Source organism: Nymphalis io, chromosome 21 (assembly GCF_905147045.1).
Source record: "Nymphalis io chromosome 21, ilAglIoxx1.1, whole genome shotgun sequence".
NCBI lineage: Eukaryota > Metazoa > Arthropoda > Insecta > Lepidoptera > Nymphalidae > Nymphalis > Nymphalis io.
Window position 1 is genome coordinate 34,647 of NC_065908.1, and position 1,090,375 is coordinate 1,125,021.

The 1,090,375-nt window shown below is 35.1% G+C and overlaps 45 protein-coding genes and 3 non-coding genes across 120 annotated transcripts; 25 read left to right on the plus strand and 23 right to left on the minus strand.

Annotated features, from left to right (window-relative positions):
• Positions 1-9,105: 9,105 nt before the first annotated feature.
• On the plus strand, positions 9,106-9,807 carry LOC126776660 (uncharacterized). Its single transcript, XM_050499282.1, has one exon. The coding sequence runs from the start codon at positions 9,106-9,108 to the stop codon at positions 9,805-9,807; it is 702 nt and encodes a 233-aa protein (XP_050355239.1).
• A 3,102-nt stretch (positions 9,808-12,909) lies between these two features.
• On the minus strand, positions 12,910-18,096 carry LOC126776954 (apoptosis-inducing factor 1, mitochondrial-like). Of its 2 annotated transcripts, XM_050499814.1 has the most exons (10): positions 17,865-18,096; positions 17,382-17,419; positions 17,223-17,252; positions 16,683-16,856; positions 14,849-14,906; positions 14,099-14,764; positions 13,893-14,024; positions 13,437-13,822; positions 13,120-13,362; positions 12,910-13,043 (listed from the first exon to the last, which is right to left on the minus strand). In XM_050499814.1, the coding sequence occupies exons 1-10, from the start codon at positions 17,935-17,937 to the stop codon at positions 12,972-12,974; spliced, it is 1,872 nt and encodes a 623-aa protein (XP_050355771.1). In that variant the 5' UTR covers positions 17,938-18,096; the 3' UTR covers positions 12,910-12,971. The 2 variants fall into 2 exon arrangements, with proteins under 2 accessions (XP_050355771.1, XP_050355772.1); XM_050499815.1 differs by lacking the exon at positions 17,223-17,252.
• Positions 18,097-18,527: 431 nt separating this feature from the next.
• LOC126776953 (hamartin) lies at positions 18,528-25,351 on the plus strand. The gene is made up of 3 exons (XM_050499813.1): positions 18,528-18,717; positions 19,663-21,322; positions 22,915-25,351. The coding sequence occupies exons 2-3, from the start codon at positions 19,673-19,675 to the stop codon at positions 23,959-23,961; spliced, it is 2,697 nt and encodes an 898-aa protein (XP_050355770.1). The 5' UTR covers positions 18,528-18,717; positions 19,663-19,672; the 3' UTR covers positions 23,962-25,351.
• Positions 25,352-25,578: 227 nt separating this feature from the next.
• Positions 25,579-50,099, minus strand: LOC126776956 (rho GTPase-activating protein Graf). The gene is made up of 17 exons (XM_050499816.1): positions 49,684-50,099; positions 45,084-45,241; positions 38,513-38,584; positions 38,341-38,442; positions 38,051-38,266; positions 37,501-37,575; positions 37,354-37,423; positions 37,154-37,251; positions 36,883-37,074; positions 35,614-35,744; positions 35,260-35,450; positions 35,082-35,187; positions 34,754-35,017; positions 26,854-26,896; positions 26,577-26,649; positions 25,876-25,969; positions 25,579-25,803 (listed from the first exon to the last, which is right to left on the minus strand). The coding sequence occupies exons 1-17, from the start codon at positions 49,841-49,843 to the stop codon at positions 25,632-25,634; spliced, it is 2,217 nt and encodes a 738-aa protein (XP_050355773.1). The 5' UTR covers positions 49,844-50,099; the 3' UTR covers positions 25,579-25,631.
• A 3,091-nt stretch (positions 50,100-53,190) lies between these two features.
• Positions 53,191-58,726, minus strand: LOC126776701 (zinc finger protein 330 homolog). Its single transcript, XM_050499329.1, has 7 exons — positions 58,474-58,726; positions 57,511-57,661; positions 56,985-57,096; positions 56,757-56,876; positions 56,418-56,579; positions 56,249-56,326; positions 53,191-53,509 (listed from the first exon to the last, which is right to left on the minus strand). Exons 1-7 carry the CDS (start codon positions 58,611-58,613, stop codon positions 53,361-53,363), a joined length of 912 nt encoding a protein of 303 aa, XP_050355286.1. The 5' UTR covers positions 58,614-58,726; the 3' UTR covers positions 53,191-53,360.
• Positions 58,727-59,051: 325 nt separating this feature from the next.
• LOC126776706 (lysoplasmalogenase) lies at positions 59,052-77,072 on the plus strand. The gene is made up of 4 exons (XM_050499339.1): positions 59,052-59,266; positions 64,942-65,114; positions 74,055-74,436; positions 74,524-77,072. The coding sequence occupies exons 1-4, from the start codon at positions 59,237-59,239 to the stop codon at positions 74,611-74,613; spliced, it is 675 nt and encodes a 224-aa protein (XP_050355296.1). The 5' UTR covers positions 59,052-59,236; the 3' UTR covers positions 74,614-77,072.
• A 1,087-nt stretch (positions 77,073-78,159) lies between these two features.
• Positions 78,160-80,428, minus strand: LOC126776705 (charged multivesicular body protein 2a). The gene is made up of 6 exons (XM_050499338.1): positions 80,149-80,428; positions 79,702-79,876; positions 79,332-79,544; positions 79,095-79,192; positions 78,874-78,971; positions 78,160-78,583 (listed from the first exon to the last, which is right to left on the minus strand). Exons 2-6 carry the CDS (start codon positions 79,867-79,869, stop codon positions 78,435-78,437), a joined length of 726 nt encoding a protein of 241 aa, XP_050355295.1. The 5' UTR covers positions 79,870-79,876; positions 80,149-80,428; the 3' UTR covers positions 78,160-78,434.
• A 191-nt stretch (positions 80,429-80,619) lies between these two features.
• Positions 80,620-84,572, plus strand: LOC126776700 (replication factor C subunit 2). 2 transcript variants are annotated; one of them, XM_050499328.1, is made up of 5 exons: positions 80,620-80,656; positions 80,838-81,233; positions 81,508-81,729; positions 83,343-83,579; positions 83,646-84,572. In XM_050499328.1, the coding sequence occupies exons 2-5, from the start codon at positions 80,868-80,870 to the stop codon at positions 83,871-83,873; spliced, it is 1,053 nt and encodes a 350-aa protein (XP_050355285.1). In that variant the 5' UTR covers positions 80,620-80,656; positions 80,838-80,867; the 3' UTR covers positions 83,874-84,572. The 2 variants fall into 2 exon arrangements, with proteins under 2 accessions (XP_050355285.1, XP_050355284.1); XM_050499327.1 differs by lacking the exon at positions 80,620-80,656 and having other exon boundaries at positions 80,771-81,233.
• LOC126776704 (glucosamine-6-phosphate isomerase) lies at positions 84,570-88,618 on the minus strand. Of its 4 annotated transcripts, none has more exons than XM_050499336.1 (7): positions 88,315-88,618; positions 87,245-87,486; positions 86,995-87,177; positions 86,733-86,917; positions 86,307-86,480; positions 85,034-85,146; positions 84,570-84,732 (listed from the first exon to the last, which is right to left on the minus strand). In XM_050499336.1, exons 2-6 carry the CDS (start codon positions 87,468-87,470, stop codon positions 85,078-85,080), a joined length of 837 nt encoding a protein of 278 aa, XP_050355293.1. In that variant the 5' UTR covers positions 87,471-87,486; positions 88,315-88,618; the 3' UTR covers positions 84,570-84,732; positions 85,034-85,077. The 4 variants fall into 4 exon arrangements, with proteins under 4 accessions (XP_050355293.1, XP_050355292.1, XP_050355291.1 ...); XM_050499335.1 differs by having other exon boundaries at positions 84,571-84,732; positions 87,245-87,489; positions 88,315-88,617; XM_050499334.1 differs by having other exon boundaries at positions 84,573-84,732; positions 87,245-87,494; positions 88,315-88,616.
• A 328-nt stretch (positions 88,619-88,946) lies between these two features.
• Positions 88,947-99,966, minus strand: LOC126776691 (E3 ubiquitin-protein ligase TRIM33). Of its 2 annotated transcripts, none has more exons than XM_050499314.1 (19): positions 99,486-99,966; positions 96,303-96,567; positions 96,100-96,216; positions 95,895-96,009; positions 95,133-95,247; positions 94,859-94,969; positions 94,637-94,785; positions 94,376-94,538; positions 94,149-94,293; positions 93,061-93,287; positions 92,589-92,796; positions 92,192-92,326; positions 91,880-92,035; positions 91,672-91,814; positions 91,489-91,590; positions 91,215-91,414; positions 90,909-91,116; positions 90,703-90,834; positions 88,947-90,616 (listed from the first exon to the last, which is right to left on the minus strand). In XM_050499314.1, exons 1-19 carry the CDS (start codon positions 99,627-99,629, stop codon positions 90,482-90,484), a joined length of 2,970 nt encoding a protein of 989 aa, XP_050355271.1. In that variant the 5' UTR covers positions 99,630-99,966; the 3' UTR covers positions 88,947-90,481. The 2 variants fall into 2 exon arrangements, with proteins under 2 accessions (XP_050355271.1, XP_050355270.1); XM_050499313.1 differs by having other exon boundaries at positions 96,303-96,573.
• Positions 99,967-101,670: 1,704 nt separating this feature from the next.
• On the plus strand, positions 101,671-106,527 carry LOC126776697 (ADP-ribosylation factor GTPase-activating protein 3). 2 transcript variants are annotated; one of them, XM_050499323.1, is made up of 10 exons: positions 101,671-101,799; positions 101,874-102,065; positions 102,176-102,307; positions 102,931-103,044; positions 103,399-103,503; positions 103,592-103,690; positions 103,792-104,054; positions 104,135-104,402; positions 104,496-104,633; positions 104,705-106,527. In XM_050499323.1, exons 1-10 carry the CDS (start codon positions 101,725-101,727, stop codon positions 104,804-104,806), a joined length of 1,488 nt encoding a protein of 495 aa, XP_050355280.1. In that variant the 5' UTR covers positions 101,671-101,724; the 3' UTR covers positions 104,807-106,527. The 2 variants fall into 2 exon arrangements, with proteins under 2 accessions (XP_050355280.1, XP_050355281.1); XM_050499324.1 differs by having other exon boundaries at positions 101,689-101,799; positions 102,931-102,981.
• A 3-nt stretch (positions 106,528-106,530) lies between these two features.
• On the minus strand, positions 106,531-109,103 carry LOC126776698 (tRNA:m(4)X modification enzyme TRM13 homolog). Its single transcript, XM_050499325.1, has 7 exons — positions 108,894-109,103; positions 108,675-108,712; positions 108,397-108,587; positions 107,763-107,957; positions 107,216-107,533; positions 107,025-107,146; positions 106,531-106,938 (listed from the first exon to the last, which is right to left on the minus strand). Exons 1-7 carry the CDS (start codon positions 109,047-109,049, stop codon positions 106,576-106,578), a joined length of 1,383 nt encoding a protein of 460 aa, XP_050355282.1. The 5' UTR covers positions 109,050-109,103; the 3' UTR covers positions 106,531-106,575.
• Positions 109,104-109,357: 254 nt separating this feature from the next.
• Positions 109,358-492,339, plus strand: LOC126776693 (prolyl 3-hydroxylase sudestada1). Of its 2 annotated transcripts, XR_007669971.1 has the most exons (10): positions 109,358-109,681; positions 109,821-109,987; positions 110,062-110,349; positions 110,607-110,822; positions 110,911-111,066; positions 111,150-111,275; positions 111,828-111,981; positions 112,129-112,364; positions 112,503-115,253; positions 492,251-492,339. XR_007669971.1 is itself a non-coding variant. In XM_050499316.1 (9 exons), the coding sequence occupies exons 1-9, from the start codon at positions 109,453-109,455 to the stop codon at positions 112,821-112,823; spliced, it is 1,893 nt and encodes a 630-aa protein (XP_050355273.1). In that variant the 5' UTR covers positions 109,358-109,452; the 3' UTR covers positions 112,824-118,894. The 2 variants fall into 2 exon arrangements, 1 of the variants encoding a protein (XP_050355273.1); XM_050499316.1 differs by lacking the exon at positions 492,251-492,339 and having other exon boundaries at positions 112,503-118,894.
• LOC126776703 (prothoracicostatic peptides) lies at positions 152,456-215,977 on the minus strand. Of its 3 annotated transcripts, none has more exons than XM_050499331.1 (7): positions 215,921-215,977; positions 168,646-168,741; positions 160,516-160,929; positions 160,334-160,438; positions 159,031-159,136; positions 156,169-156,267; positions 152,456-153,076 (listed from the first exon to the last, which is right to left on the minus strand). In XM_050499331.1, exons 2-7 carry the CDS (start codon positions 168,739-168,741, stop codon positions 153,057-153,059), a joined length of 840 nt encoding a protein of 279 aa, XP_050355288.1. In that variant the 5' UTR covers positions 215,921-215,977; the 3' UTR covers positions 152,456-153,056. The 3 variants fall into 3 exon arrangements, with proteins under 3 accessions (XP_050355288.1, XP_050355287.1, XP_050355289.1); XM_050499330.1 differs by having other exon boundaries at positions 152,456-153,082; XM_050499332.1 differs by lacking the exon at positions 156,169-156,267 and having other exon boundaries at positions 152,456-153,082.
• LOC126776710 (cytochrome b5-like) lies at positions 227,198-234,729 on the plus strand. Its single transcript, XM_050499343.1, has 4 exons — positions 227,198-227,225; positions 228,450-228,569; positions 232,216-232,341; positions 233,791-234,729. Exons 2-4 carry the CDS (start codon positions 228,450-228,452, stop codon positions 233,905-233,907), a joined length of 363 nt encoding a protein of 120 aa, XP_050355300.1. The 5' UTR covers positions 227,198-227,225; the 3' UTR covers positions 233,908-234,729.
• Positions 236,378-238,342, minus strand: LOC126776661 (putative nuclease HARBI1). The gene is made up of 5 exons (XM_050499283.1): positions 238,115-238,342; positions 237,784-237,980; positions 237,458-237,590; positions 237,224-237,365; positions 236,378-237,135 (listed from the first exon to the last, which is right to left on the minus strand). The coding sequence occupies exons 1-5, from the start codon at positions 238,340-238,342 to the stop codon at positions 236,717-236,719; spliced, it is 1,119 nt and encodes a 372-aa protein (XP_050355240.1). The 3' UTR covers positions 236,378-236,716.
• LOC126776692 (host cell factor 1) lies at positions 240,547-244,929 on the minus strand. Its single transcript, XM_050499315.1, has one exon. It carries the CDS (start codon positions 244,797-244,799, stop codon positions 242,298-242,300), a length of 2,502 nt encoding a protein of 833 aa, XP_050355272.1. The 5' UTR covers positions 244,800-244,929; the 3' UTR covers positions 240,547-242,297.
• Positions 287,954-373,161, plus strand: LOC126776707 (neuropeptides capa receptor-like; the record flags this gene model as incomplete). The annotated part of the gene is made up of 7 exons (XM_050499340.1): positions 287,954-288,248; positions 316,536-316,626; positions 342,119-342,318; positions 356,300-356,459; positions 363,747-363,859; positions 372,003-372,186; positions 372,799-373,161. Coding segments are annotated over 7 exons (1,374 nt in total), but the record flags the coding sequence as incomplete, so codon positions are not given.
• LOC126776699 (uncharacterized) lies at positions 303,754-454,040 on the plus strand. Its single transcript, XM_050499326.1, has 2 exons — positions 303,754-306,026; positions 454,028-454,040. The coding sequence occupies exon 1, from the start codon at positions 304,447-304,449 to the stop codon at positions 305,626-305,628; it is 1,182 nt and encodes a 393-aa protein (XP_050355283.1). The 5' UTR covers positions 303,754-304,446; the 3' UTR covers positions 305,629-306,026; positions 454,028-454,040.
• On the plus strand, positions 399,513-414,935 carry LOC126776711 (keratin-associated protein 5-4-like). Its single transcript, XM_050499344.1, has 11 exons — positions 399,513-399,584; positions 400,355-400,419; positions 404,554-404,580; positions 404,931-404,957; positions 407,122-407,151; positions 408,114-408,140; positions 409,177-409,203; positions 410,559-410,585; positions 411,261-411,287; positions 412,045-412,071; positions 414,862-414,935. The coding sequence occupies exons 2-11, from the start codon at positions 400,378-400,380 to the stop codon at positions 414,901-414,903; spliced, it is 303 nt and encodes a 100-aa protein (XP_050355301.1). The 5' UTR covers positions 399,513-399,584; positions 400,355-400,377; the 3' UTR covers positions 414,904-414,935.
• Positions 414,927-420,847, minus strand: LOC126776708 (uncharacterized). Of its 2 annotated transcripts, none has more exons than XM_050499342.1 (3): positions 420,696-420,847; positions 419,899-420,099; positions 414,927-415,261 (listed from the first exon to the last, which is right to left on the minus strand). In XM_050499342.1, the coding sequence occupies exons 1-3, from the start codon at positions 420,718-420,720 to the stop codon at positions 415,122-415,124; spliced, it is 366 nt and encodes a 121-aa protein (XP_050355299.1). In that variant the 5' UTR covers positions 420,721-420,847; the 3' UTR covers positions 414,927-415,121. The 2 variants fall into 2 exon arrangements, with proteins under 2 accessions (XP_050355299.1, XP_050355298.1); XM_050499341.1 differs by having other exon boundaries at positions 419,896-420,099.
• LOC126776695 (NEDD8 ultimate buster 1) lies at positions 421,601-429,283 on the plus strand. 2 transcript variants are annotated; one of them, XM_050499318.1, is made up of 14 exons: positions 421,601-421,725; positions 421,997-422,133; positions 422,453-422,712; positions 423,130-423,230; positions 423,489-423,610; positions 424,185-424,342; positions 425,062-425,258; positions 425,487-425,611; positions 426,541-426,680; positions 426,789-426,945; positions 427,182-427,274; positions 427,524-427,632; positions 427,873-427,945; positions 428,662-429,283. In XM_050499318.1, the coding sequence occupies exons 2-14, from the start codon at positions 422,011-422,013 to the stop codon at positions 428,786-428,788; spliced, it is 1,785 nt and encodes a 594-aa protein (XP_050355275.1). In that variant the 5' UTR covers positions 421,601-421,725; positions 421,997-422,010; the 3' UTR covers positions 428,789-429,283. The 2 variants fall into 2 exon arrangements, with proteins under 2 accessions (XP_050355275.1, XP_050355274.1); XM_050499317.1 differs by lacking the exon at positions 421,601-421,725 and having other exon boundaries at positions 421,799-422,133.
• On the minus strand, positions 430,184-447,252 carry LOC126776696 (TNF receptor-associated factor 3). Of its 3 annotated transcripts, none has more exons than XM_050499322.1 (10): positions 447,068-447,252; positions 443,267-443,380; positions 442,804-442,943; positions 442,227-442,440; positions 441,784-441,925; positions 441,154-441,326; positions 440,261-440,456; positions 439,824-439,939; positions 439,226-439,381; positions 430,184-431,761 (listed from the first exon to the last, which is right to left on the minus strand). In XM_050499322.1, the coding sequence occupies exons 2-10, from the start codon at positions 443,273-443,275 to the stop codon at positions 431,540-431,542; spliced, it is 1,368 nt and encodes a 455-aa protein (XP_050355279.1). In that variant the 5' UTR covers positions 443,276-443,380; positions 447,068-447,252; the 3' UTR covers positions 430,184-431,539. The 3 variants fall into 3 exon arrangements, with proteins under 3 accessions (XP_050355279.1, XP_050355276.1, XP_050355277.1); XM_050499319.1 differs by having other exon boundaries at positions 446,906-447,252; XM_050499320.1 differs by lacking the exon at positions 430,184-431,761 and adding an exon at positions 433,383-433,614 and having other exon boundaries at positions 446,906-447,252.
• Positions 459,530-551,312, plus strand: LOC126776662 (uncharacterized). Its single transcript, XM_050499284.1, has 70 exons — positions 459,530-459,684; positions 505,702-505,795; positions 507,220-507,310; positions 508,835-508,964; positions 509,389-509,531; positions 509,917-510,044; positions 510,123-510,296; positions 510,416-510,582; positions 511,079-511,366; positions 511,558-511,810; positions 512,241-512,423; positions 512,850-513,082; positions 513,437-513,650; positions 514,124-514,300; positions 515,444-515,676; positions 516,456-516,601; positions 517,046-517,176; positions 518,440-518,628; positions 518,711-518,922; positions 519,165-519,400; positions 520,342-520,472; positions 521,069-521,257; positions 521,556-522,283; positions 522,489-522,738; positions 522,988-523,149; positions 523,406-523,665; positions 524,138-524,306; positions 527,079-527,245; positions 527,665-527,917; positions 528,334-528,471; positions 528,925-529,136; positions 529,280-529,413; positions 529,996-530,126; positions 530,479-530,697; positions 531,023-531,227; positions 533,257-533,394; positions 533,860-533,999; positions 534,339-534,566; positions 535,372-535,507; positions 535,637-535,748; positions 535,860-536,069; positions 536,561-536,681; positions 537,242-537,432; positions 537,514-537,652; positions 537,957-538,158; positions 538,337-538,535; positions 538,627-538,815; positions 539,006-539,167; positions 539,289-539,400; positions 539,537-539,796; positions 540,017-540,147; positions 540,344-540,506; positions 540,625-540,768; positions 541,046-541,148; positions 541,572-541,723; positions 542,037-542,243; positions 542,351-542,531; positions 544,522-544,634; positions 544,758-544,905; positions 545,444-545,551; positions 545,797-545,948; positions 546,083-546,219; positions 546,683-546,834; positions 547,329-547,470; positions 548,147-548,244; positions 548,717-548,865; positions 548,991-549,173; positions 549,237-549,385; positions 549,628-549,740; positions 550,208-551,312. The coding sequence occupies exons 2-70, from the start codon at positions 505,730-505,732 to the stop codon at positions 550,322-550,324; spliced, it is 12,123 nt and encodes a 4,040-aa protein (XP_050355241.1). The 5' UTR covers positions 459,530-459,684; positions 505,702-505,729; the 3' UTR covers positions 550,325-551,312.
• Positions 551,313-551,969: 657 nt separating this feature from the next.
• Positions 551,970-561,610, minus strand: LOC126776714 (uncharacterized). Of its 50 annotated transcripts, none has more exons than XM_050499389.1 (15): positions 561,091-561,610; positions 560,351-561,017; positions 559,942-560,106; positions 559,067-559,245; positions 556,989-557,084; positions 556,471-556,600; positions 555,602-555,666; positions 555,153-555,322; positions 554,925-554,995; positions 554,739-554,811; positions 554,543-554,669; positions 554,172-554,295; positions 553,192-553,305; positions 552,772-552,942; positions 551,970-552,303 (listed from the first exon to the last, which is right to left on the minus strand). In XM_050499389.1, the coding sequence occupies exons 1-15, from the start codon at positions 561,544-561,546 to the stop codon at positions 552,134-552,136; spliced, it is 2,778 nt and encodes a 925-aa protein (XP_050355346.1). In that variant the 5' UTR covers positions 561,547-561,610; the 3' UTR covers positions 551,970-552,133. The 50 variants fall into 50 exon arrangements, with proteins under 50 accessions (XP_050355346.1, XP_050355329.1, XP_050355328.1 ...); XM_050499372.1 differs by lacking the exons at positions 551,970-552,303; positions 552,772-552,942; positions 553,192-553,305 and adding exons at positions 553,350-553,653; positions 553,690-553,727; positions 553,764-554,025 and having other exon boundaries at positions 554,102-554,295; XM_050499371.1 differs by lacking the exons at positions 551,970-552,303; positions 552,772-552,942; positions 553,192-553,305 and adding exons at positions 553,350-553,579; positions 553,616-553,653; positions 553,690-554,025 and having other exon boundaries at positions 554,102-554,295.
• A 278-nt stretch (positions 561,611-561,888) lies between these two features.
• On the plus strand, positions 561,889-564,236 carry LOC126776722 (ubiquitin-fold modifier 1). 2 transcript variants are annotated; one of them, XM_050499414.1, is made up of 4 exons: positions 561,889-561,988; positions 562,069-562,125; positions 563,758-563,888; positions 564,004-564,236. In XM_050499414.1, coding segments are annotated over exons 1-4 (261 nt in total). In that variant the 5' UTR covers positions 561,889-561,986; the 3' UTR covers positions 564,075-564,236. The 2 variants fall into 2 exon arrangements, with proteins under 2 accessions (XP_050355371.1, XP_050355370.1); XM_050499413.1 differs by lacking the exons at positions 563,758-563,888; positions 564,004-564,236 and adding an exon at positions 562,267-563,276 and having other exon boundaries at positions 561,906-561,988.
• A 112-nt stretch (positions 564,237-564,348) lies between these two features.
• Positions 564,349-578,812, minus strand: LOC126776719 (GDP-Man:Man(3)GlcNAc(2)-PP-Dol alpha-1,2-mannosyltransferase). The gene is made up of 9 exons (XM_050499408.1): positions 578,622-578,812; positions 578,037-578,264; positions 576,662-576,894; positions 575,208-575,425; positions 570,436-570,558; positions 568,940-569,101; positions 565,647-565,845; positions 565,031-565,226; positions 564,349-564,501 (listed from the first exon to the last, which is right to left on the minus strand). The coding sequence occupies exons 1-9, from the start codon at positions 578,639-578,641 to the stop codon at positions 564,420-564,422; spliced, it is 1,461 nt and encodes a 486-aa protein (XP_050355365.1). The 5' UTR covers positions 578,642-578,812; the 3' UTR covers positions 564,349-564,419.
• Positions 578,813-581,846: 3,034 nt separating this feature from the next.
• On the minus strand, positions 581,847-620,111 carry LOC126776713 (protein cramped). Of its 4 annotated transcripts, none has more exons than XM_050499351.1 (20): positions 619,967-620,111; positions 619,491-619,570; positions 596,123-596,294; positions 595,123-595,410; positions 593,838-594,062; positions 590,327-590,502; positions 589,775-589,931; positions 589,199-589,357; positions 588,254-588,654; positions 587,152-587,400; positions 586,442-586,709; positions 585,343-585,460; positions 585,179-585,245; positions 584,695-584,808; positions 584,368-584,491; positions 584,199-584,283; positions 583,437-583,543; positions 582,847-582,978; positions 582,474-582,616; positions 581,847-582,063 (listed from the first exon to the last, which is right to left on the minus strand). In XM_050499351.1, exons 1-20 carry the CDS (start codon positions 619,977-619,979, stop codon positions 581,956-581,958), a joined length of 3,186 nt encoding a protein of 1,061 aa, XP_050355308.1. In that variant the 5' UTR covers positions 619,980-620,111; the 3' UTR covers positions 581,847-581,955. The 4 variants fall into 4 exon arrangements, with proteins under 4 accessions (XP_050355308.1, XP_050355307.1, XP_050355309.1 ...); XM_050499350.1 differs by having other exon boundaries at positions 596,138-596,294; positions 619,491-619,588; XM_050499352.1 differs by having other exon boundaries at positions 593,838-594,041; positions 619,491-619,588.
• Positions 602,787-618,219, plus strand: LOC126776720 (lipase 1-like). Of its 2 annotated transcripts, XM_050499410.1 has the most exons (8): positions 602,787-603,029; positions 613,595-613,805; positions 614,140-614,251; positions 614,881-615,121; positions 615,748-615,906; positions 616,313-616,394; positions 617,317-617,435; positions 618,013-618,219. In XM_050499410.1, the coding sequence occupies exons 1-8, from the start codon at positions 602,934-602,936 to the stop codon at positions 618,187-618,189; spliced, it is 1,197 nt and encodes a 398-aa protein (XP_050355367.1). In that variant the 5' UTR covers positions 602,787-602,933; the 3' UTR covers positions 618,190-618,219. The 2 variants fall into 2 exon arrangements, with proteins under 2 accessions (XP_050355367.1, XP_050355368.1); XM_050499411.1 differs by lacking the exon at positions 618,013-618,219 and having other exon boundaries at positions 617,258-617,385.
• A 577-nt stretch (positions 620,112-620,688) lies between the features above and the next one.
• Positions 620,689-629,524, plus strand: LOC126776721 (RING finger protein 121). Its single transcript, XM_050499412.1, has 8 exons — positions 620,689-620,890; positions 621,088-621,122; positions 622,038-622,179; positions 623,457-623,611; positions 624,516-624,744; positions 625,324-625,426; positions 625,956-626,088; positions 626,557-629,524. Exons 1-8 carry the CDS (start codon positions 620,858-620,860, stop codon positions 626,675-626,677), a joined length of 951 nt encoding a protein of 316 aa, XP_050355369.1. The 5' UTR covers positions 620,689-620,857; the 3' UTR covers positions 626,678-629,524.
• Positions 629,525-630,329: 805 nt separating this feature from the next.
• Positions 630,330-639,035, plus strand: LOC126776718 (apoptosis-inducing factor 1, mitochondrial-like). Its single transcript, XM_050499407.1, has 16 exons — positions 630,330-630,517; positions 630,935-631,149; positions 632,619-632,762; positions 632,844-632,904; positions 633,006-633,142; positions 633,538-633,665; positions 634,594-634,781; positions 634,867-635,052; positions 635,696-635,848; positions 636,598-636,680; positions 636,796-636,921; positions 637,037-637,213; positions 637,767-637,882; positions 638,300-638,423; positions 638,505-638,629; positions 638,931-639,035. Exons 1-16 carry the CDS (start codon positions 630,427-630,429, stop codon positions 638,944-638,946), a joined length of 2,070 nt encoding a protein of 689 aa, XP_050355364.1. The 5' UTR covers positions 630,330-630,426; the 3' UTR covers positions 638,947-639,035.
• A 14,834-nt stretch (positions 639,036-653,869) lies between these two features.
• LOC126776723 (allatostatin-A) lies at positions 653,870-709,687 on the minus strand. The gene is made up of 4 exons (XM_050499415.1): positions 709,627-709,687; positions 654,849-655,082; positions 654,648-654,775; positions 653,870-654,472 (listed from the first exon to the last, which is right to left on the minus strand). The coding sequence occupies exons 2-4, from the start codon at positions 655,079-655,081 to the stop codon at positions 654,171-654,173; spliced, it is 663 nt and encodes a 220-aa protein (XP_050355372.1). The 5' UTR covers position 655,082; positions 709,627-709,687; the 3' UTR covers positions 653,870-654,170.
• Positions 709,688-751,974: 42,287 nt separating this feature from the next.
• Positions 751,975-775,250, plus strand: LOC126776663 (MATH and LRR domain-containing protein PFE0570w-like). The gene is made up of 6 exons (XM_050499285.1): positions 751,975-753,703; positions 763,082-763,149; positions 769,725-769,883; positions 771,008-771,172; positions 774,553-774,654; positions 774,945-775,250. The coding sequence occupies exons 1-6, from the start codon at positions 751,975-751,977 to the stop codon at positions 775,128-775,130; spliced, it is 2,409 nt and encodes an 802-aa protein (XP_050355242.1). The 3' UTR covers positions 775,131-775,250.
• Positions 775,251-788,328: 13,078 nt separating this feature from the next.
• LOC126776712 (calpain-D) lies at positions 788,329-808,902 on the minus strand. Of its 3 annotated transcripts, none has more exons than XM_050499345.1 (21): positions 808,428-808,902; positions 806,336-806,467; positions 806,203-806,261; positions 804,854-806,129; positions 803,902-804,045; positions 803,244-803,374; positions 802,136-802,259; positions 801,645-801,775; positions 801,085-801,160; positions 800,401-800,543; positions 799,933-800,045; positions 799,398-799,587; positions 799,044-799,243; positions 798,523-798,619; positions 798,236-798,414; positions 797,810-798,057; positions 797,567-797,731; positions 797,181-797,292; positions 796,788-797,060; positions 795,570-795,712; positions 788,329-793,319 (listed from the first exon to the last, which is right to left on the minus strand). In XM_050499345.1, the coding sequence occupies exons 1-21, from the start codon at positions 808,667-808,669 to the stop codon at positions 793,130-793,132; spliced, it is 4,368 nt and encodes a 1,455-aa protein (XP_050355302.1). In that variant the 5' UTR covers positions 808,670-808,902; the 3' UTR covers positions 788,329-793,129. The 3 variants fall into 3 exon arrangements, with proteins under 3 accessions (XP_050355302.1, XP_050355305.1, XP_050355304.1); XM_050499348.1 differs by lacking the exon at positions 808,428-808,902 and adding an exon at positions 808,152-808,285; XM_050499347.1 differs by lacking the exon at positions 803,902-804,045.
• A 46,018-nt stretch (positions 808,903-854,920) lies between these two features.
• Positions 854,921-906,016, plus strand: LOC126776664 (mucin-2-like). The gene is made up of 11 exons (XM_050499286.1): positions 854,921-855,007; positions 893,203-893,255; positions 894,874-895,151; positions 895,904-896,063; positions 896,382-896,552; positions 896,671-896,849; positions 897,775-897,910; positions 898,018-904,072; positions 904,133-904,648; positions 904,709-905,140; positions 905,218-906,016. The coding sequence occupies exons 2-11, from the start codon at positions 893,223-893,225 to the stop codon at positions 905,454-905,456; spliced, it is 8,199 nt and encodes a 2,732-aa protein (XP_050355243.1). The 5' UTR covers positions 854,921-855,007; positions 893,203-893,222; the 3' UTR covers positions 905,457-906,016.
• A 2,366-nt stretch (positions 906,017-908,382) lies between these two features.
• On the minus strand, positions 908,383-917,300 carry LOC126776966 (probable cytochrome P450 49a1). Its single transcript, XM_050499829.1, has 12 exons — positions 917,256-917,300; positions 916,663-916,839; positions 913,119-913,284; positions 912,934-913,023; positions 912,379-912,495; positions 912,013-912,089; positions 911,716-911,911; positions 911,060-911,204; positions 910,391-910,554; positions 910,240-910,318; positions 909,514-909,714; positions 908,383-908,529 (listed from the first exon to the last, which is right to left on the minus strand). The coding sequence occupies exons 3-12, from the start codon at positions 913,211-913,213 to the stop codon at positions 908,422-908,424; spliced, it is 1,272 nt and encodes a 423-aa protein (XP_050355786.1). The 5' UTR covers positions 913,214-913,284; positions 916,663-916,839; positions 917,256-917,300; the 3' UTR covers positions 908,383-908,421.
• A 19,665-nt stretch (positions 917,301-936,965) lies between these two features.
• LOC126776965 (probable cytochrome P450 301a1, mitochondrial) lies at positions 936,966-952,865 on the minus strand. Its single transcript, XM_050499828.1, has 8 exons — positions 952,380-952,865; positions 941,835-942,028; positions 941,108-941,309; positions 940,470-940,632; positions 939,461-939,630; positions 938,461-938,539; positions 937,784-937,981; positions 936,966-937,268 (listed from the first exon to the last, which is right to left on the minus strand). Exons 1-8 carry the CDS (start codon positions 952,853-952,855, stop codon positions 937,155-937,157), a joined length of 1,596 nt encoding a protein of 531 aa, XP_050355785.1. The 5' UTR covers positions 952,856-952,865; the 3' UTR covers positions 936,966-937,154.
• Positions 952,866-957,244: 4,379 nt separating this feature from the next.
• On the plus strand, positions 957,245-958,799 carry LOC126776958 (uncharacterized). Its single transcript, XM_050499819.1, has 3 exons — positions 957,245-957,735; positions 958,028-958,132; positions 958,451-958,799. Exons 1-3 carry the CDS (start codon positions 957,460-957,462, stop codon positions 958,775-958,777), a joined length of 708 nt encoding a protein of 235 aa, XP_050355776.1. The 5' UTR covers positions 957,245-957,459; the 3' UTR covers positions 958,778-958,799.
• A 757-nt stretch (positions 958,800-959,556) lies between these two features.
• On the plus strand, positions 959,557-962,737 carry LOC126776957 (GDP-D-glucose phosphorylase 1). Its single transcript, XM_050499817.1, has 6 exons — positions 959,557-959,865; positions 959,969-960,107; positions 960,370-960,517; positions 961,094-961,196; positions 961,738-962,035; positions 962,552-962,737. Exons 1-6 carry the CDS (start codon positions 959,695-959,697, stop codon positions 962,659-962,661), a joined length of 969 nt encoding a protein of 322 aa, XP_050355774.1. The 5' UTR covers positions 959,557-959,694; the 3' UTR covers positions 962,662-962,737.
• Positions 962,738-965,968: 3,231 nt separating this feature from the next.
• On the plus strand, positions 965,969-968,102 carry LOC126776963 (gastric triacylglycerol lipase-like). The gene has a single exon (XM_050499825.1). The coding sequence runs from the start codon at positions 965,997-965,999 to the stop codon at positions 967,563-967,565; it is 1,569 nt and encodes a 522-aa protein (XP_050355782.1). The 5' UTR covers positions 965,969-965,996; the 3' UTR covers positions 967,566-968,102.
• Positions 968,103-972,028: 3,926 nt separating this feature from the next.
• Positions 972,029-972,827, plus strand: LOC126776959 (small integral membrane protein 20). The gene is made up of 3 exons (XM_050499820.1): positions 972,029-972,267; positions 972,530-972,586; positions 972,698-972,827. The coding sequence occupies exons 1-3, from the start codon at positions 972,153-972,155 to the stop codon at positions 972,748-972,750; spliced, it is 225 nt and encodes a 74-aa protein (XP_050355777.1). The 5' UTR covers positions 972,029-972,152; the 3' UTR covers positions 972,751-972,827.
• Positions 972,828-973,074: 247 nt separating this feature from the next.
• On the minus strand, positions 973,075-985,391 carry LOC126776964 (WD repeat domain phosphoinositide-interacting protein 4-like). The gene is made up of 8 exons (XM_050499827.1): positions 985,201-985,391; positions 984,460-984,534; positions 982,634-982,811; positions 977,562-977,736; positions 977,078-977,289; positions 976,558-976,718; positions 975,951-976,036; positions 973,075-975,540 (listed from the first exon to the last, which is right to left on the minus strand). Exons 1-8 carry the CDS (start codon positions 985,253-985,255, stop codon positions 975,511-975,513), a joined length of 972 nt encoding a protein of 323 aa, XP_050355784.1. The 5' UTR covers positions 985,256-985,391; the 3' UTR covers positions 973,075-975,510.
• A 649-nt stretch (positions 985,392-986,040) lies between these two features.
• On the plus strand, positions 986,041-989,352 carry LOC126776962 (uncharacterized). 2 transcript variants are annotated; one of them, XM_050499824.1, is made up of 5 exons: positions 986,041-986,171; positions 986,257-986,343; positions 986,743-986,911; positions 987,878-987,971; positions 988,928-989,352. In XM_050499824.1, exons 2-5 carry the CDS (start codon positions 986,279-986,281, stop codon positions 989,263-989,265), a joined length of 666 nt encoding a protein of 221 aa, XP_050355781.1. In that variant the 5' UTR covers positions 986,041-986,171; positions 986,257-986,278; the 3' UTR covers positions 989,266-989,352. The 2 variants fall into 2 exon arrangements, with proteins under 2 accessions (XP_050355781.1, XP_050355780.1); XM_050499823.1 differs by having other exon boundaries at positions 986,264-986,343.
• A 12,569-nt stretch (positions 989,353-1,001,921) lies between these two features.
• Positions 1,001,922-1,003,228, plus strand: LOC126776961 (uncharacterized). The gene has a single exon (XM_050499822.1). It carries the CDS (start codon positions 1,001,968-1,001,970, stop codon positions 1,003,168-1,003,170), a length of 1,203 nt encoding a protein of 400 aa, XP_050355779.1. The 5' UTR covers positions 1,001,922-1,001,967; the 3' UTR covers positions 1,003,171-1,003,228.
• A 6,256-nt stretch (positions 1,003,229-1,009,484) lies between these two features.
• LOC126776831 (alpha-N-acetylgalactosaminidase) lies at positions 1,009,485-1,069,913 on the minus strand. 2 transcript variants are annotated; one of them, XM_050499663.1, is made up of 10 exons: positions 1,069,765-1,069,913; positions 1,039,795-1,040,155; positions 1,038,213-1,038,387; positions 1,018,340-1,018,433; positions 1,015,714-1,015,889; positions 1,015,325-1,015,486; positions 1,012,750-1,012,947; positions 1,012,250-1,012,414; positions 1,011,766-1,011,838; positions 1,009,485-1,011,318 (listed from the first exon to the last, which is right to left on the minus strand). In XM_050499663.1, exons 2-10 carry the CDS (start codon positions 1,039,962-1,039,964, stop codon positions 1,011,218-1,011,220), a joined length of 1,314 nt encoding a protein of 437 aa, XP_050355620.1. In that variant the 5' UTR covers positions 1,039,965-1,040,155; positions 1,069,765-1,069,913; the 3' UTR covers positions 1,009,485-1,011,217. The 2 variants fall into 2 exon arrangements, with proteins under 2 accessions (XP_050355620.1, XP_050355621.1); XM_050499664.1 differs by lacking the exon at positions 1,069,765-1,069,913 and adding an exon at positions 1,040,613-1,040,657.
• A 7,029-nt stretch (positions 1,069,914-1,076,942) lies between these two features.
• Positions 1,076,943-1,077,030, minus strand: Trnay-gua (transfer RNA tyrosine (anticodon GUA)). The gene is given in 2 exon segments: positions 1,076,943-1,076,978; positions 1,076,994-1,077,030. It is a non-coding gene; the product is annotated as a tRNA-Tyr (tRNA).
• A 519-nt stretch (positions 1,077,031-1,077,549) lies between these two features.
• On the minus strand, positions 1,077,550-1,077,623 carry Trnan-guu (transfer RNA asparagine (anticodon GUU)). Its single transcript has one exon. It is a non-coding gene; the product is annotated as a tRNA-Asn (tRNA).
• Positions 1,077,624-1,078,061: 438 nt separating this feature from the next.
• On the plus strand, positions 1,078,062-1,078,133 carry Trnad-guc (transfer RNA aspartic acid (anticodon GUC)). Its single transcript has one exon. It is a non-coding gene; the product is annotated as a tRNA-Asp (tRNA).
• Positions 1,078,134-1,090,375: the final 12,242 nt, after the last annotated feature.

Below are 1,090,375 nucleotides of genomic sequence, written 5' to 3' on the forward strand. Positions count from 1 at the left end.
AGACTTGAAAAACATGTTGGCGGCAGTCGAGTCTGCCAAAAGTAAACAATCGCCGCCAGAAGACCTGCAAAATAAGAAAGTTCACCTCCCGGCTATACATTTACCTTTGTTTTCAGGCGAGTACGAACTCTGGCCTAGTTTTAAAGATTTGTTTTCATCACTCGTCCACAATTGCACGACACTAAGTGACGTCGAAAAACTCCATTACTTAAAAACCAGTGTGGCAGGTGAAGCAGCGAGTTTATTGAAGCACATTCCAGTAACAAGCGCTAACTACATTCAAGCATGGGGAACGCTGAACCATCTATATGGGAACAAACGTCTAATAGTGAACGCATTGTTGAAGCGAACCCAACTGAAATCTCTACTCGCCATCACCAACGAAGTGAAGAGAATCGCAACTTAACCACCAATTAAAAACTCCGGCAGACTTTAAGAATTATTTATTGTGACAAGTCAACAATGTTTACATTAGAGCGTACAGTAAAAATAGTTGAAATAATTAATTTATTAAAAATAAACAACAACAACAGCGCTTATATAGGCATTCCCCTCTCACGATGACCACCACGCGTGCTTGCCACTTTTGGGACCTCCTCCTAGGCGAAAACAAAAGCGATGCATGCGGCCATCTTGCTGGGGGTGTGGTCAAGCGTGTGACGTCGCTGCGAGGACAATAGATGCGCATGCGACCATATTGCCGAAGGGGCGTATCCATACGTGTGACGACATACATCAGACCACTGCAACATCACCTGATCCATGACGTAGTTGATCAGGTGATGTTTGTGCTGCGTTTAGACGCATTGTGCACTCGCCACACTACTCCCCCGCCGAGACCGTGACTACGGGCGATAGTAGTTTGGGAATCTGACCACTCTACCACTCCTGGTTTTACTGGTAGGGATGGCATCAGACTTCTCCTGAACTTTGATATTCTGGTCTGTCTGGTCCTCAGCGAGTATGTAAGCTGGTTTCAGTCTGTCTATGCTGATTCGCTGCGTTTTGCCTTGTACGTCGATGTCAAAGGTTTTCTCCTCGCGTCGCAGCACCCTGTATGGACCTGAATAAGGTGCTTGAAGGGGTTTCCGATGGGGACCCTGCCGGATAAATACGTGCGAGGTAAGCATAAGGTCTTTTGGTATGTAAAAAGTTTGATTAGAACTTGTGTGCCAAGATGATGGTTGTGGCCTTAATTTATTGACGTGTGTTCGGATTCTACCTATGAATTCGGTGATGTCCTCGATGGTTGGGGGTGCTGATGAGAAGAACTGTCCAGGTAACCGCAGTGGTTCCCCGTAGACAAGTTCGGCAGTTGAAGCTTTAATGTCATCCTTGTATGCGCTGCGTATACCTAGTAATACCCAAGGTAACACTTCTACCCAGTTCGGAGTAGAATGACAGGCAATTGCGGCTTTTAATTGACGGTGTAGTCTTTCTACCATACCATTAGCTGTCGGATGATATGCCGTTGTGGTATGATGGTTGGCACCGATGAGCTTGACCAGTTCTTTGAAAGCGCCCGACTCAAACTGCCGGCCACGGTCAGTGGTGATGTGTTCGGGGCACCCGAACCGTGATATCCAACCACTGGAAAGGGCAGCAATGCAGCTTTCGGCGGTGATGTCCTGTAGTGGGTAGACTTCTGGCCACCTTGTGTAGCGGTCCACGATGGTTAGGCAGTACCTGTAACCTAAACATAAAGGTAAAGGACCTATCAAATCCAAGTGGATGTGTCGAAAACGTGCGGAAGGGCTTTCGAAGGCTTGTAGCGGAGCTTGAGTGTGTCTGGTCACTTTGCTTTGCTGACATTGTTGACACTCCTTTACCCATTGTCGACAGTCTTTGCGGATACCAGGCCAAATGTAGCGCTCTGTAACTAACTTGACCGTAGGCTTGGCTCCTGGATGGCTTAAATTGTGGAGCGAATCGAATACCTGCTTGCGATATGAAGGTGTGATGAATGGTCGAGGATTACTTTGAGAGACATCGCAGTATACCAGAAGAGCTGGCTCTGACTCTAATCGTATTTTCTTCAACCTAAGCGCAGACCCATTTTTCAGCAGGTCCTGTAGCTCGCTGTCCGCCTCTTGTGCTTTGACCAGGGAGTGGTAATCTAAGGGTACAGAAACTGCCTCGATACGCGAAAGGGCATCTGCAACAATATTTTCTTTACCAGCTACATATCTGAAGTCTGTGGTGAATTGGCTTATAAAGTCCAAGTAGCGAAACTGGCGTGGCGAACTGTTCTCTCGGTGATTAGCAAAGACAAACGTAAGTGGTTTATGGTCCGTGATGATACAAAATGTCCGAGCTTCCACCATAAATCTGAAATGTCTAATTGCGTCATACACTGCCAATAACTCTCGGTCATATGGGCTGTACTTTTTCTGTGATGGACTTAGCTTCCTCGAAAAGAATGCTAAGGGTTGCCATTCATTGTTCTTGAACTGTTGCAGCACAGCACCTATTGCTGTATCTGAAGCGTCCGTCTGTATGGACAGTTCTGCTTGAGGATCTGGGTGGACCAAAAGCGTAGCTTCTGAAAGTTGCTTTTTAGACAGTTCGAAAGACTCTAATAGGGCAGGCGTCATGTTAATAGGCTGCGATCCCTTCGTTTTAGGCCCAACGAGGAGTTGGTTGAGCGGTGCCTGAACTTTTGCAGCATTAGGTATAAAACGGCGATAAAAATTGATCATACCTAAAAATCTTCGTAATTCTTTTAGCGTCTTGGGTACCGGGAAGTTCTGAATGGCTTCAACCTTCGATTCTAACGGCTGTATTCCTGCTGCTGACACGTTGTGGCCCAGGAACTGGACTTGCGTTTTGCCGAAAGTACATTTGTTTTTATTTATTAGAACTCCATATTCTGCTAGTCTTTGGAACAACAACTTGAGATGCTCTTGATGAAGGGTACTGCTGCTGCTGAAGACTAGAATGTCATCCAGGTACCCATAACAAAAATCTAAGCCCCGCAGTACCTCGTCCATGAATCTTTGAAAGGTCTGTGCGGCGTTACGAAGACCGAACGTCATGAACGGGAATTCGTAAAGCCCGAAAGGAGTGGCGATAGCGGTTTTCGGAATGTCGTCTTCGTATACTGGTATCTGATGATAAGCTTTAACCAGGTCTATGGTTGAAAAGACCGTACTGCCTGTCAACTGGCACGTAAAATCATGCAAGTGCCTGATAGGGTACTTATCGGGAATTGTACGGGCGTTTAGGGCTCTGTAATCGCCGCACGGTCGCCACCCGTCGTTTTTCTTCTTAGTTAAATGTAACGGTGATGACCATGGGCTGTCAGATCTTCTTGCTGTGCCACTCTGTAACATCTCATCGAACTCTTGCTTAGCAATTTTTAGTCTTTCCGGGTCTAACCGTCGTGGGCGGCTAGATACCGGTGGTCCATCGGTGGTACGGATATGGTGCACCGTAGAGTGTTTGGTGATGTGCGGCTTTCCAGCAGGACGAGTGATTTCTGGGAATTCTCTAAGCAGGCGATGATAAGATGTATCCTCTAAAGTCGTACGGACTGAGGAAATTGTTTCCGTAGAACGTTGTTTCGGGAGTGCAACAGCAAGTGTGGTAACACCGTCAACGAGGCGCTGGTTGCGACAGTCGACTAGCAGGTTGTAGTAACTTAAAAAGTCGACGCCGATGATGGGCTTTGAGACGTCTCCAGCGTTAAGGGGAGGAAGCCATATGTGTAAATGATAGTCCCATTTGCAGCGAACAATTCGTATCGCATTTTGTTTCTAGGTTCCCGAACAGCGGATCTTGGAAAGACACAGAGGTCTGAACCGGTGTCAACTAAATATTGCACTTTGGTCTTGCGATCCGTGATGAACAGGCGGCCCGAAATTGTAAGGCAGTCGTCTACCGCCACTACTGGCTGCCTTGAGAGTTTCCCATCTTCTTGTAGCTACACGGTTGAATACATTTGCGTGCGCGCTCGCCGAATCTATAATGGTACCAACAGTACGGGTAGTTATTTGTTTGTGAGCGGGAACGTGCGCGGGAATGTCGTCGCGATCTGTCTATGGCGAATCGTGAGCGGGATCGTGGCTGTCTTCGGTTAAGTTGCATGCTAAGTATCTCCATCTGCTTGCTCAGCTCAGCTACGGTCTGATTCAGGCTTTCGAAACTAGTACTTGGTACTCCTAGAGTGGAACTAGATGCACTGGCTACTTGCCCGGCTACTCGACCGGCTACTGCACGGCTACTTGCTCGGACACTTGCAATGTTGCTGGAACGATTTCGTTGATACGGTCGGCAAGCTCTGCCATGTCTTCAAGGCTCATCTTCGTATGCTGCGCTGCTATACACGTCTGCAAATGCGTTGGGAGTCGACTTGACCAGATGGTACGGATAAAATCGGTTGGAACAGTTGGCCCAGCTAGGTGTTGTAGATGCCGTAAAAATTGTGTGGGCTTTCTATCACCGAGTTCCTCGTGCATTAGCAGTTGTTTTATTTTACGCTCTTGTGAAGCTGACAGCCTCCGTATTAATTCGGCTTTTAATTTGTCGTACCTGCCGGTGGAAGGTGGAGCTACGACCAGGTCCCTTATTTCCGCCGTGTGCTGTGGTTCCAGTTGCGCTAGTACGTAATAGAACTTCGTGGAGTCTTCTCGGATGGCGGACAGGGTGAATTGGCCTTCGAGCTGTGCGAACCATAATTCTGGATCATCTGGGTTGAATACAGGTACTCTCACTCCAACTCGCATCGTTTCTCCAGTGGCCGGAAGGGCGGTAACAGCTGTGGCGTCACGTGATAATGGAGCGTCCGGCATTGACATCTTGAAAGGTCTTCTTCTTCTTCGTGCTTCAAACGTCGGGGTCACCAGTGAAGAGAATCGCAACTTAACCACCAATTAAAAACTCCGGCAGACTTTAAGAATTATTTATTGTGACAAGTCAACAATGTTTACATTAGAGCGTACAGTAAAAATAGTTGAAATAATTAATTTATTAAAAATAAACAACAACAACAGCGCTTATATAGGCATTCCCCTCTCACGATGACCACCACGCGTGCTTGCCACTTTTGGGACCTCCTCCTAGGCGAAAACAAAAGCGATGCATGCGGCCATCTTGCTGGGGGTGTGGTCAAGCGTGTGACGTCGCTGCGAGGACAATAGATGCGCATGCGACCATATTGCCGAAGGGGCGTATCCATACGTGTGACGACATACATCAGACCACTGCAACATCACCTGATCCATGACGTAGTTGATCAGGTGATGTTTGTGCTGCGTTTAGACGCATTGTGCACTCGCCACAGAAGTATTACAGAGTCTAGAAAATCTGGAGGTGTCGACGGATTCTTGGGATCCAGTAATCATATTTCTGGTTGCACAGAAGATAGACCCAGAATCCCAGAAGGAGTGGGAACAACATTCCTACTCAGAGAATTCCCAGGACTTGTCGACTTGGAGGAATCTGCGCAAGTTTTTGGAGGCAAAATTCAGAACATTGGAATTAGTCAACCCCCCCACTACTACGAAGCTTGCCAAGGAACGAGTCCTTCACGTTACAGGCACGGAAAGACCAAAGCAAAGAAGTTGTGCTTTATGTACAGATGCGCACACGTTATGCCATTGTAACGTATTCACCAAGATGTCACCAAATAAACGTAGAGAACATGTCAAAACAAACAAGCTCTGTTTCAACTGCCTCAACATCATGCCGTGTATGTAAGAGACGTCACCACACTCTTCTATACCTACCTAACTACGGGGAGGCATCGGTTTCTCATGTTGTAGCTAATCAACCGAAGTCATCCAATCAAGTAAATGTAGAAGAAGGGGAAGTTCAAGCAATGGTTGCGTCACACTATCACGCAGGGCGGAAACAGACAATTTCACTATTAGCCACTGCAATAGAAATTTTAAAGAATGAGCGTGGACACACTACTGCATTGAAAGCGCTGATAGACTCAGGATCTCAAGCATGTTTTATAAATGAGAAGGCAACTCAGATCCTGAAACTAAAAAAGACAGCAGTAGATCTTATCGTGTCTGGACTTGAGTCCACGAAGGTTAAAGTCAGGCAGGAAGTAAATGTAAATGTATTAACACGATGAAACAATTTCATTTTACCTATTAAAGCCTACGTGATGACGAAGCACTTGACCTCTAACATACATTCAGGCACAATAATAAGAAGAGATTGGCCGCACCTTGCTGGCATTCAACTGGCAGACGAAACATTTTCCGCCTTCTGTAACATCGATCTGCTGTTGGGTGTCAATGAGTATGTAAACATTATGAAGAAGGGATTGATCAAAGGTCCACCGGGTACAACATGCGCACAAAATACATACCTGGGATGGATCCTTATGGGTGGAGTTGACATCAAGGTCAGGAAGCATGAGCAATCTTTAACGGTCATGAAATAAGAAGTTGATATAGAAGATTTACTGAAAACAATATGGGAAGTTGATGAAGATGCGAAAAGAAACCCAACATAAAGGGAACAGTTATTTTTTTTATAGAATATGAAATACCTACAGAAGAAATAAATAATAAATCAGTCTACTTACCTCATCACGCCGTGATCCGTAATGATAAAGAAACCACGAAGACTCGTGTCGTATTTGACGCCTCGTGCAAGGGCTCCAACGGTGTCTCTCTCAATGACGAAATGTTGACGGGTCCTGTACTGCAAGACGTTCTGAGAAACCTGATAATGAGGTGGAGAACTCACGCCGTTTGCTTTGTTGCTGATATCCAGAAAATGTACCGTATGATTTGGGTTGACCGAGAAGACACACATTATCAAAGAATTTTGTGGAGAAACGACCAATCTGAAGAAGTCAAAGACTACAGATTGTTGACTGTTACATTTGGAACAGCTTATCTCGCCCTAAGAATCCTCCCTATCCTCCCTATCTCGCCGTAAGAACTCTTATGAAATTGGCAGAAGATTAAGGCGACCGGTATCCAGAAGCTGCTAAGATATTGCGTGAAGATTTTTGCGTATATGACGCAATGTCTGGAAGTGACAGTCTGCAACAAGCAATAAAGAATACTCAAGATCTTAGAGCGCTTCTTCATTTGGGTGGATTCGAACTAAAGAAATGGCCATCCAATAGCCGAGAATGCTTGGAAACAGTTGATCCTAGCGATAGATCGTCTAATGCTAATCTGGAATTGAAGATTGATAGAACAATAAAGGCACTTGGCGTATGTTGTAAATTATAGACATCACCTCTTTGACAACTCACTTTCTTTCTTTATCACCAGCCGGGTATAGACTCAACTACAACATCTTCCCTTTTTTCAAGTAAATTAAAATTAAAGTTAAATAAAACAAAAACTTAAGTACTAAATAATAAGTAATAATAAATATAACTAATTAATATAATTATAACCAAAAAGACTCAACTACAACATCTTCTCCTTTTTTAAGTTAATTAAAATTAAAGATAAACAAAAAACTTAAGTACTAAAATAATTTATATTACTAATTAATATAAATATAACCAAAACCTTCCCCCTTTTAATTAAATTAAATATAACAATAGATGAAGAGAAAAATATCAACACATTTCTTGACCTAAAGCAAATAATTTATTTAGATATATTCTGAGCCAGACGTTGCTTAGCAATTTCTTTGGCTCTACGAAAAGGTCTAGGAGATATAGGTTTTTCAATGCAATTATCATTTGAAATATTTAAATCTTCACAATCATCTTGGCGTCACTAAAAACTTCAAAACTGTTGTCGTTAACAGGGTTTATATTAGATTTACAATTTATTAAATGACGACGATTTCGTCTAAACTTACGGCCTATATCAGTTTGCACAATATATGATCTAGGAGCTGTCAGACGGTACGACCAAAACAACGCTTATCGCAGCAAGAACAAGAGTGGCTCCGTTGAAAACAATATCCTTACCTCGTTTGGAGCTCTGCGGCGCGTTGATACTTTCAAGATTGCTTAAGCAAGTTGGTCAAGCAATGAGAATACCTGCAACTCAAATTTATGCTTGGACAGATTCTACCATTGTTCTGTCGTGGTTATTTGGAGATCCAAACAACTGGAAGGTGTTTGTGGCAAACAGAGTTGTTGAAATTACAACCAATGTATCCTGCAGTCAGTGGCATCACGTCCAAACTCAAGATAATCCAGCTGATGTTGGTTCCAGGGGGACGTTAGTAGAAAATCTGAAAAAGTGTGAATTATGGTGGCATGGGCCAGACTGGTTACAACAATCGAAGATACAGTTCACTAAGCCAAACATTATGCAAACAGAGGTTGAAAGGAAAAATAATTAAATACAAAATTTAAAAATAACTTACAACAAAAATGAACAAGAGAGGAGACTACTTACACAATTTGAAAAATTTGATACACGATTAGAGCTACTTAGAACAATCACATACTGCCGAAAATTCCTGAAACAAAAAACATTAAAAGACAAAAGAGATAGCAAAATCACAACTAAAGAAATACACGTATCGATGCAAACCTGTATAAAAAGAACACAAGAAGAAGAATTTCCAGAAGATATAGAATCTTTAAAAACAAAAAAGGGAGTTAAGAAAACAAGCAAACTAAAAGCATCCTAGATCCTTACCTTGACGAAGATGGAATCCTGAAGGTGGGCGGTCGGCTCAAGAACTCTGAACTGGCTAATGAAGTGAAGCACCCAATCATTTTGGGTCATGCAAGCAGACTTACCTATTTAGTGGTCGCAGAAGCACATTTGAAGACGCTGCATGGAGGAGTGCAATTGATGCTCACTTACCAGCGATCGAAATACTGGATACTCCGCGCGAAGTCCTTAGTAAAGCAGTGTATCCTTTGATGCTTGATATGTGCTAGACATGGGGCTAGGGTAAAAACATAATTGATGGGAGACTTACCAAGTTTTCGGGTAAAACCAGCTCGGCCATTCCTTAACTCCGGTGTCGACTTCGCGGGACCAATTCAAATTTTAATAAAAAAGGGCAGAGGAGCCCAAACTGGCAAGGCGTGCATAGCTATTTTTGTATGTATGTCCACGAAGGCAATCCACTTAGAGTTGCTTGGTGATCTGACTTCAGCTGCATTCATTGGCTTTTAAACGATTTTGAGCACGAAGAGGCAGATGTACAAACATGTGGAGCGATCAGGGAAGAAACTTTGTTGGTGCTAACAAAGATCTGGTTGAAGCCTGGAGGGAAGCTTGCCAACAATTTGATGGAGAAATTAGTGAATTACTTGCTAATGATGGAACACAATGGCACTTCATCCCGGCCTACTCCCCAAATTTTGGAAATTTATGGGAGACGGGTGTGAAATCTATTAAGCACCATCTACGAAAAATCCTTAACACTAACCTTACCAATGAAGAGCTTACGACGGTTCTCTGTGGAATTGAAGCGTGCTTGAACTCGAGACCGCTGTGCCCGCAGGAAGACAGCACATTGAAACCATTAACTCCGGGTCATTTTTTGATAACTGAAGCCCCTGTAACCGTGCCTGATGTGAACCAGAAAGACGCTAAAATAAGCAACCTGACACGTTGGCAATACACGCAAAAACTGCTGAATGACTTCTGGTCAAGATGGCAAAAAGAATACTTGAAGCAGCTGCAACAAAGACCGAAATGGTTAAAACGCGAAGACGAATTCAAGATAGGAGACATTGTCCTCATAAAACAGGACAATTTGCCACCAGAAAAGTGGCTTATGGGACGAACAATCGATAAGCATCCTGGCCCTGACGGTTTTACCAGAGTCCATAGTGTAAAGAGTGGTGATCATATAACAAAGCGATGCGTAACCAAACTATGTGCGTTGCCCATCGAAATAGATTAGTGCTATATAGTTGTTAACATTTATTTTATTTTTTTTATAGAATAGGAAGGTGGACGAGCATATGGGCCACCTGATGGTAAGTGGTCACCAAACGCCCTTAGACATTGGCATTGTAAGAAATGTCAACCTTCGCTTATAGCCAATGCGCCACCAACCTTGGGAACTAAGATTTTATGTCCCTTGTGCCTGTAATTACACTGGCTCACTCACCCTTCAAACCGGAACACAACAATATCAAGTATTGCTGTTTTGCGGTAGAACATCTGATGAGTGGGTGGTACCTACCCAGACGAGCTTGCACAAAGCCCTACCACCAGTACTTATTATTTTACTATTGTTCTTTGTATAAATTCTTTCTGACCGCACCATATACCGATACCTTAATGATTGTTGTAGAAGCAAACTCAAAACATGATTACCTATAAATTTTGTTGATTTTACTTATTTTGAAAGGACTTCAGTAGTCCTTTGGTGGGCGGCTTATGGTGATTCTGTTTTACGATTAAGTTAGTTGCCGATATACATTTACGAAGGAAAGACGTGTTTCTCTAATAGATCCGCCGGCACAAGCTAAACTAAACCTTACGACCTCACCAGACTTTGATAGATTGAATTCGATTGTTGACATTGACAGATGACAGATTGAGTTTGACACATTGACTTTGACTGATTGACTTTGACACACCGACTTTGATTGTTAATATTGACTTTGACAGTTGACATTGACATTGACAGATGACAGATTGAGTTTAACACATTGACTTTGATTGTTAATATTGACAGATGACAGATGGACTTCGACACATTGACTTTGACAGATGATTTTGACAGAGATTTAGCTTGACACATTGATTTTGACAGTTGACTTTGACAGATGACAGATTGAGTTGGACACATTGACTTTGAAAGATGACATTGACAGATGACAGATTGAGTTTGACACATTGACTTTGACAGATTGACTTCGTTTGATTTACATTAACAGATTGACTTTGACACATACACAGACTTTGACAGTTGACATTGACAGATGAAAGATTTAGATTGACACATTGACTTTGACTTCGACTGATTTACATTAACAGATTGACTTTGACACATCGATTTGATTGTTGACATTGAAAGATGAAGATGAAAGATTGACTTTGACAGTTTGACTTCGTAAGATTGACTTTGACATATTTACAATTTGACATTTGACAATTACAGATTGACTTTGACAAGTTGACATTGACAGATTGAAATTGACATTTACATATTGATTTTGACACATAGACTTTGACAGATTGACTTTGACACTGACAGATTGACTATGCCAGATTGACTTTGATACTGAAAGATTGACTTTGACACATTGACAAATTGTCTTTGACAGATTGACTTTGACATATACAGATAGATTTTGATACATTAACTTTGACAATCAAACTGTCGAAATCGAAAGATTGACTTTGACATATACAGATAGATTTTGACACATTAACTTTGACAATCAAACTGTCGAAATCGAAAGATTGACTTTGACACATTGAATTTGACAGATTGACTGATACTGACAGATTGACTTTGATACTGACAGATTGACTGTGCCAGATTGACTTTGATACTGACAGATTGACTTTGACACATTGACATTTACAGATTGATTTTGACACATTGACTTTGACAGACTGAGATCGAAAGATTGACTTTCGACTTTTTACTTCGAAAGATTGACTTTGACATATTGACAATTTGGTTCCACCACCCTTACTTACCCCTAGAAGTGCACAGTCACAATCATTCCGGTACACGCTATAGCATGAATCGAAGTTTTCTTCATCAAAGATATTAGGAAGTAACCAGGTTTTACTTAGACAAATTACGTCATAATTGGAATTTAACAAATTAGAATAGAACTGTAAAGTTTTAGTGCGCAGTCCTCTAACATTTTGATAATAAATATTTAAGTACATAGTTACTTGGAAATGCAAGAAAAACCTGTGGTCTGAAACAATAATGAAAGCAGCATCCATAGTGAAACGTTCTCCAACACAATCGTTAAATGACAATACACCTGAAAAATTGTGGAGTGGAAGACTTTGGTTGTTATGCAATGGCACAGATATTCAAAGAAAATATCAAGAAATGAGACTCCAGATCGCAAAAACTTATATTTGTTGGTTTTTTTGAAAACAGTAAATAGATAGAAGTACATTATTGTATCCTAAAACAAAAAGTATCATAAGAGGCAGAGATATAATTTGCTTAGAGAGTAGTATAAACAAAAATGTGATTCCACTTTCATTATCAGAATCACAAAAGGCAGATAAAGGTGATGTAGCTGAGACTTGTTTTTCAGATAGTGAATTTAAAAGTACAGATAAGTCAACTTGTACAGTCCAATGAGTATTCTATTAAGGATGATCCTGACTATGTATCGTATATAGGAATCTGTAAAATATCATATCCTTAATATTGTAACGTCACACTTCATCCTAGAAATAAAAATAACATGAATGCTGAACCTAAATCTTACCTGTTAAAATAATATGCCACCATCAGTCATTTCAGAAAAATGACGGATGTATACGTACAGAGCATTTTCATCAAAGGACTCCAATTTTTGGAAGAAGTGCATTGAAGATTAACTGAAGGCTCATAATGACAATAACACATTGCAGTTGGTGGAGAAGCCGCCTGGTGCTAGAGTTATAGGATATAAATGGGTGTTTCGTATTAACGATGAACCAGATTCGCCGCCATTCTGCCGCCCGCCAGCTCATCGACGCTGGAACCCTCCCACCTTCTCGCGAAACCCCAGCGCTGAACGATGGCAGCCTCCAAGATCTTTCACCAATTCACGACCAGCTGGCCAAGGGACCACTTCGGGAGCGCGCGTCACATGTCCCGTCACGGACCATCCTTACTTAAAAAAATTATGTTTCTCGAGAAGTGCGGCTAGCTTTATGTCATAATATTAGAGATTAAAGTACAACCTGATTTAATATTAAGCTAAGATAAGTTCTACGGGAACGCACTACTCGCTCTTCAGTGTCTACAAGTATATAAAACTCCTTAACAAAATGGCATAAAAATATTAAATATATAGTACGAAACAAATTTTAGTTCAATACATCTTTATTTCTAAATAATTTATACAATAGATTAAATGCTCAGTAAACTTAATCCTCCTCTTGGGGCGAAAACAACTTGGCCACCTCGAACAGATCGTCGAACTCGCCCTGCGACAGCACCTGCAGAGCGAAAAAGGACCTGTTACAACCGACCGACCACGTCCATTGTAAGTATGGAAGAAACTATTCAGCGCACCTGTCTGGCGACGTGCATGCGGTTGAAGAGGTTCCACAGCAGCACGCCCACCACGCGCCGCTCGCGCACGTAGAACACCACGCCGCGCTCGTAGCGCCGCGGGGCGCCACCGCCGCCCCCCGCGCCCACCGCCGCCGCCTCGCCCACCGCACCGCTCGCGCTAAGCTCAACGACGTCGGCTCCGACGGCGTCCGCCGAGAACACTCCGACCGTCGGCAGTCGGGCGTCTACGATACCTATAGCCTGAAGTTCAAAAAGAGAAGAAGTTACCTCGGGTACTGCAAAGAGCGAGAGAGCAATACCAGCTTCGGTACCACCTCGTAGCCGAGTCGCGGACCAAGGTCGCTCCAGAACATGCTCTGATGCTGGTAGTGGCGGGGCGGCGCAAGCGCGGCCATGTTCTCGCCCGCCAGGCGGCCCGACACCACGGCGTGGTCGTGGTGCTCTACGCGGCGCCGGCCCAGCGCCTCGTCGTAGAAGCACGCCACGTCGCCCGCCGCGAACACGTCGGAGCGCGCTTGCAGCTCCGCGTTCACCAGCACGCCCCCCAGCTCGGGGTGCAGCTCCAGCCCCGACTCACGCGCCAGCTCCGCCTCGGGCTCGCTACCTACGCACTCCACCACCAGGTCCACCTCCAGCCGCTCGCCCGACGACAGCTGCACGCTCACGCGGCCGTCTCGCACCGAAGAGTCCGTCACCTCCGCTGCGAGCAGAGAACGCGTCAGTCGATCCGACCTCCCGACGGAGCACCCGGCTCCACCTACACTACTGACCGTCGGGTAGTAAATCGACGCCGGCAGTGGTGAGACGAACCGCGACGTCCTCTGCTAGGTAGCGAGGTAGCACCCCCGCCAACGGAGCGCTCTCGCGGAACACTTGAATAACCCTCTTGCCGTCCTCGCGCACTGCACAGAAAGAGGAAAGAAGAAAAGTCTCCTCGCCGAGGTCGACCGACCCTGAGAAGCCGAAAGGTACTAACGTCGCTCGGCGAGCGCCACGGCGAGCTCCGAGGCGAGGAAGCCGCCGCCGACGACGAGCACGCTGCGCACGCTCGGCTCGTCCAGAGCGGCCGCCAGGCGCGCCACGTCGCGCACGCCGCGCAGCGCCAGCGAGCGCCCCGCCGCCGCCGCCGCGCGCAGCCCCGCCACGCGCCGCGCGCGCAGCCCGGTGGCGATCAGGCACTTGTCGTACGTCACGGTGTGCACGGCGCCGCCCGCCGCCACCAGCTCGGCCGAGTGGCGCGCCGGGTCGAGCCGCGTGGCGCGCCAGCCCCGGGCCACGCCCGCGCCCGCGCCGCCCTCGCGCAGCCGGTCCGCCGGCGTGTAGAAGGCGCTCGGCTCGTACGTCACGCTGCGGCGGCGCCCGTTCCACTGCCGGAAGGTGAGCGCGTCGGGGCTGGCGGCGCGCGCGGCGAGGTCGGGCTCGCGCCACAGCTCCTTACTGAGCGGCGGCCGCATGTAGGGCAGCGCGGTCTCGGCGGCCACGATGAGCACCTGCGCGTCGGGGCGGGCGCTGCGAATGGCGCGCATGGCCGCGAACGAGGCCGTCCCGCCGCCCACGAGCAGGTACTGCACGTGAGCGGGCAGAGCCTCTCCGCTGGCCGGGATCGCGGTTTCGACTGTGTCCGCCACGTTTTTCTCTTCACCTTAAGTACCATACATATTCAATATGATGACACTTTGTTACGACATCGATCGCGTTGATAAATTGAGTAGTTGGTAATACATACTTGTTGTCGAAGTGTTCTCCTCGTCGACGTCCTCGCTCAGTTTGCGGTACCAGTACACCTGTTTATAACTTTTACGATTAGATTGAACTATAAAATTATAAAACCGCAAAATTAGGTACATCCTGTAATAGTCCCCGTCAATAAATATTGCACATCGACCCATGAAAGGAAACAATCGGCTAATTTCGGCTTCGTAGAGCGATATCTGAGCCCCACACTACCTGTTTGTGTCATGTTTCTCAGTCATTGTTTAACTGCGGTAGAGTATGGTCACGACCAATTTAAAAAGTATATATAGAGTTGTAAGGTTTTACAACCCAAAATTTCATAATATTAAGTTGTACGATGGCATCTTTGACTACTGGTGGCAGGGTTTTGTGCAAGCTCGTCTGGGTGGGTACCACCCACTCATCAGATATTCTACCGCAAAACAGCAGTACTTGGTATTGTTGTGTTCCGGTTTGAATGGTTAGTGAGCCAGTGTAATTACAGGCATAAGAGACATAACATCTTAGTTCTCAAGGTTAGTGGCGCATTGGCGTATATTTTTTGTTAATTCTAACCCCCCTAATTCAAACACAATTTTCCAGTTGACTCAAAATTGACGAAAACCCCGATTAACGATTTTATGTCATCACAGGGAGAGGTTTACGGAGTTTTCCGTGGACAAGGTAATGATTGAAAGTTTTATTAAAATGTGTCATTTTAAATATTTAAAAATAAGTATATACTACATCAATCAATCAATCAATCAACAGCCAATCGTTGTCCACTGCTGAACATAGGCCTCTCCCAAGGTGCGCCAAAGCTCCCTGTCCTCCGCCTTCCGCATCCAGTTGGTGCCCGCCACCTTCTTAAGGTCGTCGGTCCACCTGGCTGGAGGGCGCCCTACGCTGCGCTTGCCGATTCGCGGTCTCCACTCTAGGACTCGTCTGCTCCAACGGCCATCGGTCCTACGACATACGGGACCAGCCCACTGCCACTTCAGCCTGCTAATTTTGCAAGCTATGTCGGTGACTCTGGTTCTTTTCCGGATAATCTCATTTCTGATCCTTATCCTTCAAAGATACTCCGAGCATAGCTCGCTCGCTCGCTCCATAGCACGCTGAGGGACTTTGAATTTGTGGGCTAGTCCCGCAGTTAGTGTCCACGTTTCGGCACTGTATGTCATGGCAGGTAAGACGCATTGGTTGAAGACTTTCGTCTTCAAACATTGCGGTATAGACGACTTGAGGACTTGACGAAGGTTGCCAAATGCTGCCCATCCCAAGCGAGTTCTTCGATCGGCTTCCTTCTCGAAGTTGTTCCTACCGACTTGTATTATCTGTCCTAGGTATATTCACTAACAACATCGAGAGGTTTCCCCTCGACGTATATCGGTCCCGGCACGATATGCCTATTGAACATGACCTTGGTCTTGTCCAAGTTCATACCGAGACCGACACACCGGGAAGACTCGCCTAGGCTACGCAGCATTTCGGTGAGTTGTTCCAGCGGCTCTGCTATGATGACGATATCGTCGGCAAATCGAAGGTGTGAGATGTACTCGCCGTTTACATTGACTCCATACCAATCCAGCGTTTTGAAAACGTCTTCCAACGCGTTGGTGAACAGTTTCGGGAATATTACATCCCCCTGTCTCACCCCTCTGCGCAGTTGGATCGCCTTCGTACTATATATACTACATGTGTACTACTAATTGTTAAAAAATCGGAATGTGTGTTACTAATTCCGATTTTGTAGTAAAAAACTAAAACTTACTTTTTATATTATTCAATATTTTGACAGTTTTTATGCGTATTTTATATTGTATACATGTATGTATTAGACTTACTCCACCCAATGAAGCCGTTAGAGCAGTGAGCGCAGCGAGAGCCGACCAGGCGCGAGGCGGGCGCGGGGGTGGCGGGCGCGGGGGCGGCGGGGATTCACCCTTATCTTTGTCAAATGTTGCATGGCTTGTTCTTTTAGTTTTTGTCGTCTTTGCTCCATCGGAACTTAACACTGTCTACAAAAGAAAGTTATAATATATTTCAATAAAAAGAAGTACTGATTATGTATGTATTTATATTGGATGTAGAATAATGTAGCGAAAAAATTGATCAAGAACTTTTTGTAGTGTGTAATGCAGCAGAACAAGCAAATTGCATGCGATTTTTAAATCTACGATTTGTTGACCTTTACTCCTACTATGGTTGGAATAGGGTATAGTTGTACTATAATATAAATATGTATTTATAGTTTTTAATAAAAATAGGTAACTTTAATGTTCTGTTTAATATGAATAATATTCGACTATGGCAATATTTTATAATTTATGAAATCTTTATAAGCTACTTATATATTTTAACAATGTGTGTGAAAATTGCTTTACCATTCTATATTTCCTCAATTTTTGTGTACGCTTGTAGAAAAATTATATTTTAATATACACATTACACAGTAAAAAATATTTTAGCTAGAATCTTAAGAATTACATCTTAATTAACATATTCAATTAATTTCACTAAACAAATATTACAATAGATCTCACCTGCTCCCCGCTCACTGCACTGGAATGAGCACAAACACCTTAACAGAATAAATTTATATTTAATGATACCTGGAATTTGGTGACTAACAACAAGCTAGCATTATAATAAAATATAATAATAAATTATGGTACAGTTTTGTACACTCAGCTATTCCCAGTTTTGTTCATCTATAATCTAGTATTTTATCATTTCTATTTCAAATTCAACATAGCAAACCAACTCATTACATAATTTGTTTATTGTGGTCAATTTTTCAACAACATTATTATTGAAAATACTAAGCAGAAAGACTTTTTTAATCAGTATATATTCTTAAATATTAAAACTTTTATTGCGTGCCATAGTTCCTTTGTAAGCTTAAATAACTTTGCCAAAATAATTTCAAAATACCTTAACGTATGTTTTAATGTACAGCAATAATATTTCATGTAATTTTTAGTATATTAAGAGTAAAACTAATATTTTTTGAATTGCTCACTTACGGAACACTTTAAAAACATCTCTTCGAGATACTCCCTGGCCCTCGATATAAATGCTTGCCAATGCTCTGAGCATGGTAAATGCCTTTTAATAAAATCACAGTTGTAAATGATTTACGTTTGTAAGGTACTTTATCTAATTATTAAGTTCATTTCTGTAAATTTCATCATATACACTTAACTACAATTCAAAATACAGAAGAAAATGTAGGTTATGATTTTCATTTAAGCCCTCCACAGAATATACTCATTTTCTTTAAGTTTGACGTTTATATATTTTAAAATTATTAACGTTAAATATCATACCTAATCATTATGTACATATATAGCCAGAATAAGGTAGTTATACAAAATAAAATGATAATGAGATATTTCTTGTAAATAATTGATTAAAAAATGAATGAATAATGTTGTATTAGATTTTTTTTTGTTTATTTATGCTAGCAAGTTTTTTTTATAATATAATAGTTTATAACAATATATGAATACAATTTTCAGCTAAACATATTAAATAATGACAAGTAAAACCAGTATTATAAACATTATACATTAAATTTTACTACTTAGTGCCTATCTGGTAACCCTTTTGTTCAATACAGCTGTAAGATATCGGAATACTTACTGTCAAAAACAGGTATAGAAATTCGTATTCTAAATTATGTCAATGTCAAATGTGTCGGTCTTTTTCGTTGTGTAGATAAATATCATATTTATTGTAGTCGTACAAATATAGCTTAGAATAAACTAAGAATAACTACGAAGTAGTTATAGAACTCTTTCTAACGAGTGACAAAGTCTTTATCAAAATTCCTCCAGCTGCGATAAACGAAGGAACTTCTCTCCGTACTGCTAATTGGTAAGTATTTACTATTTATTGCATCACAAGTCACAACAGTAAACGTATGGTGTATCTGTTATTAATATTGTTCACAGTGTCTACTACACTGTGAACAATATTAATACTACCTTGTATTTTTTATTTAACTACCATAAAGTGAACACATTTTCTTATAAAAAAAAAACGCAGTGTCCAACATCTTATATTGTAATGGTTTTATAATAATTTTGATTGATTCTAACAAAACAAATAAAAATGTATAGCTATTTACTAGTTAACAATTTGAACTACTTAGAAATGCTACACTCTCATCAAATTAGCAAAAGGAAAGGTAAAAAGCCTGTCTCCGGTTAAATTTTCTTATTCAAGACTGTGTCGATATAACTTCAGGTTATTCGAAATCTACAATGATTTTGATATTTGGTTATTAACATGACATGACAAGTAAAATAATAACATCCTGTAGCTTAGAGAAACAGGTTATATTTATTTGTTTTATACATTAATCAGATGAGATAACCTACCTTTAACTGAAGGTAAAAACAGAGATCTTCATAGTATTACTAATATTAAGAAGATAGTAATGCAAAGTTTCAACCAGTTTGTATAAAATAACATCCAATAGTGCTTCTGAAGGGCTCAATTCCTTAAATAAATAGACAGGGAGGTAAGTTTCAAAGGTCATTGTTATATTTATGTTTCACTGTAATATGGTAATTTGTTTATTTCATTTTAAGATGACGATTCTATTGTTACACATAAACTAAAACTTGACATCATGTGTACATTGATTTTATTTCAATGCAAATACTATATTTCCATGTAAATTTTACAAAAAATCAGGTAAAAGAAATCCAGTTATTAGTGATATATTTTTGTTTTATTGATATTCTCTTTGGATAGATATATTATGGAGGTTTAGAAATATACAACAGTCACTTAGACACTTTATCTACATTTCAGGTGGTCGGAGATGTTGGCTGCGTGTGAGACGGGTGAAGTGTTCGCGTTGCTAGAAGCACGCGACACCGTCGACAACTTCACCGTCCTGTACAACAGTGTTCGAGAGCCTTGGCTCACGCGCGCTCTGCTGCTGTACCATGCGCGCACCGGCTCCACCCGCGCCCTCGAACTACTGGCGCGCGCTCCTGACTCGCACGTGCAACACCTGCTCGACGCACTGCTGGAGCAGTTGCGCGGGGAGCGACCGGCGCGCCTGCACGCCCTCGCCGCACTCGCGCCGCTGGTGGCGCGGCGCCCTCTGTGGCTGCACCGCCTGCCGCACTCGCTCGCCCGCGATCTGCTGCGTGCGGTACGACACGAGCGGGACCCGCTGCCCTTGCTGCACGTTCTGCTCACGCTCGCCGCGCTGCTGCCCGCGGTGCCCACCCTCGCCGCGCCGCACTGGCCCGACCTGGCCGACGCGCTGCTGCGACCCGCCGCGCTCGACCCACCGCCGCCGCCGCCGACCCGAGATCACCTCCAACTGGCGCAGCTCGCCCTCTTTCACGCCCTGTACGCTACGCACCCCTGTACTCTTCTGGAAACTCTTCGAAGCGAATGCGCCGCGGGAAATAAACGGGAAGTCTGGGAACGGGGCGTTGCGCCCCTGCTGCGGTCGGTGCGTCTTCACCCCGCGCTCGTGACGGGTTCCCGGCAGCGCGAAGCCGATGCAGCGCGGTGGGCGCATCTCGAGATACACGACGTGCTCGCCGAGAGCCGACGCCTTTCGATGCGCGTCCGAGACCGTACCGACGAGCGAGCGCATTCGACGATCACCGTCCCCGGCCCCGTCGCTCCGCCCTCTCCCGCGCCAGGCTGCGGCGCACACGCGACCCGCGCCGCCTCCGCCCTGAGACCTGGCGCGGAGCCCTGGTTCGCCCTCGGGGACCGCTGCGGCGCAGACTCCGCCCCTAACACGCCTCTACCCGCCGACGTCGACGTCGCCGAACCGCCGGAGGCCGCCGTCGAAGCGACCCCTGAGAACACGCCCGCCAAGGAGACGCGGGCCCAATTTCGATTTCCGACCGAGTCGGCAGCAGTACGCGCCATCGGACGACGATCTCAGCCGCCCTCGCCGCTGCGCAAGGAGACATCGCCGCCCGCGGGCGGCGGGCCCGGAGAGGGCTACGCGGGACGGCTGGCCCGCGTCGCACTAGAGAGGCGCGCGGCCGAGTCGCCGGTGCCATTCGGGGGAGGCCCGCCGCCGGCCGGGGCCGTGGCGCGCCCCGAGCCGAGCCGGGCGGCGCCGGCGACGGACAGTGAGCCGCTCAACGTCGAGGACCGCGAAGTGCTGGAGCTGACTGAACGCGCGCGCGCCGAGCGCTCGTGGTCGGGCGCGGAGCCGAGGACGCCGGTGGCGCGCGATCCGCGCGCGGCGGGGCGCGGCGGGCGGCTCGGAACCGGCGGCCCCGGCGGCCCCGGCGGCCCCGGCGGCCCCGGCGGCCCCGGCGGCCCCGGGGGGCCCGCGGCGCCCGCGCGGCGCTCGGCCTCGTGCTCGGCGCGCGGGCGGGCGGCGCGCACGGCCGACGCGGCCGCGCAGACGCTCGACGTGTGGCCCGCGCCGTATGAATTCCTGATAGCCGATTTCTATCGGAACCTTCCAGCAGAGGAACGCAAACAGGTCAGAAATATTTAGAAAACTTTTTTGTCTTTGGAATTCTGTGATTTTAAAGTAAGAAGCATGAGACGGTTCTGGTTAGAAAATAAGTAAGGTGAAGGGTTTTTTTTTATTTTTAGATTGATGATTATTCTTTTAATAATCATCAGTGAACTTACTGTAAGTCCCTGTAATTTCACTGAATATATTTTATAGTGACTTAAATGGCTTGAAGAAAAAAATATTTTATACAAATCTTCCTATCTACGATATTATATGATTCTGTTGCTCAAACACCCCGGCATCTATCCGCGCCGCTGGATATAATTAATATTATAAATGAGCAAGCGTACCAATATATTTTTTTTATTCTTTCAAACTCAGGTTAAACAAAACTATTCAATTCACTGAAAACTTTATTAATAATTTATAATCGAAGCACCTCCTTGTAGACGGTGGTAAGGCTTTATGCAAGCCCGTCTGGGAAGTACCACCCACTCATCATATATTCTACAGCTAAACATCAATACCTAGTATGGTTGTTATGTACAGGCACAAAGGACATAACATCTTCGTTCCTAAGACGAGGAATGGTTAATATTTCTTACATCACCCATGTCTGATTTACTTTATTCAAACTTCACTACCATAGTGAAGTTCGATTAAAAAAAAGTATTACTTGCACCTCCCTAGGAGAAATTAGTATTAAGACCTTGTGTATTTTGCATTTCGTTATTTGTACCCAGAAGTATGTGAATGATGTTTTTTAGCGAATATGTACGTACATACGACCGTTCTAACACTTCAAAACCAAACTAAAAAAAATGCCACTCGTTTGGGTGGAATTTCTGAATACTTTGAAATACATAAACGTATATCACTTCAATCAAGAAACACAAATAGTAAATTTCAAGTAGATCGGACTATATTTTTTTTCATTATTGTACTAATGTTTCAACCCCATTTTTCCCGTTTAGGGTTGAATTTCTAAAAACGCCAAAAACGGATGCGTTTATTTTTTCTCAGAAGCTTTCTAATATTAAATATCATTCTTCATACTAACATAATTTCACTCTTACCTTGATAATATTAAATATTATGAAATAGTTGAATACTTTATGGATTTTTGTAATTTTATTCTTTATAGAAATATCTTTAATTAAAATTATTGTTTTTAAATTTATGGACTATTACCACTTTTAAGGTAACTTATGCCTTAGTTGTACGGTTTAATAAAGAGTGCATTCGATTGTTTAGTTTTATCCTTATTTATAGTTTATTTAGATGTTCACGGCTCGAGGGTCATGAGATAGCGACGACGGCGCGAGTAAATCGCTAGTAACCTATAAAATTCAAAACAAAAATATTAAGTTAAGAGTTAAAACTAATAGAAAAATAATAAAACCTAGTTTAGTTAAAACTTAGTTACATAGTTTAAACAGGAAATAATTCAAAACAATCAGATGAAATTACAACGCGATTTTGTATTTAACGCGAATTCTAATAATATGTATGTTTAAAAAAAAAGCTAATTATGATATTATATTATAGGCATTGCGTTGTCATTGGTACACAATGGGTTTACAATTAAATCATTTGTCATTTTCTTCGTCCAGAATATCGAGAAGATCGAAGAGCCGACCCTCCCCTGTGAACGTCTCGACAGCTACCTGTCCCAGCTGTACTCGGGACACGTGATCGCGGACGCTTCCGAGCTCGCCGAGCAGCTCGCGCTCGTGCACGCACAGCTCATGTACGAGCGCTGGAGGCGGGAGGCTCACGCCGAGCGCAACCGGCGACTGCTCGGCCGCTGTCGGGAGACGCGCGCGCTGGAGCTGCAAAACGCCGCCCTGCGCGACAGACTGCGGGCCGCCCAGCACGAGCGGGACGAGCTGCTCGCGCGTCGCGCGCGGGACCCGCCGCCCGCCGCGCCCTCCTCCGCCGCCACCGAGCGGGAGCTGCGACTGGAGGCCGCGCTCGCGGAGGAGAGCGCCGCCAGGCTGCGCGCGGAGGCCGCGCTGCGCGAGCTCGAGGCGCAGCGAGCCATCGACGCGGCCGAGCTGCGCCGCACGCGCGGGGAGTCCTTCGAGGCGGCGCGCCACGTGGAGGCGCTCGCGCGGGCGGCGCTGGCGGCCGAGCGGCGCTCCGAGCACGTCCGGCGACTGCGGCGCGAGCTGCTCGTGCTGGCCGAACGCGAGGCGCGGCTGAGCGGCGCCGTGCGCGCGGCGAGCGGCGCGGCGGCCGGCGCGGAGGCCGAGCGCGCCGCGGCCGAGGAGCGCGCGCTGCGGGCGGCGCTGGCGCGCGCGGAGGCGGAGGCCGAGGCGGCGGCGGCGCGCGCGGACGCGGCCACTGCGCGCGCGCACGAGCTGGAGGCGGCGCTGAGCGCGCGCGACGCGGCCGTGGGCGAGCTGCGGCGCGCGGCGCGCCACGCGGGCGAGGAGCACGCGGCGCGCCTGCGCGCGCTGCAGGACAAGTGCGCGGCGCTGGCGCGGACGGTGCGCGCGGGGGAGGGCCGGCGCCTGGAGTGGCTGGCGGGCGCGGCGGGCGCGCGCGGCGCGGCGGCGGCGGGCGGGGGGCGCGGGGGGCGGCCGGCGCTGGCCGACTGCAGTCGCGTGCGGCGCCTGCTGGAGCGCGACGACGCGGACGTGGCCGAGTCCAGCTAATGCCGTCGCGTCGCTCGAATGCTTCGCTCGCGTGCGTTCTGTAAAAAATGTAGGTCTCGTAAGAAAAGCCTAACTCGACTCCGGCGCGTGGCGGGGGCGGGGCGGGGCGGGGCGGGGCGGTCGGGTCGCGAGGTGTCATAAGTGTATAGTTTTAAGAATGATCGCTGCGTTACTGTAGTTAGTCTGTCGATGTACAACTATGTTATATAATACTATGCACAAGTACTCTCGTCGCTTTCTACAATTCTTAGAGACGACTCGAGCTCGTATTGATGCTCATATACATTTCTGTGTATCGTTGTGCGACGTTCGGCTACTTTCCTGATTAATAGAAATCACTACGGTTCACTAACGTCGCTAATGTTTTCTTAAATTATGTTATTACGAAAAAAATAGAAGCGTAACAGATTTATGGTTAAATTTTAAACGTTAGCGTAATGTGAATAATTTAAACGATGACTCGGCTACTCATAATGTAACATTTCTGTTATTGTGTATTCGCTCGAACTATATAAATAAAGATATAATTTGGATTGTAATAATTTAATGAAATGACTACAATATGAATACATTTTTATAAAAGATTGTTCTCATAGTCGATGTTATGTTATGATTATCTCTTTGTAAACCGTAACGACTAGCTCGTTAGTGCAACTTACCGAAGTCGCCGAGCCGCCCGCCCGCGTCGTCTCGTCTCGTGCGACCGAGAGTGTCGGAGGAAACTACTCGTATAACTGATTGTAATGTTACAAAGTCGTCTTTTGCAAGTTTTGTGATTAATTTTCGTCCCAATTGGTTTCAGTACTTCATTTGATTAGTGAAAGCGTTGTACGATATCATTATCAACGGCGCCAGTATTCGTTCGGAGATGACGTAACGCACATCGAGCCGTCTGTTCACACACGTGTATATAATATGTCGGGAGGCTCACGGCCACGTTTCGTTCGTTCAACGTTGACTAGCGTTAAAGTAAACTTAGTCGAGTGTCACATAACGTAGTGCGATTGTAATAACGATTCGTTTGGCGTCCGCTGTAAATATTGCCTGGGCCGCCCGCCGCGACCGCGTCGTACGGGCAGCGAGCGAGACAAGCGAGCTACTCGTACGCGTTTGTTCAGGACCTGTTTTATATTGAATAAGGATAGATATATATTTATTAGATTAATAATTATTGTAATTTTGTTCTGTTATATTACTGCAAGCTTCCGAGTCAATGTTACGCGTTTAACAATTGTGTTGTCAGTCGTCACGTTTCTGTCGTGTCGATGTCGTGTCGTAGGCTAGTCTTTATCGCTTTCTAAGAAACCTTATTTAAAAGTGTACAGTGTTTAAAGGAAAGAATACTACTATGATATACTGTGATCTGTAAAGGCGAAATAAAGTGAATTAACGAAAACAAGTTTTTTAATTAGTTATATTTTATATTATAATATAATATTCTATGATACAAATCCACATACACTAAAGTATATTTGGTACAAAATTCACAACGTAAGTATAATATATCGTATAAATAGTTAAAATAGCAACAACTCTGTATTTACAATGTACAAAATATACAAATAGTTACAAAAGAATCAACAACGTAAAACTACAACGATATGATATTTGGTGTGCGGCGAGGGGGCGGGCGCGGCGGGGGGGGGGGGGCGGGCCCGGGGCCGGCCGGCCTATGGCAGCGGCTCGACGTAGTTCTGCGGCACGAGCCCGCTCTTGCCGTTGAGCGTCCCGCGCAGCCAGCCCGGCTCGGCCGACGGCGACACGTTGGTGATGATCTGGTTCGGCTCGAACGACAGCTCGCCCTCGCTCTCGCCCAGGCACGCGTACAGCGTGCGCACCCGCCTGCGGACAGCCGCCGGTCAGTACGGCACACTAGCGCACTGCGCACACACGCACGCACGCACAGACACTCACGTGGTGCGCGGGGGGAAGGCGAGCGGCGCGCGCGGCGGGGGGGACGCGCTGTGGCTCGACACGGACTCGGAGCTGCTGCTGCAGCGCCCCGCTCCTGTTGAGGGATTGGTACTCATTAATTCGCTTGTTGTGTCACGAATCAAATCGTATCGTTCACAATGGCGGGGGTGTATGTACAATTAAGTGAGCCGCCCTTCTGGCACCAGGATGAAAAATATCATAATAAAGAAATAATAATAGTTTTTCATCATTTCCTAATTTGTACAAATATATTAAGGTTTTATCGCTTTGTAAATCGGATAGCAAATGAGATTGTATCCTTCCGGTCTAAGTAAAGAATTTGAAAAAATCACTAAGTAATTTTCTTCAAGTGATTAATTGCTATCCTTCATAGCGAACAATATTATTTTAGAAAAGCGACTGACGCGAGAACAGCCCACAAACACAATTTAGTGCACTCGGAGATTTATCTAAACTATTCAATTGGTTTACAAGAACGAATTGGGTTTTCGACGTATAGAAAGAAACAGAACATATATAAATAAAAGATTTTAGACCGAAGTTTAAAGACAGTTCTAATGAAATATCATAAGCATAAATTTTCTTGTCATACGTCCAATCCCGACCATGATTTGTTCACATCGATTCACTTTACCAAAGTGTAAACTTGACGTAATTTTGAGAAGCAATCAGATACTGACTCGTGTGCGGCGCGAAGTGCTGCAGCAGCTGGTGGTGGTGCGGCGAGTAGCTGCCACCCGCCACCGACACGCTCTGCGGAGGAACACGCGCTTGATCAGTATTCAAATCGAAATCAAAATAATTAAGTTCTCACGCATTATTAATATGGCAGTCAACTTGTACGAAAAAACCTTTAATTTTACATAATATAAAGAATTATTGTACTGTTACTGACATTACGTCTGAATTGTGTCAAAGATTTTGTGTGAAAAAAAAAATTAAAAAAAAAAAACTTACGATGTCATTTCTGGAGGAGATCGGTATCGACGCCGGGGAGGCCCTGTAACAAAATATATATATTTGAATGTTAAGCAATGAAACCCGAACCCGACAAATGTGACTAATTTACTAGAGATAAACAATTATTAATAATGACTCAAGCAACATTTAGCCCATTTTGTCAATTATTTATTATAGATTTTTAAAAATAATTCGCTTAGAATTAATTTCCGCCACCCCGTTCGAAACGATAACGAATTAAACCACTATATCGAGTACCAACCCAGCGATCACAAATCCGGAAAGGCAGATAATCATCTTGTGTAACTTCACTAGGATGCACTTTAATCACAAATAACACCGACCACAAGTGCGCGCCGCGGTACTGTGCGGTGCAGTACTGAGCGCTTCAACGATGTGACACCGACTGAGCGTAGAGGTTTAACAAGAGGGGTATATATGAGCGCGACGCACGTGCCCACCTGCCAGGTGTTGCGCCTGTGCAGGCTTTAATCTGTTTCCTTTTGTTATCCTAAGGTATGCAACACAAAAGCTGCATTCATTTTCTTACAGATCAAGATAGCGAAGTTCAATAGTCCTATTGATCTCGTCGCAGTTTCATTGATTCAAAGATTACTTTAAATAATAAATTTTTATACATTACAATGTCGTATACGAATAATTATAATCATTCTTCGTATTTGTAAATGTTCGACACACACTAAGAGTACTCACTCCTCTAACACACGAGAGTACTTTTACTGTACTGGATGTGTGATGATGATGATGAAATGAACGACGAAAGATCTCTCTCGAGATGAACAAGTGTTTTGTAGACGTAGCAAACACGCGATTAAACTCGACAAGAACTCATCACCGTCAAAAACTAATGATATTTATATAAAATATATATTTGATATAAGTAAATTTTATGTGAAATTGAAATTGTCAAAAATCCCACATTTAAACATGTTTATGATGTTTTTTTAACAAACTGTAACTAGATTAGATTTAAAGTAATGCAATTTACACTGCATAGAATACAATTTTTGTAAGTTGATATTATGGCATTGTTAATGCTTAGGGTATATACATATGTGTACAGTTATACTTAATATTGTGATTTAAAAATATATGATTCCCGTCTTTCTTCGCTCAAAAAAAGAATACTACCATTTTTAGAATGACTTCTAAAATAACGGGACAAACATCTTAGATCCCATTTTATTTATATTTACCGTACTGCATACGATTACACATTCCGCGCCCATCGGTACCATACACTTACAGCTCACGCATTAAAATTAAAAGAAATGAATATAAAGTTTTACAACGAAGGTGAACGCGCACAGGAGAAGACCCTCTGGGACAAGAGGCACGGTCGAACATCTGCGCGCGGCGAGATGCGCGACAGGTGCGCATTCCGCGCGCGCAGCTGCCGCACCGGCCTAGTGCGCCGCCTTCTGCACTAGTCGGCTCTACCGCGAGATACGTTCCAAGATGATGCCACCCTCCTTTGTATGCTATATAGAGCCGAGAGCTTAAAACGATTGATATTTTTATTTACAAGCGACGGAAGGAAATTCTTCCCGATGTACAAGTTTAGGGTAAAGGATTTCGTGCGTAACGCAAGGTGAGCGCCACCTGGCTTCCGGCCTCCACCGCACAGACTGAACTCGGGCACAACGACACGGAAGATAGAACAATACTTTTCAGATTCATTGCTTGCACTCATATTCGCAAAGCGATAGGAACGTTTTCCATAAAACAAAAATAATATGTATAGACAATGCATAAGACCCCGCGCTCGAACCCCGACTGTTTTAGAGATAACTATGTGCATTGTTAAAATCGTTTTTGGAATAAAAATAACACGAAAGCACCTACACAAATATACAGAGTTATTTGTGTAATAATAAAAAGTTTAGCTCAGCGCTCGAAGCTGCCTCTTTCAGGTTTTTTTCGCGCGCAGAGCAGCTGCCGCACGCGCAGCCTCTGCCGCGGCCGTTATCTCCGGTTCGCTCATAAATTACCTGCCCCGGTACGGCGGTACCCGTTACCACTCGCATTTGAGGTCAACCGGAGTGATATTTAAGTGCAATCGTTTAAGCTAATAACTGATGCTTTATTGTACGTTGCATATAATATAAAACCAAGCATAAATATTCTACATCATTTTGGCCTTGACAAATTGTAAGCAAACTTATTTTTAAATACATATTTATTTTATATCCAATTATAAGCATTGTCCATATACATACAATAAAATCTATAAAACAACACAACAAAACGTGAAAGAGAGCTTTCATTGTTATCTCGCTATTATTTAAAATAGTATTTAAACGTTAAAATATAAAAAAAAGAAAAGAAATCGCCGCGAAGTTTAACGAGACTTAAAATGCAACATCGCTCTACATACACAAAATAAAAAGTCGTCAAAATAGAAGGTTGCGGGGGCGGGGCGGGTGTCGGGGAGGTCGAGGCAGATGTGTCTGTCATTATGAACACCTGATTGCGTGCGCCGAGCGCCGAGCGCTGCGTGTGCGTAACGCCGGCACGACACCTCAACTAATATAACAATTATTCTTATAAATTGGAGTTTGAAATTTTCACTTGATAGAAACTCTAAGAATAAATATCCTTGTAACTGTAGAACTCTGAGCATTATGAATTGTTTAATTTTAATATTGCTTTTCGCCAGTGACGGCTATAACTCAACAAGTGTTGCACAAATATTATGCATAACGATATAAATTTGGATTTGTTACGCAATGTCGACTGGCGAAACGCACACGAATCCTAAACGAAACCCCTGGCAGTCGTAATTGGTACAAAAACACAAAGCAGTTCGGATAAGGATATGGAGCGAGGAGCGAAGGTAGCGGAAGAGACACGTGGCTCCGTGTCATTTGTATTGTGTCCCGACACACGTGCGACTGCTGCTGGACTTATTCGTACTTACACTCAAATACACTTATACAACTGTATAAATTAAACTTTTGACATAAAAATATATCCAGTTGCTGGTCAATTTCACGAAACAAATGCTCTTATAGAAAATAATAATCGATTGTCAATAATACTCGATATCTCTTAAATAACTTAACGCATTGCGTTGATACTTTTTATATACTGACAAGGTGAGTTTGACCCATTCAACGATATTGAAAATATATGCATACATTATTACATAATAAATGTATAACTAACGTAACCAGTTTATCTCGAAACTCAATAATAAACAACATTTCGTCTCTAGAGACGAAAAATAAGAAACCTAGGACACGTTAAAAGTTCGTACGACTACACATATCCCAATGAGTTTCGAATTTGACAAATATTTACTTTGCTACTGCTATTTATACATGCGCTTCTGTTCGATTAACCCAATATCGCATGAATATGTTGTTCTTAAAACTGCATTTGTAAAAGCCGACGACGACGCACCGATGCACCTGCCGCTACCGAGGTTCTAACGACCTGGGGCTGCAATCTATGCGATACAGCCATTTTGTCATGCGACGGTTTGTAATTTTGATTTTCTTCGTTATTGAATAACAAACTCGAAAAGGTTTTTATTTTCATTTGCGTGTAAGTAGTTTCGAATGAGAAAAATGAAAATATCCAGATTTTTTAAGTTTGTTTCTCAATTATTGTCATAGGGCCACTCGTCAGGTACTCCTATTACTGTCTTGCAATAGTACCTGGAGTTGCATCGTTCACGTTTGAATGCTGACAGTGGAGTGAGCTAGTGTAGTGTAAGTGATAACATTTTAAGCCCCGCGTACCGGTGCATCGTGTAGCCGGTACTGTGCGCCGGTGGACGGGTTATCAGTCATTCAGACCATGGTTAAGGCCACGAATCTTAGAGAACTTTTATTTTTTATTTGTTTAAGAAACATTACCGTAAAAAAAATACATATTTATTTAATGTGTGTGTTCATGAAATGTTAGAACATACGTTCTAAAATACGCCTAAATAATATAAAAAAGCGCAAAAACATCTCCAAGCTGATTTCAAGGACTGTTTATGTGTAACGCTCGTATAAATTTCGATATGAGTTCTGTTTCTTTTGGTTTAACAATGAGAGCGATAACAAACAATATTCTGAGTTAATTATATTCGTATTAATGATATTTTCCTAGTAATACTGAATTATTGTAATCCCTCCTTATATACTATAGTAAGTGCCGTATTTCCATTTGCTAGAACAACGATATCTTTAGGTACGAAATCATGACTTACACGTGAACGTGCTACACATAGTTGGCGGGTGCCCATGGGTGAAGCAGCAGCGAGTGTTTAATAGAAAAAAATTGTAATCTAAATAAACTATAAAGAAGGTAAAGGTAAAACTAAACAATTTAATGTAAACTTTATTTAACCCCACAACTTACGAACAGGTAACCTTAAAAGTAAAAAGTAATATAAAAAATAATTTATAAAATTCAAAATAAAAATATTAACTTAAGAAGTTAAGGCTAATAGAAAAAAATTACAACCGAGTTAATAGTTGCAAATAAGGCAGAAGGTCACTCTACTCTGGAAAATCTGGACGCACACAGCACATCTATGGGCTAATGGCCGCAACGTATATTAAAATTTTAACTTTTAATAGAATCAACAAATTTTGATGAAATAAAAACTAAACGGTACATTGAAATACTTCTTATAATGATTAAATTATTTTAATTTGTAATTTTTAGCCGTTTTGAAGATCAACTGGGACAAACGGACTGACAGACAGACAAAAATAAAATTCGCAAATAGCCATATTAACTTTAAAAAATTGTTATTTTGAAATCACAGAAAGACACTATTTATTTGTGTATCCGTTACAGGTTCCTGTTGCTGGCTCCTGATCCCGTTTGCTGATCGTGAGAACAGAGCTTGTCACATAACACTCACGCGGGACATGCTACTGGTGCGTTGCCATTTGTCAGTTTGTCCGGCTTCACTTGTAACCGAACTCCTGGCACATGTTAACGAGCGGCCGTCCGACCGGCTTCTGGTAACACTAACTTCTACCAATCTCGTTTGAGTCTTTTATAGTATATACATTATACACAATACAGTATATACATTTAATTATAACGATTATATAATATTATCATATACATTTTATCATAATATTATTCATGTAATATATCGCTTATATTGAAATAAAATAATTATATTTTATTGAAGCTGTTTACGCTTAAATGCAAGTTTGTAAAATAAATATTATATTAAATTTTTGTATTTTTTATGGAGGGATATATAAGGCTGGCCTGTCCATTTAAGAGAATGAGTCCACGGTCGAATTTCGAGATTTTTTAAATTAGCTTCTTATGTAAAAATAACTTAAAAAATATAGGGTTTCGATTTTAGATTAGATCGGAATAAACAATAAGTCGGTACCATCACAATGATTTAATTCCGCAAATCTGATGTGGAGTACAGAGCTCATTAATGGTCATTACCAACCTCTTACAATAGTCAAAACGAGCCGTTGTTAATTATAAGAATTTACTTAAGGCCATTTTTTTGGTCTTCCGTCCAGGCGCTCGCGTCACCACATGTAGTCAGCTACTCTACTTACATTCGTTCTTTTTTTAGGTCACCTACCTATGTAGGTGGACGGGCAAATGGACTGCCTGATGGTACAGTCCATTCGCCCGTCCCGGGTGGTACAAAAGGGCTTGCACAAATCCCTACCACCTAGTAAAGTTTTGGTAGAGTGAACCGAACTTGGAACGATACAGGGCCCTTGGTGCAACTCTCATCCCGTATAACGTTTCCTAAGCAAGCGTGAATGTGTCTGGTTGGAGAGACTGATCACCCACAGGAACTCATCAATGGCTATTAACGAAACTCTCAAGTTTGGGTCATTCGGCTTTGTTTTGCGAGCTCCATACTATTAACTTGAGAAACAAAGTTATAGTCCATTTTCAAAGAGAAATAATAGAAATACTTTAAAAAAAAGGAAACATGCTTAATAAAATAAAAAGTAAACAAAATCGTGGGGTGCTTCATGTAAGGAGTGCTATTCTGTAGGAACTCACTTCGTTTTTTACTCCTCATATGGTGACAGCCTACTCACGCCAATTTCACGCTTGTCGCGTCCTTCCGTTATAAATATAACGGAAGGACGCGTCGCATATCACTTTCTGACATTTCGCGATCGTGTTCTAGGAACACAGCAATGCGAATGGTTACTGGCGGGATTACACTGAATCCACCAAGTAAAAAGCTGTTATTGTTAATACCTTAATTATATCAAAATGGCATTACAAACGATTAACGTAACTAAGCCTAACATTCATTTGTACAAAAGCGATCTTATCCACATATCCATCCCAGGGATCTCTTCCAGCCTCTCTATCGCCTTTGAGGAACTCAGAATTTGAATTTGTGAATTAATTAAAAATGTAAACTTATCCTAAAACAACTCATACCAAGCAATTTTACTAGGTACTTAAAAGCAGTCAACGATTACGGGTGAAAAATGCAGTGGTGCTTGATAGGTTTGACTATCAAGCACCACTGCATTTTCATGTGCTAAATTTGGGTTTAAAATTATTCATCTCGTGCTCGGCGATGAAAGAAAATATCTTCAGGAAACCTGCATGAGTCGGACGAAAATATATCACATGCTTATCTAACACTGAAGTAACGTGGTGTTATAAGCTCCAAACCTTCCCTACAAAGGAGAGGAAGCCTTAACCAAGCAGTGAAACATTTACAGGCTTTTATTTTTTTTACTTTTACTAATAAAAACATAATAAAATTTAAAAACAATACTAAATAGCGAAAAGAAAAAGGAGATCATCCCAAAACTCTACAGTTGCCGCATCAAAGGACCTGAAGAAAGCACGACTTACCTCAGGTTCCCGCTCGTTACATGCGAGATAAGTACAAGTGGGGTGACACTATAGTTCGAGTGGCCGAGCACGACACTGCGCCGACACTGCGCCGACACTGTGCCGACACTGTGCCGACACTGTGCCGACACTGCGCCGACACTGTGCCGACACTGTGCCGACACTGTGCCCCCGTGTGAAGTTAAGTGGACACGTCCAGTTAGCTGCTGTTAGAATGGAACGCAGATAATTCGCCAGAAATAGGCAAATCCGAGAGCTGAAATTCTGGCGAAGCACATGGAAGGGCTACGAAGGGCGGTCATCACGCTACGTTACAGAACCAAGTGGAGGCAATCATGTCGGCCCACGTCCCGCTCCAAGGAGACGAGTCCATTTCCTCACCAGAGTAATGTTCTCATTGTCACAGCGAGCGCCCCTACAGGACGACTTCCGCATTTATCATCATCATCGATGACGTACATTTCCCCATTAGTAACGCGGGTGACTAACATTATTCTTAACAAAGCATTACTATTCCATTTAAACGTTCTCTGCAAAGCAAAGTTTTGAGCGAAATTAAATTAATATTAATTATTTTTTTATCCTAATACATTTTATACAAGTCTCTTGTGGTCGTGGTTGTGGTTGTGGAGCTCATCTCACTTAGTATTATTGTTAATTACTTAACAATAATACTAAGTGAGCTCATAGACTGCCTCACTTTAAACCGATTACATCGGTGTTTCAGATAAACATATATTTATATTTTTTTCTTTTAATAATATTTTTTGTCTTTAATGCAAACTGTAGTTACCTTTAAGAGCAATAACATGTATCTCGCTGTGTTATGAAATTACACAACACAACGATGTGTTGGTAAGCAAATAAATAAACATGTACATTTCTCACTCACGAGCACCACCAGTCTAGCGACTGCCGCCTCGTCTGCTCATTGCTCATAATTAAATTGTCATTTACAGTAATATTAAGGCCGTCACTATATCACCGCTCAAGCCGGAATGCGACCTCCCGTACCGACTGCCACGGGCGTGATATGTAAGCGAGCACGACTCACCCGATGATGCCGTTAATCGCGGGCGACGGAGCGGGCGCGGCGATGACAGCGGGTGCGGGTGCGGGCGCGGGAGCGGGAGCGGGCGGCGGCTCCAACGCGAACACCGGCCCGAAGTTGTCCAGCAGCGACTCCACCAGCACGTTGTAGAACTTGAGCTCGAGGATCGACGCCACGGTCTCGCGCTCCGCACGCAGCAGCGTCGGCCCGAAGCACACGGCCAGGTTGGACGCCGTCATCAGGTTGCGGTCGCTCTTCGCCACCACCCTGCGGGGGAGCGCGGTCAGCTCGGAGCCCCCGCCACACGGGCGTGAGGGGGGGCGGGACTCACTTGGTGAGGTGCGCGAGGACCAGGCGGAGCATCTCGTAGTTGGGCTGCGGTAGCGCGTGCACCAGCGAGTGCAGCGCCAACACGCGCTCGCTGCGCCGCTCGCACTCTGCGCAGGGAAGCAGACTCAGAGCGGGCTCGGCCGAAGGGGGGGGGGGGGGTGTTTCGGCGCGGCACTCACTGGCGGCAGCGAGAAATGCGCGGTGCAGTTGGCGCGTCAGCAGCGGCTCGGGCAGCGCGCGCAGGTAGGCCTTGAGCGCCGACGTGAGCGTCTTGCTCTCCCACTCGAGCGGGTCAGACAACGCGGCCGGCAGGCGCCGCTCGCGCGCCAGCGCCACCAGCCGCGACACCTTGGAGGCCACACCCGCCACTCTGCGCGCAAAGAGTACTCGCATCGACTACGTCGTGTAACGATTATTCTATTCAAAGCTACGTATCATTAGCGATACCGTCCACTTTAAAAGAATTTAAAAATGTATAGGAGAATTATATAGTTTAAGCTTAGCACGAGACACAGGCACAGACCGAGTCGTACCTGTAGAGGCCCTGCTCCTCCAGCCCGCGCGCCTCCAGCACGCCGATGACGCGGCGCACGAACGCGAACCCGGCGTCGTCCAGCGCCCACGCCTCCCCCTCCGCGCCCGCGCCCCCCGCCGCCGGCGCGCTCTGCACACGCGGTCACGTTGTCATGAGACGCGCCGTACTCGTGCGGATACTTGTCTTACATATGTATAGTTGTTTTGTTTCACTTAGTTTGCCGGTATGTAATGTATATTGTAATGTCCCGGTAGCAGTAGCGCCACTCCATTCAGTGTGTCGTAGCACACTGCGTCTGTACGGAGTGCCGACTCACTATTCACTCAAAGGGACAACTTTTGTTTTAAATGCGAGTTTAGGAAAAATATGGCCTATTCTGTAAATTATGTATGTGTTATGTATTTGAGTTATGGGTTACCAGATGTACTTCGTCGAAAAAAATCACTGGTGGTCGGTAACAATTGACAAAATTTCATTTTTTCAACATATACATATATATAATATATATATTATATATATATATATATATATATATATATATATATATATATTTACATAACTTGAATCTAGATATAGAATAATACGATTCATATTTTCCTTTTTTCGAAATTCTCTAGTTTTACATTCATAACTTTTGCTTTGAATTTTGTTTCATTCTAAACAGACGTAAATGCTAAATGACGTCACACATACGGCATAAATACGTTACATCTTTGATATGCAAAAAATAGACAAACACAGTTGTCATTTAATTGCCTGATAAATTTTTGAAATATATTTGAAATCCTACAATGGCGTGTCCTCATCACAAGAATCCATTTCGATTTTTTATCTTTAAACAAACCGGGTCGATATCTTTTCATATTCATTTCTAGTCATATTCTTTTTTACAAAGAAAAGACATCAGTGACTTGTCAATTTCTTCATGTGACATTGTATTTTTTTTCGTGTTTATTATATATTTCTAATGCGAGTTGGGCAAAGAGCACCGCCCCGTTCGACCAATTATGTGACGTCATCACACATTTTTTTAGATTTTATTACTTACCTGTCAACTTACGCATTAAAAACATTTTCACAAATATTTATCCAAGTTCAGGATAGGAAAATAAAGAAACGGCTTTTTTTATTTCAGCGCTTTTAAATTTTGAAATGTCGTCAACCACTTACATTCACAATAAATACTGGGATATACATTTCATACGAGGCGCGGAACGATCGCTACGCTCGTCGTGACAACTACAACGGAGAGCGAGTGCGAACTGACCGAGACGTGCGCGGGCTGCGCGTCCAGCGAGTCGAGCGCGGCGAGCCAGGCGGCGCGCTGGCGCGGGCCGGCCGCCTGCAGCGTGAGCGGCGCGCGCTCGCGCTCGGCCGGCAGCGCCTCGAGGCAGAAGCGCCGCTCCGCGTCCGCCGCGCCGCGCGCGCCCGCCAGCCGCACGCGCTCGGCGCCGCCCGCCTGCAACACGCGCGCTACACTCGCCGCCCCCGCGCCCCCGCGCCCCCGCGCCGCCCCCGCGCCCCCGCTCGCTGCTCACCGTCTTCACGTTGAACTGGTTGTACGGCTGCAGCGACAGCGTGCGCGAGCCCTTCTCGTACGTGCAGTACTGCTTGCTCCACGTCGTGCCGAACGCCTCTGCGGACGATACTCTCCGTTACTTCTCTACTCGACGCGTCGGCGAACGGCGACATTTGTTATATTTTTTAAAACAAACGAGACATATAGAAGAACACTCACTTTTCTCCATCAGGAATAGGTATCCGGACACGCCACCCGAGCCGTCCTCCATCCTCTCGTCGTCTTTGCTCTGCAACGAGACACTTCAGCTCAATACACGTCACCCGGATAATGCTATCGTTTATTTCCAATAAATCCAATGCTCACCATCTGTCGAACTTCCATCATCTTCTTCATAAGTGATTCCGTTTGTTTGCTCGTTTCTTCGAAGTTACTTCTCGTCTGTAAAATGGTTACAGTTTAATTACGACAAAACTGATAGAGGCACGTACACACACACACTCACGCTCGCACACAAGCACGCGCACGCGCATGCGCACAACTCGACCTCGTCGGACCGACCCGCTCGCTTTATAGTTATTCGACTGATGCTAAATAACGGTTAGATAACGCATTTTTGCAAAATCAACAGAAACGTAATTATAAATAAACACAAAAATTGTTATTTGAAAAGAAAACGAAAGCGAGATGAATTAGTTATTATTGCGTTACGCCAACACGAGTGCATAGAGACAGGCGTGAGGTGGGGAGGGGTGGACCTACTGTCGGCGGAGGCGGACCGCCGCGACTAGACGTCGGTATCGGTACGTCGTTACGCCGTACGTTACGACGTTACGGCTCTACCTGCCAACGTATAATGCAAACGTTATTATCGCAGTCCGGCTGGGCGACTACCGGCACCGGGCGAGGCTAGTACCCGCTGTATCCGCAACTGCAGGTCGCGCACGAGCGGCTCCGCGTCGGCGTGCACGTCGTGCGCCGTGTGGTGGAAGGTCCACCAGCCGAACACGAATCCCAGCAGCGTCTCTACCAGCTCGAACTTCTTGCGCTCCTGTACCGCCTGCAGCTGGAACACGTACTCGAGCGACGCCTGGCAGAAGTCGCGCTCCGCCATGTCCATGGCAGCGTCCGCCTGCGATGTTCGGAACGCTTTATTCTACTGAACTCAATGTAAGCCCGGAAGCTCCGAAGGTTAGAAGTACATACCTCTTGGAAGACATTTTCCGGCTTCTTCGTCGAGAGGGAGAGCGTCCGTTCCTGACTCTGGCAAAATTTGGCAGTCTTTTTGTCGAATTTCTTTTTACCTTCCTGAAAATATAATAATGCATAAATATAAAGTGACGAGTCAGGGATAAAGTTTTGATACGAGTTCCATTACCTTAACAGCACCTATGTGATCCTTCCGGAAGCGCTCCAGTGGCTGAATGATCTGCTCGTGCGCTCGACCCAGCTGTAACGATATAAGATCCCGTTACGTACATATTGTAGTGCTGCCTATCACATATATATCTATTGAACATGTTTTACGATTACCAATTAGCTTGCTAACATTACCTATACATGCAAATTTTATGTGTTAGGAAGTTTGTCACATAATCACGCTCGAGCGGTACTGCAATCGCAAGGTACTGCAGGGTGCGGTACGAGCGGGGCGGGCTAGTACAACAGACGTTCAATGTATTTAATCAGTTTTAGAAATATACAAATAGAGATACTGTTGTCAGAATCGAAGAAATCATGCCTTCTCGACGTATGTACTAGTTAGTTATGCGATAATTATTGTTTGCTAGCCGCGGCGACCAATAAGCCGAACGCCGTTTGTTATCTCACTGGGGCGTCAAGCCAAACAGTTCGAGTTAGCACATACGACTACGTCAGATTTTAACACTTCTACTTTTAAATGAGCATTGAACGTTTTAGTACAAAGTAAAAGAATGCTGACCGCGGACAGAAGATGGCCATAGTACGTAAGCTAGTTAGCTTAAGTTTACTATAAAACAATACGTGTATGAATATGGCAGCAATGGACGCATCGCAACTCGATGGTAATACTAATTAGTTCGATACGCACATCGCATACCCGTGCGTCCGCACGCGTATGAGTGTGTAGGCGATTGCGGTCTGCGACACGACACCGCGGCCGCGATGAAGCTCCATGAATGCTAATTAGACGTTACGCTTATCAACACGTCAGAGCGATCCCATACATAACTCATGAATAAAAATGTTTAAGTATGTGGCCTTTATTATGTGGCCTTTGTTTGTATTTAATAAAATATGTATATTTGAAAAGTTCATTGCTCATAACACAATAGTTTGTTTAGGAGTGTAGTCATTTTTATTGCAAAATTTTATTACATATATATATATATACATAATATATGTAGTAATATTTAAGATACTTTTGTAGCTAGAGGCAATACGACAAAAGCAAAAAATATTAAAAGTTTTCGTTTGTACGTCAACTTAACTTGTTATACATCGTGCTTGTTGTAACGGCTGCGACTGCACGAATACATTTTCACACCGGTATACATCATTAACAACTAAAACCTCTCACCCCTGTGTATAGTCCATTACGTCTGCGTCTCACCACTCTCTATGGGCTCTTATAAACATAAATACTTAATAATATCTCCGAAAGATTGTTCCAAAGTACTAAGTTACAAAGACGCATTTTAATGTCGAATGACGGTTACAATTCTTACGTCATTTAGTTTATTAACCATTCCATTATTTTATGAATGAATAGAACTTTGATTCCGTCACGTTTAGTGCAAACTCTACTGTGTCTTATTCCAATACACAATCTTAGTATATTCAAAAAGGGATTATCATTGTTCCGAACACATCGAGCAGTAATTATCAGGGCACATTCTTGACCCATTTATTTTTTATGATACATTGACGAAGCTAAGACGCTAGGTCGCGACTCGCGAGGAGCAGACGCAGGGTTGTCTATTATTCGCTATGTGTCGTCCATTGCCTACTTGTCATGCGAGAACGCGCGCTTGAGTCCGTGTCCGGTAGCGATAGTAAAAGTGCAGTGAAGGCCGCGCACACGCGCGCTCCCCGCACTGGTCACTATGACCCGGCACCCGGCCTGTGTGTCACACACGCTAGCGGTACCCTGCGGCCTGCGGCCTGCGTCACGCGGGCTCTCCGACTCTATGTTAATGTTCCATTTATTAGGCAATCGATGCCGTCATAACTTGTTCCCCAGGAATTTATTTTAATATTGTTAGTAACGTATGAATTATAACGAAAGTGTAAAGTGTTATAATAAAAATACTTTATAACATATCTGTTTTATAAATCGTGCTCAAGTTATTTTCAGTAGATAGAAAAATAATAAATAGTTTTTAACCTTGACGCTGGTATTCTGTAAAATAAATCTGCAGCTCGATTCGTGTGAAACGTAAGGTTGAGCAGACGCCCGCCCCGCGCCCCTCGCGCCTCTCCCCGCCGTCCCTCGGCGAGCGAACGAACGTTGAATTCATAGTTATGGTATTTCATCAAGTTTCATAATGTATGGTCAACTATTGCAACGTTGGCTGGCGAGCTAACGAGGGCCATGGATTAACATAACCGGGATTAAGTATAATTGCGCCGTCGCTGGCGGCTTTCACTGCCCGCGACAGCCTCACACGGACACCTGTTCCGCGGGAGCCGGCTTCGTTTTAATTACCATTTTACAAATAGAAACGACGTTTATGAATCGACTAGGAATACGGAGACTGTTAAAGATACATATAATATAGTTACACTGTAACTGTAATACTCGTATTAGGCGTTTGTTGTTAGTGACGTCATGAATGCCTCAGCTAATAACTATCTGATAAGTTTTTACATTTGATAACGTTGAAAGCGGATATTGTTTTCTTATCGAGCACATTTGATGAAGGACGATAAGTTGTAGTGTTATACTAAAAACCGAGCATGCGTAGTGATCCACAGTTTACAATATGCGATTCATTCTACTGTCGAACAACCGAGCTTGGAAGTATAGCGGCGGTCGATTACGATATATGAATCTGCTGAGATCTTGCAGCCATACAAGTAATAATGCGTGACAGGTGACATGCAAATGTGACTGCTCCGCTGGTCCAGTAGCTATCTTTCACGAATACAGATCGCGTGGCTCTCAGTTCGTTGGCATTGCCCTTGCCACTCCCGTCCCTCGGAAAACACTCCAGTGGCTTTACCGTTGGATCTGCGCCTGAACACTTTCCAGTCATGTAAGATTATGAGAGTGAGGGAAAAGACAATGCACTTGAGAATGTGTTTGCGCAAATACTTGTGTAATGCACGAGTTGACTCGTATGACCGCCATGACCGAAGTCGGTCATTTTAATGTGTTTTAATTCGTTTTCGAACGTTGCTCTTAGTTTATTCCCATATTTATTTTATTGCCATCATCACCGTTACTCCTCCAGTTATCGTGCGCTCGTCGACATGTTGAACGTGTAATGCTAACCAATCTTCGCCAGTAGCTCCGCTTAAATATAATTTTAATCATATATTATATTAAATCAATAACAAATCAATATTTTCGTAGTCAATATATTATACCTACATGAAACATTTCAAGTACGTATTGCAATTACAGTATTTGGAATTGAAGCAGCGCTTTAAGTTTTAAGGGAAAGCGCCTGCGATGAGTAAAAATATAATATCAGATGGATGTCAATGAATCTCGGTCTGAGTGTACAGAGCTGCATTACATTGCGTTACATTACACCATTACTATTTCAAGGCGTTTGTTTACATTGATTGTATTACTGTGATCCGAGTGTGCACTAGTCTCGCTTAGTTTATTGTGTGCAAACAGCTCTAGTATACTGTCTAAAATATCTCCTTAAGATTCTCCTTATATGATCGTATAAATAATTAATTATTTTGTTAGCTTCATCTTGATTTACTTAAAACGGAATAATCATTAAACGTATTTATGTATATATATATATATATATATATATATATATATATATATATATATTCGCGAGTTTACTAGTTTCTACAACGTGTGTACTCGATCCTTACCCAAATAAATGTTAAGAAGCAGTTCCGTTACAACTTCTTTAAATTAAAAAAAAAAATGCATCATTATTTTCGGAGCTTCGAGAACATGTTTGAAAAAACACATGAGCAAAAATAGCCTGAAGCTTGTGGAAAGATGTTATAATAATGGGCGATAAGGCCGCCTACAAACTGACGGCAGAAGTGGTAAATCGCCTTACGACGGGCCACGGTACTATAATTATTGTACCTTATTGTACATAATATAAGGTTAATATAGATATGTAAGATTAAATACTTTTAGGAAAGCCAGTTATTACACTCAGATGAAATTACTTACATACATGTGTAAAAAAGAAAATCATATATACAAACGCTTTTCTTGAGTCTCGTCGCGCTAGCGATGGACAGTTGTCAAATTGAAAAAAAGGAATAAGATTTATAATTTTGAGATGGATGATCATCATCATCATCATCATCCCTTTGTCGTCCACTGCTGGACATAGGCGTCTCCAATGGCACGCCCCTGAGCTCGATCTTCAGCTCTCAAACTCTATCCGCTACCAGCCACTTTGCGTATATCGTCACTCCACCTAGCTGGAGGGCGTCCTACGCTACGTTTTCCAGGGCGTGGTCTCCACTCCAGAACACGTCTACTCCAACAGTTGTCGGCTCTGCGACAATATGTGTCCAGCCAGTGGGCTGGCCAGTAGCAGTGGCTACTTCAAATTAGGTACTAATCCCTTGAGGTATGTCGAAAACCTTGTCTTTGTCGGATCCCCACATCTGGGATTCAATCCTTCAGAGAAACTCCAAACATAGTCCTCTAAATAGCTCGCTGAGCGACTTTAAAAGGATGGACCAAACTCACTTTCAGTGTCCTCGTCTCGGCTCCGTAGGTCGTAATCGGTAAAACGCACTTGTTGAAGACTTTTGTCTCCAAGCATTGCGATATCCGTTACGAAAAGACTTGACCAAGTTCTACGTGCCTCCCTCTCGAAGTTGTTTCGACCCAACTGGAAAGTTTGCCCAAGGTACACATACTCCTGAACAACTTCAAGAGGAACTCTATTCTGTGGTATTGGTTCCGGGCTGATGTATTCATTGAACATTATCTTGGTATTGTCCAAGTTCTTTCGGAGACCAATTCGAACAGAAGAATCAGCCAGGCTGCTCAGCATATATTGCATGTCCTGCACGGTTTCTGCCACGATGACGATATCGTCTGCAAATCTCAAGTGTGTAAGGTACTCGCCGTTTATGTTTATGCCCCATCTTTCCCAGTGTAGCGTCTTGAACGTATCCTCTAATGAATTAGTGAACATTTTTGGGGAAATGACATCCCATTGTCTCACTCCTCGATCCAAAAGCATAGGGTCAGACAGTTGATTTTGTACTTTGACGGTCATAACAGCAGCGTCTTGCAGACCTTTCAGCACTTGGATTTAGCCAATCGATTTGACATCGTTGTAAGGACTCCAGAACAGACCAGGTCTCAATAGAGACAAAAGCCTTCTCATAGTCCACAAACGCTAAGCACGGGGGCTGACTATACTCCTCGGCCTTCTCTATAATCTGTCGCACTGTGTAAATGTGGTCTATGGTTCCGTAACCTCTTCGACGGCCTGTTCCGGGGGCTGAAATTCGTCAAGTTTACGCGCGAGACGATTTGTGATGACCCTGGAAAACAGTTGTAGAGATGGTTCATGAGGGAAATAGGTCGGTAGTTCTTCAAAAAAGGAGACAAAACTTTTTACAACAACAACGAAATCGATGTTTTTACGAGAACATTAGGACAATTCTCTTGCATGCCTTTGGAGCTCACTTCGAAAATATGACAGAATTAAATATTCGTTGGAGCTGCGCTAGTAAAGATTTTTCAGCTGCCTTTAGCCATCACGATTTTGTCTTGGCTAAATTCTGGCAGCTCTTCTGTGAAGAGGGCTAATGGGGCTCTAGGATCCCTAGGTTCAGGTTAGGGACGAGGCGCTTCTGATGTATATAATATACCGTTGAAGTCCTAAACTTCAGTAAGAATCTCGTGCTTAGAAGCGACTTTTCCCTTTGAAGTTTTCAACTTCGTCAGATAGCTTCGATCTAGTTGTTGAACGAAGACTTTTGACCCTTGATTTCTCATGATCGCTTCTTTTATAGTATCGTGATCACAGAGACATCTCTAAATATTCGCCTCTTGTCCGTCATAATGAAGTCAACGTTTCTAATTATAGCGTCTGGACCTCGTCACGTCCACCTCCGTTGAGGCTGTTTCTTAAAGAGTTCATCAAGAACAGACAGAAGGTCTGTTCTCCAGAAAGTTGGCGAGCATTTGCCCTCTATGATTCCTTCTTCCAAATACGTCAGCCGGTGTTGGCAGCGTAACCCGGGGATTCTTAGCACCCCCTGCCCCGCCCTTACCATGCCGCCGCCTTGGCCGAAAATATCAGGGCGACCGGGAACTAGGGGCCGTTGCGTATAGGTGTGTGCCATAGAAGGTTTTGCTCGTAACCACTACGCCTTTATGAAATGCTTATACCGCCATTAGTCGGTCGCCAGAGCCTCGTTTGTTAATCGGCAGGATGCACCACGTGCAGGTAAGGTTGGCTGGGAGCAGTTAGATGCAGTTGTGCTGCCTTACATCCCATGATGATGAATGACGAATAAAAGTAAAATGTAAAAAAAGACATTCAATAAAGTCACTAAATGTTACCATTCCTAATTACCTAAAAGAAAAAATATAAACAACCATGATTACAAAACAACATTATTATATTTACATACATAAGTAGACATGGCTTTACATAGGTACGTTACTTATCGGTCAAGACACGAGATGTTTCGGGAAGTCAGCGGGTCTTTTTATATTTTATAACTTCGAGTAGCCAGACAATAGTTTACCCGAACCTATGAAGTAAAATAGCAGCCGTACTCACCATCCGATCGCGTTCGTCTTCGATAGTGCGAATGAGCTGCGCGAAGTGCTGCAGCGAACGTCCGATGACGCGCTCGTCCTCCGTCATGGAGGCGCCGATGCATGCAAACTCGAACTGCTCCATGCTGGCCGCCAACGCGAGCTGCGCCGCACCCAGGCCTGCGTCATGGTAAATGATCAATTGCCATCAAAGATCTTCATAACATCACTTAAAAAACACAATTTTTTTGCTAACATATGAAATAGATGGTGTTTTGTCCAAAGTCTAAAGCATTTATTATGACAAATTCTTTTATACTAGCGGCATGAAAGTTGTAGACCAGAATATTAAATTATAAAAATACGTAGCACGTAAACACGTAGTTATAAAAACAAACATTATGAGTGTTAACTCATAATGTTTGTTTACTACACTACATGTGCAATTTATACTAAATTAAAGATCATACTAATCTTATACAGAAATATTTGTTTCAGAACGGACGCAGGAATTTAGTAGGCTTACATTAGTTTGTTATATTGAAATACAGCCGAGGTGGCCCCGTAGTAAGAACTCGTCAATCTTAGCCGATGATGACCACTGAATTTTCATGTGCTTAATTTGTTATTATAATTCATCTCGTGCTTGACGGTGAAGGAAAACATCGCGAGGAAACCTGCATTTGTCGAATTTCAGCTTATTCCACCACGTTTCTCCAATAGCAGCGTGATGGAATAAGCTTCAAACCTTCTCCTCAAAATGGGAGAGGACACCTTAGCCCAGCAGTTGAACATTCATAGGCTGTTACTGTTATATTGAGATATAACTTATTGAACTGCTTATGCAGACATAGGCTGCTTCTAAACTGTTCTATCCTATGACAGCGTATGTCTTCATTTCTATCAGACCCGAGACCAGTCACCGTAACCAAAAATATTATAAAAAAAGAAAGTTCAATTGATTTGTCAAACATAATTCATTCTTATCAATATCAAAAGGTTTTGATATTTTTCAAACATTTTCTGTCAACAAATATCGACTTTACTACTTAGCATTTAGAACAGCAGTCTTAGAGATATTACAAATTTAGACGGGTAGATAGCTCGGATCGATACAACTTCTCTAAAGCAAGCAAATCGTACCGGTGCGGAGTCAGGGCTGGTCGGAAAGTTATAATGTATTATATATATGTAGTTCCTTAAATATGTGTTGCCTTCTAATTACGTGGATTGTTTTCGGAACATATACGTTGTTACTCACGGGCACTACTGTGTCAATAGAAGTTAACAGTTTTATAATATACCGGCGGCCCGTCTCGGGTTCCCACGGTACAATAAGTCTCTACACAAAACGTTCAAACCTCCCGGGCGGGTCACAGAACACAGTCGGATGATTGGTTTAGGAACGCAAAGAGGACATACATATAAACATTCCTTTTTATTTTCATATAAGATATAAATGGTTAGACAAATAAGTTAAGGATATTTTTTTATTTAAGAACGATTGTTTTCTATGCTCATCTTAGAGTAATTTTTTCTATTGTTTGTATAATAGATTTAATGTAACTATTACCTAAATTACTTCTCATTTGCGTCTTTACGCTACAGCGGTGGATCCTGCGCCCACAATCGTTACGCTACGCTATCTGTGTGTAATTGTATGAGTTACTAAGAAGTCGTGATGCAGTGGACTTTAGTTACTGAAGTGTGAAGAATATCTTGATGTATTAGGTGACGAAAACGTAACCGGATTTTGTTTAATTTTTTTTTTTTTATATTCGCCGGGAGGGCAATTGACTACTCCACCTAATGGTAAGTGGTAGTAGAGTCCTAACGCGACGACGATCAGTACAGCGGGAAGAATGTTCTTTTTTTTTTGTCGCTGGAAAAACGCATTACGCGTTTCCCCCACGGGAACAGTGGGGGGGTGCACTAGCAGCCTTCGCCTTGCCGGCCGGCAAGATGCCTCTTCACGCCTCGTTTGAAGGAACCCGGATTGTAAGAGGACGGGAACACGTGAGCTACTACTATACTATACTTTCATTGTGACGATCTATATGAAATGTTGTCTATCAAAGTACAATAATTAAAAATAAAATAATGTTTCGAATGTCTTATTTTTTTAATTATTATTATGTTCAATATTTTCTTTGAAATTGTTACGAAATATAGTTAGTTATTAATTCGTTACGAGGATAATCACGTTTCAAGGCCATGATTAGAAATTACAATGATAAACATGTAGCTATCAGATAAGAAAACGAGTGTGAGACCTCACCAAGCCAAGCCAGCGGTACTGCGCTCCTTACAAATTGTCACTACGAGCCGGTCAATGGTAACGTGGATCAAAATATTATATATTTTGTAGATTTCCTTAATTTGACGAATTCATGTTGAATTTAAACGTGATGAATTCGTTTCTTTAAATAAGCTGGTAATAATCAAATTTACAATCATCATAACAAAATAATGCAATATTTCTATTCTGATATACATTTTTTCATCGTTCATTGAGGGAAATACGAACAGGTAAGCGCTGGACAATCACGACTATCTATTATATCAGCGGTTATCAGCCGCGACTCGTACGACGACGTAGCGGTCCTAGTAATGCATCGACATTAATTGCCTTTTATAGCATTCATTTCTATTTATTGTCAACCTCCAAGCTGCAAACCTTCTTCATAAAAAGGGAGAGGAGGCCTTAGCCCAGCCGTGGGACATTCAGATGTTGTTACAGTCACAGAACAGTACCGCTGTTATTGACAATCAGGATATACTTTTTCATGCAGTTCATACCTTTTTAAGGAAGTGGTATCCCACGACAGGAGTCCACGAAGACACCATGTGTTCAACTACTTGACCATATGTATTGGGGTATCGTTTTTGTATTTCATTCATCGCCATGTATTTCAGTTATGACTCGTAAGTATTATTAGTAAATATTGAGTAATTCTAACTAGAATCTATCAATAAGACTGATTTACGAAGTTGGCAGGGCACTACCATCTCATGGATAAGACATAACTCATTGTGTTGTATAGAATATAATCTTAGATGAACACTTAGTTTGCATCAGTTTTAACTTTCAAGTGATCTGTAATCCCATTTCCAACTATAATGTTTACGTATTAAGGTGACACTTTCAGCTACACAATTCTACAATCATTGTAGCAACTCAACTGTAACTTGTAAGACAATGTACTCATAATTAACGACTCCCAATTTTTAATGATATTACTCCAAACTCTCAATAATATATAACAATACATAAGTTGGACTCTGTAGTAAACAAAAGCAATCCATTGATAACTTCTGTAGCGAGGAATGAACAAACAGACATGTCGCTTGAAACAGATGAGTATTCACTTACACTGTCAATGTGTTCATAACATTCTGTATAGACAACTGATAAGGGAATGCTAATGACATTATTGTTATTGGTTTTAGTTTTGCGTTGGTGGGAGTTATGGCCACTGATGACCAGGACGGGTGACTCACCTATATGTCAACATTGTCGTATTTGTGGCTCACTCACACTGACACAGTGTATAGCTTACTCAAGTGACTTCACTAACACATCTTGAAATTGAATTATTACCTCATTGTAAATATAATAGAAACTGTTTCAGTGTGTAACCAATATAACAATTATTGAGAGGATAATGAATGGACAGGTTTTGAATGAAAAATACACATACAAACACAAATGCATACTCACACACACTCACCCTTGCTCAGGTGCACACACAAGTAAGGGTATTCTAATTAAAAGGAGAGGAGCGATCAAACGTAAGATTATAAAAATGTTTCATTAAATCTAATAAGAAAAATAAATTTGGTTACTTTAAAAAACCTTATAAGAAATACAGTATATTTTTTATTACATTTAGTGTGAATCATAAGCAGCAGATACAGAACTTGTAGTGATGTACAAAAGTATACTTTATTAACCATTTCATTCTCCACTGGCAAAATTTTATTCACACTGTAATAAATGACATAACGTGAACAATACTTTCAATTAAGCAGCAAGGTTGTATAATCTTGGAGCCATCAAGGGCAGGGAACTGCAAACTGGCAAGTTCATATGTAAAGGTCTTGTTTACTTTTACTTTTGCAATTGTCCTACATTAGTCCTATAAAAGTCTTAGCCTATCATAGTTTATTTATTAGTGTACCATTACAATAAAAGCTAGCAATCTAATCAATTGAAGCTATTCTATTGAGATTACCAAGCAATACTAGATGACCAACATTTAGTTTCTTTTTTCCTTCACAGCATTTAACCAACTCTGGTAGCCTTTCTAGAGAAGATTATGTAAAATTTAATTTAACACTAACATTTTGTTTGCTTCTCTTTACAAACTTGTTCTTCTCTCTTATTAGGCAAAGATCTTGCTAATTTTTTAATATTACTCGGCTACCTATCTTTTAACAAAGAAATGTTATTGTAATTTTAAAAATATAAGTTATCATATGTAAAAATATAACAAATCAATAGGGATGGATTTAAAACTAAATTTTATGATGAATAGTTAATAGCACCTTCAAAGGAGTTGCTTTGGTAATTTAATTATTTGGTAAGTTAATTTATTTAATGTGTATAAGCGAGTCCTTACGTTTAGCAGCTTGTACGACATCCTTGACCTCTTTGATGAGCCTCTTTATCTGCTGGCTCGTGCGCTCGAGCTCTTTCTCGTGGCGCTGGAGGTTCTCGCGGAAATGCGGACTGTCCGCAAGGCACTCGGTAAATTCGAGCGGCTGCAGACCCACGCCCATCCTCGCCCACTGCGCCTTCTGCGCTCCGGCTTACTATTGCACCAACAACACTTTCACCAACCCTTCGACGACATTGCGCCCTACGCACAACACTATAAAAGGACGGAATATCTTTGAAAATAGGACGAACACACCATTCGATATTTAGTTTACTACACTATTCGTAAATTTAATAAAAATGTTAACATAAATGTTTCGTTTCAATACACCATTCATCGCAATAGATATGTAAAATACTGCCAGTTGCCACTGTCAATTGAGCTAGTCTTGAGTACATGCAACCATAGATTATACAGAGTTTATCTGGTAAATGGTATTTGGTATGCATGTAAAGTAAAATTAGTAGGTAAGCGATAACGCCATTTAGATTTTTTTTCTGCCAAGATATTATTTTTATTTTATTTTAAGAAGGCGCCACAATAAACGTGGCGTCGTCGCTTTCGCAATGGTCTAATTAATTAATTTACGCTGCACCATAGAACAGCGAATAACAAAACAAAAAATATTCAGCCTTTTCATTATAGGTGCCACAAATAAGTGTTAGTCATGGTGTCACGGGCTGCAAAATATTTAGATAATGATTTCTTAGGTTTCGAGGTCGTTACAAATTAAGTTAAACAACTATGAACGGATTCACCACGGTAATTTTTTTTATTTTTATCATTTAATGACGCTTCGAACACTGCAGTGTCTGTGGCCACAAGCAGTTTTTTAATTCAAATTATTTAGATGTTAATAAAAGCCGGCGGGCCGCAGGTTGATAACAGCTGCCATAGAGTATAGCGGAAATGCCTGCCCAACACGGTAATAATGTACATTAATCTATCTAAATATTGACTTATATTCAGTGCAAATATTGGTACATTGTTATGTCCCCATTAAATACAAAAATAGTAGTGAATTAGATAACCAGACAAAAGCTTTGTTACCTTTTAAACATTGCACGTACATATATTCAAAAAGAATATAAACTAGATAACTAGACAAGTTTTATTCTACTCTCTTATGAGCCTCTGTACAATTTATTATTAATCTTCACTGATCATCAGAATTTCACCTTACGACAAACTGATAGCCTCTTTGTAATTTTTATACACAGTTTTAAATTTGGACGCCAATTCCGATTTTCCACGCTATCAAAACTTGATAATAAGCATTACTATGTTCCCTAGAAGTAAGGATATTTTAGTAACTAGTGACTCAACAACGTAGACTAAGAAACTAATAGACGCAATGACGATTTATTTCACACTTACACAAGAAAGAGAACGATTATTACGTTACAAATGTTTTAGACAGAGATAGAATTATCAAGTCTTTTGTCCCTTATCGCGTAACCAGATTAATCAAGATCGGCTACTCGAGTAGCGAAACAAACTTGACAGTTGATGCGTTAATTGTGATTATTGTTTAATTTTTGCTTATTTTTATGAAATAGAGAGCGATTCTAATTTATTGAAACGACAGAGAAACAATCCTTATATCATATCGAAGGTTATACTATAGTGCATTGTCGTATTATTTCATGTTAAAGCGAGATAGCAAGAAGAAAATTGCTGGCATGTTTTTCACGCGTAATTATGACGGTTTTGTCGCTAAATATAGTTTCTCAGTTATGATTATTTATGCCATAGCATGACGGAACCTTATGTGGCATTAAAATCCTGAAGATAATAGGATTTTCTAGTTTTTATCATTCATAACCTATAATTACTTATCATTTAAGTGCTGCCAGCGTCAGCTAAAAAAATGTCCCGATTTTCGATAAAAAATCGACTCGTCGACAATGTAAATAAATAAATATGGAGTGCAATAATAGACTAAAGTGCTTCACTATATATAAATATTTTATTTTAATTTATTCTTTCTAATATTTAATCATCAAATAATTTTAAATGACAACATTATTTAATATTCTTCTTGAATTTATAATATTATTACATTCGAATCAAAAGTTAACATAGAAATATATGTAAAAACCATTCTTTATTAATAATTTAATTGAGTGTTTTAGATTTCAACATCTGAGGAGAATGCTAATCCAGTACCATATAACGATGCTTAAGTACTGTTGATAACGGAAACAAAATCAAATATTGCAACGGTGTTTGGGAGTAGTTTGAAAACAAAAAAATATTTTAATTTAAAAATGTATAATAAATATTAAAAAGTATAATTTAATAACCTCGTTTTGTTTTAATTACAGTACAGTAAAAGCCTGTTAATGTCCCACTGCTGGACTAAGACCTCCTCTCCCTTTTGAGGAGAAAGTTTGGAGCTTATTCCACCACACGGCTCCAATGCGGATTGATAGAATACACATGTGGCAGAATTTTAATGAAATTAGACACATGCAGGTTTCCTCACGATGTTTTCTTTCACCGTCAAGCACGAAATGAATTATAAACACAAATTAAGCACATGAAAATTCAGTGGTTCTAGCTGGCGTTTGAACCCACGATTATCGGTTAGGATTCATGCGTTCTAACCACTAGGCCATCTCGGCTTTAAATCGTGAAAATAATTTATCTCCCAAAACAGGGAATGCAGTTACTATGGCAACATTATACGCATAGACAAACGATCTCCGTCTCAATCGCGGTTTTACGGCCCCTTGGTTTAGTCGTTTGTCTGTCTACGTTCAAGCTCCAAATGATCTTTGTTACTGACAGGACTTATCGTCCCGGCTTCGTTTGTGTATATAAAAAGAAAATGTATTTTAGGTAGGAGTTGTGTAAAAACAGTTCTTAGTAAATGTCTAGGGTTGGCTTTAGAAATTCGATTTTGGGTGGGAAATATGGTTACCGAGATATTCATGATTAAGGTTTTCAGGTTTAGTCACCTCCGAACCATCATTTCCTATAATTTTAGACTAAAATAGTGACAAATTAAAGGGAAGGGATAAGGGGGTCTAACACTCCTCCCCTTATTAATTGACATTCATACCTAAAGCCTCCTCCCATCTTAAATCGAGATGCGGGGAAGGAGTGACTGTGACCAATTTCAAGTTATTGGGCAGATAGTTTAGGAGTATTATTTCGTTTATATATACATATGAGTATATATATGTAGGGAATATGGCATATCATAACACCACAATCCACACAACAATACCATCAAAATACTTTTCAAGCGTCCTATTATGACACAGGAAAATTATTCAATTTTGTCGAATTCTAAATTCCTATGAAATCTAAATACTGTATCGCGTGTGTACGCACCGCGCGGCGTGGCGCGGCTGCAGGTACTTATTTCAAGGACAGGGACGAATCATAACACTGTATTTACAACATTACCGGCCATTCTTAGAATATATCCATTTATTACCACAATATAATACATATATCTGAAAATGTTCGCTAAGTAGCTTTATTGTTTAAAAACTATATTTTATTAGTTATTCTTTATGCAATATATACAACATACTAATGAAACAATATTTTAATAGTATATGAGAAGTATATATATTTGACAAAATCATTTCGTTCGTTACAGTATTCTTGTGTGCTCCAGTAGTCTACGTAGTCTTGCTCGCAGAGGGAGTAGATTCAACTTCGTCTTCGTCCTCTGCAGATGACGAGTCCTCAGATTCCTCGTCGTCATCGTCGTCATCAGATTCCGAGTACGAATAATCACCGCCTTCCATCCCTCCGTCGCCATCATATCCTGATAATAAGACAACGTCATTATAATATTTATACAAGGATCTTATTAGGTGGTAGGGCTTCGTGCGGCCGTGTGTCTGGGTAGGTATCACCCACTCATCAGATATTCTATATATATAGAATGGTCCCTATTGCCTGTAGTTACACTGGCTCAGTCACCATTCTTCAACTTGGGCTTGCCACAAAACCCTACCACCAAGTAAGTACCAATATGCGTGTCGTTCAGATATGCAATGTCATTAAAACTAATAAGTAAGAGCACTAGCAATACTTTTGCTACATATGATTATATACGTGGAATATATCGCACAAAGCAGTTCACTGTGAGGTGTTGTTTCCCACTAACTAACGTGTGTCATGTGATCAAACGAGCGTTCCGTCGCGTAGCTCACGGCACCTGACGTGTTCCTAGTGACGCTTCCGAGCGGCATCGCATCAAGAAACTTATACTGCGACGGTACAAGTGGTATTTCAAATGTTAAAATGAGCTTTTATATTGACCAAAAGCATTTAACTGATTGGACAATGTCTAATTTGTTAGTGAACAAGTTGTATCTTCATCGACTGACGAGGTCGTTTCGACGTGTCAAGTGCCTTGTCATCAATCATCAACAGCTAATCATTGTCCACTGCTGAACATAGGCCTCTCCCAAGGTGCGCCAAAGCTTCCTGTCCTTCGCCTTCCGCATCCAGTTGGTGCCCGCCACCTTCTCAAGGTCATCGGTCCACCTGGCTGGAGGGCGCCCTACGCTGCGCTTGCCGATTCGCGGTCTCCACTCTAGGACTCGTCTGCTCCAACGGCCATCGGTCCTACGACATACGTGACCAGCCCACTGCCACTTCAGCCTGCTAATTTTGCAAGCTATATCGGTGACTCTGGTTCTTTTCCGGATAATAAAGCGCCTTGTATCTCATCTATTGATATTTCACTTGCTGATGTTCGTAAGTATTTGAAAACCTTAAATATTAAAAAAGGTAGCGGACCCGACGGTATACCACCTCTTTTTCTAAGTAAATGCTATATGACTATATCTATTCCTTTACATTTATTGTTTTGTATTTCCCTTCATACATGTACTATGCCTTCAATTTGGAAACAGTCTTATGTTGTGCCTATTTTTAAAAATGGAGATAGACATGATATCAAAAATTATCGTCCTATTTCGAAATTAAGTTCAATTCCAAAACTTTTTGAACGTATAATTTATGACAAAATCTTTCCAAGCATACGTCCCATAATTATTGACCAGCAGCATGGATTTATTAACAAGAAATCAACTGAAACTAATTTGTGTGAATTCACTGACTATGTTTTGACTGCAATGGACAAAGGATATCAGGTGGACGTTGTGTACACCGATTACTCCAAAGCGTTTGACAAAATCTCTCATTCTATCTTAATAGCAAAAATGGAGTTCATCGGTGTACATGGTGACCTCCTTAGATGGATCAAGTCATATTTATTGAATAGAAGTCAAGCCGTTACTGTGAAAGGATATTGCTCATCTTTTCTACCAGTTCCATCTGGAGTCCCTCAAGGCTCACATCTTGGACCACTGTTTTTTAATATATATATAAATGATGTTGTTTCGGTATTTGCATCTTCTAAATTTCTATTATATGCTGATGATACAAAAACTTATAAAATTATTAAGAGTGTTGATGATTGTATTAGTCTGCAAAAAGATTTGAACTTACTTAGCGATTATTGTACTACCAATTCGTTGTTTTTGAATATAAAGAAATGTAATTGTATAACATATACCAGAAAAAGAAAAGTGATCATTTACAACTACCGATTTAAGGAAGATGATATAAAACGTGTATCAGTGGTCAAAGATCTTGGAATAACACTCGATTCTAAACTTCTTTTCGATGAACACATAAATTCCATAACTTCTAAAGCGTTTCGTATGCTAGGATTTGTGCTGAGGATTTCCAGAGAGTTTAAGCGTGTTTCAACTTTTGCTCTTTTATATAAATCATTTGTGAGACCTATTCTAGAATACGCTTGCACTGTCTGGAATCCACGGTATAGTAAATATATAGAATTCATCGAAAATATTCAGGAAAAGTTTTTAAAATATTTAAAATTTTCGTCTATAAATAATTTGAATCGAATAGAAAAGATACCGACAACTGAACAGAGACGACTTGAACGTGATATGGTGTTTTTATATAAATTGATCCACAACATATTTGATTCCCCTTATCTCCTTTCTAAAATAAATATCAAGTGTCCTCGCCCTGGTAGTCGCAATAAATCTATTTTTGATTTTCCATTGACAAAGACTAAATATGCAGCAAATGCATTTATTAATAGATCATCTAAACAGTACAATAAAACATTTATTGAATGTGATATATTTCATCTCTCCCTTAAAAAATTCAAACTGCAAGTAAAAGAAATATTATACTCTCAAGAGCCTTAATTTACTCATGCATTTTTAATTAATTAATTATAAATTGATTATTTATTATTAAATTATGTTTTCTTGATTTAAAAATTAAATTTATATTAAATTAAATTATATAAATGAATTATATAATTTCATGCACCTATTAAATATAAAAAATGTCTTGTTTTGTAATTACTTATGATTAATTTATAAATGGAAACTGTTTTGGTTTATGAATTGTTTTATATTTTTTATTTTATTGTAATTATTTCACTGTTTGTCTCCTGTACACTAAATAAATAAATAAATAAATAATAATATAATATATAAAATAGACTCACCCGCATGTCCGTAGTCTCCGCCGTCGTCGTCGTCGTCGGCGGCGGCCGTGCCCTGCCGTCCGTAACGGTGCGAGCGCGCTGGAAATCGTAATAGGGGTCAATTAGGGATGTCCACATTTTGAGATCCCTGAGACAGAAGGTGTAGTGCGCGCATTTGTGTGCGACTCACTGGACATGCTGAGGTCGGCCGTGAGGTGCAGCGAGTAGGCGCAGCGCGGACACGGCACGGGCCCGCGCGCCGGCCGGGCGCCGCGCCGCCGCACGTGCTCGTCGCAGAAACACGTCTTGCAGCGCAGGCACGAGTACTGCCCCAGGCGGTTGCACGACTGACCTGGACAGAGACACGTGTATCGTAGAGGAATTCGGCTAAAGCAAAGTAATTATGATCGGGGTTAAAGTCTATTAACATTTTAAGTAGTCGATAGTGAAATGCTCACATCTTATATATCTTTTTTAAATAAATATATATTCATATGAGGTTAAAAAAAACTGAATTCACAAAACATACACTTGTAGGTTTCGGACTCCAGTACTTGGCAAGACGCCTGGTGCTCAAACTGGTCATCCTCACAAAGAAAACCTTGACAGAAGCAGCAGCGGAACACTCGCCCGCCATGCTCCCACACTCCTAGAAGTTGATATACAAGTGTACAATACAACATAATGATCAAAACGCAATTTTCTGTATAATATTGTTTTTGTTCTTTAAAACTGTCTATTACATTTAACAACAAACCTCGCTCACACTCCAGACAGACAGCATCGGCTAAGGGACAGGTGCAGGCATGGCTGTTCAGACATTTGCGACCATGACACACCCATGCTTCACAGAAGTCACAGATAGCTCCCTGTATAATATCTATACGTTAAAATACAATATATTGCAATTTCCAGATTAATTGTTAAGAAGCCATTATCATTAAATTTAATTGTTTTCATGTAATTAGTAATTATTTTTTAATAATAAGACTAATCTGGCTCAACACTTAGCCACCAAAGCAGGAGGTATAAAGGAGAGTAAGTTTGCTTTTGCTATTTTCATCGGCTATATTCCAGTGTTAAGCAAGGATTATTTTACTTAGTATTGAACTAAGGATAAAATGACCCAATCAGCCTAGAAGTCCAGGCTAGACAAAACCACCTTATTACAACATCACTAAGGTTTTTACAGTAAATATAAATTTTTGCTTGTAGAATTTTGTCTTAAAATTAACACAAGATTAAAATAAATTAGCAGGTTAAAATTCCTTAATCGAACTTACCACCATACCAAGTCCAGTGGTAAAAACTCCAGGATGTCTTACTACACAGTCACCAGACTTGAGCATACATTTAATTTTGCCGCACTGTGCACATGCAGGCAATCTCTGCACTGCTGAGCAGAAGTAACAAAATGCTCGACTTTTCTGTTTCCTACATAATTTATTTATTTATTTATTTGGGAAACAAACAATTTTAAAAACACTGTAATATAAAACAAAAATAACAAAAATCACAAATCAATCAAGTTTCCACTTAAAGCTAATACATAAAAAAAAATAACAAATTGAATTAAATTAAATTAAAATTGAAAGTAAAACAAAAATAAAAACTGCAAATACATTATCACTTTAGGTAAAAGAGTTAAAAACAATTAGCATTTTAAGATGTCACGAACTGCTCTTTTATAAACACCAATTTTTGGGCAAAAAATATCTAAGTTTTGGAGGTTATTATTATAATTTAGGCAAGAACGGTACAAAAACACATTCTTTGTAAATTTATTTTTACATGAGGGTACAAAGAACAAAGAATTATTTCTAGCACTAAGACGAGGACATTTAAATAATATGTTACTTAGAAGATATTTAGAGTCAACCATGTTATTAATTATTTTATACAAATATATTTGGTCTCTTAATTGTCTACGCACAGTTAATGGGACTATTCTAGAGATATCTTTGTTATCAGATAAACCAGCTCTAAATCGCAAATTTTTTAAGAACTTTTTTTTAAGAACTTATTTTGTAATCCTTCTATTTTATCTACGTAGATGTTATAATAATAATTGACCATATTACAAGTTTTAATTTACTTAATAAGCTTGATACATTAAATAATATATACGACAAATTTCCATATACCAAAGTGAATGTGCATGCAATGCTAACATAAAATATTATAAGATAGCTAATTTTTAAAATTATATTATAATAATGTTATTATCATAAATATATAATATTTACTTTTGGCATTTATCACATTCCATAGGCAGGTTACATGGGTGCTGTGCTAAATCGACGTGTTCTCTTGCATTACGGATCTCTTTTTGGCGCTGTTTTTGTTTTTCAGCTTTTTTGCGCTGACCTGTTTTTTTCTTAGGCATTTTAATCTCTATCTATTACAATAACTAAATAAGAATTATTTGATATAATTACTTCTAAAGTTGTAAGCCTGATCGAAAAATGTAATAATTGTTCTTTTTATTTCTGTCGTATTGGCATTTGCCTGTCAATTCAACTGTCAATCATTGTCACTATTTTTTTTTGTCGTTTCGAAACAAACATAAATCCAAAATTAATTTGCAATATATCGTAACATATCACAAAATATTCGATAAAAAAGTTAAATAGGAACTTGACTATTTATCATTGAAATATGTATTAAAATTTTTTTTTTTCTTTGAAAATATCAGTTGTACTTATTTCTGAACTGTAACATAATCCATACAAAACAAAGAGTAGTGTTATGTTTATAGATTTTATGAAAAAATGGTACTGTTTTGTTTATCCAATATTTGCTGTTTATACGCTATACGAATCAAAATAAAAGTAATTATCAGATGCCTATACGTAGAGTCGACTTCGACGATATAATATTATTTAGTTGCGTGAAAGCCGCGACGTCGTCGTCGTGAAATCGCGTCGTGCAGGACGGACTCTTGTTATTGTTAGTTGTTTTTTTTTGTGCGCAGTTCATTCGCTTCTAGGACAAACTTGCTAATTGTTTATGTTTATAATGATATCTTCTTCTGATCTTGTAAGTACAAAATCAAAATATTCATATTTCGCAAAAAATAACGCTAGTTGTAAAGTTTGTTAATAAAAAATTAAATATAATTAATGTCGTAATTTATAGCACAATCTAGTATGTTTCTTGTTTCTATCATAATAAATATATAAGTTTTTTAAAACATTTAATATTTTATTGTACAAAAAACTATTTAAAAAATACATATATTTATGGCATAAGCGATCTAATAATGTCACACGCAATATTAATTTTGTTTTTACAAGAAGTACCTATATTTACGGCATATCGTCACATCATATTGTCCCGTTTTCCGCGGGAATTTATTTCATCAATAATCAATAACATGGTTTTTGAAAATAAATAATTATATAAGATGTTTTTTGACTTTTTTATTGGTGAACTGAATTTTTATAAACGATTATATATTAGGTTTTCGTTTAATAAATTGTAGTGAACTATTTATTACTACTTCACAGTTCAGTCGCTATAAATAATAAAGCGGAATGCGTTGCGGAAGCAGTCCGGTACGCAGGACCTCTAGTAATATCTGCTTATCTATTTATAAAATCAATCTCGTTTTTATAGGATATAGTACAATAACAAGATTAAGCTTACGTTAAGCTTCAAGACAGTAATGTTCAGTTTTTAGGAAGCGTTCATTGGTACTCTACAGTGTACATGCACTTTAAGGGAGCCTTCTCAGCTTTCACTGACTAAATAATAATTAATAAAAAATATATATCGTTTCAAGTCATTTTTCAAAGGAATTTATCGTGTCTTTTGAAATTTCAGTATCAATAAGTCTTGTAGTGCGAGAACAATGATTTAACTTTAAAATTTATCAAGTATAAATTATACGGGATTTATATATGCCAGATTTTTTGCATTTATATTGTTTTTTAGTCTGGGTGCCGGGTAAATAGACCACCTTATGGTAAGCGGCCGCCACTAGTCATTGGTGCCGTAAGAAATAGTAACCATTCCTTACATTGCGAATGCGCCACCAACCTTGTGTTAGCTTGATAAAATAATCATACTGTAATTTCAAATAAGTGTTGAACATTTTGTAAAGAATAGCCGTGCCCATTAAAATAAGTCTGCATTATGAAAAGAATGTAATAAATTATAATTTATGTTATAGTCATATTTACTACAAAACATGTGATTTTTGCTTGTTCATTTTTATATTTGATATTTAAATATTACGTACTTTTATTGTTTAGTGGTTCCGATAAATATTATATTATTATTAGTCAGTTGAGCGCTGGATAGAAGCTCGCTTTGATTGGTTTTTTAAAAAGTAAGAACAGATTTTTTTGTAGTTGTGAAACAAGTTGGTTGTTACCACTGTTGATATCGTATCGTGTTGTATTAAGATAATAAAATTGTTAAAACGAAGAAGAGTGTTTTGATTTTAATACCTGCGAAGTGAAAATATTTTACAATTCAGAAGTGGAATTACATCGGGGTATACCAGTGAAGTTCTACTACCCTGGTGTGATCATACGCCTGTATCAAGGTATGTAACCATTACTTTAATTATTTATCAATTATTTGTACTTTTAGTTCGTGTTATTTTTTTTCCAAACAATGGTACAAAAAATTTTTTTTTTTTGGTTTACTCAAGGTGACATTATTGATAATAGTAATTGATGAATTTGAATATTTGTTGTAAAAAATAAAACTACTTAATATAAGACTACTTAATTTGTGGAATAATAAATAAACAGTATCTTCTTGTTATAATCATTTAACTGGTAACGAAATTAGTTTGCCTAGAATAGGTTAGAAGGGTGTGCCCGTGAGAATGAATTTATGATTGTTTTACAAATAAATATAATATAACAGTTGATGAATGAAAATGCCTCGTTATCGATCCGATAGTAGACAGAGATCAACTGGGAGGCATCACAGCGTTGTGCTGGGAAGTATTGCGAAACGCAGGCCATCTCGGACGCGTGCTTGAGCCTAGAGGCAACATCATCGTTCACCACCAGAGCTCCACGCCGATCGACGTGACACCGAGCGTCGCATCAAAAAGATCACCTCCAAGGGAGCCCCAGGAAAGAAGTTATGGCCATTTACTTACAGAAATGTTAGCAAAAAAAATGGGGATGATTTAGAAGAGTACTACTATGAAAAGTTAATAGCCTTGAATAGATGTGGGATAGTGGGAAGGAACGCTGTTGTTTGCATTGTTTATGGAATAGACGATAGGTCGGTGCGATACGGGGCAGAGGCAGTAGGCTTCGAGAATACTGATAAACTATTAGGTTATTTGAGGGGTGTTAAGCATGAGCGATTAGATGAGTTCAATAAAAAAACCGGTACGTTCTGTAACTTTAAATTCACATAAACCAATTAAGAATGATTTAGGAAGGCTATTAATAGTTTTAACTGCTATGAAACAGGTCATGTAGTAACGGGATGTCAAAAGCCCACTATTAAATTTCAAAAGTGTAAACGCATTAATATTCTGGGACATTTTTCACACACGGCCATCTGATCCCAAATTAAGCTTGTAAAAAGCTTGTGCTATGGAAACCAGATAACTGATATACTACATATATTACCTTTCTTTTGTAAATACATACTTATATAGATAATTACATCCAGACTCAAGACAAACAGATATGTTCATGCACACAAATGTCTGTCCCGGGTGGGAATCGAACCCACAACCTTCGGCGTGAAAAGCAAGTATCTACCAACCACGCCAACCGGCTCAAATTAAAAATTGGTCATCATGACCAATGGTTAATTCTGAATGTAATAGGAGCGTTTGGGTAAATAAAGCCGAAGTTAGAACATTATGACTAGAGACCAGTACTGACGATGCGAGAAGACGACAAATTTATCAAGAGTATAACAGTTAATGATGTACAGTTAACGGGGTATGTAGATTTTGGTAGTCAGTGTACTTTGATAAGAGAATCCATCGTGAAAGGAATAGTACCACGCGAAAAGTGGCAAGTAAATAATCTACCATCTCTCAAGGGTTTTCGTAATACATACGTGAATGCCTTAGGTAAAATTAAAATTTCGTTAATTATTGATATTGCGAAAATTACAGTAGAGGCAGTTGTTGGCATACCTGATAATTATCTAAATCATGACCTACTTATTGGACAGACTGCCACGGAGCAACCCCACATGGGTATTTTAAACTAATCAAGAATTGTTGATTACTGATAGGCGAGTGAGAGACGATACGCGGCTGGTTTTAAAATCTCTAAAAACTGTTATGGCTGAAGGTTGTATTTCTGTAAAGGTGTTCATCAATACAAATTTTAGTGGAATGGTTTTTGTTGAAAATAGTCGTCGCTTAAAATATGATATAGAGATTGGTACTTACAATATCAAAAATGGTAGTGTTCATTTTAATTATTCTGAACTAATAAAATAAATTAATTCATTTTAAAGAGTCAAATCTTAGCTCGTGCCTGTATTATCGAAACAAACAATAACAAAGCATTATAGAATACAGGGTGTACAAAATCACCACAGTAAAACTTCACTTACATTGGATGACCTTAACATTGATGAAAATCTCGATAATAGACAAAAACTTAAATTATTACAAACATTAAACCAGTACCGCAATTGTTTTGCCAAGGACTTTGGAGACAACAATTGTAGAAATGAATATCACTTAAAGGATTCAGAACCAGTTGTTTATCGACCATATAGATTAAGTCACTCAGAACGTGAAGAAGTTAGAATCATGGTCGAAGAACTCTTGAAATATGACATTGTACGGGAATCTCAATCGCCATATGCAAGCCCCGTTTTGTTAGAGAGAAAGAAAACTGGGGATAAACGCCTTTGTGTTGATTATCGCGCCCTGAATAAGAAAACGATTAAGCAACATTACCCTTTGCCTCGTATCGGGGATCAAATTGACAGATTGGTGGGAAATAAATATTTTTGTACTTTAGATTTAGCGTTGGGATGTTACCAAATTCCACTGGCTGAAGAAAGCAAGAGTAAAAGTTCGTTTGTAACACCTGATGGGCAATTTGAGTTTAATAGAATGCCCTTCGGATTAGCTCATGCACCAGCCGTTTTCCAGCGAACTGTTAATTTGGTTCTGGGCAATTTACGATATAGCATCGCATTAGCGTATATGGACGACATTTTGATACCTAATACATCGTTTGAAGAAAGTATTAAGAGATTAGAAATCGTACTTGAAAGACTTACGAGAGTCAAAATTGACCCTAAAACCCCAAAAATGTTATTTCTTCCGAAATAAGGTTGACTACTTTGGTTTTGAAATTTCCAGCGGGGGCGTAAGACCAGGAATTAATAAAATTGAATCCATCAAAAATTTTCACAAGCAAAAAGACGTCCATAATATCAGAGATTTTATCGGCTTAGCCAGTTCTTTCCGACGTTTTATTAGGGGTTTGGGTGAAATAGCTCGTCCCCTAACCAAGTTATTGAAGAAGAACTCTCTTTGGGAATGGACTCAAGCTCAAGCGTTTGATAAATTGAAAAACGCCCTTATTTTAAGGTTTATTGGATATTTAAATATTTCGTACTTTTATTGTTTCGTAACTATTTTGTCTACCGGTTCCGATAAATATTATATTATTATTAGTCACTTGATCACTGGATATAAGCGCATTGTTTGGTTTTTTAAAAAGTAAGAACGGAAATTTTTTTAGTTATGAAACAAGTTAATTGTTACCACTGTTTATATCGTATCGAGTTGTATTAAAATAATAAAATTGTTAAGACAAAGAAGAGTGTTTTAATTTTAATACCTGTGAAGTGAAAATATTTTACACTTGGGAACTAAGATGTTATGTCCCTTGTTTGCTACAGTTTCACTGATTAACTCACCCTTCCAACTGCAAAACAACATTTCTGAATATTGCTATTTGGCGGTAGATTATTTAATGAGTGGATGGTACCTACCCAGGCGGGCTTGCACAAAGCCCGTAGCACTTGTAAACAAATAAAGTTAAATTAATATGTTTTATAATACGATCAGTATCGCACCAAGTAACTTTTTCTTGCTTGTATGCAGTTAAGTTATCGCTTTGTTATTAATACCTCACGCTCCTAAATTTGCCTCTAGCACTTGGCTACAGGCAGTCAGCCTACCAAGTACTGTTCAGCGCTATACAGTCAGTCGCGCAGTAGGAACACTTTTGGACATTGTCGTTCTTGTCTTGCCTACAGTTAGGATATTAAACTTTTTTTTACTAGATAATACGTAACTTTGAAAATATTGCTAAGTATAGTAAAGAGATCTGCATGATATCATTATAACTTTTGCCACCCGCAGTGTTAACTGGTCGAACACAATCTACAAAACGAAAGTCTGAAATCTGACTCAATTACCATTTGAAAGGGCTCTAATAGTCGCATAGTTCAGCTACAGATACAGATCACTTTTCCCATTTAAAAAACTGCACCCTTATGTACTACCTGTATTATGTAGGTAGTAGTACTTTTCGTTGGTGTTGCTTAAAGGACAATGTCGTATTCATGAAATGTCAGTGCTTGTTGCTCGTCAATATTCAATAGGATTTAGTGTACTACATGATAAGTAATATTCAATTGATGTTTGGAATCCCGAAAACATGTATGACACAAAATGTGTCTCCTGGTCAGTGTATCATACATCAGTGAGTTTCAAGTTATCGTTGACCGTGTCTGTCTCCGTGTAGGTGAAGGCGGTGGGGCGCAGCGGGAGACTGGTGCCGTTCTTCAAGGCGGTGTGCGTGTACTTCGTGGTGGGCGGAGGCGCGCCCTCGTTGTCGGCGGCGGCGCTCAAGTGCGCTCCCGTGCTGTGCCTGCTGCTCTGCGTGCTTGTGCGAGCGCACGCCGCGTCGCAACCACAGTACGTACCACGCATGACCAACATACTAACAAAAAATAACCTACGTATGTCCTGTTACAATTAACGGCGCCTCAACCCTTGTGACCCAGTTTATTTTACCTGACGAATATGGCCCGATTATTTCCCGCTGATTAGGCTCTAAAGAATATAACCACTGTCTATGCATGCTATACTGCACGAAAGCTGTAAAAAAATTAATTTTGGATTGCCTTGCAGTTGCGCGCGCGCTGTCTGTTAGAGCTGGTGCTGTGTTCTTTGTTCCCCGTTTAAAAATTTTTAATCCAGTATTTTCGTAATTAATTCTTAATGTTCTTTCGTTAATTATATTATTTAGTGTTAACTTGAACCTTGATAATCAATCCAAAGTGCTTTGTGAAAGGATTCTTTACTTATTTACGAGTAAAAACGACAAGTGGTAACAAATCAGTGACATTGAATTGACTTTGATTGCAATCATACGGTCTTGGTCATTGAACCCTGTTGGTGTGGGTCTCTACGTCACATGAGGTCTACAATTTCGCCCGTTTACTCAAACACCGCATGGCCCTGTGGCAACTGTGACTGCTTTTTGCGCTCGCCCTTTGAACGCATCTCGTGCTTTCTAGGTTCAAACCTCAGCCAAGCGCAAAAAAATATTTTCATATTTATTTGTGAATAATTATTTATCTAAATGAAGTACGCCTGCTGCAAATCAACGTCAGGGGGCGCCACCGAGGTACATGCGATAGTTGCTGTCAAAATTATCACTACAATTGTCTTAATCCTACGGGTACAAATAAAAACTTAACGCAAAATAGAAACAAATGGATATGCCCGGATTGCTTGCGTACCTTACCCAGACAAATAAACAGTGATAATACACCTGTACGCGGTCACAAACAAAATACAACATTAAACTACAACGAGAACATCACACTGCGCAGAGGTGGTTCGACCTCTACTATGGATATATCCTACCAACCCGATGATTACAATGCTTCATTTTTGGATCAAGTGAAATTAATAATATCCTCAGAAATCGCTATCCTCAGAACCGAGCTTAAATCTACCATTGCTCCTTTGCAAAATGACTTGAAAAATCTACGAGAAGAGGTTTCCAGCTTTAAAAACTGCTTAGAATTCTTAAATAACAAATTTGAAGAATTTAATAAAAGAATAAATAACAGCGAGACTGAAATCAAACGTATATCTGAGCATAGTGTCTGGAAGTCAATTCTCTTAAGTCAAAGGTAGAAGCCATCGAAGTCGAAAACAATAGCCGCGAGCAATGGTCCCGTAGATCCAACGTAGAGATATATGGAATACCCGAAAAAAAAAACGAAAACCTATTCACCATTTTAAAGGACATCGCTGGCAAGGCCGACTTCAACCTCAATGTTAATACAGACATAGATTTCATCACAAGAGTTGCTTCTAAGGACAAAGATGTTAAAAGAGCTAAACCTATTATTGTAAAACCTTTGTCGCTGGAAAAAAGATGACTTTCTGTCTCGAGTGAGAAAACTTAAATTGAAATGCCATGACATCGGCTTCTTATCAAATAACAAGAATATTTATTTCAATGATCATCTTACAAGTACAAATAAGTTACTGCTACAATTGGTAAAGAAGACTTGTAAAGAAAAATCCTATAGATACGTATGGGTTAAAAATTGTTGCATAATGGTACGCCGAAATGATACCAGTCCGGTTTTACATATAGTTAATTCTTGTGATGTAAAAAAAATTATTTAAGTACTATCGTATATTGCAAAAAAAGTATTTCCTATATTATGTTGTATTCTCTTGTTGTTATTTTGTATGTTATAAGGCAGGCTCTGTATGGCTATTCAATATTGTTATACTGCATTTTATTTATGTATCATTATCCTTATTTGTTATGTTTATTCCAAGTGTATTTCGCTGTACTTGCTTCTAGAATAATTAATATACTTAATGCTTATATTGCTAAGAGCGTATTGGGCACTTCGCAGCTACATTATTCAATTATATTATTTGCAAGAGAGCGGTAATCACTTATCAGGTGTTACTAGTACATTTGCTGAACAATTAGCAAATATTTTAAATGATATTTTATTGTACACAATTGCCTTTTCCGCTTATAATGGCTAGGGATCTTAGTATTATTTATCAAAACGTTCGTGGACTCAGATCTAAAACTAATATTTTTTATAGGAACCTTATTCATGTTGACTGTGATATTATATGTCTTAGCGAAACCTGGCTGAATGAGTCTCTATTTGATTCGGAATTCTTCGACACACGGTATTCTGTATACAGAAGCGATCGTGATTACACTTTACGAGGAAATAGCTTAGGTGGCGGAGTTCTGATAGCTATAAGATCTCATCTCAATATTCACTCCTCATCTAAAATAAATTTGACAAATTCTGCGTCTGAAGTGATCAAAGTTAGCTTATCAATTAACTTGCTACCAACATCTAGATTAGTGCATATATACTGTTGTTATCTCCCTCATGGTAAATACCACTATGAAACATTATGCGAGTTTTTTGAATTAGTATCGTCAGAACTCATTTATAATCCTGACGACATTTTTTTAATATTGGGAGATTTTAACATTTCAAATGCTAAATGGAGTTACTGCCAGAATAGTATGGATCTTCAGAATATTTCTGACAATGACATTCTTATTGACTCTATATACCATTTTCTGAATTTTAATAACTTAAAGCAATACAATACAGTACCTAATATTAATAATAGATTTCTCGACTTAGTTATAAGTAATTGTGAATGTTCAATAGTAAGACACAGCGACCCACTTGTACCCGAAGACTCACATCATCCAACATTACTCATTTTACCTAAGATAACCGTACCGCGTGCAATTTCTAAGGCTTCTCGCACCATACGCATGTTTCATATAGCCGATTATACAGCAGTTAATAGAGCTCTGGGTGACATTGATTGGTTTGATCTCCTTAGTGAATCAGATATTACAAAAGCAGTAGATTTATTTTATGAAACGGTTAACAATGTTATACGTGAAATGGTGCCAACAAAAACTGTTGTATGCAACCGTCATTATCCATTCTGGTACTCAAAATCCTTAGTAAAGATTATTGCTGAAAAACTTAAATATCACAAAAAATGGAAAATGTACAACAGAAATATGGACTATGATACTTTTTGTTTATTGCGGGAAAGACAAAAAAGGGTTCAGATTTATTGCTACGACAGTTACATTAATTATTCCGAAATTCAAATTAAAAAGAACAGTAAATTTTTCTGGACTTTTGTTAAATCGAAACATGCTTCTAATTGCTTCCCTGAAACTATGTTTTATAATGATTCAGTTGCTACTGGTGGCAATGATGTTTGTCAACTTTTCAGCCAATACTTTAATTCGGTCTATGAAGCGACAGTTTCTGGCATTTCTGATCATGATTTAGATAATGTATCATCCAAGACGCATTTAAGTATTTGCTCTATAACTATTACACAAGAGATGGTCGAATGCTATCTTAAAGGTCTTGATATCAGAAAGGGATACGGGCCTGATGGCATTCCTCCTTTATTTTTAAAATCATGTCGCGCTACTCTATCATATCCGATCTATTTGTTATTCAATAAATCGTTGACTACTGGTAATATGCCTTCTGTATGGAAGCGATCATATATAGTACCAATATTCAAATCAGGTAATAAGCACGACATAAAGAATTATAGACCTATTTCTAAATTATGCGTCATAGCGATAACTTTTGAGAAAATTATCTATGATTCTATCTTTCCTTTATTACGTCCAGTTATTCTTGAACAACAACATGGATTTGTTAACTGTAGATCGACAGAGTCCAACCTCTGTGAGTTGGTGCACCGTGTTTCTTCATCTATGGATAAGGGCAACCAGGTAGATGTAGTTTATACCGACTTCTCCAAGGCTTTTGATAAAATTTCACATAACATATTACTTAAAAAATTGAAAGAAGTCGGTATACACGGCGATTTACTTCGGTGGATAAGTTCATACCTTCGAAACCGTAGCCAGGCTGTGACAATCAAAGGTTATTGCTCATCCTTCTTTCCTGTCTCTTCAGGTGTACCCAGGGATCTCACCTTGGCCCCCTGCTTTTCAATGTATATATTAATGACGTCAATGGCATAATTAAAAACTCATGTATTCTGTTATACGCAGACGATATGAAAATTTGTAGAGAGATTGCGACTCCGTTGGATTGCTCACTTTTGCAAGAGGATCTAGACAGATTGTGTCTATATTGTAAACACAATTCTCTATATTTAAATATAAATAAATGTAGCGTCATTCCTTTTTCACGGAAACGCGATCTTACTATATATGATTATCGTCTAGACGGTGTTGAGATTAATAGAGTGACCGAGGTGAGAGACCTGGGTATACATCTGGACAATAAGTTGACCTTCGGTTTGCATATAAGTAAGACAGTGGCTAAAGCTTGTCGAATGCTTGGTTTTGTGTTTAGAACGTCGAAAGATTTCAAGAAAACTAGTACCCTAACTCTTCTATATAATTCCTTTGTACGACCTATCCTCGAATACGCTTCCACTGTTTGGAATCCGCATTACAAAACATACATACACCGATTGGAAAGAGTCCAAAATAAATTTATAAGATTTGTGCGTTTTAAGGAATTTATACATAATAATGAATGCTTAAATACGTTATCACTCGCTGACAGAAGAGCGATCAGAGATCAAATATTCTTATTTAAATTAATTAATAATTTAGTTGATTCCCCGTTTCTCTTAGGTTGTATTAGTTTCCGATGCTCTCGAATCACCACACGTAAGTGCTTACTTTTTAATCCGTCACTCACCCGAAGCAAGTATGCGCAAAATATATTTGTATACAGAGCCTGCACCGATTACAATAAACGATTTAGCGAAATTGATTTTTTTACAACAGAGAATGTTAATAAAATAAGAAAATTATTGAAAGAATACTTGTTTAATAAATAATTAATAAAATTGATATTTTTTTGTAAATTAATAATGTATATGTATATTGAATCAATTACTTGCCATAAATTGATGATTTATGATGTTACTTTAATTGTTGAAATCAAATTTAAATATTTTTAATGACATTGTTTATATTTATGTTCATTAATATTATTGTAATTTAACTTCTTGATTTTTTTTTTTTTTTTTTAACTTTGTAATTAGTCGATTTGATTGTACTCGTAGATTGCATTGTATTTTTGTCTCTTTCTGTTGTCTTTTTTACATGCATACTCTAACATTTGTACTATTTTTAAGTGGAAACTTTATTGGTTTATGATTTAGTAATAATTCCTTAATTCTATGTAATAACACACTGTATGTTTCCCAAATATAAATAAAATAAAAATAAAATAAAATATCTAATGGGAGTGGTAGCCGTGGTGGTGACGAGACATCGCCGTAGCAAAGCCAGCTCTTTAACTCAAATTGTAGATGTATAACTTTCACTCGCCATAGTGGCGATACTAATTTGTTATCACGACATTTTATTTCGGCATAAAAGTTTCAGTTCCTAAACAATTAAGGTAAGTATTGTGTATTGTGCTTCCAGCAATCTTTTCCAAAGAACCTTTTACTATTATTTTTTTAAGCTAGGTACAGTCATTTTTATAATATATAAAATAAAAAAAATACGCATTACAAAATTATAGAATAAATATATATATATATAAATATATATATATATATATATATATATATATATATATATATATATATAAATATATATATATATATAGGTCCTTACATATGAAATTGGCGTTTTGTATGGGAGGAATATAAAGTCTTTTTTTTTGTAAAACATATTTAATTAATCAAAGTATGCACCGTTGTTATCTATGAACTTTTGCCATCTCATAGGTAGTTCATTGATCCCTTTACTAAAAAAACCATGGTGGCGAGAATCAATAAACTCTTTGAAGGCGGTTTAGACTGCCGCATCGGAGTTGAATTTTTTCCTTGTAAGAAGCTGTCCAAATTCCGGAAAAAATGGTAATCTGTTGGAGCAAGGTCCAGGGAGTATGTTGGATGTCACAGACATTCCAATTGTAGCTCATCTAACTTAGTGGTTGTTTGTTGTGCAGTGTGTGGTCTTGTGATGTCGTGAAGCAGCAGTGGCCTAGAGCGATTGACCAATCTCGCTTGTTTAGCAGCTAGTTCTTCCTTCATGGTTTGCAGTTGCTGACAATAGATATCTGCCGTAATCGTTTGGCCAGATTTTAGAAAGCTGTAGTGAACGACACCGGCGCTAGTCTACCAAACACTCACAAGTAACTTTTTCTGAGTCAATTTACGTTTAGACAGGCTTTGGCTGGGTCTCCAGGGTTTGAGAACTCCAGGCGGAGGTGCTTGTGGAAGTGCACCGGTTCCGGGTGGAAACCAGGTCAAGCGGCGTCCGTCCAGGGTCGGCGGTGGTTGAGCGAGTCAGGGCCCTAGCCCAGCGAGCCGATCCGTTCCACCCAGTCGCTGGGTGGAACGAAGTCACGGCACACTCACATTCAGGCTGACACAGGTACTTACCGAACACGGTTGTTTCGGTAAGTACCTGCACCGGATAGCGAGGCGGGAGGTGACACCCTCCTGCCATCAGTGTGGTGCGCCTTCGGACATTTATTTTACATCGAGGCTATTATAAAAACAGCTTCACGGAAACTCGGAGTTCTGAACAAGGTGCGACGTTTTTTCACGCCACAACAACTGTGCCTGTTATACAAAACACAGGTACGGTCTTGCGTTGAATATTGCTCGCACCTTTGGGATGGCTCCGCTAAGTACCTACTGGACGCCTTGGACCGGTTGCAGCGACGTGCAGTACGCATTATTGGCGACGTAAAGGTCACAAACACCCTTGAACCTTTACAATTGCGTCGCGAGATAGCAGCACTGAGCGCTTTCTATCGTCTGTATCACGGCGAGTGCTCTGAGGAATTATTCTCTCTAATTCCTGCTTCCCCCTTCCTTCTTAAGTCCACGCGAGCTGGTTCTCGATGTCACCGCCTAACTGTGACATCAATTCCATCGCGCACAAAGAAATTAGGCAACTCTTTTCTTTGTCGCACTACCAAAAAATGGAATTCCTTACCAGCTCACGTGTTCCCCTCCTCTTACAACTCCTTCAAACGAGGCGTGAAGAGGCATCTTGCGGGCCGGCAAGGCGGGGACGGCTAGTACAGAACATTCTTCCCGACTGTACTGGCCGTCGTCGCGTTTGGACTCTACTACCACTTACCATCAGGTGGAGTAGAGTCATTTGCCATCCCGGCGCATATATAAAAAAAAAAAACAGCGTGCCACACTCTGATGGAGTGTGCCGCTTGGGGACCTCAGCGCCTGTCCCTGGCGGCCTTAGTCGGTGAAGACCTCTCGCTGCCGAGTGTAATAAACGCCATGCTTGGTAGCGAGAGGTGCTGGTTGGTGACGGTCTCCTTCTGCGAAAATGTCATGTCGCAGAAGGAGGCAGCGTGGTTTTTTAGTGGCGAGTCCCACATACCCCCCCACTTCAAGTGGGGGAAACGCGTAAAGGCGTTTTTCCAGCGAAACAAAAAAAAAAAAAAAGGGTCTCCAGGGTTCAGCCATTGCGACCAGCGTATCCGATTATTGTACAGTATCCATTATTCATCATAATTAATGATTCGATTTAAAATCCCTTCATTATTGTGTTGGTTGAGCAAAGTAGCAATCGACGCGTATTTGCAAGCTTGATTCACTCAATTCATGAGGTACCCATCGTTCAAGTTTTTTTAGTTTCCCGATTTGCTTCAAGTGGATTAATACAGTTATACCACTTACCCTGAAGCCTGCAGCTATCTCTGAAGTGCTTTGTGATAGATCAGCTTCCACAATAGCCTTTAATTCTTCATTTTCCACTTTGATCTCCGGCCGTCCACGGGGTTGGTTCTGAAGGTCGAAATTTCCAGAACGAAAACGTTGAAACCAAAAACGTACCGTGCTTTCTTTTGCGACACCAGCGCCGTACATATCATTAATCCTTCGAGCTGTTTCTGCAGCACTGGTGCCACGGTAGAACACGTTCTCGTAAATAAACCGATATTTCATGTTTTCCATTGTGCGGTAATAAACGACGCCAAAGAAAAAAATAATGAGGAAAAAACAAATGAATGACTGTTTTCAAAACGCAAATGTACCAGCTAAATGAATTTATAAATATGAATTTGGAATTCTTAACCAAAGAGAAGATATTTCAGATCAAAGTGGTCAATACGACAAAATGCTTATTTCATATATAAGGACCTAATATTAATTCGTAAGTCAATATTAATAATAATATTATTAAATATACAAAATTAAATGCAAAAGTAATTTAAATTGATGGAAATCATCTAAAAATTTTATTTAATTTTCTTTTTTTTTATTATTTTAATATTATTTTAAATCATATTATGATTCTGGATTTTTGAGGTCTTATTTTGAATTTTGGTTCCCGGAGTTTCTAATGTTCTACAGCAGTCGTGATCACGTTGCTGTCAGTAGTTTCATCTTATTTTTAGATTTTGTGATTCTATTTGTAATATGTAAATGGTTACACGTTATCGTTCTTAGATGTACACAATCGAACGTTCAGATAAGGCGATTTCTTTGTTCTGAGCTGGAACATTTATGGGCTCTTACTCAACTGACAATATGTCGTTGCGAAGTTTTTATTCATAAGAACGTAGTGATTCTATTCTCTTAGTCATGAGTTGTTCTAACACTTGGGTGACTGGCCTCGTGACTTTGCGAGGACTATTATGTTATCTTTAATATATACGAGATTAAAGAAATTAATCGTAGTCTATTTGTTTTCATTGTCCAAATAAATCACGTAATACTTGCACTCTACTGAGACTAAAAACGGATAGCTGAAAAGTCGGAGACACTTATAATAATAAAAAAAATTGATAATTCGATGTCATCGATGCCTTCGCCCCACAGGCGGCGGTACGCGCACTTGGTGGCGACGGGCCTGGCGCTGTCGGCGGCGGGCGACGCGCTGCTCGTGTGGCCGCAGCACTTCGTGGCGGGCATGGCGGCCTTCGCGGGCGCGCACGTGGCGTACATCCTCGCCTTCGGGCTGCAGCCGCGCGCGTACGGCGCCGCGCTGGCGCTGCTGGCGGGCGCGCTGGCCTACGTGCGCGCCGTGCCCGCGCCCGCCCCGCTGCGCGCGCTCGTGCCCGCCTACGCGCTGCTGCTCGCCGCCATGGCGTGGCGCGGCTGTGCGCGCGCGGGCTCGCAGCGCCCGGGCGCCCTGCTCTTTCTGCTGTCGGACGCCATCCTGGGCTACGGCCTCTTCGCGGAACCCCTGCCTTACAATCGGGTGCGAGGCCGAATGCGGATCACCGCCGATGTTTATTTGTGTTTTCCCAGGGCGAGAGTAAACTTTCGAAGTCCGCACTGATTTCAGGCGCTGGTGATGTCAACGTACTACGCGGGCCAGCTTGGCATCGCGCTGAGCGCACTCGAGCAGCCGCCCGCGGTGGGCGCGTCACAGTAGCGGCGGGTTCCGAGTTGACTCTCGCCGGCGTAGACGTAGCGCGATGCCTTTAGCTGGGGTTGGAGTTTTAGTCGATCTTCCGTAACGATGTGGCTTCTGAATTCTGACGAGTTTAAATGATATACATTTAAAGCTCCTTTTGTATAGTATTTATATTAAATGAGCACAGATCACGATCGTGGTGAATGCGTCTGTGATATGTTCTTTAAGTGAAGTATCCACCTCGGACTCGGTCGACCCTCGATCGTTGAAGAGGTCCCAAACGCGCAGTGCCAAATGATCAATCCTACTCGGTGTGACCGATCGATCCCACCACTAGTGTTTCCTGGCTCGGCACTCGTTATCACTACACACAGCCCCGCGTGCGCTCCCTTCGAGCGGTGCCCTACTCCCTAATCCCGGACCGACGTCCACTTCTCTTACATATCCAGTTCCGCACTCAAGTCTTCCCGTACCGCTCCACGCGCGGGGCGACGCCGCCGCGTGTCCCGCAACATCAGGTGCACATGCAACGTGCGAGTGCGACCCAAGTGTTCGCTGGCGACTGGCGTTAGTAATAAGACTGAAGCCCTTATATTTTTGTATAGTCTCTCTTTACTCCTGGACGAGTGAATCGTGTCGCGAACACTCGGTCTGTTCGGACGACTCGTGTCCGCTTTGTGTGGCAGTGGGTAGTAATGTTTCTCTACCTAAATAAATATTCATAATATGCAGGGCCGGATTGGATTATCCATTAGACGGTGTAGGTAGGCTAGGCAGGCCAAAACTTTGGAATTAAGGTTTTAAAATTCATTGTTAACCTTTTAACCGCCCGACTGCACATCAGTTGTCGTGCCTCCAGCGCGCGGCGCAGTGAATCGAAAAATCAATACCTACAACGAAGAGGAATGTGCGATACTTAACTTTTTCGAGGTCGATATTTTGTTTATTTGTATTTGCTTTGATTTAACTAACTAGTAATTAGCTACCTACTTAAATACTACTTATGTTACCCTACGAAATTACCTGGCATTTTTGGTAAGCCAGTAAACCGCTAAATAAGTTGGTTAATATACTTTACTTTACTTTGTACTTTATTAGTCAGGTTTTGATTTATGTTTATTGTTGTATCGGTAAATCTTGGTATCTTGGTATACCTATGCAGGTATGTGCCGCTCCCATCATACAATTTTCTGAAAACAATATTAGTAATTCATCTAAATTCGATCATTATTTTTAGTTCTTCTAATTAAGAGACTAAAGTGTACAAAATCGTAAATGATTGCTTAATAAACTGTTTATCTAGTGTCATCTTTATGATAGAATACAGCGTAATTAAATAAGAAAAACAAAATTAACGAGCTGTGGTATTTGGTCGTAAATAAACGTTCCTGGCGAAATGGAATCGAAAATATTTGTCGGATTAATCCGATGTGAGCGGTTAAGAGATTAACGAAATTGTATAAGGCAAATATTTCTATATGAGGCCCTGACAGGGTTACCCCGGCTCTGATAATATATAAATCAGAGTTATATAGTTATATATATATATATAATGCAACGTACATGGCATAAAGCATTTATACCTACATATATTATATTTCTATTGAACTCGTGTAGTTAGGCCCGAGCCTGGAGTCGCAACATTTCGATGGTAACATTTTAAATCTTTGGGTTTGTTACCACTGATATAATACAGTACTGTTACTTTTTATATTTGTTACACTAAAATAACAATACTAAAATATGTAATTTTGACACTTGACTACTTACTTTTACGCAAAGCACAAACATTATTATGCAGTCGGTACTCATATGAATGTACACCACTAGAATCAGACAGACACACAATTTTTATGCAGGTCTGTACTAAAGATTGCGCTCTTCAGGTTAAATCTCAAAGTTCCTCAGTTGTTTTTATATATGAACTGATCTACACAGTTCGGTTCGATTGAATCTGCAACTTCAGACATATCTAGATATGTAGACAAGTGAAAGATTTTATGTACCTATACATAATATATAATATTTTGTATCAATATTGTAATCGACGGCAAGCGGTCATTGACATCCCTCATTGGCTACACAGTCTCCTCTAGTGGTCAAAACAATTAAATACATCATTAATTAATGTATATTTGCTTAGTTTACATTTTAACAATGAACAGTAAATCAAATGATGACTGAGACAGTTCGTAACGTGCCCGGAGCCGGCCGGTCGCCGGTCGCCGGTCGCGGTGTCAGCGACCGCCCGCGACTGCTTGTTTCGTAAATCGTTTCGTCGACACTCGACGTATATGTAAGTTACTGCTAGAAGCACTGGTATTGTTTAAGGTAGAATTCGAGTTTTTAAATAAATGTGTAATTTTAGATGTCATTATTGAAGGTTACTTTATGTAATATTTTACTAAACGTTTTAACAAACATACTATGTAGTGTCCTCGCTCACGATCAAATAAATTGTTATTATTAGACATGAATTCCGTTTTGTTTTTATTCCACCGCAAAGTACCACCCACTCCTCGATTAATCTACCACAATACATCAGTACGTGGTATTTTGTTCCGGTTTGAAAGGTGAGTGAGCCAGTGTAAATACAAGGGACATAGCATCTTAATTCCCAAGGTTGTTGGCGATGTAAGCGATGGTTAACATTTCTTACAGTGCCAATGTCTATGAGTGTTGGTGACCAATTACCATCAGGTGGCCCATATGCTCGTCCGCCTACCTATTGTATAAAATAAAAAAAAGCTAGCTCGAGCTCGGAGCGGAGTTGCGGTTATATTATTACTTCTTTTAAGTAAATTCATTCCGAGCAATACTTTGTCGCATCGTAGCAGGGCCTGCAGTGAAATGGGATCATGAGAACAACTATTGATTTTAACCGTACAGATGTTTTGATACATATGTATATATATATATACTAAAATTAGCTCGTTAACACGTATTTCTCTGATTTAAATGAAAAAAATGACTTTTCGTTATTCAGGCTTTTATTTTTCTGTAAAAGTAACAAGTTAATTTTACTGTATTTGAAATATAAATTACCGAGTTGGTAACAAAATGTTGGTTGGTAGATATCTTCAACGATAACATTAGGACCAATAAAAAGGAAATGTCTACACAAATCGGTTAATTTTTACTTTTATTTTTATATTATTTATTTACGTTTTAGTTTAGTTTAATTTTGTTTTGTTTTAAAGTTATTTATTTTTATTTTGTAGGTGATAGTGTTTATTAGATTTCTGTTTTTTTTGTTTGTTCTAATATTACGCTGTATTTACTAACTAATGTAATTTATTTTGTTTTTTTTAAGCCTTTTTATAAGTACGTAATGTCTACATCGAGAAGATTCAATTTTAAATATTTTCGGTTTAATGTATTATCGTATGTCATTGTTGATTGTATAATTGTACTCAGTTTTGTGGACTAAAAAAAAACGTAAATAAATGTGTGCATGTTGGACTATAAAAAAACGTAATATGCACCTATACTTAGGTGTGTGATTAAATTTAACGTTAAAAAATAATAATTTTAATACTTATTTAGAAAGAAAAAATCCACACATTCTTATTTGTAACTTTTTATTCAAATAATATAATATTCAATATATTTACATTTGTTTATCGATAACACTCGAATAAGCTATACATCTGAAACGATACTCTATTGCGTGTACACAGCGTGTAAATTAACATTTTATCTGAGATTTAACCTCGGTATCTTTTAAAAGGAACAAGAGGGTTCAAACGAATCCGCATAGGCTTCAGATTGGCAACGAACAAATTAAAGTGTGAGACAACACGAGCGGTGACGTGTACGTGACGTTAAGCCCGCGCCGCCTACTCGCGCCGCAAGTTGTCGAGGCGCGCCTGCAGCTCGGCGTCGGCGTCGGCCGCGCCCGCGCCGCCCGCGCCGCCCGCGCCGCCCGCGCCCGCGCCGCCCGCCGCGCCCGCGCCGCCCGCCACCGCCGCCGCCGCGGGCGTTTTCGCTGCAACACACGACATTGAATAAGTAAAGATTTATAAACCTGTGAAATGAGAAAACAATACATAAAATAAAATAATATAATATATACTCAGACACCATTGTTAAAATAGAACATCTCTCACTTTACTACTCCCAAGTAATGATCATTGTATAAAAATTACTAATGCTCATTCAAATTTCTGACATCATTACTTGCTCATCTGTTGTTTTTGTACATTGTGTTGTGTGTTTTCCAGTGACTTTGAATGTGACTGTATATCTGAGTAGCAAAATAGATGATGGAAATTTTACCCGTGACGGAAAGTGATCCGGTGGCCTGTGGCAGACCTGACAGCTGGTCGTTGAGTTGCAGCCCCAGCTCATCCAAGATCTGAGACACCACTGCGTCACTGTCCAGATTCATGCATTTTAATTAACCACATATCAAAATCAAAATGATGTCAAATTTATATTGAAGTATAAATATTAGTTTTAAAATCTAAGTAGGATTCAAACATTGTCTGAACACTTACCTCTCTTCCTCATCGTCATCAGCCTCCATTGCCTCATCTATAGAGTCATTCATCATTTCCTCCTTCATGTCCATTATTTCTGATTGTTTTTCAAATTCCTGTTGGAAGTGTTGGTTGTCAAAATTATTATTATATTACGACAAAAAAAAGACAACAAAGATGATAGAACTTATCAGTATTATTCATTACAACATGAGATGCACTGGAATACATAACAAAAACAGAGTGTGTAACAACCTGCAATATTTTTTGTATCTGTGGGACGTTGAGTTGTCTGTTCATGGACGCCATAGCGCGCGTAACGCCGCGCATGGCTTGCGCCATGCTACTTTGGGATTTGAGTGTTTGTATCTTGAGGGAAACAGCCTGAATATTTGCTTTCATCAACATGAACTTGCGCACATAGCGCCGTGTGCGTACTAAATCTTTTGCCATTATTTTTACTGCGTCCTGTAAAATGGTGATTCTTTATAAATAGGCATTTAGAAATTTTATATATACTTGAATCTTATGGATGCTTTTGAATGAAAAAACAAATCTTTGAAACAATCAAGCAACTTTTAGGGTATAGGTTATGTATTGATTCAGTTAGCTTATAAAATCACACCATCTGCCCATCCTTAGCAAGTTTCTTAATGTCTGCTATGACTTTCTTTTCCTGCTGTTCCATCTTAAGACGCTCCCGATCAAGATCACGCATGGCCTTATTTAGTGCTCTCTGATTCTTTCTCAGCATCTCCTCTGGAGTCATTCGGTGACCAAATAACCACTCCATCTTTTACCTTCAAAATCACATCACATATATGCTTAAAATTTTAAAAATAGTTGTATACATGTCAATATAAACAACAGGTTTATGGATTCTAAGTCACTAAATATAAGTTATAGAAAGATTAACTAAATTCAATATTTGAAATTATTATAAATAGTTGGTTGCAATCCTTTGCCCTGGAAACACTTTTACAAAATCCTATTTATTTTAACAAACTTTCAAAATTCAATACTATAATCAAATGCTATTTTAGAATAATTCGGGATTGTAACTTTTAATTACCTCAATGTATCCTTTAGGTGTATTACAAAGAGTCAACAGTTGTTTGGGGTGATGATTCACCCAGACACAGTATAAAATCAAACACAATTCCAATTATGCTTTGTAAGAAAATAAATACATCAAATGAACTGCTATAACGAAAATACGATATGAGAGGTAATTAAAACTTTATAAAACTAAAAAAACTGATCTGAATTTAATAATAATATAAGGCATTTGAGTGTTTACGATTCCAGTTTACAACCAACGAAATTTCGTTTAGTTATCATTGTCAGCTGTCACTGTCAGTGATCACTCTATCAGTTTCTAAATGACATTTTATTTCGTGAAACGTTCTCAATATCTCAAATAAATGTGAATATTATTTTATTTTTTCTTTTCAGTAGATTGTGTTATAGTAAAATATTATATACATAAAATATATTATCATATTAGCCAATGAACGACTGAAATATGAGGTTCCGTTGTGACTTAAGTTTTGTTTGACATTGTTACTCTACATAAGTAGGTAAACACTTAACCACTCTTTTTATACTGTATACAATAGAATAGACATTGTTTTGAGTTATGTATATGTAAAATTCGCGCTCTTTTACTTGATAAGTTTTCGTAATTTCTCTTTTTTTATTTATGTTATATTAAGCTTATAGCAATAATATATAATTTTAATCTATAAAATATTAGTATAGCTTAGTGTAGGAATTGTTTCACATATAAAAATGAGTGATGAGGATGTAACTATTATGGAAGTTGATGAGATGGACCCAAAACCTAGCAAGCCGGTTGGTCCGAGCAAATCGACTTCTAATTTGCCGTGGATAGAGAAATATCGACCACAAACGTTTACTGACATCGTAGGCAACGAAGACACAGTATCGAGGTTGTCTGTTTTTGCTCGCACCGGCAATGCTCCAAATATTATCATCGCTGGTCCGCCTGGAGTCGGCAAAACAACTACTATTCTTTGTTTGGCGCGAGCGCTCCTCGGCTCTGCTTTTAAGGACGCTGTGCTTGAGCTAAATGCTTCCAACGACCGTGGAATTGATGTCGTGCGTAATAAGATTAAAATGTTTGCCCAGCAGAAGGTTAGTATCAGGTATTGTACGAACTAGAAAAACCTTAACTCTCCCTCATGTTTCAGAAAATTAAATTCATTTAAAGTTTGCAAATGGCTTGCAATTCCCATTTAATGTACATACCGTTTTGATAACAACATTGTTAAAAATTTACACTAGTATTTTTTTATTTAGAATAAAGTTCTAATCAAGTTTTTTTTAAGAATAACCACATATATGATTGTGTCCATAAGCAACAATACATTGAACATCTTTCTATAATACCTGTATCTCCTGTGGTTAGGTAACACTGCCAGCAGGGAGACACAAGATAGTGATTTTAGATGAAGCAGACAGTATGACAGATGGCGCTCAGCAGGCCCTACGCCGGACAATGGAACTTTATTCCAGCACAACACGATTTGCACTTGCTGCGAATAACAGTGAGAAAATCATAGAGCCAATACAGTCTCGCTGTGCTGTGCTGCGTTACACCAAGCTCACCGATGCACAAATTATGGCTAAGGTTTAGATTTTCTCTTCTGAGATTTTAAGAAATAATAATTTATTATTTACAGTTTCACAATTTCATTGAAAAATATTATATATCAATTAATATATTGAATTACAAGAAACAGGATTGTCTGTTCTCAAAGGAAATGAACTGGAAGCGAATGAAGTGAAGGTATCAAAAATGTTCCTATAAAAGTTATTATTTGGTGTGTACTCTGAAAACTATTGAAGATTAATATGTAAATAACGTATAACATATTTATAGTACTCATCATTACCCACAAAAAAGTCTGCGAGGCTATATTGTATATCTAACTATTAAAATTAAGTCACATTAACTGCTTTTTTTTTCAAAATTAGACAATCAAAACACTAATAGAATTGAGAGATAATGACATTTGTATTATGATATCAATCAATATGTAGTTAAATAACTTCATAAAAAAGGGTTAATTATGTACATGTAAGTAACAGCCTGTGAATGTGTGGGACATTCACAGGCTTATGCTGGGCTAAGATCTCCTCTCCTTTTTTGAGGAGAAGGTTTGGAGCTCATTCTATGTACATTCAATACATATGGTAGAATTTCAGAAAAATTAGACACATGCAGGTTTCCTCACGATGTTTACTTTTACCGTCAAGCACGAGATGAATTATAAACACAAATTAAGCACATGAAAATTCAGCGGTGGCTTGCCCGGGTTTGAACCCACGATCATCGGTTAACGTTCACGCGTTCTAACCACTGGGCCATCTCGGCTTTTAATTTTCCGAATCGGACCTTTCGTTTAGAAGTAAGGACTGGTATAATTACGCAAAAAGTAAGAAAATGCCGCGGTGTGAGCGAACCACGGGTATCGGAAGCGAACAGCACTACGTGTTTCAGTCTATTGACATACAAACACCCTTTATTATTTGAACTAAACTAACTAAAACAAGTTGAATACGTTTAATATTTTATTTATGATTTAAAATAAAAGAAAATTATAAAAATTTGAGCCGGTGCGGTGCCCTTCGAACTTTCAACATTAAATTATACATTTAAATTAATATCTTAGGTATTACGGTAAAATTTAACACAAGAAAAAATATTATGGTGGTGGCCAATGGTGCGGTGGCGAAGTAGTCGACGCAAAGACTTCCTATGTTCCATGTTTACGTGTTGTTTTTGTAAAAGTCCACCTGAAAAAGTACCTCCCACACGTGACATATTCTACCGAAAATTAGCAATATTTAGTATTAATGTGTTCCAGTTTGAAGGACGAATGAGCCAATTTTGTGTTTGTTTTGTGGCCCATGGCGATGTAAAGGATAATTAAAAAATTTTTTTAGTGCCAATGTTATGCCACCCATGATTAATTAATTAACAGGTAAATAACTATTATAATGACAAAACTATAAAATAACGGGCCAACTTTTTTAAAAGATTTGTCTCATAATGTGGGACAAATGTATGGTGAGCTACCACTCACACAGAAGCCGGAGACAAATCCTAAGAATGTAATAATAAAAAAATACGCAGTGTGTTGTAGTACGCATATATATTATATCGATTGGCGAACGTTTATACTTTATTGATTAAAACATTGTACATGGTGTAATCTTCAATTTAAATTGATTTTTCAGGTGATCGAGGTCTGCGAAAAGGAACAGCTGTCCTACACGGAGGAGGGCGTGAACGCCGTCGTGTTCACCGCGCAAGGCGACCTGCGCGCCGCACTCAACAACCTGCAGGCCACGGCGCAGGGCTTCGCGCACGTCAGCCCCGACCACGTGTTCAAGGTGTGCGACGAGCCGCACCCCATGCTCGTGCGCGGCATGCTCGACGCCTGCATCCGGCAGGACATTCACGAGGCCTACAAGGTATGCTCCAGGACGCGGTCAGGTATCGCTGGACGTGCCCTGGGAAACGTCACTCTCTATCCGCAGGTGATCGCCAAACTTTGCAAACTGGGCTACGCGGCGGAGGACATCGTGAGCAACGTGTTCCGAGTGTGTAAGACGCTGGACGTCGACGAGGAGCTGCGCCTGGGGCTGGTGCGCGAGGTGGGGCGGACGCACCTGCGCGTGGCGGACGGGCTGGCGTCGCCGCTGCAGCTGGCGGCGCTGCTCGCGCGCATGTGTCGCGTGGCCGCGCGCGCGCCCGCCGACTGGTAGCCGCCTGCCAGCCGCCTGCCAGCCGCCTGCCAGCCGCTTGCCGACCTCCACACCGGCTACAGTATTTAAGTTATTTCTTACCCGTACTAAGGCGCGTTTTCCATTACATTTTGATTCATCTTTTATATAATTTATATTGTAGTGTCAATATTCAGTCCAGTACTTACAATAGGCTCGTTGACACTTTCCGGACTAGATTACCTAGTGAACTAAACATATGCTATATTATGTAACATCAATCCATGTTCCTAGTGATAAAAAGGCTAAAACACTAACTTTGTACGTACACCAAGAGAAACTTAGACAAGTTTATTTTATTCAGTTGAAAACATCAAGTTATATAAATAATGTTTAGTTGAGTACAAGTTACAACCATAGAGAAAAGTAATGTTTACATCTCGAATGACGTCACAATCATGGCGGATAGCGTTTTGCGCAATTAGAATAAATATATGTTTATAAATTGAATTTCTCCAGCCCTATTCGAATTGTATGCATTCAAATCGACATGTTGTCCCTTAAGACAGGAACACTTCATCAGTAACTGTTCAGTGAGTGAACTTGTTCATTGTTAAGGCAAAGGAAAAGACGATATTTGTAAGAAATATACATGTATTGTTGCAAAAATTAATATAAAAATAAAAGATACATCACTGATAAATCTTATCAAATACAAAACTCGTAACACGACGTATTTTATACGATTGTTTTTTTTTTTTAATACAGCGAAGGCCCCAACATACAGCTGTGTCGTGGTCGTATAACATTAGAGATTATAATATAACGATGTGTTGTGTCTGTACTGGAATGTGTCTCACCGCGTGCCGGCGATCAGCTTGTTGTGCTCGCCCATCAGACTCTGCGCAACAGACAACACGTACACTCGTGTACTTATTAACAATTTTGTTCTTCAAAAATAATAATAATCATTGTCGCCGTCTCTATTATCGTATGCAATTAGATTGATAAATTAAAGAAACCCGCTTCCGCCGCTACATCTCAGGTGCTTATTTCCGGACCGATGGCAGATTTCTGTCAATCTACGAGCGCTAACGCTTCCGCGACCACACTAGAGACGGAAGTATCGAATATCGAAATCCCCCTGAATACCAAACTGGCGTCCGACAACCGTCCAACAACCGAGACGAATGAAACAGTACACGAGCGAAGGGCCCGCCGCGCGCCGCCGCCCGGCGCCGCGCCGTCAGTGCAGCGCGCGCTGCAGCCGCGCGGGCGCGCTCGCGATCATCTTCTGGTGCTCGCCGCTCAGCGCCTGCGCGACACCACACTCGCTCAAGCCCAAATTGAACACTTTACGACGTCCGTTCGCAATCGAAAGAACTTTTAGATTCGAACGAAACTGGGAACAGTGAGTACTCGAGGAGCTTAAAACTTTCGAGTGGAAGAAAAAAATTGAGTCGTTTAAAATTCAGCCTCGAATCGTGCAATCATGCGTTTCTCGTGCTCTCGTGCTTCTCGTGCGACCCGAACCTCCGAGCGCCCCCTCACATGCACCGACGCCAATTTCCGATTAGAGAGAGAAAGTTATATTCTCCGAAGCGACCTCACATGTAGCGTTGCGGGTTTAACTCGTAGTCACTCGGAGTACGAGTTAAACCCGACGCGCCGCTATATTATATAGGTTTAACTATTACCAACAGCTGAGTGTTTTGGTTGCGATCGGATTTATTTGTGTTTATGTTGTTATTATGTTTGTATTAGTTACAATGTCGTGTCCCTGTAGCCCATATGAAGAGACGTGTCAGGCAAAGCGACTGTATAAACACTACTTTCGTAACGCTTATAGAATTTATAAATAATAAAATCTAGAACAATCGTAATTTTATTCGATAATGTGAATATATCTTACATTACCAAAACTCGCTTAAGGCATTTAATTTTCGGTGTCGCGATTTTGAAAAGACTGTTCGCGTATTACGCTGGTATGTGATGCCATTAATATGTGGAAAGTATTCAAGAAAATCTGGAAATGTATCTGAAATGGGTGTTCTGAAATATGTAGCGCTTATGTTAGAAAAGAAGCTAACATTGAACGTGTAACATTTCAACCATTCCTACCAGGAAGATTCCGCTCCGCATTCGCACGCGGTAAAGCAATATCAATGAATTTAGTTTTTAACATTTCACGAGCGACATTCGTACAGAGTTCTTTGTAATCTCGTGAATATTTAAAGAAAGTAAGACTCCGACTTGTATTACCAAGTTTCAGAGTCCGCAAAGTCACTTAAGATTTAGCAGACACTAACATTTGTTACATAATATGTTAAAAGATTTTACTATATAATTACTAAAAGAAATATGCTTCATATTATTTATAAATAAATATTAAAAGGATGATAGAGGCGTAGACTTTAAAATCTTCGATTTGCATACAAGATTGAACTAAAGTGCCTAGCGGCTGCCTTGGCTCACCTTAAAGTACTTGACGGTCTTGACGCGCAGCTCGAGCGTGGCGTCCTCGTCGCACACGAACAGCGTCTGCGCGTGCTGCTGGAAGGCGGACACGGTCCACATGTGGTTGACGCCCTCCTCCACCGCCTTGGCTAGCGCCAACGCCTTGTGCACGCCCGTTATCAGGATCATCACCTGCGAGCACACGCGACTCTCGCTACATTCCAGCCACTCTCTACCGCTCGGGAACGGCTACGAGTATTATCGATGGCGCGTTTACCGGAAGCCTCGAGGGTCGTAGTGACGATATACGATACAATCCAGCTTTTAATATATATAATAAAGTGGTAAAATGCGTCAGAATTAACAAAACAAGCATACATAAGTTGAAATCGACAATTTGATGCTAGAGGATCGACCTCAGTTAGAGTGAGCGAGAGGGCACACCTCCTTGGCGTCCATGACGGTGCCGACGCCGACGGTGAGTGCCTGGCGCGGCACCTTGGAGATGTCGTTGCCGAAGAAGCGTTTGTTGGCCTCCAACGTGTCGTAGGCTAGAGTCTTAACGCGCGTGCGCGACACCAGCGACGAGCCCGGCTCGTTGAACGCGATGTGGCCGTCGGGGCCGATACCTGCCGACACGGAAAGGTTGAACTGTGTAAGTGACAAGGGAGAGGGAATATCGCCGCGAGTGGCGACTCGCTCTAACCTCCGATGAAGAGATGTACTCCGCCGGCCTCTGCGATGAGGTCCTCGAAACGCTCGCACTCCGCGACGAGGTTAGGCGCGTTGCCGTCTAACACGTGCGCGTGCGCAGGGTCGATGTCGATGTGCTTGAAGAACTCGTTCCACATGTAGTAGTGGTACGACTCGGGGTGGTCGCGCGGAAGGCCTGCACGGACAGACTCAATTAATCGGTGTCGTTGACTTGAATCGAAGACAATAGTAGCGACACTGACCGACATACTCGTCCATATTGAACGTGGTAACGTATTTAAAGGAGAGGCGGCCCTCCTTGTAGAAGTCGATGAGGCGGCGGTACATGCCGAGCGGCGTGCCGCCGGTAGGCAGGCCGAGCACGAAGCGGCGGTCCGGCCCCGGCGCGAACTCCGTGATGCGCTGCAGCACGAAGCGCGCCGCCCAGTCCGCCACCACCGACGCGTCCTCCAGGATTATGAGACGCATACTCGCTGCCCTGCAACTGCTGCCCTAACGAAACCCACGCACGGCGGATATGTATACATTTAAATACCTCGAATGATTGAAGCAGGAATATATAGGACGATAAAAGAATAGCTGGGAGTAGATAGACTGAAAAAAAAATCATTTATTTTTCAATCAAAGTGGTTTGACCGCAAACAATAATAAAAATGCGGAGATAAGGTGTCGATGTCCTAATTATCGATAGAAGCGTCAGCCACACACTCCACTCGATATAAGAGCTCAATAAACTCATATATCTGCTCCCACTGAGCTAAAGAAGATAAAGGTTCAATGTCTTGTAGTAGGTACCTACTTACTTTGAATAAATAAAGTTATCTACTAATTTGATTTAAAAAAAAGCGGCTTTGAAACATAAGATACACGAGATATATTGTCCCTCGGGCCATTTAATCAGTATGCAGCCTTTTATTTTTAAATATCACTTTTTCTTTGAGTTTTAACAATATTGAAGCTTTTTGTCCTAAAAACAGAATATGTCATATATTTTTTAATTATCATTAATTGTGGCTTATTTGTTTATTTAATGTTAGCAATGACACACGAATAAATGACACTTCATAAAATTTAATTTGGCAAGATTTTATTAAGAACTTTTTCTTTGCTTTATTTACATGTGCATATGACATCAATTAGGGCGATTTGAAAAGTAATGAAACTAATAGATTTATTTTGTAACATAACATTATAATGCATCAAAATGAGAACCGAGTGTTAAATTAATAATATATATAGTATTTAGATGCGGGACGATAGTAAGATGGAACAAAAAAATTTTGAATGTCAATAACCTTTTTCAGTCACTAACCTACAAAAATCCTTTATTCCCGGTGAAGTTGCGTCTTGTCGTACTTTTGCCTTTTGTACTACACCTCAGCTAGAGACGCGTTTAACTGACAAAACACTACGCTAACTAATAATTACTTTATATTCAGTGATAAGCGCTATATGACGTTACATGAACTATATATTTTTTTAAAGTTGGCAAACCGTACTTTTACAACTAAAAACGGAGTCTAGAATGACATTTGAGACGATCACTAATCGGCGCTGAATTTTATACATCACGCGATTGGTTATTGTAAATACTATCAGTTTGTCGAAGTACCATCGTATTGGCGTATGGCGCGGTATAGCTAACCTCTACATTTGTCGGTATATTGTTGTCGATACGTCAACATGACAGTGACATTAAGTTGACGTTGCAAAAAGTTGTTGCCAATTAATTATTGCCGATAACACTCCACCATAAATAAGTCAAAAGTTTACTCGGTTTCACCGCCTTGTTTGTAATTGAAGAGACGAATTATATGATACTTGAGTGTAGTGTAGGATTATTAGGCGTAACATTCGATATAAATTAATTAAGAAAGTTAATTAAATATATGTACGTATTTAATATATTTGTTAAATATAATTTTACAAGAAATAAAACGCAAATCAGATAAATGATATTTATTTTCTAAGGTAATAGTAATCATTTTGAGAATATCTAAAATATGAAACAACATACAGCCTAGTCAAGCAACATACCGGCCAACATCAACAATGTAATTCTAACAGAGTTTTACTCACTTTTAAGTGTATGTTAATGTTAAAAATATAAGATTTTAATAAAATCAAGAGAGCATAATGAAAGTCAAAAGCAGAAGTAAATTATTGGTATAAGTAAAATGACCATTTAAGTAATTTTTCTATCTAATGAAACAGCTCTATCCTGCCATACAATCTTAACCGAATATATCCATTGCGAAATAATAAATATAACGTAATTATTTAGTTAAATATACAAACAATAGACTTCTTATCCTAGTCCAGAACATTCAAAATTATTTGCACAATAAATTAAGATCATTGTGCTGTGATGGCTCGTGGCAGTAATCTAGTCCTTTTTATTTATATATGTCATAAGATTGTATGTAATAGTTCCATTAGATAACTCAGTCTTAGATAGCGCAAACTAATAAGATGTATATACCATATGTTCCTAAAATAAAACTTAATTATAATGCGATTTGTGCATTTTATATTATAACAATGTACAATGCTATATCACATGTTACAAGTAATCTTATATTATACATCAACCTGTGCACATCCAGCCAGCGTCTGTTGGCCTGACATTTCTAGAGTACTTGTAACATTGCAGATTGTTACCTCTTGACAGTAAGCATTGACTCCCTCACAGATATACATGTGTACAATATGTATTCAATTCGAAATTTGATGTGATGCACGATTAAATTGTACAAGTGTATCATTATTACGACATGAGGCTGAAGTAAACTTCTTGCATGTAAAATGACAAACTCTCATGGTTTTAGTTTTTATCACAGTTAAATAACAACATATGTATATAAGTTTAACAAGTTATGCTTAAAACAGAAAACTGTTTCTGCAATGAAACGTCCAAATTCAATGGGTAGTTCAGAGGCAGTATTGTGTATTAGCTTACCCTTATAGTTGTATCTGTAGAAAGTGTGGTGTCACTGTACGAAATACGATGAGATAGTATTGTATATCTCCAAAATAATAAAATGAAACCATTGACGTATGAAATAGAAAGGTCCTTTAAATACTAATAACATATAATCTTTTTCCTACGACTTCAGAGGAACTTCTACATTACATATAAGAAATGTATAGAAAATATTTAGATTAACTAAGTGTCGAATACTTAAGAACATCTTATCTCAACTTCTGTCCAGTATCACAACTAACATTCCATTTCCACATCATATACAGTATAATAATAATTAACCACTTTGAAATATTCACACGTGGCACTTTATTTCATATAACTGGCCGTGTAAACATCGATAACAGACACACCTCAGTTTTAAATAAAACTATAACTATATAATATGTTTGACGATTTTAGTCTACTGGACTATTAAGTTCCAAGCGAATATCACTCAAGTATTTCATGTTACGGAGTAATTCGATAATGTTCTCAACGTCGGAGCCTCGGGCGGTCAGTCGCAGCGCGCGCGCTTGGCGGGCGGCGAGCCCTCCCCGCTCCAGTACGTGTAGTCGGGCAGCCACTTCACCAGCTGCGCATCGAAGAAATCCTCTAGCTTTTTGGCGTCCTTATTAATTTGAGAGTCCGGCTGCATAATAAAATCAATTGTTAACAATATAATATGCAACGAAAAATAACTATTAAGGGTACGAAAGTACTAAGTCCTGAGCGTACCGGATTATATCTGTAGGCGTTGCGGAAAAGTAGCCGTACGTCGGCGACGAATTGCGATATGTGAGTGTAGCGTCCCTCCGAACTCGGCTGAAGCTTCAAACGAATCATGTCCAGACACATGGGGCGCTGGATCTAAAGCGGAACAATGAAAGTTTAGTTTGCCAACGATAAGGCGGGAGACGAAGCGATGTGGCCTTGGACGCTACCTTAGAGTGGTAGTGGCGGTTATGCGGCGGCACGGGCTCTCGGAAAGGCAGCGATTGCTCGTACTGGCAGTACAGCTCCAGCGTGATGCGCTCTGCGATGCGACGCACGCGCCCCGTCAGCTCGCCCGCCTCGCTCTCCACGCCCGCCTCGCCCTCCGCGTACTCCGCGAAGTTCACGCATAGGAGGCACTGCCATGATTCAGTCTCCCTGCGAGGCACGACGTCTATATGTCACGTCTCGTTACAAAATTATAAAAAAGTTTCGCCAACGATCGAAGGTCAGTATATCTCGCGATCGTCACTCACTCGGGCAACTTCTCGATGGTGGGTATGTGGCAGTACTGATGGAAGACCTTGGGGCACTTGTCGCAGCACATGAGCTCCCCGCCGTCCATGCAAACGGCGCACCAGTCCTCGTTGGGGTCGCCGGCGGCACGGCCCGGCGCGTCCGTGGACGAGTGCACGGCGGCCGGAGACGCGTCCCCGCCGCTCTGCTCCGCCACCACCTGCCGGCAAGGGGGCGTCGGTGTCGTCTATGGTGGCCCACGCACCTCGATGTGAAGCCGCCAAGACTACATACCTGCACACCGTTGGAGTCGAGCTTCGCGATGGTGGCCATGAGATCCTGCACCGACTCCGCACACACTTTATCCAGCTCCGACGCACACCCCGCACTGACGCCCTGGCGACGCGCGATCCATTTAAATTAATAAGTCGAAATGCATTTACAAATATCGAGTCGCGTAATAGTCGCAAGACGTACGTTGAGACTGGGGCTCGGCGTCTTGGGGTTCGTGGAGGTGACGGCGGAGGAGGTGCGCGCGCGGCCCAGCGTGATCTTGTAGTCGGCGCCGCCCAGCGAGCCGCCCGCCGCCGCGCTCGCGCCCGCGCCCGCCTCCAGCGCGCCTGCGACACACGTCGGGTCACGTCTACGTCACACGTGCGCGGGGCCCGCGGCTGTCGGTGCTCACCGTTGGGCAGCGCGTGCTGCGGGATGTGCCACTTGGCGGAGGGCGGGTGCGCGAGCGGCGCGGGGGACGGCGTGCGCGGCCCGCCGCTGCGCCGCCCGCTCGCCGCGCCGCCGCCCGCGCTCGCTCCGTACGCGCCGTTGCCGTAGGCGCCCATCACTGGGGAGAACAGGCGCAACTGTAGCGGTTGTGGTATTATTATATACGACTGAGGTCGGAGCGATGAGAGGACAATGCCCCATGTCTTGGACTTGCATTTAATAATAAGAAACTGAATATAAAAAAACTTAAGGGTTTAAAATGATAGAAGCTAACTTTGGTGGTATGCGTGCTGTGCGTGCTGTACGTGCTGCGCGTGCTGTGCGTGTTGTGCGTGCTGTGGAGGCGCGGGGGGGCGACCGCGCGCGCCTGAAGAGTTCAGCAGCCCACGAAGATTCATCTCGTTCATGCCTGTGTAGAAATATCGTATTGTTTAATATACATGATATAATTTAATATTTACCTAAAGCCCTGTAGTACAAATATAATGTCTTCTTGCAATAACTGTACGTTTGTATCGTGTAAGTGCAATATAAATTTGATATAAATAAATACAGCTGTGGATTGCGTTTTATTTTTCCGAGTGAACATTAACACTCCGCCTCGCGTTTGAGGTGTACAATAAAGATTCACAAGGGCAAAAATATAAAAAGTGCAGTAATTATCAGTGTACCGTGCAAATGATGAGGATGCGTAGTGGACGTCACGTGTGGATGTCGCAGCGGCGTGTGCGCACGCGACCGCTGCATTGCCATGTATCCGCCCACGCCCGCCATGCCGGGTACGCCCACGCCCACTCCGCCCATCATCGCGCTAGAGGCGCCACCCACGCCCACAACCACACCCGGGCCCGTAGCGCCCGTCACCGCTTGCACGTACGACTGCGGAGACATATGAATGTAATAAATAACTGCTAAGAAACCTCTAAAAACGTTCTCACAAGCCAACCACCTCTAACACGTCAGAACCTACCTTATATCTCGCCAAAGTCTAGACATGAAAAGATAATATACGATTGAGCTAGTTGCAAACAAAACTATTCTAACGCAACATTGAATCTATCCAACTAAAGTTGCAGAGCACACGAGATTTTTTTAAATTTTTAGTAATTGATCGACGCATATAGTATCTAAGTTTGTAGCGACCTGGTGCATGGCGACTTGCTGCAGCGCCACCACGGCCGAGTGCGGCGGAGCACCGCCCGCGTGGAATACGCCCGCCGGGCCCGGGCTTCCGGCCGCGCCACCACCTCCGCCACCCGCGCCACCACCTCCGCCACCTGCGCCACCACCGCCGCCAGAGACACCAGAGCCGCCGCTACCTCCGCCGTCCACTTTACCATCCACCACGATCGCGCCGATGTTCGACAGCACTGAAACGAGATAATCCGTACATAAGTAGAAGTACATTCGTTAATATTTTTTGGAAATTGCATTGCGGACTAGTTTTCACCCGCCTGTAAAGGGGGGTTCTTTCATTTGTTAGACGGTATCCTATGGCCTTCCTTAGGGTTCAAACTTGCCAACCGAGGTGGGTGGCACATAGGCCTTATAAGGAAACGGTTACTATTTCTTGCAGCGCTAATGTCTATAAGCGGTGGTGGATGCTTACCATCTGGCTGCCTACTTGCCAGTCCGCGTACATAATATAATAATAAGTAAATAAAGAAAAAAGTAAATAACTTATCCAATGACGTTATCTCATGTTTCTCATGAGTATTACATATTATACAGTTTCTTATTTTAAAATTGCTGTTAATCTATTCCATTTGTATTTTCAATATTATTTGAACATTATCTTGGTCTTTAAAGTATTTGAACTGAATGTATAATAATTAAATGTACTTGTGACTTAATGCATTTTGATTGTAGGTCTTACCTATAACCTCACCATATTGTTTTTGTGACTTAAATGTTTTCTATCGTATACTGTACTAGTTTTATTTTATAAAATAGGCAGGCAGACGAGCAAATGGGCCACCTGATGATAAGTGGTCATCACCACCCATAGACATTGGTATTGTCAGTAATATTAGACATCGTCAACGCGCCACTAACCTTGGGAACTAAGATGTTGTCTCTTGTGCCTGAAGTTACACTGGCTCACTCACCCTTCCCGGAACACAACAATACGAAGTATGCTGTTTAGCGGTATAATATCTGATGTTTGGGTGGTACTACTCATACAAGTTTTCACAAAGCCCCAACACCAAGAAAAAGTGAATCTGTCTCACCTCGCACGAGATCGGGCAGTTTGTCGAGTGCGAGCGAGATGCGCACGGGGATCTCGGGGTTGGGGATGTCTGCGCGTCGGCTCTTGATGCGCTGCAGGTGTGCGCACACGGCGCGCTTGCTGTGCAGCACCGCCGTGTCGCTGCCCTGCAACACGCGCACGTTAGCCGTCGGGCCCGTCGGCACTGCGCACGCACGCACACGGACTCGCTCGCACGGACGCTCGCACCTGCTCCAGTGCCGTGTTGACGAAGTCCACGCAGTGGTCGGTGATGGCGGCCAGCTGCTCGAGCGCGTCCTTCTTCTCGCTGAGCGTGCGCTGCTTGGCGTCGCACACCTCGTTGAGTCGCAACACCAGCTGCTTGCCACGCGTGTTGATGGCGTTGGTTAGCCTGCGGTGAGGACAGGCGTGTTACATCCTGCCCGAAACTAATCGAAATCTAGTGGGGGTGTAGCGGTGGTGTAGTGGTAGTGTAGCTGTGGTACCGACTTGACGACGGTCTGCGTGATCTCGTGCACGAGCGCCTTCTTCTTGTCAGCGATGAGCGCCTGCCGGTCGCGGATGACCTTCATGGCGGAGCCGAGCAGCACACGCTTGTAGCTCACTTCCGATAGCAGCGCCGCGATGCCGCCGCGTGCCTGCGCAACCCGACACGTTTATAAGCTGAACCAACGCCCACTAGGCGATCTCGGCACTGGCCCTCTACGGTACCTGAGCCGCCATCTCGGTGCTGAACTGGTACTTGTGGTCGCGGTGGTGCTGCAACTGACAGTCGCGGCATGTGAGACGGTCGCACGTCTCGCAGAACAGGGCGAGTCGCTCCTGAAACACTCATTTCATTAATTAACTACTCAATTGACACTACTCCGTCAAGTACTATTGGTCCACTGCAGGATTTTTGGCCGTATACATAGATGAGGGTGTTATCGCGGTGTAGATGACTTGTAATCAAATTAAGCATGTGCCAAGTCCGACTGGGGCCGACCTGCGGATGGTCGCGGCAGTACATGTCGTGCGCGGCGCGCCCCCCCTGCGCCGCCTGCAGCTCCGACACGGCTTCCTCCTTGGACTTGATCGTGTGGTCCTTCGTGATTTTCAGTCTGAAACGTGACGCAAATCGATCGGTTAAAAAAAGAATAGTATTTACTTAGTATAAATACTTTCATATTTTTATTTTAAATCAGTGTTTTTACTTATTGTTCAATAATCTAGAGAACACTACACAACTTCGACTATAATATTATGTAGCCTGAGGTAATTCACACAGCGGTCTGTTTTATTATATACGTTTTTTTGGATATTGCGATGTAATTGTACGAACGATTTCACACACCCTGCCAGGCCCGGACTTAGATATACAAGGTCCCTAAGAACTTGGAGATTTGAGCCTAACCGCTCTTTCGAAGCGGTTAGGGTCAAATTATATTATTTTTGGGTGGGTGAGGCCCATCGGCTGACAGAGCCTAGCGGTGAATTGTAGGCCTAGGCATATATCCAGGGCTGTACGCGGCCCATTCCAGATTCGTTAAAATCAGTTTTACTCGGCAAGTATATAGTTGTAGGAGCGAGGTCAGACACACGATATTATTATATTACTAAGGGGCTAATACGTACATACTATGAGGCTAAATACCAAGAGGCTAATAAAATAAAAAACATCGAGGAATCCTGTAAATACGGAAATTCTATAGGTATATCTCGGCCAATTTACTTGAACGACAGAATATGAAAATATTTTGAAGCTAACCTTTGATGCGCATGCACGCAATTATCGCAAATGAATTCTCCGCAGTCCACACAATAACTGGTCGCGGGCTCCGTGTCTTCGCAGCTGTTGCATTGCTGCTCTCCGCTCATGGAGCCTGTCCATTATGAAAACAGATGTGCATAACGACAGTAATTTATTGGTGGGGATGACAGCGAACAGCATTAGGTACGCAATTTTTGTTTACCGTTGGTGCCGGTCTGTTCCAGAGCAGTTTTCTCAATAACGAATCTCTGGTCGATCATGTTGCTCGGCTGGCAGTGTAGGCGACAGGCTGAACAGAGTATCGTGACGCGGCCGGCACCTGAAAGTGAATATCTGCGGTCAGAATTTAAATGCACTTCAATGACAAAATTCCCTGTGAGAAGATTGATGCAATTCTAGCGATACCTAGAAAGTCCCTGCTACCGGCGAGTTTCTCGTCTATTTTGGCCTTGATGCAAGGCTCGCAGGCAGAGTGGAGACATTCCATGAGCTTGGGCGTGCCCTCCGCCTGAGACAGCGGCAGCTGGCAGAACACGCAGCGCATGGCGAGGAAGGAAGTGCGTGCGGTGGGCGACGCCAGCGAGTCTGCGCCCTCGCCCTCCGCCTTGCCGCCAGCCGCGCCCTCCGCGCTCTCCGGAGCCCCCTCCGTAGGCGCGCTCGTGCCGCTCATCTGGAGCTGACCAATGTGAACTGACTTTGTGTCTAATTATGCCCATTCCAATAAATTTCAAACAAAACAAAATAACAATTTGTTTTACTTCAAGCTAAAGTTATAAAGATATTAAATATAATGAATTAAATATAAAGAATTGGTCATTCACTCATAATGTCACAATAATATCTGTCTTTTCCGCTGTATTATAATATTATTTGTCAGCCTCGTTGGTCTAGTGGCTTGATGAAAGGCCGCAGACCCGGAGGTCCTGGGTTAAATTCCCAGGCGAATAAAAAGTTATTGGGTTTTTCTGTCAGAAAATTCGCAGTAGCATTCCGGAGTCGGGAAATTGGAAGTGTGTACACTCCCGTGCCTCGGAAAGCACGTAAAGCCGTTGGTCCTGAGCCTGAACTCTTTCCAGTCGTGTCGGAGTGCCGTCCCATCAGATTATGTGAGTGAGGGAAGAGAGAGTGCACCTGTGTTTGCGCACACACTTGTGCACTAGAATATCTCCTGCGCAGTTGGCTATTCTCTTTTGAGATTGGCCGCTGTGGCCGAAATCGGTCTGGAGGACATTATTATATTAGCTATGCTAAACTGGTGTAAGTAATAAATAGTTTGCTTATACTGTCTAATTAAGACCTTCTTTAAGCCACACATTCTTTTTCACATATACACCTCTGTATCCATTCACCAATAGTTTGGTTTTTATATTAAATAATATAAATAGGTTAGGTTCTAAGTATTAAAGGTTTCCCATACCAAAGCAGCAGGGTTTATAAAGGACATTTTTTCGCCCGTCGGCTACTTATTGTAATATTAATTTAATTTGGTAGCAGACATCATAACAAATAAAAAAAATAATTGTTTTAAGTAATAAGTTGGTAATTGAAAGAATAAATAAAAAAAAATTAATTACTATTTTAAAATATTAAGATAAAAGAATGTTATTATCACTATGAATTGAATGTTCCAAGTATAGGAAATAATCAACAATCGGAAATCATTGCTATGTTGAGATATTAGGTATATTAATATTAAGGTTTTTCGTAGTGCTGTCGCCAGTACTAGTTGAAGCAACAATTCTTATCATTATGGAAGACGAGGCGACAAAATTCTTCTGTGTAACAGTTTTTTGAACTTCTAAATATCGATAAAATGTTTCTATTTCAACAGATGCTAAAATAACTATCTTTATCTTATCTTTTTCGCCATGTTATTAATTATAAAGATTTCCAAAAACTATCGCAATGACTTCCGAAATAAATATTAATCTACACTACGCTCTTTGAGCGCTTTCTACTTTTGAGTGCGGCAAAACACTTAAACGAACGCGCAACTGATACTTACGCGCAACATATACATTTCCGTTTAGGATAGATGCGCACAGTGAACCAAAATAAGCACTTACATAGAAGTTTATAAAGAGTAGTATAGACGTGAATTAAAGTTAATATGGTTCATGGAGGGCTTCTTTAAGAAATAATAACTTAATTATTTAGAAAGAATAAACCACAAAAATGTACAAAAAAAGGCCAAAACTGCAGAGAGTTTTGCCTTTTTTAGCCAATAATAGCTTTGACTTACTATATTATTTCTCATGTAAAACTTACTGAATAAAAAAACTATTGTATCATCAACTTTAAAAATTCATTTAAAAATAGTTGGCAATCGTAATTTTAAATTTTGAGTATTTGATGGGCGAAAAATGCTTACCAACCCTCTCCTTTTATCAAAATCAGTTTAGCTGTTAGTTATACTAATTATGGCCATGATGACATATCTGTTACAATTATTATATTCAAGTATATTATAATACAATAAATAATGTTGACAATTAATTACACTATTAGCAGTAATTACTTATTAGTAATTTTATAAATATATTTAATAGGTTACTATTGTATAAAGTAAGCTTTTAACTATAATTTACAACTTCAAATTATAAAAATAAACTTAGTTGGAGTTTACTAAAAACTGATTTTTCTGTCTGTTATTATTGATTTGACATTTAAAAGGAAAAAAAGCATTATTTAACTAATAAGCATCTTACCAACATATATGTATAAGGAGAGCCATAAGCTTTGTCGGTCTAGATGCTATTGATTAGTTTAAAGGCTTCAAGTCCTGGTTGCAAATCATAGACTAAACCATTAACAGATATTGTATTTTTCAGTTAAGACATTGGAAGTAGCAGCCCAGAGCTAGGGAGGTATGGATGTGTATACATTGCCATGCATCGGAAAACAAATAATAATCCTGTTGGTCATGCTTTTGATGTCTCTCCAATCATGTTGGAATGAGGGCACAAACATGCCTCTGTATTTGCAAATACACTTGTGCACTATAATATATCCTGTAAAGTTAGCTAGACATAGAGATTGGCAGATGTAGTATAAATTTAGTAAAGCAGTATTATTCAAGTCATTAAAAAACATGTCAAATAACAGTCTAAAAATGTCCCCTTTTGAAGATAATGTTTAAAGTTTATTCCATGTGATTTTATAGATACACAGAGGCATATTAAACTAAGATAGCACCTCACAAATGCAGGTTTCCTCACAGTGTTTTCCTTCACTGCCAAGCAGGAGATGAATTATAAAAACAAATTAAGAACACAAAAACTCAGTGGAACTTGCCTAGGCAAGATTGAATTTATTTATTTAGTTGTCATCATACTAAACTTATGTTTCAACACACAACCTTCAGTTCATATTCACGTTTTAATTGCTGGGTTGTCTTGGCACAATTATTTGACAATTATTTATTAAATATTGAAGTATTATAATGATTATGATGTGGATGTTATTTATTAAGTAATGTGATGGATACAACTGTATTACTATTCGTATACAAATAGTATAAATAATAATACAATGAAGGAGTTATAAAATTGATAAGCTTTATGTTTATAATAAAAATTGAGCTCATACATTAGCACGGGTCGCCGTGCCTTCGGTGAGTTCGTCAGGTGTCTCCTCCTTGATAGTCACGCCAAGAAAAGGGCCCAGGTCCATTAGGGCCCGTTCGATTTCTTCTCCACATTCGGCTCCCGCAGAAAAACTTGCGTTCTCCATTTTTAATATAATATATCATACACTTAATATCACATAGCTTGTTAAAGTCTCATTTTCACGAAGAAAAAGTTAATCCAGAACTTTCACTTACAACTAAATCTCGACGCTGGCGTACGTCAACATAACTAATTGAGTACTTATTGCGAGATGAGGCTACTCCGAAACGATTTCTATTAAATATTTTCGAATCTAACCAAGCTGTTATTGTCCATAATAGTAACACGTTAAATATGTTTGAGTTTTTCACATTTTGAGTTTTATTTTTAAGACAAATTCTTTAGTTTTCTATACTAAAACTATTTTAAGTTCACAAATGTGCGTCCTTTCAGATTCAGAACTTTACATTGGTTACAAGCAATAGACAACATAGAATTTAATGTCATAGTTGTAGTATAGATTTGCCATTACATTTTATTTTGATATCATAGACCACACATTTTAATTATTATATTATTATAATAAATTAATAACTATGGACAATCAATATATTAACTATATAATAGTTTCTGTTAATATTATAATTTTTAGTATATAAGTTATCATGGAATAAGTACACGAAATATGTTTTTGTTTTTTTTTTATATTTTTAAGTTTTTCTGTCGAAACGATGATTATAAAAGTAATTATTTAGTTTGAACTTAATTTTTTATTAATAATCAGTTACAATAATTTAAAAAAAAAAACAAACGCAAAAGTACGAAGTGATAGTACGAAAAAGAAAGGTAGCTAGTATTTGTGGCTTGCTTATTACACAAATCAACCAGTCAGTGCACTTTTATCAAAGACTAACCAAAACAAATGGACAGAAGATATATTAAGAGCGCTCTTTCATTTCAACCGTCATTTTTTTATTAAACGGTCAACTTTAGGCTTCGTAATTTGAGGAATTAACAACCTTTGAAATTTTTAACTCGTTGAAAATTGGAGAACAGTTATTAGTATAAATCATAACGGCCTCAATTTTCTTAATTTGAGGTAAGCTATGTATACAAAGTCAAAAGTCCGAAGCAAGTTTTCCATAAAATACGCATAATGCACTTTTTTAAGTTCGTAAATTGAGCTATAGAGCTCACCAAATTGAATGGGAAAAATATAATACTATATTCTAAATAGTGATTTAGTCCTGAAATTGTAGATATTTATATGAATCAATTATAAAAAAAAATCACATCCAAAGGGAAAACTACTAAAAATGATCCGAAATAGATGTTCTCCTAAATAAATAATTTAGTAGTTTAGTTTATTAAGAAAAAAATATACTAAAATTAACGTTACATCATAAAGAATTAAAAATTCTAAATTATTAAAACAACAGGTAATGAAAAGACATAAAAACACTTAATTACAACATCTAAAATGCTAGAAATTGCGATGCGTTGGGCATTCGAATTCACTATTGCGCATTTCCGCAATGACGCCAACTTAAAATTAAGATTGCTATTATTCTAAAAAAATACTATAATAATGTACACGAGCCAAGCCACAGGTGGATGGCTAGTGGCAGCAACTTGAATGCACTCTAACTCTAAATGAACATAATCAAATCACACAGTGAAAAACATACAATAATACTGAAATTTCATAAAAAAAATTGTGGATTTTTAGAATTCCTTATCCATTATTGAATAGCTTATCATAATTAATAATATTAAAAAAAAAGTAAAATATAAAATATACTATATAATAGAAAAAGTATCAAGATTACTTAGACTTGGTGACAGCCCAGTGTAAATACCTAATTTTGAAGAAAGTAATTTTGTGATAGGCTGATAGCTCTCTTAAGCTCTTCCTATATAAATCTAATTGGAACGTTTTTGAGTCTTCGAATTACGCTCGCTAATAACGTATATGTTCATTTTTACATGTATAATAGCAATGCCCTGTAATCAATGTAATATGTTAAACATAAGAAAAAATAATATAATAATTATGCTTCTTAATAAAAAACATAATTTATAACATAAAAACTGAAACTAAAAACTAAAATCTTAAACTTTAGGTAAGGAAGTAGGTATTGTCAAAATTGACATATATAATGTCAAAGCGTGTAAGGTGGTGACATCGTGACAACAAGTCAAAATTCTTGAAATCGAAAATGGCTGACTCTGGACCCAGTAAAAGCGATATTGAAGCGGTATTTCAAAGATTGCGTTCCATTCCCTCGAATAAAGTGTGTATTTATCAGTGAATAATTTGTAAAAGTGTTGACGTTATTGATGGCATAAAAATATTTTTCTCGTGTAGGTATGCTTCGACTGCAATGCGAAGAATCCTACGTGGTCATCAGTGACATACGGGGTCTTCATCTGCTTGGACTGCTCGGCGGTTCACCGCAGCCTCGGTGTGCACCTTACGTTTGTTCGCTCCACACAGCTTGACACTAATTGGACATGGAAACAGTTGAGGAATATGCAGCTTGGCGGCAATGTCAACGCGGTATGATGAAATATCATTTTGATATGTAACATAAAAATTGATTGAAATCGAATCTTAAGTACATATTTGTTAAATTGCTACATACATATAAAAGTATTTTTTCTTTACAGACACAGTTCTTCCGTTCACATGGACTAGTAACAGAGGATGCAAGACAAAAGTATAACTCTCGTGTGGCGCAATTGTACCGAGACAAACTAAGTTCCCTGTCTGAGCAAGCTATGAAGACTTACGGGACAAAGGTAGTACTAGTATATGCATTCATATGATTTCAATTTATTAAGTGATTGGGTTTATTTAAATATTACATTAATTTACTACAATGCAAATTTTACAAGAACACAGTCATACTTACTTACTCTAGCACCAAACTATTAAGAGCAAAGATTAAGGTGGAAGGCCTGATTGAGAACAGGGCAAGGTAAAATATAGAATGGGTTATTTTGAAGCATATAAATTTTGTAGATAGATGGCATGGTAGCATCTCAAATGCAGAGCATATTCTGACAAACCAATGCATTTGCAGAAGCTTGTACCTAGAATACAAGTGCCTTGATATTCTCTGCTTACTCTTAAAAGACTTGGTATAACCATAACATGGTCATACCAAATGCAACTGGAATCTGTTCTGTGTGAAAAGAATGACTGAAAGTGTTTTCAATGTGTTAACTGTATACTAAGGAATAGGAAACAATATAATATAAGTCATAAAAATGCATTGTTGAGAAAATTTATACTTTTTGTAATAATATAACAGAAATTTAAAATTATTATTTAGAAAGGTTGTATTTTGTATGCAAATGTTTTTTTAAGCACCTGCTTTTATAATTAAATTTCGAATCTGATCCTATCATTTTATGTCTAGTTACACCTGGATCCAGCACCCACGGAGACAAAGGACAGTAAGGAGAAAGAGGTAGACTGGTTTGCAGAGCATGGAGAGCTGTCTGACACTAACGCTAATGATATTGCACCACAGGTAACTGCACTGCCACTTGAGACTACGGCAGCTGATCATGTTTTAATTTAATACTGTTTTAATTCATCTATTTCATTGCTTTTGATTTGATTTGAATGAAAATTAACTTGTTTTTTTGTTTTGGTTTGCATAATCATTATATTATTTTAACTTTTTAAAGATCTTTAGTTCCATAAAATAAAGACAAGATCACTATTAACAATATAACAATATATTTTTTTATATAAGCTTATTTTGTTTAATAGGAAGAATTTTCGAATAAAATATTATTAGCTTGTTAAACATGATAAATGTTTAAATATCTTTCTTATTAAAACTTTAGAAACGATTTTTACTTTTATTTTTCAATTCTAGGATTTGACACGTATGAGCGGCGCGCTAAGTTCCGCGGCGCGCCTGTGGGGCGCCGACGCGCCGCACGCCAACTCGCAGTCGGCCGCCGCCGCTCGGCGACCCGCTGTGAGTATCTTTTGTGATAATGATGAGTTCAAATCCTTTTGGGTTGTGTAATAATTGTATTAATCTTTTTGAATCCTTCGATCAACAGCTGGGCGCGCGTAAAGGAGGCCTCGGCGCGACCAAAGTGGCCGCCAACTTCGACGATATCGAACGAGAGGCGATCATGGCCGAGAAGCTCAAAATGGAGGTAACATTGTGCACTAAAAAGTTAAATTTTATTAATTAAGTAACCATATAATACACCAGGTCAGAGAGTTCAATTTCGATAAATATACTTGGTCGCCGTAGGCGTCGTCGTCCGACCGGGGGGCAGACCGGTCAACGACGCTGGCGAGCGTGGAGGCGGAGGTGGCGTCGCTGCGCCTGGCCTACCGCGAGCCGCGCGACCGCAGCGAGCGCCTCGGCATCGCCGGCGCCAGCCGCGCGCGCCCGCTCGGCGTGTCGCACTCGGCCGCCGGCGACATGACGGATATCGCGCAAGAGGACGCGCCCGCGCCGCCCGCGCACGCCGACGACCTCGACGACTTTAACAACGTCTTCGTGATGATAAGGTTCGCTTCCGACGCACGCCTTCGCCCGCTCGACCGACGAATGTATAATTGAAACTCATTACATAATTATTCCTCATCAGAAATGAACCATACAGCAGTAACCGAGGCCTGGACTCGTTGCTGAACGAGGCTCCCAGCAGGAAGGTAGATAACGACTCGTGGGAGAGCATCGAGCCCGAGCCGACGCGCGCCGTCCGTAGCATGTTCTCGGACGAGCCCGCGCCCGCTCCCGCCTCGGCACCCGCCCGCAGTCGGCCTTCGCGGAAACAGGAGCCCGAAGACGACTCGGCGGTCAAGAAGTTCGGATCCGCCAAGTCAATCAGTTCGGCGCAGTTCTTTGGAGAGCAGGCAAATTGTTTTATGAATATGAATTTGAATCTCATAAAACATATTTTTATTTGTAAAATCTGAAAATCACGTGAACCCTCGGGCCGACTCCAGGATCAGCGCTGGGGCGGCTCCCGGGACGGCAATCTGTCCCGCTTCGAGGGCAGCAGCAGCATCTCGTCGGCGGAGCTGTTCGGCGACGCGCAGGCCGCGCGCGCGCCCTTCGCCGTGTCCGCGCCCGACCTGGACGAGGTGAGCGCTCGCCGCGCGTGCGCCGGCGTCCGCAGTACCGCCGTGTATACCGTGTGTGTGTGTGTGTGCAGGTGCGCGAGTCGGTGCGCGCGGGCGTGACGCGCGTGGCGGGGCGGCTGTCGTCGCTGGCCAACGGCGTCGTGTCGTCCATACAGGAGCGCTACGGATACTGAGTGTTGTCAGCGTACAAATATTACAAATGGATATATTTATGTGATTTTCCAAATACCGAGAGATCGCCGTCTCGTTACTTTACTTTCGATGACGAAGAATTAATTAAACTTTCTTTACGTTTTGATTAATCCGATGGGTCAATTTTACTGCATATTAGTTAACAAAGCGTGATTGACGATCTCCTATATATAAAAATTTTATGTCATTTATACTTAATTGCAGGTATAATTTTGTATATTGACTTCTATACAAATCTTAAAATCATTACGGTCTTTTATACGTCAAACAATCTGATAAAATGTTAATAATGCCTTAAGCGGTAATAAAACTATTATATGAATATATAAGAGAGATGAACAATAAATAATAGTTTATTTAAATTTGTTAGTGGATAGGTCAGGAGTTGTACATAATGTATATAAACGTGTCTAACACAACTGACAGCCTCCTAGTAGCGATTGTACAGTCTTTGTATTCAGCACAGAAAATATACAAAGTTCCACACAATGTACGCCGTCGTATTAATACTACCTACTACACTTCGTTTAAATATATACAAATGATGGCTTTGTTTCGTTTAGTATACTTAATTATTGAAAAGTAGACACTGGTACAGACTTGTATTCTCTTTACCTTTGGCATTTTACAAACAATCATATATCATATATCTCTAAAGTCGAGCGGCGATGTTACTTGACGGTCCGGTAGGCAGCATGTGTGTACGTGAACGTTGACCGCAGTAGTCTCGCGGATGTGCGTCGCCAGAATATGATATATTTGAATGTACGATGAGGTCAGTAATAGTAAATTTCGTAACGAAATTCGCCTGTGACTGCTTGCATTCCTTTTCTTTATTGGTATTCTTATTAGTGGCGCACAATTGCCCGTTTCACTAAGTCGCATTTAACATTGTATTCTGTCATTTTATAACCTGTAGGTCTACGATGGATAATTGTTATTATTAGATATATTTAATTTAGGCTTAAATACACTTCCATATTAGTCCTACGACAATTTATATAAATACAGACAATAAATTCATCTGTATATATACGACCTTGTATCGACAATTGTAGCGAATTAAAATATAAAATTTTATAAAAATATGTTCAAACAATAAAAACTTACATTAATTAAAGCGCGTTTATATTTGTTTAATTAACTCCGTGTCGACATTATCAAAAGATAATTAAGACATTATGTCGTCTAAAAAACGGAACTCTAGGCACGGGATCACTTCAGTTACTGGTAATTAGCCTCGACGCAGTTTTCAATTCTGTTTTACTATGTTGTAGCGTAATATAAGTATTTTATAAATATATATAAGTATTATATATATAAGATACGAAAAGATATATAGTATAGTAGTGTATAGACATAGACGTTTTAGAATTTATAGTAAATGACAAACCTTAGTATTCATGATTTCGTGTAACCGAATTGTAGTTACTTGTATATTGCAACATATTACCACTTCTTTTTAAGAATCACTCTCTTCTGCTTCATTAAGTTTTCACCCACACACTAACACTACACTTCACTTCAAGTTATAAGATCTCTGAGCTGATCTATTTTCATATTTTTTAATAAAAGTTTCGAAAGGGGAGTAAAGTTTTTTGGCATTTGATTTAGTAATTATTCAAGTTTTCGTATGGAAGACACAGTTTTTATTAGATTGTAATAATTATTATTAATAAATAAAAAAATATATTTGCATTAACTTTGTTTTATTATTTATACAATATAATAAGTATGTATATGATGTATTTTAAATAATACTAAGTTTCCTGGCAATTATACAAACATTCTCTAATGATACGGTCTGTGGCACGTAATACACGAGTTCGGCATCGAACCCCAGTTCCTTCAAGTGCAACACTCTACCCCAGTCCAGCAACATCTTAGCCCTTTTGCCGATATACTCACGTTGCTCCTGGCTCAGATTTAAATTTTTAGTGCCCAAGTTCTCTCCGTCACCGTTACCTACTCCCAACTGTGTGTTCGTGCGGGTGTGCGTGTGCGTGTCCGTGTCCGTGCGCCTGCGCGCGTCGCGACTGCGTCCATCGCCGCACGTGGCCCACGATACGATGCCCAGCATTACGTTGAAGTCTCCTGCATCGATACCCAAGCCCTGCGGAACGAAATAAGAATAGATGGTGAAACGAGAAGTTTTTGCCGTCAGCAGTGGTGTGTGCGTGTGTTGTGTGTAGGGTGGACCTGCAGCGGGCGCGCGGCGAGGCAGGCGGCGCGCTCGCAGCGGTGGTGGCAGCAGGTGGCCAGCGCCACGCCGGATACTTTGTCCAGCACGCCGCTCGCAGTGATACAGCGCAGCGCGTAGTCTGTTCAAGGAAACATAGTACTAGCAGCTACTACAGGTATTTCGACGAGGGCCGAGTCGATGCAGGTACCTGTGGCGATTCCGCATAGGTGTTTAGCGTAGCCGACGACCGCATCGCTTGCCCGCACGGCCGGTACCCGTTCCAACGCGAGATTGGCGAGATCGGCTCTAATTCGGAGAACGTTTTTCGAGTGATTTACGGAGCTTTCGTCCCATTCGTCGGCAGGTTTGTTCTGGTCGGTCACATTTATTTTGCAGTTATCTATCTTCAAGCGACTGTCACGCAACTTGTTGTCACGTTTATGTCGTAACGCTGCGCGATCAATTAACAACACGTTACTATCGGTATCCCGACACCAGGCCCACCATGCGTAATATGATAAATGACCTTAAAAATAAACATAAATGTAAATTAATTTAAATTTAATTCAAGAAATAATGAAAAGTGGGTTTAGTTTTATTTCTGACTAAATTGTATATTACAATTGAAAAATATGTTTGCTAATATACGTATAATGATAAAGGACAACACAATTTTTCACCAATTTTCTGCTCTCTGTTTAAAGAAGGATAAAATGATATTAATTTGTAAATGCAAATATTATTAACATGTTTACCTTTCCCGGCCCCTAATTCTATAAAGCAAGTATTGGGTTTAACAAATCCCTCATTTTCGACAATGTGTAGCAACCTTGAAGCCTGTCTTAGATGTCGCAAAGAGCTCTCAGTTCTCCCAGGGTCATTAAATTCATCTAGAACTGTTGTATGAATTGGTTTCTCAGACAACATTGGAATTTTATCTTTAAGATATCCTAAAATTATAAACATATAATTATTAACATATATACTAACAACAAATTTTTCATTAGGTATTCTATTGCTAAACAGCAAAATTTAGTATTGTTCTATTCCAGTTTGAAGGATGAGTGCCAGTGTAACTTTATGCACAAGGGGTCTTAATATCTTCATGCTCAATACTGGTGGAGCATTGGCGATGAAAGTATTGGTTAATATTTCTTATATTGCCAATGTCTATGGGTGGTGGTGAGCACTAAACATCAGGTGGCCATTTGCCCAACTGCCTACCTATAACATAAAAACAAAACTATATTTATTTGATTTCATTTAGAAAGAACTGTTTAATTTGATTTTTAAAAATTAAATTATTTTTTTATATTCTTAATTACAACTCATTTAAAACTTGTTTATTCTAACAAGAAAGTCATTCAATTAATTAAGAACTAGACTCACTGTCATATAAAATATTAATTTTGTCAATAACTTTTGATATTGTTCCAAGAGGTATCTTGCTAAGAGGCAGGCGAGGACAGTCTTCTGTGTCCGTGGAACCATTGATATTGAAAACTATATAGTCTGGCTGTTGCTGTTGGCGAGCATTACAAATAGACAAGTGTTTATCAAGTTTGCTGGCATAACAGGTACTGGAATGTTACAAGAAATACAAATACACAAAATGAAACTAAAATTAGGAAACTATCATCATTACTCATGAAACTATGAAAACTTACTGCTTTGGATCATTTGGGCATGGTATACGTAAATCGTTCTGAAAAGTAATAAAAAATAAGCATATGTTTTCTAATTTTTTTTAAAGGGATTGGTCTTACATCGTAAAAATTTGTAAATAAATTTTGTACAAAGACTAGAAAGGCCTTTGCCCAGCTGTGGGCCACACCAGGATTATAATAATAGGTATGTTTTCGTCGATTTTGTCGACGACAATGTACCTTTCCATTATTAGTTTTTGGTTGCGGCTCATGCTCACCGCAATACTGTTGGCCTGGTCGTACAGTCATTCGGCACAGTCTTTTTTTTCTTACAACATAGTATTGACATTGCGGAGTAATTGACGAGGTTTCCGTACAATTAGATGGCTTACTCATCTTTGTTTTGTTTACGTTTATACTTTTTTTATATTGCAGCACCGAGTAGATACTTAATACTTATTGACACTAGTTCTTTCCTTTGAGGTTAATTTAGTGTTATTAGTTATAAAATAAATATACAAATTAGAAAGTGAAATTATTAATATATTATTTAATAATTATTTAACAAGCTAAAAGTGTGTATTTAATTATAATTTTAGATGTATATAGATCATATATCAGTACAGGAAAGGAGAAAAAATAAATATTTTTTCATGTTATAATCATAGTACCGTAACTACTTCATGAGATTTGGCAATTTTATTTCAAACGTCAACATTATAAATTTTGAGGTTAGGCGTCGCATCATTTTGATTTACTATTGTTATTCTTGTGTATTATGTAGTGTTTGCTCGCTAAAATGAGTCCACCAAGCAAAGAAACTGAAGAGCCTTCGTCAAGCAGTGTAGGAGAAGGAAGCCAAGTAGGTGGTAGCGGCGATGCAAACTCGTCAGACCAACGACCGCCCGCCAAGCGGCAAATTTCCGCAGCAGTTATAGAAATTTCCGATACCGATAGTGATGACTCCGATGTATGTGCCGTTAATTCATATCAGGCTTCAGCTGATGAAGTTAAAAGAATTCGGCGAGGTGAGCTTTGTGTTTATTGTTCTTTGCTTCATAGTGAACAATTTGCGCGGGAATGTTGTATACTTTGAATTTCAAAATACTTAGATTTAATAAATATTATAAATGCTAGGATTTTTTTAACAAATGTGTTTATTTATAGAATATTCCTCGTCATCATCGTCATCCGATTACAGTTCGGATTCGGAGTCTCCCTGGGAGGACGACTCAGTTGTTATAGAAGATAAGATTTCGGAGAAGGTAGTTAGGACACAGCTAAATACTAGAGCTAATAGAATGGACGATCCTAAACTAAGCCCTGCCTTGAAGGTAAGCTTAAACATTGTACTAGTTTATTTACTTTTAAATATAATGTCCACACTAAGTTGTCATTATTTTAACAGTCGCAAGAAGTTATAGATGAAGTGAAAAAACATTGGGAAGAAGAAAAAGACTATAAAAGTGATGAAGTTAGCTTGACATGTAATCCCTTCCGTCTGTGTCGCCTTCATGGCCTTCTGGAAAATCCAGATGTCATAAACAATATTGTTGATGATATGAACACCCTAGATTGGTCAAGGAAGAAGATGGACCTGTATGAGTTCCATCAGACTACAGATTTAGCTAATTTAACATGGCAGCGAAGTATTAGAGGAATTTATGAAATGTTGAAGACTGAAATTATGAGTTGGGTGAGCAGTTTACTTTATTGTCTTTTGCTTTGACATAAGAATCTAATTGGAAAGCTACTGCTTTTGGCTAACTTTCATATTTATTTTATAATATATTAAAGTTATATAACAGTCATGTTATATATGAAGGCTAGGTGTCAAAATGTGAATAGGTTAATATTAAATAATTTTGGGATTGTATACCTGATGATATGTGTTGTATTATGTATGTTTGTTGTATAAGATTAGAGAAAATTTACAAACAAATTGAATTACAGGTTTCACAAGTAACTGGACTAGAACTGACATCGGTATCTGCATCCTGTTCCCTTTATGGTCCGGGGGACCACCTTCTGGTACACGACGACCGGCTCGGAGACAGACGTGTGGCCTTCATCATATACCTGGCGCCCTGGACGCCGCGCGGACCGCCCGTCAACACCGCACATAATGGCGCCGGACTTGGGGACTTCCACGATAAGCATGAGCCAGAGGTTGACATCCCATATCATTCTTGATGAAATAGAATAATCCTATACAGTTCTATCAAATAAAAATGACTGTGAATATATTATATTAAAGGAGGTGTTGGGCGAGGGCTGGGCCGCGCACATGGGCGGCGCGTTGGAACTGTTCGAATGCGATTCAGAAGGCAGCCCCACGCATGTCACTCTGCGCTCCTTCCCCGCCAACAACACGCTTGCCTTTTTTACCGTCGGGCCGACGTCCTTCCACCAGGTACGTGATCAGCATTCGGGATGAATCGCATTCGGGAATGTCACACGCGAACACGTTGGTAACGTGGACGTGATCCGTTCCAGGTGGGCGAGGTGTTGTCGCTGGAGCTGCCGCGCCTGTCCATCAACGGCTGGTTCCACGGGCCCGCGCTGGCGCCCGCGCCGCCTCCGCCCGCGCCCCCGCGCGCGCTCGTGCCGCACACGCGACCGGTGAGCCCTATTCCTAAACCTTCCTAGGAAAATCATTGCTAGAACGGTTTAGATACGCCGTCAGTCGAACAGTCGAAAACTGACGGCTCTCCGTCAAATACAATAATAAAGCTTTACTTCTTATTTTATAATATCATTTAATGAATTTAAGAGTCACTATTGATAATTTAATGTCAATAATTTAAAGCGCATTGTTTTTATTTATATATGTACATACATATATTTTATTATTATTATCACTTTTGCTATGTACTTGTCTTTTAATATTCTTTTATATTTTAATAATATGTTAAAATTTGAATATTCTCTTTTCACCCACCTCATTCTAAATAAGATGTTATTTATTATCTATCCTATATAGATTTTAGAAATACCTTAAATATTTAACAAACATTTATCATTTATATTTAGTTTTTCCACGACTTCAGATAATCACCACCCACTCACCTACACGCCCACGGAAAAGGTCCCACTCGGATTGCACTTGGGCCAGATAATGTGTCTAAATATTATATAGTATTGTAGAATATACCACTTTCGTTTTTAAAACAGGTCTTGCTGAACCAGTGGGTGGAGAGCACATACATGTCGCCGCGAGTGCGCGCGCAGGTGCAGGCGCAGATGGAGCGCGCCAGCGAGGTGTGTCTGCGGGACCTGCTGCAGCCCGCGCGCTGTCAGACCCTGCTGCAAGCGCTAGCGTCGCCCGGTAACATGTTTTATTAATATCTTTAAGATTAGCTTTCGTAATCAAATCAAATAATCAAATAATAATATCTTTAATCGGAGCTTAATGGTTCGACTTGAATGAGTAATCGTTTGAAAAATCGTAAAACGAGAAAATTTTGTTTTTCAGATGTGGAATGGGAGCTATGTGGCCCGGCACAGCAGCGACGCTACTGGCGCGTGACGGAGCACTGGCTGGTGGAGCGGCCGGATGTGGATTGCGAACCGGACCCGCACCCGGTTCGAGGACTGGCGCGGATCTTGAGCAGCACTGCCTTCATGCGTATGCTGGCCGACTGCACCGATCTGCCTTTGAACTCCTACCGACGCCTCGAGCTGCAGCGCTGGGCGCCGGGAAATTTCACGGTAAGATGTCTACTTCTCTAACGGATCCTACTGCAATAAGGTACATTTTAATCGAATGCAGCTCTAGCCCCATTGTAAATAGATATAATAATATGAGAATTATAGTGTACACATATCTGACTTATACCTGTCACTCAGCTGCTGCCACCGCGCGAGTACTACCAGCAGCCGCGGCTCGAGGCCGTGCTGTACCTGGGCGTCCCGGAGCACCCGCTGTGCGGCGGGCAGACCATGTACGTGGCGCCCGAGGAGGGCGGCGAGGCGGGCGAGGCGGGCGACGCGGGCGACGCGGGCGAGGCGGGCGAGGAGGGCGCGCTCGTGACGCTGCCGCCGCGCCACAACGCGCTCAACCTCGTGTACTGCGACGCGGGCGCCGCCTCCTTCACCAAGTACCTCAGCAAGCTCACCATGAAGCCCGACGAACACTTCTACATAGTGACGTGTACTTACACCGAGTGATATGAACTACGCGCGTCAGTGTCACTCGTGTTACTCGTGTCAGTGTTTGCGACGTCCGTGCTCGTGGTGAGTGTCGCGGCCGGTGGACGATGACGTCATACTTTGACGTCGTATTAGACGTTGAGGATTCATCAAAGAGACGATTTAATAATATTCTAATATGAAACAAGAACTGTTATTAATTTATGTTCGTAGTTGGAAATATATATTTCTAACTTCTTCAGGATTTGCAGGACAATTTCTAAAAAATGAGAGTAGTTCTCCTTTTATTTATTACTGTTTTGATTACCTTGTGAAATCTCTTAGATTTTTTTTTTCATGACTGAAACTAAAAACCTTTCCAGACATTGTTAATTTCTATGTATAAATGTCAGAGAGTATTCCACATTGTCAATTACAGACTTGATATTAAGAAAACAAAAATTCACTAAAAAAACTGAATCATAACAGGAGGCTGGTATGTTATCTACTGATTGCGGATTCGTTGGTGATTTCATTAAAACAAATGTGCAAAAAGAATAGCTTCTACTTCCACTTAGCTTAACGATAACTTAACGATTATAGGTGACACCTGTAGGACAACATGTTCTAAGAACTATGGAGTACCTTTTAACAATATTAAACGCAGTACTAGTTTGTGCACCAAAATTGATGCACCTTGTGTACAGGTTGCCCGGCTCTAAAATACAAAAGGCAGATTGCATTAAATTGGACAAGTGAAAGTCTTAATGCTGAGCCTTGTTTGTTAAAGCTGGGGTATCACCTTTATAACACTATTCGGTATTGCTTTGTTTGCTTATTGTATTGTGATTGTAGTAGTCATGGAAAGCTTACGTGGCAGCTGGTGAATGCTGGCTCTGTCGAAGCTAGGCTGGTGCGTTGCATTATACAGAAAAACACTTGTTATAGGAATTGTTATCAGAGAACATGTTTGTAGCTTTAATTATATCCTCATTACATGGCACTCTAGTATTTTGTTTCATCTCCAACATTTGGTGGAAAGATGTCGGACCATTATAGATTTGGTGCAATAAATGAAAACAAAGTACATTAGATTTATAGATAAATGTATTTTTCTATTCAAGTGAGTAGATGTAAACTATGTTTTTATATTGTCAAATCAAATCTGTTGTTACAATTTATACAAAATGTAATATAGGAGACAACTTTGCAAAGTCCACACACATATATCGCTATTGTTAAATAAATGAAGAGTGTATCGTGTGCTCGCTCACCAGGCATGTGATTCAAGTTTCATAAGTAGCAACTGAGAATTGAAAGGTCATTCATAGTAATTATTTATTATAGAAATAATAAATAAAATAATACATTTTCTTAACTCTTAATCCATTTGAGGTTTTCTTTTTATTTTGTACAAATATGGATGAAATGCTTTGTGATTATTGTTTATCACTTATACTAATTACATTGTGCCGACTCGATTGGAAAATCTCCAACAGAATACTACAAGTCCCTCCCTGTTGGGATGCGGCAGATGTTTGTGGACATGAAGTTATCAATTACATTACTCAGTATAATCAAATCATGTCTTAACCACGATTATACAAAAGGAACTACTTTGCCCACAAAGACTTGCTACTGTTGTTTTCACGAGTTGGCTCGTTTATTTTTATGATGTTTTTTCTTGTGATTATCGGGTATGTGATGCCGCCCTGTAATATTATCCACTCCACAGTTGTTAAGTCGGCCATGTTTGTTAGATCTCAGCTACATGATAGGCAAACTTTTGTGTTCGGTTATAAATAGCTTTGTCGGGTTTACTTCAAAGTTGTTGTGTGCTGTGTGCACAATTTTCCAAAAAACGCTTTTCAGAATCAAAGATATCTACTTTACAGCAGTATCATAGAGTCGCTGCAACGAGAATACGTCGAACGCCCGCGTTATGCGTCAGCGGGGTCATTGATCATTGATTGGTGTAATTCGTTATTATTATTGAGTGAAATGAATGAATTGTATAATTAACACAAGTTAGTTAAAATATGTATGATAATAATTTTATTTATTTGTATCGTTTTGACAGATGAGTTTCATTTTCAATCATAATAAATATTATTATTGAATGATTTTCTATGATTATTTTTTTTGTTTTCTTATGTATCGTATAATATATAAGTTGATGTCGCATTGGCGTTACATACGTGTAACACAACGCACAGTCACTGCTATTGATAAGGGTTGGGACACCCACTGGGTGAAAAACACATTTTATTTTTGAATTTAGCAAAAATTTTTAATTACTTTAATTTACTGGTGGTAGGGCTTTGTGCAAGCTCGTCTGGGTAGGTACCACCCACTCATCAGATATTCTACCGCAAAACAGCAATACTTGATATTGTTGTGTTCCGGTTTGAAGGGTGAGTGAGCCAGTGTAATTACAGGCACAAGGGACATAAAATCTTAGTTCCCAAGGTTGGTGGCGCATTGGCTATAAGCGATGGTTGACATTTCTTACAATGCCAATGTCTAAGGGCGTTTGGTGACCACTTACCATCAGGTGGCCCATATGCTCGTCCACCTTCCTATTCTATATATAAAAAAAAAAACATTTTTATTTCAACAGAAAGAAAAATAGTTTCGATTAAACGTGAAATACAACATCAGGCCACATGGCCACCACGAAACCTCTGGCACAGGGTTATTCTTTTGTTGAAATTTTGAACAACGTTTTCGCATAAACATGGCTGTGTTTCACCAATAACGCGCCGTATTTCCTCTTTAAGATATTTTTATTACAACTTGGTCTGCAGTAACATTGTTTCACGTGCTGTGTGGCAGGTCGCACCGTCTTGTTGGAAAAACGTGTCCTCCACATCAATTAAATCCAATTCGGGTCACAAAAACTGTTAACATTTCGCGATACCGCACACCATTAACAGTTAGCACATTTTTAGCCGCATTTTCAAAGAAATACGGTCCAATCACTCCGCCAGTCCAAAATGCACACCAAAAAGTTACTCGCGGTGGATGCATTGGTTGTTTGAGTATCACACGAGGATTTTCAGCACCCTTAATCCGACAGTTTTCCTTATTTACTTATTTGCCAAGTTGAAAATGTGTTTCATCTGAAATAATGATTTTCTTCGAAAAATCAGCATTAATTTGATGATGTTAATCAGCAAATCCACGGCGCTGCGCATGGTCCCTCGGTTTGATTTCTTCGTGCAAATGCAGATCTTTTACCAAAATACGTTGCATAATGTTTCTTAAAATATTTAATTCGTGACCACGATGCCGAATGGGAAGTTCCTGGATTCTCAGCCACATGTTCTCTTATTGTGGCTATATTATCGAGTGACCGACAAGGACGACGACGAATGACCATCTGATCCAACAGCGTAATTTTTTTTTGAAATTTTGTAATTAAACGCCTCACCGTCGATTCATCTGGCGCATTATTGCGACCGAAAACTTGACGTAATTTGCGAACTGTTTTCGGAAAACTTTTATCATTTTTGTAATGTTTTTACAATAATTAAACGTTGTTCGTTTGAATACTTCTCCATATTTTTAAATCGCGTGGTCTCTACGTGAGAAATGTCGAAAACTAAAAAACGTACAACTCTTATTAACAAAATGGCGGCTAATTTAAATTGGCGCTCATGTTGGGACTCCCAATACAAATGAATAAGCTATATATATAGATTTTCATCAAAAAAATGACTCCCCGTCTTATTGCCTCTTCTGGTGACGGGAGGGCTGGTTCATTTTTCGCCCAGAGGGAAATGCTGCTGGCATTCTTGCCACCTATTTATTGCCTTGTACTTATTTAAGGCTTTAAAAAAAAATAGGTGATCCTTTTAATGTCATTGGCGGACGATTGTGAGTTGTGACCAATATGCGAAATGCGACATCACTACCAATATTAAATATTAAACGCATATTTGTATATGTATAACTTACAGACTCGGTTTGGTTACACGATACAACTTTTGTATATGTACTTGTAGAATTGTTTTTCTAATAAATAATATAAATAAAAACAAATACAACAAGTTGACTATATCGATATTGACAATAAAATTTACGTTAAAAAACATTCACACGAATTTAATTTATGGTTTGTAAATATTAATGTGATAATACTTCCGTGTTTATATTTGATCGTGAGTTACTGCGGCGAATGTCAAGTTTTCAACGTCGTATTGGTAAACATTTAATAGTTCACGACGTTGATGAACGCTGCTGATGATCTAAGAAACATCGTAATATTTAGCTTACTTACTTAACACTTAAACGCAAACGTATGGAATTTACACGATGTTAAATATTGTAAAAATGTTTTTAGATTTTCTACCGGAGAACCTTAGACGTTTCGAGGATCGAGATGTTTACGTGCCTGTTATACTTAAACTTCAGATTATTAGAAATCCAAAAATGAATGATGTAAACAATTGTATAATTTTGTATTGAACTGTAAAGTCGATTTACATCGAAAGTAATTATTTATTAATTAATTATAATTTCAATACAGGATGTTATAATGTTAGTACGTTAATTTTGTAAATATGCTGATATGTTCAGGTGTGATGTGCGTGTTTTATACGTGGGTGTAAACAGTATTCGTACACTGGGCTTTTTTTACAAATATTGGGTGTAAATTTATCGAACAATACGTATTGAACAAAAAAACATTATAAATTCTTCTTTTCTAAATAATTCTAAACAAAGAAAAATTTATTGATGAGAATATTTTAGTTTGCAAAACAAAAAATAGCGGAATAGAAAGATGCCGGACAACACAAAAAGTATTCGTACAGTTATGACACCAATGACAGCATTTGGTCTCAGGCGAGGAACACTATTCGTATGCTTGTTTACATCGTCCTTCCGTTTGTGTCTCGTGACGAAAATTCTATATTTCATTCTGTGTTGCTTTTTACTTTTGACTGGCTCGTTAGTTAGATATAAGGCCGTAGACCCCGAGATCTTAGGTTTAAATCCGAGGTCGGGCCAATAAAAAGTTATTGGGTTTTTCTGTCAGAAAATTCTCAGTAGCAGCCCGGAGTCTGGAAGTTGGAAGTGTGTACACTCCCGTGCCTCGGAAAGCACGTAAAGCCGTTGGTCCTGCGCGTGAACTCTTTCCGGTCGTGTCGGATTGCCGTCTCATCGGATTAAGAGAGCTAGGGATTACAGAGTGCACCTGTGCGCACACACTTGTGCACTATAATATCTCTTGCGTAGTTGGCTAATCACTCCAGAGATTAGCTGCCGTGGCCGAAATCGGTCTGGAGGTCATTATTATTATTACTATCAATCAATCAATCAACAGCCAATCGTTGTCCACTGCTGATCATAGGCCTCTCCCAGGGTACGCCAAAGCTCCCTGTCCTCCGCCTTCCGCATCCAGTTGGTGCCCGCCACCTTCTTAAGGTCGTCGGTCCACCTGGCTGGAGGGCGCCCTACGCTTGCCGATTCGCGGTCTCCACTCTAGGACTCGTCTGCTCCAACGGCCATCGGTCCTGCGACATACGTGACACTGCCACTTCAGCCTGCTAATTTTGCAAGCTATGTCGGTGACTCCGGTTCTTTTCCGGATAATTTCATTTCTGATCTTATCCTTCAAAGATACTCCGAGCATAGCTCGCTCCATAGCACGCTGAGCGACTTTGAATTTGTGGACTAGTCCCGCAGTTAGTGTCCACGTTTCATTATTACTATGTTCGATAAATTTACAATACTTTTTGTAAAAAAGCCCAGTGTACGAATACTTTTTACACTCACCGTATTTTCAACCATCATGACGTAGAACTCATTTTCACTGTTATGAATTTCTTTAAAAGACAATTTATTCAACGATTAAACGTGAGTATCGGCTGCCATTTTTCTAAGGCATGAGAAAAATGTCAGCCGATATACTCGACTTTTAAATAAATCAATGTCATTCAAAACAAAGACTAAACTAGATGACAAATAAAATTAATTCAGTTTGGGTTTTAACAATTTCGTTAAGTTAGGTTAACTTATTTGTGTTTTGTGTTTATTATTATATTATGTGTTTAAATTTTGTACATATTGTAACAGATTTCTTGGAATAAATGACATGAAGCGGCTTACATTATTTCATTAAATTAAAAAAAACGTCGATTTAAATATATATATATATATATATATATATAACACGGTTTTCTTTAAGTAGTCTTCTTTTGCACGTCGGCCAGACAACCATGTAAGAATTATAATATTATCAATATCTTGGGACTTATTTAAAATATATACTTATTTTTCTTTCTATTATTTTATTATCTTATTTTTGTCTTCAAGTAAACAAAAAAAATTACAATAAAAATATAAAATAAATAAAGTATCAAAACTACTTGATTAAAAAAATTTCATTATTGCGAGGTAAATAATAATTATCATAACAATTATAACTACATATCTTAGCGCCCTTGCACATTGATGTCGCAGCGTTTGCCGGGAGTTTCCCGCGCACTCGCGTTCCAATTCATATTTTAAGAAAGCAAACGAAATACACTACTGCTTACAGTCGTGCGAAGGATTTGTAGTCTCGCGGAATTAGGTTATTGTCAGTGTTACGAGTTCATTGACCTATCGAAAGTAGGTCATCGTGTATGTAGGTAAATTTCGGCTTAGGACAAGATTGTATAACTTTTTAAATTCGCTACAATACGAAACCGTAATATGTAAATATTATGTGTTTCATTCAGTAACATTTGATAATTATTTTTATCGTAATATAAAAGAAAAGTTAAAAGCGAAATAGACATGAACTATGAGTGCAACCATTAAGTTTTGATACTTTGATTATTTTCATGTTATTTTACTGTTTAAAAAAAGCTTTAGGCCCTGTCAAGGCACAGATGAGTTAATTAGATGTTTAAAAATATACTTTTCGTATCATTTCATAAGAATAGTGTGTCCCAACGTGGGACTTCAACGGAAGGTACATAATGATTGATACGAGGTGTGACGGAGACATATCGGACAAAATTGAATAAACGAATTTTCTAGTGAGCTGGCACATTTAAACAGAATGTGAGCGAGTAGAGCGCCGCTTACGGATAAGTCGCGCAGTAAGCGGCGACATAAAGGGCAACCAATATTCTACGCCAGCGGATCATCCGCTGATATTAAACTCAGCTAATGCCGTTTGAGCACACGTCTGAGATAGGCCACCTATACATAGATTACTTGTGGCGGGAACCACTTTAGCTGAATACACAGAATAATTTAGCTATTTATGGTATTATTAAAAAGCGTTTTGTATAAACTGATTGTTTATGTTAGTAATTGTTAGTTGCTCATGGTTCGCTAAAACAAATGAGTTATCCTCACACTGACTGTTTCGCATGACGAAAAATTCATTTATAACTGCGTTGCTTGTCCAGCGGTTAGCTTATAAGTTGCTAATATGGAGGTCCAACTATGAGGTCCGATGCAAATTGTCATATTTCAAAACTAAAATACTATCGTAACTTGTTCAGATACGTCGCAGACTCGCAGTCCGAAAAATTATTAAAACCCGTGTGACATTAATATGAAAATAAAATTGTAAATATTAGCAAAACGTATCACGTATTATGTCTCGATAGATTGCTTCCTCACGTGCGTCGCGCTCGTGCACTAGTTTAAGTTGTCGTTTAGTGTTGTTTGCTCCACTTGAGCGTCACGTAGCGCGGTCTCGTCGGCGGCGCTGATTGCCTCCCGCGAGACGGGCGGCGGACGTGACGCAATACATCTGCCGACTCGTCGCGGGACGCGGCGAACGCGGATCAGACTCCGCAAGGAACGTGAACATTACAATCACATCAAAAAACCATTTCGATACAACGATCAAATGACGCGTCATGTAGCTCAATACTATAATATAAAAGTAATTTTCTACATTTTGTAAGTAATTTTACAAATGTTTTTTTTTGTGGTAGTTCTTGTTTAAAATTATACAAGCTTTTATAAAGTCAAGATCTCATTCGCCTGTTCTTGAAGTTGCCGAGTCCAAGACACAAGTTAGTCACAAGAAAAAATTCTTAACTCTACACGCAACATTAATCAGGAATTTGGCGCGCGTACTGCACAACAATATCACATTATTGTAATATCTTGACTCAGAACCGATGGGGCTCAATGGTTGGAACGCTTTAATCTTTACCGATGATCGCAGGTTCAAGCCCAGGCAAACACCTCTGAATTTTCATGTGCTTAATTTGTGTTTATGCTTGGTCAGGCGATCACCAGCATTTGTCAAATTTCACTGAAATTCTGCTACATGTGTTTCTGCAACATTGGAACGCCGTAGTGGAATCAGTCTATTCTAATTGTTTTTAAAACCAAACAAAGCCTTAATTAACAATGTGTTACTTGTAGTTACGTATGTCAATAATTTCTTTTCGATTTCTTATGGAGGGATATCAAATAGCGAAACAAAGAATAATCCATTTTCTAAAGATACTGAAGCAATAATGTGTAATGTTTAATATCTCGGCACCGACCAGCGCCGCGAACGTTTCCTCTCTGAGGCTTTTTAGTGCACCAAAGCGTCCCGTTATTAGTTCGGCATCTGCTAACACGGCACAAAGAAAATTGTACATTATTATTATGTTTTGTCTCGTATCGAGAATTTTGATCTTTTGTTCCAAATGTCTAATAATCGATTGTATTATAAAGTTCCTGATCGATCGAGTTTTAACTGTTGTAAATGTGGTCTCTAGCTACTTTAACATATTAGACGACACAGAAGATAACGGTATGAAAAAAAATTATATTTCTTGAGATATAGTAGTTTAATATGGCGACACAGTCGGATAGAAAATTGTCGACCCAGGTGATTTCTTAGGTAACGCTACCAAAAGTACTATAACGGATGGAAAGTTGTATGAGAGGTTTGTAGATATCCAAAATGTCTACAGAAAAATTAGTCGCTCTTACTTTTATACAAGTAACCATTTTTATATTTAATATATATAATATATAAATGTAAAAAATAACGGCAGCTGTTTACAATTGCTTAACTTAATACATATACGTTTAATACTTTGCAATTAAAACTGGTAGTTTTAGAAATATTACAGCCTGAAGCTTTGGATTCAGTGAATCGTCGTGAAAGAAGGCTTATTGGCGACCAGATACTGGTCGCAAAACTCCAGACCTTGGAACACCGTCGTAAGGTTGCCTGTCTGTCGATTTTCTACAGAATATATTTCGGAGAGTGTGCCCAGGAACTATTTAATTTGGTTCATCCGTCACCTTTTTTTTCGTTTCTGATACGCACCGCTAAGCTTTGGAATACCCTCCCGATCCCCTTTTTCCCCACCACCTACAATCTTATCTTCAAGTCTAGAGTAAATAGGCATCTTCTAGGCAAGCGCGCTCCATCTTAGACTGTATAATCACTTTCCATCAGGTGTGATAACAGTCAAGCGCTAGCTAATATATTTAAAAAAAACGAGAAATTTTAATTAACGTTTGAAGACACACTCGAGGCATGTTGTACGGTACGACACATTATAGGTACTATGTCCAATTGGTTATTCACTTTTTGTTATTAGTATATAACGTAATATATATAACTCTTCCAGATTAAGAAAAAGTTAACTTCATAAAATCATCATATTCAGGCCACATTAATTCACTGCTGGACATAGGCCTCCTCACAGGCGCGCTAATTCTCCCGGTCCTGTGCTAGTCGCATCCATTGAGCACCCGCCATTTTCCTAAAATAAAATCATAAAATGCGAAACACAAAAATGTGCAAACTGCCGAATCATATGTAATTATCTTAATTGTAATTGTAAACGAACCGGTTTAAAAAATGATAATTTTCCCTCGTAATGAATATAGTTGCACTGTTTGCACGTTGCTTGATGAATGTTTCTATCTCATTGATCAAAAAAGCATGGGATAACATATAATAGTCATGTTACGCGTATTGGACAGGCAGTTCATTTACAGGCATATATTGTATATACATAACTTATCGTTAGTTTGTGTAAAAATATTGCCTAATTGTTAATCGTTTATTATGTTGGGCTGCATTAAATAACAAATTACACTGGGATAAATGTCTGCATCAATATTTATATTTTATGTGTGATAGTTATTATTATTTTTTATCTCTTCAATATTTTAAAATTTATATACAACGCGTACGTCGGTGGTGTGTTACATTTCGAACAGCGAACGCAAAGTTGAATTCACGAAACGAAACCGCGAGAAAGTTATAAAATAATTTCCTTACACAGAGAGTTGCTCTCAGTTATTGATTCAGTAAAATTCTGGAGAGAAATAATAATGCTCTCTGCAGCTAAATGAATAAAATAAAAATCTATATATAAAGCTCTTTCGAATTCACCAATCGTCGAGATTTACACAACTTGACGTCTGACAACAGACCAACCTATATGACATATATCACGTTGTGTGGTGTTGCTATTTTAATAAAATAAGTGACGTTGTATACCCGCTTAAATTTATTATCTCTGACATATCATCATATCATCATATCAGCCGAAAGACGTCCACTGCTGGACAAAGGCCTCCCCCAAGGATTTCCACATTGGCCAATCTTGCGCATCCAACGGCTTCCCGCGACTCGTTCTAAGTCGTCGGTCCACCTTGTAGGGGGCCTGCCCACGCTGCATCTTCCGGTTCGTGGTCGCCACTCGAGAACCTTTCTGCCCCAGCGGCCGTCGGTTCTGCGAGCAATGTGCCCCGCCCACTGCCACTTCAATTTAGCAATCCTTCGGGCTATGTCGGTTACTTTGGTTCGCCTGCGGATTTCATCATTCCTGATTCGATCTCGCAGAGAAACTCCAAGCATAGCCCTCTCCATTGCCCTTTGAGTGACCTTAAGCCTTCGTATGAGGCCCATTGTGAGCGACCACGTCTCTGATCCATAAGTTATCACTGGCAACACACACTGGTCGAAGACTTTCGACTTGAGACACTGCGGTATTTGGGATGAGAAGATATCGTGTAGCTTCTCGAACGCTGCCCAGCCGAGTTGAATTCGACGATTTACCTCTTTCTCGAAGTTGGACCCACCTAGTTGGATGGTCTGACCTAGGTAGACATAGTTGTCTACAACATCAAGTTCAAATTTCCAACCTTGACTTGAGTGGGTGCAACATGGATGTTCGACATGATTTTCGTCTTGTCCATGTTCATTTTTAGACCCATTTGTTGGGAAACCCTGCTGAGGTCATCGAGCATAGTGCCGAGGTCTTCCAAGGTCTCAGCCATAATTACAATGTCATCGGCAAATCTAAGATGAGTGATGTATTCGCCGTTGATATTGATGCCAAGTCCGTTCCAGTCCAGAAGCTTGAAAACATCTTCCAATGCAGCGGTAAACAGTATCGGAGATATCACGTCTCCCTGTCTTACACCTCTCTGCAGTTGGATAGGTTTTGAGTTCTGATCCTGGAGTCGGATCGACATGGTGGCGTTCTCGTACAAGCACTTTAACACCCTGATATACCGATAATCAATTTGGCACCTTGGAAGAGAATTCAGCACGGCCCAGGTTTCGATCGAATCAAAGGCTTTCTCATAGTCCACAAACGCTAAACAAAGTGGCTGGTTATACTCCTCAGTCTTCTGTATAACTTGTCGCAGCGTATGTATGTGGTCTATGGTGCTAAAGCCATTCCGGAATCCGGCTTGTTCGGGTGGCTGGAAGTCGTCAAGCCTTTGCTCGAGACGATTCGTAATGACTCTCGAAAACAACTTGTAAACATGGCTCAGCAGTGAGATGGGCCTGTAATTCTTCAGAAGGGTTTTATCACCCTTCTTAAAGAAAAGTACCACCACACTTCTGTGCCATGCCTTTGGCGTTTGACCTTTGGTTATGACGGAGTTAAAAAGCCTCTGAAGAGCCCTGAGGATCGGTGTACTATCCGCCTTTAGAAGCTCGGCTGTAATACCATCATCACCAGGTGCCTTGTTGTTTTTGAGTTGTTCGAGAGCCATTCTAATCTCGAAAAGACTGACGTCCTGGACATCTTCAGTGTAGTGTCGGGTTAGTCTTGCTCTGGGATCTGCAGCATGACTACTGACAGGTGATTGAGCTGTCGTGTACAGCTGACCGTAGAACTTCTCAACCTCTTCCAACAGCTCAGATCTTGACGTGACTATTCTGCCATCCTCAGTTTTCAGCCTTGTCAGTTGACTCTGCCCAACAGACAGATCTCTGGCAAACACTTTAGAGCCTTTGTTCCGCTCGATGGCCTCTTTAATGAGCATTGTATTAAATTGGCGAGTGTCGCGAGTTAGAGACTTTGAAATTTGTATGTTGATCAGCCGATAGCTGGCAGCATCAGCTGGGGACGTCAGAATCATTTTCCGTCTTTCCTCCATAAGCCGTAGGGTAGAGGCAGAGATCTTTTTGGTTCCTTTTGTACGGCTGGTCTTGAAGGTCTTAGACCCAGCCGTACGGACAGTTTCCACAAGCCTGTCGTTGTATGTGTCCACTTCCTCGCAGTCTGCTAGGCAATCGAATCGGTTTTGGAGTTCGACGTCATTAAATATTTGTCTTCTCGTCGACAAGATGAAGTCTATCTCATTCTTGGTTTTCCCATCAGGGCTCACCCAGGTCCATTTACGCTGACCTGGCTTCTTGAAAAAGGAGTTCATCATAAAGAGTCCCTCCTTCTCCATAAAGTCGGCCAATATCTGGCCCCGAGGGTTGCGGTCTCCAATTCCATGTGGTCCCACCTTTGACTCATAACCGAATCGTTTGCCCAGCTTCGCGTTAAAGTCCCCCATTACAACAGTGAAATGAGTCTTATTGGTATGTATGGCTTTAGATAAATCCTCATACATGACCTCAACCTCATCGTCGGAGTGTGTCGAAGTCGGCGCGTATACCTGTATGACCTTCAAAGAATACCGCTTGGTGATTCTGAGTATAAGGTACGCCACCCTAGTCGACACGCTCTCGATTTTCACAACGTTGTTAACGAGGGACTTGTGGACTATGAACCCGACACCACAACCAGAGAAGGTTACCGGATTTCAGGATCATCGTATCCTCCCCCTGTCTTCGGACTTCGGATAATCCGACGATATCCCAGTGTAACCTGCTCAGTTCTTCCTTCAGTTCGATGATCTTCTCGTCGGTCCGCAGTGTACGCGTTGTTGTTGTTGCCAGGCCAGAGGTCGTCGGTGTTGGTAACATGAAATCTGCCGGGGATTCTTAGCACCCCCTGCCCCGCCGTTATCACAGCTGTTACCAAGGCTAGGAATAGCAGGGCTGCCGGGGACTAGGGGCCGTGGTTTAGTTGCGCGAATCATGAGGGGATATGCCATATTCGCCACGCTTGGCAGACGGGTTGGCGAGTCATAGTACTCAAAGAGACGCTGCTGCCCGTTCTCTGGTGTATATTCCCTCGGGTCGACTTCTACGCCCCCCACGGAATGAGATGGGTTGGTGATATTCGTCGCCGTCATCGTACATATATATATATATATATGTACTTTACCCCTAAAATGTAGTGCGGTCAGGAATGACCGAGTGAAACATGGTATTCTCGTGGATATTTTATTGCACAGTAACCGTTACACTGGGACGTGTGCAAGTAGGATGGCCGTGTCGCAATCGTGTCAACATTGGAACGCTAGCGCACTCTGTCGGCGCTCGACGGAGTCGGCGGCCAGTGCGGTCGAATATTGAAACCGACGCGCGTTCCTAGTTATTGCTAAGTGATTGAACATTATACACGAGTTCATTATTCTACTGTGTTTCGTTGCTCCAACATTGCCCATCGACGCCCGCAGCTTGGAAGTTTTTTTTTTTTTTTTTATATTCGCCGGGAGGGCAAATGACTCTACTCCACCTGTTGGTAAGTGGTAGTAGAGTCCAAACGCGACGACGGCCAGTACAGACGGGAAAAACGTTCTGCACTAGCCGCCTTCGCCTTGCCGGCCCGCAAGATGCCTCTTCACGCCTTGTTTGAAGGAACCCGGGTTGTAAGAGGAGGGGAACACGTGAGCTGGTAAGGAATTCCATTTTTTGGAAGTGCGACAAAGAAAGGAGTTGCCAAATTTCTTTGTTCGCGATGGAATTGATGTCACAGTTAGGCGGTAAACATGCGAGCACTGATCGAAGCCCTGCAAGCGCCAAAACCAGTTTACCGCGACGGTCTACCTACGTTCGACCCTGACAAACAAGATACCGATTCGAGATCGGGGTGTGCAACAGCCAATTTGTGTTATTCCGAAAATCCACCACGTGGTGGTCAACTTATACTAGCCGTCAGCAAAGCTCTCAAAGGGTGAAGCATCGACGTGGCTGTCTCAAATAGCATACGAAGGAATCACATGGCCTGAATTAAAGGTACTTTTCACCACGAGGTTTATTTCGACGGAAACATTGGCGGGTACCCTCATAAAATTAAATAAAGAAAAACCGAGCGAAAAAGAATCACTACCCGCATATGCAAGTCAATCAATAGCCTCTTAATCGCTGGAAGGATGTGAACAAAGAAGAGATCGCCGTACTAGCTACTGTACTCGCTCACTTATCGCAGTTTGACCCGCGTATTCAACGTTTGTTGTTTACTACGATCATCAATTGGCGAGAAAAACTACACAAGAACTGAACGCATTGTCGTAATTGAAACGCAAGATTCGACCACTGGAGAGTTGTATTGTCGAATGTACCCGATTTCAAATGTGCAAAGTTAACTGCTGTCGAGTGCTTTAATTGCGGAATAACGGGACATAAGCGTGCGGATTGTCGAAGCAAGACGAGAGAAAACGACAACGAGAGGAAACGAAACGGTGAGAGAACGAGCTACAATGCTGAACCCACGGGCGCAGCAACCAGCACCAAGGCCTTTGGTGTGCTACAAATGCGGGAAACCGGGCCACATTGCCATTCAGTGTACCAGCGGTGGCGGCGGCGGCAACAGCCAGCCAGGCGACGGCGGCGCCGGCGCAGCACGTGGCGAGGGACGCATTGATGCCTGCGTCGTGTAATCCCTCATCCGGCACATTAGAACACAAAGGTAAACTGATTCGTTTTATTTACGATTCTGGCATTTAATGCTCGTTAGTTAAAGAAAGCTTTGCAGCCAGGTTTAAAGGCAAGCGTTTTAATAATGTTATTACTATGACCGGTATTGGTCAAACACGAATATTCAGCACGGAACAGATTATGTCTTGTATTGTGATTAACGATTGCTATCTCGAAGTGTTGTTACATATTTGACCAGATAGTTACTTACGAAGTGACGTCGTGATAGGTTAAGAGAAATGCCAGCGGTTCACGTATCAGTCGAGATTGATGTAGATGATGTTAATGATTAAGTTCAAATTTATGTTGTGGTAGAAACTCGAGTAAGGGGACTCTAAGGGCCATAGTGAGTTGAGTTGTGTTCGACCGTACCAGTAGCTATTATATTACGTAATAGCTACTGGTACGGTATATATATATATATATATAATATCAATCATATATATGTCGGCGGCAGCGACGGCAGAGCGATAGAGCTGTCTTTGTTTATGTTCGGTGTTATGGGGTCCATCACGATATTGTATCAAAATAAACTCGATGCAGGTATAACCAAAGATTTATTATTGCAAATTACAATCCACTTTAATTAGGTATAGGTACTAGGTAGGTAAACCGACAGTTTCGCCTTGGGGGTGTGGACTGGTCGGTTTCTTAAACGCAAGTGTTTGTTACACAGTCCCCCCACTTTCCAACACGACTCTGTCCACGTGACTTTAAAAACAAATGACGTCACCGCGTTTACCCGTTACTACTATAATCAAGTCGACGACTTAATTAAAATTATTATTTTTCTACGACATATATATCATGTGAGAAAATCAACGAATATTAACTTCACCGTTTTTTATCATCGATATAATGTTGTGCAGAATAAATATTATTTTATGGTTAGCCTTATTTGTTAACGTATTATAATACTCACTTTTAATTAATTAGTTTGAAGGTAAGAAGCACAGGGTGTGAAGTTTGAAGTTAAGCAAACTAAGAATGCTAAATTTACAAAGAACAAATTAACGTGAACTATTCCATTTTACGTATCGCCGCCTTTAAAGTCATTCCATGAAATTGGAGGAATTTTAGTAAAAGGAATCCAGACGTTACAGGTACCTATATTATTAAGCGACGTATTTTAAAAACTAGTTATGCGATATCAAATGTTATGAATCAGATTGTCCGAATCAATCAATAATAATTGGATCGCTCGTTTATTAGATGATAAAGTTCGGATTTTTAACTCATTTCCTTCTGATCTATTTGATGTCCACGCTTCACTAAGACCGATTAGGTTTAAACATCGAACAGGCTGCTGTAAGGCTCTGGCTGGCGCCATACCTACAATTTCACAATGAGCGCGATAAATTGTCATTGTAGTTTTTCTTCAAATAAAAAATAAGAATGTATATATAAAAATGGGTTATTTTGATGACTATAATCCGAAAACGTTCGTGGGATATAATGAGCAGGATTATTGAGCGTTTTCTCAATTTAGCAATATCGTTCATGCGTAACATTCATCTCGCAATAATGTGAGGATCTATTTCGCTTTCCGAATCGCTGAGTGCTTACAACGTGAATTAAACGCTGATATAAGTTGAATGTGTTTAAAGTCAATTAACTGAAATACGTGATTTTGCTTGCATTGTATTATGTTATAGTAAAGTAATTATGTCTATCATCGTTTCTTGAAACATTGATTAAATGTAAGTGATAAATTCTTAGTAGTGACCACAGTCCACAACCGATATTATAAGTTGTCGCCACTGCCCGTAGACACTAAGAAGTTTATACCTTTCTATACATGGTCAAAGCGCTACCTAGGCGGGCTTGAACAATGGCCTTGTTCACTTATTTAAAACCTGTGGCATTACAATTTCGACCGCTATGCGTAATAATTATTATGAAATGTACATTAAACATGAGGTATTTCTCTGAATGTAAATATATAAACAAAAACATTTTTTTTCTGTCTCTCTTAAACTATAGAAACACAACAATTAAGGTATCAAATATTATACGAATTAATTTAAAATGGCTTCAAAACAGTAGGTACCTACAGCAATATGTTTATACTTGCATTCAATCAATTTAGTTAAAGAGATTAAAATACTTGATCGTATTTTGCAAATAGCAATATTTTGCGACTCGAAACGAATGAGCTCCGAGAGAGCGAACCGACGCGACGGACGCCACGCCGTCTGTGAATTGATACTTGGTTTAGCGCGGCGGACTTATTGTCTTCGATGTGCGATATGCTACAGTAAAATTCGATTTTTATAACAGTCGCTTAGTCTCAGCAAGAGGTCGGTGTCGTATGGCATTGACGATATGTTTTCACGGGTAATCTCTTACAATATACCTACACATGTATATGTATATACATTATCGACGGCTAGTCTTATCGGTAAGTTCAAATATTAAAACTATAATATAATCTAATATATAAAAATCTCGTGTCACGGTGGTTGTGGTCGAACTCCTCCGAAACGGCGCGACCAATTTTTATGAAATTTGTTATGTATATTTGGGAGTTATGAGAATAGGTCGTAGAGTATATTTCATACCGCTAGCTGATAAGGGTGTCCCTAACCAGAATTTTTTGTCTTCTATTTTTTAGACATTTTTTTTGGGTATGTGCCCCACACAGTAACAGCCTGTTAATGTCCCACTGCTGGGCTAAGGCCTCCTCTCCCTTTTGAGGAGAAGGTTGTGGAGCTTATTCCACCACGCTGCTCCAATGCGGGTTGGTAGAATACACATGTGGCAGAATTTCAATGAAATTAGACACATGCAGGTTTCCTCACGATGTTTTCCTTCACTGTTAAGCACGAGATGAATTATAATCACAAATTAAGCACATGAAAATACAGTGGTGCTTGCCCGGGTTTGAACCCACGATCATCGGATAAGATTCACGCGTTCTAACCACTGGGCCATCTCGGCCCCACACACTTAAAATAAATACGTTACTTTTTATTAATTTAAAATCCAAAATATTCAGTAGATATAATTTATATAGCAGAACAACGTTTGCCGGGTCAGCTAGTAATATTATAAAATGTTTTCGATGACGTAAATTTTAAATATTAAAATTAACACCAAACATGAGATTATATTGAGATGTTGAGTGGTTAGGTTGTGTTTTAAAACTCCGTAGATATTTCTAACTTTGTCAATCTACATTGCTTTACATTCAATTCATTCCTGTTTCACTTTACCTAACCATTAAAATGTAGTAAGAGCCTACTTTTATAATGTTTATTAATCAAATTCAAAAAAAAAAATACAACCTCGAATCAGTAAGACACAATATTACCACAAGCTACAGGCGACATAAACAAACATTATTTTATTAGACAAACTTAACATGAGCGAAACAATTACGAAAATGTGTCACACACAGCGGAAGAAATACATATATAAAAATACAGACTTGTGCCAACAAATTCCATATTATAACAAAAACAAACAAATTATGTTGTTTCTATGTATAAATCACTCTTGGTACGCTTATCGACATTATCGCTGCAAATATTAAGAAATATTAACTATTCTTTACATCGCCGATGCATCACTAACCTCGGGAACACAGATGTTATGTCCCTTGTACTTATAGTAACGCTGGCTCACTTATCCACTACAATACTAACTATTGCCACTAATAGCACCAACTAATTATATATATTTCCATATAATAAACTGCAGTTTCGACCAGTTACCCTAGAACCAAGAGGCATCACTCTTGTTACACAATAAATATGTTTTTAACTTTTGTCACTATCTTGTTATATTTGTAAGTAGTGTGTACATTTACTTATTGTTGTTGTAATATATAATTAATTTTTTTTTTTTTTCTGCCTTTTGCCGTCCACTGCTGGACGAAAGCCTCCCCCATAGAACGCCAACCATCCCGATCTTGGTCAGTCCGCATCCATCCCGAACCTGCCACCTTTTTTAAATCGTCGGCCCATCTTGTCACAGGGCGTCCTACACTACGTTTGCCTAAGCGTGGTCTCCACTCCAACACGTGTCGGCTCCATCGGCCATCAATGCGCCTGGAGACATGACCAGCCCACTTCCACTTCAGCGAGCTAATTCTAAGCGCGATGTCGGTGACTTTAGTTCTCTGGCGAATGTCCTCATTTCGGATTCTATCTTTTTTTTTTTTTTTTTTTTATAGAATAGGAAGGTGGACGAGCATATGGGCCACCTGATGGTAAGTGGTCACCAAACGCCCTTAGACATTGGCATTGTAAGAAATGTCAACCATCGCTTATAGCCAATGCGCCACCAACCTTGGGAACTAAGATTTTATGTCCCTTGTGCCTGTAATTACACTGGCTCACTCACCCTTCAAACCGGAACACAACAATATCAAGTATTGCTGTTTTGCGGTAGAATATCTGATGAGTGGGTGGTACCTACCCAGACGAGCTTGCACAAAGCCCTACCACCAGTAAATCTGCCAGAGAAACCCCAAGCATCGCGCGTTCCATTGCTAGCTGAGCGACCCTAAATTGGTGGACCAGTCCTACGGTAAGTGTCCACGTTTCGGCACCGTAAGTCATTACAGGTAGGACGCACTGATTGAAGACTGGTCTTAAGCGACTGTGGGATCGACGATTCAAAAATATGACGTAACCTCCCGAATGCCGCCCAGCCCAAACGTATTCTTCTTTTAGCCTCCTTCTCAAAGTTGTGCCGGCCAAGTTGTATAGTTTGGCCCAGGTAGATATATTCCTGCACAACTTCAAGTGGAGAGCCATTTACGACCACTGGTCTCGGGGATACATGACGGTTTGCCATAATTTTGGTCTTTTCAATGTTCATCCCGAGACCTACTTGTCTTGAAGAATCGCTCAGGCTGTTTAGCATCTCTTCCAAATCCTGCAGAGTCTCCGCCATGATGACAATGTCGTCGGCAAATCGCAGATGTGTAATGTGTTGGCCATTTATATTAATGCCGCGTCCGTTCCAATCGAGCGTCTTGAAGACGTCCTCCAATGCATTGGTAAAGAGTTTCGGTGATATTACATCTCCCTGTCTTACCCCGCGATGCAATTGGATTGGTCTTGTACTCTGATGTTGTACTTGGACGGTCATGGTTGCGGCTTCGTGCAAACACTTTACCACCTGGACATACCGACAGTCAATTAGGCATCTCTGCATGGATTCCAGAACAGCCCAGGTCTCGATGGTATCGAAGGCTTTTTCGTAGTCCACAAACGCTAGGCATAGAGGCTGATTATATTCCTAGGTCTTCTGTATTATTTGCCTTAGTGTGTGTATGTGGTCTACGGTACTGAAGCCTTTTCGAAACCCAGCCTGTTCCACGGGTTGGAAGTCATCGAATTTTCGGGCAAGACGATTCGTGATTACCCTCGAAAACAATTTGTAAACATGGCTTAAAAGTGAAATGGGGCGGTAGTTTTTCAGAAGAGCTTTATCGCCCTTCTTGAAAAACAGCACCACCACACTTCTGCTCCATGTCTTCGGTGTTATACCATTGTGGAGGACGGAATTAAAGATGTTAGCCAGCTCTCTCAGAACTGGTGTGCCTCCTGCTTTGAGAAGCTCTGAGGTAATTCCGTCATCTCCTGGAGCCTTTTTGTTTTCAAGTTGCCCGAGAGCAATCCTAATCTCGCCCAAATCGATGTCGGGAAGATCGTCTGATAGATGGCGTGTTAGTCTGGCTCGTGGGTCATCCGCACTGTGGGACTCAGGTGGAGGTACTCGTGATGAGTATAAATCGCCATAGTACTTTTCGACTTCAGCTAGAATCTCTGGTTTTGAGGTGACGGTTGTGCCTTGTATGGTTCTGAGTTTTGTCAGGTGACAACAGGAGGTATGTGACTTTGCAAAAACCTTTGAGCCCCTATTGAGTGCTATAGCATCTTCAATATTCCGGGTATTCGCTCGTCTTGTGTCACGCCTTATTAGTTTTTTAACCTTCCTGTTAAGTGCCTGACACTGAGATGGCGTCATGTTCTGCTGTTCTCGTCTCCTCGTCATCTCGTTCAGAGTTTCGCCTGGGAGCTTCGACTTACGTCCATTGCTCTTTTGTCGAAAGTAATTCTGGCCTACCTCGCGGATGACACGCACCAGACCATTGGTGGCGTCGTCAATGCCCTGCCTGGTTTCCAACATGGCAAATCGGTTCTGTAGTTCCAGCTGGAAGCTTTCGCAACCAGCTTCGACCTGAGGCAGAGTTGGTCTAAGAGTCGACTTCATTAACCGCGATCGTTCTATTTTAGTGTTAATATTCAGGGTGCCTCTTACCAGGCGGTGATCACTTCCAGTGTTTACCCTGTTGATCACGGAGACATCCCTAAATATTTGGCGCTTATTGGATAAAATGAAGTCGATCTCATTCATCGCTATGTTATCGGGGCTTCGCCAGGTCCACTTCCTTTGGGGCTTTTTCTGGAAAAATGAATTCATCAGAAATAATCGCTGTGCCTCGAGGAAGTTTACCAGCATTTGTCCCCGATGATTTCTGCGCCCATAGCCGAATTTTCCTACCCTCGATTCACCGTCTTCTTGTACTCCCACTTTGGCATTGAAGTACCCATAACAATTGTGTAGAAGGTATTGGTACGGGACATAGCTTTCACTATGTCTTCGTACATGGCTTCGACCTCTTCGTCAGTGTATGTAGACGTTGGGGCATACTTGTATAACCTTCAAGGCATACCTCTCGGTTATCTTTAAGACAAGGTATGCCACCCTCGCCGACACACTGCCAACCTCCACGACATTGCATCTGAGTGACTTGTGGATCAAAAAGCCGACGCCACTTTGGGATGGTTGGTGTCCTTCTCGGAAGTAGAGTAAGTGACCGGCATCTAGTGTCATCGTGTCCTCGCCCTGTCTTCGGACTTCTGATAGACCTACTATATCCCAGTTAATACGACTTAACTCTACTTCCAATTCTGTCAGATGTTCGTCCAGCCGCAGAGAGCGTCCATTATACGTGGCCAGAAACAGTCGCCGTTTGTGGTACCCTGCCGTAGCCCAGGGATTCTTAGCACCCCCCATCGCACCGTTACCATGGCCGGTATCGTGGCCAGGAATAGTGTGATTACCGGGAATTGGGGGCCGTGAATTTTTGTCGTCGCTCATAGGGGGGTTTTTGCCTTAGTCACCACGCTTGGCAGGCGGGTTGGTGACCGCAGTGGCTGGAAATCTTTCACTAATAGCGCTGCTGCCCGCTAACAGGATTTGCATTTTCGGATTCCAGCATTTGTGTGGTGATACCGCCACGATTTCGGTCGCCAGAGCCTCTTTCGTTGATTAGCAGGATGTACCACGAGCAGGTGAGGTTGACGGTAGAGAGCCTAGGTTGTTATCAGCTCCCCTTAAATCCTTAAATAAAATAATTAAAATATATAATCTATATTCTATCTATACATATAATGAAATTTCAACAGGCCGATGTCTGTACATTAAAGGTTAAAGATATTGGAAAAAACTTATGTCTTTATTAAAGCAACAAAAGCCTAAACAACAACAAGTTTTCAGAATTTTTCTGTCTGTCAGTATTTGTTTGCACCGGCATCACGCAAAAACTACTGCACGGAATTGAATGCGGTTTTCATCGATTTCTAGAGGTCTAACTTAAATTATAGGCCACATTTTATCGCAGGAAATAATATCCGATTCGGATTGTTTATAATTTAATATTATCCGGAGCTGACGTTATTTAATTTACTTTGCTTGTATCGAAGAAGATGAATCATTTGGTGTTTTTTTTTATTTTTAATTATTAAAAGTAGTTAGTTCCCAAGGTTGGTGGCGCAAAACCTAATAATCAATAAACGCATGAAAAAATACGCAGGGCGTGTGCTTTATGCATTATATATTAAAATGTGCCCTTAGCACTTTAATAATAACAATGCCCTCCGGGCCGATTTCGGCCACGGCGGGCGAACTTAAGAGAGATTCGCCAACTTCGCAGGACATGTTATAGTGCCTTGTGCACTATAACATGTCTACTAAAAATGATGATTCTCACGCTAATCCTCAAAGTCTCAAAACATTGACGTTAAAAGAACGTCGTATGGAAAAAGATGAACTCTTTCTGTTGAAACTGTTAAATAACTATATTGATTCTCCTTTCTTACTTAGTAATATATTCATTAGATGTCCTAGTATGCAAACACGCAATAAATTTTTGTTCGATGTTCCTATATCTAAATGTAAGTACGTACACAACAACTTCCTTTACAGATCATGCATAAACCACAACAATACATTCAATGATCTTGATCTATTTTTTTGTCATTGAAGGAATTGAAATGTAAAATAAAATGTCACCTACATTGTCACTTTAAACATAATTTGATTTGTATATTTATTATTTTTTACTAAATTATTAATAAATTGTTCATACTTCGTAAAATTTTAAATAATCTTTAATTTTTATTTGTTATAATTCTGCTATGTTTTTTGATTAAATTATTTGTGAAGACTTAATTGGTATATGATGTTATCTTAATGGGATAAATATTTTTGTACATGTTATAACTGTTTGTCTTCCTTGATTAAATAAATAAATAAACTTTGTATTGGCCCGACCTGCGATTTGAACCCAGGTGCTCGGGTTCTGCAGTCTTATATCTAGCCACTAGAACAACGAGGCAGTCACTTAACACTTTACTGTATGGGCGAATAGATCGATTGGCGAATGTTTATACCTTATTTTTTTTAATTCGGGAAAAAGTCCTTGCTTTTGCAGGCAGCTAGTTATTAAATAAAGTTTAACATATTTAATTTGCATCAAATATTCTTAGTTTAACTTTGGTTTGACTGATGGAGAATGCTTTTTGTTATTATGTCTGCCTTTACATAATTTGTGCAAATAAAAATATTTCTGGATTCCGATATGTCCACAAGAAAGGATCTCCATCCTTCCTTGTGGATGCGGATGTGGATGCGTTAGAGACCAATAAAACTTATAGAACATTAAACTTCTGTCGTCTGTATCTTCATAATTAAATATAATGATAAAATAACTGAATAGATACGGTATTCATAAATACAAATAAAGTTGAAATGTCCGTCTGTGACTTCAAAATAACTGTCTGTTTTAAACAACCAACTTTTTTTTATTTTAGACTACCGCTTCTAATCATTTAAATATTTTTACCTAAAATTCTAATAGCTATTAATTAAGTTAAACGGCAGGTTTTGAAGGACGTTCCTCACATACTATACTCCACGTTGGCAAAGGCCGCGGCTTTGTCTAGTATACAATAAAACTAAAAACAATATATTTATTTTGCTATACAGATAAAAGCACCTGCACTTTCACACACGATAGACGTTACAATGGAATTAAATATAAAAGTGCTTCACAGAACTCGTAAACGTCACAGGCGATGACACCTCCTTGAGAGATATTCCGGAGGCACGCGATAAATGAGACAGACGCCATGTGTTCGGGAATTCGTAAAGTCAAATTGATATAGCGCAAGACTTTTGTTACCTGTTGTTACTGCACGTCTTTGTTTTTGGGTGACATACCGTTTATCACATACGCTCGTCGTGGTCGCTCGTCGCGGCGGTTTGTAAAATTATAACCTATACATATTCATTCAAGTAAAGTATGGGGCGATAAAGTGATGACCTGATGAAACTCAAATTAATCACGTGACAACTAAGTAGTGTGAGCACGTCATCCGGGGATTTGAACAGCCAATCTGCGGTTAAGTTCGATCCACTTTTTTTTTCACGCAGTGGAAACCTTCAGAAAGGTACCTAGCACCCATGGGGGGGACTGGGTTATGTGAGATTCTTACCCACTAAAACCACTGCGATTACCATCCTCGGCACGAATCGGAGAGGCTGCGGGATCGTGTTGATATAACGCATTCGCGGCCTCTCGTACTTTGTTCCGCTCGTGGCTCGACGGAACTCTCCTCAGAGGAAGTTCGATCCACTGAGCCATCTCGGCCACATTATTATGTTTTATAAAACAACGTGCAATGTATAAGGATAATAAACAGAATATATATTTTATTGATAAGGGTTACGAACTATATCTACCAATTATTTTACAAATCACGGTGTTCACCGAGCCAACGATGTTTGTGGTATCGTCAAGCTCATCATCGCCTTGTAAGCGATTAGCTATCTTATACAAAGGTAATAAGGTCTAAAGTATTGTGCTGTATAAAAGTATAAATTGTATTGGTGTAAATAGAGGTGATTGTGTTTTGTTGGGCCGTCCATTCTTTTGCATGATACTAACATTTTGTATTTTATATATGGTGTAAGGTTTTACTGATTTTTAATAATTATTTTGAGATTTAAAAAAATAGTGGTAATATTTTTAACTAGATTAACACTGGTCGAAAATTATTGAGCGAAAAAAACTACTCGATATATAAAAAAAGAAACGAAACACGGAAAGATTGACTCGTTCTATGGTTGTTAGCGTGATTAGAGGAATTCCAATAAAAAATTTAATAGAATTGTAAAATGTTAATTAGTATTAAATTATATAACAAGTAACGTGTGGAAGAGAATAAAATGTTAAAAGTAAATGTGAAAGATTGTTTTACTGTGGCATTCTTACAATCTGAACTATCGGAGTCCAGCTTGGCCGTATCTGAAGCTTTATCGTTAACTTTGCTTGTATCAAAAAAGGTGGAAAATATATACTACCTTCATGTTAAATCATTTTTATTTGGTGTTTTTTTAATAGTAAATGTAAATAATACATTTGTATAAAACTTAAACATCAGAATTTCCAATACAATTTTTTGTAAATATTTAAGCTAACTTTAACTGAAAAAAAGCTGCGAACATGCTACAAAGCATTCTTAGCGAGTTTTATATTTCTCTCTCGAGGTTGCTCTTTCAAACAATTAGTTGGTAACGTAATACTGACCTTTAATAGTTGAAAGTTTTAACTGAACGGTGGAAACATTCCGATAAGTAGATGAAATTATAAATACTAGTTAGATTAAAACTGAAACGTAAAATGGAGTATTCTTTTATTGCAGTACGCAATAATAGCCTTATAGTTTTATAATAAATGTGCAATGTCTTTGTTATAATACCCAGCGTCAGTGCTCAGATGTCTCAGTAAGGTACTTGAGTACCTACTCCTAAATCCTATTAGTAGTATTCCTAAGCTAAGAACTAGGGGCTCCGAGTTTCTATATACTGTGAAGGATATTAAAGTATAATACGATTTTTCTTATTTAGTAAACAATAATTGCTTACTAAATAAGGAAAATCCTATTTATTTATCTATTAAAATCCAATAAAGGATACACACTTACGAGTACTTTATATCGTGGAATAATGTTTTAAAATATGTGTGCTCCTTCAATTAAAGGAGACCACAGCAAGCACATAAATAATGAATTACCAGAAATTAAAATAATCTAAAAAGAAATGTTTCATAGCGGTACTCAGTAAATAAACACAGGAACTATAAAAAGGTAAACAATCGTTGAACTAAGACTAAGTTGTGCAAATGTGAGTTAAGTACATATTACAAAACAAAATATAAAATGTATTTAAATAGTAATAAAATTCTTTTTAGATTTTAATTTTTATTTTTTTTTATAAATTAAATGTTTTGTTATTAAAAAAATAGTAATAAAAATTAAAATAACGAAAATAATAAAATAAAGAACTTTAAAAAAACAAACTAATAAAAACATGATGTGTTGAGAAATAATTTTTTGAGAAATTTTTTAAACTTGATAATTCTGATATATATCTAAGTCAGTGTGCTGTTTTGAAAGCGCATTTTATAGCCTGCAGATCCTTGGCAAAGCAGTGTAGTGTCCAAGATTTGAATTGGATGTAGAAATATAAAAGTGATTGTAAAGGTTTCAACGAGGTAAGCGAGAAGGTACATTAAGATTAATTTGTTGAACCAAGTCGCTACAATCAAATGTTCCATTTATTATTTTAATTATTAAATTTATGAAAATTATAATGTTGATAACAATCAATCAATCAATCAATCAACAGCCAATCGTTGTCCACTGCTGAACATAGGCCTCTCCCAAGGTGCGCCAAAGCTCCCTGTCCTCCGCCTTCCGCATCCAGTTGGTGCCCGCCACCTTCTTAAGGTCGTCGGTCCACCTGGCTGGAGGGCGCCCTACGCTGCGCTTGCCGATTCGCGGTCTCCACTCTAGGACTCGTCTGCTCCAACGGCCATCGGTCCTACGACATACGTGACCAGCCCACTGCCACTTCAGCCTGCTAATTTTGCAAGCTATGTCGGTGACTTCGGTTCTTTTCCGGATAATCTCATTTCTGATCTTATCCTTCAAAGATACTCCGAGCATAGCTCGCTCCATAGCACGCTGAGCGACTTTGAATTTGTGGACTAGTCCCGCAGTTAGTGTCCACGTTTCGGCACCGTATGTCATGGCAGGTAAGACGCATTGGTTGAAGACTTTCGTCTTCAAACATTGCGGTATAGACGACTTGAGGACTTGACGAAGGTTGCCAAATGCTGCCCATCCCAAGCGAATTCTTCGATCGGCTTCCTTCTCGAAGTTGTTCCTACCGACTTGTATTATCTGTCCTAGGTAGGTATATTCACTAACAACTTCGAGAGGTTTCCCCTCGACGTATATCGGTCCCGGCACGACATGCCTATTGAACATGACCTTGGTCTTGTCCACGTTCATACCGAGACCGACACGCCGGGAAGCCTCGCCTAGGCTACGCAGCATTTCGGTGAGTTGTTCCAGCGACTCTGCTATGATGACGATATCGTCGGCAAATCGAAGGTGTGAGATGTACTCGCCGTTTACATTGACTCCATACCTAGTCCAATCCAGCGTTTTGAAAACGTCTTCCAACGCGTTGGTGAACAGTTTCGGGGATATTACATCCCCCTTAGTTGATAACAAACTAATCTAATTTACAAATGTAAAACACTTACTTTGTTTAGTTGTCTTCCTCCCTTATTCTATCTTCATATAATATAAAAATTAAAATAAACTCGCTGCGAGCTAGTATAAAACATAAACATCGTAATGTACATAGCATGACGAGAAGAAAATACTTTACTTACTTTACTTTATACTTTTATTGTACACCACACCACAAAGAGAATAATACAAAACATGTATACTGCCTAAATAAATGTACAATTATGGCGACCTTATCGCTACATAGCGATCTCTTCCAGGCAACCAACATACAATACAATATTATATATAGAAGCCTCCTCATATAATAAGTTCCTTTAAATTATATTTCTTCAAGATTAAATTTTCTATTCACCCTTAATAAAATTATTTAATTTGAGCTTCAGCGAAAATGTAATATTTAGTGAAAGAAGTATTTTAAGTGAAACACGTGTCTAATCCTGGTATTCATCTCTAATAACTTTATATATTTTTATAAACTTGGGGAAAGTCGTTTATATTTTATTTTTTGTGTAACATACTTTTGTAATAGCTTGTAGAAATAAAAGCAAAATGCAATTTTAATTAACAGATTAAACACAACAAATTGAATGTTTCGTAATTGTTGTTATTTCCCATTCATTTGAGACAGATATGAATGGGAAAAACCGAATTGTACGGTGTAACGTGACATCCCGTCAGTAATTCTACCAATATTTAAAATATATTTTATCAGTAGCTTCGTACGGGTTACATCCACACAAAGTTACCCCTTCCGTTTTCCCCTTAAAGTTGACCTACGTTCCAATTTTCAGTTCTTTAGACTCAGTAGTTTTTTTGCCTGATGTTGTGTTACTATCAAGTAAGTCAACAACAACAAACGATATTACACCTCGGATTTAAGAAGGTTTACGAATTCGCTCGCGTTCTGGTTCTTCTCGGTAGAATTCTGCACTGCTGTGTTCTCATTATCATTATCAATACAATATTATTAGTTTTATATTGTACCGCCAAACTGTATATAGAACAATATTTAGTAATTTTGTGTTCCGGTTTGAAGGGTAAGTGAGCCAGTGTAACTACAGGCTCAAGGGACGTTATATGTTAGTTCCTAAGAATGGTGGCGCATTGTCGATGTACGAAATGTTTAATATATACTTCTTATATCGCCAATGTCTATACGCGGTGTTGATCACATCGCATCAGGTGGTCCAGGTGGACTGGCAAATGGACCACCTGATGATGGATTTTTTATGAAATAGGTAGGTACCCATTTCATAAAAAAAACTTATTAATGATTCATTAGTTTTATTATCAATAAACTCTCAGGCCAATAACTTATCAAATAAACCAGTCCGGTTCAAAATCATACATCCTCATATAAAACATAGCTAACTAGATATTTCTGAGTCTTACAAACCTTTCTGGATTCTGTGCTTTCTGGATTCGCTTGGAAAGCGGCTGGAGCGACAATTTTACAAGCTCAACAAGTTTTCACCTGTGAGTAACAAATCTTGCTATAGAATCGTAAGGCAATAAGGCCACATAACTGTTTCAGCTCGTACCTTTCACAACATTAGTGCTGGTTGTTGGTGACAATCCAACTTAGTATATGTACTAAGTTGGATTACAGAATGGCAATCCGGCACGAACGGAGTGAACTTTTTGAGACAAGGTTGTGTATAAATAGCCAAATTGGTTGACAGAAATACTCAATAACTTTATTTATTATTACGTATTTGAAATTAATAAACAGCTAACTATGCTCAAAATTCAATAGTACAATGTCTGGCACGAACTTATATCAAATTTTATACTGATCTTGACTTTTTCCACTTATCCAAAATGTAATTGAAAAGAGAAATAATTCAAATTCATCGTAAAAAATAAAGCGAATAACCAAATAAATAACACACAAATAACGCGAGCGTGCGTTTTCTTGTTTTTTTTTTTTCTTTAAATATTAATACTTATACTATGTCTTTACTTTTATTTTTTTCTCAAGCTTCGTATTATAAAATTGTAATTCTGTGTGGCCATACTTTAGTAATGAGTAATAACTGTACAACCATTTCTGTAACACTGTTGATTACATGTAAAAACAAATAAATAAATAATTGTTCGACCCAGGATTTGAACTCTGGGTTGCAATATGACAGTTAAGTCTTTGTTTTTGGTTTTTAAAATGATAAACGTACAGTACATTACGTCCAATAGACTCAGTCATAAAACAGCAAATATTTTAAAAGCCTTTTGTATACGAGTAGTCACCTCCCGTGCTACGATCACATCTTCGCTTGCAGTCAAACTTGTCAGGGCGTCGCGGGTTATTTATTTTTCATGCGAATGATACAATTTCACTTTGAACTTGTTGGATCGGTTCTTCAGAAACTTAAATTTCTTGTTTAACTGTAGGTAACTTCGAGAAAGAAATACGAGCAAGTTGCGATACTTTCAACTTGAATGTCATCGATACAATAAAATTTTATAAAAGATTATTTGAAATTTAAAAAAAGTTATAGGTATACGGACTCTCCAGGAAAATACGGTACCAATATTGATGCAGGCATGTTCTCAATTTATTTGTGCAATTCAGATGAACGAATTGAATTCTCGTCTCAAACAAGTTACAATTACAATTACAGCCTGTTAATGTCCCACTGCTGGGCTAAGGCCTCCTCTCCCTTTTGACGCGAAGGTTTGGAGCTTATTCTACCACGCTGCTCCAATGCGGGTTGGTAGAAAATATGATAGAGATGATTTCACTTTGACCAAGTCAAACAAGTTAGCTTAAATGGAAATAAAACGGATTTTTGCGTTGCGTTTTATTTTGCTTTAAAAACCGGTACATCGATATGTTTGAAGTACTTTTTTTACGCTGAAAAAACGCATTACGCGTTTCCCCCACGGGAATAGTGGGGGAAACCTTACATACCCCGTAGGGTTCGCGCTTTTTCCGAGTGCGCCGAATGCGCCCTGAACATCGGAATACCCACTAAAAAACCAGCGGTACCCTTTTCGTCTTAACGAGGAGTTTGAAGTAATGTTAAACACACGTGAAAACGAACAAACGCAACATTCTTATTTAAGTTATTTATTTGTGTTACTTAGAAAGCACAGACTTAAACGTAATAAATTGCGAATATTTTGATTAAATTATAAATACAAATCCCGTTGTCGATGTCCGACTCTGTGCGTCCAAGCCACGAAATCTCAGCAATATTTTGTTCATACAATTTATTCCGAATGTATAATGAATATTGGCTAAGCGACCGCGAGCTACATTCAATACTAAATAAATACTTGCAAATAATTATAATCAACATCGCTTTGAACTATGGACATACTTTGAGACAATCGGCTTTGTATGTATGGACATACTTTGAGACAATCGGCTTTGTATGTATGGACATACTTTGAGACAATCAGCTTTGTATGTATGGACATATGTAGTCAAAATATATATCTAATCTTACTTTTCTATCCTACTACTAATCGTAGCTGCCATTGCAATGTTCAGCGTCTGTTATATGATGTAATTAAATTGACGTAAAGCATTGAAAGTCTTAGCAGGATTGCGGCTATTTTTAGGTGGCCACGATATCTCGCAAATTTTGACTTTATATAGGTCATAGGAAAGGTCATTGGTTTGAGGCAGACAATGACGCGACAGGCCACCAATGAGCGATCCGGTTGAGCCTGATTAATTGTTCTCTGCCTTTAACAAACGTTTTAGATAGTCGAGGTAAGTATTGTGAATGGTATCATATTGTCTTATATCTCGTAATATTTTGTGTATCATGTGTCGCAATCATCACAACATGACAGAGGCTGGTCACTCTCGATCCAAATAACGACTTCCGGTGTCCCTTTGACACTGTTTGTTTGTGTTTGTCGTTGTTTTGTTACAACGTTATAAAATAAAATGTTCCAAAATAGTCAACACTTATTTTATATTGTGAAGCAAACGTTAGCGTTGCGTTTAGAAAAATGTTTTTTTTTGTTTAAAAAAAAACATATTCATTTCTTAAGTTTAACTGAAACGATCGGAGCGGATGTTATCGAGCGCGGCGTTGATGTGCGCTGGTTCGATCCATTCTGTCTAAACTTCCAATAAATTATACTAATCCCAGTAACACAATTCTGGAAATATAAATTACCTAAATGTCTTAAATAATACATTTATTTGTCCCCTGATTCCGACAAGCGCGGGTTTAGTTGCGGCAGTGTTTAGCAATTTAAATACTGCCACGATTCAGTTTAAGCCTTCATTTGCCCCCTTCGAAATGAATTCATCTAAATAATTAACATTCAGAATTAACTGAGATCCTAAAAAAGGATAACTGATAAACACAAAACAATTCAAACTTTATAATAACTAAGGAAACGTCGGAAATCGCTTACCACCGACTGTTTAAACTCAAATATTGCAATATTTGGTATTATTAAAGCGTATCGTTTCGGTGGAGTTATTCTGCAAGAACAAACTCGAATTGGATGTAGACCTCGATCGTGAGAAATGAAATGATGACATGCGACATTAAATACAATGCTTATAATATTTAAAGGAAACGATTAAACCAAACGGCAATCACGAGTAGCGTATTATGTATTATTTTAAGTCGGTTTTCATCAGTCACTCACGATCAGTCGGTTCGAGCATCGACTGGCAAATTATTTCATAAAATACAGTAACTTGAGTGTTTTATATGAAGTGTTTCATAAGCAGTTGTTATTCATATGTATTCAGTAACCATACCTTCACATGTATAAACAGCAACAGTAACAGCCTGTTAATGTCCCACAGCTGGGCTCAGGCCTCCTCTTCCTTTTGGGGAGGAGGTTTGGAGCTTATTCCACCACGCTGCTCCAATGCGGGTTGGTAGAATACACATGTGGCATAATTTCAATGAAATTAGATATATGCAGGTTTCCTCACGATGTTTTCCTTCACCGTCAAGCACGAGATGAATTATAAACACAAATTAAGCACATGAAAATTCAGTGGTGCTTGCCCGGGTTTGAACCCACGATAATCGGTTAAAATTCACGCGTTCTAACCACTAAGCCATCTCAGATTTTTTTCACATGTATAGTTATTGTTTAATAGAAACCCATACTGCGCTTTATTCAATAAATGTTAAAGAGTTGACTGTATTAGGACTCAAACATATACGACTCAAAGCCGACACGGTATTCCTCTCGTTTCCGTTTAACCTTTAGTTCCATATCAATAATACTTTCGCTAAGCATCAGTTCGATCGTAATTTCCGTCAACTAAACATTGGCGGTACTTTGGCCTACAGTCAACAGCGCAGCGCGGAGTGCGCTTTCTTGTTTTCAGCTCAACTCTGCTACTTACATTTGGTAAATGTTTCGTCAAGCACTTACTTATTTATTGAGATATATATGTCACCGATAAAAATATTTTATTTCACAAAATTAGCTAATTACTTAGTTATTTGTTAGTGAAATATGTTATGTAATAAATATTAAATTTATCAAAATAATGCCCCTCATATGTACGTATGGCTAAACAAAATGCCAATTTAAAGAAAAGTACTTAATACGTAAGTATTTTTATTTTTACCTAAGAATGATTTATTTTAATGAATCCCCAAATCGGAAATTGAGCACGAGACTACGATTTAAAAACAATATAATATATTCAACTCAAAGTTATTTGACTCACAATAGTTATAAGAAAAGGAACTTTATTTATTGTACAATGTAATAAAAAAGAAATCAGAATAACGATATAAAAACAAAATAAAACGTTAAAATTAGCAAATAGATAAAACATATATGAAGGAATCTCATAACAATGGAATGAACTAAAATATTACAAAGTATTTCAATCGTTTCATCGTCTAATCTAATTTTTTATTCTAATTATAAGCTCGTCTGGGTAGGTACCACCCACTCATCAGATATTCTACCGCAAAACAGCAGTACTTGGTATTGTTGTGTTCCGGTTTGAAGGGTGAGTGAGCCAGTGTAATTACAGGCACAAGGGACAAAACATCTTAGTTCCCAAGGTTGGTGGTGCATTGGTGATGTAAGCAATGGTTAACATTTCTTACAATGCTAATGTCTATGGGCGTTGGTGACCACTTAAAATCAGGTGGCCCATATTATCGTCCGCCTTCCTATTCTATAAAAAAAAATCAAAGCAAAGAAATATACCTACCATTGATTCAATAGAATAATTTTAATGTCGCTTGGCACATTCAGCAGGACACTGGAGTCCTCGACAGCTGTGTGTGTAACATATTATAGAAATGATTCTTTGACACTAAAAAAATTTTTACTTAGCCAACGACCGTCGGTGACTTCAATGGCTCTCAGCGCGCGAAGGAAGTCACTAAGTGAACCCCACGTACCGAGTGCACTAATAATACACGTTTTTAATGCTATCTGACATGAACTCTTGTACCTCTGAAACCGGAAACCTACTTATTTAGATGCAGTTGGACGTTTCTGCTCTCTATTTTACCACCGGGGTTTTTTGTAGGCTTTGTGTTAGTCTTTCTGAGCCCACGCTTTTAACAGACATTCTACGGCTAACAGTGTAATACTTTGTAGTGCTGTGTTGCGGTTTTAAGAGTGAGTTCGTGTGTAATAAAAGTCTCACAGAAAACAACATTAACGGTGTAATAAATGGCTCATGCTCCTTGCAGGGCTGGTATGAACAACAGCGAGGGTGACCACTTACCATAAGGTAAACCTAGTTAGTATCTTTGCTTTTCTTAAGACGGGATAAACGTCTTGATTTTCACGTTGATTTATGTTTTTTAATGTAATATTTCATCAACAAAGTAATTTTAATTTTGATCTGTGGAATGAAGCCAATCCGTATACATCGTGCAGGAACAGGCGCGTTGTCTTCGGGCGAGGCGACTCTGTCAACTAAACTTGCTCCGAGCAAAACTAATTAGTGGATTCCTCAAGTTGCCTCCTTTTTCATCGAACCTCAGAATAATTAATACCGATCGCTCTTCGGATAGTTCCTCCCGTCTCCCGGTTTACAAAGTTTTATAGTATGGAAATTGTGGTCATCGCATACAAAACAAAGCGTATTATGCTTAATTAGTTAATTTTAAGAGCTTGCAGTAACCTTGTATTGCTTTATTTACGAAGTCACTACCCTCGCTATTGCGGCTTACCACTCCAGATGCGGTCGGCGAAGTTTTCCCCGAATCTAAAAAGTTGTTCAAAGCTTTATTCTACACGACGTAATAGAACCAAATATAGCATCGCCGCAAAAAGCCTTACTGAAATTGACACTGACGAACGACGTGACAGATCGAAATAGCAATCATGAGAATCAAACAAAAATAGATTATGCAGTTAAATTTGTCTATAAGTACAAATATGTCACGAGTAATGATGATGAATCGTTTTACTGACGATGTTTAGTACCAATTTCACTAGCGGTCTTAGGAAGAACTGTTGATATGATTCGGGCCGAACATTTAGATTATTATTATCGAAATCAGTCGTCACGTTATTGAGAAAACAAACATAATACTAGGTAAGTATACATTGATGACAGTCTAATAAATATGAGTGGTTCTCAGTTAATTGAAAATTAGTATATTGTAGGACAAAGAAAACGAAACAACCGGGGATCTACTTTAATTAAATAATGTTTAAATAATCAATAGTTCTACATATGTGTCAAACAATCTTGCGACATAATTTTAGAACTAAAAACAAAATAATTATTTCATATATCCTAGAATAACTTCTACCAAGTATGTTTGATAGAATAATAATATATATGAAAGTTTTAACTTCCTTGCTAAACTTTCTTGTTCGATTTAAAGTGTTTAAAGTGACATACGGCGTGACGTTAGGGTACAAAGTATGCCACGCACATGTGCATGTAGATACATGTAAACGTGCAAACAATACACAATGTACACAATCAGTGAGATTGCACGGCGGACGGTTCTATTTCGTTATATTGACGCGTTTGCTAGAGTGACCATTAAATTTGAAACACTCAAATTTACGAAATTATAAATAATGAGTATTAAATTAATTTTTAACTTTTCTTTTTAGTTATTAGCATTTGTGCATGATACAGTTGAACCATTATCAGCGAAATTTATTTATTATTACTATAATAATAAATTTTATAGTACATGAATAAATAAATGAAGTACTTTCGAATGAGTGAAGTAGAGCATACAAAAGCTGTTGTGTCCACCAATGAGATAGGATAAGAAAGAGAGGAAAAAAGCGAGAGAGAGAGTTTGTATAATAACTATTACTTATTGTATTTATTTATTTTTATTTAAAAACTTTATTGACCACCACAATATGCAGTTGGAACAAGAGACGCACTTAATGCCTGAAGGAATTCTGTGCTAGTCAACCTTTAGGCAGAACAGAAATCCGTGAAGGCGGTTATTAGCAAATTGTACTACCAACAATAATACTTTATGTATATATATGTATACATACATATACATATAACTTTAAATAAAACTATAGTAGATATGTATGTCATAAGACTATTGACTTAGAAGCTTTCTGAAAAAAATCAAATATAATTTACATAATATTTATATTTTACTTAAATATAAATTTTATGTAAATTAGAAATGTCAAAAATATTTCGATATATTGGCCAAAGTAATGGTAACACTAGGATCTGTTTGGGAGATTGGATGGGAGTTAGTCGGTTTGTTGGCCAAATATGACCAGCGATTTGTTTGCATTCGTCGCTTTTAATCTGTATATTGTAAAACACACGGCACTCGGAACGAGTTTAGGTTTTATTTATATATTTGTTTATATCTACATACAACTGATTTATAACAAAAACTATTACTTGTTATTATTATGAAGCTTTTCTAATTTCAACAAGAACACTTCAAAACTCAATAGAACTGTTCTTGGCATACGCAAAAATATTTATGTATATTTTCATTACTACTTTTATGTGGTTACGTAGTGTTGGTCATTTCTTACTTCGGTTTACATTTTTTAACTTATACAATTTGTGTACGTCTACACATTTAATATTGCTTCAACAAATTAATCTTAATGTACCTTCTCGCTTACCTCGTAGAAACGCTTATATATTTATTAATCACTTTTATATTTCTACATCCAATTCAAATCTCGGACACTATGCTGCTTTGCCAAGGATCTGTAGGCTATATAATGCGCTTTCTAAACAGCACACTAACTTGGATATATATACCTCAGAATTAACTAAGTTTAAAAAATATCTCAAAAAATTGTTTCTTAATACATAGTTTTTTTTTAATGTTTTGTTTTTTTTTTTGCTTAAAGGTTTTATTTTTAACTTTACTCGTTATTTTTATTTTTGTAGTTATTTTTATATAATACTTAACTCATATTTGCACAATGTAGTCTTTGTTTAACCATTGTTTACCTTTTTATAGTTCCTGTGTTTATTTATTGAGTACCGCTATGTAACATTTCTTTTTATATTTTTTTAACTTCTATTTCATTATTTATGTGCTTGCTGTGGTCTCCTTTAATTGCAGGGGCACACATATTTTAAAACATTATTCCACGATGTAATGTACTCGTAAGTGTTATGGAGATCCTTAATAAATAAATAAAATAAAATTTTTATGTTATAGTTTCCCTGTGTGATTGTTCGTTATGACTTTTATTAATATTCAGACTGTTGTAGCTTTGCGATTTTTTTATATTTTGTTAAATTTTAACATAACAAATTTTTTTGATTGTGTAATTATTGTCGTTGGAAACTTAGGTGACGTATTATTTTAATATCATTATGTTAAAAGTGTCATCTTATTGTGTGATTCCCTAAAATATAAATAAATAAATATAAAATCCTACATAATTTACACGCAAGTCAATTTTGATAGCCGGTGTCAGGTATGTATTTTCTGTACCGCTGAACGTACGCGTTATGTAAAATTTCATGATTATAATATATTATTATTACAAAATTATACTCTCAAGCGTTGAGATAAACTTGTATTGTATTGAATAAATTAGAAACGTCCACACTAACGGTTGCATTATGAACGAGTTACATGTGTTGGTTATATGTTATAACTATAATCATATAACACAAAACGCCGACGATATTTGCTTATTTTATTTTGTAAACACATTACAAGATATTCTACCACAAGCACAATCTGACCTAGACACACTTTCTTCTTGGCTTCAACATAATCTTTTGACAGTTAACATCTCAAAAACTTGTTACGTTATTTTTAAGGCTAGAAACAAATCAATAAAACCACACATGCCATTAACGATTAATGGCGTTGCACTACAAGAAAAAGCTAATGAAAGATATCTGGGATTGAGACTTGATGTCAATTTGACGTGGAAAACTCACATAGAATAAATCAAAGCAAAACTTTCTTCATGCATTGGTCTCGTTCGTAATGTTGTTCGTTGTATTCCACGACCACTGCGCTATAACATCTATAACTCTCTAGTTAAACCACATCTTTGATACATGGTTGAGGTGTGGGGTAGTGCCGTTAAAAATTTAGCAGAGCTTCAAATTATTCAAAACAAAATTATTAAACTTATTTTTCGATACCCATATTTAACACCTACTACAAAAATTTATACAGACACTAAAATTATGAATATTAAACAATTATATATTTACAATATTTGTATATTAATACACAAACTACTAAAAAGTTTTCTCCATACTGACTTATCATTCACATTTAAACACGAAGTAACAAAGTGAAGTTGTCGCCGAGCTAGTTGGTTGTACTCCCGAAGACTCGAACAAACTACGGTAAAAAAATAATTACGTTCGAAGGTGCGCAGATTTATAACAAATTACCTCCAATAATTAAAAAATTGTAGCTCAATGTAAATGTTTAAATCTAAATTAGCACAACATGTTATAAAAACCTATTTTTAATTTTAATTATGTTCACACCAACTACCGACGTATTGTTTAGCACTTTAATTATTATTTTCTTTTGTTTATACTTGTAACGATACTTGTAACATACATAATATTGTATTACTCTCACAAAATTATTGATATTACAAGACGAACTACCTACATAATATTTTCTTTAAAATGTAAACATTTCTCATGTAAGTGACTGTATTGTCTTTTTGAGGAATAAATGTCTATAAACTGAATTGACTGCCTCGTTGGTCTAGTGGTTAGATATAAGGTCGCTGATCCCAAGGTCCTGAGCGCAAACCCCCGGTCGGACAAATAAAAATTTATGGTTTGTTTTATTGAAGATTCTCAACATTTCACTAGCGGCCTCGAGTCTGGAAGTTGAAAGTATTTACACTTCCGTTCTTTGGTAAGCACGCAATGCCGTTGGTCCTGCGTCTGAACTCTTTCCGGTCATGCCAGATTGCCGATCGGATTATAAGAGTGCACAAGTGTTTGCGTAAACATAAGGGCAAGTCACCATTGCGACATTGGCCACCGTGGTCGAAGACTTTATCACAAGACAAGACGTGGTCAGGAAGACTTCATCTCATCCTCCTAAGTTATAAGCTTTTCTTTAACTACACCTGTTACTGTGATTAACTCACATCGTACAACTTAATATGAAACTAGATCCACATAAATTAGATCAAGTAGACATTATGACCACATTTTTGTTGCGGGTTACGATAATATTTTGTGTACTAAACTTAACTTGCTTAGGATGGAATAGAAACCTGATTTAAAATAGTTGTTCTCTTAGTTTATGTTATTATAGGGTTGATAAATAAAACTTCTTTCGGCTTCGAATAAACTTTTATTGGACAAACGTCAACACCGAACGAAGCCCTTCAATGTACATCAACTTTACTAATAAAATACAATTATTCATACATAGCTACTGTAATTAATTCAACTAACTATTAAATACATAGTTACACCGTCCCTCGCGTTATATTATCTTATATTCTACGTATATAGACAACGTAAAAATAGATATCTTATTTAAAAAGATATAATTTACTTTATATAGAACTGGAAATAACGCTTTCTTTTTCTAACATTCAGATTATGAATGAGCCAGCAATTTATTCGTTCGTTCTATATTTGGTAACTAAGAATTACACTTAATATGTTAATATAATAATAATCTAGAAGGTGACAATTAGTAAGAGCTATATTTGTACGATTCTTAATAAAGACTGTTGAATCGATAATGTTATAAATAAAACAACTAGGAACTGCTACCGCCAAAGTACATCAACAATCCGCGCACTGCACAGTGCTTGGAAGAAGAAAGGGTACGCGATAGTGACGAAACATATACTAATATTTATATAAGGACATTATACGTCGTAATTTTGATAAGACTTTAATATAATCTCGTGTATGTTAGAGCTGCCGGTGGTCTAGGCCTCGTCCCCAGTGGCTCCGTCTGGAAATTATAATATTGGGTTAGCGCTCGCTTCGGTGATTATATTTACAGTGGAATTACTCTCCAACAATAGTTTAATGTACTGATGTTTCGTGTGGTTTAGCGATAGAATTATTTACTATATAATAATTAAAATTATAGTTAAATAACATACAATACACGTTAATGTATGTAATGCACCCGGTGAGCTCAAACCCGATGAGCTTATTGCTCATTGAGCAGTTCTGCTGATTTCCCGGCTCCATCATTAAGTCAGCTCTATGGCTATCATCCCAATTACATACAATTCTAAAACTGAAAATAGCTATGACAGTTAGAAGTAGGTTATAATCTACTAACCAGATTTGTAGACATACTGACCTTGTTATTTACACGTGATTTCAGTGTTTAATTAATATCAAAGTATAATTGTTTAATTAATCATAGTTGTTAGTAGTTTCATAATTTGGGTCTTCGTATTATGTTATACGCTTATAGATTGAAGTTTACGAAATCTAAAGTTTATCTGAGATGAAATATGTACATAGGTAGTTCGTTAATACATAAAACAAGCTTTCCCCGCTTATCCCGCCGCGTGGATTGTTAAATAGAATTAAAGAGTTAAACGATTACGTTTGATGGGCATTTCGGAAAGGTATGGTTTAAATGTGTAAGCCGCTTTTCATTATGAACGGACTAAAACGTGGTGATATTAAAGGATTAATTATAGAGGATTGGAAGTAGGCCGTTCGCCGGAAGGGAAGGAGACTTATTTTGTGGCCAGTTGTTTGATTTTTGAAGACACAGGATGAATGTTATTTATAAAATTTAGTAAAATCATATTGATCACCTCGTCTCGTTAGACATCAATGTCTACATACGTGATTTAAGTATTAAAGTCTTAGTTAGTTACGGTATTACTTATTACGTTAATCTTGAGAGATGAAGATTTGAAAGTTCTAATGGCAGACTCCTGGAAAAAGAAATATAATTAAAAAGATATAACTGTTAACGTCGTCATTGATACGGAGGAAAGCTACATGCTGCGCTGAGAAACCGCAAGTACTGATCGTAAATCTAAGAATTAAGGGCAGTTACACATCGGAAAAGCGGGTACATAATTAAAGTCATATGCAAATAAATTCCCACACAGCGCAGCGTGCAGCCGCGGGTCGGTTTAAGGGTCAAATAAACGCTTCCGTCTCTCAACAATTAACTTTTATTGTGTTAATTCACTTTGTGTTTCATAGGAGATAAATTATTTAACCCTTTTAAATTGTTTTGTAACGACATTAGCAAACATCACATAAATGTTGCGCTCACTTCTTCTCCGGTAGGTAGTTCAGATTGTTGAGTTTTTGAAATAAATATATGCGAGTGATTTTGATGTGAGTTTAAAATTTAGAAGTTGATTGAAATTAAAAACGAATATATATCTGTAAACAATTACATATTAGACCGGCAATTAATTGCCAAAGGCATAATTGAAAAAGTGAAGGGTTCGAAACTTTATTAATTACACTTTGTTGTCCTTGTTATCTAAAACTCTGACGGACCCCGATAAAAAATCTGCGAACTTTAGCTGTGCAATATGTTTTTTTCCCCACAAGTAAGCTTCGTTGAACCTTTGATAAGTCAGAACCTTAGATACGGTCTCCGTGTCGCAGGTGTTTCTTTAATCCACTCGAAGGGTTCGGGGCGCATGACGTCATTCGCATATTTATTTTCTTAAAAAATCACTCATGCTCGTCGCTTTTTCCGATCCGAAATTTTCAGCTTTTTGAAGTAATATTCAGTTAGGTCCGATGAAAACGAGTCTCATAAAATACGTAGTATTTAATACCGTAGTCATTTTGTCGTTCAATTAATAACATACATAGAATAACTGCTTTGCAGTATTAGACATTATTCAAAGTTACCCTTTCCCTTGAAACTAGATGCACAAAATATGACACCAACTGTCTCATTTACATCGGATACTATAAAAATGAGACTACAATTCATCTGATGTTATTGAATATATTGAAATGTTAAGTCTGAGTGTACTGTGCATGCACTATGTACTCGCCCTTAGACCAGCCCCGCGCGTGCCGACATCCCCTCTGGTGTCCGTTATTCGACCTAATGTCTATAAAACTGTATCCTTTTCACTTGACTTTGTTTTCGTAACGCTTCAATGACTGCGCTTGGGATATTTGGATAACTTCCATAAACAAGAGTTCTATAAATGCCTACTTCATACGGTATATAAGTATTCGATTTTTGTAAGTTTATATTTGTCAAGTCAGTCATTAAAATGACGTGAATTTCAAAAACAATCTTACATCAAAGAAATAATAAGAATGAAAAGAAAATAACATAAAAATATTTCTTTTATTTATATAGGCAGGTGGACTGGCGCATGGGTAGCGGTTATGGCTGACGGTAAACAATCACCACCACCCATATACATTAGCACTGTAAGAAATGCTAACCATTTCTTATACTGCCAATGCGTCACCAATGTTGGTGACGCATTGGCAGTATTTCAATTGGAAACTAGGAAGTTACGTCCCTTATGCCTGTAATTACACCCTTTAAACCAGAACAAAACATTATTAATAGTAAGATTGTTATTAGAATACAATTGAAAGACAGTATCGGGTGCGACAAGAAGACATTGCATTACATTCAACTATGTACTTAGTACCTACACGTTACTGAAACATCGCTTACTCCCTTATTTATTGCTTATATAGATAAGTATGTACACCGGAAAGTATGAAGTTCAGAAATAATAAAAAATACAACAATTTTTCGAAAAAAAAATAAAACATTCATGAAAACCTCAGCTTGTGGAAAGATGATGATGAAAGAAGAAATAGTGCTGCAGTTGTGAGGACGTGATCTAGAGTGAGGTGAAAAATTAGTGCCGTAGAGGTATTGGTGGAGTGCTGCTTGTACTGGTGCATTGTTTCCTGCTTCTAACATCGAACACATATCTAGTGAAGAGAGAGAAGAAGAAGAATCTAGAACATCAACTCTACATAGACAGCTCTACTGGTTGTTTTGCGTAAGAAGAGAGAAGGTGCGATACAGCGCTGTGCAGTGGAAGCGACGCCCTTTACCGTGTTCGTCGTCTAGGGGCATGTTGCTCGCTGGAGACCGCTTGCCCCACATGCCCCTTAGGTTCGTCCAGCCGGGCTCCCTCTTCCAGTAATACGCTCCTGTTGGTTATGCTTCCGTGTTACTTCACTTTACACTTAATACACTTCAATGACAGATAAACCTAGTTGAGAAGCTTGTTGAACTAATTAGGTATACTTTTGTAATCATCATGTTTGTAATTATATAATATCGTTAATTGTTAAATTGTTCCAAAATTTAAATATTTAAAGATTCCATATTGGTTTAGAAAACGCTTTTGCGAAGTCTTTTAGTTAGTGGCGGTTGATTAATGACTGATTCCTTAACCTAACTTATCATTATTGTCTTTTTCAATACAATTAAGCTTATATATGTCAAGTTTGTTTTAAAATAATTTGTCATATTCTGTGTATTGCATTGAAATTGTATTTTGAAACATTAGATCGCTACCAGACCAAATAAACAGAGGCAATTTATTAAGATCCTCATAATGAATAACTACAACAAAATAAAAAATGATGATTTAATATTGAAATGTAATTAAAAGACAATAACTTTGAATACTTTTAAAAGGCTTTTGTGAGTCGAAAGCGCGCGACAGTCACGAGTGACGACCGAGCATTCAATAAGATATTCATTTCAAAAGATTAATCCCGATTTGTAAAATGATGAGATTCAAATAAGTCCGATTCGGTGTCGAAAAATTAATCAAATTATTTTTAAAACGTTAAACGTTTTGTGTCCATTGATAGTCCCTTAGTTCTTAGATATTTCTTTCTTTTTATTTTTATTAAATTTCCAAAATGTTATCATATTAATTTAGAAGTTTTAACGACTAATATTTCGTTGGTTTTTTGATGACTTTCATATTGATGGAAAACTCTTATCATGAAATCATTGACTAATCATTTTTTAACAAATTTATCTCACTCCCTACTGAAAATAATCATAAGTTCTACAGTACAGTACAGCAGTACATATTACATTGGTCTACGACGTTTGTGATAATGACAAAAACCACAGCAGCATTAAGAGTTAAAATTTTACGACAGTTGAGTTCGAGATCTACCATTTATGTTAATGACTAAAGTATTTTATCATCCTAATAACTAAAATAACTTGTTTAATAATTCTACAAAAGAATTGTTGCTGAATGTCTGGTTATTTTTAAGTCTGTAGTAAACAGTATTGTTTCCAATGAGGGGCAGCGATATACATATATAATATTATCAACAAGAAATGTAAATAATGTTACGGTGACATGGAATTATTATGCATCAGAAAAGATCATTAACGCTTTTAAATCATTCTTTATGCTTCTTTTACAAAGTTATGATCTAAGATTGCGTCCAGTGTCAAGTTAAAATTAAAACCAATCTCGCTACAGTCTAAGAATTTGTATATGCATTTATAAGATAACATTAATAATTATTTTTGATACCTTCCTTTACGAACACGAAGCATATTAGATATATGTAACAAATAATGAAACGAAAATAAATAATTTTTTTTTTTTAAATTGTGAAAACAAAAAACTACTAATAAGGGACGTTTTATTTCTGTTTATTAGTTAGTATTAAGTTATTAAATTAAAATCGTCTACAATTAATATCTACACTTTATAAGTACACAAGAGGACGCTGGAGTAACGTAGCGGTATCGGTATCTTTGGTTCCACAGCTGTGATATTTTGAGTTTCCAATTTAGACGCGTAATAAATAATATTAATTGGTATCATTATTGTTCAGGTTAAATGACTCCAATCGTAGAAATGGTAATTAGTTTGTAGGAAACCGTCCGCGATTCTGAATCAATCAGTTTGACGTGATCGTATCAATCAGTGCGATCGATTTGATTGTCTCATTTGATAACAATAAAATAATGTATTACGTACTCAAATGTATTCTTGCTATTGTTTTATATTTACATTTAAGTGTAAACTTTGTACTAACTTACCAAATTTATAACAATGTCGTCGAATAGTGATTAATGATCATATAAACTATCGAATTAAATTAGAACAAGTAAAGCTACTATTTATTAAGCGCTATAATTCGTAGACACATTTAAAAAGTAAGTACTTATTACATTCTGCATTAAGTGTTTATAAAGATTAGATCGTACAGATAATAAATAAATAAAAGTCGAGTTGGTCGTTTACGTAAGTATAAACATAATTGGATTAATATACAAACATAGGAGTCGTAAATAATAAGTGTAACTAACTGTGTAATACATGTTTAAAAGATTAATAATGTAAATAATTATCGTTTTTAATGTAAAAAGTCAGTTAGTTAGTCAGTATACTTTGATAGCTCCGAGTGTATGAATTGCGCGCTTTAAATAGCTTTTTATATTAAAATGAGTCATGAAAAAGTGATACCGCGCTATGAGTACGACACACTTGACACGGCAGTATTGCGTTCCTCTTCAAACAGTAACAACTCGCAACAGACGTTCAAATGTAAAAATGAAACGCTTCATGATGGCTATATTAATGTCTGGCTTATCAACCGCGAGCTGTATCGCACAATTTTTTTGCTTTTCACTAGGAAACATTTTAGTTAATATTGTACGGGATTACATCGGAAATAACGCGATCGCCTAAACCTTCCTCAATGGTAGCAATAATAATATATTCGGTATATATTATAATATATAGTATTATAGTACGACAAGTCAAACATTTAAAATTAATATAATTTTCGACTCTGTAATAGAAATAGTTATTTACCTTATGTCAATTTAATAACTCGTAAGATGCAATCGTCGTTCCGCGTTATAATATTACATCTGTTTGGAGAATATATATTACATTCGAAAGCAAAGCTACAAAGTATTACCGTTGTTGTACTGCGCTTGCTTCATGGGTCGCTTGCCCCAAGCGCCGTGCAGCGATGACCATGCTTTCTTTTCAGGAGCGTCCATAGCTAAGCGATCAGCTTCCATCTGAATACAAGTACTTAAATATAATATAATTCATTTTCACTTTGTCTTTAATAAATTAAAATATAATTTCAAAACACATAAATAAATAATCCTTAGTGTAACTATGAAGAAACATGTGGATGATAAAGTCGATCTACGTTGATTTCCATATAAGACAAGTTAATGTGTATTTAATCCCGTAACATGTGGAATCATAAGTCTTGTAATAGCTTATAAGAGCCTACTTGAATTAATAACATTGCGATTTAATTTGAAATTCAACGCCAAAGTGTATTCAAATAACGTTTTTAATAAAAGTGAAATGTGTTAATTGATTCTATAATTTATTCGACTAGATTTTTTAATACGACATTTTGTGTTGGTATAGATGCGAAAGTATTGTCACCGTATGGGACGTAAAATGCCAGTGCAGCAATTAATCTGGACCGGCAAGAATTATGGCGACTGTGATCAGCGCCGATCCAATATGTTTCGAGTAATAATTCACCTTCCAACTTCCCCTGTGTACCTACTCTACTTACTCGCGTGAACTTTTACACAATTATATATGAAGGAAATTGCACAAATATAAGCAATTTTTATAGTTATTTATATATCTTATTTAGTTCGAGTTGAATAATGGTTTTATTATAATAGTTTATCATTTCTATAAAAGCTTAGCAGGTGGTAATACGAAGTCTAAGTATGTTATAGTTTAGCTTTTATTTTAAATCACTTTCAGAATATATGGCTTAACCTTAACCAAAGGTAAGGGTTAATCCTTAATTCATGTCCCGAATTATAAAATAAGAAACAAATAAGGTAAAATAAAAACATCTACATGTGTAGGATAAAATACTGCCACACCAACCCGGAAAGAAGCGGGGTGGTCCAATTAACTCCAACTTTAACCTTAAGAGAAGACGAGGCAATTTTCAAGCAGTAGGAGGAATTTCATAACTAATTTAGTCGGTTTGTCGCCTGTCGCTTTTGTGTTAATTTCATCTTTTACGCTAATGGTTCTAGCGATGCATTTTAAAATCATATAATTCTAACTCAAATCTCTGACCGACAGTTATATAGAGCCATATGTCGACGAAATATCGTGTCATTTTTTGAATCGACAACGGCAATGACTGATGCTGTCAGTTAATTTGTCAGTTTATATTTCCATAAAAAACATTTCCTTTACCACTTATATATTACAATAACTCTTACCTGTTGAACGGGGATTAGGTGTTCGTAGGCGATTTCGTAATCTTCGTAGTCAGGCTCGGCTCCGGATCGCTTGCCCCAAGAACCGTGGAAGTTCGACCACTTTTCCTGAACGAAGATGTATTAGTTTACTATTATTTAAAAGTACAAATTTATTGCGTACCTAAAATATGGGTAATACATACAGGTGCACGTTTACCCCAGGCGGAGCTCATGTCTTGCCAGCCACGCTTGCCCCATGCAGAGCTCATGTCTTGCCAGCCACGCTTGCCCCATGCAGAGTTAAGATCTTGCCAGCCTCTCTTGCCCCACGGAGTCTGGTATAAATCCCTCCATGCGCGTTTACCCCAAGCGGTATTCAAATCTTGCCAGCCCCTCTTTCCCCAGGCCGAATTTAAGTCTTGCCAGCCGCGTTTGCCCCATGCTGAATTAAGATCTTGCCAGCCACGCTTGCCCCAAGCAGAATTTAGATCTTGCCAGCCACGTTTGCCCCAGGCGGAGCTCATGTCTTGCCAGCCACGCTTACCCCATCCGCCGCCGCCATGGAGACTTGACCAGGCTCTCTTATCTTCTTCCGTTAATTCCATGTCGGTGTCCGGCTGGAAGAAATATGATTATTAAGAAAAAATATGTCAGTAATATACAGCAACAAGTAATTAGTAATTAATAATTTGGCTCCTTTAGCCTTTTTTTATTTAACAAATAACTGCTCAATGAATTTTCATAAAAACTTAAATATTATTCCAGTTATATAATTATGCGTCGAATAAAACCGGTCCTATGTTAATCACTACATACACACATACATCCTTCTAAACACCAAAGCATTGGACTATAGGGACTTTAAATCGTTCCATTACAATAGCTCTCAGCTGGAAAGTTTATTATTTGGAATGAATATGAAACGACAGATAAACAAATGCGTTAGAACTAAACTACTATGTATATTTCCAAGATGTTAGCGAATGTTTTGTTTTGAGAAGTATTTAATCGATTATTTATCCCTTCAAGTAGATTACCTCTATTGTATTTGTACTTCAAGAGCATTAGCCATTCAATACAAGTCATCTTATAGCGAATCTCTCGTTATTTATGTATAAGACATTAAGCCACTTTGATTCGATATTCGACGAGGCAATAGCTTTCCTTTTGTAACGGCTTGGATTATTTCGTTGTTTCTATTAGATTAGTTCCAGAGTATTTCAATCAAAGCTTTGTTTTTAATTGGCAAAAATCGGTTTTGTTAGTAAAGCATGAACAAGCTCGCAAAGTTATGCCTTTGGTGTGGAATGTTAATTTTGTTAGCATGACGTCAGTCGGGCTCGCGAGCGGATTCAGCGGACTGGGCGGACTTGGGTCTATAATACGCCCCCTACGTTTTGAAAAAAGATTACTTAATGGAATTAAAGAAGGATAATTCCCAAGTTCTTTGATGATTGAAACTGTATTACTATAAATCTGGTGGAAGAGTGTACTATAACAAGCGATTAGTTGGTTACGGGGCATTTAATTTAAGTCATTTAAAAAACACAATAATAGATCATTTTGAACGTAAAATTTTAAAAACAAGTTAAAGTCGATATTGATATATAACAGCGATCGACTGCACGAAGAATCTGCTAACAATCAGACGGTAAAACCTTTTCCTTCCATTGCTTCGTCTTTGCCGCTTGTATTTGTACACATTTTTTAGGTTTTAAAATCGCTTTGAGGCGAACAATGCGTTCAAGTTATTTAAATGTGAAGAACAAAAGCGGTTTGCAGCGGAAACAGCGGCTTGAAACGTTTGAATTGTACTTACATTTAAGTTAAAAAAGCAAATTAATTGAAACTATGCATCAAGATTGCACAATGGTTAAAGAAGTAATAACGTAGCTACTCAGCTTTTATAAGACATTATTAAACTGTTTTTATAAGTAAAATAAATAGCTGGGACTGGAATTGCTGAAGCTTGATTCGTTTGTCTATGGTGATCTAGTTCCCGTACAAATAGTTTCAACGATTACTCGAACGAGCGTCCCAAATATCCTTTACTGAGGTTTTCCATTTTACAATTTCCGCGTCCAATATTTACTATGCAAATTATGAGATATGAATTATACGGCGCTAGAGGGAATTTTAAAAGATTTAATGTGAGAAAGCTTTTTATCTTCAAACCCGTAATGAAACCGATTATACCGAATAAACATACATTAGCCTGTTTACATACATTAAATTTGTATTAAAAATAATAGCATTTCGAATTTATAAAAGATAATTTGCTGACAAAATTTGTTCTGTAAATATTTGGTGGATAAATTTGATGTTGTTCAAATGATAAATGTTGTCGTTAAAATTAACAGCCCATGAGATGCGGGTGCGGGACGTGGTGCCTTATTTCATAAGCGGCGGGCGAACCTTCTCGATGATTGGCTGACTTGACTTGTATTAATACTATTTATTCATAATATAAAATACAACAATATATATCAGGCTTTTATTAAGCTTCACCGCTCTGTGGGTCAAATCTTGCAACTGGAATTTAAAGAAGTTCTAATCAAACGATTGGACTGAAATTTTGCACAAATAAAAATTAAAAATAGTTACCTACTATACAAATCGTGACCGCGTGGAGGGGTAGCACGAATGTTAGCAGCATTTCCCCTTTGAATTGCAATGCCGATTCTCTGGGCGAAAAATGAACCAGCCCTCCTGTCACCAATAGAGGCAATAAGACGGGGTAATGACAATATATTATATGTTATTATACACATAATTGAAAATTAATTAATTTCATTAATTAATTTGGTTTCGGTGAAAATCCAATCTAGAAATGTAAGACCGCCAAAAATAAAAAAATAAACACATTTTTTCTTAACAACTGATTTTAAGCATAGAAATGATTTGTAAAAAATGTATCTCCGTGATTTGATAACGTAAAGTGCTTTTCAAATTCTGTGTAATTTTATATAAGTAGGTATGTTGAAAGCCCCCGTCCGTGATTCAAACTATGACTTTATTCACATTCAACTAGATTTAATGAGAACTATAACTGCTAAATATTTCAGTATATTGAAAGTAGTTGATTTCCGGTGAATTTGTAAGCCCGTGGCAAGCCCAAGAGATGTTGATGGCAAAACATATTGCGATTTATTCTCCGATGAGCGGACAATGGGCTAACGGAAATAGAAAAAAAAGTTACACATTAATGAGGCGTCAAGCGTTTTGTAAGCCGAGATGGCCCATTGGTACGAACGCGTAAATCTTAAACCGATGATCGTGGGTTCAAACCCGGGCAAGCACCAATGAATTTTCATGTGCTTAATTTATAATTATAATTCATCTCGTGCTTTATGGTGAAGGAAAACATCGTGAGGAAACCTGCATGTGTCTAATTTCATTGAAATTCTGTCACATGTGTATTTTACCAACCCGCATTGGAGCAGCGTGGTGGAATAAGCCCCAAACCCTCTCCACAAAAAGGGAGAGGAGGCCTTAGCCCAGCAGAGGGACATTCAGAGGCTGTTACCAAGCGTTTTGTATGTACTTTGTATTCTTTAGATATGTGTTTAAAAACAGACAACGCATGCATATTTACTATATTATGTCGTGTAGATACTTGGAATTCGACCTTAATGATTTAAACATTTGAAGAAAATATGTTATTGTACACGTATGACGAGCCGGTTGGCGTGGTTGATAGACACTTGCCTTTCACGCCGAAGGTTGTGGGTTTGATTCCCACCCAGGACAGACATTTGTGTGTATGAACATGTCTTTTTGTCCTGAGTCTGGGTGTAATTATTTATAAGTATGCATTTACAAAAGAAAAGTAGTATATGTAGTATATCAGCTGTCTGGTTTCCATATTACAAGCTCTGCTTAGTTAGGGATCAGATGGTCGTGTGTGAATAATGTCCCAGGATATTATTATTATTATTACATATAATATATTGTCGTTACCCCGTCTTATTGCCTTTATTGGTGATAGGACGGCTGGTTAATTTTTCGCCCAGAGAATCGGCATTGCAATTCAAAGGGGAAATGTTGCTAACATTCTTGCCACCACTCCACGCGCTCACGATTTGTATAGTAGGCAACTATTTTTAATTTTCATTGGTATTTATTTAAGGCTTTAATGTCAATTACACATAAATAAAATATAATGTATTAGTTTGTTAAGAAATATAATTTATATTTTTAATAATAATCTTGTGTATGGCATAAAGTTGTTATTATATAAATTTCCTGATTTCGAAAATTTTCGTTTCTTCTTTTATTTCTAATTTTGATAACACTAAAGCCCGTCAGCGGCTGTAGTTTGTGTAAAAAAGGGGAATCCGTTGACAGTCAGAGAAGAAAATATTTAGATAAGAGTGTAAACACAAGTTAAGCTCACACTATACATTGGTATATATTTGTTGTCTTATATCCATTTATCTTGAACACAGTCGAGTTAAGGTCCGAACGTAATCTAATCATAATCAGATTGTCTGTCTGTAGATCGCTGATATATCCATTGTGTTGCTGTTATTCGCTCCGTGCCGGGACTGCTGAGTGCTCTTAAACGCTTCGTGGACCTTAACTTATACTTACGAGTGAAGTGCGCTTATCTTTCAGTCTGACTTAAGATTCGTCTACTTGTATATTCTTTGATTACTTTCTGTTTGTTCACGAACCCGTTCATTCGAGGATGAAAAGCATCGAATATTTTCAAACTCTTATTACTTTTTTTGGTAAATTTATGTGTTGTTATTATGTATATTCTTTGGATTACGATACAATTAGATTCGTTAAAGATTGTAAGTGCTTGTAATGTTTAAGTTTGTTATATTATTTATTTTTTAAATTGTAAAATATATTACTACAAATAGATACGAAGCTCTAGATAGCTTTTAGAACACCAAAGTTACCTTAAAATACAATGAAAATCTATTAAATATAAATAACTAGAATTATATAATACAATTAACGTGAATCTATAGAAGTCGGCACGTGGCTCATTTCTTATTGAAGACATGACATGAATACCTTTACAAATGTAACGACAATGTTATTAGAATATTTACGTAAGGCTGGTAAATGACAAGACACAATTAAAATCCGTCCATTCCGCACCGAACACGTCTCACGGCGCGGACAGTAATTGTCTCGAATGTGCGCCTTTGTTCGCGTATAATGTGCTCGCAATAACACTAGGTACAGTAATTAAACCTCTTTTGTGTAGGCGGGCCGAGTTACAAGGCTTTTTGTTTCGTGGACAATACAAATATTGGTCTATAGTTCTTCTTCGATATCTAATTATTATATAATTCAATCCGTTTATGAATGTAAATGAATTATTTAAACATACAATAATGTAATAGTTACTTGTATAATTATAAGAGAAATAGAACAGTAAAGAAGTATCGGTTGATACGTTTGTATGTGACGTTTTATTATAATTACGTTAGTTAACATCCCGAAGAAACATTGGTCTAATTTCTCTAAAATTCTGCTGAATGTGTATCCAGCCATGTACAAAATCTGCAACTAAACGTGCAATTTTAATTTAATTCGATATGTTTTGGCACTCTTAAGACCGTCGTCGCCGCGACCGCACCGAGATGATGGAGAGTTGTGTCCGTGAACATGACATACGAACGCATACGCGTGACTGTTAAAGCTCGTACGATTACTAATGGAATCAATCACAGTTTCAATTTTTACGTTGTCAATATTTAAACGTTTGCCAATCTTTTATTTGGTTTCGTTTATAATCACAGTACGTTCCGAATATATAGATAATTCAATTTAATAAATAGATGTTATCGGGGCTTCGCCAGGTCCACTTCCTTTGGGGCTTTTTCTGGAAAAATAACATAGCGATGAATGAGATCGACTTTATTTTATCCAATAAGCGCCAAATATTTAGGGATGTCTCCGTGATCAACAGGGTAAACACTGGAAGTGATCACCGCCTGGTAAGAGGCACCCTGAATATTAACACTAAAATAGAACGATCGCGGTTAATGAAGTCGACTCTTAGACCAACTCTGCCTCAGGTCGAAGCTGGTTGCGAAAGCTTCCAGCTGGAACTACAGAACCGATTTGCCATGTTGGAAACCAGGCAGGGCATTGACGACGCCACCAATGGTCTGGTGCGTGTCATCCGCGAGGTAGGCCAGAATTACTTTCGACAAAAGAGCAATGGACGTAAGTCGAAGCTCCCAGGCGAAACTCTGAACGAGATGACGAGGAGACGAGAATAGCAGAACATGACGCCATCTCAGTGTCAGGCACTTAACAGGAAGGTTAAAAAACTAATAAGGCGTGACACAAGACGAGCGAATACCCGGAATATTGAAGATGCTATAGCACTCAATAGGGGCTCAAAGGTTTTTGCAAAGTCACATACCTCCTGTTGTCACCTGACAAAACTCAGAACCATACAAGGCACAACCGTCACCTCAAAACCAGAGATTCTAGCTGAAGTCGAAAAGTACTATGGCGATTTATACTCATCACGAGTACCTCCACCTGAGTCCCACAGTGCAGATGACCCACGAGCCAGACTAACACGCCATCTATCAGACGATCTTCCCGACATCGATTTGGGCGAGATTAGGATTGCTCTCGGGCAACTTGAAAACAAAAAGGCTCCAGGAGATGACGGAATTACCTCAGAGCTTCTCAAAGCAGGAGGCACACCAGTTCTGAGAGAGCTGGCTAACATCTTTAATTCCGTCCTCCACAATGGTATAACACCGAAGACATGGAGCAGAAGTGTGGTGGTGCTGTTTTTCAAGAAGGGCGATAAAGCTCTTCTGAAAAACTACCGCCCCATTTCACTTTTAAGCCATGTTTACAAATTGTTTTCGAGGGTAATCACGAATCGTCTTGCCCGAAAATTCGATGACTTCCAACCCGTGGAACAGGCTGGGTTTCGAAAAGGCTTCAGTACCGTAGACCACATACACACACTAAGGCAAATAATACAGAAGACCGAGGAATATAATCAGCCTCTATGCCTAGCGTTTGTGGACTACGAAAAAGCCTTCGATACCATCGAGACCTGGGCTGTTCTGGAATCCATGCAGAGATGCCTAATTGACTGTCGGTATGTCCAGGTGGTAAAGTGTTTGTACGAAGCCGCAACCATGACCGTCCAAGTACAACATCAGAGTACAAGACCAATCCAATTGCATCGCGGGGTAAGACAGGGAGATGTAATATCACCGAAACTCTTTACCAATGCATTGGAGGACGTCTTCAAGACGCTCGATTGGAACGGACGCGGCATTAATATAAATGGCCAACACATTACACATCTGCGATTTGCCGACGACATTGTCATCATGGCGGAGACTCTGCAGGATTTGGAAGAGATGCTAAACAGCCTGAGCGATTCTTCAAGACAAGTAGGTCTCGGGATGAACATTGAAAAGATCAAAATTATGGCAAACCGTCATGTATCCCCGAGACCAGTGGTCGTAAATGGCTCTCCACTTGAAGTTGTGCAGGAATATATCTACCTGGGCCAAACTATACAACTTGGCCGGCACAACTTTGAGAAGGAGGCTAAAAGAAGAATACGTTTGGGCTGGGCGGCATTCGGGAGGTTACGTCATATTTTTGAATCGTCGATCCCACAGTCGCTTAAGACCAGGGTCTTCAATCAGTGCGTCCTACCTGTAATGACTTACGGTGCCGAAACGTGGACACTTACCGTAGGACTGGTCCACCAATTTAGGGTCGCTCAGCGAGCAATGGAACGCGCGATGCTTGGGATTTCTCTGGCAGATAGAATCCGAAATGAGGACATTCGCCAGAGAACTAAAGTCACCGACATCGCGCTTAGAATTAGCTCGCTGAAGTGGAAGTGGGCTGGTCATGTCTCCAGGCGCATTGATAGCCGATGGAGCCGACACGTGTTGGAGTGGAGACCACGCTTAGGCAAACGTAGTGTAGGACGCCCTGTGACAAGATGGGCCGACGATTTAAAAAAGGTGGCAGGTTCGGGATGGATGCGGACTGCCCAAGATCGGGATGGTTGGCGTTCTATGGGGGAGGCTTTCGTCCAGCAGTGGACGGCAAAAGGCTGAAAAAAAATAAAAAAAAAAAAAAAAAAAAAAAAAAAAAAAAAAAAAAAAAAATAGATAACTTTAATATTCAAAAACAATGAGGCGTTAAGTACGTCTCATTGTTTTCGAGTGGTTCTAGGGAATAGTTTTAGTAAAAACATGCGTGTTTATTATAAAGAAATATTGTATATAGAGAATGTTTTATACGAGTACTGGTAGTGTGAAAATTTATAAAATGCTATCTAATGTGGTGGCGTCGGTTGTGGTGCTTACCTGAGGTGGTGGCGCATCATGAGGAGCGTCGGCCGCGGCCACCACAGCCAGCGTCAGCGTCAGCGCTACACAAAGCGCGGCTACGCAGCAACGCATCTGAAACAACGACCATATGTTACTACGAAATTCTCGAATATACAGCATTTTTTCAAATAAACATATCTTTGTATTAGTGTGAAGTGACGTCATAAGCTATTGGTTTTATATGATACAGGTTTTATATAAATACCATACACGAGGCTTTAAAATGTCAGATGTGTAGGCGAGGTGATCAAGGTGCAGGTTCACTTCGGATTACACTTGATGATCAATACTAAATAATACTGTGTCACCGGCATAACATTACTATGAGAACAAGAACATACTTCTGCGGAGTCAATGCCCACGGTACACATGTGTCAAGAAAGCTAGTAGATTCAGACAGATCTAGAGCTTTTTTTAATGTGAAAAGATTAAGTAAGTTATTGCTTCTTAGTTACTTGGTACAACTGGAACTCAAGTAAGTTTTAAAGTGAATTGAATGAACGAATTCATCAATCTCTAGGAGTTATTTTTTCAATGCATTTTCTCGAAGAAAATATACAGATTCATAAACAATAAATAGTGAATAATAGGTACTTATTTTTTAACTTGATAATGCCTGGCACAATTTACAATATCCCTTTAATTTTTTTTACTAGCCTCCTATTATAAGTTGATCATACAAATGCGACCAAATGTATTAAGTTAAAACGCAATCAGATAATAGACCATGAGAAGCCGCTAAAGAGCAATACTTAGTATTGTTGCGTTCCGGTTTGAAGGGTGAGTGAGTCAGTGGAACTATAGGCACAAGGGACATACCATCTTAGTTTCTAAGGTTGGTGGTGCATTGGCGATGTAAGGAATGAAATTAGTATTTCCTACATCGCCAATGTCCATGGGCAGGTATGACCACTTAACATCAGGTGGCCCGTATGCCCGTCCTCGAGCTATTACATAATACAAAAGATTTTTAATTAATTTGCGAAATAGTTCTTTGCATGTTTTGCTGGTCCGAAATAAGACACCGTTGTCAATATAATGTTATTTATTCTCCGATATAATCTTATTCCAAAAATAATTAATTTCTTAGCGCTTTCATTTTTTTAAAAGACCGCTACGATGACAGTTGTCTTCTTCCATAAGGACAGTTAACGGCCAGATGTAATGTTATTATAAGTTATATTCAACCGACCTATACAGGTAATCAATAAAGTGCTAACAATTAGGTACGCACAATACTGATTGCGATATACAGAACATTGTTGTTATAAAAAAATTTGATTTGTATACATTTAAGTATTATATATTAGAATAAGAATAACAACTGAATTCCTTGTCCATTCTTTTCGGGAGAATCTACTTTCCAAGCTGTTGGTTTAGAATAAAATATAATGCTACGTTCAATTTAATCGTCATAAGTTTTCGCCTACTTGAATATCATGTGAAGTGAGAAGTGTCTTCCTCGTCTGTTGCATGTACGATACTACATCCTCTTTAAGCGATGCGTAGAATGGTAGAGGTCAAGTGTCGTTTAGGTTCTGAGGAGCAGGTCAGGTATGTCCAGCCGATATCTATTTACAGGCGACCCTCTTATAATAGAACGTATCATAGCTTTTCTATTAATTGCCTTTTAATAAATTCTAGCAGATTTATATAAAGGTCAAGCAAGTTAGTATAGTTGTTATTTTATGACTATGGTAGGGCTTTGTGCAAGCCCGTCTGGATAGGTACCACCCACTCAACAGATATTTTACCGCAAAACAGCAGTACTTGGTATTGTTGTGTTCCGGTTTGAAGGGTGAGTGAGCCAGTGTAATTACAGGCACAAGAGACATAACATCTAAGTTCCCAAGGTTGGTGGCGCATCGGTGATGTAAGCGATGGTTAACATTTCTTATAATGCCAATGTCTATGGGCGTTGGTGACCACTTACCATCGAGGGGCCCATATGCTCGTCCGCCTTCCTATTCTATAAAAAATGACTTAAAAGATTTCTTAAAATTATTTAAAATTATTGAGCATTCGGTATTATGTCGCCGTTAATTAATATATTATATTTATTATTACACTATTTCTACACAAATCACATGTGTTTTTTATTTTATTTTGACTAGAAATTGTTTAAAAAAAAAACTTTTATTTCATCCATGTAGATTATATTATCACTCACAGCTGATGTTAAATAAAAGCTTGTAAATAAAATAAATCTGTAAAATAATGTTGTTAGTACTGAATCAGCATACCCGCTTCCTAATCGATCTTGGTTTTGACAGCTCGTGATGCTGGAATGAGTCTCTAATTACTTCGTAACAGCAAGATTAAGTACATCATAAACATACGTAAGCGAATCGACTTTAAGACGAAGTTACGTCAATTACGGCACGTGGGTTCAGTATGTTCAGTAGGAGCGATAGTTGATAGTTAATAGTTGTCGATTATCTGGCGGTTACTTTGACATGCGATGCGGAGACGTGAGTTAGTTGTGAGTTAGTTGTGAGTTAGTTGCGGTCGTGTCGGGGTTAGCCGCTCTCGCGCGAACTTTACGCATAACAGATATACATTTGTAGATCATTTCATGTTCATATTTTAGTTTTATCACAAATATATTTAGCTTTATTTATTTATCAAAAAAATTATACTAACATGTTAATAAAAAAAATGATTAGCAATTTTTTGAACTGCAAAAATGATTTGCTTATATTTTTCAAGTGCAAAATATTATCAACCATTGTTATATTTTTTATTTATTAAGTTATTCAACACTCGTTAAAAACCCACAGGCGGGCGAAGATCATCTCTCCGCATAAAGTTTGGAGCTTCATTCAACCAAGCGAAGACGAAGAAGAAGAAGCGAATTATCGTGTGATTTAATTTTTTAACGAATGATATCTTTTCAGAACGTAAAGCCAATTTTTATTATATTAAAACCTTAGTAACAGCCTGTGAATGTCCTACAACTGGGCTAAGCCCTCCTCTTTCTTTTTGAGGAGACGATATAGAGCTTATTCCACCACGCTGCTCCAATGCGGGTTGGTAAAATTAAGTAGAGAGTGGCGCAGTGGAAGCGTGCTGGGCCCATTAAAACCTTATTCCATAAATAATTGATGTAACTTACTTACTATACTGTTTTCCTTAAAATAATAGACGAATCTATACATTCACAACCAAAATATCAAATCAAAAGCCTGAATATATTATATTCTTGATTTAGATGTTAGATATTAAATGAAACGGCAGTAGGTAATTCATAGAACCGATCATTGGTTTTTATCTCCGTGTTAAACAACATACTAATTGAAGGGTATTTACATTTACGAAACCGTCAGCGAGAGCGCGTCGTCAAAGTGACCGCAGCGCGTGCAATCAATATGATTCATGGAATTATTTTGTAGCGACGGTAATGTTCAAGTAAATATTATTGTACGTACGCTTGCGTAACGATGAAATGGACATTCGTTTGATCAGATCGCACACGTTACGGTTCGATTAACACGAAGTAAATGTTGACTCTGTCAATAATATTTGCTGGTGTTTAGTATTTTACAAATAAATGAACCGTTAGTGAACAGATTATTAAATTATTCAGTTCTAGTTACGTACGTTAACTTGTTACTAATCCACTTAATTTATTTATCGAGAAAATTTTTAGTTATTAGGGCGATGTGATGACTTAAAAAATCATTTTTGTCAAATAGTTGTACAGGTCATGAATTGTTTTAATAAAGAATATTAATATAAGAATGGTACGGATTCAGTTGTAACCAATTTCAAAAATACAATAATGTGTCGAAATTCACTTGTCTTTTTGCGTTGCAAAAGAAAGGAAAGGAAAAAGAAAACAATATTCTAGCTATGTCAGATTAGTTAAGAGATTGTGTACTGCAGAATTAGCATTAATATCACAAATAAACAGACCAAAACAGTCTCCGTTACACGCGCCTTATTCGTGATGATTCGACTCGATAGTCGTAGATACCTATTGGTTAACTAACTGTACACGTAAAAGTTAGTCATGCGTTTCCTGAACTACGGAAGCTGAAGAGTTGAAGCGATGAGTTGAGATCAAATAGGAGTCGTGAACTTGCCTCACACGCAACATGCTAGGGCTTAGAAACTTATATAATTTTCAAATCAGTGCCATTATATTAATAATTTTAAATTAGGTATTTCATCCTTAACCAAATTTTTAGTTTCTTTCAGGAAGACAGCCTAGCAGATGGGCTCCCGATGGTAAGTGTGTAGAGATTATGATCGAAGCGTCATGTTGCTTACCAAACAAGATGAATGAGAAGGCATACTTCAACTTAAGTATTCGATATAATTTAAACAAATTTACAAATTTCTATACATAAAATATTTTTGAGTTCCTTTCGTCGGTTCTTCGCAGGACAGAGATTTTTCTTTTTTGAGTTGTTGGTTGTCAAATTAAAAACTAACAGCAGGTTTTTAATTTGACAACCAATAAATAAACCTAATGCTTATTGGTTGAATACCTATTAACATTGAATAAAGTTTGAGATTTAGTGTATTTGTTCGCATCTCGTTACAATTATTTTACGGATTTTGATAAAACTGATTTTACTCTGGTTTATCAAACTAATTTAATCAATAAACTATAATTTAATATTAAACAGAATAAGTCAAACTTTACAAAATAAGTAGTTAATGTATGTAAGCATAGGTGCCGACTTCGTGGCCGTATATCTTGAAAATTGCGAAATACGTTTTCTTTTTCTTTGCCAGGTGTTCTGTGACGGTCAGATTTTTGTTTATACATATAAAGTGTACGTCCGGAAAGTGGCATTTATAAGTTTCCCTACATCAAAGACAAATGCACAGTACCCGTAGTGAACTGTATATATATTTGTGTGTACGTGTAGGTCTACTCTAAGAGCCGCTTCGAAGTCAGATCAGGTGAATTTAATGCGAGCAATAAACAGAGAACACTCACTGAACATTGAAAGTGTTTTAGTTGTGGTTGGAACAGACATTGAGACCGCATACAATGTGATATTTTACTTTTAGTATTGAGATATTTGATCCCTATTTTATTTACTTTTGTTTTATAGCAGCAGATAATGATATAGGACAATTTATGGTAAGAGGTTATCTTCCTTACTTCTTACGCCAGTCAGGGCTTCTAAGATAATATGTTCCCTGTGTCTGTAGTTATGCTAATTCGCCATTCAAAGTTTTTAATAAAGAATATTGCGGTTTGTGCTTCAGTGCCATAATATTAATCTGATGTATACAAAGGTTCTTATTCAATTTATATATTATACACGTTGTATTAAAAATAGTTTTTTGTTAACGTCGTTATTTAACCGCATTTTAAATCGAAAAATTCATCTCAATTCGAGTACCTACATCGACTAGATTGCGTGATCGTGTTCAAACACTCTGTACTGTACGACGTCGGCGACGCGCGGAGATTTTAACTCAATAAAATCGGTATACAAACAGATGGCGTGTAATATACGAATAATTGCTTCATAGTCTATTATTCACATAATCCTGGAGATCCATTACCAAATTGCTTATTGCCTTCGTTCGTTAGAAAAAAGACGTTTTTAAACATATTATATACACATATCCTTATATATAAAAAAGCCGAGATGGCCCAGTGGTTAGAACGCGTGAATCTTATCCGATGATCGTGGGTTCAAACCCGGGCAAGCACCACTGTATTTTCATGTGCTTAATTTGTGATTATAATTCATCTCGTGCTTAACGGTGAAGAAAAACATCGTGAGGAAACCTGCATGTGTCTAATTTCATTGAAATTCTGCCACGTGTGTATTCTACCAACCCGCATTGGAGCAGCGTGGTGGAATAAGCTCCACAACCTTCTCCTCAAAAGGGAGAGGAGGCCTTAGCCCAGCAGTGGGACATTAACAGGCTGTTACTGATATCCTTATATATATGACTTCGTGTATGACGGAAGAACAAAATATCATAATCTCAGCTCGGATCAATATTCAGTAATCAGTACTAAATAGGTATTAATTATTTCTTTACTTCGCTAAATTAATAACAACAGCTTAGTTACAAATAATAACATTTTTTCTCCAACTATTTTCGCACGACGAAGTCATTATTTCGTGTTTGTGTCCGATCTCAACGGCGATCAAAAGTTACCCACATTTTCATGATTACACGCCAAAGAATACAGATTCTTTCCAGATGGGAAGTTATTTAATTATTTCCAGATTTGTAGACTTTTCTGTTACAATAGTATGACCATTGAGTGCGAGCTACGAATATATCGTAATTAATAGTAGAGTAACAACCTGTTAATGTCCCACTGCTGGGCTAAGGCCTCCGCTCCATTTTGGTTGTGGAGCTTATTCCACCACGCTGCTCCAATGCGGGTTGGTAGAATACACACGTGGCAGAATTTCAATGAAATTAGACATGCATATATATATGTGCAGGTTTTCTCACGATGTTTTCCTTCACCGTCAAGCACGAAATGAATTATAAATACAAATTACGCACACGAATATTCAGTGGTGCTTGCCCGGGAACCCACGATCATCGATTAAGAGTCACGCGTTCTAACCACTAGGCCATCTCGGCTTGCTTGTCTATTAATAGTATTTTTAATTATTATCTATTATAGTATATGTTCACATGAATAGCATTAAATAAGATTTCAATTTATATTATATGTTGGGTGTCGAGACATTTCCGGGAGTTTATTATAAAACACTTTGCTCTAGTATTAGCTTAGCGGAGTGTGATGCTTCGTGTTATGTTTGTGTTTACTAATCACCTGATTTTAATTTTTATAAAAAATATGTTTTTAATACTTTATTTTCCGTGAGGAATTGTAGAGCGGGAAGGGTAAAATGCGGGCTAATTTTAACCCCTATTATCCAATTAGGTATGATAAATGGAGCTCTTAGAGGATCGATATTGCATTATAAATAGGATATCGAAGCGATGACCTGCAGTTGGAGTGGCCACGCTACGATGACCAACGAGCGTAAGACTGATTCTACAACGGATGATTAGCAGCGCTGCGTAGTCGCTTAAAAAGCTATTTATTTCTCATAATATTTGAATAGACTGTTCAAAAGCATTTGTAAATATAAATAGTTGCCAGTTTCATCCATCATATAGGATGAAAACGAAATGAAAATTTTGTTCGTAATAGTAAACAATATTATATAATATTTATTGTATTGTATTATATAGTATTGAATGAAAAAGCCAAACGAATTAAATACGTATTATACAACTTTATAAATAGTGTGAAAGCGCTCTAACCGATTCGCGTATTGTCTGTGTGATGTATACTTCAATGAAGTATTATAAACGTCGCCGGATTAGCGAACACGTAAGTTTTCTCTTCACACATGCATACATACATATGTACACACATCTAATACGGAATAACAAAGGTTAGTACGGCTTATCCACATTAAATTCTGTTTCAACTTGTTTTTTTAGGACTCATAAGAAAATATTGTATTAAATTTATCTCGGCTAACGTAGTTAAAAGTTAAATACAAGTAAGATGATTTGGTGGGTCGTTGAGCAAGCCTGCCTGGGTAGGTACGACCCACTCATCACAAATGTCCAAGCAGTAGCACTTAGTATTGTCGTGTTCTGGTTTGTAGGGTGAGTGAGCCAGTGTAACTACAGGCATAAGGGATATAACACCTAAGAGTTTTTGAGGTTAGTGGTGCATCGGTGATGTAAGGAATGGTTTATGTTTCTTACGGTACCACTGTCTATGGACGGTGGTAACCGCTTAACTTGTGGTGGGTCAACTGCCCATCCTACGTACATCATAAAATACTTGATGTTTGTTAAATAAGGTATATTTTCGGTAAAGGATTATGATAAATTTAAATTTGGATTTTTGATTGGCATGCAAGATTAATAATAATTAATTAAGTATCTATGTAACATAATTGTTAGAAAAGAGTAAGTACTGAGTTTCTTGCCGGTTCTAGAATCTACATTCCAAACCAGTGGTAGCTCTAAATTTTAATTTTTGTAAAATGACAAACTTGAATTTTAATTTGATGAAGTAGAACTCGAAGTATGCGTTCTCTGTTATTCTTCAGTTACTGTTGTAATATCACATATATAATATTCCAGTGTCGTGTTTGGTCGTCGAACGTTTCTCTTAATCTTACTAATGGCGAACACGTAATCTCGGATACATCCATTTCTACGATACAAACGACTTTCATAAATAATGCACGAACTTGCATTTTTTGCAAATGATTATGGAAATGGTATAGCAGATACAATTTATATTTATGAATGATGGATTCGAAAATACATTTTACAATTATTCTGACATTTTACCTAAAACATAAATAAATAAAAATATTTGCTTAACTTTTAACATCATGCATACATATAATAATTTAGAATAATGTTATCGAGAGATTCAATCAAGTTCAAAAAGGGTTTTAGTAATTTCAATTTCCGCATCAATAGCTCAGGAATGGGAGCGAAGCGCGAGCTGGGAATACATAATTCGTTCATTCAATCCGGTCTTTTGATGCAATAGCTTTGATTAGCTTCTTATTTAGAAGTTAATTAATTACTGGGTACCTAATTTAATTTGAATAATTGTTTGAGTATTATTATAAATTATATTTACGGTTAAGCAAACGAAGCAGCATAGTTTACGTAATAATAAATTAACTCGAAATTCTAAGGAGATTTCGTTGTCACCAAAATCTTCTTGTATACATAACATCGTAAGTTGTAATATAGAAGATGTTACTCCTGCATAAAATGATATATTATTGTATAGAATGAAGTTAACGAAAATAGCACCTTCTAAGTGTAAGTTGTTAAAACTATTTCCATATCAACATACGTTACATTACACTTTAATAGTAATAACACTAGTTTTAAGCAGTTCAAAGCAGTTTAGTTGCCGAGCCTCGGGAGCCAACTACATGAACTACACTTTGCTCATTTTCTCAAGGTTTCGCGATTATAACACATTTACATAGTCTCAGTAAAAGCTATCTCTGACAAAACTGAAAGCTGCTGACTCGAAGGGTAGCGTCTTCAACAAACAATGTACGTAGAAGGGGCTCAATACTGCTCGTGAGGCGAAACTGTCTAGTTTAATTTAACAGCTATTGATAGAATTTAAGACAACGATTTTGTTCTGGTTGAACAATATAATGAAGATACATACAGTGTTTTGAGATGAAAGTTCTTAATGTTCTATTTTGTTTGGTTTTACTTATATATATAAATAAAGTTACAACGGAAGTCAGTCATGTTATTAGTATGTAATGAGGTGGTATACACAGCGTGACATCAGCCGTGAATATGGTTTGCTGAGGATAATAAAGATGAAGAGTGATAAGGCAAGACAAAAACCAGGCAATGGTGTAATAATAACAGAGTACAAGTTAAAATACCTCACATACGGCTGTCTTTTAAAACAACAAGCCTTGTATACTCGTTGGAGAATGTAATGGTAATAATACTATGAAATGTTTAGTCTGTTAAATTTTGATGAAACTTGTGATGAAGCTGAGATGGCCTAGTTGTAAGAAAGCGTGAATCTTAACCGATGATCGTGGGTTCAAACCCGGGTAGGCACCACTGAATTTTCATGTGCTTAATTTGTGATTATAATTCATCTCGTGTTTGACGGTGAAGGAAAACAAAGTAAGGAATCCTGCATGTGTCTAATTTCACTGAAATTCTGCCACAGTGTATTATGTAAAAACATATTTATTATCTATTTTTATCTTTTTTAAATTTATTACTTTTTTTTAATAGATTAGGAACGTGGACGAGCATATGAGCCACCTGATGGTAAGTGGTCACCAAAGGCCCTTAAACATTGGCATTGTAAGAAATGTCAACCATCGCTTATAGCCAATGCGCCACCAACCTTGGGAATTAAGATTTTATGTTCCTTGTGCCTGTAATTACACTTAATCTTAATTATGAAGATATTACGTGCAGTGTGCACAGGGATCGACGATGTGATAGAAGTAAAAGATAAACTATAAATTCTATCATTAACTTAATAGTAGTTAGTAACGAGTTGAATCGATACTTCTATTTATATAAAAAATCAATATCTACGTTACGAGGCAATGCACTCTTACGAAATATTATTAGCTCAAAGCGATCGATACATGGAATGAAATGAATATTGACTTAGAGTAAAAACTGCTTTAAATTAAAAAATTTACATTCTAATTATAACGATAATTATTATTTTAATAGGCTAAGTAACAGATTGATTTATTAATTAGAGGGGTTTCTATATTTGAGAATTTTTTCGTAATTAATTATTCATTGAATATCACATTACCATCTATATATTAATTCCATTAGACTTCCGATTAATCTCGTGTTCTGTTAGCTCAAGGAATTTTATTTTATAGTATGAATTACTACTAAAAATAGTCAATGGAGTCATAAGATACTAAAATATGTTTTTTTGTAATCTTACATCTTCTAACATGAAATTTATTATCGTACTTTATAAGTGTAATGATCCATTATTGGTATAAGTCCGTATTTATACTTTAATTTTCTTGTATTTAAGTTCTTCTAAGATCATTTGTTACTATGAATATATTTATAAAAACAACAACATGAACAGAAGCATATTTTAATGAATTGAAGAAATGTTTCGAATCTAAAGATACTTTGTTACAATAAGGCACATTTACCTTTATATATCTTTATATAACCCTTAATATATCTGTTATGGTAACTACAGAAACAGGCCAAATAAAAAAAAAATTTGGTCGTGACAAAATATCGTGTTCGCATCGTCGAGTGTAAACAATTGTTGTTTATCTATCTCTAAAGCAGAAACAATTTCAGTTCAGCTAATGAATATTGAAGCACACGTCCTCCGGACATGTCGCGCATATTTGCTCCAAATAATAACCTGTCATATCTAGTAAACAACTGCGCAGGACGACAACATTAGCCCTTATTGTGAAATGAAAAAGGACTATATTAGAGCGGTGGTCTTGTATGATTTGTTTCAAAAGATAGTAACTCATTTTAAAGAATATTTTGGAATATTTAACACTTTTATATTGGATCAAAATTAATTATGGATTTTAAAAACACTTCTATCCTCAAGGCAAAGAATTACTGTAAAAACGTAGCTTTTATTTAAATATTTTAATAAATATTTAAGTTTTAAATTTCTTACTTACACAATGTCATTTTGATTACCAACTGCGAAGATTTTAATATTTTTTTATAAATCTTAAAAATCTATAATGTATCAATAAAATAGTTCAAACATCTACGTCGTCTAATCCGAGCGATTGTTTTCGCAGCCGACTGTCATTAACACGGATGGATTCCTTCATCCTAATAGCAGTTTATTACGAATAATCGAATGAGACTCGATTATCTGACGATTAGTAATCGATCTGAGAGGATTAAACAAACAAAATTGATTAAAATTGTCGAGACGAAGAAGGTTACGACCAAAGATATAAAATTTCAACGATATTACTATAGTAGACATAACAAAAATACTATAAATGAACAAATGAGGTTCTATTTAACTTTACCTGTTAGTATGTTGACCCACAGGTAAAAACTTGCAACTGAATTACAAGCTCACAAGGTTAAATACCGATTGAGCCAAGATTTTGCAACACTTTTGGTGCTTGTGAAAATACACCATTGTGGTAATGCTAAATTTAATAATAATTAATAAAAATTATCATTAGTAAAAACGTTGTAATTAATAATTCTTTACATATATTCTTTTTAATAATACATCCTACATGAGTATCATCAACACGTTTTGTCAGCGCGATGGAAATAGTTTCCTTCTCGCCGAGAGGACCTGCGGAGACAGCTGGCGGTATCGACTTCAATGTTCTTATTAATGTAACAAATGAAGCTTGAAGAAGCATTTCTTATTGATACTGCATTGACAGCTAATAATATTTCAATTAATAATACACCTTCCCAAACGAGTTTATACGATCGTAAATATTTTATTAATGTACTGTGTTAGCGACGAAGTTTTCCTTTTAAACAATTTCGAGGACTCCCTTTCTTACCTTAATCGCTTAATCTCATAAAGTCATTGAACAGTCGCGATAAAAATGAAATCTCCGTCGTTTTATCTCAACGCTTAAAACCGAACAAAAGCGAACCAACGCGCAGGTTCCCTCGGATGTTTTCAGACATAATGTGAGAACATTACTTAATAAATTAAGGATTTGAGTAACTTTCAAAGTCAAAGTCGAAGCTTCAACACGCCCACTATCTAAGCCGTAATTAAGTTTAGAAATATTCTCTTTTTATAAGGATTAAAACGAGCAAAATTGTTTTTAAGAAATAACTAATGTTTCTGAGAAGTCGTACTTGCTTGTGATGCTATAGGTATACTGCCCCGTGGAGCTAGTAACTATCTGATAAAGCTAAATACCCCGACATAAGCAAAGCATACTTACCGTCATGCGCCGCAAACTCTTTATGTTGTTTTCTGAGTTAAGCTTAGTAACTCTTTTTATTTCTACTTATATCAATCTAATCGTTCTTTGTAATTCCGCTTACCTGGAAAGAATAAAATTGTTCATTAGATATAACTGGTACTTCAATTTTCTCGTTAAAGCAATATATATTTCTACGATGTAATTAGATATTCATATATATGTTCGAAGGAAATTATTGAATGGTTTGTAGAATTCATAAAATATTCATTCTCTACTACTGTACTCTGCTGTCTGGCCGCTGTAGAAAATAATTCGGTTGTTGTATTACTCATTATACAATAGGATTTTATTTAATCATACATATGTTGATCATCAAAAAATGGATACGAAGAGAAAAAATATATTTAAAATTAAATTAACATAAAATAAAGATTAAATGACAAACAATTATTTATTGATTAGTTTTAGACCAGATTTCAAAATTCGAATTAAAAATATAGACGTGAAATCGAAGTACGTGTGTATTGTACGAGGGCGGCGGTGACAGATTAGCGCTGGATGTCTTATCAAGGAACAAACGCTGAAATTAATTCTTATATCCTTTCAAGGTAACATAAGGATAAATCTTCTATTGAATTTTTTTTAATCTATCGAACAAATAAATACCAGTTTCATCATGACGAGCAGCACTGCATTATTAATGTATTTCCAAGAATGTGACGTGGATTCGTTCCACGTCATAGCAATCGATGATGGTACTGAGTAATTCATGAGGTCGATCGCTTGGGGCCGTCGTGTTTAGAGCTAATAATGTGATGTCGAGTGCTTGAAAGCTGTTGTTTAAGCTTGTTGTAGTAATAGGCTATTTAATCCGCAGAATACTAATACCACATCAAAACACAATGTTTGTATTGAAATCTGCCATAACGATTATATGTTGATAAATGATTTAACATTATTCATTATTTATATCTAATTGTATACGTATATATTACTCAAATAGTTTAGTTACTACGCAAACGACAGGCGTTTGATTGTTATAACAAATATAACGTTATATCGAATGTGGTTTATAGCATGTCTATCAATTCGGGTAATATAATTACAAGCCGCGGCTCGGAGTTCGTTGGAAGTCACCGATACACAGACACCTCTCTCGTCGTCGGAGCGTCTTACGAGTACTACACCGCTATTGTCTCGGGCTATTGTTTGTCTGAAAGTCTGAGGTCGGGCGTGTGTGGCTTTTGTTGGAGACTACAGTATTTAGAGCGTACTATTAGATAAAGGGGATCAGTGAACTAAACATCGAATAATCTAAGTTTATTAGGCATTTTCCACATAAAATAGAGTTTTGAAGTATAAATAAAACGAAGTTTTTTAATATATAATCACATAGTAATTACCTCATGAAATCTGATCTCTAGCCATTTGAGAGGTTTATAGAGTTGTATATAGAGATTGAAGTTAAGTAGTAGGTAGTTAATCAAAACTAAGTAACCATGTAGTTGGATCATTTGCCAAAAATAGAAACCTCTTATAAATCCCCATTATCTCGCTTTAAAATAATATCTAAAAAATGAATAGCCCGTTATATTACCTCGACTGGTGGTACAAGCGGGATGGTTTATTTTTCGGAAACGGAATTGCCAGATGAAATCCTGCAACCTGGAATAAGCTCCAAACTCCTCAACAGGTGAAGAGGCTTTAGCCAAGCGGTGGGATATTAAAAGGTTCTTAGTTTTAAATTTTAGCAGCTTTGATCTTTTTCTAATAAATTACAGTTTGTTATAACTGACCATGTGTGTTGTTACAGTGAAAACATAAGTACTAACTAACCATGACACGATTCTGTTGTAAGGTCATTTAATTGTAGTGTTCCTTAGCAATTCTTTGTTTCGTTTGTTCATGGTTGTGTCGTTAGTTATAATTTAAAGATTCTTAATACGAATAAAGATTAAAGGGTTTTTGAATATTTATAAAACTAGAATCACGTGTAAATACGTAAAAAGTAACAGTCTGTAATGGTCCCACTGCTGGGCTAACTCCTGCTTTTTTCTCCTTTTTTTGAGGAAGGAAATTTTGGATCTCATTCCACGCAGCTTCAATGACAGTTTGTTGATATATATACATACATGTGTCAGTATTCTTTCACCGCCAAGAACGAGACGCACTATAAACACAAATTAATTACTTGAGAATTCAGAGGTGCTTGCTTGGGTTGTAACCCGCAGTCATCGGTTAAGATTCACGTGTTCGAACCACTGGGCCATCACGTCTCGTAAATAACATACTTTGTTAAAAATACGTATTTACTGAAGGTACAGTAATTAGTAGTTTCAAATGTTTTTATTTAAGGTCACTTTGAATTGTGTTTGTTTATTCAGCTGTGAGCCGAACATGTTGGTTAAAATTTGAACTATATTTTCTAGTGGCGATTTAGTTTTTGTTCGATAAACGTTCAATAGCATATAATAGTAAATAATTATATATATTCGTTGTGTAATAGTTTTAATAACAAGACGTAAGTAATTTTTATTATTATGTAATATCAATTTTATATATATATATATATATATATACTTATATGGTTTTTCTTTCCTAATTAGCATGATTGCTATAACGATACTTTCGAGTAAAGGAAACGTTTGCCCAGCAATTAGACATCTGCTTTAATTTTATTTTCTATTCTTTTTTAATGTATTACATAGAAAGACTGTCCATAGGCATTGGTATTGTACGATATATTAACCTTCCTTACATAGCAAATGCGCCCCCTTTCCCTTACTTCGCAAATCCTTGGGAACTAAGATGCTATGTCCCTTGTGCCTGTCGTTATATTGGCTCACTCACCCTTCAAATTGGATGACAATAATAATAATTATTGCTGCTTAATGGTAGAATATATTCAGAAGAGCTTCTAAAAATCCCTACCACTAACATATATCCCACGATTAGGATTATTAAATAACAAATAAGTAGCAATGAAACATCGAGTACAATCTCAAAGCGAAGACGCCATTTCTGCGATACTTCTGAAAAAAATTAATCTCGGCGACGAGTGCTGCGTGAATGAAGCGATTAATATCAGTTTAGTACCGAGAGCGCGGATTACGGAGTTTAGTTTGAGTTTCAGCTGCCGCCGCGACGCGTGGGCTCACTTCGCTAATTGAGAAATTGTTGCTCTAACTTGCGTTGCACATACACCGTATAAAACAAACAGATAAACTATTATATATATTAAAATATTCATTTAATTATATATTTTAACCAGCAACCGTATCAATGTAGACTGTTGTTTAGTTTAAAGAAATCAGATCTATTGTTATTTCATATTAAAACTATAATTATTTAGTGAAACTGTATTTATTTTTTATTTAAAACCTATGTTTTTTTACAAGGTTTTTTTAAATGTTCATTCCTGACGGATTAGGGTCACGGTGACCATTCGGAAGGGGGCCTGGCCTTCTGGGCTGGACATATTACAGTGAATAAGTGTATACGCGAGCACAGGAACATTCTCTTTTAATTCTCTCTCATAATTCGAAGGGACTCATAGTCCGAAGTCAATGGAAAGAGCTTTTTATTTATTTAGCTCGAACCAGGAGTTGTGTCCTGAACCTCGGGCTCTGCGGCTTTATTAGTTTGGCACAGATCAACAAGGCAGTTATTTATATTTGTTTTAATAAAGTAAGCTTACAAATTAGAATACCAGCTTAAGTTAAGAATTAGTTAATATAATGTAAAGCACGCAATCATTTTGTGTTAATATAAAAATATAAATATGTTAAAAAACTTTACTAAAAATACGAAGCGTTTTATAGAACTCAATTTCACAGTAACAGAATCCTTTAAAACCAATAATCAAATTGAAAACTGAGACGGTAATAAAAATATTAACTTTAATATCGCGGAACATTACGCAATATTAAATTTGTAGGCGTCGAGTCGTAATCGCCGGTAATTATCCGAGGCCGGCTTCATTTCGACGCCGGCATTTGCAAACTTTTTTTAATAATCGTTTTCTCTTGTATTCATAAAACGATTCGTTTGCAGATTGTCGCTGAGATACGATGAGTCGCGCGTGTGTCGCGTTCCTGCTGGTTTTCATAATTCAAGGTAAGGTGTGTGATTACTAGCGAGTAATTACGTTTACATTTATGAATACGGCATTTAATTTTACACACAATTCTACAAATCTACTATTTAATGAAATATTTAATATTTAATGAAGAAACATGTGTGTGGCGCATGATATTCTGCCACATGTGCTCAACTTGCTCATGAGTAGCGGTTGGAATAAGCTCCATAACTAATCCGTAAGAGGAGAGGGGATCCAGTCCTAGACGTAGTCCGGCGGGACATGAACGGACTCTTACTGTCATAATATATGATAAACTAATTCACTCGCTGCTTTTTTGAAGTTAACGACATTATAAACACAAAGTAACTAAGCTATGTAGTTTACACCAATTACATGAGTGTGGAAAACATTTTAGTGAAACAATTCACTGTTGTTTTTATAAGATGAACCATGTACTCACGTCACCAGTGCTATTAAAATAATCTCCATAAGCCTTTAAAACAATTTTACGGTTAACGAGTAAGCTATCATTGGAGTTATGTTATTATTATTACGAAAATTATATCGAGGCGTTTCCGCCGAAGTGATCTCTAGCGGATTATAATAATACTTGAAGGGTCACATAGACCACAGCCACCCGTACATTTAAATACGACACGATCGTATTAGCATACTGGTTACGATGTTACAAGTGTAGAGCTGTGGACCCGCCGTAGCAGGAAGACAGCTTATTAAAGAGCTAGCAGGTTTGAGTCCCTTCGGAGATCATAATAAAAATCAACTTGCATAATTTAATCACAAAAGTTTACTATATCTTTGAATAAAATTAAAATAAATCGTTGCCTGGTCGTTGTTGGTCTACTACGATGATCTATACCATTAAAATCCTATCTATGCTATCCCTATACTAATCGTATCCTACTATATCCTACTCATAAAGGATATTATTGTTTAATCTTTATACAAATTTCGATTTAAGTTTTATATTCATATTTCCTATTAATGTTTTTTAATTAATCTAATATTTATATGATCAAGACATTAAATTTGAACCCACGATCTTTGGACTATTGAAGCAATGAAAAGCGATTTTAGATAAAATTCGAACAATTATCGATTTTTTGATCCTGCGATTATCCTAGCATACCCGGGGTGTCATTGTGCTGTTTTTGCGAGTTACAACAAATTGATTGGTTTACAAACCTCCACGAAAGAATACATATGTGACATCTTTCACAGTAATTGACAACGGTGTCGAAATCTATTTATCTCAAATATATTATACATAAACATACATATATATATATATAAGAAAATAAAATGTTAGTAAATAAGATTTTTAATTAAGGAGATTTCAATAGTTAATAATCGCCAAGTCTCTCGCGTTGCCCGAACCAATACCAGCGATCGTAATTAGAGTGCGGTAGTCATTTTGAGATCTTAGCAGTTTTGAGATGAAGATAATGGGTTTCCAATTATATACTGAACCCCTGTTATCTGCGGGACAAGTTGAAGGCTGATATGACATCGTCACAATGACGGCCAACTTGCTTTGGGTAATCCTTCCCGTGGCTATAAAACAGATATCGCAGGCTCCGATTATAAACAATACATAAGAGACGCTGGATGTGACGCCATTATGAGGATAAATAAATAGCGACGCCTATTAAATTGTATACAATGGAGATAAATCTGATTTTATAAGACTTAAAAAATAATAATGTAATAATTATATATAATTCCTCAAGACTTTAATCGTGCCAAATTAAACTTTACATTATTTTAAATATTTTTGTTGTTTATCTAAAAGGCAGTTATTTATCTCATTAATTATAACAAAGTTTGTTAAGAAAATATTCTAAGATTAGTCGTAATTAAATTCAAATTGTGATCATAAAATGTAATCGAATCATCTAACATAAATAAAAATATCCGCTTTAGATATCATTACACTCGTCTTAAGTCTACCTGCCAAATGAGTATATAAAAATAAAATTCGTATTTGTCTACAACGTTTTGAGGTATCCAGTTACTATATAAGAGAAACAGCCTCCACAAGTCTATACCGCCGTGGCTGATAGAGCTGTCAGCGAACGACGGCTACGTCGAGGCGTCTTGTCGTCAACAGGATGTAATCTTTATTGAAATTAATGGGGAAATTGATGAACAAAATAGTCTGAAAAATAAAGCTACTCTTGTTATGACAATGTAGGGAAATATATTTTCTTCGTAAATGGTTTTTTAGTTTCATTTTTAAAATGAAGGCCTATTAGGAGATAACCTATTTTCTTATCGATCCAACACTTATAAACCAACAAATGGATCATCTGATATAAAATGGTCACAACTGCTCACACACATGACAAGTCAAGGGCCGCAAATCGTGGAAACTAAGATTTTTTTGTCTCTTGTGCCTGTAAATATTCTATACATCAATAAAGAATATTATTAAATTTTGGCAGTCAATTGCCATTTTTCTGATGGGGGCGATGGAATAACCAGGTACGATAAGAAGACTATCTAATTGTAAGTATTAATCAAAGTGTTGTAAGACACATTAGTACAATTGGTTAATACGAAGTCCTAAGCCAATATTTACAGAGAGTTTGAATCGTTAGTTACCCGCACATTGCCGGTGCGGTGCCAACCATGAGTTCCAAGCTGTTGTGGCTCTTATGTTTGTAATCATACGCATAGGTCGTTCACTTTGAAACACACATGTCTACTGACCAATCTGATATATATGTGCTTCTAAAGACGTAGCATATAATATAATAGCGTAAACCAATTTGCTTGAAATTCATTTAAATATTCTGAAGCGAGCTTGTATATTTCTTCGAAGCAGCCAGGAGTTAGGCAAATTGACAGTGCTACACCTCCGTCCGTCGTAAAGAACGTGATCCGTAAGCCTGCGCCCGAGCTTTGTGCATTCATGACAGTTATCCATACCAGTGGGCTAGACTATTTCACTGACCTTGAGATAGTAAAGAGTGCATCTTAGCGCACACGCTTTTGCACAATAGTTTCGCCTGCACATATGCCTGCCTGGGTATCTACAACCCATCACATATTCGACTGCCAAACAGCAATACATAATATTGTTGTGTTTCGATTTGAAAGGCAAGTATGCCAGTGTATCAACAGTAAGTAACAGTAACAGCCTGTAAATGTCCCACTGCTGGGCTAAGGCCTCCTCTCACTTTTTGAGGAGAAGGTTTAGAGCTTATTTCACCACGCTGCTGCAATGCGGGTTGGTAGAATACACAAGTGACATAATTTCAATTAAATTAGACACATGCAGGTTTCCTCCCGACGTTTTCCTTCACCGTCAAGCAGGAGATGAATTATAATCACAAATTAAGCACATGAAAATGCAGTGGTGCTTGCCCGGGTCGAACCCACGATCATTGGTTAAGATTTACGTGTTCTAGGCACTAGGCCATCTCGGCTCATGTATCAAGTGTATCTACAGGCACAAGAGTATTAATGACGTACAAACTTGCTTAATATTTCTTACGGTGTATATGGATGGTGGTGATATTTACTATCAGGTGGCCAATTTGCAAGCTTACTACCTATTTTAAATTTAAAAAAGATGACTTTGTGATTGGTCGCTGTAGTAGAAACTATATTATAATTTTTATATTATTTACAAACAAGGCATGATGAATCTCGCGGGCTTTAATAGTAAGGGTAGGTATTATGTATTTAGTTTATAATTATTCAGCCTTTGAGATCGCAAAATTAACCGAAAATCAGTCCTGCGGTATGAGAGCGTACTGGCCATGTCAAAGAGTTATTTCCGATAAACCAACAAATATAGTTAATCATTATGTATATTTGATGTAGTTTACTTTGTGGCCAAATAATATGAAAATAGAAAATTTTAAATTGTGATACAATATTTATTCATAAATGGTACCATTAATTTAAATCAATAAACAAAAGCTACATCCACCTGAAAGTTTGTACAATCTTTAAATTTTAAATTCATAGCAGTAATTAATAATTATTTATTATATAAAATACAATATGAGAGGAAGCATGAGCATCTGATTTTCTGGGGACTCTGTTTCGCTCACAGATCGTTTTATCGATAAATATCAATTTCATCTGGGTGTTCTTATTGGATACCTTGCTTTCGGTAGCACGTTAAGTTGCTAACTCGAAAGCTTTCGTAATTTATATACGGTAAAAAAAAATCAAAAAGTTGCTTTTAATCAACTAAAATAACACAAACGTGAAATACACGAACATTATAACTATATTAACATTTTTAATATTGTATAATCATAAAATCAAATTGAAATCATAATATTCTTTAAGCAAGTAGGTTCTAATAACTTTTTAATTGTCACGTCATGAGTATATATGAGTAATCTGTTTTTCGGTAAATCTTTTGCACATCGAGAGAACGCTTATTTAATTAAATAATTTCTAGAAATCTTCTTAACATTTTGAAAGCTGTTTTCGCAATGAACTCTCTGACCTGTCATCGTGTGCTGTTATCGACTATCTCCCGTGCGAGCGCTCGAGTCAGCGGCGCTCGTATCGCGATCACATCTCTGATTAATGACCGAACTCTTGACGTGTCAAATTGGAAACGTTGCGTTCGAAATAAGCGTATCACTAATAAAATTAATTTGCAAAGTAACGTAGAAATTTTACGTTTCAAATAATAAGTGTATGTTTTTAAAATATAAGAAACATTAGAAACAAACGTTACCTTCAAACTTTGAATGAAAATTCAACCATACAAGTTCTTTCAAAATTGTCTCTTTAATGTCAATCAATAAAAAGACAATTAAAATATTTGACGATCAAAGATTCTGATGCAAAATTAAAACTTGTACTTCCCAATAAGAGCACAATAGGTGCGCCTTGTGAAATAACTCGCGGCACGTAATGAGAAAAGTTGTGAACTAGCTCGCATCCATTCAAGTGTTTATTTGCTTACCTCTCTACTTTACAACAGTTACGAGCGAACGGAAGTGTGGAGAAACGCTTTTTACAAAACCTGATAAGTACAATAAGTCTATTATATAATGTAATTATACTAAGTTAAATACATGTAAAGTATACATTTAAGTGAGTATTTATAGTAGGAAAAACTAGGAGAAAATTGTCTTTTGTCATTTTTTAAGATTAATGAACACGTAAAGCTGGTTTTAAATTTAAATTTGTAATTACTTTTATAAATTGAAGGGGTGTTTACATAAATTAATAATTTACATTGAAATTTTATACTTTGCATTAATATTACTCATTTTTTTTAATTTAAGGTGAACGTAATATAATGGCGTCCGTTTGGCTGATGACTAACCAACTGTGCTGGACATATAAAAGTCTACAGGTGTGTGCCCCAACAAGGGTAATCACTTAATTCTATGAAAAAGCAAATACGATCCAATCAAAATAAATTTACGTGCTTTCCGAGGTTTGTGAGCGTAAACCTACGTCTAAATTTTAGTTGATTCAGGCAACAGCAATATTTTTTTTTTCCCCCGACTAGGGATTGAAAGCTAGGACCGGCAGCTTATAAGTAACCACTAGACCAAAGAGGCAGTGTAACAGCATAATTATATATACTATATATCTTAAAATGTACATACCTTCTGTATGTATTAACGAAGTTTCCATTAACATTTGTTACATAAAAAATAATTTAAACTGTTCGTTTGAGTATTATTGCGTTTATATTGGATAAAATGAAAGTAAAAAAAAAGAGTTTTACATTGAATATCTAACAAACTACAAATTAGTTCCATAAACCTGTCCTACTGATATCTGAATAAAGACTTATAAGATTGTAAAATATTGCGTATATAATATACTTTTAAAAAGTATTATTCGTACCTACGTTCATATATTGCATATTTTTATGCGGACATTCGTGGGAAAAATTATACACCATCCCTTATGTCTTTAACTGCAATGGCGCAATCTTTAATGATTATGAAATATTTTACATTTAAAATTACTTATTATAATAATTGTTGGTTTAATATCACTTTTCGAGAAAGCATTAATGAAATTTCAATCGATAGTTCAATTCTAGAACTGATTATATTTTAATTGAGTTTAAGAACACACATCAATAATGGTTTCTTGGCTGATAGTTTTCATAACAAGGATATATGATAGATACTATGGGACCCACCAACTCTAGGAGTATTTATGTAAAATGTTACATTGAAAATAAACATTCGTTTAAATTTGTAGGTTTTAAATGGTAAAAAATTAGTAACGCATTCAAGTAAGCGAGCAGCCGCACGTAGATGCTTATTTACAGACAACAGAAATGAAAGTTTTCGCAAACGGCTCGGCTGCGGTGAGGAGACTTCCAGCCATTTTATACTTTTTTTTCATTCGGGCGCCGTAATGAGGGTCTAATGAGCTTGAGATGAGATTCCTACTTATATTATTACCTCTGACTTGTAACCAGTTTGTGGAATACTTTTAACCTGTATTTTTATACAAATGACGTCACGTTTTTTTAGGAAAAATATTCTATATTAATATTTTGCATCTTGAGTTTATTACAATAAATAACTCATGCACTCATTCGTAGAGTAACACTTTCTTCATTACTTGAACCTTTAGCTAAATTAAATTTAAATTAAATAAAAATTTCGCCGACAAAATAGGCCAATAGACATTTCATGATCGCGTGGAGACGCATTCCTCTTGACTTAAAGGTTGGTAAAAGTCGTAGAATGTTGTAATGCAAAAGAGAAGGGTTGCAAACAAGTTCGTCGCATCACAAGTGATTAGCTCAGTGTCGCCGGAGGCATCTGTTTGAACTAAAGAGTTAGGAAGGACTCAAAGAATCTGTGCTCATTACTGAAGATTAAAAGACTGAGCAGACGCGAGTGTGGAGCAAATACGAGCTTATTACTGCTTCAAAGATTAAACGACTCTTATCGTACACTTTGGTGAAAAGATTACACCAAAACCGGTTTTAAGATAATAAGATGATTTTGACGATACTATTTTCGCGTTTTCAACATGATGCAGTGATTAAAAGAATACCTTTAGCTTGGGTAATAGGTATATTAAGAGACTAATAATATGACAAAACACGAAATTAAAAAAATCAATCAAAAAAATTTCTAAAAACACAAAGATTAAAAAAAATAATTACAAAGGACTGCGTCCTAACTCACGTTAATTGCAAAAATTATAACAGAAGCAAAAATATGTAAAGCCAGGAATAATTCAGCGACGGCAGCTAATGTTTGAACGCGCGATTTGAAGGAAAAGGACAATTTTTCAATTTGTTTCAACAACACGTTCGTCCTTCAGTTAATTTATTACCGGTCGGGCGTCGGTCGGTCAGTCGAGCAATGTTTATTCATGGCTATACACGGTAACTCAGCGACTTTTTTATTTTATAAAAATAATTTAATATTACGTGTCATTATATGATATTTACAAATATAAAAAGCCGTCGCTAAATATATTTATAAAGAATGAAAACGATTAATGTTTGTGTTCATTTGCATTTTAAATAGCAAAAAGTATATAAAGTAATTAAAAAATTAAGTTTATTTCAAAAGTTAAAGAATATTAAGTATATAGAGCAATATATAATCTACTACTTCAGCGGTATCAGTTAGTGTACAGATAATATATCAATATTTAGCTTTTAACATTATTATACTTTCACTTTTAACATTATTATACGGCACCATCTTGACTGTAAATTCTAATCACTTGAGGACAAACTTAACTCGCATTGGAAAGGCCGTAGCCTAGCTGTGGAATTTTACATTCTGTTACTTAAATACCTTTACATAAAAAACTTCACTCACTTTATTTTAATCTTGCTGGAGTTTGAAGGCGTTTTTTAGAAAAAAAATCATGTTCAGCAAGACTAAGTTTAATCAAGTTGATAATCTCAAATTAAATCAAGGTGATACCTTGGAACCTCATTTAACTTGTTCGGTAAAGTTTCGTCTTCAATATTAATTAGTTTCATATTTTGACAGCTTCAAAGTGAAATTAAAAAAATATTTAAAATATCAATCACGATTTAAAAACATTGCAATTTTTACCTTTTGACAACACAAGAGCTTTATAACGTTAGACGAACACTGAACGATTTATCACACGTTCGTCATCACTGTTAGAATTGTTTAAATGTTCCATTTCTGTGAAGTTTATTGAGTTATCCTTTAAGAACAAACTAGAAACTTGTTTTAGAAATCGAACGTAAAAAATCATAATATAATCTATGTCGCATGATATAGACAACAATAATTATTGTATGGCACGATTGGGACAAAATCAAATAGAAAAACTTTATATATGTATGTAGAAGCGTGATAGTTGCATATTTATTGATTGTAGAAGAAGTAGAAGTATTCCAAATCTAAGAACAAAACTTCAGCACGATTGTGTTCTCAACAGTTGTTTATAACTAATATGCATTTGTGCGATGTAAATTATGCGATTCAACAATGAAATACTGCTTTAAAACATTCTTGTCACCATTCCTCCATCCACGCGGTCATGATTTTTACAGTACAGGTACTGTTTTTTTTTTTTTATTTGTAAATGCTTAGTGTAAATAAGTGGTTAGAACGCGTGAATCTTAACCGATGATCGTGGGATCAAATCCAAGCAGGCACCACTGATTTTACATGTGCTTGCAATTTGTGTTTATAATTTGTGATTCTCGTGACGGTGAAGGAAAACATGGTGAGGAAACCTGCATATGTCTAATTTCATTGAAATTCTGCCACATGGGGGTATTCTACCAACCAGCATTGGAGCAGCGTGGTGGAATAAGCTCCAAACCTTCTCCTCAAAAGGGAGGGAAGGCCTTGGCCCAGCAGTGGGACATTAACAGGTTGTTACTGTAGTGTAAATAAGTCATATAAGTACATTCCCTGTTTGAAACTGCCTGCAGGTAATCCCTATGTTATCATACAAAAATGTAGTAGTATTAAAATATTTTTATTATCATAATTACTAATGAATGAATGATTCATTTACGTAAGACATAACCGATTTAAAAACAATACTCATCTTATTTTTAGGTACAAGGTGTGCGAGCGCGAAATTTAATCGTAAACAAAACATTTCAAAAATAGTCTCCTTAAAATTCTACTTCCCTCGTGTGTCTAAATCCAATCCATTATCTTAGCGATTACAAACTACGCCCCGTATTACACGCTAATCTCCGCAAACAGTGTCTTAATGTTTCATCGCGTACTCCCGATTAACGAATTTTATAATTAATATATACATACTCGTATATATGTATCGTATATATATATGTTATATATTATATAGATATATAGTTGTAATGAAACTAGTATTTTTATTTATTTATAATTGGTAACTGGACTGTCAAATGGGTCACCAGATGATATATATGCGTTCCGATTTGAAGCAGGCACAAGGGAGGTAACATCTTAGTTCTCAAGGTTCGTGACGCATTAACGATGTAAGGGACGGCTAATGTTTTTTACAATGTAGGTGTCTAGGTAGTGGTACTTCACTTACCATCAGATGGCCATTAAGCAGTCTGTCTGTCTGTCTGTCTGTCTGTCTGTCTGTCTGTCTGTCTGTCTGATTATAACAAATAAATATGTACTAATGTTTATTAATAAGCTTCTACAGATGTAAGGTTTATTAGAAATAGGTAATAAATTATTAGCTGAAGCAAAATAGTATCGAGGCTCTCGCGCACGGTCGCATTTTGATCCCACTATTGTGTAGTTCGACACGCTCTACTGTTTGGTACTCGTAGGCCTTTGATGATATGAGCAATCATAACTTTTGATGATAATAAACAAAACTGTTCTGTCTCTTCTGATAAAACGGATTCTAGATTACTTTTACACAATAAATGATTTGATTACTTTCACAATTATAACAAACATGATGTCAGTATTTGTTGAATTCCAAGCGGTATATGTATAAAACTTATTGTATTGACTTTGTAATAAAAGAATGAAAAAGAGTAACTACCGAGTTTCTTGCCGGTTCTTCTCGGTAGAATTTTCATTCCGATTCGGCGGTATCTTTACATTTCAATTCAATTCAATATGAAACATGACAATTCAAAAGTGCCCTTATTATACGCCTACTATTTATTATTGAATAAATAATTATTTCATCGATTACCTTCTGATGAGAATGTTGGTGCTTTACTTCGCTGTGTTTGTAATATGTAGAAATGTCAACATTTTATTCGTCACAAGTTTTCTACATGATGTAATCTCTTATTATAAATACAACCTGGGATACACTCGGTCTCGGTTCGCCCCACATCAAACACACACACAAGACAGTTGTCTCAGGTGAAATTATTTATTATTTGTTGAGATAGAGTTTGATTTAGATTTGGCTGTAGTTTTACTCGACATTGAGCGACCATTTATTCCCAACACTTTGTTATCGTTAAAACATTCATAATTAGATGTTTTATCTCCCGGTTCACGATCTTCATCATTGCGTAAAATATCTAAAATGCTAATATATATTTATATGAATATATATATATATATATATGTATAATTATATATATATTATATATTATATATATAAAATGCTAATATATATTTGCAGTATATATTTTATAAAACACAAAGTGTGATTCACTCGGCGAGTGGTACGACTCGCGCCGTTGTTTGCATAAAACTTTAACTTGTAAAGTTTTAACTTCTCTTAAGATATAATATTTGCTTATTTAAATAATTTATTAAGCAAAAGGCTTAATGTTTTAGCTGTCAGCTAATCTTAATACGTAGGTAACAACAAACGAAGTAATTCAGTATGTACTATATAAGTTATATTATTTTATGGTTCGTCTATAAATTGCAACATTCATGAAATTATTTATTAATTCCGAGTTTGCACATTATTTGTACTTCTATTTGCTTCATCTAGATTGAAATCGGAAGTACTTTTAAATTAATTTGCAAATGGTTCTTCATAGAGCGGTCAAATGCCAATATTTTTCAATTTCGCGTCGTAATAACATCTAAGCCCGTTATAAGATTTTCTATATAAATGATATTTTGACTTTTCGTTTATAAGTAAAACGCCTAAAATTCAAATATAAGATGTAATTATAATAGTCAGAGCTATTTACAAGCAATATTAATACAAATTGCCGCTCTCCGCTGCGGCCGACGCGGCGGAACCGACGGTCAACCCCGCAAAACCTCCCTACGAGCAAAAATTAAAAATTTTAATCTTCAACCCCATTTGCAAAGCCACATTTCCATTTCGGATGTTTATTTATTTATTTTATTTTTATCGTTAATTCGTTTGTGATGAACTAACGATTTACTTGTAAATATTATACATCATTGTAAGTATAATGGACATTTGTTCGTATACCTATTTACGACACCGTTGGTCCGATTACTATAGAGTTGGCTCATGTATTTGTGTGTATGTATTTTCATGGAGATTTTATACTATCCACTTTATTATAACTCGCTACTAGATGGCGCTGAAGCATATCAACCAATCACAAACATATTATAAAGCACAAGAGATTGGTTGTACGCGCTCATCTTGGAGATCACCAGTGTCTTATTAATAATTCGTTGTATGTTATATAACCTCACGCTACGACCCTGAGAAGGGGGGATTAGTAACTATATAACGTCAACCAGCCTAATGAATGAACTGGTTTTTATATAATGAGATGCACTCTTTGTGTGTCTATATCATTTTGATTGTGTTTCCTTGTCCTTACATTACCCTCTTTGTCAAATAGGAGAATGTTAAATAATATAATATTCGAGGCGCATGATATTTTTATTTTCTTTGTATGATTTAAACATCTATATTCCCCGGTGGTTTCTTATTTTATTACGTTTATCATATATTCAATAAAGAAAATATATATTTTTAGAATCTCATGTGTGTATGTGATCAATGTAGGTCATCAATGGTACTTTACAATTTTAAATAATTATTATTATTTTAGAGATAAATAATATTTTATTTATTTATGTTGTAAATATTTATTTTTAAATAAGAATAAATTAGAGATTCTAATGTCCCATCGCTGGGCTGAAGCCTCCTCTAGTTTCGAGGTCATTCCACAACTCAAATGCGGATAATTAGGATATACAAATATCACACTGTTATTTTTATTTCTTTATGTGTAATTCATCTCTCACTGCCTCGCTCATAGCAAAAATATTTACCTAAAAACATTAACATTTGAGAATAATTAATTTGTACCTGAGATGATGCCGATGGGAAAGCCCATCGGGCACACAGCTAGTCGATGATATAATTAAACTGACACGTGACGTGACGCAAATATTATAAGATTTTTATTAAAATTGAATGATACTTGTAAAAGATACCTATAAATATTTACGGCATATTTTCACGAGCTGAAAAGGCTGTGTATATAATGTACATCGTTTATTATCAACTCTGAGATTTATGGGCGCGTCCCTTTCACTGTCTACTGACATAATATACTCGTAAGAACCTGAGAATAATTTGGTGCTTATTTATAAATTTCATTATATAATAAGATAAGACCATGCTTAGGATAAGTACAATTGTACACTTGATATTTAAATAAAACGTTCCATTTTACCAAAACAAAAAGGCTATAGGAAGAAAAAATTGCCAAAAAAAAACTAATAAAATACTGATGGGTGAAGTATGGCAATATAGTTTGTGTATTAGTTGCATAATTTTGGAATATAGCTTATTTAAAGAAATACTACTGCGGATATCTACAAATAACTTACACAAAGTTCTAATAGAGATTACCTAACCCGGTAACTCTGTATGAGAGATTTGTAAAGCCCAAAAAGTTCGTGAAAATAAATGTGTAGTTTATAGACAAATAACTATTACTTGAAAATTTATGTTTAAAAATAACGTGAATAAAAAAACAATACTTTTAGCTACATTTGTTGTCACGCAGTATTAATCCACACTGGAATAAATATATTATTTTAGGTCCTTACATATGAAATTAGCGTTTTGTCGTACTGACCACTTTGATCTGAAATATCTCCTCTTTGGTTAAGAATTCCAAATTCAAATTTATAAATTAATTTAGCTGGTACATTTGAATTTTAAAAACGGTCATTCATTTGTTTTTTCCTCATTATTTTTTTCTTTGGTGTCGGTTATTACCGCACAATGAAAAACATGAAATATCGGTATATTTACGAGTACGAGTTCTACCGTGCACCAGTGCTGCAGCAACAGCTCGAAGGATTAATGGTGTGTACGGCGCTGGTGTCACAAAAGAAAGCACGGTACGTTTTCGGTTTTAACGTTTTCGTTCTGAAAATTTCGACCTTCAGAACTAACCCCGTGGACGGCCGGAGACCAAGTGGAAAATGAAGAATTAAAGGCTATTGTGGAAGCGGATCCATCACAAAGCACTTTAGAGATAGCTGAAGGATTCGGGGTAAGAGATAAAACTGTGTTAATATACTTCAAGCAAATCGGGAAAGTAAAAAAACTTGAACGATGGGTACCGCATGAATTGAGTAAATCGAACTTGCAAACACGCATCGACTACTATGTTACTTTGCTCAACCGACACAATAATGAAGGGATTTTAAATCGAATTATTACTTGTGATGAAAAGTGGATATTGTACGTTAATCGAAAGCGCTTGTCGCAATGACTGAATCCTGGAGACCCAGCCAAATCCCGCCCTAAATGAAAATTGACTCAGAAAAAGTTACCTGTGAGTGTTTGGTGGACTAGCGCCGGTGTCGTTCACTACAGCTTTCTAAAATCTGGCCAAACGATTACGGCAGATATCTTTTGTCAGCAACTGCAAACTATGAAAGAAGAACTAGCTGCTAAACAACCGAGATTGGTCAATCGCTCTAGGCCACTGCTGCTTCACGACAACGTAAGGCCACAGATTGCACAACAAAGAACCACTAAGTTAGATGAGCTACAATTGGAATGTCTGCGACAACCACCGTACTCCCCGGACCTTGCTCCAACAGATTACCATTTTTTTCGGAATTTGGACAACTTCTTACAAGGAAAAAAATTCAACTCCGATGCGGCAGTCCAAACCGCATTCAAAGAGTTTATTGATTCTCGCCCCCAAGGTTTTTTTAGTAAAGGGATCAATGAACTACCTCTGAGATGGCAAAAGTGCATAGATAACAACGCTGCATACTTTGATTAATTAAATATATTTTACAAAAAAAAAAATTGTCTTTATATTCCTCCCGTACAAAACGCCAATTTCATATGTAAGGACCTAATATTAATTTTTGCAGTAAATAAAAAATACCGCAATTCGGAGCAGTAGTTGTAAAAATATTTATTTATTTGAATTATCGCATAAAAAGACGTGTAACAAAATTAACGAATAATAGAATTTGATATTTAAAAAGTGGCAGTACGAGATAAACATTTAATTGTACTATTGTGGTATAAGTAAATGCATAGACACCAACATACATACACGAATTGCTAAACCCACGGGCTCAGGGTTTGAACCCAGGTCACCAGGAGGTGTATACTGTATATAAAATAACTGCATCTTGATATTAGTATTGTACTTGTAAACGAATTTAAAACCAAAGTAAAAATCGAAACCCCCGCATGATTCAACAACCAAACCAACGTCGCAATGGTTAAGCTAAAACATTTTACTCGTACTCGCACATCTAAAATATATCCGATAGTTAAGTGTTAATATTTTAAATGTTAAGTATTCGGAAGCGTGTTTACGACGTGAGACGTATGGCGCGGTATCGGTGCCGCTCCGCTGCACGTTTATGTGTGTGTATCACTTATCTAGGAACCATTTACGACCACATTAACGGCTGTACTCGTGTTATCCGTTACGATTTCATATTAAATCTATCGAAAACGTCGATGTTAGAGATATATACACTTAGAACCCTTACTCTTATTTGATCAACACTTAGAAAGAGCCGATAGCCCAACGGTTAGACCACGTGAATCTTAACCACAGGCCGCTAGTTCAAATTAATTTGTGCTATAACTAATCTCGTGCAAGGCGGTGAAGGAAAACACCGTAAGAGAACTTGGATCAGCGTGGTGGATTAACTTCCAATTAAACCTTCTCGAGAAAGATCTAGCAAAAGATATCTGAAATCACTAACCAACAGTCCATAAACTTAATTTTCGATATAATTGAATAAATTGTATAAATGTTTAAGCTAAAAAAATAAAACAAAATGATTCCGGAATAACTTGGGAATATAAAAAATAAATACGACTATTAAACAAAATATTATAAATGAGACGCAGTCAACTGTCACTTGAGTAAATCTTCATTAATAAACGAGGATTTGTTTAGCTGACAACGAGTATCCTTCACCCACAACATGCCAGTCAACGAGACTCTCGACACGACGACCGCCCACCCTACATTATTTTAAAGAACAATTTAATTCAATGACTTCATAGACAGTCTTTTTAAATGAGCTGATTATTATTATTTTTACATCATCATCATTACCTGTGTTCGTCCACTGCTGAATATAGACGTCTCTTAAGGCACGCCATTTAGCCTAATTTTCGGCATTTATTTTACGATAATTTAGAGAAACTTCAAGTATAGGTTGTGTTCCATAGGTCTCTGGGTAACCTTGATTTGGTGAGGCAAGTTACACACACAGATTACCTGAGGATCCACGTCAAGTCTCGGTATAGTAACAGGGAGGACGTTGACTAGAGACTTTTGTATATGTGGTATGGACGAAGAAAAAAAACACGAAAATGATTATAATGAAAAAAAACTTACGTGAAGTAGCGGTTTTGTTGGTAGAATATTTTATAATATATGTCATTGTATAAAATGGAGCAAAGATCGTGAATCTAGTTAGACTAAAAAATTAAATTTTATTGACTGAACAACAATGGTTGAGATCCTGAGGCACACACACAACATAACCATTATTTAAAGTTTTCCCTCGTGTAACCAAATACTATACATTGTTTGCTTTATTAATCACGGAAAATCAACAGTTAATATTAACAGGCAAATAATAATTATGAATTACAATATCAAGGCACCTTTGTGTGCTACAATATTCAGGCAATACTGTAAAAACCTTTTAATGGGGATGGTTATCAGGAATAATATGTTGTATATAATTTCGTTTTTGATACCGAAATTTCGGAGCGTACATAATTATGATCTATATATAAGTCTCCGAGGAGTTGGAATGTACCCTCGGATGACGTGACGCGTTATTTATTACACACACCTTAGATTACAGAAATATTGCTGAACAAAATATATATTTAGTAATCAAATTAGATTATTTTATTGATGAGAAGTAGATGACAATGGATAGGTTGCGTGGGTCCTTACTGAATATCGCTGGTTCAAATCGAGACTTCTTGCCCGACGGTGATGGAAACTTGAGAAAATAAAACTAAAAATTGATTGGAATGGAACTTGAAGAAAACAAATATGTGAAATTCCTTGGTGTACGATTGGATCAACATTGTGATTGGAAACTGCATATAAGTAATCTTACTAGAATAAATAAGTTTGTATATGCTCTTCGCAAATTACAACGCACTGTTGGCAAAGATGCTGCTCTCACTGCATATTATGGATATGTTGTTTCTTTATTAAATTATGACCTAATTTTATGGGGTAGTTCTACTAATTTTAATAATGCTTTTATCTGTCAGAAAAAGTGTATACGGGCTATTTTTGGGTTTATACCTTTAGATTCATGTATCCAATTTTTAAAGTTAACAAAATCTTGACATTAGCCGGATTGTATATAATGGATGTAGTTATGTTTGTAAAAAAATATCCACATTTATTCCTAAAAACCTATATAATGTACATCAAAATATTTATAATATATCAAAAAGCTTAAGGGAGCTACCATTAAGGTTATCATTATCCGTGCAGTGACGGAGAAAGAATACATTTCACTGCCCCTCTCTTTCCCATGGGTGTCGTAAGAGGCGACTAAGGGATATCTGAGCGACCATCTGCTCATCTGGTGGTAGGATGCTAACATCCGCCTGGCTTGTTACCACCGTACACATGGTGAAAAACTCGTGAAGTGGCTTGCAGCCGCGTTTCGAGGTCAGCCAGCGTACAGCCAGAGCCCGTGCGAGTATTGCCACGATGGGTGTTGGTCCAATTGGAGACGGCTGTTGAACCAATGCCGGGGGAAACTGTATTGACCTGCCGGTCAGGGAGACCTTGTTTCGCATCCTAGGGGCTCCCGTAGCTTCTGGCGTCTGACCAAGTCTGTGCAAAACAATTTCTGCCAACCTTCGCTGCCACCGCTCATAAATCCGGACGGATCGCTAGCTCACAGTCCGCAAGAGCAAGCTGATCTCCTGGCTAAACTCTTTGCCGACAATTCCGTTATCGATGATTGTAGTGCACTGCCACCTACAATACCTGCATGTGGCCATACGATGCCTGACATTAAAATCAGGCAACGTGATGTGCGTGCGGAGCTGCAATCACTTGATGTACGGAAAGCTAGCGGTCCCGATGGAATACCAGCCATAGTGCTGAAGAAGTGCGCAGCGGAGCTGTCTCCTGTGTTAACGCGCCTGTTCCAACTTTCTCTCTCTTCGGGAAGTGTGCCGGAGGCTTGGAGAAGAGCTAATGTGCAAGCGGTTCCCAAAAAAGGGTATCGGTCTGACCCGGCAAATTATCGGCCAATAGCTATCACCTCAGTACTTTGTAAGGTGATGGAACGGATTTTAAACAACCAACTGATCCATTACCTAGAAGATCACTGTCTAATTAATGATCGTCAGTACGGGTTTCGACCAAAACGGTCCACAGGTGATCTTCTAGCGTACGTAACACACCTCTGGGGTGAAGCTATCGACAAGCATGGAGAATCGTTGGCTGTCAGCCTCGATATCTCCAAGGCTTTTGACAGGGTCTGGCACAGAAGTCTTCTCTCCAAGCTACCGGCATATGGTCTGCCTGCTCAGCTATGCACCTGGATTGCCAGCTTCCTACACAAGCGTAGCCTTCGTGTTTTAGTAGATGGTTGCGCTTCACAATTCTATAGTCCAAGGGATTACATCGAGGCTGTTATAAAAACAGCTTCACGGAAACTCGGAGTTCTGAACAAGGTGCGGCGCTTTTTCACGCCACAATAACTGTGCCTGCTGTACAAAACACAGGTACGGTCTTGCGTGGAATATTGCTCGCACCTTTGGGATGGCTCCGCTAAATACCTACTTGAGGCCTTGGACCGGTTGCAGCGACGTGCCGTACGCATTATTGGCGACGTAAAGGTCACAAACACCCTTGAACCTTTACAATTGCGTCGTGAGATAGCAGCACTGAGCGCTTTCTATCGACTGTATCACGGCGAGTGCTCTGAGGAATTATTCTCTCTAATTCCTGCTTCCCCCTTCCTTCTTAAGTCCACGCGAGCTGGTTCTCGATGTCACCGCCTTACTGTGACATCAATTCCATCGCGAACAAAGAAATTTGGCAACTCCGTTCTTTGTCGCACTTCCAAAAAATGGAATTCCTTACCAGCTCACGTGTTCCCCTCCTCTTACAACCCGGGTTCCTTCAAACGAGGCGTGAAGAGGCATCTTGCGGGCCGGCAGGGCGATGGCGGCTAGTGCAGAACGTTTTTCCCGTCTGTACTGGCCGTCGTCGCGTTTGGACTCTACTACCACTTATCATCAGGTGGAGTAGAGTCATTTGCCCTCCCGGCGAATATAAAAAAAAAAAAAAGGTTATTATTATTGACGAGCCGGTTGGCGTGGTTGGTAGAACACTTGCCTTTCACGCCGAAGGTTGTGGGTTCGATTCCCACCCAGGACAGACATTTGTGTGCATGAACATATATGTTTGTCCTGAGTCTGGGTGTAATTATCTATATAAGTATGTATTTACAAAAAAAAAAATAGTATATGTAGTATATCAGTTGTCTGGTGTCTATAGCACAAGCTTTGTACAAGCTTAATTTGGGATCAGATGGCCGTGTGTGAAAAATGTCCCAGGATATTATTATTATTATTAAGGTCTAAGCTTAAAAAATGGTTAATAGATAAAAAAAATACGCTATAAATGAATATTTAAAATATAAGAATGTATAGAATGAATGAATAATTATTGAATTAGAAAGTTGGTAGTAGGTTTTAATAGCTGAAGACAATTATAAAATGTTTTTTTAATATGCATATAATTTTCATGTAATGTATTTTTGTAAAACATGTATTCAGATTATGTTTTTATTTATTTATTAATTTTTTTCTATCTATATTTTATATGATGTTTGTTTTCTGCGATTATTTTTTGCTAAATTGTGTATAAAAATGTAATATGTAATACCATAATTTAAAGGTAGATTTTGTGAAATTTTTATTAATCAGAAACCTGTTTAAATTTTCATTATTTTTGGTGGTTTCTGGAAGATTAATAAATATGGTCAAAACATAATATTATGTGCGTGGGATGTGTCGCATTGAAAGCGCAAACGCATTGTTTGTAATTTATTATACCATAGACATATATATGAAATTTGCATACCATTATGGTAGCATTATAGTTGTTGTGGCAGGATTTTAACCATTCTAACATCAAAAATGTACCTACAACTTTGCAAATAAATAATTTGAATTTAAATAAGCGTGGTGGGATTAGCTAGTCTTAAAAATCTTCTCTTTTCTTTTTTCCAATGTGTTTTTTTTATTACAATTAATAGGCCAGCGTTTGACCGTTGACTTGCCTGATGTTAAGCATCGACACGGTCTAGGATGTAACACGCTTACCTATTAGAAGCCAGTTTACTCTGGATTTGAAGACACCAACATTGTACCTATTAGGAAATACGGACTCAGGCAAAGCATTCCACAGTTTCGCAGTGCGAATGATGAATGTGGATTCAAAGCGCTTCGTACGTATGCGGGGAATTTCCACTGTGTACCTATGGCGCTTTGGTCGCGTTTGTTCTGGCCGTTCGATAGTAAAAATGTGATATACATACTGACAAGTTATATTGTCCTGCTAAGAAGTCCATTGTCGAGTTATACCGAGGCGTCCAGCAGTGGGACATTTAAGAACTGTAACTGTTCCTTGAATATAGCGAGTTAAGAATTATATTTGTCAATTTGATTAGTCTTCTATTTTCATAGACTTTGTGGGACACAAAAGCCGTAACTTATTTTAGTGTCTAGCGCATAGACACTTATTTATTATTCATTTTATATAACTTTTCAAAAAGTTTTTTTTATCAAAGCAACTCAATGAAATATCGGTTGTTCTGAAAGGTTTTTTGTTCGACTCCATCTTTACGAAGTAGTTTGGGTTCGGCTAAAGCTGCCAACGATTCGGAATGATAATTTCTCTGAATAGAACCGACCGAAACCCCCCTCTATACAAGATTACTTCTAGTTATTTATAATTAATTAATAAACATCTATTACTAATTCATTCATACAAAAAATTATAAATTGATTTGTTTAATTACATATTAAATACTTGTCACTTGTACTACAAGAATTATTTAAAAAAAAAACGAAACGCTGCTGCGGCGTGACGCGTCCTTAAAATTTTACTTACAATTCTCGTCCAACTGTCGATCATCGAATCTTTACGAAGAAGTTTCACTTCAAAAATGTAGATATTGGTTTGCGTACACTGTGTACAAATAAAAATAATATAAACATAATTTGAATGAGTATACAAACTATTGCGAGTAAATATAGTAACAGAGCTTTGGAATCTTTTGAATACGAAGCGGTCTCATCATTCGAAATTAAAATTCCTTTAATATTTGACGAAGCTCGCGAGCGCCATCTGCGCGTATAATTTGTATGGAAATAGCTGCCATTGTGTACTCAGTCTTACATCTGTTTGTTTTTATTGTTAATTGATTGTAAGGACGTGGTCGTTTTATGGAAGTTTTTTCACTACGTTTAATTGTTTATTTTTATACTTTTCGATTGAAAACATTTTTATTTCATTTGAAATTGTTCGTTCTAAGCGTTGCGGAATAGTGGATACTAAGTGGTCGATTGAAATAACCTATTGGAATTGCTACCTTTATTTTGTATTTCAATTTTTAAAAACATTTACTCAATTGTTTTAATGAAACTTGCTATTGTGGTCTTTAAATGTTTACTGTTCGAAATTAAAAAAGATACGTAAGTTATTATAATTAAGTAAAGTAACTCGTATACGTGCGACAGCGGGCTGAGGCCTCCTCCCTGTTTGACTTTGCGAAGGCGAGTTGATGGTAAAGTAGAAGTACTGATATTACGAAATATTATTATCGAAGGTAATCCAGATAACGTACGTAGGAAATCAAAATAATATCTAATAATGCGGTTATAAAATGTTTCATTTATATATATTTAAGGCTTTTATGTGAATAAAATGTAAGTTAAAAAAGTAATGAATATAGTTATAAGTTAATGTAATGAGTTTAAAATATGTTGCATTTCGTGTCGATATGTGCTTACGAGAAGCTGTTCAGTTCTCAATCCAATAACATGATAAACTTTGGTCATCCATCAAGTTAGTTGACGTCGTTCATATCGCGCGTATTTATCTCGAATATATTTAATTTATTATTTCTATGAATAAAGAGCCAGATTTTTAGAGAAAAGTCTGATCGGAGAAGGTTTGGAGACTTAAGAATTTTAGATTTATTTGCAACTTACTTTGTATTTGTTTGTGATGAATACCGTTTAAAAGCTAGTGTGAATGTCAATTTAGTAACTGATTTAATTAGTCTATTGTTAAAACAAAGTTCAAATTCCTGTGTGTTAATCTAAACCATCTCCGGTTTTATGCCTAAGCCTATAAGGAACCTAGGGGCTCCACCAGCCGAGGGGCTTTCTTTTACTATTCGCACTAATGGGAAGAATATTATTATTTTTTCACTATATATTATTTCAATCATATAGTAATATTTATATTACGTTTATATTTGTAACTTGTTTGAGTATTATCTTCATAATTGGTGCACTTCGTGTAATTCTCATTGGCCTGAGAATGAAAAAAAAGGGTGTTAGAGAATTCTTTGAGACAATTTGTCAAAAAAAATACTCTTTTTGTAATAAATAGTTTAAATAAAACGCACTAAAGACTTTTCAAGGCTTTGAGATCTTTAAGCACTTTTATTTTATATTCAACTGTTAATGACTATGCAAGCCGTTATTTTATTGTACGATTAAGATTGCGCCTTTTGCATTAACAATAATTACTCTCTCTTTGTAAAGAGAGCAATGGCAAAGAAATTAGCATAAGAGTTGCCTCTCCAGAACGTTTTGTTTGTTAAAGGGTAAGCGGGTAATATTTCCTAATTAGATCCCACCAAGAATTGTATTCCGCTTAAATTTAAGTAGAAAATGAAACTTTGTATTGTTTACTGTTTATTGTCTCGTTGGAATTCTCGAGCAATTATTATTAATAACATTTAATAAATAGTTCGTATATACTTATAATTAAATTAAAACTAAAGTTTGTTCTCAAATTGAATTAATACGGTTAATTCTATTTGCCATCTACACTGACCCCTTGCCGTTTGAACTTTACCGTCGAAATCGATATACATATGTATATACTATATAACTGTGTGCTATATAATAATAATAATGTCCTCCAGACCGATTTCGGTCACGGCGGCCAATCTCAAGAGAGATTCGCCAACTACGCAGGAGATATTATAGTGCACAAGTGTGTGCGTAAACACAGGTGCACTCTCTATTCCCTAACTCTCATAATCCGATGGGACGGCAATCCGACACGACCGGAAAGAGTTCAGGCGCAGGACCAACGGCTTTACGTGCTTTCCGAGGCACGGGAGTGTACACACTTCCAAACTTCCATACTCCGGGCTGCTACTGAGAATTTTCTGACAGAAAAATCCAAAAACTTTTTATTGGCCCGACCTGGGAATTGAACCCAGGACCTCCGGGTCTGCGGCCTTATATCAAGCTACAAGACCAACGAGGCAGGTTATATACAATATAAAAATACAATCACAATTCAACTGCACCCGGCGTTGTTCGCCCGCACGACGCACGTAGCGGCTATACATTTGCCTGAATGTCCGTCTGATATAAAAAACGAAAACGTTTTGTTTTGTGAAATATAAATAAGGCCTTATCAATTTTTTCACGATTTTTTAACCTGCGGTGTTTCGTAAAATAAACTTCATATTGAAATGTAATGGTGCTTAACACAGGTTTGCTTCGTAGGCAAATAAATATTTGTGTAAAATCGATTAATCAGTAAATAATTTATAGGCAACCTATATCTACATATCTGGCAAGTATACTATCAAATCTAAATAGCTTTGGATTCACGCAAAAACTAATGCTAATGCGATCGATATAATTTAATTCATGTTATTTCGCGTTGAAATTTTTTTAAAGATATTTGAAAATTTTCTGAAGAGAAAATTGACTAATATTTTGTAATTGCACTTTATTCATATTTTCGAAGTTGGAAAAGAAAATTATCTTTAAGATTAAAAAAAACGATTAATACGCATATTATTTTCGATGAAAATTTTCATCAAAGTATCTTATTTGCATGTTAGGTAGCGGATAATATTTATGCCCAGTATCGGATATTACATGAACGATATCTCAAAGGCCTTTTGACGGACGCCGGTCTGTTTGATCGAATATTGAAAAAGGGACTTAACTCTCTATCGCACTTGGCTTTTGAGGAAATAGAGTCGAATCACCCATTATAGAATTAATTAATTTTTTCGTACGATCGGACCATTAACCCACAGAGGAGCAATATCGTGAAACGACCTTCTCGTAATCAGGAGAGGAGATCTTTGCCCAGCCGTGGGACATTAGTGGGCTTGCGGATATTTCTGTATGGTCGTAATTGTTTTGAACACGACAGTTTTTTTAACACTTTGCCAAAAAAAATCGTTACTGAGATTCTAAGTAACACAAAACCGCCTCAAAGTTATTTTCTACACACGCAGACACGACAAACTAACGAACAATATAAAAGACCAAAGACATAAAACAACAGTGTGTGGCAATTTACGTATGGTAAAAGTTAAATATAATTTAATAAACAGGAATTATAAACGAAAATTTAAAATGTAATCAGTAAAATCTGCTACTTGAGTTAACTGGTTACTTAAAAGTTATTATATATCTTATTCAGTTAAATAAGGATTAAGAATAATTTAATAAACGAATACCCCTTCTCGTACTACAAGGTTGCTAATGCTTTTGTTTATTTTAATTTGTTTTATATTTAGTTATTTATATATATGTATATAAAGCATAACTTGAATATTTTCTCAACGTGTGATGAGGCCAAATATAAATGATTTGCAATGAGAAATAATATATAATATGACTTTATAATATTCTCATGTTATTAATTGTTTTAGTTCTTAAGGCTATTTATTCTTCACTCTGTTTTTAACCGTCGTTCTAGTGCATTCCCTTGTAACAGCCGCAACCTGGTGGGACGCATTACTGTACAGCGCGTAAACTCCACATTTACTCCGATTTTCTTTAAACTCATAAACACTTTTCTATATAGATTATTATTTCTTTTATATTAGTTATATAGTAATGCCTTTTTGTTTTTTGTTTAAAAAAGGAAGGCAACATGTGAAGCGGTCAGTGGTGAACTCTATATGTAGGCATAGTCACTAAAAATTTAAATCGTTTCTCAACTGCCGGCCTTTTGCCTTAAATTACAGAGGCTCATACTCAGCAATGTAGGGTTCGATGTTTAACGATACATTAAATATCTATTGGTACTCACCACACGGCCTGAACCAAGCCACACTGCCAGCAGTTTAAATAGCCCACTTTCAAAAGTGTTAAATTCATAGAATCGTGAGAATTTGGGTTCACGAAATAAATAAATCAATAGACAATTTCAGTCTGATGTATTTTTGAAGCATTTATTTCGGTTTGGAGCGAGTGAGTATTGCAGTTCTGTGACAAAGTAAAAAGCTGCATTATATTAATATTGTAAGTTTTAATAAACTATAAAGTCTTACTTAAGACTAAAGTAAGTAGTTGTACTTGCTTTTTAAAATATGTTACTATTTTAAATGTTAATGAGTGTTATTTTTTGCATTGATTTTATTTGTTGTTATGTAGCAAGCTATTGATTGTTATGTAGATGCGATGGAATAAAATAAAAAATAACGATATGAGTCCGGACCGTACATGATAAATAAACAACACATGCGACCTCACCTATAGTATTAAATTTGTTCTTATTACGTCTCTTCACGATTGTAAAATAAATTCCAATTCTCTCTAGAATTTATGAATTGACTGTTAATAAAGAAATTTGAAACTTTGATGGAGCTTCAGGTGCTGTCTCCTTTCTTTTGTCGTCATATTTTATTATAATAATCAACTTTAACGAGCGCCTAACAATATGGCCGTCGTTCTATCCTAAGAATATTTATTCCAAAGATAATTTTATAAAATAATAAGGCCTTATGGTATCACCACCACCATTGCGTAGACTTTGGTACTGTGTGAAATAATGACCATTCCTTACATCGTCAAGTCACTACAAACCTTGGATGCATTTACATTTACATCTTATGTTATTACCTTTTTTACTTGTAGTTACACTGGCTCACTCACCCTTCAAACTGGAATACAACAATACTAAGTATTGCTATTTGGCGACGGAATGTGTGATGAGGGGGTGGAATTAAACCCAGGTGGAACCCCAGAGGGGGTATTAGACGGAATAAATGTATACTATTACTATTTTACAACTCTAGTCTGCTACTAAAAAAATTTTGAATGATAAACCTAATTCCATTCTTCACGATATTTATTATTATAATTAGCCACGAGACCGACGATACGGTTATATATATTGATAATTACCTATATTATTCATACTAAAGTATGCTGAGTAGTACAATGAACAGTAAAACGCCTGTTGAATGATTTCACTCATTTAATAAATGTATTTCGCAGATTGAGATCTCAATTTAAATCAAAACCTACTTTGAGTTTTACCTAACTATAAATAAAGTACATGTTTCTTTGTCAAGGATATCGTAAACGGTCTTTTTAATTGAAACCATTTGTTACAGGCGTAATTTTCAGTCAAGTTTTCGTTAACTTGCTAGAACGACGCAAATGAGTCATTTGTTTCGTTATGGTTCAAGTACTAAAACTTGAATATTATAATTTGAACTAATTCGTTTATCATTTCCTTTATACCACATAAAACTATAGGCTGTTCGGTATTAAGTTATACCTTTCCTATCATTAGTAATGGCCAAAACATTTTTATGATGGTTTGATGTTAACTGGATCAAGCTGGTTTTAAAGCTTATTCTTCAATTACTTTAGTGTTTTAGAATATATTCTTATTTCTCTTACACCAAATAATATAATTAAGAGGAAAAGCGAAAATTCTGTACCGAATTTCTTTTACAAGTGCGTAGCAATTTTTTTAAAGAACTTTTTCATCTTATTTTTTTATGCGCAAAATTTATTCTATTTTTGTCCAAATAATTTATTTTGTAAAATAGTTACTTTATTAATTCTTTGACATTCTGATCTTAAGCGTAAAATGAAATTTATAAATTACTATTTACTACCTTAATAAATAAATGAAATGTGAAAGCTGTGTTAAAAATAATTAGTTTATATTTGAGTTGAGCACTAATATATAACTACCAACCACAGCATTTAATTTTATTAACTATGTCTGCAAATTGTTAATACATAGCTTTTTACTCAAAATATTTAGTTTCAAGTATTGTCATACAATATATTTTGTAGAACGTGATGTAGCTACAGTAGGCTTATCGTAGCAGCTCGCTACGCGTAACTGCCGCCTGCATTTAATAAGAGCCTCAATCAACTCAACAGTTTTCAACATTACTTAAATTAACTGGCAACGCATGTTGAAATTATGTGCGCTTAATTAGAAACTTAATTTGAAATCATACTTAATATTTGTTTGTTCCATTTTCTCAAAGTAAAAGGACGAATCTAAAACTTGAAATAATAAATAAATACAAGCAAAAAATATATATAAAAGCAGATTGTTAAACGGTTATAAGATTTTAGTTTTTTTTTTATAGAATGGGCCACCTGAAGGTAAGTGGTCACCAAACGCCCTTAGACATTGGCATTGTAAGAAATATCAACCATCGCTTACATAGCACTATACACTGGCTCACTCACCCTTAAAACCGGAACACAACAATAACAAGTACTGCCGTTTTGCGGTAGAATATCTGATGAGTGGGTGGTACCTACCCAGACGAGCTTGCACAAAGCTCTACCACCAGTAATATTTACTTATAACCATTTTAAATATATTTTCTATTAATGAGAATAAGACGAAAAAGATAAGGAAAGTGGCCCAACTATTAGAAAATGTGAGAGACAGTAACTGGAGTCGATGGCTAATACCTTACATTGTCAATGTGTTCACAATCGTGCAATCCAAGTTCTTTTGTTCTCTACTCTACATATTCACTTTTTACACACGCAGCATAGTAGGTATCTACAAAGAGCCTTTACTGATAATTTGAATATGTACATCACTGTAGCAAACGACTTGAGTCACAGCAGGTTATGCAACAATAAACCAGTCGGTAAATGTTCAAGGTTTTCTTTTAACAGTTCGAACGTTTTTTATTAGAGTAGCTTAGTAAGAGTAGCCCTAGAGTAACTTAGCTCTATGTTATGACCCTGAGATTGAATTACAGCTTATAACTTTTAAATTGACTTAAATATTCGAGGAAATGTCACGTAATCTCAGATTAATCTCCTTTATAAGTAAGTTTACGAAGCTAAAATCAAGAAGCTTTGCGAGTTCAGATATTTGTAAAATTTTCAATTTCTATGAATGGAATGTATTCTAATGGAAAATTCATAGTTCGAGATTCTTTCGGATTGTTTCTAAAGTTATTCAAGGTGTTCCCTTGACAGATTATGATCACGGCGGCCAATCTCAAGAAAGATTAGCAGGACATATTATAGTGCACAAGTGTTTGCGCGAACAAATATGTTCTCTTCATTCCTAAACTAACATAATCCGATGGGACGGCAAATTCAACCTACCAAACGGCAAACGACCTAAAATATTCCGGGGGAGGACCAACGCTGGACTCGGTCTTTGGACTCAGGACTTCCGAATCTTAAGCCTTATGAGTGGTGTCTAGATAACGACGCAGTCATGATTGTTTATGTTTTATAGTGTTATTCGAAAATATTATTTTAGAGTAACACGAATATAATGTAAATTATCGTCATCAAATATTTAAGCTTGATAAAATAATATATTATATTTTCTAAAACGATGGATTTCTTGTCTTAGTTTACACAATAAATAAATAGGATAGTTGTATACACGTATGTGTGCGCGCATCACGCAGAATCTGTTGGACAGAACAAGATACGGCCTTTAAAATTGATTTTTAAGAGTTTAGTGACCAGTTGACCGTACATATAATGACGACATGATTACAGAGATAAAAAATATATGATAAAAAAAAGAAATGATCGTTTTGTCGACATTCTAGTGAGCCGCGCTGGTAAAAAGGCAAAGTCGAAGATATATGTCAATAAAAAACTTACACAAATTGCACAAATCTTACATATATATCAGCGGATACCGAGCGCCGTGTTCGAATTGAGATATTTTCCCGTTATTGCTTAAAGTTGTTGTAATTAAATAACAACAACAATAAATTATATGAATGTGTTTTTTATGAACGACATTAAGAAAACTTTTTAAATATTATCTATCACGTCAGAATTAATGAGACGGCTTGGAGTGTCATTCTTTTTATTTTGTATTTTAGATAAAAAGACAATTTAAGGACAATTTTTTCTAATGTCAGATAATAAACCGCTCGATTGGTGTACTTGATGTATTAGAGAGTTGCCTGCGTGACAGGTGGTGGCTCCCGAATAATCAACGGCGCTCGTTACACGAACAATGTTTTATGTTTTTCTTACCATGTAGATATTTATAAATAAATTTTCATATTTCATTTCATTTAATAAATAGCGTTTCGTTTAAAAAAAAATCGTTAAAAGCTTTTATGTGTGCCAGCTTATCCCAATTACTTTCCCTGTCACGTAGGAGTTTTTAATTAGTTTATTTTAATAGCAGTTATAGTATAGATTACTTATATACATATGTGTGTAAGTGAAGTATATACATATATTTATTAAAATATTTTTTGGTATATATTTTTTGCTTAAATTATGCAATAAATAATTTTAAAAAGTAACTTTTTGTATAAGCATCAGGTTATTTAATTCGGAAATTATGAAAGGAACACATTACTCTCTTTTTTGCGCAGTGACATCACTGACTGACAATATATTTTTTATAGTATCATAAATCAAATTGTTATTGATCCTCTGTAATGAAAGAGAATATTTAATGTATTAATTTAGCAAGTCCACATAAAGTTTGATAATATTTACGTCTAAATATTATGAGTTTGGAAATTTAATTATAAGTTAAAAGTCTTAGTATTCTTAATAATTTTGATAAGTGCACTTTATTATTTTAAATTGAAAGACAGATATTTGTGTGTATAAACATATCTGTTAGTCCTGAGTCTGGGTGTAATTCTCTATATAAGTATGTATTTACAAAAGAAAAGTAGTATATGTAGTATAATAGTTGCCTGATTTCCATAGCACAAGACTTGCTTAGTTTGGGATCAGATGGCCGTGTGTGAATAATTATTATTGAAGATGGTTTGGAATACTCTTTAAAAGTATCCATGAAACAGTTCGTAACTGATAACAACCAACTGAAATATCAGAATCGAGATACTTAAGATTTTCAAATATTCACCAATTCTTATATTTTTTTATTTTAGTAAATTTAAATAATTAATCCCTTACGCGGCTAATATTACATGTGTAATTCATCGTTGAATTCTTTTAAAAAATTATATGATTCGTCAACCACATTTTCTTAATTTTATTAACCAACTCGTTACAAATACCAGTAGAATAGGGTCTCTATAAAAAATCATATTTAAATACAAACATACAGACATTTTTTTTTATGGGAAATGGCCTTCGCTGGCGTTCGTAGAATTTTAATTATTATCTTCTTTAAGTAGTTAAGTTTTTATAAATGTAGTTAATTAGCGAGATTATTATATTATATTATTGTCGTACGTACATAAATAATAACCTACTCCGTGCCGCCTGCTTATAAGTCATGAAAATTTTAGAAATAATTAATTAACGATCGCCGAAATTCAACGAAGATAGATCGCAGTTTGGTATTAATGTATGAAATACGATACGATACGATATATTGAAATTAATTAATAAATTAACCAACAACACTTACGCACCTTATAAGAAGAGAAATTCCGTTCATAAGATTTGTAATTATCGTTTAAATGAACGAGTATTGTAACATTATCGGGTGTTTTAGAAGAATGTTGGCCTACTTTCATAGAAAACGCTGTAAGGAACCGTCAATTTTTTTCATGGTTTATTAACTTTAATCAGATTTTTTTACTTGAATTTAATTAAAGAAGTAATTTAATCTTAACGCAGTAGTAGAGGAAGTTTGTTATTCTTTTTCTAAATCCGAATGAATTAACAAGTCAGTCAGACAGAGCATCTGATTATATTCTTGGCAATAATTGTGTAACATTAATTTTTAGTAAATTTCTTGTGTTAATCTTTATTTAATGATGAATAAAATTACTCATTTTTTTGTTTTTTACAAATAAAATTCTACCGTTGTAGCAGATTCTGTGAAAATTTCAGACTAACTGTCACAACTTACCTTTATCTTGCTCGACGTAAACTTTTGATGAATTTTCAGTACAGCCCAGCGTCGCAATCGAGAGACTACTGATACCCTTTACTCCGTCGAAGCCTTTTATACTCTTTGGTAGATGCGAGGGCAAGAGGCGGAGCTATCAGGCGCATGACACCCCAGGCTCCACCCATTTTGACAGCAAAACCAAATGACGTCACGTGTGACGTCACGAAAATTTCGTTAATGACCAATAAGAAGGCTTATAAAGGTCATGTGTCACTTAACCCCTTATTAAAAATTAAAATTCGAATCCAAAAGAAACGCTTTAAAAAATTTAGTTGTTTAAACTTAAGTATTTCTGATGATATAAGAGTTCCCATCACTAGGAGCTTAAAGAGAATGTTATGTTTATGAATAAGGTCCTCAGTGGTGGCTTTTTTTAACAGAACTCAGAGGGCTGTTGGCTACTTTTTGTATACGTTTCATAACACAGCAATAAAGTAATACAAATGATTTCTGTTTCATTCTAGAAATTGTAGTTGTACTGTTCATTCTAGAACTGAAACTAAAATAAAAACAGACTACACATTACAAATGTATAGACAAAAAACGCCGTCTAAAAGATTGTTTATTTATTTATTTATATCTGTTAATGTTGTCTGTAAAAAAAAAGTCGAGATGGCCCAGTGGTAAGAACGCGTGAATCTTAACCGATGAACGTGGGTTCAAACCCGGGCAAGCACCTCTGAATTTACATGTGCTTAATTTCTGTTTATAATTCATCTCGTGCTTTTCGGTGAAGGAAAACATCGTGAGGAAACCTGCATGTGTCTAATTTCATCGAAATTCTACCACATGTGTATTCCACCAACCCGCACTGGAGCAGCGTGGTGGAATAAGCTCCAAACCTTCTCCTCAAAAAAGGGAAAGGAGGCCTTAGCCCAGCAGTGGGACATTTACAGGTTGTTACTGTAATGTTAAATAGCTGGTGACAGTTTTAGTTCGTGGTTGTTTCAGCCGGCGGGCGCTGTGTAACAGTACTCAGTATTGTTGTTTGGCGATAGAATATTTGATAAATGGGCGGTACAGTGAAATAATAAGTAACTTCACGCTGAATCTATGGGATATCACTCTATTGGATTTTTTTTGTCTTTCGGTTTACTCTTCGTAAACCAATACGAGAGCGGCAAATACGTCCACACCTTGTGCAGTTTTGTTGTGACAGATGAATAAGTAACATTACTGTAAAGTTTCTTTCTTTTGACTGCAAGAAATACATGTCATGAGTAAATTTTAACTCACTTCGGTCACAGTTTTAGTTCGTACGGAACATTTTTTTTTTATAGAATAGGACGGACGAGCATATGGGCCACCTGATGGTAAGTGGTCACCAAACGCCCTTAGACAATGGCATTGTGAGAAATGTCAACCATCGCTTACATAGCCAATGCGCCACCAACCTTGGGAACTAAGATGTTATGTCCCTTGTGCCTGTAATTACACTGGCTCGCTCACCCTTCAAACCGGAATACAACAATAACTAGTACTGCTGTTTTGCGAGCTTGCACAAAGCCCTACCACCAGTAATCTCAGGTACGTACTAGTTTTATTAATTGCTATTTTAACGTATACGAGTACGTCAAAAAATATAGTCATAAATAATATGCTTTATTAAAGCAAACAGTAAGATTTACATTTAACTTTCACGTTAAATAACAACAGAGGAGTGCTTGATGTAAGTTATTTTCATTTGTTATTGCCAGCTATTCATAAACCCATGAATATGTAAATAGGAAAATCTATACATAATATAGTAAATCGAATGAAATGAATGATGAATATTAATTAGTGTCATTATTTTTTTTTTAATTATTAGTAAAATAATTAATAAAATAATTATTTACATTAAGGACTTAAGTGTATAGAAATCAAAACTAATAGGAGCTAGTGTATGATTTTTTTTTTTTTTTTATATTCGCCGGGAGGGCAAATGACTCTACTCCACCTGTTGGTAAGTGGTAGTAGAGTCCAAACGCGACGACGGCCAGTACAGACGGGAAAAACGTTCTGCACTAGCCGCCTTCGCCTTGCCGGCCCGCAAGATGCCTCTTCACGCCTCGTTTGAAGGAACCCGGGTTGTAAGAGGAGGGGAACACGTGAGCTGGTAAGGAATTCCATTTTTTGGAAGTGCGACAAAGAAAGGAGTTGCCAAATTTCTTTGTTCGCGATGGAATTGATGTCACAGTTAGGCGGTGACATCGAGAACCAGCTCGCGTGGACTTAAGAAGGAAGGGGGAAGCAGGAATTAGAGAGAATAATTCCTCAGAGCACACACCGTGATACAGTCGATAGAAAGCGCTCAGTGCTGCTATCTCACGACGCAATTGTAGAGGTTCAAGGGTGCTTGTGACCTTTACGTCGCCAATAATGCGTACGGCACGTCGCTGCAACCGGTCCAAGGCCTCAAGTAGGTATGATTATATATAGATAAATATATTACAGATAAAAAAACGCAGCCGGTCTCTTGTATTATCTATAAAAGTGTTGGCCAGTAATGTCCCTCTGCTTGGCTTTTGAAAAGTGGACTTAAAGCATATTGAAGATTGGGTTGTTGAATACACATGTGACAGAATTTTTGTTTTCGCGATGTTTGTTAACCACTGAGCTAGAGATTCATTATAAATAAAAATGAAGTACGATGATATATATTTAGTTATACAGTTCATATATTAAAATTATTTTCTACATAACGCGATTTAGCGTAAGGTTGCCGAAAGGGTTCAGTAGGTAACATTTAATAAATTTCGTTAATTTCCCATACAGCGTGTAAAATGAACGTCCGTCTGTTTTATTGTGCGCGTCGTAAACAGCAATTGTAACGGATACTATTAACAGGAGCTCGTAAACTAGTCAGCGCTAAATGACATCGTAAAGGAAATGACCGTTGGCCGACGGGCGGATCAGCCGAGGTAGTTGATTCGTTTAAATAAGAATCTAACGTGATAATCATTTCATATACATTAATTGGTATTGGTTATGGTAGCTTATCTTTTTTTTTAAATATTTAAAGGTGGCGAGTAAGATTTTATCGTCCACATAAATTTACACTGCAAGATACACTTTGTTTGTTTGTAACGGGGTCATTATTTAAAAAGTTTAATCGAAAAAGCGGGCATGACAGTTGTTCATTTATGAACAGTAAACGTTATGCATTATGCTCCGTGTTTTATTTCGTAAATACTACACCATTGAATCGAAGATGTAATATCCGTTGTAATAATACTGGCTCATTAGTCCTTCGAATCGAGCCACAGCAATACATTCGGCTGTTTTGGCTACATTTTGTATTCTTAATTGTATTATCAACAGCAAGATAAGTGTGAGAAAAGTTTCAGCTCAATCAGAACAATAGAAACTATTTAAAAATCACATTTGCACAACATATTCTTAGTTCAACGATTGTTTACCTTTTTATAGTTCCTGTGTTTATTTATTGAGTACCGCTATGTAACATTTCTTTTTATTATTTTTTAATTTCTGTTTAGTCATTATTTATGCGCTTGCTGTGGTCTCCTTTAATTGAAGGAGCACACATATTTTAAAACATTATTCCTCGATGTAATGTACTCGTAAGTGTGTACCCTTTTTTAATTACATGAAATTTGGACCCGCACATTAACGAGTTAAATACATACTAGTAAATATAACGCGGCGCTACTCAGTCGCCCAGAGTATATATTACATTTTTATTTGACGGGAAAAATAAATTCTCGACAATTGCAATCATTTATAGATGGTTGTTAAATTATATTTAATATTACTTTTATGTCGCGTCTAACTTTCCTAAGACGTCAGTCATTCAGGCTAGTTAGGATTGCTTGCAACCTTGTCGTAGCAACCTATCATCACTTTTATTAGAGTTTCAGTGTCGATTTATTAACGTCTAAAAGCGATATGGTTCTAATAAGAACGTTTAATTTTTATTCGTTGTGCATAATTGTAGTTTACGACGATTATAATACAAAGTGGCTTTTAAGAATATAAGGACCGGCTTACAGTGTAACGAGTCTGTACGATTTATTATAATACTTAAGATATACCAGTGTAATTACAGGCACAAGGGACATGACATCTTAGTTCCCAAGATTGGTGGCGCATTGGGAATGTGAGCGATGGTTAACTTCTCCCAATGCCAATGTCTATGGGCGTTGGTGACCGCTTACCATTAGGTGGCCCATAATATGCTCGTCCGCCTTTCTATTCTATAAAAAAAAATGTATAATATATAGTTTGATGAGATTTGTTTACGTCAAACAGATAATAAATGAGACATCTTTTTATTATAATTAGTACATAATAACTCAGTAGACTTGTTGTTCGTGCCTTTGGTGTATCTCTTCGGTGTAAATTTTAGAATTAATTATGTCTATACAAGTTTTCATTTCGTTTAATTTTCATGTGATTAGTTCAATCAGTTTCGGAGTGACATTTACATGAGAATATTTTTATAAAATCCTGATTTTATAAAAATATTTAATATTTAGTTGAGATTTTCAGTGACAAGACAAATAAGCAATTTAAGCAAAATAAGCAGAAATATATTGTGTTGATAAAAAATTTAATAAAACAAAAATGTTCTAAAAATAGCTTGACCTTTACTGACACATAATTGCCCTCTATCTCTATAATAATGGATCAGAGTTTTTAAAACATTTCAATTGATTCATCATCATGACTTCAAAACAGACGGACAATATTCAATTATATTATAATTAAAATTGATTATTTTAATAAATTTATAATAACGTCTAAATTTAAAACTGTCAATAAAACCTATGAATTAATCAATTTCCTAAGATACTAGGTTCTTGGGTTATGTAAAGTTTTATTATTGTCGCTTTTATTACTTATTAAATATTTTATAAATTTATTTTATTTTTGTAGTTATTAAATCATATTGTAGAGTTACCTATAATAGCAATATCGTTTATCTTGCTGTATTGTTTGTCGGTGCGATATCTGTAAAATTTAAAGTTCTCTATGCAACGTTGTAAAATAAAATATTTCCCATGAAAAAAAACGCGTTCCTTTACGCAAACCTCAGTGAAGTACTTATATTATATATACATATTGTTAGTTGAAAGTCAATAATGTTTTTAATCAATGTTGTCTCCGCATCTCCATCCTAAATGCAGATAGCTTAGTCTTATAGCTTTATGTCAAACACATGTTGACACCAGTAAACAACGCTGTTGACTCTGCAGATTAGTTTTCATGGCGAAATCTTTATGAGGACCGTTTGTATCTCTACACGGTTCAGTGTAAAAAATAAAAAGTTTTTATTATGTAGTTTTGTTTGTACGAAATATGAAAAATAATTAAAATCGTTTTAAATTTATTATTGCTTCGTTAGAGGCTAGCATATAAGGCCCCAGACATTGAAGTGTTGGGTTCAATCCCCGAGTCGGGCGGTCCAATAATAAGTTATTAAGTTGGGTGTATATGTCAAAAAATCTTAGTAACAGCTCTTAATCTGTAAGTCGGAAGAGTGTACACTCCCGTGCCTCGGAAAGCAAGTAAAGCCGTTGATCCTGTATTTGAACTTTTTTTGGTCGTGTGTGAGTGATTACAGTGCAATATAAAACGGCCCGAGCAGTTGGCTAGTCCCGCTTAAGAATGAGCGCCGTGACCGAAATCGGCTTTGCCGTAGGACTGTATTGTTGTGTTCCGTTCGGAAGGGTACAGGCCCAATGGATATAGAATCTTAGTTCCTAATCTTAGTTAATGTGCAGTGGTTACCGCTCGCCATCAGGTGGCGCATTTGCCAGTCTGCCAAATTATTTCCAATAAACAATAATTAATATATTGTGCGTTGTAAATTGTTAAATAAATATTTTATAAATTGTCAGGGAGGGCAGACTACAATTGGCCAGGCAACCTTTATCTGTTCAACCCTCAAACCGTGATCAGAGGCGTCGAGAGCTTTGAAAAATTTCTTGATAAGTCTCAACTGGTAAGTAAAGCAATAACAATAAACATTGTATAAATGTAATATAATTATAATAATAATATCCTGGGACATTTTTCACACACGGCCATCTGATCCCAAATTAAGCTTGTATAAAGCTTGTGCTATGGAAACCAGACAACTGATATACTACATATACTACTTTTCTTTTTGTAAATACATACTTATATAGATAATTACACCCAGACTCAGGACAAATAGACATGTTCATGCACACAAATGTCTGTCCTGGGTGGGAACCCACAACCTTCGGCGTGAAAGGCAAGTGTTCTACCAACCACGCCAACCGGCTCAAATTATGAGAAAAAATATATTGTATAATTTTCTAGAGGGTTATATCAACTAATAACAATATCCATAGCATCGAAGTTAACTGCAATTTTTATGGACTTAAGTCAGCGAAGTCGAATGATAATAGTCGGAAAACGCAGTTAACAGTTAATTTTAAAAAATAATAGTTTTTATCGTATCATCTTAAATAATGTAAAATTTATCATCAGCGATTAATAATAACCAGATTGTTCCATACAAGTGATCTTGTAGTCATTAATGTAAACAAGGAATAGAAAAGGTCCAAGAATTTATTTCTATATGACCACCATATGAGATAATGTATCTCTCCTGTCCAGAGTTTCATGTTGTACACAGTAATAGGATTAATTACGGGTAAGTCGCAGAAAACCCCTAAAGCATCCTGTAGCTCCTCTCAGGCTCCATAAATGTTCTTAAGGAGTTATATCCCTATCGAGAGGCTCCTTGTGATTCCAAATTGTTTTCTATATAGCAAGTTATGTCTATGTAGTAGGCTTGTAATAGAATTCAATTATTTTTCAAATTAAAAAGTATAAAGAGTACAGTAATGATTTAAAAATGTCTCATAAGCATTTAATTTATTTCTAATTACAATAAATAAAGTCTGATATAATATATTGGGATACTCATTAAACGATAAGGATGAATGATTTGTCATAATATATATATGTTTTAGAATTTATGTTTTTTTATTGTGTAATAAAAAAACAGTTCTATTTTTAATTTAAAGTAAAAAAGTTTTTGATACTTTATTTTAAGCAACTTGTTTTACAGTAACAGTAATAGCCTGTGAATGTCCCACTGCTGGGCTAAGGCCTCGTCTCCCTTTTTGACAAGAAAAAAAAAAAATAAAAAATGCCCAGATGGCCCAGTGATAAGAACGCATGAATATTAATCGATGATCGTGGGTTCAAACCCGGGCAAGCACCACTGAATTTTCATGTGCCTAATTTGTGATTATAATTCATCTCGCGCTTGACGGTGAAGGAAAACATCGTGAGGAAACCTGCATGTGTAAACATTCTGTCACATATGTATTCCACAAACCCGCATTGGGTCAGCGTGGTGGAATAAGCTCCAAACCTTCTCCTCAAAAAAAATCTTGTTTTATTAACTTCTTATTAGGAGCAAAGGAATTTCAAGTGGCTGGATCTGTCCTATTGTGATGGACAAGACGGACGTCCTCTCTACATCGTGTTGGACGATAATGTCTATGACGTCACGGAATTTGTCAACTTTGTAAGTAATTTTATATTAAAGCATATTTCCGATACATTAAAACTTTAATCAAAACTTTAATAAAAAAATGTTTTAAGCTTTAGTTGGTAAGTCATCATTACTGTGGTCGCTTCGAGGCTATTCTGTGAAAAACAAATTCATAACTCGTCGGCGCGATACTTTTGATGTCTTGTAAATTAACTTAAAATCTGTTATGGAAAGTGCTTGTCGATAGATTTCAATTTACAATTGCGTTACAAATTTTGATTTTGTTGGTTCAAGTAGGATAATTTTTATTTCATTGTCTTTTTTTTACATTCAATAATAAGACTATGTTTGTTTGAATGCTAGATGAGATTAGTTGCTTATGAATATATAAAAAAATACATGGCTTCAGCTGAGATAGCCCAACAGATAGAAAATCTTAATCGAAGTGTTCTGATTAATGTCCGGATGCTTACGATTGATTTATTAATAATTTCATTATATAGTGAATTTCTGTAAAATACATAACTGAATAATGTAAAAAAGAAGTATTCAATATAGCCTTTCCATTCTATTCTTATTAATCAAAATTCTACGAATCTTGCAAGTCAGAGGAGCTTATAATCAATATATTAAGGCTAAACGCACTTAGCGTTCTCACTTAGAAGCGAAACTATGTTTGAAGAAAGTATGTATATTACAAAATATGAAACCACTCTCTGTACAATATAAGTTTTTCCTAAATACCGCTGTAGGTAATAAGCCAGCTGGGGGCTATATTAATTAATAAAATATTTCGTAGTGCATGTGAGTTTGACAACAATTATTGTACATCGCTTCGTCAACGCTCTTTCTGGAGTGGTAATAATTAAATAATAAGCCTTTGTTTTGTGAATAATAATACAAAAATAAGCTTTGATGGCCCAATGGTAGAAAGATAAGAAACTTAAACGATGATTAAGAGTTCAAACTTAAGTAAGCACCACCGATTTTTTAATTTTTGTTTTATAATTCATCTCATACTCGGCCGTGGAGGAAAACATTGTGAAGAAACGTGCATATCTGTCACAGATATATTTAAAAAATGATCTTACTATGGTTTTTAAAGAGATATTATAACTATGGAAATTATCGCTATTGCAGCACGCAGGTGGCGACCATCACATAAGAAATAATGCTGGCAAAAATGTGACGAGATTAATGCGAGCCGCGGGAATGCCCGAGTACATATTCACGGATGTCTTGCAGCGGTTTAAAGTTGGTAAAATTGTAAGTATACTTGGCTTTGGGTCTAGCCTTTTAACCTACTTCATAGATGGGAAGGTAGGTATATTTATCCCTCTATGTTTGTATGTTGTTCGTTTTTCGTTATAAACTGTGTGATTGATTTCTATCCTTTTATCATTGTCATAATCTGAAAATAGCGTTCTCCTAACCGATTTCCTCTACGGCCCCCGTTGTCAAAGGAAACTAGTCAATGACATAGAATATATTATAGAATGCAGGTGCAGTGCAAGAACTCAAAACTCACCGAAGCTCGTGAAATGTGTTATATGCGACTGTAATAATTATAACTTTTAAAGGAGTGTGTCCTTTAAAAGTCAAAATAGCGTATCACCGCAATATTTCACAACTGAGATACGAAGTGAGCCTTTAAAGAATAGCTTTGCAGTTAGTTATCGTGTGAATTCCCCCACAAACGAACCTCTGCTGTCCGCAAAAGATCATTGTGACGTTAATTATTTCGTAAAGTCTCGTGTTTCTCCCCGAGAGGCTTTATATTAATAACCGGAACCAACTACAGAGTGGTCTGCTGTGTTCAAAGAGAATTTTAAGCGAATACCAAATTAAGAGTATCATGTTAATATTTTCGGTACTCGTGCAAACAACAAAACGCTTATAACTGTGATTCTGTTGATTATAACATAATAGTTTAAATATCTACATTCCATTTTATTATATAAAAAAACATTGTTTTACAAAATAATTTTAATTTCGTTTATTGTTCATTAAATAAATAAAAGCTTAAAAATGACCCGCTGTGTGTCTGTGCAAAGACAAGGTCTTTAAAATTACTTGTTATTACGACCTTTACCATTTCCTTCTTAAGGGCGCAAAGCCGTTTATCCTGCATCCGTTTGTCATATGTCTCTCTCCGGTCGTATTGAATGTCCGTTTCACTGGTCTATGAGATATGCATACAAAATTGTGCAGTATATCCTACGTGGTTATTTGGTGTTGGATATTGATCGCCGTGGTTAAAATTCGTCACAACGACTATAAGCCCTAATAACGGTGTAATTTATTAGGATTGAAGAAGTTTATATCTCATAAAGTCATTTAATATTCTCAAACGCGATACATCAGTTTATAATTTGTTTTTTTTTGTCGGTATGTCACTTGTACAAGTCACAAAATAATTAAACATTAATGTCGCCATATACTGCATTTTATTTTTCCCTGACAACGTGTATGAAAAATTTCATGATGATCGGTTGAATAGTTATGACGTGACAGCTTAACAAACAAACAAACAAACTCGCTTTCAAATTTATGATATTAGTAAGTTTGTAACGACTTAAGCAAACGATTATACTCCAATAATTAAAAAATATATGTTATTTATTTTGTTTATTTTAATATTTGTTACAGGATTATGAAATAATTGAAGAATTTGAAGAAGCAACATGAAATTTTAAACATTTTTAAAATATACCAGTTGTCAATCATAAAAGATCTTAATATAGATTTTTTTTTATTTAAACAAGGATTTCAATTTACAAAAGTGTGCATATGTATGAATTTATCCTTAATATTCGCTTTTAAAATGAAACACATCAAAAAATATATTAAAAAGGAGGTCGAATATTAACTTCAAATTATTTTTGAAAACGTGTTTCAGTAGTTCACGAATTAGTTTTTCATATATATTTAATAATATTATATGTAACACAAATCTGTTTAAGTTTTCAGAACCCTTAAAAACTATATTTCATATTTATATTCTTACTGTTTTATTTTTAGTTATAGTTTTCTTAACTAGATTACTTTGTGCAAACTCGTCAGGGTAGGTACAACCCACACATCAGATATTCTACCGCTAAGCAATACTTAGTATTCCAGTTTGTAGGACGAGTGAGCCATTCTAACTACTGACACAAGGGCCATAACATCTTCGTTCCCAAGTTTGGTGGCGCATTGGCGATATGAAAAATGTTTAATACTTCTTACATCGCCAATTTATATGGACGGTGGTGAAAACTTAACATCAGGTGACCCATTTGTCCGTCCGCGAACATATAACATAAATAAAAAGTTCACTCCATGTTTTAATGTAAAAGTAAAAACTTTGTTGGCTTGTGTAAAACTTACTTTGTTTATGTATTAAATTCTGCTGTATGTTTCCCAATAAATACATAAATACAAATACAATGTAATAGTTATGTTGTGCCTGTTGCCTCTATTTGTTCTCCCCTTACGTTGTCTGGTGGCTATATGGCCGCCTATTTGTAAAGCTCTTTGAAGATTGTATCGTGTATCGTCATTTTTGTTTTATTTAGTCTATAATAAAGTATTTATCGTTATTATTATTACCTTAATAAATATATTAAGAGAATATAATAAAAAGGTTAGCTTATCTTAGTTGTACTATGAATCAGATTATCGGCATTTATAATGTACTCTTGCATTTTTGAATGGTTTGCTACGTGACAACCTTCTTATCTCGCGGTGTTGATACACTATCAGTGTTAAAGTGGCCGGTGATAGAAGAATACGGACTTGAAGGTAAGAAATATATATTAATAACGTTTTTTGTTAACTTATAAAAATATCAAATGCTTAACTGTTTTTATTCGACAGCTGTCAAAGCCTGCGCTACACTTTTGGCTTTGGATATGAAAATCATTATTTCAATTTATCTTCCGTAAATTATTTTATTTTTTGTAATTTTGGGCATTAAAATGGGCAAGAAATAAGCATCATTCAAATCTCTCAAAATTTTATTTCGTTGTATGACGAATTATATTTTAATCGATATATACGATTCATAAAATGATTACAAAATTAATAAGAACATATTTGTTCTTATTAATATTTTAATTGTATTCATATTAATATTTATTATATAAACAGTAACTCAATCTCGTAACAATTAATTATTAACTTAAGCGGTTGTAGTTGTTTTCATCGCAATTCATTTAGTGACGTGAACGTTCAAAGTAGGAGATTTATATATTAATTAAACTTAGAGTAATAAGCATTGTGATACTTTTATGGTATTATACTGGTGGTAGGGCTTTGTGCAAGCTCGTCTGGGTAGGTACCACGCACTCATCAGATATTCTACCGCAAAACAGCAGTACTTGGTATTGTTGTGTTCCGGTTTGAAGGGTGAGTGAGCCAGTGTAATTACAGGCACAAGGGACATAACATCTTAGTTCCCAAGGTTGGTGGCGCATTGGCGATGCTCGACATTTCTTACAATGCCAATGTCTATGGGCGTTGGTGACCACTTAAAACTAGGTGGCCCATTTGCTCATCCGCCTACAAATACTATAAAAAAATGTACAATTAATAATTCTCAATTAACTCTGTCGTAACAACTGTCGGTATATCTACAAGTTTATAACGCTTACGACTTAGAGTTGGAGTATCGGTTCGTAAGAGGTACTGTACTCGATTTATCTAGGTGTGTTTTTACTGGACTGAAGTGGTCGGTGATAGGCTTCGCTTAGGCCCATGGGTTATCACTATGCTACTAAACATCACTATGTTATCTTGAATATCTGAATCCCAGTTTAAGATGAGTGAGCCAGTGTAATTACAGTTACAAGGGATATAACAGGGACAAGAGTGGCTTTAACTTCTAGCAGTGCCAACCTCAATATCACTATCGTCAGTGAAAAAAAAAACGTTCAAACGATAGTTCACTTGTTTGACTGAAGAAACGATAGAGACGGAATTTATACAATTTATTTCCAACTTCCGTTATATGTTAATTTTTATTAGATGTCTGAAGTCCAGAAATACACGATAGCGGATGTCGCGAGCCGCAACGGACGAGGTGGAGCGCCCGTCTGGATGATATACAAGGACTCCGTGTACGACGTCACTTCCTACATCCCTGAGGTAACAACAATATAACTAGTAATCGTTATTATGTAAAACCTAGTCAGTTGGTTTGTTCATCGTGTATTCATTTGATGACCAATGCTTAAGTGATCATGTTTTGCATGCTTTTACTTAAACTACAAAAAAACACCTTCTTTATCTCAATAAAAATACTATTATATGTACTAATTAGGTAGGCATTTAATTGTTTCTAAAACACAAACGTATTACGTACCAGGCATTTATAAATTAATAATCATCTTTAAAAACGAATTAATCCTGTCTTAAATGCATTCGGCACGCTGTTGGAGTGTAAAATAAAAATAATAGATTTATAAAAATAAAGTGTAAGCCTCTATATATCCCTTTCTCCATGAGAGGGTATGGAGTTTATTCCAACGCTAATTTAAAAGCGAGTGTGGTAGATGTTCATCCGACAGGTTTCAGGATTTAGTGACACTTATCGGAACTCGAACCCACAATATTACGATGCACATGCTGTAATCACTTCGCCTACGCGGTTTCTCCGTTATGATTGTGTATGATGAAAAAATATAACAAAAATACAAGAATAGGAAACAATTTTTATCGTATTATTTAGATAAAGAATCAAAGTAGGTAACGTAGATTTATTTATCAAAATGATATTAATGTTAATCATTATATAATGAAACTGGATAAAACTACATATTAATTGATACAATAAAAAGCGAGCGATAATAAACCGAAGTCACTTTTGTGCTTACAGTCTAGCCCTACAGATAATTTCGTGTCTGTATCGACGCCGATTCGATTACATTTTGAATTGAATAATGTTACTGTATACAGCTACTCGTTACAATATATAAATTGTCATAACATCTAGACCGAAACGAACATCTTCAAATGTACTTGAAACTCGACATCGCATTACATCGTCCAGAACCGACTTGAGGTGTTGGAGGTGTTTATTTCTTACTATTAATGTTCGAAAAAACCATTAATATTTTTTCATTTTATCTGTAATATTTTTACAAAATATTAACAGAAATTGAGGCCATCCTAGTAAGTTGTAATAATAGTCTCTTTCTGACCAAATTTCGGCCACAGAAGTCAATCTTAAAGAGTAAAAGTATATTAGTTTACATCTATGTATTCAAACAAACGAAGCAGCATTCCCTAACTTTCAAAGTCCGATGGACCGTAGAGAGGTCAGGTTCAAGACCATCAGTTTTACATTTGTTTCGAGGCACGGGAATATAAACTGCCATCTCTCTTAATTCTATTTTTAATGAAAATTTCTTAACAAAAAAAAAAACGTAATGACTTTTATGAACCCGACGACACGGGAATTAGACATCTAATTAATTAATCTAGATTTACATCCATAGCTTAAGTTAGCCACTAAGCCAACGAGACTGTTCAAGTATGCTACTAGTAATAATACCAGTACTTTTGCCAATCTTATTTATTTTAATAGTTATTAATGATTAAAATAATAATAAACGGGTGACAGATAATTGCGGTATGCGGTATTATTCTATTTATCATTTTGAAATCTTATCAATTATCACTAAAATTACAGATATTTTGTGTAACATGTGCAAAAAACGTGAGCATAATGAGTGATGAATGCGTGAGGCTTATATTTTTTCCTCAAGTGTACATGACACTTTTTTTATTTATTTGTACAACAGTATATTCTTGAAGGTATTTAACAAAACTGGAATTTATTATGATTAAGTACACAGAAACAAATAAAATAATTTAACTACACATAAGAAATAGACACGCACACACATGACAAAGCTTGTAAGAATTAAATGTAAACGTGTTCAGCAGACAGTAAACCGCAGTTAGTTTCTCTGTCTACGCAGTAAACTCTTTACAAAGTCCACAGAGTCAAAAAATATCGATTACAACAACGAATTTTTAAATTTACTTGGAATTGGAATATATTCAGCAGCGCCTCGAGAGCTCTGCAAACTGAAAGTTCTTTATCGTTTTGGCATTAATATAAATGAAAGGCATTACTTGGAATAAAAAAAAATATTGTCAATTATAGTATTTTCAATTTTTATTTTCAATTACGCTGAGTATATATACATACATTGCAGCCCGAGGTAAATATACAGATACTTATCTCGGATACGGATTGTAATGTGTGCTGTCATAAGGAAACTTATGAATTTCTTTTTTAATCTTTTAATATAATCATTTTATTAGGTTCGTAATAGACTATAGTAAATGATAATTGTAATGTATTTATTGACGTAATTAAAATATAACATTACCTTGTGCAATATAAGATTAGAATTATGTACATTAGAGTTTTAAGCATGTACAAATTAAAATTAATAATAAGTCTACGGAGATACGATTAATAATTAATCGTATCTCCGTAGAATTGTGGCAATAACGCTATCAGCTTCGAGGGTCAATTGTTAGGTTACTTACAGGTTACATTTTTAAATTGGTTTATTTTGAAAAATAATTCAGTTAAAACTTACTCATAGATGTTGATGATGTCCTCTTCACTGATTTCGGCCACGATGGCCAATCTTAACAGAAATTAGGCAACTGCACAGGACATATTGTAGTGCACAAGTGTGTGCGCAATCACAGAATTACTATTTCCTCATTCAACAAAAGAAAAGAGTTAATGCGCAGCACCAACGGCTTCACATGCTTTCCGCAGCACACACTTCCAACTACAGCTTATCGTGTACGAAAATGTCATTTCTACGTTGAATAGAAAATGTCATTATTTAAGCGACAATTAAACCTACCTACTTTCACTGGCACTTTTTTGTATTAATATTCCAAAGTTTATTTAACATGTGCTTCAACTACAAGCGGATTTCAATTAATCTTAAGATAACATTTTTTTAATTGGATACGAATGTTCAGATTTATTTACTTTAAAATTATTCTTGGGTGCATATACCTAGTTTTACTGAAAACTGGCCATATTTTATGAATGTCTGGGTTTTGTGCAAGCACATCTTACCACCAGCCTATCAGTCATGTCATCGTATAAATGATCATGGTACATAGCATGCAGAACAAGTATTGGAGTAAACAAGTAATTCCAAAAACAAACAGAATTCACGTGAAATAACTTTACACGTGAATTCTGTTTGTTTCAAAATAATTTCAATCAGTAAAAATGACTTAAACAATAGGAATCATTAGTGGCAAAGTTTGATTTGATGCACTTACGTGTAAAAGGGCTATTAGCCTTCACGCTCAATGGGTCTGTTTCGGTGTAACGTAATAGCAGTTAGTGGATCGGCTCTCATTTTTGGCTATTCTAGTAAGTGGTCACCTAATTTGGGTACCCTAATTAGAGACCCTGATAATAGCTGAGCTCTTTTAATGACATCTATATCGTAAAAATGTCATGAATATATTTCAATGAAAACGTAGAAGCCACGCTGCAAACCTTGCCCATTAAGATGTTAAAATTTTTATTCTATATCTTACGTATTGACTATCACATACACATGATTATTAAATGTCCAAAAGTCTAGCACTTTTCTCATTGTTTTTTGCTATGTCCGTTAATCCTATATATATATAAACATTATTTAAAAAGTTAACCGTTGTTTAAAAAGTTATCACTTGTTTTAACGAAGTTACATAAGAGACGTAATTTTAATACACGCAACTTTAACACTTGCAGCATCCCGGCGGTGATGTGATCTTAGAAGAGGCTGGCACAGACGCAACGAAAGCTTTCGACGACGTGGACCACTCTTCCGACGCCATCACAATATTAAAGAAATATAAAATAGGTGAAATTGTCGAGGTAAGTTGGCTCTTGCTAAATTATTTTTAAGTTTAAGAACCAACCATCTCAAAGTTAAGTTGAATAAAATGAATACATCTTTCTAATACAATAAGTATAGCTTGCATTACTAATACTCACTAATATTATAAATGCTAACACGTGGGCAAAGCCGCGGATGGAAACTGGAATATAAAATAAAGTTCACGTCTTAATTTATTTATAAGTAATCTTTTGCTCGGAGATAAAGGAACACACCCGAGACCTACTTGCCTATAATTAAACTCTGTCAGGTGTATATCCACTAACGCGCGCTCGACAAATAATTCTAGAAACGTAATAAACCCACTTGACCTCGGCAAACATCCAGACAATGTGAAAAACTTCATCGGAATTCGTGTTCGTTTTGTTTATTAACGTGACATTAATTGAATATAATAAAAATAGTATATTAAGGATAACTACATTGGCTTTCCATTAAATCGCCCTATTAAGGCCGCAACTGCACAATAATCTTAAAGGAACTCGTAACGCAAAAACATTTCCTGTTGTTTATTGTGAAAGCTGAACCAGTAATGATGTAGTTTCGATAATCGTGTTAAGTGCTGCGTGCTATTGGCAACTTGTACTTTCAGACTTACTGCGCTTATTTGAAATGAGAACTTTTCATAAGAAAACCTCCACTAAGCCCAGCAAACAACGCGTCTGTTTTGAAGAAATTGAAAATGTATAACGTAAATATATACTAGAATCTACTAGAACTAAATAGTGATGTTTTAAAATATTAGTTTTGATTAATCTTTTTAACTAGATATTGTAGAAAAAATTATTGTCAATTAGGTATAATAATTAACTTCCGTATTAAGGCACTCTAAGTAGCTGTAACTTCATCGAGTCTTTACATTTCCACAGGCAAATAAACTCCACATGGTTTAAGCCTGAAGATTTATTGGAAAAAAAATATGGAGAAACGACCGCTTTATTATTGGTCCAAAATTAAATCATAAATTTTAAGTGAAATGCAATAATATAATTATTCCTTTAATCAATTAGGCAGTCGATAAGTGCAAGACTTGAAACCAGTTTCTTATTAATATTTACTGATATATATATATATCTACTAATTTAAGGATTTACCTTAAATAGTTGATCTACCAGTCTAATTTGAAAGTAATGCTTAACGTGGGTGAAACTGCGCGGGTCAGCTGGTTTTTATAAATTCTTATTTATACAGACTATATCTACTTTTAAATTAATAATGTTCTGCTTTACTATTATCTTCTTTGAAGCTCAATGAGTACGACTCATGAACAAAAGCCTATCGCTCATCGATTATTCTTTGAAATGCGAAAGACTTATCTATTTATCTTTTCACAACTTAATAATAATATATAAAAATACCTTTAATATAAGTTATAAAAGTACTTATACTTATTTCTTAAATACATTTGTGTTAAAACATATTTTCAGGAAGAAAGGAAATATGATGCTAATGGCAAAAAGAAGAAGCGCGTAGTAGCTGCCGCACCAGAGAAAGATGGTAACAGAAGTTGTATGAACAAGATCACCTGCGGGCTGCTGGGCTGATAGCCGTTTATATTTACTTATTTCAACTCCAACAGCAGACTGCAGATTTATCTAGTCCCGCCGCTAAGAGAATGCGTTCCCGACCTCTGTCAGTTGGTTATGACTATAAAATATATTAAAAAAAGAAACAATTGACGTAACCTAATAACAGGGCGTATGGATTAAAAAAAAACTTATTTATTTTAATCGATAATTTAAGCCCAAAATTATAAAGTTTATTATAAGTTGGCATAATGATATGTGTTTTAAAGATATTTGTCGTTTGAAGGACAAACAAACTAGTATAATATTTTTATTAAAATTTCTTTCCACTTCCAAGTTATATTGTCTATTCGTTTACGAATCTGCCAGGAACGTATTCTCTGAGCGGCCGGTCGTTAGCCAACGAATTCAGTACAAAGTTATTATAAAAAATATGAATTTGAAAGAAATAAAAGTTTGAAGGCGAAATTGTAGCGAGAGAGAGGGAAGTAATAAAATGGTATCCACCATTTTAATTGTGTAATTGTAATGAAAATAGACTCGAGTCTCTACCAGTACTGCTAATCTGTGAGAACTCGCTTCGTATCTCAACCGTAAAATTTTGAAAACGGTGTATATTTTTTGATGCGGGTATTCTTTAATATTCTATTTATTATAATCAATTTCGAATATAGTGTCGTGGTTTGCGGTAAATATCGAGTTTTTTTACATAATATCACTTATTTTTAGAGAATTAAACAAAAAAGTACTTTTTTGTTACTGTATACGACGAATTGGGATAAAAATACCTACCGTATTACATTTTAATATTCACGATGGGTTGATATAATCTGAGAGAGAGTCTGGCAATACTGTTTTAATTCATGAACTAACTATATACATGCATATATTAGTATACATATTATTACACGCTATGTAAAAATGTAAGTCAGAATTTTGATAAATATTTCTTAAAAATAGAAGCTATTTTTTTTTATTCCAACTATAAGTTTATAAATGTTGCAATACTAATGGAGAAAAAGATATTTAGAATGATATTTAAAGTACCTTTTTTATTTTATGTACAAGTCATAATCAGTATTTATTTAATATAGTACAGGTTACAATTGGTATTGCCTATAAATTTTATATATTAAAAATGTATAATGTCTTTTTTATTGCTAAATCATTAGTCACTTGTAAATGTCCTGCATTAAATTCAGGGTAGGTTTAATAAAGATATTGGTTTTTCTGTCAGTATCCTTATGTATATTATAGTGTTTACACTATGACTAGTGTCTACTACCTACTACCTAATCACAATATATTGTTTGTCTGAATATATAGTGCCTTTGCACAAAAGTTTTCTAAATGAAGGAAATCATCAATGTCAAGCTCTATGTAGGTGTAATGTCAATTTTTGTACTTTGGAAATTTAAATTTGAACTGAAAGGGGGAAAAAATTTGAACTGTAAATCATATTGTACTAAATAAAACTTTGTAAAGAAACCAAGAAGAAGAAGGAGTTGGTAAGTACCAATTTTATATATTTCTTTGTAATTTGTTTTTACTATGTGGAAATGCATTTTTTTTACAGATACTTCTTTTTTTAGAGAAAAGACCTAGCCTGGCTAAAGGACTAAAAGCAATCCTAATGCCAAGCAATTAAATCTAGCAAAAAATGAATAAAGGAATGAGTTTGTTGAATTTTCAAAGTCGTGCATTTATAAGATAGGGATAATTCTTTTTTTAAATAATAATGTATTTAAAATAAGCTTTAATTTTAATTAATTTCTTTGCTTAGTGTTGGTCTAATAAGAGAGCCGCCAGGCGTAGAACTGGTAGGGGAATAAGAGAAATTCCAGAGTTATCTGGAAGTGAGGAAATTGTGGCATTAATAGGTGTTAGTAAATTTTTTATGTTAGTTTTACTTTATTAATAATAATATTCTGTGATATTTGCATAGAATCTCATTTTTAGTTAATGTATTACTCTTATAAATATGTGATAGACAGTATTAGGATAATGTGAATGTGGGAAGTTCTGTAGAGCCAAATATCAATGAGACTCCACAGCAAAAAGAGGTAAGATTATAAATAATGATTCAAAATAGTGCTTGTAAAAACATATTTTTCAATAATGTATTGATTTTCCTTTTAATTTTTTCAGATTATTCCAGAACATACAAGGCAACCAGTAGCAACGAGATTTGGTGACAATACCAGTGCTACCTTGAGTGATGATTTTATTCTATTTTGGATGACTTCCACCAGCACAATATCTTGGTTTATCACATATAACAGATTGGTTTTGAATGCATGATTTTGGTTTTTATATTTAAAAATACATCACACCTCCCACACAAGAAGCACTGTTTTATAGAATGTCTTAAAAATTTGATATAATTATAATATTATGATATAGTTGTATGTTTTTTTTTAATACAATAATAAGTTTATTTAATTTTTAAGATACTTGGTGTCAAACATTTCGAGCAGTCAGTCTACAACACAACACTCAATTTATCAGCACAGGTAATACAGTTTTAGAGTTGGAGGACCAGCCCTGATGACCAGCTGTCAAGGAGATGGCTTGAACTCAAAATGTACTGGCAGAGAGAGTCAAGGCTCTATCTGAAGCACATAAGGCCCAAGTGGAAGCACAAAAAGCTCCAGCAGAAACACATAAGCCTCTCAAATATGGGCATAAGGTTTTGGTGGATGGGTTGAATTTTTTCTCTGAGTGAATTAGAAATAAGATTAATCAGTGGTATGAAGTATGATGTTATGTCTGTTTTGTTTGTATACATACTTGTATTATACTTGTGGCAACTAAGATATCATATCTCTTATGCCAAATCGTTATTTCTACTATGCCACAAATGATCAATTAATTGTTGTCTAAAATTATATCCCAATGCAAGTTCTGAATCCGATTGATAGGATCTGTTTGGTAGGCTTTGATTTAAAGAGCTCTCTTTGTGTAGGTCATCTTCACTCAAAGTTGGAGCGGGCAAACCTGCATGATTACATATGTTATGGAGGATACAGCACGCTATTATTATTTTTGCAGCAGAATCAGGATGATAATGTAAAACCCTGTTAACTAAAAGACATTGAAAACGTGCTTTTAGATCAGCTATAGCCCTCTCCACTGTGCTTCGAGCAGCTGCATGCAGCTGATTATAATATCCTTCAGGAGTCTTGTCAGCATTTGTATCGCTCACTGGGGTCATTACATATTGTAGTTGTGGATAGCCAGAATTCCCTGAAAATATAAAGATTAAATATTTAAGACTTACATAATAGATTTTATAAAATATTGGTGATCGCAAATTTGATTTCACTCTTATTACCCAATAAATACACAACTTCACCAGAGTTCGTTAAATTTAATAGATGTGTTTTAATTATAGAATTATTAAATACAAAACTATCATGAGTGCTCCCTCCATATGATACATCTGCATGTAATATATTCATGTCTGCATCCACAATCTGCAAAATTGAAATATAATAGTTACATTTTGTTAATATTAATTAAAACTAATAAATAAAGGTAGTAAGACAGTACAAACACTTAAACTTACCAACATTACATTTCTAGCATAAAATCCTTTTCGGCAGTAATACCTCTCATCATTATCTTGCGGTCTTATTATTGCAACAAATGTACCGTCAATGCAACCAATCACATCAGGGATGCGAAATTTTTTGTAAAAACTGTAATTAAAAGAATTTAATACGAAATGAATAAAGATAATGGACTTTATGCGTCTGTTATTTTGGATTGATACTGTAAGAATGCCTAGAAGAAAGATTTGTTTAGTTTTAACTAGATTAGTGCTTGTGTCCTGTTGTGTATGGTTTTGTTAGTTATAAGGATAATATATAAAAATCTTAGAGAACTACCTACCGTTCCTTCAATTCCTGTCTCTCCGAAATATTTTGAGGAAATCTCAAATACTTTTTTATTATGGATGGATGATTTAAAGCTTCGACGACTTCATTAATAGACCGGGATACAGAAGATTGGGACAAAAAGGTATTTATATTAGTTCCTAATATTTTTTGGTAACTGCCACTTGCCAAAAAAGACAGCGTGCAAAGAAGCTGAAATAATATTACAATAAATAGATGGAATTAAAAGTTGCTTTGATAAACGATATATATATATATATACTGTAGAGAGATAGGACGCTGACATGAGAACGTCGTTAATTTCGGCAAGTTTTAGTTATATATACCTTAGACCTTTTTGTAAGCCCTTTCCGTTTATTTGAAGATAATAAAGCGCGAAGCTCATTTTGAAGTTCAGCAATAAGTTCTTCATTGAGACGATAAATTCGAATAATTTCATCGCTGCGAGACCTTATTGGTAAATATCGAATGAGTTGGGCTTCACGTCGGCTGGTATTCACATCCAATTCGTGAGCTTCCTTTAAAAGGTTTAATAAAAGCCATGCCCTTGACATCTAGAAGTATGACTTTGCTTATATAGTAGAAAAATCTACTTACTATACTTAGTTTTTATATTATAGTTATTTTTAACCTTATGAGGCCCTATCAAACAATTTTAAAAGAATAGGTATATAAATAATTTCACTTTTAATATGAGTATTCCGAAACAATATAGCAACTTTGAATATGACGGATAAATTCGAGATGATTTTTAGTTATCACTTTCGAAGTCAAGTTGCAGAATACCGATTAATGTCAAATAAACCAGTTCTCACTGAAAATTCATTCGTCACAGTTTTACTCTCACAAAGTGGCGCTAGTGTAGATTTTATTCGAGTTACAGAATAACAAATAGTTTCAATTCAAAAGTGAAATTGAAAGTGGGGTTTAGAGAATCATACTGCAATACAATATAAATATTCTTTATTTTACATCGATGAAACAAATTAAATAACAGACAAGAACGATAAACAAGAAGCGTCCTCATCGCTAACACAGCGATTTCTCTCAACCTTAAAGAAATCGTTACGAATATTATATGTGCTAAAGTGAGTTTGTTACACTTTCACGTATTAACTACTTAACCAATCATCATGAAATTTTGCATCCTCCCTGCACCCACATACTCGGCCGAAAACTAGAAAAATAACTTTATTGGTATATTATTAATGTACATACAGTCAGTACTTTTTTTATATAGTATAGGTAGGTGGACGAGCATATTGGCTACCTGATGGTAAGTGGTCACCTACGCCCATAGACATTGACACTAAGAAATTTTAACCATTGCTTACATCGCCAATGCGCCACCAACCTTGGGAACTAAGATGTTATGTCCCTTGTACCTGTAATTACACTGACTCACTCACACTTCAAACCGGAACTCAACAATACCAAGTACTGGTTTTTTGCGGTAGTATATCTGATGAGTGGGTGGTACCTACCCAGACGAACTTGCACAAAGCCCAACCACCAGTAATAAGTATACCCATAGTCATAGGTCATCTATTTACTAACAGATGTACATCATCGATTAACTTTTAAAATGTAATGCATTTAAATTGAAAACACCTACTTATTTCCATTATTTATAAGATACGACAGTAAAGGAGAAATAAAAAGCTTGATTTTAAAATATAACATAAATTTTATGGTTATCTTCTTTTATCGGAATTACAATAATTCAGAGGCAATTCTTAGTGAATATTTAATGGAGTCGTGATCGTGAATATTAATGCAAAAAAGAATTAAGTTACTATACATGTAAGGGTACCATGTACAGTACCATATAATTATTAGGTTAGGGTACTTTTTTGATTTTAATATTTTTTTAAATTATGTAAAATTTCATGTTAATTATTTTATAATACAATTAATATATTCTGTTTATTTTAAAAATGTGTGGTGTTTAGCGTTTTGAATATGACGTAGCTTTTAAAAAAAAACAACTACAGTTAATAACTTATTATTTTAATCTTATATTCGTAGCAAAATCAAACCGAGAATATGAAAACAATCTTGTTAATATCCTGAGAATAAACCAAATTTTCCTTAATAACTGTAGAAACTCTCATGTGATGGCACTGTTGACAATACTGTCAACAGTGCCATCTAGTGTACAATATCTGAACTAATAAGCCTCGAAAATTCTCTAATTAAGTAGTTTGATAACTTACCGCTAGATAAAGCTGTAATAATATAAATAGAAAATAACTGATGTAGTGCTTTTAATTTTTATTATAGTAAATAACACTTTCTATTAGACAGTTTTTTTTTTCAAATAAACTACAGGTATTAGACCTGTATTATAAATGTCCCCCTAAAGTGCAGCTACCTAACAAGTTAAATTATTAGATATAGGATAAATAATATAAAAAATATGTATTTATCGCATATAGTAATAACATCACAGATGAATAAATTTCATAGACTAATTGAAAAAATAAGAAGTCATTACGTTAAAAAATTAAAATAGCCCTCAACACTAAATAAATGAGTTGACACACTGTAACAAAAATAACTGTAGCTATTAACATAATTCAAATATTCATTAATGAGTTCCAAAGTTCTTAACAAATCTAATTATAATATTACGTCAGACATAAATGATATTCAAAGGTAACATGCAAAATTATTGAAGAGCTTAGCTTAACATTTTTGATGACATTAAATAACGCATTATCTACAGCGAGTATTATGCAATTAAATAAAATACGCGTTTATCCAAATCGTTTATTCAAGCAAATTAACATATGAACAAACTATAACATTAAATTTATCTACTTATTTTATTTACACTTCATACCTTGCTTACCTTATATTACTCTAGTACATACAACTATCTTATCCTACATGTGAAATGCAGAATAAAGTTTCATTTAATTTTAAAACCACCATATTCACCTGATAGATTTGGCTTGGAATGAAAATGAATTCTGCATTTTTTAATGTCAAATATAATTAATTAGAAGAATAAATTGATATTAAACTGCTTTTTGTAAATCACCTATACTCCTCCCACCTCAGGCACTGCAAAATTATAACTTATAAACTTTATAATAATTATAATAGGCATCCCGACCGACTATGGCGACGTCAAAACTAGTGAGAATAATTTCTAACTGGTACAACTATCATAATCAGTTGCTAACAACAACCTCTTTTATCTATACAGAGAATTACAATAATTTTAATGTTATAGTTTTCCACATATCAATAATAATTCGCCGATTCTCGTGCTAACTTTGTAGTCCGCCATAGTCTTCTACATGTCAACTTCGAATAATCGCCTAAGGCATCAACTAGGCACGTATTAAGATCAGTGGAGCGATAAAAAAATAGCCTCGAGACTGCAGTCTCAGTAATTACGATCATTAACAGACACCACAGATCCAATACTGACAATAAGACACCACATAAACAACAACAATGGCTAGTCATAAAAAAAACTTAAATAGTGCATGATATATAATATATTGTGATTTAATTAAATCTAACACTTCACTTATGGCTTACATGGAACGTTACACTTTGTGTACCATTCCATGTGAGATTGCTCAGCCATTCCACCAAGTATCGTAGAATATATTACTTTAATATTCCATACACAGTTCACCACCTATCCTGTCCTCAGATTCATGCAACTCACAACCCATAAAGGTGAGGGAACAGGGAACTTAAACTGGTGCAAGGAAGACTATAAGTTGCAAAGTAATTGTTTAGCAAACTAGTGAAATGAACATTCCAAGCACTTTGCACAGTTCAAGTCCAACATGGCAGTATTTGGTCATGATTGTGGGTAATGAATTATATTATATTCTCCTTATTTATATCATTACATACAAAAATATTCTAATTTAGAAATAAATCTATAAACACAATAAAATAATAAACCTCAAATTGAATATCTTTTTAAAATGTAATTATTTTAAGATTTAAAAAGTGATACTCTAAATTTCTTTGTTGCGATCTATGCACAGTGACAAATACTGCTCAGCAGGCACTTTCGCATAATTTTGTAAGAAACTAGGTCACATATGTAAAAATTATACTCATTTGTGAGTGAGTACAAAACAAAGAGTTCAGCTATATCATAACAAGATAGTACAGTAGCAGATCATTGCGAGTTAAGGATTCCTACTGCAAACAGACAACTTTCATAATAATATTACAAGAGTAAATAAAATATTCTTTTAGTAAAAACTCTAAGAGGAAAATTCTACACAGACACATTAACATTACAAAACTCATATGATTTAAAATATTCTATTCATCATATATTATATAGTTCGTTCGACTCACTATAGTGTTTCTCGTGATAATGTACAACCTATAGATACCTCGCAGTTATAATCACATTCACCATAAGGCTCGATCACGCACGCGACGCACTCTCGGGCTGACCCACGCGGCTGGTTAGGACGCTTGCTCACTCAACTCGACTGTTCAGTGCGGGGCGCGGCGCGGACCTCACTGAGGCTGTCCGCCTTGTGTAGCCTGACTCGCCGACTTGGTGATTACGATCGCCTGCTTACCGCCTACTCCTGTCTTGCCCAGCTGCAGCATGTTCGATGGCAACGTTATGATCTTATTACCGCCGACGGTGTTAGCGGATACTAGCTTAACGATGGTAGCACCGGGGGCTATACCCTGACCCTGGGCCGCGCTGGTTGGTGCTGTCGGCCTATTTTGGACCATGGTCATTTTAGGGACCGTCGCCACTGTCATACCTGTAGGTGTCTTCACAAGAGTCACGTATTGAGGCGTTGAGCTCGCCTGGCCACCACCAGGAGTCTTCTTTATGATAAAAGGTATGCCTGCATTTCCCCCTGATTGTCGGAGAACGGTGGCTCCCGTTGCTCCGGTTCCGCCCGCTGTCGTCGCAGTCGTAACCCCTTCACTCGACTTGGCGGTCACAATCTTATACAAGGGTGTCTTGACTTGTTGTCCTGTGAGCGCACCGCTAGCAATCTGTATCGCACCACCGGGGCTTCCTATTACGGGCAGATTACCCGCCCCAAGCTTCACTGGAACTCCTGCAGCCACCTTTGTCTGTACTCCTGCCTGTATCGGAACACCACCAGCAGTCTTTACTAGTACGTTGCTTGTCGCAATTTTAACATTTCCAGTGCCTAGTTTCAATGGGACATTTGTTCCTACTTTTTGTACGCTATTTGTTGCTATCTTTCCTTGGATATTCGCTGCTCCAATCTTGAGCGGTACTGCATTTCCGGCAAGTTTAACAGGCACATTGCCACTGCTTAATTTGACCGGTACACCGGCACTCGAACCTGTCTTGACTTGCACATACCGAGGCGTGCCTCCCGCTCCTGTAGCTGTACCGAGGACTATCTGTGCGTTAGACTGGGGAGTAGAGACTCGGACGCTGCTCGGAGTACCTACACCACTTACGATTCTTGTCACCCCCTGTGGCGTGACGGCCGCCACTTTTATCTGTTGGGACGAACCTGCAGCTGGAGATTTGACGACTGTTTTGCCCTGGTATGTTTGTTTTAATGTCGGTGTGTTTGGTGATATTTTAACTGCAGCTTGGGCAGGCATTTTAATAGATCCAGATACAACCTTCTGCGGGGTTGAGACAATAGGAGTAGCAATCGGTGACGGAGCTGCAGCGACAGGTCGCACCGGCAGATCCGTCGGAGTAGGAGGCAGGCCAGTAGTCACAGGGGATGCCAATCCAAAAGCTTTAGCTGCATCTGGTTGTGCAGCAACAGGAGATGCTGGTGGTGGTGCTGCCACTGGCTCTGCAGCAGTAGGGAATCTGGCAGGGGTAACTTTGCCACATTTCTGTACTTGTAGAAGGTAAGTTGTGACAGTGTTCATCGCAGGCCAACACAGTTCGAGTGAAGTAGTGCCAGCTCTTACAAGTGCAACTCGTCCAGCTTGTGGAGGTACACCAACCTCCAGATACCATAGATCTTTGCAGCAAATTTGATTGTTCCATGTTTTTCTATAACCATCCCTCCCCGACCAAATATAAAGTCTTGTTTGAATTGCAACTGCACTGTGTCCTGCACGAGCCCTGGGAACACATTCTTCAAATTTATCAAGTGCAATATTATCCCAAGTCATGGTTTCTAGATTTAGAGAGGCGAGTGTGTTAGTACACTTCCATTCTTTTTCATGTGTAGCAAGTTTGGATTCATCCGGTACAAGCGGAACCCAGCCTCCATACACATACATATGGTGACCAATAACTGTAGCTGTGTGTAGAGAACGGGGTGAGGGAGGTGGGCCTCCAAGATCTGGCCGGGACCAAGACATGCTATCCACATCAAGCACCCACAGATCTCCTAGACGTGAACCGCTCATGCCTCCATAGATTATTAAGGATGATTTACCGCTGCTTCTGTCTGTGTATGCAACGCCACTATGGGATTCGCGTGGAGGAGGTGATTGGCCATATGTAAGAGGTATATCCCATACTGTCATAGATGAATTAGGATACAGTTCCAGAGTGTACAAGTCATTGAGATATCTTGGTATATTATTCTTAGGGTCATCACTTTCATTCGCCAATCCTCCGAAGAGATAGACTTTACCATTAAGAAGCGTAAAGCTATGTCCAAGACGAGGACATGGAGGTATGCCGTGCTTAGGTGGTAAAGGCTTCAGACGTTTCCATTCCCACCGAGAAGCCTGCAGTTCATACAAATCGTTAGAATACTTGCCGTACTCCACCATGCCGCCAAAAACTAGCAGACGTGTGCCGTCCACCACGAACCCATAGGCGGCACATCCTGGAGGCACCTCCCCTTTCGTAACAGGAACAAACCATTGATTTGTTGTAGTATTGAAGACGTGAAGCTCGTGAACTATCCCTTCATTTCCGCCGCCGAAAACTATCATCAAATCTTTTATGGCTACTGCACGATGGCCATGGCGAGGTCGTGGTTGAGGGCCGCTTGGATTGTAAACTTTTTGCCACTTAAGTACAGCGTTTTCCTTCATTTTTACTATACATTTGTTACTAAAAGCTTTACACCGTATGTATCGCTCGGGATGCGTATCTATAGCATAGACAATGAGAAACGTCGTAAATAAGCTTTGAAGAAAATATTCAGGTTAGTTGCAGCTGCGTAATTCTATCTTATTCTACTTTCTCTTTCGCACTTATATAACTTCCCTATGAGTATAAAAAAATCACCATATGAAGCTTACAGTGTATAACAAAAATGGCGTTAGCAACAGCAATGGCAACTTAACAAAAGGAGAAAGAACGGCGTCGGACGTCAAGAGTTGTCTATGAGTAATACACAGTATAAAAATAATAAAGCAAGCAACAATAACTCTAAAATTAGTACAAATTTCATTTAGTATAATGTAATATTTGTGATATATAAAAACTACAGTTATAGTGTACATAAATGGATAAATTTTATAAATTCTATGCCATTAATATGAATTGTATGACAAATATTTATAATAAAAAAATGGCTCGACCTAAGGAATTGGTACAATAAATTTAAAATAAAGAGAAACCGTATCTTTGCGATTATTAGAGAGTCTGTTTTAATAAATGGTATAAATGTATTTTGCGTGGTATTACCAATTTTGATTTTATATCTATAGCTTTACTTTCGCTTTCTAAATGTTGGCTAAACTGATGTAGTAAAAGCGCGGCCACGGATATTAAATACTTCTAAAAACTGTATTTACAAAGAAATATGTTAAGAATAATAATTAGTTGAAATATTTTTTAGTTCTATGATTACATTCATTGAAATTATAAATATTTTACAATGTTTTGGTAATTATGTTTACTTATTAACCTCTACTTTGTTTATTTATTATTGCTACAGACTCAAAATTGAAATACAACTTGGTTTTAGCAGATCAACCAATTTTCGATTAGTGTATTATAGTCTAGACAGAGTAGAGCGTATTTAATTAAAAATTAATATTAAATTAGAAAAAGAAATTATTTTGGAGTTTGCGTTATTCAAAAAAACTTATATTCGTATAGATTTAGAAAGGTTTAGGTAAATAACAAAATGTGTTTTATGGATTGTCATTCTGTGTTCATGTTTTACGTTTTAGTAGCTAGTACTAGCTACCTATTATCAGTTAAAATAAAAGTTTTCCTTCGTAATTGGTGTATTATTAAGTTCTGTCCAACAGGTAAATGATGGGAAATGTTTACTAGTGAATAGATTAAAAAAAAACATATAAAAGATCGATTGCTTCAAAAGTTAATATATCAGTAGCAGGTACAAAAAAAAGTGATGGGCTAGGCTAAGGTTGTAACTACCTAAAAAATAAACTAATTGCCTGTGTATTTCCCTATACTAGGCAAAGAAAAGCCTCTTTTTTTCTCTTAAAGAGAAGGTTTTTTGGGGATACATGAAAACTGCTCTCATCTGTTTCTTTCTCATATTCCATATATTTCCCATATATAGCTTCTCGACCTTGCTTTTTTCTGGTAATATTTGGCGCTTAGTAAATACTAGTTCAAAAATGTGAACTTTTCCAAAAAATTGGTTAAGGAAAATAAAGTGAAATTGCTGATTTCCATTGTAATTTATTTTTTAGAAATACTTTAAATAGCTCTTTTTTAAAGTATTATTAGCCCTACTGTTAGTACACTACAAAGTGAAAGTAAAAAAAATCTCGTGTCGTTTCCTTCATAGGGTATATTTGTCAGCTTGTGCAACGACTCATGTTAAAAAAAGAATGCGGGGCAAACTCAAGACAATGGTCAAATGCTATTTTAAATTATATACTTTGCTAAAATACGTACGAAGTACAGTTAAAACAAACTATTTCAATATGTTTTTTTTTATGAAGGTTAATAGACAAAACTAGCATTGAAGTGATTTATTTCCCAGTTACCTTCTTAAAAAGCGTGTGCTTTTGTAGCTTGATAAATAACTGCCATTAGTTTAATATTTTACTATAATCTGTGAATTCGTTTACTCTACTTCGCTATCTGTGCTGGGAGTGAGAGTTTGCTGATGTCACATCTACTTAAATTAAAAAATACGACTTATTATACTTTTAGTCGATACGAACAAAAACTGTTGAATCCAAATAATTATTCGTTTATTCTTTTGAATGTTATAATGAACTTCGATATATCTGTAAACGTTCATGTTCGTTTTAACATGATAATTGATTTATACACTAATTCGGTGGAATACGCAGCTAGGTACCTAAATTATAATAACTGTTATTAAAAATATATATATCATAGTTTTCTACTTGCAATTCTAATCAGTGACATCTAAAAATTAAATTCTTGTGACAGTGACATTAAAATAATTGAATATATATTTTTTTAGATGCCGTTGACAAATACACATTGTATTAAGAAAACATAACTGCAATAATGATAAACAAATCTAGTAGTGTTCACAATAATTTATTGAGATATTCAATGTATTTGTAGTATTAATTGTAATAGTGCATTAAATACTGGTAAATAGAAGCGTTCTTTATTTATTTAAACAAATTCAAAGATGTCTCAAGATTTTGATTAACCTGTTATAATATCACATACATTTTGTTCTCTTTTTATTAAATAATAAAAAGGTGAAAAAATAGTTTCCAAAACACAATTTCTTTGATAATATTCATTCTATTTTATTTATATTGTATAAAGGCACAGGAGTTGGTTCTTCTCAACTCATATTGTTTAGGGGAGACATGTGGGAAATAAATAAATATTATAATTGCTTGATACTAAATAGTGAATTGTCACTGACATAGGCTATTGGTGACATCCTGTAGACTTCTTAAAAATATTCCCCATGATGGCTGCCTCCTACCATAGATGCAATGTTCTGTCAGTATCAACCCTCCCTTTACATAGAAACGCCATTATGTATAATTTACCCAACCAAAAGTGAACACAACTTACTTTTATTAATTTGAGCTTGTCTTTTAAGCTAAATCTAAGGAAATAATAAATAATATTTTATTTAGAGTAAATAACAAGTGTGCTGCTGTCTGACATATGATATATTAAAAAAAAGCATTTTATTGAACATCAAATCATCTAAATTATAAAGTTATTTAAAAACTAATTATCTGCAATATTTATGTATTGTTATAATAATTGACTTTATGATAATAATACTTAAACCAAAATAAATAGTATATTATATTATGAAAGAATTATAATTTATAGTAATTTTTAGTTGCTATTGTTTTTAATTATGAAACAATAAACAACAAAGAAAATTAATATATGTTTGATCATGCATATTAATTTAAAAGAAAAATAGTAATTATTAATTTAAAAGAAAGCCTGACTCAATAATTTTTCTTGAACATCAAAATATTATCATTATATAAAAAACAAAACTTTATAAACTAAGGTCAATATTGAGATAAGTTATAAAAGTAAACACTTAGTTTATTATCTTATTGTAAAAAAATATCATTAATTGTGAGCATATCTTTTGGCAGTCATCATCATGCAATGGTAAATTCATATGATTTAATAAACTGCAATAAGTCGGTTTCCTAGTGGAATGGAATTAAACTTGTAGTTTAGTAAAGTTAAGACATTCTACCTAAAATAAGATAAATACTCCTTATTATGTAAGAGTATTGTTGATACTATATTTATAAATTTCAATCTTGGTAATAAACAATAAAATAACACTGAAATTTATTTATAACACAAAGTTTTGTTAACCGCTTAACAGTTTATTTAGTCCTTGAAACTTGAAAATCGGGCAGTAGGTACCTATTCAATGAAGAAACAAACCTACTTCAGTATCCATTCAGTTTTGTTGCGGCGGGTCTACATTGCCAATTAAAAACTTTACAATCCCCACGAGTGGAGTTTAAACTAATTTATGAAGTAATGAGACCAGGTTGGGAAGGTCCTCGTAACGAAGCGCAACTATTCTGAACTTAAAAGTTAAGTAACAAATTAGTTTTGATGTGCTTACGTACCCACAGAATTGATATATTAATTCATTGATACGAGGGTTAATAACTCAACAACTATCTTGGTTTATTTTGAAGTAACATCTATTAAATGAGCAATTCTTGTATACCTATTTTGTGTATCTCAGAAGACAATTTTGCAGAAATTTTATATTTAGATAAAGTTTTGTTTATGTATCTTTATAGATATCTTCCTTGAAAACACGAAAAAAAACAAGTTCAAAAAGCGAAGTTCGGTCGCTCTGGTACTTAAGTTATAAAGAGTAGTTATTTAGAACCCTAGCCCTGTTATCACCGATAAGTTTTTTTCTATTGTGGAATACGACAAACTCGCAATCATCGGTTAAGTTAAACTTTTTTTAAGTAGTTTTTTTTGGGGGCAATTGGTACACCTGATAATGTCGCCATTATCAGGTTGTCATAATAAATATTAACCATTCCTTACAATGCCAATGCGCCACCAACCTTGGGAACTAAGATGTTAAGTCTCTCACAATAGTACTTAGTATTAATGTTTAGGATATTAACTTGATACTATTTATATCTATATAATTTATATGGAGACTATTCGAATATATAAATTGAGGTAAGAAATACGTCGCTCTATATTTTTTCAATCTAAATACAATTTTATAATATAAGTGACAGTAATCAGCTTGTATATCTGTGAGTGTTATGTCTATTTGCAAGACGATCAGTCTCGGCGTTCCCAAGTGTCGATACTATCGACTCAGGCCATTAGAGACTATCAGTCACTCTGTAAAGTAAATGTATGCTATCTCTAACGAGATGTTTGTACATACAACTTTGTACACTACAAATATACTCATTTAAATATTCTTTTATACATTCCTCACTTTTATTACATTAACGTTATCGATAGTTTTTTGCATTATTTGGTTTTGTTGAAATTAATATCTTAATTATAATACTCGAAAGTTAATTCGGACTATGAAATAAGAGGTTTAATAATATAAGACCTTTACCTTATAATTAAGTATATTTAAAAAAAAAATAATAACATTTTTGAAAAAAAAAAAATTAAAATTTTTAGTTTGCACTATTAAGCGCATAAATATGAAATTGTATATTTATAAATGTTTTTTTATTGTGTGACATCTATATTGGATAAAATAAAAATTTTGGAAACATGAAATATTCATTTTTGCTACTTGTTTGTCTACGTAGTTACAAGATAAGATCATAGATGTCGCTATTATTCGTTGTTAGCCGCCAAAACTTTAAGTGCCACTGGTTCGCATGTATATTCTACCGAGTAGTACCTACCTTCTCTTTTTCAATTATAATTAGCAAAATAAATGTATATATTATTTTTGTTGTCTATACATGCAAAATGTTTGCACAACAGATAAATTATTTAATAAAAAACTTTAATTGAAAGTTCTCTCACAGATTATTCAAAGAATTAAAATATTGTTTCATTCATTAAGAGATAGATGATACTTTTCTAAAATTTGACAAATATTATGTCTTTTATATTAAGAAATAACTTTAACGCTCATTTTACGCATTGAGACAGCTTTATTCATAAAGTTACTTGGTTTTAATTTAAGAAAGCACTCTATTTAATTAAAGGGTGTTTTAAGCATATCTTTATTTTTTTAGATCATTACTAAAGAATTAATTTATGTACAGTATTTAGTTTATAATGGAAAGCTAGACCGGATGGTAAGTGCTCATTACCGCGCATAGACAATGGCACTGAGAAATATTAACTACTAGTTCCCGCCTTCTGCTTCGCCCTACCTTTTCAGTACCACCAACAACGTATATATAAAATTTCATGACATGTTTGCAATCATCAGTTTTGCATTTTTAATATTACTCGTATTCGCCCGCGACTTTACCCATGTGCTAGAGGGCGGGGGATAGTACCTATTAGGTAAAAAAAGTAGTCTATGTCCGCCCGTGGAGTTCAAGCTAGCTTCATACCAAATTTTAACAAAATCGGTTTAGTGGTTTAGCCTCAAAAGCGTAACAGACAAATAATGTTACTTTAGCATTTATAATATTAGTATAGATTAGATACAATTAATTAGGTTTCGTTAGACATTGAACATGTAAAAAAATATTAGACATCCCTTACACAGCCAAGGCGCCATCAACTATTTGGTGGTATATGGGGAGCGGGTGGTACTTACCCATACGGGTTGGTACAATTCTTTACCAAGTATTTTTTTTAATATGATAAGTAGGCAGAATACATTACATTACAATGTATTAGTTTGAATATGCAACCAAATCGAAAAAAAAACAAGAAAAACATTTTTACTCAATTAATTTACGTATGTCGAGTTAGAGTTAGTATTTGTTAAATTTTCATTCAGGGTATATAAATTAACATACCTGTATGTATTATTGTGGATAAGAATAACTAATGCTCTTAATTTTTGTTAGGCGGTAAATCTGAACCGATGGTTGCTTTGCATGCAATTGAATCTTGTAAAATAAAGATTCAAAAGCGCGCTTGTTATAGCCTTATTGAATATATATATTTATGACACTAAAATACAGATCAATTTAATATTTAAAGACAATTATTAATCAACAACTAAAAAGGTTTTATTAAGATCGCACAAAACCCTAAAGTCTATATAACCAGTGGTACTACAATTACGAACTTTTGTTTTAAAACCCTTATAAATCCATTTTAGGGTTTTTTCGAGAAAATTTCGTAAGCTCAAACAACTTGGCAATTTATTGTGCCTACTCGTCTATAACGTACAAATTGAATTATTAAATTAGACGTATTTGATCAAATTAATTACACTTGATTTGAAATTCTGGTCATTTTAAAATCAAGTCGTTCCTTAAATACACCTTTATCTATTTTATTACGAAAATTCAACTTTAAGGAAGATGCTCATTGCTTAGCTTTAACCCAGACTTGACTTCATTGAATTGGCATTGAAATTAATTAATATTATTCTCATTGACACATGAAATATTGTTGCGATATATATTCCTGCATATTAACAAGAAGAACCAGTGAAACGATTCGGTAAGAACAAACTCGAAACTCACGCGACGATCGTGAAATTTCACAAATTGGTATTCGACTTTGATCATAATAATTAAAACATTTAAAGTGTACATGCACCGAGACTGCTTATAACCGTAAGTCGGTTAACGGTTTTCAACATTTGACATGTGCAGTACATAGTGAGTTTTTACAGAATACTAAGGTCCTCGAGACCGATTTCGGCCTCGGCGGCCAATCTCAAGAGAGATTAGCCAACTGCGCAGGACATATTATAGTGCACGAGTGCGTGCGCAAGCACAGGTGCACTCTCTATTCCCTAGCTGTCATTATCCACACTGTATACATTTCCAACTTCCAGACCCCGGGCTGCTATTGAGAATTTTCTGACAAAAACCCAATAACTTTTTTATTGGCCCGATCTGGGAATTGAACCTCTAGGTCAGCGGCCTTATATCTAGCCACTAGACCAACGAGGTAATCAATTCCAGAATAGTACTGCTGCTGTTGAGCCATTTGTCGTGTTTGTATTGTGTATTAATTTGCCACGCCGTATAAACGGTCGATGAACCCATTTGTAATGTATTCCGCGTTGTTTTCAATATTGTAAATATGTATGCACATGGAATTTAGTATTTTTATAAAATATTAGTTACCCGGCTTCGCACATAAGGTTACATAAGGGTCTGAATAAAATGTTCACATCCATAATATAACTGTTGGTTAACGCGGCGTTATATCTTCAACAATTATCGTCATGTTTTAGCACACATTTACACAAAAAAGTTAATGCGTCAAAATCATCCCCATGAGTCAATTGACTCATTCAATCCATTGTTGAAAACCGTATGAAAATCAATTCGGTAGTTTTTGAGTTAACCGCGTCTTGTCAGACGCGGTTTCTTAGTTTTATAATATGTAGTGATTGTTATTGAACCCTGGATATGGAGGCAACTTTGTATTTAAAGTTATACGAGTATAATTATTATGTACACTATATATATAAATACTCTCCAGTAGTGTGATCACCGTCCCATCGGATTATGAGAGTGAGGGAATGGCGAGTGCATCTGTGTTTACGCACATACATGTGCGCAGTTAAATATCCTACGTATATCCATATTCCATCGTATATGTCCTACGCAGTTGGCTAATCTCTCTTGAAATTGGCCGCCGTGAGAGGAATCGGAGGACATCGTCACCATCAAAATAAATGTCAAAGCATGTTTTGATATTTACTACTTCTATTTAATCAACGTAAATAACGGTTTTTGGCATATAGATATTTTATATTTATTACATATTAGACTATCGCTGCTTCCTAATTATATATAATTCAAAATAATTTAACCCGTCGGTACAAAAATTGCTTTACAAGGACTTTTGTGACCAAATGCATTCCACGCGGGGGAAGTCAAAGGCTTAGTATCTATGTATATATATCTAAATATAACTTTACCCCTGTTCGTCTGTAGTACGGTCTCTACGCGAAACGTCCATTTCATTAAAATGATGGGCGTAATTCATGTGCTATATTCCCGTAGAATATTTCAAAGCTTGTGCAATTTTTCCTTTTTGCCGTTCACAATACGAGATATGAGATCTAACTTCGTAATATCGCTTTTAATATTCCTTCTAACGCTGAAATTTTATGGACTTGAATATTGTGGAAAATCAAAAAAGGTATAAAGTAAGAGCCTGTCCTGTCCCCTCCTGGATGAGAGATCCAGGTTTTTGAGGAGGTTTGGAACTAATAACCCCATACGACTCCACTGTGTGTTGATGAATGCATAAGTGGCAGATAAGTGGATAGTGGCATTCAACATATGTGGGCTTTCTAACGATATATGCCTCTTTCAAATGCGTAATAAATTATAAATATAAATTGGGCACGTTCATGCCCATGAATCAGTGGAATTTATTTTGAAACTCAACGGGCCGCTAATGCTAGAAAGTAATATTTTCTTACACATCAACTAATATATCGTTTACTCTCGTAATATAATAAATAATCTATTTTGATTCTTGATATAAATATTAACGTTCAATATATGAATGTGCGGTTAATATTTACTAACGAAACCCTATTACTTACCGCACTTAGTTACCAAATGACGTCATTAATAATTAATGATCCGTAATCCCTTTTCAACAAGCTCCGAAAGTATGTGCTATGTTGACAAAATATAATATGTTTTCTAATATACGCATGCACGTTACAGATATGCGTCTTCCTGATTGCCATATGGGAGACATTTCAGTGCACAAGTATGTGGACAAACACAGGTGCACTCTCAATTTCCTCACTCTCATTCCAATTTATGTACCATCATAAACGATGAGATATAATGTCTAGATATAAAGATAGAGATGACACGATTATGGACAGACTGAGCGAACTCCACGCAGACCAATAACACCCCTTCAGTAAAGACAACTGGCACATATTCTGAGTCAATGAAGGAATCAGCTGGACTCTACAACGCCTAATGCAAAGTTGTATTTATATTGCATATAATTACCTTGTTTCTTTAATTCGTAATTGTAAACGTGCCTAATAATAACAATTTTGGAGGCTCACCGGATGCAAATACCTCCGCCCATGGATATCTGCAACACCCGAGGGCTTGCGGGTGCGTTGCCACCTTTTAAGGAATGAGTACGCTCATTTCTTGAAGGTTCCAAGGTCAAGCATAGACACCAAATTTTGTGTATAGATATTTTTTAAATGTTTTTTTTAAATAATAATTTATGTTATATATATAATTTATTGATATATTTTTTGGTTTCATTACATTATTATTATTATATAAAGTGATTAATAATTAAAATTAATTATATTATATATTTTGTAATACAGACGATAATTCCGCTAAATATTCTTACATTACTCGGCAAAATGGTTAAGATTTTTTTTTATTAAAATTTATCTGACTCGTTTATTCTTCATGAATTAATTGTTTATTAATGTGAAGAGAAAATATGGACATTTAATTTTAATCACGGACTGTCATTTAAATGATATGATGGCAAAAATTTAGTTGAATTTCTTTGTTAAATGGAACGTAGATTTTTTAAATTAAAACACGTTCTCGATGCATTTTAAAAGAGACGAGCCGTATGAGAATGCATATTCCAGCGTTTGATTTGCATGTGAATAGAACGGATTAGAATTCTATCGCAGATTTACTGTTTGAATTAAAAATAACAGCGGCAGCTTTCAGTTTTCTATTTATACATTGGTTTGAATGCCTCGTTGGTCTAGTGGCTTGCTGTATGGATGAGAAGAAAGCGACGAGTCACCTTCCGACTTACGCAGGTAATGACCGGTCACGGTTGTTTTGGAGAATACCTGTGTAAGATCGGACGCGAATCATCGGCGATGTGCCACCACAGTGGTGCGGAACGGGACACCGCTCAGCATACGCTGGAGGCGTGCCCCGCGTGGAATGTGGAGTGGGAGATCCTGTTCCGCGAAGTCGGACAAGACCTGTCCCTGCGAGCAATCGTGTCGGCGATGCTCCGCAGTCGGCGTGGAGGGCCGTAGCCTTCTTCTGTGAGACCGTCATGGTCCAGAAGGAGACCGCGGAGTGAGAACGGGAAAGGATCGATCCTGCTCGGTGGAGACGACGTCGGCGTCGTCTCGGTACTGTAGTGGCTTCTGCACTATAATATCTCCTAAGTAGTTGGCTAATCTCTCTTTAGGTTGGCCGCCGTGTCCGACATTATATATATGTATATACTGATTATTTCAAACATCGCTTTGCTTTGCAACAGATCCAATATAAAACTTTAATAAATAAAGCATGTTACTCCTTAATACTTCCTGACTACTGCAGAATATAGTATGCAGAATACTGTAACGTTTTGTAACATTGATTCAAACGTGCCTTTATGAGCCAACTCGAATAAAGATTTATTTATTTTATTTAGGTGTTTTGTTTGTAAAGCTAAAGGCCTGCTACGTAAATCGTTGTAATGACGTAATTAATATTAAAACGAAATCAAAAAGATGAAATAACAATGATTAATGGAAATCTCGGTTAATCTTGTTACGTAGACTATAACAGCAAAGTTGCATAAAGAACAGACATGTTATAAAAAATAAAAGAGATTATTCGTGGGCTTATAGACGTATGTTGGCCATTAGTTGGACTCAAAAGGTCTCGAACGTGGAAGTTCTGCGACGTGTCAACCAAAAACGGCAAATTTTGGAGACTGTCAAGAAGAGAAAAGTTGCATATCTCGGACACGTGCTTAGGCATGAAAGATATGAACTTTTGCAACTGATTATGATGGGAAAAGTTGCCGGAAGGAGAGCTGTTGGGCGCAGAAAAAAGTCTTGGCTGTGCAACATCCGTGAATGGACGGGAATCGCGACTGCTGCCGAACTCTTTCGTCTCGCGAAGAACAAGAAGGAGTATTTAAAGCTGACTGCCAACCTTCGCTAGTCGGAGTGGCACTCGAAGAAGAAGAAGAAGAAGATTATTCGTGACTGGTTCCGATAAGATTTAAGTAAATTGTATAAATTTAAGCAACTGAACTGATTTATATGTGGCGAAATGATATTATTAGGACTAGTGTAAGAGGTCGAGCGTAAAGGTATTTTTTTATTTTAATAATAATTCCAATTGAATTGCCGAAGATCGTTTGTTACGTGGGCGTGATGACAGTTTACCGAGACCTATGTCACAGACTACTGGAATTAGTTTTATAGTTAACTGAACCTTAAGCGATTACGAAAACTACAGTCCCAGACACTTTTCATGCAACTTTGTCTGTGTGATTTTTTTCTGTTGTATAAAACTCTTTTGCTTACCGGAATTTATATTATAATAAGTATTTTAAAGTATTTTATTTTTAACATGTCAATTTATCGTGCTATGCAATTAAAGTTGACGGTCACAAATCAAAACTTATATGTGCCAATTAATATGCCTAAGCTTTTAAAATAAAATTATTTTGAAAGACTTTTTTTCATTTAATATATATATTTAAAAGGTAGATGGAATGGCAAATGGAGCTAATGCTAAGTGGTTACCACCGCTACAGGCGTTGGCGTTGTAAGGAAATTTCACCATTACTTAAATCGATCCGCCACCAAATTTGATAATGAAAATTTGATGTCACTTGTGCCTGTAATAATATTTATTGCCTCTGAACATTTTTGCCTGTTTCAACACTCTATATAAGTAAGTAATTTTAATAATTTTAAAATTTTGCCAATTGATTTCTTTTTATAACAATGACATTATTTATTATTTAATTTTGACATTTTTAAAAATTACTGATGATTTTTTTGTTACTTTTAATTTGAATTCGATTAGATTGAATCTGGAAGTGCTATGTACTCTTGTAATTGACATGCATATTAGATGTTCTATTCTATTGTTTTATAAATTATTTTTTAATATTTATATGTATGTTGTAAGTGTGCTATTGCAATAATGGTAAATAAGTAGAAAGTCAAATTAACTGACGAAAAAAGTTGTTCAAAATTCTTTCATTTAAAACAAATCTTCTTTCAGTCCAGTATTTCGATGTAGCGATGGCTCCGTTTAATTAGGTTGTTTGTAGTGCTACAAAAAACGATCGATTATTCCAATAATAAATAATTAGTAGTTAGCAAGCTTTACATATATACAATGTGTTTATCGTAATTCACTTTCCAAACATTTCTAATTTGTATTTTAAACTTTTTAGCTTGCGTATGTTAATAGACTAAAGAGGCAGTAGGCTGGTCACATGTATCGATGGACTGGTAGTTGTTGGTGTAGAAGCGTACGCAGAATGCAGCGTAGGGCATATTCCAGCCAGGTGGACTGATGAACTGAGAAACGACATCATATGATTGATGTATATTTTCAATGGTTTCATTCACAAAGTCTTCATCTATTTATGATTAGTCTTAACAAGAATTGACGCTTTTCCAAATATTATTATTCATAGATGTTCTTTTTTTGAATATACTTTTTAGAAAGAGATCAGAACGGTTTTTTATCTCTTAATTTAGCTACATTAGCGCCATCTTAAATTGTCTCAAACTTTTCTATACACGAAAAGAATCCGCCTTACTAGATAGCTAGACTACAATAGTGTATATAAATATAAATACATATTGTATATATTACAATTTTAGCTATATTATCGATCCGTCGGAATTAACTTTTTCAAAATGCTCTTCGGAAAAGATCTCTAAATAATTTTCAATTGCTACTGCGTAGGTGTTCACTCACAACAGTAGTGATTGAAAATACATAACATAGCCACAATCAACATTTGTATCTATCCATTTGCATGACTATTGCAATTCAGATTACGCGATACAATGTATTCAATCCTTTCGTTACCGACATTGTTTGTCAATTTAGAATTAACAATGCTTTAATTGTACTTGCATATCAAACTTACTTTTAGTGGTGGTAGGGCTTTGTGCAAGCCTGGGTAGGTACCACCCACTCATTAGATATTCTACCGCAAAACAGCAGTACTTGGTATTATTGTGTTCCAGTTTGAAGGGTGAATGAGCCAGTGTTATTACAGGCACGAGGGACATCACATCTTAGTTCAAAAGGTTGGTGGCATATTGGCGATGTAAGGAACGGTTAATATTTCTAGCATATGCTCGTCCGCCTACCCATAATATATATAAAAAAATGTCAAACATTTTTGGGTTTTTATCAATTATTTACTAATGTAAAATATTTAAGAAATTCTTGATTCCGTTTGTAGATACAAACGGAAATTCTTGATTCCGTTTGTATCTAACTTGTAAAAGCCGGTTGTTCAAATTATCTAATATTTTTGGTTACCGAACCTTTACGGTTGTTGCCGAACAGCTTGAGATGCTATTTTGAAATGTAGCACAATTAAGTTATTCGTAATAATAAATTAAAGGATATGAATAATTTTGTAAAATAATGATTTTCAAGTGCAGTGAGATCATCTGGTGTAGTTAGAATACTCTTTGATTAAAAAAAACGAATATATTACATTGGTTTCGCTTAATCAATAACCAGAGTTCACACATAAATGTCTTATCTTAAGTCGTAAACAATATTCACATGTCAATAAACTATAATACTAGTGCTAAGAATAAATATTTTTGATAAACACACATAATATTTTGTAAAACATTATTGACGCTTTGGAGGTAACACCGATTAGTATGCCGTGGTGGTAAACGGCATAAGGCTTTCTTACACCGTCATGCTTCCTCCGACTCCACTCTCTATTTACCTACTTTAGGTATTTTTCGTTCCGTATTTCGTATCGTTCGTTCGTTTATTATTATAATAATATCCTTAATTATTTTATTACATATCATTTTATTGTTTTTCGTTAAACATAAATAGTTTCAATAACTACAAATTTCGACATTGCACATGTACTGGCCTTCCCGCTTCCGCCCCATTTTTATTTTAAAGGCCCTTCGAGAACAGCTGTAAGCCATTCAAACCTTAACCCAACACAGTGTAATTGATTTATTATTACATTATTTAATATTTATTGCTTTTAGATTTTTGGTATCCGAATGCCAAATTGATTAAGCCATTATGTGGTACGACGTCTTTAGTTAATCAATTTTGAGTTTGGCCACCGTGGCTAAAAGCTCGTCAAGATTAAATTGGGGTATTATTGTTTCTCTTTCATTCAAGATATGCTTGCTCTTAGACAGTCGCGCCTGGTGGAAAGCAATGTCTCGAAGTGCCCTTGTCTAGAAAATGCTCATAGATAACACTGGCATTTGTGTTTCCATGGAATTTATACAATCAATGAATATGAATTTCAGAATTTATATTAATATTTTTTAACACAAACTTTATCGTTAACGTCAATTTTCATCTGACATCAATATTATAAACCAGAACACTGTTGGATTGGAAACTTGGTGTTGTTTTATAATGATACCTCTTTTAAAATATATCATTCGGCATACCCTCACTTACACGCAGCTATAAAACTCAATACGACCCTCGTCACTTTGACATAAGTCGTTTCCACATATTGTGGGGATTTAGGACTTTGTTTTTTTTATATATTACCTACTTAGTAGAAGAAGTCATTGATATCGTAATATTTAAATATACCTATAATATATTAAAGTAATATACATACATTGTCTCATGACAAGAATGAATGGTTTGACTTAAATGGGATTAGGATATTAAATTAAAGAGTATTTATTTATATAGGTTTCAGTGTATGGTTGTGTACATAAAGAGAAAGTTCTATTTTCAAATAACTTCTTTATTTGATTTCAAAGCGAAATCTGCAAGAGACAAAAACCTGTACTAAAAAGTTTCTTTCAAAATGTTAATAAAAAAAAGTCCTAAGAAGGCTTTCTTATAAATTACCTGTTCTTCTAATTTTCTTTTGACAATAAATTCTCAGGAACAATCCTGCATGTGACATTCTACTTTAAGCTCCCAAGTCCAGCAAAAGTCAATAAAACCAGTATCTAGGTATAGGATTGGAAGTATAAGGAAGCAAAGAATGCATGTGTTTGGTTAATAAATACTCATTTTCAAATCAATTGCATCTTACAAAATAAATTTATTAAAAGTGTTTTGGAATCATTATTTTAGAATAATAATTAAACGTTCAATGGCGATGTATAAGGAATGTTTAATATTTCTTATTGCGTCAATGTCTGTAGGCGGATCACTCAGATATATTGTCCCGTCCGCCTACCTATTTTGTTAATAAAAAAATGTTAAGCTGGCCGTCAGTTCAGAATGTAGTATACCAAGAAGAACAACCAATAAACAGTTATACGGATTATACATACATTGATTACATTTACAATAACATTATGTGTTGCAAAATATAACGCGGCCTCTACATGACCACGCATTGTTGGTGACTTACGTACTGTTTTCAACTCGCATCGATCACGGAGAATGGCAATATATTACCTCAATTCCCTTCAACAAGTTTACAACTATTTTACTAAGGGTCTGTGAGACGCGGACGAATGCGAGGTAACTATTAAGGCTTTTTTAAATATGTATTTTAAACTTTGCATTTCAAGATTATATACAAGATTGAAAGATATGAAATTAATCTTTTTTATTAATCTACTTATTGCTAGGGCCTTGTGAAAGCCCTTTTGGATTGGTACCAGCCGCTCATCAGATTTTCTACTACACTTACACTCAACAACAGCTATACTTAGTGTAGACTATGGTGTCAATGTATGGATGTAGCTTGATGTATTTGACTATGGCGTCAATGTTCCATACATGTGCCTTGATGTATTTTGATAATGATTTCGCTAATTTGTACGTAGAAGTAAAACTCTTTTGACGTGACAAACTTATATATATTTAAATATTATTACATTTAAATCTTGAATAGCGAACAATATAGGAAATAATATGGAGTAATAAAAATTGTGAAAAAATGTGTGCTTTGACAGCGGACGGCAATGCAGAAGTGGAAATTTATGTTTTTTCTTAAACTAAATGGCGTGAGCTCCGTGACATTAAATACTCCTTTGTTAATAATAAACTAATATTCTTTACACTTAGTATTGATGTGTTTCTAACTCGGACATGCATTGAATTTAATGTGCTCAATTTGTGCTTAGAATCCATTTTATGCTCGGGGTTGAAGGACAAAACCGTGACTTGACAGATCAAATTCTGCCATGTGTGTCCGCATTGGAAGAGCGTGTTGGATTAAGCTCCAAATTTTAATCTCAATAGGACAAGAGGCCTGTGCCTAGAAGCGGAGAATTTACAGGTTGTTATTTTATAGTTTTACTAGTTTTCTCCCGCGGCTTCGCCCGCACCTTAGGTAAGAGAGAAACAAAGAAATTCACTTTCTCATTTATAATATTATTATGGATAATAAATACAAATAAAGGAATATTATTTCCTTTGTTAGATTCAAATTACAATTCGAGATGACTATCATTTAGACCGTCGTTACCGCAATCGACGGGATACAGCCTGCTCATCCTGAAGCCCGTGCAAAGTTATGTTCGCTGTAAATTAGGATTCCAGGAGAATTTAGCGGCAGTCATAGTTACGGAACGGATAATACGAGTACAACATGTGATGTTTTCTCACGATTTCTGTAACAATCAGATATACCTGTGCTTGTATTCAGAACAATAATTATTGTGTGCGATCGTTGCTATGTAATTGATTGTTAGCAGTCATTAATTAACCCAGTCGAGCAACTAGGGTTTTAACAAAATAGGTTTCATGTCTCGCGGCACATTCACGCTATAGGTATTCCTAAAGGGACCTTGCTAACCACATACCAAAAAGGGGGACAATTATCGCATCTTAATCAATAAAAATATTTTAGTATTTAATTGAAACATTTATTTTCCAAGCGTTTATTTCCTTCATTATTTTTAGAACAAGCTGGTAGTCGTTTTCGCGTGCTTTATTTGTATTTGTATTTTAGTAAAGTAAGCAAACCATCGCGAGGAAACCTGCACGTGCGGATGATACTTAAACACCATTTTAAATGCTGTTTTTACTGTTTTTAGGAAAATCTTATTTGAGCTGAGAATTTTTGAATAAAGGATTATTTTATTACTATTTTTTGTTTTGTAGTATTAAGTTATTTTAATAACCATACAGGTAAATAGTTGTAACATCGTCGTTAATATTATAGGATTTTAAGTTAAATATATATAATTATTAAAGAATATATTAAATAGGTAGGGCGAGGCCAAGCGACTGTTTACGAAATGACATTCAAGTTAGTATTATTTTAAGACAAATATTTAAGTCATTGTTCTTCTAAATTATATTTCGTAGCCAATTAATCTCTGGCTGTTCAGGAAGCGATATGCGAGTCGGGGGTTGATACTATTAATATTATTTTTAACGAAATGATATTTTTGTTATAAATACGCACATATGTTTTTAGAAGAGTTCATATTTTTTTGTGTTTAATACATAGTTTTTATGATTTGGTGGGTGGACGAGCAAATGGGCCACCTGATGGTAAGTGGTCATTGGCGATGTAAGAAATATTAACCATTCCTTTCAACGCCAACGAGCCACCAAATTTTTGAACTAATATGTTATGTGTCTGTAGTTGCATTGGCGCTTTCACCCTTCAAACCGGAACGCAAGAGTACGATATCTGATTAGTGGGTGGTGCCTACCCAGACAGGCTTTCACAACCCTATCATCTAGAAAATTAACTATTTTAAATAATTTGTTTGTAAAGCGGACATACAAACATAATTTGTTAGTGGAGAGTTGATGGATCGGCCGCTGCCCGTTCCCATTGTCTTCGGAACGTCTACGTCACGGAGGGGCGGCGCTCACGCCGATGCACCGGCCGACGGTTAGTCAGCTGTACGCCACGCGCTAAGCAACTCGTCACTTTGATCCTATCTTACAATCTCGCAATCGACAACTATAGCTAACACCATCATTAGCAAGCGTCTGCAACTAGTGTCTCTGAATCTCTCTCTTTCTTTAAACAAACCGTTTCTGTCCGTTTATAAGCTGTTGTCTTCACATCTAACTCACTCAACACTCCTCCTGCTATAACCTATATATATAATAACTAGTAAATTGATTTACCAGTTATCGATTATTTATATTTTAATGATAAATGTATATATCGAATAACGAAAGTGGTTATAATAAAAAAATAAGCACAGAACCGCCGATCCATTAGCGTCATCGGTTCTGCTTTAACTATTTGAAGCAAGGTAAAGGAGTTAAGATAGAAGGTAGTTATAATTACATACTCAAGTTTATAAGTATTTTATTTGAACAAAAGGAAAATATAAATGATTAAAGTTAAAGATGATAGACTAGCAATATTTAATCAAACGGACGTAGTTTTTACTTACAATGTGTTCTCTTCGAAAGTCGGCGGCAGACTGAGCTTTGCGCTCAATTCACCGTCTTTATGCTTTCGCTTGCCCCACCAAAAGCAAACGTTATATCACAAAAACACTAAAGTAAAGAGATGGCTTTACCATCTCTTTATAATTATGGATGCTATTATTTACTTAACATATTTCTAAAATCACATAAGTTTTATCTAAAATATTTTACAATTAATTAAAACGTTACAATAACCAATTTCGCGCGTCATGAAGTAGTCAAATTCATGAATAATTAATTTTCAAGCTATCTATTATTAAACATAAAACCTCTATTTATGTTGATAATGATTAATGAATTTGTAATGAAATTATGATAATTCTTTTATAACCAAATCAAAGTAAATAATATATCTGCGGCGACATATACAAAAGCAGCAGTACATTATAAATCACAATGAAAAATATTCTATTCAAATCAGCGTATTCCTTAGAAGCTTATTTGTTGGTTTCAAGACATATATGTTTCATTATTCAAGTATACGCGTAAAACACGAACATCTGGATGAGCGTTTGTCTTAAATCGTAAAGGGGAAAACATTGTGGAAATAAATAAAGTTGCGATACAGCAGGATTTGTCACGTATCACGCTTAATGATGCTTCTATTTTGTGTTATATAAAAATGTTGGTTACGAAGGTTTTGTTTTTTCAAGCAGTGTCGATCTGTGTTGTACTTTTATTTCATAAATAAAACATTTAGTTACAATATCAAGTTTCTATTCATATTATTTTAATGAGCATGCCGTGTACATATGCTTAGGAATGTAATCTAGCTTAAAATTGTATAAGTTCGTAATTTGAATGTGTGTCCAGATTATATTCTGTTTGTGTACCTATATAATTAAACAAATTAAATGTCATCGTGAATGTGAATTTTTTTTCGAATATAGAAGATACAAGGCTGGTGGGGAGGCCAGTCTGCTCATGATCACTACAGATGCAAAGCTGTCGAAATCGATATGTCGAGTAAAATAAAACTGCGTACGATCGCGGTTAAAACCTAAATAAAACATATAAAATAAACATGCATTAAAATCGGCTTTCAATATTTCACGAGTGCGATACAAAGTGAGGGCTTACAGAATAGCAGAACTGTTGGTACACTTGCTAGTGGTTTGTAGCAGAGTAATATATACAGTGACTAAAAACGAAATAAACAAGTTTGCGCTAGCTACCACAAGCTTTGAATTATAGCATTAATAGTATTAGAAGTAAGTATATTTTCTCCAGGCTATACACAGATAAATTTATATTGTATATATTATAGTTAACACTTTATAAATAAAACATAAGTTTAGCTAGATTTTTTATTTCAAACTATTTTAATTTATAACAAAATAAGGATTAAATAAAAATGTTTACCGTTATGCTTTGTGATTTCGACTTAAGTTAAAATTTAAACTGAAATGAACGTTCTTTTACTCTATCTTTATTTAAATTAATATTGGAGAGCACTCGTTTTGAAATAGAAGAAACATCACCGTTAGTCTGTGTATAAACGCAAATACAACCTGTTGGCTGACTTTGCGTGAAGCCCTACCACCCGGGCTACCACGAGATAGTAGAAACTATACTTGTAAGCTAAGCATCGACGCGAGCAAATTCGCAGACACGAGCTGGTATAAATTTATAACAAAGAAGTTCATTTTCATTTTATGTAATTTAAATAGTAAATACAAAATCCACTTTATTTTAAATGAAATATTTTATGAATAAATTACTCTACTCAGACAAGATATAAGATTAAAATTCTAGATAATATTGTCACATTGCTTTGATAAAAGTTTTAACAGAAAAACCGTTATAGAAATAGATATAACAAACATATAGAGGTTTATCACGTCTTAAACATCAAAAGAACTTGGTGTGTGGAGGTTTTACTTTAATTGAATAATAAAGTTAAAGATAATTGAACGTTTTATATATATATTCGCCGGGCGGGCAAATGACTCTACTCCACCTGATGGTAAGTGGTAGTAGAGTCCAAACGCGACGACGGCCAGTACAGGCGGGGAGAATGTTCTGCACTAACCGCCCCCGTCTTGCCGGCCCGTAAGATGCCTCTTCACGCCTTGTTTGAAAGAACCCGGGTTGTAAGAGGAGGGGAACACGTGAGCTGGTAAGGAAAAACAAACCAAAACATAAAATTTAATAGTCATTTAATCATCAATATTATTGAATGTAATGAGGCAGATTGAGTACGTGGTTATCGTATCACCCACTCATCAGATATTCTACCGCAGAACAGCAGTGCCTTGTATTGTTAAGTTCCGGTTTGAATGGTAAGTGAGCCAGTATAATTACTATAAATTAATATTTTGTATTTTTTTTCGATATACAGACTCATAAAAATTTGTAACAAAACTTATGAAATGATTTATATTAAATCACAAAATGTAACCACTTATAAATTCATGATTTTATTACGCGAGTGGACCCTCGTAGTAATTGGTAGTCGGGGCGTTACGACGGCTGGCTAATCTTCTATATGAATAACATGGATCAAGAGCGATGATATACAAGCATTTACGGTTCCGTAGATATTATTTAAATACATTAAGATGTGTGCTAAAATCACACAGTAGATGGTTTTATTATCATTATGACACCTTATAAATCACGCTGTCTATTCTGTTTCAGGAGTACAAACTATCAATATAACAAAAAATCTAATTCATCTTTTTTTAACTCTTGTTTGTAGTTTGTAGATTAAATATTGAAACTATCGTAACGACCGAAGTGACAAAACGATATCGTTGGAAGGGCAAATAAGTAATAATATTATTGTCATAAATTCATTGAAACTTCAAAGCTACAGAAACGCATTCTTTCAACGGCAGGGCATTTCAGACACATCATAACATCTTCGATTTCACGGTTGGCAGACGAATATTGATAGTGTTATATATATATAAATGTGCACAATGGGCCTCATAAGAAGGCTCAAGGTCACTCAAAGGGCAATGGAGAGGGCTATGCTCGGAGTTTCTCTGCGAGATCGAATCAGAAATGATGAAATCCGCAGGCGAACCAAAGTAACCGACATAGCCCGAAGAATTGCTAAATTAAAGTGGCAGTGGGCGGGGCACATTGCTCGCAGAACCGACGGCCGCTGGGTCAGAAAGGTTCTCGAGTGGCGACCACGAACCGGAAGACGCAGTGTGGGCAGGCTCTCTACAAAGTGGACCGACGACTTAGAACGAGTCGCGGGAAGACGTTGGATGCGGGCAGCGCAAGATCGGCCAACGTGGAAATCCTTGGGGGAGGCCTTTGTCCAGCAGTGGACGTCTTTCGGCTGATATGATGATGATGCGCGGAAGGCGGTTTGTTTTCGTGTTTCTGTTTTCGCGCGTTTTTTAGCCGTTTGTTGCCTAAAACAGACTTGTACAATGATATAACTTTTTTGTGGAAGAAAAACCACAAGGGCTATATAATATTCAAACAGAAGAAAGTTTTAATTATTCTTTCACTCATCTTTCTTCTCCTTCATTTTTCTTTAATATTCATTGTCGTCGAAAGAACAGCCATCGTTTCGTTCAGAGATCGTTTTTTTTTAAATATAGGTGGCTGTTCAGTACCCTTTTCTCCTCTGTATATCAACAGTTTGTTTTTTTTGTTTTTGGTTGTTTGTTAATAATTATTGATAAACTTTAGACTTATAAAAAAAATGGAAATGAGAGTAGAGAAAAAAATACTTGAAGCGTGCAATTCTATATATCCTTTCCTAAAACTTTAAATAATTATTATGGTAACACTTATATACTTTCGACCACCGGGCGAAAGTAGAGCGAAGTAGAGCGACAATAATATTGAGAAAACCTTTGACAGGCTACTTTAATGTAAAAAAAAGAACTCAATTTGAATACAAACAACCTTATCTGAGCGGGGTGTACTTACATTTGATCACTTTTTTTATTACGGTTAATTGTGCCGGGAACATACAATTGTAATAATTTGCACCAGCTTACCTCGAGCTACGGTAAACTCAAAGCTGGCTAAATCTATTAAATAAATTGTTGTAATGTACTAGCGTGTATGTTTGTATAATAAATTTGTTTATATAATAATTTGATTGAACAAATTTAAAAAAATAATCATTATACATTCGCTAAATATGGATTAAACATATATGTATGTATGTTTTAAGTTACTTTTCATTGATGGTCATATAGGATACATAAATATAATTATATATGATTATTACATGTAGATTTTTTGATTAATGAAAAAGACTTACTTACAGCTCACTTGAATTACGTATATTATGGCTTTTCCTCTGTATAATGAACACCAACAGTGTCAGTCTGTAGCAGCTCACGTCGTATCTCACTCGTAAGTTGTTGTCGATATTCAGGAGTGCTATTTTTTTTTTATAAAATAGGCGGATATTTTATAAAAAAGGTGGACGAGCATATGGGCCTCCTGATGATGTGATGTGGTCACCAACGCCCATAGACATTGGCATGTAAGTATTGTTAACCATCGCTTACATCACCAATGCGCCACCAACCTTGGGAACTAAGATGTTATGTCCCTTGTGCCTGTAATTACACTGACTCACTCACCCTTCGAACCGGAACAAAATAATACTAAGTACTGCTGTTTTACGGTAGAATATCTGATGAGTGGGTGGTACCTAACCTTTTTTTTCTTTTTTTTTTCACGCAGTGGAAATCGGGTGGGATTTCCACCGCACTTACTAGTGCGTACGGCAGCGCGAGGCCATCCCGGCTGCCGTCCTCCTCAGGGGGCTGGTACCTACCCAGACGAGCCTGCACAAAGCTCTACCACTAGTCTTGAAACTTGAATTATATATATTATGGCTTTTACTCTGTATAATGAACACAAATGTAGCAGCTCACGTCGTATATCACTAGTAAGTTGTTGTCGACTGTGTTGACAGAAGTGCTATTCTGTAAGAACTCACTTCATTATTCACCTGTTAATTGATGACAAGCGACTTATGGTGTTATGCGTAATGTTATAGTCAATTTCGTATATCACTATCTGAAATTTCATAACCGAATTCAGAGGTAAGTCTAACATAGTTTCAGAGATTTACAATTGTTCAATGTAAGTTGACCTCGATCTATATGATCGATCATATTAAATAGGGTTCAGCTTATGCTGGTTATTTATCGGTTAAACGCATCCACGTGTATATGTAAAGCGCGATGATTGCCGAGTTATTTGCAGTGAGCGTGCGTATATCGGAACATGGACCAGGTAAACCTCTGTCTTTATTCGTTTCTAATATATTTTGTTAGGTTTTTTTTTTATTTTTTTTTTATTTATTTTTTTATAGAATAGGAAGGCGGACGAGCATGTGGGTCACCTGATGGTAAGTGGTCACCAAACGCCCTTAGACATTGGCATTGTAAGAAATGTTAACCATCGCTTACATCACCAATGCGCCACCAACCTTGGGAACTAAGATGTTATGTCTCTTGTGCCTGTTTTTTTTTTCTGTTTTAAATTATTTTTAATACTTTATTCATATATCTTAATAAATTGTTAAATAACTTGTTATCGTTAGGTTCACTCCATGTTTGTTTGTATAAGTGGAAACTTTGTTGGCTTAAGTGAAATTTATTTTGTTACTAAATTTTATGTATTATGTTATGCTGTATGTTTCCCAAATAAATAAATAAATAAAATAAATAAAAAAAATAAAAAAAAAGTAATTACTCTGGCATTAATCACTGGATGGCTTCTAATACCCTCACTTTAAATCCTATTAAAATTCAATATATAATCTTTTCAATACTTTTTTTTTATATAGAATAGGAATGTGGACGAGCATATGGGCCACCTGATGGTAAGTGGTCACTAAACGCCCTTAGACATTGGCATTGTAAGAAATGTCAACCATCGCTTATAGCCAATGCGCCACCAACCTTGGGAACCAAGATTTTATGTCCCTTGTGCCTGTAATTACACTGGCTCACTCACCCTTCAAACCGGAACACAACAATATCAAGTACTGCTGTTTTGCGGTAGAATAACTGATGAGTGGGTGGTACCTACCCAGACGAGCTTGCACAAAGCCCTACCACCAGTAAATATACGCAATACTCCTAATAATACAATATCATATAAATTAGTAGCTCATTCATTTAATCTAGCTGATCATACTAAATGTACCTGTCCCGTTGTTAACAAAACTGATCGAACTAAATACTCAGGTATAATAACAGATAATATTATAAATAAAAATCTTAATCTTAAAGGACATCTAAAACAATTAAGTCAAAAAATCAGAAAACTTATTACTAGATGATATATTGTAAAAGCTTTAGTCTTTCTCCTATTTACTATAAAAATTTAATAAATAAATAGTTCCTAACCCAAGATGGGTTAGGGAGCCAGGAGACCCTTAGTACAGGGCAACATAGTTTTCGCTCCTGCCTCCCACATACAACTAATATTATTATATATTTATTAACCGTATATTTATTATTAAGATACAAAAAAAATGTAAGAATAATTGTTTGTGGGAGAGAATAAATAATAATAAAAATATATGTAATACACATGTCTTTTTTCGATCCTATATATTTAACAAGCTATGACAACCTACGGCTTCGCTCATGTGTAAATAAAGGTAAAGGATAAATGTTTTTTTGGAAGTTTGTGATGTTAAAGTAAAAAGCATGAAATGTCATTCGTCGTTGTTAATGCTGTAAATGACGAAGTGATTTTTTTTATTTCAACATATTCAGATTAAACAAAACTATGTGACTTGAAAAGTTCTAAAAATAGTCCATGATAGTATGTCTATCATTTAAGGTTGATTTACTATATTAATAATTTATTCTAAAATGGTGGATCATTTGGAAAGTTGTTTTTATAAATATAGCATTAATTCTGATGAAAGATATCGAGTAGGATCATTGAGAGTTTTTAGTACTTTTATGGTTTTGACATATTTCAAAAGGTAGTTGAGTAGGTTGTTTGAAAATACTCGTTTGTAAATAATTTTGTAAGTTAAAATTTATACGTAAGGTAGGTATTCGGTTTCGTCACCTTTTTTTGTTATTGTTTTGTTAAAGTCGGTCAGATCATAATAAGTATTTATTTTTTAAATACACAGATTTACCTTTCAGTTTTAAAAAGACACAATTTCCTGTAAATATTTCGTTGCAGTCACAATAAATAAAGCAGAGTGAAAGATATTCATGTATGTCGGAATAGATTTAAGTGAATGCTGTTTTTATTATGGTCAATTGTATGTTGCCCCATCTAGATCCGGGTGCGACAAAAACCAATAAATACCAAATATGCCACGAAAATAAAACTAAAAAAGTTTGTATATACTGTAATATTATACGTCTGCTCGTAGTGATTTCTTTAAATAACACGCGGGTGAAACCGCGGACACAGCTAGTTATTACTATATTTCACGATCGTGTCTTGCGGTGAGTTTCGAGTTTGTTCTGACAGAACAGCTGTACAGTTTGTCACATTTATTGACGTTTATAATTACGGCTCCATTCTTTAGGCTCGTAAAGTTACGATTTAATGCGAAAAAGCCATTAATAATATAAATACTCGTCTATAAAACTAGCTGTTCCTCGCGACTTTATCCGCGTTAAAATATTTTTAACCGTATTTCCTCAGCCTATGTTCGTACTCGGGTTCTAAGTCTTTATGCCAAATTTTATTACGACTGGTTCATTAAATAGACGGAGTTACTTTCTCGTTTTTAATTTTAATCATATAAGACAAACACGATGTTGTTTGTAGTCAAGAGTTATATGTATTTATTATACAGTTGAGAAAAAAACATTTACGTCTGTGATGTGGAAAAGGAACAAAAATTATTGTACAATATTGTAGAAATAATTTTGAGAAATGTTACGCACGTTTCAATCTCGAATACTAATCTACTAATCAGAATCTCGAATACTAATATTCGAGGTTTCATTTTACTCGAATAACTATATTTTATAATGATAACAGAACATAATGTCGCAACTGATAAAAATAACAACACGATTTGAATGAGACATCAGGACAAAGTCATAATCCTTATTCAGTAGTAAAGCATTGTACTTTAAAAAATTATAGTCACTTACCATTCATTCATAGCAGCAGAAAAGGCGATCCGTCGCTGATACCAGACGGGCTTACACAAAGCTCTACCGCCAAGTAAAGGTCCTGCGGCTGAACTTTCTCCGCTTTGTCAAACTACTGTCTCATTGGGCTATGAGAGTGAATAATTAGAGAGTGTATCTGTGTTTGCGTATACACTTGGGCAGCAAATGATGTTCTGCACAACCGAATAGTCTCCATTGACACAGGCCATTGTGGCCAACATCTATAAGTACTATACTAGTCTGCATAGAACGTTTATATTAAATACAAACATACATAGAAAATATTTTTGGGCTAGGAAAAATGGCCTAGGAAAAAAGGCCTTCTCAGGTATACGCAGAATAACTCATCAAAATTTCATCATAATCGGATAAATGGTTCATGAACGCATACATGACAAACATACTTAAACATTAATTTCTTTCTTACTAAAACATTAAAATAGAAGAATTAAATATGATGATAATGGTGAATTAAATATATAGAAAGTTTGTGTTAGATAAACAATAACAATGAAAGGGAAAAATCGAACCTGTGACTGTGACAGCGTCTAGTGCTCCCATATCACCTCAACGGTTTCAAACGCTTAACGGTATATTAACATTTGCCAGGAATGTCCCCGTGAGCAAGGTTTACAGCGAGTCGGTCCCGCGGTTAATTGCTTTTACCCAAATTTTGCTGTTGTGTTGCGATTCCCGTTTTTACTCTTACACTATTTCTCGTTTTACTCTCCTAATTATTGCTTTAAGTGTATTTAATACTAGCCGACCGAACCATTGTTAGACTTTTAATGAACTTGTTAAAATTTTCCTGTATTTTCTACATATATATAGCTTATGGCTAATAAACTAATTGGTGAAGGTATGGTCGCTTCCGAAAAGACTTCATTTTGGAAAAACTATTCATTCTTTTATTTAATACTTGCAAAACCACTACCTTGAACTTCACCAGCATGGAATTATGTTTGTGACGAAAATCTGCCATTTTAACGTACATAACGCCTTTTTGAATCAAACATGTAAAATATTTAAATTATTAGAGCCGCGGTAGTCTAAAATAAAGTAAATGGCTGGTAGCTCGTAAATAGCCATATTAACTTAAAAAGAGGTAGATTTAAATCACAGACAGACAACACAATTTTATTTATTTGTATAGATATTACATTTCCCTGTCAATAACTGTTTACTTAACTGATTTTTATTATCAATAGTAGCATGAGCGAGCACTACTGCTAAAGTTTCAGATTGTCTAGAATCATTTTCGAAGAATTATGATATTGAAAGCTTAGTAACTGTTTTACTGGACTACCCTACTTCACGTCACAAGCTACTCGTACTTGCTTGACTGTACCGATATTATTATGATATTAGTAGGTTACTGTAACATTCACTATTTTACTACGTACGCCTATTCGATTTAATTATTTTTGTTTCTAATGTTCTCTGTAAGTGATTTTAATGTAAATCTTTTGAGAAAATAAGGAGAAAATAAGGTCTTTAACCGTATTTAAATATTCCTTTGATTCTTGTCAGTCATTAATTTCTAATAATTATGTTATAAAGTAAATTGTTCAACTAACGATTTTTAGAAGAATTTTCAAACATAAATGTCCGAACAATCAGCTTTAGTTAAGCTTCTTAGTATGGCTGGGAAATGTGCTGTATTTTATATTTACTTATACATTACTATTTTTAACGATGTGTGCAAAAACAAGACCACCATGTTGTTGTTAAGCAATCTATCTAGCTTATCTATACTAATATTATAAAGAGGTAAAGTTTGTGATGTTGTAGGGGGGGGGGGTGTAACCTCTAGATCTACTGAACGGATTTTGAAAATTCTTTTACCTATAGTAAGCCACATTATTTGTGAGTGTCATAGGCTATATATTAACACGAAAAATGAAAGACTTTTTCATGGTAGACGGATGTCGTGGCTAACGCAACTTTTGACAGTCAGGAAATAAATCATAGCACTCAATACTAACCGAACCACAATCATCATAAGTAAAAATGTTTACCATCCAACGAAGTAGGCATGGATCAGCTAGTTGATAAAAAACCCTCATTATACATACTAAATTATTAATAATATGAATATAATGATAACAACATTAAGAAATAAAACTAGGAATTAATTATATAAATTAAAAATAAAGTTAACAAAAAAAAAACATTTATTTCGTTAAAAAACTAAATCACAATATATTTTATTTAGGTTGGCTCTTACAAAGAAGTTAGAATTGTGGTTTTACAATTCCAAAATACCACAGTTTCGAAATGTAGAGCTACCGTGAAGAACCGGATAGAAACTAAGTAGTTACTGTTTACCACCAATTAAATGACAGTTACGTTAATTATTATATATGTAAATTTCATGAAAATCAATAAATATTGCAAAATTAAGTAACACTATCAGCTTGTAACAGTCACAATGATATATAAATTAAATAAATACAAAATACTAAGTCTATGCTTCATATATGTAATATTTTATTAAGTAATACGCCTCTTTTATTTTATTAATCTTTTTAAATATCACATTTAAATATTTGAATTGGTGAAGTTAAATGAATTGTATTGTAAAAGCGAACGAATGATTATTTTTTTAAATAATATATTTTATAAGCAAAGAGTAGGGACGACAATAGCCCAAGGGTAGGCATCGAATCTGTGACTTTTACATCGCTAGGCGGCCCATAACTCGTTGCGCTAATGACGCTTCAACTTTTCACTTCAGATTGACTTTTCGGAGACAGAATTTCTTTTGAGATTGCAAATAGTCCGAACAGCACGTTTTTTGAAGATTAAATACAGTTTCGTGAAGCGTCACGTATTGTAAGGCATAATATATATTGTACTTATAGTACTACCAATGTATGTTGTTAGGTACTAAAGCAAATTATATTTTACTGTGTTTTCACAAGTATAAAAAGTATATGCAAAATTTCAGCTCAGTTTATCGACTACGAATACTACTAATACGTATTTAAATAAATGCTTTAAAATTTATAAAAAAGTGGTCATGAAGATCGATTCCGAATGCGTGCTATACGAAAGCGCCTAAGAAGTATTTAAGATGCAATGGACTAGATGAAGTAAATAATACCGCGGGTTATAAATACGAGATGAATAAAGATAATTTTATTTCTATAACCAAATAAAAACATTTATTATAGGATAAATTGCGTTTCTGTCCAAAGATAGAGATCTATTCATGTCGTTACGTAAAATAATTCGGGAAAGTGACGAACGAAAAGCGTTTGCAATCATGAAAATGAGTTACCGAGTGTTTGTTTTACATTTTTATACTGTAATATCACATATAATTTTTATAATTCTAGTTTTTTTTTACAATCAAGTTAATATTATAAAAAAATGAAAAACATACTTTGTTTTAAATATATTTCTAATAATATCTGTGGCATATTCTTATAAAAGACGTAAATAACTCGTGCAGTCGCTTTCGGTGCGCGGTATTTCATGTATATTTTAGCTTGTGACGAAGCACAGCCGATAAAACTATGTCAAAATGTCGGGCAAAATGAAAATAGGTATGATTAGCTACAACCTGAATATAGTTTATATAAAAAGATAATATATATGGCAAACGGTATAAGTGGATGACATTAAAATTGATAAGAATATTAACTGTGGTACAAGAAAAACTGAAAAAAGAAAGGAATACGAAAATTTGATCAAATAATAATAACTCAATTTTATCTTCATTTCGGTCAAATTTTTAAGGAACCAAAAAAAGAAATAATTGCTAATAAAATTCCTTCAAAATCCTTTCTGATTCGTTAGTCCTGAAAGAGGAACATTTAAATAAACCTGTTCTCAGGGTGATTAGTAGAGTTTCCAAAGCTTTATTTTTTATGACAACAGTCCTTGTAATTAGAGAAAAGGTGTATTGGAAAAATTGTAAAGCGATAAGAAAAAATCAAAAGTGATTTATAACCCTTTGATGTTTCATAATCTATTGAGTATAACTTAAAATTGTAGTAAATATAAATGCTGTAGAACCACATAATTGTAAGCCTATAACATTATTTATCTTAACACTTTTATAAATGATTTTATAAATAATAATTATAGGTGTAATAAAAAGGATGATTCGTTGTTATACGACAAGGCATAAGGACATATTATAATTGGTATTTTAAAAAAGGAAAAATATGAATATATTAGTCATTGTATTTTGTAGAGCTTTTTTTAAACTCTTTGCAATTCCTTAGAAGGGACCCAAGCATTTTGAAACCCTTAGATGAAACATCACATAGTCATCAAATTTTAGCTGACGGTCCATTAAGATACCTAAGTCGGGAACATTGTCAACACAAGTTTTGTTTTATCCGTCGATTTGGTATGTGTTAAGTGTTATAGTCTTATTTCAGCTAAATTGTATTTTTATTTTCATTTATTAATATTAAGTACCATCTTATTTGTTTTACACCAAAGTGAGAGACTATCTAAATCCGTTTGTAGTTTTAGAGTGCCCAATTCAGTTTGTATATCTTTCATTATTTTTAAAATCATCTGCAAATAGGTAAATATTATAGTGCTTATAACAGTGTGTGACGTCATTTATAAAGATTTAAATCTATATCATAGGTGAAATACCTCAATAGTGTTATCGCTGTTACATACTCGACAAGCAAATTGTTTTAGCGTAAGCTACATCCCATCAACCACTGTCAATTCTAATAATGAGACCTAACATTTTACATCCGTAACTGCACTGTCTGTATATATATATATGTTTTACTCTAATTATACTGATTCGTTCATTATTTAGACAAAAACACACCAATATAAAGTATTGTCGTTTTAATGAAGAGTAATTGGTGAGTAGGCAGCAGTAGGTCTAGAGGGAGTATATATTGTACATTTTGATTCGGGTTGACGCTGAATGAAGTGTTTCGGTTTTAGGTGGAACTTTTATCTCAGGATAATTACGAAGCGTGTTAGTGTGTAGTATGAAGTTGAAGCTTAATAGAGTAAATGGTCCAATCTCGTGTGAGCTCAGGTCGAACACTGTGCTCGGTCCTCCCAGATCGTGTTTACCATTCTGCGGTTACTATTTAGGCAAAGTACAGACTAGCGTCGCTAATTGACATATATTACTACTTTTTCTACCTATGCAGGTGCCCATGGGTGGTAGTGGTTACTTTCCACTAGGCGAATCTACCGTTTGTTTACCCTCTCTTAAATAAATAAATATATATTTATTTTATTTATTCAAACCTTTTTTTACCACCACAATATTGTTGCTGGAACAAAAGACGGACTTAATGCCTGAAGGCATTTTCTGCCAGTCAACCTTTAGGCTAAGCAGAAATCCGTGGAGGCGGTAATTAGTAATCAAAAATATACATATATACAAATATAATATCAACAAAATAAATACAGACCTATAATATATATAAGATAAACATGAATAATAGTGTATTATAGATGTCATAAGATGACATGAAGAACTTGCTGACAAAATACTCACGGAGACGAGTCTTGAAAGTAAATTTAGAGGTAGCTTTTCTAATATATTCAGCTTTTGAGCCAGTTAGCGTGGTTGGTAGATACTTGCCTCTCACGCCGAAGGTTGTGGGTTTGATTCCCACGCAGGGCAGACATTTGTGTGCCTGTCATGCCTGTTAGTCCTGAGTCTGGGTGAAATTATCTATATAAGTATGTATTTACCAAAGAAGAATATATGTAGTATGCAGTTGTCTGGTTTCCATAGTACAAGCTTTATTTGGGATTAGATTACTTTGTTCCATAATTGGACAGCTTGAGCGGAGTAAGAATTATGATATATAAGAATTATGTTTATACAAATGAAAAATAGCAATTGTATAAATCGTGATTGTGTCACCATTCCGGTGACAAAATGGCGTTCAGCAATTCGCTGCGGCTTTGGCGTTTTGTTACATCGGCTTTCATGTCATTTGTGATTTCATTTATATTAACTGGTTTTTAAAGCTAGTTTTTAACGTTATTGAATCGGTTTGTGAGAAATTTGAAAATGTTTTAATATGTGGGGACTTCAACATGAATTCCACAAATGTTAATATTAACAACAACTTTGAATATTTACTGGAGTTTTGCGAACTACAGCAGGTAAATAGCATTCTTAATAGCTTCGGAGGGCTACTGGACATGGTTCTGGCCAGAGTGCCGTTGGGCGATGTCTCTGTGCACCGGGCCACCGATACACTCACACTGCCAGACGCTTACCATCCTCCTATTGATATAGTAGTTGTCCGCAAGCTAGAGACAAACAATAGTATTTCGTCAAGTGAACAGGTTAGTCATGTTGGAACTAGCACTGAATGGGATTTTAGAAGAACTGATTTTTATACACTTTTGGGCTACGTTTTGGGGCTATGTAGCGTTAAAACGTAATAAAGGGAAAAAACGAAGACCTATTTTAAATAATGGGAGATCAGTACCAGACAGCGAATGTGCTAAGCTATTTGCTGAATACTTTAGATCTGTGTATTCAGATAAACCACCTAAGTTAGGATGCACAAAGAGAGGCAGAACAGGCTGAGGTGTCTAACCGACGCATCCGTATAGGGTCTTTGAGTCTGGCCGATGTGGAGCTAGCTCTTCATAAATTCAAATCAAAAAGGTCCATGGGTCCAGATGACATTCCGCCATACATCATTAAATATTGTCGGTCAGTGTTTGCTTCCCCTTTGTTGTACATCTTTAATTTGTGTCTCACAATCTGTTGGGACCCAGATGTGTGGAAAATCACACGTGTGGCTTCGGTACCTAAGAATAATTTCGGAACAAACGTAAGTGATTATAGGCCGATAGCTGTACTATCAGTATTTGGCAAGTTGTTTGAAAGTATCTTACATCGCTTGATAAGTGTACAGGTTGAGATCCAACTGTCTGATGCCCAGCATAGATTCAGAGTTGGTCGTTCGACTACGAGTAACTTATTATCGTTTTACTCATACACTGCTATGGCAGTGGATAGAGGCTTTCAAGTTGACACTGCATATTTTGATTTCCGGAAGGCGTTTGATACGGTCGATAACGACTTATTGCTCCGTAAATTTGCAGCCGCCGGATTTGCTCCGGCCTTGTTACAATTTTTCTCCTGCTACCTCCGTAACCGGAGGCAGTATGTGCAGTTTAATGGAAAACTCTCAGAACCGTATTTTACGTTTTCCGGAATAAGTCAAGGTTCCAATTTAGGGCCTCTTGAGTTTCTTATTTTTATTAACGATTTGCCTGATGCTGTTGGTGCAGCTCATAGTTTGTTATTTGCAGATGATTTGAAATTATTCTTAAAAATCAAAACGCCATTGGATTGTTTGATGTTACAAAAAGACATCCAAAATATTGAAGAATGGAATAAGTGGAATAGGCTTATGTTTAATGATGAAAAGTGCTCTATAATATCATTCAAACGCGCAAACATGCCAGTCAAGTACGACTGTCGTTTAAACGACGTTGTTCTAGGGCGGTAATCTACTATCAAAGACTTAGGAGTCTTGATGAGTGATAACCTGAGCTTTACCGACCATGTTTACAATATTAATAAAACGGCATACAAATTCCTAGGTTTTGTTTTGAGGCAGTCAAAAAATCTTGAGTGTTGCTGCGGTCAAAATTTTGTACAACTGTTTCGTCAGAAGCACGTTAGAAAATAACTCAGTTATTTAGAGTCCACATGAGGTAAAATACAAACTCATGGTGGAGAAACTCCAAAAGAAATTCTTGAGGTGGCTTTACTTCGTAGGGTATCCTTATTTTTATCCTAGTTTATTTGTACAAGGAATGACAGGATACGATTCCCTCGAAGTGCGACGACATATGGCCTTGCTAACCTCAGGGGTACCATTTTCAATCCCTCAGTGTTAAAGATAATATCATTGAACGTTCCTAACAAATACACTCGCGCTCGTCGACACAAGCTATTTGCGGTGCCTGGCTGTCGATTGGTACTGGTGAGCTAGTCACCTTTGATACGCGCGTTGACTTTGCTCAATGGTGTCCGGGCCTGGAATCCAAGTGTCGACTTGTTTAACTCATCACCTGCTGTATTTCGCAAAACGGCAGCGGAATACATACAATCTATAGTAATTAAGGAATAAGTGTATTAATTAAATAAGTAAATGCTTTAGATTAAACCTGTAATGTTTACTTATATTTTGTAAATAAATAAATAATAATAAATTAAGGTACTATGTCTCCGGCATGCGTTGCAAAGCTTAGAATACCTGCACGGGTAAAATAAGCGTCTACATAAAACGTTATGTTGAAGAATAAGCAACAAACATACAGAGAAAATCTTGTTTTTGGTCAATAACCTTCTCGGGCGTATGCAGAACGACTTACTAAAGTTTCGCCATCAAAGGATATACTGTAGAATTTATCAATATATCATTATTAATGTATCATTCAACTGACACCTAGTGTGTGTGTGTTTGCGTCCGTGTGTGGGTGAGTGTGTTCGTATGTACAATTTGTACAATGATATTAGTTAATTAGCGATAAGAAAATATACATATTTTACTTTGATTCGTTCAACACAAAACCAATAATTATAATCAAACGATATCTTTCGGATATTTTGTTTGATGTTTGATGTTTGATGTTCAAATATAATCAAATTCATATGTCGAGCTGTAAGTGAAGACTGTATCTAATAGCGCTACAATATATACATGTATATGTTTTTGTTATCCAACTTTTGTTTGAAATACGAAAATAGTAAAAAAGTATTAAGATAATTATTAAGAGAAACACTCGTTAGTAGGTTGCCTTATCTCCTATGGGGATAATCGAGGTTTAATGTAGCGAATAACGGTATAAAAGTGACTTGAGCGATTATCCCGCTATCAGTGTTCTATAGCAGTATGTATCTAGATGTTAATTTCATTCTTATGTACAATCATTTGTCAAGTTTATTTTTGGGAAATACATATTTGTCGTCTGTGTCGCGTAAAAATGTCCCACTGTTGAGCTAATGCCACCTCTTTTTAAGGACAAGGATTGAATTTATTCCACCATTCTGCTGCAATGCCGGTTAGTTAGCTCATTCCACCACGCTGCTCCAATGCGGGTTGGTGGAATACACATGTGGCAGAATTTCGATGAAATTAGACACATGCAGGTTTCCTCACGATGTTTGGGCTTGAACTCGCTATCTTTGGTTAGATATCGTGTGGCCGCTGGGTCGTCTCGGCTCAACTTGCTTTTAATATTGTTAGTATTCAGTTGTTTATTTTAACATAAAAAAACTACGTTTATTGTTGACTTTTTTCCTTTTATTTCAATTGGAAATCTGTTAGAATCCGGGCTAGTCCAATTAAAATATTCGGCCTTTTTATTAATATATTAATTTATTTAACAAATATTTGGCAACGTTTTTAAGAGTAATATGTTTCCGCAATCTAAATTTAAATAATTATATAAGGTATATTTTACAACTTTTATAATTTTATATATATTTAGCATCCATAAGTGAAACTGATTTTATGAAAAACTCGAATTGGCAAAAAAAAATTAGAACACCGAATTATACAAATTGATGTAAATACTCAACTACTCTTAAAAATCCAAATGACGCAATTGAACACATTAAACAAATCGCGCCAATAATTAACTCATTATTTTATGATCTTTCTGTCGACCAACCAAATGACGATTTTAAGTTAGCGCGGGTCTGTTTTTTTAACGACGTTGTTATAGGAATAAAGGAATCTTCTAACTCTATATATAAGTATATATAGACTTTCGCGACTTAGTCGCTCATTAAGAACGTATTCTAGGTAAAATCAGGCATGCCCGTTTAAACATCAGCCCGGTTTTTTCATCTGAAATTTGGAACTTAAATTTTACCCATACAAAGTCGGGACGGGCTGCTATATAACAATATAGCTTAAGTCAAACTTATCTAAAACTGCGAATGATATATGGAACGGTACATCATTCGGATGACGTGATACAGGAATGATGTTATTTTTTACAGCGAATGTAATACTCTAAGCGATGCACAAAGGGTTTTTTTTCATTTTTGTCTGTCTTTCCCAATTTGATTGATTAACATAGAATTCGTTCTGATGTGACGGTATGTTGAAAGCCATAACAGTCCTGCTGGGCTAGTAGTTAATACTTATTCCTGTGAAACCCACGGGTTAATTTGCTTCGAGCCAATAAAAAGTATTTTTTTTTATGGTCACTAGCAGTTAGAAGTTGTCAGTGTAACATTCCCGTGACCTGGAAGCACGTAAAGTCGTCGTAATCGTGACCTCTCCTCGCTCATGTTCATATTTGACTATGTGAGAGAAGACAGGAACAGTGTACGTGTGTTTTCAAGACTGTCTCCGATATTAGTACATTTCGTTGACTATGTTATAATTATTTTTAAAGTAAAACTTTTTTTTTCTCGCAGTGGAAACCTTCAGAAAGGTACCCGGGTCCTATGGGGGTGGAACCGGGTTATATGGGATTCTTACGCACTAAAACCACTGCGATGGCCGTCCTCAGCACGGATCGGAGAGGCTGCGGGATCATGTTGATATAACGCATCCGCGGCCTCTCCCGTGCTTTGCTTCACTCGTGGCTCGGTGGAGCTCTCATCAGGGGGCGAATTTCGCTCCCCCGCACTCCTCGCTAGTGCGTACGGCAGCGCGAGGCCATCATGGCTGCCGTCCTCCACAGGGCCGTCTGAAATAGGACACGGGAGGCCCCCACCTCACGCATCCACGGCCCCAGGGTTACGCCCTATCTTTTAAGCCCCGGGCGTCTGGGCTATGGGAGGGCCGAGACGAGGCCGTCGTCGTCTCCGCCGAACAGGATCGGCCCTTTCCCGTTCCCGGTCCGCCGTCTCCTTCTGAACCATGACGGTCTCACAGAAGGAGGCTACAGCCCTCCACGCCGATTCCCTGCGAAGCATCGCCGACACGATTGCTCGCAGGGACAGGTCTTGTCCGACTTCACGGACCAGGATCTCTCTCTCCGCACTCCAAGCGGGGCACATTTCCAACGTATGCTGAGCGGTTTCCCGGTCCGCGCCACAGTGGTGACACATCGCCGTCGATTCGCGTCCGATCTTACACAGGTATTCTCCAAAACAACCGTGACCGGTCATTACCTGGGTAAGTCGGAAGGTGACTCGTCGCTTTCGTCTCATCCAGGCTTCGAAACGACGCGTTTGCGTGTGTACCGTTCTTCACAGAGACGGTCGCGCCACGTCGCAAGAGCCCTCCGGTGTTCCTGCCGCTTCAACGCCTCGAGCGCATTCGAAGTGGGCGCGCATTCACTGTTCTGGCGGAGGATGCGGGTCTGTCATATTCGCCAGAATATCCAAGGGCGGAAAGCGCACTAGGACGGTTGCCGCCTCGTAGGATATCGTGCGATATTCCCGCACTGTGCGGATGGCCACTCTCCGCTGCGTATTTGGATCTTAGTCCTGCAGCGGCGGACGCCCGATAGTCTGTGAGACCAAACTCTTCCTTCCTCGGTCCCCCCAGATTAGGCAGCAGTCTGTGCATGGCACCCGCTACCTTCTCGATCCGGGGGCCTAGGCGCTCGAAGTGCTCCTCGAAGCCCCAGCGACCATCCAGTGTGAGGCCCAGGTATTTCATTTTTACAGTAAAACTTATTTTAACTTGACCTATTCATACATTTTAGTCATGTTAAAATAAAAACAATCATAATTTGAAGCATCAATAGCGCAATGGTTTACGGGCCGCATAGCGATGTAAAAGTCGCGGGTTGTATCCTTACCCTATTGTCGTCCCAACTCTTAACATAAGCTTTAGGTACCCTTAATTGGAATATTAGTAATTCCTTAAAACGGGCTTTGCTATTATTTTTATAAAATAGTTTGGTGGACTGCCAAATAGGCCATTTGATGGTAAATGGTAATGTCTATCACATTGGAGCAATCAGGAATATTAAGCATTCTTTACATAGTCAATGCGCCAACAACCGTGGGAACTAAGATGTTATGTCTCTTGTACTTGTTATACTGGCTAAATCACATTTCAACCCGGAACACAAAAATTAAAAAAAAAAAAAAAAATATTACTCGATAAGACATTATAATAAAACACTAGGAGTTAGTATTCACTAATTTTCAAGCAGGACCAATTTACAATTAAATAATAGTATATTATTTGTAACTATATTGTGTAATTCTGTAAATTGGTCGAGAGTTACTACTGATTTACTTCCACCAGTTCTCCAGGTCTGGGTATTGTCTCATATGATCCGATCAGATCAATAAGCTAGTGAAATGCAGAAGCATTGAACAGAGGATTGGAATTCGGATTAAGTCGTTGCCTGCAACATACAAAATGAGTAATTTTTAAAAAATCAAAGTGGCATGATGTTTTGTATGTATATTGTACTTCATAGGTCCAATTGTAAATATCAATACAAATTTGAATGCATGCATTTCGACTTGTTTGTACAGTTCTGTCCACTGAACAATTAACCATAGTTTCATTAAATTCATATATAGCTGTTAACAAAAATAACTCCTTATGTATGTTACTCGAAATTACGAAATTGTCCATCGTCAGCAAAGGTGAAAATATGTTTCGAGTCACATTACACTAAATATTGTCATTACGGGGTAGGCTCTGTTACACTATATTATTTGTTTAAACACTTTAATCTTAACCAATTTCGGATCACATTAATTCACTAATATGTGGATAATTAGATTTTAACCTTCCATAGTCAGATGAAAACGTACCCTTGAGAAGCCCGTGATTAAAGGTCGACGTAAGAGGTGATTGTTTAATATCCATGTTGTGCTTTCGTCTATGAACGCAGTAGTTGTGTAAGCTTTTGCACAAAAACGTTCCCATACAATGTTTTAGAAACAGAAGCGGCTTGAACGCTTTGTTGGATATATATGTACTTATATGTAAGATGGTGAAAAAAAAATTCATCACCTTACTTAAAGTTGGCACCCACATCGATCAATCGCCTTCGTGTTTCACCCTACATGATAAGGGTAAAATAATATGTTTACCGCTAGTACAAATAAACGTCAAGAATTGAATTCAAGTTTTTTCGAAAATATATTTTTAATTATATAAAAGGTTTTGCCATTTGTACTTAGCTTAAATAATTACTGGGCTGTTAAATGAAAAGGCTCTTAACTTTATATTAAACTAGTTCTTGAAAATGTACTTTGTAATAAATTGTAAGCATGTGAAATGGTAAATTGAAATAATTTTTAATGTACGATTAAGGTACCAATGGTCGTTATTTTATATAATAGCTAAGTCGGTTAATTGCCCACCTACTGATAAGTGGTCACCACCACCCATAATAATCGGCACTGTAAGAATTTCATCTTTACATTACCAATGCGCTACCAGCCTTGGGAACTAAGTCCCTATTGTTATGTCCCTTGTGCCTGTACACTGGCTCACTTACCCTACAACGTATTGCTGTTTGATGGTAGAATATCTGACGAGTAAGACATACACAGACGGGCTTGCACAGATTATGCAAATGTATAAAATCCTAATGTTATTGTATAAAATGTAAATTTAACTACACTTCTGGTAGACATAACAAATCAGAGTATCGTTATTTATATTTAAGTACTTTTTAATGAAATTGTTTTAGTGAGACATTTTGTCAAGGCACAAATGATACCATTGAAAATCAGTGTTGAGTTTTCAAACGCCAACACAATAGCTGAATGGTACCTATTTGTACTAGATGTCGGCGGCAGATATCGAAATATATTTTATTTTGCTGTAGTGTGCCTTTTTATGTCGCAATATTTACTATGTAGTAAAAAGATATCTAATATTTTTTGTTTACTTGTAAATGTCGATACTAAGTTTTTCATTAAAAAATTTTAAACGTTTTTGGACAATTCTTTCATTTTAATATTTAGTTAAATTTTGTCTGGTATACTTTTTGCTTATGAATAAAGTGTTTGTTCTTTATAACATCTCACTGCTAGGAAAATCTCTTTTAGAAGCGGTTTCCAATGCAGGTTAATACGTACACATGTGGTAGGATTTCAATTAATTGCAACTTCGAGTTCATCTTCACTGCCGAACATGAGATAAACACAAATTTTATTAAAAATATGTAAGCTTGTCGAGTTTGTTTGGATTTGATCCCACGATCTTTAATTAAGACACGCGTATCTCGCGTGTGTATCCTTTAGGACAAACGAGTATGATTATCTCGGCTTTGAAGTACATTTCATATATAAAAATTTGAATTACTTTGTTCTCGATCGAGGCGTGAAGAGGCATCCTGCAGGCCGGCAAGGCGAAGGCTAGTGCGGAACATTCTTTAGGACTGTACTGGCCGTCGTTACGTTTGGACTCTACTACCACTTACCGTCAGGTGGAGTAGAGTCATTTGCCCTCCCGGCAAATATAAATAAAAAGAAAAAAAAAGAAGTTCTATAAATACAGTTGTCTATTCATAACACTACATCATTTTAAATGTTATAAAGTGTAATACAACTTCCCCGAATAATGTTTGATTTGAAATATTTGTGTATCATTTTATGTATCAGTTTAGTGGTATGCTAAAGCGTTGATGTGTAATAGTTGTATGATTTCCCTCGAGACTGATGAATTACATTTTTGCCGTGTATTTACTATCTCGTTTATTGAGATGAATTATACAGACCTGCTTACTGAATATGCTTGAATTTAAGCTCGGTTTTCAATGTAGGACTGATGTATGTTTGCTATTGTTGTATAGTAACAGCCTGTGAATGTCCCACTATTGGGCTAAGGCCTCCTCTCCCTTTTTGAGGAGAAGGTTAGGAGCTTATTCCACCACGCTGCTCCAATGCGGGTTGGTGGAAATTACTTATAATTGTAAAGGATGAGGTATAAAATAAAAATAAACCCGCTGAATTTCTTTCGCCGGTTCTTCTCAGGCCTGAGGTGTTTATTTCCGAACTGGTGGTAGATTTACGACAATCAATAAGTAAATGTAACTCTTCTATATTGAATAAAAGATTTCGACTTTGACTTTGTAACAGATGTGATAAGACACATTGTAAAAGCGATTTACATTAAAAGAGAAACTGCGCGAGCTTTTTAACATTTCTTCTCGCTAGAAGTTGCTTTCAAAAAGGCAATGGATTAAAACTATTTTCATTACATTATTGACAATTCATAAACGCCTTTTTGCAAAGTTTACTTGAATAAATAATATATTAATATGACTGAATCTAAACAGTAACAGTAATAAGTAAACATAATAAGCTACGAACCGTTGCCTAGAACTGGGATATATACAGTGTTACTGGCTATTTGTTTGACTATAATAAACAATGGTCGAAATTTAATGAATGGAAACTCTTAACCAGTTTAGGTGCGCTTGAAGATCCAAGGGTGCTGAAATAATTGAAAAAAACGAGATCCAATATAATTTATTCAAGGAAAGTCTAACTTATGCATCTTCATATTACAAGATTAAATTTAATATAAAGTCACCACTGCTAGGAACGTAGATTCTTTCAAATACCGCAAGTAGGAATCTCATATAGTATTAATATTTTATTTTCAAATATAGTCTTAAAAATACCCTTAAATAAAAGACAATGTTAAAACATCCACACAAATGTTATAAGCAACGGCACGGCTACGGAGAAAAAACCACAATAGTTTTTTGACTTATTGGAAATGTTGATTTTATCATTCGATTATAACCGAGAATTGCATTGCTATTAATTGAGTTCGTTAAAGGAAATTGAATTTCTGTAAACAATCAGCCTTTTATATATTTATCATTTAATTATTTATTATTATGACTGTTTTCGTTACACCCATCACCCAGTCGACTCTCGGCCGCGGCCCGCTACTGACGTAGCTACGTAGAACGTCTACGCGTTTCTGTCGTAGAAAGTTATCCTGTTGCGCTGAAGTAAAGTGAACGATAATACAATTTAAAAACTATAATATCTACATAAAACTTTATTTTTAAATTTTTTTTCGTAATATGCACCGATTATATTATCACCTGTAAAGTATGAAAAGACTTGTAAGACCGAATGAGTTATTAGTTTACTATTAAATATAAAAGTTTTACATGAATCTTATTGCATATTTTTAAAGAAACTTGATTTTTTTTAAAATATTATTAAATAATTAAATTATATATTTTAATGATAATAAGATTGATCAAGAAAGATGAAAATAACTATAGGACAAAAAATATATTTTCAAGAATAAAAAACACTTGTATAAAATACAATCTTTAAAAATGGAGGAATTCCTCCGTCCCAACGAGACCGCCGATGAGTTTTACTCAAGATGCACAAATTTGAGTTACTTTGACTGCAGTGAAGACGAAATGTTGTGGTGTATGATGGGCCCCAGGAGGTTACCATTGCTTAGAATCGTGCCCATAACGGTATTCCTGCTTGTGATATTCCTAACCGGGGTGATAGGGAACGTCGCGGTGTGTGTAGTGATCGTCCGCCACCCGGCTATGCACACAGACACTAATTATTACCTATTCAGCTTGGCTTTGAGCGATCTACTGCTTCTATTGTTCGGTAAGTAGCATTATAAATAGTTGATTAAGATAAGAATGACACAACACATACGTACAGATATATCAATAACAAAGAGAAATTTATACAAAAAGTAAAAGGCCTCGACTCCAATCTGATCCCACAATGCTGGATCACGATCTGGAATATTTCTGAACAATTTATGTTAAGCCAATGTGACTTTAAACAATTGATGCATGCTGCAAACTACGCCCGGAAGCATGTGGTTATTTTTTTCATTTATTCGGTCTTTTTTTATCAACAGTACAATACAGCAAAACATAATAATTAAATAAAAAATACGAAATTTAGTCTGATTTAGACTCGTCAGAAGTGCCTACATCAAATTCTCCTTCGTCTTCTTTATGTTTCAACGTATTGAGTATATCTTTGACTTGCAAAGGTGTTGCGTTCCCTTCAAACCACGTTGGATTCCATAGTTTTAATAGCCATCCAATAACCAACATGTATAAAATAAGTAATAGATATTATTTTAATACATTTGAAATTTTCTTTAAGCTAATTAAAAATTATTTTGTTTTTTATACCAAAAAGTTTTTTATGTGCAATAAAATGAAATATTTAAATACGTAATTAATAAATGCTTATTACATATTAAGCTTTTATTGGCCCTCTGGAACCTCTGGAACTCGGTTATAAGCTACGATATAGTTTAGACGAATTATATATTAAACAACGATATATGTATTTAGGCGATTAAATAATTGACATTATTACGTATAAAACTTTACACATAGTTATTGAATTTTGCCCTGTATTTTTTATGTTATTTATAGGCAGGCGGACGAGCAAATGGGACACCTGATGGTAAGTCTTCACCACCGCCCATTGACATTGGTAATGTAAGAAAAATAATTCTATTACTCACATCGTCAATGCGCCACCAACTTTGGAAACTAAGATGTTATGTCCCTTGTGCCTGTAGTTACACTGGCTCACTCACCCTTCAAACCGCAACGCAACAATACTAATTATTGCTGTTTAACGCACAAAACGGGCCTGCACTTAGCCTTTCTACCGGGTAAAACTGTGACTACTTTACCAAAAGTAAATTTGGTAAAGTAGTTACAGTTACAAAATGAAGCTATGTTTTTACTTATATTATATTTTATAAATATTTAAATAGTTCTAAATCACTATCACGTCAGAGTTTAATTATTTTTACTTAATATACAATGTATTAAGTAAAAATAATTAAACATATTACAATTATCATTCGAATCCAAACATAACATAATCTCAATTTTTTCCAAACAAAACGCAATTTCTTTTTCTTCGAAATTACAACTTCAAAAAACATTATTATAAAAACGTATCTTAGATTAAGACGGACTTTCTTTTTTTAATGTTCTTATGTTACTTAAATATATTAATACATTAAATATATTTTTGGTATTTTTATAAGATGATCAATTTTATAAGCACTGGATCGTACGTACAACGTACTTAATTAAATTGAAACGGAAATGAGGCCTTATTTAATGGTGTGTGTCCAGATTTGAACCTGTATTCTAATGTTTCTATTACGACAATAGTAGCACATTGTTATATAAATTAATTAACTATTTAATAATTCAGTTAACGTTCAAATAACCGATCTAATTTTATTAAAACCTTTTCCTAAATAAAATGAAATATCACATTTCCAACAAAATTAGTTTAACAAATTGCAAGATATAAATTAGTTTTAGATTAATTAAAATACTTACATGTTCGTTTATTAATGGTAATGTTCTTGATGTTTTTTTTATGTTAAAATTATAATATATATTTAATGAGAAAAACCTCTAATTAAAGAGAGGAGAACAAAAGGTATACTTAAAAAAGACTACTATTAATTAGCTGTTTATTTCAAGAGTAAAGTTAGACTGGAAATATACTAAAGGCGAAGTGAAGAGCTTACTCCCCCACGCTGCTCGAACGCGGTTTGGCATATACATATGTGGTAAAATTCAAAACATGCAGTTTTGTTTACATTTCATCGCATGCATCGCATCGTGACAGATTAGTACATTCGAACACGCAGTCTCCGGCTAACATTCACATGTGTCGTTCATCTAGTCACTGAGCCGCCTCGGCTGTATTTATACTTAACATCAAACAAAGGGAACTATTAAAACTAATTACGGCAACTGCATCGAAGCGAGGAAATTTATTCCCAGCGTCGTGCCGTTGTATTTATAGCGTTTGATTAATCGATTCAGAAATATTAACCCAATCCGTGTCCGTTAATTTATTTGGTCGATAAACAATATGTATATATATTGTCAGTAACGTGAACTTGGTTAATGATTTGATACACATATTAATAGTCCTTTAGTATATTGATATTAAGGAGTAGGCGGATAAGAACTACAGTAACAGCCTGTGAATGTCCCACTGCTGAGCTAAGGCCTCCTCTCCCTTTTTGAGAAGAAGGTATGGAGCTTAACCACGCTGCTCCAATGCGAGTTGGTGGATAAGGATGTGGCTATGTTTGAATGAAGAAGTGTTACGTATTTTTGGTGTTAAAATAAAATTTGTAAAAGTTAATTTCATAGTTATTCGAACTTGAAAAAGGTATCATTACACCAACTTTTTATAATTTTCATGTGGTTCGCGCTCTTGACTTTTCCCAAATAAAAAAACAAATAAAGTGTATAAAATAGTTAATTAATTAAATAATGCTGTTTTTTTTTCTTCTTTCAAATGTCAAATCAATAATGACACAAATAGAGAAATCAATATATAGCTAAATAGACGCTAAGCAACGTTTATAAATAAGGCATTATGTCATGTATCTAACCTTTCCTTGCATGCTATTTTTATCAGTATTGACGTAGGTCTCTCCATTATATTAATCTTAATTAGAAAACATTCGCGAGAATGACTCCAGACCGAATCTATTTCTGCATGAGCGGGAATGGAACCTAAGACTCTTGATCCGGACAAGTCGATAAACTCTATGCTAGACGAAACTTATTTAGTCTATCATTTACTTTAATGAATTTTAATCTTGGGTTCATTGTAGGGTTACATTAATAATTATATATTTCACTTACAATATTTTAGATCGTCGTCACCAATATGACAAACTGCAGTCTTCCACATTCCTCGATAAATATTATGAGTGGCACCGGAGCTAGTAATTACAATATTATTAATGTTAATTTTGTCATGAGATTATGAGGTATTATGAGCCGTTGTAAACTAGATAAGCGACTGAGTTTACGTGTTTAACTTGACTTCAAAAATAGCAGATAACATTCTGTCACATACGAGAATATATCCAAGAATTGTGTGTAACTTTTGATGTGGAATATTTAGGAACGCCTTTGGGGTAAGACCGATTCCTAGTACGGACGGTAAACGGGAAACGCTCTCCTCAACGTCATGCCCTGCCTCCATCGCCTCTCCTCTCTTAGGCGTACGTGGCGCGTATACTATAAACATTATTGGTATTATATATCAATAAGATCAATATTTATTTAATTGTTATTTATCTTTAATTATAAATTATTTAATAAGTATTGGTTTTTATGTTACAGTATTGGCGGGCGTCGCGCGACAGCTATAATGTATGTGTTTAATAAAACATTATACGCTATTGGCGGTGTCACGCAATTAAAGTACTCGGATTGAAACAAATTAAAAAATATTTAACAAAATAATGGATTGCACTTAATAATTTTAAAAGCCAATTTTAAAGATTATTATTATTTATGATCCGTCTACGCCGATTTTTGAATAAACATGGAACGATAGTTTTCCATTATCGTTCATGATGTTGGTATCTTAGTGTAATAATATTAAAATAATATTTAACTGGAGTCATAAAATAACATTTTAAGTTGAGACGTTTCTGGAATTATAAAAAAATTCGACTAAGGAATAAAAATAATATCGTACAAGATAAAAAAAAGGTTAAATTTCAACCAAAAGGTTATAAAGGTCGTGGTTAATATGCAATAACCTTCTTGATTAGAACTCTCTGCCGTAGATAGTCTGTGTGAATATTTACATTGACATCTTTAATCTATTTTATCTTTGTGTGAAATAAACATATGTCAGAGATAATAAATTTATGCGGGTATACGACGTCACTTATTCTATTAGGATAGCAACACCACACAAGGCAATTGACGTCTTATGGATCACTGGTCGGTTGTCGGACGTCATGTTGTAAAAAAATATAAGACTGCCTATTTAATTGTACAGCCGAATGATGAAAGTATGAAAATATAATTGTGTATCTGTCAGTAGTGCGTGTGATCGGTTGTCGAGTGATACACTTGGTCTCTTGGTCTCTTGCTCTCAGGATAGCGCCAGCGCTGGACGTGCTATGTGCGTGTGACATATTGGATGAGAATGGCGGCCATTTACATGGCAATCCATTTGAATCCGTGACATTTATTTAAAAAGAATATTTTTATAATTTTTTTTTTTTTTTTTTATATAGAATAGGAAGGCGGACGAGCATATGGGCCACCTGATGGTAAGTGGTCACCAACGCTCTTAGACATTGGCATTGTAAGAAATGTCAACCATCGCTTACATATCCAATGCGCCACCAACCTTGGGAACTAAGATTTTATGTCCCTTGTGCCTGTAATTACACTGGCTCACTCACCCTTCAAACCGGAACACAACAATATCAAGTATTGCTGTTTTGCGGTAGAATATCTGATGAGTGGGTGGTACCTACCCAGACGAGCTTGCACAAAGCCCTACCACCAGTAAATTAGAATATATAATTAAAAATTAGACGTATTTGATAATTTGTGCTGATCAACTTAATTTGTATGGATATAGTTTATGAACCTGAGAGTATCATAGCCATGACATCTGTATATATGTGTTTTCACGTATATGCACTATGTGATATGTATAAAATTAAATGTCACACAAACTAAGCTATGTGTGTTTATTAGATTTGAATAAAATTTTTTGTATAGAATGGCTTAGATTATAGATTAATATACATATAATATAATATGCAAATACAGATAGGGCGTTAAATATAACTGAATAATTAATGTGTATATTATACACGAAATAATTCTTTATTTGCAAATGATATAAACACTCTTACCATAATTCCGACGGCCTAGAAATATATATGAACGAAAACGAGAAAGCTATACAGATAATCTCTGTATTAAAAGTTATTTAAATCTTTGCTCGATTAATTACAAAATTTATTTACGCGGCCCTTATGAGAAATATCGTATACATTAAATCTTTTGAATGACAAATAGACGGCGTTTAGAATTTATACCTTTTTTGTACTTTTAACTCAAATTTTAAAATGATTATCTATAGTTATAATAATTGAGGTCGTTTATTTGTAATGTCTAGCTGAAAAATCTACCACCAGTTACTATAGTACCAGTATGTGCCGCGCGTTTCGGGGGTTTTGGTAAAGTTATATAAAATCGTGCATTGGGTTTATCGCTCATTAAGTATGTAAGTTGTTTTGTGTGAAATATAAAATTGACATGTTCATTTCAGTAACAGCCTGTTAATGTCCCACTGCTGGGCCAAGGCCTCCTCTCCCTTTTGAGGAGAAGGTTTGGAGCTTGTTCCACCACGCTGCTCCAATGCGGGTTGGTAGAATGCACATGTGGCAGGATTTCAATGAAATAAGACAAATGCAGGTTTCCTCACGATGTTTTCCTTCACCGTCAAGCACGAGATGAATTATAAACACAAATTAAGCACATGAAAATTCAGTGGTGCTTGCCCGGATTTGAACCCACGATCATCTCTATCATCATCATCATCTCATCACTAGGCCATCTCGGCTTGTTCATTTAAAGATCACATTTATATAAAAGCCAACTTGTAGTGTAATTTATATAAATAATTCTGAATTATAACTAACTACAGATCTAAAATGCGTCAGAGAATACAATAGAAAATAAAGTGTATTTAAAAAAAAAACGTAATAGAGTAAATGTTTTTAATATTAGTAATATAGATCTACTAAGTCATATGTGTTTTAGAAGTGACGCTATGTAATGCAAATTATAACAATATGTGTAATTATGTGTTTGTTTCAGCCAATATAACCGATAACTGAATGAATACAAGAGGCTAGGATCACGATTAATTGTTTCTCAGATTCGTTGCATACATATGAACACGCCATTGTTCTGCAAAAAAAATACAACACGCGTTTACAATTATTTATTTCGTGTTCATCGAAACTTAATGCAAACACGTTTGGGTGGATTATAACTGTTTCATTGTTGATACAAATTGATTTTGTGACGATTGACCGATTAACTATAAATGCCTTATATTTTAATATTATATAAGTAGCTTTTGATACTTTTGTCATTAGATAAGCGTAATAGATAAATAAATTCGTCTCCACACGTAAAATAAATAAAGAAAAATCTATACTAAAAAATTAATACGAGAACAATTTATAAAATAACAAAAAAACATTTTATTTGAACAACAGTTTGACGTCACAAAATGGACATCCTATGTTGGCAACCTAAAAACCGAAACATTGGAGGATGTTGAGGACGCTGATTCATTATCGGAGACCACCTTGCAAGAGTTCTCGTTATTATTGTTATTATGCAACACATCAATAATTAAAATAAAATAATTCATGGATTGATTTTTTTGGTTAAAATGAAACAAAAATCTACGAGTAATGTAAAAGTGTACCTACATAACCAAGACAGTAGAATTTTTAATAGTAGAATTACTCTGGCTCACTCACCACTCTTGCGATATCACTTTTGCGATAGAATATCTGACCACCCACTCGGTGGTACCTATCCAGACGAGCTTGCACAAAGCCCTACTACCAATAGACATAACTGGAAAACCCAATAAAAAATTTTACCGACCTGGGATCCGAGCACTTTTCCTTAGAATTTACAACCTTGTTTATAGTTTTAACAAATTAATAAATTTCCGAACTAAATTATAGATAAAACTATTTCTATAAATATAAATTTCTGATGTACTCGTAATCGCAATAAACAACAATTCCAAGTTTAATATTCTATAAGGTAATATAACGATATTGCAATGAACACTTAATAAGGTCATCTTCACATCTCATTTTATTTTATGATGTACGTAAGAGTTATTTGAACCAATACATTATATGAAGTTTCATTATTGATGTGAGGGACGGTATTATATTAGCTTCTTTATTAACTGTGGATGATACTTGGTGGCAGGGCTTTGTGTGAGTCCGCTTGTCTAGATATCACATATATATTTGGTATTTTTATAATTTAAAGGGTGAGTGAACCAGTGTTACTAAAGGCACTAGGGATATAACATCTTTGTTACCAAGGTTAGTAGTACCGTACCATTAGCGATGTAAGGGATGGTTAATATTTGTCACATTTCTAATGTCTATAGGAAGTGGGGATAACTTACCACAATTTACAAATATATTAACAATTTTGCTTTATACCCCAAAACTAGGTTCCGTATTATTTGTTAAATTAATTTTCATTTTGATTTATATTAAACGTTAATATCATCAGGAAAAATATTATTAAATATAACGAGCGGTTTCGAATCGTTCGTTTTACGACATTAGTAGAAATGAATGAATGAAAATTGCAAAAGAAACATTACGACCCTGAATGCTTCGGCTATTGGACGCTTAAATAAATAAATTGAATTTCTGAAAAGTTTCGATTCTATAAAAATAAAAAATTAAAACATTGCCTCAGCATAGTGTGTATACAATTCGAACCAAATAAAAAAAAACTTTGAACCTCTTTATCAAACTTAATAACTCTTCATAAGTGTTTGGTTGTAGAGGGTCCGTATGCGTTAATAACGCCTAGCAAATATAAGTTCGATAGTCTAATAAAAGAATAAAATAAAGGCACTAGTCGAACCGGACACATTTAATTTACTACAAAACACAGTCAGAAGGAGTAAAGAGAACACTAAAATACATACAAAGTGAGTCACAGAAATCAGAACATCACGACGAAATACTCTAAGTATTGATGTTCACATTAATATATAATATCATGAAAGAGCGGCAATTATTTAAGGCCGATCGTAATATCACAAGTTGAGGGTAGCGCAAGTAAACGGTCACTGCGCTGCGACAATCGTGGACGGCGCATAGGCACAAGCCATCGGTACTCCTTAACAACGCCGTTGACTCGGGTTTGCGTTGTAATTTATATTTATATTTTTTTGATTAATTAGTGCAAGTATATCGTGTTCTTAATTAATATTAAAATTGTGTGTATGTATTCCCCACAAGTGTTAAAAAAAATTTTTCGATGACGAAGAATCACGAAGTTTTTTTGTAATTGTTATGACATTTGCTGATTGAATGGTAGTATAATTTCGTTAGCTGCAGTTTATTGCAATACTGGTTCCTCATCGAAATGAATTACAAAGTAATTTTACGGTTTTTTTTCGAATAAAGCAAAGTAGCGGCCTGTTAATGTCAAGGAAGAAGGAGAGGATTTGAAGATAACGTTTGTTTTTATATTAATAATAATGTTTTTATATTAATTATCAATACAAATTAAACAAATTAAAATTCAGTGTTGTTAGCCTGGGTATATACCCCCGATCATCGGTTAAAATTCACGTGTTCGAACAATTGGGCTATTACGGCTCTCAAATATAAATTCCTTTAAATCAAAGTATGCTTTATTCAAGTAGGCTATTACATGTACGGGCTCGGAATGTAAATTCTACCGAATAGAACCGGTTAGACACTAAGTGGTTACTCATTTCCTTAAACGAATTTCTGTTTATATTACATAAACATCTGTATACAATTAAATAAATTCTCTATAGGGCTCAGCAAATATGTACAACGTGTATTTTTATCACATATATGCCTGTTCTCGTATTGTATAATAAACCTTAAATATATAAATAAACGATTGAAATTTGTTAATGGGTAAAGTTAAACACATTGTTCATTTTAGTGAGTATCTTTTTAACTACAAATTAATCGAGTATTCAGACAAACCTAAATAAAAGATTTTTAAGTCGTTTGCTTATTATCTATCAATTAACTATAGCATGTTGTATTATTATATGTATAGGGTTATTTAAATTTATATGTATGTATGTATGTCTATATGTATATATATATATATATATATATATATATATATATATATATATATATATGTATGTATGTAGGTTGGTATATTGCATATTTGTATTAAGCTCAATAAATTTTAAATATGAGTTGTTCGCACACTATGCCCGATTAGTGATCCTGGCTAAAAAAGACATAAACGTTTCTTTTTACATAAGTGATAAGGCCGCCTTTGCATACTATATGTTCTACTTGCTATAATATGTTACTAAATGTTTGTAAAGTTGGTGCAATAAAGCATTAATAAATAAATAAGAAAGATTTTTTGGACAAAAAACCAATAACTTTTTATTGCCTCCATTCTAAGCTCAAACCCTCGGGATCTGTCTCCTTATAAGGTAGTATTTTTTTTACGCATGTAGGCAACATTTATAAGGACATCTCCCTGGGGTAATCCCGGGTATGTGGGATTCTTATCCATTAAAACCCTTACGACGGCCGTTCTCAACTAGTTCTAGGAATCGTTTTGACATTACACAAACCCCTCACGCGTGATCCTGTGTTCATACGGCATAACTTAACCTATGGAAAGGAAAAAACTCGTCTTAAGCCAAATTCGGTTCCGCGCGCATTCGGCGAATACTATCAGAGAGGAAGTTAGTGATCTTAATCCCTTGCATCAGGTCGTTGGCGCATACATTCGCATAAGATTACCCCGCTCTTCTCTAGGTCGTAGAAAGGACCACTTCATGCGTCTACAGCAAATCACACAGTTCACTCTGTTAATCAGAGACGTGCCAGTGATTCGTATCGAATTATTGTCGTATCAGTCGTTGTCATGGCAATCATGCACTCCAAGGTGACAATGCCCTGGATGCACAACGAGGAGGATCGACCTGCACCACTATAAATTAGCCGTTAGGTTCAAGAGATGTTATATGATATGATAAGCTTAGTCTTATATCTTTCAGAGCGTCTAGTATAATATATTTATGTTTGTATTATGTTGTCGTTTTGCGTCTGTCGATCATAATTTTATTTATTTATTGAAAAAGTACATAAATATACGTATTAAAAGTTGTGTTCCGGTTTAAATGACCCTTTTTTAACGCTGGAAAAACGCGTTACGCGTTTCCACCACGGTGGGGAGGTTTGTGGGGCTGACCAGTGTCCAAGTCACCGAGTGTGCCCCGAACATCGGAATACCCACTAAAAAACCAGCGGTAACATTTCCGTCTTAACGTGGAGCGCCACGGGATCGCTTTCGCATGCTGACGTGACGCGGTTTGAATGAGCCAGTGTAACTACAGGTACAACATTTTAGTTCCCAAGTTTAGTGGCGCTCAGCGATGTAATGGTTTGGTTAATATTGCTTACAGCGCCAATATCTATTGGCAGTGATGACCACTTACCACCAGGTAGCCTACTTGCCAGCCTGACTACCTAATACAATAAAACAAAAATAGTAATATCTCGTTACGTGTGTAAATGTCGTAAAACTGTATAATGAGGCCCTGACAAACAAATGGAGTAATTCAAGCGGAATCTCTTCATTCATTCATGAATAATATTATGAAAACAAGAAAAATCTTGAGTAAATAATGGTTGTGCAGTGTTCCGTTAATTAAGCATAAATAAATTTAATTTTTCCGTGTTAACATAATTGTATGTAAAGAAAATTATTTTATTAACTATTTATATGGAATATATTTGTTACTGAATTCATCAACGCTCTTTATATGAGACAGAGTCCTGTGGTTAGAGCGTGTAAATCTTATCTAAAGATATTGGGTTTAAACACGGTCGAGCAATTCTGGTTGTTTGGTTGGTATATACAATTAGTTACTTTTTTACTCTATTGATGCGATAAAGCTGCCTCATTTAAATGTGGTCACGGCAAGCGAACAACAGTGTCGCAGTAAGTTCTAATCAGCTACCTGCTAGTGTGCATATATATCTACTAAACTCATAAAATTCAAACGTTCTTCATTCAATTCTTAAAAGCAAATTTAAATTAATGTAGTAGTTACATAAAATAGGACAAATATAATTGAAATAAAACAGTTAATTTATAACAAAAAAATAAATAAAGTTAAATATATTAATAGGCACACTTAAGCTTAATGCGAAACTATATTAAATCAAATACTGTACTCAAGGAGGCTCTTATAAGCACATTTGTATATGACTATCATATTACAAGAATAAATTAAATGTAAAGCTACCACCGGCTCGGAATGTAGATTCTACCGAGAAGAACCGACAAGAAACTTATGAGCAGTTACTTTTTTTCAACAATCAAGTTAATACTATGGAATTATTATTTATCCATCGAAATCAACGAATACTAACTTCTCTCATTTTGTTATCATTTATATAATACTTTTTGAGTTATTCGCATTATCAATTAAAGTTTTATTCACGTTTCACTGGTGGTAGGGCTTTAAGCAAGCTCGTCCGGGTAGGTATCATCCACTTATCAGATATTCTACCGCAAAATAGCAGTCCTTGGGATTGTTGTGTTCCGGTTTGAAGGGTGAGTTAGCCAGTGTAATTACAGGCAACAAGGGACATAAGATCTTAGTTCCCAAAGTTGGTGGTGCATTGGCTATGTAAGTTAACATATCTTACGACGCTAATGTCTATGGGCGTTGTTGACCACTTACCATCAGGTGGCCAACATGCTCGTCCTACCTATTTTATAAAAATAAAAAAAATAAGATTTAAATTAATAAATAGTGAAGCTAATCGTATTTGAGAATATAATTTAATTTCTAATATAAAAGCGAACACCTTGCCCATTATATAATGATACTATTCGTCATAAAGGTTTAATGTAATTGAACTATATAATATGTCATTAGTTATCACCCACGTAACTTATTCTTTCCTGGTTATTGAGCTAAAGCAATATAAGCCAAAAGGAAAATGGGATTCTATACAACGAATAATGTACAGTTACAGCGCTGAGGTAACTACTTCATCGTGTATTCTGTTTCAGCTTTCAGCTTTGAATAAAAAGGAATGTCGAATGCTAGTAAGTGGTCAACATACATTTTCTTTTCACCCTGAGTTTCTTAGACAAAATACACGCATTAGTGTCTTTATCGCGGACCCGAGGATTACTGAGTCGACAGTACAGGCGATTAAGAGGCAAAATCAAAATGAAGTACATTTAAGTAGGTTTTTTACAAGCAAATTGAAAATTCTGTCGTGCCGTTTGAATAGTTTCACTTGTGTGATGTCGTTATGACGTTACAACATTTAATTATTTGTGTAATTAAGACTATACATATGATATTCTCGAATACATGTATGATTTTGAAAGGTTTTTTTGTTAAGAATAATAATACAATAAAGAAAATTATTAATATTAATCTTACATATTAAGTATAAAGCCTTTGCCATTTTTAGATGAAATGTATGTACTTAATCCTATGAAATGTATGTATTTAATCCTAGAAGGCTTTTTATTATGAGACGAAATGGCCCGTGGACATAGTTATTCGTGATTCATTAGCGATGATTTGTTTAATCCGAAGGTATTCGTAGTATCATATTTTTGAATAATTTAATTGTTAAAAATGTTTTTTGTTTATAAAAGGTGAGTGTTGAGGTTTTGAAAGGCGTCCATAAAATATAAAGTTCTGCACGCGTGCTGAGCGGCGCATTCGCCATATCTGGACGCACCATTATATTTTTCTTACCATATTCTGATCTAGGTTAATGTAATTGTTATTTTTTTTCTATTTTATTAGCACAGGCACAGGGGACATACAATCTTAGTTTTCACGGTTATTGGCGCATTGGCGATGTAAGCGATGGTAAACATTTATGTCTACGGGTGGTCGTGACCATTTACCCTCAGGTGGCCCACTTGCTCGTCCGCCTACCTATTGGGAAAAAATATGTTTGTGACTTTACGTAGTTAATATAATTTTAGGTAAAGTAATATTTAAGTATATTGAATGTTTGGGATGAAACGCGCATTGGATCAGCGTGGTATCAGCCAACTTGGCCCGCTAAGCCTGGTGAAGATGGGGAAGTTTTTTTGTCCAATTGTTAGACATTCACGCATTGTTACGTTTGAAATAAAATATATTTATTTATTAGCTGTCAAAAATATAACCTCAGTTCTATTAATAATAATAATAAGCGTTTATTTTGACCAACACAGATAATACTTTACAAATATATTACAATATATAACATAGAATTCCAATGAAATTAAGTAATAATAATCATACTACATGTCACAATTAATAATTGAATGAATGTTATGGATATTGGATGGAGTTGAGTTCATTTAATAAATTTTAAATAGTTCCTTTGCAACTATACTGGTGGTAGGGCTTTTTTTAACGATTCTATTTTTAAGTCTCTATTTATTTTAATGTATGTCACAATATGTTCGATGGCGCTAATTAATCAAATCATATTTCTTAATCATCGATAATGCTTCGGTCTTAAACTTTTTTTTCTATTCATGATTATTTTACGGCGCTTATATATATAGACAGAGGGACATATCCATGGCCTTACTCATTTACGAATCTACTGAAAAGAGCTTTGTAGTTTGCTGCAGCTTAATCCTGAATCTGAGAATATTATATCCTGAAAAATCTAAGTACTAGTAAGTACTTTAATTGCTTTGTTAAGTAGTTTTTAAGAGATGGCATAGTTCAGTGGTCAAGAGAGAAGAGTAATGTTAAGATTCAAGTAGAGTACTTGAATCTTAACATTACTTGAAACCTTTACTCTGGGTTTCAGGTATTTCTAAGCATAATATATACGGAGTAAGCAAATTTGCAAAGTTTGATGTTTTCAACATCATGTCTGTCATGATGTTCATTGTCAACACAAACAGTGGATGGGACGTGTCCTTGTGTGGGATGCAACTTGCGTAGTCACGCTGACAGTATCACATAATCAGGGCACGTCCCGACCTATAAAGCCGGCGCAGCCGTTGTTGCTTTTTAATTACTAAAGCTTTCTAAATATTCTGTAATTTTATATATGTACATAAGACAATATTTTGGATGTCATGTGTTTTTTTTTCTATTATTTGAATATTATACTTGCTATGTTTTGTTTTATCTTTTTTTATTGCATAGTTAAATTATGATTGTATATTTCATGATTATATCATAAAATTTAAATAAAAAAGTGCTTCAATTATTATAATGTCATTTTAATTTCCAATTATTATCTAAGTGGGCATAAAGCAATTGTACTTACTATGAATATACTTAATACATTTGAAAACAATAGTAATGATGTGTCTGAATTATTCATATAAATACTTCGAAGATGGCTGGCTTTAAAGCGATTTAGCAATTAGGCAGTTAGACGACTTCAAATGGGGTCATTATTTATTACAACTGGTAACACTAGACCACCCCTAGAAATAAGAAAATATGTTATCATTTCATTAATGTAGTTATTCTGTATACAAAGCATTAGGGTGGGGAATGCATGCATGCATTTACTGGTTATTTCAACGACTCGGATATTTTTAGCGAATCGTCAATGACTTTCAAGATAACTAAAGCCAAATATAGAAATCAAATAATATCAAAAGCGTGATATGAACTTACGACCCACTATCTAATTAAAACACGATGTTATGTAGTTTATAAAATAAATGTCAGAGGTACGACGCACTCATTTGATATTTTACCGCAAAACAGTAGTACTTGGTATTGCTGTTTTGCTTATAAAGGGTGAGTGAGCCAGCGTAACTATAGGCACGAAGGAGATAATATTTTGGTTCTATGTCTATGGTAACTTACCATCAGGTCGCCCATTTTTCCATCCGCCTACCTATTTTATAGAAAAAATGAATTTAAATATCGGTTTTAGATTGTGATGATATTATTCTTCTCAATTATGAAATCAACTTTTGAAATAAAAATAACTATCACATTTTTTTTTCTATGTAATGGCAGTACCATTACACACACTACAGTACAGTTATATAATGTTTCCAACGCTTACGCATGTTATGGAAAAAAAAATTAATATTCTACAGGCTCACCCTGAATAAAAATGTAAATAAATGACATGTTTATGTAGCTGCAAATTACGGCTTTATATATTAAATATTCTATATATAAATGAAAATGAAAAAAAAGCCGAAGATGGCCTAGTGGTAAGAACGCGTGAATCTTAACCGATGATCGTGGGTTCAAACCCTGGCAAGCACAAAAAATCAGTTCATGTGCTTAATTTGTGATTATAATTCATCTCGTGTTTGACGGTGAAGGAAAACATCGTGAGGAAACCTGCATGTGTCTAATTTCGCTGAAATTCTGCCACATGTGTATTCTACCGGCCCGCATTGGAGCAGCGTGGTGGAATAAGCTCCAAACCTTCTCCTCAAAAAGAGGAGAGGAGGCCTTTGGCCTAGCATTGGGACATTCACACGCTGTTACGTGTAGTGTAGTATATAAGCAGCTGACACATGGTATTGAGAGCAGTAATAAATTTATCTTCAAACCTTAAACATCTACTTTATTTACCTAGTCCCGTCCTTACATGGCGACCCTGCCATTTAAGGTTCGGTTTCGGGTTCTAACGAAGTGCAGTATAACAATATAATGTCGCTCTGTGTAATATTGGACATTCGTGTATTTAATTGTTCGAACGTTAGTAGCGTCATAATACAAAATGGGCAAAGAACAAAGTAAAGAACAAATTGTGGTTGCACAAAATGCCGCAGGAGGCGTGAATTCGGCCGACGTGGAACTAATACACCAAAATCAGAAAGTGACAAATATAATTTTGGGTATTTTTCTTTTACTTTTAATTTTGGGGGCAAAGTTTGCCATATATAAATTATATAAACGCTGCCACATAAACTGGATGCGTCAGGAGATGGCCAGGAGCGCTTTCAGACGTTCGAGGCGGGGACCAGAGACTGGAGAAATAAATCAGGAACGTGTTGTTTAGCCTGGAGACGCATCAATGGATGCTTATAAAAAAAAATAGGAGTGTAAAAGTGTGAAAAATATATAAAAGGAGAAGTGAAATAGTGTCATCAGCAAAGGTGTTATGGTATTATAGACAATAGATATATTCATATTTTATCATTATTTTTAAGTGTATATTTTTAAGCCGTTTCTTAAGATTTAAATGGATCATATATTAGATATAAAACATCAAATTGAAAATATAAAAATAAATTTAATTAAACTAAGTAAAGGGAAAAGAACTAAAAAGTTGTTAGAACAGAAATATTTAGAGGCAAAAAGTTTATATGACGAATATATAAAATATCGTGACGAGTTAAACTTTAATGCATCTAAAGGGTATATAAAAAAGGAAGAGATAAATTACTTATTAGTTGCTTGCGAAGAAATTGAATCGCTTTATCAAAAAATTCAAACAACTTGTTTAGTTAGTGACCAAGATTTTAGCACCATGACTGACTTTGACATGAAAACTGCTACTTCTCTTCTACCTATTATGACAGGAGATGAAGAAGTTACTAAAAAATTAATAGATTGTATCGAATTCTATAGCCAAACCATTAGGAAAGAACATGAACAGTTACTTATTTCTTTTGTCCTTAAAACTCGTTTAACTAAAAATGCCAAATTACGTTTGTTATCTAACTATGAATCTTCCACAGAACTTATTGCCGACATGAAAAATAATCTGTTGACTAAGCAGTCAGCCACGGCACTACAAATAGAAATGTTAAAATCTAGACAAGGTTCGCAGAGTATTGAGGAATTTGGTAAGAAACTTGAGGATTTATTTGTTGAATTGACTATTTCCCAAGCTAACGGTGACGATAACGCGTTTAAAATATTGAGACCCGTAAACGAAAAATTAGCAATACAGCGATTCACCGAAGGTTTGAGGAACAGTCGATTAAGCACTATTTTAGCGGCCCGCAACTACTCAGAGCTGAAAGATGTTATAAGAGCAGCCAAAGACGAGGAACTGTCGCGTCAAGGCTCTTTTACATCAGCTGAAACGATTTTCACGACTCAACATCGAGGTAAGTACCAACCATCTTATAGGGGGCATAGTAGAGGTCGAGTATTAAACAACGCACGCCAACATTACACGCCAAATAGTTCATTTAGGCCGATGCCGAATCAAACATCTAGTTTATACCACCGAGGAAACAATAGAGGATCCACAAGTAATTCTCGAGGACGCGGACATAATTTTGAACGTGCAGTATCGCGAGGTAGAAATAATAACGGAAGAAAACAGCATGGGTATCTTATGAATCAATCCCAAAACGATATACAGGTTACTACTTCGGAAAATAACCAAAACTTAGAGTTTTTTCGATCCTAACTTTATTCTAGCATGCAATACATATAATAATTTCGTAGAGTTTACAATATTAGGTACCAAATATAGAATGCTAATTGACACGGGCGCCTCGATGTCAGTGATTAAATACGATGTAATAAGAGATAGGAATATTCCAATACATCCAAAACGCGTAGCCGTAAATGGTATTGGTGGCACCTCGTACACCGAGGGCTATGTTTACATACCGTTTACCTTATGTGGAATAGAATTCAAACATAAGTTTTATGTCTTAAAGAATTTGCCTTGTATTCAAGATGGTTTAATCGGACAAGAATTTTTAACTAATTATAATTGTGTATTAAATTACGAAAATAATACATTTACTTTAAATAGCTTCGACAAACCAATTACGCTCTCCTTAGGTTTAGGAAAATTAGGTAAAAATACATTTATAAAGGTACCTCCGAGGTGTGAAAAGTTTTTTCAAGTTGATTCTTATTTGAATGAATCGTGTGTTATATTTCCCAGAGAATTGTGTGAAGGTGTATTTATCGCTGGAAGTATCTGTCAACCGAAAGAGGGAAAAATATTTATTCAAATTTTAAATACTCGCGAAACAGAAATTAATCTTAGTTATTTTAGGCCTGAAATTGATTTATTATCGAATTATAATATTTGTTCGTTTAACAAAGAAAATTTGGACGGAAAAAGAGTTCGGAAATTATTATCATTAATTAAATTGAATCATTTGAACAAAGAAGAAAGCATTAGTATACAAAGTATTTGTGCGAAATATGCTGACGTATTTTTCTTGCCAGGAGACAAGTTAGGTACGTGTAATCTTTACGAACAAAATATACAACTAAAAGCTAATACGAATCCGGTCTATACTAAACAATATAGGTTACCGTTTTCTCAACGTGATGAAATAGAAAAACAAGTTCAAAAAATGTTGGCCAATGATATTATCGAACCCGCTAACAGCGAATGGTCTAGCCCAGTACTATTAGTACCTAAAAAATCAGAAGATAATAATAAAAGCTGGCGTTTAGTGATAGATTTTCGGAAATTAAATGATTGTATAATGCATGACAAATTTCCCCTTCCGAATATAAGTGATATATTAGACTCACTTTCAGGAGCTATTTATTTTTCTCAATTAGATTTAACACAAGCTTATTATCAAACGAAGCTAAATGCTGACAGTAGGAAATATACCGCATTCACAACACCGTCTGGCCAGTATCAAATGACCCGTATGCCTATGGGTTTGAAAACCAGTCCTGGTTCATTTTCACGCTTAATGACAGTAGCAATGTCGGGACTTAATTACGATAAATGTTTTGTATATTTGGATAATTTAATTTGTTTCGGAAGAAATTTAGATAGTCATAATAAAAATTTGTTAGATATTTTAACAAGGCTTAGAAAAGTTAATTTAAAATTAAATCCTGATAAGTGCGATTTTCTTCGAAAAGAAATTTTATACCTCGGACACGTGGTATCAGCGGACGGCATTAAACCAGATCCAGAAAAAATTAAGGCGTTAATTAATTATCCGGTTCCTAAAAACGTAGACGAGCTCAAACGATTTGTAGCCTTTGCGAACTATTATCGAAAGTTTATTCCGAATTTCGCCCAAATCTGTATTCCATTAAATGATTTATGTCGTAAAAATGTAATATTTAATTGGGATAAAAACTGTCAAAAATCATTTAGTACTTTAAAAGAAATGTTAATGAGCCCTCCAATATTACAATATCCTATTTTCGATTATAATAACACATTTATACTACAGACAGACGCCTCAGGGTATGCAATAGGTTCGATTTTATGTAATGCTGATCGTAGACCAATAGCTTACGCCAGTCGTAGTTTAAATAAAGCTGAACGTAGGTATCCAACGATTGAGAAAGAGCTTTTAGCGATTGTTTGGTCTGTTAAATATTTTAGACCGTATCTCTATGGACGAAAGTTCATTATAGAAACGGATCATAGACCCTTAATATTTTTATACAATATGACAGATCCTTCCAGTAGATTGTTAAAATTTCGGCTAATACTTGAAGAGTATGATTTTAAGGTTACTTATGTGAAAGGGTGTGATAATGTAGCTGCAGATGCATTGTCACGCATAGAAATTAGTAGTGAAGAATTAAAGGCGATGAATGATCATATTTTATCAGTACTTACAAGGGCACAAAAGAAGAAGCTTGATGAAAAACCTTGTAATTCTACTTCGGTTTCTAATATTTCTACTGACGATTGGACTGATCACCCAAGAGTTGTAGAGATGTTAAAACTACCGAAGTATTACACGGAGTTGATATTTGTGAATGAAGAAGAATGGAGAAAGTTTAAAAAATGCGTATCATTAGAGCGTGGTGATTATGCATACTCGTCGTCAAATCGTACAATTTTTGTGAAACTGTTTACCCAATCCCAGTGTACACGAGCTGTCTCTGTGAGGGAAATGGAATCATTTTGTATCGATTTAAAAATAAATACGTTATATGTAATAAAAGATGAGAATAATTTTCAAATAATTAAAGAGCTAGCTCAGGTTATTAATAAAATGCGTAAGTGGTCCGGACCCCGTTTATGCGTAATTAAAGGAGTTACAAAAATTATAGACGACGATACGAAAAGAGTTATATTAAACGATTATCATATCCTGCCCACTAGCGGACACGCAGGAATAAGACGTATGTTAAATAACATTCGTAAAAAATATTTTTGGCCAGGATTAGAGCATGATGTTAAGCTTTTTGTAAAAAAATGTAGTAAATGTCAACGTTATAAATATTTAAATACCATAAAAGAACCTATGACCATAACGGACTGTGGAAATTCAGCTTTTGATAAGATTTATTTAGATTTGGTAGGTCCATTGACAAGAGATAATAATTATAATTACATTTTAACGCTCCAATGCGACCTCACCAAATATGTCGAGGCATATCCGATAGCAGGTAAGGATGCGCGCACAGTAGCTACAACTCTAGTAAATAATTTTATACTTAGATATGGCATCCCTCGGCAGATCGTGACCGATAGAGGAACTGAATTTATAAATTCTACAATGGAAGAGGTTTGTAAAATTTTAAATATAAGTCAATTACAGTCTACAGCCTTCCACCATCAGACCTTAGGATCACTTGAAAATAGTCATAAACATTTAACATTTTATTTAAGAATGCAAGTTAACAGTCATAGTCAGGAATGGAGTTCATGGATTCCTTACTGGTGTTTTTCGTATAACACTTCTGTACACTCGAGTACAAAATTTACTCCATACGAATTAGTGTTTGGCAAACAATGTAACTTACCAAGTAATCTTAGGTCGACAATAGATCCAATTTACAATTTTGATGATTATGCAATAGAACTAAAATACCGGTTACAAAAGTCACAAAATGATGCTAAAACAAACCTCATAAATTGTAAAACTTTAAGAAAAATAAAATATGATAGAAGTATAAACCCAGTGGAGTATAAACAAGGAGACTTAGTATTGATTAAAAATGAAAATATTAGCAAACTTGATCCATTATATTTAGGTCCATATACAGTTGTTAAAGATTTATCACCGAATGTTGTAATTTTAGTCAATGGTAAAGAAAAAACTGTTCATAAAAATAGGACAAGACTTTATGTTGAATGATCATTAAACATATTGTTTATTAAGACTTGTGATTATGACTGTACCTATTATGATATTTGATATTAAATTTCAGCACTGCATTATTATACCTTTGTTTACATATTTGTTTTATTTTGTTTAATTATTATTATATTCAATTTTATTTTACTTTTTCATATTGTATTTTGATAAAAAAAATGTTAATGTATCCAACATTTTTTTTTTGTTTGGTAGGGCATGTAGTGTAGTATATAAGCAGCTGACACATGGTATTGAGAGCAGTAATAAATTTATCTTCAAACCTTAAACATCTACTTTATTTACCTAGTCCCGTCCTTACATACGGTATATAAATAAAGTCCGTCTCCCACGTCTATCTGTCTGTCTTTCTGAATACGTAATCCTGAAAAAACTACTGAATGCGTTTTTACACAATTTTCACTAATAGACGATGTGATTAAGGAGTAAAGTATTTAGGTTAAATTAGCTGAAAAGTCACGGCGATTGTTGAAAATATCGGCAAAAATTAACATAATAAAAGCTTTAGTGATATGCGCTAACCAATAGCTATTTATAAAGGTATAAAGATTTTATGTAGTAGACGTGAAATTAGTTTTAAAACAGTTGCTTTGAGCATGAAATAAGTGTTCCCAAAGTCGCAAGATTTTACTTTCAAAATGACTTTATTTTGTATTCATTAAAACATTGAATCCTTTCAAATGATTTGTCGTCTCCCAACAGTTTGTTTCAAATATTTTGCAAAAGACTGAGTAATGCGATAAGTCAAATTGTAAAATGAATTGAGTTTATTTGAAAGGAAATTCGATCTTCGCAAACGATGAATATTTTTTTCCGTATAATTGGATATTTTTATCGGAACAATACAATTTTGATTAAATTTTTTCTACGTAAATAAATATTCGTAAATTTTTTTATTCTGATAAATTTGGAAGAATTTAATAAAATAATAAAAACCAATCGGATGTATGTTTGCTATAATATTTGTAATTAATGTTTAACGTCTCTTCTAATATTAATTCGGATGAATTCATCGTACTTCTATTTTTACAAAATTTTTGTTATTAAAATTCTTATTTTTATGTACTTTACTTTAATATACAATTGTTTCTTAGCAACGAGATGGCTTAGTTATTTTCATGTGCTTAATTAGCGTAACGTAAACCTGCACGTGTCGTCTAAAAATTTGCCACATGTATTTCTAGCACCACGCATTCAATCAGCGTGGTGGGATAACCTCGAAGCTATATGATAAATAATAGAAATAAGCGAAAGCGACGCTGCAATTCAGGTGCAGGTTTAATTATATCTCTTACATTGAGCCAACATTATTTTATCATCAACAATATTCGTTTTGCGATAAGCAATTTTAGTGTACCTAACTAACATTCCACAGGGACTAGTTAGGTGTTTTAGTTTATTGATTCTCATTGGTATCTATTATATAGGTGTATCATCGAGGAGAGTCACAGTCAGAAGTCACGTAGAGTTTAATGAGCATAATACTGACGTTTTTATCCACGTACCGTAACAGCCTGTGAATATCCCACTACTGGGCTCAAGGCCTCCTGTCCCTTTTTGAGGAGAAGGTTTGGAGCTTATTCTACCACGCTGCTCCAGTGCGGGTTGGATGCACATGCAGGCTTCCTCACGATGTTTTTCTTCACCGTAAAGCACGAGATGAATTAAATAAATTTGAACCCACGATCATCGGTTAAGATTCATGCAGTCTTACTGGGCCATCTCTGTTTTTTTTTTATCCACGTAGGATATTTTAATTTTATTTTAGACAGCAGCTGTAGATGGGTTTAAAAATTGAAATTCTCTCTGTAGCTATGTGAATATTAAATGACTTGGTGGTGGGTCTTTATGTCTCATTGTCAGTGTCCTAACCACTCATACCTATATTCTACTATCAAACAGCAATACTTAGCTTTGTTCTATTCAGGTGTGTGGGTTTAAAAATTGAAATTCTGACAATGTAAAAGTTTCAATGCGTCAGTACAATTATTTAATAATCTATCGATCTATCGAAAGTTACTTGCGACCGTAACTGTAATTGATTACACACGTAACCTTTTTGCGACACCTGCTTGACGCACCTTAATGGATATTGATTTATGTTTAACTTCAATTTGAGGAATTCATTCTTATTATTTAAATATTTTGAAATAAAACAAATAGAATTCTTCGATAAACTTAAACTAAGCGACAACTTTGCTGACAATACATTGTATTTTATGTAAATATATTTATGTAAATCAATCAATCAATCAATCAATCAACAGCCAATCGTTGTCCACTGCTGAAAATAGGCCTCTCCCAAGGTGCGCCAAAGCTCCCTGTCCTCCGCCTTCCGCATCCAGTTGGTGCCCGCCACCTTCTTAAGGTCGTCGGTCCACCTGGCTGGAGGGCGCCCTACGCTGCGCTTGCCGATTCGCGGTCTCCACTCTAGGACTCGTCTGCTCCAACGGCCATCGGTCCTACGACATACGTGACCAGCCCACTGCCACTTCAGCCTGCTAATTTTGCAAGCTATGTCGGTGACTCCGGTTCTTTTCCGGATAATCTCATTTCTAATCTTATCATTCAAAGATACTCCGAGCATAGCTCGCTCCATAGCACGCTGAGCGACTTTGAATTTGTGGACTAGTCCCGCAGTTAGTGTCCACGTTTCGGCACCGTATGTCATGGCAGGTAAGACGCATTGGTTGAAGACTTTCGTCTTCAAACATTGCGGTATAGACGACTTGAGGACTTGACGAAGGTTGCCAAATGCTGCCCATCCCAAGCGAATTCTTCGATCGGCTTCCTTCTCGAAGTTGTTCCTACCGACTTGTATTATCTGTCCTAGGTAGGTATATTCACTAACAACTTCGAGAGGTTTCCCCTCGACGTATATCGGTCCCGGCACGACATGCCTATTGAACATGACCTTGGTCTTGTCCAAGTTCATACCGAGACCGACACACCGGGAAGACTCGCCTAGGCTACGCAGCATTTCGGTGAGTTGTTCCAGCGACTCTGCTATGATGACGATATCGTCGGCAAATCGAAGGTGTGAGATGTACTCGCCGTTTACATTGACTCCATACCTAGTCCAATCCAGAGTTTTGAAAACGTCTTCCAACGCGTTGGTGAACAGTTTCGGGGATATTACATCCCCCTGTCTCACCCCTCTGCGCAATTGGATCGCCTTCGTCTTACAGTCCTGGATGTGGACAGTCATTGTAGCGGCGTTGTACAGACATCTCAGTACCTCGATATATCTCCAATCGATATGACATCTCTGCAATGAGTCGAGCACTGCCCAGGTTTCGATGGAGTCGAAGGCTTTCTCGTAGTCCACAAATGCCATACACAGCGGCTGATTGTACTCTTCGGTCTTCTGCACAATCTGCCGAACAGTATGGATGTGGTCCACGGTGCTGTAGCCTGATCGAAAGCCGGCTTGCTCTGGGGGCTGGAACTCGTCAAGTCGTCTAGCGAGACGGTTCGTGACGACTCTTGAGAACAGCTTATACACGTGACTCAGGAGGGAGATTGGTCTGTAGTTTTTCAAGAGGGTTTTATCACCTTTCTTGAAAAACAGTACCACCTCACTCCCGCTCCACGTTTCCGGGGTCTTGCCATGTTGGATGACGGAATTAAAGAGGCTTGCTAGCTCTTTCAGGACCGGAGTCCCGCCTGCCTTAAGCAACTCTGTTGTGATTCCGTCATCTCCCGGAGCTTTGTTGTTTTTAAGCTGTTCTAGAGCCGCCCTAATCTCTCCTTGGTCAACGACCGGGAGCTCCTCGGAGTAATGGCGCATAAGAGGGGCGCGCTGGTCATCAATACTGATTCCCATGGGTTTATCCGATCTTGAAGAGAACAACTGCCCATAAAACCTCTCTACTTCTCCGATAATCTCAGGCCTAGAGGTAACGACCCCACCATTTTCAGTTTTAAGTTTTGTCAGACGCGGCCTCCCAAACTTGCGAGCGAACACTTTCGATCCCCGATTTTGCTCAATCGCAGCCTTGATGGCACGGGTATTGGAGCGTCGGAGATCGCGTCGCGTCAGCGTTTTTATTGTTCGGTTTAAGGCCTTATCTGACAAAAACCATGGTAGTTCTCGTCGTTTTCTCATGAGCTCGAGTGTCTCAGCAGAGAGTTTTGGTGCGTTGTCTCTTCTCTGTGGCGGAAAACACTTGCGGGATGTGTTTTGCAGTATTTTGACCAGCGTGTCGGTTCTCTCATCAATGCTGCTTATGGTTTCCAACGCGGTGAATTGATTTTGAAGTTCCATTTGGAACTTTTCGGAGCCTTGAGCAGCTTGGAGCATGGTAGGTCGGAGAGTAGACCTCATCATTCTCGATCTTTCGGCTTTTAAGTTGATATTTAGAGTGCCTCGAACCAAGCGGTGATCACTTCCGGTATTAAACCTGTTGATCACTGAAACATCTCTAAATATGTGCCTTTTATTCGAAATGATAAAGTCTATCTCGTTCCTTGTCACGTTATCGGGGCTTCGCCAGGTCCACCTCCTCTGAGGCTTCTTTTGAAAGAAAGAATTCATCAAAAAAAGCCCCTGCGCTTCGAGAAAGTTTACCAGCATTTGCCCCCTGTGATTTCTGCAGCCCAAGCCGTAAGGTCCGACTTTCGATTCACCGCATCTTGTACTCCCACTTTAGCATTAAAGTCTCCCATAACAACATTGTAGTGGGCCCTCGAGGTGTCGTTGAGGGCCTTTGCGATGTCCTCGTACATCGCTTCGACCACATCATCAGAGTATGTCGAAGTTGGCGCATATACCTGTACAACCTTCAGGGAGTACCTGTCGGAAAGTTTTAGGACAAGGTACGCTACCCGGTTCGACACACTACTGATTTCCACAATGCTGCTAATGAGATCCTTTTTGACTAGAAAACCGACACCACCCTGGGAGAGGTTATCACCTTCGCGGAAGTAGAGTAAGTTACCGGACTCTAGAGTTATCGTGTCCTCCCCCTGTCTTCGGACTTCAGATAACCCCAGTATATGCCAGTTTATATGACTTAACTCTACTTCTAATTCGGCGAGGTGATGGTCCAGCCTCATCGAGCGTCCATTATACGTTGCCATTTTCAGTCGTTTTATACGGTAGCCTGCCGTGAACCGGTGATTCTTAGCACCCCCTGCCCTGCCGATACCGCGACCGCTACCTTGGTCGGGCCTAGCGGGCTTGCCGGTAACTGGGGGCCTTTTTTTGGACGCATCTGCCATTAAGGGAGGGGTTTGCCCATACTCGCCGCGCTGGGCAGGCGTGTTGGCGAGCGCAGTAGGGGGTAAGATGTTTATGGGAGGGGGGACGCTGCTGCCCATCCCCCCTTTTCCCCGTCCCTCAGTCGCCTCTTACGACACCCACGGGATGAGATTGGGGGAGTACTATTCTAAGCCGGTACTTTTTATGTAAATAGCATGTTTCTATTCTTCAAATTGTGACTTGTCGATTTCTGTATTCTAAAATATTTTGTTTCTATAATTGTAAATCCAAGAGTAATTGTGAGCCGAGATGGCCCAGTGGTAAGAACGCGTGAATCTTAACCGATGATCATGGGTTCAAACCTGGGCAAGCACTACTGAATTTTCATTTTAGAGGCCTTTAGCCCAGCAGTGGGACATTCACAGGCTGTTACGGTTAATTGTAAATCTTTAGTTTGCTTATTTGCTTTTACATTTCAAATTTAAAAATGAATGTTAGCTCCAAGCTTTCCTAAATTATAAATAAATTAAATAACGAGTAGCAAGTTGTTTTTTCTTGGTTTCTGTGGCGATGGCTAAATCCGTATTAATATTATAAATGTGAAAGTATTTTTGTTTGTTGGTCGTTGATTTTTGTGGTTTGACATGTAATAATCTTATAAATATACAAGAAATATTGTTCCAATTAAAAACTGTTTTATATATATAAAAAAGTTAAAATAGTTTTAATTGAACATATTAGTTTCGACGTAAACCCTCAAGTTTACTTTGTTTTAAATTTTATTTAAATAAATCCCGCCTCTTAATATACATTTTATAGAATTTAAACTTTGAGAGGAAGTTCCTTACACTTTGAAGACAATAAGGTAAAATTGGATTTCTGAAAATCTTAACACCCAGGACATAAAGGGCGAAGGTCGCGTAGAGGTTAATGAACAGATACTTACGTTATTATCTACGTAATATATTTATTTTATTTTATACAGCCAATGTACATGAGTTTTCAAATTTTTAATTCTGATAATGCAAACGCGAACGCTTTGAAAATAAACAAACAAGATCTTAGGAATTATGGCAAAAGAGTGTTTTTATCTTTAAACTTAAGGATTAATTTGTATAAAATGTACTCAAAAGTCATTAAGTTTTAGGGCCCAGCAATTAGCTAAATAATATGCCTATATATAACCAACTCCGGAGCTAACTCTCTGTCCTCTTATGACGAAGGTTTGGACCTTATTTCACCATACAGCACCAATGCGGGTGGATCAAAGCAAATCAAATTACTTTATTTAACATAGCAGCATTACACTTAGCTATTGATAGGTAAATTGGAAACGACGACCGATTCGAAAAAGTAATATCCTGACCTGACAAGAACCGGCAAAAGAAACTCAGCTCAGGATATTTACTTTTATTAATATATCAATTTACATTTTTTTAATATAATTGTATATTTGTATAATATAATTACATTTTTTTTCAGATATAATTATATAAATGTGAAAAAAATGGTGTTTGAATATTTTGCTACTAATCCAAATTTCATAATATATTGTTTTCTCTAAAGCAAAATGGACGGGTGATAGATTTATATGTAGTTATTTATATATATCAATAACTATCACCCGTAATATAGTATTTTTATATATTAGGTACATTGTACACGTACACATATAACAGTCAACGTTAATCGTTAGTATATAGTATATGATCAAGAATATAGGATTAATATATAATATGAATATAGGAAATACAAAATAAATATATGGTTGTCGTTACTTTTTTGTATTTTCTTTCTGATTTCATTTCAAATTTATCAATAAATTATGTATTTCTAAATATAAATCATGAAGATTATTATTATCACAGTTTATTTCTTAAATTAATACGAACTAAAAATCGAAGTCTCGAGTATTGTTTTCAGGGTCTGATGTAAACACAGAACGATTCAATTGATAATTATGAGGTTTTGAATGATTTTGTAACATGCTCTCTTTGACACTCGCTAGAAGACCAACGAATCCTTAGTAGCCATAGCTGATAATTATATTTTTAATTCCAGGTCTTCCGAACGATCTGTCGGTATACTGGCACCAGTATCCCTACAGCCTCGGGGTGGTGTTTTGTAAGCTACGAGCGCTCATATCAGAAGCGTAAGTATTCTTGAATTTAAATAATGAAAACCCATTTATTGCGACTTCGTAGATACTGTGGTATATTTATAAGTAACTTGGTGGTAGGGCTTATTGCCCGTCTGGGTAGGTACCACCCACTCATCACGTCATATTTTACAGCCAAGAAGCAATACGTAGTATTGCTGTGTAGTAGTTCGAAGAGTGAGTGAGCCAGAGTTTCCACTGAGGCACAAGGGACATCATATTTTAGTTCTGAAAGTTGGTGGCGGATGGTGATGTAAGGAATGGTTAATTTTTCTTACGGTGCCATTGCCTATGGGCGGTGGTAATGACTTAGCACCAGGTGGCTCATCTGCCTACCTAAGTATATTATAAAAGAAAAACATAAATGTAATAATAATAATGTCCCCCAGACCGATTTCGGTCACGGCGGCCAATCTTGAGAGAGATTAGCCAACTGCGCAGGACATATTATAGTGCACAAATTTGTGCGCCGACACGGGTGGGCTCTGTACACACTTCCAAATTTTTTTTTTTTTTATATGTCCGGGATGGCAAATGACTACTCCACCTGATGGTAAGTGGTAGTAGAGTCCAAACGCGACGACGGCCAGTACAGTCGGGAAGAATGTTCTGTACTAGCCGTCACCGCCTTGCCGGCCCGCAAGATGCCTCTTCACGCCTCGTTTGAAGGAACCCGGCTTGTAAGAGGAGGGGAACACGTGAGCTGGTAAGGAATTCCATTTTTGGTAGTGCGACAAAGAAAAGAGTTGCCAAATTTCTTTGTGCGCGATGGAATTGATGTCACAGTTAGGCAGTGACATCGAGAACCAGCTCGCGTGGACTTAAGAAGGAAGGGGGAAGCAGGAATTGGAGAGAATAATTCCTCAGAGCACTCGCCGTGATACAGTCGATAGAAAGCGTTCAGTGCTGCTATCTCGCGACGCAATTGTAAAGGTTCAAGGGTGTTTGTGACCTTTACGTCGCCAATAATGCGTACTGCACGTCGCTGCAACCGGTCCAAGGCCTCCAATAGGTACTTAGCGGAGCCATCCCAAAGGTGCGAGCAATATTCAACGCAAGACCGTACCTGTGTTTTGTATAACAGGCACAGTTGTTGTGGCGTGAAAAAACGCCGCACCTTGTTCAGAACTCCGAGTTTCCGTGAAGCTGTTTTTATAATAGCCTCGATGTAATCCCTAACCCTACTAAGGTCGCAGCGAACGTCCATCCCCAGCATGGCGATTTTGCTTTGTATCATCAGCGGTGTGCCACAGAGGGAGGGATGAGGGTAAAATGGTGACTTTTTCGCTGTGAGAGCGCATACCTGTGTTTTCTTGGCATTAAACTCAACAAGATTATCAGAACCCCATTTGGCTATGAGCTCTAACGTCCTATCGAGTTTAATGAAAAGATTCTCCCGCCTCTCCTCAGTTTCCGCCCGCCCAGCCACTGCACGTCTGTGGTATCCACCATGCACTGTACTATCATCTACATAGCAATGTATGTTCCCAAGGGAGAGCATATCATTGATATGCAAAAGAAAGAGTGTGGGAGATAGCACAGATCCCTGGGGGACCCCAGCATTCACTACAAAGAATTGTGAAGCGCAACCATCTACTAAAACACGAAGGCTACGCTTGTGTAGGAAGCTGGCAATCCAGGTGCATAGCTGAGCAGGCAGACCATATGCCGGTAGCTTGGAGAGAAGACTTCTGTGCCAGACCCTGTCGAAACCCTTGGAGATATCGAGGCTGACAGCCAACGATTCTAAATGCTTGTCGATAGCTTCACCCCAGAGGTGCGTTACGTACGCTAGAAAATCACCTGTGGACCGTTTTGGTCGAAACCCGTACTGACGATCATTAATTAGACAGTGATCTTCTAGATAATGGATCAGTTGGCTGTTTAGAATCCGTTCCATCACCTTACAAAGTACTGAGGTGATAGCTATTGGTCGATAATTTGCCGGGTCAGACCGATCCCCTTTTTTGGGAACCGCTTGCACATTAGCTCTTCTCCAAGCCTCCGGCACACATCCCGAAGAGAGAGAAAGTTGGAACAGGCGCGTTAACACAGGAGACAGCTCCGCCGCGCACTTCTTCAGCACAATGGCTGGTATTCCATCGGGACCGCTAGCTTTCCGTATATCAAGTGATTGCAGCTCCGCACGCACATCACGTTGCCTGATTTTGATGTCAGGCATCGTGTGGCCACATGAAGGTATTGTTGGTGGCTGCGCACTACAATCATCGATCACACAGTTGTCGGCAAAGAGTTTAGCCAGGAGGTCGGCTTTCTTCTGCGGACTATGAGCTAGCAATCCGTCCGGATTTCTGAGCGGTGGCAGCGAAGGTTGGCAGAAATTGTTTTGCACAGACTTGGTTCTGACCAAGAAGGCCAGAAGCTACGGGAGCCCCTAGGATGCGAAACAAGGTCATGATCAATCTGTACAATGCGCTGTGCATCCGCTCTCGTGTATGCCTTTCTACAGGACTTGGAATTTTTATTATAGTTTGCTTTCAGTGAGTCAATGTTAGATGCCCCGCTAATGCAGCCGTTGATCCACTTGCGATATGCCGCCTGCTTAGATGATACAGCATCGGCACATTCACGAGTGAACCAACGGTTACGCGTACTCCTACTGACGAGATCTGAGCTAGGAATGTAGTATTCCCAGCATGATCTCGCCAGCAACAGCAGCGGCACTAGCTGTCGGGTCATTCCCACTGAAGCAACGTTCCTTCCAAGGGACCGACGCATAGTAATGGCGCATACCGTCCCAATCCGCCGACTTATAGTGCCAAACGCGACGTTTGCATACCGCTGAAGGCGGCAGCTTGGCCTGTGGCACTTTGGTGGATATAAGGCCGTGATCCGAAGAACCAAGTGGAGCTTGAACCACGACCTGATATTCCACCGGGTGAGAAGTCAGCAGAAGATCCAGTAGAGAAGGCGCTTGCCCATCAATGTCTGGGATCCTGGTGGGCTGATCAACCAGTTGGGTCAAGTCGTGTGTGAGAGCAAATGCATGAGCAGTTCTTCCAGCATGGTCAGTTTTAAGGGATTTTCAAATTCCAGACTCCGGGCTGCTTTTAAGAATTTTCTACAAAAAAACCAATAAATTTTTATTGGCCCGGCCTGGGAATGGAACCCAGTACTGGGTATCCGGGTCTGCAGCCCATGTCTAGCCACTAAACCAACGAGACAGTCAACGTAACGTAAATGTGTCGTCAATTGAACAAAACAGTTGTCCCAATAAAAATTGTTTACGACTAAAATTTACATTGACACTTGATCACGTTGTCATATGTCACACATCAGTCATACAATTTTCCTTAAAGGTTTTTCCCTCTATTCGTTCGTCGCAAACAGAATAAATATCATTTGCACAACGATTTTTATCAATACACGAACAAAATTATTTTCATACAAAAAACGAAATGTTATAACGAAAGCTATGATTTATTTATTAACTTATAAAGTGTATATATGATAACCCTTACCAGGGCTTTGAACCATTTGTCTTTCTTATACAAATTTGTATCAATATATATGTCCCTGCTGTGTTAGTCTACTGGACTAAGACATCCTCTCCTTTTCAAGGCGAAAGAAGCCTCCACGTTACTCAGTTCGTTGGTAAACATGTGGCAGATTTTTATACGGCACATTTCACAATGTTTCCTTCACCCGCAGAGAAATTGAAATTGAGCACATGAAAATTCAGCAGTGCGTGCCTGAATTAAATCCACAATCTTCCGTTAAGTTTCACTTGTTCGCACCATTAGGCCGTCAAGGCTCATTGGCTTAAGTATTTATAATTCTAAGTTACAAAGTTTAATTGGATTGAATTTGAACAACACAAGTTACGTCTGTTTTTTATGATTTCTTCACTAACTATTTTGACAGGTCTTTGCTTAAAGTTAGAGACAATTTAATTAGTGATTAACTTTATTAATTAACACAGTTATTTAATTATTGTGTAGTATAATAAAAGAAATAAATTATAATAAAACGATATTTTTGATATTTAGAGTAGAACAGTAAGGGGAGGAACAGTGGTTACTATAAGGAATAGACTTCCGTTGTAGGCCCTTTGATAAGCTACCACTGGCTTTAAACAACCCCTGGATACTAAGAATTAAATTCGAATTAATGCTATATTATCTCATTTGGATTTAGGACACTAGAAAAAAGTAGAACGTGATTATTGAGCGATTTTGATTGAGCAGACATGCACAAACAGAAACGCACTTTTTATCGCTTCACTCTCATGGTTTGAACCCAGGCCCTCGAATTCAGCGGCCTAATGAGCTACTAATCAGACTAACCTGGCGGTCACAACACTATAATTAAAAGCGAGCATCAACATTATTTATTTCCTTATCAACTATTATCACGTTAAATTTTTGGATTCATCGATGCGTGTCGATATTACTCCCACAGTATAGTCCGACAGACATATTTCTCATATGCGAACAAGATTTCAATTTCTTTTATATAAAATCGTAAGTCGAACAAATAGGTATACTAGGATCGCATGCATTATACGTTATCCAGCCGGTATTCGCCGAGGAATAAAGTGCATATTTCTCAATCCGAGTACAATGTGGCGTTGCGAATGAATACATCGGGATGTGATCGTAAGGAATGGAAACATACATTTTGATTTATTATTCGTACGAATCAATTTTGATTTACAGTAGCAGCCTGTTAATGTCCCACTGCTGGGCTAAGGCCTCCTCTCCATTTTGAGGAGAAGGTTTAGAGCTTGTTCCACCACGCTGCTCTAATGCGGGTTGGTAGACATGTGGCAGAATTTCAATGAAATTAGACAAATGCAGGTTTCCTCACGATGTTTTCCTTCACCGTCAAGCTCGAGATGAATTATAAACACAAATTAAGCACATGAATATTCAGTGGTGCTTACCTGGGTTTGAACCCACGATCATCTGTTAAGATTCACGCGTTCTAACCACTAGGCCATCTCGGAAATTTTGATTTAAGCTTCGATATATATCACCTTATATATAAGGTTTAAAAGTATTTTATATCTACTGCTTTATTATAGTAGCAGTAGAAAACTTATTTTGTATATTGAATACTAAAAAAACGGTTGTGGGCGAAAAAAATACTTTATCGTTAAAAATTATCTAAATTTTTTATCTCTCTTGAATAAACTAACTATCAAATGGACGTGTGTTTCTTATTATCCACAAACATCTTAATATTGTAAAAATAACTCTCGCGCTCAAGGTCTCAAGTAAAGCCCTTAAACCAAATTTCATTTGTTATAAATGTTGTGGTATAAATAAAAACAGATATAGAAATGCATATGTTATGTTAACTTGTTTTAATTATAATGCTCGCCAACTTCAAGTTCTCGACAACGATTTAAGCGTATTGCTTCCGAGAAAATATGTAAACGGTTATGAGAACATCTGTACAACTATAAGTATTTTATAGTGGCAAGTGATGCGTGGACGTTGACAGATTCTTCCTCACATACCTCGCCAACAACAGTCATATGGTGTGACATTTATACTATACTAGCTCTCCCGCGCGGTTTCACCAACATTAAACTTTGCTGTATGTTCCTATGGGACTGAATTTTTTTTTTCAAAATTATACTCGAGCTTGTAGACCATGAGATAAGCGCATATAAATAGACGGTTTGTTTTACTTATGAACCGACAAAGTTCAGAAGACTCCAAACAGTTTTAAGGATGACAACAGAAAACTTTGATGTATTTGAAGCTTAAATAATATATTTTATATTTATAGTTTTAAAAATGACGCTCTTACACAAACATACTTTTATCTTCTATATAGAAGGGATCAGTTTTCCAAAACTGTTTATTTCGCTATTTTAATACAGCAGGTTCACTGGAGATAACGTTACAAAAAATAAAAGTGTATAAAAAAAAACTCGACTATTTTTTTATATGTGGCGGTTAGGGTGGCCGGGACGGACACGTGAGTGTTATCATGGGAGTCAGACATAGCGGTTCGATAGAATTGAAACGAAGTTACACATTTACAATTTAAGTTTCACAATCACAAAAATAATATTTCTATAGCAGGCTTAATAAAACAATCACAATTATTAAAAATGAATAATACGTATCACAGTGCTTAGCGTTGATGACATTATCTCTTTTCTTTCATGACTGTCTCGTTGGTCTAGACCGCAGACCCGGAGGACCTGGGTGCATATCCCAGGTCGGGCCAATTAAAAGTTATTGAGGTTTTGTGTCGAAAATTCTCAATAGCAGCCCGGAGTTTGGAAGGTTGTAGTGTATACTCCCGTGCCTTGGAACTCTTTCCGGTCGTGTCAAATCTAATTGTTAGAGCTAGGGAATAGAGTGCACCTGTGTTTGCGCACAAACTTGTGCACTGTAATATGTCTTGCGCAGTTGGATAATCTTTCTTGAGATTGGCCGTCGTGCTCGAAATCGGTCTGGAGGACCTCCTTTTCTAGGTAATTCTTCTATATATAGGTAATGGGCTAAGTGATAGTTTCCAATTATCATTAAATTTTGGTACATTACTGTTGTCTAGATAAATTTAATAGAAGCCTACATCCCCTTACTGGTTCAGTCCATTGTTTCCAGTGTAGATACAGTGCTGCTTTTAATATTACACGACCTACAACTAAGGTTGGTAGAATAAGTACAATTTAAAATGGTTTATTATCATATTACTTACTATTATAAACTTAATTGTGTGCTTTTAAAATACACTCGTCATGACGCGAGACTACTAAGTATGCTGACGTTTATGATGACAAGGAGTAAACGATTTTATTACGAAATTCTAACGAACGATGTTGTTTCGTTAAAATTTCGTAATAAAATGATTTATAACCAGTGTTAATGTTGAAATAATATAAATAGAAATGCAAGCCGCAAATGTAAATAGAAACCGCAGTTGAGTGGCTTAGTTATGTACAAAATCGGGCCGTTCGGAAAATATTTATAGATAGATCATAGATGACTCGTGCCCTCGGCATAGGAGTGACCGTGGAATTCCAAATTCTAAACGCGTAGATGAATAAGTTAATGAATATAAGGATTAGAGTGAGATTTTTATTAACTTTTAAATTCAATGTTTTGTAAATTGCATTTTTTAGTGTTTTTGTTTTTATAAATATAAATCATTCCTCATTATGATTGTCCCACAGCTGGGCTAAAGCCTTCTTTCGTTTTGGAAGAGAAGGAGAGGAGGAGAACGCTCGTAGCTCATTCCGATTCAATGTACCATTTAAAAAGCCGAGATGGCCTAGTGGTTAGAACGCGTGAATCTTAACCGTTGATCGTGGGTTCAAACCCAGGCAAGCACCACTGAATTTTCATGTGCTTAATTTGTAATTATAATTCATCTCGTGCTTGACGGTGAAGGTAAACATCAAGAGAAAACCTGCATGCGTCTAATTTCATTGAAATTATGTCACATGTGTATTCTACCAACCCGCATTGGATCAGCGTGGTGGAATAAGATCTAAACCTTCTCCTAAAAAAAGGAGAGGAGGCCTTAGCCCAGCAGTGGGACATTAACAGGCTGCTACTGTTACTGTATCATTTTGAAGAGGGTCGTAGCTTAACCACCAATTAAAAACTCCGGCAGACTTTAAGAGTTATTTATTGTGACAAGTCAACAATGTTTACATTAGAGCGTACAGTAAAAATAATTGAAATAATTAATTAAAAATAAACAACAACAACAGCGCTTATATAGGCATTCCCCTCTCACGATGACCACCACGCGTGCTTGCCACTTTTGGGACCTCCTCCTAGGCGAAAACAAAAGCGATGCATGCGGCCATCTTGCTGGGGGTGTGGTCAAGCGTGTGACGTCGCTGCGAGGACAATAGATGCGCATGCGACCATATTGCCGAAGGGGTGTATCCATACGTGTGACGACAAACATCAGGCCACTGCAACATCACCTGATCAATGACGTAGTTGATCAGGTGATGTTTGTGCTGCGTTTAGACGCATTGTGCACTCGCCACAATTTAAATCAACAACTGATAAGTCATTTGTGGCTTGGATTTGAATTCGCTATTTTCGGTCAAGATACAATGTTCACTATGCCATCTTGGCTAGTTAGAATAAATCAGAATAGGTTATTAATAATTCAATTTCATTACATCACTATTTTTCACGTAAAAGAAAAAATTGCAATTCTTGTGTTGTCAGGACGCTGTCCATAAAAGTTTTTATAATTACCTTAAGCCATTAACATAAGTTGGCGATTAACAGAAATTTTAGAAACAATATAGAAAATACCAGCTACTTTCAGGTAAACGCACCGTTAGAAAATTGCTGAAAATCATTCAAATGTAAGCATTCAATGCTCCTGGATGGTTTTCACACCTCATTGAAATATTTTAGCTCCGTCCCACACATTCACTCAAATAATCGAATTTTCGGATTGAATTATTGACTCAATTATTCAAATAAAACATGCTTTTGAAATGAATGACTTGCTTAATAAAACGTTTTATTTATTAGTATTTTTCGACAATATTGTATTTATTAAAATCCTAGCTTTTCTTAGCTAGTTTAACTCTAAATATCATAATATTTTATTAATGCTGTACCATACTACGTTACGTAGCGGCTGAAGAATGATGAAACACTTAAGCCTTCCTCATGAATCACTCCATCTATTGGTGAAATCAGTTGAGTTTATCGCATTCAGACAGACAGACCAATGGACAGGCAGACGCAGCGGGGTTACGTAGGGGGGGCACTTTGCTATAATGTTTAGTTTTCAGAGAAAATTTTTACAAACAAGATAAGTGTTCACCACCATATTATATTAGGTTTGTTAAAATTCAGTTCAGTTCAGTATCAGCCTGTAAATGTCTTCACCGAAAAGCACGAGATGAATTATAACAGAAATTAAGGGTTTGAACCCACAATCATCGGTTAAGATTCACGTGTTCTTACCACTGGGCGATCTCGACTTGAAATTATTTAATGTATATATAATTTTACACATTATTTGCACGGTAACAAACTCTCGTGTGGCTACTATATAAATACACCTACATATATACATAGATTATTATTTTATAATTTATTTGTAACCCTCGAATTAAATGCCTTTCAAGTTTGATTGATTATTATCCATGTAAGTTATGCTATAACCCGAAAACGTATCATTTTTACGGTATAAGTTTCATAAATTCGTTCAGAAAAACGGTGTGTTTGCGTTATTAGAGGTGGTATCCTACAAGTTTTTTTAATATGAGTGAGCTGAAGTGTTTTAAAGGTTATCGACATAGCCCAAAGGATTAGCAAGCTGAAGTGGCAGTGGGCTGGACACATATGTCGCAGAACCGACGACCGTTGCAGTAGACGTGTTCTGGAGTGGAGACCACGCCTTGGCAAACGTAGCATAGGACGCCCTCCAGCTAGGTATACGCAAGGTAGCTGGCAGCGGTTGGAGATTGGCAGCTGAAAATCGAGCTCAGTGGCGTGCCATTGGAAAGACCTATGTCCAGCAGTGGACGCGAAAAGGGTGATGATGATGATGATGAAGTGTTTTAAAGCGTTATTTATATTAAAAAGAGTAAATTATGGCTTAATGTTATTAGATAGTTAAAACATATTTTAAGATATACTTTTATGACGATAAATAAGCCCGAGGTGATTTTTTATTATTATAAATAATGACGTCAGCATAGTCGAAGGCGTCGCTCATACTCACAGCTTATGTAGTTGTAATAGTAGAAGAACGTGAACTTATTATTAATATCTTTTATTCAGCTATATTACACGTGGCGCTTAGCGATGTAAGAAATGGTTGCTATAAGAACATAACGCCAATATCTACGGACGGTAGAGATCACTAACCATCATGAAATCTTAATACAGAAGCGAATATCTTGGACTTATTTTATATATGATAAATATTTTTTGAGAAAAGGCGTTATAAGTTAACCTTACTTAATATAATGAATACGCTCTCTATATTCTTTTGAATTGAAATTTAAGGTAAAAAATATAGTAATAAAAATAGTGATCATTATTTTAAAATTTATACTCATGTGTGCTTGAACTTTTCAACCTTTATAACAGAGCGAGTTAAACGTATGCTTTGAGGGTAGAATGGGGGAATTTTATATTTGCTAATGATCTGTGCTCAGGAATTTTACGAGGGTTTAGTCATTTTTATTTCTAAACTAAAAACGTAAGTAGCTCTTATAATAAAATATGTACATTATATTAAATATAAAATGAAAATAAACGAGCAAATAGTCAACCAAAGAGTGATAGCAAGTGGTCACCTTCAACCATTGGCATTGGCGTTACAAGAAATTTTATGTCAGCGTCTTTACACCTTTAACGCGTAAGCATATAAGCCAGCATTTCATTAAAACCATGCAACATTTCGGTTCACTAACATTGTCACATAATACTATGTGCACGCGATCTCTCGGCACTCCCCAGGAGACGAAGAGGGTATTCTATCACACTCAGTGTCAGTAAGACCCAGATATCCCCTGTTCCATTAGTTTTCCAGTGAGAACGAAATTGTTCACAAATCATTTAGATTATGATCTTAAAATAATCATTCAATTAAATTAATATAAAGAAATAGTTTGGTTAATCTCCAAAATATTATATTGTACTAATGAAGTAACAAAAGGATTAATTGGCTCAACTATTCAGTATTACATTGTGTTTCAGAGGTTCGGCGAAAATATGCGACGATATTTTTAATGAAGTACTTGTTTCTCTATATAAAATAATTAGACAAAGACACTGGTTCACTACCCTTTTTTCCTCTATTTGTCAAACGATATTTTTTTATTGGGACTGAGAACTTTTTTTGGTATCGTTCGTGTTAACGTTTGGAGCAGTTGATAGAAGCTCAAAGTTCAACATACGATATCATATACATGTACAGTACAGTACAGTACAGTACAGTAACAGCCTGTTAATGTCCCACTGTTGGGCTAAGGCCTCCTCTCCCTTTTGAGGAGAAGGTATAAGGTATGTAGGTGTTTACGTGTGTATACGTGTGTTTGTGTTAAATTTTCAATAACGATGATTTGTGTGTGATACAATGCTTGCACTAGTGACATCAAATAGAAGGTTTTTTTGAAGTAACAAATTAAAAATTGTTTCTCAATCAATATAAGTGGTAGCTTTACATTTGATTCCATACTTTAACATGGCAATTCAAATTATTTTAATTTAATTCATTTAAATTGATATCGAAAACTTTTATCAATTTAGGATATGTAAATAAACTTGTTTATTTTCGAGCAAAGTGATATTGTACGAATGCTTCTACTTTACAGTTTATTTAAAATAACGTAAATGAAACTTAATTTTAAAAACAAAATGAAATTAATCTTGATGTAGTTTACTCTCATAAATTATAAAAGTAACGTAAAACTGTAAAAGTAAAGTCTGTCAATGTCTTGCTGGGCTTAGACTTCCCACCACACTGCTCCGATGCGGATTGGTGGACACATGTAGCAGATTTACACCCTATGTATTTCTTGACTATATGAAGCTCGTGATGAAAAACAAACATGAATCAAAAACATTAAAATACAGCGGTGCTTGCTCGGGTTTGAACCCGCATGTCTCAATTAAGAAAAACGTGTTGTAGCCATTGGGCCGCCACGGCTCTTTTTAAAACAACTTTAGGTAAAATGTATTTCTTACTGGTAATTTTAGTGAAATATTCAAAGAAAGTGCTGCTTAATTTTATATTTGTAAATTAATTCAATATAAACATATATTTGAAAGTCAATTATTTACAAAGATGAGAATGAATTTACTTATTCTATTAAAATAAATTTTTAATAGCAGTTGAACTGCTGTTTAATGTTTGATTTTAAGAAAGTTGTTTTGTTTCGACAATATTCCATGAGGTCTGCACGTCGTGTGTAATATTTCTACTAAAGAAATACGTCTGCGTTTAAAATTTGAATTTGTGTAGGGAAAGAAAACCATCTAATTGGCAACTGATTAGAAAAGGGATCGCGTCGCGAGCGTGGCGTGTAAGAGACGCGTGGTGATTTAAAATTTTGCTAGATTTTTAGACCCGTATATAATATTATACATATATAATTAAAGCGCGCTTTTAATATGCCAGCTAGGCTAGGTTTTAATAGCCGCCTGATTAAGTATTACGAAAAATTCTAATGTCAAACAATTTCTCATAATACATTTGTTTAAGTAACAATTTATTACATTTAGGACGTAAATAAATATATACAAATCAACACTGATGAAGATTACGGGATTTGACGGGTCGGTTGTCGTGGTCGGTAGACACTTGCCTTTCACGCCGAAGGTTGTGGGTTCGATTCCCACTCGGGACAGACATTTATGTGCATGAACATGTCTGTTTGTCCTGAGTCTGGGTGTAATTATCTATATAAGTATGTATTTACAAAATAAAAGTAGTACATGTAGTATATCAGTTATCTGGTTTCCATAGTACAAGCTTTGCTTAGTTTGGGATCGGATGGCCGTATGTGAATAATGTCCCAGGTTATTATTATTATTACAACCTAAAAATGGCGATCCATGATAAAGGTGACCAGATTATGGTATGACTAGTATGACACCATCAAGAAAGAAATCCAGAATCCCACAACGACAACTAACACCCCGAAGTCAACTGGTACACTCTCTGGAATCTACGACGTCACCAGCTTTTAAGCCTGAAACGTTGCTTGTGAAGCTGCCTGGAAATAAGTATTCAGGCACATTAAAATAACATTAATATAAATTAAAGATAAGATACACCAAAGGCACGGACACCACGACTGTGGAGATACAAATACATGATTAAACATAGCGCTTCGAATGTTGCTAAGAAATACGAATACTAGTAATATTGAATTCCAATTCCGATTCTCTGAGCAAAAAATGAACTAGCCCCTTTTGTTACTAGTGGAGGCAAAAATCCAATATGCTTCTTATACTGTATATACAAAAGAACATTATGATAGTCAGAGAAAGTACAACGAGATAGTTTTATAACTCGTAACTATTTGAAACTATTTGATTTGTTATTTATAATAATCGGTGTAGCTGTTAAAATTTTCTCAGAGTTGCTTAAGGGATTTGAAAAGTACTTTAAAGTATATAATAATCTATAAAATATAAAGGCAGAGAAAAAACAGTTCAGGACCTTTTTCCACAATATGCGTCAGCCGATTTTCTTTTCCTTATTTTGTAGTAAATAAAAATAAGAGTAGATAGACATTGTATGACTTCAAGTTTGTGGATAGTATAGTTTTGGTTTGAAATTTTCATGTTTTATCATTTTCTGAAAAAGACGTGTTTGTTGATAAACATTCTTAATTATATTATAGCTTTTATTGTCGCTTGGCCCACGGCTTCGCCTGCGCAATAATCGAAAACCCAGTTAAACGACATAAAATGGTCAAAATTTGTTAATTTTAGCTATGATAATGCATGAAGAAATAACTAATATTCACAACACACTTAGAAAATACTAACTTTCGTATTAATGATATTTTTGCGATTATTAATATTCTAGTAATACTGAATAATTGTAAACTCTCCTTATATACTATATTAGGTGTAGTATTTGAGCAATTTCAAAATAAACAGTAGCCTTCTGTAAAAAAATATTTTATTTGTAATGTTGTTTTTTATAAAAAACTTTAGCATAATGTGTTAGAGAATATAGTTTATTATAGAGAAAAATAAGAAGGAACGCGGAATCCGAGGTATTTTCTCTTACATATCGAAACAAAACGGACTTTGTGGCGTAATTTTTTCCGTTGTGCGACTATATTTAAAAGCAAAACTAAAGTATGAAACTAATAAGTCTTTTTTAACTTTAACTATACTAGTAATCCGTATTATCACTTTATAAATCAAAGAAAATAGCCGTAGATTCAAGGATTTACACAAAATAAATGTGTTTTATTCATTTTTGTGACTGTCTGGTATCTGGTTGTCCAAGTTAAAAGCGACTTTTTAATTTTAATCCGTATATATAATATTTTAATTGATGTGAGTAGTTTTTTCGAAAAGTAATATATTTACTGTATACATAATTATGGCCGCACGGAATTAAATCGTAAAAACTCGTAGATTTCATAGACTTAACTTCATAATTTCGAAGGAACATAGTGACAAAATGGAAGTCTTAAGAGAAAAGGTTGTATTCACATGATTTCAAAATTGCTTAAATGTGTATTTATTATGACATACATTTTGCTTTCGGATCTAGAAACGAAACGTTAAATTTATAGCATATAATGCCAGTTGATCATTTTTTATACTTTTATTTTCTTTTACAAGTTTTTGTCCGACTGTGTTTTCATAATCATCTCTTAGCAGCAGCGCCTGGCGATGAAGTCAAGGGGTGTCAGCTTTGGGTAATTATGTACTTCATATTGGATGGAACTGAAGACAAAACCCAAAAACTTAAGTGATAAACCAATGTCGTCTTCATTTTATCTCCTGTTTTCGTACTAATAAAAAAAATGGTTTCCTCTCAATGCAGCTTGCAATTAATTTTCCACACCCGGAACGGCATGTTGTTTAAAACCAAAAAAGGTTAAGAAACTTTTAACAAACACGTTCTATTGTTCGGAATTCCAACGGAAGTTTGCCGATCGATTTATTGTATGAGGAATCGCTTCAGATTTTCGTAACCCGAACACGTGGTCGTAAATCTTGAATATGTGGATTTTCTCGTTCGATTATAATATTCTAATTCACCTTTGAAAATAAAATTCATCATTGTATATTTATGGTCTCAATTGTGATCGTATCGCTATATATAAATACAACCTTAATCATTTATAAGCCTATCAGTTTTAAGATTATACGGTACATTAACCGGCTAAAATCTTTTATTGTGAGGTCTTATGAATATTAATGCGCATGAAAGCAAACCTTGTTGCGGCTTCGCCCGTAAAAAATGTAATGAAACAGAGGACCAAACATTTTCACATTCCCTTTTTGAATCGTAATTCAAATCTTTGAAACCATAAAATTTTACTCTGAATTAATATAAAAGCGATTTTTGTCCTAAAGAATAGCTATACGCGCAATATGCTATAGCATAAGTTCTCAATATGCTTTTTAATATAAAGAAGTAAAATAAAACAAATTAAAGACTGAGCCGGGATGGTCTATTAGTTACAAGGCATGCCTTTTAAGTTCTGTCGTTTCCATATTTCCCGGCAATTTTGAATTTGGAACTGTTCTATATTCGAATATGTTTAAATTTTGAATCTCAAAACAGTTGAAAGTATTAGGATTAATGCTATTGTTTAGTCACAGTGTCGATTGGAATCTGTCAGGTTACGTACGAAAATGAATCTTTCTAAGGCAAATGTTCGTGCAATAATTTTCTACAACTTTAGAAGAGGCCTGACACGGCTTCAGTGTTTTGAAGAGCTAATATCTGTGTTCAGTGATGAAGCCCCATATCTGCGGACTGTCGAACGCTGGTATTTAGAATTCCAGCGTGGACATACTAGTGTTAGTTACAAATCTCGCGAAGGACGCCCAAAATCCACCTTAACTGAAGATAACATAATTGTTGTGAGAAAACTAATTCACAAAGATCGTCATGTGTCGTATCGAGCGATAGAGGCTCTATTAGGCATCTCAGGGACAACCATTTAGAAGATTGTGCATGAAGCGCTTGGTGTGAGAAAGCTAGTTTGCCGTTGGATACCGCATCTGCTTTCCAACGATCACAAGGCGGCCCGCGTCAGATGGTGTAAGAAAACTCTTCAAAGGTTCAACCGAGTACCGAGTAACCGAGTTGGAAAAACCGGCCATGTTGCGACTATTGCACTTGAAGATCGTAGAACGGTTAACGCAGAGTGGTATACCACAGTTTGTTTACTACAAGTCATCGCCGAACTTCGAAAATCTAACTCAAAGCGATGCATCATCCTGCACCACGACAACGCAAGCTCACACAGCGCTCGTCGAACGGTTGAGTATTTGAAGCAGGAAAAAGTAGAAATTCTTGACCATCCTCCATAGAATCCTGACCTAAGCCCTAACGATTTCTTTACATTTCCTAAAATTAAGAAAAGTCTTCGTGGTCAATGGTTCCAGTTCGGTGAAGAAGCGTCTTCACCGAAGAAGAATGGCTGACTTGAAAGCGTCGACTACGCTTTCAAGTCAGCCATTTTGAACACCACCACTTTAGAGTGGAATAAATGTTATAATAACTGGTTTGAGCGAATGGAAAAGCTACGTGGTGAATACTTTGAAAAACAATAAAAAGTTCTATAAGGTTCTAGTTGTGTTTTTTCTTCAAACGACAAAACTTAAAAGGCATGCCTCGTACAGTACGTCAATCTTAACAGTTGATTGCGGGTTCAACCCCGGGCAAGCACCAAAAAATATTGCTTGCCACTTCTAAATACACATAATATTTATTGGTAACAAAAAATCTAAATGAGTTTGAGTTTCTATAGATGAGTCTTCTCAAGTCTTTGACTTTTTTCTGAACTGGTGGTAGATTTTTGACGGTTAATAAGAAAGCGTAAATTGATTGTAAATAATAATTCTACAGTTTTCAACTATCTATGTAATTTAATTATCAGAAAAGTAATTACTGAGTTCTCGCCGGTTCTTCTCGATAGAATTTACAAAAGGAAATATAAATTAATTTTAGGTAAATTTTCATTTTGTTTTTAGCCACCCGATAATAATCTAATTGAAAAGTCAATTATTAGGATTTCACAAAAGTCTACCTATCAATAAAAATATATTATATACTTTGCGTATATTAATTAGATACTTCGATTATTAGAAATATCATTTTTATTAAAATAAAGGGTTCCAAGTTACAATTACTTACTTACTATACTCCACCTGATGGTAAGTGGTAGTAGAGTCCAGTTGCGACGACGGCCAGTACAGTCGGGAAGAATGTTCTGCAATAGCCGCCCCCGCCTTGCCAGCCCGCAAGATGCCTCTTCACGCCTCGTTTGAAGGAACCCGGGTTGTAAGAGAAGGGGAACACGTGAGCTGGTAAGGAATTCCATTTTTTGGAAGTGCGACAAAGAAAGGATTTGCCAAATTTCTTTGTGCGCGATTGAATTGATATCACAGTTAGGCGGTGACATCGAGAACCAGCACGCGTAGATCTATGAAGGAAGCAGGAATTAGAGAGAATAATTTCTCAGAGCAAATGAGAAATCTTTCTTCTGAGAAATTCTCAGAGCACTCGCCGTGATACAGTCGATAGAAAACTCTGAGCGCAGCTATCTCTCGACGCAATTGTAAAGGCTCGAGGGTGTTTGTGACCTTTACGTCGCCAATAATGTGAACCTCACAAAATTATATTAACTTTAATAATTGGTAGGGCTTTGTGCAAACCTTCTGGGCAGGTACCAGCCACTCATCACGTATACTAACGCTAAACAGCAATATTATAATATTGTTGGAATCCGGTTGGAAGGGCGAGTGAGCCTGTGTACAGGCACAACGGAGATAACATCTTAGTTCCCCTGGATGGTGGCGCATTGGAGAAGTAAGGGATGATTAATATATATATTGACAATGTTTATGAGTTGTTTATACCGCTTACAATCAGGTTGCCCATATCGTCCTCGAAACAAATATCAGTGAAAGATTTTGTCTTATTATTTTTAATTCCGTGATTGACGCCGTTGTCCGCCTTATAGTTACTCCTTAAATTATATTCAGATATTGTTGTTCATTTCAAAATACGTTTTGTTTTTTTTCTCTTTCAAAACAAATTTCAAAAATGTCTCCCACCATCTAAGGAGGATTTAGAGCACTTGTATACACTTGCTACAAGTATATCTTTATAATTTATCACCTCTGTATTAATATTATATATATAGTATTAGTTGTAGTAATAGAAGTTCGATTTGATTATAAGCTTTAACGAAAGTCAAATCTTAATTAAATATACACAGTAAATGGAATGAAGTTATTGTTTTTCGTTCTACCTTCATTTAATCCGTAAAACACAAAACGTCAAATAGCTGGAATACACATTTATTGCATTAGGATTAAAATGCTTTAAAGTTTCAAGCGAATGAATATCGAACTAATGGATACCCATTTCGATTCGAACTGAAATTGCGAGTCTAATTTACCAATCCATAAATGGCTTTCAATGTGTCTTTCACCCTTTGAATACAAGGGTGGACTTAGTAAGGGTAACTTAACTTAAGGCTTTTGCACCACACAAAAGGTTTTTAAAACATTGTGATAGGCGATTCGACTAACTTCTAACGATTCTTCCTCATTCAACAATTTTAAATTCGCTTATCATTAGCGAATTTACTAACATACCTTACCGGATTTCGGCTTCGGCGGCGGATTAGCTAACTACCCAGGATGTATAATAGTATTTGCAAACTTAGGTGCACTCTATTTCCTTATTCTCATAATCAGATGAGACGGCAATCTTACACCGGAGAGAAGTTAAGGTTAAGTAGTAAAGTCAAGGAGCTGTTCAAGGGGTGGCGGAAAACACCATCTTAACTCAACTCTGCAATTAAGGATTTCTTCACAAAAGTAACACAATATATTTATTGTGACGACCTCGAATTCAGTTTAGAATTTGCTATTTTAAGCCTAAATGTAATGACCCTTGAGTTGAAATTGGCTTGAGATGGCAGCCGTACAACCCATAGCCAGATAATTAAATATAAATCTTACGTTCAGGATTTGAATTCACAAGCAATCAGACACCCTTTGCATTATTCCAGCTATCTACCCTTTTAGAATATATTTTATCATCATTAGACATACTTTTCAATGAATGGAATTATATTTATATATTTCTAATTATATTAGGAAGCAAAGCAAGCAATCCTTACGAATATTACTACTTAATGTGAGGGTCTTTGATAGTCAGTAGTAATCTTCATCCAAAGACACTGTCACTGCGAGAAGTAGATACTGTACTCCTTGCCACTGTCGATTAATCATTAACCATGGGATCTAAGATGTTTCTTGTGACAGCAATTAATTAGAACATACAATACAGTCAACCTACGTATAATACGTATTTCAAGAGAGATTCGTCAACTGCGCATATTATATAGATCTGTGCGGAAACACAGGTACAATTTCTATTCCCTCATTATCATAACCCAACTGGAAAGAGTTCAGCTTTCATGGCATGGGAGTGTATATTTCCAATTTCTGGACTGGTATTGAAATTCTTGGTCGGAAAAACCCAATAAGTTTTTATTGGTGCAACCTGGGATTTGAACCCAGGACCTCGGGTCCGAGTCACTAGACCAACGAGGTAGTCCACTCACGCATACTGGCTATGTTAACCTCAATTGTAAGTTTGTGCCTGTTTACATAATGAGCATAAGCTACTTATTTACGACGAGAAAATTTTCAAAGTTCCAGGAACTTTTCTGTGCAAACAGACTTAAAATTCGTCGAATCTGATTTTGAAATGTCAAAAACTTTTCGCTTTGTTCTATTCATTTCTTGTGATTATTATATTTATGGTATTAACGAGTGGCGCTTGCTTTGTAACGCCGAGATGGTCTAGTGGTTAGAACGCGTGAATCTTAACCGATGATCGTGGCTTCAAGTCTTGGCAAGCGCCACTGAATTTTCATGTGCTTAATTTGTGTTTATAATTCATCGCGTGCTTGACGGTGAAGAAAACATCGTGAGGAAAGCTGCATGTGTCTAATTAATTGAAATTATGCCACATGTGTATTCTACCAACACGTATTGGAGCAGCGTGGTGGAATAAGCTCCAAACCTTCTCCTCAAAAGGGAGAGGAGACATTAGCCCAGCGGTGGGACATTAACAGGCTGCTACTGTACTACTGCTTGCTTTGTTCTTGGAAAAGCTAAAAAATATATTATTACGCGTGCAACATGAAATGTCTCTCAAGATATTTAAATAAATTTAAATAAATGCACTTACTAATCAATACATTGTCAAAATAAAAACTACCACATATTCGGCAAACCTAAACCTAGTAACAGAATCTCAACGGATTTACTTTTGCCTTAACTTTTATTTAATTAACGCTAAAAAACCTAACTAATATTGTATATGAGAACCTGAGTTTGTTTTTCACGGTTTTAGTACTTAATATAATATTATATTTATAAATGGCCGCGTTATCCAGTTTCACTCGCTTTAAATTTAGCCTATTGACGTGACAGAGTGAATTACATGTTCTTTTAATATATAAAAGGAATCTGTGATAAGTGTCTTGTCACATTTTTCTTTCTCACGATATCCCTTAAGCCGTTTTTCTTTAAGCTCATGATTCACACATTTTCTAGAATATGTGAAAGGTAATCTATCATGTTATAGGAGACAAAAGTGTATTAAGCAAGTTATTCATACACTTGCATGAGATTAGATTTTACCACGTTTTTTTAAATCGTTATTGATCCTGATCGAGGTCTAAAGGCAGTTTAGTAAATATGCCACTTACTCGGCAGTTTTTCCGAACCGACGTGACTCGGGAACCTGCAACAAAAGAGCTTAGTTATTTTTTAAATGCCGGCAATATACCTCTATTGTAGTCACATCAGGTGAGCCGCCTGCCAGATTGCTTTCGATTACATAAAAAATAAAATAAAAAGCCTTTATTTAAAATTCTTAAATTATTAAAGTTGCTATGTATAAATATTTACGAAGCAGCATGTTTCGTTAAGATTTTTAAAAACAATTACTTTAACACTAGTAGAATATTGTATCATTTATATTATATCCTTACATATTGTACATGCCACCGTGTAAAACAGCCCTCTGCTCAAACATATAGCATAGGTGACCATATTAAAGAGCTGTCTTATTCTAGATTCAAGAAAGTTACACAACTGGTTGGTTACTCTTTGAATAGTAATCATATTTTGCTTTAGATTTTAATAGTAATATGTATATTGTGGCTTGCACCTTTGTAAGGTATTGTAGCACATTTTAATATTTACTTAATTTTATTTAAAATATTTACGAGTATTTGTGATGTAGTGACAAAATAGTTATTATGTTTATAATAAATTAATTGCATTTGATTGAAAACGAACTTAGTCCAAATACGCTGCCATAGTATCTATCTCGCTGTTTCCCAGACAAGCCTATAAGAAGCCTATACCCAACCCAGGCACCGAGTAATACTAGTCGTATTACTTAAATAATTTTATCGTTTTACATTTCGCCTTGATGTTTTACCGGAATTAAAAGATAACTTAATTTTATCGGATAATAAAGAACAGAGAGTGCTGGAGCAGTTCTATTTAATGCGCTGTAATTATTCTTAAGAACCCATTTATTGCGATTAAACATAACTAGTTGACATAATTTATCGTTTTATTATATATATTATATATATATATTTAGATTATCGTTTTATGTTTGACCTTAACTTATAATTTGCTTTAATATAAAACTTGTCCAGTATTATTAATAAAATGTTTTATATTATTTTATATGAGCTAAGTGATGTCAGATTTTATAAGCGATTACTCAGAATCTTGTGCTTAAGAGAATAAAATAGATTTCATTAAATATAAGTTTAAGGTATATTAACAAAGTTATGAATCATTTTTGTACATTGTAGCGGCACTTCAGTCGGCGTAGTGTGTTTGCTTGCGTGATTAGTTTTACATAAGACCACCATTCTTTTCAAATTTTCTAGAGTCAGATGTCGAACAAAGCTGCGCCAAGACTAGTGAAGTAACATCCTTAGATGCGTCTGACTTGCGTGTTTTTATCCAAGAGACGGAATTTTATTTTGTAATGTTGATGAAAAATCGTTGTAATATAAAAACTATTTAAGGAAACTCAGCGGGACTCGTTCTCCAGTTGTCAATATATTTTGTCTTGTAATGAAGTCGTGAGTATTTCATTTTGAATGAGTATAATTTTATTATAACATGTTTCATCATAATAGAAAATGTTATTATCAGAATTTTAATTGCGATTGAACTGGAAAAAATGTACCACGTGTATCAACCAACCCGCATTGGAGCAGGGTGGTGAGATAAGCTCCAAACCGTCTCAAAAGGGAGAGGAGGCTATAGCCCAGCAGTTCCACATTTATTTACAAGCTCTTACTTTACTTACTTTTTTAGTATTATTTATTTAAATCTTCAAAGTAAATTATTATTATGTAAACATATGATTCTTATGTAAGAATATAAAACATTTTTTTATCTATGCAATATTTGGTTGAATTTTTATTATAACTGTGACGCTGAAGGATTTGACCAAAGAGTAAAAGTTCATATATATTTTATTATGATAAAACAAAAAAAATATCAAAGTAAGTTCACTGGTGGTTGGGCTTTGTGCAAGCCCGTCTGGGTAGGTACAACCCACTCATCAGATATTCTACCGCAAAACAGCAGTAATTGTTATTGTTGTGTTCCGGTTTGTAGGGTGAGTGAGCCAGTACAATTATAGGCACAAGGGATATAACATCTTACTTCCCAAGATTGGTGGCGCATTGGCGATGTAAGCAATGGTTAACATTTTTCACAATGCCAATGTCTATTGTCTTTGGCGACCACTTATTACCTCATGCTCGTCCACCTTCTTATACTATAAAAAAGTTCACTGCTGGGCAAATGCCTCATCACCTCTTAAGGATGTTTAAAATAAAAAGAAGGATTTGATCAAAAATCTATACAAGTAAAAGTTGGTAAGTATATTTGTTTTTGTTATAAACATTCCACAATGCGAGTAGATGAGTTTTAAAGTTATACATATTTAGTCATTATAATTTATAGTTAAGGAAACATTTATTATAAATAGTTCATATCTTTAAGTTTTAGAAGATAATTTCCGTTAAAATTTACTCGATAATTGATGCAACGAAGCTATCAAGTTAGCTTTTATTCTTTATAAAATTTTATTCTTTAAACATATAATGTTTCTTTATTTTCGGATCAAACGATGCTCACGATGTAACTCAACGTTGGTCGTAAACGTATTATTCTCATTTATAAATCTAATAACTTCGCGATGAATTCGATTGGGTTGAATTCCACAAGTAAATTCTTTCGTAAAATTGGTTCCGAGAGCTCGAGAAACAACTTCACATTCGCAAGCTACGCTAACATTTTCTCAATATATTATTCTAAAGCCGATGGCTCAGTGAATATACTCGTATAATTTAGCCAAAAATCTCTGGTTCAAATCTAAACTTGAATTTTTATTGAGCTTTCACGTATCGAATGAATCTAATTATTAAAAGGACTTTATTCTCATCAAATGTGGAATAATACAATTAAATTCAGAGTTTCTTGCCCGGGTATGAACCCACAATCTTTGAATAAGATACGGTTGTTCTAACATCTGGGCCAATAGAAGCGGCACCTAGTTCTTGCAAGCCACTGTTCAAATTCCATATAAATCATCCGACAATGGACCTGGTAAAAGACATTGTCATTTGTCAAGAACAGATAATCCGCGTCCGAATTAAAAGATTACCTTTATTCTGAATGCCTGTTTACAGTTTTTTTATCTACTTTCATCTGAACAGTCAGAAAAACTTAGTAGCCATTGAATGTATAAGATCGAGGCAAAAGAATTAGGAGAAAAATTTATAATTTTAAAATAATACAAAAAGGTTTTTCTTTAATAATATCATTTTGTAATTAAATTTGATAAATTAATTATGTAATTGACTAGAAAAAGGCACATTTCTACATAATTATATGTTTATTTAACTTTATAAGGTAACTTTTGATAGTATTAAATAAGTGGGTGGATGGTGAACTCTCACAACAACAGTCAAAATTTTACATAAACAACCGATAAACAAGAAAAGTTAGTATTTGTGTTCCAGTTTAAAAGGTGAGTGAACCATCTTTGTTCGCAAGGTTGATGGCGTATTGGCTATGGTGACCATTTACCATCAGGTGATATACATCATATATACATACATATATATATACATCGGCCCCTTCGCCTTCCTATTTTATATAAAAAAAATCGAAATACCCTATAAATTTAAAAGTCTTTAACCATAGATAATATAATAAATAGTAATAATAATGAGTGATTAAAAAAAAACTAATTTAAAAGTTTTCATAATTTATATAATACCTTATAAAACCTTAGAAGTTACAACGATATGCAAGTAACCATACTTGATCATGTTCCTTTTATGACATGTAAACAGGCAAACTGTCATAACAATCATCGTCTTGATTATAGTTTACAAGGAAATTGGTATTTATATATAATAACCTCGTTTACATCAACAGCATTGAAGCCGATCTTAAAGGCTTTGTTTGTGGCTAACAGACTATTATTTGAGAGGTTTTGTGTCTGTGTACAGAAACTACGTTGTTCATGAATAGTAATTAAAGGCTCGAGATTGGAAACCCTTTGCTGCAGCGATCTATTATCAACGCAATTATTTAAGATTTTGGTGGTGTGAAAATTGTTATGTATTAAATACATTGTACATTTTGTAACAACATGTAACATAAGATAATCACGACACATTTGATTCTATTTAAGAAAAAAACATACACTAAAAACATTGTTCTAATATACATTTTAAATAAAAACTAAACAATATGCAAAAACTACAAACACTAACGAAATTAGGATGGGACTTCTTTAGAGCTAAATAGAATGAGTCGAGATAGCCCAGTGGTTAAAACACGTGAATCTTATCCTATGATCGTGAGTACAAACATGGGCAAGCACTATTGAATTTTCGTGGTGGAATAAGCTCCACACCTTCTCTTCAAAAGGGTGAGGAGGCTTTAGTTCAGCAGTGAGACATTAACAGGCTGTTACTGTTATACTAAAATACTATAATATAGCCTATATCTGTCCTAAAAATAAACTTATATAATAATAAAGTTCCATGTCCAATCGTATTCATTGGATTGTATTGTGCACACTATTAAAACACCAAAATACAAATAAAAGTTATTGAGATTTTTAAGAGCAAACATATATTGATAGTGACCTTGTCCACGCGCTATTAGAATGGGATGAAATTTTGTCAAAGTAAATCGAAAATGTCAGTTCTCAAGCGCAGTGAAGTTCTGAACAATAATTATCCGACTAACACTATATAAATAAAAGGGAGGTTCTTGATTTTAGCAGATTAGGTATGTCTACATATGACTAATATGTAAATGACTTTTCGAAATGGTATCTATCTTTGCACTCATTATTTATTCAATTACTATAGTCGTTGAATATTAAATCTCTAAAATACAAAGGTATGATGAGCAAAAATCAAAGTAACATCACGTCGTAACGTCTAACGAAAATTGTCAGGATTGTCAACACTACCGCTAACGGGCGGACCACGTGTGTCTCAATTCCAATGGTCGAATACCAAACTAATCGCGAGCCGATAACAAATAATTTTATACACATGCGTAACGAAACACGATCCAATTGTTTCTATGTGATTAAATAATAACAACTTAACCTGATCTTATCCATACAACCTAAGGTGTAAATGAATTAACGACAATTACATTGTCATATTTTAATTGTTTAATTTTATTTACAGGGCATCATATGTGTCGGTGCTGACGATAGTAGCATTCACCCTCGAGCGCTACCTGGCAATATGTCACCCGCTACACATCTACGCCGTAGCGGGCCTTCGGCGAGCGCTACGAATAGTCCTCTCTCTATGGGCAATATCGCTCTTGGCTGCTTCTCCATTTGCCCATTACACTACAATTAACTACCACGATTATCCACCACGTAAGTAAATATACAAATATTACTTAAATAAATATTGATAGTTGTCACGGGGTTCTCGTGTGTACCGGGTTCGTTCGACCAAGACCGTTACATTAATAAAACTCGTTATAAAATTATAAAATTTACAACATAAAAAACAGGGTGTGGGCCGCTGATAGTATCTGGTCAATTAAGTTAACATTAATACAAATAAAAATAATAAGTTAGCTGTAAGCGAGTTGGCATCGGTTAAAATTAAGTGATAGATGTAAATAGATAAGCAGGATAGGGCAAACCCTGAACGCAGTGTCACAATGAGTGAACAAATAAATAAAAGCAGTACGAAGCAGCAAAAGCACCAGCAGCAACAGCAGGCTACCGGTCAAGCAGCCTCTCCTCCATAAAACAGTTTATTTAACGGTTTATTTTATAAACCGGTTAGATTATGTAAAATAAATACAATATTTTAATAAAAATTAAAATATTGAAAAAATCAAATTTATAGTCTACTTTGTATTTGATAGATATTTACTTGTCAGTAGTTCTTTGTGCGAGCCCATCTGGGTAGGTACCAGATGCAATGCTTATTGTATTTCAGTTAGAAGGTGGAGTAAACCAGTGTAACTACAGGTACAAGGGACATAACATCAAAGTCAACTTATAATGAAAATACTAATTTTGTTATACCGATGTACACTCAACGAGATCTGGAATTATTATATAAAATTATAAATAATCATATTGATTCGCCCTATCTACTCTCTAAATTGTTTTTCCATTGTCCGTGTATCAGTGTTAGACGTAAGAAAACATTCTATGTTCCTGTAACTAAATTAGCTAAAAAAAAATTTCTAAATATGAGTTGTAATAAGTATAACCAGATGTTTTTAGATTGTGATATACTTCATTTCTCTCTTGACAAATTTAATTGTTATATCAAAAATATTTTGACTAATGGTACTGATTTCATTAATTGTCATTGAATGAATATGACATTTTCTCTCTCTCTCTCTCTCTCTTTTGGACCTAATTTCTAATTGATTGATAAGTTTATCTGTTATCTGTTGCATCTACGCCTGTTATGTGTTAGTCAATCATTGGAAACTTTTGTTGGTAATGCTTTGTTAATATCTGATATTTACAAAATTTGTTATGTACTGTTTGGGTCTATTAAATAAGAATAAAAATAAATAAATATGCTTTACATGATAAATCACTAAGTCATATTCAAAGTCAAGAGTTACACGTATCAGAAAATACACATGCTCTACGCGACACGTAGACTGATTTTAATATTACTTAATATCAACTTTATCGAATATGAATATAAAGTGCTCTCAGAATTATATTGTGTAAATAAATATCAAATATATTTAATTTAAAGGCCGGCAACGCACCTGCAAGCCCTCGGCTGTTGCAGGTGTCCATGGGGGGTGGTTGTCCTTTCCATCAAGTGATCCTCCTGCTCATGTACCGTCTTACATACAAATTTTTATATAAAAATAAAATCTTCAAGTGGTTTTTATTACTTAAAGCTTCAGTATAAAGCTGTACAAACGAAATAACTAAAATAATTAATTAAGGTAACACACGTATGTAAATATCTAAATGCTGAGTAAGAGCCGGTTCTCGCCTTAATTTCTAGAAACCACATGTGGTTGACTTATTCATTCGCTGAAATATCTTGAATTCCATTTTCTGGTTGCAAATAAATTAACTCGACATTCAACGTCGTGTCTATTTGCACCAAGATCTTGTTGCCTTAATACGCTTGTCTTGGCAAGAAGTCTGAGCCAAGTCTAAAATTATTATGAAATTGGAATGCTGATACGCTGATCTCATATATCGTTAAATGGTATACGAGTAATTACACAGCCTAATTAACAAAATATGCTTCAAAACAATTTTCTCTTCGCTTAAGTTCACGTGTATATTTATACAACACATGTATTTGTATGTTGAGTATTAATTATTGTTGTTTAGAAAAAAAATATTTTTTTCTGTGACATATTTACAAACTTCCTAACGTTGGCTGTGAGAATAGACTAGATAATGATTTTAGTGTTTTGAAAACTAGATATATATATAATATAATTCGATGGCAGCAAAGTAGATACGGACATCTGCATTTTTGTGAAAATGCTTTTTTTTACGAAAATAAGCTTATATTAACCTTATCTACAAGTCTGTATTAAAGTAAATGAATACATCTACACTCGAATTTTAAAAATCGTCGCAGTAGAAACGGACATTTGGATTTGTCCGCCTTTACTTCGGAGTATCCACAGATAATTGAACCTCAAACAAAGACATCAGTCACTTATCACACTCTTGCGCATACGCGGTTACGCGGGTACGCGGTTAATTTATCGCACTTTTTGTTAAAATTATATTATTTATAGCACTACATTTATGTGTCCTTAAAATATTAGTGTCTATCAAAATACCTACCATGACTATTCCCAAAATTATCAAACACTGTAGCGAAGGAGAATCAAAAGCAGTTGACGACGCAGAATTTAAATAATAACTTAGTTTATTCGCACCTCATCGTTAACGTTTCGATCTCTTTTTCCATTAGAAGTAGTTTGAAAATGATAATAATTGTTTAGTTATAAGATTTTTTTATTTTATACTAATCTTTACTAATATTATAAAACTAAAGAGTTTGTTTGGTTGAACGCGCTAATCTCAAAAAATACCTAATAATATGTTAGTGTTGATTAGCCCCGTTATCAAAGGTTATTATTATATTTAAAATCAAACTAAAACCAATAGTAGCTAAGCATCAATAAAAAAATGTTGCAGAAACGGGTAAAATGTATTCTTTTTGAGAGTTTCTGTTGCGTGTGCTGCCTAAAGGTTTAAAGTTAAGCAACAATCACGTATGCCAGAATTGTTTTTTTTGAAAAGATAAAAAAAGCGGCCACGGTATCATATGTGTATCATTTAAGGTGACTTACTATAAGCTTTTTTATGGTAATCAAATTAGTTCTAAAATAATCCATTATTTGCGTAGATTTTCTTCTCATTGTATTGTTAAATTTATAATTACTCGTTTTTTTTAATAGTTAATCATAAGCACTTATTTTTTAATACAGATTTACCTTTCAGTTTTAAAAGGATACAATTTCTTATGAAGGTATCGTTTGCAGTCAATAAATAAAGCACAGAGACAGACATTAAAATATGTCGGAATAGATTTAAGGCAATTTTGTTTTTCTCATGGCTAATTGTATGTTGCCCTATCTAGATCTGGATGCAGCGATAACCAATAAATACTTATATCCCACGAAAATTAAACTAAAAAGGTTTTTATTACTGACACACTATAAATCCGCTTTTAGTGAATTCTTTAAGTTATAAGAGTGATTAAAAATAGCCTGATATTCTGCAAATTTAAAGGGTGATTATACTTTTAAGAAACAGTGATATTCTTTTTTTTATCTGTGTGTTAGCATTATACTTTATTTATATTAATTAATTTGTGTGGTTTAGGAAATTAAATGAGTTTAACTGAGACGTAGATGAAGCTATGTGAAATGTTATATGTGAAGTAAATGAAGACATCTACAAAATTTTAGTATAAAAATGTTAAATACTGTTTTTATGTCTCTGAGATTTCTTTAAATATCCTTAAAAATAGTTCTGGAGGTTGTTACCTTAAGTTATTAAATATTTTAATTAGAATGAGCTCTATTTTGATTACAACGAATAAACGGATATCAGGCAGATATCTTCTTTTACGTTGAGGCTTTTACAAAGTAAAAAAATACATCTACATTATTTAAAAAAAAACAACGAAATAGCGATAAAACCCGTTACAAAATAAATATAAAATGTTATTTTAAATCATCACGAAAAATTTCAAGTTGATTGATACATAAATGTCGAAATGGTAACTTTTTTTTCTTAATGTGCTCTTCTGAAAAATTACTATTATGTAGATGTCCGTATTTACTTTGCTGCCATCGACTTATATACCCGTAGTTTTAAATAGATAATAAATTTGCATAAAAATATTCTAACCTAAATATTGTAACCTAAAGAATAAAACTTAATTAAAAATGCTTAAATCGCAACTCCGTTTTTGCCGGAAATCCGTTAATTATGAGTTGGTCTTGCTTTTAAGAATTTTGTAAAAGAAATTCGAAAAAAAACAAAAATATTTAACAACAGTTCTAAAATAGATTTATTCTATAGATTTCACTTACGCGAATGTATGAAATAAGATTAGTAATGAAAAAAATAGAACGCTTAATTTCAAATACTAATCAATCAATCAATCAATCAACAGCCAATCGTTGTCCACTGCTGAACATAGGCCTCTCCCAAGGTGCGCCAAAGCTCCCTGTCCTCCGCCTTCCGCATCCAGTTGGTGCCCGCCACCTTCTTAAGGTCGTCGGTCCACCTGGCTGGAGGGCGCCCTACGCTGCGCTTGCCGATTCGCGGTCTCCACTCTAGGACTCGTCTGCTCCAACGGCCATCGGTCCTACGACATACGTGACCAGCCCACTGCCACTTCAGCCTGCTAATTTTGCAAGCTATGTCGGTGACTCCGGTTCTTTTCCGAATAATCTCATTTCTGATCTTATCCTTCAAAGATACTCCGAGCATAGCTCGCTCCATAGCACGCTGAGCGACTTTGAATTTGTGGACTAGTCCCGCAGTTAGTGTCCACGTTTCGGCACCGTATGTCATGGCAGGTAAGACGCATTGGTTGAAGACTTTCGTCTTCAAACATTGCGGTATAGACGACTTGAGGACTTGACGAAGGTTGCCAAATGCTGCCCATCCCAAGCGAATCCTTCGATCGGCTTCCTTCTCGAAGTTGTTCCTACCGACTTGTATTATCTGTCCTAGGTAGGTATATTCACTAACAACTTCGAGAGGTTTCCCCTCGACGTATATCGGTCCCGGCACGACATGCCTATTGAACATGACCTTGGTCTTGTCCAAGTTCATACCGAGACCGACACGCCGGGAAGACTCGCCTAGGCTACGCAGCATTTCGGTGAGTTGTTCCAGCGACTCTGCTATGATGACGATATCGTCGGCAAATCGAAGGTGTGAGATGTACTCGCCGTTTACATTGACTCCATACCTAGTCCAATCCAGCGTTTTGAAAACGTCTTCCAACGCGTTGGTGAACAGTTTCGGGGATATTACATCCCCCTGTCTCACCCCTCTGCGCAGTTGGATCGCCTTCGTCTTACAGTCCTGGATGTGGACAGTCATTGTAGCGGCGTTGTACAGACATCTCAGTACCTCGATATATCTCCAGTCGATATGACATCTCTGCAATGAGTCGAGCACTGCCCAGGTTTCGATGGAGTCGAAGGCTTTCTCGTAGTCCACAAATGCCATACACAGCGGCTGATTGTACTCTTCGGTCTTCTGCACAATCTGCCGAACAGTATGGATGTGGTCCACGGTGCTGTAGCCTGATCGAAAGCCGGCTTGCTCTGGGGGCTGGAACTCGTCAAGTCGTCTGGCGAGACGGTTCGTGACGACTCTTGAGAACAGCTTATACACGTGACTCAGGAGGGAGATTGGTCTGTAGTTTTTCAAGAGGGTTTTATCACCTTTCTTGAAAAACAGTACCACCTCACTCCCGCTCCACGTTTCCGGGGTCTTGCCATGTTGGATGACGGAATTAAAGAGGCTTGCTAGCTCTTTCAGGACCGGAGTCCCTGCCTTAAGCAACTCTGTTGTGATTCCGTCATCTCCCGGAGCTTTGTTGTTTTTAAGCTGTTCTAGAGCCGCCCTAATCTCTCCTTGGTCAACGACCGGGAGCTCCTCGGAGTAATGGCGCATAAGAGGGGCGCGCTGGTCATCAATACTCTTAAATATATCTTGAAGAGAACAACTGCCCATAAAACCTCTCTACTTCTCCGATAATCTCAGGCCTAGAGGTAACGACCCCACCATTTTCAGTTTTAAGTTTTGTCAGACGCGGCCTCCCAAACTTGCGAGCGAACACTTTCGATCCCCGATTTTGCTCAATCGCAGCCTTGATGGCACGGGTATTGGAGCGTCGGAGATCGCGTCGCGTCAGCGTTTTTATTGTTCGGTTTAAGGCCTTATCTGACAAAAACCATGGTAGTTCTCGTCGTTTTCTCATGAGCTCGAGTGTCTCAGCAGAGAGTTTTGGTGCGTTGTCTCTTCTCTGTGGCGGAAAACACTTGCGGGATGTGTTTTGCAGTATTTTGACCAGCGTGTCGGTTCTATTTTTTATTTTTATTTATTTTAAGGACCACTAGTAGCTACTACATGTTTTAATGACAAATGTAAAACAATTTAGTGAAAATAGCTAACATGTGAAGCTTTTTAAAGTAGCCACAACAATTACAATATTTGTTTTAAAAATACATTAACACATAATTATAGCAACATGAGTAGAAAGATTAAAAAAAAAAAAAGTCCAAATTGGTACAAATTAAAGATCATAAAAAAATAAACATGTACTTAATAAAATTAAAATTAATAACACAAATAGTTTGAAATTGATATAGGTACAAATTAAAATTAAATAATTCATTAAATTCATGCAAAGTTTACGTTACAAAAAAATTACTAAAAATATACTAATTAATACAAAATAAAATTAAGATAACATTATTTATTATTTATTTATTTATTTATTATTTATTTGCATCTCTCAACAATTCTAGCGCCCGTTTACGATAAATCATGGCAGAATCATTAAAAATATCTAGATCTTGACAAAAACCATTGTACAACCGTGATGATCTAGGCATTGGTGCATTACATCCTAATTTCGTTTTTGATATTCTGACATCAAAAGTGCCCAGAAAACTACGAACATTGCGCCTTGGAATACGATAGTATATCTTTTCAAGTAAGTAAGTACAGTCGACCTCGTTACGAATTATCTTAAATAGGAAAGAGAGATCTAATAATTGTCTGCGTACAGAGAGACTATCCATATTAAAGTCTTTCAAGAGATTGCTGTAATTTTTATTAGATTTATTGTATGAGGTTTTTTTGTTTCTGGATAGATGATATACAAATCGCTTCTGTATTCTCTCTATACGCAGACGATGTACATTGTAACAAGGATTCCACACAACACTACCGTACTCCAGTACACTACGCACGTAAGCGTTATAGATTATTTTTTTCGTGTTATTCGTGAAGTGTTTACCATTTCTAATTAAAAATCCTAACGTTTTGGAACTTTTCGTAATTATTTTATTGAAGTGCGGGACAAAAGTAAGCTTGTCATCAAAAATGACACCCAAATCACTTATTTCAAAAACTTCCTCCAACTTGATGTTATCAATGCTATATATTGTTTTGATTATATTGAGATATTCTCTTATCAATGCTGCTTATTCAAATACTAAATCTGTTTTAAAAAAATAGCTTAACATGATGTATGTCTGGCTTAAAGTAAGTTTGCAAGACTTAACCAAAAACTTAAATAATCTCTTGAAATAACTCAAAAATGCCATATATATGCCAATAAAAATATGTTTATTCAACATTCATATAGATTAAGATTCTAAACAGAAAGTGATCCTATAAGAATTAATGTATTTTACGACACGATAAATGAATCGGAGGAAATAATACATAGTGTTACATATTTTATACATAGCGCGAATTTTAAGCAAGTTATCACAAAAATACGATTTATTAGAACAGAAGTGAAATTAATTAAAAATAGTTAATTAATCACAAAATTACGGTCATTTTATTAAGACACACTCGTACAGCGCAATACAAATTAGCTAATTATGCGAAAAAAAATATTTAATAGATAATGTCATGGGTCAACAACGATCATCATTCGCTAATCGTGAGATAGCATCCTTAGTAGGCACGAATGCTTACGCTAGATATGGCTTTGTGACGAGCTGATTCGATATTGTCTTGAGACATAATTCATGGCAATGGAAGCGTACTGTTCATTCCTATTTCCAACCGCTTAGTTGACAGCACGATACGAATTCATAATAGATGAAAAACGTGTTCCCCTCATCATTATTTCAGCCGAAAGACGGTCCATTACAGTGAGAAAAGCTTAAGTTTATTTTATACACAATGTAATCAAGAAGAGCTTATAATGTTATTATTTTTGAAAGATGAAGCAAATTTATAATATTACAGCGTTATTCGGTATAAGAATTAGAACATTGTTTTTAAAGTCTATACATCGATATTATATAAATATTTAAATAAGTATTTATTTATATGTCGTTAAAAAAATATTTTCTTTACTCATTTACTCAAGCGGCCGCCTTGACCAAAATGAGTAAAGAAAATATTTACACATATCACAAGTTTGTGCGCAAATAAGTGCATTCTCGATTGCCTCAGTCTTGTCAAATCCGATGACCGGAATGAGTTCAGGCACAGGGCTTGTAAGCCATCAGACCAACTAGGAATAAGAGGATGGCAAAAAAACACGCGACGGCACCACGGTAGTGCCTTGTGATCGTGTGGGTAGATACAAATATATTGAAGTTATCATTAGTCTTACATTAATTACGTTTACGATAGCCAGAGGATTTGAGAAAAACCAAAGTTTCTATTAACACACATTATATTAACATTCTATTATATTTCAGTGTTGTTCGGAGTAGTACTTGTGTAAACATCAGTTTGTACCTGTGTCGATTAAAATTAATAAAATAAAATAGTTCTAATAGCTTTTAGTGCAAAATCTGCAATTGACTATAGTGCCTATAATTAGTTTAACCATAATTCATATCAATCGTGTCCAAAAAGTGCAGTTTTTTACCTAAAACTATACTCCTAAGTTGCTGTTATTAAGTGCTAGTGGAACAAAGTTATTTTACACCACCCACTTAGCACTGATAATTATTTGCTGCTAAGCTTAAGTACTCTACTGATCAACATTTTCGACCTCCATACCATCCGCACAAATAGCAGCGCGGTAGTAAAAGTGACTGTAATTCAAAGACATCGAGGGGTACCAAGATCAAATCCTGAATACACCGACCTTTTTTTTTTTTTTTTTTTTTTTTTTTTTTTTTTTTTTTTTTTTTTTTCTTCTATTTATTTATTTTTATAAGTATGGTTGTGTGCTACACATGTAACAATAATTTACTTGTAACTCAGAAGAGAGTTAAATGTTCAAATACATCATGTAACCGTCATTTTCATGCGGACTGTATTAAGTTCAATGAGGCACAATCGAGCCGAGCTAAATGGGTTTGCCCAATATGTCAAGGGCCGAAATCAAAAACAGGGAATAAAAGCTCTCCTTCCGATCATGGCAAGAGTATTAAAGAATCTGAAATAGATTCACCAGTTTCCTTAGTAAGTAACATAGACTCCCAAGATGCTATTCTTCAAGAAATTCGAAATCTTCGTAGAGAAATGAATGAAAAATTTGAATACCAACAATTAAGCCTAAACGATTTCAATACGAAATTAAGTGAGATTCGCGGTGAAGTGCGAGATTTAAACTCCAAATTTTCTATAATGCGAAAGGAGTTAGATCAAGTAACTAATACAGTGCAGTTTTTATCTGATAATTTTGACGAACAACAACTCATTAACGATCGTTACAAAACAGATATCTCTCAATTAAAAACAGAAAGCACATCTCTACGTGCGCAACTTAGCAAAGTCGCCAGCCTTATGGAACAGCTTGAGCAACGTGCTCGAGACTGTAATATTGAAATACAGTGTGTTCCGGAGCATAAGTCTGAAAACCTGCTTACTATTGTGAAACAACTCACTAAAGTCGTTTTGTGTGTCATAGATGATAGTGATATTAAAGAATTCCATCGCGTTGCTAAGGTTGATTCTGACTCGAAGCGCTCTCGCAATATCATAGTCAAATTAACCAGCCCGCGCGTCCGTGATACTATACTTGCAGCGGTAAAAATTTTCAACAAAAAGAATGAAAACAACAAACTCAATTCGACTCATTTAGGCATCGCGGGTGATAAGCAATCAATATACGTCAGTGAACATTTGTCCCCAACGAACAAGAAACTTCATGCAGCCACGAGACTCGTCGCAAAAGAGAAGAAATACGAGTTTGTCTGGATCCGAAATAGCCGCATTTATATTCGTAAAAATAAGCATTCACCTGCAATTTTAATAAGAAATAACGATTTTTTAAATAGTCTAAAGTAATTTTTTGGTTATATTATTGTGCTTATTTCTTTTTTATTTATTTTTTCTGCCTGAGTAAGCATTTATTGTGTTTTTTAGTTTTAAAATTCAATATTAAATTTTTTTATCAAAATGTGAGGGGCCTGCGGACCAAGACTGAGGACCTCTATTTATCTGTTCTCTGTTGTGATTATGATGTCATTATTCTTACGGAAACTTGGCTGAATGATACAATATTTGATCATGAATTATTTGACACTCGATATTCAGTATTTAGGCGCGATCGTAGTACAACTTCATCTTATTTGAAAGATGGTGGTGGTATTGTAATTGCCATACACAAAAAGTTTGAGAGTCTGAGAAAAATCACTTGGGAATCTGTATGTGAAGATCTTTGGGTTTCATTTAAAATAGGTCAAAGTACTCAAATTAATATTTGTGGTGTCTATATTCCACCTCCAGTAAAGGAGTTGGAACTTAATTACTTTCTTAAAAATACTGCACAAGTTATTAACTCTAATACAGATGACGGCACAATAAACGTGGTGATTGGGGATTTCAATTTGAGCAATATTGTCTGGGAATATAGCACTTACAGTCGTAGTCTAATACCTGTACGTACAAACAATAATGTGGATTCTTTATTTATTGACACAATATTTTTTTGCAACCTACATCAATGCAACTCAATTTCTAATAATAACGATAGAATTCTCGACCTAGTACTTAGCTCACATCCATCTTTTCTTACGGTATCTGAAGAAAAACCCTTAGTTCCGCTTGATTGTCATCACCCAGCCTTATTAATAGACCTACAGTATTCTACTCAAAAACACTATCTTAAAAGTAACACTGAACCTAAATATAATTTTGCTTTTTGCGACTATAATACTGTTATTGAGGAACTTTCAAAGATTGATTGGGCACATTTATGGAAAAATTGTGGCTCTGTAGATGAAATGATAGAAGTTTTTTATGAAACTTTACTAAATGCTATTTACAAAAATACCCCAAAATCCAAACCCCGTGATGGCAAGCATCCCATATGGTATTCACGTTCTCTAATACGTACTCTTAAGGAAAAATCAAAATATCATAAAGTATTCAAGAAGTATAAAAATCCTATGGATAAATACACTTATGATCTCCTAAAAGATCGCTCAAACGAAATGATATTTGAATGCTATGATTTCTTCAAAAAAAATATATCAGACCATATTCGTAACAACCCTACATACTTTTGGAAATATTTTAAAGACAGAAAATGCAATTCTAAGTCGATTCCCAATCAAATGATATTAAATGATAGAAAAGCTACAGGAGGACAGGAAATATGTAATCTTTTTTCCTATAATTTTCAGTCGATCTATGATACCACACATAAGTTACCACCTTTCAACCCAAAATATTTAACTAGTATTAAATGTACTAATAACACATACGCCAAATGTTCTGTAACAGACCATGAGGTTAAAACACAGCTTCTATCCTTAAATTGCAATAAAGGGGCGGGACCCGATCTAATACCACCTATATTTATTAAAAATTGTGCTAAAGTTTTAGTTAACCCTCTTACAACTATATATAATAAATCACTTCAATCGGGAATATTCCCAGCTAAATGGAAAGTTGCTTATATAACACCAATTCATAAGTCTGGAGACATTAATAATATATCTAATTACAGACCAATATCCATACTATCTACTTTTGGGAAAGTTTTTGAGTCACTAATTCAAAAAAAGATGTATTCTCATTTAAAACCTTACTTTGATTCATACCAGCATGGCTTTTGTCCACATAAATCCACAACATCTAATCTAGTTAGTTACATATCTGATATTTCTGAAGCTGTGGATAAGAATAATGAGGTACATGCTATATATCTGGATTTTAAAAAAGCGTTCGACTTAGTCCACCACGACATTCTTTTAACCAAATTGGAATGTATGGGTATTCATGGTTCCTTGTTACGTTGGTGTGAGTCATACTTAAAGAATCGATCCCAATTAGTTGCCATGAAAGGTTTTAAATCTCTCGAATGTAATATACCCTCTGGTGTACCGCAAGGGTCACACCTAGGACCTTTGTTTTTCCTTGTTTTCATTAATGATGTTGGAAAAGTACTTAAATCCAAATATCAAATATACGCAGATGATTTAAAAATATACAGGGAAATTAAATCACCAGAGGATATAGAAATCCTGCAAAGTGACATCGACAACCTTGTTTGTTGGTGTCTTGCAAATCGTATGACTCTAAATAAGGATAAATGTGTTCATATTACATTTTGTAGAAAACGAAAACCACTAAAACACACTTACTACATCGACGGTACGCCCCTTACGGAGTCAACGAGTGTAAGGGATCTCGGGGTGATAATAGATAACACCTTAAGCTTTAGAGATCACATTGATTACATCATATCAAAAGCCTCGCAAGTATCTGGTCTGGTGTTAAGATTAATGAAAATCTTTAAAGATCCAAGCTTGACAATATTAGTTTTCAATAGTATAATAAGGAGTATCCTAGAATATTGTTCAGTTGCTTGGAGTCCTGGGTATGAGGTGCACTCTGATAGAATAGAACGTGTACAAAAACGTTTTCTATATTACTTAGCGTACACAGATCTAAATGCTAAGAATTTTAACTCTTACGATGCACGCCTAATTAATTATAAAGTGCAAACTCTTAAATATAGAAGAGAAGCTGCTGACTTTCTTTTTTTATACAAATTATTGCACGGATATATTGATGCACCGGATCTACTTGCTAAAATTAGTTTCTACATTCCGCGTCAAGGTAGCCGTTTACAAAATCGTAAAATATTTAGCCTACCTGATGTCAAATCAAATCTTGGTCAACATTCGCCAATTTACCGTATTTGCTCGCTTGCGAATTGTAGTCGTCAACACCTAGATGTCTTTAGTGAATCTGTTGGTTCTCTTAAGAATAAACTTAAAACAAAATCACATTAGTTTATGTAATAATTAAATAATTAACTAGTTAGTAATTGCACAAGTACTGTTCTTGTTAAATATGTTTTTTTAAAGCATGCTAGGTTTACATCCAGAAGACTGCAACTTATTAACACTCTGTTTAGCGTAGATTTTATTTTGTATGCACTAGTTGTAAGTCAGTTTTGTAAACTTAAATAAAAAAAAAAAAAAAAAAAACACTTTAATTAATCACTAAATATTATATTTAACTTAATCCTAAGATACAATACTGCTCGATGCTGGATGCAGATATTGAATCAAAGCTTATATATATATAACTTAATCCTAAGAAACAATACTGATCGATACTGGATCACATATTGAATAATACATATAATTATTCCATCCAAATATATAGTGCTGAAAATGCTGATCTATTAGATTAATTTAGGTGGTACGTGCAGAGCTGAATCGCGGCGGCGACTTCGCGGCTAGGTGTTTTTAGGGCTGTACGTGACAAATATGTAATTTGTTTAGCCTACTGATCTCTTAACTGGGTCGCGGCGGCGACTGCGCGGCTATGTGCTGCGTCAGCGATCCTCCTTGAGGTGCTGTACGTAACACATTCATACTGCAAGGTTCAAATTATAGTTTCAGTTTTTCGTGTGTGTCAAATGTAAATTATATCCGCCAAGAACCTCAGTATTTACCCTTAGTAATGAAGTACATACATAGTCACTATAAACTATTAATATTAAGAGAAAAAGATGCCTTCAGCCAGCGGTGGCCATTCACAGGACGTTACTATTTACAATCGTAATTGCGATCGTTTTTAATAATGGTTTTAAGTAGCTGGTTGACTTTCTTAAAAAATATTTGATTATTATTTATTTCTAAATTGTTTTTAACGTATAATAGTTTCAATAATATTTTCCTTTTATTAGTGTCAGGAAACGCTTCCCTGGAGTCAGCTTTCTGCGCTATGCTGGAACTGCCCTCTTGGTACATTTGCGAGCTGAGCAGCTTATTCTTTTTCATTCTACCTGGCCTTATCATCCTCTGTCTGTACGTGAGAATGGGCTTACGGATCAGGTATGTCATGGGGTATGTATCTTGCTCCTAAAATTGCATTTTTTGTTTTTGTAAAACATTGTTTTTTATTTTTTATTTGATAGGATAGTATCCCTTATTATAAGTTAAATTTTAAAAACAAAAAAATAATTAAATTAAAAAAAAGCTAGTAGGCGTTTACGCAATCTTTTAAAAGATTATACAGTAATTTATATATTAGATAAGCTGTAGATAACAAAAGGATGAACAAAATTTTAAAATTTCTAAAAATGAATTAGATACACAATAAATCACCGAATGTGCAATTTTCAGCAGTATTATCACGCTGAATAGCCCACAAATGGGCTATAAGAACCAGAACGAAGTTTATTCATCAAATATGTATTTTTGCTGATAAAGTTAAAAGTATCGTATAGCCGTATCATACGGCATCTTATATACCAGTATTCTTCGATACTTTATATCAGACCTATACTAATATACCTATATTATCAGACTCAAGAGCAAGTTTTTTTAATTGAACACGCTAACCTGATCTATCAATCCAATGTTAAAAATGTGTTAGATTTTTTTTATGGTATAGGTAGGCGGTCAGACAAATGGGCAACCTGATGATAAGTGGTCATCACCACCCATAGACATTGGTGATGTAAGAAGTATTAACCATTCCTTACATCGCCAATGAACCACCAACCTTTGGAACGAAGATGTTTTGTCCCTTGTGCCTTTAGTTACACTGGCTTACTCACTTTTTGACTCTTCAAACCTGAACAATACTAATGTTGCGAGTGGCGGGCTATGTTCAATAATTATCCTGTTTCTTATAAGCACGTTTGTATCATCAGTTTACGAGATAAAATATATAAAAAAATTGACAATATTTCGGAATATAGATTATAACGAAAATAATCGATTAAACTATATGTCAAATCATTGACTATACTAAATTATCTATGGTTTCATCTTAGTATCTCTGATTAGTATTGACAGTACGCCCAAGGCAACGTCTGAGTTGAGTCTAGACCGGATAACTCTGATACTTTGCCATAATTAACAAGCAAATAGTGGATATACAAAACAAAAGACAAGTCGTGAAAATAATATTATAACGATTATTTACAAATAAGTATTGTATACAATATTAAATTAATTTAGACTTAAATGTTGTTTATCATACGTGGTATTTATTTAACTCTATACTTTTTGTCATCTATTTGTATATTTTGTTCAAATAGTACACCTTGTCACTGTTGTTGTACTCGTGCTTAAATACCAAGTTTCCCAACCTGTACAAATTCTTAGGGCTACTTCGACAACTGACAACTTCTGTTTATACAAAACCTGTTGAGGTTTTGTGCAAACAAAAGTTAATTTATATATTTACCAGTAACTCGCTAGTCGTTGAGTAACAGAACCAGTCTGTTTTGTCTTTAATTAAATTAGTTCTTTGTCGAGAGTTGTAAAGTTATACAAGACACGATCGCCCTGATATTGAGCAGCTTTGAACTGTCGTGAATCTATTGTTTACAAGTTTTTAATTAACAAAAGTGCAGATACATTTTTTTTTATAGAATAGGAAGGTGGACGAGCATATGGGCCACCTGATGGCAAGTGATCACCAACGCCCATAGACATTGGCATTGTAAGAAATGTCAACCATCGCTTACATAGCCAATGCGCCACCAACCTCGGGAACTAAGATTTTATGTCCCTTGTGCCTGTAATTACGCTGGCTCACTCACCCTTCAAACCGGAACACAACAATATCAAGTATTGCTATTTTGCGGTAGAATATCTGATGATGGGTGGTACCTACCCAGACGAGCTTGCACAAAGCCCTACCACTAGTGATATGATATAGTAGTGAATGATAGCACACAGTTGATAAAATAAAAAAAAGAAGTGAAACCTCAATTGCAGGTGATAACTACATGAACAATAAGGCAACATACACATTATAGCACAATAACAAAAACAAATAAAAGACATGAAGTTTGACGGGTGAGTGAGCTAATGTAATTACAGGCACAAGGGACATAACATCTTAGTTCGCAAGGTTGGTGGCACATTGGCGGTGTAAGCGATGGTTAACATTTCTTACAATGCCAATGTCTATGGGCGTTGGTGACCAGTTACCATCAAGTGGCCTATATGCTCTTCCGCCAACCAATACTATAAAAAAGAGTAAGCTTGTAAACCAAGCTTAGAACTTTATTAAAAAAAAAATAGACAATTTCATTTCTCGTCTCCCTGACCTGTGAGCTCTCATCGGAATGTGACCGCAACAAACAGAAGGCCGATAACACCGGCTCATTGTTATTAGCGGTTGGGCGCGTCACATGCAAATAACCGCGGTTTAATTGCATTCAGTATTTTTAAAGATCATATTAGCTAAGCGAAAGCAATAATGTCATGGTATGTGTAAGGTAATCGCCACACATTCGTATCCAAAAGAGATAACTACAAATATGTTATAATGTGCTCAACTAATTACACAAGTGTGGACCCGGTCTGTAAAATAATAAAGACTTGGTTGCGTGTGTCCTATACTTAAAATTTGATTGAGGTAAATTTTCTTTGGAAGCGATGGGAGCATTTTATGGTAATATAAATTGAGTATAATATTTTCAATGCAGTAACACGTAACACTTAATTTTTTAAAGATAATAGAAGTAGCAGTGTACCCCATTTGGCTGATAACACTAAAATAAAATAATGTATAAAAATAAAAGAATATATATGTATATTATATATATTCTTTTAAAACAGAGACAGGCTTTTTGGCTTTTTGGATTTTTTATTGTAATGAAGATAAGCGGGTGGTACCCACACGGGCTTGCACAAGGCCCTACCATCAAGTAAAAATTGAAAATAAAACATAATAATAACTAGAGAATTATTTCATAATAATTAATACTGTATAATAAGTAATACTCATACATACATTCATGTGTTATACTGCTTGTAAATTATAATTAATAATTAATTTAATCTTATATTTATCTCCATTAGTTCGGCCAGTGTTATCGTAGCTTTACACATCCACTCTGCCGTCACTCTTACTCCTTTGATCTACCGATGTTCGATTTAACGATAACAATCTGTAAAGCTATCGTAACTAGAAGTTTTGATATTTGCTCAAAGACGACTACAAAACAGAAGGGGAATATATATTCCGTTTGAATTTTATTTATAGGTATTTTGCTCGATGTTTTGAGTTAGTAAGAAATTAGTTCATATTTAAAAAAGGTAAGTAAAGGTAAAGTGGTGATTAGAACACGTAACTTAACATAAGGTCGCAGATTCAAATCCAGGTACACTGCTCTCAGTTTTAATATGCATCTAAAGTAATCGTGTAAACCTGCATGTGACAGATGTGATTCAGCCACATAGGTACCAACTAACTTTTAAACAGCGTGGTTAAATAAATTTAAAACATACTGCAGTAGGTTTTACATTTAGCTAGACAAAAGAGGGATCTGTTCAGCGGTGGGACATTTAACTGTTAAAGTCAACACTCACTCACGGCACATTCATTTTATGTTTAGGAATTACTATCGCTGATTAAAATTTTAAGCATTCAAAAGTTCCAAACAATACGTGTTTGTTGTAAACTTTCATTTCGACTACGCGAATTTACAGAAAAACAGAGATCACTTAATATATCGTTGTCGGATGTGTAACAAAAGCTTATATAGACGAGCCGGTTGGCGTGGTTGGTAGACTTGCCTTTCACGCCGAAGGTTGTGGGTACGATTCCCACCCAGGACAGACATTTGTGTGCATGGACATGTCTGTTTGTCCTGAGTCTGGGTGTAATTATCTTTATAAGTATGTATTTACAAAAGAAAAGTGGTATATGTAGTATATCAGTGGTCTGGTTTCCATAGCACAAGCTCTGATTAATTTGGGATCAGATGGCCGTGTGTGAATAATGTCTCAATATATTATTATTATTATGGCATGTAAATATTATCATATCGGACGCCCAGCCCAGGATATCTATGTTCAAAAAAAAACTAAATACTCTTCATTGGTTGAAGTCATTATTTTTTATCAATAACAAGGTAATATAATTAACGATGAGCACGACTTCGTACGGAATGAGATCAATAAGATATGAACAAAAATATATATGTAAATGAAGCTCTTTTGGCTCTTCATTAAATTTAAATTGCCTGCGCATTAACTCCGACTTTAAACGTCAAAGTATTATCTATGGTGGCAACGCTTTGCACTATGTTCATTCTATAATTAGAAAAACTCACACTGCCTTTGTACATTAAAAAGTTAACGAGGTTTTTTAAAAAAGGAACATGTCAGATTGTAAATGATGTTATTTGAAGCGATAGCTTTCAATGTTGTTTCTCGTTACAGATTAGTAAATAATAATAACTTATAATTAGGTGTAGAAGCAAGTTATGTTTGCAAAAGTTATTTGTGATATATTTCGTAAAAGAATAAATTTCTCTTTACAGAGGAACAACTTTGATTTTTTTTTCAATAAACGACTTATTACATATATTAAATTAAAAAAGTTTGACTTACGCTTTGAGGCTTAAAATTAAGAATTATAGTTTTTTGTAAGTAAAAAAAAATTTTTACAGAACATTGTTAACAAAAAATTTACTTTGTATATATGTCCTTCAATATAAGCGTTTTATGTAGAGCCCCTGCGAAACCGAGATCGTTAGCTAGTATAAATGTATTTATTACGTTTCCAGTAGAATTGTTCGATAAAATGGAGCCCATAAGTGCATTTCTTAGTAAAACACGTTCAAATGCAGTTATTCAATAAGCCGTTGAAAAAGAATGACTAAAACTCTCACTGGAGATCCAATTGTACTTGATTCATATATAAGTTGTACTTTTCATTCGATGGATAGAGATATGGTGGTCTAGATAATGTTTCACCACGAGAACTGGACTTGGAACTTATAACGCGTATGTACTTGCATAAATAACTTATTTTACTGGTGCTAGGGCTTTGTGCAAGCTCGTCTGGGTAGGTACCACCCACTCATCAGATACTTTACCGCAAAACAGCAGTACTTGATATTGTTGTGTTCCGGTTTGAAGGGTGAGTGAGCCAGTGTAATTACAGGCACAAGGGACTTAAAATCTTAGATCCCAAGGTTTGTGGCGCATTGGCTATGTAAGCGATGGTTGACATTTCTTATAATGCCAATGTCTAAGGGCGTTGGTGACCACTTACCATCAGGTGGCCCATATGCTTTTCCGCCTTCCTTTTCTATAAAAAACAAAAGCTTGAGCTTAAAAATATTGATATATAGTTGCTACCCCTTTAAGAGGGAGAATAAGGCATAAAATATTGGTGTGTATGGATTAAAATATTGGTTGTAAACTACATTATATCTTTAAGAGTTGGGACTCGTCAATAGAAAATAAATAGAATAACATAAATGACGAACTGTCCTCTAATCTTTACATTTTTCTGATCTATACTTGTAAAGCCATAGGTATTGTGAAAGAATTGGTTAATTAATTATATTTACGAATAATCTAGGGCTGCTGCAAGGGATTTTCTGTAAAAAACCCTCTCGTGTCATTTTTATAACGATAAACCCTTTATCCTTAGTGTCTACAAGAATAACACGTCCTTTTACAATCCTGTCGTTCGTGTGTGCCTTTTACGTAATGATCTTTTCGTGATGGACGGTATTATTGACATTTTGAACTGTAAATTGCATATATTTATTAAATAAATAAAAAATATATATTTCTTAATTGCTGTAACTGTATCGCAAACATTATTATTTTCAAAATTTGTGTACGTGTTGTCTTGATTTTAACTGTCAGTTCGTAATTTATTAATCTGATCAATTTGTAGACCACTGGTATTTGATTCTATTGTGTACATCATATACAAAGATACATACCACCCAGTCATCACAAACTTTACTGCCAAACAGCAATACTCAATATTATTTTGTTCCGGTTGGACTGAATCAGTGTAACTACAGCCACAAGGGTCATAACATATTAGTTCCCAAGGAAGAAAATAATTGTTAATACTTATTTGTTACGGCGCTAATATATATGGGCGGTAGTAAAAACTTAGTATTACATGGTCGTGTATATATCTATATATGTATGGATATGTATATATATATACTGTAGTGGAAACGCGCTGCACCTTTTACTGCTTTTATTGTTTGGTTCCTGAACAAACAGCATCACATTTTGGGCAGAGAAAATGCGCATCTTTGCTATATTTAATTATTGGTAGGGCGTTATGTATCCCGTCTGGAAAAGTACCACCTACTCGTCACACATTCTACCGGTAAACAACAACACTTAGTATTATTGACTTCCGACTGCCCGACCTGGAAATCGAACCCAGAACCTCCGGGTCTGCGGCCTTACATCTAGCGGCTAGAGCAACGAGGCAGTCAACTGAATATTACAGCTGGTATCAATGGCCATCATATCTTTCAAACACAAACACAAATATTTCGAGCTTTCTGCTCAACCTCAGTATAGCTAATCTGAATAAAAATGTAGAGAACCTCGGAAATGTAGAATAGATTGTAAACTTTTAGATTAAATTATCTGCTTCGGTTTATTTCTAAACTAATCTCGAAGCTGCATCCGTCCCATAAAAATTACATCTTTATATAATATTTGCAAAACTCAGCAGACATCATATGAATAATATATTAGATTATTTTCGAATATATGTTTTAAAGATATTTTAACAATTTATGTATTCACCGTAACATATTGACAGACACATGGCATCTGTTTTACCAGTATTTTTTAAATCTACAATTTTTCTATTGAAAACATTTGTATATCTCGAACCGTTAAGGCAACGTTCGTAAGAAACGCATTCGATCGATCCTCGTCTTACGTTGGATAATAATTGATTTCCATAATATAATTGATTGATTTGATCTAAGAAAAACTATTTTATTTTAAACGGATAATGCAAGGCCTATTTCCAACCTGAAGGTTCATTCTAAATATTGGTGAAGTAATTTTTGAAATCGGAAGATACATCCTACATCCAAACTTTAAAGCTTTACATCTTCATTATATAGAGAATAATGATTTATGTACATATATGTGTATATAGATGTTTATTATATTATTGTGATGTGTGCTTTTTCAATTAATTGCATGTCAGTAATTTGTGATATAATCGCATACACTATCAACTAATTATATTCCAGTATTGATCTATTACACATGTTATGATTAATTATTTAGACAGGTGTTAGTAAATAATACACTCCATATTTACACAAACTAGTAATTAACAATAGCATTAACTAAATTGTTGACCATGTTGCCCAGGTCAACTCACAGCCACAGTCCGGGAAGTCCAAGGATCTTGAACGGCGTGAACGGCAGCGTACACGGTGAGGCCAGGCAGGCGCAGTCGAGAAAGAATATCATAAGGATGCTGGGTAAGATAAATAATAAATAAATAAATAATAATCTTTATTCTCATAAAAAGTTACAAAGTATAATGAAGTCCCTGATTTTTGAGCTAGGCTCAAAGACCTGTATTACAGAAATCAGTGTCCTCTCTCATATTTTTAGTGTCATATCGTTCTATGTAAATAAAAATAAATGATAAATAATTATTTCTTACTGTATACTAGAGTGGAGTGTGTAGGTATGTGTGTGTGTTTCATGTGTGTATGTGTGTGTGTGTGTGTGTGTGTGCATGTGTATATGTGTATGTGTGTATATGTGTAATCTGTTTCACAAAATATTAAAGCAACAACAGTTCAGTTTGTTCATAATCATAGGTCTAGTAGCCAATTTTTAATAATTACTTTAGCTTCACGATTACATAAGGGATGTATATTTTTTATTTTATTTATTTTGTTATACAAATAAACTGCTTAAAAATCATGTTGTCGTTTGGCTGAAGCTGGTCGACATATAGCAGGTGGACATATGTTTTTAATGACACGTTGTTTACTGTATTCGTCGGCATGATAGGGGATGATTCTATGTTGTTGGATAACTAATTGATAGACGTATAGTTGCCTAACCGCTAGGAGTTGACATTTTTCATACAAATTAGTTGCAGAAAATCTGTATGGGCTAGAGATCATGACTTTTAAGATAGATCTATGCGCTCTTTCCAAGTCTAATATAAAGGTTTTACAAGCACCACCCCAAGCTTTTATACAATATCCAATGACTGACTGACCTAGTAAATAATATATTGCGCGCAGAAGATCTAAATCAGCAACGTGCCTCAACTTCTTGAAAACCCAAATAAGTTTTCTGGTGCGCGCAGTTGTGATATCTATATGAGAGCGCCAGCTAAGTTTTTCGTCCAAAATAACTCCTAGATATTTGACGGTCGTAGATTTAGCTATCTCAAAGCATGAACAGGAAGCAAGAGAATCACTGGGGTAATATACATTACATGTGTGAACCTTAAGACTAATGTTCTCTGGTTTTGTTTTGGCCACAGAAAACTGAATAAATGAGGTTTTGGAGAGATTCAATGTCAACAGGTTTACACTAAGTCATTGATTGACTTTTTTGGAGTCCTAATTGAGCATAATACCGTACTTTGTCCCAAGTCTCTCCGTGGAATACAAGGGCAGTATCATCCGCGTAGGTAAAAATTTTGATAGAGTCGAGATGGCCTAGTGGTTAGAACGCGTGAATCTTAACCGACGATCGTGGGTTCAAACCCGGGCAAGCACCACTGAATTTTCATGTGCTTAATTTGAGTTTATAATTCATCTCGTGCTTGACGGTGAAGGAAAACATCGTAAGGAAACCTGCATGTGTCTAATTTCATCGAAATTCTGCCACATGTGTATTCTACCAACCCGCATTGGAGCAGCGTGGTGGAATAAGCTCCAAACCTTCTCCTCAAAAGGGAGAGAGGAGGCCTTTTACCATTTCTTAGACTTTGTTCACATAGGTCGTTAATATAGATCAAAAAGAGTGTTAGGCCAAGAATACTGCCCTGAGGGACGCTACAAATGACAGGTGCCTAAGAACTGACGTGATCACCAATTCTAACTTGTTGTGAACGATTAACCAAAAAGTCCTTAAAGATCAGGAGCGGTTTGCCACGAATACCGAGGCTTTCCAACTTGTTCACAAGAATGGGAATAGAGACGGTATCAAACGCCTTGGCTAGGTCAAGGAATATACCTAAACACTTTTGCTTTCTATCTACCTGAGAAGTAACATAATTCGTTAAATTGATGACTGCGTCTTCAGTACTTTTCCCAGAACTAAAACCAAACTGTGGGGCAGATAAAATTTTGTTATGTTCTAGATAATTAATTAGTCTGTTATTTAGTAGTTTTTCTAATATTTTGGAAAGAAATGACAGAACCGATATAGGTCTATAATTCGAAACTTGGTCTCGCTTCCCACCCTTGTGAACAGGAGTAATAAGCGATCTTTAAAAGACCTCAGGGAACACTCCCTAAATTATGCAAAGGTTAAAGAGCTTAGAAAGAGCTGGGACTATTATATGCTTAGATAATTTTAGAAGCTGAGCTGGTACTAAGTCCCAGCTTGTAGCGCAATTATTTTTGAGGTTCATTATTAACTGTTCTATAAAGTAGTATAAGTTCAAGTAAGATGGAAAAGTATTAAAAATATAAACGTTAGATAGCAGGTTAACGTAGCGCGTCATATAGCATGATCCTGATGCTGTCATCAGTGTTTTTTCGAAATAAGTCAAACCATTGTGTTCAATCAATTTGGTAGGGCTTTGCGCAAGCTCGTATGGGTAGGTTACCACTCCACCCACTCATCAGATATTCTTCAGCAAAACAGCAGTACTTAGTATTGTTCCGGTTTGAAGGGTGAGTGAGCCAGTGTAATTACAGGCACAAGGGACATAGCATCTTAGTTCCCAAGGTTGGCGGTGCATTGGCGATGTAAGCGATGGTTAACATTACTTATTGTTAATGTCAATATCTATGGGCGTTGGTGACCACTTACCATCAGGTGGCCTATATGCTCGTCCAAATACCTATAATATAAAAAATCAATATACAAAGCAATGGAAAGAAAAGAAAAAAATCAAGCAATTAAGTTAGTAAACATGGGCACGGGTGGTTCGTCTGTGGAGATTAAATATATATAATTAAAATTAAATTATTTTTCAAAAAGGATTTTTCAAATGACAAGATTTAAATAAAAGTAAATCAACCACCTATGATATATGTATTGTATTGTATGAAGTAATATGTAAGTAAGGTATATAACTGACTATAAATATTTTCTATTCAATTTACGGAATTTGATCAATAATAATTAAAAGTCCATTATGAGTGTTGGGTATGAAGGAATAGTAACAGCTTTTAAATGTCCCACGGCTGGACAAAGTTATCGCCTCTTCATAAGGGGAAGTGTTAAGATTATTCCACCATGCTGCTCCTATGTGATAAATAGTACATGTGATGGAGTATGAAAACGTGGTGTATTTAACATCTGAAAAAAATTCAAAGTATTTTTCGTAACTACCTAATCTGTACAGCTAACTTTAATAGAGGTATACGTGGTCTCTGTAATACAATTTGGCTGCACTCGCCGATACTTTTAAAAGCTCGAACATTTTTAGGAATAATGCTATATAGTCTCAATAATGTTCATTATATTTTTTTTTTTTTGAAGCCTAGATGGCCCATTGTTAAGAGCGCGTGAATGTTAACCAATGATCGTGGGTTCAAGCCCAGACAAGCACCACTGAATTTTTATGTGCTTAAAAAGACATTTTTAAGCACATAAATACAGCAAGTTTGGGAGGCCGCGTCTGACAAAACTTAAAACTGAAAATGGTGGGGTCGTTACCTCTAGGCCTGAGATTATCGGAGAAGTAGAGAGGTTTTATGGGCAGTTGTTTTCTTCAAGATTGGATAAACCCGTGGGAATCAGTATTGATGACCAGCGCGCCCCTCTTATGCGCCATTTCTCCGAGGAGCTCCCGGTCATTGACCAAGGCGAGATTAGGGCGGCTCTAAAACAGAAAAAACAACAAAGCCCCGGGAGATGACGGAATCACAGCAGAGTTGCTTAAGGCAGACGGAACTCCGGTCCTGAAAGAGTTAGCAAGCCTCTTTAATTTCGTCCTCCAACATGGCAAGACTCCGGAAACGCGGAGCGGGAGTGAGGTGGTACTGTTTTTCAAGAAAGGTGATAAAACCCTCTTGAAAAACTACAGACCAATCTCCCTCCTGAGTCACGTGTATAAGCTGTTCTCAAGAGTCGTCACGAACCGTCTCGCCAGACGACTTGACGAGTTCCAGCCCCCAGAGCAAGCCGGCTTTCGATCAGGCTACAGCACCGTGGACCACATCCATACTGTTCGGCAGATTGTGCAGAAGACAGAAGAGTACAATCAGCCGCTGTGTATGGCATTTGTGGACTACGAGAAAGCCTTCGACTCCATCGAAACCTGGGCAGTGCTCGACTCATTGCAGAGATGTCATATCGACTGGAGATATATCGAGGTACTGAAATGTCTGTACAACGCCGCTACAATGACTTTCCACATCCAGGACTGTAAGACATAGGCGATCCAACTGCGCAGAGGGGTGAGACAGGGGGATGTAATATCCCCGAAACTGTTCACCAACGCGTTGGAAGACGTTTTCAAGACGCTGAATTGGACTGAGTATGGAGTCAATGTAAACGGCGAGTACATCTCACACCTTCGATTTGCCGACGATATCGTCATCATAGCAGAGTCGCTGGAACAACTCACCGAAATGCTGCGTAGCCTAGGCGAGTCTTCCCGGTGTGTCGGTCTCGGTATAAACTTGGACAAGACCAAGGTCATGTTCAATAGTTCAATGTCGTGCCGGGACCGATATACGTCGAGGGGAAACCTCTCGAAGTTGTTAGTGAATATACCTAGGACAGATAATACAAGTCGGCAGGAACAACTTCGAGAAGGAAGCCGATCGAAGAATTCGCTTGGGATGGGCAGCATTTGACAACCTTCGTCAAGTCCTCAAGTCGTCTATACCGCAATGTTTGAAGACGAAAGTCTTCAACCAATGCGTCTTACCTGCCATGACATCCCGACTTCGCACGGGTAGTAAGAAAAATGTAGTTTGTATAGGATTTGCGTAATCCGTTTCCGTTCCGTTCTTAGTGAGCGTCCACGTTGTGAAAGGAGTAACTGTGACAAATTTCAAATCAATCGGGCAGATAGTTTAGGAAATCTCGTGATTTCACTTATATAAATATATAAAAGGAATTTCTCATCAATACTTTTTGTTAAAAACTACCTGATTTCATTTAATTTATTTTTACACAATTTTTAATTTGCAAATACCTTTTTCTGTTTCGATTATATTTTAAAAAAGAAACATAAATATTTCAAACGAGAGCTTTGAAATAACGGTTGAATAAGCCTCACGGTGATTTAAAAAACCTCCATAACGATAAAATTAATGTATACAGCTAATAGCTAGCTTTGGCATAAAGGGCTTTAATTTAAAATTGAACTTTTAAAAAAAAAATAGTTTTCGGCCAGGCTGGATATGAATTTGTTACAATGAAGGTTTTATTATTTTAAGCATCGACTGTTTTAAAATTGTATATACAGGTATACAGAATATATATATTTTTAAGTGAGCATGAATGACCAAATCTGAAACTAAAAGGAATTGCGAAAAATACTCACAAAACGTTTTGTGATACATTTTTATGGAGATGTCATGACATCGCTTCTTGACATGTATCGATTTTGTCTCTTCATTGAGACCGTCTTATAATATGCTGTCCACTTTTTATTAAGCCCTTCATGTTACATAATATTAGAAGTGCCTTCCAATCTCTGGAGTCCCTCTATGTCCGTCGTTTACTCCAGCATTACTGCTTTCTCTGGTGGCTCGTCCGATACGTTGTTTTGATGCGTGTGTCTATTAAAAGCTATAATTATTATAGTCAATGTCGCATATCACTCTCCGACATTTCTCTGTCGCGATCTTTGGTGTGTATAGGTTTGTTTTTAAAAAATAGTTCTACGTATTCTGGGAATATATAAATCACAAGTACCTGACTTTTTTTGTACACATATATCGTATTTTTCCCCTAAAGAGCTTAAGACTCGCACAGTAATCGGTAATTGAGGACCTTCCCTTTCTGGATTAAGTTAATCACTTTATCAGCGTTTTAATACAACAGGCAACCAACACTACTCACATTTAATAAACAATTAAAAAATTAGGTAATCGCCTGTCTCTAAATTTGTTATTTTTTATGATTGAGAATGATAGAAAAAAAATTGTAGCCATTTTGAGGTGTAGCCTTGAAACGACATATTTATAAGGAGACTTTTAGTGTAGGTAGCACCCACTTATAAAATATTCAACCGCCAAAAAGCATTACTTAGTAATGTTGTGTTCCGGTTTGAAGGGTGAGTGAGCCAATGCCAAAGAAATGGTTTATATTACGTACAGTACAATTGACTATTGGCGGTGGTGACCGTTCATCATCAGGTGGCCGATTTGTTAGTCTGTTGGAGCGGGTCCATCACGGCGATATGAATTCGTCAAGCAAAATATATATTATTATATATAGTAAATATTATCCTTTTTTTATATTTGATCAGTCTAAGGATTATATTTAAAATATCATCACCGTGATTACTGTAAAATAATTTCTTAATTATATCAATAACTATCGCACGTATTAAATTAAATTAAAATTATTATCAATATAACTCGTATATCAACATTCATCCTTAAAGATTTAAAGCCAATGATAAAATATTAATTAAGCAACATTTACTATGATCGAATTCTTACGATTAGTTTTAATAAACATTTTGCTAAATTTATTTTTATTGTGCTTATTAGGTATTTAAAAACAAACTATTAATAAAATAGAACATCACGAGTTCTCATTTGTTGAGTTGAAGCTGAAGTTCAACGGCCTGTTTGCCGTCAAACTTTTCAAAGTATCAAGGCGCTGAGGGAACTCTTTACTTGAAGAATCTTGGAAGCGCTATCTCTTTGTATCTTCAAGTTTAATGTATTTTGTAACTTTAATAATATAACTTCGCATTGTTGAAAATAACTATTTATGAATGTCGACTATTAACAAGTATTAACTATAAGTCAGTTCGCTGGCACCAGCACGAGATATTTTGTTTTAAGAATACTTGTCTTGATAGTTTTTTTTACGACACGTGTGAAAAGTTTTTTTTTATAGTATAGGTAGGCGGACATGCGAATGGGCCACCTGATGGTCAATGGTCACTAACGCCGATAGACATTGAAATTGTAAGAAATTTTAACCATCGCTCACATCGCCAATGCGCCACCAACCTTGGGAATTATGATGTTATGCCTTATATCCTTGTGCCTGTAATTCATGGTGGTGATGTTACTGGTCGTAAGGTTTTGTGCAAGCCCGTCTGGGTAGGTACTACACACTCATCAGATATTCTACCGAAAAACAGCAGTACTTGGTATTGTTGTGTTCCGGTTTGAAGGGTGAGTGAGCCAGTGTAAATACAGGCACAAGTTCACAAGTGTGTATTGTTACGAGCACCATAAGTGTGTGTAAGATTTTAACTAAAGTAGTGGTTTAAAATCCAGTCTCTGTTGGGTCACGCGTTTTAATAGACAAATTTTATCAAACACTCGTGCGTAATAATAAAACTTTGAAGGTCCAAATACGTTATACAATAGTTTAACGAATAAATCTTTTGTATAATCACAATATTTAAATTTTTACAACAAATTAAATATTGTGAAACAGCAGCACTCGAGAAGGGTATCGTGCTCAAAACATCCAATCAATTAACTTATAATAACAATTAGTCATTTTGCATAATATTTTTAGGAGGTATATTGTTACGTTTTTTTTCTATTCATTTATTATTTATTAAATCTTTATTTACAAACATTATATAAAAGAACAGACAGTACATATAGTATGCAAATGCGGCTTTATCACTTCAGTGATCTCTTCTAGGCAACCTTTATAAGAAGAAACATTTTTTATTTGAGAAATCATCATTGCCCATATAAAAATACATTCAAATAATGCAATGACATACATATACGGGATACCGGAAGGCAGTCACAAGTTACGGCCGATAGGAGTTTCTACCAAGATAGGCTGCATAGTGGTAGGCATATATTAGTAATATATAACAATACCTGATAGATACTGAACTGTTATGACTTTTTTGGACATAAGACATCAATAAATACGAATCAGTCCGAGTGTGGACGTTTGTTTTTAGTATCTTATGTAGTATAAAATACGCTCAGTGTTTTATCATGACCATATATTCTTTAATAGATAAGGCTGGGTTAGTTGAGCGATGCCCTCGTTCAATCAATCGTTCGAGGCTCGTGAGAAATTAGCATATTAAAGGTTTCAAAGTCACGTGTGCAGCTCAGTATATCGAAATTGGTTTATAATTACTCCTTTGTGCTGACATACTAAATAGTATAGAACGGTTTTAAATACAGTAAGATAAATATATATTTGTAAGACGTTATCGCTGCTAAGTGCCTGACTAATGGTAAAACTTGGTACCGGTGCTACTGTTGTAATGTTGTCAATTGTATTATTTTTTTGTTGCAGCGGCAGTTGTCATAGCATTCTTTGTGTGCTGGGCTCCATTCCACTTCCAACGGCTGTTCTTCATCTACGGAACTGGTATTAATCACTACCACACCATCAACGAGTACCTTTTCTTTGCCGCTGGAGTCTTCTACTACATCTCGGCTACCGTCAACCCCATTTTGTACAACATTATGAGCCATAGGTACATCGCTGAAGAATTATATTCAATTATAATTATAACCTCCAACCTAAGCAGGATGGGCAAATGGGCCATCTGATGTTAAGTGATCACCACCGCCCGTAGACATTGGCGATGTAAGAAATTTTAACCATTCCTTACATCGCCAATGCGCCTTCGTTCCAAAGGTTGGTATCTTGGGAACGAAGTTGTTATGTCCCTTATTAATAATATAATATAATCGCCAATAGCGCAATGGTTACGGTTCGCTGATGTAAAAGTCGCAGGTTCGACCCTTGGGCTATTGTAACCCCCACTCCTAACACAAGCGTAACGCTTAATTGGAGGAATATAAGTAATTCCTTAAAACAGGCATTGCTAGTATTTTTTAAAAAGAAAAATATATATAAATATCTTTATTAATACAAATATGACAAGTACTTAAGTTTAATAAAAACATATATTTATAAATATATAAAGACAGAAATTATATATAAAATTCGTAACATTTGGTGCTGTTTCCGAGCCTCTATTCCGTCGGTAGTTGGTGGATTTCATGAGACTCATGCAGGTTTCTCGCGACATCTGCCATCTCATTTGTGTTATATTGTATATTTACTTCTTAAACTCTTACAGATATCGAATCGCATTCAAAGAAACTCTCTGCTGCCGAAAAGTTCGTCGTAAGAAGAGCAGATATCGCGACCAGTCCAGCATCAGAGAAACCATGGTCAACCACACGTCCGACGGCTCCCATCTAGTGAGGGTGAGGTCCCACAGCCACGAACGCAGGAATCGAACCGAGTCTCGAGGGAGACGGAGCAGCTTCTGCAGCAGTGACTCGACGAGCCTCTATAGCGATAGATGGAGAGAATTCAATCGAAGACCAAAAGGCGTCTGGAATAGAAATAATGATAAATCGAGTCAACTTATGCTTAAAGATTATAAATATGATTGCGAGCTGTAAGCCAATGTAAAACTAAGTAAAGTAACGTACAGTACGTCATGCCCCACTGATGGAAATCTTCTTCTGAATTTAGGAGAAGTTAAATCCTTGCGAAACATTTGAAATAAAATAACTAAGTAACAGTCTGTAAATGTCCTATTGCTTTTATAAGGCCTTCTATAATTTTGAGTATTTGGTTTGGAGTTCATTCCACCTCGCTGCTCCAATGCGGGTTGGTGGTTGGTGAACACTGAAGTTTCTTCAAGAGGTTTTCCTACACCGCCCAACACGAGTTAAATTAAGCGCATGGAAATTCAGAGGCCAAGCACCTCTTGAACAAGCATTCTACGGTTAAGATTTATATTTATTAGCTGCTGACGGACAAATTTAATAAAATTTATTTATCACGTGATTATTATATTTTATATATTTATTTATATTTATAGAAGCAAAATATATCAATTTTATTATAAAACGCTATGCAAGTTTTACCTAAAATCGATAACTACTTTTTAGAAAGCGTTTATATTGTCTATTTGTCTATATCTATCTTTTTAGAACAAGATTTTTGTACCGCAAGTAGATATCTTTCATTACCTTTCTTAGCTCAGAAAGCATATAAAAATGTTATTAGAAATAAGGTATTATGTATTATATTGCATTGTGTTAATAAAAAATAACATATTAACTCTACAAATATAAAATTTGTAGAGTTAATATGTTATTTTCTATGTAATTTAAATAACATAAAGCTGCGTTGTGTAATATAATAAATGCATCATTATATGTAGTCTTATATTATGTATGTAAGTCGTGGAAAAACTAATAAATATTAATTATTAATAAAATGTGTTTTCTTTCATACTTTGGTAGTGTTGATAATATTTTTTATTTTAAATATATTTTAGAGTTTAGATCTTCACAGTGGCAGCAGTAAAGCTGAATAGTCGGAGCAGTCATATTGTGTCATTGTACTGTTTAATTTCCTCAATAGACTTACAGTACTTTTGTGAAAAAAGCGGACTAGTTTGTGGTTAGTAAATTTTAAATAATTTTAACTTAACTACCAAAACACAACCAACACACAGCTTAGAAAATCATATTTGACATGACGACAAATAAACTAGCTACTCTAAAACGGGCAATGAGAGAGAAAAATCTACATAAGATGTACATATAACAACTCTATCGCACGCCAATAATGCCGGCGTGATTTTATCAGACATCTTCAACAGTCAACGTCGTATTTCAGCCAATTTACACAAAACAGCGATCATACCTAAACCTTCCCCATTTCACACCCTGCCCGTTGGTGTATGAAAATCCTTTCAGACGTTTTTGAGTTTATCGCGTGCACAGAGACGGCGGAGGAACTTTGTTTTAGACATGAAGCGATTTCAATGCTAATGTAAAATACAATACAACTTTTATATATTTAATAAATGATGTTGCTCAGTGTGACCCAAATGTGTATAATGGATATAATTATTTTAAGCTAGTAACACTAGGCTTTGATACGAAAATCACCATTAAATATAATTCAAACAAATATGTTCACACAATTATATCAGTCGGACGTAATATTAGAATGTAACGTAACTAACATTTTTTTTCTATAGTAAAAATGATAATAATTGAATTCTGAATTACTTTCTTATGATAAGATATAAAATCCCGTGCGGTTTACTGTTGCTACTGTAGCTTACATTTTCAAAACATGGTATTACTTTTAGGAACGTAGTGGTTTTAATACGAATGGAGAAATTGATTATAAAAACAATAATTTAAAATATTGCTATACTGTTTCCAAATTATTTTCGTTTAGTTTTTGTGGAATAAATGCGCAATAAAAATCGATAATATACTCAAAAGAAACTTCGAAAATATAATATAATTCAAACTTTTACAAATCTGCAAAATTACTTTAAAATATTCAGGGGCTGTCAAATAAATGACATCACCGCTTCATACTAAGCTACTCAAACCTTACAAAAGTTATAACGATTTATAATTAAGTAGGAAGCTATCCTACTAATCCACGTCAGAGTGACGGCCCATAAGTTGTACTTAAGTCAATTAATCAATTGTTGGACAGATCAGCTTAGTGGTCCGTAAATCTGTCATTTGCAAGATTCGTCCCCGTAATATATATATATGAATAGGTAAAGTTGTAAAAAGAGTCTGTGTTGATTTAAAGTACGCAAAATATTCTTATTAAAATCTAGGCTCTCGAAATTACGAATGAATCGTCATGTTTCACTAAATGTTCAATAGGTAGAATATACTTTATTGTGAACCAGGAAAAAAAAACATAATATGAATACAACCTAATTAGCATATAGCTTTGCATAATGTCACCATGGATTCGGATCATAGATCTTTCTTTGTATAGCCCTTGCCCTTAAATAATTAAATATATGTGGGTGAATTTTTACTACATTTACTCGTATATGTACTTAACTGTGGTGAAATACACTTATAGCTTTCACTTTGAGAGGACAGACGGCCTTTACCCAACCGAGAGATTTTTGGCTTAAAATACACAAGATTTTGTTTATAATATAAGTAGGTGAATGGGCTAGAAAAAGGGTAGACAACCTGTGGATAGTAAATGATCACCACCGCTCATAGATATTGGCGCTGCAGAAATATTAACCATTCCTTATATCGAATGCGTCTCCAACCTTGGGAACTAAGATGTTAATGTCCCCTGTGTCTGAAGTTTCACTGGCTCATCCAATGGGAACAAAATACAAGGATGAGAATCTTAATATTCAATCCAGTTCTGGTTTCTATTGCTATATAAAAACTTAAACGTAATCCGCGGCTCGTGCTAGGCGTACAACGCCGGCTGATCCTTAAACAAACCGCTTGATGCATGCCGTGTGACAATTTTCACTGGATCATAGAGGATTTTGAATCTCAGTGTCCACATTTTTATAGATTACTATTTTTTAGTTGTTACTTTAAGGTTACCCATTTCTTAGTAAAGTTTAAAGTTTGTATTAAATTGTTTAGTTTAATTTGGTTAAAAGGGTTATGATCTTTTTCTATAACTTTTAATACTTTTTTTATCATTAGTTATAAGATTATTTTACTACTTAGCTTACATAAATTAAAGAATTTATGACGTCATCCTGCCATTTTTTTTATATGCACCGGGATGGCAAATGACTCTACTCCACCTGATGTAAGTGGTAGTAGAGTCCAAACGCGACGACGGCCAGTACAGTCGGGAAGAATGTTCTGTACTAACCGTCCCCGCCTTGCCGGCCCACAAGATGCCTCTTCACGCCTCGTTTGAAGGAACCCGGGTTGTAAGAGGAGGGGAACACGTGAGCTGGTAAGGAATTCCATTTTTTGGTAGTGCGACAAAGAAAGGAGTTGCCAAATTTCTTTGTGCGCGATGGAATTGATGTCACAGTTAGGCGGTGACATCGAGAACCAGCTCGCGTAGACTTAAGAAGGAAGGGGAAGCAGGAATTAGAGAGAATAATTCCTCAGAGCACTTGCCGTGCTACAGTCGATAGAAAGCGCTCAGTCCTGCTATCTCAAGACGCAATTGTAAAGGTTCAAGGGTGTTTGTGACCTTTACGTCGCCAATAATGCGTACTGCACGTCGCTGCAACCGGTCCAAGGCCTCCAGTAGGTACTTAGCGGAGCCATCCCAAAGGTGCGAGCAATATTCAACGCAAGACCGTACCTGTATTTTGTATAACAGGCACAGTTGTTGTGGCGTGAAAAAACGCCGCACCTTGTTCAGAACTCCGAGTTTCCGTGAAGCTGTTTTTATAATAGCCTCGATGTAATCCCTTGGACTAAGGTCGCAGCGAACGTCCATCCCCAGCATGGCGATTTTGCTTTGTATCATCAGCGGTGTGCCACAGAGGGAGGGAAGAGGGGAAAATGGTGACTTTTTCGCTGTGAGAGTGCATACCTGTTTTCTTGGCATTAAACTCAACGAGATTATCAGAACCCCATTTGGCGATGAGCTCTAACGTCCTATCGAGTTCAATGACATGATTCTCCCGCCTCTCCTCAGTTTCCGCCCGCCCAGCCACTGCGCGTCCGTGGTATCCACCATGCACTGTACTATCGTCTGCATAGCAATGTATGTTCCCAAGAGAGAGCATATCGTTGATATTCAAAAGAAAGAGTGTGGGAGATAGCACAGATCCCTGGGGGACCCCAGCATTCACTACATAGAATTGTGAAGCGCATCCATCTACTAAAACATGAAGGCTACGCTTGTGTAGGAAGCTGGCAATCCAGGTGCATAGCTGATCAGGCAGACCATATGCCGGTAGCTTGGAGAGAAGACTTCTGTGCCAGACCCTGTCGAAAGCCTTGGAAATATCGAGGCTGACAGCCAACGATTATCCATGCTTGTCGATAGCTTCACCCCAGAGGTGTGTTACGTACGCTAGAAGATCACCTGTGGACCGTTTTGACGATCGAACCCCGTACTGACGATCATTAATTAGACAGTGATCTTCTAGGTAATGGATCAGTTGGTTGTTTAGAATCCGTTCCATCACCTTACAAAGTACTGAGGTGATAGCTATTGGTCGATAATTTGCCGGGTCAGACCGATCCCCTTTTTCTGGGAACCGCTTGCACATTAGCTCTTCTCCAAGCCTCCGGCACACAGCCCGAAGAGAGAGAAAGTTGGAACAGGTGCGTTAACACAGGAGACAGCTCCGCCGCGCACTTCTTCAGCACTATGGCTGGTATTCCATCGGGACCGCTAGATTTCCGTATATCAAGTGATTGCAACTCCGCACGCACATCACGTTGCCTAATTTTGATGTCAGGCATCGTGTGGTCACATGAAGGTATTGTTGGTGGCAGCGCACTACAATCATCGATCACGGAGTTGTAGGCAAAGAGTTTAGCCAGGAGATCGGATTTCTCCCACGGCCTGTGAGCTAGCGATCCGTCCGGATTTCTGAGCGGTGGCAGCGAAAAGAGACGTGAAGCGAGCGACGTATTGCCACGATAGGGATGGGCAAAGTATGGAGGCGCATTTTCCCAAATGGTTGCCAAAAGGGAAAATATACTGATCCGCCGGACGGAAGGGCCCCCGAACCCCCCCGGAAGTGGCCGCCGGGACCCCACCTTCCGGTCACCAACCGGCACGACGGTCCACCCCGAGATTATGCGTGGCCTGGTGGGGCAGCCTCGCGAGCTGGTTAGGTATGCTCGGGCCCCTGTACTATGCCACGGGCGGCCAGCGGAACAGCCGTTTCTTCAGGTCTCCCTGTCCGGCTGGTCAATACAGTTTCCCCCGGCATTGGTTCAACAGCCGTCTCCACTGGATCAACACCCATCGCGGCTCGGAGATCGGCTTTCTCCCACGGCCTGTGAGCTAGCGATCCGTCCGGATTTCTGAGCGGTGGCAGCGAAAAGAGACGTGAAGCGAGCGACGTATTGCCACGATAGGGATGGGCAAAGTATGGAGGCGCATTTTCCCAAATGGTTGCCAAAAGGGAAAATATACTGATCCGCCGGACGGAAGGGCCCCCGAACCCCCCCGGAAGTGGCCGCCGGGACCCCACCTTCCGGTCACCAACCGGCACGACGGTCCACCCCGAGATTATGCGTGGTCTGGTGGGGCAGCCTCGCGAGCTGGTTAGGTATGCTCGGGCCCCTGTACTATGCCACGGGCGGCCAGCGGAACAGCCGTTTCTTCAGGTCTCCCTGTCCGGCTGGTCAATACAGTTTCCCCCGGCATTGGTTCAACAGCCGTCTCCACTGGATCAACACCCATCGCGGCAATACTCGCTCGGGCACTGGCTGTACGCTGGCTGACCTCGAAACACGGCTGCAAGTCACTTCACGAGTTTTTCACCATGCGTACGGTGGTAACAAGCCAGGCGGATGTTAGCATCCTACCACCATAAATGCCATGCAGACATTTTTTCATTTAATGATATACCAATAGCAGACCTACTGGGTCCAATTGTATTTTCATACTATCCAGAAACCCGTTGAAATATACGCACAAAATTTCATTCAAATCGGTCTAACGGCTTAATAGGAGTTAGGTGACAAACACATGTACAGAAGAATTATATATAATAAGATAAGTAGCATGAAACGTGTAATTCATGCCAAGGATATTTTTTTTCTCGCAAATGGTACCATAATACACCTAATATAGTAAATAAGGAGGCATTACAATAATTCACTATATCCATTTTCCTTAATAGAATAATAATAATCGCAATAATATCATGAATATGAAAGGTTGTGTGCGTCATGAATATTTGTGACTTCTTCGAGCTTTATCCAGTCAAAATATAATATTATTAACGTATTTTGGCCTTTGTATCACGTTTAATTAAATTTTCGATTATGTAGCGACGACGCCGCGGGCGATGCCCTAGTGCTATAATATAAATATACCAAGAGTTATTAAAGTTGCAATGTAAGCAATATTTTATAAACTCGCTTCCAGTTCTTCATATAGACAGACTTAACAGAAATCAAACGTCTTAAGGGTTGTCGCTATTTCTGAACGGTGAAATATAAATATTTACAAGCCCGAGTCTTTAGAACGCATACAACATCGTATCAACATCCCTTCGTAAGGCTTATATAAGAAATTTAGTTATTTTATGTGTTTGAAAAGAAAACAGCTGCTTTGGAGGAGTTCAGTGACACTTTCTGTCGAAAAAATAATAATTGTGCACTTTTCACTCACGGGACGACTAATCCGACACAACGGGGTCTTTACGTCCTTTCAGAGGAGTAAGCCTCTTCCAACTTTCAGACTCCAAGCTGCAATTGAGAAAAAATCAATAACTTTTTATCAGCCCAACCTGAGGTTTGGACCCAGGAATCTGCGGCTTTATATCTAGCCACCAGTTCATCGAAGCAGTCGACAGATCTTAACGGTTATATCAGAAGAGGCCGGTAAAATGTATCCCAACCCTTATGAGATACTTATGTTACTATGATAATGATGTGTTCGCAAAATATTATCCAGAGAACTGCACAAATATTTATTTTTGAGATATTTTTTTCAGTTCAGCGACTTTATTACGATCTCGTTTCAAGCGTTGCACTAGGACTGCTATTGCACATGTTTCTATATACTGTATAAATATTGAACACATTAATATCACAACAAACTAACGAAGCATTGTTAGGGAAACGATTTTGAGGTCAAATTGTGTCTGATTTTAATTTGATCACGATGAATGTATATTATAAAGATGATGTATATGAATGATGTATATTAGAAAGAGCATTTCATTATATCATGCGGCGAACATGCTATGTAATTTGTAAATGGAAATTGCTTTGTATATTTAAATATGTATTCGTATTAAAAGGCCGGCAATGCACTTACAAGCCCTCGGGTGTTGCAGGAGTCCATGGGCGGTAATCACTTTCATCACGTGATCCTCCGGCCTATTTGTCCCCTCTTACATAAAAAAATGATCATTTTAATCACAGGTGTTTATAAATTAGGAGGTTGATGCAAAACCTTCAATCGTAACACATTTGGCGTGTAGGCTATCTTGAGATACTGAGGCATATAATATTGAGAGCCGGATCCAGGTATGAGGCTAGCCAATACTCAAAGAGCGAAGGAATAATATTTATTTATTTATACACGTCACAATTGTTTGAGTACCCTGTACTGACTGATTGATTAATGTATTATAATTATCTAATAATAAATTGTTATGATTTCGTCATGCCAAATATGGAGTACAACTAAAAAGGCGATGTGCTGACGGCACACACACAATAGCACTTTAAGAATCATGCGACGTAAAAATAAATGTGATTATATACTGTCGAGATGATCTTGTAAACGAAAAAATGAAATCAAAATTTGAAAACGTCGTATGTGAGTGGTGACGCAAATAATACAATTACTAGAAAAACCTCTTAAGCTCAGGTGTACTGTTCACAGAGAGCGAGGTATAACAATGAATGTCACGGTTCCTTTTAAAAGCTTTCGTCGACCAGCCTGTCCTGTTACTGACGATATTATTTACTATAGATCTACATAATATTGAGATAACAAACATATCAGTATCAACATAAAAGCGTGCGGAGCAATTTTCTACACTTTATGAAACACGATGACGCAGTCAAGGCCATATGGTCCAACAGTTATAGACTAACCGAAAATATATATATTTATTTGTAATAAAATATATATATATATATATATATATATATATATATATATATATATAATTTTGTATTTGTTTCTCTAAAGACGTGTGATCTGTGTCTATGTTGTATTTTAATTGTAATTCATACGAATGTTATTTTAATGTGCCTGCCTATTTGTTAGTAGCCTCATGATCTACATTTCAGGATTAAAAACATTTGACGTCGTAAATTCCACATTACTTCATTGTCTTGGAATATGTGCCAGTCGCCTTCCGTAAAGGTTTGCTAGTTGTTTTCGTGGAAGATTAGAATATAGGCAATATGCATAAGGATGCATCGTTTACTAGTCTATTCACCGTTACACAACTTATTTCATATTTTTAAATCTCGATTAATTGAATCAGCCTTTTAATAAAAGTTCACCCTAATGACAAACATCTCTTTTGTTCTAGGCAAATTCGAAGTGAATACAGAAAATTACGAAAATGTAAAGTTATAAATATTCAATAATATATTAGACTAATAATAAAAAAAACTTTATTACAATATTCTAACAAAAAAAAACTCAATGAACCAATTGTTTGTGAATAATAAAAACGAAACAAAACAGTTCTCTTTGTGAAAACTAAATAAGTCGAGTGGAATAGCTCGCTCCACGAGTGATATTTGTTTCAATGATACCTCTTCAACTTACGTTCGGAATAATTTCAGCGTCAAGTGCGTGCTCTAAATTATACGAGCATATATAAATGGAAGTTACTTTGTTTGTGGGACTTTCGTTCCTAAACCACTAATCCGATTAAATTAAACCATAGTTCTACTATATCATAAATCAACTATTTATTATTTATATTTGACTGCCTCGTTGGTCTAGCTTAACATACAATTCAATAATGTAACAAGACGATTCAAAAGTATATATATGCATAAATAATTATGTGATTTGATTTACAAAATATGTCGAAGACAAGACAAAATACAATTGTGTTACTAGTGTTAACACTTGTGGGTTTTTATGTTGGTTGATTAATATTATGAAAAACAATCCAATAATTAATACACTTAATTTATAATACTCACAGTGTAACGTTGTACCAGGTATGATTTAAAAACGAATGCCAGTTTACGAACTAATAAATTATAGTTTACAACGTAATTTAATAATATGATGATTAATGAAATTATTAATAATGAATTATAGGTATAATAAGGTATATGTACATAAATCATCAAGATATATGTACATAAATCATCTTTGGGAGTAGTTATTATACGCCACAACAGCTGGGCGCCTATGTGGTACTTGTTAACACTTGTTATGGAAGAACGAACAGCCAACCTGAGCGATATATTTATTAAATTATTTGTGTTTGTTAAATGAGTGTATTTTTTGCGATTATTATGTCGTATTAAATTCTCGTTTCAATATTTATTTATTTGAATGTTTCGGCTTATTATTACGTTTATTAGCAATAAATAAGATTTATGTCTGCTCGGTTTGGTATTAAAATGTTTTTTATCAGTTGCCATTCATTATTTTTTGTCCGATTTAAGATGCGAGATATTCGTATGTATATAAATAACAAGAACACAACATTCATACAGTTTCATGTAAAAAAATAAGTGCTAAATACAATATTTCAAATAGTTTCTGGTATAACAAGATAAAGCGTGAGTCGTCCCGCGTAATTGTTTATTTAATGTATAGCATGCAAGCTAATGTATGGCAGTTAAAGTATAAATATTACTAAATAAATACAGGAAGTTTGACGTGTTATCACCATTTAGGCATCTCGGTTCAATAGCGGTCTTAAAGTAGTTATTTTTTATTCTTAATCTAAAGAATACTTATAGCCATTAATTTTTTAAGACTATTTTTAATAAAGTAACAGACTTGAGAAGTTCCGTGTAAGAAATACAGCACAAGGTTTGCCTTATTACTAGAATACTCTTATTATTTAAGAATTTTCTTTAGAGAAATATTTTAATAAGCCGGAAGTAATTGCTTATTCCCAGGCTTTTCCAGACCTTTATACCCTTAGGTATACTAATGCATTTCAAGAGTATTTTTATAAATATAAATTTAACTTTGGCGTTTTCTAGTAAAAGTGTACCAATGTACACATCGTCGTATAGCATCCTTACCACTTCGCGTTTGAAATATTTTATGGTTAAGATTCACGCGCTCTTACCAGTGGGCCATCGCGGCTTCAAAAAAAAAAAAAAACTAAAAAAAACAATCTAATGAACATTATTAAAGTTATATAGCGGGATTCCTAAAAACGTTCGAGCTTTTAAAAGTATTGGGGAGTGCAGTCAAATTGTATGACAGAGGCCACGTATACATCTATAAAAGTTAGCTGTACAGTTTAGGACAACCTACCAAACAATACTTTTAATTTTTTTCCGATGTTAAATACACCACGTTTTCATACTCCAACACATGTACTATTTATCACATAGGAGCAATAGGGTGGAATAATCTTAATACTTAGACTTATGAACAGCCAATAACTTTGTCCAGCTGTGGGACATTTAAAAGCTGTTGCTAATCCTTCGTACCCAACACTAGTTATAATTATAATGGATCAAATTTCATAAATTAAATAGAAAATATTTAAAGTCAGTTTTTTTCAAATTAAATGTATAGGCTAACGCTCGACTGTTATCACACATGATGGAAAGTGATGATACATTCTAAGATGGAGCGCGCTTGCCTAGATTGTTGGTGGTGGCGAAAACGGCGGTCGGGATCTGCGTATCAGAAACGAGGAAGCAAATCGTTTCGTACGTGTTTTAGATACGTCAACTAGAATAAAAAGTAACAAACTCATGTTTGTTCCTTGTGTTAACATAACATGCTTAACTCATTCTGTGAGGCTCTTTAATGTTTTTCGCCGTTCATCTATATTTCGCCACTAAATTATTTATAATTTAATAACCAGTTTCAGAATAAAACAAAAGACAAGATTGAATGGAAATCTTTAGAGGCCTTTGTCGGAAACACGCTGTAGCCAATATTTTACTTCAAAAGTTTAGGGCACAGTCTAAAAACTATAATTATTATTATATGTATAATTAAGAACAGCGATAAAGGCTTTTTTTTCAGGTATTCAGGTCCAACAATCGGCATAGTAGCAGAGTGAATAATCTCCAAGGCTTAAGACAATAGGCCTTAGCCCAGCAGTGGGTAATTTACAATACAGACATAAAAGCTTTAAGTAACGTAACGTTACGTTGATAATGTTGCCAGATAGTGGCATGATGACTTTCCTTGTAATTTGTCTTAAACGGTAGTGAGGAATATATTTCTTTCCATTTATTTAAGAATATTAAAGGAAACCAATGAGCAAAATCCTAATAAACGTGGAAATGTTTTTATTGTAATGCCTAATTCAAAAATTACTCAACCAATAAACATAAATAATACTTATACTAAAATATATAGCGCGTTTCGGAGAAGGATTAAGTATATAATATTATAATATAAAGAGTGGCGTTTTGCAGTTACATCCGCTTTAAATTTAGACTATTAACGTGACGAGCGTATTTTAATGTTCTGGTACCTGATTAACGAATTAACAACGAACTCGAATTAACTTTGTAACAAATATCAAAAACAATAATTATTATTTAAATAAGTTCTAACAAGCCATTCATCATTTCAAGATAAATTAAATTTAAAGCTACAATCCATTTCTAACGTAGATTATACCAGAAAAGCCGGCAAGAATCTCAATGGTCCATTTCTATCAATCATTTACATATAATAAATTTGACGGGCCGGTTGGCGTGGTTGGTAGATACTTGAATTTCACGCCGAAGGTTGAAATTCGATTCCCACCCAGGACAGACACTTGTATACATGAATATGTCTGTTAGTCCTAAGTTTGGGTGTAATTATCTATATAATTATGTATTTACAAAAGAAAAGTATACTAGTATATCAGTTGTCTGGTTTCCAATGTACATCTATATATCATATCTGCTTAGTTGGAGATCAGTTGGCCGTGTGGGAATAAAGTCCCAGAGTATTATTATTATTATAATAATTATATACAACTGAATGTTATATGTCTCATATGAATTCAACGATTACTAACTCAGTTTTTTAGTTGTTATCATCTTTATAATCGTGTACATTATATTCCTTATGCACTATTTTTTGTATGTACGTGTAAGCTCATATGAAATAGTTTTATAAATGCTTCCACAGATTTCAAATGTGCTGCGCTTACTATAAGTAAGTATTGAAATATAAAGACGATAATAATGATTAGCACGCTCGAGAAATTGCGCAAATATGTAACACTGAACTAGCGCATACTCGTGCAGACACGTTTCTTGACACTACTTTTTTGCGCAATTGTCCGCTTTGATGATCTTAAGTTCAGTCGTTTATGATTTTTATTTTATTTTAATGCGTGCATTGTTGACAATTGACTCAAAAATTATTTGCTGTGTTGTTGCCTCAAATATGAATTGTATTAAAAGTATTTTTTATGATAATGTCTTTTCGTTGACTGATTTTTTCACAACAACGTTTCCGTACCATAACTGACTTAATGATGATGATAATCTGATGGGTCGGTAATCCGACTCTACTGGAGAACTAACGGCTGTACGTATTTTTCAAGGCACACAATTGTAAGTACTGACAACTCTCATACTCCCCTGCTGCTTCTAAGAATTTGTCCTCAGAAAAACCCAAAAATGTTTTATTAACCCGATATAGGGTTTGAAACCGGGTTCTCAGGATCTTCGTCCTTATTAGCTGGTCACTAGATTTTTGTATGAACGTTTATGTGTATGTATACATTACCTGCAAAAAGGCCAAAGTATATTTTTGTAAAAAAATAAATAAACCACAATTTACCATTTGCCAAACGGCATAATTACAACATAATATTACTAATACCTACAATATTACTCACGTGCTATACAAAAATAATAACATCTGTTCATTGTTTTAATTCTGATTACCAAAATTAAGGGTTATTGAGACGGCCCCTGTTAGCATCAGGCCACTGAATTAATCTATCTCTATTGTCTAGTTAATATATTTTGTTGCGTTTACTCAGTTCATTAATAGCATTCGTGCTGTTATTCAAGCCTCACAATTCAATCAATCCGAATCTGAATCTGAATTACTTTACGAGATACCAATTTTGAAAGAAAGAAAGACATTCAAAATTGCGTAACCCTTTGAATTCAATCCTTCCATCCGAAACAACACATAAAACGGAGACAAGATGTACTTCCGGTGCGAGTAACACGAAAATGTAATTAAAACTTGAAGCGTCTTTTAAACAACACACCCACCACTTTAGTCAGGTAAGAATTTCAAACGTAAGTACCAACTGTTAAGCAAGGAACTCGACAATTGATTTCATGGTTGTTAAACGCACTATGTTTTATACTACTTCTCGCCAGTGGCTTCACCCATCTATTAGATAGAGGAAGGGAGGCAGGTATTATGTAACAAAAAACCTTTCCTTTTTTGTAGTTCAAGTTTGCTTCATATTAAATTTCATCAAAATCGGTTCAGTTATTTAGATGTGAAAAAAACAGAGACAGAGTTACTTTCACATTTAAAATGTTGTATTGTATGTATTTGTAAAGATTATGTGTCAAATATATATATTTATATTTGCTGTGCATAGTCCAGAGTATATAACCATTCTACTGCCCCTATGAGTAAGTAAGTACTTGTATTAAGTACATCTATCAATACTATTGATGAACCAACCTCTTAGAAAATTAATTTCCAAGGGTGGTTGACATCAGCCAGTTAAAACCCACGTGTTCTGTGCACTGAGCACCTATTTGTGATGTCTAGAGGTTGTCAGTGTTTACTCTTCCTTGCCTCGGGAAATTAGTAACGCTGATGTTTCTGCGCATCTTAACCGATGGTCGTGAAGGAAAACATTGTGAGAAAACCTGCGTGTGTCTAATTTCACTGAAATTCTGCCACATGTGAATTCCACCAATCCGCATTGGAGCAGTGTGGTGGAATAAGCTCCAAACCTTCTCCTTAAAAAAAGGAGAGGATGCCATAGCCCAGCAATGGGACATTCACAGGATGTTACTTTATTTTTTATAATCTTGTGTATATACATTATTTATTAATAATATGTGCGTACATATTACGATAAATTATTGTCGATATTATTTTTTACATTATTTGTCGATATAATATCTCATAATGAATATAATACATTGGACGTTCTTTTATCAACCTCGATATGGTTATAAAATTCATCGTTCATATACATAAAATATGTACGTTATTTTTTGTACCGAACAATGAACACAAAAAGAGAAGTAAACAAATGAACACATGTCTGATGTTGACACAAAGGGACCGCGAACATTCCCATTTACTACATTTGACCGATTCAATTAATATATAAAAGTTATTTGAAAAAGAAACATAAAGCCAACGGCTGCCTTTTAAAATTATCTTTACATTTCTTATAGCGGAAGGAGAGATAGATTGTTTAAATCCAATGTCTATGTATATATTTATTTATTATCTAGTGTCCGCCCTCGGCCTGATTGTATGCAAATGATGATCGGTTGAGTTGTCAAAACGTGAAAGCATATCTAACAAATAAACTCACTCACGTATGTGTGCGTTTGTATATATGGATATTAATATGCCATCTTATTTACTTACTAGTAATAATGTATTTTATCCGATACATGCTGGTCATATACCTTTATATGACCTCGAGATAAAAATTAATATAAAATACGCACATAAATAACCACTGTTGTACTTGCACGGCTTGTAACCCGTAAGCTTTTATTTAGATTCATTTGTTCTACCCACTGAACCACCTCGGCTCTTTATTTTTATACAGTTTAATAATATTAAGCTATGCATCGGGTTTCCTAAATGAGATAAAATTTTTAAAACTATCGCTAACATCCTGCTGTAAAAAGTAGAAACCAATAATACAACGTTTTTAAAATAATATTAGTGAAAATAAATACAAATATTTTTATCAATTTTTTTTTGTAATGTACAATATTAAATTACATATACATAAATTATTATATATAACTTATTCATATAAAAAACGAATGACGGATGGTTCTAAAACAAATTAAAGTGAAAGCCCATTTTATCTATACCCCTTAATATAACGAACACCTTGGATGAAAATAATAGCAACTACTTGGAAGCTGCAAATAAATCATATATAATAGACATTTTGCGATTTACCATCGATTATATATTATACGAGTAATGAATTATGACTTGCCACTTATTTTTTTAGCAAATTGTAATGTATGGTGTAAAAAAGAAACAATATTATGAAGACTTTTATAAGTTTCGCGCGCTTCTTTGAAGTATCTATTACGGGAACATTAAATTATGCAATACTTTTTTTGTTATGTAACTTCATTCTCTACAGACATTTGGGTTTGTGACTTTTTGAGATCGGTTTTTGTTGTTCCTAATTTATGATATTTTATGACTTCATCATATTCTTATGCATAAAATTTTGCTGTATACAAATATAATATAGAACCGATACAAAAATGTAGATAGTGGAAAAAAACAGGGACATCGCGGTGTATTATATATGTATATATGGTGTCGCTGTTTCGTTATGGCAAATATTAAATTGTTTTTTATAGAATAGGTAGGCGGACGATATGGGCCACATGATGGTAAGTGGTCACCAACGCCCACAGACATAGGCATCATTAGAAATGTTAACCATCGCTTACATCGTCGTCGCGTTTGGACTCTACTACCACTTACCATCAGGTGGAGTAGAGTCATTTGCCCTCCCAGCGAATATAAAAAAAAAAAAAAATACATTGCCAATGCGCCACCCTATGTCCTTGTATAGATTATGTCCCTTGTACCTGTAATTACACTGGCTCATTCACCCTCCAAACCGGAATACAACAATACCAACTACTGCTGTTTTGCGGTGGAATATCTGATGAATAGGTTGTACCTACCCAGACGAGCTTGCCCTACCATCAGTAAAATTGTACATATTTAGTGCTAGGACACTACCACATACACGCTAACACCTTTAAAAACACAGCTTCTTAGAACAAGAAATTGACACGAGTAGCTAAGTCAATATTAATTGACTTGGTGGGGCTTTATGTCTCAGTGTACTCATCGTCAGTGGTGCTACCCACTCATACCTATATTCTACTGTCAAACAGCAATAGTATTGTTCTGTTCCGATTTGAATGGTAAGAGAGTTAGTGTTTCTGCCTGTTGGTGTATAAGTAAATGCCTGTAGCATCGGCACATCTTAGTACCCAAGGTCGGTGGCACATTGGTAGATGGATAATATTTCTTACAGTGCCAATATTTATGGACGGTAGTGTCTACTTACGATCAGGTGGTCAATTTGCCAGTCTGCCTAACTACTTAAATTTTAAAAAAACCACATTGAATCTTCAGTACTTCAATTGCATATAGATGCCTGCTTTCCAGTAAATACTAATTTCCTTTATTTTTTCCTTCCAAAACATAAATCTTGCGTAAGCTGACATAGCAGGTTTATGATTGAACCGCTAATTTCACAGACAGACAGACCATATACAGCTCGGCTATTGAAGCTACGTTTATTACAAGAAACATCCAAGAATGTTTGAACTTTTCATTTAATTATTTGCCGGAGAAATACTACGTAGTACGACTAGCCGAGATGGGCCAGTGGTAAGAACGCGTGAATCTTAACCAATGATCGTGGGTTCAAACCCGGGAAAGCACCACTGAATTTTCATATGCTTAATTTGTGATTATAATTCATCTCGTACCTGACGGTGAAGGAAAACATCGTGAGGAAACCTGCATGTGTCTAACTTCACTGAAATTCTGCCACATGTGTATTCCACCAACCCACATTGGAGCAGCGTGGTGGAATAAGCTACAAATTTTCTCCTCGAAGTACGTTACACGTTTTTGTAAAACATCAGTAGCTATATAATATGTCTATATAATCTTTGAGCGTATCCTCAAACAATATGTCGTCCCGGTATATTTCCTGCGGGACACTTTGAATTATTTTAAAACTGAACGTGAGATTTAGTGACGTGACACTATTACTTTTGTGTAAAGCTGTAATGTAAAGATTTCTAATCGTTATTTCGCTAAAAATATTTGAAAATCCGCCACGTATGTCGAACCGCACTAGAGCACAAAATCTTTTGATTAACAAAACAAAAGTGATATTGACATGTTTAGAATACTAAATTTTATGAAGTAAACTTTCTTATTATATCCAAATAATAAACACGACCATAGCTCGAAGACCTATACATAGTACTGCGACAGCATTAAGGTCTTAGGTTGCAGTGAGGACCGCAACGAGTTGGTCTATAAACAGCTACGTCGGTGAATTGCTATGTAAATTTAATTTACTATTGGTTGTTTCAGACTGTTAGTGAGGACGCACATTATTATCGACAGTACAATTAATATAATTATAATTTTATACGATACAAGTTTTTACTCGCTACTTCGTTTTGAATTAGTATTTTTTATCTCACCACCTTAGAATAAAGTTATTAAAATCGGATTAGCGGTGAAGTTTTCGCTTAATAAAACTTTTTATATTTCCGGGAGGGGTCTACTCCACCAGATGGTAAGTGGTAGTAGAGTCTAAAGGCGACGACGGCCAGTACAGTCGGGAAGAATGTTCTGCACAAGCCGCCCCCGCCTTGCCGGCGCGCAAAACGTAAGAACAGAGTTATTTATGAATATTAGTATAAATTTTATACATACATTAAAAAATCCTTAATAGAATATATACGCTTACTTATTAATAAACAATGTAAAAACTACCGCGGGGTTGAAAAGGAAATAGCCGAACCTGAGAAGAATTGGCGTAAGAAACATAGTGTTCTTTTTGCTTACAATGTTAAATAGAATAAAGAAATAACAGTTTTTATTAAGCACATAATGCCTACAAAAAATTTATCTACAGCATGTGTCTTACTTTTATATTTAAGTCACAAAAAGTAGGTCATATTATCAACAATTATGAATTGTTATCAAAATAAGTATACTTATCATCTCAAGTATTTAAAACAAAAGACTTTTTCCTTTTATTGTATATAATTTGGACGAATAGTTAAAGAGATAATACAATATAGGTATGGAACCACGACTGTGTCGTAATCTATTGGGTGATATTCTATTAGACGGTTTGTTCATGTTCAATACGTCAATATATTTAGAAACAAATTGCATTATCACCAAGAAAATTTTATTTAGATAAAATTCGTTTTAATGGTATGTTTTTTGGTTGCATAGTTTAAGAGATAATTTTAAATATCAAAAGTGCGAGACAATTTTATGAATGTTCAGTCCATCGTGACATTTGGCAGTCAGGAAATGAATCATAGCACTCAGTACCGACCGAACCACAATCATTATTTCATCACAAGTAAAAATGTTTACCGACCAAAAGTGGGCATGGATCAGCTAGTCTAAAATAAAATGCTACACTAACGCTGAAGATAACAAATAAAACGCACCGTAAACGCTGTTCTGCTGAAACGACTTAACTCAACTAAGTAGATACGCTGCTTCTATTTGAGGACACCGCGTGGGCATTAATTAAAAGTTGTGTTCATTTCTAGAACTATATACTAACAGAATTTTAACGAAAAACGTATTTACGTACGTCATTATGTCGCGTGTGATGTGCCACGAAGTTTCTAACGGAACTCTATAATTAATGCAATAATTATTTTATATCTTTGATCCATCAACCGATACTTGAATATGTACAAATTCCGCATATGTTTAGTTTTGATAATTAATAATATGTAATCTTACGTTAAAAATAGTAAAATAAGGCGTATCCATATATTATTATAATAATTAATTATTAGAAATCAAGATTGAAATAGGTTTTTTTAAAAGAGATAAATCAAAATAACTATACAACAATAAAGTAAACGTAGATCGACACGTACAATTTACACTCAAATAGAACAAAGGAATCAAAACTGAGCAACTGAAATATTATTTATGAGATATTCGCCACAACCGAGAGCCCAAATAGAAGTGTCTAAAGCCAGCCTGGCCGGCCGATGAGCTCGGCAGGGCCAGTCCCCACTATGATTATCATCTCGTGATCAAGTCGCGCCGCTAGGCCACCCCACGTCGGAAGACATTCTTAACAATATGTGTACGATATAAAGGTGTGGAAATAATATCAGGCATGATATAATATACAGTACAGTACAGTAACAGCCTGTGAATGTCCCACTGCTGGGACTCCTCTCCCTTTTTGAAGAGAAGGTATGAAGCTTATTCCACAACGCTGCTCTATTGCGGGTTGGTGGAATACACATGTGGCAGAATTTCAGTGAAATAAGACACATGCAGGTTTCCTTACGATGTTTTCCTTCACCGTATAGCACGAGATTGAATTTTATTTGATTATATTTATATATCGATGTGTGTGTAATAATGCTAGTATGTGTATTATTTTAAATAAAAATGTATATAAATACCGAGGCTGGGTTTTAAAGTCCGTGGTAGTAATAAAATATCGTTAACAAAAACTGATTCAAGCTACTAACGACACAAATGCTGGTGCTTACTTAGCTCGAAGAGTGAGGTAGAATTTATATATAATGGCTGCATAGGGTCATTTATTTTATTTTTATTGTATAATGTTTACACTTGTTTAAACCAACAATATTTTATTTAACTAATAAATCTCCTATATGCAACAATCAATGTGTTGGACATTGATTGTTGTATATAGGAGACACGGTTACGGTTATCGTTGACACACATAGATACATACATACTATGTCATCATCATCATCACCCGTTTTGCGTCCACTGCTGTACATAGGTCTCTCCAATGGCATGCCACTGAGCTCGATTTTCAGCTCTTAATCTCCAACCGCTGCCAGCCACCTTGCGTATATCGTCAGTACTTAATACATACTATGTATGCATATTATATTAACAAGTTTAGTAAATATAATTTAATCTCTTTTATTTTTAATACATTTTTTAAGCCATTAAACTTTATTTCAATATAGAGTTGAGTGCGTATTTAAATCTATTCGGGACCGCAACACCACGGCTGTTACGCCATTACGTATATTAGCTAAAGTTAACTTGGAACTTTGCTTATTGATCCCCGTAACTTAATGTTAACGAGTAACAAAGTGATTTAATCGCTTAAGTAAATTTACTCTCAAGACTTTACACCTTGCAAGTAAAGTGTTGTAAGTAAACTTAAGTTAACTTAGTCCAATAAAACTGCTCGAAAATACTTAACAAAATACCTTATAATTTAACATTTTTTTTTATTTATAGTTCCTACCCTAGTGGGTAGAAAAGGGGGCTGTATAAAACGTTTATATTGAAGACAAACATACTAGGAACTTTCTCGTACAACAACTCGTTAAATTTTTACCATAATTGGATAAATGGCATAGGTTACATGTATTATACATAATAAACGCACAAATATTCATTTTTTATTTAAACAGACAGATAGAAAAGCTGGCAATAGAATGAGCCTGTTGAAATGTAGTCACTGTCTTGTTAATGAGCCGTTAACATTGAGAATTATAGCTGTAATACGATACTAAGAATTGTTGTAATACCAAGTATTCTTGATTGGCAGGCAGCTCTGACTAGAGCTGAGCTAGTCCAGTTAAATCTTGGCCGTCAGAGCGTCACGGAAGCATGCGAAAGCGATCTGTGGCGCTCCTCGTTAAGACGGTACCGATGGTTTTTTAGTGGGTATTCCGATGCTTGGATGCATTCGGTGCTATGGGCACCGGCGTGCCCCACATACCCCCCACTGTTTCCGTAGAGGAAAGGCGTAACGCGTTCTTCCAGCGAAGAAGACGGTTTAAAAGATTGCATATGTGCTTAATTTGTGTTAATAACGCATCACATGCTTAGAGCTAAAGACAACATAACGTGATATTGGAAATCACAATTAAATTACAAATAAATAAAATTGTAAATTAAAGCAAACTGCCTCCTTTTAATTTAGTATGGCCATTTGAAAGTTACCAAAACCAAACAACTTTTTTTTTAAACCACCTTTGCTACATATTAATTTAAATATTTTAAATTATGTATAATTGAAACTAAATAAGTTTGGTAAACTAATTAAATTGCAGATTTTAAAGGATTTTCGTCACAAATTAAACACCCCGCAGGCGAACCGCGAGTTCTGGCGTCTACTAAACAAACATTTCTAGTTCAAAATCAGAATTTAAATAATTAATTTTCAATATAAATTAATTCTGGAGATAACTAATAAAGTTTTACATGAATAATAAGACACCAAGTACAATTGACAAACGGAACCAATTAAAAAGTCACTTAACTTTCAAACTCCAAAAGTCAAACTGGGGAATTATTTTAACCTCACAAAATTTAGGTAAATATATAATTATGTTTATTAATATATTAGATTGTAGAATGTGATGTAGCCTCATTGGACCATTGAGTCACTGCAGAGTACTACAATATTCTGAACTAAAAAAAACAAAAATTTTTAGTGGTCGGGCCCGGGGTTCATACTCTTAACTTCGTAGTCTGCCACGTAAGCTGGCCACTAGACCAACTGACGCATACAACATACCATATATATATATATATATATATATATATATATATATAATATAATACATTAATGTATGTACAACTATTTCATACATGTGCACAACGGCTTATTGGTGACCATCACTTCTGTGAAACCTAAATACTAAATACCTCAGACTACCTGACACGTACAGCAGACTAAATTAATGTATTGGATCTTTTTCACTGTCCCAAATTTCAAAGCTTAAACAAACATAATAATTTTTTTGTCAGAAATAAACTTCTCTTTGAAGACGAATTAGTTCATTAATATTTTCAAGAATTTTTATAATTAAACTTTGAGGAATAATCAAAATATTAATACTGTTAGTAGACAGAATGATAATTACGACTTGCTTGATACGCCTTTTGGTTTTATTAATTAAAAAAAATATATTGGAGGCTCTTTAAATTTCAGAAAATAAGGATTAAGAATTCATTTTAAGTAAGTCTTGCAAATGTAAATTCAACCGAGGTGAATAGCAAACAAGCAATGTTAGTATAATTTTACAAAAACAATACTTTTATACATAGATGTCCTTCTCACCAATTTTGAACATGTCACCAATTCCCAGCGAAGACTAACTGCGCAAGACTTTATAGCACAATAGTCCAGAGTTCATAACACGACCAGAGAAAAGTTGGCAGAGATCAGGTACAGATATAACATTGCCAGCTACTTAACTCCAGGTTACTAAGCACTACACTAGTGACTTGAGAACGGAAACACGAGTCAGAGCATATATATGGTATATATTTATTTGTCATCAAATAAGTACAAAATTTATATATTCGAATTCAGCACATAAATATAGTAAATAACGATTTGTAATCTTATAAATACAACTTTTAATTTAATACTGTGACATGACGATTCAAAATTTCCCTACGAGACTACTTGAATAAAGAATTATTCGACTTGATTTGATAGTTTACAAAAGCTTTGATTGATATGATATATCACAATAAGTCGGTTGTCAACATTTCACGGGTGATTAACGAAGTGAGTTCATCAGAAACTTGTCAATATGTTCCGTCTCTCATTAGATTTGATGTCTCGGAAAGATTCGCTGATCAGGCATCTACTGCAATACTACCGCAAGACCACACATGAGTCTTAGTGACTGAATATCCGCTATAGATTGGCAATCATTCCAGTCTAGTTCCAATAAATAAATTGTAACTCTTATATTATACACGTGTCGTAGGTTTTTATTCTAAAAACAACTTGATAGTATTATTCAACAACAATATTATGATGATATTTGGAATAAGTATTATAAAGTTTTGAGAGCTGGTTCTTACCACAATGTATAATCAAAAAAGTTTTAAATATTTTCGTATTTTTATGCAAAAACGTTGCTATAAAAACAGTGGCGAGTAGTATTCTACAGTTCGGTCCTCTTGAATTCTCATTATAATATTTTACATTCTATGATAATAGAGCGCATCCTGAAGCGCTTAATTCTAAAGTCCAGATTATCTCTTTATAAGATGCTGACCGTAGAAAGATTTTAGACCTCAGTTTTCTTTCCGAGTTCTTAGAAACTTTTTGGACGCATCTCACTTATTGGAAAAACTCTTAAAACACCGAGGATTTTGCAATAAAATAGATGGAAAAACGATGTTCTTTTTAATATTGATATATCTATCATAGATTTTGGTGTTTTTGCTCCTATTAATAGGGTGATAACGATGTAATGAATATAGAAACGTCAGTGTCATTACCCCACAAGTATTAAAGAAAAAAATAAAGTACCTTTTATTGACTAGGGCAAGGTTTTACAACAGGATCTCAGATAAAGTGCAAACTGCGTCTGTTACAAAATAAAAAAGAATGCAAAGGAACGTTTGCCGGCAAAGTTAAGTTTATCACGGTATGATGGTATGATGATAGAACACTTCGGAAATTAAATCGCCTTCTGAATATTTCTTTTATTGAAACAAAAACCTGACAGAAGCAACCTTTATTTGATTTGTTTTGAAGTTTTTTTTTTCATTTGACTATAGTGTAATGATTAATTATTATTATCAGTCTGTAATAATTTTGCATCCTAGTTTCAGTTTTATATTTATGGCTTCGTATTATTGTTTTCGTTTGAGTTTTAATGTCAATCTATGTCATCTCAAAGGCTGTTAGTCCCTTCTTTATTATTGAAAGCTGAAAATTGCTTGTTAGTGGATTCAAAATCAACAATTTAATATAAGTATTTTTTGTCAATTTTAAATAATGTCGAAACGAAATTATGAGCTGAACTATGTGTTGCTGTGTTTTTTTATCCTTGATATTTAGCTTTTTTCTTGTCGTAATATAATAAACATTATTGGTCTTACTAATGAACGTTACTTAGTTAAATAAATATTTTGATAGTTAGTTTTTGGTTAATTACATATTTCTCTGTTTCACACAGCGAAAATTTCTAGATCTGGGTATTTGAAATAATGTAGTACTCAGCACTTAGATTTGCTTATTTAATTATATAAGGGGGAGTAAGCCAGTATTATTATAAGCACAGTGAATATAAATTCGTAACAGAGAGACATACGGACAGGCATAATTAATTTTCGCATTGTTATTTTAATACAAACAAATTTGTGCTTAAAAAATATTTATAAATAAAACCTACATGTTTTGTAACTAAAATACTCATAGCCATGACGGTTGGAGACTGACTGACTGATCATATGAAATCCCCCATGATAATTTAAAATATAGTTTGTTCCGAGTAATCAAAATAGTACAAGTATAAAGGTCCAGGCGACTGTTATGTTCGCCGGTGCTGCGATAAACCGAGAGGCTCGGGGTCGCTATAAAAAAGTTAATTTCCGACTTCGCGAGGAACGAATACCAACCAGACTAATTAATTCTGAATAGTTATTTTTAATTTCCCCGGTAATTGTTTCAGAACTTTACAAGGAAAACTTAATGCAATGCTACGACTAACGTTCCTTCTTGAACAAAGAGATTTTATAAATAAAAGTCGCTTACTTCGTTTAATCTTGCACAGCTGAAATAACTTTTTACGCTGAAAAAAACATTTTACGTTCATAATAATTTTAAAGTTATTTTATAAGCCGCTAATATAAATAAAAGCCGAGATGGCCTAGTGGTAAGAACGCGTGATTCTTAACCGATGATCGTGGGTTCAAACCCGGGCAAGCACCACTGCATTTTCATGTGCTTAATTTGTAATTATAATTCATCTCGTGCTTTACGGTGAAGGAAAACATCGTGAGGAAACCTGCATGAGTCTAATTTCACTGAAATTCTGCCACATGTGTATTCCACCAACCCGCACTGGAGCAGCGTGGTGGAATATGCTCCAAACCTTCTCCTCAAAAAGGGAGAGGAGGCCTTAGCCCAGCAGTGGGACATTCACAGGCTGTTACGAAAATTACGAAAAATATAAATAAGTGCTAATATAAAATATTAAGTGCATTAAAGGGAAAACATTATTACAATATTACTGCTGCCAGATATAACTGGTATCAAACACAACGGCACACTCTCTTATACTTTCATGCCGCTCTCCGCCGCTTTTTACTCCCTTGTGTGCGTCGCGTGTATATACTTATTGTATTACTTCATGTATGTGTTGTATTACTTCATTGCTATATCTACCTATAATAACTAGAAATAATATTTCGACAAATTATGTTTTTATTTTTATTAATCGATTTTTATTTATCGGCTTTCTCTTATATTAATTATTTCTATAACAATAATTTTAAATGTTTCACATCAGCCAGACGTCCCGTGACGGTCTCATTTTATTTTTCACGGTGGTATAATTTAACCTGCGTTAAATTATGAACAAAAACTACTCGATTAATTTCCATGCAAACTTAATGAGGTCGTAGTTACATAATTATGCATCGAATTAAGCTTGTTCGATTTAGACGTCCTGATTTATACACTATATATGCGTGATGCATTTTTGTTTTATTTAACTTAGCTTACCAGACTGGAAATGGGCCAACTTATGAAGTGGATTGCACCGCCTATAGGCATTGGCATTGGTAGGAAATATTAACAATCGCTCTTATCACTAATGTTTAGTCAACAACCTTGGGAACTAAGGATCCTTTGTTTTTTACATAGGCTTATTAATTTGTTGCTTAAGTTCAAATCTTTGTACTTTTAAAACATCCAGAGCGATGCTTACGAACTTGTAAGTGAGCGTGCTTGTAAAAGAGCGTGCTTGTAAGTGAGCGTGCTTGTGAACAAAACATTCCGTAAGTATTTAAAACTTTTCAATTGGTCTGTGATTTCACTGTTGATGTACCTTATGAAATAAATAAATAAGCTCACGGTGCGCGACCAAATTCCATAACTCGTACTAAGTTCCATAAAGTCATTTCGGCGCGAAACTAACAAGATGTCGCGGCTTCAACGACGATAAGTAACAGTGGAGCTAAAATAGAATTTTCGTTAAAACTCCGCGTTTCCGATCTCAAGGTCTCCGAAACCGACATATTTATATCATATATGTATAATCATGAACGACGTAATATATTGTTAGTTTATCGTAATAGTAAATTGTCATAAAATCTTTAATCTACTATTAATTCACATGGATATAAGACTTATACATTTCTCGATTGAAAGTTATGAAATGAAACGCGTTGCAGAGTCATGACGTGTAAAAGTTGTGGACAAAATTAAATCGCAAATTAGCTTAGCACTGCTGCACTATCTAACAGTCCCCAAATCCTGTAAGTAAATGTATTTTGTATACCTACCATGAAGATATGAAAATTAAAGTAAAACGTTGGAAAATAATAGTAAAGCTAAGTTAATAAATAATAACTACATCAAACACTATAAATTAAAATACTGCATAAATATTATTTTATTAAGACAGAATTATTTCACACACACTTGAGAGAATTTACTTGGTGGTGGGGATGGTTAGCACCTTTATGTCCCGTCTTGGTACCACCCACCCACCACATATTCTACTGCCAGACAGCAATACTTGGTATGATTGTGATTTTTGTTTGAAGGGTGAGTGAGTCAATGTAACGTATTAGTTTCGAAAGTTAGTGGCGCATTGACTATGTAAGTGATTGTTAATACTTCTAAGATTTCCACTGTCTATAAGCGATCGTCACCACCACGAGCAACACATATGTAAAGACTACAAGACTAGATAATGAAAATAATAGAGTAAAAAGATATGAATTATATTTTCATTGATAAACATGATTGATATTGATTTGTATAGGGAGAAAAGCGGAAAGCCAGAGATACAGGTCTTTAAAACTGAATTTAGGATACCTGATGTTATATTGAACTAACGCATAGTGTATTGATTCCATTTCACGCAATACTTTCTGAATAATAAATGTAATTAATTCAATACGTAGTCAATATTTCATTAAACACAATTATTTACAATTTAATCAATTATCGTATGGAAGATATTATTAATTACATTCATGTCGTAGCGAACCCGATTTTAACCGTGTCGTTGTCTCTACAGCACCACACACGCTTCACTTCACGATGAAGCGACAATTTCTACTTCTAATGCTTATATTAACTAAGGTAAGTATTATAGGCTTAAAGACATTTATTCTCAATAAGACATATTAGTCACTTACTTGAGAACAGAGGTTACATAATGTGTACAAATTAATTCGACATTCCATCTTGAGTACTATGTTTAAGGTAGTTAGGAAGTGTTAATAATTTTAAAGTTAATTTTAAACATAAGCTGACGAAATATACACAGTTAAAAATTTAATTACAAATAGTACGAAAAATAAATAAATAAAACAAAAACAAAACATGAAAATAAAATTGGCTGTTTAATTAAATTAAGGTTAAGTTAAATAATAATAATAATAATAAAGATTCCGCTGCTTGTTCATTATTTTATAATTTATCAAATACAAATAATCATCCAGAAATTTTTAAAAATTTTAAAAATTTGTCTGTATATTTTATATGATATAAATTTTAATAAATTACGCTGTGTATAATTAAAAGTGCATTACAATATGATGGCGTGAGATGAATGTTTGATACAGCAGCCGAATATTTCGCAAACCACACGTGAAACTAATATTGGGTCCATACAGTACATTTAATTACTAAATACCGAATAGCCTTTATAAAGAATACTATAAAGAATATACTAGGTATTCGAAATTCACTAAAATCAATTATAACTTTATAACATTTTACATGACGAGATGGCCTAGCATAACGAGATGGCCTAGTATGACGAGATGGCCCAGTGGTTAGAACGCGTGAATCTCAACCGATGATCGTGGGTTCAAACCCGGGCAAGCACCACTGAATTTTTATGTGCTTAATTTGTGTTTATAATTCATCTCGTGCTTCACGGTGAAGGAAAACATCGTGAGGAAACCTGCATTTTTCTAACTTCATAGACATTCTTCCACATATGTATTTTACCAACCCGCATTGGAGCAGCGTAGTGGAATAAGCTCCAAACCTTCTCCTCAAAAGGAAGAGGAGGCCTTAGCCCAGCAGTGGGACATTAACAGGCCGTTACTGTACTGTACTATAACATTTTACATAATCATATAACTACTAATATAGCCTTTATCGTGTAAGTGATAAGGTCCTTAATAGAATCCCTGTAAAATCCTTATTGTTCATTCCATTTTAGTATTGCAATCTGAAATCAAATCTGTCTCACTCTATATAATACCAACGTCTCCGATGTACATTACAAATTGGATTGCACATTTCGAATTGACAATTGATGGATATCTGACAAGAGAGCGCTGCACGCCAATCTAGATACAAGTGTGCACAAAAGTCATTCTGCCGTGAAACAATATATATAATAAATTATTGTATTTAATCACTATATTTATTTTAAAAAATCATCTACGTCTGTCTGTATGAACGCGATAAGCTCAAAAATTTCAGAACGGATGTTCATAGGGGTTTCATAAATGGACGGAGTGGTTATTGAGGAAGGTTTTAGTATATAACCCGTTAAGATTTCGTTGACGTGTAAAGTTTAATAATTAGCACTTCCAATACTGTACAAGGTTATATAGATGATAAGAGAGATGGATTTAGTATTCGTTGTTCATATAGGGTAAATAAAATTAATTATTTACGATTATTATACATATATAAAACTCGTAAAATACCGATTCCAATACGCTTGTGAAATGCTACTGAAAAAAATTAGATTCATATTTTAATTGAATGACTGGCAAAGCACAAAGACAATGTAACATATGAATGTATGTATACCCTATTCCAATCGGAGTAGGAATAAAGGTAAACAAACCGTAGAATTACAAATTGCATGCGATTTTCAAATTGTTCTGCTGTATTACGTACTATAAACAGTTTTATTATTTACCTCTATTTATAATACAACACTATTTCACTTAACTAGTTATAACCACATTAATTTAACTTACGAAGTTCCGATTACAACTTCGCGGACATTGAAAACGCCATTTTTTCGCGAATCCATAGTGAATACCATAGAGTATTCAAGATCTCGACCAGTGGTATCGCGTCGATTGATATCGGTGTCAAATTTGTTTTTTGGTTTATTTCTGATGTGGTTGGTTGGCTATGTGATATTATTTCTACAAAAATACTAAACGTTACTCTGTATAAACACTGTGTAACTACTGTAATTATATATGATTATATAAAAAAAACATCAGGTATTTTCTAATTTTCCGATTGTACTGAACAGTTCAGATATATCTAAAAGCAGAAACATCAACAACAACCGAAAGGGAGTTTGTTTAGTACCCCCACAAACATACAAACTAATACAACAAAAACATTAAACAAATACACATATTTGTAAGTTTCGATCAGTCAAAGTTGAACTTAATTAGTATTATTACTAATAAGACCTAATTGAGTACTTACTCTATTTGTCGATAGAAGCTAAAATTACATAAGCATTTTTTAAACATATTACTTAATATCAATTTCAATCAAGGTCTTATGTAAATAATAATATTATACAAAATAAATCATTGCTCTCATGGTGACTGCGTGAAATATACAGGAATGCTAACAGTATTTCGACGGTTTCTATTTTTTTATAATTATCGGCCTTACTTATAAGCGTTATTTAGGTGATGATTAGTTACACAATGTGTCTTCTTCCCTCAAATGTCTAGTCAGTAATGAGAGAAAAGGTGAAGTAAGTATTTAACCAAAACGCTAAATAACAACTAACATAGATTTTTTTTTAAGAATTTTCATACAAAGTTTGATCTTCTTTATTACTTACTGTGTAGGTAACCCGTATGTAAATATTCACGGTGCTATCCCTAGTTGTTTGGGCTGGACTTTGATATGTAAGTCAGTTAGTGAGCTGTTCTTTTAAATATATAGATGTAAAATTGAGAAATAAACATCATCCCAATGGTGTTTAGTGTAGATACTTTTTATAAATATTACAATTTATTTAAAACTCCAAAAGCGCAATGGGTCGCCCTCCATAGGCGGCCTTCAATTCTAACACAAGACGTTTAATTGGTGTGGCAAATAGGAATGTTAGTAATTTCCTTCACATGGCAATAGGTAATATTTTTTGAAAAAATCTTTTTCACCGTTTATTTTCCTCATAATCAAGGTATGATTAAATTTTCTATATTCGTAGTATTTTACTTGGCAAATCTTAATGTAGGTCTATTCAGAGTTTAATTTAATTGATGTTAAGTCATTAACGCTAAAGCTAATTATATATTCATATATAAGAATAGATATATTACAAAAGTTTAACGAGTTGATTAATTAAAATTACAGAGAGTTTATCATGACGCTTAAAACTTTTGTTCTGTTCTTTCCTTTATCCTAGCTGTGTGTACATTAAACATTTGTGTTTGTGTGCGTTGAACATTTGTTAAACATGGAAATATTTGAAATACTTAAACCTAAATATATTAACGAAAGTAAAATAATAAAAATGCTATCCCGGGGAATTTTAAGAAACATCAGATTTTTGTGATTTTTATTTATTAGATACACTTTAAATTTTTAGAACTTTTGATAGACTTAAACGATATTAAAATTTGATTTGATTAATAAATTAATAATAATAATGTCCTGGGACATTATTCACACACTGTTATCTGATCTCAAACTAAGCAGAGCTTGTACTATGGAAACCAGACAACTGATATACTACGCATACTACTTTTCTTTTGTAAATACATACTTATATAGATAATTACACCCAGGCTTAGGATAAACAGACATGTTCATGCGCACAAATATCTGTCCTGGGTGGGAATCGAACCCACAACCTTCGGTGTGAAAGGCAAGTATCTACCAACCACGCCAACCGGCCCGTCGTAAAATATAATCTAAACTAATCCAATCTATATTGAATATATAAACACAGAAGGACAGGCAAAAATAAAAATGGTAGTTGTTTTAATATCTTGGAAGTTAGTTATATTTAATTTCAGGGCATTTGTTTGTTTGATATCACAAACAGACATATAAATTTTAATTATTTGTACAGATTGATATTATATAAGATAGATAATTTCCTCTCAAATAATAATCAAATTTCTCCTCCGACAATTCTCATGGCCCATATGCTCGTCCACCTTCCTATTCTATAAAAAAAAAACTCTGTAAATTAACGGCGTATATGTTGTAATGTTATTAGACATCTTATTTTATTAATGTTTACTTTTCTAATTACAGTACGTGAGGTGCAACTGTGATGCTAGAGTAAGTTTAATGTAAATAAAGGGTTGTGTGTGCAATAATATGCGAGCATTTCTCACATTCCTGTAGTTGCACTTCCTCACTCGCCAGCACGCAGCAATGCATTGCTGATTGGCGTTAAAAAGAATTGATGAATGGGTAGCACCTAGTCAGCTAAATCACATAAAACATATGTTTAGGAAACCACCTATTTTTAATATGGTATTTACTGTCGATTTTAATAAATGACTACAAGAACATACGAAATTTGAAATAAAAAAAACGTAAGACATAGTTTTTTCTTCTTTCTCTTATAAAGATTCTCTTCAGATGTTTAGTGTAATTACTATTATCGAAATATTTTCACTCCACAGTGCTCTGGCAAGAACTGCACGTCTGGGGTAAGTGCGTAAACATAAATTTATAAAATAAGATATTTTTAATATAATAATTACAACAAAGCTAAACGATACGATACTATAATACTTACTAGCTGCCCGTTTCGACGAGAGATTAGGCGCAGGAGAAATTACTTAACGTTTTTTATGAGACACGAGAGTGTACACACTTCCAACTTCCAGACTCTGAGCTTCAAGTGAAAATTTTCGACAGAAAAACAAAAACACCTATTTATTGAACCAACCTGGGATTTGAAGCCAGAACCACTAGCCCACTGAGGCAGTTAATGTTAACATACAATAGTAGAGTAATGATGCAAAACATTTCAAAATTATTTTCTCCTTATTGCCATTATTAATAACAGGGAGGTCAAATCACTTTTGGTCCCAAAAAATCTACGAATCTTACGAATCAATGGAAAAGTGTTGACATAATTCCTACCGCAAATCCACGCTTTCAATTTCGCGAAATTTGTCAATCCGAAAAACGTCCACAACCGTATTTATTTTACCTTAGAGTTTCAAAAAGAAAAAGGTCAAAGCACCCTGACATCATGACATGGGCTTTATAAAAAGGTCGCAAAAGGAAAATAAAACTTTGCTTAACCTCATTGTTCCCCTGACAACATAACAAGTTTTTTTTTTACTTGAAGAACTCATGCGATATATTTATAACCTCGAATAGTGACCTTTTGAACGATATTTGATATAGATGAAGTAGAATATTAAAATCAGGGCGCGGTGATAGTGTTACAAGTAAAATTTCGCAAAATCCATTTTGAGCGCGCTTTAACATTACAAAATTAAAGTTACCTCCAAATTCCATGAAATCTTACGGAATTATTTCAATTAAAAGTTCATGTTACTTTAAATCCGATGTTCTTTCTTTTTAATTCATATGAACAAGTAGAACATTTCTATTTCAATTATTATAAATCTTATTACCACAACAATGCTAGAATACCTGTGCCTTTTAAAAGGACATAATGATTTGCTAGCTGCCCTCTGGTCTAATGGTCTCAGAATCTTTTGCCTTTCCGATCCGTGTCGAAAGCGGCAATCGCGGGATTTTAATGGGTAAGAATACCAAGTAATTTGGTTCTCCCCCAAGGGACCACTTACCTTTCAGATGGTTTTCACTGCGTAAAAAAGTCATCTTATAAGGATCCAAATCACGTAGTTCCGATTTCAAATCCCGGATCGACACTATTTAAAGTTATTGAATTTTTCTGCTTAATAATTCCCAATAGGAGCCTGGAACTTGGAAGATGGTAGTGTTAATAGTTCCTTGGCTTAGAAGGTTTATAAATCCGTCAGTTCTAAGGCTGTACTTTCTCCGGTAGTAACGCATTCCACCAGACTTTAGTGAGGGAATAAATAGAACCTGCGTTTGCCCACACATATCTGTATTATTATACATGTCTCCTAGTTGACTGTATATGATGAAAATGACTGTCGGAAGGAGATCACATCACCTTCATTATATTTACAACAATTGTTACTATTGTAGTGTTACTGTTTTAGTAACTGTTAAGTAAGAGTCTGTAAATGTCCTACTAGAGAGCTATCTCCTCTCGTCTTGCGTATCTAAAGCTTATCCACGCTGCTCACATACGGGCTACATGTTAGATACAAATGATGATTTCCTTCACCGAGAGTATGAGTTATAAGCACAAATTAAGCATATGAAAATGCAGTGGTACTTGCCCGGATTTGAATCGGCAATCATCGCCCGAGCTTCACATGTTCTAGCCACTCAGATACATCGAAAAAAATCTAACACTGCGAATGTCCCACTGCTGGGCTAAGGCCTCCTCTCCCTTTTTGAGGAGAATGTTTGGAGCTTATTCCACCACGATGCTCCAATGCGGGTTGGTGGAATATACATGTGGCAGAATTTCAGTGAAATTAGACACATGTAGGTTTTCTCACGATGTTTTCCTTCACCGTCAAACACGAGATGAATTATAACCACAAATCAAGCACATGAAAATTCAGTGGTGCATGCACAGACTTGAACCCACGATCATTGGTTAAGATTCATGGGTTCTTACTACAGGGCCATCTCGGTTTTTCATCAAAAACCGAGATAAATATCTAAATATTTACAAAATATTAACTATTTAAAAAAATATATTATATACTAATTTAAAACGTTTATTTATAGTTAAGTAAAACGCATCAATGTTATTCGCGTGTGAGTAATAAATAAGACCTATTTTATTAATTATTATGTATGTATTGAGTTCGAATCAAATAGTTCATCCATTGCTTATTTTGAACATATACAAAATAATTTTAGTTGTACAATTATAGTTTTTCGTTCTTCGAACTGCGGTGCAGTCAACACGTTGGCATAAATACAACAAATAATTTATTCAGCCGACTATCTCGTCTGAATGGCTGCAGAAAATTAAAATGAAAGTCTAAAAAAATCTCCATCGAAAAGTTTGTGTAACATTTTTTTGCAGGAATAGTGTTTTCAGAGCTACCCATGTAAAGTCACGTTTCTTGTTAAAGTCGCCGTTTGACGCTTTCCTGCAGTTTTTATTTTTATGTTTCTTCATAATAAATATAGCGATGGAATCATTATTTCTATCGGACATATAATGTTATTTAGTGGTAGGGCTTTGTGCCTTTGTGCTACTCATCAAATATTTTACCATTATACTTCGTATTGTTGTGTTCCGATTTAAAGGAGTGAGAGCCAGTGTAACTACAGGCACAAGAGATATAAAACCTTATTAGTTCCCAAGGTTGGTGGCACATATTGCTTACAGTGCCAATGTTTATAGGTGGTGGTGACCACTTACGATCAGATGGCCCATTTGTCCGTCCATCTATCAACAACCTTATATAAAAAATTAAGTATTAACTATACTTAAGTATAAAGTAAAAAATTAAGTATTAACTATGCTTTTTAGATACCAGTTGTGGCTTATAATAATTGGTTGCATAATCATTTAAGACAGTCACCATTTTGTGGATGGCGAAGCGAAATTAGTTGTGTCGTCGAAATGTCACAGGGGCTTAGAATAAACTGTAAAATGACTTCCTATTCATTCCTCTCTATATAATCCCCCTGATTGAAGGCAATTTTACTTAATTACATAACTTTAATAACTTACAAATTTTTATAAAATATGCTTAATATTTTAGTGCTACGATGATTCGTGCGCAGTCGCAGTAAGTACTTTTTAAATTTATTGTAATTTTGTAGTATTTACGTTGTTAACGCAATAAGTCTTTACTGTTATTTAATTAAGTATTACTTAATATAACTAAATTTAAATTTAAATAATATAATTTTAGATCGCTTGTTTTAGGTCGGGTAAAGTAGAGGCATAAATTTAGGAAAGTGAACCGTGGCGTAACTAGGCCGGGAAAACGCTAGGCAGAAGAAGATAATAACATAATTTTAACCAATACTTTACTTTTAAGTTTCCTTACGATTTTTCCACCACGACGACGTTCAGGTCTCATCTCGATGTTTTCCTTCACGGCCGAGCACACGACGAATTAAAATCCAAATTAAGCAAATTCAAATTCAACTTCTAGTGAAAAAAAAAGTTCAACTAGTTACAGTATCAACACGGTAGAATGCGCACGCGACCCCATGACGTCCCCCGACAAGATGGAGTGGGTACCGCTGGTTTTTTAGTGGGTATTCCGGCGCCTTGAGCGCCGGCGAGTCTCACATACCTCATGTGGAGGAAACACGTAAATATGTTTTTCCAGCGAGAAAAAAAAAAGTTACGATAGTCAAAACTTTTTAGAATATACTTTAAAAATACGAACGATTTTCCACTTGATGCTTTAATAATAGATTTTTTCACATTCCGATTACAATTCATGTAATAAATTTAAGGTGGATATGAATTTGAAAAGTACACCTTATCGGAATGGAATGATGTCCAAAATAGAATGAACGTTTGTTTGAAAGTATTACTAAGAAAGCTGTCAATTAACAAGCACTTCACGTCTGTCTGTTACTATAAAGATTTCAATATAATAGTAGAAAATTTAGATGACTTTTTAATGAAATCAAATATCTTTTACAGAGTTATAATTAAAATTGAAAACTCTTATTAAGTTCAGGCAATGTAAGCCAATTTAGTCGATTCGGCGTAAGTTTCCGAACGCGAATCAATTGTCCATTCATACAATTGGAACATAATGAAGTGAATTCATACATGAATTATTACAATTGCTCGTGTTTCAGTGTTTCGGTGACAATTGTACTTCGTCGGTACGTATTGTATATACCTACGTAATTATGTCTTAATGAGTAGCTATAGTGCTATTCTGTAAGAACAAACTCGACACACCATAGAAAATGGTCTTGAAATGTCAGAAAGGGGTATGCGACACTGATCATATTAATAATAATAAAATTACAAGAATACACGCATCAAAATTGTATATTGCGATAAGTTAATTGTCAATATTAAACGGATGATCAATTAAGTGATTTCTTACAAAATAGCACAGCAGAAAACGATCGTGAAATGTCAGAAAGGGATACGCGATCATAATACATAATTATAACATTTCAAGAAAACACGCTCTGTTGACACGTATCATCATAACTTGCTATTTATATAATTTGAATCATATTTAATACTAACAAAATCCGAGTTTGTGACAAAAATCCTACAAATCTACTATTTTAACATATATAGTGTATATTCGAAATTCAAACCATACATATAAAACATTTAAATCATTAGATAGAAACGGTAATCTAAAATAAAAAAAAAAAACAATTGTTTTGGTTTTGGTAACTCGTATAATTTATTTTTTATTTAGTAAGCGCACTAACAACACTAACCGCCTAACTGTGACATCATTTCCATCGCGTACAAAGAAATTTGGCAACTCCTTTCTTTGTCGCACTTCCAAAAAATGGAATTCCTTACCAGCTCACGTGTTCCCCTCCTCTTACAACCCGGGTTTCTTCAAACGAGGCGTGAAGAGGCATCTTGCGGGCCGGCAAGGCGAAGGCGGCTAGTGCAGAACGTTTTTCCCGTCTGTACTGGCCGTCGTCGCGTTTGGACTCTACTACCACTTACCATCAGGTGGAGTAGAGTCATTTGCCCTCCCGGCGAATATAAAAAAAAACAAACATATTACACAAGAACAAACACACCAAACACATATAAACAATTTCTGATATGTATATCAATTATAAGTACACATCAGATTATCGCTTAAACATGATAAAGAAAAAGCAACGAATTGAAAGATGTCAATGCCATATAGACATATTAAGTTAAAAACGGGCAGTTTTTTTTTAAATCACAGACAGACACTTCAATTTGATTTATTTCTATAGATATAAAAACAACTAATTCGATAATGAATACGCAGGCAAGGTTATACCGAATTTTCGATTTAGCTATGTTATGTAAAAATTTATCCAAATTTATTTAAAATTCATTTGATTTTTTTTTATGTTCGGTCAATGTTTTTGTATGTACATCGCATTGAAACATGACACCCCATCGCTTGCTCCATTCACAAGCGGGTTTATTGTTGCGTCATTTAATTCGCGGTAGAATATTGACACGTGCTTTCGTTCCAATAATTTTGTTTCTTTTTTAGTGCCTAGGCTCGTTATGTAAAGCGGGGGTAAGCTTTGATATTTTTTTTATTTTCCTGTAGCTTTCGATCTAGATGTTCATCTAGCTTTTTTGAAAATAACTATTAAATTTCATATTACCTATAACGATTGCCTATAATAATATACACGTGTATGTGTGTTTGTGTGTGTGCTTCGGTTCTCAGTCTTAGCGTGAAATCTTTCTCAAAAATAAACATATAATCGGTCTGAAGTTTCTGACATTAATTATTAATATAAATATAGAATTTAGATAAGTGTTCGTTATAACTCTACAGAAATACTTCGTATTGTTGTGTTCATAGTTTTGTATTGTTAAGGATGTATACTAGCCGAGATGGCCCAGTGGTAAGAACGCGTTAAACTTAACATGATGATCGTGGGTTCAAACTCGGGCAAGCACCACTGAATTTTCTTGTGCTTGATTTGTGATTATAATTCATTTCGTGTTTGACGGTGAAGGAAAACATCGTGAGGAAACCCACATGTGTCTAATTTCACTGAAATTCTGCCACATGTGTATTCCACCAACTCGCAATGGAGCAGCGTGGTGGAATAAGCTCCAAACCTTCTCCTCAAAAAGGGAGAGGAGGCCTTAGCCCAGCAGTGGGATATTCACAGGCTGTTTCTGTACTACTGTAAGTATGTATAATGATTTTTTCAACTTCACATATTTATTTATTCAGTGCGAAGGGGAAAAATGTACCGCAAATGTAAGTTACAGTTTTTTCTTTAATATATATTGCTGTTAACCCTCGTAAGTGAAGAGTGAATTCGCAAACTGATGATGGTTTGTCGTAACCTCCCATAGACACTGGCACTATAAGAAATATAACCACTTAGACCGGCAATACGGCCCTCTAACCACAGGACCAAAGTTTCTCGTCCTATTGTATAACTTATGACTGCGTTAACATGAATACGCTTTTATAAATTAGGTAGACCAGTAGGCAAATGAGTGATCCTATGGTAACGCTATCCCACCTAGACATTGGCATCGTAAGAAATTTTAGTCAATTCTTACATATCCAATAGGCCACCAACGGAACACAACAATACTTATGTATTGTTATTTGACTATAGAATATGGCATGATGACTCGTGGGTAGGCAGAGAGTCCTACCACCAAGTGAGTTGAAATACTGTATAGTTTGTACTAGATCCAATATGCGTCGAGATTACTGGGTAGATAGTACACGTCGATCGTACCGTGGGATCAAATCCGGGCAAGCGTAACTGCGTGTTCATGTGTGTTGGACTAATTTGTGTATAAAGTTCATCTCATTCTCCGAAGTTAAGGGAAACAATGTAAGAACATTCTGCCATAAAGCCTGTGCACCAAGCCGACCTGGAATAATTTGATAATGCAGCTCCAAAACTCTTCCGAGGATTCCTTAGCCCAGTTGTGGGACACCTGACCTGCTTCTAGATCAAATAAAAATAAAAAAGTTTTCAATTTTATTTATTCAGTGCACAGGACTATCTTGTAAGGCTTGGGTAAGTGTATTGTGTATACTAATATTATAAATGCGAAAGTAACTTTGACTGTATGATACGCTTTTATGGCTAAACCACTGAACCGATTTCAATCAAATGTTGGAAGCAAGCTGTTTTCTAATAACAATATAATTTGACGTTTAAAACTTAAGAGTTTGTGTGTATAAACGTACTTATCTCAGGTTCTAGTACCAGTTAGAAGTAGTACATATTATAAAACTGAACATATATTTTTGTGTTTACTTAAAATCACGACATTCAGCTTTTTTAATCTTAAAGTAGTACTTTTATATGTTTTAGGGTAAGTAATTGTTAGTAAACCGAATAGCTAAATAAAATTAAAAAAAACTCACGGCCTTTACGGTTAGTAAGCAATCGGTGGTTCCACGAATAATGCTAATGTTGTTACGATAATTATTGAACAATAATAATTTATTATTTCATTTATTAAATCAGTATTTACCTAAACAGTTGCTAAGCAACGCCTATGAGTAAGGCTGTAAGTGATTAAATTATACAATAGCTCCGACTTGCTTACACCCACGTGCAATCCAAATATAGGTTATATATACCCGTTTTTAATTACTGTTACGCTATTCTTATTTCAGTATATACAACATTTTTTTAGTTTTATTTTAGCATTTATTCTAAAATATTGCGTTTTTGCCGCATCCGGATCTAGATAGGGCAACGTACAATTGGAATCACACATGAACAAAACATCATTCCCTTAAATCTATTCTGACATACTTGTCTTTCCCTGTGCTTTATTTATTGTGACTGCAAACTATGCCTTCACAATTGTGTCATTTTAAAAATAAAACGTAAAAAATAAAACATATTGATAAGTACTTACTATCAACTTATCGACTAACTGGTTCATTTTTCGGTAAGGGGAAATGCTGCTAGCATTCTTGCCACCATTCCACGCGGTCACGATTTGTACTATTTTTAATTTTTATTTGTATATATTTAGGGCTTTATTTCTCTTGTCAAACTAACCGACAAAGTATAAATGTCTTAAGTCAAAGTATAAATCTAAAGTTAATGTCTCACTTCTAAGCTAAAGCCTCCTCCCACATTTGAGGAGAAGATTTGGAGCTTATTCCACCACGCTGCTCCAACACGGGTTGGTAGAATACTCACATGTGGTAGAATTTCAATGAAATTAGATACATGCAGGTTTCCTCACGAAAATAAAAACGTATGTATGAGTATTTTCAAACAACCTACTTGTAATGATCACTATCACCGGCTCACCACTACCGCAGCAATAGCGCAGGCGCACGTCCAACCCGCACGGTGTCTAACACCAGGCTGCTTGATTTACAGCTACCCTCTCCACTCGTTTACATGAGACAACATGAGTGTTTACAAACACTACACTACTCAACTACCCGTTGTAATAATATTATGTCAAAACTATAAAAAGTACTAAAAACTGTCTTTGATATATATGTCGATATCTTTGATAAGCTGAACACTATTTAATATGATTGATCATATTAAATAGAACAACTTCCACTTACATTGGAAGAACAGTTATTTTATAGCAATTTTATTAAATAAATGTTCGACGTGATTCTTTAAATTGACATAACTTTATAATTTATAAGCCGATTGAAATAAACCAAACACTAAATTTTAAGTGAAGTTAGCTACAATATATTAGTTTCTAAGATTATCGTGCACAAACGCAGAGACAAACAGACAAAAATTCTAACAATCAATGTTTTGGGTTCTATTGCGTTGATAAAGGTTGAAAAGGTTTTTTGATAAATGTTCTACTAATTATACGTTATCACAACATTCGTCAAAGCATCACATTATAAATAGTCATTGAACAAAGTTAATCGTTAACAATTACAAGTCCATAAAAATACAAATACATTAACATCACTAAAATTATTAAAAATATTTTGAAATTATTATTAAATTTACGATTGAATATTTATATAAAGTTACATATTAATTGAGAAAAAAAATTAGAGAACAAAAGAATAACAAAAAAAAAAAAATTAAACAATTAAATCACATATTATAATTATAATTCATTCTGATGCTCTTCCTAAAGCATCGTCTCTACCTTTGAATACTTTTCGTCTTCAATAGAACATAAATATATAAACAATTTTTTTTTCACTTATCTACAGTTATTGCATTAAATTTCTCCTCAGCTAATGCCACGATAACTTCATATTCATTGTTATTTTGAGGTGTAAAGTTTTAATTTTCTCCCTTATATTTTATTATGAACTAATTTCTAGAAAAATAATAATAGACAAAATATCACTTGAAACGTTACTTATGCGAGAATTCGAAGCACGTGGTAGCTAACGCAAATTAGTTTACAATATATATTATATATATATATACATTTTTTTTGTATAGAATAAGAAGGTGGACGAGCCACCTGATGGTACTTACCATCAGGTGACCACTTGGTCACCAACGCCCATAGACATTGGCAATGTAAGAAATGTGGTCAACATCGCTTGCATAGCCAATGCACTACCAACCTTGGGAACTAAGATGTAATGTCCCTTGTGCATGTAATTACACAGGCCCACTCACCTTTCAAACCGAAACACAACAATACCAAGTACTGCTGTTTTGCGGTAGAATAACTGATGAGTGGATGGTACCTACCCAGGCAAGCTTGCACAAAGCCCTACCACCAGTAAAAGTATACCACATATAGTAATACACTACTGCAAACGTAAAAACGTCTCCAGTACGATTTATTTGTTGATGATTATGTATAACAAGGTCGGTATTATTTTGTTTTAGTGTTCCGGTCGCGAATGTAAGAAATTTATAATGCTTTGGTGAGAATACATTAATAAATATTATAATACAATGTACGATGACGTTTTATTTCCATGAACATTTATAAAAACCAATCAAAGTTTAACGCATCATTTTAATCATTTAAAAATACTTTAAACATTTTCGTTTGCGAATATTTTTAATGTCAACTTACAGACACGGTAACTTTACAGTTTCATGTTTTGTATAGATTGAAACATTTATTCGATGTCAATATTTTTTTATTGATTATTTTTTAACTTGGGGTCAATGATTTCCATGGCGCGCTTCATAGGACCGAGGTAACCCGTGTTCTTGGCAAAAGCTATTATATCCCTTACAATTCTTCTCGTATTTCGGTCCCAATCCGTCTCCTTGGAATCTTAATAAAAAAAAAGAGTTTAAAGTAAATATTGATTAAGCACTCGTAATACAAATCAATAGTTTATTTTATACGACTGATCCAGCTGTGGATGATATTGCACTTTCAAAATCTGAATGTACTTTATTCAGAATCATCAGAGTATAAGTCTACTAGCGCTTTAATGTCTGCATTATTTTTACACATATTATTTTAATAATTCCCTTTATCACCTTAGAATTTAAATTTTCAAAACCACCTTTATATTTTTATTTAGTCTTTTTTTTTTATAGAATAGGAAGGCGTACGAGCATATGGGCCACCTGATGGTAAGTGGTCACCAACGCCCATAGACATTGGCATTTAAAGAAATGTCAACCATCGCTTACATAGCCAATGCGCCACCAACCTTGGGAACTAAGATTTTATGCCCCTTGTGCCTGTAATTACACTGGCTCACTCACCCTTCAAACCGGAACACAATAATATCAAGTACTGCTGTTTTGCGGTAGAATATCTGATGAGTGGGTGGTACCTAGCCAGACAAGCTTGTACAAAGCCCTACCACCAGTAAATAAAGCCTACCTTTTAAAAGGATGCAAATAGTTAATGCTACGAGTTTGTGTCTGTGCATTGATACGTCAGTCAGTCAGTTATTATATATATATATATATAATTAAAAATTAACCTTGCACAGGTTCTAAATTCAACAAAAAAGAAGGTGCAGGAAATAATTAATTTATATAGACTAAAAGGCTTTACATACTATATTTTTCAATTTAATCTCCAAGCAATTTATCGTTGTCTTTTTTCTCGGAAAGTCCTAGAAAGTTTATGGCTACGAGAAATTAAAAGGAAGTTTACCGGAAAACCTCATCTAAAACTTTTGAATTTCCTTATATTTGAATTGTAAACGGATATAAATATTTCTCTTATAGAATTGATTACAAATGATACAATTCGCGGTTGACGTCAATAATCTCAGTCTCACAGTGGTAACATCTATATATATATATATATATATATATATATATATATAAATATATATATATATATATATATATTTATATAAGTGTGTTTGTAACTCCTCCTAAGTGGCTGGACTGATTTGGATGAAATTTGTGTGCATATTTCATTGGGTTCCTGGATGGCTTAAAATCACATTTAGACACGATAATTAGTGCTGCTATCGGTATGTCACCAAATGAAAAAATGTTTACATTTATATATTTAAGCGATGGTAGCCACCATTACCTACCTATGTGGCAAGTAACACGCCGATTAACGAATTCGTTTGTAGAAAATACCAATATGGATACTGTTGTCATTTGTATAATTTGTTCGGCTTCGTGCTTAAGCCGAAATTACAAAAAGATTAAAAGCAGAAGAGTTGAAAATAATCCAATTCATATAATCAAACGGTAAGTGTAAACCATCCCTCGCATCGCCAATGCGCCACAAGCCTTGGAAACTAAGATATTATGTCCCTTGTGTTTGTAATTACACTGGATCACTTACCATTCAAAGCGGAACACAACAATACCAAGTACTGCTGTTTTGCGGTAGAATATCTGACAAGTGGGTGGTACCTACCTAGACGAGCTTGCACAAAGCTCTACTACCAAAGAATTACCACACCACATTATCGAGAACTTGCCAATTTAGAGTAATTTATATTCTACACCAAACATCTTATATTATATGTTCGTTTTGAACCATCCTTGGTCCATAACATTGCTTCCATTTCATAATTCTTGATTCATATTTCGTTCGAAATTTTTCGTTCCTCATCATGAAGTGTAGGCGCTACAAAACCCTTTGATGCATGCTAATGCTAATTTACCGACAGTATAGGGAACACTGATCGAGACTCGACTTTACCCGAATAATTCGCGTGAGAGTGAGATGCAGCATATATGCCACAATGTAAGCCTTTGCTGAATCCCAAAAATGTTGCCCGAGTCTTATACTCAGGCAACATTTACTTTATGACCAAAAATACATATAAAACAAGTAAATTTGAGGATATGAATAGAGATAGAAATCGATGATAATATAATTAAAGCTCTACCACCAGTAGAGACGAATACTTATTAGTATTACTTATATTGCAATCTTTACGTATATATAATTCATTTGTGCGTGTGTATGTCACTGCACTCCATACCGCTTAACCTACATACTGATTATATATATAAATATATATATATTATATATATAAAGACTCATACATAATTTTTTGAAGGGTGAGTTAGCCAGTGTAATTACAGGCACAAGGGACATAAAATCTTAGTTCCCAAGGTTGGTGGCGCATTGGCTATAAGCGATGGTTGACATTTCTTACAATGCCAATGTCTAAGAGCGTTTGGTGACCACTTACCATCAGGTGGCCCATATGCTCGTCCTCCTTCCTATTCTATAAAAAAAAAAAAAAAAAAAAAAAAAAAAATACTGATCCTTTGAAGCCTAATAACTTGTCGGTATTAATTATGAGTTTTAATTCATATAATCTGACTGAACATTAGCCGCACTGATCAATCTCAAAATCCAGTCATGTGCACTGGAGATATTATAATCTCTGTGCAATAAATTAATTAATAAAGTGACAGCCTGTAAAGTTCCCACTATTGGTCTAAAGCCTCATCACCTATTAAGATCATTTGGAGCTTATTTCACCACGTTGCTCCAATGAGGTTGATACACATGTGGCAGAATTTCATTCGACATATGCAGGTTTCCTCACAAAGTTTTCCTTCACCGCCGAGTAAAAGATTTTCTAGGTGGTAGGGCTTTGTGCAAGCTTGTCTGGGTCGATACCACCCACTCATCAGATATTCTATCGCTAAACAGCGATATTTAGTATTGTTGCATTACGGTTTGAAAGATAGCCAGCTTCGTTCCCAAGGTTGGTAAAGAATTGCCAATTTAAGGAATGGTTAATATTTCTTACATTGCCAATGTCCGTGGGCGGTGATGATCACTTAACATCAAGTGGCCCATTTGCCCGTCCTACCTACCTATAATATAAAAAAAAAATTATATACACAAAGTAAGCCCATGAAAACTCAGTGGGGCTTGCCCAGGTTTTCGTCCGGCTTAAGAGTCGAGGTGGCTAGACCACGTGAATCTTAACCGAGTACATATTTATTACGAGGAAAACAATATATATTATTCCATATAACTAACCCATTGGTCTCGTAGGGTCTTGATTATAATCGCTATACATAAGTTCTGTATGAAAAAAAATATGAATATCATTCATATCATTCAATAAAATAATGAATAAGGGTCGGCGATCTAAAAATAGTCTAATACTTGTCCATATGTCAATCGATATACATAATGGTTTCCTTTATTAATCACGTCCTTTAAATAACCTTTTAGGTTATTTGAAGGAGAAGCAAAAACTCAACTATACATCAATATAGGGACGTAAGTTTAGTTTGTATTCATTTTTCAGATTCTTTTTTTTATAACATAGGTACCAACCGAAACACAACAATACTACTGTATTGCCTACCGTCAGAGTAGATACCATCCAAAGCCCTACCACCAAGTGAAAAACTTTTAAGTAATATAAGTGCATAGCTTAAACAATAATATGATAATACATAGGTATCCACTTGGAACTATTTAATTTGGATTTCTATCAAAAATTTACTAACGTCAGTCTACACCCTTGGGCGTCGCAAAACCGACGGGAAATTTTGCTGTTAAGTGCCTCCGACAATATATTACCGCTGAACTACTCAACAATTCGCTTTGTGTCGATATACAAAACCACTAACAATATCATCCCTATTAAGAATGACTTCAGGCAAGGCATTGTCACAAAAATAAAAGGATTTGGACAAACGAAAGATGACGACCGACGGGACGGCTGGATTGTAGGATATTGCTTTTAAAAATATATGCCAGGATACTATTTCAACTTACGCGTGCAAAGTTAGGACGGACAGCTTGTTAATAATAAACTTTCTATAAATCCAATAATATTATAAAGAATATAAATGTAAGCTTTTGTGGAGATCGAATACAATATTTTCAGTGATCAGGAAAGTTACATTAGCATAATAGGATATCTTCCACGAATTACATTATCTAATTGTTATTTTTGAAGTCCTAAGATTATTTTTCTATTGTTTTGTGATATAATGGTCATTTATTTAAATAGGAAAGCGGACGAGCATTTTTGTCACTTGACGGTAAATGGTCACCGCCCATAGACATTGGCGCTGGAAGAACTAATAACTATCCTTACATCGTCAACGCGCCACCAACCTTGGGAACTAGATGTCCCTTGTTCTTGTACACACTCACTCACCCTTCAAGCCGGAAAACAACAATACGAAATATTATTAGGTTTTTTTTTTATAACACAAAAGCCACATAGACAAAAGTCAATAGTACCAGAGATTTTTGGAAACTCATATCTTTAGGGGTTTAAATAAGATAAATTTGTATATAAATGCATTATTTCTGTAGTTGTTAATATTATGAAAGTGTGGTCTCTTTAGTGTTTATTGGTTCACGCGAAATATAATTTCTCCCCGCAATCAAAAAAACAAAAACACAAGATTCCTAAGATAATAAGATCCATCGTGTGCACGGGTAATTACAGTTTACCGGTAATGTTGTATTGAAATCTTACAGACTACCTTCATCATCATCACTGGCACCATGCCTGCGTGTATCATGAGCGATTGCCCTCCGAAACTGATTAGAAGCCCGACGCCATATTTTTCCGATTTCATGAACAACCGGCGACGTAGCCATCTGCTTAGCGAGCGCGTGTACGTCTTCCATATTGGCAGTCAAGAGTATGTAAGAATACGAAGTATGTAGCATCATGAGCGCCACTGAAATATTAAAGATCATTTTATTTTTTGCTAAAACTTTAATTGGAATGAGACTGAATTTAGATATTGATCTTTTTCATTAAAATATATCTCTCAATTGGAATTACTACATCCAAAATTTCACGCATAATTTGGTAACAAAATTACATGTATTGTCAATTGATTTTCGTACATAATATTTTGTTATATTCGGTGAAGATTTTTAACTGACATATTTTGGATTCAATAAAATTGTGTTGTACCGACACGTTGAAACTGGAATTCTACAAATTTTACGCATTAATTTTAACTTAAAATTGTTTTAATACTTATGGTGGCGTTATATAATGTAACGAATTTGATGTCATCAAATTGTTATATTACTTGCTACGAAATTAACGAGAAGGTTAACACTGTTAACACTGATTCGTCTCGACACTCGCCTTTGACTAGAGTCCAAAATACCGCGCCCGATGCGAGCGTCGAGGACGCGAGGCGAAATACGAGAATAATAACCGTACCTACGTACGTACATGTTCGCCCTTGTGTTTCATCATTCGCGCGAATGCTTAAATGCAGCTTTACAATAATTTTATATTAAAAGATGAAAATCTTACTTGTAATCCACAGTAAAGTCTTCATTGTTCAATGTTACAATACTTATTACCCACAACTTAATAACAAAATTGATTGAATAGATAATGAATTTTATTATGTGTGAAATGAAATTATATATATTGCACATTAAATGCAACATTTTAATTAGTTATAACGTTGTTATTCGTTTTATAATAGCTCGTAAATTCCATTCTCGGTAATTAGATATACCTTTTAATACATATTATTTTACAGACCATCTATTGGTCATCCTCGGCCAAAAATCCTGATAGAACTCGCACTGCAAGAAAAATAATCCGCTCTTTACACCATAAAAACCGCTCTTTCTCATCGCTCACCATAAATCCGCTGCAAATGATCTGAAAAGACAGGTTAACGGAAATTTCCTTGAGTAACACTTTTTTTTTAAGTGTTTGCATTTAGTAGAACGAATTTAGTTTAAGGAACAATACACTACATAGCTAAGCTAAACTAAATGTCTTTGACTATTGTTAAATGTCGCTTTAAAAAGTAGACGTTATGTCGTAAGGCTCTGTTTTTATTAAGATATAATATTCTGCATTATTTTATTATCCAACATGAGTTTGTCATTCCTTGTTTTTTTATTTATCCTAGGTGTAACAATTTTACTGCATGATTCTATAGGCATCGTAAGTAAATACGTAAACAAACACAAAATATATCGTAACTGTTATGCTATTAAATAATTAATTAAATTGATGGAAATCTCGAATTAGATAAAGTATCACTTATCTGTTGTAGGGGCTATCAAAATATGACACTTGACAAGATGTTGGTAATAATGCCTATTTTGGCCACACGCCAAAATACCGTTTTCAAACTGTATACAATCTGTACATACATATTGCTTCTGTTTTGTCAAATCTGACTTTTAATGTATGAATTTATATTTTTAAACTTATCGTTAGTCTATACATTTTTATATAACTCTGCAGCGTAGAGATAAGAAGAAGTATCTCATATAAAGTACCTCAGTGATGTATAAAACATTTCGGTAGACAGTTTCTGGTGAGAGAATTCCATAAATTGCCATAATATGCTACTGTAGATAAATAATGTAAAAATAAATGTTACTTTTTTACATGCCTACTTACTACTACTACTACTACTATACTTCTCTACTACTTCTCTCTACTACTATTTAAAGAAAATCATACATGACACTGGCATTTCATTGGCAGAATGTTTTGTGCTCAACCAGCGTTGAAACACGCTTTAACAAAAGAAAAAAAAAGTATATGCAAATCATTTATTTGTGACATTTGTGTATGATTTTTAGTTTAAATACACACAATGGACAGCCTCAAACACGAAGACTTGTTAATTAAACTTCGCGCCAAACTAAATGAAGAAAAAATTAAATTATGGGAGTCGCCGTACATTTCGGATAGTGACGAAATTTCAGATACCTTGAAGGTATGTTTACTTGTATTATTGTATTTGTTTACTTTTGAATAATATTAATAATGATTATTATTATTTACTCTAACGTAAATAGACTAGTTGTATATATCTACCTACTTCTAACAAACATTATGGGCATGAATTGTTCTAACTTTATGGACATATAATTGGAGAATAACGATATACATAAACAAAGCTATCCTTGTAAAATTAGTGATATTTACAAATTCCTTTGTTGACACAAAGAATGAAAAAAAAGGTTATAGGTTATTAAGTACAAATACATTACAACTTAACAGGTCTAGATGTACTTTAAACTTTTTTTGTTCAGGAACTTGCAAATAAATATGCTACAGTATTAAATATCGACAATGATAGTGTTCTTCAAGGCTTACATGAATTGCAAATACATTCTCTTGAAAGATCAAAAGCTAATGAAGAATTCAAGGAGACGGGATGTGCTACATTCAGAGTAAAGGTCACAATGCCTGGACAGAAGCCCAAAATTTTAAAAATATTAAAGAAGTTAACAGTACAGGGAGAAGAACTCATAAATTCGATTGCGGAGTTGCTTGAAGTTGGTAAAAATAGGTATAATTTATACTATTTTAATAATTTACTATTACATGCTTAATTAAACATGCTTAATTTATTTTTGTATTCATCTGGTACTCGGCGGTGAAAGAAAATGTGGGGAAATCTACATGTACAAGATGAAAACCTACCACATTTGTATTAACCAATCTGCATTGGAGCAGTGTGGTGGTATAAGCTCTCTGGGTGGGTAGCTTCAACTCCACAGCTATACCACTGTCAGATATCACAAACTCACTTTTTAGATCAAGTGGTTGGTGGTGCATTATTGTATTAAGAAGTGCTTTATATTTCTTTTTTTATCTGTGTCTAATCTGCCAACAAATAATAAATAACTTTTGTTTTATAATAATTTAAAATATAAATAATGACCATTCATATAATTTGTTTCAACATTAAATTGTTCATTTATAGGATAAAGCTGATTTACAATGGAAAATTGATAAGCCATAGTTCCAGTTTAGAAGCCCAGGGAGTCAAAAATGGAGCCCAGCTCATGGCTTTGATTATGGCTGGTAAGCCTTTTTTATAGAAGTTCTGCTATCAAGAAATTGTTCAATATAGAGTACAGAAAAAAATATATATTTATAATCAAATTTTATTTGTACACTAAATACAATCTGTTTTTTGGAATTCCATATTATTTATTGGTATTATGTATATATTTAATATCTATTATTTATTCTTAGTTTTACTTTTATTTTGTACTCCTGTTCCCTTCCTAGAAGCTCACATTTGTGCAATAAAGTATTATAAATAAAAAAATTCTACAGAAACACCAGAGCAAGTGCAAAAAGAGGATAAAATTTACAAAGAAATGAAATCGACATTAGACGATGCAACATTACTGTCGGAGTATGTTGATGATCTTGCAGATGATGAAGAGTACATGAAGGTAATATGACATTGTGTATAGCATATAGTATTAGTTGCAACAAGGGAGAAAAAATATTTTATTTGGTAGATTGGTAGATTTCATTTCAAGGCAATGTACAACATGCAATATTATCGTTGTAAGAAGACGACATGCTTATTTCGTTTAAGAGTGACAAGGACACAAGATACAATATTGTGTGAGATATGTTAAACTGATCGTTTCAAATCTCATAAATATATTAAATGTGTATCTTTATTGTTTAAAATAAACTGCTATGGGGTACTAAAGCATATGCTAACAGTTACATCAATCAATGGTTGGAACCGTTGATTAATGTAACTGTTAGCATATGCTTACATGTAAAAACAGTATGACAATACGTTTGATTTTTACAACCTAACAAGAAAATGGTTTTGCTAGTGGGTTGGTTTATCACCACTGTACAAGTTGTTAGGTTTTGAAATAGAAGCATAAGATAAAAATCTCAGAACAACCACAAGTTGAGATGGGGGTGCCTATTCTACACTGTCAGAAACCAAAGTAATTTTAACTCTATATATATTTAACATATTAAAATACATATATGTTTCAGTTAGAAGACCAATCAGGGCAAGCAGTGGAACTCCCTCCGGCAGAACGAAGAGCTCTTCTCATAGGACTAGCGCTGCATGAACGCGGACGTGCAGCTGCTCAGAACCGTGACTACTCTCTAGCTTTGGTGTTACTGCTTGAAGCTGATAGACAATTGAAGTAGGTACCACTTTATCTTTTGATAGTTTGAATATTTAAGTAAGTAACTGCAAATGTCCCAATGCTGGGCCAAAGTGTCCATTAAGGCTTAGACCTTATTTTAAAACGTTTCTGCCTGCTCCAATACAGATTGGTGGATTTATACAAATAATATATTTTTATTTTATAATAATGAAATAAAATAAAATACATAGGAATTTACTTTTATATAACTACTGTTGTATAAAGATGGGACCAATAAATGAAAGCTGCTTATCATTAGCTTAACTAAGTGTGAGGTAAAATCTTAGTAAGCACTGAACACATGCTTAATTTCTGTTTATAATTTGTCTCCTATTTGGCAGTGAAAGCAAACTTTGTGAAGGAATCTGCATTTATGAGAAAAAATACTTCCACAATGGTAGAATAAGCTTCATATCTCAAAGGCTTTTCAGCAGTGGGACATTTACAAACTGTATATTTTGCTTTTATAGAGTATTATTTTATTGTTTTTATATATATAACTAAGTTTTTATATCAAATATCATTGGCTTCATTGTTTTATATAAATTAAATATTTAGACAATATCAGATTTTTTAACAATTGAAGACACAAGTGGATAAAGGTTTTCTTCAATTGTGAAATGTATCAAATTTAAAAATTATATTAATATAAAGACCATTTCTACTTATATTATATTTTTTTCTTTAAATATTACATTTTAAATATTTATTTTCAGCGAATGTAGATCATCATTACTAAGCACAGTGGATAACTGTGCAGTCTTGCAACTGGATATAGCCTGGTGTTACCTCTGCTTGCAGAGTCTGTCTTCTGCCAATGATGCAGCAACTCGACTAATGAAGGCTCAGAAGTCATTTATAGCCTCGTACGGGGAGGATCACCAGAGACTGATAGCACTTAAAGGAACAAATGGTAACTCTAAACTTTGTATTCCTACTGTGAATGAGTTGTTTTAAAAGCTGGTAAATATTTACATTTAAAAAATACTAATAAATGAAAAAAAAATTAAAATATTTATATTTAAAAATATTAATAAGCCAGTTAACAATTTCGCTAGATTTATTAAATAAGAAAATTGTTTACAATTATGCTGGTAACATCTTTATTGTAAATTAAACCCTACTTTGAATGTAATTGCAGCTAACGAACGAGTGCTGTTCATGCGACTGTACCTGCTGCAAGGTATCGTTGCCTATCATCAGAATAAGCGAGAGGAAGCGAAAGCGTTATTGGCGAAAGCTGAGACTGAACTAAATTATTTGAAGGTACATTATTATTATTTTTTTTTTGTTTATAGTATTGTTTTCATTATGGGTAAGTGATGCGTGTGTTAGGGTCTGTGAGAATATTATAATAAGAAATGAAACTCACGCAGATGGTCCATAAACGTGTATATTATATACACGTTATACACACAATATATGCACACAGAAGAAATAACGTTATACAGGCATAGACGATCACATATGTACACATAAACACGAGCACAATACTTAAACACAAAGCGAATTATTTTGAAGCGCAAGTAACGGTTATGACGGTGGTAGAATAATGCGTAAGTCGTAAACGTTGGTAGGATCATTCGTAACCAATATAAAAGATCCGTCGCTCCAATGCGCTTGCACCGGTAGGCGGGGCCTCAACATAGAACAAAGGACGACGTCACAACGGAGATAAACAATGCGGTTGTCCACTGTGTACGTTCGATCGTCCGTTGTGTCGTCAATCCAATATTCTATGTTGAGTTGGAATGTGTTGTGTAGTATGTCTGTTTGGATGTGTGTTTATGTATGTTTATAATATGTGTGTAAGTATGTATGTTAGTGGGATGCACATGTGGTGGACGCCACATCATTATTAAAATCACATCGCCCGGAAGATGTAACATAGCTATTTACTAAATATAAACCTAAAAAGTGTCACGGAGAACAATAAAAAGTTGGAAGTCAATCTTTGGAAAATTTAATTCGTTTAGTTGAAATTCAACAAAATTCGATTTCAATGATGTCAGTCTTTAATAGTCGCGAGGTGGTATTCAAAAATAAATATATGTAATGTGAGGTCATATGTCGTATGAAAAATAATATTTTATAAGATTCTCTGGACCTCCTGTGGGGTCGGATTTTCCTGGACCGGACCAGTTGGAAAGCAGCATATATATTTTAGTAATTTTAGTAACCGCGGGGGCCGGCAGGTGGACGAGGCGGCGGTGTGCGCGCTGAGGGAGCTCGGCTGGTCGGACGGGCAGGCGCGGCGCGGCCTGCGCGCGGCGGGCGGCGCCGAGCGCGCGCACGCGTGGCTCGCCGAGCGCGCGGCCGAGCGCCTGCAGCACAGGTGCGGCGCCGGGCTCCGGCTCGCGGGCGACTCGCCAATCCTATACGCTACATAACTCTCGGTGCATTTCGCTTTCATTTTAATTTCGACCAATAAATTGAAATCCAGAGAGACGCAGTCGGCGGGCACGTGCGCGGACGGGTCGGCGCTGCTGCGCGCGCTGCAGGCGATGGGCTACCCGCGCGCGCTCGCCGCCCGCGCGCTGCGCCGCGCCGGCAACGACGCGGCCGGCGCCGTGCGCCTCATACAGGACACGCCGCACCTGGTCAGTACGGCCGCATCGAACGCGCCGGCTTAAAAGCCGTTGATTTCATACCTGAGCGATCGAATTTGGTGGGATTATATAAATAGAATGAAATCTCTCAGTGCTGCATCTGGCGTAGGGGGCTCCTCGGGATATTGGATCTACGATTGTCCCATTTCTTTTCCTCATTCGTATAAATGACTCGCCTTATCTATAGTAGTTACCAAATAAATATAATTATGTTCATCATTTCACAGCTAGCGGACAGCGATGTATCGGATTCAGAAGAGATAGATACAGCGAGCTCCGACGATTCCCTCGTCGTCCCGGACAACGAGCTCGTTGCGGAGGTAACGGCCAATTTTAAAACTTAACCTTATATTTATATACAGACTACCCAGAGCGAAAAATTAATTGACTCGAAAATTGAAACAAAACATCACAATCTCCTGCCGCAGAGCAGCTCGCTCACTAAAAATAAGAGATGACTCTTATTTTTATTGTATTGCTTTACAAACTAGACAGACGCAGAGAGAAAGAGATAAATAGCACAATACGAATGCTAATATTATAATTAATTGGAATTGGTATGTCTACAGCTGGAAGCGATGGGTTATCCCGCTGAAGAAGCTCGTACTGCACTGCGTCTGTCCCACAACCACATCAACAAAGCGGTGGACCTCCTGATAGCTGGCTGCAGTAGTATCTGTAAGGACCAGCTTAACTCGAAATATATTCAAGATATCTCAAACATGTCGTATTGGACAAGCGCGTCTGATTTGGTACCACCCACTTTACCACCTAACAGAAACTTTGATCAAACAAAAAATCTGTTAAATGCCTTTGGGATTTGTTATTTATTTGATTCCCATTGCTTGTTGTTATTTTTTACTTCGATTGGCGTCCGTTACTTTATTTTATGGTAATTTAAAACTTTTTACATCGTAGGCGACACTTCCAATCCGTCCACGAGTGACGGCGCGGCAAAGAAGAAGTTAAAAAAAGAAGCTAAAGAAAAGAGGTAAACGAAACTTAGGTTAACTTTACTTCAGATGTTTTTATATTTTATTTTCCATACAGTAATTTTACACATTACTCGTATTAACATAACTAACTAGTTCCGCATGCGACTGTAGTCGCGTGTGAAGGATCAGGTTTAGATGTAAATGAGGCTGCTGACTCGCTATTGGTCTTCCGGATTCTAGCCATGCAGCTTAAACTGCCTCGACTTTAAATATATAAGGCATACAATACTTTATATAGATGTATAATCAGTGGCATAGCTGTCGCAGGGCCAGGTGGTGTAGTGCACCAGGGTCCCGGAGCTCAGGGGGTCCTCTATCCTCAGAGCATAAAATAAAAAAGGTTTTTTTTTCTTTTTTTAATGTTTTTAAATGAACATCAACAATTACAGAACTTTTGATTTAAGATTTTTAGCACATGCGCCAAACGTCCTCGATAACCATGTGCTGTTTGTTATAGTTATTTTAGTTATTTGGTAGTTTGGATGAGTACGCCCGTAACACATTGGGTCAGCGATAAGCTCACGTGCTTGACGGTCGTGAGATCAATCCGACAATTCCACCCATCAACTTTTTAGTTATACAATTGTACTTATTACTGTAAATGTAATATAAGTTCGAGCTACGCGGAAAAAGGGGGTGAGGGCCCGATTCTTTCCTTATGCACCGGGGCTCTTGTCCACCTAGCCACGCCACTGTGTATAATACTTTACAGGAAAAAGGAACGTGAAATGGCGCTCCGTCGGCTGAAGAGCGCCATCCGCGCCGACGAGGACGACTACCTGAGCGCCTCGCTGGTCGAGGAGGAGCAGTTCCTGACGCAATACAAATCTCTTATTTAAATATATTTTGTTTAAACAATAAGTACATCGCTCGTGTTATGTTTATATATAATAAGGATGATAAACAATACGAGTGCAGACCCAAAATGGGTTTTATATATCAACATAAGTGACTTCTACCCCCAAGCAATACCCCAGTAGTCATACTTAATGCTTATTTATGTAATAAGAAAAGCAATTTGTGCGTACGTATATACGCGTGTGTTACGCAAACCCTGACCTTGAGTATGGGTATCGAGTCTTACGTGAGTGATTTCTGCTATTCATATTATTTATTATTCTTATGGTATAAAGTTGAATTTGTCAAACGAATAACGTTTTTAATATGGAATAAATATATAAATAGTGTATTGTGTAAAATATGTATTTTTAAATATCAAAAATGGCTTCCATCGATGTTTTATTGATAAAATATTTTGGGCACGACTTCAGACGACTGAAATACAGTTTAAAAATATTTAATATTATTTTTAAATTTATTCATTTATGTATTATTGTGTTATAAATAAAATATAAATACTAAAGAATTGTTTTTTTTATTTTATATACCAAACGTTATTTTAATTTAAAAAAGATGTTACAATATTTTAAAACTTTTATTTATTTATTTTGAACAATTTATACATATCATAAACAATATATACGGTAGTAACTACAATAGCATTATACTGTGTCCTTGCTACTAACGCCCTCCAATTCGACAGCACATTTATATATTATTTGTTCATTGCAAACATAACAATCAAACATCATTTAATTTAACAAAATATAATATATACATCTAAATATATATACTAAAAATATTTGTAAAGTGTATAATAAGGAAGGGATGGGGTAGGAAGAAAAAAAAAAAAGTTAGGTCAATGTTATATTAATCTTTTTAGTAATAATTCAGTCTCATCATTGCCCAAATTGAGAAGCCAGTTGGTCATTTGCATTTTACACTGCAGCAAAAAGTCGTTAGTGAGAAAATATTGATCTTATTTATTCTATTATATAGAATCGAGAAACTTATACAACTGTACTTTAGACTGCTGTTACCCAAGTCGTGTATATTCAGTTTTTATCAATCTGCCTCGCTCGCACTCATTGCGCTCAAGGTGCACCATATAATATGTGCGTGATACTAGCCAGTTCGTTTCAATTTGAATCTGTATTTCTAATTCCGATGAAAATATAAATATTTGCCGAAACAAAGTTGATATGATGATGGCGCCAAGATTTGGACTCATCAGGTTAGGTCATATTTAAATAAATTGTACATTGATAAAAGCCAGTTTTTTTACTTAAATGACTCCAAACAGACAGACACATAACTTTAATTGCAGCTGCTTCCACGTCAAAAATCGGCTTGTAAAACGTAATATAAAAATATAGGAAATTAAATAACGGTATTCCTTACAATCATTTTATTATAATACAAAATATAATATAGTGGGTTAATTTTTTAACTACATTTTTAAATAAAAATAAAATACTTTTATTGATTTAACATTTGTGCCTAAGTCATGAACTTTTCTGTCATAAAATAATAAAATCGACGACTCACAATTTAGAAAGTAAAGATAAAAAAATCGTTAAAACTGTTCGTTGTGTAGTTTTGTTCCCAAGATTTTCAAAATATCCTATAGATTTTAAATATCTTATACAAATACATAAAGAATTTCCTGTCATGTGCATATACCACAATACTTCTACGGTAATCGTTTTTTTTTAATAGAATATTTTATAATCTAGATGTCAGTCTATTTTTCAAATATTGTCTAGGAATGTATTCAATTATAACTGGTTACAACTGGTTTTCACGTACTTCACTAATATAAAGTGTAATTTCATTCTCATGATAAACAGGAAATCCAATTGAGTACAAATTGGAATTCCTGTTTCACGAAAACATAAGGTTATTTTGAAAAGCCCTCCTACTCCTAGGCCCATTACGGTACTGTCACGAGGTTAGGGGATTCAGGATAAACAGTGGCAATAAGTCATTTGAAACGTTTGACCAGATTTGAAGCAGCGTTATCGAGTAAGACTCAGGTATTTATCCATTGTGATAACAGCTCAGGTTAACATAACTATAAAATACGTCAGAAGTCAAAATAATTTAGACGTTATTGTCAGTATTTTGTGAGTGAAGTTAAATCTACCCACGATATCCGCCATTTTGTCCTCTTATATTATCATGTAGTAAATTTTATTACATACAAATTACAAGACTTAAAATTATTTAAGCAGATTGTTGCTTATAAAACATAGCCGGTTTTTCTCAATTATACGTTACAATGAAGTTATATTATTTTTAAATACATGTTCAAAAGTTTTATGCAAATGCCAATTTTCCAACATTTTTGCTACGATTTAATTTTAAAAGGTCGCTCTATGCTCATTTCGAAATCTACTAATTCGATCCAGTTATATTTATAACGCAAGAACATAGTATGGACAGCTTAGTTAAAAAACAGTTTAGTAACTACTTATGAAATCAATAATTATCGATTAGAATCGTATATTTCAGTTGAAATTGTTGTTGTTCTATCACAGAGTTTAAGTAAAGGTGGTGACGGCTAGTACAGAACATTCTTCCCGACTGTACTGGCCGTCGTCGCGTTTGGACTCTACTACCACTTACCATCAGGTGGAGTAGAGTCATTTGCCATTTCGGACATATAAAAAAAAAAGGCTTACTGTTTAGTTAAACGCACACATTTTCAAATCAAATCAACGTACATTTCAAACTAAAACTAATATTAGCTAGTGATTAACAAGGAATTCGAAGAACATGGTATCATTTTTTATATACTCGAACTTGTCCAAGCTTGTGTGCGGTATGAAGATGTACTGCCTCTTCAACTGCACGATGCTCTTGTCCAATGTCTCCGTGGACTTATTCTTGTCTTCTCCACTATCGTCGTAGTCATGCCGCGTCGAAGACGACTTGCGACGAAGGTCTAGAGATTTTACTATATCCATCGCCTGCGGGAGTTATTTATTTAATTACTACGTTATATGTTTATATCTAATTAAAATGAAAGTGGTGGCTTGTTAATATAACGAGTAAATCTTAAAAATAATCTTGGAGAAGAACGATGAATGTCATGAAAGTCTCATCAAGACGACCAAAGACAGAGACATAAGAACCTTTTTAATATTATAAAATACATTAACTTTGTAATTTTCCACACTACCAAGTATGGGTCTTAGTTCTAATAAGTTTTTATGGGTAACTCCAGCTGCCATTAACAATTAAGAAGAACTTTGACTCCTTCGAGTACAAATGAATTCATCATATTGTTAGCTTGATAAAATAATCATACTGTAATTTCAAATAACTATTGAGCATTTTGTAAAGAATAGCCGTGCCCATTAAAATAAGTCTGCATTATGAAAAGAATTTAATAAGTTATAATTTATATTATTGTCATATTTACTACAAAACGTGATTTTTGCTTGTTTATTTTTTATATTGTATATTTAAATATTTCGTACTTTTATTATTTAGTAGCTCTATTTTGACTACCGGTTCCGATAAATATTATATTATGATTAGTCAGTTGAGTACTAGCAAGAAGCTAGCATGGTTGGTATTTTTTAAAAAAGAGGAACGGTAATTTTTGAGTTGTAAAACAAATTGTATTACCACTGTGGATAATATTGAGTTATATTAAAATAATAAAACTGTTAAGACGGAGAAGAATGTTTGAATTTTAATACCTTCGAAATTAAGAAAGTTTTCAATTCAGAAGTGGGATTACATCGGGGTATACTGGTGAGCCGAGATGGCCCAGTGGTAAGAACCCGGGAATCCTAACCGATGATCGTGGGTTCAAACCCGGGCAAGCACCACTGAATTTTCATGTGCTTAATTTGCGATTATAATTCATCTCGTGCTTTACGGTGAAGGAAAACATCGTGAGGAAACCTGCATGTGTCTAATTTCACTGAAATTCTGCCACATGTGTATTCCACCAACCCGCATTGGAGCAGCGTGGTGGAATAAGCTCTAAACCTTCTCCTCAAATAGAGGAGAGAAGGCCTTTAGCCCAGCAGTGGGACATTCACAGGCTGTTACGGAATACTGGTGAAATTCTATTACTCTGGTGTGATCATACGCCTGCATCAAGGTATGTAACCATTAAATTTAATTATTTATCTATTAAAAGTACAAACTTTTAATTAGTTATTTTTGTTCAAAACAATGGTATAAAAAAAAATTTTTTTTTTGGTTTACTCTATGATGAAGTGAGATTATTGATAATAGTAATTGATGAATTTGAATACTTCTTGTAAGGTATATCATAATTAGACTACTTTAACTGTGTAATTCTAAATAAACAGTATCTTCTTGTTATAATCATTTAACTGGTAACGAAATTAGTTTGTCTATAATAGTATAGGTTAGAAGGATACTAGAATTTATGATTGTTTTACAAACAAATATAAAATAATACAGTTTGCTCTGTCAATAAAAATTATAATTAATAAAATACTAAATTATAATTAAAATATGCATATATGACGAAATTAAAAACTTAACTATGCAATTTTGCAAAGTTATCAATTTATATACTTTACTTAGTTGTCACTAAAAATTGTGTTTCGTACAATTAACTTAATTTTACAAAATAGATACTTGTTGTTATAATTATTTCAGAATCAGTGGGTGCAGTACAATCGAGTGAAAATGCCTCGTGGTCGGTCCAATAGTAGACGGAGGTCAACTGGGAGGCATCACAGCATTGTGCTGGGAGGTATTGCGAAACACAGCCGATCCCGGACGCGTGCTCGAGGCTCGAGGCAACGTCATCGTTCACCAGCAGAGCTCCACGCTGATCGTCGTGACATCGAGCGTCGCAGATCAAGAAGATCACCTCCAAGGGAGCCCCAGGCAAGAAGTCGAAGCAGGTCAGTTGTAACATCTCCACTATAGCGTACACCACCCTTGGACACGCAGTTACGTGGACCGATAGATAAGCTAATAGATCATCGTAGTAGTAGTAGGCAAAAGCGTCGCAGATTAAAGACTCCTTGTAGAGAAAGAGTTAATACATCATGTAGTTCAGTCCGTGATGTTAATAGTGAATTACTCAAATGTATCAAAGAGTCCTTACAATCTATTTCTGCTATACAACCACAAAATAAAGATGGTTTTACGAATAACAATGTAGTTCCAGAATTTGATCCTAAATCAAAAAATCAAACAACTGATTCATGGCTGCATAAAGTAAAAGAATGATCTGAGATTTATGGTTGGGATAGCAAACAGACTGCTCATTACGCTCTACCAAAGCTAATTGGTACTGCAAAAAAATGGTACGAAGGGCAGCCATCAGTTTTGATTACATGGGACGAATGGGTTGCAAAATTGAAATCTGCCTTCCCGTCATACGAAAATTATGGCCATTTACTTACAGAAATGTTAGCAAAAAGAGCAAAATTTGGAAATTATTTAGAAGTACTACTATGAAAAGTTAATAGCCTTGAATCGATGTGGGATAGTGGGAAGGAACGCTGTTGATTGCATTGTTTATGGAATAGACGATAGGTCGGTGCGATACGGGGCAGAGGCAGTAGGCTTCGAGAATACTGATAAACTATTGGGTTATTTGAGGGGTGTTAAGCATGAGCGATTAGACAACTTCAATAAAAAACCGGTACGTTTTGTAACTGGAAATCCACATAAACCAATTAAGAATGATTTAGGAACGCCATTAAAATGTTTTAACTGTCATGAAACAGGTCATGTAGTATCAGGATGTCAAAAACCTATTATTAAATGTCAAAAGTGTAAACGCATTGGTCATGATGATCCTGAATGTAATAGGAGCGGTTGGGTAAATAAAGCCGAAGTTAGAACATTATGACTAGAGACCAGTACTGACATGCGAGAAGACAACAAATTTATCAAGAGTATAACAGTTAATGATGTATAGTTAACGGGGTACGTAGATTTTGGTAGCCAGTGTACTTTGATAAAAGAATCCGTCATGAAAGGAATAGTACCACGCGAAAAGTGGCAAGTAAATAATCTACCATCTCTCAAGGGTTTTGGTAATACATACGTGAATGCCTTAGGTAAAATTAAAATTTCGTTAAGTATTGACAATGCAAAAATTACAGTAGAGGCAGTTGTGGTACCTGATATTTATCTAAATGATCATGATCTACTTATTGGACAGACTGCCACGGAGCAACCACACTTATGGGTATTTAAAACTAGTAAAGAATTATTGATTACCGATAGGCGAGTGAGATACGATACGCGACTGGTTTTAAAATCTCTAAAGACTATTATGGCTGGAGGTTGTATTTCTGTAAAGGATTTCATCAATACAAATTTTAGTGGAATGGTTTTTGTTGAAAATGGTCGTCGCTTAAAATATGATATAATGATTGGTACTTACAATATCAAAAACGGTAGTGGTCATTTAACTATTCTGAACTATGAAAATAAATTAATTCATTTTAAAGAGGGTCAAATCCTAGCTCGTGCCTGTATTATGGAAACAAATAAAAACTTTAAAAGCATTAATAGAATACAAGATGTACAAGATCACCACGACCTTGCATGACCTTAACATTGATGAAAATCTCGATAACAGACAGAAACTTAAATTATTACAAACATTAAACCAGTACCGCAATTGTTTTGCTAAGGATTTGGCGGAACTAGGACAGACAACGATTGCAGAAATGAATATTCACTTAAAGGATTCAGAACCAGTTGTTTATCGACCGTATAGATTGAGCCACTCAGAACGCGAAGAAGTTAGAATCATGGTCGAAGAACTCTTGAAATATGACATTGTACGGGAATCTCAATCGCCATATGCAAGTCCCGTTTTGTTAGTGAGAAAGAAAACTGGGGATAAACGCCTTTGTGTTGATTATCGCGCACTAAATAAGAAAACGATTAAGCAACATTACCCGTTGCCTCGTATCGAGGACCAAATTGACAGATTAGCGGGAAATAAATATTTTTGTGCTTTAGATTTGGCGTCGGGATATTACCAAATTCCACTGGCTGAAGAAAGTAAGAGTAAAAGTTCGTTTGTAACACCTGATGGGCAATTTGAGTTTAATAGAATGCCCTTCGGATTAGCTAATGCACCAGACGTTTTCCAGAGAACTGTTAATTTGGTTCTGGGCAATTTACGATATAGCATCGCATTAGCGTATATGGACGACATTTTGGTACCTAGTACATCGTTTGAAGAAGGTATTAAGAGATTAGAAATCGTACTTGAAAGACTTAGAGAGTCAGCATTGACCCTAAAACCCCAAAAATGTTACTTCTTCCGAAAAAATGTTGACTTCCTAGGTTTTGAAATTTCCAGCGAAGGCGTAAAACCAGGAATTAATAAAATTGAATCCGTCAAAAATTTTCCCAAGCCCAAAGACGTACATAATATCAGACAGTTTATCGGCTTAGCCAGTTTTTTCCGACGTTTTATTAGGGGTTTTGGTGAAATAGCTCGTCCCCTTACCAAGTTATTGAAGAAGAACTCTCATTGGGAATGGACTCAAGCTCAAGAAGAAGCTTTTGATAAATTGAAAAACGTCCTTATTTCAAGGCCAGTGTTAGCACTTTACAGTCCCAAACTGGAAACAGAGATACATACAGATGCAAGCAAACATGGCATAGGGAGCATTTTGTTACAGAAACAAAACGATGGAGTTTTTAAGCCAGTAGCATATTACAGTAGACAGACATCGCCTGAAGAGTCCCATTTTTCATCATATGAGTTAGAAACTCTCGCAGTCATTTCCGCGTTGGTGAAATTTAGAACCTATGTGCTTGGGTTAAGCTTCATCATTGTAACAGACTGCAACTCTCTTCGAGCCACATTTTTAAAACGAGATATGGTACCAAGAGTGGTGCGTTGGTGGAGTTTGATTCAGGAGTATGACTGTAATGTGGTATATAAATCTGGCAAAGGTATGATACATGTTGATGCATTGAGTAGGAATCCAACAATGGAAGGCGCAGGGATAATTCAAGCTATTGACGCTTCAGATATAATGACTATAACAGATGATTGGTTAACGACAGTACAGCTAAAGGACTCCGAAATACAACGCATAAAAAAAAATTCTTTCTGATAAAGAATTTGAGAACTTGTTAGAGATACGTAAGAATTTTGTCCTTAAATGAGAGAGAGTGTATAAAATAACTGAGGATGGATTAAGATGGGTGGTGCCGAAGGGCTGTAGGTGGCAGATACTACAGAAAAATCACGATGAAATAGGACATTTTGCCTTTAATAAGACATTTGATAAAATAAAACAACATTATTGGTTTCCACGCATGCGGAAATTTATAAAAAAATATGTAAATTCCTGCCTAGACTGTGCTTATAATAAAATACCATCGGGGAAAAAGCAGGGCTATTTGCACCCGATCCCTAAAGAAACTACGCCCTTCCATACTATTCATATTGATCATGTTGGACCATTTGTAAAATCAAAAAGGAAGAATTATTACATCTTAGTTATAGTAGAGTCGTTCACAAAATTTATTGTTTTGAAGGCGTTTAAAAATACTAAATCCACTTCCACTATTACAGTTCTTAGGGACTATTTTGGAACGTTTGGTTTACCGAAACGGCTAATTAGTGATAGGGGCACGTCATTTACAAGTTTGAAATTTAAAAAGTTTCTTACTGAAGTAGGAGTTCATCACATAAAGTATGCAGTTGCTTCACCTAGGGCAAATGGCCAGGTAGAGCGATATAATCGGACTATTTTGGACTCCTTAGCCTCACAAAATCACGGTAAAGACGAAAGACTTTGGGATGACAGATTATTACAGGTACAATGGGGATTAAATAATACAGTTAATAAAGGTACGGGCAAAACTCCTACTGAAGTTTTATTCGGATTAAGGCTTACTGGAATTAATGAAGGTAGACTCATTTCGCAAATAGATGAAGACATAATCCAAAGCAATCCTGATGAAAATGAAATAAGCAACATACATGACAGTTTACGTAAGATGAGGGATGAAGTAGATGAACATACAAAAATATCACAAGAAAAACAGAAAAATAGATATGATAAAAAGAGAAAAGAACCGTTAGATTTTAAAGTTGGGGATTTGGTAAGAGTTGAAAGAACAACTCATACCATAGGTAGAAGTAGAAAGTTATTACCAAATTGTTCAGGGCCATATAGAATAACAAAAATTATGGATCACGATAGATTTGAGGTAGTAGATACTCCTATTACAAAAAAAGGGGGTACAAAGTATAAGGGTGTATACTCAGTTGATAAAATACATCCTTGGCTTTGTTTTAATTCCCAGGATAGTGAATCATCTACTAGCGAGAATATTGATGATTAATTTAAAATATTATTGTGGTCGATTATATTTATTTGCGGGTGTTTCGTGTATTTATAAAGCATAGTGTCGTGAAAGATAAACAATAATACTTTGTGTAAATGCGTATTGTAATAATTCAAGTACAATAATGATTTGTTTAACTAAATAAGAAATGTAAAATAAATATAGTAATTTTATTTGGAATTCTATTTTTGAGTTTGTATATATATATATATATTACTAATTTAGAATTGTATATTAATGTTAATTTGCTATGACCAAAATAATTTTGAAGTGCAAAGTGCACATAATTACCCATATGAAACGCTATGAGCGATTATTACGTGAAGTGCAATGTGCACGGAGGTAAGTATGTACTGCTAAGATGATACACTACTTGTGAAGTGCAAAGTGCACAGTAACTATAGGAATGAGTGATTTTAGAATAGTTAATTTAATTTATCCAATTATCCTATGTTTGTGTAATTACCGTTATATAATAATAAATAAACATGTGTTTGTAAGAACATACTAGTAGTTATATATGTAATCGAATGTAAACACCATATAAATTTGTATTCGTCGCGGGGACGCGAAACTTATCAGGATGGACGAATTGATAGCTTGATAAAATAATCATACTGTAATGTCAAATAACTATTGAGCATTTTGTAAAGAATAGCCGCGCCCATTAAAATAAGTCTGCATTATGAAAAGAATTTAATAAGTTATAATTTATATTATTGTCATATTTACTACAAAACGTGATTTTTGCTTGTTTATTTTTTATATTGTATATTTAAATATTTCGTACTTTTATTATTTGGTAGCTCTATTTTGACTACCGGTTCCGAAAAAATATTATATTATGATTAGTCAGTTGAGTACTAGCAAGAAGCTAGCATGGTTGGTTTTTTTAAAAAAAGAGGAACGGTAATTTTTGAGTTGTAAAACAAATTGTATTACCACTGTGGATAATATTGAGTTATATTAAAATAATAAAACTGTTAAGACGGCGAAGAATGTTTGAATTTTAATACCTTCGAAATTAAGAAAGTTTTCAATATCTAGCTTTAACTTAGCCTGCGTTACGGTGTCAGACTTGTTTAATATCTGACCTGACTGCGTTTAGCTGGCTGGTCCTTGAGTACGATGTTGACGGAAAGCTGGCAAGGCCACTCCAGCAGCGCGTCGTAGGGGCCGGCCACGAGCCGCACGGTGCTGGTAATATGGCGCCCCTTCCACTTACCTATGCCGTTTAGATTTACTTCTGCCTGAAAAATCGTATCGTCGAAATGATATAACCAACAATTATATTAACTTTCACTGAAATAGACTAGATAGATATTATTGTAATATATTAGGTCATATTACTACAATATATGAAAAAAACATACTGTAGACTATGGCGTTGATGTAGCTTGATGTATCTTGAAGATGATTGCGTGAATTTGTACGTAGAATTAAAACTCTTTTGACGTTAAAAACTTATATGTATTTAAATAATATTACATTTGAATCGTGACCAGCGAACAATATAGAAAATAATATGGAGTAATAAAAATTGTGAAAATTTGTGTGCTTTGACAGCGGACGGCGATGCAGAAGTGAATTTAAGTTTATTCTTAAACTTAATGGCGTGAGCTCCGTGACATTATATACTCCTTTGTAGCTGTCATTCTCGTACACTAATAGACTAACGTTCTTAACATTTACCTTAAGTGTGTAACCGTATTTGTTTGTACGGAAAAGTGGACTCGTCAGTACCGCATCGTTTTCTTTTGCTTCTTTCATTCGAGCCGAAAACTTGTCTATTCTCCATATTAGGTGACCTTTGAAAAATTATTAATTTTTATTTTTAAACTACAATTCTCCAACCAACATTTAAAAACGTTTAAAGTTCATGAAGAACAATTAATAAGTCTAAACTAATTATATGTAAATTAAGTATTTAACAGATGTCTAAATAAGTAGTTAGTACACTGGCTTACTCACCCTTCAAACCAGAATACTAAATTACTAGGTATTGCTATTTGGCGGTAGAATGGTGGCGGTGGGTGGTATCTACACAGACGGGCTTTTACAAATCATAGACATAGACTGCTTGTCTCTAGTATCGACATCAGCTAAGTATCTAGTAGTATTTTAGTCACCGTTATCTCCTCCGAACTCGGGGCTGTCCAAGGAGACCCTTGTCTGGAAGTCCGCGAGCTCGCTGCGTATCTTGTGGTAGGACTTGGTGAGCGCGCGCAGGTCGCGGGCGAGTATGTCGGTGCGCGCGGCGTGCTCCGACACGTCGGCGCGCGCGCTCGCCGTCGCCACCTCCAGCACTGCCAGGCGGTCTATCGTCTACAATAACAAATAGCCACTTAACGGTTATTGTTTCATATACTTACTTCTTTTTCGGAAAAATTGTGCAGGTATTCCGTTGAAAAGTTCACGAAGGTCTTTCACGCGTCTCATAGTGTTACAGCACGGTGCAGTTCTTTAACCTTTTCGTCAATTCATAATGACTGTGTACCATAATATATTATTTACTTTATTCACTTAAGCAACGGTCTTTATGGTCGGTGAATTTATCTGTTGTTTGTGACATACAAGTCAAAAGATGATAAGGAATTGTTAAAATTTGACAAATGACTTGGTAATGTTTTTTTAAAAAAATTATTGCTAAAAAAAATTTACTTCTGCTGTACCTAAACTAATAACTTGTACTGTTCGCACTCAAGGGAGAATGGTGCCATTCTTAACACAGGTTATTCTCATAATCCAGCTAGGATGACCAGACTGTACATTAAAATGTCTTCGATAACTTTAATTATTGCATAAGTTATTTCTTGTACTTGTTGTGTTATAAGCTGACTAAATGTAAACCTATACGTGAAATCAAAGTATCATTATATATACTTATAATTAAGCATAGGTAAAGTGTTACTGGTACTGATAATAGCATTTTTTACAATATTAATATGCTTCAACGTATTATAGCATAAGTGTTGAGCATGAGAAATAAAAATATTATAAAATCAATAATATATATAATCACAGGTCGATCTCCAGCAGCCTCATTTTGTAACTGCATCCTGAGATTTGACAGCTGCCCCAGCTGCTCAGTCGACCGACGAGACTCAATGAGCTCACTCTCCAGCATAGCACGACTCTCTGCATTCCTCTCCCTCTCTTCTTCAACTGTCTGCCTTATGTACTCTATTACTTCCTCTATAAATTAAATAAACGATATTGTTATTTATAACATATTATCACTGACGCTTAAAACAAGACCTATATACTAACAATACCATTTTTTTACAAAATGTACATTGTGACTTAAAACTTAATCGATATCATTTTTTGCTAAGAAAATCTTTATTTTTTGATTTAGTGATATGGCTATTTAGCGCTAGAATATCTGATGAGAGCGTGGCGCCTAACCAGACGGACTTGCACAAAGCCTTACCACTACCAAGTAAATAAGATATTATATAACCAAGCTTAAAATTATCACTTATAAGACTGTTAGTGCCTTACTTATAAACGTGTTTAGCGGCGTTTAGTTAAACATAAGACGAAAGAGAAAGACACAGTATTGTTTAAGTAAACTTTATGTACAAGCAAAGCCATTTACCAGAAGATTATCTTCTATGAAAACTTAGTGCACAGACAGAGGGTATATTACCAAGACTTTTTATAGTACGGATCCTATTATCATGTTGCGTCAAAGCTTGCTCAAGCAGCTCCCTCTCGTGCTGTTCGTGGACCAGGCTGCTGACAGCACTCTCCAGCCGCATCACTGTGTTCAGCTGCTGACTTTGGAGTTCCTTAAGTATAATACAAACCATTGAGGTTGTGAGTTTAGTGGTAAGTGATGCGCCTTTTTAATTTGTATTTCAATATTAAAATAGATAGTTTAAGATACTATCTTCTCATAGTGATGACTACTTAAAACTCATTTTAAGGCCTATTAAATAGTTTTGCCATGTCGCAAATAGACTTGTAATTTTTTTATATATTGTAAACGGTAAAGAGAAAAGCTCAATAGCTTTTAACATTTATACTTCGATTGACTGTTTTCGTAAATTTGAATCTCTCAAATAACGATAAACTTGTTAATCTTATTACCTGTAATGCCAGTTGCACATTAGCCAAATCATGTTTGAACTGAGCAGCCCAGTTGGCAGCTCTTTCAGCCTCGTTATCCACCGCGGATCGCAGAGACACGATGGTAGAAAGAAAGTGCTGGGAGCGCTCCTCCACCAGCACCAGCTTGGAACGAAGGTTTTCCAACTCAGTGGATTGGACATCGCGTTGGCCAGACTCCTCAGTTAGTATTAATCTGTATAAAGCAAGGCATAAATATAAGGCCATATATTGTAAATAAAAAAGGCATTGTGAATATTTTTTTAAAACATATATACGTTGACTTATAATGTTGTTATATTCAAAAACTCTACTATTACGTTGGATAACTCAATTGAAAACAATTTATCATATAAACAATTATCGCGAGTTTTCTCGCGATTATTTGTTGGCAACGACTCGAATTATAAGTAAAAATTAAGCACACAAAAATTATTCAGATTAATTGTGGGTACACGTGAGTCTTATCAAGATTAACTCTTATACTTATATACATAATATTTAGTATTAATATTATATATATAATACTAATACTATGTATATAAGGCATACAACATACTTAATCGAAGCTACTTCTTTTTCAAGGTAGGAGACGCAATCTTCCAAAGGAATTGATCTTGGATTCCAAGTGTGATTGATGATGACAGGCGGCGTCGGGTCAGGGAGACGCACATGACTTGGAGACGAGACATTACGACTCTGGAAAATTATGTTTACTTATGATTTCTCGCGTAACAAATATCCAAGAATTGATAGCGGGTATAGGTATATAATATTTGGCCGTTTTCGGTTGAGCTCAGAGTAATAGCCCAAAAACTTTTCTAATACATATAACTCCTCTTCTTATTGCCCCTCTGGTGACAGGAGGATTCGCCATTGTGGTTATATGAGTAACATACTGCTAGCATTCTTTCCTACGTGGTCATTAATTGTATAGTCCTCCATAGTCTTTATTGTGAATAAATGTTTCGAAATTAATGCTTTATAATTTTGTTAAGGTATGTTAAAAATTTGTATGAAACCTTTTCCATTTGTGGGCATTCCTTCACGTGCGTCTCTTTGTGTTTCCTCTGTATCCACGCGTCGCAGCGGAGTGGGCACTGCTCCAGTATACTGCCGCATTGCTTTAAGTGGTTCTGTAATGTAATAATCCTTATTTAAATAATAAAAATATATTATCAAGTAAAAAGTTGCAATTCAGTAAACATTCCATTTTAAAATGTCACATGAAAAACTTGCACTCAAAATCGACCTTGAGATTTTATTTTCATCGAGCACTTCGCGCAGTGAGCAGAACATTTAATATAATATTATTGTGATTTTATGAAATAAATTATACAGTTTTACTTCCAGGCTCTTGGTACGACCCCCTCGTCACATTTTCTACCGCAAAGCAGCTATACTTAGCATTGTTGAGTTCCAATGTTAAGTTTTTTATTTATATATTATAGCAAATGTAATAGCAAATGGGCCACCTGATGGTAAGTGGTCACCAACGCTCAAAGACATTGGCAATGTAAAAAATGTTAACCATCACTTACATGGCCAATGCGCCACCAACCTTGGGAAATAAGATCACTCGCCCTTCAAACTGGAACACAACAATACCAAGTGGCTGTGCAACTGGCATTACAGGTAATAAGATTAACATGTTTATCGTTATTTGAGAGATTCAAATTTATGAAAACAGTCAATCGAAGTATAAATGTTAAAAGCTATTGAGCTTTTCTCTTTACCGTTTACAATATATAAAAAAAATACAAGTCTATTTGCGACATGGCAAAACTATTTAATAGGCCTTAAAATGAGTTTTAAGTAGTCATTACTATGAGAAGATAGTAACAAGCTGTTTAACGGTAGAATATCTGATGAGTGAGTGTTACCTACCCAGACGAGCTTGCTCAAAGACCAGTAAGAGTGTGTGAGCCAATGTAACTGTAAATTGAGCAATTTTAACAATCACATGCCTCGAAAAGCACGAAATGTCGTCGATGCTGCACCTACTTTTTCCGATCATGTCGGATTTGCCGTAACGTAGCGGATAGCGCACCTGTGTTTGCACACATACACTTGCGCTCTGTAATATTGGCTGTAATTAATGAAAATGGCCGCCACTTCAATATTATTATTGTAATAATGATATCGCCTAAAAGTTCAAAGTTGTGTCGTCGCAATTCTAAAAATCTCTATTAATAATTATCTCATCAATCAAAAATACTACTTCAGGAAATATTTTTACAAGAATACATACAATTAATATTTACAAAAATACAATATTGACATTTAAATATGTATAAAATATTGCTATTTTATACAGATTTAAATGTCAATATTTATTATGTTAATACATAGTAGCTTAACAAGGATAATACACAACATCTGACTAGTTATATTTATATAACTAGTTTATCGCTTTATAAAGCGATATATTTTGTTTGTTGATTTTTCTGATTCTTTATACCTGCTTTTACGTTGTACTCGTTTATACGTTCAAAGCGGCCTTTTGCTATGTAGCATAGTTATCGTTATATATAATTTGTGAAAGAGCTTTAAGTTAACATAATTGGAGAGTAAGGGCGTGGACCCAAGTCAACAATACGGATGATGAGGATGATGCGATGCTGACAATTTTTATGTCGAATTTGTAATTTCACTAGTGGAAGCTAAATTGTCAGTACGGACGCTATCCAAGTGAAGTATAACGGCTATTAATAACGACAATTTAATAATGATGTCCTTGTGTTCGGTTTTATAGGCGGAATATGTTAAATCAGTAAAAAGTAGTGAATTGTCTGCGGGTTCATGTAATATCTTTGATCAGTATTGATAATATGCTAACATAAGCATATGTGCGAGTTGGATTTATGCCGGATACCATAGTGAATTAATAGTAAACAAAAATTAAAGACTATAGTGATATTAATAACACCAATTTCCTGATTTTTGGTTTCTCTTGACAAAATCTCAATTACTTTTTATTTGTCCGACCTGGGGTCTCAGGACCTCGGATTTCACAGCCATCAAACCAAGCAGTTATTATAATAATAATTAATGCATGATACCTACCTATGAGATACCTAGTTACCAAGCATTACTCTGCAATCGCCGTGTTCTTAATGAAAGCTGCTCCTTACACTAGGAGTATCCATGCCTCAACTACTTATCTATTGGATTAGTCTTTTCGTTTCAATTCTGAGATTTTAAGCCCTTAAAAAAATCAGGACAATATGTATGGTTATAGTGTAAGTTAGCGACTCCGCAGCATCCTTTCTGGGGTCACATATCCTTCATTCTAATTAAACTCCGCAGGTATTTTTAAATATGTAAAATAATAGTTTTATTTATATATTATAAAACACTAATATTTAATAATTATTATATGAAAATAGAATATTATGTAGTTAATAAAAAAGTGTCGAATCCAATACACACTTATTTTGAGAAAAAGACTAACTAACTATTGAGATTCTTGAGTTTTCGCTAGAATCTACAAGCCGAACCGATAGCTTTACGTTCTCTTGAATCTTGTTAATTGATTTTAATCTTCTTATAAAGTTTTTTTATTATGATTTCGTACACAAAAACCCTCGAAATTTTTAAGCTGTTTTTAGATCGATACACGTTTTTGTACAATGCTATCTATTGTATCAGATTACAACGGTCATCTTATCGGAAGTATTATTCGTATTTTTTATCTCATAACAAAATGCATTCCTACGCAAACCTTCGACTAATCTCGACTTGAGATAAATAATAATGATTTGGACGTACTTTTAATCAATTTATTATTTTATCAACTTCGCGGTTACTGGTCGTTTGGTAATGTTGAAAACAGACATGTTGATGCGTGCGTCCTTCAGATGTTATAATAACTATAATAATCAATGCCGTTTATTACTTTCTGGCATCTCGCGATCGATTCTTACAGAATATGACAACTGTTTTATTTTTAAATAACTTTGATATATATTATCTGTTCTTTAGTTATCAACCGATTCTGAACAAAACAGGTGGCAGATATTTTGTGATTGTTGACTATGTATTGCTTTTAAACTCGTATATACCTATTTCTTTTCCTTCACCTATAAGACAATTATATATTTTTTATGTGACATTAATTTTTTTATCTGATTAATGTATCTGTCTACTTGTTTGTTCTATGTATTTGTTTTTCTTATTCTTATTTATATTTTTATATCGGAATGATATTGGTCCTGGGAGCACGCCCCATGTTGGGTCCATACAAAAATATTGGGTTTTCTTGTGAAGATTCTATGTAGCACTCCGGAGTCTGGAAGTGTACAAACTTCCATGTGAAGCCGTTGGTCATGCACCTGTACCCTTTCCGATCGTGTTGGATTGCCGTCCCACATGATAGAGGGAATATAGAATGCATCTGAGTTTGCGCACACACTTGTGCACTACAATATGACTCGAACAGTGGGTAATCTCGCTTGATGTTGGTCGCCGTGGCCGAAATCGCTTAAGTCATGCTCATCATAGTATAATATATACCATTATTATTTTGTTGTTAATTGTGGATGACTATTTTATACGTATTAGATAAAAAAATACCTTGAGATAAACATTTGGGATAACGTTTAAAAAAGAATTACAATATAAAATCGTAATCACGTATTAAGCAATTATTAATAATCTACCTGTAGTTTCCCCATCTCAAACATATCATTGCAGAAATAGCAAGAACTATCTTTAGGCTTACTCTCTCCGAACTCTACTTCTCTCTTCAAACTCATTTTTCCACCAATTTTAAAGAATCACACACATTAGCATCGAACTTATTGTATCCCAAAGTCACTCACACAAGTCGCGCATCTTGGAAAATCACCAATCACAAATACACGAGATAATGTTTCTTTTATGCACAAATTAATATTTCAAGCGTTTGTTTTTGTTCTTAAAGTAAATGTATCCCAATTTTTTATTGAAATAAGATAAATTTGTTCATCGTTACAGATTTGCGGTTTCACTGGCAATGTGTCGTGCAACGCCCATTCCAACCATTCGCTAATGAGTCAGGTCTTATCAGTATGATACTTGATATGATAAGTGTTCGTACTGATAACGTGTGTCAATTCGTAGCTATACTATTTTATTATTTGTGGGTCAAGGTTCCACAAAATTGGTGGTAAATATTTGTTAAATATGGTTTATTAAGATTTGAAGGTCGTTGAGATAATCTGGTTGAACATTTTTAGATTAAACTTTTAAATATAAATGGTAGACTTTTTGTAAAAAATATATCTAAAAATTCTATCCGGTCATGTCGAATTACTGTTATGACATTGATGCCACATAGTGTACACTTGCCGTGTTGGCGCTCATAATTGTGCACTACCACATGTCCTTCGCAGCTGGCCCCTTGACAATGGCTTGGCTATAGACCCCAGGTTCAAATCCGAGCTCATGACTAAGTTTGTGCTTGACTTGTTAGGGCTTTGTGCAAGCTCGTCTGAGTAGGTACCACTCACTCATCAAATATTTTACCAGAAAATAGCAGTACCTGGTATAGTTGTTCCAGTTTGAAGGGTGAGTGAGCCAGTGTAATTACAGGCACAAGGGACATAACATCTTAGTTCCCAAGGTTGTTGGCGGATTAGCGATATAAGTACATTTCTTATAATGCCAATGTCTATGGGCGTTAGTGACCACTTACCACCAGGTGGCCTATTTGCTCGTCCAACTACCTATATTATAAAAAAAAATGACAGTGGCGGAAACCATCATTTCCATGTATCTGATGAAATTCAGCCTCATATGGTTTCACCAATCCGTATCTTCTCCTTAACAAGACAGCTTTGCCATGAGTGGGCCATTATAGTCAGCAGTTAGTCTTTATAATATCGTATCAAACGTATGTAAATTTCCTTGAGGACTAATTAATATATATATAAATTATTTTAAGAACTAAATATTACTTATTACGATAAAAGTAAATAAATGTAACATATTATGTAATACATTGTAGACAGCTGATTTAAGGTGATTGTTAATATTTGTCAACTGGGGAACAATTCTGCTCGTTTATAACGGCTACGATACGTTACCGATTACAATACGATTCAACTTCAAATACAATCGGACCGTTGTGTTAGGAAAACGGTTAAATAGCGACGATTAGATTTCGACTCAATTGCGATAACATGACAATTTCTGAGTAGAATTTTTCCATGATCACTTAAACTAAAATAAAGGCAAAACAATTCGATCGTGAAACCTAGGGACCAGTTCTACTAAAAAATTGTCAATAAGCGTCAGAAGCGTGTTTATAATTCATCTCGTGCTTAACGGTGAAGGAAAACATCGTGAGGAAACCTGCATGTGTCTAATTTCATTGAAATTCTGCCACGTGTGTATTCTACCAACCCGCATTGGAGCAGCGTGGTGGAATAAGCTCCAAACCTTCTCCTCAAAAGGGAGAGAAGGCCTTAGCCCAGCAGTGGGACATTAACAGGCTGTTACTGTGTCAGAAGCGTGAACGTTGCCGTTTATTTGATTTACTATTCTTTAATTTAATTATAGACTGATGGTATAAAATTTACAATTAAGTTTGAACACACAACGGTATAAGTTAATATCGTATCGGTTCGTTTCCGATCTAAATAAATACAGAATAGTCAAAGTGGATTGGAATTGTATCGGGAACGTATCGTTATAGATTAGTAATTTGCCCCCTCATGTTTGACGTTGCTTTTCCGAGACTAAAATAATTACATTATAAGGATCGTCTATCAAACTAAGCGTATAGTATCACCGCGTGAGTTCTTATGACCTTACTTATAAATGTACCTTAGCGGTTGGTTGAACAATGCTGTCTTCTTCTTTCGAATATCCAATCAATAATGACAGAAAGAGTGATATCGGTGTTTATCAAAACAGTCGCTAAGCAATGTTTAAAAGTTAAGGCCGTTATAGATTAGCACTGCTGAAAAGCTGTCATATTTTAATCATTTATTTATCTTTATCTATAAGTATATCCCATCAAGGCTGCGATTGAGCAAAATCGGGGATCGAAAGTGCTCGCTCACAAGTTTGGGAGGCCGCGTCTGACAAAACTTAAAACTGAAAATGGTGGGGTCGTTACCTCTAGGCCTGAGATTGTCGGAGAAGTAGAGAGGTTTTATGGTTAGTTGTTCTCTTCAAGATCGGATAAACCCGTGGGAATCAGTATTGATGACCAGCGCGCCCCTCTTACGCGCCATTACTCCGAGGAGCTCCCGGTCATTGACCAAGGCAAGATTAGGGCGGCTCTAGAACAGCTTAAAAACAACAAAGCTCCGGGAGATGACGGAATCACAACAGAGTTGCTTAAGGCAGGCGGGACTCCGGTCGTGAAAGAGCTAGCAAGCCTCTTTAATTCCGTCATCCACAATGGCAAGACCCCGGAAACGTGGAGCGGGAGTGGGGTGGTACTGTTTTTCAAGAAAGGTGATAAAATCCTCTTGAAAAACTACAGACCAATCTACCTGATGAGTCACGTGTATAAGCTGTTCTCAGCTGTTCTGTGTAGCCTAGGCGACTCTTCCCGGTGTGTCGGCCTCGGTATAAACTTGGACAAGACCAAGGTCATGTTCAATAGGCATGTCGTGCCGGGATCGATATACGTTGAGGGGAACCTCTCGAAGTTGTTAGTGAATATACCTACCTAGGACAGATAATACAAGTCGGTAGGAACAACTTCGAGAAGGAAGCCGATCGAAGAATTCGCTTGGGATGGGCAGCATTTGGCAACCTTCGTCAAGTCCTCAAGTCATCTATACCGCAATGTTTGAAGACGAAAGTTTTCAACCAATGCGTCTTACCTGCCATGACATACGGTGCCGAAACGTGGACACTAACTGCGGGACTAGTCCACAAATTCAAAGTCGCTCAGCGTGCTATGGAGCGAGCTATGCTCGGAGTATATTTGAAGGATAAGATCAGAAATGAGATTATCCGGAAAAGAACCGGAGTCACCAACATAGCTTGCAAAATTAGCAGACTGAAGTGGCAGTGGGCTGGTCATGTATGTCGTAGGACCGATGACCGTTGGAGCAGACGAGTCCTAGAGTGGAGACCGCGAATCAGCAAGCGCAGCGTAGGGCGCCCTCCAGCCAGGTGGACCGACGACCTTAAGAAGGTGGCGGACACCAACTGGATGCGGAAGGCGGAGGACAGGGAGCTTTGGCGCACCTTGGGAGAGGCCTATGTTCAGCAGTGGACAACGATTGGCTGTTGATTGATTGATTGATAAGTATGTGTGGGTAATCTTGTGGCAAGTGAATTGTGCTTTACTTCCATCACTTTCCCCCAACGAATTGAGCTGGCACACACTTTAATCGTTGCGTTGGTGACAATACAACACTATACTAAATTTTATTTGTTTAATTTTATAAAATATTTTAAAAATTCTTATCACGTTTGAACTTATTGCATTGATTATGAATATATGTAATGTTGAGGCATTGCACGTATAACACACGTAGAGTTACTGAATAAATGAATTTGCAATTACTTATTTACTCATATACTTTTATGCATATATAAAAATATGTCACATTATTACTAAAATAACAATAAACAAGTAAATATTGTGAGAGATGAGGATTTTATTACCATATTTTTACATATTATACAATGAACTGTCTTATGTGTATCCCAACTATTATAAATGCGAAAGCTTACACGAATAAAGATTTCGTTAGTCTGTTTGTTACGCTTTCACTTCCTAACTTCTCTACCCATCATCGTGAAGTTTTGCATACACGTTCTCAGGGGTACAGGAAAGGATATTGAGTACCAAACACCAGTCCCCTTACAAACGGGCGAATACGCGTGCGAAATATTGTAACCAAATAAATTGTCCATAACATTGGAAATAAATGATAATACTTTTGAACAACTTCGGTCACGGCGAGCAATATCAATGGAAACTTGGCAACTGTACCGGAGATATTATAGTCATAAGTGTGCAATATCTATTCACGACACGACCAGACAGAGTTCAAGCGCTGGATCAACGTCTTTACATGCTTTTCGAGGCAAGGGAATGCAAAAACTGACCTTTAAAATCCAGGCAGCTACTGAGAGTTCCTTAATAGAAAAAAATTAACTGGATTTTATTGTACTGTCTCGGGATTTGAGCCCGGGACCTCAGACTCTGAAACCAATGAAACATTTAAAAAATATAACATGAAACATAAATAAAGTGTAATAACAGTGTTTTAACAAAACACGCCACGTTTTATAACGATAACTATCTGCGAAACTCGTGCGCAGTATATAAAACTTACCACGTGTATATAATAGCCACGGAGGTTTGAAGGTACCAAGCATGTTGAAGAAAATTAAGCGTCAATAGCGCAATAACTACCTAGAGATGTAAAAAGTCGCTAGTTTGGTTCGAACCCTTTGACTATTTTCATCCCCACTCCTAATATAAGATATATATATAAGATAAAATTTGATAAAATTTGGTAAAAGCTAGCTTGAATCTCAAGGAAGGGTTCTTTTATACTGTAGTGTAGTATATAAGCAGCTGACACATGGTATTGAGGGCAGTAATAAATTTATCTTCAAACCTTAAACATCTACTTTATTTACCTAGTCCCGTCCTTACATGGCGACCCTGCCATTTAAGGTTTGGTTTCGGGTTCTAACGAAGTGCAGTATAACAATATAATGTCGCTCTGTGTAATATTGGACATTCGTGTATTTAATTGTTCGAACGTTAGTAGCGTCATAATACAAAATGGGCAAAGAACAAAGTAAAGAACAAATTGTGATTGCACAAAATGCCGCAGGAGGCGTGAATTCGGCCGACGTGGAACTAATACACCAAAATCAGAAAGTGACAAATATAATTTTGGGTATTTTTCTTTTACTTTTAATTTTGGGGGCAAAGTTTGCCATATATAAATTATATAAACGCTGCCACATAAACTGGATGCGTCAGGAGATGGCCAGGAGCGCTTTCAGACGTTCGAGGCGGGGACCAGAGATTGGAGAAAGAAATCAGGAAAGTGTCGTTTAGCCTGGAGACGCATCAATAGATGTTTATAAAAAAAAAAATAGGAGTGTAAAAGTGTGAAAAATATATAAAAGGAGAAGTGAAATAGTGTCATCAGCAAAGGTGTTATGGAATTATAGACAATAGATATATTCATATTTTATCATTATTTTTAAGTGTATATTTTTAAGCCGTTTCTTAAGATTTAAATGGATCATATATTAGATATAAAACATCAAATTGAAAATATAAAAATAAATTTAATTAAACTAAGTAAAGGGAAAAGAACTAAAAAGTTGTTAGAACAGAAATATTTAGAGGCAAAAAGTTTATATGACGAATATATAAAATATCGTGACGAGTTAAACTTTAATGCATCTAAAGGGTATATAAAAAAGGAAGAGATAAATTACTTATTAGTTGCTTGCGAAGAAATTGAATCGTTTTATCAAAAAATTCAAACAACTTGTTTAGTTAGTGACCAAGATTTTAGCACCATGACTGACTTTGACATGAAAACTGCTACTTCTCTTCTACCTATTATGACAGGAGATGAAGAAGTTACTAAAAAATTAATAGATTGTATCGAATTCTATAGCCAAACCATTAGGAAAGAACATGAACAGTTACTTATTTCTTTTGTCCTTAAAACTCGTTTAACTAAAAATGCCAAATTACGTTTATTATCTAACTATGAATCTTCCACAGAACTTATTGCCGACATGAAAAATAATCTGTTGACTAAGCAGTCAGCCACGGCACTACAAATAGAAATGTTAAAATCTAGACAAGGTTCGCAGAGTATTGAGGAATTTGGTAAGAAACTTGAGGATTTATTTGTTGAATTGACTATTTCCCAAGCTAACGGTGACGATAACGCGTTTAAAATATTGAGACCCGTAAACGAAAAATTAGCAATACAGCGATTCACCGAAGGTTTGAGGAACAGTCGATTAAGCACTATTTTAGCGGCCCGCAACTACTCAGAGCTGAAAGATGTTATAAGAGCAGCCAAAGACGAGGAACTGTCGCGTCAAGGCTCTTTTACATCAGCTGAAACGATTTTCACGACTCAACATCGAGGTAAGTACCAACCATCTTATAGGGGGCATAGTAGAGGTCGAGTATTAAACAACGCACGCCAACATTACACGCCAAATAGTTCATTTAGGCCGATGCCGAATCAAACATCTAGTTTATACCACCGAGGAAACAATAGAGGATCCACAAGTAATTCTCGAGGACGCGGACATAATTTTGAACGTGCAGTATCGCGAGGTAGAAATAATAACGGTAGAAAACAGCATGGGTATCTTATGAATCAATCCCAAAACGATATACAGGTTACTACTTCGGAAAATAACCAAAACTTAGAGTTTTTTCGATCCTAACTTTATTCTAGCATGCAATACATATAATAATTTCGTAGAGTTTACAATATTAGGTACCAAATATAGAATGCTAGTTGACACGGGCGCCTCGATGTCAGTGATTAAATACGATGTAATAAGAGATAGGAATATTCCAATACATCCAAAACGCGTAGCCGTAAATGGTATTGGTGGCACCTCGTACACCGAGGGCTATGTTTACATACCGTTTACCTTATGTGGAATAGAATTCAAACATAAGTTTTATGTCTTAAAGAATTTGCCTTGTATTCAAGATGGTTTAATCGGACAAGAATTTTTAACTAATTATAATTGTGTATTAAATTACGAAAATAATACATTTACTTTAAATAGCTTCGACAAACCAATTACGCTCTCCTTAGGTTTAGGAAAATTAGGTAAAAATACATTTATAAAGGTACCTCCGAGGTGTGAAAAGTTTTTTCAAGTTGATTCTTATTTGAATGAATCGTGTGTTATATTTCCCAGAGAATTGTGTGAAGGTGTATTTATCGCTGGAAGTATCTGTCAACCGAAAGAGGGAAAAATATTTATTCAAATTTTAAATACTCGCGAAACAGAAATTAATCTTAGTTATTTTAGGCCTGAAATTGATTTATTATCGAATTATAATATTTGTTCGTTTAACAAAGAAAATTTGGACGGAAAAAGAGTTCGGAAATTATTATCATTAATTAAATTGAATCATTTGAACAAAGAAGAAAGCATTAGTATACAAAGCATTTGTGCGAAATATGCTGACGTATTTTTCTTGCCAGGAGACAAGTTAGGTACGTGTAATCTTTACGAACAAAATATACAACTAAAAGCTAATACGAATCCGGTCTATACTAAACAATATAGATTACCGTTTTCTCAACGTGATGAAATAGAAAAACAAGTTCAAAAAATGTTGGCCAATGATATTATCGAACCCGCTAACAGCGAATGGTCTAGCCCAGTACTATTAGTACCTAAAAAATCAGAAGATAATAATAAAAGCTGGCGTTTAGTGATAGATTTTCGGAAATTAAATGATTGTATAATGCATGACAAATTTCCCCTTCCGAATATAAGTGATATATTAGACTCACTTTCAGGAGCTATTTATTTTTCTCAATTAGATTTAACACAAGCTTATTATCAAACGAAGCTAAATGCTGACAGTAGGAAATATACCGCATTCACAACACCGTCTGGCCAGTATCAAATGACCCGTATGCCTATGGGTTTGAAAACCAGTCCTGGTTCATTTTCACGCTTAATGACAGTAGCAATGTCGGGACTTAATTACGATAAATGTTTTGTATATTTGGATAATTTAATTTGTTTCGGAAGAAATTTAGATAGTCATAATAAAAATTTGTTAGATATTTTAACAAGGCTTAGAAAAGTTAATTTAAAATTAAATCCTGATAAGTGCGATTTTCTTCGAAAAGAAATTTTATACCTCGGACACGTGGTATCAGCGGACGGCATTAAACCAGATCCAGAAAAAATTAAGGCGTTAATTAATTATCCGGTTCCTAAAAACGTAGACGAGCTCAAACGATTTGTAGCCTTTGCGAACTATTATCGAAAGTTTATTCCGAATTTCGCCCAAATCTGTATTCCATTAAATGATTTATGTCGTAAAAATGTAATATTTAATTGGGATAAAAACTGTCAAAAATCATTTAGTACTTTAAAAGAAATGTTAATGAGCCCTCCAATATTACAATATCCTATTTTCGATTATAATAACACATTTATACTACAGACAGACGCCTCAGGGTATGCAATAGGTTCGATTTTATGTAATGCTGATCGTAGACCAATAGCTTACGCCAGTCGTAGTTTAAATAAAGCTGAACGTAGGTATCCAACGATTGAGAAAGAGCTTTTAGCGATTGTTTGGTCTGTTAAATATTTTAGACCGTATCTCTATGGACGAAAGTTCATTATAGAAACGGATCATAGACCCTTAATATTTTTATACAATATGACAGATCCTTCCAGTAGATTGTTAAAATTTCGGCTAATACTTGAAGAGTATGATTTTAAGGTTACTTATGTGAAAGGGTGTGATAATGTAGCTGCAGATGCATTGTCACGCATAGAAATTAGTAGTGAAGAATTAAAGGCGATGAATGATCATATTTTATCAGTACTTACAAGGGCACAAAAGAAGAAGCTTGATGAAAAACCTTGTAATTCTACTTCGGTTTCTAATATTTCTTCTGACGATTGGACTGATCACCCAAGAGTTGTAGAGATGTTAAAACTACCGAAGTATTACACGGAGTTGGTATTTGTGAATGAAGAAGAATGGAGAAAGTTTAAAAAATGCGTATCATTAGAGCGTGGTGATTATGCATACTCGTCGTCAAATCGTACAATTTTTGTGAAACTGTTTACCCAATCCCAGTGTACACGAGCTGTCTCTGTGAGGGAAATGGAATCATTTTGTATCGATTTAAAAATAAATACGTTATATGTAATAAAAGATGAGAATAATTTTCAAATAATTAAAGAGCTAGCTCAGGTTATTAATAAAATGCGTAAGTGGTCCGGACCCCGTTTATGCGTAATTAAAGGAGTTACAAAAATTATAGACGACGATACGAAAAGAGTTATATTAAACGATTATCATATCCTGCCCACTAGCGGACACGCAGGAATAAGACGTATGTTAAATAACATTCGTAAAAAATATTTTTGGCCAGGATTAGAGCATGATGTTAAGCTTTTTGTAAAAAAATGTAGTAAATGTCAACGTTATAAATATTTAAATACCATAAAAGAACCTATGACCATAACGGACTGTGGAAATTCAGCTTTTGATAAGATTTATTTAGATTTGGTAGGTCCATTGACAAGAGATAATAATTATAATTACATTTTAACGCTCCAATGCGACCTCACCAAATATGTCGAGGCATATCCGATAGCAGGTAAGGATGCGCGCACAGTAGCTACAACTCTAGTAAATAATTTTATACTTAGATATGGCATCCCTCGGCAGATCGTAACCGATAGAGGAACTGAATTTATAAATTCTACAATGGAAGAGGTTTGTAAAATTTTAAATATAAGTCAATTACAGTCTACAGCCTTCCACCATCAGACCTTAGGATCACTTGAAAATAGTCATAAACATTTAACATTTTATTTAAGAATGCAAGTTAACAGTCATAGTCAGGAATGGAGTTCATGGATTCCTTACTGGTGTTTTTCGTATAACACTTCTGTACACTCGAGTACAAAATTTACTCCATACGAATTAGTGTTTGGCAAACAATGTAACTTACCAAGTAATCTTAGGTCGACAATAGATCCAATTTACAATTTTGATGATTATGCAATAGAACTAAAATACCGGTTACAAAAGTCACAAAATGATGCTAAAACAAACCTCATAAATTGTAAAACTTTAAGAAAAATAAAATATGATAGAAGTATAAACCCAGTGGAGTATAAACAAGGAGACTTAGTATTGATTAAAAATGAAAATATTAGCAAACTTGATCCATTATATTTAGGTCCATATACAGTTGTTAAAGATTTATCACCGAATGTTGTAATTTTAGTCAATGGTAAAGAAAAAACTGTTCATAAAAATAGGACAAGACTTTATGTTGAATGATCATTAAACATATTGTTTATTAAGACTTGTGATTATGACTGTACCTATTATGATATTTGATATTAAATTTCAGCACTGCATTATTATACCTTTGTTTACATATTTGTTTTATTTTGTTTAATTATTATTATATTCAATTTTATTTTACTTTTTCATATTGTATTTTGATAAAAAAAAATGTTAATGTATCCAACATTTTTTTTTTTTGTTTGGTAGGGCATGTAGTGTAGTATATAAGCAGCTGACACATGGTATTGAGGGCAGTAATAAATTTATCTTCAAACCTTAAACATCTACTTTATTTACCTAGTCCCGTCCTTACAATACCTATTTAGCTTATGTCCGCTTCGCTCGCGTGTTGGGGGAATGTTGGTCTCGGATTTAAGATATAAAAAGTAACCTATGTCCTTACTTGGTGTCCAAGCCTGCTTCATACCAAATTTCTTCATAATCAGTGCAGTGGCCTAGCCGTGAATACTTGACAGACAAACAAAGTTACCTTCACGATTATCTACCTAAAACGCGGGCGAAAACTAGTCTTTACTATATCTTTTTATCTAGTTAAAACCTTTTTATGTATGTCAAAACATAACATGAGTTTTCAAAAACACCAGCGACATATTATTACAGAATACCACACCCCAGTATGTGTCGACTAACGACTTTGCGGATTTAGAGACTTAGTGTTATATAAACATGGAAAGACAACATATTGAGTAATTCAACATAAAATTTATTTCAATCCAAATACTGCAACTCGCTATTTTTTGATATTTAATAACCCTGTCCCAGTCTATAGTTTCATCTGATAATTACACCGTATCTTCTAACAAAAAAAAAAACATTATAGAAATTTTACGATAGATACTATGTGAACTGTCGTGTTATTTTAAAATTGAAGTTAATTTACTTAATTTACGAAGCTGAAAATGTGAAATTGCATTATGAGTTAGCCTATAATTGCGATGTATAGTGTTAATAAGTGTCATTATTTGGAATTGTTATTTTCTGGGACAGACATGTAAAAACATTGTACATTGTGTTGACTTCCTATAAAATAAAAAAATAAAAAAATAAATTTAGTAATTACGCGAACATTTAATGGATAAACCCGAATACCACCAAATTGTCATTGTCATATGTGTTTATAATTTATATCGTGTGAATGAAGACATCGGAAGGAAACCTACGTACACACCAAACAGCTTTGGAGCTTTGGCGGAACAGAGTCTAAAACTGTTCAAAAAGGAAGGGCAGCCCTTTTCCCAGCAGTAGCATAGTTGATGTGTTACTACATAATACATTGTATTATTGTTACTGTCTATTGTCTTGGTTTATTCAACTACACTGTTTACATACGTAGACAACTAACATCTACAAGAGAAAAATAAATGAATATAAAAATAATAAAAAAAATCATAATTCCATTATCGAACCCTTGTAACCAAGGCGTAACTACCACATTGTCATGGAAACTCAATGTTTGTGCAAATATCCATAAGAATCGGTTCAGCAGAAGTAGAAAAAGCTTTCACAACATTTGAAGCAAACATATACACGGGGTAGCTAAATGATAACGTTAATCATCTTTGATAATTCTTTTATTATTATTAACAAAAAAAATGGCTTTGCATCTTCGCGTCATACGTGTGTCGGGATTTAAGTGCGCAATTATATTCAAAATAATAAAAAAATTAAATACTGATGGGAAACAAAATATTCGTTAAAATACAATTTTAATTTAAAACTTTAATAATTAATTAACAGTAACGGAAGCACAAGTTTTACATACAATTAAACGTGTAGTAAGTAGCGTCATTGACTCACGTTCTGTTTGTTTTGAATCCACATAAAATTATTATTATTTATTTAAAATATAATTTAATATATAGAAAAAAATGTCATACAATAATGAAGTTAATGATATCTACGTTTATTAGGCTAAGAACATCATATAAGTATAATACTGGAATGGTTTGGTTTTTTTTTTCTAAAAGTTTCAAAATCTTAACTCGTATTAATCACGGTAATTTATTAAAATAGCAGTTACTTAAGCTGCTAATGACTACATGATATTTAATTAAAGACCTAACCTTGTCAACAAAAAGGCGCGTGAAAAATTCAAATTCGGTGTAAAATTTGTTTAATTACATTCGAATTGCGAATCTGCGCATGCACATCGGACGGTTATTGTCCTGCTGTCACTCACTTGACGCTTGCTCGTCGCTCGGCTCGCGATCAGTGTGGAACAGACATTCAATGAGAAAGGTTGTCCTGTTACTGCGGTAAAGAGTTGCGAGTTATATATTTTTCTATCGACGTAATTACTGTTTAATAATATTTTAATTTACCGTACAAATTACTGTGTTGTGTAAAGTGATATATAAGACGCAATTTCAAAGGAGTTTCGTCGTTGTAAGTAACTTTTTTATATCAAGTTTTATTATTTGTTTGATAATAAAAAAACACGATTAAAATTAACAATATCTTATATTTAAAAATCTATTATAGCTGACTTTATGTTTAACTTTATTCAAAAATAAAATTTAAGATCAAAATAACTACTTTTTTTAACTCGTCAGCTGTCAATTGTAAACACGTTTAAATTATGGGTTATTTATTGCATCACAGAGAATACGTATAAATGTTTATACGATAACTGTTGAAGATCTTCAGAATATTTTTATTTTTGTTTTATGTAGAAAGAGTCTGACATTGAATACGCAGAATTGCAGAAATAAGTCGCTTCGACCGCTTAAATCTCGATTCTCGTTTCTCGTTTCCTTTCGATTGGGCCTTTCGCAATATTTATAATTATAAGGTTAAGATTTTTTTTGATCAGTGTAATGTTACATTTATTTTAATTAATGTTAGCGTATTCTGTGTTCTCGTGTTCAGCTGTTAATCCTAACTAATAAAAAGGTAAGTTTGACGAAGTCTGTTATAAAAGTAGCTTTCAAAATGCCTGTCAAAACTATATCAGATATATTATTTTTTTTTAATTTTAGACAATAATTGAAACCGACAGCATCTATCTATTATTTATAGATAACGCACCGTAACTATTTCTATTTCAAAAATAATGCTTTAAAATTAATTAATCTTTAGTATAATTCAAATGCCACACAAAAATATTATTCCTTATCAAATGAAAATAATTTTAAATGCTTAATGTAGATAAATATTGCCTTTTACACTCTGCAATACGAACCGCGTACAGACAGCAGGGCGTCTTGTTCGGTGCATTAGCACGTTACTGGTATTTTATTTGTACAAATTTAAAATATAAATATAATGCCTCTATTTCTAAGATGTCTTTAGGGCTATTCTGTATGAACAAACTCGAAGCACACCGCAGAAAGCGTTCGTGAAATGACAGAAAGTGATATGCGACATTGACCAATTATAACATTTGTCGAATACACACATCAAAATAGTATACACCATAAATCTATTGTCAACATTTCAGGGGAGAAAAATGAATTGATTTACAGAATAGCATTGATGTCGAAAGCCGGAATCGTTTTGCCGCCACACATTTCGTTTGGTCCTCACAAATTTGTCATGAGTTAAGGTCAAATGGCTGACTGACGACCTAGTAATAAAATTAAGAAGATGATGGCAGCAATAAATAATTATACATTTACATTATTATGAATATTGTATACTATAATATGTTAGTAAAATGACAACCCATATCGCGCGGCTGAAATAAACCTGCGTGGAAAGCTTAAAGCTAACTCCACTACGCCATTCCGGTGCAGAGTGGATATACATAGAGGAGCATTAACTTGCCACGTGCTGGTTTCATTGTGACGTTTTCCTTTAGACCAAAGCGCGAGACAGATCATGTATTATAATAAAAAATTAAGCACGTTAAAACCCATATATTTGGTTTGTCCACGTTATAGATAATAATTGATGACACTCGTCTATGTTTATATATGTGAAAAATCCTATTTAATATTTCAATAAAATACAAAATTGTTGCGAAGTGTTTGCTCAATCATAAATATAAATTAAACACATAAAAAGTTGTTGCGCTTGCCTGGATTTAATCTGCGATGAATGCTTGGATCTGTAAATGTAAATTGGATGGGTACACAGTCCAAGGAGCCATAATGAGTGGTTGAATGTAGTGGAGTATGACTCAGGATGTACAAACCATTTCTTAATGATCAACCGACCATGGGATCTAACTCCTCTAGCTCACTCATCATCCTCGTCCTCCAACTAAACAAATAAACAGTGTAATCTCAATACAAACCTTTATAAATTCGAAAGTTATCCTGTATGTCTGTCTGTTACGCACGGCTAAACCACTAAAGGTTGTGGGTTCGATTCCCTCCCAGGACAGACATTCGTGTGCATGAACATGTCTGTTTGTTCTGAGTCTGGGTGTAATTGTCTATATAAGTCTATATTTATTTGTCTGGTTTCGATAGCACAAGCTTTGTACAAGCTTAATTTGGAATCAGATGACCGTGTGTGAAAAATGTCCCAGGATATTATTATTATTATTACTAAACTGATTTTGATGATTATTGGTATGAAGTAGGCTTGAATCCTAACGAAGGACATGGCCACTTTTTTATTCATCTGACTTCTAACACGCGGGCGACAACTAGTTTGTATAAACTTTATGGTATTTTTCTTATTATAAAAAACGAGATTGTTAATTAAGTTTTGTATAGTTATAAAACAAATAGCAAGATTTTAAGCATGTTATTTTAAACGAGAGACCCGAATCACAGGTAATGTTTAAAGCTCGAAGTTAAAGGCATTGACTTTCGTAATGATTTTTTGAGGCAGGAGGAAAAATATTTTAACATTGAATACCTTCGGAAATATTATTCTGGAAGACAAAGTCAGGCAAATTAATTAACAATTCAATCGGTTATTCAACGTTATCATTAATGTGATGTACTTTTGGAATCGGCCCTAAACTTCCTTTATTATACCTAAGTCGTTTAAAACTTTATAAAAAAAGTACGTATTAAAAATAAAATTTGTTATTTCGTTTTAAAAATATGACTTCCACGTATGTTGTTAGTGTTTTTTTTGTGACATCCCTCTTAACAAGTAAAGGTTGTTGTCATTCAACTCGTTGGGCCAATATTCGTGCTATTTTTAAATAAGACTCCGCTTAGCTGATTATTTTTTGTTCACCACCTACATACTGGGTCCTTTCTTTTTTACGGACTTAAAGGTGGAATATATCGTAAACTTTCCGACTTCAGACTTGGTAGTACAAAAATAAAACATTTAAATAATATTGTGCATATTTCTCTCTTTATACATTTCACGGTTTATTTTTTTTTCTTTTTATAATTTTATGCTGTGGCTGTATTTTTAACACCTTTGTCATGACTCTTAAGTTTTTTTTTAATACGCAACGGATAATCTTAATTAATAGTTCATTGAGGACTCCACGACACGATTTATATATATTCTAAATTTGAATTACATTACCTTTTTAGATTTGATTATTATGTTCGCAATAAAGTTTCAATCAGGATTTTTGTGTATTTTTTATTCCTCTTTCAATACTTCAGAAATCAATTAGTTATAATATGGTGATGTACTGTATGCAAATTTGTGACAGACTGATTTAATGATATTAACGTCCCCGAAATAATAAAGCTAAATACGATCTCGGAGACTTAATAAAAAAATAAAAACCAAATACTTTTCGATCAATGAAATGTTGATTCTTCCATAAATCATATTTAACGCTTATAATACGATTCAAAAGTAGTATTTGTTTATATATGTATTAATAGAATATTTTGCATCGGTTGCTTAGAACTGATTTAAAATTCAGTGACAAAATTTGACCCCTACACATGCTAACAAATAAAGTCGAATAAAAATATTATATTATAAAAAGGCAGTATTCGATTAAATTTTGCATTATATAACTTTGACTTTAACTTTAACTTATGTTATATATGGATGCAATTACCGCCTTATACAAACATAAAATGTAACTTGTATCCTGCTTAAATATAAAAACATATTTGATCATTCAGTATTGTTCAGTAAACGCCTCGGAAAGCGATACGATTTGCGGTTCTAATTTCCAATATCATATAGTTAAGGTGCAGTTCTAACTGCCAGATGGTCGGCGTCGAATTTCGATCGGACTTGGCATAGTCAAACGTATACCATTTTAATGAGAAAGCCGCAATTGATCGATACGTAGCTTTACATCAAATGATCGGATCGATTTGCCTCAAAAGATCCACCAACGATCAACTAAGTGCTAAAGCTTACCAGCTCTTAAATGTCCCACTACTGGGCAAAGAACTCTTTTGAAAATGTTTGGAGTTTATTTCACCACGCTGCATCAGCTGGTTTGACTTTGTTTATAAACACGGGACGTTTTTGCACCTCTTTTACGATGTTTATTTGAAAACTTATAATTTAAATCCACAAGCTTTGAACCCATAATCTTTGGTTGAAATCCACGTGTCATATGATCCACTGAGCCATTTTGGTTCCTTACGAATATCAAATATATTCAATAATCACTTTAAACATTCCAATAAATTATAAGATGAAAAGATAATTTCAAAACATATTTTACGAAAAAAACTTAATCTGATACAGTTATTATTAAAACGATAAATTTTTGTACAAAACACATACGTCTGGGTGGGTACCACCCACTCATCAGATAATCTACCGCAAAACAGCAGTACTTGGTATTGTTGTGTTCCGGTTTGAATGGTGAGTGAGCCAGTGTAATTACAGGCACAAGGGACATAACATCTTAGATCCCAAGGTTAGTGACGCATTGGTGATATGAGCGATGGTTAACTTCTCTCAATGCCAATGTCTATGGGCGTTGGTGACCAGTTACCATCAGGTGGCCCATATGCTCGTCCGCCTTCCTAATCTATAAAAAAATAAATACGTATAAGTATTTTTCTTATTATGTTTTACAAAATCCCCGTGGGAAAGTATTATGCGGTAATGCACCAGGTCGTTGTTTTGTGTTAAATGTTGCTTAAAAATCTTTTGCATAATACCTTTGTCGTGTGATTTTATGCACTCTATTGATTCCGCGGTAAGATTTTATAAATAGGTGTTTTTTATACTGTAAAGCGCGTTTCAATATACGTATGTGTGAATTAATTATTGTTGAAATTTATTGTTATGTAATTCTTTGTTTATATTGAACTAAAAGACAGATGATCATGATATTGACTTGCTAATACACCAGCAAACAAGAAAATATAATATTTATTTATATAGATTGCAGTGTCGCAGATATCTTCCTTATTAAAAAAAGATCTAATTTTCTTTTAATTTTTAATAAATAAAAGTTATCTGCGCAGTAGATATGCATAAGTATGTGCGGCAACACATTAGCAGGTTTTTCCCATATTCTCAAATACCAGTGGGACGGTAAACCGGCTAGGACTGTAAATGATCAGATACGGAACCAACGTTACGTGCTGTCCGAGGTACAAGGGTACACTATCACTGTTCCCCACTCCTGATACAGAAAGTTTCTTGACAGGAACACCCAATAACTTAATTACCCAAAATATGTACCAAGGACCTCGAAATCGACGACGAGGTCACTATTCTCACTATTCCATCTTCAATAAGTTATTCGTGTTCGATTCAAAATAGTTACTTGACTACTTACGTAAGATCACGACTGGGAACTTGACTAACAACTTTAGTAGCTCTTATTTAACGCATCTTATTTTGACGAGCCGGTTGGCGTGGTTGGTGGATGCTTGCCTTTCACGCTGAAGGTTGTGGGTTCGATTCCCACCCAGGACAGACATTTGTGTGCATGAACATGTCTGTTTGTCCTGAGTCTGGGTGTAATTATCTATATAAGCATTTATTTACAAAATATAAATAGTATATGTAGTATATCAGTTGTCTGGTTTCCATAGCACAAGCTTAATTTGGGATCAGATGGCAGTGTGCGAAAAAATGTCCCAGGATATTATTATTATTATTATTATATATACAATGAAATTGGATATATTGTTTGTTTATTAAATAAACTATTAATAATGACTGAGCTTAAAATTATACGAATAAAATGTTAATTTTTTTTTTTAATTTTAACGGATATTGAAATTATATTATTAATTAAAAAAAAACTTAAGTTCATGGATAGGTCCTCTATATGTGTATACCTATCTTTTATAGATAAGTGTAAGGTGAATACGGAGGAATAAGGAGCGATCTCCTTGCTTACACAGCTCGAATTTATAATATTTATTTAATCTCCTTAAGTATATCTTTTGGTAAGACATTAATTTTACCCGTGTGAACTCGAGACGGGAAGTCAATTGTTTATAATTATGTACTTAAGTCGACGTAATCTGAAAAACAAATGACGACCCAGTCGCTTGAAGAACATTTGCAAAAATGTACTCAAAAATTTGTCCAAGAACAGACTGTAATAATTAATAAAAAAAACTCTTTATAAATAAGTATTTAACAGTTTGTGAGTCATAAACATTGTATTGCGGCTTGTTTGGCTCTTTAAGATGTTTGTATTTTATATGAATTATCTCCATTTCGTGCTCATAATACATAATATATAATTCTATATATAAGTACGTTTCATTATAAGTAAAATCTGAGCCCGTATTGCAAATATAACTTTATTGTATATATGCTATGCAATGTGTTATTATATTATATATTTAATCTACAAGTACATAAGATGTGCTGAGATGCGAAGTGGCTAGAACACGTGAATCTTAATTTAAAGATAGCGGGCTTAAACCCGGACAAGCGCAGCTGAATCTTCATGCGCTCGACTGTGAAGAAAATCATTATGTGCTGGATACATATGCAAGTTAAGAGGAGAAGATGCCTTTGCCCAGCTGTGGGATGTTTATGGGCATTTTAAGATATAATAACGAAAAACATTGAATAATTCAACGTTGCTGCGTGCAAACCAAGCGGATAGTTACTAGTTAGTGGAACTACCTAACTGTAATTATTCATAATATCTCGAGGCGTCGAGTTCTAATGTAGTTTTTATCGTAACATTAGTTTATGAGATCAAAAACATTACTTTTATTTATAAAACTTTACCCGGAGCCATCGTAATTATTACATTAATAAACTTAAATGACTTGATTTTTTAACACTCTGATGGCTAAGGGACTGACCTCACGGTCGACGACGTCATGTTTTGATAATATCTCGGTTTGATCCATAAAAAAAAACCTTTTTTGACCAGACAATTTCAGTGGCATCCCAGAGTTAAGATATTTATAATGGTACAATCCCATTCCTCGGAGATCACGTAATGTAAGCGGTCTTCGCTTAAACTTTATCCGGTTGTGTCTGATTACACAGGTCAATAACTTTCCACTAGCTAGTACCCTAGGCTTGAATCCAGGACCACAGGTTCAGCAGCCTTATAAGCTAGCCACTAGACCAGCCAGACAGTCATAAATTACATATCGAATTTTTTTTTCCATGATCAGTAAGCTTCAGTAACAGCCTGTAAATGTCCCACTGCTAGGCTAAGGCCTCTTCTCCCTTTTTTTTTTTGAGGAGAACGTTTTGGAGCTTATTCCACCACGCTGCTCCAATGCGGGTTGGTGGATTACACATGTGGCAGAATTTCTATGAAATTACACATGTAGGTTTCCTCACGATGTTTTCCTTCACCGAAAAGCACGAGATGAATTATAACAGAAATTAAGCACATGAAAATTCAGAGGTGCTTGCCCGGGCTTGAGCCCACGTTCATCGGTTAAGATTCACGCGTTCTTACCACTGGGTCATCTCGACTTCATGGGCCGCACAAAAACGCAAAAAAAAAACGCAAATATAAACGTTTTACGTATATGATTGTAGACACTTATTCCACCCGTGCGATGCCGGGGCGGGTAAGCTAGTAATGTTCAAGGTCACAAGTTTTCTTAACTTATTATCCTTTAATAAAAATTACAGTCGTTTCGCGAGGCTGCTGCGCACGATGATTGACACTCAAATGTAGACATGTAGGTCACGTTCGTACGTCGGCCCTGACGTAATATCTCCGAAACCTGTTCTCGTCTATTTGAATGAATTATTAGATGGATAAAGTTATCGTTTGATTTCAATAATCTTTAGATTTATAGTATGTAATATTTATGTTTTATTTGCTGATGAGCCGGTTGGCGTTGTTGGTAGATACTTGCATTTCACGCCGAAGGTTGTGGGTTCGATTCCCACCCAGAACTGACATTTGTGTGCATGAATATGTCTGTTTGTTCTGAGTCTGGGTGTAATTATCTATATAAGTATGTGTTTATAAAAAGAAAAGTAGTATATGTAGTATATCAGTTTGGTTTCCATAGTACAAGCTCTGCTTAGTTTGGGATCAGGTGGCCCTGTGTGAATAATGTCCCAGGATATTATTATTATTATGTTATTATTGTATTATATGCTTATATAAGAGGAATATGTTTGTTGTTGCGATTGGAGCGGTGCTGAGGTGGTTCAGTACTCACTCGTCAATCTTCAAAAACTTCCAGACTCCGAGCTGCTACTGAGAATTTTTTTTGACAGAAAAACCCAATAATTTTTTATTGGTCCGACCTGGGAATTGACCTGGGAATTGATCTTCGGGTCTGCGGCCTCACATCAAGCCACTAGACCAACGAGGTTGTCGCTTTAAAACCGGAAACTTAGGCTTACAAATATTTGTTTGTTATTACATATAAACCAATAACTTCCACATAAATGTTGGGATAAAACACGAATGGTCATTTTCCCTATCATCATATTAAGAACCGGTAGCGACGCGATGAACTGACCTTCGCTTACAAAACGACGGGAGAACTTCAGAACTTGAAATTTATATATTTTTGATAAATCTCCACATATGAAGGCTCAGTGACCTTGTTTCTTTTTTATGTAAACTCTATTTATCATTATATATCTCTAAGTATTGAAATTGAATTCGATTGGTTTATAGCATATGATTAAAATTTTATAAATTTGCTGCTTCGTACGTCTTAAGAAAAAAAAAACACGTTTCATCCGTGATTTTATATAAATAAAATTTTATATAGCATTTAATTATCGCTTGAAAATGTTCCAACATTGGGTTAAGGCTTCTTCTTCTTTTGTGGAGAAGGTTTGAAGCTTATTCCACCACGCTGCTCCAACGCGTATTGGTGAATACACATGCAGCATATTCTCACCCGACACCTATAGTTTTTCTCACGACGTTTTCCAGCACCCTCGAGTATGTAAATACAAATCCAGCACATGAAAGCTCAGTGGAGTTTGCCTGGTTTTGAACTCGTAATCTTCATTTAAGATTTACGTATTCTAACCACTGGGCCATCTCGGCCGTTAATTTGATAATAATGAAAATAATCTTTTTTGCAAAGAGTAAAAGATGCGTAAAGAGTAATAAATAATTGATTATTTTTGGCAATTTAATTTTACAATTACCAAATTAAGTCGTGATATCTCTTAAATCGAACAATAGAGATTTTAATTTGTTATTAGCAGAAAGGCAGACTTGTCAGTCGGTCACCATCGCCGATAGACATTGGCCTTTAAAAAATAAAACATTTCTTACACTGACAATGTGGCGCCAATTTCATCCACATTTCTCATGCGTAGCCTAGTAGTATGTCAATTGTGCCTGTAGTTACTGGCTCATTCACCCTTCAAACCGGAACGCAACAATACAATATATGTATATGTGGTACCTACCCTGACGGGCTTGCACAAATCCCTACCAACTAGTATTTCCCAAGTATTCGGATATCTTCAAGGTCAGAATGAATTGGTATCTGCTAGGCGAGCGCGTTACATCTTAGACTGCTTCAATACATCACAATTCACGTCATACATCAGGTATAATTGTGATCAAGTGGAAGGTTATATACATACAACACATGTATATAAGTGTTTACGCTCATTTTATTCATCCATTAAACTGGAACAAATCATTATAAGTCATTGCTGTATTGCAGCAGATTAAATGGTATTTAATGGTATGGTGGTAGCCGAGATGGCCCTGTGGTAAGAACGCGTGAATCTTAACCGATGATCGTGGGTTCAAACCCGGGCAAGCACCACTGAATTTTCATGTGCTTAATTTGTGATTATAATTCATCTCGTGCTTTACGGTGAAGGAAAACATCGTGAGGAAACCTGCATGTGTCTAATTTCACTGAAGTTCTGCCACATGTGAATTCTACCAACCCGCATTGGAGCAGCGTGGTGGAATAAGCTCCAAACCTTCTCCTCAAAAAAAAAAAAAAAAAAGAGGAGAGGAGGCCTTTAGCCCAGCAGTGGGACATTCACAGGCTGTTACGGTACGGAAATGGTGATCGAGGGGTGTCTGGGTGACGGACCGAATGAATCGTTATTTCTGATTCTGAATCACATTTTTTGTTTTTAAATAAATAATACCTTGATAAACTTAATTTTCTCTAATGCAAACGTTTATTTATATATTGTATATACATATAACATCACGTCTGTGGATATCTTCATAATTACAATAAATAAAAAAATAATTTATTCTCTATTTTCTTAGCACTGAACAAATAATATTCATTTAATAAAAAAAGCCGTGGCGGCCTAGTGGTTAGAACGCGTGAATCTTAACCGATGTTCGTGGGTTCGAACCTGGGCAACACCACTGAATTTTCATGTGCTTAATTTGTGTTTATAATTAATCTCGTGCTTGACGATGGAGGAAAACATCGTGAGGAAACCTGCATGCGTCCAATTTCATTGAAATTCAGCCATATGTGTATTCTACCAACCCGCATTGGAGCAGCGTGGAGAAATAAGCTCCATACCTTCTCCTCAAAATGGAGAGGAGGCCTTAGCCCAGCAGTGGGACATAAAAAAGGCTGTTACTATAAAGAAAGTAACAAGGATCCAACAGAAGTACATATTAAATACAAATATACGACTTTATTGAACATTGTTTAAATATGTGTGTGTAAATGGTGGTACCATATATTGTAGGACACAACATGCACCAAAATAATGTCAATTAATTGCTATCATTTTTTTTTTATAGAATAGGAAGGCGGACGAGCATATGGGCCACCTGATGGTAAGTGGTCACCAACGCTCTTAGACATTAGCATTGTAAGAAATGTCAACCATCGCTTACATATCCAATGCGCCACCAACCTTGGGAACTAAGATTTTATGTCCCTTGTGCCTGTAATTACACTGGCTCACTCACCCTTCAAACCGGAACACAACAATATCAAGTATTGCTGTTTTGCGGTAGAATATCTGATGAGTGGGTGGTACCCACCCAGACGAGCTTGCACAAAGCCCTACCACCAGTAACAATGGGAAATAATTGACATTATTTAATTATATAAAGCATAATATTTCTTTTTGGGGGCAATAAAAGTGCAGAAACATATGTCTACTGTTGGTATTGCGTTATACAGCCCTGACATTCGAGATATCGGAGGACTTTTGTCTAGATTTTCTTTGCATGTAACAAGCCATTAATTTCGTGCGACTTCAAAACTTACAAAAAACTCCATTCTCGTTGATAATTCTACCATTCGTAAGCAAAACGAATCGTTTTTATAGTATGCGTATTTAAAGTGTGTGATATTAATATTTATAGAAACGTATTTCCACTAAAGGACGCATTGACTTCTTCTTGAATATCGTTTTCTCTTTATAAGTAAGCCATTTGATACAACAGCTGTCGTACCTTCAGTGAGAGTGTGTGGTATTTGCGGTTCGATTCCTGTAATAAGTAAAAGTTATTTTAATATCAGGCGGTTACATGTCAAATGTTTTGTATTATTATTTCTTCAGTTATTAATAATTTGCTTCTTTGGTTTTAGGCCTGTACATAAGCAATAATAAAAAGCTGTTGAGTTTTTCTGTACTAATTTACTGGTGGTAGGGATTTGTTCAAGCTCGTCTGTCTAGTCCACTCATCAGATAGTCTACCGCAAAACAGCAGTATTAGGTATTGTTTCGGTTTGAAGGGTGAGTGAGCCAGCCAACTACTAGAATGATTAATTCATAACAATTAGTGGATAAGTTTGATGGCGTATTGGCGATGTAGGAATAGTTAGCATTTCTTCTGTTAATGTCTATGGGTGGTTATTACTCACTATCACGTAGCCCATTTGCCACTCAATCAAAAAAAGAATATAGACAAAGGAAAAACCCATTATGCACCGTAAAAATGTTAACGCAGCGATTCAAGCATTGTGACCTCGTTGGGAAATATGTAATGTTCAATAAACAATCTCCACGTACGTGTCTACATACACTGACATATCATTTGTAAGAGCAGTCAATCTCTAATAGAAATACAGGCCAAAAAATCGTACTAAACTAATTAAATACTGAATTAAAATTAAAAAAAAATGAAACTATCTGCCTCTTCGTACTCATTAATTTTAAGCGGTATCTGTAACCTAGTAATACTTGGTGTAGGTCTTGTGCAACCCCGTCTGGTAAAGTTAATGATAGCTAAATCTTAAAAGTGACAAAATTGGGTAACGATTATGAAAAGCGCCTGGGTTATCGCTCTTACAACACCTTAGTCCAGGGCAAGCGACCGCTTGACCATGTGCTAAATACGACACTCTCTGTGGGTCTTATGTTTATGGGTGGTGTATTATTAATTAGTACCGCAATTTTTTTTTCAAAACGTATTGGTACCTATATATTGATATTTTGCGATCAACCAAATTCATTGATTAATAAATCGAGATTGAAAATGAATTAGTTCAAACTCCCATGTTTCTGAGTTTTCCAAACTGTCACGGTAGTTATGATTCTATAGTTCACTGAACCTTTGGCCTTTAAATAGCCATTTTAAAGCAATTTTGAAGTAATAGGAACCCGCATAGTGTTGCGTATACAAAAATGCATATGTATTTTTATGCATTTCATATCAACCCGCATGATATTCAACTCACAAACAGTTCTATATTTAAAATTGATGACTCAAAAGTATTTTTGTCTAGTTTGCAATTTACACGATAATAATTTATTTTAATATTTACTGATGGCAACTTCATCTTTATCATAATATGTGTGAACGGTGATTATCTTTCTTAGTGCAACTTTAATTTAAAAATATCGTCGATGAAAATACTTACACAAAAATACAGAGCAGATTTAACCAAAAAAACATATCAAGAACGAATATAAAATAAAAAAATGATTATGACAAAAGCACATACAAATATTTTAATAAAAAGTAAATATAATATATTGCAATGTCTGACCTGTTCTGTGTTATCTAATTATTTCCAACCCAATATAGAGAGGTGATTACTTATGATGTACACAGACCATACCACAATACGTTTAGCTCTTTAAGCTATAAAATGTGAGGGCTGAAGGTACCGTGATGTGTTATGTGACTTAAGATGTTCATTGTTCAATCCTGTAACAAATTCAAAAAGTTTATAAATGTGACATATAACCTTCATCCAATTCTTCTTCGAGCGGCACTCCGACTACCGAAGGTTGGCAGTCAGCTTTAAATACTCCTTCTTGTTCTTTGCGAGGCGAAAGAGTTCGGCAGCACTCGCGATTCCCGCCCATTCACGGATGTTCTTCATCCAATTATGTCTTGAAATAGCAGAGCGAAAACTGTGGGACTATTCTGTAAGAACAAACTCGAAACTCATCGCAGTAATCGGTCGTGAAATATCCGAAAGTGATATGCGACATTGACCGTAATAATCATAAAATTTCAAGAATACACGCATCAAAATAGTATAACACCATAAGTCGTTTGACATCATTTAAAGGGCGAATAAAGAAGTCAGATCTTACAGAGTGGTGTTGTTAACGAATTTGATCTGTAGTCGTTCCGAAAGATGTAGGTGTGTTAAATGATGTTTAATTAACCTGGTGGCAGGGCTGTGTGCAGGCCCGTCTGAGTGAGTACCACCTACTCATCAGATATTCTGCCGCTAAGCAACAATACTTAGTATTGTTGCGTTCCGGTTTGAAGGGTGAGCGAGCTAGTGCAACTACAGGTATAATGGACATTTCAATTCTTAGTTCCAAAGGTTGGTGGCGCATTGGCGATGCAAGGAAAATTCCTTACATCGCCTATGTCTATGGGCGGTGGTCACCACTTACCATAAGGTGTCCCATTTGCTCGTCCGCCTACCTATAACAAAAAAATAAAAAATAAAAAAAAAGCTTGGAACTTTTAAATCATTCCTTAATTTGTAAATCGATCACGTTACATTTATATGACCGTTTCGAGTCCAAATCAAAACATGAATTAAACTGAATCACCCGATAACGAACTCATAATACACGATTAAGTATATAATGTATATAAGTGCTCCGTACGTCAACCACGATATTTTCAAAAGTATTATATTATACGAAGTGTATAAATGTATACAGTACTATAAATATATGTATATAGCTATTACATAGTATTCTTAAGGTATGATGGTATTCAGAAAATGATAAGTTTTATGTTCGGAAACATACGGCACTAACTTGGCTTGGCTTGGCTCGGCATGTGCTTATCGGGAGCCATTTATCATACATATTATAAACGTAGCTTAATGTAGTCATATTGTCTAAATCTAACGCTCATCATTTTTCGAATTATATAAGTTTTCTAATATTTTACTAAGATATTATGTAAATCTACATACGGAGGTAATTTTTTTTAATTCGTACACATAACAATTTGCATTTATACGCCGGCCATTTAAATAAACTTTACGTAGTTTTGTACCACACAGCTGTGTAGTTGGCTCAATTAATATCTAATTACCAAATAATCAACTTAATCGACTTAAACACACTTACTTCGAACGTGAATCTTGTCGGTGTAACTCCATTCCAATGGAATATTTCAAGGAAACTGAACTTCATGGAATTTTGTGTTTACAAACCTCGAGCCACAAATATTGCCTATTGTATGAAATGCCGTCTAGAACAGGAGTTCCCAATGAGAGTGGTAGCTCCCCTAGGGTTGCGTAGAGAGACGTCAAGGTGGCGAATTTCGTTTGCATTTAGGGAAAAAAATATTAAACAATTTTTTTTATAATTTTATATAATTTAGTATTAAAATTAATAAAAATCGTAAAATAAACTAAATTTTATTATAATTAAATATTCCATATTTTAATAATAGATTAATATATTTTTTTAATCCGGGGAGGAACCGAAGATTGGTTGGAAAAACGTGAGTTAGACATATATCATAGCGCTAGAAAATTGAAAATTTCTCTAAAATTAAGCAATTAAGTAAATTAAGCAATATATATCTGTTACTTTTACTTATATTTAGGTATTTAATTTTATTATGACGAGCCGGTTGGCGTGGTTGGTAGATACTTGCCTTTCATGCATTCATAAAATAAGAACTTACAACTTTAGAAATTGCGAAGGCTTTAATATAATTCGTATATGAAAACTAGCCAAATGGCATGTCTAGAAATCTAAATGTTGTAATTACAATAAATTTTGCACTTTTAAATCCTCATGTTATACGATTAAATTGAATATGACAGATTCTGACGAGCCGGTTGGCGTGGTTGGTAGATACTTGTCTTCCACGCCGAAGGTAGTGGGTTTGATTCCCACCCAGGACAGACATTTATGTGCATGAACATGTCTGTTTGTCCTGAGTCTGGATGTAATTATCTATATAAGTATGTATTTACAAAAAGAAAAATAGTATATGTAGTATATCAGTTGTCTGGTTTCCATTGTACAAGCTCTGTACAAGCTTAATTTGGTATCAGATGGCTGTGTGTGAAAAATGTCCCAGGATATTATTAGTATGAATGGATTACTATCTTCATTTAATTCAATTCATTGAATCTAATCAAAATATTTTATGTTTGTATTATTTCCTGACTAAGTAATTCTGAAAGGGCAAAACGAATTTATTGTCTAGTTAAGGTTGCTTTGCGCCAACCATTAACATTGTTTTTTTATAACAACAACATATGTACATAACATCATATGTATAAACGCATAAACAATCGCCATGACGTAAGGGTAAATTAATAAATAAGCATTGAGAATTTGAAGGCGAGAAATGAGGCGAGTAATAGGCAAATATAATGTGTATTAGAAAGGGCTGGCGTCTTCGTGAGAACTTCACTTTCAAGGCTCTAAGGACCGAGGGCAATGGCGCTCAATAGAATACAACGTTGATCTAAGATATCTTTGTAGCGTTTTGTATCGCTGTGTAATGATTCCCATCGCGCGATTACGCAAATACTTCGCAATATTGTGTGCATTATTGAGAGATACAACGGGTTCTTTCTTATTCACATATATTAAGTAAATGGATGGCATGCGCTACGATCTTTATATCTGTTTAACTATGATTTGCGCTAAAATATTTTACGTGATCAAATGTATAGCAGCTGTTATGACGTCGCTTGAACGGTATAGAAGTTAAAGAGCTTACAATAGAGAGTGTAATATTAGAATATCCATGAAAGAAACATATATATGACAACTTATAATAATAATAATATCCGGGGACATTTTTCACACACGGCCATCTGATCCCAAATTAAGCTTGTACAAAGCTTGTGCTATGGAAACCAGACAACTGATATACTACATATACTACTTTTCTTTTTGTAAATACATACTTATATAGATAATTACACCCAGACTCAGGACAAACAGACATGTTCATGCACACAAATGTCTGTCCTGGGTCGGAATCGAACCCACAACCTTCGGCGTGAAAGCCAAGTGTTCTACCAACCACGCCAACCGGCTCGTCAAACTGGTAAAAATAAACTTCAATGGTAATCGGTGAAACGGTGTTGAAGACTATGTCCTTATTTATATAAATATTTTATAAATGGCTGATATTAACTACTGGATTCGGAAATCAATATCAGATTTACCAATATGATTACTAAACAATCATTGGTCGCCTATTACGTCATCCGCGACACTTGACCAATGGACAATCAATGAAGAGGCCAATTAGTTGTGATTTTAATCAGTGTTTCAGAACTTAAAGGTAAGTGTCGTCGAACTCGTGGATTAACAAAATGTCACCGATTCATATCCAGGGGACCAATTCTTTTAACAAATTGTCACTTTATCGCAATCGAATCGAAACGTGATCGTTGTCGTTTTTCCGTTTTCCTATTCTTTAATTTTATTATTGACTATTTCCATAAAAGTTAACAATTACGTTTGATTTTGACATAACGGTATATGTTAACATATTATCGGTTCGGTTCCGTTTCGAATAAATACAGATGATTCAAAGTTGGATCGGAATTGAATCGGGAACGTATCGTAATCGTTATAGATTAGGAGAATTCAGATCCAGCTAAATAACACACTCAATGTTGCTTTGCGTTCGGTGATGAAGGAAATTATCGTTTGTAAACCTTAAATTTTTATTATTATATAATGCTTAAAGAATATTGCGATCTAATAATTTACTTTGAGGACTTAATACATGTTACCGGATAATTTTAAGCAGTGTCAGCTTATAAAAAATAAATAAAAATAATATAAAAAAACCACGCTATTTCTTTTGCCGATCTTTCTCCATTTCTTTTCCGAACGCATGGTAGTTTCTAATTTGATTAAAAACAACATTACGACTATTTATTTTAATTATTGTAAATATGTTGTGACGCAAGTGAGTATATGTATATATGTAGTATGTTACCAATATTTTTGGAAATTCATAAGAATTTAACTGTATTTAATATTCTTTAATTTAATTGGCAGAAATGATTAAGTACTGTCTTGCCGGTGCTTCTATAAAGAATCTGCAATACGAACCGGTGGTAACTTTTTAAATGAATCTTGCAAAATGACGATTCGAATGATTACTTTAATAAAGAATGTATTGATTTTATACTGTAGCGTACGTATATATGTATATGTATGTGTAATGAATACGGCTTAATAAGTTATCAGTATTAATATTTGTTAACCGGAATAAACTTCTAATCATTTTTTTATCTCTATTTATTATATTACAAATTTAATTGTTGAATTTTGTTTCATTTTATAAGACAACACGATATTTAGAAACAGGATATTTGAAAGAATTTAAGTACTTTCTTTATTCATAGAAGAGGAAACCGAATAGAAACATTCCTATTGGTTAGACTCGCGACTACAGCGCCACATGCGTTGAACTATTCTTTTCTCATCGATATTCGAAATTCCGAACTTCCGATCGGTCGATATTTTACGCGCTCTCGTAAAAAACTTTACTCTGTGTTCTCTGTGAATTCTATCATATATATATATATATATATATATATATATAAGTATAGATGGCACTCCCTAGTCCCTTAGCAACTGGTGACGTATGTAAGACGTATAAATAGGACGACTGACGACACGTACTGGTCCCAGTCTACGTAAGCTAGTTGGTGCTGTTCAAGGTAGGTGCTTAGACTCAATTCCCTATTGTACGATTCAGTTTTAGATACATAATATTCAAACGCTTAAATCATTTTAACAATCAAGTCCTTCTTAACGTTGTTATATGGTATGATTTTGACAAATGCCCTGGGGGCGTTAAAAGTTAAAGCTAAAAATGAATTTGAAACATATTGCGTTATTATTGAGTGTACACAGTCCAGATTGACAAAAAAAGGTAAAATCGATTCTCTAATAAATATTTACGTAATTTTGAATAATTTCAATTGAATTAATATTCGCAACGTTTTAAATATATTCATATAATTGAAACCAATCCGGTCATGGTGCGGCCCTGACCGATTTCTTTAATGTATATTTAATGCTTAAACAGTTCAGTTACTCCATCTTATTTGAACAGACATTTTTCGGTTAAAGTCACATCTAACTTTGCTGATAGAAAAGCCGAGATGGCCCAGTAGTTAGATCATTACCCGAAGACTGCTGGTTCAAACCCAGCCTAGCACCTCTGAATTATAATATACTTGATTAGTCTGTATTGTATTTAATATTGGTCGTTTTGAAAGAAACAGTAACAGACATTATATAAACATGGAAAGTAAAGAAAAACTTGCAACAACTGGCTTCCGTTCCCGCAAAGTCAGTTCATCCTCCCTTGGGCAAGGTGTTCGCCTCCATAATAAAATTGCCTTAAATTTTTTTAGCTTTCCAATTAATAAATTAACATCGCATTTTAAGAAGAAGACGAAGGCGTTTTACTCGGTAGTAAAAATTATATAGACGAGACGATAAGTACGGAGTTAGTATTCGTTCATTTCCAAGCAGGATAAATAATAATTCAATTGTATGTGTATTATGTATTTAACATGATTGTCGGAAAAGTGTGATTACTGAGTTCCTTACCGGTTCTTCTCGGAATCTACATTTAAAACCGATGGTGACTTAAAATTGAATCCTTCAAAATCCTTTCGATAAAAGTGCTCGCAAGAGTCTACATGAATAAAGTATATTTTTATTCATCTCAAACTCGGCGGTGAAGGAAAACATCGTGAGAAAACCTGCATGTGTCGTAAAATTTGCTACTCGTGTATTGGATTGGTGGAATATACTCCAAACCTTATAAAATGGCGACAAGACCATAGCAAAACCGTGGTATATTTACGGCTGTTTTTATCTCGACTTTCAAAAATATATTTGGTAGTGCAAAATTGTATTCTAATATTTCTTAAATAATAATATAATAGGAGACGAGCAAATTAGTAACCTCACGGTCGTCTCCTCTGTCCATAGAAACTGGCTTTGTTAAAACCCTCAGTCATTTTTAACATTGTCGCTGTCTTGTCAACCTTTCTTTGTTATACAAAGTGAATCTCTGAACTGTTATTACACTAGCCGTCTCAACCTTCGTGTCGGAACACAAAGAAGCAAATAATTTTCTTAGAGGATATATACAAAAATGTTATAAATTACGACGAGTATATATTTACCATAATAGTCTAAATTCCGTTAATATTTTTAGTAGTGCAAACTATAATCTCACGTTAAAAAAACATTAATGAAGCAAATGATGAATAATTTAAAAAAAAAGTTTTTTTTTTTCTAAATAATTAGGTAGATTGGCAAATTGGCCACCTGAAGGTATGTGGTTACCACAGCCCATAGACATTGGCACTGTAAGAAATATTAACTCACCTGTCAAACCAAAACACAACAATACTAAAGTAAGTAAATATTGCTGTTTAGCTGTAATACACACCCAGAAGGGCTTGCACCCACCTCAGTAAATATACTGAATTATAACATTTTGCATTTCGAACCATTTAAGCGTCACAAAATATAAAAGTTACTCTCTGAAAGTTTAATCATTTTAGTGGTAGAAGGTAATGGGTGACTGTAACCAGTTATGTCTTATCAATATGTTATACATGTCAATGTCAAGCGTCATTACAGAGCGTTTAGTTTTATAGCTCCACATTCATAACAATACTGGCGCTTCCGTTCACAATTTAAACCAAATAAAGAGCGTAGCTCGGTACCTTACCTGTCATTTTATGGAATAGGTAGGCGGACGAGCATATGGGTCACCTGATGGTAAATGATCACCAATGCCATAGACATTGGCATTGTAAGAAATATTAACCATCCCTTACATCACCAATGCGCCACCAACCTTGGGAATTTAGGTGTTATGTCCCTTTTTCCTGTAATTACACTGTCTCACACACCTTTCAATCCGGAACACGAAACTACCAAGTACTGCTGTCTTGCGGTTGAATATCTGATGAGTGGGTGGTACCTTTTTTTTTTTTCGAAGAGGAAAGGCATACGCCTCCCGCCCGGACACGGGTATGTGGGACTCACGGGGCAGAAGGCCATCGTCCTACCCACTAATACCTCCTCGTTTCCGTCTCACCGCATGGTGGCGGGGTTACGGGAACGCGTTAGTACACCACCGCGACCCCGCCTGCGGCCGTCGCTTTGGGTGAGCGACCCACCGGTTGTTTTTTATTGAGGTTGTCTCCTCTTGGCCCGGCCGGTGAAGGCAAGGCCCTCGGTCCCACCACAGGCTGGCGCCTGGATGGGGAAAAGAGTTTGAGAAGGCGGTGACCGCAGTCTGTCCACACAGTATCGACACCGAAACTGGGTGAACTCGCCTCTCCTTCCTCCCTCTACATCTCCTCCTGTCTCCGGCAGCCCGAAAGGACTCCGGAGACCAACTCAATTTGCCACGAAGCCGCTCGCTGGTCCACTCTGCGCAACAGAGAAGTACAAGGAGCGGCTCGCGACACTTCCGCCGGGTCAGTCTCAGCCGCGATCGACAAGCATTCCGGAAAAAGCATCGGATTGCTGGTCGACCCTGTTGCCCAGGGTGCACCACGTGGAGATGACTGGCATGCACCCCAAGGGGTACCTACATAGATGACCAGTAAATATAAACCACAATAATTAGATACATATAGTGTATATATATACATTGCTTCGATGTTCACTATCAACACAGATCAACGAACACTGACTTAAAAATATCTAGTCTTTCCGCCTCGCATTGGACATCAATACCATAACTAGTAATCACAATAATATACACAAAATAAAATATAATAAATCACGACATATGTAATTATAATAAACGAAGTAAGTCACGATGAACGGTTTTGTCGAACGTTTGGTTTTAAATCGCGATCAGTAATTAACAGCCTTTAAATATCCCACTGCTGGGTTAAGGCCTCTTCTCCCTTTTTGAGGAGAAGTTTTTGAGCTTATTCCACCACGCTGTTCCAATGCGGTTTGGTAGAATACACGTGGCAGAATTTCATTGAAATTAGACACATGCAGGTTTCCTCACGATGTTTTTCTTCACCGTCAAACACGAGATGATTTATAAACTCAAATTAAGGACATGAAAATTCAGTGGTGCTTGCCCGGGTTTAAGCCCACCGCGATAATGTGGGCAATAAGGCTTTAGTGCATAACTGAAGTGTCGAAAACGCCGACCTGTTTTTCTAATGGGTCATAATAATTACGTTGACAAATAAACGATTTAAAAAACAGTATTTACAATAAAATACGCTTAAGGACGCAGATGGAGGAGTAGCATAAAAATGTCCTACAACTTATAAATATTAGTAAGAGTTAACTTAATTTAAATCTTATCGTAATATAAATAGGGTAGTATGTATTTTATCGGTAAATGCTTATTATTATATATATAGTTATCTCTAAATACATGTCCGCCAATTTTATTCACATTGTTAAAGGAGCGATTTTCTTTAACTTCAATTTGCAGCGAGGTGCGTTTACAATGCACTTATGTATTTACGTATTTTTTTGAATTTAGCGGAAGTTATTTATTAAGAGCTTATACTATTCTATAATTGGCGGTAAGGCTTTGTGCAAGCCCAAGGTATCACCCATCCATCACCTATTCTACCGCCAGAAAGCAATACTTAGTGTGTTCCGTGTGTGTGTGTGTTATTATTGTGTTCCGGTTTGAAGAATGAGTGACCCAGTGTATCTACAAGATACACAAAATATTTGTTAATGTTCTCAAGGTTGATGGCGTGAGTGGTCATACTTACCATCAGGTGGCCTATAAGCCCGTCCGTATACCTATTTAAAAAATAAAGTCCTGCTTGAATATATTAACTATGTCATTGGTATTTAAAGTATTTTTATTGAAAGTATTATGGTGGGTTATGGTTATGGTAGTACTGGTGGTAGAGCTTTGTGCAAGCTCGTCTGGGTAGGTACCACCCACTCATCAGATATTCTACCGCAACACAGCAGTACTTGGTATTGTTGTGTTCCGGTACGGTAAGTGAGCCAGTGTAATTACAGGCACAAGGAACATAACATCTTAGTTCCCAAGTTTGATGACGCATTGGCTATGTAAGCACTGGTTAACATTTCTTACAATGCAAATTGGCGTTGGTGACCACTTACCATCAGATGGGCCGTAAGGTCTTTCGCCTTCCTATTCTAAAACAATATATAAGCTAGGGCTTAGGGATTGTCATTCCATTACAATAGAGACCGCAGAACTTGTGCTACTGCGTCGTAATCAACGTATCGTGTGTCTCAATCTTTACCGCTAATGTATTTAGAATTTATTAATAGACAGCCTTATCATTTTAATCCTGATTGTATAACTCTGATGGTATAAGGTATATAGTACCGTATTAAGTAAGTTTTGTTGACATATTCATATCATGTTAATTATTTAGGATTATCCGTCGAGATAGGCGAGGCCAATAAATAAGGCAGACATAAGGACATCGGAATTTCCAAATTATTGCAATGGACGCTTGACAACACGCAGCAATCGAAATTTTCTACAACGGATAATACATTCTGTTCTGAACCAAGCCATGTATTAAATTTGATAAAATGGGTAATTTATTATTAATTTAATATTAAAAAAATCTGTAGGTGCAGAAATTTACTGATATTTTGTTTTTTTCCTAAATTTAAAATAAAGTAACTATTTTATGTCATCGATCGTCACGTATCTCAGTATGTGACAGTCCAATGAAACTACAACTATTTCGCATTTTAAACTTTAAGTACGCAGATCTCGAGGCTTTGAGTTCGAACCCGGGTCGGGCCATTGAAAAGTTCTGCGGTTTTCTGCCTGTTCTGAAAGGGCACCTGTGTTTGTGCGCATACTTGTGCATTATAATATGTCCTGTACAGTTGGCTAATCTATCTTTAGATTGGCCGCCGTGTTCGAATTCAGTCAAGAGTTAGTAGTACTGTTCAAGCTTTGTCGATGTTTTGATAAGCTACATCTAAGTTACACCTTTAGAAATAAGCTTTTTTTGGTAGTGATTTTAATCAAAGAAATATTTAGAACAGCCAGCAAACTCGACTCAATAAGTTAGGTGGAACGGGTTTTATGTCCAGTTGCAAGATTTGATCCAAACATTACTTAAAATTGATGTTAAATAAACGCTAATATGCGATACAATATTATATAATTAAAATATAACAAATAAAAGTTACAATACAAAAAAATTGTATACGTAAGAGGATAATAAATCACTATAATTTCAAAGTTATTTCTAGAAAAGAACATCGACGGATTCCACGAGGCAAAAAATTACTTATCAATAGGGTTGCCACTTGCAAGTATATTGCTATCAGCAAATCACTTAGTTTAGTTTATGTGTTCGCGTTAAACGATCGCTTTATTCAACAATATATTTATTTATTGTATTCGTTCATATTAATATACTCACACATAAACAGTGTGCTATTGTATATGAATTCATTTCGCATTTCACTCAATCAAATTTTTTTTTTTTATATAGAATAGAAAGGCGGACGAGCATATGGGCCACCTGATGGTAAGTGGTCACCAACGTTCTTAGACATTGGCATTTAAGAAATGTCAACCATCGCTTACATATCCAATGCGCCACCAACCTTGGGAACTAAGATTTTATGTCCCTTGTTCCTGTAATTACACTGGCTCACTCACCCTTCAAACCGGAACACATCAATATCAAGTACTGCTGTTTTGCGGTAGAATATCTGATGAGTGGGTGATACCTAACCAGACTAGCTTGCACAATGCCCTACCACTAGTAAAAATATCTCCATATGTTTGTTAAAATATTTTAATTAGTTTTGTAATAAATGATTATTGAAACACCCGAAATTGTTTAATGAATTTGGAAAATAATTATGGACCTCCACTCCTTTGTTAGATCAGAACCCCCAGGTCTCTAAATCCGTCTGCGTCCCTGGGTATAGAATATGAAGTTCTACTTTTGCTAAAAGTGGATTGCTAAAAGTCGATACAAAACAAATATTGAAAAAATTACATACTTACCAACTTCCACGGCGACTGTCAAGCTTTGTTCAAGTTTATTAATCTGAAAAATAATATATATATATTATTTTTCAGATTTTTGTATATGTTTTCAACATATACAAAAATCATTATAAATCATACATTTCAATCAAGCGATATTTACCTGGCGTCCCTGCTTCTTGGTTTGAATGGTGAGCAAAAAAACAATGAGATGATTAAGTTGGCCTTGCTCATTGAGCTTATCTCTAAACCATCGCGGCCATTACATTTTTTATGTTTTTACTTGAATACTTATTAATTAATCATATTCTTGGTTTTTTAATAAACTGACTAATGTACAAAATAACTTTATCGAAAGAAACTAAAAAGCGTCTTCCGAAGTCACCGAATATTATCGACTGAAACTGAATTGCTGGTTTATATTTGAATGATTTAACGTAACAATAAGTAATCAATTAGGAGCATTTTTATTTATATACTAAGAGACAAAAACAAAACAATGCAATACCTTTATCTCTGTTTGTCATGTCAACTGAATTTAAAAATAAAAAAAAGAGTCAAAAAAAACTAACCATGCTTATTCAATCAACAGCCACTGCTGAACATAGGCCTCTCCCAAGGTGCGCCAAAGCTCCCTGTCCTCCGCCTTCCGCATCCAGTTGGTGCCCGCCACCTTCTTAAGGTCGTCGGTCCACCTGGCTGGAGGGCGCCCTACGCTGCGCTTGCCGATTCGCGGTCTCCACTCTAGGACTCGTCTGCTCCAACGGCCATCGGTCCTACGACATACGTGACCAGCCCACTGCCACTTCAGCCTGCTAATTTTGCAAGCTATGTCGGTGACTCCGGTTCTTTTCCGGATAATCTCATTTCTGATCTTATCCTTCAAAGATACTCCGAGCATAGCACGCTCCATAGCACGCTGAGCGACTTTGAATTTGTGGACTAGTCCCGCAGTTAGTGTCCACGTTTCGGCACCGTATGTCATGGCAGGTAAGACGCATTGGTTGAAGACTTTCGTCTTCAAACATTGCGGTATAGACGACTTGAGGACTTGACGAAGGTTGCCAAATGCTGCCCATCCCAAGCGAATTCTTCGATCGGCTTCCTTCTCGAAGTTGTTCCTACCGACTTGTATTATCTGTCCTAGGTAGGTATATTCACTAACAACTTCGAGAGGTTTCCCCTCGACGTATATCGGTCCCGGCACGACATGCCTATTGAACATGACCTTGGTCTTTTCCAAGTTCATACCGAGACCGACACACCGGGAAGACTCGCCTAGGCTACGCAGCATTTCGGTGAGTTGTTCCAGCGACTCTGCTATGATGACGATATCGTCGGCAAATCGAAGGTGTGAGATGTACTCGCCGTTTACATTGACTCCATACCTAGTCCAATCCAGCGTTTTGAAAACGTCTTCCAACGCGTTGGTGAACAGTTTCGGGGATATTACATGCTTATTCATAGATGTTTTTTTGTTAAATTTTTTTAATAATAATTATGGTCGAATTTTACTTCGATACTGACTGCCTGTTAACACCTGGATCCCTCGCTATCACTACGGATTTTAACACGCGTTAATATTTAATTGTTAACAACTGTTTATGAGAAGAATATATTATGCTATTATTTTTAAAATGACAGGGTCATATGTTTTACGCAGGCAAACCATTGCGACATCAGCTTGACCATTTTTTGGGTTACTCATACTATATGGTTCACGTGTTCTTAAAACTGAACTATAATCTCATGAATCTTAACCAAGCGTCCACACCCAGGCACTGGATATAGTGACAAATGAAATCTTTTCACACGTGTATCCACTTTCCACAAACGAATTGACGCAAATTGTTCCATGCTAAATAAGAAAGGTGGGGCTAGCACAGCAGCAATTGTTTCCAGGCTGTTAATTATGGGTATAAAATAATGACAATAATTTAACTACCTTCCAAACTCACCCAAAAATATAAACCGCACATTTTATAATATGTCATTTGTATTCATTTTGAATTCATGTTTTGCATACCCTACTTTAAAAACCTCCTCACGCAACTGCTAACGCTGATTTGTATTTAAATTCGTCATTACAAGGTTTGCGTGTAATGTATAAAATTGGATATAATTTAAAGAAACAATTAAAGATATCTGACCTGTGTAATTATTACATAAAAAGCCGAGGGGGCCCAGTGGTAAGAGCGCATGAATCTTAACCGATGATCGTGGGTTCAAACCCGGGCAAGCACCACTAATTTTCATGTGCTTAAATTGTGATTATAATTCATCTCGTGCTTGACGGTGAAGGAAAACATCGTGAAGAAACCTGCATGTGTCTAATTTCACTGAAATTCAGCCACATGTGTATTCCACCAACTCTCATTGGAGCAGCGTGGTGGAATAAGCTCCAAAACCTTCTCCTCAAAAAGGGAGAGGAGGCCTTAGCCCATCAGTGGGACATTCACAGGCTGTTACTGGTAATTATTACCGATAACTTTAAAATTTAATGTTTTATTATAAGGTATTCCCGGTGCAGACACAAAATGTACACGTTTTCGTTTATTTGCAATTTGCGTTTAGATTTGTTTTTTTTTTTTATAGAATAGGAAGGCGGACGAGCATATGGGCCACCTGATGGTAAGTGGTCACCAAACGCCCTTAGACATTAGCATTGTAAGAAATGTTAACCATTGCTTACATCACCAATGCGCCACCAACCTTGGGAACTAAGATTTTATGTCCCTTGTGCCTGTAATTACACTGGCTCACTCACCCTTCAAACCGGAACACAACAATATTAAGTATTGCTGTTTTGCGGTAGAATATCTGATGAGTGGGTGGTACCTACCCAGACGAGCTTGCACAAAGCCCTACCACCAGTAAGTTGTTTAGTAAAAATAATACTTTTGTTTCATTGGCTCGTTTCTTAGTAATATAATTCGAGATATTTCTCGGAATAATTCTAGAGAAGACGATGACGTACAACTCTTGGATTTTATAATTGTTGTAACTTGATTTTTATCTCTGTAAAGAATTATATAATGTCAATAACGAGAATAGGTAGTTTATATACAGTTATTAATCATATTTATAACATCAATACATATATTTGTTATTAAAACCTCGTTTAAAGAGCAGTGTTTGTTGACTTTGCCTGATTAAATCTCATATAAAAAAATTTGACGGGTAAGGCGTATTACGATAATAATTACTAGATTATAGATAGAGGTTGTAGGGGGTAATCTCTGTATCTACTGAACTGATTTTGAAAATTCTTTTACCAATAGAAATCCACATCATTTGTGAGTGTCATACTCTATATATTAACCTGAAAAATGAAAAGACTTTTTCGTGGTAGTCGGATGTCGTGGCCAACGCGACCTTTGTCAGGAAATAAATCATAGCACTTAGTACTAACCGAACCACAATCATAATTTCATCACAAGTAAAAATGTTTACCGCCCAACGAAGTGGGCACGTGTCAGCTAGTATAAAAATATATCTTTTTTTTTTTTTTTTATAGAATAGGAAGGTGGACGAGCATATGGGCCACCTGATGGTAAGTGGTCACCAAACGCCCTTAGACATTGGCATTGTAAGAAATGTCAACCATCGCTTATAGCCAATGCGCCACCAACCTTGGGAACTAAGATTTTATGTCCCTTGTGCCTGTAATTACACTGGCTCACTCACCCTTCAAACCGTAACACAACAATATCAAGTTTTGCTGTTTTGCGGTAGAATATCTGATCTATATATCTAGACGGGTAAACACACGTTGTTCATATTTCTTGGTTTTCATGCAGGGTAAATATTATTGTATTTAATTAACACACTAATATAATTTTAATTGGTGAAAAATATTACCGAGTATTTATTATGTGAGAGCAGTTTTACATATAATCTTGTTACATTACGATTCAAAATTGTTTTTAAGAGGCTAAGTAAATACAGACATAAGTAAATATAGACAACAAAAACTTGTTGTCTATATCAAATTGAAAAAAATGCAAATATAATATATATTTAATGAAAAAAAAGAGACATTTATCCTTTCACACTGGAAAAACGTATTACGCGTTTCCCCAACGGGAACAGTGTGTGTGGGGGGGGGGGTTATGTGACTTGCCGGTATCTAGGGCGCCGAGTGCGCCCCTAACATCGAAATACCCACTAAAACCAGCAGTACCCTTTCCGCCTTAACGAGGAGTGCCACGGGATCGCTTGCGCATGCTACCATGAAGGGAGACATTTAACCTAAATTTTATATTCTATTACAAAAAGCAAGGTAACCGCCGTTAAAAAACTTACTGCTAGTCCTCTCGAGGAGAAGGCTTTTTAGCTTAATTAACCACGTTACTATAATACGGGTTGGCGTTTCATCACGATGTTTTCATTCACTGCCAAGTACGAGATGAAATATTTACGTGATTTAAGCATATAAAAACTGGTGCCCGGGCTAGAATCCGAAATCTTCGTTTAAAATTGTCGTGATCTAATCGCTGGGCTATCTCGGCTCTTATAATTAAACAATCTATAAAAAAATCAAATTATATGAATTCGTATTGAACTAAGACTTCATTAAAACCCAATCAGATATTCTAAATTGCTTAGTAATTATTCTGAGGGGCAAATCTGCACGCCATGCTTTTATAAAAGTGATTCTTGTATTATATTGTCTTGGTAAATTGTCACTTTTGTCCCCATTCCGCCATATTTAAAACCGAATAAAAAATAAACACTAAATACAACATCTTACTTGAAGATTTTAATTGTGTAATGTAAAATACTTTACATATAAGTAAAGAAAAAAATTTTCAGAAGTAACAGCCGGTACGTGTTTCCGGCTCATGTGGCTCAGGCCTCCCCTGTTATTTAGAGGAGAAGGTTTGTTGAAGGAAAGTTAATTCCACTGCCCCAATGCGGGTTGGCGGATATATACCGGATATGACCGTCTTTTGTTTTTTATGTTCCTACCAGAAGTCTGGATACGAAGAGTATTGCTTAAAGATTAAAAATAATGATTGCCTATTAAATAAACTATTCCGTTAGATTTTTATCCTTTTACCACCCAGGTGTCTTTAGAATATTAACTTACAAAGTAATGTAGGGTAGTTAAGGTTAGGTTAGATTGACTGATAAACACGGCGTTTCGTTTGGAAAAGAATACACACAGAAGTGCAATAGGAACTACTTTATCTATGTGCCGTTTGCAGATGAAATATAAAGTGTAAAGACTTCCAAAATAAAGAACTGTACAACTGTAAATATGAACATCCAATGGAGCCGGATGGTAAATGTCACTTACAATCACGTGGAATATTGCACGTTTGCCTTAATAATTAAAAAAAAAAAAATTATTAATAATGCAATCATCGGTATAAATGAGATACAATGTTAAATATAAACCTGACATTGGTTTGGAATGTAGATTCTACCAAGAAGAACCGACAAGAAACTTAGTAGTTACTTGCTTTTTTCCACCATTTAAATTACAAATTTGTGTCGTTAAAATATAATTATATTTATATATATCTTGAAAATCAAAAAATAATAACTCCACGCTTTTTTGTCTTGAATAGTATACCTTATTTATTAATTTTAATAATATATATATTTAATAATTATATATATATATATATATAATTTTTAATAAAAAAATTAAAATTTATTAATTGGTAAAGGTAAAAATATTTCAGTATAATATAAAAAAAATAAACACTAGGATTATCAGAGCGTAGTCAAAGATTAATATAAGGGTCTACCTTTCTAACAAGAATACCATCGCATATTGTTTTCGCATTCGTTCGAGTTACACATGTAGGAACATTCGCTATTATCACATTATCCACTGATGTTTACGTCACATCCGGGATACGTGACGTAAACATTCCATTGTTAACTTAAACGCGGCTTATTGTGATCATTTTTATTGTACCTACATTATAATCCGCTCGGCCGGAAACAAATTTGCAGCTGATAATTATATTTTACACAGCATTGATACAAAATTTGAAAAAATATTCCAAAATTCTGTATCAATGCTGAATATGATAAGGCTTCAGAACAGGATGAAGCTTCCACTTTCATCTTCCATCATATATTCTACCACCAGCGATACATATTATTACTGTGTTTCTGTTCGAAGGGTGCTGAAAATTATTTGGTACTAACTGACCAATTGAGCAGATACATCGATAACGAGCCGCCGACAGGACCTTAAATCTTTTTCGTGTCTTAAATCGGTGGCTGAGCATAAACACAATGTATTGAAATTATCGTCACGAGTGTCCGTGTGTACCCACACATACACATACAACAACAGCATCAGACGATCGCAAATGCTATAAAACTTTCCATTGTTAATATTAATATATTCAATAAATCCTTAAACAGACTACTTGTATGTATACGGGTAAATATAAAGCTAACTTTGTACATAAATATAAACAAATATGTATATCATATTCAATTATTTACTTGGTGGTAGGCCGTTGCACGAGCCCGCCTGGGTGTGGTACCAACCATTCATCATATGTATATTTAACGCTAAACAGCAGTACTTAGTATTGTTGTATTCCGGTTTGAATACTGAGTGAGCCAGTCGATACAAGTACGAAACTCATTTTAAAATGCTCTGCATTTACGTGTATTTATGTGATGGTGAAAAGAAGCATCGTGAGGAAATCTGCATGTGTCTAATTTCACTGAAATTCTGCCACATACGTATTCTACCAACCCGCATTGGAGCAGCGTGGTGGAATAAGCTCCAAACCTTCTCCTCAAAAAGGGAGAGGAGGCCTTACTACTAAAGGCCTGTTACTGTGCATTTTTAACCCACAAATAATAACAACTAAAGTTAAAAGTTTAATAGAAGCTTGTGGAAAATAACTACGTTACAAATAAACACCGCTTAATGCGCAGCATGAAGCCAGCAAGCAGTCTTTCGCGTTTTATTCCAATAACAATCAAAATACATAAGAAATGCACTTTTGAATAATCATTTTACAAGTTTAAATTAATATTTCCCACCCAGTTCAGAATGTAGATTCTAACGAGAATAACTGGCTTAATTCCAGTAGTGACTACTACTAAACTTAAAAGTTGGCATTTCTTAAGAGTACCCGTAACAGCATGTGAATGTCCCACTGCTGGGCTAAGGCCTTAAGAGTATGGAAGATATTAATCCATACAAAGACGATTGTTACGCACATTTGAGAAAATGAGTAGCCAATGAATTTCTTATATGGAATTGATTTATATATATTGCAATACATTTGCGCGCATTGCGGTAAGTATTTTGTTCGTTTAATGTATTCATATTAAATGTCCTGGGCATTATATGAGACTAGCTAACCATCATACGAGTCGGTCTTACCCCTAAGGAGCGATAAACATCAAAATGGCGTACAACATAAGTATGTAATTTTGTTGCCTCACATTATTAACATTTAACCATAGACATTATAACTTTTATTATTTTTATTAAAAATAACTTTTTTAATTTTATTTTTATTCGTGAATTCGTTTTATTTTACATTAGTTTTCGCCCTCGTATTAGTGGGGGGAGCAGGTTTTTTGTATAAAAAAGAATTCATTCTGACCTCAGTGGTGCTTGCCCGGTTTTGAACCCACGATCAACGGTTAAGATTCACGCATTCTAACCACTTATTTTTTTTCTCGCTGGAAAAACACATTTATTTGTTCGCATTGTAACCACTGGGCCATCTAGGCTACACATGCATGTATATCTGTACACAATACATTGGATTCTGTCTTAGATGTTTCAAGTCAAAAACTTGTAAATTAAACTTAAAACAGTGCTATTCATATGAAACGCCTAAATGCATAGACACAGTACGGCGGAAGCTAGTTTAATTATTGTAAGTCACATCTAATTACTACATAATTATGTGTGAAGTAATTTTGAACAATTATTAAATTTACAAACGGAAGCGTCATTATGCCAGAGGCGATATAACGTTGTACGGTAATGAGGTACAATAGACCTTGACTATGGTCGAATGTCAATAATTACCTAATTATAATAAAGTCACACTAACTATAATCACAGTTGATATATTTTTTAAAGATTACTCATGAAAACTAGTGTTTGATTCACTGGTGGTAGGGCTTTGTGCAAGCTCGTCTGGGTAGGTACCACCCACTCATCAGATATTCTACCGCAAAACAGCAATACTTGATATTGTTGTGTTCCGGTTTGAAGGGTGAGTGAGCCAGTGTAATTACAGGCACAAGGGACATAACATCTTAGTTCCCAAGGTTGGTGGCGCATTGGATATGTAAGCGATGGTCGACATTTCTTACAATGCCAATGTCTAAGAGCGTTGGTGACCACTTACCATCAGGTGGCCCATATGCTCGTCCGCCTTGCTATTCTATAAAAAAAAAAAAAAGATTTTAAAAGCTAGGCTAGGGAAAAATTGAATGAAAAAAGGGAGCATGGTTACAATGTCGGACACTTTTATTAGTGACACTAAATTACTCTAGCGACATTAAGTTCGAACTGCGTTTATATTTCAACAATTACCAACATTTTCATGTTTTCTATAAATTACTAATTACTCGTAGTTTCCAATCCAATTAGGACTAATTCTTGTTAGAAGTGGACTCCATTGGTGATAATATACCGTGGCCGGATAGGACCTGTGACTTTTGATGATTTTCCGTTGAGCTATTGAGGCTTGCGCACTCGAAACTCAATGGTTAGTGCTCCCGCCCATAGACATGAGCGCTTTAAGAAATATTAACCATCCCTTACATTTAATGCGCCACCAACCTTACTAAGGTTATGTCCCTTGTGCCTGTATTGCTGCTTGGCGGTAGAATATGGGATGAGTGGGTGGTGCCCACCCAGAAGGGCTTGCATAAAGGGCTACCACCGAGTACTTTAGTATTGAATTTTATTTTCACTTTAAAATAAGAAGGGAGATAAGAATGGATATAAAAACGAATCCGCACGCCATGCGACAAAACCATAGATTTATTCCTTGTGCCGGCACTGTACGTCCAGTAAGCTCACTAGCCGTTGGAACCGGATATAAGCAATAACAAAATGGCTTATAATTACTTAATAATAACTGGGTAGGCAGGTTGTATAATGGATCAGACCGTGATTCAGAAGTTTAGGTAAAATTGAAATACATAATTATTAAGTTAGCTGAACATATGTAATGACTCTTCGTTATATAATGTGTACTTGTGTATTATAACAAGATAAAAGTGACTCATTTATTTTTGTCGGTATGTATCGCTGTAATCAAACATCATATAAAATGATAATTATTTACAAAATACCTACCTCCAGAAACCGATACCGGTGGCGAAACTTCTAACTTGCGTATATATTATAACATATAGTGCACAAGTGTGTGCGCAATTACAGGTGCACGATATACATAGTCTCTTATAATCCGATGTAGCAGACATCCGAGCTGACACAGATAGATTTGCTATCGGATTTTATGAACGTTTTTATAAATTTGCGAAATATTTTATATTTCGGTATTTCAAATGAGAACCTGAGTCTTATATTTTAAAGTTCGGGCAAGCGATCGTTATCAAAGCAAGTTAGTAAAACATCACGTATCGCATTCGCATTCAATATAAATACCGTCACGTTTACAAACAGTCGCCGCGTTTTGTTTTCAATTAACCAAATGTTTGACTGTTAACAATATAATACGATAATGTGTCCGAATACGCTGATGTGTCTTGGATATAAAGACGATGTTCACCTCTTGGAAATAGTGGTCCAGTATAAAATGTTCCTTTTTTATTTATATCCTGAAAACAGACGTGCAAATATGCTTCATGCCACATCAATGCGGCGCCATCTAAAATATGTAAAATATCACGTACGTTGGGACTGCTAATATGGTAAACATTATTAAAATAAATTCTTCAATATATACACAGTACACAGTAACAGCCTGTTAACGTCCCACTCCTGGGCTAAAGCCTCCTCTCCTTCTTTTTGAGGACAAGGTTCAATATATACATTTAAAAAAAATAAAATTAGGTACTGACCGAGCGGAATGGCGGCAAAAATGATTGAAGTTTGAATCGCAATTTAAGTAGAATGATACCATAATATTGTTAAATGAAATTAAAACTTAGTTTGTATTGAATCTCGATATGAAATCGGCAAAATAAAAATCAATAACAAGAAAAATGTTATTGGCTACTTATCTAACCACTCCAGTTTGTTTTTGCAATCAAAATGGTTTTTTACCAACTTCTTGTTCTAAAAGTGTGAATACAAACTCAAACTAAACCCGATACTTAGTAAAGCTTATAGAAAATACTGAATATTATATATGTTATATATTTAACTAGATACCCTTTGTCCTCTTCCCTTTCAAATCATAACAAATAAATACACAAATAAAAAAACACATATTCGAATTTATAATATTAGTAAATGTTTTAAAAGTGGTAAATGATGTTATTTACTCATGATAATATAAATATCATAACCTAACATCTATTATTTATACAGATTTTAAGTTTGTTTCTATCAATATTTGAAACATGTAACTGGCGATTTGTTTAAACTAACTTCGTAATATTTGTTTAACTTGACGCAAGTTTTAAAAATAAACATTCTCTTAAATTCCCTAATAACTGTTTCATTATTAAAGATAAAAATATCGTATGTCTCGTTCTATTGTTTATCTTATTAAAAGGTCTAAACGCCTCAAATTAGGCTCCTCTTGTGCAGAAACTTTAGCTTATGCCACATAATATATTTTGAAACAATATATTGAAATCGTACTTGGGCTATTGTTTAAACCCCTAAAATAAGCTGTACACTTATTTGGTTGCTAAATAGGAATATTAGTAATTACTTTAAAAAACTGACTGTTATTATTATGTATATATACTATTTTCATATAAAGCTATTTATTTACACAATTATTTTCATTGCTTTTAAGTCGTGATTCTATTTTTATATCCATTGATAGTTTATATGACACGTTTATATAAAACAGATTTTAATAACGTGTCACGGGTGTTCGTGGTCGAATTCCTCCGAAACGAATCGACCAATTTATATGAAATTTGTTATGTATATTTGAGAGGTATAATAGGTCGTAAAGTGTATTTCATACCGCTAGCTGATAGGGGTGTGCTTATCCAGAATTTTTTTTTCTATTTTTTAGACAATTTTTTTTATTTGTATTTTATTTTGATTTAAAATACATATAACCCCAAATTTTGATCCTCCTAACTCATCATCCCATTTTGTAATCACGATTTTAGTATTTTTGCATGAACAATATCAAAATAATTATTTATAGTGAACCTCATCGAACTTTCGTCCACGTCATTTTTGGGAAGCGTCGCGTCATTTTGACATTTAAAAAATTGCAAAATATTTAACGATTTATTTAATTGGTAAGAAATATAAACGTGTTTTATGATATTGGAAAGGTTGGTAAAATACTACAAGATCAAATACATTATCGGAATACCGTTTTTGTCAATAAATACAATATTTGGTCTATTTGTGTGAGTCTGTGTGTCTGTGTGTTACAGTGAAAAATGCCAGCAAGACGCAAGGGTGCCCATTCGCGGCGTCGAACTAATAAAGCATTAAGCATGCGTAATAATAGAGCAGAAAGAACGGACGAACAAATACAACAAAAAAACGAAAATGTTCATTTTGCATGCAATGTGCATGTCACCATTCAACGGTTTGCTCATCGGCACGTATCCAGTAGCAAGGCTGTTCCTGAAGTCCATTCGCACACGAAAAAATATTGAAAAGGGCTTCGTTCCTCCCCGGGTCACTTTTTCCCCAACCGTACATTGTTTTTTTGTTATCGTTCCAATTTACACGGGACTTATATCGTGTCTTCATCGCAATTTTATGGAGGAAAGTCAAGAAACCCAAATTGTAGCAAGTGTAAATAATGCAATCTTGAAAAATAAGTTAATAAATCATGTAAATTAATTCAAGTATACATACATTACATACATTCAATATACACATGATTCGAGTGTTTACTATTGATAGTATAATCAGAGAAATGATAGTATAATCATATGCTCAGCGTCAAAAAAACTATCGAAAAAAATCAAAATCAATGACCATTAAGCAATTATAACAACATTTAATTTATAGTAGATACTGTTTTAATTGTTTGAAACTTTTAAATACATGTTTGATGTTTAATTTATTCTTAAATTACTTTGACAATATTCAAAATGAAATCATATAGAAATAATATCATTATTCTGAATCAAATTTAATTATTTAATGCAATAAGTAAAACTTAATTCCATTTGTTATCTGTTAGCAGCGAAATATTAAGCAGTAATTCAATTTGTCTGTTTTAATAGAAACTGTTAGTTGCTTAAAAAATTAATCGCTTGAAAGGCAATAAAAAGACGCGTTTGCCTCACTGGAATTATAAAAGTATTAATTTAAATTAAAAACTTAGGAGTCACGGCAAAATTAAAACTCTCGCGCAAGAAGAAAAATCATGGTGACGGCCAACGATACGACAGCAAAAGAGCCAGCGCCATGTTAATCCCATATTCTACCGCCAAACAGCAATATTTAGTATTTTTGTGTTCCGGCTTAAAGGGCAATGGAGCCAGTGTAACTACAGGCACAAGGGACAATTTAGTTTCCTAGGTTGGTGGTGCATTCGCGATGTAAGGAATGGTGAATATTTTTATAGTGCCAATGTATATGGGTTGGGATGACCATTTACCAATATTAAAAAGAAAACAAATAACGGACCACCTTTTTCAAAAGTTCCGTCTCTACGTTGAGCCACCATTCACACACAAAATCCGTAGACATAAACGCATGAAAAAATTCTCAGGGTGGCGCTTTATGCATATATGTATAATGACAATTAATAAGTTGCAAGGCCAAACGATATCCGTTTGTGGCTTAGGTTTGGGCACCATGTGTTTATCACGCGGACAAGTATACGTGGCATGTTCTCGGGTGGGCAAACCATCGAGCTTATTTAAGTTGGCTAAAGACGGACTGACACATAATATCGTACACTCAATTGCTCTTCGAAATTAATTAACTGCCTTAGGATAAAAATATATTACTTTTTTCACTTTACATTTAACTTTTAATCATACAATAAATATGTCCATTACATAAATTAATACATTGAATTGAGAAAATGAATGGTTGGTGTTTTTTGTTTTTATCGGCGGTGATCGTCTACAGCGCTCCTTTCCTTTTTCTGTCATAGATCCCGTCCCCATACATTTACAATAAATTCGTTACTTTTTATTTAAAATCCAAATATTCAGTAGATATAATTTATATGGCAGAACAACGTTTGCCAGGTCAGCTAGTAAATGTGATTATATATAGGTTTCTGGTATAGTAACAACGCATAAAGCCGGCGTCAAAAATCTCACAAAAATAAACCAAGCATCCTAACGCACACCGGACATGAGTTAGTGTGTCATTAAATAAATAGTTGTGAAGGGTAGGTTGAATTTTCATCCAATTTCAAATAGTAGGTTTTCAATCCAGCTGTTTTCTTTTATTAAACAAAAATATTGTTACGTGCAATTTACGCTAAGCGCAGCGAGCGGTTCATTAAAACATTTTTGTAAGCACGTATTGATGCCACTTGTTTTACTTCAAAGTTAACACTAAAACTTCAAAGATACCTTCATGAAGTCACTTCACGTCACTTCGTACTTAGGTACGGAATAAATTCCTAAAGCTTGATTTTTTAGGAAGGCGGACGAGCATGTGGGCCACCTGATGGTAAGTGGTCACCAACGCCCATAGACATTGGCATTGTAAGAAATCTTAAACATCGCTTACATCACCAATGCGCCACCAACCTTGGAAACTAAGTTGTTATGCCCAATGTGCCTGTAATTACACTGGCTCACTCACACTTCAAACTGGAACACAACAATACCAAGTAATGCTGTTTTTCCGTAGAATATCTGATGAGTGGGTTGTAGGTACCCAGGCGAGCTTGCATAAAGCTCTACCACCAGTAAGACAACAAACACAGGTGCACTATATATATAAATCGACACGACCGTTAAGAGTTCAGCCGCAGGACCAATGGTTTTACGTGCTTTCCAAGGCACACAACTTCCAGACTCCGGGCCGCTACTGAAAATTTTCGACAGAAAAACTCAGTAACTTTTTATCGGCCTTACATGGGGTTTGAACCCAGGACCTGGAGATTTAGCCATTAGACCAACGAGGCAGTGAAATTATCATTTATATAGCCTGATATCAAGATCCAACATAGCTTACGCACACTATGAATGTACTCATAAAATGCCGTCTCTCTTCAAGATAAAAGAAGTGTAATTTCTGCAGTATTATTTATTCTGTGTCCACGCCGATTTACCTAAGAATTCTTAGTAATATTATAAATGAGAAACTACCTCTGTCTATTTGTCTGTTCGTTATGCTTTCACGGCTAAACCAATAAGTCGGTTTTTATAAAATATATATATCACTTTCAACGTTATTATAATCTTGGAATATTTTATGTTGTTTTAATAAAAATGTAAATATAAAAGAACATTGCATGTCTCCGCTCAGTACAAACAAATTGTATTATATTTAAAACTCTGATTTCTTTTAATTTAAATGAGGTTTTATGTAAAATACTTGCATACATTTTTTTTAATGATTATCACAATAACACGTCTGAGATTATAACGTAATCGTTTCTTATTAAGAAAATCCTATTACAAGGAACAACATTAGAATTAAATTAATAATTAGATATAAGTGAAGAAATATCTTTGCCGTTAGTCGTAAGGTAATGTACGTGTTATTTTCATATTATACATTACACAATATACAGTCTTACTTTAAAAAGTTGCTTAGCGATTCATTCATTCAACAATGCTGTCTGCTTCTTTTGTATGTACAGTAACAGTAACAGCCTGTTAATGTCCCACTGCTGGGCTAAGGCCTCCTCTCCCTTTTGAGGAGAAGGTTTGGAGCTTATTCCGCCACGCTGCTCCAATGCGGGTTGGTAGAATACACATGTGGCAGAATTTCAATGAAATTAGACACATGCAGGTTTCCTCACGATGTTTTCCTTCACCGTAAAGCACGAGATGAATTATAAACCCAAATTAAGCACAAGAAAATACAGTGGTGCTTGCCCGGGTTTGAACCCACGACCATCGATTCAGATTCACGCGTATATATTATATGCATCGAATAAGATAGCACCAAACCTTCTCCTCAAAAAAGGGAAAGGAGGCCTTTAGGTCCGCAATGGGACATTCACTGGCTTTTAAGGTATACGAAAGAAGAAGACAGTATTGTTTAACTAATCACCCGCTAAACGGCTTTTATAGTTAAGGCCGTTAACTACTATTATGCTTTTTTTTATTTACTACCACCCAATATAGAGGATATATTTAGATATTCTGCTGCTGGAAGAATAAAGGGCTTAGAATTTTGTATAGGGGTTTGACATATCTTTTAATTGGTAGTGCCATGCTGCATACCTTCAGGTTGCAGCCAAATGGACCGGCACACCAGGGGAGTACCACTCTCTTACAAAAATCTGCGTAAAGCTGTAGCTGAGGTACCGCGTTTCGTTCGGTATGTGAGAGTTCCGAAGGCCCAACCCCCTAAAACTTAAGGTGGGTTGGAAAATTATAGCTCTGTGAGGAGTCCATATCCAGCAGCGGTCACCTGACGATGAATATTCAGTCTATACTGCTTTGTCTTATTGAGACAGTAATTTCACTTAAAATATCAAATACTTTTTTACTCAAATTGAATATAAGAAACATTTTTACTGATATTGTTTTTATATATTACTATTTATTTACAAATTCAAATGTTATGGTCAGTACACGTTAATTACTGACTATTAAAAATAATAATGTCGGCATTATTTTCGTGTTTATATTTCGTGCATCAGCCTTGACCTAAATTTTATTATTTTATATCGTTCAAAACATTTCAAAGTTAATTAAAATAACAAACTATTAAACTTATTATTTTTTATAAATATATCATTATTGTCGTATATTGTAATATTCTTATTAAGAATACAATTTCAAATATTCTTATTAAAAAAGTCAAGAAAATTGCATTTAAAGCCTAATTTTACCAGATATCTAAGATTTATTTTATGGTAGGACTTTGCAGTTCCATCTAAGTGGTTACTACGAATCAGGTTTTTGCAATCTTTACGCATGCGTCAATATGGCGACGTAAATAACACTTACAAACAAATGTATGTATGTGCGAGAATATATTCATTTGTGAATCATAACTAATATTATAAAAAAAAGTTAGTTTGTTCATTTGTTTTTTAAAATTTTACGTGGGCGGTGGTAACCGTAATATTGTGGATATTAAAAAAAATATATCAGGTATTACTTATTAGTATCGGGCCGCTTCTTCGGCCGCGTGTGAGGGGTGGGGAGGTAGGTATTATCTCCTATTCTGTACATCTGACAACATGTATTCAAAATTGATTGACGATTCCTTGAGTAGTTAAGACGTAAAAGTGGAACAAGGAACAAACCAATCACTTCCGTGAGGTTAAACTTCTTTCTAATAGACTGAAAGCACATAAAATTTATTGAACGCACATTTTAATCTATTGTACGTGAAGGTGTTTTAATAATGTTATGGCGTGCGATACCCTGTGTAAAGGTCAGTCCTTTGATCTTATTTACGAACCAGTTTTTTTAATCTGTTTTCTACAAGCGTAATAGCAATACATAAGTACCTATGCATTCTTTACATAACTAGTTTATTTACTTGCTGAGCAATTGAATGCATCTTCCGACACTCATTACAATTTCTTAATCCATGAGTAACACAATTATTGGTCTAATAGTATATAATATGTAGTATGAGTATTTAATATAAAATGTTAACGTTTGTCTCTGTGGAAACTGATTAACACCGAGGGTGCTGTTTAATTCAATCAAACCCTGATTATTGGTTATAATGATATCCTCATGACTGATTTCGGATCTATATAATATTATAGTGCACAAGAGTCGCTCTCACTCCTAACACAAGCTGTACTCTTAATTCGAGAGGCAAATAAAAAAAATTGTAATTTCTTGAAAGATAACAAACATTACTACTATTTTTTTAAAAAATATTCTAGTAACATCCTTGGAATTTAGTTTTAAAAAAATCCTTCAATCTTAGACCTTCGAGTAATAGTGCAAAAACTTTCATTAAAAAATAACTCCTTGTATTATTGCATCAAATGGTGACAGGAGAGCTGGTTCACTTTTTCGCCCAGAGGATCGGAATTGCTATTTAAAGGGGGAAGTGCTACTAGCGTTATTGCCACCATTCCAAACGGTGTAGGTTTGTTCAGTAGCTATTTTTAATATTTATTTATATACATAAAGGCTTTATAAAAAAATCTACTAATTCGATTTATTTTGAATTATATAAATACACATACATTTGCAAAAAACACACGTAATCAGAAATTAAATATCAAACAAGACAACGTGAAGTAATCATTGTTTCGCTTCGAGAAAAGCCTTCATATCTAATACTAGATAATAACTAAGTATTAAGCATTAATATATACTGTGTTCTTCGAGTCACTTCCTGGAGTCGAACGCGTGACCCCATCGTTAACGATATATTCATCGTGCGTTTAACCAAGCGAAACTTTATTAAACGTGAGCCTACATCTTGTTAGCAAACAAGCAAACAATGTTATATAATACCTACTTCCTTTTGAGAGTTTTGAGTATTCGATTTTTTTATATATAACAGGTTGGCGGACGAGCAAATGGACCACCTGATGGTAAATGATCACCGCCTATAGACATCGGCACTGTATGAAATATTAACTATCACTTACTATGTTATGTACCTCGCGCCTGTAGTACTACTCACTCACCCTTCAAACCGGAATACAACAATATTAAGTATTGCCGTTTTTCTGTAGATTATCTGATGAGTGGGTGGTACCCAACCAGACGAGCTTGCACAAAGTCCTACCACAAAAATACATACTTAGATTTTTAATTAAACAAGAGCCGGCCGCTTACGATCTTTCTTATAAATGTTTAGCGGGTGATTAGTCAAACAATTCTGTGTTCTCTTCTATGTAATGTCAATTCATTAATGACAGAATTACTAATTACGATAAATTACGTTCATAAGTAAGGCTGTATGATCTGCAAATAAATAAATATACCATAAATCTTTCCACGCCGCTTCAATCTATATAGGTTGTTAGACACATATGCGACAAATGTAATTGTCCTCACGATATTTTTCAGTTTCAATAACTAATTTCTCACAGAATGCATTACTAAAAATGTTTTACAGACAAGTTAGGGGTACTTGTCTGTATTTGCACCACACGCGTGCACTGTTTATCGAGTATTGTTGTGATGAAGACGTTGCTCGCAGTTGAGATATGTATTGACCGCTGACGCTTTCAAGGGTCGATGCTTCGATCGGAAGTGTACACTGAAGTCAGACGTTACATATAGGATTTAATAGGAGACCGTAGAGACCGTAGACTTTTGAATGCTTTAAATTGTTTACTATATAGTATTTTGGTTTTTGCACTTGGCTTTGCTCGCTCGATAGGAAAAGAAGGGCATCATACCATATTTTATCTACACCGATGATGTTTAGTCTTTAAAGTGTAACAGAAAAACAGAGTTACGTTCGCATTTATAATATTAGTATTTATATTAAAATAATTAATTTTTCACTCTTTTATTAATATATTTTATTAATTTTATCATGTACCTTTAAAACTGACGTTAACTGTTATAGGAATATGAATATTACCTTTTCTAACAAAACATAAGGAAATCATCAGCTTTAACGCTTAGAATAAGCGATATAAACATAAGACCTTTTAAAGTAGTACCGGTATTAGCGTCTGTAGAATTCTGTTGCAGATTATATTTTCCTCAATAATGCTGCCAAGAAATATTAAACATCTATGTATGTTTGTTTAATCAGAATATTTTGTTTCTATTTTCATTCATTCATTCACTAATTCGTTCATTCATTCATTATTATTCATCTCACACTGCTGGATATATCACGCGCCAATTATCACGGTGTATTACTTAGCGTATCAATTTATCAAAAATCATCTTTCCATGGGGCGGGTGCTACACTGGCATATTTGATTCTTTTTTTTTTTTTTTCTCGCAGTTGAAATCTTCAGAAAGGTACCCGGGTCCTATGGTGGTGAAACCGGGTTATGTGGGTTATATGACCCACTAAAACCACTGCGATGGCCGTCCTCAGCACGGATCGGAGAGGTTGTGGGATCGTGTTGATATAACGCATCCGCGGCTTCTCCCGTGCTTTGCTCCACTCGTGGCTCGGCGGAGCTCTTATCAGGGGGCGAATTTCACCCCCCCCCCCGCACTCCTCGCTAGTGCGTACGGCAGTGCGAGGCCATCACGGCTGCCGTCCTCCACAGGGCCGTCTGAAATAGGACACGTGAGGGCACACCTCACGCATCCACGGCCCCAAGGTTACGCCCTATCTTTTAAGCCCCGGGCGTCTGGGCTATGGGAGGGCCGAGACGACGCCGTCGTCGTCTCCGCCGAGCAGGATCGGCCCTTTCCCGTTCCCGCTCCGCCGTCTCCTTCTGAACCATGACGGTTTCTCAGAAGGAGGCTACGGCCCTCCACGCCGATTCCCTGCGAAGCATCGCCGACACGATTGCTCGCAAGGACAGGTCTTGTCCGACTTCACGGACCAGGATCTACCTCTCCGCACTCCACGCGGGGCACACTTCCAACGTATGCTGAGCGGTGTCCCGGTCCGCGCCACAGATTTTTAATTATCTAGGCCAACGCTCCGTGTCGACTTTGATAAACCTTTCTTCTGGCCAAGTGTTCCGTCCAACTGCAGTATCATCTTTTTCTTTCCCGGAATTTCTGCGTCTGATACACGATGAGAGATGCTTATCACAAGATTAATTTTGTGTATAATTCGTCTCGTTGTTTTTTTTTATTTTTATGGTACTTAGATAAATAAGTAACAATAAATAAAGTTTTCAGGGAGTTTGTACAAAAACATGATTAAAATACGGATAAATAAAAAACTGATACAAATATAAATTATTACGAGCAATCAAAGCGGGCCAATATGGATGCGGGCTCCAACCCAGGGAAGTAGCACGAAATTTCCTTGTGCTTAATTTGCTTCTTAAAGGGAGAGGAGGCCTTAGATCGGCATTCGGTAATTTGCAAGCTGTTATTTTAACTGTGCAACATATATGTATAACATAATACTTATATACGATTTTGATACTTGATGTTATTATGGCCAATGTCTCATATTTCTTAGTAAAGTTTGACTACCGTTTAACAGTTACAACTAAAGTTTACAGTCAAATAATATAAACGCACACACCTTTCCAATAGATTTGAAAAAAAAATGATAACATCGTTATTCTTGACCTCGGATAAAAATGATAGAAAATACTAAACAATCAGCTGTATAACAACAATATAAAAACATGTCTCGCTTCTTATTTAAGTCAACAAGTCAAGGACTTACTAATATTATAAATGCGAAAGTGAGTTTGTTTGTTTGTTACGCGTTCGCGTCTTACTACTTCACTGTTCACCATGATATTTTGTATGCACGTTGGCAGGAGTGCAGAAAAGGACAACGGTACCCAAATATGCCCCCTCCCCCTCACACGGTGAAACTGTGTGCGGAACTGGTAAAAATAAATAAAAAAATACTCATATGACAAAACTTACGTACATCAACGTTCGTGTCTAGTCTTCACTCATTCTGCTTCATAATGTATATGTGTGAGTGCGGCACAAGTGCACACCTGTTTGATTAGTATATACACATTTACAATTTTGCTGAGGTTTTATGAAAACAATTTGCTTCAATTAGACGGTTCTAGGAATGACCCAGTTCTCGGAGAAACTTGAATATTGATATTTATTCTTATATTTACTCTGATATATTATATATAGTAGATATTTTATAACAATGGTTTATTTAAATATACAATTAAAGCGGCCCATAGAAGTGTACAATGGAATTTGACGGTTATTGAATTAATTTATAATGAAAGAAAAAATGGAGTAAAATAAACAAAACATAATAACACAGTAAACAATATAAGCTCACACACATAAGGGAGTAAATAACTGTGGCAAAAGGGAGATTTACTGGTGGTAGGGCTTTGTGCAAGCTCGTCTGGGTAGGTACCACCCACTCATCAGATATTCTACCGCAAAACAGCAATACTTGATATTGTTGTGTTCCGGTTTGAAGGGTGAGTGAGCCAGTGTAATTACAGGCACAAGGGACATAAAATCTTAGTTCCCAAGGTTGGTGGCGCATTGGATATGTAAGCGATGGTTGACATTTCTTACAATGCCAATGTCTAAGAGCGTTGGTGACCACTTACCATCAGGTGGCCCATATGCTCGTCCGCCTTCCTTTTCTATAAAAAAAAAAAAAAAAAAAAAAAATATGACGGTATACGAGAGCGTCATGCCGTTCGCCGACATACGGGAACGATCTAACTCGTAAGCGAACGCACAAATATATATTTTACATTAAAAATATATATGGTTTTTTAATGTAATTAATAACATTGCACAGGACCGGGGGAATTGGCGCGCCTGTGAGGAGGCCTATGTCCAGCAGTGGATTAATGTGGGCTGAATATGATATGATGGTGATGTAATGTTACTTATCCTCATGTCTTTGTTCGCAGTCATGGTGTCGAGGAAAGCGACCTCAACATGGCGGCGGGCCTGCAACTACGCCTGCTGCTGTGGAAGGATTACCTCATACGGAAAAGAAATCCGGTTAGTATAATATTGTATAATAATAACCTTGTCATACATTATGAAGATCCTTTCATTATTATATCTATAAAAATACTTAAATGGGTACCTACATAGCAGTGACTTCGATGATTGCCGTCGCATCGGATTTTGAGAGTTAGGGAATAGAGAGTACCCCCGTGTTTGCGCACACACTTGTCTGATATATTATGTCCTGCGCAGTTGGCGTATCTTGATCACATAGCAGTTAACTGGTGTCGGGATAAGTTAATACGGATTACGGTTTTTTATGACGTGGCAACTCAATCTTATACTACATATATAATGTGTGAATAAATCAGAAAATATTATTTAATTTATTAGTTTAACAAATTACAAATAAAAGTTAAAGACAATCTGTTAACCAATACAACAAACTTATTTGATATAATAAAAACATGCATATAATATATACTACAGTTCAGTTATATGCCCTTATTTACTAAAGCTATATCTTTTGTGCATATAAGCGGTATCGCGGTAAAAACTTTTAATAAATAAATCTACACCTTCATTGCCCTTAACCAAATAACACTTGGTTCTGACTTCTTTCACTAACTATATTTAAAAATCAAAAAGTACTGGTACGCCCTTGACAATTACAGACCGTGTTGCAGGACAAGAAACCTTTGGTATATATTTATATATATACTAGCTGTTGTAATATTAATTGTACAGTAACTATTTTTAATTTTTATTTGTATTTATTAAGGGTTTAATGTAAATAATAAAGTATGTTTACTCTATAAATACCAAAGTATATAAATGTCAAATTAACTCTGTGTGTCTGTTATGTCTTCAAGGCTAAACTACTGAACCGATTTTGATTAAACCTGGTATGAAGCTTGAACTCCAAGGACGGGCATTTTTACCTAATCCCCGCCCCTTTCCCCCTTAAATGCGGGCCTCCAACATGAAAGCCGCGAGTGAATGATAGCTTATAATTAGTAGACGGTAGGCACTTTGTTTATTTTATCACATAGATAGTGTAAAGTTTATTTAGAAAAGAGTAAATAACAGGAGGAAATATTAAAATTATATTATTATTTTTGCAAATAGAGGACTTATGTTTATGACTTAAAGTTACAGTCAAATCGACGAATTCACCATGCGAGTTTTTTGTTATTTTTGATAACATTATTATTTAGGTAAACGCCTGTAAATATCTGGAATATTTTCTCCTCTCCTCTTTAGGTGGCTTGGAGCTTATTTCATCAGGCAGCAGCGTATTGGAGCACCAATAAGACTTATTAGTTGCGGGTTTCTCACGATGTTTTCGCCGATCACTATCTGAACTTTAAAAACAAATTAAGCATTGCAAATCTCAGTGGAGCTTACCCGGACTTCAATGCTCTTATGACGTAAAATATACGTACAGTAGCTGATACTGATAATATTTGTTCCAGATAACATTGGCTGGTATCCTGTGGGCGACATTTGTTATGCTCAGTCTGTACACAGTAAGGATTAACATTGATAACAAGGACTATCCCACTTGTAAGTTTAAAACATAATATATAATATAATATATAAATATAAACAATAAATAGATTAGGTGGTCTTTTCTACCACAAAATATTAGTACTGTGTTTACAGTGTTTGTGATGTGTGCTCATGACAGGTCTAAGTGACATTTACTTGGTGGTAGGACTTTGTGCAAGCCCGTTTGAATGTGTACCACGAACTCATCATTCTACTGCCGAACAGTAATGCTTATTATTATTGTGTTCCGATTTCAAGGTTGAGTGAGCCAGTGTATTTACACAAGGGACAACATTTAGTTTCTAAGTTTCGGCTCGCGAATTGGCGATGTAATGGACGGTTATTATTTCTTACAATACCAATGTCTATGGGCGGTGGTGACCATTACATATATTAAATATTTTTACATATACATTTGGTTTAAGGAGATATTTATGACGGGCCGGTTGGCGTAGTTGGTAGATATTTGCCTTTCACGCCGAAGGTTGTGGGTTCGATTCCCACCCAGGACAGACATTTGTGTGCATGAACATGTCTGTTTGTCCTGAGTCTGGGTGTAATTATCTATATAAGTTTGAACTTACAAAAGAAAAGTAGTATATGTAGTATATCAGTTGTCTGGTTTCCATAGTACAACTATGCTCTGCTTTAGTTTGGCATCAGATGGCCGTGTTTGAATAATGTCCCAGGATATTATTTATTTATTTATTTTTATTAGTGTGTCTGATATATGTTACAATTACTTAGTTGTATTGAAATAGTAGGAAATAACATTAAATAAGATAAAGTGGTTTGATAACTCAAACACCTTGATTTTACAGTACAGGGCAGAATCTTTTGGGCCTTGTAGTTAATTATAAGTTTTAACATCTCTCTTATTAAAAAATAGATTTATAATGTTTGAGTCTTTTTTTATAGAATAGGAAGGCGGAGGAGCATATTGGCCACCTGATGGTAAGTGGTTATCAACGCCTATAGACATTGGCATTGTAAGAAATGTTAACCATCGCTTATATAGACAATGCGCCATCAATCTTGGGAACTAAGATGTTATGTCCCTTGTGCCTGTAATTACACTGGCTCACTCACCCTTCATACCGGAACACAACAATACCAAGTACTGCTGTTATCTACCCAGGCGAGCTTGTACAAAGCCCTTCCACCCGTCGGGCTTATTATTAATAAATTATAAATCATTCTCTTTGTCATTAAGCTGCCTATAATAATGATATAACGAAATGAATATGAAATGATGAAATTTCAATTCTGTTGTTCGTAGTCTCTATAGACATGTATACTTGTGTTAATTGTTTTTTGTTTTCATATAAAATAGGTAGGTGGACGTTCAAATGTCCACAATCATAGACATTAATAACCTGACCTAAACCTTGAGAACTATGTTATGTTATGTCCCTTGTAGTTACGGTGTGCACATGCACATTTGTTAATCTGTTATGGACGATTGAAAAGCCTTATTGATTGGCCTTATTGGTCGTGGTTGGCATTTTAAGAATATATTATTTTATTTTAATTCTTTAGGTCAGTTTGCGGCTCGCGCGTTGCCCAGCGCTGGTGTACTTAATTTCCTCCAGTCTTTTGTATGTAATGTTAACAATGAATGCTCACCTTTGGATGAGTTTGAAGAAATACCCACCTATGAAAAGTCGAGGTAAGATCTTTTATATTAATTATTTATAAGTTACCTTATACAAAATCACTTTTTTTTATATAGTGAAAATGGAAAGTATATTTTAATAAACGCAGTTAAATTAAATCTTTAATAAATTAAATCATAATCAAGTTTTATTCTGTAAGAACTCATTTCGTATGTCATCCATGAAATCTTGAAAACTGATTTACGCTGATACGCTATACTTATTTTTTAAATATTATAATTCAACTAAATATTTAATAAATATAAAAGTCAATGCCGCATCTTACTACTGTATCGTATATATCGAGTATATTCTTTCAAATCGAATAAAAATAAGCTTAAGGCAAAATTAGTCATATATGTGTATATAATACTTATAATTTAATGAATGTGCTATTATATTTGGTCTCATTATTCCTCTATTTCCTAATTCATAAAGGTTCACTCAACTTCAACGCCAACTCTCTCCGCTGCTCAATAATGCGACTGTCGTCGACACGGCGGTGACGGCACCCGATGCGCTCAAACTGCTCGCCACCTTGTCTGACATCGCTGATAATGCTGTATTTTCAAATATCTCCAGTAAGTCGGGCTCAGTTACCTATTTAATAACCTAAGAAACAATTGAGCAAGTCAATTTTAGCGTCATATTTGTATAACCTACCATAGAATCAAAAGCCGATTCCAATCAAAAAAAGTTAAGTTAAACAAACCATAGATATAAACATATTCCATGCGATTTACTATATTATGCACTAAAAACAGTTCATGGTTAATATATCTTTATTTATACAACACTACTTCTCTTCACTACTCACATACATCCACCAACTTCGCGGTCATTGTATCATAACAATTCAATTTCCAAGTTGTGTGTGTACTTTTCAAAGGATAAATGTTATTCTAGTTACCTTCCTATCGTACCTACCCTATCGTATGTGTCTCAGATCGAATTATCCATTTTCAGAAAATGGATTACGAGTCAGTGACTTATTTAGAAATCCAAACAGAGTAAAACGGTATATTTCCAAACAGTTGGACATTTCTGAAGAAGTATCTGACAGTGTGCTGGTCGCAGAAATTGGTTTTGAAAGCGTAAGAACCAAATCAGAAATAACATTAAACTCATTGATTATTGACTGAACTTTTATCAAACCTTAATATTCATTTCAGATATTCCAAGAGGGCGTTGATAGATGTAACGCAAAATCTATAATTAAGACGATAAAAATAAAAAATGTTGAACATTTAAATATATTTGTGAACAAATTATGCGAAGTTGAAAATGTACAAAATCTAGTCAAGGACTTGCTTCTAGAAATTGATTTAGGGAAATATGTGACAATGGTATGTATTGTATATGTTATTTCAACGTGACAGTTTTTTTATTTCTAAATTGCATAACAATTACCCAGAAGCAATGTATGTCGTCTGAAGGTTAAAAACATTCGTCTAAATTCTCGTAGGCAGGCGAGATGTATTTTAAACTATCTGGGGATGATAGAATAACAAGAATAGGAGAAATGCTCGTAGCCGTACTACGAATGACGTCAATAGATAGCTTCTTACCCCCAGAGCTTACTACCATTGTACATGGTCGACAACCAGACTTCAGTTACGTTAATTTGACCATGTAAGTACTATTGGAAGTAAATAGTATATAAAGTAACAGCCTGTGAATATCCCACTGCTGGGCTAAGGCCTCATCTCCTTTTTGAGGAGAATGTTTTGGAGCTTATTCCACCATGCTGTTCCAATGCGGGTTGGTGGAATACACATGTGGCAGAATTTTAGTGAAATTAGGCACATGCAGGATTCATCGCGATGTTTTCTTTCACGGTCAAGCATGAGATGAATTGTAATCACAAATTAAGCACATGAAAATTCAGTGGTGCTTGCCCGGGTTTTAACCTACGATCATCGGTTAAGATTCACGCATTCTAACCACTGGGCTATCTCGGTTATTATATAATATTAATACTATATAATAATCATTTAAAACGGTTAATGTGCATGATACATATTATTTCCAATATTTATTATTAATAACAAATCTAATTTGCAACTAATCGTAAATTAAACAACTCATAAAGCCTTATAAAATACAATATATAAGATTTTATTCACAGGATCACTAAAGTAATGGATTTGTTTCAACCAAATTTTGGAGAGACAGACTCGTACAAATCCCTACGAGATATCATGGATACTTTAATTCTGGGTGTCGAATATTTAAACAAGTTTCTAACAAACAAGAGTAATACAGTTGAGGAAGTAGCCGACTTCGAATTTAAAAATGTCGGTAAAATATTGGACATAAATACAGGACTTAAAACATTTACACAAATGTTTGGAAACATTGCAAATGTGGTCACAGAAATGAGCAGCAACGACACAAGCGCGGATATTTTTAATGTGTAAGTTGTAAAATATTCCTATTCGTTACTTGAAAATCAATTATTAATATAATTATATAGAATAAATACTTATACCTAACTAACCATTGTAATTTTTAAAAAAACCGCTAGTGCTCCAGTCGGTTAATAAGCGTTTTTATTATTTTGTTTTGTTATTTTCTATTACTGAAACATAATATTTTCCTTTACAGTTTATCGCGGTTAACGAATTTTGTTTTAAAATGGTTACCAGCTAAACAAAAACACGATGTTCTGTTTTATTCTACACTTCTAGCGAAGCTGATAGAGGGAAGCGAGAGAGTTATTGATATAAACGTGCATATAGAACAGTTGGCTCATAATGTATCCTTGCGGAACCCCCAGGGTGTAAAGATACTATTAAAATTACCACTAAACATAGTTAAAAAGGGCTTAGAAGCTTTAGCTGATGCTGAAAGAACACAGGTATATAAAGAATTATCTTCTTACCTGAAGCTTGTATGTGATCATTTGCTGTTAAATGTATTACGAATGCTTAAGAGGAAAATATGCAAATTTAAAAATTGTTATTTTGAAATGACGAGGTTTAACCTAACTGAAATTATCGTTGACATGGGGTGTTGGCTTGTATTTATTTGTTTGACCCATTGTTAGTACCGTCAGCACTTTTGCTCTTTATTTTATAAATATCAAACAGTCTCCAAGTAGCACCACAACTATAAATAATACGGCCTTAATTATAATCGTTGCTTAGCGACTATTTAGTTAAGCACTGATTTCTCTCTTTCTCTCATTGATTTGACATTCGAAAGAAGACACAGCATTGTCCAACTAATTTAATTATTATTTAAAACATTTAGAACTTTGTAATATTTTCAATCGATTGCAATTTCAGATCGCCACGTCCAAAATGAATGATCCAGGCCAAATGTTTTGTGATATAAGTCGTCTTAAGAACTTTTTCTTAATTTCAAGAGACGAAGCGTCGGAACTAAAGGCGCAACTTTGTACGGACGCATGGAAAAACTATATTTTTGATCTGGTATCATCATTTGGTATATACGAGGTTAAGAAAAACGTAAGTAATTATATTGTATTCTTATTGTTTTGGTTTTTAATACTACTTACATATATGGTAGACGCGGTCGGCGCGTGGTCTACATTGTTTATAAATAAAAAAAATAAACATACCCAACTCGGCAGCCATTTATCCCATTACAACTTTCTTTTCCGTCTTTTTAAAAGACCGAAAAAAAACCTGTAAAAGTTGCCAACTTAAAAATATTTTTCAGTTACCACTTAACAGAAAAATATTACGTCATACTTATTTATAAATTATAACAAAATTAATGAAATATGAGAATACAAAATAACATAAATTAAATATACACTATTAATATGAAATATTTATCAATCTACTTAATCGAAAGAGTTTGTTACATACTCTAATATATTTGTTATTAACAGGCTTCCAAATTGTATACAAGTTTAATTCTATTTCTAGATAAACGGTATGGCATCTCTTTTCGTGCTAGAAACGTTGGGCAAAGATATCAGCGACGAACTTTATACGATTGATAAAGATTTTGATATCTTGAAGAACTTTACACAAAATATAAATAGAATGGAATTAGAAGAGACGCCAAGCATTAATTGGTCTCTAGTCCTTAATGTCACCGAAGACTCTGAATTGATACAAGTTTTCAGAAAAAAATTGCATTTGGGTAAACATATGCTGTGAGTTGAATTTACTGCTTAATTTAAAGTTTTTTTGTTATTGTAAATTCATCATACGATTGAATTTTAATGTAATGTTCACCAACCCATGACCTTTGTAAGATTTATTGATAACCTGAATGTCCTCTACATTACATAAAAATCTGCCACGTGTACTAATCTGCAATGGAGCAGCGTGGTGAACTAAGCTTCAAACCTTCTCCTAAAAAAGGAGAGGTGGTCTTAGCCCAGCAGTGGGACACTTAGACTTGTCCCTTAATTTTTTTATCATTAAATGACATTATTGGATGTTGATGTCGAATTTATACCACAACAAATGTTACGCATGAAAAATCAAATAATTTTATTTAATAGGATAACAGTTCACGGAGCGCTGGCAAAAGAAGTCGTGAGCCAGAACCCTCTGCTGGAATATAAAATCTCTCCATTTTTAAAGAACGTAAATGTAATGATACAAGCGATAAACGAACAACTAGATGTCGCGCCTCGGGAACTGCAAATAAAAGTCAAGGAATTGTATCCAGAAATTATAAGAACAGTTTTAGCAACGGGGTTACATGAAGAAAAGGTGGGTTTTCTTTTTTTATAGAATAGGAAGGTGGACGAGCATATGAGCCACCTGATGGTAAGTGGTCACCAACGCCCATAGACATTGGCATTGTAAGAAATTGGCATTGTAAGTTAATTGTTTCCATCACCAATGCGCCAACAACCTTGGGAACTAAGATATTATGTCCCTTGTGCCTGTTATTACACTGGCTTACTCACCCTTCAAACCGGAACACAACAATACCAGGTACTGCTGTTTTGCGGTAGAATATCTGATGAGTGGGTGGTACCTACCCAGACGAGCTTGCACAAAGCTCTACCACCAGTAATAACAGTAATTTTAATAACTATATAAACTGTTGTAAATACTTATATTCCTGTAAACGGTAATTTACCATAAAGTTTTCTGTTTTTTTTTTTGTTATTTGCTTCAACAAATAGTTAAACACTAAGATAGATTTCTAATCGCTATTTTGTTCTCCTTTTCCGAAGAGTTACAAAGCTCTGTCAACGCCTTGTCAAGATATTTTATGTCACGGATCTGAGACGGCTGAAGTTTACTTAAATTTCCCGCCAAATATTTCAAAAGATATACTTATTACAACATTATGTAATGTAACTATTGCAATCGAGAAAGGGTTGCGAAGAGAATCAATTATTGGAAAAGCGGTAAGTACTAAACCATAATTATGTAATACCCACATTTTAAGTAAATACTTTTAGTAATTGTAGCCACAGCTTCAGGTTAACGGAAAATAATATATATATTTATTTTGTTTTTTTTCCTGGGACATTATTCACACACGGCCATCTGATCCTGATCTGATAATTGTACTGTGGAAACCAGACAACTGACTTACTACATATACTACTTTTATTTTGTAAATATATACTTATATAGATAATTACACTAAGACTCACAACAAACAGACATGTTCATGCACACTAATGTCTGCCCTGGGTGGGAATCGAACCCACAACCTTCGGCCTGAAAGACAAGCGTCTACCAAACACGCCAACAGTCCCGATAAGACCTTCAATATGACCAGTTTACAATTATTATATTTCTGTTTTTTTTTTAAACAACAATTAAAATAAGTTCGTATGCCTTATCGCATAACAACCAACCATCCTGTTTTTCATGTCAATGTCAAAATTACAATATCATTTTCTTAAAGCCTTCAAACCAAGAAGTATCAATTACATTAATAAGAATCTGTAACTAAATACAACTCGATAACCGGGAGAATATTATACAATTTATAATTATTCTTTATAAATATTTATAAACCGGTTAAGTTAAATAATGTTATAGGCTTACATAACGAGTGCAAATAGAAACGCTTTAAATAATACATACTTTGAAATACATAAATATTTACTTGTATTTTAAAATACAAAATAATGTCCTCCAGACCGATTTCGGCCACGGCGGCCAATCTCAAGAGAGATTAGCCGACTATGCGCAGGACATATTATAATGCACAAGTGTGTGTGCAAACACAGGTGCACTCTCTATTTCCTAACTCTCATAATACGATAGGACGGCAATCCGACACGACCGGAACGAGTTCAGGCGCAGGACCAATGGCTTCACGTGGTTTCCGAGGTACGGGAGTGTACACACTTCCAACTTCCAGACTCCGGGATGCTACTGAGAAATTTCTGACAGAAAAAAAAACAACTTTTTATTGTCTCGACCAGGGAATCAAGCCACTAGACCACCGAGGCAATCATATAATACATACGTTATAAAATAAATATAATCGCTTACTAATAAGTACAATGTCTTAATAACATACACTGTTACAGATAAATGATATAAATAAAGTAAAACACACGTCTGTAGAAGACATAAATTGGACACAAATGATAACTGGCATAAATACTCTGTATGAAAAATTAAACAATGATTACACGTATTTATTTGAATACAAAACATATGGAATGGATAAAGAACTACAGAAAGAAGTATCTGCTATGATGGACCAAGTGATTGATTTCTGGTTTAATAGTAAAAACTTGAACAGGGCTATGCATATAAGGTGAAATTTGCATCTTATATTTTACATAGAATTGTAGTTACATAGTAAAAAATGTTACGTTCAAATTTTTTATATAACGCGTTAGAAACTGTAGATCATTGTTAACTTATCTGGATTCACTTATATTAACTATCGAATAATGCTCGGCATGTTCGAAGAGGACGGCTTTTATAGATATTATATATATATATATATATATATATATATATATATATATATATAGCCGAGATGGCCCTGTGGTAAGAACGCGTGAATCTTAACCGATGATCGTGGGTTCAAACCCGGGCAAGCACCACTGAATTTTCATGTGCTTAATTTGTGATTATAATTCATCTCGTGCTTTATGGTGAAGGAAAACATCGTGAGGAAACCTGCATGCAAAAAGGAGATGAGGCCTTAGCCCAGCAGTGGGATATTCACAGGCTGTTACTTTATATACTATTTACTTCCAATAGTACTTACATGGTCAAATTAACGTAACTGAAGTCTGGTTGTCGACCATGTACAATGGTAGTAAGCTCTGGGGGTAAGAAGCTATCTATTGACGTCATTCGTAGTACGGGACGGGATATATATATATATATCTTAGGGTGTATTAAAATCGCATGCCCAGCGCCGGCGAGTCCCACAAAAGGCGAAAAAAAGGGTATATTGAAATAATATAAATAAGCATTTGCTTGGACCAATACATATATTCTAATATTACGGATTAAATTTATTATCAGTAATATCATTGATATGTGTAACAATATATAATATTAAATATTGTTTCGTTTTAGCATAAAACTTGGTCTTCGATTTCTGGATCTATTGGACCGCGGTATCTTCGACATAACAATGGACGTCTGGCTACAATTGAAATATAGTTTTTTATCAGCTGCCGGACCAATGATTGTTGTGGATGATGTCATTCAACTTATTGCAGGTAAGGTTTGCAAATAAAAAAAATTATGTAACAGCCTGCAAATATCCCACAGTTGTGCAAAAGTCTCTTAACCCTTTTGAAATGATAGCTTGGCGCTCATTTCAATACGATGACCGCTGAAGAAGAGGTCGCTACAGATTCGTCATATATAAAACTTCCTTAGTTGTTTATCGATAAAGTACCTTAGCACGAATGTCCGACGGGTGCGGGTTCAATCAGAATGTATTTGTATATAAGTGTAATCACTCTGACACTTGTTTGAAGTGCAGAAAATGATTCCGTAAAATGCTCTTTACTATTCAACCGCCGAACAGCAATATTTAGTATTGGCGTGTTGCGCTTTGGCGTCATGCTGCTTCTATTAATCTAAATGCATAATCTAGTTTAAGTATTAATTTTCAATATGTATACTATATGTATAAATGGCAGTAAATAAATTTACAGGTATATCCAGAAACGACAGTTACTCGACAAACGTACCGCCGCTCACCGCGTCCGCCTTGCAGCACTTTCTACCCAACATACCGCACTTGATCGTCGATTCGGTTGATCTCATCAAATCTGATACTACTGATGTATGTAGTTCCGCTTTGTCTTAACATTACTGATGGTAGAGCTTTGTGCAAGCTCGTCTGGGTGGGTACCACCCACTCATCAGATATTCTACCGCAAAACAGCAGTACTTGGTATTGTTGTGTTCCGGTTTGAAGGGTGAGTGAGCCAGTGTAATTACAGGCACAAGGGACATAATATCTTAGTTCCCAAGGTTGGTAGCGCATTGGTGATGTAAGCGATGGCTAAGATTCTTGCAATGCCAATGTCTATGGGCACAGGTGACCATTTACCATCAGGTGGCCCATATGCTCGTCCGCCTTCCTATTCTATAATAAAAAATAAAAAAATAATTTTTGATTGATAATCTTCTGTTACAATATGTTACTAAATCTAAAATACTATTACATAGTATGTACTTCTTTAAAACTTCTCTATCAATTGCAAGGTAAATACAATCTAAAAAAATGAGATTCAAAATCAATATTATTTATTTTTACCAGTATTATGGCAGGACCAACCGGGTGGGTACCACAACCTCGCTAATTACACTACAGCCTTACATTAGTTTTACGGTAGAATTAGTGATTTAGTTTGAATAGTGAGCCAGTGTATTTACTGTACATTTATGTTTATGGCTAAAATTACCATTTTCCATCAAGTGGATCATTCGTCTGGTTTCGTAAACAAGAAACTTTAGTATTTAAATAATCCTATATTATCTATTGTTATTGCGATAAAAACAAAAAACACCGATTAAATCTTTAATATTATGGTTTTTTATTACTATAATTGAATTTCTCCAGACACACGCGTGTCTGTGTATTGAATTATATTTAATTTCTAAATTTGTATTAATGTTTGCTCCAATTTTAAAATTACAAAACTAAATAACTGTTATATCGTTCCCATGTTGAATAGCGACCTTTATGATATTTCGTAACAGTCTGAATGTCCCAATGCTGGGTGAAAGACCTCGTCTTCCTTTTTGAGGAGAAAGTTTGCAGTTTATTCCACCACGCTGCTCCAGTGTGGGTTGGTGGAATACACGTGGCATAATTTCAGTGAAATTAGACATATGCAGGTGCCCTCACGATGTTTTCCTTCACCGTAAAGCACGGATGAATTATAATCCCAAATTAAGCAAATGAAAATTCAGTGGTGCTTGCCCGGGTTTCTTACTACTGGGCCATTTTGGATTTAGGTTATTATTTAATTATAATTTCGATTAATAGAAATAAGTGAACTACGACTATTAATATTCTGTATCTTTATTCATTTTCCAGGTAGCACCAATAATATCTACTCTGAACGCTGAACCATACTGGCCTTGCTCCGACAGCCTCGCCCCGCTGCTGCAACTCAGCGACGAATCAAAAACAGCCCTGACATCCCTCGAAACGATCATGTGCTTGAACAATGACATACAAAACGAATGGAAAACGTATTTAGCGACCAGAAACGCAACAATGTTTGTCAGTTCACGAGCAAAATATATAAAGTCAATTAATATAATAAAGATTGTGTCATATAACATGATTAAATTTTTTTTTACAGAAATCCCGAACTTGGAATTTAACAGTATATTCAGAGAGTCCGTTTCTGAAATTCTCACTTGCATTCGATAATTTAGTAAATGATTTGGATTTGATCAAAGATATTTTTGAAAATGCATTCGACGAGCCCAAAGACGATCGTATAACATTCGCTTCTGCTTTAAAATACAGCGTAGAAGCGTTTAACAATACTAATAGGGTTGAAATATTGAGGTAAATATCTCGAATCATAATATCTGAACGCATATTCATTTATTAAAGTGAAAACCCAGTCACTCTCTATCCCCTCTCTCTTATAATGTCATCGGTAGAAAATACGTTAAAAATTATATTTAATTATAAATAGAAAATATATGAATTCATTTTAATAATTAGTTATAAATCATTAAATTTTTTTGTTTTTGATTTTATTTATAATGTCATTTATTATTAAAATTTCATATGGACATTTTCAGAAAATTCTTTACCAAAGTTGACACAGTCCTGAACTCTATTGACACATCGTCTGTCCAAGAAAACGTTCCTCTGAACACTCTGTGGAGGCAATATCTGAACTGTACCAGCAAGGAATCCTTAGATGATGATTGTAAGCTGATCACCAGAGCTACGTGGAAGTACACGCTCAAGTTCCTATCAGTCGCTGGCGGAAACATGACAGAGGACTTATTAACATATTTATCAGAGAGCAATGGTAAACATCGACTTTGCGTAAATATCTATTTATATTTGTTAACATTACTGTGAATTATATTTATGTCATATATTATATATCCGTGTATTTGCGACAAGAACAGTCTATCGACAATAATGCAAGGTTTTCACAGATACCCTCTTCGAAATTGTATTTTTCTATCATTTATAAATATCATGTATACCTTCTCCTCAAAAAAAAAGGAGAGGAGGCCTTCGCCTAGCAGTGGGACATTCGCAGGCTCTTACTGTGTATACATAATTCTTTGCCGCGCCGCTTGGCTATTTTTGTAGTAATATTATGTTCTCACGTTATTGAATGTGTTTCTTGATCAGAATAAAGTTTCTTTAACCCCATATATGCCAATATAGTCGAAGTCAAAAGATAGAAGTCGAATTTTTTTCTCAATTATATTACCGTAACCGTAACAGCCTGTGAATGTCCCACTGCTGGGCTAAGGCCTCCTCTCCTCTTTTTGAAGGAGACTGACATATTAATTATATTATTATACACTTAATTATTAATATTTGAAAAAAATCTATCACCGCTACAGGAAGTAACACCCCAGACCCGAGAAGAAGGCGTTTTTATAATCTATCACACTTTTACTTGGTGGTAGGGCTTTGTGCAAGTCCGTCTGGGTAACCAACCCCTTATCAACCGCCAAACAGCAATACTTAGTATTGTTGTTTGGCGGTCTGACTGGTGAGTGAAGCAGCGAGTGAAGCAGCGTAACTACACGCATAAAGGACACCTTAGCTCCCAACGTTGTTGGCGCATTGGCGATGTAAAAAATGACTAAACTACAGTGTCTAATGTCTATGGACGACGGTGCCCATTTACCATCAGGTGGCCCATTGGCCTGTCCGCTTTACTTTTATATGAAAAATAATAAAAAAAGTTTGTAATTTGAAATAATTTAGTATGTTATTTAATTACAGAACAAAATGTTACAATCCTTCAACTACTGGGTTTCACAAGAAAAACTGCACTGTTTGTGTTGTACGACAAGCTGCCAGAGTTCATCGCTGTGCTTCTTAATTCTTACACAGATCTGGAATTCATGAGCCAGGTACGCATGTCAATTGTATATATATATTTTGTTTATTTATTTTGAACAATTTATACATATCATAAACAATATATACGGTAGTAACTACAATAGCATTATACTGTGTCCTTGCTACTAACGCCCTCCAATTCGACAGCACATTTATATATTATTTGTTCATATAGGTATAAACCTTTTATATAAGAAGATGAAACAAACAAAACTGTGCTGGGATTTGGTGGGTCGATGATATATTCGTATACGCTCTGTACTGTTTAAATAAATAAAAATCTTATTTAAATATAGTTTTAGTAATGTATATATAATACAGTAATGTGCAAATAATACAATTTCGCTGACTTGTAAATAAGCTCCAAACCTTCTCCTCAAAAGGGAGAGGAGGCCTTAGCCTAGCAGTAGGACATTCACAGGCTGTTACTGACGTGTTAACAGTTAAGCGTATACATACATACATTTCGTCATACACATGTGTTTTCGTTATTGTGTGAACGTTTCCTTCACGATTGAATACAAATTAATGACAAAAAACTGAACTTATCTTTATATATATTCACGATTTGTCATGTTCCCTTTGCTGTAACTTTGATTCTGCGTAGATTCGTCGTGCCTCGCAAACCGAGTTCTGGGACTGTGCCGAGGTATTAATGGCCTTGAACCCTGGACCCGACAGTCCCATAGATATGTCAATTATTAAACAAGTCCAGCCATTCATCTGCCCTTCTCTGCTGCACTGGCTGTCTATGCCCAGGGGAGATAACATATTAATTGACGTCTTTACAAAACCCGTAAGTATTGAAATTTATTTTGAATTAATAAAAAAGTAGAATAATGTACTGCAAGCTGCCAAACAATAACAAACGCCATATTTTTGGACCAAAGCTACAAATAGTTTACGTATTAAATAGAGATATTATTTATAAGAAAATATTATAATAATTTTTATATTTTCGCGGTCGAAGCTACAAGTACTTTTGGTAGTGAAGTAAAGGGTATAATAACAACTTTAAAAAAGAAACGGACTATAATATTAATATAATATAAATAATTGCAAACGACTTTTGAAATTACTATTTTCTCTTTCAGCAATATTATTTTTTCACATTAGAAGCAGCAAACTTGACGAGTACTTATGAAAACGCTTACATAAAAGCGAATGCATTGGGACTTTTGTTAGACGAAATTGCAAATAAAAATAAAACTTTGGTCGATAATTTAAAAATAAGTACGATCAGAGATAAATTAGAAAAAGCAGTAGATAAGATTTTATCTTATCAAATAAAAGAAAATGATCCGTTTTACATTTCTTATAACGAGGCAAACAAAAAACAGCTAACCGTTAATATTTATTTGACAAAAGTCGTAACAATTATAAACAAACTCATCAACGCCGTGGATAATTTTACTCTATCGGATATAGATAATGTTTCCGAAGAAGATATGAAAAAATTGCAAGAAGAATTGCCAATTATACAAAATATATTTAAAAGGAGACCTTCGGAAGCTATTGCTTTACACTTCGATATCATAACGGATGTATTTTGGATTAATGATAAAGATTACAAGTTCGCCGATGCCTTAAAGGCCAGTTGCGAACGTCTAAAAACTAAAGATAATTCTAAGAATATATTAGATGACATGAATAGAGTTAAAGGACAGATTTGTGCTAAGAAATATTATATTATATATAGTGCATTACAAAGCATAATAGATGATTATTTTGAAAATGGAAGAAAAAGCTTAGTCGATGTTTATGAAACCCTCAAAACTGAAAACCAGAATTCAACTGATATATCTACATTCTTCAAAGAAAGGTTATTAATAATAATTACTTTATATTGCCATATGTCTTGTATTGTGCAATTTGCGCAGAGTTCATTACAAATCTATTAATCAAAAGTTATTCTATACTTATATCACCATTCAGATTCAGTTTTCAGAATGTCAAACTAACGATATTTTCGACAGTTACGAAGGGATTATTTTATAAATTTATGTAAAATCATTCATGTTTTTCAGGCAAAATGTAGTAAACGCGTTAGAAAAATCCGTTAAATATTCATACGACCTAGGTGTACCGATTTATTTAAAATACCTCCAAAACAACCTGAGGCACTATGACATCATCCTGAGCTTCCTGTCCGGTGACGACTGGTGGTCAGAATTGAGAAACCTGTACAGCGGACCGAGATCTGATAATTTCTTTAACACTGCGGAAAAGGGATTCGAAATCGCTGAAGATATACTAACACATTTGGATGAGATACACGTAAGTTTCGAGCAAATTAAGGAAAATTACTTTCACCGATATTAATTTTATTATGACCGAAACTTACCGGTTTCAAAATAATTATAAGCGGTATTTGAATAGAAATGCTCTGTCCACGGAGTCGGAAACTCGTTTTCATCGCATACGTTTCATAATTCTTATAACGTATAAAAATAAAAATGAATGTTTGACAGAGAGGACGAACATTATTTTATCCGTGTCATCATGACCGCTGCCCGTCGCCCGCAGGTGGTACGGCTGCTGCGCGACGCGAGCGCCAACGGCTCCGCGGGCGCGTGCGCGGCGGCCGAGTACGCGCCGCGCGCGGCCGCGCTGGGCGCGCTGTGCGGCGCCGCGCCCGCCGCGCCCGCCGCGCCCGCCGAGCTGCCGCCGCTGGTGTTCGCGTCGCAGGTGGGCCGCGGGAGACCCTCGGGTGACCTGCTGATTGCATTTTCGTCAATACCGCATGCCCAAAAAAGTTACTGCATCTGTGGCAACCGAATCGATTTATTTCTCGACCGCAGATTCACTTTGTGCGCTACTCGAATCCTCTTTTAGTAGTATAAATCATTTGTATGTGGATGCAAACATTATGTAATGTCCGAGCCCATGATGTGTAGTGTGTGTCATATTGTTTTACCGATTGTGATGTGATTATCGCTTCCAGGGCTCCGACGCCGATTTAAAGATGTCCGATGAAGTGGATTACGAGGAGTTACACGCGGATATTGCGAGCACAGAATCAAAGTTGGAAAAGATCAGAAACGGGCCGCAATCTCCGATGCGGCCGTCGTGGGTCACGGAGGAAAGATTGTCATCTTTGAAAAGTGTCGCGATGCAACTCCTGTCAAAAGAATCGCTGATAAAGATATCGTTTGGTGTTCTCAGCAATGTTGTAGATGCGGGAACACTGTTCTTGAATAACAGGTAACAATTCCGATTATTGGCATTCCGCACAAGTCACAGGTTACGTCACCGCTGTCGAATAAGTAAAATAACCTTGCACATGGCACAAAATAATTAAACAATAAATATAAAGGTTCAACTTTTAATGGGAACCATTATAACTAGCCAATATTTCAAGACAAGTACTACTTCGACTTTTGACGAGCCGGTTGGCGTGGTTGGTAGATACTTGCCTATTCACGCCGAAGGTTGTGGGTTCGATTCCCACCCAGGACAAACATTTGTGTGCATGAACATGACTGTTTGTCCTGAGTCTGGGTGTAAATTTTCTATATAAGTATTTCTGTACAAGCTTAATTTGGAATCAGATGGCCGTGTGTGAAAAATGTCCCCGGATATTATTATTATTATTATTATTATACAAAACGTGCCTAAATAATTTACGCTATATATTATAATTGTTTAACATATCTTAAATTTTTGTAACTCCCAGTAAGTGCCACTCATGCTCCGAACTGACCACCTGGTTCAAGCAGCTGAATTTGCAGCTGTACAAGAAACAAGAGTACGACAGCTTACTTTGTAGCATCGATCAAATGTCGCAGGAAGAAATTCACAGCGCTCTTAAAAATGACTTTCACTGGGACATGGCCATCAGTGAGGTAAGAGTTCTGCTTATATATTTATATATCGCTTATATACAAACATATATACATATAAGAGAAATACCATTCATCACGAAATCCCCTAAACTATTCGCCCGATTGACTTGAAATTTGTCACAGTTACTCCTTCCCCGACGTAGACGCTCACTAAGAGCGGATTTTACGCAAATCCTATTGAAAGTACATTTTTCTTATTATCTACCCGTGCGAAGCCGGGACAATTAGCTAGTTTAACATAAATTGCGAGATGGCACACTGCATGAACAAGTCAATCTTGATGGAAGATTGTGTACTTAATTCCGGACAAACACCAATAAGTTTTCATATGGAGTTAAAATATTAACGATTCAAAAATAAAAGAAGCGCAGGGGCTTTTTTTGATGAATTCTTTCTTTCAAAAGAAGCCTCAGAGGAGGTGGACCTGGCGAAGCCCCGATAACGTGACAAGGAACGAGATAGACTTTATCATTTCGAATAAAAGGCACATATTTAGAGATGTTTCAGTGATCAACAGGTTTAATACCGGAAGTGATCACCGCTTGGTTCGAGGCACTCTAAATATCAACTTAAAAGCCGAAAGATCGAGAACGATGAGGTCTACTCTCCGACCTACCATGCTCCAAGCTGCTCAAGGCTCCGAAAAGTTCCAAATGGAACTTCAAAATCAATTCACCGCGTTGGAAAACATAAGCAGCATTGATGAGAGAACCGACACGCTGGTCAAAATACTGCAAAACACATCCCGCAAGTGTTTTCCACAGAGAAGAGACAACGCACCAAAACTCTCTGCTGAGACACTCGAGCTCATGAGAAAACGACGAGAACTACCATCGTTTTTGTCAGATAAGGCCTTAAACCGAACAATAAAAACGCTGACGCGACGCGATCTCCGACGCTCCAATACCCGTGCCATCAAGGCTGCGATTGAGCAAAATCGGGGATCGAAAGTGTTCGCTCGCAAGTTTGGGAGGCCGCGTCTGACAAAACTTAAAACTGAAAATGGTGGGGTCGTTACCTCTAGGCCTGAGATTATCGGAGAAGTAGAGAGGTTTTATGGGCAGTTGTTCTCTTCAAGATCGGATAAACCCGTGGGTATCGGTAACCCGGTCGTTGACCAAGGAGAGATTAGGGCGGCTCTAGAACAGCTTAAAAACAACAAAGCTCCGGGAGATGACGGAATCACAACAGAGTTGCTTAAGGCAGGCGGGACTCCGGTCCTGAAAGAGCTAGCAAGCCTCTTTAATTCCGTCATCCAACATGGCAAGACCCCGGAAACGTGGAGCGGGAGTGAGGTGGTACTGTTTTTTCAAGAAAGGTGATAAAACCCTCTTGAAAAACTACAGACCAATCTCCCTCCTGAGTCACGTGTATAAGCTGTTCTCAAGAGTCGTCACGAACCGTCTCGCCAGACGACTTGACGAGTTCCAGCCCCCAGAGCAAGCCGGCTTTCGATCAGGCTACAGCACCGTGGACCACATCCATACTGTTCGGCAGATTATGCAGAAGACCGAAGAGTACAATCAGCCGCTGTGTATGGCATTTGTGGACTACGAGAAAGCCTTCGACTCCATCGAAACCTGGGCAGTGCTCGACTCATTGCAGAGATTTCATATCGATTGGAGATATATCGAGGTACTGAGATGTCTGTACAACGCCGCTACTATGACTGTCCACATCCAGGACTGTAAGACGAAGGCGATCCAATTGCGCAGAGGGGTGAGACAGGGGGATGTAATATCCCCGAAACTGTTCACCAACGCGTTGGAAGACGTTTTCAAAACGCTGGATTGGACTAGGTATGGAGTCAATGTAAACGGCGATTACATCTCACACCTTCGATTTGCCGACGATATCGTCATCATAGCAGAGTCTCTGGAACAACTCACCGAAATGCTGCGTAGCCTAGGCGAGTCTTCCCGGTGTGTCGGTCTCGGTATGAACTTGGACAAGACCAAGGTCATGTTCAATAGGCATGTCGTGCCGGGACCGATATACGTCGAGGGGAAACCTCTCGAAGTTGTTAGTGAATATACCTACCTAGGACAGATAATACAAGTCGGTAGGAACAACTTCGAGAAGGAAGCCGATCGAAGAATTCGCTTGGGATGGGCAGCATTTGGCAACCTTCGTCAAGTCCTCAAGTCGTCTATACCGCAATGTTTGAAGACGAAAGTCTTCAACCAATGCGTCTTACCTGCCATGACATACGGTGCCGAAACGTGGACACTAACTGCGGGACTAGTCCACAAATTCAAAGTCGCTCAGCGTGCTATGGAGCGAGCTATGCTCGGAGTATCTTTGAAGGATAAGATCAGAAATGAGATTATCCGGAAAAGAACCGGAGTCACCGACATAGCTTGCAAAATTAGCAGGCTGAAGTGGCAGTGGGCTGGTCACGTATGTCGTAGGACCGATGGCCGTTGGAGCAGACGAGTCCTAGAGTGGAGACCGCGAATCGGCAAGCGCAGCGTAGGGCGCCCTCCAGCCAGGTGGACCGTCGACCTTAAGAAGGTGGCGGGCACCAACTGGATGCGGAAGGCGGAGGACAGGGAGCTTTGGCGCACCTTGGGAGAGGCCTATGTTCAGCAGTGGACAACGATTGGCTGTTGATTGATTGATTGAAAAATAAAATATATTTAATATTACATAATTTGTGTCTATAATACATGTCGTGCTTATTAGTATCCACTAAGCAATAAAATTAGAAATTAATGTTTTATTATAATAATATTAACTTTAGTGTTTCATTATATCGTCCTTTTTTTACAGTTAATATCAACGCGAAACTACACGAAGTACGAACTCAACAAGTCATTAAATGAGTTCCTGGAACAAATAAAATTAAATCTGCTAGATGATATCGGCGCCAAGTCCACGAAGCTGTCGGAGTGCCTGGCGGGTAATATCACTGGAAATGCTTTCGGACATGCGGCTCTGTAAGTAAATCTATACTTACATTACAAATCATCATTATTTCTTTATTTACTAAAAACATACATAATATTTTATTTTTATATGAGAATATAGTCTGGTCGATTTCTTACATCATTCGCAATGGAGACCTTATCAACTTCGCAATAGATATAATGGCGCGCAAGTGTGAATGCAAACACAAGTTTTCTCTGTATTACATATACAACCGGAGAGGTATCATTTGCACAACCAATAGATTTGAGTGCAGTAAAGTACGACAGAAAACCCAATAAATTTTAGTTGTCCGACCCTGCATTCAATACCAAGACACATGAACTCATTAATGGGAATCTTCTTCTACCTTATAATATAGTCCTCAAAAATTGTATAAACAAATCAAACGATCTTGAGACTCTAGTTTCACAAACCATTTTTGTTCTAGATTCACTAAGGTACTAGCAAGAACAGCAAGACTCCTTGTAGCAGAGCTACCTCACCTTCAAGACGTCCGCGGCGTCACAGAGTTGCCGTATTTCAAAAAACTCCACTCGAATGTCGCACATACACTCGATGTCAAAGATACATTAGCAAAATATTTGTCAAATAGAGAAGAATTAACAAAATATCTAGTTAAACTGACCAACGATACAAAATTAGCGAAGAATATTGAAGAAGGTGAAATAAATTTGCGTTTGGTGAGTGACTTATACTAAAGGCAATATTTTTTCTCCTTTAAGAATATTAAGAATTCGCATTTTTAGGAATTTTCTAACATATGTATTAAACCTCCAATTAAGCATAAAGCTTGTGTAAGCAGTGGGGACGACAATAGCCTATGGGTCAAGATCTAACTTTTGACTGATACGTCGCTATCGCTATAGCGTCCCGTAAACCTTGCGGTATTGACTCTTATCCAGGTCCTTTAGTTGCTTTCGTCCTTAAGCATAAGGCATAGTAAAAAATATAGTGGTTACTATATATCATGTATTGTTTCTTAACCTAAATAAGTTAGTTACATACATGTCATATACATATATGTACATACAAATGAAAATTAAAAACAGTTTTCCGTTTTGTACCAAAAAATTGAGAGATGTTGACAATTTTCCAGGTAAAAGACCTCAAACCAAGAAACGATTATTTCTCTGTACAAGACCACTCCTGGGAGGATATCTGCCTGATCCACAACTGCGATGAAATCATATCCATAATCAATAAAAATATCAACTTCACACTTATTGGAGTCAACGTAAGTTAATTCATAGACTTGTCATAATAAGTAAAGCTTTCGTATTATAAGAATTATTTACACTGACGACTTAATCATAACTGTGAGACCGCGGGGATGGTCGCGAGAGGTCAATGCTCTGGGTGAAAAGTGCCCTCTTGTCGTCGTAATAAGAATGGGTTATTTTTCAAACAAATTTTGCACGATATATAGAAAAAAAAAATTAAAAATACAATTATTGTAGTGATAATTAATAATTCTCTGCTAATGTGACTGTGACTTTTTTAAAGCTAATATTTATGATATTTATGGTTTGACTTCCGCCTTGTTTTAATACTTTATTTTTGCGATTCATTTGCGATGTGTTTTTGAAACTTCGGAACAGGGTCAGCTAGCACTCATAGCACTCGTAGTTAGCGGTGTGTGTATAAGATAATCGTACATAATAATTTTTTTTTTATTTATTGTTATTAGGTAACCGAACTTCAAACGAAAGAGTTCTGGCGTTTTAACTTCATTTCTGCAATCGTAAGCCACGTGCAAGTGTTGATGGACCACATAGCCAGGGCTCTTGGGGTGGTCAGTGGAATAGACATCCAGGGAGTGCTGGAGGGAAAATTGGAGTCTCTTCTGGATACGGGGATGCAATTAATAATGGATGATACCTTAGACAGCATTTTGTACAGGTACTAAATGATAAAATTATGCATTTTACTACAACAATATGTACATTGTTTGAATAGACAAATTATCATATAAATATCATTTCTTTATTATATCATCCATATATAAACAGCAAAAATCAGTTGTCTTATATATTACATTCCAGTATACGCGGAGTGCTGGAAGAATTGAAACCAATACTGAGAGGAACCCCGTTGGATTTCGACGTTAACGCAATCGCAAACGGTCTGAAAATTCTTCATAATTACAAAAACTACATCATTGAAGAAGATTTCAAAGGTAAAAATTGCAAGTTGATGTTGCAAACAAGTTATTGCTCACTTAAGTATACCCGAATTGTAGAAAAATATAAAAAATAATCTTTAACTTATACAACAGTGTGTTAAAAAATTATATAAAATATATGGTTTGTAGTACCTTCTCTTCGTTTGTAGTAACGGTCATTATCGTTCGTGTTTGTTTTGTTAAAGAAAAAAAAACTTGTTTTAAAATTAAAAATTATTTTTTTTACTTTAAAAAAAATTATTTTTTTGCTTCATCTACAAACGATTTTTTTTTCACTACAATCAACTACAAACTATTCGCTTCAAGAATCAACTATTCATTTTGAGTGTCGACAAAACCGGGGGATGAGTTTTTTCCGATATCCTCCAATTTATTTTTAGAGCTACTACAAAAGAAAAAAAATTTACTACAATCAGTAATTGATTACGAATTGTTGGGTACGAATATCTATAAAAATCAAAAAGAAAAAAAATCGATTTTCAAAAGTCGGGTGTCAAGTTCACATAGCCGTTTATCCGGTGTAACTAAGAACACAGACAATAAAATATCTTATTAGTATTTATTTTTTTTTTTTAGTGAACGTATCGCAGATATTCTCAAAACCGGAACTTATAGAATCTGGTCTTAATGATTTGGGCATCAACAATACTAACTTCTGGTCGATCGCAGCTCCGAGGATTCAAGCTGGCCACATAGCCATCAAAGCGGTATGTTTTATTAATATCCAAATAACATAAAATTAGTTTCCTGGCAGGGACGCCATGTAAGGACGGGACTAGGTAAATAAAGTAGATGTTTAAGGTTTGAAGATAAATTTATTACTGCCCTCAATACCATGTGTCAGCTGCTTATATACTACACTACAATCTTATACATTTTGAAATATGTATTTTTAATCAAAGTATCAATGTAACATTATTATAAATCATCATCATCATCATATTCAGCCCACATTTATCCACTGCTGGACATAGGCCTCCTCACAGGCGCGCCAATTCTCCCTGCCCTGTGTTATTATATATAAGCAGTTAATAGTATTACCGCTTTTCTTCGTTTCAGTTACTTATTCAAAAACATGGTAAATACCGCATCAGTGACTTTACATGTCAAATAGACGACATGTCCAGGGTCCTGATCCCGGGTAACGTGGACGTGGTGACTTTGGACGACGTTTACGCGGCGGTGGTGGAGCAGTTCTGTGGCCTGCAAGATGATCGTGTCGAGAGCGTGCTGCCGGTTCTTTTGAGAAATATAGATTTTGATATGATCTTTGATAAGGTTAGTCTTACATAAGTAAATTATTATTCAACACTATTTTATATATGTTTATTATAAGAACAAGTTAGACAGGTTATCTACCTGTTCCTACTATTATAAAATCCACAAACTATTTCTTTCGCTGTCAATTTACGCTTGGAACCGGACTTATATTTGGCGACAGAATAATGATAAAATAACCACCACTACCACCACCACCGGTATAAAAAAATCAAACAGGTTTAAAAGTATATTTTTCTTTATTTCGTTAAGATTTTTCAAGCAAGTAAGCAAGTAGCAATAGCATTTTAAATTTTTTAGATATATTTTTCTTTATTATTTTCAGGCAAAAAAATTTCTCCTAACGAAACTCTTCATAGCATCTAACCTCACCCAATCAGAAGGTGACACAGTGCTCTCTCAATTCGGAAATATGGCTGCGCTGATTCCAGAACTACAAACAACTATAGGAAATGTAACTGAAAGTCTATCAAATGAGCCGCTGTTGCTGCGGATGAAGAAGAGTACTTCTTTTGGGGATATGCTGGCTTGTATGTTTTGATTTAATTTATTTACTAGCAAAACTCGCGGCTTCACCAGCAGTGGAATTTAGTTTGTGACGAAAATCCTTTAAAATCTGCCATTTTAACCTATAAAATGCTTGATGATAGTCTAAACTAAAAAAAATGCTTCCTTTGGTTTTAGTAACACGCAAATACCTATATTAAACTAAAAAGAGGCAGTTATTTTGAAATCACGGATACACACCTCAATTTTATTTACATGTATTTTAATCACCAGTGGTGAACTATTTACATTCACCAGTGCTGATTAAAATACTAAGAAGGAAAAGAAAACAATACAAATTTTAGTTTATACAAACTATAAAGTTTTTTGAATTACCAATTCATGGAAGAGGTTAACGCTTTTAAATACTTAGGAGTTTGGCTAGACAATTCATTGAGATGGTCAAACACATCAATGATTTAAAAATAAAAATATTAAATTTATTAAATATTCCTAAAATTCTGAGAGGACCGGGCTGGAGCGTACATCCTATTCACTTAAGGCGCTTGTATTTTGCGCTAATTCGTAGCAGAATAGACTATGCCAGCTTCTTATATGAAAATAGTTGTAAAACAAATTTGAAAAAAGTTGATGTATTACAAAATCAAAGTCTCAGATTGATTGGTGGCTTTGTTAAGACTACACCAAACCATATAATGGAAAATGAGCTTTGCATATCACCGTTATCGATCAGAAGATATTACTTGGGAGCTAAATTTTGGCTAAAATGTAAATCTATGGCTAAAAATAAAGTTATCAGGTTATTAAATATATTTCAAAATGTGTTTACTAATTCTTACCGGCGAAATAAGAAACTACCACTACTTATTATGATTCACAATGATCACAACGCTTTCGGAATCCAGCAAAGCGATAAGATAGAAATGTTCAGTCAAGACACGTGGGTCAGCAATGTGGATTTATCCTCTCACATTAAATGCTCTTTAGCCACAATTGACAACAGTGAAAGTAATTATAATAAAGCAGTTTTAAAATTATTATCTGAACGGGCAATTACAGAAATATATTCTTCATTTTATCAAGTGTTTACAGATGCTTCAAAGATAACTCTGATATTGGTGTTGCTTTTTATGACCCCCGAGCTAATGCTAGTTGTCAACTTAGAGTAGATACTAAGATATCAGTAATGCGTGCAGAGCTATTAGGCATTGTGGACGCTTTATCATATATCAGTTCTATAGAATGTGATAGATTTGTAATCCTGTCAGATTCTAAAACTGCTCTCCAGCATGTGGCTCGGTCTACCTCGACCTTTCGAGGAATTCCGATAGCCTATACCATCTTGAAATCTATTCTAAGTTTCTCTCGTCAAAATAAAAAAGTGATATTACAGTGGATACCTGCTCATATTGGCATAGAAAATAATGAAAAGGTTGATATACTAGCAAAAGATGCAGCACGAAATGGTATGTTCTGCCATTGCCTTCCATATCATTCGGAATTATTATATTTGGCTAAACAAAGATTGTACAAATTTTGGAGAGAGTATTTTGATGAGCGATCGCATACTAAGGGGGTCTGGTACAGAACAATGCAGCCTGGCCTACGGAAAAGTCTTTGGTTTGATGGTGCCAATATGACCAGGTCTTCAATTGTCACAGCTCTTCGACTTCGTTCCGGACACATTCCATTAAATAACTTTGGTTTCCTTATGGGTAAAACACCCTCACCTAATTGCAGTATATGTAATATCATAGAAGACACGTATCATGTAATAATGGAGTGTGCTCGAAACGAAGCTGATAGAATATATTTTTTACGTTTAATTAATTATTGCGGAGAGGTGGGGGCATGTAACAGTGTCCTCGCTGACCCTACATCAGAACCAGCGAAAGTTTTGTACGAGCTAGTGAAAGAATAGATGTAATTAAGCAATGTGTAAAGTTTAATGTTCTGCAAGCACTATGGGGGTGGCATTTTCTTAAAGAAAAAACCCTCTTTCAAATAAATGAATAAAAAATAATAATAATAAAAGGTAAATATAATGTCCAGCATCCGACTTCCTGCCGGCCGCCGGCAGCATGCTGTGCGGGCGGCCGTTCCGCGCCGACGCGGGCCGCCTGTACCGCGCGCTCGTGCGCGCCGACGACCGCGCCGCGCCCGACCCCGCGCAGCTGCGCGCGCTGCCCAGTGAGACGCGTTCGCTTTATACTTTATTATATATTTTATAGTCGGACAGGTTGACTACACTGACGAGAAGCCTTCAAATTAACATAAAAATTATTTTAAAAAGGGATATTGTTTAATGCATTTTCGTTACAAAAAACATCCTACGTACGATTCATACTACCGATATAAAATACGAGATAATTAAACAACTACCGAAAGATGTCATAAATGCAGATTGCTAAAATTTTCTAGAAAATATAAATTATTAATAAATATCTTTAGTAACTACAGTTATCACTGCGGCACTGTTTCTATATTAGTGAATATTCGTTTATTCTATAATTTTTTAATTATCCTTTTATTTTTTTCTTTAGCAACAGATCATCGTCAACTAGAAAGAACTATTAAGTTACTTTTTTTAAGTTTAACTAATTCGCTTTAAAGTAAAAGTAATTCACCGCGTATTGTAATTGTGTTTTATTTCAGCTGATTTCTGCCGTTCACTCTATAAGGACGTTATCAGCATGGAAGGTGGAAAGATAGTGTGGAGCTTCGTGAAACCGCTCATCGTTGGCAGAATACTCTACACTCCGTCTACTCCCGCCGTGCAAAGAATTATTGAGAAAGTTAGATTGATTATTATTATTTACCATCTAACAATAGACCCCAACTAGGAGAACATTTGTTTTATCTTATTTTTGCATTTGTTTTATCTAACAATTGACCCCAACTAGGAGAACATTTGTTTTATCTTATTTTTGCTTTGAATTTACCGGTTACGATTATAAACGTCAAAGTAACTATGACGATTAAAGACAAGGCCGTACAAATTGCGGGATGTACGGCAAAATACGCGATTTAATAAAATATGTAAAAAAAAATAGATAGAGAATTATTTTGAAAATCAGTTAATAAAATTTATTAATTTTGACAAATTAATTAATTTACATTTAATTCCTATCTAGGCCAATTCGACGTTTGCACCGATGGTCAAAATGGTCAACCTCGTCCATTCCTTCGCCAACTCTTTCTCGTCCGTGGATAAATTAAACCTCCATCGAGGTGGTTTAGATGCTTTGAAAAATCTAATGACAGTACCACAGTACGCCGGAATCAGAAAGAGTCTTCTGGGAGACGTCCAAGCGCCAAATATTGATATTAACGGAATTTTCGATGATTTCGGTGACACTAAGGTAAATATTAAGTATATTTTATTTGAGAGCCTAGGAATTAATTCGGTTTTTATTATTCAAATCGTGATGTTTGATATCCTGACTTATTACGGATATAGCAACAACATTATAAGCAGAGGGTAACTGAGGTAACTTTACTATCGAACGGTCAGGCAAACGCGACCAAAGCACCATAGGTATACCGTGGAAATTCCCCGCCTGCGTACGAACTCTGAATCCACATTCATCATTCGCACTGCGAAACTATGGAATGCTTTGCCCGAGTCCGTATTTCCTAATAGGTACAATGTTGGTGTCTTCAAATCCAGAGTAAACGGGTTTCTTATAGGCAAGCATGCTACATCTTAGACCGTGTCGATGCATAACATCAGACAAGTCAACGGTTAAACGCTGGCCTATGAATAGTAAAAAAAAGAGCAGAAAATATTACAAGTACAAATGCAACGTGCTTTAAGATCTGCAGCTTTTAAGCTACTACACTAATCAATTGACAATTACTCGATACGTGATGTGACAATTACAACGAAATTTCAAATCGTTAAACATTTCTGTAGTGTTCCCGAACGAAATGTTAATAAATCGGTAGAAAAAGAAAAGTTTTGTTATCATAAACACACTACTACACACAATAGACTACTAGATGAAACTACATCTTAGAATGTCACTGTTGTATAACGTCATCGAAAGAGACTATCGTCTGAGACACCCGGCCTAGTTCAGGCGCTTGTACTCATTAAATAACTACGTAATTGTAATGTATCCATAAGTTAAGGGCCCTAAATATATTTCTTTGCAATTTTTAAAGGCATTGGGAAGTATGTTAAAGAAAGCATCAGATTTCTTACATTGTGTCAATCTAAATCGCTTCAAACCGATGTCCAGTGAACACGAACTCACCCAAGAAGCTGCGAGACTAACGCTGATTAATGAATTCTCTGCAGGTATGTCTGTATTCTTTTATATGATATATACATTTATGTATATAATATAATAACCGCTTCATACATATCATTGCTAGTTTGTGCTGCAGAACCCAACAAGCATTGTAATAATTTTTTTTTTTTATATAGGTCTCGTGTTTATGAATATGAGTGAAACTAATAGCGCTATTCCATCAAATATCGAATATAAAATACGAATGGACATAGAAAACACACCCCCTACTAAAAGACTGACAAATTAGTGAGTAAACTCATTATTTTTAATTCTTTTAATATTTACGTAACAAAATATGTAAAAAAAAAAAAAATTACTATAACTATTTCATATTAAAAGCTTATTAATAATTTACAGTTTATGGATACCAGGCCCAGAAGCAAGTTTCCTAGAGAATATGAGATATTTCCGTGGTTTTGTACAGATACAAGATATAATAGACAAGGCAATCATAGATTTGTCTATGGATAATTCTAGAAAAGTGAAAAAGAGAGAGATAGCTGATGACAAAACTGATTGGGCTATTTACACTCAGCAGATGCCTTATCCTTGTTATCGACGTGACTTGTAAGTGATTTATTTTCTTATTATTATGTATTCAAAATACTCGCGATAAATACAACAGGCACAAGGGACATAAAATCTTAGTTCTCGAGGTTGGTGGCGCCATAGCCAATTATGTAAGAAATGGTTGACATTTCTTACAATGCCAATGTCTAAGGGCGTTGGTGACCACTTACCATCAGGTGACCCATATGCTCGTGTTCAGTGAAGGAAAACTTCGTTAGGAAACCTTACCAAATTAGAGCCTCATCATCGACCAACTACCACTGACGCATCGTGATGAAATAATCTTCAACTTCTACATAACAATTATTAGAATACAATTATAATATTGTGCCATTGTTATATCTAATCCAGGTTCAATTTCCCATAACCATAACCGCGTTACCGTTTGTTCACAGTTACTTCATTTTTATATAATGATGCAAGAGAAAATCCTTTATGATAATATGTCTTTAAGACTTTAAATGTGTACTCATTGAAATTAATTTCAGTTTCCAGACGTCTCTGTATGAGTCTCAATCGCTGCTGGTGGCGTTCTTCTTCTCTTTACTCTTCACCGTGTCATCAGCTGTCAGATTCATTGTGTCTGATAAGGAAACCGGAAACACTATGGTATGTTCGACCCATTATTACCTTAAGAACTTTGCTAAAATACTTTATACAGAGAAGAAGTTTTAATTTCAATAAATGGAGGGGGGGGGGGCATTTAAAATAATTAAAAAAAATATACTTTTCACTATACTTTCCTATACGGCGAATCCCCGTCTCTCTTTTGTATCGAATGCACTTAAACGTATAAAGTTCTTGCTATAGGTATAGCTGTAAAGGCAATTAGTTTTTCTGTAGTGATTGATATTGATATTGAATAATATATGATATTCATAATGGATTCGCGAAAAAATGGTATTTAGAATATTTGCGAAGTAGTTAAGTGAAATAGTGTCGTATAATAACTCAAGATATATTAAACAAGAAAAGTTCGTAGTGCATTGCAGATCTATTAGCAAATCGCATGGAATATAAAAATGGAGGGTGTTTATGTCTATATGTACACATATAATCGTATATATATACAAGGAGTATATACTATAAGGAGTATGTACTTTGATTGGAATAGGCTGTACATACAATCGAACATATATTGCTTATTAAAATCAATATCTAACTTGCAGTTGATGTCTATAATGGGAGTAAACCTAAGCTATCACACGCTGTCTTGGTTCGTATGGTCATATATCGAAATGGCAGTCACCGTGTGCCTTATCACTGCTGTACTGACTGTCGGTCAAATTTTGCCGCGCACCGATCCCAGTTTAATATTGGCCTTGTTGCTGGTGTTTGGTTTCTCGGTGCTGGCTTTCTGGTAAGAGTTTTTATATTCACTGGTATACCAATTCAGTAGGTATGTTTTCCCTGGTGTAACTACATTTTATCTCGTTCTCAGCTATATGATGTCGACTCTGTTCCGCTCGGCCAGTGTGGCCGCGGTTTGTTCAGGGATTGCCTATCTCATTACATTCATGCCCTTCGTGTTGATCCTCTCGCTGGAAGCTGTACTTAGTAGTTCTCTCAAGATATTTGTTGTAAGTTATGTTTATAAATACAAGGCAGGCAGCTGCCCTATTGTTACAAAATATTCCGGTCTCCGGAGTTGTCGGATTGCCGGCCCATTGGATTATGAGAGTGAAGGAATGCACTCTCTGCATCTGTATTTGCGCACACAATTGTACATTATACTATACCATGCGCAATATTCTAGTCTCCTTTGAGATTTGCCACAGTGGCCGAAATCGGTCAAAAAAAATTAATTACAGATTTTTTATTTATTTATTTATATATTCCCGCTGTGAGCACTTTCGTAATTTTGAACGTTACTATCCTTTCCAGAGTATTTCGATGTCGTCATCACTCTGCTACGCCTTCTTGTTCATAACACGCTTCGAGGCTATGGGGGTTGGAGCGGGCTGGGCACAATTATGGGAGGCGCCCGACAACACCAGTGACATGAACATCGGCATAGCCGGACTGATGGTGCTAGTAGATGGTCTCATCTACATTGTAATTGGATACTTCATTAATATGTTTTTCGGTGAGTACTCAAGTTTCAGCGAATATATCAATACAGCCCACAGCGTCCGATGACGACCGACGGAGCCAAAATTCGTTTGAGCATAATATACGAAATACATATTATCACTCGTTGCGAGCTCCCGTTCGAAACGTTGAGATAGGCGAAACATAAAATATATTAGACATGATATTTTCAGGAGTCAAAAGCACCAATAATATAACAACTTGCGAGGCGGACGGAGAGAAAGCCGGCGTCAGTATCATCAACGTGACCAAAATATACAACGAGGGATCGCGGAACGCGAAGCTGGCTCTGGACAACGTCTCGATGGAACTGCAGGCGGGGCAGATCACGACGCTCCTGGGACACAACGGAGCGGGAAAGACGACATTAATGTGAGCCGAGACACGACGTTAACTTTCGAGAGACTCGATCTCATCGGAGGCGAATCCTCCGAGCGACGCTAACGGGCGCGTGTGGTCGCAGCGGCATCCTGACGGGCGCGCGGCGCGCGAGCGGCGGGCGCGTGCAGGTGCGCGCGGCGGGCGGGCGCGCGGCGCTGGGCGCGTGCCCGCAGCGCGACGTGCTGCTCGACGCGCTGTCGGCGCGCGAGCACGTGGCGCTGTACGCGCGCCTCAAGGGCGCCCGGCGCGGCGCGCGCGCCGAGGTGGACAGGTGCGTGCGTCCATGGAGAGTTGTGCTCGTTGAACTTATTTCGATAATCATTGTCTGTGAGCGTGTCTCGAATGCTACTCCGAGAACATGTACCTAGGCGTCTAGCGTACTCGTATAGAAATATGAGTGAGGCCCCGGTTCGAGTCCGAGCACCTAATGCTCTTTCTGAGGTTAATTTATCTACGTGTAGCATGCTCCGGGTATTGAACCTGGGCGACGTGTGCGACGTGCCCGTGTCGCGCCTGTCGGGCGGCACTCGTCGCCGGCTGTGCGTGGCGCTCGCCTTCGTCGCGCAGCCCTCGCTCGTGTCGCTGGACGAGCCGACGTCTGGAGTCGACCCCGCCGCCAGAAGGTATGAGGACTTACTCCGAGTTACTACTGATGATCTATTCACTTTATATATCCTTATGCAGTATTAAAAGGCGATATTAATCGATGAGCAAGTATATATCTTTTTTTGTTTGTTTTCTCAGAGACATTTGGTCCATGATAATAAGGCTGCGTGAAAACCGAACGATTCTACTAACTACTCACCATCTCGACGAGGCGGAGTTATTGAGCGATCAAATCATTATCATGCACAAGGTAACAGGAGAGTTCCTAATATTCCCAAAAAAACTCTCTGTAATTTAATATTTGATTTGACTTTTTCTTAAAATTCCAACTTTTTGGAGTTATAGCGCCTTCAAACTTAAAAGAAAATCGTATCTTATATATCCAGGGGCAAATTCATACAACTGGAACGCCGACTGAAATCAAACGAACCCTAGGCACCGGATACAATCTGAGCGTCATGTATCCAGACAACAATCTCAGTTCTATACAAGATGCGGAACCCGAGGAGGTATCTATGGAAGAGAAGACAAAGGACTTACTGTCAGTAACACGAAGCGTGATTAAGAACGCAAACCTGGTCGACGTCAATGGTCTGGAAGTGGAGATCAACCTGCCCTTCTATGACCCTGACGGGGTAAGCAATAAGTGAGTATCCTTATTTCATTGTATTAAGAATGTAGAATATTTCAATATTAAAATAAAACAATTGAGAGAAGAGAAAAAATATATATAATAAGAAGAAATAAGCTTGAAACATTCTGCTTAAAACTTGCCTAGTCAGACATTTATGGCCTATACTTTTAAACTCGAATGCTCGAGCAAAGGCTTAAGAAGTTCGATATAATGCAATGCATGAGTCGCCCAGCTTGCTGGAGGCGTGCAGCGCGCTGGAGCGCGCGCGCGACGCGCTGGGGTACCGCAGTGTGGTGCTGGACTGCAGCAGCCTGGAGCACGTGTTCTACAACATCTGCCGCCGCGCAGACGCCCAGGACTGCGGTGAGCCCACACACATACCTGCTTGCGTACTGTTGTTTTTTTATATTGGTAGCTAAGTTGCATTACAAATGTGAAAGTACAAATCGAAATCGTAACTTAGCAAAACAATGTAGCGTGAACTAAAAGGTTACAATAACGCTCAAGAGTTCTAAAAGTTTTCTTAACTGAATCGTTCGGAATGCCTTATTTTCTTTAGAAATGTCGTCAGCTCCGGAGTCTTCATCTAACAGCGCATCGACGTCTTGTATAAAAAATGACCAAACGCCACTCGTCTCCCCCGAGGGCCCTCTCAAAGGCACCGCGTGGCAACAGTTTGTAGCGATTTTCTACGCGAGGTATCTGCACTATCTTAGGAACAGGTGAGGTTCATTCTTGTAACTTTTACTTACTTAACTAAAACGTTTTTTAAAAACATTAATCTCTTCTAACTCGAAATAATCAAAGGTATTTAAAAAATAAACACTGTTTTTTTTTCAGACTGTTATTATTCCTATTAATAGTTCTACCCTCACTGTTCATAATCATCGCGATGGCCTTCTCGACAATCCGACCGCCTGCTGACAACGAGATCTCTTTAAAACTATATAGAGACACGTACGAAGGATCAACACAATTTATTATGTAAGTTACTATAATACAAAAAATATTACCAATGTCAATATTGAGGGGGGGGGGGGAAGATGAAAGTCCAAGGGCGGCCCGTATTTCGTTAAGCTAATACCTACAAATTTACTTTCATAATATGCCCATGAGACGTATTTTTAGGTATTAATATTCACACATTACTTAACTTTCACTATTACTAGATATTTTATTTATTTATATTACTAATTTTAAAATTAATGGCAGAAATGATAAAGGCTTTTTTTTAGTTTAAATAATATTTTCTATTTTTCAGACCACAACCGTCGATATATTCCGATAACATGGACCCAAGCTTAGCTCAACGGGTAATGGGTGCGTTACAGCGAGAAAAACAGTCTAGAAATTGGACGAGTTATGTAAGTTAAAAAATTTATTAAGATTCAACTCGCTTTAACACATTGCAATGGTGAATTCCCTGGGACACACGACCTAGAATGTGTATTGTCTGATCCAAGTTGCATAAGACATTTTCTTGTGAAAATTCTTCGAGGATACTTTTAACGAAACATCTTGCAGTTAGTAAAATATTAATATAATTATACTTTTATCAATGTTATAAAAGAAAAAAAGCGTAAATAAAAGGTTTAATTATATTTAATGATAAATTACTAATAACTAATCTTTTCTTTTTAAGTAATGGCAACAACAATATTTATTTTTCAGACAAACATTGTTATTATTTGCTTGGCTTTATCCTATTTATGTAGCATTGAACGTAAAAATGGAACAAACATATTATACAATGTCACTCTGAAGTCTTTTTAAATTTCTTATTTCAGGATTCGCCCACATGTAAATGTGTTGACTCCGTGCAACAATGTGATCAAAATAAAGATATTGATTTGGACCGGCCTGAGCTGATGTTGTTACCAGACGTGAACACCCTTAACGACTGGCTAGTGACCTCGCAAGAGGCTTATATTGAAAAAAGGTAAAGATTTCAAATAATTACACATTATAATTTGGCTATGTACCTTATTTTTTTATTAAAAACAATCTTGATTATGATTATGGTCGAATTATAGTTGCAACTCCCCATCTGCACGCTGCTAAGTCACTGCTAAAGTATGAACGGTAGTTATCTGTAACTTGTAACGAATTAATTGGATGTGCCGATTGGTCCATTTGACAAGGTGGTCAGTTACCTTAATTGCAAAAAAAAAAATGCTATATTTGAATTTTTTTAGTCCAAATATTACCATTTCTGTACAACTTTACTATATATTCTTTATTACTGTCCACAGATACGGTGGTTTCACTTCGTCGATCAAGAATAATATGACCCATTTGGTGGCCTGGTACAACAACAAGGGCCACCACGCGCTGCCCTCGGTCATCAACGAGCTCAACTCCGCCCTGCTGAAGGTTATCACCGGCGACGAGAGTGCCAATATCACCGTCTACACACATCCACTTAAAATCACCAAGGAACAGCTGAACAAGGATACTGTGTAAGCAAACATCGCATTTCCTCCTGTTTTGTGATATTATAGAACTTTTATAACAATTTAGCTTAAAAATAAATCTACTAATGTACGCCACCCCCCTCCCCCCGCAGGTACCAGCACATAGCGGACGCCGGCATCTCGGGCATGCTGCTGCTGGCGTACAGCCTGGTGGGCGCGGGGGGCGCCGTGTACCTGGTGAGCGCGCGGCGCGACGGGCGCGCCGGCCTCGTGCGGCTGTGCGGCGCCGCGCCCGCGCGCACCCTGCTGGCCGACCTGCTGTGGGACCTCGCCGTGAGTACGGGGGGGGGGGCACCTGGGTGGCGCGCCGGCCTCGTGCGGCTGTGCGGCGCCGCGCCCGCGCGCACCCTGCTGGCCGACCTGCTGTGGGACCTCGCCGTGAGTACCGGGGGGGGGGCACCTGGGTGGCGCGCCGGCCTCGTGCGGCTGTGCGGCGCCGCGCCCGCGCGCACCCTGCTGGCCGACCTGCTGTGGGACCTCGCCGTGAGTCCGGGGGGGGGGGCACCTGGGTGGCGCGCCGGCCTCGTGCGGCTGTGCGGCGCCGCGCCCGCGCGCACCCTGCTGGCCGACCTGCTGTGGGACCTCGCCGTGAGTACCGGGGGGGGGGCACCTGGGTGGCGCGCCGGCCTCGTGCGGCTGTGCGGCGCCGCGCCCGCGCGCACCCTGCTGGCCGACCTGCTGTGGGACCTCGCCGTGAGTACCGGGGATGCTATAGGAGTACTTGTGTCGGCGTGCACTGCTGGGCTGGTCGTCAAATATTCTACAAGACATCAGTACATTATCTGTATATCAATAGTTTATAAGATTAATGGGCCAGTCGTAAGCAATAGCTTATACAAAAATCGCAGGGAATTTCAGGGAAATCGAAAAATCTCAAAAAGAACAGGGAAACCCTCACAAAAAGCGATTAAGCGGTTCCCAAAGACGTTTCTCGGTAAACGTCTGGATGGGGATTATCAATGATAATCTTATTGGGCCACATTTCCTACCTGATAACTTAAATGGTGAAAGTTATGAAAGCTTGCTTAGAGAAATCCTGCATGAGTTACTCGAAAATGTTTCGCTGAAACTTAGGCAGAGAATGATATTCCAGCATGATGGTTGCCCCGCACACTTTCGAATGTCCGTAAGACAGTGGCTAGACAGCAATTATCGTAATAGATGGATTGGCAGAGGAGGATCAATCCCATGGCCAGCGAGAAGTCCAGATTTGACTCCGATGGACTATTATGTCTGGGGGCATATGAAAAGCCTGGTTTATGATGTTTCACCAGTACAAACAATTGAAGAACTCAAAACAAGAATAATGAATGCTGCAAATTCTATTCGACATAGCTTGAGTAGTGTTGTAGTAAAAAGTGAATTAAGAAAAAGAATGCGTATTTGTATACGAAATAGGGGATCTCATTTTGAACACGAATTATGAATAATAAACAGTGTAATTTCGAAAGTTTTTAGTAACTAAAAAGATTAAGTATTTTGTTTTTGATTTAAATTCAAAATTGCAATGACAGCTCTGGTTTATCTCTCCTTTTTTACCTATTACCCCTATTAAAAATAATCTTTAACTACTTTGCATTGAGGTCCTTTTGTCTTTGATCCAGATTTAATTTCTTAACAATAGCATTTGTTAGAATTTCCTACCTGGTCTCTTTGTTATCTAATTTTCTCCTGAGTTTATGATTGTTACTGTACTTTTTATGTACCGATGGATAGCTAAGGAAACGCAGATTTTTTTAAAATGATCCGCACGATAAGAGCCATAGTGATTTTTACAAAAAAATTGCGAGTAACTTAAAGAATCAAAATTAAAAATCGAAAAGTTGTACAGTTTTGGATCTGTAATTTAAAAATGCTTGAAGATTGTTTTTGTTTTATAACTGGTTATTATTAACTAGGATGTACCCTAGCAAGAAATACAAAAAAAAAATAGGGAAAATACGTTGTTTTTTTTTTATTGAATTTTAGAATCTTAAACATCCTTTAAATAAAAAAAATATTAAAAAATTAATAACTCGAAAACGATACACTTTTGCATAAGCATTTTGGGGGTCATTTGATAGCTATTGTCCTGAACTATAACCCTTTAAAAGGATCGTGACATATTACCCTGTAACCCTGTATATCTTTCGGCACGAGCCTGTATGAACGTGGAACGTGGAACACTATCGAATTGTCATTTAGTTGTCTACCTTCATGTAACCAAAAAAAACCTTAAACTGTTGATTATGTTTCACTATTTTGTGATATATTTATTATTCAGATAATCGTCATCAATATGGTGATCACGGCGGTGGTGCTGCAGATATTCCACTTTCCTGTTTTCGTGGCGAGAAACAACCTTCCGGCTATCTGTATACTCATATTACTTTACGGGTAAGATGTATATAATATACTATAATAGAATATACCTTTCAATTATTATATTATCACAAGAGTTCTCTGAACTCATAAATATTCTAAAGCCTAATAAATATCAGATTTCGTTCTGTCCGCCAGGTACGCATGCACGAATTTCGTGCACGTGTTTCAGCGCCTGTTCTCCGAAGCGAGTTTGGCCAACATGGTGCTGTTCTGCGGGAACGCGTTTGTGGGCCTTGCTGGCATCACCCTGCTGCTCATACTTGATATCATTTCTGATTCTGATGTACGAAATATTATGATTTAAATTGCTAACAATTTGCTTATCTCATTTTACACAAAGTATTAAAAGAGAGTAATTGATATGTTGTTTATCTAAAAACTGCTACAATGCACTGAAATAGGATAAAACAATGCCTATGCCTTCCTAATGAAGCAGCCACATTTCTGCAGTGCTATAGCCATGTGAGTCTCTGACTTCTTCGCCATTCTTAGAGAAAGTACATCGAAGGCTGAAAAACAATACCAATTCTTATACGCTATAGTTAGGGAACTAACCCTTTCTCAAAAAGCTGGTAAACCATGTATTATGGTATTTTTTTTTAATTGTCGCACATAACTGTGTTTTATCCAAACTATAATTTAAGGACAGTTTTGCTTAGTGTTATTCTATTTATTTTTACCTATGAATTTGTTTAATTGATAAAATAAATACTATTTAATTTGTTGTAATAATTTTAAGAGTAGATTTTTTAATTAATTTACCATCAAGTTGATCGTACGTCTCAGGGAGGCTATATTCATTTTATTATTTGTGGTTCTAGGCAACGGATCACACAAGATGGGTGTTACATAAAATTCTCATGCTGAGTCCACAATTCACGCTCGGCGATGGTCTCCTTGAGATCGCGAAGAATACTATACAAGCTCAAGTGAGTATTATATATTACAAAAGCAAACTATTTTTTGCAATTCAAGTAAATAAAACAGCCTGTATATGTTTTTGGGAATCCTCAAAAGGTAATTTGTTCCCTGAGGAAATAGCTAGGTTATGTATGATTTTTACGCACTAAGATTTCACTAAGATTTATTTCTTTTAGAGCGTAAAATCATTCAACGGAGCTCTTCGCAAGGTTACCAAAAGTTACCACTTACCACTAGCTAAGTTTATTTTCAGGTGCTACTTCAATTTGGTATGGACACGTACCGGGATCCATTAAAGCAGAATGTGGTGGGCTACCACTACATTGCACTGGTGCTGGTCGGCACCGTACTGTTCATGGTGAACTTGGCGATCGAATACGATTGTTTTGAAATCATTATTGTCAGGTCAGTTGGCAGCTTATATGTGTAAATAGGTTACAAAATAGGTTAAATAAAAGGTTTGTTATTATTTATTTTTAATACGTTGAAGAATATTGGTTGTTTTTGGACTAAAATTGAACTCTCTTGTCAACTTTAAGGTTAGGGTCAAAATCTAGCGATATGGAAGATTCTCTGGATTCGCAATCCGTTCCGGCCGAGGTGTTGGCGGAGGAGCAGCGTGTGACTGACGCCCTGCAGTCGCTGCGACTGCGTACCATCGGAAATATTAATGCCGGTACTTTAAAATACTTTATTTTATACTTTAAAATATATTACATAATATATGTATGTAAAGCTACGAACGGTTCCGATATTATCCTATTTTATCCTGCATACAAATTAACATATATTATTGTCAGTTATATCACCAATACCCTTAACGTATAAACTAGTAAATACAGAAAAATAGTCGAAAAAAATAATCGTTATTGATCGAAATGTACATATTATATAGTTGATTTAACATATTACTATCAAAAACGGAAGATAAATATTCTACAATTGCTAGGCTCGCTTTTATTTCCAGCTTTAAAACGAAAGCGATCCGTAGCGTCCGTATTTCAACCGCACGCTCTTAAATAAATTAAGTATAGGGACTTTTGAATGCTGCCAAAAAACTAACGTCGAAGTTTCAACCCTTAGATCTCCTAGATGCGTCCGCACCTTTATGTATTTTCTCGCAACGTATATCCTTGCAGGCTTCGTGGACTCGGACGGCGACTCTGCGTCGCCGAAGAAGTCCGGCGCGCCGCGTGCGCCGCGCGACGTGTGCGCCGCGCGCGCGCTGCGGCGCCGCTACGGCGCGCGCGTCGCGCTGCACGGCCTGTCGCTCGGGATCCCCGCCGGACAGGTAAACCACTGGAATGGGACATCCGTCCTAATCTGCTTTCCATTTATTTTATGGTTCAACTATAGAATATAATCTTTAGTACTGTTTGGGGTTACCCGGTAGTATTGGTACTGTGAGACTTCGAAATAAAACCGTCGAGTATGTACTGGTGGTCAGATTGTATAATTGTTATAGCGCGATGTAAAATACGTCTAACGCCATCTATTGAAGAGAAGGTAAACTAAATAATATTAGGCATAATGTATTTCGATCTTGAACAAGTACAAAAAATTCTTACTGAGCTTTTTAGGGCTCCGAGAAGATTTTCTGACCTAAAGTGGTCAGAAAATCTTCTGCAAATGTTCTCACGTTTGAAGTTACAAATAAATTATTAAATTATATTAGAATTTACCTGATTAAAAGTAATACTATATACGTGCATTGTTAAATAATATTGTTATTTATATTAGTAAAAATTAAGGTGAAGACTAATCGACTAATATATTCGGCGACAGTGCACAGCGCTAATCGGCGAAAACGGAGCCGGAAAGTCGACGACATTTTCAATGTTGACTGGAGAACTTCGACCCACATCGGGCCATATCTATTTACTCGGTCGGAAAGTCAATAAAAGGGAACTGAGCCAGGGGCTTATCAGTAAGTATATATTTATTCAATTGTATGAAAAATGGATAAGTAATGTAAATGTTCCACTGCAGGGCAAAGGCCTCCCTTCCTCATGATGAGAAGTTTTGGAACTTATTCCACAACAATTCTTCGAAACGGATTGGTACCATTATATAAACATTTAAGACATGCAAGTCTTCTCACGATGTTTTCCTTTAGCACCGAGCGGTAACTTAATTATAAACACATGAAAATGAAAACTCAGAGCTGCTTACCTCATCCAGCTTGGTTAGTTGAACTCGCAATCTTCGATTAAGATTCACGTGTTACATGATCTTGTTATCCATTGCTAATCTTTTATAATTTCCTTTTTATGATTTTTGTTTGCTACAGAAATATATTTTTTTATTATAATGGGCTTACACTTAACGTCAATTACCTGATGGTAAATAATGAAGACGTCTTTTATAAAACCCCCTGATCCAAAAGATGTCAATGTGCTCATGTCCTGAATCTACCTGAACTATATTGTTCATGAACGCATACACAGGTGCACTCTGTTACTCTCTGACCAGAGACAGAGATAGAGAAAAAGAGATCAGAAAATGTGTTTTCTAAAGCTCGAGACTGTAATTCTACAAACTGCTAGAGAATGAGTTTTGTTTTGAAGAACTCGCACTATAAGTTTTAACTTTCTTTATTACAGGCTACTGTCCTCAAAGTGACGCCATTGATCCTCTACTGACCGTTAAAGAAACACTCGTGTTTTACTGCAGATTACGAGGCATCGAGGATCGGGAGGAAGTAAGTATCTATGCTATTTCTCTTAATAAGTTAGTTATTTTTATGTTTAGACAGAATAAAATGTATTACCTTGAATATTACGAAAAATGGATAATTTAAAATTGGAAATAACCATAACAGCATTTCTATGGCATCGGGCAAAATCTTAGTTCCCAAGGTTGGTGGCTCATTGGCTATAAGCGATGGTTGACATTTCTTACAATGCCAATGTCCACTGTAACCACTTACCATCAGGTGGTCCATATGCTCGCCTTCCTATTCTATAAAAAAAATAAAATAAATAAGCACTGCTTCTTATTCTATTCCTTTGAACTCGGTTCAAAGGAATAGAATAAGAAGCGAATGATTGGATATCGTGAAACGTGTTCGTCGTGGTAGTCGACGGTCGTTTATCGGCCACTTTAATAGTATCGGTCAATGCAATTACTACGTAATTATTTACAGTACAACTAATCGAATGTTACTTTCGTAGGTAATCCGTCGAACGATAGATTTGTTCGAGCTGGCGAAGTACACGCACGTCCGCAGCGGCACGCTCAGCGGCGGCAACAAGCGCAAGCTGTGCACCGCCGTCGCCTTCATGGCCCGCACGCCGCTCGTGCTACTCGACGAGCCCACCAGGTGCGCATCACTAGTACTCGATTTAAATTTAGATTCAAGATGTAAGATTTTCACTCTAATAAGAGCGAATCAATCGTCGCTCGTAATTCAAACGTACAGCCTAACCCGCGCGCGTGTGTCCGCAGCGGCATGGACCCGGCGTCGCGCGGCTGCGTGTGCGCGGCGGCGCGCGGCGCGGCGCGGGCGGCGCGCGCGGCGCTGCTGGCGACGCACGCGCTGGGCGACGCGCGCCGCCTGGCCGCGCGCGTGGCGCTGCTGCGCGCCGGCCGCCTGCGGGCGCTCGCCTCGCTCGACGACTGCCTGCGCCGGTGAGCGCCGGCCCGACCTCGGCGAGCCGCTGTCGCGCCGGGACTAACGCGCGCCGCTTGCAGGTTCGGCGGCGGGTACGTGGTGACGTGCGCGGTGCGGCGCGGCGCGGCGCGCGCGGTGTGGGCGCGCGTGGCGGCGCGGGCTCCGCACGCGGAGCTGCGGGTGCTGCACCACGCCGCGCTACACTTCCTGCTGCCCGTGCAGACCACAGGTGATACGCGCGGCTCGCTCCCGCGTGTGCACACGACCACACAGCTTTTTCTTTCGCTCGATTCCGTCATCAATAGATATATAATTTTGAGGAGAGTCTTGCTATTCTCTTTAAGCAAATTTCCAAAAGGTAGCATAATTTTTTTTCTAACAAATTAGTTAAATAAAAAATATATATACTGAGTGAAAGTAGCCATCGCGTTTTCATAGTAAAAATTTCCTAAATGTTAATTTAATCTCCAGTGGATGGCAAGGAGATAGAAACGAAGCTAAGTGACATCTTCCGACTGCTGGCGGAGCTGCAAATGAGCTGCGATATAGAAGAGTACACGGTCAATCAAAGCTCGCTCGATCAGGTAACTTGTTTATTAACCGTCATCGACCTTTAACTTTTATATACACACAAATATGTAAAAAAAACTCTTTAAAAATCCTGTATACGAGGTTGTAATACGAGAAAGTATTTTTTATATATTTTATATACTAAATAGCGTTACACCTAACGCTTGCAACCAACAAGTAAGTTAAAAAAATTCACCCATAACACCGTTCGATAAGAAAAGAGGCGTCTCTTTTCTTATCGAACGGTTGAGACTCATAATCATTTCCTAAGCACTTTGAGTTGACATTGCTAACGGTACTTAAAAGCGTTATTTGTCATCTCACAGCTGCAACTCTATTTTAATAGGGCCTATGCTAACTGCTGTATTTACTATTATAACGTATTATTGATTGTCAATAGTGTTTATCAAATTTATCTGTGTGGTCGATATAAACATTTGGTAACACCTATCTAACTTAAACCTTCCGTCTTATATTTCAGATGTTTCTAAGCTTTAGTGAGCGAACGAGCATTTTGGATCCTATTGACGACCCGCTCCCAACACCACACCTCTTAAGACGAAACAGCGAAGAGCTGGACAGCGTCACATCACTGTGATATCCTCTGGTTTATAATGCATATATCATGACATAGCACTATTATATATTGAAATATCTTCCGTGTAACGGTGTTGTACAAGATTACAAAATATATCAACGTGACTATTTTCCAGTAAAGGCATTTTATCAGAATCAATTTTGACAATTTCAAGTTTAATGATTTATCTTTATAAAACCTCGCAAACGGTTAAGTATCGAGAGAGCCAAAAAAAGGAATTACTAATAAATCTAGACCAAAATATAGGAAAATATATGTGATTCTTATCACGGATGGATTAATGAAAACATCACTATCGTTCCTGAACTATATTTTTACTTGGAACAAAAAGCAAGGACAAACAATTATTTTGACAATAATGTTACCATATTCTATATCTGCCAATTGTTTGAGCGTCATAATCTCAAGCTCGACGGTATAATAGCATAGATATGTAAGTGGCCGGTCCAGACACATCTTAATGCTTGATTTGAGAGATATAGTTATTCTTATACTGCTATTTTACATTATGAAACCGCTTGAATTTAATTTGTATATTAGATAATGTTCTATTATTGCTTTTTTTTTGTTATTTTCTTATTATTCCCATATTCTTGAGCATTTGTTTCCAACATTTCTCAGTTATCCTTATATGTGATTGTAGTGCAATTTTTATAATAGCGACTTCAATATCAACATTACGGGTGTTTTAGGCGAAGTTGCATGATGAACATATTTCCTATTTAGAATAATATTGTAATTGTAATATTAATCGTAATCGATGACTTAAATGAGGTTATCTGAAAAAAGTTTTGATATAAACATTAGTATTTACTTAATTTTGTACTGATTTATGACATTTTTTTAAATTTAATTATAAGATAATCGAATTTAATGCAGAAGTATTTTTATAGTAAGTTTATAACAGGCCAACTGTGATATAACTGTATTTGTAAGTCGTGTTTTATATAAAATATTTAAGAAAAATAAAAATATGGTTTGCGGTAAATATGTTTTATTCATTATCATAATTTTATAACACGATAACTCTGTATTTTTTTTATTCAAATAAAGCTATATGAGAGATCAATAATATCTTATTCTTAAAATACAATCTCAATAATAAATTGTTTAAAAAGTTACTTAATAATATTAACAAAAAACAAAGTGTGCTCAGCACAAAAATATACATAGGATAATTATGCTATTTCGTTTGAGCTGTTTGTCTATTTAGAAGTAAAGTATAAATTGTTGCCTGATAAGATCTGTTCTAGCAACAATTTTTCTATTACATTTACAAAAAATATCGCCATCTCTTTCTCACGCATGTGGTTAAACGGAACAGCAACTGTTTAAGTTCTGTTAAATAACTTTGATATTACCCATTATTTATGAGTGATATCTAATCTAATAAGTTTTTTTTTTATTTTACAAGAAAACTATTGTGTATCTTTAATCATATCAATTATTATAACTGTGTATGTATGTATACATCGAATAGCAACTTAAATTACCTTCCTTTATAAAAAAAATAACTACTTTCAATATTTTTTTTAATACAGTTAGAAGATTCCTTGATACATACAAAAGCGTAGTTAAAAAAAAACAAGACGCGCGATAATTTAATACCGTTATATATTATATATAACATATACCATTTTGTTAGTGGAAAGAAAGGTAAATTAATAAATTAATTTTTGATGCGATTTATGATTTGTTGAATGTGATCAAATGTGTTATTTGGATTTTTAAGAGTAATCGAGTAAGTTGTATTTTTTTATAATATCAGTTTTTACTTCTGGATTCTAAGTGTACAACATACAAATGTGATCAATTGTTATCAAACGAAGGGTTCCGCAGCCCGGCGGATTTCTTGAAGTGAACCGCGAAAATATCCAATGAACGAAATATTACATCCTTGTTCACCTCCTTGTGACTGAAGCTCGATACGACGAGCCGGACCGCTTCGGACACTGTTTTCTCGCTGAACAGATATGTCTCTGAAAATAAAAGATTCTATATAGTTTTAAGTATGTTTACTTGAATTGAAAAAAAATAAAATAAAGCCTAGAGAAGCAAAAAGGCCAGTGGGCAGACCACCCGACCGATGGTCAGACGATTTTAGGAAAATGGCGGGTGCTCAATGGATGCGACTAGCACAGGACCGGGAGAATTGGCGCGCCTGTGAGGAGGCCTATGTCCAGCAGTGGATTAATGTGGGCTGAATATGGTTAAGTAAAAGTCTGTAAAAGTCCCAAAGCTGGGCTAAGGCATTATTCCATAACGCTGCTTCAATTATACGCTTGTTGTAGATTTTCGTCCAGCAGCTTAACAGCGGTGAGAACGAGATTAATTACAAGCAAATTAAACTCAAGAGAATTTAGTAGTGCTAGGTAGAACCCGTAGTCTTCGGTTAAGATTCATGTGTCAGTCCATTGCTATATATATATGTATGTCAGTACTACTACCTGGAATCGATTCCGAGATTATTCGGCATGTTTCGTCGATATTAAGCTCCCTCAATTTCTTCTCTGTGGTCGTATCCGGCTTCGAGAGCTGCTCGAAGTACACGAACACTTGCTTCTTCAACCAAGCGCTGAAGTCATTTAGCCACGCGCTTATTAGGGATTCGGCTAAGTCTGCAAATAATAATAATAATGTACTGACTGCCACTGTTTCAGTCATGGCACCAAATACCATGTATAACCATCGCGGGTAATATTTATATATATATAAATATTTATTTATTTATTTGGCTGATTTATATTTTGAAAAAAGATCTTAAGAAAAACATCCAAAGTAAATATTATAGATTGATTTAATTATGGATATATATTATTGTTTTATGGAAAAGCTAAATATCGAAATATTATAGAGTCGTGACTTACCAGCACACAGCAGTGTGGCGAGACGGAAGGTGAGGTGTTGGTCCGATATCCCCACCGCGCACCAACTTTCCGCACTAGCGCACCAACCGCGACCCACGCTCGCGCACCACTCCTCTGACATACAACAACGATACACGTGAAACACAGGAAGTAGTGTGATAGGTATCGTAGGAGGTTGATTCGTAGTATAAGGACTCCTATATCTTGTGTTGATAGTTGGAGGTTACCCGCTCGATGTAGCGCGGGTACAGTGGAGTACAGTGTCCGTACCGAGGTCGAGCGGGTACAGTGGAGTACAGTGTCCGTACCGAGGTCGAGCGGGTACAGTGGAGTACAGTGTCCGTACCGAGGTCGAGCGGGTACAGTGGAGTACAGTGTCCGTACCGAGGTCGAGCGGGTACAGTGGAGTAGTGTCCGTACCGAGGTCGAGCGGGTACAGTGGAGTACAGTGTCCGTACCGAGGTCGAGCGGGTACAGTGGAGTAGTGTCCGTACCGAGGTCGAGCGGGTACAGTGGAGTACAGTGTCCGTACCGAGGTCGAGCGGGTACAGTGGAGTAGTGTCCGTACCGAGGTCGAGCGGGTACAGTGGAGTACAGTGTCCGTACCGAGGTCGAGCGGGTACAGTGGAGTACAGTGTCCGTACCGAGGTCGAGCGGGTACAGTGGAGTACAGTGTCCGTACCGAGGTCGAGCGGGTACAGTGGAGTACAGTGTCCGTACCGAGGTCGAGCGGGTACAGTGGAGTAGTGTCCGTACCGAGGTCGAGCGGGTACAGTGGAGTACAGTGTCCGTACCGAGGTCGAGCGGGTACAGTGGAGTAGTGTCCGTACCGAGGTCGAGCGGGTACAGTGGAGTACAGTGTCCGTACCGAGGTCGAGCGGGTACAGTGGAGTACAGTGTCCGTACCGAGGTCGAGCGGGTACAGTGGAGTAGTGTCCGTACCGAGGTCGAGCGGGTACAGTGGAGTACAGTGTCCGTACCGAGGTCGAGCGGCGCGGCGAGGGGCGCGGCGGGCGGGCCGAGCGCGCGCAGCGGGTCGAGCGCGCCGTCCACGTGCCACAGCGCGCGCCGCGCCGCCCACAGCCGCGACGCGCACGCGCTGACCTGCGCGAGACTCGCTGCTGTACTACGTGGTCACCACCGCCCGTAGACATTGACCAGTGCCAGCGTCATATGATAATAACAGTCGGAACTAAGATGTTATGTCCTTTGTACCACTCACCCTTCAAACCGGAACACAACAATACCAAGTACTGCTGTTTCGCGGTAGAATATCTGATGAGTGGGTGGTACCCACCCAGACGAGCTTGCACGTAGCTCTACCACCAGTTAAAATGTTTGCACTACTCACACTCAACTCGGGCGAAGTGCACACATAGGTCCAGTCGTGTAGTTGTCTGGGAGGGAGCTCCTCCCCCTCGGCACCGACGGCCGTCTTTATCGAATTGAAAACACCCGTCACTGTGCGCTGGAATAATCTACGACAATGTTTGTACATTTTATTAATATTATGAAGTATTCGCTGTAAGTTATAAGAAAGCACTCACTTGTCTAGTCTTTGCATATTGTTGGTCGTCTGTCCGGGAGACGAGCCGCGGTCCAAGTTCATATCGTACTCATCTGAAATAATAAAAAAAAAAATAAGGCATGCTTTACAAATCAAATTATATTTAATTTGATTATATTTAATTGACACATTGACACGCATTGTGTGTCAATGTGTGTGCACGTACCGGCGAGCGCGGCGGAGTCAACGTGATGTCGCGTGCGCGTTTGCTCCGAGCTCTCCCACCACGCTTCTTCCCTGTGACAGATATATAAATTATAAATCATCCTCCTCAACGGAGAAGAAGTCTTAACTCAGCTGTGGGACAATTAGCTGTAAAACATCACCATCATAATTTACCATCAAATTGTGATGATAGGATTGTATACAATGAAAGTAGTAATAGAGGTAGAACCTGGGCCCGGCGTGCTGCAGCAGCGTACGCAACTTGGCGATGCTGGCGGACAGGTCGGCCGCCTCCTCGTACTGCGGCTCCGGGGACTCCGACAGCGACTCCGGAGCACCGCCCTCCACTCTCCGCCCCCACGGGCCGTAACTGACCGACGGGGGCGCCGCGGTCGAGTGCTTAAGGACGCAGTTGTATTATGAACAGAGAGATAAATATATCTACAAATTAATTGTAAGGGGTATCATTTTGTTCATCAAGGAATCTTCTGTTTGATAAATCTAATTAAAGTTAATAAGTAAGTTTGCAACTTCAATGTCACAGTTTCAGACAATTCAAAGAAAACTTTGTTTCAAGGAGAATGACTTCGATTTAACTTACATCCCCCATCTCTTATATTTTAATATTATTATTTATATCATCCCCTCCCTGTACTCTGTGACGTCCGAAACACTCACCATACTATCCTGTGAAGTGACCCTCTGCTGTTTGACTAATGCATGAGATGTTGTCCCGTTTTCCTCTAAAAACATGCAACCAATGATAAGCACTGTCCTATTATATTTTTTATATTTTTATAAAGATAGACAAGGTACTTAAGTGTTCAACTTTCTCCATAGTTACTATTAATAATCCAATCCTTGCAGCGTTCAAGAGTCCTAACCATTGGATCCAATTTATTAGTTTCATATGCCGAGATGGCCCTGTGGTAAGAACGCGTGAATCTTAACCGATGATCGTGGGTTCAAACCCGGGCAAGCACCACTGAATTTTCATGTGCTTAATTTGTGATTATGATTCATCTCGTGCTTTACGGTGAAGGAAAACATCGTGAGGAAACCTGCATGTGTCTAATTTCACTGAAATTCTGCCATATGTGAATTCTACCAACCCGCATTGGAGCAGCGTGGTGGAATAAGCTCCAAACCTTCTCCTCAAAAAGAGGAGAGGAGGCCTTTAGCCCAGCAGTGGGACATTCACAGGCTGTTACGGACGGATATGCCTGTGTACTAGCTCACTCTTATAATCTAATCAAATAAATAGCTAATGGAAGGGAATGGAGACGACTACTGTTTGAGATACGACTGCCTCGAGTCGCGATATCAAAATGCAAGACTACCGAATGCCACCGACACATATTTGTTAATATACAAATTGAATTCCGCAACACATGAGCGTAATTTTGATGAAGCGTAAATGCTTTTTTTGGGTTGTACGTGAAGATTTTGCACTTGATTGTAAAGTGATATAGGTAAAAATTAAATTTAAAAATAGAAAAAATAAGCATGAAAGAAGTTTAAGGCATATATTGAGAAGTTTGACCAACCTTTCTGGTTACCAAAGGGCATGTAGGACTCCTTCACTTCCATGACGACTTCTGGCTTCTGTCTGCTTCTATGCAGTTCCGATGGTGATATTTTTTCACTGTTTCTATCTTTATGAGCTGGTGACTTCTCCTTTATATACAAAGTTCAATTCTTTACTCTTTACATTTACCAAGTGTGATATATAGAATAGAATAAAATAGTTAATGCTTTATTGTACACCAAAAGAGTTACAGAACCATTTTAAACACAAACACATATATAATTAACCTTCAATCGCTTTTAATGGTTTTTAGTTACCGTATAAGTTAAATAAACTTTGAATTAGTTTTGACAAGGCATGCTTCAAATTCCATGCGAATTGGTTTACTATATATATATACATACTAAAATTACGTTTGCGCAATCTCTACATCGACGCAAACAAAATAAATAAAAAAATGGTACGTTATAAACATATTAACGAAGTCTGACGTCATTATTATTTATTTATATTTATGATATATATAAAAATACTCACTTGTGAATCATCGCTTAGACCCGTGAATCGGAGGCCCTTCTTAATACCTGCGATACCTTTGTCCAGCAAGCCCTCCATCATTCCCGCTGCTTCATCCTAGAACATAAAATAGTTGCAATATTTTCTCTTCTCCATGCCTTGCAGAGTGTAATATTCGAGGTTAATTTCTATAAGAATATACTACAGTCATGTCTGTTTGTGTATGCACTATCGTAAATCACCAAAGATTAGAAAAAGGGATGCACCCATAAATTATTATGTCTCAATTTTTTATATTTGTTGTGGATGTCTTTTTACTGAGAATCTGACTCAGAGACCCTTAGGTTTATGTTTTTAAATTATAAAAGTACAAATATTTCCACAATGCGTATTAATAATTTAATGTAATTAATCAATTCCTCAATAATGAAATAACACATGACAGAAGTCAAATCACTTATTCAAAGTCAAAAACGTTACATATAGAAATTTTGTAAAAACATTTGACCTTAAAATGCTAACCATCGCGCAAATCAGTATCCCTTATAATAGCGGATTTATATTATAAATTATAAGGAGAATACACCAAGATATAAATTATTATAATCTAACTTTTATATGCAACGCCATGCTTCAGTTATAAATGTTATAGTTAAACAGATAATAACAGACGTCGGCCATCACCTCACACTGCTGAAATTTGTATTTTTAGTAATTATTTTATGAATATGAACGCCTTTGAAGTAAAAAGCTGACATTCGTATCCACGAGGAATTTCCCTTGGATTTTCTGTACCTTAGTGAGTATGGGACTTTAATATTTAATACAGCATTAACGCCAAATTGTTTGCAAAGTATGACTTTGTCTACTAGACTATCACTAATTAAAAAACAATCATAGCGTTAATTTCGATAAAATAATATAAAATACCTCACACATAGACCATGCTATTAGAAAAAGACACAGCGTAACCTCAACACACATACTAGCCCATATATAAGAACACACAATTTTTTAATTAAATTAAAGATAAACGAGGCTATTAACATGCAACGTGCATTACAAAAAGTAGCATTTTTTTTTATCTTACTTACGTTTCGTTGTTTACTGAAATATATTTGTTGAAAGTTGAAAATATACTTCAAAGTATTATTTACCATATTAATTATATGCTTTTATCGAGATCTTTTTATTCAATAAACACGATTTAGTAAAATGAAACTACCGTCATTTTACTAACGAGATATTTTTTAGAAAATTAATTTTTCAATATATTTTTTTTCTCTCTTTGTACATCTGTGTCTTTGGTTTAGGTATCATATCTTTTAATTTATAAGACATAATTTTTATGTACCGCAAGTTTATTACGGTATCACAATCTACGTTTCAGGATTAAAAACATTTGACGTCGTATAGTCCAGGTGACTCCTTCATTGCATCGGAATTTGAGTCAGTTGACTTGCTCGCAGGGGTGTTCAATTTTGGAAATTTTCTTAACATTTTAATGTTATATGATATTGTCCTGGCTTTAACCGATTTTGGGAAAAGACTGGTATACTCTCTATTCCTTCACTCTCATAATCCTATTGCACAGTAATCCCATACGGCCGGAAAGGGTTCAAGCTTAGAACGCACTTGCATATTCAACTCCAGGCTGATACTAAGATTTTTCAACGAAAAAACCCGGAGTTTATCCATCCTCAGACTTTGCGGCCTTATAGCCTACCCACTAAATCAAAGAGGCAGCGTTTCAACGTATACAAGTATAATAAACGCATTACCTTCTTTAGCTCGTAATTGGGTAAATAGAATTATGTGAATAAACATTACAAGTGTAAGTGCAAATTCATTTGAGAATAATAATCATGCATTTGTGAAAATGGCTTTCTGATTTTTTACTGTAATAAATAGTTCCAAATTTGAATGAAAACAATATCTGATAACAGATAAAAAATAAGTAATAATTTATAAACAATCTGTTTCTATTTAGCCAATGGTTATGTTTCTCTTCTAGTATATTAAGGTTATTGTAAATATAAAGCAGTTTAAAAATACAATATAGATATGCAGAAAGCAGATAGATCGTGCAAGAGACATACACTGGAATGTTTGCGGGGCACATCTATGTATAAAGGGACCTGCAGGTCTCCTATCTTGGTCTTGGCGTGGTGCACGGTGCTCTGGAGGTCTTTCAGCAAGGCTTCAGTGGGCTTCGGACTCGTTTCCTTTTTCGAATCCTTGTTATTTTCTGGGTCAGATTCTATTGTGTCCTCTTCGCCTAGTTTACAGAAAATAGAAAATTTGATAAAAAAAATGATCTTAAATGTCAAACTATAAACTAAAAATGTTCATTAGAATACTAAAGACTAGAAATATATGTAATTTATTCATTAGAGGGGGCAGAGTGGAAGCTTGAGGAAGATATCTTCGCTGATCCGCTTCGCCAAAGAAGACCGAGGAGAAGGCGTCGTTCTCCCTGCGTTTACCCACCTAGGAATTGGAGGCACGACGACCCACCCCGAGGAGACGAAGTGTGTACCGCTGGTGATGGGTACGAGTACACACGCGCTTACGAGTTTATATATCAAAAATTGGATCACCCTTATGACCCCTATGATTGGTTAAATAAGATGTTTTTAAACTTTTTTTATTTTTATTTTATTTACATCAGTACTATTTATTTATTTATTTGTATTTAATGGAAAAAAACAGTACACATCATTACAACAAATCATTACCAACTAAAGTTTCCAATGATTGACTGACACAACAGACATAGATGCAAGTGACAAATTATAAATTAATTAGAAATTATGCCCAAAAGAGAGAGAGAGAAATGACAAATTCATTCAATGACAATTAATTAAATCAGTACACTAATGGTAAGTAACATTAGACAAAATATTTTTGATATAACAATTAAATTTGAAAAGAGAGATATGAAATAAATTTTAGCAAGTTGTAAAGAACATACCAAACCACAGTGGTTGCGGTGATGCATCCCGCATCTTGGGACTTTGTTCAGCTTCCTCGTGACCCCAGAGTCGACTTAGTGTCATTTCATCTAGACTAGCTAGCAGATCCTGACCAACACTGATGCACTGGAGGTCCATGTCCGTGTCCCAAGTTTTAACACTACCTGAAATTTTAATAATATTCTTCATATTAAATATAGTTTTCTAATTTAGAAATATATATATTTTTTATTTTATATTTTATATATGAATGAATGAATAAAGATTTTTATTTTAAGCTATAAGAGTTATTTAATTATATTGTGACATAAATTATAAAACAAACAAAATAACACCAATTTAATTAAAACTGAATCAGATCAAAATAAAATTCAATTACTTCAAATCTTTGTTAAGTTTATTTAATACCTTCAATAATTCTGTCATATATCTTCACTTCATTCCTTCCCTGCCTGCCTCTACGTTGTCTTAAGATTGCTGCAGGTTTGATTTCTAACATCTCACATCCTTCCACAGCTTTCTCAATCTCAGGCTTGTCATCTTCTTTATGCTCCTCATTTATATTGTTCTGAATCACTGGAGGTATATTCTTTTTTGCAATTTTTGGACTAGATTTAGTTTGAGCTTCAGGAGGATCTTGTTTTATAGTTTCTGCTTCTTTAACTTCATTGGAAGGCTCATTAACTGGCTTTTCTTCGGGAATTTTATTTTCTGCTTTGAGTAGAGAAAGTAATCTGTCATTCAACCACACTGGGTCAGATATTGTGTTATCAATTAAGTTATCTAACTTTTTAGCAAGGATTCTAATGAGCAACTCGGAGAATGGTGTGTCCCATAGCTCCCAAGGTACCAATTCTTTTAGAATAATTCTCAACACATTGGTACAATGGTCAGCAGTTACTGGTCTCTTGTTCTTGCTGTTAAATACTGGATGTACCTTCTTGTATAGAATTTCTATAGAGCTATCAGGAATGGATTCATGTCTTTTTAAAGCTTTCTTATACTCTTTTAAATGGGTTATGAATATAGCACAGACATCGACATAGACATCCTTAGTTTCTACTTTATTGCATATCTAAAAAAAAACTTAAATTTAAAAAAGCTTTCCATCTATTTTGTATTAAATAAATACAGGAGCCGAAATTTACCTGAAACGTTTTGGCAATCATTTGATCCAATATTTGCTTGCATGCAAAAGGAAAACCAATTTCTTGCGAAATATACGACATATACCACGACGAAACTAACTTTTTTTCCAATACCGACGTTATAACACTTAGCTCATTGGTATCATATTCTTTAATATGTTCATTTTCAACTTTCTTTTGAATTTGCGGTAAAATATCGGAAAGGTAGGACAAAAACGGGTATTTGTTTAAAATAATTTCTATATCATATTTTAAAGGTTTATTAAGGTGAAGTAACCATTGTATGAATTTAAAACTGCCACATACGGACAGTATAAACAATAATAATAGATAGCTTATTAGCCAAATTCCAGTAATTGGGGATATATTTGTAACATAGTTTAATAAGAGACATATGATTGTGCCACTACAAGATATTATAGTTAAAGTTTCAAGTAAATTTCTTTTCAGCAACATTTCTAAGTCTTTTTAAGGTAATTATTAGTAATATTCGATCAATAACTTGTTTAGATACAATTTTAGGCCGTCAAACGTCAATAAACAAAATAGTTTATTGACATCATGTCTAAGTGATGTACGTAAAGTACATCGTTATGTCGTACATCGTACATACAATGCACGCAATAATTTAATGAAATACTTATTACAACATTATATCACAAAAAATCATTTCACGCAAAATAAATCTCTAATTTAATATAGATTTTTAATAATATAAATACTTCTTATTACTTTTAAAGCAAATTTATCTGTACACAGAACACATGTCAATATGTACTTGTCTAATGGTAATGCTAATGTCACATTGTCTGATGTGTCACGTCACTTTACTTCACGTCATAAAATACCAATAAATAGCTACATAATTGCTTCTTTGAACGTTTAATATTTTCAAAATGTAAGTGACAATTTCAACATAAAATTCAATACAATAACATAAATGTTATAACTATGTTTTACCAAGAACTTTTGTTTAAGGTCTAAAGTGACTTTCAAGATTACGCTGACTTCGGATCCTAAACTTCCCTTTAAAGTGTAAGTCTTAATAAATATATAAAATTAATTTAATTAAAACTATTTATGTGACTTCAACGTAGATACACATTTATAAAATTCTAAATCTATTGAATTTTTCTCATTCATTGAACTGGTTAAAAGTTGCTTTTTGTTCGGCAGATGCTGAGAAATTGTGGGTTCTGCGTTGAAGTTACATTGTTCTGGTGATGGAACCGATAGTGGTGCGTCAGTTTCTCGACTTTTTTCAAGACTTCATAAACTTGTGTCTGAAAAATGATTGGCCGAGTGACAAAACAACTCCAGAGGAGATTAGAAATGCATTTTTAATTTCCCAACATGTAGAAAAATGTTTAGATAAATTCCAAAAACGATCTCTTATTGATGAATTGTTATCTGCAATAAATATTAAACAAAATACATCAAGTCTGTTTTTAAAAAACTGTTTCTCTGATCCACCAAAATACATTTTAAAGAAAATAATTAATTCTTCAATAATTATTGACCAAGTTAATGTTGGTATCACAATATTTCTTGATCTATTTTCTGAGCAGAAACTTGAAGAACATTTGTCCGATTTAATGTTGGAGGCTGCATCAAAGGAGACTCTGCTAAAGAATCTCAAAACTGAGATACCGAATCATGTTTTATTAGACTTTAAAAGTAAATTTCTTCTCTCTGAACTTAAAGATACAGAATATGCAAAGGAAGTAATCGATAATATTTTAAATAATTGTACAGAAAAGGATATTGAAATGTTGATACAGAGCTTATTATGTAAGGATTTAAAATATGCTCAAGGCTTAGATAGACTTTCTAAGGCATTTGTAAGTTACATGTCCATTAGAATGGATTCAAAAAAAAATTTCTGGAAGTTATTGTTTAATGTTAAAGATGATATATTTTTACAATTGTGTCTCAATCATGGTGATATATTTAAATTAATATCTAAAGCTTTAATGGACTGTGGTAAATTGCTTAGAGAGAATATGTCAATGGAGTATTTTTATATTGAACTTACTTCTTCCGAGCTGGAGTCAATAACACGAAAAATTTGTAAAGATGAGAATTTAAAATTGGAATTTTTAGATATAGTCTTGGAAAGCAATGAAGATTTTACATTTTGGAATAATTTTATGCCATAATTATGTAAAACTGTAATTATAAATATATATATATTTTTAAGGAATTAAATAATAATATATCAAATTTGTTTTATTAATTCTTATAGTGTCCTTTTCGATATATACACTTTCTATATTATTGATTTAATTTAAAATCAATGAAACCAACTTATTGTTTTTGCAAAAGGCTTGTTTTTATTATAAAGTTTTAAGAACAGATTTCACAACAAATAATCTCCCTCTCATTGTGCCTTTGATATTTTTTATAAAATATAATAATTACTTATTAGATATATATATATTATTACTGCATCTGAATTAGTATTACAATAGTTTTATGTGGCAAATGGGCCACCTGATGGCTATCAACGCCATAAACATTGATGCTGTAAGAAATCAATCACTTCACTTGCCAATGCGGCAATCCACAAGTGGTGTTCAGTGGTACAATAAATGGATGGTACCCAACCTGATGGTCTACTTGTCATCATAACCATATCAATAATGAAATAATTCAACTCCTTCTCAGACTGAGTGTACCAGAGGCAACACCATTTACTGCAGTACTGAAGTTCGCTGCGGAAGAATTTCGAGTGGACCCCGCTACTAGCGCTATCATCACCGACGATGGTATCGGCATCAACCCTCAGCAGACAGCAGGTAAACTGTAGTACTTTGATGGAGGTATATATACATATAAATGGATTTTTACCTTCGAATTATAAGGTATAACAGGTGTTTTCACGTATTTTAAATATTCTTAATTTGTTTTCAGGAAATGTTTTTCTAAAGCACGGATCTGAACTGAGATTAATTCCTAGAGACAGAGTGGGTGGACTTTCATAGACAAATTCGCATCAAACATTCCTCTCAAATATTTGTATTATGGCTTTGGTTACAACTTACAAATTGGCGACACAACTTAAATCTTAAAAGACAGCATAAAATTTTAAAAACGAATTGGTTATTTATTTTTTTAATGAAATTGTTATAAATTATCAAATTGGTTATATTTTTTTTTTGAAACCAAGGTCAGAGCTCGTTATGATAATTTAAGTATAATTTTGTATACTGATGTATATTTATGTTATAAATAAATGTTTTTATAAAAAGTCCCACAAAACTTTGGTAAAATTTATTTTGTTATATATTTAAGCTTACAACTAATGGAAAGTCTAAACATTGCTATGTTTAGTCTAATCTTATTAAAGGCTCCATTGCTCGCAGGAATGCTTTCTCAAACTCTTTCTCGGAAAACCGATCCACGGACGCTCTGAAAAAATGAACATCGATTATTGATTTGTTCGAATATTAATTCCATATTTAGACTTCTATAATTATCTGTGCAGTAAGTGGGAATTATGTTAAAAATAATATTGTAATATAAGGTTCATCTAATTACATTTTAGTTAACAATATTTATCGCTTAACAAATAATTCAAAAAGGATTTGAATGAAAAAAAATTAACGCTTCAATTAAAATCGATTCGACATTTTTAACGGAGATAGTAAGAAGTAAAGAAATAGCGATTGATTGTATTGATTTTATGAATTACTCTCAAAATTAAACATTTTAACCATAAACATGCTGAATAGTACGTTCGTTGACTATATGCAATTTTTTTAATGATTCAACTAATATTGAAAGGTAGAAATCGTTTTCGATTTTACAGTTGATCAACTAAACTTGAATTTCATATAAAACTAAATTGATTATAAAACAATATCATATAAAACAATATCAAGAAAACTAAATTGACTCTTGTTATGTTCAAAGATGGATAAAATAATATCTTCCTTACCTAGCCGCTTCTATGATCCTTCTCTTCTCGTCCGTCGGCATAGCAATAACTTCCAAGATGGCGCGTGCGTATTCATCCGGCTCGGATGCTAAGAAGCCAGTTCTAGAACCTTCCGAGGTTTCAATGATGTCAGCCAGCGGCCCGCCGGACCGGTGAGCGATGGTGATCAGTCCGGCAGCCATGCACTCGACTACACCTATGAATTGAGAAATATTTGTCAAGGTCATGACTTAAGGAATAAGCTCTAAACCTTCTCCTCAAAAAGGGAGAGGAGGCCTTAGCCCAGCAGTGGGACATTCACAGGCTGTTACTGTACTGTTACTATCATGACTCATATTTTTGATAACAAGTTAACACTAAAAGTATTTTCTTTTACATTAGATAATTCAAATTTTTTTTTAACGGCGGTATCTTTTTACGTCGATATTGAGGGTTTTCAAGAGTTATGAAAGTTTTTTTTTTGAAATTATGAATGAACGTCTTATTTAATATTTTTAAATATGGTCAGTAAGAAGGTGGAGGAATTTTTGAGACGCATATATTTTCTAAAGCGTCTTTTATACAGTTTCAAATCATAAAAAAATGTATTCGAGTATATTGGAAGCGTGTCACGTACCGATGCCGAAGTGCTCGTTCCACATGGCGTGCAGCGCCAGCTGGCTGGTCTGGTAGAGCTGCAGCAGCTGCGCGTAGGGCGCGTTGACGACGAAGTGCACGCTGTCGTCGATGGCGAGGTGCTTGGCCAGGTCGCGCAGGTGCCGCACGCGCTCCGCGTCCGCCGCGCCGCGCACCGAGCCCACCAGCACCAGCTTTATCTGCGGGCCACGTCACAATAAGCGCAAACTGAGTAGTCGTCCACGGATAATAGAGATGTCGGCTAACTGACATAGCACCTTGAAAGTAAAATCACTTGTCACAATCCCCCTCTCTAAACTCCTTAATGCACAACATCCGTACATAAAAACTACAAGCTAAAATGAACTTTATACCATAAACAATTTTGGCATTGATCAGACGCGATTATTAATGTCGGCGAAGTTGTTATCGAAACTTCGGAATTTAACCTAAATTGGATAAATTAGTTAAGTGGAATAGATTTGTATTATATATAATGATATAATAATCAAGAATCGTTTGTAGTGCGTTATATAGGACAGTTATTAGCAAATCGCATGGAATATGAAAATCTAAAGTTTATTTATTTGCTCTAGGGAATATGTCTTCATATTCTAAATACAGCACAGCACTCAACATGCATTTAGTAAAAACGCGTTCTTTATGTATTATGACGAATCGATAGAATTCTATCAATATAACTCATCATCATCATCACCCTTTTCGCGTCCACTGCTGGACATAGGTCTCTCCAATGGCACGCCACTGAGCTCGATTTTCAGCTCTTAATCGCCAACCGCTGCCAGCCACCTTGCGTATATCGTCACTCCACCTAGCTGGAGGGCGTCCTACGCTACGTTTGCCAAGGCGTGGTCTCCACTCCAGAACGCGTCTACTCCAACGGTCGTCGGTTCTGCGACATATGTGTCCAGCCCACTGCCACTTCAGCTTACTAATCCTTTGGGCTATGTCGATAACCTTGGTTCTCTGTCAGATCACCACATTTGGGATTCGATCCTTCAGAGAAACTCCGAGCATAGCCCTCTCTATAGCTCGCTGAGCGACCTTAAAATGGTGGACCAAACGCACTGTCAGTGTCCACGTCTCGGCTCCGTAGGTCATAACCGGTAAGACGCACTCGTTAAAGACTTTTGTCTTCAAGCATTACGGTATTCGTGACGAAAAGACTTGACCGAGTTTTCTATACGCTGCCCAGCCCAGCTGTGCTCTTCTTCGTGCTTCCCCCTCGAAGTTGTTTCGACCCAACTGCAAAGTTTGCCCAAGGTACACATACTCCTGAACAACTTCGAGAGGAACTCCGTTAAGAGCTATTGGTACGGACTGACGTTGAACATTATCTTGGTTTTTTCCAAGTTCATCCGGAGACCAATTCGAGCAGAAGAATCAGCCAGGGTGCTCAGCATATATTGCATATCCTGCACGGTTTCTGCCACGATGACGATATCGTCTGCAAATCTCAAGTGCGAAAGATACTCGCCGTTTATGTTTATGCCCCGCCCTTCCCAGTGCAGCGTCTTGAACATATTCTCTAATGCATTCGAGAACAATTTTAGTGAAATGACATCCCCTTGTCTCACTCCTCGATGCAAGAGGATAGGGTCAGACTGCTGATTCTGTACTTTGACGGTCATAACAGCAGCGTCATGCAGGCCTTTCAGCACTTGGATGTATCGCCAATCGATTTGGCACCGTTGTAAGGACTCGAGAACAGACCACGTCTCAATAGAGTCAAAAGCCTTCTCATAGTCCACAAATGCTAAGCACAGGGGCTGATTATACTCTTCGGTCTTCTGTATAATCTGCCGCACTGTGTAAATGTAGTCTATGGTTCCGTACCCTCTTCGAAATCCGGCCTATTCCGGGGGCTGAAACTCGTCAAGTCTATGCGCGAGACGATTCGTGATGACCCTAGAAAACAGCTTATAGACATGGCTCAAGAGGGAAATAGGTCTGTAGTTCTTCAAAAAGGTTTTGTCTCCCTTTTTGAAGAATATTATGACAACACTCTTGCTCCATGCCTTTGTAGTTCTCCCCGAGAATATGACAGAATTAAATATTCGTTGGAGCTGCGCTAGTAAAGGTTTTCCAGCTGCCTTTAGTAGCTCCGTCGTAATTCCATCTTCCCCGGGGGCTTTTCCATTTTTAAGCTGCCCCAAAGCCATCACGATTTCGTCTTGGCTTACTTCTGGCAACTCTTCTGTGAAGGGGGCTAAAGTGGCTCCAGGATCCCCAAGGTCGGGTTAAGGACAGCTGAGATGGCTCAGTGGTAAGAACGCGTGAATCTTAACCGATGATCGTGGGTTCAAGCCCGGGCAAGCACCACTGATCCAAGCACCGTCTAATGAGGTCTACACTCCGACCAAAATTGCTCCAAGCCGTGGAATCTAGTACATTTCAGTTAAAACTGGAAAACCGATTCGCTGCCTTGGAAACCAACAATGACGTTGACATCAACCAAGAACTCGACCAAGTGGTGGGTATCCTTAGGGACGAGGGGACGAAATTCTATCCAGCGCAAAACACCGGCAAGAGGACCAAACTTTCGGGAGAGTCTAGAGCTAATGCGAAAACGACGTGAAAACCCTATAGTCACTTCGTCAGATCTTAATAAAAAAATATCAAAGCTAGTAAGACGCGACCTCCGAAACTCCAATACACGCTCTATAAAAAAAGCGATTAAGCAAAATCGGGGGTCGAAAGTCTTTGTTCAAAAACTGGGTCGAAGCCATCTGACGAAGCTGACCACTTCAAAGGGAAAAGTCGTCGCCTCTTAGCTCGAGATTCTTAGGGAAGTTCAGGACTTCTACGGTAAATTATATACATCAGTAGCGCCTCGTCCTCAACCACAAGTAACAATCTGTGAATGTCCCACTGCTGGGCTAAGGTCTCCTCTCCTTTTTTGAGGAGAAGGTTTTTGGAGCTTATTCCACCACGCTGCTCCAATGCAGGTTGGTGGAATACACATGTGGCAGAATTTCAGTGAAATTAGACAAATGCAGGTTTCCTCACGATGTTTTCCTTCACCGTCAAGCACGAGATGAATTATAATCACAAATCAAGCACATGAAAATTCAGTGGTGCTTGCCCGGGTTTGAACCCCCGATCATCGGTTAAGATTCACGCGTTCTTGGCCATCTCGGCTTCTTGCGTACTATGGTGATGATAAATCACTTCTTATTTCAACCGACGGCACTTCTCTACCCATTAACTCGTACTAATATTAATATAAAATTTTGGCAGAAATATGGCAACATATTGAATCGTATAGCCAACCTTGTTCCACAGTATCTCGTTCTTAATGAGCAAGTTTCTCAGCTCGTACATGGCCTGCAGCATCAGCGGGTGATCCTTCTCCGGCCGGAACTGCGCCACGGATATGATTCGTATGGGATCCGAGTCCTTTACCAGCGATCGCAATTTCTTCAGCTCGGTGACCTTGAAATTTAAATTGTAGGTATAATGAAAATACATTCGGTTGCAAGTACAGACAACATTAAAATACATTTGCAGCGCGAATGCCTTGACACGTATGTCAAGCTGATTTCCCAATCGGTGTCGGTTTTTAGTCTCGCGACAAAGGGATCGCGGCGATTAAACTGTTTTACTGTACATACATACATACACATACACACACATACATACACACATACATCCATACACACACACACACATACATACATACGACTATAATTTTTGTGAAATGAGATAAAGGTAGGTTTAAAAATAACGTTCCATGTTTATGGAAACGAGTACTAACATTAAAATAGAGAGCAATAAAATAATTTATTTACGAATTAGAAATAAGATTGAAATTGAAAAGTAAATTAAAAACATCTACGCCATTGAAACTACCGAACTTTATTCTTTTATTACCGGCCTGGTATTAACTCTATTGCAACAGAATACAAAAAGGCGGACCTCTAGATCGCACGTTACGATGACGTGTGTGTGTGGGCGGAGCGTGCGCGGCGACCCCCCAGGGTGTACACTCATATATTGTTCATTTTAATGTTTAGAAATATAATACCTAATTCAGTATACTGGTGGTAGAGCTTTGTGCAAGCTCGTCTGGGTAGGTACCACCCACTCATCAGATATTCTACCGCAAAGCAGCAGTACTTGGTATTGTTGTGTTCCGGTTTGAAGGTTGAGTGAGCCAGTGTAATTACAGGCACAAGGGACATAACATCTTAGTTCCCAAGGTTGGTGGCGCATTGGCTATAAGCGATGGTTGACATTTCTTACAATGCCAATGTCTAAGGGCGTTTGGTGACCACTTACCATCAGGTGGCCCATATGCTCGTCCACCTTCCTATTCTATAAAAAAAAAGATGGGCTTGCCCAAAGTTCTACCACCAAGTAAACCTACTACCCACTCTTTAGTATACATTATAATGCGCAAGTGTATGCCCAAACATAAGTGCACTCTCTGTTCCTCTTAGACTGATAGTAGGCGATCCCACACAACCGAAAATAGTTCCAATCTCCGCAATGCTAATGAGTTTTTTTTTTCAAACAAAAGCCGGATATATTTTTCACACCTCAACCTAGGACATGCCTACCAAGACGAGTTTGCACACAGTGAATGATTGATTGATTATTGAATACCGAATTGATGTTTATAAGGAATCATTAACGATAAAACGTTTAGTTTATTTCTTGTTCTATATATAAAAAAAAAGTTTAAAAAATAAATAATTAGAAAATAATTTTTTCTAATTATTTTTTTCTGGTTATAGAACAAATCAAATTACTAATGTAAAGCTCACCTCACACGGCGGATAGACCCGATGGGTGTTGAGTGGTATATTCCAAAGCTCATTGATATGATCCTCCGTCCACGTGCCGTTCACCATCACTATGTCTGCGCAGCGACCCACCACACCATATAACTGATAAGTTAATACAATTAAATTATACTCATATCGAAAACGATGAAAAATAGCTTCAGTATGTATAAAGAAACCGTAACAGCCTGTGAATGTCCCATTGCTGGGCCAAAGGCCTCTACTCCCTTTTTTGAGGAGAAGGTTTGGAGCTCTTTCCACCACGCTGCTCCAGTGTGGGTTGATGGAATACACATGTGGCAGAATTTCAGTAAAATTAGACATATGCAGGTTTCCTCACGATGTTTTCCTTCACCGTAAAGCACGAGATGAATTATAATCACAAATTAAGCACATGAAAATTCAATGGTGCTTGCCCGGTTTGAACCCACGATCATCGGTTAAGATTCACGCGTTCGTACCACTGGGCCATCTCGGCTTATATATAAAGAAAACCATTAAACAAATATGGATTAATATTATTAAAAAACAGTTTCTATACAGCAAATATTATTATCCGTGCAGTGACGGAGAAAGAATACATTTCACTGCCCCTCTCTTTCCCATGGGTGTCGTAAGAGGCGACTAAGGGATATCTGAGCGACCATCTGCTCATCTGGTGGTAAGATGCTAACATCCGCCTGGCTTGTTACCACCGTACGCATGGTGAAAAACTCGTGAAGTGTCTTGCAGCCGCGTTTCGAGGTCAGCCAGCGTACAGCCAGTGCCCGAGCGAGTATTGCCGCGATGGGTGTTGGTCCAGTGAGACGGCTGTTGAAACAATGCCGGGGGAAACTGTATTGACCTGCCGGACAGGGAGACCTGAAGAAACGGCTGTTCCGCTGGCCGCCCGTGGCATAGTACAGGGGCCCGAGCGTGCCTAACCAGCTCGCGAGGCTGCCCCACCAGGCCACGCATAATCTCGGGGTGGACCGTCGTGCCGGTTGGTGACCGGAAGGTGGGGTCCCGGCGGCCACTTCCGGGGGTGTTCGGGGGTCCTTCCGTCCGGCGGATCAGTATATTTTCCCTTTTGGCAACCATTTGGGAAAACACGTCTCCATACTTTGCCCATCCCTATCATGGCAATACGTCGCTCGCTTCACGTCTCTTTTCCTTATTTTTCCAAATGGTAGCGCAACTAAGAAATAACGGTCGTTCAGCGGTGCACACCCCCACCATACCCACGCTGTTTGAGGTCGAGTTTTCTAACATCCGAGGACTCCACGCTAACCTCAACGCTGTCCAACACCATCTCGAGACAGCACGGCCAGCAATGTTGTTTCTCACGGAGACGCAAATACTCCGCCCTGCCGACACCAGCTACCTTAACTATCCCGGCTACATGCTTGAAGAATCTTTTAAAGCGAAAGCCGGAGTATGCTTGTTCGTCAGGGCGGATGTTTGTTGTCACCGACCCTGGAGGACCCCTACTTCTCCATGTTGGTGGTACGTGTGGACCTGGTTCGTCAGAGTCGAGTCTACGTGTGCCTCTACAGATCCCACAATGGTGACTTGGAGACAAGCCGATTATTTGACCATCTTAATCGGGTGGCAGATGCTGCGCAAGAGCAGTTTCCTAACGCGGAATTGGTGTTTTTGGGGGATTTTAATGCTCACCATGAATCATGGTTGAAATCCCTCAAAACTGACCATGCTGGAAGAACTGCTCATGCTTTTGCTCTCACACACGACTTGACCCAACTGGTTGATCAGCCCACCAGGATCCCAGACATTGATGGGCAAGCGCCTTCTCTACTGGATCTTCTGCTGACTTCTCACCCGGTAGAATATCAGGTTGTGGTTCAAGCTCCACTTGGTTCTTCGGATCACTTCGGATCATATATCTACCAAAGTGCCACAGGCCAAGCTGCCGCCTTCAGCGGTATGCAAACGTCGCGTTTGGCACTATAAGTCGGCAGATTGGGACGGAATGCGCGATTACTATGCGTCAGTCCCTTGGAAGGAACGTTGCTTCAGTGGGAATGACCCGACAGCTAGTGCCGCTGCTGTTGCTGATGAGATCATGTTAGGAATGGAATACTACATTCCTAGCTCAGATCTCATCAATAGGGGTACGCGTAACCGTTGGTTCACTCGTGAATGTGCCGACGCTGTATCATCTAAGCAGGCGGCATATCGCGCGTGGATCAACAGCTGCATTAGCGGGGCATCTAACATTGACTCACTGAAAGCAAACTACAATAAAAATTCCAAGTCCTGTAGGAAGGCATACACGAGAGCGGATGCACAGCGCATTGTACAGATTGGTCATGACCTTATTTCGCAACCTAGGGGCTCCCGTAGCTTCTGGCGTCTGACCAAGTCTGTGCAAAACAATTTCTGCCAACCTTCGCTGCCACCGCTCAGAAATCCGGACGGATCGCTAGCTCACAGTCCGCAGGAGAAAGCCGACCTCCTGGCTAAACTCTTTGCCGACAACTCTGTGATCGATGATTGTAGTGCGCAGCCACCAACAATACCTTCATGTGGCCACACGATGCCTGACATCAAAATCAGGCAACGTGATGTGCGTGCGGAGCTGCAATCACTTGATATACGGAAAGCTAGTGGTCCCGATGGAATACCAGCCATTATGCTGAAGAAGTGCGCGGCGGAGCTGTCTCCTGTGTTAACGCGCCTGACCCAACTTTCTCTCTCTTCGGGATGTGTGCCGGAGGCTTGGAGAAGAGCTAATGTGCAAGCGGTTCCCAAAAAAGGGGATCGGTCTGACCCGGCAAATTATCGACCAATAGCTATCACCTCAGTACTTTGTAAGGTGATGGAACGGATTCTAAACAACCAACTGATCCATTACCTAGAAGATCACTGTCTAATTAATGATCGTCAGTACGGGTTTCGACCAAAACGGTCCACAGGTGATCTTCTAGCGTACGTAACACACCTCTGGGGTGAAGCTATCGACAAGCGTGGAGAATCGTTGGCTGTCAGCCTCGATATCTTCAAGGCTTTCGACAGGGTCTGGCACAGAAGTCTTCTCTCCAAGCTACTATGTGGCATATGGTCTGCCTGCTCAGCTATGCACCTGGATTGCCAGCTTCCTACACAAGCGTAGCCTTCGTGTTTTAGTAGATGGTTGCGCTTCACAATTCTATGTAGTGAATGCTGGGGTCCCCCAGGGATCTGTGCTATCTCCCACACTCTTTCTTTTTCATATCAATGATATGCTCTCTCTTGGGAACATACATTGCTATGCAGATGATAGTACAGTGCATGGTGGATACCACGGACGCGCAGTGGCTGGGCGGGCAGAAACTGAGGAGAGGCGGGAGAATCTTGTCATTGAACTCGATAGGATGTTAGAGCTCATCGCCAAATGGGGTTCTGATAATCTTGTTGAGTTTAATGCCAAGAAAACAGGTATGCGCTCTCACAGCAAAAAAGCACCATTTTACCCTCATCCCTCCCTCTGTGGCACACCGCTGATGATACAAAGCAAAATCGCCATACTGGGGATGGACGTTCGCTGTGGCGTTAGTCCAAGGGATTACATCGAGGCTATTATAAAAACAGCTTCACGGAAACTCGGAGTTCTGAACAAGGTGCGGCGTTTTTTCACGCCACAACAACTGTGCCTGTTATACAAAACACAGGTACGGTCTTGCATTGAATATTTTGCTCGCACCTTTGGGATGGCTCCGCTAAGTACCTACTGGAGGCCTTGAACCGGTTGCAGCGACGTGCAGTACGCATTATTGGCGACGTAAAGGTCACAAACACCATTGAACCTTTACAATTGCGTCGCGAGATAGCAGCACTGAGCGCTTTCTATCGACTGTATCACGGCAAGTGCTCTGAGGAATTATTCTCTCTAATTCCTGCTTCCCCCTTCCTTCTTAAGTCCACGCGAGCTGGTTCTCGATGTCACCGCCTAACTGTGACATCAATTCCATCGCGCACAAAGAAATTTGGCAACTCCTTTCTTTGTCGCACTACCAAAAAATGGAATTCCTTACCAGCTCACGTGTTCCCCTCCTCTTACAACCCGGGTTTCCTTCAAACGAGGCGTGAAGAGGCATCTTGCGGGCCGGCAAGGCGGGGACGGCTAGTACAGAACATTCTTCCCGACTGTACTGGCCGTCGTCGCGTTTGGACTCTACTACCACTTACCATCAGGTGGAGTAGAGTCATTTGCCATCCCGGGGCATATAAAAAAAAAAAAATAAGTACACGCGACACGCACGCACAAGAGACCGTCATGCCGTTTACCGTCACGGCATACGAGTCCGTTTCCCAGGGCATGCTAATAAATACTTCACATCAAACTATTTTGCATGCATATTGACAGATTAAATTTGGTTAGTTAATACTTTCGACTAACAAATTTTCACTTAGTAAAATTTTCTTTTTTTTTAAGAAATACATAGGCGATAATAATGTGTGGTCACCGCCGCTTATAGACATTGGCGTTGTAATAAATATTAAACATTCCTTACATCGTCAATGCGCCACCAGTTTTGGTAACTAAGATTTCCCTATTAAAATTCAATAAATGTCATTTAATTTTCCTAATTAAACCACTTAATCCACCAACCCGCACTCACGCAACACCGATGCAGCGTGGTGGAAAAAGCTCCAAACCATCCCCTCATAAAGGGAGACGAGGCCTTTAGCCCAGTAGTGGGACATTCACAGGCTGTTACGGAATTAAATTAACCCAAATAAGCTCTCAATATTTAAGCCATGTCCAAACTCACCCAACCAAATAGTTTGTAATAAAACAACTTGCACCAAGTCAGAAGGGGGTTGCGAGCGATGACGCTGCTGTTATTGTAGCTGACCAGACGGTGCTTGACGCGCCTCATCATTGTCGTGGTGATGACGGGGTAGTGCGTGTAGCAACCCACCGGGCACTGGGCCAGGTAGCGGAATATCGGGTACGTGAACGCACATCCCATTGTGTCAATGTATATATCTGTCAACATATTTGGATAAATAAACGAACAAGCCTGTTAATGGTTTGACCGGCCGGTTGGCGTGGTTGGTAGATACTTGCCTTTCACGCCGAAGGTTGTGGGTTCGATTCCCACCCAGGACAGACATTTGTGTGCATGAATATGTCTGTTTGTTCTGAGTCTGCGTGTAATTATCTATATAAGTATGTATTTACAAAAGAAAAGTAGTAAATGTAGTATATCGGTTGTCTGCTTTCCATAGTACAAGCTCTGCTTAGTTTGGAATCAGATGGCCGTGTGTGAACAATGTCCCAGGATATTATTATTATTATTATATAATCATTGATCTTAGTACAAATATATTAGCTTGCCCTGTGTTAGCCACAGATCTATTCAGCACAACGTGTCATCCCACACGTGATTATTAGACCACACAGAGATTGTATCGCGATTTGCGCGTATCGATTACGTAAGCAAATATTTAAAAAGGTATTCTGCATTTAGTTAGTTAATTTATCAACACCTTTGTAGATGAGGACACTTTTGCTTAGAGACGAGACAGTTACCATTAATATACTGAAAGGCAAGTATCTACTAACCACGCCAACCGGCACGTCTTAATATATATATCATAAATTTAAAACTGTAGTAAACAAATATGCATATGGACTTGTGTTATAACATTTAATAATCAATAATTTACTGGTGGTAGGGCTTTGTGCAAGCTCGTCTGGGTAGGTACCACCCACTCATCAGATATTCTACTGAAAAACAACAGTATTTAGTATTGTTGTGTTCCGTTTTGAAGGGTGAGTGAGACAGTGTGATTACAGGCACAAGGGACGTAACATCTTAGTACCGAAGGTTGGTGGGATATTATGTTATTGGTTAACATTTCTTACAATGCCAATGTCTATCGGCATTGAATACCACTTACCATCAGGTGGCATATACTCGTCCGCCTATATATAATAAAAAAAAATCTAATTATTTTGATTAAATAAAGATTAAATAGTAGTTAATTGGATTAGTACTTCCTATAATAACCCAATTATTTACATTTAAAATATCAACCCGTTTTGAAGATTACAAACAATGGTTGTTTTGGTAACTTGCAAATAATCATATTCAATGTAGAAAAAGCAGTTATTTGTACGTAGATTGAAGCTGCTATTAGAAATGGGTGATTAAGTTGTACTTACTATATTACAAAAGAGAAACTAATATGTGTGTAAAGATAAACAAACTGTAACAACCTGGATTTAATTTCATAAATGCTTCCATCCCAAGCACCATGGAGCCGAGGCTTTGCAACAATAATGTAAAATATGGGTATGTCTCCGGTTCTATTGCCTTTTGCATACTCAGTCTGATAAAGTTTATTCTTTCTGCCTCCACTTTGACATTGAACTGGTTTTGTGCCTTGTTGATTATGGTTGTAGCGTCCGCTGTTTCCACTGTGTAAATATGTATGTGGGAGTCTGGATACCTGGTACAGATAAATTTTATATCCTTATTAATCTTACTAAATCATTAAAGGGATACTTGAGTGACTTGAGAAGACCATATTATAGAAATATATATAAATTTTTTTTTTATTCAATTGAATTTCTTGTATTTCGTAATCTATGCTCTAAAATATTGATAATGATAGATTTTAAGTTAATCACTAAATTGCTCTATTTATAAATTAGAGATTTTCTTCTTGCATTCACTGCGTAAAGTTTTTCAAATTATTTTAATAAAATTCATTTAAGTAAAAACTTTTTATTAAATCTAAAAATAATTAATTATTGTAATTTATAGTTTTTATTCTAATATTTATAATTTTATTTATTTTGTTTTATTGATATAGGAAACACCATCGGCATATTCACAAAGTTAACAACAAAAAATTACAATAGTAGTGGCCTAGTACAATGTGATACACCATTTACAACATAACTGTAGTGGTAACTTTACTGGTGGTAGGGCTTTGTGCAAGCTCGTCTGGGTAGGTACCACCCACTCATCAGATATTCTACCGCAAAACAGCAGTACTTGTTATTGTTGTGTTCCGGTTTGAAGGGTAAGTGAGCCAGTGTAGTTACAGGCACAAGGGACATAAAATCTTAGTTCCCAAGGTTGGTGGTGCATTGGCTATAAGCGATGGTTGACATTTCTTACAATGCCAATGTCTGAGGGCGTTTGGTGACCACTTACCATCAGGTGGCCCATATGCTCGTCCACCTTCCTATTCTATAAAAAAAAAAAACAAAAAAAAAAACTGTCATTTAAGTTCTCAGTTTTACAGTAAACTTTAAAACACAGAGTTAATAATAATAATAATATCCTGGGACATTTTTCATACACAGCCATCGGATCTTAAATTAAGCTTGTACAGAGCTTGTACTATGGAAACTAGACAACTAATATACTACATATACTACTTTTATTTTGTAAATACATACTTATATAGAAAATTACACCCAGACTCAGGATAAACAGACATGTTCATGCACACAAATATCTATCCTGGGTGGGAATCAAACCCACAACATTCTGCGTGAAAGGCAAGAATCCAACAACCACGCCAACCGGCTGGTCAGCAGAGTTAATATCACATTAAGACAATCTGAAAAAAATGATTACCTTAATAAAATAGACCTAATGGCGACCCATAGTACTCTCTCACCACCGCCACCACCATTACAATATGGGTGGAAAAAAGCTATATTGGCTCCGTCCCGTTTCCTTCTCTGAAGCTTTCTTTCTTTTATTCTCATGTACCATGACGCAAATATGAATGCACATGGTACAATCACAAATGCACCGAACAGAAAGACTCCTACCAATAGCATTGGCAGGATTATGACCAAGCTGAAATGTGATAACGTTTATCTTAAACTTTTTCTTTAAAGTATTCCAATAATTGATAATTGTCTTCTAGGTATTTTATATCTTATCCTTTTTTAAGCCTTTATAGATATGGTATGTAAAAACATAAATTTAGTATATATAACGACAACCATAAATCTTCATTAAGCTAAACAGCTAAGGATTTTTTTTAAATAAAAAGAAGTGTTTCACTATTATTTTTACCTTTAAAGTAAATTTTTAACTTCAATAATTATATATCCTTTCAATATGAAAAAAGAGATTGCGATATTATACCACAAACTAATTATTATGTTACTTAATTGAATTAAAAGAAAAAAATAGAAAAAATAAACTTACGTGAAAATTTCAAATATCATGATGAAAATATTGAAAACACTGAAACTTATTTAGGTAGGGGATAAAATAAATAGTGAGGATCTTGGGAAAATTCAATAATTCATCGTTTACTAATTACATCATTAGTTTTTGTATTTCACATTCAATTTATTATCCAAATAAATATAACCTATAACGTGGATGACAATGACGTCGCTAAAGCAAGTGTTGCTAGTGTCTAACTTTATATTACCTTTAAAAACATTATAACGTACCTATTTTAATTTACACAAGTTCTTATCAGTTGTACGAATAATATATTTTTTTCATATATTTACCTGTCATGATTTTTGTTATTAAATAAAAATATGTAAAAATAAAATGAAACATAATGATGAATAATGCAATATATTTAACATATTTTCGGGAAGTTAATAAACTTGTAACTCAGACGCGGATTTCTGTGTATTTTCGTTTTTCTTTGTCATAGAGTCGTAGGTAAATTGTGCGTGACAAATGTCATAATACATTCTAATAAAACCATAAATATTATCTTTTTTGTTTTATAAATTTTGTTTATTAAACCTTTTCGTACAAATAAAGTAATATATCTCTAAACTGCTTGAAACTTCCATTTCACCTTGCACATGCAGATTTCCTTACAATGTTTTCCGTAATCGCCGAGATAAGTTATAAACACAAATTAAGCACATTACACAACAAGACTCAGTGTTTATTTAAGCTCACATCTTCCGGTTTGAATCCGCAATATTCGGTTGAGACTTAAGATTTACGTGTCCTTGTCACTGGAACATCTCGGCTAAAATATTTGGTAATGTCACAGATCATATAATACTATACTATTAATATCATTGGTAATATCATTCATCTTTTGCCAATGTGTTTATGAGATATTTAACGATGTTTGAAATCTTTACTAATATTGTAAATACGAAAGTATGTTTGTTTGTTCGTTTGTTACGCTTTCATGTCTTAACTACTTACTGATCATTATGATTAATTTAGCATACACGTTGTCAGAGGTGCAGAAAAGGAACATAGGGTACTTCACATGCCCCCCCCCCCACATGCTCCTCGAAGCCTAAGCGGATACATACAAACGCAAATAACAGTTATTACGTATAGTCATTTATTTATATTTTATTTTTACAAATACGGGAAACCATTTTATAAAACTACCACTAAATGAAAATTAAAATCATGATTAAAATACTAGTGACGTTCCATTAGGAACACGTATACAATTTTTATCCTTAAATTATATATTTAACGTTATCACAAATCATATAAAAATACCATTAACTTATGAAATAAATAAGTTGAAAAGAAAATGTAATAAGCTGGATCAAATGTTATTAATATATATTTATATATTTGTTACCACCTATATTCCTTAACAATTTTTGACTAATGATATGTCGTTAGATGCGTTGAAGTATCCAGGCTGTTATGACGTTACGAAATATCTGCTGGCCGCCATGTTGTCGGGATGTAGAATCAACACATTAAATGTGAAATGAGCGAACGGGGTGAAAACGTAGACAGAGAAACAAATAGACCAAGGGGCCGTGAAACCGCGATTGAGACAGAGAATTGATTTGGGATTGAGTTTGTCAATGTGTGCGTATAATGTTGCCATAGTAACTACATTCCCTGTTTTGGGAGATAAATAATTTTCAGATTTTAAAACAAAATAAGTTTATTAAATTTTACTTTTTAATATTTATTATACATTTTTTTAATTAAAATATTTTTTTGTTTTCCCACTACACCCAAAAACCGTTGCATTGTTTGTTTTTGTTTCCGTTATCAATAGTATTTCAGCATCTTTATATGGTACTGGATTAGCATTCTCCTCAGATGTTGAAATTTAAAACACACAATTAAATTATTAATAAAGAATTGTTGCGGAATCTAATAATATTATAAAATTCATGAAGAATGTTAAATAATGTTGTCGTTAGGAAATTATAAATAGGAGAACGAATTAATTAAAATAACATATTTACATATAACGAAGCACTTTAGGTTATTATTGGACTCCGTATTTATTTGTTTACACTGTCGACGAGTCGATATTTTTTTATCGAAAATCGGGACATTTTTTTTAGCTGACGCTGGCAGCACTTACATGATAAATAATTATAGGTTATGAATAATAAAAAATGGAAAATCCTATTATCAGGTTCCTATAAGGTTCCGTCATGCTATGGCATAAATAAACATCACTGAGAAACTATATTTAGGAACAAAATAGACGTACGCGTAATACGCGTGAAAACACACGCTGGCTTCTTGCTGTCGCTTTAACATGAGATAATACGACACTGCACCATTGTATAACTATTGATATGATATAAGGATTGTTTCTCGGCCTTTTCACAGGATTAGAATCATTTTTTAACATAAAAATAAGCGAAAATTGAACAAAAAACACAATGAATGCACCAACTGTCAAGTTTGTTTCGCTACTTCAGTAGCGAAACAAACACTAAAACTGGTTACGCGATAAGGGACAAAAGATTTGATAATTTGATCTCTGTCTAAACCATTTGTAACGTAATTTTCGTTCTCTTTCTTGTGTAAGTAAGAAGGTAGACTGCCTCTTTGGTCTAGTGGCTTGATATAAGGCCGCAGACCCGGAGGTCCTGGGTTCAATTCCCAGGTCGGGCCAATAAAAAGTTATTGGGTTTTTCTGTCAGAAAATTTTCAGTAGCAGCCCGTAGTGTGGAAGTTGGAAGTGTGTACACTCTCGTGCCTCGGAAAGCAAGTAAAGCCGTTGGTCCTGCGTCTGAACTCTTTCTGGTCGTGTCGGACTGCCGTCCCATCGGATTATGAGAGTTAAGGAATAGAGAGTGCACCAGTGTTTGCACACACACTTGTGCACTATAATATCTCCTGCGTAGTTGGCTAATCTCTCTTGAGATTGGCCGCCGTGGCCGAAATCGGTCTGGAGGACATTATTATTATAAGTAAGAAGGTAATCGTCATTGGGTCTATTAGTTTCTCTGTCTACGGGTGAAACGCATCCTATTCTCTGGGCGATGAGTGAGCGAGACGGAGCCCTAGAGTCTAATTGTCAATTATTATTTTCTTATTAAATAAATTTTCAGTTAAAATTCATAGAAAAAAATTACATTGCTATTAAAATATTATTATTATACATGCTGGATTATCGAATTAGAACAAACTTGTGCTGTAATGATATATGCTAAGTTTTGATAAATAAATAAATATATTTGTATATCGGATCTCCAAAGTCACTTTCTTACTATTTTCTATAGTAGGGTTTATTTTCTTAATTATTTATATTGCTCGGCTCTAAGACGCGAGGTCAGTGCGCGAGGTCGGTCTCGTCGGCGACCTCTGCGGCGAGGTCTGCGAACTTGGCCACGTAGTCCACGCTCGACTCCACCATCAGCGAGTGCAGGTGCGAATCCACCTGTAAAGAGATTTGAATTCCAAGCACGTAAAATGAAAAACTTACCAACTTCTGAAATTCTGAAATTGGGTAAGACCGAAAATATTATATGAGAGATTGTGACCGGTTCTTTAAATGAAGTGCAGCAAGTGTTCGCTGAAGATCTGCCATAAAAATCTTACGTTTCAGATATATTAAAAAAAACATTAATATAAATTAAAAATTGTGTATTTTACACAAGCGGCACGGACAACATGTCTATGGAGATATAAATACGAGAAAAAAAAAAACAATTGTGATTATTCATTTTGTATTGTGCAGAAAGAATTGGGTGCATATTTTGAGACCAATTGTTTTTTTTATTGTATGCTTGTCAAAGTATACATCTTCGAAGAATAATTAAATAAATGGTAACCGACACCAGCACTGACCGGCAAGTCCGGCGGCGGCCGGCCCTCTAGGTGACCGAGGAAGCTGCTGAGTGAGAAGTCTTGCACGGAGCCCTCCAGCCAGCCCTCCGCGTCCCGCAGCAGGCGCGACGGAGACAGCGACATGGACTCGCCCGGCAGGAAGTCTGCCAGGGCGGAGTGACGGGGGTAACGGACAGTTCGTACTTCATATTACAATATTTATAAAACAAAATTTACTTTATTAAGAGAAGAACCCGCAAGAAACTCAGTAACTATTCCTTCACGTCGGTTAAATTACTTAATTGTAATAAAGAGTATAAAACTTCGTAATAAAAAAAAAACAAAAAATCCACACATCCGTCACACACTCGAATATTCGTAAAACCAAACTCACTGGCAATGTCCGTCTGATCCGCTTTGGCTCCAGTTTCGGTTCTCTTCAGCTCCGCCGGATTCGCACAACCATCCTTCACGATTTTGTCTTTATTATCTCTCGCTTCTTCATCTTCGTCTGTCTTTGGTTCATCTGGAAAAAGAGCGTTTTTTATATGAACAGTCTTAAAAAAATAACGTTGAATGTCAGCACAGCTGTGCCAAGGCCTCTTCTTCGCTCGGATGTTTTGGATCTTATTCCACCAAGCAGAATTCCTCGTGATTGAAAAATTGTAAACACTATATAAGCTTATGAAAACTCAATGCTCGTCCGGTCGAAACCGCAAACGTTTGTTTAAATTCTAGTATTCTAGCTTTTCTACGCTTTTGGCATGACTTTTAAGAAACTAAATTAAAAAAGCGAAATTTTTATTATTGAATTAATTAATTATGTTATCGAACTTCGGTATCCATATAAGAAATACCAAAAAACCCTTGGAGAACGGAATAAAGAACTTCCTCTGAATCTAAGTGTTCAATATATCTGTTTGGGTATTTCCTAAACCTTCCTGCACGCCCTTCAACCCTGAAACCTCTGCAGCGTGAAGTTACCTTGCTCGTTTATGTTTTCGGGTAGAGGCGTGATCGGTATCCTGCGATCTCCGTCGTGGAAGAAGAACTGCCCGTTAGACTCGCTCAGCACGTAGTAGAAAGATAAACTGAAAAATATTATATAAGATGGTTAATACCTTTTTACATAGTCACTTGTATATTTAAACTTGCGTTAAAAGAAAGTGTGCGCTTTTTATATACTGTTTATAATATTTAAGGGCGCGTTTATTTGTTTATTTTACGCGTTAATGTGTTGATTATGATGCTGACCGATTTCGGCCACGACGGCTAATCTTAAGGGAGATAAGCTAACTGCGTAGGACATATTATAAGCACAAACAAAGATGCGCTCTTTGTTCCCTAGCTCTCATAATCCGATGGGACTGCAATCCGACACGACCGGGAAGAGTTCAAGTGCAGGACCAACGGCTTTATGCGCTTTTGGCACGTAAGTGCACTTACAACTTCGAGACTCCGGGCTGCTAATTGGAATTTTTCGAAAAAAAATCGCAATAAAATTTTATAGACCCGACCTGGGATTTGAACCCATGACTTCGGGATTTGTTACCTTATAGCTAGCCACATAACCAACGAGGTAATTAAGAATATTTATATATTTATCGTTAATGTAAGAAAGTTAAGTAACCGCAGTTGCAATGCGCTTGTCATGCATTTTACAGCAATAAACAAACATTAACTAATTCAACATTTGAGTGTGAAATGAGTTACATTATACATTATTTAATACAAAATATGACATACTCTGAAGTGGGAGTGGGGGGCGGCTTGGGCAAGATCCGAGGCGGCGCTGGGGTCGTGTTGGAAACCATTTTGACTGGAATCAAATCTACAAACAAAACAGATAAATATAAACACTACAAATATAAGCCAATTATTTAGTTACGAAATGTGACTGATCAAAGCTACTCACTGCTGGGCGGTGGTAGTTTAGGCAAGAGCGGTAGCAGTCGCTGCACCACCACCCTGCGGTCCGTCATCCGCGGCCTACCCCGACGCCACTTCGGCAAACCCTCGAGGCTCATCTGGCGTTGGGTCTGTTGAATTTATTTCTGTTGATTCTACTAATACTAGAGCAATTATTTCTTCTAGCAATATACTTTGGTCAGGAGGATAACAATAGCCAAAAGATTTAAAAATCGAATCTGTATCTTTCCTATCACTAAACGACATGTATATTACTGAGCTACTAAGGATTATCAGTCGTTAAGCGGGATATTATGAATACATTGGTATTTACTTCAAGCTCAGGTCTCGGCGCTATCGGCGTTGGATGTCGGAATATAGTTGAACTGGTATCCACCAACTTGGGCGACAAGTTCACCGCGCTCTGCGAGCTGCATGCTTGTTGTTTCTAGATATAATAAAATCAAATTAATATCACCTTAATTTATAACTAATAAGAATCAATTTTGACATTCATAAAAGTATAAGATACGCCGTTTTAATTTCCAATGAATTACATTAATTGGAGAGATACAAAATTCGAAAACAGCTTCAAGATTATCTGCTACAAAATTTTTATGACTTACGCAAATAATGTCGTCTATGATTAGGGTTAGGCATACGGGCGAAATACGTTTCGACTTAAATTCGAGTTGATGGCAGTGAACGTGTATACTAATAACTTTATAAAGATATATGCATTCAGGGATAGAAAGAAATGTAATTTTGAATGAAATCAGTAACCGAGCAAAATGATTGAATATTATAACAATAGTCACCGGTCGGGCGGCGGCCGCGCGCGGCGCCACGTGCGCGTTGCCGGCCAGCGACAGCAGGCGCCTCAGGCTGCAACACACGCGCACGATCACCCCCCGCTCACTGACACTGCCTCCTAACGGTACTCCTCTGAGGTCAGCGCCTCAGGCGAAGATACGCAACTCACCGATCGCTGAGCAGAGCGAACCCGCCGGCCGGGGCCGGACCGACGGGGCGGTTGATTAGCTTACTCACGAGCTTCAGGCTTCCCGACGACTTGTGGTCCGGGGATGACAATTGTTCACCTGCAATTCAATATACACATTATATAAGCGGAGCGGACCCACAGTGCAGAGCGGCATGACTGGAAAGTAAATGCTGTGATTCATCAACTCACTTTACTTACGGACAAACATATAAAACCGAATGAATTACATTTCATGATATTCCATACTATATATTATTATAACAACGCTAATGAAATCGTTTCTTTGTTTAGACATGCTTTTGGGATTAAAACAATATTAATTAATTAATTTGAACAGGTTTATACTACGCGAAGCAGATGCCGAGATGGCCTAGTGGTTAGAACGCGTGAATCTTAACCGATGATCGTGGGTTCAAGACCGGGCAAGCACCACTGAATTTTTATGTGCTTAATTTGTGTTTATAATTCATCTCGTGCTTGACGGTGAAGGAAAACATCGTGAGGAAACCTGCAACTGTCTAATTTCGTTGAAATTCTGCCACCTGTGTATTCTACCAACCCGCATCAGAGCAGCGTGGTGGAATAAGCTCCAAACCTTCTTCTCAAAAGGGAGAGGAGGTAAGGCCTCCTGTGGGACATTAAAAGGCTGTTACTGTTACTATATAGACTACGCGGATGAAACTTCATTAAACAATAATGTTTCCTATACACATTACTTGTTGGCAGAGTTTTGTTGAATCCCATCTGGATAGGTACCACCCACTCGTCACGTATTCTGCCATCAAACTGTACTTAGTATTATTGTGATCCCGTTAGGGATTATAGGGGTAAGTCCAGTTTATCTAAGAGCACAAGTGACATAATATCTCAGTTCCCAAGATTGGTGGCGCATTGGCGATGTTAGGAATGGTTAATATATCTTACAGCGCCAATGTCTTCGGGCGATAGTGACCACTTCTCGTCAGGTGGTATATTAGCCAGTTCACCTACCTAAAATAGTGACACTCTTGACACTCGTATTTACTCCTACTGTGCCATAATTACAAGCTCTTAATACTTTGTCATAAATACAACTCACATTTCCTCTCATCACCAGATAGTCCATCGTTGCTGTCCTGACTGAAGGTGTTCTTCGGAGAGAATATGTCCGTGTCAATCTCCCTCTTTTCCCTCTCGTCCTCCACGGAGCTGTCCACTTTGTCCGGCGTCTTATTGCCCTGTTTTTTGTCTATGGACTTATCTTTGTCACTCGATTCGGTCGGTTTCGAAGACTTTAACGGCTGTGGAAGTGGTGGGGTTGGTTCTGCCCACCAATAATCCAATTCGAGTTTTGAACGCGCGCCGAACTGTAATATAAAGTTTTAAATATAGGTTTTATTTAATTTCAAACATATTTGATTCATCTGTAAGTGAATATAAAAGGTACATATATGACCTAACTTACCATAACTTGTAATATGGACGAGACTATAATTTCCGTGATTTTGAGACACATAACAAACATATTTTATAAAACGCTTAAACCGTACTGATACATTTGGTTTCTATATTCTCACGGTCGAAGCCGCTACTTATATATACATATTAATTTCTTAATTTTCTTGTTACAAGAAGGCAAGGTAACAAAATCTTAATATATATATTTAAGAAGAAAATATTTTACGTTCCTATACCTTTAACCGAAATATGCCATTAATAACTTATTTATCTGTTAACTAAAACAATTCGAAATAAATCACTTGTAATTATTGATCAATAGATGTTATAGTTTGTAAGTATCGAGCTTACCATTAAATACAGGTCTCCTATAGTAAGTTCACCCGCGTCATGCACGCTCCAGCCCTTCCTGATCTGCCGTATAGCCATGTCCACGTCTATATCCGGCTTGGATTCCTCCTCCTTCTCCTCAACTTTCGTGTCTTCGGCCTTCGAGTCCTCGGCCTTATTCTCCTCGGTCTTCGCTTCCTCAGAATCCTTTTCTAGTACCAATGTGTAGATACTTCCGCCACGTTTCTTTGGTCGAATGCGGAATTTTACCTAAATGAAATACGAATTCATTTTTAACATGAAAACTAATTTATTTACTGGGAGTTTATATAGTGTGGCGGAGTTAATTTTCGTGTTTTTTTTTTATGTTCAAAAAATTTCCATCTGATAATAAAAGGTTACCAAACTATGATGTTATGGACCTTGTGACGAAATTTACACTGGCTCACATACCCTTTCAAGCGGAACACGACAACTAAGAGTATTAGAGTTGGGCAATATATAATTATATATAATTTACTGGTGGTAGGGCTTTGTGCAAGCTCGTCTGGGTAGGTACCACCCACTCATCAGATATTCTACCGCAAAACAGCAATACTTAATATTGTTGTGTTCCGGTTTGAAGTGTGAGTGAGCCAGTGTAATTACAGGCACAAGGGACATAAAATCTTAGTTCCCAAGGTTGGTGGCGCATTGGCTATGTAAGCGATGGTTGACATTTCTTACAATGCCAATGTCTAAGGGCGTTTGGTGACCACTTACCATCAGGTGGCCCATATGCTCGTCCGTCTTCCTATTTTATAAAAAAAAAAATAGGTAATGAGTGGGCGATGTCTACCTATATTATGATATGTTGTTATTTTTAATAAAAATTTATTTCCTTTGGTATCTACTGTGTTATGACACTATTCATAAATAATACTAATAATATCCTCGGACATTTTTCACACACGGCCATCTGATCCCAAATTAAGCTTGTACAGAGCTTGTACTATGGAAACCAGACAACTGATATACTACATATACTATTTTTAGCTTCTTATATATGTAGCTTCAAATATAATATTGTTCATAGCGTACAATAGGAATTTGATAAACTAATCTATATACAATTACAAAGTACCTTTAGATTCTTAAATTTCCGTTCCTTTCGACTCTTATCAGTCCGCCCATCGCTTTCGTTATCCGTGTCGCTCTTATTAAACTTTTCGTCATCCTCCATTTCTGAAAAGCTGTCTTTTTCTCTCTCTGACATATATTTGTCCCTTTCCGGCATATCTCTATCTCCTTCCTCCTCCGCAGTTTCTTCCGATTTCATCTCTTTCTCGTCTTCTGTACTTGGCTTTTCTTCATCTTCGTGGTTGTTTTTGTAGTGGGCCATGAGTTCGATTCCGTCTATCGCTGTTTCGTCGATGTGCATTAACTTCGTGTGCTCCGTGTCATCTATTTTAAATTTTTTATCTGCATCTTTATCCTTGTCGGTTACGCTGTCTTTTCTTTGCCGTTTTGGTGTTCGGATTTTGACTGTTACAAAAGATCACATAATAATAATTTCACGATCATAAGACAACTTCAGTTAATATTATACTTATTTGAAACAAATTATTTACTATACAATAAACTTAATTTTTAATTTGAATAATTTAATTGAAAAGTCACAACTATTAATTTCAATTTGTTGTTCTATATAAAATAAACAATATTAGATATCTCATGAAATATGTAAATCAAATAGTATTTTGCTTATTATGTTACAGTTCCTGGGATTTTAATCCCGGTACCCACATAAAGCCATCAGTCCGCTCCTACTTTCACTGTAGTCGTATGGGGATAAGCAAATGTAATGTGTCCTTGTTTGTAAATACATTTGTGCAAACCGCTATCCGGTCAGGAGGCACCATGACCACGATAGCTTGCAAGCGACCCCGTGACGCTCATCGTTAAGACGGAAAGGGTACCGCTGGTTTTTATGTGGGTATGTCGCACGCATAATTCCTTTTTTCCAGTGAAGAAAAAAGCGGTTACCATGATACCAATATACCATGGTCTATAAACTGTTCGTACTTACCACCACTATCCTTATCCCTCCTCAACGACCCCATTCTCTCCAAATACGAAGAGAAACAAATCTTCTGGCTGGATAGGTGTTCGCTTGGACTGAGGACCGGTAGGTGTATCTCAGCCCCTGGACGAGGACCCAGGTGTAGGGCTAACTTTTTGCGTTGTTCTAAAGTAAGAACTTAAAATTAGTAAAGTATTTTGATCATCGGTAGAGCAAAGAGAAAGCTAACTCAAAAATACCGTAGTCGATTAACAGCTGATTTATAAGGGAAGGTCTAAAGGTCTACGGAATGGATAAACCATCTGTTATAACTTTATAATTACCCTTAGCTTTAAATTATTAGTAAATCGGTAATACGAGTTTCATAATCCTTTCAAAAAACATTTTATTTAAATCAACCATCATTCGTTACATAAACGGTTACCCTCTAACTCTATTCCCATTTTAAAAGTTGATAAGTTTAATTTATATAAATTTTAAAATGGGAATGTTTATTATATAACATTTTATATTATTAACTTCAATATTTTTTTAAAAATATTACTGCGTAATAAATCGTGTGACTTCATACAAACAACTTACCTTCCACAATGGTCCTATCCGTTTCCAACTGCAGGTGGTCGACGAGTCCCCCGTCTGCGTCGCCCGGTACTTCTTGATAGTCTTCAGAGTCCTTGCTTTGATCTTCGATCAATTTCGGATCGATACCATTTTCCGACACAGACTTTTTGTAGTTTGACTGATTTTTATATGTTAAGTATTTATGTTAAAGTTTACATGAAATGACCAAGGATCCGTGATACATTAATCGACTGACAATTATTTACTTTTATATTAATATTACAATGGAACCATTCACTAATTTATTGGAAGGCCACGCTAAATTATCCTTTACCAAATGCCAATATCGATTTTATTGACATGTATATATATATATATATATATATATATATATATATATATATATATATATGCAACTAAGACCCATTTCAATGATATTGCAGGTCAGAGTCGGCCGGCAAGCTCGCGCCAGCGGGACATTCACTGGCCGTTAACGTTTGAAAGAATATTACGACCAAATATGCCATTCAAAAATTCGACCCGAGATGGTCGGGTCCCGTAATGCAAGGATACAGTCCGCCAGCGCCTGTCGAGCGCGGTGAGGAAGGCGGCGAGCGCCGTGCGCAGCGGCAGCGCGGCGGCCGCGCGCGGGTTGTGCGCCGCGCCCTGCACGCGCGCCCACGCCGCCGCGTCGCGCGCGCGCAGCACCACCTGCGCGCGCGAGCACACCCGCGCGCCCATCGCGCGCTCTGCCGCCCGACCATTTATATACGTTAGGGGAATTGTGATGACTGACTTGAAACACACGAGCCCCACCCTTGATGTCAAAGTAAGCAAGTTCGACGGTATTTGGGATGACCACATTTGCAGTCACAATCATTAATGGATGCATCCATTGCTTTTTTTTTGAAAACTTTCTGACGCCCGTCACGTGTGTAGTACATACTCAAATTGTTTTATGCCAAAAGATGTTGAAGAAAATATTATTTAGTTTAATTTTTTTATTATTTGAATGTAATATACTTCTGTTGTTTATTTTAAAAGTGTAGTGTCATTCAATTGTATTGTTGTTAATGCATATAATGGTGTACTGTGGTGGTAGCGTTTCAGTAAATAGATTAAGTAATCACTTGATGTATTGATTGAAATATAATAAAGGATGAATTGTCAAATTTATTACGATTTATATCTTAAAAAATCCTATGATACTTAACTATCCGACGACTCTGTCATTCTGAGAAAACTTATAATTGTGTTCCAGCCCGGGGGCACAAGTGATAATTATTTGTAACTGTTCAAAACTGTTATATAACTGCTTTATTTATATATTATACACTTTTTCTATATTATAAAAGTCCTTATGCAACTTATTAAAATGTATGTCAAGTTCAATCGAATCAATGTTGTCCACGTTAGTTTTTAATTGCCTTATTTTTTGTTTTAATAAAACAGACATGTATAATTCTGTATAATTTTTAAGATTTGTTTTTTATTTAAATGTTACATCATACAGAAAAAAAATATGATAATAAACGGAGTAGCCTTGGCGAAGTCTGTGATTTTATTTAGTACTAGCGTTTGCCCGTGGCTTCGCTCGCGCTTAAGTTAGGATAAATTATAGTTTGGACGTCTGTGATTTTAAAGTAAGAAGTGGTTATAAAAAAGTAACGGTAAGGGATTTTTGTTATTTTTAAATTGATGATTTTTTTATAGAATAGGAAGGTGGACGAGCATATGAACTTACCTGATGGTAAGTGGTCATTGGCATTGTAAGAAATGTTAACCATCGCTTACATCACCAATGCGCCACCAACCTTGGGAACTAAGCTGTTGTGTAAAGTACGAGCTACGAGACCGTCAATTAAGTGGTGCACATGGCAATAATGGAATAAGTTTTCTTTATACAAAAAATCACTTACAGTAAAGGGAGGTGCACTCTCTAGGAGATATTGATAATTATTTCTAACCCATGTGGTTTACGGTCTGCGTTGATGAATCAGTCAGGAAAAGTCATTATATGTGTATATAGTAATTATAACAATAAAAATACGTATATTTTTATAACTTTTGACAAACTCAACCGATTTTGATAAATTAAAGACTAAACGAAGCCTTGAAATACTTCTAATAATAATTCAGTTATTTTAATTCGTAATTTTTAGTTGTTTCAACGACTAGCCAGTACAAACAGACAGAAGGACAAAAAAAAATGATTGTTTTGGTTTTGGTAATTCGCAAATAGCCATATTAACTTTAAAGAAGGCATTTATTTTGACACAGACAGGACATTACAATTTTATTTATATGTATTGATGAATAGATTTGACGATAGAATACCTTAATTAAATACATTCAAACTTTAATAAATTTTAAATGAACTATGGTCGATCACTATTAATAATAATTTCGTTTCTAATTAAGTAAGCACTTATAACCCCTTTTCAATAAATTATTATCAATGGCGGCCATTATTGTGCTGTCTCTCTCACAAACTATTGGCATCTATTGCTATGTTTGTACGGTTAGGAAAAAAAGTGAATAAATAAATGATCTTACATTATTATAATAATACATATACGGTAGTTGTCATATAAAAAAGAACGCTTGTTTAAAGGGAAGATTTTTTTCAAACTAACAACTAACTTTTCTTTACCGCAATTCACATACATGTGATTTATTTAATCTATGTTTATACATAAAACAACTTTTAATTATTTGCCCAGCTGTCTTACTATTTGAATTTGTTACTATAGAGAATAAATAAAATTTGTAAAAAAAATAGTTAGCGATTTTACTGTATATTCCTAATACAGTAACAGCCTGTAAATGTCCCACTGCTGGGCTAAGGCTTGCCCTCCCTTTTTTGAGGAGAAGGTTTGGAGCTTATTCCACCACGCTGCTCCAGTGCGGGTTGGTGGAATACACATGTGGCAGAATTTAGATGAAATTAGACACATGCAGGTTTCCTCACGATGTTTTCCTTCACCGAAAAGCACGAGATGAATTATAACAGAAATTAAGCACATGAAAATTCAGAGGTGCTTGCCCGAGTTTGAACCCACGTTCATCGGTTAAGATTCACGCGTTCTACCACTGGGCCATCTCGACTTTATATTATGTATTATTCCTAATACAGTTTGCTCTATTAATGAGGCTATTTCGTAACATAAATATTTACTTTTAAGAAGAAATACATAACTACACAGGACATGAAATAAATCAAAAATTTTGGAAACACACATCGTTCTAAAAGAGCACTGACATTTTTATAATAAATAAAATTAAAATGATAAAAAATTACCTATAACAAAGCTAAAGCAAAAACACGCCGTCTTAAAGATTGCCCTGTGGCATTGTACCCAAGACGCTGGCACTCTTGCCTCTCTGCACCGCTGGAATCGTTCTCAATTATATGACCACAATTGTAATTCATGTATGTTTAATGTTATTAACGTAATTATGATCATATCTCTTTACAAAATTTAGTTTCATTAATTAAACAATTGCGCGGTTATTTTGGCGGCACTTATGTTTTTTTTAAATGTAGCTTTGTTCACAACCAAGATAATTGATATTTAATATAGACAGTTGAATTTATTTGAAAGTCACATTTGGGACAGGTACGGATAGGACGGACTTTCGTCCTCTAACTTTAAGCGAACGCTAACCTTTGAAACCAAATTAAAATTATATTTAACCAATCTATACTTTGTCCATATGTAGCATGAGTTAGCCAGGACGATAAACACAGGGTAAAATACGTAAACGTGTATATATTATTTACTATTTATGTACGAAAGTTTCATTTATAAACATATTGAAACATCGGAAAGCTTATATGTGAGTTTTCTTCCAGCCACTCTAGTGTGAATAGCTTGGTTATTAACATATATAGATAAATATCTTATAGACTTACCATTAAATAAAAAAAGGAACTAGGGTTAATTTAGACTTATAAGCTAGCCACTAGATCAACGAAGCAGATACCAAGTAGATGAAAAAACTAGACACAAACCAGTTGATACCATCATACCTTGATGGTACTAGCACTTGCCAAATCATTTTGTGTTATGATGGTACTCACCAGCTATCTGGTTAAGTCTCCTTAAGGCCCTGCACATTGGCGTTCGAACTCTCATAGTCTTCCCTCTCGCCCGCACCGCCATACTTCCCCCTCGCACCATCTCACCGAGCCGAGCGCATGTTTTCTCGTTCACAGACGTTAGCTTTCGACGGAGTTCACCGTAATTTATCAGGGCATATAGCTCTTGGGCTACTTTTTTGACATCTGGAATCGTCAAGATTCGATCTAAATGAAGGGAAATTATAAAAAAAAATCATTATAACGAAGACCAAAAAATACACGGTCGAGAGCACCAACAGAACGCCTTTACTTATATTTAAATCACCACATTTACATAATTCAAGCCTTAAATACTCGACCTACGGTTCGTATCATAGTGTAATAATAAATACGAAGAGATAGTTAGACAACCTCGTTGTCTATATTCAAAAAAACTATTCGTTTCGCTCACGGATAGTATAATTGTCTAATTGTCGTTTAATTTGTTCATTCACCCAACTATCCGTTGTTCGTATCCTTCAGATCTTGAAGTAGGAAGCTGATGGCTTTTAAATTCGCTTCGTAGCCAATTCACCTATGCGTAAATAGAACATACCGTTTCTTGAATATAGTAATTTAGCCGATAGGATGAAATGAATGGGAAGTTGTTTAAAGTAGAGCGAAGTCCCTTCCCCTACCAGTCACGTGCGCTGTGCCAGCTCTGTTTCCTTAACGCCTAGCACGTCACTCAATTAGGAATATGTACCAAAATTACACTTATATTTATACTCACAAATATATATTTCATCGAATAAACATCTGTAAAGAAGCTTATTATGTTAATATCTAATATAAACCAAATAATAATAATAATATCCTGGGACATTTTTCAGACACGGCCATCTGATCCCAAATTAAGCTTGTACAAAGCTTGTGCTGTGGAAACCAGACAACTGATACACTACATATACTTCTTTTCTTTTGTAAATACATACTTATATACATAATTACACCCAGACTCAGGACAAACAGCCATGTTCATGCACAAAAATGTATGTCCTGGGTGGGAATCAAAGCCACAACCTTCGGCGTGAAAGGCAAGTATCTACCAACCACGCCAAGCGGCTCGTCAGTTATATTGTGACAATGTTTCGTACATTCGCAGTTATTGGTTGGATATCGACATTTTGCATACAGACATACGAGTTGACATAACATTCGTTTTTATAACACACACCATGCTAACATCACGCTGCATACCTTATGCATAAACTTTTTCGTTTTCAAGAAAAATGTCTAAACTCACTTTCATCAAAACGCACATGCTTCGAGAGCTTATGCCACGTCCTGTAATAGAAGTGACTGACTTGCGTCTTGGTCTTTAAATTTCCATCAGACATGCCTTTCTTCTTCATCTTAGCACATATGTACGCGGTGATAGCATCGAAGTCTTTCCCATATTCATTTAGTGCTTCGAAGAACAAACTCTTCTCATCCGCTGACCAAAGCGCTTTAGGCATTCGTTGTTTGACAGTTGGAAACTTGAGTGGATCTTTGTCGTCCACTTTGTTCGGTGTTTCGCATTCTGTAACGTCTGAAAACATGATAAGTGATGTGAATTTCGAATAAAACGTCACTCTTGATTTATTTATTTTTTTTTTATAGAATAGGAAGGCGGACGAGCATATGGGTCACCTGATGGTAAGTGGTCACCAACGCCCATAGACATTGGCATGTAAGAAATGTTAACCATCGCTTACATCACCAATGCGCCACCAACCTTGGGAACTAAGGGCGTTTGGTGACCACTTACAATCAGGTGGCCCATATGCTCGTCCGCCTTCCTATTATATAAAAAAAACCAGTAAATTCATCATTAATAACTATCCTCTATGTTGTTATACTTTAAAACATGAACTTCGTATATATCGTTTAACCGTTCGACATTACAGTTAGTATATATATACATAGACAGAAAGAACAACTTACTACATATTAAACGTTCTTCCTATAAGCATGACTTCCACACATTCAAAATTTACTTTATTCACCGCTTGTGAATCGTAATTTTACAATTTTAATATAAGCTCCCACCGGTTCGGAATGTAAATGTCTACCGAGAAGAAACGGCAAGAAACTCTGTTACTTTTTTTAACTATAATCATATACCATTTTAAATATATCCTGTATGAACAGCAACGAATACTAACTCTAAGAAGTTCTATACTTATAATATCCAGTACAGTATAATAAGCTATATTATTATTATTTATTGTATTTATTGGTGTTTGTAAAACATTTCTTACTTTTCGCATCCTCACCTCGTTTATCAGTCTGCGGTTCGAGTCTCAGCTTCTTAATAACCCTGGCACTGGTTCGCTGCTGTTGCTGCGTCGTCAGGGACCCGAGCAGTTCCGTTCGCTCTTCATCTGCGACGGACGGCCCTCCCGGGGACATGGCTGTTTCTTTCACAGTCACCTAAAATGAAAAACATACATATAATTTCTACTATTTAAATGTAGATTTTTTATTATAACTTATGTATGTATGCATATTTGTACCGATAAATGTATTTTTACCAAAATTATTTATCGAAAATTAATCTTTTGTAACACAGAGTATAAGTCTTTAATAGCAGGACTCCAGAAAATGTTACATAAATATAATATTTATATGTAAATTAATTAGAGTAGCGCTATCTAACTAATAAAATATATAGTATTAAAAATTATTTTGCAAATGGTTTACGCGTTCATTTTAATTTCGTTCTTATTTACTTTTCTTTATACCAATTAATATTTTTGGAACTGTTTTATTTTTATTTATTATTTAAACCAGAATTTGAATGAACAAACATTTATATAGATATATAAATGCTTGTTCCCCAGATAAATAAATATAATAAACAAAAAAAGGCACCAAAGTCCAAAGCAAAAACAATTGTTATGTACCAACAATTACATTTTCAGAAATAGCACAGCGAATCAGGAAGCATATAATGAATCACGTTACATAACATATTCAATTATTGCATGATTATGAATTAGAAGCAATGCACTATAATCAGTCTGAGAAAACAACCTCTGCACAATCTAACATATCATATAATATGACATATTAAATGGCCTATCATTTTGTAGCAACCGGAGGTCGCATGTTATATACTACGTTATGTATATCTTTGTTTAAAAGAAATTTCAAACATTATTTGATTATTTTTTTTTTTAATCTAGTTTCTTTTTTTACGTTTGTATATATACAAAAGCCGAGATGGCCTAATGGTAAGAACGCGTGAATCTTAACCGATGAACGTGGGTTCGCGGGCAAGCACCACTGAATTTTCATGTGCTTAATTTGTTATTATATTTCATCTCGTGTTTGACGGTGAAGGAAAACATCGTGAGGAAACCTGCATGTGTCGAATTTCACTGAAATTCTGTCACATTTGTATTCCACTAACCCGCATTGGAGCAGCGTGGTGGAATAAGCTCAAACTTTCTCCCCAAAAGGGAGAGGAGGCCTTAGCCCAGCAGTGGGACATTCACAGGCTATTACTGTTACTACTATACACAGACCGACTATGAAGAAATAAATTAAACTACAAGATATTTTATTTATATTTTTAGTTATTTTTTAATGAAGAAACAATCAACGAAAGAATTTTGCATTTTAACTTCATCCAGTCGTTCGGTACTAAAAAGTGTCCTTCTAATGTATTTAGCTCGTCAAGATTGATAAATTATCTGATACGTTTTCGATTTAGTCAGGCGACTCCCTACATAACATATGTGTCTAATATAGAGTATATTGTGTGTCAAGTAGGTAAATGTGTTTTTTCAAACTATGTTTTGTATGGAAATAATTGATTGTCGTCAATCGTCACCGTAATCGCTGAAGTAATCAAAATAATTCCCTAATATGGCTATTACATGACCGTGTGACCTGTACTCGAAATGGTATTTGTTAGTGGCTAATCGGTTTGGACATTATAATAAATAAAGAGCGATGAGTCCAATTATTAAAATTTGTCTTTGCAACCTGAATTTAAACGACTTCCTCTTATCCTACGGAGTTAAAATTTTGATCGGTTCAGACGACGACATTGCAATTTTATGGTAAGGATGACCTGATTTTACACCTAGGATCGGCTCCATGCGAAAAACTTCTGAACCGTCAATAGCATGGATTATAAATTACTAAATATTGTATATAAAAAATAGTTTTATTACTTTTAATATACTTTTCAAAGTGGCATGATGACCACATATACTAACAGTCCATTTTACATCGATAAAAAAAGATTCCAAAAATATTGTTTTTTCATGGATATTTTTCGAAATCGGTTTTTAAAATTTTATATTATGTAAGGACCTACCCATACATAATACACTTCTAAACGCGCTGCAGAAATTGGACAAGCTCATTTAGAGAACCGACTAATGAGCTCCTTAGTTTCCAATATTAGTGGCGAGTTTTTAATTCACATGATACATTATACTGGTGGTAGAGTTTTGTGCAAGCTCGTCTGGGTAGGAACCACTCACTCATCAGATTTTCTACCGCAAAACAGCAGTACTTGGTATTTTTGTGTTCCAGTTTGAAGGGTGAGTGAGCCAGTGTAATTACAGGAACAAGGGACATAACATCTTAGTTCCCAAGGTTGGTGGCGCATTGGCGATGTAAGCGATGATTAACATTTCTTGCCAAAGTCTTTGGGCGTTGGTGACCACTTACCATCAGGTGGCCCATATGCCCGTCCGCCTTTCTATTCTATAAAAAAAAACATCAAATCTATTAACACCCATTCACAATCAGCGAAGGCGAATCACATTTTTTTTCCGACACCGCCCATTCAACAGATACTTCCTGGTGCGAGATATTTGTTTTTTGGTTTTTGTAGTAAGAATCTTCTTTTAAAATTTGTCTGATAATTTATTTAAATTTTATGTTAATAGATACGGATTATTGCACAATACGTGATTATATTATACGATAAAAAAACATGAGAATCGTATTCATTGATTGGATTTTCCAGGTTCACGCAAAAACTACTAATCAAATATACATGGAGTTTTCAAACAATGATAGTAAATAGTTTTGAAACAGAAACTACAAAATATGTTTGAATTTTGCATTTTTTTAATATACAGCATAGTTTCTAGTGCGAATGCTATGTAAACGATAATAAATGTACAAATAGTATATATGTATATACATATTATTTACATACATATTATTATTATACACAATAATATATATATATATATATTTATATATATATATATATATATATATATATATATATATATATATATATATATGTACAAACAATACTATATATTTATATATATAGTAACAGCCTGTGAATGTTCCACTCTCCCTTTTTGAGAAGAAGGTATGGAGCTTATTCCACCACGCTGCTCCAATGCGGGTTGGTGGAATACACATGTGGCAGAATTTCAGCGAAATTAGACACATGCAGGTTTCCTCACGATGTTTTCTCGCCGTATAGCACGAGATGAAATCACGAAAATTTGTGATTATAATCAGAAATTAAGCACATGAAAATTCAGTGGTGCTTGCCCGGGTTTGATTGCCATCTCGGCTATATATATTATAAAGATAAGTGGTAGAACGCTTATTATATATTAATAATACAGAACATAATAAACAACAATCAATCAAATCAAATCAATCAACAGCCAATCGTTGTCCACTGCTGAACATAGGCCTCTCCCAAAATAGCCTGCCCAGCGCGGCGAGTATGGGCAAACCCCTCCCTTAATGGCAGATGCGCCCAAAAAAAGGCCCCCAATAAACAACAACGTTTATTTAATTTGTTTGTCACACAATATTACGGCCTTCAGCCGTTTAAACTTAGAAATTTGGACCGTTAGTTTTGAAGATATTATTTAAAAGGAATACTTCATTGTTTATATAAATACACAGAAACTTCTAAGAGTTTTACATAATTAAATAATAACGGCCTTACTTGTGGTAGAGCTTTGTGCAAGCTCGTCTGGGTAGGTACCACCCACTCATCAGATATTCTACCGCAAAACAGCAATACTTGATATTGTTGTGTTCCGGTTTGAAGGGTGAGTGAGCCAGTGTAATTACAGGCACAAGGGACATAAAATCTTAGTTCCCAAGGTTGGTGGCGCATTGGATATGTAAGCGATGGCTGACATTTCTTACAATGCCAATGTCTAAGAGCGTTGGTGACCACTTACCATCAGGTGGCCCATATGCTCGTCCGCCTTCCTATTCTATATAAAAAAAAAAAAAAAAAAATAAAAAAAAAAAAAAAAAAAAAAAAAAAAAAAATGTTTCTTAGCGGCTGTTTAGTTAAATATTAATTTATTTATTTCTGTTATTATTGATTTGTCGAATGAAGAGGACACAACATTGCCGTAATTTCCTAAGTACGTCAATAAGTATTTGTAGTTTGTCAAAGAAAGTCAAAAACCAAAAATATACACAATAGTACAAAAGAAAATTTGAAAACGAGAAATACATTTTATAAACTAGCTGTGCCCTCGTTTTCACTAACAAACTAACCGACTAAATATAAATCTAACAACACCATGGAAAAAAATATATGCGGCAACGAAACGAACCTAGGTAGGTACCTATAAACTTTAACTTACAAAGTTATTTACAAACCGAAATAAAAACATACAGCATGAGTAATTTCAAACAACCTCCTAACTACCTGTTGAGGTATGTAAAAAGTATAAAAAGTGCTTACAGTGATTGGTTGCCTTAGATTAAATAAGTAATAAATAAATAAATTAACTGTCTATGATCATATCTCGATATCTTTTATAAGAATTAATGCCATGTTTACAAAAAACGACTTTTCAAATAATGCATTATTTTAAAACAAATTTGATTACCATACAAAGTGACATTAGTGTAGTAGTTACATTAGTGAGTCAACCTTAAAAGATAGATATAATATATCTACGCGTGGACGCGTTAACCGACAAATGCCAGCATAAGCTTAACCCTATTTACTATGTTTGATCCTATAGATCTGAGCTCAACTTACATTGGAAGTATCTAAATTCTTCTTTGACTGCCTAGTTGGTCTAGTAGCATGATATAAGGCCGCAGACCCGGATGCTCTGGCTTCAATTTCTAGGTCGGGCCAGTAAAAAGTTATTGGGTTTTTCCTTCTCTTGAGGTTGGCCGCCGTGGCCGAAATGGGTCAGGAGGACATTTTTATTATTATCTAAATTAATTTCTTTTTTTTACTTATTTACAGTTATTTTATAGCATTTTATATTATCGTAAAAATGTTCGACGTGATTGTTTGATGTGATTCTTTAAATTGACATAACTTTATTATTTATAAACCGATTGAAATAAATTTTAGTTAGCCTAGCCTAAACATTAGCGAAAACCACACCCAAATCCATTAAACCGTTTCGAAAATTAGCGTGCACGAACGCAGAAACAAACAAACAAAAATTCTAACAATCAGTGTTTTGGGTTCTATTCCGTTGATAAAGAGCCCCGATAATATCTTCCATGTACAGACAGCGATCAGTAACAATTTTATTATATGTATAGCAAATATCGATTAGATTTAATTGAATAGGAGAATACAATAGTAGCATCGATTATAAAAATTATAATACTATTGCATTACACCACTATTCACATACGCAGCCATGCTTTATTATAATTATCACCAAGACCCTATATATATATATATATTTCTTCAATATAGAATCATTACACTTAATTATTTAAGTCAAAGTAGAAACAGCCAGCGTTTCGAAAAAAAAGTACCCGAGGAAAAACGTAATAAAATCAGCATCAGGGTTTTATAAATTTTTATAATTGTATACTTTATAATAAAGAAATAGACAGGAAGCGAGCCTTCCCAAGGTGTGCTATCAACAATAAACGTGAGTATTAGTCTGTAATTGTCCCACCGCTGGGCTCAGGTCTCCTCTCTTTTTGAGAGTGAATAAATACACTAATTATATAATAACCTTTTGCTCACAAACGTCAATCTTTCCCTTATATATTAAGAGGCAGTTTTGACGTTTTCTGAGGTCATGTTATAACACTGTATGCGTCGCTCCATATTTTTGATTTTTGTACTTTGTTACGGGTTATAAGCAGTCGAGTAGAGCTTATGTTTGTTCCTTGAGTTACTTTTATGAGTTAACATTTTTCCGAACATACATAACATTAGAGAATATGTACTCTTTATATAAATATCAATTGTCAACAGATATAAAATTATTCGGAAAAATAAATACAACTACTTAAAAGAAAATTATTGAAAAAAAAACATTAACATTCTAGAATAGTCTATTTAAAACTTTACACGCACGGGGAATAAAGGGATTTGCTTTTTAACATATGTGAACTAAGAGTAATGAAACGTGTTTTGCACTAGCAATACGCAGAGTTGCATCTCATTTGATTATTAACTCTTGCTCTAGTGTTTAGCTTGTACGGCTGCAGTTCTGGTTTTAAAAATTCGGATTGGACCAATAACAATGATATCGGGTTTTTCTGCCGAGGAATTGTCAGTATCAGCGCGGACTCCGCGAGTTTGGAAGTGGACAGTGTTAACAATGCTGTGCCTTGCGCACATAAAGCCTTTGGCCGCTTGAACTCTTAACTGACCGTAGAATTATAAAAGAGAGTACAACTATGTTTGCACTACAGTATTAAATCCGGCGCAGTTGGCTAGTCTCTAATGTGCGCCGAAATCAATCAGGAAGACATAATCAATTTATATAAATATAACACGCGAAAAATAGCTTAACACATGTGTTAGAATGAACGAGACTTAGTTCATTCATACAAACAAGGTAACTCCTTAACTTCAACGCAGTCGGACAAAAAAATCACACGCCATACGTCATAAAACGTGCGTTAATAGAGCCTTGCGATAAATAAGCCCGCAGGACACATCGTGTCACATTCCGAACGAAACGGTTTGGCGCATTCGTTTTTTTTATAAAATATATTTTTTAAAAAGATTTGCTAATATAGCGTCAGTTTTTTAAAGAATATTTTTTTTTAAATTAAAATTGTCTTTGTTAGTTCTGTGCGATATATGAAGCATTTGTTTTTAAAATAATAACGATGGCCGGTTTAATTTCCCGCGTTATTTTTATTCTGTGCTGTTTTGTTTTGAGTGAACAACAAAATATTTTGAAGAAAGAAGCATATCAGACAGTAGTGAGTTTTTTCCTATTTATTTTAAAAGAAGCAATAAAATATCTTTTATTTCCTTCAAATAAATTTTATAACAGTGCAAACTTAATTATTTTTTATTTATTTAAATTATTTTTAATTACATATTTAATTCAGGGTATTTAAACTTGACTTTATCTGGCAACGTATTTTTGTTACTAAAGTAATTTTATTAAATGAATATAATATATAAACAAGATAGAAATACTAACTAATATTATGTATAACACAAACTTACTCAGTGTATTAAATACTATTATTTTAAGTACATACCAAATGGTTTATTGAGCACTTTTATAATTATGATAATAAAACACACCCAAGTTGATTCTGATAGTATTTTCAAAGGTAAAATTATATTGTAAACAAGAAAGAGATTTTAGTCTAATGTTCTAGTGGTAAATAAGATAAAAAATATTGAAGCTGATTACAGAAGAGCTGCTACGCCAGTATCTTTACTTCTGAGTAATTCGGAGTTTAACACATTGCTTCTTCTATTTCTATTTAAGTATTCATGACTTTGTTTTTTAAATAAATATGTTCAAGTAAATTAAAGAAAACAAAGATTATAATTATAGCATTGAAAGAAATCATATCTTAAAAACAACAGGACGTAGGATAGTAAAGTTTAGGGTTTCTGGTGCAGAAATTCTACTAACAAATTGTCACTTTATCACAATCGAATCGAAGCGTGATCGTTTTCGTTTATCCGTTTTCCTGTTCTTTAATTTAATTATCGACTATTGGCATAAATTATAAGTCTGGTATTCACACAATGGTATATGCTAACATCATATCGGTTCGGTTCCGATCCGAATAAATATAGAATAGTCAAAGTTGGTTTGGAACTGAACCGGAAAAGTATCGTAATCGTTATAGATTAGTGGTATTGCCCTTTATGCCCGTGCTACGAGCCACGGGGGAGCAGCAACATTCAACGCGGGTGTACCGTGTAACCGCGCGGAGTAACTAGGAAACGAATAAATAATAAAGTAATCTTACATTTACGGAATCCTACGTTTCAAATCTACGTATTATTTTTACCATCGTGTCTTTGATATAATAATAATAATGACCTCCAGACTGATTTCGGCCACTCCAGTCCACTTGATGGTTAGTGGTAGTGGAGTCCAAACGCGATGACGGCCACTATAGTCGGGAAGAATTTTCTGCACTAGCCGCACCCAGGTTGTAAGAGGAAGGGAACACGTGTGCTGGTAAAGAATTCCATTTTTTTAGTGGTGCGAAAACAAAGAAAAGAGTTGCCAAATTTCTTCATGCGCGATGGAATTGATATCACAGTTAGGCGGTGACATCGAGAGCCAGCTCGTGTAGACTTATGAAGGAAGGGGGAAGTAGGAATTAGAGAGAATAATTCCTCAGAGCACTCGCCGTGATACAGTCGATAGAAAGCGCTCAGCGCTGCTATCCCTCGACGCAATTGCAAAGGCTCGAGGGTGCCAGCTACCTTTACGTCGCCAATAATGCGAATCGCACGTCGTTTAGCTGAGTCTTCCCAAAGGTGCGACCAATCTTCAACGCAAGACCGCAACTGCGTTTTGTATAACAGGAGCAATTGCTGTGGTGTGAAAAAACGCCGCACTTTATTCAGAACCCCGAGTTTCCGTGATGCTATTTTCATAACAGAATCGATATAATCCCTTGGGTTGAGGTCGCATCGAACGTCGATTCCCAGCATGGCAATTTTGCTTTGTATCATCAGTGTAATGCCACAGAGGGAAGAAAAAGGGGAAAATGGCGTCTTTTTCGCAGTGAAACCTGTGTTTTCTTGGCGTTGACCAAGATTCAACAAGATTATCAGAACCCCATTGAGCGATGAGTTGTAACGTCCCATGGAGCTCAATAACAAGATCCCTCCGTCTCTCTTCAAGTTCTGCACGCCCGGCCACTGCGCGTTCATGATATACTCCATGCACTGTACTATCGTCTGCATAGCAATGTATGTTCCCAAGAGAGAGCATATCATTGATATGCAAAAGAAAGTGTGTGGGAGATGGCACAAATCCCTGGGGGACCCCAGCATTCACTACATAGAATTGTGAAGCGCAACCATCCACTAAAACACGAAGGCTACGTTTGTGTAGGAAACTGGCAATCCAGGTGCAAAGCTGAGCAGGCAAACCATATGCCTATAGCTTGGAGAGAAGACTTCTGTGTCAGACTCTATCGAAAGCCTTGGAGATATCGAGGCTGACAGCCAACGATTTCAACAAGCGTGTTGTTTATAGCTTCACCCCAGAGGTTAGTTACGTACGCTAGAAGATCATTAATAAGATATTGATCTTCTTGGTATTGGATCAGTTGGTTCTTTAAGATCCGTTCCATCGCCTTACTAGCACTAAAGTACTAGGTGATAGCTATTGACCGATAGTTTGCCGGGTCAGACCGATCCCCCTTTATGGACATTAGTCTCTCTCCAAGCCTCCGGCACACATCCTGTAGAGAAAGAAAGCTGGAACAAGCTGTTATCACGGAAGACAGCTCCGCTGCACACTTCTTCAATACTATAGCTGGTATTCCATTGGGACCGCTATCTTTCCGCAAATCAAGTGATTGCAACTCTGCACGCATATCACGCTGCGTGATTTTAATGTCAGGCATTGTGTGGCCACACGGAGGTATAGTTGGTGGTAGCACACTACAATCATCGATCACGGAGTTATCCGAATAGAGTTTTGCCAGAAGATCAGCTTTCTCCTGCGAACTGCGAGCAAGTGATCCGTCCGGACCCCTGACCGGTGGCAGCGAAGGTTGGCAGAAATTGTTTTGCATGGACTCAGTCAGACGCCAAAAGCTACGGGAGCTCGTAGGATGCGACACAAGGTCACGGCCAATCTGCACAATGCGCTGTGCTTTCGCTCTTGCATAAGCCTTCTTATAGGACTTGGGAGATTTCAAGTTAAATCTTTTAAATATATAAAATATATATACTATTAAATTGACATTTAGAATATGAATGCGGTTTTATTAATTAATATGCGAAAGATCTTTAATCTAAAACATAACATTTTCGACTATCGAAATCTATAAACACATATCTATAAACATTTCGAATATCTATAAACACACCGACGACTATAAAAAAATTAAATTAGTATCAACGAGACGAGCGGCTTAGCCCAGTCATGGGTTAAATTTATTAAAATTTATTAAAATTTACATCTGACCTTTTGATATGCTTATTATAATAATGACACAGACACCTTATAAAGCTTCTATATAGAATAAAGATTTTTGACTTTGACTTTTACGAGTGACAATATCGGTTACCACCGAGTCCAAGTCCAGATAATACCAATATGTAAAACTAATTTGCTTGTTAATATGATTTCCGAAAAATAAACTAGTTTTTATTATTATATTTAAAAACATTTGTTTGTTATTCGATAACGATAAAGTTTATTTCTATTTAAGTTTATTCTGTGTACAAAATCTGACCTTGTTATTGCTATAAATATAGGTAAAAATACTGGTAATGGTATTCGTGATTGTTGTCTGTTGAATTTTACAAATCTTGATAGATATTTTCGTGTATTTACAGTAACAGTAACAGACCGTGATTGTCCCACAGGGATAAGCCCACCATCCTTTCCTTTTTTTAAGGATAAGGATTGGAACTTAATTCACCACGCTGTAACACATGAAATGAAAATTCAGTGGTGCTTGCCCAGTTTAAACCCACGATAATCGGTTAAGATTAACGCGTTCTAACCACTGGTCCGCCTCGGCTTTGGATACCTGACTCTTCATGTACTTGTAGTTACCAAATTGATATGTTTCCCTAGTCTTGTCTGGTGACGTAACTATTACATTTTATGCTTTTTTAATAATATATTAAGTATATTTCTCATAGAGACATTACGCGCTAGTGACATATTTATTTCTTTTTATGTGTATTATATCAATTATTTGACTGCCTCGTTGGTCTAGTGGCTTGATATAAGGCCGCAGACCCGGAGGTCCTGGGTTCAATCCCCAGGTCGGGCCAATAAAAAGTTACTGGGTTTTTCTATCAGAAAATTCTCAGTAGCAGCCCGGAGTCTGGAAGTTGGAAGTGTGTACACTCCCGTGCCTCGGAAAGCACGTAAAGACGTTGGTCCTGCGCCTGAACTCTTTCCGGTCGTGTCGGATGCTGTCGCATCGGATTATGAGAGTTAGGGAAAAGAGAGTGTACCTGTGTTTGCGCACACACTTGTGCACTATAATATCTCCTGCGTAGTTGGCTAATCTCTCTTGAGATTGGCCGCCGTGGCCGAAATCGGTCTGGAGGACATTATTATTATTATAAAGTAGGGGTCAACCCTAAAAAACAATTTTTTTACAGAATTTGTTTTTTACGTTCTACGTATTAACATTAATTTTTCAATAATATAACCAAATCTTCTTTTAAGCTTAGGTTAATTTTAATTATTATATTCAATATTTGACGGTGATACATGGAAAATGATCAAATTCGTACATATAAATAACAAATTAGCATAATTTATAACTTTAGCTATGTTAAAATATATAGGAAAAACTGGTATATATGATCAATTAAAATGGCAAAATAAATCGTTTTTCCAAATCATATTATTTTTATTTTAAAATGGTAAAATAATTTAGAAGCTATTATATCTCCTTAATTATTAATTTGAATGATATAGTGTAAATGACCCTCAAGGTAACTAATATCATTTTCTGGATAAGGACAAATTATGAATTCGAGAAAATGGCTTCGCAAATGACCTTGTCATTTGTTATTGTGAGTGAACCATAGAAGATGGACACATACGGACATAGATATCGCGCACTTTTCTTTAGGCATTTTCAGGTCCTACAATTTTCTGGTACATTGTTTTGATGTACTCTTAAGGTTTAGTCAGCGTTGTGTCATGTAAGCGTACGAAAACTGTTTTTTGAACAAAACACCAACATTTGGAGCTTATTCCACATTACTCAAATGCGGGTCGTTGGATACACATGTAACATAATTTCATTGTAATTTGATACATGCAGGTTTCCTCATGATATAAACTTCACAGTCGAACACGAGATGAATTATAAGCAATGAAATTAACGCATATGAAAATTCATATACATACATAGTTGTTGGCGTTTGTGATGTAGCAGATAAGTTGCAGGAAAGCCGTCTGCATTGGTTTGGCCACATTAGCCACAGACCGCCAGACTATGGCGGAAACCGATGTCTGGACTTTGTTGTCGATGGCCCTAGATCCGCGGCAGGCCCAAGAAGCGCTAGCTCGATGTCGTGAGGGACAACATGAGAGAGCAGGATCTTACTAAGGATGATGCTTAGATTAGATCTTAGATCGGGCAAAGTGGAGGAATAGATGCAGGATAGCGGACTCTGGCGTTACTAGGCCGGGAAAACGTTAGGCAGAAGAAGAAAAAGTAGACATCGGACACGGTTCATGCGTGGTAACAACTTAAATCTTTTAGCCGATAGGTTTATGGATTTTATACAATAATACATTCATATAATTTCAATTGAAACGACCTGGAGCCGATAGTTTAATTCGTGTGCAATGATCTTGACCAGAACCTAAATCAGTGGGGCTATTCTATAAGAACAAACTCAGAAAGTGATATGCGAAATTGACCATAATAATTACAACATTTCAAGATAACACGCATCAAAAAAGTATAACACGGTTCGGTTGTCAACATTTCACGCGTAAATAATGAAGTGAGTTATTACAGAATCGCTCTAAAGAACTCTAAATATTTTATGTGCATACATAATTATAGTAATCGAAAGACTAGATCATAATACAATATATTTCAACTAAGGAAATGATAACTTCACTAAAAAACATACAAGGTCGATGCAAATGAAACAAACTCGTTCCAAATATACATATGTATATTAATACCGGCTATGTGTATTTTTATCGTTTCTTTCGAATATATTGTTTATAATATTGTATTGTGCGATGCTCGACGAATGATGATGATGTAGGAAATAAGAGCTGATCTGAATGCGAAACTGCGCACAAAATAATAGGACGTGACGTTAATTTTAAATATTTGCTGTTTTTTTTTATAAACGAGAAACTCTCTAGAGTAACTTGAAGAGAGATTTCATTGTTTTCACTTGATAGTGCTTCGTGCAAGCCCGTCTGGGTTACTCGCTCACCTTTTCAGATATTCTATTCACTTATCAGATTTTCAACCGTTTATTTGAAATATTTAATATTATTGCGTTCTGGTTTGAGGGGTGATCCAGTACAGACACAAGGGACACTAAATCTTAGTTCCCATTGTTAGTGGCATATTGGCAATGTAAGTAATGGTAAATATTTCTTACATCGCCAATGTCTATAGACGGTAGTGACTACTTACCGTCAGGTGGCCATTTAGCCGGCCGGCTAAAGTATAAGTCAAAGACAAAAATCTTTATTCAATATAGAAGCGTTACACTTACTTATTGATTGTCATAAGTCTACCATAAAATAACTTTGTAAGATAAACTATCTTAACGGTATGGTGGTTAGCCTTGGTGTCACAATGCGGTCCTGGATTCGTATCTCGAATCGGTTTTATGAACGGAAATGGGATTTTTTTTATAATAAATTCCTAATAACGGTAGGAGAATTAGGAAATTGGCAATGTTAGACTCCCGTGCTTCGGAAAACACGCTCTCTCAGATCGTGTTTATGAGGGTGAGAGAAATTATAATAGACGTGGGTTTGTATGTACCCTTTTGGACGCATCAAAAGTACCGTGTAGTACGAAGAAGCTAATAAATAGTGTGTAATAATTTAATAAGTATAATCAAATAACAAACAATAATAACAAGAAAAGTACTATTAAAAAAATAGCTATGATTTAATGTTTTCTATTGAAATAAAAATCCACATGTAGAAGTCAAGTTCATAGCTCTTTTATATACAAACGTGACCAGAATGGCACGCTCCCTTTGTTTACGCCGTTGTAATTATTGTAATCACGCTATAATTTAATATGACGATTTTATCAATTGATGTCTAATTGACTTTTAATTAGTTTCTATAGAGCCGACATATCAATTATATGACAAAAAAAAAACAACACATTGTGTATTCTCTATTCAAACAATTTCGAATTGACGAGTTATCATTGGTCATCTGGAATATTCTATGACATTCACTATGGTTTCGCGAAAAATGGCGTTGTGAATGTCAGCGAAGTTATCGGAATTTCGAAAGTAAAAATAAAGTGGATATAATTAGTTAAGTGGAATAGTGCTGTATTATAAATTAAGATATATAAATCAAAAATTTTTTGCAGAGCTTCTCTGTAATCGCTTGGAATATGGAAAACTAAGGTTTCTATATATTTACTCTTTTTTAGAATGGTATATGAATTTATTTATATATGTATATATGATGAATTTATTTCGACAAAAACTATTTTAAACCTCCGCATCGATAACGATTATAAATAAATCGTAATATAAATAAAAAGTATAAGATTTCTAATATATATTTAGTATCTTATATATTAAATGGATACTGGTATATATGTTTGTAATTAATGACTATTTGTCAGATCGCCAACACCACAACAACAGGTTTATATACTATCCAATTTGTTGCAAGGCTAGATGGAGCGACAGCACATCATTTTCTATACATATTGTTTGTTATTATATTGTTGTGTTCCGGTTTGAAGGGTGAGTGAGCCAGTGTAATTACAGGCACAAGGGACATAAAATCTTAGTTCCCAAGGTTGGTGGCGCATTGGCTATAAGCGATGGTTGACATTTCTTACAATGCCAATGTCTAATGGCGTTTGGTGACCACTTACCATCAGGTGGCCCATATGCTCGTCCACCTTCCTATTCTATAAAAAAAAAATACAGTTAAACGATTGCTAAGACAATTGGTGTACATCAATAACTGGCTGACTAATTGACACATCAAGGCATAGCCAAAACTATTGGGGCTAGCACCGTGAAATTTTGCATACGAGTTCTTTTTACACAGTCGGTTAGCACTAACGATTATTGAAAATTTTAACTCATACAGTGATAATGGGGATGAGAGTTTGTATGAAAATCCTTCATTTTTGAAACAAGTGCCGTGATAATTGGTACTTAGCACTGGCACATTGGCACATTATGTACTGTTCGCTGGTCTTAATTAGAAGGAATATTTAAATAATATAATTTTAGAGACGAAATTAGGAATTTCTTTTACAGGAACATTATAATTAATAAATCCAACAACAGAATATATTCAGGACACTTGTTCAATCTAAATGATCCAGGGACACGTCATTCTGTTAAATTTATTAGTTTTTAAGGTTTAAGTAAATAATTCATTAGAGTTTTGCTTAAATTGATTGAAATATGACGATGTCTATTAAAGATGTCGAAAATATCAATACTAACTGGAAGTATTATTGGCGGGCGTAGCGTAAACCTATAATAAAGGTCGTGATACAGAACGGATATTTAGTATTACCGAAAATGAATATCGCTACGTAATATAGCTAACAGCCATCATTAAATATTAAACAATCAATAAAAAGTTAAAAGCTTAGCGGTAAAATATATGATAAGTGGGTGGTCCGTACCCAGACGGTTAGTTACACAAAATCCACCACCAAATATTGCGCTAGTATAATTTAAATCGTATAAACGACATATAGAATCTATTTTCTATTTCGTACAAACTTTTGTAGTCAGTTAATATTAAATTTCATCAATCTGCTTTATATGAAATAGCCGGAAACAGTAAATTATGCAAAACGCACATATTCTAAATAGTCTATGATGTTATCAGTACCGTGATAGCAATCTATGGGATTCATTAGGCGATATATTATTTTGGGACCGTAACATAAAGAGTTTAAATTACCCATATAATATTTTATAGAATACATTAAATTCGTTCATTGTATGAACATAACAATTTCGTTATTAAATTCCAGCAAATTACGTTTAAATTATAACGCTATTGTAATCTCAGTAGCAGCCCGGAGTGAAACGCACGTAAAGCCACCTGCGCCTCTCTTTCCGGTTGTGTCGGATTGCCGTCCCATCGGATTATGAGAGTTAGGGAATAGAGAGTGCCGCTCACACTTGTGCACTATAATATGCCCTGCGGAGTTGGCTAATCTCTTGAAGTTGACCACTGTGAAAGGTTGACCGCTGAAATCGGTCTGGAGGACCTTATTATATATCATAATATACATCCGACACAGCTGTCACTCCGGTAAAACTGTCGGTCCCACCTTATGTGAACCCATTGGAAGGCTCATCATTAGGTATTAAACTTATAAATAATAAAAAAATACGGAACCCCGGAAACATTTACGTACCTGCACGTACTGTAACGCGTGGCAAAAACAATTTCCTTATTACAAATAGTAGTAATTCATCACGTATAAATTTGTCCTGATTCATATTCAACGAACAGATCGACAAACAAAAGGATATTATAACAATTATGCATTTGGCGTGGAATTCAGATGACAATGATTCAAGATTGATAACGAAAATATATTCCGGTTTATTTATCATCTTTTATTTACATACACTATGTAACAAACCTTGCTTCAAAACCAAACAGTGGACACACATTTAGTCATCGTGACCATACATCTACTACTCCTTGGTGGTAAGCTCTTGTGCTCTTGCCAAACAGCAATACTTGTGTTCCGGATGCAATGGTGACTGAGCCAGTTAAACTACAGGCATAAGGGTAACATCTTAGTTACCAAGGTGCTTTGGTGATATAAGGAATGGTGATTAATATTTCGGCGGGCAACCACAAGGGGGCTCCTTCTGGTTAGTTGCTTTATTATATTTAAAAAATAAAAACAAAAATACAGTGTAACACATCAAATTTTAGTTTTACTCAGTGGTATTTTTAAAGGCTTTAAATTTTTTTTTCCTTTCAAATTTGTTGATTCCGGTTCCGCCTGTATAATAGATTAAAATTAATTTAAAACGACATATTTTCACATTTTGTATATTAAACGTAACGTACGTCGTCGCATACTAGAAAAAAATACCTGTAAAAATAGTACAGGTATGTTTAACTTCTAAAACGACAATAGAAAACATTCATATATGTTTATCCATCTCTTATTTCTTCTTTGTTGAAAGTATTTTTTAAATAAAATGAATAACTTCGGAATTAACTTCCTATAGCCTTAATACTTTACCTCTTTATAATAATAATTATTATTATTATTAAATAACGTTATTGCACACTCACAGGGAAAAAAAACAAATACAAGTAAAAAATAAGAATAAAAACAAAAGCTTAAGAATAGTCATGCTATATAAACATAATTGCGGACTGTAATAATATAAGATTTATACGATTAAATTCAACGTCGAACTACAAACTAGACGCTTAGTTATAATGAGAATAACAAATACCTTGCCCCAAAAAGCATTTTTGACTTTATGGGGTCTGAAATTGGTGTTAAAAATTTTTTTATATATTCTGTCTAATCAAAAATATTGATAAGACATGATCTATTTAAGGTATTTTTGAGGGTTTTTTAGCGTCGTAATTTTTTCGTTTCAGTCGCAGCTCATAATATCAGCCGGATATCCGGTGGAGAAGCACCGTGTAACTACAACGGACGGTTATATCCTGCAATTGCACAGGATACCGGCTGGTAAGAGGACAGCAAGGAAGGCATCCAGCGCTAAGGGCAAAAAGGCCGTACTAATTTGCCATGGAATTCTCGGGAGTAGTAGTGACTTCGTTATTATGGGACCTGAGAAGAGTTTAGGTAAAACCATTAGTAAATAAATAGCATTCCGTAAATATGACGCTGCTTCCTAGGCAAAGGGCTCTTCTATTCTTAACAATAAGTCTTTGAGTTTATTTCACCGCGCTGCTTTTCATGGGCAGAATTCACCAGCCATATTACTCATGATGTTTTTGTTGACCACAAAGTACTAGATGAATGTTAAATACATAATCACATTAAAACTCAATGATTAAGAACCAAGCAAGCTATCCACTGAATCATGAGCTCCAAAATGTTTAGTATTATACTTAAATGTATTTAAAAGTGAACTTATATGGTGCTATTTATTCCATTTAAAAATTCCGTTTCTCAGCGTACAGTTTAGCGGACGATGGCTACGATGTTTGGCTAACAAATCTCCGAGGCAACATTTACACATCTCACCAAAACTACACGAGAAATAACCCAAAATTTTGGGAATACAGGTGAGGGAAACGCTTGTCAGTCGATTATAAATATAATCATCTTGTTCTTTAGTATTTTTTTTACATAATACAAGTAGAATGTTGTTTACCAGCAGATAGTATTCTTACCATACCGCCAATAATATAACATTATTGGCGGTATGGCTTTTTGAAAATGCTAACCTAGTTTAGGTGGGTACCATTAACCGATCACTCTACCGCCAAATAGCAATACTCTGATTTGAAGGTAAGGTATTCGATTTGAGTAAGCCAGCGTAATTAAAGGCACAAAAGGCGTAACATTTTTGTTTTTATGGTTAGCGGCTCGTTGACGATGTAAAAAATGGTATTCCTCACAATGTCAATGTCTATTGGAGGTGGTGACCATTAACTATCGATTGGCCCATTCGCTTGTCTATCTGTATTAAATGAAGAAAGAAAATATATATAAAAAATGATTGTCTTGTTATCTAGAACCTCAAACCTTATATTTTAATTTATATTGGAGCGGAATTAAAATTACAAATATAGATATGAATTCAAAAAAATACTGCATTACTTTGTCTCTTTTTCTTTCAAATGTCAAATCAATAATGACCGAATGAAACAGCCGCTAAACAACGTAAGTAATGCCATTAATTCGGTTGCAGTTTTCACGAACATGGTAAATACGACTTACCAGCGTCCATTGATAAAGTGCTCAGCGTCACTGGTCTGTCCAAGATCCTGTACATCGGTTACTCGATGGGGGGCGCGAGTTTCTTTGTGATGGCGTCAGAACGGCCGGAGTACAATGATAAAGTTATATCTTTCCTCGCACTCGCACCAGCCGTTTACTTACCTAACATAAAACCAATTGCTGAATTTCTTTTAAAGGATTTAAATATACTTGTAAGTTCTTTGCAGTATTTCTTATTAAATCAATAATAATACTTTATTTATTTATTGTATACTCTTAAGTACACTACAGAAAAATAGAAGTGTCGTACTTAAATGCGATCTTATCTCTTATCCAAAATTATGTGCTTGCTACACAAACGCATATTCATATATGTATATTCGCGTGTTACCGCATTCATACCTTTTTTATGATCTTTCCCGAAGTTTAAACAAAGATACGCCTGTCATGGTCACGAGTTATTTCAGGTAGTACAACTATTTCAATGTTTAAATATTAAATTTAATTCTTTTTCAATTTGAAAGCATTGTAGACTTGTTATTAAAAACCATTTCGCGTTAAAACTTGTTACCCCTATGTGATAATATTATAATAAAATAATAAGAATAAAATAAAATGTTTTAAAAAACGCCAACTCTATATATTAAAAGTTGAGAATCTATATATACAGCCACAAAGCAAACGTTAATGCGATTCAGAAAAACGTGTTCCAATAAAAAAATATTTAAGGTTTTATAAATATTTATATTATTTTAATATATTAGCTGATTTTAAAGTTATGCATGAAAAATCCGAACTACTACATTTAATTTAATATACATCTCATAAAATAATTTAGGATCAATTTCGAGCCCAAGGGATACATTCTGTCAGCATTCAGCGAAATGTCCTAGATATGTTTATCAAGAGCGTATGCTACTCGAAGAAGCCAGAAAATAACATATGTATGAGAATAATCTATATGGTTATTGGAAATGATGAGGAACAATATGATAAGGTATTTGACCAATATAATCAAACTTGAAAAAAAAAACAAGTAACTTAAAAAAATAATAAGCTTTTTTAATCCTTGTATTTAGAATCAGTAATGTCATAAATTTAAGGTGCCGAATGGAGAATATTTTAACAAATAAACCATTCAACCAACAATAAATATGATGCCTTGTGAATTTTAGAAAAACTCATGACAAACACTTAAATTTCAAAAAATCAAGAACCTTCAAAAATAAAGATCTTTGGATCAGAAATGTTGCACGCAATCAAAAACAAGTTAAGCACACAACAAAAAATATTAATTTTACTAAAACACTATTTATTTATGGGGATTTAGAGTTGCCATTTAAAAATTACGGCATTTTACTTCATCCTCCGTCTTTAACATCGAACGTTTTTCTTTTTCGCAGGACATAACCGCACTATTTTTGGCAAGATTTCAGCCAGCTTCATTTCGTCAACTTGAACATTTTGGGAAAGTCGCTATGACAGGTAAATAATGTAATGTTAGGTTTTAATTAAAAGCGTTTACCATATGTTTACCGATTCTTTTTTTTATGTTATATGTAGGTTTACCGGCAAATAGGCCAACTGATGTTAAGTCACCACCGCCCATGGACACTGGCCATTTAAGAAATATTAAACATTCCTTACATCGCCAATGCGCCACCGATCTTGGGAACGAAGATGTTATGTTGTCCCTTATGCCTGTAGTTACACTGGTTTACCCTTTAATCCGGAAATCAACAATACTAAGTATTGCTGTTTCGCGGTAGAATATCTGATGAGTGGGTGGTACCTACCCAGACGGACTTGCACAAAGCCCTACCACCAAGTAAAATGACCTGTTACAATGAGAATGTGTTTACGAAAAAAGATTTAAGTAATGATTTATTTAGAAGACTTTTTATTTTGGTTTTATATGCTATTTAAGATATAATTCGATTCGATATAAGTCGAGATGGCCCAGTGGTACGAACGCGTGAATCTTAACCGATGAACGTGGGTTCGAACCCGGGCAAGCACCTCATCATGTGCTTAATTTCTGTTTATAATTCATCTCGTGCTTTTCGGTGAACGAAAACATCGTGAGGAAACCTGCATGTCTAATTTCATCGAAATTCTGCCACATGTGTATTCTACCAACCCGCATTGGAGCAGCGTGGTGGAATAAGCTCCAAACCTTCTCCTCAAACAGGGAGAGGAGGCCTTAGCCCAGCAGTGGGACATTAACAGGCTGTTACTTAAGATATAATTAATAGTACTTATTTATTACTTGGACGCTCTTTTAAGTATAATTAAAATAACCAGTGATTTCGATAAACGCACTATGAGTTGTTCAATCGTGTTCACAGTTTTAGGATTGTTACTTCAACATTTATGGATAAAAATACTAACTAAGGGATATTCGTAGATGTGTTTACTTCATGGGAAGACGGTTTATGGGGTAGCGTGAAACCATACAACTTCTCGAACGTACGGGTACCAGTCACATTGCTTTATGGTGAAAATGATCAACTGACGGAGAAATCGGTATGTATATATTTTTTTTAACAATTAATAGGCCAGCGTTTGACCGTTGACTTGCCTGATGTTAAGCATCGACACGGTCTAAGATGTAGCACGCTTGCCTATAAGAAACATGTTTACTCTGGATTTGAAGACACCGACATTGTGCCTATCGGGAAATACGGATATTTGTATTAGATACATACATAATCTTATCAATGAGCCGAGGTGCACTTTCTATTCCCTAACTCTCATAATCCGATGGGACGGCAGTCCGAAACGACTGGAAAGAGTTCAGGTGCAAGGTATAATATTATTAAAAATAGATAGCAAACATCGCCTAAGTTGAAAGTGTAACCAATCCGTATACGTCACATTGCTGGACAACATTCTTTTCCTGTTTAAGGGAAAAATTTGAAGCCTATGCCATCATGCTGCTCATGGTGGAATATACATACATGAGCCAAATTAAAATCCGACCCAAACTAATATCCTCGCGACGTTGCTACACTTTCGAACACCACGTGAATTATAAACATAAATCTTCTTTGGAATCCCATTTACTTAGTTACAAGTAAAACAAAAATATGTTCATTTACAGCAAATTCTCCGCCTAGCTGCAGAGTTAAACGCTACAGGGGTGCTGGATGACGTTCGACCAGCTAGTTCCTGGCCCAAGTTTAATCATCTTGACTTTATCTTCGCATATGACATTGACTCTATTTTTATTAAGCCTTTCCTCACGACAATTACATCATTGTTTAATAAATATGGATAGACAGTATCTATTGAACTATCAATTGTAGAGTTTAAGAGTAAATTATAATATATATAAGCTATAATAAGACTCAAAAAGGGCTGTGTGTATAGTAAATATTAAAATATGGCTTTATTATTTCATATAGATTAATACTTTGTATATAATAAACACAAAAAACGTCATATATATCTTTTTCTTATTTAATTTGTATTTTTTTAAATTATTTTATTTTAAAATGACTTAAATTATATTTAAGTCATTTTTTATAATTCAATTTCAATACCTGATGACAAATAGTCACCACCAACCATAGCCATAAGTACCTTTAGGAATATGATCTAATCCTTCATGCATTGGCTTAAAGTTAATACGGTATGCCGTAATAATAGTGTAGCATTAGAATAATAAAGAGTTGTTGGTATTCATCCAGGTGAACTTGCCTAAAAAATCATACTACCGGAGAATCACACATGGGAGAGAGAAATAGCAATTATTTTTCATTTTCATTAACTTATTATAGTTTAAACATTGTGTTTTTTATCGAAAGGCAGAGGCAACCAACCTATATACCAATAGACATTGGTGCTGTAAGAAATTTTAATCATCCCTTACATTAACAATGACATCCCTCATAATAAATCTGACTTTCTAACTATTCAAACTAGAACACAACAATACCAAGTATTGATGTTTGTAAGTGAAGATTATTTTAGATTTTGTGCAATAATAAATAGCTATAGAATAATATTGTCATTCGACCATCAGAGCTGTTGATGGATGTACTGTCGAGCTAAAGTACTAATTTTCTTGTATATTTTCAATTATAACAAAGTAATTTTATGAAATATGTATTGTTATGTCAAAGAACCTATTGTTCCTATATGATATGATTTTAATGCTAATTACATAGCTAGACAACATAATGTGCATATTCTAGATTTATTATCCAAGTAACTTATAAGAGATATTTTTTACAAATGAAGTTTTGTGACATATGTATATTTAAATATAATGTCATTGGTTATCAAATTTTGATTTTTTTTATGTTGATTTTTTTCATAAATTTCTTTTGGTATATGAAATAAAATTACCAAATCTTTGGCATTGTGTTTGTTTGATTAGTCTCATTTTATTGAATAAGGTGAAATTGATTTTTCCATGTGTTTTTTAATTTAGATAATTAAACATTGAAATTAATAAAATCTATTGTTTATTTTTTCATCTTATGAAAGTTTTGCTAAGTGTAATGTTTTGATGTGCAACTGAATGTATTATACCTTTGCTTTATACTAATGTAATAAAACATGCCAACCACTTACCTTATTCATTGCTGACTTAACAGTGACCCCTTTTGCACTTGAAGCATGTTGTGGAGTGCTGACTGGTATCTTCTGTTCTGCTGGAGATATCCGGACTTCTGATTATTAAAAATGAATCTCATTGATGTTCTTAAGATGATGATATTGTTTATGGCTTTTTTTAATGGCACAATTTTAATAATGTTGAAAAAATCTAATGAAAGGCAGAAATAATATAACACCATAATCATTTTAATAGGAACAGCTATATATATATTTGTATATTACACTATAATCAATAATTATTTAGTCTAATTTTGTGCCCTTGGCTAAGGAAACAATGTCACAGCAAAAAAAAATTAATACTAAAAATTATTTCATGCTTATAAAAAAACAATAACGTATAATCTCTTTACTTTCTCTAAAGGTACTTAATTCATAATAATAATGTATACAATCTCAATATTCAGTTTCAGAAATACGTTCTTGACACTTACCTTTATTTGGCATTGATTTGATAGTTGAGATGATTTCATTAAATAACCCGTAGAGTTATATATTTATTCTTATTGTACACAGATACATTTTAGGCAAAAAAGAAATTAATAGGTAAATATTTACAATTAATTGAATAAGCAAATCCGGCTGTCATTGGATTTTGACATTAGAGTGATCAGGGTAAAATATAAACATAAAAAGCCTCCAGTACACGTTGGGGCATTATGTCCAACCAACGTAGGACCGCGGATGTTAACTCAGTAATAACTCATTACTCAAAATAGTTGCACTGCAACACATTAGCGCAGTCTTCATTCATTCGCTTTTACTTTTACTGCATACAACATACTAACTAATAACTAATTGCATACAACATAAATCGACATTAAGGCGATTAGATAAGAGGCGAGATTAATATTCAAAATTTCAACGTCTTAGAGAGTTAATAAGTACACAAAAACAACTACTAACACTATGTCATATGTAGTAGTTGTAGAAGACAATAATTCTATTTTTGTGTTAGACCGTATACAATAAGTATAAACTGGATTATTTCAATATTATATTTCATTAAACAAAGCTCTCCTATAAAATAAATTAATGAATAAAACCTTCGAAGACTTTTTGTGGTATTTATATCTATTTGTCAATATAACATATCAAGTTGTCAACAGCAAAAGTGTTTGACGTATTTATATTCTGTGCCTTGGCCCTTGACAGAATATCGCAACGGCACTTCCAAATCTTTAACTCATAACTCATTGCGGTATTTGATTACGCTTGTAGTTTATTCCAATATTTCAATAAAATTATGTAAATATTAAGTAAAAGTCTAAACTATTTGTAAGTGTCATTATTGGGATAAATTGCTACAATATATATAAGGAAAAATGGATCTCCATCGACCGGTCGACGGCAATAAGGTATTAATTAGTTTTATAGATTTTTTATATTATAAAGTAATTGGATAGTAAATAATTATTTTGTCCAAACTCTATGCTATTGTATTCTATCTTAAATATTATGAAGATATTGCATAAAATTTATATGCAACTTACGACATTTTCAGTAGAAGGTACTACTCAAAAAATAAATATTATATATTTTTTATTTATTACAGTCATATGAAGAACTGACATCTGAGGAAAAATTAAGGTATGTTTCGTATTACATGACATTCGATATATATGTATATATATATTGGTCACTCAATTATTAAATAATTTAAAGGTGGAATTTAATTTAATTTATATTTACATAATGTGTACAAGTTTATTTTAATAGCAATACATATGTTGGTCAAAACACTCTAATTAGTAATGTAAACTTTCTGTAAGTAATTTTGAAGACAACTAATATTTAGTTAAAGATGAGTTTGTATAAAGTCGACATTTTGACTTTGGTGGATTTAAGGCTTATTGATAAATCTGGATATACATATATTATACTTGTATAATAATATTAAAAAAATGTCTTGAAGGTATGACTCATATATGATTAGAACTGTAATTGCAATAAACGTTAGGGCTATACAGTTGATATTTGCATTCACACAAATTTTTATAATATTTTACTACCTACTTAAATTCTTAGTACAATAGCTTATCTTTTAAGTGCTTGCTTAAAATAATGTTGAAAGATTAAAGATACGAGAATCAAATTACTTTATGGAAATTGTAAATGGTTTTTAAATTAATTTTGTATATAATACAGTCTGATAAACTGTATTTAGTGGTGTTTCATAAGACTGGTTTCTCTCTTTCTGTTATCATTTACTCGAAATTGGAAAGAAGAAGACCCAGCGTTGCTTAAATATTAACGAATGACCTCATAAATCCCACTTGTGGGTAAATTTTATTTTTATCTCAACAGGCTTTTGTGTCTGTGATGTTTTTGAGTTTTTTTTTGTATATATATATTGTTTTGCTGTGTTAATTTTGAGCTTTTAGTGGGTAATATATATGGATACAGATATTTTGACTTCTAGATATTCTATATTTGTCTTATATTATTATTATGTTATAAAGTTGTAATGATGCCTTATAATAAATCAAAAACTTTTTTTTCCAGATATGACCATCAGAAATTGCACGAGATGCACAAGGGTCACGACTCGATGCATATGACTATGGTCATCATCCTTATTGTGACGCTAATTGTGGCCCATTTAATAGTTTCCGAATGGAAGAACTTACATTACAGATCATATGCGGTGAGTTCTTATTACTTTTTTTAAAATAAATATAAAATATATAAGACTTTATATCACTTTCATACCTAACTAATTTAACAGGGCAAGACTACTTTGTCTAATTTTTTTAACACCTTGTGTAAACAGTTTTATTTACTCTTCCGAGTCCTATCAAAATAAGGTTATTTTAGAGATTTTGTTGCGAAAATAATAGTAATACATTATTATTTTTATTATTAAGCCAATGTAGCTCAGTGGTTAGGAAACCTGGATTTCAACCAGAAGTTGCGGAAAGTTAAAGTCTGGGAAAGCTACAATGATTCATTCATGTGCTTAATGACCATCATGTCATGTGATAATGATGATGATGAATGTCTATGGATATGAACTGAAATGGGAAACAACATATGAATTATCAAATGTATTTTATATTACATTTTTTTTATAGAATAGGAAGGCGCCACCACCACCACCAACCACCAACGCCCATAGACATTGGCATTGTAAAAAAATTTAACCATCGAACACATCACCAATGCGCCACCAACCTTGGGAATTAAGATGTTATGTCCCTTGTGCCTGTAATTACACTGGCTCACTCGCCCTTCAAACTGGAACACAACAATACCAAGTACTGCTGTTTTGCGGTAGAATATCTGATGAGTGGGTGGTACCTACCCAGATGAGCTTGCACAAAGCTCTACCACCAGTAAATTTACATTACATTCTTTTTCTATTCCTTCTGTTATTTCCTTTGCCATGGATGACACTCTTGAAAGAACTATAATGACGTTCCGTAATGAGCTGATTGGGTATTTAATTCTTTCAACTGACCGTTGGGCTATGATGTCACTAACGGTCACAGGCGAGCTTAGAGGACGTTACTGACAATAAACGTCGTGGTATGGCTTTGGTTTGGCTTGGCTTGTCTTACCTTACCTTGGCTTGTCTTATCTTACCTTGGCTTAGCATGTGGCGTGGCATTACAGAAGGCGAAAATCGAGACAGAGAAAAAATGCTCATCCCACAATATACACTGAAAAACCATGGTGGAATATCCTCATAACTTCCCAACAGGAGGCCCTAGATAGCATGGATTTTTCTATTTTATTGCTTGTGTTAAGAGTGGAGATGACAATAGCCTGAGGGGTCTGGATCGAATTTGCGACTTTAATATCACTAGACGGGCCATACTCCTTCAATCTACTTAGATTTATTAGCATTGTTAATACTCTAAAGGAATCTGTAATTAACGGGATTACATAAATATTGTATTTGTTATAATTCGATTTTTCCAGTTATTCACGATGGTCGCGATGTGGTCGATTCCGTTGCTGATGAGCATCAGCAACCACTGGACGAGGTTCATCGTGGTGTGGACGGTGTTCACGCTGCTGACCGCCATCGTTATATGGAAGTCGTCGCAGAAGCCCATGTCAGTCACGACGCCGAGGTTGGTGATATGTTTGTTTTAGATAAACGTCAGATGTTTAATATAGTTAATTTAACTGCCTCGTTTTTTTTTATAGAATAGGAAGGCGGACGAGCATATGGGCCACCTGATGGTAAGTGGTCACTAAACGCCCTTAGACATTGGCATTGTAAGAAATGTCAACCATCGCTTATATAGCCAATGCGCCACCAACCTTGGGAACTAAGATTTTATGTCCCTTGTGCCTGTAATTACACTGGCTCACTCAACCTTCAAACCGGAACACAACAATAACAAGTACTGCTGTTTTGCGGTAGAATATCTGATGGGTGGTACCTACCCAGACGAGCTTGCACAAAGCTCTACCACCAGTGTACTTTTACTGTTGTTTTACTGAATAGCTTGTAAGACCGCAAATTCCAAGGGTTCATACCCCCATGAGGTATGAACTTCGGTCGGGACTTATAAAAGTTATTTTTTGTTCTGAAAATTGGCAATGTTTAAAGGTCCTGCGTTTGAACTCTTTAGGTATTGTACTCGAATTTGCCGTCCCATTTGCTTGCACGAACGCTTTGCACGCCGCAGGTTCTAGCTGATTTTGTCTGGACCTTATAGAGCAACTTATATATTTTTGTAATGGTCTTTTAAATAGTTCCATTTTTAAACTTTATTCAATAAGTTTTGAGTTTTTCTATTGGTAGTTATAGGTATTGCGTGTTAGTTTTGGCATCATACATCTCGCACTCGGCGCCTTAGACCCACATAAACCCCCCCCCCCCACTGTTCCCTTGGGGGAAACGCCTAATGCGTTTTTCCAACTTTAAAAAAAGGCCTATAAAAGTTTTGACTACTATTAATCGACATGTTATATATATTTTAAATAAAAGTATCTTCAATTGTCTGTTCTAAATATGAATTATTCCAGATTGGTGTACAAATGGTTCTACCTCATATACAAAGTGAGCTGTTTCTTCGGTGTGTTCGGCTACATAGTTATGATGATGACCTTCATGAACATAAACTCGATATTCAACCACAAGCCGCAAGTCTGGATGGACGTCGGCCTCGTGTCACTGTTCTACGGACTGTACTTCGGCGTGCTCGGGCGGGACGTCGCTGAATACTGTAGCGATAAAATGGCCGCTTCTATTGGTGTAAGGATTGTTTTACTATCATATATAATATTGGAAATGAAAAAGTGAGTTTGTTTGCTTGTTACAATTTCACGTCTTAAATACTCAACCGATTATATTAAAATTTTGCATATATATTGTTAGAGTACAGAAAGGACATAGAGATCCAACATAGGGCTTACACACGCCGGCGAAGCCGCGAAATTAGCACATTAGCAATTATATATAGCAAAAAGTTGAGTTGGCCTAGTGGTTAGAACGCGTGAATCTTAATCGATGATCGTGGGTTCAAACCCACGCAAGCACCACTGAATTTTTATGTGCTTAATTTGTGTTTATAATTCATCTCGTGCTTGACGGTGAAGGAAAACATCGCGAGGAAACCTGCATGTGTCTAATTTCATTGAAATTCTGCCACATGTGTATTCTACCAACCCGCATTGGAGCAGCGTGGTGGAATAAGCTCCAAACCTTCTCCTCAAAAGGGAGAGGAGGCCTTAGCCCAGCAGTGGGACATTAACAGGCTGTTACTGTACTGTATAGCAAAAAAAACTTGGAGTTTGATGTTATTGTTTATTATAATATTATTATTTTTTTCAGTATTACACAAAAGAAGGGATGCCGACACGACACTTAGAGAGCAATGTGTGTGCTGTCTGCGGTAATAAGTTATTGGTTGATGTCAACGAGGAAGGCGTTTTAGGTATATACTGTTTGTAATATAGCAGTTATAAGTATATGCACACGTATATATAACAGGGTGGTATTGATCACGTGGGACAATTCGTTGTCGGAGCCGTTATCAGACATGTTGGAGGTGCAAAGTAAAAGTTCAGTCTCGTACAACTGCTGTTTATTTGTTCGCTTACAATCGATAATCACAAAATAACAATTAACCACGGCGATTAAAGTGGTTGGAAACGCAGCAAGATCGATACAACCGTTCGCCACGGAGTTCCTTTCTCAAGTCCCTTGCACGAGAGCGTTCTGCAAACCTCAAGTGTCCGATGTCAAATCATTAACAACTCATTATTCATTAACTGTCAAGTGGGCACTCTGATTTTCTTGTATCGACCTTACTCAAGGGTACTACTTGACGTTTCTGAGAACCGCTAGATGGCGTCTTACCTTTGATTCTGCGACATATATATATATTAGTTTATATATATATATATATATATATATATATATATATATATATATATTAGTTTTATTTATAAATTCGATTTCAGAAAATACATATAAACTGACCTGCAGTCACGTTTTCCACGAGTTCTGTATTCGGGGCTGGTGCATCGTTGGCAAGAAGCAGAGCTGTCCGTACTGCAAGGAGAAGGTGGATCTCAAGAGAATGTTTACTAACCCGTATCCTTTATAAAAATTGTTAGATGTTTTAACCGATAGGATAAAGATTTACATACATCATTCCTACTTCCTTATTCGTTTAAAAGTCTATATATTCCAGTTATAAATAAGTGAGAACTAAATTGACCGGGTTAGTGTTGCCGATGTAAAATATTTTTTTGTCTATGTTTGTAATCAATCATTGCGATCTTTACAAGATGAATTTTATTGTAAAGCTACGACTCGTTTATAATGTAGATTTTACCGTTAAGAACCGGAAAAAACTATACATGTAAATAATCATATACTGCTCGTTCATTTCGAGAGTGCCGTCGTCGGCCATTACAAAATGACGTCATAAGTGCTATTACAGTACCCATATTGTAGCTGTATATAATGTATTCACCATCTGGAAGTGAACGGCTAGTACTATTACGTTAATGTATCCTCTCTGAATATCATTGAAATTATTCCTGAACTAAATATCAGATGGGACCGACCGCATTTACTCTATGGACAACTCCTAGATTGGATCAGATGGGTGATCGCATGGCAACCGCTCGTGCTATTCCTCGTTCAAGGCATCAACTGGCTCTTCGGACTTGAATAATACATGGCCGATAAAAAGGATCTATTCGCTACAAACACAACACAAATATAAATTTGTGATGAGATTTTAAGAGACAGTAGGTAGCATAATCGGTTGAGCTACCTTAACTCCTTAAGTGTGACATATAATGAACGTTATACATATATGACCATTATATATATATATATGACCATTAAATAGTACCGAAATGCTATTTATTAATTGTTAACATAGTAAAACGCTATCATTTGACCTTATTTAATATAAATTTATTTGTATTATTATTCTTTAATATCGGTGTAATTCTTTGTTTCCTATAACGGAGTATTGAAGTGATTTCTTGTCTGATACATAGTATCTATAATGATTAATGAATTGATTCATCTTGCCTTCAAGTGTGTAATAAGTGTAAATACACTTTAAATAATTATTTTAATTCAATTTCATTCACAGATTATAATAAAACCATTTATGACATTTTTTTTGCTTGTAAACATGCATTCTCATGTACCTTTAACCGTTGCTAAGGTTATGTGCCTACTTGAGGGGACCCACTCATCAATTATTCTACCGCCTGACATCATCACATCGTATCCGATGTGATCAGGTTCGAATGGTGAGTGAGCCAGTGTAATTACAGGTACAAGGTACAAATATTTTGTCTCTTACTAAGTGCAATCATCATCTATAGCCTATTTCAACCAAAAGAGAAGTAAACTCAAATAACCTTGACACCAATATCAATTGACGCAATGTCATTGGTCGACATCTTAAATAGTCTATAATTATTTACTATGGATTCGCTCTTATCATCCGATGGGACGGAAAATCAGAAACGATCGGAATATTTTCAGATGTAGAATATATGTAGGACGAGCATATAAACCACCTGATGGTAAGTGGTCACCAACGCCCATAGACATTGGCATTGTAAGAAATTGGGAACTAAGATGTTATGTCCCTTGTGCCTGTAATTACACTGGCTCACTCACCTTTCAAACCGGAACACAACAATACCAAGTACTTCTGTTTTGCGGTAGAATATCTGATGAGTGGGTGGTACCTACCCAGACGAGCTTGCACAAAGCTCTACCACCAGTAAACTGGTAATAACTTTGCAGATAATTGATGTCTTGGATACACACCGTAGGTCGGCCCGGGATTCGAAACCAGGTTACAATATCTAATTCTTCATACTGAAATTGGCAATTTGTTACTGTTTGCGATAGAATGGTGTGTGGTGTATCCAGACGGAGTATCCTGGATCACTATAAAAAATTTGATATAAATTGTATAAAATGTAAATATTTTCATATATCTTCCAGACAAATATTCATTTTTTTTTAAATTTAATATTCATCTCGAAGTATAAATTCATTAAATTACGTTAATATTATTTTATATATTATAGTTATTTTGTCATTGACTCCTGTATAGTAATCGATTGTAAGTAGCATTTAGGATCGAATACACCTGTTTTACTAAGCGAAGCGAGTGCGATATCCATTAAATAAACATATTATGATTTATACGATGCGAATGTAGCCATGGTGTTGCAGATAAATAAATTATTAATTTAATTTTTTTTATTCCTTTTAGCAATGTACTTTTAAAAACTTAGTTTAGTAACTGTATTGATATAATATTAAGCATAATACGAATTTTAGCATTTATTATTTATCCTTTTATTAAATTTAAGATAAGATAAATTATGTACAATTAGAATTTGTTTTATATACTTTATATATTTAAGAAATCTATATAAAATATATAAAACCATAAAAAAATGTAGTGTAATACATAAAGAATTAGTTGTTCTTAATTTTTATAATATGGTCTGTATATGGAAATACCTACACATTGCATAAACGTACTGTTGAAATTTATTGCGCTAACCTCTAAGTATGAAAATGGCGCGGAAAATATCTTTTCGCGCGAGCAGCCATTTTGAATTTAAGGTGCAAATTATGTATAGTTTACTGCGGAGCGCAAAAACGGATTGGTTGCTTGATTTATTACATAATTTTTTTCGTTTTTTGTTACCTATTTTGGTAAACAATGTATACAGTAACTTCTGAAACATTTCATTTATAAATTAAAAATATTATTATTTATAAAATAATTTTAATATAAGCTTTTTGTGCTGGCAGTACAAATGCAGTTATTTATTCAAGTGCTAGAAATAATTAAAATGAATTTAGTTTCGAATTATTTGTAGAACTTACGCCGTTTTTAAAATGAGACTCCCGGTATTTTTTTCAAAGGTTAGACCAATATTATTTCTAAAAAGAGTTTTTGAAATTGTCTTACTTTCAATAATGGGTTTATTGTAATGGTGTTAATGTATTTTTATATAAAAATTATTATAGAATATTTTCTCATTAGTCCGGGAATATATTTTTCCAATGAATAGTCTTGATACTGATGATTTAATAACATCGTTCTTTAAGTTTTTAGTATTGATAGTTTTATGTTTCAATATCTTAAAATAATGGTAAAGCAATGGCGAAATACTTTAAAGCGCTAATGATGACATTGACTCGCGTTCGCAGGGGATCTAGAAACTGGAGGCCCAAGCGTAACAAAATAGAAGGTCCCCAAGTATCTTCTAAATCATTCAATCAATTTTTTCAATCAGATGTTTAATTTATTGCGGACAAATTGAATGCAGATAAGGTATAAATGAAATTATACCATCGTTTCGTTTACCTAGTGTTGGCGAAAAAGTTATTATATTTTATCTGTACGTGAAAATTATGTGTAGTAATTATGCAATACTGTTTGAGTGTATCTGTAATTTGTGTGTATTTGAACGAATCCATTTGTAACTGTTTTGTACAAAATAAAGTTGATTCAATATTTTCGTTATACGATTGTTTTATTTACAAGTAACCTTATGTTTGTAGTGTTATTTAGGGCTTATATATTATCACCTTAAAATTTAATAAATTTATAGCAAGTGAATATTTTTAAGATTTTTCTTTTTCTGTCATCAGTACTTTGACTTTCGTTATATGACGCCATCGCGATACAACGTTAATTGGAAAAGGATACCGACGGGGTCTGTATGTAGAACTTTTTTTATGGTATTGGTAGGCGGACGAGCATATGGGCCACCTTATGTTAAGTGGTCACCAACGCCCATAGACATTGGCGATGTAAGAAATATTTATCAGTCCTTACATCGCCAATGCCCCGCCAACCGTGGGAATCTTGGGAATGAAGTTGTCATGTCTCTTGTGCCTGTTGTTACACTGACTAATTCACCATTAAGAAATGCTCGTCCTGCGCCTGAACTCTGTCCGGACGTGTCCGATTGCCGTCCCATCGGATTATGAGAACTAGGGAATAAAGAGTGTACCTGTGTTTGCGCTCACACTTGTGCACATATGAATATGTCCTATGAAATATGTCCTGCGCAGTTGGCTAATCTCTTGAGATTGGCCGAAATCGGTCTGGAGGACGAGTTTATAAATAATAATAATATTATTTTTTTTATAAGCTCGTTCAATGGGTCCATATAATCTTAAATTAATAAAATACAATTTAAAATATAAAAAAACCATTTTAAAAACTTCTTTATCGCAAAAGAAAAATATATCATTCGCACGAGCTTCTGACAGTTTTTTTTGCGAATTCGATTTTTTAATTACTGTCGAGAAAACATAAAACTTACAAATTCCTGTCATTCACAAAAATTATGTGAATCATTTTTTTCAATAGATCAATAAACATTAAATTATTGTGTATTATCGAAATATTTAAACAAGATGTTAAATAGTCCGTTTAGATGCTGCAACCATATTCGCCGTCTTAATGCTGTGGTTAGCAACAATAGTCTGGAAGTCGCAACTTACTTAGGTACGTCTCTTAATAAAATTAATATTCCTCCTTAATTTGGAACGCATTTTTCAATTTCATATATTTATATATTAAGTCTCGAACAAAAGATACATTCGACACAAATTACCAATAATTAACAATGTAGAGCATCGATTCCATTGCTCTTCCAGTAATTAAATATTAATTATAGGATACCACACAATGTACTTACACATTATGTACATTACACAAAATAAAAAAAATAATTGTACTGCTGTAATTATTAAGAGATAAAGTTTACAAGGTATTTTGTAGATTAGGGTAATTTGTAATGATTACATCACGAGTATATAAATCAGAATAGATGATAATTTTAGGATATTACAATATAATTGCAATAGTTTTAGATTTTCTTATAATGTTGTCGTATTTATGTGAATTATAACGAAATTTCAGGACAATCAAGGAACTATAACAAAGATAAAGGAAGTTGTTGTAAAGATGTAACTCAATCTGAGGGCAAACAGGTCGCGCAATGGCCTAAAAGCGACCCACCACCACCGGCGTGGCGAAACGAGTGTCCTAGAGACCCACAACCGCCGAACTATGACCCTTACAGGATCAAAGTTCCAGATGTCGTGGTTCCTCCCTTGCCACCCAGTAATGCGAAGGTATTGTATAAATTTCATGTTGGTTGTATTAAAAAAACTTTATAGTCATGTTTATTTTTTGGGGTGGGCACCTTAAAAGCGTGCGTTAAGTGCGTTAGACGAAATCAGAGCCCGTAAAATTAAATATCTAATGAAATCCAGCTTGTGCTTTCTTCATTCAGTGGATGGGTGTGGTGTTCACTACCAGCCATTCCGGAGGAGGACGCGACCAACATCCGGGTTATAGCCATTCAGAACATCCCCATCAACATCAACAGCACAACGCTCAACAGAGTCCAGAAGAGCAGCAAGAAAAACAAGAGGACCCGACTAGCGAGGGCTTTTTCGGATATTTAAGAAGCCTATTTGGTAGAGGCAAAGGAAAGGCAGGAAAGGATAAGGGGCAGGTGTCCATGATTGGTGAATTAGGAGCACAATAAATTATTTACAAGCAAATATATTTTGGTAAGATTAAGCTCATAGTAAAATAAATTCTTTATGAAAACGGGACAGAAAATGGATTATTTTGTGAGATTTCGTCAAACGCACTTAAAGTTATTCTAAATGAAAGTCGTGTATACATATCGTTCTTTGGCAGGAAATACTCAGCGAAGATTCAAGGGAACTCTTCAATAGCGCAGAAATCAATTTTGGTAACAACGCTTACCAAGGGATGCAAGATTTATTCCGTAATTCGCCAATCATTCATCCTGATTACTGGAAGGAGAAACAAGGAACAAAACTGAACAAATTGTCACGTGAGGTGCAAGATCCGTTGCCCAAACTTGGTTACCATGGGCAGCAAAAATATAAATACGCATTTCATGAACCCTGGAAGCCTCTTGATAGAATTACATTACTTGCACAAGCAGAAAAAGATGAATTTGGAGAAGCAGACGAAGCGTCAAATTTTGTAAAAACTGATGAGCAGTTAACTTAAACGGGCTCTGATTTTGTTAAAATTGTTGTAATACAAATTTAGTCTTTGATATAAGATGGTGCATATTAAATAATAAATGGTACAGTAAAAATGTTTCCTTAATTCCTGCTTTATAAGTCTTTTTCTTCGTCAGAATTGTATGTTGCTTCATAAAACTTTATGACTTGTTTTTATTAAATTTTTTTTATTATTGGCGTAAACACAGCTCATCATTTATCATAAAATAGATAATATATTTGTACAATGTTTGCTACATTAAAATGTCAGTCCCCACATTCATTGACACTTATGACCCAATCGAAGTATTTAAAGAGCGGTTATTAATATGCAAGGGTTGAGATATTATCTTAAATCGGTAGAATGTGATTTGTAGACAGATGAACTTTTTTGCTAAGCTTTAACAAAATCAGTATACAGAAAAAAACAAGTTGTCTGAAGTCAATTATAAATCTGTATTATTATCTCTTGTACATGAAGGAATATTCTTAAGTTTAATGAGAAGTGCGTGTAAAAAAAAAATATATTCCGTATCATCTACTAAATCTTGCAGCCTATGATAGACTGTGCGCGCACGAAGGGTCCATGCTCGGTGAAGCCACCACCAGAACCACCTGAATGTCCACCGCCACCACCCAAACCATTTCCTTGGATCTACGTCTGGTCGGTCGCTTCATTCTTTGGTATTATGGGGTTGGTAAGTTAAGAGCAGTGAGAAGGAAATGTTAATATTTTAAAAATATAATACAATATTAATAAATTATTTGAAATCCTACAGATTTATAAGGTGTATTTATGGCGAGAAATGCAAATTAAACTTGGTGACCATACATCGAAATGTAAGTGAAATTATTCAGTGTATTTTTTATTAATATTTTTTTTTGAAGAAAAGACGAAATTAGTTTTATATAAATATACACCCGATCTTATTTTAATCTAGGGCGCCCTCGACGAAAACTAAAGGCACCTTACCACTGTAAAGATTTACCAGCCTGCGTACAGTATCTGATAGTAGGCGCTGGAGCTGCTGGATGGGCCGCATACCGCGCGATCATGGAACACGATAAGACCGCCAAGGTAATTAATTGCAGAGTTAAAAAAACATATCAAGCTAAGATATGACTAAAATCTCCACCATTCATCAGCGATTGTAAAATTTTCCGTCTTATTGCATCACCTGTTTTTTATCTGTCTGATTCAAACAGGGGTCGTTCCTTTGTAACTAATTTCTTTACTAAAATGTTGATAAATCTTCTGCAGTCACTTATTATAAATAAATTTATTTCTTTGCCATGTTTTTTATGCTTTTGTCATCGTTCGTTGATGTACTTTGGAACGTAGAAATAATCTAATTAATAAGACGTAAATAAAACGAATTCTGCCTTCATGCAAACATAGCCTAACAACTATCATTTACTTTTGATTTTAATCTATATAATATATTGTTAAATATAATTAGTATGAGTGTGTAGGTTTTCTTCATAACGAAAGAGGACTGTCTGCCGTACATGCAGCCCCCAATGTCTAAGCATATGTGGTGGAATCCCGAACCACCTGATATTAAAACTCTCAATTACATCGAAGACGGCACGCGACATTCGTAAGTACATAACTTTTATAGCCGAAGTATTACTTTCTTGCTTAATACTACTCAAGGGATACATAAACGAAATATACTGAAGAGGTTTTTTGTATAAGTTACAATAATTCTCTCTTTTGTTGGCGAGTCAATAGCGGCTGTTTCATGTCATCCCTGGTGTTGTGTCAAACAAAATAATATTCCAATGATATATAATTTATAAAATATATGCATGTGCGTTGGGAATATATATTTCAACTAATTTTATAAAAATCTCGAGTTGGTGTTTATATAAATAGAACATTACAAACAATAAAAGTTAATTACTCAATCAATTATTTTTAAAAATCCAAATAACACAATTGAACATTCCACAAATCACACGTCGCGACAATAATATTAATCTAACTATATTATATTCGACACTTATATTTATTGGTACGTCATATTACGTATTGTTCACTATGGAATAATGTAGAGGGTATAAAATAAAAGATTTGATATATTTCTTTTTTACTTTTTGATAATTTGCAATGAATGTATTAAAAAATTGGAATAGGTCTAAAGATTATTATTCTCAATAAGAATACATGGGTAACCACTTCCTTGAGAACAGAGCTTTACGAAGTTTAGTTAATTTACATTCATACAGATATTATATTTAAATATTAAAAAGTATTAATAAACTATAATATAATAATAATGGTATTATATATAGATATACACTATATATATGTATGTATCAATTCATTTGCGTGCAATTTGAAACTCACCTACTGAACACGTTCGTTTGTAAATTAAAGATATTGCGCTACGTGCTTAATGCGTTACTGATTGATAAGAAAAAGATCAGAAATAGTAGTCAGAAATTAAAAACGTATCATGTTTTTCTTTGGAGAACTATGTAAGAGAAGACGCGCAGTTTCAACACCAGATAATATTGTTTTAGTATGTACTACGCCGATTGTGCATCTTTCTTGGATCCAATAAAGTTTTATCGTAAGAAAAATGGTCCGGCTGTATCAATAGCGAGGGGTTGGTGTGTGCTAAGAGTCGACGCGGATGACCACGTCGTCTGGGTGAAAACGATGTGTGGGGAACAGCCTATATACTACGAGAGATGTCTGCTAGCGCCCGGTTAGTAACAGCCTGGAAATGTACCACTTCTAGGCTTACTTTGTAGACTCTTAATATCGTTTTGTTTATTTTTTATTACTGTCAGGAGCAAAAGCGAATAACCTATCCATATTCAAGTCAGCGTCGAAATCAATTCGGGACAGAGTGTGCACACTTCGTACTATCCGAGATCTGGAGATCGCGTATCGGAAGGTGAAGGCTTCGAAGCATGTAGTTATCATAGGAGGTGGTTTCTTGGGATGCGAACTTGCTTGGTACTTGGGGAAGATGAGTAAGATTAACTTTATTTTATTTATTTTAAATTTGAAAATCATATCCAATGTTTGTTGTTATCTTTGTGACTGAAATATTTGACTTAAAAGGAGGATTTTATCAATGCTCTAAAATTTATTATCTGCTATCGAAAAAAGATAAGATTTAAGTTTTTTTTTTATAAATATTACAAATTATTCTTATCCGCAATTTAATTTGATGCTTGAAAAACTGTCTTATGTTTGGTATATTGGCTGCAAATACTTTTCGAATTGATTGTTTTATATAATAATCTCAGAACCAGCCAGGCAAAGCCAACTAGGCACTTTTTATTCCTTTGGTTGTTAATTGATCAAGAAGCTGTTCTTAATATAACCATAAAGGATTATTTGTCCGACGATCGCTAACCATCTCTAATTTACTCTAAAACTAATTCTTTATATTCGTTATGTTTGTTAAATATATGATAATTAAATTACTATAATTACGAGACCGACCCCTGCCTGAATGTGCCCAGCTGTGGTTATTATCAGGTTATTACTTTTTACTTTACACTAGATAGTCCACCACCATTAGGTGTTTCATCTAAAAATAAATAAACTGTTTGTAAATATTTATTTCTCGTTATATATATACAATCACGGTTACATTTCGTGTTACAGATCAATTGGTGGAGCGCCATGAACAAGAAGAACCATTGCAGATCGTGCAAATCTTCAAAGACAAGGGTATCATGTCTGGAGTGTTACCGGAGTATATCGGAGAATGGGCAGCCGAGAAGATTAAGTGTGAAGGCGTGACTGTCGTACCGAAAAGTAAAGCATATTTTCAATCAATCAAATCAATCAACAGCCAATCGTTGTCCACTGCTGAACATAGGCCTCTCCCAAGGTGCGCCAAAGCTCCCTGTCCTCCGCCTTCCGCATCCAGTTGGTGCCCGCCACCTTCTTAAGGTCGTCGGTCCACCTGGCTGGAGGGCGCCCTACGCTGCGCTTGCCGATTCGCGGTCTCCACTCTAGGACTCGTCTGCTCCAACGGCCATCGGTCCTACGACATACGTGACCAGCCCACTGCCACTTCAGCCTGCTAATTTTGCAAGCTATGTCGGTGACTCCGGTTCTTTTCCGGATAATCTCATTTCTGATCTTATCCTTCAAAGATACTCCGAGCATAGCTCGCTCCATAGCACGCTGAGCGACTTTGAATTTGTGGACTAGTCCAGCAGTTAGTGTCCACGTTTTTATATTTTCATATTTTCATTAGATATATTTTTTTTGATAAAATTACCTTTACAATTTTAGTCTATATATATTTTATAGTATATAAGTAACTATAAAAAACATTTATTTCCTTTGACTCGTGACTTTTACTGGTTGTTTTCAAAATCAATTCAAATAGCTTAAAAAGCAATTTTGAATTGTTATTTTACAGTATTAAATGTAAACACACTACCTACTTCAACAAAATTTTATAGTATTATTCACTACGATACACATACATGTTAAACGTACACTTTGCCTTACTGAAATAAATATATTAATGATTGTCACATGTTTTTATTTAGCCCAAGTGTATGATGCCTTCGAAACTCCCGATGGACGCCTTGAATTGACATTATCTAATGGATCTTCTATAGTCACAGATTATGTGAGTACGTGGTTATATAAAAATAAAAAACAAAATATACTTTATTCGAATAGGTTCCTGTGAGCACTTTTGCGGCTACCTATGTATTTTATAAAAAAAATATTTCTTTCAATAGGTCTTCGTAGCGATTGGCACAGAACCGCGTGTAGAATTAGCAGAACCATCTTTCTTAGAATTGGACCCAGTTAATGGAGGCTTTCTAGTCAACACCGAGTTGGAAGCGAGGACTCACTTATATGTGGTAAGAAAACAGAATAGCGTTTCATTTTAGAATGGCGTAAGGTTTTAGACAAGGTTATTAAGATTTTGCGATTCGATTTTCAAATTATATCAATTAATTGATATACATACTTTAGGCAGGTGACGCAGCGAGCTTCTACTCCCAGTGGAAAGACACCAGGCTTCGGTTGTCTCACTTCGGCAACGCTGAAGAGCAAGGCTACGTGGCCGGCGCCAACATGACTGGCTACTGGGTGCCCTGTAACATGGAACCACATTTTATTCTACACCTTGGAGACTCTCTCGAAATGGAGGTAAGACGACATTATTAGTATAGTTTTCTTAACTTTCCGTTTTATCCAAGCCAATAGTTTTGTAATATTTGTTTATAATTCGGAACTATTATTTCCTGCATTATTCTGTGTTTGAGTCTCTATTAACATATATACATGTATATATAATATTAGAATTAGTGTATTTATTAGGAAAGTTGATAAGTTAAAAATTTGACGCAATAACTGGATTACCTATCTAGAAAGTTATTTATTTTTATCAACGATGACATAATATCGTGAGGTTATTTGATTTATATATTATTATGTGCGCTAATCTATTTGAAAACTCAGTAACGAATTAGGCCCTTGAAATATACCGATAAAACTGATACGGATTCTAATTTTTAGGTTGAAAACATTTGACCATATAAACATAATATAATGGAAATTATAAAAAAAAAATTAAAATTTTTATTTCAATGGCTTGATAGAACGTAGTTACAATGATCACAAATAAAATCGAGTAATAAAGAAATACATACAATTAGTTATATAAACGTAAAACGATTTAAAAACGTAATGTATTTAATAGGCGGTAGGTGAGATCGGCGCATGTATGTCTACTGTAGGCATCTTCAAGCCGTGTAGTGAAAATACAAAACCAAAAGCACCAGCTGCTGGGGAAGGAGACAGACCTTGCTACAAAAAGTTTGTATTGGAAAGTTACTGTCCTTCATGTAGTTTCCAGAGCCGATTTGACACAGTGGTTAAAACACGTGAATCTTAATCGAGGATTAGGAGATTAAATCTTGGCTTATGTGCTTTCTTTGCTCGCTGGTGAAGGAAAACATAACAAAGGAACTCGTAAATGTCGGATGACAAATGGTCACATATATATCCATTGTATCCATTGCACACATTGGAGCAGTGAAAAGAGCTCAAAACTTTCTCAAGGAGGACGCCTTAACCCAGCAGTGGGATATTTATAGGCTGTTACTTATTGAATGTCCTTTGGACGTTGCCATTATAGATTATATATATCATTCGGCGTCAGTATGCACTTTCCTTTTTCTTATACAGATTAGTCTAAGTATTGATAATAAAATTAAAAAAACATATATGCAGATCAGAAGAATACCAGAACAGATACAAGCGTGGAATGCTGTTTTATCTAAGAGATGAGTTGATAGTTGGTTTGGTGTTTTGGAACTTACCGCCCGTTGACGATCGCTATGGAGTAGCCACAGAGGTAATGATAGCGTATAACGAATATACAATAATTAAGCCAATTAAATGATATACACATCAAAACTGCTGATACTCTTCACAGGTTCTTCGAGCTCGTCCAACTTATAAGGACATAAACATGCTGGCAGAACTGTTCGGGTTCCCGGAGACCAAGTGCGACTATCTCAGCGAGGAACAACTTAAGGAACAAGGACCTTGTATTCAAAAGTATAATGAATTTTGTTTTAACAATATTTATATCAGCTAAGATAATGATTTTATCTTAAATCCTAATTTAATATAATAAATGCGTGTTTGTTTGTTTGTAATGATATCACGTCTAAACAATTCAACTGATCATCATAAAATTTTGCTTGGACATTAGGTACATAACACCCGCCTCCGCCAATACACAGGCTGTTTTATATTTATTTTTAATCGAAAAAATATATAAATAAGATTAAATGTTTGCTTAATCTTATTTAAATATATTTATTTTAATCAATCTAATGTGACAATTTTTTTTCAGTCGGAGATTTGCATAAAGCGGACGTTCGGGGCTTTGCGGAGCTTCATTTTAATACATTACAATAGCTTTTATAAAAAAAAATGAAATACATACATACAATTTTTGATGGACTTTATTGTGTTATTTTTTTCTCTAACTTATTTAACATTAATGTTTTATATAATTGATGTAATTAATCAATCTTTTTTTAAAGAATTTTTGTAAGGCTTTCGTAATTTTCTGAGGGAACTTCAACTTTATTTCTATTCAGTAAGTAATCAAGTGAAGTCGTAAAAACAAAAAATATAAATTAATTTCGTATTATACTTAATAATTAGTGATTGTTTTAATATCGTCCATGAGGTTATTTCAGTATTGAAAAGTAATTTATACATATCGTGTGAATTTCCTTCGTAAGAGAAAAGGTAATTAAAAACTAGTAGTCATAATTTTATACTAGCTGTTATTGTTCGGTAACTACTTTGTCAGTTAGTATCGAACGTATAATGGTTGTTAGTGAGGTTACAGGTATAAAACAAGAAAATCTGCATTTGAAGATTTCTGACAATCCACCAAACTTTGTAATGAATAATGAAAACTGTTACAATTGCGTCGAGAGATAGCAGCGCTGAGCGCTTTCTATCGACTGTATCACGGCGAGTGCTCTGAGGAATTATTCTCTCTAATTCTTGCTTCCCCCTTCCTTCGCGTAGACTTACGCGAGCTGGCTCTCGATGTCACCGCCTAACTGTGATATCAATTCCATGGCGTACAAAGAAATTTGGCAAATCCTTTCTTTGTCGCACTTCCAAAAAATGGAATTCCTTAACAGCTCACGTGTTCCCCTCCTCTTACAACCCGGGTTCCTTCAGATGAGGCGTGAAGAGGCATCTTCCGAGCCGGCAAGGCGAAGGCGGTTATTGCAGAACATTCTTCCCGGCCGTACTGGCCGTCGTCGCGTTTGGGCTCTTTTACCACTCGCCATCAGGTGGAGTAAAGTCATTTGCTCTCTCGGCGAATATAAAAAAAAAAAATAGCCTGAGGGATCTGGATCGAATTTGCGACTTCAATATCACTAGACGGGCTATATTCCTTCGATCTACTTAGAATTATTAGCACTGTTAATACTTTAAAGGAATCCGTAATTAAATGACTCTATCATTTGCCCTCCCGACAAATATAAAAAAAGAAACTGTTTAAAATACTAAATAAATTAAACGTAAAAATAACGCCGAGTATAGGAAAATTTGCGTTCTTTATTACAATATATAAATTTATTTATAAATTTATTTGATTCGTCTAAATATATCAAGAGTATAGTATAGTAGGTAGGTATTATGTTTTTGAACTGACTTGCTATTCATACTACATACCTTATAAAAAGTTTCAAAAATAATGTTTGTAAATGGAACATTAAATTGGTTATTCTTTATCCATTTATTAGAAAATCTTTCCTTTCTCATGCCGAAAGTTATGTATAAAAATTTAGTCATTTCAGAAAATGCCGAAGCGGTAGATTTGCAATAATATTTCTAATTTAGTGTTATATTTGTGCCAGTAAAATGGCTCGCAATAAAACTTTTAAAAAATACAGCCGTCCTATTGTCCCCTCTATTGATAGGAGTGCTGTTTTATTTTTCGCAAAGAGAATCACAACTGCGATTCACTGGGGAAATGCTGATCCGTATAATCATTTCACGTGGTTGTGATTTATATGTCTACCTATTTGTTATTTTTTAATTTCGATTGGTATATAAGCTATCCAGTAAAAAAGTCTTATAAGCGTTGTTTAGTGGGTAATTAGTTAAACAATGCTGTCCTCTTCTTTCGAATGTCAAATGAATAATGAAAGAAAGAAAAAAAAACGGTGTTTAACAATAGCAAATAACGGTTATAAGTAAGGCCGAAAGATATTTAATAATATTTTATTTTGAAGGGAAAAATAATTGTAATAAGGACTAAAAAAATAATAAGAATCGTATAAATCACAACACATTACCAAGAAAACGAATTATAGTATGAAATCGCGTTTTATCACAAAATGAACATAACGGTACTTCGTTAACAAATAAAACGACTAGCTTAGCTGAAAATCAACCGCTCTCCACAGCACGTTGTAATTCAAGCTATAAAAACACGACAGACCTCGACTTGCTTTTCCTAAAAACGTAAAAGATTCTAAATACATTAAGCAACGCCGGGCGCCGGCGGTAAATTGATTATCTTGCGTTGGAGTTTGCGTTTTTCTGTTTTAATTTAAAAGAGCGTTTTAAAACTGTTTTTAAACTGCCATATAAACTTGTTAAGTCAGCACTGGATAAACTTCTTCGTAGATTTTATTTTGTTATGGCTCATATTTTTTTTAAATAAATGTAAAATTTATTTATATAACGGTGCGACCATATGAAATTTGTTGTTCGGTGTTATATGCTTGTTCCTAATATCATGATGTGTTCCGGGTTGAAGGGTGATTGACCAGTGCAATTAAAGGTACACTAAATTCAAGAACACCTATAAAAAATAAGCCTATTACATTCATTGAACTGTTTGTTGGTGACAGATAAAGAAACGCACGAAAGAAACACAGCGGGTTTTTTATTGTCAGAATTTATGATTGTTCACAAATTTTAAATAAAACAAAGGAATAGCTAGGAGGCGATCGTTTCATTCCCAAGATGTGCTCCGTTAACTTACTAATTGTATAATAACCTTTTCCAAACAAGCGTTTCTTTACAATATTTTTAAATATAACACAGAGGCATTTTGGACGCTTTCTGGGAATCTGTTGTAGAACCGTAAACATTGCCTCACAAAAGAGTGTACTGACTACGCATTCGTTTTTCAGTAGAGTAGTATTTGTCTTGTATTTCGTATATATTACTTTAAGCGAGATAATTTTATAAGCAATAAATAACCTCATCGCTTAAAAATAATTGTTCTCAAAATAAAAAAAATACAATTATCATAAATTAATTGTATAGTACATTTTGTGGTCTGTTTTGATTTTATTGATTCTTTTATTTTTTTAATTGCTCGCCGCTGTACGTCTTCCGCAGATCCATTGTCTTTTTAATAAATTATAAGTTAATTGTGGACTCGCATTATGAATAATATTTTTTTTTAATTTAAACATTTTTTTTTATTTAGTAGTTTCAAGTTAATTGATGATAAAATAAATAACATTCCTAGTTAAATAAAATGTTATGAAAAAATTTCGAGTTTAAAATGCAGATCGTTAGTTAACACTTTCAAGGACATTACACTACATTACTCTCAATAGGTAAGTATGTTATGACGTCTATAGGCGGTATTGTTCCAGAAAGTATTAAAGGAGTCTATCAGATAACTATGAAGGTTTTTCGAGTTTGTATTTTTAGTATTATTAGGCATTATAGCAACCTTGTACATATTTATTATATGTTATAGAAACAATTAACCTATTAAACTTAAGTTTCCATTTAATTATTAATTTGTGTTACGAAAATATTCGTTATGTTAAGTTCAGTTCTTCGTATACATAACATTGTTATATATTTTATTAAAACAAACAAGAGACCGCTCATAGATAAATAAAATAAAGATAAGTTCATAAATATATTCTGTTCCAATTGAATTAGGATATTTTTTTACATAAATAATTTTATTTTTAACGATAGGGAAAGACATTTTGAGGTAAATTGGGTCTGTTGTCAGAATTTCTGAGACATTTCCGCCAATCAGTGGCACGGGTGATCGCAACAAATCCTTCATCAAAAGCCTTACAGCCTAGCTGTGGGACATCAACGAGTGGTCATATTAATTTATTATCATAAATGTGAAAGTGTGTTCTTGGTTATTTCTTTTTGAACTCATTAACGGAGCAGAGCTCCTAGTTGGAATACCAGGGATCCAGAAAGGGATACAGGGTACTTCATCTTGGAAAAATGGAAAAAATCCCAACCGTTGGTAAATTTATATTTAACATAACGCTGTAAAATGACAATTCAAACAGTATTCTTAAATAAAGTATATTTGGATTTTGATGTATATAACTTTTTACATCGTCGATGAACTGCATATCACGTCACATGACACAATGGCTTATAACTATGCTTGTATGCAATAGAGCTCTAGTCTAGTCAATTTATAAAGAAATTATATTTTATTCTAATTATGAATAGAAACAACTCATATCAATAATATCTATTGATTTAGAGCTAAATAAGAAAATCACAAAATTAAATCCGACACTGCTATTAACTTTCAAAAATTGCATTATTCAAGGGTATTGTATAAGCTGTATATCGTTGCAATCTTGGCCTTGTTGTTCATATATATGGTCAAGATGGATATAGCTCTATCCAAAATATAAATAATAAAAAAAAATCTTACGTAGAATCCGAATGTAATAAATTAAATGTATAAAATACATTGCGAAAGTTTAATTAAATTTAGCTGGCTTCATTTTTGATTAAGTACAAAAATATGTTTAATTTTACATCTATCCAACTATTCGTTTAAATTTTTTTCTACTAAAAAATAAAATTTCAGTTTCCGAATGAAATGGTATAGACAGGAATTTACTGGCCAAATCAAGTTCAGTTTTGCGATGACCTGAAAACATGCTCTGAAAAACCGAGCAGACGCTATCGGGTGTCACAAATTTGTGTGTGGTTATTGAATGAACGCCGGTATAATGAGCGTCGGCAACACGCGGTACATGAAAAATGTTTTTCTATATATAGCAGTGTGGAGCGACGAAATGACGTTGAAATTTACGTATGATTTGAGATTGATATTAATGATATAGAAAACATTATGAAATATAATGTAATTAATTTTATACATTACCCATAATTTGCTTAAGAGTAACGTTTTTAAACCTCTTGGATAATTTGGCTCTTAATATTTATCAAAGGAAAAAAATGTTAGAAATATGTTAAATCATTAAAAAGTAATAAATTGTCTATGATATCATCCTAATATCTTTGATAAGGCCACGTGTAAGGTCAATTACCTCTTACACATTAATAGTATACAGTTAAATAAACAAGACAAAAAACTAATAAATATTCGTATCCAATGTCCTGTAAACATGAAATTAATAAAGTATTTAATTAAATTTATTGTAAGAAATATAATTATTATGTTTTTATATTGTGTTTAATAAATTAATTCGTTTCATTATAATTCATTGTTCTACATATCGACTGTAGTGTTAAAGGTTTCTACTCATCATCATTATCATTATCTATCGACTGTATCACGGCGCCTATCGACTGTATCACGGCGGCTATCGACTGTATCACGGCGAGTGCTCTGAGGAATTATTCTCTCTAATTCCTGCTTCCCCCTTCCTTCTTAAGTCCACGCGAGCTGGTTCTCGATGTCACCGCCTAACTGTGACATCAATTCCATCGCGAACAAAGAAATTTGGCAACTCCTTTCTTTGTCGCACTTCCAAAAAATGGAATTCCTTACCAGCTCACGTGTTCCCCTCCTCTTACAACCCGGGTTCCTTCAAACGAGGCGTGAAGAGGCATCTTGCGGACCGGCAAGGCGAAGGCGGCTAGTGCAGAACGTTTTTCCCGTCTGTACTGGCCGTCGTCGCGTTTGGACTCTACTACCACTTACCAACAGGTGGAGTAGAGTCATTTGCCCTCCCGGCGAATATAAAAAAAAAAAAAAAAATTAAATGCTTCAATTTTGAATCCGAGTGATGTCATGTTTCATCTCAAAACATTTTCCGCTCAACCAGCGTAGATACACGCCAGAATAAAGAAAAAAAGGAAAGACTAATACTAACCATAAAACAAAAATAATGCTTTCGACGGTTGTGATTTGTTATATATATGTAATTCGTTTCATATATTATGACGCTGTTAAGAACACGTTTGAATTTTTTCATGAAGTTGTGACAAGCAATATTATTCAAGAAACAAACATAAACAGCATATCTTTATAACACGACTACAAAAGGTCTTTAAACGTTTTATGTAGCAATTTAATTTTACAACAACATCTCTTGAAACTATCAAAATCTTTCGATTGTAAAATTGTGACGGTATGGCGACTTTATAATATATAGCCTATTCAAACAAGAGGAGTAAGCCCAAATAAACAACTTTGACGCCGATATCATTGGTCGAGATCTTGAATAATCTATGATATTCACTATGGGATTCGCAAAAAAATGGTTTTATCAATATCCGCGAAGTTGTAATCGGAACTTCGTAAGTTAAATTAATGTGGTTTTAACTAGTTAAGTGGAATAGTGTTGTATTATAAATAAGGATAGTGTGTAATAAAGCAGAACAATTAGAAAATCGCATGCATTTTGTAAATCTACGGTTTGATTACTCTTACTCCGATTGGAATAATAAAACGAGGCGTGAAGAGGCATCTTGCGAGCCGGCAAGGCGAAGGCGGCTAGTGCAGAACGTTTTTCCCGTCTGTACTGGCCGTCGTCGCGTTTGGACTCTACTACCACTTACCATCAGATGGAGTAGAGTCATTTGCCCTCCCGGCGAATATAAATAGGGTATACACAATTGGTGACGATAAGTTATGGAAATCGGGCCTTTTTATATTTAATAGGACTTGTACTTGGTGGTGGTCATATGCAGGATGATGGAAACACCTGTGGCAGATTTCATTCAACACATGCTCGTGGTAGTAGGGCCTTGTGCTAGCCCATCTGGGTACCACCCACTCATCAGATGTTCTACCGCTAAAGCAATACTTAGTATTGTTGTATTGCGGTTTGAAAGGTGAACCAGGGTAACTACAGGCATAACGGAGATTGGTGGCACATTGGTTATGTAAGGAATGCTTAATATTTTGTACATAGCCCATGTTTATGGGTGGTGGTGAACACTTGCTATCAGATGACACTTTTGCCTATTCACATAGCTATTTAATTTTAAAAAATAGGAAAATGAATGTAGTGTCTCCAAAAGAGCTGTGAGTTCAAAAAATCGTTTATTAATCGTTTATAGGCGCAATGGAACAAAGAGGAAACGGGTGAAATGGACCAAATAGGGATCGCTCGCAATGGATACGTTATCAACAAGTGTCTAAAGCTCCTTACTCGAGGCTGCTGAGAATTTTTCAGTATCTCTCATTGGCCTGGCCTGGAAATAAATCCCTTGGATCTTCGGCTTTATTTGCTAAATAGGCTAAGTAAATCCAACCAGGTCAATATGTAGGGATAGATAGATTTTTGCAACGGTTCTCAATATATAGAACAATGCAGTAAACGCAACGTTATATTGATATGGGTAACGCTTGTGATATGACGATTTCATTGTAGTAAAGTAAGCCTGTTAATGTCACCTCTCCTCTTTCTCTATTATAGGAAAAGGTTTGGAGTTTATTCCACCACTCTGCACCAATAAACCCTTATGTCAAAAGAAGTTCATCTGACTCATTATTCTTTACGATGTATTTCTCTAATCGTTGAGCACGAGATAATAAATTAGGCACATACACAAATTAGGCACATAAATTCAGTGATGTGGTTTGAATACGCGATTTTTATTGATGGTTAAGATTCCCATGTTCTAACCATTGGGCCATCTCGACTCTTAACTGTAGTATTTCTTTATATTTGGAACCATTTATAAGTATGTAAAAAGTGGAATGGATCGTTATAATGAAAAACCCAAACTATTAAAACTATTTTACGATATGCAACGAGAATATTCTAAGCGGCTAACGAAGGCTTAGCGAGTGTTTATATTTTCTACTTAAATTGTTAACGAGAATAACAAGGCACCCATTCCGGCTTAAAAACAGTCTACTACTTTTTTTCCGAAGATTCGCAAGAAAATTTAGTTATAAAAATAAAGAGGTTATTGTAAACGGGATTAGTTCGAATATTAAAAAATCGCGTAAATAATTTGTGAATAGACGCGTAGCTTGCAACTTGTTTTTGCATTGATTGGTTTTCTGTGGTGTTCTGTTTTGAAGGGTGAGTGAGATTGTAACTACGTGCACAAGGGACATAACATCTTAGTTCCCAAGGTTGTTGGCGCATGGCGATGTAATTAATGGTTAATATTTCTTACAGCGTTAATGTCTATGGGCGGTGGTGACTACTTACAACCAGGTAGTCCATTTGCCCGTATTTCTTGTTTAAATCTATTCTTCGAAAGTCTTTTATTTTAGTTTTAAATATACTATATTTCTGAACTGAACCTATCATAATATTGTTAAAATTTCATATCAATCGTAATCGATTTCAGAAGTTGAAATCCAGAACAAGTATACAATAAACGAAAGTTACCACTTTATTATTATTACTAACAAAACAAGCGACTTTGCCAACGTGGAATTTAGTTTGTGACGAAACTATTTCAAAATATGCCGTAAAGCCTGAATTAAAGATATAAAATATTTAAATGATTAGATACGAAGGCCCACCGGGCTCTTGTGGTTGACCCGCTTGATGTTACTTTGAACTATTTCAATTTTCAAAGGTTTTTATTAACACCTAAATAATTTGAATTAAGCAAATGCTTGTATCCACGGACACTGAAAAGTGTATGAAACGGCATGAAAAGATAAAAAATATTTAAAAAATACTCGATAAATCCGTTCTTAGTTGTTTAATTTAATTTGTAACAATCCCAAAACCTAACAAATCATTACCTAAATATTTTTTGCTTGTACTATAAAGAAAAAGTTAAATATCGCTGGTTTAAATAAACAAAAATGATTGTTTTTGTTTTGTATACATAATGAAAATGATATGCAGGTACATATTTTATTATACAACAATACGTTCTTTGTATTATATTTCTTATTTGAATATAAAAATAGAATTTCATCTCTACTATTATATACGTGGAATGAATTTTAATTATTTTAGTCAACATCATTTTTATAAAAACCCAAGAAAAGAACAACACGCCTTCATTGTGGAGAAACCGCTTTTGTTTCTAAGAGTGCTAGTAAATATAAAACAAGTTAAGATAGAAACACACCGATATCTTAATTGAAATTAAATTATAATGATTATGATCCTTTCTGTACTGCTGTGTTGTTCTGTGACTAGCTTAAGAGCTTAAGAGGTTCAAACTCTGGTCGGGAAAACCCATAAAAGGATAATGTTAATCTGGAATGTACTCAATATATGCCAGACATACATATACATAGTTACATAAACGGGCAGTTTATGTCCCACTGCTGGACTGAGGTTCACTCTTAAAGAAGCCGCTTGAAGATTGCTTCATAAAAAAAATTCACTGTGGGTTTACAAATATTCGTAAGGTAGAGCTAACGATGTTTTCCTTACCCATTGAGCTTGAGATAGAATAAGATAAAACTTAATATATAAAACAAACTGCTAACAGACACATACAACAAATAAAAAACAAGTTTTATCAAAAAGAATATAGCAGGATACTGGCTGACATCACGTCGTCTTTACACTGTATAAGAAAATATATAATGAAATTAATATAATGTGGTGGATAACGGAAATCTGGATTGGAACAGCAAGGTGGAATAAGCAATTATAAACTAAAATTAAGCTTGTATCACCTGGTGGTATTTTTCAGGATATTTTTTTTTCTTCTTACAAATATTATATAAAATGAAATATTCAAACAAATACAGACACAGATATCCATATAAACAATTTTTTTTTTAACCTCAGAACGAGTAGACTTGTGAAAAAGCAACTGCGTTTTTTCCTCGGCACGATTTCTACTCAATAAAATTTTATAATTACTGGCTGACATACAAAGTTTAATCTTTATTTATATAGTAACTATATATATTATTACATATTAATAAATTCAATATATACGCTTTTTCATCGTCTTTATAATCTTGTACTGCGATGTACTGTAATGCCACATGCATTTAATAATAATATTTCGATAGGATTAGCTTTACCTCTGCGGATTTTTATTATAGACACTAATATCTGGGACACATTTGTTTCTATCTTAAATATTTCTACCCCTTTTCTTGATTATCGTTAATGTTAACATCTTTAAAGAAAATCCTATTTAGTTGCATAGTTTTTATCTTATAGAAAACCTTATTTCTGATAAATTAAAATTGTATGAAACGAGCGAACAAATTAAAAATTGATTTAAGAATTCAATACGAATACAAGTACAAGAATACTAAAATTCTACTTTGTTTTGTAACTGATGTGTGAATATCATAAGTACTACGTCTGTATCCAAAAGTAAACCTTATTTTTTATTTCATACAATGTTGTAACCTCACAATTAATTATATTAATTAATTAATTTTTAACCGAAGGCTGGTTCATTTTTCGACTCGGAATTGCGAGTCAAAGAGGAAATGCTGCTAGCGTTTTTGGCGCCATTACACGCGGTCACGATTTAAAAAGTAGCTATTTTTATTTATGAATTTAATGTATTCATAAATTGGACTCGCCTTATACATAAAACAGTGGATGTAAAAAATTAATTTAGAGAGTTTAATAAGAATTAAATATTATTTTTATATATTAAAATATATAGAATTAAATCTTTAAAAATAATAAAACCTAAAAAACAACTATTTGTTATAATTTTTACCACTAGTCACCCAGATAGCTTCAAAGATGACACTTGACCAATCGGAATCTAGCTTTAATCAACCATACTTTTTGTGATTCTGTACGAAAGTAAATAAAATTATTAAAAGTAATACAATTAAATAATTATAGATTCTAACAGTAGGAGAAGAGTTTACTCAAAAAAATGTGTTATCTTATAAAAAATATCCCCGAATGTAAGCGTAATAGAAAAATATTTATATAAAGTATATATATTCACTCATAATGTCAGTTTGTGTGATATAATGTACTTATAAAAGTTTTCTCCTCGGAAAAAAGTGTGTATATATTAAAATCATAGTAAACAAATGTACGCGCACACGTGTTGGACTCTCCAAGGTTTCACGCTACAAAGTGATGATAAATAGTGCCTCTTTGTGACGCGTCACTCCCCGGGGGTGACGAGTGCGATCATATAGTGGGTTCTAATGGAAAACTTCTAATATACTACCCGGGGTTACTCGAGTAGTGCTATTCTCTTGACATTGTCTGCGATGCAACTTGTAATGTACTTGTTTGTTGTTGCTTTTATATTTATTACCTTTTCATCATTCCGGTGTTCGTGATGGAAATGACGATTATATGAGGAGATATGTCTCTTACACTTTTATCATTCACCTTACTAACCGTAGTGATTCAAAGTAATGTTGCATGATGAAGAACAAATAAATTGTATACAAACCATATAAATTGTATATAACTATAAATTTCGGCCACGGCGGTCAATCTTGAGAGAGATTAGCCAACTGCGCAGGACATACTATAGTAAACAAGTGTGTGCGCAAACACAAGTGCACTCTCTATTCTCTAGCTTTCATAATCGATGGGACGGTAATGCGACACGACCGGAAAGAGTTTAAGCGTAGAACCAACGGCTTTACGAGCTTTCCGAGGTACGGGAGTGTAAACACTTCCAACTTCCAAATGCCGGACTGCTACTGAGAATTTTCGACAGAAAAACTCAATAACTTTTTATTGGCCCGACCTGGGATTTGAACTCAGGACCTCCGCGTCTGTGGCGTTACATGTAGCCACTACATCAATGAGGCATTCATAAAATTTCTAAGCCTAATTTACTACCCGTCAAATTTCTTCTCGGTTATGAATATGATAATCAAACGTTACAATATTCTTTATTTACAGAATTTTTCCTTTTTATATGATATCATTTATATTTTATCTGTATAGACAGTGCTTTAAATGATAATAACCTCTCCACTGTGTCCGTCGCGTCCCGTCGCAATAGAAAATAAATGGCGCAGAAAAAATATTCATACTATGATAGCATATACGTGAAATAGCCTCTGCAGTTACGTCCGAGTGTCATAAGGTAAATAGGTAGGTAGGTATTTTTTGATATAATATTAAAAAATTTTTTGTTTTCAAATCTTCGTTAGAGTCTCGGTTTTTAGGGGGACATCGAGATATTGGCATATTTCGACTATGGTCATCTTCCACATGAATGGGAGAGAATCCTGGATATTGTTCATATACGGTCCGGGTGCCTCGGTGGTCACAGCACCACCGAGGCTCTATGCGGATACACGTTTCATTCACAATGGTAAATAGTCTTGCACATCAGTCGATATTTTTCCAAGTTTTTCATTTGGTACTTATTGCTTAATAGAGACGTTAATATATAATATGTTAATGACCTTTTATATAGTATGAATTTTGTCCTTTTTATTTATTTTTTAAGTTATGTGATATTCTAAAAAATATATCTTATTATTTGAATATAAATTATATCTGCACATACATATCGAAACTATTTTATTAATAGTTGCGTAAATGAGAGGAGATGTCTTGAAGATATTATCACCATGCTGCTGCAATGCAAGTTGGTAGATATACTATCTATCTATAAGATTTTTTTATTGATATATATCAGCATATCAAATAATGAAACACCGAGAAAACCTTCGACTTATTTTCGCAAAATATCTTTCATAATACTTTTTAATGATTGTCTTACGTAATTGTATCAGTACGTATTCCAGACGTTATACTGAACAGAATTGAACTTTCTCCTCAAACACATCATAGTGAGTGCGAGGACTTTACTCAACCCAGCAATCTATCAAGGTCAATGGCAAAGATGTAACTCTTAAGTAAGTGAAATAATTATGAGATTTCTCAACGTGTCAAACATTGCACATATTTAACGAGGGTGAGTCTGGGCGTGAGGTCACAGTGACCCAAGTTAATGAAGGTAAAGCCGATCGGATTATCTAAAAGGGTGCGATTACAACCACAACAACTAATAATCTCATTCTCTTTATAAAATTTTACTTCGATATTTTCAAGCAAACAATGACGAGACAAGGAAAATGTTTGAAGTAATGAAACATTTCGACCTTGTTCAGTCGATATCACATTGAATTTTTTTTTTTAAATATATGATATAGTCTAAGATACTTGAAGGTACCCATAATGCTGGTGGTGGGGAAAACGGAGGTGGAAGAAACGAGGAAGCAAATCGTTTCTTACGTCGTGTCTTAGATATGTCAACTACGTACGGGTGCAGATCTTTACGATGCCTCGCAGTTCTGTGGTAAAAAGGTGACGGAGGAACCAAATTAAATAGTTACAGTTACAGTTAACAGTCAACCTTACGACGGTGTTCCAAGGTCTGGAGTTTTGCGACCAGTGTTTGGTCGCCAATGAGCCTTCTAGAACGACGATCCAATGAATCCAAAACTTCAAGCTAGTACTTAGGAGAGCCGTCCCATAAATGGCTCCATGCACGATCTGACTTGAGCTTGATATAAGTTCAGAAGCTGTTCCGGTGTGAAGTACTGTTTGACTTTATTGAGTATACCAAGTTTTTTGCCAGCAGTTTTAGCTTTGGATTCAATGCATTGCCCAAAGTTAAGTTTGGATGTTAGGTAACTCCTAGAAGCTCAATACTGTCGGTGATGGGTACAGATACACTTCGGAAAGTCGGAGTCAGGGGAATGGACTCTTCTTAGCGGTGAACAAACACGCTTGAGCCTTGTTAGGATTAAATTTGACTTGGTTATCGTCACTCCAATCCGATACCTCTTCCGATGTCAAATTGATGCGTTCTACCAAGGCCTCCCTGTGCTCAAGAATTTCTGTTGCATAAGCTCGGGGACCTGTTTCTGTTGCATTATATCGAATGAGACAATTGAAATTACTATATTAGTCTTTAAAATATGTTTAAGACGATGTGAAACAACTTTTGGCGGGCTGCGTAAGATTAGATCGTGTGTGACGTTCGGTTATGCCTTCGTGCTCCCGCTCTGCTGCTGTTTTCTTCTCCTTTGTGAAGGGATTGAGGTTGGACATAAAACTTATCTCAGACCCGGGATTTGAACCCGGAACATCTGTCTACAATCGTTTTAGCAAGGCACAAAACTAATGAAACGTTGTTAAATACAATAAGACTATGTTGCCCAGGTTTTCTGGATAAATATGATATATTTTTTATTTACTTTATTACTGACTTCAATTTAACTTACTGTACTTACTTCGATTTTATTGATCCATTTTTATATTAAATTTAATCACTTCAACTGTGTAATGTAATTTGCATAATAATATGTTTTTTTTTTAAATATAGCAACCCCGTCTTATTGCCTCCGTTGGTAAAAAGAAGGCTCGTTGATTTTTTGCAAAGGGAATCGGAGTAAAGATTCAATGCGAAAATATTGCTAGCATCCTTTTCCGAGATTCAATTTACTTATTATTAACACAATAATTATTTAATTTTTTTAGTGTGTGTGTTTTGAATTACTTTTAATATGTATAAACATAATATGTTTTGCTTTTGTCATTTAAGTGGCTTGCTTAACTAAACAATATGACAGTTTACTGTATTGTTTCGTTTTTAAGCACAGTAGCGCTGTTAAAGGATTACTATTAATTAACTATTTACAACTAGTGTCTTTAGTTTTAGATCTCAGTTCAAAGGTCAAAGGTCAGGTCATAGGTTTAAATCAAAAACAAAGAATGATGCAAAGTTCTATGTCTTGTAGAATTTCTTTTAATTTGTATATTTAATGATAATATTCAAAACAATACGTCGATAAGTTTTTAAGAAACTTACTTAGGTTTAAGAGTTAGATACTAATATAGGCCTACGAAACTTGATATTTAATTTAATTAACGGAGGAATTTTAAATTGACAAAGAACACTAATGTTTTGTATGGTTGATGTAAACAGTTGAAATTAAAGGGGATAGGACGTATATTGCTAAAGATATAGAAAGAAATAACAGCGAATGATTGGCACAAAATATAATTGATTAAAATAATATATAATCGATAAATATCCAAAAGTTCGTAGATCTATGACTTCATATTAATAAGCATAACTTACAATGTTTAATCAATATAAGCTACAGGACTATAAAAATAATTTACAAAATAAAAACTAAAATAAATATAAACAAAAATTAATTAGTTGCTCAATTAATTATCTCAAACGTACAGTATTAGATGTAACAATACAATTAAATTAATCTCTATAATGAAAACTCACGTGGAATTATTTAAATCAATAAAAATAATTCATAGAGGAATGAAATATGAAAAACGGTAACTTCAATTGATTACATTTTATTTTGATAATAACAGAACATAATCATTATTCTATGCAATTAAACGAAAGTTTACAATTAACATTATGTATATTCCAATTCCACACAAGTTCCCACGTCATATCCGCAATTAGTCTAAGCGTCGTAATAGTTGTCGTCGAATGGGATCTCCGCGGAACGCTTGCCAAGGCCGAAGCTGAACCTGTGCATGTCTCGCTCCCTTTTCCCGAGTCCGAAATTGAATTTGCTGCTTAAACGTTTCCCGAGGCCGAAGTTGTAGCTCCTGGCTCGTTTGCCGAGACCGAAGTTGTACAGGTTGGGTCGTTTCCCCAGGCCGAAGTCGTACATCCGAGTGCGTTTCTCCTCTGAGTTCTCGTCCTCAGATAAGCGTTTGCCGAGACCGAAGCTGTAAGGGCGAGCTCGTTTGATTTCGTATCCTGGAGACAACAATTTATTTAAATAAGAGTTAAGTAATGTTTAACTTTATGTTTACTGAATGGTTAAAATATGGAGCTAATAAATTGAATAATTAACTAAAGATAAAAATATATAAAAAATATATATATTGATATTATTAATCGAATAAAAAAACCAATTAGTAAGCAAAATCACCTGGTGCGTCTTCGTATTGGTCGATAGCTTCAGCTAGGGTATCCTGGTCAAGATCATTGGGGAACTCATCGTCATTCTGCTCTTCGTTGACTGATCGCTTACCCAAACCGAAAGAGTAGGGACGAGACCTGTGGAACAATAATAAATATAATTAAATATATTCTTTAGTAATAAATGTGAGGTTGATTTATCAAATGGTACCTTTTTCCTAATCCGAAGTTATAGACGGGAAGCCTTTTGTACTCGGAGACATAGCTGTAGGCTCGTTTACCCAAACCGAAGTCATAGTGGGGGGATCTCTTCTCCATTAGAGCGACGTGATCTTGGAGGTTGGTGTTCTGGTCCTGTTGAACTGTGTGATCGTTCTGGGTTACCTCAGGACTGCAAGCTACGGTGCCGATAACGAGGAGGATAACGAGGGAGGAGTACAGCATTCTGAGAAAAAAACGGCTGAATAAGTAATTTAATTATTATTTTAAAATTATGAATATGACAAATAACTCCAACAACAAATAATCGTTTAATAATTATACATATAATATGTTTATAACAAACAATTATTATAGATAAAGTGATTTATAAGTATACAAATTATTGGATCAAAGTCCTAAGTGAATTTCATTACGATAGATTCAGTGATTTGGACGTGATATTGATAAATAGATACTTCATTAATAAAATTATCCTCTTTATGATTTTCAATCGAAGGGTTCTTTTTTATGTCAATAATCAGTACTCTGATTTTTTATAAGACTGCAGGATAATATTTTGATGTTGATTGACATTATATTATATGCCTTCGTATTCATTATGGATTCGTGAAAATGAAAAATTGAAATGAATAATTTTTCGTTTTAAATAACAGCGTAGTCGCTATCTTTAACTTTGGAAGTAAAATTTAAATAGATATCAGCCGAGATGGCCTAGTGGAAAGAACGCGTAAATCTTAACCGATGAATGTGGGTTCATACCCGGGCAAGCACCACTGAATTTTCATGTGCTTAATTTGTGATTATAATTCATCTCGTGTTTGACGGTGAAGGAAAACATCGTGAGGAAACCTGCATGTGTCTAATTTCACTGAAATTCTGCCACATGTATATTCCACCAACCCACATTGGAGCAGCGTGGTGGAATAAGCTCCAAACCTTCTCCTCAAAAAGGGAGAGAAGGCCTTAGCCCAGTTGCGGGACCTTCACAGGCTGTTACTGTTACTGTATAAGTAGTTAAGCGGAATAATGGTTTAATATAAATAAATATATATTAATCAAGAACTGTTTGTTTATAATATCGCAGAGCTATTAGCAAATCGCATGTAATATGTAAATATAGGGTTTGTTTATCTCTACTACTTGTTCAATTGGAAAAGGTTATAGATTTGAACACGCGTTTTTCGGTTAAGATTCATTTAAGATGATAGTCACCGAACCATCACAGCTCGTTAATCTTTTGCTTCTCAAAATTTACAAGTTAATAAGATTAAAATATTACTGCTAGAATTCTCTTGGGTTACAAAATAATAATCGGTTATAATAAATGCATTCTCTACGGGGATTCTAATCGGATACCATGAGGGCTTTGCGTCTATATATTAACAATATTAAGCTTTTCATATATTAAATAAAGGATCATTGTTAGGCCCATAAAATTATTTAATTAATTTATATATTCGTGTCAAGTCGAGCGTAGACAGCGGGTGGGGGGTATTATATTAGTAATTATTAAAAGCAATATTAGAAGCAGATAAAGTTAAACATATATTATGTCTGTATCTTAAATAGCTCTTTTACAGTGGATTCAATTTTATTTGAACAACATCTAGAATTTTAGACGAACAATTTGCTTGTAGACAATTTAAATCGCTTCGATTAATCAATTCTTCGACTTAGTGATTTCATATTGATACAAAATGATACTTCTTGGCGTTTTATCACCACAAGGAATGTATATTACTTAATTGTTAATAATTAAAGAACACTGCGTAAGCGTTGTGGCCTCAAATGCCACCCGGAATTATCTATTAAGCTATGTCCACACCTGTGCACTCAAGCGAGTTAAATATTTTTAAGAACACTCAATACTTCTCAGACATTTACTCCAATTACGTGAGCTACCTTTTCGCTCGTCTGATAATATTGAGTTGAGAGAGTTATGGAATGATTTTTTGGTGAAACTTTGCGTTTTTTTCTAGAAATACATCTATATAAATAAACTTTAAAAGCAAAACTTATTTATTATTGTTATAAGCTAGAGATTTTTTGAGAAACATAAAATTAATTTATATATTTATGTAAATGTACAAGAATTGCTCATTTAATATTTTAAATCCAGTGCAGCATTCGCTTTACAAATTATTCGCTCTCGCTTCGCTCGTTCGGGAAGGTAAATTCAAACCTTATCGTGTTCAAACGTGATCTGAATTAAATTCAATGTTACATGAATACATTCGGTAATAACTGCTAAACTAACTTATGATGGAATCCGGGACAATAGTCTTACTGCGAGACTGTATGATAATTGATAAACTTAGACAATTCAAAATTAAGTTCGTAACTTAGAACGAAATTTTTTGATCAATACGTTGGATACTTTTAGTTAATAATGGCCGCCGTGACTATCGCCCTTATCATAATTATAATAGCGGACTGATAATTAATGTGGATTAAGATTTTCACTTCGCTTAGGTTTAAAGGTATGCGAGTCTCACACATGTCCCTATGGTACCTGACTTAGCTGCCGCAAAAGCGCTGGCCGTGCATATCGCCATGGATCACTTAATGACATACTTCGTCGGGCTTTTGCCACACCATATATTCCTGCTACTTTGGAACCGAATGGTTTATGCAGAGATGATGGCAAGAGACCCGATGAAGCGACATTAGTGCCATGGTCGATGGGACGTGTTCTTGTGTGGGATGCAACTTGCGTAGATACGCTGGTAGTATCTATATCATATCAAGAATACGTCTCGAAAGGCCAGTGCAACCGCTGAAGCTGCTCAAATACTCAAGCGCCGCAAATATTCACTTTTATCCAACGAATATATATTTGCGGGGCCGGGTTTTGAAACATTGGCTCCATGGTCGTCCGATACAAAAAGAATCATAAAAGATATTTCTAAGAAACTGGTCCACACTTCTGGTGACCCAAGAGCTGGCGCTTATTTAGCCCAAAGGCTGAGTCTAGCGGTGCAGAGAGGCAACAGTGCCAGCGTCTTGGGTACAATGCCACAGGACAATATTTTAGATGGCGTGTTTCTGCTTTAAATTTGTAATGTGTATTTTGTTCTTTTTATTTTAATTTTGTATTTTATAAAAATGTCTGTATATATAAGATTTTCACTTTTTTTATATATAGAATAGGAAGGTGGACGAGCATATGGGCCACCTGATGGTAAGTGGTCACCAAACGCCCTTAGACATTGGCATTGTAAGAAATGTCAACCATCGCTTATAGCCAATGCGCCACGAACCTTGGGAACTAAAATTTTATGTCCCTTGTGCCTGTAATTACACTGGCTCACTCACCCTTCAAACCGGAACACAACAATATCAAGTATTGCTGTTAATAAACTTAAATAATAAGATATATATATATATATAGATATATATATATATATATATATATATATGTTAATAAACTTAAATAATAAGATTATTATATTTTATATATTAAGCTGAAGAGAGTTGATTGATAATGGCTATATCAAAAATCCATCGAGAACTAGTTAGGCTTAACCCGGGTGAAACCGCGCAATGCTACTAATACAATAAATTGAATGGTTTTAATAATTTAATCTAAAATTTAACCTTATTATCCAATAAAACCATATTTATACAACAAGCCAAACGGATATGGTTTCGACAATATTATATAATTAATTAACTAAACCATTTTGTATGTTTGTTTGCGTTCCAAAACTCTTTCGCGAGATTACACCCCTTCTGTACAAACCACCGGTTCAAATTAATATTTCGTTGAAAAATAATAAAAAACTATATGTTCATATTAAAGAAAATATATAATAAACATAAATTAAGCATATGAAAACTCTGTAGTGCTTTTTAGTTATTAGTTGTCCAGAATTTGCCGTTTTAAAAATAGCTTTCAATTCAAAATGTGAATTATTTTTATTTAACCTAAGATGCGTTCTTTTAAAGAGATCTTAAATGGGTCATATAAAGGCGATTTTCCCTTGCACTTTATACGCTCCATGTAAGAAGTTCTATTCAAAAGGAATGTTGAGTTCATTTAAAATTCAATCGTATGGTTTTGTAAAGGACGGGAGACGTAAAGAATTTCCTTGAAATCTTTTAGATGTACTCTGTGATAAAACTACGCGGTCGGTGGCTTATTAAGCAACAAAAAGAGTACATTAAGGACAATTGTATACAAGAAGGTCTAAGAATGTTTATATTCATAGGTAGCTGGTGGAAGGTACATTATCTTTGGTGATATAGATAATAAAAAACGCGAAGTAAGCGTTAATTTCCATGTACGTTAAATAATAATTCAATTGTATTTAATTAAAATGCTTATATATTTTAGTGTTGAAAAGACTGAGTTTCTTGAATAAAGTACCGGTTACGGCATTGCTTAAACATATTTAAAACTCATTTGCATTAAGGCTCATTCATACACCTTGAATACAACCTCAAATACAATGCCTATAAAGTTCTATACACACGGATAGTTTGTGTGTTCGAGTGAACTACGTCTGAGTTTAGTTTCGTAGCCGTCTGTTAAGTTACAAGTTTAGATTCAAATATGTTAAGTGGCCATTAAAAGTTTATCTATATATATATATATATATATATATATATTTAGTTCAACTATAAATAATTTTTAATTTACGTACGATTTAAATGGAAACAGAATTTTATTAAAATGTCATATGTAATATCATATTCCTCCCAGTCTAGTCGCACCCGCCCTTGTATTATATACAAAAACATACAAAAAAATTAATAGCTAGTAAATTTCCTTAACTTCTAGGGTCTCCTCGCCATTTGAGGGTCGCACAACGCTGCCAGTTGGTACTGGCACATATAGTTTAACATCTGACACTCTTAACTGTAGATAACAGGTTCTACCCCTGTTTTTATTAAAGTTTATAATTCAAGTCGTGCTCGGTGGTGAAGGTGAACATCGCCTTTCCTGGCGATGTTCACCTTCACCTGCATGTTTCGGAAAATTTGCCACAGGTGTATTCACCAACCCGTAACGGAGAAGCGTGGTGGAATAAGCGCCAAATGAGGAGGAGCCTCAAAATGAGGTATCTTGCAATGGGTCATTCATAGGCTATTATTAATTGAGAGTTATATATATATATATATTATTCGACTGAGTTTTATTAATAAATTTTGGACTTGTCCCGTCCATACGCATGAAAACAATTTAGATCGTGTAATTCAATGGACGCGGAGCGTACCAAATTAATTATTAGTTTTACAAATGATAAAATATGAAAAAAATAAAAAGAGTTGATAACATGTTATTTTCAATATGACGGCAGATATTTTTAAACATAGAATGTCCTGATAAGCTATTTTAGCACAGCTTAAGCTAGAATTCAAAGTATTTTAAACTTAAGAAGATCTTCATTATATAATAATAATAATTTCTTTATTTATATAAAAGCGACTTAATTACAAAATTACATTTAACAATAAATGTTAAAAATAAATAAACATATAGTATATTATAAGTATAAGGATTCGAGAGGTTAGAAGGCCCAGTGGTTAGAATACCTGAATCTTAAACGATTCGGCGTTCTATTTTATGTTCAATTCCATTGAATATAGTCGTAATAAGTCAAGCGTATTGTATTAAAACGCAATAAAATATATTGTTTTGACTTAGTCCAAGTTATGTATTAAAGCTTAGATCATATAACAAAGAGTCTGAAAGATTGACACGATATTATAATGATTCCTTATTTGATAAAATCAAATTATAAATAAAATGAATCAATTTGAAAACATCGGCTTAGAGATTCTTCGGAATATTCATATTGCTTTAAATTAAAACGCCTCTTATCCTCCAATTCCTATTCCAATCGAAGGAATGAAGATAAACAAACCTTGGATTTTGATATTCCATGTGATTTGCTAGTATTTAATTATGTATATAAGCTTAATATAGATAATTAAATACTATAATATGCTTTGTCCAGAGGGTGGATCTACCAGTTATCTGTCCGATAGCTGGTTGGAATCACTACGGGTACGCGACCCCGGACTGCTCTAGCTACTAGTGTCACATTCCTGTATCTTCCGTGACCACAGTATCCTCACCCCTCTCCTTGATACGCTGTTTCCCAAAATTATCCCAGCGTCACGCCAAAGAAGAAGGAAAACTAATATTAAACCCGGAGCGGTGCCTCCGTTTAGGCGTAAGCCAGTCACCTGCGGCCAAACCAGCACCACACGTATTGACTCGTCATTCCTGCGGATCCTGCTGGGGAGGAGGAGAGGGTGGCATGGGTACTGGGCAAGCCCGTGTTGCCATAAAGTCGCCTGCCCAGGCGTAGCAGCATCCACGGAGAGGACACTTCGCTCACCTGTCTTGCAGGTGGAAAACAACACGGAGAGTGGCTTGCTTAAATCATCTGACAAAGATGCAGAGGCCTATATATATATATATATAAGCTTAATAATAATTCAATTGTATTTAATGATACCTATGTAACTTGTTTGTCGAAAAAAATAACTATCTAGTTTCTCGCCGGATCTTTTTGCTAGAATCTGCATTCTAAGCCGGATGTAGCTCTTGTAAAAAGACGATACAAAATATCTAACAAAATCCTACTTGAATAAAGTATATTTCGATTTGTTTGATTCGAATAGCTCTCTTATATTATGCAATACAAACAGTTCTTGATTAATATATATTTTTTATAATACAATATTATTCCGCTTAACTACTTATATCTATTTTAATTTTTAACAAAATTCCGATAACTTCACTTACATTCGAAACCATATTCAATATTAAAGATTATTTAAAATCCATTAGTATTACCGTATTCCGGTTTAAAGTACAAGCTTACTGGTGATAGAGCTTTGTGCAAGCTCGTCTGGGTAGGTACCACTCACTCATCAGATATTCTACCGCAAAACAGCAGTACTTGGTATTGTTGTGTTCCGGTTTGAAGGGTTTACGGATTACAGGCACAAGGGACATAACATCTCAGTTCCCAACGTTGGTGGCGCATTGGTGATGTAAGCGATGGTTAACATTTCTTACAATACCAATGTCTATGGCCATATGCTCGTCCGTCTTTCTATTCTATAAAAAAAAAACAAGCTTACTAGGGTAGAAGTGGTTTAAATATCTATCTAGTGGTATCTTGTCAGTGGGCAGACGAAGCTAATAAAGCGAATGTATTTTTACTTTCAACCTTTATGTTCAAATTTTACAGATAAAATAATTGCTGTTTTATATCATATTTATAAGATGTCCTAGACTAGGATAAGGTATCGCGTAATAAGATCTCTCGATTCGATTCGAATAACTTGGAATGTTGCAATTCTTTTCCTTTCAAGTTCCTTTTTTACATTTATTTATGTAGTTGCTAGACGAGAATATATATAAAAATAATTTGTAATGTATATTAATAATTAAATTGCAATATTTCGTCTTGTCAACATTCAATATATTTTTCTGCGCATCAATTAAATCTTTTGAAGATATCTGTCCTTTAAAATTACTTTTATGAAATCGCCAGATCATGTTTATCTTTATATTAGATGTTCTGTGAAGATAGGGCGGTTATAGAGAAATCCTCTGCTCGAGTAGCAAAAGGCTCTATTCATATAAAATATACTTTATTTAACAAATGCCTTTTGAACCGTGACATTAAAAGATAAATTTAATGTAAAGCTACCGCTAGTTGTCATAAAGTTCTACCGAGAAAAACGTCAATAAAGTCAGTATTTATATGATTAAATATAAATACTTTTTTATATCATATATCGAAATTAACGAATGCTAAATTGACGCATTTTTAACACAAATTATTGTATGAAATAATATGCTTTACAAGGTAAATTTAAAATTATATTTATGACATAACTATTGCTGTTCTGGGATGTAGTTCAAAGCCCATCCATTAACTAAGCTAAGGGCGCTGCATCTCTGTTATTGACTATGGATTTAAATGAAGTTCTTGACAAATTTGCATAATATGAGTCTGTGTTTTGCATGTATATCTTGAACATAGTAACAGTAACAGTAACAGCCTGTTAATGTCTCCTCTCCCTTTTGAGGAGAAGGTTTGGAGCTTATTCCACCACGCTGCTCCAATGCGGGTTGGTATAATACACATGTGGCAGAATTTCAATGAAATTAAACACATGCAGGTTTCCTCACGATGTTTTCCTTCACCGTCAAATACGAGGTGAATTATAAACACAAATTAAGCACATGAAAATTCAGTGGTATTTGCGTTGGTTTGAACCCACGAAAATCGGTTAAGATTCACGCGGTCTATCCACTGGGCCATCTCGGCTTTTTTTTGGATATTAGACATATAGTATGTTAATTAATGTTATCTATTTATTAATTCCCCCTGTAATTAAATCCGATAGTTATAATCGTTGGATTATTGAGTTTGGACGGGTAAGATTGTTACTTGAAAGCTTGGATTAACAGAAATGTTATACAGTATGTTTATTAATTTTTTAAAATTTTAATAAGCTTATACAGCACAGCTCTGTTAGGGTAAAGCTAGATTGTCATTCCTACGATATTAATATCACTATAAGAACCTTAATCCTTGAAGCATGCACGCTTATAACATATCTCTTTATTAAATTATACAGAATTAAAAACGAAGCATACAATATTATACTAGAAGAGAATTATGATCCTGTATATTGTCGTCCCCGGTGCTCATTAGATAACAAAAGATATCTAATATTTATTTTTCAAGATTAAAAATTATTTTGAATTCGTTAAAACGCAAAACTTGGTAATACCATATAGAAAATTCCGTTGTATAAAAAATCGTATTTCATTCACGATATCTGTTAAAACAAACATATCTAAAAGCCGTTACACTTACATCATTGATGATAACTGAACTGCCAACAACTATTATCAGCTTATCAAACTGTATTGAGCGCCATTTAAAGCATTTCACGGTGTTGTCATATTAATGCTTTCTTTATTCATAGGAATATAAACGTGGCAGAAATTATATTAAGCATCAATAACATTTGTAATTATGAAGTAGGATTTGAATAGAGGATCGTGATTTTTTATCTATTTATTAAGGTTCTCCAACAAACGATACATTTATATATACGAGTGACTGCCTCGTTGGTCTAGTGGTTTGATATAAGGCTGCAGACCCGGAGGTCCTGGGTTCAATTCCCAGGTCGGGCCAGTAAAGCTGCTACTGAGGTTTTTCTGTCAGAAAATTCTCAGTAGCAGCCCGGAGTCTGGAAGTTGGAAGTGTGTATTCCCGTGCCTCGGAAAGCACGTAAAGTCGTTGGTCCTGCGCCTGAACTCTTTCCGATCGTGTCGGATTGCTGTCCCATCGGATTATGAGAGTTAGGGAATAGAGAGTGCACCTGTGTTTGCGCACACACTTGTGCACTATAATATCTCCTGCGTAGTTGGTTAATCTCTCTTGAGATTGTCCGCCGTGGACGAAACCTGTCTGGAGGACATTATTATTATATACGAGTATAATTATGTTTTAATATATATCCATCTCCGTTAATTATAGGAGACCACATCAAGCTCATTTAATAATGAACTAACTAAAGATATTAAAATTACCTTTAGTTAAATTATTCTTATATAATAAATGTTATATAGTTGTATTCAATAAATTATCTACAATATAGCTAAACATTGATTATTATAAGACGTGAATATTATACAAATGTGACTTTAATTTAACAAAATATAAAATTTGAAAATAATAATAAACTTAAAACAAACAATATATATATTTCTGACATATATATCTATCTATCTAGGAACAACTTTGAGAAGGAAGCCGATCGAAGAATTCGCTTGGGATGGGCAGCATTTGGCAACCTTCGTCAAGTCCTCAAGTCGTCTATACCGCAATGTTTGAAGACGAAAGTCTTCACTACCAATGCGTCTTACCTGCCATGACATACGGTGCCGAAACGTGGACACTAACTGCGGGACTAGTCCACAAATTCAAAGTCGCTCAGCGTGCTATGGAGCGAGTTATGCTCGGAGTATCTTTGAAGGATAAGATCAGAAATGAGATTATCCGGAAAAGAACCGGAGTCACCGACATAGCCTGCAAAATTAGCAGGCTGAAGTGGCAGTGGGCTGGTCACGTATGTCGTAGGACCGATGGCCGTTGGAGCAGACGAGTCCTAGAGTGGAGACCGCGAATCGGCAAGCGCAGCGTAGGGCGCCCTCCAGCCAGGTGGACCGACGACCTTAAGAAGGTGGCGGGCACCAACTGGATGCGGAAGGCGGAGGACAGGGAGCTTTGGCGCACCTTGGGAGAGGCCTATGTTCAGCAGTGGACAACGATTGGCTGTTGATTGATTGATTGATTGATTGATATATCTATCTATATCGACGTGAAATCGTTAAGAAAACCCTTATAAGCGTTGTTTAACTGGTTATTAGTTAAATCTTGTGTCTTCTTCTTTCGAATGTCAAATCAATAATGACAGAAAGAGAGAAATGAGAAAGTGTTAATCTAAGCAGCCGCTAAGCAAACTTACAAAGTAATGCCTTAAATGTTTTAGTAACTTAGCTATGAATAGGATTGAAAGCGCAAAATATTATCCGCGTTCCAAGTTATGTTTTAATTAAGATTGACTCAATTGCTTTACTTCCACTCAAAGTTTTCAGCTCAAAGTTATAAAACTTGGTGTCATGTTGCTAAATCAATTACCTTGTATTCATTTAAAACTTTGACCGATCGTTCGAATTAGACAGAGATACAGACAAGGTTGAATAAAATGGACAGATTATTCAAAGCGGTACTTACTCATTTGATTAGTAACGAGGACAATTTTTAAAATTTTTTGGACATCCAAATATTGACAAATCTATTTTAGGACAAATTATATATAACCTAAATGTTATAATAATAAAATAAATAAGCTTAAGCAGCACTAACGGTCCCTTGTTTTTCTCGATCCTTGATTATTAATATAAATATAAGTAGTTTATATGAGAATAAATAATAAAAAGGGTTAAACAATTTTTACGACGTATCAACGATTAAGCTAGTTTATGAGGTTAGCAAAGTGTCTTGATCTAATCGACCACGTTTACTGCAAATCAAAAGCTATCAAGTTTAACGATTATAGAAAATTAAAGAAGTAATTTAATTTTAATTTGATAATAATGTTTGTGTTATAACTAATTGTTAGATACTTCGTCAAACGTCCTGTGTCTGTATCAACTGTGATAGATATCAGTTGAAGGTTTTTTTACTACGAGTATGTGGTCTTGAAGTCACCACATTTGTGTTTTCCAAGTATTTGTTGTATCTTCCTTTGAAAGCATTACAATCATAATTTTTTTGATTGAAATTTTATTGATCTTAGTGGGATTCTGGATTCCTAAGCTGAATGGTGTTCGATCAATGTGTATTGATTGGACTTTATAGAAGTTGATATGAGTCAACGCTATCTAGAGGCGAGTTACGACAATGTCAATAGTATAAAAACCTTCTGGACTAAATGTATGTCTGCGCCAAGTTTGATGGTAAAATGTCATTTTATTTTCCACTTTGAACTGGACTTACCCATGCTAAATCAAATAAAAGATAAGCAATTTTGCTTAATACCATATTCCTTTATATCATAATCTTAAATCAAAGCTTGTTAATACCAAATTATTTTGACCATTTATTATTAAACTTAGTTATTAAATATGAATACAATTTCAGTTGTCTATAATATCTCTACAAGTATAGCACTTCTGTATCTTCAAAGCCAGTGTCACTCGTTTTATTTATTTTTTGTGATCACATCACGTTCGCTTTTCTTAACGAATACAAGGAATTTGGCACACACGTAGCTTGGATAATAAAAAGGACGTAAGATAGCTATTATTCTGAGGTTTTATGAAAAAAAACTTTCAACATAGGCTCTTAACATGGCTATTTAACTTTCAGTCTAAAGAAATTTAACAATCCACGTTCACGGGGTAATTACCCGTCCAACTTAAAGTTGAAGATTGAAAGAGTCAAAATGTTTTGAAGTGGTCATTTTCGATCACAGACTATCATCACCAGCCGAAAGACGTCCACTGCTGGACAAAGGCCTCCCCCAAGGATTTCCACGTTGGCCGATCTTGCGCTGCCCGCATCCAACGGCTTCCCGCGACTCGTTCTAAGTCGTCGGTCCACCTTGTAGGGGGCCTGCCCACGCTGCGTCTTCCGGTTCGTGGTCGCCACTCGAGAACCTTTCTGCCCCAGCGGCCGTCGGTTCTGCGAGCAATGTGCCCCGCCCACTGCCACTTCAATTTAGCAATTCTTCGGGCTACGTCGGTTACTTTGGTTCGCCTGCGGATTTCATCATTTCTGATTCGATCTCGCAGAGAAACTCCGAGCATAGCCCTCTCCATTGCCCTTTGAGTGACCTTGAGCCTTCTTATGAGGCAAATTGTAAGCGACCACGTCTCTGATCCATAAGTCATCACTGGCAACACACACTGGTCGAAGACTTTCGACTTGAGACACTGCGGTATTTGGGATGAGAAGATATCGTGTAGCTTCCCGAACGCTGCTCAGCCGAGTTGAATTCGACGATTGACCTCTTTCTCGAAGTTGGACCTACCTAGTTGGATGGTCTGACCTAGGTAGACATAGTAGATCACAGACTAAATTAAAGTAAATTATTTAACGCGCTATTTTTGATTAAATAACAATTTTATTCAGCAGCAGGTTTATTCCTAATAAATAGATTATAAATACTGTAAAAATAATGTCACCCTATACTCATACATAACAGATTACTACACATACAGATTCAGGAGTTAAATATATATAGTATAGCCAAAATTAAGCTTTTATTTCTTTTTGACGTGAAGGAACACATCGTGACAATTCAAGACTTATTTTTTTGCAAGTATTATATTAGATGACGGCCGATAGTGTTGTATGAGAACGAAGAAAAACAAAAAAATACTCCAAAGCACGATCGTGAAAATGATTGACTTGTTAGAATGAACTGTTTGTCATATCTTCGTTTATTATCTGCCTATAAAAGTATAACCAATAATCTGGTTGTAATTTTTTTAACTCTCTTAATAAAACTTTTATCGTGATTTGTAAAGTGTTGCGATCCTGACTTATCTTGTATCTCATGGATCCTCAGACAGACTTAAGGGGATAGGTCGTGTTATGCTATTAAAAAAAAGCGAGTGCATAGAAAAAACTTAATAACTATACATAAGTAAACCCTTTTTTGTATAAGATGGGCTTAGTCAAACGTTACACATTTAAGTTACACGTTTAACGGGTGGTAGGGCTTTGTGCAAACTCGTCTGGGTATGTACCACCCACTCATCAGATATTATATCGCAAAACAGCAGTACTTAGTATTGTTGTGTTCCGGTTTGAAGGGTGAATGAGCCAGTGTAATTTCAAGCACAAGGGACGTAATATCTCAGTTCTTCCCAAAGTTGGTGGCGACCACTACCATCAGGTGGCCCATTTGCTCATTCGCCTACTTATACTATAAAAGAAGTAATCGTAATCTGTCTACAAATGAGAAACGAGAGAATAAAAATTGTATTATTTTTATTTTTCATTTGAATAATTCCGTCGAGCGGCGCGGGCGAGAGTGTCCGCGCTCAATCGCCAGACAACTAATATTAAATATATATATCATAAAAAATTTACTTGTATATGAGTATATAAAAACGAATGTTGTTTGTTTGTTCTTTATTACCTTAATCATAAATTAAGCACGGGAAAATACAATGCACTGCCTGGGTTTGAACCCACGTTCATCGGTAAGATTCTCGCATTCCAACATTCCAACTCGGCTCTCTTAAATAAAACATAATTTTTTAACAAGTAGGCGCTTAAAAGCACTTTTGAATTTTTTTGTTATAGAGTTAAATTATATTTAAAGTTACCACATATACGGAATGTGCGATGCTATCGAAAAGGACCAGCAATAAGCTCATTAGTTACTATTTTCTATACATTACATTAATTACATAATAAACTGTATTATACCATAAGTATTTTAAGCTTTAAATCCGAATATAAAAGACGACGACCAAAAATTTGAATATCTGAATGGACAAATAAGTAAATAGGATCTCATTGGTAAACCTTTTGAGGTCTCAAGTACCAAGATTTGCCAAATAATAGAGTCCGTACCTACGTTTATCAAGTCTTGAACTTTCTGGCCACATTGCTATTAATAATTAAACAGGGTAAAGTCAAATTGTTCATATATCAAGTACCTTGATTAATTAATTACTTTGTTTAAGAGTTATGAGTGGAGTACAATTACTGACCTGTTAAGGAGACAACCGAAATTGAACTGTATCCCTTAGTGATATTCATTACGCTTGAATAAGTGTTCGATCAACTATGCAACAATTATTTTGCTTTGAATAGTATATTTAAACAAATAAATATGGTCCCTACTAATGTCAATAGGTTTTTTTTTATTCATTTATTTTAAAGAGGGTTTTTTCTTTAAGAAAATGCCACCCTCATAGTGCTTACAGAACATTAAACTTTACACATTGCTTAATTACATCTATTCTTAATAAGATCATTCACTAGCTTGTACAAAACTTTCGCTGGTTCTGATGTAGGGTCAGCGAGGACACTGTTACATGCCCCCACCTCTCCGCAATAGCTAATTAAACGTAAAAAATATATTCTATCAGCTTCGTTTCGAGCACACTCCATTATTACATGATACGTGTCTTCTATGATATTACATATACTGCAATTAGGTGAGGGTGTTTTACCTATAAGGAAACCAAAGTTATTTAATGGAATGTGTCCGGAACGAAGTCGAAGAGCTGTGACAATTGAAGACCTGGTCATATTGGCACCATCAAACCAAAGACTTTTCCATAGGCCAGGCTGCATTGTTCTGTACCAGACCCCCTTAGTATGCGATCGCTCATCAAAACACTCTCTCCAAAATTTGTACAATCTTTGTTTAGCCAAATATTCCGAATGATATGGTAGGCAATGGTAGAAAATACCATTTCGTGCTGCATCTTTTGCTAGTATATCAACCTTTTCATTATTTTCTATGCCAATATGAGCAGGTATCCACTGTAATATCACTTTTTATTTTGACGAGAGAAACTTAGAATAGATTTCAAGATGGTATAGGCTATCTGAATTCCTCGAAAGGTCGAGGTAGACCGAGCCACACGCTGGAGAGCAGTTTTAGAATCTGACAGGATTACAAATCCATCACATTCTATAGAACTGATATATGATAAAGCGTCCACAATGCCTAATAGCTCTGCACGCATTACTGATATCTTAGTATCTACTTTAAGTTGACAACTAGCATTAGCTCGGGGGTCATAAAAAGCAACACCAATATCAGAGTTATCTTTGAAGCATCTGTAAACACTTGATAAAATGAAGAATTTATTTCTGTAATTGCCCGTTCAGATAATAATTTTAAAACTGCTTTATTATAATTACTTTTACTGTTGTCAATTGTGGCTAAAGAGCATTTAATGTGAGAGGATAAATCCACATTGCTGACCCACGTGTCTTGACTGAACATTTCTATCTTATCGCTTTGGTGGATTCCGAGAGCGTTGTAATCATTGTGAATCATAATAAGTAGTGGTAGTTTCGGTTATAAAAGTAAAGCGTTAAAATGTTTATAATTAAAGGTTCATAAAATATATTTTAGAATTTCAATATTCATGTTTGATGTATGCGAGTTCAAACCCAGGCAAGCATCTCTGGTACCACACATAATTCATCTTGTGCTCAGGCAATGAAAACATGACGAGGAAATGCACATGGATGGAAATCTACCACGTATATCCACCGTGCATTGGAGCACCACACTGGTGGAGTAAATTTCAAACTTTCCTTTCAAAAACGAAAGGGGGCCTTAGCTCAGTAGTGTATGCAAAATTTGATGATCAGATGAGTACTTGAGACGTGAAATCGTAACAAATAAACCTACTTCTTTTATATTATATGTATTCATAATATGTAACCACGACAAATCATTATTATTTTCATTTCATCAATGTAAAACAAATAATATCAACTACAAATAATCTAACGTCCGTCTGTCTTTCCTCGAAAATAATGAGACGTTGTTATCGCATAATCATATTGTTTTTCTGTCGTATTTAATGATTTGCCATTTTTATTAATAAACGACTTTCGATATCAACTATGTCATAAAATGTTATATGTACTCAACTGTCTATTTATTGAAGCTTTCATTCCGAGATCGCGGATTCGAATCTTTTGTTAGAGACCAATAAAAGGTATCGTTATTATCCAGGAGCTACTTATATATTAATTTAAAATATAAGAAAAAAAAATATAACAATATTTGTAGCGTTAAATACAGTCTTACCACGTGAAGAAATCGCTAGTAACGTTTTTTTTCTCACTAATCAGTAGCAGCTAGGATTCAGTAAGTTAGCTGTACTATCGTCCCATCGCATTTTAAGTGCGAGGTAATTAGAACGGCTAAACTTCGGGAATTGTAATTAAGTATTCGTCAATTGAAAATATTAATTTGAATGTACGGTTGTATACTTCGAAATATAGAATATATAGGGAACTCGAAACTTAAGCTCGAAACTTAATAGTTACTCAATTTCACTCTTTAAGTTTCGAGCACATAATATATCAGCTTTATCTGATTTTATATTATATGATTTTATGTCATATTTGTATATTTAACTTAGATGTTTAAGTGAAAAATAATTTCAAGCTACATTAATATCAGGGGGTCAAAGACCTTCTTTTTTTAATTCGACGCTGTCATCTATGTGATTGATGACACCAATTATAAGGGTTATTAGTTATTGATATTGATGCTGAAATTATATGAAGGGATAATCATGTTTGAAACATGCTCAATGTCCGCCCAAGGAAGTTCAACGCCCTTGGCGAATAACAACAATGGTGCCCCTTGAAACAGAATAAAGCACAAACGTAATTTGTCTTTAAATAATTAACAAAGGAGAAGAGAGACGTAGCTTATAATTAATATTTATATATATCTATTTAACGCTACGTACAATTTTTAATTTCCTTGACGTTTATTTGATTTCTAGAATAGAATAGAGAAAATTTAAATAAAGATTCTAAAATTATTCTAAAAAAAGTTCAGATCAATTATGTTCCTCTCCGTAGCATTTTAATCCTAAATCGGTAGTATTCAGTTTAATCTTGTTTATTGATGATTCAAAAGTGTTCATGAAACTTATATTAAATTAAGATTATTTTGATGTTTGATTTTGTCAGATCTCAATAAGCAAACAATTTTCAATAACTGTTATAAAACAATTTCATCGATGATTAAATAAATTTTTAACAGATAAATTTTCATTTATAATTACGTCATACGAATAAGCTGTTCAAATGATATTGCGTTTACAAAAAAGTTAGCGATCTTTTCATCCGAATTAGATAAGGCACGTTCACAATTACTTGTTTTACGGAGCAAGGATACGTGTCTTATACTATTGGATATTAATTAAAAATAATAGTTAAGTTTCAGTGTTGAGCTGTTGCGTTTTATGGGCAAATGGCTTTACTTTTCTTTAACCTTGATATTGATTTTGTTTTTATTACAGACTAGTGTACTTGTCATCCATGGTTTAATATCGCACAGTTGGCCTCCTTTCATTTTGAGAAACTTGGAGCTTTTCCCGCCACGCTCCACGGGTTAGTGGGTACAATCACGCAGATTTATTCACGATATTTTCCTTAGCAAACGAACATGAAATGATTTATAAAAATAAATTAAGCTAGCTTTATATACAAAGATATTATTTAAACCAGCTAGCATTCATTGTACAGTTGTTTTTGCACACAAAATAAATCAATAGTACTCGATCATTAAAATATTCCGTCCTGTTGCCTTTATTGCTTTGCCGAATTTTTTGATTGGCTATTCCTTTTTTAAAAATAGCTGTTCGTTCGACTATAATAATAACAAAATATATTGGAGATAATAGGAATTATGGATGTAGATAAAAATGGCAAATACGTATTATTATTTATATTATTATATATGTTATTGTTATGATTATAAGAATATAATTATAACAAAAATCTGTTTCCTATAAGGGTTTTAGCTTTTTATTTACAGTATATGTGTGTGTATTACACCATATATGTGTTTGTTATATATCTGACGTTTTAATAGCGATGACAGCTAAATTAGACTTTTTATGTTTTTTATAAAAAATCGAATTTGAAACAAAATAAACATATGGATCTATGGGTACAAATTAATTGATGTGAAAGGAGAGTATGAGAGGGGGGTTAATATTAGTGTCCGAAACTTGAGGTCACTGGGAGAACGTACTCGTCATTAGTTTGATAATACAGTGTTGCCACTGTGTCTCCAATACTCGAAATAATACTGTAAGATTTTAAAATCTTTATTTATTTTATATGTATTATTATTTTACGTATTTTTTATAATTATTATATTTTAATGATCTTTCAAATAATTACCAATAGTGAGGGTTTTCCGTCTACGTTTTTTTTTTTTTTTTTTTTATAGAATAGGAAGGCGGACGAGCATATGGGCCACCTGATGGTAAGTGGTCACCAACGCTCTTAGACATTAGCATTGTAAGAAATGTCAACCATCGCTTACATATCCAATGCGCCACCAACCTTGGGAACTAAGATTTTATGTCCCTTGTGCCTGTAATTACACTGGCTCACTCACCCTTCAAACCGGAACACAACAATATCAAGTATTGCTGTTTTGCGGTAGAATATCTGATGAGTGGGTGGTACCTACCCAGACGAGCTTGCACAAAGCCCTACCACCAGTAAACGCGTTTTTACGCGTTTCCGCCACATGAAGTGGGCGGGTGTGAATTCAGGGTGCTGAGTGCGCTGGAATACCGACCATAAAAATTAAAATCGGTTAAAAAACAGCAAAGGTCTTTATATAAAACCTTGCCTTATCACTGCAGTACCCACTAGTTCCAATGGCAATTGTGTCAATTTCTCGTCATAATATTAGTCAAGGCTTCATGTTTTTCTTACATAAAATCCGTGTAAAGAGGCTGTCATTCGCTGTCACAGCTTTCGCCGAGTTAGCGCGAACCGTTCCATTAATATGCAAATTTCTCGCATCTTCGACCTTTCGTTGTGAAACTAAACATGCTTGGACGATAAAAAAATTAATTGTAATCATTTACGTTTGTTTGTTTTTCAATTTAAGATGGTATGATTCGAGTAGACATATATTTTTAATTAACTAAGATTTACTCAATATAGAAAATCAGTGAAATTTTATTAACTATCAAAACAAGTCGGTGTAGGCTTAAAATACACATAAAATTTTGTTTAAGCGTTAAGCTCGTAAGCCAAGCAATCAATAAGCTTTCAAAGAATAAAAAAAAACTTTCGTGTTTTAATTGAATCTGGCAATTAACAATTTAGAAGTTTATTAGTTTGAAGGTAAAAGTTCGCTCATGTTTGTGTATCTCGTAAAGTCAATTACTCGTAATCAATTTAAAAGATTCTGTGTAATGAAAAATACCTAAATTGTAATTGCTGTAACTGTCTATTGTTTTCTAAAGATAATTTTTACGCCAATATCCGTTCAATATGTTAAAGAAACGAATCGTTTTGTTTATGGATAGTAAAATTTTCTACGAGGCGTCATTCAGAAGCTACCGTTGGCTTGCTACGTATGTATCAGAAGGCTACGAATAACGGATAGTTAGGTAAATTTATGAAGACAATATATATTTTTTTTATGTATACCGTATTAGTTACCGGGATTTATAATAATTGTAAAAAAATTTGAACCTTTTAAATACTCGCAGTACCCTAACTAATATTATAAGTGCGAAAATGAGTTTATTTATTTGTTACGCTTTTATATATTAATTACTTGAGTATCATAAAATTTTCCATACACGTTGTCTGGGACACAACAAAGACCATGAGGTGCATAACACCCCCCCCCCCCCCACAGCGAACTCGCGGGCGGAATATGAAACTAGTATGAAATATATATAATGTTTGACGAGCCCGTTGGCGTGGTTGGTAGATACTTGCCTTTTCACGCTGAAGGTTGTGGGTTCGATTCCCACCCAGGACAGACATTTGTGTGCATGAACATGTCTGTTTGTCCTGAGTCTGGGTGTAATTATCTATATAAGTATATATTTACAAAAGAAAAGTAGTATATGTAGTATATCAGTTGTCTGATTTCCATAGCACAAGCTTTGTACAAGCTTAATTTGGGATCAGATGGCCGTGTGTGAAAAATGTTATTACTATTATTATTAATGTCTAATATCACCTACAGTGTCTGATAGATTAAATTAAAGCTCAGTTTTAAGCTATTACAAAATAGCCGTTTTGTAATTATACACAAATTTTTGTTACGAGAGAATGAAAACGCAATTACGTTTTCATTAATAAGCAACTTTGTAATGTAGTGTTAAAGTTGTATCCAACGAAACAATTCGATTACTTTAACTCCCTTCTTTGTGGTTATACTACGTTTTTGAAGGTTGTTTTTTAATAATGTTAGGCATGTGTTGCGAATGCCACCTTTTGGTGTCAGTTATCAGAAACGGTCAGCGCGTACGTTGGTAGTATTATATCACAAATAAATAATTAAAGTCAAACGTACAAAAGTGTGGGACATTTATAAGAGTGAATGCCTTCTCTTCTTGAGAAGGCTTAAAGCATATTCCACGTAGTCGCTATTTATAAATAGCTTATATGCCCAGCAAAAGTTTATATAGCCTAATAGATAATATACGTGAATCTTAAACAAAAGATTGATTTTTTATGTAATAATTTTTTTTTGTTCTCGACTGTAACATAGAACACGTAGACTACCTGTGTCAAAAATTCTGCCACACATATATATATATATGTGTGTGGCAGAATTTTTTTATGTTGGTTGATATATATATATATATCAACCAACATTGGTGAACGTGGTAAAATAAACTACGTTTCTCTAAAGAGAAGACAATATTTCTTTGCAATTATTTAGAAACCGTTTGTATTTTATTTCTTTATTATTTTAAAATGATATTACATAAAAAAACAATTATTTAATGTTTGGGATATTGAAGTTAAGGCAATAAAACTCTCCGTGAAAGAACAGTATAGTCCAATAAAAACGATTTGTAGTGCACTCGAGGCGAACGCGGACATTAGACTGTCTTATTTATCTTTTTTTCTTTTTATTTTAATTTTGTATTTTATAAAAATGTCTGTGCATAACTGTCTTATTAAATATTTTCAATAAATTATTGTTAAAGACTTAACGATATTGAAGAAAAAAAATAATAAGAGCTTATAACAGGACTCGGAACTATATAGTTTTTTCAAGTTTTCACTCTGAACCACTTTTAATTTTCCACGATAAATTACATTCAGGGAAAATATACATAGATAGTTTCATTCTAAATTGTGTACGAATTTAATTATTACAGGTCCTTTTAAGTTTTATTTATTATTCTATGAAAAACAATATTACGAAAGAAATGGTTTCCATATAAATATAAAAGAATATATAATAATACATTAAATCCTTAAAGAAATAGGATTAAAATGAATCGAGCCTTGAATGATGTCTGCGTTGTCTATGAGACACTCCAACAAAAGACTGATTGGGATAAAGAACTGGAGTGGACTCGATATTGGATCTATTAGATCTATTAGATAGCATTATAGTTGAAGGGTTTTCACAAATAAGCATTATAAGATATTTGCTTCTACAAATCAAATCTTATATAGAGTAATTAACCTTAGCCGTATTTAAATCTTATATCTATTATATATTTGCCGAGTTTCTTTCGAAGCTTCTTTTTAGGTCTGAGGTGTTTATTTCCGAACCGAAAGATTTATGACAATCAATAAGTGAAACGCTTCTATATTGAATAAAGATTTTTGACTTCGACTTAATTTGAATGCCTCGTTGGTCTAGTTGCTAGATATAAGGCCGCAGATCTAGAGGCTTTGCGCTTAAGCCCCAGGTTGGGCCGGTCCGATTGTGTCAGACTGTCGTCCCATTGGATTATGAGATTTAGAGAATAGAAAGTGCATCTGTATTTGTGAACACTATTGTGCACTATAATGTCTCCTGCGCAATTGCGCAGTTTAGCCATTTCGCTAATAAACTAATATAGTTTTAAAGAAAAAAAAATACGATTATTAGTATTAGTTCATTCTTAAAAACCTTTTTAGCTATGATTTGTCCTGAAGGTAAATAATTAATAATCGTATGTTATTAAAATATTATTACACTAAAAAGGAATAAAGTTTAGTATACTAGCTTGTAATGTCACCGGTATGTAAAATTTGATATAATTGTGACTAAATTTTTAGCTCAACTGGTTGAGCGACTTTGACTTAAAATATAATTGCAGGATTTTACCCGGATATACTAAATGGACTATTCTTCTATAATACGCTGCTAAAAATTTAATATGAAAACACACTTATAAACGTTACAGAAAATATGTTTGTTATAAATCATATATATGTTTTATATTGTTTATCTTATAGCTAGGCAGACGAACAAATGGGCCACCTGATATTAAGTGGTCACAAAAGCCCATAGACATTGGCTATAAAAGAAATATTAGCAATTACTTACATCGCCAATGCGCCACCAATCTTGGATGAATATAATCTTTGGGCCATCTTAGTATATTTTATGATTGGTTTTGATGGACGTAGTTTTAATATTTAGGTGGTGCTTAATACGACACACTACATTGCTCTGTTTGCCAAACACTTCGAAGAACATTTCAGCAGTGTGTATCAAGCTGTAATGACATCTTTAATACAAAGTAAATATACCAGAATAAGCCGGTTAATAATTTAATATTTTTAAATGACAAGGGAATAGTAACCTCTAGTAAAGGTCTGGACCCGAGGGTCCAACTTGCTTTAACCGCGTCAAACAAAAATTTGAACACTTAATTTTAAACTTTCAGCAAATTTGTTAAAATACATCCATTTCATGAAGCCCTTATTTTGGATTAGATTTAATTAAACTTAAATTCAACGTGATGTTTTGGGAATTGTTAGCGTAAATATAAGGTAAGTTAAAGTAATTCTTTCGTTTTAATTTTTACTAGACAACAACTTCGTCTTCAGAATCCCCATTATGTAAGAAATATTAACCATTTCTTGCATCGCCAATGCGCCACCAGCCTTGGGAATGAAAATGATATGCCCTTTGTTCCTTTAGTTATACTGGCTCACTAACCCTTCAAACACACAACAATAGGAAGTATTGCTGCTTAGTGGTAGAATATGTTCTGAGTGGGTGGTACTTACCCAGATGGGCTTGCTCAAAGCCCAACCAACAAGAAATGTTTAAATCTGGTAGAAAAAAAAGACGATATTTTTATTGGCACTTATAGTTAAATAAATGAATAATAAATTAATCTCTTCATCTTTATGTAATTTAAAAAAACAACTGCCGCCCTAAACTAACCGAGTAGACACGATCCTAACCAAACATGAACTATATTGCGTGAACATTTTTTTTCAAGACTTCTGAACCCATAAATAAATTACATTATTTTCGTTTTTATTATAAAGCGTGATGTATTAATATATTTATACTTATATAAATAAAATAATTTAACGCAGTATTTTTGTAAATATCTCGAAGTTAAAGAAATAAATTGCATTTATCAAGAAAGGTAGATAACATGGCTTGCAACAGACACGGAATAGCGTTGCTTACCTCGAATGTGCTTACTCCTGAATTAATGCTATGTGTAATGTGATAAAATTCAGATAGAACTTGTAGCTAATTCTAGTTTTTTGGTACCAGATACGTGGAATAATGAAATACAACAAATAAGTCTTATAAATCTAAAGTCTTAGAACGAAAAATAAAATTGAATTTTTCAAACAAAACTGTTTTCAATTTTTTGAAAACGAAACCCTAAAAACAGTGTCCGTAACAATAAAAGAAACCTACACACAATATTTAAAAATAGATGGAATGGAAAAATAAATATAGAATTTCTAAAAGTATTTTTTTTTTCAGGTTTTTGTAATATTTTTCCCTTTAACAGATTAAATATTACAACCCATTCTTCTTTTTAATCTGTTATATAAAAAAATATTAGGTTGTCAAGTGCATAAAGGCTGTGCCGTGGAGGGTTGAGTAATAATTTTGGTAATAAAAATATATAAGCTTTGATCTTTGTTCGTTAAAAGACAAACGAAAGTTATTTAGACAATATTATTCTCAAATATCTTAAGGAGCACAATCTCGATTTCATGGTTAATTCAATTATTTTGACGGATGTCAAAAGAGGAGTGAACAATGGCACAACACAACAATTTGATTGTTTTGTTTGTGCGAATAATAATTGGATATACTTTAAACAGTTACATTGATCATTTATTATCCGACTTCAAAAAGAATGAATGAATGAGTGAATGGGATCGAGTGACTGAATAAACAAGATTTGATATGGTACCCTACCGATACCATATACAGTCTTAGACCATGGAAGCTGACAAAATTCCCGACTCAAAAAAAATACAAATAATATTTACCTAATGGCCCTTTGAGTTAATAACAAGTCATAATATATCATATTTAACCTACGTTGCCTAGATATGCAATATCCTATACTTGTCACATTTATAATTTTAATTAATTTTTTCATCTTTCTGGTTTTTTTTTCAGCCTTTTGTTGTCCACTGCTGGACGAAAGCATCCCCAATAGAACCCCAACCGTCGTGATCTTGGGCAGTCCGCATCCATCCTGTACCTGCCATCTTTTTAAATCGTCGGTCCATCTTGTCACAGGGCGTCCTACACTACGTTTTTTAAGCGTGGTCTCCACTCTAACACGTGTCGGCTCCATCGGCCATCAATGCGCCTGGAGATATGACCAGCCCACTTCCACTTCAGCGAGCTAGTTCTACGCGCGATGTCGGTGACTTTAGTTCTCTGGCGAATGTCCTCATTTCGTATTCTATGTGCCAGAGAAACCCCAAGCATCGCGCGTTCCATTGCTCGCTAAGTGACCTTAAATTTGTGGACCAGTCCTACGGTAAGTGTCCACGTTTCGGCACCATAAGCCATTACAGGCAGGACGCACTGATTAAAGACCCTGGTCTTAAGCGACTGTGGGATCGATGATTTAAAAATATGACGCAACTTCCCGAATGCCGCTCAGCCCAAACGTATTCTTCTTTTAGCCTCCTTCTCAAAGTTGCGCCGGCCAAGTTGTATTGTTTGGCCCAGGTATCTTTCTGTTATAGTTATTTATTAGTCAAGCACTTTAATACGTTTTTGAAATTGTAATCGGCGCTATGCAAGCAAATTTTGCTTTCAAATGGGTGTATAAAAATGTTTCTAATTTTAGTACATAATTTATTAAGATATTATTTATGTAACATCCGCTAGCAAATAATAAATAAATAGTTTACTTATGTTCAAATCTTATACCTACTTTAATATTAGTAAATACAATAAAAATTTGTATTTTTTTACAGTTTAATATACATTACGAACATTTATGTTCAATACATATAAAACTATTATAATACTACTTTGCGAATCAATCTCCGGGAGAGAGAAATAATATATATTTACTGACATCTTACAGAATCTTGACATTGACATAACGGAAATCAAACAAGATCGATTCTTAGATTGTTTTTATGTTTAAAAAAAAACATTATTCATTTTAATGTAATGTATAAAAAATAATCGAGATGTCACAGTGGTTCGAATTTAGAACATGTAATCCTTAATGTACTTAAATTTACAGTTTCATTTGTTGCGGTGATGGAACATGTCGCAAAGAAACCTAAAGTCGCTACAGCAGCGTGGTGAAATAAACTCCAAACTTTCTATTCAAATGGAGATGAGGCTAAAATATTTACAGACGGGTACTTTTATTTTACATAAACAGTTATGCTTGTTTTAGTTCGTGTTCTATGCCTTGGATCTTGCCTACGTCTTTATGTTAAAGTATTACTAAATACATAATAACAATACGTTTTTATTTATTAGTACTGATGACAAAAAATTCAAAAAACGTTTTAGAACACTTCTTTTTCAAAGGTTTTTTTAAATTATATAATCTGATTTCAAGGGCATAGACTTTTAATTACATACATATATTAGTGTGGGTAGTACTTTGCAAATCACTTGACTCTTTAAAGACCATCATTTTCAGCGTAGATTGAAAAAAAATCATCAAAGAAACTTGAAGTTGATTGTTAAAAGGCATCTCAATGATTCTCCGCTCGATCGAGTGAAAAAAATAACACATTTCACAGCTGATCTTTGCGTATAGAAGTGGTACGTTATAAGATTATTTTTTTGCGGGATTGCAAAATTTTGTGAATGAAAATGGCTTGAAGACCAATGGATGGAACATATGAATACTAACCGAAAGTTACGGGTTCAAATCCTGTGCTGATAAATCGGTAATGACGAGGTTCGTGTACTATATTTATAATTTATCTCGTGCTTAGAGAAAAACATCTTAAGGCGAATCTTTAATAATTAAATATCCACCACCTATACATAGAACTCATCGGTATTGTTGTGTTCCGGGTGGAATGATGAGTGATCACATATCCTATATATATATCATAGAGATATATATATCATAGAGATTACTGGTGGTAGGGCTTTGTGCAAGCTCGTCTGGGTAGGTACCACCCACTCATCAGATATTCTACCGCAAAACAGCAATACTTGATATTGTTGTGTTCCGGTTTGAAGGGTGAGTGAGCCAGTGTAATTACAGGCACAAGGGACATAAAATCTTAGTTCCCAAGGTTGGTGGCGCATTGGCTATAAGCGATGGTTGACATTTCTTACAATGCCAATGTCTAAGAGCGTTTGGTGACCACTTACCATCAGGTGGCCCATATGCTCGTCCACCTTCCTATTCATTCAAAAAAAAAAAAAAAACTGTGCTTATAATTTCTTACGCTTATGTATACATATAAGTTAATTAAAAAATTATTAAGTAAACCGATACACCTCAGTATATTCAGTTATATATAGTCATATTTTTTGTACTGAACAAAGGGCGGGCCTTATCAGAGCGTTTCTTTCTACAGAACCTACGTCTAAAATGACGTAACAGATTAAAAATAAATAAATGACATATTGATAAGTGATAATTGATTGCAATAAATCAGTTTATTACTTGATTATGTTCGGATTTTTACGATCTCTTTATCGGTATGGCGGCGACGAGAGTTACGACTGTTTAAATAAAAACGTATAATTAACGATTTTGTACTTAAGCGATGTTTTATAGTTTTTTTTTTATTATTAATATACTATAAGCCGTCAAAATTAATTGTAACTTATTCTCTTCATTAAAAATATTTTACGCTTATTTTAAATAACCAGCTCGTATGGCGGTGATATATTACTCAGGGAGACAACTACAAAGTCAAAATCTTTGTTCAATACAGAAGTGTTACACTTACTTAGTGATTGACAAAAATCTACCACCGGTTCGGAAATAAACACCTCAGACGGGATTTTTTTATTTGAATTTTTATATTAATTGCATTAATAAATGAAAAACATATTCTTTAGGACAAAAATTAAGCATGACCGGAGAGAAAAGTTGCAGTTTGTCTAAACGTTGCAATTACCAATGTAACCATAGTACAAATAGGCTTACAACCAAACACCGTCTTTCGTACGATGTACATAACACGATACCGGCTACCTTCCTTGTAATCGAAAATAAAACCTCAGTGAGTTAGTTTTATGTATTATATAACGTTTACTAAATATAAATAAATAATGTCGTAGACTTTTACGTTTAATATTATATACATGGGACTGTAATTTGGTTTTAAGGAAGGAAATCTCGGTGTTATAGTAAGTTACAGCCCTTAAATGTCACAGTACTGGGAAAAGGTCTCTTTTCTTAAGAAAATTGGGTTCTTAATCCACCAGGTCAGTGGATATATAGCAGTATTACAACTGACATATGCATGTTTATCACAGCGCTCACGAAATGAATGAAAAAAAAAGAGTTATCATGAGTAACTCTTTTTTATATAAAATAGGTAGGCGGACGAGCATATGGGTCATCTGATAGTAAGTAAGTGATCAACGCTCATAGACATTGGCATTATAAGAAATGTTAACCATCAATACATCGCCAATACGCCACCTACCTTCGGAACTAAGATGTTATGTCCCTTGTGAATTCATTCATACTAGTCACTAAGCTATCTGTTTATCTCAGTTTATCTCGAATATATTTATAATAATAACACTATCAAGATACTCTTATCAAAATACTCTTTTGATGGATGGTCGTTTGCTTTGGTTCGTTAAGTTGTTGTAAAAGTTCATAAGACACGATGTTCAAATGTTTTAAGCGTAATATTTACCTATCTGTTTAAGGTTTCATTTTGCGGACAACACTCCGTGCTCTTATAGGCACAATATATATATTAATAATAATAATTTTTTTTTTTTTTTATAGAATAGGAAGGCGGACGAGCATATGGGCCACCTGATGGTAAGTGGTCACCAACGCTCTTAGACATTGGCATTGTAAGAAATGTCAACCATCGCTTATAGCCAATGCGCCACCAACCTTGGGAACTAAGATTTTATGTCCCTTGTGCCTGTAATTACACTGGCTCACTCACCCTTCAAACCGGAACACAACAATATCAAGTATTGCTGTTTTGCGGTAGAATATCTGATGAGTGGGTGGTACCTACCCAGACGAGCTTGCACAAAGCCCTACCACCAGTAAATAATTTAAATATGGAAATAATTTTATAACTAAATTAGGCTACAGTTGGATATTAAGTATAATAATTATGCATTCAAATTTTTCGTCTGTCGCCTCAGCCATGTACATTATGGGACGGTTAATATTTTAAAGAACCGAGATAACTCAGCAGATAACAAGTGAACGCGGGTTCAAATCCTGGAACCCACTACCGAGTTTGATATCCAAAAATGCTCGTTTTAGAAATATATTAAGAGAAAACCTGCACGTTTTAGACGATATTTTGCCATTTTTATTGTTACCCTTGAGTAGCATATTTAATTATTTAAGCTATAATCTGTTTTAGAAAACCTATTAAGAGTATCAATTAATATCATGCCAGTGTAAAAGATGCCAAAATACATGTGTAAATTGTATTTTCGTTTTAAGTAAAGTGATTTTTCCCTTTGTTTAGATTTTTTTTCTGCAACGTGTGCTGTTTTGAAATAAACTTTTCTTTCTACCCTTCGTTCTATGCTTTGATTTTAAAAAAAAGATTGACGAACACATTTTAAGTTATTTTCAATGAATTTATATTGTATTAATAGAGACGTCAATTAATTTCATATAAAATAATGAATAACGAAACAATTTAACACAAAGTAAGTAGAAATCTCCGTGGGGATATAATTTAGTTAGTTAACCGTATCGTAGCGAGGGCCTATAAATATCAATAAAAGCGGTTATCCTGACGCGGTTATAACTCTTAATAGCCGTGATCCTGTTGGCGGTTATTCGGTCTTAAGAACGAGGGAAAGGTTCGTTTTCGTGTAATGACTTCTTTTTGAGGTTTTGTGGACCAACTTATTTTCATGCGATAAATTCTTCTTAATTATGTTTTGATATATATTTTATTTAAGATTTTTATTTAATTGGTGATAAGGCTGAGTTATCACCCTTTAATGATATATTCTACCGCCAAACAGTAATTCTTTGTGATGTAGCGAGTGTGGAAACAACATCTTCTGTAAGTTGGCGGCGGATTAACGATGTAAGAGATGATTAATAATTCTTACGGTGCGAATGTCTCTGGATATCGGTGACCACATAAATTCAAAGTATACCTTTTGCTGGGCTGACCAGCAAAAGGTATACCTTTTAAATAAGAAAGCATGTTTTTTTTATTTATAGAAATATTGAGATAGTAATCTTAAACCAAGTATGAGAGTATTATGCAGTAATGTTGCTAGTCCTTGCAATGAGTACACGGCCTAAATATAAAAGCAATTGATGAATCGTACTTTTGCATAAAACGTATCGCCGGGCAATTTCAGTTCACATAATTGTAATAATAGAACAGAATTGAATGTTAAAATAGAAACAACATTCGTTAATTACGAATCGAATAATTATTATTGAATGAAATTAAAACGATAATGAAATATCGTGAAATTTTAGATTGTTTTGGATGTGGTTATTGAAAGAAAACGCTAATTGAAAATTGGGAAGTACGTTTTGTAATTTGATTAATTATTCTGTACTTGAATCTCTTTTGGATTTATTTTCTTACGCATAGTAGTTTTAATAAATCCAATATCCATACTTCTAGTTATGTACGTAGTATTTTAGTAGTATATTGGTCTATATTTTGCTTGGTTTCATATGTATATCTATTTTAGTCATCATATATTGGCTCAATGGTAACAACACGTTTATGAACCGAATGTTGTGGGCTTAATCCCGAACAAGTACTACTAAATTATCATGTGCTTATATTGTGTTTTAATTCAACTCCGTGCTCGGCAAAGGAAACATCGTTAATATATATGCGTATCTCTAATATTTATAATGGTTCTCGCATTGAAGCAGCGTGGTGAAATAAGCTCCAAGCCATCTTTTCAAAGAAGGTATTAGCTCAAATGTCGGACATTTAGAGGCATTTACTTTTCTACTTTTATTACCATTATATCAACCACTATAGAAAACGACATGTTTGTATTACAAATATTGCCTATTGAAATGATACAGGTCAATATTCCACACAGCAGACGTCCATTACAATGTCAACAAATTAACTAATTACATAACTTACCTCAATTCATTGAAAACAAAACGTTTCTAACGTAACAAAACAAAAAGTTATCATTTTCCTAAGTAAGCACTTTGAGATATTAGTTACTAGTTTCCGAACATGGTTTAACCCGCGTCTAAGGGGGGGGGGGGGTTTCAGGTACCTTATGATGAAGATTTATTGCAGAGGCAGACAACGAAATGGATCTAATGGTGACTCAATAAGCAATCAATGAGTCACGATCCATGGCATATAAAATGTTATATTACATGTGCCTGTAAGCTTTAAATCGAAATAGCGAAAATACGGATTTTTTTAATGTTTGAAAACATGGAAATTGTCCATCGATAGTAAACATGGCGCTCCAATGCGGTATAGTGAGTATAAATGTGGTGTATTTTGAAGAATTAAATGTTGTTTTCCCGGGTTCGTACATTAACTCTTCGGTTAAGATTCACGTATTCTAACCACTGTGGCACCACCTCAATATGAAACAAAATTTAATTGAAATGAATCTCAGATGTCAGCTTAGCCAGAAAGAGGTTATGAGTACTTGATTATTATGAGGCTTCATTATTTTTTGTTTATTTTTCTCGATATCTTCGCTGATTGTCAAATAATTTAATGAATAACGTTTTATATATAACCATTTTATTTTTATAAAACACTAACTAATCGGATATTTTCGTCGATTCTTAGTTGCTTAAAAGCGCGCAAACCGTGTTTCCGTAAACGGGATGTATAAACTCGGTGCTTTATACTCCAATGTCGTTAGCAAAAGCAAGTCGAGAACAAATCTATTTACGCATGTTGACCGCTCCAAAAGTGATTAAGTATTATTAAAGTTAAAGTTATTAAGTTATCGATCTGTAAATATCCCACTACTGGGCTGAGGCCTTCCCTTCTTTTTGAGAAGAAGAAGATTATTCAACCACGCTACTCCAATAAACATGGTTGTTGGATAAACATGTGGAAGATTTTCATCCGAAACATGCAGGTTTCCTCACGACGTTAGTGTTTTGGAAAAAAAAAAGTTTTTTTAATGAATTTTCTAGGTTGACTGCCATGTAGGCCATCTGGTGGTAAGTCACCACCGCCAGAAGATATTGGCATTGTGGACAATATTAACCATCCCTCACATCACCATTGCACAACCAACCTTGGGAACTAAAGATTTACGTGCCTGTAGTTACTCTGGCTCACTCATCCTTCAAACTAGAATACAAGTATATTAAGTATTAGCTGATTCACCGTAAAATATATTTTGATGAGTAATATGGTATCTCCTATGGTGCTATGGTGGTACCTAACCAGACATGCATGACAACAAAGATATTTATAATATATTTTTAAGCAGTAAAGTGTATGTTCGTTAGAAGGGTGCACAGAACCCTCAAGTTCAAATTGTGTTCTGAATTATATATGTCTAGGGGTACATATTATGTTGACCTTGCGGTTTCATAATTCATTATAATATTTAGGGCATTACCAGTCATTAAGATAAATAATTAATCATGTGACAAATGGACCGTGCGAACGTTGTTCGAAGCACTTTAATATTATAGAAATAATATAGAACACAAACCTCGAATATGTAGACAATACAATGAACTCGCAAAAAGCAACAACTTTGATATTGCCATTAATCTAAGCACATATAAAAAAAATCTTAAGCAATATTTAAAATAAAGTTCATACGTTAATTCATTCATTCTATTTCTATTATTAGTATTTATTTATTTTATTTTTTTAGTATCTTTAATATTTTTCTTTGTATTATTTTTATTTTTTAGCTTTTCAAATTTTATTCCTAAATTTGAGTCATTTAACATAAGTTCTGTTTTTTGTTTTAGTTCTTTAAATCATATCACTTTAAATTTGTTAAGTTCTTAATTTTACTATTTATAATAGCTGTTACTTAGTCATATGTGATGGATGCTGTGGTTTCCTGTAACTGAGGCAGCATATAGATTTATGACTCGCATATTATATTAAAGCTTGTCATGTGTATTTCTTGTTGGAGACCCTTAAAAAATAAAATAAAATAGAACAGGGTTTTAAATTATTGTCAAATGGTATCCATCATCGCTATTTGTATTAATATGCTGTAATAGTATGTTTGCGGTATTATACTAAAATTGGTATCCGGCTGTAGCCGTCTATTTATTTTTCTGAAACCCTGACAGCGTGTATGCAAATTTTCATGATGGATCGGTTGAGTATTTGAGACGTGAATGTGTAACAATTTAACAAATAAATGAAGTTTCGCATTTATATTAGTTAGGATAAATGCAATAAAAATAGGAGTTGAGTAAAAAATCTCGCGCTGTCGACGTCACAGACGTAGCATCAAGATAGACTTTGGAAGCAAACATCAATACAAAAGCTTTAATTTATAAATAAAACGAAACTTACTTATTCGTCGTATTGAATTTTTTTTATTATTTTTACCAAAAAAAGCAAAATTTATTTGAAGCGCTTTCATTAATCAATTTGAATGCCATTGTTAAGGTTCTTGAAACGAAAATAGTTGATATTAAATCATTTGGAGATATTGTATTGTTGAAGAGTGAATGACTGAATGAAGACCTCAATTATAGGCAGTCACTTGATAAAAAAATCAGAGGAATGATATTAATCATTTTGACAGTGATAATAAAGGTCATTATTTAACAACGGTAAAACGTGGTGTTTTAGTGTACATTCAATTCTTGTTCAAAAAATCTATAAATGTATCTACCAGCCGGAATTGGAGTAGTTGGTGAAATGCGCTCCAAACCTTTTCAAATGAAGACTACGTCTTACAGCTTCCCCGTGGGACGTTAATATACTGTTACTGGCAACACTGTTATTACAGAAAAAAAGTAGTATGCCCTTTATACTAGGCATAAGTAACATTTCTATAATGTTAAATTATTATCATCTATTTTTAAAGGCTTGATTGGTTTTTGGAAAAGAGTTTGCCTCTTTATTTGCTAGAATTTATAATTTATTTTTTTGTATTATTTTAAATTTATTTTGTTTTATTATCTGTAACTTACAAGGAATCCGTGTACAAACTGTGTTTTTATGGTGCGTTAATTTCAACATGTGCGTTGATACGTAAGTCAGTCAGTTATACTATTATATTTATATCTTTGTATGTTGGAGTGAAGCTCATATTTTTCTATTAAACCAATGTTATTCCTAATTTTATTGTTAACGATTCACGGTCACGGTGATTCAAGTACGATACTTCAAAGTTCTTATTAAAACCCAGTTGAATAAAGAGTGTTTATATTGGGATTTGTATATATTATTATGTGCTAAACAATGGACATGTATTGTCTGTTGTATTCGCGATAGTATTTATAATATTATTCGTTTTATTATAAGTCGAAGTATATATGGAAAATGACGCAATTTTTTAGTGCTTAGTTTTCTTCTCAGATATGAAATATTTCTTTCGAACTCGTGGTTGGTTTTTGGCAGTAAATACACAATTCAAAGCTAGCATTGTGGTAGAATTAATTTAATAATTTAAATCTTTGTCATAATCATATGACATTAATAATTAAGAGTTAAAAAGAAAATAATTTATTATTAAATGTTCGATATTCACTTTTTTTTTATTTAGTCCACAAAACTGACTACATTTATACAATCAACAATGACATACGATAATACATTTAACTGAAAATATTTACAATCGAGTCTTCTCAATGTGGACATTACATGCTTATATGAGGGCTTAAAAGCAAAAAAAAATTACATTAGCAAACACACACACATTAACACACTTCCATTATTTATAGAGAATTTTACTCTACTCTACGTCACCGTCTACGATTGATATCCGACGTTACGGCTACCCGACCTTAGTTTTATCGAAACATGTAATAAGTTGTTCCTAGGGCTATAGAGTATTTAGTAAAGTTTTATTATTTAACCCGCGCTAAACGTTATTAAGTCAATCCCATCGATCGATCACATATAGCTTTTCTAGTAAATGGACTATTTAATACAGAAATATTTTTTTCAAATTGATCTGTCGAGATTAGCGCCTTCGAAATCTCCATACATTACTATAGTACAGACAAATTGCTGCCTCGTTGGTCTAGTGGCTTGATGTAAGGCCGCAGACCTGGAGGTCTTGGGTTCAATTCCCAGGTCGGGCCAATAACAAGTTATTGGCTTTTTTTGTCAGAAAATTCTCAGTAGCGTCCCGGAGTCTGGAAGTTGGAAGTGTGTACACTCCCGTGCCTCGGAAAGCACGTAAAACCGTTGGTCCTGCGCCTGCACTCTTTCCGGTCGTGTCGGATTGCCATCCTATCGAATTTTATAAGTCAGGGAAGAGGTGCGCAAACACAGGTGCACTCTCCACCTGTGTTTGCGCACACACTTCTGCATATACATATTTGTACTAAATTCACGTTTTTTATCATCGATATAATAATGTATTGAAATATTAGGAAAATTAAAACAATTTTATATGCAAGTAAAACAACTTTAACGTCACTCACTCGTGACCGAGTGGGGAATAAGGTTTATATTTACAATAAGTCGAGACACAAAGTGGACGGATATCGGAAGAGAGCGGAACTCGCTCGGCGACAGAACTTACTGCTTCCGATACACACGATATCACATTCCTTTTGGCTTTAATTTAATAATATTTAGTTATATTTTATGAAAAATTGCTTTATGTTCAGAAAACACATCGACATAACTTTTATTTTTAGTACGACATAATTTGTTAGTAAGCTCTCAGAAACATCATAACTTAAGTCTAACTCAAATGTACTTAATCGGTGTGAATAAGTAACAAGAGCAAGTTTTACACACAGAATCAACTTTTACTATAAAGTTTGAAAACGCTATGTAATGTCAAATCAGACTTCTGTTCAAAGTAAGTTACGTGGGTAGAGCCATTTGAATAAAGAGAACATTTACACATTCAGGCAAAATTATTTCCTAGAACTCTAAGTCTATTTGAAAGTTTCTATGCGTGTGATGTGTGAAATTTACAAGTTAACTTGAGTTTTAGTGAAATGAGAGTATATAAAACGTTTATATTAAAGGACAAACCTAAAAAAACTTAAAGCATTTCCTGTCTCACACAACACTGCGAAACCAGTTTTCGCCGGGGACTTTTCCGAACCGATATGATGTAGAATCCTTCAAGAAAGATCTACAATCTTGCAAGCTCTCGGGTGTTGCAGGTGTACATAGACGGTGGTAGTTACTTTCCATTAGGTGAGCGTCGTGTCTGTTTGCCTTTCACTTTAACATTAAAAAAAATAGAATAAAATGTTTCTTTTGCACAAATCCTATATAAAAATATCATTTTCAATGATGGTGTACCACGGGACTGAATTTTTAGACCTTTCATGTTCTTTATATCTATTAATGACGCATACAATGCATTTGTATTAGCTTTTATTTGGTTAGTAGAACAGTAGAATAAAGAAAATTAATCAAAGTCAAACTTAAAAATTGTTATTAAATATAGAAACTTTACACTTGCCTATTGACATTGATAAGCACCTCCGACCTGAGAAGAGCAGGCGAAGGAAACAGCGGGATTTTGTTTTATCAATAAATAAATATACAGCCATTCGTCAGTAATGAAGACGAGCGTGCATTTTACCCCTTCAATATCTTCATTACAACAGAAGCCAGACACATTATCAATTACATTGAAAGAAACCGTTAAAACGACATATTTTTCACCAAAACGCCACGTCATTTAATCTTCAAGGAAGAAATTGCGACGTTGATTTATATATATTATAATTATAAAGAAACAAGGATTTTATAGTATGATTATTACTTTTAAATTATTACAAATGTATGTTATTTGTATAAAATTATTTGTTATTATCTAATATGATGTTTGTTTTTTATCAAATTTTTCACCGCCAAGAAAACTTTATGATATATTTGTAAATAAATAAGATGATTCAAATATTATAAAAACAAATGATTTAATAAAAGCCGGTTGGCGTGATTGGTAGATGCCTACCCAGGAAAAACATTTGGGTGCATGAACATGTCTGTTTATCCTAAGTAGGTGTAATTATCTATATAAATATGTATTTACTCAAGAAAAGTAGTATATGTAGTATATCAGCTGTCTGGTTTCCATAGCACGAGCTCTGCTTAATTTGGGATCAGATGGCCGTGTGTGAATAATGTTAAATAATAATAATAGAAATAAAAAATATCACTTAATGAAATGCATAAAAGTTATAAATTATTACTTCAATAGATATATTTTAAAAGCATTCGAATAATATAAAAGAAAATGAGAATGTTTATATTGAAAGAAAATAAAATTAATCCAAAGTCAACTGTACAAAGGCTAGAATCCGATATTTATTTTCAAAACCATCATGTTACATTGAAGTACAAATAATATTACCGATGCTCGATGCTCGGCTACATAATAACGTGACAAGTATATTTATTGCACGGTAGATTTTCTGTTTGACTTTGTCAATATTTAGACAGTTTTTATAGTTTTTCTTCTGAAATACTTATTAATTATTATTATTTGAATTGTTTATTTAATGTTATTATTGTTATTATTATTATTATATTGGACGCCTACAGAGAATTTTTCGTATTTAGATACCACATTTAGTGCATTTTTTTTTTGCGCAACAAAGTAAGTAAATTAAAACTGAAATAATATTTCAATTCATTTTTGAAAAAAAAAACGATAATCACACACAGAGACACAAACGTACGTAAATAATGTTATATAAGATGAGTAATGTGCATCACTTTCATTAATAAGGCTTTAAGGGCTGATAATTTATCAATGTTGGGCAAAGACCTCTGTTTGAGGAGCCAATTCCACCATGCTGCTCCAATACGTGGATACACTTGTGACATTTTCAGTGAATTTGGACACATGTAGGTTTCCCTACGATGTTTTCTGCTTTGCTACCACGAGATGAATTATAAACACAAATTAAGGCCGTGCAAATTGAGTGGTGCCTGTCTGGCCTTGCACTCGCGATCACCGGTTAGGATTCACGCGTTCTAATCACTGGGCTATCTAGGCTCCGTGTATGTAAATATGTTATTATGTATTTTATTTTACCTCTAATATTATGTGAACGCTTGTTTGTTGGTTCATCTTTATTGTATGCATATATTTAGTTTCCGTATCGGGGATTGACATAGATTTTGAAATAGTTTCCGATGCCGCAAAGTCAATACATCCTTCCTGGGGCGATATTCGTTTCCAATAATAGAAATCCGCAGATATTTTTTATATTCCTAATTCATTTTAAAACAATTTTAAAAATAATTAAAAACATATTACATAATACAAGAATAATTAGAGGATAAAAAAATGACATTTATATTCTATGATTTGATACACAATATTGGCATGGACTTACTTGGTGGTAGGGCGTTGTGCAAGCCCGTCTGCGGAGGTACTTCCTACCATATTCTATCGCAAAACAGCTATACGTATTATTATTGTGTTCCAGTTGGAATGGTAAGTGAACCAGTGCAAATACAGGCACAAGGAAAATAACATCTTACTTCCCAAGGTTGGTGGCGTATTGGTAATGTAAGGAATGTTTAATATTCTTACGGCGCCAATGTATATACATTGTCTATACATTGGCGCCGTAAGGCGCGGGCGTTGGTGATCATAGGCTGGCCCATCTGCTTGACCACGTGTATTATATAAAGAACCATACATGACATAAATATTTAATTTGAAATAAAAAGTAACTACGCAGTTTCTTCCCGATTCTTCTTGTAGCTTTTCCCGGTAGCTTTTCATTAGATTCAATTCAATATATATATATATATATTAGTCAGTTAAAGTTATTTTTGAAAAGGAGAAAAAGTTCTGCTCTTATCAAAGATGTTTTCATATTTAGAATCATTTTAATGAAAAATAGATCGTGGACAAGAAATATTCAGATAAGGCAGATCAGACTAGTTGCTCTATCTCTTAATTATCTCTTAACTCATTTAATATCTTAATTGCGAGCAACACAAACATCTGTTTCTTGGATAACGCTCAGGATTAGTTGTCGGAACCTGTAAAGTATTTGTACAGCATTTAAATACTTTTCGTTTACATTATGTAAATACTTTTTCTTTCCTTAAAAATAGGTCGTTTATTTACTATTTTTTTTGTGTAATTCCGTTTTTTAGATCCAGATTTAAAATAAATAACAGGAAAAATACCTTTGCAAGCCGAACACTTATTTAATTTATTTTTTTAATTATTTCAAACTTATTGTTTATCCTTAGAATCGTAATCGTTTTCAAATGATCTACGGAGAAATTTGGTCATCTAATAGTAAGCGGTAACTATTATTATAATATTAGCCCATGGACATTAGTGCCGTAAGAAATATTTATTTATTTTGGGAAACATACAACATAATATAAATACATAAACATCTGATAACAAAATAAGTCAACAAAGTTTCCACTTTAATATTGAAACATGGAGTGAACCTAACAAGACCAAGTTAATTTAACAAGTAATTATAGTAAAGTATTAAGAAGTAATTTGAAAATCAGAACAAAAAAAAGACAACGACCACCATTTTTTACATTACCAATACGCCACAAGCCTTGGGAACTAAGTTGCTTTGTTCCTTGTACATGTAATATCACTGGCTCACTCACCCTTCGAACCGGAACACAACAAAACTACGTATTGCTGTAACTGTATTAATCGTGCTGAATAAAATTAACTGGCCGTTGATAGTGGTTCTTACATAAATTATAGTTTAAAACAATCGTTTCATGTCATTGTTCATTTATTTATTTGACAAATCGTATTTCTGACTCGGTGTGTTTGACGTTCTATTATTTTATTTCTAGTTATTTGGATGGAGTAAATAGAATGAAAAATGTCTTTTATTGTTTGCTTTTCCGATATCACGTTTGATATAATGTACAAATACAAACATTGTCAATATCAAACAGTTTAGATTATTATTATTAATATGCTTTCATTAATAGAAATACAGATTGGATAGTTACTAATACTTATACATATAAAATTTTAAAGTTAATATTGTGAATGTTATTCTTATTATTACTATATTATATATTAAACGAAAAAGTAAGTTTGTTTGTTTGTTACTCTTTTGGCTACCTAACGTCACGCCACACACAGACGTAGCCGCGGGTGGAATCTAGTGTTCTTTTATACTAGTTCCATAGTGTTTTATACTTTGTTATATATGAAATATATCTATATGAATAAAAATAAATGTAGGTAGATCAGTAGTTTTTGTAATATTCACTTTGTGACAGTGAATCGCCAGTAGATGGCGCTGCGCACATCAACTTTTATTCCCTTCAACCGATCGCTATGACAATTGACATACTACATTTGAACACGGAGAAATAGTTTACCGTAACCGCACCTGTGTTTGTGGATATACTTGTGCACTATAATATATTCTGCGCAGTTGGCTTATATCTGTTGAAATTGGTCGCCGTGACCGAAATCAATCGGTCACATCAACATGTAAAATGCATATTAGTAACACTTCACACAAAAGCTCAATAATTGTTCAAAGATTTGACATTTGAAGTCGATATAATTTGTTTCGAGTTTCAAAATACGAATCTGTATTTGAGAATTCGGTCTTAATGGTCCGGCTCACTTTATATTGGATATAAAATGTATTAAAATAAAATTATGATATTGTAAACGAAGTTAAATGATCAATCATTTTAATGAAAGCCTGGATATTTACTTGACGAATAACTATGTTGTCTTTAAATGATCTCATTGTTATTATAGATATTATATTTAAGCGTCAATAATACATTAGTTGACTGTGTAGCAATGTAAAAGTCGCAGTTCGTAGGTTCGATCATTGGGCTAGTGTCGTCCTCAATCCTAACACAAGCTGTATGCTTAATGAGAGGGGTAAGTATGAATATTAGTAATTGCTAAAAAATGGCATTGCTATTATGATTTTAAATTAAAAAATATATAAAATAATAAGATAGAGCCAGAGTCCGTCTACCTTTAATGAGTAAATATAAAAGCAAATAAATAAATAAATAAAAATATTATTAAATTATGAAAAAATACGAATTTTTCATACATAAATATTATAAATTAAAGTCCGCCTGTATGTTTGTCTGAACACGACAATTTCAAGAACTACCGAACTGATTTTCATGAAATGAACGGAGTGATTCATGCAGAAGGCTGAAATATTTACGTAGTGGTGAAATTCCGGACATATGGAAGAGATCATACGTTGTTCCCATCTATAATTTTGGAGATAAACATAAAGTTCAGAACTATATACTCGTACGCTCAATACATTTAAAAAGAAAGATAGTGTGCATTTGTCAATTTAGTCATTGTTTTATATTTTTATTATGTATATTATTGTTTTGCTGCTTGTTAACTGTTTGAATCTTCATAATTATTATTTATAATTTACTCAATTGCTTGTTTACTGCCATTCATGAATTAGTTTTAAATATAAACTTGATTGGTGTGTGAACGGGTTAATTGTTGTATAATGTATGTGGTGTTTACTGTATATTTCCCAATTATAATAAAAAATAAATAAAAAATATGTCTGATGTCGGAAAAAAACATGCTGACTGGGAGCTTTACTAACATTCGCTGCGTAAACCAGTAGATTTATTTATATTAAAATTATTTTATTTGTACGATTATTATTATTTGTAATAATGTATTACAAGATAAATTTTCTATGTATACCCTTCTAAATACTATTCTACCGGCGCGTACTAGTAAATTAATAAAAAATGAATATGCACATATTCCAAAGTTTGTAACCAAAGCGAGGTAGCCACAGAATTCCGAATTCCGCTCACAATGTTATAATACTGATAATACCGTGCTAAATAATGGAAATAGAATTACTCACAGTCGCGATAAACCGCGGGTCGCAGAAATTAGGGGAGTTGTTTATGTAAAATTTATCATAATTGAAATACCGTCGTGTATTGCATTCAAGGAACCCGTTTGTGTCGACAGCGTTCGTTTAAAAATAATGTGTTATTAAATTTGTATTTTAACATCAATAAGTGCATTGAGTATTTATTACTATCACAGCATACGTGCATTTAAATAAGATGGAACCTACTACTATTACATGAAGACATACATAAATAAAATTAAACATCATATTATATTGTTTTTTGTCCACAAAGTTATTTTACAAGGTGACAGCAAGACACTGGCCACTTCATTCTAAAGAAAAAAAAATAAAGAATTGGCAGTATGTATTGAAAAAAAAGTTTGTATTTATGTTATGAATATTTGACCGGATTCTACTAGTTTAACTAATCTAAAATTTAAATATTTTCGTCACAGGTTCGACCTTGACTTCTGGAGGTATTGTCCCAACTCCTTTTTTTTATCGCTGGAAAAACGCATCACGCGTTTCCCCCACGGGAACAGTGGGGGAAACGTATGTGGGGCTCGCCGGTGTCCAATGCGCCAAGTGAGCCCCAAACATCGGAATACCCACTAAAAAACCAGCGGTACCCTATCCGTCCTAACGAGGAGCGCCACGGGATCGCTTGCGCATGCTACCGTGCATTGTCCCCACTCCTGACACAAGCTTAACTGGACGTAAATATGAATATTAGTGATTTTATAAAACGGAAACATCCAGTATTACTAAAAAATAATGAAAAAAGCAAAATACAAAACACTTCACAATTATAAGATATAGGAAAATTCGTGTATCGATAAAAAAAGTTTAGTAAAGTACATGGACAAGTAACATATTTAATAGTAAATGATCATATTCGTTTGTATAAATAAATAATATATATATATACAATGTTCACATATGGTAATTAAAAACAATCAAAATTAATGTAAATTAGTGTACATATGTTGATCGTGTGGAATCGTATTGAATGTTAGCTTCATTAATATTAATAAGAAATTATCTTTCATAATTGAAAACAGACTTAATGTTTAAATATATCATATAAAATCGGAATGTATGTAAAAATACAGACGCAAGATTTCACAAATGAATATACATTTGTGTTAATTAAATAAATAAATATAATAAATTGATTACTTTATTTTACACTATAAACATATTATACAGAAAACACTATACACATATTATACAGAAAATTATTAGGTTTCAAAAATAATGTGTTGTACAATGAGCGGGCTTATGGCTAATTAGCAATCCCTTCCAGTCTGAGAGAGATTTAAAAAACATAACCTGGGTAGGTGGTGTAGCCATAAACTTACATACAAATATGTACACATTAAATATTTAAAAATAATATATTACTATTACATACAAAAAAATATTGTATGATAATAAAATATAATTATATAATGAAATTAACTAAAGTCGTCTAAATTATTATTTAGGTGAGAGGTAAGTTTTATATATTTTTCTAACAAGAATTGGTCAAACCTTTGAATATTCATTCTCAGGTTCTAGTGAAACGAAACGCAAGCTTATTTGTCTCTATATACTCAACACACAAAGCTGACTAGCTTTAAAATGCCACACAAAGGCTAGAATTTATATTCCACTCGTATTTTACAAGTAAAGAAAAAATGAACACTGTTAATATAGAATTTTTTGTAACAATTTTACATTTTGTTGTAGAAAGGTAGGTGTTTAATTAAACATATTTACAAAAATAAACATAAATGAGATGAGATGAACCAGTGGCTAACACTTGTGAATCTAAATCGAAGATTGCCGATTCAAAACCAGGGTAGAACAAATGTTTTTTCATGTAAGCACATGAAAATATTTGAGGTTATTATATGTTTCGTTTGATGGCGAAGGAAAATATCGTGAGGTTGCCTGACTGTGTTTAATAATATTCTGTTATAAGTGTATTCACCAAACTACATTCGAGTAGTGAGGTGGAATAATCTCCAAACCTTCTCTTCAAGCATTTGCCCATTTACAGGTTACTTTACATACAAAAACATTTCTCATTTTGTTTCAACTATAATTGATATGTAAAGCTAAGCTAAGCTAAGCTTATAAAACCCGATGTCCGGGGATCAAACACTGGATCGAGTCCATAAAAATCAATTAGATTTTGTCAACACAAAAACACAGGAAATAAAAACGCAGTTAGTATACAATAACACTTGACATTATTAAAAGGCATACACATATGTTTGCGCACACATATCTGATTTATAATATTTCAAGAAAAAAGGGCTACGGTCTGAGATTGGCTAATCCGAAATTCGGTAAGAAGTAAACACTGTCGTATTTTACTTTTTACTAGGTCTCTAAAGTTTTAGCCGAAGTGATTTGCTTCTTGCGACCGCTTAACGACAGTTGTTGTGCTTAGTTAAGTGGGTTCAGTTTTTACATTTACTTTGAACGTCTTACTAACTACGGCTTTAAATCGTATTCTCTAAATATTTTGGTGGAATTTGTTATCGTTGGAGATAATAATATTAATACTTTAATTCTCTTAAGAGTTATATAACATTGAAGCTTTGGGTTCCAATGCTATAAAACTGTATGACAGATTGTGTGTTGGATATATAAGATTATACACAGATTGTGTATTGGATATATATAAGTGTGTAAATAATAACGTGTCGTTTCTTGTTTTATGAAGCTAAATACATTTACGTTAATCGACTTCTATGGTTGGTTGTGCAATTGTAGTGTAGGTGACATCTGATGAAAAAGAATATCCTCTTAAACGATTTCAGTCACTAGTCCACCACGCACGAGTAATTATAGTGATCAGGTGTGTGCGCAAATATAGAAACCTGAATTCTCTCATTAATATCGGACGACAATCCGACCGGAGAGAGTTTAAACGAAGAAATTTTTACGTGCTTTTCTAGGCATGGAAGTACAAACTCCAATTTCCAAACTTCAGGCTATTTATTATTGAAAGATAAGCCAAAAGTTCCCCAACCTCGGGATCTGCAGCAGTCGACATTTTAATATACATATAGAAGCATATTAATATTGAAGAACATTCCAATAAAATTTGTTCAAAGCTTCCCTTACATGTATTGTGAATATTTTTTAATTAACTCCTTGAAACTGTTTTATTATCCTGAACAGAAAATTATTAATATTCAATAAAAAGTTAAAAGCTATGCATTTAGTCACATTAAATAAAATTGTAGATATAAACATATAAAGGACAAAAGGAGGACTTTTTTATAAAATATATAGTAGTAGTAGTAACAGCCTGTAAATGTCCCACTGCTGGGCTAAGGCCTCCTCTCCGTTTTTGAGGAGAAGGTTTGGAGCTTATTCCACCACGCTGCTCCAATGCGGGTTGGTGGAATACACATGTGGCAGAATTTCGATGAAATTAGACACATGCAGTTTTCCTCACGATGTTTTCCTTCACCGAAAAGCACGAGATGAATTATAAACAGAAATTAAGCACATGAAAATTTAAATATATAGGTAGTGGGCAAATGGGCCAACTGACGTTATGTGGTCACCACCGCCCATACACATAGGTGCTGTAAGAAATATTAACCATTATATAAATCGCCAATGCGCTACCAACTTTAGGAAGTAAGTCCAACCAACTATACTAAGTATTTCTGTTTGGCGGTAGAATTTATAATATGTAGCTGTTATCTACCCAGACAGGTTTGCACAAAACCTACGAACAAGTTATGTTTGCAGATTTCAACGCCTTCCTACGATATATTAAGTCAAAAAATGTTCGTCTGCTTAATTTCACCCCAAGCGGAAATTTTCATAGATTAGCCTAGCGCAGGAGAAAGTAGGATGTCCAAATATGTGTAATCGCATGGACAGTCTATTTTCAAACTCGCACATCCCCTCCACTTTGCACCCTAGATTGAGCCTTACTAACGACCAGTCACTTAGCAACACAGACGATTTAGCCGACCATATTTTTTTATAATAAAAGTTCAAATCGCTATAATATTATAATTTAACAATTTTTACTGATTCCCGATCCTGGATTATTAAGAGTAGAGAATTTACGATTCAAAGGTACGCGTCACGATTACGTGTGTAGCTTAACATAAGCGGATTAAAATATTTGATATTGGTTCCAATAAAGCCGACTGTTGTGGTCTGGTTTTATTATTTACTAATGTTCGCCCGCGGTTTCACCCACATGTTAAGTAAGGGATGTTGGCATTGGAGGGAGGGAGTTATTCTATATTTATACTAATATTGTATAAAGAGGTAAAGTTAGTGAGGTTGTGTGGGGTAATCTCTGGATCAACTTAACCGATTTTCAAAATTACTTTAGCAATAGAAAGCCGCATCATTTGTATCATAGGTTATAGATTAACCCGAAAAATGAAAAGACTTTTTCGTAATAGTGGGATTTGCAAAGTAACTCGGAGAAAAAACGGTCGAACTAAAACGTTTCTTACGAACACGGCCTTAACGATGAGAGATATATGAACGAGTTCTAAAGAAAAGTTGTAGAGCTTGATAATGCCTACAAAAAAGTCAGCAATAGCATATGTCTAACTTTTATATTTAAGTCACAAAAAGTAGTTTTTTATATTAAAAAAATAATTTAAATCATTAGGTCATGTTTATTAGTCATATTATCAACAATTTTGAATTCTTGTCAAAATAAGTAAGCTAATTGTCTCAAGTGTTTAAAAAAAAGACTTCTCTTTTACTGCATATATTTGGACCAATAGTTAAAAAGATAATACGACATAGGTATGGAACCGCGACCGTGTCGTAATGTTGAGTGATATTTCTATTAGACGGTTTTTTTCATTTTCAAATTTTATTTAAATAATTCATTTTTTACAGTTTGTTTTTCGGTTGCATAGTTTAAGAGATAATTTAAAATGTCAAATACGCGCGACAATTTTACTAATGTTCGGCCAATCGATCACAAGTGAAAATGTTTACCGCCCAACGAAGTGGGCCCCGTACCCACTTCGTTGGCACGCTAGTCAGCTAGTCCTTCATAAAATAGCATCAATATCGGTTCAGCGTTTCGTGAAAGCGAAACAGACAGATTAATATACATTGCCACGTTTATATCAAAATATTATTTATTCGTAGCCTCATAAGCACTTGAATCCACATGTTATATTATTCAATTGAATGTTGAACCATAAGTTTGATATGCAGATTTCGAAAAAAACCGACAAGACAGAGAGGAGTAGTTACTTTTTATCTTAAATAAAATACATAACAATCCTTAAAGTATGTAAAATATTTCACAAATATCTTCGAAATGAATTTCGAATTTCGAAGCAATGATTCGAAGATATAACTTAACATAGATAAAACACGAAACCACAGTAAGTAACAGACTGTAAATGTCCCAATGCTGGGCTAAAGCCTCTTCTCCCTTTTTGAGGAGAAGATTTGGAGCTTATTCCACCAAGCTACTCCAATGCGGGTTGGTGGAATACAAATGTGGCAGAATTTCGATGAAATTAGACACATGCAGATTTCCTCACGATGTTCTCCTTCACCGAAAAGCAAAAGTTAATCAAAGTGGTTTGAACCCACGTTCATCGGTTAAGATTCACTCGTTCTTACCACTGGGCCATCTCGACTTATTATGGGTCCTGGGTTTCCTGGTCTCCTCGGTAAGTAAGTAAATACGTGTCACGACGTAGGTACGACATGAGATGAATTCGACTTTGACCAAATCATGAAACCATACCAAATGTTAATCACTATAAACAATTTGTACATTTTATGCTATATTCGGTTGAAAATTCTGTAAGTATTTCATTGCTTTTAAGGAAATTTTATTATCCTTAGATATGCAAAAATAACCTCTATGCCTAACGCTTTTTGACGTTCACTCTAAAGGAAACAGGGATGTTTGAAATATTAAGGAATTTTCATAAAGAAACGTATAGATGTATTGAATTGAAGTTTTATGAAAATTTATATATAATATGCACAAGCTAAACTATTTTCTTTTTTCACATGTTAAACATGTTAAACTATTTTCTTTAATAATATAATAAGTTTCACATGTTAAACTATTTTCTTTTATAAATGTAGTCTCGTTTAATATTGTGAAAGAACTACAATACTTCAAATTGCTTGAGATCAAATCTCTATAAGCACCACTGGATAACACGTAAAGCAGACGGCTTGCGCCTGAAGTCTCGTTGAAAGTTAAAATATCTGATAGCAGTTTTATACGATACGATTTTTAAACGTTGATAGATTTATTGTTCAACAAAAAAGAAATATAAATATATAAAATAAAGAGAAATAAATAGAGAGGCAATATTGCCAGCGTCTTGGGTACAATGCCACAGCACGATCTTTTAGACGGCGTGTTTTTTTTTTTTATATATTATAAAAATGACTGTACAAGTAAACATAATAAAAGATAACAATCTTTTATTGAATCGATTCTTGTAGCTTCATTTTGATTGAAAATAAACTAACGAGATAAAATTGATAAAAAAAAACTTTTATGCATGAGTAAACATAACTTATAAACATAACATAAAAGTGCTTTAATTTTAATTTTAGTAATATTTAAAAGGGGTGTACTTGATGAATTACTTAAAGAGTTTTGGCTAACGAAGAACATGTTTCAATATAACGTAAAATATCTATACTAGTTTAAACTACAGTTATAAATGAAACGAATGGACAGACAGACCAACTTAATGGCTGAAAGGTTATTTTTCTCAAGAAATAGAAAATGCGGTTGCAGAATTCAGTTTTACTTAACTTCAAACTATTCCAAATGTAAAAATTGCATCAGCAATAAACTGTTTAAGGTAACGTGAGAGAATCTTACTTGAAATATATTTATATACATGTATGTATATAGAATAGCAATACTTGGAATATGTGTAAATTACCTATTTTAATGATTTTGACATATTTGAGATGGCCCAGTGGTTAGAACGCGTGAATCTTAACCGATGATCGTGGATTCAAACCCGGGCAAGCACCACTGAATTTTCATGTGCTTAATTTGTGATTATAATTCATCTCCTGCTTGACGGTGAAGGAAAACTTTGTGAGGAAACCTGCATGTGTCTAATTTCATTGAAATTATGCCACATTCTCCAATCATGAGCTCCAAACCAAAAACCTTCACCTCAAAAAGGGACAGGAAGCTTTACTTCAACAGTGGGACATTCGCAGGCTGTTACTTACTTACTGTAATGTTCTTGATCAATTTTAATTGATTTATTTTTCAATAATAAGTAATTTCATTTAAATAACATTAAAAAAAAGCATTTTTATAATTTAAGTAAATCTAAAACTTACTTAACAATTAAAAAAAAATAACGCATTATTTTTTGCTCTTCGTAGACACTATGCACGTATGTATAAGCGGTCTTTGTGTTTTGTTACTAGTAACCCGAAAACGATTCTTTGCGAATTAGATTACAACGATTACAATAAAGATTCGTAAATATTTCCTATATTCCGGTCATAAATGAGTAGCAGTGATCAATAGGCAAAGTTGATTATGATAATTAATTTTATGAAATAATAATTGCGTATCGTGCTGTTGCTGACTAATTATATATGAATTAACAATGTTGTATAAATGTATTTAATTTTTAATGCAATTAAACAATTATATATTAATTGTAGAGGGTGGCAAAAGGTCTACTGGCTCACTTGATGGAAAGTGACTTCCACCGCCCATGGACACCTGCAATATCGGCTTGCAGGTGCATTGTCGGCCTTTTAGGAATGAGTACGCTCTTTTCTTTTTTTTATTATTATTAATATTAAAGTATTGTATTACTACACTGTATAAGAAATATGCTTTGAATTGTATGCCATTATTATAACTATAAAAGGATCATTTCATTGTTATTGTAATGTTCACCCTTTAATCGTACTTTATCTGAAGTCGTATTGAAAATTAAATAATATATATCATATTTTATATATCAGCTTGCTATGCACATACAATCTTCATGAATATATATAAGATATGAATATATATATATATATATATATATTCTGTTTTCCCGCGTTTCGCGATGTGTCATCCGAAATGACAGATGAATAAATTCACAGATAATATATGTATAGTCATATTATAAAATACTAATTAATAAATTATTGTAGATGTATGTACACTAAAGTTATAATTATTATAATCAATATCGTGTATCGGTTTATGAATATATCGTGTAGGGAAAAAAAATTAACACAGGGGTATTTTGATTTTTTTCTTCAAGTACTTTACAGTATTAAATTACATGGTTCAAACTGTAGATTACATCGAGAACCGTTCAGAAACTCCTTACCACTAATTTAAATATTTAAAATAAATACAATCGTATTTAAATTAAAATGCAACACTTCAGTCAATTACTCGCTTTAACTGTCAGAATTGTATACTCCGAAAACCTGCCACTAATCGGCTTAATAATCTATGTAAGTTTTTTTAATAATCTAAGTGATTTTAATGCTAGTAACATTCTTGTTGACTTACGTGCTATTTACTCTATTAATTAAATTACTTGAATAATTTACGGCGTTTAAAAATAATTTACAACTGTTTTATTTCAAAAGTACATTCGATTTATTGTACATAATTTTATGTTACATTATTTGTATTTAAAAATATTTATGTGGTTCAAATAGGTAGACATTTTTTTTTTGCTTATTTATTTTTTGATAATTTAATATAATATTAAAATTATCATGCAATCTGTGCATTTTTTAAACATAAATTGAGTACTTTAAAATTGAGTGATACTTGCCCGTTTTTGGATTGGCAATTTTTAATCTAGATTCTCTTTCATCGGAACCTCTGAGCTGCATCAATGCATCTACGATGAATCGTCTAGAATAAATCATCCTTGAATTGTCAAAGATATTTAAGACGTTATATTCCGTGCGCCTGTTAGTACACTAAGTACGTTAGATCACTCACCCTTCAAACCAGAACACGACAATATAATACATATTGTTTGACGGTATAATATAATTAATAAATGGTTCGTATCCACAAAGACGGGTGTGCCCTATTATCAGGTTAACTTCACTGTAGTTTTTTTAAACTAAATTTGGGGTAACCGTTAAGCAATTAAACTCATTGCTTATATTGTTGATAGGCAGAACAAAAAGTTAATGCTAATTATTGTCCCTTGAATGTAATTTGAGCTAAGATTATATTTGCAGAGCAATAAATTATAGAATTTATTATTGAACACCTTGAACGTAAAGTGGAGGGTCGTATTTTATTATCAGCAGTAAAAAATTATCGCGATCGGCTTTAATGGTGTCCGCCAACTTTTCAATGTTAATATTGAGTTTGATACATTTATCCTAAGTATAAATAAATAGTATGATATTCAAATTAACAATAGAGTATAACATTATTGAAAAGTGTCTCAATTAGCTTCTATAGTGCCAATAAACCACTAAAAATGAAATTTTTATTCAATCGATATTTTCAAATTTCGCGCGTAATTTGAAGAAAACGGTCATGTCAGTTGGCTCTGTAAGAAAATGTTACGTTTGTTACGAAAATAAAAAGCCTATATATGATCAATTGACAGTTGAGACTGTTTAGCTTACACAGCCGTATGACGTAATAACACGGCGGCTATTTCATAGTGTTCAAAAACAGATTAAAAAAGCTGTAAATTTTGAATTAAATTTTAAAATTTAATATAAATTACTTAATATTATATTAAGATTATCATGCAATCCGAGCATTTTTTTAACACAAATTGAGTACTTTAAAATTCAGTGATACTTGCCCGTTTTTGAATACGGAATTTTTAAAAATAATAAGCCTATATATGATAAATTGACAGTTGAGACTGTTTAGCTTACACAGCCGTATGACGTAATAACATGGCGGCTACTTCATAGTGTTCAAAAACAGATTAATAAAGCTGAAAGTTACGATTTAAATTTAAAAATTTAATATATAATTTTATGAACTAAAAAATAAACAAATAATATATTTTTAGATTTTTTTCTCATAAAGAATATATAAATCTATTTTAACATATTTATATAATATTATAAAGAAGACTTTTTTGATCGCGTTAATCTCAGGATTTATCAGTCCAATTTCAAAGAATCTTTTCAAGCTTGATATTAGATATAGACCATTTATTGAGACAGATGGACAATATAACATCACGATTCGACCCACGGGCGTAGAGCGGTAAGGTCTGGCAGCGGTGAGAATGTAATATTGTTATATTTTAGTAATTCAACGCTTTCTCTGTCTTATTATTACGATTGATAATTTTAATACAAATTATGAGCTCAGCGTATGTAAAAGATATCGTTATGAAAGTTTATTTACAGCTGTAATAAAATCTCATTCCTGTTATAAGACAAGAATATACGTGATTAAATTCGTTGTCTGTTCGCGTTTCGTTTTGATGTCAATTTATTACAATTCCCGTTTAAAAGTAACTCGTAAAAGCAATTAATACAATACGCAAAATCCTAAAGTTTCGGAACGGTTCATTGTCATCGGTTTTAATTATGTGATATTCGTAAGCATGTTTGTAATATATTTGAAAACGTAGCGTGATATAATGACGCCATCCTGTCAGGATTTGTTACATAATTTGATGGATTTTTAAGTACTTAAAAACTTTGAAACGATGGTAAAATTTCAAGGTTATATTTGATATTGATTTGAGTGCATGTTTTGTGTACATAATATTTGAGTGAAACGTTTTGTCGCATCAAAAATTATTTCTATCTTATTTAAAGCATGTGGTTTTTTTAAAAATATACAAGCGAACAATATATTTAAGTATTACATTAGGTATTTTAAAATCTAATTACATCTGTTAAAAGTTTTCTAATTCAAACCCGCGGTCGTTAGACGAAATAGACGAGATATTTTGTACAAGAGACGTTCGGTTATTTAAGAACATGTAATCTAACTCACACTGAGCTTTACCACTTAAAGTTCCAAAAGTGTCAACATTTTCGAAACTATGACTGTATAAAAGCCGTTTCAGATGGATCGATATAGTGTAAAATAAGCAATACTAAATATTTATATATTTTTAACCGACATGGCGCACTGGCAAGAAAATGTGAATCTTAACTGAAATTAGCGGGTTCAAATTCGGGTAAGTAACAACAGTTTTTCATGTGCTTAATTAGTGTTTGTAATTATAAAACATGAACATATTATACTGTAAGAGTAAATAAATTTAATTGTAAACAATTATTTCATATATGTGATTTTTTTCAGTATAATACTGAAAAAATATAACTACATTACTACATAATAACTACATTCCGAACCGGTGATAGTGTTCTATATTCAAAAGCGCACGAGAGAGTCTATTTAAAAAAGGTATATTACTGACGATAGTTTTTGATTATATTGAAAATATAGTGATTTTAAATGGTTGAACGCGATTATCTAAGAAACGAATACAAAACTAATATAATGATTTTTTTTTTCAAATTAAATGATCTATTTATTGAATTATAGGATGTGTGAGGAAAGCAGCTATAATTATAAAAGTAAATCAATGTGGCAAACGTATGAAACAATGGTATGATAATATATAACCTTTGTGTTGTGGTGACGTTATCGTCGTCTAAAACGAAAAAAAATTAACAATCGAACATTAATTTTATTGGTCGGCTATATATTAATTACAATTTACTGAAAAGAGGTAATTTTTTTAAAATATTTTTTATAGCAATCGTGTAATCGTGTTATAACTAAATGGCATTTAAAATAACTCAAACACTCAATATTTATTGCTTAATTGCGGTTTAAATTTGGATGTCTACATATTATTTTAGAGTTAAACTCGATAATTTTATACAAATGAAAACCAGACAGGAATCTGTTTTTATGTAAACTCCTACACATACTATAAAAGCGAAATTTATTTTCAATTAACCTAAGAGCTATCTTGTCTAAATTCATTTAAATGCTAATACATTTTTTATCAGAGAACAATTGTTACTTTTAGTTCCTACTTACGTCAGTATAATCATTGAGAATAATATTAGCTTGTATTATTGTAACAATCATTTGTTTTACACATAAGTAGGTAAGAATTGTAATTGCAAATTGCAAACAAAATCTCATCTAGCGTAGAGTAATAAATAATTTCATATGTTGTTATAAATTTTTTTAATTAGTTAATTATCTATTTAATTAGTATTTACATCTAAAATTCTGTTTCTAGATTTAAATATCTTGTATATGTTCGATTTCGTAAAATGAAATATAGTAAGGAGTAAAATTGTCATCTTGATTATTTTTATTAATTAATCATATTTAAAGTTAAATACCAAAAAGGCATACGATCAAAAATTACATTTATAAAGTCAAAGGCATCGCCTTTGACTTTAAGTTAACGACGTAGAACAACCGCTACGTAGTTGCTACGAATTCAGTGATTTCACGGAATTTTTGAAATAGTAAAACATAGTTAACCGCTTAATAAATTTTAAAACATAATAAATTATACATTTTTTATAATATTTTTTGGCGTCGTTTAAGAACTGCTACGAAAGAGCTACGGTGTAGTACAAGGATTATAACATAGAATGAAATTTAAAATAAAAATATAACTTTTATTAAATAGATAAGCCTGTAGGCAAACTAGAGTAGGCTTATGAAGTTATAACATGAAAATTATTTTTCAAGATAGTAACGAAGTTCATTAGTTAATTAGAACTGTTTTAATAATGATGAATAAACTTTTTTAACAGTTTCTGTTATAAAGGCTTAATGCTTGATTAATTTAGCTTATAAAAGAAATGCTTAAATTTACTTGGGAGTAAAAAAATATGCTTTTTAATTCTACGTTTAAAAATATTTTAATAAAAAAATATATTTTTAATTATGAAATTATATTATTATATTTTTTGTAATCTTTTATTTATCTTCCTCATTTTCATAAGCTCACAATTAATATGATATTTTATTAATTTAATAAAAAATAATATAGAGTAATAGCAGTAATATTAAAGATAAATTTACACTGTAATTAATTCCTGTTATTTAAAAAAGTAAAATATTTTTAAAAGTAAAATAAATACTTACTTGTTCAAAGTTCTTGTACACGTTGCGTTGAACTTTCAGTGTAGCATAGCCTCCCGTTCGTGACTAACTGGGAACTCAAAGCGGAGTTCTCTTTTATAGGCGCCACCCATAGGCGGGGGCTGATCCGCCTTACTTGTTGAACTGAATGAGTTTATCGAGGTACAAACTTTGCCCGCAACATTTAAAACATGTATGATATTTTGATCGAATCATCGATTCTGATATTTTTGTGCTTTTGAGAATCCTCTGATGGCTTAGATTTGGTGGCACTACGATAGAATTTTAAGTTTTTTAACTCAAATAAAAAAAATAACATTCTAGAAACTTGTATATGTTTCTGTATATAGATATTACCATTTATAATACTCGTTTGAAGTTCGATTTACAATATTTAATTTTTTTTATTTATTCTGAATCTAAAAGAGTTTTAAATTTAAAGAAAGACAAATAAAAACTGATAAAATAAATTTGGCCAACGTCTACATTTTTATTTTTTATTTTTAACCGGTGAAAAAATATCTGTCTGAGCGCTTTCCGAGCGAACGTTACAAAAACTATTATTTTATAACCATAGATACTTAAGCATTTTGTAGATTTTTAGTAACCATTTTAATTTCTAAAGAAAACTAACCAACAACATTTTCCTATTTAGTTTAATTTAATACCCTTAGCTATGTTGAAGTTCATTTTTATTCTATTAAATATTATTATTAATTAATTTGGATTCATTACAAATAATTTTAGTCGCATTATGTATTCAATAATTTTAATTTTAATATACAGTACAGTGACAGCCTGTTAATGTCCCACTGCTGGGCTAAGGCCTCCTCTCCCTTTTGAGGAGAAGTTTTGGAGCTTATTCCACCACGCTGCTCTAATGCGGGTTGGTAGAATACACATGTGGCATAATATTAATGAAATAAGATACATGCAGGTTTCCTCACGATCTTTTCCTTCAGCTTCAAGCACGAGATGAATTATAATCACAAATTAAGCACATGAAAATTCAGTGGTGCTTGCCCGGGTTTGAACCTACGATCGTCGGTTAAGATTCACGCGTTCTAACCACTAGGCCATCTCGGCTTTCGTTTTTTAAAATATTAATTAATCAAATTAAATTTTAATATATTATTATTATTTTAACATATAGTTTCCGCCCACACATTGTCCTTTTCTGTACCCCCGATAACGTGTATGGAATATTTCATGATGATTGGTTGAGTTGAGACGTGAAAATATAACAAACATATAAATAAACAATCTCACTTGACTTTCGTATGCATAATATTAGTAAACAAAGTAAACTTTAAAATTAAAATAACAATTAACAGCCTGACAATTTCTTTCTCAGGTTCGTCTCAATTCTGATGCTTTTTTGATTCGGTAGTAGGTTATACTTTGTCTATGAATAAGTAAGTATAAGGACTAACAGCTTTTTAAAACCACAAAATCACGGAGACAGGTCATCCTAATAATATTTAGGCCCTTGGGCTGCTTATATTGAAAATCAATTATCGTTATAAGTCCTCATGATGGCTGATAATATTAAAAATCTTGTTTTAAATAAATCTTTTTGAGAAATATAACTAAAGATTGATAAATTTAATTAATAAATGCTTTATTCTCACTTCATTTTTTATAATATTGTATGAATGTGATGATATAATGTAAATATATATATATATATATTATATTGTGTAAGAGGGGGTAAACGAACAGGAGGCTCACTTATGGAAAGTGACTACCACTATCATGGGCACCTGCAACACCGGAGTTTGCAGGTTCCCGCAGAGTAGTTGTGCGAGGAATTTAGATTTCTGATGCAATATTCGGTAATGAAATTCAGCGGCCGGGACTAATACAAACAAACTAAATACTCGTTTTAATGCTGTTGAGCTTCGACGGTTTCTTTATCTGGAGCTAAATCTGGGTGAAAAGTCAGTTCATGCTTACTATAAAAATTCATTCTTATCGGAATCTACGCATGAAATTTCAATTCAGTAGGAAAAAAAGAAGTGGTTCTAATCCAGCTTGCAAGGTTTGTTCTAAACAAACTAACAAACATCGCAAGATAAATAGTTAAATGCTTGTAAAAATTATAGTATTTTAGTAATTTACACACATATACACAATATGTACACATAAAAATATATATCACAATCAATGTCCCTTTATACATACCATTATTTGTTTACTGTATGGTGTTAACTGTATTTTTGTAGCTTTTTTGGCGTACAGTAAAGCATATACTTTACTTCTATTTAAAACTTTACTGATTAAATAATATTGTAACTACTGCCTTTTTATCTTTTTTTTAAGAAGGTAAATGGCTTTAACCTAACCTATACAAACCTAAACCGATAAATATAAACCAAATCTTAAACCGTCAAATAGACTCGATCGATGACTTGAAGCTAGTAGCTGGCACAACTGGGTGCGGAAAGCTGAGCGGAAGCTTTGGAAATTAACCTTAGGAGAGCAATGTCCAGCAATGGCATGCAATTGGTTGATTATGATGATGAGGTACTAACTAAGATGATGGTAAAATTAACATTTCCGTTTAATTTAATTAAAAGAACCACCGTCCCCTAAAAGAGATATATTGATGTTAATTTTTCGATAACGTGTAATAAGCATATCATGTATAAATTATAACTCATAAACTACGATAAGACTTATCTATGGACACAAAAATAATTTATAATATCATATTTAGATAATTATTATTAGCGTATTGAGGACGTCAAGTAAAAATTCGATTGAAATTAAATGCCCCATAGAAAGTAAGTAAGGGGTCTGCTATCAATATCACGGTGTAGCGGCATGGTGGAGTGACCGTGCTTCTTGAACAGGAGGTCCTTGCCCAGCTGAGTAATATCGTCTGGCAATTACTGTATTTATTTTTTATTCTTATAGGAATACGAAATTGTGATAAATAATAACTAAGCACAAATCAATTTAGTTTTAACAGATTATAAATGTTTAGAAAACTAAAAAAAACACTGCATTTTATATTCTACTCGTAAAACCCGCGGCTTCGACCAAGTCAATTCAATTCATTACATTAAACAACTTTTTTTTAAAACCTACTGTCTTATGTACATTTTCAAGTATAAAATAAAAAAAAAATTACACACAAACCTATTCTACACCTTTGAGCGATAAATTTAAAAATTAGCTTAAAACTTCTAATTTTCCTAGAGTTCAAGCGTAGTCATTACCAAATTTTATCAAAATCATTTAAGTTTTTTAACCTTTATATTAACAGTTGTGTTATAAAAGTAAGACAACTAATTTCGAGTATTATAACATTATAAGTGTTTAGATATAGTTAAAGTTAAGATAATTGTTGTCATATAAATATCACCAATGAGGTTTCAACTGTATGTTACATTGTAACGCTTGCAATTAAACTGGCTCACTCATCCTTAAAACCGGGTCTTACATAGTCTTTACTCATCCGTTACTTTGAATGTGAAGTGTTAAACAAACCCTTTATTGACAAGCGATATTGATTCCAATAATTGTTAGAGTACAAGAATCAAATTAGCGTATCAATATAAATATAATTCTGACATTTCACGATAGAATTCATTATTTCGTGTCGAATTACATAATTTAAGAATATATAAATAATAAAAAGCAGGTGATTGGAATTTCCGCCTGATTAAAACTGGATACAGTAATGGCGGCTATATACGCCAACGATATATCGTAGCGTTTCAAGTTTGTACATCGGAGTTCCATATTCTCCACACGCTACCGACATATATGTCGATCGTCAATTCTACGCTGAAGCTTCAACTATCTACTAAGTCCGCTTCGAGTCCAGACACAGCAAGTCCGCATACTGATGGAAGGACTTTCTCCTTTCATCAGCTGAGCGATAAATTTACTCCACACGTCTACGCTCTACTATAAAACTTTGCAAACGCAATCAACAACGATTTATCGAATGGAAAATTCATCTGCCATCGTCCAATTGTGCCTATGAAATAATCTGCAACGATATACAGTTGCCGTGTAAAACTGCCACTCAATGTAAATAGTTCTTATGTAAATAAATCTTATTTTTTTATAGAATAGGAAGGCGGACGAGCATATGGGTCACCTGATGGTAAGTGGTCACCAACGTCCTTAGACATTGGCACTGTAAGAAATGTTAACCATCGCTTACATCGCCAATCCGCCACCAACCTTGGGACCTAAGATTTTATGTCCCTTGTGCCTGTAATTACACTGGCTCACTCACCCTTCAAATCGGAACACAACAATACCAAGTACTGCTGTTTTACGGTAGAATATCTGATGAGTGGGTGGTACCTACCCAGATGAGCTTGTACAAAGTCCTACCACCAGTAAATTCTTATTTATTTATAAATTATTATTTAATAGTTACAATATTTACTATTGAGAAAAAAATTAAATTAATAATACAGATAAATTATAAAATGTATAAAAGTTATGATTACGTAGAATGGTAGCAAAGAAGAGTAGAAGTAACAATCTGTAAATGTCTCATTAAACCAAAGCCTAGCGCTTTGGTTTTTCGTCTTGAGGAAAACTAGGGCTTGGAACTTATCAATCCACCACGCTTCGCCGTTTTTCGTTGAAATGAATTATAAACACGAAATCAACTGTGATTGTCCGGATTCGAACGTAAAATATTTCGTTAAGATTTGTGTAGGTACAGGAGGGCTATTCTGTAAGAACAAACTCGAAACTCACCGCAGAAAACAGTTATATAATGTCAGAAAGCGTAAATTACCATAATAATCATAATATTTTAAGAATCAAAATAATATATCACCCTAAGTCGGTTGTCAAAATTGCACGGGTGAATAATGAAGTGAGTTCTTACAGAATACCACTGCAGGTTCTTACTACTGGGCCATGTATAGTATTAAAGTTATTATGAAATTATCCTTTATAATTAAATCTATATGAAGTTCTTCGATAAATCCTTTACGCTAACTCAGATATTGATCCAAACGACAAAAGGATCGGGGAAACAGTCCATCTATAAGTCTTAGAGTCAACATTAGATTTCTTTTTAGTTGAGATGTCGATAGACAGCTGTGTGCAGCTTTACTTATATTGAATCAAACGAACGATGGTATGAGCCTATATCAATATTTTTTATATTAATGGCTTAGAAAAGATAGTAATTGGTAGATTAGTAAGTGGTAACGACATGTAATTGTCCCACTGCTGGGCTAAGGCCTCCTCTCTTTTTGTGAGGTTTCGAGCATACTCCAATGCCCGTTGGTGGACATTCAGTGATATGAAAATTCACCGGTGACCATCCGGGTTTATACTTGGAATCATTTTACTGGGACATCACGGCTTAAACAAAAATTAAAAGTGGAGAAAGGTATCTTGTCGTTTTGGGTAGGCTATGAGCTTATTGCAGCACGCTGGTCCAATTTTCTTCAGAGCCATCATTATATGTTTTCCTTAACCGCCCAACACGAGATGAATTATAAATAAGTAAGAATATGAAAATTAAGTGTTGCTTGCACGGGCTTACACCCATAATTTTTGGTTAAATTCCAGGTGTTATTTTGACTTAGGACACTATTTTAAAACAGTTTTTGTATATATACCAATGCCTTAGTTACTTTATAATTGCATGCCTTTTGTTAAATTTTTTTTACAAATTCAAGTACAATTTTATTATGTAAAGTTACACGTATCTCTCAATAAACCTTACTAGAAAATATATTGTTATACAACATTTTCACATCAACGAGATTCAAACTATTGACTAAATATATAAATGTTCTTAAAAAAAAAACGGTAATCGACCAGGGAATATTGTCCTATAAAACACAATATTTAAGTTTAATAAAAGATAACATAAATAATAAATTATAATAATGAGATTAACTTGGATTTATGATTTATCTAGTATTAGTTTTTGGTGATGAAAGACATACTCGTATTGCCTTCGTCTACCAAGAGACAAACTGGTACTTACTGATGGTAGAGCTTTGTGCAAGCTCGTCTCGGTAGGTACCACCCACTCATCAGATATTCTACCGCAAAACTTACTTGGTACTGTTGTGTTCGGTTTGAAGGGTGAGTAAACCAGTGTAATTACAGGCACAAGGGACGTAACATCTTAGTTCCCAAGGTTGGTGGCGCAATGGTGATGTAAGCGATGGTTAACATTTCTTACAATGCCATTGTCTATAGGCGTTGGTGACCACTTACCATCAGGTGGCCCATATGCTCGTCCACCTTCCTATTTTATAAAAAAAGGAGAAGTTAAGATACATATATAAAAAACTCAAAATCTGTACTGACATAATTGGTCAAAACCTAACATAATCTGTAATCATTATGTATTATAAAATAGCGTTTTTTTTTCTATTGCCGAAGTTGTTATTAGAATTTTGGAAATACAATTAGTGTCTTAAATATAATGATAATATATTAATCACGAATTGTTCTTATTGCAGAATATTATATAGTCTATTATATAATCCTATAAACGTAGATATACTATTTAAGCTATAACTATTTACATTAAGATAAGACTATAATACTATACTATAATAGAATATCACATAATTATAAACAAGTATACAGAATTTCTATAACAAGGAAAAAAAAGTTTCAGCCGCATGCAGCATCTGCTCGCTATAATTTATGGAAGTAAAAACAAATAGCAGAAATTGAAATTTTATTAAATGAACCCAATAGTGAGAAATGGCATTAACTGTGACGGCGACTGTCTGTGTTTCTCCAATGTTATTGGTCGTGATCGCGTGTTTAAATATAATGATGATGCTAATGATGATGGTCAGCCCTCTATTAAATTACTTATATAGTAAACGTAATTTTGTATACTAGTTTTTGCCCGTGTGTTAGGAGGAAGGGATCAGGTTTTAGGTATAAATAAGTAGCTTATTTCCTTCCTTGAGTTTTAATTTTGCTTCACACTAAATTTCATCATAATCGGTTCAGTGGTTTAGCTGTAAAAGCTTAACAAACGAAAAGACAAAGTTACTTCCGCATTAATATTAGTATAGATTTAAGTAGCTGTAAAAGTATATGCGGGTTAGTGGAATACGCATATCGCATAATTTCAGTGAAATTAGACACATGCAGCTTTTCTCACGATGTTTTCCTTCACCGTCAAGCACGAGATGAATTATAATCACAAATTAAGCACATGAAAATTCAGTGGTGCTTGCCCGGGTTTGAACCCACGACCTTCGGTTAAGATTCACGCGTTCTAACCAATAGGCCATCGCGGCTCGGCACCGTGGTGGAATAAGATCCAAAGCTTCTCCTCAAAAGGGAGAGGAGGCCTTAGCCCAGCAGTGGGACATTCACAGGCTGTTACTGTACTGTATAGGTATGTGCACAATACAGATGCACCCTCTATTCTCTTGCTCTTATTATCTGTGTGGAAAGACATCCAACACTCTTAAATAGAGATATGCAGGACCAATTAATTTATGTGCTCTCCGAGGCACGTAACTGTAAACAATACGAACTTCACTGCTGCTCAAAATTTCATGACATAAATATCTAATAACTGTTTCTCTATCGGATCCGGGCTTCGAACTAAGAACTTCGGGATTTGCAATCTTGCTAGCTAGCGATTGGACTAATGAGGCAGTCGGGCACTTTAAAAGTAAGCCTTATATAACTTATTCAAGAAAAGCGTCATTATTAATTTTAACGTAACTTACTTTTAAGTTAAAAAACAAGAATTTAATTCTAGAAAGTAACTAATCCAAAGTGTTTTTTCCTTAATGTTTAATAAAGAGCGTGATTCAGTCTTAGGTTTAAAGCTTTGTTCTAGATAAAATCGTTTTAACGTCTATTTTAGAATTGCTACATAAAAATCTTTAAGCGTCTATTTGTACTTTAGTATCTCGACTTTAGTGAAACTATTATCATGACATTTCTAAATTAGGTCTAGAATATGATACATAACAGTAAATTAAAAACTTTTATGTAACAGGAACTTATTTTTAAACGTTATATATTGAAATATTTATTTATTATTTACTCGAATTCAAATTAACCATTGAGCCGTTGTTAAATTCGAAAAAACGATATACGATATACGATAATATTCATGATATTATGGCAGTGTAACGTCATCAGAAATCAAACATGGTTGTCATACAGATCCTGGTAATTGGTTGATCAACTGACTAGCTCATACGGCTGCAGATATCGAGATCCTGGATGCAAGCGTCGAGTCAGGACAATAAAAGATACTTAGGTTTGCTGTCAAAAAATAATCAATAGCGAGCTGATGTTTGTAAATTGTGTTTTATTTTATTTAAGCTGTATTAGGTAGGCAGACCTATAAGTAGGACACCATATGGTTGATGGACACCACCGTCCATAGATTTTGGTATTAAAAGAAATATTGACTATACCTAAACATCGACAATGCGCCACCACCCATGGAAACTAATGTTATGTCCCTTGTGCAAATTACGTTGGCTCATTCACCCTTCAAACTGGAACACAACAATACTGGAAATATGAATTAGTAGCTAAATGATCTAGAGGACGTCTAAAGACGATTGACCGTTTTATTACATTTAAGAAATACTAATTTATTATACTTTTCGTTTTTTAAGAAGAGATTTGCTACTAACCCAATATTAACGACAATCGTCCAAAAATTTGAAATATATTTATATATGGCAACATACAATCTAAAATGCAACAATACTATTGTAGTAAAAAAATAAAAGCCTCAGTCTAACCTTTGCAGCCTTACGTATAACTCCTGCGTGGGAGGCACGCCTACACAACACGATGTGGGATGGTGGGCCGATGCGTTTATCATGACTGCCAATCATAGCACCATTTATTAAAAAGTTCTATTTTTTAAACAAATAAAAAAAATCTATAACGCCCATAATAATTATACATATTAAAAAAGTGTTCATTTTCTGATTATTGTAATTAATATAACTACATAATTTTATTATTATTATTCTAATTGCATATCGCACTCCACTTACAAATAAAGTTAATAAGATATAATATATAAAACAGTATTTATATATTTATCTTTCACTGCATAATTGGTTAGTTATTGTTATTTATAACATATTGCAAGGCAGAGATTCACTTTTAAATCTAGCAACGAATACTACAAATTCCTCTCTTGTTTGAAAGTGCAATAAACGCTGTACACTGACAAAATACTACTGTAGTACATTGACTTCGTTCCTCTATTGATGTAATAAAACTTCTAATATTATATAATAAGGGCTTAAAGGTTGTATTCATATTCGTACTTTTAAAATTCCCTATGAATGCTTACGTTATAAAATAAATTTTGATTCAAAATTTAAGATGCTTAGACAATTTAAGAGTTTCGATACAGGATATATTATAATATATCCTATAAATATTATATATTATAGTGCACAAGTGTGTGCGCAAGCACAGGTGTATTCTCTATTCGCTCACTCTCAAAATCCGATTGGACGGTAAACCGACACGATCTGAAAGAGTTCAGTCGCAAGACGAATGGTTTTACGTGGTTTCTAAGGAACGGGTGTATAAGTGTAGAGTTCCAACTTCCAGGCTCCGGGCTGCTACTGTTAATTTTTGGCCAGAATATTCCAATAACTTTTTATGGGCCTGACCAAGGGTTGAATCCAGGACCTCGGGTTTGGTATGTTACAATATACTTATGAACAGTAGACTTACTTTGATATAAGTATAAGTATTTGCCAATTAATTAACTTTTAAAAAGGAAAAGTAAAAGAGACATAACAAATTGCAAGGCTTAAAACTTTTTTCTACGAACCCCTCAATAGCAGAGTTTTTACTCATGGAGTGTTACTTTAAACGGCTCTCGACACTATCATCGCTCGTGGGCGGATCACCCACGCGCTGTTCTCGGTAAAGCATTGATGTTGACCACGTTTAATGATGACTCAACATAAAGAACGTTTTCATTGGTCAAGTTATTTTACAGCAAATTTAAAATATTAAAATATTTGATATCTAAATTAAAAAGGTATACTTTAATTATTATTGGACGAAATATAATAAAACACTGTTAAATTAAAAATATCAAAAACATATTCAATTTATTTTCGAATAAATGTTGTACCATTCCAATGATAGAAGACAAACAATGTTTAGAAAACTAAGTACTAAGTTGGTAATAGCAAAATAATGGAGAAATCTTGTTACGGATAACTCCCTTTGAGAATAATCGTAACTGACATCGTTATCACAAGTTTTTAAGATTGTTGATAAGTTTTTAAGAATCCTAATATGACAGACTAGAAGCAATTTTTTTATTTATGTAACAACTATTAAAAAAAAAAAAATTAAATATTTCGTTGACAATTTGACAATCTTAAAATTCTGAAGCGAACAGATTACGCAACTATTCGTCTCTTATTACGTATTGTATATTTTTGTTCTCTTTGTAGGAGAAATATTTGTACCATTTTTTTTCTTACCCACTAAAATCACTGCGAAAGCTGTCCTCGGCACGGATCGGAGAGGCTGCGGGATCGTTTTGATATAACGCATCCACGGACTCTCCCGTGCTTTGCTCCGCTCGTGGTTCGGCGGAGCACTCCTCAGGGAGGAAGGTAATCTCTCCCCCCCCCGCACTCCTCGCTAGTGCGTACTCCTCAGGGCCGTCGGAAATAAGACACGTGAGGCCCCCACCTCACGCATCCACGGCCCCAGGGAGAATATTTGTACCTTAGAGTAATAATACAAAAATATTTATAAAACACAACATGCCCAAATCCATACATCCACTAGTTGTGTTCAGACGATTGGAATTGCAATTCGGGTAAAACCTTGCCACCATACCTTCACTCATTTATTTATAAATACTTATTTAAGTATGTATATGTGTCTGTTATGTACAGATATGCGCAGTTTGTTGTTATGTTTTTATACGTAATATAATTTTAGTATTATAACTGTTTTTATTTCTTATTTTTTATAAATAAATTAAATAATAAAATGAAAATTATTACTGACATTTATATTTTAATAACGGTGATATGATTCCTATTCTTGGAAAAAGTACGGCGTAATAAAGAGTTATTTGGTTTTTCAAAATGTTTTCTCTACGCGTTGGTCCTTCTTTCTGATAACACTTACCGTTTACGAGGTAACCAAACCGACACTCTTGATATAATGAAAAAACACGAGATTAATTTTAAACCAAAAACGATGCACGTTAAAATGCACTGTTTTCCCGGATGTTAACTTGCGATTTTCGGTTAAGATCTATTCATTATATCCACCGGGCCATGCGCTGTTTAATTTTGTATACATTCTGATATATCACTGTGTAACATAATTAAAAAGTCTAATTTAATTGATATTGGGTCCGAAAAGTTTACATAATCGTCTGAAATGTTTAATTTAATTAAAATATTGATCCAGTATTAATCATAATAAGCGGTTTAAAGTCAGATATGTTGGTCAAGATATAATAACATAGTAACGGTACAGTAACAGCCTGTGAATGTCCCACTGCTGGGCTAAGGTCTCCTCTCCCTTTTGAGGAGATGGTTTGAACTTAGTTCACCACGCTGCTCCAATGCGGGTTGCTAGAATACACATGTGGCATAATTTCAATGAAATTAGACACATACAGGTTTCCTCACGATGTTTCCCTTCACCGTCAAGCACAAATTGAATTTTAAACAAAACAAGCACATGAAAATTCAGTGGTGCTTGCCCGGGTTTGAACCCACGAGCATCGGTTAAGATTCACGCGTTCTAACCACTAGGCCATCTCGGCTTACTATACATAATAACTTAGCTTTTGATATTACTAACTCCTTCAGTACTTAAAGGTTGACTGGAAGAGATTTCTTTCTGAACTAAGTCTGTTTTTTTACAATATTAATTTAAAATTGCCTTAAATATTTCTTGTGTATCACAATCTTCCATGTATCACAATAAATAGATAAAAAACAAAATATTCTTATATCAAATATCCATTACCTTGGTTTTGGATTCACATCCCAGAACAGCCAAAAATTGGTTATCGCGTTTTAATATCTACAAATTCAGCAGGTTTTTAGAAATTACTCACAATCGCGTGCCTCGGAGAGCCAAGCCATTACCTGTCGTCTCTTTTACCTGTAGTTACACTAGGGATAGTGTTAAAACTGAAATACAACCAAACTAATTATTCTTGTTTGGCGATAATATTAATTTGCAATTACAAAAGGATAGATACTTAATTCGGTTAATACTGGTTAAAACATTATATTTTGGTAGTAGTATATGTTATATATGTAGTATAGTAGTATATGTTATATATATCATATAGTTATATTTTAAAATTTTTATATTTTAAATGTATATAATGGTTGAAAGTTCAGTTACTACGGAAGCTTTTTAGATGTCAATGACACGTGGCTTATCTGTAATGTAAAATCGAGAGCAAGCGCCGTATCGATTTAAATTGCCAAGAAATGTTACCCACTACCATCTGACTGAGGCTGATATAAATAAATTATCCTGATGGACTTACATAATATAAGGAACGAGTTAATATTGGGAGTAAATTTGATTTTGAATTTGACTTTTGATTCAAATTTCACATTGATATCCTTCTGGTCAAACGTACTAACTTGGTCATACTTTCTGTTCCTGTTAAAGCTGTATAAACGTTCATTTAATTTTATTTTAATTTTCATTTATTAATATTGTTAGGCTTTTTAGTGGAAAACAATGTGAATTTGGATCGAGAACACTGAGTAATAAAAACTTGTTACGTTACCTTTAATGGTCATAATAACTATAAAAACTCGATTCCACTTTGTTTAATAGCGACACTAAGGGACGCCATGGGGTTTCCTGTAACTAGAATTAATAGTGATTTATAATTACTCTTAAGTTATAAATGCTTTTAATAGTAGTATCGTTTTAAATATAACATTTTATAATTATTGATCATAATATTAACTTAAGTACTTTGGCGTCAAGTTTTTATATTGTCTAAGATACTTGTAAATAGTTGTATAAATTGTAAATCCATCTAAGTTTAAACGGATCTAAAATAGTAACGAATTGTCGTATTAATTTTAGTTGAAAAAAACAAAAAAACAAATAAAAAAGTTTTATTTGTAGACATTACAATGATTGTAAATTATAATCGCCTGCAAGAATATCTTAGTGATTTCATTTGATTTGAGAATTATATATTTTTTAAAAGGTGCTGGACTAATATTAGTATTTTTAACATATTAAAACATTCCAATAATTTACACAAAATCAACAGTTACAAAAACAAATTATTTATTTAATATAAAAGCGTTATTCTAGTTCATATACGTAAACAATTCTTTGAAATGGACCAGATGTTAAGCTCTCAAAATAATCAGCAAAATAAACTCAGCAGGATTTTTTTGCCTTTCAATAGTTATCGTTTATTTATGTTGTTTATGGAGAAGATTATGCAATTGATTAAAAATAGTTTTAATACTTTTATAATATAAAAAATAAGAATATATTCAAATATACAATCGCATATAAAAGCGTAACATAAATTGTATTATTTTTGCGAGACAACTTAAGTCGATAACCGATAACAGCTACGCTTTGTTTTTCTTACCTGGAGAGCTTTAAAATGTTTAATATTAAAGTCTTCAAGTGTTTTTTTTTGTATTTTGAAATACAATTATTAGGAACTTAAAAAATTTAAAGTGAATGTTCGTGACTCTATGATAGTATGTTGAAAAATACCACTGTTTGAAACCATTTCTAAGTTACATTTTCTTTTTGTTGTTGTTTTTAAATTTGGCTTAAATAAGTTATTAAGGTAAGAGAACCAAAAACGTAATCTTAAGCATTCAGTGATCTGTAAGGGAAGTATCATTATTAACGTATGTAAGTTATAATCGAATGTTTCTTATGTATACTTTGTTGGCAGTCCAAAAAATAAATATATATATAAATATGTCGACGAGCCGGTTGGTGTGGTTGGTGGATGCTTGCCTTTCACGCCGAAGATTGTAGGTTCGATTCCCACCCAGGACAGATATTTTGTGTGCATGAACATGTCTGTTTGTCCCGAGTCTGGGTGTAATTATTTATATATATAAGTATATATTTACAAAAGAAAAATAGTATATGTAGTATATCAGTTATCTGGTTTCCACAGTACAAGCTCTGTACAAGCTTAATTTGGGATCAGATAGCCCTGTGTGAAAAATGTCCCAGGATATTAAAAAAAAACCGAAAAAACAATACGCCTTCATATTATATAAAGATCCCAGTCCCAGGTTAAAGTAAAGGTTGTCCCAGGAACGATATATTGATTCTGCGGAAATTCAAAGTTGATGTTATAAGTTCACTTGGTGGTAGGGTTTTGTGCAAGGTAGGTACCACTCACTCATGAGACATTCTAACGCAAAACAACAGTACCTAGCGTTGTTCAAGTTTCATGTGTTAATAAATTGTTAAAATATCTTGTCGCAAATTTCTGAACTTATTAAATCATTGCATTTCATCCTTCAATAAAACCAGTGAGTTATATAATAAAGTGTCAATAGGAACAGTTCAATTCTTACCCTATGTTACTTGAAGTAAAACACATTTCATAAAACGGAACGCTAGTTATTGAAAACGTTATTTAAAAAGTTAGAAGTGTGTGGAGGGAGTTCCCCCAGCAGAAATTCAATAAAACAATAAATCGTATTGATGTTGAAACAATAATTTAACAACTTTAAGAAATACAGACAAGTTTCGTTTCTATTTATATCTTTTATTTGTTCACGACGGAAGTTTTAATTAAATATATATAATTTATCGTTATAGTTATTAAATTTATTTTTGGAAAGAACGCAGGCTAAATGGCCACGTGATATTTTAGCCCATAGACTCTGTTACTGCAAGAAGTATATCGTTTATTTCAGCGCTTATTTACCGGTCGACGATGCTATATATATAGGTATATACATATATACCTTGTCTTTGTTAAATTAGCTCATTCACCTTCAAATCAAAAAACAGCAATTAAGTAAAGAGACGAGAGCTTAAAAATATGAATGAGTTTGTAATAAGAAACATTTGCTGGTGGTAGGGCTTTGTGCAAGCTCGTCTGGGTAAGTACCACCCACTCATCAGATATGCTACCGCAAAACAACAGTACTTGATATTGTTGTGTTCCGGTTTGAAGGGTGAGTGACCCAGTGTAATAACAGGCACAAGGGACATAAAATCTAAGTTCCCAAGGTTGGTGGCGGATTGGCTATGTAAGCGATGGTTGACATTTCTTACAAAGCCAATGTCTATGGGCGTTGGTGACCATTTACCATAAGGTGGCCCATATGCTCGTCCGCCTTCCTATTCTATAAAAAAAAAAACACTTTTATTTAGTTTGCCGTTAAGCATTCAAATAAAACAGTAATAAAATTAGACAACCACCGTATTGTTCCGAGATATTCTTTATGAAGTCACAATTTCATCCACAGATAAATAATTAAAAGACGGAAGACGTAAAATGAAAAGACGGGTTCGTTAAAAAAAGCAACTCGTGATGTTGCAGCCTGATATTGGGGGGCGGTATTCTGTGGATGGTATGTATTACTTCTAATAATTTTATCGTTTGAAACAGAAGGTGAGCCAGAATAGCGAAAGAAGTGTTGTGTTGTTATAAACAATATTCATTAAAGAGGCAGAGTAACCACCCTGTTCAAGTTCAACAATAATTATGATCGTTCATTGTAAATACATCGTTTTTTATACAAAAGTTAAATCATTATAATGTCGATAGTTGTAAAAATCATATCAAAAAGTTAAATAACATTAAAACAAAATTTATAATCAAATTAACTTCAATAAATATTAGGTTATTCTAAATTATATACGCGTTGGTCGTAGCGTTGAGTTTAACACGTTATTAGAGAAACTATAAGATGTAGTAACACAGTATGTTTAACAACTCCTGACAACTCCCAACGTGTTCTTCGAGGATTATAAAAGTACTATACTGACCAGTTTGACTTGGCTTTGTCCTGGCACGGTGCACTAATTGTTCTACGCTTTGTCTTAACTTCAACACTTCGGATAATTAATTTAATTATCTATTATTAATTATTTAACTAAGATCATGTTAATTGTTAATTTCATGAAGCTGTTCTAGATAATTGTTAATTAATGGATCAATCAATCAATCAACAGCCAATCGTTGTCCACTGCTGAACATAGGCCTCTCCCAAGGTGCGCCAAAGCTCCCTGTCCTCCGCCTTCCGCATCCAGTTGGTGCCCGCCACCTTCTTAAGGTCGTCGGTCCACCTGGCTGGAGGGCGCCCTACGCTGCGCTTGCCGATTCGCGGTCTCCACTCTAGGACTCGTCTGCTCCAACGGCCATCGGTCCTACGACATACGTGACCAGCCCACTGCCACTTCAGCCTGCTAATTTTGCAAGCTATGTCGGTGACTCCGGTTCTTTTCCGGATAATCTCATTTCTGATCTTATCCTTCAAAGATACTCCGAGCATAGCTCGCTCTATAGCACGCTGAGCGACTTTGAATTTGTGGACTAGTCCCGCAGTTAGTGTCCACGTTTCGGCACCGTATGTCATGGCAGGTAAGACGCATTGGTTGAAGACTTTCGTCTTCAAACATTGCGGTATAGACGACTTGAGGACTTGACGAAGGTTGCCAAATGCTGCCCATCCCAAGCGAATTCTTCGATCGGCTTCCTTCTCGAAGTTGTTCCTACCGACTTGTATTATCTGTCCTAGGTAGGTATATTCACTAACAACTTCGAGAGGTTTCCCCTCGACGTATATCGGTCCCGGCACGACATGCCTATTGAACATGACCTTGGTCTTGTCCAAGTTCATACCGAGACCGACACACCGGGAAGACTCGCCTAGGCTACGCAGCATTTCGGTGAGTTGTTCCAGCGACTCTGCTATGATGACGATATCGTCGGCAAATCGAAGGTGTGAGATGTACTCGCCGTTTACATTGACTCCATACCTAGTCCAATCCAGCGTTTTGAAAACGTCTTCCAACGCGTTGGTGAACAGTTTCGGGGATATTACATCCCCCTGTCTCACCCCTCTGCGCAGTTGGATCGCCTTCGTCTTACAGTCCTGGATGTGGACAGTCATTGTAGCGGCGTTGTACAGACATCTCAGTACCTCGATCGAGGTACTGAGATGTCTGTACAACGCCGCTACAATTAATGGATACTAGCACTTAATTAGTAAATTGAATTAATTACATTATATAATAAATTTTTGGCGTGTCAGCACTTTAATTAATTATATCATGATAAATCTGTCCTCAAATACGTCGAATAGGTTATATTGTGCCATATAATAAGACGTGTTTAATCATATCCTATATATATGTTATCAGAGGATTGTATTATAATAAAAATGGCTCATACATGTAACGTAGTTGGACAAAAGCCACTGCTACTTTGAGAATAACATTTGAAGCGTATTTCACCACGCTTCTCTACTGCTCGTGGTTCGGGATGTGCATGTACATCATTTTAACCCCCATTTCTAAGAGAGTAAATTATACACACAATTGGAGCACGTGAGTGTGGTGCGTCACACGAAGAAGTTCGTACACTACACGGACGACAATAACGACGCGGCGGGAAAATTGGTCTGATAATCATTCCACCACGCTGCTCCAATGCGGGTTGGTGTATGCAAATGTGGCAGATTTTCATTGATGACATATGCAGGGATTCACGATGTTTTCCTTCACCGCCAAGCCCGAGTTGAATTATAATAAGGTTATGTTTGACCGGATTAGGAACCATATGTTACGTCACGGGCTTATCTCAGCACTTACTCGCTTGCTCATTATTTAGAAATGATGTACAGACCTCATTATTTTATTATATTATGTAAAGATTAGAAAGTCCTCGTTATGTATTAGATTGATTGCAAGCAATTAATGTCTCGCTGCGGGGCAAAGGTTCTGCTTATTAATGAGATGATCCGAGTTTATCTCGTGTTCGGTCGGCTTGTGGGCTTTCATTCAACTTAAATGGTTCTGATTATGGGTAAACAGTAATTACAAGAAGCCTATCCGAGTGCCGAGATAGCTCAGTGGTTCGAAAACGTAAATCTTAACCGAAATAATTTGGGCTCAATTCCTGGCAAACACAACTAAATTTTCATGTGCTTAATTTGTGTTGTTATTATTTACTTATTTCTATATTAACATTATATCTTATAATTCAACTCGACACCCTCTGGTCCGCGTAAATGAGCTTCCGCACTGACTTTCCCGTCATCGCACTGCTGACCCTCACAATAATTATAGTTGCGCAAAAGTTTTTATTTTACGATAAGATATCTATTTTCATTTTATAGTATTAAATAATATATTTACAAATATGTTCTTTATCCATCTGGAATAATGTACTTTTTAAATATTATTTTTTCGTTCAAATTGGTGCTATAGTTCCGGTGTTTACGTTTCGCGTTATATAAACAAACTTATAAAATTCGCACTTTCTCTATTTAATATTAATATAGATATATATAATATGTATTTAGTAAAATTAAATAAACAAAAGACGAAAACGCAACTTAACTACCTACTAAAATAATACAAAATTTAAAGAAATGGAGTTCCATTCTTGAAAAATCAAACTAATATAAAGTTGTCTTCAATAAAATAAACCGGGTTCCTTCAAACGAGGCGTGAAGAGGCATCTTGCGGGCCGGCAAGTCGGGGACGGCTAGTACAGAACATTCTTCCCGACTGTACTGGCCGTCGTCGCGTTTGGACTCTACTACCACTTACCATCAGGTGGAGTAGAATCATTTGCCATCCCGGGGCATATAAAAAAAAAAAAAAAAACAAAATCACTCAAAGAAGAAACGTTGTGACCATAGCGCGTACGGCAATGGCGGCAGAGTGCCGGCCGGCAGCGAGCATTTTCTTGGTAGCACGTAATTAAGAGACGGTGATATCTTCTAAATTATTCATTCGTATTGTATAATGTAAAAGACAATTTCAATCTATATGAAATCCCCAAGGTAACTAACATAATTATCTGGATAATAATGAATTCGAGAAAATAGCTTCGCGGATTTTTCTGTAGGCCTTTGTAAGACCTACAGTTTTCTTAGTTATTGTTTTGATGTATCTCTTAAGGTTTAGCCAGCATTAGCCTACAAAGAAAGAAGTATGCGAAAACTGTTTTTTGGACAAAATGCCGACAGAGTCCCGCAATTTTGTACAAAATATATAGTATCCGTCCACGTTTAATTACGCTCTTTACGCTCTTTATATCAGCGAAAACCATATCAAAATCAGTTGTGTGGCTTGGAAGGAGTTAACGGATATACCGAACTAAGAATTAAGCGACTTTGTTTTATACTATTTATATATTATAGAAAAATGCATATAACTTACACGTTCTATTATCATAAATAACGGCTTAACCACACGAAATCAAATAATTAACTGCTTAAGCAATTTTCAAAATAAAAATATATAAAGAGACAATCTATTGACAAATAAAATACGGCAAGCGTTAAAACGAATTCGGCGTGCGTGCATGGAAAATAGAATAGGATAAAGGTAGAGAAATTAGGTTTGTACCTGAGCTACTGCACATTTTAAAGAAACGACTTTGCAGTTTAACTTTTGTGTGCAGAATTGGTACTTTTTTATTTTTTTTATAAGTCAGCACTTAAATTTCTGTATCGGACAGTTGGATATAACCTTAAAAAAAAGTACACCCGGTCATTAAATGTCATCATTGGTGATATGACACCTGAAATCGTTTAAAGTTAACTTTTTAAAAACAAACAAATGATACAGGACATTCAATATCGTTCCGAGATGGAGTTCGTATGTGTGCTTTACTTAAGTTTGTTAAAATATTAAGTATGAATTTTATTTAATAAGAAGTGGATTAAGTGGTAGTGTGTTTTCGTATTATGATTATAATGTCTTCCGGACCGATTTCGGCCACGGCGGCCAATCTCAAGAGATATTAACCAACTACGCAGGAGATATTATAGTGCACAAGTGTGTGCTCAAATACAGATGCATTCTCTATTCCCTAACTCATAATCCGATGGGTCGGGAATCCGACACGACCGGAAAGAGTTCAGGCGCAGTAGCAACGGTTTTACGTGCTTTCCAAGGCACGGCAGTGAACACACTTCCAACTTCCAGACTCCGGGCTGCAACTGAGAATTTTCATTAAATTACTGAAATACATTATAAAAAACAAAGAAAAAAATGATTTTTTTACGTTAATACTGTCAATGTCAAATAAATAGCATATCGTTCGATGTCAAAGGCTTATTGACATTTCATTGGAGTATTTTTTTTATTGTTATACCGACCTGGATTCGCAAACTATCATCCAGAAATGTATGCATAGAAGAAAATTTTATTACTTCATTATTTCAGAAGTGAAAATGATTTTAAAAACCTTCGAATTGGTATTTTTAAAAATACAACAACAAATTATATAAATCGAACCAAATTACTCACCCAATTACTCTTAAAAATCCAAATAACGCAATTGAAGACATCCAACAAATCACAAGTCGCGCAAATAATTAATTACCTTTCTGTTCACTAACAAAATGGCAGTTTTAAATTAGTGCGTGACTTTTTTTTAACAATGCTTTTGTAGGTTTTACGGAATCTCCTAACTCTATTAAATTTTTACTCTAGTTTTACTTGGTGATAGGACTTTGTACAAGCCTGTTTGGGTAGGTACCACCCACTCATCAAATATTCTACCGCCAAATAGCAATATTCAGTATTGTTGTGTTCTGGTTTGAAGGGTGAGTGAACCAGTTTAACTACAGGCACAAGAGACATAATATCTTAGTTCAAGGTTGGTGGCGCATTGGAAATATATGGAATCGTTGATATTTCTTACATCGTCAATGTCTAAGGGCGGTGGTGGCCACTTACCATCAGGTGGCCCATTTGCCAGTCCATCTAACTATTTCATAAAAATAAATAAAAAATAAAATATATTTTGTCATTATTTTCCTCTTCCTACAAATATAAAGAAAAATTATGAATCGTCTTTTTAAAGAATACTTTAAATAGCAGGTTTTAGAGATCGCATCCGCTTATAAAATATATTTTTAATGCTTTTTTGTTTCATTTTTTCAGGTTCAGGTTCCTTACCTCGTGCAAAAAAAGATATCTTTCATTATTATTATTATACATATGAATATAAGGATTATATAAGTAAAGATTATATACATAGTTTTGTCATTATTTTATTTTGTGATGTATACTGACTTGACATTTAATGAATTAAAGGTAATGACAATTATGAATGATTTTTTTTAACTTGATAAGTTATGGAATAAATATACAGTCGCACTAATTCTGTAATTCTATTAATTTGTAATGCCTCGTTGGTCTGCTTCGTTGTTATAGTGGCTAGCAAGTAAGATCGCAGACCCAGAGGTCCTGGGTTCAATTCCCAGGTCGGGCCAGTAATAAGTTATTGGGTTTTTCTGACAGAAAATTTTCAGTAGCAGCCCGGATTCTGGAAGTTGAAAGTGTGTACTTTCCCGTGCCTCGGAAAGCACGTAAAGCCGTTGGTCCTGCGCCTAAACTCTTTCCGGATAACCGGCCCGTCGGATTACGAGAGCTAGGGAAAAGAGAGTGCACCTATGTTTGCGCACACGCTTGTGCTCTATAGTATCTCCTGCGCAGTTGGCTAATAATTCTTGTGATTGGCCGCCGTGGCCGAAATCGGTCTGGAGGACATTATAAATCTGTAATAATATTTACATGCCATTTATGTGACTAGGCATGTATGTGTATGTTAAAATGTATACTGTCATGTTTTATGCAAATAAACAATTATTATTTTTATACTTTTGATTCAACTGTCTTAACTCATAAGCCGATTTGATGGCAATAAGACACAATCGGAAAGAGATCAGGTGGTTTCCTGTGCTAATCCTATCCTATTCCAGTATATTTACTTAGAGGTAACTTTGTGAAAACCCGTCTGGGTAAGAACCATCCACTCATAACATATCCTACTGCTAAATATCAATACGAATATTTATGTTCCGGTTTGAAGGACGAGTGAGCCAGTGTCACTACAGGCACAAGGGATACATCTTAGATTCCAAGGTTGGTCGCGTATTGGTGATACGGATAATGGTTAATATTTCTTACAGCGCCAATGTCTATTTTTGTTGATTATTTACCATCAAGTGTAATAGCTGTCTAAATATAATATGACTGTATTCAACGTTTAAACATGACAAACTATAAACAAAACTATGTAATAAAACAATATTAATATATAACTAGTAGATATTGTGAAGTAAATAAGGGTTACTAACAATAGTCAGCAAGCGTTTAAACGTATTTTCAATATAACAACTAGAGTAGAAGTTCGTTTGAATGAAATACACGGCTTTTTGTTTCAGGAGTACATAGATTCGTTCGACGTTAAACAGTAATGAACCACTCCGGTCGGCTTTGTGGGGACACACGGCCTTCGGGAAGAGACAATGGAATTTATAAAAAAATAAATACGTTAATAATATCGGTACGTATTAAATCGGTATTATATTGAATAAGAAATTATGTGGTTAATATATAGAACTTTACTTTTAAATTTTAAGACTAGGTTGGAACGTCAGGGCAATATGATGTTTTGTCGATGGTAAGTGTGAAAATATATAATAGAAATATAAATGAAGGTTTAAATCTTGAAATTAACGTATTACTATGGAGTGAGGATGACACATTAATTTTAAATTGAGATTCCGGGTCATATCTTTGTAAGAATTTTCATGAATTAATTTGTTTTTAAAATTTAACTTTAGTCGTTATTCGTTACTTGTATTTGAGCAGCGTAGTGGAATAAGCTCGTACCTTTCCTCTAAAGAGGAAGGACCTTTGCCTTGTAAGAAAATTACAGACTGTTACTTAAAAAGTATGATAATAGGTATATTGGTTACAACGATACAAGTCAATAAAGTGAGATACAGCAAAAACTATAACTAAGACGACGAGCCGCAGGTTGTGGGTTCGATTCCCACCCAGGACAGACATTTGTGCGCATGAACATGTCTGTTTGTCCTGAGTCTGGGTATAATTATCTATATAAGTATGTATTTACAAAAGATAGTAGTATATCAGTTGTCTGGTTTCCATAGTACAAGCTCTGCTTAATTTGGGATCAGATGGCCGTGTGTAAATAATGTCCCAGGATATTATTATTATCTGATACAAAATATATTTATTTGTTTATTTATAAGACTAAACGATTTAATTCATAAATAAACTGAGAACGATGGCAAGGGTGTAAAACCAATCTTATATTTCGATTTACTTATTTTATTTCGTTAGCAAACCTAGATATAATAGGTCAGGTGTTAAATACATACACAATAAAATAACAATTAAATAAGTAACAAAAAAAATGAGCTTCGTACTCCTTACGTCCGTCCGTATGTCGTCAAGTATTGCAATATTGTGCTTAGTACCGCGTACAAATGATATTCTTTATTTATACATACTTTACATACATACATCATTCATTACTTGGATATTCTAGTTTCATACCAGGCTCTGAACAAAAATACAACAATAGGTGATATATACGAGTATAATAAATGCTTGTTAATGAGAAAATATCTTTGCAATAAATATTAGGTATTATTTTAAAACGACAAAATTCACGCTTGTCATGTCAATAGTCTAAATGTAAAACTGTAAAGCGCAGCAATTACGTAATAATTTTAATAAGTCAACAGCACTATGGGAACCTAGCGACGTAAAAGTAACAGGTTCGAACCCCTTGTGCTATTGTTGCCCCTACTACTATCACAAACTGTACGCTTAACTGGAGGGGTAAATAGGAATATTAGTAATTCACTAAAATATCTCCTGCGTAGTTGGCTAATCTCTCTTGAGATTTGCCGCCGTGGAATATATCATCATATTTATTAAAACCTCCGAAACGCGCTACGTCTTCTGCTATATATATATATATTAGTGTAGCAGTTTTCAGTTTTCAGTTTTCAGTAAATCAGACCAGCGTTGAAATGTCATCTTCTTGTCTCAGGCCTCATTCTCTATCTGTTGCGTCTCATTGCCTTTTAGATTTAAAGAATAGCTATATTATTACAATTATTTGTTCAAATTAAAAGTAACAAAAAATCAATCATTTTTAAAAATGTCAAAATTAAATAATAATGTCATTGGTTTAATAAAAAATCAATCTGCGAAATCATAATTAAAATTATTAAAAGTATTCATTAAAATTAATCATGTGTTTTATAATAATTAAGTAACTTATTTCTAAAGATTGAGGGAGATTCATAAAAAAGGTTAATGTCAGGAATTAATTTAACGATATTATTAAATTTATTACACAAGCGTACTAGCGGAGCTTGTTTACCAATATGAAACTTTACGTAAGGAGTATGAAATATTTTTTGGGTGTGAGTACTTCTGAGTGCCCTAAATGGAGCTGATATCAGTATTCTCTCAATTAATTCTGAGTTAGTTAACTTATAGTTAATAATACTGCGTAGGAATTTAAGTTTTAACATTTTGCGCCTATTTTTATTTAAAATAGGTAGGTAGGAAGCCAAGCTATTGGAGTCTATTGACCTCCTGATGCTTAGTGGTCACCATCACCCATATTGGCGCTGTAAGAAATATTAACAATACCTTCATTCTTTATCTATCATCTATTTGTTTAATGTTGTTGTTTTATCAATCTTTTACTTTCATGTTTTTCTGCTTTTAGCCACGGCAGTCATTCACAAGGGAGAATAGCAAACTGTGCTTCACATGTTATAGTGCAACACGTGTGCGGCAAAACACGTATACGTATACTCTCTATTCTCTTCACGCATTTTCTTGGCAAGCTTTGTACAAGCCGAGTAAAAGCTCGTCTGGGTAGGTACCACCCACTCATCAGATATTCTACCGCAAAACAGCAATACTTGATATTGTTGTGTTCCGGTTTGAAGGGTGAGTGAGCCAGTGTAATTACAGGCACAAGGGACATAAAATCTTAGTTCCCAAGGTTGGTGGCGCATTGGATATGTAAGCGATGGTTGACATTTCTTACAATGCCAATGTCTAAGAGCGTTGGTGACCACTTACCATCAGGTGGCCCATATGCTCGTCCGCCTTCCTTTTCTATAAAAAAAAAAAAAAAGCACTTTATAAAGGATATCCTTATTTAATTCTGAATTCGCTCAAATATTTTTGGTGACATTTCTATGCTTAGTGCATTTTTGTCTTTTAAATTTTTGATACAACTGTTGAAGCTCATGACTAAACAAAACTCAAAAAATTCATCCTTGCGAAGTGTAACAATTAATTAAATTCTGAACCCGCAAGGATAACTTAATCCGTCCAATTTCTTAACACGTCAGTTCTTAATTAACTTATTAGACAAGTCTATGACCCAGGTAAATAGAATAAGCTTAATAGCTTAACCGGATTACTTGACCCACTTGAAGATTATACCGTCTTAATTGGGAAGAACAAAATGATTTACTCGATTGACTTTTGTTTTTGAATTAAGAATCGAATAAATGGCGATTACTTGGTGATAGGGCTTTGTGCAAGCCTGTCTGGTTAGATAGCACTCACTCATCAGATATTCTGGCACTGAACAGTAATAATCCGTATTGTTGTGTTCCGGTTTCAAAGGTGAGTCAGCCAGTGAAACTACAGGCATAAGGGACATAACACCTTTAGTCCCGAGGTTGCGTGGCGTATTGGCGATGTAAGGAATGGTTAATATTTCTTACCACTTTAACTGCCTGGTTGGTATATATACTTGCTGAATCTAAATCAAAACCTTAAATAATAATAGACTAATGAGGCAGTCTCCAATTAAAACAAAATGGAATCTACTTACTTACTACTACTACTTTTTTAAATATTATACTGCAGTTAAATCAGATATACATTCGAAAAAAAAAACAAAATCCAGTATCAATACAATAAAATACTTTTTACTCGCCCACAAACGTCCCCAGGGGATAAAGATTCTTCCTTAACCTAAATTCCTCATTATCATCCACGATGTCCATGTCATCGTATCAAATATATTTCCACAACGCCGCATCAAATTCGATCAAAACAAATGTACATCTTATCGCAAAGAAATTTCCCAAAAGACACATTCCTCTTCGATCGTTAATTTTTCTGAATATACATGAGAGGAATTCCCTTTTGTATTGAACATTGAAGTGTACATTTTAACTGTTAATGACAGGACATCCAAGAAATAGACTTACATATATACATACATTAAAATATATAATATATATAAATATATATTTTAATATGTAAAATTATATTCTAAATTATAAATAATATATAATAATTAATTATATTATACAATGGATTAATATGACTTAATATCTCAGGAGTCACGGCAAAATTAAAATTCTCTCTCAAGAAGAAAAACTATGGTGCCAATAAGATAGCCAGCGCAAATATTTCGTATGTTCCATTCGTATGTACTATGTTTATCTCATATTCTACCGCCAAACAGCAATGTTTAGTATTTTTGTGTTCTGGCTTAAAGGGAGATGGAGCTAATTTACCTACAGACACAAGAGACAATTTAGTTCCCAAGGTTGGTGGCGCATTCGCGATATAAGGAAAGGTTAATATTTTTTATAGTGGCAATGTATATGGGTTGGGGTGACCATTTATCAATATTAAATAGAGAACAAATAACGGACCACCTTTTTCAAGAGTTCTGTCTCATAATGTGGGACGAATGTACGATGAGCTACAACTCACATATAAATTCCGTAGACAGAACATAAGAAAACAATAATAAATAAACGCACAAAAAAATTCGCAGCGTGGTGTTTTATGCATATAAGTATAATGACAATCAATAAGTCGCAAGACCAAGCGATGTCCGTTTGTGGCTTAGATTTGGGCACACCATGTTTATCACACGGACAAGTATACGTGGCATGTTCTCGGGTGGACAAACCATCGAGATTATTTGAGTTGGCTAAAGACGGACTGACAAAAAATATCGTACACTCAATTTATCTTCGAAACTAATTAACTGACTTAGGATAAAAATATATTACTTTTTTCACTTTACATTTAACTTTTAATCAAACAATGAATATGTCCATTACATAAATGAATACGTTGAATTGAGAAAATGAATGTTTCGAGTTTTTATGTTTTCATCGGCGGTGATCGTCTACAGCGCTCCTTTCCTTTTTCTGTCATAGATCCCATCCCTACACACTATTATTTTTAACAATTTTTTTTTAAATTAATAACCTATATATGCAGTAGATATAATTTATATGGCAGAACAACGTTTGCCGGGTCAGTTAGTTATTGTATATAAGTCGTAATAAAATGAAATATTTTTTATTTCTTTCTTTATTATTGTTTATTATTAATCGAATTTAATTTATTAAATAAAAATGAGATGTCTGTCTGTGATTTAAAAAAAAAACCTCTTTTTAAGTTAATGTAGCTTTATGCGAGTCAATCTTTTAATTTTAGAGTACCGCTGCTATCTAAGAATTTAAATATATTACATATATATATATATATATAACATTCAAATAGGAATTATATACGTTAAAAGGGGAGACTAAAGGATTTTTCACGCTGACAAAAGCATTTCTGCGGGTTATATATATAGTAAGTATACATAAAATATTATACATATATGTATTTTTTTTCTAATTTAATTTGTCTCCTTTCGATACAGCATTTTTATACGCTACCATTTTTTGCATTAAACGCGTAGAACACTAACCAAGAGCTTTCTAATAACAGTACTATAATGCCTTAGTTTTTTTTTTTTAATTTTAAATAGCCTGTTTATAAGAAAAAAAAACATACTAAGTATATAATAAACAAAGGTACCTTATATGCCATAAATATACAAGCTGCGTAGTGTGTGAGCATATAAGTCCCTGCAAGAAATAAAACAGCTCTGCATTTATAATACACCAGAATATTCAGGTTGCGATGTTGACATATTTGTATAAAACAAATAAAGTAAAAACAATTTTACATTATAACAATACAAGAACGTGTAATGCATGCTTGTGATATCAATAGTCTAGATTAAAAGCAAATGAAACCGCAAAGCGCAGTTAACTGTATAATAATATTACACACTAAAACCTTCGAAAGGCGCTACTACGTTTTCTTGTATAAATTTTATGTATGTTAATTTAGTAGTGTTCCAATTGGTCAATTAAAAAGCGTCTTTCTATTACCGAGCGTCTGCTTTTCTATATTAGAAATATTTATTTTAAATTACTGGTAGTAGGGCTAAGTGCAAGCTCGTCTGGGTAGGTACCACCCACTCATCAGATATTCTACCGCAAAGCAGCAGTACTTGATATTGTTGTGTTCCGGTTTGAAGGGTAAGTGAGCCAGTGTAACTACAGGCACAAGGGACATAACATCTTAGTTCACAAAGTTGGTGGCGCATTGGTGATGTAAGCGATGGTTAACATTTGTTACAATGCCAATGTCTATGGACGTTGGTGTCCACTAACCATCAGGTGGCCCATATGCTCGTCCGCCTACCTATATTATATAAAAAAATTAGTAAATAATCCAAACATATAAAATGTTTACGTTACGCTTTATCTTAATAAATAAAAATGAATATTTCTTTGAATGTCACTTCTCTATGTGTTCGTTAATCATTCATCTGATTGCGTTGAAACTTTGAGTACAAAGGTAACAAGGATTCCTGGTCCAAAACAAACAAGATTTTTTCATTGTTGTTTAATATAAACGTTTCATGTTGATCCTTATACGACCCTTAACTACGATGAGTTACCATACGAGTGGTGTTTAAATATTAACTAGAGATATAATGATATACAGAGATTTAATACAAGCGGATATCATATAAAGCAACTTTATATTCCGATCGCAGTACATGATCGAATACATGAGTCGTGAAACAAGGGAATTACAGTGCAGCGGACGAACCTGTCACATTGTTTCGTCAATTACGGATCACGTGAGAGGAAACACAAACGCGTATATTTCCCAACGCTTGAACACGTCGGCAAAAAATAGATGTAGCATAGATAGGTCAAGCTATCGGAGCAAGAGATAGTGATGCTAGTTATTTCATATCATCTGGTGCTCGTTGTATCAATAATCATTAATGTCGGTAGAAAACAATTCAATTCTTCTGTTTTTGATAATTATTAAAGAAATTATTAGTAGCCGAGATGACCTAGAGTAGCTGAGATGGCCTAGTGGTTTAAACGCGTGAATCTTAACCGATGATCGTGGGGTCAAAGCACCACTGAATTTTCATGTGCTTAATTTGTGCTTATAATTTCATCTCGTGCTTGATAGTGAAGGAAAACATTGTGAGGAAACCTACATGTGTCTGATTTTATTGAAATTCTGCCACATGCGTATTCTACCAACCCGTATTGGAGCAGCATAGTGGAATAAGCTCCAAAACCCTCTCCTCAAAAAAGGGGCCTTAGCCCAGCAGTGGGACATTAACAGGCTATTACTGTACTCTACTGCGAAGAAATTATTGTAGAAATTATAAAAAAGGGTAGCGTTAGTATTTGTTTATTTATTCGATTGACTCTGTACAGAAAAGGATGAAAAAGAGTGTTTAACTACCGAGTTTCTTTCCGTTTTTTCTCAATAGAAACTGCATTCCAAACCGGTGGTAAATTTATATTTAATTAAATACTGTAATATGACGATTAAAAAGAGACTTTATACCTACCTAAATAGAGAATATTTTTGATTGAATTGATTCGATTCCGAAACGATAGTAGTACGATGTAAAATTCAAAAGTTAGTAAGAGCTTGAATATTGAAAGTATAATAATAATAATTCCTTACAAAAATAAAATCGTAAGTTCTATATATGTACTCGTACATACATATGAACTAACAGTACTAATAAATGAAGTTATTTAATTTCGTATTCGTAGAACTAAAATAGGGACTCCGTTTAGTATTCAATGCTGCACGTTGGCATTGTATTTGATTTCAAACGGATACCAGAATGTTGTAAAACGGGAACAATTAAGTCAGATGGCGTCATACAAATATATAATATTATATATACAGATAAAATATATTTATATACGGCCTTACTTATAAATGTTCAGAAGCTGATTAGCTAAACACTGATTTCTTTGTCTGTCATCATTGATTTGACATTCGAAAGAATACACAGCATTACTTAACTAATAACTTCTTAAATTAAATCGAAAAACCCTAACGCTTTTAAAATTAAAATAAAAAAAAAACCTTTAGTCAAGTGTGAACTATTGGTCGCTTTGTTATCGCTGAATTTCATGTGTGGTTAAGGAAAACATAGAAGGAACATGCGTGAGATGGTTAAACATTTGCCCCGTGTACATCCCAACCAATAGAGGATAGTGGGGGCAGCACCACCAACACGTGTGAACGTACGCGGCAGCTACAGGCATACCAATAGCTGTCCAGTTTATTCGTTTATTCAGACAATACGAATGTCTTTGGAATTGAAGCAACTCTCTATATAAAAATAATATAGCCAGCGAGAAGAAACGTGTGACTGTAAAGGAGAACTAGAAACAGTAGGACGCCTAAACTCTATCCTGTCGTGTCGGATTGCATCTATGATGCAGTGCATCTGTGTTTGCGCATACACTTGTGCACTACGAGTGTGTATACTCCCGTGCCTCGGAAATCACGTAAAACCGTCGGTCTTGCGCCTGAACTCTTTTGGCCTCATCGGTCTGGAGGACATTATTAGTAGTTCCGTGGGCAGTAGCTAAAATCGTTTATCATCATCATATATCAAATACAGTTTTAGCCATTTCTTATTATATTTATAAATACTTACGTAAGCCCAATTTGTTTGTTTGAAATTAAAAATAATAAAATTGAATTTTCAAAACTTTTTCTTATCTTAAAGTTAGACATTGACGATGACAAATACACATTCAATAGCAAGCTGCTCCACTCAGAAATGTATAAGAAATTACATGTACGTCTTTTTTCCTAAATATTCCAAATATATCCATGTTTTATTTATATTGTTCCTGTGGAATTATAACTACAACGAGAATTTACTAGATTTTGAATTTGATATTTTATTTAAAAATGAAAAGAAACTTACAAAAGTTTTTATATAAGTAAATATTCTGTTTATTTGTTTTTAAGGATGAATAAATGAGGTCTAGGTTGAAGCACGCTGGCCTAAAAGATGTCTCTTCACACATTTAAAGATTTTCACGTCATATATGACAGGAAACATAGAAGCTGGTAAACTGTTCCACGCCCTAACATTACCTATCAGAAAATTTGAATACAATTGGTTGGTGCGGGTAGATTAGACTTGTCACGGTAGCATGCGAAAGCGATCCCGTGGCGCTCCTTGTTAAAACGGAAAGGGTACCGCTGGTTTTTTAGGGGGTATTCCGATGTTCGGAGCGCACTCGGTGCCTTGGACACCGGCGAGCCCCACATACCCCCCCACTGTTTCCATGGGGGAAACGCGTAACGCGTTTTTCCAGCGTAAAAAAAGGGTAGATTAGACTTCCACGATATAGGGATGCCATTGCTTACGATTTCGCGCTGTTCAGTGGTAAAATGGTGTAGATGGAACAAGGTTATGAATTTTCTAAACATACTATAAAATATAGTCCAATTTTCCATGTCTAGTCTAACTTCCACTTACTTTAAAAAAAGGTCAAAATATAAACTGTGTAATCTAAATATTTATTAGCCTTCAAGCAATAATTAAATTAGAATAAGTTAAACACGCAATATTGTTACCAATTAAATGACGCCGATCATAATTCTTAACCTCTTACTTCTGCAATCATCAATTATTTACCATTTCATTTATTACAAGTTAAGAACAATGATAGAACACAATTTTAGTTTAAATATTTGTAATTTTGCATTACCGAGTAGAGTTTTTTTTATTTGGTTTGCTAAGGATTTTTACACAAGTAATAACTAAAAGAAACATATAATATGAAATTAAAACATGTGCAGGATAATGCAAAATCATTCAAAAGCAAACACTAAAACTTGCTGGAAATAAATACAGTAACAGCCTGTAAATATGTCACCACTGCTGGGCTAAGGTATCCTCCCCTTTTTTTTTGAGAAGGTTTGAGCTTATTCCACAACGCTGTTCTAATGCGGGTTGGTGGAATACACATGTGGCTGAATTTCAGTGAAATTTGACACATGCAGGTTTCTTCACGATGTTTCCTTCACCGTCAAGCACGAGATGAATTATAAACACAAATTAAGCACATAAAAATTCAGTATAGCTTGCCCGGGTTTGAACTCACGATCATCGGTTAAGATTCACGCGTTCTAACCACTGGGCCATCTCGGCTTCTGGAAAAAAAATGTTGCAGAATAAATCAATAAGAAATCAATCATTTTAAGTGAAAAAAATGTGTCTTATCAAAGAGCTTTCTAGGCAGATGGCAAATTGTTTTGCAAACATTAGTAAAACGATTTAACACGGTTTTCGAGTAATTTATTAAAACGTATTAATGAGAAATTAAAATTATGCAAGCTTATACTATTGTTATAAGTTTTGAATAATTTTTTTATTCTATTATTTTTAAGCTATGTACAGTCATTTTAATACTATATATAAAAAAAAAACAAAACACGCATTACAAATTTATAGAAAAAACATGCCGTCTAAAAGATTGTGCTGTGGCATTGTACCCAAGACGCTGGCACTATTGCCTCTCTGCACCGCTAGAGTCAGCCTCTTGACTAAATAAGCGCCAGCACTTGGGCCACCAGAAGTGATTTTTATCCAAATTAATTTTGAAATAATGTGACATTTATTTGTCACCTTTGATCATTTTATAAACAATGGATATAACAAGCAATTAAAAAATAAAAGGAAACAACTAAATTATTATTTTATCTTTACTGGTGGTAGGGCTTTGTGCAAGCTCGTCTGGGTAGGTACCACCCACTCATCAGATATTCTACCGCAAAACAGCAATACTTGATATTGTTGTGTTCCGGTTTTGAAGGTGAGTGAGCCAGTGTAATTACAGGCACAAGGGACATAAAATCTTAGTTCCCAAGGTGGCGCATTGGCTATAAGCGATGGTTGACATTTCTTACAATGCCAATGTCTAAGGGCGTTTGGTGACCACTTACCATCAGGTGGCCCATATGCTCGTCCACCTTCCTATTCTATAAAAAAAATATTATTGATAAATTAGAAAAAGAAACTATATCAAAGTTATTGGACTAATATCTATAATTGTAGTAAATAAAACTAGAACCAACTAGGTAGTTGCATTCCATAAACTATAGCAAAGCATAGTTATTGGAATGAAACTTATCTACCTAACAAGAGTAGTTATATATACATAATGATAATTTTTTTGTCAAAAAAATAGAAAAATAAAATCTGTATAGGGACAACCTAATCACCAAGCGATATTAAGTATTCTTTTCAAATAGTCATGAACGAAATCATAAAAATCGGTCGCACTGTTTCGGAGGAATTCGATCACAAACACCGTGACACGAGGTTTTATATATTAGTTAATAATTAATTTTTAAATAAGCATTTTGAAAACATTTCCTTAGTATTGAATAAATAATAACAATTAAAAAAATACCTTAATAGGGAAATACGTAAAAACGTTATACAAGGGAGATAAAAAAGAGGGTATGCTTGTGTTACACCGATACCCTCCATTTGCTAATACCGCACAATAAATTTCATATATTTATAAGGAGTACAAAACAGTTCATGTTTGTGTTTGTGTGTGAGAGAATATATTTGTTTGTATGTCGTGAGTTTTTGCGTGTGTATCCAGATTTCCAGTGTAAATCTAATCTTTTTAGTCATTCTTCAATTGAATCATATTTTAGTTCCAGTAAATAGTTTCTTAGTGTATTACACTGTCGGCGAGTCTTGTAAAATATATATATATTTATATAGGAAAATTCCAAGGTACAAATGAACTTTTGTGATACTTGAATATAATAATGAATTTGTCTATTCGGTCTTAGTACTATTTTATCTTAAGCGTTTTTGTTATGCGTCATAGAATAAATATGTTTTTTGTTAAGGACAGTATTTAAAATAAAAAGTTGACTCGCTGTGAGCTCTTTATGTTCTGAAAAATGCAATTTTCTTAAGTAAGTGAATGGTTTATGCAACACAGCCATTTACAGTGTTCTCTAAGCTCTTTCCAGCTGCAATACATAATAATATGTTTTATATTATTATGTATTTTACTGGTGGTAGGGCTTTGTGCAAGCTCGTCTGGGTAGGTACCACCCACTCATCAGATATTCTACCGCAAAACAGCAATACTTGATATTGTTGTGTTCCGGTTTGAAGGGTGAGTGAGCCAGTGTAATTACAGGCACAAGGGACATAAAATCTTAGTTCCCAAGGTTGGTGGCGCATTGGATATGTAAGCGATGGTTGACATTTCTTACAATGCTAATGTCTAAGAGCGTTGGTGACCACTTACCATCAGGTGGCCCATATGCTCGTCCGCCTTCCTATTCGATAAAAATATATATATATATATATATATATATATATATAAAGTAATAGATAGATAAAATTTTGAAAGCTTGAGTCACGCTCATTATATATTTCAAACTGTAATCCTATTATGTATCAACCAAGCCCTATAAATAAGTATCATAATTATCTATATATCATATTGATGATCATATTTGTGAAAATTTAATGGTACTTACTCGGGCTTGCACCCGCTATCTTTTGTTCAAATTTGAGCGTACTAACTACTAAGCTATATCGGCAGATAATAATATTAATAAATGAAAAGTAAAGTAACAGCATGTAAATCGCCGCTGCTGAATTAAGGTCTATTCTCCTTTTCAGTAGATGTTTTGGAGCGTATTCTACCACGCTGCTCCATAGCGGGTTGGTGGATACATATTTTCTTTTCTTCTGACTTATATTGGTATCCTCACTGCAATTAAGCACATCAAAATGTATTGTTTACTCGGCCTTGAAACGGAATTTATTTTTATTTCACGGATATTTTTAATAAAATATAAACTACAACGGTGTTAATTAGAAAGTAATCATTTGCTCACGATTATCAATGGCGATTTGTCATCCACTTTAACTAAAGATGTTCAGCTCACCGTCCAAGGCCAACTCCATTATTATTATTTTTTTTAATAAATAAATTAATTGTTGTTACAAACACTTAATTAAAATTAAGTACTTAACGTTGCCGAGATGGCCCAGTGGTTAGAACGCGTGAATCTTATCCGATGATCGTGGGTTCAAACCCGGGCAAGTACCACTGTATTTTCATGTGCTTAATTTGTGATTATAATTCATCTCGTGCTTAACGGTGAAGGAAAACATCGTGAGGAAACCTGCATGTGTCTAATTTCATTGAAATTCTGCCACATGTGTATTCTACCAACCCGCATTGGAGCAGCGTGGTGGAATAAGCTCCACAACCTTCTCCTCAAAACGGAGAGGAGGCCTTAGCCCAGCAGTGGGACATTAACAGGCTGTTACTACTTTACTTTACTTAACGTTGTTTCACAGCTATTTAGTTAAATATTAGTTTCTCTCTTTCTATCATTATTGTTTTGACATTCGAAAGAAAGGCACAGCATTGTTTAACTAATCACCCCTAAGCAACGTGTAAGTACGCTAAGTAAGGCCGTAGATCTTTTCCTATTATTAACAATGTAATTTGCTGTTACATCTGGGTAGGTACCACCCACTTATCACATATTCAACCGCTAAATAGCAATACTTAGTATTAAGTAAACTTTAAACCATCCAACCAATGTATATATAATATACTCCGTATATAATACTCGGGGTATTGAAATTATAGGGTTCAGATACACGGCATTCGAGTACGGCTTCCGAGTACTTTATGAAGTCTTAAGTATATTCTATGTTTTATTGTTTTACGCAAGATAGTACGTATAATCGTCTTTTTTTTTTATTTTTTTTTTATAGTATAGGAAGGTGGACGAGTATATGGGCCACCTGATGGTAAGTGGTCACCAAACGCCCTTAGACATTGGCATTGTAAGAAATGACAACCATCGCTTATAGCCAATGCGCCACCAACCTTGGGAACTAAGATTTTATGTCCCCTGTGCCTATAATTACACTGGCTCACTCATATGAATATTGTTACATCATTGTAATAGATTCGAGCCATATTAAGTATTCGAATACTCGTATAAGTATTCGAGTATCTGTCCGAGTCCTCCGACTACTTTTTTTTTAAGTACACGAGTATTAAAAAACTCGAATACCAAAAATGGCCAACTTGGTACACCACTAATAAGCGTGATTCAGAACCATATATTTTCTTACGAAATTTTAGTACAGGGAATGTAAGGAATATGTCGAAACATTTAAAAAGTACAAAATTGTCTCTGGTCTTAGCCTAATTGACAGTCTGCCACTGAGCGTGTGAGTACGAAGCGGTTCGAATGCTTATACATATAATTCAACCGTGGAATACTTTGCCTGAGTCTGTCTTTCTTGTTACATACATGGTCAGTGTCTTCAAATCCAGCGTAAGCAGATTTCTTCTAGGCAAGCGTGCTACATCCTAGACCGTGTTGACGTTTTGCATCAGGCATGTTAACGGTTTATTGCTGGCCTATATTTAATAAAAAAGGGTATGATCTATAACAGTTAACTTAATGAAAATTAACACGTAAATAATAATAATAATAATAATAATAATAATAATAATAATAATAATAATAATAATAATAATAATAATAATAATAATAATAATAATAATAATGTCCACCAGACCGATTTCGGCCACGGCGGCCAATCTTTAGGGATATTAGCCAACTACGCAGGAGATATTATAGTGCACAAGTGTGTGCGCAAACACAGGTGCACTCTCTATTCCCTTACTCTCAGAATCCGATGGGATGGTAATCCGACATGACCGGAACGAGTTCAGGCGCAGGACCAACGGCTTTACGTGCTTTCCGAGACACCTGAGTGTACACACTTCCAACTTCCAGACTTCGTCCTACTATTGAGAATTTTCTGACAGAAAAACCCAATACCTTTTAACTGGTCCGACCTGGGAATTGAACCCAAGACATCCGGGCTTGCAGCCTAACATTAAGCCACTAGACCAATGAGGCAATCAACAACAACAACAACATTCTCTTAACACGTAAATAGTAGATAGTTGAATAATTTATTACGTAATAAAGTATAGTACGTTATTTTTGTAACGATATAAAGGTTTTGGCTCTTATTACATCTTCTTTTCGAGAAAAACCACATAGTTCAAAATATATTTGTTTCTTAAATCAGTCGCTGCGGTGGTATTGAGGCGAAAAGAATGTTATTAATTAACATATTTAAATTAAAAGAACCTCATTGTCAGTCCTTGTAGATAGAAAAAGCAGTGTGTGAATGTGATCGCGTGCTGACAGCGTCCAGGGGACACGCGAGTGACATAAATTTTACTAATAGTAATTGTTATAGTTTAAAAATCCTATTTAGTCGACCTGTGACTGGCAATTCCTCTAAGGTAAAGACTAAAACTAATAAACAAAACTTTCTTTAACTGTTTATGACGTTTATACAGTATAGACGAGTGTAATTAAACTTTGGTTAATGTGTTATTAATGTTACCTAAATATTAGCCTGAACATAACCAAAGTGCAACTCCAATTTAGTTTTCCATTGAAAATTTTACTAATTTACAAACTATTCCGTTTAATTAATGCAAAATTCATAATTTTTTATTTGATTTTATATGCGTAAATCAAGTTTTAAGTTAAAAATAAAATATTCTAGTATACTATCTTATATATCCGTGAGTTGTTTCAAATCAAACGCATAGCCTAATATTTGCTTTATAGAAATAATCACGACAGTAACAGCCTGTGAATGTCCCACTGCTGGGTTAAGGCCTCCTCTCCCTTTTTGAGGAGAAGGTTTTGGAGCTTATTCCACCACGCTGCTCCAATGTGGGTTGACACACATGTGGCAGAATTTCAGTGAAATTAGACACTCACAGGCAGGTTTCCTCACGATGTTTTCCTTCACCGACAAGCACGAGATAAATTATAATCAGCCTGAATCCACGATCATCAGTTAAGATTCACGCGTTTTTTTTCTGTCATTTTTCTTATTTATATACGTGACGGTTATTGACAAGAATACTAAATAATTAATTTCATATATATAAGCTAATCGTCTCGACTTCGCACGGGTAGATAAGAAGAAAAATATAATTTGTATTTGGGGAAGGAGTAACTGTGACAAATTTCAAATCAATCGGACGGATAGTTTATCTTGTATTTATAAAGATAAATTTACTATATTTTATTATAGATAAATAATCTAGATCTGTAAAAGGATTTATTTGTAAACCCCTTTTGTTTTATTTTTATAACGATATAAAGCTTTTGGCGCTTATTTCATCTTCTTTTTGAGAAAAACCACATCTCTTCTCATAGTTCAAAAATATATTTGTTTCTTAAATCAGTCGCTGCGGCTGTATTGAGGCAAAAAGAATGTTATTGATTAACATATTTCAATTACAAGAACCACATTGTCAGACGTTGTAGATAGAAAAAGCATAATAATGTGATCATGCGCCGAGGGCGAAGAGGACGCGCTGGTGACATCTGAAATTTTATTGACTTAAAGCACTCTCTTAAACAGTCTATACCGTTTGATTGAATACTTTAATTGGCAATACTGATATTGGTATATTGTTTATTGATACTTCACGTTTAGACCTAGATATAAAATACGTTGACCGGGTGATAAACGGCCACCGTCGTCCATAAACATTGTCGCTGTAAGAAATATTAATCATGCCTTCAATTCATTGTCAATGTGTTACCAACCTTAATCTTAGTTCCCAATAGTATCCCAAGGTTGGTGGCGCATTGGTGATGTAAGCGATTGTTAACATTTCTTACAATGCCAATGTTTATGGGCGTTGGTGACCACTTACCATCAGGTGGCTCATATGCTCGTCCGCCTTCCTATTCTATAAAAAAAAATACCTTGAGAATTAATACATACCACATACCGTATGTGCCTGTAGTTATATGAAAAATTTCACGATGACCGGTTGAGTAGTTAGACGTGCAAGCGTTACAAAGAAACAAATGTAAAAAAAAAATTATATTACTGAGGATAATATATTTAATGATATACTTATATTATATATTTTATTATTACAAATATTTCTGAATACGGATAGAACCCACGACACTCGACCTTCAAGACAGTGTTGCTGCCACTGCGCTATAATAAGCCGCATAGATTACATTTTAATGTAATTAATAGTATGTTTAAAGCTAGTTTCACGGATCAGGCAAATAGAGCGAAACGAGAATGCTTCCAAATAATTTCCTCGGTCATTGAACCTATTTTTTTAGGGTTCCGTACAAGAGAAGGTTCAGAAATCAACAGTAAAAATGTGGAATTAATTAAAGCGATATAATGGTTAAAATTTTGTCAACATATTTACTTTTATAAAATGCTTAAAAAAATTAAAGCACTCTCAAATCTGAAAATAAACTCATCGTATCAGAAATATGACATTTTAACGTTACACATTTACGTTGACTAAGGCTTCACCTTGAATTTTTCCTACCGCCACACTAAATAAAGGATAAGTTATGTATCGATATTTTACGGAATCCTCAGTGCACGACACCCACTTGACTTTTAAGGATTCCAACCTTCGTATAAATAAATGAAACATTCTTAGGATCGTTATTGTGTTTGTCGGTGTGCTTATAACAGAGTATTTTCTGAATTGAATCGACGAAAACGTTAAAAATTAGAACTCAACATATTTAAGTAACCTAATTACGGTCGTATCGCGTACAATAATCGAATTTTAATTTCAGTTAATTAAAAAAAATTATAAGACGAATCAAATAAAAAGGAAACTTTATTTATTTATTTAATAGGAAGCCAACATTGCATACAATATTAACATAGTCTTATAGGTAACTTATATATAAAAAGGAAAAATATAAATATATGTTATGAGAAATACAAAAAGAAATCAATATCTGAATAAATACGCAATATAGAGCCTCACTCACTCATACAATACAGACAAACGTAAATACTAGTCATTTAATTCCCAAGATTAACGGTATACTACGGAACACTCTCTACGCGAACCCCTTTTTCACTTGACATATATTTTTCAATGATTTTAGTAAGAAGGATGATTGCTTAGTACTAGATTATTTTTATTTGATTTGAGATCGTTTAGCCTTGAGTTTTGAGTCTTTGTGCGATACGACAGTACAGTGTTTTTTTATTTATTGTAAATTAAATAAATAATAAACTAATTGTAGATGTAGTTTATTATAAAATAATAATAATTACGGTTTACATACTTTATGTACAGACATTTTTATAAATTTTTTAATTAATATTTAAAATTGTTTCAAAATAATTGAACTAAAACATATTATTTATATTTATTTTTTTAATAACAAAATAATATCATATATATAGATATTATTTGCACACATTTTATTTGCGAGCAAAAAATAACGGTTACTTGATAATAATGATGGCCGCCCGTGGACATTAAAGCACCAGGGGAAGTAAAAATCTTGGTATTTGAGGTACGAGTTTATTTCAATTCGGAATATGGTTTCATAGCTTCCAGGTACGTAGCAGAAAATATCGGGATTATGAAATAAGGCCAAGTATCCAGATTCATCCATTTGTTTTTGCGACTTGATGGACGTAGATCTTAACCGAAAATCGCAGGTCAAGCACCATTTAGTTTTTATATAATTAATTTGTATTTATAATTCATCTCGATATGATTGGTAATGAAGGAAAACATCGTGAGATAAACTGCCTGCTATGATGATACACGGACAATACATATTCATGTTACAAAATACTAATTGTTTTATTATTGTAAATTTACACCGATAAAATATAATCAATTGAATTATTTTAATTAGTATTCTGAGGTTTTTCATCAAAATCGGTTGAGCCAAAAATTTATAGCAACTTAAATTTTACGTACATATTTACTCCGTGGATAATACAAATAGAACACGGGAAAAGCGGCGGAGCACAACTACGGAAAAGCGCGTTTAACGAAATTGTATTTTAACTGTAATTTTAGTATCTCTGTAACTATTATTAATTGTTTTAATGATAAAACGCCGCTGTGATGGTTGTCGTTTTATTAATAATGATTGTCATTGTATTTATTGTTTTTTTTGTTGTTTGGGAACATGGTGCTGCCAATCAATATGATTCAATTATTTTAAACATAATTATATATATATATATATATATATATTTTTTTTTTTTTTTTTTTTTTATAGAATAGGAAGGCGGACGAGCATATGGGCCACCTGATGGTAAGTGGTCACCAACGCTCTTAGACATTAGCATTGTAAGAAATGTCAACCATCGCTTACATATCCAATGCGCCACCAACCTTGGGAACTAAGATTTTATGTCCCTTGTGCCTGTAATTACACTGGCTCACTCACCCTTCAAACCGGAACACAACAATACCAAGTATTGCTGTTTTGCGGTAGAATATCTGATGAGTGGGTGGTACCTACCCAGACGAGCTTGCACAAAGCCCTACCACCAGTGAATATATATGTATATATATATATATATATATATATATATATATATATACATATATATTTATATGCGCCGGGATGGCAAATGACTCTACTCCACTTTCACGCCTCGTTTGAAGGAACCCGGGTTGTAAGAGGAGGGGAACACGTGAGCTGGTAAGGAATTTCATTTTTTGGAAGTCAATATTTCCTTGTAATGTTTAGATAAGTGATGAATGTTCTTGAAAGAAAATTTTGATTTATTTCTCTCTTTTATATTTTAATAATCTAATTTTTTCAATTATTTCTTTTTACAATTTATGTATTGTTGATAAAAATTTTTTGAAATAAGTTTAAATAACTGAAAGTTATTTGAAAACATATTCAAATTTTTTTTTTACAAAACTTTGTAAAACTTATACATATGTTAATCTAATCGAGTAAAATCATAAATCAATTAGTTCTACGTGAATACATTTTAAATTACTTTTCTATGCTATATCCGTTTAGAGACCATTTGACAATTGGTCGATCAATATTTAATTTTGCGATTACACAGATCGATCCACTTTATTCTATCGAGTGACCGAAGCGAATTGTTTTGCAAACAATATAAATAGTTGTAGTTAAAGCACTGGGAACAGTTCGTAGCGCGCCGCTGACACGTTCAACCGTTACCGTCCGGTAGTGTTTACTAATAACATTCGAATTATGATGTTATGAGCATTCTCTAGTTTCAAAATGTCAGCGTTTATATTGATTTTAATTTTTATCGTGACCGTTTGCGACTCTTTGAGTATAGGAGTTAATCGAAATGTGACGAAACGTGATACAGACGTTAACTTTTTTCCCGATTGGGTGCCCTTTAAGAACAAGCACGGCGATGAGCTAGGAGAATTTATTGATGTTGCTAAGCCTAAGCCAAAGAAGAGGTTGGCACCGCCAGTCAATTTCATAATGAGAGCTGTTGCTGATTCAGAAGCTGATGATTATTATGATAAAAGTCAAGGTGGTGGTGATAGCGATGATTACTATGAGAAAAAGGAATGGTCTGATCAAAATAGACCTGGCCAAAAAGTTGATTCCATTAAATTAGTGAATAATACTAATTTATCAGATATAGAAGGAATTGTAAATATAATCACGAAACCTAGTGACAATCCTGTTCTTAAGGCGCTAAAGCAGGGTAGGAAATCCTCAAGACGCAATAACGATAAACCAAAGCGTGAAAACGAGGAAGAATTTGTAGTTAAAAGGGACTCCGAAGACAGTGTGAGAGAAGTAAATGAAAATAAAGAAACCGTTTCAGATTCGAAAAACGAAAATGAAGAAACGAATTCAGATTCGAAAAATGAGGATACATTGCAAGAGAAAAGCTTAGAAAAAAATGAGGAAGATACAGAAGAGAAAGATGAAGATGACGATAAAATTGAAAATGAAGACAAAGGTAAAACTGACGACGACAGTGAAGGTACTGGTCAAAAAGAGGAAAACAAAGAAGTTTCAAAGAAAAATGATGACAATGAGAGTGCTGATTATGATGAAACCACTATGGAAAACGAAAAAAATGAACCTGATAAAAATGATGTAGAAAAAAATGAAAAAGAACGAGAAAATGAGGAGAAAAAAGCAAAAATACTCAATAGTGTTGATGAATTAAAACAAAGACATGCAGACGAACAGCGTTCAATATCAGAGAAGATTAAAGAAGAAGAAATGTTTGAAGAAGAATTAGAGAGAGAATTAGAAAGAACTGGAACAAAAAGACATAGTAATGATAAATATGCCCACCCTGGCGCAAAATGGAAAAAGATTACAAAAGATTACGATGATTTCGAAGATCAAGAACCATCGTTTAAGGATAAATATAAAATAAACCAGCTTAAAACAACAACAACTGCTACTACTACTACTAGAACAACAACTTCACCGATAAAAACAACGAAACAAAGACGAAAGACAAATAAAATTGAAGATGCTAAACTTTCCGTATTTAGAAATCCTAATTTGTACACAGTGAATGACGACGACGATTATTTAACAACAACTTCTAGACCAAAAAAGTCTAGGATACGAAAGCCTGAAAAATTCTCCTCTAAATATTCAGATAGTGACAATGTTAGAATATCACTAGTCCCGGTAGACACTGATTCAAAAGAGGGAGAACCAACACTATTCTTCCCAAAGATGCGAAAAAACAAACGCAAATTTAAGATTAAGACAACAACACCCATTCCCGATAACACAGCTGATTTCAGCGAGGAAAAAATTATTGACCGGAAAAATAGACCTGCATCTAGGACGGATTCACATACTGAAAGCAGTCCATCTGCATCGGATGCATATTCATCTGCATCAAACACTGCACCATCCGCGGAAACTGGTCCTTCGGCAGATGACAGCGATGCCGCTCATGCTTCGACAGAGAAAAAAGAGAGCAAGAAAGAAGGAAACTATCACCGTGAAACAGGTCAGTTAAATACTATTTTCTAGTAGCTCATTAAAAGTATTTGTTTTATTGAAGGTGCAAAGTCCATGTTTGTTTATGCTTATGTATTCTAGAAAGTTCTATTTTTTTGGATCCATCTTATAAGATACATTTTACCAAATGCCTTCAATTTGCATGAACCTTTTACGTTCTACTTACGTTATGAAATATTTGGGTTCTTGTCGCAGCTACAGACATTTTGACAAAACATTGGTTACAGTCCAGACGTCGAAAGTCATGGTATTCTCAACCTTAAGAGCTGAAGAATAGGGTTAGGTCAATATATGTTTATAGTGGGTTTTTTTGTACTGCTCCAAATACCTAATTCCTTTATCAAAGGTCTGGTACTAAAACCCGGTCAATGATAAAAATATGATACATTTACCTCAATACCTAATGATATATGAATTTCTTATATTTTTATAATACTATATGTATATGAAATCAAATGTATATTATATTTTTATAATTGTATAATTGATACAGTCGTATTTACTGAATAAGAACATCTCCTTAAAAGTGTATATTGAATCCAACACGCCGGCATCTTGGTGCAATTGTCAGTATATTAAAAACTTGGGTACATTTATTTATTTCCCCGAGATGCAACCACTCAGCTTCCTTATTGTTTATTTATTATAAAGGAAAAAAGATTTAAGCGACAAAAAACATAAAGCGACAAATAAACGTTATTCATTTTGTTGTGTCATTACATAATCATAGATAAAATATAATTGTGGTTAAATACATCCCAATATACCTGTACTGTAATTTAAACAATTACAAGTCCAGTCCTAGCGTGTACGAAGCAAGATATACTATAGTTGACAAGTGTTTGAAACAAAGATGTAATCTCAATTACCTCAAAGCCCGATGGTACGATAATCCGACACGATCGGAGAGAGATCAAGCGCTTGCTTAAAGCGATTTCCGCCGCACGCAATTTACGAGTACATGTTTCTAACACCGACATAACTGGGGGATGGATTCGATTCCAACTGACTATTATTGTATTTATTCGGATCGGAACATAATCGTTATGATGTTAACATAATATGTATACGTTATATCAAAAACAAACTTAATTGGTAACTTTTATGGCAATAGTCGATAATTAAATTAAAGAATAGAAAAACGTAATAACCGGCAACGATTACGCTTCGATTCGTTTGCGATAAAATGACAATTTGTTAGTAGAAATGGCCTCCTGTTATTAGCCAAACTCGATCCTTATCCGTTTTCGACCTTGCTCTATAACAGGTAATAAGCTAAACATTAGACCTATGAAACACACATAGTCAAAATCTTTATTAAAGTCAAAATATATATATTTACTTTATGGTATAACTTTGTGTAAGCCCGTCTGGGTAGTTACCAATCACTCATCAAATATTCTACCACCAAACAGCAATACTTATTATTGTTGTTTGATAGATGAATGAATGAGTGAGTGAGTGAGAAGGACATAACATCTTAGTTTTCAAGACTGGTGGCATAGTGACGATGTGAACGATGATTAATATTTCTTACAGTGTGTAATGGGCGGTGGTGACCACTAACCGTTAAATGGCCTATTTGTCAGTCTATACATTATGTATACATTTATAATAGTAAATATAAAAACGAATTATTAAATAAAAACATATATTTTTCCTTTAACTTAAATGTGGCATTTAAAGCCTTAAAAGGTGACATTTGATATTTAAAAAAAGCTGCCATCTTCCGTATTTATTCCTACCAGAGTATTAGAGTTTCATAAATTTCAAACGGATTGCAAAATATATATTTGAAAACTGTGTTTATTTTAAGATTTTTCTTGATAAGATCCTTGAAAGGAAATTCATTTCAAAGTTAAAAGTGCTTAAGTTATCCTTTTATTTAAACTGAATAATTGTTTTAAGCGAGGTTACTCCATTATAGTTTCAATGGCTGATCTAATAATGAATAGACATTAACTTAGATAATTTAAGCTTAGAGATTTCAAATTTATTTAAAAAAACTACTGAAGTTAATGCAATTAACCTAGAAAGGGTTTTTGTTGGAACTCGGCAGCCTGATTTCTTTCATAATCGTTATATTTTGTTAATTTTTTATTTGAATTTTCAAAAGAAAATTGAGGAACCTACCTAATTAACACCACACAAATGCTCTAAAAATAATTAGTAGTTACATACTGACACTTAATCAACCATAAATAAATTAATCATATAATGCAAGACGCATTATATGATTCTTCAAACTTAAGGGACGGTTTTTTTGTTGTGCCCGGTGTATTCTCCGAAAAAACTAATCAAATTGTTAATTGTTTATTTACTATATATAAATATATATTTGTTATTAGTCCGAATTTGAACCGGTTGACGTGGTTGGTCAACCTTTGCCTTTCACGCCGAAGGGTGTGAGTTCGATTCCCACCCAGGGCAGACATTTGTGTGCATGAACATGTCTACTTGTCCTGAGTCTAGGTGTAATTATCTATGTAAGTATGTATTTACAAAAGAAACGTAGTACATGTAGTATATCAGTTGTCTGGTTTCCATCGTACAAGCTCTGCTTAGTTTGAGATCAGATAGCCCTGTGTAAATAATCAGCATGAATCGCGCTTGGAATGAAACTCCAGAATTTACGACATATAAATATATATAGCATATTTTCTAGAAAATACTGTCTACTTTATTTATTATTGTCTAGCATTATTTTTGTACAATAAAGTTTTTTTTTAACTTAGTTATGCGTGTCAAGTAAATAAATAAACTATAGATAATATCTAAGAACATAATTTAGTTATTATATAAGCCGAGATGGCCTAGTGGTTAGAACGCGTGAATCTTAACCGATGATCGTGGGGTAAAACCCGGGCAAGCACCACTGTATTTTCATGTGCTTAATTTGGGTTTATAATTCATCTCGTGCTTTACGGTGAAGGAAAACATCGTGAGGAAACCTGCATGTGTCTAATTTCATTGAAATTATGCCACATGTGTATTCTACCAACCCGCATTGGAGCAGCGTGGTGGAATAAGCTCCAAACCTTCTCCTCAAAAGGGATAGGAGGCCTTAGCCCAGCAGTGGGACATTAACGGGCTGTTACTGTACTGTACTGTATTTATATGTACGTATATGTATGTCCTCCGAGCATCTTTCTGTGGGATAGAGGGTCCCCCCTCTACTACTACGGAACTACTGATCACAACTTCAGTGTTAGTAGTTTTTTTTCGTTTGTTTGTGTGTGCAATAAAGATATTTCTTATTGCTCTTTAACTTAAAAACGAACAAATAAAACCTGCGGTTTTAGTATTCATTCCGTTGAAGTTAGATAATATATTACTACAGAGCTAAGTGAATTGATAACTTGAATACAATAAGGTGATAATGCAATCATTCATTTCACAATGATAATGATTCAATAGATTGAAATCAAATAATTATGACAGTTGCATGTTAACGAGTACGAACACTAAAGCGAAAGATATTGGAGACGTAAATGTTACAAGAAGAGTTGCCAGATACTATTCACGGGTATGCAAAAAGCCGAAAATTACCATATACTTACTGGTGGTAAGCCTTTGTGCAAACTCTTCTGAGTAGGTACCACCCACTCATCAGATATTCTACCGCAAAATAGAAGTACTTGGTATTGTTGTGGTCCGGTTTGAAGGGCGAGCGAGCCAGTGTAATTACAGGTACAAGGGACATAACATCTTAGTTAGCGACCACTACCGTGGCCCATTTGCTCGTTCGCCTGCATATACTGTAAAAAAATCGTAATCTGTCTACAAATGAGAATTGATAGAATAACAGTTGTAATATTTTTTTTTCTCTCCGACACCACCCACCGGAATGATTCATTCCAGTGGATTCCTAAAATAATTTGAATTACTAAATATTTAATATCTAGCAAGATTTATTCAAAATATCTGTGAACAACCCACTCCTGGATACTGACTACATTTCTTTTTTAAGAAAGTGTGTTGTTAGGTTCTGGTTTGAACCCAGGATCATCGGTTAAAATTCATGTGTAGTAACCACTAGACCATCTGGGCTCTTGGGCGCTTATAATACATCTCGTGATCGGCGATGATAGAAAACATTGAGGAAATATGCACGTGACTAATTTCACTGATATTCTGCCACATGTGTATCCAACCATGAAATAAACTCCAAATCTTTTGCTTAAAGGAGATGCTCAGCTGTGGAACATTCACTTACCATGGCTCAGTGGTTAGAATGCGTGAATCTTAATCGATGATCGTGGGTTCAAACCCGGGCAAGTACCACTGAGTTTTCATATGCTTAATTTATGTTTATAATTCATCTTGTGCTTGGCGGTGAAGATAAACATCGTGAGGAAACCTGTATGTGTTTAATTTCATTGAAATTTAGCCACACGTGTATTCCACCAAGCCGCATTGGAGCGGTGTGGTGGAATAAGCTCCTTACTTTCTCCTCAAGGATAGGAGGCTTTAGCCCAGCAGAGGGACATTCACAATCTGGTACAGTGTAGTTTCGCAATGGTTTAGAAAACATATTTATTGCGTTAACTGTGAAGGTCATTGGTTTAATTATCCATCCTTTTTTACCGTAACTAGTGACGGTTAATATTCATCGTTTAGTAATTGAATCTGAGACGAATAGATTGCACACGACCTCAAGGTATGATGAGTTTTTTAAAGTAGTTCTATCGATGCTTCAGAAATCAATTTCGCTTAAAATGGAGCGTCAATTATATTGCAAGTGATATTGAAAGTTTTCTCATTTATTTGTTATTACTCAAATGCGACAGAGCTAATAGGCGTACTGCTTTATGCCGATTCTGCTTACTAAACCTAGGCCTTACTCAGTTTTGATGATTTGATACATGATACCAGAGATCTTATATGGAAAACGGGTTTTGGCATACATTTTTCATCATCTTTTATTATATTAAGAAAACAGACTGGTAAGTGGCGCATCTGATATTAAGTGGTGACCGTTGCCCATAGACAATGGCATTGTAAGAAATATTAACCATCCCTACCATTGCGCCTCCAATCTCGAGAACTAAGAATTTATGTTCCTTATATCTGAATTTATACTGGGTCACACATGCTTCAAGCCGGAATACAACGATATGGAGTATTGCTGCATGGCGATATAATATATGATGAGTGGGTGGTACCTATTCAGACGGGCTTGCACAAGGCCCTACTTCGAAATAAAACCTATGACAATAAAAAAGTAGCATTTTTTAAACACAACTCAATAATATATACACATACTACATTTAACATTGAAATTTACATAATATAATTTTTGATATTTCATATTATTTTGGTTTTATACAATATATATAACAGCTGAGATGGTAAGAACGAGTGAATCTTAAGCGATGATCGTGGGTTCAAGCCCGGGCAAGCACCACTGAATTTTCATTTACTTAATTTGTGATTATAATTCATCTCGTGCTTTATGATGAAGGAGAAAATCGTGAGGAAACCTGCATTTGACTTATTTCACTGACATTCTGCCACATGTGTATTCTATCAACCCGCATTGTAGCAGCGTGGTAGAATAAGCTCCAAAGCTTCTCCTCAAAAAGGGAGAGGAGGCCTTAGCTCAGCAGTGGAACATTCGCAGGCTGTTACGAAAATATACTAAATCTCATTTCATTTCATAGAATTAAAATTGTATTTCAATAATATATTTCATCTTTGGTCTATCTGTTGTCGTATTACAATAAAACAAAATTATACATTGCAAATTCTGTGAAATAATTATATTATTTAAAATAGCATAGAAGATAATCAAATGCAATTTAAATAAACTATTATTAATCTGTGCAATAGATGCGAAATACTGTCCATTAGAATGTTTCAAAAGTGTCAAGAAAAAAAAACTGCAAAGAGTTCGTTACCCTTTTTTTATTGAGTATTCATTACAGAAATTTTCACGGTTCGTGGTCGGGAGGTGCTTGCATTCTCCATCTTTAGAGCTCATATTGATTGACTCTAACCGCAGTATTCATTTAATCTTTATGTAATAGTTATCTAATGAGAAATCTTTATATATAATAAAACGTAATAAAAATACTATAGTGGCGAACGTTTTTACGTATAATATCGAATAAATTTATGTAAAGTATTAAAGATACTGGCACATAATACTCATAGCACACATATATATTTAAAAATGAATTAATTTTCAAATAGGGAACGAGGGAAATAAAAAAAAAAGAATAGCGTAACGAAATACCGGCGGTAGCGCACGCTTTATTCAAATACAAGGTGATTGGAAATAATGCAATATATATTTACTTATAACTAAAAATTTAATTATTTTTTCAATTAAATATAAAATTAATTACACTGTGGTCTTAAATAGGTATATAGCATAGTAAAGTTTTTGATTTGAAATTAAAAGTTAGGAAGGGTTTTTTTTTTTGTATATTTTTATATTATTGCAACTAACGCACAACTTCTAAATATGATTAAAAATATCTCAAAATGATCATACATTTGAACTGTATATAAATAAATTACATATAGACAACAGCATTTTATATAAATAATATAAAAAAATACAATTTGGTTATTCTATTGAACCAGAGATAAATGAAATTTAAAATTGAATAAGTTTCGCAGCCTTACGTAAGCATAGCATTCCGCGTCACGGCCCCTCTTCAATGGATGTAATTGGAGACGAAAGTATGAAAATAGAAAGTTTAAAACAATTTGCGTTATAGCAAAGCTAAATAGCTGTAACACACAACATAGTCTGTTCATTTTAAACTTATTTATTTTTAAATGTATTCTTGAAGTACAATTACATTTAAAAATAAAAATAAAACACCACGCTGGGTGCCTTTCAACAGTTCTGAGGTGTTTCTTTCCGAAAAGGTGACAGTAGTGCGATTCTGTAAAAAATTATTTAATTGTAAGCCGTGAAATGTTGACAAACGACTTATAGTGATATACTATTTTGATGCGTGTATTCTTGAAATAGTATAATTTTTATGATAAATGTCGCATATCACTTTCTGACATTTCAAGACCGTTTTCTGCGATGAGTTTCGAGTTTGTTGCTACAGAATAGCCCCACAAACTTTTATATTCAGCAAATGTAAAACCGCCATATTAATAAACTCAACTTTGATAAGTATTTTCTTATTCTTTACAAAGAAGTCCTTTAAAGAGCCGTGAGGGCCTAGTGGCTAGACAAATAAATCTTAACCGAAAACGTCGGTTCAAACCCTGGCCAGTACAGCTGAGTTTTCATGTGAATAATTTATGTTTATATTATTATTCATGTCGTGCTCGGCGATGAATAATCCACCAGCATTGGAACAGCGTGATGAAATGTACTCTAAATATTCTCCCAATGAAACTATTACTACTATCCTTGTCTCACGTTTCTTAAACTCTTTTACAGAAAACACTTCTCAATAATTGAACAAATAAATAAAGAGTTATTCCTTTTTTATTTAATATAGGTAGGCAGACTATATGTACTATGTGGTAGAGCTTTGTGCAAGCTCTTCTGGGTTGGTACCACCCACTCATCAGATATTCTACCGCAAAACAGCAGTACCTGGTATTGTTGTGTTCTGGTTTGAAGGGTGAGTGAGCCAGTATAATTACCGGCACAAGGGACATAACATCTAAGTTCCCAAGGTTGGTGGCGCATTGGTGAAGTAAGCGATGGTTAACATTTCTTACAATGCCAAGGTCTAAGGGTGTTGGTGACCACTTACCAGCAGGTGGCCCAAATGCTCGTCCGCCTTCCTATCCTATAAAAAAAAAGACTGACAAATGTACGACCTAATAGTAAGTCGTCACCAATGCCTTTAAACATAACAGTGTAAGAATAAATAACTATCCTTTACTATCGTCAATGCGCAATGAACCTTATAAACTAAGTTTTTATGTGCCTTGGGCCTTTAGTTACACGGACACAATCAGGGTGAGTAATTCAAATCGAAACACAACCGTACTTTGTATTACTGTTTAGCGGTAGAATATGTAATGGGTTGGTATCTACTACCAAGACACATCAAAATAAGAGACAGTTGATCAATGATACAATTCATATTTAAATAAGTAGATATATGTAGTTGCCATTTGCATCCCGGCTATCATCATAAATATTCAGAGAGCATTATTGTTATCTTAGTTAATTTGATGGAATAAATTAAACGATATCTTAATGCACGGTAATAAAAAGGCACACAATAATTGAGTTTATCACTAGCTCATTTTCCTGATGGATTTGAAATCTATATGCATAAAATTATTCTGTCCGTCTGAAAATGTATCTATAATATATATATTGAAATTATGAGACATTTTCTTTTTATGACATTTCGATTTTAGGGGGGGGGGGTCGCCGTCTCATTAAATATATTAAATTAACCAAATCATAGAAATAAACAACAACATTACAAATAAACAAGGATATATAAAATTGGAATGAAACAAACTTGTCACTGAAAAGGCAATAATATATGTACATAACTTTTTTTTTATTTTAGCGAGCAAAGACACGGCTCGTAATGTCTTTGTATAGTGTCTATATAACCTACATTTAAACTGCATTAGCGAATGGACGCAGATTTGTTCTCTTTCCCCACGCAGTCGATTACATTGTGTTATGCTTTTGTATTCTTAATTTTTTTACAAAAATCATTGCAAAGTTTTATATAATAAAATTAACGAAAGCACGTTTTTATTTACTAACAATTGGGGGATTGGTTCGTGTCCAGCTGTCGTAAAGTTTTCAGTGTTATGAAACAAGTTTGAATTATAAGATGATAATAAGAGCGAGAAGAAATACATAATAAGAAATACAAAGCGAACAATTTCACATAGATATGTACTATCATGTTTTGGTTATTACTGAAAGTAACGAGATTATTTTAAAGGACGTTGTAAATAAGGTATATTTTTTTATATATTATAGGTATGCGGACAGCCAAATGGACCACCTGATGGTCACCACCGCCCACAGATATCAGGCCGTAAGAAATAATACCCATTCGTTGCATCGAAAATACGCCACCAACCTTGGGAGCTAAGATGTGTCTTATGCCTAGTCTCGTCTGATACCACCAACTCCTCAAATATCACCCAAACAACAGTGCTTAGTATTGATGCGTTCCGGTTTCAAGGGTGATGGAGGCAAGGTTACTGCAGACACATGGGACATATTATTTTAGTTCCCAAGGTTGGATGAGCGTTGACCATGTATTGGATGTAATGTCTGTTGTCAAATGTGGTGTACACATACCATCAGGTTTCGTGAATTTGCCTTCCTTTTTTTAAAAAAAATATATAAATTAAATAAAAATTAAGCTAGTAATAATAATAGTAATTACTTTTTCATCAGGCGGCGACAAGGAGCATCACTCGGAACATGATGAAGAGCACGAAGAACATGGGAGGAAAGCGTACGAGGTTTGTTCACAATATTCATAAAAAAATTCAATAAAAACGCTATTGCATTCGAAAATTTCAACAACATTTCTAAAAATGAACAGAAATGCATCGAGGGTTAATATCCAGACTCGACAAACAAATACGTTCTGAATAGCTCATCTGATTGCATACATGACGTGAATGATACGAACGATATGAATGAATGAACCATTCAATGTTAAAATTAAATATAGAATGGTAAAGTTTTAATTTAATAACCATCAATGTTAGATAAAATGAGCATATACGTATTAATAATTAGAACAAGTTTACGCGAATAAAAAATAATAGATGAATGAATGTTTATTTGTTTGTTTCACGTGCTCATGCTATACTACTAACTACTAATTTGAAAACTATTGTACAACAGCACGTGGAGTTTTAAGTAAATATCACGAACATAATCGTTAACCAATACAACAGGCTATGTTAATCATATTACGTCATTTACTTGGTGGTAGGGTTTTGTGCACCCCGTCTGGGTAGGTGCCACCCACTTTTAACTATTTTAGCAGCACAGGGAGGCACAATGGGTATAGCATCTTAGTTCCTATGGTGGCACATTGGCATGTAAGTAATGAGTAATATTTCTTACAGCGTTAATGTCTAAAAATAAAAATATTAACACAAAGTATTCACAATATCACAAAATATCACTAGGCAAGCCTGTCTTGCGGTTTACGAACTACCGGTTACAATTTCGCACGATTAAACAGTTGCTCGGACACCTCCGAAGCGTGCGTGACGTCATACAGGCACATCGAAAATCAATAATTACATTACAAATAGAAACTTACATGATATTATGTTTGTGTGGCTTCTATTCTGATAAGAGGAGAATAGCATTATATATATATATATATATATGTATATATATATATATGTGTCAGAGATAATGAATTTAAGCGCGTATACGACGTCACTTATTAGAATAGCAACACCACACAACGTGATGTATGTCATATAGGTTGGTCGGTTGTCAGACGTCAAGTGTGAAAAATATAATACGGGTGCCTTTTTTTATTATGTAGCCGACTGATGGAAGTATAAAATATAAAGGAGTATATCAGTAGCGCGTATGATCATTTTGTCGAGCGACCCCCTTGGTCTCTTGGTGACTTGCTCTCAGGACAGCGCCAGCGCCGGACGTACGCACTGTCTGATTTAATAAAATCAATATATTTTTACATATATAAGCTAAATATGAAGATACTATTTTCCCATACAATTGTAGTGTCGTATTTTTTTTTATAGAATAGGAAGGTGGACGAGCATATGGGCCACCTGATGGTAAGTGGTCACCAAACGTCCGTAGACATTGGCATTGTAAGAAATGTCAACCATCGCTTATAGCCAATGCGCCACCAACCTTGGGAACTAAGATTTTATGTCCCTTGTGCCTGTAATTACACTGGCTCAATCAACCATTCAAACCGGAACACAACAATATCAAGTATTGCTGTTTTGTATATAATTAACATGCGTATGTAATGTAATTAGTTAAAAAGTATAGCTGAATTTTTCCCCATTTTTTTCGTTCGAATCTACAATCCAAGCCGATGGTAGCTGTAACAATCTACTTGAATAAGGAATACTTTCTAAGAGCTTTAATAGAGGTGTGTTTTTGCATAAAATCATTGATTAAAACATTATCTATATTTGTGCACACAACGTGATAATTACTGTATATATTTTGAAGAAACTCAGCGCGGTAGGTTATATGTAACAAAAATAATTACATTATGTGATTACATATTAATGTAGACAAAGTCACGTGACTGACTTGTTGTTCTTTGTAAGTTCATTGCCCCTCCAGTCCCCGCGGTCCCAATGCTCCGCAACAAACACTGCAATTATGAAGGTGTTTATGTATAACAACAACGCTTCCATATTTTACATTATTAATTAATATTAAAAAAGCCGAGATGGCCCTGTGGTAAGAACGCGTGAATCTTAACCGATGATCGTGGGTTCAAACCCGGGCAAGTACCACTGAATTTTCATGTGCTTAATTTGTGATTATAATTCATCTCGTGCTTTACGGTGAAGGAAAACATCGTGAGGAAACCTGCATGTGTCTAATTTCACTGAAATTGTGCCACATGTGAATTCTACCAACCCGCATTGGAGCAGCGTGGTGGAATAAGCTCCAAACCTTCTCCTCAAAAAGAGGAGAGGAGGCCTTTAGCCCAGCAGTGGGACATTCACAGGCTGTTACGGACGGACGGAATTAATATGAGGTCAATTAAAATAATATTTGAAAGCTTTATTTTATAGTAATACATTAGAAATATCATAATTAGTAATTGATAAAATTATTAAAAAACTAACTTTACTGGTGGTAGGGCTTTGTGCAAGCTCGTCTGGGTTATCACCGATATTCTACCACTCATCCGATATTCTACCGCAAAACAGCAGTACTTGATATTGTTGTGTTCCGGTTTGAAGGGTGAGTGAGCCAGTGTAATTACAGGCACAAGGGACATAAAATCTTAGTTCCCAAGGTTGGCGGCGCATTGGCTATGTAAGCGATGGTTGACATTTCTTACAATGCCAATGTCTAAGGGCATTGGTGACCACTTACCATCAGGTGGCCCATACGCTCGTCCGTCTTCCTATTATATTAAAAAAAAAACTTATTATTATAAATGAGAAAGTTAATTTGTTTATGTGTTACAGTTTCACGTCTTAACTAATTAACCGATCACCATGAAATTTTGCATATACGTTCTCAGAGGTACTGAAAAGGGCATAGAGTACCTAGCACCCTTCCCCTCCTAGGATCTTAAGGCATAAGACAATTACTTACTACTAATGTACTTGTATTAATCATCATCCAAAGTAAACATACGTAACAGAATTTCATCTGACTTGACAGCTTCGTTAGTCTACTGGCTAGCTTACAAGGCGGATGTTTATTAAGTTTTGCAATAAAAAAATTGAGATAAACAAAGAAATAATAGATTTTGATGAGAGTAATTTGACTAGTTGGTAGAACTTTGTGCAAGCTCGTCTGGGTCGGTATCACCTATCACATATTCTACCACTAAACAGCAATACTTATCATTGTTGCGTTCCCGTTTGAAGGGTGAGTGTCAGTGTAACTAGAGGCGCAAATTATATAATATCTTAGTTAGTGGCATGTAAAGAATGGTTAATATTTCTTATTTCACCAATGTCCCAGGGAGGTAGTAACCACTTAACGTCAGGTGTCCCAATTGCCCGTTTACCCGCAAACATATAATATAAAAAGGGCGTATGTATTGATTCAATATATAATCTGTCGTCTATTTAAATTTTTCTTATTGTATAGAACTTTATTTTCTAGATCTTTCTAGAAAGAAGCTGATATATTTAAGGAATTGCAAAATTTTGAGCGTAAACTTATGGTGTTTGCCAGACTACGAAGCTATTGATTTAGTGACGACCTACGCTTAACAAAGAATTCGGCTCATTGTTTTACGACCTATTATTATAACTTTAAGAATTTGTTATAGTTTTCATACAACAAATCTAATTCTCCGTTGAATATGTTTATCAACAAATGCATTGTGTCCATAATAGTTTCATCTATTCTTTGTTCTCAAAAAAATGTTTATGTTATTCATTTTTTTATACATAACAATTGACAATCACGAGAAATTTAGTTCATTGTTTTGTTTTATCAAGCAAAACATACGTTTTTAAAGGTTAAATAAAGAACGCTAGCGACTTTGTACACTTGAAAACAAACGACAGAAAAGAATGATTTTAAAAATGACGTGGCCACAATTATATTAATTAATTTATCTAATGAGAAATTTTAATATAAAATATATGTGAGTACATATTTTTTTCCGGTTAAACAATATATTTTTTAATATTATTTATATAAAATAAAATAAGACTAAACTAAAGCCAAAATAAAAACAAATTTATTAAAAAAAAACACGTCTAAAAGATTGTCCTGTAGCATTGTATCCAAGACGCTGATTCTAAATTGCCTCTCTGAACCGCTAGATTTAGCCGTTGGCTAAGTAAGCGCTAGTTCTAGGGTCACCAGAAGTGTGGACCAGTTTCTTTGAAAGATCGAAGTACGTAATACACCAATAGAATAATATTTTTAAGCAATTATTATTCAATAGGTTCTGCCCGCGGTTTCTTTATGCAAAATCATGATAATCGCTTGAGTACCGTAAAAGCGTAACAAACAAACAAACTTACTTTCACATTTACAAAATATAACTGGTAGGCAAATTCCTCCTCTCGAATTAAGAAGAAGCTTCTTTTCGAGGAATAATAGATTTAAATGTAGAAAAACTTTATCTGTCACATGTAAAATATTTTATTTTTGGTCATCACATGCAAACAGTGTATTTCAAAAGTAAAGCTCAAATCCGGGCAAGCACCACTGATTTTTCATACGGTAAATTTATAATTCATATCGTGTTTGGTGAAGGAAAACATCATAAGATAAGCTGCATGTGTCAGATGAAATTCTATTACATATAAACATATATCACCAACCCGCAATAGAGTAGCGTGGTGCACTAAGATCCGAAGCTGCTCCTCAAAAGGAGAGGAAGCTTAATCTTAGCAATAAGTCATTTACAATCTCATACCTTTATTTTAGTACTAATAATAATTTAAAACAAAATGTAATCGTAGAATACAGCTAGTTATTGTATATATATATTAATATAGTTTAGTTAAATAGACTCTCGCGAGCATTTTAAAAACGTTCGGAATGTAAATTCAACCAAAAGGCAAGGCAGGCAGTCAGTACTCTAATTAAAGTTTATTAGTTTGCTTATTAAAAATCATCGATTACTATGTATTTTTATTTCACTATATAAATTATATATTGATAATATAAATGACCGTTTGTGTATATTTTGTTTGAAATTTCAGCTTCATAAGTACTTGGAAAAGTCTATTTGAATAAAAAATATTTTGATTTTAAATTTTGTTGGTTAAATTTTAATAATTCATTCAAAGGAAATCCACCAAACCGCATTAAAGCAGCGTGGTGGAATAAGTTCGAAACCTCCCCAAAAGAAACTTGGGGCGTTTCCAAGTTATTAATTTCCTTTTTTACTTATTAAAAATCTAAATACTTATATTACAAATGAATCAGGATTAAAATTAAACAAAATTATTTTCAGTTTCTGCGATAAATGTCTAAGTCAGATATAATTGGGTTAGCTTAACTCTATCATCGATCCCTCACAAGTCGGGACTCATTTTAATTTGTATAAATTAATTTTATAACTCGCTCGGAGAGTCTTTATTACTTTGATTTCTCACTCGATTTTCGATTTGTATTCGTTTCTTTTGTGTAAGAGCGTGTGGTCAAATTGTGTGTTAATTTCCACCATAGATATGATTAGGTATAGTGTAAATTATATCTTTTAGCACTTCTTACTTTTTAATAACATTAATAATATTGAAATAATCATTGAATCAAAAGAAAAAGTGGGGTACACTGATAAAATCACTATTGATTTTTTAAAAAAAAAAGAAAAATAGCAGTACCCGTTTTTAAGAAATTACTAATATTCCTATTTAAACCTGCAATTAACCGTAAAACTTGTATCAGGATCGTAGACGACAAAAACGTAAAGCGTCAGATTCGAACTTGCGACTTTTAAATCGCTAGGCGGCCTCGGTTTAACTATTAAAACTTAACTTATAAAGTAATCCAATTCTGTTATAAAACCTTTGATAATTTGTGTTAAAAATACACTGGCTTACTCACATTTCAAACATGAACATATCTATATCAAGTAGTGTTGTTTATTTTTTTTTTTTATAGAATGGTGAAGGTGGACGAGCATATGGGCCACCTGATGGTAAGTGGTCACCAAACGCCCTTAGACATTGGCATTCTAAGAAATGTCAACCATCGCTTATAGCCAATGCGCCACCAACCTTGGGAACTAAGATTTTATGTCCCTTGTGCCTGTAATTACACTGGCTCACTCACCCTTCAAACCGGAACACAACAATATCAAGTATTGCTGTTTTGCGGTAGAATATCTGATGAGTGGGTGGTACCTACCCAGACGAGCTTGAACAAGCCTTACCACCAGTAAAATGTCTTATTGGTTTTGGTATGTTAATATTATAAAAACGAAGAAAAACAATAAAAACGGTAGTAACGGTAAGACAATCAAGTTCACAAGTCAATTATACTTCACTGAAATACAGCGTGGAATTAATTAAGGCAGTCTAACAATGCGTGATGCGAAAACTGAATCCCATTCAGAAATCGGTCTCACCTCAACCGCAATCTGTACCTTCGATAATATCCGCTTGAATTGTTCTTATAAATCTTTAGAAAATTTTATTTTTTGGCATTTTTTATATAAAAATGAATGTTGGTGTATCTCTTTAAGATTAATAGATTTTGTCACCACCTGACCGTTGATCATTTATATTAATTTTATTTAATTATATTCTAGATAACATTTCGAGACAAAAAATAGCATCTGATAATATTGTACGGATGATTTTCTATATAATATGGCGGTAGCTAAAACTTGTGATAATTTTATTTCAACTTGAATTCTCAGGGCGTCCACAAAGACACCAAGACCAACAAAGGTCACCACGATAAGGAGGAACATTTAGACAAGTATGACGATCACGGTGGTATCGACAAGCGACACCACAAAGAAGATGATCACTATGGCTCCCATCACCACGAGGAACATGGAAAGAAGCACGCCAAGGTATGAACGACTTATGACATTGACATTATCTATTAAAAACAATACTATATATTAATATCTACCGAAGAAAAGACTGTGAATTAGGATACCTGGTGGTAAGTCAATATTACTGCTTATATCCGTAACAGCCTGTGAGTGTCCCACTGCTGGGCTAAAGGCCTCCTCTCCTCTTTTTGAGGAGAAGGTTTTTGAAGCTTATTCCACCACGCTACTCCAATGCGGGTATGTGGAGTACTGCTTATAACTATTGATTTAATATAAAATGTCATTAGTCCACGTCCACGTCCTGCCATGAGCTTTTTATTTAATTTTATTAATATTATTGTAAATTCGTAAAAATTTTGCCTGTCTGAAGTAAAATATATACTTTTTAAAATAGTCTTACATTATCTGTAAGGATATATAAATTTTTGGTTTTTGTTTCACGCCCTAATCATACGATCTAGCTGTCCGATTTGAATTTTTTTTTTCCATTATTGCTCGTTTATTAAGAATGGCTTACAATTTATAACATCGATCGTTGGTAAGCATGCGTAACGCAAGTGATACGCGCGAAGCAGATATTTTACAAACACATTTTCAATAAATAATGAACATATTAGTATCTGAAACATAAACGCAATAAGTACGCGATTTTCTATCTTACATACTACAAGAGCAAATTATATTATAGCTTGTTTGTATCACAATTAACGTTACTTTGATCCCGCTGATGGGCTTCATGAACAACGTATCTGCAGATAGGCTTTGAAAAATAATAAATAATTACAATGTCCTTTGATAAAAATAATTTCATTGACTTGTAGTTTCAAAGCACGATCTTAAAATTCTTGAAAAATAATCAAATGTTTTTTATATGATTATTTTAGGTTAGGTTTAATGATCTTTATATAATAATCACTTTTTTGAGAACAGAGTTTTAAAAGTTTTTATTTATATTCTCCATAGATACATATACTATATTTATATATATAAAAAAAACTAAAATATTTATTTATATATATATACAAATATACTCCAATTCATTTGCGTGCAAATTAACTTCACCCATTAGTTATACAAATTCAATTATAGATAGGATTAAGTAATGGTTAATAAATATTAATTATGTTTTATACTTCAAGTACGAGGAGTCTGGTAAACATTCAAAAGGACACAGCACAAAAGGCAGCCATGATATTCACAAAAAAGATGAATATGAGAAGAAGGTAGAATTCTTTGAAGAAGAAGGTGATATGGGCGATGAAGAACTCGACGGTGGCTATCACTCTGACAAAGAACATTCGTCGGTGAGTGATCTTTTGTTTAATAATTAATCAGACTCAGTTTTAAATTCCAACTTCCAATTATTTCCTGTAGAGCTATAGCAGTATAGCTTTATATTCTTCCGTATAGCTTTTTCGAGTACCTAATTGACAAAACTTAGATGGATTGATTTCAATCAAAACTCGGCTAACTTTGAATTAAAGATGCTTTTTAACAGACAGTATTTTTTAAGTGTGTAACATTTTCTTTATGAACCGATTTTGATTATGTCGCATTGCGTTCCGTATAACTCGAAGGTATAATTCCATATTCATTTCATTGGTATTAGATGTTATGTTTTTATCTAAAGCGTGCATATGGGGTAATTTTTGAAATCACTTTTAATTTCTGTAAGTTTAAATTTATTTTATCATATAGCATGATCATGTTGTTTTTTTCCATTTGGATCACAGCTATTTACAAAATGCACAAGAAATAATTCTTGACTGTTACTATATAGACTTCTTGTTCTTATTTACATTAATCCATTTAAATTGGCATTACGAAACGCCTATCATCAATTTACTTGCAATCTATTCAAGGTTGAAACTACTTAATAAAGATGAAATCTATTTACTTTAGTAACGATTAATTTTAAAAAAAATACGGTCAAGAGACTAAGTTGTTGATGAAACAAAATGTAATATTTCAATGTTGTTTTTTTATCAAATCGTAATGTCTCCACAGGTTCGTGATTCATGCTTTTGGGTATATTTTATATTGTTTTAATTAAGACTATATCTGATGTAAAAAAATTTAAGTAACAGCTTGTAAATGTTGCATTTCTGTTCATAGGCTTTTTTTCGACTTTGGAATGTCTCATTGTTAACAATCATCCTTCACTATCATTAAGGAAGATGAATTAATTGAACAAAGTCAAATGAAACTTTCACAATACCAAAAGATAGGTTCATTATGCCAAAGGCGTCATTTGGTTGACGGCTTCGGTCAGTAATAACATCCCAGCGTTATACCAAGACGACATCTACACGATTATGGCAGGCGTTAAGTTTAATATGACAAAACGTAAAACTAAACCAAACTGTATATATTATGAGTAATAACTATAAGGTAGCTTAAGCTTGCTTGTTTTATAATTGATGGAGAAATATGTCGGAAACTTTGATCTCGAAAAAAATATAGTTAAGTGTAAGCGTTTGTTAGTATTTGTCTCACTACTGGACTTCTGCTCTTAAAGAGAAAATGTAATCTTATTCCACCACGCTAATTCAATGGGGGTTAGTGAAAACACATCTGGCAGAATTTCATGTGGCACAAATTCTCCACAAGATAACTTTGATTTAATCGCATGAAACTCAACAGTGCTTGCGCGGCCCTAAACACACTATCTTGCTTAAAACTCACGTGTTCTAACCCCTGAGCCATCTCCTCTCAATAATATTAATCTTGTTGAATGATTAATTCAATCTGCATTAGTGATGTTTTTTGAATCAATAGCCGATCAATATTGCGGTCTATCCCTATCTCTTGTAAATTCACAACGTTTTCAGGATATTATAATATCTTAGCACGCGGCAAGATATTTTTATTATAAAACACCTAAATATTTATGAAAGCAAGTTCCTAACTGTCATAAATTATTTTCTGATCTCATCTCCAACTAAAGTTTAATTAATTTCTCGACTACTTCTTTCTTTCTCATTGCATCCTTAGAATATATTAATTTATAGTAATATTATACTCTAATTGAATATTCATAATATGACTTTGTATGAACTTTTCACTATAATTATTTTTTCTCTTGTTGATACAGAAGTTAGAAAATAATTAGAAGTTGTATAATCGAAGTGGCAATTGAGTCTGTATCTGCTTCGTTAAAATTCATACAATCACACTTCCCATTTTCCTCTCTTTTAATTAAAATTTCCAAAATTTCTATCTTAGCAAATATTCCAAATTTCAGCTTCCAAGTCTCAGTAAGTATTGGCTGTGCGTTAATTTTCAGTCAAGACAAGCGATTTTTATACAAAACGAGTATATTATTGCTATTTAAAGTTCGCTAAAGAAAATACGTTCTTGACGTCAGTTGGATATGACTGTAATATTGATACTGCAATATTGAAAACTGCCTCGTTGGTCTAGTGGCAGTTGATGTAAGGCCTCGTTGGTAGTTGATGTAAGGCCGCATACGCGGTGGTCCTGGGTTCAATTCCCAGGTCGGGCCGATAAAATTAAGTTTTTTGTCAGAAAAATTCTCAGTAGCAGCCCGGAGTCTGGAAGTTGGAAGTGTGTTCATTCCTGTGCCTCGTAAAGCACGTAAATCCGTTGGTCCTGCGATTGAACTCTTTCCGGTCGTGTCGTATTGTTGCCCTATAGGATTATGAGAATTAGGGAATACAGAGTGCACCTGTGTTTGCGCACACACTTGTGCACTATAATATCTCCTGCGTAGTTGGCTAATCTCTCTTGAGATTGGCCGCGGTGGCCGAAACCGGTCTGGAGGACATTATTATTAATATTGATACATGATAAAAATAAACAGTTTATATAAACTTGTAATGACTGTATTCATAAAATAATTATATGAATAATATGATAGAATCAGTATTACGCGCATCAATCTCTCCACCAGTTGTTGTGCTGTGATATTCTGTGACTGACTTCACGAGTGAAATGTTGACAGCTGATTGATGGTGATATACTATTTTGACGCGTGTATTCTTGAAATTTTATAATTATTATGGTCAATGTCGCATATCACTTTCGGATATTTCACGACCGTTTTATACGGTGGTACTCGTGTTTGTTCTTACGGAATAGTCTTACTGTCGTACGATATATTACTGAGGAGTTAGGTCTTCATTCTGGTTGTTACAATAGTCTGCAACATAAGCAACATAAAAACCTATTATTATACTTTATATGTACAATATAAACAATTTGAATTTCTTAACAAATTAAGTCAACTAAACTCAGATTCTGTAATTAATTTAGATTCTATCAATTATTTCATCTTGTTTGTAAAGTTTTCGGTGTATTTTGTTATAAACTTTCGCTATCAATAAGATGTCTTATGAGAACTTCGTAAGATAATTTATTAACGAAACAGCATGTTGATTTCGTCAAACTTTTTAAAGATCGGAATATCTTAACGAACGAATGGACAAATTTTAGTATCAATTAAAAAACACTTGATAAAGATACGGAAATCAATGAATACTAAGCTTTTCTTCTTTATTATCTACTAGTTACGGTTGGTATATTTAATTTATTAATAGACTGCGTTCAACCTTCGTGGTTTTTTCATTGTATTAAGCATGTTACTGATTTTAAAATAATTTAGAAATATATTTTAATAAACAAATTAATAAAAAAATAATAATTCTATTTAAATATTCTACAGGGTGGACATTTCAAGAAGGACGATCTACAAGCCGGTTACGAGGTATTTGCTAAAGGCGATAGGGGTGACTTCGCCAAAGGCGGTCATGGACATAACCATCAGGTAATCATTAATTGCTTTATGAAATTAACCACATTCAGATGTTTTAAGCACATGAAAATTCAGTGCTTGGCTGGGTTTAAGCCCGCGATCGTCAGTTAAGATTTTCGGCTCAGGCGTAGGCACTGCTTCTAAACTATACCTGGTTGTGGATACTTATTTCGTGCATCTATGTTGAAGTTGCATAATATACTGGGAACTATTATTTATGTATCTATTATATACGTTTCATAATAAAAAGATTCGAAATGGAGTGTCATTATTTAGCTAAACAATGATGCATTTTATTCCAGGGTCACGGATCCTCAGGTGGTCATGACTCTCACCACAAGCACGGCAATAGACACTTTAAGGCCGAAGGTCGTGATCATGGTAAGAAATGGGTCTACCACCACGGTCATCCTGCCAAGACCGCTAACCTGGTCATCATAGACAGGCGAGCGGATGCCTACCAGCACGGACCGCAATACTATGGATAATTATAGATTCAAATTTTCATAGAAAATTATTTGTCTTAGTTAATTTCGAAGATATAAAGGAATGTGCAAAGATAAACACATTATGATGTCACAACTCATAGTTCATCGCAATCTTGTCTATCGAACCCGTTTTTTATAGAAACTTTTTTATACATTTGGCGGTTTAGGATGCTTGAAAGTTTGTTTCGTTTTATAATTATTTATAAAATTATATTAAATATATATTTGAATATACTGTAAATGTGTTTATAATGAAAAGATAATTATAAAAATAATGAACAACAAGTCATTATTGTGTCGAATCGATATTCCGTTTTTTGTTATAGCGTTTTTGGCTATTTCCAGAACAAATAACATGAACAATTAAACTTTTCTTTTTGTAATTTACCAAGGTGTACATGTCTCTTGCGACATATACAAGTTTTATCATGGTATAACTAAGATTTGACATCGAGATTGTACGAACTAAATTGTTAGTTGCTGCAAGTCAGACTTGGGCAAAATGTAATCAGATTATTGATTAACGATTACGCTCCTACGTGTTAATTAATCACAATAAATGATTAATTTAGAATGATTCTAAAGAGGTTGCATGGGGTACCCTGGTGCACTTAAAGTTTTTAAATCCAATCAAAGTATAACATCTTTTTTATCTGCATGTCACGTAGTCGTGGTTAAAATTATTGTTATTAAATGGTGATATTAGTGTATTATTAATTAATTGTATCTGTTTATCAAAAGTTTTAATTTTAAGTATTTTCGTAGTACTAGAAATTATAACGAATCGTATTTATAAATGTTTTTGGTGGTAAATTCTCTTAAAACTATTAAAAAACATTTTTTTTTGTTTTCATATCTTTACGTTTTTAAGATTTTTTTTTCTATAAGTCTGAATCTTTCAATTCGTATATTTTATTATTAGATTATACTGTTTGGTTTGTGTATAATTATGTGTATATTAGTAAATAATAAGACTAAAATACGGTTTTATGGTTTATTTATTTTTTATATTAACATATTTTTTATTCACACCGAAATGATAAATGTTACACTATGTACTTCCGACGAAAGTATCGAAAGTTCCGATCGATCAACAGACTGATTCGAATGATGATTGTTTTTAGGGAATTATATTTGAGATTTTTTTCCTAAATTATATGTTTAACAAATGGTTAATGTACATACCCGTTCGCATTTGAGTAATGAGGAACAAAATTTCTTATACATCATACATGCTACTCCCATACTTACTTGTACGAACTCCTTTTATAGAACCGCTCTGCCTGCCTTTAACCTATTGGAGGCCCTGGGCCTGAGTGGATGAGTCTTGCAATATTTGTTTGTAATATTTCGAAATAATTGTGCTTGAGATCTGAAATATTAATAATTATAATATTAATTAATTTTCAATTGTAAGAATATTATTAGTATGATAAAAAGTTTAAACAGCGGCTAACTATAAGGTGAATACTTTATAAAGTTTCGTGAAACTTTTAAAATCGTACTAACCTATGTAGTGTTATATTAAATTTAATTTGTAAATAATTGTATATGCGAAGTGCTCAAAATAAATACATTTTAAAAGTAATATATTGTGTTGAGTTTTACTTTAATCAACATTCAACTAGAAAATCACTTCTTCCATTTGCTGTGCGATTCTTTATTAAACACGATCGAACTTCGGAATTTCAATCGGAACTCACTCAATATGTCATATCATGTTAAGCGAGAAGTGAGAAGCGAGACTATAGTGCAGCTGTTGTTGCGGGTTTTGAATTAAGATATTTCGATAAATGACGTCATCTTTCATGTATAGTATGCTATGGATAATTCATTTTTAGTTTAAACATTTTTGCAAAATTAGACTGACTAGACTAAACACCATAATCAATTCATATTTATGAAAATAAAAAATAAACTTTTATATGTACAGATTAACTATCATTTTCTGTGGCACTATATGGACGCCATTTCCTTTAAAAACACATGTTTGCCATTGAAAAGGACTTTATTACACTTCATGAATTTCGATGTTACAATGTCGATCGGATGGTAGAAATCGAGTTCTACTGGCTAAAACACGATATTAAAATATATATAAGTTGTAAAATATTTATTTAATTATTATTTTTTAAATTGGATCTCCAATAGATATATAAACTAACATTTAATATTCAACTGACATGACACGGCTTAAGCTACATATATTCCCATTTATAAGAGAATACAACAAGCTTTAGATGATATTGTCTTGACGAGCCGGTTGGCGTGGGTGGTGAATGCTTGCCTTTCACGCCGAAGGTTGTGGGTTCGATTCCCACTCAGGACAGATATTTATGTGTATGAACATGTCTGTTTGTCCTGAGTCAGGGTGTAATTATCTATATACGTATGTATTTAGATAATTATTGTATGTATTTACAAAAGAAAAATTGTATGTGTAGTATATCTCAGTTGTCTGGTTTCCATAGTAGAAGTTCTGTACAAGCTTAATTTGGGATCAGATGGCAGTGTGTGAAAAATGTCCCCGGATATTATTATTATATTTTAAAAAATAGTGTTACCATAAATATCGTTACATGTAATATATTGTATGTATCAGCCACCGTTCAGCTACCGTTTAACTATAGCATTGTTAGCCTAGTGGCTAACTGGCTTTGAGTTACGAAGTTGGCAGTTTAACAGACCCTGGAAGTTCGCGGCACCGTGGTCGCCGGTCCTGCCGCCCATTGGACTTTGAGTGTGTCCGCTTTTGTTTGTGAATACGCTTGTGCAGTAACATCGTGCGCACTTGACTAATCTATGGTAAGAAATACCTCTTTGACGAAAATCGATGAGGAAGACTTCATTGTCATTAAAAATATAAATACATATGTGTTATGAAAAAGCCGAGATGGCCTTGTGGTTAAAACGCGTGAAAACCACCAACCCGCGTTGGAGCAGCGTGGGAGAATAAGCTCCAAACCTTCTCCTCAAAAAATCCTTTTTTGGAGTCCTTAGGAGGCCTTAGCCCAGCAGTGGGACATTCACAGGCTGTTACTATACTATACTATGTGTTATATAAATTTAGTTTTCAAGTCAAATCATATTGATGTTTTTTTTAATCTCTCCGCAATTGAAGCCATGACACACTAGTTATATGTATAAATATGTCAAAACATTAAAAAGCAAATCGTCTATGGTTTTACTTAATATCAAATTACGAGTATGATGTGTTGGGTCAATAATAGATAACTAGATAACTCGTAATTAATACTTAAATAGTGAATTATTAAATAAACAAAACAAAATACATCCTATTCCATATAATCAAATTAATAAATGTATTGTAAAGAAACAACAAGTCGAGATGGCCCAGTGGTAAGAACGCGTGAATCTTAACCGATGAACGTGGGTTCAAATCCGGGCAAGCACCTCTGAATTTTCATGTGCTTAATTTCTGTTTATAATTCATCTCGTGCTTTTCGGTGAAGGAAAACATCGTGAGGAAACCTGCATGTGTCTAATTTCATCGAAATTCTGTCACATGTGTATTCCACCAACCCGCATTGGAGCAGCGTGGTGGAATAAGCTCCAAAAACCTTCTCCTCAAATAGGGAGAGGAGGCCTTAGCTCAGCAGTGGGACATTTACAGGCTGTTACTTTAAAGAAACAACGATAGACGTATAATATCATTCGAAACTTATAAACCACTTCGTAACAGAATATATAACTTTAAGAATATATTAATTTTACATACTCTATTGTCTCGTGTGTAAAAATTGCACCATTTGTATCGTGTTACTAGAATATAAGACAATCTGACGCTGGACCGATGAAAGAGATAACATTCTAGAAATCAGATCAAGCTGTAGAGAACCATTACTTTATTTATTTTAATACATAATAGTAACAGCCTGTGTATGTCCCACTGCTGGGCTAAGGCCTACTCTCCCTTTTTGAGGAGAAGGTATGGAGCTTATTCCACCACGCTGCTCCAATGCGGGTTGGTGGAATACACATGTATTTCAGTGAAATTAGACACAAGGTTTCCTCATGATGTTTTCCTTCACCGTATAACGAGATGAATTATAATCACAAATTAAGCACAAGAAAATTCAGTGGTGCTTGCCCAGGTTTGAGCGCACGATCATCGGTTAAGATTCACGCGTTCTTACCACTGGGCCTTCTCGGCTTATGTTATAATTCTCACGAATTTACTTAGTCAGCTATGCCACCCAGTAGACACTGGAGCAGCGTGGTGGAATAAGCTCCAAACCTTCTGCTCAAAAAGGGAGAGGAGGCCTTTAGCCCAGCAGTGGGAAATTCACAGGCTGTTACAGATTACGGATAACATTTAGAGTTTAGACAGTAAAAAATATATATTTTTAATTTAATAAAACTGGGAATCTAAATCTGTTCGGACGTGTTTAATTCACTCCTTAGTTTTTAAAAATACAATTTGGCTCGTCGGTTACTTGACTACCGACTGTTACTTGTCCTAGTCAAACAAATTAAAAAAAACTAGTATCTCGTCCCGACTTTGTTTGGAATTTGTCCTGAAATAAGTAAGTCATGAATAGGAAAGAATTTGATTTAAATTATATTGGAAGGTGAAGGAAAAATAAGCAATACCAGCAACAAGTCTATAGCTAAGGACCATTTAGGTAATACTATAAATACAAAAGAATATTTAATCAAAACCGAAAACACACGCACACTAGATTTTTATATAGTGTTCGATTTGATTCTTATTGTATGTTGGTTTGTAATAGTGTTTTATAAAAAAGTAACTACTTAAATTAACAAGAATTATTTAATTTATGTAAACGGAAGAAGAAAACACTTTTGTTACGAAATAGTCTAAGAGCCCATATTTATTATTAAAATAGTTTTCATACAAGCGTTACCCTCAAAGGATCCTTTTGAATCAAAACCAGTTTGATCGTATAATTATAGTACCGAAAGGTTCTTGGGATCACTCGAAACATTAATATCCTTTATAATCAGACACAGTGTAATTAAGGAACAAGGTGACATAGCATATTACTTAACATATTTGACAGTGTAATAAGTGTTTTATGTGTGTGAGTGGCATTTCCTTCCTAGCTTTTTAAATAAGGTCCCTTTTTTAATCTTACTTTGTTATCTGGTCCAGCTCGTCTGGGTATATACGACCGAATCATCACATATTCTACCGCTGAACAACAATACCTAGTCTTGTTGCGGTCCGATTGAAAAGATTAGTGTACCATTAACAAAATTGGTGGTGCATTGGCGATGCAAGGCATGATTTTTTATTTTTTTCGGCCAATATATATGGGCGGGGGTGATTACTTCCCCTCAGGTAGCCCAATTACACGTCCGCATACCTATTATGTAATAATGTCAGTGAATTTTGCGTCATTTATGCCTGAATGGACAGTCTTGACACAGTTGTTATCAAAGTCTGTTTGTGTGGTTGTTCAAAGTGAAGGACGCGTGCTTACTACCAGATGACATTTGCTTGTTTAAAACTAAAAAAAAAGCTATCAATTTAAGTCGGATACGGTTTCGTGTTAAGATTTAAGCACATGAGGCTTTAACAAGTCTTAAGGCTTTAACAAGGCATTTTGAAAACGAGTACCGTTATTTTTTTTATCTCGTTTTAAGATATTTACATTTGTTTGAGGTCCATTGAACTTGAAATTGATCTTTGAAGACGTTTGCATGATCAATGTTGATTCGAACACCAAATTTGTTTTCAGTGTAGCGAAAATTGTATCCATAGTAACCCTTTGACCGAATCTATGCATCCGAATGTGAAATATCCTCAGATGTGGTGAACGATATGATCTAAAGGTAAATACAACGTACGACTTCTAAGTGACGTCGAAAATACGTTTATTTTCAGAAATAATAATCTTTCAAGAATCGTCTACGAGAGCATATTTTTTTCAGAAAGTCCCTTAACTCCCTAGTTTTTGTCGTCTTATGTATTATTTATATGTTTATACTATATGTAATATAATTCTGTATATATTATTTGGTATATTATATGTGTATGTATGTATATTTATTTATGTGTATTTGCTGTCTCGTAGTACTTACCGCTGATTGCATAAGGGAAGAGCGGGGCCTCCTACTACAGGTATTGATATACTTAAAAGGGGGTACCCAACGATGTATAAACAAGTGTACTACTTTGAATGAAATAAATTATTTTTATATTTATTTTTTTATTTTATTATGTGTACATATATTTGTATTATTGTTAGTACAATTTACTAATTGCTGCCGTCACGGATTTCTGCTTAGCCTTGCCTTCAGGCATTAAGTTCTCTTGTTCCAGCTGCATATTTTTGTGGTCAATAAAGTTTATTTTTTAAAGTTTATTATAAGTACTTTACTCCTTTTGTTACAAAAACAGAATAATATGGATTAAGGTCACGAACACTCCTATTGAAGTACTGGCATTACGTATGACGTATCTATATGTGTTGACTTTAATACGAGTATGTATCCACATAGAACACGTGAATCGTATTCTTAAATTGGTGATTAAAGCCCCATAACCAGCAAATTTCTTATAATAATTCCTTTATGCAAGAAAACTTCGTGAGAAAAATTATATTTAGTTAAATGCATTGAAACACCGATGTGGTAGACCTAAGCAGAAAATTATCTCCTCAAAAGGAGACGAGGTCGTTTTTTGTTCAAGTTAAATCAAAATATTTTATATAAAAGAAGGCTCATAAGACCATTTTTGTATCTTAAACAGTAACAGAACCGACAAGAATCTGAGTTGTTTTTGATTTCCACCATTAATAACAGAGTTATATCTATCAAATTAAATTCAATTTATTGCAATCGCTATATTTGTTACTTTTCCGTCAATTTATGCTGTTTCAAATAAACTGTTCTATGTTTTTTAAAGTAGTAATAAAAATATTATGAACACTTACTATTCATAATAAAATCATAATTTTTATCATTCAATTATATGAATACGATAAACGGCGAGTTCTTGCTGTAAACCGACCACGAGGACAACGGCACATAAGAAATAATGGCGTGCCATGAAACAAGAGTTTTATTTCGAAACCAAAGCCTTACACTTGGGAAAATACAGCATTATAGTTCCCCTGTCTCTTAAAATAATTAAATTCTGTACAATAAACAATAGGAAACTGTATCAGAAGGTCTCCCGTTGAGCCTTTTTAAAAATGAACTCTCCAGGTACAATCTTTTCATTTCTATTTTGGTGTAAATATAGTTATACAAAATACATATACTCGACTTTTTTTCTATTCCTTTTAAACAATACTGTGCATAAATGTTATATAGAATAATTATTACATTATTATTTTTCGAACACAATGAGACATACCACATACAATTAATAATATGAGTAAGAGTGCAAAAAGTTTCGTCAAAAATATTACACCCCGTCTTATTTCCTCTACTGGTGATACGATGGTTCATTTTTCGCCCAGAGAATCGGAATTGCGATTCAAAGGAGAAATACTGCTAGCATTCTTGCCATCATTCCACGCGGTCACAATATGTACAGTAACTATTTTGAATTTTTATTTATTTGGCTTTCATTGTAATTTCATAAACAATAAATAAAGGCTTGTATTCGCTATAAAAGATTTTTAAAACATTATTTAGATTATAACGTAGTTACAAAAATTATTTCGTAACTTACGATCGTAATTAGTAATGTTATATACCACCAAAACTAAAAACATATTCTCCTATACCCCTATTGGACTATGCCGACTCTGTCTATTAAGGTATTTCTGAGGAACTGCTAAATAAACTAGAGCACTTGCAGAACATGTGTAGTCGCTTCATATTTGGATTACGTAAATATGATTATAGTACCCAGCATCGTAAAACACTAAAGTGGCTGCCAATACGGTTGCGTCGAAATATGCATGTCCTTTCTTTGCTTTATACTATACTCTACCATCCTCAAACTCCAACATACCTAAAAGAGCGGTTTACCTTCCTTGGCTCTCATACACCAATCAATTTGCGCTCTGAGCAAGACAATAAATTGCTGATCCCTCTGACGTTTACTAAAATATACAGCAATTCCTTTGCGGTTAAAGCAGTCAAACTATGGAATTCCCTGCCTCGAGAAATTCGTCAAGCTAAATCCGTACATATTTTTAAGAGTCGTTTGCATAATTATTATTTATCAATATAACTATAGCATGTTGTATTATTATATGTATATGGTTATTTATTTCTTAAGTTTATATTTATGTATGTATACGTGTATATGTATATATGTAAGAGTATGTATCTTGTTATATTATATGTTTGTAAATTGTGTGCAAATTGGATTAATAAATAAAAATAAATATTTTTTCAATAACGTACAATATTTTACAAGCTATATAAAGAAATTAAATCAAAGCGAATGTATTTGTTCAACAAAGCTCGGGACGTACCACCACCGAGAAAAACCTACCTATATATATATATATATATATATATATATATATATATATATATAAACCCTACCCTATATATATATATATTTATATATTTGATTATCTGTGGGCAATAGCACTGGCAGCATATACACATCGTAACTTTTGTTTCTGCTGTTCTTTTACGCGCGGTTACCATGGTAACTGTTATCAGTCAGTGTGAGATATTTATATGATCTGTAAATGATTTTTATCGCATAATTAGCTAATTTGAATTGTTCTTTTGTTTATAAGATGTCGTTACTTTTGTAATCAATTACTTCTTTTTAATTGATATTTCATTTCTGTCTTAAAGATATAAATATTACATATCAGATATATTTTCTTTAAAAAATCTGCATAAAATTATTAAAAATGAAGGTAATTTGTATTTGATTGTGAGATGTAAATTATAAAAAAACTAATTAATCAAATAACTTAGAATATAAAATGACTGACGTGCTTCTCGCAGTTATAATTTCCTGGGGGAGAGACGCCGTGCTGTCGACTTGCATTACTATCTACCCTTATACTATAAATTCGAAAATAACCCTCTGTTACGCTTAAAAGGATAAGCGTCTGAACCGATTTTGATAATTTTTGGTATGAAGCAAGCATGAACGCCAAGGATGGACAAAGGCTACATTTTCACCTCATACCTGCCCATCTCCCTTTAGTCGCGGGAGAAAACTAGTAGTATGTATGTTACGCGCGACGTCGAGGTAACTCGTAAGCGATAGCTGCGAAGATCAAAAGTATGGAGGTGTTCGTACGGCGATGACGGATGGGCACGGAATGACATACGGGGAACGTGCAAGCTGGCTGCTTGTCATATTAAAAAAAAGGAGTTGTTTTAATTTTCTTTTGTAATTAAAAAACGATATTTGATTGTATAGAAAATAAGTGTATTTACTCAAATAGTAATTGACTTTAACAAGTAATTACTTATCTCTACTTGCAATATTTCCTTTTTCATCTTTCATATTAGCATTCGGAAAACCAAATCGCCAAAGCGCCAACCTTGGGAACTAAGATCCCTTGTGCCTGTAGCTACATTGGCTTACTCACTTTCACACCGGAACGCAACAATACTAAGTATTGTGTAGCGGTAGAATATCTGATGACCTACCACCTAGTCTGATAACCTAGTGATATAGTAAATAACATTACAGTATATAACGTGTAATATTAATTCCTGATACGAGTTAAGGGTTGCTTAAATTTGTGATTGTAAACTTGAAGGTCGGTGCGTAAGAAGCTCTCTATCGCGGCACAATTTCCCGAGCCAGATGAAATTCTCGGTCCATAATGAGCTACGGAATTTAACTGCCATTGTCAATGTCAGACAAAACGACTGGAAGTGATATCATAATAAAGATACTCTTATTCAGTAACATGGATTTGTATAAATTAACGATAGAAAATGTAAAAATTCGAAACTTTTTTTTAAACCATACATGAGTTAAATATCAAATGAAGGTAGTCAAAGATCTTTATTCAATATAGAAGCGATACACTTGCTTATTATATGTCATAAATCTACCACGGATTAGGATAGATACCGTACAGACCAGAAAAGAACCGGCGAAAGAATTAAAACACTTGTGCTGTGATGACGATGAATTTTGTGGCAATAAAATTGGACGCAATCACCGCACGCAACAGTTTGTACAAAATGGACTTGGGCAAATTTAATACAGTTGGAAACCTGCATATTGATAGTGCTAGTCTTGTAGGTCACTCACTCTAATTATGTGAAAATTTATAAATACACACAATAGGAAATAATAATATATGTAATAGAGACAATAATAAAATACATAAGAGGTGGTCCAGTGGTAGCGGCGTGGTGGTAAACGGGGTGAATCTTGACCGATGTTAACACCCTGGCAAACATCACATTTTAATGTGCTTAAGTTTGTGATAATTCATCTCACTGGTGGTAGGGCTTTGTCACGCTCATCTGGGCAGGTACCACCCACTCATCAGATATTCTATCGCAAAACAGCAGTACTTGATATTGTTGTGTTCCGGAAAGGGTGAGTGAGCCAGTGTAATTACAGGCACAATGGACATAAAATCTTAGTTGACATTTCTTGCAATGCCAATGTCTAAGGGCGTTGGTGACCACTTACCTTCAGGTGGCCTATATGCTCGTCCGCCTTCCTATTCTATAAAAAAAAAATAAAAAAAAAACTCGTTCTTGGCCAAAAGGGAATCGTCGTGAGAAAACCTGTATGTGACAAATTTTAATAAATCCTGCCACATGTGTATCTAAAATTCTTCAAATGAGAGACTTTAGTCCAGCAGTGGGATATGATATGTTTACTTGTTTTTATTTTACTTATACGAAATATTTTTCGGTGATTATACATATGATATTTTCACTTTATTAAACTATTTTTTTATTTTATTTTTTGTCTCTAATATATATTGCCCATACGGTTGCCTTGACCAAAATTCCTTTAGATAGACATTATGATTATAAAAGACGTTTCCAGTAGATCTGATTTCATTGCAACAAAGGCAAGAGCAAGCAGGAACGGAAATGACTAGTTAATGGCTACGCTTCACAGCTTCCGGTAGTCATTTCGACTGATAGATGAAATGTGACTGCGTTTCGAGACTAAAAGGAGCTCTCTAATGGTATTTATGTAATGTATGAACTTTATAAAATACAACATTTCAGATTTTTTATTTTAATTTGTGCAAGCCCGTCTGGGTAGGTTCCACCCACTCATCGTGCATTTGCCAAGCAGCTTATACTACATACTTAGTATTGTTGTTCCGCCTGGAATGTGAGTGTATTTACAGGCACAAGGGACATAATATCTTAGTTCCCAAGGTCGGTGGTGCATTGATGATGTAAGGAATGTTTACTGTTTCTAACGCTTGTATGTAATGGTGATTATCATCATCATCATCATCACCAGCCGAAAGACGTCCACTGCTGGACAAAGGCCTCCCCCAAGGATTTCCACGTTGGAATGGTGATTATACGATTTTTAATCCTTTTTAAGTTCATAATATTATTAACCGGATACTATAACCGCAGATTGCGAGATAATATCGTGTCGGCAGTTTTGCATAATCGTACCTGAGCCCTGCGGTTGTATCCATATTAACTTTGATTTAACATTCCACGTTATAAATTTTACCATATTGGTTGAAATAAATAATAATTAATAATATGGATTACTAACTTATATCCGCAAATTGGCCAGCGTAGATGTTTGTTTGTGATGTAAAGTTTTTGCTGGAAAAACACATTTCGCGTTTCCCCACGAGAACAGTGGGGAGGTATGTGAGGCTCGCCGGTGTCCAAGGCGCCGCGCCGAGTGCGCCCCGAACATCGGAATACCCACTAAAAAACCAGGGGTACCTTTTCCGTCTTAACGAGGAGCGCCACGGGATCGCTTGCGCGTGTTACCGTGTGATGTAAAGTTTTTGCTGCGCTTTCATTAGTCAGAACGTGACTGTAAAACTTGGTAAAATTAAATCACTTTAGATAACTTTTATGGAAATCGGGTCTATAGTAAAACTGTAACCGTTATAGTTTTTATCCAATATTTTAATATAATTAATTTATCATATAATTATTAATATTATTTAAATCCTAACTACAAGTGAAATTGTTAAAACAAATAGACGTTTTTTAAAAAATATAATAAACTTAAATTCGAGATGGCGTAGTAGTTAGAACACGGATTTTAATAAAGGATTCTGCGTTCAAGCCTAGTTAAGCACCAGTATTTTGATGTGCTTGATCGTATGAAAGATATCGAGATGAGATCGTAGGCAATGTTAAGTACTTATTATAGTTTTGACATATTACCTAACAAAAATCTTCTGCTTAAGAGGAGAGGAGACTTAGGCCCAGCAGTGAGACAAGTACAGGTGTTCCTTTTTTACTTTAAATATAAATCTTTTCTCAGGCATTTGTTAAAAGGTACGGTTGTGAGGGCTTCGAGTTCATTAATAATAAAAGCTATAGCGCGATTCATACTACAACTAGCGCCATCTAGTAACGAAAAAAAATTAAATAACAGTCGATACAATGTGATTTGATCTTGTATATGTATATAGTCTTTCAGATTACAAGGAAATACCTAATTAGCATTATAAGAACGCCTTTTATTCAATACAACTATTTCAAAAACGCTTTATTGTAAAGCTTACTGGGGTAAATATATATATGGATCCTTAATAATATTAAGGGTACATTCACACAGCAGTTCGTTTTACAGCTTCGTTTGGTTTTTATTCGAACATGATATATGTAGTTTCGTTTAGTTTTACTTAGCGCAGCGTAGGGCGCCCTCCAGCCAGGTGGACCGACGACCTTAAGAAGGTGGCGGGCACCAACTGGATGCGGAAGGCGGAGGACAGGGAGCTTTGGCGCACCTCGGGAGAGGCCTATGCTCAGCAGTGGACAACGATTGGCTGTTGATTGATTTCGATTGATTGATATGTAGTTTCAGGAGCGAGTTACTAGGGGCCTTTAAGTATAAACATTGCTTAGAGACTGTTTAGATAAACACTGATTTCTCTCTTTCTGTCATTATTGATTTGACATACGAAAGAAGAAGACACATTGTGTAACTAATCAGCCGCTTAACAACATTTATAAGTATCTTTTTATTACGTTTAATTTTGCTATACCACTGTTGTATAGTATGCAATAGAATATAGTATCAACACATACACACATAAAAAGTAAGGTAAACGGGTATGTAGTAAAATAAAACCGTCTGTCAAATTTAAATAATTTTTATTCCCTTACATTTAGGTAATATAACATGCATTCACGTATCCTCTAACACGTAAAATAAGCGTCATTTAGCTACAAAACAACCTCGCTACGTTAAGTATATAGTCAATAAATAAAACGTGATATCAAAATTTCATAAAAACTTTCATTTCTTGCTTCTGTATTCGATAATATATATAAAACAAAATAAAACTAATCTCAAATATTCTTAACATAGAACATCACTATTTGTGCATTTGCATATATTTATCTGCATATGCAAATATAATAATACTGTCGCATATGCAGATGTAATTATGGATTGTTTTTCTTTTGTCTTTTAACATTTACAATTTCATATAAAGAAAACAATAACATTATAAAATATTTCACAAAACGTATATAAAAAAATAATATTTGTAAAGAACTTCATACGGAAATAATGTCATGGAGTGAGAAATTAAAAAAAAAAAAAAAATATACATTTTTTTATCGTTATTACAATTCACAAATACAAAGCAAGAGACAAACAGCGTCTAGGATGCCAACTAGGTAATATTAGTTTATCAAAAGTCCATCGCATCGCCCGACTAGCCAGTTCCGCACGGGTTGCGCAACAGTCGCGCAACTAAATTGCCTACCCTCTAGTCTAACCCTTATGGCACATAAAAATAACCCTTAACATTCAACTGTGAGAACTTCAAAAACGACCAACACCTCTTATAAAAGCTTAGTTTTGTGTACAATTTTTTTTTAAATTTATAATTATTATTATCAACTACACACGTGCTACGATTTCATTAATTTCTTCAAGGATTTTTACAAGTGCCATTCAATTTACAACTATAATAGGTGCGACACAATACCTAAATTGATAGCTACGTGAATTTATACTCTATCCCGATAAAAATAAGTTATAAAATCGTATGATATCAATAATTTGAACGATTTTGTGTCGCACGTACGCCATTCCTAAATTCTAACGTCTACAATGAAAGTAAGGAGGAATGTGTTAAAAAACAACAACACATCTTGCAGCATATTGAAAAACAGTCAAAGTTAGCCGAGGAAACTAACAAGGAATTAAAGGAAATAAAAATGCAGGTGGAAAAAATGAACATAATGGTACAAACAAACCCGACATTAGAGAAAAAACACGCCACGTACGCATCAATAGCCGCGACTCCACCAGTGGCGAACCGAACCCAGTCTGTCCACTCGTTAATCATCTCATCGGAGGACGTAGTCGATACGTCAGACGATGTGGTGTGAAAGCTACGACGGGCGATCGATGCGAGAACATCCGGCATCAGGGTGGACAGACTGAGGAAGGTGCGCGACCAAAAAGTGATTCTGGGTTGCTGCGAAAAAAAGGAGCTGGATAAAGTGTCAAAAATGTTGGTAGGTTCCAAGTTAAAGGTCGAAGAGCGAAGGAACAAAGATCCTCTCGTGATCCTGCGGAACCTACTTTCACATAATAGTAACGAGGATATCCTAAGTCTCTAATTCAGCGTTGCAAACGCTAGAGGATCAAACCACCACAAACAAGATCGCAGTGGACATAAAACGAAATATACGGGACCTAGCGAAAAATAACGCATCCGTCGAATTCTTCTGGGTAAAGGCGCACGTCGGAATTTGAGGAAACGAACGCGCAGACGAATTGGCGAAGGAAGCGGCTTTAAAAGCTAAGACCGCCGCCAATTATGACAAATGCCCACTATCGTATATAAAGCAAACCCTCAGAAAAGAAACCCTAAATAAATGGGATTACCGATACCGAGAAGCGGACACGGCAGGTGTCACTAAGATTTTCCTCCCAAACGCAATAAAAGCTTACCAAATAATAAGGAAAATCAAGATGACACCTGTTCTAACGCAAATAATGACAGGACATGGGGGATTCGGTTAATACTTACACAGGTTTAGGTGCAGACAGCCCATCCTGTGTATGTGATGATGAAAAGGAAGAAACGATCATCCATCTGTTGACCGAATGCCCTAAGTACCAAATAGCTAGAATGGACACAGAAGTCCAAATTAAGTGTAAGATAGAAAATAACGAACTAAAAAATATAACAGAGGATAAGAAAAAAAGAGACAAATTTTTAGAATTCTGCAGTTACATAACGAAAAAAAGCATACAAAGAAATAAAGCAGCATAGAAAGAAATATGACAGAGAAGACAATAGACGTGGACAAGGTCCCCGACCTCCATGTCGGGGGAGAAGCGGCCGGCACTTCAAAATAAACAGAAGTGCCATTTAATAATAAAAAAAACGTCTACAATGGTTTTCATGTGCTGTCTTGTGCCATTCGAGTGATTAAAAAATAATATAATATAATTATAAAATAATTGCACAATCTTACATTCCTAGGCGAAGTGATAAATTACGAATTAAAATTAATGGCAAGTAATATGATCACAATTACATTTAATTAATTCAACAAATCATTACAATGTACATAATGAACTGAGATGAGCCATTACACAAGTTTATAGGTTACACGCGAATCTTAACCGCTGAATTTTCATGTGCGTATTTTTTTTTTAATTCATCTCGTGCTCGGCGATGATTAAAATCATCGCGACAAAACCAGCATCTGTCGGATATAAATCTGGCCACATATATCCACCAATCCGCAATGAATCAGCGTGGTGGATTAAGCGTACCTTCTCTTAAAAATGAGAGGAGGCATCAGCCCAGTATTGGGACATTACTTAATTATTTAATGAGCATTGCAATCAGCCATGGACTTAAATTGCGATATGATAATGTCTTTCGTAATAAAATTCAATAATATCTATGGGCGTTATGTCCACATACGTAACCTGAAGTCTTGACACTTGCTTCAACTATAAAATCAATTGTATGTAGCAACTCGGCGCACGAATTGACTTATTTTTAGTGACGAATAAAAACGCCGCCGTTTAACTTGAAGCAAATAGTGTGTGAAAATGAGTGATGACCAAATAAGCCTCGAATTTGTTCGAAAAAGATCCTTTTTTACCACATTTATGTAACTAAATTTGTTATTAAGTGTTTAGCTGCTGTGAATCTTCCAAATTTGTAATTAAACAAGTGTAACTTATTTTTAACAAACATTTGTATCTCTGGTGGGTTCATCCATGTGGCGTCATTTCTTCTAAGTAAACAATTCGGTCTCACTACTGTCACTAGTGGTTAGAACGCGTAAATCTTAACCGATGGCCGTGGGTTCAAACCCGGGCAAGCACCACTGAATTTTTATGTGCTTAATTTGTGTTTATAATTCATCTTGTGCTTGACCGTGTAGGCAAAAATCGTGAGGAAACCTGCATGTGTTTAATTTCATTGAAATTATGCCACATGTGTATTCTATCAACCCGCATTGGAGCAGCGAGGTGGAATAAGCTCCAAACCTTCTCCTCAAAAGGGAGAGGAGGCCTTAGCCCAGCAGTGGGACATTAACAGGCTGTTACTGTACTTGCTGTACAGTCATGTCACGTCGTGGTCATAGCGCATCGACTAATGTCGAAATACCAAAAAACCAAACCAATTCTAACAAATAATTACAAATTCCTTTGCAAGAAATAACAGGATTTTTTCCTTAACATGTATTGTGCTAACATTTGTTGTCAAAATTCGAATATGTTCAAATGAGAGAAAACCGCAGGGGTGTTCAAATATAGACCGATGTAACACATAGACATTTACGGCCTCACTTATAATATACAGTTTTTTTCTGCTTTCGCTCTTTCTTTCATTATTGATTTGACGTTAGAAAGAAGAAGACACAGTATAGTTTGACTAATCACTCGCAAAACAACGTTTATAAGTAAGGATGTTTTTACTTAAATAATAATATAAATTTGGAATTAACAGAAAACATTTTTGTCAATTTTGCGCACCCCTATTCTATTTATTTTTTTATTATATATTACATATAAAAATGCGTGCAGAAACCTATATCCTAAAGAAATTCATTTAATTGCACTGAGTTATTATAAATCTAACATCACATTCTCGAACATATTCCTTTCAAAATAATCAAAACAATTTTCAGATCTCAAACAGAACATTGAATCGATTGCGCGATTTCCTTCCGTCCTTAAAACAATACATTTAAAGACTAAATTAACGAATGCAATGCCATTACACATCTACGCGATATTTATTACATAATGATTAAACATCTTACAGTTTATACATTAATGATCGCTTAATATTTAATCGAAGTGCTTACAACTAGTCGAAAAATAACCATCGTGGGAAATTTTATATGCAATATTTATTTATAGTTAAAAAATACGGATCGTATCGAGTTATCAAATGATAGGTCTTTTATATATTAAACACTATTGTGGTACTTTCGTCGTCATCACGTTCAATGTCATTAGTTCCATCATCGTCGGATGATGCAAATATATTTTGTGTCCATTTGGTTTTATTTAAGATATATTTGACGTTAAGGCAGTATCGCAACGACGTTCGAATAGATCGAAACATGTCCTAATAATAATATACATTTATAGAGTTAATCGGCGGTATTCCAGTTTCTAAATCATCGTAAAGAGAGGGCATTCCATATCGGCTTATACAATTATCAGGGGGAGTACTAACTCAGATATCCTAGACACGAAATCGAAAGATGTTGGCTTCGATCCATTCGATGTTTCGAATGAAGTCGGAGAGGCGAGCACGAGGCATAATGTTACGTTTCTTGTCGCAGGTTCATTACAAATTGCTAGTAATGAACTTTTGAGTATCGAAGCCGGAAGCTCAACGGGCCGCTGGGCGGCACGAGCGCGGTCCGGCCGGCGCCTAGGTGATGAGGCGCGGCGCGTGCAGGCCGCTGAGGCGGCGCGCGAGCGGCGGGCGGTGGCGCGGCGGGTCGGCGGCGCGCGGCGCCCAGTCCTGCAGGCGCGCGCCCGCCGCCAGCCGGTGCGTGAGGCGGTGCGCGATGGAGAACCCGCCGCTGCCCTCCAGCTGCGTCAGCACTATGATCACCTGCCTGCAGTGTACGGTTACAGCTTATTTAACCCATCCAACTCCAGGGACCCCCGCAATCGCGGGCACGTGAACCCACGTCCTGGGCTCATTTTAAAAGTTTTTCTTCGTAAATGTGCCATAATAAAATTCGACGATAAAATTTTATGGCCATTTTAACGAGACCTTCTTAGTATACACTTTGGTTTTTATGTTTAGACATATTTATGCTTTCAATACATTTTATCTTCTTCCTAGACGCCAAAGACCCACGTTGTGGGTTGTTTTGCAGGTGTAGAAAATGTTAAAAGAAATAAAATAAAAAGAAAACCTTTATGAATTACTAATCTAAATATAAACAAAATGACCTGGAACTTAGTCAAGCAATTTGTTATGGCGACATTCCAAACCCAAGTTGCTGCAGGATTACTTCGACGAAATCTTACGATTCTAAATCGGTGCCAAAGAAACAGCTTCCGAATGTGCACTACGTCTGTGGAACCTGATAGAATGAATTCCGAAAATTGCGATACCAGAAGAAGTAGTGACTGGGTTTGTGATATCAGTACTGTGTCAAAAAGATGGACTAATACGTCGTGAATTTAACGCTGACAATATTTCGACTCGCACCCAACTATTCCGAATACTCGGAGGTGTGTGCTTGAAACGCCGATCGGACGGTGGGGATACCAGCGAGCCTGAGACCAAGCGATTCCGGTCAGTTGAAAGATTCTCAATCAGATGCAACTTCTGTGGAATAACTGGACATCGCTTCGCAGAATGTCGAAAACGTCGCGACAACTTCGGATCTGCATCCCAAGACGTGCCGAGCTCGTCACGCACTTCGGAGAATACGACTTCCATGACCTGCTACACTTGTGGACAAAGAGGACACGTGACAACTAACTGCCCAGACAAGAAAAATGAAAGCAAGGCTGCGGTCAAGGAGGTCCAACATTGTGAGCATCGTGAGATATTCTCACGTTTGAACCCGTACTGACCATATTTGATACAGGCCTCCCTGTAGAGCTGCATACAGACGCTAGCTCCGACGGTTATGGAGCGATCCTCTTACAAAAAAAAAACAAACTTCCTCATGTAGTAGAATACTTTAGCCGTCGGAAGTCAGATGCGGAGTCGCGCTACCACTCTTACGAGCTAGGAACTATAGCAGTTGTAAGAGCGGTAGAACACTTCCGGAATTATCTGTATCGGGAATTTTGTGGTTGTTACGGACTGCAATTCATTAAAAGCGTCGAAGTCTAAGAAGGACTTAACTCCTCGCGTATATCGATGGTGGGCATATTTGTAAGCCTACGATTTCGATATCTTGAATCGCGAAGGCAGTAGGATGGAACACGTTGACTTTCTGTCTCGAAACCCTTTACCGAATCCAGATTCTGTCAATATCACATAACCCGGAAAGGCACAAATGAAACTTGTTCATTTTATCGAACCACCACGGCTGGCTATCGGTTGAACAGAAAAGAGATGATGAAATCCAAAACCTTATAGCAAAATACTATAACAATGGTTTTCCGGAGACCGTAGCTCAAACTTATGATGTTAGAGAAGGCATGGTCTACCTAAAAATTGTTTGGAATGAAGTGGTTTCTTGGCTGCCAGTAGTTCCACTGTCTCTTATCTCGACACTCATAAATCATGTTCACACTGAATTGCAACATCTTGGTTGGGATTGACTTGTCTAGATGTTTAAACATGTGAAGTATGGTGTAAACTTTTGGGTAGAATATTATAATCTAAGTTTATATTTCTCCATTGGCCCCCATGCGGCACACTCCATCAGGTGTGACGCGCCGTGTCCGATAGTGCGTCGCACTCATGGCAGGAAGGTCTCAATCTATTAGGTACCTGTACCAAAGGGGCTGTACCCAGGAAGTACTTGCTTCAGCCTCAATACATACGATTACATAAAAATACTTCAAAATATTCTGCAAAAATAAGCCGACGGTTCCCTTAGTATTGTGTCACAATATTATATCGACGTAAATAAATAAAAAATATTGTAAGCGACAGCTTAAGAAAAAGCTAATAATAATAAATTCAAAGGGGGGCTTTGCTTATATTTGTATAGATTCTAATTGTATTTTTTTTAACAAAGATAATTCTATATATTATTGTATATCTTAACATATATCATATTTCATATAGTTAACGATTACCGACAAAAATCAATGTAGCTTAAATTAAACCATTTCACGTACATATATATACACGCCCTAAATCTCAGGAAAGAAAAAGTTTCGTTTCTCACCGGTGCAGCGGCGGCACAGAGTCGATGGTCTTGAGCTCCCCTCGCGTGGACACTACGTTGTAACTCTCTTGACAGTCACACTTCACGTGTATCCATTTATCCGTGTGTCTGTTTTCCACCATGACCACTAGACCCGCCCAACCCTGGAAAAAAAATGTAAGTTTTTTTATGTTAAGGGTCGAGCAAATGGGCCACCGGACCGTAAGTGATCCTTACATCAATGCGACTGCTCCACACCAACCTTGGTAACTAAGATGTTATGTCCCTGCCTGCCTGTAGTAACACTGGCTCAGTCACCCTTCAAACCCGAACAGTAACAGTACAGTAACAGTAACAGCCTGTAAATGTCCCACTGCTGGGCTAAGGCCTCCTCTCCCTTTTTTTTTTTTTTTGAGGAGAAGATTGGAGCTTATTCCACCACGCTGCTCCAGTGCGGGTTGGTAGAATACACATGTGGCAGAATTTCGATGAAATTAGACACATGCAGGTTTCCTCACGATGTTTTCCTTCACCGAAAAGCACGAGATGAATTATAAACAGAAATTAAGCACATGTAAATTCAGAGGTGCTTGCCCGGGTTTGAACCCACGTTCATCGGTTAAGATTCACGCGTTCTTACCACTGGGCCATCTCGACTTAACCCGAACAGAACAATACTAAATATTGTTTTTGGCGATAAAATATTTGATGAGTGAGTGGTACCCATACGAGCTTGCACAACGCCCTACCACCTAGTACGTTTAAATTAAAAACTTTTACAAATATTTTATTCTCTTATGAAGGAAATGATTCCCTAGTTCATAAACAAGCCTAACCGGCGCTGAGAATGTTTTCGGTATCCTGAGTCACCAAAGCTTGCTCAGCCAGTCCATTGGGACATATAAGTAGTCTGCGTAAGTAATCCCATCACGTCAGAGATGGTACCGCTGTTTTTCGTAGTTAGTCCGGCACTAGTCTAGGATTCTCATATGGAGACGTAGTGGGGGGCACTCTTATTGTGCCATAGTGCTGTGTGGGGATGAGTACGGAAGGCTATTTTCGTTAATATATTATAAAAACGTTAAATGAATAAGTTATCAGGCAATCCTTCACATACTTCTATCATCGTTAACATTTAATTGTTGGATACTCGATTTAGTTTCAGGAACCTGGCACGTATTGTATGACTTTTGTATTAACTAACAATATGACCGCCATATGCATTTAACTCCGCCTTACCTTCGTCAAGTAATACGCCGTCATTCCTTGTCTTCCTTCGTGTCTTTGACCTCTGGCCAAGGTCAATCCAATAATGGCGTCCGCCAGGATATGTGGATGGAGCGAGGGTCGTTCCACGGTCAACGGTTTCGAAGAATGTGCTGCTAGAACGTGACGTGGCCAGGCTGAACTGTCAGCCATTTCCAGACCAGTGTGCCAATGGTTGAAAGCCAAGCATACTACTAAATAGAAGCCTTTTTCTAACATTTTATGACAGCCGACAAAACCTCGGACCTGTGTGAATAAAATGAATCCAAGGTATAGCGTCTGTCTTATATGTCAACCGAATAAAAGTAATAATTACACTAATATATTATTAAAAGGTGGCAACATTGTTTTTAAATATGAACTTACTTGTCTTTTACTATGAGCTACTAGTTTACCAACTTGAGCGCTAGGTCCAGACTTAGTTCTGAACACAACTACGCACAAATCGAGCTGGGATCTCTGACTTTTGGCCGAATTCCTGAAAATAATATATAATTTTAATTATGTTGATGGCAGCAAGCACTCCTGTGCCTCGGTGCACATGTGAAGCTGTTAGTCCCGCGCCTGAACTCTTCGCGTGGAATATGAGAGTGAGAGAATAGTCTTTGAACACGCACTTGTAAAACATACTACTCCATCATGCATACATCCTCCATAGTGCATTTTAAAAGTTAAAAATTATTTGTTATAAGGCTACTTTTACATTACATGGAAATCACACAAAAACATTTTCTTATAAGTTTATAACCAACCTCTGTCCCTCTTGAAAAAGTGTAAAGTCGACCTCGGTGGGTTGAGTGGCAGTGAGCAGGAGGCAGGTCAAGTGTCGAGTGGACGACATGGGAGGTAGGATACCGGCCAGCCGGACCTCGTGCCATCCCACTCGCACCTTGCATATATCTATACAGTCGAAATATCTGCGGGAGAGAGAGATGTATATGAAACATAGATTCAGCAGCATATAAGCGTACAGAGCGGGCGGGCCGGGCGCAGACCTGAGCACGTCGTCGAAGCTGATCCAGAAGACGCCCTGGTCGCGCTCGGCGGCGGGCAGCGCGCGGCGCAGCGCGTCGGTCCAGCGCGGGCAGTGCGCCGCCCACGCGCCGCGCCACGTGTAGTGGCCCCACGGGTTGCGCAGGCGCAGCAGGCGCAGCGGCGGACTGCCGCCCAGCTCCGCCACGTCCAGCACGGAGTACGCGTGGCGCGGCCGCAGGCCCAGCCGCTGGTACTCCTCCTCGTCCACCTGCGGCGCCATTACGCGTTATGAGCGAAGCGATCTCTCGTGGCACTTCTTTAGAAAAGTGTGGTGAAACAGGTGGAAAGTGCAGTAAATACTAAATAAAAAAGGTAAAATAACGTGGAGATCGAGTAAGTATATTCTCTTTACATTACTCAACGCTTAAAAACCCAAAAGAACGCACCTTCATGTTCCCCCCGCCACAGCTGGCGCCCATGAGGAAGCAGGCCTGTCTGGAGGACAGCAGTTGGGCCCAAACCAGGTCCCGGTCCAGCTGCTCCAGGGGGGCGCCGGCACCCCCGCCTGCGCCACCCGCTTGCAGCGATACTGACTCGCAAGGCGCGCCAGTCAGTGTGCACAGACCTGACAGCCGACGCGTAATCGAATATTGTAAAAAATATTCATGGAAAAAAATGTGGTTAATCAGGATAATACTGGTATTGGTCAATAAAACTCTGTCAAATATTGTACCTTCAATAGCTCTCCCAGAGACTAACGCTTCGTAACAGCCATGTAATTTCGCGACAGCTTTCTCTATCAAAGGCACCCACAACTGTTTTCTTTTCGCCTGTAAAAACAGTAATAGTGTTCAATACTAAACATTACACAAATATAAATTTAATTCTAAAGTTAAAATAGTCAAAATCACCACTAACATGAACACTCGTTTATTGATTATCAAATATCTACATATATCATTGGTCGAGATTTTGAATAATCTGTGACATTTAGAATTCACCAGGTGGTGATTTGAATGTCGGTCAAGTGGTTAATGGAACTTTGGAACTAAAATTAAAGTTGATATAATTAAGTGGAATATTGTAGTATTTAAAATATATTCATATACATATATATATTAATCAAAAATAGTTTGTAGCGAATAATATAGCTAAGCTATTAGCAAATCGCATGTAATATGAAAATATAAGGCATTTTTTATGTTTACTCTTTATTCGACTGGAATAGGGTATAGGTAGGTAAATGAAGGCTACCTGCGAGTAGACGAGGTGGCCCTTCCGGTTGCAAGGCAGCAGGTCGTCGAGCGTGACGGTCAGCCAGCGGCCGTCCTTGCACAGACGCAGCTGGTAGGCACCACGGGCCGGCTCCGCGCGTACCAGCACGCTGCGCACCAGCGCCGAGCGCTCCGCCAGCACCGCCAGCGCCGACAGCAGCCAGCAGTTGCCGAGCACACCTGCCGTCGGTATTTACATAACAATCCATATTGTATAACTTCGGGCGGGCTCGTCGACGTTGGGATTATCTACTTGTCAGTAAATCTGCCCCTCGCAGCAATACCGAGGCAGTGTAACGTGAGTGTAAAAGAAATAGTAAGTCTGGTGGTGGACCTTGCGAGATGTCGGAGGGGCGCGGGTCGCGGAACACGAGCCAGGGCAGGCGCGGGTCGGCGTCCACGTGGATGTGGTGCGGCCGCAGCCAGCGCGCCGCCGCGCCCGCGCCCTCCGCCCCCGCGCCGCCCGCGTAGTACAGCGAGCGCGGCGCCGCCGGGAACGACGCGTCCACGTACATCGAGCCCGTCTGCCGTCCGAAACAGTTCATATGATCATTGTTCTGTTCGATTTACACGTAGTCGATTTTTAATGGTTAGTTGATAATGAGTACTTATTTGCGAAGAACAGATTTATCTGTGTATCTTTCAGTTGTAAAGGGATACAATTTCCTGTGAAGGTATCGTTTGCTATCCACAATAAATAAAGCACAGGGGCAAACATTCAAGTCTGTCGGAATAGATTTAAGGTAATGACGTTTTTACTACTATATACTAATATCCCACGGCAATAAAACTAAAATGAAAATATTGTATATATTGAAATACTATAAGTCTGCTCTACACCTCAGGGTAAAATTGTATTTAAATCTCACCGCAGCGCACTGAGCTAGAACCTCCTGCCACTGTGTCCAGGCGTGGCTTTCTTCTCTCAAACGGAGTATTTCCATGGGAGTGCTCTCCTGACGCTCCCCGTCGGAACCCTCCGCTGTAATAGTAAATAATTATTAATTTCTTTAATGTTAAAATCGAAAATATAAAATCTAATTGTTTTATTTAACTTTCTACTTTTCAAACCAGTGGTATCTTTACTTTATCTTTTAATTAATTATATAATATTTTTGGTAAAGCCCTATTTAAATAAAATACACTTTGAGAGAATTTTATTCTCAAATAATCATAGCCACACAAAATACAAAATCTGAATTTGTTTCTGGCACAAACATAAGCGAACATTTTCAATTTCAAACTGAGAGCTTTGCAGATATGGTTTCATATTTAAATGTGCAAATAAATAATAAAAAAGCAAATCATAAATAAATGATATAATAGTAATATCTCACGGGAGTCATCGTCGTCCAAGCTGGGCTGGTCTGGCGCGGCTGGCAACAGCCTGGTCTTGGGCGACTGGCACATGTCGCAAGCCAGCGCCGTGCCAGCGTTCACGAACGTACACTCTGAACACGGCCACTCTGTGCTTTCGCCTCTGTGGATTTTTAATAAGTAATTATATGTAGAATGAATAAATAATTATGTCCAAATGCTTGGATAACAATTCGGTTTTAGCAATTTTCGCAAAAACCAACAGATAACAAAACGAACGTACGTTTTGTTATCTGTTTTTTTTTTATCTGCTATCTATAATACTATGAATATAAATAATCGTTGGTATTTTATATGATTATTTTTATTAGATATTCCAATAATTAAAAATCCATTATTTAAAAGACGATAAAATCTTTCGATTTTCGAACTTTCCTTTGGTTTCAACCCCTATTTAAATTTTTTTAATGTAGCAACATTACACATCAGCAGGTCACACTTAACATTTAAAGGTTCTAGAATTTTCGTAGACTTGTTCTTTTCTCATTTTTCCAAATTTTACCATTGAATTTAAATTTCATATTCGATATACTTAAAATATTGTTTGATTGTAATATTTGTTCTTTTTATTAGAAATTGAATTGCCTTTCAGTGATTTAATTATGGAAAAAAAACTAATACACTTCGAAATAATTATAGCTTACTTGTGTTCGGGAGGAGGGGTCTTGTGTCGGGAGGCCCTTCTCGGTGCCGGAGTGTGTCTCGATGGACTTCGACCCGCTAAATAACAGGAAAAATTTAACTTATATGAATTTAAACAAAACATTATATCTTTTTCATTAATTTTAAATATATAGTTAGACATCCAGGCTGTGCGTCGGTTACGCTTAATACACTTGTTCACTTAACACAATTGAAATATAATTTACTACTTAACACGATAAATTAAACACACCTTGAAATATATAACTGTATTGAAAGACAAAAAAAAATATAACATTTTTAAACACTTTATGGTTTTATCTTGGGTTCTGGCCAGCGCGATTCAGAATTGAGACTCTTTTGGTTAACGCCATCTACCGACAAATAGCATAACTAACTTAACCGAACAACACTTTTAGTTAGTTTTAACGACTCAAGCTGTAACTCAAATATAGGTGACATTTGAGAACTGCTGGTCCTATTATTATATTCTTCTAAATTATTAAAACGTTAAAAATAGTAGATAATAAATTAAAAAAAAAAAAACTTTTTTATATCATACCAGCAGCGGCTGCTTGGTTCGTAGCCTCGTTAGAAGATCCCGGGACACCGTGTTTGGGTACTGGCGGAGTTTTGCAGGCGAGACAAAGGTTCGCCGAGAGCGGGTTCCGTAACGTACACGAACTGCACGACCTGACGTAAATATTTATTGTAATTTTATTATTACATAATAAGTTAACTCATGAAAACGTTTTTTTTTTTTTAATTTCAAATAATTACTTCCCCGCTCAGCCAGTTATGTTTTAAAAGGTCACATGTTCAGTCTGTATTATTTATTCATTATTTAATATGATATAAAATAAATAAATAATGATATTTTACAAAATATTTGGTGTATAGCCATAATATGAACTTTTCGCCCTCGTTCACTGCGTCGCTCACTCACGGGCAACAATTTGCGCCGCCCAGCCAATTAGACGAGTTGTATCACCCCGTTTTACGTGTTAACATCACAAAGTTGTAATACAAATGTAGTATATAAGGCACAGTGACCAGTATGCGTGCGGCGAGGGCCGGGAGCCGGCGCAGGCGGCGCAGGCGGCCGCGCCCGCGTCGTTGACGAGCGTGCAGCGGGCGCACGACCACGTGCCCGCCTCGGGGGGCGGCGCCGACGTGTCTGCGGGCACGGGCACGGGTCGCTCATCATTTATATAGAGGATTAGAGGGTACATTCTTCGGAAAATTAAGAAATATTATGGGATAATTGGGAATTGGTTTGAATTGTGTGATGTAGAAATCTAAGTAAAAACTAATAAATGTTAATTTATATTGAAAAGTGTTGTAGTGACATTTCTTTAGTGATGATTACTGAATGTTATGCATACTATCCAATTAGAAACTAAGTTTAGTTATATATACAATGACAGACTTTTTTTTAATTAGTCCAAAAATCCGCGTAATGAATGAAAAGACTATCCACAATCACGAACTAACAACACATACAGGATCTTACATCCATTTATGGAGCGCATTACTTGATTGTTTCCACTAAGGATGAGACAGGGATTCATCACTTTAAGTCTGAATGAAAACTAAATTCCATGCTGTAAAAAGGGTACACTTTGAACACCAACTTAATCTATAAAGTTACCAAAGAAAGACCTAAAAAATTGAATGTGTCTAAATCAGTCTGAAAGATGATGATGATGATTTGAAGCCGTGAAGAAATTTTCCAATGGAACTTTCATTAAAGTTAAGATTATTATATGTAAAACTGAAGTTATTTTTCTTCTATAAACCGGACTCTTGGATTTCAACATTTATTTTATTTTATATTGAAGAATAGGACGAGACGGTTGGCGTGGTTGGTGGATTTCACGCCGATGGTTGTGGGTTCGATTCCCACCCAGGACAGATATTTGTGTGCATGATCATGTCTGTTTGTCCTCAGACTGGGTGTAATTATCGATATAAGCATGTATTTACAAAATAAAAATAGTATATGTAGTATATCAGTTGTCTGGTTTCCATAGCACAAGCTTAATTTGGGATCAGATGGCCGTGTGTGAAAAATGTCCCAGGATATTATTATTATTATATTATAAAATAATACATTGACCAAGGCGCCTCATTTAGCCAATTAAAAATATATATGTCTTACCGACAGCGAATAGGAGTTCGTCACTGTTAAGGTCATGATCCAATGATGCGATAGGCACTGTTAGCTTTTTAGGAGGCTCGTTGCGATTCGTCTCTGGTTTCGTACCACTTGCTTCTGACGAGGAATTGTTCCTGGAATGAGACACATATGATGAATCATCAAGACAATTAATCCAAGTGGTACATTGTGAGTTGTATATTGTTCGGTTTCATTTTTAATTACACTATGTGGTAGTAGTACCAGCGTTTGGTGTCTTGCAGCGTGAGTGTGAGGGCGTATGATGGTGGTATACCACCTATAAATATGATGGTTCCTTTATCTGGTGTTATGTCGGGTGTGAGTATGTCGGCATGTGATAGGCGTATGTGTGCCAGGTGTAGTGCTGCGTGTGCTTGTGGTACTTGTGTCTGATGTCTTGCGGCGCATGTGTGACGGTGTGTAATGGTGGCATATGTGCCTGTGTGGTGCCGCGTATTCTGGTGGTACCTGTGTCTGGCGTCTTGCGGCGCGAGTATGACGGTGTGTGAAGGTGGCATATGTGCCTGGTGTGGTGCCGCGTGTGCTGGTGGTACCTGAGTCTGGTGTTTCGCAACGCGAGTGTGACGGTGTGTGCAGGTAGCATATGTGCCTGGTGTGGTGTCGCGTGTGCTGGTGGTACCTGTGTCTGGCGTCTTGCGGCGCGAGTGTGACGGCGTGCGGCGGCCGCGCACTGCGACACACGTCACAGCGCGCGCCCCACGCGTTGTACGCGAACCAGCACTCGCTGCACTGCCACATGCGAGCCGCGCCGACAGTCTCGCGTCTGAACACGTTGAATTTTATTGTCTCAACTTATACTAAATAAACTTCACTTTATCATAATATTCTTTATTTATCAGTGGATAACTTTGGTAAATAAGCAATGTTCTATTAATACAAAGGTTATATTTCTTTATTACACGCATAGACAAAACTTTAGTACTAATGTAATGTACCTAATTTAATAGGACAGATATTTGTGTGCATGAACATGTCTGTTTGTCCTGAGTCTGGGTGTAATTATCTATATAAGTATGTATTTACAAAATAAATATATTATATGTAGTATATCAGTTGTCTGGTTTCTATAGCACATGCTCTGTACAAGCTTAATTTGGGATCAGATGGCCGTGTGTGTTAAATGCCCCAGGATATTATTAATATGTAAGGTTATGACCCGTAAGTGTTGGTGTAATAGTGCTCAGTTTAGCATACGAAAGCACGTATTTTGTCGCCATGATTTGGAGAAAACGTGAAATTTAATGATTTAAGATCAATAACTCAAAGCCCACTGAAGTCATGCTTAACAGGTGTTTATAGCATCCATCTGTAGTTTAGCGGCGAAAGTAGGCATCGTGAGAAAGCCTGCATGTGTCGAAAAAAGTTCAGCCATGTGTATATCGTGGAACTACACGGCGGAATGAAATCCTTTTTTATTAACACAATAAGTTTTTTCCAGCAGTGATATTCTACACCTAAAATATAGACACGACCTACAAAATACAGATTTTCATGGACTAATCAACAATTTCTTTCTATAAATCTGATACTTTAAACAGTATAAAAATTAGATATCGTTTTAAACAACTTACGAAGTTTGTTGCTGAAGAGAAGGCACTTTAGAAGGATCCCGTGGGCTATGCGACACTTTGCCAACAGAGGGCAGCATATTAAACACTTTCCCAGTCTCTTTACTCGACGCACCGATGTGCGAGGTCCTTAAATTACTCTCACCGATCGGAGAAATACAATTTTCCGTACCTAACAACTCGTCGATCCTCGCATAGTCACCATCGCCCATATCATTAGAGTACACTACTTCATTCTGCGAATTACTCATAACGGTTTTCGTATCTTGCACGGATACATACGAATACCTCGTGCCATTATTATTGACTTGTAATTGAAGATTCAGATCTTTATATTTGCCCTTATTCGGCAAGGCATATATAACGCCCTCAGCATTCGTGTCCCAACTGCATTCCTTATCGATTAATTCAGCATTTTCTTCCGTCTTCTTATCAGCGTCCCGCCTTTCTTCGGGCTTCGTCAGCGTCCCACAATAGCCGGCGAGAGATTTCTGATAATCATTCAAACTTCTTCTACTTGATATAACTTTGCCAACAGGTCGATTCTCATTCGTTTGTTCTGAAAATGATCGTCGATACGTCGGTCGAGCTTCCGGTGAATTCTGTGCGCTTATTGATCGCTGAAACGAATCGCCCGAATTCGTAGCTGTTTGCGGCCAGTCTGGGACGGTAATCATAATACCGCCAGATGACGGCAACGAGGTCGCTCCATCTCTGCCGCTCAAAGTCTCGTGTCTACCCAGAGTCGTTACACTAAGACCCCTTGTATTGGAAATCCGGGAGAGAGGAGATATTCTTGGAGACAAACAAGCTTCGCAATGAGTTCTTATACCCGAATTTTCTAAGGTACATTTGCTACATGCCCACTTTTTCAAATGCAGACCTCTACTATGCTCTTTTTGATATTCTTTCACATAATTCAGTTCCCAATTAGACTTGCTCTCGTTAAACTTCTTGGGCCGCCTCGTGACCGTGTGGAGACTTCTCAAGAAAGATTCTCTTGGATTATACGACGAAGTACCATATCTTTCAGAGACTAACAAACTCGTCGGTCTGTTTATGGTACCTCTAGTTTCTTCAATATTCCACCACTTTTGCTGAGAATTGATCACAGAGCCATGGGATAATGACCGTGTGACACCATGAGCGTGATCAGTTATTTGCGTTGGAGATAAACGCAGGGACTGCACATCGAGATTCAGAGGTCGACCACCGGAAAAACTTGACGAAGGTTTATACGAAGGGAGAGCTAATGTGTTGGATCTTATCATGCTGTGGTCTAGAAGAGAAAAAAAATAAAATTACCCATTTCAGTTTAAAAAAAAAGGTTGATATAAAATTTTTGTATATACCTTGGTCAGGCTTATCCTTGTCAGTCATCCCTGAAGTTTGCTCCTCGTCATCGGACAATCTGAAATATCAAATACATTTTAATGGCGAAATCTTGGCATAAGTTTGTCTGAAGATCATTTTATCGTTGTATACCTGTAAACAGGTGCATGAGGTGCGATCTTGTCGCAAGCGGCGCAGCGCCAAGAGGCCGACACGTTCCGGAGTCCGCAGTCGCAGCGCCACGCGCGGCTCGCCAGCGGCGCTGACCCAACGCACGACCATCCGCTGTAACAGAATATAAATGATAAACCTGGACATTCATCAGATCTATTGTTGATTGTTTATGCTTAACAAAAAGTAAAAGTAAGGTACATTCCATTAACATCCACAACCAGGCTATGGCCTCCTCTCCCTTTTTACGAGGTTTCGAGCTTATTCCACTATGCAGCTGGTGGATACAAGTGGTATTTTAACCACTAGACCATCGCGGCACTTAAGCTTTATACACAGAATAAAATACTAACATATTATATTGAACGTAAATATTATATTTAATAACCTTCTCTTTAATAGGATGGGAAGCCTTTGTCTAGAAGATTACTATATATATTCTTATATACAAATATTAACGGACAGTTTCTGTTTCTGGTATTAAATTATAAAACCTTTATATCATCTGGCAGACATTGTACTGTCTATGTATAGATACCAAAAGACATAGCGAGGAATATTAAAGAACAGAATGTGATAATGCTACGGCAAACAATTTACAATGTGTGTGAATGGCATAAAAACTTCTTTAGGAAAAAATACATATATACCAACTTTCATATTAATTGGTCAAATGGTGTCAAAGTTTATTAATATACCAAAACCCTTTTTCTATACATAAGATTCTATAGACACGCTACATATTATTTACCATCAAAAAATTGTTTTGTTATATGTAAAACACAATTTACTAAATGCAAAATGACACAGCTTTTTTCATAGAAAATAAAGAAAATATTACAACACACAAATACCAGTTCATTGTAATACTATGGTAATTCAAAATCAGGTCTATATACAGTCAGAAATAGTACAGTCGGAAAGAATGTTCTGCACTAGCCGCCCCCGCCTTGCCGGCCCACAAGATGCCTCTTGTGCAAATTTATTAAAAAAAATCTAAGCATACTAGTACTGAATTACTTTTAGAATAAGATTTGTTTTATAAAACAAAGCACATAACCAGGTACCTTAATACAGAGAATTATCAAAAGTAACTTGGTGGGATTATTGGTTTCTCATAAATTTATTGGTTCATTTTAGTTTATACACAAACAGTAGTGCATGTTAAAGTAATTAAGCACTCAAATGATAATAATGATGATGCCATTGTGGATATTTTTAAGTGAGACAGGCCAACAATGCAGGTCATATTATTGGGTCAAAGCGATAAAAAATATACTATCATCTGATTATTATGATAATGATCTAGAGCTTGTATATTCACTTAAACAAAAATGTTAGCACTTTGTGTGCAATTGTGCACATGTTAGCTTTAACATTAGTAAAAAAACATCAAATATTATTTTAAATGTACCATTTGTTTTTAACCATTTACCACAGATTATCAATATATTTTGTTTTATTTATTGTGATCTCTTGTTGTAGATTTTTTTTTTATGATAATAAATATTTTGCTCTTTATAGCATAAGTAGAGACACTTGAATATAGAAATGTTTTTTATACTTGATGAATGTATTAAAAAAAAAACAATTTAATTAGACACCATCAAACAAAAGAGTTATATAGAAAAAATGTTTGATAACAAGTAACTATTCCTAAAATAGTTTATAATCGATTTTCAAGTACACCACTTTATTTAATTCATTAGTGAGTCAGGCTTACATTTTAAAACATTCTTTCGCATTACACTCCATTCATATATTATACAAAAAACAATTACGGATAATAACTAGTTACCTTTTTGTCTCGGTAAGTAATATACGGTAGCTTAATGTATACGTTACATACCCACAATCATTGTGACCGAAATGAAAACATAGTTTTTATTAGAATAATGACTAAGCCCCACCAATAAATGAAACCAGTCGACAATTCCGATAATGAACGTTGAATACACACACGCAACTACTAAATACAATGGTATTATAACCTAAATATGGACTGAGAAAAATCGATAATCTTTGACACAAGCAACAATGAAATAGAACGTCAATAATTCGTATTAAAACATACCTATTGAAAGTGTTTGTTGTCGGTATGACGATAGCTTCGGAGCCGGGAGTTGTTCCACCGCTTCTTTCTGTCCGAGAAGCGTATTCCGACGAAGAATCACCGGTGTAATATCGTTTTTGGATAACACTGTCATGGTCAGATACTCTTTTTATACCACATTTTAAGCACTTAACACTCTCCGTGGGGTTGATTTGACCACAAGTCTGACAATGCCACTGCAGCACCGATGCGATTGAACCCATTTTAATTCACACATGGCTATGTGACCATAACAACGCGTCGTTTTTATGGAAACAATTTCGGGTTCACGAAAAATGAAAACAGCTGATCCACCATGTTGTTTGTGTATAACTTTTTTTAAAGGAATGTTGCCAACTTGCCAGATGTACACATGTATGATTTGAACACAAGATGTTTATTTGTGTTATACTTGTAAATCATACTAGTTTGATGTTGGTCGTATTGTGATAATTAATTAAAATTATACGACTAAAATACTATTTATTTACACCCTAAAATGTTTATAAGCGCCATCTACATCATTATAGAACTGCAAGCGAAACGTAAAGCAAAATAGTAGAAATTGTTTAACAGAGATGTCTCTGATTAGTCGTGGCAAAATAGATTTACAATCTTTTTATTATTATGTTACTGAGCTTTCAATTCAGTTACTATTCAGGCTTTGTTTCAGTAAAGGTGGATGTCATAGACAAAAGTAATCGTCATTTAACAGTATTTTTAATGTCATCTTCTATATACACATATTATTATAAAACAGTAGAAACCGTGTGTTCATATTATGTGGTACATTAAAACGAACGTGGGCGATAAATCAAAGAATAACGGAACCCTAACATGTATTTTTTTTTAATTTTTGTCTGTCTGTACTTCATGGCATTTGCTTGAAGAATTCTGCCATCGCAGATACCATCGACATACAATAATTAAAAGTGGTACGCCAGTCCTGTCGGATCTACAAAAAGATTTATAGAAGCTTTGCAACGCAGGATGAAATTATATTTGAAGTTTTGCAAGCTAAGAAATAAAATAATAGATTACAATAACTAAAACAATAAATATTCAGGTATTAAATAGGAAAAGTTTTATTTCGAACTCAGTGATGTAGATATATAATTTAGTTGCGAGCCTAAAGAAATAAGATTGCAAACGACATTGCTATTTTAATATTGAAGGCGCAATATTCCACATATTTTTATGAACTAATGTAGCACATAGGTAGTTCAATCCACAACGATGCTCACATTCTCTAATCTGATGGTAGTGCAAGCGTGTGGCCTGCTAAAATGTAAGTTCTATTGCTATTGACATAGAAGCTATGTAAGTATAGGCATCATCAATAGAATCATTGTCAACTGGAAATATGCTCTATTATATGTAGTCGCCATTATATATAGATGTCAATTATTCCATTTGCAAAAAAAAAATTAGACATTTGTTTTTAAATACAAGTATTTTTACTTAAAATTTAAAGCTTTAAAGAGGGCGCTGTATAGAATAAATAAAGTAGTAGCAACTTTCCCAATGACTCATGATCGGTGGCAACGCGAATTGAAATAGTCGTATACAAATTTCATCAAAAACAGTTGACCGATTCTTGCTGAAAACGTTATGTTCATTTAAATGAAGAGAAATTAAATAAGCGTCTATATAAAACCACAGATCATATTATAATCTTCTTCTTCGTCGTGACACTCTTGTCAGAGCGGTCGTGGTCGCCATGAAGTATTATAAATTATTCGGCGCAGATGTTATTCGCCTCACGAGCCTGCGCCATATGTCCCTGTCAGTGGTAAGCCTCGTGCATTCATGCAAAGGATCGCCAACAGTTGTTTTTATTTGGTCGGTCCATCGCATGGGCGTCCTTCCACGTGGTCTGATGCCATCCACCTTGCCTTGAATAACAAGGCGCTCAATGGAGTCATTTCCTTGCCGGGAGATGTGTCCGAAAAATGTTAGTATGGGCTTACGAAAAAGCGCCGAAAGACGCTGTTTAATGCCGAGTTCTTGAAGAATGGAGATATTGGTGCGAAATTCGGTCCACGAAACTCTTTAACATTCGTCTCCAGCACCACATCTCCAGAGCATCGAACTTCTTTTTTTCGACCTGCCGCAAAGTCCACGTCTCCGCAGCGTATAGAAATATGGGGAAAACAAGCGTTTGTACGAGATCCGGATCTTGGTTGCTTTGGTAATGTTTCTGTTTCTCCATATTTTCTTCAGCCTCTCCATTGCAGTTCTTGTAATTGCCATACATCGCTTGACCTCATCTACGCATCCGCCATTATTCGATATTAAAGCTCCCAGATATATATAGGATTGGACGACCTCACAGTTCGCAATCTGAGTGATCTCGGGCGAGTTGTTTTTCGCCCGGTCTACAATCATCATCTTCGTTTTACTGCGGTTAAGCTTTAATCCGAATTCTTGGCATACGCGCTCCATTTTAAGAAGCAATTCTTCCATATGAACCACGTCAGACGCAAACAGGGTCGTGTCGTCTGCATAGCTCCTCTAACCAGCTCGCGTGGACTTAAGAAGGAAGGGGGAAGCAGGATGATTATGTTTTCTAAAACTTCCTTTAGTTCCTATTCTATTTACTGTCGCATGAATACTCACATTCTATCTTTTATGTATTAAATTATATTCTACTCCGTTAAGATTTTTTTATAATGAAGTCTGAAGATTTATAAATAGCTGTAAGTTATAAAAGTAAGTAAGTTTATAAATAGCTTTTTAATAGACCAATTACCATTACAATGCTTGCTCCGATTAAATCCGCTCAGGAATTCGGAGGGCAGCCTAGCCACCCCTGCTTAGGTAGTATACGTCCTGAGCATAGATGTTCAGAGAGGTTTTCTCCATCGCAATCACTAATAGTACCCTACTAGGTCCTCCCGCACGATCATGTTTTATGGGGGTGAGGAGGGTTGGGCCGTCGGGACTCACATATACCGAACCAAACGTGGTAGCTTAACTACCACTTTACGCCGATTTTTAGTGAGAGAATGGTACTTCCACGGGGGTGCCGGCCCATTCGGCTGCATCCTGAAAGTATGTAGCGTGGCACTACCACTTAATAAATATATTTTTATATAGTTTTTATAGTACAATAAATAATATACATTATTTTATTTTATGGTAGATATGCTTTACTAAAACCTTCATAGTGATCGAAATACCAAATGCCTTTCAAATGTGTACAGACAAATTGTTGGTTACAAATCGCCATCAAACGTAAAGATGAATCAAGATGAGTTAAACACAAGTGTTGCGAAGGCTAACTTTGAATAATTACAGTCGAAAAGGTCAGTGCGTGTGTTGACTGTGGAAAAAATAATTCGTTGAGTTATCGCAACAAATTCTGTAACCGATTTAATGGAACCAGGAACTGATTTATTAAAATTAATTCCGGCATTTTCTTACACTAATTTATTATATAAAATAGTAAAAAATTATCCTGGCTGTTCGCCGGAAATTTTTCCGCGTAATTTTTTCCTGCTTCCCATTAAAGGTGCAACACAGTACTTTAGTTTTCAGAGCAAATGTAAAATTTTTGCTGTACCAAAATTTGCAGATATTTCCTACCGGATCGCTTATCGCGTCTACGTTCAAAATCCATGTCGGAATTCGAACTGGCTCTCGACTAGAACAACCAGCGCGACAGATGATCAAAGATGAGAAGCGACAATTCGTTCGAAGATCTTACCAACCCGAGGTGTTCTATAATCTTACCATATTGATACTTATTTAATATATAACAGTCCTTGCTTGATGCTTCCTTTTTGGCTGCAATAATTAAAAATTTTTTTTTACTTGTGCTAGTAAGCACAGCAGCCTTATAACAAGTATATTTGCTAAGTTACGAACTTAATTAATCGAGTTATTGGAATACTCGCATTAAACTCCAAAGCTCATTCGATTTAATCAGCGATTGATGGCTTGATTATTTAATAAATCATTCCATTGGCATTTTAAAAAGTGACCTTTATGTCGTTGGGATGGGTTGATTTTTTACAGACGTATAAAAAATAACAATTCGATATATATATATATTATAAAATAAAATAGCTATAAGTATAACTGATGAGTTTCTTATATGTTCTTTTCTGTAGTCGTTTCGAAACGGTTACAGCGCTTTTCGTTTTGATCTCTTCCAAAATTTTTTACTTATTTGGTGCTTTATAAACAATTCTTAATATAAGTTACTTTTCCGTCCTGTAATAAAAATCACGAAAAAATAAGTCAATCAATCAATCAATCAACAGCCAATCGTTGTCCACTGCTGAACATAGGCCTCTCCCAAGGTGCGCCAAAGCTCCCTGTCCTCCGCCTTCCGCATCCAGTTGGTGCCCGCCACCTTCTTAAGGTCGTCGGTCCACCTGGCTGGAGGGCGCCCTACGCTGCGCTTGCCGATTCGCGGTCTCCACTCTAGGACTCGTCTGCTCCAACGGCCATCGGTCCTACGACATACGTGACCAGCCCACTGCCACTTCAGCCTGCTAATTTTGCAAGCTATGTCGGTGACTCCGGTTCTTTTCCGGATAATCTCATTTCTGATCTTATCCTTCAAAGATACTCCGAGCATAGCTCGCTCCATAGCACGCTGAGCGACTTTGAATTTGTGGACTAGTCCCGCAGTTAGTGTCCACGTTTCGGCACCGTATGTCATGGCAGGTAAGACGCATTGGTTGAAGACTTTCGTCTTCAAACATTGCGGTATAGACGACTTGAGGACTTGATGAAGGTTGCCAAATGCTGCCCATCCCAAGCGAATTCTTCGATCGGCTTCCTTCTCGAAGTTGTTCCTACCGACTTGTATTATCTGTCCTAGGTAGGTATATTCACTAACAACTTCGAGAGGTTTCCCCTCGACGTATATCGGTCCCGGCACGACATGCCTATTGAACATGACCTTGGTCTTGTCCAAGTTCATACTGAGACCGACATATCGGGAAGACTCGCCTAGGCTACGCAGCATTTCGGTGAGTTGTTCCAGCGACTCTGCTATGATGACGATATCGTCGGCAAATCGAAGGTGTGAGATGTACTCGCCATTTACATTGACTCCATACCTAGTCCAATCCAGCGTTTTGAAAACGTCTTCCAACGCGTTGGTGAACAGTTTCGGGGATATTACATCCCCCTGTCTCACCCCTCTGCGCAGTTGGATCGCCTTCGTCTTACAGTCCTGGATGTGGACAGTCATTGTAGCGGCGTTGTACAGACATCTCAGTACCTCGATATATCTCCAATCGATATGACATCTCTGCAATGAGTCGAGCACTGCCCAGGTTTCGATGGAGTCGAAGGCTTTTTCGTAGTCCACAAATGCCATACACAGCGGCTGATTGTACTCTTCGGTCTTCTGCACAATCTGCCGAACAGTATGGATGTGGTCCACGGTGCTGTAGCCTGATCGAAAGCCGGCTTGCTCTGGGGGCTGGAACTCGTCAAGTCGTCTGGCGAGACGGTTCGTGACGACTCTTGAGAACAGCTTATACACGTGACTCAGGAGGGAGATTGGTCTGTAGTTTTTCAAGAGGGTTTTATCACCTTTCTTGAAAAACAGTACCACCTCACTCCCGCTCCACGTTTCCGGGGTCTTGCCATGTTGGATGACGGAATTAAAGAGGCTTGCTAGCTCTTTCAGGACCGGGGTCCCGCCTGCCTTAAGCAACTCTGTTGTGATTCCGTCAACTCCCGGAGCTTTGTTGTTTTTAAGCTATTCTAGAGCTGCCCTAATCTCTCCTTGGTCAACGACCGGGAGCTCCTCGGAGTAATGGCGCATAAGAGGGGCGCGCTGGTCATCAATACTGATTCCCACGGGTTTATCCGATCTTGAAGAGAACAACTGCCCATAAAACCTCTCTACTTCTCCGATAATCTCAGGCCTAGAGGTAACGACCCCACCATTTTCAGTTTTAAGTTTTGTCAGACGCGGCCTCCCAAACTTGCGAGCGAACACTTTCGATCCCCGATTTTGCTCAATCGCAGCCTTGATGGCACGGGTATTGGAGCGTCGGAGATCGCGTCGGGTCAGCGTTTTTATTGTTCGGTTTAAGGCCTTATCTGACAAAAACGATGGTAGTTCTCGTCGTTTTCTCATGAGCTCGAGTGTCTCAGCAGAGAGTTTTGGTGCGTTGTCTCTTCTCTGTGGCGGAAAACACTTGCGGGATGTGTTTTGCAGTATTTTGACCAGCGTGTCGGTTCTCTCATCAATGCTGCTTATGGTTTCCAACGCGGTAAATTGATTTTGAAGTTCCATTTGGAACTTTTCGGAGCCTTGAGCAGCTTGGAGCATGGTAGGTCGGAGAGTAGACCTCATCATTCTCGATCTTTCGGCTTTTAAGTTGATATTTAGAGTGCCTCGAACCAAGCGGTGATCACTTCCGGTATTAAACCTGTTGATCACTGAAACATCTCTAAATATGTGCCTTTTATTCGAAATGATAAAGTCTATCTCGTTCCTTGTCACGTTATCGGGGCTTCGCCAGGTCCACCTCCTCTGAGGCTTCTTTTGAAAGAAAGAATTCATCAAAAAAAGCCCCTGCGCTTCGAGAAAGTTTACCAGCATTTGCCCCCTGTGATTTCTGCAGCCCAAGCCGTAAGGTCCGACTTTCGATTCACCGCTATCTTGTACTCCCACTTTAGCATTAAAGTCTCCCATAACAACATTGTAGTGGGCCCTCGAGGTGTCGTTGAGGGCCTTTGCGATGTCCTCGTACATCGCTTCGACCACATCATCAGAGTATGTCGAAGTTGGCGCATATACCTGTACAACCTTCAGGGAGTACCTGTCGGAAAGTTTTAGGACAAGGTACGCTACCCGGTTCGACACACTACTGATTTCCACAATGCTGCTAATGAGATCCTTTTTGACTAGAAAACCGACACCACCCTGGGAGAGGTTATCACCTTCGCGGAAGTAGAGTAAGTTACCGGACTCTAGACTTATCGTGTCCTCCCCCTGTCTTCGGACTTCAGATAACCCCAGTATATGCCAGTTTATATGACTTAACTCTACTTCTAATTCGGCGAGGTGATGGTCCAGCCTCATCGAGCGTCCATTATACGTTGCCATTTTCAGTCGCTTTATACGGTAGCCTGCCGTGAACCGGTGATTCTTAGCACCCCCTGCCCTGCCGATACCGCGACCGCTACCTTGGTCGGGCCTAGCGGGCTTGCCGGTAACTGGGGGCCTTTTTTTGGGCGCATCTGCCATTTAGGGAGGGGTTTGCCCATACTCGCCGCGCTGGGCAGGCGTGTTGGCGAGCGCAGTAGGGGGTAAGATGTTTATGGGAGGGGGGACGCTGCTGCCCATCCCCCCTTTTCCCCGTCCCTCAGTCGCCTCTTACGACACCCACGGGATGAGATTGGGGGAGTACTATTCTAAGCCGGTACTCCACGGCGTACCGTGTCAAGTCAAAGTTAATAATTTATTTGAAACAAATAAACGGCTGCAAGCGGACCCGCCTAGTTGTAAGCCATACAATTTCCTCTATCAACGAGGCAGTCTAGGGCAGTCTTTGGTACAGTCGCTCGCTTATGATACCTCACAACTCAAACTCCAGGTCTACTAATTTATAAAAATCACGATAGGTTCCTGATTCAATTCCAGTCCAACTTTGACTATTCTATATCTATTCGGATCCAAACTGATGTAACGTTACCATATACAAATATGTAAAGTCTTAACCAAAACTAACTGTAAACTCTTACATCAATGGTATATAATTAAATTAAATAATAGGAAAATGAATAAAAGGCAACGATAACGTTCCGATTCTATTGCGACAAAGTGTCAATTTGTTAGCAGAATTGGTCTTTTGGGAGGCAAACATTTTCATTATATCTCATATCATATGGCGGTCAGCAGTTTCAGTCCCAATTTCTACATTTCTTCTTAGTAAGTACTAGAAAAAAGACGTAATTTTTAATAGGGATATAAACAGTTAATAACGCTACAAATTATTTAATATGATAGAGATATGATATGATTATGAATTTCCACTCGCGGCTTCGTCCCTAAAAGAAGAGCAGGTTTTAGATAATCTATGCGTTATTTTAGGGCATAAACTATCTTTATTTCAATTTCATTCAAATCCACCCAGCCGTTTTTTTGCGTGATTGAGTAACAAACATATAAACAAACTTTTACATTTATTATATTAGTAGGATATGAACATTTCAACGCCGGGGCATATTCTACGAAGTAATCATTTTTTTACAACGTTCATGGGTGAAGGTGAGTCACAATCAAATGGCAATAATGATAAATTAGAACACATCCTACAAATTGTTGTAGGTATATAAGAACAATTACGAAATTAATAACATGATATAGGTATATTCACCTTTGACCCCAAACACGTGTTTTATTCATCGCAATCACATTTTATTTTACGAGTAATCTGTAATTACATGTAGCATTTAGAGGCTGTTGAAATACGTTTAACGCACGAAATATAGAAAAAAATACTAAGCTTTGATAGCTGTTACATCTACTTGATAAAGAGACTCTGTGTCAATCTTTGTCCGCTATGAAGATGGCAAGACACACAACTCAACAATAAGAAATATTGACCATCTATATATCGTCACCTTGGGGATAAGAATATTGTGTCCCTTGTGCCTGAAGTTACATTAGCTCATTTACCCTTTAAACTGGAACCCAACCTTACTAAGTAGGTACCTATTACATTTGGTGGTTAAATAGGTGGCACATAGAGTACATACCCAGACGGATTATTGGACATTTGAAACATTAATTCACTGTCAAATATATATTTCATACTTGGTGGTAAGGCTGTGTGCAGTCTCGTCTCGTCGAAAAAAGGGCTGTCAGTGGATAAGTTATTCCCGAATTTCACAATCCGTATTAAATTTTAAAATTTATTTTTTATCAATATTCTTAAAATACTGAGTTCTTTATAAATCCAATTAAACAAAATGTCACATTTACATTAATTCGATGCCGGTCATTCTGTTTCTAATAAAACATGTATTTTTTTCCAATAATCAGGAAGCAATACAAATTACGTATTATAATTATTATATTAATATTTAATCGTATACAATAACAAAATATATAATATAATTATTAGATATATTAATTTGGGGTACTTAAATAAATGTTTCCAACAATATTTACCCATATTTTTATTCATTAGTTAATTGTTTTTTCTACTTGCTACCCTTGTCTACATAGAACGTTTAAATATCGTAATATGTATAACTATAATGGCAGCGCACGGCCTTAAAGGTCACAGTCGATATGTTTTGTTTTGGCAGCTTGTTGAATCATCCTCATATTTTAGATAATTACACAAAAATTTAATTAATTATACACCTAGGCTTTATCACTCCGTCCATTGGCGAAAGCCGCATGAAAATCCGTTAAACAGTTTTTAAGTTTATTGCGTTCAGACAGCGGGGATCGATGTATACTATGTACTGATCTACATGAATAATTGAGGTGACGAGTTTTGTAATGCCTAACTACAATAACTACTAAATAAATTTACATAAAACTAGCGATGCAGCGGGTTTTAAGAAGGCTTTAGCAAAATAAAAAAAAATTGTATTCGATTTTTAAAGTTTTAAAATATGATCAATTAAATAGTGGTTTTTTATGCGTTAATCATAAACAATTTTAATCATAATTGAAAAACATATGTATGTATTTTTTTAGGTGCAGAGTACCTATTGACTCTCTTGTGCAGGCCTTCTTGGTAGAATGTTCATTGTTCATTCTAAAAAAGTGATTGCTTTAAAACTGAGGACATATTGGATGGAGGCTTAATGTCTCATTGATAACCTTTTTGTTTTTGTATTACATCAATGAACATCTGAAGTCATACACATACCTTCAGCTCTCACGTTTTAAAACTTTAAGAGCTATAAATGTAATGAATGAATGGCGTATTGCACGAATTATTAATCAACTCGAAAACATAAAACTGACAATTACTTAAGTCATAATTTTGTTACATGACATCTTCCATTTATGTATTCAATTCCTATAATGTTTAAAAATGAATGCTTGGAAGAGTTTAATGGATTAAAGTATAATATTTTTATACATATCATCTATACTGGTATTATAAATGCGAAAACATCTCTCTATCTTTCTGTCTATTATGCTTACGGCTAAGCCACTGAATTGATTTTGATGAAACTCTGTATTAAGCAAGCTTGAACCCCGATCAAGCACATAGGCCTTTTTTTCATATCTAACACCACTAACTCCTAACACCCGGGCAAAACCGCGAGCAAACTACTATAAATTTAAATGAAAGAAAGAAGAATATCATATTACAGTATAACCTTCTATGAGCTCAATTGTCTAGAACAATTCAATATTTCGAAATATTTAAGGACAATAGTTCGTGATAATCTCTGTACAGACATCACGACACGTTACGACTTCGCTATGTTCAAATATGACCTTTAACCTGTACCTACATTTGTTTATCCGAAATGGTGATTTTATAAAGAATACTTAATGTGAAATTAAAATTAGATTCTATCTTGCATTATGATATCGAAATTGTTCGTAATAATACGTAAGTTTCGTGATTGCCCATCTTAATATTATATTATGTTTATACAACATGTAATATCGTTAAATTATTAGTGATTATCTATGATTATATGTTTATCTGAATACAATAAAACGAATAAGACTAAGTAGATTAGCTAATTAGATACAAAAGTATGTCTTTCGAAGTGAACGCGACTTCTTAGGGTACCACCCAATGAGAATTAAATTAGAAGGTCGAATTTTACAGACTTGTAGGATTCACCTACTAACGATACAAGTTTTATAACAATATATTTAGCATCCAGAAGAGAAGCTGATTTAAAAAAAAACCAAATGGTCTTTTGAAAATAGAACACCAATTCATATAAATTGATGTAAATAACCCCTTCAATTACTCCTTCCCTTTCTATTTCTTTTAAATCCAAATAACACAATTGAACACGTGCAAAACACCACAAGTCACGCCAATAATTAATTAATGAAGTCTGTGTCAAAATGTCGGTTTTAACAACGCTGTTGTGGAGATCAAGGAATCTCTTTATTATATGTATAATTAGTTATCTATTTTACCTCCTTGGTGAATATTTCATGAATATGTAAAAAACCAATGCTTTTACAAACGTTACTAAAGTTAAGTGCTTTACTATTCATTCTAAATATTCTTTATATACTCCTGGTACTTCTTTGATTAGTAGAACGGCTTTATGAGCGACCCCATGTAGCGACCTTGTATTCTTTTTAATAATATAAGTGACGGATAGGCAGATGGGTCATCTGAATTTAAGTGGTGGTAGTCATTGGCGCTGTAAGAAATACCAACCATTCCTTACATCACCAATGCACCACCAACCTTGGTTACTGAAATGTTATATGCCTTGTGCCTGTAGTTACACTAGCTCATTCACCCTTCCGAACGGATCACAACAGAGTATATAAAGAGTGGGTGGTATCGATCCAGACGGACGTGCACAAAGCTCTACCACAAAGAAAAAGTATAACTTCTGCTTGTGTTGTGTAGCTTCTTCTCGGGAAGATGGCTATCAGGGCCAAGTTTCTTTCCACAGTTGAGACTATCATATTCGGGAAGGAGACAACAGAGTGGGGTTGATAGAAGACCGAAGTCTTTATTAGTATGTTATTTACTAAACTTTTGAAATTAAAATGTAAAATCAATGGTCCTTAACATTTTCACCTACCAGTGTGTACTTATCCTTTGCAATGGAACTTTTAACGTGTTAATAGACTAAGTAATACTTATGTTTCGTTAAGTTGGCTAGCCTTGGACATCTAACACTTTGAGTGAAGTGAATGGATGTCTTATTTTTTGGTAAAATTTCATTTTCAATGCACTTAATTTCGTAAACTTATGCACAAATAATTTTAACACTTATTATAAGTAAACTGACTAGAAAGTTTTAAAAATTTATTAATTTTATAATGTCATTAATTACATAGAACGGTACCTTGGTATGGACCCGGAGGTCCTGGGTTCAATTCCCAGGTCAATATTTTCATGGCCCTTTCAAGCGTTCATTCGAGTTAAATACCATATATCGAAACTTACTGACTACTATTAATATGACATGTGTACGTATATATTGTAATATATAACATGCTATCATAATAATAATCGTAATATTGTTGTTTGTTTATAATTTTCTTGTCCATTATAAACAATTATAAATTCAAGTTCAAACCCAGGCAAGCACCACTGAATTTTCATGTGCTGAATTTGAGCCTAGATTTAACTTTATTAATAGGCAAAGTAGAATCTTATTATAGGAACGAACACCGTGTCTCAGGTAGGATTTTGCAAAGTTGGTAGCTATATGTTTGTCTGTACTCTTCGTGTTTATACAACGATTATCACTGTTTCTGTGAAAATGCATATTTTTTATTAAATCTGAAAATAGCTGAGTCGTGTTATAATATTATTAATATTAAACTGGCTGGTCTGTACGGTTTCAGTCATCTTAAATGTTGCAGTTTGCATGTTGAATAAAAAACCCTTTTAATTCAAGACTTGTATATCCTGAAGTTATCGCTTTCAAGCAGACAAACTTTTCAACTTATATACATTTATATAGCTTTATTTATATAGTTTTTAAGTTAATTTAAATATCCCCAGCTAAAACCTTTCGTTTGAGTAGACTTTTAAGAGCTTATTCCAGCACGCTGCTCCAATGAGCATTGATGGATACATATGTGGCAGATTATCATCCAACACGTGCAGGTTTCCTCACGATGTTTTCCTTCACCGCGAATTATTTAATTCAATAATGAAAATATAAATCATTATAATTAAGAATCTCTTATCATGTTTAAGGAATAACCTATGTAATGTGCTTGTTATATTACTATTTCATGTAGTTATATGTTATTAAAATGTATATTTCTATCAGTATATAAAATGTACTAATATTGTTACGTTTTCATGGTTAATCCACTAAATCGATTTTGATGTAATTTGGTATGGATATAACTTGAACCTCAAGGAAGGATCTTTATTACTAACTTCTTCTCCCACCCCCCTCAACATGAGGGCGAATCCGCAGGCGAAAACTAATATTTTAGATAAATACAGGTTGCATTTGCAATATTAATCTCTGCTCTAACCCTGAACGCCAAGATTGGTTATAAAAAAATCTTTAAGCTTTGTTCCTTGTTCATTATTAACTTTAATTTATATTTATAAAATGATAACTAATATATCCTGTAGTAGTATTTATAATAAATCAAAAATGTCGCTCTTCAAAACGCATATCAAGTTAACGTTTTTCGTCTCAGGGATGCGATTATTTAATCATGTCGATCATTTTCATTTGAATATAGAATTAAATATTATTGTTATTGTCTTAAATATTAAATTACATTAAATATATGTTTATTTATTCACAATAAATTAATTTTATTTTGTTAATGAATACAGAAGCAAGGCTTTCGTTAATTATTACAAAATTGTAAATGTTACTACAATTTACTTACGTTAACTTTGTTAATACGACATTTTACGATCACAAATGAAAATGAATGTTCAAAAAGTTTTAATTTACTTTTTTTTATTTGTTCAAAAAAATAAGCAAAAGATGGATTATTTTTTTATCCAATGTATTTTTCATATCAAGAAAAGTGACAAAGTGAATCTACCATCATTGGAATTTACAACATATAGGCTAACGCCGTAATGCGTATAATTAAACCAACAATACTATAATTAAAAGCAATTTAATGATAAAAAAGAGTTATAAATATATATAAAGGAAGCTATAGGAATGCTAAATATCGTCACTGAGATGTTACAGGTGTCTCACGATATCGATATATCGATAAGGTGAGTCACTATAAAGCGGATGCGGTCAGTGCATGGCCTTCACTTGTGCCCTTTCAACTTCAATGTGTGAACTAAGCGCTTGTCAAGCGTACACATTAAGCGAAAATGTGGTTATTCTCGTGTGGATTCGCCTTTACTTTTGACCGATATCGATATTAATTTTGTTAAATATATCATGAATTTAAATTATTGGAATTATTTTTATGGTCCTGATGCAATAGGGAAATGAAATATTTGCAAATGGTTATCAATACAAAAAAACATCCGTATTTGAAATTATATTTCTTATTTTAAGCAAATAATCTAAGTTTACTTGGTGGTAGGGTTTTGTGTGAGCCCATCTGGTACTGGTATCTGGTACCGGTGGTAGAGCTTTGTGCAAGCTCGTCTGCGTAGATACCACCCACTCATTAGATATTCTACCGCAAAACAGCAGTACTTGGTATTGTTGTGTTCCGGTCTGATGGGTGCGTGAGCCAGTGTAATTACAGCACAAGGAACATAACATCTACTTCCCAAAGTTGGTGGCGCATTGGTGATGTAAGCGATGATTAACATTTCTTAAAACGCCAATGTCTATGGGCGTTGGTGACTACTTACCATCAGGTGGCCCTTTGCTCATCCGCCTTCCTATTCAATAAAAAAATCTAAATAGGTACCACCCACTTATCACATAATCTAAAGCCTTAGATCTAAAGGTCAGTGGCGCATTCGTTGCAAGGGTCTGTTAATATTTCTTACAGTGCCAATGTCTACGAACAGTTGAGACGGATGCCGTTAGGTAACACTTGTCAGTCTACCCAAATATTTGAAATAAAACTAAAATAAGTTATGTATTTTATATATAACATATATATACCAGAACATATTTTGTCATCTATTTTATATTCATTAATTACATAGTAGCTATGCTATGCGGTTTTAGCTTTATTTTTATTTGGTTCATATGTTCGTGTTTCAAGCTTTTACCCATATTTAAGGGTAAGATTTCAAATTTGCTCTTTAAATACATAGCTTACATAATGTGCGAAAAATAGTACTCTAATTAAATAATATACATATGTGTATATTAGTACTTGAATGAAGCTTGTGACGAGCCGAGTAAGTACCATAAGTTTTTGTTTCATTTGTTTTGTGTCGAATTTCACTGAAATTATGTGTGTGCACCAACCCGCATCGGAGCAGCGTGACGGAACAAGTTCTTAGCCCTCTAATATAGAGGAAAGGAGGTAAAAGCCTTCCAGCAGTTGAAGACTAACAGGCTTTTATTTTCATTTACTTTTCTTTTAAACTGACAAAAAATATTTGAATAGAAAATTATAATGTTTTTTTTTTAAATAAATGAGTAACCGGATACCAAGATCCATGAAAACATTATAAAGAACCGATTACATTAATTAAACAACATTAATAAAAGAACAATAGGGATATCAATATATGAGCGAATATCACTTAACGTCAAACACGCTTAAAACTTATTACAAAGTAAACACATCCTTGACATATAAGTAACAAAGGATAGAATCATAACTGTCAAAACGAACACATGCAAAGCGTAATAAAAATATAATATGGACGTTAGCATATATAATCTGTGAATCGATTGCTTAATTTTACGCAAATTTAGTTAAGTTTTTGTATATCGAACATTTAAAAATGGTATCATATACAATATTACAGTTAAAACGAGCTTACACACATACACCCACACAAACAAGCAAAAGACACTCCGATGTTTATATCATCTATAAAGATACGATTTTTTTTTCTTAAACTAACAGCCTATAAATATCTCATTTGTGTAAACGCAGTGCTTCGCCAGTAAATACTAATTTCGAATATAAAATGTTAAATCACATGTAACAATAATTGATAGGTATGTGTCAGAAATATTTTACTTAAATCATGAAAACAGTACTAAGCTGACACTTGTGCGTGCGTGCGTGGATATGTGCGTGCGCTCGTGTGGGTTTGTGTGTGTGGGTTTATTTTATTTCAACACGTAACATAACATATGTACGCGATTGAAGCTGTGTATATATAATATATTATACTAATAGGTAAAACAAGTCATTTTACGATTATCACACTTACACCATTTTTATTTTTTCTTCTATTCTATGGTTTGTGTGTTTCATAAATAAATACCGTTACACTGCATAGTTTAATATTGCTTTATAATCGATTAAAATCTAAAGAACAATCGATTTTTGTTCGATTATGTTTTACATTAATTGGTTTACATATTAAATATTAATAAATAAAATAAATATTAATATAGACGATCATATTCAACGGGCAATATCGTTTGATTCGAGTTACTAGCTCAATAAATTAAAAAGGAATTTGTTTATTTTAACTACGCTTTGAATCCAGAACTTAATTGTAATATTTATAAATAGTTTCCGGTCGCGTGAGAAGTAAGTATTTTTTTTAAATAGATAACTGACTGGCTGACGAGTAAGTGGGTCACCGTTAGATGCTAAGCGCCACCCCACCACCCATAAACATTGGCACTGCAAGAAATATTAACCTTGGGAACTAATATATGCTTGTACACTGGCTTCCTTCAAACAAAAACACAAAAATACTAAATATTGCCGTTTGGCGGGCGAATATCTGATGAGTGAGTGGTACCTATCCAGGCTGAACAAAGCCCTAACACCAAGTATTATGTTTTAACTATTGTAATGGTTCCATATAAAAACTCAATATAGAAGCAAAACATTTATTTATTGATTGTCAAATTAAAATCTACTACCGGTTCGGAAAAGAAATCTAACTGACCTTTTTTTCTAACGCTGGAAAAACGCATTACGTGTTTCCCCCACGGGAATAGTGAGGGGGTATGTGGGGCTCACCAGTGTCCAAAACGCTGAGTGCGCCCCGAACATCGGAATACCCACTAAAAAACCAGCGATATCCTTTCCGTCTTAACGAGGAGCGCCACGGGATTGCTTACGCATGTTACCGTGACGCTCCGAAAATTTAACTGACCTGTGTAACTGAGAGTGAAACTCATGTATATATATTCTGTGTGCTGATACTTAATTATATTTTAAAACACTCAAATAAACGCAAGGGGTGTAACTTAATACTTATTATATATGTATCTAGTTCAATCATATGCAATGGCGTAACATTAACTAATGAATGAGAAAACTAATTTCTCAAGACTGATCCACTGCACTGCTGATATTTTCACATGTTCATTATATTGTCTTTTGTACATTATGTATAAATTTAACATCATTTGTGTTAAACTTCGTTTGTATTTTATTTAGTTGTACTGAAGACGATACGAGATTTATCAGCTGGTAATAAATATATTATATAGTCTCGTGCTTCGCGAGGAAACCCGCATGTGTTGGACGAAAATCTGTCACGTGTATCAATCCACAGCGTGGTGGAATAAGGTCCTAGCTATTCTTAATCTGACTGGAGGTCTTTGCCTTGCAATTGGACGTTAATTTGCCGAAGTGTTACTTACACGTATTCAAGCTTGTCACGTCAATAGTCCATAATTTAACGGCTGAAACAACGAACCGCATATACTTATATAATTAATATTATATACTAAAACATTCTACGAATCGCGCTGCACCTTCTGTTGTAAGCCTTATGTATATTGGTTTAGTAGATTTACAGATTCAAAAAAAAATCTTCTCCACATTTATTGGTATATATATATTGGTATATGTTTATTTTACTGACTCGCTTGTATGGTCGCGGTTTACAAGGCTGCGAATACAGAGGTTTGAATCTCAAGTCAAAATTTAAATAAAAAAAAACTGTAAGGAGTTTTTATTTTTATTATTTTATTTATTTGTATTTATTTTATCCGTGTAACTTGATTGAAATAGAGTAACTACTGGGTTTCTTAGCCTTCTTGGTAGAGCGGATGGGAAAATGGGCCACCTGATGTTAAATGGTCCCCACCGTCACCAACCTTGGGAACGAAGATTTTATGTCCCTTGGGCCTGTGGTAATACTTGTGCAATAATTTATCATACCAACGCAATAATACTAAGTATTGCTGTTTAGCGGTAGATTATCTGATAAGTGGGTGGAACCTACCCAGACGAACACAAGACTCGACCTAATTTCTTGCTGGTTGTTCTCGGTAGTGTAAATTCCGAACCGGTAGCAGCTTGAAATTTAATTTATATATAAATAAAGACAAGTGCTCGCAAGAACCGATTTGAATAAAATGTATTTTAATTCGTTGTTACCAGTCCCATGCCTGATAAAGCACATATAATTGCTTGGGGAACGCAGAGTCTGTGTTTGTGCACACTTGTGTACGTTGCCGTAATTTCATTAGAGTATTAGAACAATATATATAAGACATTATAATATTTCGGCTCTGTAAAATTAATCTCATTACACAATGACGTATACAGAGAATGATCGCCATTGTCTTGTTGTATTCTTATATTTTTGTGTATCTTCTAATTAAGACCATTCCCTAGCAATTGAGTGCAATAATGTTATATAATTATTTATGTATTTATAAAACATAAAATGCTTAAGTAGGTATGTCCGAAGCATTATTTTAAGTTGTCAGTTATTTTTTATATATGATAAAAACGTTTCATAAATATTATTTATATAATATATGACTGTATATAATACTAAGATACATAATGTTCTTCATTAGATCCGTTTGTGGGCATTGTTAGATCATCATTATTTAACAAACAGAATTTATAGTCCAGGGTCTTGTAGCAGAAATGTCGTTTTCATCGTATTTATAATTTTTAAAAACATAGAACTGTGAATACGTTTAATCAGACGAGAATTAAATATATTGTTTCGGATTAACTTATTTGTCGAAGAATGCTCGTCACGTCGTGAAATAAACACATGATTTTTTTACAACACTTAAAAACACAGTGTTGAGTTAAGCGAGTATTATTTTCAAGATACGCTATCTTGAAAAACTACGTATGTAAATATGTAGCATTTTTTCATGTACGAAATAATATTTAAAGTTGTATGAAAAAAAGACGGTAGGGCTTTGTGCTTTGTCTGGGTAGGTGCCACTCACTCATCAGATATTCTACCGCAAAACAGCAGTACTTGGCATTGTTGTGTTCTGGTTTTAAGGGTGAGTGAGCCAGTGTAATTATAAGCACAAGGGACATAACATCTTAGTTCCCAAGGTTGGTGGCGCATTGGCAATGTAAGCGATGATTAACATTTTTTACAATGTCATTGTCTAATGGACGTTGGTGACCACTTACCATCAGGTGACCTATTTGCTCGTCCTACCTATTCTATATTTTTTTTAAATGTATAGGCTTTCGCTTGACTCTTATCACACCTGTTTTAAAGTGAAGATACAGTCTAAGGTGGAGCGCGCTTGCCTAGACGATGCTGATTCACTTTTGACTTGAAGTTACCGATATTGTAGGTGGTGGGGAAAACGGAGGTCGGGAGGGTATTCCAGACCTTTGCGGTGCGGATCAGAAATCTGTGCTCACGAGTTTTTGTAGCACTAGCTCTGGGACCGGATATGTATCTCTCCGTTACAGTGCTGTCGTCTGAGTACCCAAAGATACCGGGATCAGCAGATCGTTTATAAGCAGCAGAAAGAGTGTAGCGGAGAGAATTGATCCCTGAGGAACACTTGCATTAATCGCCATTAGATCAGACGAGAAGCCATCTAGAACTACTCGAAATGATCGTTCACTCAGGAAATCAGATATCCAGTTGCAAAGGTCAACAGGTATCCCGTAGCTAGGAAGCTTGCTCAAAAGGCCCTCATACCTGACCCGGTCGAAAACCTTGGAAACATCAAGTGTAACGGCTAACGCATCACCGTACTTGTCCATGGCCTCGCTCCAGATGTGAGTAGCGTATACCAAGAGATCTCCTGTTGATCAATTCTGACGAAAGCAGTACTGCTGGTCCTATAGAAAATCGGTTTCTTCGAGGTACACCTGGAGTTTGTTATTCAATACACGTACTAAACCTTTGCAAAGTATGGAGGTGATTGCTATGGGTCTGTAATTGGCCGGTTCGGCACGGCTATTCTTCTTAAGTACAGGTTGTGCGTTGGCAATCTTCCAATCCTTAGAGAATTGATCGAATTTAAGAGAGAGGCGGTACATGCGTGTTAGAACAGGGGATAACTCAGGTGCACAATTCCTCAGGACTATTGCTGGGCTATATATCCCATCAGGGCACTGGCCTTATTCACATTCAAGTTGTGCGCAGATTTTTAGAACCAAAGAGATTTGACGAATTCATATCTCTGGCATGATTAAGTGGCAAGGTGTTATGTTTGGTGGTAAGGCACTTCCTGCATCGAGACGAGAATTTTTAGCAAACAGAGCCGCTAATAGGTTAGCTTTTCCTGTTGCCATAAAGGCCAGGGATCCGTTGGGCTTCAGCAGTGCAGGCAGCGATGGACGATAGAAGTTCATCTTAACCGACTTGGATAGGGACCAGAATGATTTACTACCACGGGGATAGGAAGCTAATTTGGCTCCAAGAATTTGTTGTAGGAATTGGCAGCAGAATTAAAGGCTCTTAGTTGCAATGTCCGAAGCTTTGGTGATGAGGGCTACTGCCCACGATACAAACGCTGAGTTTTTCCGAACCTCAGCTTCGGCGCACTCAGCGTTGTACCACCTAGAGATCTTGTCATCTAGTGATACAGCATATGGAATAAAGAACTCCATAGCCTGACATATCACTTCAGATATGGCTTGTTCGCAGCTCGACGGATCATTGGAAGAGAAGCATATCTGCCGCCAAGGGTAGAATACAAAAAAGTGTCGCATCTCGTCCCAGTCTACCAACTTGTATCGCCACACCCGTCTGGTTCCAGTGGGACCAGAGTCCAGAGGGTGGAAGTTGCAGACCGACCTGATTACACAATCATTAGAAGTGTCCAAGGCAGCCGCAACTGAACTGAAAACCGGTCAAGGTCGGTAGTCAACAGAAGTTCCAGACAATTAGGTGTGTACCCGTCAACGTCCGGCACCCGAATTGCTTCATGTACCAGCTGAGAGAGATCTAGGGATATTGCGAATAAATAGATAAACAAATGAGTTACGAAATCTTACCGTTAACTTCCGTACTATAATTTTAGTCAAAACGGGTTTTTCTAGATAATAGGATATTGAAACGTTTGTATTAATAGACAAACTGTAAAAAATTGAAAGTATGTTTTGGTATATTTAATAAAAAAATTACTAAGTGGTTATTGAATTATTATGACTTTGAGTTTCGGTTTTTATGCGGATTTCACCTGTTTTTTTTTAATGTTTAGTACACTTGTAGTGTACACTTTAATTTTTACCGTTTAGGCCCGTTACGGTGATAATTTAGTAAGGAAATGTTAAGTTAAGATTCCTCTTCTTTTGCCTTTGTCCAAGTTTGTGTAGATATTGACTCGTCATTTATACCGATTAACAGTTTTTTTTTTTTTTTTTAAATAGGAAGTTGGGTGGGTTATTTAGCAATCTGATGGTAAACAATCAGCATTGCGCGTAGACATTGGCGCTGCAAGAAATATTAACTATCTCTTTGTAGATAACGTACCACTAACCTTAAGAACTAAGATATAATGTCCCTTATGCCTGTAGTTACACTCACCATTCAAACCGAACGCAATAATACTAAGTATTACTCTCTCGCAGAAGAATATATGATGAGTTCGTAGTACCTACCCAGATGAGCTTGTCCAAAGCCCTATCACTAAGCAAAATGATTTTTTGTTATTGCGGTTTTCTGATTTAAAGGATGAGCGATCTACTGTGTGATGGTTGGTGGCAAATTAGCGTAATAACGATAATATAAACGAAATAATATAATAAATTAACTAGCGTTTTCTACCAACCCGCATTGGAGCAGCGTGGTGGAATAAGCTCCAAACCTTCTCCTTAAAAAGAGGAGAGGAGGCCTTTAGCCCAGCAGTGGGACATTCACAGGCTGTTACGGTTATACTAACCAGTCATGAGAATACAGTTTTATAAAAACAATGAGGTATTTTTTTACTATTTTATAAATTATTACGACCTGACGATACGATGACGATTTGATAAAGATATTATTTTTTTGCTGTATTTTTATTAATGAATTTATTTTTAAATATATGAATATAAGCTTCATATATTTCACCAATAGATGGCGTCAGGAGTGTTTTAAATCGCGCTGTCTTCGTGCTTATTTATATTGTAATTTAAGGTGTGATTGTGTTTTTGTTAATATGTCCCGGAATTTCATACACGTTTGATCGCCCAGCAAATAAACGGAGGAACATTGGAGACAACTTAATTGTACACGCCAAGGGATCTTTCCCGACCCCACGATCTATCCGTTGTAACCGGACGGCAAAGTGAATCATGATACCGCTTCGGCCCTAGGAACTGCCATCGCCAGACCCCGTTTATAACTGGTGATGAATGAAGTTACGTAAGTTAATATGAATTATAAACTCTATACAATATATTCTAGTAGAAGTATTTTACAGGTTTTAATTTGTCCTACCCTAGGAATAGTTTAACTCGAATGTCCTTTTGAAAATAAGCAATTAAGAAATATCACAGTGCATCTCAGTTTCTTAATTTCCCTTAAGCCTTTGAATTAAGAAACGATTTTTTACCCACAATATAACAATTATATCTTGTAGTTTTGGTAAAATATTTCATTCATCGACATTTGATATTGTTTGCATTCACAATAGAGTCATTGTGTCAGTAATTACACTGTAATTTCCACGAGGCTCTACAAACTGGAGACTTTATTTATCAAATATGTGTTACCAATATTTTTATTTTTTTGACTGCCTCGTTGGTCTAGTGGCTTGATGTAAGGCCTCAGACCCAGAGGTCCTGGGTTCAATTCCCAGGTCGGGCCAATAAAAAGTTATTGGGTTTTACTGTCAGAAAATTCTCAGTTGCAGCCCTGAGTCTAGAAGTTGGAAGTGTGTACACTCCCGTGCCTCGGAGAGCACGTAAAGCCGTTGGTCCTGCGCCTGAACTCTTTCCGATCGTGTCGATTGCCGTCCTATCGGATTATGAGAGTTAGTTAAAAATTGTGGGTTCGATTCCCACCCAGGACAGACATTTGTGCAAGAACATGTCTGTTTATCTTGAGTCTGTGTGTATCTATATAAGTATGTATTTACAAAAGAAAAGTAGTATATGTAGTATATCAGTTGTCTGGTTTCCATAGTACGAGCTCTGCTTAGTTTGGGATCAGATGGCCGTGTGTGAATAATATCCCAGGATATTATTATTGGTGCTGTTCTGTATGAGTTCACTACGTATCTCACTCGTGAAATGTCGGAAACCGACTTTCCGTGATATGCTATTATTATGCATTTATCCTTCAAGTGTTATAATTTTACCATATTAATAGTCATTGTCGCATATCTATTTCTGACATTTCACGACCGTATTAAATTTTCGAGTTTGTTCCTACAGAATAGTTCTTATGAGCGATTACAGGGTAATTTCAAATTGTCAGCTGAGCGCTGGAGCGTATAAATAATATTATAAATATAAATAATTCCACCATTGATGGTAGAACCATTCTTATCAATGATTGTAAAATAAGTATTAGATAAATGAAAACAATTGCTTAGCTCTGGTGTTTTAGTGGTATTCCGATTGGAATTTATCAATGCTTCTGTTTTTTTTTTATTTACATACAAATGACATACTGGCCAGAAACTAACGTATTGCGATCGGGGTTTCACTTTCATGTCAATAGTTTTCGAATATAGTACGAAGATATATCAACAATTATACTGTACCAAGATATTCGGCAAATAATTCTTCACGTGGTGAATTTGAGTTTATAATGATCTCCTGTTTGTGAAGGAAAACGTCACGATGACACATGAGTATTCTTACCTGCATTGGAGCCTAAAAGCCTCAGACTTAATCTTAGCCCAGCAGTGGGATATTTTATATTTACAAGCTTTGCTTTATGCTGGAAGCGAAAGTTCCAAATTGTTTTGTAATGAGCAATGTCATAAAATTCACTACGTTGACTGCTATAAAAATAAAATTACGAAAAAAAAATTGTGGAAACAGCGGTATGACATAGAAACCTTTAAAAATAGAGCGTACTCATTCCCTCGGGTTGTTTTGGCGTGGCCTATAAATCACATTAACAAATGCGTATTTTTTAGTATATTTTTAAATGGCAATGATGTTAGAACGCGTGAATCTTTACCGATGATGGTTTCAAACCCGAGCAAGCACCACTGTATTTTCATGTTCTTAATTTGTGTTTATAACTCATCTCGTGACGGTAAAGGAAAACATATTTTGAGTTTATCGTTTTCAGACGGCGAGGGTCGTTTTATACTATGTACACAAATAAATGGGGAGACGATTTTTGAAATGCCTAACTACAATAACTACTACATCTATACATATATATAAAACTTAATATAACGATGCAGCTGGTTTTAGTAAATAATATTGTTCTCCTATAAAATGATATACACCGTGCATATACAAAAAATGTATTCGATTTTCAAAGTTTTCAAATATGATCTATATTTTTATATATATATAGTACTTTTTTTATATTTCTTATATTTTAAAAGCCGAGATGGCCTAGTGGTTAGAACGCGTGAATCTTAACCGATGATCGTGGGTTCAAACCCGGGCAAGCATCACTGAATTTTAATGTGCTTAATTTGTGTTTATAATTCATCTCGTGCATAACGGTTAAAGAAAACATCGTGAGGAAACCTGCATGTGTCTAATTTCACTGAAATTCTGCCACATGTGTATTCCACCAACCCGTATTGGAGCAGCGTGGTGGAATAAGTTCTCGTCAAAAAAGGAGAGGAGGCCTTAGCCCAGCAGTGGGACATTTACAGGCTGTTACTTTACTATTTAATTCAAATAATAAATATTTGACGCTCGAAAATATACATGCGTAGTCTTGACATTTATAAGATGAAGTTGACACGCTTACCAAAATTCATTTATTTTATGTACCGATCAATTTGTTTCATTTAAGCATTAGATTTTATTAAGATTTCGTCACAGTTTCACGTATTAAACCAAGAAGGTTGTATTGTTATCGGTTTTCTTACAAAATAATTCAAGTTGAAGTGCACTTTGCACTTGTGCACGAATTTAAATGCAACGTTTGTCATGTAACGTGTAAGTAATGTTGAACACTTCGTTGGCTCGATAAATTCTCTTTAGCAGCTCCGTGGTTGAAAGTTGCCATTGCTCTCTCGTACCTCGGAAAGTAGTTGGTTTTTTTTATGAAATATTTAAGCAGACTGGCAAATGGGCAACTCGATGGTATGCTTTGCTTACTTGGTGATTGATGTTTGGCGATAGAATACGCGAGTGGATGATACAAAGGGAGACGAGGACGAGCTTGCACAAAGACCAAGCACCAAGTGAGTAGTCTTGCCGTTAAAATCTGACCCGTCGTGTCCGATTTACCGTTTCAACGGTGAGTAAATAGAACATTTGTTTATGTGAACACACTGACCCTCGAAAACGGCAACTTAGCAGAAGTTTGCCACCGGTTGGACGATATAGTCCATATCAAGGTGTAAGATAAAACTTTCTGATGCAAAAAACTTATTCTTCAGTCAACGAAAACTAAATCACATGCGTTTTAATCCTATCTGTTTTTGTTTTTTTTTAACAATTAAATATAATCTGTAACAATATTGATGCGGCTCTAATTGTTTTTTGTACCTACAAAAAATAACAATTTGAGCTAAGTTCCAACTTAATATTGAATATTTTTTTTATTTATTTGATATACAAAACAGTTAACGACACACCGACAAATAAAATAAGCATATATGGATATGTGTTCATCGAAAAGTAATATGCTGCTGTTTAAACATAATTATACTTTATCTCATAGAAGATTTGTAATGACGTTATTTTTGTACTTTTTTTATATTACAATATTTATTGTCATAGCTATACAATAATAATAATAAATAATTATAACTTTATTGTATTGCATAATTTCGAAATTTTCTATTATCTATCCCATTTAATTAGCTGTTGATAAAAATTACAGTTGCGGTTTAGTTAGAAGAATTACAGTCAAATAAAAACTATACGACAATTATAAAAGTAAAAAAATAAGAAATAATACAACCATTTAACTCATAAAAACTTGGGTTTCTTAATTTTTAGGAATAAACTATTTCCAAATTTATTATATTACATTTATCAAGTACAGCAGTTCTATACTACATGAACTCATTTTACAAACAACCTGTGATATGTTGTTAACCGACTTATGGCAATATACTATTTTGATGCGTGTATTTTTGAAATGTTACGATTATTATGGTCAATATCGCATATTACTTTTTGGCATTTTAAGTCTTTTCCGGCGAGCTTGTTCTTACAGAATACCTACAGGGGGCCAGTTATACTAAAAAATTGTCATTTTATCGTAGCCGTTTAAACTTTTTCCTATTCTCATCAGTCGTTTGCTCTTGACAGAGTGGTAGTGGTTGACGATGACGCATCGTTTTTGGCTAATGTAGCCCCCGGTATGTGTCTCCATTTGACGCGGTCTTCAGCATATCTAGAACATTGGACTATGGAGGTCTGTGGTGCAGCTTTTATGATGTCTGTCCAACGCTTGGGTACTCCACCGCGCGACCGCTTGCTTTCCACTTGCCCTTGGACAACAAGTCGTTCCATGGAGTGTTCATTTCGAACAATGTGTCCGAAGTATTTGAGAATTCGTGTTTGCACAGTCGACGATAGTCTTTTTTTGATATTTAGTTCCTCCAAGATCGAGATGTCAGTCCGAAATGCTGTCCAAGGGATCCACAGCAGTAGCCGCCAACACCACATTTCGAGTGCGTCAATTTTGCATCGGTCCTTCTGTCGAACCGTCCATGTTTCTGCGCCGTAAAGAAATATAGGGAAGACCATCCTTCTCATCAGGCGAACTTTGGTGGCTTTTGTTATATTGCGGTTGTACCAGACTCTTTTTAGCCTATCAACAGCAGACCTTGTGGTAGCACATCTCCTTTGAATCTCCTTCTCACACTTTTCCTATTCTACTAACCCAAAAATTTAGTTGCGGTTCGGTAGAAGTTGGCCAATCCAACTTCTAAAAGAATTGGGAACGTATAGTAGCCCCGTAGAATTGGTTCCCAGTTCAATATCAAAGAGCCTGTAAGAGATACTTATAAAATTTATTTTGATTAAACGTTTTAATGTCACAACGAACGAAAGAAAATTCGTGTCCATTTAATGCTATTTCGTAAGTGACAGGGCTATTCTTGTTGGTATTGTTTAGAAATCGCAGAATTAGCGACCCAGTGATAATTTGTAATACTATTGAATAAGATGCTATCGTTCTAAACGGACTTACGAAATGTTGTTATCAATTCATCTAGCCTTAGTTTTTATTGAGAAAATGTTAAATTTATTCAATTAACACTATATTTTATAAAGAAGAGTATTTTTAAGTAGATTTTTTATCATTTTTATGTCTAACTCTAGTGGCTGTGGTTACTGGCTCAATCACCCTTCAGGCACAGAAACAACAGCTTTACGCGCTTTCCGAGGCTAGGGAGTGTAGACGCTTTTAACTTTTAGACTCCGGGTTGCTACTGAGAATTTGGACAGAAAAATCCAATAACTTTTAATTGGACCATCCGAATCAAGAAAACCAATAAAACCTTCCAAGTAATTTGTTTCTATAATAATATTCCAATGATATTAGGAAATTAATTTGTTAATAAAATAAAACTACTAAAAAAGAAACTAATAGATAAAGTTTATCACACAATACAAGAATATATACATAAATAGTAGTGGACTTAATTTCCATACAGAATATATAAATTAATAATATATCGATTATGTATTTCATATAGGAACAAGAGTAACTGCTAAGTTTCATTCCAGTACTTCTTAGTGCTATATACACGTCGATTGTAGCTTTGTTATAAATTTCATCCTGTTTTATGTAACTGGATTCCAAAGTTTGAAAACGTTTAAAATATTTCAATAATTATAATTCTATTTTGAATAATGTGAATTTATGGTGTTCATTATCTTCTATTATAAAGCAACGAATGATTTTCTTAATAATACAGACACAGTCAGTTATATGTATATAATGTTTTTTAATATTTAAACTTAATATAAACTTTTCAAAATAACATAAAAACACAGAAATTATCATAAAATCAGAATTAAAACTTCGTTAAAATAATAATTAATACATTTTAATTTCATAACTTAGATCGAAGTTTAATAGTTTCCGATTTTATTATTTATGAATATTTGATGTTATACTGAACGATATTTAAAAATATCATTTAAATAGTATTGATATTTAAAATATCAATGTCAGTTGAAAATGCTCTTGATAGCGTTTGAGCTGATAATAACTACTAAGTATAAATTAACTTCTTTATTATAAAATAAATTAACTTTAAGGTCATTTGTATCCATGGTACGGCCAATTGCGAATGTGTTAAAATATCAACTTTTACATGTTTTTTTTTTTGCTGAAAATAAGTATTTCCATCCCTTCCCCATCCCGTTCAAAGCGGGGATGTACGTGGGACTCCCTGGTCGAGTGCTAGTATTTGCAACAAAAACTCCCTCTATGTCTTTAAAGCACGCCATGATGATGATAGCCCGACTATAATATATCGTGAATTGTTGGCTAGGTTACAGAGCTCATCCTACGAAAGAAAATGATCTACCGATTTTGTCACGGTGGTACAGATAAGCTGGTATGAGCATAGCAACTGTTAAGTGCCCTATGGCAATGACTAAGATCCTGGCCGATAACAGCAACCTTTAGGCATTATTGTTGTATGCGAAGGCCCAAAGGTACCTTTCCATCAAGGGAGTTTTTACTACAGGTGCTTTCAAAATAGTGAGCTGGCAATGTATAAACATCCAAACTTCGAGCTACTGCTAAAAAAAAACAACGAAGTCATCTAAACATTAAATAATTAGCGTTATATTTAGTTCGTGTTTTTTATTAAAATCATCTAAGTAACCGATAATAACCAATTTATCCGCAGACCTTGGCCATTAAATCTGTTATGTTATAAGTGATGTAAGTTAACCGATATCCTAGTTGTGTTCGTGTATCGTGTCTCGACTCAAACAGACAACAAGTACCGATAGAATAATATGCTTAAAATAAATATTAAATTTGATTTGATCATATCACAACTCGTATATAAAATATTTAGTTTTTTTTTTTTACCTTTATTACGCCAGCGTTTGACCGTTGACTTGCCTGATGTTAAGCATCGGTCTAGGATGTAGTACGCTTGCCTAGAAGAAATCGGTTTACTCTGGATTTGAAGACACTAACGTTGTACCTATCAGGAAATAGAGACTCAGGCAAAGCATTCCACAGTTTCGCAGTGCGAATTATAAATGAAGATTCGAAGCGCTTGGTCGCGTTTGCCTGGCCGTTTGATAATAAAAAGGGGCGGGAGGAATTAAACGGAGAGAAGAAATAGTTACTGGCATTACTTTAGTTATAATTTACTTCTTTCAATGAATGAATTTATAAATTTAATTTCTAGATACCAAAATTGGCAGTAGAGCTTTGTGCAAGCCCGTCTGGGTAGGTACTACCTACTCATCAAATCTTCTACCGATAAACAGCAATTTGAATTTGAAGAGTCAGTGAGCCAGTATGTTACTATAGACAAGGGACATATCACCTTAGTTCCCAAGGTTGGTGGCGCATTGACGATGTAAGGGATGGTTAATACGTCTTACGGTGCCGAAGTCTCATCCGCCAACCTAATTTATATACAAAAAAATTAATGCACACAGAGTACATTCGTTTTCAAAATTTCAATTATACAGTTAATATATCGTTTTTTACATAGCTGTGCATTATTTGTTATTTTTTTTATATTTTATTATATTTTATATACATGATGATGATGATGATGATATTTTATTAATTTGATTTAGATACTGTCCATACCAGAAAGTGATAAAATATTGTGTTCTTATATAATAAAATATCCGCATATATTTGAACTTTATATATTATTTTGTGAATTAATTATTAATTCTTTAAGAAAAATTGTATAAAAAAATAACCGGATCTGGTGGTGATGTGACATTGTATGTAATAAATATCTAAAATACTTATCTATTCTGATAGGAACTATATCACAATCTGTTTTAAATAACATAGATGTTACATTCCATAAATATTATTTTTCATAATTGCCTTAATGAGCCGAGATGGCCTAGTGGTTAGAATGCGTAAATATTAAGCGATGATCGTGGGTTCGAACCCGGGCAAACACCACTGAACTTTCATGTGCTTAATTTGTTATTATAATTCATCTCGTGCTTGACGATGAAAGAAAACATCGTGAGGAAACCTTCATGTGTCTAATTTCATTGAAATTATGTTATTGGAGCAGCGTGGTGGAATGAGCTCTAAACCTTCTCCTCAAAAAGGGAGAGGAGGCCTTAGCCCAGCAGTGGGACATTTACTCGCTGTTACTGTACTGTTACTTAATCATCAATTTTAAAACGATTTAATGAGATTTAAAATTAGAATAGACGAACTAATATAAATAGTGTATAGAAAAATGTTATTGTTGACGGTACATCGTGTTTACCGTCACGCCTGATACCAGAAACTTTCAATTAATATGAGATTCAATTAATTGAATATCATCAAGTACTTACTTATTAGGTACAGTACAAGTACAGATATAGTACAAGTACATACTTATTAGACAGAATAACTGGTGGTAGGGCTTTGTGCAAGCTCGTCTGGGTAGGTACCACCCACTCATCAGATATTCTACCGCAAAACAACACTTAGTATTGATGTATTCCGGTTTGAAGGATGAGTGAGCTAGTGTAATTGCAGTCACAAGGGAAATATAATAGTATTTTGGGTGGGATTTGCGTAAAATTATACAAAATAAAAACTCCAAACCTTCTCCTCAAAAAAAAAAAAAAGGGAGAGGAGGCCTTAGCCCAGCAGTGGGACATTTACAGGCTGTTACTGTATACAAAATAATAAACAATTAATGATGGCGGTCCTGTGATATTAAATAGCAACGCCATCTAGTGAACACCACATTGTTTAATTTATGAATTCATTTTAAAGCAAAGACAAAGTCAAATCGAAAAATATTTTTTATTCAAATAGATTTTTAGAACAACTTTTTATATCATTATGTTATATTGTTAAATTAATTGTAGGTAAAGTTACAACCGGTTCTCAAATCCGATTCAAATGAAAAGAACCGGCAAGAAACGCATATGTAAATATGTTAATTAAATACAATTTAATTATTATTTATGCATGAAAATTAATAAAAACTGAACTCCACACTGTTTCATCAAGTAATCGCAAATATATTTTGTAAATTAATTGCAAATAATATACATCATTTCTCTTTTTATTATTTTTATACTAAATTACATTATGAACTTGGTTTCGCCGGCGCGTGGGCTGTCCTATTTGTTTTATAGTACATCTGAAAACGCGTATGAATTTTTCATATTATCCTATAGACAATGGCGTCACAATATTATAGGCGTAATAATATTTTTACAACAATATTATGTATATTCACAACTAATCTTCGCAGCTTTCGCTTATATACAATCGAGATCTACTAAACTATCCGCCAGATTAACTTAAATTTGACACAGTTACTCCTTCCCCGACGTAAACGCTTACAGAGAACGTATTTTACGCAAATCCCACCCAAAATATTATATATTTGTTGATGTTGTATAATGTAATCTACATTATTTGAATACTATTTAATGTAGATTCTACCGAGAAGAACATGCAATAATCTTTTTCATTCGTTTAATTACAGAGTTAATCGAATGAAATGAAATTTATGCATATCCAACTTTGAAATCAACAAATACTAATTCCACGCTTCTTTATCATTTATATAATGTTGTGTTTTAATATAAGATATCATTTTTTTTTAAATATAAGAGGCTCACCTGATGGCAAGTGACTATCACCGCCCATGGACGTCTGCACCACCCGAGGGCTTGCAGGTGCGTTGCTGACCTTAAAAATCATTAAATAGGCAATGTTAAAACCGTGGAATCTTATGATAGATACGAACACCGTGTCCCGGGTAGAATTTATTTATTTTGCAACGTCGGTAAATATTTGTTATAAGTTTTTACTCACCGTGTTTATACAATAATTGTCACTGTTTTTTTCAAAATGATCTATATTATATAAGCTTACAGCTAAATATATATTCGCTTATATATATAAGCGAAATACGAGATTTACTAAACTAGCCAGATTAACTTAAATTTGTCACAGTTACTCCTTCCCCGACGTAAACACTCACTAACTAAGAACGGATTTTACGCAAATCCAATCCAAAATACATTTTTCTTCTTATAAACGCAGATTAGTTGTGAATAAACATAATATTGTTGTAAAAATATTGTGATTGCCATCGTCTATAGGATATTATAAAAAATTCATACGCGTTTTCAGATGTATTATAAAACAAATAGGACAGCCTCCGCGCCGGCGAAACCTAGTTCATAATGTAATTTAGTATAAAAATAATAAAAAGAGAAATGATGTATATTATTTGCAATTAATTTACAAAATATATTTGCGATTACTTGATAAAATAGTGTGGAGTTCAGTTTTCATTAATTTTCATGCATAAATAATAATTAAATTGTATTGAATTAACATATCTACATATGCAAATTAGCGGAAAATAAAAAGATCTACTGCGTTTCTTGCCGGTTCTTTTCATTTGAATCGGATTTGAGAACCGGTTGTAACTTTACCTACATTTAATTCAACAATATAACATAATTATATAATAAGTTGTTCTAAAAACCTATTTGAATAAAAAATATTTCTCGATTTGACTTTGTCTTTGCTTTAAAATGAATTCATAAATTAAACAATGTGGTGTGCACTAGATGGCGTTGCTATTTTATTAAATATTTAATTTATATAAATTCCTGTGACATTTCACAGGACCGCCATCATTAATTGTTTATTATTTTGCGTATAACATCTAACTGAACTAAGCCGTTCTCTCTTATAATTGGAGGTTAATTGTAACGTGGTATCTTAATCATAATTGAGATGAGATTCTTAGTTAATATAATTAAAATAAAATATTACTTCCTATTACAAAGACTAAAAACCGCCGACACCGTTTTTTTTTGCCTTACATAATATTAGCTAAATACGCGGTATGCGCTGGAATGCTGCTTAATTTTTTTTTATAAGCTCTTATCCATATTCGCTTTTGAACCAGTGTTACTACAGGTACTGGTACAAGGGACATAAGATTTTAGTTACCAAGGTTGGTGGCGCATTTAAGATATAAGGGATGCTTAATAGAATAGAATAGAATATGCTTTATTGTACACCAAAAGAGTTAAAGAACCATTTTAAACACAAACACAAAAGAAACGAAAACTATTTTGTACAAAAGGCGGTCTTATCGCTAAAAGAGCGATCTCTTCCAGACAACCTTTGGGTGAAGGACATGAAATAAATAAAGCGGTAAGGAGGTGTACTAATCATCTCAATTTTTATTATTTAAATAAATATAAATATATATATATACACAGTAATATATTACATCTAAATATATTTCTCACACATAAAAAAAAATTACGATATTCGTAACACACTGAATTTCACGCTGACAAACTGCGGGTTTCACTTATTTGTAATATATGATCTAAATAAAGATAATATATTGTATATATTTGGCATTTGCCTACTTAACTATTGTTATTAAGATACACAAAACAGTTGCTATATTTTTAATCATTGTTTTTATAATTACGTTTTATTTCATTTTATTTCATCATCAGCTTTCATTCATCATTATTATTATCATTAAAAAATAATATTGAAATTTAAAATAAATTAATGACCATGAGGACAAGGACGTAATAAATTGTCGAGTAAATAAAAAAAAAAATATGTCAAAACACCGAGTTCTAGGAAAGTAAAAGTTTCAGCCTATGACTCATGACATATAACTACTCTTTCGTAAACGGTCCATCTCAATAACCAGTCCGCATCGCTACTTCGACCACAATGTGATAACCATCTTATTATGTCATTACCATGAGAATTATTAAATCATCTTGAAACTTGTTTAAAAATATATGTTACAAAAGTGAACACCTATTATATATTATGATAGCTAAACTACTTTGCTTAATAATCTCTTAATAATTTATATATTGAGAATTTTTTGTCTTTCAGTCAATATTACTGGTGGTAGAGCTTTGTGCAAGCTCGTCTGGGTAGGTACCACCCACTCATCGGATATTCTACCGCAAAAAAGCAGTACTTGATACTTTTGTGTTCCGGATTGAAGGGAGAGTGAGCCAGTGTAATTACAGACACAAGGGACATAACAGCTTAGCTCCCAAGGTTGGTGGCGCAATGGTGATGTAAGCCATTGGCATTCTAAGACATATTAACCATATTTTTTAGAATGCCAATGGCTAGGAACGTCGGTGACCACTTAGCATGAGGTGGCCCACAAGCTCGTCCACCTACCTATTCTATAATACTTTTTAACAAATCTTAAGCTAGCCTTTTATTAAACAATTTATAAAAAAAAAAATTATCAAAGCGAAAAAACAATTTAAGATTTGTATAATGAAACTAGTAATCGTTTATAGTTTGAATTTATTTAAAACATTTTTTAAATTATTATTATGCGACTAGATTCGTACTCATATGTAGTTAGTATATAACGATTCGAACACTTAAGGCCGGCATTCAATTGGCGCGGATATATTATTCTTTGTTAAATAATTAACGACATTACATACATTGAAATAAAATCTAAAGTTAACGAACTAAACGAATATCCCTGTAGGGTATCGAAATGGAGTGCGAGTAAAAAGTTTCGCACCGGAATGCGTCTGCGCGTGTCTACGCGCGAGCTGACAATTATAGACAATGCACATTGTAGCGCATTTGCATTCTTTCTGCGCAAGAATGCTCGCTTAGCCATTTAAGACACGGTGCATATGTTAAAGGTTACTACAATGCTGTAATCAAAATCAAAATATATTGTTTCAGTAGCATACGCTCATTTCTGAATCGTTATTTTACAAGGTCAATCATATCATAAAAATACGGTCCGAGTTTACATTCTATCGAGAAGAACCAGCGACATACTCAGTTGTTAATCTATTATTTATTAATAGGAATAACATAAAAACTTTAATAAATAAACGTTCATAAATTATATTATATTTATATTTATAATATATATTTATTTTGCATGAAATCAATTATTGTTATTTCTCAAAGGACAATCTATCATTATCCCGATATTCACAAAAATATACTGTTCAGTACGTGGTTAAATGAATATCATACCTTTATCCGTGTAGTGACGGAGAAAGAATATATTTCACTGCCCCTCTCGTTCCCATGGGTGTCGTAAGAGGCGACTAAGGGATATCTGAGCGACCATCTGCTCATCTGGTGGTAGGATGTTAAAGATCCGCCTGGCTTGTTACCACCGTACGCATGGTGAAAAACTCGTGAAGTGGCTTGCAGCCGCGTTTCGAGGTCAGCCAGCGTACAGACAGTGCCCGAGTGAGTATTGCTGCGTTGGGTGTTGGTCAAAGGGCAACGGCTGTTGATCCAATGCCGGGGGAAATTGTATTGACCTGCCGGACAGGGAGACCCGAAGAAACGGCTGTTCCGCTGGCCGCCCGTGGCATAGTACAGGGGCCCGAGCGTGCCTAACCAGCTCGCGAGGCTGCCCCACCAGGCCACGCATAATCTCGGGGTGGACCGTCATGCCGGCTGGTGACCGGAAGGTGGGGTCCCGGCGGCCACTTCCGGGGGGGTTCGGGGGCCCTTCCATCCGGCGGGTCAGTATATTTTTCCTTCACACTTTGCCCATCCCTATCGTGACAATACGTCGCTCGCTTCACGTCTCTTTTCCATATTTTTTTTCCCAAATAGTAGCGCAACAAAACAGAAATAACGGTCGTACAGCGGTGCACACCCCCACCATATCCTCGCTGTTTGAGGTCGAGTTCTCTAACATCCGTGGACTCCACACTAACCTCAACGCTGTCCACCACCATCTCGAGACAGCACGGCCAGCAATGTTGTTTCTCACGGAGACACAAATACTCCGTCCTGCCCTAATTATCCCGGCTACACGCTTGAAGAATCCTTCAAAGCGAAGGATACTTCAAGCGTGTAGCTTATTCGTCAGGACGGATGTTTGCTGTCACCGACTGCACTGCTTGGAGGACCTAGGGGCTCCCGTAGCTTCTGGCGTCTGACCAAGTCTGTGCAAAACAATTGCTGCCAACCTTCGCTGCAACCGCTCAGAAATCCGGACGGATCGCTAGCTCACAGTCCGCAAGAGCAAGCTGATCTCCTGGCTAAACTCTTTGCCGATAATTACGTCATCGATGATTGTAGTGCGCTGCCACCTACAATACCTTCATATGGCCATACGATGCCTGACATCAAAATCAGGCAACGTGATGTTCGTGCGGAGCTGCAATCACTTGATGTACGGAGAGCTAGCGGTCCCGATGGCATACCAGCCATAGTGCTGAAGAAGTGCGCAGCGGAGCTGTGTCCTGTGTTAACGCGCCTGTTCCAACTTTCTCTCTCTTCGGGGTGTGTGCCGGAGGCTTGGAGAAGAGCTAATGTGCAAGCGGTTCCCAAAAAAGGGGATCGGTCTGACCCGGCAAATTATCCACCAATAGCTATCACCTCAGTACTTTGTAAGGTGATGGAACGGATTCTAAACAACCAACTGATCCATTACCTAAAAGATCACTGTCTAATTAATGATCGTCAGTACGGGTTTCGACCAAAACGGTCCACAGGTGATTCTAGCGTACGTAACACACCTCTGGGGTGAAGCTATCGACAAGCATGGAGAATCGTTGGCTGTCGAGCCTCGATATCTCCAAGGCTTTCGACAGGGTCTGGCACAGAATTCTTCTCTCCAAGCTGCCGGCATATGGTCTGCCTGCTCAGCTATGTACCTGGATTGCCAGCTTCCTACACAAGCGTAGCCTTCATGTTTTAGTTGATGGTTGCGCTTCACAATTCTATGTAGTGAATGCTGGGGTCCCCCAGGGATCTGTGCTATCTCCGACACTCTTTCTTTTGCATATCAATCATATGCTCTCTCTTGGGAACATACATTGCTATGCAGACGATAGTACAGTGCATGGTGGATACCACGGACGCGCAGTGGCTGGGCGGGCGGAAATTGAGGAGAGGCGGAAGGATCTTGTCATTGAACTCGATAGGACGTTAGAGCTCATCGCCAAATGGGGCTCTGACAATCTTGTTGAGTTAAATGCCAAGAAAACACAGGTATGCGCTCTCACAGCGAAAAAGTCAGCATTTTCCCCTCTTTCCTCCCTCTGTGGTACTCCGCTGGTGATACAAAGCAAAATCGCCATGCTGGGGATTGACGTTCGCTGCGACCTTAGTCCAAGAGATTACATCGAGGCTGTTATAAAAACAGCTTCACGGAAACTCGGCGTTCTGAACAAGGTGCGGCGTTTTTTCACGCCACAACAACTGTGCCCGCTGTACAAAACACAGGTACGGTCTTGTGTGGAATATTGCTCACACCTTTGGGATGGCTCCGCTAAGTACCTACTGGAGGCCTTGGACCGGTTGCAGCGACATGCCGTACGCATTATTGGCGACGTAAAGGTCACAAATACCCTTGAACCTTTACAATTGCGTCGTGAGATAGCAGCACTGAGCGCTTTCTATCGACTGTATCACGGCGAGTGCTCTGAGGAATAATTCTCTCTAATTCCTGCTCCCACCTTCCTTCTTAAGTCCACGCGAGCTGGTTCTCGATGTCACCGCCTAACTGTGACATCAATTCCATTGCGAACAAAGAAATTTGGCAACTTCTTTCTTTGTCGTACTTCCAAAAAATGGAATTCCTTACCAGCTCACGTGTTCCCCTCCTCTTACAACCCGGGTTCCTTCAAACGAGGCGCGAAGAGGCATCTTGCGGGCCGGCAAGGCGAAGGCGGCTAGTGCAGAACGTTTTTCCCGGCTGTACTGGCCGTCATCGCGTTTGGACTCTACTACCACTTACCATCAGGTGGAGTAGAGTCATTTGCCCTCCCGGCGAATATAAAAATACTATACATAAAAGTCAATGATCTGAGTGACTTATTATATCTTCCAATGTATATTATATATATTCGAAATAATTGACTGCCTCGTTGGTCTACTGTCTTGATGTAAGGTCACAAGCCCGGAATTGACCGAAAACCCAGGACGGGTTCAATTCCCAGGTCGGGCAAATAAAAAGTTATTGGGTTTTTCTGTCAGAAAAATCACAGTAGCACCCCGGAGCGTGGAAGTGGGAATTTTGTATACTCCTGTGCCTCGGAAAGTAAGTAATGCCGTTGGTCCTGCGCCTGAACTCTTTCCGGTCGTGTCGGATTGTCGTCCCATCGAATTATGAGAGTTAGGGTACTCTAGTGCACCTGTGTTTGCGCACATACTTGTGCACTATAATACCTCCTGCGTAGTTGGCTAATCTCTCTCGAGATTGGCCGTCATGGCCGAAATCGGTCTGGAGGACATTATTATTATATATTCGAAGATAAACTTTACACTATACTATAAAACATAGAGACTTGTTGTAACTTTATTTCGTAAAAGTCACACTAAAAAGAGCTTATAATATAAATAATCTCACTGATTTCACTTTATACAATTAATTTAACGCACACACACAAAATGCATGCAAAGTTGTAATACTAGTTCTAAATATCAAAAAAATAATATATATTTACAGTAACAGCCTGTTAATGTCCCACCGCTGGGCTAAGGCCTCCTCTCCCGTTTGAGGAGAAGGTTTGGAGCTTATTCCACCACGCTGCTCCAATGCGGGTTGGTAGAATACACATGTGGCATAATTTCAATGAAATTAGAGACATGCAGGTTTCGTCGCGATGTTTTTGTTCACCGTAAGGCACGAGATGTATTATAAACACAAATTAAGTGCATGAAAATTCAGTGGTGCTTGCCGGGTTTGAACCCACGATCATCGGTTAAGATTCACGCGTGCTAACCACTAGGCCATCTCGGTTTTATAGTATTAATATTAAAATATCTTAATTTTATATGATAATACGTCATATTAAAATCAGAAGCTACTTAATCAGCGTCTTGATAATTTAATAATATAATTAAAATTTAGTTGTAACATTTGAATATATCACTCAATAATTAATTAATAAATCAAGGCTTACTGACAACATATTATCTTTATATACCCGCTGAGTTTCTTTCGCCGGTTCTTCTCAGGTCTGATATGTTTATTTCCAAACCGGTGGTAGATTTATGACAATCAATAAGAAAGTGTAACACTTCTATATTGAATAAAGATTTTTGACTTTGACTTTGACTTTATGTATTAGTATAATTCTTTTGTTTGCGTATCTCTCACTGATCTACTCATAAACGGCTGAATGAATTTTGATGAAAAATTATTCGTGCATTTGCGATTCCTCATGCGATGGCTCAGATTAGACCCGGTAGGTGGTTTTTTTTTTTATAATCGCCGAGAGGGCAAATGACTCTACTCCACCTGATGGTAAGTGGTAGTAGAGTCCAAACGCGACGACGGCCAGTACAGACGGGAAAAACGTTCTGCACTAGCCGCCTTCGCCTTGCCGGCCCGCAAGATGCCTCTTCACGCCTCGTTTGAAGGAACCCGAGTTGTAAGAGAACACGTGATTTAGGATAAAATTTTTGACAAAAATAAATAAAATTCTTATTTCATCCATACGAAGTCGGGGCGGAGAGTTAGTTTAGTATAGCTTTATTAATAAACAAAAACATGATGTTATTCGATAATGAATTTATTAACTATTATATAAATTTGAATAAAATTGAATTCAGTCTATAATAATAATAAATCATTAGATATTCTACCGCAAAATAGCAGTACTTGGTATTGTTATGTTCCGGTTTGAAGTGTGAGTGAGCCAGTGTAATTACAAACACAAGGGACATAACATCTTAGTTCCTAAGGTTGGTGGCGCTTTGGCGATGTATGCGATGGTTAACATTTCTTATAATGCCAATGTCTATGGGCGTTGATGACAACTTACCATCAGGTGGTCTATACGCCTACCTATACTATAAAAAAGTACATTTATTTAAATAAATCTGAACATAATATAATAGTGAATATATCACGAGTTAGAGTGGAATCGGTGACGATGGTCAGAAAATTATAACGTTGGAGTAGTTGGACTAAAAGAATCACCAACACTTTTTTTATAGTCTCTCTAGAAAAATGCATTTACGTGTTTTCTCCGCATAAAGTGCGTGTGACACATGGGTCTCGACGATGCCTAGTGCGTTGAAATACGGGGGGCGTTACAGGTTCGCTTCCGCTTGCTACAGTGACGGGCTGTCAGGATCCCCAACTTAGTCCATTTTGACGTCATACAAGTTAGTTAGGAATTTTACTTAGACGTTAAACTAATAGATTAAAAACAATACTCATTGTATTATTTTTCCAGTAAATAAATAGGCGACAGTTTGATTTTTGAATAATTTTATTATTATTTTTTATTATTATTTAACACTTTTTGCACAACATATACATAAAATGGAAAAAAAAGGAAACAATCAAAGAAAAAGAAAATAAAAATGGTGCGCAAAGGCGGTCTTATCGCTTATAGCGATCTCTAACAGACAACCTTTGGTGAAAGAATTTTGTAAGAGAACAGGTAAGTGCATTTACATATAAAAAGGTGATACTAAATATTTAATAAACTACACATATCTACATCCCACTAACCACATATAATAATACATACATACATAGACATATACATACATACAAATATATATATATATATATATATATATATATATATATATATATATATATATATATATATATATATATATATATATATATATATATATATATATATTTTATTATATAGCATATACATATTATGTATAATTAATGAGTATAAAATTATATATAGATAAATTATAAACCACATACTATTTCATACATACATACATACCTTACTTGGAAATGGACATATAATAGCTTTTCAAGCGGTATTTAAAAATACTCAATGAATTCGACTGCCGAATATCTGTAGGTAGTGCATTCCAAAGTTTGATGGTTTTTGCAGTAAAAGAGTTACTGTAGGTTTGTGTCCGGCTGCTGGGGGTAACTAGTTTATTATCATCCGAAGAACGCAGGATGTGTGCGCTATCGCAACCAAGAAATTTAAAGCGTTGAGGTAAGATGGTGTGTGATCGTTATAAAGAATAGAGTAGAAAAGAGATAAGGCGTGTAAATTTCTTCGTAGTCTGATTTGCAGCCACTTTAACTGAGACCGATACTCCGAGACATGATCAAACTTTCTTATAATGCTAAAATGTCGTTATTTTTATTTACTTTAATTTTTGTGTCCCATGGTATTGTTTGATTTATAATACTTGCAACACTAATTATAAAGAATACAAATTATCTCTTTCCAACTTATAACAAAATATATATATTTGTCTTCCTCCCTTATTACTATCGGGATGTCGTTTGACGAATCAACGACGACGATGTTTTCGCGCCATCTTGAAGAAACTTCTTGAACGTGCTTCGGCGGCAGCGAAATAAAAATATATGTGAAAATTCGGTGATTAGCAAAGGTCCTTAACATTTAGAAATTTAAAAGTTAACGGTGAGTGATTGTGAAGGACTAATAATTCAAGACTGGGGTAAGACTAAGTATATAACCTATCTATTATAATTACTCTCAGAGTAAACACAACTCGCACAATAGTAACCGGCATTTGCAAAACTAAATTTTATTGTTAGCGGTCGGTGGAATCCTAGCCAAGGGAGATTTCCCCTTCAAATATTATTTATTAATATCGTAAGCAAATCCAATGTGATTTCAAAACTACCTACCCCATGTACTCGCATCAGATTGAACGAACGGCTTACAGAATGCAAGTTTAATATGATATTGCTAGATGTTAAATTTAAATAGCAATTCATTGAATCCTGATAAAAACTAATTTTGCCTTTTTTCATGTATTTTTTTTTTTATAGAATAGGAAGGTGGACGAGCATATGGGCCACCTGATGGTAAGTGGTCACCAAACGCTCTTAGACATTGGCATTGTAAGAAATGTCAACCATCGCTTATAGCCAATGCGCCACCAACCTTGGGAACTAAGATTTTATGTCCCTTGTGCCTGTAATTACACTGGCTCACTCACCCTTCAAACCGGAACACAACAATATCAAGTATTGCTGTTTTGCGGTAGAATATCTGATGAGTGGGTGGTACCTACCCAGACGAGCTTGCACAAAGCCCTACCACCAGTAACTATTCATACAGCTGGTTCTGGACAAAATAACATTTTTACAAGTTTTTTTATTTTATATAGAATAGGTAAGCGGACGAGCATATGGGCCATCTGATGGTAAGTGGTCACCAGCGCCCATAGACATTGGCATTGTAAGAAATGTTAACCATAGCTTACATCACCAATCGATAAAGATTTCTATAAAAAAGGTTTATTTAATCTAACCCTAATGATGACCACCTAACATATATCCAAGCGTTACTCGAAGATCGCGGGTTAAAATCCATACAAACGACATTGAGATTTTATGTGCTAAATTTATATTTATAATACATCTCATGCTCGGTTTTGAAGATAAACATCGTGAAACCTGCATGTATCGGACGAAAAACCCACACTAGAGCAGCGAGTGTAATAAGAAAAATGAAAATGAAAACATGCAGAAAAGATAAAAGACCGGACAACACATAAGCAGCGATATGATTCTTGAAGAAAGAAATTAGTGAATCGCATGAAAACAAACGAGGTACGTAATCTTAGCTTTATAACTCGCAATTTAATAATACATATTTACGATTAAGTTATTACTATGATAATTATAAGTCAAGTGTTTAGTCTATGAATTACATTTAGGACACAGGGTTGGACTTAGCACGTGTGTGTACACTCTTTTGTTTGTATTGCACAATTAATTCTATGTTCAAATAATATGGTTAGGTGAATGCTTTGAATGGTGACGCTTTTATTGTCATCAAAGATAAGGTTTAAATCCGGGCATGCTATCGCGTCTTTTAAGTTTTATCGAAGAGAAATTCACTTGGACGCGTAATATATGCGTTTAAGAAATAATCAAGGTAAAATTAAAAAGAAACGTGTCTATATTTAACGTTTTAAACGTAATAATGTTTCGTTTCTGTTGCAAGTGAGTTAAACAGACTTTGGACCTCAATGTGCGGCATTTGATTGACAAATGAGATAGCGACGAAAATGTACGATGGGAATAACGATCAATCGCGCTAATTAATATCTGACTAGTGAATTGAATTAAAAGGAATAGATCCTTATAATTATTATAACATATTATATAGCTCTAGTGAGTTAAAGTTACTTTTATATGGTTGCATGATATGTCTTCAAGATGCAAGAAGAATAAAATGAATTAAAAGACGAGCGAAGTAAAAATCACAAACCAATCAAGTCGTCACAAATAAGTAAAACATAATTAATAACATAGCAAATTGTTTAAACGTTACCCACTACAATAATAAATTAATAACCAATAAAATTAAAATAGTAAATTAATTAAAATTTCGTGCGATATGACTAAATCAATAAATAATTTTGTAAAAAATCATTAAAATGTTAATTTTATTTAATTTTAAATTTTATTTATTTTAATGATAAAAGCAATATGGTCTTTGAATTGATGACTTATGTTAAAGCTGTTAAGAAAGCTATATTATTTTTTTATTTAAAATATATACATATTTTAATACTTAGATCTATGATTATCGAGCTGAAATATATTTTTTATTTTATTTATTTTTTTTCAGCATTTTGCCGTCCACAGCTGGACGAAAGCTAAAAAAATATATAATATATTTACCTAAAATGAATTACATAACATTGTTATCATAGTAATAATAAATATAGACGTAGATAATGCTCACTTGACACATTAGATTATATTGAAAATCTGTCAAACCGCCAACCATATTCACAAATAGTTTTTTATAAATCGGCTAGCTCATTAAAAACGAAATTATATAACATCGCTATCATTATAATAACAAATATTTAGAAATATACAATTAAAAATATATTATAAAAATTACCAAGAATAAATAAAATATTTACAGTAATGTAATCTGCAACAAATAATAGTTCGTCAGAAATTTGAAGAAATTATAACATCGTATAGTTTGATAATATTAGAGTTAACAAAGCGCATGTCGTTTCTAATGTTAGTACTTGCAAAATAGCTGGTATTACCAATACTGCAATTAACTTTAATCATAACTAACACAAACATCTTTATTACATCTAACATACATAAGAATAAAAGACTTGACAACATCATGAGGTCATTAACCTTTAAATATCAATCTTGTATTTGTTATTTAAAATGTTATCTTTTGATTTTTCAAATGTTTGCCAGCTTCCGTCAGTTTTGATTTCTTTGACTCTTTGTAAACTCAAATCATAATGTTCGTTTTTAATGTCTTGAACCGCGATGGTCATTTGGATAAAATACGGAGATATTAAACGAAGATCGCTAGTTAAAATTCAGGCAAGTGCCACTGACATTTCTACAGCTAAATTCGTGTTATACTTTTAGTTCAAATTCAATGAAGGAAAATATCTTAAGAAAATATTAATCTGATGGATGAAATTCTATATGTTTATATCAACACGCAGTGTGTTACAGTTTTATATGATAAGATTATAGAATGAAATAACAAAGAAAAAATATTTTAAAGCTTTGCGCTTTAAAACAAAGACGTCTTAGCGTCAATGACATAAATTACACTTATTTTACCATAAACATAGTGACATATACTTAGTTTATACAGAACTATGAAATAATTGTTTATTTAGTATTAATAAAAACTATTCAACGCTGATTATAAATTATTAAAAGGGAAATCAATATTGTAAAAAAAAAAAAAGTGTCTTAAATAAACTCAAAAAATACCGATCGGATTTCCATAGAGTTTTAACTAATAATTTATGATGAAGGTATATAATTCATTATGGCTTTGTGTAAATTAGCTGAAATATGATAATGGTTGTTTGAAGATGTCGGAAAAATTAATGTAGATTGAGAGCTTTACTCTCATGTGTCGTTTAAACCAATATAGTTAAATATATACTGCCTCATTGGTCTTGTGGCTAGATATGCGGCCGCTGATCCGGAGGTCCTGGTTTCAATTCCCAGGTCGGGCCAATAAAAATTTATTAGGTTTTTCTGTCAGATTTCTCAGTAGCAGCCCGGGGTCTGGAAGTTGGAAGTGTGTACACTCCCGTGCCTCGGAAAGTACGTAAAGCCGTTGGTCCTGCGCCTGAATTCTTTCCGGTCGTGTCGGATTGCCGTTTCATCGGATTATGAGAGTAAGGGAATAGAGAGTGCACCTGTGTTTTCGCACACACTTGTACACTATAATATCTCCTGCGTAGTTGGCTAATCTCACTTAAGATCCGCCGTGGCCGATATCGGTCTGGAGGACATTATTATTGTATATATAAATATAAATGTTTTATGTCTTTTTTTATTTTTCCCTATAATGTGCGAAATAACTTTGAGAGTGGTTTTTTATACATTCCAGAATATATTCAAACTCAAAGGTTTCCTCACGACGTTTTACTTCACCGCCGAGCACGAGATGAATTGTAAATACGAATTTCAGATTCAGAATTCGCAGTATCGCTATTTAAGAAATCGTATGCATTGCCTGAATCTTCAAGTCAGTCCCTAACATTAGATCTTAGAAATTATTTGCAATACACATACAATAGCTTATTGGTGTCATTATTTTAATTGTGATTTATGAAATTCTAACCTTTAATGGTTTCATAACTATAAAACAAATCTAGATTGTAAGCAATTTTAAAAGCCAATATTTCTAAAGCTTAAGCTTACGATGCGTTTTTAAAGCAAAGGTATTGCACGATACGGTATATATATTTTAATATACTTTTTTAAATAGATAGACAGAGTGGCATATGAGCAATCTGATATTAAGTAGTAACCACTCCCCAAAGACATGGGCACACAAGACATGATATTAAATATTAGACACGAGGAAAAATCTACCTAAAATATGATCTTCACTGAAACGTTACTAATAGTAATTTAGGATGGTTAATAAAAAACAGGTACAGACAGAAAAAAAACTCATAAAAAAATAGTAAATATTTAAAGTTTGTTCAAAGCTAGCTACATAACATAACATAGTTACATTTAAATCCTGTTAAGTATAACTTGACCTTACATTAACTTGCAAAACTAATCAGTATACACGCTTTTGCCTTTAATAATTTAACGAATGTGCTATTGTTTCCTAAAAAATACAAAAAAAAACTACAATTTTATGAAAAAAAAATTCGATGGATCTCAAAAGGATCACAATTGTTTAGCGATCAATGATGTCAGTGGTGTGAGGCTATATAAGAGCTTTCTCTAGCGATGCGCGCGAGTCTCCCGACTCAGCCGTAGAACGCACTCTGACCCCGGCGCACGCGCAAACGAGACGAGATATATTGAACTTGTGTTTGTGTGGTGTCGTGATTATTTTTCTTGTGTGCAGGGTGAGTTAAATTATTTCTATTATTTTTATTTTTTTATTTATTAATTTTTTTATTATTATTACATTCAAATTGTATTGTTAGTACTTATTTTTCATAAAAGTAATGATATTTTTATTAATAAAATAATGTTTTTAGGTTTTAACATAGATTTTTTACAAACATAATATATTGATCAAGTACTAGGTACAAGTATCGTATCATAGATTAAATTTTTCTATATAATATTATGTATATAGTTAAACCAAATAACTTAAACTTAACTACTAAAACTTTTGATAGACAAACTAACATATTATAAACTCAATAACACTAGTAATAAAGTTTTTTATTTATTATTATTCAAGTAAAATAACAAGATTTTAAAATAACATTACGTTGAAGATTTCCGTATTGGAAAAGACATCAACGAGATACAACGTCGAGTTTATTTCTATCATTGAAGTAACTTGATGATTATAATATGAATTCTGATTGAACCTATATTATCGCAGCAACAAAATAGGGATTACGTTATTATAATAATATCAATTATTAATAATTTTAAAAATATATTTCACAAAAGCAAAATATGCAGAATCTATTAAAGCAATAATAAAATGACTGAGTACTAAGAACTTAACTCATAAACTGGGACATTTACGTTAAATGTTAAAGCTCTAAGCATTTACTATTCAATGTACCGTAGAGTCGATGACAGTTAAAGGTTGAATAGTTGGATGCGCAAGCGCATATAATGCCCTCTGCACACTATCATTATAGAAAATCATACATAATTAAAAAATAAATTTGTTAAATATATATATAAATTATTTAATTAGTTTTTTGTATTAATTTATAATATATTCATTTTTTCTAGAATCTTTCCAGTTAATGTTTTTGTTTTTTTTTATTAAATTAGTATTTATTTTAAATTACAATAATTAATTAATAATATTTAATAGTATTTGTTTTAGTTAAATAATAGTATAATTTAAAAAAATATATAAAATCGGAACATTAAATGTACAAAATAATAAAAAAAATAGTATAGAAAAATACATTTTGATATTTTACATATACTTGTTATAATATTACATATTATATAACAAAAAACTTACTCATCAACAATTTACTCATCGACGATAGAAAAGGATCCTCATCTACATTTATAACATTCGTGTACTTAAGTCCTTATATGGAAGCATTTGTTCAGCCATGATCTATAGATCTTGTGCCAGCTGCATCGCTTATTGTCTCATTTAAGTTTTCCGATTCGTTTATATATGTGATCGTAATAATGATATAATGTTTGTTCGTTTTATAAGATAATCACGAATTATATTTCTTTGAAATTTAATAAAATTTGTTTTTTAAATTATATATATAAAATATATCTATTAATTCGCTTAGTATTGATACAATTTTGGTGATACTTTTTTAAAGTAATTAACAAGAAATAGTGTCATATTCAAATTTTGTCAGACTATTTAAAATTCTTATATATTTGGCTGTAACGCACAAAGTGTCCAATTTTTTCTAATAATACTAATATAACTTTATTGCAGACCTTCTCAATCCAAATTATTATTATGTTTGTAATACATAAATAGCTGACAAATTAATTTAGCAATTGAAAATTTTGTTTTAAATCAATTTGCTACACAATAAATAATATATTCATTTGTAGTTTTAACTATAAGATAATAAGCTTATTGTTTATTTTTAAATTTTATAAACATTTTAAATTACAATAGAAATAATTCCTAGTATTTTTAAATTACAAACAAGAATGTTTCAATTCCATAATAATATTTACTTCGCTAATAAATAACAATTATTTTACCATCTTGTCTGAACATACCATGACCTGCGTAGTGCCCTTTGTGATGGAGTATCAGCCATTCTCTAAGCATTCCTATATATACTGATAACCTGAGTTTAGAAACTAACTTAATTTATGATAAATGTATACGTAATCCCATACACCATACACATAGACGTTCGTTTAAACATGTTTACTTTCCTTTTGCCTTCACACTGAGACAAGTTTGATAATATTTTCAAATTAGCTTTTTACAGAAATATAAATTAACTGACAGATAATGCCTAAATAACGTAATGTTACTATCTCTAAATGTATGGGACATTTACCATACTGGGCTAAGGCCTCCTCTACTTTTTGAAGAGAAGCTTTTACAGCTCACTACGAAACATGCAGCTTTCCGCACGATGTTTTCCTTTAAAGTCGAGTACGAGATGAATTATAAAAAAAAATAAGGACATAAAAATTCAGTGTTGCTTGCCTAAGTTTGACCCCCGCCATTTTCATTTAAAATTCAAGTGACCTAATCACTAGGTCACCTCGGCCTAATGGGAGTTAATGCTGCATTTTGTTTAATTTTTTTTATCAATGCTGTATTGAGTTAGCTTCGTTATGATTTAGCTATAAATTAGAAAAAAATCCTAATTAGAAAGAAGTCGTAACATAAACACAGTTAAATACAAATACTCAGACAACGATTAACCTCTACATATACATATATGAGCGGGGATCGAACACTCGATCCTTAAAAGCAGCCATTTATTACAACTGCGCTTAAAAATAAACGAAAATAATAATGTTACTTCAACTGTAATAGTTACTGTAATAACTGTAATAGTAACTGTAATACTAAATATTAGATCAGTTCTTTTACAATTTTCACTTGAACATAACAAAACATGACGTGAAGTGAAAATACATAATTATGTAAATGAGTTTTTGAATGCTTAGAAACAGACTTCGCATTAATTACTCAAAAATATTTAAATAAATTCATTTTTGAATGAAATGTACATCGTGATGTTTCTTTATTGCTTTCTTTGAATCCACGAAGTGTTATTATAGAAGTTATATATTCTTATCTGTAAGATATGTTTTTTTATTACTGAACTATAGGCTTGCGCTTGAAAATGTCTAAAAGAAAAATGAGCAATGGGTTGGAGCGCACTCGCCTAAAAGATGCGTTCGTTCTTATTTTGAAGGTCAGTCACAGATATGTGACTGGAAATGCAGAAGCTGGTAAAATGTTCCACACCCTAGCAGTACGTAGCAGAAATGTTGAATTACACTTCGTGCGGGTTTGGTCTTCCACAATAAAGTACTGCGAGTGTGAACGACTTCACGCTGCTCTGTGGTAGAAGGGTGAAGAATCCAGGTTATGAAGCGTCTGAGCACACTCCAAAGATTAAAGAGATACGATTTATCTTAGGATGCCATTTTTAAATATTTTAATAAATATATTTTATTATTATTAATGAGTAGAAATTTGGGCCCGCGGTTTCGTCCACGAATTCAGTTTGTGACGATTATTCTTATTATAACCGAAACAAATTATTATCAGTAGTTTCAAAGTTTATCGATGATATACAAACACATCTTTCCTCTTTATAATATCAGTAATAGATTGGTCTGTCACCACAGACTTAAAAACTCCTAAGTTGAAATATATTAATTATTGACCTTTACTTAGCTACATTATGGGTGATTATGACATTTATACAATAAAAATTGTAACATAATAATAATAAATAAAATAATAGAATAATAAAATAAAAAAAATTGATTTTATTATTATTATAAAGTGAACTTGCAATCATGCAAAGAACTTAAATTGGAGTAAATGGTATTCGTAATATTCTTAGTTCTTTAAAATCTAAAACGGGCAAATCCATTATACAATGTTATATATATAAGATAGGTCAAACTAAACATATTTTTTTTTTTTATAGAATAGGAAGGTGGACGAGCATATGGGCCACCTGATGGTAAGTGGTCACCAAACGCCCTTAGACATTGGCATTGTAAGAAATGTCAACCATCGCTTATAGCCAATGCGCCACCAACCTTGGGAACTAAGATTTTATGTCCCTTGTGCCTGTAATTACACTGGCTCACTCACCCTTCAAACCGGAACACAACAATATCAAGTATTGCTGTTTTGCGGTAGAATATCTGATGAGTGGGTGGTACCTACCCAGACGAGCTTGCACAAAGCCCTACTACCAGTAATTACATATATTAAGAAATAATAAATATATAATATTTTGTAAGACAAAAAATTACCTATAAATATATCAAAGATAAATGCAAAAATCACGAGTAAATCACGCTAATCATTTTTGTCATAACGTTATCCTGAAAACTAGATAAGGCTAAAGTATATAAATGATAGAATTTTATAAAAAAACGATGAAGGCGTCGCGAGGAATAATTGAAGGCAATTTTATATATAATCGTATCAAATATTTAATAAAACTATCATGTGCTTAAAAAAATTTAAAATATATATGTAAAGTACATACCAGTAGAAGTTGGTCCGCCCTCGCGACATCTGCCTACAGCAACAGTTGGGGCCTTCGCCACAAGTATCTAACCGGAAAAAACGCACCGGTTCTTCTGAGGTCTGAGGTAGATTTTTTGGCAATCAATAAGCAGAAATAAATAGTAACTATAACATTATAAAATTGTACAAAGATTTCTGACTTTGACTATTCATTAGCTTGAATATTTACTTCGTATGACATACATTTCTTTAATCAAACGAATCATAATATTTGTATTCGAAACAAATAATTATCAACTAATATTCAAAACGTGCGTTAAACTTATCGTAGCGTGTTTAATCTATATAATATCTCAGTAAACGGTTTATCAAAACGAGATAATTTCAAATCCTTCCGAGTTTTTCGACAACAAACCTTGTAGGACATACATAACATTTCTAAAACATATTATAATACTTGCCTTTACTGATCACAGGAAGGTTGGTCTTTGCGTTAACACTTATACGCAGTCAGCTAGGAAAAAATATATACGTTAAATATGAAACAATTTATTATATAAATGATTAGAAAACTTAAACATAAATGTTTGGTATATAAATATTTATGAATTTGTTAACCAATTAAATTAACCCATCTTAAGCGATATGATTTAAGTGCTAATTTAATTAACGAAGTCACGTTAATGGGTTGTTGAGGTCAAAAGTTAGAAGCTAAGTAACCACTAGCAAGCTTTAAAAATTTAACGACTTTGACATATAAAATTATCGTATGATAAGGTCGTGTGTGGGTTGGTATATACTGGTACATAAATAGCACTTAAAACCTTATCAAAATCCATTAAATTTATCAGTATTAAAATATAAGGTCGTATTTAAAAAAAATGTATACCTTACATTAGAATAATAGTTTATTTCTATTATTTTTAATAATACGAAATCTTATCTTATATTTAAAAGATTTAACCCTTATGTAAAATGCAAACGCTAAAAATATTTTTTTAAATGAATGATGAATTAATTTTAAATAAATTAAAGAAGTTTTTGTTCGTGAATTGTATAAGAGGTATTAGAACTAACCCCATAATACTAAACTTGAATATTTAATTATAATAAAAATTAAAATACATATATATTTATAACCAAGATATATAACACTAAAATGAATTTGCAACATTAGCAACATTCAAAACTAGTAAACAAGAGAATATATTAACGTATACATATTTAAATTAACAATTAATATATATATATATATATATATATATATATATATATATATATATATATATTAAACCATATTATATATATATATATATATATATATAATATGGTTTTGTCCGCTGCATTAATGTCAAAGGTCGACCAGCGAAAGCGACGTTACGTGCGGATTACGCAACGAGACATCGGTAACAACTTACAAAGCATAGACAGGTCACTGGGTAACGCTGTCAGGTGGCCATTTAAAATGTATATAATTTGTTAAAATTCATATATAGATTTCATATGGTTGCGTATTCGGTGGAGCTTTGTGTGAATAATAGCCATTTGCTTAAATACTATACATTTAAAGATGGAATGTTATGTACGTGATTGTGTTTTAAATGTTTATCTACAGATGAATCAAAATGTAAATTAACTGAACTACTACTAAAAAATGAACCACTACCATTGACTTTCCTATGGTGAATACGAAGTACTTCCGAAAATAGGGTTTGATAAAAAAAAAACAATTGAATAATTTCAAAAAAAAACGCAAACAAAATAAAAATATTATTGTTGTTAAGTTTTAGAACAAGTTTTGTATGTGTATATCCTACACATACGAAAACAACACATCAACCGAATACACAAATAAATAAATGATAAATAAGCGTGAAATTCGTATTCGTTGTATTCTAAACGGTCACTTGTGCTGGGCTAGTAAATTTTGCGCCAGAAGCGCGTTTGCAATTCAACGTAGAAACGCTGCTAGAATTCTTGTCACCATTCAATGCGTCCATAATTTGTAAAGTTGCTAATTTTAATTTTTCATATGCATTTTTAAATGTCTTCATTTAAAAAAAATATATTGAGTTTCTTGCCGGTTCTTCGAATACAAAACTCCGATTCAAAAGGGCACATTTTGTTATTCTTATATCTTTGGAATTAGCCTTGATTATATAGTTTTTATTTTTATTTGATTTATTTTATTATATCGTTAATTAAAATAGAGCAACGAAATAAATGTTATGTATATAAATACCGAGACGAGTTATAAAAACCAATAAGCTATTTAAAAAATAGTTAAAGAAGTAACAAGTATTGTACTTTCAAAATGTTAATAACATAATAGCATTATACAGTTATCATATCAGGCTATGAAGTGTTACATCTTTGTGAATATGAACTTTATTACATAAAGTATAGTTTCAGCATTAACAATAATATCATGGGACATTATTCACACACGGCCATCTGATCCCAAACTAAGCAGAGCTTATACTATGAAAACCATACAACTGATATACTACTTTTCTTTTGCAAATACATACTTATATAGATAATTACACCCAGACTCAGGACAAACAGACATGTTCATGCACAAATGTGTCTGTCCTGTGTGGGAATCGAACCCGGTGTGGGTTTCGGCGTGAAAGGCAAGTATCTGCTAACCACGGCAACCGGCTCGTCAATCATTATCCTCATATATTATTTATACGTGTGATACATATTACTTGAATATATTGTATTAATAGTAGTTAATTAGATTCATGATACAAAGAAAAGCATGCGTCTATAAAGATCCAATTATATATATATATTAGAGAAAAGAAAACTTAAGAACACATCATTTACACAACAAAAGTATTTCGCTCAACCAACAATTTACAGTAATTATATTCGTATTCAAAAAACTGTGTTATATAAAAGAAAGTAAATTTATAGAAAAAAGAAATTGTAACTTTATTCAAGTAATTTCTAACAAACATTTTTTAATAATCTTTTTTTTTTGTAAGATTATTTAAAGGTAAAATTAACAATGGGTTGAAAAATAATTTCTACTGAAAAACTGCTACGGATTTTAGTAGTAACTCTATATATGGATTTATATTATATGAATTGTTTACAATTAAATTTTGTACACTCTAATCTCATGTCGTGTTATGTAATTTTATATTAAAATACAAGCTTTAAGCTCAATAGCAAACACAAGCTCTGAAAAGCTTTTAAACATCAGATTTATTAATCTGACTAAAAACTGCTTGGTCGTGTATTTACTATTTATTTATTATTTTTTATACGATGCATGATGAATTTCTTGTATTAATGTAAAGGGAAATAAAATATTCTTAAGAGTACAGTCAAACACCCAAGTAACAGTTAACTGACTGTCTGACTAACATAACAATCAACGCAGAGCCAATTTGAAAATTTTACCCCTAAGGTGATAAAGATGATAAAAGTTTATATGAAATACATTCATTTTTGAAGTAAGAACTATGATAATTGCTATTAAGCAATTCTGAAATAAGACGCGTGCGAAGTCGCGGACAAAGCTCTAGTTATTAATAAGCTTTAAAAGTTGACATCATAAAACAAATTACAAACTTAATTATTAAATAATAACATACAAAAATAATTCATAGCGAACTTGACTAAATAAAACAAAATTCTCCACTCCATCATTACATATTTCCGGAACTGTTTCTCGTCTGATTAGTTCCACACACATGCAATAAGCTAATATGTTAGAATGAATAACTTTCATTGATTGTACAAAACAAATCGAATATCTGGTGAGTGGTGTTGAGGAACTGTGCAAGTGGGTCGTCTTCCGTGAGAATACACCGAACAATGTCTGATAAGATCCAAAGTCGGTTAACTCTGTATTTCCAGAATGTTGAAAACATTTGTTTAAACATTTTGGTTAGGTCACTCATCGTCAGTGTAACAATACAACATTTATTATATTGTGCAATATATATACAGTACAGTACAGTAACAGCCTGAAAATGTCCCACAGCTGGGCTAAGGCCTCCTGTCCCTTTTTGAGGAGAAGGTTTATAGCTTATTCCACCGCGCTGCTCCAATGAGGGTTGGTATAATACTCAAGTGACAATTTGAATTCAATGAAATTAGACACATGCAGGTTTTCCAAGATTTACGCGTTCTAACCACTAGGCCATCGGCTCGGCTGTAAATTAAATAATTAATATGTTATTTATATGACCTTAATCGGTTTTCGGTTCAAATCAAGCAAGCACCGCTGTAAATTTCATGCGCTTAATTTCCGCTTATAATTCATCTCGTGCTTGGTTCGAATTAAAACATCTTGAGAAACCTGCATATTGTGTTGGATGTATATCTGTCACATGAGTCCAACTCGCATTCGAGCAGCATGTGATTAAACCTCCAACCTCCTCAAAAAGGAGAGGCTTTAAGCCCAATAGTAGGATATTTACAGGCTGTTATACTTTTATTATTTATTTGAGTATGTTAGTAAAATATAGTTCTTCTAACTAATAATATAACATGTGTTGTTATGCTTTTTTAAAATTGCAACAAAATTTTCACCGTGCTTTTTTTTTATTTTATATTATAGGTAGACATTTTCATTGTAAGAATTGTTACATCGCCCATGCGCCACCAACCTTGGGTACTAAGATGTTATGTCCCTTGTGCCTGTAATTACACTGGCTCACTCAGCCTTCAAACCGGAACACAACAATACCAAATACTGATGTTTTGCCGTAGAAATCTGATGAGCCCTTCCACCAGTATGCTCAAATGTGTACCAATTTTCGTGGCGATCAGTTATAGGCTATAGAAGTCTATATGCTGCACTATCATTTAGTGTTGATTTACAACAAAGTTGTCCAACAAACCTTCTCCATATAAAAATACATAAATGTTCTATTTCTACGGTGATCGGGCAAACGGTGTCTATAAATCTCAAACTGATATACCAATAAAATGGTCTCTGTCTATCACTCAATAGTGATTAATTAAATAAGCGCAAGTTTTTGAGTTTTATTTTAAAATATATTTTTTAATAATGTGTTTATATAGTATAATATTTATTTATTTATTTAATAGGAACAAACAATATACATATTAAATGGTGGCATACATAACATTCACAGAGAAAAAATCAACTTCTGATATGTATATCGATTATAAGTGTACACAACATTCACAATGTATCGCGTCAACATAAAATACATTAAAAAATAATTATTATTGACCTATGTTTAACACAATATAAAAAAAACATCCAAAAAAAAAAAATTTTTGTAAAATATATTTGATATATTATTATTTATATTATAGAATAGTAATTTGTAACGTGTAAAGTAAAACATTAAAATAAGGAAAAAACCTTAATAACGTAGTATATGACTATATGTTATATAAAAAAACTTGATAGATGGTTTACAACTTTGAAGCCGGACTTTGGCAGATTAAAACCATGTGATTCTTGACTAACCAGTAACGTCTTCAGTTACGTAAGTCTCATTTACAACATTATTTTTTTATTGCTTAATTCAATAGCAGGGATAGCGATTTGAGATCGATTAAACAAAGAAACTTTTTATTTTATGGCTCTATACTATACAAAAATGCCTGTGCTCACCGTTAAAACTTCTTAAAGTATATCTTTCTCTTTCTCTGTGAACGAAGTGAAATATACCTAAACGTAACGCGTCCTTAAAATTTTACTCTCGATTCTCACCCACCTGTCGATTATCGAAACACAATCTAGAAACATTAACTTAAAAAAAATTATCAGATATTATTGAGATAGTACTATTTTTCAATAATTGGTTCTTCTATTTTGATTTTGATTCGATTATAACATCGAATATCATAAAATCGACAACCCTACTAGACACTTGACATTTGAATAAATTTGACTAATCCATCACGCTGTAAGCGCTGGCAAATTAGACTAGATAAGAACTGCTTTTTTTTTCATTCTAAATAAGTCGAATGAGGCAACATCAATTATTCACAAAATAGAAATAATTCTCACGCTTATAAAGTAACAGTTTATTGTTGTTCACTCATATAAATCTTTGTAAAAAACATTGGAATTTATTGATTGTAATTTTAAAATAGTTTACAAAAATATTCATATGTGCATCTACGTCTAATAAAGCTTCGAAAGCGCTATTTATTATTACATTACTCGTTAATAATGAATCAATGACCGTCAGTATTTCAAATTCAAAAAAATAATAGTGACATGACGTTATTTTAGGAAATAACTAATTCTCATAATGCATTTTTTTTAAAATAACTATAATAAAATAAAATATTTTTTTAAATTTAATTTTGTGATATTATAAAACTTTGTGTTATATTGAAATGTTGAATTGTATTTTCTGTAATAATGTTATTAGTTATGTCAATGCTATTGATTATTATGTAATGTTTTATTGAATTTATTATTATTGTTTTTTAATTTAAATCTTGATATACAATTATTATATTTTGCATGATGTGATAGCCTATAATTAAAAGGACATTTAAGCTATTGTTAAAAGTTTGATAATAAAATGAATGTAATAATGTTTTCTTTTGTTGGTTATCCAAATAATAAATAAATAAATAAATTCTTCCAATATATATATAATAAAATATATCAGAAATTACATAATTCAGTCGCAGAACATTCGAGTATCTGAACCTAGGACTTCGGTAGGCAAGCCACAAGACTAACGTGGCAGCTACCTTTCCATACAACAAATTACAGTTACCACATACAACCCTGTATATAGATAATGCGCTGATTATCTTTAAAACACAATTTGATCTTGCATAACATTGCAGCATCCTTCTAATTGTTATTAAAAACATATTAAGTTACCGACAAAGCATTATATACAAATAAGTATTAGCGAAAGAATCACGAATAATTAGGTACCGTTCATATTCACTGTCCACATGATGACATAGTGTAACACACCTTAGCTTAAAGGCCATACTAAAACTGGCATTACATGAACACATTTGAAAATGATAAATTATTAATAAAAATAAAACAATAGCATTATATATTTATAGATATATACTTAATCACTGCTCTAAATCAGGTTTAGGTGTTTTTAACCTTAAAAATATATAATGTAATGTATATACAGTTCTAGTAAAAAATGTTCTATTATAAAAAAAATCATATTGCTCACAAATATTGAAGTTATTAAAAAGTTATAATATAATTTTTTACAATAAAATAAAGATAAAAATAAATCGTCACTTCTAAGATACTCGATGTTCTACGTAACAACGAACGACATTTCGGTCAAATGTCACCATTAAATTAAAAGTAATTACAGTACCCTTTGATTATAATACATCGAAAAGATATAATTTATTAAGGAATCGATATCGAGACTCGATTACGAAATCGATTGCTCGTTTATTTGCAATAACGAACTCGTCTTCACTGAAGCGATGGTAACCCTATGCCATTTATAGTTGGAATTTTTTAAGGACCTGTCATCATAAAGTTTACGTTAACTTATAATGTGTCATATTTCACAACTTTTAAGAACTTGAAATATTTTTTTAATATATTTTTTGATATACGAAATAACACCTACGCATGTCGTTCGTAATTTGTATTATGATATTTTGTTACAAGAAATCATTTTTTAAATTTAACACAGTTAGGCAAACAGGTTATTGGTGCTCCTAATGTTTAAAGGTCACCACCATAGACATCGTCAATGTGTAACCAACCTGGAGAACTAGGATATTTATCTGGCTCACTCACTCTTCAAACCGAAACATAACACTACCCAGACGGGCTTGGACAAAGCCCCACCAAGGAACCCCACCATTATATATATTGCTTGTCCTTAACATAATTTAAAATTACAATGTCCATATATAACGGCTTCATAATTCGATTGATCGATTGAAAAATTAATCGGTTGTCAATCGATAACATCGATTACATGCTTGTCTGTGCTCTTACATATTCAACTATATTAATCACGAATCGTTTCGACCCTTTCGAATTTTTCTAATTCATATTGCTCTATCGTTATAAAATTTTCATAATCGTTATTTTAACGGATATATTTAAAAATATTCATATTTGAAAATGATCTTTCCGTTCGGTTTCATTCGAGCAATTTTTACATAATAGCTATGATCGCTATATTGACAAATAAACACATTCAATGAGCCTTAACTTGACGTGACTTGACAAGCTAGCAAATTTAAAAGAGCTAATGAAAATTGGACAAATAATAAATTTAATTCTTTTTATTTGACGTTTTATATAAATTAGTAGATAAGAATATTAGTAATTACTACTTAATTTCTTGCCGGTTTTTCTCGGAGTCTACATTTCGAATCGGTAGCTTTACATTTAATTCAATAACAATTCAAAGGTGCTTTTATGAGCGTACTTCAATAATTAACGTTACGATTTTGATCGAATCTATCTCTTTCTTGATCGGTTCTAAGTAACCATATAAAAAATAGCAATTTTTCTGTTTTATAAAAATAAGTGTAATATACATTAAAATAAAAATATCTATTGTAAATAAAATACTTTTTTAAACAATTACTTTGTTATATTTAAACAAACTCAGTTTTGTATTTCCTTTATGTTGTTATGAAATCATAATTTATTAAAGCATTTAATTCACGTTTGTTTTCATAAATTATGCAACAAATACATATATTTAAAATAAATTATTAATATTTTGGTATCATATTTCAAAGAATATACTTTAATAATATTATTATTTAGTTTTGTTGTTTTTTTTTTTAATATTTGCATAATTATATTATATTCAATTTGCATAATTATATTATATTTAAATATACTATGACATGTCGTTTACAATAAGCGATCGAAGTTTATAAACAAATGTAAATTATCTTTATTCATTGGTTAAATAAATTAACATATTTTGATTGCGCTTATATTAAATAGACACTACGCGGATGTTTGGAACGTAATTTTAATTATTTTAATCAATTTAGAGTTACTGTCGCTATGTTGTTTGTATGTTTTGATGTTTGTTATTCAATCATGCAAAAATGGTTGGACGAATTTGACTGAAATTTGGATATAGATAGCTTATACTTATCACATAGGCCTATCGCATCAGGGCGGAAGCTTGTATATAAGCCATAAATAATCGTTTTTCTACAGGTACCTGTGTTTCGCATACATTATTCATGTATTTGTGCACGACACGAGCCAAGGAAGTTAGTCATTATGGTCAGTTACTATTGGCATCTCGTCACGAGACGTCAAAACAAACTAAGAGATTCGTCTCACACATCGCCGTTCAAAAGCGAAAGTGTCGAAATATACGTGTAACTGTTTGTCTGCCCTCACTACACAAATTATAAATATTTACGACTTTTTGCTTTTTTTTTTTATCGATTTTTTAATCAATTAAGTAAACAAAAAAATAAATTTCTCTTGTGTGAGAAGGAGATAGTAAACGTGGATAGTATTTTTTTATTTTTTTTTTATTTTATAGAATAGGAAAGCGGACGAGCATATAGGCCACCTGATGGTGAGTGGTCACCAACGCCCATAGACATTGGCATTGTAAGAAATGTTAACCATCGCTTACATCACCAATTCGCCACCAACCTCGGGAACTAAGATATTTTGTCCCTTGTGTCTGTAATTACACTGGCTCACTCACCCTTCAAACCGGAACACAACAATACCAAGTACTGCTGTTTATTGTTTGTTCTAATTTATTATCGCAGGTTGAAATCCGGAAAAGTAATGTACTTAATTTGTTTCTATAAATTATCTCGTAATTACAAAGCTACCACTAAGATCAAATCTAATTTACAATCCAATTTTTTTATTGTGATGGTACCTGGAAATAAAAACATGCAGGATTAAAATACAAAACTATACACCGATAGGAAAATTAACAAAGGCACGGAAAATACAGCTGCAAGACAAAATAATAGTAAAAAAAAACATTAGTCTACATGCTTATGTCAGCAGAAATTGCTTAAACTGCTAGTGAACATCTACATCTTTTGAAAGACTATAAAATATCACAGAAAAAATATATCTACGTTCTCTGATGAGTTTAAATTCTAATGATCTACATGATTATCAGCCACATATATATAAAACATAGCGGTATTATTTGAATGGGTGCCACGGATATAGCGGATGATACGGACGTATTTTTACTGGTGGTAGGGCTTTGTGCAAGCTCGTCTGGGTAGGTACCACCCACTCATCAGATATTCTACCGCAAAACAGCAATACTTGATATTGTTGTGTTCCGGTTTGAAGGGTGAGTGAGCCAGTGTAATTACAGGCACAAGGGACATAAAATCTTAGTTCCCAAGGTTGGTGGCGCATTGGATATGTAAGCGATGGTTGACATTTCTTACAATGCTAATGTCTAAGAGCGTTGGTGACCACTTACCATCAGGTGGCCCATATGCTCGTCCGCCTTCCTATTCTATAAAAAAAAAAAAAAAATCATCCGCTATATCAACGAAAGCCTTTAAGATATATTACGTAAAACACGCCCACCCAAACTAACTACGGATCACGTCATTAGATAAACATTAAATGTCACACCCGATGTGCAAACTCAGCCGTGAGGTGAACGCTATAGTCGTGAGAGAAAATATACATAATCTCGTTGTTATATACGTAATAATATATACTAATAAATGTGACTTATTTTGTAACGCCTAGTAGGGCCAAGGGGGTGCCGAATGCGTCAGGAAAATAAGTCAGTTTTTTTTTTATTTAAGGCTTTCTTTTTTTTTTAAAATACTTATAATACTTAAGATTTCCTGTTTATTAGCAGAATATGAGATAAATGGATAGAACCCAATCAGACGGACTTGCAAAAAAACCCTACCACCAATTCAAATACGACTCTAATCGGTTTAACTACATATTATTTATATTTTAATAATATTAATAAATACCTAAGTGATCCAAAAAAATAAGAGAAAAAAGCTGATGCCAACAAAATTTTAAAAAATACGCAAAGGGCGGACTTATGTGTTACTATAATTTTATTTTACCTGTAAATGATCTTTGTAAAATATATTGAGAACGATGAAATATACGAGACTTAGTTAAACAGTGATTTCTCTCTTTCTGTCATTATTGATTTGACATTCGAAAGAAAAAGACAAAGCATTGTTTAACTAATCACTTGCTTAACAATGTTTATATGTAAGGTTATTTTGTAGTTTTTATAAAATAAAAATATACACAAACATTAATTAATGTTGCTGGTGTATAAAGACAAATATTCAATTATTTCAAACAAATAGGCTGAAGGCAGTTAAAGTCTAGTCCGTTGATATCTCTATGTCAGTTAATTTTACTGGTGGTAGGGTTTTGAGCGAGCTGGTCTGGGTAGGTACCACCCACTCATCAGATATTCTACCGCAAAACAGCAGTACTTGGTATTATTGTGTTCCGGTTTGAAGGGTGAGTGAGGCAGTGTAATTACAGGCACAAGGGAAATAACATCTTAGTTCCCAAGGTTGGTTGCGTATTGGCGATATAAGCAATGGTTAACATTTCTTACAATGCCAATGTCTATGGGCGTTGGTGACTTAACGTCAGGTGGTCCATATGCTCGTCTGCCTACCAATACTATAAAAAAAATGCTGGGCGTCTTGGTCTCATTAAAAAGCATACGATTTTTGCAATAATCATCCATTGCGGATTTGCGAATAAAGACGTCACATAATTTCTTCCGGCTCATCCACGTTACCTTTCACCGTTGATCACGAATTTAATTACGAATAGAAACGCAAATTGTCGATCCTATAGTATTACAATTGCGAAAGTGTGTTTGTTTATTAGTCTGTCACATCTTAACTAATCAACCGATCGTTATGATACCTTTCATACACATTTCCAGCAACAGAAATGAACAAAGGTTATCTAATACTTGCAAACTCACTCCCACACGTGGGCAAAGTCGCAGGCGGAAACTAGTCCTATAATATCAAACGTTAATATAACAATATTAAATATATGTATTTATTCACTCGCTCTCTTTGTCGGAGAAATCTTTCATCTATTACGGTTTATAGACTTGGTAAAACAATTTCAATTGAAATTGAATTACGGATAATTTACTTCGAAACTTGTGTCTCTAAGCATAAGCATATTTTTTTTTATAGAATAGGAAGGCGGACGAGCATGTGGGCTACCTGATGGTAAGTAGCCACCTTATTAGGCTCACCCTTCAAACCGGAACACAACAATACCAAGTACTGCTGTTTTGCGGTAGAATATCTGATGAGTGGGTGGTACCTACCCAGACGAGCTTGCACAAAGCTCTACCACCAGTACAGCTCATGAAAATTCAGTGCATGCCGGATTTTGAATTTAAAGTCATCGGCTTAGATTAACGTCTACTAACCACTGGACCAGTAGGGAAATAAATAACTAATAAAATAAACTATCATATCAATCAAATGTTTATCGCTATTACAAAAAGTATTTAAAATTTCACAATATATCAGAAGCGAGCAATAGGTCAGAACCATAAACCATGTGTTATAATACTGGCGTTGAAAATTCTCCATTAAAATTTTATGACTATTGTTATCTTGAACGGTAATTATTAACGGACATATGTTACACAATGTCTTAAGCAGAAATCTAAATGAGTTAATAATGTTATAAAAAAAAATTGCGATTAAACTTTAATTTTCATAAGTGTGGTATTGGCTTTATTGTTTTGAAAAAATCACGGAACAATGGATAGACTTGATATTTAGTCGATTTCAAAAATAAGGAGATTATTTATATTACTTATATATATATATATATATATATATATATATATATATATATATATATATATATATATATATATATAAGTGTTCATTGGATCGAAGTGAATTTGTATTTGGTCGAAGTGTAATTGTTATTTAAAATGCACGGTAATGACGTCACTGGGAAAAACTAAATGAAATATTTTTTTTGTATCAAAATTTCTCCATAGAAAGCAAAGTTATTCGAAAACTCCGTTTAACCTTAGCTCGAAACGTAATTGGCGTGACTTATAACTTTCTCATGCAATTAATGCTAATTATAATACTTACCTTAGAATAATATATTCTTAACCACCGTCTACGATATGTCATTTTATCAATAAACTAATGTGTATCTTAAAAAATGCTAATAGATCATATTATTTTTTATACCCTACAAGAATGTATACATGATCAAAAAGCGTGGAGTTCATATTTTTCGATTTCCATACAGGTCAAATTTAATTTAATAGTTGAATATGTTAATTATTTAATAAAAATATATAACGACCGATTTTCTCGTTCTCGGTTGAATCAACATTCCGAACCGACGGCTATTAACATTTAGACGCGTAACAACCAACTTGAATGAAGAAGTTTTTTTTATAGCAAAATGTTCGTTAGATCAATAAATTCAAACAAAATATCTACGACTTAATAGACATATAAAAAACTAGTTTTCGAGCGTACCATTGTTCTTCCTTAGAGTTTATGCTTCAATTGTTCGAAAGTGTAACAGGCAGATAGCGGTAGTTTCGCATTTGTAATATTATTACAGATGTAATATGAGCAATTTAACGACGCAAGATGCAATAATATAGGCGTTTTATTTGCAAGCTAATTAACCTTTTAACAAATAGTCATTACACGATGTCAACTATTTGCTATGCTTGAACATAATTATAGATGGTCTATTTGCATATTTATGTTCGGATGTCAAAATAGGTTGTGTTCAATATTAATTATAAATTAATGTCAAATGAATGTATATTCAGTTTTTCTTTTCAGAAATTCTTACAGAATAAAAACAACTTTTTTTTCTATTCCAAGCCGAGTTCGTATCCAATTATATTCGTATCCAACATTCGTTGAAACTAAACAATCGCCTGCCTGGTCTAGTGACTAGACATAAGACCGCAGATCCCGAGGTTCTTGGTTCAAACCCGATTTGAACCAAGAACCATTAAAAATCCCGTGCTTCGGAGAGCACGTAAAGCCGTTGGTCCTGCACCTGAACTCTTTCCGGTCGTGACGGGTTGCCGTCTCATCGGATTATGAGAGTGTATCTGTGCTAACACAGACACTTGTGCACAAAAATATGTCCTGCGCAGATGATTTGTCGTCGTGGCCGAAATCGAAGGGCATCACTCAACAATCGACCAAAGAGATGAATGATAATTTAGAACTTTACACAAGTTCTAAATTATACGAAAATAATGTTTATCTTTACAATGCACATCCCTTTCAGTGCATCTTCTCATAGCGATGAGTAACCCAATTTTCTAAATAAGCATTGAATTTCGTGACTAGAAAACTGTAAGAGTTGCATATTTACCCTTGGCATAGTATCGAGCCTAGACACGAGACAAACGATACGTCATTACGATGCATTCCGTCAAAAATCTGATATGCAATCTCTCATCTCAGTACGTGGACCGACTACTGTTAGCTTGCACAATGTTTGCATAAATTAATTTGTTTAACGCATCTGTTTATTTGCATGTACCGGTGTAGTTACAAAATTCATTTCCAAATATATCTTTATAGATGGTAATTGACTATTTCATGTAGTGCTTCGCAACGACATTTTGCCGAAATCAATATATTTATACATTGAGCCTTACTATTAGAGGCTTTTTTTAACGCTGGAAATACGCTCTTCGCGTTTCCCCCACGGGAACAGTGGAGGGATATGTGGGGCTCGCCGGTGTACACGGTGGCGAGTGCGCTCCAAACCTCGGAATACCCACTAAAAAACCAGTACCGCTGGTTTTTTAGTCTTTCCGTCTTAACGAGCGCCACGGGATCGCTTGCGCTTGCTACCGTGATTACTATTAAAGCCTACTCTATAAAAGCAATTTTCAATTTATTATACAAGTTTGAATTTGGAATGTAGATTATACAGAGAACCGGTAGGAAACATTATTAACAACATTTACATTAAACATATACATGTAATATGTGTTTTCGTTGAAACAAAACTTTTCGTATTTTTTTTTTCAGCACAATATCTTTGTTATCAACTTATGAGTAATTTTCAATTATCTGTGCAGTTTAAGCCCCTTCAGTAGTGTTTTGTTTTTAAAACAACTTTTAAAATCGTATTCAATTCGGACACATCAAATTTATCTTAAAATCATTTTTTTTTGTTATCATAACACACAATAGGCTTAACAAAAAATAATAAAGTGCATACTTTATTATTACAAAAATGTTTTATGAAACATTTATTTATTCTCATACTTTCCCGTATGTTTTATAATATTAATTTAAATTAACTTTTTTTATCTCAATCCTTAATAAAATTGTTTATATATAATAAAAACATAACTAAAAACATATGTATATACCTAGTTCATGTATGTCGCAAGCCGTTATTTGCACGTAAGTAACCGCCTCGACGCTTTTGAAAATCGTATTGTAGATAAATAACATCAGAAAAAAATGAATCTTGAAAACTGTCACCGGAAATTTAGTGACTCGTTATTTAATAAAATATTCATTACGAACAAAATTGTGATGAAGTATTTAATAAATTATATAGATTAGGATATATTTGTTTCCGATACTATACATTTCGAATTGTCATTCAATAATATATCGTAACATCGAACACTTAAGATCTAGCTTCCTGTAAATGAACAACTTAGTTGTTTATCATATTATAAAGTAACTTTTAACACTCAAACATGCTAATATCATTAAAAACCCATTCAACCACGGTCAAGAATACCGCTTCAATAAAAGTAACGTCCTCAAAATCTTAACCTTATAAATACCAATCTACGTCCGTTAAACATTAAAAAAAATTACCTTGACGACGATGGGACGATGTTATCATTATTTTATTAATGTGTTAAGAATTAATAACATTAATATTATGGTCGTAAAACTGAACCCATTTATTTTAATAATGTGTTTTTTTTTAAATATTTTTTTTGTTATAATTTATGTTAGCTACGCATTCACTGAATACAACTTTGGTGTCTTTTTTTATATTTCTTTGCTAAAATAATAATGTCAAAAATATTTTTATTCACTTTAAATATTTCGTTTATTATTTATATGTAGAAAGTCTATTTTTTATTACGATCTTTTTTATAAATTTTAATTGTGACTAATAAAGTTTTCTTCAATGTCATATAATATAAAGATTACACGAAGGAGATCGTTCATTATTCCCAGTGATATTTTATTTATTATTCGTTAGTACACTATATTATATAAAATATTATTATAACATAATCAACTAGGCCGAAAAGCTTTTATGAAGAATAATGAAACTGGCTGTCTATATCACAAGGGTATTAAAATTAGAATTATTAGGACAATATGCCAGATATTGAGTGTAAAATGAAATAGTATTAGCTGCGCCCATGCAGCCCCTGCCGCGAATAAATAGTTCAAATGCGCTCCTACCGTTAAGCCTTAGGTAAATAATAGCTAAGAGCAAATGTTGAAATTTTTTCACAATATTTTTCCACCGAGGAACCTTATGGCTTTGGAGAATTTTTGAATATTGTTTTTTAATACATAGTTTGTTAATAATCTCTGTAATCCGAGACGAAAGTTGCCAAAATATCGATTATGAAAAAATTAATAATTTTGCATTTAAAAATTATACCGTCATAATGTAATTTTAAATATTTTGTATTTTTCTATAGGAAATGTAAACAAATACTGAAATAATTTGAAATAGTTTTATCACGTAACATATCGCCATGTCCTTTAAATATAGAATATCATTTCATTAAAGAAGCTTCGGTCAAAGTGTGTCAATTTTAAACTTTTTCATAACTTGATTCGCGGCTTTGCGTTTTTAATATGAATTCCACACCGATCAAACAGTTACATACTCTTAAAATCGAAATAAATGTATTAAAGCCGCCATCCAAATAACATTATTATTTTTAAAATAAAAATTCATAAAGGAGCTGCCATAAAACAAAAACCAATATTTATTGCTATTCTGAATGAATAAATTATATTTTTAAAATTAGAATGTATTTTCACAAACAGTAACAGTAAACAGTTCGAAATATAAAAAAAAACAGATGTACAGGCTTTTTTTAACGGATACAGATAACTAAATTAAGGTTACATCTTTGTAATCGATGTCAATGAAAGCGAAATCTTCTAAGATACGTCTCAATCGAGACAAGCGGTCGATCACGAGAGAAAGCACGTACTCACTGTGGGAAACAGTTTTAAGCTTATTGCAATATGTGTATGAAGGTGAAGATTGCATAATATTTTTTTTACTCGATATAAATGTAATATATTATGCGAAAGTGAGATTTTTTATGTTTTTGTTTGATACGCTTGCATGTTTAACTGCCGATGGTAATGAAATTTTGCTTACACGTTATCAGGTGTAAAGAAAAGGACATAGGTACATAATAATAATACCTGACCCTCACACGCGGGCGAAATTGAGGATAGAAACTCCCTTATATATAACCTATTGATTAAAACTTGTAACAATTTTTATATAATTAAATTGATTTTTTTCATATTTTACTTTTAAAATATATTTTTTATTTCTACTTGTCATGCAAAATATAAAAACATACTTCTAATTTAATTTGTAATCTTTACCGAACAGTACTAAAATATAGTTTTTTATTATAAATCTATTGTAAAGAAATCCCATGATCTAATTTATAATATAAGTAATGTAAATTGTTATCTATGAAAGAAAGTTAAGGCAATAAAAATAGCAAAACAATACAAAGCAATAATCATAAATCACAGACAAAAAAATATTACCAGATGTCGCCAAGCCTTTATTATCTGTGGCGTTATGTCACACGCATACAATAGCTATAATATTGCATAATCAGTGGATGAATGGGCTGAAGATACTCGCTAAGATCGATAGTCGATCTCACGTTTTGAATGCTATTTTATATTAAATAATAATATTATTTAAAACGTTTATAAAAAAATATATAAAATTACATTTCTTTTTTACATTTTTTTGCTTCCATAGCAAATTCAGCATTTAAATGTATAAAATTCACTACACTCTTAATTCAAAATTATGGTGATAATCGTTTTCTGTTAGGCTCATCTTTTCCAGGAAGAAATAGAAAACTTGTGACCCAGAATCTAAGTATATCTGGGGTAAAGATGAGAACCGTTCGAGAAAGGTGAACTGCACAAAGGATACGTAATTAGCTACAATTTTTTAAATTATTAATTAAAATGAACATCATTACAGATTAAAGACTTTATTTATGAAAGTTGCTTAGGGGGTGATTAGTTAAACAATGCTGCGTCTTTTTCGAATGTCAAATCAATGATGACCGAAAGAGGTAAATCTATATTTAATTAAACAGCCCTTAATTAACGTTTGTAAGTAAGACATTATATGATAAATATACTTAGCTTAGGTAGCAATACAACTCCGTATGAAACAGAAGCCTCTAAAATTTAATTAAAAACTTGATTTATGTTATGAAATAAATATACATCTCTATTTGGTTATATAATTAATTATCATAAAACCCACATATCTAACCTCTGTTTTATTACTTATTGAATCATTTAAGCAACCTCTGACCTTATCCTGTTATGGTATTTTTTTTAAACCACAAAAAACTTTGTTATCACTGCATATTATAAAACAAATTCCCCCGCCGCGTCTGTCTGAATGCGATAAACTCAAAAACTATGGATATTTATACGGATTTTACTAATAGACGGAGTAATTCCCGAGGAACATTTAATTGTTTAATTCATTTAGATTAAAAATAATTATGGTTATCATTATGTGCTACAGTTATACAATATGTACCTATAACGTGGTATTTGTGCACGCTCATCTAAGGGGGTACCATTGTTGTGTCCCGGTTTGAGGGGTGAGTGAGCCAGTGTAACTACAGGCACGAGGGAAATAACATCTTAGTTCCCGAAGTTGGTGGCGCTTTGGTAATGTAAACGATGGTTAATATTTCTTACGACATCAATATCTATGGGCGCTGGCACATTTAGTCGTTCATCTACATATTACGTAAAAAATTCGTTAAATAACGATAAATTTGATAAATAGCAGGTAACGATCCTGTAATCATGTTTTTTTTCCATCTTTGCATAAAATTATTTTCCAGTTCAGTAGAAATTAAAATCCAAAACTAGTATTAGATCGGTTTTTTTTTAATATTAAAATTTTAAGTTATTTATTTCATATATTACACTTTTTATATAAAAATCAAAGATTAAAATAGATAAAATCTGTTTTCAAATTTTTTTTTATGTTAAGCCAATATTACTACATATTAATAGTGATGAGTAAATATATAAAACACTGTATATACTCTTAAGCATTTAACGAAACAAAAGGTGATTTAGTCTTAAAAATTTGAAATACATTAGAAAACTATTTCTAGGTTTAATCAATTATGACAGATGCGAATAACATTAATATCAAGCAAAACGAGGTCAATTAATTATTTAATTAAAAAATAAATGCCCATCCCAAATATGTACCCTTTCAGTAGTGCAGAGGTTGTCAACATTTTCAAAATATACACCAGAAAAACGGTAACTGAAAATCACTGAATAAACAAGCCACGCCTACATCCGTGTTTCCTTAGGCGATTATTATTAAAAGAAAAAACATTACAATGTCATAAATTTCGCATATATCAAGGTTGGGATCATTGGCGACCAGTTTGACATTCCGCATTAATTAAATAAAAATGGAGTTCGGTTAAAAAAATTTTACCTATTAATTTTCAAGGCCTTATATGTTTTTATATAATACATAAATACGTTACTGATTCAATTTACATATATACATTCGATTAAGTTTAAAACATACAATTTTAATAACAACCAGACAAAATACCTAAGTTCATTTAACCAATATTATAAAAAGGTAGGTACAATTTTTGATTCGGTTTTTTTCCGAATACAAACTACGAATTCCATTATCATGGAACTGTTTATATTATAACAGTTTATTAGTGATTTCTTGTCAATGTATTTAAAAACTGTAATTGTCGCCCTAGGAGCTATCCAACCCACTCAACTTATACCAAGAAAAACGCCGTAAACATAAAATATATGTACAATTATTATCACAGAGCAATTCTTAATAAATAATCCTTATCAAAATTATTTATCTTCGATATTTAATACACTGTGCCATGTTCAATAGAGTTGGTCATTCCGTGCAATTCACTCTACGTAAGTAAATAATTAATCCAAAGATAAATTGTGATCGATGTTTCGTAATAAATCCATTTACGGTTTTTAGCGGTTCTGTGAAAAGACGTCCCATTGTCCCAGTATTACTGAATGACACCGACACAGTTACACAACAACGCGGCCATTGTTTTAACGAACCGCAATATCTTAAATTCGCCCTTGAATCTTACATGATACATCTTAATATTACGGATAAACTGTGGGAAATGTAAAATCGGTCATTTTTTATTTCTCACAGTGCCAATGTATATTTGTGACTTACTAGATGACCCATTTGTCAGTCTGTCCGTTGATAAATGTACAGTACAGTACAGTAACAGCCAGTGAATGTCCCACTGCTGGGCTAAGGTCTCCTCTCCCTTTTTCGAGGAGACGGTTTGGAGCTTATTCCATTCACGCTGCTCTAATGCGTGTTGGTAGAATACACATGTGGCAGAATTTCAGTGAAATTCAAGCAAGTTTCCGCACGATGTTTTCCTTCACCGTCAAGCACGAGATGAATTATAATAACAAACATATAAATGATTATAAATATAATAAATAATGTGCAAGCAAAACAAAGTAAGTAGTTAATTTTAAAAAAAAATCTCCAATATTGTGACCAACCTTGGAGTATGTTGAATAAAATGTGATGAGTAAGAATATGTACAGATATTTAGTAATAAACCATCGTGAGAACTGAAGTTTGTTGAGTAATACGTTAGAAACATACATACATTATCGCAAATGTATCGTTGCGAAGTATTTAAGATGCTTAAAGCCTTCTTTGTTCATGGCCATCGACTTTAAATGTTTTTAGTAAAAAAATGTTAATATTTTGAGTTTCAAAAATATTTTCCTTAATATAAAAAGAGTGAATATTTTGATCTTACTCTATCTATATTCTTCTATTTTTTAAATTACCAGCGAATATTCAAATGCATTATCTGATATTCGAGATAAGATCAGAAACGAACGCACGTTTTTAGCATACTCACGTAAAAGGTCCCGGTCGCACGGAAAAGGTTAGTATCATCAAATTTCGATATTACGATAGCTTATTTAATAATATACAAATTGATTTCAACGGGTTTACTAAACACATTATGTATATATATTTGATTATATATTTTTCTGCTTAAATAAACCCACTCGTGATGTTGTGAAGCCGAGATGGCCCAGTGGTAAGAACGCGTGAATCTTAACCGATGATCGTGGGTTAAAACCCGGGCAAGCACCACTGAATTTTCATGTGCTTAATTTGTGATTATAATTCATTTCGTGCTTTACAGTGAAGGAAAACATCGCGAGGAAACCTGTATGTGTCTAATTTCACTGAAAGTCTGCCACATGTGTATTCCACCAACCCGCATTGGAGCAGCGCGGTGGAATAAGCTCCAAACCTTCTCAAAAAGGGAGAGGAGGCCTTAGCTCAGCAGTGGGACATTCACAGGCTGTTACCGATGTTGTGAATCTATTTTATTCCGACGGAACGCCTTCAAAACGTAATAACGTCAGTAGAATATCTGATGAATGTACGGTCTCCAGATTTACAAATTTAAGTGTTTAAGCCGCTTGGTAATTAAACAAACGACTTTACATTTAATTGTTATTTAGGAGATATTAATTAAACATTATAGATTTTATTAGATTGTCAGTTTTGTTCTTCCGAAAATCACTGACCAACTGTTGACAATCTGTTCTTGTTGATAACTCAACATAAGTACTGATTTTATATCAAACTATTTTTTTGTTTTTAATGTTTAAAATTTGCGCGTAGATCCAGTCGCAGCTTAACGCTATTAAGATACTCAGAACAGTATTATATATATTGTAAATGATTACAATCATTAATCTTAACATTTGAACTCGACCACATTACTATTAAATGAACTTTACAAATCTTATGATGTGTTATTTGATAATATTTAGAATGGGAACCTCATACTGAAGTTTAAATATAATTATATACATTTCATTTGTTTGAATCATACATTTGTCCAAGGTAAAATTTCATAAGGCCTAGTGAACAAAGATTTTATCATAGAAATTTATGTGTTTCGCATCATTCCATAGCGAAATTATAAAACGAATACGATTAATATAAAATTTAAATTAAACAATAATATTTAAATTTAGAACACGAAATGTGTTTTAATTACCTATTTATGCAAGGCAAGAAGCACAAAGCCAAACAGAATACGGAACAAATAAGGTTCTAATACTATAAGACTATCTTTATTTAAACATAGAATACATTTATAAAAAATACTAGATACTATTTTTAGGGTCCGTTCACACAGACCGGCTCGGAGAGGAGAGCAGATTTTTATCACGTTGGAAACAGTGTTTTGAGTGATTGTAGTAAAGTTTATTTTTGCATTTGCACCTTTTTTGTCATTAAAAATGCCTGAACGCGCTTCGTGTGAAGTAATAAAAGGAGCCGACCGGCTCCGCTTGCGTGCTCTTTCTCGCTCGCACCCGCTTTCAGATCTCTTCCAGCCGGTCGATGTGAAATAGTTGGCGGCTCCGCTCCGGCCAATTCCAAGCGTATACGACCCGGTCTGTGTGAAAAGAAAAAAGCAGGCCGATGCTCTCCGAGCCGGTCTGTGTGAACGGACCCTTAGACTACACCAATTATTCGAAGGCGTAATCACTGTTTCTCAAACGCCTTAATAATTGAAGTATTGTGGCTTATCGCTAAATATCATAAACTATTCGCAAGGACAGTGCTTAAATCACGTGATGAGTTCCAGTAAGTTATACAGCATCAATTATTTATAAAAGTAGAATTTAAAAACACCAAGTCGTAGTTATGCGCTCAACCATTTTTGTAAACTATGTATTTATAAATTAAAGGGTATGGTGTAACTAAAATGTTTCCATTAAAATTATTCGCTGTTATAATTGATTATTTTGTAAATACAGGTTCTGACATTTTTTTAAGTTGTAACTTGCTTTACGAGTTTTTGCGATATCTGTGTCTGTTAAGCCCTTTAATTTTTTTTAACTAGCCTTATATCCGTTATATTATATTTTTGTCAAAAACTGACAATTTCTATGATTTTTACGATTATCACATGAATATAATTATATATGAAAATATCTATATGAGTAAAAAGATTTATTCTTTTATTTAATCAAAGTATATGAATTGTAACAAAACATTCCTTTATATACCTAACATTTTGATACACTAATGGTTGAACTTTACATGTATTTCACATGTCACGTTGACCCGAATACCTAAAAGGTCAACACATTCAGATCCGCAGATTAAATAAGTAATTATTATGTCGAATTAAATTAAAAGAAACTTACTGCTTATTCAATAACATAATACAGGCTGGATGGATAATTAATTTTATAATGAAATTATGAACCGACTTTGCTAATGTTATCTAGTATTAACTTTATTCTCCAAGTCAAAATTTACTTTACATATTATATTTTTTAAATTTTAATAATTTGTCAATATTTAAACCTTAAATTTTAATACTATATTGTTCTTTTTTAATTTACGGCTATTTCAATTCAAGGCAAACACTTAAATGAAATTGCCTGATAAACAGTCCCATATTATAGGTATGGTACAAATACATGTATATACCTAAAAGAGAGGTTTTAGTAAATTATATTATTAGTATTATATACTAAAAGCTGCATCTTTCCTAACATATATATATTTAGTAGTATTATATAAATATGTATATATGTATTAAACAAATGATTGAGGATATAATTAGATAACATTTTAATAATTGCTATTCTTAATGTATATCTATTTATAAAATACATTAATTATAATAATCCGTAAGTTGATTGTATGTAAATAACATGAGTTAACATTAAACTTGTAAGAAATATAACAACAAGGAAATAAACATGTAACGATAAATATATATAATTAAATAAAAACTTTTTCGTGAAGAACCTTTTCTTAAATAAAACTAAATGAATGGATGAAAACTGGTATTATATTATTATAGTTTTACAGAGCTAGGCTATGAAATGATTAAATAAAAAGACGGAACGTGGTTACAATGACAGATTTTCTTTTTATTAGATAGAGTCATTAAGATCGGTCTACGTTCATATTTTCAACATGAATATTAAAAAAATATATATAGGTACCTAGCTACTTATCAATTATAATAACGAAGAGTGATGATTGTTTTTTTTTGCCGGTTTGACTTTAGACGTTTGATGGCGATTGAAAAGTGCTCATAAGAGGGTACTCGCATAAAAATTGTTTGATAAAATCAGTCCGTTATTAATTTTGTATTAATAGTTGTAAATAGTAAATTGAAAAACCGGGATGGCCAAGTAGTTAGAACGCGTGAATCTTAACCAATGATGGTTTCAAACTAAGAACAGGAAAACATCGTGAAGCAACCTGCATATGTGTTTCAATAAATTTTTGCCACATTTATGCACCGGGTTGCAAAGTTCTGAAGAGCTCTAAGTCTTCTCTTCAAAGTGAGTGGTCTATACACAGGCTGCTACTTAACTTTTTACTTTAAATATATAATAACTATTATTATTTTTGTAATATTTGCTTTGCAAGACGGCAGTTTCAAATACATAAGGAAGTGTGTGAGATCTATGTATTATGCAAATTGCTGATGACAGTTCAAGTGTATATGTTCTCGGTTCAAATTGGTATTAAAGAAATTAAAACCTATTTTATTATAAGGAACCGATTAGGTATGATATTAAAAAAATATTTTAACATAAAAATTAAAATAAACATGCATGAGAATGTTTTTAAGTAGGGTTTTGTTGAACACAGATACAAAATATTATTAACAATTTAAGATGTAATTAAAAAAATATAAACAACATTTATAAAATGGTATAATATTGTACAATTTTTATTACAAAACCAGGAGCTGTATTTTATTTATTTATTTAATACTTTAATCTATTTTGTGCAATTAACTTAAAAATAAATATAACAGATGTCCTTTTAAACACTGAATTCTCTCTTTTTGCCGTCATTGATTTGACATTCGAAAGAAGAAGACAGCATTATTTAACTAATCACCATCTAAGCAACATATATTGATTAAGTCGTGATTAATATATAAGTATATATATAATCTATGCAATGCTGAGTTATATTATGTCGTAAAATAATAAACATAATTAAAGATTATCACAAAATTACGTTAACAAAACAATGAACCCAAGTACTTTATATGCCAGGGCCATTAATTTCTTGTTGAGCAAAATTTGTGCTCATTGCCCGGAGTGTTGTGCAAGAATTAAATTACAAGTCAGTTTGTGATACACAGGCGGACGGATAATTAAGGACTTCTCTTTGCTCGTCCCGACCGAGATTTTGCAATGACAATCATTATTTTATACGTAAAAGTAACAGCTAGTAAATGTCTCACTGCTAAGCAAAGTTATCTTAAATGCACAAGGGATATAACATCTTAGTTCTCAAGGTTGGTGGCGCATTGGTAAGCGATGGTTAACATTACTTACAATGCCTATGTCTACGGGCGTTGGTGACTTCTTATCATCAGGTGGCCTTCTCATCTTAAGGCTAATCCACCAACATGATCAAATATTAATCAGTCAGTACTGGAGCTGAAACTTACATCAATTAATTACTGCGTAGTGCGATATGCGAACAACAGTAGACTAAATTCGTGCACATAAAAACCGACCACAATTTACAGATATCTGCAAATAATCATTACTCTTTTATATTTGATTCTTGTGTCCGTTTATTTTAAAATGCTGCTTTGCTAAAAATGTCACTTAAGTGGAAATATTCCTACAGTACAGTACAGTAACAGCCTGTGAATGTCCCACTGCTAGGCTAAGGCTTTCTCTCCTTTTATTTTAGGAGAAGGTTACTTCACAACGTTGTTCCAATTTCTGATACACGCAGGTTTCCTCAGGACACTTTCCTTGATATTATAAAGACGAATCAAGCACATGAAAATTAAATTGCGCTTGCCCATATTTAAGCCAGTTTTAATATGTACATTTTAATACATATAATGTTGAGATTATTACGCAAACTACATTTATTTAAATAATTGTAATGGAAGCTATGTACATATAATAATACATAAGTGTGGTTATATGCGATGCTGTGACATACTCATAAATAACGTTTTATTCAGCATAATTATAAGATGCGTAAGAAAATTCTCGGTCGACATTGGAATTTTTTTATGAATCACACTCGTTGTAACTTTTATATAATACAAACAGGCATTTTTTATAATGTCATAAGTTAACAGTAGGTCCAATTGACCACTTGATGGTAAGTGAAAAATTTCAAACATTCCTTACATCGCCAATGCTCCACCAACCTTGGCGACTAAGATTTTATGTGTCTTGCGACTAAGATTTTATGTGTCTTGCAGCTACACAGGTTCATTCGCTCTTCGAAAGGGAATATGTAATAACAACGCTACTGTTTGACGGTAGAATGTGTGGTAGTGCCTACCTAGGCGGTCTTACACAAAATCCCTATTTACCAAGTCATGAACAAAAATAGAAACCATTTTATCTAAGAAACATGTTATTTATAAATAAAGCTCACGGATACAGAAGAAACGACCGTCAGCTAGACGACCCTAGTATAAATCATTTACGGCGATATATTAATTATTAATGTTATGTTGAGAGGCCCAGTGATTAAACGTAAATATTAACCGAAGGTAGTGTGTTCAAAGTTTCATGCGGTTAATTTACTTGGCGATTAACGAAAATACCGTAACGAAACCTATGTGTTGGATCTACCACGTGTATCCACTGACCCTCACTGGAATAGCGTAATGGAATTATATTCCAAGCCGTCTCCTGTAAAGACGAGGTGTTAGTACAGCAGTGGCTCATGTTAGTTTTTTTTTCTTTTCTTTTTTACCGATGGTACACCATTTGAAGTGTCGGGAATCAATTAATCGCATATTATATAATACATAGATACCTACCAGCGTCGCTGTAAATCAACTTCTATATCGTTTAACCGATCGTTATGAAAATTGGTTTAATATATACAAAAGCAGACCAACGTCTGCCGAGTTTTGCTAGTATTAAATAAATATTTTGACTATTAGACTTGACAATCGACTCATCGACTAATATATTACATTAATCATTAATACGTAAAATCTAAATGATTATAATTTTATTAATATTAAAAGTATGATAAAATAACGATGTTACCAGTTACATAAACCGAGTAAAATCCTTATTCCACCTGTTAATTATAATGTTACATTCGATTTTAAAAAAAGTTAAGACGATATCTATGGATGTTTATGGTTTTATTGCAATCGAAATTATATAATAGTCTGAGCGGATTCTCAATGTGGACCAGTCCGACCGGTCAGAAGGGTTTACGATGCGCCTGCGCATGTCACTTTGACCATGGCACACAAAATAAGCATGTACCCAATCTTACATAAATTTCATCTCCATTCATTTATTAGTTAAGTAATAACTTTTCGTTTCAATGTCATATGTGAAAAAAAAAACATGTCGAAATACGACCATTATGGAACCGCGGGAATTATGTTATTTTTTACGCTCCGAATTGTGGTAACGTAACGATCTTTAATCTTCTTTTGGCAAACATTAATAAGGTAAGCGTTCGGAATATTATAAGAAGTTTATAGCTAGCTTTGACATTGACCTCGTTTTGGGATCATGACGTCATACTAAATCTTCATTTTGTATTAAATATCGTATTATTTATTATTATGCGCTACTTCATAAGGTCTGAAATGCTAATAAATATGTTTGTAGAAGCAATAACCTTAATGACATTATAAAATAAAGTAACTATTCTTATATGAGAGTATCTTGTTATCCTTTTATGTTTGTTTAAATAATTTTTAATAAAAATTACATATATTAATCTACTATTTTATCTGGTACTACTTATAGGCCCGTGAGGCCTTACCTATTAGCGTTCAGCTGGTGTTTATTTAAAGACTGATTTCTTTATTTCTGATATCATTAATTTGACATAAGGAAGAGTGCGCACCCGTTAAACAATAGTTTTTGGTTCAGGCGTTGTTTCATATAATAAAGCGATGGCACACGTGAATCTTAGCCGACGGTCGCGGGTTCAAATACGGGCAAGCGCTTTTGGGTTTTTATGTGTTACCGCTGAGATAAGGTTTCCTTTTCTTTAAGAACAAAATATGGAGCTTATTTCACCTCCCAGCTCAAATGCGGGTTTTTGTAATGATGTTTTCCTTCACTACCGAACACAAGATAAATTATAAAAAAGCTCTTGATACTTCTTCACAGGTGCATGCCTGTGTTTGAATCCTCTATCGGTTAAGATTAACGCGTTTGAACCACTGGGTCATCTCGGCTCATTAAAATATAAATTTAATTTAAAGTCTAAATTAAATTACATTAGTATGTTTCTTACGTTACAATAACCCTTGAACTTTGACAAATACCATCGAAACTGAAATCATCACATATGTTCAGTTGAGCGCTGACCTTTTAATATATAATTATTATCGTTGATCCGCATTGAAACTCTATATGTTTATTCGAACTTTGATATTAAAGTTCGATATTTTCGTCAGAGGATCAGAAAACGACATAGAGTACCGAATACCTCCACCACAAGCGAACAAAGGCTAGTCTATATTTTACTATACATGTTAAGCAAGCAAAGTTAATTTAAAAATCCCTACAATGGCTCATTTATGAACTATGAATTTGTATTGTGTATGTAATGTAATTTGCTTTATAAAAACTTGGGAACGTAATTGTTGCTTTTAATAACTGATTCTTTATCATTCGACAATAACAATCAATTATATTGCGCTCTGTAAGTCCGCGAAATGATCAATTGTTTCGGTTAATAGTAACAAACAGTACATAACCCACAGCGGGGCAAAAAGGAGCCCATAATGTCTCACTGCTTTTCTATGGGTTCCTGTTCTTTGAGAAGTTTTGGGGTTTACTCCATGCTCATTTGCAGGATGGTGGAAACACCTGTGGCAGATTTCAGTCAACACATGCTCGTGGTAGGACTTTGTGTAAGCCCATCTGGATAGGTTCACACTTATCATATATTCTACCGCTAAATAACAATATCTAGTATTGTTGTTCTAGTTTGACTCATCAGATAGTCAGGGTAACTATAGGAACATTGGCGAAGTAAGTAATGCTTAATATTTCTTACAGTGTCAATGTCTATGGGTACCACTTACCATTGATAATCACTGTTTAAAAAATACGACCAGGTGACCACGAGATGAATTTTGTTGTAAGCACAAATCAAGTAACTGAAAATTCACTAGATGTTACCTACTACTATTTTTATCCACTGATCGAACCTACGTCTAACTTTAGAAAACATTAGTTTATGTAAATAAATAAAAAATATACTTAGCTACATATAATATAACTCTACATTTTTATAAAATAAATAGCTCTTAATTATTTTAAACATATATACTTCACGCATGTTATTCACTTTAACAAATAAGGAAACACATAACTATTCATTTCGACTATACTGTGTCGAAAGATGCGGAAACGTGGACGACGTTCGATCTGACCTCACGAATCGATGATTACGTGATGAGCCAAGGAAGTTATCATCCTTAATTTGGTACTTCTATGCCCTTAATTAATATGAAATTTTTCATAAAAAGAATTTAGAAAATCAAGTCAAAATATACTTTATTCAAGAAGGCTCTTGCATTTTTTTAAAAACAACAAGCTTCTATATACAAAATTTCATGCCTATGCTGTTGATCACTGAGGACTTCCTTCGTCTGTACCAAATCCTGGGTGTAGAACCAGGTCATATTTGTCATAAAATTGCATTATCTGCTAAATCATTAGATAAGACGAAGAAGTGGTAAGACCAATTCAACTCGCAAGATTAGATCTAAACAAACTACAAACATTGAAAGTTATGTAAAAGCTTGTAAACCAATCTAATTAGACCCTCCCTACACAAGGCAACACAAGTATCCACCAATCGAATACCTTAAAGCTATTGTAGTACCTACATTGTGAGAAACTAACTAACAGGATACTTGCGTTGCTTTGTGTAAGGCCGTCAGCAAGTTGATCAGCAGAAAGGCATAAAGCCTCAATATAAAAATCACCTGTCAGATACTTTATTCGTTGTTACGTAATAAGCCTTAAGTTAATCATCGCTTGACCTGACTCGGAATTGATTCGGGTAAAGAAAAAAACGATTAATCTTAAGCTGGGTCTACATTTGATCATTTTTACGTATCGTATCGAAAACTGTATGCTTGAAGAAGACCTTTTTATTTGTTTACTTGGTGGTATGCTTTGTGCAAGTCCGCTGGGTAGATATGAGAGTACTCATTAAATATAATATATAAATAGGAATACATAATATTGTTCGGTTCTAGTTGGAACCGAATAGCATCAGCAAGGTTGGTGGCGTATTGGCGAATGGTTAATATTTCTACCAGCGACAATGTACATAGGTGCTAGTGACTAATTACCCTCATTTGGACAACTACAATTTCTAGGCAAGCGTGCTACATCCTAGACCGTGTCGATGCTTAACATCAGGCAAGACAACCGTCAAACGCTGGCCTATTAATGGTAAAAAATACTACCAGTTACATAAAAAATATCCATATGCGGAGCGCTTATTTCGACTTTAATATATAATTAGCCATATCATGTCTAGAAATCCGTCATTTATTTTAGTATCATGATTCAAAATTATTATAAACAAAATTGACACAACATGAGACAGTGTACTGGCGTGTTGTATCCCTTTAGTGATCAGGGAAAAGACAACCTACGATTGGATGCGGAGGTTGTAACATCCGTTCATGAAATAGTGTCAACATATAAAGTATCAAATCATCATATACCAGCGTCCAAGCGATCATCACGATAAATGATCGAACGGAAGAAATATTGAATGTGCACCCAGCCTTATTTACTGAATCGTGACAAATCACTTCTTGCAAAACATTACGAAATAGGCTTAACATCTTCTATTATTTGCAGATGACACTTGACACTAATATGTCAAATACCAATGCGGTACGCTTTAAAGCGATTTTATCCTGTCGAACATTTGTTTTTTTTTTATATAATATTTGTCAGGTGTTACTGTCTGTCTGGTCGGTAAAAACGTAACGTCCTTACTTTTTAGCTTTTTTGTTTTTTTTCACGTTGCATTACGCGTTTCCCCCATGCAACAGTTAGGGGGTATGTGGGGCTTGCCGGTGTCCGAGGCGACGAGTGCACCCCAAACATCGGAATACCCACTAAAAAACCAGCGGTACCCTTTCCGTTTTAACGAGGAACGCCACGGGATCCCTTGCACATGCTACCGTGACGCTCTGACGGATGGCCCGCCTATGCAGGCCTCTATTCTCTATGGGTGATTACCAGGGTACTGAGAATGGGGTTCAAGCTTGCTTCAGATCGAATTTCATTAATATAAGTTTATTCTTTTAGCCGTAAAAGCATACCAGACAGACATAATTACTTTCGCATTTTTGGTAGTATAGATAGTTTCCGCCCGCGGCGACGTGAACGTAAAATTTCATGATCAAAATTTGATTATTTAAATCGTGAAAACAAACGAATGAATTCACATTATTGTTTGTTTATTTGTTTATATTAGTTATGATTTTTAAAAGCCGAGATGGCCTAGTGGTAAGAACGCGTGAATCTTAACCGATGATCGTGGGTTCAAACCCGGGCAAGCACCACTGAATTTTCATGTGCTTAATTTGTGATTATAATTCATCTCGTGCTTGACGGTGAAGGAAAACATCGTGAGGAAACCTGCATGTGTCTAATTTCACTGAAATTCTGCCACATGTGTATTCCACCAACCCGCATTGGAGCAGCGTGGTGGAATAAGCTCCAAACCTTCTCCTCAAAAGGGAGAGGAGGCCTTAGCCCAGCAGTGGGACATTAACAGGCTGTTACTGTACTGTAGTTATGATTTGGAGTTTAGAGTTTGACTGCCTAGTTGGTCTATTGGCTTGATGTAAGGCCGCAGAGCCGGAGGTGCTGGGTTCAATTACCGATTTTATTGGGTTTTTCTGTCAGAAAATTCTCAGTAGCTGCCCGGAGTCTGGAAGTTGGAAGTGTGTTCATTCACGTGCCTCGTAAAGCACGTAAATCCGTTGGTCCTGCGATTGAACTCTTTCCGGTCGTGTCATATTGTCACCCCATAGGATTATGAGAGTTAGGGAATAAAGAATGAACCTGTGTTTGCGCACACACTTGTGCACTATAAAATCTCCTGCGTAGTTGGCTAATCTCTCTTGAGATTGGTCGCCGTGGCCGAAATCAGTCTGGAGGATATTATTATTATTATTTGGAATTTAATTTATCCAACTATTATCCTTACATTGCCGTGTAGTACAAAGTGTAGCTTCGGTCAATGACATTTTATCTAAAGACGCATTTCGTTCTTACGAAACGAACGTCGTTATGTCTAGCATAGATTTATAATCTTTATTAACAATCGTCTTTTTTTCTACTAAGGAATTAAATATAATATTACCTGAAGATTAACAAACGAATTGATCGTTTTTTATCAAGATAAACGTATACATATTACATAGATCCACAAATATTTTTTAATATTTACCATGAAATGACATAAATGGAACTTATATAATTCAAAATAAAAATTGCTGTGCCATAGTTGGTCGCAATAAAAATTGGCGAGTATCGTCTATGAAATAGTCATACAGTTTTTATTAATCACTACCTGTCTAAATAATGGTCTACATTTTTTTTATAGAGTAGGAAGGCGGATGAACATATGGGCCACCAGATGGTAAGTGGTCACCAACGGCAACGGAAATGTTAACCATCGCTTACATCACCAATGCACCACCAACCTTGGGAACTAAGATGTTATATCCCTTGTGTCTGTAATACACTGGCTTACTCACCCTTCAAACTGTAACACAATAATACCAAGTACTGCTGTTTTGCAGTAGAATATCTGATGAGTGGGTGGTACCTACCCAGACCTGCTTGCACAAAGTTTTACCAACAGTATATAAAAGGTTTATATCGTTATATAATACTTGTAACTCGAATGGTATACGCGCAGTAAAGCCCCCAGTTGGCATGATTTTATCAACTAAATCTCATAACAAATTTAATGAATTATACACCCAAACTTTCCTCGTCGCTCCATCCATTGCTGTAAACTGTATGATAATCCCTTCTGTAATTTTTGAGTTATAATATGTAATTACGAATTATATACATCATTTATATGTAGGAAATAAATTTTATTAATTAATTTTATTATTGTTCGTACATATCCGGAAAAGACATCTTTGCTTATCTTACATTATTAATGTATTAAACATTAGTTATATCCTATAGGGTCGTATGTTTGAATGCAATGACTTTGCATGAGTGATCAAATGAACAGTAGGGCTATTCTGTAAGAGCAAACTCGAAACTCACCGTAGTAATCGGTCGTGAAATTTCAAAAAGCGATATGCGACATTGACAATAATATTTATAACATTACAAGAACAAACGCATCAAAATAGTATATCACCATAAGTCAGTTGTCAGCATTTCGCGGGTGAGTTATGAAGTGAGTTCTAACAGAATAGCACTGCAGCACTATAAAATATGTGTATAAGTTCTGTCAAATATTAAAATGAATTAATATTATTTCTTTATTTCCAGGGCCCCATGAAGCGGCTGTCATGCACATAGCGACACTGATTGCACTCGTGCAGGTATGTAATAATTTATTCTGTCATTTTATTAAATAAATACATTGCGACATAATTTCGTTCATGTTCAGTCAATTTTGCCTAAAATTGCAACTTCATCTATTTGATCTGTACACCTCATACTGCTTTATTAATTATCATGTCCTTTACGCAAAGGTTGTCTGGAAGAGTTCCCTCTTCTAAAGATAAGACAGCCATTTGTAAATGTCATTAATTATTTTTTTGTGTCTATACTGCATGTAACTCTTTTGGTGTTGAATAAAACATATTCTATTCCTTGTTAATCTAGTGGTTATTTAATGTGGCTGAAGACCCTGAGACCCTTCAAATCCAAGATCGTCCAAAAATAGGGTTTTCCATCTGACTGTAAGATTATGAAAATCGAAAATAAAGTAGCAAGGATTGTTAATATTTATATAAGCGGTTTTCTTTGTACTTATGAAGCGTTATTCAACTCTAGCAAAGGTCGACGGTATTACGTAAAAATTTCGTTGATGATTTCATCCTATGCAATAAAACCTACACCATAGATTTCCCAATTTATTCATCATGTTGAAACTATATGTAAATCCCATAAGCTTCCGTCAATGGGATACATGGTGTTACATAAAACTTTCTCATGTAATCATTAAGAAATATAACTAATTATAAAAAAAAAAAACAAAAATCATAACCATAATCATTACAAGTAATAAATGGTTATATAGAAAAGTCTCGTCTCTCCTGTCCTGTCTCGTCTCTCCTGGGACGTCCCGATGCTGACTAGAATGTCTCTAAACTCGAGACTTTGAATATGTCAAGACTTTCCATACTCTAATCTCCGATACGATGTTGCCATATACCAAAACATCAATACAAAACTTAATTGTGATATTTCAATTAAAGAATATTAAACCGAATTAACGACTACGATTACATTTTTGCAATAGTGACAATTTTTTTGTAGAATTGGTAAACCAGGAAATCTTTTGATATTTTCCCTTCTAATATAAACGTTATATGTATATAGCATTTTATTCTACACGTGCGAAAACGGTACGAGTGGCTAGTTAAATATATATTTCCAAATTGATGTCGAAGTTCAAAATAAGAATTCAAATGTCTTTGAATACTTAAACAGCTTATGTTTATGAAACAATACTTCTTATATTTCTCAACTCAAAACAGCTGTAATCAGGCGAAATAATGCGTGAGAGAAAAAAAATCACATTGTGTTCACAACTAACAATAATCTTATAGATAAATTGATAGCAACGTAGCCGACTTTACATAAATAAATCTCATAAGTATGTCGGTATTAAGTACACGTGTAATTTTAATTTTATGGAGATTAATTGATAGTATTCTTAATTATAATAACTAGTCGGTTTGAGAGCTATTGGGCCATGTGAACGAGATAATGCTGTCTTGTGAAAAGATTGAGGTCAATTTATTTGAAAGCGAGCGCTAATTTACCTTATCATCATTATTAGTTTACCCTTATCTTGTCACATTGTATTTATTTATTTATCTTCCATTCATATTTGTACGATAAAATATGACAAGAAACATGTCCTGAGTTTTTAAATTAAAAAAAAAAGGAACACTCAATTGATTTGCTAATTCTAAGTTTCCGCTGTAGCTGTCGCTCGCTACAGCTGTTTCAGATGTCGGAACGCTCACCGCAGCCGAACTAAACCTTCAGCTGGCTGGAGAAAATGGCTTATCACCATTCTTCGAAGATGCGAGCGATGAAACCGGCGTCAATTTCGTGAGGGGTTCAAGAGCTGCAGATTCACCGCTCTCACCGGACATTGACGTACAATGTTCAGCAGACCACATCCAAGTAACGGTTGATTTCTCTGACATATACGATGGAATCATTTACAGCAAGGGTTTCTTAAATGATCCTAAGTGCAAGTAAGTAATTTCAATTATAATGACATCAATTACTAAAATTGTATTTCACATATGTAATTATATTTCTACCACCAAACCGTATTACTTAGTATTGTTGTGTTCCGGTTGGAAATATGTTTGAGTCAGTGTAACTGCACTAGGGACATAACATCTTAGTAAGCCTATTTGGTGGAGCATTGACGTTGTAAGAGATGGTTCATATGTCAACAGTGCCAATATCAATGAGCGGTGGTGACCATTAACCATCAGGTCAGGCCTATTGGTCAATGCGCGTACATATTTGTAAATTGAAAAAATGTATATAGATTGTTATTGTCTAGTGCGACATTGATTTTTTATTGATAATCAATATTTAAAATTACCTAAAATATTTAAAATAGAATAACAATAACGAGAACAGTAAAACGTACGCTACGCTATATATACCTCGAACATTATATTATATATCAATCATTCATAACAATTGTTATAACTAAGTGTCATTTTTGCATGTCGTGGTTACCTATAAGTATGCCAACTTTTACCCTTAGACCTGTTAATTTGTAATCTTTTAATTTGTAATTATTACTGTATGCCATGTGGGTGATCCTAAATAAATAAATAACTACACATATAAGGGCGCTTAAGTAAAGAATATTGTGTAACATAAAGTACCTTAAGAGAATCATCATTATTGACAACACCTTGTAATCTTTCATTTGAATTCAAATATACACTCTACTTACTTATTAACGTTATAACAATTTCTTCAGATACGTATCTTCCGGAGGCAGCCAATCTCGCTACTCATTCCGAGTACCATTGAATGGCTGCGGAAGTCGACCACTTTGCAACGCTTGCGGTACCATCGACAACGTTCTCGTGTTCCAAGGAGATGAATTAGTCCAAGGATCTTATGATTTCGCTAGAAAGGTATGAATAGAAACACAATTCTTATTATTATAATACATCTTGCATTAGTAATCAGTAACAATACTTCTGAAAAAACCTCCTCTCCTGATATAAGCTTGGAACGAAGAACTTAACAACACAACACCAGTTTAGATCGTTTGATAACGTTTGACAAGCACGTGATGAGTTATAAATACAAATTAGGCACTTTATCATACAGTGGCTGTTATTTAATTGGCTTTAATCAAATTGATTGATATTTACACGCCTTTCTTTTAAAGTTCAACCATAATAAATGCAGTTCCGTGTAAATTATTGATGATCCTTAATATGTCTCAGATATCATGTGCCGGTACTGCTCTGGAAGTTTCCACTGGTGTCAGAAAGGAACAATCACATATTCTAAAGCTGAAGCCTTTTATGGTTGATATGCTTGATGTAGTTGCAGTACAAGGACCAGCAGGTGGCGTTGAATGCTGGATGGATATTCAGAAAGGAGTTTTCCCCAAAGTAAGTTCTAATTTTAAAATTAAATTGTATAATATATTCAAACAATTCTTATTTGACTCGACACGCTATAAGACATTGCAATTTTTATATTATAAAGCATGTTTTTTTTTTCTTTTAGACTACTCCATTGGAAAATTCAATCAAAATCGGTGAATATCTCACCATCCTTATATATTTGAAAGATATCAGAAATCAATTCAATCTTAAGATTCACGATTGTTGGGCGTATGATAACGAAGATTATGATAGCTCGAAGACAAACAAAATTCAACTGACTGACAAAGATGGTTGTCCCAAGTAAGTATGATATTTTTAAAATAGACTTACCTAAATAAGCCGAGATGGCCTAGTGGCAAGAACGCGTGAATCTTAACCGATGATCGTGGGTTCAAACCCGGGCAAGCACCACTGAATTTTCATGTGCTTAATTTGTGTTTATAATTCGTCTCGTGCTTAACGGTGAAGGAAAACAACGTGAGGAAACCTGCATGTGTCTAATTTCATTAAAATTCTGCCACATGTGTATTCTACCAACCCGCATTGGAGCAGCGTGGTGGAATAAGCTCCAAACCTTCTCCTCAAAAAGGGAGAGGAGGCCTTAGCCCAGCAGTGGGACATTAACAGGCTGTTACTGTTACTGTTACTGTACCTAAATAAACTTTGAATATAACCTAGCCTTGCCCCGACGGGCTTACATAAAGCCTTACCAACAAGTAAATGGGAGCGAAATTACATTACAAGAGATGATTATACTTGATTTTTTACAGTGCTAATGTCTGCGTGGTGGTGACCACTTACCATTAGTGGCTATTTGTAATCAAATAAAAAATTAACTTACAAGTGATCTAATTTCAAGAATCTGATCTTATTGTAAATTAAATATTGTTCTGAATTATAAAGAAAGAAGATAATATTAAATCTTAACCTGGTAAAAAGCGTTTGCTGTGATATACCAAATCAGACTAATAAAATATCATATATGACTTTATTACTTGGAATATACTATTTTTACTTATCGTAAAATATAATTCATTTATTAAATTTGTCAAAAAACAGTTAAACGAATAATTCAGTATTATTGTACCGCTGTGTCATTGCAACTTGTTAAAAATATTTGTTACATTTAATTCTACTTACTCGTTTTAAATTTATATGTAAGCACATTTATTATAATCATAATACAATTAAAGTACAATTGACATGTTCATATTTTTAATTAAAGGAAAAAGAAATTCATCGATTCATGGCAGAAATCCACGAATACTGGAAAAAGTGGAGCGACATTAATCGCTTACAGCAAAATAAGTGCTTTCCGTTTCCCAGAAACTGACCAGGTCTACCTGACTTGTAATGTTGAGGTAAGATACATAATATTATAATTTCAAATGTACAAAAAATTTACATAATTCTGGTAAACTTCTATTTTCCAAAAACACGACTAAGGAATAAGTATTTTTCATTTCAGCTATGCACAAGCAACTGTGATGCAAGCTGTAATGGAATCAAAAAGGAAATAACAACTGTTATACCAGACATAAAATGCTATCCAGGGTCTACTGACCCTCTTTGCTCAAGACCAACAACATCTGCACAACCAAACTGCTTCCCTGGCAACAATGACCCACGTTGTCCTAAACCAACAATTCCTCAACCTAACTGCTTCCTCGGAAGTACTGATCCTCGGTGTCCCAAACAAACTACACCTACACCAAATTGCTACCCCGGTAATACAGACCCACGTTGCCCAAAGCCTACGACGACTGAGGCCCCAAGATGCTTACCTGGCAGCAGCGATCCCCGTTGTCCAAAACAAACTACACCTACACCAAATTGCTATCCTGGTAATACAGACCCACGTTGCCCAAGGCCTACGACAACCGAGGCTCCAAGATGCTTACCTGGCAGCAGCGATCCCCGTTGTCCGAAACAAACTACACCTACACCAAATTGCTACCCCGGTAATACAGACCCACGTTGCCCAAGGCCTACGACGCCTGAGGCACCAAGATGCTTCCCGGGAAGTAGTGATCTTCGTTGTCCCAAACCAACAACACCTGTACCTACAAACTGCTACCCTGGAAACACAGATCCTCGATGTCCTCAGCCTACAACCCCAGAAGCCCCAAGATGTTATCCCGGTAGTACCGACTTGCGTTGTCCAAAACTTACGACTACTCTACCTCCAAAACCAGTATGTTATCCTGGATCACCAGACCCAAAATGCCCACAAAATCCAAGGCCTACACCTATAACACCACCTACATATTTGCCTCCATCTACGGAAATACCTAAATGCTATCCGGGTTCAACAGACGCTAGATGTCCTAAGCCAACAACAAGAGTTCCACCTGCATGCTTCCCAGGCAGTGACGATCCGCGTTGTCCAAAGCTAACCACCCCCACACCATTTAAGTGCTTCCCAGATAGTACTGACCCACGTTGTCCAAAACCAACCACTCCTGCACCTCCCAAGTGCTTCCCGGGAAGTACTGATCCACGTTGTCCTAAACCAACAACAATAGTACCACCAAACTGCTATCCTGGAAGTACTGATCCTCGTTGTCCAAAGCCAACACCTGCTCCTCCAACATGCTTCCCTGGTAGCAGCGATCCCCGATGCCCTAAGCCAACGACTCCAGCACCACCAAACTGCTACCCTGGAAACACAGACCTTCGTTGCCCTAAGCCTACTACTCCTGATGCGCCGAGATGTTTCCCTGGAAGTACAGACACTCGTTGTCCTAAGCCCACTACTCCTGCTCCTCCAAGATGCTTCCCTGGTAGCAGCGATCCCAGATGCCCTAATCCAACAACGTCAGCACCACTTAACTGCTACCCTGGAAACACAGATCCACGTTGCCCTAAGCCTACTACTGCTGAAGCGCCGAGATGTTTCCCGGGAAGTACAGACACTCGTTGTCCTAAACCCACTACTCCTGCTCCTCCAAGATGCTTCCCTGGTAGTAGCGATCCCAGGTGCCCTAATCCGACAACGTCAGCACCACCTAACTGCTACCCCGGAAACACAGACCCACGTTGCCCTAAGCCTACTACTCCTGAAGCGCCGAGATGTTTCCCTGGAAGTACAGACGCTCGTTGTCCTAAGCCGACTACTCCAGCTCCTCCAAAATGTTTCCCTGGAAGCAACGATCCCAGATGCCCTAAGCCAACAACGCCTGCACCACCTAACTGCTACCCTGGAAACACAGATCTACGTTGTCCTAAACCAACAACTCCTGCTCCTCCAAGATGCTTCCCTGGCAGTAACGATCCTCGATGCCCCAAGCCAACAACACCAGCACCACCTAACTGCTACCCTGGAAACACTGATCCACGTTGTCCAAGACCTACAACTTCTCTACCTCCTAAGCCAGTCTGCTACCCTGGGTCTCCAGACCCTAAGTGTCCTCAACCACCTAGGCCTACAACTCTAACACCACCTACATATTTGCCTCCATCAACTCCAGCACCTCCAAGATGCTTCCCCGGTAGCAATGATCCCCGATGTCCTAAACCAACGACACCAGCACCACCTAATTGCTACCCTGGAAGCACTGACCCACGTTGTCCAAAACCAACAACTCCTGCACCTCCTAAATGCTTCCCTGGAAGCACTGATGCACGTTGCCCTACACCAACAACACCTGCTCCTCCAAGATGCTTCCCTGGAAGCACTGATGCACGTTGCCCTACACCAACAACACCTGCTCCTCCAAGATGCTTCCCTGGCAGCAGTGATCCCAGATGCCCCAAGCCAACAACACCAGCATCACCTAACTGCTACCCTGGAAACACAGATCCTCGTTGCCCTACTACTCCTGAAGCACCGAGATGTTTCCCTGGAAGTACAGACTCACGTTGTCCTAAGGTGACTACACCAACTCCTCCAAGATGCTTCCCCGGTAGCAGCGATCCCAGATGCCCCAAGCCAACAACCCCAGCACCACCTAACTGCTACCCTGGAAACACAGATCCTCGTTGCCCTAAGCCTACTACTCCTGAAGCTCCGAGATGTTTCCCTGGAAGTACTGACACACGTTGTCCTAAGCCGACTACTCCAGCTCCTCCAAGATGCTTCCCTGGTAGCAGCGATCCCAGATGCCCCAAGCCCACAACACCAGCACCACCTAACTGCTACCCTGGAAACACAGATCCTCGTTGCCCTAAGCCTACAACTCCTGAAGCGCCGAGATGTTTCCCTGGAAGTACTGACACACGTTGTCCTAAGCCGACTACTCCAGCTCCTCCAAGATGCTTCCCCGGTAGCAGCGATCCCAGATGTCCTAAACCAACAACCCCAGCACCACCTAACTGCTACCCTGGAAACACAGATCCTCGTTGCCCTAAGCCTACTACTCCTGAAGCGCCGAGATGTTTCCCTGGAAGTACAGACACTCGTTGTCCTAAGCCCACTACTCCTGCTCCTCCAAGATGCTTCCCTGGTAGCAGCGATCCCAGATGCCCCAAGCCAACAACACCAGCACCACCTAACTGCTATCCTGGAAACACAGATCCTCGTTGCCCTAAGCCTACTACTCCTGAAGCGCCGAGATGTTTCCCTGGAAGTACTGACACACGTTGTCCTAAGCCGACTACTCCAGCTCCTCCAAGATGCTTCCCCGGTAGCAGCGATCCCAGATGCCCTAAACCAACAACACCAGCACCACCTAACTGCTATCCTGGAAATACAGACCCGCGATGCCCTAAGCCCACAACGCCTGACGCACCGAGGTGCTACCCTGGTAGTACTGATTTGCGTTGTCCAAAACCTACAACTCCTTCACCTACCAAACCAGTGTGTTATCCCGGTTCACCAGATCCGAAGTGCCCACAACCACCTAAACCTACAACTCTTACTCCACCTACATACTTGCCACCAACTTCAGATTTACCTAAATGTTATCCTGGCTCGACAGACGCTCGTTGTCCTAAACCAACAACTCCTGCTCCTCCAAGATGCTTCCCAGGTAGCAGTGATCCCCGATGCCCTAGGCCAACGACACCAGCACCACCAAATTGCTACCCTGGAAACACAGACCCGCGTTGCCCTAAGCCAACTACACCCGAAGCGCCAAGATGTTTCCCTGGAAGTACAGACGCTCGTTGTCCTAAACCAACAACTCCTGCTCCTCCAAGATGCTTCCCTGGCAGCAGTGATCCTCGATGCCCCAAGCCAACAACACCAGCACCACCAAACTGCTACCCTGGAAATACTGATCCACGTTGTCCCAAGCCTACAACTTCTCTACCTCCTAAGCCAGTCTGCTACCCTGGGTCTCCAGACCCGAAGTGCCCTCAACCACCTAGGCCTACAACTCTAACACCACCTACATATTTGCCTCCGTCAACTCCAGCACCTCCAAGATGTTTCCCTGGAAGTACTGATCCACGTTGTCCTAAACCAACAACACCAGCTCCTCCTAAATGCTTCCCTGGAAGCACTGATGCACGTTGCCCTACACCAACAACACCTGCTCCTCCAAGATGCTTCCCCGGTAGCAATGATCCCCGATGCCCTAAACCAACGACACCAGCACCACCAAACTGCTACCCTGGAGACACAGACCCGCGTTGCCCTAAGCCTACAACACCTGAAGCGCCGAGGTGCTTCCCCGGTAGCCCAGATGCACGTTGTCCAAAGCCAACAACACCTGCTCCTCCAAGATGCTTCCCTGGCAGCAGCGATCCCAGATGCCCCAAGCCAACAACACCAGCACCACCTAACTGCTATCCTGGAAACACAGATCCTCGTTGCCCTAAGCCTACTATTCCTGAAGAGCCGAGATGTTTCCCTGGAAGTACTGACACACGTTGTCCTAAGCCGACTACTCCAGCTCCTCCAAGATGCTTCCCAGGTAGCAGCGATCCCAGATGCCCTAAACCAACAACACCAGCACCACCTAACTGCTATCCTGGAAATACAGACCCGCGATGCCCTAAGCCTACAACACCTGACGCACCGAGGTGCTACCCTGGTAGTACTGATTTGCGTTGTCCAAAACCAACAACACCTGCTCCTCCAAGATGCTTCCCTGGTAGCAGTGATCCCCGATGCCCTAGGCCAACGACACCAGCACCACCAAATTGCTACCCTGGAAACACAGACCCGCGTTGCCCTAAGCCAACTACACCCGAAGCGCCAAGATGTTTCCCTGGAAGTACAGACGCTCGTTGTCCTAAACAAACAACTCCTGCTCCTCCAAGATGCTTCCCTGGCAGCAGTGATCCTCGATGCCCCAAGCCAACAACACCAGCACCACCAAACTGCTACCCTGGAAATACTGATCCACGTTGTCCCAAGCCTACAACTTCTCTACCTCCTAAGCCAGTCTGCTACCCTGGGTCTCCAGACCCGAAGTGCCCTCAACCACCTAGGCCTACAACTCTAACACCACCTACATATTTGCCTCCGTCAACTCCAGCACCTCCAAGATGTTTCCCTGGAAGTACTGATCCACGTTGTCCTAAACCAACAACACCAGCACCACCTAATTGCTACCCTGGAAGTACTGACCCACGTTGTCCGAAACTAACAACTCCTGCACCACCTAATTGCTACCCTGGAAGTACTGACCCACGTTGTCCGAAACTAACAACTCCTGCACCACCTAATTGCTACCCTGGAAGTACTGACCCACGTTGTCCGAAACCAACAACTCCTGCACCTCCTAAATGCTTTCCTGGAAGCACTGATGCACGTTGCCCTACACCAACAACACCTGCTCCTCCAAGATGCTTCCCCGGTAGCAATGATCCCCGATGCCCTAAACCAACGACACCAGCACCACCAAACTGCTACCCTGGAAACACAGACCCGCGTTGTCCTAAACCTACAACACCCGAAGCGCCGAGGTGCTTCCCCGGTAGCCTAGACGCACGTTGTCCAAAACCAACAACACCTGCTCCTCCGAAATGCTTCCCTGGCAGCAACGATCGTCGATGCCCCCCACCAACAACACCAGCACCACCTAACTGCTACCCTGGAAACACAGATCCTCGTTGCCCTAAGCCTACTACTAAACCGACTACTCCAGCTCCTCCAAGATGCTTCCCCGGTAGCAGCGATCCCAGATGCCCTAAACCAACAACACCAGCACCACCTAACTGCTATCCTGGAAATACAGACCCGCGATGCCCTAAGCCTACAACGCCGGACGCACCTAGGTGCTACCCTGGTAGTACTGATTTGCGTTGTCCAAAATCTTCAACTCCTTCACCTACCAAACCAGTGTGTTATCCTGGTTCACCAGATCCAAAGTGCCCACAACCACCTAAGCCTTCAACTCTAACTCCACCTACATACTTGCCACCAACTTCAGACTTACCTAAATGTTACCCTGGCTCCACAGATGCTCGTTGTCCTAAACCAACAACTCCTGCTCCTCCAAGATGCTTCCCTGGTAGCAGTGATCCCCGATGTCCTAAGCCAACTACACCTGAAGCTCCCAGATGTTACCCCGGTAGTAGTGACCCCCGCTGTCCTAAACCAACTACACCTGAAGCTCCCAGATGCTATCCCGGTAGTAGTGACCCTCGTTGTCCTAAACCAACTACACCTGAAGCTCCCAGGTGCTATCCAGGTAGTAGTGACCCCCGCTGTCCTAAACCAACTACACCTGAAGCTCCCAGATGCTATCCAGGTAGTAGTGACCCCCGCTGTCCTAAACCAACTACACCTGAAGCTCCCAGATGCTATCCAGGTAGTAGTGACCCCCGCTGTCCTAAACCAACTACACCTGAAGCTCCCAGATGCTATCCAGGTAGTAGTGACCCCCGCTGTCCTAAACCAACTACACCTGAAGCTCCCAGATGCTATCCCGGTAGTAGTGACCCCCGCTGTCCTAAACCAACTACACCTGAAGCTCCCAGATGCTATCCAGGTAGTAGTGACCCCCGCTGTCCTAAACCAACTACACCTGAAGCTCCCAGATGCTATCCAGGTAGTAGTGACCCCCGCTGTCCTAAACCAACTACACCTGAAGCTCCCAGATGCTATCCCGGTAGTAGTGACCCCCGCTGTCCTAAACCAACTACACCTGAAGCTCCCAGATGCTATCCAGGTAGTAGTGACCCCCGCTGTCCTAAACCAACTACACCTGAAGCTCCCAGATGCTATCCCGGTAGTAGTGACCCCCGCTGTCCTAAGCCAACTACACCTGAAGCTCCCAGATGCTATCCAGGTAGTAGTGACCCCCGCTGTCCTAAACCAACTACACCTGAAGCTCCCAGATGCTATCCCGGTAGTAGTGACCCTCGTTGTCCTAAACCAACTACACCCGAACCTCCTAGATGTTACCCCGGTAGTAGTGACCCCCGTTGTCCGAAACCAACTACACCTGAAGCTCCCAGATGCTATCCCGGTAGTAATGATCCTCGCTGTCCTGAACCCCCAAGAAAGTCCACTACACCAACTTCATGTTACCCTGGTTCTAAGGACCCTAAATGTCCGCAACCATTCGCCCCTAGTAGTACAAACCCACCTTCGACATACTTGCCACCATTTCCTGCAGAAAATGAAGTGAAGTCCTCTCGCGTGAACAGATTAGCTATAAAAAATTTCGATTATTACGATTCTCAGTCTGAAATAGGTAAGTTGAAATGAACACAGAAATCAATTTTATGCAAAACTTTTATATAATAATATATTAAAATGTCTTGATTTCAGATAACTTTGAACTCTCGCGAACCAAACCAAAAACAAGGAATGCTAGGGACGTTAGCAACTCCATATACGATACAGTCAAAGAAAATGCCGGGCAATTAACTGGCTTAGAATACTCCGCAGTAGTTGGGTCTATTATGTTTATAGTAATGTCCTTAGCTGTAACTCTTTTTATATATAAGAAAAAGGCAAGTCTTAAACGAGAAAATGTAGTAATTAAAACGAATATTCATCCATGCTAATATACAATTAAAATATAATTTTCGTAGAATATGAATGTGATCATTGCTTCGTTTATTTTTAAAATGTTAATGCCTGACGCGTTTTTATAAAAAACAATAGATTTTATATGAAATAATATTCACTGCCTTTTAAAGCTTTTTATATGTTATTCAGGCATTTTAAATGGATGCCTTTATATCATAAAGGTGCCATAGGTTGATATACAATTTAATTTTTTTGTAGCTAACATAATTACCTATATTCCTAGTCAAAATACATAAAGGTCCATTATCTTAATGTTTATATATTATATATAATTATCTTGCTTATTTTTTGTATACATATACTCATTTGTGATAATTGTAAATATATAACAATTTTATGTCGTGGCCATCCGTTTAAATTTAAGGTAATTCAATTTATGTACTCTGTAAGCTAACATTCTGCGTTGTGTTATTATTGATATATAATTATTAACAATTGCAAAAATACATAACTCAGAATGTAAGTAAATAGATTTTTTGATAAAATATTATACGTTAGTTTGTTGTATATTGAGTCAATCTAAGTAAAACATTCTATGAATGTGTAAAAACTGTTTTATTTATAACACCCTAGCGTTCTATAATAACTTTTTTCGGACCGCCCTGGGGTTTGAACATAGAACCTCTGGATCTGCGGCCTTATATCTTAGACCAACGAGGTAGTCATATATAACTTGGGAACACTGACTGACTATTTGGTATTTATTTTCTATAATTTAGATCTTGAAATAGGTTTTTTAAAAAGATAAATCAAAACAACTACACAACAGCAAAGTAAATGTATATCGACAGAAACAATTTAGACACAAAAATAGAACAAAGGAATCAAGACTGAGCAACTAAAATATTATTTATGAGATATCCGTCACAACTGAGAGTTCATGCAGAAGTGTGTAACGCCAGCCTGGCTGCCGATGAGCTCGGCTGGGCCAGACTACACAACGATGGTTTTTTTTTTTTTTTGTAAATGAAACATGATACATATAAAAAAACCGCTGAGTTTCTTTCGTCTGTTCTTCTCAGGGCCCCTTCGGAAAACATTCCTAAGAATATTATATTTTACAATACAGAAAATTGCCTAGGATAAAAAAAAATGTACAAGCGTCGATCATGGTCATCATAAATCTTTGAGTATTTTGCCAAACGCAAAAGCAATGCACGAATTCTAAGTAAATAAAAATGTAGCTTACTGTACCAAATTTGTAAAATATCTCGAGCACAAACTGACTTTTACTGTATCATCGAATTACAACAATGAGAGCAACTTTTATTCTATGGTGTTCTATAATATTAAATCTACATATGTGATTGTTAGTTGCATTTCAATACGAGCATGTTTTTAATATAATAAATCCTGTCAGTTCTGGGCCTACAAAATTCTAATAACTAATAAGTGTCACTGTGTAATTGCTAATTACTTTTGCAAGGCGCAACTTCGTTAAAATATATTTGAAACCGTATTACTACTACCAATACTGATTACATACTTATTATTAAAACAGAACATATTTTACATACTACTTCAGGGTTTTAAGTAATAAATCACATTATATTTCAATAATGGGTGAGTCATTGCTATAATTTTGGTAATAATTTAAAGGTGGCCTGGGACATCAAATAATTTTAAAAAGAGAAAATTTTTTTAAATTAATCGAAATATCATTTATTTCAAATACAGAAAGTATAAGGAGTTATCTATATTTTTAGAGTTGGGTGACTGACAGAATTTCAAAGGTTATAATGAAGTCACAATCAACGTCACACATTAATTATAAAACTTATTATTAGTTACCTACTTAGTCTTAATTTACCTTTGCTTAAATTTAAGAGGTAGTTTTTTGTGCTCGGTACTCCAAATACCTAAAATACGCTACTGTTCAAGTGGACATAGTAACTTAACAATTAATACAATGAATATTTTAAAAAAAGTTTATTAATAATTATAGCTTATTAATAATATTGTAATACATAATATTCCAAATATACAATATAATAATAATATAAGAAGTCGAGATGGCCCAGTGGTAAGAACGCGTGAATCTTAACCGATGAACGTGGGTTCAAATCCGGGCAAGCACCTCTGAATTTTCATGTGCTTAATTTCTGTTTATAATTCATCTCGTGCTTTTCGGTGAAGGAAAACATCGTGAGGAAACCTGCATGTGTCTAATTTCATCGAAATTCTGCCACATGTGTATTCCACCAACCCGCATTGGAGCAGCGTGGTGGAATAAGCTCCAAACCTTCTCCTCAAATAGGGAGAGGAGGCCTTAGCCCAGCAGTGGGACATTTACAGGCTGTTACTTTATATATATATATATATATATATATATATATTTCCTCCATATATGTACATAAATATCACTATTTTATTACATAGAATTAATCGTATTATACAAAAACGTAATTAAAAAAAAAAAAAATATATTTATTGGCATTGGCAGGTGTAGTGACAAATGGGCTAACTGATGGTAAATGGTCACCACATTGGCACTATACGACTATCCCTTACATCGCCACTGTGCCACCAATCTTGGGAACTAGCATGTTATATCCCTGTGCCTGCAGTCACACTGACTTACTCACTCATCAACCGGAACACAAAAATACTAATTATAGTATTGCTGCTTGGCGGTAGAACATGTATTGGTCTCACCTACTCAGTCGGGCACAAAGCCCTACCACCAAGTAATATAATAATTTGACTAACACACAACTCTACAAGAGCTTTTCAACTTCTTAACTTTAAATAAATCATTTAATACATATCACAAGAAGCCGTTTAAAATGGTCATCGTAATAATAAGTCGATTGCCTCTAACCCATTTATATGTCAGTAGTCCAGTTCAATTTTTTTTTTTTTTTTCGATAACTTAAAACATATTTTATATGAATAATACACTTATTATATGTATAAATATATTTAATTCCCATATGACTTTCATCGTTCGATCAATTTTATCCGAATAGGCCCATTTGGAGTGTACATGGGGTGCACATGATATTTAAGCGGCTCATGATGATACTCCATTTTAAACGCATTCACCATCTGAAAAATGTAACATAATTATTATATATAATTAACATATAATAAGCACATGAGTATAGTTCTGCCGCTTAAGACCCACATGGTCTATTATTTGGATTTCGGATCTAACTAATTTTAAAATAAAAAAAAATACTGACAGATTTATTAATTTTATGACAGAAATTGCATTTTCCGCCCATAAAATATTTCTTAGCCGAAAATCATTAACCATCAGTATTTTTAAATTTTCTTAATTTGTTTATATTGTAAGAACTAGATCTCAACACGCAATACGCTATGCTCGTAAAAAAGAATTTAAAGACTATTATTTTCCCGCCATAAAGAGTATCTGTCAGTGTTCTTGTTGCCAGATTAAAAATATGATTAATATAAAAATTACAAATACTCTCCAGCAATATTTAATAATAATTCGTATCACATCCAATATAATATATTACAATCTTATGACTTAGCCTTATGACTTAATCTTACAAAATATTTGTTATGGTCGACAAATGGTAAATGAAAGCAACGTGCAAAAACCAGTTTGTGTCGAATACTGTTACATGTGTACTAACTAGTATTGAAAAGCGTGGTGGAATAAGCTTCGAGCATCATCGAGAGAAGGCCTTAGCCCAGCGTTAGGACAAATATGTACTGGGTGCTACTTTTTTATAATTAAAATTTCTTTTTGTTTTATTAAAATACAAACCTTCCGAAATAATTATTAGTGGCCATGAAAGCTCTAATCTGGTTTCTGATTTGGTGAATAATGATTGATAAGTTGAATTGATAAAGACAAATGAACAGATATGTTTTCATTTTGAATGGCCATTAGGAAATATTGAGTTATCTTAAAGATTAGACGTTCAAGTTATGAGAATTACTTAATTGGACGTCTTGCAACGATTCAGAAACTAGAGATAAGTGAGCGACTACAATCTTCAATTAGTCAACAGCCGAAATTAATAACAATATAAATATAAACATTAACTATTAATTTACCTTACAAATTACGATTTGCATTTCTAATTCAGCGAATCTGCGTCCAAGACACATCCGTTTCCCAAAGCCGAATGGAAGAGACGCGAAAGCGTGATGCTTATATGTTGAACGTTGTAACCAACGCTCAGGACGAAATTCCGAAGCTTTAGAAAAATATTCTTCACTGTTACCCATGACATAATGTTGGAATATTACTTGTGTCTAGAAAAAAAAAACAAAATATTGTTATTACGATATCATATTCACCCAATTTACTATATTACCTTTATATACATACAAGTGTAATTATTTATAAAAGTAAAAACACCTTACAATGGACCTTAGCGGGCATCAAATCAGTTTTTAAAACTATTTTGCTTATCAGATATTATTTCAACCTAATATGCCTTACCTCTGTTGAGCATTAGCTTACTAAATAATATTATGCTCTTAAAGTAAGGAGTTTCTTTATACGTTTATATCTAACTGTTTTACGCTCAATTCCTATATTGAACGAATCGGTCTATTACATCAGCCTATAATAACTTTTGATCTATTAACTTTAAGATCGTTCGCATAAAATTTTAAGTCACATAGTTACATGCGACTTCGAAGATCTCGAAATGTTTCTTATACAAACGCTTTAGGATTTTACCTCGTAGATAGTTGTACTGTCCGTAAGCAAATCGAATCGTTTTTTGAATATAATAACCGGATATTAAGGTAGCGAAAGAATAATTTACTTACACCTTTAGGTATATTGTAGCCACAAATTATTGTGTCTTTGGTCAACTGTCGACCGTTGCCAATAACAACTGGGTACATTCTGTAGAAAAAAAATAAGAAATTATTTCCCATCATCGGGACAAAAGTTTTTATTGTGTTCATATTTTTATACCTTAGAACTTCCTTAATACAAGCCTTTAAATAAGGCATTTGTGCCACATCACCAGCTCTCAGTGGTCTGCCTTTCAAAACGCTAGTTATTTCTTTATATAGCTTATCCTGAACATCTGGTCTTCGTGATAATTGATATAGAGTTGAAGCTACTGCGTTTGATGTCTGGAATTAAGATTTATAAATACTTAAATCCAGTTCGTTTTAACAAACATTTTTGAAAAATCATTTTGTAAAATGTAAACAGACGATCACAGAATTTAGATTTTACTGAGAATAACAGACAAATAACTGATTAACTAGTTGGAAGCCAACTAACGTAACAAAATACTGCACCGAGGTGGAGTAAATATGTGATATAATTACAGAAGGTTACGGGCTTAAACTAAAATAATTTCATTTGTGTTTATAATTCATATACTGACGTCACACCGAGTGACGAAAATATCGTGAAAAAATTGCATGTATCAGAAGAAAATTTACCACGTTTGTATCAACTAAATCGCAATGGAGAATCGTGGCTTTTTTTTAAATAATTCTATTTACTATTTTAAATAACGATATTAAGAAAAAAATGTGTATTAATAAAAAGGCATAAAGTCAATAATATTTTGTTCATGATCATGTTATTTAGCATGCTTTAAGTCATCTTAGATTTAGTCGTACATACCGTATCAATTCCCACTAGGAACATATCAAGCGCTGTCACAGCTGCAACTCTTGGTCCAGCAGCAGCCACTAAGTCTTGTAAGAGAGATTTGCTATCATTGTCTCGACATTCTTTCAACGTTCGCTCTACGTGAGATAGAGTAACACTGTGAATTTATTTATTGTGTTAGACAACGTTTAATGAAGGTTGACGGTAGAAAAATTAAGGGAGGGTGTTCCTACTACATGAGAGCATGTGGTAGGAACAGACTGTAAATATTTTGCTGCACATTGCAAATGAATGATTAGAACTCCAAATTTAAAAGTACATAGCTTATGGAATCTTCAGCAATTAGTCACAAACTTCTTTAAAATTTTTTAGAATTAAATTAGACAATTGATCGAGTAGGAAGTATGTAGTGTGAGCAATAAAATAAAAGCAATTATTTTAGCAATTAAGTAACGGACGTTTAGATTGTGTAGATTAAATAGAAGCTCAACGTAACACTCTACGTTCACGTTTACATATTTGACGCGTCATCTTATTATAAATACAAAGTTAATCCCACAGACAATTACGATTATTTATTAATTGGACATATTCCTAACACTCTTTACGAATTTACTAATGAATGGACTAAATTGACAGTCTCGGTAAATAAAGACGTAATTAATTACCTCAGTATCGTGTCCAGGGCGGCTACATATTTCTTGAACATGGTGGTCGGATAGATTCTCCACCATGGAGCTCGCAATTCCAATTCACCCACACAAAGAAAGAACGTGTTAACAGCGTCTATTAAATGCTGACTTTCCGAACCTTCACTTGACTCAAAACATCCTAATCTCGTATCTAATGCTATTAATCCTAAAGCTGAAATTATATTTTATTTTCAAACTAAAATAAAAATATGACAAATATTTAATACAAAATAAAGCAACGGTAAACAGTTTATAGTTATATAATTGTCTTACATTCGAGAGACCATTTATGTACTTCATTTAAGAAATCACTTGGCGTTTCTGATTCATTATTTCTTATTTCTCGCACCCTGTAAAACCAATTTAAATTTAAATGTTTAAAAAATATTATTATTTAAGCTTGGCTTGTTTCATTTTTAATCACCTTATCGTTATAATCGATCTATTTTTTTATTATTTCATAATTAAGTAATGATAACTATCTTGCCACCATTCCACGTGATTGAGGGTAAGTACCTCAACCGCGTGGAACCAGTAACTATTCTTAATTGATATATATGTATACTTCATTGAGTCCCCAACATAGTCGTAAATAATTCTTCAGTAAATATATGTAGTACTTTTGATGTTCATATTCACCTTTTAACGAACTCATCGGCTACTTCCCCAACCTGTTCAGTATATTGGGCAGCAGCACCAGTATTTAAGGCCACTCTAGCAACTTTTGTTCTGAATGCTGCCCATGATTCACCGTGCCTTTTGGATTTATATTTAAAATAAATATTCTTATAAATAACACTTAATTATTAAAAGTATAAATGTCGTAACATTACGAATCTTTTATTAAATACTAACAGTTCGAAATATGGTATCTATCGAGACAAATTCGAGTGGAACTCATTATTCACTTCTTAAATAAATGTAGCATCAACACTGGAAGCTAAGACGTTATGCCCCTTTTGTCTGTAGTTACACTGGCACACTTCTTTTTTTCAACTTTTACTAGATCGACCCGGGATTTCAACAACTTCGGCAGTAAAAACCACTATCACACTATCCTACTATCCACTAGCTTATAAAGTAGCTAAACAAATTTGATTTTTAACTCATTCATATTATATGTATACATTATATTACATCTACATTTTTTTAATTATATAAATAATCTGTGTTGCAAAAATTATACGAACTTACACAGCAATCACTCCAGCACAATGTTTTTCGGCTCCAAAGAAATCTTTCCTCAACTTATGCTTGTAGTAATTTAACGAAGGCATCGAAGGTCTAGAATGAAAATTGGTAATTACACAGAGTGGAAGCGTTATGAATCAAAGCCGCATTCTTCAGCGTGGGTAAAATTACTAACTAATATTTACTACCTATGGGGAGCAGCGTCTTCTCCTCGGAAGACCCTTTCAACTTCACCAGCATCAAATACAAAGAGCATGTCTGGTCTTCCAAGTAATCCGGCCATTTTGACACATTTGCCATATTGCTGTCGCAGCGAAAGGCATACTTGATCAACGTGTTTCACTGAATAGCCTCCTGGAAAAATTAATAACAAAAGTCAATTTCTATCAAGGAAGACGACTGATACACATTTCAAGTCAATAAAGAAGCCGAAATCGTAAAATGCAATGCAAACTACATGTACAAAAAATATATATTATAAATCCAATCAATCCAAAAATATGTCTTTTTTATATTTACCTGATAGTAAATGGTCACCAACGCCTATAAACATTGGCAATGTAAGAAATGTTAACCATCGCTTACATCGCCAATGCGCCACCAACCTTGGGAACTAAGATGTTATGTGTCTTGTGCCTGCAATTACACTGGCTCATTCACACTTTAATAAGTACTGCAATACTAAGTATTGCTCTTTAGCGGTAGAATAAATTATGAGTGGGCGTTACCTACATAGACCACCATGTTTATATGATTGTATGAATATACATAATTTATATTATGTATATTCATCATAAACCTAATTCCCACATCTAAAATGTCAAATTTAATGACAACCTTGTACGAATTTAAAAATTTCGTAACAGTTCATAATAATTATGAAAGTTTTTGTATTCAATTTGTATTCAGACCACAGATAAGATTAAATTGCGAAAAGTGGACGTCGAATGCACTCCTTAACATAAATCAAATCAAAATATTTATATAATAATACAATTTTACAAGTACTTATAATTCAAATAAGATGAACAGGAAAGAAACTCACTCTTTAAAAAAATACGATTTTATATAGATTACGTACACTTAGTTCCTATTTGTTAGCAATGATTCAATTCATGCGCTTTTGTCAGACATATATTCATAAGCAGAGTACCTAATAGGTTTTATTAATGAGATTGATTTTAATAATTAATTAAAGTCAGCCTAATGCCAATGCGTATACTTAGCCCTATATGATTTAATAAATTCTAGTATTAAATTTTAAAAAAAAAATGTCTTACTGCTTTGACTGGTGACAGGAGGGCTGGTTCAGTTTTTTGCACAGAGGATTGGAGTTACGATCCAAAGGGGGAATGCTGCTAGCATTTTTGTTGCCATTCCGTGGTCACAATTTGTACAGTAACTATTTATATTTTTTATATATTTAAGGCTTTAATGTAAATAGTTCTGTAATATTATTTGCTAAGTTTATGTATATCACTTTTTTGTGTAAAGATTAAGTGTTTACAATATTTGTGTAGATATACTGCGATGCAACTGTCTTAATACCAATTTTCTTAAAGAAATCTTCGAGCAAAGCTCTGGTTCTTAAATTATAAGTAGCCATAACGAGTATAAATCATAATATTTAACATTATAATGTATTGTATTTATAAAAATATTACCCTTACCGCGGTGAACTACAAGCCAAGCTTTGACTATCGAATATTTTTTGCTATGTTATACTTTGATCCAATAGATTAGCCAGTGTCGAGTTAATTGGCACGCTCAAAGTGTACTTGGCAGTTGGCATGACTTAGGATTGTCGTATTTGTTAAATGTATTTTTATTAAAAACCATTTGAAAGAAAATATTTCATATTAAAGGTGAATAAAGTATTAATAAGGTATATAAGCAACTGGCCTTGACACATATTACCAAAACCAATTACATTGTTCGAATTCATACAAGTTTAAAATATAAAATACAGATAAAAATAAAAATTGCAACAATTTTAACAAAATTTCATTATTATATATTTTTCATTCGAATATTTTAAAAAGTTTTGATCAAAATGCGAACGTGTTTTATATTCACATACTTTTCATTTTATCGTTTAAATTATTCTGAGAATGTAATTGTCATTTCATTGTAGATGAAAATCACACCTCGTCTCTTAAAATGCAAAACTGCGTTGAATGGCCGAAGAAAGATGAGCGATTGTAACATTCAACGACCTTGCATGACTTCTTTTGACATATAACAAAACGATTTTATAAATATGTAAGCCCCGATATGGCTCGGTGGCTGGAACGCTTGCTTTTTAACCGATGAATAAATGCGAGTTCAAACCCAGGCAAGCACTAATGATTTTTCATGTGATTACATTAATATTATTATGCTGGAGATATTGTAGTGCATAAGTCCACAAACACAAATGAACTTTCATTTCTACAAATCAGAGCATTACCGCGCCACCAACTAAAAATATTTGTTTTATTTATTTTATTTTACGTGCTTTCCAAGGCATTGTAGAGTCAGACTATGAATTTCCGCATTCCTACTATGAACTACTTGTCAGGAAATCCCATAAATTTTACTTATCTGATCTTTAAATTTAATTTTAATGCTGCTGTGATAATTGGATCCTGATATTGATTCGACTTGGGTACCTCAGACCCTTGCGATCTGCTAATGTTTAAGTTTATTTTTTATTTTATTTATAGTATAGGTAGGCGGACAAGACATTGCCATTGTATGAAATGTTAACCAAATCATTCATGACAATGTAGCTGTACTTTATTTATCTATCTATGTAATAAATAAGAAGACGTTTTTGTCTAATACCAGAAGATGCAGCGCGTTTCGGTGAAGTTTTAAGTATATAATATTAATTATATAAAAAGCTGAACTTCGCAGTTTCACCCGCTTTGAATTAAGGAAATTGACGTGAATTGAATTTCATATATTTTTTTAAATAAAATGTATTGCATTAACAATTCGCAACTTGAGTTGTGATTATAACATAGTCAAATGTTATTGTCACAATTAATGAAATTAACCCATACAAAGACAAGGAGAGTAAATAAAAAAATGTACCACAAAACTCGATAAATAAAGATCTCTTTGAGTTAGTAACGTTCATTAAATTACAATATAACGATGGATATAATATAATCAGGATTTCATAAACTAAATGAGAGCAGCATTGTTTAAACAAGATAAAACATAATTGCACTTAGGAAATTGTTACTTCAGATTGTAATAAAACTTTAATCCAAGGTGTATAAGTTCATCTAGAAAAAAAAAATCAAATCTAGCTGGTCGTTTAATTTTGAGGTCAAGGTGTATATCAATTTTTTTATTGACCTCACGTTTGTTGCATACATCTTTCAAAGTTATTAGATCCGTATGAAGTCAGATTAGACCTGATAACATAAAGCAGGCTTAATGTTAAGCATTATATAATACTAGTTTCCGTTCCAGTCGTGTGGACCTACCCGTGTGGGTGGGGGGCTGGTGTGAAGTACCTGGGCACATTAACAGGTGGCATTTTACGTACTCCATGGCACGTATGCAATATTTCATGATTTTTAAGTAGTTATGACGTCAATGCGTAGGTAGAGGAGGTCTTAGCCCAGTAGGACATTTACAGGCTGTCACTTAGCGTGACAAACTCACTTTAACATTTATAGAGTATGATATGTTGAAAATAACATTAAATTAATTAATTATTAGATAGAAACCACTTACCTATATAAGGTATGAATCTCCAAGTGTTGCCCAAAAAAGGAAGCGGCTTGGGTCCCGGTACTTCATCCCAGGACTTTATCGCAGAGTCTAAGGACTCCAACGCTGAGGTAACAGCATGCGTCGATCTGGCTCGCTGCCCCTGAGCAGGGCAAGTTTGAGCTCGGGAGGAAAGATTTCCTAAAATATACAAATTAAATTTATATAAACGAATCGTATTAAAAAAAATTAAGTACGTGAAACTCGATACATATCACGGAATTAAAACCTTATTGCGTCAGAAATGTTTCTCTCAAACGTTACACACATCAATGTTGCACTAAAATTCGACCAGAAAACTTTTCTTTAAAAATTTAATCATATTGCTTAATACACACACTTGGCGGTAGCCCGTCTGCTTAGATATAAGGCATAACATCTTAATTCCCAAGGTTTGTAGCACATTTACAATGTAACAGTTGATTAATATTTCTAACAATGCCAATGGCTTTTGGCTGTTGTGAAAACTTACCAAAATATGGCCCACTTGGCAGTCTGCCTCTTATCTAATCTAAAAAAAACTTGTATTTAAATCAATCACTGTAAAAAGTAGCTACCTATGTCTGAACCACTGCCTAGATCTGCTGCTTGCTTCGCGACACTAGTAGTTCCCATGCTCCGACCACTTAGGCGCTGCAGAGGCCATTTCGCGACGCAGGCTCTCATCGTTAACTACTGAGAAAAAATGCATAAGACAGTGTGAGCTTAGAACTCCTCTCTTGTTTGAGGAGAAGGTTTGGAGCTTGTTCAATCCGCTGCACCAATGCGAGTTTTTTTTTAAATTTATAAGCTAGCACTTGCCTGTTATCACACCTGATGGAAAGTGATGATACAGTCTAAGGTGGAGCGCGCTTGCCTAGAGAATTAGGGTAGGTAAGATAGGCTTATAAGCGTGTGGCAGAATTACAAACGATACATGGAGGTTTCTTCACAATGATTTCGTTCACCGACGAACACGAGACGAATTATAAACACAATAAGCTGATTGGCTACAAGTGCATTAAAAATCGAGTGGAACTCGAGTGCAATTAAAAAATCGCTTAGTACATTGTAATGATCTTCGCATTATCATGATAGCAATCGCATCCTGTTGCACACCGCTCGCCGTACGTCCATAATGTTTTACCTTCACGACGCTATTAAAAAAGCAACGTTTTGTTGTGTTAAAGAAAATTATAATATATATGTTGATATTATGTGTTTGAGATTAATACATTTTTATTTTTTTTAGATTTTATACTAATAGAGGTAAATGGAAAATATATATTTTTTTTAATTATTAATTAACTAAACTTAAACTAACTAACAAAACTTAATTTATATTCATCACACGATATAATTGATATCTTTTACCAAATTTCAGCAGGTTTCCAGTAGTCCAATTTTAAAGAATTGCTTCATAAAAGTATTTATATGATCAAAAATAAATAAATAAATTGTATACTAGACATAAATGGAACTAAACAATAATAAAACCAAAATTGTTGATCAGCATTATATTCTATAGCAATATTACTAGCCACCGAGAGCCATCCCGACTTTTATATACTACTTTACTATTCTTGGTTGGGCTATATGGAAGTCCGTTTGGGTAGGTAGCACCCACTCATCGCATCTACGGCCGAACGGTGATACTTAATATTGTTTTGTTCCGGTTTGAAGGGTGCCTGAGTCAGTGCAACTACAGTACAAGAGACATAACATGTTAGTTCCCAAGATTGGTGACCCATTGACGATGTAAAGAATAGTTATTATTTCTTACAGTCAATGTCTATGTGGTGGTGGTGACAACTTACCATCAGGAGGTCTATTTGGCCGACCGCTTATATTATAAAAAAAATGTATTTCAAGATGAAGTTATTCGATCTGTTGCATTTCGATATCGTGTAATATCGAGTGAAAGTGGAATGCTAGTTAAATGGTAAAAGTACAAGGATAAATGATTTTGCTCGAAGTATAAAATTTCTTATGAGTAGCCGAGTTACAGACTCAATAAAATATTTGTAATATTTTTGAAACGATTTTTATAAAAAAACAGACGGATATACTATGATTATTAAGATTTTAAATCAAGTAATCAGTTATAAGCAATATTAATTTCTTAATCATATATTCGAGCCACCAATGACTGTAGTACACACCACTCTAGGATAGCATTGCTCATTTTTCGCACTGGTTGGTTGGAATGATTAATATTTACCCGTCCGCTTACATATTTTATAAAAAGACTTAGAGTCGTATGCAATTCAATGGCAAATACTCATAAGAGAATAAGTTAATATGCTTTCGCGCCATCTACTGGCGAGTGACAACAAAGTGGATGGTATAAAAACAATCTTAATGCAAAAATATATGCCATATATGTGCCAACTTCTATGGTGGTCTGCCAAACAGTGTCGAATTCTATCAATCTTAATATCATATTATATATGAATATTCTATAATACCAACATTATTTCAAATATATTTGAAAGTATTTCATTTACCTAAACCTAAATTACTGGTTTTCAGCCGCAGTGAGGAACAGGACGGTTTTAGGTAGGCTATGTGTAAAGTGATATAAGATATCTCCATTCAAAGTCGTTTAGTAGTTGTCGCGTGAAAGTGTAACACAATTCCATCCTCGCAAACTTTCGCGTTTAAAGTATTAGTAGATATTTTTATAAAGATTATTCGTCATAAATAAATGCATAATTTTTATATATTTTTTGTATCGTTTTTAGTTAAAGTGTATGCAAAAATCATGAAAATGTTACTGTCGAATGCGATACAATCCTCGCATATGAAATTTTAATTTATAGTGAAAAGAACAAATTGATCGACTGCGGAAATGTGTGTTTCATGGATAGACAAAAACAAGTGTACGAAGGAAGTACAATTTTTTATGTAACTGACAATTATCAGCACGCATATAGTCGACTGGTTGATACGCACGGTTTCATCCGCGTTAAGGTTCTTACACAACCTTGCACAATAGTTGTCAAAACAATTTTAGTCCATCTTATACATGAATGAGAATTTTATTTATTTTATTTTTGTTGTTGTACCTGATTGCAGCGCATCCTACCGGGTAGTGTCAGCCATCCCACTCAAACACATGCAAAAAATATCATCAAAATCGGTTCAGCTCTTTAGGAGGAGTTAATGTGTCAATTAATTTACCCAAGTACATAAAAAAATATATACATATATAAAGACATTCCGTAGAATTGCAAAAGTTGCCATCTATTAAAAGTGGAAGCGCACCAATAGAATCACGCACGCTGTCCATATTACAACACAGACAATATTAATTAATGTTGCAATATCGAATAACAGTTTATAGTCACAATTGACACACATCTAAATGATCATCACAACCTTCGCTCTACGTCTACGACAGACCTCATATTTCAGTGTATCGAGATTTATATTATAAGAAATGTAATAAATCAATTAATATAATCTGTATATTAATATTGTTCGACTGTTACTTTTATTTTATGGTTATCGATTAATTATATCGAAAAATCAGGTTGCGATAGCACATGCAAGTATAATGAACTAGTTACCGCCCGTGGCTTCACCCAGAATTTAGAGTGAGAGGGGCAGGTATACGTAATTCTCTGTACCGACAATGTGTATATAAAATTTCATAGTCATAGTTTGAGTATTTAACAAACAAACACACCATTGCATTTATAATATTAGTAATTCTTCTTACTTCCAGTTATAAGTTGAATTAGACTTCACCCTAACCGAAATATTTGGCCGAATCTCCAATATAATTTAGCGCAAAGCAAAATTATTTATTTGTCAGAAGTATTGACATGTGCTTTGAAGAGCCGGAAAACAATCGTTCTTCGAGGTTGAACCATATTAGGATATTTTTCCATGACAATTCAATTAATACTGAAGCACAATATTTGATCTATGATGACGTAATTTACAATGTACTTGTGGCTAGATGCTTTAAAGTAACACCAAATTCCAACACTCAAATCAAATATATTTTTAAATTTAAGTAAACTTTATAATGATGATGGCCTTCTGACCAATTTCGGCCAGCGTGGTCAATCTCAAGGAGATTAGCCAACTGTGCAAACCATGTGATAGTACATAAGTGCAAACACATGTTCTATTCCCTCACTCTCAAGACCCGATGGGATGGCCATCTGACAAGACCGGAAACAGTTCAAGCGCAGGACCAACGGCTTCACGTGCTTTCTGGGGCACGGGAGTGTACACTTCCAGACTCTGGACTGAATTTTATTTTATTTGTAGAAAATTCTAAGTAGATTTGTCTCAGTAGGTCTAATGTTATGGGTTTGAACCCAGGACCTCAGAATGAGGTTAATTCATCAATATTTTAACTGAATCAATGTTTCGAATCAAGCAGCCTCTAGCGAGAAAAAATAATAAAAAAGCATAGTTGCTCTTTAAAAATAAATCACCCATAACAAGAGGTGTAAAATTGTATTTGTCTCATTATTAAATATACTTATATTAAAAGTTGGTAGATTTTTAAATGATTATATTTCGCTTAATTATCCGGCATTAATCGGTTCTACGTTAAACCGTTCTCATAACAAAGTTACAACGAATATCCACCCATTAATTACCTAACACTAATTACAACAGCGTTAATGCAAGAAATATTACGAAGTTAAACCAATATTAATTTATGAGTTTAATATTTAAACTTCGAACATAATAAAATGAACCAAGAACCTCGTTTGATTTTAAGGTTTTATTTATTAACAAATATATCGCGTTACAATTGTGACATAACGCTAACCTGCGCGTTTTCACAATTTTCGATATCAGAAACAGATAATAATAATAAATAAATTTATTCACCAAAAAGAAACAACGACAAAAAAATTAAGGTACATAACCATAAAAAAAAGAGTTAACAATATCATAATTTGGTGAAAAGGTTGTAGTCTCAGCTAGGCTGCTTTTCAGTCTACGCCTTGTACATATGCTGCCAACACAAACGCTACATTCAGTGCAGTAAAAGGTAAACGAAGATAAAATTACTTAAATATTTAATACTTATCTACAATATCTAGTTATACTTTCACAGTCCGTATGTCTTTTGATAATTCGAGTTTCTCATTAACGAGGATCTCATTTCAAGTTCACACAATTCGAGTACAAATAAATATACATACAACTTATAAAGACCGTAGTCATTTGTATGTAAGTTCGGTTCGGTTCGGACAATGTGTAAACAGCGATTGAAGATTACAGCGATTTCGTTGGAATTTCATATAATTTTGATTGCTTCTATGATATACTTTCTTTGTTTTGTTGTCTGGAATTAGTGCTTTAGAATAAACCCCCGTATTCTTAAGTTGACAATATGATATAACATATACAAAATAGTGGCCTTTTATGGCTGTAAAATTGAGTTAGGGTTATGTTAGCCTCTAAACTCCTGGCCTAGTGCCAGACCACCTACTATAAACCAGCGGTGACCTGTCCGTCATGTTGATACACCATGGGATTATAATAAGCACATTTCGGAATTGATTTTTATATTAACATTTATCAAAATCGGTTCAGTGGTTTAAAGCTAAAATAATTTTATCAACAATCTGAAAAATCATTGAATATTTTAGCATTTGATGACATGATATAACTAGATTTTTAATTGACATAAAAATATATATAGAAAGGCAGACTGATAAACGAACCATCCGATGGAAATGGGACACCTCCGCCATAGACATTGGCATTGCTAAAAATAATGATAATAATATCTGGGACATTTTTCACACACGGCCATCTGATCCCAAATTAAGCTTGTAAAGAGCTTGTACTATGGAAACCGGACAACTGATAATAAATATACTATTTATCTTTCGTAAATAAATTCTTATATACATAATTACAACCAGACACAGGATAAACAGACATGTTCATGCACACAAATATCTGTCCTGGGTGAGAATCGAACCCACATCCTTCGGCGTGAAAGGCAAGCATCCACCAATGAAGCCTACCGGCTCATAACGTAAAAATATTAACCATTCCATATACTGACAACCAAATACGCCACCATAAGAACTCACTTCAGTACTCACTTGCGAATGTTGACAACCCACTTAAGGTGATATACATATTATTTGTATTCTTAAAATGTTATTATTATGATCAATGTCGCATCTCACTTTCAAGTTCGTTCTTACAATCACCGTACGGACAGACAACGTTGCTTTCACATTTATAATATTATCTTTATATATAATCGCTCTCCAGTTAATTTATCAAGTAGATAAATCAATCGGATACCAGTTTCAAGTACCAATTATTTGTATGGATCTCGTTTTTAATAATAATTCAAATCATCGAGATTTATAATTATTATTAAAAACATATACTTAACGTTCTAATGCTAATCGTTTTTTATCTTTTATTTTTAAGGGGCCTTTATAGGCAGCCTATATGTTGGCCCCATCGTTACACGCTAAATTAAATCAAAAAGGGTCAAAAACTAAGACTAATTCAGTTTGAGAGAATCACTAACAAATTCACATATTTAAATTGCAGAAATACTCACATATTTTAATTCCCTTACTCTCATAGTCTGATGGGACGGCAATCCGACACGACGGAAGGACCAACGGTTCCTTCGCCTGAAGTATTTCCGGTGCTTTCCGAGGCACGGGCAATTATATATATTTACATTTCCTTTCTGCCCGTTTTAAAAGAATAACTAATATTTATATTTACCTTTCCAAATAAGTCCTGGGAATTGAACCCAGGACCTGCCGCCTTACATCAAGCCACTAAACCAACGAGGCAGTCAACATCATCTAATACACCACATACTTATTCTAATCGTTGTGTCATAATATAATCTTCAAGAATCAAAATTCAATGTCATTAATGTTTTAAAACCTGATATGGCGAAATTATAAACATTAAGAATCGCTTTACCTTGACAATTGTTTACTCATGTTTTTGACATTCATGAGTATTATAATCCCGTAATGACACAACACAAATACAACTTCTTATCCACTCAAACATAAAATCATTCATCAAAATCGGTCCAGTTATTTAGGAGTTCAATGACACACTTATGGAAGAATGATATAAAGATAGCAAGGTTCCTTTCTATCCCGTCTACTATAAACTTTCTAATACCTTTTGTTTAAAATCAGCAAAAAAACATTTCTAAATACTATTGACAGGAACTGAAGTAATTAATACATCAAGATAGGAACAAAAGTTGGTCGTGTTTATTATAATTAAGGTGGGTTTGATATTATACACTGTTTTTTTAAGAAATAAGTAGGTGGACTGGCCATCTGTTGGTCACATTAGCCCATAGACATTGGCGATGTAAGAAATATTAACAATATCGAACTAAGATGCTAGGATTATTTATTAAAGGCTAGCAGTCCGGGTTGAACAATTAAGATATTCATAGATATCTTAAGAGTTCTGTCTAAGGCTTCTGCATGTAAAATTATCGTACATTCGATCCACGTTATGAGACAGATCACTTGAAGATTTGCTATTTTGTTTAATTATAATAGATAGGTAGACTGACATCTGGGCCATGTGATGGTAAGTGGTCACCACCCTACATCGCCAATGCGCCACGAATTGTGCACGTTTGTCAATTTTTCTTACAAGCTTAGGAGCTCAGGTGTTGTGTCCCATACGCCTGTGGTTACTCTGTCTCACTCACCTTTCAAACTGGAACCGAACAATACTACGTATTGTTCTTTGACGGTAGAATATGTGAGTAGTGGGAGGTACTTACCCAGACGGGCTTGTACAAAGTCCTACCACCAAGTAAACATACTTTCGCTATTTCTTTGCGCCAGCTACTACGTTATCGCACTGTTGACCACCACCAAAAGTACTTATATAGGGCGTTTTAAGGTATATATTATTCATCTCCTTCTAGTTTACAGCAAAATAATATTTGTAGTTAAAAATAGACTAAGTACATTACTGTTCGCACTTTATATCCGTGGTTCGCTCACAGCGCGGCATTTTTCTTACTTTTTGCATTATTATACCCGTAACTTCAAAAAGACACGATTCGAATAATTTAAAGACGAATTTACAAGTACGTAACCTTTATTGTGAAGCTATTTCTTTGCATAAGGATTAATATCATGATACGACTGTCATCATATTTCAATTCTACCCGTGTTTTATTGATTTAAACAAACATCAGTTATTGTCACGTAACTTTAATAGTTAGATATATATAGTCTCGAGGCTTTTTTTCTAGATAATAATGAGTTTAGGTATCATTAACAGTTTTATCAGTAACAGTCGCAGCGCTCGCCAAATAATATCTTTTATAGGAAAAAAATTAATACCTTGAGTTATATTATTGCAATTTTCGTAGGGATCTCTATTTTCTTTTATAATAATATTTAGCCTATCCTACTCGCTGATAATGTAACTTTCTGTAGGTAAAAGATTTTTTCAATCGGTTGATTAGTTTTGACTTTTTCCATTACAAACAAACATACAAAAAAATCTAATTTTACCTCTTTATAATATTAGTATACATATTAATCGAAATATTTATTCGGTCAAGAGAAAAGAAAATAAAAGTTGTTTTTTTTTAAATATTTACAAATTATACTTAACTATTGTTTATTTGAGTAAATTATTCTAACCCTGTTAAAAACCATTTCTTTCTCACATTTACATCTTTTTTTAATTCTTAACATTAAAATGTATTTCTCTTATATATCCTAGGATGTATATAATATTATATGATAAAAATAAGCTATTAATATTACGTTTATTATTTATTTTGATGTATTTAAATAAGTTTATATTATGTTGTTTTATAATATTATACATAAAAATATAATGTTAATCTAGCTTCAATTTTATTTATCAACTTACTTACCTTTTTTACTCACTTAAGTAAACACATACTATAGTAGCATAACTAAGTAAAATTTCTTGTTTTAACGTTTGTACAACAAGACACAGCCACACAAAATTAATTGCACACATACACAAATTATTTTTATTTATAAAAAAAAATGTATTGTGTTAGTATTTCGCACGCCACGGACGAACTGACTGCGGACGCTTTCCATATATACAACCGCGGTTTGGCTTTCTTGCTACGTTTCCATTGTCTCATTGGCGATATTAAAAAAATACTTTTAATAACTTAGACTATTTACAAATATTTATAGTTTTAAAATTTTAACCTCATCCGATCGATGACAAAATAGTTTTATTGTTTTAATTATGTTATTATTATTATTATGTTTTCTTTTACACTCAAAGCTGGCCTTACCCTATTTTATATATAAATTAAATGTTTTTGACATAATTTTGATTATCAAAGAAAAAGTTTAAATATTTATACTAAACGCAAATTGGATTTCCAAGCTTGAGAAAATCATACAGAAAAAAAATTATATGAAAAACCAAACAGGAAAGTTCCAGTTTTTCCAGTTCTAAAAAAATGCTTAAAAATTCAGATATAGCAATAGATAAAAAAATGAAAAAAAAACTTATTCTACCTAACGCAACTTCGCCTTCTCAGCTTTTATTATATACTAGTTACTGCCCGCGGCTACTGCCGCGTGAGAGAGGGATAGAATTCGTGAATATGTCCTTTTCAGTACACTTGACAACATATTAAGATGAGCAGTTAAGACTTGAAAACGTAAGAAAAAACAAAGAAACAAACTCACTTTCGCTTTTATAATATTACTAATCATTTTTAAGCTCCACATTATTCGTGCATTTTTATTAATAATAATTAAATATTACCGCATTATCAATACCTACACATTATATGTGCACATGTGCTTTTATTTTTATATGTAAAATAATATAAAACAGTAACAGTAACAGGCTGTTAATTTCCCACTGCTAGGCTAAGGCCTCCTCTCCTTTTTGAGGAGAAGGTTCGGAGCTTATTCCACCACCATGCTCCGATGCCGGTTGTAGAATACACATGTGGCATAATTTCAATGAAATCAGAAACAAACCTTTCCTCACGATGTTTTCCTTCACCGGCACGAGATGAATTGTAAACACAAATTAAGCACATGAAAATTCAGTGGTGCTTACCCGGGTTTGAACCCACGATCATCGGTTAAGATTCACGCGTTCTAACCACTAGGCCACCTTGGCTTTTTTTATAAATAAAATAATATAAGGAAATATATATTAACAAACGTAATCGACATAGTGTAGTGTGAACGTGCACACGCGATATAATTTGATACGCCAACCGCACCGTGACTCGTTCCCTTTATTGATATCATTTCGTAATGAGACTGAGAGTACAGCAGTGCTATTCTGTAAGAACTAATATACTGTTTAGATGCGAGGACTCTTGAAATGTTATAATTTGAAATTCGAAAATCGAAACCCGTTCGAAAATCTGTTTGGTTGTTTTTGAGTTTATCGCGTTTAGACAGACAGACGCAGCGAAGGGACATTATCAAAACAAATAAGAGCTAATATGTAGTGAAGTGAATCTTGGAATTTTTCTTCAATAAATAAAGTAATTTGAAATTCGACGAGTCGGTTGGCGTGATTGGTAGATTGGCCTTTCACGCCGAAGGTTGTGGGCTCGATTCCCACCCAGGAAAGACATTTGTGTGCGTGAACATGTCTATGTGACCTGAGTCTGGGTGTAATTAAATATAACTATGTATTTACAAAAGAAAAGTTACTGGTTTCCATAGCACAAGCTTCGTCCAAGCTTAATTTGGAATCAGAAGGCCGTGTGTAAAAAAAAATATTATTGTCAATGTGGCATATCATATTCGGACTTATTCGTTAGATTGACTCATACAGACAGATAACAAAAAAATGGAGGGAACTCGTTTTTACGTCTATCTTTTTATCTATTCTTAAAATGTCATCTATTTAATTAATTAAAAAGCAAAAGTTAATATTTTAATTTCTTTAAATTTCTGCCTTAGAGATTTAACTCCCAGTTTATAGATTGCGCGAATTACCCTTTTCTGCAGCACAAATATCGTATTGAAATCGGCTGCATTACCCTACAGTTTAATACCGTAAGACATTACACTGTAAAAATAACTAAAATATAGAAGTCGTGAGTCGTAAGGGTATGGAAATACACCCAAGGATTTTTAACGTTACAATTTTTTAAACCAGTGCAGGAATCAAGTGGAGTAATGTTAACGTTGTAACATAATGTAAGTTAAGTAGAAAGCTTAAGCAACATGTATACTATCTAAATATATTGCCTCAAGTTATCATACGTTACAAATCGATTTTGCAACAACATCTCATGGCAACATTCATTTTTATAAGCCATTTACATATTATATAAGAAATTAATTGAAATCAATATGATATTTTTAAACGTTCACTACATTAACATTTTTACATTAACAGCCTGTTAATGTCCCACTGCTGGGCTAAGGCCTCCTCTCCCTTTTTTGAGGAGAATGCTTGGAGCTTATTCCACCACGCTGCTCCAATGCGGGTTGGTACAATATACATACATGTGGTAAAATTTCAATGAAATTAGACACATGCAGGTTTCCTCACGATGTTTTCCTTCACGAGCACAAGTCACGAGTCAAGCACGAGATGAATTATAAACACAAATTAAGCACATGAAAATTCAGTGGTGCTTGCCCGGGTTTGAACCCACGATCATCGGTTAAGATTCACGCGTTCTAACCACTAGGCCATCTCGGCTTTTAACGTTCACTACGTTTGCAAATAAATATCTAGTATAAACTTGCATTTTTATTTATAGATAGGTAATTTAAGTTCTTAAGTCCAAGAATAAAAAAAATATGTATCTAAGTTCTTAAGTCATTTTACTATCGGTTAAGTGGTTTGTTTGTTATGAAATAACAGAGAAGACGCATTCATAATTTTCTAGTTTCCGAACGTGGTTTCGCCTGCGAGTGAGGCGGAGGAGAGATGGCAGTTGCTACATACCCTATGTCCTTCTCAATACCCTGACAACGTGTATGCTACATTTTGTATTGATCGGTTTGGTAGTTAAAATTTGAATGCGTAACAAACAAACACAACTAAAACCAATTAAATATCAATCAATCAATCAACAGCCATTCGTAGTCCACTGCTGAACATAGGCCTCTCCCAAGGTGCGCCCAAGCTCCTGGTCCTCCGCCTTCCTCATCCAGTCGGTACCCGCCACCTTCTTAAGGTCAATTCAATTATAAATATATATAACGTGACAAAAATATCTATGCATTATTTTAATACAAGCCCCCAGTCTTAATTATGTAATAATTACTGTTTATTGCATACTACTGCATCTACTATTATAATGGTCATGCCCATGATGAGATCTCTATATATCTATATATAGCTCCCTATTATTAAATATATAAGAGATTAATAATTAATTAATAAAATATAATTAATTCCAAAGATAATTAATAAAGCAAATTTCTATTAATTAAGCAAATTACTAACAATCTGATCAGTCAGATTTATCAACAAAGTAATCTTGGCTCAAATGGTTTGTGAATTCTGAAGTGGGGAAACAAATTTTTTGAACAATGAATTTCACACCACCGGTTAATAATTAAATCGTCTTGTTCTATTTACTTATATTATTTATTAAAAGAGAAACAAACGGTACAAATTTATTATAAAGTTAACAAAGTTTTTTTTAAGGATACCAGTAAAGCTTACTCAGATTATTTATACACATTTAAACAATCACCATAAGAAAGCTTAACTAAAAATAAACAAAATAAGAAATGATGACTTGCATATTATCAAAGTAGGTCAAAGTCGAATTCAAATCATGACGTACCTACGTATAAGTCGAGATGGCCTAGTGGTTAGAACGCGTGAATCTTAACCGATGAACGGGGGTTCAAGCACCTCTGAATTTTCATGTGCTTAATTTCTGTTTATAATTCATCTCGTGCTTTTCGGTGAAGGAAAACGTCGTGAGGAAACTTGTATGTGTCGAATTTCATCGAAAATCTGCCACATGTGTATTCAACCAACCCGTATTGGAGCAGCGTGGTGGAATAAGCTCCAGACCTTCTCCTCAAAAGGGAGAGGAGGCCCTAGCCCAGCAGTGGGACATTTACAGGCTGTTACTGTACTGTTACTGTATATTATCAAAACAAATAAGATTTAGACTCTGTACACTATCAACACTATTAAGTATTTAAAGGGTTTTCCTAATAAATACATATTATAGCCCATTCCAACCATAAGAGGAATAAAGACAAAAAAAACAACTTTGGCTTGATGCGATATTCAAATATCATTGGTCCATATTATGGATTATCGAACAATTAAAAATTAATATGCTAATCATTTTGTTATGTATTAATATTGTCCTATTATATAAACATACATATTTAATAGTTTTTTTTTTACACTTAATAGGCCAGCGTTTGACCGTTGACTTGCCTGATGTTAAGCATCGACACTATCTAGGAAGTAACATGCTTGCTTAAAAGAAACCTCTTTACTCTGAATTTGAAGACACCGACGTTATACCTACCAGGAAAAGTAAAGAGTTACATTAAGATATCTATTAAAGAACGATATTATATATGACGTCACGGTATTTTCTGCTGACATTTTGGCGATCTACAAATATTTGATACAATATTGTAGTTTATCTGTTGTAGTTATATGCGCGTTTGACATTTTATATTTTGACGTTTGATATTTTCTCCGACTATATTGGAAAAATGAACTATATCTCTGTGTTCAAATAATTATTTCATTTAATTACAATATTATTCAAGATATCTAATGTAGAATTACATAGTTTTCACGCATCATTAAAATGTGAAACCGAATAATCTCATATCATATGTGTCATCTATTTTATACGTGACATTGGCAGAATATTTAGCGCTCAAATATCGTAGATACACGCCAGATAAAACTATATCTCAAAAAATATAGCATATATTCGCTTCTTTACTAAAATAACTCGTATTATTGACTATAAGCTTATATCAATGAAAAAAGCGCAGAGTTAGTACTATGAACTATCTTAAGATAGAGTAATAGAGTCTCTATTAGCGATATCTGTTTTTTTTTATATATATCCAAATGTCACCTATGTATTTTATTCGTATTTCGTATTATGCTGTCAAAATAAAAACGTTGCGCGCAAGTGTATACCACGCATTATACTAACCTTCGTGTTTGTTATTCGGCGCACTGCTCTTGTTAACCTGCTTAATCTAGGTTTTTATGGCATTTCGTGGACTTGTAATTGGTATTGTGAATTGGGATGAAGAAAGTCGAGACATACCTAAATTAAATAAACGGCATTTTTTTAAGATAATTAGTTATATTTAAAATTCTTAGCGCCATGCATAACACATCTTTCATACAAAACACAAAAATAATAGATCAAGAAAATATATTTTAACAGCCTTACTTATAAACGTTATTCAATACGTGATTATTTAAACAATGCGGTTTTGTTTTTCTTTCGAATCTCCAATCTACCACAAATAACAATAAATTTGATAAGTCAGTAAGCTTTGATGCACTTTTTTATATAAATAGGACATTTCTTTAACGAAACCCTTTTAATTATTTTTTAAGTCATGTCACAATTAGAATACAGTAATAAAGTATATCTGTTAAACTTATAAAAATGGTTACAAATGAAAAATGTTTTTCTCAATTACTTTAGAAAGCGTTCCTATAACTTAACTATCTAAAAAGGAAACCTGCCTATTGCTGATTTCACTTAACCTAACCCAACTTGTTTCTTGTTGAATGTCAGATAAAAATTACAAAGTTGCATCGAGTTATTTAACACAGTAATTATTTAATATGTTCAAAATTCAATGTTACTTAAATAAAAAGAAAAAAACAATTTAATGTTTATAAACGAATATAACAATAATCATTTTAAGAAAAATTAAAAAAATATTTAATAATTCCGTATATAATGTCGTTAAGATTAAGCATTTTGTAGATCGCCTGATACATACATTAATAATAAAATATTATATTAGTCAAGTAGATATGTATGATCTTCCCACTGACAATTCTTGGGTCCATTGGTTAACATACGGACCTTGGCCAAATATCGCGGGTTTAAATCTGAAACACTAGATTTCGTCATGTTTATCTACACATTTATGAAGCAAGCTTAAACCTCCAAGAAGGTCATAGGGTAACAAAAACCAACAAAAAAACTACATACAATTTCACATTAACATTTTACATTATTATATTTTACTGGTTCCAATGTAAACCAAACCAGGACATTTGTAAGGGACAAACACAAGACAGACATTTGTATGTGCCCTTCACCTCAGGGCCCTGATGTGTTCGACTACTGAGTGAAAAATTTTGCATCATTCTTAATATTTGTGAAATATATTGTTAATATATTAAAATATACATTTAAATTTCAATAAAATCTTTTATTAATAGATAATATCGTTATATAGATTTCAACATTCTACATTTAAATTCGTCTCGATAATATACTGTTTTTAATTTAGTTTCGTAACCATTTTATGAACCTTTCGTCTTCATCGAATATTTGATAGAATTAAAAAGAAATACAGACAATAAATAAATAAAAATATATACTAGGTGGCTACCCCGACTTCGTACAGTAACAGTAAAAAGCCTGTTTATGTCCCACTGCTGGGCTAAGGCCTCCTCTCCCTTTTAGAGGAGAAGGTTTGGAGCTTATTCCACCACGCTGCTTCAATGCTGGTTGGAGGAATACACATGTGGAGGATTTTAATGAAATTAGACACATGCAGGTTTCCTCGCGATGTTTTCCTTCACCGTCAAGCATGAGACGAATTATAATCACAAATTAAGCACATGAAAATTCAGTGGTGCTTGCCCAGGCTTGAACCTACGATCACCGGTTAAGATTCACGCGTTCTTACTACTAGGCCATCTCGACTTGTACCGACTTCGTACGGATGGAAAAATTAATCATGGTACCCAGTCGCAACAACAACTCCCGTGTACAATCTTATCAACCAGGTATCCACACCAACACAAAAAAAAAATCATCAAAAACGATCCAGCCGTTTAGGAGTTAAGTTACACAAACACGTACAAAAGAATTATATATATAAAGATACACACACATTTGTCACTTTGTTTAAAATTTACATATTTATGTAAATTTATCATCGTGTAACGCATTTAAGTCTCAATACTAGCGAGAGAAAAACCTGTTTCGTGTGATACAGAAACACACTTTCCATTTCAGTTCTGGTTGACAATTATTGTATGCAAAAACGTTAGCGGCTTTCAAATAATGCTTTTGCTCGTTATTTCATAATTGATTTGACATACGATAGAAGAAGACGCAGCATTGCTTAAATAATCACTCGTTAAACAATGTTTATAAGTAAAGTTTAAAAATAGGACGTTTTCAATCCGATAATTCCTTTTTTTAACCTTTTCAAAGATAATCGAAAATCAAAATACACTCAAACAATTAAACAAAATTTCAACTGAATGTAATGAACAATAACAATATCAGTAATTTATATATAATATTAAGTTGGTGTTAGAGCTCCTTTGCAAGTTCTTTTGGGTAGGTTAGGTTAGTTAGGTTACCATCTACTCATCTCATTCTACCGTCAAGCAGCAATTTAGCATTGTTGTGTACCGGTATAAGGGTGAATGAGCATCTCAGTACCATGGCCAATTTTTCAAATTATCTAAGTACTTTCAATAAATAAATTAAATTAAATCGTTAGTAACAATAGTTAATTCTTATGTTAACAGTTTTAGTAGGTAGCCAGACTCTCTGATTCATAAACATCTTACACGTACATAAAACGTAACGTAGAAAAAACGTTATATATTTTTTAACAGTGCACATGGAAAACTTTATTTCGATAATCATGTCATGATGTCACTTTTAAGTGAATTGTTATCTTTTTATCCATTATTTTTATCTACCCGTGCGAAGCCCGGAGGATAAGCTATTCACGTATAACGCAATTTAACCATCGCTTATATTGCCTTGGGAACTAATGTTATGTCCCTTGTGCCTGTAATTACACTGGCTCACTCACCATTAAAACCGTAACACGACAATACCAAACAGCTGTTTTGCGGTAGAATATCTGATGAGTGGATGGTTCCTATCCAGACGAACTTGCACAAAGCCCTCCCTCTAAACTAGATAAAACTGAATATTATATAAGAATTAATTTTCATGTGCTTAATTTGTGATTATAAATATACGGTGAATAAAAACCTCGTGAGGAAACCTGCATGTGTCTAATTTCACTGAAATTCTGCCATATGTGTACTCCACCAACCCGCATTGAAGCAGCGTGGTGGAATAAGCTCCATACCTTCTCCTCAAAAAGGGAGACGAAGCCTTAGCCCAGCCGTGGGACATTCACAGGCTGTTACTGAATATAAAAAAACCGTCCCTGGATCCATAGTAGCTTTTATGTATAAATCGACACCAGCGAACGGGCTATAAAATTGAAGTAGTTACATAATCAGCAAGTCTCGAAATATTTATTAATGATTCATTAACAATTGTCCAAATTACCGCATATTATGTTGACTGTGATAAAACATACACTTGTGATATTTAGCACTAGTTATATCCGTATTAAAACAAACGTACGTCCATACTAATAGACGTTTTTTTTTTTAAATACCTACTAGTAAACCATATACATAAAACTTATACTAGAAGATTCGGCGCATTTCGGGAAAGATTATATTATATTAAGTTGTAATGTTATTTAGTGAATTTTGAAGTTAAAAAAATATATTTGCATGAATAATGGCTTTAATATTGATTTTAACACGTGATTTGAATACCTATACTCAAATATACCTATATTCAAAGCAAATAAAGTAAATATAGCAGCGCTTCGCAGCTGAAGCAGCTTTATTTACTTAATTAAGACTATTTACGTGTCAAGCGTGAATTTCAAGTTCTCGTTTATAAAAATAACAAGTAACATCTAAATGATGGCTTACATTCGCTTTTGTTAAATAAACTGTAGGGATTTTTTTTATATTAGCAGGGCCGTATCTATTTGTGATGGTGAAACAAAACGTATGTAGTTCCGATCAGACCGATTGAATGAAGTATAACTCTCCTTTTCTATTTCACCTCTTCAATAACGACCATATTCTGCAAATTGCAGGAAGATTTACAAACACAACGACCAATGCATATATGTATGCAAACGAAGATTGCGTGTTCTACGGTACCATCTAGATCTTTAAACTTTACTCGGTGGTAGGGTTTTGCGCAATTCGTCTGGATACCACCGCCTCATGACATATTCCACCGCCAAACATAAATACTTAGTACTATTGTATTCCAGATTGACGGGTAAATGAGACAATGCAGATACAAGGGACATAACATCTTAGTTCCCAAGGTTAGTGGTACAGTGACCTTGCATCGAACGCTTAAAATATCAGTGTACCATGGGCTGTGTTGACCTTATGAAAAAAAAAATGGCTTATTAGTAATTCAAGTCATGTTGAATGATAAAATGTCATTGCTCTCGAAATAACGCTTCGTAGTGTAAAGTAAAAAGGCTCGGCTCTTGCCACAGAGTAAATAACTTAAATTGCAACGCTTAAGATAAATACCTAATTCAGCTCTTGCGTTATTTCAACGCTTAGAATTCTTAGCGTCGCAGGATGTCGCAAGAATTAATAACCGACTACCGGTGAACAACTTGGCCCTTGAATGTTGAGGATTAGCAAAAAACATTTGCTTGTGAAATCAAAATAATATTATTTATTTAAGAACGTTATTTTGCAATAATGATTAAACGTGAAACTTATGTGTCCGCATTTAAATTTCTTTAGTCGAAATAGCCTAGTGGTTACGCGTAAATCATAATCGATTTTTGCATGTTCAAACCCTGGTGACATCGAGCTTTCATGAGTTTATATATCTCGTGTTTGGTGCTAAAAGAAACCATAATCAGATGAGATTCATTCGCATTTGTATCCACTATTGAAGAACGTAGTGAAATCTAATAATATAATATGATCACAATTATGATATAAATCATATAATGGTTTCTAATAAACAGAAAAAATATGTCAATTAAGAAGCTATTTAATTATCAGAAAACAGTACATAATTTACACTTACATCGGATCTTTAAAAAAATCGTTGCCTCTGAATTCTGAACTCTTTCCGATCGTATCGAATTTTACGTCCCATCAGATTATAGGAGTGAATAGATAATGCACTTGTTTTTGTGAACAGATTTCTTCTTCTTCCTGCCCTTATCCACTACGTGGGGTCGGCACAACATGTATTTTCCTCCCACTTCTTACTGTCACTCGTGATCTCAGTACTTACCCCTTTCAGACACACATCCTTTCTAACGCAATCCATCAACTTTCTTCGGCCTCCCTCGTCCCCTATCTATCAACATTCATACTCATCACCCTTCTAGTAACAAGCTTTTCATCCCTCCTCATCACAGATTTGTGCACAGATTTCGGCACAGATTCTGCACTATAATTACATTCTGCGATGTTGACAAGTCATTGAGAATGGCCGCCAAGGCCAAAAACGGACAGATAGACACCATTATTATTTTTAAATAACACCATAAAAAACTCATTTAACTTCGGTTATATAAAATATTTTTTATTTTTTTATTTTCGCAGGCATACTGGTAACTAATTTAAAACCGTTAATAGCACAATGCGCCTAACGATGTATAAGTCGCAGGTTTGATCCTGAGCTCTTGGGTAATGCTGTCCCCGCTAATAACACAAGCTTTATGCTAAATTGGAAAGGTTATTACATAAAATGAAAACCTTACAAAAATATACTTGTATATGATTGATAATTAAACAAAAAGAAAAAGATATTATATATATATATATAGGTAATTTATATTTGTAATGACCAAGTATGTTCCCAATAGTAAATAACTAAACAAAAGTAGGTGTTTTTAAGAAATTAAATACAGTCGAATATAATACATTTATTTACAAAAATGTGTACAATTTTCCAATATTCTGTAATAATTTGTCATACACGTTGTTTATCAATAATAATCTGTTAAATTGTTAGTATTATATATTATTGTACGTGTATTTATTTTTAAATGTTTAAAGAATTAAGAAATACACTTAATATATGTCATAATATTATATTTATGTAAAATAACCGTAAATGCAATAATTAAAAAGTAAAACAAATATATCATCCAAATTTGAAGTTTTAAAATAATGATGTTCAATTTTATTTAAATTTTCTGTTCACAAAATAATAATTTAATTATATATATTTTTATTATTTTTGAAGTTGATGGAAAAAATAAAATACAATTAAATGAGATAAGGGAAAGCGAATAATTATCGCTTCATATGATTAATAATTAATTTAATAAATTTCAAAGGGTCTTCACTCTCGACGAACATTTAAAAAATGTCCAGAAAAATTAAACAGTTACATAAGCTTTCAGGGTATGGCTCAAAACAATGTTCCATGTTCATTATTACGCCGGTCGTTCTAACATGCGGAGGCGCAACGGACCGTCTGGCGCATACATGAAGGTGACCGCGTAGTCGAGCGGCTCGTGGTGATACTCCAGGCGATACCGACGGAGCAACTGTAACATTTTTCAAATATTAAGAACCTATAGCAAACAATAAAATTGATACTAGTTTAGGAATGTAATCTACGAACATTACCATATATTGTATTATTTGTGATTAAAATTCATCTCGTTCTTGACGGTGAAGGAAAACATCGCGAGGAAAACTGCATGTGTCTAATTTCACTGAAATTCTGCCACATATGTATTCCACCAACCGCATTGGAGCAGCGTGGTGGAATACGCTCCAAACCTTCTCCTCAAAAAGGGAGAGGAGGCCTTAGCCCAGCAGTGGGACATTCACAGCCTGTTAATGTGTAGTGTGTGTATTAACAAAAAATAAATAGTATATAAATAATAATATGAAAAGTTTAAGGACACTCGAACTAATCAGCCACCTAATTTTCAGCGAGTAGCACCGGCAGTACCAGTTTCTTAAAGTACCATATTGGTGCTGTGATTATTTCTGTGATTTATTAATTTGTGATAATCTTAATATAAGTATTACCGTTTAAATAAATATATCATACCTTAGCCAGAAGCACTTGAATCTCCAAATCAGCGAATCGTCTCCCCAAACAGATTCTGGCTCCAAAACCGTATGGCAAGGAAGCAAAGGAGTGAAGTCTGCCAGTGCTCTCCAGCCATCGCTCCGGTCTGAACTCCTCAGGGTTGGAGACAAATTGCTCCATATTTCCCGTAACGATCGTGGGGAATACCACTTGGACCTGTATAATTGAAACAAGAAATAATAATCTTAATAAACATTACCACTCGCAAGTACTTTAAGCAAAAAAAGTAACTTTAAGTAGTAAAAAATTAGAGTAACAGACCGTAAATAGCCAAGTACGAATTTGATTTAAGGAAAGTTATTATTGTTACAGTATTAGAGCCGTGAGACCATTGGTTAGGAGACGAGAATCTTGACTTATAATTTCGAATTCAAACCCGGACAAGCGTCACTGAAGCTTAGATTGTGTTTATAATTCATATTGTGCTTGGCGGTGAAGGAAAACATCGTGAGGGAACCTGCATGTGTTGGACAAAAATCTGCCACGTGTATTAATCCGCATTGGTGCAGCGTGAAGGAATAAATAACTCATCCTCAAAAGAAGAGGAGGCTTAGCCTAGCAGTGGGACAATTAGTTACTTTACTTTTTTATTAGTATATAAGTAAATTACGGACTACTTCAATTTCAATTCTTACCCCTTTCGGAATGTGGTAACCGCAAATAACATCGTCTTCTTGAAGAGTTCTACCGTTTCCTATGACTGTTGAGTACATTCTGAAAATTAATAATAAAAATATATTTATAATAAGTGGTATCCATATTGTATATTTTGAATATTATATTTTATATTTTGAAAGGGAACTATGCTATTATAATGATTCAAATCAGCTATTGCAATTTACTTGATGTAAATTTGTTTTTAAAATTAATTAAAAAGTTATTCTGATGAAGTAATTATGTGCATTAATAATTATCGGGCTTACTTATAAATTTTGCTTAGCGGCTGTTTTAAAATGAAGAGAAATTGTAATTTTTAAATGAATCTCTTTCTCACATCGGAATATTATTATTATTAAGAACTCAATATATAATTGATTATGGAAATTAATTGTTAAAAGGACTACCGAGTATATTATATACCGATTATTCTCAGTAGAATCTACATTCAGCACAGGTGGTAACTTTAAATTTAATTCAGTCTTGAAATCATTCAAAAATTATTATTATAACCTATTTGTACGGACAGTAGAATTGTAATGGCGTAATTCAGAAGCGACCATCGGCTTGATATTAACAGATTAAAAAGCTATGAATAACGGATTATAGGAAAAATCTATAAAGATGAGAGATAGGCGTGACAATGTAAATTTTAAGTGTCAATAAGTCAATTCTACTATTGCTATATCTAAATATTTATAAGCGAAATACCACTCATCACGAGATCTCCTAAACTACCCGCCCGAATGACTTGAAATTTGTCACAGGTACTCTTTCCCCGACGTAGGCTCACTAAGAACGGATTTTACGTGAATCCTATCTAAAATACAGTTCTCTTCTTATGTACCCGTACGAAGTCGAGACGATTAGCTAATCTACTATATAAGCAAAACATGTTTTTTTTAATATTATTAATTTTTTAATTTATTAAATCTTAAGCTGTTAAGTTTAGAACCTATAATATAAATAGCATACTACCTGAATACTTCTCTAACGAAGGCCTTGGTGTAGTGCAGTTTATCCAAATCAGCGTAAGTGAGAGGTTTACTCGGATCGGGCAGTACTCGTCTTATCTCCTCCGCCATTTTATCTTGTTGCTTCAGCCTTGTCGCCGCTTGATATAGAATTGAACATACCGCCATCGATATCTGGAATTGCATTATCATCATTTTTTTAAAAGTCATGAATGTTATTTTAAATACAATTAAAATTTGTTACCATCAGTTAAAGTTATGTAAAATGAATTGGATTAATTAATTACATCCTACATACCACCATATTTAAATATATATATATCTTAGAATTAATTGCTTAAAGGAATTATTAGAAAAAAATATCTAAATTACTCATTGTTGATTTCCATACAGAAAACACACAACAAAATTATAACTTCTACATACAACATATATAGACATAATATTGTCCAGGGACATGACATCCTAGATCCCAAGCTTGATGGCATATTAGCGATGTAAGAAATGGTTAACATTTGATACATCGCCAATATCTATAAGCAATGATGACTTTCCTGATGACCTTTGACTGATGACCATCCGATGTAGTATTTACCAGATTGCCTACATATTTGAAAATATACATATAACGTATACAGAGACACCTACACCAATGGTATAACATATTAAGAAAATAGTTTTAATCTGATCAAAACAATTGAACAAAACTTATTATTCAGATTCAACAATAAGTAAATATTTTGCAAAAATAAGCCGAGATGACCCAGTGGTTAGAACACGTGAAACTTAATCGAAGATTACAGGTTAAAATCCGGGTGAGCACTAAATTTTCTGACTGAAACTGAAAGAAAACATCGTAAGAAAACTCGCAGCATGATGGCATATGCTCCAAAATATATAAAAGGAGAGTGTGGGACATTTACAGACTGTTACTTTAACTATTATGCATAATTTGCTTGGAACATTCTGGATTAAGTTAAGTTACAAGTATTAACCAAATAAGCATTATTTACCGTATCAATTCCAACAAGTATAAGATCAAGAGCCATAATAGTTGCAATCTTTGGGTCTCCCTCACTTTTTAGAACTCTTTCCAATAAAGAAAGATCGTCTTCTGATGTTTCCTTCTTATTCTTCAATCGTTCCAAAGCTTCATTGATATATCGTGAGCATAACCTGTGATAAAATATATATTTAAATAATTACAAGAATAAAACAACTGCTCCATGGATCTTATCCGAACATTCCTTAAAGTCTGGCTAAACTCCAAACTCATCATGCGCACAGCATTTAAAGAAACACCAGAAATATATTAAAAGTGACTGTATTGACACATAAAATATTATAATTTTTCCTTAAAAGGAAATAGTTTGAAGAAATTTTGACAGAGTATTTTAGTGATGTAAAGTGTTTATGCAAACCAGCAAGAATTACCTGATGGAAAATGACCTTTAATGACTATGGATATCTCATTTCTTAAAGGCCACCTGTTTTTCCGGTGTTGCATGCAGGTGGCCTTTAAGAAATGAAAAGGATTTTTTTCTTGAACAGTAAGAAAAGCCGCCAGCGAAAGCTAGTTCCACGGAGTGGTTGTGCAAGGCAAAAAATATTAATATTAATTTAGTTAACCTGAATAAAATAAAGTACTCACTCAACGAAGAAGTTCATATTATTGACGTATTTGGTCCAAAGCGGAGTTGGGAAGTATCTCCAGTAGGGTGCCTTCAGTTCAAGTACGGCTACGTTTCTGAGAGCATATTTAGCAGCGTCAATAATGCGTTGAGGTTCTGAATCTGTCGTCACGTTTGGGGAGAGACAGCCCAGCCGCACGTCGAGGGCCACCCGGCCGATACCTATTAATATAAATTAGAATAGTAAAGTAAAAGCTATTTAATACTCCACTACTGCACTAAAACCTTCTCTCCTTTCGAGGAGAAGTTACGGAGTTTATTCTGCCACGCTTCAATGCGAGTTTGACACACACGTAACATATTTCAATCCGGTCTATTGCTGCTTCTTACGATGTTTTCTATTACTACTGAGCACAAGATTAATTATAAACATAAATTAAGCACATGGAATTTCAATAGGAGTACTATCTGATTCACGTGTTCAATCCACTGAGCCATCTCAACTCATGATTAATGATTATACTCTTAAAAAATCACCTGAAGTTAACTTTATTACTACTGAGTAACTCCAACAAATCCAAACGATATAATATTGGTCATTGAATTAAAATTTCTATAAATGAGCTATATCTCATTTGAACTTGCAGAAATAAGTGCCGCTTGAATTAAATCTGCTAGAACATAGATATTTACTTCTAACTCCTAAACAAAAAAACCTTTGTTATTTAATGTCAAGATTCTACTTACATTCCAAAGACCATCTATGTATGTCGTTATCGAACTCGTGTGGTAGATCACCGAATTCATCTCTCGCTTTCTCCATGTATGTGATGAAGTCTTCCGTCACCATCTCGATTGGTGCCACGTATTTTTTAACTGTCTGCGGCTGTAGTATCGGCCTCTGCACTTTCGAACGAAACTGCCTCCATTTATCGCCGTGACTGCAATTTATTTATTTATTGAAAACTTTTTATACATACAAAAAAAACACAGATAATCACAGTAAAAATATATTACACCTAGAATGTAGTATATAATGTAAAATTCAATCATCACCATAATTATATATTAATACTAATGAATAACTAAATAATAAACTAATGAATGGGGGATGTATTTTTATTAATGCCAGGCTGAAGACTTCCTAACCTACACACAAAGCTTAAACCAGAAGATGTAGTGTATTTCAGGCATTTTCCAAGATTGCAGAAGGTTCCAGATATATAACACAACTATTTCGAGCCATATCCTCATATTCTTCTGTGCAACAGGCAGTAATATAAAGCATTATTACAATTACTAAAGAAAGAGTTACGTCATCGAAATATTCTAAAACATTAAAATATTATACAAAAATTCATAAAAGTAGAGTATAAAGAGAAGTTATCGTTGAGAATATCGTTAGTCTCCTAGACAACAGACAGACACGAACGTAAAACTATTTATAACAATAAACAAGTTATATAGTTAAAATTAAAAATATAAATAGTTAAGTCATAATAACATATATTTCGCAATACTCATGGTCAAAGAAACCCGCTCGCGACAAAGGCTCATCATATACACTTTACGACCAAGGTTTAATTACAACATGCAATCTAAGAATAAAGCTATAAAACGCGAATATTGTTCAACAAAATACTCTAAGTTATTATGTCATTCTAAAACGAAATATTGTCAGTTTAATTGAGAACTTCACAAGAACAGCTGAACCGATTTTGTTAAAACTTTTTATGTTTAATAGCTAATAATGACACAATATATCTACGACAATGGACGCCTATAAAATGATGATATGAGAATACCGAATAAACTGAAATGTAGACAAGCGAGTCCGCACTCTAAATTAGTACACACACACGGCCATCTGATCCCAAATTAAGCTTGTACAAAGCTTGTGCTATGGAAACTAGACAACTGATATACTACACATACTACTTTTCTTTTGTAAATACATACTTATATAGATAATTACACCCAGACTCAAGACAAACAGAGATGTTAATGCACACAAATGTCTGTCCTGGGTGGGAATCGAACCCACAACCTTCGGCGTGAAAGGCAAGTATCTACCAACAACGCCAACCGGCTCGTCATTATATAAGCGAGTATATAAAGATAATTATAACATTAATAAAATTCATTGTTTTATTTTTATTCCAGAGTAAAAAAAACATCAAAGGCCAGACTGTCTGACAACAGTTTCTTCATCTATAGTATAGAGAGTACATTTATATACTATAATCAGTTAAATAAAGCAAACATGCAAAATTACAAAAAAAATATACAAAAAGCCGAACAAACGTCTAATATCTATGTATTTCAATATATACCGTAACAGCCTGTGAATGTCCCACTGCTGGGCTAAAGGACTCCTCTCCTCTTTTTGAGGAGAAGGTTTGGAGCTTATTCCACCACGCTGCTCCAATGCGGGTTGGTGGAATACACATGTGGCAGAATTTCAGTGAAATTAGACACATGCAGGTTTCCTCACGATGTTTTCCTTCACCGTAAAGCACGAGTTGAATTATAATCAAAAATTAAGCACATGAAAATTCAGTGGTGCTTGCCCGGGTTTGAGCCCACGATCATCGGTTAAGATTCACGCGTTCTAACCACTAGGCCATCTCGGCTTTTTTTATAAATAAAATAATATAAGGAAATATATATTAACAAACGCAATCGACATAAAAGATCATTTGTTCTTCCACTCTTGTGAATGCATTACATTATATTTGTTTACAAAATAATAATATTAATATGTATACCATTCGCATTGCTATGAAGAAATCGCACTCGGAATGAAAATAGAAATAGCTTTAACACGATTGGTAGTCTGTCTGTTCGTGAGACAATGCAACAATGCTCTACTGACTTACGCGAGCCAGATTGTGATGTGATATTATTATCTTTAAAAAAAAACACAAACATCTTGTTTTTAAATTAATATCTATTTAATGAAACTGTTATAGGCCAACTACCTTGGTTGTCTAGCGGCTACATATTCATTTGTTTATGTGTTTATAATAATGTCTATGTTTAAAAACGTTTAAAGTGGTAAAGTTTTGTTTTTATTATAGTAAGGCAGACGAACAAATTGAAACTTATATATACTTGTGCTACAAGATGTATAAATATATATATCGTCTGTAATATAATGGAACTGCTATGATATATCCGTCTTGCTCGTAATTACACTAATTATTTGTTATTAGAATAATTGGTAATATATGGTACCCACCCAGATAAACCTGTACAAAACCCGACTGTTTGCTTTGCGCCCAGTTGTTCAAACGTGATTGCGTAACAAGACATAGAAAACTTGTATATATCCCAATGCTGGGCAAAAACCTCCTTTCTCCTTGTGGTGTTAGAGCTTATTCCACCACGCTGCTCCAATGTGAATTAGTTGGATACACATGTGGCAAAATATTATCAGACACATGCAGATTTTCTCAAGATGTCTTCTTTCATCGAGATCATGAGATAAATTATAAAAAGAAATTCACAAGAAACTCCGTAACTTGTTAATATTGGTTTTATTTTAAAAATTCATACGTCCCCTTCAAATTTTACTTTATCCATATTTGTCGCTCAACTTAAACTAAAGATCATATTCATGTAATTTGAACAAACAAATGTTATACGAGCCAAAGTGTGTTTGCGATGTTTAGTGTTTGCAAAACTTATAATGATATTCATTCTAAAGACTGTAGTGCTTAGTATGTACAAACTGTACATACTTAAGTCACCGCAGAACTGACTGACTGTGACAATTATAACGCTTAATATAATTATATCCTGTATCCTAAAATATCAAAAGGCGTGTTACTGTAAAACGGTTTTCAACATTTCAAGAGTGAGATACGAAACGCTTAGCTACAGAATGCACAACTAATATTTAATATTAAGAGGATCCCCAAGTATTACTTGTACTGTTAATTCAATTCATATCTTCGCGATTTAATTAAAGGCGTGCCTGCAATTATTTTTACACTTGGTGTTGATGGTCTGGGTAGGTATCACACACTGGTCACATATTCCACCGCTAATAGCAATACTTCGCATCGTTGTGTTCGGATTTGACGGGCGATTGAGCCAGTGCAACTACACTCACAAGGGACTTAACATTTTAATTCCCAAGCTTGGTGGGATCGTTACAATGGGTGGTTCATTGGCAGTCTACCTACCTACTTTAAGTATAAAAACATAGCAGACTACCTAGAAAAAACTTTATATTACACCTTGATCATTTCCAATAACTATATATTATATTACAATAGAAAAACGGCCAACTACCAACCCAGAGCGAATTTGAACCTGTCTGTTCCACTTGCCTATATAATATTTAACTTTTATCTGTCTACATACGTCATTTTTTATACACATTCTTCTCATTTATAATACTAAGGTCTGTAAATACCCAGATTTAATATGTTGAACAGCCAACGTTCAATCATCATCGTGAAGTCCAAAGGATCATAGAAAACAGTGTGAAGCTTTATAATGTTCGCATTTATATGTTTGATTTTAAACGAGCACACACAGCGTGAATATGTATTCGTGTTTTATGATAAATATTTGAAACGATGACTTTAGAACTTTGGAATAAGCTCCAAACCTTTTCCTCAAAATGAGGAGAGGAGGCCTTTAGCATATTAATATAATTTAAGATACGATTTCGCTGTATTATTTATCTAGTGTTAAGGTTTTGTACAAGCCGTTTGCGAAAATATCACCCACTAATCACATATTCTACCGCCAAACAACAAAACTTAGCGTTGTCTTGTTCCATTTTGAAGGGTGAGTGAGCCAGTGTAATTACAGGCAAGAGACACACAACATCTTAGTTCAAGGTCGTTGTGCATTGGCAATGTAAATGATCGTTGATATTTTTATAATACCAATTATTATACAAAAAAATCATTATCATAGCATACATTAACTTAATAAGTCTTACTAATATTATAATGAACAAGATATTTATTTAAGAAAATTTTCACGTTGGTAAGGGTATTCGTGTGCTTAGTTTATTAACGTCTTACATCTATTATCACATTTAACCAAAGAAATATTTACCTAACTTTACTTTACTTTAGCAAAGAATTTATTTGAACAAAGGCTCTTCAAGATTAGTACATAAAAACGTCACAATTGTAATTAAAAATAAAAAATCAAATATTTGTAACTTAACCCATAAAAAATAATCTATTACAAACTGTATTTGACACAAAATAAACGCGAAGCGATTTTATAGAGCCTTTTGTATTCTACAAAATTACCGGAAACAGTGACGGGAGATTAAATTCGAGTGTGTATGCAGATCACGTCACACGCTACGCTAACATAGACAAGGTGCTTTCGCTTCGCCCTACTTCCCAAGTGTGTCACATAATTATAGATACATTAATAATCATTATTTACTATGATAATATACTGTTAATATATACATCATGAAATTGGTACCAATAAATAAATATAATATAGTACAATATAATTATGTATGTCAGTAGATACATAATAACACCGAAAAAATATATTTTTATTTGTAAATTTATTTGTTTTACATATTATTAATGTTATTGTACGTCTTATTCCGCATATAGAAAACTTTATGCATATTTCTTAAATTTCCTAAAAAAAACTTAAAAAGAGGGTACGATAGTATTGAGAAAATAAGGCTGTGACGAATTTAAACCGGTTTTGACCACATTTCGTTATATGATGAAACGTAAAAATTAATGATTATGAGTCTTATATCTTTAAACATAAGGTTGATACTAAATTAACATCTGAGGAATATCCGCTGTCTTATTAAAAATTCTTTCACGTTTTTCCGCTTAAGAGAAACTAGTTGAATTTATATTTTATACAAACAGAGTAACGTAGTGAAAGAACACGATTATAGAAATACTGGATTTAAATATTAATATAAAACAAAGTTCAATTAAGTATTAATATCAGCCTAGCCGAGATGGCCCAGTGGTAAGAACGCGTGAATCTTAACCGATGATCGTGGGTTCAAACCCGGGCAAGAACCACTGAATTTTCATTGAAATTTCATTTCAACAAATTGCTTAATTTGTGATTACAATTTATCTCGTGCTTTATATACGGTAATATCCTGGGACAGTGGTAAGAACGCGTGAATCTTAACCGATGATCGTGGGTTCAAACCCGGGCAAGCACCACTGAATTTTCATGTGCTTAATTTGTGACTATAATTTATTACGGTGAAGGAAAACATCGTGAGGAAACTTGCATGTATCTTATCTCACTGAAATTCTGCCACATGTGTATTCCACCAACCCGCAACGGAGCAACGTGGTGGAATAAGCTCCATACCTTCTCCTCAAAAGGGAGAGGAGGCCAGGAGGCCCAGCAGTAGGACATTCACAGGCTGTTACTGTACTGTAAGTTATTTACACATAGTAACGACAATATTACGTCACCGGGTTACTCATCTTCAAACCAGAACAGCAAAATATTTATATCTTATTATGTGCATATATCAAAATTATACTTCATTCGAGTATACTTTACATAAAACATCCCGAATCGTTTCCAGCTCCGAGATAACAAACAGCCGAACAGAAGAAAGAATACCGTGTTTATGTTTATCTATTGCCTAATATTAGTTGAATAGTTTGTTGTTCTTCATTGTCGTTATAAAAAAATATTTGTTTTTTTATGACATATGGATGTGGATACGCCAATGCGCCACCAACTTTGGAAACTGAAATGTTATGTCCCTTGTGCCGTTAGTTAAACTGGTTCTATCCCCCTTCAAACCGAACACCCAATAATACAAGTATTGATGTTTGGCATTACAGTATATGATAAGTGGCACATACCCAGTCGGCCTTGCATAAAGCCGTATCACCAATTCACGTGAACGTGGCATTCCAAGCTGAATTGTTGTGTATAGTTTAACCTAACGCCATAACAATAATTGGCATATAGACGGGAGAAGAGAGAATTGAGAGGCGAGAAAACGATAATTTTTCAGCAAACGTCATATCTGATAAGTTTTTAAACAAAAAACAGACACGTCTATGGTCCATTAACTAGCAAATATTGTATGATTTTACGAGTCTACATATTATTTATTTTATCCTAGTACTACACTTAAAAATGCCTATGAGCCTCTTCTTTGAGGATTCTTGGGTTTTACGTTTGCTTCATACAAAATTTCATCAAAATCGGTACAGTGGTTTAGCCGTTTTCACGGCGTAATAGACTAACAGGGTTATTTTCTCATTTATAATATTTGTATAGGTATTTTTCCTCTTTGGGTGTGCTAGAAGCAACCTCTCCAAGTGATAAGAAATAAATATGTCCTATATACTGTTATCTTTTGACATCTACTGTTTCTATTATAATATTATCTGGTACGTGTAATAATAAATGTTAAATAAATAAATACATTATATAAAAATAGTATGTTATTAAATCTTGTGAGTGATGTTGACAAATGAATGAATCAATTGGGAATTCTCAAATGCGTGATCTAAGTTTGTTATGTCATGCATTGTGATGTGTTAAAGATTAGAACAAAGTGGGGCATTATGACAATGTACCGCCACTGTCAGATGTTTTAGCATCGAAGTGCGAATAATTCGTATTAACAACTTGCAAAAACGACCGTGAAACATTAACTTGAGGCATTTTATAGAGAAAGTAACGCTTTTTTTTTGTAATGCCTACTTGAACAAAACTACTAAACCAATATACGTAAAACTTATGCCAGAAAATGCAGGGCGTTTCAAAGGTTTAAGTATATAAAAGTATTATATAAATGGCCGCGTTTCACAGTTTTACACGCTTTTTAAGATTATTGAGGTGACAGGCGTGAGATTCACGCTCTTGTTTTATTATTGTTTTGTTGATCGTTAAACAAACTAAATAGTCAACAAATATCCCACTGCTGGTCAAAGGCATCTTTTTTCAGAAAAAGTTTTGGAGCTTATTACACCACGCTGTTTCAATACTGATTGGTAGATTCACGTGTTATAGATTTCCATTCCATACCAGCAAGTTTCCTCACGATGTCTTCCTTCACCGTTGAGCACAAGATGAGTTACAAATATATAACTTGTATATTATATCCTTATTATTATTATAAATGCAAACGTATGTTTGTTTGCTTGTTACGCTTTCACGTGTTAAATATTTTTTTATATTATAGATAAGCGTACTGGCAAATGTCGGCCACTTGATACTAAGTGGTCACCACCAGCCATAGACACATGCCAATCGCATTGTAAGAAATTTTAACCATCCCTTACATCGCCAATGAAACTAGTAGTTAATTTTTCTTACAATACGAATGGCTATTAGCAGTTGTGATTACTTATTATTAAGTAATCAATATAACATAATTCAATCATTTAAAAGTCAAAATTCAAACAATAGAAATCACTGTTAGGAATATATCAAGTTATTAAAAGTACTAAATTGTCTATGATTTCATCTTAATATCTTTGATTGGTAATTACAGAACGCCACAAGCTACGTGTTAGTAGGATTACTGCCAGATAACTATGTCATAATTAACAAGTAAATAGTCAATTGCTAAGCAAACAATACAAAAGTCATAGAGTAAATAATACAACCACTTCATATATGACCTTAAAAATTCCAATAAATTTTAGTACATCCGAAGTAACTTAGTATCTTAACTTATTGTTATATCTAGGTTAAATCTTGTACCTTGGTCTTAGTAAGTATATGCTATGTCATGTGCGTAATATAACCCGAGGACGTAACTTAGACCTAGGCAGTGGACTGTCACGCAATAGATTTTGTAATGAACCTAGTCTTAAGTACAGACTTAGTGATTATTAAACAATTTTGTTAATTTCTATCAAATAATGAGTTTTATTTATTCTTAATTATTTAATTGTTAATATACATAACGTTATTATTTAACTATAAATATATAGTATAGGAATAAGCTCCAAACCTTCTCCTCAAAAGGGAGAGGAGGCCTTAGCCCAGCAGTGGGACATTAACAGGCTGTTACTGTTCTGTTAGTGTATATAGTTAGAATCTCTATGACATAAATAATTAAATGTTCTTTTTTTTTATAGAATAGGAAGGTGGACGAGCATATGGGCCACCTGATGGTAAGTGGTCACCAAACGCCCTTAGACATTGGCATTGTAAGAAATGTCAACCACCAACCTTGGGAACTAAGATTTTATGTCCCTTGTGCCTGTAATTACACTGACTCACTCACCCTTCAAACCGGAACACAACAATATCAAGTATTGCTGTTTTGCGGTAGAATATCTGATGAGTGGGTGGTACCTACCCAGACGAGCTTGCAAAAAGCCCTACCACCAGTAGAAATGTAATAAAATGTAAAAATAAAATGTAAAATTCCGTTGTGTGACTTGACCGATTTTAATTAAAACATTGTGTACTTATGACGTGATTTATGAGGTTATTCTTGGAGGTTGCTAATGTCCAGTTTTTTTTTTAATTATCCGACCAAATTATTATTTTTTATATTCATGACTCTCATTGGTTAATATGGCAAACAGGAAAATTAGTAATTCCTTAAAAATTGATATTGCTAGTATTCTTTAAATAAAAGGATCCAAACCTACTTTTTAAGAGATGGCGACAGAGACAAATAAATTGGATCGCAATGTGCGTGTATTGATTATGAAAGAAATCGAAGGTTCCATTATATTATTGTGTTACTTAATATTCCGATGTAAATAAAAAATACAGTGACAATAGATAGCTTAAGAAAAAAAAGCTGTTAATAAGAAATTCTTAATACATATTTCTTTCACATCTAATTGCTTTTAATTATTTTAAAAACGAAGTGGAAATACGTTACGGCATATATGTTTTTTTTAAGTTTTCCGATGACCAAGAACCAAGAAAAGGGAAATCAGTATAACTTAAATGAGGATATTCCAAGTATATCCTTGCTTTAAAAGGAAATTAGGTTTTTGGCCTGGATTGGAACTAATAAATAAAATTAATCTGAGTTATTTATTTTATGGAAAAAAAATATTGTGTAACAGTTCAAGGCAATTCTCGAATCTTGCTGTGTCATTGATGATCTTGTGTAAAAAATATTTGAATAGTCACTTACATGCAGGCTTGGGAAAAATTTAATCAGATTAATGATTAACGATTACAATAACAAGCTTGAACTGCAAAAAGGACATACTGTTATTCATACCTAACGTCTATCAACCACCCCCTTAAGATGCGGGTGAAGCCATATTCAGCCATAACCGTAACCGTAACAGCCTGTGAATTTCCCACTGCTGCTCTTTTTGAGGAGAAGGTTTGGAGCTTATTCCACCACGCTGCTCCAATGCGGGTTGGTAGAATTCACATGTGGCAGAACTTCAGTGAAATTAGACACATGCAGGTTTCCTCACGATGTTTTCCTTCACCGTTAAGCACGAGATGAATTATAATCACAAATTAAGCACATGAAAATTCAGTGGTGCTTGCCCGGGTTTGAACCCACGATCATGGGTTAAGATTCACGATATATTATATATATTCAGCCATAAGCCAATTTAAATTAAGCTACACTTTTTTTTTTAAATACATTATTCGTACAACGAAAGGCCTTGGTCTCAGCGCAGTCATATTTATATACCGAGACCATATTTAAAGTATGTAAACAAATTATAAAGTTTATTGACATTTTGACCTAAAAATATTTGCAACAACTTTCATTTTAAATGCGATTAAGTTTTTATGTTGAAAAGAATAATGAATTTGAAATAGTCTTGTTGACCGTCTGTTTACCGAGTACCAAAGAAACGCTAAAGAGAAAAATAAGTCTACATAATTATATATAGTTCTAAGAAAAGTAGAGTCGATCGATTAGTGGGAAATGTATGTGAAATCTATTCTTTACTCTTCGCTTGAGAATATTGTAACGGAAACGACTTTTCATTATATTGTTTTTTTATAAAGTAATTGTTCAATTAATCACACACAATTTTGTATAATATATTTCATAAAAAATATAAATAAAACTGCTACCAATATTGTTACTGTAGTTATATTGATATATACAAAATACTAGGTAAATAGAATGTATAGCCATCGCCACTTTTGTAAGATCGCAATATTAAAGTCGAAAGATTTTAATTCATAACGCAATAAGTAAATTTGAATAATTATTACAAATTATGTAAAATACACCGCTAAGAAACTTAACCTAGTTAAGGTTGACATTTTAACAGAATAAAGAAAAAGTTAAAGATACAATAAAATATACCAAAAATGTTAATAAGATTAACTCACACGCCAACCACACCAGGCAGGTCACCGAAGAAATCCTTTCGCACTTCCGATTTATATTTCACAAGACACGGCATAGCTGGTCTGAAGGGCGTGGGCCCTTCCCGCCTATACATTCTCTCGATCTCATCTGCATCATACACAAACAACAAGTCCGGTCGCCCGATCAAACCCCCTAACCGAACGATTCGACCGTACCTTTCTAAGAACAACTTCGTAACTTTCGCGAATTCCGAAATATCGAACTGCCCGATAACAGGCACCATTCGCCACGTATTCCCAAGCAGGGGAATGGGTTTGGGCCCTGGGACTGCGGAGTAGGGTTTCGCATTTGCGAATATCTCTTCATTTAGAGATGCGGCTGGAGCGATTTGGGAGCGTTGTCGCTTTGAAAACGGACATCCTGTTGTTGCTTGGCGGGAGTTTTTCGCAACGAACGGACGGCTATACGCTGATAGAGCGTGAAGCGAGCGACCCATGGCGGTTAAGGCCGCATCGACGACTGGACAGCTGTGCTCAAGTCGACTCAGAGATCGCACATTTACCGTTGCTCACTGTATCGCTGTCACGGACGTCGATCTCGCATCCATTCTCTTTTTTATTTTCGCGATAGCGCTTTTTAATTACAGTTATTTGCAATATGTTCTCATTTTGCGCTGGAAGTAAATTAATGCCTCTACTGTATTGTGTTAGTACATTTTTAAATAAACATTTCAATTCATATTAATATATTAACAAGATCATGAACTGATCACGTCGATATTCTAAATTTAAAGCACGTGAAACTGAAAACGCAACTTCTTACATAATTAATTATATATAATTCTTATATAAAAAGTTATATAATTATATACTAAAATCTTCTCCGAAAAGCGCGGGATCTTCTGCTATAAGTTTTATTTATATGGGCTTAGTAGTTTTTTCAGTGAGACATTACAAAAAATTGTCTCCTCAATTATTGGTATAGATATATTTACAAGAACACGATATATATTATGTACATTTATATAAATAGATAAGTTGAAACAATGTTATAAAGACGAATAAGGTCTGCTGAATTATAAGTTGTATTAACTATACAAATATATAATATCGAAATGTTGGTCTGTGATGTAGTTCGGTTTCGGCTTAAAGGCTCGGAGATTTTGTCATAAAGAATACAAAAATTCACTTAAAATGAGAAATTACTATTATAGACCTAATAAAGTTTAAAGTATCTCTGATATAGTAAAATAAATAGGTAATAAACTATAACTATAAAATGATGGTTGTAAAAAAATAATATAAAAATAACAAAAATAAACAAAAACGCATGGTGGTGAACCAAATCAATTAAAAGATATTTGGTAAATATTCAATAAGGCGTATATTAAAAATAGAAATATTTGACTTTTAAAGTTAAATCGTGTAATATATTATGCATTTGCACTCATTCAAACATTTTATTTTGTTCCATAATTGGTTTAATATTTATTTGCAATTAACCAAAACCGGAACAAACCATTTCTTTATTATTATTTTTTTGTCTGTCTGTTTATTCGAGGTAAACTTCAAAACTCGTAAAAATTACAAATCTAAATAATTTGGATTGTTGTATCCCATTAAGTTTTTATTTAATCAAAACAACATCAAGTTCACATTTATGCTAACCGTTAATTATGTAACTATAATTACTAAAATCTATATTTTCAATAATTTATTCAAATTTCCCTTTGATATAAAAAGCATTACTTTCCTTCCGTTAATATTATTACGTGTCAGGGTAAATTATTATTCTATAATACAAAATTTAACGCGGATTAAACCGCAGGGCACTAGTATTTGTATGTATTGTTGCGTTCCGGTTTGAAGGGTGAGTGAGCCAGTTTAATTACAGGAACAAGAGACATAAATTCTTAGTTCCAAATGTGACATTGCCAATGCCAATGGCATTAATAGACGGTGGTGACCACTTACCATCAGGTGGCCCATGTACTCGCCTCCTAACTATTCTATAAAATAAAAATAAACTTAATAAATAATATAATTGTTACAAAAACAATTGCAAGGTGTTATTGACCTTTTAATTTGTAAGTTTTTTTTCTATCAATGGATATGCCGCTTACTCAAGTGTTCGGGTCGTGCTTAAATTTATAAATTCAAATGAGATATCATACAGAATATAAAATGCTATAATGCCGTTATGTGCTTTTGCTTATATACTCACAGATTCACAAGTAGGTCAACGTTTGGCACTTCGATAAAATTTAAATAAGAAATTGAATAATATTTTTTATTTATTTACTCTGGGAAATACATTCCGGAACATAAAATAACAAGTTTAGAGGTCAGTGCAGGTGTAAGGTGCCTTATATGGACATAATATTTCCTCTTCTCTCCTCGGCCGTCCGATGGCCGTCCTCGGCACGGATCGGAGGCTGCGGGATCTTGTCGAAATAACGCATTCGCGGCCCCGTGCTGTTCTCCGTTCGTGGCTTGGTGAAGCTCTTCGGGGGGTGGAGGTAATCTCGCACCCCCCCCCTTTCTTTTTCATAAACTAAAGTAACAGCCTGTGATTGTCCCACTGCTGGGCTAAGGCCTTCCCTTCTTTCTTGAGGAGAAGGTTTAGAGCTTCTCCAATGCGGGTTGCACTGGAGCAGCGTGGTGGAATACACATATGGCAGAATTTCGGTGAAATTAAACACATGCAGGTTTTTCTCACGATGTTTTCCTTCACCGTCAAGCACCAGATGAATTATATACACAAATTAAGCAATGCAATGCAATGAAATTTCAGTGGTGCTTGCCCGGGCTTGAACCAACGATCATCGGTTAAGATTGACGCGTTCTAACCACTAAACCATCTCTGCATTTCTTTTCTTTTTCATGCAGAATATATACCCTGATAATCATTAATAAATAAGAGATAACTACCAAATTACTTTTCATATAATTTGACTTAAGGAAAGTGCGTACAGGTATTTTGATTTTGAATATGTTTAGATCTACTTTAGAATTTCGCATTTTGGAAACGTTAATTTTAATTGAATTAAAAACATTTGCTATATCGATAGTTGATGTCAATATTAATTTGTCTATTGTTGCGATAGGTCATGATTCTCGTTGCCCAATGGACGAGGCGTATAAATATAAGTTAGAGCTACTGCGATTAATTCTGTATTATTCTGTATTATTTTTGAAAAAGAGTAATTCTGCTTAGTTTATTTAAGAGCATTTTCGATACAATGTACATTACGCCAGAAGTATACATTAGTATACATTAGAACATATAAGAAATTATTTAAATTACGAATATCTTTTTTATTTAACAAACGATTTTAGTCTTTTAAGTGATTTCTGTTACGCCCGCTCGAGGCGAGAGAGCGCGCGAAGGCCGTAATACGTAAGTGTAGATTGTTTCGCAGCTTCGCGTTCACGCTTCGCGTTGTTCCCAGATTGTTGTCGGTTTTAATCCCGACAAATGGAGTGGAGGAAGCATTGCGAGCTTAGCTGACTATGTTTTTAGCGCTCGATTCACGGATATAGTTCGCGGCCACGATTCCGAATGTAGAGCCGGCTTTATAGTCCGCGGGCCAATAAACAGAATGGGACGGAACTATGTCAAAATAGGTATATAGCTAGGTAGTTTCTGAAAAAAATATTATTCAATACTGGCAAAGCAAAAGTGTAATAAGATTTTAGCAGATTATGCTTATGTATATAAGTATAAAGGTGTTCGTATATATTTCATAATTTTAACTCTCTTTTATAGTTATTATTCGAATCTAATAATACTCTTATCACTGAAATACTTTCACAGCCATAAATCTGTAAAATAACGCATTAGCAAACCACGAGCAAAACGACACTAACAAACAAATAATAACGTTTCAAGTTTCACGAGTTTGCCGACGTTACCCCCCACTATAACCGGGTGGATCGGTTCCAAAAGATTATCGGATCCCCTTACCATCGTACGCAGGTTAACACTTTCACTGCCAAGCTAAAACCGTAAGACATTTTCAAGTTCATCGAAAGTATAACTTATTGACACAATGAATACTCTCACTTAAAGTATTATTAGACAATATATACATTTGCAACACTTTTTAATGTGCTAAATAATTGTACAAAAAAATAGTAATGACGCGCAGTGATGTTACTGCGAAGTTTTCACTTTTAGTACCATTATCAACATTATTTTTACATTATCTTGTTATAACAACACTTAAGTGCATTGGTCACTTAAAATTTTGCGTAAATTTAAAAGCGAAATTCCACATCTTAAATAGTATTCGTTAATCAATACCAGTGTAAATATTATTATTTTTTTACCTTTTTAAAATTTAACTTATTGAAAAAAGTTATAAAAAATCTCGTATGATTTTTTTTAAATAATCGATTTCTAAAAAAATCAACCAAAGTTAACAATTAACATTTCCGCACATTTAATGCAGTAAAAGTTTTTCTAGATTTTGAAACATTTGAATTTTGTCCTATTTTCAAATAGGTAAATGTTTAATTGTTGTTTCCGCTGATTGAAATACCCAATACAAGTAAGCAAAAACAATAATTTAATTGTTGATACATAAAAGACAAAACCAAAAGGAAACTTGGCTTTTATTAACTTAAAGAATTGTACATAATAAGCTGACAATATGTAACATTTGACAGGATAAAAGAATAGTATAATTTCTTCATAAATTAAACGTCAATTTTACGAATGAAAATAACGTTTTCTTAAACATTTTAAGTAATATAAATAATTTTCGTGCATTCGAACTTTTAAAATGGTTCTCAGTCGTTTAATATTGTAATTCGAATGAATCGGTTGAGCTTTTATATCTTTACGAACGTCTAATCATGAAATGACATTTGACACTGACAGAACACAAAATATATAAACAAATTTAAAAAATAAAAATAACAATTTACAAATCAAACTTCATCAAATTATTATATATTTTGATTTTAAATTAATTATTGAATGCAGTAACGAAATAAATTAAAAAGAACATATTAAATAAATATCCAAAACATTTTAAAATAACAAGTTACAGCATTATTTATGTATTCATGGACTCTATAAGATCAATAAATAAAAATGATATCAGAATTCGCGAAAGAAAAAGTTTTTTGGACTAGAAAAATGAATCTAAAATTGGTAAAGTTCATACAGCGTAGACCAAATATATGGAATCCAAAACACCCAAAATACACTTCAGTTGCATACAGGGACCGCACATACGCTGAATTTGCATCGAAATACGGTAATGAATTTACAGGCCAAGCTGTAAAAGACAGGTGGACAAATATAAGATCTACTTTTGCTAATTATTTAAGAAAAATAAAGGCTAGTCAAGCTAAAAGTGATGGTGAGGTTAGTACCATTAATACTTCAACATCGTCTTTTTAATTCAACATTATGATTAATGGCATTGAATATCATATCATGTATTTTTATTCATTAATTGTAATTTTTCATATTGGTCAGTAAATGATTGATTGAATTAAAAGATATAGTATTGAATTGTATCCCCTTTTATACTATTGTTATTGTTGTATTTGTATAATGTATTATTCAAATTTTCCTCTTATTTACAACAATGAATCTACTCTAAGAATTATATATGCTTAGATTTGAATGTATATTGAAGTAATTTCAATTATAGGAGTATAGAGTGAACTGGCACTTGTGGGAAGCATGTCAATTTCTGAGAAAAGTCAATCGAGCCGTTAAACTCCGCACAGACAACATAGAAATTGAAGATAAAAAGGTGAGTTAAAACTCCATTCTCATTTATAGTAGGTGCAATTATCAAATTATTAAGTGCAGTATTGAGTAGAATCTGTGTGGATTGTGCCAATAAGCAAAATTTGCTGTAAAATGCACTGGATAAATAGATTATTGTCTCATAAATATATTATTTACCTTCAAATTAATTTTATTTCCAAAAAATATTATGTTGCATTATTAAATTACTTATAGATATTTAATAGTAACTTTCTCCTCATAAAAGGAGAGAAGGCCTTAGCCCAGCAGTAGGACATTCACAGGCAGTTACTATATTTAATAGTACACTTATTTTTTCTAGGATGTATTTACATCGGAAGAAATGGATTCTCAAAATGAACTCGACTATAACAGCGACCAATATTCTGACAAAAATTCAACCAATTCGACTATTTCTTGCCGAGGTATTGCAGAGAATTTAGTATCGGTATTTAAATGTGTGCAAAATGACACATTCAACTTAGATAACACAAAATATGGTAAAGTGGGAAGAGCTGTCACCAAGAAATTAAATGAAATGAGTTCCTATGAAGCAGCGAGGATGACACAACAGATAGTGGACATATTATGCCTTTATGATCAAAATAATTTATTAAATCCGAATGATTTGAAGACTGAATGTATATAAAATAAACTATATTTGCATTTTACTTTATCCCTTATTAACACTCATAAAATGTTAAAGTTATTACATTTAATGAGTAGGAAAGACAATTCAAAATATAAAACAAAAACTTTTAAAGGAAATTGAAGTATTACATACATAAATTTTTATTTATTTACTGACAGAAAAAAAATTACGAAATTATAAGAAATCATGCCATTAGTCTTAGACCACGAAGGATTTATTTGCCTGGTTTTTAATATTATGGTAAGTGCAATAATATAAATTGCAAATACTTAATTTTAATAAAATAATTGTCATATTATATAAATGCATAAATTCAATTCATAATATGAATTATTCATATAATATAATATAAGTGTTCATAATTAACTTATATATTATTAATTATTTGATGTTTTGAATTTATTTAATAATTTTTATATATATTCCTCTTTTATTATCCTATTTATATCATTATAATCCTGTGGTGATGTAGTCTTATAAGTTAAGTGAAAACTACAATAAATTTCTGTAACGCTGTTGATTAAAATTAAATCATAAAACATGCCTTTTGTAAGCAGCTGCTTTGCGTATATTATTTTTGCTAGTCTCTCGTTTGTTGACTGCCCTATTTTTCAAGACATATATTTCATGGTGTGTGGTCTGTGATGAGTTATCTGTAGTCAAACGAAGTTTACGCTTTACCACAAAGATATAATCTGTTTTGTCCAATTGTTGAGTGTTGACAGTTGACGTATTTATATAGTAACTACTGTCATCAGTCTAAATAAAAATAAAAAATGAATTTATTATCAATACATATACCTAAATAAATCAAATTATTAAATTAGTTATAATGGAAAATAAATTTTAATTTACGTAATAAACTTTCGTAAATTATCAACAATTTTTATGTTATTTTATTGTTATCTAACGAAATGATTCAAATTTATGATTCTAAATCACATCAAGTGATCGAAGACGGGGTCTGCCAATTCTTACCGCTACTTAAGTTAAAATGGAATGATATTCATTTAAAAACGAATGTATTTAGGTATAAAATTATGAACTTACAGGAGAGATTAGTAAATGAAAAATATTTATTACAGGTAGGTAATATTATGTGAATTTATATATCAAATATAACAAACTATTTATTTGTCAAGTTCGTTAAAGACATAATATTTCATAATATTGTGTTCTTTTTTTAAGTTAAACCCAAATCGGCAAAGCAAACGAAGATATCCAGAAGAAATAAATGATATATGCCAACCATTTGATGAAAAGAGGTTTAATTTTACAAAAGTTTCCAAAGAAGAAATATTATTCACGTTTAAAGAAAATGGTGAAGGTAACTTGTTTTATATAGTAAAAATTAAGTACCAACCTGTACATGTACAACACCCTGTATAATTGATATAGTACTAGTTTTAAGAAGTCTCTTCTTAAATTAATGATTTAATGAGACTATATATACACTCATTATATTTGTATCTAAAATTTACAATAAAAAAAAGTTGCCAGTTAAAACACAATGTGCCACAATTGTTAGATTTTTTAATGAAAACACATTATTAAGTGAATTTTTATATTTAATTTGTTTTTAATTCTAGAGGACAACCATGCTGTGCTTGTGAATGTCAGTCCAATATCTAAATATCATTCTCTTCTCTGCCCGTCTATATACAAATGTCTACCACAAGTCATCACTAAGGAAAGTTTGAAATTGGTCATTGATTTAATGCTATTAGCTCAGGATCGGTGAGTAGGCAAGTAAACTTTGTTTTGTTTTGTTTTAGTTATACAAACCCTTTTATTTTACTCTGTGAACTAGAATAAGCAGGCCCTGGAGTGTGATTCTGTGAGATTTTGTTACTATTAAGTAGTACTTTCTTCTTTATCTAAACAACACAGGTTCCGAGCATTGGGTTCTCTCGGTGTTGTCCGGTATCCAATGCAATGGCGAATGCCTGTTTAAGATCGGATGCCAAAAAAGTGGCACGACCCAGGTTGACCAGCCAGGTCTACATTAAAGGTGTGCCTGGGACAGAACCACACAAAAACCGAAACAGCCTTTTCTACAATCTTAAATAAAACCACTTTGTATTTTTCACGATCATTAAAAGATAAAAATAGAATAGACAGTGATGGCAAAATAAGACCAGGAAAGCGCTGATCCCTCTCAGCAGAGACCACAAGGACGTTGGCACAGCCCTTTCACAGTCCATCAGAGCTTAAAAGATGGGTAGTGACAAAGGCTGTTAACTCGTTAGGTGGTTTCGTGTGTCCTGTTAGAATAAGACTTGAAATATCTAATTTTATATATTTTTATTGCAGAAATCTAAGAATTGGATTCAATAGCTTGTGTGGTTTCGCATCAGTGAATCATTTGCACTACCATCTGTTTATTGAGAAGCAAAATCTTCCCGTGGAAAATGAGGTAAATATTAACAAGTCCTATTATAAAATTATATGTAGTTTTCCACGTGATATTCATAAAAAAAGTATCAAAATCGGTTCAGCTCTTAGGGTTACTTTCAACCGGGTTACAGGTTCTAGCAGCTTCCAACAGGGTTACTTCAATAAATGACCGTAATCAGCGAAACCGCACCGTACGGACAAAGTCGTTTTATGTTTTGTTCTATGTGAATGGTATTCGACTATTAAGGTCAAGTAATTTGAATTATGTGAGGACTTAACATGGGCTTATTATGTTCTCAATGTATTATTAACACCTTTCTTTTATCTTGCTAACTATTTACGTGGTTATTATGATAGAAGTATCCGGCATATACCCTAGTCACACGTAGACTAGTGGTACTCCATCTTTTGTCTATATTAATATTAAACCATAGACAATTTAGTACTTTTTATAATCATTTGATATATTCCTATCACTTTATAATGACAACATGGACTGATCGATAAAATATGATATGATGGATAAAACATCTTCTAATTAAATGTTTTTTTTTTTTCAGAAATGTATAAAAATAAAAGGACCACTGTTCAAGTTTGACGACAGCTACCCGGTAACAGCATTTTGCTTCGAAGTATATCATGGTTGTGAAAATATTGATGAAATATTTATATTGTTGAATCATTTGCTTCGAAAATCTATTGCGCACAATATTATGATCACAAGAGGGGATCCAATTGAAGCTAGCTGTGACGTGATCAGGGTGGTTGTATGGCCGAGAAAGAGTAGCTTGGGGGCTAAACTGCTGCTGGCGTTCAATGTTGCTGTTTGCGAATTAAGTGGCTGGTTTCCTATCTATAGTAAGTATAGTTCTAGGAGGCCATAATGATGTGCCAACTTAAGTATATGCTTGTAGTTATACTGACTCAACCACGTTTCCAGTTTGAAAGGTGGTTGAGCCAGTATAACTACAGACGCAAGGGACATAACATCTTAGTTCTTAGGCTTGGTGGCACATTGGCGATGTAAGGAATGGTTAATATTTCTCACAGCGCCAATGTCTTTGAATGGTGATTACTATTTACCTTTGGGTGGCCAATCTGGCAGTCTGCCTACCTATTTTAAAAAAAAGATATAACAATTGAAGATGAATAAATAAATAGCTTAATGGCAAAGGGATAATCGGGAGATTTTGTTTTGTGATGTGTATGTATGTACTCCGTTTCACCTTATAGTTTTCCTCTGGAGGAGTGGATAACTTGATGCCATATCCAAGGTCCTTTTCGAAAGAAATAGCAATAGCTTTTGTCCCAGTTTTATTTATTTGTGTTTGTATATTAAGTGAAATAAATACTAATTTAAGTGTTCAAATTCAGATACGGAAGACTTCAAAAATCTCCAAGAAGAAAATTTAGAAAACGAATTGAGAAAGTGGAGGATTGATAATTTTGATGAATTATGCGAGGAATTAAAATTGTTGTATTAATTATTCATATATCGTTCTAATCATTAAATAAGAGTGGTTGTACGGAAAGTATTACACGAAATAAACAATCATTTACGAATAATTCACTTTTATTGGACAGTCCTTAAAAACCCCCTTTATTATTTTAATCATACAATTCATTATTCCCCAAAATCTTAGGGAGTAAGCTTGCTTTATAATATTTTGCTTATTTGCTGACAAAATTAACAACTTTATAAAACAAAACTACAAATAATAAGCATTTGAATTTTATCGGGTCCGTTTTTGGTTAGAATTTAATTTCAAATATCCGACTATAACTCTCTATAGATACTTAATCTACGGACTTTTGCTTCAAGTTTCTTCAATTCTTTCTAAAATTCTTCAATTCTACCTTGCCGCATACACCTCGTAAGAATGACACTAATCTTTGCACAGAGACTTACGGTGATCTATAATATAGTCATAAACGGTACTCGTCACATCCGGAAATAAATGGCAACAACTTTGCCACCCTACTTCCGTTCCCAGTTAGACTTCCCATTCCCGCTCCCATTTAAAATCACCACCATTGTAAATAGATTATATCTAGCTATGCAAATGCACTTATTTGCATAAGTATAGATAATTTTTCCAAGTACCTATTACAATAGACGAAAGTGACCAGAGAGAACATTCATTCTTCAAACCGGAATTACTTCTAAGTGTTGCTGTTATATATAGCCGAGATGGCCCAGTGGTAAGAATGCGTGAATCTTAACCGATGATCGTGGGTTCAAACCCGGGCAAGCACCTCTGAATTTTCATGTGCTTAATTTGTGATTATAATTCATCTCGTGCTTTACGGTGAAGGAAAACATCGTGAGGAAACCTGCATGTGTCTAATTTCACTGAAATTCTGCCACATGTGAATTCTACCAACCCGCATTGGAGCAGCGTGGTGGAATAAGCTCCAAACCTTTTCCTCAAAAAGAGGAGAGGAGGCCTTTAGCCCAGCAGTGGGACATTCACAGGCTGTTACGGTTACGGTTACGGTTGCTGTTTAGCGGTAGATTATTTAAGGAGAGGGAACCCTAATCTACCCAGACGGGCTAGCACAAAGCCGTACCACCTAATAAGTTTCTTAAATGTTGAAATTTCGCAATGTCTTTGGTGCATTAACGTGTTCATTGACGTTGTTTTGTAATTAAGCTGTAAAAAATGCTATAGAGTGCTAACATGTTCACATTGATTAACCGTCTCGGTTATATACAGCTTGCAGTGGATAGCTTGCAGTGGCGAAACTACAATAGGGCAAGGTTATTCTGTGCATCAGCGCCAAGAGACCAGGGGCAACATATTGTAATGAAATATTTAAAAATTAAAATATTTCCATATGAGCAATATCTATTTTTTATACATTTTAAATTCACATCATTTTGTTTTACAAAAAGAAACAGTCTTTCACAAAATGTCATAGTAAATATGTGACATATAAATAGAATAATAATAAATTAAAAATTAATAAGAGTGGACAATAGCTCGATTATTTCTCAATCCGCCTAGCAAGTGGCAAGTAGCAACTCTACGGATAGCCTGCTTTGTGTTATAAAGTAGCCTGTATATAGACAATCAAAAATTACAAAGTGATTACAACCACGACCGACAGGGTTTTTTTGTACATTCAATAGCTGTCTTTACAGCTATTAATTACGAACTTATAGTCTCTAGAATTGTAATCTTATAGCGCGATTTAAAAGCTTTCACCGCCATCTTGTTTTTTCTTTCTACAATATTACTTTGCAATAAAACAAATACATAATATCATTTATACATATTTACTACTAGTAATAACTAATAAATCAGGATCAACCTCGGAATTAAAGATAATAAGCTTAAAATAAACCTTTGTCTTACAATTCAAAAATTTCGTCTCTGTGTCAAAAAATATTCAAATTCCCAAAATTAGGTTTTTAAATATCTCTCTTCCTATGTCTTAAATGATACGTACATTTATTATAAAATTTGAGTATCGATTTAGCTACAATTTTTGCTAAACATTTTTTTATTCGATTAACTATTTTTGAGATAGAGCGCAAACGTAATGTAAGGTTCTCATGTAGTATCCACCAAACAGCATTAGAGCAGCGTGAATAATTTCCAAGCCTTCTCTCCAAAAGGTGAGCTTTTTAGCCCAGTAGTGGGACATTTACGGGCTATAATTTACTTTTATGCATGTTAAAAAGTCTTTTTCAGTTTTTGTATATGATTTTTTTAACAATTTCTATTCAAAATTTTCATAAAGACAATGCGTAGATAATACTATCTATCCGTGTCCCGTCCGCTACGATAAGCGTGAATTATAATATATAACTAAAAAAAACTACATAATATTATTTTAAACAAAATAAACACAAAATTTAACCTTTGCTCTTTTTTAATACACAATGGACTTCTCTATCAAATTTTGTAAAAATTTATTTATAAATATTGCTCGAACTAATGGTAGAGCAATATTTATATATTTATAAGTAAGAATCAGTTTTAGGAGTATATTAATAGCTTTATTTATTTTTTAAAAAAGGTAGCCTGATTAGTTGTAGTCTAACGCGAAAGTGAGTTTTTTTGTTTGTTTTTTACGCTTTATAAACGTTGTCAGGGGAAACTAATGCCTCACGGTAGTATGCGCAAGCGATCCGTGACGTCCCCCGACAAGACGGAGTGGGTACCGCTGGTTTTTAGTGGGTATTCCGGCGCTTTCAGCGCCGGCGAGTCCCACATACCCCCCACCTCATGTGGGGGAAACTCATAAATGTGTTTTTCCAGCGAGAAAAAAAAAGTGGGTAACTAATGCCTAAATAAATACATTAAAAAACATCGAATTTTTTATTTCTTACTCATTAATTTTTTATATCTTTGCATTTTATAAGACATGTTTTATAATATCTAATTACGACAATGTCAAAGATAAAGATTCCCTGTCAATTTTTTTGACAGGGAATCTTTAACTAAATAAAAAAAATATGGATGACGTAAGGATTCCAACGAAATCGAAATCTATTCAGGCATATTTCACATATGTACAGGAACCCTGAAAACACACTACTATTTTGTGCAGACGTGTAATAATGAGATAACATAACAATGGCATTTGATTATAATTTTTATAAAAATGCTGAATAAAACTTGAGTCAACGTATTTTACAAATAAGCAGATATACGTTAAATAAACAATATAGTTACTAATCGAATTTAGATTTTAAACGCTTATCTGTTGTTATATATTGAGTGTTTACTTAATAATGTATCAGGCATTAGTCATTTCCCCTTGAACCGCCGGACCGGGATACATATGACCCATTAATAACTTCAGTCGCATGAACAGCTCTCGACGAGAGCGGTTCTCATCAGAAATGAAGCTTATACTTATTGTGTTTGCATTAATTGTTTTAATACAATACAGTGAGAGTCGGCACACCGGCTGGTTTCCACAAAACCTCGTGGATGCGTTCACAAATAGAACATCAGAAATAACAAACTACGTTCGTTCAAAGGGACGCAGCCTTAAACAATTTTACGTCAAAAATGTTAGAAATAAAATAACGTCATATCTTGGTTTTAATAATCAGACGCAAATAGAAGATGATCATAATAACCAGGCGAGGATAAAGAGGAAATTCAAAGAGTACGTCGAAGGTGCTCAAGCGAATGATGAAAAGATTTTTGACGCAATAGCTCCTGAAAAATTGGAATATTCGTGCAATGATAACGACCCAAGCATATATATGACCACCCCACAATTGATAGCACTACATGGTTATGTGTCGGAGTCACATACAATCGTCACTGAAGATGGTTATATACTCACAGTTCACAGAATACCTCACTCCCGTAACTCTAAAAGCCAGGAGATTCCTCGCAAAACTGTTCTCCTTCATCACGGTCTCCTCGGAAGTTCAGCCGATTGGATCATCGCAGGGCCAGAGAAAGGTCTAGCTTATATATTATCTGAAGCCGGTTACGATGTGTGGTTAGCGAATGTTCGAGGAAACACTTACTCCAGGGCGCACGTAACTCTTAACACTGATACATTCGCATTTTGGAACTTCACATTTCACGAAGTCAGCCAACACGATTTGCCAGCTGTCATTGACTATATTATGGCCACAAAAGGATGGGATACAAAAATAAACTATATCGGCCATTCAATGGGGACAACTATCTTATTCGCTTTGCTATCCACAAAGACACATTACAATAAAGTTTTAAGAGCCGGTTTCGCGTTAGCTCCTGTGGCTTTCATGAGTGATATTAAAAGCCCTATTCGCCTCCTCGCGAAATACAGCAATAATTTGGAATATTTGTTGAAACTTCTAGGCGCTAATCAATTTTTACCGCAAAACTCGGTACTGAGATGGTTATCGAAACACGCGTGCGAAATAAATCATTACGAAGAAGTGATTTGTGAAAATTCGTTGTTTGTATTGTGCGGACACGATGAACGTCAGTTTAATAAAAGTTTGCTACCTATAATACTAGGACATGTTCCGGCCGGTGCGTCGACGAAGACGTTAGTTCATTACGCGCAAGAGATTCGAAATGTTGGAAGATTCCAGCAATTTGACTATGGTACCGATGAAAATTTGAAGCGGTATGGGACGCTTTCACCCCCCGAATATCCTCTACATAAAATCACTCTACCGATCGCTTTGTTTAGTTCTGAAAACGATTGGCTGGCAAGTGATGTTGATGTGACAAGCTTATACGTACAGCTCGTAAATCCCATAGAACATTATATTGTGCCTTTGAAAGAGTTCAACCATATTGATTTTATTTGGGCGGTCGATGCACCGAAATTGGTTTACGTAAAATTACTTCAACTGCTAGAGGAAGGAGTTAGCAAATCTTTTTTTAATATAAACCTCAACACATATGACGTGCGTTAGATTATAAATAAGCTTATAGTGTTCTGTTTTGTTGATTTAATAATAATGTTATCATTTAAGTCAAATTAAAACAATGCAAATATCTTCTTGTATATAATTGTTACATCTGTGATGTCTTTAAATTGTATATGAATAAAATTTAATAATAAAATAAAAAAATAAAATAAAAAAACGAGATTATTGATATAGAATAATTTAAATTACTAAAATCAACCTTTCATTTATTCCATAAACATAACTATGTTATAAAAAATAATTATATACCTACTTTATTGTATTGACCAGCAACAACAATATTTACATAATTATAGCTCAATCGATTGTGTGGATCTAGTTTTAAAATTACTAATGAGTATATATTGTCACAAACTAACATATAATGGTAGATATTCTATGACCCAGAGGTTAGACCGCGAGAATCTTAACCGATGATGTCGGGTTCGAATACAGGCATGCAACTGAATTTTCATTTGCTTAATTATTGTTCATAATACATCTTGAGCTTGATGGTGAAATAAAACATCGTGATTATAAAAATGCATGTGTCTAATTTCACTGAAATTCTCCCACATGTCACCAACTCGCATTGAAGCAGCTTGGTGGAATAAGCGCCAAATCTTTTCCTCAAAGAGAGAGGAAGCCTTAGCCCAGCCGTGGGACATTCACAGGCTTATACTTTATACACTTGTAAAAAAAACGTAGTCTACGGGTTCTATATTAAAAGTAGGACTAGATGGATAAAACAATTATATGAAGCTACAATTTGTTTTTATTATTATTTAAATACATTGATTTATATAAATAGCAATCAATTTTAATCATAATCTTATCGCTGTGAAATTCAAACATCTAACTTATGTCAATTAATCAAACTAATATTGTAATTGCGAAAAGAAGTATGTTTTTTATAATAAGAGATGGTCTCCCGAAGTTAAGTGGTCACCACCGCCCATAGACTGTATAAGAACTATAAATCACCCATTACCCCGTTATATTTCTTATGCCTGTAGTTACATTGGTTCACATACCCTTTAAACCGGAATCGGAACACAAGGATACTTATTGCTGTTTGGCGGTAGAATATCTGATGAATGGGTGGGACCTACCCAGACGGACTACCACCAAGTGATTCCATGTGTCTAATAAGTAGGAAATTCAACCTTCAGTCTAGTTAAGGACGGCAAAATAAATTAGGGACAAAACAAAAAAAAAAATTAACGCGAATGAAATTGCGAAAAACAGTTTAGCGTCACATACCTAAATCTTCTAACAATGTAATATAAAATTCCTCAATATAAATAACAAATAAATTTGTATAACAAAGTCCACAATCAATCTCCTAAACAAAACATGATTCATTTATTATTATATAAACATAAAATTCAAATCAAACGTAATGAATCATTTCACAATTGAACTATGTGATAGTAAATTGTTAAAAACATTACGCGTTGTAAAGCGAATAGGTTGAACTTATATGCGATGATACTTATCAGCGACGAATACCAAAGATAAGTTTAAAACTAAAACATTAACGGCTTTACTTATAAACGTTACGTAGCGGGAGATTAGATAAACATTGCTGTCATGCTGCATTCTTTTAAATGTCAAAACAATAATGACAGATGCAGAATGCGGGACAAAACTGAATCTGATACAGCTATAATAAAATATTAAATATTTAAAACTAAACTTACTATTATTTACTAAAACGAAATATTATCAAGAAAGTAACATTCGCTATTATAATAACAAGGAATTTATATTATTGTAATTTTTATATTGCTTGGCAGCGACTATAAAACTACGACTGTTGTACTTTTTAGTTACCTGCTTTTTAGTTGAACTCGGGTTAAATTTATTTTGAAGGTTTCACCTTAATTTTTTTTCTTTTGTCTTTAAATTGATTCGAAAGTGTCTTAAAAATAAAGGGAAGTAAGTCTGTAAAATGTTACTGTCCCATAGTGAAGTTTATTCCACACTGCGCCAACGTGAGTTGGTGGATACACGTGTAACATAATTTCACCTGACATAATTTTAAAATTTATCGGTTTTCTACAGAATATATTTCGGAGAGTGTGCCCAGGAACTATTTGATTTGGTTCTTACGTCACCTTTTTACCATAGAACTGCGAGGCATCGTAAAGATCTGCACCCGTGCGTAGTTGATGTATCTAAGACACGTACGAAACGATTTGCTTCCTCGTTTCTGATACGCACCGCTAAGATCTGGAATACCCTCCCGACCTCCGTTTTTCCCACCACCTACAATATGGGTACCTTCAAGTCTAGAGTGAATAGGCATCTTCTAGGCAAGCGCGCTCCATCTTAGACTGTATCATCACTTTCCATTATAAAAGCAAATTAAATACATAAAAATTGGGTTTGAACCCGTAATCATCGGTTAAGAGTCACGTGTTCTAGCCTCTAGGTCAGCTCAGTGTTTTCAAACTTCGTATTCGTTATTCAATGCCACAAATAAACTTACATTGAAAATCTGTCATTCAACTCAAGTTTCGAATTCCGACGCTCGGTTTAACCGGACTATATATATATTTAACCCTAATTTTATATTTTATTATTTACCTGTAATTTTTTTTTTTTATTTAATGACATTAGTTGCTTTTTTATTTGAATTTATATAACCTACATGAATTGTTAAGACATTTGCTTAAATATAATATAATATGATGGATTAATCATCTAAGATTAAAAGAAAAACTATTATTACTCATAATTGTGACCGTTGATCTTTGCTATACGTAATTACGTTTCTTAGAACTATTGATACTATATTAATAAAATATTAATTAAAATATGTAAAACATTTTTGACCGATAAAGATTAAAATAAAATAAAAAATCGTCTAAGTTTTTTTTATGTCTGTATGTACACGCTAATCTCCGAAACTACGGAACAGATTTAGACCAGAACTACATTTAGTGATCAATTAAGGGCCCTCATTCCGAAATTGGAATGGACTGGATATTGAATAGATTAATAAGGAAGGTTTTTATAATTAAATAATATAAGCTGTAATTCATTAAGATTTCGAAAGAAGTCATGCTAACTAGAAGTTTAATTATTTAATATTTATTTATATTCTTTCTTAAAAACACGTGTTATATTATATTAGTACAACATAGTTGAATAGGTAGGGAGACAGGACCCCAGAATAAGTAAAACATGTGTTACGGGTCCTCAGGCTTCCTTTTCCTGGATTACAAAACTTTACTGACGTGCGCCGCGAGTTAAGCAGTAGAGTTTTATGTATTACGATATAAACATTATAAACAATTTTATATTGCCACCACGAAACCAAATGGCAATAATATTGTTAAAATAACAAAGTAATAATAATAATAATAATAATAAGATAATACAAGTCGGTAGGAACAACTTCGAGAAGGAAGCCGATCGAAGAATTCGCTTGGAATGGGCAGCATTTGGCAACCTTCGTCAAGTCCTCAAGTCGTCTATACCGCAATGTTTGAAGACGAAAGTCTTCAACCAATGCGTCTTACCTGCCATGACATACGGTGCCGAAACGTGGACACTAACTGCGGGACTAGTCCACAAATTCAAAGTCGCTCAGCGTGCTATGGAGCGAGCTATGCTCGGAGTATCTTTGAAGGATAAGATCAGAAATGAGATTATCCGGAAAAGAACCGGAGTCACCGACATAGCTTGCAAAATTAGCAGGCTGAAGTGGCAGTGGGCTGGTCACGTATATCGTAGGACCGATGGCCGTTGGAGCAGACGAGTCCTAGAGTGGAGACCGCGAATCGGCAAGCGCAGCGTAGGGCGCCCTCCAGCCAGGTGGACCGACGACCTTAAGAAGGTGGCGGGCACCAACTGGATGCGGAAGGCGGAGGACAGGGAGCTTTGGCGCACCTTGGGAGAGGCCTATGTTCAGCTGTGGACAACGATTGGCTGTTGATTGATTGATTTGATTGAACAAAGTATTCAGTATTATATTACTCACAAAAAAAAAGGAATCATAATATTATGTTATAACAATACGATCCATGATATCGAGGTACACAATAGTGCGGCTCCTCACATTATATAATTATAATAATATTATTGAATTAAAGCGTATCAATAACTATTAATAGTTTGAAATCTTGGGACCTAAGCAAAATATATACAGTCTGGCGTAATAATTTAGTATTAGACATATATTATGTAATAATAATAGACTCAAGCGTATGTAATTTTTTAAATTCTGGTTTATTAATAGTAATTTGATCAAACCAGTTTTGTCTTCCAATAACATATTTTTAAGTTTATATATTTATTGTGTTTATATGTAGCCATTTTATGCCACACTTTGAATTGTTCAATAAATATATAAATGTACCACACTAAGGCAAACTTTAAATTTAATTTATATGTTTTTAATACGCACAATTTTTTCACTTTTCGTTTATGGCCTGTTTATTAAATCTGTCAATCTGTCATGTGCAGAATTGATATCTGTCAAATGGCAATTTGTCAAAAGTACATAATTTTATTTTGTAAATAATATCATTGAAATATAATTTCGATGCACAGTTTTGTCAAATAATAATAAAAATACGGACAATGGCTTATTTTAAGCGTTGGCGATATGCAGCGTTTATTAGTGGATTTGTTGGTTTGTTAGGACTGACTTTGTACCCTATCGCTATAAGCCCAATGATAGACCCTTCGGAATACAGTAAGATTAAGGAAAAGATTATATAAAATAGCTTCCGAAATGTATTGTTTTATTAATCATTGTTACCTGAATATGAATGATGTAATTAATTTCTAAATTTTGCAATATTATTTTGACAGCTGCCTATTAAATCTAAATCTTATATAAATGACTTACAATAGCTACAATTACGTTAAAATAATTTTTGTTTTCATATAAATCAAAACTAAATATTTATTTCTTAATAAACAAAATCGCAAATTGATAATGTATTTATTTTCAGAAAAAATTCAAAAGGAAACCAGAAAGAATATTAGGCAAGAGGATATCCAACCAGGAAGTAATTATTATTTGTATTTTTTTTTAATATGATACAGAATTTATTTACATTTTTTTTAAAACAAAATGTTGTTTAATGTTTTTCTAAGCTATAATATTACCTTTTTTGCAGATATGAAAGTCTGGTCAGATCCATTTGACCGTAAAAAGCCTCAAAATGAATGAAATACATAAGATTATTTATTAGTTAATGTAAAAATAATGTTACTTAGTTGTTTGTAAAATAAAGAATTTCATAAGAATTGTTTTTGATATCACTGCTTAAAAAAATCAACAACTTTGATTTCTTTGGATTAATAATTATTTCAAGTCAATGTTAAAAAGAATTGAGTAACAGATATAGAAAAATGGAAGTTACCACAATCCACCTTCCAACTTATAATTCTTAGTAATACTTATTGATTGTAAATCTATTACTAAAAATTCTCAGAAGAGAATACCAGCAAAACAAACTCGGCAGAGTAATTTATTTATTAGCAGTAAATTTAGGTTAAAAAAAAAGAATGATTAAAAATATTTTTTATTGTGAAAATTGCAAATCCTATACTGTTGACTCCACAACTTATTGTTAGTTACAAAACAGTGGAGTATAATGTCACAATTTCCATTAAAAAAATAAACTTAATTTCTCATATTTACAAAAGGTGCCCATTTTTTATTTGATAAAATGTCTGAATCTTAACGATACATTTAATTAAGTATAATGACACACGATGCTTAGTAAGTAATTAGTAAATGGAAAGTAACAAACTATTTATTAAAAAATTCATGGGTACCACAATTTTTATATACTTTTATTTATTTACTAGCTTTTCTCATAGTGTTGTCATTATCCTATTTAAAGTAAAAATTAGCAGACACATTGATTTGTCACTAAGTTCCTAGCGTCAATATATAAAAGCTATGCGGCTAAAATATATTTACAAAGTTATACAGATTTGAAACAACACAAGGGGTTAGTGTATTCTATATATTAAAGTTTAAACCTATCTCTCACAAAAATATCTCTCAGTTCAAAAATTTAACTAACATCATAACTAAATCTAATGGATATGCTCGTAATTAACACACACAACTAAATTAAATCATTCAATTGCATACACTATTTAAAGTTTTAACCGTTACATAAATTTATGTATACAGAACATATTTGACTGAATGATTTCATCCATTCACTAATCTTATTCATTCACCTGTTATTTGACTTATAAAAGAAAATATTTTTCGAATTCCCATAAAAATGAGCAAATGCATAAAGGTACATTGAGCGTTAGAATCTAAAATTTTAACTTTGCTTTAAGTGAAATAAAATTAAAAATATATTTTTGATGACAAGATTTTTATTACTAGTATCAGTATAGCGAGATACGTTTAAAATTAGTTTTATTTGTATTAAATATATTAATCGTATAAAACCTCTAATAATAATTAATCATTATATATTTAGAACACGTGACATCACAAACATATGATTCTATACATATTGCGCGTTAAGGACTTTAATTTAGTTAAATAAAAATATTAAATACTATGTTAATTCCTTAAAAAATAGTTAAATGGTGTTTATTGCAATATTTCTGAGACTTGTTAAGATTCATATGTTAATAGCACCCTTATCATGCAAATGTTTTTTGTTACAAAGAAATAATTTTAAATTTCGAGTTTATTCCTTTTTCAAAATACACTTTATTAAGACTGTTATGTATTTTGTACGATTTTCAAAGATTTACAAATGTTAACAAATCTAGTTTTTTTTTAAAGTATCTTTAATTGTAATATTTTACCGTTTTTGTTTAATTACTTATTTATAACAACCAAGAAGTGTATAGAATTTAGAATGATACATTGGATTGGATGTAGTTGCCATTACAAAATATAATTAATACAGTTAAAAAGCAAGAAAAGCTTTTATAAACAGGTACATTATTTAATTTTATGATAAGATTTGTGACTTTAGAAATAAACTATAACATTATTTCAAAATAATATCCCTATGCAAATACAATTTAAGAAAGATATTTTCAATTTTTTTCATTCATTCTTTCAGTGCATTCAGATCTTCATTCTTTAAAATTTTCTTTATAATCTACACTGTTCCAAAACTATTATAAAAATGCTTATTTTAGTGCCCATTGTCTTTTTAAAATAAGAAGGTATGTGAGACATTAAAAACAAATGACAGTCTATTTTCATTATCTATGCATTAATCATATATGTCAATTTGTGTTGATGAAGTTTTCGTTGCTCTCATTTTAATTATGAACGTAAAAATGAACGTTTCATTATATAAAATCACTTTAAATATATTTCCACCGTGCTAGAAATAATAAAGATAAAATTGACGTAAGATAAATTTATATAAATCATTACTACAGTATAGAATGGTTTTTACAACTTTTTGGAATCATAAAAACATATCTAAAACGTTTCAAATGTCAAATTATCGACGACAGAAAGAGAGAAGCCCCCTATACAATATTTATCAGCGAGGTCTTTTTTTTTATTTAAACCATTTTATACTGTCGATGGATACGATACGATACAACGTCGATTTTAAAAAATAAGGTTTTAAGGATAATATAAGTACTAATTTACACTGACGTATTTGTTAAAATTATTTAGTTTATGTGAGCGCAGTCTTATGAAATCCGTAATTATTAATGTTTTATTACTATCTCGCAATATTAAATCCTTTTTTTTTATACTTAATACGCAACCTTTTCAAAATTAACAATATCACAATTGCGCAAAATACTTATATTAACCTTAAAAAAGTTCAGCCAATTATAATTTAGCAAAAATACACCATCGTGTGGATCCGAAATGGCTTATAAATGTAAACACTGTGTTTTATCACTTTTTGATTCACCTTTAATCACTTAAAAATGATTTATTGTCTGTTAATCTGATCTAGCGATATTATAATTAATGCAAAAATTCGTCATCATCGCCTACCTGTAAGAAAAAAAAAGAAAAAATCCATGAATTATTAATTAAGTGATTTTTATACTGTATATACCGTAACCGTAACAGCCTGTGAGTGTCCCACTGCTGGGCTAAAGGCCTCCTCTCCTCTTTTAGGGAAAGTTTTGGAGCTTATTCCACCACGCTGCTGCAATGCTGTTTGGTGGAATACACATGTGGCAGATTTTCAGTGAAATTAGACACATGCAGGTTTCTTCACGATGTTTTTCTTCACCGTAAAGCACGAGATGAATTATAATCACAAATTAAGCACATGCAAATTCAGTGGTGCTTGCCCGGGTCTGAACCCACGATCATCGGTTAAGATTCACGCGTTCTCGCGTTCTTATCACTGGGCCATCTCGGCTCATACTATATATGATAAAATATAAATGATTTACCTGTAAGAAATATTCAAAATCGCTTCGATGGCAGTTACCTTCGGCAGAAAATGTGAATTTGTGAAATGTTCCGTCTTCACTAACGACTGCAAATTATTGAATAATATTAGTTACCTAATGTTTAGATATATTATTAAAAATATGTTATTTTTTTTAGGATTATTGAAGGTGTTAGTTGTAATAGTATCATAAGACTATGTATATGTATGTATGTGTTTGTGTGTGCATGGGTTTTCAGTTGAGAATGAGACCCGCGGCTTAACTTCAGTGAAGATAATATTATTTTCTTCTGTGTTTCTATTATTATATTATAACTTTTTGTATTTAATCTCCAACTTGAATGGAAATGGTAGCATGTAGTAGAAAGTATGGAATGTGCGGTAGTGTGTACTAGAAGGTATTTAATGTGTAGTAAGCGTATTGTAGCATGTGCTACATGTGTAGCGTGTGGTATGGTATGGTGTAGTGTTGCGTCGTGCGATATCATGTTGTAGGGTATAATAAGCGTGGGTTAGTGTGTAGTAACGTATTGTAGTTTGTGAGATAGCGTGTAATAGCGTATTGTAGCTCGTGTCAGTGCTGCAGGGTGTGGTGTAGCGGCACTCACCGACCGCGCTGGTGTCGTCGCTGAAGGCGCAGAGCGCGCGCAGCGGCGGCGCGGCGGGCGCGGCGCACACGTGCGCGTACGAGCCGCGCGCGAGCCACACGTGCAGCGTGCCCTTGTCCGACACGCAGCACACCAGCGAGCCCGACCAGTTGAAGTTTATACTGGACCGAGAACGAGTACCATTATTACTTTGGCTGGTTTTTGGCAGGACAGAGTATGAGTTGATATATACCGTGGCCACCGTCACTACTAAGTCAGGTAACAACTATTTCTTACTGTAAGAAATTTTATTCATCCATTACATCACCAAGAAGCCTTGAGAACTAAGATGTTATGTCTCAATTAAAATGGCTCATCCACCGTTCAAACTGGCACAAAATATTGAGTATTGCTTCTCGGTAGAATACGCGACGAATGAGTGGTACCAATCGGCAGAGCGCAGAGACTTACTACCAAGTACGACACCAGCTAATACAGTATCTTATGAAGCGTATGCAGAGGACAAGTTAAATTAACTTACCAATAAACATCAGCATAATCGGAGCCTCGTCTCAACTCGTGCAGCATATGCTTGGTGGTGGTGTCCCATAAGCGTATGATCGTTCCCCTCTCGGAGGCCGTGGCGAGCTTCGCCCCGTTAGCTGATAGACTAATACAAACTAAATCCGTTTGATGGCAACCAACAACGGCGGGGGAACTTGAAGCTGCACCTTTAACTGCTCGGGATACGTCCTGGAGAAGTTTTTTTTTTTTTTTAATTTAATCGCACAATAGATAGGCTGACTGGCAAATCGGTTACTTGATGATAAGTGGGTACCACCACCCGTAGACATTTTACTAATATTAAACTATTTAATAAATGTATGTTCCATTAACGCAATAAAAAAAGTCTATTGCTCCACCCCACGTTTTTAATATGAATTTCAAACAAATAAGAAAATCAGTAGAAAATATTTAGTTTAATTTTTAAATGATCGTTTATCATACAAGTTTCTACCACTTACCAATAGCTGCAATGAGCCTTTCCGATGCGCAGGCGCAGCGAGCAATTGAAGCGCGTTTGGATCCGTTGCGATCGCGCACAAAGGTCGTGCAGTCGCCGGCGTCCTCAGCAATGCGACTCGCGCTAACGACGGCAGTGATAAGACTTGTATAGAAGAGTGGAGTACTACAGCTACCCTAAAAATGTTAAATTATATACTTTAGTAAATCAGCTGCATCAATGGTTTTGCTCTACGTGCTCTCGAGGATCCCGGGACCTTAAATATTTACGCACGACGACGACTCGATCTCGGACTCTTTAGCTTACGACACAGCGTTGTCGCTGTAACTCAGCAATCTTCATAGTTTTTCTATTATTTTATTTATTGTTTTACTTTTTTCTTAAATTTTTTTTTATGATAAGCAATTCAATAATTAGGGAAGGCCGGCAGATATCTCAAATTTCAATAAAACATTTATTTTTTTTTCAAATTTTAGTCTTTGAATATATTTTTTACTGTGTGATTTGAGTGTGTTCAGTGATGGCAGCAACTCGAATACACAAACGTGTATTCGAGTTGCTGCCACTTGCTATCAACCCGCGGCTTCCATTATGTACATTATAATAGTATTTTTTCTTAAGAATAATAGCAATTCCCATTTTAAGGAATTTACAAATATAAGAATTTTAGTAACTTGCCCCTCTAATTAAACATAAAGATTATATTGAGAATTGTGACAATAACTTAAAGTTCGAAATTTGTGTGCGGCTCGTAAATCGTAGCGCCATCGGTTCTTATATGGTTTTATATTAGCTTTATATGTTTGCTTTTTGAATTTTTAAGAACGTAAGGTAAGTATTTTAATAAATAAAATTAATTCTTTTGATTGATTTTACTTATATTTATTTAAACCACATTAAAAAAATTATAGATCAATAAAAAAAAGATTATATTTGATCAACAATATGTCGCACTATACAGGTCACGTTTCATCGTTTGGCATGGTTTGGCGCTCAAAAATTCTTCTTCCAGAAGCGCTCGCGCAGTACTGAATCGCATCGCATTTTGTAGCATTTTAGACGTTATAATTATATTTTATAAAAGACTTAATTATATATATTTTTTAATAATAATAATAAAAAAAACTTTTTGAAGTAATGTTAATTTTGGTATAATTTTTTCTTAATATATATAATTATTTATTAAGGAGAAATTCAAAACTATTTCAGAGCGTTTCTAGTAGTTTTTCACCTTTGAATGTGTTTTTTTTTTAAATAGTTAATTCACACCAATATCAAAATTTTCAGGCCGGTATTTACTAAATCACTATTTAAACTACATAATTATATTTTTTCCATTTAAATTGTACAGTACTATAGTTCATTCTTCGAACTCAAAAAAATGTATTCGCGCATTTTACGTAAAACTTGCTTTGGAATTTTGACTTTGTATAAACAGCTAAACCCATATTAAGAAAATTGAGGCCGCTATGATCTAAACTAATAACTGTTCTCCATTTGTCAATGAGTTAAATATTTTGGAGTCTTTTAGTTTCTCAGAATGCGAACACCTAAGTTGAGCGTTTAATAAAAAAATGACGGTTGAAATGTTATAGCGCTCTTAATCTGTAGCCTAATAAGCTACTACCAACGAGGCAATACAGAATTAAATAAAGATTGTGTGATTCATAATAGGCATATTATAAAATAGTTTACTCCTCCGGCTTCGCCCACGTATTGGGAGGGGGGATTAGGTGTTAGGTATAAAATATCCTTATACCATATTTCATCAAAACCATTTGAGCGGTTTAGTCGTGAAAGCGTAACATACAGACAGAGTTACTTTGACATTTATAATATTATTATAGATATATAGAATAATCAGTTTTATGGGTATGTTACAGCAATTTACTTTTAATTGGTTAGGGGTCAGGCACAATTGCGACGGGTTATGTTAATTATTAGAAAGGTTAATAGCATGGTTACTTATACTCAATGTATTTATTTATTCATAATTTACTGCACTACAATTAAAAATATATTTCCAAAGGTATATGAATATTGCATGTACAATGTTTCATAAGGTGCAATTAGATAAAGAAAAAACACTTTATATATCACATTTTCACATCTCAAGTGCCGGTGGCTCAGTGGCTGGAAAGTTTAAGCTTAAGTGTAGTGAAGTGTGGTGATGTAGAGATTCTGGATTACAACCTAAAAATGACGAACCATTACAGATATCTAAGACTTGACGAATACTATCCAGACCGACTAAGGAATCCAGCATCCCGTGAACACAACAAACACCCCCAAGGAAATCAACTTAATGAAGAAGTCATCTGGACTCTATGACACATCCCTTCACCACCTCATGAATTATAAACGTAAATTAAGTACATGAAAATTTAATGTAAGCAATCTAAGTTTGAACTCGGAATCATCGAATAAGATCCACGTATTGTAACTACTGTGCCATCACGACTCGAACCATTAAATTTCAGGTCAGTCGGTTAAGGCTCTTTTTATCTTATCGATCATGAGTATGTATGAACGTTTGTGTGACCAACATAGGAAGTTGTTATCATTCGAACAGCTGGATATCTAATGAGGTGAATAGTTTTTCAGAGATTATTTTAATACAAATACAAACGCTATTAATGCAGAGACAAACAAATTGGGTATTTGTAAATATGTTCGTTACTATTATTATTATTTAATGGCTAGTTTATGAGTGTAAATCAACCTGTTCAATTCCCTAGTTGGACCAAAAAATAATAATAAACATATATTTTTTAAGAGATCCTTATCCAAGCTTGCGCAGGAACAACTGTGCTTTACATACTTTGAAATTTTCGACATAAAACTCGATATTTTTTTATTGGCCCGGTCAGCATTTAAGCCCGAGACCTCGGGATCCGCGACAATATAAGGAACAAGATAAACAAGACAGATAAAATAAAAGTACAATCATCAAGCAGATACGATTAGTTATTTTAACGTTATTAATGCTACTTTGCAATTCGGCAACATAGCATTGTTATTGTTCATTTAATTTACGCAAATATATTCGTTCGTCATCCTTCCTTTATTATTTTATACACAAACCTAAGTCGTAGTTTAGGTACAACAACAAGTAACAAAAAAAAAATTGTTTGTAACATACTACGTATATAATATATACCCAGCTACGTATTAACAGAAATAAAGTAACAAAAACAAAGTACGCTATCATTCATTAGAATAGTGTTTAATGATAAAAGATTACAACACGTGTGGCTCTGTACACGTCATAACAGTTATATACTTTTTTATGTAATAGGTAAGCGGACGGGTAAATGGACCACCTGATGGTCAAGAAATATAACCCATTCCTATCCGAATGTGTCACCGACTTTAGGGACTAAGATGTTATGTCCCTTGTGCCTGTAATTACACTGGCTCACTCACCCTTCAAAACGGAACGCAACAATACTAAGTATTGCTGTTTAGCGGTAGAATATCTGATGAGTGGGTGGTACCTACCCACGCTGGTTTGCACATAGTCTTACCACATGGTATGGTATACCTTTTTTAAATCAGAACATACAGGAGTGCACTCAAATTTTATCTTCGACTTGTAAAAGTAACAGCTTGAAAATATCTCCTGCCTCAAATGCGGTTTGCGGAAACATATGTCACGTATTTACATCCGACCCATGTAAGTTTCCTTGCGATGTTTTCCTTCAACGCCGAACACGAAACGATTTTTTTTTTTTATAGAATAGGAAGGCGGACGAGTATATGGGCCACCTGATGATAAGTGGTCACCAAACGCCCTTAGACATTGGCATTGTAAGAAATGTCAACCATCGCTTACATAGCCAATGCGCCACCAACCTTGGGAACTAAGATTTTATGTCCCTTGTGCCTGTAATTACACTGGCTCACTCACCCTTCAAACCGGAACACAACAATATCAAGTATTGCCGTTTTGCGGTAGAGTATCTGATGAGTGGGTGGTACCTATCCAGACGAGCTTGCACAAAGCCCTACCACCAGTAAATCAATCAATCACATGAAAGCTTAGAGGCTCTTCCTTGGATTTTAACCGAAGATCTTAGAATATTTCTGAGACGTTTTATAAACTAGGCTACATTTATTATTAAATTTTTCTGCAAAACAAATTTATTTAAATACATTTGAAAACATAATTTAAGTCACGATTTCATTTTAGTATATTGCACGACTAAATGTCGCCGACCATAGTCCCAATATAATGAACGGTCATCTAAAAGATATATTTTAAATATGGAATCGACTAATTACGGCAGTTGGTGAACATAACAGCTTAATTTGTTTTTTTTTTTTAATTGGCCTACGGACTATAATTTCTTACAAAAATGCACCTAATCTCTTTCCGATTGTGTCGGGTAGCCGTTTAACGCATTTACTCGTATACTATGATAATATTTATTGCGCAGTTGGCTAGATCTTGCGAATTTTCACCGCGGTTGAAAGATTAAAACGCGACTTATAGTTAATAACTTAGGTACTAATTATGTTTTTTATTTATTTTCAAAGTAATTGTATTTGAGCCCGTACTTAGGGGCTCAACCAAGGCCCCTATGCATTTTGTCATTTTGGATGGGGGTAAAATTTTATTATTTATCCAGGGCTTCTAGGCCGGAGCTATATATATGTTTATTTTTGACATGTACAACCATGTCAAAAATACCATTCTTTATTATTTTATTTGCTTTTTTTGGAAAAGGTATCATTGGGCGGGAACCCTGGATATTCTTGCCCACAATTATTTTCACATTATTTTATTTCCTTCCTCAAGCTTGCCTGGAAGATATTTCTGTCTTAGAGATAAGACCACTTCTTGTTCATATTTCTTGTCTGTTTTTTCTTAATGTTTTTGGTGTACAATAATTATTATTTATATTCTGTTGTATATCTCGTGAATAATTTCAGAGATGTTATATATATAGAATGGTCAATTCAAAAGTCAAAAAAAAAAGATCTATATTATATATACAATGGTCAAATGTAAAATAGAATTAAAAAAACTCATTATTTTTTTTTAGTTTATCATTTTGCAAAAATACTAACTTGTCTTTCCTAGCGCGCAGAGCTCTTATTGGTGATTTGAATAGCACTTCAGCTTTGTAAGCCCGTTGCTGATCATCTAACAGCATGAGACTGCAGGGCCGGCGCGCTCTCACAACAAGAAGCCAGTTGGTTCGGAACACCATTTCACATAGTGACACTTCACCCAGCTCTTCTTTGCCTTGAAAGTTAAATATTATGATAATTATAAATATAATATGTTTTTTATAGTAACGGATTCTGCCAATTTAAAATAATACAGATAACATATAAGAGATTACAGATAGATAATGTAAATAATACGACACAACAATAGATATCTAAAACAACCCAATTATTTCTTTTTTACTTTTTCCTGGCATGTACCTACCACAGTATTTTTTCCTTTGTCCGTCTTCAACTAATATTGTTTGAGGTTACAATATAATGTCAATATCAATGACAAATGTTGATGATGAGCGTAATTTCTTAATTTTTTAATTGAAGTTTTGATAAATAAAGAAACAAAATTATTATTCCTTACAACAATTTCTGAATTTCTGATAAAATATTTAGCGTTAACATAATAATAAATATTTATTGTTTTACTTCAATTGAATTATGAATTCAATGAAAATAAAATAGTTTAAATGTGGTACAAATCAGAATGTTTTTCAATAAATTATTTTTTGCCAGTCACAGAGTTGAATATTAATGTATAATAATATACTCGCTTATGTTTGCTTTATTGTATTTGTGTGTACGATTCATCTCGTGCTTGACAATGATTGAAAACAATGTGAGGAAACCTGCATGTGTCTAATTTCATTGAAATTTTACATGTGTATTCTACCAACCAGCATTGGAGCAGCGTGGTGGAATAAGCTCCAAACCTTCTCAAAAGGGAAAGGAGGCCTTAGCCTGGCAGTGGAACATTAATAGGCTGTTACTGTACTGTATGTTTGCCTAGAACTGTTTATTACTAATTTAGAGCGGGCGAGAGATTGCCACCATGCTGAAACTATACATATAGGCAGCAAATTGGTTCGGAGCATGTCTTGAAATGCACTTATAATATTTGACCTTCATTGATTAAAAGCTTGTTAAGCTGTAGTCATTATAGGATGGTTTTTTTTTTACCAGATGGTAAGTGGTCATCACCGCATTTATACATTGACACTGTAATAAATATTAACCATGCACCACCAACCTTTGGAACCAAGATGTTATGTCCCTTGTGCCTGTAGTACACTAACTCACTCACCCTTCATTTGGTTTTTGTTCTTTATTTAAATATTTCCATTTTCTCATTTTATTTTATTTTTGATTTGTATATTTTGTAATTGTGTTTGGGAATGGTGTGTTCCCTTGTGATCGGTTGTGCATAGTTACTTTTAAGTTAATAAAAAAAGTGTTTTGAATGTGTGTTATGTACAGTTGTTGGAGATCCAAATAAATAAATAAATAAACACTACTAACAACAAGTATTGCTGTTTGGCAGCATCTGATGAGTGGTACCTACCTAGACTGGCTTGCGTAAAGCCCTACCACCTAGTAAAAAACCAATGATCATAACACAATCATTTCTTATAAATGGTATATCTGATGCTATGTGAGTTTTTCAATATTTAATTGTCATAATAAGCTAAATTAATTCTGGTGACACATAAATTAACAACAAACCAGTTCATGTAATTTTGTTATATTACTTAGATAATTAAAGGCCTAATGATAGATTAATTCAGTATTAACAGATAAAGAATATGTTTTAATTATGGAAATGTTGCTTAAATGAAACCAAGTATACTTAGATAATACATTGTAAAAAATATTTTTCTTTGTCAACTTACTGTAATGTGCCTTTTCAACAAGAGGATCCACATTGTAGACCCGCAGGCCAGATGTTAGGCAGCATGTGAAGCAGCCTGCAGATCAATGACAAAAATAATTAGACCTGACAATACAATGTTCTCAATATAAATTCATTAAAGACAGAAAATTAAGGCATTAAAATTATCTTATAATGAGATCCTTAATGTGACCCTTAAATTTGTATATGCATGTCTTGTTTATCTGTATTTAATTTTATATAATAAACAATAAGTAGGAATTTGATGAGGAGAAAGGAATGTGATTATTGTTTTATTAACTGTATTAAATGTAGGTTTAAGTGTGGATGAACTTCACGGATTAAGATCTGTTAATTGATGAGTCATAAAGTTACTGTTAAGAATAATAAAATACAAACAATAAATTTTTTAATAAAAATAGATCGCGAAATTATTAACAAGCATCCACAAAGGCTATTGAATCAAAATGCCAAACAATAGAGTTTATACGTGAAATGTGAACTGCGTGGGTGCACAACTATAAATATAAACAACACGTGGAGTTATGACGAACGCGCTGAGCGTGGCAACTGGGTACCACGAAACGCAATTGTCACATATTACGAGTAATATCACGTCAAAGCTATCTCTCTCGTGTAGAATATCGCGCCGTAGACACGCTTAGATCATCCACATCATGAATAATACCAGCCAACGAGAACAAAGAACTCAGGTTGACGAACTAGGAAGTAACTAACAAACCTTGATCCTGGTTAAATCCCAGGCTCGTGATACCACTGCTCCTCCGGCGCGCCATGTTTCTTCCACAACGAAGTTATCATAAACATTGAGTTGTTTTTTTTAAAATTGTCTCAGTGGACATTTTCACATCGAAATTTTAAATACGCACATTTGTTATGTTACATGTTCCCAGTGTATGATACACAGCTGATTTGATGACTGCTGACAGAAAAACATAAGTGCTGCCAGAAGTAATAAAAATATTTTATTGCCACTTACAAGCGTTTACTATTTAACAAAATTTATTGTTTCTTTACCTACTAATATTCAATTCAATAATTCTATGAATAAATATTTCAAAAGATTATTATGCCACATAAACAAAAAAAATATTTGTGCGACAGTTATTGTTGCAGCGTTGGACTGTTATTGTTCATATTATAAACAAATATGTCTTCGAGCGAAATACACTACCTGCAAATTTATAATAACATATTAAATATTATTACATTTTGTGAATCAAAATGAATAGTAGGTAGTTATAAACAATGCTTATATAACAACGTCAAGATTAAAAAGATTTTAATCTAAGCACGACAATAAATGCGTTATTGACAATCGATATCGATAAATTAAGCAATTTCAATTTTAAATATTGTTTCGAAATGTTTGTCCAAAATGTAATGTAAACTTGTGCAAAGCTTATTTATAAATGTAGGTTTTTTATATAAACGATAAACAATTATTTGTTTTTAAGCCTTTATTTTTATCATCTCATCACACTTGTTTTACATTACTTGTTTCCGCATGCAACCTCAAAGTAATTAAAAGAAAAAAAAAAGAAAACATCAAAATGTTTTTATCTTCCCTCTTTGAAGAAATTATATTACAGGTCAAATTTTTGGTTTCTAAAGCCGTTTTAAATTATGTAGGGTGTCAATTAGCAAAATTAATTATTTTAAACTTAAAAAATATTAATGTTATAAGCTAAGGTAAGTATCATTCATAATATTCATTTGACTTTTTAATACTTTTTGTAATAAATAAAACGATTGAAATTTTTTTAATACATAATAGCTTTCAGTTTAATTAAACGATAATGGATTTTAATACAACGACGAATAATGATTATAATTGGCCATTTCCAAAACCAATTGTGGGAAAGTATGTATAATTTGTTGTCATATAAATTATGCTTGTAAAGTCATACCTACAACACATTTTAGATGCTTAATAAACTGTAACGATAATATGATTGATATTTTTATATCATAATAATTTTTGATTTCACAAGATACAAGGAAATATCCTCATAATAACCAATGCATAAAAAATTATTGTCAAAGTGCCCTAATATAAAAGTTTAAGCCTCCTATTTACAACTATTAAAAAAACAAATAGGGGCAATAACTAGGCTTCATGTAATAATTAGCTGTAGCTGTAATATTTGATAATCCCAAATGAAAAAAAAAAATGAAATAGTGTAATATTCGTTCAGCCAGTAGGTAGCTTATTGCAACAATTATAATCTTTATAAAATTTATGCTTAATACTATTTTAAAGACCATGCCAGCCACCAGTACCCAATGCAGCACAGACTATCCGGCCAGCTCCAGTCGCTCCGTACTGCCATTGTGACGCGCATTCCTATTCACCTCGGGTTGAACAATACAAACAACTGCTAGATAAAGAGCAGAAGTTGTGTCAAGATTATGAACAGTTGCGGAAACAGGTGAATGAATAATATATATTTATTAAATTATTAACGAATTAGATAGTTATTGAGTTTTGCTATCAAGAAATTCTTACTTATTCTACTAAGCACTAACTTAGGCAGTGTTTACATTTCCGAGCTTCGGAAAATACGTTGCCGTTGGTCCTGCTAAGCCTGATTTCTGTCGCGCCTAATTATTATGAGAGTAAGGAATATATAAAGTGCACCTGTATTGGCGTACTTTAATTAAGAATTAATATTGTGGCTAGAATGGGTTAGGAGGACAAATTCATTCAAGATATTTATATTACGAGTTACAAATAGCAATATTCTTAACCAAAAATCAAAATCGGGCTCCATTACTGTATTTAAATTTGCTCAATTTGAGCAAATAATTTATCTTGTATGAAGGAAAACTTGTCAGTTAAACTACATGATACGGGAGAAATGCCCTTTTATTCTGACTGTTGGTAAAATAAGATTAAACAATCAATAAAAAGTCAGTGGTGCTAATACCATAGACACGAACTAGTTGAGTATAAAGATGGTATGTATAATATAATGACCATTTTTTTTCTGTAACTCTGATGTCATAAGTACATTTTGTGAAACCTTGTGTATAAAAACTGGACGTTTATATATCTATTTGAGATTAGTTTTCACTATTGATGAGGATTAAAATTTTAAATATTATCCACTTTGTTGTCACTCGCCGCAAGATGGCGGTGTGCATAAAATTACCTATATACCGTTCAACCGATTCCCATGACAATTATTTATATCCAGTTACACAGGATAACGTATAAATAATAATATAATAATAAATATTTAAACTAAAATCGACATTTTACACGGATCAAACCGCAGGATATAGATAGAATATACATATATGTATTTAATTATAGTTATGTAATGAAGCATGTTACTAAGTATAAGTTTCTGCACTTACCTTTCAAATTATAGGTATTTTAACTTTCATTTTAGATGGTAGATGTAACTAATGATATACTGGATCATCCGTGTGACGATCTTGATAGCAAGATGATGACTATGTACCAAGCTACGTATAAAAAGAGATGTAAGTTTAAATATATGTTCCTCGCTATTTCTTGCTTCGTCTCGCAGGCTAATTACATCGCAACTAGCAATCACAATCGTGTTCAAATTGAAAACAATCTGAGTGTTAATGTTGGTCGGATTGCGCATGTGGTCGACAATTACCCAGCAGATTGAATTTGCTCTTTTTTGTTTTTAGGATTTTTGTTTCGTCCTTAAGGTCTCGTTCACACGTACGAACACATTTGGGTTCGGGTTTTGTTATGGAGGGGTGTCGTAGGGTCTAGGAGTGTTTTGTTCGCCATGTTTCCTTTGTTAGCTTTAACGTACCTACCTGGACCACTTACCCGGATACACTAATGCGTGCGAACGAACTTGTCACATTACATGATAAGTAATGGCTAGCGAACACTGAACACTATTCTTCAAACATATTCGCGGCGAAATATCATCCAATTTCCAATTTATATGCTATTAAGTTTTAAGAACAAAGACTTTCATACAAATATGCCCCAAATTCGCCTGTTAATATAAAGTTTTTGGAAATGTCATCTGACATTTCCAAAAATTCATTCTAAGTGGATGCTTACGTTATTAAATAAACTTGTGCTCCTAATTTCAGCTTTCTAGACTTAGTAGTTTTGGCTGTGCTCTGTTGGTTAGTCTGAACAAAAGATTTTATAAGTAAACATGTATTGACTGTGTTTAGTGAACTTTGATAGACATTGTATATGTGTGTGAGTGTGATACACACTCACACACAATCACGGTGCTCCAATTGTAGAAACACATGTGTCATAACTTTATCCGACACGTGGTGCAGGTGTCCTCACGATATTTTTCTTCAACACCGAGAACAAGGTTTTCTGATTTGAAAATTTCTGATTCCCGGTACCGCAATCATCGGTTAAGATTCTCGTGTTTTAACCGCTTTGCCATACCAGCTCACGTCGGCATTAATATAATCATCATTTACAGCATTCCCAGTGATTGATTACCGTAAAATAATGGCGGCGTCGCAATCAAGTGCTCCAATACCTGTCGAGAGCCATAAGTTAGGTCTATTACGCTGCTACAAAGATCCAACTCACTTCTCGGAACTGCCACCCACAGTTCGTCCGACCATCAACCCCCCAGGGGCCGTTCACACAGGCGTGTCTCCTATGTCTGTCCAAAGATGGTTTACGGAGTTCCCCGGTAGGACGGAATATATGGATACGTATAGCTCATCAGCGAAGGCTTGTTGGAGATCTATGCAGAGGTTCAAAGAGCCAATGCCTTCGACTAGGAGAAGGGCAGATGATAGGTGTGTTTAGACCTGGGATTTTTTCCATCTATATAATCGAAGGTCTAATTCGGTTTTGTTCAATTTTACAATGTGATTGTGGAATTTTAATAAAAAAGGGAAGATAAAATATGTGTTTTAATTTTTTTTTATTTCTTTAATGTAAATAATATATGAAATGTTTTTGTAAACTGGAGAATCTTCGCTTACGGAGATCGCCAGGATGTCACCATGTCAGTAATCTATATTAAATTACTAATTAATTATCAGAATATACATAATTTTATGCAGCGCTCTACAAAATATAAAAACAATTATACGCACCTTAGAATTGCTAATTAACAAGATTAAATTAAATGAAAAGTTACCATAGGTTCGGTAAGGACGGGGGCTCGAGATTGCCTTCGCTCCCTGAGGAGAGCTACGATAAGCCACGAGCGGAGCACAGCACGGCAGAGGCCGCGGATGCGTTATATCAACACGATTCCGCAGCCTCTCCGATCCGTGCTAAGGACGGCCATCATAATGGTTTTAGTGGGTAAGTATCCCCACATAACACGTTTCCCCTCCCCATGGGACTCGGTACCTTTCTGAAGGTTTCCACTGCGAGAAAAAAAAGGTTCGGTAAGCAGAAAAAAGCTAAAATTCTTCATAATTTATAAGTTAATTTATGTGTATTAATTATTTCTTATACTTCTTAAAGACTGGACCGAATTTGATTAATTTTTTTTATACTTATTCGGTCTTGTACTTTTTCACCTTGATGGCAATAGACTTGGCAGCGCTGTAGATATCCAGATTTTTTTTTCAGCGCTGTAGATTCCGACCCAGTTTTTATTCTACTCATATATATTTTTTATTCATCACTAATTATAATCTCTCATTGGTCAAAAAAACCTCGATGGACGATTTCATCGAGATATTTTTACCCGTACGAATTTTTGATCGGCAGCTAGTATATATGCACTATTTATTTATTAGCAAAATTAAAATTATTTACGGAATTTTATGATACAGACGAATTACCTTACCTAAAACAGCTATGTCATTGTATTAGTAATCATCTAAAGTAAATAACGTAATGATTAAGACACATAATAAAGCAATTAAGTATAAGCAATACATTGATAAAATGTACACAATATTGTGCCATTTATTGTACGTAAATATTTCATATTATATGTATTTACTTAACCTATATTTTACGCATTAAGTGTTTTTATTACAAATATATAAGAAAGGACTTTGCGTTTTGTGTATTGAGATTTTGTTTATAATGGGTACAATAAATTCGTCGCAGTTAATGTCGCAGGTTTGATCTGACACCTTGGTCTAAATTCTAACACAAGCTTTACGTTTAATTGGAGATGTACATAGGAATATTAGTAATTATTAAAAAATTATTAAAAAAGTACCATTATTTATTTATTTATTTAATTTCTATTTCCGAGCTTTTGAAGAATGAAGATTTGAAATCTTTCAGATTCTTATAATCCGCTGCCGTAGAAGCTAGCCACTTAATGAACGGGACATATAAATCTTTCCAAATATATCTTAAGTACCTACCTAATGAGAGTGAAATAATAAGAGATTGCATCGATGGCTGGGCACAACACCGCACACGCTCTGATACACTATAAAATCTCCTGCAAAGTTGGCTAATCATTAAAAATAGTGACTTTACTTGGTGGTAGGGCTTTGTGCAAGCCCTTGTGGTAAGTACCACCCACTCCGCAGATATTCAACCGCTAAAGAGGAGAAATTAGTATAGTCGTGTTCTGGCTTGAAGGGAACTCATCTTAGTTTTCAAGGTTGATGGCGCATTTGGGGTGGTTATTATTTCTTACAGCAAATATCTACGGGCAATACAACATACCATTAGGTCTCTTATTTACCAGTCTGCCTACCGATAACAAGTTTTTAAAGAAATCTTACTTAATGGGTTATTTGTTCGTCTGTATATGAGCAAAACAAAAAATAATATAAAATTATAACGTAAACAAAATACTTACTTTACAAATACAAATGTTATATTTGTGAACATCGGCCACAGTGTACTGATATAGGGTCCAAAGTGTATAGATAATATCAACGCAAAAAATCGTCGACAATACGTCCCAGCTTTGTTCAGACATCTTGTATGTTATTATTTTCATTAAATGAGCAACCGTGCTCATTAAAGAACCGAGTAAATTATGTTGCGTAGTGTTTGCGTCACTTTCATTACGTTCTGCGTATCTTAGAGCAAGGCGTACCTGCGTCTTTATAAACTCTTATAAATCTGGTATTCGTGTTGGGAATTTTATTGATAGCGTTTTCAGGTTTTCCATAATACGTTCCGATAAATAGAAGTGAAATGATAATTTGTAAGCGATTTTTAATTATAATATGATAGGCAATTATCATTAATGTATATTTTCTCAACGTAAATTCGAATTTTGGTACAAATATCAATTTTTTATTAAGGAATCTTTGACATTTCATAGTTATTGTTTTAATATTATTACGGTTATTTATGAAACTGAATATATAATACATATTGCGAGTTGCAAAAATGCACAAGTAGTAAACCGAATTTGTGGTGATGTATAACGATTCAAAAGCACACGAAAAAGTATATTTATCGTTTTAAATAATTGACCGTGATACATTATTTGAATATATATGTAGACGAAGCCAAAAAATACGATATTTTTAACTTTTAGAATGTTTAAGCCAAAAAAAATTGAAAAATACAAAAAAATTAACACTTACCGCGAGGAAGGACATTTTTTGTAAAAGTTCTTGAAGCATTTTCAATAAATGGCATTTGATTATTGTTTGTGAAATAAGAAAAACATAAACATTTTCTTATATACAATTGTCTAATTAATTAGTTATTACGTAATAGCTATAGCTTTTTATAATTTTATAATTAATGTTATTCTAGTCGGCTGCAAATGAGTCAGATACGATAAAGTTCATCATTTCATAATTTCAAAATTACGGAACAAGTGAAGACGACTCATATACGATTAATGAATCTGCTACTTCTTCTTTGTTCAAACCCTCTTCCCAGTTCAGCTGGGGTCAGGTCTCCTTGTACATCTGCGCCAGGGAGCTCTGTTCTGGCTTGTCTGTGTACTCAGTTTTGCAAAACATGCAAAAAGAGGCCCAGAAAGAGAAACAATGAATGAATGAATCTGCTACTATTAGTAGTTATTATTATATTTCATATATATATTTTATAAATTAAAAAATAAAAAATAAATCTGTTGTTGACACACGTGTGTATTCATATCAATATATATTTAACAAAACAAATATAACTTCACTTTGAATTGACACTATACTTGTATGTCATGCTTCGTGATAATTGTCAATATTTTAGATCTGACAATAATAACAAGGAGCGAGCAAGCAACGGCAATGTCGGCTATATAACAACAATGTGTTAATATAGTTTATACATAATTTTAAAGCTGACGGTACATATTATCAGTAGCCGAGATGGCTTAGTGGTTAGATCGCGTGAATCTTAACCCATGACCGTAGGTTCAAAACCGGGCAAGTTTGTGTGTATAATTCATCTCGTACTTAACGGTAAAGGAAAACATCGTGAGAAAACCTGCATGTGTCTAATTTCATTGAAATGCTGCCACATGTGTATTCTACCAACCCACATTGGAGCAGGGTGGTGGAATAAGCACCAAACCTTCTCAAAAGGGAGAGGAGGTCTTAGCCCAGCTGTGGGAAATTAACGAGCTATTACTGTACATATTATAGTAAATATTTATGTATTTAAAATGTTACATATGAAACGCAAGTTAATATGAAAAATATTTTTATTTATTATTAACAGTAAAATATCTATTATTTTTACAATTATTTCTCGATTATTCTAGAAACAACATACTTATACATATTATGTACTTAATATACATTTTTAATATACAGGATAAATATAACATTCACTATAAATACGTAGTTATAATATAGCTATACTTCTTATAATCTTCTGTCATATTTGTCCTTTCGTCTGACGTATTTTCGGGAATCCTTGGTAGAATTGACGAAACGACGATGTCGAAAAGGAAAACGACGAACAACATCAAAATTATCTGAAACAAAATGTTTTTGTTGCTTCATACAAAAATCACAAACACTATCTAATAAGGAAATGTCGTTATTGTTTATCAATTTTATTTAATAACTATATAGACGTGTTTTTGATAATAAAAAAAAAAGTTAAAACTAATTACAAAAAAAATTATAGGCAGAGGTATAAGATTAAAATCTCTTTTTGAGTTTTCAAATTGATTGGAGTACTTATCAAATTTCATACCTTTTTAATGACACTTTTTGACATATATTAAATAACAATTCGAAGTGAAACACGTCATACTTATAGCTACATAATATATATAGCAGCTAGTATACATTAGCGTTTCAGCGACTTGGACCCAGAGATATATTCCCGTAAAAGAAATGTCTTAATACGCCTAAAAAAAATTCCACTTCAAAAATTATTATTTAATTAATGTACAAAATCGAATTAAACACAGTACACAAGATTGTTTTGTCACTAACATCGAAAGAATGAGCAAAATTTTAGCCCAATTTTGTAGCTAGTATTAAACACAACAAGCTAACAGGATAAGATGAATAAAAGCTTGTTACTATACACATATATATACATCTTTTATTTATATATTTGAGTCTGAATATATTTAGGTATAGCAAATTATTTATTTTGAGTAATTTAATTTAATTTATTATACTTCTACATTTTTATGCATCAATATTTTATATTTACCGCATAATTTATTGAGACGGTTTTTTTATTTTATTTTATGGTATTTTTATTTAGTCGAGATGGCCCAGTGGTAAGAACGCGTGAAACTTAACCGATGATCGTGGGTTCAAACCCGGGCAAGCACCACTGAATTTTCATGTGCTTAATTTGTAATTATAATTCATCTGGTTCGTTATAATTCATTCATTCGCATTGGAGCAGCGTGGTGGAATAAGCTCCAAACCTTCTCCTCAAAAAGGGAGAGGACGCCTTAGCCCAGCAGTGGGACATTCACAGGCTATTAATGTATTTTTATTTTATAGCTTATTATAATACGGTAATTATTCAAAGTATATAAGAATGATAACATTGCCAGAATAACGGAATTACTTAACTAGTCTTTGACTAATATAGTGGTCCTAATGTTTCTTTAAAAATATATTTTAAATCATATAAAAAATTAAACTATAACTTAACTATATAATACTATATAAGTAAATAAATTTTCAATGTTACTTTCTGGAGGTTTATTAGAATTATAAAAGTGTCGGAATAACCGATTGGTTGGACTTGTATTTAACTAAAATAATCGTCAACTCGCTTCTACGGAATTATTTTTAGATTGAAATTGGGGCACGAATAAGTTCCATAATTAGTCTAAATGGAATGACTAAGACTCTTTTAGCTCGATTATCAAAAAATGCATAATTTCAACGACATTTTACAAAACTATATTATTAAATAAAAACTATTTTACTTTGAATATAGTTAATTGGTAAACTAATTATTTGAGCACATTTCAATTAAAGAACCTATTTATCGTTAATTCCTTAATGAGATAGTTTAATAATAACTCATAAATTATAATAATGATAACTATCTTTGAACGATATAAATTAATGGTGAATAGAAAAAAGTCACGTTTACTAATTTTAAGACATTAAATAATAATTATTAGATAAAATAAAATAATTTTAACAACTTACCTTTTGTAGCATTTTATGGATATTATAATAAGTTCACATTAGCACTGAATATTTGTATGTTAATATTTTATATTAACAAAACGTTAACGAATTTCGTTTCTCGATATCCTTAGTACATTCCACGTCTGCACGTCACAACAGCTGACACGCTTCTGAGTGTATAGCTATATCATGAGACGCGACACAAATGACTTGAAATGACTTGCCACAGTCATACGATATAAGGAAATAAATGAATTAGACCCTTTAAATTCTGTGAATATTTATAGTATTAGCGTTTAATTGTATACTTCTGTAGAAATCGGGAGTCAATGTAGAATCTTTTTTTTTATATAAATGATTTTATACTTAGACTAATAAATTATAAAATAATTGTTATTATCATATCACTGTTATTATACGCATACCTGACTTTTTGGTCTATGATTAAAGTTTCCAATACACTTGTTTTACTTGGTTCTAGCCTCTCATCCCATATTCTACAGCCAAAAGCAATAGTTTGTATTATAGTGTTGCGGCTTGATGTGTGAGTGAGCCAGTGAAATCACAGACACATGGAACATAACTGCTTAGTACCTAAAGTTGGTGGCGGTTTGGCGATTTAAGGAATAGTTAATATTTCTTTTAGCGTCAATGTCATTGGGTGAGTACTATCGGATGGCGCACGTTCCTTCGTGGTTGGCCTACCTATTTTATAAAAAAAGCCTAGTTTCATACGTGTGGTCGGGCCATTAAATGTTATACCTAACTAACCCTGCACTGTTTGTGCACGCATTGTGAAATTTTATAGTCTAATTTTTTTAATTTATTTATTATTATTTTTTTAATAGTAATCGTTGGCGGACGGGCAAATGGGCCACGAGGTAAATGGTCACCAACGCCCATAGATATTGGCATTGTAAGCAATGTTAACCATCGGTTACATCGCCAACGCGCAATCAACCTTGGAAACTAAGATGTTATGTCTCTTGTGCCTGAAATTACACAGGATCACTCACCCTTTAAACTGGAACACACCAATACGAAGTATTGCTGTTTTGTGGTAGAATATCTGATGAGTGGTGGAGCTTGCACAAAGCCCTACCACCAATGCTTGTATAATAATGTATTTCTTTTACAGACTGTAATCAGCTATTGTGCCAAATAAATACATATTTCTGAATAAATCTCACTGGCAGTCTGGAGACGGAAAGTTGACAGTGAAATCCCGGAAAGTCATTTTACTTGCGATTGAATTCTTGTCCCATTGGACTATGAGAGTGAGGGAATAGAGACGGCACGTGTTTGTGTACACACTGGTACGCTATACTAGAACATCAATTGGTTAGTTGTCCTTGAGAATGGTTGTCTTAATTAAAAGAAAACGGTCAGAACATCATCACTATATTAAAAAGGCAAATGTTTTCAGTTATAAGCTCATTAGTTTCTTTTTACTTCTATACCCGATGTCTACGTCCGCCTTATAAAGGTATTATATACATATATGTTATAATTTTAAAAAAAATATAGAATTTTTAATTTTTTTCCGAAAGTTTTAGAACATATATATTTGACTTGATTTGCAATTGTTGACCTTAAATGAAGTTTTATAATAACAGTTTTATTACTGGTAAAATATATCGATAGGTTTGAAATTTCTTTTAGAAAATTTACAGATTAACACGTCTAGAAGAAGTGTGTTACGCATTGGACGTGATATAACATTACAACTTGATAAAGCATATATAAACTGTATTCAGAATTAATTCGAATATTATTAATAATGACTCGCTGCCCGTACTGACTTTGCACAAGTTTTATCGGATATTTAAGTGCTGTTACTATCCGGAAGGCGTTAATTAAAACACTCAATATTAAGAATAGTGATTATTTAGTAGAATATCTATATGGTCTTACAGTACAGTAACAGCCTGTTAATGTCCCACTGCTGGGCTAAGGCCTCCTCTCCCTTTTGAGGAGAAGGTTTGGAGCTTATTCCACCACACTGCTCCAATGCGGGTTGGTAGAATTCACATGTGGCAGAATTTCAATGAAATTAGACACATGCAGGTATCCTCACGATGTTTTCCTTCACCTTTAAGCACGAGATGAATTATAAACACAAATTAAGCACTTGAAAATTCAGTGGTGCTTGCCCGGGTTTAAACCCACGACAATCGGTTAAGATTCACGCGTTCTTACCACTAGGCTATATGGTCTTGAATAGTAATATATATATGTTTTTCCCGATTTTTATGATATCCTTAGTCGCGGACGCGCTTGTAAGAAAACTGCAGGTTCGAAAGTTATTCTGCCATATGTAAATACGCCAATTGCAGCAGCAAGGGGGGAATACGGTCAATGCCTTGGCCTTGAGGAGACAAGGCCAGGTCTTGTAACCTCACACCAATAATTACTACTTTGGGCGCTTTCGTATCTATTATTATTATAATATACATACATTTTTAAATAATATAAAATTTAGTTTTTCACTTTGAACGAATGTACACTTGTCACTTGGCAGATTATAGTTTTGATGTTTACAATGCCTTTACCGTCCCAGAAAATGTTGTCGAGTTTTCTTTTTAATTTTCGGTACAAATTCCAAAGCAGGGTCTAGTACTCGCCCCCTCACCCGGTGATGCTGTAAAGGCCAGTAGCATTTATAAGATCAGATCACACCAGATATATGTTAAGCACATCTGTGTTCTGAATTGTCATAAACAATATTTCTTATTCAAATGGACTTTTAGGAGTACTTTTGAATCGTCAAGCGCTACCAAGTTACGTTTTTTTTTTGTATTTCATTATGTTTAACCAAGATGACCCAGTGGTTAAAGTTAGCTATAACAGTTTTTCAGAAATTATTCTAATACAAATACAAACGTTATTTATGCAGAGACAAAAAAAATTGATATTTGAAAATATGTTTTTTTTTTTTTTTATAGAATAGGAAGGCGGACGAGCATATGGGCCACCTGATGGTAAGTGGTCACCAAACGCCCTTAGACATTAGTAGCATTGTAAGAAATGTTAACCATTGCTTACATCACCAATGCGCCACCAACTTTGGGAACTAAGATTTTATGTCCCTTGTGCCTGTAATTACACTGGCTCACTCACCCTTCAAACCGGAACACAACAATATTAAGTATTGCTGTTTTGCGGTAGAATATCTGATGAGTGGGTGGTACCTACCCAAAATTGTATTCAAAATATTATTAATAATATTCGAATTAATTTTGAATACAATTAAAATGTTCGTTACTATTGTTATTATTTTTATTTAATGACTAGCTTATGAGAGAGCCGAGATGGCCTAGTGGTAAGAACGCGTGAATCTTAAAAGATAATTGCGGGTATAAGCCCAGGCAAGCAACACTGAGTTTTCATACGGTAACCTGAATGTGTCTAATTTTAATGCAATTCTGCCATGTTATCTACATGTTTATCTACGATGTTGGAGCAGCGTGGTGGGATAAACTGCACTTTATACACGTTGTTTCTTAAGCCTGCAATCACAGCCATACAAATGTTAGGAATATGTCAAATCAATAAAAAAAAAGGTTTAGATTTAAAGAATATTTATTCCCATAAAGACTATAGTCACTTACATTAGCCGACACTTTATCAATGCATTTAACACATTGTGACTACTTGCTTAGAAGTGAATGATCTTATGTAAGATAGTCGGCTAGTCGTGTCTTAAATGTGTTAAGCGAGTTTATATTTTTTTTATATTTGAGGGTATTTTGTTAAAAAGTTGCACTCCTTCAAATGTGATCTTTTTTCGCCATAGTTTGTTTTTGTCTTTGGTAGGATGATGAGACTCGATCGACGCGTGCTGCGTTTAGACTGTTGTTTTATTTTAGTAAAAGTTAATTTAGTACGGACACTTTTTTCAAGGGTTTTTTTGATAAAGATGCAAATATTGTAAATATATAATTGTCGAATATTCATTATTTTGGTTTCGGTATAGATTTTAATGAGCCGAGATGGCCCAGTGGTAAGAACGCGGGAATCCTAACCGATGATCGTGGGTTCAAACCCGGGCAAGCACCACTGAATTTTCATGTGCTAATTTTTCGATTATAATTCATCTCGTGCTTTACGGTGAAGGAAAACATCGTGAGGAAATCTGCATGTGTCTAATTTCACTGAAATTCTGCCACATATGTATTCCACCAACCCGCATTGGAGCAGCGTGGTGGAATAAGCTCCAAACCTTCTCCTCAAAAAGAGGAGAGGAGGCCTTTAGCCCAGCAGTGGGATATTCACAGGCTGTTACGGAATTACGGTTACGGAATAGATTTTAATGATTGCAGTAAAATATGGGTAGTAAAAGAGCATTTTGATAATTTTGTTTTGTGCAGCTTGAATGTCAGCTAGTTTTGTTCTGGCAGCACTGTCCCAACTTCAATTAGATATATAAAGCTTTCTTATAATGTATTCAATATGAAACTTCCAGGTTAATTTGTTGTCTATTCGCAGGCCTAAGTATTTTTCTGTATTTTTTTGTTCCAATGCTATATTGTCGATTTTGAGCAGATTATGTAACGGAATTACCTTGTTTTTTGCTTTAAAAATCATATATAATAATACATTTAGAAACATTTATAGTGAGCAGAATCTGTTGATCCAAAGTAAGTAAGCAGGTATCGTCTGCATGTAAAGTGATATGGCCATGTAGTCCTATTTTATCTATGTTATTAATATACGTCAAAAAGAGCAAAGGTCCTAGTATAGATCCTTGTGGTACGCCACATGTAATAGGTAAAGCATCCTTTTGGATTTTTTCTATTCGGACTACTTGTGTTCTGTTTGTTAAATATGATTCAAACATTTTTAAGGCATTACCTGTGAACCCTATACTTTCTAGTTTCTTTAAGATTAATTTATGACTGACAGTATCAAAAGCTTTCTACAAGTCAATAAAGATTCTTAACGCCATGTTTTTAGTATCTATATTTTGTTTGATATCTGTGATAAGATCAATGGTTGTTGTAAGTTATCAGTTGTCTGGTTTCCATGGCACAAGTTCTGCTTAGTTTGGGATCAGATGGCCGTGTGTGAATAAAGTCCCAGGATATTATTATTATTATAAGTGTGTTACTTTTTGGTCTAAACCCGTTCTGTCGTTCAGATATGTAGTTGATTGATTTTAAGTAATTTTCTAAGCGATTGTGTAAGATTTTTTCGAAAATTTTAGATAGTACAGGTAAAACAGAGACTGGCCAGTAATTAGCTGGATCAGTTTTTTGTCCCGATTTATAATTGGGAATTAACTTGGCAATTTTCCGAGCCAAGATCGCCCAGTGGTAAGAACGCGTGAATCTTAACCGATGATCATGGGTTAAGCCCGGGTAAGCACCACTGAATTTTTATGTGCTTAATTTGTGATTATAATTCATATTGTGCTTTACGGTGAAGGAAAACATCGTGAGGAAACTTGTATATGTCTAATTTCACTGAAATTCTGCAACATGTGTATTCCACCAACCCGCATTGGAGCAGAGCGGTGAAACAAGCTGCAAACCTTTGCCTCAAAAAGAGGAGAGGAGGCCTTTAGCCCAGCAGTGGGACATTCACAGACTGTTACGGTTACGGCTTGCAATTTTCATTGTGTCAGGAAATACTCCGTTTATTAATAATGTATTAGAACATTCACTCAAATTATTTACTATAAGAAATTTTACACGTTTTATAATCTTAATGCTTATCCCAATTAATTTTGAGTTTTATAAGATTTTTGGAGGAGCACAACTTTTTGTAATTTTGTGATTTACTAAAATGTTTACTAAGTTCCACATCTTTCCTGGTTTTTTGGAACATTCTTTGTAATAGTAAGATTCTTTTGTTTCTTCAATTAGTCTAGCTACATGATTTTTCCTTAAAGCAAACTCTTCCTTCAACGTGTTATTATTTGTTTTTTTTTTGCATTTGTGAAAATAGGATATTTCTGTCACTGATTTCATTGGTTACATTTTTGTTAATCAAATCTTTTTTGGGTCGGTTCAGAACTTTTATCTTTGTTTTTTAGTTTTGTTCTGTGAAAAACTTTATTTTCGCTTCCAATCGTGAACAGTCACTTCCCAATTCCTCGTGTTCTACTTTTTTGATAGTAGTATAAAGTTTATCATAGTCTATGGCATTATATTGAATAAGAATTTTTTGAGGTGGTTTACTTTTTTTTAAGTTCTAGGTGAATCTGCCTATGATCGGACATAGAAGAATCCAGTATAACCATATGAAATTTATCATTAATTAAATTGGTACTAACATGATCAATAATGGTTTTTTTTTTGTATTGGATACTCTGGTAGCGTATTTTTTGCTGATTTTATTAAGTAGCATGTGTCCAACTTCCTTTAGGAGTTGTTTGTACTGTTTGGTCTTCTTTTCTTTAGTTAAAAGATCCAAATTAAAGTTTCCAAAGACTATTGCTTTTTTTTCTGTCGCAGTTGCGAACCATAAACATTGGTAAAGTATTTGAAGGTAGTATTACTGGGGTTGTAGATAGCTCCTACTTCAACTGCATATCTTTCCAGCCGTACCCATAGATGGTTATTACCTCCTTAGTATGTAGATTCAGATAAACTGTGCTTCAAATTATTATGTATATATATAGAGACTCCACCTCCACCAAAATCGTTCCTATAATTATAGTAATGTGTATAATGCGTTAATTGTAATTGAAACGCTTGTTTTTTAGATTTGATCTAAGTTTCTGTTATTAAAATGACATGTGTAGTATGTGGTATTGATTGTAAAATACATTTGAATTTTTATTAAATCTTCCTTTCTTACGTATGCTTCTTGCATTGAGTAAACAGTAAATTATCTATGGTGACCCCATATCTTAGTATCTATGATTAGAAGGTCCGTGGTTCAAACAAACAGAAAGATCTGTCAAAATGACACAAACCTAATAACATACCAATTTAATGACATACATAAAAATTATCAGTTACAATTAAAATTTATAAAAAACGATATGTTCAAAATTATATATTGGTTAATATTTTGCATATTTAACGTGCAACAAAATCAAAAGTGTAGACTTAATACACGAATACATTTCGGTCAACCGCTTCCTGTTATCATAAGAAACGGTATGTTGTTGAAACCTGACGATGGTAACGGTAATGTAGAACTAAATTATGGAGATACTATGGTCCTCAGCTGCGAGGGTTCCGGAACTATTATTCATCCAAGTGCAACTCAAGCACATTCAGTTGCGTCTATAGTTTGTGAAGGTGGAGATAACTTTAAAAACGATGACTGGTTGACGTCGCCAGCAAGATTCACCTTATTTAAATGTTTGTATCCCCCAAATTATTCAAGCGAACGCACAAACCGGACTTGTTTCGAAGGGAATAAAATAATTGAAGTCGGATATAGAATACAAAATCAGTTTTACCCCGTCTTTGAATCTTGTTTTAACTATGGCAACCTTAACGCTATATACTCAAAGTACACCCAAAAACCGTATAACGCTTTATATCAAACTAGAATTGATCGTCCGTTCTTTATAGACGACGGCCATTATGGGTCTGTGCCAGTGAATTCTATTTTTTCTCCAAAAGAACAAAGGCAAGCGATCGCTCAATTGGTTGGCAATCTTATTGATAATTACTTCACTGCAGAACAACTCTTGTCGAGAGGGCATTTAGCCGCTAAAACAGATTTTGTTTATGCGTTCAGCGAGCGAGCGACGTTTCACTATGTCAACTGCGCTCCACAGTGGACAGGCTTTAATGGCGGTAATTGGAATACATTGGAAGTCGATCTAAGAAATCACATACACGTTGCAGGTTACGACACTATAATATACACGGGTACATATGGAATAGCGCAACTCCTTAATAGCAGGAACCAGACAGTCGATTTGTATTTATACAATGATATAAACAATAACCCGGTCATACCAGTGCCCTTGTATTATTATAAAGTTGTTTACGAGCCCAGTACGAAGCGTGGCATTGCATTCGTCGGCATTAATAATCCATATTATAATCTTAATGAAGCTCGCGAATTGTTCTTTTGTAAAGACATTTGTAGGAATAACAATTTTCGCTGGTTATCTTGGCACCCGGATAGTAGCAGTGAGGGGTATACCTTCTGTTGTACGGTACCCGATTTCAGAAACACCATTAGACATTTACCAGAATTTGAAGTTTTAAATGTCTTGAGTTGAAGTTTTCTGATCTATTTACTATAAGAGAACTAAATTCGCTGACCATATCAATATTAAACGTAAACGCTTAAATCTAGTATTATTTATTTGTATATTAGCTTAGAACTTTTTTTCAGTTAGGCGTTACAAAAATAACGTCTGCTCATCCATTATTATAAATAGATTGTTCTTTTTTTAAATGATGACACGCAATTTTCGGTTTGTTATTTTTACACCATTATTGTGGAGTGCGGGTGAATGCCCCATATATAATTCGCTATCGGACCGGACGTGATGACACTGTGAACTTTGAACCATGTTTAATAATTACCCTCGCTAGCAGTGTCCTCTTGTTGTATTAAATACTTTAAGTGCAATTACTTTTAATACGAAATTTAATTATGATAAAAGTTATATAGCATGTAATACAATTTAATTTCAATTTTCCGCACACGATTTTGTTTAAATTTTGTATCTGATGTTAATTATGTTAAACATAATTAACAAATTACAAAATTGAAACAAACATAATAAAGTAAGAGTTAAGTAATGTTATGTTTATGGTTTACCGCTCGCAAATTAACTCACGCATGAGGGGGAGCTGTTAGGGACCCTTTTCTTTACTTCTGACAAGACAAACGTGTATGTAAAACTTCACGATGATCGCTGAAGTAGTCAATTAATATTAGTAAGGAAGCAAGGATTATATTATATATATATAGTTTCCGCTAGCGGCTTCGCTAGCGTGTTCGGGAGGGGGGGATTGTATGAGTAGCCTATATCCATTCTTGGAGTCCAAGCTTGCTTAATACCAAATTTCATCAAAATCGATTCAGTGTGTCAGACGTAAAAGCAAAACGGACAGACAGAGTTACTTTAGCATTTATAATATTAGTATAAAAGTATTTATTTTTTACTTTTGTATGTATTTATTTTGTATGCAATCGTGAGAGTTAAAAATAATGATAATGTCCTCTTGACAGCTTACGGACGCGGCATCTATCTATATCTGCGCTATACCTGCGCAGGACTTTATAGAGCACAAGTGTGTGCACAAATACAAGCACCATCCAAATCCCCTGTCTCACATAATCGGATGGGATGACAAATAAAAATAGCGAGGTTTGAACCCGCGGTCCCCGGTCAACACTCATGATTGATTCCGGTTCTTATATATTTATGTACAGTAACAGTAACAGCCTGTTAATGTCCCACTGCTGGGCTAAGGCCTCCTCTCCCTTTTGAGGAGAAGGTTTGGAGCATATTCCACCACGCTGCTCCAATGCGGGTTGGTAGAATACACATGTGGCAAAATTTCAATGAAATTAGACACATGCAGGTTTCCTCACGATGTTTTCCTTCACCGTTAAGCACGAGATGAATTATAAACACAAATTAAGCACATGAAAATTCAGTGGGGCTTGCCCGGGTTTGAACCCACGATCATCGGTTAAGATTCACGCGTTCTTACCACTGGGCCGTCTCCGCTTTTTTTATTTATGTAATTTTTTTTTATATTTATGTAAATATGTTATATTCCATTTTATTTATTATACCGTGTCGTGTATATAAATAATTAAACGCAATTTATATAAGATAAAGTAAATGATTAATTGAATTGATTAGTGTTTTTGTCTAATGTAAAATTATATTATATAAAAATAACCCTTACAATAGCCTACCGTTAAGCTGTATAATATACTTCTACAAATATATAAATGATTGTAAATAATGACTCGTTATTGCGCCGAAGTAAATAGCTGAGAAATAGATATGAAATATCATTAGTATTAAACTGACATTTCTATGTTTAAGTTACAATGTTACTAAAGTAAGTCTTAAGTTGAGTCGTGTTCTTGTGTGTTAACTTGCGTAACATAATGAAGTTCGCGTGGGTAAGTAATTTTAAAGTATTTTTTAATTAATGAAATATTTTTATAGTATATGTGAGCTAATTTACTTCGAATAACAAATCAAATATATAATTGTCTAAAGAGAATGATAGTATACATTTTAAACAATATAAATATTTAGAAAATTTGCCCATGGGAGTGTTTTTATTGTCTTGGGAATCATTTTAACAATATATTAAGATTCTTTTCTTAACTTTTCTTTTAAATTCAAGCTAACTTATAACTTAACTTATTAATATAAATAAAATATTAATAGACAAAACTATTTCTAATTATTGTTTATCTACATAATATTAAAATATATAATTTTTACATTATGATTCTTTTACAGATTCTTGTTTTGATATCAATAACGATCATGATAAAACGTAACACAGCTGAGGCCAATGATTCTTCGTCTGAATCTAATACTTCATTAATTGTTGAAGCTAATAAAACGAAGCATTTGTCAGAACGACGTAGCAAGAGCTCTATTAATAAACGTAAGAAGTTTTCGGTAACATTCAAGCCACCTATAAATATTCATCGCACAAAATACCGGCAAATTAAGAAGAAAAAAACATGGAGGAAAAACCAAGATAAAAATAATATTTTTATCACAATACCTACTAAGCTTAATTTTGAAACCCATAATCGTAAAAACAATCAGAAGACTATTGGGGATTATATTGTTAAAATAAATACAAATAAACAAGTAATCATTTCAGATAAACATAACACGAATGAGTCTAAAGATAATTCTACGCATTCTGAAGTCCAAAACAATGTGACCAAAGCTAACAGAAAGTCAGTGAAACGTCTCACTAAGTGTTATATACTTAAAGATATATTTAAAAATAACAAATACATTTCTAAATTTAAAAGATTAGGAAGGTTTTATTTAAGAAATGCAAGTATTAGAATTATAAATATGGCTGAAAAGAGTAAACCGATAGATCGCACATTACTAGATAATAAATCTGTAAGTGATTCTGCTGAAATAGATTCGACTCGAGACAAATTAAGTACGTGGGAAGAAACATATAAGTCAAACACAAGTTTTAATAACGATGGAGTAGATGCTGGCAATATAAATGACGGTTCTCGTTTAAAAAGGTAATTAATTCAATTATTTTTTTCATTTTTGGTGTATTACTATTAATATTATATAAGTGAACCGAAATCTTAGAAAAAGTTAAAAAAGTTGGTCTATTCTGTGTTCAATTGTCATAATGTTTCATTTATAATTTACATCATCATCATCATCAACCCTTTGTCTTCCTGCTGGACATAGGCCTCTCCAATGGCACGCCACTGAGCTCGCTCTTCAGCTCTCAATCTCTATCCGCTGCCAGCCACTTATGTATATCGTCACTCCACCTAGCTGTAGGGGCGTTCTCCACATCAGAACACGTCTATTAATAATTATAATAATATTATTGGCGAGAAATCAAATGAAGAATACTTAATGCGAGTATCCTAAAACACGTACAATAGATGTGAAAATGAAACGAATAAATATATATATATATATATATTCTTTTTTATAAAAAAATAAAATTAACTTTAAGATATTTGTTGAAAATATAAACGTAGTCCGAACTCAATGACCTCTTTAGTGTCACTCTCTCTAGTAAAAAAAAATGTCTGTCATTGTAACCACGTTCCGTCTTTTTATTTAATCTTTCCCTTTTTTTTAACGCTGGAAAAACGCGTTACGCTTTTCCTCCACGGGAACAGTGGGGGGGGGGGGGGGTGTTGTGGGGCTCGCCGGTGTTCAAGGCGCCAAGTGCGCCCCAAACATCGGAATACCCACTAAAAAACCAGCGGTACCCTTTCCGTTTTAACGAAGAGCGCCACGGGATCGCTTTCGCATGCTACCGTGGCGCTCTGACGGCCGGCCCGCCTATACGGGCCTCCATTCTCTAGGGAGGGTCCCCAGGGTACTGTGAACCCCCCCCCTATTTAATCTTTCCCTAGCCTAGCTCTGTAAATCTATAAACTAATACTAGTTTTCATTAATATAACGTAATTGGTAATTTATTAATAGTTGGGACATGACTAGTGCATATTATCGGAAATCTTTGTATCTTTGCTTTACAGAGGCCAACCCAACATTATATGCCCTAAATACGAAGCCAGAATTCTGTAGCAACATTCTAAGCATATTTAAGTGTGACATTTTTGTTTCAGAAGCGTTAATATCATAGAAGAGGAAGGTACTGCAACCACTTCATCCGGTTTTAGATTTACTAGTCGAGATTCATCAATTCATTCTGATTTTATTTATAGAAATATTCATAATTAAATATTAGTTTTAATTAACTATAATATAAGTCGGCTCTGTTATTTTTAAATTAAATTGAAGAGATATTAGTCTTTATTTTAGTTTTTTTTACCTTTATTAGGCCAGCGTTTGACCGTTGACTTGCCTGATGTTAAGCATCGGTCTAGGATGTAACACGCTTGCTTAGAAGAAACCTGTTTACTCTGGATTTGAAGACACCAACGTTGTACCGATCAGGAAATACAGACAAAGCAAATTATTCACAGTGCGAATGATGATTGTAGATTCAAAGCGCTTCCTACGTAGGCGGGGAATTCCCACTGTGTACCTATGGGGTCTACCTATGGCGCTTTGGTCGCGTTTGCTTGGCCGTTCAATATTAACCCATTCAACGCCAGGGACTCACGTAGTAGGCTCACTCTTGTCGCAATTGCGGGCCCGGGAACCCGCGTAGTGGGCTCATTTTAAAAGTAAGTTTTTCTTCGTAAAAATGCTATAATAAAATTGTATATCCATTTTAACAGGATCTACTTAGTATACGCTTTGGCTTTTATGTTTAGACATATTTATTTTTTCAATTCATTTTATCTTAATCCTAGACGCCAAAGACCCACGCTGTGGGTTTTTTTTCAGGTGTAGAAAACGTTGAAAGGAATAAAATAAAAAGAAATTTTTTATGAAGGTAATAAAATATAAAAAATCTACAACAAAAACAAGAACAAAACAAAACAAGGGTGTAGTTTTTTTTTGTTATTTCTTGAATATTTCGTTTAGCTTTTGAATATTTAATAATTGTTAAAAAAACGTGCTAATTTAAAACTGTCATTTTGTAATTAATGTATTATTGGCACGACTTGTGATTTGTTCAATATGTTCAAATGTGTTGTTTGGATTTTTAAGACTAATTGGGTGATTTATTTATATCGATTTATATGATTTCGTGTTATATTTTTTAAAAGACCAATTTGAGATTTTTATAAAATCAACTTCTAAATAAAAACGGTGTGTGTACATAGAGAGTACAATTCTACTAATCTATAACAATTACGATACATTCCCGATTCTAGTCAACTTGGCTATTATATATTTACTCGAATCGGAATTAAGCCGTTGTTATGGTAACATACCGTTAGATTAAAACTAAATTTAAGAGTTAATTTTTAAACTAATAATAATAGTCCTCCAGACCGATTTCGGCCGCGGCGGCCAATCTCAAGAGAGATAAGCCAAATGCGCAGAACATATTATAGTGCACAAGTGTGTGCGCAAACACAGGTGCACTCTCTATTCCCTAACTCTCAAAATCCGATGGGACGACAATCCGATACGACCGAAAAGAGTTCAGTCGCGGGACCAATGGCTTTACGTGCTTTTCGAGGCACGGGACTGTACACACTTCCAACTCAAAGACTCCGGGCTGCTACTGAGAATTTTTAACAGAAAAACTCAATAACTTTATTGTTCCGACCTGGGTTTTGAACCCGGGTCCGCGGCCTTGCATGTACTACCACTAGACCTACATATACAGATCGGTTTTATATTAGCGTAGGGTTAGCAGAAGAATTGTTAAATCTACAGATATTATACATCACAGTAATATAAATTTAAATAAAAAAGGCACACCATTACGAATTAAACAAGAAAAATTAAAGACAGCAGAATTGGCTATCATGAATAAGAATGGACTTTGTGTAATAATAATAAATTATTTATTTCTGGGCAAGGCGAGTTTTATTAGGAGGTGCAAAACAAAAATACAATCGTAAGATATTCTAAAATGAATTTTAAGACAATGTTCAATGAAACAATTATTATTAGCAAACATCATGAAAACTACAAAAAAGATTGAAGATCACTGCCACAGGATCGGAGCGAGTGAAATAACTTTGTTAACTTAATCATTTGTCATTGAATGCACGTTCTCACTATCACTAAACACGGGAACGCTTCCAAGGATACTGTTTATAGCAAAACCACCCGAAAAATATCCAATCAAACTATACTCGAGCGTTTCTTATCACGATTACTTACCGTATACCAAGAACCCACGACGTGGGTTTAAGGTTATTATTATATGTATTGCCGAGGACCCCGCTAGCGGGTTCACTGAAATACTGTATAGTTAATGTAATGTTACAGGAAATAAATAAGCTGAATATATATAACATTATTTATTTTATTTACTAAAAACTTATATTTAGAGACAAATAAAATGTACATCCTTAGCCTAAGTAAATCATAATGGCAAAATCATTTCTCATATTACTATACACCGATTGCATTTGAGAAATATAAATAAAACGTTAGATAAGGCAAGTATTACATAACTACTATTCGGTTTGTATGAAAATTCGTGAAAAATGCAAACAAAAGTATCGTTCATTCGATTCAATTTAATTTGAGCATAAAAATTTAAACATTGAATCGAATATAATTGATAACGTCATTGAAGTGATGACGTCATTGTTTTTAATTTTGTTAACGTTTTGAACAAACTCCATTCGAATGCACAAGCAATGTTACCACATTTAAGATATTTCATTAACAAAACACTCGAATATTAATTAGATCTCAATGAAATATATCGCTTTCTATTTAGTAATATTCAGACAGTATCTGAGATCGAACACATACATGGACATATTAGTGATGGGCCGAATATCGATTTTACCGAATTTTACCGAAAATTCGATAATTTGATAATTTTTTACACTATATTCATAAATATCCATAACAATAAATTACATAATTTCGAAAATAATAAAAATAAAATATGTTTATTCGCATCGAAAGTTTATTCAAAAGTTTATTGTAATCTTTAGACATCAAAGAACCCAAAAGAAACCCGTTCAAGGGAGCTTTTATAAGGACTTGAATCATCAATTAACGAATAAAAACGATTATTCAGCCCATCCCTGCTAATATTTACCAAACGTTGTTTAGCGGCTGTTTAATTCCACACTGATTTCTCCCTTTCTAACATTATTGATTTGTCATTCGAAAGACGAAGACACAGTATTAAATAATTATCCGCTAAACAATGTTTACATGTAATGCCCTATTAATATTGCCGTATAAAATTCGAATTAATGCTATTAATAATTTCATTTCTGTGATTCGGCACATCGATGTCATGAAAACTCGATTTGAATATTACTATCAAAAAGTTAACCTAAAACTATTCTTAAAAACATATATTGTTATTCATTCTCGATACAATTACATTCTCAAATAAAAGACGACGGTAAAATATAAAGTTTTTTTTTTAAATGATACAAAAGCAAGGACTGTATGAGAAATAGCTACTCTTCTGTGAAATTGTATACTTTATCAGTTAAAAGGGTGAGGAAGGCTTGTATATTTCCAAATTATAAAGATTTTTATATTGAACTGGCTTACCCTTAAACTTTCTATGTAACTGATAAGGAATTTTAGCGACATCTATATTATACTTATGTTATCTGTTTCCATGTCTGTGCTAGATGGCGTTGTAATATGAGTTTATTTATATCAAAGTATGTTAAAATCACAAACTATTTTATACTGAATTTAATTAATAAATACGACTTTATATATTAAATATTTTAAGACAACAATGCAAACATTTTAAATTACTATGATTCAATATTAAACTCACTCTAAGAGTATCAAACTCCACTACAATCAATTATTATTTTCAAAATAGCGCTTTCATGTACTTTTATGATATTGTTAAGTCCGCTAGATGGCGTTGGCGACCGTATAACATAAAACTAGTTATAGCTCATTTGCAAATTTACAAGATATATTATTTACCCTTAAACGATCTTGTTTTATATGACATCAATGGGATTGAGTATAGCGACATTTATCTTGTACTTGTAGTATGTCTTGCGTTCGTTAGATGGTGTTACTTCTTAGAGAGCCGAAATACGTCGTTGTACGGCGTTCTTGTCGGTATCGTGTTGTATGCGAATGGAGGCTGCGCGTCCGCTCGGAGGATCACCACACCTGAGTAATAATATTAAAGTTTTAATCTTATACCACCATATTTTAATTTTTCTTTATATAGAATAGGAAGGCGGACGAGCATGTGGGCCACCTTATGGTAAGTGGTCATCAACGCCCGTAGACATTGGCATTGTGAGAAATGTTAACCATCGCTTATGTCACCAATGCGCCACCAACTTTGGGAACTAAGATGTTATGTCTCTTGTGCCTGTAATTACACTGGCTCACTCACCCTTCAAACCGGAACACAACAATACCAAGTACTGCTGTTTTGCGGTAGAATATCTGATGAGTGGGTGGTACCTACCCAGACGAGCTTGCAAAAAGCTCACGTTTAATATTTCATAATACAACTATTATTAGTTTAATAAAATTATCATCTAAATGTGGTTTGGGCAAATTATTGGTCCATAATGAATAATATTTAAATAAATTGTGACTTTATACCTGAAGGATTGACTTTCACTTTAATCTTGGTTTGAGAGGACAGCACACCGTAGTCCACATCTTCGTATAAGTCCTACAAAAAACAATAACATATTTGAATAATAAGGTATAAATAGGTACCTAGGTATTTAATCATCTAAATTTATATTATTATGTCGAACAGTTTAAATATATAAAGTAACACAACAGTAGGTCATCGAAGCATTTTATGTAAGCCCTTGAATCCCAGGTAAGCCAACCGTGTGCTTAATTCATCTCGTAAACATCGTGAGGAAACCTGCATGTGTCAATTGAAAATCTATTATATATATTTCAACCAATCCGCATTAGAGCAGCGTGATGGAATAAGCTTTAATACTCAAAAGGAAAGAAAGCATTTTCCCAGCAGTGGTTTAGGCTGTTAACTATCATATCACCAGAAGAAATCTGCAAAACTCCTCGTATTTCTTAAAAATATCCCAATACCTAAACTGTTTATGCTTACCTCGACTCTGTATCCAGCTGGGTTGTTAAGTCCGAGTTCTCGTAAAGTTACCGCCACGTCAGAGGGGGTTCCGTCGGTCCTTCGGTTGACGAATGCAACCGCATAGGAGTAATGCTGCCCATGGATGGGAAGAATGGGTCGTGACCAGATTTCGATACCGCGATGCTGAAAAATAATGAATATATTAGCAGACATAATGAATTCAGTCATTTTGAAATGAACTATCCTCAACAATGCTTGCCATACTTAATGTACGCTATTGAAATAAATGAACACTCCCTCGAACTACAAGATTGAGGGAACAAAGAGCATCTGTGCTTCCGCAATTATTTGTCCATTACTTGCGGAGCGCGGATGGCAAGTCTTAAGGTTGGCCACCGTGGCCAAAATCGGTCAGGAAAACAGCAACAGTGCCATGACATTTGTCCTCTTTTATTTTAATGCTGGTCTTCAAAAATCGCTGTTACAATTACTAGCAGTAGCTCAAAAAGTAAACTCACTTTGTATATCCTTCTTCCCTGTATTCCCAAGGGATCCTGGTCAACTTCAATGATCTTCCTGTTCTGTAAGATAGCCTTGTACTCCGGCCTGATGGTGCGAAGGTCCACACTCATAAGCAATGGCGCCGCTAGGATCGCCCATATCGCGAACTGAGTCTTACTTTGCTCGTATGATAAGCCGAAGTTGCCTATGATAAGCTGAAAGGAGATTAAAAATATGTCAATATTACTTTCAGAAATATTACAATTTTTTTTTGTGAATAAAACAGATATATTTTATAAGTACAGTAAGTAACAGCCTGTTAATGTCCCACTGCTGGGCTAAGGCCTCCTCTCCCTTTTTGGGGAGAAGGTTTGGAGCTTATTCCACCACGCTGCTCCAATGCGGGTTGGTGGAATACACATGTGGCAGAATTTCGATGAAATTAGACACATGCAGGTTTCCTCAAGATGTTTTCCTTCACCGAAAAGCACGAGATGAATTATAAACAGAAATTAAGCACACGAAAATTCAGAGGTGCTTACCCGGGTTTGAACCCACGTTCATCGGTTAAGATTCACGCGTTCTTACCACTGGGCCATCTCGACTTTTTTTAGAAATTAAGTACATGTCTTTCATATAAAATAGGTTTTCGCGTGTATTGTATCATATATATATATATATATATATATATATATATATATATATTCGGTGGCAGCGAAGGTTGGCAGAAATTGTTTTGCACAGACTTGGTCAGACGCCAGAAGCTACGGGAGCCCCTAGGATGCTAAACAAGGTCATGACCAATCTGTGCAATGCGCTGTGCATCCGCTCTCGTGTATGCCTTTCTACAGGACTTGGAATTTTTATTATAGTTTGCTTTCAGTGAGTCAATGTTAGATGCCCCGCTAATGCAGCCGTTGATCCACTTGCGATATGCCGCCTGCTTAGCTGATACAGCATCGGCACATTCACGAGTGAACCAACGGTTACGCGTACTCCTACTGACGAGATCTGAGCTAGGAATGTAGTATTCCATTCCCAGCATGATCTCGCCAGCAACAGCAGCGGCACTAGCTGTCGGGTCATTCCCACTGAAGCAACGTTCCTTCCAAGGGACCGACGCATAGTAATCGCGCATACCGTCCCAATCTGCCGACTTATAGTGCCAAACGCGACGTTTGCATACCGCTAGTGGCGGCAGCTTGGCCTGTGGCACTCTGGTAGAAATAAGTTTGTGATCCGAAGAGCCAAGAGGAGCCTGAACCACAACCTGATATTCCACCGGGTGAGAAGTCAGCAGAAGGTCCAGTAGAGAAGGTGCTTGCCCATCAATGTCTGGGATCCTGGTGGGCTGATCAACCAGTTGGGTCAAGTCATGTGTGAGAGCAAAAGCATGAGCAGTCCTTCCAGCATGGTCAGTTTTGAGGGATTTCAACCAGGATTCGTGGTGAGCATTAAAATCCCCCAAAAACACCAATTCCGCGTTAGGAAATTGCTCTTGCGCAGCATCTGCCACCCGACTAAGATGGTCAAATAATCGGCTTATCTCCAAGTCACCATTGTGGGATCTGTAGAGGCACACGTAGACTCGGCTCTGACGAACCAGGTCCACACGTACCACCAACATGGAGAAGGAGGGGTCCTCCAAGCAGCGCAGTCGGTGACAGCAAACATCCGTCTTGACGAACAAGCATACTCCGGCTTTCGCTTTGAAGGATTCTTCAAGCGTGTAGCCGGGATAATTAAGGTAGCTGGTATCGGCAGGACGGAGTATTTGTGTCTCCGTGAGAAACAACATTGCTGGCCGTGCTGTCTCGAGATGGTGGTGGACAGCGTTGAGGTTAGTGTGGAGTCCTCGGATGTTAGAGAACTCGACCTCAAACAGCGAGGGTATGGTGGGGGTGTGCACCGCTGTACGACTGTTATTTCTGTTTTGTTGCGCCATTTGGGAAAAATAGAATGGAAAAGAGACGTGAAGCGAGCGATGTATTGCCACGATAGGGATGGGCAAAGCGTGGAGGCGTGTTTCCCCAAGTGGTTGCCAAAAGGAAAAATACACTGACCCGCCGGACGGAAGGGCCCCCGAACCCCCCCGGAAGTGGCCGCCGGGACCCCACCTACCGGTCACCAACCGGCACGACGGTCCACCCCGAGATTATGCGTGGCCTGGTGGGGCAGCCTCACGAGCTGGTTAGGCACGCTCAGGCCCCTGTACTATGCCACGGGTGGCCAGCGGAACAGCCGTTTCTTCGGGTCTCCCTGTCCGGCAGGTCAATACAGTTTCCCCCGGCATTGGTTCAACAGCCGTCTCCAATTGGACCAACACCCATCGCGGCAATACTCGCTCGGGCTCTGGCTGTACGCTGGCTGACCTCGAAACGCGGCTGCAAGCCACTTCACGAGTTTTTCACCATGCGTACGGTGGTAACAAGCCAGGCGGATGTTAGCATCCTACCACCAGATAAGCAGATGGTCGCTCAGATATCCCTTAGTCGCCTCTTACGACACCCATGGGAAAGAGAGGGGCAGTGAAATGTATTCTTTCTCCGTCACTGCACGGATAACTGGTGCACAGATAACTCTCTTACTCACCATGTCTGGGTCGTTCCAGTGTCCTGGCCCGGCGTTAGGCACGATGACGTCCTGGTGGTTTCCGTAGTAGTCTATTATAGACTCGACGGACGCCCACGAATCTTGAATATCGTCAAAGTTACGCCACAAGTTGCAGTGTTCGATGATCGATGTGAAGTTTGGCTAATTTGGAAAAATGAAATAATTGCATTTCGTAAAATTTCAAGTTATTTGTCAAAGCTTAACATCTAAAGCTGCACCTTTACTATAACTTTCTGGACAATTTTAAACACTTGTAAGTACATATTAATTGTCATCTATTTAAGTAGTAACATATATTTTCAATCAATAATGGTTTTTTACGTCCTAGTAAATGATCAGATCATGTTTTAGCCTATATATTATTTTACCTGCATGCCAGCGTAGATTTGGTAGACGGGCCAGCTGCAAGAGTACACCATCTGGCGACCAGTCAGGTTGAGCTGCCGGCCGAATTCTGGGTAACCGTGGTCCATATCCGCTGGGAGCGCGTAGCATCCGTCAAGTTTAACATAGTCAACGCCCCATGATGCGAATGTAGATGCGTCTAAAGAACATATACATGACATTATAAAAAAGATTTAGCTTTCATTTTTCTTAAAACTAATGGTCTAGTCGAAAGGAATTAATTAATAAATAATTATATATTATAAATGCATGTTACTTTCTCCCAGCGGTATCGTCTACGATCCTTTTTTGTGCCTCTGACAACGTGTATGCCAAATATCACCGCTGTTTTAGTTTTATATATTTATATATCCCAATAAATTAATTATTATCTTCAGTCGAGTGTATAAAAGTTTAAATTAATATATTTAACAAAATAATTATGTAGACAGAATAAAAATAAAATTATACTTTTATTTTTACTATATCTACATATACATTATTATATTAAAGGCTGTAAAAGGCCTTAGATGCCATAAATCCGATCCTCGATTGGTGTATTAGTACCAGGCAAACAAAAAGGATCCTAAAGAGATTAGTCGCTGAACGAAAGGCTTTACGCGCATATAAAGAATGCAATATATATAATAAAATCAAATGAATAATTACGAGTCTATACAAACGAGTCTATATAATAATATAATACTACAAAATACATTACAAGAAATAGCTATTAAAATACAAGTCAGCTATTATAAAACAAATCATGTATAAGATCGACGTAAAATCATTATAAATAATGATAATTGATCAATCGATAAGTGATTTGTAATCAATTATAATATAAGCCGAGATGGCCCTGTGGTAAGAACGCGTGAATCTTAACCGATGATCGTGGGTTCAAACCCGGGCAAGCACCACTGAATTTTCATGTGCTTAATTTGTTATTATAATTCATCTCGTGCTTTACGGTGAAGGAAAACATCGTGAGGAAACCTGCATGTGTCTAATTTCACTGAAATTCTGCCATATGTGAATTCTACCAACCCGCATTGGAGCAGCGTGGTGGAATAAGCTCCAAACCTTCTCCTCAAAAAGAGGAGAGGAGGCCTTTAGCCCAGCAGTGGGACATTCACAGGCTGTTACGGTTACGGTATAATAAGATTGAAACATTGTATTGTTCTGAATTAACTAAGATTTCATTTTATGATTTATTTATTTTTTTGTAATAGCACACTTACAACATACATAGAATAATAGTATATCTAATATACATGTCAATTACAAGTGTACATAGCATACCCAGATTCAATCTAGTCAAATCAAATTAAAAGTAACAAAAAATCGTCAGTAATTTTAAAAAATGTTAAAATTAAATTAATTAATAAATAATGTCATTGTTATAATAAAAAATCAATCGGCAATATCATCATTGAAATTATTAAAAGTAAAAAGTATTATATAAAACTAATCATGCATTTTATAATAAGCCCTATTGTTGTTGAGTGACAAATTAAAACGCACTAATAAAAACTTAACTATAGTTGGTTGTAGAGCTTTGTTCAAGCCCGTCTAGGTACCACATATACTCACCGCCAAACAGCAATATTTAGTGTTGTGTTTCGATTTGAATGGTGAGCGAAATAGTGAAACCACAGGCACAAGGGATACATCTTAGTTCCCAAGGTTGGTAAGGCATTGACGACGCAAGGAATGTTTAATAGCGCAATGTCTGCGGGCTATCCTTCGTATTTTATATTTAAAAAAAATAGGCAAGACGCGAGTAACGAGGACGGGAAGCCATTACAATGATAATAGCCGCGCGTTTTTTTACATAACATCAATCATTACATACGACTCTTGGTTAGCTTTTTCCTCGACGATGTTTTGTGAATTTAAAATGTAATATTATTGCAATTATTTCTACATTGATGTATTTGCCGCATATTGAATCGCTAATTTCAACATTACATAGATTCATTGCGCATTACCGCACTCGACACATTTGTAATAGACTTTTGCACACTTTATATGTAATAGTATCATTAAGTTTCACATGATATATATAAGGGTTGTCAGCTGTTTATTTTATATTACTTTACGGATCTCACGGTCTTGGGTTCAAACTTCGGTTCGAGTTTTTCGATCGTTTTTTTGCACACTGGCAAATAGGCCACCTGATGATAAATGGTCTCCACTGCCCATAGACATAGGCAATGTAAGAAGTATTACTAACAAGAAGGGACCATCCCTTACATCGCTAACGCGTCACCAACTTTGTGATCTAAGATGATATGTATCTTGTGCATTTAGTAACATCGGCTTACTCACCCTTCAAACCGGAACAAACCAATACTAAGTATTTCAGTTTAACAAATGATTAATTCTAATCACTAGCAACCTCTCTCATAAAGGAAGTAGTTCTTCGCCCAGACGTGTGGTATTTTCTACAAATATTACTTTTTTAGAGGCAGTAACTACCTTTGCTATTAATAATCACAAATCGTTTACATTTTGAAGTTACTATAATATAATTAAAAATTATATCAAGTCACTTTAAGCTGCACATTTTAGGGTATTTATTATTAGGTATTAAAGTATGAAGCTCACCTCCGGCAAGATGCCCGACAACGCCCGGATAACCCGCACAGGTAAAGTTGCCGTAGTCTTCGTAGATGCCGAACTTAAGACCCTTGCTGTGTACCTTGAATAATAGAAAAAAAAATAGTATACTTTATACTACACAGATTATATCGCGTCGTAATCACTCAGGGTATAAGAGATCAGAGAGTCTTGTGTTTAGAAAACGTGAATTTAAAACAAAGATTGAAAATTGTTACATGTAAGCACCACCTGTGGTAATCCGTTCTTGGTGAACTGAGTAACTGTGCTAAATTTCAAGTATCGGATTTCTCAGGCAGTTAACTGGGCGTCTCGACTCCGTATCGGTGAAATATGAATTTTATTTTTTTAATCTTGGAATCTCATCACAGCGCCACCTACTGGATCTAATCTTAGCCAACCAGAGACCCACTCGTTTAGTTAATAAACTCAAACAGACAAAAATTCATCGAAATCGGTTTCTCACTTTAGCAGTTCAGTAACATACACACGTATAGAAGAAGTACATTATATATAAAGATTACGATATAAATCATTTATAAGAAAAATCGTTTCCTTTGTATGTCTATTCAAATAGCGATGACGTAATGTTAATTTGTTTCATACAAAATAATAACGCATAGTATAATTTATCAAATCATTGTTACGCGATAATGGCCCATTAAATGATATATACAAAAGCTCCATTGAACTCATTATTATAGCAATGATAAATTGTACATAAGCTTGTAAGGTTGTCAGAATAAGGAGTCTTTATGATTAATTGTTGCTATAACAATAAAAAATTTAAATCATGTCGTTTGTGTAGGTATAAGTTATTAAATCATTTAAATTATTTATATTTTAATTAAATCTCGCTTCTGTGATCACAGCTGTAACTCTTTTTTACTTTTTACAAGTTTTTCCTAGATCGTGTAATGAATATTCAAACTTTCACTTTTATTATATTATTAGTTGCCGCCCGCGGCTTTGCTCGCGTGTGACAGGGATACTTTAGATGTCCTGTCCTATTCTGTACCCCTAACAACGTGTTTGCAAATTTCATAATGATCGTTTGACTAGTTAAGACGTAAAAACATAACAAACAAACAAACTCACTTTCGCATTTATAAGTATATAAACAATATATAAGCAAGGATTACGTAAGATTTACGTATTTTACTGGTGGTAGAGCTTTGTGCAAGCTCGTCTGGGTAGGTACCACCCACTCATCAGATATTCTACCGCAAAACAGCAGTACTTGGTATTGTTGTGTTCCGGTTGAAGGGTGAGTGAGCCAGTGTAATTACAGGCACAAGGGACATAACATCTTAGTTCCCAAGGTTGGTGGCGCATTGGTGATGTAAGCGATGGTTAACATTTCTTACAATGCCAATGTCTAAGGGCGTTGGTGACCATTTACCATCAGGTGGCCCATATGCTCGTCCGCCTTCCTATTCTATAAAAAAAAAAGACCATAGAAAATCATAGATAGATGTAGGTACGTTTGTATTAAATTAAAATAATATACTGAATATACAAAAAGTAATACTCAAAAAATAAAATAGTCTTGTTTTCCCTTACAAGCTCTTCTAAGCCATTTTACAAGATTACTTTAAATATATATTGAAATACAGGCAACAAACTATTCAACCAAATAGTGATTTCAGAAATACTCAAAGTTATATTACGATAAGTACAGTCATAGACAATAATTATTATAGTCATGAAAATATTATAATAAAAAACCAACATTTATATATAACTTATTTGAATTAAAAATGAAGCATATTCTAAATTAAAGTAATATAATTATAACAAATCTTCAGTTGTCAACCCTAAATATCTTCAACGATATTAAGCGGTCTTCTTGAGACATTAGAAAAAAAATTATAAAATCGTTAATACAAAACGCGAGTCATTCACTTTTGCCCGTTCCAAGGTTAAGTATTGCAAAAAAGAACCGTATTACTGTCTGTACATAATATAACTGCAATAATATAATAAGAAATTAATAATTACCTCATATATTATGTAACCCTTTTGAATTATATAGCGCGCAAGAAGGAGCGTGAGATTTTTTTTGTTTAAGTTTATATGTAGGAGTCCAGACAGCTAAAATTTGTAATGTAATTCTGCCAATGATAACCCACGTCAACTTATCTTTAGTGTTTCTATTTTTATGTTAATTTATTATTTAAATATTTGAAGTTAAATATTATAATGTTAAATTTTTTACTGTAATAGATATTGTTGCTAGCAACTAATTATAAATTATAAATGTTGTATAATATCTGCAATGGGAAAAACCACAGTATACTAAGATTGAATGTATTTTACAAACAAGACATTTAATGTTTAGTCAATGGTATAGCTTATTTAAAAAAAAAAACAAAACAATTCAGCTAATCCTCATTTTTCCAAACATTCGAATTTTTAAAATAAGTCGCTTCGACAGCAAAATAATTAAAAAGTCATATAATATTCTATATCTGCTTAATAGCAGATGATCTCACAAGCTACTGGTGAATTTCGTACCAAACCAAAAACGAAATGGAATCGATAGGAATTGAAAACAATAAAGGTATATAAGATATATTGTGCTATGACGTAAGGAGTCATTTTAAGCTAGCTTCAAGGTTAAGCCAATTTTTTTTTATATTCCGGGAAAGCAAATGACTCCACTTCACCTGATGGTAAGTGATATTGGAGTCCAAACGCGACGACAGCTTGTACAGTCAAGAATGTTCTGCACTAGCCGCCCCCGCCTTGCCGGCCCGCAAGATGCCTCTTCACGCCTCGTTTGAAGGAACCCGGGTTGTAAGAATTCCGTAAATATCCTACCGGTCTAAACTTAGGGCTCGTTTCCTCTTGAAGAATAGGTTCGAGACTTATTCTATTACACATCACGAGAGAAGCTATGAACACAAATAAGGAATATGTAAGCTCAGTGGTGCTTGCCTACGCGCCATCTCGTGCTCATCGGTGAAGGAAAACAATGTCACATTGTTTATGTGACAAAATATTCAAGTGTCGAGTAAAATTCTGACAAATGTGAAATCCACCAATCACTTTTTGGAGCAACGCGGTGGAACAAGTCCCAAGCCTTGTATTCAAAAGGAAACGAGTCTTAAGTCCAGCGGTATAATATTCACTGGATGTTACTATTTCTCATAAAAAAGCGCTTAGACTATATTCAATTAATATATTCAAACATTATATTGAAATTAAATAAACAAATAACACTATCTAGATTGTAGGCACACAAACTTATGCGTATCGCAACCGCGTGAGAATCGTCTGATTGCGACTGAGTTACGAAAGCAAAGCTATCTGCCACTGTAGTAACACTTAACGACTTCCTTCATCCCCACCAATAAGTTTAGCTAATACTTTAAGTACCCAAGTTACGCCCCCCTAATAAGAATGATTGGAATTTAATTGACCACTGTTCCAATCTTCGTTGAATATTTAATCTTTCCCCCACACACATTGACATAGGACAAATAGGTTATGAAGATATGGTCGTTGAAATAACTTTTAAACTGTGTATAACTTGTGTGTCTTAATACCATAATTAGGATACTTTAGTTAACAATAAAACAAAAACAGTATGTTTTTTGCATATAACCTAAAATTGTAGAGAATGTCACTTATTGCCTTGAAATCTCAATAAAATAAATGCATTCATTCGAGCTAATATTAAAATTCTCAATAAATAACACATTATATAAGAAATAAAGTTGATTTTTTTGAAACAAAAGCGATTATCGAGTCACATATACTATTATATTAAACTGATATTTTGTTTGAACGCGCTAACATGTTCGACCAGTCCATTTTGATATTTTTGCATGACATTTATTGATAACTTATTTCTTTATATCACGTATTTTATATTTATTTTTATTACGATTCGACCCACGATGATGGAGCAGTAACTTTTAACGCAGGTAAAACTGAACGGAGTTACTAGTTACATATATATAGCGATGTATATATATATATATATATATACATCGCTTTACTCGCGACTTCTATCGCATCACAATTCAGAATTGCTAAACACCAACTTCCATAGCTCTTTCTTAAAAAATCCTTTATTAGTGATTAAAAGAAACCCGTATGTGCATTTTTTGGTTGATTACTCCATTAGTTTCGATTGTGTGTTGAAGGCGTTTAGTCTTTTACATATACATAACATTAAATGTCAACATATTTGATATTCCGAGATATTCCCACGCGCGATCCTTTATGAAGGTCATTATAAATAACGCGATACATTCAAAGATATAAAACTATACATATTGTTCTAACATTGTCTGACTTTTCGCATAGCAAGGGCTCGTTTCAACATACGATTGTAATATAATGAGGTTGTAAGAAACAAGAAAGAAAAGATATACAGTGCGACGGGCGCGGGAATATGTTTTTTTTTTGACTATTCATTCAATCATTATGCTATTATATTTTATCACTATTGAGTTCAATAAACAGAGACAAGAAGTTTATTTTCTTTATTAGAATTTATATTTTAACGCTAGTTTAAACTTTGTCTCTTACGCGTGTCATATAAAGTTTCAGTTGCGTAAAGTAACAGCCTGTAAAATTCCCACAGCTGGGCTAAGACACGGATACAGTGGAAGATTTTCGTCTATCGCATGCAGGTTTCCTAACGATGTTTTCCTTGACTGCCGAGCACGATTTTCCAAAGGAAGAAATGATTCATTAGAAAAGTTTAGGTGTGTAAATAATGAGAGTTTGTGAAAATTAGCTGAAATATGACGGTCAATTTTTTTTTATTTTTTTTTATAGAATTGAAATCCGGACGAGCATATGGGCCACCTGATGGTAAGTGGTCACCAACGCATATAGACATTGGCATTGTAAGAAATGTTAACCATCGCTTACATCACCGATGCGCCACCAACCTTGGGAACTAAGATGCTATATCCCTTTTGCCTGTAATTACACTGGCTCACTCACCCTTCAAACCGGAACACAACAATACCAAGTACTGCTGTTTTGCGGTAGAATATCTGATGATCATTTTGAAGATGTCGAAAAAATCAATACATTCGACTTGATTTTTGGGAGCTTTTTAAGTAGTACATTACTGTGTGAAGCCGGGAAGGGTAGGTAGTAAAATAAACGATATTGGGCAACTATAAAGAAATAACGCAGACAGCGGCAAAAAATTTACGTATTAAAACTGACCACAACTGAGTTTCGAATAGATTTCTCAAGAGCTCTCAAAACATTCATATTTATTTTAAATACTTTGATGCCAAATTCGTTGTCAATAATGAGCATCTATTTGCATACATTACCCATACTTATCTAAATTTATGTAAAGCAGTATTTATGTATTATATTTAACAGCGAGTAGTAACTCTGTTTACTGTACATACGTTTTCATAATAATTAACGAGTCTATTGTTATATAATTAGTGTATTGAGGTATTAGGTACGCTTAATCCTCTATACCCCTGATAACATATATGAAAAATTTAACGATGATCAATTGAGTACTTAAGACGTGAAAACGTAACAAACAAACAAAAGCACTTTAACATTTATAATATTATTAAAGATAATATAGGCTCTATTTCCAGAAAAAAGAATGCTAAAACCATTTCCCCGCTGTCAAAGTAATGATTTGCTTGACATGTTGTATGAAAACCACGAAAAAAAACTTTAAACTCTTACCACGAAAGTACGACATGCATGCAGCTTGCACGAAAGTATGCTAGCTACAAGGTAGGCTTGGCTTGCTAATAATTAGCATGCTAGGTACATGTCATCCCTTTCGTTGTTCGTTCTTTCAGTTTTCTACAATAACTGTCCACAAATATTCTTATTTATTTTATTCACAGCGCAGTTTCTTTTTAATTCATAGAACAAATACTAAAACTCAATTTATCTTCGAGCTTAATTAGCCTGCCATCGCTAACACCGTAATTAAACAATGACTAACCTCACTTCCTACAAAGTCCAGAGCGAAATTTTTACATTAATTTTCAATCTTTTTGACATCATAAAAATTATCGCTTCGAAAGAAGAAGAAAATGAAGGCATTTTTTCCTGTCAGTGTATAAGCACTTTTTTGACTGTAAATACTACTCTATATCACTAATATACCATAATAATAACATATCCTTTCTTATATTATAGTTTCCTAGGACAGACAACGTCTATACAAAATTTCATGACGTTCGGCGATTGGCCACAAATGCAGGTAAAACCGCGGGCAAAAACTATTACCCAATAAATATGTAATAAAAAAATTGTATATAAATTGTATCGATATACTTATGTAAAAGAAACATCTGTACACTTTATTTGTATATATATAAATCTATTTGTATTTTTGGATGCAAAAAATATTTATGACCCTTTTCATTTTGTGAATCTTATTTACCTAAAAATAGATTATGCATTTTTAACGAATAATGTTCCAATTTTGAATTTTATCAAATTCAAATATGGCTGGAGCACAATGCGTTTGACCTAGTTCACCTGTGCAGCCGTTCGGCGATTGACGGCTCCAATGTAGTGTTGCCGACACTATTTGTGAAATAAAGTTATTATATTTAATGCGAAATGGAAATTAACCTCAATTTCTTTACAAATGCTCGATTTAATTTAATAAATATTATTTGACACAAATTAATGGATGGTTTATGAAGTTTTTAATATCAAATAATATTATTAAATAACAGATATTACAATGTCTTTTCTGTACTTCCTAAGGTTGGCTGGTAGAGAATGCTATTAACATTTTTTTTCAATTATTTCTTACTATTCATTGTTTATTGTTTTATAATGATGTACTTTGAACTAGCTGTTTGTACCGCTAGATTCACTTGGCGATGAATTTTAGTAATCGTGCAACCTTATGTCCTATTCACGAGATAACTTATTGTAAACCACAGAGATAATATAAGTAGGATCATTAACTTATTAACAGTGTTAAGTACGACTTAGTATCATATCGATGGAATAATGATGTTCCTCGTTAAGAAAAATGTGGAGTAATTTCGACCGCACCTTATAATAGTACTGAACAAAATTTAAGAATTCCTATTTAATAAATAATTACAAAGTACTTATTATAAAGTCTAAGAAACTTTTTAACAGAATTTAATTTATATACAGCCAGATAAAATTATAAGAGTGATATTTTAATTTATTTTGTTATTATTTATATAATGGATTTATTTTTTATTGATAAATAATAAATATATTATTTTATTTTTTTTATCTGCCCTGTTTATGGCAACATTGATACAATTTAGATGTATAAAACACTTTTACCGCGGGCTTGACCTTCGTTACGCAGTTATATTGAATGGATCTGTTTTCTCACGGTATTTTGGGATATGACATTGAACTTAATACAGTTGTGAATAATTTGCACCGGAATGAATCGAACGTATTGATACTATGAATGAATGATTGGTTTTCTGACGTGTAATATCCGGTACAATAGGATATTATAACGAGGCCATAAAATAGATAATATTAAGGCTAAGCCATATTATACTAAAGGCGTATTGCAATCAATATAATTATCTTTAAATATAAAATTTTTCTACATGTATAAGTCACAACTACTAATCAGCTGAATCGATTTTGATGAGATTTTTTGTGTGTGATTGAGCCGAACGAAGGTGGCGAAGCAAATTTCTAAAAAAATTAAAAAAAATAAAATTCTTATTTCATCCGTACCAAGTCGGGACAGACAGGTACTTTTATATAACAAAATGTATATAGGTTATATATAAGTAAATTCGTTTGATCGATTACAATAAAAATTGGTGCGTATAACATGTTTTTCATGAATGAGTTTTATACGGTACGAAGTCCTTTGTTACTTGCCATGCCATGCCTTGTATGTGTGATAATCTATGATGTTTCTCACCTTTATACATACTTATAAATATTTTACTACCCGTATATGGCAAACCATTATTATTTGTCCCATACAAATGCCATCTTTCCACAAAAGGAATAAGCTCGTCACATATTTCACTCCACTAATCCACTGGTGGTTAGTAAATCTAAACGTGACAGAATTTCCTGTTCGACACATATTTACTTTATAAACACAAATTAACTTGGTGGTAGGCCTTTGTGCAAGCCCGTTTGGGTAGGTACCACCCACTCATTGAATATTCTACCGCTAAACAGCAATACTTAGTATTATTGCATTCAGAGCAGGCAAAAGGGGCATAACATCTTAGTTCCCAACATTGGTGGTCATGTAAGGAATTGTTAATATTTGATACGACATCAACAACTACGAGCGGTGATAATGATGACCACCTGCCTGGTGTCTCATTTGGCCCTTAGTCTACTTATTGTATAAAAAAGCACATAAAAATGTACGATTTACCCGGATATAAAACCTCGATCTCCTTTTAAGTGCGTAAGTTCAACGTGATCTCTCTACTCAGATCATCTCGTTCATTAACAAAGAGTACATAATAGCACAGATAATAAATATTACATAGTTTAACTATACGCCCTCTCTGGTGTATAAGCTATTGAAGCCATTGAAGGTGGAGGCGATATCGCAATGCATACGCCTACGCTTCGTTCCCACGGAGATAACCATCTCGATTGTACTAAAATAAAATTTGTTACGGATTTAGTTAGCTGTCAGGGTCACGAGCAATGTAGGTCTTCTTTATGAGCTTTATCACATCTCTCTATCTAACGCATTGCGGATTAAATCTTATATCTCATGTTCAACCACCTTCAAACGAAATTCCGTGTATTTTATATTTAATACAATAATAACAAATAAGTGCTTTAAAGAAAAATATATTAAAAAAATAGAATCTTTTTATATCAATTAAAAAACGATTAAAAAGCGTGATATAACATCTGCTTACATTTTCTAGTTTTAAAATGAAGTAAATTACACCTTAAGAAATGATATGAATATTTAATCCTTAATCAATAACTAAATAAATTAATTAATATCGATTACAGTTCTCCGCCTTTAAATTAAATAATTGTATCAGACATAAACTTAATTTTTTATATATTTCAATACAATATTATTTTGTCTCATCAGTCGTTCGCTCATGACAGTGTTCGTGGTTGACGATGACGCATCGTTTTCGGCTAATGTAGTCCCGCTATGTGTCTCCATTTGATGCAGTCTTCAGCATCTCTAGAACATTGGACTATGGAGGTCTGTGTTGCAGCTTTTATAATGTCTGTCCAACGCTTGGGTACTCGACCGCGCGACCGCTTGCCTTCCACTAGCCCTTGGTAATATTATTTTACCAATTAGTATATCTAAGCTTTAAATTTATTAGCAACCATATAATTAATGCAATACTGTATCTGTTCTATTAAAAAAAAAAGTTGCAAAAAAAAACAAAAGAAAATCTTCACATGACCCAAATAAAATTACTGCTAGTTAAAGTTTATTAATATTAAAAAAAAAAATTTTTTTTTCATTACCAAAAATTCTAATTAATGTATTTATTTATTATGAAATATATTGATAATTTTATTCATAATAAAATAAAAACCGAGACAATAATTTTTAAATTAACTACACGAATCGTAAAAAAAAAAGTACATAGAATCATTACACGAACGCATAGCTACCGCTAAATAGGCCAGTTCCGTATCATCATTCGCATTTATTTTGCAACAATAACAATCCAGCGAAGCAACACAAAGAAAGTTTCCCCGCAAAACGCAATTTGCCTCCGGCGTATCTAACGAGGGCTCGAAAACCTTTAGTTTCGGAACCAACACGCTCGATTAGATGGAAAGCAGGTTACGACTTGAGACGTCTTATTAACTCAATTCGACGATAAAATAATAAATATTCTATATTCTTTAAATAACTTTTTTTTTATAGAATAGGAAGGCGGACGAGCATATTGGCCACCTGATGGTAAGTAGTCACCAACGCCCATAGATATTGGCATTGTAAGAAATGTTAACCATCACTTACATCACCAATGCGCCACCAACCTTGGGAACTAAGATGTTATCTCCCTTGTGCCTGTAATTACACTGGCTCACTCGCCCTACAAACCGGAACACAACAATACCAAGTACTGCTGTTTTGAGGTAGAATATCTGATGAACTTGCACTTGTGATGCAATATATTATATACATAGTAATTAAGAAGAACAAGACGCTCTTCGCATTGATTCAGATCCGAGATGGCCCAGTGGTTAGAACGCGTGAATCTTAACCGATGATCGCGGGTACAAATGAATGGTGGACTAAGCCCTAACAGGGTGTACTTTACTTTTCTTTTATTCACATACAATAAACGAATTAGAAATAATTAAAAAAAAATAAACTCATAACGACATTGGTACATTAAGATATCGATCAGAGAGATCATCAGAATCTCAATTTATGGTTTCTTCTTCATTCGAATGTCAAATCTATATTGACAAAATGAAAGGAATCAGTGTTTATAATAAAACACCCACTTGTACATGCACAATAGCGTTATAAACTTATATATACTAAGATCATTCGAATAGAATTGATATAATTTTAATGAAAAATATAAAACAGCACAAACATCTTTATCTATGTGTATCTAAGGGTGATAGTCACTACTAGGGATCCCATTTTGACTTCTTTAAATAAATAATAAAAGGTATTTAAGTCACAAGAATGTTAACAATAGCATGAAAATGATCTCAGAGTTTTAAAGAGCCGACTTGAATACCAGATAGATTGACGTGCAGCGAATTTTAAATAAACACGTGCAAGAACACACTTTGTAAGTCAATTATAAATAATTGTCTATTTATTTACCTACCCGTTTTAGTAAAATTGCCATAAATATTTCTTTTCTTAACATAAAGATTACCAAAAAAAAAACTTTACAGTCTATGCATTCATAGAGTGTAAAGTCTGTAAAGACTGTAAAGCCATTAGCTTATAAAGACAGTTGAATTCTATGCTAGTTATAAGAGTAGTGAATTTCATATTTATTATTAAATTCGTTTCATAATTTGTTTATTAAATTCGACCAAATAATACTGTGAAAAAGCACAAACAAATTTCATTCCAGGCGTTATATTATTTGTTATAGTAATTATCAACATTAATCATGTACTAAACTCCAACGTTAATATATACGCAGAATGACTTTTATATACAATTCGCTTATATAAATCACAGTAATGACATAAGGAAGTTATAAAATTTATGCAAGCGAATGTAATTTTTATGTCATACGGAAACTGTTTGGAAGACATATTTCGTGTCGCCCTCGAATGCATATTTATGATAATTATCATAAAGTAAGGTTTGATATATTAAAATAATTGTCATTATTTCGTTTAGAGTAGGCTCTTAGAGGCAATTTTAACTCATATTATATTATATTTACTATATATGTATATAAAATGATTGGCTACACTTTGATATATATTTTTTTATATTTTTCCGATGTTTATAATTATAGTATAGTATTATGACTGCCTCGTCGGTCTAGTGATTTGATGTAAGGCCGCAGACCCGGAGGTCTTGGGTTCAATTTCAAGGTCGGGCCAATAAAAAGTTATTGGGTTTTTCTGTCAAATTCTCAGTAGCAGCCCGGAGTCTGGAAGTTGGGAGTGTGTACACTCCCGTGCCTCGGAAAGCACGTAAAGCCGTTGGTCCTGCGCCTGAACTCTTTCCGGTCGTGTCGGATTGCCGTCCCATCGGATTATGAGAGTTAGGGAATAGAGAGTGCACCTGTGTTTGCGCACACACTTGTGTACTATAATATCTCCTGCGTAGTTGGCTAATCACTTTTGAGGTTGGCCGCCGTGGCCGAAATCGGCCTGGAGGACATCATTAGATAATTATTATTATACATATTTACCTATATATTTGATATTATATATTTGATCTCTAATATATACCAACATTAATTTTGACATAAGCGACAAAAATTTTGACATAAGTCGAGATGGCCCAGTGGTAAGAACGCGTGAATCTTAACCGATGAACGTGGGTTCAAACCCGGGCGAGCACCTCTGAATTTTCGTGTGCTTAATTTCTGTTTATAATTCATCTCGTGCTTTTCGGTGAAGGAAAACATCGTGAGGATACCTGCATGTGTCTAATTTCATCGAAATTCTGCCACATGTGTATTCTACCAACCCGCACTGGAGCAGCGTGGTGGAATAAGCTTCAAACCTTCTCCTCAAAAAAGGGAGAGGAGGCCTTAGCCCAGCAGTGGGACATTTACAGGCTGTTACTGTAAGCGACAAAAAATACTTATTTAATAAATAGAGAGTAACTATACCGTAATATATAGAAGCTAACAATTATCAAATATAAATAAACATAAAGGGGCAAATATTTTCAATGGTCATTAACCCGATGAGTGCTAATGTGTTGATAAAATAAAACGGTTTGTCTCCCGTCGGTAAAGTTTCTTCACCTTCAAACGGCTAAGTTCAAGGTGACGTCATTGAGCGTGAATGTTCATTGATTTGAAATAATGACAAATTAAAATATTTAATATAATATTTGTCACGATCTCGTGAATTAATATATAATCTATCTTGTGCGGTAAGCGCATAATTACATACAGAGAGACGGAAAGATATGTTAATTCATGATTAATTAAATTAAAAGATCTGGAATACCCTGCCGACCTCCGTTTTCCCCACCACCTACAATATGGGTACCTTCAAGTCAAGAGTGAATAGGCATCTTCTAGGCAAGCGCGCTCCATCTTAGACTGTATAATCACTTTCCATCAGGAGTGATAACAGTCAAGCTGTAGCTTATATATTTAAAAAAAAATCATGATATATATATTACTTTACTTTACTTGGTGGTTTTGTGCAAGTCCGTCTGGGTAGGTACCGCTCACTCGTCTGATATTATAACGCCGTACATATACCCGTACGCCGAATATATATATATATATATCTTAAGGGTGAGTGATAGGGTGGAATTGTGCCATATGTGTATCCACCATACGAAGTCATAACTTGGAGACTTTATAACGAAGTATTATTTTACCATTGGGCACAAAATAAACTATAAACACAAATTGACTTTTAGGGTCAATGGGACTGACGTGCCTGTGTACAAAATACCCTAAATAAAAAAATAAAAAAAATAACCTCATGAAAACTCGATGGTCCTTGCTCGGGTTTGAACGCGCGATCTTTATTGAAAGAAGTGTTTGCAACCAATAAATTTTTAATTTAAAGATTAATAGCCGATTACTAAGTTCAAAAACGATTCGTTTTGCTTACGGATAAATTGTCAACGAGGCTTAATTCAGAAGCTAACATTGGCTTTCTATTTATATCGGATAAGAAGGCTACGAATATCGGATAAGGTTAATTTATTAAGATTACTGACACTAGTGTAAGCGAAACGAGGCGTTTTTTGAATATAGTAACCAGCTTATAAGTTATACTTTAATACTTTATTGTACATCACACAACAAAGAGAAAAATACAAAAGTGTATATTGCCTAAATAAATGTACAATTATGGCGACTTTATCGCTACATAGCGATCTCTTCCAGGTAACCGAGTGTAAGTAATTACAGATAGGATATGGGGTAGGTGGTGGTATGAATAAAATAATATTAATATTTAATTAAAACAAAACCAATTATTAAATGTAAATATAAAATACAAATATTATACATATATCCATAAATAAATTATATTATCAGTACATACAAAATTATAAGTATATGATATAAATACATACTATATACAGCAACAACGAATAAAACGATAAGTCCTCAAACATAACAAAAAAGAAAAGCAGATGACTAATACAAGAAAAACTGAAATTATTGGTGATAAGGCATTTGAGACAAAAAGTGATCTTTCACAAAGGTATAGTGATAATGATAAATAATCTATTAATAAATTGATCTATTGATGATCTATTTATGAGTGAGATAATAATGTGAGTCATAAATGACGTTACCGTTGAAAATGATTGATTCATCAACGGTTGATCGATCAGGCGCAGAAAATTAGCGATACACTAAATCAATGAGACAGCGTAATTATGATATATAGAGAAAGATATTGAATTGAATGGAATCAATATACAGATTATATTCAACATAATTATCCATACGCAATAATTTCTCATTAAGCAGTTTAATGAGTGTTTGGATGAAAAATAATTAATTTAAAAAAAAAAACTAAAGCAAACTGCTTTCAACTTTGGGATCTTTGAAAACATACCAAATTTGTCAATAGTTTTTTTTAATTTTTTACGTTATACTGTAAGTATATTATTATTATTTACGTTATACTGTAAGTATATATATATTTACGTTATATTGTAAGTATTGCCAGGATTAAAAAACAACAAATAACAGATCAGTCAATTATCAATTTTATGAAAAAAAACTCAAAAAAATCGAATTACAATATAATTCATCGCTGTTGTCAAATTCTCTAACTCGTATTACATAAAATATATACAAATAAACAAATTTGAAGTATCTGTCTGTGATTTCAAAATTAAAACAAATTATTTTTCTATTTTTGTGTTTCTGTTTGTCAGGGATAATCTTCAAACGGCTAAAAATATAAATGCAAATAAGTGAATTATTATAAGTACTTATTTCATCAAAATCGGTCGAGTTTATCATAAGTTACAACAACTTAAAGTTCACGTGCTTAGATAGCTTTGTTATCCACTATTTTAGTATTATCTACACATTATAAATACATATACATCTTAAAGTTGGCATTATGTACGTTAAAGTGGCAGATGTTAAAGGCGAAGCCGCTGGTTCGCTAGTAATATAATAAGAGAAATATATATCAATCTCCAACTTTCACGTAACACAATGGAGTCAAGGAATTTCTTAAATTGTTACGATTAATACTAGGTTGAAAAGTAAAAGTATTAAAGTAAGTGTGAACACTTCGAATGCGGTTGTTAGGCTCATAAGTCTGTATTATCAAATTGCTACTCTGTAACAACATTAAATCTACTTTCACTAAAATTGGACTGAAAAACGCTTTGGGCGTTCAACGCGAATACGAACTAATTTCTTGATTGACTTATTAAACGGCAAATGTTCTTAAGCACGTTGTTTCTTCCGGCTGCGTTCATTTGAAACTATATTGATTCTTAAGTTCTTTTATTTATTATTAAATTATTTCAATTCTTTTGAATAAAATACGAAACGTTTTAGAATACGAATAAATTAATTTATGCGCATTAAATTGTTTGTTCTTATATTGTTGTTAGTATTAAGTAATCGAATAAATAATTAATATTTTGTATAAAAGTTAATCGATATTTTTAAAAATGGTTGCTTATGACGTTAGTGTTTTATAAATAATGCATACATAATGCCTGCATGTATACAGTGTCCGGTAGATAATTAATAATCCGGTAGCGCTTGCAGAGGAATGATTAACTATCCCAAACGTCGCCAATGCGAGGCGAACCTTGGGATCTAGGTATTTACGTCCCTTGTGCCTGTAGTTATACTGGCTTCAAACCGTAACACAACAAATTATTGTTGTTGTTGTTGTATTGGTGTTTGGCGGTAGAATATATGTTCAAGTAATAGTATACAAACCACGAACAATCACCAAATGAAATATTGTATGAAAGGAATTTTAACATACTTGATAATTTTAGGAAGCAATAAGATTTAGAAAGATTAAAGCATAGCACAGCATTCAAACCGAAAATACAAAGGTAATCGTTTGAGCTAATATATTCTAACCGTAACTTGTATTCATTTAACCGCTGATGCCGTGAAAGTATCTGAATACGGTAATGATTATTTCGAGCGAAATATTTTATTACTTAATCAAAAAAAACTTTGAAACTCGAAAACTTTATTCATTGGCGATGAATGGAATGGTGAATGTTTCTTACGGCGCCAGCGGTGCCCATTAACTATCAGGTAGCCCACTTGCCAGTCCACCTATCTATTTCATTTATAAAAAAAAATAAAAATAACTCAATGACCGCGAAATAGGTTACAAGTCTATTTCGCTCATAACATTTTTCACTCATATTTTCAAACGCATTTCCTTATTTCCTTTTAAAATTTTGCTCTTTATTAGATTTGTTATGTATTTCATATAAATTAATCATTTAAATATATTAATTAATAGAATAAAATTAATTATATAATGTATATAATGACGTGACTGCAATACTTGCGTCTTTCTAATTCACTAGCCTTTTAGAAAACCTGCCACTGTTTGAACCCGCGACCTTCGGCCGAATTCCAAATGATTTTATCTCCTTTATCTAGTATCACGTGTAGTTGTATAGTTTGTATTGCGTAATATTGTTTATTAGATTTCTAGTACATATTTGTACTAGCAATTACTGTATTGCAAGCCAGTATCGAGTCGCGCGTCCCATTGTTAACATAATTATTATAAATACATCTACCAAATACCGCGACTATCTATTATTTATATAGCTTACGTATCCAAAAGTGGTGACCCCGACGTGAAAAAAAAATCTCTCGTGTAGTTGGACGCTGTGGTGTCGGTCAGGAGGACATATGTATAAAATTGTAATATTGAATTGACTTCTTATATCGTGTTGCCTTCTTTTTTCAATTTATAGCTTAATAATAAACATTGTCAAATATTTCTGTGATAAATGTGACGTAAGATACAATTTCTCTGTTACACAATGTCGCAGTCGGTACCATGTTACCATTGTGAAGTAACAAAGGCTTCATTAATAGTAAAAGTTATTAAGCTTGTAAACATTTCACTTACATTTAAAAACACACCGAAATAATTAACACAATAAGCCCATGTAAGCTGTGGTTAGCGTAGAGTCGCATTTTAGAAATTAACTTTCCCAGAACGTATATAATACAAGAAAATTCGAGTAAATTTCAGATGTTATATAAAGATCTAAAATGTTATGTCCCTTGTGCCTGTAATTACACTGGCGCACTCACCCTTCAAATCGGAACACAACAATACCAGGTACTGCTGTTTTGCGGTAGAATATCTGATGAGTGGGTGGTACCTACCTAGACGAGCTTGCACAAAGCTCTACCACCAGTGAGAAGCATGCAAGCAGCATGAAATGCTATACCGTTCAACCGATCGCTATGTTTGTTGACACACTCCTATATACAGAGACGACAATGTCTGCGGGGTTTTAAAATACAACTATCCGACTACGTACGCGTGAAATAAGAATTTAATTTACGTTATTATTTATTAATTTTAAACAAATCCCGTTATCCTATCGAAACGCCACCTATCGTGACCAAAATAAACAATCCAGGGATCATACACAAAAAAAAACCTCGAGATCGGTCCAGCTGCTTATGAGTTCAGTGACATACTCACGTACATAAATATATATTATAAAGAAAAAATAAACAATAAATCACATGGACGTAACCAAGGAAAACGAGTAATTATTTCATTATCACATTCTTACTTCCTTACTAATATTTATAAATGCGAAAGTGACTTTGTATGTTTGTTTGTTACTATTTCACGTAACGCTTACACGTTGTCAGGTGTACAGAAAAGGACATAGGGTGGACAAATCCCCCTGACGTCACACGCGCGCGAAGCAGCGATCGGAAACTTGTATTATATATTTAGCTCATTATTATAAATTTAAAATATATTTAAATAAATGTGTCGTTTTATATATAGTTAATATATTATAACGGTTTTAGAGCAATGAAAAAACACTATATTTTGTTAATTGGTAAGGTATTTGTATTAATAGCCCTGTTAAACTGGTTTATATATTGCTGCGTATTTTTTTTTAATTATACCTCGATATAGATAATAAAACATTTACGGGATATTTTTATAAATTATTTAAATAATATATTATTTTTATTAGTTTATTTTTTTATGTTTGTTTAAAACATGTATATTTACTTTGATAAATAATAATCAAGATTTTTTTTTAATTATATAAAAACTTAACAATATACGATACCAAATTGGATGTTGCCTACTAAACCCAACGCAAATCTTCTAAAACGTTTAAAATTAATAAATAAAATAGTTATAAATAAACAAATATAATAATAAATTGTTAAATAAATAAAATATATAATATAGCCCACCACCCACTAACCAATTACACTACCACAAAACAGCAATAGCTCCTTTATAAATTCATTTTGTATAAAATGGTATTTATGGTATAGGTAACCTAACGGGCAAATAGGCCATCTGATGGTAAGTGGTCGCCACTGCCCAAAGACATTGGCGATGTAACAAATATTAACTATTCCTTACATCGCCAATGCGCCACCTTGGTAAATAAGATGTCCCTTGTTCCTGTTGTTACACAGGCTCACTCACCCACTGGTGGCAAAGTACTTATTTACTTCGATTGTTGACAACATTATAATTACATAACTCATTCAAGTGAACTGAAAGGAATGGAATGTTCCGGTCTTTAACCCTAATCATTGTTGTCGTACCAATTCATAGAATCTTATTGTTCCGAACATTTCTCACGGATGACAGAAAAGAAATTGTACCGTAGTTAGGTTTTACTGGTTGCGTTTGACATTGAACGTTAAAAGTGAAAATCTATCAATAGAACAGTCCTCGTTGCGTCTATATAATGTTTGCTGCCCCTCCCGACTTCGTTCGGGTAATATATTTTTGATTTAGCTCCTCAGGGTTGAAGAAAAGGAAGTAGAGTACTTATTACTAATCATTGAATAGCAAAATAATTCTATTTCTCTAAATCGTTGCCTATATATATTTATATATATATATATATATATATATATATATATATATATATATATATATATATATATATATCATATTATACTAGTGGAGCCCCTGTGAAAATACAGTCGGTAGTTTTTGAGTGTATTGCGCTCAGACAGACATACAGAAGCACGACTTTGTTTTATGGATGTGATGGGTGCGCGAAGCTGGGAGCAGAATACCAATTTAACGAAAAAGAACGAACGAGCGACAAAAACGTAAAATCTTCAGAATTATGAGATATTTAAATTAAAGCGTGAAACATACGCGGGACGGTTTATACAACGCATTAGCACATCACAGGCGAATAGATCGGTTGGCAAATATTTATAACTCATTAAACTATCCGATAGCCGAGATAGATAACGATTATACTTATAATATGTATGTAAGCTATTAAAAAAAATACAAAATAACTTACACGAGGACACAATCGTGTTGTCTTTGCACATTAATAAATTTAAAAAAAAAATATAAACAGTTCTAAAAAATGACAATCATGTACATTTTATCATTAAGTATGATTAAGATCAATGTACGCTTATGTCATTGAAATGCATCGCGATAAGTGATTTACTCGGAATAATGATCGTTAAATGCCATATGGAGACAACAACTGCGCACACGCAACACAGCCGTATGATAAGTTGATTGTTTGACACGATCGTTATAATTTGAAACAATTTTATTCTTAAACGAAACATTTTCATTTGAATTATTAGCGGATGAACTATTTAATATTGAAAGAGAATAATGTTTATCATAACTGAAGGGTGCGGGTTCAAATCAAAAACCACTAAGTACCAATATGCTTAATTCGGCTGTGAAGGAAAAGATGAGGAAAACGGCATGATTCGGAAGAAACTCTGTCACGTTTGTATTCACCAATCCGCATCGAAGCGGCGTGGTGGCGTAGGCTTTAAATCTACGCCTCAAGAGGAGAGAAAATTGAATCCCGTTTAGTTTCTTCCGCCGGTCCTTCTCAGGTCTTAGGTATTTCCTTCCATACCGATGCCAAATTTTTGCCAATCAATAAGCAAGCACATCTATATTTATTAAAATAATTTTACTTCGATTTTCAAGTGGTGATCCATTAGACTGTCTACTTTAATTAATAAATATAATAAGTACTTACATAATCAGACAAGCTCTTCATTCCATAGGGGAATCGTTCTCTGTCAGGTACGAGGCGGCCTCTCGGATCACGTTCCCTCTCAGGCCAGCAGTCGTCCACGTTGATGTACTCGTAGCCAACAGCTGCATAGCCTTCATTCACGAGGATGTCTGTCATCGTCCGGAAGAGACGGTCACTGGGGAAATATAACTATATCAGACATCACCCTCCGATCTACTGATAAGTATGTTCATTATAAAAATCTTATCTCCTTATCATCCAAACTATGATCAAAAATAGAAGTTAAGAAGTAACAGCCTGTAAATGTTTCCCTGATAAAGCCTCTCCCTTTGAAGAGCTCATTCCACCACGCTGCACCAATGCGCATTGGTGGATACACATGTGATATAATTTCGGTGAAATTAGACACATGCAGGTTTCCTCACGATGTTTTCCTTCACCGCCGAGCACGCTTTGAATTATAAACACAAAATCACATGAAAACACATTTACTTGTCTAGACTTGAAACCTCTATTAACCTCGGTTAAGATTCATGCGTTCTAGCCACTGGGCCATTTCAAATATATATACATATACTAGATCTTTTTTAGTTGATTCTACACAATGAAAGGATCGACCGAAAAGTCAATGATATGAACATATTTGGTGGAGCGCCACAATTAACATCAAAATTTCGCAAAATTATATTCATTGTGAAAGTTAGTTAGTATATAAATATATTCTCCTCTTTCTGGCGTGTATCTACGCTAGTTCAGCGCAAAATATTCTGCCAATGACACGTATAAAAGAGACGATACGTATGAGATCAATCGGTTTCAAATTTTGAAGTGCTTAATGATATTGAATGGAAACCATGTAATACTACACTAAATATCTAGAGCAACTTGATAAATAAATAAATTAATTAACAAATACATACAATGTTATAAATATAGATGAAAATATATTACACATATTACAACGAGACGTATAATGGCTCAAACGCTAGAAAACATGGAGAGCATCCGAACAAGCACCCCTAAATTTTCTTGTGTTTCAACTATGTGTTATAATTAATATCATGAAGGCGGTGAAGAAAACGTAGAAAGAAAGCTGGTGTGTGACACCTGAAATCATGCCACGTGTATAAATTGACCTGTATTGAAACAGCGTGATGAAATAAACTCCAAAACTTTTCCTTATAAAGAGGTCTTACCCAAGCTGTGGAAATTTACGTCATTTAAACTCTATTCTTATAAGACTGCCTCGTTGGTCCAGTGGCTAGATATAAGGCCGCTGACCCGAGGTCCTGGGTTCAATTCCCAGAACTGGCCAATAAAAAAAAAGTTATTGGGTTTTTCTGTAGTATTGGCGATCTAATGCGCCATAAACCTTGAAACTAAGATATTATGGCTCTTGCGCCTAGTTATTATTATTGGCTCACTCTCCCTTCAAACCGGAACACAACAATACGAAGTATAGCTACATAGTGGTAAAATATGGTAAGTGGGTGGTGCCTATCTAAACGGTCTAACACAAAGCCCTACCACCAAGTAAGACAATAACTGAAACTAGTTAATAGAAAAAAATATATAAACTCACCTTATACAGTTGTCAGGGTCGTTTTTGCAGTCAGTGTTGCATCTGAATCGTTCCCACGCCAGCCAACCCATCGGTGGGGTTAATGCCAATCCATTGTCTAACCCCGATATCTTCCCCAACAGGCACACAACCACGAAAACTGTCCATATACACGATTTCCACGACGCCATTTTTATTTTAAAGGAGAACTATGTAAATTTCAAACACTACCTCTTCAAGGAACCTATCCACATAATTTTATTAAATTTCGCCTCAAGCTACCGTGTTACGTTACATTTGTCAGTATACTGTCATCGCCTTGAGTTTAGAGCAAGGAGTTAGCCTCTAAAGAGTTTATCAATGTTGTTAAGTCAGAGATTATCTGTAACAAATAAAATTAAATGTTATTACGTGTAAACAGTTCGTGAACTTTATTTAGGTCGGATATTATTTCCTATGACAAATGTCAATGGCGAGAATGCAATTATATCTAATAATAATATGTTGATAAATAAAACAAGCTTCACCTTGATCTATCATTCACCTATATTACAAAACTGGAGTTAGTGTTTGTATAACTGATCTTAGCGGAAGAATATATCATTAGTGAGTTGGTGGTAACTGCCCCATGTTTTACCACCACGTAAAAATATAAATACACTAAAATATGTATGAAAATCAACAAATACTAACTCTACACTTATAATATGCCTTGTATATTAAACTCTACGCTTTTGAGTTATACGCCTTATATATTAGTATTTCTTTTCCCAAAAGATTAAAATTTATTAATTGACAAAGTTGAATATCTGGGTAATTTTATTTTTAAGCAGCTGTACCTTGCTCCAATAGTATATTTCACGCTGGATTTAGTTTAATTATGTCGACTCACAAAAACAGACAACATTAATAAGCTCTTGTCTATGATTCATCTATAACCACTATGGTTATCTGTAATCAGAAATTATATCACGTTTCCTTCCATCAGACAGATGATACAATTAGAATCAATTAAAAAAAAACTTGTGTAATGGTCCGACTACACGTGCTGACTTACTTCCGCAGTTCAATAAAGAGATAGCTTAGAGTACGTTGTATGTGACAAAAGAAAAGTTATATAAGTATTTGCATAGAAAAAAATAATAACGCTAAAATAACGTACAACAAAATATTTTAATATGTTGATGTATTTTGAAAATAGTTCCTATATTTAATAAACACGCTGTGTGAATTTTCTCACTAACTCCTAAACCGTTTACGCGCGCAAACTGGTTTGCTCGAGTAAGCAGAAAGACCTTTACACATACAGAGGACTTCAATAAAACAATCATAATTATGTTAAAGTACGTAAATCATCTATGTTACGCTTTTTATGCTCTACAATAATTTGTATTATGTATTTTTTTCTACTATAATTATAATGGTATAATTTATGTACTTCACGCTATAATTTGTTTTAATATATCAGAGTTTTGATAGTTAATAAATTAACCGCCAACGATTAATCGTTGCAGAGTAATGTTAACTAAACATATATTTAGAAGAATATGAAACTCACGCTTGTCAGATCAATAGTCTAATTTTAAAACTGGTGAAATTGCAAAGTGCTGTTATATATAATAATGGTAATTTTCAAACCTTTTCTGACGCGCGCTGAATCGTCTAGTTTATGTATTATGTATATTGGTTAAGTAGACTATAGAGTCGATATTTTTTTGAAATGGTTATAATCTATGCCCGTTCTACAAAGACTTGCATATTTTACGGTTCTTAAGCATATTTGTAACGTCCCTGCTGTTGCCCTGAGTCAGCTGAATATCATTTTTAAAGTAAAGTGTTGCAAGCGGTCATGATTTGTAAAGTCATTATTTTCATACAGATAATATTTCATTGCAAAATAAATTAAAGAAATATATAACATTAAAAAATTGACATATTCGTCGAAGTGTAACGGATTATGCTAACGTTACCAGAAATTTAATCTGATATGAGATTGATTACTAATCTGTGTAATCAGAAACTTATTTTTACACTGTGTGGTTAAGTTTTGGATACATTTTATTTTTTTCTTTAAGTAATGATATAATTATAGATATAAACAAATGATGACGTAAAAATAGTGTAAATGATTACCTATAAAATTACTCATAAGAATCTACTTGAATAAAGTATAATTCGTTTTATATTTTTATCTAAATTAAGTTTTTTATTTTGTTTTGTCTTCAATAAGTTTCATCGTCGTTCATTCATTAATTACAAAATTTTGACCATGTCACACACATTAGATAAAATAGCTGCTATCTTTTAATATACTTAGTGCACTCAGGTACCTTAGTTGCAAGACTTTAATAACTAATTATTTATTTAATATTTGCGTTATGACATTGGTCAAGTTGATTACATTGAAATATTAATACAGTTATTTTTTAATCTAAATTACTTTTAGGTTTTAAGACATATGTAGTTCAAGTTCTTGTTGGAAAGTTGTTTTTTTACCATAAGTAAGTATTTTGAGGCCGCCTAACGACGTAGAAGTCGCAGCTTCGATCCTTACGCTAATGTCGTCCCCACTCCTAGCACAGACTTGACACTTAATGGAGGGGTAAATAGGATTATTAAGAATTTCTTAAAACGGGTATTACTATATACGAGCAAATTTATTTCCAATGTTTTCCTTCACTGTGTTCTAACATAATATATTCTTCAATCAATCAATCAATCAATCAACAGCCAATCGTTGTCCACTGCTGAACATAGGCCTCTCCCAAGGTGCGCCAAAGCTCCCTGTCCTCCGCCTTCCGCATCCAGTTGGCGCCCGCCACCTTCTTAAGGTCGTCGGTCCACCTGGCTGGAGGGCGCCCTACGCTGCGCTTGCCGATTCGCAGTCTCCACTCTAGGACTATATATTCTTATATAAAACATATTGCTTTGTTTAGTTAACTACAAGACCAAATAAACATAGAGAGATTCATTCAAATAATAATATTATAACTTTTCGCATCTAATATATGTTTAGTTAAACACTATCTTCTCTCTTTCTATTATAATTCACTTGAAAATCAAAATAAGAACACACATAATTGTTGAACTTATTATTGAACCTCTTAATCATCATTTGTAATTATTTAATAACGGACGTTCGAAATATAAAATTGAAATATCAAGCAGTAAAAAACTTATAAGGCTGTTCTTTTAAAGTTATTTCAAACAAAAGTATATCGGTATTGCATTCTTATTGTAATAATAATAAAGATTATTATTGAATACATTTTATAGTTCAGTGTAGTGCAAGGTAAAATGTGAAGCAATACATTGCAATACTTAATGGTCGTTACAAGTATTTACTTAAGAATGATAAGCCTTAACTGCTTAAATGGTATTATTAGTGAATTTTCAAATTTTAATTATATAGTTGTATAAAAAAACACAAAAGTAAATTAAATATAACTTCGCCCGCTTCCATCCTAGATTATTTATTTAATAAATAATTTCAGACAGTATTTTAAAACCTATTTCCTAAACTACGACATACAAGCGCCTGATACGGTTGTCGAAATATGATTTACTAATTTGACTAAATACTGACCGCTCATTGGTCGTCTGTTGCGTCATACGCTGCCATCGATTAATTACAATTCAGATTAAATAAAAATTACTAAATTTGTCATTTGACATCGATAGGCGTTTCATAAGCTGGAGTAAAGTTATATGATAAAACAAAAAAAAAAAACTAGGCATAATAATTTTAGTTTCGATAATGATAATTTAAAAAGTTTATATATTTTATGGTTTTTATTTTAAAATTTTATTATTACAATTAGTTGCGATTTTAACTGTGTCAAAGTTTTACTACCGGAGAAGGTTTTATTAGCATATAACAAATCAATGTGATTTATAGTTTATCCAATGTAACACAGGTCAGCTTCCGCAATATTATTTACAAAAATCGTCCAAGGTTGTACAATCATAATTTTATTTATATTCCAATCTAATTTGTAATTGTATTGTATATAATATTACACACGTTGCAGAAGTTTAATAAGGTAAAGTATGATGTGAGTGATGACTGCATTTTGCTTTTTATCCATCGGGCTAAGATGGCGCAGTGTGTAGAAGTTTATATGTTTTGAAGGGAAATCAGCGAGTGGTCGTGACGACGGTGCTCAACGAGGAGTAAGTGTGGAAGTTTTCCTTCTATGAGATTGTTATGGTCAAGAAGGCGGAGCGCAATCGGAAAAGGTCGTCTCACCTCTTCCACATCTCCAACACGCGGGGCTTAAAAGATAAGGCAAAGCATAATATATAAATCGTAAAGCTTCAGATAGCCCTGTGGAGTACGTCAGCTGGGATGGCCTCGTACTACCATACAAGCCGTACTTACAAGGTGACTTTTCGAGATCAATTTTCCTTGAGGAAAGCTCCACTGAGCAAGTGACCTACCGAGCGAAGCAAGGCATTTTTCATAATTCAATTTTATATATCATTCAAGTTACAAATACAACACGTTCCATGATAACTAACTATTAACATATAAATCATGGCTCCTTAAGATATACAATCACATAAAAATCTGATATCACTAAACAATTAACTCTAATAAACGAATTGAATTAAAAAAAACATTTGTTCGTAAATGTAATGTACGGTACGGTTATCGTTACGTCACGTAATTACATTCGATGTTTGAAATTAACCTATAAATGTCAATCAAATCGGTCATACTACAAAAGTATGTGTAATTTTCTATTTAAAATTGATGTTTTGCGCATCCGTTGCCGTAAATTATAATTGATTAACTGAAATTACTGGTTTCATACTGTCGTTGCTTTGTTTAATTGGTTTACATAAATCATTCGTTTGAAACGTTTTTAATGGCATTTCTGTTTAAAAATTGAATCTCGTATTGAGAAAATAATCATTAATTTTTATTATAATGTCCTCCAGACTAATTTCGGTCACGGCGGCCAATATCAAGAGAGATTAGCCAAAGTTATGCTTCGTAGTTTCAATCAATCAACAGCCAATCGTTGTCCACTGCTGAACATAGGCCTCTCCCAAGGTGCGCCAAAGCTCCCTGTCCTCCGCCTTCCGCATCCAGTTGGTGCCCGCCAACTTCTTAAGGTCGTCGGTCCACCGGGCTGGAGGGCGGCCTACGCTTCGTAGTTTAATCCGCTTAAATTTAGACTTTTGACGTGAGAAACTTGAATTTAATTTTCTTGTGTTTATATAGAGTACAATAATAGCCGCTGAATGTCCCACTGCTGGCCTTATTCTCAACCCGTCCTGTTGCTTTTGGTTACAAATACAATGATGGGATCGGGCTCGGCTGAGAAGGAAAAAATCAGTCACGTGTATATGCATCCAATTAGGACAACCTATCAGATCGAGTCATTCCAACCTGTCAAATGGAGAGGGACCTTAGCCCAGTGGGACATTTACCACCCTTTACATTACAATACAAAACGTATAATGTCGGAAAATACACAAAGGTATACGAGAATTAATCGCTAATGATCCTTGGCGATGTTAAAAACAAAAAATGCATTTCCTTTAATAAACAAAAACACGCCGCTTGCAATAATTAATTACTCAGTCACGTGACGGTAGAGCGATCAACCTACGGGTTTACGTAATTTTATGTAAGAAACCGGCCAACATGTTGCTTGGTCCAGTTGTTACGTCCACACACCGTACAACCGACAATTCTATATAAAACAGATACTAGGTGAATGCTGCTTTAGTCGTTATTGTGAGAGCAATTAATATCATAATACATAACGTATGTATTTAATGAAGGCAGTCTGTACACGTGGAAATCCTTGATCGACAAATTTGTTTTCCATGTAATAGGACGTTTTCGTTTTCAAGCCTTTTATCGAAGTGATATCTTATGATCTCGTATTTATTTTAAAACGGTACAGATTATACAATAGCAATAATTAGATCGTGATTTTTAACCCGGTCAAGCAACTGAGTTTTCGTGTGCTTTTTATAATTAATATCGTGTTGGGCGTTGAAAGAATATATAAACATCGACAATTTTTAAAATTTATTTTAACCAATTATGCACGCATTAGTTGTTACAATTGATAACAATCGTAGTACTTAAGCAACATGTAGAACTCGCTCTTGATTTAAGACAGAGCAAATCGGGTGCTTGCAAAAAATATTCGTTTAAAAATTGATAAAATAGATAGAAAAATATTCTAGATTTGTTTAAAAAGGAGTACCATGATTAATCCTATTTTTTTAATTATATTCATATGGTGAGTAGCAGGCAGCAGTTTCAATATTTTGTTATTTTCGAAAACGTCAGTCGTGGTGACTTATTTTATTATTACTTTTTATACTTATTTGTATTATTTTATTTTATAAATAAATAATTCAATTGTATTCAATTATGAACCGGTCTTAGGATATTTATCGGACAAGAGTAAACAGTGACTTTCTTACCGGTTTTTCTCGGTAGAATCTAAATTCCGAACCAGTGCTAATTTTAAATTTAATTTAATCTTGTAAAATGACTCTTCAATATTGCATGAGGCTCACTTGAAAAAAGTATATTTTGATTTGATTTATAATGTAATGTTCGACAAAATGTGTTTTTTCTTTCCTTTTCTTTAATATTATAGAAAAATATCGTTGAACAAGATCCTTATTTATTGCATGAGTCATATAAAGCTTCGTATGTGCCAATAATCGAGGGTCAAAGATTTTATTCATAGCTACATATCTTAAAATGACCGTGTGCAAGTAAATATTCAATATATATATATATATATATATATATATATATATATATATATATATTTAATGTGACGTATTCTGTCCAAATATTTGGACAACAAATAGTTAATTCAATACACGAAGACATGCCTCATTATTGTGCATACATTGCACACTTGCACTGTAGCGATTGGAAAATAAGTAACTTCTGTCTTTCTTGCCGGTTCTTGTGTGATATTTAATAAAATCTTGTTGTAGTTACAGGAGGACATCATCATCGTCGTATAATCATAATTAAAAGATCACATTATTACAGATAGTATAAATCAAAATATTAATGTAACTTTTATACTGACTGTACTAAATTTAATCGAATGTTTTGAACTGGTTATTTATATGTGCCAATTAAACCGGTCGCGTAGACTTTCTGCCTCACCGGCCGTTCCCTTTGTACAATGTCATTTTGCAATATACACTTATTTACCCAACTGATATCGCGTTTATACGATCAAGAAAGGACGTTTATTGTCTTTAATATAATTTATTTGTTCAATATACAAAACAAATTAAACTATAAATTAAGAAAAAACAATGTTTTATGTCCCAATGTGTAGAACGAACTATGCTAAAAATCGCTTTTTAGTAAGAGCATGTGACAATCATAATAAACGCTACACTAGTATAGATATATTTAACGAAAATTTATTTAAGTTCAAAGAAGCTCTAAAAAACTGTATTTGTCAGTAATATACTTATCGTTTTTTTTTTTTTTTTTTTTTTCTGTTTTAAATTATTTTTAATACTTTATTCATATATCTTAATAAATTGTTAAATAACTTGTTATCGTTAGGTTCACTCCATGTTTGTTTGTATAAGTGGAAACTTTGTTGGCTTAAGTGAAATTTATTTTGTTACTAAATTTTATGTATTATATTATGCTGTATGTTTCCCAAATAAATAAAATAAAATAAAATAAAAATATTTTAAATAAGTAGATTGCCGTCTGCTGTGAGTCACCACCACCCATAAACACTGGCACTAAGAAATATAAACCATCTCTCGCAATGACAATGCACCAACCTTGAGAAAAAATATGTATGGCTTGGGTCTATAGTCATCCTAGGTCACTCACCCTTCAAACCATAACTCAGCAATATTTATTATTTCTGTTTGGCGGTAAGCATATCTAATAAGTGGGTGCTACCCAGACGGGCGTGCACAATGCCTTACCTAGTATGTAAAAGTGTAAATTCCAATTTTATATAGTTATGTTATGTATTTTTAAATATTTTTTGTTGCAATAAACACTACGAAAGAAGTTATACAACCTTGGAAATCTTGTCCTACTTGTTACCCTTTACAAATAAGTCAGGAAAACATCTTATTTTTTGTTTAGAGCATAAATAACAATATGTAATGATTGCACGGGTTTGAACCCACGATCATCGGTTAAGATTCACGCGATCTAATCACTAGGCCATCTCGGCTTTTCGTATGATAAGAAGTTAAAATAAATTATTATTATGCGAATCTTCGACAGAAAAACCAAATAAGCTTTTATTGGGCCGACCTGGGACCCAGAACCTCGGGATCTGCCTTATCTCTAGCCACTAGACCAACGAGGCAATCAAATACAATAATGAAGACATATAATATAATATAATGACTATTATGATATTGGTATATTTCATACAAAGAAGTGATTAAATTTATTAAAGATTATATTTGCGTTAAGACTTCGCAATAAAATGTCACGTTTCAAATTTAATTAATGTTGATTATAGACTTACCTATCTCGTATAAGGCTTTGAATTTTATTATATATTTTACTATAAAGTATAATACCAAACAATCATTATAAATGCCACGATTTATTGCAAATGCCTTCATTAGAACCACATAAAAGGAATATAATATGTATATAATTTCCTAACAAACTATTTTACTTATAGATATATAATAAATTGCAATAACGTTTAACAATATAGTTGACGACGACGAAATAGTGTGTTTTTGATTAATCCTTAAAAAAGTTATTTTTTGTTACAATTTCGTAAATGACCACCCAAACATATAAATAATTTCACATGTTTAAAAATCCATATACAAGCAAAAAACCACTGACTGCTTGACTGACTTACTCATGATGACATCAACGAAACCACAGGTCCGATTAACTTGATATATAGCATAGTTATACCTTTCACGACGCAGACGCTCATTAAGAATAGATTTTACACAAAGCATATTCAAAATTAATTTTCATCATACACGTTAATCGTGAGGAGCAGTAATATTTTACAAAAAAGTTTGGTAGTGTAACTCGTCATCGAAAATACCAAGTGATTAAAACTGTCACCTATGGCTTTCTGTGAAGAGATATTTGTTATTATACGACATATTAGCAAAATATTTGGCGCTCAACTAGTAGTAGATAAAGAAATATATTTTTTTTACCTTAAAAGAAACACGATGGCATTGAATGAATGGATGAATGATTTTGTATTCAGTGACACTCAGTATGATATCAAAATTCTAAAGATACCCAACACATCCAAATCTGTTCAGACATTCAAAAGTTATGGTGGAATGAAGAAACTCACATAAATACACTTGATTAGCGATCGAACAGTTAAACACTGACTTTTCTCTTTCTGTCATTATTGATTTGACATTCGAAAGAGGAAGACAGCGTTGTTTAATTAATAACCCGCTACAGAACGTTTTTAAGCAAAGCCACAAACAATTATTTAGCATTATCTTGTATATAATTTACATATATGTCTACTTTATACATACACAAAATGTCTGTGAACAAGCTGTTAATATGAGAAATTAAATTTATTAAGAATTAAATAAAATTATCATTCTATTTGCATCGACTACATAGTATTACGTTTCTTAAAAACTTAATCGGATATGAATGAACGAAATATTGAATGAACTTAACTGAGCTATTACGTCATGACCTTGATAGCTGTATTAGTAAAATACATTTAAAAGCTTGTAGTTCAGTGCGCGAATTATCTATTCTTATAAAAATCCTGACTGACTATCAACGGACAACCAAAATTACCCGAGTCTTGAAACATGAAATTCGAAACATTTGTTTATTTTATGTGGTAAGCATCCAATACGAAAAGATTTTTGAAAATTTCAATTTTTAATGGGGCAAAATGGAAAACTTTATATGAATTTTACTCGTATGAAGTCGGGACGGGAAGCCATTTTAATATTTGTTGTCAATTTATCAACCATTCATGCTGGCCAATATTGGTCGGTTCGATATTTAATATGGCGACTTCTTAGCGGTATAAATTTTATATAATTTGTCAGAATTAGTGAATCATACTCGAAATCCATCCCATCCATAGTTCGAAAACAAATCGTTTTACTTAAAGATAATAAAATTTTCTCCATACCATTTTTATTGAAACTAGTATTAATTCCGTCATACATTTACCATACAATGCGTTATTTTTAGCTTTCTGATTCAATTATAGCTTCAGAATAACGCCTCGTACACGATTATATCCGTAAGTGAAATGAATAGTTTTTTAAATAACATCTATAGCCTTAAACTAACAGTAAGAATCGAATTAAGTAAAGGAAAACATACATTTTGCGTAATGGTAGTCGAATCTAAAATGCTTTATGTTGCAAAGGTGGTGCTTATTGATATTTAATGTAAACAGTTAAGTAATAACCTGTAGTGGCTCGATATGCTGTATCATGGCTTTGCTTTCCGCTATTTCACGCAATAGAAAACATACTAGCGAAAGTTATATACAGCCAAATTAGCTCGGAGACGTTTTTGCGTTTGTAGTAGTTTCACCGTTAGTAGATAAATAAATAAACAAATACTTTTTATAAATATTTTATATAAAATATTTGATAGAACATTGATGGTAAGTCGTTTTTATATTGTACCAAAAATTCTGTCTTGAAATCACATAGAAAAACATTTCGCACTGTTTTGCAACATAAGTTTTCACTTTATTGCATAAATTTTATTATAAAGTAATTAGTAAGAAAATAATAATAAACAAAATGACACTTCTAACGCAACTTACGTGTGAGTTCGAGGCACGTGTTAGCTAGCACAAACTAGTTTGTTTTAGTCACTTTATGTAATTACACTACTACAAACGCAGAAACCTCTCCAAGCTGATTTATCAGTACACATTTTTTTACGAATCATATCATTAAAAAGCACATGTTTTTGAAAATAGTACTTTACCATAAAAAATAACACCAATTTTTATTCGAGGTTAAGATAAAAATAGCTGTAAAATCTTTTTTGGTTTTGGAATGAAAAATCGAACATTTTAATTATAGAAACTAATATTAATAATAATTATAATATCCTGGAACATTATTCACACACGGCAATCTGATCCAAAATTAAGCAGAGCTTTGCTATGGAAACCAGACAACTGATATACTACATATACTATTTTTCTTTTGAAAATACATACTCATATAGATAATTACCCCCAGACTCAAGACAAACAGACATGTTCATGCACACGAATGTCTGTCCTGGGTGGGAATCGAGCCCACAACCTTCGGCGTGAAAGGCAAGTATCTGCCAACCACGCCAACCGGCTCGTCAAAATAATATTACTCAATTAATCTCGATAACGCGGTGCCATCGGTAAGTAACCTGGATCAATAACACTTAAGAATATTATAATATAATCTGACAATCACGCCTCATTATCAATAATACGAATCTGAACATGTTCAGCTTGCACGCGATACGCTCTGTTAAATGAATTAACACAACGATTATAATTTACAAATCATTTGTATAAATTAACATGAAACAATTGAAATATGCTGACCATGTTACTGTCAATAGACAAATGCACACAGATGCATGAAATATTGTAGTAATCTTCGAATATATTATAATATTATGAAGCTGTGGAGATTTTTTGGACGAGCTCTATAAACAGTAACAGTAACAGCCTGTTAATGTCCCACTGCTGTGATAAGGCCTTCTCTCCCTTTCGAGGAGAAGGTTTGGAGCTTATTTAACCACGCTGCTCCAATGTGGGTTGGTAGAATACACATGTCGCATAATTTCAATGAAATTAGACACATGCAGATTTCCTCACGATGTTTTCCTTCACCGTCAAGCCCGAGATAAATTATAAACACAAATTAAGCACATGAAAATTTAATGGTGCTTGCCCTGGTTTGAACCCACGATCATCGGTTAAGATTCACGTGTTCTAACCACTAGGCCATCTCAGCTTTTTGAAAATTAACGAGTTCAATAAGCTCTTTGGTATTAAGAGCTGATATGGTCGAGCGGTCAGGACGCGTGAATCGTAACCGATGATCGCAGGTTCAAATCCAGGCAAGCAACACTGTTTTTTTGTCACTAGTTTTTTTTTCACCTAATGGTAAGTGGTCACCAACGTCTTTAGACATTGGCATTGTAAGAAATGTCAACTATCGCTTACATATCCAATGCGCCACCAATCTTGGGAACTAAGATTTTATGTCCCTTGTGCCTGTAATCACACTGGCTCACTCACCCTTCAAATGGGAACAAAACAATATCAAGTACTGCTGTTTTGCGGTAGAATATCTGATGAGTGGGTGGTACCTACCCAGACGAGCTCGCACAAAGCTCTATCACCAGTGCTAGTCCACAAATGGGACATCCAAAGGCTGACCCTTTCTTCTTTTTAAACTCCTCATGCATTAGCTTGTTTATCTGAAATGTTTAACGTTTATACGTCGTACATACCTACATAGGTGTAGTAATTACAGGCTGTCCTTACAACTACTGATTACGTAGCGAGGTTCAAACTTGTTCATTTTATTATCTTGAATAAGTTGTCATAGTATTATGTAAGTTTTATAACCAGAATATCTTGTTCCCATTGAAATATTTTGCATTCCAAAACATAAAGAACCAAGCAGATCTCGTAATATTTTTTGTTTCATTTATTTTTTATAAATTAAAATAGCAGCACGTTACTGTCCCACAGCTTATTGTCCCATAGCAAGCCTCTTATGTCCACTTATGAAGGACATTGAGAGATTACACTGTGGATTGGTGCCTTGGTACAAGTGTACCTAAATATAGAATATATAAAGTGTATCGATTATCATCCGAAATTTAGGTTTCGTTATGTTTTTTTTTAGAACATAAGATGAGTCATAAGTACAAATTAATAATTAAAATTCTATTATGCGTCCGGAATTCAATCCGTTCTTCTGTTGAAATCCAGGTGGTGTATCAACGGGATCATTACGCCTTTAGATTATTTTATATGTAAAACTTTGCTAAATTGATTTATATAATTAATTGATTAAATAACGATTTCACATAAAAAATCATTTTTTTATTCAATTATGTGATATTACGTGATAAAATGTAGAATAATTTGTATGAATGTTGCAGAACTAATTAGGAATGATAGTGATATATCTCCATATCAACGTTTCCAGTTGTGAGCATTAGTTCGTGCGATCGGCACAAGCGCATAAAATCGAAAGCGGTGAAAACAAAGCCATGTGACGCAACCGCTCTACTCTACATGTGACGCATTCTTACGAGCCGTGTCTACATTATATATAAACGCGAATTAAAATATGATTGATATATATTATTCAAATCAAGTCGATGTTTTTTTTTTGTTTTAATGGAATGAGTCGGTCACGTTTGACGTAATAACTTGAAAAACTTATATAAAAAGTCACTTTAAGATATGTAAAATACTTCTTTTAAACCATTAATGCTTCACCATGAGAACTAAGACCCTGTAATAGGCTCACTCCCATTCCAAGTTTGCTTATTTATGTATATATGTTTACATATAATATAATATTTCTACGGAGTTTTTTTATTATTAATGTTAAATATAAATATTTATGTTTTTTAATTAATGCATTTTGTAAGATCATTTAGTAAGTTCGTTCGTATTTTGTATAATGCAATAAGTTAACAATTAAGTTAAATGATAGTAATAACTTGTGTATCCACCAACCTATATTGGAGAAGCGCATTGGCGCAGCGTTGTGGAATAAGATCCAAAACCTTCTCCTCAAAAAGGGAGAGGAGGCCTTAGCCCAGCAGTGGGACATTGTTACTGAAATGTTGACAGCCAACTAATGGCGATAAACAATTTTGATACGTGTATTATTAAAATTTTATAATTATTATGATTAATGTTGCATATTACTTTCTGACATTGCCCGATTACCGCGATGAGTTTCGAGTTGGTTCTTACAAAATAGCACTACATTTACATTATTGGCCATTATCATTCATCCTCCTTTTTATATTATTTTAATCAAGTCTCAGTTAATTTTTTTTTTCTTATTAAGAGCTTTTATCCTTTATAATTTTTTTATCTTATAGGTTTTTTTTTAAATATATAAGCTAGCGCTTGACTGTTATCACACCTGATGGAAAGTGATGATACAATCTAAGATGGAGCGCGCTTACCTAGAAGATGCCTATTCACTCTAGACTTGAAGGTACCCATATTGTAGGTGGTGGGGAAGACGGAGATCGGGAGGGTATTCCAGATCATAGCGGTGCGTATCAGAAACGAGGAAGCAAATCGTTTCGTACGTATCTTAGATATGTCAACTACGTACGGGTGCAGATCTTTATAATTACGTTACATATTGACAAACAGACATCATACTGCATATTGCATTGGCCACTGTAAAAGTGGGGTGGCACTTTGCATAACTCCGACATTCAATCGACATCTAAGTTAATTTGTGGTAGACATTTTTATGATTTTTTTTTTTTTTTTTATAGTAAAGGAAGGCGGACGAGCATATGGGCCACCTGATGGTAAGTGGTCACCAACGCTCTTAGACATTGGCATTGTAAGAAATGTCAACCATCGCTTACATATCCAATGCGCCACCAACCTTGGGAACTAAGATTTTATGTACCTTGTGCCTGTAATTACACTGGCTCACTCACCCTTCAAACCGGAACACAACAATATCAAGTATTGCTGTTTTGCGGTAGAATATCTGATGAGTGGGTGGTACCTACCCAGACGAGCTTGCACAAAGCCCTACCACCAGTAATATTTTATTTCAGATAACTTTAAATAACATAAATATGTTAAAAAAATCATAATTTTAAACTTAATTTATCAACTGCCCAGTGCTTTTAACCTTTGTTAAACGTCACTTAATAGCTTGTATAATAAAAAACACAGTAATTTATTTTTTTTAATTTCCTAAATTAGAACGATAAAATAAAATCAAGTTACACTTTAAAACGATTTAAATAATATAATGCAAAGATATTACAAATTATTTAAATGGATAAAGAAGGATACGATCATAAATTTTTATTACCCAAGAATGAGTGGAGGCAGAAACGGTTACTACATATTCAGATTACATTAAAACTCATAAAATAGCACTTTTTTTTTATAAAAAAAGCTCAACTTTTTCAATTTGACATTTCCTTGTGAGGTAACGTTATGGTATCTCACTCACTGAATATATTCAAAATGTTAATTAAATTAAAATCCATTTTAATAAAAACAAAAGAATATCTTAGGATCGTACATCGCTTGAGTGTTGCCATATTCATTAAATATTATTATTTATTTTGATTGGTCTGTCGTAAAACATAAGCAACATTAGTTACAATAGTGTCTATTAAGTTGATTGGTTTTTATTATTTATCGTTATTTTACCGTTAACGACATTTGTGCAGGGGCCTATTAAATAATAACTTGTTTAACATAAGTCAAAATTTAGCATAAGACTTGTTAATTGATGGTGTAAAATCTATTAAAGATTGGAAAATAAATAGGCGGGTTTAAATAGCGGTTTCTTATAAGAATCGCTTTTTTTAGTTTTTAAATCCGTCTAGACTCTCAAGGTTTCTTTCCCAATGTGCTATAATTTATAAGGTCGTTTGTTTTATAATATATTTTATCAATATCATATAATTTAAAGGTATTTTTGCGATAAGAAGCAGTGTTTTTTTATAGTATAGGTAGATAGACGGGCAGATAAGCCGCCTGATGGCAAGTGGCCAGTGGTCCCATATATATATAGAAATATTAACCGTTCCTTACATAACCAATGCGCCACCAACTGTAGGAACTAAAATGTTACGTCCCTTGTGCCTGTAGTTATACTGGCGTACTCACTCTTCCATCCTTCAACAGCAATACTTAGTATTTTTATGTTTTAATTTGAGGGGTGAGTGAGCCAGTGTAATTACGGCACAAGTGATATCATATCTTAACTCCATATGTGGCGCATTGGCGATGTAAGGATGGCTCACTTTTTTTATACTGTGTGTGTAACGCACATTGCGTTAACTAAGATTCAAAAATATATAGTTCATGTATATTATCTTTGTATTTAGATAAAACGCAGTCTTTATGTTGAGAGAATTTTCAAAATTAACAAAACACGCGCTTAAAGAGAACAAAAACTCCGATGTAAGTTTCTACATTCAGCCTAATTTAATTAAGCTTGCGTAAAATTCTGTCTGTACTAATTATCTTTCGTACATTTGTATAAAGATGCTATTTTGCGCATTCGCATAACAATATGAATCATTGTTATTACAGTACCATCGAAAATAATTATTTAATTAACAGCATCCTAACGTTCTATAACTGATTTAAGGTCAAGTATCTCGGGAAAGAGTCTATTCCACCACGCTGCTCCTCTACGGGCATATCAGTCATGTAGACTTTACTCGATTGCGTTAGTAAAGATGATGTATCGCAATTGGCGCGCATTAATTACGTGAAAAATCTTTATGAAATCTATTCCAAAAAATAAGCCAAGGGTTCCCTTGGTTTTCGGCTGTTCAGTGTACTGGTGTCAACTAAAAATATCTTAATAAATAGCTGTTAAGCGAATAGAGACAATTACGCAACTAGATGGTTTTTTGTTTGTTTATTTTTATTATATATAATTGTTAAAAAAAATCAATTGGAACGAAGGGTAAATGAAAAAAAATGTATTTTTTTAAAAATTAAGATATATTTTTTAAAGGTTTTTCGATGACATTTACCATGAAAAAAGGTTTTTATGCGACCCAAATAAGCTCACTAGGCTTATTTATGGTTGGATTTCCTTCTACAAGCAGATATCCTTAAAATGTTTTCCTTTAAAAGTAAACAAGAAGAAAATTATAAGCACTTCAGTCGCCTTGTTGTGTTGCCTTGTAATTATTAAGCTTGTAATATAGTTGTTGGACAGATTAATCAAATCGTTTATATTATTTCATTGATGTTTGTATAATCCCTACGATTAAATTCGTTAGCAAAAAAATTAGTCTTAACAATTTTTTTGATCGCAGATTTTCTTTAATTATAAATGAAATATATTTTGAGGAAGCTAGAAAAATACCTTCATTGCCTTTATTCACCGATATGCGTTATGTAACTGAAAGGATTATGCCCCTATACACGAATTCTTGTTGATCGGGTTGCAATGGGTCAACAAAATCTATTGGATTTGTCTGTGCTTATCTGTTGCTTATATAATACAAAAAAGGTTTATTTTAAATATGAAATAACATTAGTATAAAGTTAATGACTGTACAACATAGATTATAGATATTTTATTGTAAAGAATATGTATATATATATATATATATTGCCGAGATGGCCTAGTGGTAAGAACGCGTGAATCTTAACCGATGATCGTGGGTTCAAGCTCGGGCAAGCACCACTGAATTTTCATGTGCTTAATTTGTGTTTATAATTCATCTCGTGCTTAACGGTGAAGGAAAACATCGTGAGGAAACCTGCACGTGTCTAATTTCATTGAAATTCTGCCACATGTGTATTCTACCAACCCGCATTGGAGCAGCGTGGTGGAATAAGCTCCAAACCTTCTCCTCAAAAGGGAGAGGAGGCCTTAGCCCAGCAGTGGGACATTAACAGGCTGTTACTGTACTGTGCTGTAATATGTAATTTGTTATACGAATGAAAACCGACAGTTTAATCAAAATATTAAATCGCATTATACTAACACAATAATGAATGATCGTAAATCGTGCGAACCCAAGGATAACTAAAGATTTAGAGAATGAACTAAGACGTTTATTATGAATAGTATCGCTAGAGATCGATACGCACATTTTTGCACACCGAGAACGCAAAAATGCATGGTAGTTCTCTATTAACGGCGGAGAAATCGCGACACACTCACATTTATTACTGAAGACGAAAGTCTTCAACCAATGCGTCTTACCTGCCATGACATACGGTGCCGAAACGTGGACACTAACTGCGGGACTAGTCCACAAATTCAAAGTCGCTCCGCGTGCTATGGAGCGAGCTATGCTCGGAGTATCTTTGAAGGATAAGATCAGAAATGAGATTATCCGGAAAAGAACCGGAGTCACCGACATAGCTTGCAAAATTAGCGGGCTGAAGTGGCAGTGGGCTGGTCACGTATGTCGTAGGACCGATGGCCGTTGGAGCAGACGAGTCCTAGAGTGGAGACCGCGAATCGGCAAGCGCAGCGTAGGGCGCCCTCCAGCCAGGTGGACCGACGACCTTAAGAAGGTGGCGGGCACCAACTGGATGCGGAAGGCGGAGGACAGGGAGCTTTGGCGCACCTTGGGAGAGGCCTATGTTCAGCAGTGGACAACGATTGGCTGTTGATTGATTGATTGATTTCACATTTATTTATTATTTTATTTTTTAAGGATAAACGATTTTTCCAGACAGTCTAGATTATAAATGCTATGTTTACATATATGTATACTTACAGACATACACGAAACGTGGCTATATGTGTATACAGTGGGTTTATTAGGGTTGATTATTTACTCAGCTATTGGCTGTGTTCTTGCGCATATTTCTGGCACTCCAACAGTACACAGAAATAATATTAACTTTCTCTGTGCAAAAACTCAAGTTGATAAAAAAATCTGCAAAGGTAGATAATCAAACAGACATATTTCGCATTTATTATAATATTATGGATTTCGTAACAGTATATAAAAACTTTTTACATAACTATCGTTACAATAATCTTGTGTATTATTTTTTTCTCAAAACTACCTAACTTTCGTTATATCATTTTATCAAACCTACTTGCTTAGCTTAGCATAAAATTAAATCAGTATTACAACAATTTAAACGAATATTTTCAAAGTAAATCTAAACTATATATTTTTAATTTTATAATTATATATCTAATTAATAATTAATTAATATTGTTCGCGACAAATGTAATCTTAAATTGTCACAACGAACAATATTTTTATTTATGTTTATCAGATATACCCATAAACGTTATCATAAAACTTTATTATTCTATTCCTATTAAAATAAGATTTGTTTTTATCTTAAAATTAACCCGAGCTCACATGACGTCACGTGACAGACAGTTTGTGTGATTCAGTATGTAATTAACATTATGACATCACAGACATTTGTTACTCGTTTTGTGGTCATGTGATATTTTCTTACGTTAAAACAAAATCAATCATTTATTAAAATAGTGGCAGTTTTTAATTGATTACTAATAAAAATTTTAGTAAGAATATAATATTATATATAATATTATTTTATTGAATTCTTGCGATAGTGTCTTGCTCGTTTATTGAAATGATGTAAAGTCACCTTTCTAATTTTATATCATTATATTATATTTTGACGATGACCAATAATAATAAGGTAATACAAAATTTGGTTTGCTTAACAAAATAATGACTTGACATTTGAACGTAATTATTAATTACTAATATTCGAAGTGCAAAAGTTTGTCTGTTTATTTGTTACTCGATTACGTACTAGGTAAGCATTAAGACGATACACATACGTCGTTGACCTTGCTCGATTTGGCACCACAATCATCTCCCGTGGCCTGTGTTTGCGAAGAAAAGTCTCAAAAGTTCATTCAGCACAAATTCTCGTACCGGACTGATTGACTGATAGAGGGAGACAATTACTGCGTATCGATTACGTAATTTATCGTTAAAATATATTCTGCAAAAATAAGCCGAAGGTTTCCTGAGTATTGTATTACTTAATATTCTGATGTTAATAAAAATATCTTATGATAAAGGAATAACAACTTAAGAAAAAAAAAACAAATTCAGATGATATATTATACATATTTATTTCCATTACTTTAAGCTGTTTTTAATTTTTGTTTAAACGTATTCGAAAATCGATTTTCGATTTCCGATTTTCCGGTATAGATTTCGGTGAAACAAGGAATAGTAATTCCATACTAACTACTCAAATGAAGGCATTTCACGTATCACGTCTTAAGACGCATTTCTCATTTAGCAATGTATTTGTCATTTAGCTAACTAGCCTCTTCAATTCTGTTGTCTTGCTTCTAATTATTTTCTTTGTTCTTTTGCATGTATATAACAATTATAATTCTAACCTAGATTTTATTAATTATAGTTTTTACGCGGCAATTGTTAGCCGGTTTTTTAATCTTTTAATTATTAGGATACAATACATTTATATAATCTTTGTCTAAGTTTATATAAATGTATATTGTTGGATTATAATTTTATTAACAAAAATTTTAAGACAAAGTTTTTTTTATAAAGTATATAGGGAAACAAGAAAAAATAATTATATCTTTAGATATTATTTTTTACATTCTTGGAAAAAACTTAATCTTACTTAGTCTTATCTTTGACAGTCTTACTTAGTCTTTGACATTATCACTACAATAAGTTATTCTTATTAATATTATAAATGCGAGTGGATTTGATTGTAATACGCCCCCCCCCCCCTCACACGAGCGGAGCCGCAGGCGAATACTAGTCATCTATAAAGCTACGTCTATACATGACACGCCAAACAACCGTAAATTATTATTTTAATAATTATAGTTATCATCTCGTTTGATCGCACGTGTTTGGTCTTCACTTTATGATTTTTCAATTTTATTAATGATGTAACAATTACATAAGATTTAAAAAATCCAATCATAGCACAACAGTATTGCTGTTTAACAGTAGAATACCTAATGAGTGGGTGGTACCTACCCAGACGGACTTGCACAAAGCCTTACCACCAAGTTCAATTAATATAATGTAATATTTAACAAATAAATTATGTTTTATTTCATTTTAAATACACTTTAGTATAGTTCTATAGTTTTGTTATATAATACCTAACACATAAGAAAACAAAATCTTTTCCACATTCGGTAAGAACAAACTCAACTGCAGCAGTGTTATTCTGTAAAAACTCACTTCATTACTCACCTGAGAAATATTGATAACCGACTTATATAATATATAGACTATTTTGATTTTGGTGATATACTATTTTGATGATCAATCGTCGTCGTCGCATATCACTTTCTGGCATTTCACGACCGTTTGCTTCGGTGAGTTTCGAGTTTGCTCTCAAAGAATAGCCTAGAGAATACGATCGTTAAATGTCATATGAATAAATCGGTTTTCATTGCACGGGTGATATATTAGTAACAGCCTGTTAATGTCCCACTGCCTCCTCTCCCTTTTGAGGCGAAGGTTTGGAACTTATTCCACCACGCTGCTCCAATGCGGGTTGGTAGAATACACATGTGGCAGAATTTCAGAGAAATTAGACACCTGCAGGTTTCCTTACGATGTTTTCCTTCACCGTAAAGCACGAGATGAATTATAATTACAAATTAAACACATGAAAATTCAGTGGTGCTTGCCCGGGTTTGAACCCACGATCATCGATTAAGATTCACGCGTTCTAACCACTAGGCCATCTCGGCTTCTCGGGTGATATACGAAGTAATTTCTTATCTATGCAAAATGCCCATTTTTGCATTCCAATTTTTGCGAAATATGAAAATGCTTGTTGGAACTCTGTTAAGAATTAGTTTAGATATAATTTTCTTAAGTTTATAATTCCATATATTCCATTCTTAAATAATATTGGACTTTACATAAAAATAAAAATAATAATATTTTAAACGCAATTACTTTTTTCCTTAATTGTTCGCTATTTCGAGTCAAGGTATGACGTCAGTATTTATGTAAACGGTCCGGTACGAATTTTTCTATCGAATGATCTATATATAATTATTTCTTATTTAATTTTCATTCAATGTAATATAAATAATTTAATCAAATCATATAATGTTAATACTTTTTCTATGGAGAAATTCTTTACAGAAAAATACATATAGCAGCTTAAAGCCTTTGGAGTTACGCCAGTGAATTGAGAGTACACTTATGTTTGCACACCCTAACGAACTACATATCGTATACACGTGCGATTGTCTCTTATTAATGGTCGCCAAGAAACCCATCGATCAGATCAGATCATTATCAATTTGATATATTTATAAAACCAAAAAAAGTGAATAAAGCCGCTATTATGCTTCCACGATAGAAAACAACATTGCTTCTAAAGCAATGAAAGCCGCTTTAATATTTAACTATGAGATAGGTTACGTCATGCTGTTGTGTTCATTATAATTATTCAAAGTTTCCCGACAGACGCCTACTATAAAAGACGGCCTACAAATTGTTATTGTTTCAGGTCTCAAGGCCGTTATAATGTTATTAATAACATATGCTTAATATGATTAATAGCCTATGTTCCTATTCTATATTTAAAATGAGATACGAGGACTCATGAAAAAGCTTTTGAGTCACTGACGTAACTCTATATATATTAGAACGGCTGATTTATGGGCACTGACCAATAAAAATTACAGTCAGTTCATGTTGCATTCTAAGATGTTACCTTGTGAGCCTAATAACAAGGGTCAATTTGCCTTCAAAACAGAAAAGGACATATGGCACCTAATACTTGACGACACTCCCACCTATTCCATAATATCAGAAATTAATTTCAATGAATGAAAAATAAACTACGTCACAAACATGTCAAAGGGGGCAAACAATAAAGACAAGATTTATCTTTACAAACATGTACATGGATACGATAATATTAATATACATTTACTATAATAATAATTATTATTAGTGAAATAAAAACATCTCTTTATTATGATGAAGGCTTTAATTACTTGTAGATAATATATTTCATTTTAATTATGAAATGATTAATCAATTTCATCACCGAGTCGCGTCTAATGTATATTTCGTGCCTACAAATCAAACAAATAAAAACGATCAAAGATTTGTACCGAAAATGTATTTATTATTTAATTAACGTTAAGAAAACATAAGTGAAAGTAATAATGTGAACATCTGGCTGAATACATAAAGAAAAAGTTTTGTGCAAATTGCGGTTTGCGCAATTACCCAAAAAAGGACGCCATATTGTCAATATATATTAATGTCTTTCTCTTACTCGGTGTCGCTGTAAACGCCAGTAGGAGAACAGCAAATAATCAATCAGATCAAAAAAAGGGTTTTTGCACAAATTTAACGCAAGGGCACACGTCCCAATAAGAAAATAATTTAAAACTGGCTTTAAATAACAGAGACATAACATCTCAGTTTCCATGGTTTATGGCGCATAAGATATTTAAGGGATGGTTAATTCCACTGGGTGACCACTTACTAATAAGTGGCCCGTTTGCAAGTCTGCTTACCTAGGTGCAATAATAAAAAATACGGTTTTTTATTATAGTAACGGCTGTGTCGCAAAGGGCAAATTATTAGCTTAAATAATAAAAAAGTAGGTATATAAATTAATTAAGATAATAAATAAATAGTCATTTAGTTATTTAGTAAATAATTTTGTAGACAAAAGCAAAGATAATATGAAACATTAACAAATATTACGAAACAAAAAGGAACGGACTATTTAATAAAAAAATATATAGTAAACAGTTAATTGTACTCTTAGAGTAGTACCTACGTAAACTAATAAATCACTACAAATAGTCTGAAATAGCACAAGGAATTTATTTAACATCCACATCAACGCTTATCTGCGCAAACGGTTTGAACAAGTAAACGCGAAGTGATACTTAAACATGTGATCAAAACTGTCAATCGTGGGGTTATTACCTATTTTTTTAACAATAACAAGTTACAAATCGTGTTAATATTTCTTTATTTTAATGATGTTCGTATTAAGGATTAAATTGCAACCAAAATTTTCTCCTACATCCGCTTTGTTAACATGAGTATTTAACGATAGAAAAAAAATCGACATTAATATAACCTACCTTATTATTGAAATATTTAAGTTTAAATTCGCACGAAATAAATTAAAAACTTGCAATACAATTTCGCACATGATTAATTGGCTTAATAAGTAGCTATTTTAGTTGCGTTTAATTAGATTTATTTGTAGAGTCATTGTAATTCAGATACCAATACTACATATACATAGATACAGTTTCACTTATTTCGATACATAACACTTTCTCTCGAACAAACAAACTTATACAATAATTTAATATAGATTCGTTCTTTTTTATGTTACAAGTAAGCGGACGTGAAAATGGGCCACCTGATGTTATGTGGTCACCACCGCCCATAGACAATCGCGATGTAAGAAATATTAACCTTTCTTTACATTGCCAATGCGCCACGAACATTAGTTCCCAAGGTTGGTGTAATATGAAAGTAATAAGTTTATTGGGTAAAAGTAGAGGGCACCTGTGTACTGCATACCTCTTCACTATATCTCATCTGGTGGCTGATCTCCATCGAGAATGGTCTTCGTGACGGGATGTGGTCAGGAGCTTCAAGGTTATTAGCGTTAGGTATTAATTACAGCTCTTGATTAGTAAATTGCAATGACATTGCAATAAGACACTCTCAATTATACTGACCGTCATAAAGGTCGTCTTGTGATAAAACATAATGATGAAACAACAAACCAAACGATCGACCAAAATTGATGGATTGTTGTTATAATGTTGTTACGAGTATGTGAGCGAAAAATCGTGCACTTTGAAACGACCGGAATGAGTTCACATGCATCAGCTTTACGTCCCTTATGATGCACGAGAGTGTAAAACGAACCAAATCAAATCATTCTTTATTCAAGTAGTATAATAAAGGCACTTTTGAATCACAGCCTACTTCCAAGACCCGAGCTGAAAGTAAGTGGTTTTTGACAGAAAAACAAATTAACTTTTACGTGGTGGTTACGTGACCATTAAAGATTATCTACCTTTATCATCACCAATACATCGATATTATATATAAACATACTAGATTTCGCCCGCGGTTTCACTTGCACGATAAGGCCGAGGATAACAGGTATTAGATCAAAAGGTAGTCTATGTCCTTCCTTGGAGTTCAAGCTTGATCCATACCAAATTTCATCAAAATCGATTCAGTGGCTTAGCCGTGAAAGCGTTACATACAGACAGAGGTACTTTCGCATTTGTATTATTATATTATTAAAGTAAGTGGAGCTGAGATGTGCCACGTGAGTCTTATCCGAAGTGTAGGTTACATGTGTCGGATCAATGCTGCCACAAGTTTTTTTGTAGGTGGACGGGCATATGGTAAGTGGTGACCACCACTTGATTCAATATCTACCACATTTTTGTAGGTGGTCATGTAATAAGTGGTGACCACCGCTTATAGACATTGGCGCAGGAATATCTACCATTCCTAACGTCTCTAATGTGCCACCAACCTTGTGAAGCAAGATGTTGTGTTAGACCTTTAGTTACACTGGTTCACTCACTAACCAGTCCTAAGTCCCGCAATAATACATTTGCACACAATTACACTCTTACTTATTAAATGGATAAAGCTCTCAGGAATGTTAGCCTGATTTTGTCTTGTTTGTTGAGAACAAAATACAACCCGTAACAAGGTTAAGATTAAAATCAAGGCCATAGCTGTTTTGTTCTTAAATTAGGTTTTTATAACGTTTCGTAAATTCTTAATATAACGACTTTTAAGAAATTTACTTTCTTTTGAAACTATGTACAGACATTTTTATAATATACAAAATTAAGATTAAAAAAAAACAAAATACACATTAAAAATTTATAGTAAAAACACGCCGTCTAAAAGATTGTCCTGTGGCATTGTTTCCCAGCCGCTGGCACTATTGCCTCTCTGCACCAAAACTAGCAATAATCGCACCTCGGATAAACTTCATTGGTTACGATATTGCTCTACGCAAAGTTATACTTTCTTTTTATTTATATTTAAATCTCGATAAGCCCAGATCAATCATTTCACAAGATTTCAATTCAATCAAGGTATGCCTAATTTATTCAAGCCTTGCAAGAACTTTACTTTGAAATAAGTAAAAATGTTACCTACTTATTAAAACTTGTAAAACGCATTATATATGTGAATTTAAACTTTCTGAAACAGATTGCAACAAAACTGTTTCACTTAAACGTTACATTAATAAGCAACCTTAATTTACTTTCACCGAACCCAGATTCATTTTAATATTATAAATTTGCAAAGAAAATTTTACGAAGCAAACTCCAATGATTGTACAACGAGCAATTCCGGCCATCCGCTTCCGTAAGCATATTGTGAAAGTTCTTCATAGCACGCATACGAAAAACTCATTAAAAATGTACCCTACACATGCATCCATTACAGTATGTACAATATTGTTTATTCAAATCGAACCGTCAATGGTTCATTAACATGTTAATATATACACATATATACACTATGTCAAAGGAAATAATTTAAAGAAACCGAGCGTGTTGAAGGTGAACGAAATGTTTTTGTTCGAAGGAGGTTTTAATGTTGAAACCTTTATATAGATATGGAAGGTTGGCGACATACTTCAATGACTTTTGACCAAGACTGACATTAACAAAAATAAGTACTTTTGCTTTAAAAATTTTATACTATATTTATAGTTTTCATTATTATTTACAAGGCGATCATGTCTTTACTAAATTAATATAATAACAAGAACATTAAATTCATGTCTGTCACGTAAATAGTTTAGTTTTAAAGCGGATGAAACTGTGAAGCGCAACATAACTTATACAGTAATATTATAAACCTAACTTTATACGTTTTTTGCGTATTAGTTCGGTAGTTTTTTCAGTTCATTACAAAAAACCTCATTTATTATTACAGAATATTTTTTACATGTCGAAATAATATCAAAACAATTAAAACGGTATAATTCCTGTACAGATAAGTTGCGTGGTTTAATATTTAGTGCATGCATTTTTGTATACAATAAGTAAAATTAAAAATATGTATATAAAAAATATTATAATCGGCTTATCATTGGCGAATATATCAAATTGCATACACAAATACTGCTGCCTACATGAACTAAAAAAATGATTTATATTACAAGTAAATTACATTATATTCCAAAAACAATAATAATTCATGAATAATTGCATAGGTACATTATATATATATATATACATATAATACATCTTTTGTATGAATTTTCCCAGTTCTGTTATTCAAATGATCCGATTTCTGAAAATGGAATTAATTATATTCTAAGAAATCTACCGTCGACAATAACTGTTTTTTTACATTTTTCCCGCGTTACACAGATTATAAATTACATGGAGCTGTTTAATGTTATTCAACCTACGCTGTTGTAATAGTTTCTAAACTATTATTTACTGTCAAAATGTTATTTTTATTTGAATAATAATATAAGTTTTACATCTATAAATACATACACAAAAAAAATATAATATTTATTTTTTGTATTTAAGGGTTTTAATAATTCAAGCACTTTTAGATATAAGGCCGCTGAACCAGAAGCCCTGGGTTCAATTCTCAAGACGGGCCAGTAAAAAGTTATTGGGTTTTTCTGTCAGAAAATTCCCGGGGTCTGGAAGTTGGAAGTATGTACACTCTTGTGCCTCGGAAAGCACGTAAAGTCGTTGGTCCTGCGCCTGAAATCTTTCCGGTCGTGTCGGATTGCCATCCCGTCGGATTATGAGAGCACCTGTGTTTGCGCACACACTTGTGCACTATGTCTCCTGTGCAGTTGGCTAATCTCTCTTGAGATTGGCCGCCGTGGCCGAAATTGGTCTGAAGGAGGATCTTAGTTAAACACTGATTTATCCCTTTCTGTCATTATTGATTTGACATTTAAAAGAAGAAGACACAGCATTGTCTAACTTATCACCTGCTAAGCAACGTTTATTATTATTGAACCAAAATCAAGTTCTAATAATGGGATACATGCGGAATTAAGGAGATTCTTCAAATATTATAGGTATACAAAGGTTTCAGTATTTTCATTAACAAGTTATTGCATTCAGAAAGTATCATTTCATGAAGTGGACCTAATGTTTAAGACCACAGATAGCCACCGGAACTCCTCAATGATAACTATTTCTCGGATATTTCTTTCACAGTCACAGTATTATTGGAAGTCGGTTTTTTTGTGTTCAAATTGTTTTATGTAATTAAGCGTACTAATACAGTCGTAGGTAATTAGTACCTAAGTAATCCAAAGTGTTAATTGTTTTCATTTTCTTAAAAACGTGTTACTAATTTTGATAATGATATATATATTTATAAAATAATTTGATCAAAAGTTATCGGGATGTCGTCGAATTACGTCAGTAAGTAACAATTATATTATACATGTAAAAAGAACGTAAGTTTTAATATAAGCTACAGTATTATATAACTAAGAAGACAATGAAAGTATTGATTAAAAAAAACAACTTAATCTGTTTATAAATAGAAGGTGGTTTAAGGTAATGGTGTTTAAAGCAGCACTTTATTTTTTTAACGCTGGAAAAACGCGTTACGCGTTTCCCCCACGGGAACAGTGGGGGGGGGATGTGAGGTTCGCCGGTGTCCAAGGCGCCGAGTGCGCCCCGAACATCGGAATACCCACTAAAAACTAGCGGTACCCTTTCCGTCTTAACGAGGAGCGCCACGGGATCGCTTTCGCATGCTACCGACGCTCTGACGGCCGGCCCGCCTATGCGGGCCTCCATTCTCTAGGAAGAGTTCCCAGGTGAAACCCCTTAGTGCTTAAAACAGCACTATGCTAACCTACTATTGTTCTACTTTTTGTTTCATGTGAGTTTATCCATGATGTTAATTATATCACAAGAGAAGCGAAACATGCATAGCTGTTTCATAAGCAGACATTTTCCAGATATTCTGTAAACTGGTAAGACATCAAAAAAAAAATCAAATCAAATTTATCGATAATTAATAAATATTATAAATGCAAAATTTTATATGTCGACACACTAAAACTATAAGTAATATTCAAATTAAATGATGTATATAAATCTTTATATATATGTTTAACGAGCCGGTTGGTAGAACACTTGCCTTTCACGCCGAAGGTTGTGGGTTCGATTCCCACCCAGGATAGACATTTGTGTGCATGAACATGTCTGTTTGTCCTGAGTCTGGATGTTATTATCTATATAAGTTTTTACAAAAGAAAAGTAGTATATGTAGTATATCAGTTGTCTGGTTTCCATAGCACAAGCTTTGTACAAGCTTAATTTGGGATCAGATGGCCGTGTAAAATGTCCTAGGATATTATTATTATTATATATAATTTAAAAGAATAATTAATGTTTAATATACATATAGATAATTTGGCAAGCAATAGTTAGATTATATGAATAAATATGCAATAGTTTAACATTTTAATTAAAATACAATTTCAAGTAGCAACAACAAAACCTTATTCGACTATTAGGTAACGCGCACGCGTGTGCGAGTATAGCGTTGATATCTTTTCTATCGCACATATTAAGTGGACAGGTAATACAGTGCATTTTAAAGAAATCGTCAATGCTATAACTTTTTTCCATTTAACAATTATTAATAAAACAATTTAGAGTATTTATATTATAATAAAAAATAATTATACAGATATTAACAAATTATTTATAAGTAGATTTCTTAGAGACATCGATTTCTATATATTGACTTAAATATATTTAAATTTATTAATTTTTATTAATTCATTTATGGTCATTTAATATTCATATCATTTTGTAATATTTATTATAATTTTCTATTTCATTGTGCTAATGATTTTTGAAATATTTAATTGATATATAAATTAACCGATTAAGTATTCGATTTTTTTAATGTTTTCCGCAATTAATTTTATTGTTCTCAATATTTTAACATATTTGTGTATATATTATTATTATTAATATTTCTATTTACATACAATAAAATTTAAACAATAATGTTTAGATTAAGATGTAATTGCATTCCCAGCCTTGTTTGTAACATTAATTCGATATAATATTTTTTCTTAATAAAACAGTAAGTATTTTATTATTACAAATATAATAACAAAGTAATATAGAATAGTAATACGTAAGAAAACGAAACTGTTTATTCTACGCAACTATTGCACGCAATATCGTGATAATATCTTATTTATAAATATTTTCACTTACCGTAAAGAAGACGAAAACACGCCGAATTTCAAATTAAAAAATCCGTTAATTTTTTTTTCACACAACTCGCCACTTCGTTTTTCGAAACACAGTTCGGAATTTGAATGAACGGCTGTGGATAAATTTAGGCGCGTGCAGTCGCGTTCCATACGAAACGTCGACTGATCGACGAATCGTTCGCGGCAAGTTCTTTGCGCATCGGTCAACGCAGGTCGCGACTGAACCCGTTCCTTACATTCTGATTTCGAAAACTTTAATCGCCAAACATACTATTACCGAGTATCAATTGAATGGGTTATAATTTCGCAAGCAAAACGAGCAATGTATATCTTATTTTTTTAATATTATTTATGCTATTTTTGTTCAATGATCGTGAATCAGATCACGCACGAAATGTTAACGAATACTTTGAACGACAATAAATAGCTTCAGGGAAATATATTTACAATGCATTCGTTCATTTTCTTAGCATGTTTTTTCTTTAAACATTTATTAAAGACAATTTGAGAGTTTAGATGAATTTCTCTTTATTTTTCTCTCAATCAATTAGTTCTAACATATTTATTCATGACAATAAATCATTTTTGTTATAACCTCTATTAACTGAGATGGCCAAGTAGGTAGAACGCCTGAATCTTGAAAGAAGATTGTGGTTTCGAGCCCAGGCAAATATCACTAAATTTTCGTATGCTTAATTTGCGTTTATAATTCATCTCGTTCTAGGCGGGGAAAGAAAACATCGTGAGGAGACATGAATCAATTCTCTCTGAATCGAACCTTCTCCTCAAAACGGAATCGCCCAGCACAGCAGTGGGAACTCTTTTTTCGGTTTTTTCTTTACTAATCTCAACAAATGTTAACACAATTTATCATGAAGAATAATATAACGTGAGTTATAGCAATTTTTTACTATTTTCGGGGAATTACGTGTGTAGAAAATAATGTATTAAATAAAAAAAAACCATAGATCCGTGTCTTAGATTTATATTTAAATTAATTCAGTCTTCATAATATTGTTTTGAGTTATTTCTCAGCTATTAAATTATTTATAGAATGGATTTATATAATTTGAAATTACGGAGCGTTGTTTAATGTTTACGACTTTCAGTGCAAATCGAGAGATTTTATTCGACAATCGATTTCGAGATTTTGTTTTTTTAAATAATTTATGCAGATTTTCTCGTGTAAATGAGCCTCCTGATGATAAATGGTCACCATTGCCCATAGACAATAGAAATATTAACCACACCTAACATGTGACACCAAGCTTGGGAACTATGATTACACTGGCTCATCCATCAAACCGGAACGCAACGGTACTAACTATTGTCGTTTGGCGGTAGAATAAGTGATGAATGAACGTACCCTTGCTTATATTTAAAGAGTATTTTTAACGTATCGGTTTAAGGAAACCTCATATGATTACTCAATCCAATAATCCTATTTAGAACTGTTCTGGTAGGAATTGCGTAAATAGCCCGCAAGCGTCGGATAAGTCGTGGTGTGCTTTACCGGATGTCTTACGTGTTCTGCCGCTATCACAGATTGCGTAGAGCTATAGACATTACAAGGGAATCGTCATTTTTCATTTGTCGTTAATTTGATAAATTGCTTTTATAGTTAACTTATAAAGTTATGTCTCCCAAAAAAATTATTTCGATTCGTATGTATATCGAATAAGTCCCGAGGAGCTAAGGATCGATTCTTCTCAATTTGGGAAAAAATTCCCTGACAGCTATGGCGTGTAGAACTGTAGGAATTGTAGCTATAGATCCCATTCAAATAAATACATGGTATAGTAACACTTTGAAAAATAAAATTCTCTGTTAAATACATACATTTGTTTGCTGACTGCCAACCTTTGCTAGTCGGAGTGGCACTCGAAGAAGAAGAAGAAGTTTGACAAAATCAGATTTTATTTATTCTTATTTACTTACTATATACTTCATTTAGTGCCCACAGAAACTTAAAATATTAGCGGTCTAATGAAATATTTCAATCCATTATTTTTCTTCACCGTCAAGCATGAGATGAATTATACATTATAATTATGCGTTACAACCTGCGTGTGTCTAATTTCACTAAAATCCTGCCATATGTGTATTCCACCAACCCGCACTGGAGCTGCGTGGTGGAAAAATGCTCCAAACTTTGTCCTCAAAAAAAGGAGGGAGGCCCAGCAGTGGGACATTTACAGACTATTCCTATAGTATACAAATTTTGCTTATTTTACTAATTAAAAATATCAGTAATCGTTACTAATCATTCTTATTAACGTTATCAATGCGAAAGCGCGTTTATTGTTTTTCTCAACAGTAATAGCTGCAAGTGATCGACGTATATAATTTATGTGGCATTGGCTACTTTTTTATCTGAATAATACACGTGAACAAGGCAATAATATTATTAATATAAAATGGTAAAAACTAACGGTCTTACTTGTACATCGTTACTTAGTGGCTGTTTAGTTAAACAATGATTTCTTTCTGTCATTATTGATCTCACAACCGAAAGAAGAAGACACAGCGTTGTTTAACTAATCCTCCGCTAAATAACGTTTATAAGTAATGACCGACAATGTAATAAACAACAGTGTCAACATATTACTGTAAATTTTGACAATTAATAAAGATTTAGGTATTCCTGAACGAATTTCAATCATGGTGGCGAATCTTAAAGACTAGACATCTGCGCATGACCTGAGAGAAATAAGCTGCAAGACTTTGACGTCACACTGCTAACTTCCTATTTCCAGTTACTAAGAGCTTCTTGACAATCTCACTCTGAATTTGAACAGATTATCTTGGAATCTGTACCTTTATAAGCTAGTTCAAGACGAAAGTATATAGGCATAATTTTATCAGTATGTCTAGTTTTTACTTTAACTACGATTTGTAAGAAATTAAAAATAGCGCCATCTAGTGACAACAATCAGATTCCATACAAATCGCAGTTAACGTCATCGCTATCGAATGAAAGTGAGCACGCGGGCCAGAGTTAGTAAATAATGTATTTCTGTGATGGGGTAATGTCTATCTTACCCAACACATAAGAAGCAAGGTCATGTATTAACGTTACAGTTTCGTGTCGAAATTACAAACATTTTTATTTGCATACGCAAAACAACAAAACTGACCTGTATTCGCCTTTCATATAAGTTATTTTAAATGTATATTTTAGTTCAGATTATATATTTTTTTCATTTAAATAATGCTATGTTGTAGACATTTGAACATTATTTGTTTCGAAGATTACATTTTTTTTGTATAAAATAAGTAGACAGATTTGCAAATGGCACTTGATGGTAAGTGGTAACCAATATAAAGCATTCCTTACATAGCCAATGTCAAACCAACCTTGGGAACTGTTATTTCGTGCCTGTAGTTACACTGGCTCACTCACCACTCACCCTTCAAACTAGAACGCAAATTTATTTATATTTATTATTGTTATTTAGCAGCAGAATAATATGTGATGAGTGGGTGGTACCTACCTTTGCTTGCTAACCCTTGCTGGCTTGCACAAAATCATGCCACCTTGTAAATGTGCTACATCGGATCACTGCAGTATTACGTACCGTGGAAAGCCACCATAACTATAATTTTAAATAAGAATTTAATTTATTAACAAGTATACTAACAACCGTTAGACTAATGAAATAAAATGAAATAATTAATGGCAGAAACGGGTCGGTTATATTATAAGCTACGAAATAAATTTAAATATATCGGGTTATTGACCTCTGATGACAGTTCTGTTATTGCATAATTTAACATATTCCGATTTATAACTGAATTCGACACAAAATAGGTTTTATATATTTTGCATAAATGTTGATGCAATAAATTGATTAAATAAGCATAACTTTTATTTTCTTAATTATTAACTGAATCTGTATATGTGCGATTTTTGGAGTTTATTTTTTGTTTTGTTTTACATAATTACTAAAATTATAAATGGCTCCGTTTGGATAGATGTTTGGTACTCAACAACGCATAGGCATATAGGCTATTTTTCAACTAGAAAAATGTACGGTTCGCGTAGGATAGATCATTTTTTTCACAGAGCAAGTTATCGACATGATTTTTTGAATAGTGGTAGTTTAGGGATCGAAGAATTACATCAGCTACTTTTTATCCGGGAAAAATGTAGGGTTCCCGTGATATATATATAGTTTTGGTCTGGCCAAAACCCAAAGGTTATATATAATTTCATTAATATTCATAGATGCTATTAGTACCTATTCTCGAAGCCACGTCTCTATTCTTGATTTTTATGCTAGCAATGTCATTTTTAAAACTATTAATTATTAAAAAGATTTTATAGATATTTAATAGCCGAGCCGAGCCGGTTGGCGTGATTGGTGCATGCTTGCCTTTCACGCCGAAGGTTGTGGGTTCGATTTCCACCCAGGACAGATATTTGTGTGCATGAACTGAGTCTGGGTGGAATTATCTTTATAAGTATGTGCTTACAAAAGAAAAATAGTATATGTAGTATATCAGTTGTCTGGTTTCCATAGTACAAGGTCTGTACAAGCTTAATTTGGGATCAGATGGCCGTGACCGTGTGAAAAATGTCCCAGGATATTATTATTATTATTAATAACATAAAACCTTACTTATTATTAAAATTAATATTATTTAATTTTCAGAAGAATCTATTTTTTCTGAAATGTTTGGAATACACGAATCCAAGACAATATGACTGGAAAGACTATAATTCAGGTCTAAGAAGCACCTCTTTAAATGTCACCATTTTCGAAACTTTGGGCTGTTTATTTCTACAACTACTGCTTCTAGAATTTCAAAACTACAATATAATAGGAAATTGTAAGTAGTAATTACTTATATTATTTAAAAATAAATAGCAATGTTGGTTTTCAACGAATTACTAAATATTTATATATCCTATCAAGCGTAAAGCTTAGGGGGCGATAAGTCACTGTTTAAAACCTAACTAGCGCGATTTAAATAAATGTAGTTAACATACATATATTTTTACAATAAGAAAATAATTTGCAATATATATTATATCATTTTATAACATTCTGGTATTCTTGTAAATAATTTAAATTACAGTTAAGGTGGCTTCCCACGGTGGTGATACTGCGGTTATCCACTGCACCATATTTACTTCGTGGTGGGCCTTTGTGAAACTGATAAAACTACTAAACTCATAATAATATATAATTATAACCTATAAAAAAAATTGCCAGGACTGACAGCATGTGTTGGAATAATCGGATCACAACTCAAACTGTACCACGTATAATCAAACGATTCATTGGATCAGCGTGGTAGAATAATCTTTAAGCCTTCTTCCTCCCGACTCAAGAAGGTGAGACCTTTGCCCAGCAGTGGATTACAAGTTATTTTCTTTATGTATTCATAATGAAACACCAACAACATATAAAGTGAGTGAGTGAACTGGAAATATTTAATTATTTATTAAAATAGCAATAGTTTTATTAAAAATTTATTATCTCTTTAAAAATATATATTTTCTTCAACTTACTTCTTACTTCAGCTACAGTTGTCAACTTATGAGGCGCCATTTTGTCATTTAGAAATCAATACCAAATAACGAAATATTATAAACATTTTAATATACGTAAATGTATCTGTTTTGCGTGTTTCCAATGAGCCGGATTATTTCCCACAAGGCATTTGCGTTTAGAAAGGAAAGCGTATATTAAATTCAAGGCAGTTGACTACACCCAGCGCATAGTGTTTATACATTTGATCACTTTAACGAGTGCAATTTTTAATTTTTATTCTTAAATTCATGAAATTATGCTATTTAAAACATAGTCGGTTCAAGATAAAGAAGAGAAAAACAAAAAAAAGCTTTTCGTAATAAATCAAAGTTTATCATTTACGTTCTAAAGTACAATACGAATTTTTTGAATATTATGATTTTTTGTTAATATTTATATGCTAGTTTTAGTAGAGGTTCTCTGTGCCATCATTGTGCCATTAACAATTTGTATGAAAAATTTCATGACAATCTGCTAAGTAGTTAAGACATGAAAAGATAACAAACAAATAAACAAATAACACTCGCATTTATAATATTAGTAAGGATTTAACACCAAAGTCATTCACTCATTCACTCACACACACAATAAATAGACAACGGTAAAACAGTTCAGAAACATTATGTTCCTATTTGTCTATTGATTTTCTTTTTTTTTTTTTTGTTGTTTAATATTTACTGAAGAGCTTAAGCGTTATATAAATTAATTAATTAATATATAAATAAAAATATATCATCGTTTATATTAGTGCTTAGAGTTGGTAGAAGATGTTATGGTCGAATTCAACCACTGGGCAAAAACTAATTGTACAAATATATATAGCCCATTCCGATCTGAAAGTAGTGCGAGTAAAGATAAACAAACCTTAGATTTACGTATTCCATGCGATTTGCGAATAGCTCTGCTATATTTTAAACGTCACAATTCCACTTGACCACATATATCCATTTTAATTTTACTGCCAAAGTTGATATCAACTTTGCATACATTAAAGACACTATTCACGGATCCATTATATTAATAGATAGTTCAAGATCTTTACCAATTATATCACTTCAATTTATTTGTTTATTTGTTTTAGCTCCTCTTTTGACAGGAATAGGCTATAAGTAAATATATTATTGTATATATTATAAGAAATAATCTTTATTTATTCTTGCTGGTTTAAATACGGATCGCACCACTTGAGTCTTCAAGTTGCGATGAAGGGAAACATTTTAAAATTCTGAAACAATATTTGGTTTATTTTTTTTTTTAATATTTGACATTAAGATTATCTTTTTTATACGTTAAAGGTAAAACTAGCAACGGCAAATCAAAGGTAATAATAATAAATAACTACTGTATAATAAGCGAAAAATAAACAAGTCATCACCAAACGACCGGGGGGGATGCGGGGGGATGTTATATATTTAAGAAATAATAAATAATACAATCTTAAGTTTAGTACATAAAATGATATTTATATATAATAATTATATATATTTAATTTTATTTGTCATTCACTTGCTACATATTTTTTTATGTTATAAGTCTTATATATAATATTTGCTTCTAGAAAGAAAACAGTCAAAATATATAAAAACGAAACAATGTTATTTCTTGACAATTAAATTAAAACGCTTTAAAATAAAAAATCTCCTTCGAGCCGGATTTGAACCAGCGACCTATGGATATCAGCTATTATACTCTACAGTCCACCGCTCTACCAACTGAGCTATCGAAGGTTGATTTCTTATATTGAAAATATTAAACATATAATAAGCATTACAATGTTCTGGTGACCCAAGAGTTGGCGCTTATTTAGTCTAGCGGCGCAGAGAGAAAATAGTGCTAGTGACTTAGGTACAATGCCACAGGACAATCTATTAGACGGCGTGTTTTTTTTTCTATAAATTTGTAATGTATAGTTTGTTTTTATTTTAGTTTTAGATTACTCTTATCATGTTTTTTTATTAATATAATTAGGTTTGTTCAATTATAATTATAAATTAAAAAAAATGTAAAATATATATATAGTATATAATAATAATACGAAATATAATATAAATAAGCGTTACACTTAAAAAAATTTTTCGGTTTTATATTTTAATATTGTCCAACCGAATTTAATAAAAAGGGTTCTTACGGAATTATACACGTTTTTATTTTTATAAAATGTGCAGCGCCATGTTTATAAAATTATATTTGAATTAAAATAAAAAATACAAACACAAATACAATATAAAAAAACTATAAAAAGAAGCCGCCCCCGGGTGGGCTCGAACCACCAACCTTTCGGTTAACAGCCGAACGCGCTAGCCAATTGCGCCACGGAGGCAGATGAGTATTAATGCGAAATTGGTTATCTAATTTTACATAAGCTTGGTAAATTATAGCCTTAGTAAACTAGCAATCTGAATCTGATAAAAATCAAATCGATGACTCCTCTTTTTTTAAAATCGGTAAAAATTCAGATACTGTTTTTAGAAAATATAATAAATGCTAAGAGAACGATAATATTTAGTACCAATTAAAATCGTGATTAGTTGAAATTAAGCTATTTTTTGTTCACATTTTTCTCCCAGTACTTTTTTCATGATACAAATATCGATACCTTTATTACTAATTTTAAAAGATATATACGTTAGCTTATGATGTTTATAAATTTTGTACTTATATTGATCGATATAACAGCCACCTATTCAAAGAAACCAACTGCTTTATAGAAATTGTGTTTTACAAAATGTAATGCACTATTTCACTATACTACTTGTCGTCCTCGGTAGTATAGTGGTAAGTATCCCCGCCTGTCACGCGGGAGACCGGGGTTCGATTCCCCGCCGGGGAGTTTATTTATTTTTTTTTTTTATATTATTTAATTTTGTTTATTTTATTTTATTAAATTTATCTAAAAACATATTTAAAAGTATTATTATTCTTGAACAACAAATGATCGAAATAACTAATCAGGACAAATTATTGTCATATATATTGTAATCAAATCCTAATAATATTTTAAATTTGTATGTTTGAATGTTGGATTTTGAATAGAAATAGCTTAACCCTGATCTAATAAAAGGGCTACCTACAACACACGCGTTAGAAGCGGGCGGAAACTAGCATGTGATAATTTGTGACGTGACAAACGTGAAATTAATGTACTCGTAATTTAATATACGTTTATTTGCGGCTATTGATTCATGACGTCGAAACTAACGATAGGAATATAAACTTTTATAAAACATTCGACATTCCAGCTCAGAGCCGACCACACCCTTAAAATTGCACAAGTTCACGTATCTTTGTTCGTATTGACCTTACGAGACAGAAGCCCAAACGTTATAACTCATAATTTTATTATTTTTCAGACAATTTATTTTATACTTAAATACTTGTATGCTTTTTAAATGTAATATTTAATATATTATATAATAAAATATGAAGGCTGATTAGCATAAAGGTAACCTGATGGTAAGTAGTCACCACCGCCCATAGACATTTGGTTTTTATGAAAAATTTACAAATGTGCCAAGAACTTTGGGAACTAAGATATTATGTCCCTTGTGCCTTTAGTTACAATCTCACACTCCCCGTTAAAAACGTACTGCGGTAGAATATGTGACGAATGAATACCTACCCAGACTGGTATACACAAAGCCCTACTACCAAGTTACCAAATAAATGATACCCGTAATCCGTATAAAAGACAGGCTTTATCATTAAGCTTCACCCAACACACCAAAAGAAATAAAAATAAATAAGAGGTAAAATCAAGATTACATGCAATGGATATTTCAGGTTATACTTTCATTATAATATAATAATAATAATAATAATATCCTGGGACAGTATTCACACACGGACATCTGATCCCAAACAATGCAGAGCTTGTACTGTGGAAACCAGACAACCGATATACTACATATACTATTTTTCTTTTGTAAATACATACTTATATAGATAATTACACCCAGACTCAGGACAAACAGACATGTTCATGCACACAAATGTTTGTCCTGGGTGGGAATCGAACTCACAACCTTCGGCGTGAAAGACAAGTATCTACCAACCACGGCAACCGGCTCGTCATTAACCGGTATTACACATATATACAGGGTTACAGGGTAATATGTCACGATCCTTTTAAAGGGTTATAGTTCAGGACAATAGCTATCAAATGACCCCCAAAATGCTTATGCAAAAGTGTATCGTTTTCGAGTTATTAATTTTTTAATATTTTTTTTATTTAAAGGATGTTTAAGATTCTAAAATTCAATAAAAAAAAATCAACGTATTTTCCCTATTTTTTTTGTATTTCTTGCTAGGGTACATCCTAGTTAATAATAACCAGTTATAAAACAAAAACAATCTTCAAGCATTTTTAAATTACAGATCCAAAACTGTACAACTTTTCGATTTTTAATTTTGATTCTTTAAGTTACTCGCAATTTTTTTGTAAAAATCACTATGGCTCTTATCGTGCGGATCATTTTAAAAACATCTGCGTTTCCTTAGCTATCCATCGGTACATAAAAAGTACAGTAACAATCATAAACTCAGGAGAAAATTAGATAACAAAGAGACCAGGTAGGAAATTCTAAGAAATGCTATTGTTAAGAAATTATTCGTCATTTTCGAGAGGACCCTACAGTTTCCACCAATATTGTGGCAAACCGACTGGGCGTATCTCAATGGAGAGTCTGGTTTACTGTCCACGCGGCTGGATTGTATCCCTATCATTACACACCCGTACACGTGATTGAAGAAGGAGATCCTGCAAGACGTTTAGATTTTTGCCGATTTATGCTACACTGTGATGCAGAAAATCCCAATTTTTTGAGAAAAATTTTATGGACAGACGAGTCAAAGTTTGACAAAGATGGTATTACTAACTACCACAATATTCGATATTGGTCTCAAAAAGAACAGGGAAACCCTCACAAAAAGCGATTAAGCGGTTCCCAAAGACGTTTCTCGGTAAACGTCTGGATGGGGATTATCAATGATAATCTTATTGGGCCACATTTCCTACCTGATAACTTAAATGGTGAAAGTTATGAAAGCTTGCTTAGAGAAATCCTGCATGAGTTACTCGAAAATGTTTCGCTGAAACTTAGGCAGAGAATGATATTCCAGCATGATGGTTGCCCCGCACACTTTCGAATGTCCGTAAGACAGTGGCTAAACAGCAATTATCGTAATAGATGGATTGGCAGAGGAGGACCAATCCCATGGCCAGCGAGAAGTCCAGATTTGACTCCGATGGACTATTATGTCTGGGGGCATATGAAAAGCCTGGTTTATGATGTTTCACCAGTACAAACAATTGAAGAACTCAAAACAAGAATAATGAATGCTGCAAATTCTATTCGACATAGCTTGAGTAGTGTTGTAGTAAAAAGTGAATTAAGAAAAAGAATGCGTATTTGTATACGAAATAGGGGATCTCATTTTGAACACGAATTAGGAATAATAAACAGTGTAATTTCGAAAGTATGAAGTAACTAAAAAGATTAAGTATTTTGTTTTTGATTTAAATTCAAAATTGCAATGACAGCTCTGGTTTATCTCTCCTTTTTTACCTATTACCCCTATTAAAAATAATCTTTAACTACTTTGCGTTGAGGTCCTTTTGTCTTTGATCCAGATTTAATTTCTTAACAATAGCATTTCTTAGAATTTCCTACCTGGTCTCTTTGTTATCTAATTTTCTCCTGAGTTTATGATTGTTACTGTACTTTTTATGTACCGATGGATAGCTAAGGAAACGCAGATGTTTTTAAAATGATCCGCACGATAAGAGCCATAGTGATTTTTACAAAAAAATTGCGAGTAACTTAAAGAATCAAAATTAAAAATCGAAAAGTTGTACAGTTTTGGATCTGTAATTTAAAAATGCTTGAAGATTGTTTTTGTTTTATAACTGGTTATTATTAACTAGGATGTACCCTAGCAAGCAATACAAAAAAAAATAGGGAAAATACGTTGATTTTTTTTTTATTGAATTTTAGAATCTTAAACATCCTTTAAATAAAAAAAATATTAAAAAATTAATAACTCGAAAACGATACACTTTTGCATAAGCATTTTGGGGGTCATTTGATAGATATTGTCCTGAACTATAACCCTTTAAAAGGATCGTGACATATTACCCTCTAACCCTGTATAAAGAATTCGTATGAACTGTTTTATTTATATTAACTTAATAACATCAAGTTCTCGCTGTAAATAACATGATGTATGTAGAGTCAATTTTCTTATAAAAATGTTTATCTTCATTTTTGAGGTTACGCTACTTTAGCCAGTTCAGTTAAAATTGTCCTTCACCTTTTAAGAGGGCAGCGAAACTGGAGCACCTTTGGCCCGAGCCATTCACTTCCTTGAAATCATACTAATATTATAAAGAGTTTCGTTTATTCGTTATGTAAACTAATTTATTCGAGTTTTGACCTCAGTGGTCTTCTTAGAGACTTAGCACATAACAGTACCTAAATAAGTAAACAGGAGTGCGTGCACTTACACATTTATGTATCACATATGCTCCCGTGCCCAAATAAACATAGTTCGACTGGAGGGCATCCACACGACCTGAACTTTCCATGTTTGCGAGAATTTCTTGATGCAAAAATCTAGCAATATAGGGTAGACTAACGAGTGACTTGCATGACGAAGTACAACGTGGTGGAGTCCGTTGTAAGCCTTCCCCAATAAAAAAGCCAGCACAGCATTGGGATTATAACCGCCTTTTTTATAGAATAGGAAAGCGGACGAGCATACGGTCACCAACGCGATCACCAACGCCCATACACATTGGCATTGTAAGAAATGTTAACCATTGCTTACATCACCAATGCGTCACAGACCTTGGGAACTAAGATGTTATGTCCCTTGTGCCTGTAATTACACTGGCTCATTCACCATTAAAACCGGAACACAACAATACCAAGTACTGCTGTTTTGCGGTAGAATATCTGATGAGTGGGTGGTACCTACCCAGACGAGCTTGCACAAAGCTCTACCACCAGTGAGGCTGTTTATTTACTGTAAAAACAGAATTATACCTTAACTTTTTATTGCTGATTACGACATATCAAGCATCACTGAATTTTCATGTGCTTTAATTGTGTTTATAATTTATCTTGTATTTAACATAATTAAAGCTGTTATTTAACATAATTAAAATGCAATAATTGATTGTATACCATTAATTTAAATAGGTGCATATTTGCAAGTTGCCTGCAGCTATAGAGCAGGGTCATGTATTGGATGACATAATCGTTTGATATAATCAATCCTAAGCTCTCCCCTACATGTAAAGAATGTCATCATGTAAGTAATGACGGCAAGCTGCAGATCCTGAGGTCCTGGATTCAAGCCCTGGGTCGGGCGTTAAAAAATTATTAAGCAAGTCGGTCCTGGCCTGAACTAATTCCGATTGCATCAGATTTGCCTTCCCATTAAGCTATGAAAGGTATCGAAAAAACTACAGTTGGGTCTTGACGTAATTTTTTGCGTTATTATCGTTTCACTTAAACGTAACACATAAAAACGTTGCACAAAAATTTGACCTTAATCTCATCACGTCAATAGACAACACTTAACGTAACTTTTGTTTCATAATAAAATAATCATACAATACAGGACACGGCAATACCAAATAAAACAGATTTTGAATTACACGTGATGGTTATATTGCAATTATAGAACCGGTGGGGCTTTGTGCAGGCCCGTCTGGGTGGGTGCCACCCACTCATCAGATATTCAGCCGCTAAACAGCAAAACTTAGTATTGTTGCGTTTCCGTTTGACGGGTGAGTGAGGCAGTGTAACTACAGGCACAAGTGACATAACATCTTAGTTCCCAAGGTTGGTGGCGCATTGGAAATGTAAGGGATTGTTATTATTTCTTACATCGCCAATGTCTATGAGCGGCGGTGGCCACTTACCATCAGGTGACCCATTTGCTTGTCCGCCCGCCTGTAACGTAAAAAAAAACTCTCCTCAGGCTGGAATAAGGTTGGAAATCATAGACGATTCATTATTCAAATAAATAGGTATATCTCTAAACGTCATAATAAGACCATAATTATTTTCATTACAAAAACATCCGATCTAATTCACAAGGCTTCTTAATGACGAGCCGGTTGATGTGGTTGTTGGATGCTTGCCTTTCACGCCGAAGGTTGTGGGTTCGATTCCCACCCAGAACAGATATTTGTGTGCATGAACATGTCTGTTTGTCCTGAGTCTGGGTGTAATTATCTATATAAGTATGTATTTAAAGAAAAATAGTGTATGTATTATATCAGTTGTCTGGTTTCCATAGTACAAGCTCTGTACAAGCTTAATTTGGGATCAGATGGTTGTGTGTGAAAAATGTCCCAGGATATTATTATTATTAAATATTATTATAAATATATTATTATAAAAAATACAATTGTAAATATGAACCAAATCCAACGAAATCAAAAAGATTTAACAGAACATTAGTAGCTAGGAATGTTATTATTGGCCGAACAATGGCCACCATAGTCTGTACCCACGACACTAACTTGTTATTGAAAAAAAAATTACGCAATCTATTGTTAAACGTTATAGTAAATGTGAGTGTTGCAATATTCAACTTAATTAAAATCTTTAGCGACTTCACTTTATATGTTGTTTGGGGTTATAAATTAAGTAATATTATGTTATTCTTTCGAATGACAAATCAATGGCGGTAGAAAGAGAGAAATCACTGTTTTTTTTTTGTTATATAAAACAAGCAATCACACCCGCCCCTAGTCATTGGCTCTTTAAGAAATATTAACAAACATTTGCATCGGCGATGAGTCACCAATCTTGGGAACTAAGATTTTATGTCTCTTGTGCCTGTAGTTATGGCTCACTCACCCAGATGGACTTGAAAGCCCTACCGCCAAGTAACACGTACATGTTGGCTTAGTACGAAAAAAGTAAATAATATAAACTGAATGAACTGTTAGCTATGTAGGTATTTAACGTTTAAAAAAATTTACACCCATTAAATCTGATAAAAATAATTTTTCTTATCTCGTATTTTATAGCCGGTAAAATGTTAAAGAGATAGAGCTGCTTACGCAAATGTAAATCAATATTTATGGTCATAACATCCATAGATATTTGTTCATCATAAAAGACCATTGACCTATCTTAATTAATAATTAAATTTTATATAAAAGCAAATAAATGGTAATTTATTTACTAATAATGAAATATCATTACATAAAACTTTAAAATGTGTAAATAAAATTTATTAATTTTATTGATAAAGAAAAGGAAAAAAGTTGATTGCATTATATTTTCAATTTATATTTATTTTTTTAAGCAACTTATATCATCAACTAATCACTAAACCATAGATCATATAATACACTAAAAACTTTTTGTGAAATACATTTTAATGTACTCTGTGGTTTGCCTTTGCAGGTATAGAATTTATAATATTAATATAAGCAGTTGCTAGCAACAATAAATAATAAAGTAAAGAAATCTTATTATTATATTATTTAACTTCATACGCATGGCAAATGTATTCGTTTATTATAGGCATTAATTGGAAATTTATGAAGGTGTATAACCGTCATTTACGACTTTTTCATTAAGCAGTTTCACCACCCAGAAAATATGGCACTATTGGGATAAGGCTTTGTGGATACACTTGTTGCAGTACTTCATCCGAAACGCAGCACATGTTAACAGCATTTTGCTTCTTAATATATTTTAGCCAATATTTTAGGCATATTTTCTTGTATTGCCACTGATTTTTCTTTTAAGGATACATTATGTAGTAAAATCTATCGAGATGAAACTAAATAAGTTTTTATAAAATAAATCAAACAATTGTCCATTAAAAAATCAAATATAAATGTTCAATGAACTGAAGAATCATTTATAAGCAGCCTTCTTAAATCACAAGGTCGATGACACAATAAAATATCCGCTATTATATGAACAAACTAGCAAATCAACCGATTCATTAAAAAAAACTACTTCGGTTTTTCACCTCAAGAATTAACATAACAAGACCAATCCAATAAGCTACGATTTGAGTATAATTATTTATAAATCAATTATTAATGGAAGTTATCTATTAATATATGATTTTAATATATCATATTCTAGTGTTAGCCCTAGGTTTAAATCTTCTATCAAAATGTTTAAACTCTAACATGAACGATATATATCTATTAACCATTCGTATATATAGGTACTCTTAGACTCAACTGAGATGTTGATATAAAAATAGAAAATATAGAAAATTTCGATTACGGCAACAACGTGAGGAAACCTGCATGTGTCTAATTTCACTGAAATTCAGCCACATGTGTATTCCACCAACCCGCATTGGAGCAGCGTCGTGGAATAAGCTGAAAAAGCTTCTCCTCAAAAAGGGAGAAGAGACCTTAGCCCAGCAGTGGGACATTCACAGGCTGTTACTGGTACGGCAACCATCTCTACGGAGAAAAGTCAATTGTGTTCACCGAGTCACGGGAGTGTAAATACTTTCAAGTTTTAGGCTACTTCTGAGAATGCCTTGGAATTTGACGACCCGGGCTTCGAAATTCGGAAGTCTTATACGGTAGCCATTACACCAACGAAGCAATACAAAATACAAAATAAATGTCTATATTCCAAAGATACATATAGTATATACATAAATGGGAAGAGTGTGACATTTATATTTACTAATATCAGTGTTAAGGAAATAACACAGTTAATCCTAACTAAACTATACTAATATTATAAATGCGAAAGTCTGTCTGTTACGCTTTCAAAGCCATATATACGCTAAGCCACTAAACCGATTTTAATAATATTTAGTATGAAGTAAGCTTTAACCCCAAGAATGTACATAGACTATTTTTTTCTAATACCCCTCTAACACGAGGGACGAAGCCGCGGGCGAATACTAGTATTATAAATGCGAAAATAAATTGGTTGTTTCCTTGCTTGTACTATTTTCTCGTCTTAATTACGCAACCGATTATTATGAAATTCTGCATACACGTCAGGGATACAGAAAAGGACATTCATTACGCTTCATTACGCCTAAGAACCACTTAGTCTCTAAGCTGCTTTCGGAAACTAGTATTATATTAAGGTTAAGTCTTATTATTTGTTATCGTTTTTAAGCGAAATTGCAGTAAAATATGAAATAGTAAAAAGTAACCTTCAACATCGTTGGAGCGGATATTCAAGATGTCGGAAAAAAGCGAAAAAACATTGACCTTTGAAACCATCTCTCATAAAAAGTATAATAGCACGAGATGACTGTGGACTGTGGAGCATCTATAATTTTATTAATTGCCTTCCACCGCCATGCGAATTGACTAATTTATATTATTGATATCATTTCATAAATTTATCCAAATGTCAGAGTTGAATAAACTTTGATATTCAATTTCTTTATTAATGAGAATAATGTTACTTGTACTATAAACATAAATAAAATTTATAAAGTAATCTGAGTATAGAATAAAATAACCTGAGAATTCGATTTACAAAAACATATTACATATTTATTATTTATTTGAAGCTTTATATATTATGTTGCATATTAAATTATGTTATAATAATTCTTCACAACATAACAACAAAAAACTCAATGCATAATACGGTAAAAAGAACTTTGTATTATAACAATTAATTCATAAATTATATTTTTGTCGTACATCTCAACTCATGAATACTGTTCTAAGCTTGAAATTATGAAAAGCGTCATCTAGTACGCAATAGTTTAAATATCTATAATATTATGTTAACTAATCTACATCTGCTGCCATCTAGCGATACAGTCTCTTACTGCTCTTACACCGGTAAAGTAATGAACGCAATTGAGCGGATAATGTTTGTTTCGTTGTCAATAGATGTCGCTATCAAGTAAAAATATGTATGTAACTTTTCTATGAAAAGCCATTGATAAAATAATATTCAACTTTGTAAACATTTTTTTTAATCCAGTTGATATAAAATAAAATCTCATTATTTTCTTTGCAATATCATATTATGTCGATATAATTTTTTTGTATAAAGAAAGTAAAAAGTTTGTATGAAAAATCGATATTAAATTAAATTCAGTTATGTAATTTTTTTAACGTTTATCTAATGTACTTTGTTACCAAGAAATATATTTGATTAAATAAATTCGCTTTATAAATCTATATTTATCTAGTCCTTAAAAGCTGGTGTGCTCTGTCATCCAACCGGAAAATAATGATTACGACAGGCCATCAGATTCTACGTAGCAGGATCTGACGTAACCGCGAAATATTCTGTGGGAGTATTTTTCGCCATTTTTCAGCAAAATCGTGGCGCCTTTTCTCCACCACCTGATTGGTGAATGTTACGTGACGTCATCGCGCCCACGCGTCGTGCGTGACGTAAGTCGATCGATGTCTAGATGCGTCTTCTTCATATATACGCGTTGCGCAAGCTACCTGTCTCCTTCTAGCACTCCTAGCTTCGAAATTCAAATCCGTAGGCGTCCTCGTGCGTCGTCCTACTGATGTCAATAAAGTTGGATCGGAATATTTACATTGTAGGTTTATTTATAAAATACTCAATAGAGGAGCTATTTTGACTTTGAAATATTATTAATAAGAAATAAGCGGTGAATCATACAGAATAAAAATAATAAAATATTTATTCAATATCTTTTAAATCGCCGAAAAGATATTTTCAAGTTATAATATATCGTTTTATCGTGTCAGCGCGAATTATAAGAGCGACTTGTCATTATAGGATCTCGCATCGCTTCTCTTTGTCTTTGATATAACATAAAAAGTGATTTGTCAGTATTTACAGCCAATAAGAATATATATATAAGAATATATATATATATATATATATATATATATATATATATATATATATATATATATATATAAAGTACCTTATCTAGTGTTTAGTTTATTTGTATATCACACTTAAAGGCCGTATATAACCCATGACGGACGAAATTAATCAACTAATTGTACATACTATTCCTAGAAACTGACATTGAATGAGGTACTAGAATTATCTAGCATTCTATGTAATTGATATTATATGACATTGATTTTGTCATTAACTTATTAATATAACATAAATAAAATGTAATCTAAACTAATATTATAACTGCGGAAGTGACTCTGTCAATATGTCTGCTTGTTACGCTTTTAACTTTAAGGGAGGTGACCTTAAAAATTAAAAACGAGTATTATATATGTTATGATAAGATATTCTATTCAATTACACCGGCCCACTTGCCCTTCAAAGGTAGTTAAACAATTGATCATCAGGACAACATGTGCTCCTGATTTCGGCAGCTACTCTCAACGGTAACAAGCTTACGTAAAATAAATTTTACGTAAGTCTGCGCAAACGCAAACGCAAGTGCACTCTTATAGTCTGATAGGGTAATCACAGCCAAGTACGAAACTTCAAGCTTTTACTGAGAACCAATTAATATATACGTCGTATGTGTGTGTAAATACAGTACACACATATACGACGTAGACAATTTTTATTCTCTACCTAAATTTACGATCGTCAAACTGACTCTTGCGCATTTAAATGTGAGTATAGAAAGAAACTAATTATATTGCTTAAAGGTTGAAACTATTATACCTACTGGAGACCTTGGACCGGTTGCAGCGACGTGCAGTACGAATTATTGGCGACGTAAAGGTCACAAACACCCTTGAACCTTTAAAATTGCGTCGCGAGATAGCAGCACTGAGCGCTTTTTTTTTTTTATAGAATAGGAAGGTGGACGAGCATATGGGCCACCTGATGGTAAGTGGTCACCAAACGCCCTTAGACATTGTCATTGTAAGAAATGTCAACCATCGCTTATAGCCAATGCGCCACCAACCTTGGGAACTAAGATTTTATGTCCCTGGTGCCTGTAATTACACTGGCTCACTCATCCTTCAAACCGGAACACAACAATATCAAGTATTGCTGTTTTGCGGTAGAATATCTGATGAGTGGGTGGTACCTACCCAGACGAGCTTGCACAAAGCCCTACCACCAGTAAATCGACAGTACAGTCTATCGACTGTATCACGGCGAGTGCTCTGAGGAATTATTCTCTCTAATTCCTGCTTCCCCCTTCCTTCTTAAGTCCACGCGAGCTGGTTCTCGATGTCACCGCCTAACTGTCACATCAATTCCATCGCGCACAAAGAAATTCGGCAACTCCTTTCTTTGTCGCACTACCAAAAAATGGTACCAGCTCACGTGTTCCCCTCCTCTTACAACCCGGGTTCCTTCAAACGAGGCGTGAAGAGGCATCTTGCGGGCCGGCAAGTCGGGGACGGCTAGTACAGAACATTCTTCCCGACTGTGCTGGCCGTCGTCGCGTTTGGACTCTACTACCACTTACCATCAGGTGGAGTAGAGTCATTTGCCATCCCGGCGCATAATAATAATATGTGTGTCTATTTTTGTGATTTATATTTAAAATTCACATAAATGTAACATATATAATAAACTGCCTCGTTGGTCTAATCCTGGGTTCAATTCCCATGTCGAGCCAGTAAAAAGTTATTGGGTTTTTTTGTCAGAAAATTCTCAGTAGCAGCCCAGAGTCTGGAAGTTGGAAGTGTGTACACTCGCGTGCCTCGGAAAGCACGTAAAGCCGTTGGTCCTGGGCCTGAACTCTTTCCGGTCGTGTCAGATTGCCGTCCCATCGGATTATGAGAGTTAGGGAATAGAGAGTGCACCACGGTGAAGGAAAACATCGTGAAGAAACCTGAATGTGTCTAATGTGGTGGAATAAACTCCAAACCTTCTCCTCAAAAAAGGGAGAGGAGGCCTTTAGCCCAGCAGTGGGACATTCACAGGCTGTTACGGTACGGAGTGCAACTGTGTTTGCACACACACTTGTGCACTATAATATCTCCTGCACAGTTGGCTAATCTCTCTTGAGATTGGCCGCCGTAGCCGAAATCGGTCTGGAGGACATTATATAATAAACAATTATTTTGTCTCTACATACGTCAATATAATTATAAACTTGGTTTTAATTGCTCGTTGTCTTTCTGTTTTTTTCTGCTTCCTTTCTGCACCAGATATTAGCGGAAAT

What these genes read in the sequence shown, in the direction of transcription:
- LOC126776660 (XM_050499282.1), top strand. Translation starts at nt 9,106, where the DNA reads ATGTGGAGCGATCAGGGAAGAAACTTTGTTGGTGCTAACAAAGATCTG.
- LOC126776954 (XM_050499814.1), bottom strand. Translation starts at nt 17,937, where the DNA reads ATGCTCAGAGCATTGGCAAGCATTTATATCGAGGGCCAGGGAGTATCT. An exon ending in AGATGTTTTTAAAGTGTTCC is followed by an intron (nt 17,420 to 17,864) that starts GTAAGTGAGCAA and finishes TATTCTGTTAAG; the next exon opens with GTGTTTGTGCTCATTCCAGT. An exon ending in GGAGAACACTTCGACAACAA is followed by an intron (nt 14,765 to 14,848) that starts GTATGTATTACC and finishes ATGGTACTTAAG; the next exon opens with GTGAAGAGAAAAACGTGGCG.
- LOC126776953 (XM_050499813.1), top strand. Translation starts at nt 19,673, where the DNA reads ATGTTGGCTGCGTGTGAGACGGGTGAAGTGTTCGCGTTGCTAGAAGCA. An exon ending in CAGCAGAGGAACGCAAACAG is followed by an intron (nt 21,323 to 22,914) that starts GTCAGAAATATT and finishes TTCTTCGTCCAG; the next exon opens with AATATCGAGAAGATCGAAGA.
- LOC126776956 (XM_050499816.1), bottom strand. Translation starts at nt 49,843, where the DNA reads ATGGGCGTGGGTCTGCAGCCGCTCGAATTTACCGAGTGCCTTGCGGAC. An exon ending in AAGACGAACGCGATCGGATG is followed by an intron (nt 38,585 to 45,083) that starts GTGAGTACGGCT and finishes ATATCGTTACAG; the next exon opens with CTGGGTCGAGCGCACGAGCA. An exon ending in CGGAAAATGTCTTCCAAGAG is followed by an intron (nt 38,267 to 38,340) that starts GTATGTACTTCT and finishes CGAACATCGCAG; the next exon opens with GCGGACGCTGCCATGGACAT.
- LOC126776701 (XM_050499329.1), bottom strand. Translation starts at nt 58,613, where the DNA reads ATGCCTAAGAAAAAAACAGGTCAGCGCAAAAAAGCTGAAAAACAAAAA. An exon ending in GGAGTCCGAAACCTACAAGT is followed by an intron (nt 56,580 to 56,756) that starts GTATGTTTTGTG and finishes GTCTCTGTCCAG; the next exon opens with GTCAGTCGTGCAACCGCCTG. An exon ending in CGGAGACTACGGACATGCGG is followed by an intron (nt 53,510 to 56,248) that starts GTGAGTCTATTT and finishes TCTTATTATCAG; the next exon opens with GATATGATGGCGACGGAGGG.
- LOC126776706 (XM_050499339.1), top strand. Translation starts at nt 59,237, where the DNA reads ATGTTTATAATGATATCTTCTTCTGATCTT. An exon ending in TGATATCTTCTTCTGATCTT is followed by an intron (nt 59,267 to 64,941) that starts GTAAGTACAAAA and finishes GTCTCCGTGTAG; the next exon opens with GTGAAGGCGGTGGGGCGCAG. An exon ending in CACGCCGCGTCGCAACCACA is followed by an intron (nt 65,115 to 74,054) that starts GTACGTACCACG and finishes TTCGCCCCACAG; the next exon opens with GCGGCGGTACGCGCACTTGG.
- LOC126776705 (XM_050499338.1), bottom strand. Translation starts at nt 79,869, where the DNA reads ATGGAGTGGTTATTTGGTCACCGAATGACTCCAGAGGAGATGCTGAGA. An exon ending in TTGCTAAGGATGGGCAGATG is followed by an intron (nt 79,545 to 79,701) that starts GTGTGATTTTAT and finishes ACCATTTTACAG; the next exon opens with GACGCAGTAAAAATAATGGC. An exon ending in GATGACGATGAGGAAGAGAG is followed by an intron (nt 78,972 to 79,094) that starts GTAAGTGTTCAG and finishes GAATCTGGACAG; the next exon opens with TGACGCAGTGGTGTCTCAGA.
- LOC126776700 (XM_050499328.1), top strand. Translation starts at nt 80,868, where the DNA reads ATGAGTGATGAGGATGTAACTATTATGGAAGTTGATGAGATGGACCCA. An exon ending in ATGCACAAATTATGGCTAAG is followed by an intron (nt 81,730 to 83,342) that starts GTTTAGATTTTC and finishes TTGATTTTTCAG; the next exon opens with GTGATCGAGGTCTGCGAAAA. An exon ending in ACATTCACGAGGCCTACAAG is followed by an intron (nt 83,580 to 83,645) that starts GTATGCTCCAGG and finishes CTCTATCCGCAG; the next exon opens with GTGATCGCCAAACTTTGCAA.
- LOC126776704 (XM_050499336.1), bottom strand. Translation starts at nt 87,470, where the DNA reads ATGCGTCTCATAATCCTGGAGGACGCGTCGGTGGTGGCGGACTGGGCG. An exon ending in AGTACATCTCTTCATCGGAG is followed by an intron (nt 86,918 to 86,994) that starts GTTAGAGCGAGT and finishes CCGTGTCGGCAG; the next exon opens with GTATCGGCCCCGACGGCCAC. An exon ending in AGACCGTCAAGTACTTTAAG is followed by an intron (nt 85,147 to 86,306) that starts GTGAGCCAAGGC and finishes GGTGTCGCGCAG; the next exon opens with GCGCTGAGCGGCGAGCACCA.
- LOC126776691 (XM_050499313.1), bottom strand. Translation starts at nt 99,629, where the DNA reads ATGGAGAACGCAAGTTTTTCTGCGGGAGCCGAATGTGGAGAAGAAATC. An exon ending in CGGTAGCAGGGACTTTCTAG is followed by an intron (nt 96,217 to 96,302) that starts GTATCGCTAGAA and finishes ATTCACTTTCAG; the next exon opens with GTGCCGGCCGCGTCACGATA. An exon ending in ACGCCTACAGATATAATCCG is followed by an intron (nt 90,617 to 90,702) that starts GTACGCTCAGGA and finishes TTTATTATGCAG; the next exon opens with CCGGACTCTCAAATTAATAA.
- LOC126776697 (XM_050499323.1), top strand. Translation starts at nt 101,725, where the DNA reads ATGGCTGACTCTGGACCCAGTAAAAGCGATATTGAAGCGGTATTTCAA. An exon ending in TTGGCGGCAATGTCAACGCG is followed by an intron (nt 102,066 to 102,175) that starts GTATGATGAAAT and finishes TTTTCTTTACAG; the next exon opens with ACACAGTTCTTCCGTTCACA. An exon ending in TGAAGACTTACGGGACAAAG is followed by an intron (nt 102,308 to 102,930) that starts GTAGTACTAGTA and finishes TTTTATGTCTAG; the next exon opens with TTACACCTGGATCCAGCACC.
- LOC126776698 (XM_050499325.1), bottom strand. Translation starts at nt 109,049, where the DNA reads ATGAGTAAGCCATCTAATTGTACGGAAACCTCGTCAATTACTCCGCAA. An exon ending in CAAAAACTAATAATGGAAAG is followed by an intron (nt 108,713 to 108,893) that starts GTACATTGTCGT and finishes ATTACTTTTCAG; the next exon opens with AACGATTTACGTATACCATG. An exon ending in AATTAATATTTTATATGACA is followed by an intron (nt 107,958 to 108,396) that starts GTGAGTCTAGTT and finishes TTATAATTTTAG; the next exon opens with GATATCTTAAAGATAAAATT.
- LOC126776693 (XM_050499316.1), top strand. Translation starts at nt 109,453, where the DNA reads ATGAGTCCACCAAGCAAAGAAACTGAAGAGCCTTCGTCAAGCAGTGTA. An exon ending in ACGATAAGCATGAGCCAGAG is followed by an intron (nt 110,823 to 110,910) that starts GTTGACATCCCA and finishes ATTATATTAAAG; the next exon opens with GAGGTGTTGGGCGAGGGCTG. An exon ending in GCAAGCGCTAGCGTCGCCCG is followed by an intron (nt 111,982 to 112,128) that starts GTAACATGTTTT and finishes TTTGTTTTTCAG; the next exon opens with ATGTGGAATGGGAGCTATGT.
- LOC126776703 (XM_050499330.1), bottom strand. Translation starts at nt 168,741, where the DNA reads ATGCGTTGCTGCGTAGCCGCGCTTTGTGTAGCGCTGACGCTGACGCTG. An exon ending in ATGATGCGCCACCACCTCAG is followed by an intron (nt 160,930 to 168,645) that starts GTAAGCACCACA and finishes TATTTCTTCCAG; the next exon opens with CCGGACACCGACATGGAATT. An exon ending in GCAAGCGCAGTACAACAACG is followed by an intron (nt 156,268 to 159,030) that starts GTAATACTTTGT and finishes CATAACCAACAG; the next exon opens with GAGCGTATTACTGGAAGAGG.
- LOC126776710 (XM_050499343.1), top strand. Translation starts at nt 228,450, where the DNA reads ATGTCTGAAGTCCAGAAATACACGATAGCGGATGTCGCGAGCCGCAAC. An exon ending in TCACTTCCTACATCCCTGAG is followed by an intron (nt 228,570 to 232,215) that starts GTAACAACAATA and finishes TAACACTTGCAG; the next exon opens with CATCCCGGCGGTGATGTGAT. An exon ending in AAATAGGTGAAATTGTCGAG is followed by an intron (nt 232,342 to 233,790) that starts GTAAGTTGGCTC and finishes ACATATTTTCAG; the next exon opens with GAAGAAAGGAAATATGATGC.
- LOC126776661 (XM_050499283.1), bottom strand. Translation starts at nt 238,342, where the DNA reads ATGTCAAGGGCATGGCTTTTATTAAACCTTTTAAAGGAAGCTCACGAA. An exon ending in GGCTTACAAAAAGGTCTAAG is followed by an intron (nt 237,981 to 238,114) that starts GTATATATAACT and finishes ATATTATTTCAG; the next exon opens with CTTCTTTGCACGCTGTCTTT. An exon ending in AGACAGGAATTGAAGGAACG is followed by an intron (nt 237,591 to 237,783) that starts GTAGGTAGTTCT and finishes TTTTAATTACAG; the next exon opens with TTTTTACAAAAAATTTCGCA.
- LOC126776692 (XM_050499315.1), bottom strand. Translation starts at nt 244,799, where the DNA reads ATGAAGGAAAACGCTGTACTTAAGTGGCAAAAAGTTTACAATCCAAGC.
- LOC126776699 (XM_050499326.1), top strand. Translation starts at nt 304,447, where the DNA reads ATGGATCATATATTAGATATAAAACATCAAATTGAAAATATAAAAATA.
- LOC126776711 (XM_050499344.1), top strand. Translation starts at nt 400,378, where the DNA reads ATGAAGCGACAATTTCTACTTCTAATGCTTATATTAACTAAG. An exon ending in GCAAGAACTGCACGTCTGGG is followed by an intron (nt 404,958 to 407,121) that starts GTAAGTGCGTAA and finishes GTTTATTTATAG; the next exon opens with TTAAGTAAAACGCATCAATG. An exon ending in GACTATCTTGTAAGGCTTGG is followed by an intron (nt 412,072 to 414,861) that starts GTAAGTGTATTG and finishes ATTTTGTTTTAG; the next exon opens with TGTTCCGGTCGCGAATGTAA.
- LOC126776708 (XM_050499341.1), bottom strand. Translation starts at nt 420,720, where the DNA reads ATGAAGACTTTACTGTGGATTACAA. An exon ending in GACTTTACTGTGGATTACAA is followed by an intron (nt 420,100 to 420,695) that starts GTAAGATTTTCA and finishes TTAATATTTCAG; the next exon opens with TGGCGCTCATGATGCTACAT. An exon ending in CAGTGATGATGATGAAGGTA is followed by an intron (nt 415,262 to 419,895) that starts GTCTGTAAGATT and finishes TTTTTTATTAAG; the next exon opens with ATTCCAAGGAGACGGATTGG.
- LOC126776695 (XM_050499318.1), top strand. Translation starts at nt 422,011, where the DNA reads ATGGACAGCCTCAAACACGAAGACTTGTTAATTAAACTTCGCGCCAAA. An exon ending in CATGGCTTTGATTATGGCTG is followed by an intron (nt 423,231 to 423,488) that starts GTAAGCCTTTTT and finishes AAAATTCTACAG; the next exon opens with AAACACCAGAGCAAGTGCAA. An exon ending in CTGAACTAAATTATTTGAAG is followed by an intron (nt 425,612 to 426,540) that starts GTACATTATTAT and finishes GGGGGCCGGCAG; the next exon opens with GTGGACGAGGCGGCGGTGTG.
- LOC126776696 (XM_050499319.1), bottom strand. Translation starts at nt 447,001, where the DNA reads ATGAGTTTGAAGAGAGAAGTAGAGTTCGGAGAGAGTAAGCCTAAAGAT. An exon ending in CGAGTTCGGAGGAGATAACG is followed by an intron (nt 439,940 to 440,260) that starts GTGACTAAAATA and finishes AATTTTTCAAAG; the next exon opens with GTCACCTAATATGGAGAATA. An exon ending in AATACGGTTACACACTTAAG is followed by an intron (nt 439,382 to 439,823) that starts GTAAATGTTAAG and finishes ACGATTTTTCAG; the next exon opens with GCAGAAGTAAATCTAAACGG.
- LOC126776662 (XM_050499284.1), top strand. Translation starts at nt 505,730, where the DNA reads ATGGCGGCGGGCCTGCAACTACGCCTGCTGCTGTGGAAGGATTACCTC. An exon ending in ATGATTTCGGTGACACTAAG is followed by an intron (nt 534,567 to 535,371) that starts GTAAATATTAAG and finishes CAATTTTTAAAG; the next exon opens with GCATTGGGAAGTATGTTAAA. An exon ending in TCGGGATCCCCGCCGGACAG is followed by an intron (nt 546,835 to 547,328) that starts GTAAACCACTGG and finishes ATTCGGCGACAG; the next exon opens with TGCACAGCGCTAATCGGCGA.
- LOC126776714 (XM_050499355.1), bottom strand. Translation starts at nt 561,546, where the DNA reads ATGTTGCTGAAAAGAAATTTACTTGAAACTTTAACTATAATATCTTGT. An exon ending in GCCCTTTGGTAACCAGAAAG is followed by an intron (nt 555,667 to 556,470) that starts GTTGGTCAAACT and finishes GCATGTTTTTAG; the next exon opens with AGGAAAACGGGACAACATCT. An exon ending in TCACTTCACAGGATAGTATG is followed by an intron (nt 555,323 to 555,601) that starts GTGAGTGTTTCG and finishes TGCGTCCTTAAG; the next exon opens with CACTCGACCGCGGCGCCCCC.
- LOC126776722 (XM_050499413.1), top strand. Translation starts at nt 562,314, where the DNA reads ATGGAACCGATAGTGGTGCGTCAGTTTCTCGACTTTTTTCAAGACTTC.
- LOC126776719 (XM_050499408.1), bottom strand. Translation starts at nt 578,641, where the DNA reads ATGATATTTGAAATTTTCAC. An exon ending in ATTAGGTCTATTTTATTAAG is followed by an intron (nt 576,895 to 578,036) that starts GTAATCATTTTT and finishes TATCTGTACCAG; the next exon opens with GTATCCAGACTCCCACATAC. An exon ending in ATTACAAACTATTTGGTTGG is followed by an intron (nt 570,559 to 575,207) that starts GTGAGTTTGGAC and finishes TTAACTTATCAG; the next exon opens with TTATATGGTGTGGTGGGTCG.
- LOC126776720 (XM_050499410.1), top strand. Translation starts at nt 602,934, where the DNA reads ATGGCCGGTTTAATTTCCCGCGTTATTTTTATTCTGTGCTGTTTTGTT. An exon ending in AAGAAGCATATCAGACAGTA is followed by an intron (nt 603,030 to 613,594) that starts GTGAGTTTTTTC and finishes TTTTCGTTTCAG; the next exon opens with TCGCAGCTCATAATATCAGC. An exon ending in TAAAGGATTTAAATATACTT is followed by an intron (nt 615,122 to 615,747) that starts GTAAGTTCTTTG and finishes AAAATAATTTAG; the next exon opens with GATCAATTTCGAGCCCAAGG.
- LOC126776713 (XM_050499349.1), bottom strand. An exon ending in TTCGCTCTGCTCAGCGATCG is followed by an intron (nt 585,246 to 585,342) that starts GTGAGTTGCGTA and finishes CGTGTGTTGCAG; the next exon opens with CCTGAGGCGCCTGCTGTCGC. An exon ending in CGCCGAGACCTGAGCTTGAA is followed by an intron (nt 584,492 to 584,694) that starts GTAAATACCAAT and finishes TAAATTCAACAG; the next exon opens with ACCCAACGCCAGATGAGCCT.
- LOC126776721 (XM_050499412.1), top strand. Translation starts at nt 620,858, where the DNA reads ATGGATCTCCATCGACCGGTCGACGGCAATAAG. An exon ending in ACATCTGAGGAAAAATTAAG is followed by an intron (nt 621,123 to 622,037) that starts GTATGTTTCGTA and finishes TTTTTTTTCCAG; the next exon opens with ATATGACCATCAGAAATTGC. An exon ending in ATGTCAGTCACGACGCCGAG is followed by an intron (nt 623,612 to 624,515) that starts GTTGGTGATATG and finishes GAATTATTCCAG; the next exon opens with ATTGGTGTACAAATGGTTCT.
- LOC126776718 (XM_050499407.1), top strand. Translation starts at nt 630,427, where the DNA reads ATGTTAAATAGTCCGTTTAGATGCTGCAACCATATTCGCCGTCTTAAT. An exon ending in GGAAGTCGCAACTTACTTAG is followed by an intron (nt 630,518 to 630,934) that starts GTACGTCTCTTA and finishes ACGAAATTTCAG; the next exon opens with GACAATCAAGGAACTATAAC. An exon ending in CGAGGACTCACTTATATGTG is followed by an intron (nt 636,922 to 637,036) that starts GTAAGAAAACAG and finishes TACATACTTTAG; the next exon opens with GCAGGTGACGCAGCGAGCTT.
- LOC126776723 (XM_050499415.1), bottom strand. Translation starts at nt 655,081, where the DNA reads ATGCTGTACTCCTCCCTCGTTATCCTCCTCGTTATCGGCACCGTAGCT. An exon ending in AACTTCGGATTAGGAAAAAG is followed by an intron (nt 654,776 to 654,848) that starts GTACCATTTGAT and finishes ATTGTTCCACAG; the next exon opens with GTCTCGTCCCTACTCTTTCG. An exon ending in CCAATACGAAGACGCACCAG is followed by an intron (nt 654,473 to 654,647) that starts GTGATTTTGCTT and finishes TGTTGTCTCCAG; the next exon opens with GATACGAAATCAAACGAGCT.
- LOC126776663 (XM_050499285.1), top strand. Translation starts at nt 751,975, where the DNA reads ATGTCAGCGTTTATATTGATTTTAATTTTTATCGTGACCGTTTGCGAC. An exon ending in CTGACAAAGAACATTCGTCG is followed by an intron (nt 771,173 to 774,552) that starts GTGAGTGATCTT and finishes AATATTCTACAG; the next exon opens with GGTGGACATTTCAAGAAGGA. An exon ending in GTCATGGACATAACCATCAG is followed by an intron (nt 774,655 to 774,944) that starts GTAATCATTAAT and finishes ATTTTATTCCAG; the next exon opens with GGTCACGGATCCTCAGGTGG.
- LOC126776712 (XM_050499345.1), bottom strand. Translation starts at nt 808,669, where the DNA reads ATGGGTTCAATCGCATCGGTGCTGCAGTGGCATTGTCAGACTTGTGGT. An exon ending in CGAACTCCTATTCGCTGTCG is followed by an intron (nt 802,260 to 803,243) that starts GTAAGACATATA and finishes CCGTGCCCGCAG; the next exon opens with ACACGTCGGCGCCGCCCCCC. An exon ending in TCTGTGCCGCCGCTGCACCG is followed by an intron (nt 793,320 to 795,569) that starts GTGAGAAACGAA and finishes CGTACACTGCAG; the next exon opens with GCAGGTGATCATAGTGCTGA.
- LOC126776664 (XM_050499286.1), top strand. Translation starts at nt 893,223, where the DNA reads ATGCACATAGCGACACTGATTGCACTCGTGCAG. An exon ending in CACTGATTGCACTCGTGCAG is followed by an intron (nt 893,256 to 894,873) that starts GTATGTAATAAT and finishes TTTCCGCTGTAG; the next exon opens with CTGTCGCTCGCTACAGCTGT. An exon ending in ACCTGACTTGTAATGTTGAG is followed by an intron (nt 897,911 to 898,017) that starts GTAAGATACATA and finishes TTTTCATTTCAG; the next exon opens with CTATGCACAAGCAACTGTGA.
- LOC126776966 (XM_050499829.1), bottom strand. Translation starts at nt 913,213, where the DNA reads ATGGCCGGATTACTTGGAAGACCAGACATGCTCTTTGTATTTGATGCT. An exon ending in GAAGACGCTGCTCCCCATAG is followed by an intron (nt 913,024 to 913,118) that starts GTAGTAAATATT and finishes TTTTCATTCTAG; the next exon opens with ACCTTCGATGCCTTCGTTAA. An exon ending in GCCCTGGACACGATACTGAG is followed by an intron (nt 911,205 to 911,715) that starts GTAATTAATTAC and finishes ATAAATTCACAG; the next exon opens with TGTTACTCTATCTCACGTAG.
- LOC126776965 (XM_050499828.1), bottom strand. Translation starts at nt 952,855, where the DNA reads ATGGGTCGCTCGCTTCACGCTCTATCAGCGTATAGCCGTCCGTTCGTT. An exon ending in TACTTGTTGGAATTGATACG is followed by an intron (nt 939,631 to 940,469) that starts GTAAATAATGCT and finishes ATGCAATTCCAG; the next exon opens with ATATCGATGGCGGTATGTTC. An exon ending in TTCGTTAGAGAAGTATTCAG is followed by an intron (nt 938,540 to 939,460) that starts GTAGTATGCTAT and finishes ATTAATTTTCAG; the next exon opens with AATGTACTCAACAGTCATAG.
- LOC126776958 (XM_050499819.1), top strand. Translation starts at nt 957,460, where the DNA reads ATGATATCAGAATTCGCGAAAGAAAAAGTTTTTTGGACTAGAAAAATG. An exon ending in AAGCTAAAAGTGATGGTGAG is followed by an intron (nt 957,736 to 958,027) that starts GTTAGTACCATT and finishes TTTCAATTATAG; the next exon opens with GAGTATAGAGTGAACTGGCA. An exon ending in TAGAAATTGAAGATAAAAAG is followed by an intron (nt 958,133 to 958,450) that starts GTGAGTTAAAAC and finishes TATTTTTTCTAG; the next exon opens with GATGTATTTACATCGGAAGA.
- LOC126776957 (XM_050499817.1), top strand. Translation starts at nt 959,695, where the DNA reads ATGATTCAAATTTATGATTCTAAATCACATCAAGTGATCGAAGACGGG. An exon ending in ATGCTATTAGCTCAGGATCG is followed by an intron (nt 960,518 to 961,093) that starts GTGAGTAGGCAA and finishes TTTTTATTGCAG; the next exon opens with AAATCTAAGAATTGGATTCA. An exon ending in ATCTTCCCGTGGAAAATGAG is followed by an intron (nt 961,197 to 961,737) that starts GTAAATATTAAC and finishes TTTTTTTTTCAG; the next exon opens with AAATGTATAAAAATAAAAGG.
- LOC126776963 (XM_050499825.1), top strand. Translation starts at nt 965,997, where the DNA reads ATGAACAGCTCTCGACGAGAGCGGTTCTCATCAGAAATGAAGCTTATA.
- LOC126776959 (XM_050499820.1), top strand. Translation starts at nt 972,153, where the DNA reads ATGGCTTATTTTAAGCGTTGGCGATATGCAGCGTTTATTAGTGGATTT. An exon ending in GATAGACCCTTCGGAATACA is followed by an intron (nt 972,268 to 972,529) that starts GTAAGATTAAGG and finishes ATTTATTTTCAG; the next exon opens with AAAAAATTCAAAAGGAAACC. An exon ending in AGAGGATATCCAACCAGGAA is followed by an intron (nt 972,587 to 972,697) that starts GTAATTATTATT and finishes CCTTTTTTGCAG; the next exon opens with ATATGAAAGTCTGGTCAGAT.
- LOC126776964 (XM_050499827.1), bottom strand. Translation starts at nt 985,255, where the DNA reads ATGGCGCGCCGGAGGAGCAGTGGTATCACGAGCCTGGGATTTAACCAG. An exon ending in AAGGCTCATTGCAGCTATTG is followed by an intron (nt 977,290 to 977,561) that starts GTAAGTGGTAGA and finishes AAACTTCTCCAG; the next exon opens with GACGTATCCCGAGCAGTTAA. An exon ending in GATTATGCTGATGTTTATTG is followed by an intron (nt 976,719 to 977,077) that starts GTAAGTTAATTT and finishes TTCTCGGTCCAG; the next exon opens with TATAAACTTCAACTGGTCGG.
- LOC126776962 (XM_050499824.1), top strand. Translation starts at nt 986,279, where the DNA reads ATGGATTTTAATACAACGACGAATAATGATTATAATTGGCCATTTCCA. An exon ending in ATGAACAGTTGCGGAAACAG is followed by an intron (nt 986,912 to 987,877) that starts GTGAATGAATAA and finishes CTTTCATTTTAG; the next exon opens with ATGGTAGATGTAACTAATGA. An exon ending in AGCTACGTATAAAAAGAGAT is followed by an intron (nt 987,972 to 988,927) that starts GTAAGTTTAAAT and finishes CATCATTTACAG; the next exon opens with CATTCCCAGTGATTGATTAC.
- LOC126776961 (XM_050499822.1), top strand. Translation starts at nt 1,001,968, where the DNA reads ATGTTCAAAATTATATATTGGTTAATATTTTGCATATTTAACGTGCAA.
- LOC126776831 (XM_050499663.1), bottom strand. Translation starts at nt 1,039,964, where the DNA reads ATGGCGTCGTGGAAATCGTGTATATGGACAGTTTTCGTGGTTGTGTGC. An exon ending in TGAAGAGCTTGTCTGATTAT is followed by an intron (nt 1,018,434 to 1,038,212) that starts GTAAGTACTTAT and finishes CTATTATTCAAG; the next exon opens with GTACACAGCAAGGGTCTTAA. An exon ending in AGTGAAAGTCAATCCTTCAG is followed by an intron (nt 1,011,319 to 1,011,765) that starts GTATAAAGTCAC and finishes ATTATTACTCAG; the next exon opens with GTGTGGTGATCCTCCGAGCG.